Raw genomic sequence first — 1,118,317 nt, 5'->3', positions numbered from 1 at the left:
GGGAGACCCCCCCAACCCCAGGGAATGCTCCCGCCTCACCCTCATCAAGGAATGAGAGCTGACACTTTTACTTGGCTACTCTACTTATCCAGTATATGACCTGAGCGATTTTACTCCTCTAAATGAGCTACCTGCCCTTTAAGTTCCCTCAAAGGGTCACCTTTGAAAGGGGCAGGACTCTTCCCTGAAGTTCTCTGCTCCTTGTAATAGGGCTGTACGTTTGAAGCACTACAGGAAGGGAGCCACTTGCTACTAGTCTCCTTTAACCTCCTTCACCCTTCCACACCCTCTGCCTTTACATGGGGTAGATTGAATGGGGTGTGGATGGGGAGAAAAAGGCTATGCCTCCTACCTCTCCTGGGGGGCTCCAAAAGGCCAGAGAAGCCAATGTCTCAAAATGTAGCAAGAATCATTGGGGAAGATCAGAGTCCAGGCAGAGAGTTTGGTAGCAGCTCTGGCTGCTTCACAGATCCCCCATCAGCAGCACTGTAGCATTTGCTGGGTGTGGAGAGTTTGTGCCCAGAGGCCCCCTAACACAGCCAGACAGGTCTTTTTGCATATATGAATGTGGGGAAGGGGGAATGGAGTCCTGGTTCCTCTTACGTTTCTGTCTGGGGGAAGGTGTTCACCTCCCTCCCTTCCTAGTCAGCAGGATCATGCAACTTTTACACTTCATAAGTACAGAACCTGTAAGGGCAGTCTAGTGTCTTCCCAAAACAACAGCAGCTTCCCTTTTGGGGTCTAAATTCAACATCCCTTTTTGTATGAGGTCATTGTCATTGAATACATTTACCATTGAGATGCTCTTTCATCCCAGGATGTCTCTTGGTTTTCCTAGCTGAACTGGTGATTTTTCAGAATAGCTTATTGCACACACACAGTCACATTCCTTGTCATTTATCTATATCAAATATGATTCATGATGGGCAGCAACTCAGACAATCACACCTTGGAAGCATGGGAAAGAGCAAAGTATTAACTTTTATACAGTACTTTGCTGTCCTTTGCACAAGCGCTAAGATTTCCAATACAAAGCATATAGTGCAACCTGTAACATACAATGTGAACATTTCAGAATTGCATTGTCCTGTCTCCTGTTTAATACCTTTTATATAAAAAGTGGATAAGGTGTACTTCTAGTGATCAGATCTCAATATTTATAAAAAATAACACTTATGAAGATAATAGCTATAGACATTTGAGTTTTATATGTACTAAAATTTAGTGTTTAGCATTTAGAACTATTCTTTATTTCCTTTAGAATGTTTACTAACGGAGCAATTTATTTGGTTTAAATTTAAAAATAAAAAACATTTACCCATTCTGCCTTTCTATCCCGCCCCATTCTACCTGTCAACTGCCTCTTTTTCTACATTCAAATTTGTCTCTCTCCAATACCAATCTGGTGATATCTCAATTTAATTAATATAAATAAAAATTTAGTCATGAAGCTGAAGTTATAGATATTATTTTGTAATTTATGCAAAAGGGATTAATTTCACATTGTTTAAAGGAGACCTACATGGAAAAAATTGGGTTATGCCTTTTTTCTGATGTTTTAGAATATATAAAATCTGAAAGGTTTTTTTGGATTTTATTTGTTTTTTAGGGTTTTTCCCCCCATTTCTTTTTATACATTAGAAATATTAGCTCTTGACTTTCTGATTTTGATGGATAACACACCTTGAGGAATGAATCGTGCAGATAAGGGTAGATCATAATGCCTTGGGAAAGTAGGTGGGTCTCCACCACAGAGAGGACCTTGGAGAATACTCTGGGGGCCAATGAGAGTCCAAAAGGTCTCTGTACCAATGAGTGTCCTGTACTGGTAGTGGTCCTGGCCGAGTGTGAATCTGAGGTATCTTCTGTGACCTGGTATGATTGAAATGTGGAAGTAAGCATCTTGGAGGTCGAGGGCCGTGAACCAGTCTCCTTTTTCTAACACTGGAATGATCATCACCAAAGTGACCATCTTGAACCCCTGAGCCTTGACAAATTTGTTGAGCGCTCTGAGATCTATTATGGGTCTCCAACCTCTCTTTTTCTTGGGTATCAGGAATAGTGAGAGTAAAAGCTTGTGCCTCCTAGATTTAGGGGCACTGGTTCTATGGCTCCTACATTGAGGAGATGGTCTATCTCTTGTCATAATAGGCTCTCATGAGACGAGTTCCTGGACAGGGACAGAGAAAGGTGTTTGGTTGGGGGAGGGAGGTGAAATGGATGGAGTACCTGTGATGGGTTCCCCCTGGGGTGCCACCTGGAACTGGGGTACCACTGAGCCCTCTGACTCACCAGCCTGGGCTCCCTCTCTTACTGTGATGCTGTGACAAGCTGTAGACCACTCCTGATCCTACACTCCCACCAGCATTCACATAGGCAGAAACACACCCAACTTCAATTACATGCAGGCTCTCTGACCAGCCACTGCATGAACCAACAATAGAGAGGTTACAGCAAGATAACTTCCATCTCCCAGGCATGCACCTCCCCCCCCACTGGAGTATAAAGCCAAAATTGTACCATCTTACACTGTACAGAGAGCTGTACAAAGTAAGTTCATAAAGTTCGCCCTCCCCTCAATGTGAGAAAGATATGCACAATATGCTTGTGTTAACCAATCTGAGATTTGTCCCCAGACACTTCGCTCAAAAGCACACTGGTTTAAATAAAGCAAAAACAAGTTTATTAACTACAAAAGATAGATTTTAAGTGATTTATAAGTGATAGCAAACAGATCAAAGCAGATTACCTAGCAAATAAACAAAGTCCCAAACTAAGTCTAACATACTAGATAGATTGTTTATGAATTAGCAGTTTCTCACCCTGACTGATAATACAAGCAGGCTTGCACTTGCTTTGCAGCTTGGGCTCCCCACCCCTGTTTCAAGTCCTTTTCTTCCGGAGCTTCTCTTAGGTATTCAGTTGTGGGGGAGTAAAGAACAGCAGATGATGTCATTTCCCACCTTATCTAGCCTTTCCTAGGGGCGGTAAGTTGTATAGGCCCATGGTGCCCGGGCTCCAGGAATATTCAGGGCCCAAGAGCCCAACTCCACCAATGTTTGGAGCCGGGTCTCTCCCCCAGTCCTGCCTGCCGCCCCCCGCGTGCCTCCTCCGGAACATCCCCTAGCCCCCATCTGCCGCCCCCGCGTGCCTCCCCTGGGCCCCAGAGCATCCCTGCCTCAAGCGGGAAGCTGTCCTGCAGCTCCGCGCTACACTCCCTTGCCACTGCCACCCATTGCTGCCTACAACACAAGAGCAGCGCCGGTGGCAGGCTGAGGCGGCTGCTGCACCTGCAGAGGGAGGAGGGGAAGGAAGCGCATACATGATTGGCAGCCCTCCCCTCCCCTACACCCACTGGGAAACGATGCTGATGGGGGGTCCAGAAGATGGAGTCTGAACCTCAGCTGAGCAGCTTCTGGGGCTTGGGTGAGTGTCCGACCATGTGACCCATGCCCCCACCCCACCTGCAGCCACCACTCCTGCCCCACGCTGGGTAAGGGGCAGCTCCATCCCCCATGAGGCTACGGTGAGTGGCAGCAGGCTGCAGCAGGGAAGGAGCCCACATGTGATGGCAGCCCCCTCCCCCCTGGCACCCACTATAGGGGAGGTGAGGGGACTTCCTGGACCTGAGAGGGGCCCGGCCTCTAGGAGCACATGCAGTGATGGTGCTGGATGAGTGTGCTGCCAGAGGGGGAGAGGGCTGGGGGACTGTGGAGTCCTCCTCTCTGGCCCCAGCCCCGGGGCAGCCTGCCTGCACCCCAAACTCCTCATCCCCAGCCCCACCCCAGAGCCCGCACCCCCAGCAAGAGCCCTCACCCTCCCGCAGCCCAACCCTCTGCCCCACCCTGAGCCCCCTCCTGCACCGTGAACCCCTCATCCCTGGCCCCGCTCCACAGCCATCACCCCAACCCTCTGCCCTAGCCCTGAGCCCCTCCCACACTCCAAACCCCTCATCCCCAGCCCGAGCCCTCATCCCCCCACACTCCAACCCTCTGCCCTAGCCCTGAGCCCCTCCCACACTCCAAACCCCTCATCCCCAGCCCGAGCCCTCATCCCCCCACACCCCAACCCTCTGCCCTAGCCCTGAGCCCCTCCCACACTCCAAACCCCTCATCCCCAGCCCGAGCCCTCATCCCCCCACACTCCAACCCTCTGCCCTAGCCCTGAGCCCCTCCCACACTCCAAACCCCTCATCCCCAGCCCGAGCCCTCATCCCCCCACACTCCAACCCTCTGCCCTAGCCCTGAGCCCCTCCCACACTCCAAACCCCTCATCCCCAGCCTGAGCCCTCATCCCCCCACACCCCAACCCTCTGCCCTAGCCCTGAGCCCCTCCCACACTCCAAACCCCTCATCCCCAGCCCGAGCCCTCATCCCCCCACACCCCAACCCTCTGCCCTAGCCCTGAGCCCCCTCCCACACCCCAAACCCCTCATCCCGAGCCCCACCCTAGAGCCTGCACCCCCAGCCAGAAACTGTTTAACAGGGAAACTGTTAATCGCTTACTGTTTCCAGTCCATTTTTACATTATTTTAATATATATATATATATTGGCTTACAAGGCAGGTGTGTGTGTGGGCGGGGGGACTTGGACCCATTCTGGGCACCACCAAAAATTATACAAACCTGCCGCGCCTGGCCTTTCCATATGGTGGGAACCCTTTGTTTCAATTTAGTTCCCACACCAGTTTGTGGAAAAATACAGGTACCCAAAATGGAGTTCAGTGGCATGTAGTCTGATCATAGAATCATAGAATATCAGGGTTGGAAAGGACCTCAGGAGGTCATCTAGTCCAACCCCTTGCTCAAAGCAGGACCAATTCCCAACTAAATCATCCCAGCCAGGGCTTTGTCAAGCCGGGCCTTAAAAACCTCCAAGGAAGGAGATTCCACCACCTCCCCAGGTAACGCATTCCAGTGCTTCACCACCCTCCTAGTGAAATAGTGTTTCCTAATATCCAACCTAGACCTCCCCCACTGCAACTTGAGACCATTGCTCCTTATTCTGTCATCTGCCACCACTGAGAACAGCCGAGCTCCATCCTCTTTGGAACCCCGCTTCAGGTAGTTGAAAGCAGCTATCAAATCCCCCCTCATTCTTCTCTTCTGGAGACTAAACAATCCCAGTTCCCTCAGCCTCTCCTCATAAGTCATGTGCTCCAGACCCCTAATCATTTTTGTTGCCCTCCGCTGGACTCTTTCCAATTTTTCCACAACCTTCTTGTAGTGTGGGGCCCAAAACTGGACACAGTACTCCAGATAAGACCTCACCAATGTCAAATAAAGGGGAACGATCACGTTCCTCGATCTGCTGGCAATGCCCCTACTTATACAGCCTAAAATGCCATTAGCCTTCTTGGCAACAAGAGCACACTGTTGACTCATATCCAGCTTCTCGTCCACTGTGACCCCTAGATCCTTTCCTGCAGAACTGCTACCTAGCCATTCGGTCCCTAGTCTGTAGCAGTACATAGGATTCTTCCATCCTAAGTGCAGGAATCTGCACTTGTCCTTGTTGAACCTCATCAGGTTTTTTTTGGCCCAATCCTCTAATTTGTCTAGGTCCCTCTGTATCCGATCCCTACACTCCAGTGTATCTACCACGCCTCCCAGTTTAGTGTCATCTGCAAACTTGCTGATAGTGCAGTCCACACCATCCTCCAGATCATTAATAAAGATATTAAACAAAACCGGCCCCAGGACCGACCCTTGGGGCACTCCGCTTGAAACCGGCTGCCAACTAGACATGGAGCTATTGATCACTACCTGTTGAGCCCGACGATCTAGTCAGCTTTCTATCCACCTTACAGTCCATTCATCCAGCCCATATTTCTTTAACTTGGCGGCAAGAATACTGTGGGAGACTGTATCAAAAGCTTTGCTAAAGTCAAAGAATAACACATCCACTGCTTTCCCCTCATGCACAGAGCCAGTTATCTCATCATAGAAGGCAATTAGGTTAGTCAGGCACGACTTCCCCTTGGTGAATCCATGCTGACTGTTCCTGATCACTTTCCTCTCCTCTAAGTGTTTCATAATTGATTCCTTGAGGACCTGCTCCATGATTTTTCCAGGGACTGAAGTGAGGCTGACTGGCCTGTAGTTCCCCAGATCCTCCTCCTTCCCTTTTTTAAAGATGGGCACTACATTAGCCTTTTTCCAGTCGTCCGGGACCTCCCCCGATCGCCATGAGTTTTCAAAGATGATGGCCAATGGCTCCGCAATCACATCCACCAACTCCTTTAGCACCCTCGGATGCAGCGCATCCGGCCCCATGGATTTGTGCTCATCCAGTTTTTCTAAATAGTCCCGAACCACTTCTTTCTCCACGGAGGGCTGGTCACCTCCTCCCTATACTGTGCTGCCCAGTCCAGCAGTCTGGGAGCTGACCTTGTTTGTGAAGACAGAGGCAAAAAAAGCATTGAGTACATTGGCTTTTTCCACATCCTCTGTCACTAGATTGCCTCCCTCATTCAGTAAGGGGCCCACACTTTCCTTGACTTTCTTCTTGTTGCTAACATACCTGAAGAAACCCTTTTTGTTACTCTTAACATCTCTTGCTAGCTGCAACTCCAAGTGTGATTTGGCCTTCCTGATTTCACTCTTGCATGCCTGAGCAATATTTTTATACTCCTCCCTGGTCATTTGTCCAATCTTCCACTTCTTGTAAGCTTCTTTTTTGCGTTTAAGGTCAGCAAGGATTTCACTGTTAAGCCAAGCTGGTCGCCTGCCATATTTACTATTCTTTCTACACATTGGGATGGTTTGTTCCTGCAACCGCAATAAGGATTCTTTAAATTACCGCCAGCTCTCCTGGACCCCTTTGCCCTTCATGTTATTCTCCCAGGGGATCCTGCCCATCTGTTCCCTGAGGGAGTCAAAGTCTGCTTTTCTGAAGTCCAGGGTCCGTATTCTGCTGCTCTCCTTTCTTCTTGTGTCAGGATCCTGAACTTGACCATCTCATGGTCACTGCCTCCCAGGTTCCCATCCACTTTTGCTTCCCCTACTCATTCTTCCCTGTTTGTGAGCAGCAGGTCAAGAAAAGCTCTGCCCCTAGTTGCACTTGCACCAGGAAATTGTCCTCTACACTTTCCAAAAACTTCCTGAATTGTCTGTGTACCGCTGTATTGCTCTCCCAGCAGATAATCAGGATGATTAAAGTCTCCCATGAGAACCAGGGCCTACGATCTAGAAACTTCTGTTAGTTGCCGGAAGAAAGCCTCATCCACCTCATCCCCCTGATCACATGTCCTTTCATGGCTTGATGAGTCATAGCAGCCATTATCCATAGGCTGTCTGGAGCATTCTCAGGAAGGCTCACCAGGTGGGGGATAAGCTTCTAAGGCCTATTGTTTTCCCTAATGACTCATTACCTTGAATAGGCCCTTCACACTCAGCTATCTAGACTGGATGCATCTTGCCTAGTGGGTGTCACCCAGGTGTAACTACATTTGAAATGCAGATACATAGTCAATATTCATAATTTTAGATACAAAAATGATACATGCATACAAATAGGATAATCATATTCAGCAAATCATAACTTTTCCAATGACATCCATCAAGACATATCTTGTAAAAGATGCAGCATAATCATATCATAACCATACCACTCTGAAGAATACAGGGTGCAATGTCACAGTACCCATCTCAAATAATTTCCAGTGCCCATTTGTCAGAAGTTATCTGTTCCCAGGTGCTGTGGAATGGGGCGAGAAGGCATTCATAGGGATTTTAGGGGATTTTCAGCGTTGGATGGTATTGAAGAGGGTGGTCTGACGGCACCCTGGCCAACCCGTCAAAACTGTTGTTTTGAAGTGGATGGCTGCAAAGAAGTAGGTTGAGGGCCCAAAGGTTTCCATTTGGAGAAGCTGGACTTCTTTCTTTGGGGTTCATACGAGGGTTGGGATGAATATTGTGACAAGCCTGAATGAAGGCTTAGGACTATACTTTCTCTTCTGCCCAGGTGAATAGATTCTGAGCAATCAAAGAGTAGCCCTGGAATCTTTTAAAGTGTGGAGAGAAGTATCTATCTTTTCCACAAAGAGCTTTGTACCTTCAAAGGGAAGGTCCTCCATGATTGTTCACACCTCTTTGGGGAAACCGGATAAGTGCAGCCAAGAGGTTCATGTCATCACAACAACAGTGGAGATAGAACGTGCTGCCATGTGAGTTGTGTTGAGTGCAGACTAGAGTGATCTTTTTCCCACTAGTTGGCCTTTGTTAATGATGGCTTTGAATTGGTCCTTGTGAGAATCTGTGAATTGCTCAATAAAGGAATTGAGTTTTGAGAAGTCAATGTAATCATATTTTGCTGTTAATGCTTGATAGTTTGAGATATGGAACTGTAGAGTGGCCGATGAGTATATTTTTCTCTCAAAATATCAAGGCGCTTCCAGTCCCAGTCTTAGGGGGTGGATTTCAGATGATGCTGATGGCCTCTTGACTTCACCGCATCCACAATGATCAAATGGGGGCGGGGGAGGGGCAGGTGGGAGAAGAAAAATTCTGTGTCCTTTGCTGGCACGTAATATTTTTTATCGTCCCACTTGCATGTTAGCAGGACCAATGCCGGGGTCTGCCATATGAGTTTGGCAGAATCCAAGAGGGCCTTACTCTGGATGATGCCGAGGCATGTAGACTGTCCAATAGTTTATGGTGTGACTCGGTCACCTCTTGTAATGGTAGTTGTAATGCATCTGCCACCCTCTGAACCAGCTCCTGGAAAAACTTGAAGTCATCTGCCAACGACGGAGGAGGGGGCATCGCTGTCTCATCTGGTGATGAAGATGAGAAGTTTGTCTGAGGGATAATCTTCTCCTCCCCCAGTAAGGCTATTGAGAGGGTGGGAAGGGCCCAGGAGATGGGTACCATGGCTGCCCATATCAAGGAGGCAGGGGGTCAGAGGGATGGTACGGTTGAGGTCATACCGGAAATGGGTTTCATAGGATGGATGAGTGGAGCAGCAGGAGACTATGTCCTCTTGCTCACTACCTGACTCAGCAGTTAGAAATTGGGGTGTATGGCATGATGTCACCAGTGGGGGATTGCCAAACAGGGGAGGGGGGAGCAAAGAAAAACGAAGTTAAAAGTAGAGTTGTTTGGGTTTTTTTTAAAGCTAAATAAATAAATAAAAGATAAAGGAGTGAAGAAAGAAAAGGGAGCTCTAAAAGATGAGAGAAACAGTTAGCAATTCTATAGAAGGTAATGATCCGCTAATGGACAGCTAAAATTCCATCTCTAGCCAGGAAGGAGAAGGAATTGAGGAGGGTTTGCCTGCTCAATGCTGGTTAACCTTGTGGCAGACCACAAGGAGGAGCAGGGCATGTGCGTGTCGAACAGACACTTCCACCAAAATTCTTGGATCAGCAGTGCCGGGACGCAGATATACCTACAGTGGAGCACCCACTGGGACACGACTCGAAGCAGCAGCATTGTGCTTCACTTGCAAAAAATGATACAAACGTTAAATCTTTTGGGCTAAGTTTAGACTGAGGGCCAGATCCTCAGCTGACATAAATTAGTATAGCTCCACTGATGTCAAGGGACCTAGATTGATATACACCACCTGATGAACTGACCTTGATGGTTTTGTTCTCACTCTAAACAAAATGCTATTGCAGCACAGTAAACTTTTCTTAGTTATTGCCTTTAAACAGAAACATTCAATTTCCAATTAGAGTTTAGGTATCATTGCATAAAAAAATGCTTTCACAAATGAGACACACAGTGTAATTTGATGATATCATAAAAAGATTGTGTGTACAGTATGTCTGATTCTGATTTCCCCTTTTCCATTTTAACTCCTTTGAAATAAATGGAGCTACACCTGATTTACAATGGCATTAAGGAGATTAGAATCAAGTCCAGCGTGCAAGGAATAGCATGGGGTCACCCAATGAAATTAAAAGGCAGCAGGTTTAAAACAAACAAAAGGAAGTATTTCTTCACACAGTGCACCGTCAACCTGTGGAACTCTTTGCCAGAGGATGTTGTGAAGGCCAAGTCTATAACAGACTTCAAAAAAGAACTAGATAAATTTGTGGAGGATAGGTCTATCAATGGCTATTAGCCAGGATGGGCAGGGATTGTATCCCTAGCCTCTGTTTGCAGGATGCTGGGAATGGGTGAACTGCGATGGATCACTTGATGATTACCTATTCTGTTCATTCCCTTTGTGCCACCTGGCATTGACTATTGTTGGAAGACAGGATACTGGACTAGATGGACTTTTGGTTTGACACAGTATGGCCGTTCTTATGTTCTTGTAAATACAGTAACATTAAGGATGCAGGTAGGGATGCAAAGGAGGAGTGGTAGTGCATTAAAAGTTTTCAGTTGACTAAGGGAGAGAACTAATAGATGCCAGCCTGTCTTTCTGTAAATAATTAAGATAAACAGTTGCTGCTACAAAATGATGAGATGTCCTGACAAACTGACCAGAGCTGTATCACTGAAGCCAAAGTGTACTTAATTACACCAGTGTAATTTCATTGGCTTCAGTGGAATTATTCTGGATTTACCTCTGTGAAACTAAGAGCAGGATTTGACCCAGTAGGAGTTTTGACATTGGTCTGCTCCTGTCCCCCACTGAAGTCAGAGGATGCTATTCATATCCTACGTAATGTGTAATTTGGGGCATTCATATATCAATGCCAAAGAAGTGAAAGTAAGAGTATGGAATTTTAAGCAAAAGTTGTTTGTTAAACATTCCCTGTGGATGGTATGATTGCCAGCTTTGTCCCAAACTTGGCATTACCTGCAGCCCTTCACATGCAACACTCTCGTGAACTTCAGTGGTCGTGATGCATACATAAAGGCTGCAGAATTGGGCCTTGTATTCGTAGTACCTGCCAAAACAGCAGCAGCACTAGTTAGTACAATCTTTCAGTTCCTGGCATCTGGCCCTTACCAATCTGTATTTCTGGTCTGAAGGAAAAAAACGTCTACTGGGAAGTGATGGGGGGAAAAAATGAGAGAAATGTTTATTAACCTCTACCCTCCTTAGCAGTGTTGGTGATAGTTAGTTAGGATTGTTAGCAAGAACTATGTGGCTATCATTCTCTCTCCCTAATCTATAAATACAGATACACATGATTTTATTTTTAGACAATTTAGGTGTTATGATTAGTGTTTGAAACATTACACAGAAATAATGCTATAGAGATAAGCAGACAAGAAATGTTAACTTTCCATTAATGAATATCATCCAGTTTCCTGATTGCCATTAGGATTAAAGAGAAACATTAACTAATCCATTGTTACTGATTCAGCCAAAAGTGGGCAATCAGAGGACCAAAATGCTTCAACAAAACAAAGCAAAACAAGCTACAGTGGACTGTATTTCTCTGAAGTTGCAAAAGATTAATGAGCATAGGTAGAGACAGGGCAGGACACAAAGCTTTATCTGAAAGCTATGGGTGAAAATGCGACTTAAAAGGGCTCAAATAACAACCACAAAACTTTTTAACTTGGCTGTGCAGAAGATTTATCTGGAAGATAAAATACAAAAACTGAAAGGCACATAAATAAAAATTTCTCACTTTTTTTTAAACTACATGAAGGATTAAAGCAGCTTTTTGTCAGAGAAGAACAGAATGGAGAGTTCTTGTTTGCTTCATTTCTTTCTATTCTCTATTTTATTAAAGACCCTGTCAAGCACTTTTACAATACTTTTTCTTTTCTAATCGTCTATTGTTCATACTATAACCATGAAAGGCTGGTAAGAATTGTCTTCCATTCTATTTTATCCTTTGTGTGTACTCATTGCTTTTTATTTCCCTTTGTTTTGAATGGAGCTGAAATTAACATAACTGGTTTTGTTTACACAGTGTATCATATATCATGGTGTCATTCCAAACTATTTTTCTGGTTTAACAGTATTATTGATTGATATAATCTCAGCTCTTGGAATTGTGTTTGTTAAATTAATATAATGCTACTGCAAATGGAACATAAAGGTCCTCACAAAAATTGTATGTTTTTAAAACTGTCTTATAAAAGAAGTTTAGATTTGAAAGAAAATGAAGTACTTAGAATCCAAAGGACTTCTATCAGGTCATTTAAAATAGTTCAGATTTTGGATCTAAAAAACTTGAGAGTGTTTCTTTAAATTAGATTTTTATGACAGTACTGGAGAGATTTTCTGTAAATTCTTAGCCAGTGTGGAAAACTTGTTGACAGAGTAAAAGGTTGCCTTGTTATCAAGGCCCTGTCTACTCTGCAGCACGATGGACCCACATTTTGCAGCAGGTAGTCTTCAGAACTTGATTCTGCAGCAATGTTGTTTAGGTTAAGCTGGTTATTTTTATAATGTGTTGCTGAGTTCCAGCATAAGGCCAGCTCCTAGAGTCATCCCATTACATCAGATTCTCAGCTTTCATTTAAAAAAAAAAAAAAGACTCTAGCCCTTATTGTGGGGGAGTTTGGAAATGTAATGTGAGCATCGCCAAAGTGGCGATATTAAGACAGCTTGAAGCAATGACTCTGAGCGGGGTGAACTGACTCATTCATCTCTCAGTGAGTTGTTAACTCCAAAACCCATTGCTCTGGGGAGCCCCACCAACCCACCCCCTGCACATAACATGAGGAGAAGAGTGCAGCAGAGCATACCCGACCCACACCACCACACAAATATACCCCACCTTCTGGCATAAAGTACTGGAGGGAGCCCTGCTGCCTTCCCTGCCTTACTGGTAGGGAGAGAAAATCCCTATTGCCTTCCCTGCTGTTCCTGCTCCATTGTGCTGTCTCTGCTTCTCTGGGTGGGTGGGGCTTTGGTGCTGGGACAGGGTCATGGAAGCAGGTCTTTAGGGAGCCCTGTGCTGTTATGTGCCTAGGGTCCCAAATTATTTTAATCCAGTCCTGCACACCTCACAGCCCAGGCAGATGGAGTTCTGCTCAGTGCTGGAAGCTCATTGGTTTGACCCCATCTGCCACGTTCTCTCCCAAAGGCACATACCTTGAGACAGGTGAGGCAGTCCTGAGGAGTGAGGGACCCGGCTGGGAAAGAGCTGAAGCCAAGTCAGCAGGGCAGGGAGAACAAAACATCTGGTACCTGGCTGCAGCGAACTGGCAGATTGTGTGGCCAAAACATGGGATTTCACAGAAGCTTGACAAGATGCCAAATTCTACAGAAAATTCAAGGAATGTGGATTCACAGAATACACAAGACCCAGCATGTTACCAGTGTGACAGACTGGTCACATAGGATGCCTAGAAGTGGACAGAAAGGGACAGCAAAGGCAAAGATTGGCTTTACTATGGCTATGTCTACACTACAGTCTATCTCAGCATAATTTATGTCACTCAGGGGTGTGAAAAACCACCCTCCTGAGTGACATAAGTTACACTGACATAAGCGCTCATGCACAGTGCTATACCAGCGGGAGAGCTTTCCCATCAGCATAGAGCATCTTCACCAGACACGCTGCAGCATGGCCTCTGTCTCAGTCACACACCTATCTTTACATTGTGGCTGCTGCCGGCATGCACTTGAGTGCTTTCCTCATCTAAACACGAGGTGCAATTTGATTATTCAGTTGCTAGATGACACTGCAGAATGTACATGGACTGTAGTAAAATGCACTATAAATCCTTCCATCCGTTTCAAGAAATGAGTTGTTTTTGAAATAAGGGCGTGACTCAGAAATATCAGTGAGAAAGGATCCTATATTTCCAGGCCCAATCACTTAACATGGGCCTGAGCTTCATATGTTTACACCCATGTCACATGGATATGGTACACAGACTCCAGCTGTTACTGTGGCATTGCTATTGGGATGAAATAACACTCATGTAGTCTTTAGGACTTTGAGTGCCCTGGACGGAGACTGAACTTTTAAGTGACCTGGCCAGAGGACAAGGCCATAGAAGATTCAGATGGTGGTAACCAACAGAGTCCAGCAACGCCACACACAGTTATAAGGGGAGTGCCGGCCAGTGAGCTGCTTCTGTACCCATAGTCCTGGCTCTGGGGTGGGGGACTTATACCACTGTGAAAACCTGATAAAGGTATTGCTCAAGTTTGATGGTATCACTATTTTATTCCACTTGAACTTGTTCCAGCTGTCCAACCATGAAGCAATTTAAGACAGCTGCCATTTAAAACAAAAAATCAAGCCACCAAAGTAATACATCCTTTTCCCCATAAATATGGAATTGCCCTCCCCACCCGACCCCCAAAATTATACTAGCCCAACGCAGGCCAATTAACTTCTAGGACATTGACACCTTTTCTCTACCTAAAATTGTTGCAACTTGAATTTTAAATTCTAATAACCCTGCAGGGCTAGAAAAGGGAGTGTTATCATATTGGAAAGAAGAGATTGCCAGCTTCCCAATGGGACTCCCATCTTGCCCTAGAAGGGCCTGAGATAAAGCACATTACAACTGTTAACATTTTTATGTAGGGCAAAGTTATTTTAGTTCATCTTTGAAGGGTTTACTAGCTTAATTTTTCATGTCCTCTTTTCCCTGTGAAGTTGGACTCATGATACCTGGCTTTGAAGATAAAGGGATATTGAAAATAGCCCCAATATTTTTAGAAACATTATAAAGCTAGGTGTCAGGGCTCTTCTGTTGACACACCCTGTTAGCAAGTGTTGGAATCCTTCAAGGAGCTGTTGGCTTAATCCTGTTGACTCATTATAACAGATGTGGCTCATTAATTCTACAGTGATATCAGGGAAGTAGGAGCAGCTCTATGGGCAGAGGGAAGTGGTGTCTAGAAGAGGGAAGTGTATGTAGTGAATTCCTAGGGGTAGCTAATCATGGAGAAATCTTTGGCTCAGGTTTATGGTTTTTGTTTTTAACTGACATTGCCAATAAAGCTGAGTCACAGGAAATGTGTACATTTGCACTACACACCGAGGGGTACTCATACCTGAGTATATCTATCCCAAACCTTGTTGGCTTCAGTAGAGTTTCTTTGTCTTTGCACTGGGGAAAGTGAGAGAAGTAGAAAGCCCAGGATGTTGAGATTCTATTCAAAGCAATTGGGAGCTGCATCTGATTTCAATTTATTGGCATTGATTGGAACACTTGACAAAATGAAATTGTCAAAATATGCCATTTCATTGAAGAACATTCCATGTAGATATCTTGGTTTCAATTACATTTTTGTCAGGAAGGTTTTTTAGTCCAGCATTCTCTCTGGTCACATCTGACCAGGGATTCCTAGGTTTATACGAGGGTAGAACAATCATATGTCTTGTCCTCTTCCTTTGGGATATTCCATAGTGGCTTGTAAGAATAACTCCCTACCTGTTGCTATGGAAAAATAATTGTATATCCTGATCCTGTCAGCTTTCCTATCTACTTAAGCCAAAGCTTTCATCAGCTAATGCAAGATGTTATGAGATACTTAGTATAATTTAACAGGATTATAGTAAAGGTGTTGGCCAATTTAATCTATATAACTGCTATATTAATATATAGGTACAGATAATGCATATTTTTAATATTATATGTCTATATATGCTAGACAGCATATATTGGTCAATATGATTGTCATCCTTTGTACAGCTCTACACCTTATAGTACACAACTGTAATTAAATACCTATTGATTCTGAAATTTCATTCTGATGTGTCCACTACATTTGATTAAGTGTGCAAAATTGTTGGTGACAGAAAACATTTCAAGATCATAAATGCTAAAGGCAATGGAAATATGACCTTTCTTTTTCTAATATCTTTACTTAATAAGAGAATCCTATAAAGTGAATGAAGTTATTTATGCTATTCAGCTGGATTTTTGCCCCCTCCTTGGCTAGAGAATGTCTTAAACTGTTTTAGACAAACTTTAAAATGATGTGATGGAGCAACCGTGCATAGAACCCTTGAATCGCTGTTTTTAACATCATTTAATACACAAGAACTTGCCCAAAGCATAAAGTCTTTCATCCATCTTTATTGTTTTGCATTTAGGCCCAGATCCATGCTTATATACCAGATGGCAACTGCAGCAGAGTTTCAAGCTATAGCTACAATAGATGAGAAGATAAGAGCCTCTTGAGAAAGGGAAAGCCAGACTGCATATTCCCTGCAATTGCACCTGATAACTTATCGCCACTCACTAATTGGCTTGTCCATACACAGGTCATTCAAAATCTGACATTTGTGACTAACTTATCTGCAGCCTGTTCCTCCTGCAGAGATCAACAGTGAAATAGAAACCTGGAAAGAAGAATATTTTATATGAATTGAAAAAGCAGAATTAGGGCTTTTTCATGTCCACATTGCTATGTCACGAATTTTTGTTTGAGAAGAGCCATAATATTTTATGAACTGTCATTGCTAGTTACCATTGCAAACCAGGCTAGCTGAATATGATTGAAACCTATGATAACACCTCATTTTTCTCTTTAGCAGATAGACAGTTTTCCTTTTGGGATTCACAGTCTTTATGTCCAGTAGTGATCTTCTCTTCCCCCACAGTTTCAAAGTGCACTTTCACTTTGCCAGTGGATGGTAAATGACAGTGCTTGCAGAAAAACAAAAGTCTATTACAGAGAAAATAAAATAACTCATGAGTGAGTAATTGTTGCTTTACTTTCACTACTTAAGAGCCATCAGCAACTGCAAAGCTCTGCAGCTCTCGCACAATTTTGTTGTTTGCCATTGTTAATGAAAAAATGAAAGTTTAGCATACAGTACATTGTGTAGTCAACACTGTAATTAGCCCTTTGAAAGATGAAGTATCCACTTGAAAAAAGAAAAAAAGCTACACTCGCACAATGAAATGTCTAAAATTTTCTAGCTAATGCAAAACCTGCAATTTTCATGTAATTATCTCCCTAAAGTCTTAAATTCAAAGAGATTTCTCTTTTTCTGTTTCCCCCACAGATAAACTTGTGCAGTGAGAGCTAAAACAGAATTATTTGCAAAGAGAAGAAAAACACATTGCTGCATTATAAATAAATATAGTTTACACTGAAGAGAAAGCAATCTGCATAATTAAGGTCTTAACATACAATATTCGAACCATCCATGTATAATGAGATCACAGTCAAAATGAAAACACTACCTACCAGAGTAGGTGTGAAAGTACAGCAGATCAGGAGTTGCAATGATATATACATAAATAAATGAAGTTTCCCGTTCAGCAAACATTAAGTCCAGTAAATCATCAGTCCCACATTGTATTTAGCTAAGGCCTGATGTATATCTAAAACTTAGGTCAACCTAGCTATGTTGCTAAGGGTTGTGAAAAATTCACACCCCTGAAACACACAGTTAGGCTGACCTAAACCCTGATATAGGCACTGCTAGGTCAATGGAAGAATTCTTCCTGAGGAGCTGGATTTACTACAATAATGGAGAAACCTCTTTCATCGCTATAGCAAATGTTTACACTACAAGCACTCCAGTCGTGTGGCCACAGCTGTGCTGCTGTAGTGTGGACATAGGCTGTATCACCTCTCCAAGAGGCAGTAGCTAGGTCGACTGGGAGAATCCTTCTGTCCATGTAGCTGCCTTTTGACAGGGGAGGGTAGGTCAACCTAACTACAGTGTTCAGGGTGTGAAATCTTTCACACCCATGAGCAACATACTAGGTTGACCTCAGTTTTAGTTGCAGACCAGGCCATAGCCCTCTTTTTGAAGAAAAATGTGAAAGAGCAGAGATATTAAATGAAGAAGTATAGTAAGGGCCCATCTGAAACCAATGGGAAACTTTCCATTGTCTTCCATGAATTGGGTTTTGGATTAGGTTCCACATCTCTAAAATGAATCAGATGTCTCTGAAGATTGGAAAATTGTTAATGTCCTGTCTTTTTTACTAAAGGAGCCCAGGAAGATCCCACAAATTACAGACCAGAAAACCTCACTGAGAATCCTTCAACAAAGGATAAAATAGTACAACACTAAGATATGCATTGGGGAAAACCAGCAGGGCTATGGAAATGAAAGTCAGGCTTTTCTTATCTGTAGCAGTCATTTGAAAAAATGTTATGAGTTTATATTTAAAATCTTGACTTTCCTCCAGAATTTCCCCGACAGATTTACAAAATAATGGAGGCTCTGAGAGCAGCTTCATTCTTAAAGCTGAGCCAGTATTTTGCCTTTGACAGTAACTTAAATCCCTTCCAGAGCTGAAACATATGTATAGGAATTACTCTGCTGATTGGTGAAGTGCAGCAGCCACAGTTGGGTGATATATAGTAGCTGCTTAACAGAATATAGCTGCTCTGCATGGTAGGTTGAGTATGAGAACTGAAGAATCCCTCCTCCAACTGAAAGCACAGGGTGTCTTTAGCTAAGCCCATGTTAGAATTTGGCAAAGACACCAGAGTTGTCGTTACCATGGTTTTTCAAGTGAGTTCCATTCATGGAACTCCCTTAACTGCATGCAGATCCTTTTGATAATACCTTTAAACCAGAAATTTGGTCAATTCTATATCAGCATTAAAAAGCATATGCTCAGAGATGGAGTTTGACATGGTTTCCTTTGATAGACATTTATGCAATCCAATGACTGGTGATTGCTTCCTGCCACACAAGTTGTGGCTGCACTTCAGTGATGCTGTAAATACAGGTATTTGTAAAGTACTCTTCTCTTTCAGGATAAGGAGAGCTATACACATGCAAAATATGAAACACTAAAGTAGAATAAATAACCAAATGGTAAGGAGGAAAGTCTTGCTGTGGATTAACATCTGGTTAAAGGACAAGAAGCAAAGTATCTTACTGAATTTCTGGAGAAAGGCTAATATTAGGGCAAATCTGCCAACGAGAGTTTGAAGCAGGAGTGTCCTCTCCAATCAACCTCTTCTGATTTCCCTATACTCAGAGAACTCTCTACTTCTCTAACTTAGCCAGAGGGGGAGACAGGAGAATGCTCCCTTGGGGAGACAGGAGAATGCTCCCTTGAGTAGAGCTTGGTTATATTCTAACTACATGTTGTGGACTGAGCAGGGAGTAGTACAAAAGAAGGAAGGCAGGGAGTTTTTAGGTGTGCAGTAAACTCCACACTGCCAATAAAGGAATAAAGGACAAGGTGGATAAAGGTGGTAAATGCTTTTATTGGATTAACTTCTGTTAATGAAAGAGACAAGATTTTGAGCTTATACAGATAGAGTTCTTTAAGTCTTAGAAAGGTACTCAGTGTCACAGCTCAATACCAAGGTGGAACAGATAAGAAGTTAACAAGGCACAAAACGAGATTAAAGTAGCAAGAGACATAAAGGGTAAGAAAACATTCTACATATACATTAGTCGTAAGAAGAAGATCAAGGACAGGGTAGGCCCATTACTCAACTAGGGGGAGGAAAAACATAAATAGAAAATGTGGAAATAGTAGAAGAGTTAAATGATTCTTTTGTTCCAGTTTTCACCAAAATGTTTAGTAGCAATTGGACATCTAACATAGTGAATGCCAATGAAAATAAGGAGGATCAGAGGCTAAAATAGGGAAATAAAAGTTAAAAATTACTTAGACAAATTAGATGTCTTCAAGACACCAAGGCCTGATTAAATACATCCTAGAATATTCAAGGAGCTGACTGAAGACATATCTGAGCCATTAGCAATTATCTTCTAAAAGTCATGGAAAAAAGGTGTGAGACCAAAGGACTGGAAAAAGGACAAATATAGTGCCACTCTATAAAAAGGGGAATAAGGATAAGCCGGGGAATTACAGATGAGTCATCTTAACTTCAGTACCCAGAAAGATAATGGAGCAAATAATTAAGCAATCAATTTGCAACCACCTAAAAGATAATAAGGTGAGAAGTAACAGTCAGCATGGATTTCTCAAGAACAAATTGTGTCAAACCAAGCTAATAGCTTTCTTTGACAGGGTAACAAGCCTTGTGAATGGGGGGAAGCAGTAGATGTGGTATATCTTGACTTTATTAAGGCTTTTGATACTGTCTTGCATGACCTTATCATAAACAAACTAGGGAAATACAACCTAGATAAAGCTACTATAAGGTGGGTGCATAACTGGTTGGAAAACCGTTCTCAGAGAGTAGTCATCAATGGTTCACAGTCATGCTGGAAGAGCATAACAAGTGGGGGTTCCACAGGGATCAGTTCTGGGTCTGGTTCTGTTCAATATCTTCATCAATGATTTAGATAATAGCATAGCCCACTGCCCTTAAAAAAAAATAATAAAGCGGAGATAGGATTAGAACCGGCGGTCTCAGCGGTTTTGCAGGGATAAAAATACACCGTGTCCATGGGTCCTGGTTCGCGAATGCTATTGGGGTGTTGTATTTGGAAATATAGTTGCAACAGAATAAAATTAGTTTATGCAAACAACTTTATTTGTGAAACGTGAACCCACTTTAATTTACCATTTTTGTCTATGCAGTAAATGAGAGGGCTGAGGCGATCAACTGTGGAGTAGGGACCAGTCCATTTTGACTCCAGTGTGTGATCCCTTTTGCCCAACTTTAAATACATTATCTGATCCCCTGGTTCCCACAGTAGGGAATCCCCATTTTTATTCTGATTCATTTTTGTATTCATGAGCTCAATGGCTTGGCTTATCCTGTGCTGCAGGGTGGCTTTGTCTTCCTGCAACTGTTTTAACCACTGCCAGTGCTCATGAGTTGCAAGCGGATTGTTCATCTCTGTGTCTGCCGCTTGTTCTGGGTTGATGACCACCCTTATTGCCTGTCCGAAGAGGATGTGGTATGGTTGGATTTTAGTTCTCAGCCTGTTACTGCTGCGAATGGCTGCTAATATTAGCAGCAGTTTCTCTGGCCAGTTTTTACCAGTGTTGTCTACAACTTTCCTAAGGGCTTCTTTATAGAGCGGTTCATCCTCTCTACTTGTTCTGAGGACTGCAGTTTGTATGGGACATGGAGTTTGTGTGAAACCCCTAATGCTTTAAGCAGTAGAGTAAATATGTCTCCCACAAAGGATCCTCCGTTGTCTGAGTCGATAATCTCGGGAGTCCCATATTTGCAAACCACTTCAGAGAATAGTTTCTTAGTGGCTGTGCGGGCAGTGTTTCTAGTAGGGAAAGGTTCCACCCAACCCGAAAAGGAATCTATGATTACAAGTAGATATTGAAATCCTTTATTACTCCTTGGCAATTTATCAATGAAGTCAATTTGGATTCTATGCCAGGGTCCCAGCCTTCTTTGATGTAGCATCTGAGGCTGGTGTGGAGGATGAGCTTTATCTTTGGCACACTGTATACAATTCCTGACCCATGTATCCACATCATCTCTCATCCCCTTCCATTCTGCCACTTGCTTTAACCTTCCCAGCATCCCTTCCACTCTTTCATGCATGAACTGATGAGCTATGTTCACCAGTTCCTGTCTTTCAATTCTTCCTGGGACGCGGACTGCTTCTAATACCTTCTTTTCCTGGCTTCGGGTCACCGCTGCTATTCTTTCATAATCTCTGGCTATGGCATCAGCACGGTTATTTCATACTGTTTCAGCTGTGGAGCCTTTTCCATGTGCCTTGACATGTTTGATTTTAAGCTGGTTGGGATGAGAGGTAACCCAGGCATAAATCCATCTCCATTTATCTATATATGCTATCTCTTTCCCGTCTGTGGCTTTCCAATTGTTCCTCTGCCAATTAAACATCCAATATTGCACCCAATTTACACAGTAATTGCTGTCAGCATAGATGTATACAGTCTTGGGGCAGTTCTCTGTATCATATTGTTTTAGGACTTGGTATATGGCATGGAGTTCAGAATGTTGTGCTGAGCCATGATCCAAATACCCCTTTAGTACCTCTTCTTCTAAATTGATGGCTGCATATCTGATTCTTTTTTACCGTGCACCACCATGGAACGGCCATCGGTGAACCAAATATGTCTCTCCTGACCCACGGTATTCAATTCTTCCAGGGGGGTGCTTGGGCTTGTGCTATCCTCTGTTCTAGTGTGACTGCTGGACATACATGCTTAGTCCCCTTTTTAATAAGAGCATGTGTCAGCATGTCAGGTTTGGATACTGCGTCAGCCCGGACTCCTCTGTTTACCAGTGTTAGAGTTCACTGTGCCATTCGGGTGTTGGACACCCTGCCTCCTATTAGTTTTTCAGATAGGATGTATTTTAGAGGCATATGTGTGCTTAGTATAGTAATTGGGGCACTGACGGTAAGTGGCTCGAAAGACTGAACTGCCCATACGGGTGTCAGGCATTCACGTTCACAGGCGTCAAAATTTAGTTCAGCTCCCTGTAGTTTTTTAGATTCATAAGCCACAGGTACCAATGTCTGGTTTTCATTTTGTTGCAAGAGAGTAGCCGCCCTGGCCACCTCATTAGCTGCTAACCGGATGACAAATGGTTTAGATTCATCCGGGAAGCATAAAGCAGGGGCTGCTAGGGCTTTTTGCTTCAGGATATTTAAAGCATTCTCCTGCTCTGGACCCCATTCCCAATGCGCCTTCTTTTTTAGCAGTTTCCATAAAGGAAGTGTGATCTCTGCATATTTATAGATATGGGGTCGTAGAAAGTTAAATCCACCCAGCAAAACCCTTAAGGAGTGCACATTGGTAGGGGGTGGCATTTCAATTAAAGCCCGTACCTTCCTTTGATTTACCTGCCTTCCCTCCTGGCCAATGATAATACTTAGGTAGATGACCTGGGTTTGCACCAATTGTGCTTTTTCCAGGCTTACCTTGAAGCCAGTGTCCTGGATCAATGCAACAATGTCCTCTGTAGGTCTTTGTACCTGTACCTCGAGTTGGCCAAAAACCAAAATATCATCCACATAGGAAAAGACGAGTGGTCGGTTAGAGGGACTTAACTGGTCCAGCATATCTACCACATGTTTGTGGGCGATAGCTGGAGAGTCTTGGAATCCTTGGGGTAGGTGCTGAAATGTGTACTGCTGGTCTCTGATGGTGAAGGCAAACCGGTCCTGTGAATCAGGATGTAATGGGATGGCAAAGAAAAGTCAGCCAGATCTATAACTGAAAAATACCTGGAGGTGGCTTGTACCTTTTGGATGACTTGTGTCATATCTGCCACGATGGGGGCCATGGGTATCCTTCCTTTGTTGATTCTCCTATAATCAATAGTTAGTCTCCAGGATTGCCCGTCTGCCTTCATGACTGACCAGACAGGCGAGTTAAAAGGGGAGTTAGTTTTTCTAATCACTCCCTGCTCTTCCAGGTCCTGAATGATTTGGACGAGCTGTGTCTCTGCTTCCCTGCTTCCCTTATCAATATTGCTTCTGTGGGGACACCAGTTCACCTACAATTTTAACACGTGTTAATTCTACCACAATCTGTTTTCTTATGGGTCCAGACCATGGGGAACTTTGAACACCATTTCTCCTGCTGCTCTGCGGTGAGGGCAGCGACGAGCTTATCACTTTTGGCAGTGATAAAGTTGTCACGGCTTGCGGTAGGGAGATAAGGTGGAAGGGTTTCAAGTCTCCATAGAGGGCTTCTGGGGAGATCAATAATAATGTTATTTTTAAACAGCCAGTCCGTGCCCAGAATCATGGCATCGGTCATATGCTTTGTCTGAATCAGGTTCCCTGTGGTGTGGAATCCTTGAACAGAGAATGGTACCTGCACCCATTCTTGTCCTGGGCTAGGTTTTCCCTGAAAAGACTGAAGCATAATGATTTGCCCTCTGGTCCCTGTCTGTGGAGCCGTTTTGATTAGAGAGACCGAGGCTCCGGTATCAATTAGAGCCAGCATAGGAGCTTGATTTCCCTGCTGGACGTAGATATAGTGTCTTCCTCCTGGATCCCATGTCAATTCCCTTATAAACCTCCACTGTTGGGCTCCTATGCCAAGTGGGGGTTCTACATCCAGTGGGCTTCCCTAGTAATATTCCTGATCATTTGAAAGATGGGGAGGTGGCAGGTCCATCAGGGGAGCGCTTGGGGTTGTTACCCCCGAAACGTTTTCTCTCTGCCCTGCAGTTTGAGAATTTCCTTCATAATATCAGACGTGGAAGCTCTATCCCATTTTTCTCTATTCCCTCCCAGCTCTAATAATAACTTCCACGCCATGCGGCACACGTAAGAGGTGGGTCTTTCTAGCTGTTTAGTTGCGTCGGCTGACTGAGACTTTTGAAGGTCTGGATATAGCCAACCCCTGAACTGAGTATCCCCCTGTCCCCTGAATTTTCCCCTTGAGTGTCTTCCGCAGGATCCTGCAAATCCCTTGGTTCCACTTTCATTTGAGAAAGTGACTGTCGGCTCCATTGCCGCTACATATGCAACCCTTTCCTTTTTTATTTGGGGTTTAGGTCCTGCATGTGTGGTAATTTGTTGTACCATTCCCCTTAATTCTTCTAGCGTTGCGGGGTGCCCGTCCTGCCAAACCGCAAATTTCCCTGAATAATATGGTAATAGTGATGAGGCACAGTCTCTCAGAGCCGAGACTGAGAAAGGTAGTGTGTATAGATTGCTAACGCCAGTCACTGTTACCAGACCGGACATTACTTGCATTAATGCCCACCAGGTGAGGTAGTTTTCTGGGTCCTCATTGGGGCCCTGGGTGGAAGCTACAGCTTGGGCTATGAAGTTTCTCCTACCTATTTGTTCCCCGAACATTGCCATTAGCGATAATTCGTTGGCGGGCTCAGTTATTCTAATGCGGTCCAGGGTAGCTCTTTTGTCTGGAGCCGCACATATCCCCATAAGCCGGTAGAGTTCTGTAGTGGTCAGTGCCTCTCTCCCAGTTAATAGGAAGGCATCGGTACACCATCGGGAGAAGACTCCCTGTTCAATATACCTAGGTGATCAGCCATTGACTTTAGGTCGGCTGCTGACACCGGAATAGTTGTTATTTGTTCGTTACCCCCACCCTGAGCATCTGCTCTGGGGGTAGTTATAGTGCGCCGCTCTAAAGCTGCCACTGGGGCTACAGGACCCTTCTGTGGGTTATCCCAAATGTCTCCCTCCCAGACTTTTGGGGGGTTTCAAATTTCTGCTTCTCAATCTGCTAGAGTTTGACAGTCGTCAGGGTTCCATTCTCCTGATTTGACAGCCGCTACTTGGTGGGTAGCAAAACCTAATTTTTGTTTCAAGTGTTCAATAATAGAATCACAGTGATTATAGTTTTCCGGGGCTTTGCCCTGTTTTAATGTTAATTTCTTAACCATGCCTTGCAGGATCTGGTTTTCTTTGATTAAAGCCTGATTTTCTTTTTCTATGTCTTTATAGGCAGTCACCTGGTCCGTCAGGAATCTTTCATTACTTTTACTTTCCTATAAGTCATGTTTTATCATTTTCATCTGATTGTGGGAATTTGTTGCCATTACTTTCCAATTTTCTACCCCTTTTTCCAATTGGGATAGTTTTTCTTTTAGAGACATTTTCTTTTCTTTACAGGCTGTTAGGCGGAGGTAGCTGTCATTACAAGCCTCCCACAGCAGCCAGATCCCTGCAGCATCTCTTTTTGCTGCATTAGGGGGTTTACATATGAGGATACATTGGGCCAATCTATCCTCTAGATCCGAAATAGAGCAAACATCTGCAAGGGCTTGTTCAGTCCAAGGACTGTGCCCATATCTCTGAAGGATTTGTTTAAAGGGTGTTATTTCTTTTACAAAAGGTGAGGTTGGAGCACCTTCAAACTCCATTCCTCCCTCTGAGAGTTTTCTCCCTTGTCTTTTTTTAAACATTTTTAACATGTGTATAGTTTCCTTTGTCACTCCTGAACTCTTACAGCGGGTGACACAGCCTAAATGATCTTATCCTGTTACCCCTGATCTCGTTCAGCGAGCAGCTTTACTTTGCCCTATAGGCTCTTGTTACCCCTGATTTCTCAGTGAACACTTTGGATAAGATTAATTGTAGCTTAAAGTTTCTATGAGCTCTTTTATGAAGCCTCTACCCTCCAGAGGTCAGTAGGCTTTGGTTAACCAAAAATAGAACCGCTCTCTATAGAGCCGGCTGTGTGCACACCAATGTTTACAATACCTGAGGCTTTTTTACCAATATTTCCCCTTTCGCAATTCTCCACCAAAATGTTATACCAATAGAATAAAAACCAGCAGGATCTTATTAAGAGGGATAAGGCAAAGATGCCACATTTATTGTAAATATAATGGTAAAGCAAAAGATAAAAGTAAACAACGTTGTTTGACTACTTATTCATATCACTACTTATTCCTTATACACACACACACAAACACATATATATATATATAGATTCATTCACACAATCAATCATTCAAGTTCTGTATAGGTGTTATAGTTACCAGCCTAGAAGTTGCTCATGCCAAGTTACTGGCCAGGTATCTTGGTCATGAGGATGGAGCCGAGTCTGTGTCAGATGCACCTGATGCTCCTGGAGGCTGGCAGCAGAACCAGAGATTCAAAGTTATCAGTCTTGAGAGTCCATTCTTATAGGAATTAATTCCTATGTTAGTCTATGGGAGCTGTTTCATCCTGCTGTTGCTGACTCAATCAGCAGATGGCACGTTCCTGGACACATTCTTGGGCACATTCCTGGTGGCTCCAAACTGTCCAAAGTTTGTGTTTCTCATCCTTCCAGGTGATGGGGTGGATCCCAGTTTACCCTCCGGGGGTTGTCTGGTCATCCACTTGACACATTCTTCGGCCGATGGATACTCCCTTTCTAGGCTGGCACCTTCCTAACCATTCATGTATATCAAGCATTCATCAGCATACATTCCATATCTTAATCATATTTTAATTTACTGTCTCCACCACTTTCAGGGTGTGTGCTAATTCATTTGAGACTCCTGGCCTTTTAATCACAGAGGGTGGGGGTCTGTCCTAGGAGCCATTGAATGAAGTGAAAGTCACTTAACGGCTTATAGTGTTTGTTTACATTGTATCAATTACTTCAAGAACAAAGTCAATTAACTTGTTTGTAAGTTTTACATAGTAATAAAGTATCTTTCACAGGATAGATATAATCAATTGTTTCTACAGACAGTAGCTTACAAGTTTTAACAGAAAACCCAAGAGATTTTTGTACTTGGTGAAACTGTTGGATTTTAAAGTGTGGGGGACAAATTATGAGGGGGTCACTGTCACTTGGGGGAATCACTGTTAGTACCTTCTTTAATATCCCTACATAGAGAGTACACTTACAGAGTCTGTGGATGATAGCAAGCTGGGAGGGGTTGCAAGTGCTTTGGAGGATAGGATTAAAATTCAAAATAATCTGGACAAACTGGATAAATGGTCTGAGGTAAATAGGATGAAATTCAATGAAGACAAATGCAAAGTACTCCACTTAGGAAGGAACAATCAGTTGCACACATACAAAATGGGAAATCACTGCCTAGGAAGGAGTACTGCGGGAAGGGATCTAGGCGTCATAGAGGACCACAAGCTAAATATGAGTCAACAGTGTAACACTGTTGCAAAAAAAGTGAACATCATTCTGGGATGTATTAGCAGGAGTGTTTTAAGCAGAACACAAGACATAATTCTTCCACTCTACCCTGTGCTGATTAGGCCTCAACTGGAATATTGTGTCCAGTTCTGGGTGCCACATTTCAGGAAAGATGTGGACAAACTGGAGAAAGTTGAGAGAAGAGCAACAAAAATGATTTCACCTGGATCACCTGGATCGATTGGTCTTCAGCTGTCGTTAAGACTGCGCCGATCACAATATGTCCGCCATCCTTCTTGCATTCTTGCCTTTCTTCTCCACGTTCGTCCGAAACGTTTAACACTGTCATCTTCCCATCTTCTTGGAGGCCGACCAGGTGGTCTTTTCTGTTCTCACGGGTACCATTCAGTAATGATTGTGGTCCACCTACTGTCTGTGAACCGTGCTACATGGCCCGCCCATCATATCTTATTATATCTGCTTTCCATGACAATATCTTTCACACCGCTGCGTTCTCTAATAATTTCATTTGGGATACGATCCAGAAGGGAAATTCCCAACATAGCTCGTTCCATTGCCAGTTCAGCTACCGACAGCCGCTGTTCTTCTCTCTTCATCAGTGCCCACGTTTCACTGCCATACAGCATGGCTGGCAGCACTGTTGAAGATATTTGTACATGTGGTCTTGTCGATTTTTCCTTTGAGGATGTCCTTGATGGAATTAAACACACACCATCCTGTCCGAATCCTTTGCGGAAGTTCTCCGTTCATGTCTTGGTGCATATTAACTTCTTGGTCCAAATATATGTACTGTTCCACTTCTTCAATTTCTTCTCCTGTTACCGTTACTCAGGCTTTTCGTAAGACGTCTGATCGCATGTATTTCATTTTGCAATGGTTCATTTTCAGACCGACCCGACTGCTTTTCTTGTTGAGTCTTCGTAGCATGCTCTGCAGTTGGTTGTTGCTTTCGGCAATTAATACGATGTTGTTCGCGAATCTGACATGAGATAATTGTTCTCCATTTATATTAACACCACTCCTCCAAATGATCTTGTTCATATCCATTTCAAGGCAGGCGGTAAATAGTTTTGGTGAAATTGTATCTCCTTGCTTTATGCCTTTCTTGATTGGGATGTGGAGGGGAGTTTCAAGGAGAGTAATGTCTGTTGTACATCCAGTATTCGCTTCTTTCAACAAACTGATGTACTGTGTGTTAATGCCCTGCTCTGCGAGCACCTTTAATATTGCGTTGATCTCAATGCTATCGAAGGCCTTTTCATAGTCAATGAAAGGAATGATTTAAGATCTAAAAACATGACCTCTGAGGGAAGACTGAAAAAAAATGGGTTTGTTTAGTCTGGAGAAAAGAAGACTGAGAAGGGACATAACAGTTTTCAAGCACATAAAAGGTTGTTACAAGGAGGAGGGAGAAAAATTGTTCTCCTTAACTTCTGAGGATAGGACAAGAAGCAATGGGCTTAAATTGCAGCAAGAGTAGTTTAGGTCAGAGGTTCTCAAAGCCGGTCTGCCACTTGTTCAGGGAAAGCCCCTGGCGAGCTGGGCTGGTTTGTTTACCTGCCGCATCCACAGGTTTGACCGATCACGGCTCCCACTGATGTGGTATATCTTGACATTATTAAGGGGGCTCAGGGCAGGGGGTTGGGATGCAGGGAGGGGTGCAGAGTGTGGGAGGGGGCGATTTTTAAGCACTACAATGGTCTTCCGGGGAGGTTGTGGAATCCCCATCACTGGAAGTTTTTAGGAATGGATTGGGCAAACACCTAGCAGGAAGAGTCTAGGTATACTTGTTCCTACCTCAGCACAGAGGGCTGGACTAGATGACCTCTCCAGGTCCCTTCTAGCCCTGCATTTCTATGATTCTATAAGTCATCTATTTAGCCACAGAACAGAGTATATGCCATGTTAGTGCAAACTTCCCACATTGTTCTGCTAGTGCACTTCAACTTTATGTTGGAGAAACAACCTCTAGGGTGAAAGACTAGTTTGGTCTCCATGCTTAACTACAATTTAAGGACAAGTTTTCTTGAGGGAGGAATAGATCTTTTTGTCTACACTACGGGATTAATCCGAATGTATATAATTCGAATTTGAAAAACAGGTTGTATAAAGTCGAAATGTATGTGGCCACACTAAGCACATTAATTCGGTGGTGTACGTCCAAGTACCGGGGCTAGCGTCGATTTCTGCAGCGTTGCACTGTGGGTAGCTATCCCATAGCTATCCCATAGTTCCCGCAGTCTCCCGCGCCCATTGGAATTCTGGGTTAAGATCCCAGTGCCTGATGGGACAAAAAACATTGTCGCAGGTGGTTCTGGGTACAGCCTCACCTCCTCCCTCCCTCCCTCCCTGCATGAAAGCAACGGACGGCAGACAACCATTTCGCGCCTTTTTTCCTGGGTGGGTGAACACTGCAGACTCCATACCATGGCAAGCATGGAGCCCGCTCAGCTCAAGACAGCAGTCATGAACATTGTAAACACCTCGCGCATTCTTGTGGAGTTTATGCTGAGCCAGGACCAGAAAAATGAGGCGAGGAGGCAGCGGCGGTGGCAGCGCAGCGACAAGTATGATGAGGACATTGACATGGACACGGATACAGAATTCTGTGAAACCGCGGGCCCCGGTGCTTTGGAGATCATGTTGTTAATGGGGCAGATTCTATCCATGGAACGCCGATTCTGGGCAAGGGAAACAAGCACAGACTGGTGGGACCGCATAGTGTTGCAGGTGTGGGATGATTCCCAGTGGCTGCGGAACTTTCGCATGCGTAAGGGCACTTTCATGGAACTTTGTGACTTGCTGTCCCCTGCCCTGAAACGCCAGAATACCAAGATGAGAGCAGCCCTCACAGTTGAGAAGCATGTGGCGATAGCCCTGTGGAAGCTTGCAACGCCAGACAGCTACCGGTCAGTCGGGAATCAATTTGGAGTGGGCAAATCTACTGTGGGGGCTGCTGTGATGCAAGTAGCCAAAGCAATCACTCAGGTGCTGCTACGAAAGTTAGTGACTCTGGGAAATGTGCAGGCCATAGTGGATGGTTTTGCTGCAATGGGATTCCCTAACTGTGGTGGGGCGATAGACGGAACCCATATCCCTATCTTGGCACCGGAGCACCAAGCCACCGAGTACATAAACTGCAAGGGGTACTTTTCAATGGTGCTGCAAGCACTTGTGGATCACAAGGGACGTTTCACCAACATCAACGCGGGCTGGGCGGGAAGAGTTCATGACGCTCGCGTCTTCAGGAACACTACTCTGTTTAAAGGGCTGCAGCAAGGGACTTACTTTCCGGACCAGAAAATAACCGTTGGGGATGTTGAAATGCCAATAGTTATTCTTGGGGACCCAGCCTACCCCTTAATGCCATGGCTCATGAAGCCATACACAGGCAGCCTGGACAGGAGTCAGGAGCTGTTTAACTACAGGCTAAGCAAGTGCAGAATGGTGGTAGAATGTGCATTTGGCCGTTTAAAAGGTCGCTGGCGATCATTATTGACTCGCTCAGACCTCAGCCAAAGAAATCTCCCCATTGTTATTTCTGCTTGCTGCGTGCTCCACAATCTCTGTGAAAGTAAGGGGGAGACCTTTATGGCGGGGTGGGAGGCTGAGGCAAATCGCCTGGCTGCTGATTACGCGCAGCCAGACACCAGGGCGATTAGAAGAGCACACCAGGAAGCGCTGTGCATCAGAGAAGCTTTGAAAACCAGTTTCATGACTGGCCAGGCTACAGTGTGAAATATCTGTTTGTTTCTCCTTCATGAAAACCCGCCCCCTTTATTGACTGATTTTATGTAAGGAACCCACCCTCCCCCTTCCCCCAGCTTTCTTTCAAACCAAATAAAGTCACTATCATTTAAAAATCATTTATTCTTTATTAATAGATTAGAAAAAGAGGGAGGGAACCCGGGTGGTATTTGGGAGGAGGATTGCTGGGAAGGAAAAAGCCACTAAGAAAAGGTTAAAAAAATGACAGCCTTTTGCTTGGGCTGTCTACTGGGGTGGAATGAGAAGGTGTACGGAGCCTTCCCCCCCGCGTTCTTACACGTCTGGGTGAGGAGGATACGGAACATGGGGAGGGGGGAGGGTGGAACAGGGGCTGAAGCGGCAGTCTGTTTTCCTGCAGCCGTTCCTGAAGCTCCACCAGACGCCGGAGCATGTCTGTTTGCTCACGCAGCAGCCCCAGCGTTGCATCCTGCCTCCTCTGATCTTCCTGCCACCACCTCTCATCTCGAGCATCTCTCCTCTCCTCACGTTGGTCCCTCCTGTCCTCACGTTGGTCCCTCCTGTCCTCACGTTCACTGGCTTCTTTCCTATACTTTGAAACTGTTTCCTTCCACTCATTCAGATGAGCTCTGTCACTGCGGCTGGATTCCATAATTTCAGAAAACATCTCGTCTCGCGTTCTCTTCTTACGACGCCTTATCTGTGATAGCCTTCGGGATGGAGGAGGGAGGCTTGAGGAATTTGCAGCTGCTGTAGGGAGGGGAAAAAAGAGAGAATTGTTTTAAAAGATACATTTTGCAGAACAATGCTTATACTCTTTCACGGTGACCAACACTATTCACATTACATAGCACATGTGATTTCTGTGCAAGGTCGCATTTTGCCTCTTAATGCTGAGTGCCTGTGGCTTTGCTGCTAGAGATCACAGGTCTGGGCAACAGAATTCGGCTTGCATGCGGCCATGGTAAGCCATTGTCTTATAGCTTCTGCGCCCTCCTTTCCCACATACCAAGCATAGCCTGTAGAGTGCTGCGGTTTTTCTGTTAACATTCAGCAGCAGCAGAAAACAAACTAACCACACCCCCCCGCCATGAATTCTCTTGGATGATCGCTGTACCCCTCCCCCCCACCGTGTGGCTGGTATCAGGGAAGATCCCTGCAGGAACCAAACTAACCACACCCCCCCCGCCGCCGCCCCCCTCCCGCCATGAATTCTCTGGGATGATCACGGTACCCCCTCCCCCCACCGCATGGCTGGTAACAGGGAAGATCCCTGCTAGCCAAACGCGAAAAGCTCAGGGCCAATTTCCCATCTGCGCTTGGCTAACTGCAGGGAAGGATTTATTTTCTGCCACAGGCAAACAGCCCAGTAGGAACGGCCACCTCTGTCCCCTTAATTAAGTTCCCGTATTTCAACCAGGTTACCAGGAGTGATATCACTCTCCTGAGGATTACACAACAAGATAAAGAACGGATGTTGCTTGAATGCCAGCAAACACCGGGACCATACGCTGCCAGGCTTTGTCAGGCAATGATACCAGATTACTTGCTGCAAGCATGGCGTGGTCAAGTGTCCTACCATGGAGGACGGAATAAGGATGCACTGCCCAGAAACCCTGTGGCAAGGCTTTTGGAGTACCTCCAGGAGAGCTTCATGGAGATGTCCCTGGAGGATTTCTGCTCCATCCCCAGACACGTTAACAGACTTTTCCAGTAGCTGAACTGACCGCGAATGCATCCCAAGTCCTCAGGGCAAAGTAATCATTAAAAACCGATTGCTTTTAAAACAAGTTTTATATTTTAAAAGGTAAACTCACCTGAGGTCCCTTCCATGGGGTCAGAGTCTTGGGTACTGGCTTGGGAGGGTTGGGAGGGTACTTCAGTCAGGGTGAGAAAAAGATCCTGGCTGTTGGGGAGAAAGGAGTGCTGTGTGCTCTCTGCAAGCTCATCCTCCTCCTCCTCCTCCTCTCCCCCATCGGCAGAATCCTCAGGTGTCGCTGATGAGACTATCCCCGACCCGGAATCCACGATCACAGGTGGGGTAGTGGTGGCGGCCCCCCCTAGAATTGCATGCAGCTCGGCGTAGAAGCGGCATGTCCGCGGCTCTGACCCGGAGCGACCGTTTGCCTCCTTTGTTTTTTGATAGGCTTGTCTGAGCGCCTTGACTTTCACGCGGCACTGATCTGAGTCCCTATTGTGGCCTCTCTCCATCATGCCCTTGGAGATTTTTTCAAAAGTTTTGGCATTTCGTCTTTTAGAACGAAGTTCTGCAAGCACTGAATCCTCTCCCCATACAGCGATCAGATCCAGTACCTCCCTCACGGTCCATGCTGGTGCTCTTTTTCGATTATCAGCCTGCATGGTTACCTGTGCTGATGAGCTATCTGTGGTCACCTGTGCTCTCCACGCTGGGCAAACAGGAAATGAAATTCAAATGTTCGCGGGGCTTTTCCTGTCTACCTGGCCAGTGTATCCGAGTTTAGATTGCTGTCCAGAGCGGTCACAATGATGCACTGTTGGATAGCTCCCGGAGGCCAATACCATCGAATTGCGGCCACACTATCCCTAATTCGAAATGTTAAAATCGATTTTGGCGCTACTCCGCTCGTTGGGGTAGAGTACAGAAATCGATTTAAAGGGCCCTTTACATCGAAATAAATAGCGTCGTTGTGTGGACGGTTGCAGGGTAAATTCGAATTAAAGCTGATAAATCCGAATTAAAGTCGTAGTGTAGACCAGGCCTTTGTCAGTAAAGTTACTTGGGTGAAAAATCCATTAGATGTCGGATTAAGGAATGTAGGATGACAGGCACAACACTCCCATTGAATTGATTAGGACTGTGATCTAAACAAATAAATAGTACTCATTTAGGGTGTTATCTAAAGCCTACTGAAGTCCGTCCATTGACTTCAGTGAGCTTTGGATCAGTGTATAAAAAGGTGGCAAACATGCTGCTCTGTGATGAGACGGATCATCATATACTTGTAAGCGACCTTTTTATTATGCACCATTTTTTGCTGAGTTTGCAGCACCTCCACAATTCATAAATTTTGATCAATAAAAGTGGGACAACAGGTCTACATAAGACAATGGGGACTTTCCTGTACTTTTCTGCTGCAGAAAGATTAATATGTATGAATAACATCAAGTTTACTGCAAAGTTTGCTTCAGTTTACAGTTGCAAGTAGTTTATTTGTCATGTTAATCTGTGATGTATAACCCTGGATAATTCAGTAGCTGATTTGAAGAGCATAATGTGAGGTACAACTTTCCCAATAAAGGTTCCAGTATTCTGATGAATCATCTACTTTAATAAATCATTGTTTCTGCATAGTAGTTTATGTGTATTAGGATATTTTCCAAGCAGCGCCTGGCATGGATATAACTTTTAACAGACCTGGACTGAATAACAAATGTGGACCTTGCAGCACTTGTGAGATCACATCTGTAATTGACTGTACATTCAGGTTGATGCGAAGGTGAATTAGTTCCAGACAAAAATGCACCAATGGTCTATTGAATAGTCAATTATTAAACACACAATGGAATCTGTGGCTAGCAAGGCATACTGAAGAGATGCCTCTCTACAAATCATACCAGACAAGGATGGTATTGGAATAAAAAAACAGATAAAGTGATATTAACATGGATTTTAGAAATAAGTTTCTGTTTATGGTGAATGTTTCCATTTCATTTCTTTGGGAGAGTAAGCATACAGCTAACCTGGGTATTTATTACATGCACAAACCCAGCAAAATTATGGTAGCAACATCATTTTTCTTGCACTAAAGAAAAAATTTGTCCAATATTCAACCTTCTGTTGTATGGGAAAACAGTTTATTTGTGAGTCATAACGTTGGTAAATGCAACAAGAAAAATAATCTGGCACCTGTTCAAAGACCTGATTGAACAGCAGAAGTGTACAAATTTTTTGCCAATTCATGGGGAAAATCACAAATAATGTATTTGATGAATATGAACTATGTGGAGTTCTGAATATTGTTCAACTGCATAAATCCATGATGGAATATTAAAAGAAACTTCATTCACGAATGTATCTGACAACGGATACGCAGAACCATGTCAAATTATTTGTGAATAGCATTCAACCAGTTCTACTGCTTATTTTACTCCAGGGATATCTTCATTAATGTGTGTGTTGAAACATTACCCCAGTGCATATTTCTGATTAAGATTATAAGTTTGCAGCTCTATCACAGTGGGTTACCATGTTAAGATAAAATGCTTCATTATATCAAAGGGATTTTTTATTCTTATAAGGTATGCTTGCATGGAATGCTATTCTCAGATATACTATATGCACTACATATGAAGGTATAGTTAAATATTGTATAGTAGAACCTCAGGAGGTACGAACACCTCAGGAATAGAGGTTGTTCATAACTGTGAGGCCCCGTCTACACTGGCAAGTTTGTGCTCAGTAAAGCAGCTTTGAGCACTGTAACTCCCGAGGTGTACACACTGCCAAGCCACTTAGTGCGCAGAAACTGCGCACTTGCAGAGCTCTAAAAAACCCACACTGACGAGAGGCGTAGAGCTTTCTGCACCGGGGCTACAGTGCTGCAGTGCCAGTGTAGACACAGTGGTGATTACAGCTCTGCAATTGGCCTCCAGGAGGTGTCCGACATTGCCTGTTCTCACCTCTCCTGTCATCGGTTTGAACTCTACTGCCCTACCCCACCCCATACAATCCTTTGCAAATTTGAAAGTCCCCTTCCTGTTTGCTTGGTGATGCATGCAGTGGTCTCAGCGCATCTTTCCAGGTGGCCATGCCTGCTCCACACACCAGGCGATCCCCCACTTGGAGCAATGCCAAGCTGCTGGACCTCATTGGCATTTGGGGAGAGGAGGCAGTTCAGTCACAGCTCTGTTCCAGCCATCAGAATTATGATACCTACGGACAGATTTCTAGATGCATGATAGGAAAGGGTCATGACCGGGACACATTGCAGTGCAGGGTCAAAGTGAAGGAGCTGTGGAACTCCTACAACAAGGCGCGGGAGGCAAACTGCTGCTCTGGTCCTGCACCCATGAGCTGCCGGTTCTATAAAGAGCTGGATGCGATACTCGATGGTGACCCCACCTCCACTGTGAAATCCCCTGTGGATACTTCATTGGCTTTGTTGCCAGTTGAAAGTGGACTGAGCCAGCCAATCTTGGATGAAGAAGGGGAGGGGGAACCAGAGGCAGAAGATGGCTTGGAGGCCAGAGATGCATGCAGGCGGAGCTCTTTTCTACCCTGGAGGAGCCTAGCCAGTCACAGCAGTCGGATCTTGGCAAAGCGCAAACAGGAGAGGAGGCCCCTGCTAAGTGGATCTGATTTTGTGAATTGCTGAAGTGAGTTGCTGGTGGCAGGAGGGTTGCAGAAAGCAGGCTTCTCTCCCACCGCCTGCCTAGCCTGAGTGGTGGAACAGGCTGTTGATTCACATGAAGCGAGGGAGTGTATCTCCCTCAGAGATCTCCAGGAAACTCATGGAGATACTGGGCAATCCGCTCCTGCAGGTTCCTTAGCAGAGCTGCTTTGTTTCTTGCCCCATTAATGGTAACTTTCCTACACCACTGTGCTGTCACGGAGGGGTGACCATAGCTGCACACAGGGCAGAAGCCGCATGCATGGAGAAGACTCTTCCTTGATTCCCTGCTCACCCTCAGCAGCGAGATATCTTCCAAAATGATCACCTCCTGTGGAAAATGTGGGTACAGGAATGATTATCAGCCCCCCCCCCCTACAATGTTGGCTCTCCCCAAGTGCCCAAGAGCCACATGTCCAGTGTACAGCAGGGTCCAGGAACAGTGATTTACCCTGCCCCTGCGGCTACTCATCATTTTGGGGGTCTTGTGGCTTATGTGTGGTTGCCTGGGGTCAGCCAGTTAGTGTCAGGTGTGTGAGCCCAAAGCCCTGCAGCCAGAGGATGGGGCCCAGGGACAGACCCTGAAGCCGTGCGGCCGGAGCCTGGGGCTGAAGCCCAAAGCCCGAGCCCAGGACTGGAGCCTGAAGCCAGGCATCTAGAGCGTTGGGCTGAAGCTCAAATCCTGGGCCCCACCACCCCTGGGAAGGTGAGAAACTCACCAGCTACCTGTTCCTCCAGCATTGTGCCCCAGGTGTCTCCAGAGGGCGGCAGGGCCCAACCCCTGCTGACGGCTCCAGCAACCAATGCCAAGGCGGGACATCCAGGAGCACCAGGGAGGGGGAGGGACTGCTACTTTCCATCCCCCAATCACCGCCCAGGAGGCTGTGGTCACAAGAAAAGCCCATAGTGGCCAAATGTGGCCATGGTGGCCGCATTTGAGAAACACTGTCTGTAGAGAGTCCCAGTGGTCTGCCCATGTGCTGTAAATTGCAGGGTTGGGTCTCTACATTGCACATGTAAGACCAAAATGGAAACAAGCTCATGTACAAATATGTTTTTTGTTCAGCTACTGGACATTGAAGCACATGCATCAGAAGCAAAGTCTACAAGTATGATGCAACATCCCTTCACTCCTCCACAAATCTGTAAAAAGCTATTACAAGCTGTGAAGGCTCAGTAATGCTGGCAATTTATCCTTTTACAGAACTAGAGCACAAAAGAAACACACAGTAGTGGTACAAGCTAGCTGCTGATTTTCCTCATGATATCACACATGGTATGAGATGTGACAAAGTCACTCCCCTGAGTAGACTGGAGCTACTCTGTGAAATGCCATGGTATCTTGTGATGTATCATAATCATACGGGAACTCTTGGGATTTAACTCATGTGGAGCCAACTTGATACAAAAAAAAATTGAAACATTTCTGTAGAAAATGAAAGAGACAAGGTAGATAAGGTAATAACTTGTATTGGCTCAACTTTTGTTGGTAAAAGGGACAAGCTTTCAAGCTGCAGAGCTCTTATTTAGATCTGGAGAAAGTAATCAGAGTGTCTGAGCTAAATACAAGGTGGGACAGATTGTCAAGCATAAGGATTTCACACATGCCATAGGAGACCATGAAAACAAATGTTAAAATTACGAATCCAAATCCTCAACATATAATGAACCATTACATCCTAACCCCCGAAACCTTTATGGAATGGTGCATTATACGGGGAGGATTTGGACGGCTAGTTTTAACTACATTTGTTTTCATGGTCTCCTATGGCATGTGAAAAATCCTTATGCAACCCCCCCCCCCAAACCAACAGTGCACTGGCAGGAAATATCCTTTTCACTATCCATAGATTGTACTGGGGATTCCTTAACTGAAGCCTTGGACCAGGGCCCTCCCACTATTATCAATAAGCTGCAGGCACTTGTAGCCACAGTATTTGCAATAGTTGTCAGTCAGCCAGAGACTCCACTGAGCTCATTTATCCTTTGAGTGCATTCTTCGATCTAGCACCCTATGATTTTTTTTTTGAGGGTGTGGGGTACCTTGTTGATACTCTAGCCAATCTAATTGCCTGCCATTATAATTCATGCTGTTACTTCCATTGACCTTTCAGCACTGTTTTGCTCTTCCCCAAAGAGGATATTTTTGTTGGCCACAGGTCATTATGATTAATGATATGATAGGTGCATGGTGAGACCTGTGTGGAATGTATAAACACCTTAAAATGAAGGGTAGACTCCCTTTTGTGGGAGAAATTTCGGCTCCTATTTTTGCACCTGCAACTGAATTGCAGAGACAAACCTGAGTATTCTGTTGCACTTACTTAATAGGTGAGATAATCAGTTCCTGTGTTAACAGCCATGGAAGAGGCTTTCAGGGAGGAAACTCAAGGAGATTCCCCCACATCATCTCCTGGGGGGAAGGTATAGCTTGTCTACAGAAAAGAGTTTGAATTCTGCCCACAAACCTAGCAGATCCTGGGGGATTCAGACATAGGTGCTGGAACAAGGGGTGCTGCTGCACCCCCTGACTTGAAATGGTTTCCATTATATACAGTGTCTACAGTTTGGTTCAATGGCTCTCAGCACCCCCACTATACAAATTGTCCCAGCACCCCTGGATTCAGGTGAGGCAAGAGCCATCTGCAGAGAGCTCATGGCCCAGATCCTCAAAGCTATTTAGGTGCTCAAATACCTTTGAGGATCTGGGTCCGTGTGCCTCCACACCAGCTCTAGACACTGGTAGCCCTCTCCTCATCCAACTCCCTGGCAGTGCAGCCACATTGGAGTTGCACTAACAATGTCACCCTGCTGGTCACAGCAGGCCTCAGCACTCCAGTGAGTGAGTGAGTGTGTGTGTAAATTAAAGGTAATACACTTTAGTGCTCTACTATATTACCTTCTACTGTTCATTCCCTCTGGGGCACCTGGCATTGGTCACTGTTGGAAGACAGGATACTGGGCTAGATGGACCTTTGGTCTGATCCAGTATGGCCATTCTTATGTACCTTTTTCCAAATAAATTCAGTGAGACTAGAGGGGGATAATGTCCACCCTCTCAAACATCACCTCAGCCTTCCCAATCACTTCCCTTTCACCCAGCATGGATCCTGTATGAATTGAGAGGGCTCAGGTGGGTCCTGGAGGAAGAAAGATGGTACCAAGGAGCCAATACAACTGTGAACAATGTGTATGGGTGGTTGGAGACAAAGGTGCTGAGAATGTACCCCAATGTGCCATTATCCCCTATTAACAAGTGCAAATATTCCATAGTAGTGGCCCTAATCACTGAGCAACATTGTTTTTCCTGCTTACAGTTCAGGTCTCATTTCTTCCAACCTGACCTCCCTCAGTCCTTTTGCTTAGCCCATTTCTTATGCCTAGCCAATTCTCTCTCCCAGGCTGCCCCTCCCTTTCTCATCTGGTAAAGTGAGCAACCATCCTTTTGCCAGTCAGAGCCTTCCCTAAAACATACATCTGAAGACTGTCTTAATCTGTGAAACAAAGAAACATTTCTATTTGTTAATTAAAGGGAAAAGCTGTTCCTGGGGACAAATCCTGCTTCCGGTCATCTGATGCTTACTGGGCTTTTTGAGTAAGTATTTAGTCTGCCACATACTGGGACTAAGAGCCATGCAAATTGTTGGGCTGCCTCACCAGCCAGGGAAAGGAATCCATCTCCATGCCCAAGTCCTTTTAAAGTCCCTTTCTCAGGGATTTGTTTACTGTTCACTAGGTAGGGTGACCAGATGTCCTGATTTTATAGGGATAGTCCCGATATTTGGAGCTTTTTCTTACATAGGCATGTGTTACCCCCCACCCCTTGTCTCGATTTTTCACACTTGCCATCCGGTCACCCTATCACAGGTCACACAATACAAACAATTCAGTTGAAAATGCTAGTTATAAGTAATCCCCAGAAGCTTTCCCTGCTTCAACTACCCCAGGAAAGCAGATGCTGCTAGCTTCCTCTTTCTTATATATGCTGCCCCAAGCACAATGACACAGGCAGGGATCTATTTAACCCTTTATGGCTATGACAATGTGAAGGTGCTGCAGCCAGTAGTCTTGCACTTGGTTCCACCTGAGCATGCCTTTGTGCCCACATGGAGTCCCACTTACTTTCATCACTGATAAAGGTCCCAAAGGTCTGCCTGTTTGGATCCACTTGATTTTACACTGTATATTGTAGGGCAGTGGAACATTACTATAGAATACTGTGGAGTTGTACAATTGACTTGTTACTTTGCTATTGGTGCCACAATAAAGGAGAAGAGGAGATTCGCTTGGCATGTTTTCTTGTGTGTCTTTCACACAATCCAGAGTTTTCTGCAAACAGCTTTTAGAAAACCTCAATTATCTGGCCTATACAAGTGTAGCAAACAGATGTTAATTTTTGTTAAGGATGACAAAACATTTTGCTCCCGTCATTTTCTGCAGGGATTTTTATCCAATTCCTCCTTGCATTTAGCATCCCTATGCTCATCCCCATAGCAGTATGCATTGGTGGCAGAGCATAACACCATTGCATAGCTCCTTTAAAACCTGCAAAATAAATCCTTATTCCCATAATTTGTGGGCCAGCTCTAGTGTGATGTGTCTTCTTGAATCTAATACTGCAAATCCCAGTGGAAACAATGACAGCTTTCTATTTAAGCTATAAGCTACGAAGCTCCAGGGTAGCGCATGGCAGTGAATAAAGAACTGGTTAAAAAGATTATTTGTGATAGGAACAGTGTCTAATTGGGTGTAGCATTACTTGTATATGCAACAGGGTTAGCACATTTGGATCTCTAGCGTTCCTATACATGTAGAGATGATAAAGACAGAAAGAACTGCAGAATGATCAAGCCTTTTCAGACTGGAAAGGGAATCACAGGGCAAGACAGCAGTAACTAGAAAAAAAAAGTGAACTTTGCTGTGTCTCCAGACTGAGAAGTGGTGAGTGAAATTGAATAGTGCCATATTTAGAACAACTCCATTTGTTTGCAATTTGCAAGAAATGGCAGCATGAAGTGAAAAGGATTGAACAAGAGTAGCGAGAACTGCACAATGTTCTTAGAATGATAATGGAAATCTAAAACAAGAGGCAGGCATTTTAAAAAATCAGAAGTATTGCTAGCGTGTATAATATCTAATCCAAATAACTCATCTCCGAAAGAAAGCAACTTTACAAATGAATAGTTCAGCCATCCAGATATGCTAGCCATAAAAACAGCTGCAATAGAAAAGTGTCAGGTTAGAGACGACAATTAGAAGTAATGTTACTCCCTTTGTAAGTTTGATGAATCCACACATAGGAACTCCAACTGTGCGGTGAGGATTGGAGGACCAGTCCTGCAAGCAGGTACTCATCACCTCTGAAAAAAACTAGGCTATGCAACTGAGTTTGCTTCTCCACCCCCAAATTCAGCTTATTTTAAATGTAAATAATTTGCATCAAAGTTACTATGAGCAGTGCTCTTTTTCTATCAAGACTCTCAATAGTCATAGAAGTTAATGGCAGTTGTGAATGTAGGACAGAATTTGTTCCTATGACAGAAGAGGAATTTTTAGAAACCCTCAGAAAAAACAAACAAACACCTGTGCCTTCCCTCTATGTTTGTTGCTTATTACTGTATCTGAGCACCTCACAATCTTTAATATAATTTATCTTCATAACACTTCTGTGAGGTTGGGCGGTGCTAATATGCTTATTTTACAGATGAGGAATTAAGGCATTGAGAGACTTAGGGTACATCTTACACTACAGTCAGAGGTGTGACTGCAGCATGTATAGACATTTCCAAGCAAGCTTTAATCAAGCTAGCTTGAACAAGGAATGCAGGCCATACTTACAGGAAGTGCAATCTCTTTATTGTGAAAGTGTAACTTGCAAATTTAATTTTTTTTGTTACATAACTGCACTCAAAAACAAAACAAATGTAAAACTTTAGAACCTACAAGTCCACTCAATCCTACTTCAGCCAATTGCTCAAACAAGTTTGGTTACAATTTGCAGGAGATAATGCTGCCCATGTCTTGTTTACAATGTCACCTGAAAGTGAGAACAGGCATTGGCATGGCACGGCATTGCAAGATATGTATGTGCTAAAGATTCATATGCCCCTTCATGCTTCAACCACCATTCCAGAAGACATGCATCCATGCTGATGACAGGTTCTGCTCAACAACAATCCAAAGCAGAGCGGACCAACGCATGTTCATTTTCGTCATCTGAGTCAGATGCCACCAGCAGAAGGTTGATTTTCTTTTTTGGTGGTTCGGGTTCTGTAATTTCCGCATCAGAGTGTTGCTCTTTTAAGAAATCTGAACGCACATTCCACACCTCTTCCCTCTCAGATTTTGGAAGGTACTTCAGATTCCTAAACCGTGGGTCGAGTGCTGTATCTATCCTTAGAAATCTCACATTGGTACCTTCTTTCATTTTGTCAAATCTGCAGTGAAAGCGTTCTTAAAATGAACATGTGCTGGGTCATCATCTGAGACTGCTATAACATGAAATATATGGCAAAATGTGGGTAAAACAGAACAGGAGACATACAATTCTTCCCCAAGGAGTTCAGTCACAAATTTAATTAACACATTTTTTTAACAAGTATCATCAGCATGGAAGCATGTCCTCTGAAATGGTGGCCTGTAGTGGGGCGGTGCGCCTGCGCAGAAGGGCAGCCAATTAGAGAAGGCACAGTGCACCTGCGCAGAAGGGCAGCCAATTAGAGAAGGACTTATTGGGAGCCAATCAGGGCTCAGATTGGAGGCATGCCAATCAGGGCCAGGCTCAGCCCTATAAAAAGGCTGCTCAGGCAGGGAGAAATCAGTCTGTCCCATGCCTTTGAGAGGGGAAGTACTGTCTCCAGGGGTAGGAGACTAGCACCGCGGACAGCGCAGTGCTGGCTAGGATTGGGGAGCAAAAGGGAGCTCTAGCCCACCAGGCTGCAGGCCCTGAAGGGAAGGGCCTAGCAGGTGCAAGGGGCCATAGGGGAAGCAGACAGAGAAGGAGGACAGCAAGGCTGCCACCAGAGGGTCCCTGGGCTGGGATCCAGAGTAGAGGGCGGGCCTGGGTCCCCCCCTCTTCCTCCCTTGCCATACGTCCAGCCATTGGCTGTAGGGAGCGGCCATCATAGACTAGGCCAGATCCCTGACAAGAAGGATTAGAATTTGGGGTGTGTGGTTGGACATGGTGGCTCGGGCTTAGAGAGACTGTTGATCAATCCCCCCTGGAAGGGGGTGTGGATGGACTAAGGGGCACTGCCGGAGGGTGGTCCAGTGGTCTAGAAGAGGATGCTGCGAGTTGGGAGCAATGCGGGTCCAGACACCAACCAAGGGCGAGATGATGGACGGGACACCATCAGGAGGGGGCGCTCCACTGGACAGAGCTAATTCCCAGAGACAACCAGCAGGAGGCGCCGAGTGGTGAGTCCCAACACCATTACATGGCCGAAGCATGAAGGGGCATATGAATTTTTAGCATACCTGGCAACGCCGGCTACAAAAGTGCCATGCAAATGCCTGTTCTTACTTTCAGGTGACATTGTAAATAAGAAGCAGGCAGCAGTATCTCCCGTAAATGTAAACAAACTTTTTTGTCTTAGCAATTGGCTGAACAAGTAGGACTGAGTGGACTTGTAAGCTCTAAAGTTTTACATTGTTTTGTTGTTGAGTGCAGTTATGTAGTCCTTATAGACTAACAGACGTATTGGAGCATGAGCTTTTGTGGGTGAATACACGTATTCACCCACAAAAGCTCATGCTCCAATACGTCTGTTAGTCTATAAGGTGCCACAGGACTCTTTGCTGCTTTTACAGATCCAGACTAACATGGCTACCCCGCTGATACTTGATATTTGTAAGTTACACTTTCACGATAAACAGATTACACTACAGTACTTGTATGAGGTAAATTGAAATACTATTTATCATTTTTACAGTGCAAATATTTGTAATAATAAAGTGAGCATTGTACACTTTGTATTCTATGTTGTAATGGAAATCAATATATTTGAAAATGTAGCAAAATATTTAGTTTCAATTGATATTCTATTGTTTAAAACAATTGTGATTAATCGCACTGTTAATCTCAGTTAATTTGTTAATCACATGAGTTAACTCTAATTAAGCGACAGTCTCTCTCTCTTTCATTTTATCAATATCTATATAGATCATTGGACCAAAGGAATGACCATGATTCCTCAAGGTAGAGTTTTGGAGACAACTTTAAGTACATCTGTAAACAGTAAATGTTCTAAGAAACCGTGTTAGTATCGATCAGAAGCAGCCCCAACAAGAGGATCTAGCTACCCTGAACGTAGCATCATCCTTGCTTTACCAGGTTATGAGAAGAACATTTTTGAATAGCAGTTACTGAGAGGTAAGTAAGTAACACAAGGCAAAAAAAAATTAGTTCTATAATTTCCTTTAACACTAATGACTTATGCAATGAAGTCCCTGCTCATCTCTCTTGAATACTCATCCTTTAGCTGTGCTCTCTGAGGCACTCAATACAATAAGAGTCTTAAAAGTAAACCAATTTATGTCACAGCTAGCATATGACATTTGTAAGAAATAAAGTTTAAAACATGTACCTCTCTGCACCTTTGCATACTGCCAACCAGACAGAATCGTCCGAGGAAACTTAATTCAGCTCACATATCTGCAAGGTGGACTGACTCAAACCACACACACAAGAGCACTGTGAATAAATCTTTGTAGCATCTATAATGGACTGTGTCTAACTGCTTGTTAAGATTTAAAAATAAAATAAATCTCTAGTTACCATTGAAATTGTGCCAGAAGTGCATCCCATACAGAAAAGGCTGAGTGATTATTTCCTCTTCAGATAATATCATTGGAGTAGTATAGGAGGGAACTACACAGTTTGATCTTGATATGTTTAGAATAGAATTTCCTTTAATGATACTTTAAATGAAACACCAGCATGACTAATAAGAAATCCATACAATCATCGTAAAGTCCTGGCTTTAAAGAAAATATGAAGGGTGGGGGAAAAAGCCAAATTTCTCACACTGTACAACAGAACAATAATAATTCTCTCTGGAGAGAAGCAAGAGTGAATCCGAAACATAAGTCTGAAAAATGCCTTTGCCCTTGTAACAGGCTGGTCTGCTGTAAGGGCCAGAGTCCTGGCCCATCTAGCCCTGTTCAATATCGGACCCTGCTGGGAAGGGGACAGGTGATGCCTATAAAGGGCTGAGGGAGCTTATTCAGAAGGAGAGCTGTTGGAGGGAGGTTGGCTCCTGTGACTGGAGCCAAAGTGTACAGTGAGAGGCTTCAGGGCCTATACAGGTCTTGTGAGAGGAAACACTTTTGTGCTGTGATACTTCACAAGTGTTTTATGTGAATTAATAACCGTGCCCTGAGGGAAGGGCCTGAAAGAGACTCTGGGGTGTATTAGCCCTTCCTGGACTCAGGGGATGGCCCAACAAGCCCTATGAGCAGCTGATTCTTTCAGATTGTGCTTAGGCCCTAATTCTAACTTTCAGCCCATGAATTGTTTCAATGGGAATACTCACAAATTTGGCCTCAGCCTATTGGTGTGACTTCAGGGAAAGATCAAATGCTACTAATTCATAAAATCCCTGCCTTTGGGTGGGAGGGGAGGTGCGTATTTAAAAGAGGTCAAAGAAATTGAAGAAGGGGGGATACTGCTGCCCAATGTGCAAGTCAAACATATTGAGTCTGATTCTGTGGTTGGTTCAGCTATTTATCCCAGATAGACATGGTTGTAGTTCTAGGAAGGTTACAGAGCTGAGCTATTCTCTACAACATATTATTTCTACCATTATGTAAAGTGTGAGAACTACTTAAATTTGCACAGTTGATGGCCCTGCAGCTAGGGACATTGACAAAACTGTCATTTTTAATTTGAATTGTTCTTTGCCTTCTCCACCCCAAGTCTAGTAGTAACAAGCAGGATTTTTTTTTCCAGCTATGAAATTATCCTCCCCCTTTCAAAATTGAACAGGCAAAGTAATATTCCACTCCCAACAAAGAGTGACCATTCTGCTTACAATTTCACTTAGGCAGTGCCAGAATTTCCCCCTGATAAATCCCTCTTTTAATATCTATATATGGTAGTGAGCATGCAGACTCCTGTTTTAGGGGGTCAGTGTTCCAGAGCTGCCTGATACAAGGGGGAGGGATAGCTCAGTGGTTTGAGCATTGGTCTGCTAAACCCAAGGTTGAGAGTTCAGCCCTTGAGGGGGCCACTTAGGGATCTGGGGCAAAATCAATACTCCATCCTGCTAATGAAGGAAGGGGTCTGGACTCCATGACCTTTTAGGGTCCCTTCCAGTTCTATGAGATAGGAATATATTTATTATATCTTGCTCTCCTTCCCTTTTGAGAGGATTAATTTTAAATTTTTCTATCTAGGAACGTGGAGAGCTGGAATATGCTACTTGTGTTGCCTTTCCTAATACAGTCACACTAACATCACAGGTAGGTGTAGCCTCCAGGCTGCTACACATCTGAACCAATAGCATCAGAATGGAACAAGTAACAAGGGTATATTGTGCTGAAGCAGTTCACTCACCTGTTTTCCTGCCCCCATGCATCCAGTAACTTCAACTTGGAAATATTCCTTTTCTCCTCCTCATATTAGATTATTACACATGCTCTTCTTCTGGCTGACCATGAAAGCCATGTGGAAGTAACAGCTAGTACAATACGTTGTGATCAACCGATGAATTAGGCTAATTGATCACAATAGAGTTCCATGCACTAGGCTAGCATGCTATCTGATCCTGGCTCCATTTCAAGGTTCTGGAGCTCATTTTTAAAGCTAGATAAGAGACAAGCTGTTGCACTGACTGAGCAATCTGTTATGACAGTTATGATAAACAAGGACAAGGAACTTTGGGTGCAGACTAACTACTGTGAGAGATCAGGAGGACACAGTCTTGTCACTATCTTTAAACATATCTTTCCCTACAGAATAGTAGGATAATGTTTTCCATGAGAAACATTCTTTGGCATAACTAATTCTAATTGAGAGGGCAGCTCCATGTAGAAAGGATATCTAGGGCCATATTCTGACATATGCCTTTTAATTTTGAATATGGCACTAAATTATTAGAAACACTAGAAAGGTTAGATGCGTACAATAAGCACACTGAAAAAGTTCACTCTAGCAATACTATCAATTGCCTTTGTGGTCCTAATTTTAAGCAGAGGGGATTGGTAGAACCACTTCTCATTCTAAAATAGGAATCTCCTTCCTCAACTACTCCAGGATCCTCTCCTCAGTTACAGCATTGGCCCCTCAGAACCATACTTACTAAGGTCTCTGCTCTCTTGTAGACTCTTGTTCAGGTCTTTCACAGGAGCTCCTCCTTCCAGGCTGGGCTCTCTCCCCTCTTATGGGCACCAGGTATCCATTACATTATCAGCTAATGTCTCCCAGTCCCACCCCTCTGGCTAAGAAGCAACTAATTAGGTCCACTATTACACCTGTGCCATAATTAATTGCCTATTAACTCTTTTCAAGCCCATGACATCACCACAACTACCCATTGGCATGGTGGAGGGAAAGGATTTTCATATTGTGGGGAAATGCTATTCTGTGCTGTGCTGCTAAAAAGCATATCACAGTTTATGGGGTCCTGTTAACAAAGTCCCTGTGCCTGTATTTCAAAAATCTATATCTTTCTCAATCTCTCTGGCACATCCGTATGAGCATTAGTCTCTCCCTCGCAGTTGTGTGCTGAGAATACATCCCTCTTCCTAAGGAAAGGATACACGGGAAGAAAACAATATACAATCTTACGAGCACAAAACTCACTAGAGAGCCCAAATAAGAAAATATAAGAAAGGTTCCAGTTATAGACCCCAAATAATAAAACAAGAGAAAAGTTCTGGTTATAAAGGTCATAGCCCCCTCTGTGTGTTTTCAGTTGTATTCTATAGCTGGGGGACTTTAGATTATAGGCCAGATGCACCAGCATGCTCTATAGCTACTTTGCAGTTTGCACCACTCCAGACACACAGCAGCCATAAAGCTGGTTTAACTAGCCAGTTAATCGGGGTTTATAGCTGCTTTGCATTGCCAGAGTAGTACAAATTGTCAGAGTGTATCAGTGAAGCTGGTCTTGTGAGCCCTGTGGGAAAAAGAGCTTGAGGCCAAAGTTTGATCTCATTTACACCAGTGTAAACCTGGTGTAATTCCACAGATGTCAATTTAGACAGGCGTGACTGAGATGAATCTATTATTTGGGTGGCACATTTTATCCATTGTATAAAGCCATATGCATCTGCAGGTTTATAGAAAAATAAATTAATCATAGATAACGATGAGGTATGTAGTAACGGAGTGTGATTTACATATCTCTTAGAGACTAAGGTGCTGTTATAAACAAAACTGTATTGTCTAGTCAATTGAAAACCCAAGTAATGGGCTCTATCTGGGCACAAGGTGAGAAGGTGAAATTCACCCCCCCATCAGGGATCAGAGTGCAGCAGTGTGGCGCAGAGCCCTCCTTGCAGCTGCTACTTCAGCCACTTGTGTGGTGTCTTGGCCACTGGATCCTTGTGCACCCAAATCCAATGCTCCCTATTCTAGCCTATCCCTTTCTCTCCCTCCCGTCTAGGGCTGGTGCGAAGACCACTTATCTAGGCCTGCTCTTTCTGCAACCCCTGCACAGCACAGACCACTAGTGGCACTGAGGACCATGTGCAGTTCTGCCATACCAGGGGGAACGTTCCCGATATTGCACATTCTGAAAAACAAAACTGCAGTGGAAAACACTGTCCCAATTAATGTGAGATTCCCACATTAAATCAGTTATTTTTCCTGGATTGTATCACCATATTTTTAATTAAACAGATCCTAATGAATAAAATATAATGTCCACATTCAGGGACCAGTGAAATCCATCTCTGGACATATGCCGCTTAGTTGCGTAGCACTTCCTAAATACTACACTGTGTGGGGTATGTTAGAAATAGATGAGATATATAAGAGTACTGCCATCTGGCAAGGAGGAAGGGGGACTTTGCTGTGGCAGATTACTGGTACATCAGTGTTTAAGACCTGACATTGAGGTTATGTTAAGAAATTCCCCATGCCAACATCTTGAAATCCTGCATCATTCTTAATCTCTCCTGCACATTAGTATGCGATTTGGTAACTCCCTGACAATAGTGATTTTTCTAAATTGTAACTGTACAGCTTCACTTTGTCAAATGTTGTTTAATCTTTCCCATAAAGATGAGAAGGGAAATATTTCTAAAAGGATAGCAGTGCTGTGCTGTAACAATGCTGCATATAATACAGCTGGGCTGGGGCTGAGAACAGGAGACTGAGGAACAGAACATGGCACAAACTAAAGAGATTGGGCCCAGTCATGGGGGTCTTATTCCTACTGTCAGATGTGAGGCGCTCCCATTGATTTGATTGGGAGTTACTCATATAGTCCAGCAGGGAGACAGGATACCAGTTGTCAGTCAATCCTAACACAGTCAAACCACCCCCTCAACTCCAGGGGAACTTTCCTTTTCACAAGATCAGTGAGAGGGAAAGATGTTAAGTCCTGAGACAAAACAAAAACAATCAACCAAAAAGTTAGGTTGGACACAAACCATTGCACTCAGTTAGAAATGGGGATGGAGCTTCCTAGCCTTGGAGTAATCTCTAGAGCGATAACAAGAAATAGAGGCGTTTATTTTTAAATAGTCAAGTAACTCATGCCTCACAAGCCATGTATTTCTCCTGATAATTGTCTGTGTTTTCCATAGCTCCTAGCCTCTCCTGTCTGACAGGAAATGGTTTGAAGAGTGGGTCAGACTGTCTCCTACCTTCCTCCAAATCACACAGGATAATTTGGCAATGAGTTCTAAGAGATTATACCCTAGACCAGAGGTGGCCAACCTGAGCCTGAGAAGGAGGCAGAATTTACCAATGTACATTGCCAAAGAGCCACAGTAATACATCAGCAACTCCCCATCATCTCCCTCCCTGCCCGCTCCCAGCACCTCCCGCCCACCGGCAGCCCCACCGATCAGCGCCTCCCCCTCCTTCTCCGTACCTTTTGATCAGCTGTTTTGTGGCATGCAGGAGGCTCTGGGGGGGGAGGGAGAGGGGGAGGAGCAAGGGTATGGCAGGCTCAGAGGAGGGGGCAGGAAGGGGTAGAGTGGGGACAGGGCCTGTGGCAGAGCCAGGGGTTGAGCAGTGAGCACCCCCGGCACATTGGAAAGTTGGTGCCTGTAGCTCCAGCCCTGGAGTTGGTGCCTATACAAGGAACTGCATATTAACTTCTGAAGAGCCGCATGTGGCTCCGGAGCCACAGGTTGTCCACCCCTGCCCTAGCCTTAAGAGGCTTGTGTCTTCTGGAACACAGGCTATTTGAATAGAATTGATTTTGCTGGATAGCACTTTACAATGAATCTAATATCAGTTGTGTTTTTAATATGACTGGTGGAAAGATTGTGGGCTAGATCTGAGTCACTCGGTGTTAGATCCAGGATTGGTGGGGGAAGGCTCCTATGGCCCAGATCCCCAAAGGTATTTAGGTGTCTAACTCCCATTGAAATCAATGGCAGTTAGGTGCCTAAAGCCTTTGAGGATCTGGGCCTGTCACCTTTCTGCTCCCTATATCTTTTATCCAATGGGGGACTGAACTGGCCCCTAATGCAGTGTACAGCAGCCTAAGGGCTATTCTAAATCATTTTGGCTAGAGCGATCCTAAAGGGATCTGGCCAGGGGATACTGGAACACCATACAGTTCATCTTCTCCACTGCCTGGCCACATCTAGAAACTCTCCCTATGCCTGCAGGGTGACACACCTTTACCCCACCTGAGAGTGCCCCTTATATCAGTAGACTCACCACTTCTCATAGACTTTATGGCCAGAAGGAACCATCATGATCATGTAGTCTGATCTCTTGCACATCATAGGCCATAGAACCTAACCCACCCAATCCTGTAATAGGCCTATAACCTCTGGCTGAGCTAATTAAGTCCTCCAATCTATTAGAGAAGCTCTTTAGAGCAGCACAAACAGAAAAGAGCTGGGGTCCAGGGTCCAGCTCCTAATGTCTATCATAATTTAATAATGCACAGAAAGAAAATAAAATCTTCTATAAGTAGTACCTTTAGAGGAATGGACTATCCATTGACCAGAAGAGGGAAGGTCTACTCCATGGATCTGGCTGCCTAAATGTACATAGCTGGAAACACAGCCAGAAGTACAGATTAGCCAAATGATTGAGACTGGTTAAAGTTGTGGAACTGTTTTGTTTGTATCAGCAGAGGGAGCCTTTTAAGTAGAGCCATTGGTAACCTGCCTTTACTGCATCATACAGAGGACTATAGCATTAGCAATTCTGATTTCCATCTGTTTCAGCAGCATTATGGCATGAAATAGGTAACAAATCGTTCCTTTTTGAAGTTTTGTATGGATTTATGGTAGTATGCTGATCCAAAGGTGATATTTCTCCTTTTTGATGTTGACTTCCCACAGAGACCCAAGACAACAGTTAATAAAAAGACAATCTGTTTATCTGTTTTAATGCTGTGAAGCCTGTACAAGGAAAAGATTCTCCTCACATGAGATCTGGGACTCCCCCTGACATAACAATGTTGTGGTGTTTTGATCAAGCCAGCATTGTGCAGAGTACATGTATGGCAGAATTTTAAATCTGAAAATAAGACAGGCAGCGACTGTCGCTGGTGGGTTCATTGCTGTCACTTCCTTCTCATTACAGGGGAAATACCAGTGTTCAAAACTCCTCATTATTTTACTGGAAAAGACAGCTTATTTTATCTCCTGTCACTGTTGAAATAGTTGGGTCTGCTTGGCAGTGAGCATACCACCTAATTCTTCTCTCTCTCATCAGAAGTACGATCATTAGGTGAGCTTTAATTTGGAAGCATTCTCAGTCTTTGTTTGCTTGTTTATTCAGCCAGATACATAGAACAATTCCTCCATAACAGCCTAGAAAACTTAGGACATTTTAAATACGGATTTAGATGTTTAACTTTAGCAACCCTAATATTACAATTGCTTAATAATTATTGTTACCATCTACATATTATTAATATGAAATACCTGTATAGTAATTGTTACATTTTATGGACTTTTAAAAAATCAGTCTATCAATTGGATATCATATTAATCAGATTTGACATTCCTTCTTTCTCCTCAGCCCTAATATTCACTTACTGTACATAATTGTTCTCAGCATTCTGGGAATTGTAGTTCAGATGACCTCAGTTAAAACATTGATAGCTAGAGTGACTACATTCCCTTTGCTTTTCATTTTATGGTAAATGTTTTAAAGATGAGCTTTTACTGAACCAAACTGCATGAAGCATTTTAAATGCCATGGAAGCTTTTAATATTTTCACTTACTTAATACAAGTTATCGGATTCAAATTAACAGTTGTAAAAATCTAATCCCCATAATGTAGCTTCTCAAGAAATTGCTGAAGCAGGCATATCAGCAATGGCTAGAACAGTAAAGTAAGAAGAGATCTCAACTTTCATGCAAAAGTTTGAGATTCTAGAAGTCTTCAGTTAATATTACACCTCTACCCTGATATAACACTGTCCTCGGGAGCCAAAAAATCTTATCGCATTATAGGTGAAACCGCGTTATATCGAACTTGCTTTGATCTGCCAGAGCATGCAGCCCCGCCCCCCTGGAGCGCTGCTTTGCCGCGTTATATCCGAATTTGTGTTATATTGGGTCATGTTATATCGGGGTAGAGGTGTACTTCTCCATGGATGGGATTCACAAAAAGATTTGTGTGCCTAACTCCCATTGATTTTACCTTTGTGAATCCCACTCTGTGTGCTTTTGAGTTGCCTAGTTCCTTGACTGTTGGGTCCAGAAGCCAAACTTCACAACATTCACCAGCTGAAATAGATAATTATTAAGGGCTCAGCCATGCCATTTAGGCATAGGCATTGTGGCTGGTACAGAGGGAGTAGAGCTGCTGCTATACATCTTTAGATGATGTAGTGTACCTCATAGCCAGACACCAGAGGGTTGATAAACCTTGATGATTGGCCATTCAAATGGAGCAGCCTTGGACAAAGATGTCTGCTGCCTGTGGCAAACCAATTTTTCAAATCTGAAGTCTAGGGGGATGGTAACTAAGCAATAGATCATTTCGTAATCACCTGGGAGGGTGATCACATATGGAGGCTAATCAGGGAGTCACCTGACAAAGGGGACAGGAGGTTATAAAATAAAGGAAATTTAATTGCCCAGTTTGAAGGGAAAGGGTAATAAAAAGAGTTAAACTGATTGACTCAAGGTTCTGGATGAGAAGCCCTGGGCAGGATGGCAAGGAATAGAGGAAGGATCCTGAATATCCCAGAGGAGTCTGTCCTTAGCCCAAAGAACTCTTCTGAACAGTAAGGAAACTGAGGTAGGGTAATACACAGATCTAGACAAACAAACAACTATATGTATCTTTTTGTTGCTATCAAAGTAAGGAGTAATTTGTTTTAGACTCTTCTGTGGGGTCTCTCTCTGTGTCTGTTTCCCTATCTTGTGCCCCTAGAGGGGTGAATTGAAAACACAGAGTTCCCAAACTCCTGGAGTTCTAGGGGAGGATGTGCTTAAGCTACAGGGCAGCTGAAGGGTCAGTACTAGACCTGAGGGCTAGGCAGTTGGACTGTGGCAACTTAGCTCTTAGAAGGAGGTGCTTGACAAAGGATCTGTACCCTGAGTGTATGTCTAGGGATCCCAGTCAGGGGCAGTGTCTAGATGTTGTTGTGACTCAAAAGGCTTAAAGTATATTGGGCCCAGTGAGGTGGACTCCAAACACAATAATAACTTGGTGAGTGTCCCGAGTGAGGGAGCTCTACTAGGGCTGTATGTGTTTTGGGGAAGGACTGGAACATTAATCACTGCCCCTCTGAATACCATGTGCAGATGTTTTAAGTCTTTGGATCTGTGTATGTGTGGGTAGATCGTATGATTAGCAGTGGGTGAACTTTTTCACTGAAAAAAATTGGATTTTATGAATTTGTGTTGATTTTTGATAAATCGTTAGTTTTGGGAGGGACATTTTTGGAAATGTTGTTGAAATTTAATTTTGACATTTCTGAAACATTGTTTTGAGGTTGGGATAGAGTCACAAGGGGACTTAAGCACCATTCACAAAATGGGCTTGAGCAGGGACTGTCTCCCATGTTTCATGTGAGGGCCCTAACCATGAGCCTATTGGGTTTTCTGAGGGAGAGCTTTCTCAGGTTCTTCTGTTGATGCAGTTTCACTTTGTAGAAATATTCCTTGGAACAGGGACAAGAACCTGGGTGCTCCCCTTCCAGTGAAGTGCCTGAGCCACCAGATTATAGAGTCACTCACTCTCTTATCCAAGGAATATTTCATTATTGACACAAAGTGGAACTGATTCAATAGGAGAGATTATGATAGCTCCACCTCAGCATAGCTAATTGCTGGGTGGTTAAGGCTCTCATATGGGATGGGAGAGAATTGGGTTCCACATTTTGTTCCAGAATGGGGATTCAAATCTGGGGGTCCCATATCCCAGATGAGTGCCCTAACCACCAAATTACTGTGTATAAGGGCACCATCTCCTCCTTCTCTATTTTGTGAATGGTGCCTAGTCCCCTTGTGACTCTAACCCTTCATTTCTATTGTTTGTACATCTCTCCCACAGATTAAACCTTTGGAGTGCCCTCTGTCATTGGGTGAATTTCACTCCTAAGGAATATTTTATTTTAGACTTCAGTCACAGTCAATAATTTAAGTATAAGTGTTTCATATGACATTTAAACAAGAGGTTTTTTATTTTGTTTTTGCTATAACTTGCTGTTAATTTATTTTGTTTTCTACCTGTGTCACCAAGGGGAAAAAAGTAATCTTTATTACCCTGATCTCCACACAATATTTTAGGAGATCTATTTTCTTAAAAGGAAGTTGCTGGTTATCTTGAAGGGGCATTGCTCATCTTCCTAGCACAATGTTAGTAATTCTTGATAGAAATGTGTCACTTATAAATAAGCTTCTGTAATCAGCACACAAGCATCTGGATAAGGCATTCTGTAGTTCTCTGTAGAAGGATTTGTGATTTCTGTTTTCTAAATGCAGTTCTGAGACAAGTCATCTCACATGTTCAAAAATGCCAAGTCAGAAAAATATGAGTAGCTATCTATATGAAGCCATGCTAGATGTGTGTTCATGGAGGAACTAAGCAAAGCGTAATTAGGATTAACTTCTCCTTCTAGGGCCAGATTCTGCCTTTTATTTATGAAGTTGCAAAGCTGTAATTGATGGCACAGTCTAGCTCCTCAAGCCACATCCAAAGCACATTAAAGCCAAAGGGAGTCCTTCTCTCAATGGGCTTTGAACCAGGACCCTACAGCATATTACTTACACACAATAGCTCTGAACTGGTTATAGGGATTAACATGGTCCTGTGTGTGTCATACTTAGACTGGGCTTTTAACTGGTTAATCTTTTGCTAACTAAGGTCCTGCATCTGCTCCCACTGAAGTCAATGACCATGAAGTAGCTCTGTTTCCTTTCTGCAGCCTGAGATGGATTAATTTCACCATCTTCCATGGAGCTTAACCGCCCATGGCCCATATGCCAAACTTAAATATTCATGCTGACCGTGTCAAGAGGCAGGAAGATTTTGTCCCCATATGCAGAGTGAAGCTTCAGTCTAAGGGCAGTGAAAGTCTATTCAAACAGTTCAGGATCCCCCTTAACTGTACTTATCCAAACTCTGTCTAAGATAGTCCCATTGTATATTTGTAATGTTAGTGTTCTTTTTGTACCTTGGTGTTGAAACATTAACAACACATCAAGCTGTTGGGCTTGTCTAGGCTATGACAAGGTCAGTTATTCTTAGCAACTTCAGTAGTTCATAGACAAATGCTGTCCTGATCTTATGGAAATTTTCCAGTTTTCGGAATGCATGTGGTTTTTATAGGGACTGCATTTCCCCATGTAGCACAGGACTTTTCTATGCCTCTGTATGGAGAAAGTGAGTGTCATTTTACATTAGTGCAGAACTACAAGCGCTTTTTTTTTCTTTTATGTCACTTTAGCACAGACCTTTTTCTGCTGCTATGGAAGAAAAGCAAGGTCATATTTCCATTATTGAGAGAGCTTTGGAGGAGTTTCGTTTAGTTCTGACTGAAAATGCTGGGGGGGAGGCGGAGAAGCAGAAATATGAGAAACTAATGCTATTCAAGTTATATTAAGTAGGGCTATGAGAATGTTCCCATCAGGTGAGACAGAAAAGGGATTTGGGGAGTAAAACTTCATCTCAATAAGTGCAAATAGAGGTGATTTTTAGCAAAATGAAACAAAACATGTCAGCTGATTTTAAATCTTTCATGGACTTTCTGTAATTCCCATGTTATCAATAAGGTGATTCCATGGGGCAAATTTAGTGATGTGAGTCTAAATTGAAAGGCAATATTCATGAAAATATGGTGCCTAATTCACCACTGAATTATCCCTGTTTTATGCCACTGTAACTTCATTGATTTCATGGTACTGGAGTACTTAATGTACTAATGATGAGAGCCACTCAAGGCAGAGTGACAAATTATTGTTCCACAACAGATTATGAAATTCTGTTGACAAAGATTAAAACATTAAACATTTTTGTCAGGGTGGGATAGTAATTGTAGACAGTGTGTCTAGAGAGTGCCTCTTTGAATACTTTAAGACCAGCAGTTCACCTTTAACAGTTGCAATCTCGTTTTACAGAGCCTTAAATCTAAGGGCGGAAGAAACTCCATAAATGAGTTGCCATGAGTTGTATGGAACTAGCTCAAACTCATAGTTCCTGTTATGTCATATGCTACTTGAAATTCTCCTTTCATGACTTATGATATCCCTGGTATCTATGCATCTTTTTACATACTGAGCCAGTAAATCATAGCCATTTAGTGACAGAGGTCACCTCCACAAGTGTGAGGTCAACAGAAGATTTTACTGGGGGTGGGGGGAGAAATGAGAGAGGAAAATCCTTTTTAAAAAGTGACACATCTGCGAAGCAGCAGATTCCCATAGTGATTACACTGCTCTACAGCCGAAATGCTTCTGAAATAAATGTAGTCAAACTTTACTAATTCTGGGTCACTGAGAATGAAAATGATGCTTAAAATTGTTGATTGGCTCTAGTTTTCAAGATATGCTATTGGGTCAGTATATACGATCCTTGACTTGGGAATGGCGGAGGATAAGTGAGTTATAAAGGGAAGGGATCTCAATTTAAACCAGAAATGACTAAAATACATCTTTGACTGGATCTATGAATAAATCTATGACTGGGTTTGGACAGTACTTGCTTTTTAGGCAAAACAATGAATGATGCAATCTGAAGCTGGTATTGCATCATACATGATATGAATTGCATCATGTTATTCCTAGAAGTCATGGACGATGCAATCATAATGAAGCTTACATCACTCTGCTGAACAAATTGCCCTATATCAGCTCTAGAAATCATACAGTGTCGTGCTCTCTTATTTGTCAGTGTTTGATTTTGCAAAGGGACACATTTCTGTTTAGCCAAAGTGAGCAGAGATGCCTCGTACTTGTGTGAACAGTGCAGATAACTTCTGCTATGTTTGTGGTGAAGTGACTTTTGCATCACAAAAGCACAGTATAACCACTCTGGTTAAGAAAGCCTATCACCTTTATTTTGGCTGCAAAATCAGAGATCAGGACAAGAGGTGGGCCCCACACATATGCTGCAACACTTGTGCAACAAATCTTCGCCAGTGGTTGAACAGGAAAAGGAAACTGTCATAACTATAAAGGGAAGGGTAACAGCTGTCCTGTGTACAGTACTATAAAATCCCTCCTGGCCAGAGACTCCAAAATCCTTTTCCCTGTAAAGGGTTAAGAAGCTCAGGTAACCTGGCTGGCATCTGACCTAAAGGACCAATAAGGGGACAAGATACTTTCAAATCTTGGGGGGGTGGAAGGCTTTTGTTTGTGCTCTTTGTTTTGGGTTTGCGTCCTCTCTTGGGACTGAGAGGGACCAGACATCAATCCAGGTTCTCCACATCTCTCTAAACAAGTCTCTCCTATTTCAAACTTGTAAGTAAATAGCCAGGCAAGGCGTGTTAGTTTTCCTTTGTTTTCTCAACTTGTAAATGTACCTTTTACTAGAGTGTTTATCTTTGTTTGCTGTACTTTGAACCTAATACTAGAGGGGAGTCCTGTGAGCTCTTTAAGTTTGATTACCCTGTAAGGTTTCAGAGTAGCAGCCGTGTTAGTCTGTATCCGCAAAAAGAAGAACAGGAGTACTTGTGGCACCTTAGAGACTAACAAATTTATTAGAGCATAAGCTTTCGTGGACTACAGCCCACCTGTAAGGTTAATTTCCATACTGATTTTACAGAGATGATTTTTACCTTTTTCTTAATTAAAAGCCTTCTTTTTAAGAACCTGATTGATTTTTCCTTGTTTTAGATCCAAGGGGGTTGGATCTGTATTCACCAGGAGTTGGTGGAAGGAAGGAGGGGGAATGGTTAATTTCTCCTTGTTTTAGATCCCAGGGGGGTTGGAACTGTATTCACCAGGAGTTGGTGGGAGGAAGGAGGGGGGATGGTTAATTTCTCCTTGTTTTAAGATCCAAGGGGTTTGGATCTGTATTCACCAGGGAATTGGTGAAGGTTTCTCAAGGCTTCCCAGGGATGGGAATTCTTGGAATGGTGGCGGCGGACCAGAGCTAAGCTGGTAGTTAAGCTTAGAAGTTTTCATGCAGGCCCCTACATTTGTACCCTAAAGTTCGAAGTGGGGATACAGCCCTGACATATGCCTTTTGCAGTGCCAATGATTTGGAGAGAGCCAACAGCTCATACCAACAATTGTTACTTCTGCATGGTGCCTCCAGTTGGGAAAGGTGTGTCAAAGAAGAAAAAGTGGACTGTGCATTATCCAAACATTCCATCAGCTATACGCCCAGTACCCCACGGAGAAGGACTGCCGGTTCCTGATGCACCAGAATCATTCTCACTTGAGTCAGACGAGGAAGAGGATGAAACTTCTGGTCCTGAACCATCAATGTCACAGGACCCACATTTTCTCCCATCCTCCTTTTTTGAACCACACCTCATAACAAAGGTGAACTGAATGACCTTGTCAGGGATTTGGAACTACCCAACAGTAAGGCAGAGCTGTTGGGCTCCAGACTACAGCAGTGGAATCTCCTGGCAGGTGATGTTAGGGTTTCCATGTTCCGTGACCGTCAAAAGGATCTTGTCCCATTCTCCTTCTTCATGGAAGGTGATCTTGTAGCCTGCAACAACATTGATGGTGTGATGGCAGCCCTCAACATCGTTCACGATCCAGATGAGTGGAGACTGTTCATTGATTCATCGAAGACGAGTCTTAAAGCTGTTTTACTGCATAATGGCAATGTTTTGCCATCAATTCCAGTTTGTCATGCAGTCCATATGAAGGAAACCTATGACCACATGAAACAACTTTTGAGGTGCATAAACTATGACCAACATCAGTGGCAGCTTTGTGGCGATTTGAAGGTTGTTGCTCTTTTGCTTGGTCTGCAGACTGGATACACAAAGTACTGCTGTTTTCTCCGCGAATGGGATAGTCGTACAAGAGATTCCCACTACATCAAGAAAGATTGGCCACTCTGACAGTCATTGGAGCCTGGGAGGAAAAGTGTTCAGCATCCACCACTTGTTGAATCAAGGAAGATTTTGTTCCCACCCTTACACATCAAGCTGGGTGTGATGAAGAACTTTGTCAAGGCCATTGACAAAACACAAGCAGCTTTCAAGTACCTCCGTGGAAAATTTGCAAGGTTAAGTGAAGCTAAGATAAAGGAAGGTGTCTTTGTTGGTCCTCAGATTCGTGAACTTCTTTGAGATGATGCATTTGACCATACACTACGTGGCAAGGAAAAGAGGGCATGGAAAGCCTTCCAGTTAGTGGCAATAAATTTTCTCGGAAACAACAAGGCAGACAACTACAGGTTGTTGGTGGAAAACCTCTTCAAGGCATACAAAAGCCTTGGTTGCAACATGTCACTAAAGATACATTTTTTGCACTTTCATCTAGATTTTTTTCCACTGAACTGCGAAACAGTGAGCGACGAGCACGGCGAGCAATTTCACCAGGACATTGCAACAATGGAGAAACGCTATCAGGGCAAATGGCCCATCAATGCTTGCAGACTATTGCTGGACAGTGACAAGAGATGCTCCATTTAATGAATACAAGAGACAAGCCAAGAAGCGCTGAGTAGACACTGAATAGGACTAAACTGTGTACATAATAGTTTTTTTGCCTTTTGTTTCATAATAAATTTTATTTATATAACCCTTTTGCTGCTTTTTAAAGTGTTACATAAACAGGACAGGTGAAATATTATCATGTAAAGCAACCATAAACACATGAAAAGACCTAGGTTTACAATTTATGATTAACTCTACTATCTACACAATATACATAGACATAAAATGTAAAAACTTAAATATCTTAGAAACAGTAGCCAATCAGTTGTTTTAATTGTCATATTTGAATTCAGCCCATCAAAATACATAATAAATAGCACATTTTATCTCTGAAGCAGACGACTTCTCAAAAATTGCAGACCAGTGTTACCCATGGTGGAGCTGCCTATACCCTTTGAGCTTTAAAAAAAAAATCAGGATTTTTAATTGTTTTTGAAATCTTGTTCCACACAGACAAGGAAAATGTCATCTGTTTTTTAACAAAAGTGAACATTCCTGTCAACCACAGTTTCATGGTGTTATCCATGGCTGTGTTGGCTTTGTCTTAAACAAGCAGAATACAAAGATTGCTTGGCTCATCATTACACTTATTAATAAAAGCTACAGATTGCCAAGAGTGAGCACTAGCAAAATATGCATCTTGCATTTCCTTTCAGAGCACCTGGATGTGGGGAAATACAAAGTGATAGAATTGTGGTGAGATAAATATCAATAATGTGTATTCTAACTATTTTAAAACTTATTTTAACGAATTTCAGGGCTGAGTTAATGCCTACAGAAGTCAAAATGGAAACCTTTCCTTCAGTAAGCTTTGGATCAAGCCCTTGATATTCATGAAAAGTCCTGAGTGGACTTCTTTGTAGACTGATACCTGTTCCATTGATAAATAGAGGGTAAAACACAAGCTGTCAGTTCAAGTTCACAACCCTGAGACTAAGGGTATGTCTACAAGCAGACACTGTGTATGCGCTAGCCTACCTGACTAGCTTGAATCCAGCTACTGAAGGTAACAACAGTAGTGAAGACAGAGCAACGAGGGCTTCAGAGCAGGTTAGTGAGCTGAGTACGTACTCACGGCTTGTACTGGTCTTGTACTACCTGTGATGAAGCCTATGCTGCACTGTCTACGCTGCTATTATTACCTGTGCTTGCTCGATTCAAGCTAGCTCTGATAGGCTAGTCCATGCACAGCTTTTGGTTTTGTAGACATACTCTTAGAGGAATCCCACCTATAGTGATGAGAGAGTAGTTCATTCTCCATGCTTATTCATTCCTTGGTCTCTGCGATGAGACTGCTAGCAAGGGAAACAGTAGAGCCAGTTGTGACTGTGAGTTTGTGGAGACACATCCATGGGGAACTGAACCCATCAACTCTCTCCTATCTCATTTAATATAGGGCCTTAGAGCCATCAGATGGTAATAGATTTTGATCACTCGCAACCTAATGTGTTGGATTGACTTAGCGCCAACACACTACCGACATTTAAAGCATATTTGGATTCTAAAACCTTTGCTGTTAGGAAATGTCAGTGCCTGTAATACAGTATATATGTTGTTTGCACCCTAAGCACTCTGTAAATGTCATACTAGTAAGAAATAGAGATCAGCTGCTTATAAATGATAGGTTATTGGGAGCAGGAAGAAGGGGATTGTTTTTGTTTTAAGTACAGAATCAATAGCAGGCATGAAAATCTTTTCCAGAATATAGATAAAAAGAGAACCTAGGGTAAATGAGAAATCTCCCGTCTTTCAGAATACACTGCAGCTGGAAAGTAGTGGGTTTATCATTGTGTGGTCCTCTTGGCTATTCCAGCAAAATGCTTCACAGGAGGTAAAGCTGCTACAAACTTGCACCTTCCAAGCTTTAATGAATTTGACCTTATGAAATCCCCGTAGGGTAGTGCAACTTTTCCCATTTTACAGATGGGGTGACTGGAGTGCACGCAGATGAAATAACAGGAAGTATTTGGCAGATCCTGGAGTGGAAACCAGGTCTCTTGAGTCTCAAGTATGGGCCTTAGCCACAAGATGTCCCTTTCCTCCCACTGACTAGACCTCACTCTTTGAGTTCATAACACTGGCTAGCCCAAATAGGGAAGCAACCCTTGTTTTGAAGCTAAAAATGCCAACCTTATCTGGATGTATTATTTCTGTGTTGCAACACATCACATGTGATTATCAAAACCATTTTAAAAACTAGGGCTCATTGATCAAAATTCATCTCTGCCTTTGTGGTCAAAAACTTGATAAACTAAAATTATTGGAGACAGTGATCTTTTCTACCAAAATCTAATTCAGGTAGTTCACTGAAGCTATAAAAACTATTGATCTGAGGGTGTGAATTCCTTGCACATCACCGATGATGTAGAATGAATTTATGAACTGAAGCACATGGTGAATCAATCACAAATTCATTGTTTTTTAGATCTTAACACAATGTTGCTTTGAATAGCTTAGAAATTACTAGTGCTAGGATGATTTGGTCTGTCTTTTATATTTTGAAAGATGTCTGGGAAGCCCATTATCTATAACCTATTAAAAGTTTTCTGGTAATACTCACTGTTCAGTTTTTTTGTTTTACAAAGTTTGTTCTATACTTAGAGGAAGCTCTTAGAGGAAGTTGTCTAATTTTCATTCTACCAGAGGCCGACCCCTTCCAAGCTGAAGTCCAAGTGGTCAGTGGGTGTTCTGTTACAAATATCTACAGATATTAGTGGATTGTTTCTGTAGGATCAAGATATGTATTTGGGAACACATTGACCCTCCATGTTTTCCTCATAAAAATCCCACTGTATTCTACAATGACATCTAAACTGCATTAAAAGAACACAATTCTGAAATCAAGCATTCACAGTTTCAGAAATGCCATATTTAAGGTCACCAAAAATCTAACAAGTCTCTATTGAGCATGTGTGAAGTGAGGTTTTATAAGACTCATTACTTGACACTTTTACAGAAGGTTTATAGAGCTGAAGTTGAAGAAAGCAGAGCATAAGACTAGCCACTACTGAGGTTGGAAGATGCAATTTTGAGGGATTTAAGGAGGCTAAATCCTCTCATCCTGACTGTTGCCCAAGGAAACAGACTTGCAAAGGACCTTTCAAGATGGAAATCCATTGTGCATGTCACTATGACTACGACATAGCCACATGAAGCTGATGCTGCTGTTGTGTAACTTGACCAAATTAAGGCAGTTTTTCATGGGAACAGTAAAAGGCATATCCTTGAGAGCACTCCTTTGCCAAATTTTAAGGCTTGGCTCCGAAGCATATAGATGCAAGAGCTTCTAAAAATAAACAAAACCCCAGACCCTTACAACCAATTTAACATAAGACAAACATAATTTTCCTTAATCTTGTTCTGAGAAATGGCTGAACAATTTTTGCTGAAAATTTCCAAACTCCAAACAACTGAGCATCAGGCAAACATCCAATACGGAAAATTTCAGCCTGAATGGTTAGAATCTGACTTAGTTATAAGCAATTAAAAACTGGGTCTTACAATGGGAAGTGTCAGCCAACCTTAATTAAAGGTATCACTACCTGCCTTGCCTATAATAGTGATCCAATGCACTGTACTAACACTACTATCAGAAATGTGTTTTGAACCATTACAGTATATAATCTTTTATAAAGGGTCTGATCAGGCTCTGCCTTATAACATTCTCTGTGATTAGTTGCCAAGATATGATGTTAGACAAAGGGGGTAATGTGTTCCCATTTCATAAGTTATCCATTGCTTTTATCATGCAATGTGTTAACAAATCTAAATTTTTTGCAAGGATTTTTCAGATAATTTAGAGTCAGATTATACCCTCTTAGTCCCAAGGGGGAGCAATTATTCACATAAGTAGTTCCATTGACTTGAAGAGTGCTATGTAAGCGAGTAAGTGCTTGGCAGCATGAGTAAGGGGTCCACAATATGGCCCATAGACTATAAGGAGTTTGAACAGCTAAGACAATTGAGAACAGTTAGTTAAGATTAAATATGCAAATTCTAACAGGCCATAATTGGACCTTGACAATTGTGGAGTAGATTCTGGGTTTGTGTTTTCTATCAATTTTATGTAGAAGCCACAGATATGGAATGACCATTCCATTTCACAATAATACCTAGCAGTTCTTTACTCATGAGACTAGCGCAGGATGCTAACTATATCTAGTGAAAACTGATGACTAGTCCGACAATTAAGGAAGCTTCTGAAACTCTGCACTTATGTAACAGCTCCAAATGTCCTATATCACAGCCTGACATTTTCCAGCCAGAGCTGGAAGGGTTCTCTAAACCTAAGGCTGCCTGAAATAGTTTGGGATCTGGAAATATTTTTCAGTTCCTACCACATAAACACTTCGAAGGATTTTCAGCACCGGGGATAGTTCCCGTGTTTAGTGACAGCGAAGCTTTCCCTTTGTGCAACTACCAAACCACTAATCTTTCCCACAAAATCTACAGATAGGGAAGCAGTAACAGCAAACCTTGACAGCATATTTTGTAGCTAGAAGAGGAAATTCACAACCCTTCTTCCAGTATTCAGGTACCTCTCACTGTTGAATTCCTAATGGACTAGAGGGTTTACAAAGTGGCACAATGTTAATATGTACACAGTACAAATCCACTGGATTTTTATTTGTATACTACAAATGATAGTTGGAAAGATTTTCTATTTGTAATTTCTATCCTATATCCACCACACTCCTAGATTAAATTAAATTATCAAATTTGACTAGCTACATTTCTTCTCGAGTAAGTGCAAACCTGTAGGATCAGCACTTTCAATACAGTCCCAATATGCTTACCTTATGGGTGCATCCTGAGTTTGTTAAACTGTACATCTGGAATATGCACATAGATGCACATTCTATTGCAGTAGTTCTCAGCTTTTTAAATAACTAAGCTCTTGGCAATAGCCACCTGCTTCCCCCACCTCCACTAAATCCCTCATGCCTGTTTTTCTTTAGTCAGTGATCGCCTCGCAATCTTACTTTAATGATGAATTCAGTCCTACCTATGTTGATCTCCAGTGCTGTTTGTTCACTTATCTATCATGCAACTATAAATGTAATATCCACACACCACTTCCAGTTTCAAATTCAAATCTGTGTGTGCTCCAATGTGCAACAGAACTTATACAGTTTTATAACTCCAATTATTTGCCACGCACAAAGATTCTCAATAGTGGATTAGAATACATACAATTGAATGTCTTTTGGGTCTAAGTATCACTAGTAAATGGTTAATGATTTTGAGATTTAAGGGGTCATGATTAGCCTTCAGATTTTACTGTCCATTACAGTGATTAGCAGGGAACTGACATGTCCTATAAATCTATTGTTTCAGACTGAAGCATCACAAAGCCAACAGCTTTACATTGTCAAGGCTATCTTCACAACTAAGGATGTCTCAAATTTCATTTGTTTTAAGTGAAAGATTAGATTCTTGATGACAACAGCAAAATCTGAAGGAAATCCCTAAATCCTCATAATTTACAGGTGTTTTTTATTTAATTTATTTATTTATTGCAGGGTTCATGGATTTCCATTAGGCTATGTCTACACTAGCACTTTTGTCAGTATAAAATATGTTCCTTAGGGGGTGTGGAAAAAACACACCTCTGAGAGAGAGACATACGTTACACCTACAGAAGCCATGGTGTGGACAGCACTATGTTGGTGGGAGACCGCTCTCTTGCTGACATAGCTACTGCTGCTTATTGGGGGTGGTTTAATTATGTTGATGGGAGAGCTCTCTCTCATTGGCATAGAACAGCTACACGAGGGATCTTAGTGGCACAGATACATTGGTATAGCTCTGCCATTGTAAGCTCACTAGTGTAGCCATCTTAGAACATGACTCAGATAATGCATAAAAAATTAAAATAAGAGCCCTTTTTTGGTAATCTGATACCTGCTGTCATATAGGGCAGTAACTCAAGGCCCATTTCAAATTTTATTGCTGCTGGAAGATGTATTATAGGGCATTGCTAAAATATCCAGTATAGCTGCAAATAAACTTCCTTGCAAATCTCTAAATGATGCTACTTTATGGCCGTTTGGAATACCTCGTAAATGCTTTTTTATTAAGTGTGCTTAATTTTAAATAGATCTCTAAATTGTAGAACATTTAAATGTCACTGTTTGAATATTTATACTTTCTGCTTTCTAAATACTGAAACGGAGGCAGAAATGGCCAAGAAAAAAGACATTCCCTGATGATATTCATGCTCAAAGAGGGGAGATCTGACAGAGTGCTGGAAGCTAACAGGTGAGCCAGCACACTGGTCACATAGGCACCAATCAGTTCCCCTAGAGAAGGCAGAGTGGGGATATGCAGCTAATTAGCTGATGAGGCTGGGAGGGCAAATGAACCAATTAGCCATCAACTGAGGGCTATAAAAGAAATGCAAGAAGGCTGTGAGTGAGGAGGACCTGGGCTAACTGAGTCCAGTGCACTCTGAGATCTCTGGCCCTGTGCTAAAGGGTAAGAAACACTGTAAATACTTTGCACCAGACTGTTGGTGATGGGAATGTAAAAATCACATGACAGCGAACTTACTGGACAGTCTGAAAGGTTTTCTGGGGTAGCAAAGGATGGGGACGGAGTGTGCCCCATAACAAGTGGTTTTAAAGATGTCAAAAAACCTGGGGTGGACTGCTCTCTCTAGGAACAGGACAACTGTATGCAATACACTATCTGTTTACTAATGTAACTTATGCAAAGATACAATTGGTGAGCAGGCAAGTCTTGGTTCTGCAGTTATAACTTTCTTGATCACTCTGGGCTACCTTCAAAAGAATAAAATGATTAAATTCATTCCTACTATACTGCAGTTTTACAATGTACCATAGGCAGTTCTATAAAGAAGCAATAACACACAACAGTGTATTGTTATACCAGATATCTGCACGTAGTGCCTGATTCAACTCTTATTGAAATCAGTGGGAGCCTTTCCACTGACTTCATTGGAAGTAGGATCAGGCCCAGACTGCATTGCATGATTAGATTATAGCTAGTTATATAGACCATAGCACCTAAGCACCTTCCAAGTATTTGTGGATTTATCCTCACAACATCCCTGTGAGCTAGCTAGATTTAAATCTGATTCTACTGCAGACTCCTTGTGTAACACTGGCAAAGTCAGTTACTCTTTGCCTCAGCATCCAAATAAATAAAATTGTATAAAAAGATTAATTAACCAACTTGTTCCAGTACACACAGGAAGCTTGTGGCAGAACTAGGAATGAAACCCATGTGTCCTGAGTCCCATGCCAGCACCTTTGGACCACAAGTTCATCCTTCCTCCCAAATAACTATATCAGGGTTATTAAGCAATAACCATGAAGTGTGAATGTATAATATCAACACCCATCATGAAGTGGGTTATTACTTATAGTTAACCATTATAATACTTTAAGGGTTTTTTAATTTAAAAAAGAATAAAGTTGCCCCATTGAAAAACTACTAGTTTAAGCCTTATTAAAGGCTTAATGTTGCTATATCAAAGCAATTAGATGCAAAAGATTTCCTAAAAATTGCTGCTTTTTTTTTTTAATTGGCTCTTGTGGATCTCAGCATATACTCAGCACCTAATTTTTCAAACAATGACCTCATTTTTACATCCACAATTATTGACAGGTGCAATGTAGATAACCTCAGATGGCTACAGTAGCAATCAGATACTTGGACATCAACATATTGATGATGTCTACCAAAATGGAGACCTGGTGGTGGTAGGGGTCAGAATTTAATACTAAATCTACATGAGTATCTGTTCTAGGATCCCTTCTATTCTGTTCTACAGCTATGTTTTACCCCTCTCCCATCCAACTGGTCTTATAGATAGGTTTAAAATAGATATGGGGAGGGGGAAACAAACCCTTCTAGAACTCTCCTATCAGCTACAAGCCATGTTTATTCTTGGTGTAATTACATTGACTCAGTAGAATTGCAATGGGGGAAATTGGCCCACTGTGTTTAAATACAGTGATATCTAGGAAACTATTATCCCAACGTGGCCTGGACTCTAGTATCTCGTAGCTCTTGGCTGCTATTTGGGGCCTTTCTGATCCTGTTGCTGTGGATCTTACTTGGCAATGTAAAAAACCCTACGACTAAAATATCTATTTAAAAATTACAGTATTTCTAGTAAGAAGAAAGTTATTGGTACTAATGGAATAAATGAAGAGGGCAAGAGAAAACGATACTATGATTATATGGAGGTCAAAAGAAACAATGGATCTAGAAATTGTAAGTTCTGAAAAACATAACACTACAATAAGCAGTAACCCCGAACTTTGCAAGTGGATTAATGGCAACATCATAGTTATATTTCATTTTAACTAATTGGATGGTATTTAAGATAAGCATTTAGTGTGTATGCACATATACCCCCACCCCCAGCATATGTGGCAGTCAGTCACATATATATATAATATTTGGCAGAATGAATGATAAATTCTGGAAATTGCAACATCAGAATTTTTTACTTCAGTGATAGGGAGGCAGGTGTTTGGAGGCTGCATTGTAAGGTCTGAAAAATTCTGATTCTACTGTATCTGATTCCTGGAAATGGTCTTCTAATTGTTTTATTATGCTAAAGAACTAACTTTCTATCTCATGCTGGGTTATTTCTAACCCTGTAAGAATAATTTAAAAGTTTGCAAACTAACAGCAAACTTCTATAAAGGTTAGAAAAAATATACATTTTGAAAAAGCTGATGTGCATACTCAATTTATATCTCTATATCACACATAATAATGCTTGAAATTCATCCTCTGAAGCTTGAATGTGTAGACACTGTCCATTACCCATGAACCATATATACTGGCTGTCTATGGTTCATTGAAAATCCTTTTCCATAGGCATTGGGAAAAGAGATGTGATGTATCAATCAGTCAAAGGAATGAAAGAAACGTTTTCTGTTGAATAATAAATATGTAATTTCCACATATAGGTAAATAAATATACTTATGTGAGAAATAGATTTTAGATAATGGGTTAGATCGTCAGCTGGTGTAATTTGGTATGGCTCCAATGAATTCAACACATTTCTCAGGAAGAAATGAGAAGGAAATATGTCTCAGTGGATAAATGGACAGTTTTTTACTTTTGAAAAATCTTGGTTTGAAATTGGATGAGGTCATAGGCCATATTGCTTTGTTGGGGGTCTAAACCCTGATGCCCAGGGGAAGTTTATCCTCCTCACACAAATCAGCAGAGCTGTTAACTTTTGATCAGGAGAACAGCAGGAATGCTGAGTGTCAGCAATGAGTTGCATGTCATATATAGTGGTGCTTCCACAGCATCTGTGTGTGTGCTATGACTTGCTCTGTGTTACTGATCTCTGTTTTTATGTTGTCAAAGATTCAATAAACTGTGTAGAAATCATTCTTGTCATTAAAAGGTGGAAAACTGAATCTCTCTTCCTTCCCCTCCCCATCACCAAGGGTAACTCACTATAACCATACAATAATAAAAGTGCATGGCCTATGAAGACTTCAGTGTATTTTATACTATTGATTAAACACTCCCCATGATGTATGGTAGTCCTTATAATAGTGTTTAAAATGCGGTGGCGTGGCACAGCTTGTGCTAAGCCATCCACTGTGAATATGTACTGTAGCAGGCTTGCACCATAGACTGGAGATCTTGTTTCTAGTCCTACCTCTGCGACTGAGGTCTGGTGTAATATTGGTAAGCCACCTGAGCCCTTAGTTTTCCCCATCATCTATAACATGTGGAATTAATACTTATCTATCTTTGTACAGGGCTTTAAGCTCCATGGATCAGCAGTGCTCTGTAATACAAAGTGTAAGTACTGGCATATTAAAGGCTTTACTTTTTCTATGTCTTTTACTTTAATGAAATCCTATGGTGTAAATTCCCATCTTGATGTATAAGTAACTGCACATGTAAATCACCACTCAAGTTAAGCACATACATTTTAGGCCTATGTTTAGTTTTCTAATTCATAGCATGTGATAGATGCCGGATTAACACTGGAGACTGAAGTCTTATTTATGCTTCAAGCAAGAATAGTACAGGCAGTGGCAATATAAACAACCCCATACTGCCAATATGCCTCAATCCTGACTCTGAGACACTATCTCTAATTCATTCTCCATGCCCAGTTAATGCTTGGCTTCCATAATGAGACTGACAACGAGGGTGCCCACTGTGATGATGATTTTTGTAATGCAGACACCTGTCTGCTATGAACTGACCTAGACACCAACTCATTTCACATAGACAATCAAATGGCAATGAATGACAATCAGTCATTACTATCTTGGCCCCCTTTTGAACCAGTCACCTAGATTCTTTCTTATAATGAAGCAAGCATCCTTGCACATGCACTGGTCACTCCCTTGTGAATCATATTCCTTTCTGTCCCTACTGTTAGTGATGCTGTCTAATTTATCCCAGCAATTTTTTAAAAGTTATGATTTAAAATAAACAAATTGAGCTTCTTGTTTTTAAGGATTAAGCATTTAACATTACATTTTAAGTCAAACTGCAATCAGGCCAGGAGTGTCACTTCATGTAGCAATATGTAAAACCCAAGCAGTCAGATATTGCAAAATCTGTTCAGTAAAAACTAAACATTTGTAAATATGTCCCTCAAGATCTGAAAGCCTGTAATGTCATATTTTTATCCAGTAAGAACTTGAAAGTCTACATATAATGGAAACCATCTTTTACCACTAATAATATAATAAGAACAAATTGGACAATGATCACACATGAAACAGAATAGATAGTGCCCTGGGAGTATATCTAACAGATTGTAAAAGGTGATGATGTTTACTGATTTCCAAAGAAACTCCATTTTGGAAGTGACAGATGCAGCCTCTGCAGGGGAGGGTGCTGGCTTCTCAGTCAAATGCCTGCTCTGTGGTTCCCAAAGAGGATTAGAATGAAACTATAACAATCCCATGTTTTTTAAGTGCAAGATGCTAAGAAATGTTAAACCTTGGATAGTATTAGTCTTAGATCCTTTTGCAGTGTTAATTCGCTTTTAGTTTTCTCAAATACACTCAATCTATTTCATTATTTAAAATGACCTTTGGAATAATGCCCTGCGTATTGTTACAGGGAAGTCTGCATGCATTTTATCTCTCATTTATCAAACTTTTATGAAGTAGCAATTATGTATATGCTTCATGTAGAGGGCACACACTTAAAAAATTGCTGGGTTATAAATTTTCCAAATAATATTTCACTTTCTCTCAGAATGACAGACTAGGAAACTGATAGTGTAGGCATAGCTAAACTTTGAAAGGAAATTAGAGAACAGCTTACTAGAAGCTTTTTTCCCCCCGGCAGATTAAATTTTCATTGAGGTTATTTTCTAGGTGAGGAGAACCTAAAAATGTAGAATTCAGAAACCCTAAGGGATGACCTGCTTCATTTGTAAAGCCACTCCATTTAAAATGATTAAATGCCTACCAAAGTACTAGTGGCTTCAACATTACATTTCCCAGCTTGTACTTACAGACTTTTTTTTTTCCTCCCCATCTTTAATAATTAGCATGAGATTTTATGGGCCTTTTAATAAAAATATATTTGGGTTACTATGATGGAAATGTGGCATTCCTGCTGCTGAAGAATACCAAATGTACTATGCCGTATCAATAACACATTAATCCTCTTTTTCTCCCTTATATAAGTAGGTGCCTGACTGGAAAAGCATGTTGGACTATAGAAGGATGCTGAGCTGCTTGATAAAATGTGAGCTTAACTCTGACATGTATTTGGATTTGGTTACAGAGAAAGGCAGTCATTTTTCATAAAATTAGCTCCCAAAATGATTGCAACTTGTCAACAGTAATAATTGTTAGTACAAGCCAACAAGTTTTATTCCACTGTTAAGAAAAAATATGCAATTATCTTGTGTGTTGTTGCATGTCGGCTCCATTACCACCACATATGATGAAGAGTATATGTTCCACAGGATATACAACAGGGTGACCTCCTATATATTTTACTGTATTTAAAGAAAAAGGTGTTATAGAAAATTGATTGATACATTATGGGGAAAAAATTGAGAATCAGTAGGCTGACCTGAATGTCAAAAGAGAGACAAGGTGGGTGAGGTAATATCTTTTATTGGACCAACTTCTGTTGGTGGAAGCCCTGGTCTACACTATGAGTTTAGGTCGAATTTAGCAGCGTTAGATTGATTTAACCCTGCACCTGTCCACACGATGAAGCCATTTTTGTCGACTTAAAGGACTCTTAAAATCAATTTCTGTACTACTCTCCGAGAGGATTAGCGCTGAAATCGACCTTGCTGGGTCAAATTTGGGGTAGTGTGGACGCAATTTGATGGTATTGGCCTCCAGGAGCTATCCTAGAGTGCTCCATTGTGACCGCTCTGGACAGCACTCTCAACTCAGATGCACTGGCCAGGTAGACAGGAAAAGCCCCGTGAACTTTTGAATTTCATTTCCTGTTTGGCCAGCGTGGCGAGATTAGAGGTGACCGTGCAGATCTCATGAGCAGAGGTGACCATGAAGTCCCAGAATAGCAAAAGAGCTCCAGCATGGACCGAACGGGAGGTACTGGATCTGATCGCTGTATGGGGAGAGGAATCTGTGCTATCAGAACCCCATTCCAAAAGACGAAATGCCCAAATATTTGAAAAAAATCTCCAGACCGTCGCTGCAGCCCCTGTGTAACCACTCGCCCTCCTCACCCAGATGCCAAGAACGCAATGGGGGGGCCTCTGGGCACCCAACCACTCGACCCCAGAGGTCTGCCCAAGCAACAGAAAACTGGCATTCAAGAAGTTTTGAAGTGCAGTGTGGCCTTGTCCTCCCCTCCTCCCCTTCTCCGCCACCCCACCTGGTGCTTCCCTCTTCCCCCCACCTCTCCCAGCTACGTTGGCAGTTATCCCCGCATTTGTGTGACAAATTAATAAAGAATGCATGAATTTGAAACAATGATTTTATTGCCTCTGCAAGTGGTGATCAAGGGGGGAGGGGAGGGCAGTTGGCTTACAGGGAAGTAGAGTGAACCAAGAGGGTGGGTTTTCATCATGTAGAAACAAACAGAACTTTCACACCGTAGCCTGGCCAGTCATGAAACTGGTTTTCAAAGCTTCTCTGATGCGCAGCGTGCCCTGCTGTGCTCTTCTAACTGCCCTGGTTTCTGGCTGCGCGTAATCATCGGCCAGGTGATTTGCCTCAACCTTCCACTCCACCATAAATGTCTCCCCCTTAGTCTCACAGATATTGTGGAGCACACAGCAAGCAGTAATAACAATGGGAATATTGGTTTCGCTGAGGTCTTACCAAGTCAGTAAACTGCGCCAGCACACTTTTAAACATCCAAATGCACATTCTACCACCATTCTGCACTTGCTCAGCCTATAGTTGAACTGCTCCTTACAACTTTCCAGGCTTCATGAGCCATGGGAATAAGGGGTAGGCTGGGGTAGGTGCGATAGAATGGTGCTGCTCACCGAGGTCGGCCAGGAGCACCCAGGAGACGACGACGACTGCTAGCAGTTGTACTGCACTGTCTGCTGCCACGAAGGCAAGGAGCTGCTGCTGTGTAGCAATGCAGTACCACATCTGCCAGCAGCACCCAGGAGACATACGGTGACAGTGAGCTGAGTGGACTCCATGCTTGCCGTGGTATGTCATCTGCATGGGTAACCCAGGAAAAAAGGCAAGAAATGATTGTTTGCCGTTGCTTTCACAGAGGGAAGGGAAGGAGGGGGGCCAGACGTCATGTACCCAAAACCACCCACGGCAATGTTTTTGTCCCATCACGCATTGGGAGCTCAACCCAGCATTCCAATGGGTGGTTGAGACTGTGGGAACTGTGGGATAGCTACCCACAGTGCAATGCTCCGAAAGTTGACGCTAGCCTCGGTACTGTGGATGCACTCAGCCGACTTAATGCGCTTAGTGGGGGGACACACAATTAGCTGTATCAAATCAGTTTCTTAAAAATTGACTCCTATTAAATCAACCTAATTTTGTAGTGTAGACCTATCCAAAGAGACAAGCTTATGAGCTTCACAGAGCTCTTATTCAGGTCTGGGAAAGGTAACCGGAGTGTCACAGTTAAATACAAGGTGGGACAGATTAAGCATGGCAGGCTAACACATGTTGCAGGAGACCACTTAAAATGAAGTGGGCAATTGACACCTCTGCTGTCATAGGACAAAGGAGGATTTGTAGGTTTATAAAATGTTGTAATGAGCCATAATATCAGTGTCTCTGATTCTGTGATTTTGGGGGGGGGGGGGGGGTGTCCAGCAGAGTTATGAATTCAGTTTCCCAGGTTTATCTCTTGAAAATGTTGTGTATTGGTTTCCTTTGAGGCTGAGGACTGAGAGGTCTGATAAGGAATGATTGCTTGAGGAAAGTATTCATCCACAGGTGATAGGTTGTTTGCCTTATTTTTGTGACTTCATTGAAGAGTGTAGTGCTTGTCTGGCTTCACCATTTGATGCACTGGATGCAGTACATCGTATGTTGTGATAGGCATGCATAGGCTCAATGGATCTTGGGAGGTATGTCTGTGGGGGGAATATTGATCATCGTACCAGTGGAGATGCATGTTCAGAGTCTAGTGACTCTTTGAGCTGTTGTCCTTGGCTCTGATGAGCTTGGCAAGGTTTGGGGGTTGTTGGTCCAAGAAAAAAACATTGCCTCACTCAGCTTGTCTCTTATCCAGGGCCCAACACTGCTATAACAATACTGCAAAACAACTGAATGTCAAAGACAGTTTTAATCTGGGCCTGTTGACCTGACCTAGGTTGATGAAATGTAGGACACCACGTTCCAGTTATCAGTGCTTTGTAAATTGGCTTGTCTTGAGTCTGCTCCTAAAGAAACTATGAAACATAGAGGGGTCTGATTTCCCTCCTGGAAGGCAATTATTACTTGTATGACAATAACACCTAGACAATGCACATACACACAGTAAGACAGTCCTTGGCCTGAAGAGCTTACTGTCTAAAAAGACAATCCAAACTGTGGAAGAAACCAAGCATTCCTATGTAACAGATGGGGAACAGAGTGAATAAGGGCCAGATTTTTAAAGGTATTTAGGCATTGATTTCAATGGGCATTAAGCACCCAAATACCTTTTAAAAAAATCTCTGTACATGTCTTCCTGTACATTATACAGGATGTTTGTGGTAGAGACAGGAATTTAACCCACCTCTCTTGCTTGCCAGTCTAGTACTACAACCACACATCTCTCCCTCCCATTATAATAATCAGTTAGTTTTGAGCCACATCCACCTTGAAACTTTACAATGAACCAAATAAAAACTCATGTCTATCACACGCTGAAAGACCTTTTAATGGATTATATTCGATGCTTTTATAATTTCTTCCACTTGATGCCCATTGGGGAGATGCAGTAAAAGATCAGTATTTTATTAGAGTGGTGATACTCACATTTTTGCTATTACAACTGCTGTCAGCATTATAGGCTTCAGTTTGCAAGGGTTTATAAGCTAGATATAAAAATTCAACTTCACTGAAACTTGGCACAGAAACTTTCAGACCAGGAATGAATTTTAAAAATCTGAATATTTTGTTTTGTCAATTTACAAAAAAGAAATCTCAAACAAAAAAAGGGAGGAGTTTGAGTGTATTGTTCTCCTGTTCCTCAAATGAGATAGGATAAAGTCATTGTGTAACACTTTTTTTTGAGGATTTTTTTTATGCAATTTATCTCTTAAATCTGTGAATCTTTCTGAAACGGGTGCAATTTCACAACACTTCAAAAATTTTCATTGACAATTTTAGTGATTTTCCCCCCTTTCCCCCTCATGATCTGCATGTGGGAGGTAAAAATCAAAAAGCTACCTTCACTCAAAGTCCCACTTCAGATTTTGTAAAAAGCTCCCTAAATAGGAGGAGTTGTTGTCACCCAAAAACCTAGTCTAAGGGCTAGGAGGAGCCAGGAGATCCCTACTTCTATTCCTGTGTCAGCCAGGGAGTAACCAAAAAGCAGTTTTAAGGTTATGTAGTACTAAATATTTAGTAGTCAGGTAGGTAAATAATCATTTTGTAGCTGGAGAAATTGAGGGTCAGGACTAAATTATTTGTCTAAGATCAAACAACAACTGCTAGAGCCAAGTTTAGGAGGAACCCATCTGTCCTATTGCTAGACCTATACCTAATCCACTAGACCACAATGCCTCCTATGTAAGCCAGTTAACCTTTCTGAGTGTTAGGATTGTTATTTATCTATCTACTTGCAGTTGTGGACATCTTATATGTATATTTTCACATTTTCTTTTGAATAACTATAATCACTCTCGTGTTACAACAAGGCAGAGAAATTGAGACACAGAAAGGTTAATTGACTTGCCTAGAAAGCACTTCATTTCACAATCTGTTAAACTGGATGATTACCTTCTTAATCATAACCAGATAAGGGCCCAGTGTGAAGGGGTTTCGATCCTGTTAAGGGACAGTCTGGACCTGACAGTCTGGGTGTAGTCAAGAATCTCTGCTATGCTCTGGGGCTGGGCTATATAAACACAAAAAGGAAATTAAGCAGAGGGGAAGATTAGAAGTCATTCGTGTAGGACTCAGGTCACTAGTCTGATCTGGGTTCTAATATATATTTCTTGCTTAGGCCTCAGACTAAGATCCACATAACCCAGTTCATAAGGCCCTTACCTCAGAGCTTGAAGTCAGCAACCAAACTCACAATAAAAGTTTTATATATAATTTTTTAAACTATAAATTAATGGGAATCAATGTAATGTTACAAAATAGTATTTGAGCAGGGCTAGGTGAAACTGGTGGGAAAAGATTGAGAATTTACTTAAATGTTTCTACTAATTGATTTCATGCAATTCCATACTTCCCCTTCCACTCCCCCATTATTTGTGTGTGTAGAATTTTACTATAAGTTTGGTTGCTCTGCCAAGGCTGAGGTAAGGGCCTTTTGAACTGTGTTCAATGGCTCTTGGCCTGAAGCCTAAGGTAAAGGGAGAAAGCCAGCCATCCTGTAAACCTCCTTCTTAGACTATTAAGGAAACTCGGAGTTCTGACTGGTGTTGGAGTCCTTAAAGGCAGACATTTGGTGGTTTTGTTTGTTTTTGGCACTCCTCTTGGATACTGTGGATCCTCCTCCTAGAACTGCATCTGCACACATGCACCCTTACGCCTGCATGGAGTATCACTGAAGCTATGGGATCAGAGCCAGTGTGTGTAGAAATGTGTATAAATGAAAAGTATTGTTAGAGACAACAGAAGGAGTAGAGCTTAGAACCTCTCTATCACTGTGTCTTTGCAGAGTGCCTCTTCCAGCAGCTTTCATAATTCACAAGTGCAACTTTTCAACTGAAGGTAGCTTTCCCAGGTTTTTGGACACTATTGTGAATCACACACTTGAAATTCTACAAACACAAAAATATGAAGGGTGGGGGGAAGAGTATGAAATTCCATGAAATCAGTTAGTGAAAACATTTTAATAACATCTCACATTTTTTTCCCTACCAGTTTTACCTAGCCCTACTCAGAAATACTATTTTATAAATTAATTCCCATTAATGTAGTCACTTTTGCTGCTGTATTCAACCCTTCCCTCCGTACCTCTCCCCATTACCAAATAAAAAGCTTTTTTGCTTTTGAATTACAATAGTAAATTGGCCCAGCTTTGCTAGAACATGTCAGGCTGGAAAAGCAAGTGGGGGGCGGGGGCGAGATCTCTGGTGGCCATCTGGACAGAGCTGCTCAGGTGTAGGCTAGGTGTACACTTAAAATGCTATGGGGCACAGCTGCAGCTACTGCCACTCTAGAGGAGCTGGAAATAGATACAAGGAAAATGCTTCTCTTCCCTCCCCCCATTTTTTTGATTAAAAACAATTCTATTTATTTATTTATTTAGTGAAAATCCCTTTTTAAAATGGATTTTCCTCAATTTGTGGTTAATCTTAAAGCCATTTTTTGTTGGGAAAAAATGTTGTTTTTCAACCCTCTGGTTGGAAGCACCACTGCCCCTGTTTCCTGCTGTTGTTCTTTGGTGGGTCCCAGCTCCTTCAGTGCTTGGCCCGCCATGTGTGCAGGTTACCATCCTGTGCATTATGGAGTGTCTGAGAACATGCCCCATAATACATAATAGTAAAATCCTACATTGAAACACAGGAGGCAACAGACAGCAGCCAGGGCCAGTCCCTGCTACCAGCTGACTAATTTCCCCATGTATCCTCGCCACACTCCTCTCCAGTAGCATCCTGGCCTCTAGGTGGTTCTGTGGATCTCAGTTCTTTCAGACCTTGGACTATATCTATACTACAAATGCTACAGCTGCACCGCTGCAGCGTAGACATGTATTACAGTGACTGAAAGGGTTCTTCCATCACTGTTGTAAATCCACTCTCAGAGAAGCAGTAGCTAGGTCGGTGGAAGACCTAGTGGTGTCTACAGTGGGGCTTAGGTTGATTTCCCTCCCCCCCCCAGTATATTTCACAGGGTGTGAAAATTTTCATACTCCTGAGTGATGTAGTTAAGCCAACCTAACTTTGTAGACCAACCCTACAGTTCCACTCTTCAGGGGAATCTGTGCATAACAGGCCACTGGCTAGTGGTATCTACAGTGCCTTCACCTCTTGGATCTTCCAAGGAAGTTTTTCTGAAACTCAAGCCTGCACTTGACATTGAGACAAGAGTCACACAAAATTTAATTGAACTTTAGCAAGTTTTTGGATGAACCTGCACTGAGTTTCAAATTCTTAGGGGGGAGGGGAAATGAAACCAGGCTACTTTTGTATGCAACAAAGGCTTTTACATCTGAATTAGTTTTAAAACTGCCCATCTGTAGCATGATTTTCTAATGGAAAATCTTAGGGATTTTAAACACTTGGATCTACCACCCATCACATATGGGGATAATGTCCTATTTACCTTACTCACAGAAGTAATCTCACAGACTCCTGTGGAATTATTCATGTGAGTAAGACAAGCAATATCTAACCCATAATACCTCCTTATGATCTTGAGAAATTGTAATTTGGACAAGAGCTAGACAAAACTTCTCCAATTTTGAAATTTTGGTTGTTTCAAGTTTTGGACATTTGGAAAAAAATGAGAATTTAGATGTCTTTTTTTTTTAATGGAGCTGCTTGAAAATTTTCATATTTTGAAAAAGAGGTGGAGTGTGATTAAACAGGTCTAGGTGGGATATTTGAGCTTTATTCAATTATTTTATCAGCAACTTCAAGGCTCTAAGTATTGTATGGGTTGACATAGAATCATAGAACTGGAAGGGACCTCGACAGGTCATCTAGTCCAGTCCCCTGCACTCAAGACAGGACCTAGTATTATCTAGAACATCCCTGACAGGTGTTTATCCAACCTACTCTTAAAAATCCCCATTGATGGAGATTCCACAACCTCCCTAGGCAATTTATTCCAGTGCTTAACCACCCTGACAGTTAGGAAGTTTTTCCTAATATCCAACCTAAACTGCCCTTGCTGCAATTTAAGCCCATTGCTTCTTGTCCTATCCTCAGAAGTTAAGAAAAACATTTTTTTTCTCCCTCCTCCTTGTAACAACCTTTTATGTACTTGAAAACTGTTATCATGTCGCCTCTCAGTCTTCTCTTCTCCAGACTAAACAAACCCAATTTTTTCAATCTTCCCGCATAGGTCATGTTTAATGACCTTTAATCATTTTTGTTGCTCTTCTCTGGACTTTCTCCAATTTGTCCACATCTTTTCTGAAATGTGGCACCCAGAACTGGACACAATATTCCAGTTGAGGCCTAATCAGCATGGTGTAGAGCGGAAGAATTACTTCTCGTGTCTTGCTTACAATACTCCTGCTAATACATCCCAGAATGATGTTAGCTTTTTTTGAAACAGCGTTACACTGTTGACTCATACTTAGCTTGACCCCTAGATCCCTTTCCACAGTACTCCTTCCTAGGGAGTCATTTCCCATTTTGTATGTGTGCAACTGATTGTTCCTTCCTAAGTGGAGTACTTTGCATTTGTCCTTATTGAATTTAATTCTATTTACTTCAGACCATTTCTACAGTTTGTCCAGATCATTTTGAATTTTAATCCTATCCTCCAAAGCATTTGCAACCCCTCCCAGCTTGGTATCGTCCGCAAACTGTATAAGTTTACTCTCTATGCCATTATCTAAATCATTGATGGAAGATATTGAACAGAACAGAACCCTGGATGTCAATCATATTAAAGTAACAATGACGATATAGTCTCTTCAGTGTTAATTCTAAAGCCCTGTTTCAGCCAGGCCTTGACTACTTTGTTTCAGCAACAGGGAAAATCATCAGGATTTCTCTGTTATGTACGAGGGTCACTTGCAATATGTGCACATTGCTGCTGGGAGTGAACCCTCCAGCCCAGGAAAACAGACTTGCATGAGCTGGGCTGGAGCTAGTGCACTAAAATTAGTAGCATGGATGGCTCAGGTGACATCTCAGTCTCTTATGTGCCCCCCCCAAACCCTTGGTCTGAGCTTGGGTGGCTAGCCAGTCATCTCTGGAACCACAATGCTCACACTGCTAGTGTTAGTGTGCTAGATCAAGCCCACCTAACAAGAGTCTGTCTAGCCAGTCTGGGAGCCTCATTCCTAGCTGCTCGTAGACATACCCTTTAGTATTATCCTGTCTTCATAGGGATAAGTAGGTACATTGTGTGCACACTGCAGCATTTGAAACAGGATTTTTTGCACTAAATCTTGTCCATAGGATCTAGTTCTGGAACACTAGTGCTCAGTCCTGCTGCCTTCCCTTGTGAGGATGCCTAAGCAGAGAAGCAGGTTTAGGGAACCTATTTCTCTGCACATGCAAAAGGGTGGAATATCTCCTAACATTAAGAGTGTGCTAGGACATGAATCCAGTGAGTAGGTGGGCCCATAAATTACAGCATTAGGAAGGTTCATATTGTGGGGCAAGAGGGATTGCCCAGTCCTGCAACTGGCTAGTCAGTATGTGCAGTCAATTCAATACATCCCTATTACCTACCCTGGTCAGCAGGAATCCTATTAAAAGAGAAGCTATAGGAAGATTCTCTGCTCCTTGTGCTGGCCAGGAAAAGAATTGGGGGCTTGATCTCACAAGGTGTCGAGCACCATGGCCACAATCTGGCATAAATTGTGCTTGATCAGGGTGAGAATGCTCAACCCAATGCAGGACTGAGCTTGTAGTGTGTGGAAAACATAGCTCTGAGTCCGAGAATCAAGTAGTAACATTTCTCTCTGGCATCTAGAACTGATACCACTGGCCCTTTGCAGAGCCAGTTAGGATTCTCTGTAAGGGGCACTTGTGAATCAGTTTCTCTTTGTACTAAAAGGAAAGTTCCCAGATTTTCAGCTGTTCAACAAACATGTGGTTTCCACTTTAGAAACAAGGGCCCAGTCCTGCCTTCAGGTTCACAGACACTACTCCCATAGAATCAATGAGTTACAGCCATGTATCTGTAGGAGAAACTGGCCAGCATTGTACTATACACTTTGTATGTAAATTAAATAACCTCTCTATTTCATCTAACAGAGCAAAAAGGAGCTAGTTTCCATAGTAGATTAATGCATGATGCCTCTTGAAATCCAAACTCAGATTTTGATTAGGCTACAAGTGAAGTCTGGAAGATTAACAGCCTTGGGAGAAACGTTTCTATTTTCTGGATGGGATGATGGACAACAACATAAGGGTGTTACCATCCTTTTTGAAAAAGGGAGTGGAGCATTCCCTGCTTGAATGGAAATCCATCAGCAACAGACTTATGAGAGCCAGGCTGAAAGAGAAACATAATAATATTACCCTGATTCAGTGCTATGCTCCAACAAATGACAGTGATGAAGAAGTAAAAGACAAATTCTACCTTACACTACAGGCAGAGTTAGAGAGAGTACCACGTCACGACCATCATGGGAGACCTGAATGCCAAGGTCGGTAAGGACAACACAAAAATGACAGAGCAATGGGAACACATGGGTGTGGCACTATGAATGAAAACAGAGAGAGGCTTGTTGATTTCTGTAATATAAATGACCTAGTCATCAATGGAACCCTATTTGAACACTGTGAAATTCACAAGCTGACATGGTGTTCTCCAAATGGCAGAGATAAGAACCAGATTGACCATATCATGATAAATGGTGACGCTCACTGACAGATGTGAAAGTGAGAAGGGGTGCAGATGTTGGCAGCAATCACCACCTTGTGACAGCCTCCATCAAGCTAAAACTGAAGTGTGGGTCCACCAAACAAGGGACAAAGACGTTATGATACTGACAAGCTAAAGTCCCTTCGGTCTGCAGGTAAAGATCAGCTTTCAAGCACTTGCAGACCTTGATGAAGAGGAGGGGAATGCAGATGAGGAGATCAATAAGAAGTGGGACAAAGTAACAGCAATTTATAAACAGAGCAGTGAAGCCTGTCTAGGCTACAGGCAGAAGAGAAGGAAGGAGTGGATTACACCCAGCACATGGAACGCCATAGAAACCAGACGAGCCCTGAAGAAAAAATTTTAGACACGAAATCCCAGAAGCTAAAGAACAAATACCATAAGTAGTATAGCAAGGCACACTGGGAGTCAAACGCCTTATGAGAGCGGACAAATGACATATAGATAATCTGGCAACACAAGCAGAGGATGCAGCTGCTCGTGGTGAACAAAGAACCGTCTACAAAATGACATGGTTTATCAGTGGTAAATGGCAGACACCAACAAACACTCTTATCAGGAACAAACAAGGACACCTACTAAAAACCGAAAAAGAACAAGAAATGCACTGGACAGAGCATTTCAAAGAATTGCTGAACAGGGAGCCACCTAAAGAGGAAGCAAACATCCAGGAGGCAGAAAAAGGTCTTGTTTAATGGAGATATTCTATCTCCTAGAACTGGAAGGGACCTTGAAAGGTCATTGAGTCCAGACCCCTGCCTTCACTAGCAGGACCAAGTACTGATTTTGCCCCAGATCCCTAAGTGGCCCCCTCAAGGATTGAACTCACAACCCTGGGTTTAGCAGGCCAATGCTCAAACCACTGAGCTATCCCTCCCCCCTTAAATAGCAACACAAACACCCCAACTAAGGAAGAGATCATTCAAGCCATCAAATCCTTAAAAAATGGGAAAGCTCCTGGCAAGGATACCTTGAATGCAGAATTGTTCAAGGTAAATCCTAAATTAGCAGCATCTATCCTGGCCCCTCTATTTACATCAGTCTGGGAAAGGGAAAAAGTACCAGGTGAGTGGACCAATGAGGTTATAATGAAGATACCAAAGAAAGGAACTCTGATTGTAATAACTGGCGTGGTATCACACTTTTATCTGTGCCAAGCAAAGTATTGTGTAAGATCATAGTCCAGCATATATCAGAGGCAGTTGATAGCATTCTCAGAAAAGAGCAAGCTGGTTTTCAGAAAGGGCATGGATGCACAGACCAGATCTTTATTCTATGAAACATAATAGAACAGTGCTTAAAATGGCAATGGCAACTCTATATAAATTTCATAGACTTTGAGAAGGCTTTTGATAACATTCACAGGACCAGCCTATGGCACCTTCTGCTGGCATATGGAATTCCTTTCCATATAATCAACATAATCAAAAGCTTCTATTTTAACTTTACATGCAGTGTTGAACACAGTGAGCTCAATTTTGAAGTCAAAACAGGAGTACGTCGGGGTGTGTCATGTCTGCAATACTCTTCGACGTTGTGATCGACTGGATAATGCGGTGTACAACAGAAGACATACCAAGAGGCATTAAATGGACACTCTTCTCATCCCTTGAAGACCCGGACTTCGCAGATTGTCGCTGTCCTGTCACATACCCAGCACCATATACAAGGAAAAAGCAACTCAACTCAACACATTCAGCCAGCAAATTAGACTGAAAATCAACCACAATAAGACAGATATCATAACCTTTAATATTGCCTCACCATCACCAGTACAGATAGAGGATTATGTTCTCACCAATGTAGAAAAATTTACATTGGGCAGCACCATCAGCCAGGAACAAGCCAGGACATCCAGAACAAAATCAATAAGGCTAGGAACACCTTCAGGAGCTTAAATACAGTCTGGAAATCATCAAAATACAATACCAAAACCAAACTCAAGATTTATCAGAGCTGCGTACTTTCAACACTTACTTCATAGTGTAGAATGCTGGGGAATGAGACAGTATGACATGTCCAAACTGTCTTCATTCCATACAACCTACCTCAGAAAAATCCTCCATATCTTTTGGCCCAGAAAAATCTCAAACCAAGATCTATTGACACAGTGCAGCCAAGAGGATCTGAGCACCATCATTTCCAGGAGGCACTGGAGATGGATCGGTCATGTGCTTCAGATGGAAACTGATTCCATCACCAGAGAAGCAATAAGTTGGGCACCTGAAGGCAAGCGAAAACGAGGCCGCCTGAAAACATGGCAAAGAGCTGTGGAAGCTGAGCTGGGGCACAGCTGGGGAACCATTGAAAGACTTGTCAGAAACAGACAGGAGAGGAGGAGCTTCGTCACTGCCCTAAACGCCAGAGGTGTAATAGGAACATGATGATGATGATTATGACCAGTGAAGTAAATTTGGCAATCTCATATAGTGTCAGGTGGACATTATCCCCAAACAGGGCAGTGTTGTATCAGCAGAGACAATCCCAGGATCCAATTATATCACTGTGACCCCTCCATGGGAGTGTGTGGGATCCCTGCATAAGGCCCCCCAGGGAGCTCAGTTATCTCTGTGACAGCGTGTACAGACACTGCAGAGTGTCCCCCATAGGTCTGGAAATCTGTGCAGGGGAGGTGTGGGAAATGGGCAGACCACAGGTGAAGCATTGGGATACAGTGTGTTACTTGTCCATGGCATCACCCTCCACTGGGTTCTTTTAAACAGGCCCTTTGGGCAGCTGCAGCCAGGAGAGTTCCTGGTAGAATGGCTGACAAGGATAAGTGCCAGAGGGAGCAAGCACTGCCTCATAGGCACTGAGCTTGTGCATAGGAATCCTTTGCCATGCATGGGAATCCTGGACTCTATCCTAGAAGATCCATTGGATTTGCAGGCAAGTCCAGGAGCCTGTTCCATGGGGAGTTGGTGGGGAAGGTGTGGGACGACTGAACACTTTGAGAGCAATCTCTGGGAGGAGAACTGCAAGAGATTTACCCTCCTTTATGCCCATAGACTTTTTGTTCCTGCAAGAGGCTGACATTCTATCACAGAAATGACTTTCAGCCTCCAAGGAAGTAGAAGTGAGGAATTATGCATCACTGTTTAGTACCAGCTAATAACCAGTTCAATCATGGCACCGCAAACTCAGAAATGGTCTTGGCTACACCAGTGAGAGAAAATTTTCAGCACTAGTGAAACTTGAAAAAATTCCCCAAAGTAATTTTTCCACTTCATTTTTTTGCTAGTTTGAAGTGAAACATCATACACCCAGGAAGAAAACTGCCATATAATTGCAGAAAGTTGTTTTTGCTAGGAAAAGGGCAAAATTCTCTGTGAAAATGCAAAATTTTAACCTAGGGGAAAACTTTAAGAATGTCATATGCTTGTTCAAATCAAAACTTCACTCTTTGGTGACCTGCAATGGAAATGCCATGTTTTCCTACCTGAAAACAGAAGGGATTTCCTGTGCATGAAGTGCAGGTTGGTAGTCGTGGTGCAGGAGAAAAAAATTGGATTGGATTGGCAAATTGAGACACTACAAAGAAAGAGAATCTGAGGAGTTCCTAGAGAACAGATTCAGGAAACACCAGTACTCCCGGCTGAAGGAAAAATGGAGCTGCCCACAAAGGAATCAGTGAGACAGGAAGTCAGAGAAGAGGCCTGGCAGTTTGTAACCCTCAGAGGCAAGAGGTCACTGCAGCATTTTACATGGTTGAAGACAGAAGAGGATGAGCAGACTGGCCATCAGAGAAGAGAAGGAGGAAAAATTCAACAGCTAAAAGTTTCAAATAGAAATTTCAGGTCCTCAGCATGGAAACTATAGAAGATACCTATCAAGATCCAACAGCTCTAATGGAAGGGAGAGATGTATGGAACATGCATGGGTGGCAGCTTGGTCCAACATGTAAGAAAATCAAGCTTACCCAAGAGTTCTCCAACTGTCCAAGGTAGACAGACTATCCTTGTTGAATATTCAATACTCAGAAGAATCAAAAGAACATTCTGCAAGGGACAGGTGGACAACAGGTCACTGTGCTGCCTTTCCAGAGCTAAGAGAATATACATCCATCTAAGACTGGATAGGCTTCTGAAGCCTACAGGCAAGGATCCACTGGTGATGGTTCATATCGGCACTGACACTGCATCACAGCATCCCTCACAAATAGTAGATGACTTCTGGGAACTCAGAAGAGTGCTAAAGAATATCCAAACAATCTTCTGAGATCCTTCCAGAATCTTCTGCCTTCTTTTGCTCATGGAATAGGAAGTGAATCACTGGCTAGGTAAGTGGTGTAATGTAGAGGGCTTTGGTTTTGTGGAACATTGGTTCACCTTCTATGGGGAGAAAGGGTTCTATAGGTTGGGTGGCCTCCACTACAGTAGAAGATGGGGGGGCAATCTCCATGGGGACAGGCTGGCTAGAGTAGTCAGGAGGGGGTTAAACTAATAGGGGGGAAAAAGTAGGGCAAAAAGAGGGAAGATATGTGTACTCAGTTAACACAAAATTGAGATGCTGAGAACAAAATTAATCAAGGAACCAAAGGACATGAAGGAGAAATTTCTTGAGTTGCCTATACACTGTTAGGAGCCTGGGTAACAAACAAGAGAAATTGGAATTGTTCATTTTTAAGCATAAATTCAATCTCATTGGTATTACTGAAATCTGGTGGGATGATTCGTACAACTGGAATGTTAAATATCAATGGTTACAACCTATTTAGGAAGGATTGAGTGGGCAAAAAGGGAGAGGAAATGGCATTCTGTCAAAATGGCATTACTGGTTTCTGAGTCAGTTTTCTTCTGAGTTATCAATCTTGAGTGACTATAAATCAATCTCCTAGCAGATAAAGCACAAGATGGGGTATTAGCTGGTGTCTGCTACAAACCCCCAAATCATACTAGGGAACAGGGTGTCTGCTTCCTTACACACTTATCTACAATGTGTAAAGAAAAAAATTCTGTGATCATGGACTTCAGTCTGAGTAACACATGCGTGGCCAGTGATCTGAACGATCTCACGCTGCAGGACTAAAACATCTTTGGAATTTTTAAATATTACAGAAGACAATTTTCTAACTCAAAGATTTATTGCTAACATGGGGGAACTCTATGCTGGACTTTGTCCTAACTGACGGAGGAATTGATCACACAACTAAGTTAATTGTAGCTTAGGTACAAGTGATCATGACTTGATTGCATTTATAATGTGCAAACAGAATAAAGTCCTTACCATTATTATATATACTTGGTGCTTTAATAGAACCAATTTCACAAAACTGAAAACAGTTATGAGGCAAATCAGCTGGGAGAAAGAATTTAATCCGAAATTGCATATGATAATTGGGAATAATTTAAGAACACCTTACTAGATGCCTCAAAAGTCACAATTGGAAAGAAGGCTGTGCTAGTTAAAAAAAACCATGTGATTTAGAGGGAAAATAAAGGTATCTGTAAAAAATAAATTAAAAAGATGAAAGAAAGGGGAAGTTGATAGTTATGAATATAAATCCTTAGGAATTGTAGAAAATTTACAAGGGAAACAAAGGGACACCAGGAGAAATGTATGGCCAATAGAGTTAGGACTTATAAGAAGGAGTTTTTAAAATATATTAGGAGCAAAAAGAATCCTGATAATGGTATTGGTCCATTACTAGATGGAAAGGGTAGAATTATCAATAATAATGCAGAAAAGGCAGAGGTGTTCAATAAATATTTCTATTCTGTATTTGGGGAAAACACAGATGATGCAATCTCAACATATGGTGATAAAACTCTTTCCATTCCACTAGTATTTCTGGAACATGTTAAACAGAAGCTACTAAAATTAAACATTTATAAATCAACAAGTGTTGCATCCAAGAGTTTTTAAAGAGCTGCCCGAGGAGCCTGCTGGACCATTAAAGTTTATTTTTTTTCAATGAGTCTGGGAGCACTGGGGGAAGTTTCAGAAGACTGTAAGAATGCTAATGTGCCATTAAAAAAAAAAAAAAGGGAAAACAGGATGACCCTGATAATTATAGAGTTGTCATCCTGACATTGATCCTGGGCAAAATCACAGAGTGACTGATACAGAACGTGGTTATGTTACATTCCTCTAGTTCATATTAATTAATACAAATCAGCATGGGTTTATTGAAAATAGATTCTTCTTCCCCTTCTGCCTATGCCCAGTTTTGCGTTTGTTATGTGGCTACTAGAGCAATTATTGCTGGACAGGGTTTGGGGGGCAATACAAAGAATTATAGCCAACATTTTCAAACTTGAGGGCTTAAAGTTAAGCATCTAAATCCAGAATTGAGTACCTAAATATGTGGAAAGTTTCAAGGGTTTTGAGTACCTCCATCTCCTGGTGATGTCAATTGGAACCAATGGTGCTCAGCATCTCTGAAAAAAATCAATCCACTTACTTATTTAGGTGTCTTGCTTTATTCACCTAAGTCTGAAAATGTTGACCTGTGTTTCAATGGATATGGACTTTCATTTTAATCAATAGAAAATAAATGTTAGAAGTGATTGTCTGCCTGCAAAATTAGAGTAATTGCCTATTTTCACATGTATCTCTTCCACTTTCCCCTTTCATATGTGCCCTGCGTGTTGCAGCAGGTACTTAATTCCAAACAAAGATGAAATATTCCCTCCCAATGAAACTGCTGTAGACTGATGGTGATTTACATACACTGAATCACTTCATGATGTGACACAAGACAGAACATCATATGCTGAGAAAATGACAGCTTTTTAAGTAGGGCACAGAGAGCATTACTGCCAACATTCATTTAGTCCTGAACTAGCAAATACCGCCATTTAGTGCTGCCAAGTCTCTCGCTTCTGGAAGGACAAATCCACATTTTGGGACCAACTCCCACTCATAATTAATTTTTGAAACTAGAGACATACTAGCCAATCAGTGGGAGAGATTCAGATGCTTGTGAATATGGAGAATGAAATTCCAACCAGTAGAATCAGCAGGAATTAACTTCCCTGTGCTGTGATTAACTTCAAGAGCCTGATCCCCAAAAATGCAAGCAGAGGGAATTTAAAATTAAAAACACACCATGTGCTTTGACAGAATGTAATTGAAAATTTTCTCTTTGCTCCTTTAAAAAATATTCTAGACCTCAGACAATATATTGACTGTCACATGAATATTTTATAATGAGGACAGATGGCAATGCACCTACTTATTTTTTTTTAAAATAGATCTGTTAATTTTCATTATAGCTTGCTCAAAGAAGATGGCGTTGCACATGAATGTTTCCCCACTTGCAGGCATTATGTTCCCCCTCCTACTTAATGATTATAAGAACTCAAGTCCCAGATGGACATTCGCTGGGGCAGCTTTCCTGGGGACCTGCATGATGTTTGCTAGTAGAGAGAGGGCAATCTAAGGCCTCATGAGCAGATGGCAAATACTAGACAATAATTTATCACAGTACGTTTCCAGACACTGTTTACGCAAGGAACCGTTGGAGCCCCTGGAAAAATATGGGGCAGTTGCACTTCTCCTCCATGCTGAGCCTCCAGTATTAGGGAGCTCTTAAGAAAGAGGAGGATTTCAAGGAAACAGTCCAGAAAATTGCATCACTAACTAAAAATTGAAGTCTAGAGGTCAAATTCTGATCTCATTTACATTGTGCATCTCCACCGTGCAACCAGCAGTGTTGCATGGGGGGAATCCAGGTTGAGCCCTAAGGTAGAGACGAAATTTCCAAACCCCCATCGTCAATACAGTGGTTTGTTCAGCCACTGAGGGTAGGGATACTGGCCCTGCTCTTAAGTAGTAATCCTGATTACTACTACTTAGCTCAAAGGAATTGGCTGCAGAGGAGTTGGTTCTTTCAAATGCAGAGCTATTACACAGGGCCGTTTGGCCTCCTCCCTGTGCTTGTGGAGTTGGAAGCACTGCATGTAGCCATTGAGCAGCGTAACTCCATTAAAGTCAATCAGGGATGAATCTAGCCCATAACGATTAATATACCAGAGCCTGAAAAGGTCCATGGACTGGCAGAGAAAATTGTTTAAGGCATAGGCAGTCTCTCATATGAAGAGAGACTACAAGGACTGGGACTTTATTGAGGCATAACAAAGGGGATAATAAACAACTCACTGGAAATCCCCATTTCATTATCAAAAAGATGCTCAAAATTGCGAAGCAGTGAAAGGTAAAGGGATGAAAGGAACTACCTCTTTGTATACACAATGTAGTCAGATAGTCAGTCTAGGTTATTCATTACAACAACATAGAGGACAGGTTCGCTGCATGGTGTGTAAAGAAGTGTTTCCTTTCCTGACAAATAGCTTAGCTGGATGTTGGAAAGGATTTAAGAATCCCATGGACAGTAATAACATTTGCAGTCATGCAAGATTAAACAGTGAAAATCAAGCCCCACTGTTCAGGGCATAAACTGATTTCATGTTGTAGTCTGGGGAGAGATTCTCCCCCTAAAGAGATGCAATTTAGTAGGTGGATTAAGGAGGAGGGTTTATCTCCCTCTGAAACACTTGGTGCTGCCTGCTGCTAGAGAAATTACTGGATGAGCTAGAATAATGGCCTGATTTGGTATGGCTATAGCTCACTACCAGATAGGCTAGTTTTACTGGGCTGGCTTTGAATGTATGGAGCAGTCCTCTTGGCTGGATACCAGAATGTGAAGCATTCGTTCTCCTATATTATTCTGGCTTCAGCTAGAAGACAATGAAGCAAAATTCATTTTTAGCAGCTGCAGAGGTGGAAAAATCCCTCCCACCCAACAAGTGCTGCTACTTCCCTTTGGTGATGTCTTCTTTCAGGTAGACACTCCTACTATACAATGAAAATATCTCCATGAGACACTCTCAAGTAATGACAGATGCCTCAAGGCCTCCTTAGGGAGAAGGCTTAATATGGCTTTGTGCTCATTTACCCTTTGTGCATGTTTTAGGGAGCTGGAGGTAGCTGGTAATTGCTGTGCTGTACCTACTAGTAGAGAGAAAGCAAAGAATGGCTAAAGAATACAACATGTAAACTATTATTTGTTCCCTACAAAACGGTATCAGTTTTTTAAAAAAAAAAATATCGTTCATGCTTCTGTGTATCCAGTTGTATTTAGTGCTGAAGTTTTACTGCATGAAATATGGAATTATTTTGGCAAGGTTATGGGGGTTGGGGAAGAAGAGTCATTGCTTCCTTTCTGAAGCAACTCCTTGGTTGCAGAGACTGACTGACTGTAATAATACTCACTAGTTCTTACATAGTGTTTTTCATCTGTAGATTTCAAAGTGCTTTACAAAGGAGGTTAGCATCATTATCTCCAGTTTACAGACACAACCTATGACTCCTGAGCCCCCTTCAGAGCTACCAGGCCATGACTAGCCCCATCTTCACATCTAAAATAAGATGTAAAAGTGAAGCTGAAGAAAAAGTCCCCTCTGCTCCAAAACATTTCCATCTTGTCTACCCATTTCTCAGCTTCTTGCACAGTCATCTCTCTGCATTTTTCCAAGCACCCTTCCAGGTTTTGTATAAACTACGTGAGCTCATCCAAAAGGCCACTACCCTGACCACACATCAATCCTTCACTGCCCCATTTCTGCCATGTTGCTTAGTGACTTGTACAGTAACTCCTCACTTAAAGTCATCCTGGTTAATGTTGTTTCGTTATTACATTGCTGAGCAATTAGAGAACATGCTTGTTTAAAGTTGCGCAATGCTCCCTCATAACGTTGTTTGGCAGCCACCTGCTTTGTCCACTGCTTGCAGAAAGATCAGCCTGTTGGAGCTAGCTGGTGGGCGCTTTGAACCAGGGTGGACCGGCAGCCCCCCATCAGCTACCCGCTCCCCTAAGTTCCCTGTGCGGCAACCGCCCAGCAGGCTAGCAATTGCCAGATTGACAGAGCAATAGCTAGAAAAATGAGTCATTCTACCTAAGAAGGCTTACACTTTTAATAAGTTTACTTATAAGTTGTTGTCTACATTGGATTATCTGTCTTGTCTTAGACTATGAACTCTTTAGGGCAGAGACTGCATTCGATCTTGTGTCTGTGCAATGCCTAGTACACCAAGGACTCAACCTTGGCTGGAGCTTGTAGGCACTACCAGAATACAAATAACAAAACCCTCCACAGAGTTCATATAAGCAGAGGAGAATCATTAAAGGAGGGGCAATCAAATGGCAGTGAATGAAATCTTGAAGAAAAGTAGGTGCAATAATTCATACAGATAGCATCCATTTACATTCGACATTGACAAGTTATCCTTTGGCCAGCATGCACCCCATAGCAAAATTACTTAAATTGCAATCTATTTAGGGCGGGGATAGACCATCTTTTTGTTCAGTGTTTGTAGAATACCTGGTATAAGGTGGTCCTGATCCATGACTGGGGCTCCTAGTTGCTCCCACAATACAAATAAGTAAATATATAATAAGGACCATTTTAGGGTGGGGTGAATTACAGTGTAGCCAGCGACTGGGAATCCTATTTTTGGAAGTTGCAAGAAGAATGTTAAGGATGGGGAAAGTCAGAAACCGACTGAATAGGATTTAATTACTTTTATCACATTTACTAGTACTGTCACACTCCAGCAAAGCAATCTCTTTACATCCCTCTGATGTCCCCTAGTTATGGAGAAGATTAAAATATGGTTATGGTTCAGTGGCAGAGGCAGAAAGAGGGAGGGGTGACTGTGGCTACAGAAATGAGCCTGTGAAGGGGAAATATTCATCGTATCAGTGGCCTTTCTCTCTGTCTTTCTAAATATCAATAGTGGGCAATTCTCAACACCAGGAATCCAGCTAGTTCTTAAGCAAAAAAATCAGATATTCCTCTGTGTGTTAGAGAAAGAGGTGAAAGAGACTGTATGTTGATCCATCTACTGAATTGGCCACTTCCATGTCCTTTTCAAAGGTTGGGTAACAGAAAGACGGGAATTATTACAGAACAATTAAGTCCTTTTTCTTCCTAATGTTGTGCTACTATCTTCAGTTCTTTCCATCCAGGAGCTGCTGCCTCAGAAGCAGATGCTGATCTAGTCTATTAATTCTAATTAGTATTCTTGTTAGTTGTATGCAGATGGTGAGCTTGGTGTTGAAAACATTGTCCTTACCCTGAGAAACATACAATTGAAACAACTAATGATGTTGATATAGTTGGATAGCACACTTGCAGTGTCAGTACCATTATCCCCATTTTACAGAGGGGGAAATTGAGGCACACAAGTGAAGTGACTTGCCCAATGTCACACAGCAGACCCGAGGCAGATGAGAATAGAATGTACATCTCCTGAATTCCCCTCCACTTCTCTAGCCATGAGGCAACATTGCTTCCGATTGCCTGGAGAGGGGCAAAGGCAAAACACACCAAGGCAGGAAGAGGCACTTTTGGGCATGCTGGTCAGTAACAGTAAGTGACAATCCACAAGCAAGCTGCATCCCCTCTTTTTGTTCTGCTGTGAAAGTGGAGGCCATGGACCTGTCCTCCTGTTACTGTCTAGAATTCCTCATTGTTGGTTGGCATTCCCTCTCCTTGTCATCATTCAGTGGCTGGCCTGAAGCCTTACTGACTTCTGGACTGACCTAGTGAGTTTTATGTATTATTGGTACCCAATATTTTTCTTGACTTTAAAATCCTCTATTTACTCTAATTATTTGAACCTGGGTTCACGTCTGGTGACCTTTTAACTGGCTTGGCAAGCCTCCCGACAGTGTCTTCTGTGATGGTCTGCAAAGCACAAAACATAGCCTAGGTGGAACACGGGGGTTTTTATACAAACCTTTCTGATCCTGAATATCTATGAATGAAACCTTGGAAAAAAAATTAGTTTCTCTGCTGAGTATCCCAACAATAAATCCAGGATGGGATTTTCATAAGTGCTCAGTGTTGTCCTAACTTAATTCCTATTGACTTAAATTAGAGCAGAGTTAGGCCATTGCTAAAAGGTTTTGAAAATCCCCACAGCCTCCAGTGAGGAGGTTTACTGTGATCACAAATGTGTGTGAATTTTGCATAGTTCCTCCATGCTGCCCATCTGCTCCAGGCTTGTGTGCGCAGGTAGTGGAGTGAATTATCCAATCATCCTGCTTTCTGTGGTGCTTGGAGATCACACTGCTTGGATTTTATATATTCATAGTCCTATCTCTTCACAACCAGGGCAGAGGGAAAGTGTGGTGTGTGGACAAACCTGCTCTCCAAAGGGTAGCTAGTGCCACGGATCTAATTTTAGGCCTATCAGCCTTAGAGTCCTATTAATTGCCAGGTGGGGTTTTCCAAGTCTGAGTGCTTTAAATGACACTAAAGACATTAATTAACAAAAATAGGCTGTTAATTTAAAGTCATTAAATTAACAGCCTATTTTTAAAAACAAAACAAAACCCCAAACACCTTAAACTGTGAGTCTTGCATTTTTGCAGATGATATGGGAAGTATAGATTAATGCACTGAGATCTCCTAGTAATTTAACACTTAAAATCAAGGTACAAATCTCTTTGAGCCATGATGGAAATATGATATTTCAAACTAGACACAAATAAAAGCTTGCGATTAAAAGCTCAGAATAATTACTGGCATGTAAAATTTAAAATATTAAAGATTTACTTAATGAATATTTGAACATATTGAAGCCTTTGGTATAGAAGAGATGGCAAAAGTTATTCAGCATTGGTATCTGAATTTCAGGTCATAGTCTGACTCAAAACCTGGCTAATTTGTACTCTGGGCAATTGCTTCCGCTCCATTCCCTAGTGATAGCAATACTTCAGTGCCAGCCTGTGAGCAACTTTATTCTGTTTGGTTAGCTCAGTTGCTGACTTGTTCAGATCTTAATGATATAAAACAGCCATAATGAAAAAAGGCAGCTGATTACAAGCAAAAGGTCCAGCTGAGTGAGTGTAAGATATGCAAAGAGATTCCCAGCTGAGACCAACTTAGCACAGCCACTATTGACTAGGCTAGAGGGAGATACCCTTTTGGCACACTTGGTAGAGAAGCTTCAAATGAGTCACCAGTGCATATCAGGTCTGATAATGTGGGTATCACAGCTAGGGATCTCTAGGATTCTTTGATCCTGCAACAGTTCTCACCTGTCAGCCTGGTTTGTGTAAACCATGACCAATGCATCCGAAGAAGTGGGTATTCACCCACGAAAGCTCATGCTCCTATACATCTATTAGTCTATTATCACAGGACTCTTTGCTGCTTTTACAGATGCAGACTAACACACTACCCCTTTGATACATGACAATATGTTCGCACACAACATTCCCTCCAGCCTCTGCTGCACCTGGGCACTAAAGAACCTAATCCTTAGGCTACATCGATACTACCAGCTAAGAGGGTGATTCACTGCTCACATGCACACCCGCTCTCATTGAGCTAGTGAGTATATAAATATTGTAACCTTGGTAGTATGACAGTGACAGCACAGGTTAGCCCCTCCAATTATGTACCCATAGGGTTCAGGCAGGTTTGTGCTCGACTAAGCTGTGCCACTGCTACCGCTGCCCCTGCTACCAGGGCTATGCTATTATTTGTACTGGTGCTAGGTCTCACTGAGTAAGTATATGTGCTGGGAATCAAATCCTTTGCTTGTAGTATAGATGCTTTGTTCCAGGTGGGCCTGACTGTTATAAAAAGGCAGTCAGCAGCGAACCAGCTGAGCGGCGAACAGCGGAGGCTAACAGAGGGAGTTTGCCTGGAAGTTCACCTGCGGAGAGCCCACTGAGGCTTACGTCTCGCAGGCTTCTGTGAGTTGCTGCAACAGCTGAGGAAGCTCTTAGAAGGAAGGTGATATGGAAGGTGAGTGTTCAGTTGTTGTAACCTGCACAGGTTGTGCCATGTTTGTCTTTCTTCCACAGGACAGAAGCAACTTTGTCTGTACAAAGTGCAAGCTGGTCTCCATATTGGAAGAGAAGGTTCGAGGTCTGGAGAAACAAGTATCGACCCTGCATTGCATAAGAGAAAATGAAGATTTCCTGGACAGACGTCAGGATATGCTTCTACAGGCACAACGTTCTGAAGAATCGGAGCAGGTTGCGCAGAGGGGACTGAGGGACGGTGAAGAAAATTGGCAGCATGTGACCTCCAGAAGAAGAAAGAGGAGCGTCCATGTACCAGCAATGGAGATACAGGTGAACGACCGTTTTCATGTTCTCTCCACAAGTACTAATGCGGAGAGTGGAGTAGATGATATATCTGAGGGAAGGGAGCAGAAGGAGATTCCATCGATTGGAAGGCATGAGATGCACTGTCCTAGGGATGGGGGTTCCACGACCACCACTACCAAGAGAAGGAGGAGGGTGGTGGTGGTCGGGGACTCCCTCCTCCGGGGGACTGAGTCATCTATCTGCCGCCCTGACCGAGAAAACCGAGATGTCTGCTGTTTGCCAAGAGCTAGGATTCACAATGTGACGGAGAGACTGCTGAGACTCATCAAGCCCTCGGATCGCTACCCCTTCCTGCTTCTCCACGTGGGCACCAATGATACTGCCAAGAAAGACCTTGAGAGGATCACTGCAGACTACATTGCTCTGGGAAGAAGGATAAAGGAGTTTGAGGTGCAAGTGGTGTTCTCGTCCATCCTCCCTGTGCAGGGAAAAGGCCTGGGCAGAGACCATCGAATTGTGGAAGTCAACAAATGGCTACGCAGGTAGTGTCGGAGAGAAGGCTTTGGATTCTTCGACCATGGGATGGTGTTCCAAGAAGGTGGAGTGCTAGGCAGAGACGGGCTCCACCTAACGAAGAGAGGGAAGAACATCTTTGCAAGCAGGCTGGCTAACCTAATGAGGAGGGCTTTAAACTAGGTTCACCGGGGGAAGGAGACCAAAGCCCTGAGGTAAGTGGGGAAATGGGATACCGTAAGGAAGCACGAGAAGGAAAGTGCAAGAAGGGAGGACTCCTGTCTCAGACTGAGAAAGCGGGACGATCAGCGAGTTATCTTAAGTGCCTATACACAAATGCAAGAAGCCTGGGAAACAAGCAGGGAGAACTGGAAGTCCTGGCACAGTCAAGGAACTATGATGTCATTGGAATAACAGAGACTTGGTGGGATAACTCACATGACTGGAATACTGTCATGGATGGATATAAACTGTTCAGGAAGGACAGGCAGGGCAGAAAAGGTGGGGGAGTTGCATTGTATGTAAGAGAGGAGTATGACTGCTCAGAGCTCCGGTATGAAACTGCAGAAAAACCTGAGAGTCTCTGGATTAAGTTTAGAAGTGTGAGCAACAAGGGTGATGTTGTGGTGGGAGTCTGCTATAGACCACCAGACCAGGGGGACGAAGTGGACCAGTCTTTCTTCCGGCAACTAGCAGAAGTTACTAGATCGCAGGCCCTGGTTCTCATGGGAGACTTTAATCACCCTGATATCTGCTGGGAGAGCAATACAGCGGTGCACAGACAATCCAGGAAGTTTTTGGAAAGTGTAGGGGGCAATTTCCTGGTGCAAGTGCTGGAGGAACCAACTAGGGGCAGAGCTCTTCTAGACCTAATGCTCACAAACCGGGAAGAATTATTAGGGGAAGCAAAAGTGGATGGGAACCTGGGAGGCAGTGACCATGAGATGGTCAAGTTCAGGATCCTGACACAAGGAAGAAAGGAGAGCAGCAGAATTCGGACCCTGGACTTCAGAAAAGCAGACTTTGACTCCCTCAGGAAACTGATGGGCAGGATCCCCTGGGAGAATAACATGAGGGGGAAAGGAGTCCAGGAGAGCTGGCTGTATTTGAAAGAATCCTTATTGTTATTGCAGGAAAAAAACATCCCGATGTGTAGAAAGAATAGTAAATATGGCAGGTGACCAGCTTGGCTTAACAGTGAAATCCTTGCTGATCTTAAAAGCAAAAAAGAAGCTTACAAGAAGTGGAAGATTGGACAAATGACCAGGGAGGAGTATAAAAATATTGCTCAGGCATCAGGAAGGCCAAATCACATTTGGAGTTGCAGCTAGCAAGAGATGTTAAGAGTAACAAGAAGGGTTTCTTCAGGTATGTTAGCAACAAGAAGAAAGTCAAGGAAAGTGTGCGCCCTTTACTGAATGAGGGAGGCAACCTAGTGACAGAGGATGTGGAAAAAGCTAATGTACTCAATGATTTTTTTGCCTCTGTCTTCACGAACAAGGTCAGCTCCCAGACTGCTGCCCTGGTGTTGTATCCACCAAGCAAAGTATTAACAACTTCAACAGAACTTTATTTACAGTGGAAGTCTCTTTTCCAAGCTATAGCTGCACACTCTGTAACTCTCCCAGCTTCCTCAACTCCTCCCCCCTCCTTCCTGTTTCCTGTCCTTTCAGACTCCCAACAGCCAGTGCTCCCAGTTCCAATAATCACATATAGCATCTAAACACCACATTCCCTCCTCTCTTAAGAAACTTTCCAAATTAAAATAAACATTGTTGTTCTAACCACAGGTACAAATATAAAACAAGACACTATACTGTTGGCAGGAATATTACACTGAAAACACTGTAGATACTACATAACATAGTCTTTAGTCCAGGCAGGTGGTCGTCTGAGTCTGACAGGCCGTCTCTCAAGCCCCGGTTCCAGTGCAATGTCTTGTTATGTTGGTTCTACAGTGAAGTCATCCAGTGCAGACTGGGTGTTGGCATAATCTCCTCTTGGTGCATAGGCAAGATAAGAAGCATTCCATACCCGGCCAGTCTTTTTGGAATGATTGCACTGAGCTACTTTTGCAGGACATCCTGTGTAGCTTGCAAGATGTTGTGGGGATCCACAGCGAAAGCATGCTTTTACTGTATTTTGAATTTGCTGATTGTGGCTTTTCATTAGTTTTTCTTTTGCAATTGTTTGTCTGCAGTGATAGTGAACTTTTCTGCAAAGGAGTCACAGCCTGGACTGGGCCTCCTGTACCCTGGCTCATTATTTTGGCTTCAGCTGTAGCTGACTCAATCTGAGTAGCAATGGTTATTGCTTTTTCTAGTGTAAGTTGTGGTTCTAGAAGTAAGCATTCTCTTACATGAAGCATTGTTGTTTTCTCAACGAGCTGGTCTCTAATCATCTCATCTGCCATATTCCCAAAGTCACAAGTTACAATCAGACTCCTCAGGGAAGCCATATACTGCATTATAGTCTCCCCTGGTTTCTGCTCATGCTGGCGAAATCTGTAGCGATTAGCTACTACATTCGCTTTTGGCACAAAAAAGTTCTTTAATGCAGTGAGTGCAGTCTCATATTTATCATCTGCAAGGGGAAAAGTGTAAAATATATGCTGCCCTTCTGCTCCAAGGCAGTGGATTAGCAGAGCATGCTTTCTTATTTCAGAAATCTCTGTAGCACTGATTGCAAGCACCCCCTTTCCCTTGACTCAGCTGTTGAAGTCCCCAAATCCTGTGATTTAAGGACTTCAAGTCGCAGAGAATCCTCCAGTTAGCGACCCCCGCCCCATGCTGCAAATGCTTCTCTGGCTAGCTGTTTAGATTTTTGACTGCTTCTCTCCCTGTTCTCTGCTGCTTCTGCTCACAGATATGCACACAAAACAATACCCAGTGAAGTTCCCTGCACACATAGCCGTTTCTAAATGACCTTACACATGGTCTGTTTTAGGTAGTGGCTCCTATTGTTTCAGCTGTCTTACTCCAACCTTCCTCTCCCCCCCCCCAAATCATAGCTGCTTCTGACATTTATCATGAATGCAGGGTAGTTGTTACACACCCCCAGATTCAAACAGGTTTCACCCAGCCTCCACCATAACAAGAGCAATAAATAGAAATGACATGTCTTAGAGATGTTTTCTTTAATTTAAGTTGAAGTGCTATAGTCCGTAGAATCCTAAGCATATGGACCATGTTTCGCCCTAACTTACATCCCTGGTAACTTGTTTTTTAAGGTAATGGGTTTGCACAGGGCATAAGTCAGAGTGGGTTATGGTCCAATGGGTGTTGTGTGTTAAATAGTATTTTCAGTTCTCAGTTTTTGTCCAAAGCTGAAATTAAACAGGGGATCTAATGTCCCTGCTCCTGCCTGGTGGATGCACTCCATGCCTGTTACCATGGCAACAGGTGTCAGCCTGCTGAAAACAGAGCAAGTGAAAGTTGGGAAAGAATGATTATTTTAAAGCACTTAGTTTTTGTAGCTCTGACAACTGATCCTGTATCCAGTGTTTGTAGCCATGTTGGCCCCAGGATATTAGAAAGACAAAGTGGGGTGAGGAAATATCTTTTATTGAACTGACTTCTATTGGTGGGAAAGACAAGTTTTTGAGTGGGGGAGTTTGAAATCCTCCTTGTCAAGCTCAGCACTGGCTGCTAAGTGACAGCTGAAACTCCTATTTTGCAAACAGCACCTACATGCTTTAGGGTGTGAAACACTGAAAGTAGAAAGAAAAAGTTTAAATTGTTAACAAAAATGCAATGAAATTCCCATTTTTTTTCATATGAAATGGGAATGTTTTTGTTGCGTTTGGCATAAGGGAATGTTAAGTTGTCAATTTCAAACTTTCATTTTAACAAATTAAGGCAAAAGTTTTCACATCTTTGAAACCTGGGTCTGAAAGTGAAGGGCTACGTAGTCCTTCTTGTTGCAAAGATAGATTCCAAATATGAGCCAAATCATTCTGAGTCTGCAGACAGACGCCTCCATCTTGGCTATGCTCTGAGCAGCAAGAGAGGTAACAAGACTTGTCAGTTTCCCCTGCTTCTAATCAGAGCTCTCCGGTAGTAGTGAAACTAAAAAGCATCATGTCAATTTCACTCTATTATTGCTTGGCAAATTCTGGAGCAGCAGCTAGGACTTCTTGCATTGAAACTATGCAATGGGGAAGAGGATACAAAAACTAGAACTGGTAGAGGACTTTTAGTGACCCCAACATACACTAGTAATGGCAAAAAGAACAGGAATACTTGTGGCACCTTAGAGACTAACCAATTTATTTCAGCATAAGCTTCTTCAGATGCATAGCGTGAAACACACATTACTATAGTAATGGGTTACGCCCAGCAGCCAGAAAGCTTCTTATAAGGCACGGGTGGGCAAACTACAGCCCGTGGGACCATCCTGTCCAGTCCCCGAGCTCCTGGCCCGGGAGGCTAAGCCCTGGCCCCTCCCGTGCTGTCCCCCCTCCCCTGCAGCCTCAGCTCACTCACTCTGCCGCCGGTGCAATGCTCTGGGTGGTGGGGCTGTGAGCTCCAGGGGCAGCGCAGCTGCAGAGCCCGGCCTGACCCGGTGCTCTGAGCTGTGTGGTGGCAGCGGAGGCAGCATGGCCCGGCTCCAGCCCGGCAGCGCAGCTGTAGCACCGCCATCCACCGGTGCTCCAGGCAGCGCGGTAAGGAGGCAGGGAGGTGGGGGTGGGGGTTGAATAGAGGGCAGGGGAGTTTGGGGTGGTGGTCATGGGGCGGGGGTGTGGATGGTGTTCGGGGGGGAAACGGCGTTGAATGGGGGGGAGAGGTCCTGGGGAGCAGTCAGGAATGAGGGGGGGGTTGGATGGGGTGGCGGGGGGTAGTCAGGGGCAGGGGTTCTTCCAGGGGCAGTCAGGGGACAGGGAGAAGGGGTGGTTGGATGGGGCAGGGGCCCTAGGGGGGCCATCAGGAATGAGAGGAGGGGTTGGATGGTGCGGCGGGGTTCTGGGGGCAGTCAGGGGATAGAGAGTGGGGGTGTGTGGACGGAGGTAGGGGTCCCAGATGGGCCATCAGGCAACAGGGATGGTTGGATGGGGCAGGAGTCCTGGGGAGGGGGCAGATAGGAGGTGGGGGGTGGCTCACGACCCCCTCCCCTGACCAGCCCTCCATACAATTTACGAAATCCGATGTGCCCCGCAGGCCAAAAGTTTGCCCGCCCCTGTAATAAGGGGTGCAGGTGAGGGGAGAAACCAGTAAAGCTGCTTCCCCTTTTCAGCAACCAGACAATGGGAAGGAGTAGGTGGCTTCATATTTGAGACATGTACTACCCCCAGACCAATAAAAAGATGGAAGAGCTGGATCCAAGGACTGCATCCTCCCCCATCTAAAGTAGCTATGGATCTGGCTGATCTCTCCTCACTCAAATTTTGAATCAATGTCTAGCACAATAGGCTTGATCCTCTTGCTTATAGCTCTCTGCTAAATTTTTCAAGCCCTAAACAAAATGACAGCAGAGGTTTTATATCCTTTTGTTGTGATTAATTTTCAATAAACATCAACTTAATAACGACTAACCACTTACTTCATATTTATCTTAACGATGAAACATCTCAAAACAAAATATATACAAATTGAAGCATTAATTCTAGAAATTAGAGCTTTATGAATGGCCTGAATTGTGCAAAAACAGATGTTGACATTTAGGAATTATAATATGCCTTAAAAAAAAAAAAAAGAGGGGACTGTACTGCTTAAAAATAGTACTGGGCTTATTTTAGTTTGGAACTTAATTCCCATGGGCTTTCATAGGAATTTAGGTTTCTAAGTTACTTAAGTGCTATAGGATAAATGCTTCTATTTTTTTTTTAATGGTTAGCTCTCATCTTGCAAATCTACTTTCTAATCTTTGCACTTCAGTCACTCTTGCCATTTCTTTGGCCCCTTCTCTGATCTTTTCAACCTAGGAGGCTTGCATTCTGCTACATAATGTGCAGTGCAGCATGCTCTCTCAGGAGCTGAGCAGTAATGTTTTTGTGGGCCCCAGCAGGCCTCGGTGGTATGCCTGCTGACTTCACTCGGGAAGCACCACACCTTGGGTTTTTTGCAAATGATAGGATTCCCCTCCATTTTAGGTTCCTCATCCCTCACACTCAGTGTGATAAAATCTACACAGATGGAAGTACAGTGGAGAAAGTGAAAGTCAGTAAATTCCCATTCTCTCCACACACAGTGAGAAGCAACTGTAGTCCAATTTAGCTCCACAGCTCACAGAAGGGTACTTGCACTCAATCTACCCTAACAAATCCACTATCTTAAAGCTCTTAGGATTTAAACACAAAGGCACTCAAGTACTTCACACATTTGTTTTTAGAAGTTGTTTTTTTTAAATAAGCTGTAGGTCTAGGTCTATAACTAATAGCAATGGGCTAGCTTCAAAAGGCTGACATTCATTGGAGCAACATAAGTTTGGATAAAGAACAGGAGTACTTGTGGCACCTTAGAGACTAACAAATTTATTAGAGCATGAGCTTTCGTGGGCTACTGCCCACTTCTTCAGATGCACCCGAAGAAGTGGGCAGTAGCCCACGAAAGCTTATGCTCTAATAAATTTGTTAGTCTCGAAGGTGCCATAAGTACTCCTGTTCTTTTTGCGGATACAGACTAACACGGCTGCTACTCTGAAACCTGTCATAAGTTTGGATGCATACCTGAAGCATTGCCAAATCTCAAATCCCCAATCACAATAGGCCTGGCTCTTTCCCTCCCCACATAATCTACCAGAGACCAGGGAAAATGTGGGCGAGTGCATTTATGATCTTGCAATGGAGCAAACTGCTCCGGAAACTCAAAAAGTAGGGCTCTTCTTAAAGGATTAATTCAAAGATGTGTTAATGGCACTGAGGGTATGTCTACTCTACAAAATTAGGTCGAATTTATAGAAGTCGGTTGTTTAGAAATCGTTTTTATAAGGTCGATTGTGTGTGTCCCCACACAAAATGTTCTAAGTGCATTAAGTTGGCGGACTGCGTCCACAGTACCGAGGCTAGCGTCGACTTCTGGAGCGTTGCACTGTGGTAGCTATCCCACAGTTCCCGCAGTCTCTGCCGCCCATTGGAATTCTGGGTTGAGATCCCAATGCCGGATGGGGCAAAAACAGTGTCACGGGTGATTCTGGGTACATGTCGTCAGGCCCCTCCCTTCCTCCCTCCCTCCCTGCCATGAAAGCAACAGCAGACAATCGTTTTGCGCCTTTTTTCAGCCCAGACACCATAGCACTGGGATCATGGAGCCCGCTCAGATCACCGCGGCAATTATGAGCACTTTAAACACCACGTGCGTTATCCTGGAGCATATGCAGGACCAGAACCTGCCAAGGCAAAATCAGGTGAGGAGGCGACGGCAGCGTGGCGACGAAAGTGATGAGGAAATAGACATGGACATAGACCTCTCACAAACTATGGGCCCCAGCAATGTGCAAATCATGGTGTTAATGGGGCCCGATTCTGGGCCCAGGAAACAAGCACAGACTGGTGGGACCGCACAGTGTTGCAAGTGTGGGACGATTCCCAGTGGCTGCGAAACTTTCGCACGCGTAAGGGCACTTTCATCAAACTTTGTGGGTTGCTTTCCCCTGCCCTGAAGCGCCAGAAAACCCAGATGAGAGCAGACCTCACAGTTGAGAAGCGAGTGGCAATAGCCCTGTGGAAGCTTGCAATGCCAGACAGCTACCGGTCAGTTGGGAATCAATTTGGAGTGGTAAATCTACTGTGGGGGCTGCTGTGATCCAAGTAGCCAACGCAATCAAAGAGCTGCTGGTATCAAGGATAGTGACTCTGGGAAACGTGCAGGTCATAGTGGATGCCTTTGCTGCAATGGGATTCCCTAACTGTGGTGGGGCGATAGACGTAACCCATATCCCTATCTTGGCACCGGAGCACCATGCCAGCAAGTACATAAACCGCAAGGGGTACTTTTCAATGCTGCTGCAAGCACTGGTGGATCACAAGGGACGTTTCAGTAACATCAACGTAGGATGGCCGGGAAAGGTACATGATGCTCGCGTCTTCAGAAACTCTGGTCTGTTTCAAAAGCTGCAGGAAGGGACTTTCTTCCCAGACCAGAAAATAACCGTTTGGGATGTTGAAATGCCTATAGTTATCCTTGGGCACCCAGCCTACAACTTAATGCCATGGCTCATGAAGCCATACACAGGCAGCTTGGACAGTAGTCAGGACATGTTCAACTATAGGCTGAGCAAGTGCAGAATGGTGGTAGAATGTGCATTTGGACGTTTAAAAGTGCGCTGGCGCAGTTTACTGACTCGGATAGATCTCAGCTAAACCAATATTTCCATTGTTATTACTGTTTGCTGTGCGCTCCACAATATCTGTGAGAAGGGGAGACATTTATGGTGGGGTGGGAGGTTGAGGCAAATCGCCTGGCTGCTGATTACACGCAGCCAGACACCAGGGCGGTTAGAAGAGCACAGCAGGGCGCGGTGCGCATCAGAGAAGCTTTGAAAACCAGTTTCATGACTGGCCAGGCTACAGTGTGAGAGTTCTGTTTGTTTCTCCTTGATGAACCCCGCCCCCCGGTTCACTCTACTTCCCTGTAAGCTAACCATCCTTCCCTCCCCCCTTTGATCACCACTTGCAGAGGCAATAAAGTCATTGTTACTTCACATTCATGCATTCTTTATTAATTCATCACACAAATAGGGGGATAACTGCCAAGGTAGCCTGGGAGGGGTGGAGTAGGAGGGAAGCGCCGGGTGGGGTGGGGAAGGAGATAAGGACAAGGACACACTGCACTTTAAAACTTTAAAACTTATTGAAGGCCAGCCTTCTGTTGCTTGGGCAATCCTCTGGAGTGGAGTGGCTGGGTGGCTGGAGGCCCCCACACCGTGTTCTTGGGCGTCTGGGTGAGGAGCCAATGGAACTTGGGGAGGAGGGCTTGGTTACACAGGGGCTGTAGCAGCAGTCTGTGCTCCTACTGCCTTTCCTGCAGCTCAACCATATGCTGGAGCATATCAATTTGATGCTCCAACAGCCGGAGCATTGACTCTTGCCTTCTGTTAGCAAGTTGACGCCACCTATCCTCTTCAGCCCACCACTTGCTCTCTTCAGCCTGCCACCTCTCCTCGCGTTCATATTGTGCTTTTCTGCACTCTGACATTGTTTGCCTCCACACATTCTGCTGTGCTCTGTCAGCGTGGGAGGACATCTGGAACTCTGAGAACATGTCATCCCGAGTGTGCCTTTTTCGCCTTCTAATCTTCACTAGCCTCTGCGAAGGAGAAACATTTGCAGCTGGTGGAGGAGAAGGGAGAGGTGGTAGTTAAAAAGACACATTTTAGAGAACATTGGGTACACTCTTTCACGTTAAATCTTGCTGTTCACATTACACAGCACATGTGCTTTCGTTACAGGGTCGCATTTTTCCTCTTATATTGAGGGCCTGCAGGTTTGTTGTGAGAGATCACTCACGCAGTGCCAGGCAACAGAATTCGGCTTGCAGGCAGCCATGGTAAGCCACAGTCTTTTGGCTTTTTTAACCTTCATAACATGTGGGAATGGTTTCAAACAGCAGCGCCCTCATTTCCCATACCAAGCACCCATTGGGTTGGCCATTTAAAATGGGTTTGCAATGTAAAAGGAGGGGCTGCGGTTTCCGGGTTAACATGCAGCACAAACCCAACTAGCCCCCTCTCACTCCCCACCACACCCAATTCTCTGGGGTGATCACTAACAGCGGGGAACATTTCTGTTCAGCAGAGCAGGAACGGGCACCTCTGAATGTCCCCTTAATAAAATCACCCCATTTCAACCAGGTGACTGTGAATAATATCACTCTCCTGAGGATAACAAAGTGAGATAAGGAATGGATGTTGTCTGCATGCCAGCAAACACCGTGACCATACGCTGCCATGCTTTGTTATGCAATGATTCCAGACTACGTGCTACTGGCCTGGCATGGTAAACTGTCCTACCATGGAGGACGGAATAAGGCAGCCCTCCCCAGAAACCTTTTGCAAAGGCTTTGGGAGTATATCAAGGAGAGCTTTCTGGAGATGTCCCTGGAGGATTTCTGCTCCATCCCCATACACATTAACAGACTTTTCCAGTAGCTGTACTGGCCGCGAATGCCAGGACAAATTAATATTTAAACATGCTCGCTTTTAAACCATGTGTAGTAATTACAAAGGTACACTCACCAGAGGTGCCTTGTGTGCCCTCGGGGTCTGAGAGCATGCCTTGGGTGGATTCGGGAGTTACTGGTTCCAGGTCCAGGGTGAAAAACGTATCCTGGCTGTTGGGGAAACCGGTTTCTCCGCTTCCTTGCTGTGAGCTATCTTCAATGTCTTCATCATCATCTTCCTCGTCCCCAAAACCCGCTTCTGTGTTTCGTGATTCTCCATTGACGGAGTCAAAGCACAGGGTTGGGGTAGTGATGGCTGCACCCACTAGCATGGCATGCCGCTCAGCGTAGAAGTGGCATGTCTGTGGCTCTGTCCCAGACCTTCTGTTTGCCTCTCTGGTTTTGTGGTAGGCTTGCCTTAGCTCCTTAATTTTCATGCAGCACTGCTGTGCATCCCTGTTATGGCCTGTGTCCTTCATGCCCTTTGAGACTTTTTCTAATGTTTTGGCATTTCGTTTACTGCAACGGAGTTCAGCTAGCACTGATTCGTCTCCCCATATGGTGAGCAAATCCCATACCTCCCGTTCGGTCCATGCTGGAGCTCTTTTGCGATCCTGGGACTCCATCATGGTTACCTGTACTGATGAGCTCTGCGTGTTCACCTGGGCTCTCCACCACGCTGGGCAAACAGGAAATTCAAAATTTCGTGGGCCTTTTCCTGCCTACCTGGCCAGTGCATCTGAGTTGAGAGTGCTGTCCAGAGTGGTCACAATGGAGCACTCTGGGATAGCTCCCGGAGGCCAATACCGTCCCCACTATCCCAAATCTGACCCGGAAAGGCCGGTTTCAGCGCTAATCCACTCGTCGGAGGCGGATTAAAGAAATCGATTTAAAGAGCCCTTTAAGTCGAAAAAAAGGCTTCGTCATGTGGACGGGGCCAGACTTAAATTGAGGTAACGCTGCTAAATTCGACCTAAAATCGTAGTGTAGACCAGGCCTAAGCCTCTGTACTGAGTTGTGTGTGAAGTGTTAGTGGGAAGACAAGGAAAATGGAACCCAACTGCAGAATGCACACTTCAGAGCTGATTTCTTCCTTTGTTCAATTATCCTTATCTCAGAAGGGGGAGACTTGGACATTCGGACCTTTGGGAAATAGATTTTGGAAAAGCAACACAACTTGCTAGTTAAGGTCCATTTTAGATCATGGGACTGGGCTTGAAAGTGCTGCTGTTGATAATTTTGGTGTTAGCCATCTGGTGTTAGGAACACAGAATTACCAGGCAGGCAGCACTTCAGCTTCCTACTGATGCCTGGGACATGGCTCAATATTAGCCAATTTGTTTGTTCTTATTCTGGTTGTTGTCCATGGCTCCTTACTTCCTCCTAGCCACAGCAAGAAAGGAGGGAAACTCCTTTCAACAGTGGGGAGGGAGAAATACATACACACAAAATGTATGGGGGAGGGGGAGGAATAAAACAGCCTGGTAGAGAGGGCTGATTGGATAAAGCCAATGAAGGGTGTAGCTAAGGGACTATAAAACTGGTCTCCAGCCCTAGCCTTCTCCCATTCCCATGATATTACCATATTTCATGGGAATGGAGAGGAAAGATCCCAACTAGGGCAGCAAACAGAGCTGGGGAATTTGTATTCATACCAGTGGGGACACTCAGGCTACCCGAGCAGTGGCAGTAGGAGAGGAGAGACAGCAAGTACTGTATTGCACTTCCAACAAGCAAGGAGATTATTTGCAGAGCTGCCTCTGGAGCTAGTGAGTCGTAGGAGTGGGTTTGAGGCAGCTGGCCCTGGGTCAGAACTGTATGGTGTGATGCTGTTCTCCCCCCACCAAAGTTCTGGCATTAGGGATGACCTATTATCCATCTGAGTCCCATAAAGCCCATGTTGACTAATATAGTCCAGGGCAGGGCTGGCTCTAGGCACCAGCTGTTAGAGGGGAAAAAGGACGGAAAGGCAAAAGGAGGAGTGTGTGTGTATAAAGACAAGAGACACTTATGCTTTCTGTCTCCCTAGGTTCAGCCTCCGGGTCCAGCATCTTTCATCTGGTAGGATCCCTTCTCCTGCAAAGAGGACCCTTCCCACCCTAAATAATGAGGAGTCAATTAATAAAGGTAAAATCAAATAAAGTGTATTGAAGGGTTTATAACAAAGAGTAGGGCAAATAAAAAGGGAATAAACAGCAAAATGGCGCGATACAGTGATTACCCCCTCAAACTCAACCCTATGAAACAAATATAAAAAAAACCTTCTTCACAGATCAAAGCGACAGCAGGTGCTTGGGACCTCAGTCCTCTGGCTAATGGCAAGCCTTTGGAGAGGAGCTCCAAGGAGTCCCTTGATGTTCCTTTGGGATCACGGGAAAGCAGAACAGATGGTACACTCAGGAGATGTTGTTTCTTCTCCTTCTCTCTTCTCTTTACAGGTGATGAAGCTGTTGGAGGAAAATCCCTAACCCTTCTATCACTAGGATGGATAGATGCCTGCAGGTAAGACCCGTGACCGTTCCTGGCTGCTACTCAGATGGACAGCCCTGAGGCCCTGTCCGGGGCAGCCTTTTATACACTTGCCTGGGAAACCCCTTAGAAAAGGCGGGAAACCCCTTCTGGGAAACCCCTTAGGGAAAAAAAAAACGTTCTGACTGGAAGTTGTTTATAACTCCAGGAGAAATAAAAGAGCGGGAAAAGAAATCCATAGCTCATGTGGGCATAAAACTCCATTTTGGAACCAACATGGATTCCTGTAGTCACAAAACATCTGAAAGTGAGCCCAACCTAACAGCGTTCCAAGCATGTGCTTGGGGCGGCACTTTTCAAGGGGAATTTTTTTGCTTTGGCCGAGGCACTCTGCCCTGCCCCCTTTTATTTTTTTGTTGCTTGGGGCGGAAAAAAATCTGGAGCCAGCCCTGGTCCAGGGGTATGGAGAATGTGGTTCAGGGCTCAATAGCGTCTTATTCCCATCTGCTTGGTAAAAAAATAGAAGGAAGCAAGGATTTGGTAGTGAAGAAGTTAGGCTCAAGAGAAGAATGAATGCAGTTTTCCTGCCTCTAAATTAGAGGTGGTACACTCTTATTTAAATCTGAACTAGCACTGTATCCTGGGTTAATTTTAGCTGCAGTTTGTTACATGCCGCTTGGGAAGATGTAGTTAGTTTGCTCTGTTTGGGTGTAGGTTGCTCGTATCTCCAGGGAAGGAGAAATCATACAGCCCTACAGAAATTAACATGACACTGTAATATATTGCTGTGAGTCTGATTTAGCATGTCAGTGATGTGATGTCACTGGCCCCCCAAGACAATTACTGCACCAGGACCTGTAATCAATTAATATTAGAATGTATTCAGAATACATCTATACTTTGTAACCTGCAGTGAGTATATGAAGAAAGTATACAGAGAGCGGTTCTAATATGCAGCCTCACTTATTGAAAATGCTAATTTTTAAATGCTTATTTTAAATTGGTCTGAACTACTGAGCATAACATACCACACAGACACCACAAAATCCCCCAGACTCACAAACCATTGAAGATAAGTTAGTGCTCCTGGGCCAAATATCCATGTGTGTGTAATTGCACAAGCAAAAGGGAACGCAACTTGTGTACAATCTGCAAACTCACCATTCTCACATGCGCCGGTGTCCAGTCTGGCACATAACTAGACATCTGCACACACAATTATTGTGACTGTATGTGTATATGTACAGTAAATGCATGCACAAAAATTAAATTTTGTCCTACAATAACCCCTCTGTCAGAGTCGGGCCAACTGCACCTGTATTTCTCCTTAGTGGTTCAGCCAGGGCGCCTACTGCCAGGTTTCTGGCTCTTTAGCTGTTGCCCTTCTGGGGTAAAGACCCATGTCTCTCTCACTCCTGACCGAGGTATTTCTAGGCTCAACAGTTCCATTGCCTTTACTGTGTCAATCACAGCCAAAGACAATCTGCCTAAACAGCCCTGCTTCACTTCTCTCCTCAGAGATGATAGTGTAATTACTATAGTTATAAATGACCATACAGCACTTATGCAAGCATATTGTATTCTTAATAGGGCTGTTGATTAATCGCAGTTAACTCACGCAATTAACTAAAAAAGAAATTAATTGCTATTAAAAAAAATTAATTGCGATTAATCGCAATTTTAATCGCACTGTTCAACAATAGAATACGGTACGAATTGAAATTTATTAAATGTTTTGGATGTTTTTTACATTTTCATATATATTGTATTCTGTATTGCAACTGAAATCAATATATATATATATTTATTACAAATATTTGCACTGTAAAAATGATAAACAAAAGAAATAGCATTTTTCAATTCACCTCATACAAGTACTGTAGTGTAATCTCTTTATCATGAAAGTGTAACTTACAAATATAGGGTTTTTTTGTTTCATAATTGCACTCAAAAACAAAACAATGTAAAACTTCAGCACCTACAAGTCCACTCAGTTCTACTTCTTGTTCAGCCAATTGCTAAGACAAACAAGTTTGTTTCTGTTTACAGGAGATGATGCTGCCCTCTTATTTACAATGTCGCCAGAAAGTGGGAACAGGCATTTGCATGGCACTTTTGTAGCCAGCATTGCAAAGTATTTATGTGCCAGATATGCTAAACATTCATATGCCCCTTCATGCTTCGACGACCATTCCAGAGGGCATGCGTCCATGCTGATGATGCTCATTAAAAAAAATGTGTTAATTAAATTTGTGACTGACCTCCTTAGAGAATTGTATGTCCCTGGCTCTGTTTTACCCGCATTCTGCCATATATTTCATGTTATAGCAGTCTCTGATGATGACCCAGCACATGTTGTTCATTTTAAGAACACTCACTACAGATTTGACAAAACGCGAGAAAGTACCAATGTGAGATTTCTAAAAATAGCTACAGCACTCGACCCAAAGTTTAAGAATCTGAAGTGCCCTCCAAAATCTGAGAGGGACGAGGTGTGGCGCATGCTTTCAGAAGTCTTAAAAGAGCAACACTCAGATGCAAAAACTACAGAACCCAAACAACCAAAAAAGAAAATCTGCTGGTGGTATCTGACTCAGATAATGAAAATGAACATGCGTCGGTTTGTACTGCTTTGGATTGTTATCGAGTAGGACCCGTCATCAGCATGGACGCATGTCCCCTGGAAAGGTGGTTGAAGCATGAAGGGGCATATGAATCTTTAGCGCATCTGGCACGTAAATATCTTGTGATGCCAGCTACAACTGTGCCATTAGAATGCCTGTTCTCATTTTCAGGTGACATTGTAAACAAAAAGTGGGCAGCATTATTTCCTGCAAATGTAAACAAACTTGTTTATCTGAGTGATTGGCTGAACAAGAAGTAGGACTGAGTGGACTTGCAGGCTCTAAAGTTTTACATTGTTTTATTTTTGAAAGCAGTTATGTAACAAAAAAAATCTACATTTGTAAGTTAAACTTTCATGATAAAGAGATTTCACTACAGTACTTGTAGGTGAATTGAAAAATGCTACTTTTTTTTACAGTGCAAATATTTGTAAGAAAAAATAAATATAAAGTGAGCACTGTGCACTTTGTATTCTGTGTCATAATTGAAATCAATATATCTGAAAATGTAGAAAAAATCCAAAAATATTTACATAAATGGTATTCTGTAATTGTTTAACAGTGTGATTAATCGCAATTAATTTTTTTAATCGCTTGACAGTCCTAATTCTTAAGGTTTAAAAATAAGCATTACAAGGAAAACATTAATAACAATAAAAGAGTTAACATGCATGCTAATAAGCTTACCAGAGATCCCTCACCCTCCCCAGCTGTCTTCAACATCGGTTCTGGCAAGTGAGCTCTTCAACCCACCCAAAAGAATCTCTTTTGTGGTCACAAGTTCATAACAGTCTCATCTTAGACCTAGTGCACATGAACAGTTTAGTCCCCCTACTTTATACAGTTTGAAGGTTTTGAATGAGTATTTTCAGGAGCAGGTAATCAGTGGAAAATTGGCTTCTCTCCCCAGGGTGTAGCTTCAAAATAATGGATTTGAAGTGGGTCATTTGCATTCCCCTCACCCCACGTATTTCCTAGAAAATTTACTTCACATGTATTGTCTCAAAAAGTCCTTTGAAATATCTTCGAGAGTGCATTAATCCTGTCATCGTGCTAAAGAAGTTCTATACAATCTCACAATAATAAATATCCATATGAGTTTTTAATGCAATGGACTTCACAGATGTTAAGCTTAATTCAATAAGGTTCAATTTAATTCAGTAAGGCTTGCCCAGGATATTGTTATCTGTCACACCCTCATCTAATATTTACTCTTCCAAACCCTGTAAAAGCCTCAGAAGGTCCTGATCTCAGTGGAACAGTCATGGATTTGCCAGGTATGGATGGGAGAGGGAGTAGGTTGCAGACCTTTAGTATGCCACAGAACATGATTTCCACCCATCGGTGGGTGGGTGAGTGCAGAAAAGGATGTGGAGCACATCTGTGACTATGTGGAAGTATTGGCTGACCTTCCCCACATTTTGCTGTCCCAAAATCCTCCTGCCACCCCATGTATTGGAGCACAGCAACCATGTAAGAGTGGAGTGGCTTCACAAGTGGGCTGAAGGATTCCAGTGGCCATACCTGCCATGGGGTGCCCCAGCACACAGTCTGTTTGGATAGATTTTGCACAGGGAGAGGTTTTGGCCCATTGTGACAAAGGCACATAGTTCTGTGGTCTGTAGTAAATATCATTATACTGTAGATCATGGAAAATGTTGTACTATGTTTGTAAATACTACAGTGAATTTGCACACTGACTAGAGCACCACTATATTCTGTAAAATATAGAGATAATGCCACAAATTTTATATTGTATTACAGCAAACTTGCATTAAAATAAATAAAACTATAAAAACACTATAGCATGCTAGCCTTGTACTATAACTTTTGCTGTAGTAAATGTTTCCGGACTAGTTAAATGCTCATGTTGGCAAACCGAAGTAGACTAGCTCATTGTACTGATAGAGTGCTGTTTCCATCCCAATTCATGTTGTTCCATTTTGCTCCAGCCTCATTTCTTGTTCCCAAAGTATACCAGGCAATTTCTATAGAAAGTCCTAGATGGGGAGTGCACTAGTCATTGCTAAATCAGTTTCTGTTGCATGTGTTATAGTGCCCCAGTAAATTCATGATGCAAACGTGTAGCTAATCAGGCTGTGGGCAGATAGGCCTAGTGGTGAAAGCAAAAGTTCAGCCTACCAGTTACAGCTAGATCCCAAAGTAGGCAGAGTCCAGGACATGAGCCAAGGGACAATACCAGAAGGACAGATGCCAAATGCCATATCGGGAGGGTGAACATAAAAGTGGCCATACTGGGTCAGACCAATGGTTCATCTAGCATTGTCTTCTGACAGTGGCCAATGCCAGGAGCTTCAGAGGGAATGAACAGAAGAGGTAATCATCAAATGATCCATCCCCTGTCAACCATTCCCAGCTTCTGGCAAACAGGCCAGAGACACTTCAGAGCATGGTTTTGCACCCTGCCCATCCTGACTAATAGACATTGATGAACCTATCCTCCATGAACTTACCTAGTTCTTTTTTGAACCCTGTTATAGTCTTGGCCTTCAAAACATCCTCTGGCAAAGAATTCCACAGGTTGACTGTGTGTTGTGTGAAGAAATACTTCCTTTTGTTTGTTTTAAATCTGTTGGCTATTAATTTAATTTGGTTACTCCTAGTTCTTGTGTTATGAGTGTTATAAGAACACTTCCTTATTTACTTTCTCCATGCCAGTCATGATTTTATAGATCTTGATCATATTCCCCCTTAGTTGTCTCTTTTCCAGGCTGAAAAGTCCCAGTCTTATTAATATCTCCTCAGATGGAAGCTGTTCCATACCCCTAATCATTTTTGTTGCCCTTTTCTGAACCTTTTCCAATTCCAATATATCTTTTCTGAGATGGGGCGACCAGATCTGCATGCAGTATTCAAGATGTGGGCGTACCATGGATTAATATAGAGGCAATATGATATTTTCTATCTTATCTATCCCTTTCGTAATGATTCCCAACATTCTCTTAGCTTTTTTGACTGCCACTGCACATTGAGTGGATGTTTGCAAAGAACTATCCACAATGACTCCAAGATCTTTCTTGAGTGGTAACAGCTAACATCATTTTTTATGTATAGTTTAATTATGTTTTCTAATGTGCATTACTTCGCCTTTTATCAACATTGAATTTAATCTGCCATCTTGTTGCCCAGTCACCCAGTTTTGTGAAATCCCTTTGTAACTCTTCATAGTCTGCTTTGAACTTAACTATCTTGAGTAGTTTTGTATCATCTGCAAATTTTGCCACCTCACTCTTTACGCCTTCTTCCAGATCACTGATGAATCTGTTGAACACTACTGGTCCCAGTATAGACCCCTGGGGGACACCACTATTTACCTCTCTCCATGTTGAAAACGGACCATTTATTCCTATCCTTTGTTTTCTATCTTTTAACCTGTTTTGATCCATGAGCGGACCTTCCCTCTTGTCCCTTGACAGCTTACTTTGCTTAAGAGCCTTTTGTGAGGGACCTTACCAAAGGCTTTCTGAAAATCTAAGTACACTGCATCCACTGTATCACCCTTGTCCACATGCTTGTTGACCCCCTCAAAGAATTCTAGTAGTTTGGTGAGGCATGATTTCTCTTTACAAAAACCATGTTGACTCTTGCCCAACAAATTGTGTTAATCTACGTGTCTGATAATTCTGTTCTTTACTATTGTTTCAACCAATTTGTCTGATATTGAAAGTAGGCTTACTGGCCTGTAATTGCTAGGATCACCTCTGGAGTCTTTTTTTTTTTAATTTTTTGGCATCACATTAGCTATCCTCCAGTCATCTGGTACAGAAGCTGATTTAAAGAAGTAACATACCACAGTTAGTACTTCTGCAATTTCACATTTGAGTTCTGTCAGAACTCTTGGGTGAATACCAGCTGGTCCTGGTGAATATTACTGTTTAATTTATCAGTTTGTTCCAAAACCACCTTTAATGACACCTCAATTTGGGACATTTCCTCAGATTTGTTACCTAAAAATAATGGTTCAGGGTTGGGAATCTCCCTCACATCCTGAGCCATGAAGACCGATGCAAAGAATTCATTTAGTTTCTCCACAATGGCCTTATCTTCCTTGAGTGCTCCTTTAGCATCTAGATCATCCAGTGGCCCTGTTGGTATCACTAGGCATAGCTACCAGGTAACTCAGGGGAGTGGAAGGCCATAAGTGCCGATGAAACTCCTTTGCTCTGGGTCTAAGTGAGCCACAGTGACTCCATCTTGAGAACTTTCACCTACTTCTATGCTAACTGCTTACATGCTGAAGCAGGCTAAAGCAGTAATGTAATGGTCAGCTTTTCTAGCAGATAGCTGCTGTTTCGTTCATACTAACAAGGTCAAAGATAAGCAGACAAATGGGAATCTTCCTAACTGTAACTGCTTGAGGAGGGAGGGGAAGGAGGGATAGGGGGAAAAGTAACAGACAAAGCCTGCACAGAAACTGCTTGGAATATAAAAGAGAAAACTTGCTTGTATTTGCTGCGCTTGATTTGAGACATGTTGGTCTCCTAGTGCCTATTCAGAGCTCTTGAATAAAGTTGTTTTGCTTCTCCACACCGGGCAACGAACCCCGCTGTTTGCCTCCTCAGGCCCTTTTGGGCTGGCAACAGTTTTGGCGTCCCTGGGTGGGCTCGAGGCTGAAATTTAGCCTTGCTTGGATCCCTCCTGGCGGCCGACGGATTACAGCGATGACTGACGCCCAGCGCACCCCGGTGACTTCATTGGGGGCCTCGGCGGAGACGTGGTTTGCTCGACCCCGGAGGGCACAACGGTGCAACGCACTCGAGTAGTGGAGAAGCAGTTGGGGGCGACGGTGCAGAACCAGACCCTTGGATAAGGTAGGAACAGTCCAGTGGGGACTTCACCTGTTTTGACCTGGGGACGCCCAGTGTCTCCCTAGAGTATGGGGCAGGGACAAAGTACAGCCGGCAGGGTACAGTGTACACCCTTAAAATGCATTCTGGGGAACTGGAAAGTGTTTGGATCGGACCAGTTGATTAAAAGTAAATTGAAAAGGTTCTGTACAGTTGATTGGCCTCAGTATCAGCGAGAGTGCCAAGAAAAGTGGCCACCGGAAGGATCACTTAATTACAACACGATCCTTCAGTTACTTTTGTTTTGTCAGAGAACAGGTAAATGGAATGAACATCTCTATGCGTATATGTTTATGGTGTTAAGAAATAGGACTGATATTTTGCACAAGTGTCATTTGACTCCGACAGGCTCGGTAGTACCTGCTGCTAAACCCTCCTACAGTTGTAATGGCAGAATTGGTGTCCCCTTCGGATCCTCCACCCCCACAGGCTCCAGAGAGTATCCCCTTGGTGGGATTGTATCCGTTGACTATTGAGAATGTGGTAGCCCGTCCAGGAACACAGGAGCATGCAGCCCAGATTGTGCTAGTGTACTCTCATGTTCCTTTTAACCCAGTACACTTAGCTGCCTTTAAGGTAGAAGCAGGGGAATTCTCAATGAATCCAAGCAAGTTCATTTCAATCTTTGAGGGGTGTCTAGCAAGCCATAAGCCTGACTGGGATGATTGCAATATACTTATGAGAACCTTGTTGTCTGAAGTGGAGCGGAATCAGATTATAGCTAAGGCTGAGGAGGAAGCACAGAGAAGGCATTTAAGGTTTAAAAAGGAAAGCTATTGGACACCAGAGGTTGTACCGAGTGGACTCCTCAAAAGTGAGTGTGCTTGTCCTGGTTTATTGCTTCAAAGCTCTGTATAGAAGTTATGTATCTGAAAGGGTGTATAATGGCAATGTGTATGTGTTCATTGTTGGGGAAAAGATGTATGAGTGAAGAGTGGAAGGTTCCTTTGTAAGTTAGAAGAAGCCAAGAAAGGGAGAAGGAAAAAGGAACAGAATGAGTTAACTGGAAAATATAGCTAGCAAGCTCAGTCATGCTGGCCCTATCCAAGGACATTGTTCACAGCTAAGACTTGGCTGACAACCAAGAGAAAGGGGGGCCTGAATGTGCCCAAGCAACTATGAGATCTGCAAAATACTGCCAGGCATAATGAGGACAACAGAAGGGTTAAAAAGCAGCTTTGCTGGACAGTATTGGCCCAGGGATTTAAAAATTCCCCCACTCTGTTCGGCCAGGCTCTGGCCAGAGACTTGGAGGAGTGGGACAATGAGGACAAAGTCCTCCTTCTGCAATATGTAGATGATTTGCTAATTGCTGCTGTGGGTCTAATCCCTTGTCTTAAAGCTACTGTGAGTCTCCTGAACTTTGCTGGACTCCGAGGATACAGGATAGCTCGAAGCAAAGCTCAAATTGCACTCTCTGAAGTTCAATATCTGGGATTTCACATCAGGCGGGGGAGAGACGACTCTCAAATGACAGAAAGGAAGCTATCTGCCAAAGTCCTATCCCTAGCAACCGTAAATGGCTTAGAGCATTTTTGGGCATGGCAGGTTTTTGCAGAATATGGATCCCCAGAGTTTGAACTGTGGGCTAAACCTCTGTATAAATGTGTTAAGGGAGCGGATCATGACCCCTTTCACTGGTCCCCAGAAGCTGACAGGGCATTTAAAATCTTGAAAAGGAAGCTGATGGAAGCACCAGCCCTGGGTCTGCCAGATCTCTCTAAGCCATTCCAACTTATGTACATGAAAGGAAAGGGATAGCCCTGGGAGTGCTTACTCAGTTACTAGGTGCCTGGAAACGTCCCGTAGCCTACTTTTCTAAGCAACTGGATCAAGTTTCAAAGGGTTGGCCAGCATGTTTGAGGGTGGTCGCAGCCACTGCCCTAGTGCTTGGGGAAGCTGAAAAACTGACACTGGGAGGAACTGTGCAAGTGTATATTCCCCATATGGTTCAAGCCCTGCTGGATACTAAGGGTGGTCTCTGGCTCACCCAGGCTCGGATTGCTCGGTACCAGGCAAAACTGTTAGAGAATCCTGAAGTTACCCTGCAAACCTGTCCCTCCCTTAATCCAGCTACCCTGCTACCAGAGACAGAAAAGCAGGAACATGACTGTCTGGAAATCATAGATGTACACTACTCTAGCCGCCCAGATTTAAAAGATCAACCACTTCCAAATGCTGACTTGGAATGGTATACTGATGGCAGTAGTACTGTTGTAAATGGGCAAAGGAGGGCTGGTTATGCTGTTGTGTCTCTCCATGATACCATGGAAGCTGAAAGTTTACCTGCTGGGACATCTGCCCAACTTGCTGAACTAGTGGCCCTGACTCGTGCACTCGAGCTGGCAAAAAAGACAAACGGGTTAATATCTTTACTGATTCAAAGTATGCTTTTGGGGTATTGCATGTTCATGCTGGTTTGTGTAAGCAAAGGGGAATGCTAACAGCCCAAAGTTCTCTGGTTAAGCATGGGTCTCAAATTCTCCAGCTGTTAGAAGCGGTACAACTCCCCTCAGCAGTAGCAGTGATACATTGCAAAGCCCATCAAAGGGAAAATCAAGATGTAACCAAGGGCAATGCCAGAGCAGACAGGGAAGCCAAGCGCGCTGCTACCCTGAAGTCACCAACAGAGGAGAATGCCCAAATGCATGCCCTCATCCCATCAGTAGGTGAGCTTGCAGCTCCTCAGTACTCCCATGAGGACAGAAACCTGGCTGACAGGCTCGGTCTCCAGGAAAAGGAGGGATGGTTTTATTCCACAGAGGGAAAAATCCTCTTGCCCAAGGGCCTAATCTGACCGGTGTTGCAGAAACTGCATCAAACCACCCATGCAGGCAGAGAGGCTCTTACCCAGCTTATAAATAAATATTTTCTAACCTCTGGACTTAACCCCCTAGCATCACAGGTACAGGTTGAATGTTTAATCTGCCAAAAGAACAACCCTTGACCAGGAGTAGCAGTGTTGCCAGCCACTCTGGAACCTACCCCAGGCCCAGGATTGGTATGGCAAATAGACTTTACTGAGTTTCCCAGGACCCAAGGGTACAGGTACCTCCTCGTCTTGGTGGATCGATTCAGTGGATGGCCTGAGGCCTTCCCATGTCGTAACAACACTGCCAAAACAGTGGCTCTTAAGTTTGTCAAGGAGATCATTCCTCGCTTCGGCCTCCCCCAGTGGATGGAATCTGATAACGGAACACACTTCACATCTCAAGTTGTTCAAAAGATATCAAGTGCTCTGCAAATCCCCTGGAAGCTCCACACACCATGGCGACCACAAGCCAGTGGAGTAGTGGAACACACAAATTAGACACTCAAGCGACACCTCTCAAAGGTCTGTCAGGAGGCCTCTCTTAGGTGGCTTGCTGCTTTGCCCCTTGTGTTACTCTGAATTCATGCGCTCCATAAGGGCAGGTTAGGGCTTAGTCCCTTTGAGATTATGTCTGGAAGGGCATGGCCTCTGAATGGTACACCGGTTCTGGCAGGGGAGTGGGAGATGGGGTGTGGTTTCTTGTCTCAGTACATGTGCTCTCTGTCTGCTGTTCTTTCTTCTCTTCACAGATACACCAAAGATTCACAGCCTCTTCTGCTGGATGCCCTGGTCCACTCCTTGCAGCCAGGCGATTCTGTACTCATGTGGACCTGGAAGGACGAACCTCTCCAAGAGAAGGGGAAGGGACCCCACACTGTCCTGCTTGTTTCCCACACAGCGGCAAAGGTCGAAGGACACAAGAACTGGATTCATCACTCTCGACTGAAAGCAGTACCCGCTCCTGAACAGTGGACTGTCCAGCCTGTGGAAAAGACTGCCAGTGACGATTTGGGACTTAAGCTGTTATTCAAAAGACAGTAAGGGTCACTGGGAATGCCTGGTGATCTCTCTAAACAGCCACAGCACACCCCCGGCGAGAACCCTGAGCATTGGTTTTATCTATTCACAGAAGGCCGACCTAACCTATGGTCCTGGTCCTTTTAGTTTTTGATTTATTTGTTATCAATAATTCTTATCCACTGGGCATTTGGGTTGTTGTAATCACAATATGGGTTCAGATTTAGGGTTTCTCACAACATTCCTTTTTGTCACAGGAGCAATCCTTCTGTTACCTACTGTCTCACTCAGTTTGCCAATGATAACCTGACCATAGAGAAATGCATAAGTTCTGAGCTGTACCAGCTTCGACTGCTGGCTTTGCAAAACCGTCAGGCCCTAGATTATGTGTTAGCTTCACGGGGCGAGGTCTGTGCCCTTATTGGAGAAGAATGTTGTACCTATGTCCCAGAGTTTTCACAGGATATTAACAAGCATATCTTGTCAGCCGAACAAGCCTTGAACCAGTGGAAGGCCCAGGAAGGGGAACCCACTATTTTTGATTCCCTTTGGGGTTGGTTACCTGGTCTAAGGGGACTAGGGGGAGGCATTGTTTGCATCTTGCTCATAGGTGTTGTGATATGTTTTGTCCTTTTCCTTTTGCTCGCTTGCTGTAAAGTGCTCATATGTAAGATTTGTACCTCCCCTTCCCCAGAGGTTCCTTTATATTCTCTCATTGATGATCCCAATTGTATGGAGCTTAATCGCATTTTGTCTTTAGAGTATGAGAAAACTCTGTCAAAGGTTTGTTGAGTGTTCTCAAAGGAGGGATTGTTGGTGTCACTAGGCATAGCTACCAGATAACTCAGGGGAGTGGAAGGCCATAAGTGCCGATGAAACTCCTTTGCTCTGGGTCTAAGTGAGCCACAGTGACTCCATCTTGAGAACTTTCACCTACTTCTATACTAACTACTTTACATGCTGAAGCAGGCTAAAGCAGTAATGTAATGGTCAGCTTTTCTAGCAGATAGCTGCTGTTTCGTTCATACTAACAAGGTCAAAGATAAGCAGACGATTGGGAATCTTCCTAACTGTAACTGCTTGAGGAGGGAGGGGAAAGAGGGGTAGGGGGAAAAGTAACAGACAAAGCCTGCACAGAAACTGCTTGGAATATAAAAGAAAAAACTTGCTTGTATTTGCTGCGTTTGATTTGAGACATGTTGGTCTCCTAGTGCCTATTCAGAGCTCTTGAATAAAGTTGTTTTGCTTCTCCACACCTGGTGTGTCTATTAGTGCGAAGCACACCGGGCAACGAACCCCGCTGTTTGCCTCCTCAGGCCCTTTTGGGCTGGCAACAGCCCCACTGGCTGTTTAGCATGCTTCCTGTTTCAGATGTACTTAAATATTTTTGCTGTTACTTTTTAAGTCTTTGGCTAGCTGTTCTTCACATTCTTTTTTGGCCTTCCTAATTATATTGTTACACTTCACTTGCCAGAGTTTATGCTCCTTTCTATTTTCCTCAATAGGATTTAACTTCCACTTTTTAAAAGATGCCTTTTTGGCTCTAACTGCTTCTTTTACTTTGTTTAACCACAATGACACTTTTTTGGTCCTTTTGCTATGTTTTTTTCATTTGAGTCATAAGGCAGAGGCAGGAATCAAAGGCAGAAGTTTGAAGCTGAAGGAGATCAGGGACTGGAAGCAGGCTAAAACAGAGCTGGGACAAGGGCAAATGTAGCTACAGGCATAGTACATATTGAGTGGGGACAAGCTTATAAGCCGGACTGCTAAATCAGCAGGCAGTCAGGGGCTATGGCCACTCTCAGTTCCAAGGTGGTAGAGCTGGGCACATTGGTTGCCTAGCAGCGAAGTTAGTTGGGGAGCAGACCAGTATCTGGTCTGGTCTCCGACAGCACGGATATGTAATTGCATGCGTAAGTCATCATGCAGAGCAAGACTTTGTTCTGTTGGAGGCTGGGGTTCAGGTTTACTTTGAGGGGCCATAGGGGTGGCTGGTTACACCTTATCCCTAAATCAGTTTCATTTTGGAAAAAGTGGTTGTGTTCTCCTGGTTTAATTCAGGACTTGATCACTGATTAACAGTCAGTGACTTGAATTCATCTTGTGATAATAATCCACCTCTTGGAACTGCCTTATTGCTCATATAAAGTAACTTTGTGCCATAAAAATGTATTTTTGTGCTGGAAGGAGATGAGTCTGGCAGTTTAGAATGTTGAACAGATGGCAGTTTAGAAACCTGGACTGCAAATTCAGCTGTGCTTTGGGGTTCACACAGATCAGGTGACCCCTTTGGAATGTTGAAGAGCCAATCAGGTTCCAATCATGGCAATTTTACAATAGCTGGTGTTGCATCCTTATTGAACCACGAAAATAGCAGCTATTTTCATTTTCACATTATCAGTGTGGTATAAACTGCTGGATCCACTTTCTCAATGTGAACCTAGGTAATCAGATGCTACCTAACAGCTGTGCTTCTGTGGGATGTTACTGTAAATATCTCAAATAATTACGTATTCTTTTGGTCTTTAAAAAGTAGTGTTTGCAGGATAATGCTAAAAAAATATTATTGCCTTATGGCATTAAACTGGGAAAGAGCACTCTCATGCTTTATTCATTAATTAAATGCAAAAAAGAATTATGTTAATGCAGCATTATGGTTGGTATTAAATGAATTAATGTATTTAGCTTTTCTGCACCTAATGTAGGGGCTAATCACTTACACAATTTAAAATCCACACAATCCATAAAGTATAATAACAAACAGCAACCCATAGCTAAATTGGCTCATAGATTCATGTAGTTTATAGCCAGAAGGGACCACCAGATCAGCCAGTCTGATCTCCTATATATCACAGACCACCAAAACCACTCAGCACCCACACACTAAACCCAAGTATTACAGCTCATAGGAGTCTAGACTATTATGTGCTAAGAATAGGAGGGATTGAGGTGCACCAATGCCCAAGCTCCTGTAATGGCAGGGAATTGATTAAGTGAGATAGGCCCAGATAATCCCAGTAAGTGACCTATACCCTATGTTTCAGAGGAATGTGAAACCCCCACAAGGTCACTGCCAAACTGACCTGGGGGAAAATCCCTTCCCAACCCTATATATGGTGATTAGTTAGACCCTGAGCATGTGTGAAATAACCATTCAGCCAAGCACCCGAGAGAGAGAATGTTCAATGCCACCTCAGAGCACACACTGGCTCATCCTGTCAGGGCTGATGATGCCCTGAAACATGAGTTGTTAGGAACAAAAGACAAACTGGAAGTGAGCCCCAGGGCTCCTGAGCCCCCTGCTCCCTGCCACCACAAGCATCTATCCAGTTTATTGCACTGAGTGCAGCATGTATGACTACCTGCCCTGTGGGTGCAAGGCGCTCCTGGCCCTCAGAGACCGCGTACGGGCTTTGGAGGCCAGGGTGGAGGAACTGGATGAGCTAAGGGAGGCAGAGAGGTATGCTGATGAGGCTTTCCGGGACACTGTAGAATTGTCCCACCTCCAGTCAGACAGCCCCTGCGCTGTTGAGGAGGATGAAAGGCCCAGGAAAGCAGAGCAGTCAACGGGAGCAGAGGGAAACCTTCCCATAGTTGGGACCCTCCTCCCAGATGGTGTTAGGGTATCCTCTCACACTGAGGTTACCTCTTCGGGGGAGGGAACTCCAGTCACTAGGAAAAGACAGGTGTTAGTAATGGGAAATTTGATCATTAGAAACATAGATAGCTGGGTTTGTGATGATCGGGAGAACCGTATGGTGACTTGCCTGCCTGGTGTGAAGGTTGCGGATCTCTCAAGGCATTTGAATAGATTTATGTGTAGTGCTGGGGAGGAGCCGGTGGTCGTGGTACATGTAGGTACCAATGACATAGGGAAGGGTAGGAGAGACATCCTGGAGGCCAAATTTAGGTTGCTAGGGAAGAGACTGAAATCCAGGATGTCTATGGTGGCATTCTCAGAAATGCTCCCCGTTCCACGTGCAGGGCCAGGTAGGCAGGCAGAGCTTCAGAGTCTCAATGCGTGGATGAGACGATGGTGTAGAGAGGAGGGGTTTAGATTCATTAGGAACTGGGGAAACTTTTGGGATGGAGAGAGCCTATACAGGAGAGATGGGCTCCACCTAAACCAAAATGGAACCAGACTACTGGCACTTAACATTAAAAAGGTTGCAGAGCAGTTTTTAAATTAGGAGATGGGGGAAAGCCGACTGCTGCAGAGGAGCATGTGGATCGGACAGAGACTTCTCTTAGAGGAGAGTCTATTGATAGAGATTCTCTAGGTTACCGTCAGGAGCAGAGGAGGGAAGAGGATAATGTAAGGGCCAGATCAGATGAGAAACATTCACATAAAAAATCGGACACATCAGAAAAGGGCAGACAAATAAACAGTGACAAGTTTTTAAAGTGCTTGTACACAAATGCTAGAAGTCTAAATAATAAGATGGGTGAACTAGAGTGCCTCGTGATAAAGGAGGATATTTATATAATAGACATCACAGAAACCTGATGGACTGAGGACAATCAAAGGGACACAATCATTCATTCCGGGGTACAAAATATATCGGAAGGACAGAACAGGTCATTCGGGGGGGGGGGGGGGGGGGAGTGGCACTATACGTGAAAGAAAATGTAGAATCAAATGAAGTAAAAATCTTAAGTGAATCCACATGTTGCATAGAATCTCTATGGATAGTAATTTCATGCTCTAATAAGAATATAACATTAGGGATCTATTATCGACCACCTGACCAGGATAGTGATAGTAATGATGAAATGCTAAGGGAAATTAGAGAGGCTATCAAAATTAAGAACTCAATAATAGTGGGGGATTTCAATTATCCCCATATTGACTGGGAACATGTCACCTCAGGACGAAATGCAGAGACAAAATTTCTCAATACTTTGAATGACTGCTTCTTGGAGCAGCTGGTACGGGAACCCACAAGGGGAGAGGCAACTCTCGATTTAGTCCTGAGTGGAGCGCAGGAGCTGGTCCAAGAGGTAACTATAACAGGACCGCTTGGAAATAGTGACCATAATATAACATTTAACATCCCTGTGGGGGGAAGAACATCTCAACAGCCTAACACTGTGGCATTTAATTTCAAAAAAGGGAACTATGCAAAAATGAAGGGATTAGGTTAAACAGAAATTAAAAGCTACAGTGACTAAAGTGAAATCCCTACAAGCTGCATGGATGCTTTTTAAAGACACCATAATAGAGGCCCAACTTAAATGTATACCCCAAATTAAGAAACACAGTAAAAGAACTAAAAAAGAGCCACTGTGGCTTAACAACCATGTAAAAGAAGCAGTGAGAGATTAAAAGGCATCTTTTAAAAAGTGGAAGTCAAATCCTAGTGAGGTAAATAGAAAGGAGCATAAACACTGCCAAATTAAGTGTAAAAATGTAATAAGAAAAGCCAAAGAGGAGTTTGAAGAACGGCTAGCCAAAAACTCAAAAGGTAATAACAAAATATTTTTTAAGTACATCAGAAGCAGGAAGCCTGCTAAACAACCAGTGGGGCCCCTGGATGATTGAGATACAAAAGGAGCGCTTAAAGATGATAAAGTCATTATGGAGAAACTAAATGAATTCTTTGCTTCAGTCTTCACGGCTGAGGATGTTAGGGAGATTCCCAAACCTGAGCCGGCCTTTGTAGGTGACAAATATGAGGAACTGTCACAGATTGAAGTGTCACTAGAGGAGGTTTTGGAATTAATTGATAAACTTAACATTAACAAGTCACCGGGACCAGATGGCATTCACCCAAGAGTTCTGAAAGAAATCAAATGTGAAGTTGCAGAACTATTAACTAGGGTTTGTAACCTGTCCTTTAAATCGGCTTCTGTACCCAATGACTGGAAGTTAGCTAATGTAATGCCAATATTTAAAAAGGGCTCTAGAGGTGATCCCGGCAATTACAGACCGGTAAGTCTAACTTCAGTACCAGGCAAATTAGTTGAAACAATAGTAAAGAATAAAATTGTCAGACATCTAGAAGAACATAAATTGTTGGGCAAACATCAACATGGTTTCTGTAAAGGGAAATCATGTCTTACTAATCTATTAGAGTTCTTTGAAGGGGTCAACAAACATGTGGACAAGGGGGATCCAGTGGACATAGTGTACTTAGATTTCCAGAAAGCCTTTGAGAAGGTCCCTCACCAAAGGCTCTTACGCAAATTAAGTTGTCATGGGATAAGAGGGAAGGTCCTTTCATGGATTGAGAACTGGTTAAAAGACAGGGAACAAAGGGTAGGAATAAATGGTAAATTCTCAGAATGGAGAGGGGTAACTAGTGGTGTTCCCCAAGGGTCTGTACTAGAACCAATCCTATTCAACTTATTCATAAATGATCTGGAGAACAGGGTAAAAAGTGAGGTGGCAAATTTTGCAGATGATACTAAACTGCTCAAGATAGTTAGGACCAAAGCAGACTGAGAAGAACTTCAAAAAGATCTCACAAAACTAAGTGATTGGGCAACAAAATGGCAAATGAAATTTAATGTGGATAAATGTAAAGTAATGCACATTGGAAAAAATAACCCCAACTATACATACAATATGATGGGGTAATTTAGCTACAACAAATCAGGAGAAAGATCTTGGAGTCATTGTGGATAGTTCTCTGAAGACGTCCACGCAGTGTGCAGAGGCGGTCAAAAAAGCAAACAGGATGCTAGGAATCATTAAAAAGGGGATAGAGAATAAGATGGAGACTATATTATTGCCCTTATATAAATCAATGGTACATCCACATCTTGAATACTGCGTACAGATGTGGTCTCCTTATCTCAAAAAAGATATACTGGCACTAGAAAAGGTTCAGAGAAGGGCAACTAAAATGACTAGGGGTTTGGAACGGGTCCCATATGAGGAGAGATTAAAGAGGCTAGGACTTTTCAGCTTGGAAAAGAGGAGACTAAGGGGGGATATGATAGAGGTATATAAAATCATGAGTGATATGGAGAAAGTAGATAAGGGAAAGTTATTTACTTATTCCCATAATACAAGAACTAGGGGCCACCAAATGAAATTAATGGGCAGCAGGTTTAAAACAAATAAAAGAAAGTTCTTCACACAGCGCACAGTCAACTTGTGGAACTCCTTGCCTGAGGAGGTTGTGAAGGCTAGGACTATAACAGCATTTAAAAGAGAATTGGATAAATTCATGGAGGTTAGGTCCATTAATGGCTATTAGCCAGGATGGGTAAGAAATGGTGTCCCTAGCCTCTGTTTGTCAGAGGGTGGAGATGAATGGCAGGAGAGAGATCACTTGATCATTACCTGTTAGGTTCACTCCCTCTGGGGCACCTGGCATTGGCCACTGTCGGTAGACAGGATACTGGGCTAGATGGACCTTTGGTCTGACCCAGTACGGCCGTTCTTATGTTCATCTGGTCATGCAATCACATTAATAAATTCATTCATCTCTTGTAAACCCAACTAAGTTGTTTGCTCCCATTAATTCTATGGGGAACCTGTTCCAGAACCTCACCCCTCTGATGGTTAGGAACCATCTTCTAATTTCCAGCCTGAATTTGTTCATGGCCACTTTATATCCATTTGTTCTTATGCCAACATAGCCTTAAGCTTAAAGAGCTCTTCATCTTCTCTAGTATTTAGCCCCGTAATGTAGTTATAGAGAACAATCATATCCCTTCACAGCCTTCTTTTTGCTAGACTAAATAAGCCAGACTCTTCGTAGGATAGGCCCTCCATTCCTTTGATTACCCTAGTTGCTCTTCTCTGTACTTGTTCCAGCGTGAATTAATCTTTCTTGAACATAGGTGACTAGAATTGTACACAGTATTCCAAATGAGATCTTACCAGTGCCATTTACAACGGCAATAATACTTCTCTATTTCTACTGGAAATACCTAGCCTAATACATCCTAGGACTGCATTTGCCATTTTCACAGCTGCATCACATTGGTGGCTCATAGTCATCGTATGATTGACCCATACACCTAGGTGTTTCTCCCCCACCATCTCTTTTAACTGACGAGTCTCTGGTTTATAGCATAAATTCTTATTAGATCCTAAATGCATGGCCTTGTACTTTGTACTATTGAATTTCACTCCATTGCTGTCTATATATACCACTGAGGTTTAGATTGTATTCCCCCTCAGACTAAATCTTCCCCAAAAGCCTGTGTGTGTGTGTGTAAGTTATGGACTTTGCAGTATATTTTGAACTTTAACAAATCTTGGTTATTTCAGACCAAGGATGGAACAAATTCCAGGCAAAGAGCCATCATGAAAAATGTCTTTCCAGCAGCTCACTCTCAGCTGAACTGAAAAGGCTCCAGCTCAGTTGCTCCTTCCGACTGGAAATACGGTAACACAGGGGGAGAAGGGCAGTCTCTGATATAGCCAGGTTCCAAATTGCTTAAAGCTTGTTAGGTTAAAACCAACATCTTCAAATTCCAGCTATGATCTGAGAGGCGGATCACAGAGCTCCTGATGTCATGATACAAACCTTAATGAAAGGATTGTGGTTGTGTCTTTACTGTAAATCTTAGCTACAGAGATTCTCCTCAATAAATGGGCTGTTGCATTCAGTGCCACCTCCAATTTCTGACTGGCCCATGTGGAATGTATATTGGCAGTTTTAAAACACACATCAGGAAATTCAAAGTTAGAGCTCTCCCAACACTGGGGTCTCCATCCTCACTTCATGCCTTGTGAAGCACCTTATACTGAAGCATAATGCCTTCCAGGGGCAAAAACAACAAGGAGTCTGGTGGCACCTTAAAGACTAACAGATTTATTTGGGCATAAGCTTTCGTGAGTAAAAACCTCACTTCATCCGAAGAAGTGAGGTTTTTACTCACAAAAGCTTATGCCCAAATAAATCTGTTAGTCTTTAAGGTGCCACCAGACTCCTTGTTGTTTTTGTAGATACAGACTAACACGGCTACCCCCTGATACTTGCCTGCCCCTGAAAGTCATTTCCTGGCAGTTCCTCACTTGCTAGAGGAGTTGAGGGCCCATGGTTTTGCCTCAGGCATTTAATCTAGCCAGTCATTAAATGACAGGAAATGCCTGACCTGGAAGTCATTTTTGCTATTGTAAGCCTTTAAAGTATTTTAAAGGGAAAGACAAAATATATGAAATTTTATTATTATTTTATTTTGTGTTGTGAACTTCAAGGTTGAATTACATGTTGCCATGGATATGGGTTTCTGTTTATATATTGGTCTTTCCCTAGCAGTTAGAGAACAGCACAGGAACTAAGAGGAGTGGGAGTACCTGCTCTAGATTCAATTAAGTTTATAATACTGTATATGTTAACTTTTTAATACCCTAAGGTATAGTTATAGTCAGAAAATGACTATGTAAAAATGGCAACTGCTTTCTCAACAGATCTGTTTGCTGTGAATGTAGTCACCCTCAGAGTCACATCTTTTTAATATAAGAACAGCCATACTGGGTCAGACCAATGATCCATCTAGCCCAGTATCCTGTCTTCCAACAATGCCAGATGCTTCAGAGGGAATGAACAGGGCAATTATCGAGTGATCCGTCCCCTGTCGTCCACTGACAGCTTATGGCTTAGGACGCCCAGAGCATGGTGTTGCCTCCCTGGCCATCTTGGCTAATAGCCATTGATGGACCTATCCTCCAGGAATTTATCTAATCCTTTTTTGAACCCAGTTATAGTTTTGGCCTTCACAACATCCCCTAGCAATGAGTCTCACAGGTTGACTCTAATGACAAATATTTTCTTTTTGTTTTTATTCCTTTTTGATCTATAAGACCAAAACCGCTAAGGGAGCATGAAATTAGTTCTGTTGTGATTTATGAATCATAAACAGAATTATTAACTGAGTTGTAGCTGCAGAATATTTATTACTAGTGGTGACATGTTAACCAAGAAAAAAGTATTCCTCGAGTTTTGAATTTCAGTTGGAGTTTACTGGGTCAGCAGGTAGGGAGAAAAGATCTTAATACTTGTAAAGCAAGCAAATTTGATCTGGAATCGTTGATACAATAAATATGGAACCACCACAATGGCATAATTAGAGTCATTTTTCCAAAGTGTAGCTGCACTTTTAATCTTAACTTTAATACAAAATAATCCAAAATCTCAGCCCTGAACACCATTGAGCTTTGAGACAACAAGGGATCAGGATCCAAATCCTGCAGCTTGGATTTCTATTTCTGTTTTCCCACTGACTGCCATGGGCTTTAGATCAGCGTCATGTGAGTAATGTAGCCAATTTACAGTTGGAATAATAAATTCAAATTTCCTGTGTTTTGTGTTTCAGATATTGGTGTGTGTGGTATGTAGCAGTTAACAAGCAGCCTTGTATTTATTAGGATTTTACCTTGAGTTAGCTAACTCAAGGGAAGAAGTAGAACACAATTTTTTTTTCCTAGTGAAGAGAAGGCCACTGATTAAAGGCCAAGAGAGAGCTGTGATTGATTAGACATTCAAATAGATGCAGTGTGTGATTCCAATAAATACAAAAGGACACGTTTCTAAAAATGGAGGCTAAATATCCCTCGCAAAACCTGAGCATGTGCAAATTGCCTATACTCTAGATTGTAAACTCTTTGATGCAGAGACTGTCTTTTTGTTTTGTTTATTCAGCCCCTAGCACAGTGGGGTCCTGGTCCATGACTAGGAATTTATGGTAATTATAACTAATAATGCAGGAGTGAAATGTGCATGCAAATTTGAAAATATTTGGTCCAGAGTTCTTTTATCTGAATAACTGTAATATGATATATTCATCACCTATGTTCATGAGCTGAAACATGTTTTTAAGAATAAGCAATCAGTGTGCTTGCATCTCAATATATCCGGGGCGTCTCATACTGGTGTGGGTTTTTGTTTTTGTTTTTAATTATAGAGAGAAAGCTGGTCAGAACTTAGAATTTCCATTGTCAGGAAATTGACATTTTTAGTTTATTTTTTATTCCTAATTGGAATGAAAGTCAAAATTTCCCCCATGGAATGAAACTTTTGAAAAAAAAATATTTTGGGTGAATCACACCTTTCTTGTTCTAAAAATTGAAACCTTTAATTTTATATTTATAAAACTGAAATGTTCCATTTTGATAGCAAAATAATTTATCTTGATTTTTTTTTTTAAATGAAGTTTCTTCAAAATGAACACATTGCCGTAGAACATTTTGGTTTTGAGGAATCAACATTTTCTGATGTAAAAATGTTTGGTTGGAAAATTTTCAACTAGCTCTAATATATTAATTTATATAAAAATTCACACCTCACTATGTTGTTGACAAGTCTCCTTGTCCTGGATCAAATTGGATGATGAATTTAGATAGTTTAAGGGTGCTATAGTAGCAGAAGAGTTTAAGCTTCAGCAAGAATGAATGATGCTTTGAGATCTACAAACGTAGATAGATTTATATTAGCAATAAGGCACACATGTTTAACAGTGAGGGTAATTAACAAATGGAACAACTTCCCGTGGGCAGTGGTGAATTTTCCAGCATTTGACATTTTCAAATCAAGATTGGATGTTTTTCCAAAAGATGTGTTAGCATATAACCTGTTTATCAGCCTGAGATAGAATTTTGGGTTTCACTTTTTGATACTCTCATATCTTATACTAATATGTGTAAACAAAGGATGAAGACACTGTTTTACATCTGCCCACAAATAGATGGGGTGAAAAGAGATAAGAGATGGAACTAAAGTATTACAGGCAGGGCCGGCGCTTCCACTAGGTGACCCTAGGTGGTCGCCTAGGGTGGCAGGATTTGGGGGGCAGCATTTTGCTGCCCTTGGCAGAAATTCGGCGGCAAGGGGTCCTTCCACTCCAGATCTTCGGCGGAAATTCGGCGGTGGGTCCTTCACTCGCTCCGGGACCCGCCACCAAAGTGCCCTGAAGATGCAGAGCGGAAGGACCCCCGCTGCCGAAAACCCCAGCCCCCTGAATGCTCAGAGGAGGAGCGCTGCCGCCTAGGGCAGCAAAAACCCTGGCGCCACTCCTGGTTACAGAGTATGGTGGGAGTGTAATATCTGAGCATACACTGGAAGGCTGCTTGGCTCCTCTCTCAATCCAAGGTCAAGCAACCAGTTAGGAGGGGCAAGAGGGAATGGGGGGCAGGCATAAGACACACTAAAAGCCAAAGAAAAGCCTGGCCTTGGCCAGAACACAACCTCACTCCTTACCCCTCCCATGGGATACAAAAGAGGTGGGATGAAGACCCCACCTCATGACCCTCCCAAATGGAACATGACCATAAGTCAAAAGGTGTGTGACTAGGGGCATGCACTGAAGGTATATTTGGGCCTGCTAAGGAGGAGGAGGTGGGAGTTGGGACTGGGGACACTGGCAAGGCTCTGCGGCATCAGAGCTGGGAATGGAACACTGGGAAACAGACTCTGCTGGTGTGTAGCGCTATGTATATGCTTACTTGGAACTAACCCCAATAAACATTGCATTGCTTGAACTTCGGATCATCTGCTTTCTGTCTGCATGACAAGAACCAGGGGAGAGGGTGAAGGGAAAGCCCTCTAACAATATGCTGTAGTTCAAACAGGAATTAATTCAAGAAAGTCCTATGGCCTGTGTTATACAGGTGATCAGACTAGTGGTCCCTTTTAGCCTCATAATCTATGAATATTGTACACACAGTGTGTATTTTTTAAAACACTGATGGATTTGCTCTTCCTAAACTCGCTTTCTACAAACACGTCAAAGGCATTTGTTCTCCTGGGTGACTAAGACCCCGGTCAAACAAGGTAGCGAGCACCCTTAACTCTCATTGATTCAATGGGATTAATACATTCTAGGACTGGAAGGGACCTCGAGAGGTCATCGAGTCCAGTCCCCTGCCCTCATGGCAGGACCAAATACTGTCTAGACCATCCCTGATAGACATTTATCTAACCTACTCTTAAATATCTCCAGAGATGGAGATTCCACAACCTCCTTAGGCAATTTATTCCAGTGTTTAACCACTCTGACAGTTAGGAACTTTTTCCTAATGTCCAACCTAAACCTCCCATGCTGCAATTTAAGCCCATTGCTTCTTGTCCTATCATCAGAGGTTAAGGAAAATAATTTTTCTCCCTCCTTCTTACAACCTTTTAGGTACTTGAAACCTGTTATGTCCCCTCTCAGTCCTCTCTTTTCCAGACTAAACAAACCCAATTCTTTCAATCTTCCTTCATAGGACATGTTCTCAAGACTTTTAATCATTCTTGTTGCTCTTCTCTGGACCCTCTCCAATTTCTCCACATCTTTCTTGAAATGGGGTGCCCAGAACTGGACACAATACTCCAGTTTAGGCCTAACCAGTGCAGAGTAGAGCGGAAGAATGACTTCTCGTGTCTTGCTCACAACACACCTGTTAATACATCCCAGAATCATGTTTGCTTTTTTTGCAACAGCATCACACTGTTGACTCATATTTAGCTTGTGGTCCACTATAACCCCTAGATCCCTTTCTGCCATACTCCTTCCTAGACAGTCTCTTCCCATTCTGTATGTGTGAAACTGATTTTTCCTTCCTAAGTGGAGCACTTTGCATTTGTCTTTGTTAAACTTCATCCTGTTTACCTCAGATCATTTCTCCAATTTGTCTAGATCATTTTGAATTATGACCCTGTCCTCCAATGCAGTTGCAATCCCTCCCAGTTTGGTATCATCTGCAAACTTAATAAGTGTACTTTCTGTGCCAATATTTAAGTCGTTAATGAAGATATTGAACAGAGCCGGTCCCAAAACAGACCCCTGCAGAACCCCACTTGTTATGCCTTTCCAGCAGGATTGGGAACCATTAATAACAACTCCCTGAGTACGGTTATCCAGCCAGTTATGCACCCACCTTATAGTAGCCCCATCTAAGTTGTATTTGCCTAGTTTATCGATAAGAATATCATGTGAGACCATATCAAATGCCTTACTAAAGTCTAGGTATACCACATCCACAGCTTCTCCCTTATCCACAAGACTCGTTATCCTATCAAAGAAAGCTATCAGATTGGTTTGACACGATTTGTTCTTTACAAATCCATGCTGGCTATTCCCTATCACCTTACCACCTTCCAAATGTTTGCAGATGATTTCCTTAATTACTTGCTCCATTATCTTCCCTGGCACAGAAGTTAAACTAACTGGTCTGTAGTTTCCTGGGTTGTTTTTATTTCCCTTTTTATAGATGGTGTAGCGAGGCGGTGGGATACCCCCCAGCCCTGCTGAGGACCGAACCTCCCCTAACACCAATGTGGGTGGAGCCACCGGGTCCGGTGCCCGCCCCTCAGAGGTCACGGCGCCGACCCGGAAGTATAAAAGCCTGCCTGCAGAGCTCAGTGGAGAACAAGCCGGCAGAGAGAGCAGATGTCTGTGGCCAAGCTCCCGCTTGGGAGACAGCAGCAGGCCGCAACTGGCCTGCTGACTCACCAGGCCAGCCGAGCCTACCCCTCGCCCATTACCCTGAGGAGAACTGGCCGAGCCTGCCCCTTTCCAGCTATCCTGAGGAGGACCCAAGCCTGCCCCTTTCCAGCTATCCCGAGGAGGAGCCGGGCTTGCCCCTTTCCAGCTACCCCGAGGAAGAGCCGAACCTACCCTTCGCTACTTACCCGGAGGAACCAATGCTGGTGGAGACCACCGAGGACACTAGTCTGGCCCAGGTACCCTATGAGGGTGAGTGTGGAAGTAGCCCGGGGGCAACCGACCCCAGTCTGGCTGCAGCACTGCCAGAGCCTATGTCAGTGTGTTGCGGCCAGGATCCCCACTGACAGCAGTGAGTTCCGCCACTGCTAGGGCCCCGGGCTGGGATGCAGTGGAGTGGGAGGGCCTGCGTCCCCCCTGCCACCCACTCCTTGGGTGGCAGACTCCCCCTTTTCCCTGGCCTAGAGAGGCTGGGACCTCTTGCTCCTTGACTCAGCCCCTGCTTAAGGGCCTGGGTTCCTGACTATTTGATTGCTGCCCCACCCTGACCTAGGGCCTGGATTGCTACAAACTCTTTCACTCAGCCCCTGCTTAAGGGCCTGGGTTTCCGAACTATTGGCTCAGCCCCTGCTTGAGGGCCTGAGCTCCAGACTGCGTGGTTGCTGCCCCACCCTGATTGAGGGCCCGGGGCTTTTTCTGACCTATTCGCTCAGCCCCTGCTTAAGGGCCTGAGCCTCTAACCGTGTGTTTGCTGTCCCACACTACCGCTGGACCAGGACTGACGGCTGACCAGAGCGAGGCGGTGGGATACCCCACAGCCCCACTGAGGGCCGAACCTCAGCCGAGACTTCTACAATGGACACTATATTTGCCCTTTTCCAGTCTTCTGGAATCTCTCCCGTCTCCCATGATTTTCAAAAGATCATAGCTAGAGGCTCAGATACCTCCTCTATTAGCTCCTTGAGTATTCTAGGATGCATTTCATCAGGCCCTGGTGACTTGCAGGCATCTAATTTTTCTAAGTGATTTTTAACTTGTTCTTTTTTTATTTTATTTGCTAAACCTAAAACCTATCCCCTTCCCATTAGCATTCACTATGTTAGGCATTCCTTCAGACTTCTCTGTGAAGACCGAAACAAAGAAGTCATTAAGCATCTCTGCTATTTCCAAGTTTCCTGTTACTGTTTCTCCCTCTTCACTGAGCAGTGGGCCTACCCTGTCTTTGGTCTTCCTCTTGTTTCTAATGTATTGATAAAAAGTCTTCTTGTTTCCCTTTATTCCTGTAGCTAGTTTGAGCTCATTTTGTGCCTTTGCCTTTCTAATCTTGCCCCTGCATTCCTGTGTTGTTTGCCTATATTCATCCTTTGTAATCTGTCCTAGTTTCCATTTTTTATATGACTCCTTTTTATTTTTTAGATCATGCAAGATCTCGTGGTTAAGCCAAGGTGGTCTTTTGCCACATTTTCTATCTTTCCTAACCAGCGGAATAGCTTGCTTTTGGGCCCTTAATAGTGTCCCTTTGAAAAACTGCCAACTCTTCTCAGTTGTTTTTCCCCTCAGTCTTGATTCCCCTGGGACCTTACCTATCAGCTCTCTGAGCTTACCAAAATCCGCCTTCCTGAAATCGATTCATTGTCTCTATTTTGCTGTACTCCCTTCTACCCTTCCTTTGAATTGCAAACTCTATGATTTCATGATCACTTTCACCCAAGCTGCCTTCTACTTTCAAATTCTCAATGAGTTCCTCCCTATTTGTTAAAATCAAGTCTAGAACGTTGTGAGCACTTTGCTGGATTGAGCTCTATGTCCATGGCAGATTTGATACTGTAGGAAATTATAGAGTTACGGAAGTGCAAAAAAATACATTACAGCACTCATACAGTGAAAATACCATTTATTCACGTTGCAGTTTAAAAAGTCTTCTACTGCTGTAGCATCATCAAATTGTCCAAATTTGTTGCTGCATCATCCTATTTGATCCAGGTCAGGGATTCTTGTCAACAACACAATGAGGTTTATTGCTGCAGACTGAGACTTTGAAGGAGAGAAGGGGAACAATATGAACATCAGATTTTTATCATGCATTTTTTAGTAATATGGGTGATCATCTATTGAAAACATTTAGTAATTTCATAAACTTTTAGTATGATAAATGTAGTTTCTGATGTTTCATTACTCAGAATTTAAATAGATAATCGATATAATATATCTATCAATTTAGATACCATGATGATGGGCAAAGTGCTCAGATACTAAGGTGATATATGTGATATAGGAACTTACATAAATTAAAATAGAATCTTAGATGAGTAAAATGGGCCAGATCTTAGTTGGTGTAAACTGGTACAACTTCAACAGAGCTTTGTTGATTTATACCAGCTGGCCCAATATATTTTTATTTAAATTATTAATACTTTTCTATTATGGCAAATCTCTTGTTTTATAATGCCATGATGATTTTTTTTAAAAGTATAATCATATTTGGTTCAAATTCTTTTACTATTGGTGGCCAGTATTACATTTGTCTGTAACTGTGTTTGTACTGCATACTTAGAGGAACATATAATCTGATTTAGAGCTAAACTTAGTTGCTTGTCAAAAACAGTTAAAAAGAAATGTCATATTACATATAGAGATGTCAGCACATTTTCAAATTTTACATCTTTCCTTTGAGTTGATGGTAGTCAATAAAACTTGCAGCTGACCTCTTATAGAAGCTCATGTTCCTGCTTGCTATTAGCAGAAGTAAAAGGGCTACCAAACATATCATCATGTTGTTCACTTCTGTAACCCACGGATAGAACTCTCACTGTTTGAGTGAATTATAGATGGAGAAAACTGAACCAGTTCTGAAATTGCCTGCCTTAACATAAATTAATTTATCTCAGAAGACTACAGGGAGTTACATCACATTAAACACAGGAGAGAATGAAAAGGGATGATGCAAACATAACTCAAGCATGCCACATTAATACAGGGGTCATTGGTAATGAGTTATTTGTGTGGCCAGGGGCCAATGCAAGGATATTAATAGATGAAGTGACAAGACTGACTCCAGAGTTCGGGGCTTTCATTGTAGGGATAAGAAGGCTCAAAGATAAGTGGGCAAAATCAAAATCCTTGCTTTAAGCTTAATATGATTCTCCAGAACAGGATTTCATCACTTTTACTTTCCTAGTTACAATGCCTGAAGAGGCTTACTGTTTTATTTTGTCTTCCAAATAGAATAGTTTTATTTCATTTAGTATAAATGGAAAGAGCATTGGCCTTCTGCAGCATTTCACAAATAAATCTAGTGTATCTGAATCTAAACAGAGGCTGTGGTATTCTGGACTTTTTCCAAAGCATTTTATAATAATCAAATTTGACAGGGATTACTTACAAGAGCAAGGCACTTATAAATAGGAAAGACCAAGAACAATTTTTCTTGTCTTAATTCAGTCACAGAAATGTATTTGGATGTTGTTATTATTATAACTAAGCAGGTGTTGATGTCACTTTGAAAGCAGCGCAATCTAAATATGTCAATACCCGACATTGTAAATATCTAATTATACTGTGGTGTATAAAAAAAATACTTGGAGATGGATCCCGAGATATACTGAGTATCCACAACTTTCAATGAAGTTGAGGGTGCTCAGCACCTGGCAGTCTTGAGTCCATATTCAAATATAGTACAAAGCACAGAGAAGTATTCTCAGCAATAACAACTGCGCTGCTTGAGAAGCGCAAATACATGTTTGAATGGGGTCTATTTTTAATGTACTCTCTTTCTCAGATATCATGGTACAACGAATATTTTAGGTATCCGATATAAATGCTTTGTAGACACAGGGATCCAAATTCATCACTGATGTAATTCCATTGAAATCCAAGGATGATTTTAGTTTGGCATTGGTACCAAGTAGTAAGCATTAAAGCTGGTAAAAAATAATTGCAGACTGAATTTTTTGATGGAAAACTGTTCTATTTCATCGAAGTCTAAATGTTTTGATAGCAAATGTCAATTTTGATATTTTTTTTCTATGAGAAACATTTAAAGCATTTAGTGTCATTTCAATTCATTTTTTAGCCTTTAATATTAAAATGGATATAAATATATATGTACATATATTAAGATTATGAGTACCAGTGTATATATAATATATTTAATACAATATAAATGTCAACATAAAACAAAATGTTTTGACACTATTCAAACAAAACATTTTGGAATTTTCATTGTATGGAAAACATCAACATTTTGGCTTTTTGTTTCAATTCATAACTATTTTTATTTTCAAAATGTTGGAATTCCCCATGGAATGGAAGTTCTAAGAGCAGACATCCCATGGAAAGTCTTTCAGGGGACTTTGTTTTCAATGGGAATTGTGCTGCTAAGTCACTGAGGCCGAGATCATTACAGGCATTTAGGCTCCTAACATCTGTGGAAATCAGTGGAAGTTAGGAGCCTAAATACCTTTAAGGAACTGGGCCTGGTAAACTTGTGAAAATCTCATCCTCAATTTCTGTCTGCTTGTTTTGAACAGGAGCTCATTTCCACTGTCCTCATTCATGTCCGGGGGCCACTCATAAGAGTGAGGAACTCATATGCATTAAGGATTATTATAAAATCAACCTTTAATCAAGTTTAGACTCATTTTTCAGGGCTAGATTCTTCCTGGCCCTTACACAGTACGGAGAAAAGAGCATTAATGTCCCCCTCTCTGTGAGAGCTGCATAAGGGCCTGACAGAATTGCAGACTCTGCAGAATATGGGGTCTGCCCCATCCCTATTTCTCTGGTGGCTCATTCATTTTTTGTGCCTGGCAGCTCCAGGAGGCATTTTGCCTCTCTAAGGGCTGCTGCTGCTCAGCACTGCCCCCGTGAAGGATGGCACAATCGAACCCCCATAGTACCTTCTTATCCTTAACACCGAGCACACGCCCTTTTACTCTCCCTTCGTATACACCTCAAGATGTTTGTCTTTGCTGTGAAGATGTGGTGGTATCATAACAAGATGGGTTAGAAAGAGCCATAAGTCTAAATTCTTGCTGCATTTCCATGGGTGCACATATTTCTCCTTTCTATAGGTAACCGTTAAAAATTAAGCTATATTAAGAAAGCAGAAAGTTTGGTTTGGATCTGAATGATTCTTATCTGCAAAGTAACTTGAAAACTCCTCACCACAAGAAAAACATGACTGTAACCAGGTGGTGGCAGCCTGGGTTAACCAAGCTTTCAATCATCTACTAGAGTTCTATTGTGCATGGCTTTCCCTACGCTCTGCAATGCACCCTTTATTTGCCACATGTGCTGCTGCGGAATAAAACTGAGAATTCATTATGATGTAACGGGTTGGATCCAGCACATGACATGAGCTAGCGGCACTCTAGCCATCTCTATTCTTGCTTCATCTGTCGTAGGTCATCTGAAAACAACGGTGTCCCGTAAAAGTGAAATAGCAAGCAGAATATCTATGGACCACTGTACTAAAGGTTGTGAACAAAAAATCATGAGGTATGGACAGAGATCTGTTGCTGTCACTGTACATGCACTCGGAGCCACCTTAAACCCACTCTGCTCTCCTAAGAAGGATAATCTAAAACAGGTCCCTCATGCCAAAGGGATAAGAATGCTCCATCCACAAACAGCAGTAGCCAGCCATCACAACAGTGTAAACATTACCTTAATTCCAGTCTAAATATTAGGTCCAGAGCACAATAAGCTCTATAGGTAGAACCAGAAAGCACCTAGGACAATCCCAAGGTCATCCTGGCAGCTACACATTCCTCAGTCAATGGGAAAAATCATCATTTGTATTTACAGAGAAGGTAGTGAGTCCGACTAGCCTTGCTGTCTATGATGCCACTACAGACAGGAACCAGAGAAATGCAGCCAGGACCTGTGAAGTACAGTGGGGTGATCTGTACACTATTAGTAGACATACTCTGCCCACAGCCCAGGACTAACCTGTCTTCCTAGAAGACACACTCAAGTCGATCTAGTTTTGGAGCTGGTAGCCTTTGAGCTTAGCTGCAAAAAGCACAGCTGCTCCTGTTCCTTGTGCCTCTCTTGGTGCCTGATGAATACAGTACTGTGATGGATCTGCAAAGCATGGGACTGTAGCTCCCATCTGTCCCCTCCCCTCCCTTCCCCACTGCAGTCAGGGCTGGATTAACCTTTTGTAGGCCCTGGCACCTGGACCATTCCCGCCCCTCACTCTGCCCGTGCTCCACCCTGAGGCCCCACCCCTGCTTGGCCTCTTCACCTTGAGGCCCCGCCTGTTGCTCGCATGGGGGGTTGGTGGGGAGGGGGCAGAGAGGAATGCATGGTGGGCAGGGCCTCACGTGGAAGAGGCTGAGTGGGGGCAGGGCCTTGGGGTGGAGCAGAAGAGTGGGACCATGGTCCAGGAGTTGGGACCTCTTCTGAGCATGGACTTGGTGCCATTATAAATTCTGTACTGATTGCATTTCTCTTTCCCCTGGCCAGATAAGGAGAAAGGTCCTGACCCAGGAAGTAAATGGGCTCTGTTTGGGAGCCACAGGCTTCATGGGAGCCAGGAGCTGCAGGGAAATTGAAGCAGTGACTGCATGGCAAGCAGGGGGCTGGAAGTATTACGACCTTTCTATAGACACATTACTTGACCTCCTTTGTACAAGATTTGGTGCAACTATAGGACCTTGGTTGCAACAATGATCGATACGGTCACAGTTCATGTCAATAATATCACATCTACGCTGCAATGTAAGTCCAGGTTTAGTGGGATTCAAGTCAGCTGATCTATGTTAGGGAACCCTGGTCTTGAGCATCTACATTGCATTTTAACCTTATGTTAAGATTTTTCTGACCCATGTTCAAAACTAGGGCTCTGGCATCCACTCTGCAATGCGCAGACCCAAGCAGGGCTGGCTCCAGGCACCAGCATTCCAAGCAGGTGTTTGGGGTGGCAATCTGCAAGGCGCGGCAGTCCGTGTGTTTTTGCCACCCCAAGCAGCGCGCCGAATTGCCACTGCGGATGGCAGGAGCAGTCCATGTGCCATTAGGGCGGCACATGTGTTTTCGCGGCAGCGGCAGTTCGGTGGCAGTGTCTATGTTCAGCTGCCTGCGGCGGCAATTGGGCGGCTTCTGTCTTCCGGCTGAAGACAGAAGCTGCCGCCGAATTGCCGCTGCCGCGGAAACGCACGTGCCGCCCTAACGGCACACGGACTGCCCCCGCCGTCCATGGCGGCAATTTGGTGTGCTGCTTGGGGTGGCAAAAACAATAGAGCCGGCCCTGGACCCAAGTCAAAGTAACTAAATCCAGAGTCCCTAATGCCTCCCCCTACCACCAGATGTGGTCACTCTGGCCCTAGAACCATGATGCGCCGTGGAAAACTTTACTATCCACCTTGCCTATTACCAGGAAGCAGCTTGCTTTGCAAAAGGCTTACTTGGTTTGCTCTCCATTGCAAACCCAGGAGGCTTTCTGATACTGTGCTTGCAGATAGGTGATCAGAAAAGAATAGGTTAACACAGACCTGAGCTGCTGCCGTTTACAAAGGGGTGTGGCTTCTGTTTTCATTGGAGTGGATTGCAGATTGTTGGGATAAAGCGGAATAAGGAAGTTGTCCCTTGAAATTGTGGGATACTTGTGGCGAACTGCTGGGACCTGAGTCAAGCAGGGCTGCATCTACACTGCAAAGCAATAGGGCTGGTTTAACCCATTAACTGGCTTAACTTGAGCTTGGACCCTCCACCCTGCAGGTCCTGGGACCCTGTATGAGCCCTACATTAGCACAATTGCAGTGTAGACACACAAGGGATATTAGGCTTGAGCCTGGGTTCAAGTGCAGGCTTATGTTGCAGTGCAGACATTCCCTCAGGGGCATTATTATTCCTGGACAGTGGAGAAAAGTGAGAACTGACAGATCCTTGGGGAAGGGCTGTGATCTGGAGAAAGAGAGAGACTTTGTGAAGATTCTGGACTCTCATTTGGACTGTTCTTTGGATTACCATTACCTTAAGAGGTGAAGTTTTCATTAAGCAAGATGGCTAAGCTATCAACCAACAAGGGGAAACTGAGACAGCAGCATATATTACATAGATGTAAAACCCTTTGTTGTAGCTGACTGGGTGAAGTGTCTTTCTAATCCCACTAGTGAGTCACTAGCTGGTTCATGCTCTGAAGTGTGAGGATTGATAGTCTTTTTACAGTTTTTTTTAAAATTCTACTTGTTTCTGTTCTGAAATTCTCATTACTCACATAAATGTCAAATCCTCTTGATTCCTACTAAGTTCTTGGCCCCACTTAAGTCTTGGATGCCACAGATTAATTAGGTATTGCGTAATAGATCAATTTTGCTTTGGTCAGTCTTAAAATTTTGCCTCTTCCATTGTAACAGGTAAATGGGAGAGCCTGATTTACCTTCTCTGTCATTCATTACTTTATCATGTCCAATCTTGGTCATCTTCTTTGAAGTAAATCGGCCTAATGTTTTCAGCCATTCATATGGAAGTATTCCTAAGTCTCTAGTTATACTTGGTGACTGACTGGCAATGGGGAGGTGTATCCCTTTGTTAGAGCCACAAAGAAAAGGGGCCAAGATGTGACTGATAGCCTGCAGCCACTCTGGTCAACCTTGCTTTAGGGTCCATACAAAGGGTTTTCTTTGTGGATTTTGTATTTTAAGACCATATATTCTAAGAATTTGCCTGGTTACACTCAATCACCATTGAGCATTTTGAATTATCAACATTTCAGTAAGAGTCCGCATGAGTTGTGGCATACCACCAATCAAAGCAGATGAGTTCTAATACATGAAATGCGTGTATTTAACATTTGCAATACCAATAACAATACATATTTGAATAATAGGGAATGTGAGGAGGAGGGTTGGAGGGGCTAGCACAGACCTCAATTTTCATTTGATACACTGACCACTCTCTTTAATGTGAAAAATATTAATCGTATATAAACAAACACAATTATAATTTTAAGTATTTTAACCAAATACTTCATTTTGGAATCATTATCAATGATTACTAGTGTTTTTTCTCACTCAAACTACAGTCAAATGTCCTAATATGAGTAATATAGGTCCTTACATGTCATTGCCATTTTCATCTGCAAATGTTAAAGCTGATGTTGTCAGGTCATTAGAACACAACACACCTCCTTGCATACATGGAATATGGCACATGGTAGTTTGACATTGCTACATCTATGTCTCATAGATTTACAAAGGGCATCACTCTCACAAGAGTACTTGATTATCTTCAAAATATCTGGAGGAGCAAGCACAACATAGTCTGGTAGAGTTTTTGGAAATGGAGAATTGGAACTGTCATCACTTACCCATCCATACTACACTGGATCAAGTGGTGGTGCATCTGGATCCAATGCACTTATCCCACACACATGCCTGAAGTTTTGCTTGTTCTACATTTTCTATAAATGCTTCAGTTGGAGGTGGTAAGGAGCTGAGATCTGGTGTTCACATAGCATCTTTGCCAATTTTTGCCACCCATGAGTTCTGCCATCTTCTGACATGGTGACATAATTTGATTGTCCATGGGATGCAGCCATGAATTCGGTTGCCTGTTCAATGATATCAGGCACTACTGCATAGATGTCCCCCAGCAGAGAGAGGGAGTATCCAGCTTTCAGAATATTCAAGGCAGTGCCTTTGCCAAGGCCAAAATAGGAAGCTATTGTATTACAGCCTTAGGGCATGTCAACACTCCGGAGCAATCGATCCAGCAGGGTTCGATTTATCACGTCTAGTGAAGATGCGATAAATCAACTGCCGAGCACTCTCCCATCGACTCCAGTCCTCCACCAGAGCGAGAGGCGCAGGCGGAGTCAATGGGGGAGCGTCAGCAGTCGACCTACTGCAGTGAAGACACCGTGGTAAGTAGATCTAAGTATGTCGACTTCAGCTATGTTATTCACATAGCTGAAGTTGCATAACTTAGATCGATTCCTCCCCCCTGCAGGGTAGACCAGGCCTTAGAGTGCATGGGCAACTGACAATCCTGGTACAATGTTTCGGTGTTGCTCTGCAGCAGCATGGATGTCTATTACAGCTTTCTCTTGGACTGGAGGTTCCATAACCACTAAAGATATTAGACTCTGTTGAAGGTAATGGTGCAAAAACAAGGCAAAGACATCAGTCATCTGATAATACTGATTTCACTTTTGCAGCCGTCACTATTTGTTGTACAAGGATGTTGTTGGCTTCCTCATGTGAGGTGGCCATATCTTGTCTGTTGATCACCATTTTCTGGCTTTATTTCAACTGGGGTTTTGTCTCTGCCTGTGGTGACTAGCTTGTGCTACTACATGTTAGTGAAACTTCTTGTCTTGAATGAGTGCTGTACAAGTAATGTCAATCAACTGTTTCTTTGAGTAACTATCAAAACCATTTCTGTGGAGTTAGCTGTGTACTTGTACTCAACTGATGCACTCTGCTTGCTTCCTTAGCCCTTCTAGATATTCTGTCACTGTTAGTGCTGAAGTCTCTTTGTATCTGTCAAAGAGAGGGTATACATTACCCGCTGCTAGCTTATGTTTGGTATAGACTATATAGACTATAAAACTGGGCACAAAGTCCTTCATAGTACCATTTGATGGACAGTGTACTATCCAAAGAACTGTAGAACCATCAATAACTGTGCAGGGACTTCTTGATACCTCTGTCTGCAGCTACTTATTTATGTCTGACTTAGCCTGGGCAATCCTCAGGTCACCAGAGTCAGTGAACAAAATATTGTTGACCTCAGCCTCTCGCGAACTTGCTTGTAGGCCTGTTACTCAAGAATAGACAAGGTTAGTGTGAAGTACCTTTGTTGGACCAACCTGTGCATGCTTTTTTGTCACTGTCAGTGTCTCTACTATCCTTGCTGTTGTCAGAGAACCCTGTGGGATGGCTACATTCTACATTGCCTGATGGGGGTACCCGTCTACCCTTGACAGTGTTTACTTTTGCCACTGGGGTGCTTAGTGGGTGTCTAAGGGATTGATACACAGCTCTAGATTCTTATTAACAACTCTCTGCCCATTGCATCTGCCACAATCCTTTACTTCATTTCTTCTTTGTGGCTCTCTTGAATCTGTGCCTCATTAGTGTCATTTCTGTTTGCAATATCTTCCACCAGCTGCATATGTAGAGGCTAAGAGCCCAAGTCTTGATAGTCTCTGGTATCAAGGTGATCCTGATGATGCCACTGTGGTCACAGAAGGTGGTTTCTATGTACGTGGTTTCTATGTATGTTCTATGTGGTTTGTATGAAGGTGGTTTCTATGTAAGTTTCACTCCATATATTATTCTATATTTCTGCAACATAGTGCATGACATGTTCACCTTTCATGAACGGCTCTAAGATGTTACCTGTATGGATTTCTGGTAATACAATGATAAAACAGATTAAACATGTCCATATTAGTCTAACCAAATTCTTGTAAAAGATAAAACATACGACGTGAAGAGTACTGTGAACAGGCCTACTAGGTAGTGCAACTAGGTAGTGGTAGCTAGCATGGAAACTAAACAATGAGAAGTATAAAAGAAAACAAAAGGTGAATAAAGAAAACAGGTGATTGTGTGTTTGGTTTATAATCTCTTTGTGTCTGTAATTGTCCAATATTTGAAAATTAACTCTCATGATTGAATATGTAAGAATTTAAGTGTGCCTGCTTTGAGAGTATAAGAATATGCCTTTTGCCTTGTTTCAGGGGCTGGGCCAGGAAAGGGCATAATAGCAAGGTATATGGCTAATACAGACACTGATGCAGACATAACATATGTACCTGCTAGATAATTATGTTCCATAACAAAATATTAGTGGGAAGTTTTTATTAAAAAATGAATTTCAGTGAAAGTGGTTTCACTGTCACCTGGAGAGGGGTTGTAATAAGTGCTCATATTTCGAAATGCTCAACAGCGACAAGAGGTCATCAGCCAGTTTCTTTGAATGTTGTGTCTCAAAATTCAGAATCCACAAGAAAACATTGCATGGACACCAAAACAAGATACTGCCACAAACTTGCATTTGGCTACTGGACTATGATAGTTCCTGGTCCTAGTTAGCAGCAGTGCAGAACACTGGAGGAGACTGACATGCTACTGCCTGGCCTCCATAGTTAACATGGAACCATGTAGTTTGCTCCCTGTGGTGCACCCAACCCCAACTGTAGGTTTATGTTGAGCTCTGGGCCATGGGGCTGTTGCCTTCTTGCTCTTTGTGGTATCTTGGGCCTTTGAGGATGCCTGAAGGACAAGGATTAACTATGGTTACCTTTACTCAGACTGCTCTAGGCACCAGCAAAACAAGCAGGTGCTTGGGGTGGCAAATTACCAGGGGCAGCATAATGCTGGGCCCCAGCTCCGACCTGAGGCAGTGTCCTGGGCTGGATCCTGACAGCCTTGTTGTTCTCTGACCGGGTGCTGCCGGGGCTGTGCGGCGGGGCAGGGGGAGCTAGCTCAGTGGGGAGTGTCGTCCCTGCCGCTCTCCCACGGGCAGTGGCCAGCCCCCCTCAGGCAGGAGCCGGTAGCACGGCCCTGCCCCGGTCACAGAGCGCAGGGGGTGGCGGCGGAACATGGCGGCCGGGCGGGCCGCTCCTCCAGCGCCAGCTGCGGGCTCCTCCTCGGCTTGTCCCTGCCTCCGCATCCTCCTCCTCCTCCCCCCTGCGCTGCCTCCTGCCCGGAGGGGGAGAGGAGGGGAGCGGCAGCCCGGGCTGAGCCGAACTCGTGCCGCTGCACAGGCCGAGCCCATGGCCAGCTCGCAGGGGTCCCGGGGAGCGGGAGGCCCGGGCACGCTGCCCTGCGATCACCAGCCGCCGGCTGCTCTGCCCCGGGCCTTGGCAGCCGAACCCCGCAGCCGCCCCAGCTCGCTCCACGTGAGAGCTACAGGCGGTGCCCCCCGCCCGGCTGGCTCTGTCCCCGGCCGCGCCGCGGGGTGACCGCCCAGGACTCTGGGGTGTTGCTGAGGCTGCCCCAAGCCAGGCTCCCCGGGGTCCGCTGCTCCTCCAGCCACGGGGGCCCTAGGCCAGTGTGGGAGCCGGGCTGCAGCCCTGCTCTCAGAGCCTCCTCCCCTCCCCGCGCTGCATAGCAAGACATGGGACCATGGGCAGGGCTGCTACAGCCATTTCAGACTGGGATTGGCACCAGGGGAGTGGAGGTGATTGTGCCCTGGCTGGAGAGACTGGGCAGCCCTCTCTCCCACCCCCCCCAATGCCTGCTGCTTGCTCCTGCCGGCACAAGGCTGCGACGCCCAGCTCCAGAGGGCAGCACCAAGCCCCCGGGCGTGCTCGCGGGGAAGGAGAGACAGGAGGCAGAGCGGTTTGGTGTCTCCCACGCAGCTCCAGGCCCCTCTGGCTACTCGGCAGCGACAGCCAGTCTGGGTAGCCCGCCAGCAGCGTGACTTGGTCCGACCCGCACAGACCACATGAGCCCTGGGGTTGGCACTGACGTCCTGCCTATGCCAAGGCCTCCGGCGCAGGCGCAGCCCTAGCTCTGCCCAGGCAGACACAGCCCAGCTCACTCCATGGTCGGCCCAGTGATTAAATGAGTACACTAGTAAGAAATTGTTTTAGTTCACTAACTACAAATTCTCAATTTTCATTTTTTTTTATTTTAAACAGTCAAAAACAAAACAAAACAAAACAAACCATTGCAATGTGCAAACATGTAAAAGCCAAAAAAAAAAGGAGGGGGGGCAGCCAAATTTGTTTTTGCTTGGGGCGGCAAAAAACCTAGAGCCAGCCCTGGCTACAGGGTAGGGAAAGTTCCAGACATGTGCATCAGGATAAGGCTAGCTGCTATTCAATGTAAATGTATTACAATAGGAGTAGGAGAGGGAACTGCACTGTCTACATGACTGTACCTTGCTAAATTGCTGACCCAGAACCTCTTTAAGGAACCTCCCTGGCACTCCATTTCTCATGTTCTGCTTAACATTCATAGGGATGGTTATTTAAGGCACATGGGGAAAAAGGCTTGTTTCAGGCCGGCTTTTTCTGGGAGGTAATGTTGTGTGCCATTGTACTGTAGTGCCAACACATGATTTTATCATGATTCTTATGAGTTTTTTTTTTCCTTCTAGCCCTTCCTGGAGTCATGTGATTACTTGAGAATCTTGGCTTTCACTTTTAAAATAGTAAGCTTCTAGACCTCACGGTGGCAGATAAAAGCCAGAAAACATAAACCTCCTCTCCCCCCTTCCCCTCCACGCTTAGAAACCAGAAGCCAAATGAAAAAAAAACCTCTCTTTTTTAAATGTTATGACTTGGCGGGGGTGGGAGGGAGGGAATGGGGCTGACTCTTGGGGTTTTCTTTTTTTTTTTTTGGAATGCTTGGAACTGGTAACACTGCATACTCTGGCATTTCCATAATTACTTTTTTGATTACCCACATTGCTCTGCTGCTCAGCTGTTCATTATGTTCTTACCCACACTTTGCTTTTTATTCAATACTCTTCATGTTCCACTTCACTGTATTCCCTTATTCTCCAAGAAAACTCTATTTCTCTATTGTTGACCCCTTACTAGCCTTTACCATTGACAAATGTGTAGGCCTGCATGTACTGTTGCCATCCTAAGTGATGAGTCAGAAAATGGATCACTTATTTTTTATGAGGCTGGGGATGTTTCCCTGGATATTTTCCCCACTTACTGCTCCTGCATTTAAAAAACCCCCCAAACATGCCAGCTTTCTGTTAGGCATTTTCCACCTTTTCTCCCTCAAGCAGGCCTGCATTGCGATTTCACTTTTCAGCTGGGAGAACACAACAAGGCTTTCCCTAGAAGCCTGTCAATGCAAATCATTTAATTAGGCCCGAGGGTGATCATTCTAGCGGAAGTGCAAAGCTCTTCCTCCTCTTGGACCTGGTAAATGCTGCCTTCCCAGTGCTCAGTCTTGTAGCTGATGGAGTGAGAGACATGGAGATATGCATCCCCTCTCCTGGCTGTACATACACTCTTTTTTCAGTTTTATATTTAAAATATTCATGTCTAATTTTTTTGCTTTCTCACAAGGAACAAAGAAGTTCGGTATTTTTCCTTCACTTACTGATGGTACGAGAATGTTACCATTATTCAGCGAGTTTCAATATTCATTCCCAAATAAGATTAGATTTATGCAGAGTTATGATCGAGTACATATCAGTAATTTAAGGATAAACATTACAGGGATGTTGTAATTATCCTTGAACGAAGCATTATAAGCCTAGGAAATTCAGAGTTTACTACAAACTTCTTGAGGTTAGGAATACAAAGCTGGGCACCCTTCACTCTGCCCTATAGTGACATCATGCAATAACCAAATGATCATGATGAATGCATTTTAATATCTCTGGTCCCAGATCAGATTAAGTTGATTCTTAAGGACATTAGGTATTTTCTTATTTTTTTCCTGTTGTCACTACGTGCCTAACCTGTGCATTACCTTCAACTCATCTGAGACCAAGAAAAGGCTGACACAAATCCTGAATTTCTTAAAGGTAACAGATTTCTAATAAATGTAAACTCATAAACTAACTGATTTACTTGTAAATTCCTAGAAAACTCATTCTGTATTCAATGAGTAAGTGCTGTAAGTTTCAGGAAGACACACTATTTTTTACAAAGCAGAAGTTGAATTTGTGCTGTACATACAAATGTAACTGAACCCTTACTATGGAGGCCCTGGTTATGACTCCATAGCTTTTTATTTGCTGCCTTGAGAGTTAAACTTTCACACCCAAAGCTAATAGGCCAACCATGTCTCATTGTCAGCACAAGAGTCAGGCTAACGTCTTTCTTCTGCACACACTCTTCATGTGTCATAATCTGATTTTTTAAAGTGACTTTTAAGTCTTTGTGGAAACTGCCAGACTAACAGTGTGATAAGCTGAGGCCTGATTCTGCTACCTGTGCAATTTCTGAATGCTAAGCAAGAGTGGTAGATTCAAGCTCTAGAATGGGCCCACTGCATCCTGGGCAGTAGCAGTGCATGCCTCTCCACTCTACTGCACTAATGTGCTTAAACCTTGACAAGGAATATTCACTCCTACTAGTGAGGTTCAGTGTCCATTCCCAAGGAGACTCAGTTGATACTGTTAACAAGCACATGGATTAATACCATTTGTGATGTTGGGGCTGGTCATGTGGACACTAATCCTCTAAGGGCATAGACTGAGGCCACCAGTTAATCTAACCAAACTGCCCAAATTCCTGACATGAGTAGGATTCAGTTCAGTGACCTAGAGCTAAAAGGCTATGTACCATATCCCACTGCCAGTCCCCTGAGCTACCCAGTTCTTTGTAGTGGAAACTGATTCAGTTGCTTCCCGGGCAGCATTAACTTTGTCTTTTTTTAAGCTTAGTTCAGGATCAAATGAAATTCAGTCACTCTGATTGCAAAGCCTTAAGCATGCCAAAGGAGAACAGCCTCTGCATTTTCCAGATCAAATGCCATCATTTAATCCACTAAAATAATTTAGATGATTTCTTGATATTTAACCAGGCATTTTTTTAAAATTCCACTTGCTGCTTTCTGGGTATAACAGTGATAGCAAGTAGAAGGTTCATAGAGTAGGCTAACTAAAGAGGAAGGATACTCTCATGGTTAAGGTCCTAACCTGGGACTCAAGAGGCCAGTGTTCATTTCCAGAGACTTCTGGTGTGACCATGGGCTAATCACTTAATCTGTGCCTCAGTTTCACTGTCTGTAAAATATTACGTGTTTGTAAAATGGTCAATAGCATTTCCCTACCTCACAAGGATGTGTGAAGATAAACAAAGTTTGTGAGCTGCTCAGATACTGCTATGATTGGGAGGGGGTTAGGGTATATAAGTAGTTTTAAATAGCCCCCACATCTAGAAACAAAATGGTGAAGACTAAAGCTATTTGTTCTTAATCAGTCCTGACAAGAATTCACTGAATTTAGCCTCTTTCTCTGCTTGCAGAATGTCTGGGGAACAAGCTATAATTTCTGTTTAATTACTGAATAAATTTTACTTACCTCATTTCTGGCAGAATTCTAAGCCTTTAGATTAGTCTCATAGTTTCCTGGAAGTAGTTGATATGTGGTATTCACCTGAGCTATCTTAGTTCCGATTCGTCACAAATCACATGGCATGGTTTCAGTGTCTTGACGGATGACAATGACTAATAGTCAGGGGAAGAGTTTGACTGAAAAACAATGGGGGCCTAGAACGTCTCAGGGAAAGAGCAGATAAAGCAGGATTAGGGAATGTTAGCACACTTTAAATCTTTTCTTTCTAGGCCAAGCAGCCTTGCTGTAGGCATAATTCTTACAAAAGTAGGCCAAGTAAGATTAATACACAATTTTTTCTCCTCGAATTGACACGAGTCTTGAAGGATGCAGTCAGATGGGCATCTCAAAGGACCTAACCCTGCATGGTACGATGTACTGCTTGCACAGGGATGAGCACCCACCTCTGACTGAAATCAATGGGAATTATGGGCATGTAGCACCTCAAGAGCTTCAGCCAAAAATGTCTCTAAACCAACTGTCTCAATGTACAGAAGAAAGTGGCATAACCTCTTCAGCACATAGTGAACATGGCAATGGAAAGGTGCAGCTTTTGTGGCAGGAAACATTGACAGCCATAAAGAGAGCTCTGGTTCTTTGGCAGGTGCATCTAAGATGAGTCACTTCAGTGCTTTGAAGCATATCCACCTATGTAACTTACAGTGGAACATGTTCCATTTGAAGTCCAACTAACACTGTAGACAGCTATACTTTCTTTACAAAGATTCTGCACCATATAAAACCCCACAAAGTCTGGAAATGAACAGTTAAAGGATCCAGTATGTTCCCTCTCCCCTATAATCCCTCATGACTCTGTTTTACCCATCTGATTTATACTGTGTAGCATATAGGAATTGCATAGTAGCCCCTTAAACAACTTTAGGCCCTTTAGTGGGACCTCCCTGTGTTCTATTGCAGAAGCCACTAAATCCTGACAGAGAAACAGCATATGTACATAGCTATAGTTAATAAACACAGCTATTTGGAACTGTTGACTAATGTATGCTGGCCAACATACAAATATATATCCTACTAACAATATGTATTATCTACACCAGTGGTTCTCAAAGCCGGTCTGCTGCTTGTTCAGGGAAAGCCCCTGGCGGGCCAGGCCGGTTTGTTTACCTGCCGCATCTGCAGCTTCGGCCGATTGCGGCTCCCACTCACCGCGGTTTGCCGCTCCAGGCCATTGGGGGCTGCGGGAAGCAGTGCGGGCCGAGGGATATGCTGGCCGCCCTTCCCTCAGCCCCCATTGGCCTGGAGTGGTGAATCGCGGCCAGTGGGAGCCGCGATTGGCCGAACCTGCGGAGGCAACAGGTAAACAAACCAGCCCGGCACGCCAGGGGTTTTCCCTGAACAAGCGGTGGACCAGCTTTGAGAATCGCTGATCTACACCACATATATATAATAATAATATTAGTGTGCATTGAGAACCACTAACATTAAGCACAAAAATTGTAATAGTGATATAGCCAAACTGACCATAACCCTGTTCACTTATGCTCAATATCCCATAACTCCCTGCATTTGCAGAAATAAGCATTGGCATAAGCAAATAGGAAACTTGTCAAAATCAAGATACATTTGCTTTATGTCTCACTACAAAGTAGTGATACTAGCATTGCATGGACCAGTACCTACAATGCTAGTATCTAAAACAAAGACAAGGAAGGAACAGAGCACTAGTTAACGAACTGGGACAAACTGATGGGTTGGATTTTAGTGACGTGTAAAGAGATGAGTAACTTCTAAAATCATCATATAAATAATACCAGCTGAAAAGTGTAACTTGGGGAAGCACACATTCTGCGTAAGGTTAATGTAACATTGCTGCATGGGATGGCTCCTTGGAGATTGGTATTATATAGAACCTTTTTCCTGTACCCTATTAATAAACCTAACTGACATTGGTTATTTGGTCTCTCGAGTATATTGCATAATGAACCAAAGTGTGGTCAAACAATTAGCTATACAATTTATCAACAGAACCCCACTATATCTATGGCATTTCCTCATGTTCCTAATGTTGTATAGAGAACAAAAACAAAATACACTGGCTATGCAAATTAACTTTCACCCTCCTAAAATTTGCCAAGAATATATGCCAAGTGCCAAACCGCAAATTACTAGGGGGATCTAAAATTCCATTTGCTATTCAAGGAATCCTTTCCCAAAAGCCTTATATTTTTTTGAGCTTAGAGAATATTTTTGTAGCTAAATTTGGGCAAGCAGTATAAATCAGGTAGGTGATAGTGAGGGATGAAGGATTATAGGGCAGTGGGGAAAATGACTTAATTTCCGGGCATTTTAATCTTCAGGTTATTTGAAAAGGTGCAGAATATTTGTAAAGGGAGTATAATGCTGGCTTTGTATGTGAGCTGGGCTTGCCTGAAACACACTTCCTATCTTAACTTTAATGAAAATTTTTTGTGGGGAGCTGCAAATACAGCTCCAGTCGCTGTAGTACTTAGGAGCTGAATGAAGCGCCTGACCAAATCAGTTGCCTTTTAAAAAATAAAAATCTCAGGACTTCAGAATAATATAACATGCACAGTCATGCCACAGTTCTGTGATGGGAAATAGTAGGAGGCACAATACCTTTCAGAGCTACGTTGCATCCACCACTACACTCCTTCCTGGGATACAATTTGCTCCCCTGTGCCCAGTCTGGACTGCCTCCTGCCTCTGCAGACTGGGAGGGAGCAGTCACTGCATTTTTGAGAGTACAGGGTTTGCAAATGTAGCTGGATCTTGCATGGGCCTCACAAGCTGGGGAGGCTTCTTGCACACTCCTCCTTCCCCCAGGAACAAAGAGGCAGAAGACACCTATAGGGTCATCTTGCTCTTTCTTTTACCAGCAAGGGATTATTCCCTAAAGCAGATATGAGCTAGTCCATTCAAATCCACCACAAAATTTAGCTCTCTCTTTTTTACACACAAGTATGAGGCGCAAACAGTTAATGCAGGGGAATTTTATCCAGCTATGAAGTAAAAGAAGAATGTGATGAGTGTGCTACCTTCCCAGGAGCTGCAATCAGAACCACCTGTATATCATCAAGGTGGCTCCCCATTCTACTGGAGGGCTTCCCTATTTAAACTGCAGGAGGAAGTTGAGTGGGTGGGGACCAGAACAACTAGCAAGTGATGGTGTTCTCTAGCTCAGCCCTCTGAGGATTGGGGAGACACTTATGTTAATTTGAGGATCTGTCTTCTCCTTGCCTGGGCTGTTAAAGTGAACCAATTCTGGCCCACTGAAGGGGGAAACTGAGGCAGGCCTTAGCAGAGCCATACTTGGCCAGAAGGCAGTGCTACAGGGCAGGCACACCCTTTTACAGTGAGGCATAGGGATCTACTAGTTGAGGAGTTTTTCTTCTGCTATGAGTGTGGTTACTGTGTGTGATCCCCAGATTTTAATGACATTTTATATGAAGCTGGGGTCAGCTATACAGCTCTTACTTAAATTGCTTTAATTTGTTAAAATATATAAAATACCTACATTACTGGATCTGGACTATAATACTGGACTCTATGCCTAATCTTTCATTAAATGGATTAGTTATTTAAGATGAGGGTTGAATAATATGAGTGCAGTAAAAATGCCAAGAGATGGATTTGATGTCTCAATTTAAGAGAGAATCAGTTATTTCAATTTCCTGGAACATGTGTTGGTTCTGTTTGGAATGAATCCTTTCCAAGATGACTCTGGGCTGCCCTACATAAAAAGATTTGAATTTCTTGGACAAACCCCTTTTTTGGAGAGGGGGGGTAATTGGAGTTTGAGAAACTTGTTTTGAATTCAGTATGTACAAAATGTGATTACAAAAGATGAACCAAGCACACACATACATAGTTGAGAATAATCTTGACTCAAATATTTAGAACAGGTAGATATGGATGCTCTGGGACATTGTTCTGACTCTGTCATAGTGCCATAAGAATAATAAAGTGCATTTAAGATTCATGCCTAATGGCTTCCACAGTAAAATGAATTTAATAAAGACCATTGAACATCATCTGTAAAATTTCAGTGAATCTGCATTGCAAACTTCCATTTGGAAAAAATACAGAAAGCAAATAGGAAAAGAACCCAACATTTATTTTAAAAATTTTAGTTTTGGGTGGGGAGAATGCTAACTCATGATTTCTTAATGGCTGGTGTTGTCAATATGATAATGTTATGCACTTTATGATACCTTCTGGCCTAAATGCTTTGCAAAATTAATAAATGAATCCTAATCAAACAGCTTTGGCATAGAGATATTATCCCTGTCTTACAGGCTAGGGAATTCATGCATAGCTGAGAGACTGTCTTTCAGTTGGTAGCAGAGCCAGAAGCAGCAGCATCTTTTTCCCAGTCCTGCACTTTATCCTTAGAAAATGCTTTGTGTTTTTATCCATAGGACCAAATCATACTCCCCTTGACTTCAATATCAAATGTTTCACTTATGCCAAATCTAATAGACAGTATTATTTCAGAGACAGTTCAAAAAAATCATTGGAACACATTCTGTTTTTCATGTTGTTTATAACATGATTAATTCATATATTAAAAATATAAAGTAATGCATGCACAAGCTAACCAGGGTCTGCCAATACTGCACTAGCAGGGTGCATTCTCATTTTGATGTATTCATTGAGGCTGTCAATTAATCACATGATTAACTAAAAAAAAATAATCATGATTAAAAAAATTAATCACGATTAATCGCACTTATAACAATAGAATACCAACTGAAATTTATTAAATATTTTTGGATGTTTTTCTACATTTTCAATATTGATTTCAATTACAACACAGAATGCAAAGTGAACGGTGCTCACTTTATATTATTATTTTTTATTACAAATATATGCAATGTAAAAATGATTTTAAAAATAGTATTTTTCAGTTCACCTCATACAAGTACGGAATAGCAATCTCTTTATCGTGAAAGTGTAAATTACAAATGCAGATTCTTTTTGGTTACATAACTGTACTCAAAACCAAACAGTATAAAACTTTAGAGCCAACAAGTTTACTCAGTCCTACTTCTTATTCTGCCAATCTTTCTGCCAAGTTTGTTTACTTTGACGGGAGATACTGCTGCCTGCTTCTTATTTACAACGTCACCTGAAAGTGAGAACAGGCATTTGCATGGCACTTTTGTGGCCGGTGTTGCAAGGTATTTACGTGTCAGATATGCTAAACGATCATATGCCCCTTAGTGCTTCAGACACCATTCCAGAGGACATGCTTCCATGCTGATGATGCTCGTTAAAAAAATAATGCATCAATTAAATTTGTGACTATACTCCCTGGGGGGAGAATAGTATGTCTCCTGCTCTGTTTTACCCGTTTTCTGCATATGTTTCATGTTATAGCAGTCTCGGATGATGACCCAGCACATGTTCATTTTAAGAACACTTTCACAGCAGATTTGACAAAACACAAAGAAGGTACCGATGTGAGATTTCTAAAAATAGCTACAGCACTCGACCCAAGGTTTAAGAATCTGAAGTGCTGTCCAAAATCTGAGAGGGACAAGGTATGGAGCATGCTTTTAGAAGTTTTAAAAGAGCAACACTCTGATACGGATACTACAGAACCAAAACCACCAAAAAAGAAAATCAAACTTCTGCTGGTGGTATCTGACTCAGATGATGAAAAAGAACATGTGTCAGTCCACTCTGCTTTGGATCGCTATCAAGCAGAACCTATCATCAGCATGGAAGCACGTCATCTTGAATGGTGGCCGAAGCACTAAGGGGCATACGAACATTTACCATATCTGGCACGTAAATACCTTGTAACGCTGGCTACAAAAGTGCCATGCGAACGCCTGTTCTCACTTTCAGGTGACATTGTAAATAAGAAGCAGGCAGCAGTATCTTTCAGTATTCAGTATTTTTCTTTATTAGCGTTTTGGGGTTTGTCTTAAATCTTTATTGCATTTTACTATATAAAGGTGAACTTCTAAATAGGCCTCTAAAAATACAGTGGCAAATCATCTTTGCGCACCTATTTACATGAGCAGTTGGACACTTGCCCACACAAATCAGATAACTACATCTAGTTTGCATTTTCATATGCAACATACCATTGTGTTAACAAATGTGGGGTTTGTCATCACAAATGGGTGCAAATGGAAAATGCCTAGAAGAAGGCCCATTTAAAGGCCCATTTAGAAAAAAAAATGGGAAAAATTGGTTTAACTCCTATGTATGAGTAACTGTCTTCCACAATGGTTGGAGATAGGGTGAATGCCACACCCATGTTCTTCATGGCTTAACACATCTCTAAAATAATGAACGTACACTTGGAGCCAGTGTGAAGCTCACCTGTATATTCTGCTCAGTGTGCAGGTACCTAGACCAGCACCATTCAAACACCACTGTAAATAGCTAAGTAAGTGACTGTAAATGGCAGTTCATTTGCATATGGAGCTGTGAAATGACAGACAGCACATGCAGGGGAAGCTGCCTCTGAAAACAGGAAGAGATCCTAAAATTTTTATAAAAGATTTAACTTTCATTAGTGGCACTACTGTTGAGTTTTTTGTGTCTGAGATTTTTCTCTCTCTGTTACTTTTTCTGTAGTGTGTCTGTACCTCCTCATTCATCTAAGAAAAACATTTTCAAGGAGCAAATCATGCTGGTCCTCTTTTACTCTGTTGCTAACATTCACTAGCCACAAGTAACAGCAGTGACCATTCTGATGGTGGTATGAGCAGAAATTCTTATGATGGTGGGTAGACAGAACAAAATCTTCATTCCAAGAAGGGCCACTTATAGACAGACATACTTAGCATCTGGGCCCATAGGGAGAAGGTCACTGGTTTCTGGAATCAGACCTGTCCACTGAAGAAGGAAGCTGGAGTAGAGATGAAGATACAAATTGCATTCCTAGCTATCTCTTGATATATTGCAGGGTACCAGGATGTGCTACAGAGTAACTCTGCTCAACACAATACTGTGTAATATACATGGGAGGGAACTCCCAAGTTTGCTCAGATTGTATGCCTGCCTGGCATCTGACCAGTCTTGTTCCAAATAGTAATTCAAATTAAATCAGATTCCAGAATACTTCTATCTCCCCTGAGCAAAACATTACTGACATGGGCAAAAATAGATTATAACATCCTGCAATCAGTCCCTTAGTGGATGTTTTAAATGCTAGGAACAGTTCCAGAAGGAAGGGAGTAGGGGAGGCTGTGATTATGTGTAAATAAAATGCCTGAGCTGTAAATAACAGCAGAGATCAGAGCCTGAAGCTCACGCTTTCTGGATAGCATTTGACAAGACCTTAAAAACCCATTTAAACTAAGTTTTAAAAAATGGACTTCCTTATCTCCTCTTGCATGAAGGGAAACTGTCAAACAGGATGCTTAATCGAGATCAGTTTGCTAGCTGTACAGTCCTATCTTTAATTGTGCGCTATCATTTGTAGATAACTCTGGAATTTATTCACATGGAACTAGCTGTCCCTGGCTTTCTCCATACTTTGCACTTCTGTAGGACCAGGAAATTGAACCGACTCCAAACAGACCCACCTGGCCTCTGATCCATAACCAGATATCAACTAAATGCTCTTCTTGCCAGGATTGCAAGATTTTAATGATAAAAATCTAGCAGTTGCCATCCACACCAGGCTTCAGAAAATGCTGTAAACTAGCTATGGTTTGAGATTGTCCTGCCATGCGGGCAGGGGACTGGACTCGATGACCTCTTGAGGTCCCTTCCAGTCCTATAATCTACGAATCTATGAATTGTAGAAGACAATATCCTTTCCCAAATTAAGAAATCATATTGGCCCGAGGAACAGTGATGCAGGAGAGGCGAAGAGAAGGAGCATGTGGTATGTGTGTGTGGGGGTGGGGGGGGAGAAGGGGGACTTTCAAATGTACAGAGGGCAGTTAGGAGCTAACTCTCACCAAAAGAGATTTGGTGCTTGTGTGCTACTGAAAATCCTCTCTCCCTCACCAAAGGCAGGCTTGCTAAAATTTCCTAGAAAAGGATACAAGGCTATTCAGAATATGGACACCGACTCTTGTAACTCATTTTATGAAAGCCTAACACATGAAATATACAAGATTGGCTGTAAGAACTGGATTTATGCTGAACAATTAGAATGTCACTTATCTGTCATAAGTGAGACTATGCACAAATTTGAGGAATTATGGTAACATTTCATTGACCTGGATTTGAAAGGAACTCAGTAGGCGGAAGAAATAATGGGGGCGGGGGGATTAGCACCTGCACTAACTCCATATGCTGTTAGATGTTATAATTATCTTAAAAGCCCTGAATTGTCTGTGCACCTGCTGAAATGCTACCTCTTGCCTTCTGCCTCATTCTTGTTGTTATTGTTCATCTTTCATGTGGTGGTGCTAAGAGAATTGAGAGAATAACTGATTTCAGTTCACTGACAATTCCCAACATCAAACAAAAAAATCAGTTTGGGTCAAACCAAAACTAAATCTTCTGGAAAATTTTGGTGAATCAAAAAGTTGACAAATTGTCTTGGATTAAATGAAGTGTTTTGCTTGACCTGAAATGTTTTGTTTCCAGGAACATTTTAAAATAAAAGCAAAGGAAATAAAGGGCTAGATTTGCAGAAGGGCTGAAAGAGAGGTGCTGCCACCTCCTTTTATAATCTTTATCCCAGTGGTTAGGGCACTCACCTGGGAGAGGTGCTACTACTTCCTTTTATAACCTTTATCCCAGTGGTTAGGGCACTCTAGTTGCCAATGCATATAGCGCTCTTCAAAATGTAGAGTAAGAAATGTTCCCTGCCTGCCCCAAGAGTTTGCAGTCTAAGATGAGACTAGCAAAGATAGGACCCAGGATAATTAGGGAGAGGAGAGTGTAGGAATATTACTGGTGGAAAATACAGAACTGAGATGCTTCCTGGAAGAAATTGTTTCTAAGGTGGGATCTAGAGAGTAATGTTTTGGTGTACAAGAACTGGGAAGCTGTTTGGAGTTGAGGGAGGATGTGACAGAATGTAAAGAATCAAGAGTAAGCTGTGGATGGGACAAGTAAGGAATACATTTAGTGGAGAAAAGGGGGTAAGAGGATGGGAATGAGAGCAGAGATATGTTGAATATGAGGACAAGGAATCTGAATTTGAGATGGCAAGACAAGAAGTCAGTGAAAGGATATAGGGAGGATGTGATCAAATGGGTTGGACAACTCAGTGGTTGCAGTAATCCAGGACGGGTGGATGTGAAGATTTTTAGCAGTGGGTACAAAGAGGAAAGGGTAGATCTGGGTCTCTTCTTCAGGGAGAAACAATAGGATTTCATGAGGGTCTGGAGAGTAATGTGGCACTGAAGCTGAGACTGGGAGAATAGTGGAAGGTATCAATGGTTATATTGACAGGAGAGAGTACAGAGGAGTTAGAGGAAATCATGAATAAGTCTGGTTTGAGATGGTGGCAGCAGGACAATATGGGAGATATTAGAAACAGCCGCAGCTGTAAGACTGGACTGAGAGAGATTCCACCCCGGACTAAATCTGTTTAGAAAGATAGTGATTGAAATTATGGAATTACTCTCTTTGGATGACATGCTGTACAGAGGAGGAAACTCAGGGCAAAATCTTGAGAGATTCCAGCAATTAAGCCATAAGTGGAGCTAAATCAGTTAAGATATTGTTGCTGGTTCTGGGAACTGAACTTTGCAGAACAGGAGGAGAGCTGTCTCAATGTAGGGCTTCCACCTTTGGAATTCATTCCCCCCTCAGAGTTTAGTGATCTTCAGAAAATGATGCAGCAAGGCATATTTCTTTGGTTTAATCCTTGTGTAGGTTTCCTTTTCCCCTGATGATTTCTGATATGCTTCTGGTGGCAGCCAGCAGTGACAGTTGTTTGATATAGCAGTAGCTCTTTAAACTACACACTGGGTAGCTTTGAATAATTTATATCTATAACTTTTGTAAACTGCTATGGTAATAAGCACTTTTGTAAAGGAATCATTAAATAAACTTGTACAATTCCCTTCTACAGCGTATTCCAGCCTTCCTACTTTTGAACACTTGACCTGGGACCATTGGAATGCTAAAAATGTATAATTATAGATGACAGTGTGGAAAAAGCAACTGTGTCTGAATACTGAAATGACTTGCTATAGCACATGAAAACAATTTAAATAAAAATAAAACTTGGCAACATGAAACCTTCTTTACAAGCCAAGCCTGTAGATTGGGAGTTGATTCTATTCTCCCTGATACTGCAGAGGAAATCTACCAACATTCTAGCCAAGCCACATCATTCCCACTGCCTCCCATAATCGAACTGGGATGTCCTTTGTTACATAACTAGTTTGGAGGTATATACTCATTTTGAATAAATCTATTCTGCCACTCAAACTTGAAGTAGATATCTTAGGCCTTCATTACCCTCCCTATGGGTAGAATATAGACCAATACAAGGAATCATAAAATTACTTGAAGGATAAATCATAGTGATTCTGGCACCTGAGCTGTTGTGAATTAACATACGGGGCAGGCTCTTCATTTAATTTTAAATAGCGTAGCAGGGGTCTGCTTGCAGGTAGTTAGTGCCAAACTCATACCCCTGGCCTTGGGATGAAAATCCTCTTACAGCTTCTTGTCACTATGAGCAGAGGCGTGATTTCCAGTTCACATAGACATACTGTGCTAGCTCTTATCTGAGTTAGCACACTAAAAATAGTAGTGTAGCCATGGTAGCATGGGCAACAACAGCACCTTGCTAACATCCCTGAGTACAAACCCACCTGAACCCCATGTGTGCATACTCAGGGCTACTAGCATGTGGTGTGCTGCTGCTGCCCATGCTACCATGGCTATGCTCCTGTTTTTAGTGTGCTAGCTCAGCTGAGAGCTTGCCCAAGTATGTCTGTGAGAGCTGGGAATCACACCCCTCGCTTGTAGTGTAGACACAGCCAAAGGGATTCATCCAGATGTCACTCCTACACGTTTATCAGCAACCCTACAGTTCTTGGGGCCCCCAGCATCACTCCTCCCTCAGTCACTGATCCGGGGTCACCTTCCCCGTGGATTCTTGCTGCCTATCACAAGATGTGCAAGTTCACAATAGCCATACAGAGGGGCTCCTCCTTGACCTCAGACTCAGCTTGCTGTGTCCCAGCAGCAGCACATTATATGCCTCTTTAGCGGCTCATGTACATCTTTCTCGAATGGCAGTCCAATCAGAAGAGAGCTAGCAACAGGAAGTAGGAGTGAGATTTCCTTCCAGCTCTCTGATCAACCAGAGCTCTGGGAAGGGGTTGAGGAGAGATGAGCTTCTTGTGTTTCCCCTGCTCTGGCCAATCTGGGCTCCAGCTTCAGGGCCAGCCTTCACAGCACTGCTGCTGATGTGTGCACGTGCTCCACAATAGTTTGTTCAGCTGAGAGCTCCAAGTTATGTTAGCACCACAGGGGCCTACCACTATGAAATGAAGGCAACTTGTTCCTGGAGCAATTGCAATTAATATACCTTTCATTTGTGATAAATGAGGTTAATTCTGGGTGTTTGGGTATAGACTTAAATAGGAAATGGTGAAAGTTCTTTGGCCTTAAAAATATACAGTGTAGCAGATGTAATCCTTTATTTATTTCCCACCCCCCATCCTCTGAAATACTGAAGCATTAAATAGCAACAACATTGCAGATAAATATGACGAGAGGCACAATGACCAGTGTGAAAAGCAAGAGGGGGTAATAGGTTAGCAAGCAGCGGTGTCCTAGTGTTGCATAAAATCATGGCTGGTGATGACAGTATTTCTGGAGTAGAATAGAACTGGCTTTATTATTTAAACTTATCCCTCCCACTCAATTTCTCCCAGATTAGGAACTCCAGGGCACAGACAATAAATTTCTAATCCACACTTTTGAATCATTTTTCTACATCCATTAGAATAAAGACAAGGGAAATTCACGATTTATGGTGAAGTTCATGAGACCAAGCAGATGTGTTGCTTTGTTATAGAAATTTCTACCTTTGACAAAATTGGCTAGTCTGTATGGATCAAGTGACAAATCACTTTCTACAGTCTATTTGCCAGTATTTTCACATCTATATTTAGTACAGAAATAAGCTGTTAGGTTTATATGTCAGTATCATTCTACTTATAGTTAAAATGATTTTAGCAGCTAGTGAATACAATGGTGTTTAATCTGTAGTTTTCCAATCACAGAACAAATTGAGTGAATTAAAACATTGGATGTAAATGAACAGAAACCTGATAAATGGATAGCTGTGCTACACCAAAAATATTTGAATATATACTACTGTTTGGGTCTCAAAGAGCTTTACAAACTCACAATGGAACTTACTGCCCACAAAAATAAGACTAAGTACTCCCTGTATTCAGAACTAAATGCAAACCCCATCTCCCTGTCCTACCTTTCCTGGAAAAGCTCTCTTGAACACATCCTTGTACACTATGTATAAATATATAAATTCCAACAATAATTAAAAACTTGCTCTGGCCAGGAAGGCTGGGAAAATAAATTTTTGCTTTTATTTCTCATGGAAAGCGCTCAGGTCATGGTGTACCTAGCTAGAGGAGTACAAAATCAGGGTAGATACTATCGCCACTTCACCAATGGAGAAATTGAGGTGAGAGGTGAAACAATTTAATCAAAGCCATAGGGTATCTGTGTCTGAGCTGGCAGTAGAAGTCTCAGTCCTGTCCCCAGACCACACCACTCTCTCTCTGAAGAAGTTTATTCTCTTTTAACTGTTATTCATATAGGAGGACTCCTCCATTTTCCTAATTGGCTAGGGGTAGCATATACTGATCTCACTGAGCATCTGCACCTATTGCTCAACACTATACGTGATCACAGGATGTAAACATATACATATTTATTAAGAAATATCAGTACACTAAAAAAGACCTTTAGCTGAACACCCTCTACTGCAAATGACTTCAATGTTGCCTCAGCCTCAGAGGGAAGAGTATCAGTGCAGGAAAGTAGATCCATTGTTCCTAGAATCATAGAAATGTCAGGCTGGCAGGGACCTCAAGAGGTTAAGTCCAGCCACCTTTGTTGAGGCAGGAGAAGTGAACCCAGACCACTCATAATGGGGGGTTTGTCCAATCTGTTCTTAAAAGCCTCCAATGATGCAGATTCCACAACCTCCCTGCCAGACCTTAAGTACCCTTATAGTTAGAAAGTTTTTCCAAATATCTAACCTAAATCTCTCTGCAGTTTAAGCCCATTACTTCAGTGGACAAGGAGAACATTGATCATGTTAGGGGGGGAGGGATAGCTCAGTGGTTTGAGCGTTGGCCTGCTAAACCCAGGGTTGTGAGTTCAATCCTTGAGGGGGCCACTTGGGGATCTGGGGCAAAATCAGTACTTGGTCCTGCTAGTGAAGGCAGGGGGCTGGACTCAATGACCTTTCAAGGTCCCTTCCAGTTCTAGGAGATGGGATATCTCCATTAATTATTATTTAAAATTAAATAATTATAATTATGTCCTCTTTATAACAGCCCTTTACATGTATATCAGGTCCCCTTCAGTTGTCTTTCCTTAAGACTAAACATGCCCAGTTTTTTTAACCTTGCCTCACAGGTCAGGATTTACTAAACCTTTTATCAATTTTGTTGCTCACCTCTGGAATCTCTCCAACTTGTCCATATCTTTCCTAAAGTGTGGTGCCCTGAATTGGACACAGTACTTCAGATGAAGCCTCACCAGTGCCAAGTAGACCTGGACAATTACCTCTTGTGTTTTACATCCGATGCTCTTGTTAATACCACCCAGAATGATATTTGTCTTTTGTTGCAGACTTTTCTGACTCATAGTCAACCTGTGATTCACTATACCCCCAGATCCTTTTCAGCACTGCTACAACGTAGCCAGTTATTCCCTCCTTTGCAATTGTGCCATGACCCTGAGGGTCTTGACCAGGGTCTACGGGGCTTCCAGTTGACTGATGTTTCCCTGCTCGTATCCAGTGGCTGGCAACTGACTGATCAAGCAGAAAGACCGTGAAACTAGAAGCTACTTTATGGAGGTCTCCCTCAGGCCATGATTGGAGGAACACCAGGAACACCGACTAGTCATGGCTTCCTAAGAACTGGAGGAAGATGGAGTCAGAAAAAGCACCCTCGTACAATAGGAGTCTGATCTGATTGGGGCTCTTTGACATTACTGAAATAAAAATATTTAATAATGTGAATTCCCTCTTGCCCTCCTCACACGCTCAGCTCCATCCTTGCCTAGAATGAACCAGGAACAACGGGTTAACTTTAATCTTTGTCAAGTTATGTGTATAGTACATAATTTGGTGGTCTGCAAATCCCAGAGCTGCTCTGGCAGTTCTGGAATTTACAGAAAGTCCTTGTAAACTCTCCTTCAGGGCCAAAGGCATGAAGGATTCATAGAACTCCAAGGATCTACTGAGGGGTTTAAGATGTTGCAACTAGCCCTGAGGTCCAGCGTCTGACACAAATTAGAAATCTTATCATCAGGGTGCAGGGGGAGCCTGTTTTGCTGGATAAAGGCGATAAATCTCACTGAGCATAATCCCTTGGTTTAGGAGAGGGCAGCCTACATGTTGATACACTGAGGGAGAGCCCTGATTGCTTCCTAAAATTCTGTTAATCTAACACTGCTCCATTTTGCTGCTGGAGACATTGGGCCTAATCCTGTTCCTGTTTGCAATGGAAATTCAGTTGGAGTTTTGACATCTGAGAACAAGATTGGGCTCACTGTAGCATTTACAATAGCTGAAGAATAGTGAAATTTAGATGGATTACCTGTCAATAAAACAAGATGACCTGGCAATATTTGCATCCAGAATATTGGATGTTAGTGTTTTCTAATAGAATATAGATAGAAATGTGGATTTTCTATGGCCGTCTAGGAGTCAGATTTTGTGGTAGCAACATCACTGAATTTTCACCTGGTGTATCTTACTGTAAAACTATGGTCTAGTCAGAGTTGGGAAAGCTAACACACACACCTGGTGACCAGAAACTTATAGAGCCAGAATTTCAAAAAAGCTCAGCATTAGATTTTCACGGTCTTGGCATTCAACATGCAGCCACTGTGCTGAGCTCTTTTGAAAATCTGGTTCCAGTTGTGGATGTTGAGCTTTCTTGAAAATTCTTGCCATCGTACAAGTACCACCACAACCATGATCACTACCATAAAAGATGCTCACATGCTACAACAGTGGGAGCTATGAAAGTGTATTTATGGAATATGCATTTTCAACAGTACATGTATATTCCCTTCTATGAGCAGTCAATGTACAATATGTATGGGAATGTTTACATAGACCATGACCCTCTTGGCTAATGTGGGCAGAACCATGGCTTATGCCTGCATCATCAGCTAGAGCTCCTTCCTCTTGTCCCTGACATCATTCATAAAATACAATCTTTGCTTGAAGAAGAGAGACCAGCTACTTAAAAAACAAATATTTGGCACCTCCAGTCTCAGTACTGCTCATCTACAACCATGCCTGCATTTAACTCTCACTTTTTATTAAACTATCAAATTGGGAGCTTTTATTGCTCCCAATTTAGCATTTCTAATAAAAACTTGAAGTTAAAAGCCTCTATGGGTATTGGAGCTTGCAGCTGTGCTTGCTCTTGATTGAAGGGAGAAAAAACTCAGCTTTCAAAACCCGCACCTGCAGTTTCAGATCAGTAGGAGATGAGAGGGGAAGAAGTTGGGAGAGAATCGCAACAGCAAACAGGGATGGTGAGAATGGGGAAGGAGTGAGAGAGAAATATTTGTGGAGTGGTAATAGTTATAATATATATGATAGTTATATATATTCTGAAAACCCCTCAGAATTTGGAAGTTGTTAATAACCACACAAGCCTTAGCCTTGATTATCAATTTTAAAATTACTGCAATAATTAGAAGTGATGATTATGAGCCTCATAGCTACACTGGAGCTGTTTTTGTCTATTACTGTAAAATTCTGTAATGTATAATTCTCCAGGCCTCAAGGAACTTCAGTTTCCCCATAATTAGTCTGGCTGGGAAATGATCTTTTTCCCATGAAAAATTCCTACAAAAACTCACAAAAATTCTGTTTTCATCAAAAATGTCTGTGTCAACAAAAAGGTCATTTTCTGCTAAACACTTTAATGGAAAATTCCTGACCAGTTCTACACCTAATACACATTATTCAATTAAAACCTTTTTATAGGTTCTTTTCATAAATGTTATGAATGAAATGTATTATATGTGTCAGTAAATAAGCCTAGACTTGTATGTATGTATTATATGTGTCAGTAAATAAGCCTAGACTTGTCCACGTATTTTTATAGCTTTACTTTATTTTTAAAAATTAAAATTAGCAGGCTAGGCTTCAGGAGTTTCTGGTGGGATGAAAGAGGCATTCCAAACATGAACCCTTCTTTCTGAAGAGCCATGGGAATCAACAGGATTCTTGCTCTTCTCTTGCTACCAGCTTCTGCAGCTGCCTGGGAAATAAAGGTTGCTGGCCTAGTGAGAGGTTGAACACCAGCCTGCGTTTTGTTTAAAAAACTAACTGAAAACAGATATTTTTAATAAAAATGATGGTTAATAATTTAAAAGTACCTGATCTGTGATTGCTGATCTCATGGCCAATTCTGGGGAAGCAGAGAAGTCAATCTGATGTCTCATCGATTACAAAAGCATTGCAGAATGCTTATGGTGAAATCCTACTTCCATTGACTTCCCTGACAAAACTCCCTTTGACTTCATAGAGGCAAGGCTTCATGCTTCAGTTCTGATGACAAATTCAGATCTGTGTGGACAGAATTGTCAGCCCATGCTGGATCTGTTTGAAGGATGAGAGCCTTAAATGGCAACACTTCAAATTTTGTGACTGGATGACATTTAGCCCTGGTTTAGTTCCATTAACTTCATTGGAGTTTTGTCTGACTGTACCAGTTCTGAAATTAGATGGCAGACTGTAGGAGCTTTCTGGGGAATTGCTTGCTCTGGGGAATTTCTGTTCTAAATTTAATCATTTAAAAATCTCTGGACAGGGTTTTTTGTAAATAATGTAAAGTCTATCCATTTTAAAAATGTAGGAATTATTTTGGGGATGTTTGGCCTGTGCTGTACAGGAGATCAGACTAGATGATCACAATGGTTTCTTCTGGCCCTAGAATTCTTCTGGATACCTGCAGTCTGTGATTAGCTGAATGAGTAGTTTGTGTTTGTGCCATGACAACACACACATCTGTATATGTTCAGTACAAATGCTTGAGAATGCCTACATGTGTCTTTATATAGAAATATTCAGGTTTCTCCATTTATACTTAGATTCTAAACTCTGTCATTTGCAATAGGCTAGGTTGTGATGCACTGTCCCACACTTGATTGCAATGGGACTACTTCTTGTGTGAGTGTAGCCTTCATCAGGTACTATTTAGTGTGCATTGCAATCTGGCCCTGTGTATTTGTACGGTGCCTAACAAATTGGGGTCCCAATTGTGGTTGGAACTTCTTGGTGCTCACATATGGAAGTGATAGTGATAAATTGCAGAGCCATGTAATAAACATAACATCCACCTAACCTGCTCTCTGTCTACTAATCCATCTCCCTGGAACTTATTCTAACATTTCAAACCTTTGAGCAACTTAAAACAGCTAACCTACCCAGGTTGCATTCTTTTTGATCAGTCATTTAACTTGTATTCATTGTTGTTTGTATTGAGATAGTGGCTAGAAGACCCAGTCTGTGATAAGGTCTAATTGTGCCAGGGACTAGATGTGTAATTAAATGACTCTCCTTGCTCCAATCCCTAGTCAAGAGCTATAAACATGTTCACATAAATTTAGTCATAGAGGTAATCTCAGTCCTTGCAATGGAACCATTTTTTTGTAGCTAGTCCAAACTAGAGTCCACTGACTGTGCAAAAACCACAACCAAAACCATAATCAACCAGTAAATACGCTAAATATATGGCTAAAGAGACTGTCAAGGGGACACAACATTTTACATTTAGTTACTGGTTAAAGACTGACAGAGGCCACAAGTAAGCAAAAGTCATAATGATCAGATAATGGTTTGTTCAGTGATTTTATTTTTTTAAGTGTTGGTCTTGGTTTTGTTCCTAAAGAATTGACGTCCACACAGAACTCCCCCCACCCTCGCAATGTCACAATTCAGTTCTAATTAGTGGTGTCCTTCCTGGCAACCTCTCTAAAAGAGTTCAAGTTATGAATGCGAATAGAGACCCAGTTCTTGATGAACTTTGGAAGGAAAGCATGCACTGTTACTGCCCATAGTGTTCTTATCTTGTGGCCTTAAGGGCTTGATATTGCTCTCACTGATGTAAATCAAAAGAAACTTAATTGAAGTCAATGGATTATTACCAGTGTACAACTGGTGTATGGTTGAGGAGAATCAGGCCCATAGTCTACAGGCTGTCAATTTGGCACCCTTCAAATGTACTAAATTCATATAGGTGTAATGTTTTGACACCATGCCATATTTTTGTTTCTTTTGAGTCACTCAGGCGGTGAGCAGACTCTGTTGGTAAATCCACCACAATTATCAAACAGCACTTCTCAAGATCCAACTTTCTATGCATTCAGTTAAGCAGAACATATATATCGATCTGTAATAATGCCATCAATTGTCTCCCATTAATACTATACTAAATCTTATAATATGTCAATGTATTGGGCGTTCATCTCTGGAGAACTGGTTTCAGATCCTTCTCTGGACACAAAATAATAATACATTAACTCCTCATTTAACGTTGTAGTTATGTTCCTGAAAAATGCGACTTTAAGCAAAACAATGTTACGCGAATCCAATTTCCTCATAAGAATTAATGTAAATGAGGGGGTTAGGTTCCAGGGAATTTTTTTTCACCAGACAAAAGACTATATTATATATATATATATATATATATACACACACACACACAGTACAAGTTTTAAATAAACAATTTAATACTGCTACACAGTGATGATGATTGTGAAGCTGGGTTGAGGTGCAGGAGTCAGAGGATGGGATATTTCCCTTACTGCTAAATGATGAACTAGCAATTGGCTGAGCCCTCAAGGGTTAACTCTCTCACTCTACAAGGCAGCAGGAATGGAGAAAGGTATTCTCATTTCCCCTTTAAGTACACTGCTTTGTTAATTAGATCAGCTTGCTGAGACCACAGCTGCTGCAAGCTCCTTCCGTCCTGAGCCCTGGTGTCCCCCCCGCTCTATGGAAGATGGGGTAAGCAAGTGCAGGAGCAGGGTGGAGGGAGACACCCTGACATTAGCCCCCCTCTTCCTTCCCTCCCCCCCGCACAACAAGCAGGAGTCTCGGGGAGCAGCTCCAAGGCAGAGCGCAGGAGCAGCACATGACAGTGCAGGGAGGGACAGCTGCAATTGCTAGCCTGCTGGGAGCTGCTGCACAGGGAACTTAGGGGAGCAGGGAGCTGATAGGGGGAGCTGATGGGGGGGGCTGCTGGTCCACCCTGGTTCCAAGCCCCTACCAGCTAGCTACAACAGGCTGCTCTTCCTGCAAGCAGTAGACAAAGCAGGTGGCTGCCAAACTGTTAGAAGGGAGCATTACACAACTTTAAATGAGCAAGTTCCCTAACTGATCAGCAACGAAACAGCTGTACTTAAGTCTTATATAGTGCTTTTATTAGTAGATTTCCAAGTGTTTTACAAAGAAGTTTAGTGTCACTATCCCCATTTTACAGATGGGAAAATTGAGGCACAGGAAGGTGAAATGATGTGCTCAAATTTACTCAGTGGGCCAGGCTGGGGACTAGATCTTGTCACTAGCCAACATTGCTTCCTAGAGTTTTGTGTTCTCATTCTAGTCTCTAAGGATGGCTGTACAAGTTGAAATAGTTTGGTAAAACTGGCAGACTTTATCAAGTACAGGAATTTGTTTAATTAATATTTGGCAACGTTCCTTATTGAACAGATATATCAAATGCATAATATTTGAATTCCTCACTGTGAGTGATTTTCATCCATTTTGAGCACACATGCATATCAGTTGGTGATTAGGGAGCACTTATCATACTTTAATACAGTGAGTACTTTATTGATTACTACAACCCACAACACAAAACAAACAACTTTTCAAAAAGAAGCAGAGTTTTCTTATAGTGCTAGGGAGAGTAGTTAGAGCCTGACAATATTACAGATTGCACAGCTCACAAATGAAATACTTAAAAAAACCCAACCTAGTGTAGTAATGACCAAATATTTTGGTCTGACCCAGTGAAAAGTTAAATAAAATAATTCTGGTGCTAGTAGTGGGGGGAGAGGGGAATGCATGTATGATTATACTTAATCAACCTCACTGGCTGTTTCTTTATATTTCCCCAGAGTTAGAATCATGGTGAAAAATTATCCTTGTGAAAAAATATATATAAGGTTTAATCAACTCATGAATTAAGGAAAGTTGCACTGAACAGATGAGGTATTAGAAGTGAAGACAAGCATTTAAATTAAGAAAACAGCATGAATAGATTGCACAACTTGAGTCCAAGAACCCTTGATCTAGAGATTTAATGAATGCAAGAGAAGACAAGAAGGAATACATAAAAAGATACCATTAGTGCTCTGGGGTTATAGGAAGGAAAGGGACTCTTCAATGTGAGAATTTCATTTGAAAATGTTTACATTTCCTGCAAAATGTTCATGATGGGACCCTATGGCAAAGTGCTGAAAGAATAGGACACTAAAAAGAAATTAGAGATATTTTTCCATGATTTTCTGCACAGCTCTGTACAGCATAGCATTCTACCTCTTGTAGGGAGAGATCAAAGCCATGGGAAAGCAACATCTAATGAAAGGCATCTGGGCCTTGGGATAAAAGGAGGGAGTGTATGAAAGGGTATGACAAGTGTGTAGCTATCAAATCTGACATAAAGACAGAGAAACAAGAACACAGCCTGTGACAATCCACCTATCTTGTGCCATCAAAAAGTGAGGAGCTGAAGGAGTATGAGTATGCACACAAATATCTCGTTAACTTCATAGGTAAATAAAAATAGTGCTGATGCTGTGATGTTGATAGAAAATGGCCACATTTTTAATGCATATGCTATTGGAAAAATTAGAAGGATCGGATTTTTGACTGCAGAGGAACTGAAAAGCAATCAGAGGCTATGTACATGCTTCATGGAAGAAGCTTAACTTTTGTGCCTTATGTAACATAAATGTTGAGTATTAATATGGATTTCCAAGGTTCTCTAATCAATCAGAACTTGTGGAATGCACAGAGTTCACAGTCTACTGATCAGCTAATGAAAGGCCATTTCCAGAAACTCTGGGTTATTTCTTTGTACTGTATTTTAAAGTAGACCCACTGATTTTAATGGGAATTGGCTACAAAATGTTGAGACTGTAGTAGCTACAGGAACCTACAACATTAATTTTATTCTGCACCAGAAAGTCCACAAACATGGAATATAGGGATAAGCAGAGCAGATCAGATCACTGTTCCATCTGGTCCAATATTCTGCCTTTGACAGTGGCCTGCACCAATTGTTTCAGAAGGTGTTAGTGCAGTGGTCAGTTCTGGGGAAGTTTCTTCCTAATGCCAAGCAGATTTGTTTGGGTCCTGAAGCATGAGGGTTCAATCCTTTACATTAGATGGGATAAGCTCCTTCCCTCACTGTGTGTGGTCTCATGATTCATATAAAAGTCTAACCATTTTTTTAAATCATAGTCTCAAAGATATCTTCTGGCAGTGAGTTCCACAGGTTAATTAGATCCTGTAGGAAAATACTTCCCTGTGTCAGTTTTACTCTTGTCACTTTTCGGTTTCATTGGATGGCTCCTTGTTTTATAACAAAACGTAAATGGAAGACCCTGCCTTACCTACTCTAATCTATTCTTTATTGTATATTCTGCTGTCCATGTACTCTCTCATCTCTTCTCTATACCTGGCAGTCTTTTCAAGATCTCTTCGTATGTTTGCCCTTCCATGACTAATAGCTTTTTCATCCATCTTTGAAACTTTTCTGTTCTTTTGTGTGGTAGGTGACCAAAACTGAATATAACATTCAAGGTGAGGGTGTACCATTGGTTTGTAGAATGATATTTTTGCATTTCAGTACAACTTTCTAACCCATGCTTGAGACATCCTAATACTTATATTAATTTTAACCACTGCTGCACACTGAGTAGATTTTTTCATTGAGTTGTCTGCAGTGGCTGAATTTCCTGTGTGGTTACACTGTAACTTAGAACACATGAATGCATATGAATAGCTCAAGGTATTCCTTGTGTTTTACCTTGTATTTGGTAACATAGGATTTCATCTGGCATTGTGTTGCCCCGTTTCCTGGCTCTAAGATGCTCTGGAGTTCCTTGCAACTTCACTAACCTAAATATATTTGTGTTGTCTGTAATTTTTGCCACCTTACTGTTTATCCCCTTTGACAGTTCATTAAAAATATTGTAAATAGTTAATACGCTGAATAACTATATTAAAAATTTAATGATCCAGTCTTAACAGTTTGCCATGTTAGAAATTGGTTTTATATTCCTTTTTTGTTTGCTGTCTCTTAAATTGGCCTTAAACCAGCCAGAGATTCCCCTACCCTGGGCGAATTCCTAGCTGGTGCAGTGGTAGCACTGGCAGCCTTCTACACCAGCAGCAACCTGGGATAAGGAGGAGCGGCAATGTTAAGTGTGGGTTGGGGGTATATTGGGAATGGGAGGGGATGTAACAGAGCTGAGTTTTGCTATGCTTATTCCTCTGCCAGTTTAAAGGACCTTGAATTGCTTGAATGTGCTCTTGAATCATTCAATAAATTCATGTTGACTGTGTCATGCTCCTTTTTATGTTTACTTTCCACAAATATTCTAGGGAACGAGTTTAGCGGAAGGGATGTTTGCTCAAACTTTATGATAATATTTTCAGAAGCAAATATTTTGAATCCATATTCATGAATATTCTGACTGGAAAACTATTACTGAGAGGTAAGCTAATCAGATCTTTAAAAGAAAACAGCCTGTGTTACCTGTTTGTCCAATCCAATTTCAAATATTAAACACTCACAACAAAATGCTACTAGTGAGTGAACTACAGATCAAGAAATTACTTGGCAAATCATTTTGAATAACAAACACATGTGAGGGAAAATTTGTTCATAGACCATTTGCAAACAGAAATTGATAGCATTCTAGTGCATGGATAGACTTGTACATGAAAGATTTGCAAGACATGAACTTGGTTATCCTTAAGAAAATGCTTAAATTCCCTTAAGGATAGATTGCCAGAGAGGTTAAAGCAGCAATCTCATTACAATCAGATGCCAGACTGGTCTCTCATATTCTTGTGCAGCTCTCTCAAGACTACTTAGACACAATGGTGCAGTTAGACATTAAGAGCTAGATTGCAAGGGCTTGTGCACTAGAGACTATCTCTGTGGCAAGTACCATGTCCCCCAGTGCTGTTCCCCCTGCACATGGGGGTTGCACGGTTCTCTCTATTCATTAGGGAGAAGCAGATTGCTCCCCTTGGGGCACCTACCCTGAGCTAGAGCATGCAATGAGGTCAGCAGTTAGGTAAAAATGTTTAGTTTTGACTTTGTAATTTCAACTCTATTAAAACATTAACTTATAAATAATATTTTATATTGTTTCAGCATTATTGAAACAAACTGTTTCTGAATAAACATTCTTGAGAACTTCCATTCCATGAAAAATTGAGAAATGTTAATTTTTCAACATTTGTTTTGTTTTGGATTGGAACGAAAAACCACAATTTCCCATGGAACAGAAATTCCATCTTCTGATTATCGCTGTGCAGGGCAATAGTAACAAGCTGTCACTGTACTAGTCAGAGCACAGAGTGACTGCAGTAGTGAGAGGCTTTAGCACTGCTAGGCAAGCAGGGGGAGACTTCTTGCTCACCCCTCTCCAGCCAGCCAAGGACCTCTGAAAACCTGGCTCTAAAGACAAGCTTGCAACAATCAGTAGTCTATTCTCAAACCCTTTTGTACAGTAGGAACACACCAACTCACAGCTTAGCCCATACAATTTTATTTGGGCAGCATTTGAATAAAAGCATCTGTATTCATTGCAGAACATAATAAAGGCACCACGCCTGGATTACACAGTTGAGCAATTGTCCATTTAAAGAAACATCCCCAATATAATAGAGACACAAAAAGCTTTCCTCAGAAGTTTCTATAACAGATAATGTTTCCAAATTTTAAGAGTGTAATACTGTTTTTGCCATTGTGGACTAACTCTTTTGTCTATCATAATACTGTCCATTCATAATCACAAATCTATTACTGAATGATGTCCCTTTTCTATTGCACATTTATTTTGCCTTCTCATCTCCCCTTCGGTATAATCTCTGTCTAACACCTGTTCTTTAGGAGTTGAAACCTTTATTCTTATTGCTTTCACATTTTTCTATTTGTCCTGTCTTCATGCCATTGCTTTGCTCATTGTGATTTTAAAAGAGAAAATCTGTTGCTAAGAGGCTGTTTCAAAAACAACATGGCTGTTCTGGTCTGAAAGATAGCATAGTAAGGCAACAGTGAAAGATCTGCTCCATGGTTCCTTTAGGATGTATTCCTTTCTCTCACAGACCAGCACAAAGTCTATGTAAAGAGGTTGTGTGCAGAGAACTTCTCAGCAGTTAGAGGGATTGCAGAGGCAGAATCTATAACCCAATTCAAGCCAGGTCTACAGTACAGTCTCTACAGCGGCACCGCTCTGGTGCTGCAGCTGTATTGCTGAAGTGCTGTAGAGTAGATGTTTCGTACATCAACAGAAGGAGTTTTCCCATTGAAATTGCTAATCCATCTCTCCAAGTGGTGGCGACTAGGTCAATGGAAGAATTCTTCCATCGATCTAAGCGCATCTACTCTGGGGGTTAGGTTGATCTAACTACAGCACTCAGGGTGGTAAATTTTTCAGAGCCCTGAGCAACGTAACTAGGTCAATCTAATTTTAAGTGTAGACCAGGCTTCATAAGCATGGCATTGGGCAGTCCCACAGGCGTTTTGTAGAATTGTGCTGGAATGTGAAGCAGAACCTGCACTGAAATAGCAGCCCCACCCTTCTGAATTGTAATGTGAGAAATTTTAATCACTAAATACAGTAACGACTTCTTTAGTTCACCCTCTTGACCTCTCACATGGCCCCCTTGCATAGTGACATTTTCAGAGAGGCTACTGAATCCACCTGCTCAACACTGGTGGAGGCATCTCTGCATAGATGTAGGGGCAACTTTCCAAAGAGAGGGACAGCGGGCTGTACAAAAGGCTTTGCGCGATCCCTCAGCTGAGAGCGTAAATAGAGCTGGGAAACATTTTCATTTGAAACTTTTTCCCCCAATGGAAAATTTTCAACTTCTTTCTTTTTTTTTAAATTTTCCATGGCTTTTCTTCAAAACCACTTTTCTCTGCCTTTCTTCCCTTTCCCCCAACTGGATGCAATAGAAAAAAAAATAACCAGAGGTTTTCAGTTTTCTTCTTTTTCCACCTAACTTTTTGAAACTTCAACTTTTTAAGAGTTAAAGTGGCAAAAGGAAAAGAAGAAAACTGGAAATGTGGGTGTGTGGAAACTCCTAGTTATCATTAATTGTATTGCATGCAGTAGGGAAAAAAAGGGAGGAACAGTCGGAAAAAAAACCCATCAAGTTTTGAAATGGTGAAGAAATGCTGCATTTTGTTCCCTGCATAGTGGAAACAACTTCAGAATTTTGAAATGTCTCATGAATTTCCCCCCCAGTTTTTTGACCAGCTCTGTGAGACGAGAACTCGACCCACTGACTTTCTTTCTTCTACCCACCTTGTGAGAGATGCACAAGAGAAGAACTGGAAACACCATTACTAGACTGAGTAAGATTATTTTGTCAAAAAGGGAAAATATAAATTATTCCTTTTGGGATATATTGGGGCATATTCTCAAATCTCATCTGGAGTAAATTGTCCCATAGATTCTGAGAAAATTCAATTCAGAAACACTGAGCTAGGACAATTTACACCAACTGAGAATCTGCTCCATACTGTATTGTCAGTCCCTGTGGTTCATGTATCCTTGGATGCTGAAATAGGACATATGCTCATGGGGATAATATCTACTCCCATGTATATATGAGCAAGTGAGTAAAACTCAGTGGAATTATATTAATGTAAATGGGAGAAGAATGTTGCCCACAGTCTAGAAAATAAATTCTTTATTCTGCGATAACATGTTTATGCCCACTATACTAGGAGGATATTTTGCATGTTAATGTTGCATTAGACTTTTATGAATGAGCTTGTGAAGATAGTTTTAATAAGGAAGCTAGAATCTGAGGTCCAAACTTTACCTGGATTTCTCCATTCTTTTAAATGAGAACCATCAATGTCACAGGACCCACATTTTCTCCCATCCTCCTCCTCTGAACCACACCTCATAACACAAGGTGAACTGAATGACCTTGTCAGGGATTTGGAACTACCCAAGAGTAAGGCAGAGCTGTTGGGCTCCAGGAGTGGCAGGTGATGTTAGGGTTTTCATGTTCCGTGACCGTCAAAAGGATCTTGTCCCATTCTTCTTCATGGAAGATTATCTTGTAGCCTGCAACAACATCGATGGTGTGATGGCAGCCCTCAACATCGTTCACGATCCAGATGAGTGGAGACTGTTCATTGATACATTGAAGACGAGTCTTAAAGCTGTTTTACTGCATAATGGCAATGTTTTGCCATCAATTCCAGTTTGTCATGCAGTCCATATGAAGGAAACCTATGACCACATGAAACAACTTTTGAGGTGCATAAACTATGACCAACATCAGTGGCAGCTTTGTGGCGATTTGAAGGTTGTTGCTCTCTTGCTTGGTCTGCAGACTGGATACACAAAGTACTGCTGTTTTCTCTGCAAATGGGATAGTCGTGCAAGAGATTCCCACTACATCAAGAAAGATTGGCCACTCCGACAGTCATTGGAGCCTGGGAGGAAAAGTGTTCAGCATCCACCACTTGTTGAATCAAGGAAGATTTTGTTACCACCTTTACACATCAAGCTGGGTCTGATGAAGAACTTTGTCAAGGCCATTGACAAAACACAAGCAGCTTTCAAGTACCTCCGTGGAAAATTTCCAAGGTTAAGTGAAGCTAAGATAAAGGAAGGTGTCTTTGTTGGTCCTCAGATTCGTGAACTTCTTCGAGATGATGCATTTGACCATGCACTGCGTGGCAAGGAAAAGACGGCATGGAAAGCCTTCCAGTTAGTGGCAATAAATTTTCTCGGAAACAACAAGGCAGACAACTACAGGTTGTTGGTGGAAAACCTCCTCAAGGCATACAATAGCCTTGGTTGCAACATGTCACTAAAGATACATTTTTGCACTCTCATCTAGATTTTTTTCCACCGAACTGCGGAGAAGTGAGCGACGAGCACGGCGAGTGATTTCACCAGGACATTGCAACAATGGAGAAATGCTATCAGGGCAAATGGAGCCCATCAATGCTTGCAGACTATTGCTGGACAGTGACAAGAGATGCTCCATTTAATGAATACAAGAGACAAGCCAAGAAGCGCCGAGTAGACACTGAATAGGACTAAACTATGTCCATAATAGTTTTTTGCCTTTTGTTTCATAATAACTTTTATTTATATAACCCTTTTGCTGATTTTTAAACAGGTCAGGTGAAATATTAAACTGACATAAACAGGTCAGGTGAAATATTATCATGTAAAGCAACCATAAACACATGAAAAGACCTAGGTTTACAATTTATGATTAAAACTCTACTATCTGCACAATATACATAGACATAAAATGTAAAAACTTAAATATCTTAGAAACAGTAGCCAATCAGTTGTTTTAATTGTCATATTTGAATTCAGCCCATCAAAATACATAATAAATAGCACATTTTATCTCTGAAGCAGACGATTTCTCAAAAATTGTAGACCTTATCCTCAGATTCCAGTTTAGCTCTACTAAGGCTGCACTGAAATGTCTGGTCATCTGTTTGAGGTAAATGTTCTTTGATGTAAGAGGAAAATGGCTGGTAGGGATGCAAAATGGCAGGGTGCTTCAACTGAAAAGGAAAACAATTTAGCATATTGAACTGACCAACTGATGCCATTTTATAATAAAATTCAATTTGATTTTACATAGCATCCTCCATACGAACAGAAAGATCTAAAATAAGCCAGACGTTAATAAAACAAATCAAGTATAGCTCTCTACAGATATTACATGGGGCCTGCTCCTGACATACACAGGGATCTCTTTAATTAGGAATGTTGACTCTAGTTTGTAGTGATGTTTGCCACATAGAGGTTATTGGTTAGTCTCAGATGCTGACACTGACCATTATACTCTCCCTGTGCTAAATCCACTCTGACAAGTCAAGTTGCCTCCTGGATATGGCATTGTTTCTCTGATTGATGTATGACCCCACTAGAAACAGCTAGTATGTTGCAGTGCTGTCTAGTTTGCTATATTACAGTGTTGTTAAACTTTGTTTTATAATTTATTCTGAGTTGTACTCTAATCTTTATCCTGTTATCTTAATCTCATACTCCCATCAATGATCCCAAAGACTGATTGCTGTAACAAGTCAGGGTGGGCTGATTAATTTAAATCACCCATTTTAGTTCTGATTTAAACTTGCAAGCAGGAAGCCTTGATTAAAACTGATTATTTAAATCTTGTTTTGCATTGTACTTTTTAGGTATTTTCTAAAGATAGGTTGATTCTCATTGGCTAGTGACCATTAAAACATATTGAACTGCAACTAAATGTGGACTTTACACTAATTTTTGTACTAATTTTTGCTACTCAGGTAAGATACTAAAATATATACACATTTGTTTACGCAATTATATAGCTTAACATACATTTATTCAGATTCCTAATTTTTACCTTTTTGTATTATGTTAGAAAATGGGGAATGACTCATTTCCTATTTACTAAATGATGATTAATTATTTATTTGTGACTTGTGTCCAGTTGTATTTGGATGGAAATTAGAATTCAATTAAAAATCCACACAAATAGTATTTCTAAATGGTGTTTTACTAAATAAAACTACCTTAAATGTGCTGGATACCTAAGAAAAAATAGTAAATTTATCAAAACATGTTTTGCATTTAAAACTGATTTATTAAAAAAGAAAATATCTGTAGTTAATGAATAAAACTTATTGTTTTTGGAAACTATGTCCTTCAAGACTTAGAACTAGTAGATCCCATTCTTGTTTTTATTCATTGATTGGAAGAGAAAAACAATCTTTACTGTTTTTTTTTTTTTTTTTTAATTTTCAATTGGTTTTTCAACTTTGAAGGATTGGTAATTGAACTGAACTTGTTGAATAAACGGAGATGAAGAAAATATTCTCTCTTCACCCATGGAAGAGGCTACTGCTATCAAAAATTGGTTTTGCTCTTCAACAAACACTGATTCCCCCAGTTCAGTGGTTTGACTTTCTTTACATTTTCAGCAGCAAACATGTACTGATGGAATACTATTTTAAATTTAATAGCTTATAGTAAATGTATGCCTTAACATAGGTTGCCCTAATTTTAAATAGGGTTATTTTTAAAAAGAAATGTATTTAATTTTTTTTTAATCTAACAAATAAAAAATCTTCCAGGACTTTTTAAAATTGCCAATTAAAAATGTCCAAGAGAAGTGTCTTACACGGATATTTTTAAAAACAATACACTGGCTATTCTGGAAATGTATTGAAGCATGGGATTTAATTCACAGAGGGACAAAAATCTGTCCTCAGTTTTGCAGTATTCATTGCAATCAGTGGAACAGAGTGCCTGTATCTGATGACATACTGCTTTTAGAGCTCCAAATAGATGGAGATGTCTTTTGCAGTATAAGGCCTAGTCAAAAGTCACTGAAGTCAATGGAAAGAAAATCATTGACTTCAATGGACTTTGGTTTGGGTCCATATTTTGCATCTTTGACTTTGCATCTTTTTTCAGAATATTTAGTGGGTTATAAATCATTGTTACAAACATACCAGCGCTGTCTTTGAAGCGGCACATGAGGTCTGTTCCTTGCTCATGACCACTGTTCAGCCTTTCACTTTCTCCTACTGCCACTTCCATCTTTGGCTGCGTGATCACTTTTCATTTAACAGAACTCTGTCAGAGCCTGCATAGGTGATTTAAAATAACTATTGCCCTTTTCGAGCCAAGCGGGGATGTTCTAGCTGGGAGGAGAAATTGGTGATAGTCAGGTATTTCTTTGATGCAATCTTGTTTATTTACAAGGAATGTACAAAGTCTTATTTCTTGAACACAGGAGGAATCGGAAAATAGGGGATATCATCTTTGCTTATAGCCCCAGGCCTCTTTAGCTAGGGTTACCATACATCCGGTTTTTCCCGGACATGTCCGGCTTTTCGGCAATCAAACCCCCATCCGGGGGGAATTGCCAAAAAGCCGAACATGTCCGGGAAAATGCCGGCCGGGCACTTCCCCTCCCGCGGTGGCTCTGCTCCTCCCCTGACTCTTCGGCTCTGTTTAAGAGCTGGGCTGCCCGAGCGCTACCGGCTTCGGACAGCCCACATGCCGCCGAACCCTGCACCGACGGAGCCCGGGAGGGGAAGTGCCCGGCTGGGGGCGCAGGGTCCGGAGGCAAGGGGGCTGCCCGAAGCCCAAGTGCTACCGGCTTCACGGTTTGCCGGGCAGCCTCCAGACCCTGCTCCCCCCGCTGGGCGCTTCCCCTCCCGGGCTCCAGCTGCGCTGGGGAAGCACCGGCCAGGGGCGCAGGGTCTGGGGGCTGCCCAGCAAACCATGAAGCCGGTAGCGCTCGGGCAGCCCTTTTTGCGTGGCTGGGAGTGGGAGGGAGGAGGGGGCAGAGTTAGGGCGGGGTTGGGGCGGAGTTGGGGCTGGGGTGGGAAATGGGCGGGGCCAGGACCCCGTGGAGGGTCCTCTTTTTTATTTGTTAAGTATGGTAACCCTACTTTAGCCAGTATCAGGCCCAGAACCTTCCTCAAACCTTCTCCAGGGTCACATGGTGCTTACAGGCTGCTGCTTGGCCATCTCCCTCTCCCTCCCCCCACCTCCGCCCCTCTCAGTCTCTCCCAGGTGTTCAGTTCTGTCCTCCCCTCTCCTCCGCCCTCCCCCCCCCATATTTACCCAAACAATACTCAGCCAAGCCCCTCTGCCTACTCAGTCCAAAACTCCTGAGCTGGTCCACAACCCTTTTTGTCACAGGTGAGGGGTGTGTGATTGACTTATCCTGACAGTTACGTTAATTGAGGGGTATGTTCACATCCAGTCTCAAAGAGGTTTGTGATCAGTCACCAGTGCCTCTCAGTGTAGCCTAGCTGCAGAAAGAAAGTGTATTTTTTAATCTTTCAGTTTGATGTGCTATTTGGCTCTCTCTCACTCTCTCTCTGATTTTTGTTGGTATAAATTTAGAAGCAGAACTTAAATGCTGAAAATTTTGAGAAAACCTAAAAAAAGACAAAACCAGAACAAAAACGGATTGTCATGCAGCGAAGGTATGATTTTATGGAACACTATTTAGCTAAGACCCGTTCAAGGAGAAACTCCAGCGGATTGCCAGGGGCAATCTCCGTAAGATGTGGTTGCTGCTAGAGCCTGCTGTAAATATTCTGCTGTTTTGCAATTGGCAACGGTTAAACTTGGTACAAATACATATAAAATACTTAGGTGTAAAATAAATATTTCTTTTCTTTCCCTTCAGAGATAACCACATTAATACGATAAATATCAAGAAGAACAAATAACTAACTCAGTGGCAGGGATTCTTTAGTAACTATTGCTAGCTTGTTCATTTCATTCATAAAGCTGCATAAACTGGGCTTGAAAACTGATAAGTGTACAATTTTGAACAGCAATTCGCTGTCCTAAACTGCAGTGGATCCATCTTTAAGGCACCCCTTTGTTTACATAAGATGAAATAAACAGGTTGTCCACGTCACTTTGAGCAGAAGGTCTTGGTTCTCAAGCTCTGCTGAGAAGTATACTTGCAATTAATGCTCTGGATATAGAATTTGTGTAAGGTGAATTTGTAAATAAAATGTGTACAGAAGATTATCAAAGCTGGTGCCGGCCTTCTTGAACAATATCTGAAGGATTTTTACATCTTGAAACGATCAGCAAACATTTGCACATAGCCATAAGATTCTGCTCTTACAAATATTTATGACTAGTGAGTTTTTTGCAACAATAAAATCTTAAAACAACATTGCCAAAGACTTTAAATTCTTTTTAAATTCATTTAAAAACCAATAAACAGGAAGGTATCTGTTTAGGAAGGATCAGATGCTGCCACCTTACTAAATAAGACTAGTCAAGGAATATGGTAGTGTTCAATGAGATAAAATGGGGTAGAATCTGGTCCTTTCCTTTTGTCTTTACCCTTTGGCACTTGTTTGTGTTCATTATTGTAATTCTGTTGCAGCAGTAGCAGCCCTGGCCCACTTCTTTCCTTATAGTAAAAATGGAATTGGGTCATTACTGCTAAAGAAGAGTGATCAAGGCCATCCATCCATCTAATTCTTAAAACTGTTTCTGTTCAACAGTTTTCAATGGCTGAAAGCTATAATCCATTCTGTTCTGTCTGGCACATGCATCCCCTGACATAACACTGTGACTTCCGCCTCCTTGGCCCAATCTTTCTTTCTTTCTTTCTTTCTTTCTTTCTTTCTTTCTTTCTTTCTTTCTTTCTTTCTTTCTTTCTTTCTTTCTTCAGTCTCTGTTATGTCCCGTGAGCTTCAGAATGGAATAAGATATGATCTATCTGGCTCTGGAGGTGGGGGTGGGGGTGGACGGAAGCAGTATGGTCCTAGTGGGCAGAGCACTGGACTGTGACTCAGGAACCCTGTATTCTACTCCTAGCGGTGCCCATAAAGCTGCTGTGTGACCTAAGTCAAGTCAATTCATCTCTCTGTGGTACTGTTTACCTTTCAACCCTATTTCTGTCTTGGTTGTTTAAATCATAGATCTTAGAACTGGAAGGGACCTCGAGAGGTCATCTAGTCCAGTCCCCTGAACTTGTAGCAGGACTAATCTAGACCATTCCTGACAGATGTTTGTCTAACCTGCTCTTAAAAATCTCCAAAGATGGAAATTCCCTAGGTAATTTATTCCAGTACTTAACCACCCTGACAGTTAGGAAGTTTTTCCTAATGTCCAACCTAAATCTTCCTTGTTGCAATTTAAGCCCATTGCTTCTTGTCCTATCCTCAGACGTAAAGAAAAACAATTTTTCTTCCTCCTCCTTGTAACAACCTTTTATATAACAGTTTTCAAGTATAATGTCCCCTCACAGTCTTCTCTTTTCCAGACTAAACAAACCCAATTTTTTCAATCTTCCCTCACAGGTTGTGTTTTCTAGATCTTCAATCGCTTTTGTTCCTCTTCTCTGGACTCTCTCCAATTTGTTCACATCCTTCCTGAAATGTGGTGCCCAGAACTGGACACAATACTCCAGTTGAGGCCTAATCAGCACGGAGTAGAGCAGAAGAATTACTTCTTGTGTCTTGCTTACAACACTTCTGCTAATACATCCCAGAATGTTTGCTTTTTTTGCAACAGCATTACACTTTTACTCATATTTAGCTTGTGGTCCACTATGACCTCCAGATCCCTTTCTGCAGTACTCCTTCCTAGGCAGTCATTTTGTATGTGTGCAACTGATTGTTCCTTCCTAAATGGAGTACTTTGCATTTGTCCTTATTGAATTTCATTCTATTTACTTCAGACCATTTTCCAGTTTGTCCAGATCATTTTGAATTTTAATCCTATCCTCCAAAGCACTTGCAACCCCTCCCAGCTTGGTATTGTCTGCAAACTTTATAAGTGTACACTCTATGCCATTATCTAAATCATTGATGAAGATATTGAACAGAACTGGACCCAGAACCGATCTCTGTGGGACTCCACTCCTTATACCCTTCCAACATGACTGTGAACCACTGATAACTACTCTCTGGGAATGGTTTTCCAACCAGTTTTGCACCCACCTTATAGCAGCTCCATTTAGGTTGCATTTCCCTAGTTTATTTATGAGATGGTCATGCGGAACAGTATCAAAAGCTTTACTAAAATCAAGATATCATATGAGATATTTAAGCATTTTTCCTAATTTCTACAGAAGTAATGCTGTAAAATTACCATTTTACCATAATTAATTCTTAGTATGTCCAAGTTTTGTGCCATGGAACATTTAATTGAAAACTTAAACTTATGAAGAAGCACAAAATGCAATTTACAGTGATGGCTGAAACTACACATGACCATACCCCTCCCCCCCACAAGTTGTAAGTAGGTGTGTACATATACTTACACTTACATACTATATATGCTGATATAGTCATTTTATGCAGGAATAAACTGCTTTCCATTTTCAGCTTTTATGATTTTGCATTCAGTACCTCCAAACAATTCATAAGAAACACACTAGTAAGCATCATTATTGCATTGTTGAACTGGGTGTAAACATTTTACAAGCCATGTGTTCAGATTTTTTTTTAACTGAAACATTATTTCACACCTGTCTGCTTTCTGGGTCACCAGTTAATAATGTCTCTGCTTAGGAATGAAATTGGGCTGTTATTAGCTGTTTCATCTTTAATTAGGCTACTGTGGATCTTCCATCTCTTATGGCTGCAGCTGTAAATGCTGTATCATCTTTGTGGTTATTTCTCTTTACCTTATCTTGTATCATCTAGTATACAAGATGTCTCTGTTTTCTCAGGGAGATTCCAGATATAATAGCCTCATTTACAAATCTCGATTAAGTACACAGTAAATCTTGTAAGAACCTGAAACTTACATGAAGAGTGACAGCATTCATAGGTATCAATTAAATATCATACTGTGTCTTGAAAGGGAGAAATCTTTCAAAAAGGAGGAGCAAAATTCCTAAGCTAATTTCTGTTCTGACGAGCCCTTCCTGGAATTCCATTGGATACGGTGCTAATAATGTTTTAAAGAAAAATGTGAGGGGATGATCACAGTGGTCTACAGGCTTCATGATTTCAGAGACTGAAGGCCACAGTAAGAGAGATGTTTGGGTTCCACAGCTGCCTTTTATGATGCTATATGGAAATGGAGAACACAACCTGTTTGCTTCCTCACTACAAAGAAACCCAAGTAGTTGTGGCCAAGTGGAAGGTGGGCAAAGTTGAGACACCTACTGGGAGCCACAGAGCATTCCTGGAGAGAAGTATGGAAAGAAACAAGACTCAAGAGAATGCAGATGAGACAAGCATTTACTAATTGGGCAAGGCATCCAAATCCCTGAAAGCTCTCAGTGAGGAGGGTTGCTAGTATTGTGCACAGATATTGGAGGGATTGGCGCCATTCAGAAGTGTCCTCAGAAAGTATTGGCAGGTAAGTGATACACCCAGTAGTAGAGCTGGGTGACATTTTTTCAGTGAATAGTTTTATTTGCCAAAAAATGCAGTTTCAGTTGATCTGAAGCTAGTCATGAATTGTGTCAAGTTTGCCAAATAGATTCAACTGAACAAAAAAAATGGTTTGGAAATTAAATGTTTTGTTTTGATCTTTGTGATGGGGTGTTCACTCCGCGTTTGTCCGGAAAGGGTTAATGTAGAGTCAGAAGGGGAATAAACCTGACAGGCCACAGTTAAGTAATCCCCTGACAGAGTGAGGGAGTCCAGCTGTGGAGGAACCAGCTGGGCTGGACTTATAAAGGCAGGAAATTGGCTGTAGAGGGGGCTGCTGGGAAAGTCTTCAGTCATTCCCCTGGACAAGAAAAGAGTGCTTGGAGGTGAGCAAGAGAGGTAGCCTACAGTTACGTCCTGGGAGAGGGAGTTAGGAGGCAGGCAAACCCAGAGAGGGGGGAGTGTTGGATGGTAAGGAAAGGGCTTAGGGAAAAGCAGTAAAGTCTAGAAGGTAATAGACCTTGGCTGCTGACCAAAGGGTTCCTGACCTGGAACCCAGAGTAGAGGGCGAGACCGGGTTTCCCTACTAGCCACTGAGGGAGTGGCAACGGGGCAGTGAATGGGAAGCCTGCTTAAGATTCCTCAAGAAAGACTTTGATACTCTGGAAGGGGAAAATGTATATAGTGACCTGGCTGGAGGGTCACAAAGAGGCAGTAGCAGCTTTTGGAGCAGGAGTGAGGGAGCTGCAGACCCAGGGAGAGAGGTGGACAGATGGCACACAACCATGGGAAGGGGCGTCGACCTCCTGAAACTAGTCCCCAGAGCGGCCAGGAGAAGACCCCATCCAGAGGTGAGTAGAGCACCTCATCACAACCTTGCTTGAAATATTTTAGGCTTCTTGATTCCCTAATATCATTTTAAAAAATGCTTTTAAGTTCAAACCAAAATGAAACTTATTTGGGTTTATTTATTTATTTATTTTGGAATTGCCAGTCAACCAAAAAACCTATTATTTACCCCACTCAACTCAGTGGCTTTGGCTTTCCTATAGCACCTCTCTGCCCGGACTCCTAATTCTGTGGTAGCAGAGTCTGTTGTTTTACAGTCGGTGTCTATCAGATCTGCCCTCTCACTGTGACACAGGCAGTAAATTATACCTGGCAAAAGCATTGGCTGGAGGGTTGTTTCTTTAGTGCTAATAGTACTTGGCATTAATAAGGCACTTCCCATCAGAGACTCTCTCAAGGCATTTTACAAACAATAAGTTGAGCCTCACAATATCCCTGCGGAGCCGGGTGAGTAGTAGTATTCCCATTGTATAGATGGAGTGAATTTTTTAGTTTACCTCAGGGGATGCTAGATTTGATCATCATACGTTGTGGCTAAACTTGTAGCTGGGACAGCCTCTTGTACCCTCTCACCAGGGATAGGATGAAATGCTAGTGTGATGCTTATTGCTTGTGCTCCACTAGTGTGAGGGCGTGAAATATGAGATGCTCTTTGCTGACTAGAAGCTCCATAGTGGTCCCAGGGGATTGAGACATCTTCCCTTTTGTCTGGTCTCTGGTTGGGACACATTGCAGGGTTTCCCATCTTCCTTTTTTAACAAAACAGCTCAGTTTACTATTCCCCTAACACCTTCCACAGATACACAGCAATTTGGGTCCCATTTTCCCTACCCATACTGGGGCTGAATTCCTCGATCCAAACTGGCCTGGCATAAGAGGATGGAACAGACTAAAATTTGTTTTTTTCCAGCGATGGGGGGAGGGAAGGCAGGTTACCTATAAATGAACCAATCCTGAGATGAATCACATAAATGTAGTGTTATCTCGGTATGATCTTAGGAAGCAAGGAAGCATATGGGACAAAATATGAAACTGCACAGCATTTTGGACAAGGGACCTGTGATTGGATGTTCACCCCACACTCATCCCAAAAGAGTTAATGAAGGCCAACTAACTTATTAGGCTGCATATTGTAAGAATTAAGGCTGAGAGGAAAGCCCTAAATAGGGGAAGCTCACCTGTGAAGGAACAAGCAGGGCTTCTATAAAGCAGGGAGGGTTTATTGGAAATAGGTTGGGGAAGTGGAGGAGCTGCTCTATCTGGTTGTGTTGGAGACTAACTGGAGCCCCTTTCCAATAATGAAACAAGGCGAGGTAAGGAATCCCAGGTTGGGGAAAAGGAAACCAGAGGGGAGAGAAAAGAATGAGCCCATTGATGCAGAAAGACTTTGAGACCCTGGAAGGGGGAAACGCATAGTAACCGGCCGAAGGGCCAAGTCCTGAAGAGGAAGCACAGCTAGTGGCAGAGAGTGAGAGAGACTGGCAGCAGGGCATGCAGAGAGCAGCAGAATGGGGCCTTGGACCTGGAAAGAGCTAATCCCCAGAGCAGCCAGGAGGAGGTGTCACCTGTGGTGAGTGGACCACATGACAGGATTCTTGTAAAAATATTCCTTAGTGTCTAATAATCACACTTGAGGTATCCAGCCACTTAATGTCATGTTAAATTCCAGTGGGACAGATCCTGAGCTAGCTTAAAATGGCACAGCAGGATTAATTTTGATGATGCTATACTGATTTACATCAGGTGAGGATCTGGCACAATAGCTGGATCAAATCCTGTGGTTCTTTTCCAAATATTGACTTAGGCAAACTCCCATTGAGGTCCATCAGGTTTTGGATGGACCTGATTGATCTTTTTTTTTTTTTTTTTTTTATAACCCTTATTGTAGACTTGAGATTGCAGAACATTACTTTGGTTTCAAACAGGGGCACTGAAATTACTGTGTTTCAGGTTTCATTTTATCTGGTTGGAATGTTCCATTTCAGAGTTTTTTTACTAGACAATTTGAGGGTATTGTAAATATCACAGAGAAGCAATTACCCTTGAACTCAATGTTCTTTTTGCTTAGCTACCCCCTGTCTTAGTATATCACAGCTCTATGTCCAAACTATTTAAACAGCTAGTGTTGGGGGAAAGATAAATATAGCTGTTAAAGCCTGGAAGATATGCTTCTAATACTGATTGGCAAAAGAAGGGGTTTCCATAATTTGATAGTTATTCAAAAGTAAATGGTGGACTTCTAATGGGAGAAATGGTCTATTATGTTGAAGAAAGAGCTAAAGGCTAATTTTTCTTTCATTGCAAAAAAATAAAGCTCCTGATAATGAGGCTGACATTTGCCAGTTGTTAGCCTCTATTTTTTACGCAGAAAGAATTCAAACTAGCCTTATGGCTAAGGTCACTTTTGGCCTATTGTAATCATGCTGTCACTGACATGCAGTTTTATTTTAACAGTTGCTACTTGTTCTACATAAAGATGGATATATCTTCCTGGAAAACAGAGAAGGGTTATATTTGACTTTAAGCAAACAAAGCTGTATGTCTTTGGAAGGATAGGAGTGGGAAGGTGAGAAAATAAGAATGTTTATATGGGATGGGTTATGTTTACATAGGGCCAGATTGGGATGCCATTACTCATATTGAATAGTAACTTACTCCAACAGTAGTCACATACTATTCAGAGTGAGTATGGGTGTCACAATATGGCCCATAATTTGGTTCCCAATGTATATACACCAATATATAGTCTAATATTGCAAGATGCTGATCATGAAGTGTATAGGGGTAGAGGCTGCTTAGCACCTTACAGAAGAGAACTCTAAGATCCTCCAGTATTTTTGAATGCAGAACTTTCATTGACCTGGATGACGATGCTACAGTGTGTGTGTGCAACTTAATCTGTGGCACTATGTGATGAATAATAATAACTGGATCAGGACCTGTATATCAGAGCCTACATTGAACATTGGGCATTCTCCTGTCTCTGGCTTGGACACTTTCAGGATACCTCTGCTCAACACCTCCAGCAGCCATTGGATATCTCACCTTCCTGAGGCTCTGACCCCCTTTTGTGGCTAGATCCTCAAAGGGAATGGGAGCTAATTGTCCGAGGGGGGTTGCAATGAGGATTTGTGAAGCAAAGCTCAGGATTACTGTGGTTTTAAAGCAATGAGAAAACAGGCAATGGAGTGAGGAGGAAGGTTTTGCATTGGGTGAGAACGTTAGTTGAAAACTGGGTACAGGTATGGATGGCACAGTAAAAAGGACATTTTAATCACATGCCTGACTCCAGTGGGAGCAGGAATAAGCCCCCACTTATCTATTTTTAATTTTTATAAAATATCCCCGATAACATGGCTTCTAGATACATGTGCAAATTTTAAAAGCACTTCATAAATTGTATTGGTCAAAAAGACTCTTCAGTGCACTATAGTAAGCACCAAATTCAGATTGTCCCAGCCCCCATTTAGCCAAGGGAGTGGGAAAAGCTAGTGGCTTTATGCAGAGCTGACAGGATAACAGAACTGTGCTCTGTCAGATCAACAAGGACATGAATTCCAGGATGAAAGGCCCTACAGAGAGAATCTTTCTTCTACCATCAGATGTTCAAATCCAGGGACTATTAACACAAGTGCCTCAACTATCACTTGCAGCAGCTCTCAGAGAAAGAGGCAGCATTGCATAGTCTTTCTAATCAATGTAACTGCACCCAGAGCAAACAGAAAGCCAACACAGTTTTCAGAGAATTAGTTTATGCTCCTTGTGGCAAACATAGCTAAGCAGCTGAGTAAGTGATTCTTCATTGGTTGATGCTTCTGAGTGCAATGGAAAAGACTGAAGCTGTTTGCATTACACTTGGAGTTAATTGGAAATTTCCCTCTAGTTCTACCACTTCCCAAAGTTTAATGTAATGTGCACTGAGCAATAGAGGGTTTGGTAATCAGTTGTGTGTGAATAAAATATGATTGGAAGTGTTTAATTATAAATGTGATCATGTGTATGAGAGAGAACAGAAGACATCTAAAGGAAGCATGATACACACAGGGGATATGAAATAAAGACATTGAGAAGAGAGAAAAGCCATAAACTGTTGGGCATTTTTGTAATTTGTCACCTCTGCATTAACCATTGATTCAAAGTATTAATGATGAAAGCAGATAATTATAATGTCATCCTCTAACAAAGGAACCATTATAATTTGGGTAAATAGACCCTATAACATTTTTAAACTTGTATTTGCACAGCAGATAGAATTTGATCTCATGTGAACTCCACATGTTTATGAAAGGTAATTTTTTTCATATGTTTATATTTTATACTATCATAACACAGAAACAAAGGGATTGATGCAGATCTCACAAACTCATGGGATTGATGCAGATCTCTTCTACCCCTAGGTCACTGGTTCAGATCCAGCCTAGTCTAGCCAAAAGTGAAGATGTGATGCTTTTTGGCAGCCTAGATCATATTATTAGTATTCATTGTTGGTGCTAAACAATGTACTGATCTCAACACAGTGCACAAAGACAAGCCCTGCAATGGGAGAGCTTCCTTGTGGATAAGCATCTGTGTCATAAGACCACCACACCTAGCCTATCCTGCCAAGGGATAAATAGGAGACTTACTGACTGACTTCTCCTTCTAAAAGTTGTCCCAGTGGGAAAGGATTGGTGCTTATTGGTGAGGAAGCTTATACTATTGCTGACCTGCTGCATTCCTGAGTCCAGGACTTGGGTTTTCAGGCTCTTGGGCATCTTTCACTAGTATGATAAAACAAAACCACAGACAGCTAGACTTTAGGCAGAGCCCTGAGCAAGGGTTGCTGTAGATGCTGCACCAGCCCAAAATTAACTGGTGCCTCAGAGACACATCCACAATTTTTCTCCACGTACTCCTTGTATTGGAGGGGAAATAACTGGCTGCTGGCTACCATATTACACCTCTACCCTGATATAACGCTGTCCTCGGGAGCCAAAAAATCTTATCGCGTTATAGGTGAAACCGCATTATATCAAACTTGCTTTGATCCACTGGAGCGCGCAGCCCTGCCCCCATGGAGCGCTGCTTTACCGCGTTATATCTGAATGCGTGTTATATCGGGTCGCGTTATATCGGGGTAGAGGTGTATATGACACCCCTCTGCCAGATCAATTTTTCTGTCCAGCAAGAAGGAGGTGGAGTCAGGGCTCCCTCCTTTATCCTCCCCACCCATCTGCTTTGCGGAGGGAGGAAGTGGGTGCATAGGCGTGCTTGCTTTTGTGCGCGCTACCCGTAGTGCTAGGGACTCTTACGCTCATGTACAGGTGTGCAGGACCAGTCATAATTTTGGCCTCAGAGTTCTTACAGAGGAAACTGTGCTTTACTCACCTCCTTGTGCCTGGTGGGGGAGGGGTGGGTTAAATAGTGAGATGATCTTCTTTACTGCATGTGCTGCTGCTTTACCTAGGCACTGTGAGGTAAGTTTTATATGGAGAGAAATCCAGCCTGGACTCTGAGTTACTGACTTGTATGCATGGTAGTTACCCCTTAACTTTATCTGAACATAGTTTTTATGTGCATTTTTTAAAGGATAGTACACCTCTAAAATAGATCTGAAAGAAACTGCCTGTGATGAATGGACAGCAAAGAGAAGATGAAACCTATATCCAGTGTCCCTCTGCTTTCTTCTATTCCGAATTAACACTTTTGACTGGAAAAAGAAATGGTGAGCGTAAAATACAGTTGAAAGGGAAAAAAATGCCAGGACAATGGAAATCATCAGTTCAAATAATAAAAAGGCACTTATAGGTAAGAAACCAGAATCAGGAATGATGGTTATTTAATGGTGCTTTTTCCTAGTGAAAAATTTAGCATTTGCTGCTTTATTGTTGTGCAGGTATAATAAATATGAAGTGTTATCAGTTGAGCAGAACTAGCAGCCACTAAAAGCTTCTGTCCCCTTCAGCTGAGTCTGCTTATGTTGGTAAAAATAACAGTGATGCGCTTGCTAAGAATCCAACACAATTTGGAGAAAAGGGTAGAAATAAAATTGCTCTTAGCCTTGATTAATGTTGAAAAATATTGATTACATTGCTTATCTTCCAAGCATGAAAGGCTTGAGAATGTTCTTTGAAGATGAGGCATCAATGTACTAGTAAGACTTTTAATGTGTGATCCCAAGCCCATTGAAATCAATGGAAATCATTTTATTGATCCCAAATAGCTTTTGGATCAGACCCCTATTGAATAAGGAAAAAGTTGTGTTTTAAAAAATCTGTTTTTCTCGTGGTCTAGGTTTTTCTGGGTTCTCAGCTGTGCCCTATATGTCCTGGGCAGAGCTGATGCGGTGAGGTTAATGAGGAGTCCCAAGAAGCCTTTAGTGGTTCTCCAGTGCTGCCGTTTGTTGTATATTGACCCAGTCTTTGAAATAATATAAAGTGGCCTCAGGGCTGATATAGTGTATGCTAGATAGCTATGTCCTCAGAGGGCTGTTAAGGATTGCTGGAGTGCAGCAGTGCTCTGGCCACACCCCCAGGAAGGAGCCTGCTAGGCAGTGACTATGCCATGCAGGATTGCCCAATTAGCTAGATTCACCAGCTTTACACCCCTTTTGCACAACTACAAAAGCACTGTATTATGGTAGAGAATCTGGTGCACACAGCGTGTGTGTGTGCGTGCATACATAAAGGTCCTGATTCTCGACTGCTCTACCCCAATTTTACACCCCCTTTTTTACACTAATGTACAACTGGAGTAGCATAAGGGACAGTCAGGCTGTGTACATTTGTGACAGAGAAAATATATGATCTTCTTAGTGTATGTGCAATGTGCCTCAAGTGGCACGTGAACAGGATTCATCACTGAATTTGATCTGCTAGTTAGATCATGAGCTTCCCCAGCCCCAGCTGGGTACTGATGGGGAGTACGATGTGAACATGGATCCATGCCCCGCAACGTACAGTAATAAGACCTAACTCTTATATTGCACTTTTCAAGCCTTTACCCAACCTACCTTTAATATTTTATAAACTTAATAATTTAATTGCCTTCTAGAGATGAGCTCCAGAAACATCTTCTTTTCTCTTGTCTTCTTAACTTGAATGCTCCTTTCTTCTCTACTCATCTTATTTCTGATCTTCCTTTGTCCACACTTTTTACCCTTCCCTTCTCTGCTACCATCTCTCCAACCCTTTCCACTTTCTCCTGGTGATATTACTGTGTATCTCTTTTTCCACTGTGCTGATTCCATTTCCTCTCCTTGTGCTCACTATCCTTTCCTGCATTAACCACAACACATGTAATTTCTTTGTTGACATATGTGGGATGAGATATGGCAATACATTATTTCACTGAAAACTTTCCTCCAGGGATTTATCCCTCCTGGGTGAAATGATTGCTTTTCCCCTGTTTCAGATTAACCACCCCAGGAAGGAAATATTTAATGTTTCATTATTACTATTAATCTTCCAAGGCGCTCCTTCGAATGAAAATCCATTGTTTAGCTTAACAGATAGGGACACCAATACATATGTCTAATCTACTTATTCTCCTAACAGATGTATATGTCATGTTGTTTAGTGTTACTTTAGTAGCAGAACATCCCTGAATGTTGCATTATATTATAGAATATATTTTCAACATAGCAGACATGCACCTTTCCTATTAACTCTGACAATGTAATGGTACTTATTAAGCTGTTGTGCACAAGAAGGCATATTTATCCTTGTAAATCAGAGAAGACATCACATTATGTGCTAATGCAGCAAAACTTAATGTGGACAAGGAGTGACAAAAAGATGGTGCAATGCTGTATACATTGAAGTCAAAAGTGATATTCCCATTTGACCTCAGTGGATGTAGACATGTTGTGGGTGGTGATGATCAGAATGCATCAAAACACTGAGGTGCCTTTCCAAGTGAGGGTGGCTTAGGAGACAACATCCTGCATGTTCTGTATTTTGCACTGCCATTTCTGGAATCATCACCTCTGGAAGGCAGTACTTTTGGTTATGCAGGAGAGCTAAGGACATTCATTTTCAAGGCTGCAAGTTCATTTATTCGGGTACTGCCTTTTGTAAGTAGTTCCCTAAGAGCTTTGTGTGGATTAACATGTAAGATGTCATAGAACTCATAATATCTCCATCCATGACCTGTAGCCTCAGCTTTTTTTCTTCAATCAAAAATAGTCAGGTGAAAAGGAAGATGTGCAACACATCAGAATAGAGAAGCTCACGAGGCAAGCAGCCAGGACATTAGTACTTATAAAGATGTAGATGTGAGGAGTGTACAGTCAAATGTTCAGGACTTTTAGTTTGGTAGACACGGCTCTAACATTTTGCTGTTTTATTGTAACACTGGATTAATGTATAGGCATGTACAGGATTATTCACTTACATAATTACAACAGTGTGCATGAAATTAGGAGAGAGGCACTGTGGACACTGCATGAGGAGTCGGGAGATGTGGATTCTGTTCCCAACTCTGCCATTGACTTGCTGTGTGGCCTTCCCCTTTTTGTGCCTCTGTTTCCCATGTCCCTTTAGATGGTAAGGTTTTGTGGACAGAGACTGTCTCTCCTTACATGTTTATGCAGTGGTTAGTACAATTGAGTTCCAATAATTAATGTTTGGCAAAATTATAAGCAACTGAAACTAGGATTTTATAGCAGATAGTCTCAGGGTAGGTCTACACTTACCGCCGGACCCGGAGGTAAGCAATCGATCTTCTGGGATCGATCCCGGAAGTGCTCGCCGTCGACGCCGGTATTCCAGCTCGGCGAGAGGAGTACGCGGCATCGATGGGGGACCTGCCGCGTCTGGACCCGCGGTAAGTTTGAACTAAGGTATTTCAAATTCAGCTACGTTATTAACGTAGCTGAATTTGCGTACCTTAGTTCGAAATAGGGGGTTAGTGTGGACCAGGCCTCAGACAACCTTAACTGAAAGAGTCACTACTTGCACCGCCTATAATGAGAAAGAAGGAAGGTTTGGATTCATGTTCACTGCTATGCTTAATATTTGCAAAAATCTTTATTTGTTTTTACTCTTTCAGGAATCTGTAATTTACGTGTTTGTAGTTTTATCCAAATGTCTGCACTCAGCTATGACGACTATAAATCATGGGAAAAAATAAGACTCTAAAATTGGGCCTATTGGTAGTGAAATTGACTGGATTTCTGAATAATATCTGTTTTAGTGTTCAGGAATGCTTGCTTTTATCAACTTTTCTGATAGAGGGCTAACAAATCCCTAGATTCATATGGAAGCATTACAACTGCACCTTAATATTAAATCTCCACTGGTGTCCGAAAAGCACATTAGTCATTTCCATGAGTCAGGAATTGAAGAAGACCCATCAAAAAGATCTTTATTCTCATAGACAGGTCTGTTTCCTTTCCCTTATTTTAAAATCTATTCCTGTTTCCAAATCTTCCCAGACAGACTGGCATTAGTTACTGTGAGAAAGCAAAAAGGTATGATGACTTAATTTTATTTTTCAATATATTTAACTCTTACTCCCAACAAGGGTTTCATATTGGTAAAGGAAGTCTTAAGTGTTTTGAATAGAGATGATAATTTCTAATAATAACCACAAGAGTGATGGTCTCAGCTGGGGTTTTAATAGAGGCCAATGCAGTTACAAGAGAGGAGACAAATTAAGGTGGGGGATGAAGTAAATCTATATGTTTATAGGATGACATTAAGGGAAATGGTGAATTCTGTAATATCAGTTCAACATCCAGCAATTGGCAACCCAGGTTAAGGTTATATCATCTTAGTGTCTGATCCCTTGGCCCTTTTGTAAGCAAAGAATGGGACTATGGACTATTGCACAAGAGATTCTTTGGATGCGAAGAGTTTAGGTGTGGAGATTCCAGGATGCAGTGGGAAGAGAAGGCTTTAAATGAGTCAGGCATCCACAGTGATGGAAAGGAGTGTGGTTGTATGGGTTATTGTCAAACCTATCCTGGGCTCAGTGATGACTAAGAGGCTCCACACTTCATTGGGGGAAATGGATAGCACTAGGAGACATTTTGCCTGGTGGAGGCAGATCAGGGATCACCTGGGAGGTGTAGAAGTAGTTTACCAGCTGCTACAACCTTTATTCCACCCCATGCCAACCAGCTCTGCAGACATGTGGATGGGGTGGTGAAGCCATGGACTTGCCTCCTTCCCATGTCTCCTAGGGGAGGGTGTAGAGAGAGGTACTTGCACTCCTATGAGCAAAGGAACTCTAATTGTTCCTTTTTTATTCTACTTTTACTCATGTAACTCTTTTTACATGCTGCTTCTTTGCTTTCCCTCCTGTGTAAAGGCTGAGTACAGTATGGTTTGGGATGATAAAATCACTTGGGCAAGATCCATGTCTTCTGTGTTTGTGCTTAACAAATAATAAATGAAAGTAATTCACATGCACACTGATGAGGCTAGTTTCGGCCTCATTTAATGCCTCCTAATAATATTTTCAGAATGCAGATGCACACTACGTTGGTATTTAAAAATAGGCGAGTGCAACATTGTGTCCTGGCCTGAAGTAGAAGCCAAAACTATTATTGTTTTTTTTATTATTTATTCATAGTACCCACAGTGTGCTAGGTACCCACAGAATATGTACCAACAAACATGATTTGTACCCTGTAAAGCTCCCAGTCTAATGGAAACTGAGTTGCTCCTGCATTGACCACCCAAACTGAAGTGCACTTTGTTGTTTGAAAGAGCTGTGGAAGGGAATAAGTAAGGAACTAAAAGAATTAAAACCTCAGCTTTGTTACTCAAAAAAAAAAAAAACCAAAAAAACAAAAAACCAAACAGTCTTCAGATCATCTTGTCCCAATTACAGATAATATTGCCTGGAGATGTATATAAAGAGCAAAGAGGAAAGTCCCAGCGCTCTTGCAAAGACTAATATAAGTCATTGCTTTTGGTGCAGAACACTGCTGTGTATTACAGCAATACTTCAAACACCTCCCTTTTGTTTTCATTTATTTATTTGAGATTAATGTCCTTCTAAATGAAAAGTTAGGGACTGTGAATAGCAGAAGATAAAATCCTCTGTTAAGTTTCTAAACTTGGTCTGGTTTGCATTTTTGGTTTGAATTTTTTGCTGAGCAGTGGGTGCTGACACATGACATAGCAAGCACATGGTGGACACTTAGTCCTTAAGTAATCTGGGATAAAATTCTCCCCTGCACATGTAGCCTGAGACCTGAGCACCACTTAAATCCTGTGTTGAGGGCTTTGCATAGGCTTTGTTCTGGCCCCCTGAGCAATGATGAATTTCACCTGTAGAGAACTGCTCATCTTATAAAACCTGAAAATATTTTGGCCTTTACCTTCACAAACAAATGCAACATATGATTTATATATAAAGATATCATATATGACATCTGTATTTATCCCAGTTTATATGATGGCATTATGGCAATACATCACTTCAATTTGGCTGCTTCATTTTTCCTTTTTAATTGCTGAAAAATGGGTGAATAAGCTCCTCCCTCCCCGACCTGGCACTTCACCCATGTGGGTGAAGAGACAGCTGCCAGGAGATGCTGGCAGTGACTGTAGGTGGTAGGGACTGGCCATGTGTGCCTTCTGCCTTCCTCCTACAGGAGACCCCACTGACACCTGCCCCTCTTTCTGCCCCCACAACAGAGGGTGGGTGGAGAAAGCTAGATTTTATTTTTAATTTTCAAACACTGAAGAACAGCGTATTTTAATTTTTGAGAGGTTTATTGAGGAATGATAGGCTGGAATGAGACCATTTAAATGTTCCTTCCATTCAATAGGCAAGGATTCTCCTTTGACTGGGGAATGGACTCTGGGTACAATTTTTAAAAACATCTAAATGAGCTAGGAGCCTAAGGTCTTTTACAAAGTGACTTGGGACCAGATTTCTAACTGTATGAGGCATCTGCCTGTATCTTTAGGTGCCTAAATATATTTGTAAAACTTGCCCTGGGCTCCTACATCACTTCGGTGCTTTTGAAAATTTTACTCTAGGCCTTTTGATCTCTCTTTTTCTGAAAGACACCCAATAATGTGCTTAACTCTTGCATCCATCCAGAAGCCACTTCTTCATTTGGCAACTTTGATGCTGCTGCCATATCCTGAATAGAGCTTCTGCCAATTTAAGTGCAGAAAAACAAAACAATCCTGCTAATTGTCTTCTAAAGGACTGTGGTGTTTGTATCATGAACAAAAGTTCATAAAGACTCAAGGTGAAACCTTTCATTACAATTGGAAGCTGTAAAGTCCTCAACACTTCATTATCTGGGCAGTGCCACCTGTACACTGTGTATTTGTCCTGAATACAAAAGAATTGGAATAATGACAACTATTCCTGCTTCCCAAGAATATTTCTAATTAGATTAGTTCAGCAATGGGCAACAGGAAAAGAGCTGTGTCAATTATTTTACATAGCAGTGAGTGATTTGGGATTTCCTCTAGTAATCATGTTAAATTTGTAACATCTATATTTTATTACAAAGAAAATTGACTTGTGGATTATGTTAACTAAAATAAAAGAGCAGCAAGTAAAATGAGTGAATTACTAATGTGTATTCATGACAACCCTGCAGGATGAAAGTCTGATATTGTCACATGAATAAGATAATGTGAAATTGGAATCCGAGTGCAGCTTTTTCATCATAGCCCAGCATAGAGTGACTCTTTAATTATCAACACTTTCTGCATAGCAGATTTAGAGAGCCCAAAATAGCACAAACTTAAAACTAGTTTTTGTTAAATAAACTCTATGCTACTTTTATCTTTCTGTGGGTCAGATCTTTTAGTAAGGGAGACTGTGATTTCATAAAAAATACTGTAGTGTGTTACTCTCCCTGTGTCTCTCTATCTGTCCCACTCTTTATTTTCTGCTCTCGATTACATTTCTTGGAGAGTACAGTCCTTGTGGGGCCACTCAGTATCTGAATGGGTACCCAGGAGAGTTCTTGGTATGGGCAAGACCATAGGTTTCACTTTCTATAGACCATTGGAGACTACCATAAATATAACATTTAGACTTATAGGAGAATTTTTGCTAGAAATGAACATAAATATAGAGACTTGCTGTTTGGTTTCATTTCTGTTTTATTGTCTAAAAGCCTTATCCATCTTCCACTGAAGTCAATGGCAAGATTTCTGATGGGTTCAGTGGGAGCTGGATCAGGCTCCACAGAAGGAAAATGGACCAAACTTTGCTGTAAATTTAAAGAAAGAAGCAACAGTAATAAAAATCTGAGAGACAGAATCCTTCTATCAGTCTGCTTCTCAGTGCAAAATTATTTAGTGTTCTACATGGTGCAGTTATAAAACAGCAGCCTCAAACCCCACATCAAATAGTGACCCTTCCCCATATCCTATGGGTTAGAGTATGAACCCCTTGCTTGGTAAGCAGTTACACACCCAAGCAGTTCTGCTTACTCCAGTGGGACTTACTCATGTGAATAATGTCTCACTAGTGGGACTAAGGGGTTCACAATCTCACCCTGTGTGCAAGGAATCTGGAACCCTATGAGGAGAAAAACATGTCAGGAAACTCCATGTAGAGTTTCTGAGTGGGGATGGACTTGAATTTTGAAAAAGCAGGATGTTTGGCCCCAAGAAATCGTGGACCACTGAGATCTACGTGGGCTGGAGCCACCCACACGGATGCTATACACTCCATTCTGGGTCATGGATACTTTTTTTTAAGGCCAGAAGGGACCACTGTTATCATCAAGTCTGCTCTCCTGTATAGCATAGGCCATAGAATTTCACCCAGTGATTTCTGCATCTAGCTAATAACTTGTCGTTGAACTAAAGCACATCTTTATGAAACATAGCCAGTCTTGATTTAAAGACTTTAAGTGATGAGAAATTTGTCATTTCCCTTGGTAATCTGTTCTACTCACTCAATTAAACTCATTTTAAAAATTGTCTTATTTCAAATTCAAATATTTCTAGCTTAAGTTTCCAGCTTTTGGAAATTATTATTGGTTAAAGAGCTTTAGATATCTTCTCCCTGTATAAGTGCTTTCAGACCTACCACTTAGCCTTCTGCTTGATTAAATAACTAAACTCAGCTCCTTAAGTCTCTCATTGTAAGACATATTTTTCAGATCTCTAATAATTCTTGTAGTTCTTCTCCGAACCCTTCCAATTTTCAACATCCTTTTTTATAATGTGAACACCAGAACAGGACATGGTATTCCAGGGGTGGTCTCACTAATGCCATACACAGAGGTAATGTTGCCTTCCCTCCTATTTGACTTTCATATGTTTATACAGCTACAGATCATGTTAGCCCTTTCGGCCACAGCATCACACTAGGAGCTCATGTTTAGATGTTTACAGTATTCCTGGTACTTCTTGTAAGCCAGTCCCCTATTCTTTTTTCCTAGATGTATGACCTTGTATATTATATGGGCCAAATTGTGCTCTAACAGGGTACATCCATGGTAATTACCCACTGATTCAAGGACAATGGTTGGCAGGGGAGACATGGTCTCCTGTTTTTCCTGCCAGCCATTCTTCTGGGTCCCATGGGAATTTGATGACTTACTGTGATCTTGCATTAATCTTTTAGTGCCTTAAGAATCACCTGTACAATGGGGCTAATGATACCTAGGGTTGTTCTGAGACTTAATCTTTACAAAATGCTTTGAGATCTTCCAATGAAAGATGCTATAGAAGAGCAAAGAATTATTGAACAGTGAGATCCCCTGATAACCTCCTTTCATCAATTTTCAGTGGAGGGAAAATTGGTAAGGTTTTCTTCATAAAATTTTCCCCGCTTCAGCTCATAGGAATGGGGTGGGGATGTGTCACATGAGACACTGTACCATTCACATCAAAATTCTGTGGCTGGGCCCTTGGAGTACAGTTCCACCAGGCCTGTCACGGGCTTCCACATAAAGGAGGATCGAGAGGAATGCTGGGGCTGTGTTAACGTGTGTAACCTCTGCTGGACACAGTGGGGATGATGTGTATCTTCTCTGAGCCCCACTCTCACTTATTATCATCCCTCTGCGTACCCCGCCTTCCACACCAAGCCTGGACTAGCAGAGAGACCTCCACAAGGTACAAGTGGGAATAGCACCCTGGAAGCATCGGAGCCTCCTCTTCCATATAGGATCCGGGGGAGATCTGTATATGAGGCTTCATGTATCTGGGAAAACAATTTGTCCCTAAATTAATTCTCTGCAGAGGTTGTGGGGAGGAAGGAAAGAGAAAAAAATGGTGGTAACTGCTATGCCATACATTTCCCTTTTCATGTAATAAAATCACTCCTATTCTGACATCTCTGCCTTGCAACAATTATTAGGAGAAACAGAAAACCAGATAAAAAGAAACATCTACATGATCACCTTATCACCATGACATTTAAAAAATAATAATTATCCTTCCCCCGCACCTACCCCTTCTAGTTTTCTTCTCATGCTCTTTTTTTAAGAGACATTTTTTTTTAAATGGGAAGCCACCTTGGATGCCACATCAAAGAGGGTACCCAGCAGGAGCTGGCTTCAGAAAGAAACTAGCATCCCAGTCAGTCAGTTCTGCATCCTTAGGCATAGTGTGTGTAAAGGTAGAAAGAGACTAGAAGCTCAGACAATTCTGAATCCCTCCTCTGAGCATCACTGCAACTGAAACTGCAGAGGGCAATATTAAAAGAAGGAAAATCACACAACCAAGCACTCCATCCTGGATGCTGCTGAGCACCTTCTCTGAAGCCCAGTGCTGCAAGGCACTGATTACCTCCTGGGAGGTGCTGAGTCCCCTCCTCCCCACCCAGGTCTTTGGAGGCATATAGGATGCATAACTTGGCACTTTGCATGGTTGGCTCTGGAGGAAATGTGGGCTGATTTTAGGACTCTTAGCTCTTCATGAAGTGCTCCGTACCTTGTTGGCTTGTGCCCAAAATGAGCAAACAAAAGACAGAAAAAGGGAGAGGATGGGGCAATAAATTCAGAGAATGGAAGGAAACTGGGTAGGAAAAAGGAAAGACAAAGAGAAGACAACAAAAGAAAAGAGAGGAAGGAGGCACAGAAACAAAGAGAAGGAAGAGAGAGACAAAATCTAGAAAAATCAAGGACCAGAGAAAGATACTCCTTGCACCAGAGCAAGCTGATGTCACTTTTTGCACTAACTGTACTGCCAGTGGAGAAGATTCAAGGGGGTGGTTGGGAAGGACTAATAGCAGTGGAACTCCAAACTTCGTCTGCCCTTGGCTGGCACTCTGAGCTTTGTTTTCATCTGGTTTTACCTTAAAAGACATTCTTTGCAGTCTCCACCTGCCAAAGTGACTTATTTGTCCTATGGCCAATTTCTAGCCTTTCTCTCCCCACTTCCCCAGCCCAGCTACCTAATATTATAATTAATTCCTAGCAGAGTTTGAAATCTTATCTTTTGGTCCACTAACTGGCATTAAAAGTAGTCTTTTATTGAAGAAATAAAATATGGGCCAATTTTTCTGCTGCTTTCAGTGCGTACAGCTCCATTGAATTCAATGGTGTTTCATCTGTCTGCAGGCATAAACAATGTGGCACCACAAACTGATCTGTAACCATCACCACTCTAAATTTCCCCAGTTCAACTTTTCCTCTTCACTCTCCCTCCCCCCCCATTTACCTTTTTTCTATTTTTCTATGAACTAAGGGTCAAATTTTGGTCTTATTTACACTGGTGAAGTCAGGAGTAACTCCACTGAATCAATTGAGTTACTCCCTGGTTAAGAACATAAGCATGGCCATACTGGCTCAGACCATGGTCCATCTAGCCCAGTAGGCTTTCTCTGACAGTGGCCAGTACCAGGGCTTCAGGGGGAGTGTATGGAACAGGGTAGTTGGAATGATCCACTCTTACCTTCCTCTCCTGGCTTCTGGTTGCACTAATGTTACAATCAGAATCTGGCCTAAAGAAATCCTCACATCTGTAAGATTTAGCTTGATTTACCTCTCACAGCAGAGTAAAGTAGCAGTAACTTCACTGACTCTGCTGGGTGGTGATAAGGTGTGTGTAACTCCCAGATCCTAGATCCAAGCAGAGGATGATTCAGTGCCTGGCATAGGTCAATACAGCCCTGGGATTTCTCTGTAGTATGCATGACTGACTGTAACCTCAAAAGGGATGTCTGCCATCTACAGCTTGCTGGAGCACCAAGCACTCCGGACTGACCCTTTCCCTACCCCCGAGAATACCCCTAGCACATGTTGGTGTAAGAATTGGTAATCCTAGTTCTACACCAGCAGGAAAATTTCTCATGCAAGGGGAATTCCCAGATGGGGAGATCTGGCTGCTTATAGGTCCCTTTGCATCATGGGATTGATGTGGGGCTCAGGATGGAGCTCAATGGATTTACACTTGTGTAAAAATGATGCAAATGAAGAGAGGCCCATTGATTCCAATATGACATTCCATTTTCAGCACGTTGTTACTATACTTTTTTATTATTTAGCAGCCTACATGCTGGTACATCGACTGTTTTGCCTCAAAAGATTGAAATAGCACATATAAGTTTACCTATATTTTCTTTCTGTCTTACTTTCTGTATTCCCATTATGTAGTGTGAAATAATTAACTTATTCTGTATACAGTAATTAGCCTTCCAAACATTGATATTCAGTGACTGATCATTGGTGAATTGCATTTTTTAAAAGAAAATATAATTTTACAAATCACAATATAAGCTTCCGTACAAGGAAAAAGAGGATTCCAAACAACTGTTGAAAGGAAAACAGAGAGATACTGTTTTGTTCTAGTTGTAACAGAAGTAGCAGCCATGCAGTAATCTAGGTGAACTTGATTTCTTCAAACCCAGAGGAGCTCACAGCTAAGTTAGAACTCGATGAGGCTCCAAACCTAATATATGCAGCCAGGGCAAGAAATAATTAATAATACTGTCTCTTGTTATATGAAAGCATCCAACCAAGAAATGCAGTGATGGGAGAAGACAATTATTATTACTGAAATATCTACGTAGCTTCCTTAGTGAGTTTCATTTTTTGATAGCACAGAGCATATATTGGGCCATACTTTACATCAACAAATTTTATGAGGAATGGGCAAATAGCATTTGTTGTGATAAATTATACATGTTGTAGAATTAACTAGATATAATATGATTAATATAATACGTGTTCACACATGCATATACTATATATATTTATAATAGAGTGTGTGTGTGTACATGCAACTATGTACTCAAGCATTTTTATTTATTCATTGGAAATAAATAAGCAGAAACACATTAGAGACAGAATTACACACAAGTGGAATCTTGAGTTATACCTCTTTCTTGTGGTACATATTTCTTCAAGAGTGATTCCCTGAAAGCTGTCATGTAAGTATTAAGTAAACCAATCAATTGTTTTATTGCTTGAACCATTCAAAGCTAGCTTTCCATCTGTCAGCTGTTCTTACCTCTGTTGAGATCTCCCCAATCACTTTTTTTAAACTCAAAATGTGCTTGGTTTCATTAGATAAGATTTGTATAGATATTTCTTTGGAGTTACCTTATAAATTTTAGATCTGCAGCAAACTAGACAGTAATATTATTTCCAAACAAAAAATAATTTATTAAAAGAGAGCTAAGAGGAGAAGTGAATTTTAATGGAGTCTAGCTAATCCCATGTGCCACACTCCCTTTTTGACACCCTCTTTACAAAAATACAGTACCTTTTGCAAAGAGCCAAATGTTTAAAGGCTTGAAAATGAACAATTAAGAGATCCAGAAAGTTTACTCTGTCATGTAATCCTTCCTTCTACACTTTAAAACCCCAGACATGCCCTTGCCTTAGGCATCATCTCTAGAAAAAAAATTTGCAAGATTTACTAGATGGATTCAGAGATTACATTTATTTTTCTCTTATCATATACATGCAAAATAATTGTGTGTTTATTCATGGTCATAGCTGTAACTGGTACAGTCCAATCTTTGTCTGGTTTGGGTAATTGTCTCTGTGCTAGAGCTGTCCCTTGCAGAGTGGTTTGGTGGTCTTGTCCCCTCGCTGTGTCAAGTATTATCGCATCCATTCCATACAAAATACACCCCTAATACTTACCTGCGTGTGTAAGCTTAAAGTTCACATTCTGTGAGCTTTTATGCGAGCAAAACTCAGTCACTCGAATGTTCACATAAGTTAAAAATGCAAGGGGCACACACTAAGCCCAAGTGAAATGACTTTTCAATTCAAAGGAAGAATGGTGGGAATATTTTTGAGGTAGGTGTCCTGCTCTCCCCATTATGCCTCCGTGAGACATAAACAGAGCAACATCTGGACAAGTTACACTGTTGCTAATTCATTTTGTTTTGTGTATTCACTATTCTAGATTAATGCAGGGGGAGGGATTTGTACTGTATGTCTGTAAGAACACTTGTTGAAGAGATGAAGCCATACAGAGGGGCTAAAAGCTCTTGTGTTTATTATCCAGGAATAAAAGATTTCCCTATGTATAAAACAGGGAGAGTGTGATGGGGTGTATCAACCCTGCGCTGGGCAAACAGAGTCTGACAGCTCATTGTGATCCGAAATGACCATACCCCTTCGCCCCGCTGTGCATGCTCCACGGGGAGTGAACAGAAGAAAGGAGGCAGCTCAGCTCCGTTGGGGCTGGCTGAGGAAAATGAAGGATGTGTGCTGCAGGCTACTCCAGAAGAACTGTCGACCCTCCAGTCTGCTGAGGCTGTGGACCCTGACTACACTGCAGAAGACCAGCTGACCACAGAGACTGATGGGGACACAAAGCCACTGCCAGCCAAGGAGATGCCTGAGATAGGCTTTATGGTAGGAAGTGACCCAGGGAATGTATTAGGAGCCGATAGGGAGTTTATCGGCTTCATAGGGCCATGGGTCTGAACCTGTTGGAGTAGCTTGGGCCTGGGTTCCCCTAGCCCTGCCCCGCACTTGCCACTGGGTATGACTGCTGGGGATTTTTGATATAGACTGCTTGTTTGCCCTGCCTCACGCAGGGCAGTCAGTGCGCCCAAATGGCTATTGTTTGCCCCAGCCAGGAGGCTGAGGGGCTATAGATTGCCTGTTTGCTCTGCCCTGCCCAGGGGTCCAGAGTTCCTGACTGTGATTGCTTGAATCAGCAGGTAATCTTGACAACTGTGTGATGGGGTGTATCAACCCCGCGATGGGCAAAAGGGAGTGACCCCCACTGGCCATGCCAAGCTCCGTGACAGAGTTACCATATCTTGAGCAGTACAGGGGCTTGGTCTGGGAATTATATGCAAGACACTGTGTTGCTTCTACCAGTAAATTGCACAAACTAGCTCTGTACCGTGTAGCAGATAACTCACCAAAAACCCTATACAAACAGAATTACTACTTCTGCTTCATTAATCTTAAATATCAGTATATTTCTGTGAGAAGGGAAGCAGTTTAGGGGGATCCATCGGCTGATGGAATCTGTTCTATAGGCCCCATATAGGTTATTGTATAGTTTTTTAACTACAATGAAAAAAGCAAGACTATGGGCCACATGGTGACTTTTCAGTCACTGGCCATGCTAGTAGCAGAACTGCACAGCTTCAGTGGGACCTCCGATGGGCACAATGCCTCCTATAGCACAGGAAGAGCATGATTGCTGCAACACACTTTGAATGGATATGGCATATGTGCGCTCTCATGTGGGTCCCATGCAGTGAAGAAAGCAAGGCAATACCTTGCCTACTCCCTGTTCCTTCCATTCTTCTTGGGTTGCAAGTATTGTGCTTGTGCCCAGTTCCTAGGTAAGGAAGACTAATTGTACCCTTTCCCCTTTTGCACATGATGGGCAAAATCTAGCCAGTAGAGATGGCTGCATTTCTGATACCCAGTATCTTCAGATTATTCCTTAAACAAGTAGAATATTTAGATGGTGAAATTATGTATAAACCCAGATTCACAATTAGTTCCAAAAGTCAGGTAATTACAGACTTGGAAAATACTGCTGACACAGCATCCTAGAGATGTACCGTACGGCATAGAGTAAAAGCTTTGATGAACTAGCACAGAAATTGAATTGGTTTATCAGCTTGGGAATGACAAAATGGATAAAGATTCAGGAGCCAAAAGAGAGAGGGAAAAACAAGAAACTAAACGAGGAAATGGCAGAGGTCAAGAGCAGGGGCAGTGAGTTGTATGGGCCTGTGGTGCCCGGGCTCCAGCAAATTCGGGGCCCGGGGTGGGGGGGGGGCCCGGCTCTACCAATGTTCGGGGCCGGGACTCTCTCCCGGCCCTGCCTGCCACCTCCACACGCCTCCCTAGAGCATCCCCCAGCCCTGCCTGCTGCCCCTGCACGCCTCCCCGAGCATCCTTGCCTGCCGTTGGCAGCGGTTGGCTGCCCCATGCAGCTCCACGCTGCACTCCCTTGCCGGCTGCTGCCGGCTACTAGGGCGCGATGCCGGGAGCAGGCTGAGGTGGCTGCTGTGCCTGCAGAGGGGAGTTGGGGGCTTATCCTGGCTGGACCTCCTGAGCAGCAGCCTGGGGCAGTTTGGGTGAGTGTTGTGCTGGCAGGGAGAGGGCTGGGGGGAGTCCTCCTCTCTGGTCCCAGCCCCAAGGCAGCCTGCCTGCTGCACCCCAACCTCCTCATCCCCGGCCCAGCCTCACATCCCCTCCCGCACCCCAACCCTCTGTTCCAGCCCAGAGCCTGCACCCAGCACCCAACCCCCCTCCCAGAGCCCACACCCAAACCCCTCCCACACCCAGCACCCCAAACCTCCTCCCGCCCCCCTCCTACACCCCAACCCCCTGTCCCAGCCCAGAGCCTGCACCCAGCACCCCAAACCCCCTCCTGCACCCGAGCCCCGACCCAGCCCAGAGCCCACACCCAGCACCCAAACTCCCTCCCAGAGCCCACACCCCTCCTGCACCCAAACTCCTTCCCAGAGCCTTAGGCAGGTGTGTGTGTGTGTGGGGGGGGAGGAACTTGGACCTATCCTGGGCACCACCAAAAATTATACAAACCTGCCGCCCCGGTCAAGAGATTTGCAGATTTTCTGCATTTCACTTAGATCAAAGGGAGTTTTGCATAAGAGAGATCTGGCTTTGAGGAGGTACATTTATACAATAAGGTAGAAAAGAAAAGACCAAGATGTAACGCTGAATGTGGCCAAGTCTTAAAACAGCATTTCATCTTTTTATGCCAAAGGAGTTGTGTTTCTTTTGTTCAACTGAGCTCTAATGCCAGTAGCTCTTTTGTGATGATAACCCTGGGCACAAGTCAACAGGAAAACTACTTGAAAATGCTCAGATTCTCATGCAAAATGATCAATTATAGACTCATGGTTATTCTCACTAGACCATAATAATTAGAGTTTTATAGGGAACCTAACACTAAAGAGATCTGGGCTGATCTCAGAATGATGAGGAGTTACTGCTAAAAGCACATGCAAATATCAGCCTTCATGAAATGTTTGCACTTGTCCGTGGCATTGTTGGAAGGCTCAATTTCACAAAGCATTACAGCATGTGTAATAATTAAACTCAGAGGTGGCTGAGCATAGGAAGAAGTGGAATGAAGTGGTAGGGGCATAGTACTAAGAAGATGAAAGCAAAGACAGATATGTATAATAGGTTTTGTGTTTATATAAAATATGGTATGTATAATTAAATATTGATTATTTAAGGTTTCTGAGAGGAAACTATTACCCAGGTTGTTTTTGCTGAGAGAATTACATCAACATTTTAGATTTTGCTTTCCTATGACACCTTATAATAACAGGAACAAAAGAAAAGTTAAATAGTGCAATCCCCCAGAAAAGACCTGTTCCAATTAAAATTCTGCTTTTGTCATCCAGCAGTTAATATAACTGGGAACTTCAAATTTAATCCTAGATTGTGAGCTAATTCACTGTCCTGATCAAATACATTTTTTGCCATAATGGTTTTATTCAATCTGAAGAAAAATTTACTATGGGGCTGTGAGGAGGGCCTGATTCAAAATTCAGTGAAGTCCAGGAAAAGACCCACTCATTGACCTAAGTGGGATTTGCTTTGGGTCTTTTAGTGTGCTAACCTTTCACATTTAGAGTCCTGGGCTGAAATCCCAACCCTTCTGAAGTCCGTGGCAAAATTCCCATTGACTTCAGTGAGGCCAGGATCTCACTTCTGGACTCCAATCAGTTTTGGGTTGCATATGAAACAAAGGAAATTTCAATCCAATCCCCTGTTTTCTACATAACCAAACCTTCTCACTGACCACCTTTTTGCATGTTTCAACTAACAGTCAGGATATGGTCCAGTGCTTAGGTTGCTAACCTGAAGGTACATCTACACTGCACACTCCTTTTGGAGGCATGTGGCGTACATACACTACATGTCCCCCCCCTCCTCCCAAGCACGGGTCTAAATAGCAGTGTAGATGGTGAGGCAATGCTTAGGTGAGTAAAGACAGTCCTGAACCTTGTGAGTATGTACCTGGGAATGTGCCCTGCAGGCAGGGCCGGCTCAGGGTTTTTGCCGCCCCAAGCGGAGGGGGGAAAAAAAAAAGCCGCGATCGGCAGCAGCTCCACCGCGCCACTTTCTTCTTCGGCAGCAATTCGGCGGCAGGTCCTTCCCTCTGAGAGGGACCGAGGGACGCGCTGCTGAATTGCCGCCGAAGAGCCCGACGTGCTGCCCCTTCCCCTTGGCCGCCCCAAGTACCTGCTTGCTGGGCTGGTGCCTGGAGCCGGCCCTGCCTACAGCGCTCTCTACTTGCCCAAGCAGTGACTTTGCCATCTATGCTGCTATATTTAGCAGTGGAGTGTTCTGCTGCAGGAGTCTTTCTGTGCAGCAGAAAAGCTACAACAGCAGGGAGCTGCTGGATCATTTCCCCGTTGCCTCCTCACTCCCCCCATTCCCAGCCGTGAGTAGCTATACACTGCAGTGTGGGCACAGTTTGTTTTTCACTGTGGTATGTAGCTACACGTACCCTACACACTGCCGCAAGACATGTGCAGCGTGGACATAGTCTTAGGAAATGGCCAGCTTCATGGATGGTGTGCTCCTCTGCAAATTCCCCAAGGCTGATAGAATTTCCCTGCAATATTACTCCTGTCCTTTTAAGGATCTTGCAAGCTACATTCTTTTCTAACATGCACCAAAGGACCATGGTGGACAACTATTTCTTCACCCCTAAAGATCTAACATCCACATTCCCACAAGGAATATTGCTCTTGTTTAACATCCATGTACAATTATTAGGGAAACATCATAAACTTACATGGGCCTGAGGTCAGTAACCTGGTGGCAATATTTTCCACATGCGATGCCGAAAGTGAGGCCTCCTGGCAAAAGGAATTTGGATGATCAGTTGATTCAAACTGAACCCAACAAAGTCTGATCTGACATTACTTGGAAGAGGGAAATACTTTGAGGAACTGGAGAACTCCACCACCTTGCCCTCAGACAATGGCATCTGCCCTCCAGTAGCTAGGACAGTTTGCAACCTTAGGTGTCGTGCTGGAATCAGTTGTCTAGGCACTCAAGCAGTGGCAGTCACCAAAAGTGTCACCTTCTAATTTCAGCTGGCAAGAAGCTTCTGCCTATCCTTTAAAGTGATGACATGGCCAGAGAAGTCCATGTATCTGTCACCTTCTGGCCAAAGTGTTGTAACTGACTCTACCAAAGTCTAGACAAAATGTTCACAAAGATGCTACTGGTACAGCACAGCTAAAAGTAAAAGAGTGGTCCATCTCAGAATTTGATGAGCAGAAGAGAGCATAATATACTGCTGCTCAGTAACCTGCATTGACTTTCTGTTCCCTGTCTGACCCAATTTGAGGTTCTGGTGCTGATTTACAAACTTTTTAAAGAGGTAGGATCACAATATCTCAAGGACTGACTCATGCCTGTGGACCCACTATCACAGTGCTTCAGGCATCCAGCACCTTACAATTAACCTAAGTGTAAAGAGACAAGAGGCCCAGTTGTAAACACAAGGGAGTTGGAAGAAGATCCTTATTCTAGAGCCGTGCCTTCTGTGAATATACTCCACCAGGAAGAATCTCGCCCTTGCCATCTTTGCATTATGCTGAAAAACTCCTATCTTCAGTGAAGCATTCCCCAAAGGAAAAAAACAGAAGAAAATTCAGCAACGTGCTCCAAAACAGAAGCCAGTTATTAAACCAAAGAGCAAGGTAGAGACTTGCCGGTTCCTTCCAGACAGCTGCCATTGTTTTTTTAACAACCTATACACAGTGCCTAGATGTCATAACAGGCATTTTAGAAATGCTGATGGATTTTACAACCTGGAAAAATAGGTATTATTTTTGGTTCACATTTTTGAAAATGGAAACATTGGGCTACAGGCAAAAAAGATTAATCAGTGCCCCATGTATTCATTCCTATTCTTTTATGTCGTGCCCATAAAATTTAGATCCAGTGTCAAAATGAAAATTCTTTTCTTCATTTGCTAGTTTCCTTGTGCTAGACTGACACTCATCAATGTCATGAAAAAAAACAACAAATTTGCACCTCTGATTTCTAATTAAATTATGTGAAAATGATGACTTAATGAAAGGCCCAACACAGATGACATCTTACAAAGATAATCAGCTCTTTGTCATTTTCAAGGCATCTCACCACTGAAAATGAAAAGGCAGGCAATCTAGCAGGTGATACCTCATTAGTCAACATTGAAATCCATACTGAGAGTTTTATTTTTTAATTATGAATAAAAACAATTATATAGACTAAAGCAGTCACTAAGTAGTGTTCAGTAGACCATTTGGAAGGTATGTGCTTCCACTGCATTTTGGGGTAAAACACATGAACTCTTTGGCAATTAATAGCACCACTACGTAACTCCACTGGGAAGAATACTTTCCATAGCTAAATTTTCAGGGGAATTTAGGTAGGTAGAATGTAATTATCCAAACAGATATTTGGCCAGAACATTGTATTCTTGTAGAACCTGCCATAGGATTTTTAATTAGCAATAGTTGTCGGGACTTCGGTGTCATAATTCATATAAAAGAAGGCACTTCCAGCAGCACAACCATAGTGGGTCATTAATGACTCATACCTTCTACTGAATCACCATCTCCATTTCCTGCAGCGCACACAGATGTTCCTTGAAGGTCTCCATCAAAGGAGAATAGACCTGATTCTCTCTTTATCTGATTAAGTGAGATTAAAATACAGCTGACATCGTTTTATTCAGTGATCTTGCTTCTAAAAAATAAGGGGTGTAATGAATTAAGGACCCACACTTCTCTTGAAATAAAAAATATAGCTACTTTAGGGGCACCCTTTGAAACTACTTCTTTTTGTTGCTCTGGCATCTGATGTCCTTGGCACAAGGTGTCACCTATTCCTAGCAAAGAGAGAAGGTATCAGCTTTGACCTCTGAAGAGCTACTGACCCGGGAAAAGTACTTTAAAGCCCCTCCCGATAAACCACTTATGTGGGACTCAGTGCAAAGCACCTGTTTCTTCTGGTAAGATCCTGCAACTGGGGAAGATAAGGACAAGCACCCCAGCCCCACTCTCAAGACATGATCCAACTTGGAGGTTGATAGAAACAAGTGCCTGTCTCCTCAGGAAATCCCACAACCTGGGGTTTTGGGCAGAAGCTCTTTCAACAACCTAAACTAGGAGTACATGTCAGGTAGAAGCCCCCTCAAATACCCTCTCCCTCTCATCCGAACTGTCCCTGCAAAACATTCCCAGTCTGGTGAACAGAGGAGAAATAACCCTGTTTGTGCACATGCGCTTGTGCGCACACACACGCACACACTCACATTCCTCGCAGCTTGATGAACAGGGGGAAAACACTAGTGGCCTGCTAAAGAGATACATTGATGAGGAACCAGGGTGGAAAATCACAGAAAAAAATCACTGCCCAATCATCTTCAAGAGGCCTGGAAATGAGGGCTGGTTTCAAGAAAGAATAAACAGCAGATTTCAGTTTAAAAGCTCCCAAACCTCCTCTCTTTCCCATCAAGTGCCTCTGCTGCTATGGGAGTAGAGAGGAAACAGTGCTAGGTCTGACCCTGAGGATCTGGGATCTCTTTCTGAGCAGGGTGCTTCTTCCAGCAAACAGGAAATTTGGAGTGGGTGGGGGGAGCTTATCCATGGATCCCCCAAGCTGGAAGTCTCTACAGGTGTTTTTTTCCTGCCCCCTCCGCCTCCCACTCTGCTGCCACTCTTTAAAGCTCAAATTTAGGAAAGCACATAAGTGCATGCTTATGTCCATCCTTAGTTAAGAAAACACCTAAGCATATCCTTAATTTTAAGCACATGCTTAAATATAGAGATGTGCTTTTCTGAATAGGGATGTTTCCTGAGCTAGGGCCTAAAGCAGCAGCAGCCTGTTTTCTATTTTCATCAACAAGTTGCCTAGAATAATTGGGTAAGTGCTTTTTGTTTGGAAATTGATATAATTAATTGATTGGTGCTGCCTTCTTCAAAAGCAAGAACAGTAATGGAAGAGGGCCTTCTTTCTAGATCCAGGAAGAAAAAATGGATTGGGGAAGACACAAAATGAGGGCACAAAAATAAAATTAATAACCAAAATAATGGCTGTTCTTCATTTCCAAGATTAATCTCAAAGTGGATAACAAGATGTGATCAACAATACCTGTTAAAATTAATGAGACTGTCAAAAGCAAAGAAACTCAACGTTAAGGCTGTGGTTGAAAATTTCAAAGCCAGGGACTTAGCCATCTTTCATTAATTTTAATAGGAGAGGTGTGGATTAAGTTCCCTGGTACACCTTCAGAAATTTCCTTAACTCAGAAAGTCATTAATTCACACCATAAAATGAAGAACAAGTCCATGAAATATTGGCAGCCTTAACTTAAAATGTTTTAGCTATTTTGCTGTAAATTAGAGCTTACTGCTCTTTAAGCAGATACAGATTCTCCCTACCCCCAGTAGAGGTTCATATTTTGTTTTAAAAATGTTTCCGGAAGATTATAAAATGTGTATTTATTCAGGTAGTTCATTAAATAATTGATCTTAAATAAAACAAGTTTTTTCTTGTCTTTAATAACACATTAGAAATTGCAGAATATATAGGAAGAAATGTTTATATTTATGCTCATTGCTCAAGCCAATGTCTGTCAGATCCTATTCGATAGCCATGTTATTTATTTATTAAAAGCTATTGACCCGGATAAATCTCTTGAGTCATTTATGCTCTACTACATGTAGCCATGTTCCTGGTGGTAGCACTGGCAGAGCACTACATCATTCTGTTCAGTTCCTCTAATATCCACTGCATATTTAAAAAGCATAGAGCGTAAGAGAAAATAATTTGGAAGATATTGGGCCTAATGCAGCCTGGTTGGAAGTAAGTGAAAATGAAGTCAATGCTATTGCGTCTGCTTATAGCAGAGGTGAATTGGGCTCACAGATAAAAAGCAAATGACTACATATGACTGGCAGGTACACTTTCTACCATATTGCTTGGGAGTAGTGGGGAAAGAGAGAAAATGATATTTCAATTTCTTCTAGAGGTGGATAATGATTGGTGCTATTATACAATTATTATAATAGATGTCAAATATTAAAATGGATACATCATAATGCTATATTTTAAGCCTGTTTTCTTCCTTATAGGAACACCTACACTATGCAACATCTATTCTGCTTTCTATAGCAGTGGTGGGCAACCTGCGGCCCACAGGCCACACGTGGCCAGTCAGGGTAATCTGCTGGTGGGCCTCAAGACAGTTTGTTTACATTGACCGTTCCCAGGCATGGTCGCTCCCAGCTCCCAGTGGCTGCAGTTCACTGTTCCCAGCCTCCCATTGGCCGGGAAGGCCCGTCAGGGTAATCTGCTGGTGGGCCTCAAGACAGTTTGTTTACATTGACCGTTCACAGGCATGGTCGCTCCCAGCTCCCAGTGGCTGCAGTTCACTGTTCCCAGCCTCCCATTGGCCGGGAATGGCGAACCACGGCCACTGGGAGCTGCGGGCGGCCCTGTCTGCAGATGGTCAATGTAAACAAACTGTCTCACAGCCCCCAGTGGATTACCCTGACAGGCCACAGGTTGTCCACCACTGTTCTATAGGCTCTTATACTGCCCTAATCACTGGAGTATCTGAGCACCTTCTCATAGTGCATTAAGCAATGTTGTCTAATATCTGTGATGTATGGATCGTTCTGTCTCTCATCTTCTCCCCAGATGGTCACATTTAGGTTGGTATGTTGCTTTTTTATTTTAAATTACATGCTGTTATTATTTAGTATTTATTTGTATTGTGCCTAAAAGCACCAGTCAGATCATGGTCCCCTTGAGCTAGATCCTGTATGAATACACAGCAATAGTCAGTCCGCCCAAGAAAGAGCAAGTAGCCAAAGACCTAGATTCTGCCATGAGCACTACTTGGCTACACCTCGATGGAGCTCATTGCAGCATCAGGCTCACACCTGAGATGGAGGCATACACGTTTATTTATTGAAATATTGTATATTAAGGATGAAGTGGCTTTTTAAAATGTTGAGTTAAGGTTCTTTCTTACGGTTCCTTGTATTTTTAAGGTTTGCCTTTTTTATTAGCAGAGTTCAAATCCTTAACTCCTTGCTAACAATATTTTGTGCTTGAATATATATACTATATATAAAGCCTGTTTAAATTGTCACTTATGGAAGTCTATTGTTGACTTTATTTAGGAAAAATGATAATCATGATGTCTCAAACCTATAAGTATATAAGAGGATGGTAATAAAGAAAAGTTGATCTTGACCTTGGAGCCACCTAAATCTATACAGCAGACTCTCTATCCCTAAGGGCAAATCCCTTCCTCCAACATCTATCCTGAATCCGCTACTGGGGGAATTATGATAAAAATAAGCTTTAGATCTCCTGGCACAAATGGAGCTTTGTGACTGTCAAATATGTAGACCCGTGTCAATAATTACCAGTAAATGCAAGACTATGACCTTTTCCCCCTTATTTTATAATTTCCATTTCACCAGAGCAATAATGTATGTTAGGCCAAAATTTTTGTTTTGTACTTCTCTGTGTGAGGGTTATTGCTCTTCTTGGGTGGTAAAAGGCATGTTGACTGCAGGAGCCTCAAATGGGAAATAATCCCTCAGAAATGACCTGCCTGGGAGCAAATCCTACATTTACATAAGATGATGGTTGTGACACAAACCAAGATAAGGAAAAAAAATTCAGAGTTCTAGCGGACACTCCTTAAATCATGCCATTATTAGATATAAGCATGCAGGTGTGAGTAAAAGACTTGTGGCACAATTCTTTGCTGACTTACACCCTAGGAAAGGCTGTGGAAATTAATGAGGATGCCATGCTGCTGATCAGCACAAAATCTGGCTCCTAACGACAGTTTTAACTTTCAATTTCCATATTGGTGCCACCTCATTAACATTATTTAAATACATTTTTTTCATCAGGGAACACCTTGGCTTGCTATGCATGGAAGTAATGTATATGAGAGCTGTCACAACAGATCATAGGACTCATAGTCTTTAATGTAAGTAGATCATTAGCATCAGGTAAATGGGAAGAACAGTTTTGATGCTAAGGCACCAGATGTGGGTTCAATTTCTAGGTCTGCCACAGACTTCCTTATGTAGCCTTGGCAAGTCACTTAATATATACTTCAGATCCCCATCTGTTAAGTTTGTTTGAATAGGGGCTGTGTCCTACCGTGCATTTGTGCAGTGCTTACAACAATGGGGCCCATCTCTTGGTTAGGGTCTCTATATACTACTGTAACATAAACAACAACCAAGGTAAATACACATTAAGGCTTTTTTTTAAAATAAGGTTTTTTCAGTGATACTTTCCTCACAGTTTATCTGATTCATTAGGTGAAACAAAACAAAGGGTATTTAGATATATATATTCATTTTGTAGCTGTTTATCCAAAAATCATATTCATATTATTTGGAAAAAAATGGAATGTTTACATTAGACTTCTTGTGATGCTCCTTGCAGCATAAATCTATGTTTTTAGTTTGTAGGTCATTGACCCTGTACATGTTATCTGTTCCTTCTGTGCCTTTGTAGTCTGAGTCAGTTTGACTACTGAAAATGCACATGTGGGGGGACATTTTCAGGAAGATACACAGAGATTTGCCATGTGATTCCCATTAATGTTAAAAGGTATCACACAGGTAAACCTCTCTGCAGCACACTAATATTTACTTCTAAGGGATGGATGGATGGGTGATAAGCACTACAGTGCATCTTTTAAAAATCAGCAGCAGTGTATATGGCTGATTTTACAAGATAGGGATTGATGTGCTCCCAGTTGGGTATCAGAAAGCATGATCAAGTCTTATAGCATGTACTAAAAGCCCTTATGATGTGTTTGTAGGAAAACCTTACTATGCATACAGAACAGTCTATTTTGAAACAGTTAACACTTCAGGGACTAAGGGGTTTACTCCAACCTAATAGTAGTAGAGTGGCTTACCACAGCCTAATTCCCTGTCATAGTTCTTTTTTTCAATAAAAGATGAGAGACAAATACATATTGGTAAAAATGAATTTTCCCTAGACCCAGGTCTTTCCTGTCAAATTACTTTACTGCTTTTTTCCCCCTTAAATCATCTTTCCTTTTTCTACCCCCACAATGGAGATTAGAAGGGAACAGTTGCCCTAACTCACTAGATATAATAGCCAAAGGCAGCAGTAGAATACAATTCATCCCATAGCTGTATAAATAGTTTAGGAAAGGTTTGTGTGGGATGGAATGGAATGGTGAAGTGTGTGGTTCTATCTTCTCCTGATAAGCAGTAGGTTCTGTAGTGGAAGGTTTCAACCAAGGATGTGGAACCCTCCTGTACTCTATCTTCTTGGATGTGCAGGAATAGGAGGAGGAAGGGGAAGGAGAAAAGGGTTTGGAATACTGTATTCTATCTAGTGAAGGAATCAAGTTGTCATAGAGGGTTGGGGTTTTTTTTGTGGGGGGAGGGAGGGATGAAAGAAGGGACAAAGAACCTCCCCCCCATAGCATGAGAACCCTCCACCCTATATCCCTAGGCCCCATATTTTCCCCATCCTCGTCTCATAAATCACTCTGTCTTCTCCCAAGCCCCTGCTTCTTCCCTCCTATGTTGCCTCTCCCCCTACTTTCCAGCTCCTCTCTCTCCTTGTCATCCTGTTTTCCCCCAAACACTCCTCTTTCTGACCAGGTCCATTCCCATTTTATCTCGTTCTTTCCTCCTCTGTAACTCCATTCTCCCTCTCTTCCCTGAAAGCAGCCCAGAGGCTGATTCTACAGCCCAGTGGTTATGGCGGAGCTGTTGGAGTCTTAGGTTCAAGTAGCTTCCCAGCTATTCTCTCCCATTCCAGCAGTGTACCTTGGCTATTCTAGAGCAGGTCTCATTCCCTGAAAGCAGCCCAGTTATCCCACCCCCAAATCTCACATTTTATTTCCATACCCAGCTATCACTCACTATTTATTTACTCCTGCAGGATCCCCTGTTGGTCTCTGACTTCTTATACTGCTCTAGCCCCTAGGTCTCTTCATCCATGATGGTCCTCCTTGTTCTGTGACATGAAATCCCACTTTTGTTGCTTGATCCCCTACCAGATGTGCTCTGGGTCCCCACTCTTCCCTCTTTGCTCTGCCTCTCAGATCTCCTTGTTCCCACTCCTCTTTCTTGCTTCTGTAGCTCCCTTTCCACAAGGTCCCCATGTCTCTCCCTCCCCCGTTCTTCCCTGAGGGGAGTAGGGGTAGGAAGGGAAGAGCTGGGAAGGCTTTTATATCCTTTGTTCCAGTGTGTGTGGGGGGGGGGTGGAGGGGGGGAAGATGGGAAGAGAATAAGGTAGGGGAGGAGAGTGGGACAGGTTTGGACTCCTCCCACTCTTTATTCTATCCTCTGTCCCATCCTTGTACGGGCGTCTGGGTGTCGAGAGGGGCTTGGACTGGAGCCCTCGTCTATCCGTTTTACCCCCTACTCTGCTTCGTGTGTGTGTGTGTGTGTGTGTGTGTGTGTAAAGGGCACAGGTGCGAAGGGTTCCGTCTCTGCTGCACTCTGTTCCATTCCCCAGATGTGTCTGCCTTTGGAACCCCACTGCTCTCTCTGCTCCAGCCCCAAGCCTCTTAACCTGGGGGCTGGTGATGGAAGTGGCAGGGGGAGTCTGGAACCCTGCTGCTCTCTCTACTTGAGCCCCAGACCGGTTCTCCTGGCAGCTGATGGTGGAAGTGGCAAGGGAAGTCTGGAACCCTGCTGCTCTCTCTGCTTCAGCTGCCGGTGTGGGTAAGCGCGCAGAAGGGTGGACCCCGGCTGTCTCTGCGCTTCAGCTCCGGCTCTCTCCCCTCCGCTGTGTGTGTGCAGGGCTCCGGGCTAGAACGTGGCCCTCTCACCCTGTGCTGTTCTCGCTCGCTCTCTGCTCATGAATATTCATGAATCTCCTCCCTGTGACGTGGCAGCAGTCCCGGGGTGAAAGCTGGCGCTGCTCTGGTCCTGCCAGTGAGGCTGTGAATGACTGAGCAGCAAGCGAGGCAGCAGCAGCAGCCGCCGCCGCAGCAGCCCACCACCCCCAGCACTGCTCGCACCTGGAGGCGGCTCACGGGAGAGGCGGGCGGAAGGAGCCGAGGGGAGCCCCCAGCAGCCCAGCGTTTGGTGGCGCTCACGTCTTGGCAGGAACCGAGAGTCCCCACCTGCCTGGAGCAGCCCGGAGATGCTGAGGCTGCGCTGGGAGTCGGCGCTGCTCCTGCTGGGGGTCGGGAGCCTCCTGGCCGCTAAAGGTGGGTAGCGCGGCGAAGTTTCCCGGCAGCCTGCCGGGGCTGGGGGATGCCCTGGCGGCCGCGCGCGGGGAAGGTGACACTTGGCTGCCCTGACCTCCGTGCCTGCGGCGTGGGGATCGCCCAGGATCCGGCAAAAAGCGGACACAAGTTTGGGGGCTCGCGGCGGCAGCCAGGCGTGCCGGGAGAGAGAGCCCGGTACAGCTGGGCGGGTCGCCCTCCTGCTCGAAGGAGCTCAGGTCGCTAGGGTGGCTCGGAGGGGAGCAGCTGGGCTAGTAATGCCGCGCACATGTCCCCCTCCCCCGAGAAAAATCCTCACGTTGCTTGTGCATGGTGTGAAGTCAGTGCGGGTGTGGGGAGCGACCCACCGCCGAGGGGACGCCGCGGAAAGTTGGAGACACAAGGAGCCGCTGGAGCGCTGGGCTTGGCTTAGCCTGGGGTGGGCGGGGGGTGTTCACCGGCTCCCCAGCATGTGCTCTCCAGGAAGAGTCTGGCGGCCTCGGGTCGTTTGCTCCAAGGGGAGAGGTCGGAGACCAAGCCACTAGTCCGGGAGCCAGACCACAGCAAAAAGCTTACTCACGTGACTGAGCTACCCACCGCCTGCTTACGGTGAATCCCGAGTGGGTGGGGCTGGCGTTACACGGTACCGGGGGGAGGACAGGTTGCTGGGTGCGCAGGAGAGCTGGGACAATTTTTGAATAACTTGTTGACGGCAACTTTTTTTTTTTTTACAAGATAAACATCCATGGGGGTGGAGGGGGAGTGTGTGAGAGGGAGGAAGGGACAAATGAAAGGATGTCAGGCTGATTTCTGCTGAGATTTACCGCGACTTTCCGATTACCGTTCCGGTTTGGAGATCACGATTGCATCTATTAGCTAAAAAGACACAGTCGTATTGAGGGATCTCAAATACGTCGGGATGTCTCCTGGTTCAAAGTAAACAAACTGTCAGGGCTGACTGGGACACTGAAAGGAAAGAGTGTGTTTTGGGGTGTGTGTGGGGAAGGTAGTAACAATTACTTCTTTTGGGAAGCCTTCTAGCATCAAATCGCTGGGACCACCCCAAATTAACTCGGTCTGCTCCCTCTTTTTATCCCGTTGTTATAATTAAATATAGATTGTGGGAGGCTTATTTAGATTTATCCTTCAATAACCTCAGCTTTTATGTTGGTTCGGCAACCGTTTGCTGCTGCTCATTTGACACTTATGGATTCTTTTGGCCCATTAAAAATAATCTGATTTTTCTTCCTGACATGGTTCTCTTGCAGTTCTGCTTCTTTTCACTCTTACAAAGAGATTCAGAACAGAAGTTTTGAGGTCTTTAGCTTTAGTTTACTTTCAGATCATTTAAAAGTGATTTAATTACTGTATTCGTGTCAGAAATCCTGTTATTTGTATTATTTTTGTGGGGGGTTCTTCAGTTGTAATTTAGCCACCTGACTCAGGTAAATTTCAAGGAACATTGTATTCAATATGGGAAAAAGTGTAAATGATTCTCTCAATATACAGAAATAGAGGCGCCCGAAGGAACTTAGTACATATAAAGGGACTTGCTACTTCTATTTCATATTCAATATATGTATTTGTGAAGTTTGATAATCAATAAGGGGATGTATTTTAATGCAAGGATATATCTCCCTTCTTCTCTTTACCTACTTCGCATAAACTTCTCTTTACCTACTTCTCTTTGCCTACTTCGCATACCACTTGTTGTAGATCTTTTCTTCTGGCAAATATGCCAGCTTTTGTTTCTTCTTGGGCGTCTTTTACAATGTTGTAGCCAGTTCAACAGACTGGCATATCTGAATTCTATATTTCTGTCAAGAGTTCTACTTTCCATTTAACCACTGGAGGGCTGCAAAGAGCACTTTTGGACTGCAATAATTACAAAAAAAATTGATGTTTAATACTTGATTAAAAGTACTAATGACACTTTTTTGTCATGGCCTGCATTGTCCTCTACTACTTTGCATCCAGACTTGTATTTAAAATCTGATATAATCTGTGGGTAAAATACCAGACAGTAAAGTGTCATATAGTCACATGTAATGCATCTAGTATCTGATATACTTCTCTCTTTAGACTCTGGTTTTCATTTCCATCAATGAAGAGGGGAAAGATAAAGGTTGTGTGGATGAGAAAGAAGAAAGCACCATGAATTCATATTTCTATACATGAGGAGGATTTGGAGTCAAAAGGCAGTTATGTGCACATAGTTGAAAGGCTTGTTAGTGCTTCAAACTTAAAGCTATTTGGTAGCTTGAAGCTGAATGCTTTCTTGTTTGAGGCACTAGTAAGATGTCATGTACTTTGTACGCAGCTTGTATGCCTTTTGTGATTGTGCATCTTGCTGTAGGGGGTAGCACAGACAATCTATGACCATTATTCAGAGTTTCTCCATAGCTCAACTATTCTAGTGGCACAGTGCCCACATTTTTAGATTAAAACACAGAAGGTTTTGAGATGAGAGAGGAGATCATTGAAATCAGCAGCCCTTCTCCTGTTCATTCAGTAAGACTAATGGATGCTACTTTTTGGGTTATTTGGAGCTGCATGCATACAGTTGAGTTGTTGCTAAATTCTCCACAGTGTCTGGAAGATGCAGGATCTGTTCCCTAATCTGTGAAGCCTTCAAATGTTAGCACTTAGTGCCTAGGAAGGGTTTTTCAGTACATTTTAACACACAGGCACACAAGTAGGAACAAATAAAAATCTAATGCCATTTCACTTCCTCCCTCTGCCCCCCACAAATCTGTGCATAAGGCAGATCATTACAATTATTTATCTAATTTTAATATTTGGTTGTTGAAATGCTCAGTCAATCTTAATAAAAGATCCAGAATATCTTGTGGGATCTCACCAGTTGCACTGTTGGAATCCAACTCTTATTTGGAATCTTTGAGCAACATAAACACCACTGTAATCCTATTTTAAGTACAGCAGCAAGCATCTCAGTGATCTAAATAACAAGGGGAACATTTGATACAAAATTTAATTAGTTATATGTGCAAAACTTACAGGACACTTCCAAATCAATGGAACATTGAGTCCCACTTGGCAAATGCATTATGTGGCTACATCTGATATGACTGCGAGCAACATGAAAACAGCAAAACCAAAGGGACAGATACTTCATATTTTGCTTCCAACAAAGGCATAAGCCTGAACTCTCCCCCCCACCTCCCCAACAAAAATGTTTGAGAATTTCATAGGAAGATCTAATATACTAGATATCTAAGATATCTACATATTAAGATGAATGAACTTGAGTTCCTGGTATTAAATGAGGATATTCATATATTAAGCACCACAGAAACTTGGTGGAATGATGATGATAAATGGGGCATGGTACACAATATATAGAAATGTCAGAGTATGCTCCTGCTGGGAGGAGGGGGAGGGCGTAGCACTATAGGTGAAAGAAAGCATAGAGTCAAATATCATACACATCTTAAATGATTCAGATTGTACTCCAGAATCTCTATAGGTAGACATTCCATGTTTGAATATTAAGAATATAGGAGTAGGAATATACTACCAACCACCTGATCAAGATGGTGATTGTGTAATGCTCAGGGATATTAGCAAGGTTACAAAAACAGACAACCCAATAATGGGGATTTCAACCATCCCCATATTAACTGGGAACATGTCCCCTCAGGATGGGATGCAGAGATAAAAATATCTAGACATCATAAATGACTTCATCTTGGATCAGCTAGTGTTGGAACTCACAAGGGAAGAGGCAATTCTTGATTTAACCTAAATGGAGCACAGGATCTGGTTCAAGAGATGAATATAGTTGAACTGCTCAGTAGTAGTGACCATAACATAATTAAATTTAACGTTCTTATAGGGCGGAAAATACCAAAGAAACCTACCACAGTAGCATTAACTTCAAAAAGGAGGACTACACAAAAATGAGGAAGCTAGTTATATGGAAATTAAAAGGAACAGTCACAAGAGTGAAATGTCTGCAAGCTGTATGGAAACTCTAAAATCATGGTAATAGAGGCTCACACTAAATGTATACCTCAATTTAAAAAAAACAAAACAGTAAGAGGACCAAAAAACCACCACTATGGCTAAACAACAGAGTAGAAGAAGTGGTTAGAGGCAAAATGACATCCTTTAAAAAGTGGAAGTCCAATCCTATTGAGGAAAATAGAAAGGCACACAAACTCTGGCAAGTAAAGTGTAAAGGCAAGTCCAAATAGAATTTGAAGAGTAACTAGAAACTAACAGCAAAAATAATTTTAAGTACATCAGAAGCAGGAAGCCTGCCAAACAGTCATTGAAACCACCAGATGATCAAGGTGCTAATGGAGCTCCCGAGGAAGACAAGGCTGTTTCAGAGAAGCTAAATGAATTCTTTGCATCAGTCTTCACTGCAGAGGATGTGAGGGAGTTTTCCACACCTGAGCCATTCTTTTTAGGTGATAAATATGAGGAACTGTCCCAGGTTGAGGTGTCAGCGGAAGAGGTTTTGGAACAAATTGATAAATTAAGCAGTAATAAGTCACCAGGACCAGATGCTATTCACCCAATAGTTCTGAAGGAACTCAAATATGAAATTGCAGAACTAGTACCTGTGGTGTGTAACCTATTGCTTAAATCAGCCTCTGTAGCAGATGACTGGAGCGTAGCTAATGTGATGCTGATTTTTAAAAAAGGCTCCGGAGGCGATCTTGGCAATTACAGGCTGGTAAGCCTAAATTCAGTACCAGACAAATTGGTTGAAATGACAGTAAAGAGCAGAATTATCAGACCGCATAGATGAACATGATATGCTGGGGAAAGGCCACATGGGAAAGGGAAATTATGCCTCACCAATCAACTAGAATCTTTTGAGGTGGGTCAGCAAGCATGTGGACAAAAATGAGCCAGTGGATATAGGGTGCTGGGACTTTTTGAAAGCCTTTGACAAGGTCCCACTCCAAAGGCTCTTAAGCAAAGTAAGCTGTTATGGGATTGGAAGGAAGGTCCTCTCATGGATCAGTAACTGCTTAAATGATAGGAAACAAAGGGTAGGAATAAATTGTCTGTTTTCCTAGTGGAGAGAGGTAAACAGCAGTGTCCTCCAGAGGTCTGTACTGGGACCGGTCAGGTTCAATATATTCATAAATGATCTGGAAAAGGGGGCAAATAGTGAGGTGGTGAAGTTTGCAGATGATACAAAACTACTCAAGATAGTTAAGTCCAAAGCAGACTGTGAAGAGTTACAAAGGGATCTCACAAAATTGGGTGAATGGGCAACGGAATGGTAGATGAAATTCCATGTTGAAGTGCAAAGTAATGCACATGGCAAAATATGATCTCAACTATACATATTAAGTATTGGTGTCTAAAGTAACTGTTTTCACTCAAAGAATCTTGGAGTCATTATGGCTAGTTGCCTGAAAGCATTTGCTCAATGTGCAGCAGCAGTCAGGGACACAACTTCATGCTCTTGGTGTCCCATAACTTCTGACTGCCAGAAACTGAGACTGGACGACAGGGGTTGGATCACTTGATAATTTTCATGTTCTGGCCATTTCCTTTGAAGCACCTGGCACTGGCCACTGCTGGTAGACAGGATACTGGGCTAGATGGACCATTGGTCTGACCCAGTATGGTCGTTCTTGTGTTCTTATTCTAATTTCTGAATTAGTCAATTAGTCAATATTTGTACAGTGCTATGAATATTTTGACATGATTATTTAGAAACTGTGGGTTCTACACAACTATTGTACTAGGTAATGGTGAAACTTTCTCTTACCATACAAATTCAAAGTACAAATGCATATGCAAAACAGAAACATTCTTTCTTTTTCTCCATCCAAAGTACATTTAGGAGCAGCATTGGTACAGCGATTAACTCAGAGGCCTGGGAATCAACCAAGCTTGGTTCTATTCCTGATGTTGCCATTGATTTGCCTAGGGCAAGTCATATAAATGTTCCTTGCCTCCATTTCTCCATCAGTAAAATGGGGATAAGAATATTTTATAAAGCAAATTGAGATCTCTGGAGGAAAAGGTGGCTATAAAAGCAAATTTATATGTCAAAGATTAAAAAATGTGTATAATTCAGATACCGTGTATGTTAGGATAGTGAAATGATTGAGAATTCTCAGAAAACAAATCAGAGTATTTGATGCTACTTCCATTGTTTAGATATTTCAATATAAATGGCTCTTATGACAGCATTTAATTTCGTATGATATAGAAGGAGTTAATTTCTCTGAGCCTGGTTAGATTTGATGCTGCTTATCCTGATTCAGTTTACATGATACCCATTTCATACCTATATCATTCCTATTGCATACATTGGAAGATAATCTCAGCCAAGAACCAGTGCTTCATGCTTTTGTTCAAGCCTTTCAAAGCACTTTACAAACATATACTAGGAATGAAGTATTGCTGTACCCGGTCAAGTGTGCTCTCCCTCCTGTCACCAGCCATTGTTGGTTGGTGTTGAATGCAGCGTGGGATCACAGCCTTGCCTTTCTTGTAATGGCGTTCCTCATGGGAGTACAAGGAAAATATTTATAGCCTGGAGAACAGCTCCTTGTCGCCTATCTCTAAATTACACGCTTGAACCTTAGTAGACTGGTTTCAGTCTTGCTTTCATCACTTTTTAAAGATCAGCTACTTGCCCCTCTGCCGAAAAGCATGGAAGTTGCATGGCAGTTGTCAGAGACAATGTCACCTTGTTTTGGTTGTTTACTGTCAGAGAAACACTTAGCTGGAAAAAAATTTATCAATGGTTAATCCTCCCTCACAACCATTAGACACTGGAATCAAAGCAGAATGGGGAAACTGGCTCTAAGCATGTATAGCTGGTAAAGAGTAAAAACACTTTGCCCTATGTTAGGACTATATCTAATTGCCTGCTTCATAGTTTCTGCAAAAAAATAAGATTCATAGTTGGTTACTGAACACCGGAGAACATATTTGATAAGAAATATTAGAGAAATCTATCCTTAATGCAGCTGACAAATTTATCTTGTAGACTTTTTCTGTATCATATGGTGAAGACATTTTTGGAATGATGCTTAAAAAAGCCTGGTTCTAGCTTTCAAAAGCCTTTCCCTTGCCCCTTTCATTATGCTGTGTATTCTTTGTCTCCTGGATTCTAACCTCCATCTCACCTTATTTGCCTCAAAGTGGTTCTTTACTGCTTTAACTATATCCAAGAGGGTTATGCTGAGAAAATGGCAAAGTATAGCTTGCCCAGCACATGCAGAGTGGCTCCGTGGAAAGGCTAACACTTCATTAACTGGAAAAAACTTCCCCACTGTGGTACAAAAATAGAAAAATTGAGACTAAAATGTGTTGTTTCTATATTAAACTATTTCCCTCTCTCCTCCCTCCCTGGTAAGTATAGCTAATAATTGACTACTAACCTCCAAAATATTTTAATGCAATTTTAAAGCTGCACAATTACAATTTAAAATAGACTAATTCTAAAGTCTCAATTACAGTGAGATTTGGCTTGAGTCAAATTCACCACTGTTGTTTGACTCTGGAGGATTGTGAATTATGTGTAGTTTTTTAAAATGAGATTTTTACAATTTCCTTCATGCAAATTGTCCAATAGCAGCCTGAGCACAGCAGCCCTTGGGTCAGGCCAAACAGAGACTGTGAATTGTGATGTGACAAATGGGGATGAGCTTTATTCGGCATTGCTAAAAATGGCAGTGGATGCTACTGAGTATGCTCAGAAGTGACATTGCAGTCACTTAACTGAGTTATCCCTTTTGATACAATGATGTTTAAGGGTTTTGTTTGTTTTTGTTTTGAAATAAAAAAAACCTCAAACACAAAACAGCAACTCCAACAGAATACTTTGGGGACAGGTAACAATAAGTAAGAAGCTGCATGTGGAAGATATGATAAAGTTTCCCAGCATTCCTGCTCAGACTAAAAACCTGACAGCTGTAAAAAGGGATCTAGGTAGCGCACATGGTGTGGGAGAGATGTCCGCAATAACTATGGTTGCAGATTACCAGTATGTGACTGTGGCAGTGTTGGGAATGAAGTAGCATCTTCTCTTCTATATACTGGAGCAGTTTACTGAAGACTGTAAACATTGCCTAGTAGTGGATACAACAACAAATTGAACAGATTGGTGATGCAGCCTTGTTCAGTTAATTGGAAAGCCTCTTGCAGTGTGGGAGTTGTGGCCTATGAGAGCAAAGGCAGCTCATTTGCTGAATGCAAGTTGGAGGGTCCGTAGCAAAGATTTTAATTCCACTCTGAGTTTAAAGAAGTCCAGCTCACTTGAGAGCTTACAGAATGCTTCCTTTCCACACACCCAAAGCTTGTGTGGTATATTGGCAAGACTGTAATAAGTACTATACAGATCCATTGACAATCTTATGATGAATGTGATCTTGGAAAAGACAAACTGTCTAGTTACTTTGATTAAGAATCTGTGAATTATGAATCAGCCCTTCAGGAGAAATCTGAGCCAGAGGATGTGGAAAGTGCAAGTCAAATAAGACAAAAATAATAAACACAAAAGGGTGGAATCCCCTCCCCCCACAAACCAAATCCACAGACCTAGGGAGAAAAAGACCAAGACTAACATCAAATAGGAAACAGCTGTTCCTGCCACCAAAAGGAAAAGGAAATGTTTTTCAGTTGAAGTTTATAGTTGGATCTCACCGGGCTTTTCTATTTCAATATGTTAGCTGTGATTCTTTAAAAATAAAATATATGTAAGTGGTTATGATTTGGGGGAGGGGTGTCTCTAAAGTTAATAGAAGGGAGCTGTATTGGAAGACATTTAATGCCTGATCCAAAATCCATTGAAGTAAATGAAAATCAAGCTGTTTAAAGAGTTAATTTGTATAGGCAACCCTACTTCTGGATACAGTGACATATTTGTCACTTCTAGGATGTTGTTACAAATAAAACACTTACTTCTGTAACCATGTATGCATCTCTGTGCCTCTTGCTCCTTCTTGCACCACAGTACTGCATTATATGTATACATATAGTGTAAGCACACACAAATAATGTAGAGGTGTATAGGAAATGGCCCAAATCCAAATGAAGAGTTCAATATCTATGGTGCATTCAAACATTTCATTGATTTAAGTGCTAGTCTTGGCTGTGCAAAGAATATTTGATTGGGAATGTATCAGGGGACTCATTGTTTAGATGTCTGATGTTTCTTCAGAATAGTCTCTCCTACTGAAGGTATGACACTCTGCCTGCTTTTTAGTATTGCTTGGTAAATTCTAGTTAGGTAATCCAGTTTCCTTTGAATCACTATGAAACTGCAGTCTGAGGACTTGTGCTTTATATTCAGTTTTATGTTGTGGATTTTCTTTAAATATGCTAATAGTTATGGTTGACAGTTGCACAGTTCATTGTTTGGCATCAAACATTGTTTGTGTAGAGGTCTAACACTTGAAAGAATTGATTTTTTTTTTCTTTTTCTTTTTTGAATTGTGCATTTGCTAGATAGAAGTTGGATTAAGGAATAAAAAGGAAGCGGGAGATAGATACTTGATTTAAATATTTAAAAGATGTATGTAAAAATGAATTCCTTATACTTAGTTCAGGGGGAATTTGCTTTCAGTGGTTTATTTCTAGTTTTTGATGTACATGTTGCATCACAAGTATGCCACATGTGGTTATATGTTGACTACAGTAGTTGGTTTGGGGGAAAGTTGCAGAAAATGCATAAACTGTTAAAATGTTGTTAATAGAATAGATTCAAAACTATGGACAATTTCATAGTGATGTTAAAATCAATAAGACATCAATAAAATGTAAAAAAAAAAAAAAAAAAAAACACCCAAAAAACTAACCCCCACACAAATAACTGTTAATCTCCTGTAATTCTCAATAGCTGATATTTTCAAAAGAGCCAAAGGGAGTTGGGTCCCAAATCTCATTGATCTTTAATGGGAATTGGGATCCTCACTAACATCAACTTCCTTGAAAATCCCACCCCGTGTGACTGAGATATGATAAAGTCTGTCTTTAGTCTTTGTGTGTTTCTATTTGTATATTTACTAATATTTCTTTTAGTTCACCCCTTTTGTATGACCAGATCTCAAACCCTGTATCTGCTGGGGAGCAGAACCCTGCAGGGCTGGGTGACATGCCCGAGTTCTGTAGCCATGGAAGAAATTATGAATCCTAAGGGAGGATGATTAACTCCCCACCTGGGGTGGCTCCTTTCTGTTTGCAGATGTTGTGAATCTGCCCCTGACTGCCATATATGCCATTGAGGGTGCTGAGGGGTGTTGCTGAAGAGATACCACATGTCTCATTCCAGACTCGGGAGCAGAGTCAAACTCCTTTCCAGTTGAATGACAGCCAGAGTTTGAATGATTTGCTGACAGAGACAGAGGAGCAGTCTGGCAACCCCTCTCTCCCCCTTTGGTCTCAGTGCAGGGAAACAGAAGCTTGGGATCAGCGGAGGACTATAATTGCATGGAGTGGGGAGAATATTTGCATTGGTTCTCTCTAAGCACCTACATCTAACTTGCCTGAAGAATGGGTTCAGATTCCCTCTGTCCTCCTTATGCTTTGAGCCTGAACATCCTCAACATCATTCAGACTGGTGAGCAAGTGGCATACCTGGCCAGTTGGGCTAGTACATCCCCAGTATCTTTTGAGCCATAGATCAGGAGCCAGCCTGTAATTCTGGGGAGTAAACTCTAAAGCATTTTTATGAGTTGGGTGTAATAAAGCATGTTTTGAATTTCAACTCATTTTAATGGTTATAATGACTGCCAAGGATGGCCAGACAGAATGGCAGAAGTTAATTCTATTGTTTATATCAGTTCTTGATGTTTGGCATTCATGGACAAAATCCTGGACCCATTGAAATTAATGGGTGTTTTGCCAGACTTCAGTGTGGCCAGGATTTCACCCTAGATGTGTAGTTTATGCTTCTCTGTGCAAACATGAACAGTTCTTCCTTCACTGCAAAGCTTTCCATGCTATCCAAGTAGCTTCAGTAATGCCAACAGTAGAGAACCTGCCCTTTGCAACTGACTTCCCTATGCCTCTAGCTCAGGGGTGGGCAAACTTTTGGCCCGAGGGCCACATTGGGGTTCCAAAACTGTATGGAGGGCCGGGTAGGGAAGCCTGTGCCTCCCCAAACAGCCTGGCCCCCGCCCCCTATCCACCCCCGACTGTCCCCCGGGACCTCACCCCCTATCCAACCCCCCCTGCTCCCTGTCTCCTGACTGCCCCCTGGGATCTCCTGCTCCTTATCCAACCCCCTCTCTCCCCGCCCCTTACCATGCCACTCAGAGCAGCAGGACCGATAGCCACACCACCCGAGCGCTGGCGGCACGGCGAGCTGAGGCTGTGGGGGTGAGAAGATAGCAGGGGAGGGGCCGGGGGCTAGCCTCCCCGGCCCGGAGCTTAAGGGTTGGGCAGGATGGTCCCGCGGGCTGGATGTGACCCGCAGGCCATAGTTTGCCCACCTCTGCTCTAGCTGATGTAACTGCTTTCATTAAGCCAATGGGAGAAGTTCTTGTTTTACTTTTTTCTTCCAAAAGTAGTTTTAATCTGATTTGAGAACATTAAATGAAGTGTTTATTCTGTAGTTGAGCTACCTAGGTCAAATGTAGTCATCATTAGAAGCATGGTTACAAGTTAACACAGCCTTCCTGCTGTTGCTAGTTTTGCAGCTGTTATTCCCCCCAGTTCCTTTCTGTTGCTAACTGAATGTTCTAAGAATGGTTATAAAAAAAGCAAAAGTGTCATTTAATGAGATCTCATTTGTAAGTACCGGTATATTGTCCAACTGACTTTTATTTATTTATTTATTTTAAAACAGACTACTGACCTGAGGTCACACTGTTAGTGGATTTTGATTTTGACCAAATTCTTAAGTGTTGCATATGCCTATGCAAGGGCCATAATAAACTTAAAAGGGACTGCAAGATGGTTAGCAGAAAAAGGTGCTGTCTACCATCTTCTGTTGAGCTTTATTTGTCCCAGGGTACTGCCAGAGTTAAATGTAGGACAGAATGCACCAGAGCCACAGGCAGTGATATTTATGAGGAAGCTGCATGGCAACCTTATTTAGAATAGTTTTTTTTAAAGGGCAGAGTTAAAATATCCCAACAACTGAAGTTGAATAGCAACATACTCACTACTGTTTGCCAATCTCAGGAAGAAGAAATAAACTTTTAAGATCGTGGTTAATACAACCTAGATCTCTTTTATTGTGAACTAAAGTACAGAGACTCTAAAACTAGCCTGATTTATGCTGAGCTGTTTTAGGAAGTCTGCATTATCCAAGTGGAGCATAAATTCTAGCTAAGATAGGAGACCCTCACATTGTACATTTGGTGTCAGAAATAGAAAAGAGCACATGGTAACGTAGTTAGGCTTTTTCAGTGGTTTTCTTCTTTAAAACCAATTTAAACAGAACAGCTGTGTATATAAAAATGTAAAGGTCACAGTGTAACTGTTCCATTGTTTTACTGCATTTAAAGGCATAGGCAGTTGTAGGCAGAAAAATTGTTTCTGGGACTGTAAATAGTCTGAGGGGTAACAGTTCAAGACTTATTCTGGACAACATCACAGTTGTGAAAAGTTCTCCTCTCTAGTTTAACAGACTTTTGGGGTGAGACTGTTTGTTTCTGCTGGAAGATTTCAGATAATGCTGACTTTTTATCAATTGAATATTTACTGCTTCAGATATTAAAAGAAGTTATATCCTGGGGCAGAGCAGTTCTGTTGTGTCAAAGTTTAAGAATAAACTTTAGCTTTGGATGTAAGGAGTTCTTAGTGTGTGTAACAGGACACTCAGTGAATACTAATACAGTTATACCAATGTACTAGTTTGGAATTCCAAGATTAGGTGTGACCCTTTTTACACAGGTTTGTAAATTCTTCTTTTCAGTTCTGTTTTCTGAAGTTTATTTTGAATCAAGAAGTTAGTGTTTTATCAATAATCAGATATGAAAATGTGCATTTTAAACTACGGGTTAGATCATCAGTTGGCTTAAATTTGCTTCGCCCCATGGGCTTCAGTGGAGCTATGCCAGTTTATTATACCAGCTGAAGCTCTGGCCCTGTATTCAGGGCTCTGCTGATAAAGCATTCTTGTCAGAAACTTCCAAGAATGGTTCCTCCTGCTTTCACCCTTTTCAGCAGAAACGTAACAACTTTACAGAACTGCTCCTTAGGTAACTCCATGGATTTTGTTTGTTTGTTTGCGTGATAAGCCTAAAGAAGTGGAGACCTAATTATAATATCTGACTTTATTCCTTTCTTTAGAGGACTGACCTTGATTCAAAAGATCCAACTCATCTTAAACTGTCCAATTGTGAGCTAAACTAGTGGTGGCATGTCCCCTTTTCTTCCCATGCTGTATTAGGAGGAGAACATCACCAGACAGACATTTAAATTGTTTTAGTTAAATGAAACAATTTAACATTATGTATTCTGTATTTTTTTCTTCAACAGCAAACATATAATATTTTAACAAAACAAGCATATGGATTTTTGAATTTAGTTAAACATTCAAGTTTTTTAAACTCAGGTTTGGTTTTGTTAACATTGTTTTTAACTAAAATAGTTAAATGAAATATTAAAAAAAAAAAAAATTAAATTGACTATGTCAGCCAGGTCAACATGAGAAACTTAAAATATTGACTTCTGCAGCTAACTCAGTCGTCTTCATTTTCCTGTTCATAATCTGGAAAAGAAAAACAAGCTTTCCTGCTTTTTCAGGTCCCAAATGATTTCTCAATTTGGAATGAATTAGTCCAAAGGAAGAATATATTCTTTCTATGCCGGCAGAAGAAGCTACTGCTCTTAAAAGTGAGATTATCACGTCAACAGTCTCTGAATCCAAGTGCTTAAGTGACCTCCACCAGTTCACTGGTGTGACTTTCTTTAAAACATCATCAGCAAACATGATTTCTTGAATGCTTCTTATTCCCAAACTGGGTCTCTTTTACAGCCTGCTGCCATTATAGGTTTTCTCTTCTAGTGAGAGAATGGTATGGTAGATCTCAAGACTTCTGGAATACGCTGCTCAAACTGTTTCACTTTTGTTTCTGTCCCTCTGCCTGTCCCTCCCTTCTCACATTTGTCTCCAGACTTCACTGGTGTGACTTTCTTTAAAACATCATCAGCAAACATATATTTCTTGAATGGTTCACCCTTCGCTCTGAAGTTTATTATATTTGGCATTATGGAGGGATGATTGCTGGATGTCCATGTCATAGCCAACTCCTCTTCTTCAGCAGTTAAGGTTTGACCTTGGTACGGAGTATTGAGAATATTTGCAAGAAAATGAGCTGGAAATAGTGCTTGTCCCATTTTTTTTTAATGCTTGTAATTTAACTCTGTCATTGCATATTTCTCTTTTTAAGATCTCACTCAGTTCCTTCCAAATTTCAACAGCGTCAGCAATAAACAGCTATTTCCCTGCATTTTGTTCAAGACTACAGAAATAGGCTTCAGGGTACTCAACATGTGTTTAACATTTCTCTTAAGCCCAGTGTTGAGAAATTTGGCTGTGACAGTGCCATCTCTTTTTTCACGATTTTGTTCACAAACTGTCATCAGATTAGGCCAGTTCTTGATATAGTGCTCAAAACAGTCCACTACTGAGTTCCATCGCACGTCTTGTGGGAGAATTAGCTTGGTTCCTCCCACTTTTTTCAGAGCAGCTGCTGCAAAGTGGTTGTTATGGAAATATTTTTTCAATTTCAACAACATTATCATTTGTTTCTGGAACACCGAAGTCTTTGGCTAGGAGGTGCATCATATGAGCACTGCAACTGCACCTTATTAGCTTGGGACTCTCTTCACTCTTCTAAATAATTTCTTCTCATCTTGGATGCATTTGCAGCATTGTCTGTGACCAAGCTACATACTAGACATTTGAATTTTTTTCCCACAGTTTGTTAGAGCTTTTACTGCTACTACATGTAAGTATTCTGCTGTGTGTGCATTTCCTGATGTATCAATTGTTTCTGTAAGGGAGACATTCCCTTCTTCTGTTGTCACACAAGCACATACAACAGGACCTTCGTGGACATTGCTCCACCCATCAAGACTCAGGTTAACAATTTTACTCTCTAGAACTTTTGCACACTGCTCAGTTTCTCTTTCATACACTTTATCCAGCAATTTGCCTGCAACATCTGCTCTGTTGGGTGGACTGTATCCTGGTCTTAATGACCGAACCATGTTAATGAAGTGTGGGTTCTCAACCATATGGAAAGGAGAGTTTGTTTCATAAATAAACTGTTGTGTATTTGGTTGTCGTGATAATAGAATCTTGTTCTTGCTATGGAAACTGAGTTAGATTATGAGGGGATAGCCCAGCCAGTTTTGGCTGGTTTTTGGTTAGTTCAGTGTGTGGCAATAAATGGCCGCTTTCAAAGTTTACAGCTCTCTGTGTCTCAAGTGATTTCTTCCTAAAACTGTTGCCCCCAAGGATATAACACAAACCGGGCATTTTTTTCATCAATTACCTCTTTTTGTAATCTGCTGGTTCTTATCACAAACTTATCTATGGTTGTGTCTGGATGAAGGAGATTTTTTTTCTTTTTCTTTTTGCTACAGGTGATATACTATGGCGATGTGACTGAAACACTATCATTGGCAGATAACTCTGAAACTATAGAAAATGATGGTGATATTGAAGATGGATAGTCTTCAGAATCCTGTATGTGAAGGATAGATTCTCCTAAACAAAATAAGTCAATGCAGTTATTTAATTATTATTACAATACTACTCATTTAGTATTACTCATTGCATTCACTGACACTCAGTACGACTTTAAAGGTGAAATTGTAAAGGAAGATCAGCCTATTTCAGCTATTTATTTTTTTATCACAACTACATCTAAAATAATAGTACCATAGAGTAACAACTACATATTTTGCTCAAACATGAGAATTCAAGAATAGTCCAGAAGGAAGATAGGCAGTCCTTAAGAAAGAAGTATGAAATAAAAATGTTTACCAACCTGAAGATCCTGCAGGTTCAGACATGTTCCTTTAATCATTTTCAACGCAGCTTCCTCCTGAGAAGGAACACTTCTCATGATGTTGTTCCATTCGGGCAAGCAGGCCTTGCATTTCTTTGTTGCACTATTTGCATTTTGCACGCATGCCTGTCTTACCTACAGGTAGAGGAGCTCCATTAACATATTCCCAAACTGGGTCCCTTTTACGGCCTGCTGCCATTTTGGGTTTTCCCTTCTAGTAAGAGAATGGTATGGTAGATCTCAAATCAATGAAGGCTATACTCAGAAAAACCTCAAGACTTCTGGAATATGTTGCTGAAACAGTTTCACTTTTGTTTCTACTGCCTGTCCCTCCCTTCTCACATTTATCTCCAGACTTCTATTCCGCCCCTAACAATCTTATATTCATTGAACTTTCTGAAACTTTGTAGTTTGAGATAGGTAAGGGATTAACTCTGTGTACACAAATTTGCAGAGGGACAATTGGATTGAGGTCTGTTATTCCTCGACTCTCTATTATTTATTTATTTAAAACATTGTTGCTGTTAACAAGCATGTTATCTCTGGAGACACAAATCCACAGTTTGAGAACTGCAAAACTAAGCATCTCTGATGGTATCTTCTAGACTGAGCACTGAGTCCCATTGGGTAGATAGAATGATTAACCTAAATAATCTATGCAGAAGCCCCTGGAACCCCATAATATTGGGTCCCTAATCCATGAACTATTGGAATTCATTTACAAAACTTTTCTTAAACATTACATGAATATATTATCTCATACTATAGAATTAAATTTATAATCTCTATTCCATGATGAGATGTCTTTGAGCTATAATGTATCTTAATTAAAATTTATCTTTAGATAGGCTTTTTCCTCAAAAAGCATTTTATAAAAAAAAATCGGATTTAGATTACATCTGATTCATTTTTTTTTTTAAATCATTGATTTTTATCCATGCTGCCTAGCTGTAAACATGCCCAAATTTTAGAAAACTTTAAATCTGAGTCAGAACTTTCAATGTGGCCACTTTAAGATGGACGGAATGGAAAAAAAACTGGCATCTGAGCACCCTTTACTTTGATTCCAAACTTTGAAGCTGTTGCTCATCTCTAGTTTTCAGCAAATGTAAAACGGATTTGTCTCCCACTGCCAGTTTTGCTTGTACTTCTACAAAACCACAGGGTGAATTTCAGCCTATCTGTTTAAAGTCAATTTGTCAGTTCACTTATTTCTATCCTGTGGGGGGTACTGACTGTAGCATCATTGTGAATGGCTTTTGAGACTCATTGTATTTGTTCCTTTTCAGAAGTTTCTGAGACTTTTTCTTTTCAAGATCTTGTTTAATCTGATTCCTATAGCCTCCCTCCAGATTAATCAATTTTCACTCATGCTCCCGTACAAAGATTAGCCTGGCTGCAAATGCTAGCCATCAAGGAATATATTTTTTGACTTCCTATTTTCATATGTTAAAGAATAAAATGTTGATGCTCAGCAAAGGAGAAGACTGAAGCCCAAATGTTGCATGGTATCAAGGGAAGCCAAATTTAGGGGGATTCACAGAAAGTAGGTTAGGAGCTAGATAAAGAAGAGTGGGGGGGTTGTGCAGTATATTCTCTTCATCCTAATGTGTCTATGCTTTTATTCATGGATAGCTACTCATGTAACAGGAGGATGTGGCCACGTGGAAGGAGGATGAGTTAAGAAAACCGCTACTAAGTTTGCTTGCCCTCTCAGGGCAGTGTAATTTACAATACACTATGCATCATATGTTGTTGTGTGCTGGTCTGATGAGCAATAATTACTTCTCAGAGAATTTTCCCACAATAAAGGGAATATGAGAATTCAGTAAGTGGAGGCCTAACCAATGGCAGCAAGGCACTACCTATACTAGCCATGTTGCCATATCTAGGATACAGCTCGGGAGAAACATAAAGAAAACCGAGAACTTCATTTGGGTCTGTAGATCTATAGACTGTGCAAATATTTCCAGCAGTCTCCAGCTTACAAGAGAAATTGTTGGCTCTACTGCCTTCTCTGCTTCTAATCCTAAGACCATCATAAGTCTTCTTGTCTCAAGACTAAATCTACCCAGTTTTTAACCTTTCCGCATAGGTCAGGTTTTCTAAACCTTTGATTTTTTTATTGTTGTTGTTGCTCTCCTCTGGACTCTCCATTTTATCCACATGTTTCCTAATGTGTGGTGCCCAGAACTGGACATAGTACTCCAGCTGAGGCCTTGCTAGTGCCGAGTAGAACAGGACAATTACCTCCTGTGCCTGACTTACAACACTCCCGTTGATACACCCCAGAATTATATTAGGCATTTTTGCAACAGCATCATATTGTTGACTCTAAGGGTACGTCTACAGTATGAAATTAATTCGAACTTATTTGAATTTTCGGAAGCCATTTTATACATTCGGTGTTGTGTGTCCTCACTAAAGTGCATGAATTCGGTGGAGTGCATCCACAGTACCGAGGCTAGCAGCGAATGTCGGAGTGGTGCACTGTGGAAAGCTATCCCAGAGTTCCCGCAGTCCCCGCCGCCCATTGGAATTGTGGGTTAAGCTCCCAGTGCATGATGGGGCAAAAACATTCTCGCAGGTGTTTCTGGGTGTGTGCCGTCAGTCGCTCCTCCCTCCGTGAAAGCTACAGTAGACGCCATACTGCCAACAGACGGTGCAGTACGGTGCACCGCTTGTCTCCTGGTACTATGAATCCACCTCGCATGTCCTCTCATCTTTATATCTACTCTATCTAACCATTTCCTGCCTTTTTTCGGCTACCGTGAACCGAGCAGCACAGCTTCCACTGCAAACTCTGCTCTCTCGCTCTTGCATCGCTAGCTAATTCTTCCATGTTGTCTGTTCTGGGCTTGTGTGCAAGCTACAGATGGCAACAATTCCCCACCGTTTTTCAGGCATTGTGACCTGAGCCGCACAGCTTCTGCCGCAAACTCTGCTCACGCTTCCATCGCGAACTCTGCTCTCCCGCTCTTGCAGTTCTAGCGAGCTTCCCGACTCTGTGAAAGCTACAGAAGACAACCATTTACCGCCTTTTATCGGCCATCTTGAACCAAACAGGCCTCCTATGTTTCGCGCCATTTTTCCAGGATTACCCATGCAGGTGCCATAGCGCGGCAATCATGGAGCCTGCTCAGAACTCTGCTGCAGTTTTGACCATTGTAAATACCCCACGCATTATCCAGCAGTATGTGCAGTACCTGCAAAACCGGGCAAGGAAACGACGACAGCGCGATTACTATAGTGATGAGGACATGGACACAGATGTTCCTAGAAGCACGGCATGTGGAGATTGGGAGATCATGGTGGCATTGGTCCAGGTTCATGCTGTGGAACGCTGATTCTGGGCCCATGAAACAAGCACAGACTGGTGGGACCGCATAGCGTTGCAGGTCTGGGATGATTCCCAGTGGCTGCGAAACTTTCGTATGCGTAGGGCCACTTTCATGGAACTTTGTTACTTGCTGTCCCCTGCCCTGAAGTGCAAAGATGCCAAAATGAGAACAGCCCTCACAATTAAGAAGCGAGTGGCCATAGACTGTGGAAGCTTGCAGTGCCCGACAGCTACTGGTCAGTTGGGAATCAGCTTGGAGTGGGCAAATCCTACTGTAGGGGCTGCGGTGCTGCACGTAGCCAACTCAATCATTGACCAGCTGCTATCAAGGGTAGTGACTTAGGGAACCCCAGCGCATTAAAGCCATCCACAATGGTCTGCACAGTTCCCAAACTGCGGTGGGGTGATAGAACGCATATCCCTATTTTGGTCCCAGCACACCGCGGTAGCCAGTACATAAACCGTAAGGGGTACTTTTCCATGGTGTTGCAAGCACTGGTGGATCACAAGGGATGTTTCACCAACATCAGCGTGGGATGGCTGGGAAAGTTGCATGATGCTTGCATCTTCAGGAACTCTGGTCTGTTTGAACAGCTGCAGGAAGGGACTTACTTCCCAGACCAGAAAATTACTGTTGGGGATGTTGAAATGCCTATAGTTATCCTTGGGGACCCAGCCTACCCTTTAATGCCATGGCTCATGAAGCCGTACACAGGCACCCTGGACAGTAGTAAGGAGCAGTTCAACTATAGGCTGAGCAAGTGCAGAATGGTGGTAAAATGTGCTTTTGGATGTTTGAAAGTGCGCTGGCGCAGTTTACTGACTCGGGTAGATCTCAGCAAAACCAATATTCCAATTGTAATTGCTGCTTGTTGTGTGCTCCACAATATCTGTGAAAGTAAAGGGGAGACATTTACGGCAGGGTGGGAGGTTGAGGCAACTCGCCTCGCAGCCAATTTCGCACAGCCAGACAACAGGGCGATTAGAAGAGCACAGCAGGGAGCGCTGCGTGTCAGAGAAGCTTTGAAAGCCAGTTTCATGACTAGCCAGGGTACGGTGTGACAGTTGTGTTTGTTTCTCTTGAAGTTACCTGTCCCCTATTTATATATGAAAGGAAATAAAGTCAAAATTGTTTAAAAACTGTTCTTTATTATTTGTTGCACAACACATTGAGAGAAATCCGAAGGTAGACTGGGGGAGAGGGGTTTTTGGGTTAGGGGGGTGGAGGAGGAGGGAAGGACAAGTCCAGAAACCAAATCAAAAGTTTGCATATGCCAGCTTTCTGCTGCTTGGACGATCCTCTGGGGTTGAGTGTGTGGGTCCCCATAGCCTCTCCCCTCGTGTTCTTGGGCGTTTGGGTGAGGAGGCTATGGAACTTGGGGAGGAGGGAGGGTGGTTATACAGGGGCTGCAGCAGCAGTCCATGGTCTTGCTGCCATTCCTGCATTAGATCCACCATACAGCAGAGCATGTCAGTTTGCTCCCCCATGAGCTTGACCATAGCGCCCTTCCTGCTCTCATCGTGTGCGTCCCTCCTCTTTGTGTTCCTGTAATGCTTTATGGGACTCCGCAATTGTTTGTCTCCATGAATTCAGCTGAGCCCTATCAGTGCGGGAGGACTGCATGAGCTTGGTGAACATGTCGTTCTGAGTTCATTTTTTCCGCCTTCTAATCTGGACCAGCCTCTGGGACGGAGTAGATAGGGGCCGCGTTGAAACATTTGCACCTGTGGGAGGAGAAAAAGGGAGGGTAGTATTTTAAAAGATACATTTCAGAGAACAAAGGGGCACTTTGGTGTGAGTAAGCCATCACACACTGGCCAGGCAACAGAATTCAGCTTGCAGGCAGCCTAGGGGCATGTGGGATTCTGCTTCTTCTACATTCAATTCAATGCTTTCAAACTGCTGGGAGCCCTTTCCCATAGCAAGCAATGCCTGGTGCATTTGCCATATAAAAGGAGGGCCTGTGGGCTCTCTGGGATGATTGCTTCACACAACATTTCCGCCCCCTTCCCCTGCACCCAGTGCGTGGCTCTGATGAGGCTCTGAGCAGGGATGAGCCCTTTAAACTAAATGCGAACAGCCCAGCATGGCTGGGTTTCCCCCCCCCATCCCCCACCGCGTGGTTACGATCAGGCTCTCACTCACCAGAAGTACCTTCTCCAGGGTCATGGTCCGGGAGCCCGCCTTGGGAGTGGGGGGAGGCTATTGGCTCCAGTGTTAAGAATAGTTCCTGCTGGGGGGGAAAACGGATTCCCCACTTGCTGCCTGTGCACTGTCGTCGTCCTCCTCTTCATCCTCCAATGACTCTTCCTCCTCGCTTCATGCAACTCCCCCCTTGCAGGTGTCCAAGGACAGTGGTGGGGTAGTGGTGGTGTCACCCTCCATAATTGCATGCAGCTCACGGTAGAAGCGGAACGTATGGGGCTGTGACCCAGAGTGCCCATTCACCTCCCTGTTTTTTTGGTACGCTTGCCTGAGCTCCTTGATTTTTGTACGACACTGCTCTGTGTCCCTGGAGTAGCCTCTTTCTGTCATGGCCCTGGAGACTTTAGCGTATGTATTTGCATTCCTTTTTTTGGAACATAGTTCTGCCATAACAGACTCATCTCCCCAACATGCGATGAGATCCAATACCTCCCGTTCGGACCATGCTGGAGCTCGTCTGCGAATCCGGGACTGCGTGATCTCCTGTGATGGTGGGCTCTGCATGGTCGCCTGTGATGGTGAACTGTGCTGATGGTCACCTGTGCTGATAGTGACTGTACAAGGGTTTGCCGGGGCTCGACCCTCTCCGGGGCGACGGGGAGCCACACCGGCTCACTACCCACTGGTGCTTGGGTACTTCGTCCAGCTGCAGGGTCTCCCTCGGCAGCCCTTGCGGTCCTGAAAGACACAGTAAGCCCGGTCCTGGCTCAGGGCAGGGTACCAATGCTACGTCAGGGGCTCAGGCTCTCAGTCAGGGCCGAGCAACCAGCAGGAGTATTTAGCCTAGGTTAGGGCGGGGCAACAAACGCTGAGTCAGGAACTCAGGCCAACAATTAGGGCTGAGCAACAATAGTAGGCCCAAGCCTCAAAAGGCCTGGGAGAGGGGGAGACTGCCACCCAACCCATGGGTGGCAGAGGGGACGCAGGCCCTCCCACTCCATTGCGTCCCAGCCCGGGTCCCTAGCAGCGGCAGAAGACCCGCTGCTGTCAGTGGGAATCTTGCTGCAACACACTGACATAGGCTCTGGCAGTGCTGCAGCCAGACTAGGGTCAGCTGCCCCCGGGCTACTTCTGCACTCCCCCTCTGGGCCTACCTGGGTCCTGGTGTCGGTCTCTGGGGGATCCAGGATCATGGGTTCATCGGGGCAGGGATTGATCGGCAGGTCCGGCGGCTCCTCCGGATAGCGGGCGCAGGGCAGGTCCGGCGGCTCCTCCGGATAGAGGGCGCAGGGCAGGCCCAACCAGTCCTGGCGGCCGCCTTGGGCCGCAGGGTCTTCCCAGCCACGAGCTAGGCTGGAGATGTCTGGTCTCTCCAGCGGCTGCGGCCTGACTGAGCTGTGAGGGCGAGCTTCCGGGTTGCCGCCTGACCCTCTGAGGGGCGGGCTCAGAGCTCCCTAGCTCCGCCCACTCTGGCTTCCAGATGGGCTCTTCCCCCTCCGGGGCGGCGGGGAGCCACACCGGCTCACTACAGTGACCAAACAGGAAATGAAATTCAAAAGTTCCCGGGGCTTTTCCTGCCCACCTGGCTAGTGCATCGGAGTTGAGTGTTGTCCAGAGCTGTCACAAGGGAGCATTCTGGGATAGCTCCCGGAGGCCAATAACGTTGAATTGCGTCCACAATACCTTTAACCCGGGATTGCGATCTCGATTTAAGCGCCACTCACGGAGGTGGAGTACAGAAATCGGATTAAAGAGCCCTTTAAATCGAAAAACCGGTTTGGTCGTGTGGACGGAATCTTTTTGTTTTTTTTTCCGAATTAACTTGGCTAATTCCGAAATAACAGACTAGTGTAGACCAGGGCTAAGTCAGTTGGAAGAATTACCACACATTCCTTGTAAAATGAGTTGGCATAATTCCATTAGAGCTCTAAGATGAGAAATTCAAACTAGTATTTTCTCTTAAAAATGTGTTTGTTGTAGAGTGACCGTGATCGCTGAGTTATAGAAAGGGAGCAGAGATGTCAATGTCAGCCTACATATCCAAATGATCTCTATGAAAATAGTGACCCTGAACATTTGCTGCTCTGTTGTTTGCTGTTATTTAACATAAGATATATTCCCTTCAAGGAAATTTCAAGGCAGTATTTATTTTAAATGTTAATGGAAATAATAGTTTTGTGACTTTATTTATTTTTGCTAGAACAGTAAAATATTACATGAATGGTACATTGAGCCTGATCCAACTCCCACTGAAATCAACTTTTCCATTGACTTCAATAGAGCTAGATCAGACCCTAATTACAAAAATCTATGAATCTCAAAGCCTCACAGGAAAACAATAATGGAAATTCAGCTTTTGTTTTAATTGACAACAGTGAAATTAACTTTGCTCTGTTAGCCTTAAAAAATGGTCTATGTTTTTACAACACAAAACAGTAATACGTTTCACTATGCATTCAACCAGAAAAAACAGAAATGGGGAATGCTGCATATGTTCAATATGGGTGCATTGATGGACACTTTTTTACAACCTTAACCTGATCAGGTTCTAACCAGGCAGCCTCTATAATACTCAATTAGGCAAACGGTGGACCAATTTTTCCCCTATACAAGCAATTTCCATAGAAGACAGAGCTTGCAGAGTTTCTTTGTAGTCCTTGACAACAGAAGAATGGGGAATGTGTCTCTGGGTTGCCTCTTTGCACCCTGCTCTTGCAACCTCTTCTGGGGAAAACAGAGATTCCACACTGAAGCTGGCACTCCCCCAGTCTGGATCTGCGGGCTCAGAGTGTTTGGACCAATGATACTATACTTGCAACATTATACTTCTAGTTTTGTATTTAACAAAGTTAAAACATTTTATGCAACCATTAAAACAGATGACCTGTACTGTCACTTCTCTTTTGCCACTGAACGTGAATGAATTTAACACCATTAACTTTAGTCCGGCAGCAACAACAACAAAATTGTGTTGGCATTACATTAGTTTAAAATGAAGATGTATTTATACATGAAGCTAAAATTAAGCTGTTACTGAGATTATGTTGTCAGTGTTGTCTATGAACTGCCAGATGTATTGTATTTAGTAAATCTATATATAACTAAGTAATGTCTTCACAAGACACTGGGAATTGCAGGCATATATTCAAAGACCCAACTTGGCTCTTTTACACATACATCTGCACATTTAGGGTGGGATTTAAACCAATGCTGAATCCTGCTGTGACTCCTACCCGAACTGCTCATGGAAAATACAGGCTGACAGCACTGAAAATGAATTTTCTCTATGCATAGAACAAGTTTGAAATGGCTATAGGGCTAAATTTCCTAAATTATCTTACCATAGATATACCTCTACCCCGATATAACACTGTTCTCGGGAGCCAAAAAAATCTTACTGTGTTATAGGTGAAACCACGTAATATTGAACTTGCTTTGATCCGCCGGAGCGCGCAGTCTCCCCCCTCCCCCCCGGTGCGCTGCTTTACCGCGTTATATCCAAATTTGTGTTATATCGGGTCGCGTTCTATCGAGGTAGAGGTGTATTGGCAGGAGTAGAGGAGAACTGTCCATTCTGCCTTTGACTTCTGCATTCAGATTGGTCTTCAATACATGTCAGTTATATTTGGGGATTTAAAATGTTGACACCTTTCTCCTTGGAACTGTACAGAGACAACCAACTCATTTCACGTAAGCTACCAAACAGACTTATGTTTGCTGTGATTCTGAGACAGGTTAATACCAGTAACCTATAAGTTAAAGGTTCTATAGCAAATTAGCATATCCATGAGATACCCTGGTTCCCAAATTTGCATTTTTAAAGAGCTAGGAAACATGCATTTTGTGAACTAAGTTACATGGTTGGATAATAGAGGTATATTGTATTTAGTGTATTTCTGTTCCCCGTACCTGCCCTTTCTTTGGTAATGACAAACTGATGTTTTTTAAACCTCTGAAGAATATTAAATTTTGTTTGGATGGGATAAAATTGCTGAAGAAATGTTTTATTTGCATAACATATAACTTGAGCACAATATTCATTGTTATTCATGAGTGATAATATTCACAGTAAAGATAGGAATGCTAATTCTTTAAAAAAACGGAATTTTGATTTTCCTTGGTTAATGGTTCCTTTCCCTGCCAAACTGTCAAATTAGACCTTGTTTTGAGGTTTTAAAATAACAAGCCCTTGTGTGCTTTCAACAAAACCCTGCAAGCTATACTTGCTTACCTGGACACTCAGGACAGGTGAACTAGGAAACCCAGAGGGCTTTTGTTCAAATGCTCCTTGTAATTCAGGTAGGCAGAGAGGAAGATCCTTTGAGTATGTTTCCAAGGCCCCTCAAGATTACAGAATAAAATTTGGTTTGATAATATAAAAAGAAGAATTAAATTGGATTTAAATACTGAAAATGCAGGTTGATATAGACAAACCAACGTCTTAGTCCTGTGGAACTCATAAAGGCGTAGAGGGTCATTGATATCAGAGACGCTATGCCCAGTATTGAGCACTACTCCTAGTAGTAAGTGCCTGCATGATATGGGTCCAATGAAACTATCTAATTTGTAGCTTGTATCCAGGCTCAGGGTCATATCTACTTTTCTGCAAGTAAGAAAACTAAGATGCGGGGTGGGGGACTGTGATGATTAGAATTGTCACCCCAACAATGCAAAAGGAATGATGTGGAGAACCTGCAAAGCACCCTGTCGTCGTCTTCCCTCCCCAGTCAGTCTAATATCATCCTTGATTCTTCAAGATATAGATATTATATGTGCATATATACTACTGCATGTTATTCATAATAACACAATAAATGAAATCCGGCATCATGGCATTTTGCACAGCTCCATAGGCCATTACCACCAATGATTTAAATGCTTGGGGTTTGCCTGATAGTCAAAGTAAGTTTTCGGCACACAAAAAAGGCCCAAACAAATATTTCCTAGCTATTATTTGTATGCAATATGTTGCGCGCACACACACACACAGTATATATATTTAACAATGTGCAGATGGAGCTTCATGAAATATTAGAAATTTGTGCAAATAGACTTTGTATTATGAATAACATGCAGTAGTATGAAACCAAATGTATTTAAGATATGTACACTCTGCCTTTATGAGGTAATATATGCACATATAATATCTATATCTGTTTTCATCTGGTAATATGAAAGTACATGAGTATTATTATAGACCGGGGATGGCCAAACGGCAGCTCAGAAGCTGCATGTGGCTCTTTTATAATTAAAGTGAAGCTCGTGGAGCTCCCCACCCCTGCTTCTGTTCTCCATCTACCAGACTGGGGAGGGGGAATAGCCCGGGGCTTCTGCCAGAGACAACTGGCGCCTTCTCAGAGAGGGCGGCACAATTTGAAGGTTCGCCCCCCTCCAACAGCTTGAGTCATGCCCCCCCAAGTATGCCCTCCCTCTTACCCTCAGCGGGCCCCTCCCTGCAGCTTCCAGGTGTTAGTTCCATGTGGAGAGGCAGCAGCAAAAACAGCAGCTCTCCCTGTAGCTCCCAGCTCTTTGCCCCAGTCTTTCCCCCACATTCGCAGCTCCCAGCTTGCTGGCTCCAGCAGCTGCCATGCAGGGAGGGGGCCCAACGGCACCGGGCCAGCAAACCCTGGCAAAATCCTCGGGGGGGAGGGGGTGCGAGAGTGGGGGGCACATGACCCCCCCCCCATATCCCCCTATGCATCGCCCCTGGCTTCTGCCCAGTGGGGAGGGGGGTCTCAGGGCTTCATATCTGCAGGGTGTGCCTGACGGGGCTTGGGGCTTCAGCAGGAGTGGGGTCAAAGCCCTGAGCACTGGCAGGCACGCCCTGGCTCTTGAGAAGCTTAAGATTGTCCTATGTGGCTTGGAGGCTCAGTAAGTTTGGCCACCCCGGATATAGACAAAGAATGAATTTGATCTAGGAACCTGAGGAAAAGTTAATTATCTATAGATAGATTTTGTTGTCAACACTTGTAATTTTATTGCATGTGTACTGATATTTTGTGTTTTTTTTTTTTTTTTTTTTTTTTTTTTTTCTTAAAGCTCCTGCTTCTGGAATAACTTTATTTTATGAGAATTTCAGTTTTCATTATTTGGGGCAGGCAGGAGGGAAGGGGGAGAAGGAATTTTCTAGTCTCATAGTTTCAGATGAAATTATGAAAATATAAATCCTAGAGGTTAATAAATCTGAAGGCAAACAAAGAATCCAACACTTATTATTTTTAAAAATCTCATTATTTTTAAGCCTATTTCATGATTATTTGGGGGTCTGACTCATGATTTTTGAAAGCTATGGATTGGCAATACTGATTCTTAACACAAAATTGCGGTTGCCTTTTGTTGTTTGAGGTTTACTTCCTGCATGGAACAAGTGGCACATTTAGTCTACTTTTTAGCAAGTATTTCCTAAGGGTTTTATGAAAGAGTGTGTGTGTTCGTGATAGTAATGGAAAGCCATCAAGTGGCTCCCAAATCTTTCCCTAAGGCAGGAGAATTATAGAAATGTTACTCTGATGGTTATCTATGTCTGGATATATGAGTTATCATTTTGTGTGTTGCCAGCTTCGGATTTGTTTGTGAGTCTTCTGATGTTATACATTTTTTTAAAGTCCTAATTCATGGGATTATTTGAGAATCTCAGTTACATTTTTTAAAAAATAGGTTTTTAGCCTCCATGGTTGAAAATGCAACTCAGGTGAACCATAAAGGCTCAGAAGCCAGAAGGCATATAAAAGGGACCTACCATTTATTTTTAAAATAATTTTTAAACCAATCTCATGATTTTTTCAGGCTCAATGTTTTTTTTTTTTTTTTTGGGGGGGGGGTGGACATACTGTGATATTTGTGATGAATGATATTTGCTTATAAGGTGACTTTAAGGAGAAACCTCAACTATTCTGTACAGAGAGACTCCCAAAGGTTGAAGAGCACAAAAAAGCCCAAATATGCTCTGTGTGGTGCCTAGGCAGTCCTCCCATTGCAGTTATTGAAATTGGACTTGGAAACTAGCTAGTGAGAAAAATGTGTGACTTAGAAGATCAAAGGAAAGAGCACTTTGCTAAGATGTCAAGAGAGGCAGCCCAGGATCTAAAGGAACAACCGTGGACTTATTGGAGAGACGAGAACTTCTCATTCCAGCCCACACTCTTTTTAATTGTCCTAGTTTCTTCTGAAAAGCAAGTGTGGCCTTTGGCAGACTATGTCCAAATGTGTGGGCGCTCAGAGGCATTAGTCAGCAAACAAAATTGAAGGTCTACCAAGCCATTGTGTTGCCAACTTCGTTATAGGGACAGTGTACAGATGTCATGTCATGAAGCTGAATCACTTTCACATGGGCTGTCCGAAGAAATGGATGAGGATAAGGTGGCAAGACAGGGTTCCAGATACTGAGGTTTTCCTATGGGCAGGTATTCCAAGCATCCATACTCTGTTGATGAAATCACAGATGAGATGAGCTGGGCTGGGCAGGCCATGCCACCAGAATGTCAGATGAGCAACTGCCAAAGAAGATCTTTTAAGGTGAGCTAAAGGAGGGAAAGCGCTCTTAGGGAGGCCAGAAGAAACATTTCAAAGACTCCCTCAAGTTATCCTTGAGGTATTTCAACATTGACCCAGAGTTTTGGGAAGATCTCGCTCATAATCATTCTACCTGGTGATGTCTCATCCATACTGGAGCTACAGTCTATGAGCAGAGGAGAACTGCTGAGGCAGAGCAGAAGCACCAGAGGCATAAATCTCACAACAGCAGAGTGTTCGCTGTTTATCAAGTAACCCATAGCAGCATCTCTCGTTCAGTGTGGTGCAGACAGTTCAAAGCTCAAATTGACTTGATCAGCCACTCATGTTTTCACAGAAACCAAACCAATCAGTGATGTCATGGTCATCTTTGAACTCTAAGGACGAACAACAACACAAAGTTTCTTCTGAACATAGCCATGCTAGTCTGCTTTCTTTTTTAAAATCAATAACAGTATTTTGTACAAATATTTAAACGAAGCCAAAATTTGCAGTTGATTGTTACCTGTAGGGAAGAAGTGGTGTTACACATCCTGGGAAATCTTTACTCTCAAGAGAGGAAGAGCAAATAAGAAAAAAGATCCAAAGGTGAAAAAAGCACCACTACATCAAGAGATATAAAAATGGAGTTCACAAGGTCTGTGTGTGTCTGTGTGTGTATGTGTGTGTGTTGGGGCAGTAGGAAGTTCATGATCCTTGTTCTAAGAACTGCCAGCAATAGCAGATAGGCATCAATAGTGGCATAAAATAAACTCTCTTAGGGATTCCAAACATAGTCACCGCCTGTTACACTTGCACATAGTTTAAACTGAGTTTGGTATTATCTTAGACCAGGGGTCGGCAACCTCTGGCACGGGGCTCGCCAGGGTGCTTACCCTGGCGGGCTGGGCCAGTTTGTTTACCTGCTGCGTCCGCAAGTTCGACAGATCGCGGCTCCCACTGGCTGCGGTTCGCCGTCCCAGGCCAATGGGGGCAGCGGGAAGCCGAGGGATGTGCTGGCCGCAGCTTCCCGCCGCCGCCATTGGCCTGGAGCGGCGAACCGCAGCCATTGGGAGCCGCAATCGGTCGAACCTGCTGACGCGGCAGGTAAACAAACTGGCCTGGCCCGCCAGGGTAAGCACTCTGGAGATCCCCGTGCCAGAAGTTGCCGACCCCTGACTTAGACTCTGTGAGGTCCCATGTCAGCTATCACAGTTACCATGTTTAACATTGCTTTGAGCTAAAGCATGTTTTTAAACATGTTTACAACATGATTTGGTTCTGTCCATTCTGGCTGACCAAATCATGTGATATCTTGTGTCAGCCACAGCTGTCTTCAAGCCATTCTAAAGCAAGTTTGTCAAATAGTATTGCTTTGATGGTGAAAAAAGCCTACGTTAAAGGAATGTCTGTGTTTGGGAAAAGCTTTCGGGGAAGGAATGTATGGAGGGAGGTAGAGACTAAAAACATTTTAAAAAAGCCATTCTTCCAACATTTGCGGGTGGGGAAAAATTGGGGGTGGGGTGGGGTGGGGGGAGGAAACGCTGCTTTTTTTATACATTCTTGTATTCTTCAAGTTTACTAAATATGTCACACTTCTTGTAAAGGTCTTGCTCTTCACAGCATGTACTCTAGCTTCTTCCTTATTGCTTATTTCCTTACAGTATGTGGCATACTGAAGTTAAGGTAGACTCTCTAATGTATGTTAAATATGAAAAAAATGGATACAAGAATTACTCATGAAATATAATTAAAATGTGTCCAGAACTGTACTGAATCACTTCCAGTAAGCTACATAATTAAAACTGTGCACTCTTTGAATTCCAATTCAAAGTAGGTATTACTTGGTACATTTAAAACTAGGCTGCACAAAGCAATAGAATCTCAGTGTGAGGAGCAAACTTGCACTAACAGGGCTGGAGATAGAAAAGACTACTAGGTATCTCTAACTTCTGTGACCATTAGTGATGAAACCATGATGTTTCAAAATGAAAATTCTTGATGGATTGAGTCCAGTAGACTCTCATTTACCATTTACAAGTCAATATTATTTCATGTTATGGTCAGAAATCCCCAAAATTTTTAAATCTAAAATATAATGTGGCTAAGTGATGCTTTTTTATTTCTTAGGGTCAGATTCTGACACCTTTACTCCAGTATGTAGCACCTTTATTGAACAAGTAGTCCTGTTGATTTCAGAGTTACTACTTGGGCGGTAAGGACTGTTGAATATGAAGAAGGGCATCAGAATCTGGCCTATAGTAATTTCCTCCTTAAAACTGAGTGCTTTGTTTTTGTTTTGGAAAGTGTGAGCCTTTCACTTTTTTTTTTCCTTTTTAGTCTACTTCTAATCAATAAGAAAGTGCTTTGAGCTTTAAAAAAATAACTTACACTGCCAAGAAATAGATCGCCCTGTTGAGAACCCTGAAGGGAAAATGTGTTTAAAAAAAATATGAATAGTCTCCTTTTATCAGCAACAAATCTGAGTGCAGATGATATATTTGGACAGGGCTAAACACAGTACATGTGTATCCAACTATTTTTGTGACAGAAGTCATGATAACATTTCCAAGCATCTCGTATGGACACACAACATATACCTATGTGTTGTAGGAAATTTCTAGTGATGGCACCAGTTCTGGGTTTACATATGTGCATGCATGTTTGAAGGATTGGGCTCAAACTTGTGCATTCAGATATTTATGGGGGGAAAGATTTTCATAATTAACATTTTAAAAACAACTTTGGGAAATAGTGTGTGTGGAAATATTCTGATCTTTGAGCTAACTTAAAGGGGTGTTTGTTTTTGGATAACTAAACAAGAGTTTTATTTTTATATGACAATATTGCAGGCCATCATTCCATAGTATGTGTAGATTATTTACTTTGTGTATTTTGGGAAAAATTCAAGATACTAGATTTGAAATTGGTTATCCTGAACACACAGTAAGCAATGTTTCAAACAGGCAGACTTAGTGTAGTTATATAGCACCAGACCAATATGCCTGACTGGCACATCTCCCAGACCTCACTTGTTAAACAGAAATGTGTGGACTTTCACCGGCTGTAACAATTTTGAATGTGAAAATCTTATAAGCAAAATGTGTGTGAATATGCATACATTTAAAATAGTGTACGTTCCAAATGTCAGACATGAAACGCTTACAATTTAGTCAGAAAGTAGGCTCTTCAAACAGACATAATATGCATCTATTTTATTTTTTATTTAATGTTCTTTTTTAATCAGCTGGGCTTTGTAATTTAAAATGTGCCAGATTCTGATCACCTTAGTCATGTTGACTAGGACCTTTCTCTGTAACTGGTCTCATTGAAACCAGTGGGATCTTTTGTGCAGTAAAGTGCTACTAAAGCAGAGTAAAGGTATCAACATCTAGCCCTAGACGTGTTAAGCAGCAACACTGCGCTAAGGTCAACTGATCCTCAGCAGGTCGGGTCTGGTGAAGAAAGGGACCCAAAGCAGCTTTATCTCTCCATGGGTGAAAGCTGAGGAAATGTTCATGAAGGAGAAAGATAACCCCTCCCCACTCAATCCAAGTGGGTCTCGGCACTTCCTGCTCTTCATTCTTACCCTTCCCAACATGCAGTAACTCCTGCAACGTGCCATAAGTAAAAGAGAGGAGCAGGAGACAAGACCAGTATTGATTCTGGCCAGATTCAAACTTGGGCATTTATGTTGCAGTGACCTAAATTTCTCCGTATAGTTTAAATTGGTGACATTTATTTTCTGCTTCCATTACTAGCTGGCCTGCACTTGGTGGTTCTCATCCCTTTTCTCCACCCATCGCTCACACTTTCTTTTCCTACCTCTCACTAGTTCTGGGATGTTCCTTGGTAGCAGGAAAACCAATCAAACTCTTCTGTAGTTTAGTTTGCTCCGAGGCCCTCTTTCTGAAAGATGTGCCACTATTTTTCTCTGCTCAGAAATCCCTTCACTTCATAAAGAGGGAAACCACATTCTCTGAATATTTACTTGCAAGATGTTTTATGCTACCAGACCATTTCTATGGATGATTTTACTTTGTGCATCCTGTTTGAAAACCAACCAGATAACACACACTTGCTGATATTGAACCATAGCATGTGATTAATCTAACTCCCTTACCTTTTGTGAATAGCCAGAAAAATGTTTAAATTCTCCTGCATCACCACGTGACTGGCAATATTCAAGTGAATACATTTATATTAACTGTTCTTGATCCTGGTGCTTTATTAAAGCAAACATGATGGAAGTGCCTTGATGTATAGACTAGTGTGAGGCACATTTGTTTATCTTGCACTATATCCTGTAAGGGAAGTAGCTTCCCCAACCTAACTGCTTGTCCCAAAGGGTTTAGTTATGGTTTTCAGGGACTCCAGCTGGTAGATACTTCTCTGTTTTGTTTTTATTTCTCTCCTCATGCTCTCTTATTATCTGGAGGATTTTTCCTTAAAGTCATATCTTGGAGAGTTTCACTGTCACAGAAATGAAATCAAATAGCATTTTCTGAACACTGATGTGGATACTGTAATGTGATGACTGGCACTGTGGTTTTACTGTAGTTTTTCTGCAGCCTGTGGACTGCTACAGATGTTTTGTCTTTTCTTTTTTCTTCCCCTCCCCCATTTTTCATTGAAATTGGATGCTTGACTACAACTGTTGGATATCCTGGAAATGCTCATTTTCTGGAAATGTAACAGAAACACAAATGCTTTCTTTCCATCCTACTTGAGAAATATGAGGGTGGAAGAACCTGTTTGACAAAAAATGCTTTCTGACTGGCACGTGGGTTCATACCCTGGGGTATAGATTACAACCAGACTGTATGATTTCTGTAAGAGGAGAAGAGTGCATAAATAGCCTTCTCCCAGCACTTGTGCCCCTAAACAGGGGGCAGACACCATTCTAGTCCTTGCAATCAAGATGTGCTTGAGGCTATTAATGGTAGTTCTAGCCTGTCCCAAAGGGTCTTAATCCTGTCCCTTCCTCTGCAGCATCTAGCAAAACTGGCTCATTTTAGTGTGGAGGTGCACATGCTGCACCTGTAAAAGTAGGGTAACCATACGTCTGGATTTTCCCAGACATGTCTGGTTTTTTGGTCCTCAAATCCACGTCTGGGGGGAATTGCAAAAAAGCCGAACATGTCCGGGAAAATACTCCCAGCTTTGTTTTGCCGGCATCCCTGCCCCAGTCCCCTGCTTACCTTAGAGCGGCTCCAGCAGGCTGTGAGCTGCAGGCGGATTCCCCCACGGCGGCGGCGGCTGCTGCTGCTGCTCCTCCCAGACACCTCAGCTTTGTGTAGCTGAAGAGCTGAGTTGCCCGAGCGCTACCAGCTTCACGGTTTGCCGGACAGCCCCCAGACCTCCAGACCCTGCGCCGCCAGCCAGGTGCTTCCCCTCCCGGGCTCCGGCTGCGCTGGGGAAGCGCCCGGCCAGGGGCGCAGGGTCTGGAGGTCTGGGGGCTGCCTGGCAAACCGTGAAGCCGGTAGCACTCGGGCAGCTGTTTCACGTGGCTGGGAGGGAAGAGGGGGAATATGGGGCGCTCAGGGGAGGGGGCGGAGTTGGGGCAGGGAAGGGGTGGGGCCAGGGCCCCGTGGAGTGTCCTCCTTTTTTTTTAATGTTTAAATATGGTAACCCTAGTAAAAGGGTTTAAAAGGAGTTGCACTGGCTTGTGCTATTTCAGAGCCCCTGAGGAATTGTGTCTGTCTCAGGATGCGACTTGTGGGGTTGTACATTTCTGTGCCTGTTCCAGGGCTGTACCCTAAAGGGACAGTCTAGCTCCATGTTCAGCAAAGGAGAGCTGTGTGGACTTGCTTATATGGCATCATAACAATCACTGAGGCAACTCCTTACAAATTGTGGCCCTGTGATGTGAGCTGAGGAAGTGGGTGCAGGAGGAGTGGTAATCAGACTGCTACATTTGTTTCTTTCCCTAACTTGTGTATGAAGTTCCCTATAGTGTATTCAACCCAAGATTTCCCCCCAGACTTTCATTTTTTCCCTGTGTCCAAATTGCATTTTTCTGGCAGTTTTGTTTGTTTGCTCCATATTACAAACATTCCAACATCATCAAAGAAACGTGTTCATTTATTCTCTTAGCTCTGATGCAATATTTGACTAAATTGCATGATTAGTGCACATTGCAAGTGTCATTTAAAAACAAACAAACTCTATGATACAAATTACGTTAAGTTCTCGTGTCTTGTTCTTGTTCATAGATACGGACATACTCTTTCATTTCTGTTTCATAGTATAATAGGCTACAGAGTCTAGCACAACTAGGCCCTAATCAGTGATTGGGGCCTTTATGCACTACTGTAATTCAAGTAATGATATAAAACTGCAAATATGATTTTTGTTAGTATCCTTGAATTCAACTAAAAAACCCTGGACTTCCCTCTATTCAGCAGTGACCTCTGAGGAGGGAGGGAAAAACCCAGTCTTTAGACCAGTCCTAGCTAATTGCATCATTGGTCTTATTTTTTCAGTGGAACAAAATAAGCTTAGTATGTATTGTGTAGGGTTACCATACGTCCTCTTTTTCCCGGACATGTCCGGCTTTTCAGCAATCAAACCCCCGTCCGGGGGGAATTGCTGAAAAGCCACACATGTCCGGGAAAATGGCCGGCACTTCCTCTCCCCCTGTGGCTCTGCTCCATTCCTCCCCTCTCAGATTTACAGAGCCAAGCTGCCCGAGCAAGCGCTACTGGCTTCAGGCAGCACCCCCCCCCGCCTCCGGACCCCGAGCCCCCAGCCAGGCACTTCTCCTACCCGGCTCCAGCTGAGCTGCTCCCAGGGTGCAAGGTCCCGAGGCAGGGGGGGTGCTGCCTGAAGCCGGTAACGCTGGCTCCTGCAGCTCTGCTCTGTAAGTCTGAGGGGGCGGAGCCGAGCAGCTCGGCTTGAGCTGGGGAAGGGACGTGTCCAGCCAGCTCTGGGTCCTGAGGTAGGGGAGGGCTGCCAGAAGCCAGCAGCTCGGCTCTTACAGTCTGAGCTGGCAGGAGCAGCTCAGCTAGAGCCCAGGTAGGAGAAGTGCCTGAAGCCAGTAGCACTAGGGCAGCTTGGCTCTTAAAGAGAGCCGAAGAGTCAGGGAGCAGCAGCAGTCACCAGAGCCTGCTCTAAGGTAAGCCAGGGATGCCAGCAAAGCTGGGAGTACCATGCGCCGCTGATTGCACAGGTGGGGGGCAGCACTGGGGGAGCTGCTCCGGGGAGTCGCCAAAAAGCACTGACTGTGGTGGGGGAGGAGGGGAGGGCAGTGTGAAAAAGGCAGGAGTGTGCAGAGGGATCAGAGCTCTGGCTGCGATGGGCATCGGGCTGCCTTGCCTGCAAGTGGATCAGAGCTCCTGGGGCTGGGGTGTGCTGTATGGCACTCAGCTCCCCATTTGTGATGAGACACAGCAGTGTGGTGGATCACTGCGAAATACCTGCCCAATCAGAGCTGCGGGGGCAGGGCTTGCAGGGGCTGGCTCCGACAGCTCCCATTGGAGCTTTTCCCAGCCAATGGGAGCCTCTGAGCTTGGCTTGTGGCGGGCCCAGCACGTGGAGACCCTGGCTGCCCCTGATCCTAGGAGCAAACACAATGCCAAAACGAAAATACAAAGTTCACTAGATATAAAGAATTACGTTTTAGAATTAAAGAATTAAATAGCTCAAAATGTCCGGGATTTTACCGGGCAGGGAGGAGAACTGGGTGCTCCAAGGCATCTGGGGAGCTGGGAAACAGAACAGTGTGAGCTGCGTGTCCTGACCGCTCCCAAAAACTGAGCGCCGGGGCAGATCCTCCACTGAGCAGCTTCATTAAAGTCATGGGAGTCTATACTAGTGGAGTGCCTGACTTTAGAATTGGTGCAGCTGTTTCGTGTGGCTGGGAGGGAGGAGGGGGAATGTGGGGTGCTCAGGGGAGGGGGCGGAGACTTTGGGGAAGGGGTTGGAATGGGGACAGGGAAGGGGCGGAGTTGGGCGGGGCCGGGGGTGGGGAAAGGGGTGGGACCGGGGGAGGGGAAGGGGCGGAGTTGGGGCGGGGCCGGGGCCCCATGGAGTGTCCTCTTTTTTCAATGTTCAAATATGGTAACCCTAGTATTGTGTGTTATGCTTAATGGAACACGTTTCTTAGGGCTGAAAGCTTTATGGTTACATTAAATTTCTCTGAAGAATTTCAGCTTTTCAGGGGCATTTTCTTAAAGGGACACTGTTAACTGGAAAATCACATTTGTCTGACATTTTTGCACTGTGTATTTTTACAAGTAGTTCCTAAAGTTACAATAGCTGAAAGAAATTAATGAGGAATTTTTTTCTCTGTTCTTCCAGATTGTTTATTGTGTATACTCAGTAACTATTTGTGTATATACTAGCATGATTATATCCAATGTAGGCTGCTCTGAGAGGTGTTTGCATGAAGGCTCTTCCCTAGGCCCTGTGAGATGGTGTTCACCTGTAACAAAGTGGCAGACCAGCTGTCATTTTACTGAATTTGGAAAGGTTGCCAACCATGACTTCCCTTGCTTGGAAATGAAAAGCAACAAGAGCCAAGGCAAGGGGGAATTTAAGGTGATTAGTGCTTGTAGGTGGGGAGAATTTTGGGGGCGAACATGGCCCAGGAATGGGCAATAGCAGCACTCTTCCCTACCCGCCCAATTCAAGCACTGGCATCCAGTCTTTTTTAATAAATGCTTTTATTCACATAGGGCCAGACTGGGAAAGAGCACATACCCTGAGTAAACAGGCTTTATACCCAGGTGGAGCTGAGGGATGAAATATTCAGTTACACCATGCAGTTGTCACCCTACAGTTGGAAAACGGGGTGGGGAGCTTTGCACAGAGGGCCTCAACTTACGTCCTTTGGGTGATACTGCAATAAAAATGTTCAATAATAATAAATTATTTCCCCTGCATGGATTTTCCGTTGCACAGCTCTTCCATACAGCAGAAATACAGCATGTAACGTTGCAGTTTAGGTGCTGTGTGATTATGGAAGCCATTCAGGGATTTTCCCCATAGCACTCATTGCACTATATGGGTCCTATACAAAAGGCCCAGAGGCAGCCACTCTTACAACAGAAGCAAATGGGTAAAAGAAAACAGAAAGAGAGGAAAAGTGAACAGGAAATTTAAAAAATAAAAATAAAATTCAGTATAGACTAATTGTCTCTTGTTCCCTCTTTTTCTGTTTGCTTAGCTTTCCTGAGCTTAGCCTTTCTGATTAATGTAGCTAAAATAGAGTATATTATGCCTAATGGCCACGGGCTTAGTCATAAAGATTTAAAAACAAAACCGCACCACACGGTATTTTTATGTATATTTCATGTGTTCATACACAGGGAGCATATAAAGTAATTCATGTAGAATTTGGGCCTGATTGCAAATGGGATGTAAGAACTGACAATAAGAGAGATTTTATATTTTTTGAATGTTTTTTTTTTTTGTTTGGTTGTTTTGGTTTTGGTCTATTCCTTTCATTTTGGATTAAGACTGAATTAAAAGACTATCTGTTTTATAAAAAAAATAAAAAATTCTCAGTTTTTATCTACTGTTGATTTTTTTCTCACTAATGGAATGGCTATTTCTCTCTCTTTCTTCTCTTGAGATTCCCCTGGTCTCATGGGTAACTTAATAAAATCAAACATACAGGTTATTTATTAAATTACACACCATGAATAGAGAATAAGGCTAGAAATGACTTTTAGGCTTTTTTTTTTTTTTAACACAAAAAATATACTGCTGACTTTGTTCTTGTTTTTGATGTTTAAACATAATAAAATTATGATGTGGAAAAAGCAATAAGCAAGCAGAAGCTATGGCTAATATGAAATGACCACACCGCTTCCTCAGGGGTACGTTGGCGGGGGAAAAACTTAAACAAATTTAATTAGCTGTATTGATACATTAATGTAAGTGCCAAAATGATTTCCCTATCCTTTTTATCTCTCTGATTATGTCCCTTTGTGAAAGGAAGCATTGTAGGTAATATCCCAGCGAGAGAGAAAGGAGCCTATAGCTGGTATGTGAACTGTTCTAAAAATAATTTATTTCAATTAAAAAAATTCATAAAAAGAGAGTGAGAGCAATATAGCCATGAGGCAAAGGATAGGGTTCCTTAGTTATAAGAGCTGCCATGCAGCATAGGAAAAAGCTTTTATTTTATTTTTTAAAATTTTAATAGGCACAAAATTGTCAATCTTAGTCAATTTTAATAATGTAATGCGCTTTTTTATCCTGATTTTTCTTTGAAAATATGCCTTATATAACACATACATTTTACTTGAAAAAGAATATTTTTTAATGTAGTATTATCTATCTCTACCAGGGCACAACCAATGAAATAGAGAGCAAGTTTAAAACAAGCAAAAGGAAATATTTCTTCACACAACGCACAGTCAACCTGTGGAACTTGTTGCCAGGAGATGTTGTGAAGGTCAAAAGTATAGCTTATCTAATTCTCTTTTGAGACAAGTTCATGGAGGATAGATCCATCAATGGGTATTAGCCAAGATGGTCAGATTGTAACCCAACAGTCTGGGTGTCCCTAAACCTCTGACTTCCAGAAGCTGGGACTGGAGGACAGGGGATGGAACACTTGTTAAATTGCTGTATTTTATTCATTCCCTCTGAAGCATCTGGCATTGGCCACACAGGATCCTGGGCTAGATGAACCATTGGTCTGACACTGCGTGACTGTTCTTATGTTCTTATCTTTTTAGTGCCTCAAAATGATGGGGTTTTTCCCCCCTGAAAGATTCCATTTTAAAACGACTTTCACTGTAATTTAACATGAACAGGATGTTTGTCTTAAATTATAACCCGTTATGTATCTCTTACCCTCTTCTTGTCAGCCCTGTCCTCCTTTACCCTCCTTCCATTAAATATCTTTTCTTTTGTTTTCTTTTCTGTTTTTTTCCTGACTATTTACCTTCCCTCCATCCCTGTCCACCCCCCCCCCCCCAGGTTTGGAACTAACCATGATGTTTGCTGGCATCATATTGTATGCTCTGCCTTTGTGTTTTATCCCTTCCCCTCACCCTGAGTCTGTCTAGACAGTAAACTCTTCAGGGCAGGGACTATCTGTTACTTGCTTTGTATAGCTCTTAACACAACGAGGCCCATTCTTGGTTGGTTCCTAGGAACTATTGTAATAAACATGATTAATAATAGTATTCCCTGTTTGTTCTCTTCACTGTTCATTTCTTAGGTGTGTACAGAAGCAGAGCGGTAAGTTATCCACAGCATGGAAATATAGAATGCAATCAATAACGTTCTTATTCTGCAAAGACTTAAGTCTTGTCTAAGTCTTTGCAGTCTAAACACTTTGCAGTCTAAACACAAGTCTAAAGCCTTGTCTAAGTCTTTGCAGTCTAAACACTTAGACAAAGTGTTTTTTCTCTTTCCCCTCCACCTCCTGAGGCATCTCCAAAGGTGTGAATTTAAACTGATACAATTATATGGGTACTAACCTCTCCCCCCCCCTTCCAAATGAGGACACTCTTATTCCAGTAGAAGAATGGCTTTTTTTGGTTTAACTTATGTGCATTGGGAAGAGGTTGACGCTAACCCCAAAAGAGCCACTCTTATAATGGAATAAAAGTGCTCACATTGAGGGGATAATACTGGTATAACTATACCTGTATTTCTGTGGCCTGGTCTACACTTAAAGGTTTAAAACAACATAGTTATGGTGTTCAGGGATGTGAAAAATTCACGTAGCATGTAGCTATGCAGACCTGACCCCTGGTGCAGACACGGCTGGGCTGATGGAAGAAGCTAAGGTGGGGAGGTGGATTAATTACAGTGATGGAAGAAAACCCTTCCAGAGATATAGGAAGCATCTATGCTATGGCATTACAGTGGCGTAGCTATGGCGTCTAATAAAAAACATTTTTCTAGGAAATGACAAATCACTAAAGCAGTGGTCCCCAAATTTTTTTAGGGTCACGCCTTTAAACCCTGTCCATGTCCCCCCCCCCCCCCCCCAGACTGGGGCACTGGGGCTGTGGCTCCGGAGGTGGGGGACAGGAGGAAAGGGGCAAAGGCTGAGGCCACAGCTGGGGGCAGGAGCAGGGCTGGAAGTGGAGGGCTGGGGGCTGAGGCTGGCAGTCGGGGCCCCAGGCGCAGAGCCAGGGCCCCAGCCGCACCTCCCCGGAACATTCCTTCGTGCTCCCCAAGGGGGATGCACACCACAGTTTGGGGACCTCTGCAGTAAAATAATCAAAATTAAACACTGAAAATGAATAAAAATAGGAAAATAGCATCTCTAATTATAATAACCTGCCCGTAGCCCTCTCTTCTCATCAGAAGTCCTGCCAGATATGACTTTTTGAATAAATATGTTTAATTCTGATGTTTAAATAAGTTTTTACCATTGGCTGGTTTACAGTATTCATTGCATGTGAGTGAAAATAGAATATTCAGTCAGTGAAGATCTTCAGATTGAATATTTGACTGGAATTGATTCAGTCTCTGACCTTGTCTACACTACAACTAACTTATGTCATTCAGGGTTGTGAATAATCCACACCCTTGAGTGATGTAAGTTATACTAACCTAACCCCTAAGAATTGTTCCATTGACCTAGCTGCCGCCTCTCTGGGAGGTGGGTTACCTGCACCAGTGGGATAATCCCAGCCATCGATGTAGGTAGTGTCTACACTGAAGAGCTACAACTGAGCAGCTGCAGCCTTTCAAGTGTAGAAAAGCTCTTATTTTAAGTGCTTAGTTTTCTATGCCATATATTATGTATGTATGCCAGCCATAATTATGCAAAAGATCATGTACTAGGATATACAAATATGTCTCTGTACTGTGTTGGATTTGGAGATATGAATGAAATGCTGTGGGGTGTTATCTCTTAAACATGCTCAGTCCATGTTAAAACTTTTAAATTCCTTTTTTTAATATTACAAAAAAATCCTGCTGCTCATCATCAAAATCCCTGTGTAATGGTTCAGATACCTTTTCAATATTAACGGAATGCAGACAACAAACCCATTATTCCTGTAGCAGAGACCATCTTTGAGAAAACAAAATAGATATGCAGTTCACTTTCCTGAAATAGAACCTTTAGGGGTAAATATTCAGTGCAGTGCACAGAGATTTAGTTGTACAGCTCCCACAAGGCAGTCTGCTAACTTCTTTTGCTGAATATTTACTCTTCAACTGTAAAATGAAGATCAGTGTTAATAGTATTAAACTTTAGCATCTCTGTTCATCCGACGACAATGTACATGCCCACCTGTTGTTGGTTGTTCTACATCAAAGTGAAAAAAATGATTCTTCTTTGAGTTCTGCATTGCAACGATCAAGGAGGTATTATGTGTGTTGCATTATGTTGTTTGATATAAGAGATTGCTTTCAGTTGTTTTCAGGCAAAACTTCCCTTGCCTTGAGTGAGAGTTTAGTCTGAGTGAAGACTTCAGGATCAAGCCCTTCCAAACAGGAACCAGTTTATATTGTTTAGAAAAATATCCATGAAGACAATGCCTGACATTCAAAAACTCCAGTAACAGTTAAGGACACACCTCTTTGAAGTGAGGCCTCGAGGGATGGAAAGACTCCAGAAACAGCAGAAAGGGGTATTAGAATTAACATATCATGCTCCTTGCTTTCCAGGAACACTCTGCATCAATGTCACTGTAGTGTCTTAGGGGCATGATGAAAAAGAGCAGGGAGAAGTTGCTTTCTGTTACATACTTCTGTAAAACTGGCAAAATTAATGCAGTCTTTAGTGCTGTTAATGTTTATTCTGTGCCTGCCCACTCCTTGAGGATGTTTGGGAAGAAGGTATTCTGTGGGCAGAGGTGCCAATGACAGCACACTTTCTAGGGCCATGTTATCCTGCCAGGAGAGAGGGCTGACATATTGCTCAGTTAGATCTTCCTTTCCACATATACCATGGTGATCTATGGGATTTGGACGCTACAACCTATGCTTCTATTGTGCCTGACCCCCAAAAATGTTTCCAGTTGAGCAGTTTTCTGCTCTACTCCTGGGGATTTTACTGACAGGAAGGCATAATGCAACCTGTAAAATCTAGCAATATAGGATTGAGAAACACTTATTAAATTTTGTGCGGATTTCCAAGGAAAGAACAAATATCACCAGGGTGGATTTGATTTAAATCATGATTTAAATCACTAGTCAGGAAGACTCGATTTAATCATGGATTTCTACATAAAAGTGCATTCCGGTTGGTTGTTATAACCTTAATACATATTCTTCACAACTCAGAGAGAGATGTAGGTTTCATTTTTAGAAGGTACACACTATACATTTTTAAAGTGATTCATTTTGAAAACTTTTCAGATTAGTTTTACAGCTATATCAGAAAATGAATGATTGTTTGGTTATTTCATTTACCAAAGGTAATTGAAGCATATATTTATGAAGTCATTGGGAGGTGAACTATCATTTATATTTGGAGGATTTTCTTGCCATGCTGTATTAGGAGGAGAACATCACCAGACAGACATTTAAATTGTTTTATTTGACTAAAACAACAAAGTTATGTATTCTGGAATTTTTTCTTCAACAGCAAACATAATTTTTTAACAAAACAAGCATATGGACTTTTGAATTTAGTCAAATTCAAGTTTTTAAAACTCAGGTTTGTTTTTGTAAAAATTGTTTAAAAAAACAAAAATTAAATAGACTATATCAGCCAGGGCAACCTGAGAAACGTAAAATATTGGCTTCTGCAGCTAACTCATTCGTCTTCACCTTCATTTTCCTGTTTGTTCATAATCCGGAAAAGGAAAAACAAGTTTTCCTGCTTTTTCAGGTCCCAAACAATTTCTCAGTTTGGAATGAATTGGTCCAAAGGAAGAATATATTCTTTCTATGCCGGCAGAAGAAGCTACTGCTCTTAAAAGTGAGATTATCACGTCAACAGTCTCTGAATCCAAGTGCTTAAGTGACTTCCACCAGTTCACTGGTGTGACTTTCTTTAAAACATCATCAGCAAACATGATTTCTTGAATGCTTCTTATTCCCAAACTGGGTCTCTTTTACAGCCTGCTGCCATTATAGGTTTTCTCTTCTAGTGAGAGAATGGTATGGTAGATCTCAAGACTTCTGGAATATGCTGCTCAAACTGTTTCACTTTTTTTTCTACTGCCTGTCCCTCCCTTCTCCCATTTATCTCCAGACTTCTTCTCCTTGTCCAGATCTATTCCGCCCCTAACAATCTTCTATTCACTCAACTTTTTGAAACTTTGCACTTTTAGAGAGAAGTAAGGGATTGACTCTGTGTACACAAATTTGCAGAGGGACAACTGGGTTGAGGTCTGTTATTCCTCACCTCTCTACATTATTTATTTATTTAAAACATTTTTGCTGTTAACAAGCATGTTATCTCTGGAGACACAAATCCACAGTTTGAGAAATGCAAAACTAAGCATCTCTGATGGTATCTTCTAGACTGAGCACTGAGTCCCATTGGGTAGATAGAAAGATTAACCTAAATAATCTATACAGAAGCTCCGGAACTCCCTAAGATTGTGTCCCTAATCCATGAACTATTGGAACTCATTTACAAAACCTTTCTTAAACATTACATGAATTTATTGTCTCATACTATAGAATTAGAATTTATAATCCCTATTCCATGATGAGATATCTTTGAGATATATTATATCTTAATTATAATTTCTTTACATAGGCTTTTTCCTCAAAAAGTATTTTATCAAAAATGATTTTTTTGATTTTTTTTTTAAAAAACATTGATTTTTATCCACCCTGAATATCACATCCTCCCGGTCTATGTGGTTTATCTTTTGTTCATGTGGTCGAAGTGTCTGCTGTTGCTCTCTAAGGCTAGAAGAGCAAAGGACTGGAAATCTGCAGAAAAGTTTTCAGAGGCGTTATAGTGAAAGCTCTGTCTACGTAGCTGTACTGTGCTTGTCACTGTAGCATCTGACTGATTATTTATGTGGAGATACTGTCAAAGTAGTTTAGATTCAAAATGTATCATCTCTTCAAAATGATGGAAGCTGGTGGAAAATGTCCTTAGGATTCTAAATAGCTTTTCTTCAAATCCTCTAACTTGTTCAAAGCATTCTTAAAACTCAATCTTGAAAGGCATGGAGCACTTTAGCTCAGTCCTGCAAACCAATTAAGCATGTGCTTAACTTTAAGGAGTACCATTGACTGTAATTGGACTACATATGCTTTAATGTGAAGCACATGCTTAATTGGTTTTCCGGATTGGTCCAGAGTGCATAGTACCTTGTATGATTGAGCCCTTACTCCCCATCCCACTATCCAGAAGACATTTTTGTGTGGAAGTTACATTAAAAGAATATTCTGAGCTCATGCTTCTGGCTCTGCATCTATCTGGCAATCGATAAATAGATGTCAGTGATAAGCTCCCAAAATCCTAGTAACCGGTTCCCTACCGGGTCTTCGGCGGCGGGGGTGGCCTTCACTCACTCCGGGTTTTCGGCAGTGAGTCCTTCACCTGAAGCGAGTGAAGACCCCTTCCCCCCCCCCCCCGCCGAAGTGCTGCCGAAGATCCGGTAGGGAACCGTGCGGCGAGTACAAGCCCCACGTGCCTGTCTTCCCTCCCCCCCACACACCCATGTTCTGCCCCCAACTGCCCTCCTCAGAAACCGCAACCCATCAACCCCCCCCTGCTCCTTGTCCCCTGACCACCCCACTTCTACCCAACTTGCCCCACTCCCTGTCCCCTGACTGCCCTGACCCCATCCACAACCAGCCCGACAGACCCCCAGAACTCCCACGCCTACCCAACCCCCCCGTTCCCCATCCCCTGACCACCATCCCAGAACCTTCACCCCCTCCAACCACTTCCTGCCCGTTATCCAACCCCTCTTCCCAGCCCCGGCCCCCATTACCATGCTGCTCAAAGCGGCAGGAGCTGCCCAGAGCGCTGGCGCTGGCGGCGCGGCACGCTGGGGTTCTGTGGGGGGGGGGGGGGAGCAGGGAGGGGCCAGGGGAGCCTCCCCAGCTGGGAGCTCAGGCGGGCCGGACAGGATGGTTCTGCAGGCTGAATGTGGCCCGCAGACTTGAGTTTGCCCACCCGCTGGCCCCTTTAACAACTGGTTCTACACCGGCTTCTAAATTTAACAACCGGTTCTTGCGAACAGGCTCCAGCTCACCACTGTCAATATTCCAAAACATGGTCAACGCCAGCAATCGTGCTGGTAGAAGTGAACAGCCAGAGATCATGCTAATTTCAGCTCACTAGAAACGTGATTGTGGTGATGGAGAAATGTTCTTATATGGTAAACAGCAAAATTATTAAGAATAATTGATATTGCTGGTTGAATTATTAAGGACCCAATTTTGCTTCCATTGAAGTCAAAATTCCTGTTGGGAGAATATAAATCAAAATTTTACAACATTGACATGGTTTGATCTGTGGTGCACAGGTGATCTGAAACTTATGATCAGAATCTTCTCCACTGAAATGTAAATGTAAATAAAGCCAAAGAAATAAATGACGCTGACTCTCAAACATCAAGGAGTATAACAGGAGCTAAAACCTAACAGTTGATGTTTTTGTTTTTTTAATTGAGATTTGTTTCAGATCAAGTTTGCTCATCCAACCTAGCCAGTCCTACATCAGGTAATGTTGTGCTTGTCCTGTTTTTTTTTTTTTTCAAAAATAACAAACTTTTTGATGCACAAATGATTAATTCCTATGTTGAAATGGAGAGCCTAGAGAAATTCATTTTGTTAGTGGGAAAAAATGTAATGTAATTTTTTTTTATAGCTCTTGAAAGTAATGACTGAATTAAGCGTCTGGGGCTGTATTATGGGATGCTGTCTTGCACCTGCAATTTTTGACACAGTCAAAAGCCTTGTTTAATATCATGGTGCTTCACTGACATTTTTAAAAACTTGGATAACAACTGCAGTCTTAAATAGCATTGGTTATAGACATAACAAAAGCTAGTAAAAGTTAAGACTCCAATTTGGATTTTTCAGGATTTCTCATTCTAATTCATTTTTCTCCTTTTCTTTTCACTGAGCTGATGAAGCTCACTCACTTCCTCCTCCCCCGCCCTGTAATACAGTCATTTGCAAGTGTGGCTATTAGCATTCCTCCCTGAAACAAGATCCTGGGGTGACAATGAAAGACTTTAAATTTTATCACTGCTGAATGAAATGCTCATAAAAATAAATAGTATTTCTAATCATGTGAAATAGTGTAGATTGTCAGTGCTCAACTGTGATAGGAGAAAAATAATTGGTAGGCAACATAAAGGAACAATTAATTATATTAAGGACGAATTGATACATTTTAATTTTGAACTGGATAATGCAATATTATCTCTGCTGTGCCAGTAGCACAGCAGGCTTCTCTTATTGCTCCCAAAGGGTTATTAATACAATCTGATATCCCTAAATAATCCTGTGCTTTGAGTTCTTTTGACCTCTTGGATCATGTATTGATCAAAGAATGACTTTTCATGACATGATCAAAGGAAGTGGAAGAACACAACACAAGAAGTGAAAAATCCCCCAGCATATCTGTATTGCTTGTAAAGACAGCAAAACTTCGATCACTTTTTAAGACACACACAAAGAAAAATATTTTTCCTACCAGGGTTGGAAGGATTGCCAAGTTTAGACTGACATGAAGATTTTAGATAATATTCATATTCAAAAGAAGTTCACTTTAACAACACCATGATAATTCAGAAAAGCAAGGAAAGGCAATGGAAATATATCTTCAGCAAAATATAATAAAACAATGTTTCAAAGTGGAGATCTGTTATGGTCAAATTTTCATTAGGTCTCTGGTGTGTGCATGCATCTATATGTGCATTGAACTTGAGTAACTGCTCAAACACAACCAATGCAGAGCTACTAGTTCTGGTAGTAGTGCTAGCTGCCTCCTTCCCCAGATTCTATCTAGTCCTGCAGTTTAATTATAGTTGTCCGTAAGTGGGTGCCCTGAAGGAGGGATGGAACAAACTACTCTGTGCCCTTCCCTTTTCCAGCATAGCTGTGCTGCCATAATTTGGCCCTAAATGTCAGTTGCCCAGTCAATCACTTTAAAATATCAAAAGCAATCCAAAATACAGACAAACTTACTGGCAAATTTGGGGGATGTTTTGTAGAAGATCTATATTTTAATTTTTGCTGAGAAGTGAGGGGGGGAAATCATAAATGCTTTCATTCTCTCATCTAAGAATGTAGACCTTTGTAACTTAGGAACCTAAATCTATTGACTTTCACTGAGACTTAGGGTCCTAAGACACTTGGGTGTTTTTGAAACTGCTACTCAATATCTTTAATCAGTGCTGACACAAAAGCCTAGTGCAGTTTCAACCTGGAACAGTTTTCTTTCCAGAGGTAAATGCATCTGAATGTATGCTATATAATGGATGCACAGGGACAACTTACTGTATAATGTTATAAACACAATGTGTCAATCAAAGTTGTGAAGTTGAATCTCCTCAAACACAACTCGGTCTTATTTATCCTGCCTGTTCTGGGGTCACACAATTGTACATAGATGGGCACAGTAGAAGTATCAGATAGATGCCTCCAATCAAATGAGTCTTTTCCCTGCAGAAGCTAAATATAAATTATTGCTGTTTTATAGTGTGTGTAACATTAAGTAAATTGAAATTGGACAGAAAGCTTTTTAACCAATACATCAGTAGAAGTAACTTATTTTTAAGAGCTAGAAATGAGGTTCTTGCAGTGATAATAGTTATAGTAGTAGAAAAGTGCAATAATAATCTTTTGCTTCCAAATTATATGTAAAATCAGTTACTGACTTTCCTCTATTAAATCTAATGTATTCTACTATAATTTATGCTACATGGTCAAGTCTGTTATTATTGGCAGTCTTTTTCTCCTCAACGCACTCTATTATGTATCTGTCCCAGGAAAGAGGGTTAGAATGTTAATTTAAATCATGCTTTTTATTTTTTATTTTTTTTAGAACGTTGTGTACAAAACTCAAGTCTACATTGTCTGGCTCCGATGCTGCAATCTGATTCTCCTGGGCAGACCCCTGCACCTGTGTGGAGCCACACACAGTTCAGTGGAGTGCTGAAAGGGCATAAGGTCCTGTCTGTGCTGATCCGATTGTAGAATCAGGGCCTGTGATATATACCAGACTCAAGTCTATATTTTCAGAACTAGCATTTAGTATCTATTCCCTTTAACTCAGAACTGGGGAGACCACCTTGTGAATAACAAGGATCATCTATGTCCTGTGCTCATTCATTTTAAAAGTTCTTAAATGTATGGTCTGTCAAGTGTGTCAAATGTTGGTAGTTTGTAATAGATTGGAACCCAGCCAACATCAACAAATCCAGGTCATTTTAGACCTTGAAAAGTGATTTAGCTTGAACTTAAAACATAAGAACAACAGCTGGGTGATGAATCCACTGATATTCCAAGCCCTTAAACCAAACCTTTAGTTCTCTTCCAAAAGATTGTGATGATTATTGTTTGTTCAGCTGATGCTAGGGTAGTTCCTTGGTTTGCTTATGGAATATGCTTATATAGTTTGTGGAATGCATATTTGCCTTGTTGAACACTGTAGTGCAATGGTTCTCAAACTTTTGTATTGGTGTCCCCTTTCACACAGCAAGCCTCTGAGCATGACCCCCCCTTATAAACTAAAAAAGTTTTTATTTATTTAACACCATTATAAATGCTGGATGAATAGCAGGGTTTGGGGTAGAGGCTGACAGCTCGCAACTCCCCCATGTAATAAACTCGCAACCTCCTGAGGGGTCTTGACCCCCAGTTTGAAAACCCCTGCTGTAGTGCTTCATCATGGTATTCTCTACAGCCTTTGTTAGTTAACTTTAACTAACCATGCATTTCAGTTTTGGACCTGATTCTCCTTCTGAGTTTTCCTTTTGGGTGTAAATTGCAAATTTATTTTATGTAAGCAATCATACATGACATGGTTTGTAGTAACTTAGTTTAGACTATCCCATCACTCACAGACCTGTGAGTCTGAGAAACTTGGAGCTTTCTCATTGGTTATGTTAAACTTATTACAGTTTCTTTAATTATAATACAATCAGCATAATTTGATTCACCCATTAGTCCTTCAAGCTTATTATATATTCTCTTTTATGAGTGGAACTAATCATTTCATTTTACATTATGGAGACAGCTCTTAAATATTTTTACACTGTTTACAGTAAATATATAAAATCTTGGAATGGTTTTCAATCCTTTTTTCCCCCCTCTAAAACTGTAAGTTCTGTCCGTTTAAATGTGGAGAAACAAATTTTATGTTTTGGTTGCTGTTGATAGAAGAGTATATACAAATCCATATAGAGATGATGCACAACTCAAAGAATTCCACATACAAAATCAAAAACTAGCTTTGAACATTGGAGCCAAGTGTATACCTTTATCCTGGCCCTTTTTTATGTCCCCTCAGCTGGTGCAAAACATTTGTTCAATTTGTCCAATAACTTTAATATAGCATTGCACTTCATTGCACAGAGGCAATGAATAAAGCAAGTAGAGTGTTATTTTAGATAATTCCTGAATTACTGTTTTAGCATTGTCATTAGAATATTTCTGTGCAATGATATGGACAGTGAAGAGGGACTTATTAAGGTGAGGAACTTTATAGGCTTATAAATGATTAGGGCCCTCTTTTGAAAGTTATCCACTCATTCAGTTTCTTATATTTCCATTAAAATAATAGCCCGTTGCTTTTGAAAGTAGTTTGTATATATAAGCAGTTGGATTATGCCTTTCCATAGAAAAAGTAGCCATGGAAGGGAGAGAAAAGCAGTTTCTTCAGAATTCTAGATTACACTGCTTCTCAACTAATATCTCTGTGAATGCTTTGAATTTTATTTTTTATGAAGTGAGTGTGTAAAAGGCAGGAATAGTTAATGCTTTAGTGAGCTCTGCTAGCACATCCCTCTCCTGTCTTTCAAGACTGCTGTTTTTTCAGCCATGGATCTTTCTAGAGAATAGCCTGTTTGTGTTACTGATTTCTGGTTTTGTTGTGGTATCATTCTCCAGTGGAGTAAGCTTAGAATTAAGCTTACTCCACTTTCACTTGTGTCCAGTGCAAGTCTTATGCACCATTTATGAAGCTATTCATTTTTTTTCAGTGTGGTGATATACACTTAATTCAACTTTGCTGTGTGCTTAAAATGGGCTTTGTGGCCATGAGGCTGGCAAACAGGGCCTTGGGTAGAGTGTGGAGGTGATAATGACTCAGGGAAATGAATTAGGCAAGAGCTGTGCTGGGGTGTGACGGTGAGGGACTCACCCCTGCAGCGCCTCCTGCTGGTTGTCTCAGGGAATTAGTGTTTCCAGCCTCCGGAGCGCCTTCTGCAGGCTGGTGTCCTGCTGCCACTGGCCCCCATGTCCCTCCCAGGACCCGGTGCCCCTTGTCTTTAGGGTGCTGCCCCCTGGCAATACCCCCACAGTCTCAGGATCTCCCCACCCAGGGGAACCCCAAACCCTCTATCCCCACCTTGCCTCAGTCGTGGGCTACTGCCAGTCACCATCTAGCCCCTGCTCACTGGGGCAGACTGCAGTGTAAAAGCCACTCATCATAGGCAAGGGGAGGTTTAGACCTGCTGCTTCTACCTACCCATGGGCTGCCCCCTGCAACCTCAGTACCAAATTGGCCTTCCACTAGGCCACAGCCTGGGGGGTTTCCAGGCCAGAGCTCCCCAGCTTCCTTGGCCTTCCCCCAGCCCTGCTCTACTCCAGGTACCTTCTCTCAGCTCCCTGAAGCCAGGTCCCTCCCTCTCAAAGCTAGAGAGAGTCTGTCTCTGGCTTCTGGCCCCAGCCCTCGTATAAGGGCCAGCTGGGCCCTCATTAAACCAGCCTTGGCCTGATTGGGGCATGGCCCCCAGTTGAGGCTGCTTTCCCCAATCAGTCCCGCTTTTCCTTCCCTGCCACAGCACTCTCCCCGGGCTGGTTTAAGCCTTTTAAGGCATGTGCGGGTGACCGCCCCATGTAGCGGGGTGGTCACCAACAGCACAATAATAGCCTGATAAGATAGTGATAAGAGGCCTTGGGGTGGGTATCCCAGCTGATGAGAAAGAAATCAGTGATGTCCAAAGTCTCACTGGGCTGTCTAAAAAGTCCAGTAGAGCTAAAAGGAAATGGAAAACAGCTATACCAGTAATGTTGCCTCTTTCTAATGTGTATAAAAGGAGAGTAGCTTGTGTGTCTAAATGAGCTGCCCCTCAGTACCACAGCCTGTCATATTGACCATTATTGTCTCATTATTTCCTTATGCTCCCCTATCGGTCTGTATGCATCTGTTCTCTCTTGTTTTGTACCTGTAAACTCTCAGGATAGGGACTGTCTTTTTGTTCCGTGTTTGAATGGTGCTTAGCCCAATGAGCTCCTGGTCCATGATTAATGGTCCTAGGTGATACGGTAATACAAATAATAATAATACAGGTGTTCTTTATACTTTAGCCTACTATGGACCATACAGTATGTTAGATTTTGATAATCTAAAATACTTGCTTTTCATGTCTTTGTTTAAATGTCTGCTACAAAAGTATATGAAGAGTCTCTACTATTTGCCTATTTAATTTAAATAAATTTAAGAACAGTGCTGTGCATGCTTACAAAGGGTATCAATGTCTTATTGCTTGGTTTTGAATGCTGTTATAAACACTTTAGTGATTCATTCTATTTTCTGTTGCCAAAGGTAAAATATGCATCTTCAGCTTAAAAAAATAAGCATTAAAATACATTGCATATGACAGGGATAAAAGATGTTTCCTTTTTTGTAAGCAAGTATAATATCTATGTCTGTTTGAAGATGCAATGGCACCAGCATAGAGTGATTTGTCATGAGAAATGAGTGTAGTAATAGAATAAATTGATATTTTCCTAGGTTTTCTTTGTCACGCAGTAGAAGGGGGTTGGCGATTTCTGGATATTAAGGTTGAATGACAAAGGTGGTTGTCTTGCTGCAAAGGAATGTTAAATATGATATACTGTACCCTATTTTGCTAACTTTACCATGTGTGGTATTTCTGTTAGTTGTGAAGTTAACTCTTTCCTGTTTTCTCTCGAAGAGGAAATTAAGTATACTGACCCAGACTTAAATGCACAAAATAAACAGGATGCCCTCAGCAGGAGAGGCAAGGTTTCTGACCTCTAAAGCTATCTGAAGAGACTTGTTAAAACTATGGCTTCACTAGCTGAGCAGCATGAACCTCACTTCAGATGGAAAGGATACAACTAGTTCTGTGATCCCCAGAGAGGAAGGGCAGGGAGAACATGTAGAAACAGTGGAATATAGATAACTCTGATCACTCTATGAAAAAGGTAAAGTTCAACTTTCCTTTGGGCAAGGCTTAAAGAGCTTTGCAACCTCGATAATCCATTCTGAAATGTTGCACAGACAGGTCCTTTTTTTCAAGAAGTAGTTAGTGAATAACGTTGCTTAATTAAGCAAGCTCAATATTCTTCAGCATAGTAAGAATCCTACATTGTGTCTTCAGTCTGTTTGCAGCCTTGGTAGCAAAACTGTCAATCATTGGCCAAGATATGTCCCTCCTGTTGCAGAGCCTGCCAACTGAAATGACTTCCAGGGCTATTGTGAACATTGTATCTCTCTAAATGAATAAAATCTTATGATTACATTGCTAACTTAAACTATGAAAATACCCGCTAGAATGGACTGAGTACAGGAGAAGCCCAACTCTTTACCTTGTACTGCATGTCTCATATATATAACCCTCTGATCAATCTAAATATCAAAGGATTTTTAGACTTTTTATCTCTTACATAAAGAACAAATAATGAGCTTGATCTCCTGATATTTTTTTTTATTTTTGGCTTGATATAGTTGATATTTGGACAGACAGCCAAGGTATGCCATAGCTTTCGTGTTGGGCTTGATGGTTTGGGACAGAAAAAGCGTATGACTCTTTTTTGTGATGTAGTGGATATGAGGGCAAATTCATGGATGACTGCTGAATTGGTCATGAAAGCTACTTTGTCAGCATAAAAAACACTGTACTGGGGCTCAATGGACAGAGATCCTAATTGCAGTATTCACCATTATACTGCAGCTAATTATCAGGACATAATTAGCTACAGTATAGTTTTATAGAGTTTGCGCATGTCCCTTTCACCTTACTGATGACACAAAAGCAAGATCCCAATTAGTTTCTTTGATACCATGAACTAAGTGCACCTACTTAGTGTCTTATAGTTAGTGATCACTTACTTAAATCCTTTAATTAAAAAAAAACCACTCCTTATGAACCATTAAAGTGTTACCTACTCAGTAGAATTTTCAGTGGCAGTGGTAATGCCAAAAATAACAACTGAATTCCCAACTCATTATGTATAGGACAGTAGATATCCTAAATGAGTTCAAGTTGGTAATTCATTTTAGTGGCTTTTCCGTTTTCGTGCATTTCATATACAGCAGCACAGCCTAGCCAGGGAAATCATCTTTGTATTCACTCAAGGGGGCATATAATTTTACAGGACATATTTTTAACTTGAACATATCAGCTTTTTAAAATTGAAAACTGTTTCCATGGAATGGAAACTTTAAAACTGTTACTTTTAAACCATTAGTAATTTGTCTTTTCTTTCAAAAATGTCAAGACAAGGATATGTTGTTCCTCAAAGTGAAGTCCGTGAAAGAACATCACCAGTTCGTTGTCTGCAGCAGTAACCTAAAGAGAAATAAAACCAAAAGCAGTTTTTTTCACGGTGAATTTAATTCTCAGGAAAGGTGATAGATTAACAGCGCTAGATGTTGAACTCTGTTTAGCCATATAAAAAAATGCAGTGGCAGCAGTACAGACTCTCTCATTTCCCTGTCACTGTGCTTCATGCTTCTTCAGGAGAGTCCATCTGCAGATGCTGATTCAGTTCTTAGCCTCTCTGCCAAAACTGCTAAGTAGGTAACAAAGGAATAAATGGCGACCTGTCACTGGCAAGACTATTAACTCATTTCACAGAGGATGCTGAACAGCCATCAGCTGCTAATGACTTTCTGCCACTACTGAGCTGTGTCAGATTTGAACCAGTTACCTAGAGGTGAAGGTCTTTTATCCTATTACCTGCCTCTTGAGCCTTTCTCCTAAAAGTGTTTCAGTAATATTTTTTATGTACAATTAACAAGTTGTTATGAGAGTTCACCTTGATTTTTGTCTGTGCTAGTGTCTAATGTTTATATTTCTAATTCAAGAAGTCTAATAGGGTTGTGGTACATATTGCAGTGCTGTCTAAGAAACATGAAGTCGGTTACACCACAGCCATTTGGCATACAAAAGAAAGGGGTTAGGATTCTTCGTGTTTCAGTAAAGGATTAGAAAACATGCCTTATAGGATAGACTCAAGAAGCTCAATCTATGTAGTTTTACAAAGAGAAGGTTAAGGGCAGGGGTGCTAGAACAGTTTGTATAGCCGGGGTGCTGGGAGTCATTGAATCAAACTGTAAACCCTGTATATGATGGAAGCCACTTCAAGCCAGCGGGTGCAGCAGCACCCCCAGCACCTTAGTTCCAGCACCTATGATTAAGGAGTGACTTGATTACAGTCAAAAGTGTCTACATGGGGAAATATTTGTTAATGGGTTCTTCAATCTAGCAGAGAAAGGTATAATGCAATCCAAAGCTGGAAGCTGAAGCTAGACAATTCAGACTGGAAATAAGGCAGACATTTTTAAGTGAGGGTAATTAAGCATCCGAACAAGTTACCAAGGGTGTGGTGGATTCGTCATCACTGGGAATTTTTAAATCAAAATTGGATTTTTTTATATCCTCCCCCCTCCCCCGCCCAAAAGATCTGCTCGAGGAGTTTTTTCAGGGAAGTTCTATGGCCTGTGTTGTACTGGAGGTCAGACCAGATGATCACAGTGGTCCCTTCTGGCCTTGGAATCGAGGAACACCTCATGCCTGTGATCCATGAGATAGTATAGGAAATAACAGCTTGCCTGCATAATTAAGGGGCATATACTTCCCTCTCTGTCTTCATTTCACTCTGTGTCTGCAGCTCTTATTGATCTCCTTAGGAGATGTGTATGTGGACCAAGGACTGTACATGGCTCTTAAGATAGTGCTTTGGGGGAAGGATACAGAATATTGGGTATATGAAGGGAATACTCTTGACATGGCTGCCTGATCAATACTGTGCATACTGCAAGGAACTACTGGTACAAAAAAGAAAGTAGTTACTTCAAAAGGAGGAAAAATGGTTTTGGTTTTTTTTAAGCACATTTTTTATATCTGTATTAGTTCTGCCACTGGGATTTCAGATTTACAGCAGAATCCACCTCAAGAAAAATATTGCTTTAGTTTATAATGTTTTGCAGTCCTATAACACTTTTTGCATCTGAGAATCTTAGAGCTCTTTTCAAATATCCACTGTGGAAAGAAATATTGCTATTAACTTTTTACAGCAGGTGAAACTGAGACACAAAGAATTCAGTTAGGGCCTTGTTTTTACAAGTATTCAGCACCCAGATCTCTAGGGCTTTGTCTTGAGTAGAATTTAAAGCTGTAATATTAGCTGGTTGAATTCATACCTGGACTTTAACCTGACTAGTTCAGCACATGTTAAAAGCAATGGGCCTTGTCTATACTAGACTATTACCATGTCTTAGCCAGCATGTGATGACATTACACCTTTAAATCCTACACTAGACAAGGCCCAACCTAAGTCACCTCTGGGTGCTCAGTACCTTTGAAAATTAGGCCCTTAGTAACACCCTCAAAACTCCACAGAGGGTTTGTCTAGATTAGGGGAAAAGTTGACTAACCCTGCCCTAACCATTATCTATTTTCCTAATTTAGACAGGTTAATACCTTTTGCTTCAATTTAGCTAATTGAGGTAGAACCTAATGGGAGACTAGGGTCAAGCTTGACTAGCTAAATTGAAGTACAAAGTGTTCACCTGCATCTACATTAGGGAAATGATTGTGATGTGGTTAGAGTTAGCTAATTCAAACTCTTTTCCTGGTGTAGGCAAACCCAGAATGCACTCTCTTCGCCTCCTTTGCAACAGGCAGAGCAAACTACATTCTCTTGCACCACCAGGATATAATGAAGAACAGGAGGACTTGTGGCACCTTAGAGACTAACAAATTTATTAGAGCATAAGCTTTCGTGGACTACAGCCCACTTCTGTAGTCCACGAAAGCTTATGCTCTAATAAATTTGTTAGTCTCTAAGGTGCCACAAGTCCTCCTGTTCTTCTTTTTGCGGATACAGACTAACACGGCTGCTATTCTGAAACCTTTCATTATGCAAGGATATAATGAGGCACACCTGGGGGCAGGGGTTGGCCAGGAAGTTTTTGTACTGCTGCCCTTTCCTAGGGGTTTCACTGTAGTTGCCACAGAAACCTTGCCAACAAATGCTCCCCCTGGGAATGTGCTACAAGAAAACTTGTATCCCAGTGTGGGAATCCCAGATAGCAAATTGCCTCTTTTTAAAATGTCAGATGAGTGATATTTAACAATGTTATAAGAGTGTGTGACTATAGAGCCTCAGTTAAGCCTAAAATTAAAGAAAAGATGATCTTTTAAATTTAACTGATGTTTTTGATGCTTCATTAATCAGTTCGAACCTACCTATCTAAATGATTTTTAAAAAAAATTCTATGCATTTTGCTTCATACTTCAAGGTTTTTAACTTCTAGGACTTATTACTTTTACATAATCAAAGATTTAACAGAGGTGAAAAGATTAATGTTCTCTGCAAAACATTGTTTTATTAACAATCATATGATGGAAAAAATTGTCTTTTCATAATGTTACCCATGCCTAAGGAGTTTAGTTAATGTTGAGTGTCCACTCATTAGGAATCTTTTTGAAATTTGTTGTGAAAGTGGGTATTAAATATAATCATTCGATATTCCTGTGAATGTGCTGTGAAAAAGCATAGCACTTCCATCGTAATTCACCATTAAACATGTATTAGCTAATGGACACCGAGAGCCCTATTTGTGAAGGACTTACTACATGCTCTGTGTGTCCTGCAAAAGGTCATTTTTCCTGTATTCAAATAATTCATCAGCCTTCCTGTAAAACTCTTGCCAGCCTGGGATTCTTTCCAATCATGAGGAAAATGGTTGGAAGGCAGGAGAAATATGGAAACTAGAAAGTAGGGTGAAGAACAGGTCATAGTACAACAATAAAAATCTTAGCACCAAATCCAGATGCCTGAGAAGCCTCCATACTATGTCCTGGTAAAAGAAACTTCACACCAACCTGCCCAATCCGGAGTATGGAGGCATCTGTGCTGCAAGGCTCTCTATGGGTGTTCAGTTGCCCTATGGTCATGTCCTACAGAGGTCCAGGGGAGGATAGCTCATCTCTTTTCCCCACTGAGTGGCTGCAGGAAAAAATCCCTGAAGAAAAACCCCCATGGGGCAGAGAAATGGGACATTGTGATACAGGGGACTCATGGTAGGGTGTTAAGAGTGTGACAATATGTTCCAAACTCAGATTCCACATTGACATTTCCCAGCATGACTCCTGTGCTCCACAGATCACTTTGGTCACATATCCATGACTACCGTCTCCATTTTTTTTAAATGTTAAAACTGGTTTTTGTGTGCAGACCTAGAGGGTATCCTTTATTACTTTGCCAGATTCTGATAGCCTTACTCACATGGAATAGCATCTTGCACAATGAGTAGCCTCTCTGAAATTATTGGGGTAACTTGAGGAGTAAAGGCACTTCACATTGTGAGCAAAGGTATCAGAATCAGGCCCTAAATAATCAGAGTATGTGCTGTGATACCAACAGCAATGGTTATGAGGACAACAACCTCTAAGGCTGCCTTAGAAACCATGGGGAGTCAGTGCTGAATTAATAGACCAGGGGTTGGCAACGTTCGGCACGCGGCTCGCCAGGGTAAGCACCCTGGCAGGCCGGGCCAGTTTTATTTACCAGCTGACGCGGCAGGTTTGGCCGATCGCGGCCCCCACTGGCTGCGGTTCGCCGTCCCGGGCCAATGGGGGCGGCGAGAAGCCTCGGCCAGCACATCGCTTGCCTGCGCCGCTTCTCGCCACCCCCATTGGCCCGTGACGGCGAACCGCGGCCAGTGGGGGCCGCGATCGGCTGAACCTGCCGCATCAGCAGGTAAATAAAACTGGCCTAGCCTGCCAGGGTGCTTAGCCTGGCGAGCCACGTGCCGAACATTGCCGACCCCTGGAATAGACTATTCAGGTCCTGTGATCAATGAGCCAATCCTATTGCTATAGAAATCAATGGGAATCTTTCCATTGACATCAGTAGGAGTTGGATCAGGCCCTGCATGCTGATAGATGGTATTTCTGTACTGATGTGCTATCTCAACCGTTTTCAATCTTTGTTTGAGATGTGTTCAGTTGTTAAAAAGCTCAGAAGATAAGGGAACAATTGTGGACACAGGATCTTTCAAATCTGTACAAAAGTAAATTAAACAATTCCGTAGGCAATATATTGCTATATACTTGGGATGAGTTCATTAATTATAAAGCAGCCAACACATCAATTCTGCCATGTGGAAAACTGCACCGATTTAATAAATGCAAGTTGCTAAATGAAACACTTGTGAATAGAACAGATTCACAATGTTTTTTTATTTTATTTTATCCATAGATTTGCCCTCTTTTGAAAAGTCTTTTAAACTTTTTTAAATAGTTTTAAATGCTAAAGGAATGTATAGCCTAGGTTCCTATTACTTTGGCTTTCTTCTTCTGCTAATGGAACACCAGACATTAATGAAATGTCAATGACTGTTCCTGCCAGTTCAATTCTCTGGCTCTATCTAATTAGAATTAAATGGTTAGAGTGGTTAGAGAGACTAAATAAAAGGAACAAAAAGAGTTCATTCTTCCAAACTGTGTTCTTGCATTTCCCAAATCAATTTTAATTAGCTTCATAAAGATGTCCTGGATCTTCTCTGAAGTACAGTTTTGAATCTTTTGCAGCACAGCAAGAAGCTATGTAATTCTGCTAGGCTTTATTTCAGCACTAGTCAGGAATAGCCAAATGATACCTACTTCTGTAATTAACTACCTCAGATTTTTTTCAAATACAAAAATAGCCTCTCTATGGATAATTCAATGGACAGAAATATGCAGATTTGTTGTTGTGCTATAAAATGTTTAGACTTTTTTGGTAGTCCCCTAGATTGTAATTAACTAGACTGCTTTCAGGTTGTTCCATTTTTTCCTGAATCTGGTTAATAGTTATGTAGAATAATTAGCTAGTTCTAAAACATTAAAGTTTAAAATGTTTAGATTTTTAAGTTACTAAAGGTTAAAAATATTGCTGGCTGCTAACCTTAATTAAAAACCCTGCTATTAAAAAGCTGTTTCTTGTTGTCCGTGAACTGGATCCATGAAATGATTAATAGTAAAAGTCAGGAAGGCTTAAAGAAGTCGGTTTGTAGTGAGCCTGTGATGGAATTTATGTGCAGCTATAGAATTTTCTAACCTATGTGTTATTCCAAAAAGCAGCAACATCAGGATGTTGTTTGAATCGTTTCAAGTCCGTTTGGGAAATATTTGGCTAATTTATAGTTCAAGAGATCAAGGTGAAATTGCCTTTTGGGACCTGGAACTCAGTGGGTCTCACTTATGTCTGATCTATTGGTATATATAGGCTAAACAGCAGCTACTTAGAGCCCTTCATAGAAGGTCCCCAAAATAGGAAGCCTTCTGTGGGAGCTGCAGAACCGGCTTTGCTAGCTCTTTGCCCCCACTTCATACAAGAACTCCTGGTGCAGGGGGAAATACAGTGTGGGCCTTGAGCATATTGGGGGCATGCAGGGCTGGCAGGAGATTTGGCCACAGCATCTCTATGTCCCTGGTGTTGCAAGGCCCACGGGTAAATTAAGGTAGCATTCTAATTTGTTCTAATCTGCCACATGATTGAGGGTGAGGAATGCAAACTTGTCATCCTCCAACACCCTTGAGCTGGTATTGAGGTCAGTGCAGGAATTAATTTGTTCCAGAGAGAGTGTCTTGGAAAGGGCGGAGTTCTAAAAACATGATGAAGACCCAGAGATAGTAGACTAGAGAAATTCTCTTTAAAACAAATATTGGAAGGGAAGACTGAGTGAATGATCAGGGCTCAAAGAACCAGGCTTCACTGAGACACACGGTGTTTTGTAAGCATTGAAGAAATGAAGGGAGTGAGTTCACTTCCTCTGTGAGTTTTTTAGATAGGGTTAGGGGTCTGCATGTTTCCATGGCTGTTGCTGATTTTCATGATTCTTCTTTATATAAGTTCTTTGGTTTGTCATGTGAATAGTGTTTGCTTTCTTTTAACATCTTTCCTCTCACTCGGTTGACTTTGTTAGTGTGTGTATATACTGTAAATATACATCTGTGCAGTAGACATTATTATAATTGCCTTCAAAAGTTCTGCCTGTTTTATAGACAAATTCAGTTACTGAGCAGAATGCACTCACGCACAATGCCAGACATTTATCCCTTGATCATTTCAAAACATAGCGTTAAATTCACCCACATTCTGGGTAAATCATCCCGCACACGATGGTGATTATAATTATTATTTATATTGCGCACACCCCCCCACTAGCTGGATTAGTCATGGAATAAAAACCAGCAGGAAATCTATTTTAAAAACTACTTAACTTAACCAACACATATACACATTTATAATGGACAGTTATCTGTGGCATACAAGTTCCCCTTCTTATACAGTGGTGGCTTTAATTTTCTACAATTTCATTACTTTATGGCATTAAACCAAATACATGTGAAGGACATCATACCATACCATTCTGGAATATGTATAGTCTGTCCTGATTTGGATTTGGATTGAAGACTCTTTAAGGAAAACGCAAGATGCCATAGGAAGTAGTGTTGGTGATTCGGTAGATGTACTCTAATGTCTGAGTCTGTACAGTGTTGTGGAAAATGCTGTCCTTTATATGAGACCAAAAATTAGTATCTCATTACAGAATTCGCCGCCCCTTTAACAAGAGTGAAGGAGTTAATCTGATTGTTATGGGCAAATTCAAATGAGGTTTATTGAATTCTGCCTACCTGGAAAATCTCCCTGTAGACTTAAGTAGTGAAGTTATTCTTCACTTCTCAAAAACTGTTTGATACTGTCATTAATACGGAATGGTTATAATGACCTGTAGGGTAGAACATAGCATTAGAGAGGTAGGTGATAGATTGCTATACTAGTAACAAGCTTTTATATCTTTTTAAAGCACAAAATGGCTTAGGAGCTACCTACCTGAGGGGGTTGCTTCTCTCCCTGTGCCATACTGCCAAAGGTGAGATCAGCAGTGGCACTCCAAGTCCAACTGGAGTCCTGTTGGTACAAACAAGAGAGGGGCTGCCAGCTGAGTACTCTTTGTGAATAAGGGCCCCATGGCGCGAATCCGATGACCTTCAGGCTCCCTGCCCCCCCAAGTCATTTCCAAATGTAGGATAGGGTGAGGAATTATTCAAGTGGAAGGGGGACTTGTGGTAGAATATTTTAAATTGTTGTTATATCATCTGAAACATATGAATAGTTGCCCTTTTTAGGATTTTTTTTATAACTCCAAATTGCCAATCACACCATTACATAAATATATATAATTGATTACTATACCCCAGTGTGGGGAAGTTCTGGGAATTGGTCTGCTTGAATATCTGTCTACCATTCCTTTCATGGTCTACACCAGGGGTCGGCAACATTCGGCACGCGGCTCGCCATGGTAAGCACCCTGGCGGGCCAGGCCAGTTTTATTTACCTGCTGACGCGGCAGGTTCGGCCGATTGTGGCCCCCACTGGCCGCGGTTCACCGTCCCGGGCCAATGGGGGCAGTGAGAAGCTGCGGCCAGCACATCGCTCGCCCGCGCCGCTTCTCGCCACCCCCATTGGCCCGGGACGGTGAACTGCGGCCAGTGGGGCCACAATCGGCCGAACCTGCCACGTCAGCAGGTAAATAAAACTGGCCTGGCCCTCCAGGGTGCTTACCCTGGCGAGCCGCGTGCCGAATGTTGCCGACCCCTAGTCTACACAATGACCAAGTACCATTTCTTGGGGGTGGCCGTGGGGGCAAAGAGGGAATGGGAAAAAAAAACAAGATTGTTTTATTCTTGTTTAAAGAGTTAAAATCCAAACAGCTTCCTTCCTCACCCTGTTTTGAATTATGAAGCTGTGCCCTCAAAAGAGTCTGTGTAACTTAAAAGTGAATTTGTATGTTTGCTTCGATTAGAGATGGATCTAGCCCACTCTAGACTAGTTCTCAGTTTCAGTATTATAGAAATGTCTCAAATGGTAGAAATCTTATGATAGCAGTTCTATTAACAAGATTTTCACCTTCTTGGGCCAATATTTCATGAGAACACCTGTTTTCATAAGAATTGAACTGTTTTGTAACTGACAAATAGGCCTTTTCCAGTTTTGAATATGATTCAGACCCAAAACTGTAGGGCCTAGGTCAGACTCAGTGGTGAGGAGGCTTTAGACATAAATGCTTAACATCTGAAAGGCATTTGAACTTGAGGAGCTAGTTTAGGCCCAGTTTCAGTATGCCAGTCAAAGGGCTTGTCTACACAGAGACACACTGAGACTTCTTGCACAGCAAGCTGAGGTGTAGATCTGCAGCTCAGTACCCCGCCATGTACTAACTGGTCATGTATGTTTCATCCACAAAGTGTGAAACTGAATGCAATTTAACTTGAACAAGTGAAACTTTTGTTAAGCCCTGTAGACTGCTCTGTCCATATGGTTGTGTTAGGCTGGAAAGAACTCCACATTCCTTGTTCAACTGTTATAAACCATCAACAGTGGTATCTCCCCTGACTCCCGTTCCACTGATCATAATGCATTGTGGCCCCTGCTGTTGGTAGTGCTTGGTAGTGTGCTTTGATGTGCTGTTGTGTGAAACAGCAGTACATCAAAGCACACTGGAATTTTTAATGTGTGGTATCAAGGTAGATTTATACCCCAGCACACTAGGTCAGTGTAGACAAGCCTTAATTTACACAAGTACATTAAAAAAAACTTTAAAAACTGAACCGAACACATAAACCTTAAACTCCTTAACCTCCCTATTAAAAAAAATGTAAACAAGATTAATGCAGTGCTATTGTAATTGAATCTCAAAGATTAGAATTTATCTTTCCTCAGGGCACAGGACAAAGTCCCTATTCTCCCTATCCAATACCTCCTGAATTGAGGAAACTTGCTTAGATACTTCATTTGAGAATTCCTTAGGTGACTACCAGTACCAGAAACTGATTTGCCATCTTTGAAAGCAATAGGTAGTATATTCTAACCTCCTAGAAAGTTCAATCACTGAGCTGGCTTTAGCTGAAATAATATAATTTTGGCTGCTTTTGATTTGTCCCTGTAAAGTTATCCCCATCTTCACCATATTTGCAGAGTTTTCCATTAAAGTGTTCCAACTATACACATGAGAAGAAGATTGTCACACAGACTGAGATGTTAATCTGGATTTCTAGAGACAATGTACCAGTAAAAGCCCTTTATTTAATGTGTGCTAACTCAGTCTTTTTTTCTGCTTAATTAACTTTATTAATATTAAAGACAGACTACAAAACTGGCACTTCCTTAATTCTGGGGATCTTAGTTCTAACACTTCTCTTGGGAGCCAGAGGAAATGTACATTATCATGAATGTTCTGGCCTAAGTGAGGCAAGGGAGCTGATGTACTATATTTTTCTCCTCCACAGTAACTCTTAAGAAAAACAAAAAAACTGATCTAAACCACAAACCAGACACAAAAGGGAAATCTGACCTTAGGTCTGTTTCTTGTGAAATGGAAATGACTAGACAAGAGGAAAAAAAGTTGCATTTAGCTCTATTTTTTCCTCTGGTCCTGTGTGTCATTCCTCCTGAGGGTACTGCCGGCTGAGCAAGGCAGCTGCACTCTTTGCCAGAGGCTCTACTGACCCCCTCTCTGATCTCACATGTGGGGCCCAGGGAGAAGCTGATGCCAATTTGCCAACTTGTGGAATATATTCTTCTTTACAGGAGCATCTGGCTCACTCCACCGGCAGGTGTGTTGCCTCCAGGTTTAGTCACTGGTTAGACTCGAAGTCTTGCATAGCAGAGTACCATATTTGTATAAATCCCTCTTTAAATTAGTGAGAATTCACACACTAAGCAAGGTCTTGTACTTTTACCAGACATTTCTGAGGAGCCATGGTTTCACTGTTATTAGAACACTGGCTAACTAGATTGACACTAACTTAGTATGCCTGCATCTTCTATAATCACATCCCGTGACTGTGGTGTAGTCAGACTCCTCATATTGTTTTAAATGAATTTCCATAACAAGATAAAATAAAGATCCTATAGATAGATATGTTACTTTATATCTGTCCCCCATGGCATCTAATAGAATTTGTGACCATACTGAACCCAAATTCAGTGTGTACCCCACCCATTGTTTTTCTGTATCAGAGGGGTAGCTGTGTTAGTCTGAATCTGTAAAAAGCAACAGAGGGTCCTGTGGCACCGTTAAGACTAACAGAAGTATTGGGAGCATAAGCTTTCGTGGGTAAGAAACTCACTTCTTCAGATGCAAGATTGTTTTTCTGTCACTGAAAAATTTGTACCCAATATTTCACACTCCATTGGATTAACTTTGTACCCTAATGCAATTCTAAAACTTTTAGTTACTTACAGGAATTTTGGGAGTTAGCTAAAATCAAAATAATAGAGCATAGACTCTGGTTTCACTTGGCTATCTGCTGCACCTATTCCTTTAACACTTTTATTGCAATGGATTCTTTGGGTGAATGGTTCCATGTCCAATGCAAAAAAGCTTCAGGGACAGAGGGCATCCCTGTCATATGCCTCTAGAGAGAGTGAAAACAGAGTATATCTATTAAGCCTCACCTCCTGTTATGAAAGTGCTTTTATCCATCTAAGACTGTTGCACCCCTCTTCTGTATTGTTCTAAGACTTCCATGAAATAATTCTACTCTACTTGATCAAAGGTTTTCTCTGTATCTAATGGTGATAACATACATGGGTTTTCCTCTGATAAGGCAGAATGGATAATCCCCCAACCCTCATTGTGTTTTCACTGTCTGTCACAAAAGAAATCTGTCTCATCTTAAGAGGGCAGTATTTTTTTTTAATCTGTTAGCCAAAACCTTTGCCAATATTTGTACATTGTGTTTTAATAGGCAAAATGGGTTGGTAGGAGAAGCATATTAGAAAACCTTCTCTTAATCTGATTTAGAAAGCCTCATCAGTCTAACATTGAAAATCTCTCTCAATGGGCACATCCTTAAGATGTCTCATGAAACTTTGCAGGATGCCTATCTAAACTGAGGCCTTCACCTGACTATTTAAATCTGCAATAGCGGCCTCTCCCTGTTCTTCCATGATGGCTTCTTCTAAGGTTTTCTAATCTGAGTCTATACTGAAAGATGAACAGCCTGTATAGTTATAGATTTTTGGTGGGATTTTCAAAAGTGCTCAGTGGTCATCAAACTGTGATCCTATTGCAGCCAATTGTCATTGACACCAATGGGAGCAGAGTCCAGTAAATGCTAACACTTTTGAAAATTCCACCTTTTGGCTACTTATGGATAAGGCTACGTTTAGTAATGGGTATTTTTAGTAAAAGTCATGGACAGGTCACGGCAGTAAACAAAAATTCACAGCTCCATGACCAGTCCATGACTTGTACTAAATACCCTGACTAAATCTTGGGGGGGGGGAGGGAGCAGCCCAGGGGCACCGTGGGTGCTTTAGGGGGGAGGGGTTGGCAGCGCTGGCAGGCTACCTACCTGGCTCTTTGCGGCTCTCCCCTAGGCGGAGGTGTGGCCAGACGGCTCCTTGCGCTGCCTCTGCCCCGAGTGCCAGCTTCGCAGCTCCCATTGGGCAGGAACCGCAGCCAATGGGAGTTGTGGGGGCAGTGCCTGTGGGCGAAGGCAGTGCGTGGAGCCATCTGCTTGGAGCTGAGGGAGGGACATGACACTGCTTCCAGGGAGCCCACCAAGGTAAGCGCTGCTCAGAGCCCTCATCCCCTCCTGTGCCTCAACCCCCCAGCCCTGAGCTTCCTCCCACACCCAAATGTCTGTTGCTGCTGGAGGGGATGTGTGGCCCCAGACTGCCCCAGCAGCATCTGGTGTGGCTGGCCCAGAGGCTGCCTGGGCTGCTCAGGCAGCCCCTGGGCCAGCCACGTCGGGCGCTGCAGAAGTCACGGAGGTCCCAAAAAGTCACGGAATCTGTTACTTCTGTGACCTCCGTGACAAACTCACAATCTTACTTATGAATGGTCAGACTTGTACACATTGTGATAGCACTACAAATATATAGTACTTGCTTCCTTTGGGTGCATGATATCTGATGCTAGTCATTTGCTATGTGGGAAGAGTGTTTCCCTCCCCCCCCTCAGGAAATACTTAATTTCTGGGCCAGATGTTTGTCCTGTTTTTTAAATTTCTCATAATATTTCTGCTCCCTATATCTAAATAGTTTTCCAGTGTGATCTTTTTTAAGCTATTTAATTTTCCTCTTCCATTTTGCAATTGTTGAAACATATTATTTGATTCTAAATTTATATAACTGTTTTAGCCTATTTGTTTCCTTCTTAAGAGGTATTCTGTTTTTTGTTTTGTTTTGTTTTTTTAAATTGGGATGCTCTGCTAATTTTTAACTGATCTTTTATTACAACCTTCCCTGCATTCCTCAGTAGGCCTCATTTAGTGTTAGCTTGATTGTTACGTTTAAAGTATTTAAGGTTGTCTCTTTATTGACTAACATCTTCTCTTAGGAGATTCTGCAAAAGGGCGAAGTGTGATTGACATGAATAAATGGTGAGTGGTTGAAGCCAATTTGTTAGGTAAGATGGGAATGGGTATGAGATCTGACAATTTGTTGTTTCCAGAGGTGCTACTCTCAACTAACTGTAAGAGAGAATATGTGATAAAAACATGTCATTGCACATTTATTTATTTCCAGGCAGAAGAAAAGTGTATTTTTTTATCATTAGGACTCTAGCCATCTTTCTAAGACTGAGTAAGATGTTTGACTGAAATAGCACTTATTCCTTTGCCCTCAGAAATTTTGTTATCAAACCTATGACATTTTTGTTTCAGTGTAGAAGTATAACAAGTTCATCTCATCGAGAAGAAACTGTAGGAGAATTTTTTTCTACACTGGGTTCCGAACATGTATGGATAATATGGCAAACATTTTTGCCACTAAGGTTCTTTTTAAAAGCATTCAGGGGCCTTCTTTGTCTTTTCGTTGCTCTTTTATTTAAACTCCTATCTCTGAGGGGGAAAAAGTGTACCAACAGCTCTTTTCTTTTCTAACCTAACATTTTTTACAAGAGGATAATATGTCATTGCATTTTCTTAATTGCATGTAAGGCCTCCTGTCATTTTACATTATTAACTATAATTGAATTAACTATTCAGTTTTTATATTGCTACTGTTTTGTTTAAACAATCAAGACATTTGCTATATAACATCCATGAATGGGAGACACTGTCTTATTTTGTTAGTGAATGCTACTGAACATAAGAAATCTTACAGACTATGATTTATTTTCTTGACACAACTAGTTTTTATATTACTTGTCATTTTCAATTTTGGTGTATTGCTCAATACCAAGCTTGTTTTAAATTCTGATTCATCTTGATCCAATACAACAATATGAAAAAAGAAACACCCCTTCTTCATTTCCCAGCTTCCCAGACAGCATTTTATGAGGGGATATACTCACCCAAATCCATTCCATCTGTCTCAGGGCCACAGGTCATGGAAGGCATTAACCACTGCTAGGGACACTGAACCCACAGCCATTAAAGGCAGGTCTGTTATCTTTCTGTGGACCAGAGGTGAGGGATTTTACTGTTCCCCATAGGTACCCTATCCAACTAAACTGGTTAACTGCACCTTGCCTCCCCCCATTTTAGGAGGGTGCTCTCCTATATGCTTTCCTTTTCTCTCTCCCCTCCCCCCCAGCTTTACTGTCTAACATTTAGTTGATTCATGGTTATTTACAATAGATAATCTATTATCCTTTATATTAATATTTTAATTGTCCCTTGATTTGAACAATTAAGGTTTGTGTGATTCATATGCCCAGTGATTACAGTCAACCCATTCCAAATCCTCATTCCTTTCAGTGTTCTAAAGTGACACTAAAGTTCTTTGTGCTTCCTTTTCTTGGCAGCCTTCCATGTATTTTTCTTTTGCTTCTCCTCTGTATTGTCCCACTGACACTCAATTTGTCTTTCCAGAAACAGCCCCAGGGATTTTAAGAACTTTTTTTCCTTTATTTCAGACTCTTAGTAACAAAAGTTTTATTGAGGTAGAAGTATATAAATTTAAATAGGAAGCCAAATCTGTATCATTTTACTTTTTCTTAAGTCTTAGGTTACCTCTCCCATATTTCTGCACAACCTCAGGGTTGTAGCTTATAAACCCTGATAGCAGATCTTTTGCTCTCTAGGTTTTTTTTATCAGATGCTAATGTTGTTGATAATAGTGTGATTTTAGTTATATCCCTGGAGTGATTTTCAGGGGGGGAAGGGAGGTGTGTGTCTAAGGGTTCTGACATTCCTGTCTACATCTACCTCATCTGCTATCTTCAGATTTAAAATCACCTTAATGATATTCTGCGCTAATTGTCAAATTATCTTTCTCCAAGTTCTCAGTGTCATGTTATTCTCACCTGTATTCCCGCTTTCACAGTTCTCCATATCAACTTTAAAGATCCTACCTTGCTTCAGTTTTTTCAAACTTGATTCTTGCCTGCAGATTCAATACCTCATCTGCATTCTGTCCTACTCTAGTTCCAGTGGTGCTGATCCTCTCATCTAGGTTAACCATGTCCGTTTGTTATAGTTAGCAGCCTGGAATGGAGATCTGTCCTGAGTGCCTTAGAGCTCTTTTGTATCAGCTTTGGATCAGGAAGAAAGAAACCTATTCCCTTTCTCTGCTTTAGGTGCTTGGCTGCCATCTTGTTTACTTCAAGGAGGTGACACGAATCCCTGTGAGCTGTCAGAATGCCATTTTCCTTTATTTCCTTTTGGAAATAGGTCCTGACTATAGCTCTTTTTTTTATTATTTTAAATTTCAAAAGTTTTAACATATCCATCCATCCATCCATGCAAATAAAGTTACAAAGGAAACAGAGCAGGAATACAGTTTAACAATAACATTGTATGATATATTCATAGTTAAATACTCCTAATAATAATTAGGAAATAATTCCCTAACAATCCACTCTCCCCCACTTAAAAAAAAAGAAAAATAAGATATAGAGAGAAGGATCAGAAGCCCAGTCTACCTGGAGTTGGTCTTTCATGAGGGCATTGCAAACTACGTGCCTTCAAATAGGAACTTGTGGATAGATTAATGTCAGTTTTTCCATGAAGGCGATAGTTAACCAGTCAAGGAAGATGTGGGGGAATAGCAGATTTCCATTTTCATAAAATGACTCTTCTGGCATCCATTTCCTGGCATTACTCGAACGGGGTAGATCTTGAAGAACTCTGTTTATTCTTCTGAAAGTTGAAGGAGGAAATTTAAGTGAAATAAAGCTAAACATATACAGTAATCTTGGTCCAACATTGATTTTAACAGCTTTTACCTTTCCAAAATAAGATGTTGGTAGGGACTGCCCTTTCTCCATGTCTTTTGTCATTTCCCTGCCTGGGGTCTGTACAGCAGAAGTCTCAGGAGCAGTGGGAGAAAGTTTTAATTGATACTTACACAACTTAACAAATGCATTATGAATGGAGGGCTCAAGTAGACAAAATCTTAGTGAGGAGAATTAAAATGGCTTCATTGAATAACACTATCCTCATGTAGGACAATGGTCATTTTGTACAAGGACATGATAAAATTAAGAGGCAATTTAAAGACTTTTATGAATCCTGTTACATATCACATCGTGAATTCAATTCCAGTCTATTTGACCAATTCCTGGAGGGACAACCCTAAATATATTGTTGATAACTCAAACTGATTATATGAAGGAAGATAAATCTCTACTATAAATTAAGCAGGGAATTGACTTGCTCAACTTTGGCAAAGCACTTGGATGTGATGGCTTTCCAGCAGAATTTTATAAGACATTTATAAATCCATTAGCACTGATACCGTGCTAAATAGTTGAAAATAGTTGAAATCATGACATTTAGGATTTTTAAAATCATATGACTGTGAAATTGACCAAAATGGACTGTGAATTTGATAGGGCTCTACTAAGCCATCAGGCACAAACAACTGATGTTCCACCTGTTATCCTATCATTCGATGCTAAAAAGGCCTTCAAATTGAGTGGAATGGCTTCAAGTGATCCTGGGGAAATTAGGATTTGGACCTAAATTTCAATCTATATTATTTACAAATCACCTCTTGCCTCTGTTCTGACTAATGGTATTTTCTCCCCTACTTTTCAGTTAAATCAAGGAATGCATTGGGGCATCCTGTATCCCCTCTACTATTTGACATAGACATGGAACTGCTAGCAGCATATATCAGACAGACATCCTCCATTGAAGGAATTATTATCTAGAATAATGAGCACAAGATTAGTTTATATGCAGATGATATTCTGTTCACTCTAAAAAAATCCCTTATTTTTGATTACACCACCATCTGCAGTAAACCACTTACATAAGAACATAAGAACGGCCATACTGGGTCACACCAAAAGTCCACCTAGCCCAGTATCTGGTCTTCCGACAGTGGCCAATGCCAGATGCTTCAGAGGGATCGAACAGAACAGATGATCAACAAGTGATCCATCCCCTGTCACCCATTCCCAGCTTCTGTGAGATAATAGGATTTTGGATAAATTGGAATAAGTCTCTGTGAGACACTAGCATACAATCCAGACTAATGAGCAGCTATGTCTACCCTGCTCTGCAATCTTGGGTGCCATACAATGCTTTGGTGAAGGAATTCCCACCTAGGCCACTCACAAAGAGCCTTCCAGCATGCAGGCCACACCCTGAGTGTTTGTGTGTAACTGCAACCTGCCGGCCACACTTGGATTATATTCCGGCTCTCACCAGACTTGATTATATTGCAGGGTGACCCCAAAACACCCCCAGTCCTAGATTCTCCCCCAGAAATATATGTGCTGTACTGCCTATCGCTCTCCTGGACAATACAAGCTATATTAGGTTATTTTTTCTTTAAAAGGAACAGTATGCATACAACTTGCCATCACAAATGGAGTTTCCCAGACACATCAATTTAAACACACTGTTTTAGGTAAACAATAAAATAAATTTATTAACTGCAAAGAGATATATTTCAAGTGAGTACAAGTAATGAGGCATAAAAGTCAGAAATGGTTACAAGAAAAATAATGATAAAACGCTACTGGTGCCTAACTTAACAAATTATGTTAAATTCAAAGTAAAGCAATCCAGCTGACTAAACTTCTGAGGTCAGGACCTCTCCCCCAGTCCAATGGCTGCTTCCTTCAGATGCAGTGAATTGATGGGCAGAGAGAGAGCGAGAGGGCTGCCTTGCGGTGTTTGTCCCTCCTTTTTATAGTCTCAGTCCCCATCTTGAAAAACATTTCCAGCTGGGTACCAGGAGACAAAAAGTCTATGTGAAAGGATGTTCCCTGCTGCTTTTTCCTTACCTGTTTGAGCTTCCTTTTTTTCCCTTCCTGCTTCATGACACTGTTTACTGCTTAAATATAACTTAAGCAGAGCACACATTCCTTTGTTTAAGACAGACCTGTTTGCCAACCTCAGTGAGGAATATGTGTTAACACCATCATGAAGTGGAATCTTCACATACAATGTCTCCACACATATTTTATCAGGACAACACTGATCAGCAAATTAGGACTTTTAAAATGATACCTTACAATGCATAATTTGAACAAAGATTATTACAATAATGTGTACAGTGTGAATATAGAGGTATGTTCTGTCAAAGTCTCAAGTGATGGTTGTTTCTTATAGACTAAATCCATCATAAATGCAATCAGTCAATCAAAAAGATAATCTGTTTAGGCATCAGGATTTATTAAAGATAGTGTGTCATTGCACCCCATAATGCTTTATGGGAATATGCTTATGAATGTACATATGACATAACTGGAATATGTTTTATGCTACATATGCCATGTAACATATCTACGGAAAGGTTATGATCTGCTAAATATATTCATCCTATTTGTATGCATGTATCATTGTTGTATTTGATGTTATGAATATTGGCTGTATACTTGTTTGATTTTAAGTAACCTTAGTAAGGCATTTGGTCAGCTTCTTTAGAAAGGATTGTGCAGGTTAAGTGCCCAATCAAGAAACACTTAACAGACAATGGATCTTGGCATAGGCACCGACTCTGTGGGTACTCCAGGGCTGGAGCACCCACGGGGAAATATTGGTGGGTGCTCTGCACCCACCAGCAGCTCACCGCCCTGCCCCCCCAACTCAACTCACCTCCGCCTCCACTCCGCCTTCTCCCCTGAGCGCACCACGTCCAGCTTCTCCTCCCTCCCTCCCAGTGCTTGCCACTGTGAAACGGGGGAGGAGGGAACGCGGTGTGCTCAGGGGAGGAGGTGGGGAAGAGGTGGGGAAGAGGTGGGGCCGGAGCAGGGATTTGGGGAAGGGGTCCAATAGGGGCAAGGAGGGGGTGGAGTTGGGGCGGGGACTTTGGGGAAGGGGTTGGAATGGGGGTGGGGCAGGAGTGGAGTCGGGGCGGGGCCAGGGGCTGGAGGCTCGAGCACCCACGGGCGCTGGAAAAAGTTGGTGCCTATGGATCTTGGAAGGCTCCAATCCACATAAGAAGTCTTCAAGATAGCATGTGGGCTATGGTTGCTGCCTGTAAAAACTGAGTCATGCATGAACATGTGACTTGCCCATGTGACTCCAAAACTCCATCTTGGAGCTGGACACTGCATAGGAGAGATGAGGGGGTCTCCACCCACAAGAGAAAGTCTATTTAAGCCATTGGAGACCTCTCCATTTGGTCTTCAGCTGGCTCAAGAGATAGCTTCACCACCCCCAAAGGATACCTGAAGGAAACTGGAACAAAGGACAGTAACCATGGAGGGTGTGAGTGATTGCTGGACCCAGACTAGGAGGAGACTAGTCTGTAAAAGGAAGCTTACTGGACCACCTCTGAGGGTGAGGTTTAATCTGTATTCAGTTTTCTTACTGTATTAGACAGATTTGCATGTTTTATTTTATTTTGCTTGGCAATTCACTTTGTTCTGTCTGTTACTACTTGGAACCACATAAATCAGACGTGGGCAAACTACAGCCCATGGGACAATCCTGCCTGGCCCTTGAGTGCCTGGCTGGGGAGGCTAGCCCCCAGCCCCTCCCCTGGTGTCCCCCCTTCCCTGCAGCCATGCCACCACACGGGCAGCGCTCTAGGCGGCGGGGCTGCACGCTCCTGCAGGGCAGCGCGGCAGCATGTCTGGCTCCAGCCAGGCAGTGCGGTTGCCAAACATGCCGCTCTGAGCGGCATGGTAAGGGGACAGGGAACGGGGGGGTTGGATAAGAGGCAGGGGGTTTCAGGGGACAGGGGGCGGTTGGATGGGGCGGAGGTTCGGGGGGGGTGGTTAGGGGATGGGGAACGGAGGGGGGTTGGATAAGCATGGGAGGCCCAGGGCGCCTGTCAGGGGGTGGGGGTGTGGATAGGGGTCGGGGCAATCAGGGAGCAGGGGGGGTTGATAGGGGGTGAGGTCCTGGGGGTGTTGGATAAAGGGCAGGGGTTCCAGGAGGGGACGGTCGGGGACAAGGAGAAGGGGGGTTGGATGGGTCAGGGGATTCTGAGGGGGGCAGACAGGGGGCAGGAAGTGGGAGGGGTCGGATAAGGGGCGGGGGCCAGCCTGCTTGGGGAGGAACAGCCTTCCCTACCCGGCCCTCCATACAGTTTTGCAACCCCGATGTGGCCCTCGGGCCAAAATGTTTGCCCACCCCTGACTTAAATCCTACTTTCTGTATTTAATAAAATCACTTTTTACTTACTATTTAACTCAGAGTATGCATTAATACTGGGGGGGGGAGACAAACAGCTGAGCATATCTCGCTATCAGTGTTATAGAGGGCGAACAATTTATGAGTGGATTTATTTGGGGTAAAGTGGATTTATTTGGGGTTTGGACCCCATTGGGAGTTGGGCATCTGAGTGTTAAAGACAGGAACACTTCTTAAGCTGCTTTCAGTTAAGCCTGCAGTTTGTGGGACGTGTTTCAGACCTGAGTCTGTGTTTGTGGCCGGCAAGCATGTCTGGCACAACTACGCAGGCCTCTGGAGTCCCAAGCTGGCAGGGAAAGCAGGGGCAGAAGTAGTCTTGGCACATCACTTGGCAGCCCCAAGGGGGTTTCTGTGATCCAACCTGTAACAGATAGTATCATGCAAACACTAATGCCGTGATTACAATAATGCTGCTATTATAAATTTGCCGCCCCTGCGCCGCTGGCTGAGGGCAGTACAGCAGTGCTGGAGGAGATGCCGGTGTGGGGCCGCCAGGCAGCCCCATATTCTGCTCCTTTCATTGCTGCAGTTCTTGGGAGATCAGGGCCACCCCCAGCCCTTCCACACAGCCCCATCTCCTGACTCCTCCTGCTTGGAGTCTGTACAGGAGCCCGACCGGAGGACAGGGCTGGGGGAGTACAGAAGCCGCGCTGGAGGAGCTGCCAGCATTCTGCTCCTTTCCCCGCTGCACTGCCCCCAGCCCTGTCCCCCAGCCCTGTCGTCCGGCAGTAGGGTGACCAGGCAGCAAATGTGAAAAATGGGGATGGAGGGTGGGGGATAATAGGAGCCTATATAAGAAAAAGACCCAAAAATCGGGACTGTCCCTATAAAATCGGGACATCTGGTCACCCTATCTGGCAGGGCTGCTGTACAGATGGAGGACAGATAGCTCCATGGAATGTCAGGGGCGGGCTCCTCTATCTTTCCGGTACACCAGCTATAAATAGCTTACTGGTACAGCGTACCGTACCACCGTTCTTGCACCACTGCTCCATAGAAAATAAAATGATCTCCTGCCCATCAAACAAAGAAACAACTTCCCACCGCCCCCATTACATCACCCACCTTACCCTTCATTTTCCAAACTTCCAGTTTGGGAATGTTCCAATCCCAGATGGTATATGCCTTCATCCTCCCCTGCCCCCCACCCCGCACAATATGAATTAATTAGGAATTTGCCAGAAATATACCTATATTTACCAAAATACCTACATATGCTAAGATATATAAATGAATTAAATCTATTGCTTCATAGTATCAGAGGGGTAGCCGTGTTAGTCTGAATCTGTAAAAAGCAACAGAGGGTCCTGTGGCACCTTTGAGACTTATGCTCCCAGTACTTCTGTTAGTCTCAAAGGTGCCACAGGACCCTCTGTTGCTTATTGCTTCATAGATATGAATGCATAAGTATATAGTAGTATATAAATACTAATATTGTATATACATATCCATACTCACAAACTAATGAAGAAAGATGAACATGAAGTGACATAAATGATTTTGGCCCCTGCTACTTGATGAGCCCCTTCAGTTTCCAGGGAGGCAAACCAGACCCAATCCTGGGACCTCAGAGAGTGTGTTCTGGAGAAGGCTAATCTTCGTTTTTTCCTTACAGTAATTCAGGGACTCCCAGTAACTACGAATTATTCCTGTGTGATCTGTTCTGAAGATCTTTTTTGTTTCTCCTCAAGACTAATTTAGTCTTTGCCTTAAAGAGTGTCGTTATAGTCATTCCAGTCTCAGGATATTAGAGACACAAGGTGGGTGAGGTAATCTCTTTTATTTAAAGAAGCATTCTCCATTTTAACCTCCTTCAATTAGAAAGTCCTTGGTAGTTAGAACGCCCTTCATAGCTACAAAGTCCTGTGTGAGTGACTTCTAGGTTTCTTCAGCCTCACTTTTCTTTGGAGAGTTGAGCTTGGGTCATTTGTCATTTCTATTTTTCCCAGCAGGATCCATAGAAAAGTTATGGTTTAATTATATGGGCGCCTTTAATTGATGAGGATTAGTGTGTGGGCATTGAGGAAATCGGAAGTTAGTTGGCCATCTTCTGTACAGGTTGTATGACACCTCCAGATGACTCTTAAACTTAGCAAGATAGGGGTTCTGGTGGAAGTAGATATTGCAGCTGCCAACTCAGATATGAGAGATAAAGTTGCCATCTCAAGCAAGTGCCCTCCTAACCAAGTTTTTCTTTTGTATTTTGAGCCTGTACATCCCAGATGCACATGAAATCCATGAACATTTTTCAGAGAGGTACATGAAACTTCTTTTCAAAGGGAGAAGAGAGCCACAAATCCTTATGTAATATAAGGAACAGCAAAAAAATAAAAAAGTCTCACTTTGTGTGTGTGTGAGAGAGAAAGGGACCCTGCCAGCTTCTTCAAGAGTCTAAATAAAATAATGGATTTCATATGGAACAATAATCTCAGATTTCATCAAAAACATTAAGGAGAGGTTGGTTTTCTGGAGGGCTAGTACTCTTGTACTTGCTTCTCTATTGTCAAGCTCTTTTCCTCCTATACATCCTGACCTGGTTCTTGCCTTTGGAGAATAATTACACTTCTTCGTGGCTCATGATAGTTATGCCCTGTTTTGGTATCCTGATGGTCTGTCCTGCTTGAATCAGATGCCTTTTATCTGCAAGGAAAATTTCAGCTCTGGTGGCTCACACTTCTTCTCACTCTAATTCACATATTCAATCAGATTTTCCAAAATCATTCTTTGAAATAAACTGGCATTTTAGAGTGACCGATTGCTTGAAGTCAGCAATGTGAGAATAAAAGCATCAGCAGGTTTCAAGTGCTACTCTTGAAATGACTCTAAAAGGGGGTATATTGTGTTCTCAGTAATTTCCAGAACAAATTTTCTCAACTTACAAGTAAAAAGATTGTTTTTTTTTTTCTGTCAACCTGACAAACTCAACCTGAGATATATGGACATGACACTGTATTCTTCCTAGCTTGCTCATCATCACTCATCATTACTAAAATGACAGATAGTAAAGACTTCACAAGTCATATGCTGACCTGTTCTGTCCTATTGCCTTCAAATATTCTGCCTTCAATTTGTACCTGTGCAACTGCATTTTCAGTAGGTTTGAATAGATATAAAATAAGAACAGAATTTGGCCCTGTAATTGGAACTTGGCTAACAAGTCTGCCTGCACATGAGGCAGAATGGAACCCAGCAAAAAGAACAGGAGTACTTCTGGCACCTTAGAGACTAACAAATTTATTTGAGCATAAGCTTTTGTGGGCTACAGCCCACTTCATCAGATGCATAGAATGGCTCATATAGTAAGAAGATATATATACATACAGAGAACATGAAAAGGTGGAAGTTGCCATACCAACTCTAAGAGGCTAATTAATTAAGATGAGCTATTATCAGCAGGAGAAAAAAACTTTTGTAGTGATAATCAAGATGGCCCATTTCAGACAGTTGACAAGAAGGTGTGAGGACACTTAACATGGGAAAATAGATTCAATTTGTGTAATGACCCAGCCACTCCCAGTCTCTATTCAAGCCCAAGTTAATGGTATCTAGTTTGCAAATTAATTCCACTTCAGCAGTTTCTTGTTGGAGTCTGTTTTTGAAGCTTTTCTGTTGCAAAATTGCCACCTTTAAGTCTGTTACTGAGTGACCAGAGAGGTTGAAGTGTTCTCCAACTTGTTTTTGAATGTTATGATTTCTGATGTCAGATTTCTGTCCATTTATTCTTTTACGTAGAGACTGTCCATTTTGGCCAATGTACGTGGCAGAGGGGCATTGCTGGCACATGATGGCATATATCACATTGGTAGATGTGCAGGTGAATGAGCCCCTGATGGCATGGCTGACGCAATTAGATTCTATGATGGTGTCACTTGAATAGATATGTGGACAGAGTTGGCATAGGGCTTTGTTGCAAGGATAGGTTCCTGGGTTAATGTTTTTGTTTTGTGGTTGCTGGTGAGTATTTGCTTCAGGTTGGTAGGCTGTCTGTAAGAGAGGACTGGTCTGTCTCCCAAGATCTGTGAGAGTGGGGGATCATCTTTCAGGATAGATCTTTGATGATGCGCTGGAGAAGTTTGAGTTGGGGGTTGAAAGTGATGGCTAGTGGCGTTCTGTTATTTTCTTTGTTGGGCCTGTCCTGTAGTAGGTGGCTTCTGGGTACTCTTCTGACTCTGTCAATCTGTTTTTTCACTTCAGCAGGTGGGTATTGTAGTTTTAATAACACTTGATTGAGATCTTGTAGGTGTTTGTCTCTGAGGGATTGGAGCAAATGCGGTTGTATCTTAGAGGTTGGTTGTAAACAATGGATCATGTGGTGTGTCCTGGATGGAAGCTGGAGGCATGCAGGTAAGTATAGCGATCAGTAGGTTTCTGGTATAGGGTGGTGTTTATGTGACCATCGCTTATTAGCACAGTAGTGTCCAGGAAATGGATCGCTTATGTGGATTGGTCCAGGCTCAGGTTGATGGTGGTATGGAAATTGTTGAAATCATGGTGGAATTCCTCAAGGGCTTCTTTTCCATGGGTCCAGATGATGATGTCATCAATGTAGCGCAAGTAGAGTAGGGGCGTTAGGGGACGGGAGCTAAGGAAGCGTTGTTATAAGTCCCAGAGCAAAGTTGATACTACAAAACTGATAAAAGGAGTGAAAAATAGTAACTGAACTAGCTTTGTCACTATAGCATATCAAATATGACTTTAAATATGCACAGGGAGTAGGAAGGTGCAATGTAACTGTTCGGAGTAGAAATGCATTTTAAAGATTTGTTTGGTTAATAATCAGGCTGTGGACTTCCTTCATCTAGTCTATAAGTATTTAGTTTCTCCTTCAGAGCTCTCTTTCTCCACACAGTATAACTGCAACGTCTTATATTCACACAATGGCCTGTATTTCTATGCTAAAACATAGTTCAGAAAACCGCCTCAGGCAATTCATACAGGTTGTTCTACTCTTTCTAGTTCTCTCCCAACATAGGTATTAAAGCTAATTAGGGGGTATGGGGAAAGAACTAAAAATCATTCTACCCAAGGAGAATTAGGAAGCTGTTTGGGTGAACATAAAAAATAACTCCAACTCATCCAGAACAAGATTGTTAGCTGGTTCTACTGGGCCCCTGAAAGATTGGCAAGAGACTGCCTCATACAAAGTTAATAAAAGCTTGATGTGTGCTCAACAACAAGAAACATTCTCACTAATAGTGTGCCTACGCCCCAATTCTATCCAAAAAAATTATGGCTACTTGGCTTTTCCGATATACTGTAACTATGCTTTTTCAGACGCGGTGAAATGTTTCCTAATCTCATTAACAATTATGGAAAGAGTCTTTATTAGGAAATAAGTGATCACCATGGATCCTATCTTTCCATGATAAATAAAATCAAAATTCTCAGATAAAAATCTGCAGTTTTTCTGCAATTAAAATGAAATGCCGAACTTTAGGTCCCCTAGCCACTATATATATATATATATATATATATAAGGTATCAGTTAACACAATGTTTTATTGATATACAGTAGAACCCCATTTATCTGATCCTCCATTATCTGGCTCTCCATATTAACTGAACCACCAGCTGCTCCAGGCCCAGCTGCCCAGGGGCTGACTGCCGAAGCCCCAACCACTGTCAGCCCTGGGTGGCTGATGGGTCTACCATAAGAACATAAGAATGGCCCTACTGGGTCAGACCAAAGGTCCATCTAGCCCAGTATCCTGTCTTCCGACAGTGGGCAGTGCCAGGTGCCCCAGAGGGAATGAACAGAACAGGTAATCATCAAGTGATCCACCCCCTGTTGCTCATTCCCAGCTTCTGGCAAACAGAGGATAGGGACGCCATTCCTGCCCATTCTGGCTAATAGCCATTGATGGACCTCTCCTCCATGAATTTATCTAGTTCTTTTTTGAACCCTGTTATGGTCTTGGCCTTCACAACATCCTCTGGCAAGGAGTTCCACAGGTCGACTGTGCATTGTGTGAAGAAACACTTCCTTTTGTTTGTTTTAAAACTGCTGCCAATTAATTTCATTTGGTGACCCCTAGTTCTTGTGTTATGAGAAATAGTAAACAACACTTCCTTATCTACTTTCTCTACACCAGTCATGATTTTATAGACCTCAATCATATCTCTCCTTAGCTGTCTCTTTTCCAAGCTGAAAAGTCCCAGTCTTATTAATCTCTCCTCATACAGAAGCCATTCCATACCCCTAATCATTTTTGTTGCCCTTTTCTGAACCTTTTCCAATTCCAATATATCTTTTTTGAGATGGGGTGACCACATCTGCACACAGTATTCAAGATGTGGGCCTACCAGGGATTTATATAGAGGCAACATGATATTTTCTGTCCTATTATCGATCCCTTTCTTAATTATTCCCAGTATTCTGTTAGCTTTTTTGACTGCTGCTACACATTGAGTGGATGTTTTCAGAGAACTATCCACTGTGACTCCAAGATCTCTTTCTTGAGTGGTAACAGCTAATTTAGACCTCATCATTTTATATGTATAGTTGGGATTATGCTTTCCAATGTGCATTACTTTGCATTTATCAAAATTAAATTTCATCTGCCATTTTGTTGCCCAGTCACCCAGTTTTGAGAGATCCTTTTGTAGCTCTTTGCAGTCTGCCTGGGTCTTAACTATCTTTAGTAATTTTGTATCATCTGCAAATTTTGCCACCTCACTGTTCACCCCTTTTTCTAGATCATTTATGAATATGTTAAATAGGACTGGTCCCAGAACGGACCCCTGGGGGACACCACTATTTACCTCTCTCCATTCTGAGAACTGACCATTTTATACACATATATATATAAAAATAAAGCATATACGGTCTATCTAGAGCTATCTATCTATATAGATAGATAGATATAGAAAGATAGACCGTATATGCTTTATTTTTTCACAAAATATAAACATTTAAAAATGCTCTGTAAAAAATGCAAATTCCGCATTTTTCCGTGGCAAATGGTTTTCTAGGATCCCTGGTGATCACCCCTAAGTAATGAATTGTTAGAAGAGTCAATGAACATGGTTCTAAAGCAGAAATTCCTTCTGATATTTAGAAACAGAAGCAAGAAATAAAACAGTACTCAAAGTACACTGAAAAGGCCATTTATGCTACAACGATGATGGAAACATATGAATGTTGGGTTCCTTTTCCTCTGCTGGAGTAAATGCCAATAAGATTTTCAAGGATATAAGCAGCTATTTTTGAATTGTGTTTTACAAATAAGAAAAAAAACATAGTCTAACAGTTGCAGATCTTACTGTATTTCATAAACTATTTATCCAGCCCACATTTGAAATGAGAAAAGGATTTATTAGCCCAAACTAGGATTTAGAAAGCAATAATACTCTTTAAAGATAATGCTCTTCATTTTTTTGGTTTTTGTGTCCCAGTGACCACAACATTTAACCTTCATCCAGATGGAGATTTTACAACTCAGTATTGCAGCCTGATGAGAGTCAGACCGTAAATGCACAGGCAACTTGCATCTTTAGTATGAAATATGGATTTATTGAGAAGCCCAGTTTTGAGTTGTTGCATTAAAAGTTTGAGCATTTACTATTAATAAAAATGGCTCTGATAGCTGTATGGGGAATATGTATATATTTCTGGTTTTGCCTCAATTCATGGTATGCTGAAATGTAGTAAAATAATAGTATTTATAATCTTTACTACTGCTTGAAAAACCAAGCAATAGTTTACAAATTTCAGGCAACACACTCAAGATGCATCATATTTCTTCATATGCAAAACAAACAAACCAAAAATTGGAAAGAGTAATATAACATACTGATTGTTGTTTTATTTTGTTAGTGTATTTAAGCCTTGAAAAAGGTGGCTGTCTGACTACTTTAGAAACAGAATCTTCTATTTCTCCCGGTGCAGCACGGACAGGGGCTGTGCAACTTTCCCCAAATTCTCCCATAAAAGGAATTTCTGAGAGGTCAAGGAAAGCAGATCCTACTTGGGTAGGACACAGAAGAGGGAAGCAAGTCTGTGACTTAGATAAAGGGAGAGGAAAGGAAGTAGTTGTGGGGGGAAAAGTTGTCCAGATTTTCAGTGTGGGAAAAACAAGCACACTGGAGGGGTTCATGCAGGATGATGGGCAAGGAAGTGTGAATCAGAATTTTCTATTTTTTTTTGGCTTCTAAGTTTTGTTCCCTTTTGTTTATCCCAATCCCATGCCTTGTCAGAATCCTGTGCTTGCCTGTGGTACAGGAGAGACTGAGCACAGATAAAAGCACATGCTGGGTCAGGTCAGTAGCTGCTTGCATATTGTGGTACTGTAGCTGACACTCTACAGCACATCACTTGAAGGCTGCTCTGTTTCTAGGTGCCATATAAGGTAGGGTGTAACAGGTGACAGATCTGATGGTGGGAAGTGGTCCTTGAGATAAATGTGCATTCACCCATCCTGCTCTCAGTATTACTGGCTCAGGTAGGTGGTGGCTCCTTCAGTTTGCAAAAGCCAAGGCAAAACACTAGCCAGACACAGGACCTGAAAATGGGCATTCCCCTCATTTAGGGACACAGAGCCATCCTGTTGGGATGTGCTGAGAGGAAGGAGGAGGGAAGTCAGCCTTAGGAAATAATGGAAGGATGGGAGTGTGAGAGGAAAGGTTAGAGAGCAGGGAGAAGAAGAGGAGACTCAAAACAGCTTGGCTTGTTTAGCCCAACCAAAAGAAGGCTGAGGGGAGATATGATTGCTCTCAATACATACATCAGAAGGAAGGGAAGGAGTTATTTAATTTTAAATGCCAGCAGTGAAACAAGAGCAAATGGATATAAACTGGCCATCAATTAATTTAGGTTTGAAATTAGAGGAAGGTTTCTAACTATCAGAGGAGTGAAGTTCTAAAACAGCTTTCCAAGAGGAGCAGCGGGTGCAAAAAATCTACAAGAGTGAGCTTGATAAGTTTATGGAGAGGTACTCCAACTAGCCAATCTCCAGCTGCTAGTAGCAAACATCCCCAACGACTGGAGATGGGACACTAGCTGGGGAAGGCTCTGAGTGACTACAGAGAATTCTTTCCCAGGTGTCTGACTGCTGTCTCTTGTCCACATGCTAAGGGTCTAACTGATCGCAATATTTGGGGTTGGGAAGGAATTTTCCTCTCATCAGATTGACAGAGATCCTGGGGGGGTTTCGCCTTTGTCTGCAGCATGGGGCACGGGTCACTTGCAGGTTTAAGCTAGTGTACAAGGTGGAGTCTCTGTAACTTGACTTCTTTAAATCACGATTCGAGGACTTCAGTAACTCAGTCAATGGTTAGGGTCTATTACAGGAGTGGATGGGTGAGGTTCTGTGACCTGCAACGTGCAGGAGGTCCGACTAGATGACCACAGTGGTCCCTTCTAGCCTTAAAGTATATGAGAGGAGGAAAAAAAGGGAAAACATCAGTGGAAGATGTTGGAAAGCCTGTCCATGACTTGAACAGAGAAAGGTGGAAGGAAGTCAGTGGTATTAATGGCAGAGATAGAAACAAGTGTCTGACTTGGGAGGAAGAAGGAAGGCTGTGCTGAACCTGGTCCATGACGAAGGGGCTTGAACACTGAGACGTGCTGAACACATTAGAGTCCTATTGACTTCAGTGGGGTTAAAGGTGATCAGAGCCTTTCTGGTGTGCACCCTAATGTAACTCTGAACACGTTACTTAGAAGGCTCTAGTGTTGTGGATAATATATGGCCATATCATCTAATAGATTTGACATATTTTGTAATTATTACAAGAATTATATAAATGTCTGCACATACACTGACACTATAGCCCTATAAAGCGCCTGACTTTTCAGAAGTGCTTACACCCCCACAAATCCCACTTGGGGCCGTGGGAGTTACACATGCTCAGCAGCATTGATAATCAGTCTAGCAGGGTGGATAAAAATCAATGATTTTTTTTTAAATAAAAAAAATGTGATTTTTTTTTATTTAAATTGGATTTTTTGGATAAAATGCTTTTTGAGGGGGAAAACACCTATCTAAAGATAGTTTTAATTAAGAAACATTATAGTATGAGACAATATATTTATGTAATGTTTAAGAAAAGTTTCGTAAATGAGTTCCAATAGATCATGGATTAGGGACCCAATCTTATGAGGTTCTGGGGGCTTCTGAATAGATTATTTAGGTTAATCTTACTATTTACCCATTGGGACTCAGTGCTCAGTCAAGAAGATACCATCAGAGATGCTTAGTTTTGCAGTTCTCAAACTGTGGATTTGTGTCTCCAGAGATAACATGCTTGTTAACAGCAAAAATGTTTTAAATAAATAAATAATGTAGAGAGGTGAGGAATAACAGACCTCAACCCTATTGTCCCTCTGCAAATTTGTGTACACAGAGTCAATCCCTTACCTCTTTCTAAAAGTGCAAAGTTTCAAAAAGTTGAGTGAATAGAAGATTGTTAGGGGCGGAATAGATCTGGACAAGGAGAAGAAGTCTGGAGATAAATGTGAGAAGGGAGGGACAGGCAGTAGAAAAAAAAGTGAAACAGTTTGAGCAGCATATTCCAGAAGTCTTGAGATCTACCATACCATTCTCTCACTAGAAGAGAGAACCTATAATGGCAGCAGGCTGTAAAAGAGACCCAGTTTGGGAATAAGAAGCATTCAAGAAATCATGTTTGCTGATGATGTTTTAAAGAAAGTCACACCAGTGAACTGGTGGAAGTCACTTAAACACTTGGATTCAGAGAATGTTGACGTGATAATCTCACTTTTAAGAGCAGTAGCTTCTTCTGCAGGCATAGAATGAATATATTCTTCCTTTGGACTAATTCATTCCAAATTGAGAAATTGTTTGGGACCGGAAAAAGCAGGAAAACTTGTTTTTCCTTTTTCCAGATTATGAACAAACAGGAAAATGAAGGTGAAGATGACTGAGTTAGCTGCAGAAGCCAATATTTTAAGTTTCTCATATTGACCTGGCTGACATAGTCGATTTAATTTTTTTTTTAATATTTCATTTAACTATTTTAGTTAAAAACAATTTCAACAAAAACAAACCTAATTTTAAAAACCTTTAATGTTTAACTAAATTCAAAAATCCATATGCTTGTTTTGTTAAAATATTATATGTTTGCTGTTGAAGAAAAAAAATCCAGAATATATAACGTTGTTGTTTTAGTTAAATAAAACAATTTGAATGTCTGTCTGCTGATGTTCTCCTCCTAATGCAGCATGTCCAGAAAATCCTCCAAATATTAATGATTAACCTGTCGAATTGGAGATAGTTCACCTCCCAATGACTTCATAAATATTTGCTTCATTTACCTTTGGTAAATGAAATAACCAAACAATCATTAATTTTCTGATATAGCTGTAAAACTAATCTGAAAAATTTTCAAAATAATCACTTAAAAATGTGTAGTGTGTACCTTCTAAAAATGAAACCTACATCTATTTCTGAGTTGTGAAGAATATGTATTAAGGTTATAACAACCAACAAGAATGCAGTTTTATGTAGAAATCCATGCTTAAATCAAGTTTTCCTGACTAGTGATTTAAATCAAATCCACCCTGCAGTTCAGTAATATAAAAGTGAGAATGAGGATATGCGAATATCTCTGTGAGATAAAGAAAGCATGAAGGTAACAAGATGGTATTAAAGTATTAATTTTTAAAGGTTATGTTAAAATATATCTATATTTTAAAATAGTTGTATATAAATATAGAAACCACAAATGCTTCTCAGCTAATTAAATTCAATAAAGTAGTATTGTTTAATGTTCTTTTAAGATGAGAAAAATACTTTATGGTTTTCATGAACACAATGCAAAACTCACTCTGCCTCAGCATGCAGCAGATGATTATATTATGTCGTCTCTTGTTTGCTGGGGAGAAAATGACAACATGAGTAAACACAACTTTACCATACATTTATCATAATGTGAACAAAAGATACAGAAAAGTAGCTAAAAAAATCTGTAAGGCCCAGAAACATGGTGTTTTTCCAACAAGCCATTATTTGATGAGCAGCAACATGAGTAGAAAGTCAAAGAAACTTCAGCAGAATAATGCCCTCCCCAAACCAAACAAAACCAAAACCCCCAAAACATTTATTTTCTAGAGTTCTAAATTTCAGTAAGAAAAATAATATATATAAAGAGGGGAACATTACTTATCTTCAGACAAGCTGAATAAAAGATATCTTGCAGGATTCTCACTCTTTTCCAAGCTGTTTAGCTTAAAACTGTGTAATAAGGTATTTTGATCTTTGATGGCAGTGGCAATGGGTTTGTGGGTGAGTAAGGCTGCCTGCTGACTAGCAGGAGGGCTCCTTGTCTGTATATATGTAAATTGTTGAGGTGCCAGTAGATGGCACTCAAGAATATCTAGCATAATTCTTTGGTTTTGTCAGATCAATAAAATGTGTTGTTGCTCACTGCAGATGACTTCCTGTGTGCACTTCTTCAGATGGATCTTCTACTGTTGTCCAATGCCTCCTACTGCAGTCTCAGCATCCCAATCAGTAATTGTGTCAGATGCAAATCTCCCAGAAGTAAAAGCCAATTCTAGATGATCAATATATGACTTTTTTTTTAAAAGTGCCTCTGTGGGGAAAAAAAATGAAAAACTCAGTGCAGGAGAGACAGCTAAGAAAAGGTAGCCTGCAGACTCTGAGAGGAGATGAGTGAGTGGCAGTTGTGCAAAATGATATCTTCAGTAATGAAGAATTGCTGGCAAGTAATTCCTCCCCTTTCTTAAAAATATCACTTGTGCAGCATTCTCACTGTCTGAGAGTCAGACTGTCAAGGGATGTCCCCAAAATAAAACTACCATCAAGTTGCAATGAGAATCAACAAACTTAATGCCAAGTGGGAACAGTGAGGTGTCAAGATCAAACAAAGATTCTGAGATAAAAGGCATGTAGCTGCCTAACAAATGTTGGTGCCAGACCATCTAGCTTGTCCTCAGCACACCAGTACACAAATGTTGTAAGAATGCTGAAGTGTTAGCCAAAAGAGAAATAGGGGTTGGAGTGCCAAATTTAAGCCAAACACTAGTGGTGCTTGAGCACTGAGGAGTATGTCAAAAAACCAAGAAACAGGTGCGAAAACATTGCAACAGTGTGCCAAAGTGACTGAGGCAAAGGTCTGAATTATTTAAGATAACTGACTGGAAGACAAGGTGTAGAAACAGGCACCCAGCAAGGCACTGATGGGATCCAGGGAAAACTCCAGCTCTGCAGCAATAGTCAATAAAGTGTGATCTACAGGCAAGAAGAAACTGATTGGCTGGAATGTTCAGACAGCAGCATTTATGTTTGGCAGGGAGTACCATATAGTGGCAAATGGGACACCTGACTCATGTGCTTCCCCTACTCTGGAAACCTAAAGAGCTAGAGGTGTGCACAAGTGTTAAGACCAAAAGAGTGAGTATTCTGCACAGGCATTATTTTTAGAGAAAAATATTTTATAATACCTGGCTAAATACAATACAAGATACGATGGGATGTAAAATATTTATTAATATGCTTTGACGCAAACTAGATGGAGTCTGTCACTGATGCAAACGTGACATTCAAAGAAATGTAGTTACCTCTAACTTGGGGTTCAATCATTTGATTTTTATGTGCTGTTTTTTCATGTAGATCAATCACACTTTCCTTTTGTTATCCTTCAATATTTGCTGCTAGTTCCATTGATGGTACAGGCAGAGCAGTGACATCCTGTGTTTCACAGCTGCATCAGGCATATACTTGTGATGACTTGAAAGTCCAGAATCAGTCTGATGATACTGAGATGTGTAAAGTGAACTTCTATTAAACTTGCACACTAGTTTCATAAACTATCACATGAGCTCTCATAACTCTCAACTTCATTTAGCAGACTGACTTCCTTGCTCTGACATTCATGACTCTCTTAGCTGTGAACAAATATATCAACTTCCACCATCGAGTTTAAGTCTTGTACAAAAAACATAGACCTGTTTTACAAGTTGCTGCTATTTCACTCAGAGGACATTGACATAACCCACTGGGGTTGCATATTACATTTCTGATGTATCCAATAAATATTTCTGGAAATGCAATTCTTGATCAAATGATCAGATGGCAAATGCAGCTTTCTCAAAGCTTCACTGTGTATTTGATAACAATCAAATAAAAAGATGTTTAAGAAACAAACTTTTAAAATTTTCATCCTCAATTTAATTTTTGTTCAGAATAATAAACTTGAGGATAAACTTGAGCAAACAGCAAATCTGTCATTTTTCATTGTGTGTGTATATATAGAATAGATGGAGAATCCTTCATGGAACCTCCAGGGTCTAGTACAGAGAGCCTATTCATTGTGGTTCAGACCCTGCATGTCCATGGATGGTGGTGGAAAGTTTTCATCCTTAGAGGTCAATAGATCAAGGTCACTATATTCATTTTTGAAGTCCTATATCTAAAAATTCCTTGAAAATTTTGACCAGAAAGCTACATAACATTTTATTTCTGGTCAACATTTTGTACATAAAATATACGACACCAACTAGGGTGCTAGGATTCCAGGCCAAATTCATCCTTGGGGAAATCTTTGGAGTTACACCAGGAAGAATGTGGTTCAGTTTGTTCACCACTTAGCTTTGTGATTTGCAAGAAAGTAAACCTCATAGTGTTTTCCCAAAGGTTATTAATGGGTTGACAAAACTGTAGTCTGTTTGTATGTGTAGTAGGTAGCATTGTATGTGTCCGAAAGCAGCCAAGCAGTTCTCTTTGTATCTGATATGAAATAGTACACCTGACACCAATTAGAGTAATTGAACTTGTACCTTAATTAACTCCTGATCCTCCTGTTTATTCACAGAAAAAGGTAATTAATCAGCAGGAATTTGGATCTCTTAATTTAAACAGATGTTTGATAAGACCCTTAGTGTCAATGTATGACAGTTCCAGTCCAAGAAACATACTGCTGTTAACAGTACAGACAGTGATTGGAATGGGCTGTGCTTATTGAGAATGTCATTGAATCATAACAAATTGGTCCCTCTAACCATCTGGACCCTGACAGAAAAATGGGAAGAAATCAGATGCAGAAATCAAGGACAGCAGATAAAGCTAGCTTGACAGAACAGTTGCTGCAAAGAAGTTCTGAAAGTCCTTCATTAATGATAACTTTATTGCACAAGAAAGGCTAATTATTTAGAAGAAAATTATAGGTAATTATTTCTTGACAGATTGTTTTTAACTGTTGTTTATGTTCTATTTTTTCTGGAATAGAATTAGAACGATTTTGTTCTATGCAGGTCTCTTCAGCTCCAAATTAAAATGACTATTCTAATGGTGCTAATAAAAGAAGCCTTTTGGAACTATTTTAAACATTGAATTTGCAGAAGTGCAGTATAGGTTTGAAATTTATATGAACTGTGATCCTGGCAGAATCCTTATCAAAATGCTGTCCACGTGCCATTTTACTTATTTCACATTATCCTGTTTTCTTTTCCCTCTCTGAATAAAATACAACTTCATTTTCCTCCCTGTGGTCCAGCTTTTGTGTGTGTGTGTGTGTGTGTGTGTGTGTGTGTGTGTGTGTGTGTGTGTGTGTGTGTGAGAGAGAGAGAGAGAGAGAGAGAAATCATGTTAAAGGTGTTATGCTGTCATTATTATTCAGCATCATTTTCCAAGTCAAAATAATTAGCTTTTCTTCAGATTACTTCTCCTTCTGTGGCACACATATACGCCTTAATTATGGGCAAATTTGATCATTTTGTTCATGCACACTAGAAGTACTAATAGATGGGGCAGTTGCTTTCTTCAGAATTCTATTTGGAACAGGGAATTCCAACCTGTTGGTTACCTCAATACTGCAATATTCACTATGGGCTACATTGTGACTTGGACTACATGCCCATGTAAAGAAGCAAGGGGAATAAGAGTTCCCCTTTGCAGCCTTGTGTGGATACTCAGATCTTGCGTCTAGACATGCAGGAATAAGTTGAACTACTTGTCTGGTTATACCCTCCTTGGAGTGAGTGAACAAGAAGGAATGGGGAATGGGTGGAGCCTTGCCTCTATCCCTATTGCTCATTGGCCAGACCCACTACACCACCGTGAGACTGGCAGCTCTGTTAATACAGAGCTGATATAACTCACTACCTCTCAAGAGCCAGGAGGAAGTGGGAGGAATTGTGACCCTGAAGTGTGTCTGATTCCCAGTGCCTCTGTACTCAACTCTTGTTGTGGTGTAATCAGAGATCTAACGCCACACTGTAGCCTCATTAACATACCCTGTGGGAAGATGCAGAAGCACTCTGTACCGTACACTTTTTTCTTTTTTTAACATTATCTTAATAAAATGTTTACATTTGTGCCTAGCAAATGGTGGACAGGGGTAATAACAATCCAGGAAGACATGAGTTGTAAAAGCAGCTGCTGAAGGAAAAGGTGGGACTTCGTAACGAGGGCTGTGGAAACGGGTTTGAAATAGATCTGGTTGAAAACTTTATTTTTTTTCCATAGAAAATTTCATTAACAATGTAAAAAAACAAAAAAACAGTTTTGTTGATGTTTTCCTTGGACAACTTAGACCACTTGGTGCAAAACTGAAAAGTCTTCAGCTAAAATCCAAACTTTTTTGGTTTTGGCTTTTTCAATTAAAAAGTCTACATTTTCTGTGCAAAGCAACTAATTTCTGTGGAAATTTTTCATTTAATCAAAAACCCAATTCTCCATCCAAAAAATAGTTTTGGTGAAAAATTTTCAACCAGCCCTGGTTTAAAAACTTGGAAAGATAATTTGTCACATTTCTGAGATTTTGCACACTGTTGTTCTTTGCGTAATGTACCTAAAGGTTTCTTTGAGAGAACAGCAGTTGCACCACTCAGGGCCTCTATAAAGACATGTAGGGTGAAATCTCATCACCTGCATAAAGAATTATTATTAGTATTTATTATTAAGCTTTTATTTGGGTGAAGTTCTCAGGAGGTTTAGGGAGACACAGTTCACCTTCAAATATGCATTTGAATAAGCATGGAGTTTCACTGCAGCCCTTCCACTCCTCTTTCTCTGCCTGAGATGAACTGCCTCTTAGGCCTGGTCTACACTATGACTTTAATTCGGATTTAGCAGCGTTAAATCAAATCGGAGGCGGGGATAATCTCATCAGCTACACCTGAGGATTCTGCGGACAGGGAAGAGGAGGAGGAGGAGGACGAGCTTGCGGAGAGCACACAGCACTCCGTTCTCCCCAACAGCCAGGATCTTTTTCTCAGCCTGACTGAAGTACCCTTCCAACCCAGTATCCAAGACCATGACCCCATGGAAGGGACCTCAGGTGAGTTTACCTTTTAAAATATAAAACTTGTTTTAAAAGCAAGCGTTTTTTAATGATTACTTTGCCCTGAGGACTTGGGATGCATTCGCGGCCAGTACAGCTACTGGAAAAGTCTGTTAACGTGTCTGGGGATGGAGCGGAAATCCTCCAGGGACGTCTCCATGACGCTCTCCTGGAGGTACTCCAAAAGCCTTGCCACAAGGTTTCTGGGCAGTGCAGCCTTATTCCGTCCTCCATGGTAGGACACTTGACCACGCCATGCTTGCAGCAAGTAATCTGGTATCATTGCATGACAAAGCCTGGCAGCGTATGGTCCTGGTGTTTGCTGGCATTCAAGCAACATCCGTTCTTTATCTTGCTGTGTAATCCTCAGGATTGTGATATCACTCATGGTAACCTGGTTGAAATATGGGAATTTAATTAAGGGGACAGAGGTGGCCGTTCCTACTGGGCTGTTTGCCTGTGGCTGAAAATAAATCCTTCCCTGCAGTTAGCCAAGCGCGGGGGGAGGGGAGGGAATTGGCCCAGAGCTTTTCGTGTTTGGCTAGCAGGGATCTTCCCTGATACCAGCCACGCGGTGGGGGGAGGGATAAAGCGATCATCCAGAGAATTGGATGCGAGGGGGTGGGTTAGTTTGTTTTCTGCTGCTGAAGGTTAACAGGAAAACCGCAGCACTCAACAGGCTTTGCTTGGTATGTGGGAAAGGAGGGCGCAGAAGCCGAAAGACAATGGCTTACCATGGCCGCATGCAAGCCGAATTCTGTTGCCCGGACCTGCATCTGTGATCTTTAGCAGGAAAGCCACAGGCGCTCAATATTAAGAGGCAAAATGCGACCTTGCACAGAAATCACATGTGCTATGTAATGTGAATAGTGTTGGTCACCGTGAAAGAGTATAAGCATTGTTCTGCAAAATGTATCTTTTTAAAAAATTCTCTCCTTCTTTCCCTCCCTCCAGCAGCTGCAAATTTTTCAAGCCTCCCTCCTCCGTCCTGAAAGCTATCTCAGATAAGGCGTCGGAAAAAGAAGATGTGAGACGAGATGTTAGTAGAAATCATGGAATCCACCTGCAGTGAAAGAGCTCATCTGAATGAGTGGAAGGACATGGTTTCAAAGTATAGGAAAGAAGCCAGTGAACGTGAGGACAGAAGGGACCAACGTGAGGACAGGAGAGATGCTCGAGATGAGAGGTGGCGGCAGGAAAATCAGAGGAGGCAAGATGCAACGCTGGGGCTGCTGCGTGAGCAAACAGACATGCTCTGGCATCTGGTGGAGCTTCAGGAACGGCAGCAGGATAACAGAGTGCCGCTACAGCCCCTGTATAACCCTCCTCCCCCCTCACCATGTTCCATAGCCTCCTCACCCAGACGTGTAAGAATGCGGAGGGGGAGACTCCGTATACCCTCCCATTCCACCCCAGTGGACAGCCCAAGCAAAAGGCTGTCATTTTTTTAACCTTTTTTTAGTGGCCTTTTCCTTCCCGCCGATCCTCCTCCCAAACCCCACCCGGGTTCTCTCCCTCTTTTTATAATCAATTAATAAAGAATAATGATTTTTAAATGATAGTGACTTTATTTTCTTTGAAAGCAAGCTGGGGGAAGGGGGAGGGTGGGTTCCTTACAGAGAATGAGTCAATAAAGGGGGCGGGTTTTCATGAAGGAGAAACAAACAGAAATGTTACACTGTAGCCTGGCCAGTCATGAAACTGGTTTTCAAAGCTTATCTGATGCACAATGCTTCCTGGTGTGCTCTTCTAATCGTCCTGGTGTCTGGCTGCGCGTAATCAGCTGCCAGGCGATTTGCCTCAGCCTCCCACCCTGCCATAAAGGTCTCCCCCTTACTTTCCCAGAGATTGTGGAGCACACAGCAAGCAGAAATAACAATGGGGATATTGGTTTGGCTGAGGTCTGAGCGAGTCAGTAACGATCGCCAGCGACCTTTTAAACGGCCAAAGTCACATTCTACCACCATTCTGCACTTGCTCAGCCTGTAGTTAAACAGCTCCTGACTCCTGTCCAGGCTGCCTGTGTATGGCTTCATGAGCTATGGCATTAAGGGGTAGGCTGGGTCCCTAAGAATAACTATTGGCATTTCAACATCCCCAACGGTTATTTTCTGGTCCGGGAAGTAAGTCCCTTGCTGCAGCCGTTTAAACAGAGTAGTGGTCCTGAAGATGCGAGCATCATGAACCCTTCCCGGCCAGCCCACGTTGATGTTGGCGAAACGTCCCTTGTGATCCACAAGTGCTTGCAGCACCATTGAAAAGTACCCCTTGCGGTTTATGTACTGGGTACCCTGGTGCTCCGGTGCCAAGATAGGGATATGGGTTCCATCTATCACCCCACCACAGTTAGGGAATCCCATTGCAGCAAAGCCATCCACTATGACCTGCACATTTCCCAGAATCACTACCTTTCGTAGCAGCAGCTCAGTGATTGCTTTGGCTACTTGCATCAGAGCAGCCCCCACAGTAGATTTGCCCACTCCAAATTGATTCCCGACTGACCGGTAGCTGTTTGGCGTTGCAAGCTTCCACAGGGCTATCGCCACTTGCTTCTCAACTGTGAGGGCTTCTCTCATCTTGGTGTTCTGGCATTTCAGGTCAGGGGACAGCAAGTCACAAAGTTCCATGAAAGTGCCCTTACGCATGCGAAAGTTTTGCAGCCACTGGGAATCATCCCAGACCTGCAACACTATGCGGTCCCACCAGTCTGTGCTTGTTTCCCGGGCCCAGAATCGGTGTTCCACGGATAGAACCTGCCCCATTAACAACATGATCTCCAAAGCACCGGGGCCCGCAGTTTGAGAGAATTCTGTGTCCATGTCCATGTCCTCATCACGTTTGTCGCTGCGCTGCCATTGCCGCTGCCTCCTCGCCTCGTTTTTCTGGTCCTGGCTCAGCATAAACTGCACGAGAACGCACAAGGTGTTTACAATGTTCATGACTGCTGTCTTGAGCTGAGTGGGCTCCATGCTTGCTGTGGTATGGAGTCTGCAGTGTTCACCTAGGAAAAAAGGCGCGAAATGGTTGTCTGCCGTTGCTTTCATGGAGGGAGGAGTGAGGCTGTACCCAGAACCACCCGTGACAATGTTTTTTGCCCCATCAGGCACTGGGATCTCAACCCAGAATTCCAATGGGCTTGGGAGACTGCGGGAACTATGGGATAGCTATGGGATAGCTACCCACAGTGCAACGCTCCGGAAATCGACGTAAGCCGTGGTACATGGACACACACCGCCGAATTAATGTGCTTAGTGTGGCCGCATACATTCGACTTTATACAATCTGTTTCCAAAATTCGAATTATATAAATTTGGATTAATCCCGTAGTGTAGACATACCCCTAGCCCCAGTGCACTGTGGTTAAGGCATTGACTGCCTCTATTGCCACCCTCTGTGCTGGTCTATGCGGACCCCTACAATGTGGGAACCATGTCAATTCCTCCACTGAACCACACACATTCATAGCACTTAGGGCCCTGATTCTGCAGACACTTCTGCACATGCTTAGTTTCATAGTGATGAAAAGTCTGATTGAAGTCAATGGGAATACTTGCATGCATGAAGTAGAAGACACTTTCAGATGTGTGTGCAGGACTGGGGCCTTAGCTGGGCCCTGCACTAAAGTTTCAATCATTTTATTTCAATCACTCAATCATAAGTTTCAATCATTATGTGTAATAAATACAATTACTCATCAAAATACTTCCCTGTTTTTTTAAAGGTCCATCATTTGTCCAATCTTGCCTTCTTTGTGTCCTCAGAGTATCCATTGTCTACAATGGGAATTCTGAGTGTCTGGGAAATACAGCAATCGAACCTGTGGGAAGAAATTTGAGATTCCAGTCTTATATCTAGGAATTCTTGGAGTTCAGACATTTGGTGACAATATAACAGCTACTTTGTACATCACTAATGCCAATGTACGCATAAAGCATCTTGGAAAAAAATGTGCTACTCCAATATTTTCAGCAAAATGTGAAACACCTTTCAAAGTATCCTCCATTTTTTCATTTATTCTTTACAGCTTAACAAGTAAAGTTAAAGTAGCATCATACTATAGAAACAATTATAAACAAATCCAGCCTTTGAACTGAGACAAAGCAAAACTTAAATCAATTAAAAAAAAATCTGTGCTGTGATAATGTATAGCTATTAAAAATTAGAAGAAAACTAAGAATAATGCATTTCTAACCCATTTAAAATGTTTATACAGTTTAAAAGGTCTTTTAAATTGTGATTCCAACCCCAGACTTATTTGGGACTTATTTGCAGCCCACACCACTTCCGGCAGCTCTCATTGGCCAGGAACGGCGAACTGAGGCCACTGGGAGCTGCGGGCGGCCGTGCCAATGTAAACAAACTGTCGGTCTCCCCATCAGCGGATTACCCTGACTGGCTGCGTGCAGGCCACAGGTTACCCACCACTGGTCTACGATGTCCTTAAGTGTGGCATTATTAGCCTTATGGGGCAGGCTGGATATGCTAGGCCCAGAAGCATCTGTTAAATTTATTTTGGGGAAATGACACCAGAGAGAACTCTTACCTTATGGAAGTTGGACATGTTTGGAGACAAATGAGAATTTTAGTTTAGTCTGAGGGATTGAAGGAAAGGAACTACAGTAAAGTGTACTGGGAGCACACTTATATCACTTCAGTATCTTTTTCAGGAACTATTTCTAAACCCTTTAAATGTCTACTAGTGTCAGAAGAAGATATTTTTAACACTTTACCTAAAATTCTTATTTGGGAGAATCTGTGGCAGGCACCTCTCTCTATCTGAACTGGAGTCAGTTTTCCCCCACCATCTCTTCAGTTGACTGATGGATTTGGAGGATTTGTGGAATTAATCACATTTGTTGGTTTTTTTTCTTTATCACAGAGAATTAATTATCCTCCTGAGCTCATTTGTCTGGGGCTGAAAAAAAAAGTAAAGTTTCCTTAGTGCACTTTACAAAATATTGTTTCAAACAGCGTTATGTGCACCTGAAGTGCACCAGCCCAGTCTACACAGACCAATTGATATGCAACATGTTAGTGCACATTAGAAATCACACTTCTGTAGAATGCATTAGACATGCCCTAAGTCTCACTGGGATTTAGGCTCCTTAGTCATTTTGAAACTAGAACTTAGGTTCCTAAGTCACTGAGGCACTTTGGTAAATTTCAAACAGAACTTAAAAAACCCAGAGCTCTTGTCTGCTCTGTGGGAAACTAAGGATTCTATGATGCTTATGTAAGAGTGGGAGTTGCGCAGATGACCTTATCCAAAATTACTTCTTGCTCCCAAATATTGTGATATGTACCATGTATAATTGGTTGTTGTCCTCCAGAGATAACTGTATTTCAGTAGTGGTGTATATGTATATTGTTTATAAAGCACCTTAGAGTCCTTTTGGGATGAAAAGTTATTATCTGTGATCTGTTGATATAATTCTTATATATATTCTGTTTTATTTTCTCTATATTGTACTATCTCAGTGTATTTGTATTTTTAGGATATTGCTTCCAAGCAAACAGCTTATGTGAAACCAGGAATATGAATACAGAAATATTGCAAAAAGGGTATAGTTTCCTGTCTGAAATTTGGCTCCTGAAAATACCTGCTATAAATCTGATGATCCAACTTCCCCACCACCATCACTGGATATAAACTGGCCATTAATAAATTTAGACTTGAAATTAGACAAAAGTTTCTAACCATCAGAGGAGTGAAGTTCTGGACCAGCTTTCCAAGACTAGTAGTGGGAGGCAAAAAACCTAACTTGTTTTAAGACTGGGCTCAATATGTTTATGGAGGGGATGGTATGATGAGATTGCCTACAATAGCATGTGGACCATCTGCGACTCCTTTTAGCAAATCTACGATGGTTGGAGATGGGACCCTAGAGAGGGAAGGATCTACATTATTACAGAGAATTCTTTCCCAGGTGTCTGTCTGGTGGGTCTTGCCCACATGCTCAGAGTTTAACTAATCGCCATATTTGGGTCGGGAAGAAATTTTCTCCCAGGTCAGATTGGCAGAGACCTTGGGGTTTTTTGCGTTTCTTTGCAGTGTGGGGTATTGGTCACTTGCTGGTTTGGACTAGAGTAAACAGTGGATTTTCTGTAACTTGAAGTCTTTTTTAGTCAAGATTTGAGTACTTCAGTAACTCAGCCAGAGGTTAGAGGTCTATTTCGGGAGTGGGTGGATGAAGTTCTGTGGCCTGCAATTTGCAGGAGGTCAGACTAGATAATCATGATGGTCTCTTTTGGCCTTAAAGTCTGAGTCTATGAGTAGTAAAAATCCTCAGATGAATTTATAATGGAGGAAACAGCACTTTAAAGTGTATATCATGGACTGATGTTTCTGACAATGACATCACTGCCTGCAGTGAGAAGACTGAAAAAATGTTCCAAGCTTAGGGAGGTTGTTGTAGAAAATATTTCTAGAAACAAAATTTCAAGTAAGAAATTACCCCTTTTCATGATTCTGTCAGTTATTTTAAAAAAATGTTTTTCAAGCAATTGCCTTTATTTATTCTCTCTCACTTTCTCTGCCATTCAAGCTAACATTTCCCCGGTTCCTAAAATGGCACTTTAGAGAGATGTCAGCCTCTTGACTGAGAGCTATTATTCAGCTGGATCATTATTTGAAAGTAGTTTTGCAGCAGTGTGGCTATCGAATGATTCCTCCTATATAACTGCAGGGTCATTAGTGCGAAACGTGAGAAAACTCCAGCTATACATCAGCCATGAAGATTTAAACTTGGTTGAAAGCGCTGATTTCATTAAAAAAAAAAAAGAAAAGAAAAAAAAGTGGAAAGCGGCCAGGAAATGGTATAAAAATATGACTTGACTTTAAAAATTGGGGATGAACCAAAACCAAAACTGAGATCCAGATATGATCTAGGAAAATGATCTTTGCAGCAGCATTGTGAATGTATATGAGCAGGGAAAGATTGCATTTATCAAGGCCATAGAAAAGGATGTTGCAGCATTAATTGAGATGTACGAAGATGAGAGCCTGGATGAGAGTTTTAGCTGTGTGGATAGGTAGGAAAGGGAACTGTATCTTAGAGATGTTAAGCAGAAAGAATTTGCAAGACTTAGAAACAATGAGTAAATTTTAATATGGTACAAAACAAAAAGTTATCTTACTCTTTTGTACACTGCCAGTCCACTTGAGATGATACCGTGTAATCAAAAAAGTGTAGGAACTGTTTATGTCCACAATAGCATTCACCTAGAATTATAACAAAACTGTGATCCTGTAAGTCCTCAGTGTGCAGACCTCCTATTGATTTATATGTGAGCCACAATACATAGAGAGCTTGCAGGATTAGGCTCCTATTATATAACCATTTGTGGAGATGCCTGGGAAACTACAATCAAGATTTGTCAGATTGTGCAATCATTTCTTATGCTGAAGTGTATGCATGTTCTCATTACTGCAGACTTTTATGTTCTAAAAAAAAGTCTTGTTCCTGGAGCCAGCAGGGGGCTGAGAGCATGGCAGAGGTTTCAGAGAACAAGGTATGAACATTCCTTAGTGGAGGTATTTATTGATTTATCTGGTATGAAAGTGTTGAAGCTGAAAGCATGTGCAAATTTTCTGCAAGAAGAGATTCCCAACCATTGTTCTTTCTACTTAACTGAAAATAAAAAACTGTCTCATATGCATTTTGGTGAAGAGATTGTAACTTGGTATTTTAGTCCAGCATTACATTTTGCACAGTGTAAAATGTACTATTGGACCACACTCATCTTCTCTCCAGAACTAGAACATTTTGAAAGACAACGAACATCCCAATTCTAACATGGCCAGCCTTGGCCCAGAATATGTTGAAAAAGTGCATGAAACCCAAAGAAAATCTGCAAACTGCTCTATGCATATAGATGCCTGTAGGCACTCCTTCTTAGTGTATGCGCAATGTACCTTAGGTGGCACATGACCAGGATTCATCACCAAATTTGGTCTGCTAGTTGGATCATTAACTTCCACAGAGCAGGCCGGGTACTGATGAGGAGCGTGACATGAACGCTGATCCATTCCCCCCTGTAGGTACTGTATCCACAAAGAGCTTCAAACTGACTTCATTGTCTACACTGAAGTCAGTGAAGCTCTTTGTGGATACAGGAGTCCACTCATGTGGGTCCATTTGCAGGATTAGAGTCCTAATCTAGTTAACTTTCACTGTTTCTGGTAGACAGAAGGTCAAAATGTAGCTTCATGCTGTTTCTGTTTAGGACTACTAGAGAGTGAAAGAAAAATATTTGGAGTAACCTCTCATTCATTCCATGACAGTACATAGAAGAGATCTCGACTTTTAATGAAGAAAATAAATAAGACTGAAACAATAAGTAAGGGTAGGTCTACACTGGGGGAGGGGAGTCAACTGAAGATACGCAACTTCAGCTACGTGAATAGCGTAGTGAAGTCGGCGTATCTTAGGTCAATTTATCTGGCCGTGAGGACAGCGGCGAGTCGACCACTGCCGCTCCCCCGTCGACTCCACTTCCGCCTCTCGCCATGGTGGAGTTCCGGAGTCGACGGCAGAGCGATTGGGGATTGATTTTATCGCGTCTACACTAGACATGATAAATCGATCCCCGATAGATCGATCACTACATGGTGGGTAGTGTAGATATATCCTTAGAGTATCCCATACTAATTTATCCATTCTTCAAGAAAGACATTTTTGGTTAATCTTTTTCTTTTTATGTGTCTGTTCTACGCTCAATTTCTGAGGGCCAGATGTACAAAGATGCCTGTCAGGTAAGGGGCTAGCTGTAGCACCCAGCAACCTTCTCTCATCTGACACTGGTAACCATCCACTCAAAAATCAGGAAAAAGGCATCTGGGTCATCTTTTGGAGCCATCTTACAAAGACCCAGACACACTGCCCGATTTCAGTTCCCACGCTGGAACTCACCAGCCTCTGCAGGATTGTTGCTGTACCTAAGACTGTTCCTTAATAAACTCCTGCCATGCCCACTGTTACTCCTCCTGCCAACCCAGAAGTGCTTATCTTTCCATCTGCTGCATCTTCTGCATGTTTTTTCTGTTGCTTGATAGGCCTGCACAGCATCTCATACATTGTGTTTGGATATGCTGGCCTCATACAGGTTACCTCTCTAGCCACCTTTTCTCAACCAAGAGGGTTAAGATCCCAGAAAAGCCCCCACATGTCACAGGACACTTCTTCAGCTACCTGATGAGCAGTGCTGCCTAGCCAATGTTTGTGGTTTCTCAGTCCACAAACACACACTGTTTCTTTTTCCACCACCTACACCTTTAGTCCTCTGGAGTATGCAGGGAAACCATCTACTAAAAATAAAAAATGTTTAGGTCAGAAAATTCCCCTATTTCTTTCGATAGAGTCCTTGGCACTTGAAGTAACTAAAGGGTAGCTCCGGATTGGGCTGGAGCCAGAAGTCTGGGACCCCACAAGGAGGGAGGGTCCCAGAGCCCAGGCTCCAACCGAAGCCCAAATGTCTATACTGCAATTTTACAGCCCCGCAGCCTGAGCCCCGTGAGCCCAAATCAGCAGACAGGGCCAGCTGGGGGTTTAATCCTGTGTAGATATACCCACAAACATACTCGGTTTGTTTAATACCCTGGCAAACATTTTACATTTAAAAAAAATCTTTTATTAAAGATACAGAAAAGAACAGGAAAAAACAAAGCATCTGAAATGTAAAGTATTAAATAAGACTTTCATTTTAACAACATCCCTTGTTTCCAGTCCCTTCAGCTGGAGAGAGTCTTTAGAAGGAAAACCACCTTGTCTGACAGTCTCTTGGAGGGTATCAAAGATGGTAATAACTGTCTTTTTGGAGAAAAGAGAATAAGTTAGTAGAGATGGGCTGGAGCTGTCATTGTTGCTATTGTTAAAGTCCAATCCTGTTTCCTAAGAAGACAAAAAAAGACAAAAACGCCCAATAGGTTGAATAAGGTTGTTTAGGACATTGCTTTTATATGCCCCCCTCTGGTCCCAGGCTTACAACAGTGTTACAAAACATGCAGCCTTGGCTGGCCAGGCCTGATTCTTTTAGTAAACAGATGGCAAAAGAAGAGAGAGAGGAAAGGAAAGAAACAAGATGGGGGGAGAAAAGGACACATTGGGGCAGAAAGGGAAGGAGATGAAGTCTTACATCCCAGGTGCTGTTTAGGATTTAGCTGGAGGTGGTGATGTCATCTGGGTCCCACTGAGGCCCAGTCTGTTCAGGATATCTTTCAAGATTAGGACAAAGAAGGACCAGGGTCCCAGGAGAAGTAGATGGCAGCCATGATGGTGAAGCTTGCTCCAATCCAAAATTGGGCCAATTTTTCTCCCAAAGTCTCTTTCTTTAAGAACCCCAAAATAGATAAGTGGGATAGCCTATCCCTTCATTATTTTTTCCACCAATTAGGCCTAATATCTGATACATCAATTTTGGTTCATTTATTTCTGGTCCCACATTTTCTTGTTACCAAGTGTGACCTTAACACAGTCTTGGAGGTACATCAGTAGGGCTTTTTGTTTCAACTAATTCAGTCTAACTTGCTTGCTTTTGCACCTTTTCACATAAACATTTACTCTTATAGGTTGTTGTGACACTTTATAATTTTTTATCCACTTTCACACACTTTGCTCACAATTACAGTAAATTTGTAGGCCCATTTATCATAACAGAGCTTTAACTATACTCCTCCTGCCTCCTCTTAAATGCCGGTTAGTAGAGCTGAGCCAGCATGATGGGAGAAGTAAATTGCACTTGTAAGGGGCTGCAGTTACTTTTCCCTTTACTCTCACAACCCATCCCTGGAGCAAGAGGATAGTAGGAAAGGAACTGTGGTAACATCTGATAACCTAAACGATTATGCCTAACTGTGTTACTATCATAGTTTGGTAACCTATTTCATATTAAGGTTCAACTTGTAAATAGCTTAGCAGATGTTTAATTGAATAATTAATCTATTGTTATAGAATCCAACAGGCCAAATAGATCCTTTACACTGTCCACTAATGTACATATAACCACCTACAATATGTGCTATTCAGATCTGTAAAATGTTTATAATATCTATTCATCATTTATTAACCACTTATGAATTGTACCTTAATAGAAAATGTGTCCATATTTTCCAGTGGAAATCCCAAGTTTAAAGGTCTGGCATCCCCAAGTATCTCCTTCTTGTGGCAGAGTGTCACATAATATATTTTCACACGCACAGAACCTGGAACCTAGCAGCTGGGTTCCCCACACTCAGAAATGACACAGAAGCAGGGCCAATTAAACACTTGTTAATTTGAATGGGCTTGTCATGCTTATTATCAAATGTGACATTGCACAAAAGCTAGATTTTTCCTCAATAATTAGTGCATTTGTACAGAAAAAGGCTAGAAAAACATTTGTTAAATAAAAAAAATATTCAAATTATGTCTCACTCTTTTTTTGGTGCCTTATTTTGTTTTCATGTGTTGTCATTTTTTATTTTTATTATGGCTAGGGGTCTCAAAAGCTGGAAGTGACCCGGGCCTCTCTGGACCTCTGAGAGGGCCTGCACAGAAGGAGCTATGGTCTAGAAGACTTGGTGCCTTCCAGGCACTGGGAAATGTGACTAAGCCCCAATCTGCTGCTTCTATGCCACAGTAAGGAGCCCTTCACAGCAGCCCTGCTTGCAGCAAGAGTATCCAGGCTACTCACTTTGGACGTTGTTGGCAGACCTATTTTCCCTACTGTATAGCTTGTTTCTCTCCTCCCCTCCCATCCTTAACAGCAGTCTGTACTCAGGTAATTTCCCATGGGGTTAATGGTGCTCTCTGAATTCTCTAGTGAAGGCAAGATGTGCTACCCAAAAATGGCAGAGGACTGGGCTCCTTTGTTGGAGGTCACTGCTAAACAATGAGGTCCCTTTAGGGATACTGAGTGACAGGCTTAAAGATGGCCTTTCACAGAACACTGCCATTATTGCTGGAGGTCAGAAACCAGTCACATCCCTGCAGAGCATGAAACTATGTCTAGCATGGAAGTGGATAATGGTAGGGCCTATGGAGCATCCAGCTTGGCTCTGAGCAACAAGGAGTAATCCCACACCCGATGAAGACCTGATGAATATCACAAGTCACAATAAGCAAAATACATGATGATGAAATCTCTGCAGTGTTACAGTCCTTTCCTGCTTTCCCTAGGTTGGAGAAATTCCCTTATATTAATACTGCCATTTGCCTGAGCCCAGGATGTTCATTAGTTTGCTAGGAGCTCAGCTGTTTGTCTCACTGAAACTCCAAATTGATGCTTGTTTTTGGGAGGAGGATTGCAAATGGAGCTTGCTGGTGTGAAGAATGTGGGAGATATCTGCATCATTTTTATCAAAATTATTGTTATGGAGTTGTTTGCTAAAGGACAACTAAGGTTTAAGTCATTCTTTGGTGGTTTTGGCTATTTGGAAGAACCAAAATCAATGGCTTTAAATAGCCCAATCACCAGTTGATTAGTATGTGGCAAAAATGGTGAATATCAGGCTTTTGCAACATATTAACATAAAATGTTTTCACATCAGATATTCTTAATTGTCAAAGTATCTAACAAGTGATTAAAATAGTTTTCTATATTTTCAGTTGAAATTTGCTGGCCAGATCAGTTTCGCAGTGAAGGTTGTGCACCAGTAGCAAGTAGATTGCATGCCCATAATTCATGCTGGATAGTGGGTAGCAATAAATGTGCATGAATTCTTAATATAGTGCTTCTCCATTTGTAAACTTTTGAACATACAAGGTAGAATCTAGTTTGCCTGGTAGAAGGTTTTAATTTGTAATTGCATTATTAGCCTTAGAAATATTCTAGAAACTAGCTTTTTAATTCAGTGATACTTATGCATGGGTCATTATTAGTGTTTGAGACGACAATACACAGTTTCATATTATGAATATGAAAAAGCTATGAGAGAAAGAAGTACCTGCCAAGTAGTAGTGAAGAAAAAGTCCACAAACAAATCCTTGCAGCTAACTCTGAACCCCCGTTGGATTGACCTACAGCTGATAAATATTGAGCGCTGCCCACAGTACCATCAGTAACGCTGAAATCCTCTGAGCAACAGACAAATCGAACAGCAGGCTTGTAAATGGCAAAGAACGTTCTTCATATTCTAAGAACAGTATCCATTAAACTAGCATAAGGACATGGAGAGGAGTACCTCATTTAAATAAGCAGATTCCAGGACTTCCGAGCCTGAACAAGCCTCTTGACTTCAAAGCTACAAATTACGATATAATCTGGTTGTTTATCTGAACCATTGTCATTTATTTTTGACAATAATGTGCCCATTTTGTCTAAATAGTATATAAAACCTCAGGTAAGAATTGCTTGAAGGTTGTCACTCTGTCCCAACCATAGCTAAAGCAATAAAGTGTATTGTGGCCTGACTCTTGAGATTAGCATTAGTGTATGAGTCTCAAAGGATTGTGTGTGAAGGGAGTTAGGGCAGGTAGACGAAGCCAATTTTATTCAGCCTAAACGTTTAAAAAAGGACAAAGTAAGTGTATTTTGAAAATGAAAGTCCTTCTCTCACATTGAGTAATGTCCCTCAGTATTACTGACTGAATGATGGAAGTCAGTCAGGACAGCCAGCCTTGAGTTTATGCAGGGGATAAAAATCAAAGCTTAACTCAGTCAGGGTATCACAAGGACCATGACCTTTGATGTAAACAAAACTCAACAGACAGTTTTTGCACTGCCACATACACAAGGGAACAAGAGTGTCATCTGCTTAAACTGCTGAATTGAATGAAATGGTAGAAATGGGTAAGTATGTATGCTACTGTTCAGATATATTAAACAGAGCCTTCGATTCAGGACTGAAAAAAGTAATAGGGAAAATGGAATAGGGAAAGTGGTAGGAATCCACTGCTGACCCATTTTAAAGATTACATACTGCTCAGCACAGGAGGAATGGGAAGAGAAGGAAATCAGGGTACTGGTTCTGACTTCAGGGCAGCTTGAGAACAAGGCTGCACTGTCAATTCTACCAGCACCAAGATTGCTGTAACGTTGATCATTGATTATGTTTAAGGCTGCGAGTCTGTCATGGAGGTCACAAAGTCATGGATTCCGTGACTTTCCGTGACCTCTGTGACTTCTGGAGCAGCTGGTGCTGGCTCAGGCGCTGAGCCAGGCAGCCCCTAGGCCAGCAACAGCAGTTTGTGTATGGGTGTGTGGAGGGGGGGCTGAGGAAAGGGTCAGAGGGTGCTTACATGGGGGTGGGAGGCTCACTGGCTCCCACTGGCATGGACCTGAAGCTCCTAGGAGGAGGGGTAAAGGGGCTCCATGCGCTGCCTGTTCCTGCAGGCCCTGCCCCTGCAGTGCAGTCAGTGGGAGCTGTGCAGTTGGTACTTGTGGCAGGAGCAGCGCATGCAGCCCCCTAACCCCTCTGGTGCCTAGGAGCTGCAGGGACACCCGGAGCCAGGTAGGAAGCCTGCCAACCCCTGCTGCCCTCCCCATCCCCAGCATCAGTGGGGTCCCGGGGCCACCTCCTCCAATACCTGCGGCACCCCCGGGCCACCCCCCAGAGCATCCACAGCCCCCCGCCCAAGTTTTAGTTAGGGGTATATAGTAAAAGTCATGGACAGGACAGGCTGTGAATTTTTGTTTACTGCCTGTGACCTGTCCATGAACTTTACTAAAACATAGCCTTAATTATGTTCGCTAAGGGACTATGCAGTAGCTGTGACGTTCCAAAGCAGTGTGGAGCTGTGCCCCAGTCTTCCCATCCCAGCATGCTTCCTGCACTGTGGGAATTCTCATCTTGGCAGTTGTGTCTGAAGTCTATCTCCTTTGCACTGTTCAGGAAACGTAAAGGAGCCAGAACACGTGGTGAGGATCCTGCCCACTATGTGGGCCATAGTGTGGCTTTAAAGTATGGCCTACTTTGGAAATGGGGTGGAAGAGGTGCAGAGGGGCTGCATTGTGAAAGGAATTTCTCATGCTACTCTAGGGGATCACAGGTTGGGCCCTGCCCTTTGAGATAGTGTCACGTGTGCTCACTGTATGGCACTGCCATTTAAGTTGAGAAGGCACCATTTAAATTTTCTGTGAGAAAGGGGACAGAAGCTGCATTGCAACTCAAAGCATTTCCTTTCTATCCTGCTTTCAGCTACAGTAGACTTATAGTCTAGAAAGTTGGTTGCAATTGAAACAAGCCATTACAATATTGACAATAGTCAGAGTTAGCTCAGTTCTAACTAGTGACTCAGGTGGGAGATCTGAATTTGAGAATACAAACAACAGAAATCTGTAAACAGTAACATGGAAAATCATGAGTATTTCTGCTGGTGAAACAGATATAAGAGTGAGGAAGAGCCATGTATTTATGCCTAATGGGCCTATGTTTTTATCCCAGGCTTTACTTGTTGGCAGAAAGTTAATTACACAGCCTTGGCATAATGCAGGTGACACTGAAGAAATATTTTTAAACTAATAGAAAAGACTTACAAAAATATCTTAGATTTACATGATTAACAAGAACTTACGTGGCTTTAAAAACAATTGTGTCATTAAGAATATGAAATCAAATTCTTAACCCTCTACTGAAAAATTCTGAGATTGAATCAGAGCTAATGGAAGCCTCATTAAAACAGCTGAGGAAAAAATAAAGGCCCTTTTTTATAAACTAAAACTACTGTATAACTTATGAAAGAAACATATAATACAGTTTTCTTTGTACAAGCAATGAACAAAAATCTTCTTTCTGGCCAGAGCTATTAATGAGATTATTAGACTAGTAACCAATATCTTCCACTAATTTATTTGGTGGCTTTGACAAAGGTCATTAGAGTATTGAAAATGCAAAACATGTCCTAGTAAAGAACTGGTAAATAAAACTACTGCCTAATTTACATGCCTTGATGCTGAAAGTTCAGTCTTTCAGCTACAGCAGAAGCTGCAAAAATACATAGAAACTTTGGGGGTTTTGTTTTTTTCTTTTGATGTGGGTAATTTATTTTTAAATACCTATCAGTGTTCATATTGTCCATGTAAATCCTCCTCGCAGCAAGAGGAGAATGGGCCATCACCACTTAAAAATGAAATCTTAAGATACAGTATAAAATCATGCCTCCAGGATGAGGGCTACAATTCATAATCTGTGTCCCAGTGATAAACCAAGAATCCTCAACACACGCATTGTTCCTTCAGCTACCTTGTGAGCACAAGAATTTTAAAGAGTTTACCAACTTGCTAGAAAAGCACACATGGTAGGCGGTTTGATGTACTTGGTCCTTCTGGATTTGTTGCAAATGGGTTGTACAAGTGAGGAATTGGGATGTTTTTGTGTTGGGGACCTTGTTTCTGAGGGCTAAAAACTTGGCTTGGCCATATACATACTGTCCTTTTGTGACTGTGTAAATTGAAGAATAAATATGGATTATTTTTAAATTCCCACATAATTGTGCTTCAGAATTTAAGACTTCATAAAAAAAAAAAAGCCTCTTGCCTTTATAACTCTGTGTGTGCTAGAGAAATTTGGTGAGCTACCACTATGTGGCAAATCTGGAACACACCTTTTGTCCACACATAACAATGCTTCCAGCAGTGCATGGGTAGTTCAACCATCACTTGGGTTAGAATTGCTCTAAACAAATTCACAATCTGGGTTTTTTTTTGTTTTTTTTTTTATCGTCTTCTGCTCCTGTATTCACTAGTAGTAACCAGGAAGGCTTATTTTTTCTATCCACATTCAGCTAGGAGGTTATGTGGCCTCTCCTGTCAAATGCAGACTATACCACATTTAACGATGTCCTCCTATCATCCAGACTGGGCTACAGTGGTGGACTGTAGTTGAAGCTATTCTTGAAGGCTACTCTGAAATTTCATCTAGTGCAGAATGTGCTGATCCACTTACTTACATGTTCCATATAAAGACCACTTTTAACACCTGTGTTCCATAGATTGCACTAGCCACCTGTTTTTGGTTTCAGGTGCAATTCAATAGTTGCTTATAATATATAAACCCCTATATGTTTTGGATCCTGGTTACTATAAAGACTTCTTGTTCCTCTGTGCATCCTAGCATTTGAGATCAGCTGGGACATTCATTATCGTTCACCAGACTTGAAATTTAAAGGGTGTGAGTGGGAGGTAGTGTGTCTCACTGTGAATAAGAGGTAGGCCTTGGCTCTGAAATCACTTTCCCCATGATGCTACAAAGTTAGATATTACTGAGTATCAGCACAAGCAGCAAGATATTTATTTACTTTGGCATTTCCTGACTAAATAGGGAGGGGAGTAAATTTCTCTTGTATGGTGGGTGAGGTCTACTGTAGAAGTCAACATTTGACAACTTTTATTATTTAGTTATATGCTTTGAAATGACTGTAAATGCCCCAGAGTGTATTGATGGACATGTATTTTGCACCTTGTTAAAATCAAGCAAGCATTTTAATAGATTAGCTTAGGTTAATAGCATAGCTTTTCAACCCTGACAGTTTTGTAAGGCTCTAGGATCCCCACAGTCATTTCCTTATACTTGTCTTTCATGAGATAGAAGGGAAGGTAACATACAGACCCAGTAATAATCCTACTACTAAGTATCAGGGGGTAGCCGTGTTAGTCTGTAACTACAAAAACAACAAGGAGTCTGGTGGCACCTTAAAGACTAACAGATTTATTTGGGCATAAGCTTTCGTGGGTAAAAACCTCACTTCTTCGGATGCAACCTACTACTAGTAATGGAGAAAAACAGTTCAGCTATATCTCAATAGTAATTTCTGGCAATAGACATAAAATATGTTTATTTCCAGATGAGGAAAGCATGCAGACAAGAATTATCAAAAGTTCATGATGAAGATTAAAAAAAAAAATGAATCAGAGTTTTTTCCATTGTCACCTAGAATCCATCAAATGGAGGTCAGTAGTGAAACTACTTCTCAAAACAAAACAAAACCAGTTTAAATCTTTACAGATTTTGGGATCCCCGTGGCACTAGAGGAATCATGGGACACAGCTATGAATTTGACACTTGTCCCAAGGGAGGTATCCAAAGCTATTATGGAGGCCTTTCAAATTTATAACTTGCTCAAATCCTGTAGTTTGCCAGTGGAAACTGCATTGGTCGGGTTCTCAGCAAGCATGTACATATGTGCTTCTATGTCTGTGTAATTCAGTTCCATGCTACTCAGCTTCTGGCAAATGTGCCCTAGATACTGCATTTGCTACAGTTAAGGTCTCACCTGTCACATGCCTGAGGCTATGCTGGTGCCTTTGTAATATCTTCAACAATCTCTGGGCCCGATTGTGCCACCTTCAGTCATGGTGACTGGTATCCTTACTTCATAATTAGCCCCAGTGTCAGTAAAGATGACAGAATGTGTCTTGTTGTATTCTCTGGGTGGTTTAACAAAATATTGTTTAACAATGGCTTCTAAAGGTACTCTGTTTTCTGGAAACATGTTGGTGAAGGTTGTAATATCCAAAGACTGCAGCAAGTGCCTCTTTTTCTGTTTCGGGCTTAGTACTTTCCATTGCGAGTGATGCCTCTGGAAGCAAAGCTAATTGGAGCACCATCCTGTAATAAAACAGCACCCAATCCCCTTTGTGAGGCATTCTGCTTAACCAGCATGTTACGATCAAAATAATACAAAAAAGAGTTCCTTGAGTTCCGTATTGTTTTAGTGTGTCTCACTTCCCACAATTTATCAGACTTTTTGCAGTAACTTTCTTAAGTGGCAGAATTATAGTGGACCAGATGTCAGGGATTTTTTTAAAAGTTTGTTACAATGTCTGGGGATCTCTGTAATTCCTGTTTGTTTTGAGGTGCTAGCATTTTCAGGATAAAATCTATTCCAATATTACCTGGTCAACTGCCTTTTTCACACAATGTATTTTCTGAAACTGTTAGCACAAGGGTTGCTATTCTGCATTTGTCATTGTTAGATTTCAAGCCCTCTTGCCAAGCCACACTCATAACTATTCTTAGTCTAATATCCCATTGCTCTCTGGTTATACTCCAGACCAGGACTTAATCAGTGTAAGTGGTAGCAGTATCCATTCCTCTAACATCTCTGCTACCTTCTCACAAATGCTCTCACTTTATGGCTTTATTAAGTTCACTGAGACTTGGGTACGAATTAGCTGTGCTACAGCCCAGGCATGATTCCTCCGATGCCACAGGAGGAGAACTGGCTCTACTAGCTTTGTGGCATTTCTGCAGCAGCCCCAGGTGTTATGGACATAGATGGGAGCAGGCGGAGTGGGAGTGGGAGAAGGTGTAGGTGGGACTGACTTGTGCTGCAACAATTCTGCAGCTCTGCAGGGGCCAATAGGGACCATCGAAGTAGGGTTGCTAATTAAGGTGGCCCTGAGTGTACTGTCCCCTGCATAGAAGAGAAGGCTCAAGCTACCTTCCCCTTGTCCTTACACCAGTGCATGTGTCATCATGGGGATATTACTTGACTTTTGTACTACACCTCTACCTCGATATAATGCGACCCGATATAACATGAATTCAGATATAACGCGGTAAAGCAGTGCTCCGGGGGGGAAAGGGGGCGGGGCTGCGCTCTCCGGTGGATCAAAGCAAGTTCAATAGAACACGGTTTCACCTATAACGCGGTAAGATTTTTTTGGCTCCCGAGGACAGCGTTATATCGAGGTAGAGGTGTTCTACAATTAGATAAACCCACACATTTGATTTTAATGTCCTATTTTGAAAGGTATTGAGACTTCTAAAGATTCAGGCAGGTGCATAATGAGATTTTTAAAAGCACCTGGACATCTAATTCCGAGGAGTATAGTACAGGCACCTGTTTGCATCTTTATGCACCTAAATTCCTTTTAATGTGGACTTTACTTACTTTCTTTAGAACATGCCGGTTCACTGTGTTTGTTCTCTCTGAGTCCAGTTTCTTAGTGCAAATATAATTTTCCTGGGTGGAGTAAACAGTTTAATGACACATAAAATATTTGTTTAGTACAACAGATTTAATCAAATACATAATGGAATTCTACTAGTATATTATTTTCATTTAAATTCCAGGAAATCCCCATTTTACATTTGATTTAATTTAGATTCTTCTCAAGCTTTAATCCCTACTACAGACTGAGTTTATGAACAACATAAAGTGAAGTCATGTGTATGGGTGTATATGTGTGTTTTCTATATATATATGTGTGTGTGTGTGTCTGTGTGTGTGTGTATTAGGACTGTCAATTAATCACAGTTAACTGATGCGATTAACTCAAAAAAATTAATCACGATTAAAAAATAATTGCAATTAATTGCAGTTTTAATCGCACTGTTAAACAATAGACTACCAATTGAAATTTATTAAATATTTTGGATGTTTTTCTACATTTTCATATATATGGTATTCTGTGTTGTAATTGAAATCAAAGTGTACATTATTTTTATTACAAATATTTGCACTGTAAAAATGATAAAATAAATAATATTTTTCAATTCACCTCATACAAGTACTGTAGTGCAATCTCTTTGTCGTGAAAGTGCAACGTACACACGTAGATTTTTTTTGTTGCATAACTGCACTCAAACCCAAAACAATGTAAAACTTCAGAGCCTACAAGTCCACTCAGTCTTACTTCTTGTTCAGCCAATCGCTCAGACAAACAAGTTTGTTTACAGGAGATAATGCTGCCTTCTTCTTATTTACAATGTCCCCAGAAAGTGAGAACAGGCATTTGCATGGCACTTTCGCAGCTGACATTGCAAGGTATTTACATAACAGGTATGCTATACATTCGTATGCTCCTTCATGCTTCGGCCACCATTCCAGAGGACATGCTTCCATACTGATGACTCTTGTTAAAAAAAAATGTGTTAATTAAATTTGTGAGTGAACTCTTTGGGGGAGAATTTTATGTTCCCTGCTCTGTTTTACCCTCATTCTGCCGTATATTTCATGTTATAGCAGTCTCAGATGATGACCCTGCACATGTTGTTCATTTAAGAACACTTTCACTGCAGATTTGACAAAACACAAAGAAGGTACCAATGTGAGATATCTAAAAAAAGCTATAGCACTCAACCCAAGGTTTAAGAATCTGAAGTGCCTTCTAAAATCTGAGAGGGATGAAGAGTGGAATGTGCTTTCAGAAGTCTTAAAAGAGCAACACTCTAATGCGGAAACTACAGAACCCAAACAACCAAAAAAGAAAATCAACCTTCTGCTGGTGACATCTGACACAGATAATGAACATGAAGATGCATCGGTCCGCACTGCTTTGGATTGTTATCGAGTAGAAGCCATCATCAGAAGGGACATATGAATCTTTAGCGCATCTGGCATGTAAATATCGTGCGATGCCGGCTACAACAGTGCCGTGAGAATGCCTGCTCTCACTTTCGGGTGACCTTGTAAACAAGAAGCAGGCAGCATTATCTCCTGCAAATGTAAACAAACTTGTTTGTCTGAGTGACTGGCTGACCAAGAAGTAGGACTGAGTGGACTTGCAGTCTCTGAAATTTTATATTGTTTTATTTTTGAATGCAGTTTTTTGTACATAATTCCACATTTGTAAGTTCAACTTTCATGATAAAGAGATTGCACTATAGTACTTGTATTAGGTGAATTGAAAAATACTATTTCTTTTGTTTTTTTTACAGTGCAAATACTTGTAATAAAAAATAAATAAAAAGTGAGCACTGTACACTTTGTATTCTATGTTTTAATTGAAATCAATATATTTGAAAATGTAGAATACATCCAAAAATATTTAAATAAATGTTATTCTATTATTTAACTGTGTGATTAATCACATGATTAATTGTGATTAATTTTTTTAATCACTTGACAGCCTTAATATATATAGATATACACACAAACACACATATATACACACAAACACATCAGTACTGATATCCAATTTTGCTGGTAATTTCTTTCCACTGTATGTAGCTAATTCTATGTAGGTTTTCTTTTTTTTCTGTTCCAGTTTTATTTCTGATTGTCTGGTATACTATTTCTGGCCATTGATGGGGTTGGGCTGTGTTATCAAGTTTTGCACTTGGTTCCAAAGTTAATTTCTGTCCCCTATTTTTCCTAGTATTGACATGAGACTGTGGTACAACTCCTCCCCCCACCCAGTTCATATAGTGCTGCATTTGCATCTTTAGTTTCTGTAAAAGCATGCACATTACTTGCTATGAATAGTTTATGCAGTTTCTGAAATATCATATCCCTTATTTCCAAAGTTTTCAGTACCTCATCTCTTGCTGCCTACCTTCCCAGTTAGCTCATTTGGTTCTGCTAATATTTAATTAATGTTGTGTCTTTTGGGAGCTTTTTTCCCCCTATCCTCCACATCTGTTGCTCAGTTTTGTTCCTACGTTGTCAGGGATTTTATTTATGATTTAGTAATTTCAATGGCTAACTGTAGGTAGAGTAGGTAAGTCTGGTGCTCTAAACTATTGCCGAACCATCAAACTGAAAACTTTTAATTGAACAACAAAAATATAGTTTCTGTCCTCTATTCTGCAAACTTATATTTTACACTTTATTATAAACTCTTCTGATTTATTATCTCATCTTATTGCTGGACACAACCCAGGAACTGATGCCTTCCATATTTGATGATTATTTTTATTTCAGTACTGTCTAGAGGGACCCATCTGACATCAGGATCTCCTTGTGTTAGGTGCTGTCCATATAGATATTAAGAGTCAGCTGCTACCCTGAAGAGCATAGCCTAAGGTGACAAGACAGACAAAGGGAGTATTATTATCATTCCATTTTACAAAAGGGAGACTGAGGCACAGAAAGATTAGATGACTAGCATCACACACATCAGCTGTGGCAGAGCTTGGACCTGAATCTAGATCTCGTGAGTCTCAGTCCAATGACATAATCACAAGACTATCCTGCTTTTTATGTTATTGTCTTATTTGGTATACAGTAATCACTACATTTTGTATATCTCCATTTAGATTGTTTCTTTCAAATGCCTTATCAAAAGGTAAACATTATAAACATGCAAAGCAGCAGATGCAGGAATGGTGTACTTTTAACTTCTGTGACTTGTCCTCTGACTCTGTAGCCATTAAATAAATCAGAAATCAATTTTTGAATCTTCTGCAATGTTGAACAACATATCACAAGAGGTTTGACATCAAAGGGATGCACAGGGTTTCCATTTTGTTTCAGTTTTAATGCCAGGATGAAATCTCATTTGTGTTCCATAGTTAAGGTTCAAGCCAATTACAGTTATGAACTCAATTTTTAATGATCCTTCTTTCCCACACACAACTGCCCCCCAAAGCAGCCAATTTTACAGAAACTGCATAATGCATCTTATTTCAGGTTAGAGGTTTTCTGAGAAGAGCTGCAACAATCAGAGGAGGAGTTTTATAGTTATGATTTGTTGAGAAATTTCCTGTTCACTTTTTAAAAGATTCCTAGCTTGTTTCTAGCTCATATTTGCAAAACTCCAGAAACTCCAAATTTAGGCCATGATCTAACAACAGCTGAAGTTAATACTAAAGAGAATTCTTTCCCAGATGTCTGGCTATTGGGTCTTGCCAAAATGTTCAGAGTCCAATTGACCACCATATTTGAGATCAGGAAGGAATTTTCCCCTGGGTCAGATTGGCAGAGACCCTCACATTTTTCATCTTCCTCTGCAGCATGGGGCATGGATCACTTGCAGGTTCAAACAAGTGTAAACGGTGGATTCTCTGTAACATGAAGTCTTTAAATCAGGATTTGAGGACTTCAGTAACTCAGCCCGAGGTTATGTGTATATTACAGGAGTGGGTGGGTGAAGTTCTGAGGCCTGCAATGTGCAGGCAGTCAGACTAGATGATCATGATGGTCCCTTCTGGCCTTAAAGTCTGAGTCTATTCATACGTGTAGATTAAGCACGTGCATAAGTCTCTACAGTATTGGGGCCTTATTTTGTGTTGTCTGGAGACAAAACACTTGTGCTGCCATAACAGAACTCATCCAGAAGTTAGAGAGGTGGAGTCGTGCATGCTGTCTCTAGGGAACAGAGTTGTATTTGGCAATCATATAGCTGTGACAGTCACATTCCTGGGTGCAATCCAGACCAGTGAGGGGTTTTGTCACCATCTGCCCTGCAACCTGGGGTGACTCACAATGCTTTGCTGCCTTAGCTCCCACCTGAGTCCCTCACAAACAACCAAACAGCATGCAGTCACACCCTGAGTGTCTGAGTATAGCTGCAGCCTGCTGCCAGCAACATTGCAGTCAATACGCTGGCTTCCACTAGCCATGGTTGCCACTTGCAGGGTGATTCCCAACGCACTCCCAGTCCCGAATTTTTCCCCCAAATGTGTGTTCTGCACTGTCCTTTCCAGGAGAGTTCAGCTATATTAGATCTGTTGCCCTATAGGGGCACAATATTTAACAGTTTTTGCTATTTTAAATGGAGTTACACAAACAATTCAGTTTGAATGCAATATTGGATTAGTTGTGATTGAAGAATAAACCAAGTTAATTTAACTGCAAAGAAATAGATTTTAAGTGAGTACAAATTCAAGGTGTTAAAGTCAGAAGTGGTTACAAGAGAAATAATGATAAAATGCTTTCTAGTAACTAAAACTTAAGAAACTAGACTTGGCTCAAGGTGAAATTCTTAGCACATACTCCCAGCAACAGGGCAGACCAAATTTAAGGTTAGGATCTCTTCCAAATTCAGATGGCTGCTTCTTTTGTTGCCTTAGGCGAAAAAGAGATAAACAGGGAGAGATACCTTGGAGTGGTTTTGCCCCTCACTTCGTCGTCACTCATTGAAATGCATTTTCTTGAGGGTTACTCCTAAATAAAGAGCATTCCTGCTGTGAGGTTGGAGTCATGGAGTCTTGCAGTGAAAGAGGATTCATGCTGATGTTTCCTAAAATGTAGATCAATCTGTTTCTGCCCCTACCCAATCTTTGCCAGAGAATGGCCACTTGACAGGTGATTGCCCATTAGCTTTGATAACACCTGGCTAGAGCCATCAGCTTGTCTTTTGTCTTGGAGGAACAGGTTTATCCCACTCCCTAGACTCATCTGATGGTAGAGTTGCCAATTTTGGTTGGATGTATTCCTGGAGGCTTCATCATATGACAATATTTTATTAAAGTTTAATCTTAAATTCCTGGAGACTCCAGGACAATCCTGGAGGCTTGGCAACCCTATTTGGCGGCCCCATTTCAGTCATAATTTCAGCCTATGTTCATAACTTTACATATAATGTTGCTACACACATTTCATCATTTCATTATTGGCCAGTGAGTTGTTATTTTTCAGATGATACCTCACAAGTCATACTTTGTACAAAGCTTACAACGGTAGTTTGTGGAGAGTGAATGTAGGGGTACATTCAGTCAGACATGAATGAATGGGGGTTTCCCCCCTCAAGATATTCTGAGAGTTCCATGACTCCAAAGCCTGAAGTGGCAGGATTTGGCCACTAAAGTTATTGTGTTTTATGACCATTATTTTTGACTCTCTGAACATTATTAGCCTAGAAGATGAAGGTGCACCTTTTGAAAAATTGACTATGGATTTTGGGTGCCTAGCTTGAGACAACTAAAAGGGGATTGCTTTCCAAAGAGCAGGTGGTAAGCCCGTTCTGAAAATCACACCTCTATAAGGGTTCTCAAGTTGGGCTCCCAAAATCACTAATCCTCTGGAAATTTAGGCCAAGTTTAATATTATAATCAAACTTTATCCTAAGATAGAGTTCAACACTTGCATTTCAATTTTCCAAAGGCAACATGTGTACAAAATTTAATAGGCAACATGCCAGCTGGTAATGTCATTTTGAAGGCATTTCAACATGCAAACAAGATTTGAAAGAAAATGGATATGCCATTTTAAATTACAACATTCATATAGAAATTGCATCAAATGCTCCAACACCAGATTTATAGCCATTATTTTGTTTTTTAACATTGCAGACATATACATGCAGACATACTTTAGCAGTGCTACATTTACTTGAGGCACTAAATCTGTATTGTAAAGGGCAGTGCGAATGAAATGAGTTTACTTTAAGCACATTCCAAACCACGCTTTAGTATGTTCATTGTGTTGATGAGCATTCATGTCGCTATCCGTACCTGGCCCAGGGAAGCTAATGATCCAACCAGCGGACCAAATTCCATGATGAATCGTGGTCTCATGCCACCTGAGGCATGTTGTGTGTGTGCTAAGAAGAAGATTGTGTTGTTAAGCAATAACACAAATGATCAGATTTGAAGGTAGGCTTATTGCTCTACTTTGTAAAAGTCTTTCTGAGCGAAAAAGAAATTGTAAATGAACCAAGTGTTGTGCTTTTTGTATTTAACAGTGATGACTATTAACTAGGAATAATTTTATCATTTGAAACTAATGATTTTTTTAAAAAGCAAGTCTGTCTTTTCAAATATGATGCTAAATAATAAGTGAAGGAGGACATGAGCAGATGATGAGTCTGCTCCATCTGATGTAGTAGTGTTAAACAATCTCAGTAAGTTAGGACATCCTAACTTGTATTTATTTTGCCGGATAAGTTCGCACAGGGAATGGTCTTTTATTGGCCTGTCATATATTATATGGAAGGAACTTGAAAGCAACATTAGAATTATGTAAAAGCGACTGAAACTTTGGTGCCATCCTTTGAGCCTTTGTATTTTAATTATAGAATCATAGAATATTAGGGTTGGAAGAGACCTCAGGAAGTCATCTAGTCCAATCCCCTGCTCAAAGCAGGACCAACACCAACTACATCATCCCAGCCAAGACTTTGTCAAACTAGGTCTTAGAGGTTTTTAAGGATGGAGATTCCACCACCTCCCTAGGTAACCCATTCCACTGCTTCACCACCCTCCTAGTGAAATAGTGTTTCCTAATATCCAACCTAGACCTCCCCCACTGCAACTTGAGACAAATGCTTCTTGTTCTGTCCTCTACAACCACTGAGAACAGCCTAGCTCCATTCTCTTTGGAACCCCCCTTCAGGTAGTTGAAGGCTGCTATCAAATCCCCCTTCACTCTTCTCTTCTGTAGACTAAATAACCCAAGTTCCCTCAGCCTCTCCTTGTAAGTCATGTGCCCCAGCCCCCTAATCATTTTCATTGCCCTCCGCTGGACTCTCTCCAATTTGTCCACAGCCCTTCTGTAGAGGGGGGACCAAAACTATAGTGGGGGTACCAAAAAAAAATTAATATCTTGACTCATTTATCTCCCATCTGCCTCGGAATGGGCATGTTTCTAAAATGAAATGAACTTAGTGGTAAAGGAAAGGCCCCACATTGACAGTATTGCAAAATGAAGCCCTTTATTTACCCACAGAGCAGGTACAGCATCACTGCAGGTTTCCAGAGACTACTCCACAAATCTGACTTGTTTTATAGGGACCACATCTCGGGACTATCTTTTTGTTTTGTTTTTACACGGGTCCTAGAACGGTGGGGTCTTGGTCCATAACTGGGCTTCTAGGTGCTATGCAATACAAATAATAATAATAATAAGGATGTGAGGTTGGTTAGTTCTGTAGGCTCATTCAGTCTCAAGGCCCATTCAGTCCTGGGCCTCTCTTCTAAGACTGCCAACATGTTGGCAATTGGTGCAGTTGTGAAGGTCTTTTTTGTGAAGTGGACTGGAATGAAATCACTAAGTGGCTTCACCTGAGTCATCAAACAATTGACAAGAAGCAAAGTGTAATTAGTGCTAACTGGTTTTGAATTTGAACCAGTGACCTTAAGCTTGAATGGTTTAGTTCCTAGGTGCTTCAGAGACAGCTTTTTCTCCCCTTCATATAATACTGCAATACTTGAGATCAGCAGAGGTGCTCACAAGAGCAGCCCCCTACTTAAACTGTAAGGAGGCTAGATGTTTTCAGAAATGGTTTGCGACTCTGCAACTCACTTGGTCTACTGGAACCCAACTTCGTTGAATTTTAGATCATGCTACCGAGCTCACCTTTTCTGTGGCTTTTGCTGGGAAAGTAGGCTGAGCGAGTTATAGTGGGTGGTAGGAGAATTCTAGTTTGGTAGGGCTGGGTATATATGTCTTATTGGTAGTGGAGGTGGACCACTGCTTAGCAGAATGTGCCCAGGCTTTGCATGAGTGCATTTATTAAAATAATCTGCACTTACTAAATGCTCAAGTCTCTTTAATAGCAAAAAACTCTGGTTTAACATAGGTATGAAAGCAATATGTTCAGCTTATACCACTACATAGTCTTCATTACAAATGAAAGTAAAAATACAAAATGTGTTAAACTACAACATATAATGCCCCAATTCAGCAACCATGTGCCACTTAAGCACACACCTAACTTGAAGCACATAAATACTCCAATTGAAGGCAATGCAGCTATTTAAGTGCTTAAGTATGTTACTGAATGGGGCAGATTTGGTTTCCAAGTTATACTGTTTTTTCTAATATCTGTCATGGTTTAATTTGAATAAATCTACAAAATTCCTGCTTGAGCTTCGCTTTCCAGATAGTCCAATGTGACCAGGTATGTAACATTTATGCATCTAAGTCTATTTTTGATGTATTGCTTATTCCATCATTGTTGCCTGTATTAAGTCATTTATCTGTTGCTTGAATTTCAAAGCAGATTTTCTCTTATGTTTCATTGTGATTCTTCATCTTATATGGAGATATACCTATCTTATAGAACTGGAAGGGACCCCAAAAGGTCATCGAGTCCAGCCCACTGCCTTCACTAGCAGGACTAAGTACTGATTTTTGCCCCAGATCCCTAAGTGGCCCCCTTAAGGATTGACCTCATAACCCTGCTATCCCTCCCCCGTTAGCTTGCCTGTTTTGATGATGCAAAACAGTTTATATCATGATTGTCAGAAAGTAAATTCTAGCAATACTTTTATGATGGTTTGCCAATGTTCTTGTATATTTGGGACTCAGATATTGTAGGCATAATCCAAAGCCATTAGAAGTCAATTGTAGTCTTTTCATTGACTTCAATGGGGTTTGAACCAGTTCCTAAATGCGTAAGTGATCCTACTTAACTGTTGCACTTACGGTACATTTTTTATGTAACTGACTTCAACTTAAAGAGTTTCATGCTGAAATAGCTTAGATTATTATATTATGTTTAATATTACTAAGCTGTTTTTAAACTCAGAGCATATTGTCTGTGATGTTCATTGTCAGTTTCGATATGTAGATCCTGTTCCCATTTGTTTTTATTGGATAAGTACATTTAGGTTTACAGGTAAATATTTGAAGTAATGTATTCTTTATTTTGCTTTCTGTTTTGATATATTTGTTAGTACCATTCTTTAATCAAAAATGGATGCATATATTTTTTTAAATAAATCTCATTTATCCAGACCTTTTGACAGTAAAGGCATAACTTTCATGATATAGTTCTTTTCTGAAAGTTAATATATATGGAATGTTGGCCGTATGTTAAACAAAGATACATTTAAAAAAACATTTCTGTATCTTGTCATGGAGAAAGTACTTCTGCACAGATTAATTAGGGGCAAGTTAAATTCCTCATGGCATGTTTACAAAAAAAGGATTCTGAAAAATAACGAGACACTGAGGTACAGACTCTGTTAAACAGAAAATTCTGACAGAACTATGGTCTCACTAGCATGAGAATATAATGTTTTTATAAGATGTCATGGTGTCAAATCTGGTTTGTTTTATATGAATAGTCCCATTGACTCCATGATAGCTGTACTGTGCATTCAATTCCTGGGAACCTACAAACAGTTACCATTGAGTTATGAATAGATAATTTTGAAGGATGAGTTGGTTTAAGGGTAGGGAAAGAGGAACTTTTTTTTCAGTGAAAAAGTTAAAAAAATATAACCCAATATAATAGGCTTATCTTCAATATAAGCAGTGCACCAAATCCAAGCTGACTTTTCTTACATAAAATACCATTGCTTCCACACCAATCGTTTATTTTCTGCTTGAACAAGGCACAAAATAGGTAGCCAGGTGTAGCAAGACTGAGCATTCACTGCACAGTGATAATAGAGCTTGGTGCTATTAGTGTAGTATTATTGCAGTACGTAAAGTGCTCATTCTTTTTAGCTGGCTACAATATGTTGTTTTCACTAGGGTTTATTTTAGACTGCAAGGTTGGGCCCAGAATTAAAGTACCTTTTAAAAAACCTCTTTCATCTGTTGTGAGCACTGGTTGGTGCTAGTTAAATCTTGTGTATTTATATATCTTTAAAGAGAGACCGTATTTAAATGTTCTCCAAACACCTCTTCCTATCAATTCACATTTGTAGCTATACAAACTCTGCCTTTTATTTTTTTCTATATCAATTTCTCTCTCACATTTGATTTTTTTTTCTATACATAAGGCCAGATTTTGAAAACTGGTTAATTAATGGAACCTACCAAATTTACATGGGCAACTCTTGCATACACCCATTTTCTCAAACTGTATTTAATAAAATTCCTGATGGCACATCTCACCAGGTCATTAAGGAGATGGGAAAGGTGGTATATGTCTATCTACGGTACTTTTATGGCCCTATTGCCATAGTATCTGAGAACCTCACAGTCTTTAATGTATTTATGCTCACAACACCCTGGGAGATAAAGAAGTGCTATTATTCCTGTTTTACAGATGGGGAACTGAGGCATAGAGAAGCTAAATGACTTGCCCAAGATCACCCGGCAAGTCTGTAGTGGAGCAGGGAATTACACCTTGGGCTATGGCTACACTAGAGAGCTTGCAGAGGCACAGCTGCATTGGTGCGGCTGCACTGCTGTAAGCTCTCTGTGTCGCCGGTCTAAGCTGATGGGAGAGAGCTCTTTCATTGGCTTAATTACTCCAGCCCTGGCAAGTGGTGGTAGCTATGTTGGCAGGAGAAGCTCTCCCACCGACATTGCGCTGTCCATACCGGCGTTTAAGTCGGCGTAAGTTATGTGGCTCAGGGGGCGGCTAATTCACACCCCTAAGTGACATAACTTATAGCAACAGAGAGTCCTGTGGCACCTTTAAGACTAACAGATGTATTGGAGCATAAGCTTTCATGGGTGAATACCCACTTCATCAGATGCATGGTAACTTATAGCCTGTCTCCAAAGTCCTAGACTAGTGCCCTCACCATAGAACCAGCTTTCCTTTCCAGGGGATCACCACACAGCCTTCTCTGTATCTCATCCCTCACACTGCAGAACTAGGCAAAGGCTGCTGCTGCTGCTGCTGATCCATTGAGAGCACAGAAGGAAGCCCTCACCAGCCAGGCTCTTGCTTTTAGACCCCAGTGATGGAATGCCTGTCATAGACCTTGGGATACTGGCTGAGTCTATACACTCACCTTGAGTATCTAAAACCCAGCCAAAATGGGATATTGCCAGCTCTGCATGGAGTTTTAGTTCTTTAACCACTTGCAATAAGTATAGTGTGCATTGCTCCCACACCATTCATTTATTTTCTGTTTCAACAAACTGCATAATGTGTAGATAGCAAGAAACAAACAACCTCTTGCTGCACCAGGATAATAGTGTCTGGCGTTCTGATCACAGTATCATTACAGTGCAGTGAGTGCTCGTCCTTGTTAGCAGTCTCTGTATTTTGCAGTTTGCTCAAACAGAAAATAAATGAACGGTCTTGAAACAATGCAAAATACACTTCCTTCGAAAGATTAAGGGATTGTAGCTCCCATGGAAAACATGCTGATTTTCAAACTCTCCTAAAATGCGACCATTCAGCACTGTCTCAGTACATTTCCTTTAACATTCTGAAGCAATCTTCTCTAGCATTTTTAAATGTAAACAACAGATACACAAATCAAATTTTAAAATAAAATTCCTTAGCTTTGGTATTTCACTCCAGAGCTCAAGCAGCTGTAGTCAAATTAAAAGTAAAAGATGACTCTAAACTTTGGTTTACACCTCCGAATTACTAAATGTTTAATGAAGCCATGGGCTGGCTCAGCAAAACTTAAGACTTTTCAGCTTCAACCCCTGTGGTATGCTAAAATATCGTTTAGGCAGGGACCATTCGTCATACAACATTTCAAAATTTCCTGGAGACAAAGCTGTAAATTTAGAAGAGCAAGGTAAAGGATATCTTTGCATGCCATTGCTGTCTAGTGTATTTCATCGGGAAATCCTATAACTTTTTTAAAAGTATGTTCCAAAGAAAATTGGGCTTTTAAAAATATATCTATTTCTTTTTTTTTTTTAATGGCTTAGTAGCAATGTTAGGAGTATAGCCATATATTGAGAGGGAGAGCATTATAGGGTTGCCAGGTGTCCAGTTTTCGACTGGAAAGTCTGGTTGAAAATGGGATGTGAGATCTACTGACTGAACACCCAAAGTCTGGTTACTGAAGGTGGGAGATGTGGTGAGTCATCACCCGTGCAAGCCCCTACTCAGCCAGGGCCACTTCTTACCTGCATTAGGAGGCTGCAGCTCCCAGCTCTGGCTCCGCAGTCCCTCCTGACCAATTCAGGGATGGTGGGAGAGGGGAAAAGCAGTGAGCGATGGATGGAGGGGGAAAGAGAAGCGAATGGGGGGTGGGGGGAAGAGGGAGGGCAGGAGCGGCGCCTCAGGGGAAGAGGCGGGGAAGGGGTGAGGCCTGGGGGGAAGGGGCAGGGAAGGGAAGGTTCTGACACTTCTGCAGGAGTGTCCGTTTTTTAAATATTACGAAGTTATCAACCCTAAGTGCATAAAATTAGGTCTCAAAGTGCTGCTTCAAGGTGACATGACTAGATTAGCTATTTCTAAACTATGTACAGAAATAACCTGAAACAAGAAGGTGACTTCCTTGTACTCCGATATGAATGGCTATTGTTAAGTTATCTCAGTCAGGCTGACTGTGGAGAAAACACAAATGAAATCATTATTGGTACTGCTTTGTGTGTGTAGGGTTGGTAGTTCCCCTGAACAGGCTCTCAAAAGGCAAAATATTCTGAATTCATGGCATTTGTTGCAGCTTCTAGCAAATGACCTATTAAAGGAGAAATCGCCCAAAAGATTCTGAGTGCCATCAACTGCCACTGAAGTAATTGTGCTCATGCCCGGTATTGCCAGTGCTCTGCTGAGATGGGGGATGGGAGAGAATTCTAGAGGTCTCTTGCACAAAGCTCATTACTCAGGCTATGGACAAGACGAGATGTGATTTTTCACCCTAATGGAATTGCTGAAAAATGTAACTGGAAAAAGTTTTCCGCTGTAGCTGATTAAAAAATTATTTGGGCCACATGAGACAAAAAAAATATAGTTTTAAACAGAGAAGAATAATTGACAAAATGCGGTTGGCAATGTTTGATGATGGCATATTAACAAGTGCATAGCTTCATTAGAAAATGCCAATTATTTATCACAATGTTAATTCTGCTCTTTTTAATGTCGGGCAAGACAGCAGTGATTTTTAGTGCTTATCTGATCAAAATACCAAGGGATCAAGGTGTAGAATTAATACAAATGCTACTAAGGCTGTGGCTACCACACAAATTAGGGCTAGCAGCTGTGGTAATGAGCAGGAAATTTTCTGAACTCCAGTAAAAGCAACAGCAAGTGGGTTTGGGGAGGTATTTTGGGGAAAATGGAAAAATCAGAAATCACAGTATTTAAACTCCCCTGTTTTACTGAGCCAGCAAGCTGAGTCATATGCATTTCAGGATGCTTGCTGGGGAGAGAAAATAAAACAAAAAACAACCCTCTGTGGGTATTAGAGATCACAAATACTATTAGGTACCACCAGACACAGATACTGACTAGCTGACAAAGGAAAGGAAGCTTGAGGAAATTACACGATGAAGGAAAGGGAATGGATTTTAAGCAACAAAATGCAAAATCACATTTCATCTTTAATGGGTAATACATTTCTGAATTGCTTTTGTGAATAAATCTTGCTTCAGCAATATATTACATTTGACTTGTGTAACATTTCTGCAAAGAGTGACGGATAAAGTAACCATGATAAGTTTTCCCTTTGGCCCAATATTAAGCTTTGATTTTATTTTGTTATCCCTGGGAGACTGTATTTTAGCTATGAAAAATTCCTACCAGCAGTTATAGTCTTGCTTGATAGGTACGTTTATACATTACTGCAATATAAAGCTATGGTAAATTAGTCACTACAGACAATTAAAACTATAAAATTGGTTCTTACAGTGATTTGCCATTTAGAAAGGAAGACAGATTACTGTAATTTCCTGTGCGACCTGGATACAGAGCAAGCACAGGATTCCAAGACAAGTTTAAGATATATGATATGAAACATGCTTCCCAAATGAAAACTTTCTTTCTGAATCTTTGGTCTTCACATTGCATTTTAAGATTTATTTAATATAAAATGTTACTGATGGGAATATAAAATTGACAAATGGGGAAAATCATGAGTGCCAGAATGTTCATTCAGAGTTTTAAGTGTAAATTCTTTAGGGCTTCATAATGCTGTGAACCAACATCTGCTTACTGAGGCTGATTTACTCAAAATAACTACTGGGGAATAAAATCTATGGGAATTATTTACACCTTAGTTCGATGTAAATGTTATGATCACCTTTATCGCTCTGTGTCTCAAACCCTAGTCTTGCTCCAACATATGATGCAGCTTTTGCTGTTATTGGAAAACAATTCTGTTGTGTGTATTTTGCGTGTATTGCCCTGGGACATACAAGAGAAAAATAACCATTAATCCTATTGTTCTGTCTATGTTAAAGTGCCACTTAACAAGATCAAATAGAAACAGAAGAGCACTGCTCTACCTGCCAAAGCCTGGCCCCAGCTGAGCCTGATTAACAGACTCAGTCACGTATCCGGGGGTAGCCGTGTTCGTCTGTGTCTACAAAAACAACAAGGAGTCTGGTGGCACCTTAAAGACTAACAGATCTATTTGGGCATAAGCTTTCGTGGGTAAAAACCTCACTTCTTCAGATAGCTTATGCCCAAATAGATCTGTTAGTCTTTAAGGTGCCACCAGACTCCTTGTTGTTTTTGTAGACTCAGTCACGTTTACTTAGGTGGAAAGACTGCCTCAAATGAAAGAGCTGCCCTATTGTTTCCCAAGAGATACGGTCTAAAGTATTGTTTATCTCATGCTGTGTCTCTCCACGTATACCCTGTGACTTTAGTTTTTAAAATAAGTTACCTAATGTGATTGTGGGCCTCTTTATACCACATTATAATGGCCTTTGTTTCTCTCCCTCTAACACTATATTCTTTCCTTCTTTGTGTAACACCTGCTTGTAACATAATTATAGGCTTCTGAACCACAGAACACAGTAATCAAATATGGAGCTTAATATATGAGCGCAGCTCTGTTGTTGTCACTAACTGAGGATCTGTCCCATAGGCTCTAGTTTTTATGCTTGAAATTAGCAAATGGAGTTGGGGGGTGGGATCTATATAAAATACCCTCACATAAAAAGCTTTGCTGGGGTGAAGTTAAGGTTGCTAGTATACATCAATGATTTGAGTGTTTATTTCCTTTCAAGAATACTGCAAAAGTTAAAAGGAAAATAAAATAGAAACTCAGAAATTCAGACTTCAGGTTCAATTTACAGGAAATCTAAACATTTGAAAGTATGGAAACGAGCAGTTAAGTTGCCCAAATTCTCCTAGCAGGAGGACAGAAGCAATGGGTGGAAGGTGTCAGTCTCCAGGAAGCTTTTCACAAACTTATTGGTCAATGAAGTATCCACTAAGGCACATGGGGGCAGAAAGGGACCCACACAAACTAAATAATTCAAACATCTCTGTTGCCTCACTGTGACATGAGGGTCATTGGGCCAGATGCTATGGAATGGCTATTATTTTCCATAATGCAGAATTCTGGTCCCCTTCGATCCTATCTGTTGAAAGGAAAACAATTGTCATTGGCTTAAATAAGATTTGTGGAAGTACATGGAACAGATCTTAACAAACAATGAGTGTATCTGGTGGATTAACTAGATTAGCTATGATAGTTACAATATATTTTGATCAGATAGTGTCACTGGGAAAGGGAAGAAAAATGGAGGAAATGCACTGACAAGATATTTATTCAGAACCGAAGCAGAGGAATGCACCATAATAGTCAGTTAGAATTAGAAATATTACTCTAATTTCTTATGTACAAGAAAATAAAAGGCCCATTCACACATGTGAACTATTTTCTTCCATTAGTATTTGGCTGATGCCTGAACTAAATTAGTTTTCCAGCCAAAGACTCTATATTGATGAGTTGAGGGCTCACATCTTTGTTATTTGTGACATTAGAATGTGTTGCTGTAAAAATACTGATATTATGAAATATGGTAATACAATGTTTTCAAAAGTCAGGCAGTGGAACACAGAGTTATAGGAAAGGGTTTTGTTGGGCAAAAGTGCTGAAGATATAAAAGCAACTTATTTTGCCCAAATAACTCATTTGCCAGTATAAGCTGTATGTGTCCTCAGAAGGTTTGCCAACATAGTTATATTGACAAACCCTCCTAATGTAGTCAAGGCCTAAGCTATGCCCCAATCCTTCAACAAAGTACTATACTATGTATTGTTCTTATTACTGCAAGTAGAAGAGAATGGGATTAAAATAATGGCAGTAAGCAATATCACACTCAATAGTGAAGCCTAATTTAGGAAAGTACTTAAGAACATAGCTAACTTTAAGCAAGTGTAATATCTCAAAAACAATGGGACTACACTCATGGTTAAAGGTTGGCATGTGCTTTAATACCTTGCTGAATTGGGGCCTTGATGATTGGAGAATTGGGCCCTTGCTGTGTTCTAAGGATACCAGTGAGCTTTATAACAGATTGACTGTACTTTTTTTTAGTAATATGCATTATTTCAACAATAAATATTTTTATAATGATCAAGACATGTGTTTTCCATTTTCTTAGAAGTATTTGTCTCCATATCCATCCAAGTAGAGACATGGGTTCAAATCCCACCACTGATGCCATGTTCAATGTTCAAGCATAAAAATGCAACATCCAGGCTTTATACCTTTTACATATACTGTTCTCTCTCTCCTTAAGCACTTCCTGAAAATAGAATTCCTAGATATAATCATGATGTAGTGCCCCCTACTTGAAACTTTTTATCATAACACATTTTCTTTAGGACAAATTCTGAACTAAAATCTACTTGCAGATTTCCTTTTTATCTTAATGGAAGGCCTTCATGCAAATCTGAGGGAAGAATTTGGCCTTTTTTGATTTAAAGAAAATGATTTTATATATCAAATAAATGGGAAATTCTCTTATTGTTTTTAGATGTATTTTAATAAAATTATATAAGGCAACACACATACAAACAGAAAAGAAAGAAAGAAAGAAAGAAAGAAAAATAAATAGAATAATGTACCTGATTATTGCTATACTCATGTGGTAAGATACTAGTAGGATCTGATGGCTCATGTTTAAAAAGTATACAAAGTAGTTAGACTTTTACTTAAATATATCATATAGTATATTTATTTAACCTATCTGTCAGAAGAAGGAGAGAGTTATTGGGGAAAATAGAAAGAAGTCATTTAGGGAAGTATAGAAAGATGGTCCCATGGTTAGGGTGCTAGCTGGACTTTAGGAGACCCACATTCAGTTGCTCACTCTAAAACAGACTTTATGTGTGATCTTGGGCAGATCCCCTAGTCTATCTGTGCTCCAGTTCCCTGTATGGAAAATGGGGTGTTGTGAGGATAAATACATTAAGGATGGTGAGGTGCTCAGAGACTATGATTGCAAAGGCTGTGGAAGTACTTTATCTAGATATATAAAAACATTTTAGGATGCTGATGGGTTTTGCTGTTCTTAAACAGTACAAAGCAAGTAAGTCTACCTCTTAGTTATTTCTTCATTTTTTTTAATTGAGTCAAAAATATATGTAAGTGCATAGCATGATATTTATATTGAAATACCAGGTATAGGAAAGAAGAATGCTCTTCTAGTCAAAGCACAGAACTGGGAGTCAGAAGACATCTAGGTTCTGCTCCTGGGTCTGCCCCAGATGTCTCATGTGGCCTGAGGAGCTCTGTGCTGGTGCCCAAGGTGCGGGTAAGTGTTCTATAAAGAGCTTCTTCCCCTTCTATGTCCACACAGAAATTAGACACCCAGGCAGTCTTTGCAATCAGGGTCTACTCCAACGTAATGCCCTTTCTGGTGGTAGGCTCCTCAGAGCATGTAGGGCTGGACCTGCATTCTAGGGTATGGCTCATCAAAATTCATAGTGGTATTGTGCCTCAGGCAGACAATAGCCCCATACTGACACTTCCCTCTCTACAGTGGGATGTGGCATAACCAAGTCTTTCATGTCTCTCTGTAAAAGAGGAATAATATCCAGGAGGTCCCTCTCAGTGAGTTAGTGAGGCTTAGTTCATTAATGCCTGGAAAGTGCATTGAGAGTCTCTGATAAGAAGGGCTATAGAAGTGCAAAGTACATTATTATTCCAAATAAAGGCAATTAAGATCAAGTCTACCAAACAGAGTTATAACAGTGAGAGACAATTTTTTTTTTGTATGCACAGGTAAATTGATCTATTGATAGAGAGGAAGTCAGGAAAAAATGATAGGCCAAGGGCTTTGTTGTAGAAAATCCAATATATTTCACATATTTACCTGAAGCTTTAATGCAACTCCTCTGTGAGACTTTTTGAACCACATTTAAAAAGCTGGTGCATCTTTTGAATTGATTTTGAATGATTGATAGATCATTTGAGTGCTGCAGGGTTATATATTTGATGATTGCTAGAGATTCCCGTTAGACTGTTTTGATGCTTTCAATTCAACTATACATCGAAAAATAATAGCTATTGCCCTTTTGATGCAAAAGATCACAAGGAGCAGCTTATTTGGATGTACATCATGTCTGGATGGAAGGAAACAATATTGGTCACTAAAAAACCCTTGTTGAGAGATGTCAACAATTATTAAAACAAGTGGGATCTTGCATGTCACTTTTAGGGTATTGTGGATGCTGTTAGTCCTAGTGGTTTGTCAGCCAGGCTATTGCTGACAGCTTTCTGTTGACAGATTGCAGAGGGTACTTGTTGAGCTGAGAGCAGTTGTTGTATGAAGATATTTTTTCGAGAAGCCCTACAAAATAAAATATATTAAATGGATTGAAGAGGATAAGGATGGCGTTTATACTTGGTTGTGTTTTTGTAGAACCTGAGACTTCATTCATACTGGAACGCAAACCAGTGCCTTTTCAGAACATGATTAATTATTTTCAAAAAGTGGATTTTATCTGCCACTGTTAAACTACTGTTTGGAAGCAAGATATGTGAGCCCTGCAAATTGGATAATAAATCTCTTGCATTGCATTTCAAAATGCTCCATTGATTTATGTGGTTTAAAGTGTAAGACCTTGGTTCCCTACCAGCCAGAATGTTAGAATTGCACTTTTGTGCATTGTTGCATAATTCAAGAATGCCGTTTCTTCGGGTCAGTGAGTGACCTCTTGGGAGTTGTGACAGGCAGTGGTGACCAAAATCATCATGAAGATTTAAATGATAATGAGTGGCACCAATACCAGAGGTTATGCGACTGTGAAAAAGTGAATATGGAAGGCCTGAAATAAATTGGAAGGCTTTTAAAATTTAGAAATGCAGTTACATAATTCACTACACAGCTGAGATCCATGCCAAATGCTAGTATCCAAGACATTTGTATCCTGGCAGATATAAGCATGATTATTGTAGTTTAGAGTCTGGCAAGTTGACATAGGATAATAATAACTATAACTAGAGCTCTGTTTTTTGTTCCAAAAAATGTTGTGCAAAATCATGGCTTCCCTAGATGATGGAGGTCTGGGAAGAGGTAGGACAACCTTATGAGGTATTTTAGGATGTGGGGCAAGTTTAGAAGCATGGGGTGAGTGATGTAGCTCCTGAAATGTTCACCAGTTGCTTAATACTGTTTGTCTCTGATGCCTGTTGAATCATTTTGGGACAATTGCTTGGTGCAGGACTCCCCATGTGCTTGTTATGGCTTCAATACCACATTCCCATCACGTCTAAGGAGGACACTTTATGTACCTCATATACCTTTAGTACATGTTGCTGTGTCAGGGGAAAAAATTAAGTTGCTCTGCCTTACCTTAAAAATCAAAGCCCAAGAGAAGAGAATCTGAGTGGTGTCAGGCTTTGGGCATTTCAGTACTTAAATGAATTAGATTTATTTATTTAAAAAAATGAACAATACAATGGTGAAGCTTTAAATGACTCATTAAACCAGCAAAACCCATCATTAGAGAGAGAAGCTTTGCAAATACAGCAGGACTCAGCATGAATGTGTTTTGAAAATTTAGAACCTGCAGGTCTGTCCACAGATGTTGGAAATGAAGCATAATCTTCTGGTTCTTTGGAAGGATGCAAGCCCTTGCCTAACATAAGCATCAGGTATTGGGGTGTGCTAGTACTTTAGAGTACTGTGCAGTAATTTATAAAACCTTGCCCCAGTGCAGCCCCTGACCAAAGCCCTGTCAAACCAGACAATGAGACAATGCCATAGGGATTTGGAATTAAACCCCAGCTGTGGTCTGAACTACGATTTTAGAGTTCCATATGGGAGTGTCTCTTGTAGCTATGAGTAATGAGGGGGAAATTATGCACTGTACTTGCCCCCGGAATAATTGAATGCAGCTGAGCCTAAGTAAGATGAAAGCCTTAGCAAATAAACTGGGTGCTATCTAGGTAACCTCTGAATATGAATTGTTTTTCTGATAGAAGTCGCAATAAGAAGCTCTGGTGATAATGCTGCTTGTAGCAATCTCCATAGGTAAGGTTTCCATTTTATCCTTTGTTTTCACTTGTTTATGTACCTAAAACTTTCTAGCCGGAAATTTTTCATGTTTGCTTGATTTCTAGTTTTAGGTAACATTTTTTGTTTTTAAGTTCTGAGCAAAAACAATAACTAAGATTTCTGGTGTATTATCCAACCCTTCTAGCTAGACTTTAAGAAAATATCTTTTGCTAACTTACTTCATTTTGCATGACCTCACACACAGAATAAGTAAATCCTCTCTGAGTGTAGTGCATAAAGAAGATTATTTGGGACTCCTCTTGACATACTTGGCCTACACCTTCTCTTCATAGTGGATCTGTTTGCTTCTTGTTAGCTGGAACAAACCAGCAGGATGTTTAAATGGTAGCTGTGGTACCTATGGGATTCGACTTCTTTTTAAGTTGCTGACAAGCCAGGGAACTTGTGCTGTTGTGATGTAATGTTAGACAATGCTGAAAGGCTTTTATCTCTATCATCATAGCAAGTATGGAATGGATTTGGAATTGGGGACACCTTAGAAACCTGTGGTGGAGAATAAAAAGGGTGATACCAATGAGTGTTCAACCCCTTTGTGTACTCTTTTACTCATGATGTGTTTTATGATATATGCTGTTTATCACATGGGCTATGAACCTAAAATATGTATTTCTATTTAAAACCAACAGGTACAAACTTCTCTGTAGAGAGTAGTTTTCCCTAGGGGACAATGTGGTGATAGTTTCCTATGTTTCTCAGCTGCATTTATTCTCTATTTAAAAGGATCTGTTATCTCTATGATGATGTTTGCTCAGTCATCATCAAACTTTAAACAACAAAGGGAGGACCACTGTCTGAATGGTTAGCCTCACTCATTATAAAGTCCTGGGTAGAGCTGGGTGGGAAATGTTTTCCACTCCTGTGAAAACTTTTTAAAAATGTTCCTATTCTATAATGTGACACTTCTGAAATCTCCCTTGTCTCCCCCATTACCTCCTAAAATCAAGAGACTCCCTGCTTCCCTCCCTCTGAGGGTACATCTACACTACAGCGGGGAGTCGATTTAAGATACGCAAATTCAGCTACGTGAATAGCGTAGCTGAATTCGACGTATTGCAGCCGACTTACCCCGTTGTGAGGACGGCGGCAAAATCGACTTCTGCCGCTTTTTGTCGGCGGCGCTTACTACCACCTCTGCTGGTGGAGTTAGAGCGCCGATTCGGGGATCGATTGTTGCGTCCCAACGGGACGCGATAAATCGATCCCGGAGAGGTCGATTTCTACCCGCCGATTCAGGCGGGTAGTATAGACCAGACCTGATTAACCAATATCCCAGTGGTTAGGGCATTCACCAGGAATGTGGGAGACCTGGGTTAGAGTCCCTGACCAGATCAGGCATAGCAGAGACTCAAACACTGGTCTCCCACAGCCTGGGTAAGCATCCCACAGCTGGGCTATTGGCTATTCTGGGGTCAGTGTCTCTAGTTTTGAACAGAAATTCCATCCTGCACCTGAGAACCCTTCCAGAAGAAAGTCTTGTTGAAATGGATCCTTTCATGCAAAAAGACTGTGTTGATGTATTGGCATTTTTTGAGGTGCATTGGGGGAGGGGAGAATTCCCACCAGCTCTCCAGATGCATACATTACCTTTCTCCCTATTCTCTCTTTAGCCTTAGTGATTTGTCTCCTACACTATCCCCAATATTAAAGATTACTAAAACAAATACAACCTGAAGGGGTATTATGATGAATTGGGATTTTTCTGCAACATGTTTATGAATCATATGTGTACCCCAGTTTCCACTATGTTTTTCTTGGCTAGCCAGTGTGGGAGGGGGAAAGGACTATGGCCTGGTCTACACTAAAAAGTTAGGTCAACCCAGCTATGTCGCTCAGGGGTATGAAAAATCTAACTCCCTGAGTGATGTAGTTAAGACCATCTATTCCAGGTGTAGACAGCACTAGGTTGATGGAAGAATTCTTCCATTGGCAGAGCAACCACTTCTTGGGGAGGTGGATGATCTATGCCGATGGGAGAACCCCTCCTGTCGGTGTAGGTAGTGTCGACGCTGAAGTGCTACAGTTCTGCACCGCTCTAGCATTTCAAATACAGACAAGCCTTAAATTTGCTCTCAGAACAGGCTAAGAGACATAGCCATTGTATGTATGAGAGAGAGAGAGACACCTAGCTCGCTGAGCCCAAATGGGTCATTAAAAGGACTGGTCAAGGTCAACCTTATATCGATGGAAAATCTGAGGAGACGATGGAAAACCCAATCAGCAGGACACTGACACTTAGCAACCAACCACCCAGAGAGAGATAGAGGCAGGGAAATCTAAGCACAGAAGCTGAGCAGAAACTTAAGAGCAAAGGACTAGCAAGGTGCGGGATAAAGTGTTGGCTTCTGGAGGAAGGGAGAGCCAGGCTCTCCCCCTGGGAACTGACTAAGGAGGTGAGGCTGAGGGAGACAGAGCCTGCTAACCTAAGGACTATAAGATTCTGTGTGCCAGGTGACTAATAAATGGTTACCTTGTTTTGAAAAGGCTGTCTGTGTCACTGTACATACTCCCTGAGAGCATTGTGCCCTGAAGGGGCACAGAAAAGCCTCTCACAGGAGTCTGGCGTGGCTGCATTTGCTGCATGCAGGCATGGAGAGGCATTGCTGTTGCCCAAGGCCCAGTCATGGAGGCCACAGGCCTGCCCCTGTGATTCTTGGAGGGTCGGGCAAGCAGAATAGTAAAGGGATCACTCCCAAGAGACTGGTTACAAGCTGGGGCATAGACCAGCACCTGGGACTCCCATGTAGGTACATTGCATGTAGTGATGTGAAGACTAGAATACTAAACACACTCTCACCTTCTAATGCCATTCTAGACTGCTTCTCTTCATACTCTTCCTATAATGATCACCCATGAACAGAGATGAGCATGGATGAAAGGAATTTCAGAAGCAGCACAGAGTAACTCTCCTCCCCTCCCCATCAGCCAAAAAAAAAAAAATGCTCGCTATGAGGCATGTCACATTGTGAAGATGCTTTCATTAGCTGGGGCTTCACACATATGTACTCTAATGTTTTAAAAGTGGTGAAACTGATCGTTTAGATATGAAGGGAAGCACATTTCATCACACAAACTTTTCAAATGCTGTGCTGAGCTAAAGGGAGGCCACTTTCTATTAAGCAAATGATTTCTGGCTTCTAATATGGCAGAAGAGCAATGTAATCAAAACACACTCTCGATGGTTACAATTGGATTTATCAAGCATGGAGATCTAATGCCTCAAACCACAATAAAAACTTCCCCTTTTTTTAATATATTGTGTCTTGAAGCACACAAAACAAACAAGCTGAGGGTGGATTCAATTTTCCTGGTTAATTATCTTTTACAGAAAAGAAGCCTTTTTATTTTATTTTATTCCCATTGAGTGTCTTACTAAAATTTAAGACCGTTTCCTCAGCCTCTCCTGTTTCCAAATTCCACTATGGGCATCATTCAGCTCTCCAATTTTGTTTTTGCTTGTCATGTCTTTTGTCTCTAGCTGCCACTAATCAGTTTGTCCTTCTGATACTGTTCAAGTCACAGAATCTTTTTAACAGCAACTGTCGTTGTTGCTGTTTAGCTAGCAGGTAGGCAAAGCTCATGAAGTAGCTAGCTCCTCCTACTCCAGCCATATCTTTCTTGACACATCCAGGCCATGTTACCTTATAGCTTGAAATCTCTACTCTATTTCCTCATCCAGTCTGAGAGTTAAGAAACCTTTTTAAACTGAACTTCTGGGGTTCAAGGTCTAGCTCTATCTTGTCCACAGTGTCAGCGCCAGCTCCAGGCACCAGCAAAGGAAGCAGGTGCTTGGGGCGGCAAATGGAAAGAGGTGGCACGTCCGGGTCTTTGGCGGCAATTCAGCGGCGGGTCCCTCAGTCCCTCTTGGAGGGAAGGACCCGCCGCCGAATTGCCGCTGAAGAATGAAGCAGCACAGTAGAGCTGCCGCCAATTGCGACTTTATCTTTTTTTTTTTTTTTTTTGCACAGGGTCCAATCAATCATAGCAAACTAATATCACAACTGACAACCAAGACCACTGTAAAATGGTGTGTGTGTGTGTGTGTGTGTAGTTTTTATGGAGCTGCTCAATCTTTTCTCAATTACTTTTAAAATGTTTACAAATTCAAATGCAATGGGTGAATCTATTTTTGGAATTACTGCATGGAGGAAATTGGCCTGATTTGTTTAACTAGCACAGAAAGTGTAGCATACAATTGTGGGATTCTAAATTTGGCAGATGTAAATTCCTTCTTTGAGTTTAGTCTTTGTTCTTTCTTCCCAGACATGGAATAACCTTCCTAATCCTGTGTACAGGGCCAGCTCCAGGCACCAGCGCAGCAAGCAGGTGCTTGGGGCGGCACCTCCGGGTCTTTGGCGGCAATTTGGTGGCGGGTCCCTCGTGGAGGGAAGGACCTGCAGCTGAATTGCCGCCGAAGAATGAAGCAGCAGCGGTAGAGCTGCCGCCGAAGTGCCGCCAATCGGGGCTTTTTTTTTTTCCCCCTGCCGCTTGGGGCGGCAAAAACGCTGGAGCCAGCCCTGCCTGTGTATCAGGCTCTTACTCTCGTTATTTTAAAATACTTCCCTTTGATGTACTATCACCCCTACCATGTCCTGTCATAAGGGGTAATAGCAAATAGATTTTCCATGCATGATCTAATTTTTAAAATGAAGTCCCTGCCATGTTTGTTTAAACAACAACTTAATTTCTAAGTTCTCCTCTTCCTTTGGATCTCTTACTTCTAGTCATTGAGTTCCTTGAGGTCAGGGCTCTTGGCTGACTGTCTTATATAGTGCTGAATACTTTGTTATTGCTTAATCAAAGTAAGACAAAGAATTTCCGATTTTAAATGTTGACATTTTCAGAAATAGTATAGCTTGTAATCTAACTAATCTTGACATGAAAAAATGGAGATTTTGATAACTTGTTTAAAATCATGCAAACAAAGTTGGCAAAGTTATTCTATGGATGTATTTAATAGCTATGAGCTGGAAAGAAATACTTGGTATGCATTAGCTGGTCAAAATAGAAAATCCATGTTTAAGTCGAAGAGGCAACCTGGCAATGACTCTCTTAAGGGAACTTAGAGTGTGTGTGTGTGCAGATGAGAAATTGCTTGATATCTACAACCAGCATGAGCACTTTCTCTTGACATCGATACCTCGTTTATCCATACTCTACACTTCTCTGCTATTTAATAATTTGAATGAACCCATCATCAATGAGAACCCAAACAAACTTTACCAGAAAAAACATTTTATATTTAAAAAGTTATCAATGTTGTACAAAACTAGTTGTGAAGAGAAGATACATATATTAATTTTTAAGAAGCCTTGAACAGTGGATATACCTATCTGTTAAGATCTGAATCTTGTTGAATTACAGAAGGCGCTGGGGAATTATATTGCTCATAAGAAGAAGCTTCCTGCTTGTTGCCAACCTTACTATCAGTTCTGACTAGATCAGAATAAGATAAAGCAAGCAATTGCCTCTAAGTAAGGACTGAAAAAAATTAAGGGTTAGCTGTGCCACCCTTGCAGCAACAGGAATGGTAATGGGACTTGAGAGTTTATTTTTCTACAGTGAACAGTTAGTACAACCCCCTGCCCCCCCGACATACACATCTAATTGCTGGGCAGCAAAAGGAATACAATATACTTTTTTTGAATACCTCTGGTTTATGTAAATAATTTACTATGGGTTATGTGTGTGTATGTGTGTCTCCTTTTTTGGATATCCCTTTTGTCCTGGGCCAACCAAAATGTATGAGGTAGCCATGGAACCTACATTTTGAGAACACAAGCCTCGGCTACCTGAAGTTAAAGAAAAATTGCCATGAGGTACCAGTGCTAGTGATGATAATACCTAGCTCCTATGTATCACTCTTCATCAGTAGTTTTCAAAGTGCTCTACAAAGGAGGCATAATTGCCCCCATTTTACGGCTAGGAAAACTGAGGTATTGTGACTTACCCAACAGGCCATTGGGCGATCTGGGATTAAAACTCAGGTTGCCTGAGCTCCCGTCCAGTATTCTAGCCATTAGGCAACAGTAATGAGGGCTTTTTGTCCTTTTTGGAAGATACAGCCAACAACTACAGGGTGACAGTCTCACACATTCACTAAGGGAAATGGTCAACTAGAGGCAGAGACCCCAAATTATTTCAACTCTTTCCAGATAGTGTCAGAACTTCTTTGGGGAAGAACTGTTCATTTAGATTAACAGTCTCCCATGTATTAAAGATATCTATGTTCAGAGTCAGCCTTTGGGACCAAGTTTTTGAATGCTACAAGAAATAAGGTTAATTTCCACCCCTTTATCCATATTCAAGAAAGAGAAATTCAAACTGCAACAGGTAGGGGGATGGGGTGTTAGGATGACCAAGAGAATGGAGGGCCTATGTTCTGATGAGACAATTGGAGCTTGGCTTGTTTAGCCTTGTAAAGCGAAGGCAGAGAGGGAATATGATTGATCTCTATAATTCGGAGGGCGGTAGGGGGGGCAAACCAAGAATGGAGAAGAGCTCTTTAAGCTAAAGGACAATTTTGGCTCAAGAGAACAAACTGGTATAAACTGACCATGAATAAATTTAGGCTGGAAATTAGAAGTTTTATAACCATCAGAAATGAATTCTAGAACAGCCTTCTCTAATGGGAGTAGTGTAGGCAAACAACCTAATCAGTCTTAAAATGGAGCTTACTAAATTTAAGAACAAGATTATATAAAAGGAGTTGCTTGTGATAGCAGGTGACTGGATTCTGTGATCCAGGAAATGTCTTCCAGCATTTATAAGTTTATGATGAGAAGATGCATTTTTTGATTCTCATTAAAACAAAGCCAAAAATTGAGACGCAGATGAAAGAACAGAGCTACAAAGTTCCACAATAGGACTATGTGGGGCAGAGGGGGAGGAGGAGAGGGCAGGTTATAAAACCCTATAATTACTGCCTACATGTGTGTTTCAGTTTTTAGGCTGACTCCTCCTTTGATGTTTGGCTGTTTAAAATTTACTTTTGATTTGAATTGACTTTGCTTTGTTTAGCGATGTGCACAGCTGTACTTCTGCAGCTGCACAGTTGTAAAATCTCTCATGTAACCGCTCTATGCCAATGAGAGAGAGTTCTCCCATCAACATAATTATACCACCTCCAATGGGCAGCAGTAGTTATGTTGGCAAGAGAGCATCTCCCTCTGACGTAGCGCTGTCCACACTGATGCTTCTGTCAGTTTTCAGAGTAGTAGCCATGTCAGTGTAACTTATGTCGCTCAGGGGTGTGTTTTCACACCCTTGAGTGACATAAGTTTTACTGACAAAAGTGCTAGTGTAGACATTGCCTTAGTTATAGTACGAAACTACACACTGAAGCAATATTCAACAGCTACTGTAGCCAGCTACTTTCAACAGCTAATTGTAGCATCCCCTCCCCCAAATTAAAAAAATGTCTATGCCTTTGGAAGATGTCTGTTCCTTTTCTGCTGTAAGCACCACCTGACACATCGAAACTGGAACCACCTCTCTGAGTTAATGGAGAATGTTAGGCAATGTCTCCACTAGAAAGTGTGTATTTTTAGCATGTGTTGGCTGAGGGGTTAAAATCCTAGTGTTCACAAAGGAAGCTGAAGTTCTATGACATTAGCAAGTCAAGGAAAACCCCTTTTCCTAGAGAAGACAAGACTTGTTTGAGCTGCTTGCTTCCTACCCTTTTCTGACGCTATGGGAAGTTCTTTGAGCAGTGCACTGGAGATGTGGTTTTCCATAGTGTGTTGGAAGGGGAAGCCCCAATAAGAGCATTAGATATTGAGAGGAAAGGGATACAATCTGGGAATAAAGAGAATAAGGTTAACTGGGGTGCAGGAAAGGAAGGAAGAACTCAGTTTGCCTCTCTTTTAAATCCTGAAATTAGGGAGGAAAAAATGGTCTGAGACAGAATAGAAAAGGGGTAGAATGGGCAGGGGGAGAAAATACTGAAAGGAGAATGGAGAGGGAAACCATGTCAAGGGAAGCCAGAAAACAGTAAGGGTGGGAATGGGAATCTATAATGTGGGAAGGCTGTAGGGGAAAAACAACAGATTTAAAAATTCTGAAGAGAAAATGAGGGAAGAAACAGGGTTTGTTTGTTTTTTTAAACTATTGAAAATAATTGATAAAGATGGGTAGTGACTATAAAAGAATGGTATTATATACATAGGCACTTGTGTCTATTATTTAAATGGACTAAAATTTTGTCAAATATAGGAAACCTAACCTGGCATTCCATATCTTTCCCAGGGGAAGATGCCTCCAGCCCCTACACTTTGTATTACTTTTCTCCCTTCTGTACACCCAACTCGTGTCCGTTCTGAATAGTTGTACCTATGCACCGGTTACATTTTTGGATAACACTTTAGGTATATTTTGCAGAATTCTATCTATGCTGGGTTCTTTTATTACTTCAAAAAAATTGTCCTCCTCCATTACTCATTCATGGCATTATTCATCTTTATTTTTTTTTAACTTCAATATTGAATTGTTCAAACCCAGAAGTATGCTTAAAAGCATACAGTATCTGAAAGAGCAAGAGAGAGGATTGTTTTTTATGGTTTAAACAAATATGTAAGATACTCATATATTTTATTTAATGGAATGGCTGTTTAAAGAATCTAATTGTTATTAAATAGATTGGGAGAGTGCACTCTTCTGTACTTCATCTTTTATACATGATTGTTCTACTTTGGCAAAAAAGACTTCCAGATTATTGAATTGGGGGAAAAATATTGTCAGATTTTAGTTTTATTGTAAGCTCTGAATCTAAATCCTAAGGCTTTTCCTAGGCCAGATTTCTCCCTACTTGTCCTAGCTTGCAATGGCTGAGGTGCCTAGCTGAGAAACCTGCACCCTATTATGTAGCAGTACATCCTTCTGAAGAGCAATGTTGTGATGCCACTGTTGATATTACGCAGCTGCCTAGTCCAAGCCTTTTACAAATACAAAGTTACATACTTTGCTCACCTTGATTTATTTTCTGTGGGTCCTGGGAATGATGTTGAAGAGTCTCAGTATGCCCCTATTTCTATCACACTGAAATAGTTCCATCTTGGTGGACAAAAATCATTCAGCAAAGAAACGTTAAAGGGATCACTTGGTTCAAAAATTGCTCCTAGGCTTCAGTCTGATGGATCCTCTCTTCTCCCAGTCTGAATTTCATTCGCTGAGGTGCTGCCTTCTCCTCAATAGAATATGTGAAGGCAAGTGCATAAAGTCTCTCACTCCTGACTGGTAATAGTATTTGCTTTTCTATAGGTCCAGGTGAGGTGAGAGGTGTTCCCAAAACATAACAGGTAACTTTTTTTTTCTTTTAAATAGCCATTACTGTCCCTCTCTCACTATAGTAGTCATGGAAGGGGTTAGAACAGGAGTACCTTCAGCAGCCTCCATGGGCTCAGGAGAGGAATATAGGAATTGCCAGACTGGATCAGACCAGCAGTTCTTCTAGTCCAATATCCTGACCATAGTCTCTGAAAGTACTAGATGCTTCAGAGCATGATGCAAGAACACTACAGTAGGCATATGTGGAATGATCTGTCTTCCTCTCATGCTAGATGATCAGAATAGTTCCTCCAGACTTCATATTAATTTATTAATCTCTTCATAGGTTTTTCCAGGGCTTTGATCATTCTTGTCGCTCTTGTCCAAACCCCTTCTAGTGCTGCAATATTCTTTTTTGAGATCGGGCAACCAGTACTGCTCACAGTATCCGTGTGAGACTGCCCCACTGATTTATATAAAGCCATTAGAATGTTTTCAGTGGTGTTCCAAATCCGATTACTTACGCATCCTAACATCTTGTTGGATTTTTTTTTTTTTTAACCAGAGCTGTGTGTTGTCCTGGAGGTTTTAATTGAGCTGTCTATAGTGCCACCCAGGTCCCTGTCTTAGTTTGATTCAGTTAATTTAGAACCCTGTAAGGTGTTCAGATACTTTAAATCTCTTCTCCAATATGCATTACTTTCATTTCTATTGACACTGTCATTGTGATACCCATAAGACCTACCTTGTTTAGGTTTCTCTGAAGTTTCTCACAGTCCCCTTTTGGTCCCGACCAACCAAAATAACCTTATATGTGAATCTTGCTCCCTTGATCACTCCCACTTTCCAAATAATTAATAAATATATTAACACAGGACCTAGTACTGAATCTTGCGGCAACCTGCTGCTAACATTTTCCCATGATCAAAATTGACCATTTAATCATACTTTCTGTTTCCTGTCTCCTAGCCAGTTTTTGGTCCAAGAAAATGAACCATGACTCTTTATGTTTGACCTCTCAGCTCCCCCATTTTACAGCTTTCTGTTTTCTGAGTCCTGTTTGCAAAAATGCAAACTGCATACATCAGTCTGTCCTAAATGAGCTGGCAAAATTTTTCCAAGATTCTGTTTTTTTCAATTACACTCTTCATGAAAACTTTGAATCTTGTCACTCACTCACACACACAAAAATAAGAAGTCAACATTTTGGAGAAATTGTTCATGGTTTTCCAGCCAGCTTTGACTCTGAACAAACGGACATCCTGTGCAGAACCCTAAAGAATATTTCAAAAATTAAGAACAACTTTAAAGAAAAAGCAGTAAAGTTCTTCTTCGAGTGCTTGCTCATATAGATTCCAATTAGGTGTGCGTGTGCCGTGTGCACGGCTGTCAGCAGGTTTTTCCCCTAGCAGCATCTGTCAGGTCGGCTGTGGAGCCCCCTGGAGTGGGGTCTGCATGGCGCTCAATATATGACCCTGCCTACCCGGTGCCCCCTCAGTTCCTTCTTACCACCCGGGACAGTCATTGGAACTGTGGCATCTTGCTCTGCAAGTTCTTCATGTTTCCCTAGCTTTGGTAAATAGATGTTGGTTGTTTTTGTTGGTAGTTCGTGTTTTTGGTTTTAGTTACTGGCAGTAGGATTGGGGGGTTACCCTCCACCCCGACTATTTTTCTTCGGGGCTTCATGCCCAAGTCTATGGGATTCAAGCCCTGCAGGTCCTGCTCCAAGCCCATGCCAACAGGCGACCCCCATGACTCTTGTCTAAAGTGTTTGGGGGAGGCTCACCAAGCCAAGAAATGCAGGATATGCAAGGGATTTCCTGGTTGCCATTACGTCAGCGAGATGCATCTCTGAGCTGAAGGCCCTCACCTCAGAACCACCTTACGTGGTCTTCCACAAGGATAAGGTACAACTCAGACTGCTCCCGCCCTTTCTCCCCAAGGTAGTGTCAGCTTTTCACGCCAGCCAGGATAGTTTCCTATCTGGTTTTTACCCAAAACCTCATGCTGGTCCCCGGAAACAGCGGCTGCATTCCCTCGATGTCCATAGGGCCTAGGTTTCTACATCAAGCGCACTAAGCCATTCAGGAAATCGACCCAGCTCCTCGTTGCAGTGGTGGACCGGATGAAGGGCCTCCTGGTCTCCTCGCAAATAATTTCCTCCTGGATCACGTCCTGCATCCATGCTTGCTATGAGCTGGCCGGCATGCCAACCCTAGGTCTCACCGCACACTCCACTAGGGCCCAGGCCTCGTCAGCGGCGTTCCTGGCCCAGGTACCGATCCAAGAAATCTGCAGGGCAGCAACTTGGTCCTCGGTGCATAGCTTCGCCTCGCACTACGCCATCTTCCAGCACGCCAGAGATGATGCGGTTTTCGATAGACCGGTACTGCAGTCAATGTTCCTTCACTCCGACCCCACCACCTAGGTAAGGCTTTGGAGTCACCTAATTGGAATGAATATGAGCAAGCACTTGAAGAAGAAAAAACAGTTTTTCACCTTTGTAACTGTTGTTCTTCGAGATGCGTTGCTCATATCCATTCCAAACCTGCCCCCTTCCCCTCTGTTGGAGTAGCCGGCAAGAAGGAACTGAGGAGGCGCGGGTCGGCAGGGTCATGCAGGCGCCACTTGAGGGGGCTCCACAGCCGACCCGACAGATGCTGCTAAGGGAAAAAAATTTCCGACAGCCGTGCATGTGGTACATGCGCACCTAATTGGAATGGATATGAGCAACACATCTCAAATAACAACAGTTACAAAGGTGAGTAACCGTTTTTTCTCTAAGGCCTTGTCTACACTACGAGAGTAGTTCGATTTTACTCGCATCGAATTTTTGAATCGATATTGCAAAGTCGAACATGTGTGTCCACACTAAGGACAGTAATTCGACTTTGTGCGTCCACACTAACGGTGAAAGCGTCGACATTCGAAGCGGTGCGCTGTGGTCAGCTATCCCACAGTTCCCGCAGTCCCCTCTGCCCATTGGAATTCTGGGTGTAGCCGGCAATGCCTTCTGGGTAACAAAATGTGTCGAGGGTGCTTTTGGGTAACTGTCGTCATCCGTCCATCACTCCCGCCCTCCCTCCCTGAAAGCGCCGGCGGGAAATCATTTCGCGCACTTTTCCAGTCATTGACAGCGCGGACGCCACAGCACTGCGAGCATGGAGCACGCTGCGACCATCGCTGCAGTTGTGGCCGCTCTCAACGCCTCGCAGCTTATCATACAGGTTTCCCTGAGGCAGATGCAGAAAAGTCAGGCGAGGAGGCTACGGCACCGTGGTGATGTCCTGAAGTCTGAGAGTAGCACAGACCTCTCAGAAAGCAGGGGACCCAGCGCCGAGGACATCACGGTGGCAATGGGTCATGTTGATGCCGTGGAACGGCGATTCTGGGCACGGGAAACAAGCACTGAGTGGTGGGACCGCATAGTGCTGCAGGTCTGGGATGAATCCCAGTGGCTGCGAAACTTTCGCATGCAGAAGGGAACTTTCCTGGAACTTTGTGAGTTGCTGTCCCCTGCCCTGAAGCACAGTGACACCCGCTTGCGAGCTGCACTGAGTGTACAGAAGCGAGTGGCCATAGCCCTCTGGAAGCTTGCAACGCCAGACAGCTACCGGTCAGTCGCGAACCAGTTTGGGGTGGGCAAATCTACCGTGGGGGTTGTTGTGATGCAAGTAGCGAAGGCAATCGTTGATGTACTGCTGCCAAAGGTAGTGACCCTGGGAAACGTGGAGGCGATCATAGATGGCTTCGCAGTGATGGGATTCCCAAACTGCGGTGGGGCCATAGATGGAACTCACATCCCTATCCTGGCACCGGACCACCAGGCCACCCAGTACATTAACCGAAAGGGATACTTTTCCATGGTGCTGCAGGCACTGGTGGACCACAGGGGACGTTTTACCAACATCTACGTGGGATGGCCGGGTAAGGTTCATGACGCTCGTGTTTTCAGGAACTCTGGTCTGTTTAGACGGCTGCAAGAAGGTATTTACTTCCCGGACCACAAAATAACTGTTGGGGATGTGGAGATGCCTATAGTCATCCTCGGGGACCCAGCCTACCCGCTAATGCCCTGGCTCATGAAGCCCTATACTGGCGCCCTGGACACTGAAAAAGAACTCTTCAACTACCGGCTGAGCAAGTGCAGAATGGTGGTGGAGTGTGCTTTTGGCCATCTCAAGGGGAGATGGAGAAGCTTACTGACTCGCTGTGATCTCAGCGAAACCAATATCCCCATTGTTATTGCAGCTTGCTGTGTGCTCCACAATCTCTGTGAGAGCAAGGGGGAGACCTTTGTGGCGGGGTGGGAGGTTGAGGAAAATAGCCTGGCTGCTGATTACTCACAGCCAGACAGCCGGGCGATTAGAAGAGACCAGCGGGAAGCGCTGTGCATCCGGGAGGCTTTGAAAGCAAAGTTCCTGAGTGAGCAGGGTAACCTGTGACTTTAAAGTTTGTGTAATGAGAAGCTAAACCTGCCCCCGTTTCTTTACCCAGTTAATGTTGACTATCCTATCCAGTTACATACCCCCTTCATCCCCCTTCCAACACACGTTTCGAAATAAAAATAGTTCAACTTTGTTAAAGCACACCGTTTTCTTTAATACTGTTTTCGCGGGAATTTTTTAAAACTGGGACGCAGACTGTGGTGCGGAGCGGGTGTAGTGTAGTGACGCGAATGCAGCTTCTAAACTCAAGGATTGACAGGCTCCGCTGCGGTGGGATGGTTGTTTCAACGGAGCCTGTCACCCCTCCTGATCGGGACTGTGTGTATGGGGGGGCTATGTGACTTTGTGGCAGGGGGAGGACGGTTACAGATCCCCTGCTGTGTGGCTCTGTGATCCTGCCTAAGGACCGCCGCTTAAGATCTGTAACTGCCCTCCCCTGCCACAAAGTCACAGAGCAACCCACCCCCCACCACAGAACATGAAAACAACCTCCCAGACTAACCAGGGTAACTAGTCACTGCATCACTGCACTGTGTATGTGCCCTGCTGCTGTGCCTGCCCCCGACTATGTACCCTGCCAAAGGTGACTGTCCTGTCCAATTACCAACCCCCTTTCCCATCCTCCTCCATAAGAACATGATTGAAACAGTAGTTAACAGAAACGTATTTTTTATTATCAACTACACATGGCATTGGGAGGTGAAACTTGGACGGGGGCTTGTGTCAGGCGGGAAGGAAAGAACTTTTCAAATTTTGGGAAATGAGAGCCTTCTGCTACTAGAGCTCTCTGCAGGGGTGGAGTGAGACTTAGCAGGGACTCTGCCGCCTCTCCTTCTTTGCACTTTGGGTGAGGTGGGTATGGGACTTGGTGACAGGGGAGGGCGGTTAGAGATGGACTGCAGCGGGGCTCTGTCCTCCTGCCTCCGTTCCTGCAGAACATCCACAAGGCGCCGGAGCGTGTCCGTTTGCTCCCTCAGTAGTCCAAGCAGCGTTTGAGTCGCCTGCTGGTCTTCCTGCCGCCACCTCTCCTCCCGATCCATGTTGGCTTGGTGCATTCGGGTCAAGTTCTCCCGCCACTGGGTCTGCTGTGCTGCCTGGGCTTGGGAACAGGCCATAAGCTCAGAGAACATGTCCTCCCGTGTCCTCTTCTTCCTACGCCTAATCCGCGCTAGCCTCTGGGAGTGTGATTCCAGGCTAGGTTGTGAGACAGTCGCAGATGGGGCTGTGGAAATGGGAAAAAGGGAGTGAATTCCTCAGAAAGAAAAATGTAGTTGTGAACAAAGAACATAGTCTTTCTCTGTGAACAAGACCATGCACAGCACCTATCACATGCGCACTCAGCACAAGGTCGAATTTTCGACCTTCGCATTCAGTGCCTGGGGTCTTGCACAGCACATTTGAGAAGCGGGGCAGCACAACGGAATTTCTGTTGCAGGCAGACATGGTAAGCCGTACACTTGTGGCAGTTTAAAACTTTTATATTACCACTGGCCTCATTTCACATTTAAAGCTATGTCAGTTCCTGCAGCCAGCAATCCGGCAAGCGGGAACTCTGCCCCTGTCCCACCCCCTCGCGGCTGTCCCCGGGAACGATCCCTTTCGGCTGCCCCTCTCCCGCCTCCACCGCGTGGCTACAAACCAGCAGTTACAGTTCTGTAAAGGAACGGGAAAGCAGTCCCAACACTAACATTCCCCTACCTAATTAAAAGCAGGTCACCATGGGCGACATCACCCTGATGAGGATCTCTGAGAGCGACAGACAGAGAATGCTCCAGGAAAGCCTCCAAAGACCAGGGCCGTATGCCGCCCTGCTATGCAGAGCAATGATTCCCGAGTACTTGATAGTCTCGTGGCGCGGCAACGTGTCATACTTCGGAGGACCCAATAAGGCCGCTCTCCCCAGGAACCTCATGCAACGGCTTTCAAATTACCTCCAGGAGAGCTTCATCGAGATGTCCCAGGAGGATTACTGCTCTATCCCCGGACATATAGACTGCATTTTACTGTAGCTGCAGTAGCAAGGAATAAACAGTAGAGCGGCTTGTGCAGGACAATCACTGAAAACCGGACATTGCTAGATTTTTTTTCAAAACTTGCACTGCCCATGACTAAACCGTTAAGCGCCTAGGGCACACTAATCATGAACAACCCATTCTTTTAATTGTTAATATTCCTGTTTTGTTAAAAATAAATGTTTAGATGTTTACAACACTTACTGGCTGATCCTTCACCAGATTCTGTGTCCGGGGTAACGGCTGGGGACGCTTCGTAGGGGATCTCTGTAAGGGTGATGAAGAGATCCTGGCTGTCGGGGAAATCAGCGTTGTGAGCGCTGCCCACTGCCTCGCCCTCCTCATCTCCTTCCTCATCTTCCCCGTCCCCTAACATGTCCGAGGAACCGGCCGTGGACACTATCCCATCCTCAGAGTCCACGGTCACTGGTGGGGTAGTGGTGGCGGCCGCACCGAGGATGGAATGCAGTGCCTCATAGAAACGGGATGTCTGGGGATAGGATCCGGAGCGTCCGTTTGCCTCTTTGGTCTTCTGGTAGCCTTGTCTCAGCTCCTTGATTTTCACGCGGCACTGCGTTGCATCCCGGCTGTATCCTCTCTCTGCCATGTCTTTAGAGATCTTCTCGTAGATCTTTGCATTCCGTCTTTTGGATCGCAGCTCGGAAAGCACGGACTCATCGCCCCACACAGCGATGAGATCCAAGACTTCCCGATCAGTCCATGCTGGGGCCCTCTTTCTATTCACAGACTGCACGGCCATCACTGCTGGAGAGCTCTGCATCGTTGCCAGTGCTGCTGTGCTCACCACGATGTCCAGACAGGAAATGAGATTCAAACTGGCCAGACAGGAAAAGGAATTCCAATTCAAATTTTCCCGGGGCTTTTCCTGTGTGGCTGGTCAGAGCATCCGAGCTCGCACTGCTGTCCAGAGCGTCAACAGAGTGGTGCACTGTGGGATAGCTCCCGGAGCTATTAGCGTCGATTTCCATCCACACCTAGCCTAATTCGACATGGCCATGTCGAATTTGGCGCTACTCCCCTCGTCGGGGAGGAGTACAGAAGTCGAATTAAAGAGACCTCTATGTCGAACTAAATAGCATCGCAGTGTGGACGGGTGCAGGGTTAATTCGATGTAACGGCGCTAACTTCGACATAAACGCCTAGTGTAGACCAGGCCTAAGTGACAACCGTTGATTGCTTATCTCATCGTTTACAAAACTCTTGAACTCCAAGCCAGGAAATTAAGAGTTAAGGACATCATAAATCTTATCATGTATCTCCAGGCTGTTTCAACAAACCTGCTTCCATGTGAGCATTGGTCACAGTGAATGTATGCTTAGGCTATGTCCATACTACATAGCCTATGTTGACATAATCCCTAGTATAGATGCAGTGCATGCCATGATAAGGAGTTTTTCTGTTGGTGCAGGAACACCACATCCCTGAACAATGTTAGCTATGCCAACAGAAGCACTCTTTATTTTATACATTGTGTCAGCATAGCTGTGTCTACACTGGAGATTTGTTGGCAGAGATACATCACTAGGAGATGAAGATTTGTTCAATTTCTGACTGACCTAGCTATGCTGATATAGGTTTTAAGTGTAGAACAAGCCTTAGTTAGGAAATAGGAAGCATCACAACTATTTCAGTTCCATCTAACCACAAATAACTTTGTTTTAACCAACTTGTTCTCTTTGTATTTTAATGCTTTTGTCAGGTATACATCCTGAGAGATTGTGTTGATGTTGGATTACATGGGGTTTAGGGAAGAAGACTACAAATGTCTAGTAAACAGATTTTAAAACTTGAACAAATTTATAATTAATAAACAGTGAAGCATTTTAATTAGCTGGAGATATTGTCCTCAGGCTTTTCACTCAGATATAATTATGGACTTCAGAGCAGAATATGTAAGAAGAAACTGAATAATTTGACTTGAGATTGTTTACTTTGAACAAATATGGTAATGTTCTCTTGGGTCTGAAACTAAACTCCAAATAAAATTTTTGATGGATGTAAAACCAAATTTTTTCAATCCTAATATTCTCAGCCTTTGTAGCAACCCTACTGAGACCATAGAGGCTGACATCCCCTGGCAAGGCTGTAGATTTGGAAACATCAAAAATATCGGTAAAGGGGATATGACCAATAGGTCCTCAAAAGCACATTCTTCCTCTTATTTCAGATTCACACGGGGGCTGGAAGGAGTAAATTATATTTGTTTAAACTCTTATCCCTCAACATTGCCTTCATCATGTAATCCACTAATCTGCCATTTTAGGATATGAGAAAGGATATAGTCTGATTCTTTTGTGTCTAGCTCTATTGTCTCTAGCATCTTGTGGGTGAGCCAAGAAGGCAGGTTATCTGGGCTTTGATCTCTTTTCAGAATAAATCACTTCATTAAATCTGTGTCCAAGCAAATTCACCTAGCATCAATGTTTTTGGGAAAGCCCACATTTATCCTCTGTAATCAAAAGTTTGGTTGGTTATTTCAGGAACAAAAGAGCTCTGAAGAAATAATTGTCTGTAACAGTAAAAGAACATTGGTCTGGGTTCTCAGCAGATTAATGTAATATCCCATTGTCCCAGACAGAATCTACCTTTTAGAATGCTGCTATCTGGCCACAGCACAAGTAGACCCCCACCAAGGACGTGGGTATTCACATTTTACCCCATCTCTTTCACTAGTTATTGGACAGTTAACACCCCAAAGTGTGTGTGAACTACTTCCGACATACAGGAAGATGGGTCCCTTGCTTAGATTACTTATTTGTATTGTAAGTAAAGATTTTTAGGGTGGGCTATGTTCTTGCTTAATTTTAAAAAAAGAACAAAAATAAAGATAGTAAACATGTTCAAGTATGCTTGGTTCATGAAACTGCAGAGCATAATATTTGGTATTGGAATTCCATTAATATGGGCTTTATATTACAGTGGTGATAGCATTCAAATGTTATAAGATTGTCTTAAGGAATCCTTCTTATGTCAGTAGTATGTATCACCCTTTGGGGTGTCACATGATCAAGGAGGAATATGAAAGATGGGGTGCAGTGTGAATATCCATGTCCTGGGGGATGTCTGAGAACTGGTAATACTGTAAGGAGTGGGCTTTGGCCAGGTTAAAGGCCATACTGCTGCTGAAAGGTGAGGGGGAGGAGGGAGAGGTGTTTTATAAACGAATAAGAAAAACCCTTATCTTCCACTTCAAAAGGATCTGGTGTCAAAAAGCCTCACTTTCTGTTCTCACCTGCATCATAATGCATTGCACTTATTACTCTGGTGGTGAGAAAATTCAAGTGTTACATAGGCCTTGGCTACATTGGCGCTGTACAGCGCTGCGACTTGCTGTGCTCAGGGGTGTGAAAACGCCCCCCCCCGAGTGCAACGAGTACAGCGCTGTAAAGCGCCAGTGTAATCAGAGCTCGCAGTGCTGCACGCTTGCTCGCAGTGCTGCACGCTTGCTCGCAGTGCTGCAAGCTATTCCCCTTGGAGAGGTGGAGTACTTACAGCGCTGCGAGAGAGCTCTCACAGCGCTGGCGACACGACTACACTTGTGCTTCACATTGCTGCCGCGGCAGCGCTGGGAATTACTGAGTGTAGCCAAGGCCATAGCTTTGAAGACATTTTAAAGAAAAGTGTATTTATTTTTATCATGGTGATAAAGAAGTATACCGCATTATGGTGCAGATGGGCAAAGAAAATGAGGATTTTTGACATCAGATCTTCTGAAGGATAAGGTAAGAGTTCATAAACGAACTTAAAACAAAACATAAAAAACCCCACCCACAATACAAAGCCCAAATGTACATGCTTTCAGCATCAGCATGGCCTTTAACAAAGTTATCTTCCTCTGTAGCTCTTAAAGCCTTCTTGTTGCAATATATTACTGTATTATAATGTAGTAGTGGGGCAGAGAACATTTTACATCTCCAGAATTGGCTTTCTGTACAGAAACTATGATTGTTTTAATAACAGATTTAATTTTATTTATGTATCACAAGGAAATAAAGTGGCATCCTTTCCAGGACCACTGGTAACCATGTTAATGTAACCATGTAAAATAACAATCAAAAGTACTGTGAATGCTGGTGTTGTGTGTTTTTTTTTTTTTTTTTTTTTTTTAGCCAGCTGGGATATGATTATGTAAACTAATCGATAACTTTTAGCTGTTTAAATAAATGCATAGTCTGGAATTAATATTGAAATGTTTGTTCTAACTTGTCCTTGGACCTAATCCTGTGCTGGTTGTTCGGAAAACGTAAATGAAGTCACCAGGAGTTATGTGCATGTAGGTCCTGATTTAAAATCCATTGAAGTAAATGGAAAGCCATTGAAGTAAGTGCTTTGGCCCAAACCTTAGGATGTGTCAACATTGCAGTTGGGAGATGCAATTCCCGGCTCAGGTAGCTGTACATGCACTAGCTCTGCTCAAGCTAGCCCCTAAAGGTATGTATACACTGCAATTAAAAACCGGCAGCTGGCCCATGCCCGCTGACTCAGGCTCATAGGGCTCAGGCTAAGGGGCTGTTTGTTTGCATTGTAGATGTTCAGACTCAGGCTGGAGTCTGGATTTTGGGACCCATCCACCTCACAGGGTTGAGGTCCCAGAGCCTGGGTTCCAGCTTGAGCCCGATTGTCTACCCCTCCATTAAACAGCCCCGAAAGCCTGAGTCAGCTGGCACAGGCCGGTTGCAAGTGTCTCACTTCAGTGTAGACATACTCTAAAAATAGCAGTGTGGCTGGACGCCTCGGGCTAGCCAGGGACAGGGTCGGGGTGACTATATACTCAAGCAGCTAGTCTGAGCTGCCAGCCGTGCCACTGTGGCTCAGTGCTATTTTTAGGCACGAGCTTGAGAGCTAGTGCATGTATACTGACCTGATCTGGGAATTACGTCACTCAGCTGCAATGTAGATGTACCCTTAGAGATGGGAAGACTGGTTTTCCTAAGTAACTCTATCAGAATCAAGTACACATTTATGGGCTGCCATCCTGCGAAAGCTTATGCAGGTGAGTAGTCCCATTAAGTTGACTCATCTGCTCACAAAGTTCAGAAATTCAGTACAGGCCATCAGAGTAGCAGCCGTGTTAGTCTGTATCCGCAAAAAGAACAGGAGTACTTGTGGCACCTTAGAGACTAACACATTTATTTGTTAAATAAATTTGTTAATCTCTAAGGTGCCACAAGTACTCCTGTTCTTTTTAGTACAGGCCATGTATATTACCAGTTCCCTCTGCTTTTACTGAGTTTCTAGCTGCATAGGTCTCGAATTCCCTCCTTCCCTATATTTTGCTTTTGGGGAGATACAACTCCATTAAAGTAATACCTTTTCCTATTCAGATTACAGTAGTTATGCTAAATTTTGTATGCTGGATAGTTTTGTAGTTATAGAAATAACTTTAAAATGTCAAGCAGTATTTAATACAAATATGGGAGTACATGCTTAGATTTATTAGCTACAGTCCTTTTTTCTTTAATCAGACTGTTTCTTTAAATTAGGCGACTATGCTATTAACCTCATCTATTTTCTTTCTTGGTAAAGACCTTAAAGTTGGTGTGGTCTCTAATAATCTCTCAGCAGATCATTTAACTGAGATTAATGAAGCTAAGAAGTATCATATGACATATATATGCAAGTATAAATAATAAGGGTGTTTTGTTATGTGTTTAGCTAACAAATTTAGCTTCTTTTAAGTAGATGATACCAAGAGTCTGTTGTTAAGAACTTTGGGACACAGGAAAAGGACCCTAATTACACTGGGTTGTCAGGCAGAATGTCCGAATCGCCCCTATTACTCCAGTTTTAGACTGGTGTAACTCCACTGATTTTTAAATGGGCCTGGTTGCTATTAATGTGGGCACATGCACTCTGTATCTCTTGCCAATGCACTTTTGATTTATAATTCCTCTCCTATTTCTTTTGTGGTCGTTTCTGAAGATGAAGTGGACAAAAGCAATTTCCATCCCTCATGGAGGTGGAGAGAATGAGACTGCAGATCTACATTTTTGACAAACTTCCAAACATGATAGGAGAAGCCTGGTTAGATGAGGCTTTTAGTTAAGTGTAATTTGGGCTTTACAAACTGCCTCAAAATAATTATATTTTTGTTTGGCTGACACTGAAAGTAAAAGTTGAACGTTTGAACCCTGACGATTTGCTGCTCTCAAATTCTACCAAGGTAAAGTACAAGATTCAGCCCATAGCTCTTGTTGCACACAACTTTCTAGACAGTCTTTCCCCTCCTCCCCCCGGCCCCATCCTGTAAATAGCATAGATTCAAGGACAGTTTTTTTGTGGTTTACACAAAGTATGCCTTCTTTAGAAGAGGTGTCAAACTTAACCAGTGGAGAGGGACAAATTATACTTTTAACCATGGCAAAGTTAGGGTTATATATATAATACTACCTCAGTTTACACTGAATCTCCCAACTGACTTTTTGATTGAATTATTGGATATTGTTTGTTTGGTGAACCACTGCACATGCTTACATGGAAAGAATTACTGTGGCAATCAATCTTGCAGAAGTATTACAGTATAAGGTGCTAGGGTTGAAATGTACTTTCTGACTAAGACAACATAATTAAGAGACCATTGGCATTTAGCTGCTAGTTATTGAAATATGTTCCACCACTCTCCCACAATGGACTAGGGAAAGGGTGAATTGCAAACAGCATGCTTTCGTTTCAACTTTAACTCTAAAATGGACTAATTTTACTTCTGACAAATATCATCCTCCAATCTGGGTGATGAGGATGCTACTGATGCAAAAACAAACAACTCCACACACCTGTTGATTCTATTAATCCTTGGCTAAATGTGCCTATTGAGAGATTTTACTTCTACTATTACTTAGAGGGTCAGATTTTCTCCCCTTGGGAGGAGACACACTTACAGTAGAAGGAAGGCAATCCCTGAGATCTTCCCCAGGTCATTGTGGGGTGTGGGGTGGCCCACCAATGAAACTGGTGGAAAGATTTTTGACCCCCTTCCAGACACTAGGGCTATTTAAGCAAAAGCCTTCTGCACCCATGCTAACTTCAAAATCCCTGTCCCCTATTCTGGCTCCTGAAGAGGTGGCTCTGTTGGAGTTATGCTTCCAGGGATGAATTCTTATTGTTTTGGTTCCTGGAATCATCTCAGAGAGAGGTTCTACCATGTACTAATTCTTCAGCAGATTCCCTGCTGATCAGGAGTGGGGTGTATGTTGCACATTGTGACAGGGAGATGGTCCCATGAAGATACCTGATCGCCCTCCCTCCACGCATTCAAACTGCCTAAGTACAAACCCTCCTGGGTACCCTGGGTATGTACTTGGGTGGCTAACCTGTGCCACTGCCCCTAACTATACTGCTATTTTCAGCATGCTAACTCGAGCAGAGCTAGTGTGTGTCTCAATGAGCGTGAAAGTATGACCCCAGCTGCAGTGTAGATATATCACACAAATCTACCCTTTCTCACATGGGGTGAGAGCCTCATCTTGTTTTTCCAAGCAGAATGATGTGGTCCAGAATGAATCTCTGCAGAATCTGTGTGTCTGTGGTGAAAGGGAGGAAGGCTCTAAATGATTTTATCATGACTTTCTGTTTTTTGTTTTTTAACCCTGCTCTTACAGTTGGCTGAGAATTGTAACCTATGCAATGTAAAGGTATTAATATAAAAACACTGACATCCCTGTGAGTACCTCTGAAAGGCAGTACTTCTCAGCATGATAAAACAGTCACTAGGTTGGTGGGCACCATGCAGTAGCCGTTCCTAGAAGCACTGTAATAATGTATCTTTCTGGAGATGGTACTTCTGGACTCGTTTAAAACTGTTGTGTGTTATTGTTCTGACTTCTAAGAAATAAAGTAGTGTCATTGCAAGCTTCCAGTAAGAGTATTTTCTGTTTTTATTTAACTTCTCTGTATGCCATGAATATATCATTCTAGTGTAAAAAGACAGCAAAAAGTTGTCTGTCAATCAGAAATGAAAGGCCAAAAATATATAGCCAAGGGTCCAAAATCAATTGCTTGCAGGGGGCATGTATAATAGGAGGAGAAGGAAATATGTGAGCTGAAAAACAAGTTTCTTAATGCAGTGAAAATAACCAACTAGTGACCATTTGTGTTATGCAGCATAAATGGCACATTTCAAAAGATTTGTACCTCTTCAGTGATTATCACCAGGCTTATTTATTATTTCTAAGAAGCAGTTTCTCACGTTGTAATTCATGGCTGAAAAATGTCAAATGTATCACAGTGTGCTGTTTGAGTGATGGGTCTTTTCTTTACTACAATACAATTTCAATGATGTAATTGAATTTATATACTTCATAAATTTTATTATGCAGAATATAACTTACCTTTCTTTTGGTAGCTCCTTTTTTTTTTAAGTGCATTGTAAATCAAGGTAAGTAGCTTTGAGGGTGCAGCCACTTGGTGAGGGTGTTTTCCCTCCTTTTCCTTCCCCCAATTGCCAGGCTTACAATGAGTGCTATAAAATATGTAGTGCATGCACACTCCCCCCCCCCCCCCTTTCTGGCAACTCCTTTTGGGGCTAGATTGTGGACTAGGGAATGCAAGGCTGAGCAATGCACTACACACTAATGAGGGTTACATTCTGGCTTTGCCAGCCCTGAAGGGCACAGTTCGGTAAGTAACAGATTTGTTTTTCACTGTTATTAAATATAGTGGGTGCAAATATTTGGGTACAGCTCAGTGGTGGTCTCTAATATTTATATTACAGTAATAGCTAGAAATCCAATTGTGTGAGGTGCTCTACATACTCGTAGATGTAATTATATCTTGCTTTTTACTAGAGTTTTTCACACAGTCCCACATGACATTCTTGTATGCAAACTAAGGAAATGTGGTTTAGATGAATCTACTACTATTTGGGTGCACACCTGGTTGAAAGGAGGTACTCCAAAAGTAGTTATCAGTGGTTTGCTATCAAACTGGCAAGATGTATCTAGAGTGGTCACACGTCTGTCCACGCTCTGGTCCTAGTCAATATTTTCTCTAACAATTTGAATAATGGAGTGGAGAATATGCTTAAAAAATTTGCGGATGGCACTAAATTAAGAGGAATTGAAAGTATTTTGGAGGACAAGATTAGAGTTCAAAATGACCTTTGATAAAGGCAAATGCAAAGTACTGCACTAAGGAGGGGGGAATCAAATGCACAAGCACAAAATAGGAAATAACTGCCTAGGCAGTAGTAGACAAATTGGCAAGAGTATGGAGGAGAAAAACAAAAGTGATTAAAAAGTTCTGAAAATATGACCTATGAGGGGGAGTTTTTAAAAACTGGGCATGTTTAGTCTTCTTAGAAAAGACGATTGAGGGGGAAGTTTGATAAGTCTTCAAATATATTAAGGACAATTATAAAGAGGACCGTGATTAACTGTTCTCCATGTCTGCCGAAGATAGGGCAAGAAATAATTGGTTTGTAGCAACGGAGACTTAGGAAAAACTTTCTAATAATTATGAGGACAGTTACCTGCTGGAGTAAGTTACCAAAGGAGGTTGTGGAATCCCCATCATTCAAGGCTTTTAATAACAGGTTAGAAAAACAGATATTGTCTAGGTATACTTGGTCCTGCCTCAGCTCAGGGAAATGGATTAGATGACTTCTTGAGGTCCCTTTTAGCTACATTCTATGATTCTGTGATTGTCATAGTAAGAACCAGCCCCTGTCCCAAAGAGGTTTGTCTGTTTAGACTAAGGGGAGGAGTGGAACAGAGGCACAGAAAGGTGAAATGAGGAATTGCCCAAGGCAGGCCAATGACAGAGTCAAAGATAGAGCCCCAGTCTCTTAAGCCCTTGCCTAGTCTACTCAACCAAACTGCCTCAACTTCCAATCCACTTGTCTCATCAAAATGAATAAACCCAATCCCATCAGAATACAAAGTAATGGACTTTAAAAACTGAGCTTTTGGTTTCAGTCAGAAATGGGGGGCTGAACTGCATTGCTTTTACAATAATTCTTTATTGAAATTAGTGTATAAAGGGAATTATTTACCAAGTGTCTGCAGATTCCTGCTACATGTCACTGTTTGTACTAGTTGATATCTCCCAAATGGCCTTGGGGAACACTTTATAACACAAAAGAGAGCTAAGGAGCAAGTTCTAACATTGTGTATGCATATGTGTTAAAAAATAAAGAAAGTTAAGCACACTAATAGGAAAAACGCTGGGTATTTTTTTGTAAGAAAATTCAGAATCCATAGAGTCTGTTCTGAAAGTAGAACAATTTGTTGGCCTTAATTCTATATATTAGGCAGAGTAATCTTTATGTGCACAAATAATCTCAATTTAATCAATGGTGGATGAGTAAGGCTGGTAGGATTAGACCTATAACTTCTTCTTCTTTTTTTTTTAAACTTTAAATTGGATTTATTCTCCAGATATGTGTTGGGCTATCTGCCAGCAGCTATGATAGGACTGACCAGTAAGTGGTGAGTGACAGCCTCTTTTATTTTACTTAGGCCTGGTCTACATTTAAATTTTTAGATCCTAGCTACAGTGTTCAGGTTGTGAAAACCCCTGAGTGCCATAGTTAAGCTGTCCTAATCACTGGTGTAGATGTGGCTCAGTCGACAGAAGAATTGTCCCTTTGATCTAGCTACTGCTGCTCGGAGAAATGGATTAACTACAATGATTATGGGGGGTCAGGGAACCCTTCCGTTGCTGTCGGAAACATCTATACTATGGTGCTACAGCAGCACAGCTGCAATGCTATAGCTGTGTTGCGGTAGCACCCATAGCGTAGACATGGCTTTATTTTATTAGAGGGGTCCTCTGCCTTGCTAAAAAGCAAGCTTCTGTCTTTTTTTAATGTCGTTTGTTTATTTGTGTGGGTGTGTGTCTAGGGATCAGGGTTGTTGCTTTTCCCTTGCATCTCTGAATGGCTGTATTTCAGTCTGACTAGGTGCTGGATCATGATGTTCCTAAACTGGGCAGTTGTTTGACATATTGTAAGTGCCATGAGTGTAAGAGAACACTTAGAAGAGCAGAAGTCCTTGCTGAATTATAAATCAGTAGACGAAGTTGATGAATAGGCCATAGCTCCTTGCTTTCCTAACAATTGGGGTTTCTGCGGGGAAAAAGTTGATTTCCTGTAATCTGGTTCCTGGAATAAAATTAATGGTTTCCTTTAGAGAAGACATGCTTGACATAATTACTTGAGAAATCTGCTAATTTTTCTGACAGTATTAGGTATTTAACTCTTCAGTAGTCAGTACCCTGACTTACAATGACTACCCAGACCCAGGAAGCAATTATGAAAAATATTTTCAGACCCATTTAATGGAAAAAGAAACACTATTTAAACAGACACTCTAGTTCAGAGGCTGAGCTCCCGCAAAATGTGTAGGACCTACTGTAATGCATCTCTGCTCTCTCTCCCCCCAGACACACATACAAACTAAGCTGGATATCCTTTCATGGCCACTCTCACGTTTGTTAAGAGGATTGTCCTCCTCATGCCTTCGCTAATGTGATTAGAATCACTGCATTGTTTATCTAACTAGCGCCATAATACCACTATGTGTCAGAACAGCACAGTCATAGCAATATTTCATTGCTTTGCCCCAAACTCTTCTGCAGCAGATCATAAACTAAACAGGACAAAATGAAGGACTATTTCACTAGTAATCCTGTTCCAATTACTTTCTTTGTTGCATTGTATCAGAATTTGTTTCAATCCAGATTTATTAAAAACAAGAAGATATAAACAGTGTCTGAAGTGCCCCATAGTCCTGATTCTGGTCTCTGAAAAGTCCTAATGGAAAACCTGAGGCAAATTCTACAGCCTCTGTCTGCTTTTAACAAATCTAACACTTGTAAAACAACCTTGTTCTTCTGAGGCTGCTGCTTTAGAGAATTAATGCTTGTGCACATATATGAGCAGTAGCATCTAGTCAGAAGGACGGTAACTTGATTTTAGGAATATCTTAAATTTGTCACCATCTTTCCAGATTAGAATAAAAAAAAATCACTGTCTAACAAAATCGGCGATTTAAATTGCTGTGTACTGCTTTGACTTTGAAGCACTAGAGTAAATTCAATTAGGCAAATTTTAGAACAGTTTTAGGAAAAATCCTCCATTAATTATTTTTCTAACTCTTTCTCCCTATTTATTGGATAGTCTCTTATTGTCACCCACTCACTCTACTCTGAAGAGTGAGGTTCTTACTCACGAAAACTTATGCTCCCAATACTTCTGTTAGTCTCAAAGGTGCCACAGGACCCTCTGTTGCTTTTCACTCTACTCTGATGATGCTAGCCTTGATGCCCCATTTGTCCATTTCTTCCATAACCATCTTCATGCTTTCTTCTATGCCTAGAACACCCTTCCTAAATTGATCTGCCCTAAAGAGCCACTTCTGTCACAGTGTCAAGACTTATTCATTCTATTCAACATGTGTTCTGAGCTTGTTTGTGTTGTGCACTAGTCTTAAACATATTGGTGATGCCTCTGTCTTTCTTCCTCCTCCTTCTCCCTCTGCTGTCTTGGTACCATCTGTGATGCTGGCAGACCAGGTGCCAGCTTGTGCCAAGGCCCAGTGCCTCTCTGAGCACTGACAAATGCATTGCTAGAAACCAGTCTGGCTTACCTGTGGGATAGTATAGTTAAAATGCACGTTAGTGTTTATAAGAACATTTTAGTGTTTAGGCTTCATGGAATGCTTGTAGGCTGCTGCCTGTATAATCCTATTTATACTATCTGTATCCCAATGATATAAAGTTATATGGAGTGATGACATTGTAAGCCTCTGTAATTTTGTAACTCCCCAAACTGGAGAAAAAAAGCATTAATTAAGGTAAAGTGCTTGGCCTGTGCACCAAATGGCCCATTGAAGGCAAATGAGACATTGCGTGGCATCAAAGGACAGAGTCTGTTGATTGCATTCCTTACTCCCTCCAGGAAGGGAAGGCCTGTGCTTGAACTCATCCCATTAGCTTGGATTCTGGGTTGGGGGGGGGATAAAAATATCCACTCTATGTGTCCTTTAAGGCTGACCCATGCCAAGTAGCATGGGGATCTCTTGCTTCTGTTTAGGAATCTTTGCCCCTGAACAGTCTAAACAGCATAAAGAGACCCAGTTTCTCCTTGTCAGGAATTTTTATCCTCTTTCTCCCTGGAAACCAAGCTGAAGAGATGACTTCGTGCACTGGCCTCCCCTTCCAAGAGGGAGTGAGGAATGCAATCAACAAGGTCTCTGTCCTTTTAATGATACACAGTACTTCACTTGCCTTCAGTGGGCCACCTTCTATGCAGGCTGAGCACTTTACCTTAATTAATACTACTTTTGCTGTTGGGTGAGTTCCACAAATTAGAGAGAAGTACAATGCAAACACTCAATATAACTTTCATACCATGGGATACATGTTATACAACCAGACTGGGGTTTCTGCCTTGCTTTTTGACAGTCTGCCCTGAGGTTTGCGCTCACAGTCATGAGCCACTCCAGACAGTGTGACACCATCATTGTCATGTTTTGAAATTAGTTGGTCAGCTTCTTAAGGGAGGGATAGTATCTTGCATCTGCATTGGGAGGTGTCTAGTGCACTCCGCGACACTTAAAATAACATTTTTGTATTAATGATTAAATTGATTTCAACACGATGTACCTTAATCACATTCTCTATGTTTTTCAGGGTCAAATTCTGCCATGGCATGAGATGTCATCGCTCCTTTTAGTCAGTGGGAGTTACTTGACTTATACCGCAGCCATATTTGGCCCATAGTATTGTAAAATCTGGGAAGATTCTAAAAATTTGAGAAGAAATGGAAGTATAGTGCTAATAGACTATTTAGTACCACAATACATGACTGAAACAACCTGAATTCTAAAAGCAACATCTCAAATTCAAATATTTATCAATTGTGGGATGGCTAATGTTGGCTAGAAAGTCTTCCAGGTTTTTCCCATGTCTATCGGGATTCTTGATCGTTTGTTCTGAATTTCATGGATTGTGCAGCTGCTTAAGTCTCTGATGCCCAGTCCCCTGTTTGCTGAAGGCAGAGGTAATAGGTGTTGAGCTGATCGATGAACATGCAGGAATTATCTCCAGAGCTATGCCAGTCTTTGTTTTCAAAGGTAAACTCTTGTGTCAATCTTAAGTCAAGGGTACCCATTTTAAAACCCAGACTGCTGTTACAAGACAGTAAACAGATTGTTTTGAATTGTTTAAATTATTGTGATCACTCAGATAATCCTCACTAGCAATGGTGTTCAAATGGGGTTTTCTGTGTTTCCACAAACTCTCTCTGTTGGTGCTACTCTAGTGTCTTCAAAGCCTGCACTCAATTATAGCCTTCTAGTCAACTGGGGACCATGTTGTTACTTAGACAAACACGTATTTTAAATATTTTTTTTTCTTAGAGACCAAAATGGACTATAATAGTGAAAACAATTGGATAGAAAAATAGTAGACTAAGGAGGATGATTTGAGACAGCATCACTGGTAATATTAAAGAACTGTAGTGAGAAGGCGATAAGGAGTAATGTCACAAAATGTGGGTGAGCAGACATGGTAATGTTATATGGTCATTTGTTTGATCCTATTTCAAAGTGCTTAATACTTAAATGTCAATAAAATTTGTAAGTCGTAGAACTAGAAAATAACTCTGTCCTTTGGTATCTCATCTTGGCTCTGGCAAGCAGCTAATTAAGTACCATACTTAATTATTACTCTTTTTTTCAGAAATAAACAAAGTAACTTTATAAGTAGATAAATCCAGAAAATAGGTTCAATAAAAATGAACCCCCCACCTCCACCCTCTTTTTTTTTTTTTAACTGAATTTTTTTTTAGTGGAAAACTTAATCAAAACCATTCAAACTTTTTAGGCTTTTCTAAGGGGGAGGGAGGATGGCACTTTATGCAGTGTTTGCATTTAGCTGAAAATCAATTTTCTATTAATTAAAAAAATATAGAAAATTTGACTAGTCCTACCTATGAACAAGAAATGTTCATTTTGGGACTGGAACCAGGAGTCCTTGCTCACTGAATAGTTCCAGTTTATTTTAATTATATTCTAAAAGACAGGAGCACGTGAAGAAAAGATGCTGCAAAGAGGTAGTACATAAACTGCTTGTTTTCCTCATCTTCCCCTCCTTCTCCCCCAGCTATCCCCACACACTCTGTGACCACTATTTATTTAGCGTGTGCATAGTCGTCTAGCCAAGCGATGGCATTTTCAATGGTGTGATGCAATTCTTCTAGGCCACTGCTGAACCTAGTCAGCAGGCATTCCTCGACAATGTGTATCATCATCTGTGTTGTGCCGCAGCTGCACAAAGGGCTGTCACAAAGGCCCCCATGATACTGTCTGGCTGCACAGAGACCTTGCCTGGTCCGGAACCTGTTCAACAGGGACCATTGGCAACGGGGGAGGTCAAAACCAGGTGGGCAGATTGCGGGGTCGGTGACGAGGGACTGGTTGGAGATTATAACAGATATCCATTCCTCTCGCCAGAGGGTTTCCACCCTAACATCCTGGCATGGCAGATGAGACCATAATGGGCGACGTGACAGCAAACGTGCAGCTGGTGGTTTTAAAAAGGTAATTGTGCAGTGGCAGACTTGAGTTGGCGTGTACTTTCTCCAGTAACTTGCTAGTGTCAACCTCTTGTCTGATATGAGAAGGAGCAGTATTGCTCAGAAGTAGAAGCCATGGGAGTGGAGTCGGATGCAGAGTGCCAGAGATAATGCACATGGCGGCATGTGACTGCATATCCACCAGTTTGGTGACCACTTAAAGACCCCTTTGCCAGGGAAGGAAACAAATAGGAGGTGATGGGGCGGAGGAGGCATGGTATATGTCCCGTTCCCAACTACCTGAGAGTCTAGTGTTCCTGAAGAAGTCATCATGGCAGATGCTAAACCTTGTCCTGAGCACCTCGAATTGCCAAGGGGAGAGAAAATGCAGATCCACTTCTCCCTATTTCCAGGTGAGAGGCAGCAAATCTGCTTCATGCCAGGACTTGGAACAGGAGAGACAAACGATCCATGTTTTGAGTTCTCCTCTCACTCCTGAAAGCAGAGCAAAGGGAAATGGCCTAAAGGAAAACTTAGTGTTGTCGGTTGCATCAGGTATGCTCAAGGCTGGCTTAGTGCATGCTGTGAGGAGTGCTTCTGATTCCTAGGTAGTGTGCACATGCTCTCCTTCCTAATCCCATCCCCTCTTGCCAATCCCCTTCTCCCCTGCTCTCCCATATCATTTCATAGGTACTTCTCTCCTGCCCTCCCAGGTTGTTAGATTCTTTGTAGATGGGGGTTAGGGTTCCCCTTCTCCTCCAACATGGCTCTGTTTTTAAAATAGCAGCAGCCACTTGCTGAATTCTATCTGCCACACAGTCTTTGTCTGCTGACGCTGCTATTTGGGGATATGCTCTTGCCAATGACAAGGCAACACTCAGCAGGGGGTGGAGAATGCAGGGCTTGAAAAATCTTTATCTATTTTTAAGACCAAGATAGATAATTCATCCACTCAAAAAGGTCAGTGGTTTCATCTCCCCTCTAACTTTTCAGAGAGGAGATACAGAGCTTTGTGTTTGAGGAGGCCAATCCTTACAAAGTATGGGGGAAGGTAAGACCACTAAGCTCTAGTTAAAAAACAACTTTTTTGAGATGGAGGTAACAAATGATACATTTTTTTTAAGTAAAATGGGCACGAATACAGACTTCTCTTTTAAGGCAAAGAAGGAGTGATGTGGGCAATGGGGTGAGTGCTGACTGAGGGGAAAGTGCCCTCTAGTGAGTGAATGTAGAAATTGAATTTGGTAATGCGGTGAGATCTTGTTATTAAATGGCAATTCAGGAAGGATGAGTCAATCATACCACAGTGATGGATGCAATTTAAAAATCAAGAGAATATTCCAGAATAGGGGGAAGACTAAGCGAAGTCACTTATAAAAATATACAATACTGACTTTTTGTACAAGCATCTAAAATATAAATATTTATGCAACTTATTAGCATATAATCATCAATATTACATTAACTCCAATACTCCTTTTGGATTCTAATGGTAGAATGGGGTTTGTCTGTCCCCCACATTTCTATCAGTATACGTTAAACATACAACTCACTTCCATCTGCTAGAAATCTCTCAAAACACCATCCTCCACCTTAACCTATTTTAGTTGATTGACCAGATACCACCACAGTGTGTGTAATATGAATACCAAGATCAGTGGTCGCAAAACTTTATTCCAAGGTATTTGAAGACACTTTAAGATAATCTCAACTGCCATCTGCATCACATAGACTTCTTTCCTTTCTCCCCACAATCATGTAATAAACCTCTGTCATCTCAGTATGATTGACTGTGCCAAAGTCACTGTGGATATAAACTGGCACAACTTGACTTTAGTAGATCCCTGAGACACATATAGATCTGCTATCTTATATTTGGTCATGCAACAGCGGGGCTTCAGATAATCGCTTTGTGTAGCACAGTGGCTTGAAACCTTTCCAGACTACTGTATCCCTTTCAAAAGTTGGATTTGTCTTGTGTACCCCCAAGTTTCACCTCACTTAACTTAAAAAACAACAAAGAGTCCTGTGGCACCTTATAGACTAACAGATGTATTGGAGCATAAGCTTTCGTGGGTTGACAAAGTGGGTATTCACCCACGAAAGCTTATGCTCCAATACATCTGTTAGTCTATAAGGTGCCACAGGACTCTTTGTTGCTTTTTACAGATGCAGACTAACATAGCTACTCCTCTGTCACTTAACTTACAAAATCGGACAGAAAAATACAAAATTGTCACAGCACACTATCACTGAAAAATTGCATACCTTCTCATTTTTACCATATAGTAAAATAAATCAATTGGAATATAAATATTGTACTTACATTTCAGTGTATAGTATAGAAAGCAGTATAAACAAATCATTGTCTATGAAATTTTAGTTTGTACTGACTTTGCTAGTGCTTTTTGTGTAGCCTGTTGTAAAACTAGACAAATATCTAGATGAATTGATGTAGCCCCTAGAAGTACCCCCGGGGGTACGCAGACCCCTGGCTGAGAATCACTGGTGTAGCGTATGTGTCTATGACACTGTGTGCCTCTTTGGTTTAATTTCAGAATGCTCTGCCTGCGTGCACGGAGGGTAGCAGACTTGTGCTTTCAGCTGCTGTAGGCTGTGCGTGGGAGGCAAGCAATGCTCTTTCATGATGGCTTTCTTCATTAAATAAGTGTGTGGCACTTTGTACGTAAAATCATAAAACTTTGCATATAAAGGAGGCAGTCTAGTTTAGTGGCTAGGGCACTGGGATGGAAGTCAGGAAACGTGGGCGCTCGTCCTAGTTCTGCCACTGATCTGCTATGTGATATTGGTTAAGTCACTTCATCTCTCTACCTTTACTTCCCCTCTATCTTTCATCTGTTCAGCTGCAAGCTCTTTAGTGTTTCTCACCATGGTTATGTATGGTACCTAGCACAGTCAAGCCCTAATTACAAATGGGAGCTCTAGTGCTAATAGGGTTACCATATTAAAGGTTTTTAAAAAGAGGACACTCCATGGGGCCCTGGCCCCGCCTCTTCCCCTTCCCCGCTCCAACTCCGCCCCCTCCCCTGAGCACCCCGCATTCCCCCTCCTCCTCCTCCCTCCCAGCCACGCTAAAAGGTTTGCCCCAGCGCTACCGGCTTCACGGTTTGCTTGGCAGCCTCCAGACCCTGCGCCCCCGGCCGGGCACTTCTCCTCCTGGGCTCCGGCTGTGCTGGGGAAGTGCCCGGCCCGGGGCGCAGGGTCTGGAGGTCTGGGGGCTGCCCGGCAAACCGTGAAGCCAGTAGCGCTCGGGCAGCTCGGCTCTTCAGCCACACAAAGCTGAGGTGTCTGGGGGGAGCAGCAGCAGCTGCCGCCGCCGGGGGGAATCCGCCTGCAGCTCGTAGCCTGCCGGAGCTGCTCTAAGGTAAGCAGGGGACTGGGGCAGGGATGCCAGCATTTTCCCGGACATGTTCAGCTTTTTGGCAATTCCCCCCGGACAGGGATTTGAGCACCAAAAAGCCGGACATGTCCGGGAAAATCCGGACGTATGGTAACCCTTGTGCTAATGCAGTGAAAATAATAATAAAAAATACAAAGAGCTGGACTAAAATTAGGAACACTTCATGACATTTCTGTTAACTTTTAACACGTTTTCTGTGTTGAACTTAAAAATAAAAAAAAGTGAAGTCTCAAAATTTTTTAGCCAGCTTTCTATACACATAGAGAAAAGTGGGAGTGTTTAAATATGAATCTTTTTGATAAGTTTATTATTTAAATTAGAAATTATACTGCAGATCAGCTGTTAATCTGACATCCAATGCTTTATAATAATTATATAATCTAATTAATATAATCTAATAATACTTTATTCCCTCAGCACTTACACAGAATATAACTGTTTGCCCTACAGCATTTGTTTTAATTGTTCTGCTGTTATGTAAAATGTCACAATGTGGTGCTAATAAAATAATGAGGTTGTTGCTTTTCAAGGGTAACTGGCTGTGCTCCGCGTGACAGAGATCACTTAAGAAAAGATTAATTATAGTGAGATGGAGGTTTTTGCTTACTAGAGGGCCTATTGCCTTCTGTTTAGACTAAACAGATTAGCAAATGATGCCTTTTACTTAAATTCCTTTTGTATTCAAAGCCCATGGTACAAAGTTCCCTAACATAAAAAGTATACATTTTAATGATATATTTCCCACATAATGTTTCTACAAATGTGAATGGCCATTTTAATCATATTTGCACATCTTTTTAATTGGATCTTTGGAGGAAAATTTATTGGTTATTCCTCCTGTTACAGTTCTCACTTTAAACAACCTATTACAACAGGTATGGTCTTGATCAGAACATGTTGAAGGTAACCCGCTTTCTTAAAAATATGTTGTGCTGCTATAATGAAGTGCTTAATTATCACTGCAGTTACAAGCTAATTATTAAATACAAAATTATAGATTACATATAATTACTGGGATCAAACTGTATTTTTAAATCATGAATCCCCTTGAACTAGAATGTCTTGTAACTATTTCAGCAATGAAAGAAGTAAAGCCACATTTTCTTGGCTTTAATACAATTTGTGAATCCTTTTGTAAATTGGCTAAGATTATTAACTTGCCTGCAAACCTAGCTTCTGTAGCTCTGTCTTTGTAGCTGAGCTGTGTGTAAGTGTTAGAGGTGCCTCTGTCCCCCATGGGGAAAACCAACAGGAACATGATAAGGGGGAGGAACACACCACAAAGATCCCTTCCCATCTTTTCTTCCTTATCCTTCTATTGGGTGAAGGATTTGACCTTGTCTCCCTCTCCCTGTAGAATGAGCCAAGGCTCTACCTCAAAGCTTGGCTAGGCAGCTGGCCAGTAGGAATTTGTCTAGCTATATTTTTTCTTTAATTACATATTAAATGAAAATGTGGACTTCAAACATGTTAATTATACCCATTTCAGAGATTATAGGGCCAGAAGGGACTATTGTGATCAACTGCTCAGACCTTCTGTATAAAACAACGCATAGGACTTCCTTGGAGTAATTCCTGTTGGAACCAGAGTATATCTATCTTTTTGTTAAATCAAGAATTGATGTTTTTCTATCTCCAGTGATGGAGAATTCACCACAACGATAGGTAAGATGTTCCAATGATTGGGTTTAAAAAGTTCCTCACTGTTTGGGTTTAAAAAATAAAAATAAAAATTTTGTGGCTTGTTTACAATCTGAATTTGTCTAGCTTCAATTTCCAGCTATTGACGCGTGTTATACCTTTTTGTCTGGTAGATTGAAGAGCCAATAATCAAATATTTGTTTCCCATGTAGGGACTTGTGGACTGTGATCAAGTCACCCCTTAACCTTCTATTTGTTAAACTAAACAGACTCCATTCCTAGAGTCTCTCATTATAAGGCATATTTTCTAATCCTTTTCTCTTTCTCGTAGCTCTTTTCTGAACCCTCTCCAATTTTTATTTACATTCTTCTTGCTTCCCTATTACTTAGCTTGGCCCTACTTCCCTCGTCCCACCAACTTTTAGAACCTCTTGTTGCAGCTTGTTTTTAATTAGACAGTGATCTCTTTGGGTCAGGGCCTGTCTACTTCCTGTGTATGAGGTGCCAAGCACAATGGATTTCCAGAAGGTTAAACAATTACTCCCGCAGATTCCCTCATATTATTAGGAGTATCTGCCTGGTGGCCTGGTTCCTCAGGAGCCATGGTGTCCCATGTATCCTTTCTTGTCCACCCTTTAAAGAAATTTCCTCATTGTGGCAGATGTTCCATAGTATGGATACTACAGCTTGGAGTTGTACTAATTTTCCTAAATCTCTGGTGTGGGTACCTAGCCAATGCTGATTTCCCCCCCCCCCCATCCAGTTCCTAACCATACTGCCACCCCAAACACACCCACATGAATCACAACTCCTTCGACTGCCCAATCTGAGAGGGACCGGGAATGGAAAGATTTCTGTTCAGAAGGTCCCATCCACATGCCTATTGTGGAGGCACGATCTTTCCCCTTAGGATGGTGTGTGGGTGAGTTTGTCTCTCTGACACACAATCTACTGCCCATCTAATTTGCTAACACTTTCAGTGATCACCTGTTTGTGTGTGGTGTCTGAGAGAAATTAATCACTTTCTCATTAGCTAGCCTATGGTATGTCGTCTAAACGTAATAATGTCTCCCCAAATACAAAAATCTGCTTACAGTCTAAAGATACACTTTCTTGTAGAAAGGTGTGTTTTAGAGTGTTGTGTTGTAATTTGTTAGGTCCGGTTTTTCTTGGGGAAGAGTTGCTGGCACAGGAAACCCATCGGGAAGGCAAAATTAGTGTGTCTTAATTTAACCTTGCTACACAGATTTGAGCAATGATTCTTTTTATATAACAGAGCTATGAACTTTCATATAATGAAGATGTTTAACTATGAACATTCCTTTGAACAGAAAAACTAGGCTGATGTTTGTGACTTTTGTTTAGCATTTTTCTTGCATTGGACTTTTACTGTGTATCTTAAATATATTTATGGCCCCCTTTATCAGAGTGTGAGCACTTCATAGTCTCATGTATTTATCGTCCCCAAACCCTTGTGACTTTAGAGACATGCAATTATCTCCATCTGTATCATGGAGCTCTGAGGTTTGAAGACTAAAGGCTAGATTTTGAATGGTATTTAGGCACCTAAAGATGCAGATTGGAAAATCCCACTAGGTTCCTAAATGCCTTTAAAAATTTGGCTCTAAATACTTTCCCACTGTTACACTGAGCATCTATGGTGGAGCAGAAAATGTAACCTATGAATCTCAAGTCCCAGGCTAGAGCACTAACCACTAGTGATGTTTTCTTTGCTGCTAATCATATATCTTGCCTTATCCTGGCCTGAGAAACCACTGATTTGTCATTTTGTAGCATATTGACTTCCCTTCATGTATATAGATATCGTAGTGTTTAAGTACTCAATTCATAAGTGGTTCCAGAACTTCCTAGCTGTCTGGTATATATTTCCCCTAAGGCTTATAATGATGTAATCCTTAAGGGGAAAACATCTCTGCCTGTTTGTTCTGTCTCAAAATAACCATGATTAAAAACATGCAGAAGTCATGTGAAATTGCAGTTATAAATTCCAGAGAGCTGTGATTGTACTCTCTGTTTTATTTTTATGAAGTTTACAATAGTAATGTTTTTAATAGAAAATATTTTATGAAATATGCATTATGTGAGAAGCAAAAGGGGAGCAAAATGTTCTCAAATATAAAAATACTCTTATTAGTCTATAGAGAATCCAGTTAATTTTTTTATTATAGCGAACTTTCAACTACTGCAATAACTTTAAAATGCAGAAAATCAAAGATTGGCATATGGGAGGAGGGAGGATGAAGTTCCCTATCTATAGTAGTATTTTCATGGTAATAATTGAAATAAGAGGACAGTAAAGTTCCTTGGCATTTAAAAAGACACTGTCAACTTGGAAGCTAGTCAGTTTAAAATAAATAAATACATAAATAAATAAGTGTAGCGCCCTGTCCCTGAGTTGCTATACCAATTCTTGTGATGTTTTTATAAATTGAGTTAAGCCCATTTGCTTGCTAGGACTGACAACAGTATCAATAATTTACCACAAAAATCTGGGGGAACCTGCAGTCTATTCCGTCTCCAAAAGCCATCAGCATGTTCTCCTCACTGATACCCATGTCAGTCTCATTTAAAAGGAACAGCCAATATAAAAACAGATTGGCTTGGGGAAAAAGGTTGAACCATTAGGAGTAGTCAGTAAATTGTAACATGTACCTGAGAATGCTGACAGGATTTAGATGTTCCCTACTGGATCTGTCAGACTGTGCAGAAAATCACAGTGTAAGGACATTTTTCAAGAAGTCCTAGCTCAGGTGCTAACCAACTGAGAACTGCCCATAGTCCTTTCCCTGGGGGTTGCAAAAGTGGGGGCAAGCAGGGGCACAGGACCCCTATAATTGTTGGGAGTACAGAACTCCTCCAGCCCTGGGGCCACAGTGGTGGGAGAAGGAAGAGCGAGCTCCTGCCGGGGCAGGGGGAGGGAAGAGTGAGCTTCTCTTGGGGCTGGAGTGAGAGGGGGCACATAATGTGCCATTTCCGCCCCCCCCCAAGTAAAAGTTAAATTTCTGCACATGCCCCTGGTCCTTCCCATTGCCAAGCTGGCCTTCTGAATAAAAACAGGACAAGTCTTTGAGTATCTACAAATATCCTGAAAATATAGCACAGCCAGAAATATGGACTTCTCCATTTATCTTGACTGAAAAGCATTTGTGTATTACATAACTAGCTTAAATCACCAGAACTTAATTATAAAACACCTGTGTCTGATTTTTGTGTGTGTGTGGCAGGGGTGGCGAGGAAAGGAGGGTGATTTTAGCTGTAACTGCAAACCATCCTTTCTCTCACCCACCTTGCCTTCCCTCAAAAGTAATTTCCAGCTGAGCAGACTTAAACACACTTATAATATATTTTTTCTGTCACTTTTCTCTCATTTTAGAAGGTGTTCTACTTTAATTTACCTGAAATCTGACATCCAGTGATTAATTCCTTCAACTAGGGAAAACTGTTCTTTGCTTTCAGTGAGAAATCTCTCTCTAAATCTCTTACACTGTTACAATTATAGTAATTTATTTTTCTAGTGCCTAAAGGCCCCCTGTCTTGTTGTGATAGGCACTGTCAAACCCATCACCAAGTTCTTTGGAGCAGGTACCATCTCTTACAACCTTAAGTATAAGATGTGGAAATGGGTGGATGCAACAGATCGGGAGGAGGGAGGAAGGAACAAAGTAACAAAGTGGTGATCATGATAAACAGCACACCAGCTGCCTAACCATGCTAACCATGTTTAACTTTTAAAGTGAAAGACTATTCATTATTTTCCTATCTCTAAAGAAGTCTTTACACCTCAGATTGAAAATTTAATCTTAAAGTTAGTGAAGCATCATTTAAAAGTAAGTCAAACAGTTTAGTTCTAGATAGAATATATTTTTTTAAAAAAATATTAAGTTCCTGTTGTACTTGTGAAAGATGCTGGATTGATAGAATTGAGCTCCCTTTTTTAGTTCCAGGAGCTGTAGAGCGCAGATGGCAGAAATCTAAACTTCCCCATGCTGCCCCATCAACATGCTCCTACTTTCACAATTTTGTGGTGGAGGGCACTGTGTTCGGTGTGCCCTGTCAACTCTTTTGATCATTGCTGAGGTTACAGTCAGGATGCTATTTAGTGCAGCTAAGTTATTATTAGTTGTATGTTGGTCTGATTATTGGGATGGTGTTTATGAATATACTGGTTTAACTTGATGTGGGTCTGTCTGGAATACAGGTGGAAAGAAAAATGGCTTGAGAAAGATGACTGCTGACAGGGACCCAAGAGGAGCTAAGGGGCAGTGTCAGAACTATTAGCTTTGCTTCCATAGGCTGGCTGGAAACCAGAAACAGAACTGTTTTGACCAGAAATGACCAAGGCCGAGTAAACACAAGAGAAAAAAGGATCTGGGAGGGGTTTAAAGAAGGACACGTTCACTAATGGGGAGAAATAAGACACAGAAACCCATTGGGGACAACTGGAAAAACTAGGTGTGTGGGTTACAATTGTATGTGCTGTCCGCCCTGTGGGCACTGGGCTAGTGTTTGGAAAAATTATGTAAATCAAGCAAATATATTGGATGTAGTTACAAAATAAACAAAAATTGGAAACAGTTAAAACTAATATATGCTTTGTGTGAAAATCATGGTTTTATCAATATATGGTAATCGTACTGCTACAATTTGCTGAAACATTTGCTAAAAGGAGCAATTACACAGGAAAGCATAATTATGGAATGGAGTGCTGACTGTGCAGATTGCTCTGAAACCATTGTAAATTCTATAGTGCCATTTGGCACACTGCGGATGGTGTTCTTTAAAAGCTGGAAGTAACAAATTGCTTGCACGTCACTGTATAAAGCAGTGGAGGAGGAAGCAGTATTGTCTTGTGGTCAAAACACGTGCCTGAGATCTGGATTCTGTTCCAGGCTCTAGCACAGACGGCTGTGCAACTTTTGGCAAGTCACCTGAATGGTCCTGAGTTTTTTCAGAGTTGCTGAGCACCCGCAGCTTCTCTTGATTTCAGCTGTCTGAATATCAAGCTTGAGATGGAAGTGTTCAGCACTTCAGAAAATCCGATTTAACTTCTCTCTACGGTTTTCTGGAGCCAGATCCTCACCTCGTGTAAATCAATGTATCTTGAGTAAAGTCAGTGGAGCTATTGCTGATTAACATTCCTCCTCTATAAAAGAGGAATTAATAACAATCTATCTCACAGGGGTGGTAGGAACTGTTAATTGTTCTGAAAGTGCTTGGAGAGGAGTTGGAAACATCTACAAACATGCTAAATATTAATGTTAGGGAGAGGGGTTAAATTCCCAATAGACCTGGGATGCAGAAGGGACCCTCTCTGTGTGGATCCCAGCCATCCTATCTGGGTGTGTGGAATCAGCCACCTCAGGAACACTCACCCTTCCCCTCATCCCACAATTGGTGTAAGATGCATGATATGGGGAGAGGTGAGCTACGGCAAATGTGTGTTGTCTCTCCGGTACCCATTGGTAACCCTACCTTTTCTGGGGCTCCATTGTGCACAGTGGAATTCCTGGAGGGTGCTGCGGTAGTAGCTACTATTGCAGAAAGTCCTGACAGCCAGGATACACTAGAGCCACCTAGCCTGGGAACAGGGGAACAATATTGGGGAATCATCATGTGATGGCCCTCGCCTTTGGCATATACCCTGCTTGCCCTCTGTTCTTCAGAGGGGTCAAACAATCCTCCTATTATATGTTTGCACAATTGGAAGGAACTTTGTCCTCCATGTGAGACCATTCTGATCTATCATTACTCCATTATTCTAGATTACTAGTTATACATCACTTATCACCTCCTTTTTTGCAGATAACTTTAAGTGCTGTTGAAATTTTGTTCCCTTTTTAGTATTTAAAATACTTTACCACACAATTCTGGAGAACATAGGCATAGGACCTCCTAATTCATCTTATCCATAAATCTGCCAACAGAGGATTTTCCCCAAGAATTGTTGTGTGGTTAAAGCACTGGAATTTGTGTCAGGAGGTCAGGATGGACTTATCAGCTGTGCTTCACATTTCCTGTGTGACCTTGGGCAAGTCACTTCACTTCATCTCTCTCTCTCTCTCTCTCTCTCTAGGCTTCTGTTCGCCGCCTTTAAAATGAGGTTGTAATACTTTATCTTCTCCCATCCTTTGTCTTGTCTCTTTAGATTGTAAACTCTCCAGGGCAGGGACTCTTCCTCACTATATGTTTGCACAGCACCTAGCTCAGTTGGGGCCTTAAGCACTATCATATTACAAATAAACAATGTTCTCTAGTACTTTGTCTAGTCTAATTTTGAAATACAAGAGTGGGCCCTTAACAGTTTGCATGGGGAGACTATACTGCAATCTACTGGACTTTGTTGCCACAAAGAGTTTCATGTTAGTCTACCTACTTTTTTTTTTAATGTGGCTTTTATCCTAGCCACTTTTCTTTCTTAGTCTGTAACTTAATAGCAAGTTTTCTAAAGGATCGCTATCCAGTAGACTTTCACCAGAGAGTTGCACTTACTGTGGAAAGGCAGCTGCTAGCCTCAGTTGCCTGCAGGAACTGCGGTTTAAAAAAGTTTGCCTACAACCAAAAGGGGATAATCAGCACAAACTTAGATGGTGTTAGCCTTACTTCCTTTTGCCTGCCAGCTACAATTTTCCTCATCAGCAACAAATTAAACCATGGTTCACAAAACTCAAATATGAACCAAAGTTTATTGCCTCTAACAGTTTGAGGGGATCCATAATCCTTTATGTGTGCCAAGAACTTGTCTATGAAGTGCAGAGAAATTCCTTTAGGCCTTGGAATTTAAGGGCAGTTTGTTGTGTCCAGTTGCCATCCTACACTTCTTATAGTTGGTAATAAACTTTGTGTACTGAATGCTTAGCTACGTTAAATATGCTATGGTAGTGCCTGACTTGACAGTCAGACTTGGTTTATTGATTTGGTACTAGCTCAGAGGGAAGGCTGCTACCTACTGATCCGCCAACATCTTTCTGTGGCAGATAGGTGCAACATGAAGACCTCACACCTACAGGCATGATCCTGCAAATTTGTCCATCAGTGTGGGCCTTTACATCCCGCACAGAGCCTCCTGAAACAGAATTGATTTTGGCACTCCCTTGGGAATGCAGCAGAGGGCTGTGCCTACATGGGATGATGGAGTTCTTAGTCCAGATGGCTTAATTCATGATTATACTACTTATAAAGATGAAGGGACAGCTGTCAATCCCAGTTAAATTATACATTTCTTCCCAGTGAAAAGGATACTGATTGATGTTTTATGAGTATTTTAAACACAGACAATGGTGAAATAATTACAATAAGAACTGCTTATATTAGCTATGTACCTTCCGATAGGGTGCACATCTTGTAGCTGGAATATAGAGTTCTGATAACATGTTTCTGTCCCTGAGGTAGATAAGTTAGAGAATCCAGAGAAGAACAAATAATATTTCCTCAATTACTCATCCATTTAATCATATTACCAAGTAAATTTGTATAACTTTACCAACCATTGACTAACAGTAGGTGGGGTGCGTGGGAGGGATATAGCCATCTACAAGTATTTCAAGGAGGTAAGTACTAGGAAGAAAAGGAGATTATTTAGACTGGATTGTCAGAATATAACTAGAAGTAATGGAATGAACTAAGCAAATAGCATTTTAGTTAAATACCAGGGTAACCCTCAGTACCAAAGCAATTAGACTGCAGTCTATTAGACTGTAGGATACCTGTTTTAAGAACACGAGTGACAGTAACACTTCTTGAATAAATTCAGACTAGGGTGGATATGGTTTTAGAATATATGAAATCCTTTGCAATAAGTAACATATCTGCATTGCAAGAGGAAGAGCAAGATGACCAATTGCCAGAAATTGGGGAAGCAGTGGGGGAGGGGCTGGGGGGGTAACCTATTTAGAAACCATATTCAAACTAATGGCAATATCCCTTCTCCTGCTCCACAGTACATAGTTTACAACCCACATATTTAGCAGCATGATAGAAGATCTCAGAGTGAGGGAGTGTGTGTGTGGGGGGTTGTGAATACTGTCACTTACAGGAAACACCAAACACATCCTAGGATTATTAAAGTACACACCTTCTCGCTAGATTTCCATAATTGAAAAAGCTGTTTTAATATGAATCAAATATTAAAAATACTATTCCAGCTGTGAATGAGTTATTTTATACTCTGCCAAATCCAAAAAAGGAACATATTGCAGATTTCTTAAGCTAAATGTCACTTTTTGTCCCCATTTGGAAAGACACTGCAGAGACTAGAGCTTGAGAACGGATATGGAGACCTGTAACTGTAGGATAAACTTGTTCCTTTTCAATAAATACTTTCCCTGGAGAATTTTACTCTTGTCTAATGTTTCTCTTTGCTGATATTTTGCATTGTGTGAATTAGTACTATATGTTTACTTTCATAGTCTGAGTCCTCCTGGACAATGACACATTATTTGTAATAGATAAAACTAACATCTATTTAGCGATAGGATTGGTACAGAAGTGGGTGTTGGGGGAGGAAGAGGTGGTGACAGGCACTTACTGTTTCAGGTATGTGACTGGAATGGTAAATACACCACTAGGATAGTTGGAAATTGGAGGTGACTTTTTAATCAGTGAGTGCATTACCACAATCCTATGTATCAGTAACTCAGTATAATGAGTATATTTTCAATTAGGGGGCCTAAGGACTGATAGATAATCTCCGCTTCTTGACTGACTTTACTATCAAGCCCAGAAACAATGTATTTATTTTTTAAAAGGCAGATGACTGACCATGATGATCTCTTATTAGTGCTGTCCATCATGGTTAACTGATTAGATTTTAGGCAGCTGCTGCACTATGAGAGTTTACATTAAAAAAAAAAGTGAGAGAAATCAATGTTATAAATCAAGTCTGCATAATAGAGGCAATCAGAAGTTGTTTGTCCCCTGAGGTCACTGTATGAGCTAATTATAACATGTGCCGTTTAGCATTCAAAATGTATAACACGGTCTTTATCCTATAAACACTCTTTGCTAGGCATGTTGCTTGCTATTGTGAGCAGATCCAATGAACTAGGAAGATGCATGAATCTCCTTTGAAACAGCAGCTGCAGTGAGCTTATGTGCCTAAAATTGGGCACATAAATACATTGTTTGAATTTCAGTGCTCCCACAGCTCCCATAGAAAAAAATTCTGTTATTGGACACACACCTAGTACTAATACGGGCTCCAGTGACGCCTATGAGAGGGGACAAAGTAGGTAAGGTCATATCTTTTATTAGACCAACCTCTGTTTGGTGACAGAGACAAGCTTTTGGGCTACACAGAGCTCTCCTTCAGCTCTGTAACTCGAAAGCTTGTCTCTTTCACCACAGAAGTTAGTCTATTAAAAGATATTATCTCACTCGCCTTGTCTCTCTCATATCCTGTGATCAACATGGCTACAGCAATACTGCAAACAACTTATGAGAGTGACCATCCTAATCTTTTTAGGTTGCTGTTGTCCATATTAGAATAGAGAGTGTTGACATTAATTATTGGCTGTCTGTTTCCCTCCCAAATATCAGTTCTAAGGAATGCCAACTGTCTCATCTTCTTTGTCTTTTGTCCCCATTGCATTTCATATTAATATGAATTGATGTGGTCAAAACCACTTTTAATGTCAATTAGCCTCTTAAACATTTTCTCAGCTTTAGCTGTTTAATTTAACTGGATGTATGATCTGTTGCCTGCCAATAGCAGGTTTCGTTAATGCAAGATGACTTCATTTGCTCTTTGTGGACGATGGGCTGTGTGCTAGGTGGTGCAAGTCTAATTAGCACTTATTACACTACGTTGTCCCTAATGGTTTGGATACTTCTGTAGCCTATTATTCTTTTCCCCTGAAGAAAACCAGACACAAATACAATTGCTTTGTTAAAATAAGAATGAGAAGAGTTTTATCTCTGAAGAAATAGTGTTATCATAAAAGTGTGTGTCCCAGAGGCAACATTTTCCATTAAGAGTGGAAGATTTAACAGATGTCCATTGCAAAAGAATGGGATTTGTTCTGATAATAGCTAGACAATGAGTTCCAGACACTTTTTATAATCGAAAGCCTTTTGTAGCACAAATATATCAAGGTTGACTTTTATGTGACACCTGTACAAGCTCTAACATGTCCTCTATGGCATTTCGCTAAGAATCTTGTACTTCTAATCTAGAATCTATTTGAATTCACCCCCATCTTTCTTTATGGTTCGAGAGATTTTTAGCATATCATATCTCAGGAGATCATGTTTAGTTGTTCTTCATAACTGTCCCAAACCCAGCATACTTTCAGAAATAAATGGTAAATGTCAAAGTGCAAAATGCTATTATGGTCTGTACTATTGCTGGAGAAGTGTGCTGTCCTATAGGTTTAAGTTTTGTAAATTGAAGTCATTTGAGAAATAGAGGGGGAAAATGTGGGCTAACAAACTCTTTCATGTTGATGGACTTTAACCTCAGCTTTCTGCTTTTATATCTCATTGCTCTATCCCTTCCTCCAATAATGCATTCAGTTGTTTCTTACATGTATATTAAATAATTGTCTGATGCAGATGTTCCATTATTTACAGTATTTTTTAAAAATCATGTAATTTAAATGACTATATTGAAAGGTGCCAAATTGTTGATTTCAAAGACCAAATTAATCTTTTAAATAAACCACAATCTTTCCCATGCTACCCCCCAATATGTGTCATTGTCTCTGGGAGTGAGAGAGTAATCCATTCTTTCCACGCCTATACAGTCACTAAAATCTCTATTGAGATTACAGATTGGTACCACTTAAGGCACCAGTCTTAGTAATTTAAAGACTTGAGCCCAACTGATGAACTGAAACCATCATGTTCACAAACAGAATTGATCTACTAATGATTGTGCCATTAGTTGTAGGGGCATTGTAGGTGGGTCTGGCAGCACTGTCTAAATTAAGGTTGCCTGATACTTCCCATTGCAAGACCCCTTTTTCAGTTGCTTGTAACTTTTTTTTGCCAAAGTTTAACTGTTTGAACTAAAATTTTCCATGCTGAGTGTTTGGCTCAGGATGAAGTTCTTAAAATAGATTTTAGATATATAGATTCAGCTGAAATAGTTCTGCCATTTTTGAGAATGAAACTAGGGAAGAAACACATTGTTTTCCCCATAATCTACATTGATCCCCTTTTCTTTGAGAAGCTCTAGTACACTTGTGTTTTGTAGCAGAGACTTGAATTTTGGCAGCAGGTCTCTTTGTGGCAGGGATGTGCTTTTGCTGCCCCATGAAAGTCCCAAATTTGGGTATGTTATAAGCCTTGGAAAAAATCTCAGTTCACATGAGCTCACTAGAGACTTCTGAGAGATTTGCAGGCTAAATTCCCTGAAGATTCTGTCTACGTTAAACATGCTTCAGCCTGGGGCTGCAGGTGACTAAGCAAGATTTTCCCTGCAATTACTGTTCCTGGTTGTTTGGGGCCATGTTCACTCTGGGTTCAGGCCCTGGAACTGACAGCAGGAATCCTGTCTCTCCTCTGATTTCAGCACCAGCCTAGGCCCCGTGCTGAGCCCGGGCATTATAGAGGAAGATGGCACCTAAATCAAATGCAGAAAGGATAAAAGCTGGGCCTGAGGCAAAAATGGCAGGGGGAGGGAGAGGAAGAGATTGGGACAAGGAGTCTGGAGGGTAAGATAGGGATGGGAGGCTGACGGGATGGGAGAAGGCAAGGGGGACTGGGAGCTGGGGAGGAATGGGTGTGGAGAAAGGGCCTGAGATTGGACAAGAGAACTGGAGGGATGGGGATGGCTGATATCAGGTGGGGGAAGAACTGGGACTTGATTGTATTGACCATAGATTTCACTTAGCAACCTCTTGGTTGCCAGCAAAAGTTACTATTATCTGGCAGTTCCTAATAAGCAGAAGACAGGTAGTTTTAGTGGACCTTGTGTGTTAGTGTATGATCTTCAGTCCCAAATGAATAAGGAGGTTGACCTGTTAACCTGCCTCCTTACTTGGTCAGCTGGCCATGGTGCAGGAACACCCTCGCAAGCCCTGCACTGCAGCTACCCTAACCTTTCCAGCATGGTTGAGGAAAACTGCTGCTTCAAGTCTATCCAATTCAACTTTGCTCCCCGCCACACCACCTCGAAGTAATGTCCTTGTCCATGACCAGATCCTGGCCTTCAAGAAGGGTGAGGAGGATAACTGGGGCAGGGAGCTTCTTCCACAGCTCATGGATCCAAGGCATCAGCTAGTCCCACTACACACCTGGCCAAATGAACCAAAGAAACTACACTCCGCTTTGAGAAGCCCATCTGCACTGTATGTGGACATATTACTGCCCCTTTGTATGCATGTTGTTGTGGCCCATGATCCATATGGTGAGGAGAACCTGCTGTAGTTAAAGCCTGGCTCCTGAAGTGAGTAGGAATGGAGGAAAAAAAGAGACGGGAGAGTGAAGTCAGGGTCAGTTGTGCTAGTGTTCAGGTTCCTTGGTCAACTGATGAAAGCAGGCAGATCTTTAGCTGCTGAATCTCAAGTTCCAGCCACAAGCGTGTAAGCAAAACTTGCTATATGCCATTGCCCAAAGCAAAACTTGCTATATGCCATTGTCCAAACCGGCAGAAAATAGCAGATGTAAAATCCATCCAAAAGAAGAAATGGAAAAAACAGATAATGCCTCCATGCTGCATTGTGCATTTTACTTCCCGCTCACTGAATGTGTGTGATATATAACTGGCTCACACGAGATTGGTTTACACCAGTGGCCATCTCTGCAATGGCTGTGAAATGATTGTAAATTACCTACTTGAATCAGCTTGGATAAAGAGTTGACTGTTTTTCTCCTTTGCCCCTTTTAAAAGACATTCAACCTTATGTTTTCCTTAGTGCCAACCGGTGTGTTAACTGTTTCAAGCATTTCAATTAGCACCAATACCTTAAATTCAAGTAAACGAATTGCCATATAACATAAGAAGAAAAACCCATTCTGAAAGAGGAAGCGCGCTAAATGTTACATGGAAAATGGGGCTGAGGGCACACAATCCTGATTAGAATTAACAATGTCAAAATATGGCATCCAATATCAAGTACCTTAATGGAGATAGCAGTGAAATATTAACTGTATTGTAGGAATTTCTAGATTGTCCTAGAGATGTACTTGTTCATGAAGCAACAATCAATTTTTAGTTGTGGGTTGAATAATAGGACTGAAATGCTGCCTCTCATTTTAGAGGTTTGGTGTAGGATTTTGACCTCAGTCACTTTTTATTGAGGAGGGTTTTTCCTCTTGCCTATCTGGCTAGGTAGCAAGCTCATTGTAGATTGACATCTCAATCAAAAGGCATCCATGCTGATAAACCAAATAGCTACAACTAAACAGTCTACTATGTTTTAAAAAAAAAGTTTGTGCTGCTTTATCTAGCAGACTTATGGTGAACTTGAGCGAGAATGTCTTCAGAATGCTAAATGCTCATTCATTAAAACCTCATTTATTAGGATTTCGTGTACATGGACAAATGCATGGGATGCTTGGAATATGGCCGATCAGTAACAAACATCTGTGACTCTTTAAAGCTATTTCAGAGTAAACAAAAACATTCCAGACATTATAAACTAGGTTTAAAAACAGGGAGAGTAATGGGTTTTCACATTGGCAGCTAAACTGTTTTTTCATTTTTTAATTGTTATTATAGCTGACTGTGTTCCATTATACGGTGTGACAAGATGGTCTTTTAATAGACTGAGTATAACAGATGCCCATTGGTTTCAAATAATGGAAGAACAATTGTTTAGTGTCAGTTCCTCAAAACATGTCCCTATTTCTTGTCTGAAAACATTTTCTGACATTTAAGTTAAATATTTTATTTTTTTAAGCTGTTAGGAAGCAATTGGAACTAATAACCCTAGTCAAGTTTGTTTAGATGAGAATTGCTGAATCAGAGGTTCAAACTGGGAGTTAGTAGGATCTGTTCTTAGTTCGTCATTAAAATATCGTTTGTGTCTATTGGATGGCATCCAAATAAATGGTTTTGTCTATTGGTATATGGTCAATCAGCCACTCTACATATGGAAAAAGAATTAACAATCTTTGCAAATTGAGGTTTTGACTTTTCAAGCAGTTATTAGGATATCTTTGCTTGGAAATAACTGCAGTAAGAAGAATCGGCACAAAATAGTGAGATGATTATGAGTGACTTCAAAAACACTCCATGGAAATTGTTTACTTAATACGTATTCAAGTATTCTAGGGGGGGAAAAAACCTGAGAGCATAATTAGGTCTGGATCATGCATGTAGCTGCATTTTTGAAGTTCAAATTCCTGGAATTCTATGATGGGTTTTTTGCTGAATTATGTATAGCATACTTACAGCAAGATTCTTTTCTGGATGTTTGCCCTTTTATCATTTGCAAGTTAAATTACTGTCCTCCTTGTGGCCCTGGAGCACTTGAGCCTGTTTATTTTCAACTTCCTGTTGCTGCTACATCTCAGAAAGCTGTTACTTCTGTACTCACTAAGACAAACTCTGCCCTAAGATACTAACATTGACTTCAGTGGGAACTGAATGAGCACTGCTGAGGAGACCATTCGGCTTACTGTGATTGACAGGAGCAAATTATTCTAGGGTACACTAGTGCTGCTTCAAGTGGGTAGAGAGCAGAACATAATAGAACTGAACAACAGGAAGAAGGTACCTAGTATTGATCTAAACTCCATTCTGGGACAGACTGGCCTTTCCTGAGTCCAGGGGAATGAAGCAGTGATGATGCACAGTATTGACAATCTGGCTCACTCTGCCTACAACTAATAGATGTATCGGAGAGGCTAAAGTTGACCTGCATGTCCTCATAAGCACTGTTGGTGCTTACCAAATAATAAGCAGGAAGGAAGAGCAGGAATGTTGTGTTGTGAGTATTTGCAGATTTTAATAATGCAAAACTATACCTTAAAAAAGCCTAAAATAACTAGGGGATATTGTCCCTGGCTTTGCATGGTTGTGTGTGTTAGGGTACAAGGAGACTCTCTGTATCTCCCTTTTACACTGTCTTTGGCCTTTGCATAGCTTTTGGGCTCAGAGATGTGCAGGAACATATTTCTCCCCAAAGGGAGTGGGAGGAAGCAGGGCTAGTGGTTCCAACTCCATGCAGAGAGGATCAGATGCAGCAGCAGGAAGTATCATCCCTCATACATTGTAGTCTGCATGCCCCTGTTTGCACCTCAATGAGGCATGATCCCCCAGTGATGATGCAGCCTGGAACTGCCCCAAACACAGGCTGTCCTTATAGCACAATGAATACTGTAATTGTCTGGAAAGTAAAATATTGGCTCATATTGAACTTGCAGCAAATTTACAGCAGGAGAGAATTTGGTCCTCTGCATTGAGGGTAATATAGGGGACAGATATATTTGTTATAACTTTAGATCCCAATCCTGCAAAGTCAATACCACTGGCATTGACTTAGCGAAGCCAGGATTGTGCATACATTTAAGCATGTGCATAAGTCTTCGCAGAATTGGATCCTTCAAATACAGTAACCTCTAATTTTGTAGAGTATTTTCCAAACAGAGTACCCAAACAGTGTTAGTACACAAACAGGCATTGTATCAACTACATAAGCTGTGTATGAACAGTAAATTGAGTAGACTTGTCACAATTTTATTTTTATTTTATTATTTTGATGATAACATCACTATATATTTTAAAGATTTTTTTCAATATTTATCAACTTAAATTTTGACAGTTGCAAGACATTATGGGGCAACAATTATTGAATGACAGACTCTGAGGTTCAAAAAGTTGAAGCTTTATATATTTTGATTTGTGATGTTGGTAATTTTGTATTTTAACAGTTAAAGTAAATATCTTTAAATCAAAATCTAGTAAGTTCTCAAGCAGCATTTTTTCTGTAAATCAGTTTTTTGTAAATGTCAATTATTATTGATGGAACTATTTTGTCAGTTTGTGTGTGCAATGAAATTGACATTTACCACTACTTACTGATGATCGAATCCTTCAGAGCCTAGGTTAGAGTTAAAATTCTAATACAAGAGATTGTAGGAAATTAAGAGAACTAGGAAAGAGAGAAATACTATTTTGCAGCAGGAAGGCCAATTCTTACATAACTTCAAAGTTGCCTAGTAAACACCTTTAAATCACTCTGCCTAACTTTATTTTTTCCCTTGTTAACAGTTTTTAACTACTCTAACTAGTGCCCAATTGGTGTTTTTCACAAACTTTGGCAAAGATGTTAAAATTTGCAAAGTTAGAATAAGTCTTTTCCACATCATTAAATTTTAACATTTCACATTTTCAAGTATTTGGCTACTAACACAGCATTACTTTTAATGAGAAAACTCAAAGCTGATTTCTTGCCAGCTGTCACAGTTAAATAGCTTGACATTAAAAGCTATCAGAGGAAGAGGAAAGCTGTAAAGTGACAGTAATGGCTAAATAAAATACGTTTGTTAGAAAATATATAGATATTACATGTTTATGGTTTCAAAGCCAATATATTAGATCTGAGGGCTTTTTCTTTTTAGCATGAAATATTTCAAAATACTTGACATAATCATAGTAAAAGGATGATATTTCTATATTTGTAATTTTTTTTTAACCACTGTTCCTGGTTTTCTTCCCTCTTGTTGCAAACCTCCTAACTATATTGTGCTTTAGTTACCAACTTCCTGTTTTTTTAGGAAGGGTAGAAATGAAAAATAAGGGAATTTCAAGATGAGCATGACATGCTGTTTTATTATCAGTATAAATCTCAATGCTAAAAATGCTATTTCTACTCTGACAGTTTAACAAAACCCCTAACCAAGCACATTTAAAAAAAAATGAAAAAGAACATTTCCTCCTCCTTCCTCTGTTGAGTTATTGAAAACACTACCCTGCCTTTTTTTTTTTTTTTTAATTTTCTAGTGAGATCAGGTTGCAGGCATGCATTGGGATCAGGGTCTAATCTTCCAGCCAGGTGTCCTACGTTATGCACTTAACCTTCTATTGCTTCCAAATCTTCTTATTTTATATTATAAAAAAAACACCGCTGGCTGACTCAGCAGTATAATTAAGGATGTGCTTAAATCCCATTAAAATCAATGTGACTTAAGCATGTACTTAAGTACTCTGCTGAATTAATGCCTTGTTGTTGGACACTAGCAGTACTGAATTAGAACTTTTATGTAATACATTTCAGATTGCATAAGGAATACTTACTTTTTGTTGCATGTTATCTTAATATCTGGTGTAATCTGTCATTTATTTTATGAAAGAAAAAATGTTATTACTGCAAAGCAGATAAGCACCCTAAGGTATTACCTTGTTATATCTGACATATGCATTTAGTTACAATTCACTGTTCAACATGAATAAAAAGATAGAGTTCTAACACTGTTTATGGACAGTCTGATGTTACAATGTAGCTTTTTTTCTGTGTATTTTAGCTTGGAGCATGGTTTGCCCTCTATTAGGACTTCTATAGAAATCTTCATTTACCTTGGGCTTTAAGTTGCTGTTCTATGCCACACAATATTTCAGTTCTGTGCTTTTAGTTATAGCTGATGATGAACATTCTTTGTTCATCTTTAGGTGAAAATGTATTTGTTCTGAAGTAGAAATCTGAGTAAAGGCTTTGTAGTCCCTCTCTCCTCCCCATATACTGTTTTAATAGCATATCCCAGCTTATGGAGAACTATAAGTCATTCTCATTGCTGTAGCAATGTTTCCCTTTATTTGATATAAATCTAAAGAGTGGTGAACAAGCACTGCCAGCCTTCCCTCTTCAGGCCCTTTGTGTCCCTGTCTGCCCAATGAGAATCACTTGCCACCCAAAACAACTTTTAATCAGCTGTGCTTAAGGCATTTAATTACTAGTGCAATGCTTCTGATGGAGGAAGTGTGCACAGGGCTCCCTTTTGGAGCCACAAGAATAAAAACATTCTTTATCCTGTCAGCATGGATTTACAATGGAAAGAAAACATCATATTAGACTATAAGTTCTTTGGGGTGGGGAATGTGTTTGTACAGTGGCCAGCACAATGGATTCTGACTGTTACCTTTGGGTGGGTCAAATTATTAAAAATAGCCAGTATAATAAATTCTAAAACATGCACCAGAGTTTTGTTCTCTATCAGCTGATCCAAACTGTTCTAATTGCATTGATGGGGGAGTTTCCTTCTCCTCTCCCTTGCTGCCACCGTTTGTCAGACCAAAGACGTACTGTTCAACTTAAAATGGTCTATCTTGAAGCATGGGTCTTTCATTGACCATTAATTCCTACTTCAGATGAAGGTCTGCATGTAAGTAAAGTAGGAGCACAGCACTCTGATCAGTTTCAGGAAATTTTGAAGATCTCTCGCTATCTGCATGCTAACATGATGCTTCAATGGAGGAAGGAACAAAATTTGTAGTGAAGTACTAAAAGTAATGCAGGTGGGGACTGACTTTCTCATTAAGGAAACTATTGCTAATGGCCAGAAAAAGAAACTGTCAACCCCTATGCTTTGTCTGTTTATTTTTAATTTTAAAGATATAACAGGATTAAATGTAATTATGATCTAGATCAGTGGTTCTCAATCAGGGGTCTGGGGCCCCCTGGGGATCTGCAAGCAGGCTTCAGGGGTCCGCCAAGCAGGGCAGTGTTAGACTCACTGCCCTGCTTAGCGGATCCCCTGAAGCCCAGGGCCCTGAACCCCGTCATTCGGGGTTGAAGCCGAAGCCTGAGCTATGTAGCTTCATGGCCCCCACCCCCCGTGGCATGCGGCCCCAGGCAACTGTCCTGTTTGCTAACCTCTAACACTGGCCCTGGCTTTTATATGCAGAAAAACAGTTGTTGTGGCACAGGTGAGTTGTGGAGTTTTTATAGCACGATGAGGGGGCCTCAGAAAGAAAAAGGTTTAGAACCCCAATCTACATGGAGCTTTTAGGCTCAGCACTGAGAATCTGGAATCACCTCGTCAGGAGCTCCCCTTTTTCACTGGAGTGCTATGCTGTGTCACTGAGTTAGGACAACTCTGCAGGCTGGCACGTAAAGGAATGGAACCCTGCCTCCACCTACACACCCTCCCTTCCTCACTTACACTTCCTCCCATATGGAACAGGAGCATATGCCATTCTTCCCTCCTTTGCCTAAGTCTGAGTTCTAGGCGGGTTCTGAAACTTCACATAGGAGGGAAGGTCAGAATTCCTCTCCCTTCCTAGAGCGGGGCATGAAATGGTTTTCCATCATGGGAACATTTTCAGGATTTCAGACTATTCTTGTTCTGCATCAGTATAAAACCAAGAACTTTTGAAAAAAAAATTGAGTAATCAGAGAGGGAGAGAGACCCACTCCAGCGTAGCTACTACTCTTGTGGGTAGGGGACGTATCTGGGATGAGACACCTAGATTCAGTCTCCAGCTACCTTTACCCCTTACAACTCTGTGCAGCTGCTTAAGACCAGGGCACGACCTAATCCAACAATAACACACAATTTTGTTTGGGTTTCTTATGGTCTCATGCAGTCTCACCTCACCTAGATGTCAATTTTGTGTTTTGGAAATTTACTGACATGAAATTCTTTAAAGCATCTTTCTCAATCCTTTTCTCTGTTTTTTCAAGCACCTTTATTCTGTCACTTCTGTAGCAAAAAAGTCTCTTTCCCACTAATTTCAGAAAAGCTAGAATTGCAATTTGAGCTCTCCAGTGGCTATCTAGGAGTTATTTTCTTAGCAGGAATGTTTTCCCATGCCATTACTGAGTAGCTGTTGAATTATAGTCCAGGAGGAGGAGGTCTACAAAGAAAAGCTTGGAGGTTGGAATGCTGAACAGTCACACTAGAATAAATTCCACTGACAGGGGAATTATTCTGTATTTAATCCAGTGTAGCTGAAAAGAGAATTAAGCCCCTTGCATTCTGAAAGTTTCACGTTCATAGTCTCAGTTTGAGAAATAAAAATTTGCCCAGCAAAATATTGGACAGTAGGGAGTTCCCAAATACAAATGATGAAGCAAATGTTCTGTGTGGAAAAAATGAGCATCTTAAATAATTCTTCTCCAATTGGAGACAGAGCACTTCTTTATGTTCCATTTGTGCTTTGATATTTTTACATGCCTCTACACCACTAGACTGCAGTATTTCTTTGAAATCTTCTGATTATGTTTCTTATTGATCAGTGTGCTCAAGACAGGTCTAGGTACAATCAATGATCTATGAACCCTGGGGAGATCTCTACTGTGCTAATTCAAAGCTCTTGGATAGTTCAAGAACAATAGCTAAAGCTTGGGTAGATTTAGAATGTTTGTGATAGAATTAATGAACTTGACAGTTCAAATCTAAGGCTTTGGAAGCTTAATGTCAGTTTACTTTTGTGTTAGTTTTTTCTTCAATATGCCACCAGAAGGCTGTGATATTACAACAGCAATCTGTATGTCAAATTCCCAAATAAAAACTTTTAGTTGTCTATTAGTATAGACAAAACCCTAGAGCAGAGCTGTTTTCCAAGTTTGCAAATAAATGGAATAAAGGCTAATAACACCAATGGCTGATCTACTAATATTGATCTTGATGTAGTGAAATATAATCTGTCTGTTGCAAGGTATTGTGATATTTTTTTCCTTGCAACTTTTTTCCTTGTTGTTTTTTAATTTTTTGCTTATAAGAACTAAATAGCATGGAATCTTAGTTTGAGAGGGAAAGGCTGGAGCTTCAGTTGTTCCAGAGGACCCCCCGCCCCCCCCCCCCAAAGAGAGGGGGGGGAAGTCTGTGACTATAATATGGGTAGGATATGCTAAAATGAAGAAGGGACAGATTCTTTATTGGTATCAATAGGGGAAGATCGGAACTATCACCCATCCTGCCAGCATTGTGTTGGCCTGTCTGTGTGTAGATGAAATGACTTATTAACATTCTCCTGAGCAGCTGGGTCAGTTTCCTAGCAGCCCCGGGGGGAGACTTAGGAAGATTAGGTGGTTTAGGAGTACTCTAGGAGTAAATAAAAATGAAATTGCTGTGGCTCCATGCAAGTTTGGGGTTGTGGAGTCTTTTTGTGTACTAGTGCCTGGCATGGTGTTCTTTTTGGCTTCCTTCTGCTAAGGAGCCAATCAAATGGTGTGGCATAGCTTTAAGTCTAAGATGAGCTAGTCCCAGATATCTCAGCGATTTCCAAAATAAGCTCATGTCCAGAGCTTCCCCACCCCATCATAAAAATTAACTGTTTTTTGTGCATTGTAAAATTTCGTTGTAATTTAGAGTTGGTATTTTTTTTAGCATTTTAAGTGATTGAAAACTTCCAAATGTGTTGATGAGAGCATCTGTCAACATTTGTCAGAAATATTTTAATCAAAAATAAAATTGACAAAAAACTTCATCATACTCAAAATCTGGAAATTTAAACATCCCACTGTGACCCTGCATCCCATATTCTTCATAGAGATATTATGATATGATTATGGCATAAATATGATGTATTTTTTACAAGTTAGGTCATGTGAGATATCATTGAATAGGCTATGATTTACTGAATATGATTATCCTATTTGTATGTGTGATGGGTTGCCCCCCTTCAAGATGTCACCTGATGTGCTGAGATACCACTGAGCCCGCCTGTTCTGCCAGCCTGGGCCCTCTTTTTACCTGTCTTGCTGAGCCTCCCCACTCCAAACTGGGTTATACTATAACAAGAGATACGTGTATTAACTATAAAAGGTAGATTTTAAGTGGCTAAAGAGATAGCAAATAGAATAATGCAGATTACTAAGCAAATAAACCAAAACATGCAAAATAAGCTTGTTTCACTAAAGAAATTGGTTACAAATAGTAATGTTCCACTCTAGATATTGTTACAGGCAGATTACAGAAAGTCTTGAAAGGCAGCTGCCCTGACCTGCAGCTCGAGACCTCAGGTATTATTACTCACAAGCTAGATGCCCTTCCAGCTTGGGCTCAACTCTTCTCCCCCAGTTCAGTTCTTGCTTCCAGGTGTTTTTCAGTGTCTTTTTGGGTGGGGAGGCAGAGGAGAACCACAATGATGTCACTCCACTGCCATAGCTCTTGTGTATGGTGGGAACCCTTTGTCTCCCAGTGGAAGAACAGTGGCATTCCAAGGGGTGGATCCAGTACCAGGTGACTCAGACCCATGTTTCTTCAGGGCAGCCATTACTTGCAGGCTCTCTGGAGCGTCCACAGGAAGATTAAGCTCTTTCACTGTTCATTTTCTTTGCTAATGGGCCATCAGCCCTATCTGGCTTTTTCAGTTGTTGTACCTGAAAGGCTAGTTGGGGGTGACACTCAAAGTAAGACATTTGAAATACAGTTACATAGTTAATATTCCTAACTTCAGATACAGAAATGATACAGGCATACAAATTGGATAATCACATTCAGTAAACCATAAGCTTTCCAATGATATCTTACATGATCCATCTTGCATAAAGTATATCTGTTATGCCATATTCATATCAGAAGCATATTTCCCTAAAGAATATGGAGTGTAATGTCACAGTATGCATGTATCATCTTGGTTTCTGAAGTTAGGAATATTGACAGGAGTGGAGGAGCTTCATTGCTGCCCTCAATGCCAGAAATGTGATGGGAGCATGATGATGATGATGATGATGATCTATTACAAATGTGTTTACACCTGGGGTACGTCCACTGGGCTGAATGCAATCAGTCTAGATGGCTGGCTGGGAAGGGCCATTAGAGAAAACAATAGGCCTTAGAAGAAGTTTATCTCCCACTGGGGAGCCTTCCTGAGGACACTGTAAACAGCTTCTGAATCATGACTGCTATGACACTATAGGGGCATGTGACCAGATCACCTGGTACTGCACTCCAACTTGGAATACCAGTGTTTTTCCACTGAAAGGCATGGGAACCAAGCTTGAAGACAAAGGGTTCCCGTCATATGCAAAAGCTATTTAAGGCAGGAGAGTGACATCATCAGGGTTCTTCACTACCTCCCCGCACAAAGAGACTCCTGGAAACAACTGAGGAACAGAGAGACTGAACTGGGGGGAAGGGCTGGACCCAGCTAGAGGGGTTTCTAGCCTGTGAAAGGAATACCTGGGGTTTTAAACTGCAAGCAAGTGCAGCTTGCCCTTTAAGAGCCTGCAGCTGGCTTAAATCATCATTTAGGGTGAGAATTGGCTACTCATATTGAATTTCTTTAGTATATTAAGCTTAAACGGCAGTTTGTTAAATTGCTAGGTAATCTGATTTGATCTGTTTGCTATCCCTTATAATCATTTAATCTGTCTTTCGTAGCTAATAAATTTGTTTTTGCTTGATCACAATCCAGAGTGTGGCAGTTATAACTCGGGGCAAAACGTTGTTGTATATTCCCTCTCCACATTGAGAGAGGGGGCAATTTTCATTAACTTACGCTGTCCAGATTTCTGTGCAGCGCAAGATGGTATAGTTTTGGGTGTACACTCCAGAGTGGGGATGCATGCCTTAGGATCTGGGAGGTGCCTTAGCCCAAGCCTTCCCATGCAGAGCTGATCTCTGTGTGTAGCTGCAGCTGGGTGTGTCCCTACCTGTATGTGTGTTTGGAGGGGGCTTGAGGGCCTGTCACAGCACTACAGTGTAAAGAGAGGCCAGGCTGGTGGGTCAGGCAGGCTCAGTGGTAACCCAGTTCCAGATGGCACCCCGGGGGAACCCATCACACCCAGTTTCTTTAGATGTTTTTGTTTTGATTTCTAGCTATTCTAGGTCAAACCCTTGATTCCCTTAAAGTTGCAGACCCAAAATGGCTCCTGCACCCCATTCTGAGTAGACTCCCATTTACCACTGTACGCCATCTACATAGCATGTTGAAATCAGTTTGACTAATGGTGTATCATGTCTCTAAGGGTATGTCTACACTACGGGATTAATCCGAATTTATATAACTCAAATTTTGGAAACAGATTGTATAAAGTCGAATGTATGCGGACACACTAAGCACATTAATTCGTCGGTGTGCGTCCATGTACCGGGGCTAGTGTCGATTTCCAGAGCGTTGCACTGTGGGTAGTTATCCCATAGTTCCCGCAGTCTCCCCCGCCCATTGGAATTCTGGGTTGAGATCCCAGTGCCCGATGGGGCAAAAAACATTGTCGCAGGTGGTTCTGCATACAGCCTCACCCCTCCCTCCATGAAAGCAATGGCAGACAACCATTTCGTGCCTTTTTTCCTGGGTGAACACTGCAGTCTCCATACCACAGCAAGCATGGAGCCCGCTCAGCTCAAGACAGCAGTCATGAACATTGTAAACACCTCGCGCGTTCTCGTGCAGTTTATGCTGAGCCAGGACCAGAAAAACGAGGCGAGGAGGAGGCGGCGACGGCAGCGCAGCGACAAGAATGATGAGGACATGGACATGGACACAGAATTCTCTCAAACCACGGCCCCCGGTGCTTTGGAGATCATGTTGTTAATGGGGCAGGTTCTATCCGTGGAACGCCAATTCTTGGCCCGGGAAACAAGCACAGACTGGTGGGACTGCATCGTGTTGCAGGTGTGGGACAATTCCCAGTGGCTGCGAAACTTTCACATGCGTAATGGCACTTTCATGGAACTTTGTGACATGCTGTCCCCTGCCCTGAAGCGCCAGAATACCAAGATGAGAGCAGCCCTCACAGTTGAGAAGTGTGTGGCGATAGCCCTGTGGAAGCTTGCAACGCCAGACAGCTACCGGTCAGTCAGGAATCAATTTGGAGTGGGCAAATCTACTGTGGGGGCTGCTGTGATGCAAGTAGCCAAAGCAATCACTCAGTTGCTGCTACGAAAGGTAGTGACTCTGGGAAATGTGCAGGTCATAGTGGATGGCTTTGCTGCAATGGGATTCCCTAACTGTGGTGGGGCGATAGATGGAACCCATATCCCTATCTTGGCACCGGAGCACCAAGGTACCCAGTACATAAACCGCAAGGGGTACTTTTCAATGGTGCTGCAAGCACTTGTGGATCACAAGGGACGTTTCGCCAACATCAACGTGGGCTGGCCGGGAAGGGTTCATGACGCTCGCGTCTTCAGGAACACTGTTTAAACAGCTGCAGCAAGGGACTTACTTCCCGGAGCAGAAAATAACCGTTGGGGATGTTGAAATGCCAATAGTTATTCTTGGGGACCCAGCCTACCCCTTAATGCCATGGCTCATGAAGCCATACACAGGCAGTCTGGACAGGAGTCAGGACCTGTTCAACTACAGGCTGAGCAAGTGCAGAATGGTGGTAGAATGTCATTTGGCTGTTTAAAAGGTCGCTGGTGATTGTTACTGACCCGGTCAGACCTCAGCCAAACCAATATCCCCATTGTTATTGCTGCTTGCTGTGTGCTCCACAATCTCTGTGAGAGTAAGGGGGAGACCTTTATGGCGGGGTGGGAGGCTGAGGCAAATCACCTGGCAGCTGATTACGTGCAGCCAGACACCAGGGCGATTAGAAGAGCACACCAGGAAGCGCTGTGCATCAGAGAAGCTTTGAAAACCAGTTTCATGACTGGCCAGGCTACAGTGTGAAATTTCTGTTTGTTTCTCCTTCATGAAAACCCGCCCCCTTTATTGACTCATTCTCTGTAAGGAACTCACCCTCCCCCTTCCCCCAGCTTGCTTTCAAAGGAAATAAAGTCACTATCATTTAAAAATCATTTATTCTTTATTAATTGATTATAAAAAGAGGGAGAGAACCTGGGTGGGGTTTGGGAGGAGGATTGGCGGGAAGGAAAAGGCCACTAAAAAAAGATTTAAAAAATGACAGCCTTTTGCTTGGGCTGTCCACTGCAGTGGAATGGGAGGGTGTACGGAGCCTCCCCCGCCCACCCCGACCGCGTTCTTACACATCTGGGTGAGGAGGCTATGGAACATGGTGAGGGGGGAGGGGGGCTATACAGGGGCTGTAGCGGCACTCTGTTATCCTGCTGCCATTCCTGAAGCTCCACCAGACGCTGGAGCATGTCTGTTTGCTCATGCAGCAGCCCCAGCTTTGCATCCTGCCTGCTCTGATCTTCCTGCCGCCAACTCTCATCTCGAGCATCTCTCCTCTCCTCACGTTGGTCCCTCATGTCCTCATGTTGGTCCCTCCTGTCCTCACGTTCACTGGCTTCTTTCCTATACTTTGAAACCGTGTCCTTCCACTTATTCAGATGAGCTCTTTCACTGCAGGTGGATTCCATGTTTTCTGCGAACATCTCGTCTCGCGTCTTCTTTTTCCGACACCTTATCTGAGATAGCCTTCGGGACGGAGGAGGGAGGCTTGAAAAATTTGCAGCTGCTGGAAGGAGGGAAAAAAGGAGAGAATTTTTTTAAAAGATACATTTTGCAGAACAATGCTTATACTCTTTCATGGTGACCAAGACTATTCACATTACATAGCACATGTGATTTCTGTGCAAGGTCGCATTTTGCCTCTTAATATTGAGTGCCTGTGGCTTTGCTGCTAGAGATCACAGACGCAGGTCCGGGCAACAGAATTCGGCTTGCATGCAGCCATGATAAGCCATTGTCTTTCGGCTTCTGCGCCCTCCTTTCCCACATACCAAGCAAAGCCGGTAGAGTGCTGCAGTTTTCCTGTTAACCTTCAGCAGCAGAAAACAAACTAACCCCCCGCATCCAATTCTCTGGATGATCACTTTATCCCTCCCTCCACCGCGTGGCTGGTATCAGGGAAGATCCCTGCAGAAACCAACCTAACACCTTCCACCCCGCCATGAATTCTCTGGGATGATTGCTTTACCCCTCCCCCCACCGCGTCGCTGGTATCAGGGAAGATCCCTGCTAGCCAAACATGAAAAGCTCTGGGCCAATTCATCCCGCACCCCGTGCTTGGCTAACTGCAGGGAAGGATTTCTTTTCAGCCACAGGCAAACAGCCCAGTAGGAACGGCCACCTTTGTCCCCTTAATTAAATTCATGTATTTCAACCAGGTTACCATGAGCGCTATCACTCTCCTGAGGATTACACAGTGAGATAAAGAACGGATGTTGCTTGAATGTCAGCAAACACCGGGACCATACGCTGCCAGGCTTTGTCATGCAATGATATCAGATTACTTGCTGCTAGCACGGCGTGGTCAAGTGTCCTACCATGGAGGACGGAATAAAGCTGCACTGCCCAGAAACCTTGTGGCAAGACTTTTGGAGTACCTCCAGGAGAGCTTCATGGAGATGTTCCTGGAGGATTTCCACTCCATCCTCAGACACGTTAACAGACTTTTCCCGTAGCTGTACTGGCCGCGAATGCATCCCAAGTCCTCAGTGCAAAGTAATCATTAAAAAATGCTTGTTTTAAAAGCAAGTTTTATATTTTAAAAGGTAAACTCACCTGAGGTCCCTTCCATGGGGTCATCTTTTTGGATATTGGGTTGGGAGGGTACTTCAGTCAGGCTGAGAAAAAGATCCTGGCTGTTGGGGAGAACGGAGTGCTGGGTACTCTCCGCAAGCTCGTCCTCCTCCTCCTCCTCTTCCCCATCCGCAGAATCCTCAGGTGTAGCTGATGAGATTATCCCCGACTCAGAATCCACCGTCAGAGGGGGGGTAGTGGTGACGGGCCCCCCTAGAACTGCATGCAGCTCGGCGTAGAAGCGGCATGTCCGCGGCTCTGACCCGGAGCGATCGTTTGCCTCCTTTGTTTTTTGATAGGCTTGTCTGAGCTCCTTGACTTTCACACGGCACTGATCTGAGTCCCTATTGTGGCCTCTCTCCATCATGCCCTTGGAGATTTTTCAAAAGTTTTGGCATTTCGTCTTTTCGAACAAAGTTTTCCTAGCACTGAATCCTCTTCCTATATAGCAATCAGATCCAGTACCTCCCATACAGTCCATGCGGGTGCTCTTTTTCGATTATCGGCCTGCATGGTTACCTGTGCTGATGAGCTATCTGTGATCACCTGTGCTCTCCACGCTGGGCAAACAGGAAATAAAATTCAAATGTTTGCGAGGTATTTCCTGTCTACCTGGCCAGTGCATCCGAGTTCAGATTGCTGTCCAGAGCTGTCACAATGGTGCACTGTGGGATAGCTCCTGGAGGCCAATACCATCAAAATATGGCCACACTAACCCTAATTCGAAATGACTATCGATTTTGGCGCTACTCTGCTCGTCGGGGTGGAGTAAAGAAATCGATTTTAAGAGCCCTTTATTTCGAAATAAATGGCTTCGTTGTGTGGATGGGTACAGCGTTAATTCGATTTAACGCTGCTAAATCCGAATTAAAGTCATAGTGTAGACCAGGCCTAAGTCAGTCTTCTTATCTCTTTGCTTCCTCAGAGAGAATATCTGAGTTGCTTAAAAGGATGGATAAAAGAAGAACTCAGTTTTGGAATCTTGGCTCTCTCAAACCCCTCGACTGTGACACCTCCAATACTGATACAGCTTTTTTTGATCCTAAGAGATGTGTTTCGGTTCACTTCCAAATTCAGGCTATGTTTACACTTGCACTTATGTCAGCAAAATTTATGTCACTCAGGAGTGTGGTTTTTTCATACCTTTAACACCCCCCCCAAGTGACATTAATTTTGCTGGCATTAGCGCTCATGTGCACAGTGATATGTTGGGAGGAGACACTTTCCTGCCAACATAACTACTGCCACTTGGTTAGGTGGCTTTATTGTGTTGAAGGGAGAGCTCTCTCCTGTCAACATAGAGCAGTTACACAAGCGATCGTACAGCAGCATAGCTGTAAGCTTGCTAGTGTAGACATGGCCTCAGTGATCATCCTTAGTTAACACACCATAGTACTTGTAATATTGCAGTGCTTCACTTTACTATAATGCACAGCAATTATAATACGTGAGATACTATGGAATGGGTATCAATCTGTAAATGTTGATGCTGAATGCAGATCTGTACTTTTTGAAGTATAGACCTATTTAGCATAGCTAAATACACAAGGCCTACTACCAGTGGTGCAGGTGTGTACATATGGTAGCTGATCACCATCTTTTAGGGATTTTTATAATCTTAGTCTCTCACTTCAGCTAACTAATCTCTCAGACCAATATTGAACGGAATATTGATAGGAAATTTATGAAGAGCAGAAAGAGTTTCCACTTAACTACACATTCCTGGATCAATTAAAACATTGTACAAGGCACACCCTCCCCTTTCTGACCTAATGCTTGCAGTTGGATGAAGTGTCTTTGGTCAAACATTGTGCAAACTGTAGAATGATATATATCTAGCTGTTGAAGTACTATGTGATACATCCTTTGCAGCTTTGTAGTGCATGGGATGGAGGAAGACAAGATGCTTGACAAGGAAGAATTATTTACTGATGAACAAAGTTGCCACGGTCTCCTTTTCTATTCTCCCCTTTCACCTGCCTCCCTTTTGTGGTTAAGTTGATTTGTTGTTTAATTAGTTAGCTAGGAAATTTCATGATGAAAGAGGAAGTAAATGGGCTGAAATATATACCTGTCTTGATACAGTTCTTCTGCATCCTTGTTTGCTGGTTGGTGGAGTTTCTATGTCCTGTGTGGAAGAACGGGGTGAGGATGCTATCTTATCACTAGGCAACTTTTTTGTAAAGTTATTTTTTAAACTAGATTTCCCTTCTTTTACTAGGCCTTTTATTGCCCCTATAACGGAGTGTGTTATATAAGACCCTTTCATTTTCTGAACCCTTTTGAGTTCTCCTCATAGTACTCAAACATTCCCTATGTATTTCTAGGAAATACATGTAATATTTTATGAAGCTATTTATTTAATTCCACTTTGGAGAACCATGGCCAATACAGAGAGCACACTATAGCTGTAAAGCGGCATTGCTGGAAACATGTACTTTCTTCTTTTCATTTTACAAATTCATGACTCCCAAGTCATCAGCAAAATTGTCATGACTCAGAACAGATAAATCTTGTTGGTTATTATCTGTGTAGGTACTCTCAGGTCCCTACATGGCATACTAGATTTTTATTTCACTGAAACCTCCTTTACTGAGTTCACTTGTTTTTCAATTTCTGCTGTTTTTATTCCCCTTTGTCTTCCTTCCCATGGAAATCTGGGATTTCCCAATTTAAATGCAAAGCAGTATTACGTCTGTATTTCTAATACCTCAGAAACTACCCAAGTAATCAGTCTCTATTTCAGAATCTAGTATGTTATTTTTAGTGCCATATTGAATCAGTGATATACTGACCAATTTCCTGATAGAATGTTTATATCTTGTGAAGTTTTGGTGTTGATGCTTTCCTCGACAACACTTTTTTTCCCCTTCCTTCCTTCTTAGTGCTAACTTTGGGTTTACACCCAGCCAGGGCCGCCCAGAGGGTGGGGCAAGTGGGGAAATTTGCCGCAGGCCCCGGGCCCCGCAGGGGCCCCCACGAGAGTTTTTCGGGGGCCCTGGAGCGGGGGTCCTTCACTCACTCTGGGGGCCAGGCCCCCGGAGCTTCTTCCGCTCCGGGTCTTCGGCGGCAATTCGGCAACGGCGGGTCCTTCCACTCCGGGACCCACCGCCGAAGTGCCCTGAAGACCCCAGGCTCCCTGAATCCTCTGGGCGGCCCTGCACCTGGCCCTCCTTTGCCTTTTCCCTATCTCACAATTCAATTCCCATATAATCTTCTAATCTCTTAGTTCTGATCCTGCACTGTGCGATTATTTAAAATGCTACAGTTTCATCAGGATATCATACTTCAGTTCTCATTATTGGGCATATAAGTTTAACTCCCCCTCCCCCCCACCCCAAACAAACCCTCTGAGATTTAAATCCCTAAATATCTTTTTAAAAAATCACTTATCCATTTCAAAAGCTACCAGAAAAAGAAAGATTCAACAGAAGATTGCTCAGAAACATGATCTTGTAGCTATGATAATAGTATGTAGCAATAGAGAGTAATGCTCTTCCCCCCCCCCTTAAATGTTTTTCAGCTCTGTTACTAGTTATATGGCTCTGATGGATTATCCTGGAGAGTGTGTTTAATAATAGGCAGCACAGTGACCTTTATAAGGTCACCCAGGCAAGTGAAGTCTAATTTCACACGCTGCAAGCCCACTGGCTCGGTAGAATATTTAGCAAAAAGAAATCCACACACCTTCCCAAAAAACAAATGCATGCCCAACAACAAAATACCCACTACCACAACAAAGGCTTTTATAATAATTTGTTGAAACTAACATAAAATCTAGAAACATCAGAGTTTTCATGAAATACATATTTATTTCTGGTTTCAGAGTAACAGCCGTGTTAGTCTGTATCCGCAAAAAGAAGAACAGGAGTACTTGTGGCACTTTAGAGACTAACAAATTTATTAGAGCATAAATTTGTTAGTCTCTAAGGTGCCACAAGTACTCCTGTTCTTCTTTTTATATTTATTTCTGCAAATCCTGGTTTCCACAAAACTCAAGTTTTGGTAAATAGCTCTGTGGAGCCAATATACCAAAGATGGATAAAGGGAAAATATGTAATACAAAAATCCTTTTTCTATGTTTTGTAACAGAGTGAACCGCTCCCCTATCAACAGGCTGGCTGCTCTGGGTTTATCAGCAAGATTCCTGCAAAAATGACTAGCAAGAATGCATTTATTTCCAAAATATATGATAGGAGTTACAGAGCATAAAATAGTTTTCACTTTTGTATCTTTATCTGCCTCTAGGTACATTTCCAGATCCTCAGCTGGTATAAATTAGCATAGCTTCATTGCCTTTAATAGAGCCATGTAGATTTTAAACCAGCTGTGGTTCTGGCCCATAAATATTATGCATTATAGAAAGAGAGTAGAGACATATGGTGGCTAGTAGATATTTGGTGAAGTTAAGTATTGACCTGAGAAGTGCATTTTGATTAAAAGATAATATCATTAGTCTTAACTATCTTGATATTGACCCAAACATGAAGTCAGTGGATGTTTCTTGCTGCTTTGTATCAATGCATTGCCTTGTTGGCTGGAAATCACACCTGATGGCAGCTGGAGAATGATGGCATCGAATATGAGAAATGTTTGGCACTCCGAGCTGAATCAGTGAAGCTAATTTAACTACCAATTTTTCTAAAATTACTGTTGTGTTTTTCATATTTGATGGGCTAGCATATTCTTGATTCATGAACAATGTGTATTAGATTTTTCAAGACAAACATGCTTTTTAGGTCACTGATGTTGACAAAAAACTCCTAAAATTTCATACTGTGGCATTGTGTATCCCAGCACTTGTTAGAGGTGGAAAGATATAGTTGAACCAAATTGGCTGTAAGCTAACAGGTAACTTAAGTAAGTGCCTCCCTTGACATCCTCTGTCTACTGCATTGGAAGGTTGGGTAGTTTGAACTTCTAGTCTGACTTGGCCATGGAGACTTTCTTGCTGTGTAACTTGGGGATAGAGCCTCCAAGATGACAAGCACCTCCTGCAGAGTAGGTGGGCAATGGAATTACTTGGCTACCAGCCAGAATGAATGAGAGTTATGGCTATTCTGCACATCCTAGAAGATACTTATCATCTTGCTCTTGCTGATGAGCAGCATCAATTCTATTGCATTCATTGAAAGAAATCAAACAAGCTTATAGGTAGAAAAGCTTGTTTGTTCATTTTAATTTTTTTTTAAATTGACACCTGGAAAACTAGATTTAAATCATTTTTGATTAAAAATGGATGCTAGGAAGGGAGGAAAAACAGGTAGTGGTGTCTGGTTGGAGGAAGGAGGAGTGTGCACAATTGAGAATTATCTAGCTATGGAGTTTTTATGGAAAAGCGGTACCCATATCCAAATACTGTCATTTAGTAAGGAAAGTCTGGAAAATGTGTGTTTTTTATAGTAAGAGACAAAAAGATCAATCTATTGAGTTTATCCAAGAGAAGGTTAAGAGGTGACTTGACCACTGTCTACAATTACCAACATCAGGGGAAAGATTTGTGATGATAGCTCTTTAATCTAGCAGAAAAGGTACAATGGGATCCAGTAGTTAGAAGCTGAAGCTAGACAAAATCTGACTGGAAATAAGGCATGGTTTTAACAGAGAGGGAGTTAATAAAATATCTGACAATGTTTTACTGTTGGAGAATGCTGATTTTGTTAAAATTGGAATGTTCCATGGGATGTATCAATTTAGACTAATTTTGACCAAAACCAGGGTGGCTTCCTCCTAACATGCCTGCTTCTCTGTCAGCCCACCTAGTGGACTACTTGGCTTCCAGCCTCCTAGCTCCTGTTTAGTCCATCTGATGGGCTGGGGGGGAGGGGCCCAAGCCTGGGAGTGCTGGCTCCCAAGCTCTGATGTTCTGACTAAGGGTGGTGCTTCCTGGTTCCCAGTTAGCCTGCCAGGCAGAATTTTGTTTTGAAATTATTTAAATGAACCATTTCAATTTTTTAAACCATTTTTTGGGGTGCTATTCCAAATCGGAATGAAAACAAACCTCAAAATCTTTAGAAACAGAATTTATATTTTCCATGCAGTTTTTGTGATTCCACACTAAGATTTGCTGGATTTGCCATCACTTGAAATCTCTAAATCTAGACTGGATCTCTTTATGAATGTAGGTATAGCTCAAACAGAAGTTTACAGGCTTGATACAAAAATGATTGGGTGATGTTCTCTGGGCTTTGTTGTACAGGAAATCAGATTAGATGATTGCCGTCCCTTCTGGTCCTAACATTTATGAATATGTGGATGTTAGAGGGCCTTATCCTGGGAATACTTATGCATGAGAGTAACTTTACTTCTAGGAATAGTTCTAGTGGAATTAAGACTTCAATAAAACTACTCATATGCATAAGTATATGCAGGACGGGGTCTTTAATTTGCTTTAAGTACTGATACTAAATACATTAATATTTGCAAGGGTAAATTTGTCTTTGTTTCCACGATGTGATTATTGGCTACATGTATTGTAGAACAAAGCACTGTCTGTAATCTCTTCCTAAGAGACTTGACTGTGTATCACTGCTTTGTTAAATGCAGGTTAATGCATATTGAAGCTAAAAATATAAGCTATTTATACATTGATCGGCTCTGAAATTAGGTGCTTTTGAAAACTTTATTTTGTTATTGAGCTCATCTAGAATGTAGTGTCCAGTTTTGGTTGCTATTTTAAAGATGGATAGGAGATTTACCAGACCTAGACACGAGCAACAAAGATAATGAGAGAGTTGTGGTACATCATCAACATGAGGATTGCAAAGACCGGGAATCTCTATTCTGGAAGGAAGAGTAAAAAAGGCATAGTGAAATCTGATCAGTCCCTTCTTCTTCTTTTTTTTTTTTTTTACTCTGTTCCATAATAAACCATGGGAATGATAAGGGTAGCACTCTTAGAACCAACAAAAGAAAATATTTATTCATCAAACTGTAATTAAATGTTGTCTCTAAAGGTCCTTGAGTCAAACCCTGTAGCTGGATTTTACAAAAGGCTGAAAAATGTTCAACCATTAATCTACATCTGTACTTATGCAAACTGAGAATGTGGTAAGGGAATAAAAATAGCTCCCTTTAAGAAACTTTTTTTTATTCCCTTGGTAAGGCATATCGATACAGAAATTGCGAGAAGTATTATGGATTTTTTGCATAAAGCTTTTACTAGTGTCCATATGTACATTTTATTCTACTACATGGCAGAATTTCCTAATGTTGTTTTACAATCCAAAGGAGGAGAGTCTTTTGCTTGGGAATTATTGTAACTTTCTTTAATGGCTTTTGCCGTGGAAATAGGATTGAGTTTCAGGTGAGTTGGGATTTTCTTAAACCATACTTCAAAATGAAGATTTCTTGTCTCTAGATCACATGTGTCAAACTCAAGGCCCGCGGGCCACATCCGGCCCGCCATACAATTATATCCGGCCCGCGAAATCGTTTTATATATCTGTTTTTAATGGCCCTGTGATATGACGCCCCAATAACACACACTACAAATCCCATGATGCAGTGCAATTGCCGCCAACGGCAAGCCGCGGTTCAAGTTCGCGGTCTGTTGATGTATACAACGCTAATATCAAATCAAAGCTAGACCCCAACAATGGCCAAGAGAAAAATTGATTCTGAAAACCGAGGCTTTCAAAGCCGGTGGGAGAATGAGTATATGTTTACTGAAATTGCAGGTAAACCAGTGTGTCTCCTTTGCGGGAGTAATATCGCTGTAATGAAGGAGTATAACCTAAGACGGCACTACGAGACGAAACATGAGAACAAATTCAAAAACCTGAGCGCAGGACAGAAGCTACAAAAGGTAGAGGAGTTGAAGAAGAATTTGACATCCCAGCAGACGTTTTTCACCAAAGCAAAATCACAAAGTGAAGCTGCTGTGAAAGCAAGTTTCATTGTGGCCGAAGAGATCGCCAAATCAGGACGGCCGTTTACCGAGGGGGAATTCGTAAAGAATTGTATGATGAAAGTGTGCGACGTCCTTTGTCCAGATAAAACGCGAGCGTTTGCAAATGTAAGCCTCAGCAGAAACACTGTTGCTAATCGGGTTTGTGAGATGGCGACTGATTTGAAAACACAGTTGACTGAAAGAGCAAAAGATTTTGTTGCATACTCCCTTGCCGTGGATGAAACTACTGACGCGACTGACACTGCACAGCTGGCGATATTTATCCGTGGTGTGGATTCCAATTTGTGCATAACAGAGGAAATACTGGACATTAAATCGATGCACGGGACAACGAAAGGAGAAGACATCTTTGGAAATGTATTTCAAAGTGTAACCGACATGAAACTGCCGTGGGAAAAACTCGTTGGACTTACAACAGATGGCGCACCTGCTATGTGTGGTGAAAAAAATGGACTGGTGGGAAGGATGCGCTCAAAGATGCGGGAGGAGAACTGTGCCGGTGAGTTGACAGTGTATCACTGCATCATACACCAGGAATCGCTGAGTGCTAAAGTCCTAAAAATGGATCATGTGATGAACACTGTAACACAAACCGTCAACTTTATCAGAGCCCACGGTTTAAATCACCGCCAATTCCAGTCTTTTCTGCGGGAAATAGATAGCGAGTTTGGCGATATGCCATATCATACGGAGGTCCGGTGGCTAAGTCGGGGAAAAGTTCTCAAAAGACACTTTTTGAGCTGCGAGAGGAAATCTGCCAGTTCATGGACAGTAAGGGGAAAGACTGCACAGTTCTGCGGGATGAAAAGTGGAAATGTGAGTTGGTGTTCCTGGCTGACATAACGTCGCATCTTAGCGCTTTAAACCTTCAACTCCAGGGACGGGAGCACATAATAACCGATATGCATGATGCAGTGAAGGCATTTCAAGTGAAGCTGCGCTTATGGGAGACACAAATGCACCAATGCAACTTGTCTCACTTTCCCTGTTGCCAAGTAATACGGAACCAAGAAAGTGCCACAGTTTTCCCAAATGCCACCTTTGCTGAAAAACTCAGCGCGCTGCGCACTGAGTTCGCACGGCGCTTCAGTGACTTTGAGGCACAGAAAAGTAACTTCGAGCTGCTTCGCAACCCATTTGCAGTCGATGTGGAAACCGCACCTGTAGAAATGCAGATGGAGCTGATAGAACTGCAATGTAACGGGACACTGAAGGCAAAGTACGACACTGCGGGGCCAGCACAGTTCACTCGCTTCATTCCTGAAGCGATGCCGCAGCTCCGCCAACATGCGGCTCGAATCCTGTCCATGTTTGGCAGCACATATCTGTGCGAGCAGCTGTTCTCTGTGATGAAAATTAACAAAACGTCACACAGGAGTCGCCTCACTGATGAACACCTGCAATCGATCCTGAGAATCTTCACAACACAGAACCTAACCCCAAACATAAACGAACTTGTTGCAAAGAAAAGACTCCAAGTATCAGGCTCTGACTAAATAGGACAAGAAAATGGAATGTTATGATTTGTTATGATTATACTTTTGCTTTAAATTCAATTTTTTATTTATATTTTCAGATTTTTTAATATTCCAGCATGTACAGATTTTGAATGTATTGTATTGACAGGATATTTTTTTATGAAGAGCAAAATATTTTAAGTTGAAATGTATTTATTTTGGAATGATATCCTGTATTTTGGTTCATATTAATGGTTAAAAAACATAAATATTTAGTCTGTTAAATAAATGGTTATACTGTTCGGCCCGCGAGTTTTGAGTTTTGGCCCCCTGTGCAATTGAGTTTGACACCCCTGCTCTAGATATTAGGGTGGTTAATCCTGAAGAACTGGCGTGACACTTGTTCCGAAGTTATAACTCCACAGGCATTACTGTAAGATTCTGGTTTTGAACATAAAAATACCACAGTTATTTCCAAGCATGCTCTTCCTGTGAGAGATTTATGTAGACTGTTCTTATAATCATGTAAATTAATGTAAAAGAACTAATTTTAATAGTTTTGTATTTACAAGTTTAAAATTCAAAAGTCTGAGTTATAGGTAGTATAGGGTATAGTGGTATAAATATTCTGATTCATCAATACATTTTTAATAATATTTTATGTATGTATTTAATGTAAAAGTTCTTCATTACAAATATCAAAACATCCTAGTCTCTGGGAAGTCTTTTCTTCTCCTTCTTGAGCTGCTTCAATAGAAAATCAACAGCCACACTCAGAAAAATAGCTCATGCTAATAGTGTTTTTCTATGTTTGGTATCAGTGAATTTTCTACTGTCTACTGCAAGCAGCATTCATCTATACCTGACACTAATGTTGAAAGGTCTACACATCTCTTGTTGCCATTAAGATAACATAATGTAGAACAAATAACTTTCCAGATTCCTTGCTCCCAAGTTTGTGGACTGATTTTTGAATTTTTCTTTTAACATGCCCTTATTTTGTTGGTGTTAATGGAATCCTGGCTTTACTGTAGCAAGGTGTGGTGGTCGTTTAAAGAACAGGAGCCCATACGTTTGTGTACGAAGAGGAAAAAAGTATTCAGCCAAAGTTATAAAACTTCTGTTGGACGTTAGTTCTGAAGACAAAATTTGTTTTATTGAGCACTACACTTTGTCCTATGAACTAGTAGTCAAAGCAGAATCCAGTCCATGCGTTAAGAACTTTTAAGATAAAGTCAAAGGCTTAGAAATATCAAGAAATAGGAAAACATCTTTCAAACATTAGAAGCTAGAACTTCCTAGGAATAAATAAAATGTGAACAGTTTGACACGGACAGGTACACCAACTGTTTGTTTGTTTTTTTTATAAATGTGTCACTTTTAATTTGGGTAACAAAGATATTAAGAGTTTTCTTTCCTTTATGGAAGGATAAGACCAAAAGGTAAATGTTTTATTTATAAACTGATCTTTCACCTTCCTGTGGGTTAGTGGAAATCATTTCTGTAAGGGTTACCTTAAAAACATTCCTTTCTCAAATAAAATATGAACTTGAGTGTGCTGGTAATAACTATTCCTCGGTTGTGTAAACTCAGAGACTAAAATCTGAGCTATTCATTGTTCAAGGAAATAACCAAGATCTGGGGTTCCAGTTTTAGTTAATCTCCCCCCACCCACCCCTGCATCCAGTGGGAAAAAATAAAGAAAGCTCAAACCTTCTGCTCCAGGGTTCTAGTCTACAGAGCACCTCTAGTGGCACTATTCATGTACTTAATGGTAAGCATATTCTTCAGTATATCACTGAATCGAGCCTTAAGGAGTTAGAGATCCTAGCTGTAAGTGCAACCCTGGCCAAAGGGCTTTCTTATACTTATTCCTCTTCTGATTCAGATAATAAGGGTTTAATTTAGAAAGAGCAGCACTCTGTCATCCTCATAGCTATACTTAGGCTATGAAGACTATGATTCTTTGATTGTATCTGGACACAGCCCATCTCCCAAATCCTCTTCCCCGGTACAAGGACTGTCTTGAGTCAAGGTCCAATCTTATCTTAAAATGGAACAGCTTTGCTTTACTTCTTAGCTATTGAAAGGGATAGCTAGCAATTAGAATCTATCCCTTGGAATTGTTGAGGACCTGTTTTCCTCTAGAGGAAAACACTCAGCCAACATAGTGGCTGTTAAGTTCACCCAGTGGTGCCATAATAGCAGAAAAGGATAAAGCAAACATTCTCCATTGTCTTCAAGAGGGATTAGTAAGCACGTTGGCAATAGTCACAACCTGAGATTTACTTATTGTAACTTGTATATAATTGAAGGCAGCTTCTGTACTTAGATTCATAGATTCTAGGACTGGAAGGGACCTCAAGAGGTCATTGAGTCCAGTTCCCTGCCCGCACGGCAGGACAAAATACTGTCTAGACCATCCCTGATAGACCACAACCTCCCTAGGCAATTTATTCCGGTGTTTAACCACCCTGACAGTTAGGAACTTTTTCCTAATGTCCAACCTAGACCTCCCTTGCTGCAGTTTAAGCCCATTGCTTCTTGTTCTAACCTTAGAGGCTAAGGTGAACAAGTTTTCTCCCTCCTCCTTATGACACCCTTTTAGATACCTGAAAACTTCTATCATGTCCCCTCTCAGTCTTCTCTTTTCCAAACTAAACAAACCCAATTCTTTCAACCTTCCTTCATAGGTCATGTTCTCAAGACCTTTAATCATTCTTGTTGCTCTTCTCTGGACCCTTTCCAATTTCTCCACATCTTTCTTGAAATGCGGTGCCCAGAACTGGATACAATACTCCAGCTAAGGCCTAACCAGAGCAGAGTAAAGCGGAAGAATGACTTCTCGTGTCTTGCTCACAACACACCTGTTAATGCATCCCAGAATCATGTTTGCTTTTTTGCAACAGCATCACACTGTTGACTCATATTTAGCTTGTGGTCCACTATAACCCCTAGAGCCCTTTCTGCCGTACTCCTTCCTAGACAGTCTCTTCCCATTCTGTATGTGTGAAACTGATTTTTTTCCCCTAAGTGGAGCACTTTGCATTTGTCTTTGTTAAACTTCATCCTGTTTAACTCAGACCATTTCTCCAATTTGTCTAGATCATTTTGAATTATGACCCTGTCCTCCAAAGCAGTTGCAATCCCTCCCAGTTTGGTATCATCCGCAAACTTAATAAGCGTACTTTCTATGCCAATATCTAAGTCGTTAATGAAGATACTGAACAGAGCCGGTCCCAAAACAGACCCCTGCGGAACTTCATCAGCAAGTGATACAATATATAGCTTTGCTTAATGAAACTTCACCTTGGTCTTGCAAACACTGACAAAACCATATCCCTGTTTTATCAATCAAAGCTTACTGTATTTTTCCGTAATGTGAAAAATACAGTAAGCAGGTGTGTATAGATATTACAGCACATGAAAAGATGGGAGTTGCCTTACCAAGTTGGGGGTCAGTGCTAACAAGCCAATTCAATTAAGGTGGAAGTGACCTATTATATACCTGCCTACTGTATTTTTCACTCCATGCATCTGATGAAGAGGGTTTTAGCCCACGAAAGCTTATGTCCAAATAAATTCATTATTCTCTAAAGTGCCACAAGGACTCCTTATTGTTTTTGCTAACGCAAACGAACACGGCTACCACTCTGAAACCTGTCACCTCAGGTCCAGACACATTAGAAGTGAGAGTATGAAGAGAAAAGAGTTGCAGAGAATCCAGAACTTTTTCATTCTCTGTTGTAAAACTATCAAAGTAGTAATTAGAGCTGGTCAAACACTTTTTTTACATAGTCTCCTCTGGTAACTAGGGTTTCATCAGAATTGAATTCTTAGCAGGAAAATATTTAAACTTTGGATGTGTGAAATTTTCTGAGTAGAAAATTGAAAGGAAACTTCACTTCAGGTCAGGCTAGCATTAATCGCTGCATCTGCTTGAGCAGTCATGGTATCCACTGAGAGTTGTGGTCCCACCAGAGAGCAGAGCCCATAGGGAATAATGGAGACATGAAGGACTCAGAACTCTGTCTCCCATGATGCACCAATCTCTTTTTGTAGCTTAGCCACCGCAATGAGTCACTCAGGTTTTAGAATACAATGTTTGCAATGAACATTTATTGACATATTTGAATTTTTTTTTTGCATGAAAACTTCATACTTTTTAAAAACTTTTTTCAGAATTGTTATTGAAAACATTTTTTTCTTCTGCAAACCTGGTCAGAATATGCTCCACCAATCCCTCAATGAAATAGTTCAATTTTTTTAAGAGAACCAACATTTCTCTGCTTTTGACTAGAAAATATTTGTTCAGTGTGTGTTTAATGAAAAGTCAAAATATTCTGTGGAAAGCAAACAGGGAGGAACTGGTTGAGAATTTTGAAGGTGGCAGGCAGCTTGGGTGAAAGATCATGAAATGATAAGAGTTCATCATTCTAAGGAATGGTCGGAGGGAAAGAGCAGTATAGAGACAGTGGACTTCAAGAAGACAGACTTTAACAAACTCAGAACTGATAGGTCAGGTACCATGGGAAACAAATCTAAGAGGAAAAAAGGTGGGGAGAGTTGGCAGTTTTTTAAAGAGACATTATTAAGGGCACAAGAGCAAACTGTCCTAATTCATGGGAAAGATAGGAAGTATGGTAAGAAACTGTCCTGGCTTAACCAGGTGATGTTCAATGACCTGAAACTCAAAAAGCAAGACAACAACCAAGGACAGGTAGATCTATTACTCAATGAGGAGGGAAAGCAATAACAAAAACCACAGCAATGGCCAAAGCGTTAAAAAGGTAGCAGTGACTGGGCAACTAACATAGTGAATGTCAGTGTATGGGGGTAGGATCTGAAGCTAAAATAGAGGGAAAACATATTCAGAATTACTTAGACAAATTAGCTGTCTTCAAGTCAGCAGGGCCTGATGAAATACTTACTTATGGAACTGGCTGAACAGATCTCTGAGCCATAGCAATTATCTTTGGGAACTCATGGAGGATGGGAGAGTTCCCAGAGGACTGGAAAAGGGCAAATACAGTATCTATAAAAATGGGAATAAGACCTACCAGGGAATTATAGACCAGTCAGCTTAACTTCAGAACTCAGATATTGGAGCAAATATTCAATCAATTTGTAAGCACTTGGAAGAAAATAAGGTGATAAGCCACAGTCAACATGGATTTGTCAAAGACAAATCATGTCAAACCCACCCAATATCCTTCGTTGACAGTATAACAAGCCTTGTGAATGTGGGAAAGCAGTAGATGTGATATATATCTCGACTTTAGTATCACATATACTGTCTCACATGACCTTCTCATAAACTTACAGGGGAAATATAGCCTAGATGAATCTACCATAAGGTGGGTGCAGAATGTTGAAATGAGTCTTTAATGGCCCATAGCTGGGTGGATGTTGCCAGGACCAGTGAGAATTCAGAAACCAATATGCTCAATGCACAGTAATTTATCTGAGAAAGAATCACACAAACAGTTAAGGTTACACAGTACACATCTTTTTCCAATAAGCCTCAGATCCTCAAGCATAAATCCTCAGTAACTATGTTGGCCTTACACCAGGGGTTCTTAAACTTGGTTCGTGGCTAGTTCAGGGTGAGCCCTTGGCAGGCCGTGAGATGCTTTGTTTACCTGAGCATCCGCAGGTATGGCCGCTCGAAGCTCCCAGTGGCCGCAGTTTGCCGTTCCCAGCCAATGGGAGCTGCAGGAACTGAACCATGGCTACTGGGAGATGCAAGCAGCCATACCTGCGGACGCTCAGGTAAACGAAACATCTTGTGGCCCACCAGGGGCTTACCCTGAACAAGCCGTGAACCAAGTTTGGGAACCCCTGCCTTACACAGTATCCTGATTAGCAAACAAAGCACATATATCTACCAATTCTAGATGGAGACTTCTCTTCTTTTTCCATCTCAGGTACTTGGTCTGTCAAGTGTTCCCAAAGGAGGGTCTAGGCCATCCTGAGCCCTTCTGGTTCTAGAATCCCACAGAAGTCCCTCGAAGTAGGGCCTAGATTGCCCTGGGCCCTCTGTCTCAGTGTCTTCAGATGTTAATTGTGGAACGAACTAACTAATTTATTTTGCTTAGCATTTATACCTTTTGGTCTCAAAGGAGTCACATGTCCCAAAAATATGTCCCGTGGATGTCTTATTACTGGTTTTCCTAATTAATATTTTGGAAGGGATTGCAAAGCAGACACAGACCAAAGCTCAATCAATGTTTACCCTCTCATCAATCATTCACTTAAGCTCTTAGCGTGATGCCATCCAAAGTGGTCATTTTGACCAGGTCAGCTTGCACCAAGCCCGCTGATCACACGATATTACATTTTCTTTATTTTGTGAGCTGCTCCCCAGCAGATATATTCCAAAGTTCGATGTTGAAACATATACGCAGATAGAGCCACTGTTAACCATTTAAGTATAGTTTCAGCACTTCAAATAATTTTCCACATCATTTATCTAATGCTAAGAGAATCCTGCTCCCAGAATCCTCTAGCAAGTTCAGACATACCTAGCCATACCAAATCCATGTTTGCCATATTTATGCATATCAGTCACAGCAATTCATAATAATTTGGCACCGGACCAACACTGAACTGGTTGGAAAAGCATACTCAGAGAGCAGTTATTAATGGCTCTTAATCAAGATGGATGGATATATTGAGTGGTATCCCACAGGAATCTGTCCTGGGTCTGGTTATATTCACTATCTTCATAAATGATTTGGATAATGGCAGAGAGAGTACACTTATAAACTTTGCGGATGGTACTAAGCTGGGTGGGGTTATAAGTGCTTTGGAGGACAGGATTGGAATTGAAAATGATCTTGACAAATTGGCAAAATGGCCCAAAGTAAATAGGATGAAATTCAGTAATAACAAATAGAATAATCAATTGCACAAACACAAAATGGGAAGGAGTACTGAAGAAAAGAACGAGGGGTTAGTGGATCACAAGCTAAATATGAGTCAAGGTCATACTGTTTTAAAAAAAAAAAGCGATCATCATTCTGGGGTCTACTAGCAGTAGTGCTGTAAGCTAAATATGAGAAGTAGTTCTTTCACTCTACTGAGCACTGGTAAGGCCTCAACTGAAGTATTGTGTCCACTTCTGGGCATCACATTTGGGGAAAGATGTGGATAAATTAGAGAAAGTCCAGAGGAAATCAACAAAAATGATTAAAGGTCTATGAGGAAAGATAGAAAAAAATGGGTTTGTTTAGTCTGGAGAAGAGAAGACTGGGGAGGAGGGAACATAATGGTCTTCAAGTATGTAAAAGGTTGTTATGAAGAGTAAGATGATAAATTATTCTCCTTAACCAGTGAGAACAGGACAAGAAGTAATGAGCTTAAATTGCAGCAAGGGAGATTTAGGTTATACATTAGGAAAAAACTTTCTAACTGTCAGGGTGGTAGTTAAGCATTGGAACAACTTACCTCAGGAGGCTGTGGAATCTCTGTCATTGAAGTTTTTTAAGAACAGATTATTATATCTAGACCACTGCGATGGTCTAGATATGGGGTGACCATCTGTCGCGTTTTTAATGGGACAGTCCCGTATTTAAGTCCCATTGCAGGTGTCCTGCCTGTTTTTTAAAAATGGGCAAATTGTCCCGTATTTTCTGCTCTCCCTGTTGGTCAGTCAGTGCAGCCCCAGCCATGTCTTGTTTGTGGCTGGCGAGTGAGTGCAGGCAGGCGGTGGCTCGTCAGTGAGAGCACGTGGTGGCCTCAGGTGGGGTGGAGAGGCGGGAAGATGACACATCAAGTAGGACGAGAAGCAGCCCCGTGTGTGAAGGGCTAGGGGTGTGTGTCACCCCTCGCCATGTGAAACCTTAAGCAGGGGTTCTCAATTGGGGTCTGCAAGCACTTTCAGGGGGGGGTCACTGGACCCTGATCTGAAACCCAGAGCCTGAGCCCCAGCGTCCCCCATGGGGCTGCAACGCCGATCCCCGGCACCCTCCACGGGGCTGAAGTTGGAGCCATGGGGCAATTGAAGCCCCTATTCCCAGCGCCTGCCGCAGGACTGAAGCCGGAGCCACGGGGTGGGAAGGGGGCTTAAAACCCTGATTCCTAGCACCTGCCGCAGGGCTGAATCTGGAGACGCGGGGCTGAATCTTGGATCCCCGGTGCTTTCCAGGGGATCCTCACTTCACCCTGAGCTACCCCCTGCCTGCACACAGCCCCTAGCTGCCCCCTCACTTCACCCTGAGCTACCCCCTGCCTGCACACAGCCCCTAGTTACCCCCTCACTTCACCCTGAGCTACCTTCCGCCCACATACAGCCCCCAAATATCCCTCTCCCTGCACCTTGAGCTGTTTTCAAACTTTTTGAGCTGAACCCCTCTCCCCACCTTTGAATTATAATTTTTGGTTGTGCCTCCCTCCCGTCACAACCAAGACAGGCTGGGTGGCCTCCTGAGGTGAGTCAGGGGGTGAAAGTGGCATTCCCTCCCTGGACTCACCATGTGGAGCTGGCTTGAGCCCTGCTGGCTCCTGCCCCCCAAAATAGAAGTCATACTACGTCTATGCCTAAGGCTGCCCCCCCCCCCCCCGGCCCCTGAGGCCCCCCTTTCCATGCTGGGCTCTGGAATGTTGATAGCACGTTGGGGGGCTACTGCATAGTTCTGATTGATTGCTATTGAATATGAGCAATTTTACAAGGTGTCCCGTATTCAGCATAGGGAAATATGGTCACTCTATCTAGGTAACATTTAGTCCTGCCTCCGTGCAAGGGACTGGATTAATGATCTATCAAGGTCCCTTCCAGTCCTACACTTCTATGATTACGTGTGTGTGTGTGGGGGGGGACTAGAAAACCCAATTTTGCACCAAAAACAGTTCCCATTGGAAGACTTTCAACCAATGCTATTTTTAATTTCCTGGAAATGGCTTTTTTCATAGCTGTCATATTTTGACAGCATTAATAAGACATTTTTCAAGGCTTACAGTAAATTTCTGATTTGAGGGTGTGTATTTCAGCTTTATGTTTATCATGCTCCTTAGCTTTTATATCCTTGTGAACAGGAAGGGTTATGAAATGTGCAAAAAATCTTTCAGAATATTTCAGATTGTAGGAACCTTGAATATTTTAATACCCACCTGTTCAGAGCAGAGGTATGGGATTGTACCTGAAATGGCAAAGAAAATAACTGAAGGTAGTTGATGTTCGATTTTTTTTAACAGCATGGGAGCTTTCATTTTGAGGATCAACTCCTTTTCATGTTAAATGTTTGTCATGTCTGCCATGATTATGTCCCTCTAATAGTACTGATAATATTAAATGCTTACATGCTTTGCATGCATCCAGTTTTTATACAGTGAATATAAGGTATTTTTAGAGATTAAGAGTGTGATCGGTAATATTAAATAGCCAAAATCTATTCAGATGCTGTTATGACTCTGTGCTTGAATGCAGGTTTTAAATAGGGACCAAATATATCGCTTCCTTTTGATCATGCAGTATTTTTTATCCATGCAAGTCTTAATACAGATAGTAGAAGTATTGTATATCTGATTAATCATCATTCAAAGAGCAGCTTCTCTCACTGTGAAATAAACAGGAAGAGGTTGGTTTCATATCCCGGTGGAGGAGACTTGCCTGATTCCACTCAGCTTCTTGAAGCAAAGTGTACCTGCTGAATAAATATTAATTGAAATTGTTTTGTATGTGTGCCTCCTAAAGATGCTTCACCCATCTTCAGTTATGCTGAAGTAAAGTGTCAATGTGCCATCTGTAAAACAGGGAAAGTCATACTTCCCTAGTCTAATAAGGTGCATTGACACCTATGGGTAAAAAGCTCTGTGAGTAATTACATTACTAGTGTGTTTTAGAATAATCAACAGTGCAAATGGATATGGATGCTAATGGATACAAGATTTTAGGAGAGGCTGGTGAAGGAGGAGATGGGTTTTCCCAGAGAATATTACTTAACATCTATGAATATTTGGGACAGGAAGAAATAGCAGGTAGCAGAAAAACTATACCCAGAAGACCAGGGAGACAGATTCACTCCTGGTACTGAATATAATGGAGTGAGACCAGAAGTGGTTTGGGACCAGTTGTAAGCAGTCTAGGATAGGGCTTATGGCTTACTTTGTGTGGCCATTATGTAGCATATTGTGGGTGCTACTGTATTAAAACAGTAATAGCTGTGTTCTGTTTTATTGTTAGAGTGGCCATCACTTTGAGGAATCTTGTATAAAGGCAGACACTTTCTCCCTTTAATTGAATGGAAAGGGCTTTACCAGCTCCCACTCAGTTCTGCCTGTCATGCGGCTATCTTTTCTGACAAAATTGAAAGGAGACAATTTTCTACCATGCTGCAATCCTCAGTAATTTTCCAGTATTGTGTAGAACTAGTGATGCTTTGAGTTATTCGTCCAGGATTATGTGTGTTTAACTACCTTTTTGTTTCTGATTTTTTTTCCTGTTGTCCAGACAAAATGGCCTGTAAGGATTGTGTTGAAACTAAGTTAAAGTGAGTACCTGAATATTATGTAAGTCTAGCCGGTGAATATAAAATTGAACTCTGCCCATATACACAGGCAATTTGGCATGATGAAGGCCGAAGTCTTCCACTGATCCAGTACCATAGCTCACTGTATTATTCAGATGTTCTAAAAGTTGCTTCTGTCACATCTTGTGCTCCTGGGTCACTGTAGAGTACTGGGCAAGGGACACATAGGATTCTTTTTGTTTACACTGTAAATTGGAGAATATATATTTCCAGCTCTGGCAACAGAACTGCTGTACTAATGCAGATGTCCATTAAACACTAGCACGTGGAATACAGTATGTTCTCTTTACCTTTTAATATTACATGGCAATTCCTGGTACTGAATTAAAACCAGGCATAACCTGGCAAACTGCAGAAATGATGCAAGAAGCAGTTACTTTGAAATTACAGAAGTAATATTTTTAAAGGGTCAGTTTCTGCTTATTGTTCCTTTTTCAGAGGTTAGACTTGCCTGCAGTTAATGTAACCTGTGCAGTAAATTTTCAGAAAATTATTTTATCTTGCTTCCATAATTCTGCTTGTGCTTCTTCTACTCGGTTTTCCTGAACTACTTAACAATGCTTTCCTCAGCCACGTCCTGGAACAATCTATAGTTGCACACAAAGAAGGTGGAGCTGATGAACTGCCATCACTGTGTCCTTACGTCTATGCAAATTGTGCATTTGCACAGGACGTTGGGCTTCCAGGGCCCAGCTCCGCATCCAGCCAAAGCACTAGCAGTGATACCTTGTCTATGGTCTAGTCTGATCCTAACAAGCAGATTGGTGTAGGGAGAGATGATCACACCCCAAGGAGATCACAGGCAGTCAGGAGGTAGCTAGAAATTATGGTGGTATGTAATGAAGAAGATTAGGAGGACTCGGGGAGATGGATGGGCCCCTGAACATATTATTTTGTGCCCTATGAAGACTAGGGTCAGCCCTGACTCCATAGGTGTGTTTGCTGTGTGGGAGCATGCCTCTTAATTGGCCTCCTATGACAGGATGTGACTCACCCCTCCAGTGCCTCCTGCTGGCTGTCACTGGGATTAGCTCTTCTTGCCAGTGCACCCTCTTCTAGTGATGCCTCGTCACCATCACTTCTGCTCTGGGGCCCACATTACTCCCAGGACAATGGCGCCCTCTTCAGTGACACAGCCCTCCGGCCATGTTGGATTCCCCCCGTCCGGGGACTCTACAATATCTGTCCAGCCACTCTCCTCAGTGGCAACCGCAGTCCAGAGTTCTGCCACTTCCCCAGTGTTGACTGGGGGACCCAGACCCACCCACTACTCTGGGTCCTGGCCCAGGGACCCTCTAGATAGCCACCACTTGCTGCGTCCCCTCTGACTTCCCTGTCAATCTCCCTGGGCTACTTTCCTGTGGCCCCAGCATTCTCTTTGCCCTTGCCTCAGCCTGCAGATCCCTGCAGCCTGTCAGGAGCTGCCTTTAGCTCCCCAAATCTCTGTCTGTAGCATTACTTTGTCCAGGGTGCTTGCTGCCTTCAACCTGCAAGGCAGCTAGTCCTCCTCCCTCCTCAAGCTCCAGGGAGTGACTGAAGCTGCTATGCTCTACAACCCTTCTTATATGAGCCAGCCCAGCCCTGATTGACTGCTTCTTGCAGACCCTCTCTGATTGGCTGCCTCCTTCACAGCCTCCCAAGGGCTCTATTCAACCCTTAGAGCCCAGTGTGGGGCAGGTTCCCCATAACTCCTCCCTATAGACCTCCATCTTCTCACAAACCTTATGCTATCTCACTAGTATTGTTGGAAATCACATACATCTGAAATGCCAAATTATGAAACTGAAGTTTATAGAACTTGTTGGTTGTTAACCCAGTCCCTGTAGCTTCCCCTTATGGATTCTTTGCAGTGGTGGAACACATTACTGTCCTTTGAAAAGCACCAACACTTAAAGATTCATTACCAGCTGTATTTTGTCTCCCATGCCTGGTGTATTCTTTACTATTGAGGTGGGTAGAGAAATTCAACACTGCCTGAGTTCGTTTCCTGCACTGCTATTTTTCCTTGTGTCCCTCATTTTGGATCTTTGTCTCATGTTCTGCATATGACGGATTGAGAGAGATATACAGGAAAAAATAGCCTGGGGGATTTTTCTGTGCAACTTCAATCTATGAAATTCATGGACACTTACTGCTCAGATAAATGAACAGGTCACCAGGTTTCAACAGTATGTGTTGATACTGCTCTGTCCTTTCAACAGGAATACATAGTGGGCCAAATTCTTCACAGCCTTAGGCCATGTACAAAACATAAGTTGGGTTGTGGTTTAAATTCAGTGCTGAGCTTGGCCCCTTGTTTTATAGCAGAGGGATGCTTTTAGTTGGAAAGGCTTGAATAAAATTACCTGCTCACTATTTTGGCTCATCTGTGGCACAATGGTATAAAGAAGTGGAAGTTGGAAGCTGTATATTTAAGGCAGAGTGTGACTATGACCTAGGTGGCCAACCTTCTGCTTCTTTGTATCTTTCTCTGCTTGTGTCAGTGCTTATGGATATGTGCCCTGAACCAGACAGGGTTCATCACCCAGTCCAAGTATATATTCTCAAACAGTCTATCTTAGGAAGATCCTGATCCTCTGCGCACATGTCAGAACTGACATCCACTGTCACAGCTTTAGAATGCATGATCTTCTTTTTGGTCACTTGAAATAGACTGGCATTTTGTCCAAGGTCGATCAGAAGACTCTATGGAGGAGAACAGCCCATGATGTGTTGGGTATTTTGTCCCCCCACCCCATGCTGAGGGTTTCATTTAATTTTTAGGACTCCCTTCTATATGGTACAGCAAGGAATGAAGGAGTTGGGGTGGGGGAGGGAGAGTGAGGAAGGGGAAATGTCAGAGGAGGGGAGTAGAGCTAAAACAGAATGCTTCCCTTCCCCATGTGCTCATGCGTACCTTCCCCTATGAACACTGTTTGGTTGGGGGGAGTTAATTTACAAGCTCCATTGCCTTGAGACCCTTGTTTTTCCATGGTATGCCCTGTAGAAATATCCTACAAAGCACTAATAAAAGTAAGCTTAGAAAAGATGTGAGCATCACTGTGACTAAATTAAATATTGTGCTGGACAGAGAATCATGTAATAAAGGAGATGTTTTCTGGGTCTAGATACCATAGTGATTAGGCACTTTGTATATCTACACTGCAAATAAACATACATGGCTGGCCTGTGTCAGTAAGCTTGGGCTAAGGGGCTGTTTAACTGTGGTGTAGACACTTGAGCTCTGGTACCCTTCCCCCTTGTGGGGACCCAGAGTCCAGCCCCAACCCAAACACCTTCACCACAATTAAACAGCCCTTGGCTTTAGCCTTGTCAGCCCAAGTCCACTGATGTGGGCCAGCCACAGGTTTTTAATTGCAATGTAGACATACCCTTTGTGAACAGCTAGATAGATACAAAGACCCAACTGCTGAAATCTGTTAGGGGGGAAAAATCTTCCTTGTATTTCTAGCAACAAATTTGAATGAGGAACATCTGACTGTACATTAAAGAACTAGCAATAAACATCTTGTGAATCATGGGAGAACAGCTTTGTGGGTGAATCTAAATTATTGTATAGTGGAGATGAAAATTGCTATGTTTTACAGTATATTTAAAAAGCTGCAATAATTTTATTTGCAAACTCAGCAAATACATAAATACTATTTATGCTGCCATCACATTTGGATGGAACAATAGTATGACTATTTTGGATATCCCCCTTTTTATCCATGTGGTTGGCTTTTCACAAGATGTATTGTCTATATTTCTGCAACAAAGCTACACATAAATTCTCCTCTGTTATTGCTTGCCTGGTATTACCCAGATGGCTTTAGTCTGAGGGTTGCATAGCCCCATAAAGGGTGGGATACTGTGGAAAGAATATTAAGAGCTTCCTAATTAAGTGTATTATCAAAGGACATTTGCTTGACACTATACAGAGATGAATTAAGCAGCTTACTTGGTTTCCAGAAAACCTTCTGCTAAACAAAGACAAAATTGATGATGAACAAAATTGGCTTCCAGTTGTAGCTGATTTTTTCTTTCTTCCAGCTGGTCCTAACTAAAATCTTTATCAAAGAAAACAGCCCCATGATATCTTATTGACAACCTCTTAATCTCCCTGAGATTTGGGGAGGAACTACATTAAAGCAGTCTGGCAGTAATGGGGCTTTCATCTTCATACCCTAGAGTTACATTACATGTCATCCCCTCAAGGAAACGAGCTTTTCACAAGGATACATTTTAGAACATAAGAACATAAGAACGGCCATACTGGGTCAGACCAAAGGCCTATCTAGCCCAGTATCCTGTCTACCGACAGTGGCCAATGCCAGGTGCCCCAGAGGGAGTGAACCTAACAGGTAATGATCAAGTGATCTCTCTCCTGCCATCCATCTCCACCCTCTGACAAACAAGAGTCTAGAGACACCATTCCTTACCCACTGTGGCTAATAGCCATTAATGGACTTAACCTCCATGAATTTATCCAATTCTCTTTTAAACGCTATTATAGTCCTAGCCTTCACAACCTCCTCAGGTAAGGAGTTCCACAAGTTGACTGTGCGCTGTGTGAAGAAGAACTTCCTTTTATTTGTTTTAAACCTGCTGCCTATTAATTTCATTTGGTGACCCCTAGTTCTTGTAGTATGGGAATGAGTAAATAAATTTTCCTTATCCACTTTCTCCACATCACTCATAATTTTATATACCTCTATCATATCCCCCCATAGTCTCCTCTTTTCCAAGCTGAAAAGTCCTAGCCTCTTTAATCTCTCCTCATATGGGACCCTCTCCAGACTCCTAATCATTTTAGTTGCCCTTCTCTGAACCTTTTCTAGTGCCAGTATATCTTTTTTTGAGATGAGGAGACTACATCTGTATGCAGTATTCAAGATGTGGGCGTACCATCGATTTATATAAGGGCAATAGTATATTCTCTGTCTTATTCTTTATCCCCTTTTTAATTATTCCTAACATCCTGTTTGCTTTTTTGACCACCTCTGCACACTGTGTGGACCTCTTCAGAGAACTATCCACGATGACTCCAAGATCTTTTTTCTGACTTGTTGTAGCTAAATTAGCCCCCATCATATTGTATGTATAGTTGGGGTTATTTTTTCCAACGTGCATTACTTTACATTTATCCACATTAAATTTCATTTGCCATTTTGTTGCCCAATCACTTAGTTTTGTGAGATCTTTTTGAAGTTCTTCTCAGTCTGCTTTGGTCCTAACTATCTTGAGCAGTTTAGTATCATCTACACCTCACTTTTTACCCCTTTATCCAGATCATTTATGAATAAGTTGAATAGAATTGGTTCTAGGACAGACCCTTGGGGAACACCACTAGTTACCCCTCTCCATTCTGAGAATTTATCATTTATTCCTATCCTTTGTTCCCTGTCTTTTAACCAGTTCTCAATCCATGAAAGGACCTTCCCTTTTATCCCATGACAACTTAATTTACTTAAGAGCCTTTGGTGAGGGACCTTGTCAAAGGCTTTCTGGAAATCTAAGTACACTATGTCCACTGGATCCCCCTTGTCCACGTGACTCCCTTCAAAGGACTCTAATAGATTAGTAAGACATGATTTCCCTTTACAGAAACCATGTTGACTTTTGCCCAAGAATTTATGTTCTTCTAGGTGTCTGACAATTTTATTCTTTACTATTCTTTCAACTAATATGCCCGATACTGACGTTAGACTTACTGGTCTGTAATTGCGGGGATCACCTCTAAAGCCCTTTTTAAATATTGGCGTTTCATTAGCTATCTTCCAGTCGTTGGATACAGAAGCCGATTTAAAGGACTGGTTATAAACCCTAGTTAATAGTTCCGCAACTTCACATTTGAGTTCTTTTAGAACTCTTGGGTGAATGCCATCTGGTCCCAGTGACTTGTTAATGTTAAGTTTATCAATTAATTCCAAAACCTCCTCTAGTGACTCTTCAATCTGTGACAGTTCCTCAGATTTGTCACCTACAAAAGCCGGCTCAGGTTTGGGAATCTCCCTAACATCCTCAGCCGTGAAGACTGAAGCAAAGAATTCGTTTAGTTTCTCCGCAATGACTTCATCATCTTTAAGCACTCCATTTGTATCTCCAAAAAGAACAGGAGTACTTGTGGCACCTTAGAGACTAACAAATTTATTAGAGCATAAGATTTATTAGAGCATAAGATTTCCTGGACTACAGCCCACTTCTTCAGATGCATCTGAAGAAGTGGGCTGTAGTCCACGAAAGCTTATGCTCTAATAAATTTGTTAGTCTCTAAGGTGCCACAAGTACTCCTGTTCTTTTTGCGGATACAGACTAACACGGCTGCTACTCTGAAACCTTTTGTATCTCGATCATCCAGGGGCCCCACTGGTTGTTTAGCAGGCTTCCTGCTTCTGATGTACTTAAAAACATTTTGTTATTACCTTTTGAGTTTTTGGCTAGCTGTTCTTCAAATTTCCTTATGTAGACCATAAAACAGTGTAAATTGGAATCTTAATTGCCCATCTGCCTGTATCACTTATAGTATATTGTTTAAAGATATTGACAGTAGCAAATAACAAATGCTTGTAAACTAGACTGCCAGCCTATAATCAAACTTTTGAAGTTTTGACTAATCTGTAATGATAGTGAACATCATAACGAGATTAGCTTATACACTGTATTTTCCATAAGGAAAACTGACAAGATTTTCAGAAATGACTAGTGATTAGGGGTGCCTCGGTTTTTCAGGGCTCAACTTGACACTTTTAAAAGGAGCCTGATTTTCAGGAGATGCTGAATACTTCTCCTCGTAGAAATGGGGCTCCTTTTTAAAAAGGTGTCTCAAGTTGGGCTCCCAACAATGTACGCATTCAAAATCATTGGTCACTCTTAATTCTTGCCCTACGTATCTGAACATGATGATATAGTTTGAGAAAAATTTATGGAATCGTAAGTCCATGATGCACCCTGAACCCATCGCATCATATCACCAGTTGTGGATTGAGGCCTCACTGCAGCACATCAGGGAGTTCTCTTAAAAATGTTATGATTTTTCTACTTGAAGATTTTTCTACTTGAAGCTCTTAACATTCGTTCTAGGGCTGGGTAGACTTGTTTGCTGGTGTATTTATCTCATAGTGTTGTAGATATGCATGTGCTTTACAAGACCAAGAAAGATGGAGTCTTTCCCTTGACACTCCTGCAATCTAAGTTAGACAAATACTTCCAGAGGAGAGAAAAGTAAACGGAGGGTTTGAGGGAAGACAAGGGAGTGTTGCGGGAGGTAACTAAGGCTGTCTGAATTACAGACCTTACAGTGGCTGTACCACTGCAGCTGTGCTGCTGTAAGGTCTCCTGTGTAGCCGCTCTGTAGAGCTCTCCTGCCGGCATAATTTAACTGTCCCCAATGAGTGGCTCTCCCGCTGACATAGCACTGTCCAAACTGGCGCTTTTGTTGGTTGGGGGGTGTTTTTTGCTGACAAAAGTGCTAGTGTAGACATAGTCTAATATCCCACACACTGCTCTCGCAATCAAGTGGAGGAAGTTTACCTTCTGACAGTGTGTATGTGTGTTGGGGAGAAATTGGGTGAGAGGACAATGCTTCCTGCTTGCAGCAGTTAGAGTTGGGGCGGGGTGGTGGGAGAGTATTATGTAGTGGTTATTTTAATTGGTCAGTAATAATAGCAATCTTTCCAACTTACCATTTTTCTACTCCAGGAATCTACTCTCCACATTTGACTTTCTCTGTAGAATAATTATAGAACTACGATAAATAAGTCATCCGGATGGCATTTTGTCATTGGTGGTGGTTTTAGTATAATCGCAAACTGCATTCCAGACAAAAAAGTGACTATTAAAAGTAGTTTTTTAGTATCTATTATTCATTTTTATTAAAATGCTCACAGCACAAATGTTTTATTACTGATTAATTTACAATGCTTCCCCCCAAAACATTATAATCTCAGACAATTTTGTATTTTACGCTTCAGTAACTGAGTTCAATATATATAACTTTGCCAGAAAAGAAGAGACATAGTTACATTTTGTAATTTTACATTATTCTATTTAAACTGATTAATTAAACTACTGTATCTGGCTATATACTGTCTGTCTGTTCTGTGTACAGAATACTGGAAATTGCACTGTATTTGCATCACCCATAGGAAATAATTCAAACAAAATCTGGGATGGAGTGGGATTTAACATCACATACCACTGAACCTACATAAAAAGTCTGTTTGGAATTCTGCAAACATTTAAGCACATTCTTAACTTCAGGCATGTAAGTAATCTCATAAATCCAGTGAGACAGGCTGTATGAGTAAGTTAAACACATATAAATGTCTATTGAATTGGGGCCTTAGCCTTTTTCAAAAATAAGAACACACTCGCCTGCAGATCAGCAAACACTTAGATTTTGTTTTGTTTTTACACAGCACAGGATCTGGCTGCTATACTGCCATCCCATAGTTTTAAGGTAGATATTGATATACAGAATGCCAAGATCTCACTAGCTATGTTACCTGCATATTTATTGCCAACTCATAGCGGAAGTGACCTGAAATTTCAGTGAAACATTCTTAGCAGGTTTCAGCTGAGCCAGTAGGTGTTTGAACAGAGCAAGGGATCTCTTGTTGGCTAGTGCTTCCTTTGGCTATTGGTCCTTCAATAGACAGCAGGCTAGGAACTCAACTGTGTCCTCTTCTTGGCTGCAGAATGCTGTCTGGGTTTCTACTCCACCACATCACACACTTAGGCTATGTCTACATTACAGACCTTACAGCAGCACAGCTGTATCGCTGCAGCTGCGCCACTGTTTAGCTGCTCTATGCCGAGCAGGAGAGCGTCTCCCGCCGACATAGCACTGTCCACACTGGCACTTCTGGCAGTGTTTTTTCACACCCCTGACTGACAAAAGTTTCACCAACAAAAGTGCTAGTGTGGACAAAGTCTAAACTGTGTCTGGAGACAAGGACTAGTGAGTATGGCCCCAATTCTGCAAACACTTTGCAAGTGTATAACTTTACTCACCTGCATAAAGTGACATCTACATAAGTGTCCACAGCATCAGGGACTATATGAGTGGAATAGATTGTTTGGATGGTGATTATCTGCTCCCCAGTATAACTTCCCTGGCTGTGAAGAGTCAATTGTTTAAATAAGCCAACAAGTTCCACCAAAGGGGTGGGGCAAAGAACTTTGGATCAAATTTGAAAGCATGCCACCTGTTTTTTCACATTATATTCTTGTTTTATTTTAAGCAGGTGTGGAGAACAGCCTTGCTTCACTGGCTGTGATTATACTTTAATTCTTCTAACTGTGGCAAGGATAAAGATTATCCATCAGTAAGCTCTGCTTGTCCACCAAGGTCACTTGTGGGATCTTTTCCATTAGAGTGGATTTAATAGAGGGTGTACCTTGACTATCTTTCCTGTGAAATCACTTAGCTCTTTGTGGGTGTGAATTGTTTTTAATTACTTTAATTGCTGGGGTAAGTGAGGCTAAGACTCCTACTTTACTCAGTGCTTGAATCTTCTATTATACAGTGGAGGCTTACCAGTATTGTAGTAAACAGTCATGCAGTGTTGCAGAATAAGATAAGGAAATAATAGTCATTTGTTTTTTCCTCATTTAAAAATATCATAAGATACACCTGTGTGTCCAATGTGTTTGAATACCTTCCGACAGTAAATCCAAGGTTAACTTTACAAATTAAATTTAACAATTCTATTTAAAAAACTGTTTATAGTTGTGCAAAAAATCATTTGTGTATGCAATTGGAATCCATAACAAACACAATATTGCAAAATGCAATAGGCAGATTTGCTGAAAAATACATTACTAGAGTGATTATAACTTTATTCAAATTCTGCTTGTAGAGAACGAGGAGAAACTAGGACCATAACTATAAAGGGGGAAAAGGTCAATCTAAATTGGTAGATGCCACTCTCCATTTACCTAGCAGAAAAGCCTAATTTTCCAACAATTTATAAATATTCAAAATAATCTCTGAAAGGAAGGGTAGCAATTTTAAACTGAAAGTGTACACTAAAACCCAGCCTCCATCATTTTCAGGACTAAAAGGAGAGGAAAATAACATCTGATGCAACAAATTTAGGAGTAATAACTATCTGATTGTCCTTGGTTCTTTTTTTCTTTTGTTTCCATCAATTGTTTCTTCCTTCTTCTTAATTTACTTACTTTCTATGCAAAATTTCCCTCCTATTTGGTGTACTTTAGAGGTATCAATCCATACTGATGGCCTGACATAAAAACATAAGAACGGCCATACTGGGTCAGACCAAGGGTCCATCCAGCACAGCATCCTGTCTGCCGACAGTGGTCAATGCCAGGTGCCCCAGAGGGAGTGAACCTAACAGGTAATGATCAAGTGATCTCTCTTCTGCCATCCGTCTTCATCCTCTGACAAACACCATTCCTTACCCATCCTGGCTAATAGCCATTAATGGACTTAACCTCAATGAATTTATCTACTTCTCTGTTAAACCCTGTTATAGTCCTAGCCTTCACAACCTCCTCAGGCAAGGAGTTCCACAGGTTTTTCCTTCCAGAGCCAATGGTCAGCCTGTAGTCACAAATAATAACTTCCACTGCATTTGGAGGCCTTAGCATTTCTCCTTTGCTAAGCTCCCAGCATTCTGCCTCCATCTATTTCTGTTCAGTAGTTGGAAGCTTCAGTTCTCTGAAAACTAGCTGAAAGAGCAAAAACAGAGTCCGAGAAAGAGGCTGTTGATCAAGGAAGGGTGAGATGCTATAGGGATCTATTAGGTTTTGTTGGGTTTTGTCATCTTTAACACCCTTGTTAGTTCTCTCCAAGGAGGAATAAACATCGCACTAGTAAAATTTACTGGTGAATGTAAACTGGGAGCTGTTGTTGTATTGTGCGTAGACAAATTACAATAGTGACTGTAAGTGGCTAGAAATATAGCAGAGACAGAAACCAAAATAAGAAAATGCTAGATGGTAGATATGGGTGGATGAAGGGGGAAGAAATAATCCAAAATGCAAATACTCTGTGAAAAAGAGAGACCAAGAAAGTGGAATATGGGACAAACAACACACATGCGAACCTCAGTGAAGTATGTCAGCAAAAAAGACCAATGTAATTTTGAATAGAATATGGAGAAACTAGGCAATGAAGCAATCCATAATGAGGTTGTAGGGCAAGGAGATGATAGACCCATTCTATACAGATCTGAGCCCACACCTGGAATCCTATATTCAGTTCTGGACTCCTCAAGACCCGAAAGATATTAACAAATATTTTGAGAAGGAAAAAAAGCAAAATGACTTCATGGGCTAGATGGACTGACTAATGAGGAGAGATAAGAAGAGCTGAATATGCATAGTTTGAGTTTACATAACAATACAAATAGTTGAGTGTAAACAAAGAAGCAGATACATTACTTGGAGGGGCCCAAAGGGGAAGGTGTTGATCAATTCCCCCAACAACACACCTTTCAAGATCCATGGATCCTATACTGGGCTATCACAACGTGAGGGCTGAGGTGAGGCTGTAGTCTGTAGTTCCCCGGATTCTCCTTCTTCCCTTTTTTAAAGATGTGCATTATAGTTGCCTTTTCCCAATGGTCTGGGATCACCCCGATTGCCATGAGTTTTCAAAAATAATGGTCAATGGCTCTGCAATCAGCCAACTCCCTGAGCACCCTCGGATGCATTGCATCCGGTCCCATGGACTTGTGCTTGTCCAGCTTTTCTGAATAGTCCTTAACCTGTTCTTTCACTACTGAGGGCTGCTCACCTCCTCGCCATACTGTGCTGCCCAATACAGCAGTCTGGGAGCTGACATTGTCTGAGAAGACCAAGGCAAAAAAAGCATTGAGTACTTCAGCTTTTTCCATATCATCTGTCACCAGGTTGCCTCCCCTATTCAGTAAGGGTCTCACATTTTCCCTGACCACCTTCTTGTTACTAACATACCTTCTTGTTACCCTTCACATCCCTTGCTAGCTGCATCTCCAATTGTGCTTTGGCCTTCCTGATTACACCTGATTACTTGCTTGAGCAATGTTTTTATATTCCTCCCTAGTCATCTGTCCAAGTTTCCACTTCTTGGAAGCTTCCTTTTTGTGTTTAAGCTCACCAAAGATTTCACTGTTAAGCCAAGCTGGTCACCTGCCATATTTGCTACTCTTTCTGCACGTTGTGATGGATTGTTCCTGCATCCTCAATAAGGCTTCTTTAAAATACAGCCAGCTCTCCTGGACTCTTTCCCCCTCATATTAGCCTCCCCGGGGATCCTGCCCATCAGTTCTCTGAGGGAGTCAGTCTGCAGTTCTGAAGTCCAGGGTCCATATTCTACTGCTCTCCTTTCTTCCTTTTGTCAGGATCCTGAACTCTACCATCTCATGATCACTGCTGGCCAGGTTGCCACCCACTTCTACTTCTCCTATCAATTCTTCCCTGTTTGTGAGGAGCAGGTCAAGAGGAGCATGGCCCCTAGTTAGTTCCTCCTGCACTTGCACCAAGAACTTGTCCCGAATACTCTCCAAAAACTTCCTGGATTGTCTTTAAACTGCTGTATTGCTCTCCCAGCAGATGTTAGGGTGACTGAAGTCCCCCATGAGTACCGGGGCCTGTGATCTGGAAACTTCTGTTAGTTGTCCGAAGAAAGCCTCATCTACCTCATCCTCCTGATCTGGTGGTCTATAGCAGATGTCCAGCACAACATCACCCTTGTTGCTCTTCCCTCTAAACTTAACCCAAAGACTCTCAACAGGCTTTTCTCCAGTTTCATAATGGAGCTCTGAGCAATCATACTGCTCTCTTACATACAGTCCAATTCCTCCACCTTTTCTCTCCTGCCTGTCATTCCTGAACAGTTTATACCCATCCATGACAGTGCTCCAGTCATGTGTTACCCCACCAAGTCTGTTTTTCCAATCACATCATCATTCCTTGACTGTGCCAGGCCTTCCAATTCTTCCTGCTTGTTTCCCAGGCTTCTTGCATTCGTGTACAGGCACCTAAGATAACTAGATGATTGCCCTACTTTCTCAGTACGAATCAGAAGGCCTCCCCTGTTGCACCCTATTTAGCTCTGACACTTTGGGTATATTTCCCAGACCTGAAGAAGAGCCCTGTGTAAGCTTGAAAGGTTGTCTCTGTCAAGAACCAAGTTGATCCAGTAAAAGATATTGCCTTCCCCACCTTGTCTCTGTGGAAAATGAAAGTATTCTTAGGCAGTAGAGTGTCAAAGCCCCCAGTAACACTCTGGGATTCTGGATGTTTCCTCAGGAACTTTTGGTAGTTTTGGAGGCCAAGAAGAGGGAGATGTCTCTTGTCAGATTTCTTAGTAAAATGCATTCATTTTTTTCCCCCAGAGCAGTGCCAGAAGGACCTATCGGCTAGAGCTGGTCAGAACTAGAGATTTCCAGATCAGGGAAATTTGTGATATATTGAAACTTGGTTTCATTTTGATCTGAAATTAAACCAAATTTGTGTTAATTTCCCATTAATTGGAAATCTCAAGCCCCCCCTCCCCAAAAAACCCAAAGCAAAACACAACAAAAAACCCCAAAAGCCAACAAACCCATCACACACACATCTTTGTTTCACTAACACTGACACATGGTGTTTCTGAAACAAAATATGCAGCTGGGGACCCTAGCAGTTGCAGACTGAAATTGACATTCTTGGCAGGTTACCTGATACTATTCAGAGAATAGCGGTGAAACTGACAAGAATGTCAATTTCTATCAGAGCTGCCAGGACTTCCAGGGTCTGCCACTCAGGGGCAGCCCTACAATATGTACTGCCCTCAGGCCACAGACCCCCAAGGCTTCCAGACTCTGAGCCAGCTGGCACCCAGGGCTGCCCACAAGTTAGCCATCATGGGGAGCCAGCTGGCCTGGCTGCCTGACAGCGCTGGGGTTCCCAGCCCTGGGGCAATCCACATGGCAGGGCTGCCCTGCAGCCACAGACCCTGGAAGCCTGGGCTGTCCAGCAGTCTGCCAGGGAGTCAGTCATATTCCTAATGGAATCCTACCTAGCAGACAAGGTTCCATCAGACCCTGCCTGCAATTCACCCAAAATTCATCAACCCAAACTCTTGTTTTGCAAAATATCTTGGGTTTGATGACTGCATTTCCTGATGATGCTCTGTTTTGTTGGAAAATTTCTGGCCAGCCCCAATCTTGGCATCTGCTTATGCCACCTTCAAACAGAGTCATAGGGCTCAGAATTAGTGGATTCTCTGTTGTTATCTTTGCAATGTTTCAAACAGGTCCAGAGTATTAAAGAAACTAAACACATTATATCTTTCTGATAGATGTAGTCTGTATTTGTAGTTGTGTGATGATCATGGTGAGAACTGCACTTGGACGAGACGGGATCGGCTCTATTGTCGGATTACTTGAAAGTTTTGGGTAGCGTTTCAAGTAGTAGATGGGGTCATACACATAAATAGCAAATTCTTGACAAATTTAAATGCTTGTCTTTTTTATTTGTAGGATCAAAACCCAATGAACATTACATACAACAGCTTACACGTTTTAAAAAAGCTTGTTAGGAAACTGGGTAAGCACCATTGAGTTGATGTAGTTAGCGGAATGGTGAAATGGTTCTGATAGATGCCTTGAAGAGTATTTGAGATTTAAGCAGAAACATTGGTGTGTCTCTTAGAACCATACCGAAATAACAGGATTTTGGTGCAAGTAGCATGCAATAGAACTAACTGTAATATCCATTAACGTCTGTGGGACCAGGATTTCACCCTAAATTTGGAAGTGATGAGTTTCATATTGGATACTTCATTAGACAACAAAACAGTCACATAAACAGACATGTTTGGCTATTAGAGTGCCGAATAGGGAAACGAAAACATCCTGAACAAAAAGAAACCTGCCCCTGTAAGCTACTGTACTTCTAAACAAAAGTGAATAAGAAAGCTGATGAGTCATCACTCTGATCTGATGTACACAAACCCAATGAACAGCTGAAGTGGAAAAAACAAAAGAGTAGAGAGGAGGGCTCTTGTTTGTTTTTTTCTCAATATTCCTTTGAAGGAGCAGTGGAAAAATTGGCATACAACTCCAAACAAACATGATAAAGTAATATGATGGGTAAGCAGTTTGAAGGGATGGAAGATAAAGGCTGCAGCAGTTTCAGTGCTGGTACTGCTCTTAGACAGGAAGACAGATCATTTGTCTACAGGGATAACACTGGAGTGATTGTTAACAAAGCCATATCCACTGAAATGAGACATCAGAGAAGCTGGCTTCAGTAACACCATTAATCTGTTAAGACTGCTAGAGTAGGCAGTCATAGGGATCTTCAAGCCTTCTTGGAGACATGAATCCCAAGGGCTGTCAATCTGGATGCAGCTAGAGAGCCATTATGGGCAGAAGAAGGTCTATCGGACCATGAGCATGTCCACGTCAAAACTAATGATCCTGGACCTTTCAGGACTATTATTTTTACTATTATAGACTTATCGTTAAGGAGCTCACACAGTTTAATAGCAACCAGGTCACTGAAGGGCATTCTCTATGAGAAAGCACTAGATTTTCTTCTTTTCATGGGTACCCTGGTGAAGTATCATTCATTAGTACGAATAAAGAAAGGCTTTCTCAAGGAGGGAGTTGAGGCCACCATCCTTTTTCCAGCCAAGCTCAGGCTGTAATGTGAAAGCATTTGGGTCTCTTTACAGCCAGGCTCCTGGGAGAATTCCAAGGTGCATCAGACCTGGAGGCTGACTCTGAGCACTGGGATACATTACACCAGGGGTGGCCAACCTGAGCCTGAGAAGGAGCCAGAATTTACCAATGTACATTGCTAAAGAGCCACAGTAATACATCAGCAGCCCCCATCCACGCCCCAGGCCCCAGCACCTCCCGCCTGCCAGCAGCCCCCAACAATCAGCGCCTACACCCCCTCCCCCGTCATCAGATGTTTCATTTGTGCAGGAGGCTATGGGGGAGAAGCGAGGGCATGGCAAGCTCAGGGAAAGGGGCAGGGGCCTTGTTGGAAGGGGTGGAGTGGGGGCAGGGCTTGGGGCAGAGCAGAGGGTTGAGCAGTGAGCGCCCCCCAGCACATTAGAAAGTCAGCATCTATAGCTGCAGCCCCGGAATCAGTGCCTATGTAAGGAGACGCATATTAACCTCTGAAGAGCCATATGCGGCTCTGGAGCCACGGGTTGGCAACACCTGCCTTACATTATTCCTATTTACTATGATTTCCCAGATAATAAACACTAATTATCCCCTAGAATGGAAGCTCTGACAGTCAGACATTCTTTGTTTTTTCACCTCTCTGTTTGGCAAATGTTGAATTTTAGCCCACTGCCTCCAACTCTCTTGAATTTTAAACTGCTTTCAAGCTGTGCAGTATATAGAACTGAGATATTATAGGATCTCATTACATTGCTAATATAAATTAAATTCAATGAAATACGTTAATGCAATGCTAAGGCTGCACAGTTAGTATCACAAAATTCCAGGAAATAAAAACGTTCCAACTGCAAAAATAACTTGCCTGGCATTACATATCTTATATAACCTCATGCACATTTGAAGACCTAACTACTATTGTAGCATTTATCCTACATGTTTCACTAGGAAAACATTTAACCCTTACTATGGGGGGGAGAGGGGGAATTCCAAAGGACAGGCTCCCTTCAGTGGGTGCAAGCTGCTCCTGCAAAACTTGTGCCCACAAAATGCATTGCAGATGTTAATCTTTTTGGAGAACTCAGTCCCACAATGAATCATGAAGGCAAAGGTATTTGATTGTGTAATTGGTCCAAAATGAGTCCAGTGAGAAGGATGGTTTGAGTGCTAGCCTGAACTTGAGACTTAGCTTCAATTCCTGTTCCTTCAAACTTCCAGTGTGACCTTGGGCAAGTCACTTAGTGTGACAAAGTGGAATTTTCTGTAACATTTTTATGATTCCGATGCATGCCTCAGTTTCCCTCTGTACTTTGAATTATTACCCACTGGTTGCAGAAAGATTAAAAACTGCTCTTGGGTCACAGCAGGAAATATGATATGCCATGTCATGTTACCATCTGGGATGGGATGAACGGATTGTTAAATGAACTGCCTGAAACTAACCCAACTGAACAATTGACATTTATTCACGGGATTCTCTGGCATGCAGAACATAGGAACCCAGCATGGATCTGAAGACTGAAAGGTACCAGGTAGTTGGGGTAAGTGTTAGCTTTGGGGTGAGACACAGCAGCTCATTCGGGACTGACAAAGAGTCTGGAAGAGAGCCAAAGATGGATTCCATGGCAGCTTGGCTGGGTGGGGTGCTGGCTTTGCCTGGATGGATTATGCCTTAACCTCTGCTTCTCTGTGCTAACCCAAGGACTTCCCCTAGTTAACACAGGTGACTAATAAACCCTACTATGTTTTGAAAAGAGTGATTGGTGTTACTTCAAATACTTGCTGACGTGCAATGGTCCCTGAACAGTGTAAAAAATCTCTGACCAGGAGTCTCTCTCCTTTGGACTCACTGCGCAGAGCTCACATGTCAAGCAGGAGTGCTGGAGCCCAGAGACTCAGTCTTGTGGCCAACCCTTAAGGAACAGTGGGACTCCTTAGGGATCTGGCCTGCTGAAGGGGTTACTCCAAGGGACTGTTTAAAAGCTCAGGGGTAGGTCAGCTGCTCCGGCGTTTGGATATTTCACATCCCTGAGCAATGTAGTTAAGCTGATCTAATTTTCTATTGTAGGCCAAGCCTTTGTCTCTTTGTGCTTCATCTGTAAAATGGGAAATACTATTATCCCCCCTCAGTGTGGTGTTGTGTGGATAAATATATATAAAAAAAATCAGTGCTCAGATACTGTAGAACCTCAGAGTTATGAACACCAGCGTTATGAAATGATCAGTCAACCACACACCTCATTTGGAACTGGCAGCATACAATCAGGCAGCAGCAGACTCTTTAAATTTTTTTCTTTTTTTTTTTTAAATAGCAAATACAAGACAGTACTGTGTTAAACCTAAAATACTTAAACTTTCCCCCTTTTTTTTTTTTAACAGAAAAGATTTGACAAGGTAAGGAAACTGCTTCTGTGCTAGCTTCATTTAAATTAAAATGGTTTAAAGTAGCATACTAAACTTTCAAAGCTGTATTAAGTCAATGTTTAGTTGTAAACTTTTGAAAGAACAACCAGGACATTTTGTTCAGAGTTACAAACAACCTCTATTCCTTAGGGGTTCGTAACTCTGAGGTTCTACTTTTCTCCAGTGTTGGGGGCCACATAAGTAGCATGGATAGATAACTGAATGATGGTGTGCTCACACCAAGACTAGCTCTAAGCCCAGCTGTAAATATACCCCTGTAAGTGCAATGCATCAAATTAAAGGGACCCAATCAACTTTAAAATATGTCTTCTGGTCGGTCTTTTTTTCTTTCTTTCTACTATTGTCAAGAATAACTGAAGAGATGTGAGGAAACCAAATAACCCTCTCTTCTTTCATCTTGTTTACTTTGTGCATTTGATAGCACTGTTTCCTTTGTAGAGCAAGTATCTCCTGTTTGTTTGGGTCTTTGACAAAGGAACGGAGGTGAGAGAACCATTTTATAAAGAAGTTATGAAACCACAAAAATTGGCTGGGCAATTCAGGAGCAAGTATAGTACCAGAAACACTCGTAAATAATTATTTTAAATTGGCTAAATGCCAAAGTGGCAATGTTCCTTGAAATTTAGTGGATTCTATAGCTTGTGCATCCTGTCTTTGGATACTCAACATGCTGGTGTTAGAAAATCTGATACAAAATATAGTTATAAAAGGGGCTGGAAAAATTATCCGTTTGACCTTGCTTTTAATTAACAAGAGCTTGTTTTGACACACTGTCTGATGCCCTGGGATACTTCTATAAAGGACACTATGTTCAAACTGCTTATATTGCATTGCATTGCACTGCTTTGCAGATTTTGGAGCCGATCAGATATTTTTCCGTAAGGCAACATTGATCTGTACAAATGTTATTCAGTATAGCTTAGTTTGCCTATGTCATAAGGTATCTGTAAAAGCCAGTTAAAGACAGTGCAATAGATTTAAAATAGATTTTCCAAGGCATAAATTTTCTATGCCTTGCCTGAATAATTTATGTCCTGAGAAATGTAATAAGGAAAACAGAAAGGCCTAACTATCCCAAACACCAGGTCCCTGCACTGAGAGAGGGGGACTCTTTTCTGACCCTAGGAACCAACTTGTTTGGAACAGATTCTGACACCCTTACTCCATTAGAGTTTGTCCCTTAGTAATTAGTCTTTATGGATGCTCCCCAGTGCAAGGTCAGCCTCTTTTAGAAACCTTTCCAAACATGTACCTGCCCCTACAGATAGGACATAGGCCAATGTGTAGTTAGGTTGCTCCATCTCTTTCTGTTAGTTGGTAAGTGTTAAGCTGTCTAGAATGGCTCACGACTGTGAGTGCCAACCTCAGAGCAGACTGTTATAAATCAGGGCACAAATCCCAAACTGGTTGTGTGTTCTATGTTTAGATTTCACCAACCAAGTATCAAGTGTGAACTCCTTAAGCACTATAACAGCCTGAACATGCAGTCACAGTCAGCCCCTTGGGTACTCTGATCTATCTTGCCACCCAGGAAAGCTATGTGATAGATGGTCCCTTACAACCAAACATCACAACAGTATTCAGGTTACTCCCAGTCCCAAAAGACCAGTCACTTACTCCAGGTCAGGTGCACCTAGATTTCTCACCAAAGACAATGCTTGTAGCTAATCCAATAATAATAATAATACCCCCCCCCCAAAGATTTATTAACTAAGAAAAGAAATACAAGAGTTATTTATAAGGTTAAAGCAGGTAAACATAAACTCACAAATGAGTTGTCTGGTGCCTATGGGCCTTCTTTTGTTGGAGAGAAGATGACATCTCTTGTGGTAAACTAGCATTTCACATTTGGTCATGCTTCTCTCCTCACTGGGGATTTACAGGTTTAGAGCAAACACTTAAATATTACCTTGTAACATGGGGTACAGATATCATAACTAAGATTAATACATGTAGCAACTCACAAGCATTTCATAAAGTTTAAACTCATTTTTATAAATCAAATACTTATGTTAACAATACTAGCACACAGCTGAACCGGCTGGATTTCCAGCTATGTGTTTATCAGTGTTCAGTGAGGCATAGCTGGAGCCTTGGCCTGAGCTGGCACCAGGTCTGTCACCATTGCAACTTATATTTATATTTAAGAGAGAAGGTATTATCTCCTGGTTAAACTGCAGAGAGTTAGAAAGCACCACATTGATTTAAGAGCACAAGTCCCATTTTCGAAGTGGCTCACTGACTTTCAATAGGAGTTTAGTGCCTACCAGACACTTTTGTGCTTTGGGAAATCTACATTAATCACCTCAGAAAGGGGATGTATGCTCTTAAATCAATTTGGTGCTTTTGAACATTTTACCCCTTGTGTCATAATATATATGTTTTGTAGCTAAATATTTAGTTTAAAATACACATCTCAGTTTCTATAACTGTCACTTCTATCCCCTTTCTCTTTTTGCAAGTGCTACGTATCCTAATACATGCTTTTGATTCTTTTCAACCAGAACTGAAATGACATAATGCATTATATTTTTTGATTGAGAATTGACTTGCAAAGAAGTTTTGGCTAAAAAAAATAAGCTATGGTGTGCTTCTATTGCTCCTTCCATCTGAGGCTCTCACAATGCTTGGCAAATGCTAGTGAATTTATCTGCACAATCCTTCCTTCCCCCATTCCCAGTAGTGCTGGAACCAGGGGTGCTTCTGCATCCCCTGGCTTGAAGTAGTAATAACAAACTCCAAATACATGGTTTCCACCATCCACACCTCCATTATAAAAATTGTTGCATTACCTCTGGCCTCCTCTCCCTCCCTGCCCACAAGTGGGTATTATTCATCCTATTTTCGCAGAGAGGGCAAATAAGGCACAAAAGAGAGGACTTGCTCAAGGTTAAGTAGCAGCTCAACTGCAGAGCTCAGATTTGCCTCCCTGCAGTTTAACCAGGAGACAACACTTTCTCTTAAATACAGATTTTTAAATGTTGAATAAAATTTGCAAGTTAAAAGGAAGAGAGATGGAGCAATCAACTACACGTTGGTCTGTGACAAATTTAAAGAGTCAATGAATACATGGTGGGGGTAGGGCAGAGGAAGAGTACATACAATGTATTTGTAAGAGGTCAATATCTGTGCACACAGCCACACGTGTGCCTTTGCATGCCTACAGTTGTGTATGCCTCTACAGAAACTGTATGTGGAAATGCCTGCAATTGTGGTGGCTAATAAGGATGCCTAAATACCCAATTGCACAAGCAGTTGCAGGAATTGCACTTGAAAGTGCAAGTGTGTGCTTTTTTTTAAATGTACAAATGGTCCTTTGCCTACTCAAACGTGTCATATAATGTCATCATCTGACCCTCTTCCTTTTCTCTACCTAGTTGTTGCCTTGTGACTTACGTACAGATAGAATTGAAGTTGTATATTTTATAATGGACTTTCAAGGGTTTCATTATTTTATGAATGCTTTGGATAACAGAGAAGAAGTCCCTTTTCTTTGTCTACAGTATGAAGATGTGTGAATAAGGTTATTGAATGAAACTTCAGAAGTATATGTCCAGTGAATGAGAGTTTGCTGGTTAAATGACTTCTAAGAACCAGCATAGACAATACTTCTTACTTGCTTCAAAGTTGATAGCATGTAATAGCTTTTTATAATATAAGACATTTGGTACACAACAGAAACTAAATGGCAAACAGTGGCGATAACAATAAACGTAGCCATGCAGGCTGAATCATGAGCTTCTGATTCCTTACATACCTGTTTTATTAGATAATAAAGAATGTTTTTGCTCCAAGCAAGTGGATTTCTTTTTTTGGAAAGTGCCAATGTAGAACTAACATCACTGCTACGCCTGCTTCACTATGCTTCAGCTACAAAGCTAGAAGAATATAACTTTTTTTTTAAAGCTGTCAATTATAGGTCAGGATCACCTGAATTGCTCTAAGTGCTTATAATAGTTATTTACTAAATTATGTTTTTCAGGGCAGTGGTCACACTTAATATTTTTGCAGTCTGAAAGTTTTTACTGGTTTGAAAGAGTTTTCCTAGTCCTAAAAAGACCTTATCCTACTCTCAGTGAAGTTAGTGACAAAACTCTCATTGCTTTCTGTTTTTCTGGATCTGGCCCTAAATGGAGAATATTGATAGAATTGGTAAACTAGTAGGAACTTTTAAAGTGTGACCATTTTATCTAGCTTAATGCCCACCATGTGCCTAGAACTGCTGGCTTGGGATGTCTATATGTGCAGTCACTTATTGGATATTGCTAAATACTGGAGGGGGAGATTTTCTAAGATGCAAAGGATCATTGGGACTCCAATTCTTATTAAAAACCAATAGGAACTGGGCACCTAACTTACATCTCTGCCTTTGAAACTCTCCCCTCAGGATCTCTTACAAGCACAAATATGTGAAATATTCTTTTGATTGTCATTTTGCCTTACATTGTATTTCGTTATGCTGAACTAGGATGACATTTGTGTCACATGACAATAATATAGCCTGCCTTAAATGTGATAGATCTGTGTAAATCAAATAACCTCTCACTTTAAATATTTCCCTGATGTTTGTTTGATTCAGTTTAAGTAGCAATTTAGACCAGGGGTGGGCAAACTATGGCCCACAAGCTGTTTTAAGCCGGCCCGTGAGCCGCACCATGTGGCTCGGCCCCGCTCCAGCCCAGGCACTGGGTTGGGACCGAACCACGCAGCTTGGCCCTGCTCCAATGGGAGCTGCAGGGGCAGTGCCTGCGGATGGGGCAGCGCCTGCGGATGGGGCAGCGCACAGAGCCACCTGGCTGTGCCGCCACATAGGAGCCAGAGAAGGGACATGCCACTGCTTCTGGGAGCAGCTTGAGGTAAGAGCCGCTCGAAGCCTGCACCCCCTGAGCCTCTTCCCACACCCCAACCCCCTGCCCCAGCCCTGATCCCCCTCCTGCTCTCCAAACCCCTCGATCCCAGCCTGGAGTACCCTCCTGCACCCCAAACCTCTCATCCCCAGCCCCACCCTAGAGCCCACAAACCCTCCTACACTCCAACCCCAATTTTGTGAGCATTCATGGCCCACCATACAATTTCTATTTTTTGATGTGGCCCTCAGGCGAAAAAGTTTGCCCACCCCTGGTTTAGACCCATATCATGTGGAGACATAAGCATATTGTTAAATGCATGAAAAGTCTGACTATAATTGTGAGCTTTTAAGTTAAGCATGTGCTTAAGTCTTTGCAAGATTGGGTCTATAGATTGTCTTCAGTGAGAAAGGGTGTAAAGGGCAGGGACCATCTGTTCTGTGTTAGCATAGTGTGGTCCTGGTCCATGACTGGGACTCCAGGGCATTAGCCTAATACAAATAATTCATACAGTTGCAAAGTCCATGTGGAAGTTGTGTGTGTGTGTGTGTGTGTGTGTAGGTTTAAGAGTATGCTATCTAATCAATGAAAATTGTACATAATAGAATCTAACTAGTAAAGAATGGAGATAGTGCAAATGAAAATGTGTTAAATGAATCACATGAACTGCTGAATGTTAACATGTTTCATTGCCTTCAAAATATGTCTGCAATAAGTAAGTGGATCTTTTTCAGAAAGATTTTTTTTCAAAACCTTACTGGGTTTAGGATTCAAAGAACACTGGCAGATAATTTTTGTGTCTACAGTTTGTTTTGTAAAAAATCATGGCTACATTAGTGGATTTTTAAATTTCAACGGCAACCTATTTTGTTTGTATTGTAAGCCAGAAATTCCAAATGCTAATACAATTCACTTTGTTAATACAAAGTGCAACAGACTGGGAACATCCTACAGATGAGTTTTTTGAGTGCCCAATTTTGAGGCATCTAGGTCCTGACTTGCAGAGGTGAATGCAGAGCATCCATGGCTCTCCTGGACTTCTACTGGAATTATGAGCACACAGTACCTCTGAAAATCAAACCCTACTTATTTCCATTTGAAATGAAAACAAGGAACCTAAAATTAGTGGCCATTTCTCAAAAATGTGACCACTATCTTCACTGGAAGTTTTGCCTGAGTAAGGAATGCTGACTAGGTCATGAGTAAATAGTAATTATTTTATCATTTTTAACCCAGTAGTACAAATCTAATCTCTACAATTTTTGTACCAATTCCAGTTTGACTTATTTGATCACTCTTGCTTTGTTGAAATTGCAGGTGACAAGCCAAAGACACCCAAAGGTTGTTCTTTTAGTTCCCTCAACCAACATCACATTATAATTCTAAAATAATTACTAATTTTGTTTCAAACTATGAGATCCTTCTTTTAGTGTTAATAGCTTGTTAGTGATTTTATTATAACATTTTTATCTATCCAAATCTTTTTGTAAATTAGAATGAGTAATTGATGCAGAATATTAATAATGTCATAATCCGGCAGAACAGCTCAATAATATAAAATGAAAAAGATCCTAAAATCTAGTGTTACCCCTTTATTCAAATTTAAGAGGAAAATTGTATAGTATAAAACTTCCCTCTTTGAATTGGATAAATAATTAGCCATCCTAATATCTCCAGGCTAATGCCTAAGAGACTAAGCTTACGTACAAGGTACAAGTCTGAGCTGTACCTACATCGTGGAGGAGGGGTGTAGAATCTGAAGTAGGGGATTGCTCATTGGAGCTATCCCATCAGCAATGAAGGCTTGTACAAAATATCACCTTGGGCATTATGCAAGATGGACAGATCCAATGTGAACCCTGAAAATGATGGCTAATACATCTACACCTAGCTACCCGAGGTGAAAGAAGTCGCTGAGAAAGACTCAACGGCTTGGGTCGCACAGTGTGAAGCCAGTACTGGTAGACCAGAAAAAGAGTTGCGTTCCTGCGCCTCCGTCTAATGCCAGCAGGATGAGGTATTTCCTGGGATAATCATTTGCTCTTGTTTTTTGACCATGAATAACCTAGTACTCAGCACCAGGGTTAAAGCCCCTGCCTTACTTTCAGCTGTAAATGCCTTGTCGATGCTGTCTCCTCTCAGTGCAAACATGACGGGTTTGTGCCAAAGCCCCCCTGGGGATGCTCATCCTGATGTCGGCAGGCATGCCTGCAGTAGATTGTGACAATGCATCCAATTGTATCTGGGATCTCCGACAGTCCACCAAAATTGCAACTTGGAATGTTGTAACTCTTCACAGGCATGGTCCATCAGGTTGCTGTCTCATGCGAAATGGATCGTCTTGGTTTATCAATTGCAGAACTAACAGAAGCAAGGCTGTCAGGGACGTCACGAGGTGGAAGATTCTTTACTTCCGTATTCTGCCATCCCCAACCATTTATATGGGGTAGCACTACTACTGCGAGGCGAAGCCAAGTCCTCCCTGACAACCTGGATGCCCATGTCTCCTAGTTTACTTATTGCACAACTTGAACATCGGCATGGTTACCTCACTGTCATAGTGGTCTATGTGCCAACAGAGGAATCTGTTGACTCAGTTAAAGATAATTTCTACCATCAATTGGACCATGTAGTATGCACAGTCCCTCCACATGATAATCTCGTGATCCTGGGTGACCTAAATGCAGTTACTGGCTCCCTGTGAACAATTCATGGTTTGAACAAGTCATAGGTCATTATGGTTCAGGCAAACCCAATAATAACAACTCTCACCACTTGCTTACATTCTGTGCCTCCCAGAATCTTTCCATTCTTGGGTCATGGTTCAAGCGGTTACTCATATACCAGATGATATGGATCTCTCATGATGGCGTCACTCTGAAGGAGTTGGAACACATCATTACATCTGATAGGCATCTTTTAGCGTCCTGTAGAGGATATCATGGTGTGGAATGTGCGGCGAACATAGATCACCATCTAGTAGTCACCTGTATGGTGTTGATGCTCCAATGAGCAGCTAAGCACTCTGCGATGATGAAGTTTGACATTGACGCACTCCATGTGCCAGGTTTAGCCAACAGGTTTTGTATTGACGTCAGCAACAGATTCTCAGCTCTAGCTAATCTGCCAGATGACGTGGAGGTTGCCTGGTCCCTGTTCACTTCTATCCTCAACCAATCTGCTGAGCAGATGATTAGCTATAGGCATCCAGAACGCCAACCATGGATATTGGAGGAGGCCTTCCAGATAATTAAATTGAAGGCCACAGCCCACCAGCGTGGTGATCAGTGCACTCGTAATCAGTTCAAGAGAAAATTTAATACCCTGGCACTCCATGATTGTGAGGCATATTATAACCAAGTGGTGAATGATGTCAAATTTGGCTTAGACATGGGCGACTTGAAGCCAGCATTCTGCGCCATTTGCAACCTCAATGGTCAAAAGTAGTCTCTACCAACGGCATCCTGAACAACTGCCAAGACCATCAATGTAAATTGGATAATTACATTCTCTCATGCTGGGTGTAACATTATCACAGTGTCCTGAACCATCCTCCAGCTGCTGCTTGTTCAGAGCTGGATGATCTGGCAGTCACTGTGGTTCTGGATCCAGACATTTGTACTGATGCACCAACATTGGATGAAGTGAAGCGTGTCATCTCTAAACTGAAAAACGGACGTGCAGCCGGTGCTGATGGCATCCCCTCAGAGCTGTTAAAATGTGCTATTGATCCTGTAGCAGAATCACTTCTGGCCATCTTTCATCTGGTGTGGAGAACTGGAACCCTGCCACACACCTGGAAGGACAGTATTGTGATCTCCCTTTATAAGGGCAAGGAACCGCGCAGTGAATGTCACCTTTGCTCTCCGTTCCAGGGAAGGCGTTTGCACAGGTTTTGCTGGCACGTCTGGAGCCTTTACTACATCAGAAGCATTGTCGCCAACAGTCAGGCTTTACGAGGAACAGGTCCACGTTAGACACCATTTTGGCCCTTCGCTTGTTGTCTGAAATACATCGTGAGTTCTGGAAGCCCCTGCACATAGCGTATGTTGATCTTAAGGCTGCATTTGATTCAGTAGACCACGTCGCGTTATGAAAGGCTTTAAAGGGCATTGGTGTCTCTACCACTCTGCTGGACTTGATTAGAGAGCTGCATAATGGAACCACTGCCCGTGTTTGTCTGGGGAACTGGATGTCAGTGCCTTTTAAATCAGTATCTGGTGTTAGGCAGGGTTGCGTTTTGGCCCCTGTACTCTTTTGTCAGGCAATGGATTTCATAATGCAGCATTCCCTCACGTCCATAGGCATTGTGATCGTTGATCTCTCGCTCATAGACCTTGACTACGCTGATGACACTGTTCTTTTAGTACAGAGCCCTGACAGGTTTCAAGAGGCACTCCAGCATATGGAGGAGGAGTCAGCTAAGATTGATCTCCATGTTTCATGGTCAAAGACAAAACTGCAAAATCTAGGACCAGGTACACCTGTGACTCAATCTCTTTGAACAACAAAAGCGTCAAATCAGTTTCCAGCTTTTGCTTTCTGGGTTCTATACTTACCAGCTCCTCCAATTCTCATATGGAGGTTCTCCATCAGATTGGCATCGCAGCATCTGCCATGAGGCATTTACAACGTATATGGACATCATCTTAGTATGACAACCAAGTTCAGGATTTATTCAAGCTGTAACTTTCCCATACTTTTGTACGGCTGCAAAACATGGACACTATGGCGCTCAGACTGGAAAAGCTGGAGGCTTTCCACACAAAATGTTATCATGTATTGGGCATAAAGTGGAATGACTTCATCTGTAATGCAGATATTTATGGTCACTTGGGTCTATTGACTACAGGGGCCACTGTCTGCAAGCGGCGACTTACACTTTTTGGACATGTCTCAAGGATGCCACAGGACATTCTAGCAAATGCCATTCTCCAGGTCACTTGTAACATCTGAGATAAAATTCCACCAACTGAGGGAGGAGGTGGCAGACCCCCATTGAATGGGTTCATCAAGTCTGTTCCGATGTGGGACTCTCAGGCCGTCAAGCCTTTGCGGTTTCACAGGAACGGGCCAAATGGTGAACGATCGCTATGGCCGACTGTCTGGCTAAGCGTTGAAGAAGAAGAAGAGAAGATTTTCAAAAGTGCTCAGCCAATTTTTCAGCACTCACATGTAAAGCCAGATTTTCAAAAGCGCTTAACTCCCAGAAGCTTTCCAGGGGAACTATTGGGTGCTGGATGCACAGGAAAATCAGGCCATTTGTTAGGTGCATAAATAGGAACTTGAGCTCCTTTGAAAGTCTGATCCTAGTTGTGAGTGTTAAGCCCATCTGAAAACTCTGATCAAGACATCTAAGACTTACAAATTCAAATAGTCAGTAAAAATGATCCTCACTAGATTATTATTGCTGTCAGAATTAAAGAAAAAAAAGTCTTAGAAGAATCTTTAGGTTCAGTACTATTGTCATTTGTCATTACTTTCCCCTGATCCAACCAGAAAAGTTCCATATGTGCGCTAGATGCAAGTGGGGTCAGAGCACTCCAGCTCTTCTCACTTTTCTCAGCTGCTCTCTCTTCTCCCTCCTCTCCCACACTGTCTGCATCTCAGCCAGAATGGAGAATCTGGCCTTCTGTCTCCACATGCCAGAAAATTAGAATCAACAAAACTTCAAAGGTATATAAAGAGTTGCTCCACCCCCATGGATGGCTTTAAACCTAGAGGATTTCTGTGCTCCATTACTGCATCAGCACCTTAAGTGCCCTTCCATCTCCCGGCACACGGGATCCATTGCATGCCTCTGTGGGTTGGGAACTGCTGGTGTCATTGGGTCCCCAGGGCCTTGCACACTTCACGTTCTGTTACTGAGATTTCTTTAGTACCTTTCAGAAAGAACTCACTACTTCTTAGGATTGTTCTTCTCTAGTAGCTACAATGTATGGGAATACTCTTGTGCCCATTCAAGTTGGTGTGTGTGTGGGGGGGGTTGTCCTGGACTAAATGGGAGCAGAATTGGGCCCTATGTGTATTTTTCTAAGGGGAACACCAAATAAACCACATCCGAGCCTCAGAGTATCAAATATCATCATGTTCCAGTGTGGTGATGTCTGGGTCCCGATGAAAAAAGAGAAAATGACAGAATAAGTGAGGGAAAAGAGAGAATGGGAAAGATCAGATATGGGACAGGCTCCCTAATTCCTTTTCCCATTTCAGGCACTAAGGGCTTGATTCTGCCTGGGATGGACAGCCACTACGTAAAATGGTTTAGCAGGCAAGAGTTCGGAGTAGAGGGATGTTATCTAAAGCCTCTTGACTTGGTTGTATAGCTGCCATCCATCATCTCGTTTATAACCAGGAGGTCAGCCAAATCTAACTGTTTTTTTCTAGTAGAAGTTACCTCCTTCCCTCATGTGGATAGATAGGGCTTTGCATATGTCATCCTTTGCCTTTGATACCAATGATCCTTTAGGAAGTCAGAATGGATTGAGTAGAGGAACAAATAAGTGGTTTTGTTTCTATTTGCCATAGTCCTCTCCTCCCATCCTATATCACTTCATCCTGCTATTCTAATCTATATTATTGATTTGGAGATTATTACCTGGGGTGTTTGGATTGATAGGGAAGGGTGGAGCAGTTCTTTTATGAAATAGGGATATTTGACAGGCTTAACCTCTTGCTCCTTGGTATGCTGAGACCTATAACACAATAACATTGATTGATTTTGTTTTCCCCTTGGGGGTTTGAGAAAAGATGACACTTACAAACAGAACTGCTAGTGAATAACTACTGTGTGCTTGTGTTTAACTTTGTGCTCTTTCACTTAAAAACATTTCAAATTTTATCCTAAACTCATTTTAATTATGTGCCTGACTATTATGTTGCAATATTACCCTGTAAGTGGACCATGCATTTTGAAAATGTTCTGGAAAGTTACCATCTGGCTGCTTGCCTGATGGATACCATGATGCTGATCTTTTGATTAATATGATGTTCCTATACTGATTAGTGGAGTGACAGCTCATGCATCTTATGTGCTGTGTAAATGTTGTTCATCCAACCCCTGCTTGTGAGCAGTAGGATGTGATCTGTGCAATTTATTGCCTGATATAGGCTGTGCTGAGTCTGGAGAAAACTATAATGAAGCAGCCCAGCAAGTGTCATGTTATCTGTTGCAGTAGTTGATGCTAACTGGTAACTATCTGCACCAAAAAGAACTGTTTAAAAACTCTGACTTTCTCTATTTTTGGGCAGGTCATGTTTCTATGCAAACTCTGTGATTTTAAGGGAAACACTTTAACTCAGATGTTTGGACCATTCAATTTTTTTAATGCTATGTCTTATTTTAAATTAGGCGAAGGTTTCTAACCATCAGAGGAGTGAAGTTCTGGGACAGCCTTCCAAGGGGAGAAGGGGGGAGCAAAAAACCAAACTTGCTTGAAGACCGAGCTTGATAAGTTTATGGAGGGAATGGTATGATGAGACTGCCTACAATGGCATGTGGCCGATCTCCGACTGCTAGCAGCAAACATCCTCAACAGCTGGTGACGGGATATCTAGATGGGGAGGACTCTGAGTTACCTCAGAAAAATCTTTCCTAGATGTCTGACTGCTAGGTCTTGCCCACATGCTCAGGGTCTAACTGATCATTATATTTGGGGTTGGGAAAGAATTTTCCACTGGGTCAGATTGGCAGAGACGGGGGGGGGGGGGGGGGTTGCTTTCCTGTGCAGCATGGGTCCCTTGCAGGTTTAAACTAGTGTAGATGGTGGATTTTCTGTAACTTGAAGTCTTTAAACCACGATCTGAGGACTTCAGTAACTCATCCAGAAGTTAGGGGTCTATTACAGGATTGTATAGGTGAAGGTCTGTGACCTGCAATGTGCAGGAAGTGAGACTAGATTATCACAATGGTCTCTTCTGATCTTCAAGTCTGTGAGTCTATTTCTTTTTTTGTCAGGATCTTGATACGATCTCGCTAAACAAACTTCTGCTGAATTCAGAATAAAGTGGCTCTTGAGTTTGAAAGAAAATTTGTATAGCAGCCTAATAGGATTTATATTAAATACAGATAGTTGCAAGAGAAGTGACTTTGCATGGAACAATTTAAAGTTATAGTGTAAAAGCTATTACTAAAGTCAGACCACTTTCTAGTTTTACCCTCTTTTTGAATTTGCTACCTCTGTTGACAATACAGAAAAGCACAAAAAAGTGAGGCAAAACATTAAGTAAATTTGGATCTTGACTCTTTTCCTTTCATTCAGATTTTGAAGTTTTGCAGGAGTCTTGAATTTGGACATTTGTTTTTACATTGTGTAACTTGTAAAGAGAGAAATGAGGAGTACTGGTATGAAGCTAATTTCTTTTTAGAGCAAACCACTTTATGAAATGTGAAGCAACACAAGGTGTCATCTTTATTGCACTGGAAATGGAAGAAACATTCCTTGTCTTTGTTACAGCATGTCTGTTTACTTTATAATCTCTTTTCCAGACAATCTCTTAAAGAAACAAAGGAAATTCAGACATTAAGTGATGAGAGTCAAAATAACAATGTTGCATATCATCTGCATATGTTGGTATTGCACAAGTTGGAATGAAAATCCACCCTGCTAAATCTTTCATGTGCTTTTACACTCCCTTTCTTTTTTTCTTTCTTTCTTTCTTTTTTTTTTTGGGGGGGGGGGACAGGCAGGAGAAGGGATGTGAATATTGTGCTCTTTTATTTTTTTATTTTTCTCCCTCTCTGCACCCGTGGAAACAGGAATAGTTTAATACCAGAGACCATAACATGAAGTGGCCTCTGATCTTTGAGAACTCTGTTTTCTCAAGCCAGTACAAAATATGTTGCTTGAAGAATAAAAACAAGTGGAAAGGAGACTTGAAATGAGTAGTAAAGAAAAAAGATAAATATATGTTTATAGTGAGTATAATTCAGGTGGATTGATATTTCATTACATTTTGCATATCTCTCAGGTTTTGTTTCACATGTCAAAGTTGTATGGTCTGTAAACTGTCCTCCTACATTGCAGTTAAAGAAATATTAGACTTAATTTTTTTATTCCTCTATACTTTCACTTGTTCCAAGCTATATTAGAACATTCTTTAGAGATGTGATTTAACTTAGTAAATAATACCTTCATTTTTCTTTTTTCAACTATTAATCATTTATGTATCTTTAAAAGTGACAGGATTGTCCTTGGGTTTTGGTCATAGGGTCATTATGATTTGCAGTCCTGTATAGATTTTGTTATGGTTAGATACAGGATAAAAGAGAGAGCCTGGGTTATTAATAAGTCATTCAGTCCACTATGGTTGTGCATAGTAATCTGTATTACCATGGTGCTAAAAGGCTGCTAGGCAGACTTTCCATTAGCAAAAGGCTTTTTTAAGATCCTACAATCTCTTTGATCAGTGTGTTGGATTTCAGCTTTGAATATCTAGAAGATGAAGATTAAAGTCAATGTTTTGATATGTTTTGTTTTTGGAGATAATATGAAATCCAAAGTTCTCATAGGCAACCCTTCAAAAGACTTTTTGCACTTGATGATAACAGGAGTATGAATCAGCTCACATACTGTATCATTACAAATCTCCTAGGAAAATCAGGGCTGTGCTAATCAATGGCAAAACATTACTTTTGGAACCCCTGAAAAATACTTCTATATTTTTCATATCAATTTGGCAAAGGCTACATCTACAGTGTAATTTTTGGTATTGATGGTATAAACACTGTGTATTTTTTTATATAGAGAAACAAATAGAAAGTTGTGTTTTAAAACAAACTTGTATCAACATTAGAGAGCATACAGAAAATTATGAAAGCATTATGTCTCTATGGCAGCATTACTGAGAGATCTAACACTGAGCTGCTTGCACAATAGGGCTCATTGAATTTTCCACTGAAACTGTTTCCCCACAGAATATTGGTCTTTGACTAAACAAAATTTCTCCCAAAATATCTAATTTCCATGACATTTATTTTTTATTTTTCAATTACAAATTGAATACCCACAAAGTAGAGTGTTTTGATTTGGAAATGATGCATCATGGGAGTTGTAGTTTGGTTGCCTCATGTCCTGATTCTTCTCTATGGGCTATGCTTCCTGAATAGACTACATCCTTCATGATCTCTCATCTCTCCTTTCCAAGAGGATAGACTGTGGTGCTTCATGGGAGATGTAGTGTCACCAGGTAGTTTGGCCTTTAGTGGAGAATAGAACCATAAGGCACCTGAACTAAAATTCCCATGAGGCAGTACTCAAAGTTCTGAAAAATCATATTTTCCCACCAAGGTGGTGGAGGACACCTTTTTTTAAACTAGCTCTATTAGACAAATAATACATTAGTGGGTAGAAATTTTCAAAAAGTGATTTAGGCACTTAAGGCCAGGTATTTAAAATCAGTGGGCGTTGGCCACCTAGGGATTCTTGAAAATCCCACTAGGCACCTTTCAGCATTTTTAGGTGTCTAAACAGGTGCTTTTAAAAATCTATCCCATATAGGGTTGCCAAGTTTGGTTGGATGTATTCCTGGAGATTTCATCACATGACATACTCTTTTAATTAAAGATTAATCTTTAATTCTTGTAGACGCCAGGACAATCCTGGAGGGTTGGCAACCCTAAACCCATATGAGTCTAAGTCTCATTGAAAGTCACTGATTTTGAAATGGGACTTGTACTGGTACATTCCTTAGGGAATTTTTTCAAAAAGTGCCTATGTGTCTGCCTCATTAACCATAGCTTGGCATTTGTGCAGTCACACACGTATATAAAGTGGGTATAAACACCACCATATCAGAGCAGTAGCATTTCATATTCACATTGCATCATGCCTTATATCTGTGCCAGATAATGGACAATCAGCTTCCTAGTACTGTATTTTATACCCTCTCCAAAACACCATTGTTGATCTTGGTGCCTGGAAAGTTCATTGGAAATATTAGTTCAGGAAATGCTGAAAAGTAGGTCACAAACAAGCTGTGAAATGTGAGTAGAAGCATTTTGATACAATTCTGTTTTGTTCCAGGGAAGTGAAAACATATCCTAAGTGACGCCAAGAAAGCAAATACTGAATATGGAATAGATATGTATTCAGACAAGATGCACTGACATTGTTTTAATATTGTGCTATTCAAATATAATGTCAGTGTTTTTATCTTCTTTTTAAGACCATTGAATATTACCTTCTTTGCTTCAAAAAGACCTTACCTTGTAGGTTGGAATCCTGTTCTACAAACTTTGAAATTAGATTTGATATTTTTTAAAAGTAGAAAAAAATGATTATTTTAGTACTATATCATTTTTGTTCACATTCATCTCTCGATCTATAGCTCATCCAGTCAAATGTACACAAAAAAACTATGCAAAATTCTTTATCGAGCTGATAATGGCATTGTAATGTAAAATGGTTTTATCTTCATAGTGTCAGAAGTAAACATTTTATCTGTTAGGGTATCAGGTCTTTTAGAAAGTGCTCTCTTAAAGTTGTTCAGTATTCTATGAAGAGAGCTGATATTCGCTGTACATTAGGCAGTTTAGTTTAGCAGAAGAGGACAGTGCTGCTTCTTGATAAATGAGGCTCAGAATACATTTACATGAGGGACTGACACTGTGGGTTTCAAAGTATGATAAAGGAAATAGCTATATATCACTCTGTGTACACCAGTCATGACTGATAGATTTTATGTTCTGTTGAGATGGTCTGTGGACCTCACTACAGTGTGTGAACTGGGGGCTCAGCTTATCTATAACTTTATTATTGCCATAAAAGTAAGTGCCAAACAAAAATTAAATAAACAACAACTAGAAAGTCAGTTTGCAGCACACTTACATACATTCTTAAATATCTATGGTGTCTTTTCCCCTTCTCTGCTAAGGCTTTGTCTACACCAGGGGTAGGCAACCTATGGCATGCGTGCCAAAGGCAGCACACGAGCTGATTTTCAGTGACACTCACGCTGCCTGGGTCCTGGCCACCAGTCCGGGGGCTCTGCAGTTTAGTTTAATTTTAAATGAAGCTTCTTAAACATTTTAAAAACCTTATTTACGTTACATACAACAATAGTTTAGTTATATATTATAGACTTATAGAAAGAGACCTTCTAAAAACGTTAAAATGTATTACTGGCACGTGAAACCTTAAATTAGAGTGAATAAATGAAGACTCGGCACCCCACTTCTGAAAGGTTGCCGACCCCTGGTCTACATTATGCAGCTTTTAGTGACACAGCTGTGCCACTACAGCCATACTGCTAAAAGGCGCACAGTGTAGCCGCTGTTTGTCAGCAGGAGAGAGCTCTCCTGCCGACCAAAAAAAAACTTCTACCCCCAATGAATGGTATTAACGTTGTTGGCAGGAGAGAGCTTCTGCTGACAGCGCTGTTCACACCAGTGCTTGTCGTCAACAAAACTTTTTTGTCTTTCAGGGGAAGTGGTGTTTTTTAACACCTCTGAAAGACAAAAGTTTCATCTTTCACTTTCCAGTGTAGACAAAACCTTACCATCTGTGCAGATGTAGTTTTCTTTGAGAAGCTAGTGTTCTTGAAAGATATTCTGGTCCAGCAGATACGGTATGTGATGGGAATCAGAAGGTCTATGACTTCACCTTAGCTTAGGTGGGTTTGTCATCGCTCCATCAAAGTCAATTGAGCTATGAGAGTTTATACCTCTTGAGAATCTGGCCCTCAGCTTAGGTGGATGTAGATTCTATTCTTGGTTATGTCATTGACAAACTGTGGTATCTTGGGCAAGTTACTTTACTTCTTTGCACCCCATTTGCAAAATGGGGTAAGAATGCTTACGCACTTTTGCAAAGTGTTTTGAGTTCTGCAGATAAAAAATGCTAGACTTCATGGTTATGACTATAATTCTATGTGGCACTAGCATTTTTCACTAGAGACAAGGATATGAGTCTGTACTGAATTTCTATTCTTTATCCTGCCTCTAGTGCAGCAGTGACCTGAATACTGGGCAACCCTCTATTGCTGCTTGCCTTCACTTACCAGGGAATCAACATGTGGCGATCGATCCACCGGGGGTTGATTTAGCGGGTCTTCTCAACCACCGGTTGCTCTCCCGTCGATTCCGTTGCATAACTTAGGTCGACTTAGCCCCGTTGTGTAGACCTGCCCATAGAATCTAACTGTGTTTCATAGCTTTACAGAAAGAGACATACTTCATAATATAGTTCCTTGAGTTTAAACCAATGAATTTACAAAAATGATATTTTGAAATCTCAAGGAATTTATTTGCTGCATATCTCAATCAATTCACTTTTCTGAATGAGAAATGATCTCCTATCTGCAAAATAACTCTAGAGGTGATGGTTTCAAACATAAGAGTGGGTTTTCTATATCTGAACAGTTTTGGAGAGCATGTAACCTGAGCATAAGGATCAAAGAGTTTAGGGGGAGATTTTCAGAAACTGTAAGGGGTTCAGAGCACATTGACTTTCAGTCATATATTGTTTAAGGAACTCTTGTAAACTTTCCCCTTGAAGATTTGGAATGTGATTTCAGAAACAGGTATTCTGCTGTATTCCATCAGACAGACAAGCACAGGGGCTCAGAATGGAAAGTCGACCAGTATGAAACTACAATGATGTAATAATCCCCTCTACTGTGAAGCCCTTAGAAGGCTAATAAGTCAATGTCCATAGCCAGAGAGATTTGGGAATGCACAGATTGCAAATGTCCCATGTGGGAAATCACCTGCTTTCCCTCAGTTTCCCTCATTGTGAATCCCCCTCACAGTGCATGGCAATTAGCTAGTTTATCAAAGTATACTGTGCTAGATGTAGTGAATATGTCCCATGGAATTTAAGAAATTACAATCTTAAATAAAGACTTTGGTGAGGAAAAGGAAGGGCTCCTTAGCTCTGCTGATAGAAAGAAATGGAGAATTGACCAAAGAGACTGGATGAGAATTACAGTGCTTTTTGCTGTTGAAAACCTTTGTGGTCAGAGTCTAACAATCCTGGCTCTGATATCTACTTAGTTTCTCTTTTAACAGAAATAAATCTCTTCTCCGGTCCAAAGGACACCAAATACTGGGTGTGGTTTTAAATAACGCATCCTGCAATGTGTCATTTGATATACTTTAGAAAAGTAAGGAGAGATTTTCAAAGACACACACGCAACAGTTAGGAACCTAATTTCCAATGAAAGTCAATAGGAGTGTGGTGCCTTAGTGCTACTTGTGCCTTTGAAAATCTCCCTTAAAAATAACTGCTGAGCACCATGTCTGTGACCTTTAAGCTAAGTAATACTATACAGACGGTGGCGGGTTTAAAAGTATCTTAGCTTCTCTATGCTCACTTTCCACCCACTCCAAAATGCACTGCCACAGTTATCAAAAGTAACTAGATTCTGCCTATGTCTATGCTGCAGCTATATTGCTATAACACTGCAGTGTAGACACTTCCATCAGTGGAAGGGGTTTTCCATCAATTTTGTTAATCCATCTCTTCGACAGGTGGTAACGAGGGTGATTGAAGAACACTTCCACCAACCTACCTGTGTCTACACCACGGATTAGATTGACCTAACTAAATTGCTCAGCACACAATTTTTCACAGCCCTGAGCTACATAGATAGGTTGAGCTAAGATTTTTAGGTGTAGATCAGGCCTCAGTTAAAGTATTCTTGCAGAAGGGCTCTTTCCTCTTGTGTGTTTTGTATCATTATGAGGCAAGAGATAAGGGCTCACTGTAGTCAATGGAAGGACTAACATTGACTTCAATGGATTTTAGATCAGCCTGCAACAGGAAGAAACAATTATACATAAAGTTTAACTGCCTTGGTGTAGCAGCAATTTTTTAAATGAAATAGAATACTTAGTCAAGTAGTCTAAAGTGTTGCCCATTGCTTGCAAATGACTGATAAATTTGGAGAATAACATTAGGTCCTACCTTCTACAGCAGATAGATAAGAACCACGTTTCTTTGCACCAGACTTGTTCTTAAATTATTAAACCCTTGCTACTTAATTGTCAGTGTGAGTTTCAATAATAGCGGATAACTTGTTTTCACTCAAAGACACTATACTTGGAAGCCTGAAGAATGGTTTGCAAACCTACTACTGTTTCAGCATTACCTTAATTCTGTAGGATGACTTTGAGAACTACTTAGAATTCCAAGCTGTTCCGGTTCTTTTTTCTATTAACTCCTTGAGAAGGTACTTTACACCTGAAATTGATATGACACAAAGGGGTAGTGAGCGCTTTTTTTTTATGATTAATGTATTTTGTCCTTAGGATCTGCAGTAGTTAGTAACATTTACCATATCCTGTACTGCAGCTAGAATTGATTTGACAGCAAAGAGGATGAGGACATGGAAACAACCTTTGAGTAATCTTAGTTAAGTACTATAGCATATAATACAAATAGCATCCTGGTGGAGCTCCCTGTCTTATGAGAAATAATTGAGAGCAAGAGAAGCATAAACTGTATATAAAATGACACTCCCTAAAAAGTTAACAAATACATGTTGCTGAGAATTGTTGTTACTACTGTACATATCTAAATTCATACATGGTGGAGCAGGCAATTAGCTATAACTCTATATGTGTTCTCTAGAACTCTAATAACTATATTTTGTAAAGTGATTCATCTTACTCCGTGTTCTAAAATTCATTCATTTGTCACTGTTAATCTCTCACTGTATAATCATCAGTGGTCACCATACATACATTGAAGGGTGACCAATTTTAATTTATTAGTGTATTTTTTGCTATTAAAAATAACACTAACTAGAGCCATTTCTAGTGCAGATGGATGCTATGCAAGGTTTCCCATGTAGCTGTGTCCATGCCTTTGATCCTAACCTGAAAATTCCTTGCTTTAGCAGTCATGAGCTGGCTCCTGAAATTGATGTATCTTATCAAAATGGTACAATAAACTCCTTGCTCACTATCAAATATAATTTGATATACAAGTCCCTACATTAAAAGAAGGTTGCAGAGTGAAGTAATTGAAAGTCAGGAAATGACTGAATTAAGTATGCCTGCATGCATTATGAAGCAGCCTTGTATTAGACAATGAACTTTTTTTTTAACAGGACTCCACCTCACTAGGTGTGTGGATGTGACAGTGCTTAACAAATGAGACAGCTGTTCAGTATTTCACTTGAACGTTATCATTCAGTGGGTGGCCTGTGTCTCATTTACTACTCCCTCCACAAACCTTGCAATGAACGCAGAATATTTCCTATAAACCTTTCTGTGGCCTTAGTATCTAAGGACCTCACAAACTTTGGGTTCACTCAGACTTTATCCTCCTGAACAGTGAATATTGTGAGAGTAACGAATATTAAAATCCCAATCTGCAGATGCTGATTGAAGGAACAGAAAGATTAGGTGAGTTGTCTGAGGTGACATAGGAAGGTTGTAGCAGAGACAGAACGCAGATCACTTGCATCCCATGGCAACATTTAACTACTAGACCAGGGGTTCTCAACCTTTTTCTTTCTGAGGCCCCCAACATGCTATCAAAACTCCACAGCCTACCTGTGACACAACAACTGGTTTTCTGCATATAAAAGCCAGGGCCGGCGTCTGGGGGTAGCAAATTAGTTAGTACTGGACATTCAACTGGAAATTCAGTGTGTGACTCCATATTGTACCTCAAATCATTGTTAATTTTAACATCTTTGGATACTTTGCAAATAGTTTACTTCTGTTCCCGCAGATACAGTAATTATGGATGCTAGTAGTCTGAACCTGGCTATCAATCAAGCAAAACTAACCAGATCTCTTTTCACCCACCATGACTGGTAACCAGCAAGAGCTTTCATCATCACTGATCTATCATAGCCTCTGCCACAAGAGAATACTTGTGAGAACCACTGCATTCTTTTGGACCTGCTTTCCAATTCAAAGGGGCCTACTGGCGGACAGATGGCCAAACATTGGAAAGAAAGTAGCAGAAAAGGAAGAAATTGCTCCCTATGTCCAATACATCTGCAGCCTGGCAGGGGAAGGTCATTTTTTCCCTATCCCTTACATCTGAAAGGAACTAGGCCAGATTGTGTTTTGGGATACATTCCTTGACTAGTGAAAGATTTGGGATATTCTCCCCTTTAGCTCATTCATTTTTTGAATTGTTTAACAAGGAGCTTTGACAAAGGCTTGTCCTGGATCCTCTTTGGGTTCAAGTTACAGCCATACGCTTAAGAGTAGTAATACATGGATGAGATCCGTTTGCCTGTGATTACATTCCTAAAAGCAATGTTCATAGACACATGGGGTGAGATCTTCAGAAGCACCTAAGTGATGTAGTTCCTGGTAACTTGTGTTGCTAAGTAGAGCTGTGTGAATAACACGTTTTTGGTGGTTTGGTTAGTTTATTGGCAGCTTTGAAAATTAAAAAACAAAACAAAAAAACAGCAAAACAAAAAGGGGGAACAGTCATTTTGGGTCAAATCAAGTGTGTGTGTGTGTGTGTGTGTGTTAATAAAATTGAAGGACATTTAGAAACAAATGGTCACTGCAAATAGAAAAATCAAAATGTTTCATTTTGAAAATGTCAAGACAAAACATATATTTTGACTTTTTCACACACAAAAAAGCTCTACTCCCCCCTCCCCCCCAAACAAATTGGTGAAACCAACATGGATTCATGAAATAGTTTGGTGTTGCTAAATCTTTTTTTTTTTCACCCCTTATTCACCCCCCCCCCAAAAAAGTTTCAGCTGAAAAATTTCAACCAGCTCTACTTCTAACTTGATTAGATACTTCTGAAAATCTCATTCATTATTTCCTGTAGATCCTGAATTTACCTTTTCCCCCTTCTCATTTCTATTTAATATTTCTGAAAGCAACTTAACTAGTGGCAGCTCCTTTAGCTAGGACAATGAAGGAGTTGTTGATAATTCTATGGATCACACTTTGGTTCAGTATGAAATATATTCAAGAGACCAAATAACCAATGTCAGATGTATTGCTAAAAGTCAATCATAGCATCATACAAGAAGAAAAGTTCATTATGATACCAGTTTCGGGGAAGCCGTTTCATGCTGCATTGTTAAATTCACCTTACACAGGAGGTGTGCTCCCAAAGCTACACCTCTAAAGCTATTGTTTTATATCCATCCTGTTTATAAACAAAAAGTTATTGTGTGGGTCATCTGAAATTTGATTGAATCAATCAGCTTTCTATCTTGTTTTTCTGGTATCATGGTGTAGTCCTTATCTCTTTGCAAGGTGCTATGAGATACTTGACATGAGTGAGAGTATAATACATGCAGTTAACATAACTTCCAAAAGCTTAGCCAGTACACGTTATGTACTATTAATACTAACATAGCTGATGTCCCTACTGTACAGTGACATCTCCCCTTTAGAGTCTGTTGCCAAGGAAAATGATGATGAAGAGTGTGGCAGAGTATTTCTAAAGTATTGTCTCTTGCAACCAGGAGTTTTTCCTATGGATTTCCTATCCTAATTTGCTACTTTTCGTCTTTAAAGCACAAGCTTTCATTGAGGGTGGTGTGAAGCTCCACTGCCCTGGGGAGAAGATTTGAGGAGCCCTATGCTTCCTGAAGCTCTCTGGCATGCATGCTACCATCTCTATAGGCTATAAGATGCTTTCCTCTAGGGACAGGGCACTGCTGCTTCTTCCCCCTCAGTAGATGGAGGGGTGGGGAAGGAGTCTACAGTCTTAGTGCTAGCTAATGCGCAGGGAAGCAAGAAATGGGGAAAACATTTCTTTCACACACACAGTGATCTGTCTTTGCATACCTGTGCAAGGACCAGGCATCATTTGCCACTTAGTCTGACAAGAGAGACAATGGTATCCTCTTGTGCCCCTCGTGTTTATTGACCTAAACTAAGCATATTTCATGACGAAGTCTTGACTTCAAATCTACACCCAAAGCTGATTTTCTAAAGGTGTTGCGGCAGAATAGACAGTCACGAATTCAAGAGGTCGGTTCACCAGCAAGAGCCTGATGCCATTTAATCATGGCTTATTGGTGGATGAAATTTCATTTGAAGAAATCTGTTATGCAGCTGCCTGAGAAAGATCTCAGAAAATGAGGAAATACAAGGGGGGAAATAGTCTGCTGGTATATCGGCAAGGTTCATTGTGCAGTTAGAGTTTCATTATAACTGGGTGGGGGGGAGGGAGGAAGAGGGTTGGTTTCTGAGATCACATGGAATGGGGAGGCCTGACCTGAAAACCCTTCAAAGCCTAAGGCTTTCTGCGGGAAACAAAGCTACATCCTGACAGATCACAGGACAGAAGTGTGAAGAGCCAGACCTTCCACAATGATACTCTGGGCCGTCCCCTCTCCAGCCGCCTAGCTCCCTTAGCAGAAATAGTGTAATTGGCACCATCTTCACACCTGTGTCTTATCATAGCATCTGCTGTAGCAGCACTAACTTCTGTATGGATTTCCTAATGGAAATCTGTCAGATCTGCTGCAAAGAGGAACTGTTCAATGGTACCTTCATCCGCTGAACCCCACATACATATAATCCCTGCAGAGGAGCTCATATTGGCTCTGGAGAAACATGTAGTAATGTTGCTGGTCCCTTGTCCTTATCCCTTGCCTTTTTTTTGCTTCTGTCTCCATGTGCAATCTCCAGCCCTTAATAATTATAAACTTGATGTGCCATTTTTCTCTTATCTGTTCAGAGATTTATTTTGAATAAGATTTAAATGGTTTTGCACCCTGCAGTTTATAATATTACTAGTTTGGTCCCAGCTGGTGGGTACCTAAGAACAGAAGGGCTCATTTCTCACCTGGAAATTCCATCTCTCTGACTCAAATGAACCTTCTTGGTATCCCCGCTGCTCCGCTTAATCTTAAATTTGATAGGTTATGTTTACAGATGAAATTGACAGACAATAAGTAACTAATCTGTGAATTATAGTCAGTATAGATCTGAGAATTTACTGGAGAGTCATGCATGAGCCACAACTGTATAACCAACACCCATGATGGTGGAGTAGAGTCAAAGAAACCCAAATTCCAGAGAAGAAATCCTCCTCCAGGTCTTCATTGTTCATTTAACATTAAATATGATGACTGAGTTGGCATCATGCTGGCCTGTAATTAGTCACGGCTCGTTTTACATATATATATATTTCAGTTGGCTTTTTAAGAAGTAACTTACATTTTAATGTATTCCTTCAGGAGGATTAGGGAGTTACGAGATATACAATTTTCATATACTGAAGTAGTCTCCACATTCCTCTTTGCCCCTCCAACATTTATTGAAGTGTTTGGAGTAATCAGCCTCCCAGTGGACTGTCGCATGAAAACAAACCTCATTTTAACAAACTTAGGTTTACAAGGCAGTGTGAGGAAATTCAATTACCTGTTTGCAAACACAGCCTCCTCTTCCAGGAACATTTTTAATATCATTCTCAATTTTAATATAACTCTTTCCATTGTCAGTTTTTAACCACCATGGTTGGGCCATTAATCAAGAGCACAGGCAGGTGGGCAATAACTCAGGCTTTTGTCAGCAATAGGATTTACTGCTTAGGATTTTGAGCAAATAGTGTTCTTGTGGAGGCTCCTCTAGATTGGGAGGTCAGTAGGGTTTGATGCTGACCTGCAGCTCACTCATCCATGAGGTAAATCTAATTGAGTGCAGTAGTTAGAGTGAGGGAAATATCAAGCTTCATTTATTCCTTCAGTTGTGGGGCGGAAAAACCGTGCTATTCATATATCTGACTTTGACATGTCCCAGGGCGACTTCTGAACCCATGAGCCATGTGCCCTCCTGTGTTTGTTTTAGGCCTGTGCTACAATTGGGTTACTGGCAGCCCCCATAGAAAACCAGCTTTCTTGTAAATTACACATGTTCTCACAGCAGATTCATCTCTATAACACCAATTAGTTCTCTTCTTAGGAGGAAGCAATAAAATAGCCTGCTCTATGTAGCACAGCCCTGTTTATCGCTTCCATAGCCCTAGATTGCCCTTGGCCCTTTTGCAGCTGTGCAGGAGAATAAAGGCTTCTCTTGCTCACCTGCCTAGCACAGTAAGGGCTGCTCACATTGAAGTTCTGGTGCAGGGGAGGAAGGGGTTGCTCATTTGGGACTCCTCACTGTATGCTAATAGGAGAGGAGGGGAGGAGCCAGAGTAGCTGGCACATATGGGTAGGTAAACTGCACCTTGAAATAGGGGTGAAGTAACTTATTCCCCCAGAGTAAATGCCCCTCTGAATTCCAGTTCCTTCCTGGATCTCCTCTTGGGGTCGGGTGCAGTTGCACAGCACCCCTTACGGGTGTCCATAGCACTCAGTTTAGCCCATAGCACTTAGTATCTTCAAATCACAATTGCCAACGTTAATCAGTTCTTGAAAGGGTACTTGTGAAGGGGGATGTGTAGACACTTTGGGACCTCAAAGGGAGTTCTCAAGGTCTTGATTCATACCCATTCCTAACAAAGAGAGGTGACATCAGCCTATATTTAGGAAAAGAGTTCTGGTGGAAGCAAGGACCCAGGGGAGTCGAGAGAACGCTTGAACACTTTGAGCGTGATTCACTAAAGGCAGCTGTAATGGTTTCTTAATCAGGGAACTTACAAAGAGAGTGTAGCTTGTAGTAGATGGGCAGCTTGCAGGAACCTATCCTAAGAAAGTTGGGCAGTCCTATGACTGAAGCACTATGTGGTATGTTGTTTTGTTTTGAGTATCTGGCCCAGAGGCATTAAGCTGGCCACTGGGGTCTGATTTCCCTGTCTGGTGAGATCTAAAACTAATAAATGAGGCTTTTAGGAGGTGGAGGCTTTCTTTTGTTGAAGCTGGAGGGACGCTTTGATGGCTTGTGGTAGAGCTGGAGTCCAGCCACACATTTTTAGATACTGAGTAAGCTTTCATGTCTCGGGGGAGAGGAACGGAGAGGGTGTTGCTCTACCCCTGGCCATACAGCAAGTCAAGGGCTGTGAAGGGGCTAGAACTTGGGTTGCTCTACTAGGCCTTTGCTTGTGCGACCTGCCACTCGTTAGCTGATATACTGGGGATTGAACTGGGGACTTAAATAGCTAAACACATGCATCTCTACAGTATGAACTAAAGATGGAGGCTCTGTCCTTTTCTATCCTTACCCATCCTTATCCATGGATTGGGCCCAGAGAAAGACACAGCATACACTGTTCAGTGAGTTACACTTGCACCAACCTGACTCCCTCTAATAATGGGTGCATTCAAAACAGCTGCTGCTAAGGGAATACTGAACTCATTATCTGTAGCAATTGGCTTCTTGGTAAGTATGCACATCAATTCTACGAAGGTGATTGGCTAGGATAGGTGAAGTTTGTTTTCTCATTGCTCAGTATAAGTGAAGTGGGATGAAGTGGAAACTAAACAATATATTGATGAGAAGAATCTTATGCTGCCGTTTCTGTCTCTGTGGATATCCCCAGCTAGTCTCCGTCCAACCTAGTAAACGGTTTAGAGCTGTCAAGCGACTAAAAAAAATAATGGCAATTAATCGCGTGATGAAAAATAGAATACCATTTATTTAAATATTTGTGGATGTTTTCTACACCTTCAAATATATTGATTTCAATTACAACACAGAATACAAAGTGTACAGTGCTCACTTTATATTTATTTTTGATTACAAGTATTTGCACTGTAAAAAAAAAGAAATAGTATTTTTCAATTCACCTAATACAAGTACTGTAGTGCAATCTCTTTATCATGAAAGTTGAACTTATAAATGTAGAATTATGTATAAAAACTGTATTAAAAATAAAACAATATAAAATTTTAGAGCCTGCAAGTCCACTCAGTCCTACTTCATGATAAGCCAATCGCTCAGACAAGCAAGTTTGTTTACATTTTCAGGAGATAATGCTGTTTACAATATCACCTGAAAGTGAGAACAGGCATTCTCGTGGCACTGTTGTAGCTGGCATCGCAAAATATTTACGTGCCAGATGTGCTAAAGATTCATATGTCCCTTCATGCATCAACCACCATTCCAGGGGACGTGTCCATGCTGATGGCAGGTTATGTTCAACAATAATCCAAAGCAGTGCAGACCGACACATGTTCATTTTCATTATCAGAGTCAGATGCCACCAGAGAAGTGTGATTGATTTTCTTTTTTTGGTGGTTCGGGTTCTGTAGTTTCTGCATCGGAGTGTTGCTCTTTTAAGACTTCTGAAAGCATGCGCCACACCTCGTCCCTCTCAGATTTTTGAAGGCACTTCAGAGTCTTAAACCTTGGATCCAGTGCTGTAGCTATCTTTAAAAATTTCACATTGGTACCTTCTTTGTGTTTTGTCAAATCTGCAGTGAAAGTGGTGTTAAAATGAACATGTGCTGGGTCATCATCCGAGACTGCTATAACATGAAATATATCGCAGAATGCAGGTAAAACAGAGCAGAGGACATACAATTCTCCCCCGAGGAGTTCATTAACAATTTAATTAATGTATTTTTTTTTACAAGAGTCATCGGCATGGAAGCATGTCCTCTGAAATGGTGGCTGAAGCATGAAGGAGCATACGAATGTTTAGCATACCTGGCATGTAAATACCTTGCAATGCCAGCTACAAGTGCCATGCAAATGTCTGGTATCACTTTCTGGTGACATTTTAAATAAGAAGCGGGCAGTATTATCTCCTGTAAATGTAAACAAACTTGTTTGTCTGAGCGATTGGCTGAACAAGAAGTAGTACTAAGTGGACTTGTAGGCTCTGAAATTTTACATTGTTTTGTTTTTGAGTGCAGTTATGTAACAAAAAAAATCTAGATTTGTAAATTGCACTTTCACGACAAAGAGATTGCACTACAGTACTTGTGTGAGGTGAATTGAAAAATACTATTTCTTTTATCATTTTTATAGTGCAAATATTTGCAATAAAATAATATACACTTTGATTTCAATTACAACACAGAATATAAAATATATGAAAATGTAGAAAAACATCCAAACTATTTAATAAATTTCAACTGGTATTCTATTGTTTAACAATGTGATTAAAACTGTGATTAATTTTGTTGAGTTAATCGCGTGAGTTAACTGTGATTAATTGACAGCCATAGTTACGTTTGTACTGGGTGCTTTTGCAGTGGTGCAGCTACAGGGGTGTGAGCTGCACTGGTTAAAGTCACATTTTATAGCTATGCATCACTAAAGATTTGCAACAGTGGTGCAAAAAACCCTCAGTCCAGACAGGAGAATTGAAAGAAACTAACAAGTGGACTGGAGTGAAGCATATGCAATAATTAATTGTTGGCATTCAGATGTTTTCAGCTGGGCAGCTAGCAAATACGAAATCAGACATGCTATGTTGGGATTTGTCATAGAAAACCAGACAAAGAAGAATAACAGTTGCTGCTAATCCTTCTTCTAAAGGAAACCTCTTTCAATGTGATGTATGTGCTCTCCCTGTATCCTCTACCTTTCCCTATGTCCATCTTTCTTCCCTTTAACAAGTTACCCCCTATGCCCTGTGTGAGTGGAGTGAACTTTTTGAGTCTAAAAAGAATCTGGACAAAGATATAATGGGGAGAAAAGATAGTTATTAGTTACACATGGCACTTCTGTATCTGACAGAGACAAGGTAGGTGAAGTAATATCTTTCATTGGATGAGCTTCTGTTGGTGGTAGGGTGACCAGACAGCAAGTGTGAAAAATTGAGACGGGGGTGGGGGGTAATAGGAGCCTGTATAAGAAAAAGACCCAAAAATCGGGACTGTCCCTATAAAATCGGGACATCTGGTCACCCTAGTTGGTGGAAGGTACAAGCTTTAGAACTACAGAGAGCTCTTCTTCAGGTCTACTGGTTATGCAGCTAGTGCTGCCTATGGCTACTTTATCTTCTGCAGTTGGCAATTTAGCATTACATGGCAGATAATCCATGTGGACACCAATCCAACAAATTCATCTGTCTTAATGCGTGTGGATGATCTGTGTGAAAAAATACTTGTGTCCGTGAGTCAATTAGCTGATATGAAAGCCTTAAGATTGGCAGAATCAAAAAGCTGAGCCTATTCTACCCCCCCCCCCTTTTTTGGCCATCTTTGATGTTTCAAAGCACATCTATTCAACTTAACAAATTCAGTCATCTCTTATAAATCCCAAATCACATTGAGTATTTCCTCCCTCTGACCCAAAAACTACTATAGTTTTGTCAGCCCAATTTCTAATGCATGATAGAGATGGAAATCACATAAGTTTTATTGTCATAGTTCTTCAGTTTAGTATGAAGCATATTTGCTAAATATTAATTTTCAGCTCAAAAACTATAAATGGCATGTGTTTTGTATCCTTGTGTGCATTTGTAGTTTATTATTTTCTCATTTACAAAATAATTAAAAATGACTGGGATGATTAAATTAGGTTCAGTAGAAAGCAAACAGTATGGTCATCTTTTTCTCTCAGATCAATCCTTTTCTCATTTGAAAAAGCATGTCAGCTCTTTGAGTCAGCTTAGCATTTCATTCTACATCAATTATGTTTTAGAAAAGAAGACCTGGGATAAAGGTTGATAAAACAGAACACAGGCAACCTATCTCTCACAACTTCGATCAAAAATATTGCCTCAAGGAAAGTTAGTAGCTTTAATTTCAACTGCATTCACTAGTTTTAAATGGTTATAATAATAAAGTTTATAACATGAGGTTTTTTAATATCCCAAATTGATCTTGAGGGCAAAATTCTTCCATTCAAGAATGAATCCTATGATGTAGAACATACCAGTCTGCCCAGAATTTCTAGCACTCTGTTATATGCATATGAATCTCATCTTGACCAGCATCTCCTGCACATTGTAAGAAGAAACCAAAGAGTTTTGTCATATCAAAGCCCCGTTTGGAGTTGAGAGAAACATGTGGACAGAATCTGGGAGAAAAGAGTAGAGAATATGTCCAAAACTACTAATAGCTAACTATTAAATACACAGCACTAGATCCTAATCTTGCACTGTCTGGCAGAACAGCACATAAGTCAGATTCTCAAAGGAGCAGAAAGGGGATCGAATTCTGACTTGGAGTTGCAGCATTTTGGCTCCTGCTTCCCGCTTGCAGCATAGGGGAGATAATCCACACCAGCCCTTTCTGGCTGGTGAGTTGGAGGGGGTAGAGCCAAGGCCATGCCCAGGACCCACCTCCCAGTATGTATGTGTACTGGGGGGACTGATTATGTAAGAATAGCAGCTGTACTACCCCCTGTGATGTTGTGATCACAGTGCTTAAGGTGCTTGTAAGAGCTTGGGTTCCAATTTAGCTATGCCTAACAGGACCTTCATAATACCCATTCACACACTGTATGGGAAGCTCAGTCCTTAAAGGCACAGTCCCCAGTGCCACAGCTCCTGCCCAGCTTCTCGTGAGAAGGAGCCTCCTTATATTCCCTGTATCCTCTGCACAAATGCACAACAAAGGTCATGATTTGTCCCATGCTGCTTTTTAGTATCAGTTACTTACATGGATAGCCATTCTCTCTCTCTCTCTTTATTCCAGTGCCTCATCAGAGTCCTTCATGGCATGCTAATTGCTGTTCTGTTTTTCACTTTTGAAATGCTTTTATGTTGTCTGTCAGTTCTGAGCTAGCAGTTACTACACACAGTTGAGGCAAATGATATCATGACTGACAACTTAATAGATGTTTTCCTCAGAAATGACATAGCTCTTCCTTTTCCAACTTGGTAAAATTAAAACAAGTGGACTTGACTGGTCTCCTAATTTGTAATCTTATACAGCTGAAAAAAGTCACCACTTCTATATCAAATAAGGATGGAAGCTGTTTATCCGAAAATTAGCTGACTTTACATTAGACCTCACGCTACCATAACTACTATGGCAAAATTAACAGTTCACTTTAACGGATGACTTGCTCTTTTAAAAACTATTTTTCTCTGTACTCTTATTTTTCTTCCTCTCAGGATAATTTCATAGAAGCTTAAAACTAGAGCTGGTTGAAAATTTTCTTGTGGTACCTTTTCTTGCTGAAAAGCGAAGATTTGGGTTGACTTCAAATTGTTTCAGTTGGGGAAAAAAAGAGAAAAAATGCTGGAAATGTCAGAACAGTGGATTTGGGGATTCCCCCTCCCCCCCCCCAAAAAAAGTTTTGATTTCTTGTTTTGGAAAGAAGTTTTGCTTCAGAATTTCCCTCAGTTTTATTTTAGAAACAATTTAAAAACTTTTAAAACCCCCAGATTTTTTTCCTTCAGTGACTGAACCAACATTTTTTTTTTAAATGTTGTTCACTCAGCTCTATTAGTAACACTACTGGATGATCACCCAAGACTAGTTTAGATGAATGAGGTCATTCTGAATCAGATGGACAAAACATCTCCTCCCACAGGGGGCAGCCCTGTGGGAGGGGAAGCATAGGAAGATGCACTGCTGGGGTGGAATGGAGTTTGTCTTCCTTTCAGAGGCCCAGATTTAGGAAAGCATTCCAACTCAGGAAAACAGACCAGCATCTGCATAAATCCCATTAAAGTGATTCATTTCTGGTTTACATCTTATGTTCCTAAAGCCCACACTTCAGGGGTCCAACCAGCCACCAGCAGGGGTCAGGAAGGAATCACCACCCCTCTTATATTCTAGGAAGATTTTTTTAATCTTTCCTCTAAACTATCAGGAACAGCCACAGCAGGCAATGGGACATTGGATGGGGAGCACCAGAACTATGAGATGGCACCAAGCACTCATTCTCTGTCAGGTGATTGACTTCCTGGTTCCTGTTCACATGCTCAGGGTCTAACTGGTTGCCCTATGTGAGATTGGGAAGAAATTTTCCCCCAGGTCAGATTGGCAGAAACCTTGAGGGTTGTTTGCCTCCCTCTCCAGTGTGTGGGTTCAGGTCACTTGCCAGGATTGTCTGGGTATATCTCACTTAATCATTTCATTGCAGGGTCCTCCAGCACTGGTGCACCTAAGTCCCCCCTTCCCGCCATTCTTTGCCTATGACACATAATAGTTTAGTCTCCTGAAGGCTGCAATAATTTGGTCTAATTTCAGTTGTTGGGTTTAGAGTGCGGGTCCTGAATAGGGTTGGTGGCCTGTGATATACAGGAGGTCAGACTAGATGTTCTGGTGGTCCCTTCTGGCTTTAAATGCTATGACCTTCTGACCTGGGGACAGAGCAAACGAGATTCTGTCTCCAGGACACAGAACACCCCTGATTGTTTATCCTGTGGGATCTGTCTAAGGGGCATGGTCATCTGTGTGAGGCCATTTACCTCATATTGCCCCTAACTCTATCTCCCTTGGTTCCTTGGCAACGTAGCTCCAAATCAGCTCCACTGCCATGCTGACTTCTATCCACAGCTGTTCTTGAGACTCCCTTAATGGGTACCCTCTGCCTGGAGGAGTTTCTGCAAAATTTTCCTGGGTTGAACTGCCTTTCTGAGTAACTTATACAGGCTGATTGCAGGACATTTGTCCATTTCATTCTGCTCCCTCCTGTCTCAGACACATTCATTCTCCAGTTTTCCCTGTAAATCTTGTAATTGAGTGTGCCCAGGAGAGTGGGGGAATAGTACCATTGAGGCAACTGACTCCAACCATTTCCCCGTTTCCCAAGCAGGAGATCTCGTGTGTGGATCCTTGGGGCACTTTCTGGGTCAGTGTTTGCATCAAGCAAAGCAAACGCTTTTTCTCAATGCTGTGCTTCCTTGGAAAGATTCCATCATGCAGCACTGTTGTTTGTGTAATATCTGATAACCTGGCTGTTGTCAGCTTCTAGCATCTTGAAAACTAGAAATTAATGTCTGGGGGCATTTCATACAAGGCTGGCCGTTATCAGATAAAAATGTCTGAGGATGTCATTAGACTTGTAATGTGGTAAGGAGAGGGTTTTTAAATCCTATTTCCTCTCACCTGTCATTTGTCCAGGAAAGTGAGAAGGTTCAGTTATCAGTTATCAAGAGCTTATACATGTGTCATTTGGGGATTTCTGGCTATAGTTTTTCAGCAGGTCCTGCAGTGCTGTAATTTCATAGACATTTAACTACAGGTTGTTTCTAGGGTCTACTGTTTTGAATGCTTTGAAAACACAGCATTGGAAACTTGGCAGTGTTTCTGCTGCTGCTCAACTTTGCAAGTGGAAGAAAATAAAATTAAATATGAGGAAAGGTCACTTGGGAATCACTAGAACTAACAGTGGGTGCCTACAATATACACAGCCTAGAGGGTCCTGATTTTTAAAAAGACTTCTATAGAGGTGTGTCATAGTAATTTAAAATTTTAAAATCCTCTTCAGCTGCTACAAAGCTTATGCTCTTTGTAATTTCATATCACAAGCTTCTGGGGGGAAAAAAATCAAAATTCTGACCAGTCCTCTAAAAACAAAAAAAGCCCTCTAAACTTTAAAAAAAAAAAAAAAACTGCAGTTTTTTCTTACCAATTATTGGCTGCATGTGATCTTCAGAAATACATAAAATATTCAGCCTGAGATTTTATAATTAGGTAAAAATGTCAAGACCTCAAGTAAATGTCAGGTAACAATTGCAAGTTTAGTGATATTTTTAGGTTCTGCTTTGTGAAATAAAATAATGGGGGTGGTTTTTTTGCTCTTCAAATTACTGTTCAGAAGGAGCCTTTTAGAAGTCAAACAGCTTCAGTTATGGGTGTGAAGGGAGAAAGAAACTTGTTCTGGAGGAATCATCAGTGGCCTGGGATATACTGAACCTGCAAAAAAGAGGCAACAGCAGCAAATTGGGCACCTATTACTTTGGCTATCTAAATCTGGAACTCTTTCTAGGGCCAGCATAAAGTGCTTTCTTTTACTTCCAGGGTGGAGGATTTTTTTTTTTTTGGTAGGACTATACCAACATTACATATTTTTATAGAGCTACGGGTTATACACTTCTTCAGTAAGCTTGGTGGGGAGGTAAGAACCTGATGCTTGTGGTTGCCCCTAGTTTTGTTGGATAAGACGAGACTGTGAACGCCTTACATTGGTAAGCATTTATTCCCACAGTTAGTTCCATTGATGTTAAGTTGACTACTCATGTGCATAACTGCTCACTAGTGTGAATAAGGTGTTTACAATATGGTGCATAAAATCAGTAAATGTTGGCCAGTGTAAGAAATATTCTTGCTGAAGGAGCAGTGAGAAGTTTAGAGGACAATAACGGAGATCAAAATTTTCAAAACAGGAGGCTATCTCCCCATGTAGGTGCTGGAGAGTGGGATTTTTAAAAGCACCTGAATGATTTAAGGAAAAAAGTCCCATGGAATTAAGTCCCTTAGGTACCATCTAATTTAAATATGGATTTTAGGAGGCTAACTTTAGGGTTCTAGTTTTGAAAAGTTGACCACAGTGCCTGGTGGCACCTTTTCCGGGAACTTGTGTCTGCAGTCTCAAACTCTTAGTTATGATGAGTAGTATCATATGGCCCATAGGATTTGCCAAAACAGATATAAACCACTGATTGATCAAATGCAGAAATCTCACTTTCAATAACAGCTTGTATATGGTGCTTCAATAGAATGTAAATCAAAATCTCATCTTTATAATGCCCTTAGTCTATTGTGCCGTATTGTCCTTTCCCCACTGGCATGAGATTTGATCACATATTCTTCCACTCTTCTGGTTTTCTGTATTTTCTTCTTGTGTTGCAAAATATTGGTGCAAGCCTTAGGGTTGGGCATCAACCAGGATTCCAGACCCTGAATCCCCTCTTGAATTTTGGGGGTATTTGGATCTGAATCTATTATTACTACTACTTTTTTATTTGTGTGATGCTAACACCTACAAACACTAATAAAAGATCAGGGCCCCATTATGCTAGCTTTCATACATTTCTGTAAGATGGATCTGACCTAAAATGCCTGATACAAACCTCTCTGAACTTCAGAAATGAATTCAGATGCAAGATTCATGGCTTCGTTCTATCTTTTTAGTAGTTGCATAGAATTCAGAATAGGAAAGCAAGAGAATAAATACATATAAAAACAAGGTTTTAGTTGGTTCAGCAGCTGGCCTGCTTCTAATGAGGGACTACTACTTCAATATGTTAGAATCAGACCATGAGTTAGTAGATTGCATGAGCCTGATCGAATTTATATAGGTGTAATTACGTGGAAGTGAAAGGAATTACATTGGTATAAAACCTATGTGGGAGCAGAACTGGGCCCACCATATTTACTATCACAAATCAAAGTTTCTGAGTATATTGTGTGTTGTTGGAAATTATTCTACAATAGCACATGGGAGTACTGATGCCACATTTTTGGCTGTATTAGTCTAAAGAGGAAAAGATGCAAAGGACAATAAGCATAATACAGGGAGATAATCCAAAAGGATTAAAGAAAGATGTTATGTATTCTTGTGGGGAGGAGGTGGAGAGAGAAATTAAGGTAGTTCTGAGTGAGGTGTACAAAATACTGAGGGAATAGCGAGAACAGTTGCTACAAAGCTATTTGAGCTGTTATCAAACAGAAAATGGAAACATATGCTTGAGTTCAGATAGGGCTGTGCAGCAGATGAAATTAAATGAAATTCTTTTACATCTAGAATAAAGATTATTTGCTCATTTCAAAGAGCAGCAAAGCATAACCTAGTGAAAAACAAGCCATGTGAACACTGAGGGATCCTTTTTGTCAACCCCACCCCACTTCTCTAGGCATTGTACAAGTGCTACTATAAATCACCAGTAATAATTAATCTAGAACAGGGATAGGCAACCTTTCAGAAGTGGTGTGCCGAGTCTTCATTTATTCACTTTAATTTAAGGTTTTACATGCCGGTAATACATGTTAATGTTTTTTAGAAGGTCTCTCTCTATAAGTCTATATTATATAACTAAACTATTGTTGTATGTAAAGTAAACAATGTTTTCAAAATGTTTAAGAAGCTTCCTTTAAAATTAAATTAAAATGCTGATCTTACGCCACCAGCCTGCTCAGCCCACTTCCAGCCTGGGGTTCTGTTCACCCAGGCCTGCAGTGGGCTGAGCGGGGCGACTCGAGGTCATGGCAGAGGGCTGGGAGGGGTGTGGAGGTGCAAGGCAAAAGGCTGGGTGTTGGGGAGAGGTGCAGGGCAGAGGGCTGGGGAGGGTGTGGGGGTGCAGGGCAGAAGAGTGGGTGTTGGGGGGAGGTCAAGGCACAGGGCTGGGGTGTGCGTGGAGGTGCAGGGCAGAAGGCTGTGTGTGTGGGGAGGATCAGGGCAGAGGGCTGGGGTGTGTGTGGAGGTGCAGGGCACAAGGCTGGGTGTGGGGGGGTTGGAGGTGCAGGACAGAGGGCTGGAGGGCGTGTGGGGGGGTGCATGGCGGGGGGCTGGGACAGATATGCCCTGTTCCACCCCCTTCCCCAAGGCCCGTCCCTACCTCTCTCTGACTCCTCTATGGAGCAGCGAGCATGCTACCGCTCAGCTCTGCTCTGCTCCTTCCGTCGCCAGCAGGGAGAGGGGGGAGGAGGAGGGGCCGGAATGCACCACGTTGTGGGAAGAAACAGGAGGGGAGCGTGGCTGCCGCAGGACCAAGCATCTGCCTCCTGCCCCCGCAGGGGAGAGTGGTGGACGGGGGGCTGAGTGGGGCAGGGGGCCGGGACCCCTCCCCGTCCACCGCTCTCCCCTGCAGGGGCAGGAGGCAGAAGCTTGGTCCTGCGGCAGCCATGTTCCCCCCTCCCCCTTCTTCCCCCAGCATGGCGCTTTCCGGCCCCTCCGCCTCTCCTCCTCCTCCTCTCAGTGGGCAGCAGCGTGCCACTCAAAATCGGCTCGCGTGCCGTGTTTGGCACGCGTGCCGTAGGTTGTCGATCCCTGATCTAGAATAATGTTTTGGACCACCACCAATATCTCCTTCCTACTTTAGATACCAAGGGCCAGGGCTCCACAGCAGAATTAACCAAATGCCAATTTTTAGGTCTTCTTCCCTTCTTGCATAAATTTCTTGTTGTTTTCTACTTTAAACATTTGGGCCTTATTATTTATTAATGTAACAAGAAAGCGGGGGCAGCACATGTACCAAAAAATACATTTGAACCCACAAAAACCTGCATTAAGAGGGGGAGAAGTGGATAACTATATAGCTTTCCATTTTGAACCCGCAAATATTAGTTTTTTGTGGCTCCATCTATGCCTGGGTATTTCTACAGGGGACTGTTTTGTGTCTTGTATTGTTTGAATTTGAAAAGGAAACTCTTTGGCAGTCAAATGTATAGTGTGGTTATTTTTATGAACTTTTTTTCATAAATGAATCTTACCCATCAAAAATGTATTTCTTTAGGGATTAAAAATTAGTTTGAGGGCACAGATTTGCATATGGGGTGATCTTAAAGATACAGCTTTGAATGTATCATATTAATTATGAGAAAATCTAATATTTTTGAGGAGTGTGTGGCTTGTACTGGGCAGTGCATGGAGCCTACGTACAACTAGTTGCTTTGTTGTTTGCTACCTGAATGTGTAGCACTGAAAGTGTCGCTCTTTAGTGAACATAGGATCAAGGACTAGAAGACAGTTGGGGATAGATTTTTAACAGTATTTAAGCACCTATCTGCATCTTTACATTTATCTTATATTTTGGGAATCTGTATCTAAATGCCTTTAAAAATCTGGCCCTTGGTGACTCATGCAGGCTGCAGTAGCAAATGTACACATGTGCAGCAAAGGTCTTCTAGGTCTCTAGGCCTGTTTCTTCTAGCTGTTGCACTACTGGATGTATGACTTCCATCTACTAGGTACAGACAGAAACCACTGAAGCCTGAAAAATAGCTTGGCCTTTACATAGGAGGATATGACATCAAAAAGCATAGTGTTCTGTCCCCATAGGCTTGTTAGGAGGAACTATGGCTCCAAGCATCCAGACTGGTATGAGAGCCTAAAATTACAATGAATGTCATCCCCCATAATTCTATTTGTAGTATGTCCCTTAATACATTTCTAGTCAAGTGCCTTTGAATGTGCAACATCCACTGTGGATGAGAAACCGTTATATATGGTGGCTGTTTAATATAACACTGTACCATCCCTCATATAAAAATTAATGGAAATATTGATCTAAAAGAATAATAAAAAAGGAAAAGGTAAATACACAGTTTCACAGTGATTGATCAATATTATATGAAGATTAGTCTAAAATAAGTGTGTGTGTGTGTGTGTGTGTGTGTAATATATACAACTGCCATATTCATACAAAAAAGTTACACAGCTCCACCATAAAGTTAAATGCACACAAAAAATGCCGAACCTTGCTAGATTTTAACCTGCTGAATTACTCTGCATATAAATGTTTATTTATGGTTAAATGCAGTGTAGGTACATGTGGTGTCCTGTGAGAGCCATTGGAGGAAAGTGATATTTCAGATGCAGTGAAATCTTGAGCTGATGGCAGAGTTATTCCATTTGTGTGGGGAGATAAGATTTCTGCTGATGCAACTCTTGTAGACTTGTCTCTGTGTACAATCCAAATGTTCCACTGAATGACATTGATGGTCCTTTTGAAGTCCCCTGGATACTATCCCATCCACGTGCAATCATCCATAATCTCAGTTCTCATAATGAATCTTTTTTTTAACCTTGTTTGGTTCAAAATCTATTATTCATTCTGGTTAGTCTTAGTGTTTTGGATATTCTAGTGGTTTGATACTACTGTACTTTATAAATGTTCATGCTGATTAGAACTTTTATTTTTCATAATGATACAGTAATGTAATGATAATGCAACTAATAGCCCATAACTAATGATTTCTTGTCCAAGGACTAAAAGAATTAGTGTAATATATTTAGTGCCAAGCTCTGAGAGAATTGTTAAGCTACCACATTTACTTGTGCATTTTTATTAGCCACGTGGTAATAAAAGTGAACAGCTTCTGTCCATCTGTCAATGAAAAGCTCTGCTTTAAAAAAAAAAAAAAAAAAAAAAGGGTGGGGTGGGGTGGGGGGAAAGCATGCAAGACACCTGATTTCTAATTCAGTTCTTTGTCATATTATGCTCTGCAAAGAGAACTTCTGAAGCAATATTCTCATTACACTCAGTGAATATACTGGGCAGTGGGGGGCGGGGAGGGGGGTGACGGCAAAAACCCCAAACATATCTCAAAAACTCACAGCAGAGCTTGGAGCTTATAGGTGAAGAATCATCCTTATTGTCTTTCCCACAGATGTGTCTTTTGCAGGCAGACAGAAATGTAGTATAAAACTACAGACAATTCTCTGGAGTTGGAAAAATGTAGGAATCAATGTGCCAGTTAACTTAGAAATAAAACACTAGAATCTTATCATGGTTGATGCAACAAAGACATTATATCAACACTGCTAATTCTCTCTCATACCTCATACTTAGGCTGACCAGATAGCAAGTGTTAAAAATCGGGACAGGGCTTGGGGGGGGGGGGGGGGTGTAATAGGAGCCTATATAAGAAAAAGCCCTAAATATCGGGCATGTCCCTATAAAATCAGGACATCTGATCACCCCACTCATACTCCACAAAACTGTATGAACCAACATCAGAACATCATTGTGCAAAATTTTCTCTCACCTGCAGGTCTAAATCTAGAGTAACTTCATTGAACTCAATGAAGTTACTGTGGGTTTAGGCTGGTGTTGACATTGCTTCTGTGGCAAAAAAGTTTGCTGGTCCTTCCAAAATTCTCCAGATACCGTGCATCTTGTATAGGAATACAACCTCATTGTGGAATCTCTAGTTCTACCATGTGAGGTTTCAGGGTTTGGGCTTCAACTTTCTTTTGGGGGCTTGACTTCCCCGCTCCCTGCCTAACAGTGGCACCAATTAGCAGGGATTGGGGACAGTGGAGATGAATGACCACGGCTTAAAAGTGGTCATGCCAGGCCCAACCACTTTTAAGCAGAGGTCCCGTACTAAATCAGTATAGCTGCTGTCCAGAGTGTCACTCCAGCTCGCATACTCACAACATCATTCAAATGTGAGCTGGCTGCCTCTATGTACAGAAGGAGGGACGGCCAGGCCAAACTTCAGTGAATGGTATTCTGTCCTGGCACATGTGGTTGCAATGCCTCTCAAATTTGGCTCAGCCATTCCTCTGTCCTCATGGAAGGGCGGTCAGGCCAAATAGCATTGCAACCTTGTGTACAGGGAGTCTGTTCCTGTATGGTAGAGTGCAGGGGAGTCTGCCAAGAAATCGACTCCTGGCAGCACTGGCTCATGCATTGAATGGGTAAGAAACTGGGGAGTTTTCCCCAGCTGAGGGAAAACCCTGGTCCGGCAGGGGCACGGGGGCAGGGACTAGGACTGAAATTTCTCCTCCCACACCACAAGAAATATCTGAATTGGTGCCACTGCTGCCTAACCAGGAAAATGTAGACCTCTCCTGTGGCCCTGTCTCTCTGCTGTCCCTGCTTTCGAGGAAAGGAGGGTTGGCACTAGAGCTGGTGAAAAATTTTAGAGGGAATGGTTTTCTGACAGAAAATGCTGTTTCATTGAAATCAAAACGTTTCATGGGAAGGTGTCATTTTTCATCTAAATTTTCAATGAAAAGATTTTGAAATGAGTCAATCAAAATGGAGTCTTTCATTTTGCCTTTTTGGTTTTACTTTTAAAAACTTTTTAATATATATGACCTATATTAAATATAACTATAAATGTTTAATATTCTATAATTATATGCAATATTTTATATTCTAATGTCTTGATGTTACCCAAATTTAACATTTCAGTTAGGTCATTTCATTATTTTCAATTTGAAATATTTGAGATCTTCCATTCCATGAAATACTTTGAGACTTCAACCTTTTGAACTGATGATGAAGACTTTCCACCCCCAAATATCAGATTTTCCTGCGGTACTGAAACTGCATTTTACACCCAACTCTACTTAGCTCCTTATCAAAAACTTATTAAAACAAAAGTAAAAAGCAGAGAACCTGCCCTATTATATTCCCTGAATAAAAACCAGATGAATTGCATTTGCAAATATTTAAAACCTACAATTGATAAAGCATTAAAAACAAACCAAAAAAGTACATGGAACTGAGTCCAGCAGGATTAGGAAAACTATCTTTGCTCTGGCATCATTAGTGCATTCTGAATCTGTACCCAAAGAACAGAGGGAGAATTGCACTTAGACTGAAGCACACCGAAGAAACTACATATCCTAGAGCATAGGGGTCAGCTAAAAAACAGGAAGACTCTCAAGTTATGACCTCCATTAAATGATGCATATGTCTTGTGCAGAGGGCCAGCACAGGAGTGATTGCCCCAGAAAAAGAAGAGACTATATTATAATCATACAATCATAGAACTGGAAGGGACCTTGAGAGGTCATCTAATCCAGTCCCCTGCACTCATGGCAGGACTAAGTATTATCCAGACCATTCCTGACAGGTGTTTGTCTAACCTACTCTTAAAAATCTCTAATGAGGGAGATTCGACAACCTCCCTAAGCAAATTATTCCAGTGTTTAACTACCCTGACAGGAAGTTTTTCCTAATGTCCAACCTAAACCTCCCTTACTGCAATTTAAGCCCAATTCTTCTTGTCCTAGCCTCGGAGGTTAAGAAAAAAAAATGTTCTCCCTCCTCCTTGTAAAAACCTTTTACATACTTGAAAACTGTTAACATGTCCCCTCTCAGTCTTCTCTTTTCCAAACTAAACAAACCCAATTTTTTCAATTTTCTCTCATAGGTCATATTTTCTAGCCCTTCAATCACTTTTGTTGCTCTTCTCTGGACTCTCTCCAATTTGTCCACATCCTTCCTGAAATGGGGCACCCAGAACTGGACACAATACTCCAGTTGAGGCCTAATCAGTGCAGAGTAGAGCAGAAGAATTACTTCTCATGTCTTGCTTACCACACTCCTGCTCATACATCCCAGAAGGATGTTCGCTTTTTTTGCAACAGCATTACACTGTTGACTCATATTTAGCTTGTGGTCCACTATGACCCCCAGATATCTTTCCACAATACTCCTTCCTAGGCAGTCATTTCCCATTTTGTATGTGAGCAACTGATTGTTCCTTCCTAAATGGAATACTTTGTATTTGTCCTTATTGAATTTCATCCTATTTACTGCAGACCATTTCTCCAGTTTGTCCAGATCATTTTGAATTTTAATCCTATTCTCCAAAGCACTTGCGACCCTTCCCAGCTTGGTATTGTCCGCAAACTTTATAAGTGTACTCTCTATGCCATTATCTAAATCATTGATGAAGATATTGAAGAGAACGGGACCCAGAACTGATCCCTGCGGAACCCCACTCATTATGTCCTTCAGCATGACTGTGAACCACTGATAACTACTCTCTGGGAACAGTTTTTCAACCAGTTTTGCACCCATCTAATAGTAGCTCCATCTAGGTTGCATTTCCCTAGTAATAGCAGCCAATAAAATCCCTGTTCTATGCTCTAAGGAGATTAATATTGATTATAACAATTTTTAATAGTTTAGAGGTTAAATTGATAAATTTTTGCATTTTTTAAAAAAAATTGCCAGCACTCCTGTCATTGGAATGAGCCTCACAACCATCCTTGTCTACCTCTATCTAGGTCAAGGTTTTAAGAGCATTGACGGAGTGTTTGGCAGAGAAAGCTTGCAGTGCTGTTGCCCCCCATGCTGTCTATTATAAGGATGGATCGAGGACTTCATATTTTCGATTCTGGGCCTTTTTATATAAGCACTGAATTCTCTTGGCAAAAGAATAGATGTGTGTTATATAATTGTAATTTCAAAACAACCTAAATGAATCTAGTTCTACAAATAGTTTCTTTTCTCCCTTCCTATCCCCCACCCTCATAAAAACCCAGTGGTCTTGACTGATTTGATGTGACATGCATTTTGTTCCTTTTAACCTATCTGCCTATGATGATGTTCTTTAGTCAGAGACATACAAGGCTGGAAGCTGCACTTCCAGTTCTGGGGAAACGACTTTAGGATCACTAGCACTGCCTTTTCCCACCCCTGTCCTGGGGATTTAGGATTTTGAGGACACCTAGTGTGAATTTAGTTTGGGGGTTCCCAGGTTCTCTCCACCAAGAAGTATTTGTATTACCCTCACATTGTCTTCTGCATCACTGCAGGCCAGTGGAACATCACAATGTAGTGGAAGAGGAAGCAGAGGGCTTCCCCCTACAGGTGTGGGGACAGTACTTTCACATCACCAGCTCACCTTGATTATTGGGGCTCCCTTTGGCCGAAGGGTGAGGTTGCTGAAAGCTATTTTGACTTGTAAATCACCAAATTAAGATATTTTAAGAGGCTGTTACTGTGAATGGTACTTTACAGATAAGAAGGGTTCTTTGCCCCAAGGAAATAAAATGTATATGGCCATACTATGAAATGATGACATACCACAAGTATTGGTGGCAGGGAGAAGAGGAGTTGAAAGTCAAGAAAAACAGCTTAGGAGAGCAATTTGTGGGAGACTATTTACAAAGCATTCAGGTCATTTACATTTCGGGGTTTATATTTTTCCTAGGCTTTTGTCACCTTTTTGGGCCACATGCTCAGGTGGGTCATATACTGTCATGTAAACCTGCTCACAGCACTGGTGGTGTGAAACTGTGCTGAAGAAGAGGCACTAGGTTTGTTAAAGTTGATGTAGATTGCCATTGTTTTGCTCTAAGGTCCACGCAAACACTTATGCATGTTCTTAACTTCATGCATTTGAGTAGTTTCATTGGTTTCAAAGGAACAACTTGTGTTTATAAAGTTAAGGATGGCTTTAAGTGTTTTTAGGATCAGGGTTTAAGTATGCAGTTCTTGCTTTCCATCATCCAGCAAGAATGTCCCCTTTTTCTGTGCTCATTTACAGTATGTCTGCATTGAATTTACATTTCTGCCAGAAGGCAGCATTCATTTGCAAATGATGCTGGTAATATAGGGATATGCTCGATAATGTACTGTGGATTGTATGCTCTTCTGAGTAGGGATTGTGTTTGGAAAATACCTTGCACATCTGAAAACTAACACAATACAAATAACAATCCTTTCTATATGCTGTGGCCATCACTAGCTGCTCATATGAGTGCACTGCTATATTGCATCACTGCAACCTTTTGACCTTCAGGGCAAAGATTGTGTGGCTGGAGTTTTAGACTCTATGTTCCACTAGCGTCTACTGGTCAAAACCTGTGAGGGAATATATCCTGTAGATTTTTAACTGATACAAGCTCCAGTAAACACACCTGAATCATTAAATCATAGAATCGTAGCACTGGAGGGGATCTCAAAAGGTCATCTAGACCAGTCCCCTGCACTGAGGCAAGACTTAGCATTACCTAGCTTGTCTCTGACAGGTGACTAACCTGTTCTTTAAAACCTCCAGTCATTCTTGGTCACTTCCCCTGGGGTCATGAACTGAACTGAGTGAGAAACTTTTTTCCTGTCCCTTAAATATTTTTGAGCTTTTGAATTTTTTCCCTCAAATCAGGATGAGAAGTCAAAATCTTTGTGAGCCCCCCAAAAAACCCCAACAACCCCGATTTGAGTGATTCAAAACACTTTGTTTTGATAATTTCATAACTTGTTTCCAACACTTTTTTCTGAGTTGGGAAATTTGACCTCTGAACCTCTTTTGCAAACAATTTTGGTTTTAATGAATCAGCAAAAAAATGCCTGACCAGCTCTACTCATGAAGAAATGGAGTTAAAATTTCTCATTCTATTTGGATTATGGAATACTGACTATTTTAAATAGCTGTTATAACACTAAAAGTTGATGAACAGCACTGAGGATGCACTACTTTAAGCTTTGTACAGACAGTTGCTAAATCACTTCATCAGTCTTGTTATATCCCTGTTTACATAATGATGTGATGTAATTTCTGCATTTGTATAGCTGCAAGCAGTTTCCTGGGTTCTCAAGCTTGATACAAACATTCTCTGTTAGCCCTGCTATTTCTAGGTGCACCTTTACAAGTAGCAAGCTTGTTGTTTTAGAAGTGATGTTGTCAGATTAATGTACATGGATCTTAAATAAATGGTTTCTATCCATCAAAAACCCAGAGATCAATGGTTTTGGCTGCAATAGGCAGTGTGATTCAGATTCAAAGGTTTAATATCATATCTGTGGAACTTGTACTTTTTTTAGACTGTAGAAACACTGTTAGATTATTTGAGCAGGGATTGTCTCTATTTTATGTTTGCACAGCAATCTGTGCAATCAGGATTGGGGCCTTTGGGTGCTATGTAATGTAAATATTTAATAATAATAGCAATCATAAATGTAACATGGGACATACAGTCACTCCATTCCCAGTCTCATATCCATATAAAGAAACTGGCCCATGTACAATGTGCAAAAATAAATGTAATGTTAGACACATGGGGCAAAAATATTTGAACCATCTCTTTCGCGAATATCCTGGGACCAACATGGCTACAACAAAGTTGCAAATCTCTTTAATTTATAATTCATTAAGGGGAATGTGTGCCTCTTGCTTATCCCAATAGAAATGATCATAGGGGTTACAACTTTGGTGATCTGTGGGCTACCTGCCATTTTATTCTTACCACAGACCCTACCAAAGGAATAAGCAGAGGTGCTTCTCTGAGGAACTTGCATGTTAACAGTTCGTCTTTAGTATCATTACTTTTTGAGTTTTGCCGTTATGTAATCCCTCCTGCAGTGCTAAATTGTTGATGCTGTTCATTTGTGACTGGCAGATAGCTATTCTTGGCTCAGTTGTATCTTGGACGTTAATGACTCATACTTATTTTCTGTTACCATTTCCTACCATTATCTTGCCTTTGAACAGTGGACTTGTAGACTGTGCGCTCTCATACTGCATATTCTTTGGCACTGTAAATAATTCTATTTTATCCTATATTTGGCAAACTCTGGGCCTGATCCTGTTCTTTTTGGGAAAACTGCCATTGACTTCAAAGGGAACAGGATCAAGATTTCTTTCTTCCGTTAACAACTCAATTTTTTTGTGAGAGCAGAGTGTCCTTTGAATACATTAACAAGAGTCTTGGCTAGTGACAGACTGTGATCATCAGATATGATTACTGAGGGCAACAGACCCAGAAGAGAATAGCCAAATTGCTTTGCTTTGAACTTATCCATCTGTAGTTAGAGATGTTGTTCTGAGAAGACCAATATACTTTTGATTCCCTTAATGCTTACCTATCTTTTAGAGCAATCATTGGATATGCAATAGTGTGATCTCTTGAAATACCAGAAATAATTATTTCTGTGTTGTGACACCTACGAGATCAGAAATATTGTGAAAAAATGGGGTTAAAGTTGATTTCTATAAAATACATCAAGATAGTTTTAACCTTTCCTGACTTCTGTAGGAGTGATTTATATAGTGTATCTCTCTTATGACTGCATTTCTGAGCCACGTTATAAGAGATATGAGAAGTTTGATTTCAGTCAATTATTCTTTTGACAGGAGCCACTAAAGTTAATATAACAGGATACGCTGACATTTTCTTCACATTTTTTCTTTTACAAAAGGAAATTTAGTAGAAATATTGTTTCAAAATTCAACAACTCACTTGAAGTAAAAATCTGAATAAATACAGATAATATGCATAAACTCTTACTAGAGTAATAAAAACCAAATGATTAGTTTGCAGTGAATGAACTATAAAATATATAATTACCATTCATTGTTCCAAACATTTTGCAATAAAAAGCATGAAATGAAATTTGCAATCAAATGTATCCCATTTGCAACACTCTAGGACAAAAGCTGATTGCTGTGGGTCTTATTGAATCTTATTTATTAGCTGTTCATGGACTAGTTGATAATTGAGGGAGAATTTAGTGATGTAGTCTGGAAAAAATATTATCTGATAGACATCAGACCTAACAAATTAGCTAAAATAATTAGAAATGTATAACTAATAGATCCAATTTCATTCTTCCTTAATCACTTTGTCACACTTCGGGCATGGGCAAGTACTTGGCCATACATTGGCCAAAAACCTGGGTTCTTAGCCCTTACTCCTGTGGCTAATTAATAGATGACTGCTGTGCTTATGCAGGAATCTTAGTAGGAGCACTGAAGTTCCAGATTCACAAAGAAACATGGCAAAAAGAAAATGCACTCCAAACCCATAAAAACTAATAAAATTCCTGTGGAAATACTGATATCAACCAACTCTGATCCCATTTTATTCAGATGTTATAGAATGTGCTATTATTCCTAGAAAAATATTGCTTCCCATGACTGAATGTTTCTTTGAGACATGTTCTATCTTTGAAGGGCTATGTAGCTGTCTTCAGCTCCCACATATAATGCATATGCTAGACTTTCCAGTCCCTAATCGCTGGGATCTTCAGGGTGTCTAAATGCCATCATGTTAGTTCATGCTTGTTTACTCAGCTGTTTGGATATCATCTGGTATCAGACTGGTAAAACTTTTCTAACATTGCGTAATGAATAAAACCATGATTGAAAAGTGAATTAGTTTTGCCATGTTGGACTGCAGTGCTGTTGTCACTTTAGTCCTGTCAATTAGACCCTGTAGCATATTTTTGACATGAGCTCTATTGTGCAGTGCACAAAATGTTCAAAATCATGCACCTGTGTTCTATGTATCAAATGTAATTGCCTATCTGAGTGCCCCTGCACTTGCACACGCTTCAACATTTTCAAAAGGTGGTACTTGAGATTCAAGAAATTAGTGTGCATCTAAGCGAAAGCACCAAAGCAACTGTGTCAATCTGGAACATGGTCACTTGTTTACTGTAGGTGTGTAATTGCATTTTCAACATAATTAAGCACCCTGTTTCATTTGCAAAGTGAGCTGAATGCAGGTAAAGATGAAATTCATTAACCCCGAGCAGTGCTCTGTCCATACAGTGAGTTGCTTTCAACTTAACTTTATGCATTCATTGATTTTCCAGAGACATATCAACAACAGTTCCTCCAGGGAACATGGGCCCTCTGACTCCAGTTCCCCGATCATCTTCCCTATTGTAGAAACCTTTTAATAAACGTTAAAACATTAAAACACATAATTGACAAGATCCCCACCCCCTGTCCCTTTTGCCAGAGGTTGCTAGCACATAGCCGAAATGGAGTCTTGTGTTTACCACAGACTCGGCTGGTTACGTAGTCTTTGAGATAGTTTTGTCTCCTCAACAGGTGACCATACTAGAAGTGACCTCTTTGTCTCCCTATCCCCTGCCTCTGAGTGTAGCAAACTGTGTCTGGGGGATTGGACTCTGGATGGTTCTCTCTCTCTCTCTCTCTCTCTCTCTGATCTATGATGATCTCTGTAGGCTTTCTCTGGCTGTTGTGTTTGCTGGCTAGTAAATTTTTCCTGTTCCTTCAGATCACTTGTCCCTCAGTGTAGTCATCTCTTATGACCTGGATGCCATTGCAGCCTTTACATCTCCTTCGAAACACTCCTTTTGTATGCGTCTGACAAAGTGGGTATTCACCCACAAAAGCTTATGCTCCAATACATCTGTTAGTCTTAAAGGTGCCACAGGACTCTCTGTTACTCCTTTTGGTGTCTCTCTAATGGCTGGATCCTCACAGGAGTGCCTGTCTCAGGCTGGTTGGTCCTTGGCTGACCTGTCATACTCCAGTGCCTGCTTTCTCTGTTGGTTCCCCATCGCCTCTCAACAGTATTTCTATCCTTATGGCTTTGACAGGTCTCCTCTCATTGGTAGCAGGGTTTTGGTCCTTCATCCCATCAGTACCTGTGTTGGACTGTTTTGCCACCCCTGTACTGGGGTATTCCTGTGAGCCAAGAATACTAACAAGGGGTCTGAGCTGGATGAAACAGCCTTGTGTATCAGTCTTTTAGCTGTGTTCACAGCTTATTCCGTCTTACCATTACTCTGTAAATATGCTGGGAAGGAGCTGTGGTGGTCAAACTCCCTTTCGTGTGCAAATTCCTTGAATGCTTCCAAAGGAAATTGGGGTCTGTTTTCAGTGAATACAGTGGATGGAATTCCATATCTCACAAAATGGACCAAACGCTGACTAGCTTCTTGTATCAGGCAAGGCATCAACCTCCCAGAAGCAGGGGCAGCGAGTTGTATGGGCCCGTGGTGCCTGGGCTCCGGCAAATTCAGGGCCTGAGGGGCCTGGCTCCACTAATGTTCTGGGACGGGTCTCTCCCCTGGCCCTGCCTTCCGCCCTAGCGCTTCTCCTCCAGAGCATCCCCCAGCCCCGCCTGCCGGTCCCACGCACCTCCCCCGAGCGTCCCTGCCTGCCCTGGGCAGTGGGCGGCTGCCCCCTGCAGCTCCACGCTGCTCTCCCTCACCGGCCGCTGCCGCCTACAAGGGAGCGGCTCCGGGGGCAGTCTGAGGTAGCTGCTGCACCTGCGGCGGGAGGAGGCACATGGCAGCCACCCCCTCCCCGGAAGGTGACTCTGGGGAGGTGGGAGGGGCTTATCCTGGCTGGACCTCCTGAGCAGCAGCAGGGGGGCTTAGGTGAGTGTCGGGCCAGGGAGGGTGTCCCCTTCCCTCTCCCCCGGAGCTCACTACTGTTGGCGGGGAGAGGGCTGGGGGGAGTCCTCCTCTCTGACCCCCCCATCCCAGCCCCAAAGCAGCCTGCCTGCTGCACCCTAAACTCCTTATCCCTGGCCCAACCCACACTCTGCACCCCCTCCTGCACCCCAGCTCTGTCCCAGTCCAGAGCCTGCAACCAGAGTCGAAACCTCCTCCCAGACCCCACACCGAGCACCCAAACCCCCTCCTGCGCCCCGCATCCCAAACCCCATCCTGCACCCCAACCCCCTGTCCCAGCCCAGAGCCTGCACCAAGCACCCAAACTCCCTCCCGCACCAAACTCCCTCCCAGCGACTTAGGCAGGGTGTGGGGGGGGCAGGACTTGGACCTTTTTCTGAGCATCACCAAAAATTATACAAACCTGCCACCACTGCCCAAAGAAGGAGTAGTAGACCATTGTAATCAAATACCGCTTTTCCTTGAAGGTAAATAAGTCCATTCCTGTCAAGGACAGGCCAGCTAAGAGCAGCGACTGGCCTGCTCCCTTACTAACTTCACTGCTAGGCTTTCAATGAGCTCAGCTGCACTGCCTTGGACACAGCCCCTCATGGGCTGCTGGTTTAGCAGCCTTGCTTATAAACCTGGCCCCAGTTGTGTTGAGCAGCCACTGAACTGCTCACCATGCCCGCAGCTGGGCTTGCCCTTGTTCCAGTCCCTGCTCCCCTCTGGCTTCAGACTCCTGGCTTCGACCCCCAGATCTGCCTCTGGCTTATGACTCTGGTTGACCCTCAGCTCTGGCATTCAGCTTCTGTCTCTCCAATACTGATTCCTGGCTCTGCCTCTGACTTATGAGTCTGGTTTATCCCCACTCTGGCTCTGGCATTTGGCTGCTGCTCCTCTGCTCATTTCCTGGACTCCTCCTACTCTGGACCTCGCTCTATCTGGTAGGCTGAACTCTTGCCTTCACCATTAGGCCTGACCACCCATGGCCCAGCTGGCAACAGCTCCCATCTTTTCCCATAGTTGGGTGGGCAGCTCATGTGGTAACGACTGGCAGTTGTTACACCCTTCTATCCAGGAGTGGAGTTTTGCATTCATTCCCAGACAGTAAACATAAACTCAAGCCCATCTAAGACAGCTGTTCGTCCCAGGTATGAGGCACACGTTTTTTGCATGACATCCTTATGTACTGAGGTGGAACAATCACTCTCTGTCCTGAAGATAAGATTCCATCCTGAATGTATAATATAGTTCTGCTCCTACTGGACTTGGCTTTTGTCTTCTGGCCACCCTGCTAGTATTGCTGTCCTGACAGTCTGTCACTGGCTGTCCTTTTCTTTAGCCAATTTTGATTTGTGTCAACTTGTTCTGTCATTGTTGAAACTGGGAGATTGAATCCATTAACATGCTGCACTGTGTCCTGGTCCCCTCTCCCCAAGTTGACCTTTGCCTTGTTCTGGGTGTCAGCTAACACCAATAATCATCCTAGACAATAGCTGATCTCTACCTGGTAGCACTGGAGGTGCATCAATATGCGCTGCAGTCTCTTTGGAGCAGAAACAAGGGGCTGTGCCATTATTTTCTCTAGCAGTGTGTTGTCTGATTGCACTATTACTTGGTAGCCATAGGAGTACCAATACAATCACTCCACTCTAAATACCATAACCAAAGAGAAAAGGAGATTCTGGGCATATGCCTGTTCAGTCTCTGGCAGGGCTCTGCTGGCATAAGTAACCAGCTGCTCCTTTCTCTGATGCATTATACTGGAGTGGCAGTGGCTCTCCTGGTTGTTAGTACTTCAGAACAGGGCCATCTGTTACCATTTGTTTTGGTGCGTCAAACACTAGCTGTTGGAGACCTGCCCAGTCCCACTCAACATCATGCCTTGTGAGCTGACATATGGGTTCCTCTACTGTATCCAGGAGTGGACAGAACTTGGACAGAAAATTTTATCATTCCTATGAAGCACTGTACCCCTTTCGCGTCCACTCGAGCTGGCATGTCTCTGACTGCCTTGAATTTGTTGGGAACTGCTTTCAATCCTTCTGCTGTGAGCAGATGTACAATATATGTCATCTCATTCTGAGTCACGCATTTTGGGGTTGAGTTTTATGTTCTTGTCCCTTCATTGATGTAGAAAAGCTTGTAGTTTTCTGTCATGGCCTCATTCAGCTTCTGTATCACTGCTCCCTTTACCTACAGTGAGGATATCAGCAATTATTTTCACCCCAGGCAGTGCTTCCAGTGCATGGGTGAGTCTTCTCTGGAACACCTCTGGTGCTGGATGAATGCCCATTGGCATGCCCAGCCATCTGCAGCAACCAAATGGTGTTGCAAAGGTTGTCAACATGCTGGACTCTCTTTATCCAGCCTTATATGCCAAAAAACATTTCTCATATCACAGACCATGAAGATTCTGGCTTTGAAAAATTCTGGGAACATACCACTATCCACTGCCCACAATTGATGATATCTTTTCAATGCTTGGTTCAATGGCTTTAATTCAATGCAGATGCATAATTTGCATGATGGCTTCTTTACCACCACATGCTGCTTGTACAGGCTGTACTGGCCTCTACAGTTACTATGATACCCCTGCTCTGCAGACTTTCAAGCTCCTTGCATAATGAATTATGCAGTGTTACTGGAATTTTTCTTCGTGGTAAGCCTATAGCTTCCACTGTGGAGTCCGATTCCATAACTTTATTCAAGGCACCTGTTGCCTTTGAAAACAACGCTATATGCTTTTAAAATGGTCTCCATTGTCCATGGGACTCCTTCTTTTGTATCTTGCACTGCAGCTATAAAATTCTGATGCTGCACCCTGATTAAATCCATGGCTTGTACGGCTGTATTTCCCAAGAGGGGTCTATTGTCCATCACTACAAACTTCAGTTGTACCATTCAGGTTAATTACTATGAGGTCACATTTTCCTACAGACTGCATTATGCTCTTTTTGTACATTATTAGACTGTCCCTGCCTCATGCAATGGATGAGTTCAAGTCCAAATCACCCCAAGGAATATCACTGCAGGAGGCCTTGCTATCCAGATGAATTTTCACAGAACATTTCTTATTAACAGTTTTCAGAGTAGCAGCCGTGTTAGTCTGTATCCGCAAAAAGAACAGGAGTACTTGTGGCACCTTAGAGACTAACAAATTTATTTGAGCATTAGCTTTCATGGGCTACATCCCACTTCTTCGGATCCATAGAATGGAACATATATTGAGGAGATATATATACACACATACAGAGAGCATAAACAGGTTGGAGTTATCTTACCAACTCTGAGAGGCCAATTAAGAGAAAAAAACTTTTGAAGCGATAATCAAGATAGCCCAGTACAGACAGGTTGATAAGAAGTGTGAGAGTACTTACATGGGGAGATAGATTCAATGTTTGTAATGGCTCAGCCATTCCCAGTCTTTATTCAAACCTAAATTGATTGTGTCTAATTTGCATATCAATTCGAGTTCAGCAGTTTCTCGTTGGAGTCTGTTTTTGAAGCTTTTTCTGTTGTAAAATAGCCACCCGCAGGTCTGTCATAGAATGACCAGACAGGTTAAAGTGTTCTCCCACTGGCTATTAACAGTGTTGCATGAACAGAGGTTGGCATTGTCCCTTGTTGCTCTCCTGTCCTGACAGCCTAAATCTGATATGCACTTAGACTCAAGGAGGGTGTCATGATATCATCGCTGCTCTCTGACGTGCCATCCCACTCTTTTACAATCTGACTGAGTCTTTGAGGGCTTCCTCTGTTCTTGCACACACTGCTAAGATGGTTCAACTTGCCATATTCCTCCCAGTGCTGTCCTACTTCAAGGCACTTTTCCTTTACTCACACATGCTGTCTTCCACAGTAATGCATCTCACTATGGGTATGGAAGCCTGGCCACCTGGCTCTCCTTAACTGTTTTCTCACTACATGTACTTCTGGCAGCATTGTGCCTCTTAGGACTTTCATCCTTTCTCTCAAGGCTTCGCAAGTGCTACAGACTATTCTTCCTGAATTAGGGGGTCTGTCAAGTCCTCACAATTGCATGTAGCACCCAGTGTGCATATGGCAGTAACATAGGGGTCTATCCCTTCCTCTTTGGATTGGTCTCTAGTGAAAACTGTGTATCCCTTCACAGTTTTGTTGTGCTTTGGGGAGCAATAGTTCCTCAGAGCTCCTAGGATTGCTGTGAGGCTTGAGGCAATGGTGAGCTTCAGAGTGGTGCAGATCTCACTGCTATGTTCCCCAGTAAGGTAAAATAATAGTTTTACTTTCCTGCTGCTGTTGTCCTCCTGTATGGCCAGGTCTACGTACTGCTTGAACACCCGCATCCACTGGGTGCATCACTGGGCTAGGTTTGTGTCTGCAAAATCCAAAGGGGCCTCAGATTGAGTTCCATGGCTCATGCTGACATCTGCTGCACTTCAGACAACTCACAGCTCAGACTCTTCCACCAGATTTTATTTGCAAAGACTGAAGTTGGAAGCAAATTAAGTTGAACAAGTGGAACTTGATTAAACTCTGTGCATGTGACTGAGTTGATTCCAGCCTAACTCCCCATTTTCCTGGTGTCCCATCAATAACAATCCTTCCACGGAACATGGGCCCACTGTCTCTAATACATGCCCAGTTGTGTGCCTAATCATAGATGAGATGCGTGTGCTAGTAATTGGGATTTATTTTAAAGCACTGCAAGCCAATTTCCACCCTCAAATATGCATGAGCAGCTCTTATGAACAGTTTGGTATCTTTAAGTCACTTCCTTTCCATTTATTGTGTTATAATGCTGACATAAGGATGATAACTATGAAACAAGATTTCCATGTCTATGTTGCTTGATGTCAGGGTGTAAGACTTTCCGGGCATGATTTTCCATTGCCTTGCGCCTTGTGTAATTATTGCCATCTGTGCAAAATACGTGTAAAGCATTGCCACCAATATCAGAGAGTATAGATTTCTAATTTAATAGCATTTGCCTCTATTTTGCATGGGGAAAAGATGAGTGTGTAAGGTTCAAGCCAATGGACAATCAAGCCCTCTTTCTTCAGGTTTGCAGGAAACAACCCTTTATACCCATTAATGACTAGTCATCTGCATTGATCAGGGTAGTTTACAGCTCCAGTAATGCCATACTACTGAGTTATCTCATTCTATATCTAAAGATATCATGCTACATCATATAATAGCTCTGTCTTTATAAGAGTTACTGTGTGATCTCACGAATGCAGATGAAAACTTGTGTCTGTGCAATACATGCTTTCTTAAATAGCCTAAGTTTTGTAATGTTAGAAGAAAAGGGATTTACAGAGGTGTCACGAGCTAATTCAATAGTGAAATAATGCATGATATTGTATAGTACCAATTCAGTAATAATGAAACTCTATTGGAAATAATTATAATTGCATAATAATATGTGATCTGATAACTGTTCAAGAAACTCCAGTCATAGCTATGCAGGTAATGCTATTGTCTATCATCCACAAACCCCTCAGTTCACTTCTCCTCCTTGGAATTTCAGTTTCTTCTCTGTGTCCCATTGTCAAAGCCCTTGGTGAGATACCTTAAGGGAGAAGACTCCTCTGCCATACTCTGTTTAACCAAGACCATGAACAAAGGGTTTGGCTTCAGAAACACCTTTTATCTTTTTTACCTCTCTTTAGAACCTGAAGGTCTTTGCTTTCTTTCAGGGCTATCTGCATGAAGTTACCCTGCCAACATGCAAGTCATATAATTGTATTTTAAAATTGTGGTTTATTAAAAATAGAGAGCAAAATAAATTAAACTGTTTTCCTAACATCTCTGTTTGCATTTGAATACTTTGCAAAGCCCAGTGTGCTGGACACCTCTTAATTTCATAACAGAGGAAAAAGGAAAACCTTGCTTTCTAGCTGTGTAAGTCTCTTCTCTCACCTCCACTGTTTGGACAAAACAAAGGAGGTTGTCTGAGATCTTTTCAGGCCATCATCCAACCTGTGTTAGAGTTCATTATTGTATTGGCGTCAGGTGAACAGTGCTGCAAGAAGTGTTTGATTGGGAGTACCCCTTGGAGACAATGAAATCCGTTTCACATCATTTTGGAGGGGTGCAGTTTGGCATAATTCATAGAGAGGCTGGTCGGGGAAGGGAACCTAGAATTGGAATTATGTGAGGGCAGGAGCATGTTAGGTAAGCATCAAAATTTCATTGCCTTGACTCTGAGGAAGATTGTTTAGTGTGTGCTCATTCCATTCCACATTGTAATCAAATATTGTTAATCCCTCATTTTCATGAGCACCAAATTCACGCAAAATTTAAAAACAAAATTACTGAAAAGAGTAGAGCATATTTGCTAATCTATGCATTACATTTCCAAACAAGTCTGGTGGCACCCTGATTTCTATGTAAATAAACTAGCATGTTTTAAATTACATAGAAATTGAGAGGAGCTAAATGTGAGCCATAAAAGGAGATAAGAGACCATTTTCAGATAGAAATGCAGAGGAAATGGGTGAAATAGTACTGAAGAAAGACTAAACCATTTAAGGTGCATGAAGTGACAGTTTTAGTTTTGAAATTGTAGGTGATATACTGTGGGAGACAAGAATTTGCCTTAAAAAAAAAAAGCTATATTGACGATGAAGAGGAGCATAAAAGGAAAAAAAAAGCTGTATTAAACAGCACATTAAAAAGTCAGAGCTTATTATAGTCAGAAACACTCTTAAAGCTGAGGGGAAATATTTATCTTGAGCAGTTGCTATGTCTGAACCATGATTTAATCTGAAATAAATGAACAGAAAAATTAAATCTTAGATGGAATGTGGTTGAAAAATGCAGCATTGTTATGAAAAACAGGATGTCTTTATGACTCAGAATGAAACTATTCACCATATAGATATACAGCTTATACATTCTTCTGGCCAATGTCTTAGGCAATAGAAAACTGAAATAGTACCTACTATTTAGAGGGACTGAACACATTGACTTTAATTGGCAGAATTGTTTATTTGTGTTGTGTTAGCAAGTCAGACTCCACTGTACAAACCCCTAACAAAATGACAGACCTTACCCCAAAGAACTTACACTCTGAAAAAGAAAATTAAGAACCTATAATAAGAGGCGGCCTCTGAAAATTCTGGTTTAAGTTACTTATCCGTCACGTATGAAGTCTCTGACAGAACCATGGATACAATCCAGTTCTCCTGGATCCTAGTGGAATGGCTTAACCACAGGACCATCCCTTCTTTTCTTGTCTCCCCTTGCGACTTCTGCTGTGACTGAAGTGGACAGCAACCTCATTCACTATCTATCTGGTACTCTGAATGCAGCAGAGAGCCTGTGTGTGTATGTATACAGTATGGGATCATATAATAAAATACGGTATTGCAATATATATTCCGGATTAAGGTGGAAAGTACATATCAATGATTTAGGGTAAAATACATTATATAGGTGTTATAATTATCCCAAAAGCAAACATAGATGTAGGAAATTCAGATTTAAAGTTAAATTTAAGATCAATCCAAACATATTAAGGTATGGAAATGCACATCAAAATAATCTTAATTCTGCCCTTCCCTGTGATGCATTTGTCCCTAAATTCTTGACATGTGCTCTCAACTTAAAACTTAATCTTAACATAATTTTTTGTCTTGGAGTTTCCTTGAGTTGTGTGGGCTTCTTTTATTATTACTAAAAATTGTATACATGAACACTAACCAAGAAACTCTAGGATAATGTTACCACGTATGTCTAGTGATTTGAAGATATATAATAAATGTCACATTGATTTTATTATTTTTATTATTATTATTTTTAGGGCCAGATTCACTGTTATGCTTTACCTGTTTTACCCTATTCTGAAGCAGCACAAAACACACCCCTGCTCATACACACCTCAGTTATTTCCTCGTACTACCACCAAGCTTTCTCTTCTTGCCTTGCTTGTTGAGTACGTCTGATGTAATGTTTAATTTGGGGAAGGGGAATAATATAAAACATTTAAACTTTTTGCTGTTATTCTTAAAATGAAAACTTAGCTTGTGTTGTAGAACAATGTTCTTCTACAGAGATATCTATGAAGAATTGTCCTTTATCTAAATGGCAAACATCTCTTATTCTCTTAACAGGATTGAGGCAGCAGACTGTCTTCAGGGAAGATGGGATCCCCCTTTTTCAAAAAGGCTACTACCACTTTGAGGGCAGCTTGGCTTCACTTCCACTAGGAACATTGAGAAGCCATTTTGAAAGAGGGGGACCTGCAGGTAGTCTGGGGCATCAGTCCCTTTGGGAACACTAGATAGCAGCCACTTTGAAAAGTTCTCCCACAAAAGTACATTATTCTTCAGCCCCTGTGAAGAAGAAACTTTCAAAAAGAGATGTGCTAGAAAATGAACATTTTAAAATAAAATAAAAAAGAGTCAAATCCCAGCCCCTGACTCCAATGCGGACAGGATTTTATCAATTGTCCTGAGAATGTAATGAGTTTAAATTATATTGGAAGTCAAAGTTTGAAGAGTCTATGATATTAAGATCATCTGAGTCAAAAATATAAATTACCTCCCTCCTTCAAAAAAAAATCTAATTTTAAATGTAATTTTAACTCACAAATTGATGAATTTACTTACAAATTTTCAAAAACTCATTCTGAACTCTGAGTAGCTATTATAGCTTTGGGAACATAAACTTTACTTTATGCAAAATTTTTGAATCCCTGCTTTAAGTGCACAACTCAATTCAACCTTAACTAAGGGACTACAAATAGTATTTGCATGAGGCATACGATGTAGAATTGAAGTTGCATGAACAACAATTTGATTTAACAACCTATTTCTGTTATCTTTAGAGAGTTTGCCATTTGTTGGACAGAGCGTAGTGTTCTGGAATATTTACTTTGTTTATTATGTAACAGTCTCATTGATACAAGCTCTACGAGAAGCAATACCAGCAATCAAAATTCCCTAGGATGGTTTCAATATTTAAAGCAGTAAGAGCCATCATGTATATGAATGTTTTTCGTTAGCTGTCACTGAAGAGTTATAGATCTCTAACTTTGGTACTATTGGGGACTGTACATTCTTCCGTACAAAATTAATATTATTCACTTCCTCTGGCAACACACTCTCTCTCTGTTTGGAGATATTTGTCTGTTCTCTATATGCTCCTCAGCATTACAGTAGAGATGACTATGTTATTTATAATGCATTAATGTGTAGTCTATGACATAGACTGTTTTGAGGCACTGTCTAGTTGACTTCTGGTAGAAACATTAGATGGTATGCTCTCCAGATCAGAAACTGCCTATTAAATAATGTTTATTACATTAGCCTCTAGAGGCACCAGTCATAATCAGGGCCTCATTGGGTAAGGCACATAGTGTGGGATATTCTTTGCCCTGTAGAGATTACAATCTAAATGGAAAGACAAAGGGTGGGAGAAAAGGGGTTATTATCCCCATTTTATAGATGGGGAATTGAAACAGAGAGATGAAGCAACTTTCTCAAAGTCACACCAAAAGTCTAGGGCAGAGCCAGGAAATGAATCCAAATCTCTGGAGTTCCATTCCAGTGCTTTAACATCACCACAATCCTTGAGAACTATCCTGCATTGGCAAGAGTACCAATGGACGAAATGATCACAGAAACCTTATTTCTCTTCTGTGTGGCAGAGCTCCGGCTTTGCCTCGAGGGTCCTGCGCTTCAAGGCAGTTAGGGCTTGCCTCAAAGGTTTGCTGTGACCCTCAGTGTAGCCTCTCTCCCCTCCTAGAGGCAAGAGTTAAAGCTTACTGATCCACCTTCATCATTGGTCAGTCAACAGGTTTGGTGTAAGAGCCCTCTTTAGTGTAAGAGTCTGTCTTCCTACTCAGGAAGTGTTTGTGTAGAGATCTGGGGAGGGTTGGGGGGAACCCGGGCCTGCCCTCTTCTCCGGGTTCCAGCCCGGGGACCCTAATGGCAACAGCAACAGGTAGTTTTCCTACACTACCGGAGCTATAGCTCTTCCCTGGGCTACTTCCCTGAATGGACCTTCCTAGCATCCTCCTTGGTACCTGACCATGTTTGTCCTCCCAGCTCTTTCACTGCACACCTTCTTTCTCCCAGTCTTCCCACAACACACCTTCTTACTCCCAGCTCCTACCAGCTGGCCTCTCTGAAATAGCTTCCTTTTAAACTAGTCTCAGACGGTTCTAAATGGGCTCCAGGTGATCTGATTAGCCTGTTTCCCTTTATTACTTCTAATCAGCTCTTAATTGGTTCCAGGTGTCTTATGGAGTCTGCCTGACTTAATTGCTTCTAGCACCTTCCTGACTGCTCTGGCCCCTGCCCTGGTCACTCAGGAAACAGAAAACTATACATCCAGTGCCCAGTGTGTTTTCCTTCTACCAGACTCCTGCACCCAACTGGTCTGGGTCTGTCACATCTGTTTGTACAGTACTTACCATAATTGAGTCCTGATCCTGATTTGGGGCCTCTAGGCAGTAATGTAAAATAAATAAGTGGCCATATATGGTGGTATAACTTATTATTTATATTAAATATTCATGGTGTCCTAACTTTGCAATTTGTTTTAAAGTACTTATGCAGATATGATACTGACATTTACAAGCTTACAGTCTGTGTGATGGGGTCAGCTTACCCCGCACTAGCCCAGACAGGGTTAAGCCCCAGGTGTTGACAGCGGAAGTCCCGCCTCCCTGGCAAGATTGGGCATGCTCCAAGTGCTCTAGTAGTATAAAGGGAGGGAGACTTGCTCATTCTGGGTGGGAGGCTGCAGGGGAAGAACCTGCCTAGGAAGCTCCTGCGGAGGGCCAGCCACAGCCTCTGACTATGCCGGGAATTGCAGCCGTCCACGGCCCACCTACACCCTGGCGACTGGAGGAAACCCTGGAGATGACTGGACCTGCCGAACACAGGGGAATTTATGACTCATGGGAAACCCCATCATAGACTCAGGTAGGAAGTGACCCAGGGAGGGTGCTGGAGTGGTACCTCCCACCCAGGGAAACTCAGCGTGTTTCAGCAGGACCCTCCTGCTGAGTCAGTGGCAAGCAGCTACGCCACTGTTAGGGCCCTGGGTTGGGGTCCGGTGGAGTTGGGTGGGCCCGGGCCCCTCTACCGGGGCAGCCACACCCCAACGCTTAGACTCTGGCTGGTAGGGCACACTGCCCTGCACCAGAGGGTGGTGCTATAGGCTCTGGCCACTAGGCCACGCTACCCCCTGCACCAAAGAGAGTGCTACAGACTCTGGCCACTAGGCCATGCTGCCCTGCACCAAAGGGAGTGCTATAGACGCTCGCTGCTAGGCTACGCTGCCCGGCGCTGAAGGGCTGCTTTATGGACTGTGACTGATAGGCCACGCTGCCCTGACTCCAGGAGCGTGGACCGTCACATGTGGTGGAGAATGCGGGCAAGTCCCGGGACCTGTTGAAAGGTCCAGTGCAAGGAATTTAGACGGCAGGAGCCCCACTGCCATCTACGATGGATACAGAGAAGCTTCTAAAGTGGTTACTGGAGAATCAGCAGGAGCAGGCGGCCCAACAGCGACAGCAGCAGGCGCACATGATGCAGCAGATGGCCAGCTAGCAGCAGTTGCAGATGACCCGGCACCAGGAACAACAGCAGCAACTCCTTCGAGAGCTGGCTGCCCAGCAACAATTGCAACAGGAACGCCTAGTCCAACAAGTGGAAACTCTACCGCACCTGCCGGGAGCTCCAGCCCCCAGGCCTACAGGAGCGGGATCTGGAGAGGCTCCGGTGGGGCTGCCAGTTTGCCTCACTAAGATGGGACCAGGCGACGACCCCGAGGCATTCCTGGTCACGTTCGAACGGGTTGCCACTGCTGCTCGGTGGCCCCCTGAACACTGGGCCACAATGCTAGCCCCTTATTTGACAGGACAGGCACAGATGGCCTACCGTAAGCTTGATCCCCAAGAGGCCTTGGAGTACCCCCGGGTAAAAGCGGCCATTTTAGATCAGACCGGCATTAGCCCTGAGACGTACCGCCAGCGCCTACATAAAGAACAGTATCCTCCTGGGGCTCGACCTCGGTCCGTGGCCCAACAGGTACAGGACCACTGTTGGAGATGGTTGGAGCCAGAAGGCTTGACTGGGCCTCAGGTGGCTGAAATGGTGGCGCTCGAACAGTTCACCTAGATCCTCCCGGCAGGAGGGAAAGCATGTGTGCAACATCACCGGCCGGCAACCTTGTCAGCAGCCGTGGGCCTGATGGAGGACTACTTGGCGGCCGAAGGAGCCGAGGCACCCTCACGGAGGTCCGGAAACCTGAGCAGGAGAGTCGGGCCAGACAAGGGGAGCGGAGGCTAGGGAATCTCCGCCCAACACCCGCTGCACGCCCACTAAGCCTCCCAGCCCCGAAACCAGGCACAGAGTTCCGTGGACTCTGATTCGAAGTGAACGGCCCCCACAAGGGGGGCGGAGCCCATGAAGGGAAGGCCGCGGAAGGCTGGAATCGCTGCTGGGAGTACGGAAAAGAGGGACATTTCCAGCGGGAATGCCCCTTCATGGATTGCAACTATGGGCAAGTGTGGGTTGCCGGACACTAAGCCTGGAAAAGGGAGCTGGGAAAATTAGTGATCCCGGTGCAGGTCGAGGGGACCCCCACGAATGCTCTTGTGGACTCGGGATGCAGTCAGACCCTCTTATGGGAGGGGCTGGTCCCAGATCTTAGACTCTCAGGGGGAAAAGATACACCTACAATGTGTCCATGAGGACATCTGCCCTTACTCCACAGCCTGGGTGAGCATCGGGATTGGCCAGCGGGAGGAAGTCCTCCACATGGGTGTAGCCCCCAGATTGGCCTACCCCGTAGTCCTGGGACGAGACTGGCCAGAATTTAGGGAGATCCTCCAGCAGTATCAACCACCCGCTCCACAAATGAAAGGAGCTACATCTCCAGGAAGGGGACTCTTCGGACACACACCGGAGGCAGACCCCGGGGAAGGGACGTCTACGGCAGGGGAGGTGCCCGCTAACGCCAGACATCCCTCCGTGGAAGACGCACAGACAGAGCTGGAGCTGGATATTGACTTCATGAGGGAGCAGAGAGAAGACCCGACTCTGAGTAGGGCCTGGGAGCAGGCCACTGTCCCCCGGCCCTGGAGAGGACACCTCTCCGAGACCCCCGCAGGGGCCTCGGTTTGAGATCCAGTGGGATCGCCTATATTGGGTGGTTCGGGAACCACAGACACCGGAGCCGCTTCATCAGTTGTTGGTTCCCCGGAGGTTGCGACAAGGCCTCCTACAGTTAGCGCATGCAAACCCATGGGCAGGACACCTGGGGCGGGAAAAGACCCTTCAGAGGGTGGCCCACCAATTTTTTTGGCCCAGCATTCACCAAGAGGTCTGGGAGTATTGCGCGTCTTGCCCAGAGTGCCAGCAGGCCGGACCGAAAGGTGTACCCCGAGCCCCATTAATACCCCTACCCATGGTCAGGGTACACTTTGAACGCATCGGAATGGACTTGGTTGGACCCTTAGAAAGAAGCAAGACAGGGAACTGATTTATTTTAGTAATCGTGGACTACGCGACACGTTACCCCGAGGCTGTTCCCCTCCAAGCAGCCCCGGCGCCGGGGATTGCCGCCAAACCCGTGAAGGTCTTCGCTAGGGTTGGGATACCCGCGGAGCTCCTGACTGACCAGGGGACTAATATATCCTCAAAACTGATAGCTGAGCTGTGCTGCCTCCTGAATATACAGACAATCCGAACGTTGGTGTACCATCCACAAACAGACGGTCTAGTGGAGCGTTTTAATGGTACCCTGAAGTCCATGTTGAAGACAGGGCTGACTCCAGGGTTTTGGCCGCTTTAAAAAAAAAAAAAAAAAGCCGCAATCACGGTCGTGATCTGCGGCGGCAATTTGGCAGGAGGTTCTCTCCGAGCCGGAGTGAGGGACCGTCCGCTGGACGTACCGCCCCTCTCCAGAGTGGCCGCCCCAAGCACCTGCTTGACAAGCTGGTGCCTGGAGACGGCCCTAGTTGCAGAAGTTCATGGAGGAAGACCCTAGCCATTGGGGTACACTATTGCCAGCTCTGCTGTTCGCCATAAGGGAGGTACCCCAAGCATCGACTGGGTTCTCACCCTTCGAACTGTTGTATGGCAGGCAGCCCCGAGGAATCCTGGACCTCCTGAGCTAAGACTGGGAGGCACAGGAGTCGCGAGTACTTAGGACCACTCAGTATGTGCTACGCCTCCGAGAACGGCTCCAAGCCTTGGGAACTTTTGCCCGGGAGAATCTTCTGCGGGCCCAAGAGACACAGGAACAGGTATATAACAGAGGGGCTAAGGTACGGAGTTTTGACCCTGGGGACCGGGTGTTGCTCTTGTTGCCCTCGGCCGACTCAAAGCTCCTTGCCAAGTGGCAGGGGCTTTACGAGGTGATCCGACGGGTCGGGCCTGTAGATTATGAAGTCCGGTTACCCGGACGATGGAGGGACACTCGGACATACCACGTGAATCTTTTGACGGCATGGAAGGCCAGGGAGGCCTTATTCACCATGCCATCGCCCTAGACCCAGAACTGGGACTGGTAGCCGGAGAACCCCTAGACCCAAGGCCGGCTACACTGGGGACTGGCCTCACCACAGCACAGTGGGGCGAAATATCACAGCTCATAAAGGAGTTCCCCGATGTGCTATCAACCCACCTGGGACGAACCAACCTTATGAGTCATCATATTGCGATGACACCCGGCCAGAAGGTGAGGGACAACCATCGACCACTGTCCCGGAAGATGTGGGCCACAGAACAACAGGAATTGGATACAATGCTGGAGATGGGCGTGGTCGAGGAGTCAAAGTGAATGGCGCAGTCCAATCGTTCTGATCGCAAAACCCGACGGGACCCCCCGATTCTGTATCGATTTCCGGAAGGTGAATGCTATCTCGCGGTTCGATGCGTACCCAATGCCACGGGTGGAAGAACTCCTAGAACGACTCGGGGGAGCGAGGTATTTGTCAACCCTAGATTTAACCAAAGGGTACTGGCAAATCCCCCTTACACCAAATTCCCGGGAAAAAACTGCCTTCCCAACACCATTTGGCCTCTTCCACTTTGTAACCATGCCATTCGGGTTATATGGGGCCGCAGTGACTTTTCAGCGGCTGATGAATAAGCTCTTGCTACCTCACGACTGATGCGCAGTGGCGTATATAGACAACACTGTGGTCTACAGTAACAATTGGAAGGACACCTCACGGGGTCCTCCAGGCCCTCAGAGCAGCCGGACTCTCGGCCAACCCGGCGAAATGCCATCTTGGACAGGAAGAGGTGACCTACCTCGGGTACGTCGTAGGGGGAGGGAAATTGCGCCCTCAAATCAATAAGGTGCAAGCCCTTATGGATACACTCACGCCCAGAACAAAGAAGGAGGTGCGCCAGTTTCTGAGACTGCCTGGGTACTATCGCCGCTTTGTACCAAACTTCGCGTCCATAACAGCCCCCATGTCAGACCTGATGAAGAATTCTCAGCCGCGACAGGTACAGTGGTCCGATCCGTGTGACAAGGCCTTCAGGATTCTGAAAGAACGGCTCACACAGGAACCGGTCCTGCGGCACCGCGATTTTACAAAGGAGTTCATACTCCAAACGGACGCTTTGGAAGTAGGCTTAGGGGCCGTGCTTTCCCAAGAATGGGAGGGGGAGGAACACCCAGTACTGTATCTGAGTCGCAAATTATTTCCTCGAATACACTACTCAACGATAGAGAAAGAGGCCCTGGCCGTGAAATGGGCTATCGATGCCCTGTGCTATTATTTACTGCGGAACACCTTCAAATTGATCACTGACCATGCCCCCCTCAGGTGGATAAACAGCATGAAAGACGCAACCCCCCGAATCCTTCGCTGGTACCTGTCACTCCAACCATATGACTTCCGCGTGTTTCATCGTCCGGGTAAGGCTCACGCTAACACGAATTTATTTTCTAGACAGGGAGAGGAGGATGGGGAGACGGACTGCCCCTGGGGGTCCTCTTAAGGTTGTGTGTGTGTGCGTGACTGGGTCGGCTTACCCCGCACTAGCCCAGATAGGGTTAAACCCCAGGTGTTGACAGCAGAAGTCCTGCTTTCCTGGCAAGACTGGGCATGCTCCAAGTGCTCTAGTAGTATAAAAGGAGGGAGACTGGCTCATTCTGGGTGGGAGGCCGAACACAGGGAGAATCGACGTCTCATGGGAAACCCCATCACAGACTCAGGTAGGAAGTGACCCAGGGAGAGTGCTGGAGTGGTACCTCCCACCCAGGGAAACTCAGCGTGTTTCGGCAGGACCCCCCGCTGAGTCAGTGGCAAGCAGCTACTCCACTGTTAGGGCCCTGGGTCGGGGCCTGGTGGAGTCGGGTGTGCCCAGGCCCCCCTACCGGGGCAGCCACCCCCCCAACACTATAGACTCTGACCGCTAGGCCATGCTGCCCTGCACCAGAGGATGGCGCTATAGACTCTGGCCACTAGGCCACGCTGCCCTGCACCAAAGGGAGTGCTATAGACTCTGGCTGCTAGGCCATGCTGCCTGGTGCTGAAGGGCTGCTTTATGGACTGTAACTGATAGGCCACACTGCCCTGACCCCAGAAGCATGGATTCTCACAGAGCGCTATAGACTCTGGCCGCTAGGCCACGCTGCCCAGCGCTGAAGGGCTGCTTTATGGACTGTGACTGATAGGCCATGCTGCCCTGACCCCAGGAGCCTGGACCATCACAGTCTACATCTGACAAGTATACTAAACAAGGTAATGAAAAGAGGAGGAGCCGATTTCACTGGACAAAAGGTCAGCAGTAGAAAGAAAGGTGGCCAAAATGGATTTTGAGTAGAGCTGAATTAATTAATTAGGAAGGATAACTTTATCTGATTACCACCCTTTTCTGTTCAAGAGATAACTGTGGGTAAATCATGACTTCCTCATAGTTACTCATAATTAAAGAGTATCAGACAATTATTTTGGGGGCAGTCTGTACGGATTGACTGTGAACAGTTCTCTCTGAGTATTCAATATTAGTTTTGTGCTATTCAAGCTCCAATGCTTAGTTGTGGATCAGATAAATCACACGGAATTATTTTTTTAGTTTCCTGCTTATTCATACCAGAAGATTGTGCACATTCAGGCATGTGTAACCCAAGATAACGAGGTTGGGCTTTATACATTTGTAGTCTTGCAGCAAACCTTGATAGATCCATTTTCAGGGACTGAACCCTGGATTTCTGAATCTAGACGCATGTGTCTCTATTGCATGAGCTGAATGACCACAAACATTAGCTTGCAAGGTGCGGCACACTCCTGACACGTAATGTGGTCCAATACCTAAAGGTGACAAATAGCCACACTGTGCAGCATGAATTATACACAAAAATTAAATCATTGTTTTTCAGAAATACACTGTGCTACTTTGAAGTTGACTGTTTGCAAGTACGGGTGACACTGAAACATATTCATATTAATATCCTGGAATATGAATGTAAGAGGAGTGTGATTATGGCCAAAGTGAATTTATTTTAAAATAGAAGTGAATGAGTGGAATGCTCTTGGGTTTCTTGTTTCAGTAGTTGATTGAAGGGATGCAATCTATAGAAATTTCTTCCATTGGCAGCTGCAAAATTTAGCTACCAGCCAAAGAGAGGACAGTATTTAATTGATATGAAGAAGTAAACTTCTCATCTGAGTAATTGGGAGATGGAGAGGAAACAGCCATGCACATTGAAACCTTGAAAGGGAGAATTTGTAAAAGTTTTATGACTAAACGTAACTTTTGTTGTGTCTGTAATCTTCATAGAGCCAGGAGGAAACTCTGTCTTAGAAGTTGATGAATGGAGTACAAGGGGTTGGAATCCACAAGAAAGGTTTGGGGGAGGGGAGGAAGAAAGGCCCCATTTTGAGAACCTCACTCCTGGAGCAGATGTGGGTTTCTGGCCACCTTCCTCTATGCCTGGCCTGATCATTTTGTAGATCAGCTCTCTTAGTGCCTTATAAAGATGGCACAAGATTTGGTCCTTAGTGATCACAACTTTTAGTGGATTATTCTGTACTGGATATATAGAGAGATATATACAGTATATATAATTCCCATTGACTTCACTGGGGTCTGGATTTCACCCTATAATTGTATGTAAACATACAAAAATAAGTTGCTATAAATGTAGCATATTAGAAGTAAAACATGGGATCGCTGACAGCAACAAAAAGTACCTACTTGGGTATCAGTACATCATAGTTCAGTGAACTGTATAACATGTGAAAGCAAGTATGCTGTGAGAGACTGTGACCAGCAGAATGAAATTGTTTCTGTTCACTTTCCCAGTACGTATAAAATGTGTTTGTGTGTGATAAGCCTCTTTCTAGAATTCAGGAAATTGCACCATTCTGTCTTGATGTTAATTTAGTCACAGATTATTGTTTTCCTCATACCGAAAGAGGCATATGTTTTTGAAACACCAATAATGTAATCTAATTTTCTCTCAATCTAAAAGCCATAAAGGGTTAGTGGACTAATATGACAATGGACAAAATACCTGAAAATTGGCATAACTCGGTGTTATTTTCATCTCCTTTTATGTTTTTGTATTTGAGTTGACTTGCCTTGTTTCTAATTTAAATGTAATTTTAGTGTATTTGAAAACCACTAATATATACTAAAGTGAGAGTGCATGCAACCTATTACAGAGTACCCCAATTATATTCCAGTCCTATTGGACTCCTGTCCTTTCTATGTCACAGATATATTTATATTGCTTTGTTTGAGGCTCTCCCTTATTCCCCCTAAAGAAACACTTAACACTGGTTATGTTTACTTCATCTCACTTGGAATGTGCAATTGCAAGTTCAAACCAATTGTCTGTTTCAAAGTTGATTTCTGCAATATGCCAAGCCAGCCTTTCATATATAGCTCTGCAATGTAAAAAGTAGTATTGCAGGCTCCAGTACACGATCAGCTTGCTGGGGGATTTATAACTTATTGCTTATTCAGTAGCCTAATAAGGCATTAGAAAGACCCTCTTTCTTTCTTGTGCTCTGTAAGGTAGCAAGATAAGAAACCAGTTTGCTAGAGCGCAGACCTTCTAAGGACTAGATTCAGAAAAGCCTCCGTTCTCAGGAAATCTAAACACGAGCTTCAGTTTCATTGAGTTCAATGGGACTTCAAGCACAAGCTTAAAGTGCTTTCTTGAATTGGGGCCTAGAGGCCCAGTCCTGAAAGGTTCTGAACATCCTCAGTTTCTGTTGAATTCAGTAGGAGTTGAAGGCCCAATTAGCATTGGGTTCTAAGGGCCTAATCTGAAGTTCCTTGAAGTCAGTTCACAAACAGCCTTAAAGAGATGACCTGATAACGGGGGTTAGACTGTCTCAGATTAAAAACAACCCTTAGATTGGGAGAACATACTGAGTGAGTAATTTTAAATAAAAAAATATTTTCCCTGTTGCAGCTACTTAGAAAACCCAGAAAACTTAAATCTAAACTTTTCACAGGTATGGAAATTAACAGTTAAGTCACCTAGACAATATTAACTCTGCCCCTGTATCAGTGCCAGCCTTTAATCCTCACTTCTGTGTTCCTTTGATGCCTGGCTTGTTGGGTGCTATTTTAGATCAAGCACACTTTCCAAGGGCTTTATGAAATCTGCAGTCATCTTACATTTGGAAATACCATTATACTGTACTGTTGCCTTTCACCCAGTTTCCTTTGGTTGCCATTTCTCCCCCTCCCCCGATTAAGGGCTTTCACCATGTCTACATCCATTTTCAGTTTAGAGAGATACTGTCCGTATATAGTTTGCATGTGGAATATTGAAAGTGATCACTAGAGGACTATTTTATACATATGTTTCCAGTATTTGGTATGATACTTTGTGGCCACAATAGCTTTTGGTCAAAATGTTCAGAACTGGGGGCCAGATTTTCAAAGGCCCACCACTACAGCTGGTCAGATATTATGCTGAAATAAAGAGAGGGGATGTTTAGCCTGCTTCTTATGGCAGTAATTTGGGAAATCCAGGTTCAAGACACTCCTCTGCCCATTTCAGAACTATGTGAGTTGGAAAACCCCGCACTCAAGTAGGCAGAGTTGGGGACTTGCATCTGGGTCTCCCTTATCCCAGAGCAGTCACATTCTGACTTCCTGAATCAAAAAGCTCAGGTGTTGATCTGAAAAATGGACATATTCAGACCACTCTGTTTTTGTGCAACTTTTGAAGGGTTTTGTTTTCATTCCAATTTGAGTGAATGAAAACAAATGATCAAACCTTGAAAGTTGCCACAAAAGGGAATTGTGATCCTCTGGTCAGTTCTACTCAACATCACAACAAGATGCAGGTTGTCAGAAGAACCCAACAGTTCCTATTGTAATATTTATTAATGTCTAGCTGTGACAACCCAGCACCCAACTTGTTGAGCTTTTTTGCAAATCTGAACTAAGATTGGGCTCTTAATTCTATGTTTAAACACCCAAATAAAACTGGCCTCGTTTTCAAAGTGCATTACCACCTATAATTTCCTTTGACTTCAGTGGGACTTGTGCATCCTCAGTACCTCTGAAAATCAGATAATTTTAATATGGATTTAGGAGCCAAACTTTAGATGATGAGGTTTGAAAGTTTTTATCTTTTGCTCTTTTCAAGTTAATATTGTTATTATCTGCCGCAAGGAGGCATCTATATATAGAAACTCTAGCTTTCATGATAATTGTTGGAAGTAGGATATTTTAGTGAAGATGGGGACAGTGTAGCCTGTACGGAGTCTGCATGATCTCTGCATGGTTTAAGGCACTGTAACTGTTGGGATTAAATAGTTATAGATGGGTAAGGTTGTCTCAAAACTTGTTTTTCAGGTCAGAATTAAGGTGGTCTGTGTTCATCCGTTTTTCATAGTTTAAAATGTTTGCTTCCTTTAAGTTTTTAACTCAACTCTTAATTCCCAGGATTTTAATAGTTTTTATTTCTTTTCTTTTTAATGGCAATGGTTTTTTTAAATCTTTAGCTGACTGACCTTTAATTAACTCCATTTTAGCAAAGGGCTTTTTGTCTGGGAATTTCACACCTTCTGACATGTATTAGGAGGTAGGTAGCAAGATGCCATGTGAAGCTGCTAAGCACCATATGGCACAAAGGAAATGGGGGACAGGAAGCTCTGCAGAGGACAGGCTCATGGGATCCTGTAGCACAATGGTTCTCAACCAGGGGTCGAAGGCCCCCTAGGGGGCCGTGAGCAAGTTTCAGGTGGTCCACCAAGCAGGGCCCGCATTAGACTCACTGGGGCCCTCGGCAGAAAGCCAAAGCCCCACTGCTTGGGGCTGAAGCCAAGGGCTCTGACCCTGCCATCTAAGGTTGAAGCCGAAGCCTGAGCACGGGGGGGGGCCCTGTGGCATGGGGCCCCAGGCAATTGCCCTGCTTCCTATCCCCTAACGCCAGCCTTGGCTTTTATATACAGAAAACGAGTTATTGTGGCACAGCTGGGCCATAGAGTTTTTATAGCATGTTGCGTGGGGAGGGGGCTCAGAAAGAAAAAGGTTGAGAACCCCTGCTGTAGCATGTAGGAGCCCTGCGTGGCTTCTGGCTTCCAAGGCATCTCCCAACCGCATCTCCCAGTCTTCCTCTGTTTCCCTGATTCCATGCTTTTATTCCTGCTCCAAACCTGACCTTTAAGTCCATAGATCCCTTTATGGTCCTTAATAGGACAGCAGAAAGTATTGGCCTGCTGAATACTCTACTGAGGCTCATAGCAGTTCTTGCAGACTTTACAAAAGAGTGGATGCTCTTGCTTTTACTCTGGTGTTTTGCATGTTGAATGCACTTTCAGTGGACAACAGAGGGTGAAACATTTTTGGAAGAGGGTTTAATGGAATTCAAAGGCTTGTAATCACGAACCTTGCAGGTACAGAGTATGAGAGTGCAGTGTTAATGGTGCATACAATTTTTAATGAATCAGCCCCTAAGTATAATTACCAAAAAAGATTAATGTTCTTATCCTAGGTGCTGCAAATTATTTGCATTGCATTTTTATGTTGATGGTTAATAAAGTAATAGAAGGGAGGGCAAGAAAAATATTGAGTGTGGCTATAATTCTTCTGTGGCTTAATTGAATACAGGTATGAATTCAGAAATTCTACTATGGATTTCACTGCTGCCCAGTTATATTTTCCTATTAAAGGAATAATCTTCATGGCTATGCATGTAATTTTATTAGAAATGTTTTCATAGGAGGCCTTCCGTAAAGAAAGGATTGAAAATATAAACTGCCTTATTTTCTAGACTTTAAAAATTATTATAATTGGTGCATGGTAGAACCTAATACACCTCTACCCAGATATAACGCGACCTGATATAACACGAATTCGACTATAATGTGGTAAAGCAGTGCTCCAGGGGGGCGGGGCTGTGCACTCTGGAAGATCAAAGCAAGTTTGATATAACACGGTTTCACCTATAACGTGGTAAGATTTCTTTTGTTCCCGAGGACAGCATTATTTCGGGGTAGAGGTGTATATTAAAGGTTGGAAAATGGTTGTCTTTCTGACCCTTTTTTTTCACCTGTTGATAAACTTCCATCTAATCACACTATTTTGCTGGAATTCTTCATGCACTGAACATTCTTTTCTTTGAAAGTTTGAACAAAATTCCATCCGCTATTTTTGGAGACTGAGGGCTAAAAATATTTTTTTTTCTCTCTGCCTCCTTCACTGCAGTGTTAATTTTAAACACTCATTGAGGACATTGAAATGTGAATATTACGGAACACAGGCATTTGTTCCTTTTTTCCTCTTTAATTAAAAACACACAGTATCAATGTTAAAATCACAAGGACTCTGAAAATTCAGATGTTAAGATTCTAACAGCAACACAAGCTCAGAAAGATTGCAGATTTCTTCTATTAATTTCCAATTTTTCTCTGTTTTAAATGTATATGTCAGTATATTACTGTAGGTCATAAAGTATATAGCATAAAGTATAAAAGTATAATGCAGCTAATTAAAACTGCCTTTGGAAACTTTTTTTAGTTTGACTTTATGATTTGAACGGTGCAGCCCTAATGACCGCACCACACCTCTGGGGAAGCGGGGGGAGGCAGGATTTGGCTGTCTGGCTGAATAAAGAAAATAGCGCTTTATGGTGGGGGGGAGAGAGAAAGAGGCAAAGTGCTGCAAAAGGGGATAAGGGGCAACACTGACTTATCCCCTGGAATCCAGGTGGGTGGAAGGGCTTAAAAGGGGCAGCCTGTGCAGTGAAACCTCCTTTCACACAGAGCAGGCTGAGGCAGCACCCATCATCCCCCCTTTAGGTGGTGAAATACCAGGTTTGACCAAGACCTGCTGTGGGTATTGCACTAGCTGCCTCTTTTTAGGGGAGCTGGGAAGGAATTTTTCCCTTCTGACCAGATGGCTTAGGTGGAGTTGGGTTTTTTCACCTTCCCCACAGTAGGTTCAGGGAAGGCTTTGTTCATGCGTGGCATGAAGGGAGGTAGGCTATATGTCATAACTCTTTATAGAAGTGGGGTGGATGTCCAGTGCAGGTACTCCATAGGGAAGGGACACAGTGACCAGATAAATGACTTGGTAAAGAACTTAAAAAGAAGATGTTGATTAAAGGAATGGAACAGGGTAGTGGGGGGAGTGCATGGGACTCCTATGATTGGCACGGCAGGAAGCCAGCCCCCCTTTCTTATAGTCCACCTTAACCCTCCTATGAGGGAGGGCAGATGGTAAGGTCCCACCAATGAGTTGGCTGGTGGACCTGGATGGAAAAAGATGGGGGGCCTGGCAGAAGTCCCCTGAGAAGTTATTGAAAGAACCTGGGGGTTACTTTTATCTGCCGGGTAGTCCCAGACATCTAATAATAAAGTTGTGGTCTGATTAAAACCATATGTAATGTCTCCTGTCCTTGTTTCGGTATAGCTGGACAATGTTACATCAACATAGTCAGTGCATTCATAAGCTGACATGGGTCAAAACCAAAATCTCAAGTCTGAGAGTTTACATTCAAACCTCTGGCTCTGAACTCTCCTGTACAATTTAGGGTCTGGATTAAATTCAAGACACTGAAGGGGCCTGCTTTTAGCATGTGTTTTGTATGTGTGCCAGGATGGCAGGACTCACAAGGAACATCAGCTGATCCCACAGGATTTCTGTCACTTTCTGCCAAAATCTCCTGGGACCAGCTCATGAAACTTCAATGGAGTCAAACCTGCTTAGCCTCAAACATAATCTCTGCACCCAAAGCCTAAACATAATCTGGTTCTGAAACACCTTGTGCTCAGAGTATCTCCAGCAAGTTTACACAGTTAATTGTAGTATCTATAGTTATAAATGAATATTTTAATAATGCAGTACTCTTCCCCCCGTCTTTAGTTTTATCCCTTTTGCTCTCTATTTGTAGCACATCCTACCTTGCATTAATGTTTACAACCCGCAGCTAGTACTGCCTATGATAGTAGGGACATAACCACAGTACCAGTAAATGATTTGTGCTCTTCTATAATGTAGAGAATTTCCTACCCCTCAGACATCTGGAGTCCTGGATGGAGCACAACAAGGAAATGACTTTTTCTCAGATTTTACTGCTGTCTTTGGAGCAGTGCAGTGCTGGAGTTTTGACTCCTTATTATAGTTATCTGAAAAATTTGTCTGTAGTCTTCTTAAGATGATGCTTTTGATGGTAGTCATTCACCTCCAAATGTGTTTTTTGGGTAGGTTGTAGAAGGAATTCTGTTAAAAAGCCTCTTTCTGAATCTTGCTAGTAGTTTAACTTCATTTTAGAAGAAGCAATTTCCATGTATCTTTCATATTAAGAGGCAATACTGTCAGAACATAAGAACAACCGTACTGGGTCATACATAGGCTCTCCTAGTAGAGTACTTAGAGGCCCCTTACCAGCAAGATACTATCTGCTTGACCAATCACCCATTCATATTTATGTATAGTTTATAGTCTCCTTGATTAATAGGTTAGCTAGATAGCACAAGGCTACAGAAACTCATAAAAAGTCTGGAGGAAAATGTGATTTAATTGCTTGTCAGAGTAGATACAATAAAATCCACTATATATGCAATACTATAATATACACTAAACTTGAAATTTGCAGATGCCATCTTAAAAGCACACTATCCACTCAACTCAAGGCAGATAAGATATGGTAGCTGTGCTTTTGAAAGTGTTGCTTGTGTTTGTTTTTTTCATTTTATTCCAATGGTGCTGTAATTAACTTTATCAGTAAATATGTCGGAAGGAGTACTAAGGCACACTAGTTTTGACATGAATGAACTTGTTCAAACTATTTTATACATAAAGATTCTCAATCTCATAACATAAAAAGATGTATTTAAATTAATTGTTGGATTATATAATGCATCACATTTATTTTTTATTTAGTGGATTGATTTTTTTTTCTTGTAATACTAGTGGGCTCTTTCAGGCATATGTTTTTCTCTGAAAATTAAGTAGTAGCATTAACTAAGATTACTACTTATTCCTGCACCAAATTGGATTCTTCTGCTGTTTTAGATGGTAAGACTTTTTAATAGAATTTCATTTAATAGAAGAAACTTGCACTGTTGGGAAGACTCTCAAAGCCCTGTTCTGTTTGGTGTCGCAGAACTCTAGATATTGTGGTAAATCTGTAAGAGGGATGAGACCAACATTGGAAAAGAAATCTTCTTTTGTTTCAGAGTAGCAGCCGTGTTAGTCTGTTTGTAGTTTAAACTCACATTATTTATCCAAGATGGGTCAGAAGGATCCAATCTAGAAAATATGACACAGGGAAACTAGAGGATAAAAGGAAATATTGTTTAAAGTACACGTAAAAAACATGATTTAGAACACATGCTATAATTGCTGAGAGGGAATAGGAGGCAGATGATTTATTTTGGAGATTTTTGTTTAAAATATATTAATATTATTAAAGTAAAAGAAAATGTAGCATGAAATGAAGATGAGAAACATTGTATACTTGGAAGATAAGGGCAACTGGAAGAAAAGAAAATGTATAATTAAATATATGCATTTCACAAGGCTTGAAATGAAAATCTGTTCATTGTTCAAAAAAAAAAATCCCATTTCTACAAGGATGCTGTGTATGAATGGGAGACTATCAAAGATGTCTGAAATGTGTACATTATGTTGGGGCTAGTATTATTCTGATATCCTGAAACTGATTTTTCCATATTAGAGAATAAATGTATTCACTGATCACAAATTAAGAAAAAATATATTATTTAAATACCACATATTATGAAGGTGTATTGGAGTATATGTTCACTACTGAATGAGACATCTTTGCCTACAGAAGAGAAAAAAGCTACACTCGGGTACCAACTTGTAATTCCAATATTATGTATTCCATATTCTAAAACTAGAATTGCAGAAATAGTAGAAAAGACTTGCCTGTTTTTAGTTATAGGGAACTGTTTTAGAAGTATAGGTCTTCTGCTACTGAAGAATAATTTTGCTCTAAAATAGCTAGATTAAATAATTTATTTTCAGATTCATAAAAGGCATATTATCTGAAGCTTTTAGAATGCTTTTAAAAAGATGCACATTGTAAACTGCCTGCAAATAATTTTGAAGTAGTATTTTTGTTTTGTCCCTTGGCTTTCCTTCTCTCTCCCCCACCCAGTCTCAACTTTTGGGCTAAGTTGTACTAATTGCTCCTGATGGAAGTCAGGGTGTTGTAGAAGTTATATAGAGTACAAGACCACTTTTTTTGGGAAGTGTGGGTGTTAAGACCATGGTCAACCATTGACCACTGTCAATACTGGCACATACCAGGGGAAAAGTGAAAGGCTATAGATTTCCAATCACTTGAGTAATCAACTAATTCTAGGACAATTTGTGCTCAAACCTATGGTTAGAAGAGCTGAAAGAGAAGATTTATTTTATGGTAACTCAGACAGCAATTTAACAACAACAGAATTATCCAGACCGGGTGGTTTTCTACGTAAGACACAAAATGAGCTGGCTTGGGTACACACATTGTCAGAAAAGTGTACTGTGCAGAGATTTCATTTTTCATGTGAACTCCCACTTAGTGGTTGGTTATTGATAGATTTTATCTGCTGTCAATCAAAAAGCATCTCCTTTTTTTTGTATAGTGCCTATAGAGAGGTGCCCCCAATGCCAATCAAGACCTTTGGATACTATCATAATAATTAATATGTATGGATGTATGTGTTCAGGATTTTCACAAATTCAGATAAAAATACAGTATAATTCCAGTATCCTACATATTGGAGTCCAAATGTGTAGTACACAGATAATAAAGATCTCACCTCTCACATTGCAACCCCTACAGGCCCGTTGTTAGTGATCAAAAAAATCCATTATTTGCACAATTCTAGTGGAAAGGCTTATGGTGGTGATGTGCCTCAGGCCTTCTTTATTGTACTTACAGTGCTAATATTTTTAAAACGTTGATGATACATTAACTAAGAAGCAGTGCTCATGAACTCATTCAATTTTGTGTGATGTTGCTGACTTTAAAGCAACAAGGCATATAGTTTTTCTAACTGAGCAAAACAAATTTTTAAGTTAATACATTAAAAACAATGAAAAATGAGATTGTAACTATGAAGCCTTTCTAATGAATGTGTCAGCAGGAACAATCGTTAGCAGACCATAATGTTTTCAAGAAGTGGACTGTTGACAGCTTATTTTTAATACTATAAGGATTGCTGACCTGCTCAGATCATCCATAGAGCTTGACTGTACCCCCGCTTGGAAGAATGTACCCTTTTTGGCACCCCTCTGGATTTATCTGTTAGAATGTGGATCCATGTGGAGGGAGGTGACAAGTGGTGGGTGAAAAGTAGACAGGTCCAGGGGGTTAGGTGATCATAATCTAATTGCATATCATCACCCTGCCCCCCCTTCATATTTTGAGATAATCTTTTATGGGGATGTGGTTCGTTGTGCCAGCCAGACCCCAAAGCTGGTGTGTAGGCATGGGTGCCCCAGCTTCCTGTGTACCCTACACGTTTTGTGGACCAGCACCTATTCTATGTAACAGTGCAGGTATCTAAAACTGACTCTCTTGATTTGAAGGAAATATATTAGGGCAACCTCCCCAGACACTTGTTCCTTCCTGTGTGTTTTACCATAGGACAAGGCATTTAGGACCTGTGTTATTTGTAAAATTAGGGATTTTATTATTATTATTATTTTATTTTGGTGGCAGATTTATTGTAAATGATCCCATTTGGTCCTATTTGTGTTTGCTTTACAAGTCAACCCTAGATTTTGGTTGAAGGCATTTCTGTTAGCCCTCCAGATGTTCTCACCAATATCTGGTACACAAATAAATAATATGTTTGAAAAGTAACTTGTATCAGAACTTGCAAAGTCCAATGATGAAAATATGTTGTTCCTTGTTGCTTGGGAAATATCTTCTAATAGTTATTAATTTATTTGAGTTCCACTGTAAGTCTGCTGTAGAAGCTCCCAAAACAGAACATTCAGATTTTGGTTTAGGAGGCTATATTTGTAGACAAAAGTTATTAGTAACATTTCTTTTAGATATTAAAAAGCAAAAGTGAATGACCATTATCTTCTTTATACCAAATAGTGGAGAAGAAAGTGTGTGGTGGTAAACCTCCTGACTCCCAGTCAGATACTTCATGTTGTCTTCCCACCTTAGTGATAAGCTTCAAGTGGGATCAGAATGTGAAATGCTTAATAACAGTTGGGGCCCAGATGTTCAGAAAGACCTCTGCACCCATATAGCCATCTAAATGAGTCCAGATTTTCAAAAGTCCTAGAGCTGGTTTGAAAAAAGAAAATTTGTCATAATGAAAAACTTCAACATTTGTGTTTTGGTCTGAGTGTGAGTGAAGCCTCCAAAATCTTTAAAATTGCCCACAAAAAGGAATTTTCAAAAAAATCTAGGCACCCAGGCTAGTTGTGAGTTGCTGCCAGCCTAGTTTCGATTGGAAGGTTTAACAAATTGACGCGTTCCTATGGAACGTTTAGATTCTATCAAATCAGCATTTTCCAACTGGAAAAACTGTTCCATCAGAAAATCTTTGACTGGATGTACTTAGCATCCAGGAGTTCTCATTGTGTCAGGTACAGCCAGGGTTGTCCTGTATTGAAAATCTGGCAATTTTTCTTCATACCTAAACTGGAGCTGTGCCCAACTGAAAACCTGGACCATAATGTTCCTAGTTGTTTGTTTCCTCACCAGTAAACTGGATATGATATCTACAGTACATGGGTTGTATGACATAAAGTGGTTATGTATTAATAGTGTTAATATCGTAATGAGTGACATACGACAGTACTGTTTCTTTTTAAAAATATACTAAATGAACTGGCTGAGAAATGTATCAAACGAGTTAAATACATTCTTTATTTTGTTTTCTAGTGAACAAACACAAACCATGGATAGAAACTTCCTATCACGGAGTCATTACTGAAAACAATGATACTGTCATTTTGGATCCTCCTCTGGTTGCTTTGGATAAGGATGCTCCTGTTCCCTTTGCAGGTAGGAAAACACACAAACAATGTAATTTGTGATTGCTGAATGCATGATAACTTACTAGAGAACAGCTGCAAGCAGTTTGTGTGCAGCACAATGATAGTATCCTCTAAGTGATACTAATACCACCAAAGGTTCGATTGTCTGTCTGTCGGATTTGGATATTGGGCCCATAGACCTTGAAATGAGATGTTTCAGAATGAATGTCTGCTAATTTGTTGTGGGCAGGAGACGTTATACATGGTGCATTGTAGTAAGCTTGTACAGCCAACGTTTATTTTTTTTAATGAAAACATGGGGAGATATGTAAGGAAACCTGATTTGATAACATTAATTACCATTCTGTTTGCCTAAACAAATCCTATATAACTAAACTATTTTACTGGTACAGCTGTGGAGTAAACTATGTAAGTAGTATTCAAAGACACTTGCATACTATGTAATGATGCTAGTACTTCATAACAGTCAGAACCAAGAGAGGAAATTTAATGGAGATTTCTGATAAGATTACTTTATGAGAGATGTAGGCGATATTGAGGATTTTTCCCATATAAAGTCTTTTTTCCCCATACACTTAGTCTGTCACATTTTGAGCTACTTGAGCAGAAAAATAACAGATAAGCTCCTTGAAGTGCAAAAGAGCTAAAGTGGTTGTTGCATTAAAAAAAAAATAAACTTGCAAAAAATGGAAGAATAATAAAAAATAATGGTGATGTAGCGATCATGAAAAGAATGCATGCATTGTATATGAGACTGAACTGTTTTCCAGTGTGTCAGCGTGGGTGCACATGGGCAAGCATTATCCTGAAGTATAGGTCCATGTTCACTTAAATAACAACTCTCAATCCTTGACTTCCGATATGACAGTACTTAAGTCACGATAAACCATTTTCCCCCCATGATTGTGCTGTTATGCTACTTTATGCTCTGCTCCTGCAAAATGGGGATTCTCAAATATTTTCACAGTGTGAACCTCATTTTAATAGAGAGATTGTCTTATGGACCAGCACCCTTCTCATCCACAATTGCAGATATTACCTCCTGTCCCTTAAGCAACCATATAGTAATTGGGAATTACAGGAACAGAAGTATATAAATGTAGTCCATCTGAGCCGTCTTTATTTTCAGCTGCTACATGATATTAGAGAGATCCAGTACCACCTGTCCAGCCAGGCCTCCGTAGACTGCCAGCATGTGGTCCCTGGGACACAGATTGGGAACCAGTGCTTGCAAAGTGATTCATGTGGATGGACTCTTATGCTAACATGGATCTCTTTGCAGAATTAGGAAATTAGTTTGCTTCTTTGAGGCTGCCTCTCTTTAGGAGATACTCACTGTCTTAAGACTCAGGGAATTTGTCCTACAAAGATGCTTTTAGGACTAATTGCCTGTGAATGAAGTGCCTATTTTTTTTATCACAAGAATGTTTTGTTCTAAACAAGCCACTTGTATTTTAAGTATTTGTCAACGACTCCTTAAAAACCAGAAAAATATACCCTATGTGATTAACAGTTACTTTATGTGTGGTGTGTTTGAGCATCACTCGTTTTGTATGGTATTACCTTCCTCTGCAAAATTAGATATCTTTTCACAGATGTGCAATTAATTCTTCTAGTCATACATTAAAAGTGATAATACAGTCTAATGTGCAGTTGCATTAATTAAAAAACACATCTTTCACCATCTACTTGTACAGTTATTTGAAACAAGATAGAAATATTAGTTACACATACTGTTCTCATTTATATGTTATTAACCCCTTGCTGACTGATATTTAGTTTAATTCCTTGCTCAAAACTCCATAATGCTCATGGTTTGTTTGGTTTTATAAGGGATCAATCAATGTCCGTGTCTTAATTATAATATTTTTCCCTTGCCATTTATGACAGTCCTCTGGAAGATTGGATTTGAGATCTTTCTCTCTCACACAGACAGACTTATTTGTTTTGATAAAGTTGCTCATGAGTCCTGGGTGTTTACACTGATTTTTTAAAAATGTGTTTAATGTATTCATTCAATTTATTTATCTTATTTCATTTTGTATCCCTGGCATGTACTATATTTGATGTGTTATGTAAGAGGTGAACACGAGGAAAACAATATGCAGGTTTTTGCGCCAATACCTTGCCAGTTTCACTTTTAAGTTCATGCCCAGTTAATATTGTATAATATTTGGCACTAGTTCAAATAGCCTTGTAACAGATATGCTTTCTAGTCTATCCAAAACTCTACATTCCTTATTGAGCTGTACTCTTAATTTCCTTTTATTTTCAAAGAATAAGAGCCTAGATTCCATTGAAGTTTGAATAACCAAAATATTTAATTCCCTGTATTGGTTGCCTAGCATTCACTTTGTCTACAATTCCATAACTAAAAGCAAACCGAAACAACTAACTTTGTGGTATTCTGAATCCAGTTTCACTGGTTCTGTAAATCATGACAGAGAAATGTCCTTATACTTCTCTAGAAAATTTCTGCTTTAATATCCCAGAAGTTTGTTTGATTTATTTGCCCATTTTATGAGACTGTAGGCTGGTGGCAGGGCATTTCCAATAGTTAATGGAATTGATTCTAGAGTTACCGTCATCCAAAACTTTTTCCTCAAAACATTGGCTAAACAGAGTTTAAATCAGGGGTCGGCAACGTTCGGCACGTGGCTCGCCAGGATAAGCACCCTAGCGGGCCAGGCCAGTTTATTTACCTGCTGACACGGCAGATTCGGCCAATTGCGGCCCTCACTGGCCGCGGTTCGCCGTCCCGGGCCAATGGGGGCGGCGGGAAGTGGCGCGGGCCGAGGGATGTGCTGGACGTGGCTTCCCGTTGCCCCCATTGGCCCGGGATGGCGAACCGCGGCCAGTGGGGGCCGCGATTGGCTGAACCTGCTGCATCAGCAGGTAAATAAACTGGCCCGGCCCACTAGAGTGCTTACCCTGGCGAGCCGTGTGCCGAACGTTGCCGACCCCTGGTTTAAATCATCTGATCTTCATAGCGTATTACACAGCCTGTTGGCTCACCTGTGAGAGGAAGATGAATGGGGAGTTTGACACTGTATCATTTAGAATTTTATTTTATAATTTGCATTTTATACAAGAGCGTAGAGTGAGTTTTGGAAGGTGCAAATTGAAAGTATACAATAAGCAAATACTACTGAGCACTATACTGAAGTTTTAGAGTATTATCCATCACTATCCTTATATGCTCCTCCTATCCAGTGTTTTGCACTGTACAGATATTAATACTAAGTTTTAATTGTATATATTTGTTCATTTGCCCTTGCCTTTTTCTACAGTTATTTGGAGAAGCCACTTACCTACGGTTGCTACACCTCAGATCTATTTTCAATTACATCACGCTCCTCCTTTTTTATTGATTTAGTTGTGAGCCAACTGTGTGCTAATCTGAGTGCAAAATACTTCTAACTCTTCTACTGATGTAAATAAATGAGTCAGATCTATCCTGGTATTGATCCTTGTGGTAGTCCACTGCTCTCTTACCAACAAACTATTGCCATTCACAAATCAGGTCTGTATCCGCCTAAATAGCTTGCCTCATTTCTTACAATTACCTTTATCGATTTATTGTATTTACGTGGGTATATCAAAAGATTTCCTGAAGTCCAGTTAAATTATGTTTATGGCTTTTTTAAAAGATGTGTTAGGTATGGAATTTCCCATTTGTGAATTTATCCTTCTGTCTTCAATCATATCAGAGCTTTTGAGGTCCTACATTCCATTCCCATATCTTTCCCTATTGCTGCAGCCCACTTGTTGATTTTTATAGTTTTCTGGGATCTTTTCTTCAAAAGCTCTAAGATAATATAGTCCAGATTCAGGAAAGCATCCCTACTGAGGAGATTGACTCTGTGCTGCGCTAGAAGCATTGCTAAAATTAAACATGTGCTTTCCTGAATCGGGGCCATAGCTGTTGCACTAGCTTTCTCATAGTTCATTCTAGTGCATCAGTTTTCAAATAGCTTTTAAGAGCTAAGCATTTATTCTTTTAAAAGTGTGTGTGCAGATATGTATTTATATATGAATATGTGTGTGTGTGTGTGTGTGTGTATATAGGGTGCATGGATGCTAGTTATGGGTACATCTTTCTTGCTTTTCAGAATTCTGGCTGGCATAAATCCCATACATCTCTAGTAACTTATATATTTACAAAACAAAACACCTCCCCCCAACATTGTGTTTCAATGAACTAGTTAAAATATCAGAGACAACAACATAGTTACCCAGTTGTCTATTATGTGGGCTATGCAAGTGTTATGGTGTCCTTCACTACTCACTTTCTTGCTTTTAAGAATTTGGGTTTCCTCAGAGGGTTTCATACCTATCCCATAAAACTGGTTTAGGAAGCAAAGCCCTTCTTGCTTTGGGAATTTTTCCATTTTTGCTTTCTACAGTTTTCAGAGTGTCTTCTATGTATGCAAATGGGCCAGATTCTCACTCCTTTCTCCAACCCCTTTGCACTGCCCACCTGAGAATTCCCCTGGTTGGGGAGGAGATCTCAGTTGGCATCAGGTTGGTGAAGCCAGGTCCTATGCCAATCCCCCACTTCTGACACACCCCAGTGGCCAAGGGGCAGATCATGGTAAGGTGCGGTGGGAACAGATCTTTGCCAGTTTTCACTAGGGTGTGATCCTTTGGGAAACATACACAGGCAATGTAAGTTAGAGCAGCCTTTATGAGTTCACTTACATTGGGTGAGAGCAGGTTCAGAGATCAGAGCAAGTCCAGTGGTGCTTATTGGCTGTAAATATGCCAGATTCAGCTGGGGCAGAAATCTTCAGTGCAGGTGCAGTGTAGGGCTGTCACACAGCTCCTGGAATGGGGGATGGGGTGGAGGAAGGCGTGTCTGCAGTACTGAGCACTATGGGGATTATTGGTCTACTTGAGGATGCAGAGGAGCATGGATCAGGCGGCTGTAAATTAGATCAGCTCTGATTTATACAGGGACACACTGGTCCCTGCAGCCAAAAGCTGGGTGGTACAAAGGTGGCTTGAAGCACCGCTGTTCCTCCATCCGCTCTGGGCTAAGCTTTCAGTGGGGCACAGCAAAGAACTTGTCTCCTGCTTCTCTGCAGCAAAGCACACAATGGTAGAGCTAAGCTGCTATTGACACATTGGCTATTTAATTTGGGATTAGTGCTATGAAGAACAACTTTCTATTGGTTGGTCATAAATATCTGGCTATAGAGTTCTGTCCATATTCAGACTTTCTAGCTTCTTAAACATCAGCAGTGGCATAGTCTTTACTTCCTTCAGGATTTCTGCCTCTTTTCTTGGGAACTTTAATGTTGTTTCTGGCATCTGTTTCTTTTTCTCTTTTGAGAACAATGAGGCAAATGTTTTATTCATGATGTTAACTCCTTCTGTTGATGCATAAATCTGAAGAAGAAAAAAGATAACATTTAGTCCAGGATAGAGGGGAATATTCTTCTTTTCCTTGAAGCATTCAGAACATAGAGTCTGATTCACTACTACGTTTTTCTGCTGGTGGACTTCCACTGAACTCAATGATGTTACACTGAGGTAAAATTAGAGGAATGCTGTAGTGAATCAGGGCCGTTAACTCTGAAATTTCTCTGGCTTTATCAATAGGTTTGTAGGTCACCTGTTTAAAAATGGTCATTTTGGTTCTCAAATGCTTGCCCTCTTGGCACCACACATATATGTGCTCCATGTGTGTACGTCTTCACCTAAGTAGTACTATATAGTTCACTGCTTGCAAATCAGATTTCCTTTGCAAATGAAATCCTAATCTCCGACTGACTTTACCATTTTACCTGGACCTTAAAAAGGAAAGGTAGACAATGAAATAAAAATGTATGGTTGGTTGATCATTCACATACACTTTCACCCTCTCAAGCAAATAATTGACATTTTCACAGTTAATAGGAAAATTCTTATTCCCAAGTGTACCCTGACAAATCCAGCTGTAGTAGCCCACTTGATCTATGGCTTGAACACAAAACTCCATTTTTCTGTAGGACTCTCCTGAGCTGTTTACAGACTTTCAAAAAGTGTAGCATTCCTGGTAGTGATGGTTTATCAACTGGTAAACAGAGCTCAGCAGTAACAGAGCACAATTTTTATTTTTTTACTTCTTAACATAAAAAACGTGGATGTTATTCTTCAAATTGAGACTCTGAATAATCTCTTTTTACCTTTCACTGGCAGTAAGGCATAAAACATGCTGTCAGATTTATGGTGCTCAGAATATATTGGTTTTAAATATTTTAACCTTATAGTAAAGCATGACCAAAAGTTTGAACCTTAAATTAAGTATTGAAGGTGTTTGTAACAAATCACCTGCTGAATAGCTTTTATTTTAGAAGTTTTTAGTATAGCATAATTGTTTAAGACATTTAGGGCATATCTACACTTGCCATTTAAAGCGCAAAAAGTCCCTTTTCACACAAAAACCGCAGGAGCGTCTACACTTGCACTCAGAAGTTTCACCGCAAACAGAAAACCACCTCCACGAGAGGTGTATAGTTCTTACTGGTGATACTTTTACGGTGATGTGCAAGTGAAGACATGTTCTTCCTGTTTACAGAGCTTTTAGCCTCTGGAGGATATCTCACAGTGCCTAGGTGACCACTCTGGCCAGCTGAGCAAACGATCACCTGCTTGGAGCAACGCTCAGCTACTGGAGCTGATCAGTGCCTGGGGAAAGGAGGCTGTGGAAGGACCCAGGATACCCCATGATCATCCTCCCCCCCACACTCCCTCAAGGCCTATCCTCAAAATGGAGAGAGCTGCACTGTGGGATAGTTGCCCTCAGTGCGCTGCTCTCATCAGTGATGGAAGTGCTGCAAATGTGAACACGATGTGACGCCTGTGGAAGTAAGTGAGAACACAAACCAGCGCTTTTCTTTCACTGGTTCCCTATCACCAGTGAAACTGACAGCGCAAAAACTCTGCAAGTGTGACATAGTCTCAGTGTAGCCCTTAAAAACCAAAAATGATGCTCTTGATGGGGAACATAGCCCATGGAGAATAAAAGTGCCCTAAAAATTGGGCAGTAGCACAATCGGCTGCAGAAGATACAGGATTAGGAATGACCTCAAGGCTACTGTTTTCCATGCAGTAAGGTTAGGCATGATAGGAGATGCTTAGATTCCAGATACAGAGAAATCCGTCAATCTCTCTCTTATAGTGACCTCTGTTGGCTAGCTCATGAATCTCAGACAAGTCTCTCCTTGTCTGCTGAGTTTAACTGTCTTTTTAGTTGCCATGGCAGTAGTCAAAAATAGGGTATTTTAATGACTTTGCTTTAAGTCTAAATGGTTCAACCCACACAGATCGTTCTCACAAGCCTTTTAGTTGTTGCCCAGTAGTCTGTGTCTAGAGTAGGACTTGAGCGGTCATGAAGGAATTTAGACTTATATGCCTAGATCCTGTGCTGTGAAAATAAGTGTGAGATGCTTCTTGTATTCTAAAGGATAATGCTAAGTAATGATAATAGTGGAGTACAGTGTATTTTACCTTAAAATGCCAAATTATTTGAAGTAAGGAAGTTAATAGGTTGGTGATTGATTGATTGATTTAAAGGCTCTTGTCTACCTTTACTCATGATATGAAGGAACTTTTTGGATGCTATGCAATCAGCCTTGTACATTAACTTTCACTCAAAAGAATAATACCAGGTTAGAAATTATATTTATTAAAAAGCAAATGTCTTGATGTTATTAATAATAGCTTAGATAATTAAAACTGCAGATATATTTTTTTTAAATGTTGTTTTATTTTTCACTGTTTGCTCATCTTGGACAAAAACAAGATGCCATAAGTTAGTCACTTTCTGGTTCTTGTGCACCAACATAATGCTACAGTTTTTGGGTTGCAAAATATGGTGGAATTAAACATTCCCGATGAAAACTTTTTTCAATTTAAACATAAAATTTAAAATATGTTATTATTAATATCAATTTTCATAAAAACTTGTTTTAGAAAAACCCAAATGTTGGATCTAAGCTGTATGACAGTGTGTCCCTTTAACTTAATCTGTAATAATATCTAATTCATTTAGGGAATGTTGCTAAATGAATACAACTGCTTGTATAATACAGTGCAATGAATAGGAATGAAATGTTCGTGTGCTTTTAGTATTACAAGAAAAAAGTAATGAGTAAATTCATTAGTGTGAGGTTCAGCTGTGTGTATAAGTGGTTAAAATACTCAGTGAGTTGTACAACATTCAGCTTAAAAAAAACGCTCTAGTAAAATATCGTTTTGTGTATTCACTTGCACCTATATTATTCTTTTGCACTTTTTAAAAACAAAAGTGTTACTATGTGAAGTTGAAATTTGAGTTAGTTTTTTACAAATAAAATTTTTATATGGGAAACTAATATAGAATAATACTTGCTAGTACTAAGCCACAAACTAAGACCGAAACAGGATTTGGAGGTCTAATTTGCAATGCTTTTTTTGCCTTTGACCTACGGTATTTGTGATCTTGTCATCATGGAATCTCTGGGCAATCTCGTCATGAAATTTGTGAGCTGTTCAGAAGCCATTAGACAGTAAGATGGGAATTGATCTATGCGTGGACCATAGCCATACATCTCTGTTGGTAACACACTTAGGAGTTGTTGTCATGCTCCATTTGTGGCTCAAGATTCTGCATTATGTCGGCTCTTGTGCAGCTTCATTGAAAATGGGGAGTTGTCTGGTTATACCAAAAGAAGAACAGGAGACATTTAACATGGGTTTAACTTTATAATTAGATGTCTGGGACTACCCACAGATAAAAGTGTACAGTGCAGGTTACCCATGTTTTTTCCATAATTACCCAGGGCTCTTACCAGCTCCACCTCTTTGTTCAGCCAGGTCCCTTCAGCAAATGTATTGCCAGGACCTTTCCATCCACCCTCCTCCTAAAAGGTGAGCTGTTAAGGTGAGCTTAAAGAATGAGGGGTTGGCTCCCTGCCATACCAATCTTAGGTGTCTTCCCCCCCATTAGTTCCTTTAACGACTCTTTTTAAGTCCTTTTCCAAGCCATTTATCCAGTCACTGTATGCCTTTCCTATGGAGTACCTGCACTGGACATCTGCCCTACACTTAAATAATGAGTTGCGACATATGGCCTACTGCCCATCATGCCATGCATGAACAGAGTCCTTCCTGAACCCGCTATGGGAAAGGTAAAAAAACAAACAAACCAACTGCACCCAAGCCAATATGGTGGTAGGGGAAAAATTCCTTCCTAGTCCCCCTAAAAAGGGACAGCTAGCATAAATGCTCACAGCAGGTCTTGACCAAACCTGGTATTGTACCACATATCGGGGAGGGAGGGTGGGTCCTGCTTCAGACTGCTCCATGTAAAAGGCTTCAGGCCCAGGGCTTCCCCTTTTAAACCCTGCATTCCTAGGGGATGAGTCAGTGACCACTCTGACCCTTCTGCAGCAGTTTTCATCTCTCCCCCCGCCCCTCCCCCCAAGCCATAAAGCACTGTTCCCTTCATTTGAGCAGCCAGGCAACTCCCCCCCTTTTTCTTTAAGGCTGTATGCTTGCTCACACAGAAGAAGGTTAACATTTTTAATTTTACTGTGTTTTTGTTTTTTTTAGAGATTTGATATTAGGTTTGATATCCATGCGGTTCCCTTTAGTGCTCATTGAGAGTGAAGGTGAATTTGATTTTGACTTGTAAAGCTGGGAATCAGTCCGGTAACAAGCTATTCCTGCTAAATGAGTCAACACTTAAGCTACAGACTTTCCAAGGTCAGTTTTGAAGCACAACTATTTATTTGTTCTCAATGTATAAGTATTTATGGAATTTTTTGAAAATAAAGTGAAAACCACCAACACATGGATATTTTCAGATAACACTAATCTTGTACAGTAAATTCCAGCAAACTTGTTAAAATAATTTAGGCTTGGACATGGTCCTGCTAACGAACACACAAGACCTATTATGGGGCAGTAGGCAATTAGGCAATTTTTAAAAGATTTTAAATCTTGACTCAAATGTGTTAAACTCTCAGAGACAATGGAATTGTAGTAATTTCCAAGCACTGTGCATGTTATGTCCTTCTGGAAGGACATAGATGCAAAAAATGACACCACACAACAGGATTAGCCAATTATGATATCCTGTTCATGTTGGTAAAATAATTTTCTCATTATGAACAAAGTAACTGTATCTGAATTTGTACTTGAAATATCAAACTATTAATTTCAGTGAATTGCCTGTATTACAATATTTCTTTGCAGTAAAACACCTTAAATGTCCGCCCCATGTCCACAAAAATAATTTACCTAATTAAGGTGTACGTTAAAGGCAGAACAAAATTGCCCTGGAAAGCAAGGAGACATTTTAAAGCGATTGTTTAAGATTGGGAGTGGCCTATTGGAAGGCATTCTTCGTGTAAGGTTTAGATAGTGATTCTACAAGGAGAGATGGGCAAAAATAGAAATGACAATTGGTACGAATACTTGGCTTCTTGGCTCATTTTATCCCAGCCCTCCAAAATTTGAGTGGGTTGTAGTTTGAATAAATGAGAGAAACTCTCATTGATGTCAAAGGGGCCAGCATATCACCCATCGTTTTGGTTATGATCTATCATTAAGAGAATTTAAATTCTAAAAGTTTGAGAGGGGAATGTCAGAAACTCACATTATGATTTTTTATGTGTACACTCTTAAACACATGATTAGAAGCATTATTTAATGGGTTTTTCTAAAGCACTATCAAACTTTACTTCCAAGTCCTACTGTTAATGTACAAAATTGCATGCACAAATCAGGTCTTTATGCACAAAACAGGTCTGCGAACTCAAGGTCTAGATAAGATTCAAGCTACTATGGAATGGTAGTAATCATGTCTTGATTTTAGAGCCTAACTCAAACTAATAATAATAAATAGCTTCCTGAGTAAGCCCCTATGCTTTGTGATGGAAAAGTATGAGGACCAATTCTGTGTGTGGAACTCTCTTTGAAGTCAGTATGAATTTTGCACATGGAGGGAATTTCGATGTGCTTAAAATAGTGCTTGCCAAAAGTGCGTGAGCCTGTGAAAATAATAATAAAATAATTAATAAAAAACTCTGCAGTCAGATTTCTTGGTGATCATTGAAAAGCCCAATATCAGTTGTGGCTTGATTGCTTCAGAGCATAGTAGGTACACCTAAGCAGAATGAAATGTAGCTCTGTGCTGGTTGATGATCTAGGTGTGTTCTGATATTTCATTGATTTCAAGTGAATAATAAAAAGATGATAGAGGACGGCAAGTCCAAAGGAGGGCCAGCAGCAAAATTTATGAGAAATGAACAGGGTGATATTGTTGCATGCTCTCTATCTTGCTGCATGGGACAATGGGGAAGGAGGTTTGGTTCTCTCCAGCATGTAGTGATCAAGAATCACCCATCAACCCAACTCATCCTCTTTGCAGTGAAGATGCAAGCTAAATTACTCAAGTACTTGTAGTTCTACACTGCATTCCTACCATCCCCCCCAAAGGGCAGACATATTCTGCCACAATTGACACCATTGACTGGAAAAGAATCCTAGAGCATCTTAGCACAAAGAACCATGGGATATGCTAGAGTAAGCAGGTGCTCAGACCCAGATGCCAGTGTAGACATATTTTACTCTCAACATTTGAGCAATGTAGTGGGAAAGCTGACTAAAATGGAGTGGGTTCTCAGAGATGGGTGGATAGGTAGTGAACTTCAGGATCGGACCAGTCCATGCAAAACTCCAACCATCTCTTTGTATTTTCACCTGTATGTCTGAAAGATTGATAACTTGATCATTTCCTCAGCACACAGACTTCTCTCTGTGTCTGTGCTCCTTTTTAGTTGTGTTCTTAAGTGAGGAACAATGACTTTGAAAAATCATTTGTAATAACATGCAGTATTAGTAACAGCATGAGATCTGAAATTTTCACTACTTATGAGTTTATTGCAACAAAATTGACACTTTTCAGCAGAGTCCTGTTCAGTTTGCTTTAAAAAATAAAATTAATAAGACAATTGTGACAGGAAAATGTCATTTTTAATGTATTCTACTGACAAGAGGAGTATTCAGGTTAACACAAATCAGCTTAGATAAATGTAATTTGTCTCAAATGGTTTCTGAGCATGAAAGCCATTTTTAAGATAAAGCATTAATGGGTCACTGAGTTACATTTTTTTGATAATTTTTGGCAAGAGGTATAGTCTGTAACTGTTAATGGGCAAACATTTCATTTGTTAGTTAGGAACCTCAGCCTCTCCTCCCATCCCACCCTCTTCCCTGTATTCTTCCTCCCCGACCTCTCATATCTTCAGAGGCATTATTCTTCTTGGCTGAAATATGTTCTTTCAATAACCTGTTAAAGCCATCACCCCCTTTGTTACAGACTAACAATGATACTTTAAAAATATGCACACTCCTATATCTCCCATAAATATATTATCTGTGGGAGTGGTTGCGGTAGGGAAGAAAGCCTGGTTGAATAGCTAGGACACTGGACAGGGAGTCAAGAAACCTGGGTTCTCTTTCAGTTCCGCCACTAACTTTTGTATGATCTTGTTAAGCCATTTTGTCTCTGTCCCTCTGCTTCAATTCCCATCCTTTGTCTGTCTTGTCTGTTTATATTGTAAGCTCTTTGGGAGCTGTGTGGGAATCTGGTTGCAGTTAATATAATACACATAAGAAATAATGTCATGATCATTTTTTGCTTCCTTAATCTTTTAATTCTGCTGATTCTTTGTCTTTACAATTCAAGAAGTAACTGTGGTCTTGGCATTCAATCACAAGTATAAGGAAACAGACATGCTTTGGTTTTCTTGCTAGAAATATGGCACAGAGCCGTAGGTAACATCGTCATTGATTTAAGGCTGCAGTGGTTCATGGTCATTGTAGATTTAATCTAAGAAGGTAAATTTACTGTTTGCAGGGAAAATATAATACCCCTGTGGGGAAAAAAGTTCAAACTTTCCACCAGTTTTTTCTATTCCTTGCACATCATGCACAGAAAGATGTCTGAATGATGTGGATGTTATTGATGTCACTGAGGTACAGGTGAGAGTACAAAGAGATGTCTGGGAGTGGAGTTTTACAACAGTAGGTCTGACTCTGAAGCTCATACCACTGAGAGCAGCAAGGGGAAAAGAGAAGCGAAAACAGGAATTTACAACAATAAGTTGCTGTTTGCTCAGGGGAAACGGGGAAGGTAGATTCTCTTCTAAATTCTTGTGTTCTTTTTCCTTCTGTTTGATGAAGCTAGGCCTTAGTTTTCATGGCAGGATCCTTGTTTTAGCTGCTTGAGGGGGAACTGAACCTTTCAGATACAGCAGAGGACAAAAAAACCCTCAAGATCTTGGAAGAAGAGGAAGGTCAGATTCCTTTTTTCCCTAAATTATTGAGTCCTAGTTTTCTACTGCCTGGCATTTTTGCATTTCACTGCTTAGTGAATGCACAAGTGGATGTAAAATGCTACCTTTCCGTAGTGTTTTATACTCTACAGTCATTTTGTAGAATTGTACAGGAACAAGGTACAAAGCCATGGAAAATTAGGCTGTTGAATTGTATTCACCTCTCCCTTTTTGAATGACTTTGCCCCCACAGTGCAGGCAGTTCTGGCTACTCTGCTTGCCCCAGACTCAATGTGCTTTTGTGATCAAGCCTGCCAGAATTATTTAATACTTTGTGGAATATATCAAAGCAGACAAAAGCAGAATCTCTGGGTCAAAATGGGAGTTTAACTCAATGGGGCTACTTGGATAAGTAAGGAGATCAGATTGTCCCTATGTTGGATATTATTTCCCCCAAATGTTGGGGTTTTCCCTACATAAAAATTTAATAGCACTTCTTGTGTATAGAATGATGCCTTTAGATGCTAGTTTCAGCAGTGAATTTTGGAACTTGCCAGCTAAGCTACCGAAGGAAAAGTGAGCTGTGGTGATTTACTTGATTTAGCTGAAAATGCAACTGGCTTGGGATATATGGACCTGGATAGGAGGCTGTGAAAATAACATGGTCACATGGAAATAGCAGAAAACACTAATGGGGAAAGGCACAGGAATGTTTCTTGATGGATGATTAGCAAATAGGGCAAGTTTTATTCTTTTTAAAAAGTCTAAAATTTATTTATTTATTACCACATGTAACAAAGAAATGTGGGAAAATAGAATAAGTCTAATATCCAATAAGTATATTGCTTTTTGAACTGGCTTAGGCAAATAATATTCTCTCAAGATTAATGCTGTTTAAAAAACTTAAAAAATTTTATGCAAACCATTCTTTTCTGTTTTCCAACAGTATCCATATTGAATATACATAGAAATAGAGATTTACCACAAATATTAATTATGAATATCAATTCCTAACGTTGATTATTTTACTTTTATGTGGCTGCAGAGACATTATATGAGAAAATGCAATCTGGACAATTAGGAGCAAACTGGTTCTTTTAGTTAACTCTTCTTGGCAAGATGTCCAAATTTGTGTTGAGTGAACACCTTGGCAATAGTTCAGAGGCAGATTTTATTATCTTGTATAGCTACTCTGTGGTGACTGTAATCACATAATAGTCATGAAAGGCCAGATGTCCCTTGTGAACCTTGACAGTATATATAAATTTATTTGCTGTTCTTTCAGTATTTTTTGAAAGAATGTATTAAATAGTAGTATGATAATATTTTATTGTTGTTTACAAAAACTGCAGCTGTCTGTTTTAATAGAATATCTTGATAGCCACAATTTTTACACTTATTAATTAAATTAGTTAAATTAATTAAAATCCAATATTTTTAAATGAATAGTTTAATGATGTTTGTGAGGAAGCTTTTTCGTTGTTGTTGTTGTTGTCTCAGAACTTATTTTCCTGTTTAATTTTCCTGAGGAAACTGTTGGAAGAAAGGCTTTGAAGGAAATTGATTTGGATTTCAAACTTGCTATATTGTTTGGCAGAATGCACGTGTGTATTTCAGGTTAATTGCTATTTGTTCACATTTACCTTTAATTCTGAGTGATCGCTTTAAGCTTAAAGAATTTACTGAAAAATAAAATGGGAATGGTGCTTTGATCTTTGTACTGCAATATGCTGTCTCTAGCTTTTCTTCATTCATTTGATCTGCACAGATGACAGGGAAAATAGAGACAGGAGGAGAAATGTAAAAAACACCTTGTCGGCGTCCTTTCTAGAGCTCCGACTATGGATTTGCTGCTTTCCCCCCTCTTGTAATTAAATAAAATAAGCTCTTCAATTTCAGTCAGAAGAGCCTAGTGTTATTTATATCAGCTGTATTACTGCTCTTGTTTAAGAGTATTGTCTATCACTTTGTATAAATAAATTAACATTCAAAATGAGGACTTGCATATAGTTGTGTATCATTTGTTTGACTGCTGCCATTAATACTATAAAACCTATTTTTTGTTGTTACCGTTCATTTGTCATAACCTGTAATATGTGAAGACTTAATTTTCTGAATGACTTCTAATAATAAATGTGATTAGATTAGCTGAGATTGAATTTTACTGTACTATTATTGTAGATAGTGCCTGAATATAAAACAATGTTGGTGATTGTGACGGGTTCCCATCGGGGTGCCACTTGGAACTGGGGTATCACTGAGCCCCCCTGACCCTTTAAACTGTGTTGCTGAGGCAAGCCAGCTAAGCCCTCCCTCAGGTTTCAGACTGCACACTTAACCAGCACACATACAGGCAGGGACACACCCAGATGCAGCTTCACACATATGCTGAGATCAGCTCTGCATAAGAAGGCTCAGCTAAGGCACCGCCCAGTTGCTAAGGCATGCACCTCCCTCTGGAGTGTAAAGCCAAAATTATACCGTCTTGTGCTGCACAGCGAATTGTACAGTGTAAGCTCATAAAATTCGCCCCATCCTTCAATGTGAAGAGGGATTTGCAATAGCTTCCACACCCCCAGTTATGATTTCCAGACACACTGGTTTTAGACAGAACAAAAACAAGTTTATTAACTACAAAAGGATAGATCCTAAATGATTATAAGTGATAGCAAACAGATCAAAGCAGATTACCTTAGTAAATAAACAAAACTGCAAACTGAGTTTAACAAACTAGATAGGTAGGATATAAATTAGCAAATTCTCACCCTGAGTGATAAACAGGCTGGCTGATTCTTAAGGCACAAGTTGCCTTGGCTTTCCCAGGTTTTCATACACAGGCTTAAAATCCCTCTAGCCGTGGACCATCACTTCCCACAGTTTAGTCCTTGCCCCTCGGGTGCTTTCAGGTGTGGCATTGTAGGGAGAGTGAGATACCATCATGATGTTATATCTTCTTCCCACTTGCTGGAAATCTCTTTTGCTGTGACCTGGGTCAAACAGTTCCCATTGTGTAATGCTATCTCTGAGAGATTTCTATTCTACACAGTTCTTGGGGTAATCCTTGTGATTGTGTGCATTTCCTCAATAAACCATTAACATTGTTTGACCTTTTTACTGTTGTACCTGAAAGGCTGCTTGTGGGTGTTTCAATAACACATACATAGCCAAACTTTATGATAGTACATAAAATCCAACAAGATATTACTGTCTAGCAGATCAAGACTTTTAGAATGATACCTCAAAAGGCATACTTTGTACAAAATGTATCCTAATTACATGAAAGTGGTGAATATTGGGGCGCCAGAGTGTCACAGTGATTATAGCAAAAATTATAAACCTTGTCCTCCTGAATAGTAATGACAACTTCACTGCATTTGAAGACTGCTGAAATATTCCCCCTTTTCTTGCTTTCATGACAAAGTTATACTGTGTGCACTTTTAGAAGAGAATTATATCAACTATCATTTTAATAATAATAATTATATTACAATAGCACACAAACACCTCAGTCAGGACAAGGATCTTGTTGGCTGCTATGGGCTATCAATTCAGAAATGCCATCTAAAATTTCACTTGCATTGTTACACTAACATTCATTTTGCATTCTCAGTTATTTCTGTGGGTATATCATGTATATAAGCTTTGCAAACAGATATCAAGAATAAAGAATTGCAAATAGATATGTAGAGTGGAAAGTCTGAGTTGTACATCTTTAAGAGTGAAATGTGAAGTTCGGTAGGTTTCTATATTGACATGTCACATTAGCAGGTGTGTGGGCACTGCAGAGAGCTAACTCATTGGGGCTCATTAGACTGCATCCTGATCATACAGAAAATTTAAAGGGAGGCCTCTAGTAGAGAGGGCTAATGTCTGCAAATTTAGAGGCCCCAAAGAAAAAAATCCAACAAGTAGCCAAACCTTGGCAGAAGGTTAGGCTGGGTTTGACCGAGTCTAGCTTCTTAATGCTGGTTTATCTGGTTAATAAAATCAGACTGCAGAAAAACCAATTTTTTTTGATATTACAATGTACATAGCTCTTGTTTGGAGCTGAGTAAGGATTCCCCCAACTAATAGTTTTTTATTGTTAATGTTATGTTTATATGTAGTACCCTTTATCCTGAAAGACCCCAAAGAGCTTTGCATATAAAGAACAAATATGCAAAATATTTAAATAATGTTACCCTTACTAAACTGCTATCACTTCCAGCCCACAACAGCACTGCACAACAGTTGGACTTTGGATAAGGCCATAGGACAGGAATTGAAGAGTACGTGAACAAATTGAAACCAAAAGGGAAAGTTTTAGGTATTTGGAATTTGGTCAGGATTTTGTCATAGAATCATTAATTTCAGCAAATTGTCAGAAACTTGGTTTCCCATCTCATTTGAAAAAACTCTTGAATCTTCTCAAGAGCTACAATGTGATATGTCTAATGATAGTGACCATGTGCTTCTGTTCTTCAGCCATCATCTTGGAGGAAAATGCCTTTCCTCAAGATTTATTGAATAGGAAAGTTGTAAGAATTATTTCTTAAATTGGCAATGTCTCATCCTGGTGTGACCACACGTAGTGCCTTTTTCTCCTGCTTACGAAGCAGTACTGGAAGAGATAATTGACCATTATACTGACTATCAATTGGATACTAAACTCATAATGAATATTCTCTATTTTAAAAAAATCTCCAAGATGTCTGCAGATGCTCTAGGTAGCTTCATTGAGAGCTAGCTCTTCTTCAGTTATACTAGGAAGGTGCACAGGGCCTTATTGCTTCACAGTTTGGAAATAGCCTCCCCATGTAAGCTAAGCCTGATATCTCTGTGCTTTAATAGATCAAATCTTGGTGCTACTTTAAACATATAACCTGTTATCTAGATGATCCTTAATGCTCAGACTTAGAGGCCAAAGCAAAATGATTCTTCCTCCTTCCCATGATTATCATTCTAGTCTTGTCAGGAAAGGCTTCTTTCCTTGGAAGTGTTCCCAAGAAAATGAAATGGAAATGAAGTTTTAATGCTCCCCCTCTGATAAGGTAAGCCATACATATGAGCTATTTCACGTAACTAAGGCAATGGCTACACTTGCAGATGTAGAGCGCTGGGAGTTAAACCAGCCCTCGGAGATAGCAGCAGGGAAAGTGCTGCCGTGTGTTTATGCTATCAGCTGCAAGCGCAGTGGTGTGGCCACATTAGCAGCTCTTGCAACGCCACAGAGAGCAGTGCATTGTGGTAGCTATCCCAGTGTGCAAGTGGCTTCAGCGTGCTTTTCAAATGGAGGGAGTGGAGTGTGACAGGGAGTGTGTTGTGTGTATGTGGGGGGAGAGACAGTGTGTTTTGGGGGACAGAGAGTGTGTCAGCATGCTGTCTTGTAAGTTCAGACAGCAGTGGGGGAAACCCCGACATCAGCCCCCACCCCCGTCTCTCTCATGCACACAGGCCTGCCTCAGCAGCAGCAGCATTCCACAGTAATGGTTTGCTTTGTGTCCCAGAGCAGATAAGCATGCGGGCTGTCAGAAATGGAGCTTTGAAAGTGGATATCCGCATGCCTGCAGCCGAGTTCAAAACAATGACCAGAGTGACTTCAAGGGATTATGGGACATTTCTGGAGGCTAATCACAGCACAGTAATGCAACACGTCATCCACACTGACACCCGGGCATTTCAGCCAGAGCGCAGCAAGCTCTATGCTTCTCATGGAGGTGGATTACTGGGGCGCTCCAGCTGCGGAGTCCAGGCGCTCTAAGTGCCTTGCCAGTGTGGACACCTCAGGAGTTAGGGCGCCCTGGACTGATTTAGTGCACTGTAACTTGCAAGTGTAGCCAAGCCCGAAATCAGGGAAAGTTTTTGACTTTCTCCCTGTTCTTCTTTAGCAGACTTGATTAGCAAGCAGATTGTCTGTTTCTCTTGGGTCAAACCAAGTATGTCCTTTTTAACTCTATCCTTTCTCACTCCAGCACATGTGTTTATGAAGACATTGTAACAACTTTTTGGTTGGTGAGTCAACTACACTAGTCCAGAAAAAGGAACAGTCTAAGGGTTACAGTGTTTTGTAGTATGAAATATCTGATGTCTATTGGTACTGAATTGTTCCATAACAAAAATTTTACATTTTATTTCAGTTGTCATTGATGTGCGAAACGTTTTGGAATCAATGGTCCTCAAAAGAAGAATCCTTGTCCCAATATCAATGAATGACTAAATATTCTTTAGGAGCTGTTACTTTCATACATGGAGGGGTTTATTAAATCAAGAGGTTCATCACAGGCTAAGTCCTTGGTAGAAATCTCTCTGCTAGAGATATGGGTGATTTGTTGAAAGTCACCCATGTGCTATAACTTTAGAATAGTCCTGTAGCAGGTATGTAGATGTAGATCTTGTTTCTTGGAGAAGCAAAAGGTATAGTCAGAAGTAGTTAAGCAGTTTGGCTACTTTAGATTAAGCAATTTATCATCCTAGTGCCCCTTGCTGGAATCTAGTTTAACAGTACAGTAACTCCTCACTTAAAGTCATCCCGGTTAACATTGTTTCGTTGTTACATTGCTGATCAATTATTAGAGAATATGCTCATTTAAAGATGTGCAATGCTCCCTGATAACGTCGTTTGGCAGCCGCCTGCTTTGTCCACTGCTTTCAGAAAGTTGCAGCTAGCTGGTGGGGGCTTGGAACCAGGGTGGACTGGCAGCCTCCCTATCACCTCCCCACTCCTCTAAGTTCCCTGTGCGGCAGATGCTCAGCAGGCTATCAATTGCCAGCAGTCCCTCCCCCACTGCCATGTGCTGCTCCAGCCCTCTGCCTTGGAGCTGCTCCCCAGAGCCTCCTGCTTGCTGTCCGGAGGGTGGGGGGGGGAAGGGAAGAGGTGGGCTAATATTAGGGTGTTCCCCTCCCCCCTCCTTCTGCACCCCACTTACCCCAATTTCATAGAGTGGGGAGGGGGGCACATAACAGTGCTCAGGATGGAGGGAGCTTCCTGGCAGCAGATTCTGTCTCAACTTGCTGATCTACTTAAAAAGGCAGTGTACTTAAAGTGGGGTCAGCATACTTAATGGGGCAATGCATATCTCTCTCTCACACAAGGTGTGTGTCTCTGTCTGCCCTGCTGTCTCCCCTCCCTCCATTCTTGCTGCCTTGTAGAGTGAGGCTACATTAACAACAATGGGTTAACCCTTGAGGGCTCAGCTGATTGCTAGTTTATCATTTAGCAGTAAGGCATTCCCTGGGAAATATCCCACCTGCCGACTTCACCATCTAAACCAAGCTTCACAATCATCATCGCTGTGTACCAGTATTAAATTGTTTGTTTAAAACTTATACTGTGTGTGTGCGTGTGTGTGTGTGCATGCATATTATAATAGTCTTTTGTCTGGTGAAAAAAATTTCCCTGGAACCTAACACCCCCTATTTACATTAATTCTTCTGGGGAAATTGAATTTGTGTAATATCATTTTGCTTAAGTCACATTTTTCAGGAACATAACTACAACGTTAAGCGAGGAGTTACTGTACTGCTTTTGATGTTCCAACAATGGAATACAAGTACCTACTTCATTTTTTTTTCTGTGACTAGTTCCCATCATCTCTGCTTCGTGAGATCCATATTTGGCTTTTCAGGAAGACAGATGGAAATTTCCCCCCCACCCCTTCTCTGTTCACTTACTTTCCTTGCCAAAAGAGAAAAAGGCATATATCACCTGGAGCTAAAGAGGCAAAACCAATGAGCACCAAGAGTGCACAGAATCTTATTGCCAGCAATTGTCTGCCTGAGACATGTAACCTCCTTGTTGTTTTTAAGTAGCAACCCCAGAAATTTACAATATGGTAACTATTATTCAGTCAGTATCTCAGATGGTTCTGCATTGTATTCTACACTGAACAAGAAAAACATGTTGTTGTTTAGAAATAATTGTAAGGCAGTAGGTTAAATAAATTATCTGTTTATGCCATCAGAAAGATCTGTATCACTCCAGACTCTTTGAGAATGAAATAGATTATTCCTAATAACCGTGCTTCATCATTAAGATTAAATAGATCTTCTATAGTTAGCATTCATAGAACATTTAACTAGACTTTAATGAGATTTTTTTAAAAGTCAAATGGAGTTTTAGAAATTGCACTAGGCTTTTTAATGAAGTGGTGACGGACTCAAATATTAAGCTTTGTTTCTGCCTATATTCAAAAAAATTAAACTTCATTTGAGCAGCTATTCATGTTCAAAAGCATTCTTTTTGTTTAGGTCAAAAATATCTTGGCTGGTAAGCATAAAAGTTATGAGACTATTCCCAAGAAGTTTTCCATAAGTCTAGCATTCTTACTCAAAACCATCATATCTAAAGATGACTTACATTCACAGACGTTACCGTATTTGTAATGTAACGTTTCACAAACAATTATCACCGAAGCATACTCTCTATTAAAATAATAGGACCTATCCTAAAATGTAGAGATGAGGCCGACTGTAGAAGCAGTAATTGTGTTAGTCTAGTAGACATGTCTTGCAGATAACACATTGCCAAATAGGTATGCACTAACGGTGAGCTTTTCAAAAACACTCAGTGTAGGCCTGACTCTCCTCTTGTTGAAGGTAGTGAGGGTATCACCACTGACATAACTGGAATCAAACTTAGGGCAGTTATGAGCACTTGAATATCTCACCTTCAGTATCTTTTCTTCTAGTGTTCTCCCTCTCCTCCCACTCAGTGGTGCGTGGGTGGGTGGTTAATTAGGCTCGTTGTTTGGGAACTGCAATATAAATAGCTGCAGGCCCATCCACAGCTGCCCTGTTTTGAGTAATCAAGAAATGTGATTGTAGGGGTTTGTGCTGGTAAAGCTGCTACCCACAGTAAGGCCACTGCAAGTTCCCACACAGACAGCTGCCTCCAGTTTAAGCAGTCTCATTTTGTCATGAGGCTAAAATCAAGATATTCCTATATTCTCATCCTGGCTTGGATTCTGACATGGGTGGTATGAGTGAAAACACATTTTTCAGAAGAGATCTCTAATTTTTGCTGCCTCAATTTTTGAGAGCTCATCTGCAGACACTCTGGGGTACTCAGCTTGCATAACTCTAGTTGAAATAAATAAAAATAACTCTACTTTGTTATAAAATTATACAGACAGTCTTCCATCTGTAAAATTGGAGATGATATTTATTTCACAAGGGTGTTGTGACAGTTATTAAATGTTGGTAATCTCTAAGTGCTACAGTTCACCAGAATGGACATCGTACTATAGCAGCTGACCTCCAGCTTATTTGGGCTTCTGTTCATTGCAAAACATTTTTAAAAAAATGTTGACAACTGCACATGTGCCCCATCTCATACAGTTTAGCTCCATTTATCCTGCTAAGGCTGAAGGAAGTGCTGAATCCTCAGCTCCCTGCTCCCCAGCCCCCTATGCATGTTTTAATAGGAAATGTGTTAATTTAGGGATGTCCCAAAGAATCCTCCCCTTGCTCTCCGCCCAGATTTTAAGGGCTGCCTTCCTTCTTCATAGACGTGTGATCACAGTAGACATGAGTTGGTTATCAGTAAGGGTCGGAAAATGCTAAGGTTAGCTCTGAGGTAATGGTCACTTTCAAGACTTTTCCCATCTCTACCATCCCATACTTATATCATTTGCTGTCCTTTGCATTGCCCCACTCAGCTCTACCATTTCAAAGTGGTATTTCAAATCCCTCCTCAACATCCACTTCTCCTGTGATGCTGACTAGAAACCATCCAACTAAGGATGACTAGGATGAGCTTCAGTTGGAGAGAGCAGGTATCTATGTATTTATGAGAGGCAAAATTTTTTGGAATGATTTGAAACCTTCAGATTGTGCAATCCATGTAACCATGATGATGTTATTGCTACCCTCATCCTCCCTGCCACATTTCCTAATGTTTTCTATTATTGTGTCTTGTTTCAAATTAGATTGTAAGCTCTTTAGCGCAGGGACTGTGTCTTCCCATGCATTTGTACAAAACCAAGAGTGATGCAGTCCTTATCCGTTGGGACTTTTGGGTGCCATCACAGTGTAATTTCCCTGCAAGTTGTAGATCGTTATAAACTAATTTATCATAGTATGTGTGCTATGCCGAGAAGATGTACATGGTATAAGGAACTGAAAGAAATTTAAAAAAATTCTCTATATGCTACAATAATAATGAAGAAATAAATCTGTATATAGTTAAAATAATAAACATATTTGACATTAGAAACTATTTTGTCCATCTTAAGGTGAAATACAAGGGGAGATGGAAATTATAAATTAGTGCTAATACTGAGGAAAATTATTTCCTATTTTAAATATAAAAAGAATGCAAATGCTGAAATAGTGTGACTATACGGCAGTTTGGAAGACTTTAATGTCAACTTTTGTAGCCTTTCAAACTGAATCTAACTTTAATGATTTTGTTGGCATCCAGATAGCCGGTGATGTGAACATTACAAACAGATTTAATATTAGCTGTGAAAAGTAGAGTGAGCTGAAGACTCAATTTCAGTTTTAACTCATTGATTTTAGTCAATTTAAAACAGTTGCTTTTTGATTTACTTCCTTTACTTTTAAAACAAGAGAAAAGTCATGAGAAAATATATGAGTGATTATCAGTGTATTATGGAAATACATATCCATAAAAATTAATGTGTGTAGTGCAGCGGTTCTCAAACTTCATTGCACCGCAACCCCCTTCTGACAACAAAAACTACTACACCACCCCAGGATGGGGGATTGAAGCCTGAACCCACCTGAGCTCCACCCCCGGGGGGGGGGAGGGGGACTCAAAGCTGAAACCCAAGGGAAAGGGCTTATAAACTGAGTCTCACCGCCCAAGACTAAATTCCTCAGACTTTGGCTTTGGCCCTGGGCGATGGGGCTAGGGCCCCGGATGATGGGGCTCTGGCTTTGGCCCTGTGCCCCAGCAAGTCTAAGCCAGCCCTGGCGACCCCATTAAAACGGGGTCACGACCCACAGTTTGAGAACCGCTGGTGTAGTGTATACCAACCAGACTAAAAAGAAACCCAAATGATTGATGGCTTTGCTACAATGTTTATAAGTAAATAGACTTAATATTTCAAACATAGATGTTTGTTTTGTAGAAAATTCACAATGGATTATTTTTTAACCAAGCACTAATATAACATTTGAAAGCCCCCCTGGTACATGATTGATTTGTTAGTAAGCTTGACAGATCTAATGGACTTTTCTGACAAGATTTCAGCTCCTTATTAAGATTCTTGCCTTGGAGAGGTTCCAGGTGTGCTAATGAAGAAAGCTATGAACAAAGACAGAAAAGGCTAACGTTTTATTTGATGTGGATCTGGGGTATAGAAATTAAATGAAGTATAACATTGTGGTTAATTGACAAACTAGAATAGAAAAGATGACAGTAAATTAACATTAGACTATTGGGAGCTTTGGGGACTGAACATTCTATAGGACCATGGAGGACTGACTGTCCAGGTCACAGCTCCACCTATGCTCTGAGAATGCTCCCCTGAATCTGCTCTTGCACCTTCTTTAATTGATGCTCTGTTCCTCTCTTTTCCTGGTCACAGCAGCCTATTTGTCGTATATAGGCCACAAAGTCAAATTCATTGCTGCTTCATTGACTAAAGCATTGATCTCAGTGGAGCTTTGCCCACTTATGTCAGTGCAGAATTGGCCGAGTGTATTTAAAGCTGAACGTTTTATAGAAATTCTTTTAAATGTCATGGACCTCATTCTCTTCTCTCACTTTTGCTGATGTAAATCAGGAGTAACTCCACTAATGTCGATCTCCATTTAGTGTAAGGAAGAGAGAACCAGATCTCATACCTTTTATATAAAACCTTTGATTTAAAAAGGAGTGTTTTTCAAAACTAGCCCTGTTGTTGCCATTTGTCACCTGTTCTGTGGCCATTGTGAAATGAGTTGGTGCTCTTGGTCCAAATCCTTTAAGATATATAGCCACACCACATGCCACAGCAACTGGCACCTTAGTGTCAGCAGAGAAGCCAAAGATTAAATGGGCATGGAGACTGAACTATAAACTCATCTCTGCAGATGATTACTTCTGCATCAGGGTTAAGGCACTTGGCTGGCACATACTGTGGACATCTACACTTTTGCTACCTGTGCTATATGTTCCTTGTGGGCAGAGAGAGAGTCCAAAGATGACAAAATGGCAGTTTACTTAAATGTCATGGTTTGGATTTTCAAAGAGGCAGAAGGGATGTAGGGAGGAAAGTCAATAGGAGCGAAGCATCTAATTCCCTTAAGCTCCTGTAGAAACCTCACCCTAAATTCACTTAGCATCTGGTCCTGAAATCCCTATTCAATCCTTACAGAGACAAAAGAATAATGATAAAATTGTCAAATGTACCCACAGCTATTTTTAAAAGGGACAGCACATTCTCTTATTAAATAGGCATAAGTTATAAGTTCTATCTAGAAACATAACACTGTGTAAAGGACTACATTGATCTCCTAAAACTACCATTTTGGAACGTCCTGGTTTAAATTGTCATTGGATAAACAGTGTCTGGTACACAGGGCTGGCTCCAGGGTTTTTGCCGCCCCAAGCAGCCCAAAAAAAAAACAAAGACACGAATGTGATCTGCGGCAATTTGGTGGGAGGTCCTTCACTCCGAACCGAAGTGAGGGACCCTCTGCCGAATTGCTGCCGAATAGCTGGACGTGCCGCCCTCCTCCAGAGTGGCCGCCCCAAGCACCTACTTGCTAAGCTGGTGCCTGGAGCCGGCCCTGCTGGTACATTTGAAGCAACAAAGGCAACTTTGTTATCTAGCAGAAAAATCCCAGGTCCTTACTCCCTCTGGTTTCTCAATTATACAGCATTTAACATATTGTATACTTGACATCAGCAACAGTCCAATAATAAATTGATACCAACTACAAATTGGAATTAATTGCCCAAAACCCATTTCCAAATGAGTACCAGTTTCCATTTTGAGTGTTGGCCTTTTTGGAAGTTTTCTCTTTATCTTCAGGTGGTTTATCCTGTTCCAGTGTGAGTTCATCTGCACAACTTAGCCTTGAGATTCCTAACTGTAGGCTTGAGAGAACTATTGCTTCACTTGCCAGTCTCAGGTTGGATGGAAAGTTTTGTCAAAAGCTCATCATTATTGGGGTTTTCATTTGTGCAACTCAATGAAGAATGATGCTTAACATGTTAGTTTTTTATTGTTTGAGTCTGTAAATTAGGAGCATGTGTGGGAGGTTACATTGCTATCAGGAAAATGAGCTGGAGGAAGGAGGCATCTCCTGGGTGAAGTCCCAGGCTAGGGTTGTTCCAGAATAAAGGCTGGAGAGACAGCTACCCAGCCATCTATTGGCTGCCTCCCCCTGATTGTTTTGCTCACTCTGTTGCTCCTTTTGTCCTTCCTCACTGCTCCCTACTTTGCCTTGTGTCCCACAACTCTCCAGTACTCACCTACTGCTCCGTCCTCACTACACCTTAACAGAAATAGGAAGTAGGCCATAAGATGCAGAGTGGGGGGCGCTTTTTATCAGTGTCTCCTCCCAGACTAGGCTGGATATTACGTGTCTGTCCTTGAGTGTTGCTTTGCTCCACGTAGCATGGGAGGAGCAACTACAGCCCCTGCCTTCTATCTGGAAGTGTTAGCAAAAAATACAATAGAAAAATGTACTGTGAGTGCACAATTTTATTATAGACCTGGATTGTGATTTTACTTACAGCATTAAGGGTTCTACTGTTTTCAGGAATTGTTGTTAATGGGTATAGTCAATGTATGAGAGAGCAGAGTAACATGGAATGCAACAGTGGGGTAATTGATAACTCTGGGCCAGATTCTCTTACCCTTTCTCACAAAGAGCCATTACCTTACTCCTCGAGCAGTCACATTAAAATGTATGGGTCTACTCAAGAAGTAAAGCAGTACTCTGCATGAGTAATGGTGAGAGGATCTGGTCCTATGGTCAAAATTAAATGTTAAGAATTAAGTAGGAGAACGTTGCCTATTGATTATAGGAAAATGTGCTTTGATGTTTTATGTAAAAAAACAAAACAGGACAAACCAAAAATAAATCAAACTGACATTTTCTTGGTCAGTATGTGATCTCTGGTGATTTCTATGGTCTGGTCTACAGTTAAAAATGTTACCAGTATAAATTCTTGGAGTGGGGTTGAGGGAGATAAATGAAATGATTCTACTAATAAAAGCCCTAGTACTAGGGTGACCAGATGTCCTGATTTTATAGGGACAGTCCCGATATTCAGGGTTTTTCTTATATAGGAGCCTATTACCCCCCCCACACACACACACACACACTCTGTTCCAATTTTTCATACTTGCTATCTGGTCACCCTACCTAGTGCAGAAGCAGTTATATTAGTATAAAGGTCACTTAAACCGGTATAGCTGTTTCCCTTCATGGATGGGTTGTACAGGGAAACACTTTTATACTGATAACTCTGTCTACACTATGGAGTTGTAACACTTTAACTATATTGGTATTGTTAAAATGGTACAACTCTTATGTTTACACAAGCCCTTAGAACTTTTATGCAAAACTACTCAGATTTCCCAAACTAGTTAGAGGACATTTTGGAACAACAAAATTAAGCAATAACTTTGAACCCTCTTTTCCTGGATGGTTGGAGAAAATTCTCAAAAGCACACCCTGCTCCTGGGTAAAACCAAAACAAAACAAAAAACCCTACACTGCCTTTTAAATGAATGTGATGTATTGAGTCACTTTATTTATTTTAAACAGACTCACGCTGTGCAAGTTCCCTCACCTGTGAAATAATGCTAAGTGAACCTGGAATCAAGTAACTAGCTGAAAGTTGTAAACCCTCTGAAGCCACAGAGTAGGTACTTTTTAGAGTTTTTAACAATAGCCTAACAGGTGGCAAGGACAGTGACTGGCATGGTGAAAGGGAAAGGTAAGGAGACTTCAGTAGTTAATCTTTCAACAGGACTCTAGGCACCAGCGTTCCAAGCATGTGGTTGGGGTGGCCCTTTTCAAGGGGAGGCACTCCGGCCTTTTTTTTTTTTTTTTTGCTTCGGCGGTGGCTCTCCAGCCCCAAAAAACCTGGAGCCGGCCCTGCTTTCAACATAATCTAATTTCCTATGAATTTTCTCCAATATTTTACTCATGTTGCCATTACTGCAAGTATTAGTGTGACTGATCCAAAACTAAAGAACTGTATTTTAGCCTGTTATTTTGCTTAAATCGCATTTATCATTTCAGCAACCATTCCTTGAACCTGTTACATTGAAGATAAGGCTGAGCATAAGAATCAACATTGAGAATGACTCTTACTAATAGAAGATCTAGTTGCCCACATTCCCTTTGAGTGATATGCAAAGCTAAATGAGAGTGAAATAAAATAGAAAATATGACAAAGATCTTATCAAACTGTTGTCAGGATCATTTCTCTTTAATACAAAAATGTAATGTGAGATTGTGAGGTCTGTCTCTATTATGAATAAACATGCAAAAAATCCAAACGTCACAAGTAAAATAAAAGCATATTTAAGGGTGCTGGTTAAACTGTGAATGTGAAATGAAGGCCAGCTAAAAATGTGGGAAGTAATTTAAAATGCCAGACTAAGCTTTATTGATTTTAACTTTCTAATTAATTTTTTGAAGTTCATAATTCACTGTGCAAACTTCATGAAACATGAGACAAAAGGAAATGTTATGTGTTTCAGATAATATCTTAGAATAGCAAATGCACTGACTAGCTATAATATTTATTCTGAGTTAGTCCTCACTTGGTGTGCCATTGTCAATTTATAATGCTTTATATTTAAAAAATGGACTGGTAACAGTATAATTTAACAAATACTATATTTCTTTTGCTCTATTGCACTTAATAGTGCACTTGTGCTTTTTGTACATAAAAAGGCTGTGATGTTTTTTGTTTTTTTAAGTTCTTACACTTTAGTAAAAATAGGCTTTTTAAAAAGTTAGCAGTGATCAGAATTGATCAATTTTTTATCAAGCAGCCAAAATAAGTAACTACTCACACTTATGGGTAGTGCACAAGAACGTGAAACTAGGGCACAGGAATTAATATTTTAGTATTCTGCACTTAAGCTATTACATGTTGCTTTGCCAGTGACAATGAAAACGCAGCTCTGAATGGGGAAAAAAGGGGAGAGATTTTTGTTTCTTCCATTACTCAAACTTACAACAATTTGATCTGACTATTGAAGTAGATGCTCTGATAACTGTTCTTTCCACTTCCCGTTAGCCAGTTTTATATAACACTCATTTTATTTTATGTAGTAGACTCGTCTTAGAATGGTTAGTGTTAAAATTCACTCTCTGTTGTCATAGAAGGTGTCCTTTATGTATGTGTGTCCAATTTTCTAAATGTACTGGAAAGGAAGAATATTAGTGGTTAGGGCAAGAGATTAGGACTCAGGGAAACCCCAGTTCAATTCACTGCTCTACCACACATTTCCAGGGTGACTTCCAGCAATCACTTGGGGATAATAGCACTTACCTATCTCACAGGGGTGTTGTGGTGATCAGTACATTAGATTGTGAGGTGCTCAGATAGGTAGAGGTAATGAGTCTGTTGGGAGCAGATGAACATTATTATTCCTATCACTGTCTTCTCTCACCGTATTTACTGCCTATGGCAATTCATTTTAGAATAGGATCCTTCATCTTTCATAATCCCTTCCTCCATTTGCAATTTGTTATATCTCCCCGATGTGCTTATGATTTCTGCAAGGCCATTTCCAACTCATTTCCAGCAAATGAATCACCATCACTTCACTCTTGGAGCAAGTCTGAAGTGGTCAGTTTCGTGCTCTGAGAGACTAGCTACGAATTCTTGCCTAGGAAGCCACAAATGTCTGTCTAGCAACTTTCATGATGAATTTATCCCAAGGCACTTTACACAAAACAAATCAACATATAAGTGCAATTACAATGGTATAGTTGTTCTTTCAAAAAGGTCCCTAGACAAAACACACAAAACCTGTTTAAACTTCTTAACATTTTATCATTTTACAGCTGTTATGTCTTCAGTCACAAATTACAGGTTGGGTAGGAGGACGGCTGCCCAGTCTCTAATGGGAGAGATTTCTGGAACAAAAGGGCCAAATTCTTAGCTGATGTAACTACATTAATGTCATTGTGACTTTGCCTCTTTACATTCTTGAGAATCTGACCTAATGTTCATAGACAGACAATAGTTTTTTTTCCCTCTCTCTCTCTCTCTCTATTTCTCCATTCAAGCAGAATTGTAGTTGCTACAAACTTGGTCTTAACTTTCCTCCTCTTCTCTTTCACCACTTGCCTGATTTTGAGACGTGCTCAGCCCCTGTTGATAACAGCTGGGTGGTGAGCACTTAATTTAGATACTAAACAATTTAGGGACTAAACAATCATGGAAATCTTGCCCTGCCTGCATACCTTCTTCATCATAATCGAAAGCATCCAGCTGAATAGGACTGGTAAAATTCCATTGGGCCATTATTATTGAATCATGAGCAAAAAAAGGATGGAAATTCTATCGACATGATAGCATCATGACAGAGACACTAATGTTATAGTCTGAAAATCCAGAAAAACAAATGACATTATACAATTTAGCCCTGAGGAGAGTATGAAAACTGAAGTCAGCTCTCCTGACCCAACTTTGTTCACCCCGTTTTGTGACATTTTTCTTCTCCAGAATGCTCTACTGTGGTTTTCTTCTCAATCCCTTTCACCATTAATAGATCTTTTCTTCTTTTGTTCCACTTATGTACTTTGTTCTGACCTCTCTGAATTTCTATTATTAAAAAGATATGATGAAAGTTTTTACTTGCCTCTTTTTGATTGGGAATTCATTAATTTTGTGTCTGTCTAAATAGAGTGAAAATCTGTATAATAGTCAACCCTTATCAAGTGACCTGTGCCTTGAAGGATCACCCCAAACATACTGATTATAATTGTGTTAGAAAATCACCTTTATTCAAACACCAAATGTTTAGTGGTCATATAAGGTAGGTTTCAGGGTAATCCCTAAAGTTTAAATCTTCCTCTTGGGTTGTGCATCATCAAATTATTATTTTGTTTTTTGTTTTGTCTGCAAGATGCAGTATAGGAAAGCTAGCAGTTCTTGATGTTGTCCTCCAAATAGAGAACAACTTTGCAACTAAATGAAGGTGTTTACAAAGTCCTGGTTGTTCCCAACTATCTTACAACATTGCAATGCTCTGGGAGCTCCACAAGGACATTGTAAACCTTAAGTATAGTAAGTTTTACTTTTGGGAGCACTTACCACAACTATCTCAATTCTTCAATCTTAGGGAAGCATTTGTTTTTAGCATTATTTTATTATGTTTTATTAATGCTATTTAGCATTAAAAAAATTGCAACACAGTTCTTGTACTTTGCTGGCTTTCCCAGTCATCATTCTCTCAGCTGAAATATATGATTTTTCTGCAGACTGCACATCAAAGGGGATGAAAAGCTGAAGTCTCTGATGCTGTGATGCTCCATTCTAAATTCAGGAAGATATTATAAAAAAATAAAAAACCTCAGGAAGCCGACAACAAAAGGTCTTCAACAGACATGCGCCTAGCACAATGGGATCCTGGTCCATGACTAGGGCTTCTAGATGCTATGGGAATGCAAATAAATAATAAGTTTGTGGGGAAACTAATATTTCCTCTGGAGTGGAATGGTGTGAATTATGATTTTGATTTTGAAACTGAAAGTTTTCTGGCCATTCAAAAAAATGGGGAAAAAAGTGGTTCAAGTTGAATGAACACTGAAATATTTCAGAATTTTTGGCAAAATGAAAAAGTCAGAAACATTTCAATTTGGGTCAAACAAAACATTTTATTTAGGGTATTGTTAATAAAAGCAAAGAAAATAAAGGGCTAGATTCTGCAAAACAGAGGAGGAGGAGGTGGCTGCCTCACCCAACCCAACCCAACAGCCTAGTGGTAAGAGCACTCATCAGGATGTGGAAAACTAAGGTTCAAATCCCTGCTCTGGAGCAAGGATTTGAACCCCAGGCCCAGGTCATCTCCCAGGGGGCTACTAGATGTGAGTAGGGTACCACTTCCTCTTCTTCTGTGAATGGTATATAAATCCTCTTGTGAATCAATCCAGAAAACTCCAAATGTTTTCTTAATGTCAAAACAGTTAATTTTGACACTTCCACATTTCTTTCTTTTTACGTTTCTGCTGAAATTGACACAGTTTGTGAAATGTTTGTCAAGTCAAATCTACATTTTTTTTGTTTTTAAACAAACAAACAAATCTTCACCCCATTCTATTCCTGAGCACCTCCTTTTAAGTCTCTTCAACACCTCTCCTCTACCCCCCAATATTAACTTCTAAGAAAGGTGAGAAAGTAGTTTAAAAAACAAACAAACAAAAAACTCTTCTATCTTACCATACAGGTAATCCCCAGAACATAGACTGTGCTAAAAGAGGCAGCATTTTCAATTAAGGTACCAAACTAGTTTTGTTCTCAGTGCCAATAAAATACTGATAGGACCACCAAGTAAAGAAAGCCCTTTTGTATCAACTCATTCCCCCAAGCTTTTTCAGTTAGATTTGAACTTTTAGGAGGCTTAGAATCTCTGAAAGTTCCCAGAGACTGAGGCCTGGTCTACACTACAGAGTTAGGTCAACCTAAGGTAGCTTATGTTGACATAATTCAGTTAGTGTCTTCACTACAATGGTGCTCCCGCCGATGTAAATCACCCACTACATCGAGTTAATATCTCCACCACCACAAGAGGTGTAGAGCTTAGGTGGATATAGTTAGGGCAACGCAGTATCCATGAAAACGCCGCTTTACTTACATTGCCTGTTGGCTGTCAGCCCTCTGAGGGACAGGTAACTGGAGCACCCTCCCTGCTCCCATGCTGACAGCCTGAGCTGTCAGTCTGGTGTGGGGCTCATAGTGGGAGCCTCCCCTTCTATCCCCTCCCCCACTCCTCCCCCAGGGCTGACAGCTCAAATTGTCAGCCTTGAGCTGGGCTCAATTTCACAGTAGGGAGCCTACCAGCAGTGAAATTGACATTCTTGTCAGTTTCACAACTGCTATTTTTTCACATTTCATCTTGGGCTAGAGCTGTCAGTCCTGGAGCAGGGGGCTCCAGCTGTGAGCCCTGCATGGGGCTGACAGCTGGAGCCAGAGAGGAAATATGAAATAACAGCAGCCATGAAACTCACAGGAATGTCAACTTTCACTGCTGATAGGCTCCCTATTGTGAAATTGAGCCCGGCTGTGAAATTGAGCCCTGCATAAGGCTGACAACTTGGGCTGTCATCCCTGGGGAGGGATAGCTCCAGCTGTGAGCCCCTCATGGTTGCCAGTGCCCCACAATGCCCCACTTCCATCAGTGCAAGTGCTCCTGGTGAGGACATGCACCATCGGCAGAAGGAGAATAATGTGGACACCAACAGCCAATTTAATTGCTGCAGTGGCTATAGGTCGACCTAACTTAAATCAACCTAATTTTGTAGTGTAGCCAAGCCCTTAGACTGGATAGTTTCTTTTTCCACTTTTGATTGTACACTCCTGGAAATGTATTGTATTAAGAACTTGTGAAATCCTTGAGTTCTTAGTTCTCTTGGTGAAGGAGAGGACTGAGTACTTCCTGTGAAATGTTGGGTTCTTATCTCCCATTGATATGTTGTTACTTTCATTTGCTCAGTACCTCACAGGACTGGGCCTTGAATCTGTCCGTGTGTCTTGAGTTATGAGTGACAAAATGCTTCACAAGAGTGTTAGGAATGGTAAAAGATCTTCTGAAATGGTCAACATTTAAGGGTACATGGGAACATTTTGACCTTTTTTTATATTACATGGAGATTTTTAGGTTAATGAAAATTTACCAAACAAGAACATTTTAGATTATTTAAATCCTGTTTGTTGTTGTTCTTGTAACCTAAGCACATGCTGTTAGAACAACAAATAGAGGAGGGAAACAGTGCTGGACACAAGCTATGGGAACGTACTTTCCTGTGGATTCTGCTCTTCCTTCACTGTTGGGGCTTGTTCAAATAAGGGGCTAAGAAGTGGTCTTTTGATTAGTATTGAGTGATTAAGGAAACTATTGTAATGAAAAAAATAATAATTCTATACCCAGCAAATAATAATCAACGCAAGTATTCTCTAAGGGCCTAGTTCTTACCTTCATACCCATGTTGAGTAGTATCTTACTCTATAATTAGCGTTTTCAAGGAAAACATGTTTTGCAATGTTTCCTGCTACCAAAACTCCAATCCACAAAGAATCCTTCAAATAATAAAAATAAAAATCTTCCAAACTCAAACTGTTTGTGCAAGTGAACATAATCCTTATAATCCCTTCTTTATTTACAAACCTATTTTTACTTCCACTGCTGCTATACTCATTGACATCTCAATTTAGACAACTGCATTTCATTATACCATCAAAACAATTTTGCCCAAACTGTACTCACTAAATGTAATCTTGCCAATCAAACCAAACTATTTTCAAAACATCAGACACATTTCATTTTCTAATAACCTTATGCCACATACAACTGAAATGAAACACAACTCCTGCCATATGTAACTGTAACAGAGAGATTATTACCCCCTTCCGATTACACCAAACTGCTTGTATTTCTGATGAGATTTACAGTAATTCATTTACAGCATACTCTGATACAGTTCTGTTTTTCTGCAGAGCTAAAATTTTAATTAATGATATATGGGTACATGTTCAAACTTAGCAGAGAAATTTCTTCAAGCAATACATTGGTAGAATTATCAAAACTAGAGAGGACTTTTCGAGCTATACTAATGATTGAAAACTATATCCTCATTCCCAAAGGCCTCAAGGCACTTTCACAAAATTAACTAAAATATGATTACGACAAACAAGGTGGCACATTATTAAATCTCAGAATGGAAAAATCCTAACAATGCCTAATCAGAATGTTCTAAGGAAACAGTTAAGAATCTGAGCCAGCAAAGCACTTCAGCATGTGCTTAACTTTAAGCACATGAGCATTCCCTTTGAATTTAGTGGAACTGCTCATGTGCTTAAAATTAACCATGTGCTTTCATGGTGATTTAAAAAGTGAAAGTCCATCCAAATGAAGAGGCATTTAACTTTGTGCTTAATCATAGAATATCAGGGACCTCAGGAGGTCATTTAGTCCAACCCTCTGCTCAAAGCAGGACCAATCCCCAGACAGATCCCTAAATGGCCCTCTCAAAGATTGAACTTACAACCCTGGGTTTAGCAAGCCAATGCGCAAACCACTGAGCTATCCTTTCCCCCCTGTTGGTGTCCCAAAAATTTAAAGTTAAGCACGTACTTAAGTGTTTTGATGACTCAAGGCCCTAGCATTGTTATTTTGTGTACTGTTTTTAAAGCACAGTCTGCTCTTTGCAAAAAATTTTTTTGTATTTAGGTTCTTTATTTAAAAAAATCCTCCCCAAACAAACAAAAGATGCAAAAATACCTACGAGATGGGTCTTTTCTCAGGTCAGCATTTTTTTTAATTTTATTTTATGAAGATTCTTCTTACTTGCAAAACAGCATGGGCCAGATTGTACAGGCCCATTACCTGTGAGGAAGGTGGAGCTGGGGAAGATGCAAGGGGCTTTATCGCTCTTGAGTGCCCTATGCAAAAGCCAGGCAGAATTACAGTCCCTTCATCCAGAGAAATACTGGGTTTGCATCATTCCTACTCTCCACAGAGTATACTGTGTGCCCCAAAGGGGGAAGAGAAAAGCCAGGGCCATAGCCCCACCTTCCTCTGCATTGGCCCAAGGATCAGGATTCGTATACAGAAGAAGGAGGCTGAAAACCACAAAAGGGTTCAGTAGTAGGTGTGCTCCTAGTTCATACCAGGGAGCTCCATTTGTCTTCTGGTGCTCCCCTGAAAGAGTGCAGCTCCATGCTGTCCATTAATATAGGCATTACATGGCCTTGTGTTTTCTCTTCTCAGCTGCTTTTAGCAGAAACACTTGAGTTTTTGAAAGGTTGCATGTTTCTGAGTGGTTTTGATTGTTGTGCTAAATGTTCCCATTGTCTCCTTCACTATCAATGGCTAACTAGTTTATATTTGCCAATAATTCAGGCTTTATTGCTCTCTAAGCAGAATTTAGGGTCAAATATCCAGATGAGGGTGCCTAATGTGTGTCTGATTACATAATGTCTGTGTGTAATTCCCTGTTTTGTGCATGAAAATGAGGGTTTGGACATGCAACACTGTGTGCACATTTTTGCAGTTGCAACTTAAGGGTAGGGTTGCCACCCATCTGGGTTTTACCTGGACAGTCCGGTTTTTGGCTTGAGTGTGCAGGTGCCATTTAGGCTTACCGGATGCCCAGTTTTTTACCAGAAAGTCTGGTCGACAAAGGGACCTGGCAACCCTAAATGGCTCCTGAACCAAAAGTCCAGTTACCACAGGACGGGAGGAGGCGCTGGGTCATTACCCCATGCCAGTCCCTGCTCTGCCAGGGCCACTTCCTACCTGCAGGCAGCTCCTTGAGACAATCCAGTGAGCGACGGGGAGAAGAGTGAGCAATAGGGCGGGGCCTTGGGTGGGAAGAGGCGGGATGGGGCGTGGCCTCAGGCGTCTGGTTACTATCAACTAGAAAGGTGGCAACCCCAAGTTTGGGGACCACATCTGAAAACTTGGCCTATAATATATTTAAATTACTTTTAACTAATGATTGAAATGCAAATATTGCAGTCATTAGTCAGTGTTAGAGTAATGAAAAGAGCTCTGTTTGCTCGATTGTCTGCAGTTTGTTCTCTAGCAGAAAGTAGTTATTTCACCTAATTTTTGTAATATTATTTTATAATTTGTTATCCTGCTATATGTTTAATGCATGTACCAGATTTCAGTTTAAATCAATGGCCTGTGCTATACAAGTCAAACTAGATCAAAATGGTCCCTTCTGGCCTTAAAATATATGCATCAATCTATGGATTTAGACCTTAATTTCTCTAAGCACTTAAGCAGGCTCTTAACTTTAAGCACATTTTAAATCCACATTCAAGAAAGCATTGATGTCAATGGGATTTAAGCATATGCTTAAGTGCTGTGATGACAGGGGCCTTAATGAACTAGTCAGAATTTGGACTGTTTATGCTTCCCCAATGGATATCAGCTCCTATATATTAGACTAAGGTGAAGTTCCATCACAGACAGAAACTTCTAACTTCACCAGGTTAATTACAAGTGTAATATATTATTTTCTTTCATATACCAAAACAAGCTATCTCATACTTAATGAGACTATATTGCAGAAAACATATCTAAATGTTATAATTCAATGCACTATTGCATCTATTGACAATGTATTACAGAGATCTTTTAGAATTTGAATAACCACCATCATTATAATCATAATACTATCCTGTCTCCATGATAATATAATGCTTACCAATAGCATTTTAATTACGCATTGCTATTTTAGCTTAGCAGCTTCCACTTCCTCAACTAACCGACGTAAATTAACTTGTATTGATGATATGCCATTATCGATGTCCTTTCTCACGAATTACAGTAACACCATGTTCATAGAATTTCTGTCCTTTCTCTGATGATGGAATGAAACTGATGACAGTATTGCAAGACCCATTGACTTCTACAGCCATATATCTGAAGCATGCTCACTCATATCAAAGCAGTGACTATTGACTGCTACTGACATCCTAATACACTGTACAGTAACTGCTGGTGCTGTGAGAAAAATAGAAGTAAAAAGAAATATTCTGAAGACAGAGCAGTCTTAGACTCTCCTTGCGGCACAAGTAGGCAGGAACACCCTCCACGGTGAGTCCTAAAATTCTCTTTCTCTTCTCTGAAAGCTAGATATTCCATTTTGTATAAAGCTCAGCTTCTTAAAAGGGGCACAGATAGTAAGTAGGAAAAAATGGACCAGATCTTCAGCTTGTGTAAATCAGCATAGCTCCATGGATGTAATTGAGGCTACTAACACCAGCTAAGGATCTGGCACAATAATTTATATTGAGTTTCCCTTCTCATCAGGAAAGTTGCTTGATTTGAGAGAGTCCCAGAGAAGAAATTTCTAATTACAAAAATTGCATTTATTTAACTAAGTTACATTTGCCATATAATTTGATGGTAAAGAATAACCTGGTCACCTCTGGTTTCAGTGAACCTCTGCCTCAGACAAGACTGTCGGGGAGTTTATGTGGATTTTCTTTTTAATCCATTTGGTTCTTTGAAATGCCAGACTGCTTCTCTCGCCTGTTTAAATGACCTACCTCCAGTTTTCCTGAGAGAATTAATTGTCTCAGAAGTACATAAAGCAGACTCAAATGTTTTATGACAAAAAGAAATGTGAATGTTTACTGCAGGCACTTCTAGAAAATATGACATGAGCTAAAATGATGTACAGTTTGCTGAAGTCCGTAGGCTTCCTGAGAAGAGGCCCTAAATGTTGGAGTCCAAAGGAAAAAAATGATCAGAAAACTTAGTCTTACTCTAGGGTCACTGTAACTCTCACTCTATGATGAGAACAGTATTTCGGCACCATATAAATAACTGTTAGCACTGTAGATAGAGAAAATTTAATTTCTGTAAAAATACATACAGAACATTAGATGTTACATCTGTCTTAGTTTATCTAATCTATCTAGAGAAAGAGACAGCCTCAAGCCTTGCACATACATATCAATATTGCTGGTAAGCAATAGATCAGGTTGCACCCCACTTCGCACTCCCCTTATCCCATCCCCACATATAACTTGCTCCTAATGAAAAGTCCTGTCTGTATGCTCAAAGGAAAGAGATCCATCCTCCCACTCCCTCTGCTGACCCAGGGTGAGGGGTACTACTCTAATCTGTTTCCCTTGGAGATGCTGGTAGCACTGGACAGCGTTAATATATGTATGTATTAATATATATGTCAATGGCCTACAGAGCAGGTTGAATTAATAGCTGCTGCTGCAAAAAGGCTCATCTTTATCACCAGTAGCACAGCAATCTCTCTCTACTGTTGCAACCAAGAACAATCTAATGAAGAGGTCAAGGGGAGGTTAATGCTGTTATTGTGATACTAACTTCTGTGTTAATATCATGGCGGCTGCTTCTGGGTTTGCAGGGTTCCACTGAAACCAGCGGTCAGCCCTACTGTAACAGGAACTCCCGTGAAGAGTGTTTCTTCTAAACAAATGTTCTACCATGAACTTGTATAAAACATGAATTCCAGAGAGAGATATCATATTTATTCTACACATGGAAACAATCTGTAATAGACCAACTCTCCATTTTCCAAAGAAATTTGAAACAGGTGCTAGTCTGTCCCTTCTTAGGGTAGGAAATTCCCTTCCTTAGGCAGGTAGAGGGAAAATTGAAGTCGTCTTTTTGCCTCAGGGACCTATGTGAAAATCCAAGTTAATTCACATGACTGAATGTGCTTAAAGTAACAACAGTGAGTAGAGCTCAGCAAACTGTTCAGCTGTTCCAGGTAAGCCTGGGTTTGGGGATATGCTCATGGCATGCACACAAAGAAGTTAGATAAAAAACATAACATTCTCTTGCTGGAAAGTTCCAATGTAACGCTACTTTATTTCTTACAAGTCAGAACAATAACACACAAGAACCCCAAAACAGACAGGCAAAGAAGACTAAACCCTAAATCGAGAGACACACTACTTGCCCCATCTTGTTCTAGGCTGGCTTTTTCCAGACTGACTTCTGCTCCCATATGGCACAGAGCCCCTGAGCCGCAAAGCAAGACCAGGAAATGCTCCCACTCTTAAAGTAATAGCTTGTAAATTCCGATACAGTTCTCAGTACACCACAGAGGTTTGTGGCATTTTGTGAATAAGGAGGGATGACATTCACATAACAGAGAAACCCTGGAAACTTCTTATCTTAAATAGATAGTCCATCTTCCTCTGTAGCTGCATCCCCTTCATCCTCAGCAACAGCTACCAGTCCAGAATCCTCCTCCTTAGCATTATGGTCTTCAGGCTAGGGACTGGTTGAAACTGTGGCCCTTACTAGCAGATCCCCCTCCAAAGAGAGAAGTGGAGGAACAGCCAGCTAGCACATCAAAGAACCCTTGGAGGGAACAATTTAGGATGCAGAGGAAGGGAGGAGGAGACGCTAAGCTCCTTGAAGGACTCCAGTGGTACTAAGGGGGTTGGGAGTGACTACATGTGTAGCTAAGGGGCCTTTGTATCAGGAACAGAGGGTCCTGTGGCACCTTTAAGACTAACAGAAGTATAGGGAGCATAAGCTTTCGTGGGTAAGAACCTCACTTCTTCAGATGCAAGTTCCATACACTGCAAGTCTTTGTATCTGAAGAAGTGAGGTTCTTACCCACTAGGGTTACCATATTCAAACATTTAAAAAAGAGGACACTCCAGGGGGGCCCGGTCCCGCCCCCGGCCCTGCCCCAACTCCGCCCCTTCCCCGGCCCCGCCCCAACCCCACCCCTTCTCCGCCCCCATTCCAACCCTTTCCCCAAAGTCCCTGCCCCAACTCTGCCCCCTCCTCTGAGCACCCCGCATTCCCCCTCCTCCCTCCCGCTCTGATCTTGGTTGGGGGTTGCTAAGTGCTTCCCTGCTCCCCACTTGCCCTGCAGCCTCTATGCCCTTGCCTGCCCTGCTCCTCCTCACCCTGCAGCCTCTGCACCCCCCACCCCTGCAGCCTCTGTGCCCCCTGCTCCTCACTCGCCCTGCAGCCTCTGCACCCCCTGCCCCCGCAGCCTCTGTGCCCCCAGCTCCCCACTCGCCCTGCAGCCTCTGCACACCCCCGCCCCTGCAGCCTCTGTGCCCCCTGCTCCCCAGTCACCCTGCAGCCTCTGCACCCCCCCCAGAGCCTCTGTGCCCCCTGCTCCCCACTCGCCCTGCAGCCTCTGCACCCCCCCCCACAGCCTCTGTGCCCCCTGCACCCCACTCACCCTGCAGCCTCTGCACCCCCCTGCAGCCTCTGTGCCTCCTGCTCCCCACTCGCCCTGCAGCCTCTGCACCCCCCCCACAGCCTCTGTGCCCCCTGCTCCCCACTCGCCCTGCAGCCTCTGCACCCCCCCGCCCCTGCAGCCTCTGTGCCCCCTGCTTCCCACTCGCCCTGCAGCCTCTGCACCCCCCCTGCAGCCTCTGTGCCTCCTGCTCCCCACTCGCCCTGCAGCCTCTGCACCCTCCCGCCCCCGCAGCCTCTGTGCCTCCTGCTCCCCACTCGCCCTGCAGCCTCTGCACCCCCCCTGCAGCCTCTGTGCCTCCTGCTCCCCACTCGCCCTGCAGCCTCTGCACCCCCCCTGCAGCCTCTGTGCCCCCTGCTCCCCACTCGCCCTGCAGCCTCTGCACCCCCTGCCCCCGCAGCCTCTGTGCCCCCTGCTCCCCACTCGCCCTGCAGCCTCTCTGCCCCCAGCTCCCCACTCGCCCTGCAGCCTCTGCACCCCCCGCCCCCACAGCCTCTGTGCCCCCTGCTCCCCACTCGCCCTGCAGCCTCTGCACCCCCCCGCCCCTGCAGCCTCTGTGCCCCCTGCTCCCCAGTCACCCTGCAGCCTCTGCACCCCCCCACAGCCTCTGTGCCCCCTGCTCCCCACTCGCCCTGCAGCCTCTGCACCGCCCCCCACAGCCTCTGTGCCCCCTGCTCCCCACTCATCCTGCAGCCTCTGCACCCCCCCTGCAGCCTCTGTGCCTCCTGCTCCGCACTCGCCCTGCAGCCTCTGCACCCCCCCGCAGCCTCTGTGCCCCCTGCTCCCCACTCGCCCTGCAGCCTCTGCACCCTCCCGCCCCCACAGCCTCTGTGCCCCCTGCTCCCACTCGCCCTGCAGCCTCTGCACCCCCCCTGCAGCCTCTGTGCCTCCTGCTCCCCACTCGCCCTGCAGCCTCTGCACCCTCCCGCCCCCGCAGCCTCTGTGCCTCCTGCTCCCCACTTGCCCTGCAGCCTCTGCACCCCCCCTGCAGCCTCTGTGCCTCCTGCTCCCCACTCGCCCTGCAGCCTCTGCACCCCCCCTGCAGCCTCTGTGCCCCCTGCTCCCCACTCGCCCTGCAGCCTCTGCACCCCCCACAGCCTCTGTGCCCCCTGCTCCCCACTCGCCCTGCAGCCTCTGCACCCCCCTGCAGCCTCTGTGCCTCTTGCTCCCCACTCGCCCTGCAGCCTCTGCACCCTTCCGCCCCACAGCCTCTGTGCCCCCTGCTCCCCACTCGCCCTGCAGCCTCTGCACCCCCCCTGCAGCCTCTGTGCCTCCTGCTCCCCACTCGCCCTGCAGCCTCTGCACCCCCCCCACAGCCTCTGTGCCCCTTCTCCCCACTCGCCCTGCAGCCTCTGCACCCCCCCTGCAGCCTCTGTGCCTCCTGCTCCCCACTCGCCCTGCAGCCTCTGCACCCTCCCGCCCCCACAGCCTCTGTGCCCTCTGCTCCCCACTCACCCTGCAGCCTCTGCACCCCCCCGCCCCTGCAGCCTCTGTGCCCCCTGCTCCCCACTCGCCCTGCAGCCTCTGCACCCCCCGCCCCCGCAGCCTCTGTGCCCCCTGCTCCCCACTCGCCCTGCATCCTCTGAACCCCCCCCCTGCAGCCTCTACACACACACACACACACACCCCACCCCTCACCCGGCAGAGGGAGAGCTGCAGGCTCCACGTTGACTCAAACACTTCCTCGCTGCTCTGTGGGGGAGGAGGGAGCGGGGGAGGGACTCTGGCTGCTAGAGGCCCTAGTGGCTGCGAGCGGCTTTCAATCAGGCCAGGCGTCCAATCAGCCACGCCGCACTCCGCAGGAGGGGAAATCCCGGACATTTCTACTTCATTAGAAATCCCCCCGGACGGCCATTTAAGGCTGAAAAAGCCGGACATGTCCGGGGAAACCCGGACGGATGGTAACCCTATTACCCACGAAAGCTTATGCTCCCTATACTTCTGTTAGTTTTAAAGGTGCCACAGGACCCTCTGTTGCTTTTTACAGATTCAGACTAACACAGCTACCCCTCTGATATTTGTATCAGGAGTTCCCTTGGACGACTGAAGTGTCCAGGGTTCAGACTTCACACATCCTAGGACTGACTTGGGAAAAACCAGTTGATTTAAAATAAAAACAGTACATTAGAACACAGTTGTAATGAAAGTTTATTTATCTCTTAAAAGCATGCTAGATACCCATCTTGTAAGCACAGTAATGTGCTGCATATACCAACATCCTCTTGCAGTGACATAGCCCCTTGTAGGACATTGTAGGACATGAGCTTTTAAGGGAGCTGAGTTTGAGATTTCTTCTACTAGCACTACAGCCCAATGCTAGTATTTGGGACCCAGCTAACCAGCTAATTCATTCCCTGTAGAGTTTGTGTTTGTGTGATTGAGACCGAAGCTTCCCTCTGCTTCTGAAGTGTGTGGGTGCTCCTCCAGGGACCAAGATGCTTGCACCTAACCTTCTTAACAAGGGAAATGATGACCAGAACCATCAGGTAAGCCTGTGCATCTGGTGCACGAAATGACATGGACCTCTGAGAAACTGTTGCATCATTATTTTATAGGGAGACTTCAGCCCCAGCTGCCCCAACATGTAGTGGACTTGTCATCCTTTTTAGCTGAAGGGACATGAGGAATTGAGGAAGACACTCTGGTAAGATGCTCTCTGGCATCCTTGACACACAGTTCCGTACACCAGCAGTACAGGAATAAAAGTCTGCCAGAGGTGGGTCAGATTCTAATACAGTTATTCACACTGAGCAGTACCTTAGCCCACAAGATTAATGTGGGGTCAAGGAGCCATTTGTGTATGAGTCAGTGTATCCTAAATTGGCACAGTGTTTTTAGGCAAATTTATAGTACTTAAAATTTAAAATAGAATTAAAAAAAAAGTGTATGGAAAGGAAACTCTATCACAGCTCTAAAGAAATGTCCACTGTTTCCACAGTGCATGTGAGCTGTTAATAATAATTGCTTTGATTGACTGGTTTCTTTTCCTGGATATTGACATTGACTGTGATGTTGATTTTTATCATTATTATTTTTATTTTATTATTTTTGACCCTTTTACCTATGCTGCAGGCAACATATTTAGATTTATTCATCTTTTTTGTGGCTTTCAGGTTCAAGCTATCTTTGTTATCAGGAAAAAAAGTGAGGGGAAAAAAAGTGTTTCATAGATTGCATGGGACACGGGTGACAACTGAAAGTGAGAAGGTGAAATTGACCTCTGAAAGGAGCATTCAGAGCTAACTTGCAATAGCAAGTAAAGATGATAATTTGTTTGATTCTAAGAACAAGTTAGGAAAAACTCAGGAGCCTTGACCAATTGGTCTGTATTCTAATAGCTCTTCCTCCTCAGAAATTCTTAGAGGTTCTCCAATCCCTTTTATGATGAGACAAATTTCATGAGTACTCACCACAAGAATTTCCATGAAGGCTTTTTCTGTCCATCATTAAATATGATGTCTTCCTTTCTGGAACTGTACTGTAGACTTGACTGATCCTCTACAATATTTTATCTCTACTTGCCTACTTCTAGCAAGTGCTGATTCACCTATTATACTGTACCTGTCTGAGAATCAAAGCATCAGTTCTGTTTCTAATGCTCCATGGAAACTCCCTTAGCTTTCACAAACATAAAACATTTTCCCAAACAGTATAAAAAGATGAAATTTCAATCTGAATCCTAAATTATGTATAACTTTCTCTTTGATAATACTCTATTTGCTTCTAATACAGATAGCGGGGCAGGAGAAAATATCTATACTGTAGAAGAAATTCTCCATAGATCTTTCCTTGTATTAGATAAAACAGCTTACAGCCAATCAGTTTTACTAAGAAGATATCAAAATATTATATTTACTATTCCTACTTTCCAATTTTTTTATAAGTGAAAAGTTTCCATTTATAGCCAAAACTTTCAGGCGAAAACATAATTACTCCAGAAGTGAGGAAAATTCATTTAATTATTTTCTTTAAAAATATAAATTGTTTAGGCTATGCAAAGCACCAAAATATGAAAATAATAATCAGCAGGCTCAAAAATGTTAATCACATTTCAGGGTGATTAAAAATTCTTCCTTTAAATTAAAAATATAATTTGAATGCCTTTAAGCTATTTGGCGTTGCTGAAAATAAGTTGAGATGTAAAAACAGTGAAAGGCATAAGTCAAGGCAGTAGATTTTGAAATTTGGAGTTTTGTTTCAACATTTCTTCTGCTCTTAATAACTGAAAGTACAACCTCTCTCTCGAAAATTAAATGTAAAGACAGAATTGAATCCATTTACTGGGGGGAGGGAGGGACGGAGGGAAGAAAAACTAAGTCAGAACAAAAAGTTCCTTCATTTCCTAATTAAATGTTATTCTCTTTATTCTTCTCCCCTCCCCCCCCCCCCCCCCCCCCACTGTAAATCCTCTACACTATTTGATCTGTAGAGGATTCCGATAACTCTGGCTTAGTGGCCACATATAACATGCTGCAGAAAAGACAACTGTTGAAAATGCAAGGTACTATTTTTAAAAAGGAAAGCAACATTCAGACAACAAACATGTACCTATGAATGGTTTTGCCTTGGCTTTTTCAGGCCTACACCATTAATTCAATTCCAAATACTTACATAACCATGGTGCAGTAAAGCATGTCCAGTGTTGGAATTACATACGTCCATTTGTTCAGGAAAACATTTTCACAATGTGTTATTGCTTAAATGTGTATATTTGTTTTTATTGTAAACTTGACGCTGTAATACTAATGACCTGATCGGTTCATCTTTTTGGCACTATTTGTTGAGTATGCAAACCACTTCAAACAAATGGATATAAGAATAAATCTATTCATTCTCATGAAAGAGAACACTCTCCAGGGCCTTAGTTCTTCACCTCGTCCTGTTAGCTAGTGAAAACTCTCAGAAAGGTTTTCATTAAATAATCAAACTCAGTTACCTATTTGTTCAAAATGTATCTGACCTTATTACAACAAAAAGACAAATGTTAAGGACCAAATCTGCAATTCTTACTCGCATTGAGTAATGTGAATAAAAATTATGAACAATCTCATTGCTAGTCACAAGAGTAAATACTTCTCGATGTGAATTAAGGTTCAGTTCAGCAGCCTTAAACTAAGACTACCCATAACATTGAATAAATGCAAAATGACTTATCCTCAGTATAAATGTTATGTACTTGTAATTGGAAATTAATCCATTGGCCCACACTCTGCAATGATCGCATGTAACCTCTCCATGCTAAATTCTGTTCTCAGTAACATCTTTATAAATTAGGAATAATTCAGTGGGATTAAATCTGGACTAATGCCACTGAAATAAGTGGAATTATTCCTGAGTTATGCAGATTTAACTGAAAACAGAATTTGGAGCCATTACTCTGAGAAACCCCACTGAAGTTCGTGAGTCAGTACAAAATGTGGTCAATTACATTTTCGACTCTATATTGAACTATCTGTTCTCTTCCCCCAAACTTTTCCTTCTTCCCTGAATTCATGTGTTTGGGGAAATGCTGTCAAAAACTTTAGTGATTATTGCTCTAGATTATGGAACACTTACATGGATGAGTACTCCTCTCTTTGATTTCAACAGGACTGCTTATATCTATAAATGCTCACTAGGATCAGTGAAGTTTCCCTTATGATATTGCATCTCTTCATAACTACATCCCCAAGGCACCAGGATGCATCCCAGAATCAAATATGATTTCACTACCTCGCTCAAACTAATTCAGGTTAATTAGTTTTTTCTTTTTTTGTATACTTGCCATTTAAGTGCAGCCAACCACAGTATGTTCCTCAATTCTACCAACCTTCATTTCATTACATACCTTCATTAAGTGAAAAAACTCTAGGCCCTGCATCCTGTGCCATGTGTACAATGCCTTTCAAATGAAAAAAAAAGTCAGTCCAATGTTTTATATCACAGTCTGTTGAAATCCGCTTTAGAAGCGGATCATGAAGATATTGCGGCTGATATCTGTCATACCAATATTATCCAACTTGTATATATGACTGAGCAATCAAATCCAATTTCAAGATGATAAATTACCTAACCTCTATTTTCTATCTCATATAAGCCCACAATTCTTCCAGTATTAGGTCTTCTTGATTGCTTGAACTTTAGTTGCACTCAGCCATACCTACTGTTAGAAGATCTTTGGCAAAAATCAATTTGCTACCTTTCAAAGGGTCTTTAAAAGTATTAAATGTCATTTGGTTTATATAATCAAATGGTCACACTTTTGACCTTCACCCATTAACTTTTCCAAGGAAGATAAAGTATAAAAAAGGTTAAATCTGGCTTATAGAGCTATTATACCCTACCTCATGTGCATAAATACCTGGGTTCCTGATATAGTAATATAAACTAAAGGCTGTTGAATTATTTGACATTTGATTTGTCATATAATGCAGATAAAGCATTATAATCCTCAAAAAGCATGTTGTATCAATTTTAGCTATTTAGGACTCTATTATAAAGAGTTATAAGTGATTAGAAACCAATTTTAAAACAAGCACATATGAGGATTTTAACCCCTATGTTTTAAAAATCACTTAGTAACAGGTATTTGAAATTATAGTTAAAATAAGTTTAATAATATAGTTTTCTCCCTGGGGGAAATTTCTCTGTGTTTGCATTTTCTAAACTGCTTTTGAAATGTTTTAAAAGGTGATTTTCCTCTTAGCTTATTTTGCAGGATGGGAAAAAAATAAGCACCCAAGTATAAAATAATCATTGCCGCTTGACCTTTGAGTTCTAATTATTAGAGTGGACAAATAATCAGGACCCCAACTTTCTAGATAGGGATCTAGGGGCCTAATTTTAAGGTGCACAGATTTGAAAATTTGGGTCTTATATAAATTAGGCAAATATACCGAAGATGATTTATAGCAGCAGGAGATAATGTGGGAGATTGAAATTGTGAAAATTGCTTTCCTATTGTGAATTTTTTTCCTCTTCCTTTTCAGAATCTAATTTGAGTGGCATTGAGGCAACCTCATGTCACAACCACAGATCTCTTAAAATGTAGGCTTCAACCTGACATTAGTGCCATTGAAGTCAGTAGGACCCCAAATAAAGGTATTAGGTTTGTATCAGCAGATCCTGATGCAGGATTAGGATATTAGTTTATTTTTCTTCCCATTGTGACCTAGAGGAATTTAGGTTTCTTCCCCTGAAGATCCTAAAAGCTTTATCTGATTACAACCTAATAAGTTATTTAGGTATATAATTCAATAAACACAAAATTGATAAATGTATCAAGTAGCAAGCAGAGACTGCAAATGTTATGAGAGTGCATTTGAAAATTAGTAATTTCAGATTATATCAATTAATAAATATTTGTAACTTTTGCTATCTAGACAGATAATGGTGATTTGTTTGCTTTGTTAAAGTAAGGCAATTTATTTGTTCACCCAGCAAAATGACCAGATAACTTAATTTTAGCCTATTAAACTACATACTATGATTGCACATTGTGTGTGCAGTTTTATGGCAGAAGATGGAGTATTCTTTTTGCATTATCTGTCCTGCTAAGTGCTACCACGTAAAGGGGGCAAGATCATCAGATAGTGTAAATTGATATTTTATACCAATTGATATCTGGTCCAATGTCTGTGTCACCAGTAGCAAGAATATCTCTGTGATGGACAAAGCATCATAACCTGGATAAATAGATCCTACTCTCCTTTCCCCTTTTTGGAGCTCCATTGCTTTTCAACTTATATATGTAAAATTATTTATGCAACCCTTATTTATTCAACTGTGTAATCTGAATATTATCAGTAAGGGTTCTTGAAGATATTTTTTGATCATTTGCTTCAGTGAGAGTCACCACTGTTGTTTTTTACTCATGCATAAATACTTACTTGCTATGTCTAATTGGGTTACAGAGCCATGCTGACTATAACAACAACAAAACTAAAAACAGAAACAATCACGCCTGGAACATTTAATGAAGATATTCCATGTTTAAATGTGTGTCTGCATCTACCTGGAAGAAAACAGTCTTTTAAATGTCTAATTTTAAGGGTGAATTTTTCCTTTTTGTACACTGTTGAAGAGTGCCACCTAGCAATAAAGCTATTGTGGTTCTGTTGTGTATGGCAGGATTTCATGAATCTGTAGAAAGAGCGTGAACCACTGGTGATGTTGGGATGGCTGCTGCTTTCTGGAAATGCAGTGTAGTTATAGCTATTTTGGTCCCAGGATATTGGAGACACACAAGATGGGAGAGGTAATATATTTTATTAGACGAATTTCTGTTGGTGAGAGAGACAAGCATTGGAGCCACACAGAGCTCTTCTGTAGGTCTGGGAAAAGTACTCCTGTCACGGCTGTATCCCCACTTTGAACTTTAGGGTACAAATGTAGGGGCCTGCATGAAAACTTCTAAGCTTAACTACCAGCTTAGCTCTGGTCCGCTGCCACCATCCCAATGGATTCCCTCCCTGGGAAGCCTTGAGAAACCTTTCACCAATTCCCTGGTGAATACAGATCCAACCCCCTTGGATCTAAAACAAGGAAAAAATCAATCAGGTTCTTAAAAAGAAGGTTTTTAATTAAAGAAAAAGGTAAAAATCATCTCTGTAAAATCAGTATGGAAAATAACTTTACAGGGTAATCAAACTTAAAGAGCTCAGAGGACTCCCCTCTAGTCTTAGGTTCAAAGTACAGCAAACAAAGATAAACACTCTAGTAAAAGGTACATTTACAAGTTGAGAAAACAAATTAAAACTAAGACGCTTTGCCTGGCTATTTACTTACAAGTTTGAAATAGGAGAGACTTGTTTAGAAAGATGTGGAGAACCTGGATTAATGTCTGGTCCCTCTCAGTCCCAAGAGCGAACAAACTCCCAAACAAAGAGCACAAACAAAAGCCTTCCCACCAACAAGATTTGAAAGTATCTTGTCCCCTTATTGGTCCTTTGGGTCAGATGCCAGCCAGGTTACCTGATCTTCTTAACCCTTTACAGGGAAAAGGATTTTGGAGTCTCTGGCCAGGAGGGATTTTATAGTACTGTACACAGTACAGCTGTTACCCTTCCCTTTATAGTTATGACAACTCCGAGTGTCACAGCTAAATGCAAGGTGGAAAATATTTTTAAACTACTTATGCTAAGCAATCTGTTCCATTTTGCATTGATGCTCAGAGTACCTTTTTCCATACCTGAAGAATAGCTCTGTGTGGCTCCAAAGCTTGTCTCTCACCAACAGAAGTTGGTTCAGTAGAAGTTATCTCACACACTTTGGCTCTTCTGGAGAAACATTACTGTAGAAATGTAACACCAACAGACCCTGGTCGTCGGCAGGCAGGATTGAACCTGGGGCCTTTGTTTAGTGCATGAGCCTCTACCACATGAGCTAAAAGCCAACTAGCTGTTAGCTGAGGCTGTAGAGCAGACTCATTTTATCTCTCTCTCTCTAAGTGGTCTCGGTGCCACTAGATGGGACAAAACACCACACCCAGAAGTGTGTGGGTTATATACTTCCTCTAGCTGAGGAAGCACGTCCCATGCTTCAGAGTCTTCCCAGTTGAAATCCCGGACGAGCCCCCACTTGTAACGCTGACAGACCCCGGTTGTTGGTGGGCAGGATCGAACCTGGGACGTCCGGAGCTTAGTGCATAAGCCTTTACCGCTTGAGCTAAAAGCCAACTTTCTGTTATCTAAGGCTGTAGAGCAGACTCATTTTATCTCTCTCTAAGTGGTCTCAGTGCCACTAGATGGGACAGAACCACACCCTGGAGCTGTATGGGTTACAGAAACACTATAGAAATATCTCTTTAGGGGTGCTCATTGAAGTCAATCTGTTCTCAGTGAAGTTAATGGGAGTTTTACCATTGACTTTAATGAAAGCAGAGTAAGACCAGTGATGAATGCTTTTGAAAATCCTGCCTACCATTGACTTCAGTGGGAACATAGACCAGTGCTGAGTGCTTTTGAAAACTCAACACTATATGTTCTGGCTAAATGACTTTTCTCTGTTTCTCAATGGACACCAAAGAAGCCAGGATGTTTGGGTATAGACTTTAGATTTCTTTCATTTATTTAAAATATATTAGTTCAAATGTACGAGAGGTCTAAAGTGCAAGAATTCAACTAAGAATGGAGGTCAGAGAGGATGTGAATGTGGCTACAATGACTTTTATATACAAAGTCTTGGCCACAAGATACTACAGAGTTGGGAGGAATGATAAGGAAGCTTGAAAAAGATTCTTCGGATTCCCCATACAGGAGAAGAAAATATTTTATCAAAATGTCAGAAGACAATTAAACACAAACCTGTTGTTAGGTCTAGTTTAAATAACAAGTCTCTGACACAGTCTATCTTCTGATGCATCCACTAGTGTCACAAGCCCTGTGAAGAGATGATTAACATTTTCACTGTTGCAATACAGTGCAGTTGGTAGTTTGTCAGCTGAGGGGGTTGGGGGGAAAAGGATCACAGCAACCTTGAGGATTTCTCCCTTTAATCTTTACATAGAAAGAAAACGTGCTGTGTAACTGCAACAATGAAGAAAAATGACTACGGGGTAATGGTCTGTTGGTGATGAACAGAGAAACACGTTTTTTCCCTGTGGGGTTTTCTTGGTATTCTAATAAGTCTAGAATTTGGATTCCTTTCTTGCTCCCCATACTATCTAACACATGCATTAACTATTAATCTAAATGAGAAACCTACACTACAATAGATCTGTTGTTGTTGTGTGTGCTGTTTTCTTGTAAGTAGAAGAGTAATTCTTGAGTGGACAGATAATTTCTTCCAGTATTTTCAGATATGAAAATGCACTAGTCTTGATTAGGTGCTTCAGTAAAACACTCCATGTGATGTAGTATTCTGGTGTTGGAAACATATTATGCACTTCTTGCTTTTAAGACATTTCAAGTGGTAAGACACATGTTTCAGTGGAGACTATACAAGTGCTACATTCCACTTTGCAAGGCAAATTTTCAGTATACAGGCTGATATATATCACAGGTTATCAAATCTAAGGAAACATTGAATTCAAATGCCCCATTCTTCGGAAATAGACTGCAGAGCTGACGATTAAACTATCACCAAAATATTTTCTTTCAGTAAAAAGACAACTGATTCATCTTAAAGTTGTGGCCATGATTACCAAACAAACACATCCAAAATTAACCCCCAAACTCAAGTCTCAGGGTAAGTGGGTATCCCCTCCCCCTTTTTTATTTTTTAAGGTCAAACTTCTTTTTTTATAATTACTTTTTTAAAAAGGCATTGCTTTATCGAAATGATTCTCTACATGGAGCAGTACTGCAATTTTACAAAAAGCCCCAATCCTGCATCAGAATCTTCTAGCACAGCATATTTCAATAGTTTGGAATTGCATCATCTGTATGTTTCTGCTGTGTTCCCCCCCCCCACATTCACACTCTGCTATGCTCCCCCCACACACACACACACACAACCACACACCTCACCCCACCCCACCCCACCACAGGAGTGCCAATTTACAACCATAATATATGCAAATGATTCAGCAATGCATAACCATTATAATTTCAAATGAGTGTTAAATCTACATGTATAGACCAATTTTAAAATGGTGGTTTAAAGGTTAGAACAACAAATAAGTACTATTAGTTATAACTTATTAATGTAATGAAAGAATACTATTGTATAAGACACCATCTTCATTTGTATTACAACAGGCAAATTTCCATTTTAAGAGAACACCCCCAAGGATATGAGGATAATTCTCCTAGACCTGTATGAAACCACATTCATTAAGCAACAGCTCTGGATTGATTGAGTGTCAGTTCAGGTTTCACTGCTTTTGAGAAAACGTACTTGACCTTGTATTGAAAAATTTGAAGAAGATCATACTACCAGCATCAAACATTATGGCAGAGCAACTCTTGTGTGGCATTCAGCATCTTGTAAAAAGAAACCCCAAAAGCAGCAGTTTGGAGTGTGACTCATTGTCATTTTTTGTGTGTGTATGCAGTAGACGTTATTGTCAATATAGCACGAGAAACACACATAACCCCTTTTTTTTAAATAACTCCCTCTGAGTTTTGTGACCTGCTTCCCACATACACACAGTATTGAAAATGTAATAATCGGCAACATTTAGCACGCAGCCCATCAGGGAAATCCGCTGCCGGGCCGGGCTGGTTTGTTTACCTGCAGCATCCACATGTTCGGCCGATCGCAGCTCCCACTGGCCGCGGTTCGCCGCTCCAGGCCAATGGGGGCTGCAGGAAAATATATTTCATTTACTTCCTGGAATTCCAATGTACATAATAATTTAATATAGCTCTTGATGTGGTGTTCCTTGTCCCTGAAATAATTTTAGAGCTTCAGTTCCCATAGCTGTATAATACAATTTTCTAGTTGCTAATTTGTGTAGCCTGTACTCTATTGAGACAAGCTGTTTTTCCTTTTCTTCAAAAAGAGCTTATGATTTGATGGGCAAACTTCCAGAAATTGTTAAACCAAATGGACATGTAAACTCAAACAGAAAAACAAAAACAAAAAACCCTGCATCACTAATTAATCTCTTTTCTTTACAACCTGAAAGTTTAAAATCTCAGTTTTAAACAGTATAATCTTCAGTAACAGGAAAGAAAGACTTCAAGTTCTGGCTAAGTTTTCCAGTTTTAAGCTTGCTTTTCATATGTACTTTTCATATGTACTTTTCATATGTTTTTTGAAATTAGAATTTTGCTTTTAGGTGCTTTGAGAGAAGCTAGTGCATGAGATAATCTAATCATTTATATATAAATATACACCTCTACCCCAATATAACATGACCCGATATAACATGAATTCGGATATAACACGGTAAAGCAGCGCTCCGGGGCGGCGGGGCTGCGCACTCCGGAGGATCAAAGCAAGTTCAATATAACGCGGTTTCACCTATAACGCAGTAAGATTTTTTTGGCTCACGAGGACAGCGTTATATTGGGGTAGAGGTGTATTTTAATGGTGTCCATCATCGTGCTATCAGAGTGGTTTCCAAAATTTGAAGGGTGCACACAAGTTCTATTTTTCTCCCCTTTCTCTCTGTCTCCACCATTCACCAGGGCTTTTTCCTAAAGGTGGTGGTGTGAGATGGCTATGTCAAAGAAACAGGTTTTTCATTTTTCTGTGAAGGCCATGGGGTTCATTCTGATCTTTTCCAGGGTTCTAGGTCATTCACTAATAAAGATCTGTCTCCCGCAAACATGAATCACATTCTTGTGGTTTCAGAGTAGCAGCCGTGTTAGTCTGTATCCGCAAAAAGAACAGGAGTACTTGTGGCACCTTAGAGACTAACAAATTTATTAGAGCATAAGCTTTCGTGGACTACAGCCCACTTGGGTCTATTGTGTCAGTACAATGAAATTATCTTGGGAGACCTTGATCATGAAAAGGGAGCTGGTCCCTCAGGAATATTAGGCCAGTACCATGGAGATCTTTAAAGACAAAAAATAAAACCCTTGAATTTGTCAGTTTTCAGCAGGAAGCTTGTGAGAGAACAGAGTACCGACGTGATGTGCTCTCAGCACCCGGTGTTACTGAGCACATCAGCTGCACCAGAGCTGGTTGAAAATGCAGAAAAAAATAACATTTTCAATATTTTTTTACCAAAAATGTTATGTCAAAATTTAGAACATTCAAAACATGTTGACCACTCTGTACATTGGGTGAACAATGGCAACAGTTTTGTTGTTGCTGCTGAAATGTCAAAAATGTTCAAGCATCTGGAATCTAACATGGAAGGTGATGTTGGGTTAACAGACCTAGTCCTTTTTAGGGCTCCTTAAGCTATTTAGTATGAGTGTGACTTTTCTCTGAGAGGTAGGTTGATATTTCTTTAGAGTAGAAGGTGCTGGGTTCTGGAACTGACTGGAGGCATTGCAGGTTACTAAGGCAATTCATGATCAGGAATAGTTCCATGAGGTATGATTGCGCTGCTATTATGATGCAGGAGAGATTTTTCCTCTGCTTCCTACACAACCAGAGCATAATCCCGCAAAGATTCTCTGTGCTAGACCCTGTCTTTTTCAGGCCTTTTTGCACCACTGATGGTCGTGTTGTCTTCCTTCCAGCTATCTCTTTTGCCAGTTTTCATCAAACTATAGAGATCTATAGGAGAAAGTGGATACTTTCATGTCAGTGTTAATAGTTGGAGTGGTCATCATGACTCATTATATCTATTCCATACCTTTGTGGTTTGGTGAAATTGCTTGCAACCACCTTTTGAAATTTGACCAGGTCCATTGTCTTCCAGAAGTGGACCAGTATGTTTTCTACTTCTGTCTTGGAGACTGGGATGATTCTGATTTTGGAATTGTAGTTAGTCCAGCACAGGAGAGTGTTTGTGATCCCTACATTCATGTCCAGTCTGAAGGTCTGGAAATTATTATTTCAGACAATAAGGGTAGAAAGCATGGAGAGGAAGCTTTGGATCATTGCATCAGATGTGTTGTCAATATAGATGTCAACATCTTCTTCCAGGACAAAATGCCTTAAGGTAATCAGCATCTCAGCTCCTTTAGAAAACCTTTAATTTGGGGAATACTATAGTTTAGTAAGATGCACCTGCTGTGATTCTCGGAGTATTTACAGAGAAACTGGATGACCTGGAGGATTTTCCCTCAGAATAGTCTCTGTTGTTTGAGGCTGGACTGAAATAAGACGGCTATTTCTTCTCTATCCTTGTCTTCTATCAATCTAGGAGTGTGGTGAGATGTGGAGGACAAGATGTACTAGCACTGCGCCTGTTGAATCATCCACCCAGGTTTTTATGATACAGGCTAGACTAAGGACCTTTTTTGAGATGATGTTGATGATGGTGTTTTCTGATCACCCACTTAAACTGGTGTTTGTCTTCACCTGTTATATGATTCTGGGAAGTAGCTGTTGTACAATTGCATTTGATTGGCCATAGTGAACAGCTTCCTAGACTACCATCATGGCTTATGTTTATTGGGGGTATTTCATCTAGGTAAGTCTTGGATTAGAGAAGAGAAGTGTGTGAGAGTTGGATGGTGGTTGGGGGAGATCTGAGGATGCACCTGATGGTCAGGGCATGATAGCTAGGCTCAACACTGCACTGTGCAATTGTAAGGTACAAAACTGGTGAAGCACCACTCTGGCATGGTAGAACATTTGCTTGCATTTTAAAAACAGGGTCTGTTGCAATGCAACTAGGAAGCTCTGGAAAACATTCTCTAAGGCAGAATCCTTTCCAGTACTCTCTCGGGGGTGCTGTTACTCGGCACCATCCTTTTTTATGGAAGACACAGTCTAGCCCTTTTGTTGCACAGGCTTATTCTGTTCATTGCAACAATCTGACTGAATTTCCTACGAATTAACTGTTAAGTAATACAGTGTTCGATCACTATTAGTGTTCTTATGAACTCCTATTCTTTACATACTTTTAGCAACCAGTGTCAGAGATTTTAGCTTTTCCCTTCCTGATATTAACTGATATAAGCTAGAGAGTTGATTAAATTTTCCTTGCTGTTATGGCACAATCAAACTGCTGGTATCTGCCAGCTGGCCCAATTGCTCATAGATTATAAAACGTTAGAAATATCCGACTCGGAAGCCACTCACTATTTAAGGGAAAGGGAACCCATTTCTTCAATATATCATAAATGGTGTGGGTATGTTTTCCACAAAGCTTGCACTTATGTGATAGTGGTTCATTAAATGTTTGTATCTGATTTAGTAAATTGTTGGATAATAGCAATCAGGAGTCTGACTGGTTGAATAATGAGATTCTGATGACTACTAGCCTCCTGATAAGTGCTTCCAAGGCATTAAAAGCTGGAAGATTCACAACACATTAAGAAAAAGCTTGAATGAAGAGCCCCTTGGTGCTTAAAAATTGAGGTAATTGTGGTTTATAGCTATTCATCCCATGAGGTGAAGCTTTGAGTCTGTCTTTTAGACTGTAAGCTCCTGAGAACAGGGATTGTCTTTTTATTTGTGTCCTTATTGCTGATGGTTAACAAATAAATAATGATGACAGGAATGGAGCCTAAGGCATAATGATGTTCTGTGCTGGCAAGACATTGCTGCAGAGGAAAATACATTTAGCCTTAGTTATACAACCAACCCAGAGACCGTTATTGGAACAGTCTCTTGAATATTGGTTGCTCCAAGATTTTACTGATATCCTGCCAGCCCTCTGTAGCCAATAGATACTTTAATACAAATGTTTCCTTTTTGGCATGTGCTTATTAGTGTACCACACCATTCATTTGATTAGAATAACATTTGAACTCTGTTTAAAATACCTTACTTTAAATTATTTTAACATTACAAATCAATCCCTCAGCTTTAGTTCAGCCACTCTCCTTTCTTCAAATGGAATGAATCACTAATACATTATACAAATTGTACTCTTTATTTTATTCCTCAGACTACGATATCCATTCTGGTTTTATATCCCCATTTTCCATAATTTGCCTTGTCACTAAACTTCCAGATTGTGATGAGGCTATTAAGAGCTAATTTCCTGAGCAGTAATCTTTTTTAAAGACAGCTGCCTTTATATGAATTTTTTAATGCTTATGTCTTCATTCGTTTCTAAGCTGTACATCTTCATATTGCACATCTCATTTAAGCACCACACTGCACTGTGATTAAACAAACAGGAAATGGGAACTGAGACACAAACTAGACTAGAGGGATCACTGATGGGAAAAGCTAGTGTAATAATTGTTCTCAAACTTTAACCTTTGTCATTAAAGTGATTTCAGCCTTCCTAATTCAGTGGGAGGGAAAGCTTAATGCAGTCCGATTATGAACAACCATTGTTTACAAGGAACTCAGTGTCAGCTGCTTTATGAACTCTGGAAGCCTTGCTGATGTGGCAGCAGATGAGTTTAGTGGAGTTTAATTAACTTGAAAAAAAATTACATTCTGTTTTATGAGATTATTAAATTAATATAATTACTATTTAACTCACTTTAAATTCAAAAATTAAGAATAATAAAAGCAAGCAGACTGATGACTATGGCCTTATCCATTGAATTAATGATGTTATGTTAAGCAGGTTGGTGAATATGGAATGAAGAGATATCAGCAATAGGAATTATTGCTGAAAGAAAGGATATCTGGTATGAGCTAATGAGCAATGAAGTATATCAGTTTCTTTGTTCAATAGAGGCATTTTAAATTTTCAGAAATAAATTGTATAACTTCTGTTTTTAGGTATATATTTTTCAATTTTGTTCTGTCATGTTGTGGCTGTTGTTATTTAGAATCATGGAATATCATATGAACTATCAAATGAGCCTCCCCTCTCCATTCTGACTTCCCATCTCCATTTATCACATTATTCTTATTTTAAAAGAAAGCTACAAAATTTAGGTATAGGATTAAATTTTTAAGTGACTTAAGCACATAGACCATATTTTTAAGGATATTCAAGCATTTCTGCACTCAGTGTTGTAGTGCCTAACTGATTTAGGAGCCTAAATCTCATTTCCAAAAGTGTTTTAGGCACTTAGGAGCATAAATCCATTGACAGTTGATGATATTAAGGCTTCTGCGTAGCTCAATCCCTTTTGATAATGAGATTTAAGCTTCTAAATCAGCTAAGTGTTGCAGCACTAAGTACCACAATGGCTAAATTCCTTTGAAAACCTGGGGTTTAGGAGCCTAAGTCTCATTGAAATCAACAGGATCTAGGCCTCCTATGTCACATTTCAAAATGGGATCTAGACACTTGTATTTTGCTTCCCATCTTCTGTCTTGAAAAGAGGGGAAGGGGATAACAGTTTAGTAATAATAAACAAACAGCCAAGATTCAAAGACCAAGTAGACAGGCTACTTTTTCAGGAGACATTGGATATGGGCTCTTGTTTGGTCAGAAAGGACTGTGCATTCTACAATAGCAACTCACAGCTAAATCTGAACAGCTTTCTATTGTTTGTGAGTGTGAGCCAAGTCCTGGTGCAGGGCAAAGCCTGTTAGCTGTTAACCTGGTACCTGCCTCTCTACTGGATATGAAATATAGGGGCCTACATCCTCTTCTTCAGTCACAGCAGCGCAAGTCTTCCCTTTATCCTGTTAACAAAAGATGGATTTTGGCCTTATGTTCATGAATTTATTGCAGATTCCTCAGGTACATGGAAACCTGAGTGTTTAGCCAGATGGGTTCCTAGCTGGCAGCTCTGGATATTAAGAATATAACTTTCAAAAAAGTTCTCAGCATAGGATTAATTCTGCTCCTATTGAAATCAAAGGATGTTTTATCATTGACGTGACTTGGAGCAGAGTTAGGCAAATGTGAGCACTTCTGAAAATCCCACCTTTAAAGTTTAAATGTACTAGTCCAATACACTGAAAATTAGTTGCTTCTCCCCCCCACAACCTGCCCCAGCTCTGTTTCCTCAAGGTATTTTTTGAAATACTTACTTTACAGGATTTTAATATTTTGGTTCATTAAACTATGCCTTAGTCATGGCATTATCTTTCATAATTATTCTGATGCTACATCTGGAGTCCACCAAAAGCTTAACACACAGATCACAACTAATATTTTTTTTACTAATGTTGACTTGGTCTATCAGCCTATAATCTTCATGCTATATCATCTGCCTAGTGCTGTAATTATGTTTCTACCCATTTTCCTGTGACTACTAATACTAGACCTGCCAAAAGAGAACCGAGATATACAAAATTACTGTTACTGAAATCAAAGAATGTAAATTATAGATTTATAGAAAGATAAAACAGATCAAAGAAACTTAAGCAGGGAAAAAATCAAGCGGAAAATAGAACGACACAAGACAATAGCAAAGTGAAAATTATAGAGGAAAAAGATAAAATAGTGATACTATTTCAATTAAAGTTGTGAAAGGCATCAAGATAAATTTCTTTAATGGCACGAAAACTGGATATTTCCTCTTTTAAACTCAGCCAGATAGATCTGCGGCACTGTGTTCATGCAGATCAAATTGGCATATTCACGAGAGGGAAGTTATTCAAAGGAAAGAGGAATAGAGAAAATGTTTTATAAACTGTGATACTGAGGTCACTTCACAGGTATTCATCCTCTCTCTCTCTCTCTCTCTCTCTGTATATATTTATATGTGTAGGACTGTAGAATCTCTTCAAGGGGGCTATAAATTAGAAAATGTAGTAACTCTAATCTTCTCTTTGTTTTTATATATTGTCAGAGCTCACACTGACAATATTGCTGGAGAAGTTAGTTCATTTTATGTTCACTAAACAATCATTCTTGAAGATATGTCATTTAATCACCTATTTGCAACAGATTTGCACTATGATTTACTCACTGCTTATTAGCAGGTGCTACAACCCATTGAACAAATATTATGGAGTTGCATTTGGTGGTTACAACTGGTTTGAGACATTCTGTAAAAATATGGTGCTGGTGAAGTATCGGAAAGCTTAAAAATGCTTGATTGTTAAACTGCATGAGAAGGAAGTAGTGGTAATTTGAGGTAGGAGAAGAAACAATATTACGTTATCCTTCTATTCAGCCAACACAGGCTTCTCAACAGAAAGATGGCATGTGTATGCACACAGAGCATAATAATTCAAGTGTGGATGGGATGCAGGACCTACTTTAACCCCTATGTCACGATTACAAGGGGATCCCCTCATAATCCTTCTGTGTGCACCCCTCTGGTGACAGGTAAATTTTGTATCGATGCAGGGCTCTATATCCATGGATATAAAGCGGATATCCATAGAATTGCAGGACTCTGCCTAGAACCTCAGTGGCCAAAGCTGCAGCATGTCAGGCTGAGGCTCACAGGAGTGAGTGCCCCATGTGAGCAGCTCCTCTGGCATGGCTGTACTGCCCCCAACCTTGCCCATTAGGCTGGGCACCAGACTTCCTGGCAGCTGTCCCTCGTCACACTAGTCTATGCAAGCATCTTTCACACTCCCAGACAAGGGTACCTTCCACGCAGCAGTTTATGTATCCTGTCTACCAGCATTTTCTGTAGTAGGGGTAACAGAGATGGGAATAAACCAATGATAAACCTGCTAAATATGTCAGGCCAAGATCTATAGGTCTGGTAAAATCTTATCTGAAAATCCCTAGTCCATAGATGCCTTCCAGCCAGGGGTGAAAGTAGAAATAGTGACTTACCAGTACGGGGCTGGGTTGGGGCCGGCTCTGGTCCCCGGAAGGGGCGGAGCAGCGGGCAGAAGGGGTGGGGATGGGGGGAGGTCAGAGCCAGCCCCGACCCACCCTGCACTGGTAAGTGCCCTCCCCCTCTGGGGTAGCAGCGGAAGCTGGGGGCTCTGGCAGCTATTTAAAGGGCCCAGGGCTCAGCCGCCGCTACCGCCCCGGGCCCTTTAAACTGCTGCCGGAGCCAATGGCCAGGGCCGGCTCCAGGCACCAGCCTACCAAGCTTGTGCTTGGGGTGGCACCTGGAGGGGGCGGCGCGGTGCGGCGCTCCAGCTCCGGCCGCCGGGGAGAGCGGGGCCATGGCTGGGGCTCACCGCCAGGGAGAGCGGGAGCCCCGGCCGGGCACTCTGCCCTCCCCCCCGGCGCTCTGGCCGCCGGGGAGAGCGGAGCCCCGGCCGGGGCTCGCCGCCCTCCCCCCGGCGCTCTGGCTCTTGCTGGTACACCGTACCACGGCATACCAGCTTACTTTCACCTCTCCTTCCAGGTCACGCCCCTCCCCTTCTGCCCTAAGGTGCCCCCCCATGGCAGCTCCCCACACCCTGTCTCCCTGAGGTGCCCCCCACCCCGCGGCAGTTCCCCCCGGCCCGGGGAGCCATGCGGCAGCTCCCCGCCCCAGCTCACCTCTGCTCCACCCCCTCCCCGAGCACGCTGTCGCCACTCCACTTCTCCCACCTCCCAGGCTTGTGGCTCTACTCAGCACTGATAAGGCTTCAATTGGAGTAGTGTGTCTAGTTCTGTGCATCACACTTTGGACAGTTTGGAGAAAGTCCAGAGGAGAATAAAAAAAAATTATGTAAGGTCAAGAAAACATGATCTAAGAGGAAAGATTGAAAATACTGGGTTTGTTTAGTCTGGAGAAGGGAAGACTGAGAAGGGACATGATAAGAGTTTTCAAGTACATAAAAGGTTGTTATAAGGAGGAGGGAGAAAAATTGTTCACCTTTCCACTGAGGCTAGGACAAGAAGTAATGGGCTTAAATTGCAGCAAGAGAGATTTAAGTTGGACATCAGGGAAAACTTTCTAACTATAAAGGATGTTAAGCATGGGAACTGATTATGTTGGAAGACTGCGGAATCTCTGACACTGGAGGTTTTTAAGAACAGGTTAGACAAACACCTCTCATGGATGGTCTAGAACAGTGGTGGGCAACCTGTGGCCCGTGCCACTTCCTGCAGCTCCCATTGGCTGGGAATGGTGAACTGCGGCCACTGAGAGATGTGGGCGGCCGTGCCTGCGGATGGTCAATGTAAACAATGTCTCGCGGCCCACCAGCAGATTACCCAGATGGGCCGCAGATTGCCCACCACTGGTCTAGAAAATACTTAGTCCTGCCTCAGAGCAGGAGACTGGTTTAGATGACCTCTTGAGGTCCTTTTCAGTCCTACATTTCTATGATTCAGATTCTTTTAATGCAGTTGAGCTTGAGGGAATCAAAACCATGGTTCACGAATATTTGCAAGTTTTTATACTGCAGGGGAACATCTCATCCTGCGATAGTACGGTACCCTTACACTGCCAGATGATGAAATGAAAATAGAAAGTGTAAGATCAATTATTTAGTTCACCCAAAAATTGGAACACATTAAATTTTGTGACTCCTAAAATGTGCTGAAATAATGGCTTCAGACAAAGGGCTATATCATTCTAAGTGGTAGATGGTATGACAGAGTGCTGGGAGCTATCAGGTGACTCAGCACTCTGATCACATAGGCATCAATCAGCTTACCAGGAGAAGGCTGACTGGGGTGTGCAAGCTAATTGGCTGATCAGGCTGGGAGGATGGATGAGCCAATTAGTTCCTCAGCTGAGGGGCCTAAGAAAGACACAGGAAGGAAGTACTGGGGAAAGGGAGTGGGAGTAAGAGTAACCAGGACTAGCTGAGCCTACTGCGTGCAGAGATCACCAGGAAGGGGTACATCTGTTCCTCCCCAGCCCTATAGCAAAGGGATAAAGGTAGAAAAGCACTATATATAATAGTCCCTCATGGGACTGTATTGGTGTTGGTAATAGAAATGTAAATAAATCATACGAAATTACCACTCAACGGACAGAGTCTAAGGATGGGGATGGAGCACCTAAAGACTGGGATGGAGCATCTGCAGCATCTAAGGAAGGGGATGGAGCATGCCCTGTTACAGATGGCAAGGTGAAATAGCAAAAGATAATTGAATTTTATGAGTTAGTTTTGAGTGTGCTTCTGATAGAAAATGTGTGTTTGCTAATTAGTTATTTGTGAGTGCTCTTGTTCTTGAAAATAAACAAAATGCCACCACACAACCATCCACACATTTACAAGCTGACTACGACCTTTTAACCTGATACTTTACTGCTGTAAACAGCCACCTCCACCCCCTGGCTGAGCACTAACAGCAGCAAAACTTCACATACTCCCTAAAACTGAGTGCCTTGTTTTGCCTGACAAATGATGTGGTGAATAATCTTTTTACTCCAGTCATATTAACAGTCACTCCCATGTTTGAAAGAAGACATTTGCAAAGTGTAGGATCTTAATCGACTTTATCGTCCTTAAGATAGTTTTCACAGAGAGACACTGTGGAATATTGCAGAAGCTGTGGGATGCCAGACAAGCTGATCAACATAATGAGGAGTCTATAGAATGGAAGTAGATGTTCAGTAAAATCGGATACAGGTTTTGGTGAGTGGTTTGATATTGGGACTGGATTTAGACAAGGGTGTGTGTTATCATCAATCCTTTTTTTGCATTAGCAATAGACTGGATGATGAAGCAGGCAACAAAAGGCATTATGGACATTGCAAAATAGGCTAGCTGGAGTTGAGTTACATGATCTTGACTTTGCTGATGCCATTGCATTACTAAATATGACATGGAATGGAATGATTGCCCTTGCCTAGGGGTAGATCAGGAATCAGCAAAAATTGGAATGAAAGTAAATGCAGAGAAAACCAAGATGATGAAGGCAGGAAACTGGACAACCAATACAAAGATGCATGTAGCTAGAAAAGAAATGGAATAGGAAGAAGAGTTCTCCTATCTACGGAGTGTGATGGCATTTGAAGGTGGCTGCAATAAAGATATTCATACAAGATTAGGAAAAGCAAACACCACTTTTGGAAAGATGAACAATGTCTGGTCAAACAGCGGTCTCTGCACCAAACAAAGCTCAGATTGTACTCTGTGACTGCACTGAACATATTACTATGTGAAGCAGAGACTTTGCCAATGACCATAGTTAACAAAAAGAGATTGGAGTCTTCCTGTCACAGATAGCTGAGGAAGATACTACAGATTTAATGGAAAAAAGGAAATAGGAGTAAGGGAACTGACAGATCAGGACATGTTAGAAATATCAAAAAAAAAAGAGAGGTCAAGTGGTTAGGACATGCATGCTGTATGGGAAATGGGAGATGTGCTAAGCATGCACTGAGTTGAGTACCCAACAGAAGAAAGAGGAAAAATAGGAAGGCCAAGGAAGAATTGGCAGAAGACAATAATGGAGTATTATTAAATACACTGGCATGAGCGGGGAAGTACCACAACTAGCGAGTGATCATAGTCAATGAAAGAAGTGGACTACCTGATTTGTCAGTGGCACAGGATGAACTACGATCTAGGGTAAGCAGCAGAAAGAGAAAAAGCCTTTGCAGTGGGATTGGTCTGGAGGAGAGAGGGTGTGTCCTAAGCTATCTTCTCATAGGGATATTTTAGAAAATGCATGCGGTTATGTGCATCCCAAAGGCACACTTGCTCCTCATTAGAAGACTTTTGAACAGTCAGATCAGCTTAGCCAAGCACAGAAAGAAGGGTGAATTCTGCCAGAAGCAGGGATACGCTCCCTCACATCCTCTTCCATGCTAATACTGGCCACTCTGTGAATGCTTGACCAAATGTATCTCCTTCACTGTGTTGCTTGTCCCAATCTCTGAAGGACACAATTATTTCTGTATTTGGGAGTTCTGTTCTGCACTCCCTTACTCAGATTCAATTCCCATTAAATTTAGCACAGGTACAAAGTAGCTCTAAATTCCCAGCTCTCTGACAAAGGCGATGGATGGTATGCTGTAGTGAGGAGCTAGGGTGACCAGAGAGCAAATGTGAAAAATCGGGATGGGGGTGGGGGGTAATAGGAGCCTATATAAGAAAAAAGGCCCCAAAATCGGGACTGTCCCTATAAAATCAGGACATCTGGTCACTCTATGAGGAGCAGACATCCACAGGGCTGTTGGACATATGTGAAACCCCACAGTACATCAGTAGCAAAAGCAGTCAAGGATGTGAGTCACAAAAAATGCAAAAGGAACAGGAAACAAACAAACAAAAAGACCTTCCCAAGACTCGATGATTTTTATCCTTGGCTAAACTGGAAATATCCCCAAAGGGAAAAATAATCCTGGAAACTGAGAAAACAGTTTCTGGCAAATGCAGAGATCAAACAGTTCCCTGGCAGAGGGTCCCTATTGAAAAAAGATGTGCTGGCAGAGTTTAGTAGGGTAATATTTTCAGCCTCTTCTTGGGGACTGTGTTATCAACCCTGTTTCAAATAGTATGAGCTGGCAAATGGTCTAAGCTATATTTTTTGTGGAAGTTAGTTATTGCAGAATGAATATTGTTCCATAAACATAGGTAACAAAACAGCACTTTGGGTACACTAAAAGGTCAGCAACATTCTATACAAATAAAATAACAAAAAAACACATTACTACCCATATGATCAAACTCCATGCATCTGAAGTGGGAGGTTTTACCCACAAAAGTTTATGCCCAAATAAATCTGTTAGTCTTTAAGGTACCACCAGACTCCTCGTTGTTGTTGTTTTTGTGGATACAGACTAACACGTCTACCCCTTTGATACTGGTTAGAGAGGATAAAACATATACACAGAAATCTAAGGCTGAGATTTTCCAAGGAGATTAAGGGAGTTAGATGGCCAACTGCCAAGGAATGAGAAGTGGGTGTCCAAATCCCTTAATCCCAGTCTAAATCATTTAGTGGAAACTGTTAAATATCTTTGGCTCTTTTCAGACTATGCCTATGATATGATGTTCAGCATGGGCATCTCAGCACTAAAAGTTGGAGTTGCTTAATATTAGGCTTGAAACTGCAAGATGCTGAGCACCTGTTGCAGTCTCCCGGTGACTCTAAACTCCCATTGATTTAAATGAAGAGTTAAGGAAGCTGAGCGCTTGCAAGGAGTGCTGGGCTCCAAGCAGCAGCATTGGCTAAGACTTACTGGCTGAGATTTTGTGCTGTACCTCCAGGAGGTGCAGCTCAAGAGCAGGAAGGAGGCAACAGTTCTTGAAAATACTTTTCTTAAGAAAAATATTTTATCTTCTCACACAAAGAATTCTGGGGTTCTCGAGGAGCTGCCGCATGCCCCCTCCCCCTCCAGCATAAATAAGAGCAGCCTCGGGAGAACTCTAGTTTATGGCAGCCTCCCAAAGCCTATATATGGGCTGCTCTGCAGTTCAGTGCAGGCCAGAATCTCCATAGCAGTGTGTGTTGTAGAGACTCCCCCCTGCATGCCCCTATGAAAGGGGTTACATTGAGTCACTTGGGGGTGGCCTTATGCTGGGGAAGTTCTCACCTGATCCGTTGAGGCACAGCTCCAGCCCCATATGACAGCAGAATGGCACATGGGATCAGAATATAAAACAGAATGTGTCCCACTGTATTCATGAATTCTGGATTACACATTTACAAAATGATGCCTGAATCTGCGACCTGGTGACATTTACAAGGGGGGCAAGGGCAGATAATCTCTGTTCTTCATTGTCCCCTCCCTTAGTTTATTTGTGGTATGACACCTGAATTCCAAAGCAGGGAGGAATTAGATTCCAAAATGGGAGGGAAGCAAACTGCATTAAGTTCAAACCACCTGCCATCAGAAGAGGCACCACTTAAAAGCAGATTGCTTTATTACCTTTGGTCTCCTCCCTACTCTGCCCCTCCCCCAGCAAACAATAAAGAAGTGTTTATCACTGGCAGCTTTATTGCAAAGTTTTGTTGTACCAAATGAACCAAGCAGAGCATTTATGTTAATTAAATTGACCATAAATTAGGGGCTTCTCTAATGTTTCATTTCACCTTTCCTCTGGGGCTGACTAATATTAAGTATTTTGGCACTGAAACATACTTACGCTGAAATGAGTAGGTACCACAGAAAATTAATGTTTGTTGTTGAAAAAAACATTTAGAACTCTATTAATTAGAGGACATTAAGGTAAAAATACATATGGGAAAATGTTTGCTCTTGTTTGCATTTCAGAGGAGATGAAGTGGGCAGTATAAATAGTTGGATAGCTTTTGGTTGTAGCATCCCCTTTTTCTGTGTCTTTTGATGCACGGGCCTTTGAATCTATGTCCTGTCATTGCTTTTAACAGAAAAGACATTCCAATGTCTTGCACTTTTCACATACAGAGGGATGTAATAGATGCCAATCATACTCCTGTTAGTGTCAGTGGGAGCAAAATCAAGCCCCGTAGTGTGGTCACTTTTATTCAAGACTGAGATGAGAAGAGGTGGAGGAGATTAGTTGTGCTCTTGGCTCTCATCAACAGTGTTGTTGCTTCAGCATGATAGCCTTGTCCTTCCTCTTCCAGTTAATGGTATCCACTGTCAATCAAAAACTTGATGATTTAAATGAAGAATGAAGACACTGGAAACAATTCTGGACTCTTCCTCATCCTGTTAACAGTCGCTCAGCTGCCATACAGGTGCCACAAAACTGGTTCTGCTGGCCCTTGGAGAATACCTCAAGAACAGGAATTCCATAAATCCAATGTAGGCAGCCATGCACTTTCCCTCTTTTCCCTCAGTAGCCCACAGTAGTGTAGGTGCATAGTGGGGAGCATCAAATGTATGAGGGAGACTGGCCAGAATGCTCTGTACTCAGAACAGCCCATTGTCAGCTGTAGGTAGCCTCTATATGGTAGAAAAAAAACAGGGCTGCTCTAACTTTGGAGACTACCTTCTCCCCAAACCAGAATCGCCTTCTCCACAACTCTGCCACCTTTGTGCCCCATCCAGGCCTGCTCTTTCTACAAGGTGCAGCACAGAAGCAGGCCCACTATATTATGGAAGCAATACTAGCAATGAATGGGGAAAGTGGTCCATGCATTCAGGGGTGCTGAAACAATTTTTAAAGTGGGGGTGCTGAGAGCCATTGAACCAAACTGTAAACCCTGTATGTAATGGAAACCACTTCGAGCCAGGGGGTGCAGTAGCACCCCTAGTTCTATCACCTATACCTGCTTTTCAGTGTTGGTTGTTTTTGTTTTTTGGTTGGTTGGTTTTTAAATAAAAAAATAGATTTGAAAACATGAGCAGGTCAATCTCTTCACTGTATGAGAAGGAAGGGTGATAAGTAATATGCTAAATAGAAATCAAATGAAAGGGTAAAATAGAGCTACAGAGGAATTCATAGGATTTCTCATTAATTTCATGTATGTGTCAGTTTTTGAAAAATAATCCCCATAGTTTGCTTATTCAGATTAGTAAGAAATGGCAACTATTGTGGCAGAATTTTTAAGTTATAAAGAAGTTTAATTTAAAAAGTCTTGCCTGTTTTGTGAGTCACTTTCCCTCCAGTTTCCTGAAGCTGTTATTAAAGTGCATGAAGAACTGTATCTGAAGCTTTGAATTGCTTTAAAGATAAATGTGTCATCGCTTTGCACTTTCTGCAAGCTTCTCTACATCTTTGAAATCCTGGGTTACAGAGGAACACACTTTAAGGAGAAGAGTTGCTGTGTTGGAGTTTAAATGCTTTTATGTCTAATCTGAGGAGGAGGGAGAACAGCTTAAAATGGTTTTCCCTTTTTTAAAAATTTAATTTGCAGCAGATTTAGCACTTTGGTTTGGGCAACTACAAAAGTGTAGATTCAGCTATGTATGGCGCTAAGTGACTAAACTTTGCACATTGGCATTTTAAGCAGAAATCAGTCACTGAGGCTGTAATATTTGACTTTGACTATGTAGGAACACTCCCCTTGTGTTTGTACAGGGCCCCAATCCTGACTGAGACTTCTGAGTGCTCCTGTAATACAAATAATAATAATAATTAATAATAGCAGTGAAATAATCATCTTGCAATAGACCAAAAGATACTCTAGAACTTGTCATCATGGTAACTCCATTGAATATAGTGGAACATCTGTGTATGCTGTCCCTGTATGCTGCAATGATTTATTTTGAAAGAACTCTGAAGTTTAATTCACATCATTTGAATATTGTATCGTGAATATCCTCCATTCATGGGATGCCACCCTCAAAAGTTATAGTGGTGGCATATTACCCTCTTATAATTCTAATTAAAGATGGGTGAATAGTTGTAGGTAAAAAAAGAAACCTCACCAACCCTTGCCCAAAACTCAACCAAAATCCAGACTGAATATATTTGTGTCTGAAGGTCTGGTGTACAATTCTCCCTCCCACCCCACAGTTTTCCTTTGTGCACACCTGGTACTGCTGGGTTCTGGCCAAAACCAGATTAGAAGCTCCCAAAACCCAGGGAGAAGGCTGCTTTTCCAGTATTTTGTGCCCAATTTTGCAGACTGAAGAGGTATAGAAAGACATCTAGATTTTTGGAGTGTTTATCCCAATGTAACTGAACTGCTGTGTTCAAACTTAATTGAACTGACAAGACTTTAGAGGTTTTCCAATTGCCAACTAATAAATACATTCTAAAAATTATCACTTACTGTATTCCACACTATTGTTTGAAGTCCTTTATAACTTGGCTTATATGACTGCATCTGGTGCTTACTCAATAGATGTCTCAATACTGCACTTTGATAATGGTGATCTTAGAAATACTGGGAGACCATCAATGATATTATGCAGATTTCCTTTCCTTCTAAAACATTAGCTTCAGCCTAGTTTATACTGGAATTATTTTTTTTTCCTGAATTATGTAAGCAGATATTTATAAACTGGGGTTTGTGGAAAGTAAGTAGAAAACTTCTGAGGAGAGTATATATTATGTCTACAGAATCCAAGGACCACAATCTTTGCTGATGTAAATTGGCATAATCTAGTAGTAAAATATATTTTTTTCTTAGATTAAATTTATAGCCTTTATAGTTGAGCAGATAATCTTCAAATTGTGAACTATCTGGAGCCTGCAGATAGTCAGCCCCTGGGCATCTGTTGCTGCTCATAGCTTTGCCAAGGTGCAGCAAAGTTAAAAAATCATTGTGGTTTTGTCAGTTTTAATTGCTGCTGTTCAGAAGCTTGTGGACAGAAGTGAACCTTACTCTGCTATTGCTTGGAAAATCCATGAGCAGCAGCAGTGCCAGACACTAGTGCTATTTACTGGGTAGAAGGACACAAACATTGATCGTGACGGACAGTAATGGAGACTCCCCTCATAGCAGCCAGGAGGTTCTGGGGTAGGGGGGAGAAAGAAAATACTTTTGATCCCTTCCAGCAACCAAAGGGAATTGAGCTACAGATTTATCAGGCACCTCCAGTACTAGGCAGCCACTGGTATGAATGATGGAGCCCTCCAGCAGGGACTGGAACAAGCCCCCTGAGAAAAATATCCATGTATGGGGTTGATGGAGAGGCTGCTTTCTAAAGTAGTTTTTACCCTGGGGTGGGAGAGTCACATTCATATTTGGCTAGTGGTTAAGTCATTTGACTCTGTATCTGGTAAAATTTCCAAGCCCTATTTGTGGGTGGATGCATTTGGGTGGGCAAGACAGAGATGAATGAAATAAGTTAGAAGAGAAAGAGAAATGTTCAGAAGGAGGAGAAGAAAGAGGAGAAAATATAGAGGAAGAGCACAACGTAGTTAAAGAGACAGCTAGACTGCGTAAGCATGTGGGCAAGAGTGAAAAAGGAGATGAAATGAACACTGAAGACAAAACAATAAAATATGCACCACAATCTATGATTATAGGGCAAAGAACAGAGAAGGTGGTGTGAAGCTTGGCAGGTAGAATAAAATAAAAAGAAGGTAGAATAAAAGCAAGAGAGATGTAGAGTATTACAGAGTTTATAGGTTTCAGAGTAGCAGCCATGTTAGTCTGTATCCTCAAAAAGAACAGGAGTACTTGTGGCACCTTAGAGACTAACAAATTTATTAGAGCATAAGCTTTCGTGGGCTACAGCCCACTTCTTCGGATACATATAGAGTGAAACATATATTGAGGAGATATATATACACACATACAGAGAGCATGAACAGGTGGGAGTTGTCTTACCAACTCTGAGAGGCCAATTAAGTAGGAGAAAAAAAACACTTTTGAAGTGATAATCAAGATAGCTCAGTACAGACAGTTTGATAAGAAGCAAGTGTGAGAATACTTACAAGGGGAGATAGATTCAATGTTTGTAATGGCTCAGCCATTCCCAGTCCTTATTTAATCCTGAGTTGATTGTGTCTAGTTTGCATATCAATTCCAGCTCAGCAGTCTCTCATTGGAGTCTGTTTTTGAAGTTTTTCTGTTTTAAGATAGCCACCCGCAGGTCTGTCATAGAATGGCCAGACAGGTTAAAGTGTTCTCCCACTGGTTTTTGAGTATTATGATTCCTGATGTCAGATTTGTGTCCATTAATTCTTTTGCGTAGAGACTGTCCGGTTTGGCCAATGTACATGGCAAAAGGGCATTGCTGGCACATGATGGCATATATCACATTGGTAGATGTGCAGGTGAACGAGCCCCTGATGGTATGGCTGATGTGATTAGGCCCTATGATGATGTCACTTGAATAGATATGTGGACAGAGTTGGCATCGGGCTTTGTTACAAGGATAGGTTCCTGGGTCAGTGTTTTTGTTCAGTGATGTGTGGTTACTGGTGAGTATTTGCTTTAGGTTGGGGGGTTGTCTGTAAGCGAGGACAGAAAAAACAGAAAAACTTCAAAAACAGACTCCAACGAGAGACTGCTGAGCTGGAATTGATATGCAAACTAGACACAATCAACTCAGGATTAAATAAGGACTGGGAATGGCTGAGCCATTACAAACATTGAATCTATCTCCCCTTGTAAGTATTCTCATACTTGCTTCTTATCAAACTGTCTGTATTGAGCTATCTTGATTATCACTTCAAAAGTGTTTTTTTTCTCCTACTTAATTGGCCTCTCAGAGTTGGTAAGACAACTCCCACCTGTTCATGCTCTCTGTATGTGTGTGTATATATATCTCCTCAATATATGTTTCACTCTATATGCATCCGAAGAAGTGGGTTGTAGCCCACGAAAGCTTATGCTCTAATAAATTTGTTAGTCTCTAAGGTGCCACAGAGTTTATAAAAAGCTTCTCAAACAACTTTCTATTGAAGAATATGTAACGCTTCAGCCAGGTGGAGCTAGCAGCAACAAGGGCTGGCTTCAATATTTAGAGGTTCTTCTTAATAATAGAATCAAACTGGCTCAAGCCTCTACCCATTAGTGTGGGGAAATGTAACGCTGGGTGCCTCTAAGAGACCGTACTTCCCCAGTCGCAAGCACTGAGTCTGTGCATAATAAAAGAGAACTTTTAATAAAAGGGAAAGGGAACCAAGCATTAATTTGGGAAAACCCCACAACCACATCCAAAAGCACATGACCATAAACAAACCTAACCCCACAGTGCATCATGCAATGCCCTTTGCCTCAGTTTCCCACCATGCAGTGGGAAAGTGTGCCAAACAAATGTCCCTTTAACACATCACTCCCCTCTCCTTCTGCTGCACCCCGCTCAGAGTTGGCTGGCCTTGGTTAGTGAAGACCCAGAGTTCAGAGGTGTTTTCATAGGAGTTCACCTCCCACCTGGTTCTGCAACTAGCTCACAGCTGCAGCTGCTTCTCTGCCACTGCTAACAGCCGCTCTCTGGTGCTGCTGCTTCTCTACTGCCACAAGCCACCACTGCATTTTGCTCCTGTGACATCACATTCTGAGATTCCACCACTTAACCCAGCTCTTAGCGAGTTCAGCAGGTAGTGGGGAACCTCACAGCCAGTGCAGTTTCTGTGTTGCCTTTCACTATCCCCACACAAGGCTTTGCCCTAGCCCTGCTCAGCAGCAATGTGATCTCTAGAAAGTACCAACCACAAACAAGGATTATAAATTGAATCTAATCAACTCTGTCATTAAACACTGGAGAGAAATAGATCAAATGGGGTCTAGCACATTTTGGGCAAAGTCCAGACTGCCAGGTAGGAACATCTATCTCTACCCACTATTATTTTCAATGGGATTTGGCATCCCTGTCCCCTGCTTAGCAAGTGAGTTTCAGTTTATGGTGACCCCCCCCTCAATCAGGGCATACTAAGAAAAATCCTGCTGCCCTTTACTTGTACATAAAGGTAACCTTTCATTAACCCTGCATTCAAATACTAGAGTGATTTGTAACCCAAAACCAGGCAAAAATGATAATTTTAGTAAAGCAGCTCCATCTGCTAGGCACCTAGGCAAAGTAGGCGTGTCTATGCAAACATAGTCTGCTCCTGAAATCTTTTCCCCCAGGTCATCACTAGATGTCAGGGGAGAGTTCATTCAGACCCTGATTACAAATATAATCATAACATATAAAAACCTCAGTCACTGTTTTATCCCCTTAAATTGCAAGGGGATGGGCAGTGCACATACTTTTCACTTAGACGTCTTGTTGTTGGGTAAATTTTCCGAACCCCGCTATAAGTATATGAAGGGTTACCCTGGAACTTGTTTAACTCCAGCTCACCTTGAAGAACAGGAAGGTTAACACAGAAGAGAGTGTACTTTTTAGTTCCTTTGTAATTAATAGAATTTTACAAAGTCCTAATGGAATATATAATTGAATTACATTGATGATTAATTTTAATTTAATTTTGTTTGCAACACATTGTTTTTTAATAATACTCTTCTCTACTTAATAAAGTGGAATGGCAATAGCAGCAGACAATGTGAGAAATATTATTTATCTAGAGGGGCTTTATCCATTGATATTGATTTTAATGACTTATTATTCACCTTGCAGACATTGAGTAAATAATGGGAGTTAAAATTAAGGCACTTCTACAGTACATTAGGAAATGCTTCATTAAATGGGAAATAAATATATGTGGACAAGTTATAATTCTTAGTCAGACATCTTTAGGTTATTTCCCAAAGAATGATTAATCTGCATTTTCAAACAGGCAACCCGTACTTAATTTTCCAGTTCTGAGCACCAGTAAAGTAGAAATTATATATCATAATATGTAACAAAAAAATACTTGCAATTCAGTGGTTTGCTAATTGTATATTTAAATGCAGCTCAAAAAGCAGATTCTTAACAGTCAAAACAGGCCTCCCTTAAGGCTCTTTATATTGTTAGGTCTACTTATTATTCAAGCCTTATTGATCTCAATTGAGTAATACAAACATATTGTATATACTCCTGGAGGTATAGTACAGAATTACTAGTGTAATTCACAGTACAGTTACCCAGTGCTTTAAAATTAGGGGGGGGAAATCATTTACAAACTGTTGTAGGAACAATTTGCATTTATAGAATTACCACCATAATTATTTATGACATATGAATTGCCAGTATCACATGATACTGATGAGTTTTCATGCAGAATGGCTGCTTTCTGGAGTAACTGAAAAGACACACTCATCCAAAGCCTGGTCCAAAGCTCACTGATGTCGATGGAAGGATAATAAAAGGGAAGGCCTGGGAACTAGACATTTCCTGCCCTGGGCCATTCTTCAGATGTCTCAAATATGAGTTTGGCAAGACAGTGATTGCATGTTAACTGATGTTGGAGGGTCAGAATTCTAGTCCCTAAGCAAAGCTTTACAGGGAAAACTAAGCAGATATTGGGGATATAATCAACCCCGCAACTTGCATATAGTACATGGAGCATCTGTGTAGCCTGCACATTGCTGATTCTATGGACTGCATGACGTAGCACTGGCCATGTCCAGCTGGTTACTTTAAGCTGTGGTCCACTGGAGCTACATCATTTATGTAATACTCCTATTACTCCAACAGTACATCCACAGCCTTCCCTTCTCTCTCACATGCACTCTTTACTTTTGCAAAGTGGCTCTCTGTCAGTTCTGTTATCTGGTGTGTAAAGGTCTGTGGACGCCCCTTTGGAGTCGAAGCTTCCTGGACCTCTTTCATACGACAAAAGTGATGTTTCCACTGCACTTTGGGCCACAGTCATTCAGAGAACCACAACACTTGTACCTCAGATGTTATCAAAACCAATTATTTCTTTTTATACCAGCGTAACAAATATAAATCCTAAAACATTGCACAAATGTCAGTCTTGGCTTTTAATTCTTCTAAAGCATGCACATTGGATCTGAAGGAGCAGGGTTCTGTCCCTGATTACAATAAGTAGTGGCCCATACAGAAATCCGAATTCCTGCATACCTAAAACTCTTGAGATGACAATGGGAATGTGTATCATAGTGGTGAAGTGTGTTGTGCCCCCCCACAAGGGACTAATCCATTAAAGGTATGTCCCACAGCTGCGTAGCTTTGATCAAACTAACTCACTAAAAATAGTAGTGTACCTTTAGTGGCAGCGTGGGCTAGCTGTGTAATCATAGCCCTGCCCTGGACCCTTGAAATGTCCTCGGGTGGCTAGCCCATGTCCCCGCCTGTGCTACCACGGCTACCCTGCTATTTTTAGCAAGCTAGCTTGATCAGTGCTCACTTGGGTATGCCTACATGTGCTGCAGTCACACCTCCCAATTGCAATTTAGGCATATTCATAGAGGATAAGAACCTACTGTTGAGGCCATAGAATATTAGTTTGAGAGAAGGCAATTATGAATAAGATTGTATGAATTGCATCAAACTATAGAAAGAAAAGTGAAGTATAGCAAGAGAAGGGAAAGAATGAAGTAAAAATCTGCCTTGTTATGTTATAGAAAGTTTGCTTTAAAGAAGTATTCTGAATCCACAATTTAATAATGGTTGCACTGTTTCTTATAAGAAATAAAAGTAGACACTTTCTGTGCTCCACAACCAGGGCCAAATTCTGTTCTCTATTATGAGTGTTAAATCTGAAGCAACTCCATTTTCTTCAGCAAAACTATATTTACACCTCCATAACTGAGAGCAGAATTTGATCCTGTTTTTTCTGGATTTTATCACCCCCCCCCCACACACACACTCCCCGTTTTCGTTCTGAAAAGCCAACAGGTGTGGAAAAGTGAATCTCTTTCTTGAAGTGAGAGTTTGGTGAATGATTTCTTTAGTTTCTCTATTATAGTAACAGGGCAACTGAAATCATTTTTATCAGCATTCTCAGCAAGTTAAAGAGAATATGACCTTGATACGTTACTTTTTTAGTCAATTTTTCTCATTGTTCCATTGATTATGAAAGGAGCATGGATATGCTTATTTTGCACTCCTCACCTGAGGTAACTTGAGTATAACTAGATACATGCATTGTAACAATGGCACTTTTATTGTTAACCACTAGATATAGACCAGCCTATTGTATGCTTTCAGAGGTGAACGAAGTTTTCTGCTGGATACATCTCAGTCTTAGAATTGACAATGACAGAGAAATAAAGCCTCCTTTATATATCGGTTTAGACTGACAAACATATGAAGTAATCTTTCACGTTAATGCAAATAGAAATTGAACTTTTATTTCATAAACCGGTGTCTCATTTTGAAGAATACAGTCTCAGGCCCAAATTCAGGTTAGTTTGCGTAACCCATTTCCCTCTAGCATTTCAAATATTAAATGTTGTGCTGTGTGTCTAAGTTCTGTTAAATAGCTGCCACTTCCCACTCCTGAGGTGACAGCGTTTCAGTGGCAAAATGATCCCCATTTAGTCCTTAACTGTGTCTCAGAAATGTTGTGAGACTTAATCACTTGTTTAAGGCTCTTTGAGAGCCTATAGTTAAAGATACTCTGAAAGTGCAAAGTATTATTGTTTACTGCTATTGCCCGTATCTATCTTGCACATACAATTCTAAATTCTAAATTTTTAGGGTCATAATTAAACCTAAAAAATGCTATAACTCAACATTGTATTGTTGTTCAATTGTAAAATATATATATCTATATACAAGAGGGGTTATAATCTTACATGTTTATGTTCCTTCTATAAGTATTGTAGTGCACTGCTTGAATGTGCATTATTAATGTACATATTTTACACTATGGAGCCATAATACTTTAAATTGCTTTGTGTAATATATTTAATTCATAGTATAATTATGTTGAAATAGCTAATAAGATGTACTCTATGAATAAGTTTGAGTAGGATAAAGCTGGTTTATAAATGGTACGCTTTCGTTTTCATTCTGGCACCTCCAAGCATAATAGTGTAATTTATACCAGCAAGATTTGTATGACTTTGCTTTACAGTACTACTTGTAGAACCTGCTGCATAACCTTACTTGACTGCCAAATGCTAGTATGCTATGCTGAATTGAATATTAGTACTGTAAAGTGTTGCAGTCTATACGTAAAACTTAATATAACAATCAGAAAAAAAATCAGTGGTATATGACTGCAAGCATTGTAAAACTTTCCACACTGCTCTAGCTAATACCCTTACTCTTATGAAAAGTGACCTGGGGTCGTTATTGACTGCAAGGGATTGGTTCATCCCAGTGGAAAGATGTTCTCCCCAGCAGTAGCACAGTGATCCCTAGCAATGTGCTAGAGAAAAGTTCCATATATTCACTTTCCAACCCTAGTTCCTGTCACAAAATGGAATTACATACATTTCAAATCTGAAGACATATGCGTAGGACTTGATCTTACACCACTGAAGTCAATGGAGATTTTGCCATTGACTGGAATAGCAGCAGGATCAGGCTCTTAGCATGTATCTTCCGGTGTGACTCTGGAGTTTTCATTTTTTTGTTTTTAACTGACAATAAAAAGGAATCCCAGGTTGATGTTTTTTCTTGTTAAGTTTTATCTCAGAGTAAAATTTTATGATCAAATTTTAACTTCATTTTTGTATGAAACTGCTGTGAATACTAATTCAACCTTAATTTTAGAAGTACTAGTGGAGACGTAGTTATAGTACACAGCACTTTGATGCCATGATTTTGCCCCAAACCAAAGTTTAAACAGTAAATGAGGAGTATCAATCAAAGCACAAACAGATGGGAGAATGTCATCAATTGCAGGTATTCAATATGTCAGTCCTGGAAAGGTGAGGTGTGTGCATGTAATAATGATGATGATGATTATAGATTCATAGACATGAGAGATGGAGAATGCTTCTGGCATCCATCCTGTCCTCTCACTCCTTGACATTTATACCCTTCATCTATTTGTAAACAGTTATATCATCTCCTTGCTCTAACCAACACAATGCATATATACCATTTTTACTATATTGATCCTAATGATTTTTTATACATTATAGTGGCATAGGTGTGGTGTTCTGTTCCATCTAGTGGCATTGAGACCACTTAAGAGAGAGAGATAAAGTGAGTCTGCTCTACAGCCTTACCTAACAGTTGGCTTTTAGCTCATGTGGTAGAGGCTCATGCACTGTTTATTGACCTTGCTATGTCCTCTAAAATTGACATGCTTAGTCAGATTTCTTTTAAATTTGGTATGCCTCAGGAGGGTCGGTCAGTGACCCAAATTTGGAATCATTTGAACATGAAGTTCTGTAGATATAAGCCCCCCCCCCCCCCCCCAAGTGTCATAAAAAATTGAGGCCACCACTGTCACCACCACCCACCATCTTGCCCTGTCTGAGCTAGAGATCAAACTATTGATATAATGCAATGTGATGCAGATCATATTATCTCAAATCTGTCAAGTTTTATGCAAGGTAATGTATGATACTCACTAAATCTTTGGGGTACTCACAGAAAGAAAATTTTAGAAAATGTACATTTTTTCACTGTACATGTACCAATACAGTAAAATGGCCATTTCCTGGTTTTCAGAAGGGTGTTTTTTTTTTCTCAACTCAACATTCTTCAAGGGGATGATATACTACCAAGCAACTTTAACTCTTCATTAATGTAGTGTTTTGCCACTGGGGAAAAAAGAATATCTCCCAAGGCTATGCATGTATATCATGGATATCCCTATATGGTCCTCAACTCCTTAGTATCTGATAGGTGTAATTTATTCTTAATTATGTGTTTGTAATTATCATTTAGTATTAAGCCCCAAAACACAGACCTGACACACTTTCTGTTATAGACAGAATAATGAACATGGAAAATAAGCTAAAATATACTATGTTTTTAATAAGCCTTCCCTGTGACCAGACAACTATCCCCCAGATGAGTGTGATGGAGACTTAATGATCATGACTGACCCCTGCTGTGCGGGATCAGAGAAAGGACTGCTTAAACAGAACTGTGAACTCAGTGAGGGAGGAGACCAGGAGAGAGAAGACCGAGGGGGAGTTCCCTCTCTAGGAAGGGCCTGAAGAAGTCAGGCCGGAAGAGACCTACTAAGAACAAGTTAGGATCCTGTGGGGGATGGAGTGCTGAGCTGGAACCTGGGAGGAGCAGGGAGCTCTCTGAGGCAAGTTGCCAGAATCCTCAGAGATGGGACTTAATGGAGCGGGGGACGGGAGGAACCTGCTAGGAGGAAGCAGCCTAGGAGAAATTCTGCAGCGCCCAGGAGTAGGGACCAAGAAACAGAGGACTTAAGTGTTGCCCTAGTGTGGCAGAAGAATATTAGATTAGATATTTATTTGGACTTACAACTGGACATTATCCTGGAAGGGGATTGCACTTTTAAGTAACCTGGCAGGAGGGAAGACCCAGGTAAAATAAGCCATCAGGGGCCACCAGAAGACATTAAAAATGAGGCCCACTGCAATGCCATGACCTGATGCCAAGGGGCACTGCTGCAGCGAGCGCAGCAGCAAGCACAATCTCTGCTGCAGAAGGCTGCTATGCTGTTGGTTTTTTTACATTTTAGTAGGGTTACCATACGTCCGGATTTCCCCGGACATGTCCTCCTTTTGTGTGCTAAAAATAGCGTCCGGGGGGAATTTGTAAAGCACTCACAATGTCCGGGATTAGCAGAGCGAGTGGCTTGGAGGGCTGCAGGGAAGTCCCGGGCTGGACTCAGGAGCAGCTGTAGAGGAGCCGGATCCGCCCTGCATTCTGAGCCAGCAGCTCCCTTGCAGCCCAGTCCAGCAGCACTGTGCAGGGCCAGACCGGGTTTTGTTGTGCAGGGGAGCTCAGCCACGTGTCCGGCTCGGCTGCACAGAGCCCAACACTCTGTTCTGAGCAGCAGGGTAAGGAGGTCAGGGGGCAGGAAGGTTCTGGAGGTGGAGGTCAAGAAACGGGGGGGGCTTTTTGGGGGGAGTGGAGAAAGTTTTGGGCAGTCAGGGTACAGGTAGGGGGTAGGGTCCTGGGGGGCAGTTGGGGGGGGTCTTAGGAGGGGGCAGTTAGGGGACAAGGAGCGGGGGGGGGGGTAGGGGGCTGGGAGTTCTGGGGGGGAGCTGTCAGGGGGCAGGAGTGGGGAGAGGGATCGGAGCAGTCAGGGGACAGGGAGCAGAGGGGTTTAGATGGGTTGGGAGTTCTGGGGGGGGCTGTCAGGGGGCAGGAGTGCGGAGAGGGATCGGAGCAGTCAGGGGACAGGGAGCAGAGGGGTTTAGATGGGTTGGGAGTTCTGGGGGGGGGCTGTCAGTGGGTGGGGAGTGGTTGGATGGGGCGTGGGAGTCCCAGGGGTCTGTCTGGGGGTGGGGGTGTGGATAAAGGTTGGGGCAGTCAGGGGACAAGAGGCAGGGAGGCTTAGATAGTCCTGGGGGGCAGTTAGGGGCAGGGGTCCCAGGAGGGGGTAGTCAGGGGACAAGGAACGGGGGGAGGGTTGGGAGGTCAGGGGGGGCGGGAAGTGGGAGGGGCAGGGGCGGGGCTAGGGCGGGGCTCCTCCCGTCCTCTTTTTTGCTCGCTGAAATATGGTAACCCTAATTTTAGGATGAATGTATATCTTTCATTTTGTGATTTTCTGCCTGACCTTGGAATTTTCACCCGTGCCCAGTCAGGGATAGGCTATGTTCTCAGAAGCTGGATGGTATGAAAAGAAAAGTCACTGGCTTTTTCCCACATGAAAATGGATTGATGATGTTACTTTAAATGTTGAGGATGCGTCCAACATTCTGCCAGGTAGGCACATTACATGCAATAGGACAGAACTAAGCTAAATGCTGGCTCCCGGCTGAACCATTGTAGTCATAAAATGGCTTTCTGAGCTGAAATTAGACAGTGAACCAATACAGCACTGAAATAAATACTGTACTTGTCTTTGAAGTTCATGAGCTTAAAAACTGAACAGGCTCGGCAGTATTTAAAATGCAAGTTTACCAAATAGCCCAACACCCTGATTATTAAGTAAGGGTTTGATCCAAAGCCCATTGAAGTCAGTGGGAATCTTTCCATTGATATCAGTGGCCTTTGGATCAGGCCCCAAGACCCTAAGAAGGCATCTTTATTTAAGATGAAGTTTTCCTGATTCAGCTCCTAAGGAGCCCAGTCCTGTGAGTTGCTAAGTTCCTTCTGGGGAGGCATTCAGCATCTTCTGTTCCCAGGGGTTTCAGTGAGATGTGCAGATGCTTGGCACCTTGCAGGATGAGGCCCTTTGTTTTGTCATGTCTCTCTCCTAGTGCAGTGCAGAAGGTATGGCATTTCTGATCTCATCATGAACTCTTTCCCTGTTTCCTTAACTGACAATGTTACGTCAGTGGAAGGTCCTTTTAAACTATGGGTGCAAGAAAGCAATAAATTACATCAGGAGATGTTGATAATAGGCTTTGGATGATTTAAGAGATAATGTCAGTGGAATAGAATGTTGCAACAAGATAATGGTCTCCCTCTACTAGATAAATGCCAAGGAGATGCTCAGACATTTATTGGAAATAAACGTTGAGATGAAGCTGAGACGTTTATTTTCGAAATGGGAGTCATTTATCCTACAACAGTGCTGTATTCAACTGACTTCATTTCCATTATACCAAATGATTCATGAGGGAAGATGCTGTCATTTGATTTGATGGATATTGGTGCAGTGGAGTGACAATTGCTCTTCATATAGTCTATGTGCAAAATGTGTGTGTATATATGGTTAGAATAATAGAAATGTGTTTTGATTGTCTTGGATATCACATTTATTCTGTCCTTTAGCCAATCAGAGATGAGCTAATCTGTAATAGTACAGTACATTTTAAAAACCTTTGACTTAATGTCAGATTGGCTGAAGGTTTTTTTTTTCTTTTTTAAAACTCTTGTTGCTTAACAAGGCTAACAAAATAATTAACATTTTATTTGGCATAATTAGAGTGTTTGCACTAGCAAGGCTGTTGTCAAACTGGCAATAAACCACAGTTGCTTATAGCTTGCTCCAAAACTATTCTGTGTGAAATCCTGACCTCACTGAAGTCGATGGGAATTTTGCTTAATCTCCATCTAAATTTGACTTTTCAGCTATTTTTGCTTATTGGTAAGGAAAGAAAGTTTTCTCCCCATTCAAAATCAATAAAAAATATATCCCCACCACCAGCAAATCTAAAACAGCTTTAAGCAAAAATAGCTGAACAAATAGTCTTTAATACTTTTCTGTGTGACTAATACTCAGTCAGCACTAGTTACTGGTTATGCTTGGGGGAAAAATATTGAATGAAGGTATGCTATTGAAATCGCTTTTGATCATGTGCATTAGGAAATCCTACTGAGTTTTATGTTGCTCGTCGGCATTGGCTGGCCATGGTACGGCCACTAGGTTCGTATGGAATATGAGGAACCTGAGCCATCATTCAGTTGTTTCCTGGCAGACTGAGGCTATTACTGAAGACCTTTCTCTGATAATAAGTGCCTTGTTATCACATATTAATGCTCCAATCTTAGCTCATAGGACAAGTATTATTCTATTGGTTTATCACTAGTGGTAAATTAAAATATCACTGATTTAAAAATAAACATAATTACATATATTTTAATCAGATGTCATGTATGACTGTGTTCTACAATTGCAAACCAACTTCAGTAAAGAGTTGTCATCTATCATACTACACAAGATGTATTGTTGCAGTGTTTGACACCAGAAGAAATGGGCCCCAATCTTGCAATTGAATGCATGTGGGCATATAGGTATTTCAGTGTACAGGCAACTGCAAGATCAGGGCTATCGTCAATAACTTTTTCCAAAGGCTTATTTTCAGTCATATTATTTTATTCTGTCTAATTCCATTTGAGACCTCTTCTTTTCTAGAATTTTTCCCTGAGAAAGTGGGACGGGGGCAGAGATGTGTATTTTTTATATTAATGTCACCAGTGATTGTCATATTAATGTCATTATTGTCTTAATTATATTAATGTCACTCAGTATTTATCCCTGATGTTTCCCATACATCCATCAGACTGCATTAGCCCTGCTTGCTACCCCCTAATGCTGGCTCTGGCTTTTATATGCAGAAAAAAGTTGTTATAGCACAGGTGGGATGTGGAGTTTTTATAACATATTGGGGGGGAGGCTCAGAAAGAAAAGGTTGAGAACCCCTGAGCTAAGGAACCCCAGGAAACAGGAGATTGTGGAGCTGGAACTGATGAAAGACTTTGTGTTTGCTTCTGAGTTGTGTTTTTGACAATTTACACTGTTGCCAGTCTGGTGCATAGTGAATTAAAGAATTTTGGACTGAGATGGCCACTAGAAACTGAGTTTTTAAAGGGGCCTCGATGAAGGGGAAATAGAAGCTGGTGGTGACCATGGTACTTCAGGAGAATATTCTTTAGTCCATTCCCATTTGACTAGGAATCCCAAGCTGAATAGGCTTCTGACAGTCTTGCATCTTCCTGATGGTTGTCACACCTCTCCAAGACAGACAGTGTGAAATTCCCACATTGCCCAACCTCTAGTAGGTAACTGATTTTTGCTGGTCCCTTGGGCAGGACTTAAAAGAGTTTCACGGCATTTAACTTTTTCTGTACCCTTCTACCTTACCACATTACAATTGCTCAGGCTCAGCTTTAACTTATGCACTGACCTACAGTCACGTTCACTTCTCAATACCATGTAGTAAAGTATTTAAATTAATCTAAAAATAGTTAGACCAATAAGTAGATTAATGAGTAGTGCTGCATGAAATATTGACAGTGAAATTTGAAGTTACATGAAACTTTCCTGGTTTTGAATTTACTTTAAATCTCAGTGCATGTTCTTTTTTCAAAAGGTTACCGTAAGACATACAAACAATTTAACTGAACCAGTTTCAAGTGAACCTTAGCTAGTTATAGTGTTTTGTCAAATTCACATGTTTTGTTCTCATGATTTTGATTAGAAACATTCAGTGCTGTTGACTTTCAGTTTGAGATGTTAGGTTTAATTGAATTTGGAATTCAAAGGAACATAGAAAAAGGGGGGACAAGATGCAGATCAAAACGAAAGGCCTTGAACAAAGAATCCTCTAGTTATTGGTTCAAGTTTGAAAGATTTGTGCTGACCCTACAACTAAATCATAGGAAATAAGCCCACGAACAAGGACTGGCCCAAAATGTTCAAGATGCTGAAAGCATTCTTACCTGTCTGGTAAATGAGCTGTAAGTTGCTTAACTGCACACAGTCCAGAATTAGACTCAGCCAGGGGAAAAAAATACAAACCATGTACCAGACAGGTCGCTTCAGATCTCTAAAAGAGAAGGTGTCCCCCTAACAGCTACAAAGAAGCAAACTGGATTACTTTCAGTTTAAGGGTTAGGTACAGCAAGGTGAAAAATTTTCAGCAAATAGTAAATTTGCAAAAAACAATCAGCAAATTTGGGTCAAATTTGGCAAATAGTTTCATCTGAAAAAAAATTAGAAATGTCAAAGTGGAAATCAATGAGGGTGGGATGTCTGCCTGCATGGGTGAGGTGAGTAGTTAGACACTAAAGGTGGAATGAATTTGCACTAGAGACTAGGGAAATTGGGAAGTGCATAGCTTGAAAAAACGTCACTTGGGGAGCAGGCATGCTCCCTACAGCCCTGGCCTGTATCACAGCTTCTGAACTTGTTATGATCCTGGCAGTACATCCTCTTGACATCTGCATGTCAACGTGGTTGCATGTAGCCTTAGACGTGGATGACATATTTAAAAGAGATAAAATTGCACATGCATTTCTGCTTTGTGAGTTGGGAGTGATGGGGGGTGGAGAAGATAGCCCTCTAAAATAGTTGCACATTTGCATTTTTCAGCTAAGGACTATATAAGGAAATCCTAAACTGTGCATACAGGATTATTGTGCCACTTAATGATACAGCAAACAAATAAGCTTATAGAAATTACTCTGATGTCCTGTAGTAAAACATCCATTTTTTTAAACAATTGTACTAAAGAGTGCTCTACTCAACATTTCACAAAGTCTTTGTAATTTGTAACTGGGTTGTCAGGCAATTTTTTGAAGAAGCTATTTCTGTACATTCCGTGTAATGTACTGAAGGCAAGACATCTTTATTGATTAAAGTGATTGTTCAGCAAAGGCATATGGTCTTCTTCCCTTCTTTTCCTTCTAATTAATGTATCTGAAAAAGGAAGACAATACTGGAATTGTAATTGTTAAAATCCTAATTAGAGCAGTGTTAACAACTGCAGTGAGGATAATGCTTTTTTTATTTTTAGGTCCACATTTTAGGATTAAGTCATCAACTTTCAAGGCATTTACACAGTAATTTCCATGCAACATGTTTGGAAGTGGATGGGTATAATGACTGATGAACCAACTGCAAGCAGTTACACCAAATCACTATGACAGAGTTCCCATCTCCAAAATGGAGAATAAAAGGAGTTTGAGGAAATTAAATCAAATGAGCTAGTTTTCCAATTCATACTCTCCAAACATGGAAAAAAGTCATTCTGTGCTCAAGGGAGGTCTACGTTACTGGGATAACATTATTTTGAAGGATAATCTAATTTTTTGGGTTTTGTTTTGTTTTGGTCTCGTGAGGATGGTGGGGTATAATAATTCTAAGGATGAATTTTGCTGTTTTCTTCTCTTTCAATTCAAAGTTTATTTGGTCAAATTGTGCCCAGGCTTAAATACCACTGAAATTAATGGAGCAGTGCCTGCTCACTCACAGAATAAATTCTGTGCATTGTGGTTAACTTGAGAATCTTGTTTTCTGTCAATATATGTGATCCTTCCTCTTCTTCTTCTTTGATAACCCCTGTATGTCAGTAGAGAACACAGGGGTTCCCCCCCCCGACTGTCATTTTGTAAGATACATTATTCTAGACTCCAGACCCACAGAGAAGCAGACAGTATTTTAACAGCCTTCTGCATCAGCAGTTTCATCTCTTGGGTGAATAAAATTGATTTGTTTTCTCTTTGATAGTGAAAATCCAGAGTGCGCCTTTTCTTCCTGAGTTGTGCAATGGTGGCACCTGCAGTTATGGGAAAATGTCAAGGAAGCCACTCTTAAGGGCAGACATATCACAGCATCAGAGATGATTAAACTGACCAGGTTTTGTTGAGTCAATTGTCTCAGGTAACAACAAGATGAAGCCAGGCTGTTTTTAGCTAACATATATCAACAGAAGCTAGTTGATAAGTTGTAGAGTATAAAGTCTGCTTTAGCGTTAATACTGTTACATAACATGGTCAAAAATGTCTCCTCAAGGCTCATTTTGATATTCATCTTCAAATACATAATCACAAAATGGCTCCTGAGAGATATTTTTGCCAACTCTGTGCTATAAGGGCAGGGGGCTGGAGGGGGGTGGTGGTTGAAGAATCAAGTAAAAGGACACCATTCATAGGAAAAAAGCAACCCCATCAGAAAAATTATTTGTCTGGATCGGGCTAACATGGATTTTTAAGATCCTTCATTTGGAAATCCAAATATTATTTAGACTTTATGTGCTGTTTTAATTTTTACCTGGCACTTGGAATTTGTTGATACTACAGATATCTAACTGCTGAATGACTGCAGGTCTTATCCTCAGCATTATTCAGTTCTGTTGCTTTTGGGTGACGTTTTGCTCAAGTCACTCTTGCAAAAACAATTCCACCAGAAAGGTGCTCAGTGTTGATAAAGACAATAACATAGCAGCATTCTTCTGAGTAAAACAGAAGAGAATGTGGTGAATAGGAATGCCCCACTACTTGCTTTAATGGGTAAATTCTTTATTCTACTTGTTAACAAATCTTTTTATATAAAATCCTCTTTCCTTGGCATACATCTTTTCTTTGAAAACTGTGACATTAGCCTATAGGTATGAGAAAGACTAAGTTCACCTCAAGGCAATGAATATTTAACCTCAACCACCTGGCTGTTTTCTGTAATAGACTGCTATGTTCAGTTTATTATTTTAACAGATCAATGGGTGCATTAATTCTCATGGAAAACCCAGACTCTCTGCCTGAAGTTGAATGTGCCAGCCTTTTTTTTTTTTTTTTTTTTTTTTTAATTAGTTGTGTCTCCCGTAAGGTTGGAATTTCTATAGGACAATCAAAGACAGGAAAGTAATTCACTAGAGAAAAAGCAAATCATGCAGAAAATGCCAATATCAATTTCCTAAACAACTTGAATGCCAAGAATGCTGTTTATGTCACTAAACTTTAAGTAATGCAAAGGCACTGATCAGGAGAGGGCTTTTATGATTTAACTTTAAAAGATGACAGAGATAAATTAAAACTTTTTCAGCTGCATGTAATGATATCTTCAGATAACCAGGCTGCTTTTTAGATGAAAGAAATGGTAACAGCAATTGATATGTAGTATTTTGGGTTTTAAGGTTGCATGTTGCAATATGTACTGCAACATACTTGAAGTGCTAACAAGAAGAATTTCTGAAGGCTTTCAGTTTTAGGCTCAAAATAGGGCCAGAGAAATATTACCCTCTTCTAAGAGTATGGAATTAAACAACTGTGCTTTTTGGATCTTGGGGAGTGACATTGGGAGAATTCAATCAGCATAACTATATGGTCTTCCAGTGCACCAACTTGGGGACCGGTTTCTCCATAGGAAAATGACATCCTCTTTTGGAGGTCAGCGTCGGAGTGCAAGATGGGAGCCCGGTGACCTGAATGTTTTTGTGTTTAAAAAGAAATGGCTTTCAGGGAGGTTGTCAATGGGGAAAGCAAGGGAGACTGGTATAAATCATGAGTAAAAGGAGGACACCACTCCCTCGAAACACAATAGCAGTTAAGGAGAGGAGGTCCTCTTATTCCAGGATCAATTTAAAGAAGTCATTTAAAAGAAGTCACTCTGAGCCCATCAATTTGAACATAATTTGTTGGGAAATAGTCAACATGATTTTTGTAAAGGGAAATCATGCCTCACCAATCTACTAGAATTCTTCAAGGGGGTCAACAAGCATGAGGACAAAGGAGATCCAGTGGATATAGTGTATTTAGATTTTCAGAAAGCCTTTGACAGTGTCCCTCACCGAGGGCTCTTAAGCAAAATAAGCAGTTATGAGATAAGAGGGAAGGTTCTCTCATGGATTGGTAACTGGTTAAAAGATAGGAAACAAAGAGTAGGAATAAATGGTCAGTTTTCAGAATGGAGAGAGGTAAATAGTGGTGCCCCCAGGGATCGGTACTGAACCCAATCCTATTTAACAGATTCATAAATGATCTGGAAAAAGGGGTAAACAGTGAGGTGGCAAAATTTGCAGATGATACAAAACTACTCAAGATAGTTAAGTCCCAGGCAGACTTCAAAGAGCTACAAAAGGATCTCACAAAACTGGGTGACTGGGCAACAAAATGGCAGATGAAATTTAAAGTTGATAAATGCAAAGTAATGCACATTGGAAAACATAATCCTAACTATACATATACAATGATGGGGTCTAAATTAGCTGTTACCACTCAGCAAAGAGATCTTGGAGTCATTGTGGATAGTTCTCTGAAATCATCCACTCAATGTGCAGTGGCAGTCAAAAAGGCGAACAGAACGTTGGGAATCATCAAGAAAGGGATAGATAATAAGACAGAAAATATCATATTGCCCTATGTAAATCCATGGTACGCCCATACCTTGAATACTGCGTGCAGATGTGGTTGCCCCATCTCAAAAAAGATATATTGGAATTGGAAAAGGTTCAGAAAAGGGCAACAGAAATTATTAGGGGGATAGAACGGCTTCCATATGAGGAGAGATTAATAAGACTGTGACTTTTCACCTTGGAAAAGAGGCGACTAAGGGGGGATATGATAGAGGTCTATAAAATCATGAGTAGTATAGAGAAAGTAAATAAGGAAGTGTTATTTACTCCTTCTCATAATACAAGAACAAGGGGCAACAAATGAAATTAATAGGTAGCAGGTTTAAAACAAACACAAGAAAATATTTTTTCACGCAACGCACTGTCAACCTCTGGAACCTCCTTGCCAGAAGGTGTTGTGAAGGTCAATACTATAAAGGGGTTCAAAAGGGAGTTAGCTAGATTCATGGAAGATAGTTCCATCAATGGCTATTAGCCAGGATGGGCAGGGATGGTGTCCCTAGCCTCTGTTTGCCAGAAGCTGGGATTGAGTGACAGGGCATGGATCACTTGATGATAACCTGTCTGTTCATTCCCTTTGGGGCACCTGCCATTGGCCACTGTCAGAGGACAGGATACTGGGCTTGATGGACCTTTGGTCTGAACCAGTATGGCGGTTCTTATGTTCTTATGTTATGTTCTTAATTTCTCCACCAACATCCAGGCAAAAAAATTGCCCCAGACATATACTGCATGTATTTTCATTTGCTTTCAGCCATAAGCAGAGAACTAAAAGTCCCCAAAAGAGGAATAGTGCACTAAAGGGTGTAAGAGACTTACTCACATTGAGGTTAGTTTACTTTGGGCCAGATATTTAGGCATCTAATTCCCATTGGTTTCAATGGGAGTTTTGCACTTAAATCTGGCCCTTCAGGAGCTTCCACGTAGCTCAGTTTTCCTCCCCCGTGGCTAGACCACCTTGTTGTGTTTGGATGATCTCTCAGAGTCTAAGGAAGTCTGAACCAGGTGAGTACTGGATGAGGGACTTCCAAGGAATGAATAGATGCTGCAAGAAATGGTGATGGTGATTCAGTAAGTGGTTCTGATCCAATGCCTCAGAATGGTGTTAGTATCTCTAGCAGTGGAGAGCTTCCTATCTTTCACACATGAAACCTAAAACCAAGGGTCCTGACCACTCTAGGTTATTAAAAAGCCCATGCCACTTTTTGCAAGAATAGTGAGATACAACCCTGAAGTACTGGCCAAGTACTTACTCAGATAATTACATTCTGCTAACTAAATTATTTCTATAATTTCAATCAGATGATGAGTGTGCACAAGAGGGCCTGGGCTCTGACTTCTGCTGGCGCTGATGGGTGCTTGACCCTCCTCTGCCCCCGGCCCCGACTCCACCCCTGCCCCCATTCCAACCCCTTCCATAAATCCCCATCCTTGCCCCGCCTCTTCCCTGCCTCTTCCCCTGAATGCGCCACATTCCCACTTCTCCCCCTCCCTCCCAGAACTTGTTACACCATGAAACAGCTGTTTTGCAGCAGCAAGTGCTGGGAGGAGAAGTGGGGACGCGGCGCACTGAGGGTAGGAGGCGGAGGTGAGGTGGGATGGGGGGCGGAGTGGGGAGGGGAGCTTGGCTGCCGGTGGGTGCAGAGCACCCACCAGTTTTTCCCTGTGGGTGCTACAGTCCCGGAGCATCCATGGAGTCGGCGCCTATGCAAGGGGGGGGAAGCAGGGGCACCAGCCTGGGAAGGGAGGAAGTAATAGGGCGTCTGGCTGCTGAGCTCCTCCTCCCCCTACTCCTACAGCTGCAGCCTGCTGCTTCTCCTTCCCTGCTGTTGGAGTCCCACTAGTTGCTTCTGCCTCCAGCCCCTGACTCACCTCAGTGGGCATTTGCAAAGCATGCGGCAGCGCTGGGACTCCAGCAGCAGGGAAGGAGAAGCAGCAGATAAGGTACACTGGCAGTACACTGCCCTACTGCTTCCTCCCTCTCCAGGTTGCAGGGACACGGAGAGTGTCGTTGCAGGCGGAGCTGCTGCCTCCTCACTGCTGCTGAGGATCCCGCCAGAGTCATCCAGAGAAATGGGTGGGAAAGTCACGTGAACCTTTCATTTGTGCCCCTCCAAAAGTATTCAAATTTAAATGTAAATGTTTAAATTTAAATTCCTGTGAACGCCCCTGAGTCAGATAAAGTATCTCATCCACTTCCATTCCTGCCATGTTTTTCATTATAATAAGAACATAAGAACATAAGAACAGGCGTACCGGGTCAGACCAAAGGTCCATCTAGCCCAGTATCCTGTCTACTGACAGTGGCTAGTGCCAGGTGCCCCAGAGGGAGTGAACCTAACAGGCAATGATCAAGTGATCTCTCTCCTGCCATCCATCTCCATCCTCTGACAGACAGAGGCTAGGGACACCATTCCTTACCCATCCTGGCTAATAGCCATTAATGGACTTAACCACCATGAATTCTCTTTTAATGGACTTAACCATTAATGGACTTAACCACCATGAGTTCTCTTTTAAACGCTATTATAGTCCTAGCCTTTACAACCTCCTCAGGTAAGGAGTTCCACAAGTTGACTGTGCGCTGCGTGAAGAAGAACTTCCTTGTATTTGTTTTAAACCTGCTGCCTATTAATTTCATTTGGTGACCCCTAGTTCTTGTATTATGGGAATAAGTAAATAACTTTTCCTTATCCACTTTCTCCACATCACTCATGATTTTATATACCTTTATCATATTCCCCCCTTAGTCTCCTCTTTTCCAAGCTGAAGAGTCCTAGCCTCTTTAATCTCTCCTCATATGGGACCCGTTCCAAACCCCTATGGCACATGTTCCACTCTAGAGGTGACTGCATTTCCATAGGAGGTGAAAGGATCCCTTGATTTTCTACCTGACATGGATATAGTGAGGCATAAATAGTTAATGTTTGCAGAGCACATTGAGATCCTCAACTGATGGGTGCTATAGAAATACAAAGTATTGTTATTGTGATGGGCAGCAGTCAGACCTCTTATCTAATCAGGGCAGACTTTCTTGGAGTTAACATCTGCAGCTTTCAAAATGCCCCTGATGTTGGTAAGATGTTTATTTGTTATACAGTAGTTCCCTGTGTGACGGGTTGGATCACAGAAACCCCCTTGGGAACTGCCAACCGATGTGCCAATACTACTTCTGCCCCTGCTTTCCCTGCCAGCTCGGGACTCCAGCGCCCTGTCTTGTTGAGCCAGACATGCCAGTCTGCTCCAACACAGACCCAGGGTCTGAACCACGTGCCCCAAAGCTGCAGACTTAACTGAAAGCAGCTTACAGAAGTGCTCCTGACTTTAACACTCAGATGCCCAACTCCCAATGGGGTCCAAACCCCAAATAAATCTGTTTTACCCTGTATAAAGTTTATACAGGGTAAACTCATAAATTATTTGCCCTCTATAACACTAATAGACAGCCGTTTGCCCCCTCCCAGGTATTAATACATACTCTGGGTTAATTAATAAGTTAAATGTGATTTTATTAAATACAGAAAGTAGGATTTAAGTGGTTCCAAGTAATAACAGAACAAAGTGAATTACCAAGCAAAATAAAATAGAAAACACAAGTCTATGGCTAAGAAAACTGAATACAGACAAAACCTCACCAGTTCCAGTAAGCTTCTTTTACAGATTAGTCTCCTTCAGTCTGGGTCCAGGAATCACTCACACCCCCTGTAGTTACTGTCCTTTGTTCCAGTTTCTTTCAGGTATCCTTGGGGGTGGAGAGGCTATCTCTTGAGCCAGCTGAAGACCAAAATGGAGGGGTCTCCCAGGGCTTTAAGTAGACTTTCTCTTGTGGGTGGAGACTCCCTCCTCTCTCCTATGCAAAATCCAGCTCCAAGATGGGGTTTTGGAGTCACATGGGCAAGCCACACGTCCATGCATGACTCAGTTTTTACCAGCCAAGCCACATTCCTGTGAAAGCTCAGATGTGGATTGGCATCTTCAAGTTCATTGCTGGCTTCAGTGGTTTTTGATGGGCACTTAATTTGCATTTTTGTCAAGAAGCTGATCAAATGCTCTACTAGGCTAGTTAAAATCAAGCCAGTACACAACCAATATTAATAACTTCGAATACAAAAATGATACATGCATACAAATAGGATGAGTACATTCAGTAGATCATAACCTTTACATAGATATGTCACATGGCATATGTCCACTAAAACATATTCCAGTTATGTCACATATATATTCATAAGCATATTCCATAAAGCCTTATGGGGGGCAGCGTCACACCCTGGAACTCCAGTCATGGTTCAGGGATCCATGCCAGTCACTGTCCCAGAGAACTTAGTCTTGGAGCCAAGTGAATTATGGCAGGCCTTTGAATCTGCAGCGCACCTGTTTGCTGTGCAGTAACATCCCATGTGGACAATGCTATAGTGAACTGAAACTCCTCAGTGCACTGTAGCCACGTCCACATGGGATATTACCGCACAGAAATGTGATGTGCTGTAGATTCACACCCTGGCTTGCCACAAAGTAATTCATCATGTAGACAAGCCCGTAGTGCCAGCCTATGATCTTCTGTTCTCAATTTTTAGTGGCCTTTTCCTCTGCTTTTCCTCATGCACATGAGACTAAGGTATTCTGATTTTAGAAAGATATTTTCTTATTTGTATTCAGAGGACTTTGATCCTCTGATACAGAGGATGTATTCTCTTATTCCAGTTAATATTAATATCCTATGCCAAGCACCCAGCAATATATGTATTTTACAAATTTTCATTGACTTTTCCTCTAGACTCCATTTCCTCCTTACTTTTAGATTCAATATGTCTTTTCCAATTTGTCTTATCAATAAGAATCAAATGATAGCTTTTCCCCCTACTGTTATAGCATATTTGTAATGTCATAGAATTATAGAGGTTAGAGATGGAAACGTTGTAATGGATTCAGTAATATTCACCAAAGTATCTTAGGTGTTCCCCTATCACTGAAGTATCTGAGGACCTCCCAATCCTTATTATAACCCTCCTATGAAATAGGGAGGCATTATTATCCCCATTTTATGGAGGGGGGAAGGTGACTCAAAGTGACTTTCCCCAAGTCACATGGGAGCAGGGAATTGAACCCAGGTCTGCTGAGTCTCAAGCTAAAAACCTTAATCATTGGCCCATCTTTCCTCCCTAGGGTACGTTATGTAGAGTTTCATCCACCTTCATTTTAAATGCTTCAGTCTATAGGGCACCTACCACATCTCATGGGAGACTATTCCATAGCACATATATATCATAACAGGGATATGCATCCCTTAACTCCTACTTTTCTCCCTACAGTCTTCAGACATTTGTAGATAGACTGCCCCATTTTAGTCCATCTATTGCTTTTTTAAAATCTTCTCATACATCACACCCTCAAACCTCATGGTCTTTTTGTTTGTGCAGCACTTCTCTGACCTCCTTCCAATTCGTCAGGTTCAATATGATTCATTTTGGGCAACACCGTAGATTCTGCTTAGTAACAATCCTGATATTTGCAACTGCTGGTTAATGGAAACTTATTACTGGGAACTCATCCCATTAACATCAATGGGAATGACATGCCACTTCTTAGCAACTTTTTTAAAGAAAGGCCCCTCCTATGTTGTCCCTGTGCAGGGAGGTTTGCCGGGCTAGATGGAAGACGTGGGACAGACTGACCACTAGTCTCAGGCAGGTTTGCAGGGGTACGACCAGCGAAAGCACATCCCAGAAATTCCTTCCCTGACTGCTGCCTTCCGCATATTAGCAACTGCCAAATAATAGCAACTTTTTGCTGGCAATTAAGCGATTCCTAATAGGTGGAATCTGTGTATTTTTGTAGTTGGAAACAAGAACACAATAATCAGTTCCTTTTTATTTTTTGCCTGAGTCTGGTCTCTCTCTGCCCGCTTTACCTCGCCACATAGAACGCTGTTATAATCTCAAATTTCTGTGCATGTTTTGCAGTGTATCCATATACAGTAATAGAAGATTTTACAAAAGTACAAGTCCGATGCTTGCTTCCATCTGAGATCACGGTAGGGTCACTCTTGGTCCAACATTAAAAGGTAATGCCCAGCAAGGCAATCTGGAAAATTCTTCTCACTCTCATGTTAAATTTTGTACTCTTACTGCACAACAATACTAAGCTGTAGGCCTTGAGTTTAGTGTAAGCTAAACGCCTCCTCCACAAGCATGCAGAACTTCCCTGAATATTTACACTCGGTCTACCCTGAAGGCATGAATATGATCTTCTCTGAATTATTTGGTTCATGATTTAAGATAGTATTTTTTTGTGTGTGAACAGTGAATCACAATCTTTTGCAATAATTGTTCCATCAAGCAATGGTAACTCTTCTTCCCCATCTCAATATGAAAACCCAAAACTAAGGTCATTAAAGACTATATTCACAAGATGAATGTTGCAATACAGTGACAGTAAGAATTGAAAATGTGCTAAGAGATACAATATGTTTCCATATGTGTAGGTTTGATATATTATTTTAGGCTTGTCAGTTTGCAAAATAAAATCAGAAATGGTAATCTGCTAATTTCCCATATGAATACATTAAAATAGAATATTAGCATAATGAGGAAAACATCTGAATCTTAAATCTTTTTTTAAAATTGCAGACTGTTTTTATTTCCTTCAGAATGCCAGGTGTCTGATTCATAAGTTCAACACCATTCTACTGTACTTGACATGCTTGTCATAACTTCTTGATGTATATTTTTTTAATCTGATTTCATTTTTGCCTCCATTCTTTTGGAATGTGACTGTATCAGTCTGAAGATGATGTTGCTATAATAAGACTGCAGATTTAAAAAATATTCAGTTCACATTTTATTCATGAGGAGGCTACATACTTGATCCTGACTTCTGGTGAAGATAAAGTAGCTGGTAAACTAAACATCAGGAATGTTATAGAAACTGTGATGCAAACCGTATCTTTTTATTCTTAATTATATTATAATAGCATTTATAGTTTAGTTTCTAATTAGTTCAAATTAAGTGATTACACTATAAAACTCAGAATTTATTTAAGATGGAAATTATTTTACATTGCAGGGGCAACCATGCTGATTAAAACATATTAGATTATATTCATTATTTCATGATTTACAAAAGGAAAGTAACACATGCTTGCAGGAGGCAAGACAACCTAGTTTAGGCCCAGCAGCTGTTATGATGCCCTCTAACAGCATAGGCCATCTCCCACAAGCCTCTTCTCCAGTTTGTTTCCTGCCTTTGAGCGAAGGTGCAAAGAACATCTCCAGTGCAGTGGCTATTGCTTTGTTTTCTGTGGTCCTTAGATACACTAGGATCAAGTGTTTTTTGTATTTTGTTTTTTTACTGCAATTTTTAATGTTAGCTTCTTCTCCCCCTCTCCCCACCTGGAGTTCACCATGAAGAAGTAGGGAGCATGTCCCAGCTCCCAATTCTTGCACAAAGAGCCATGGGATCTTTAATGACCATTTACTACCATTGCCCTGCTTTTACATCTCATCTAAATGATATCCTCTGAAACAGTCCAGTGCCCTATAGGGTATCTAGAGTTGCCAATCCTCCAGGATTGTCCTGGTGTCTCCAGGAGTTAAAGGTTAATCTTTAATTAAAGATTATATCATGTAATGAAACCTCCAGGATTATGTTCAACCAAAATTGGCAACCCTACCTATAGCAACATGTACCATGAAAAGTGTTCTCTTGTCTTTGGGCCTGATTCTGAAAACATGGCATGTAAGTAACTTCGTACGCATGAATAGTCCCACTGCAAGCAGTGGAACCATTCTTGTGTATATAGGACCTGATCTAAAGCCAACTGAAGTCCATGGACTTTAAGCTTCAGATCAGTCTTAGACTTATGTGCCTAAGTGTTTGCAGTATCAGGGCATTATGTATATGATGGATGAGTGCATAACAGCATTCTACAAAGGCCTATGCTATGACAGATTTTACTATTAATTTAATATAGAGTTGATATATCAGACTTTCACCTACAAGTACTACAATGAATGAGGGTGGGGCAGGTGATTAAATAATAAGCACTGGGTATATCTTTCATAACTGTTGCAACAAGAGTTGGAGACTATGTTGACCAATCTCCAGTGGGGAGAAAAAGAACTTCCATTTGATTCCGTAGGACATCACAGGAATAGACAAAATTGTATGTCTTGCCAAAAGCAATATTTTCACTTTATTAACATGGTTCTCATATTACCTCAGCTTTGAATCAATTGGTTATAATAGCGATTGCAATATTATTGTACTGTTTCCTTGTTTGCATACTGTATACATATATGCTCTTGAGCATGGGACTGCAGCTCTGCAGTGTTACAATGGGTGGCTTTCTGGCTCATAATTAAGGATGTGTATGATAGGTCACTGGGAGCCTAGTGGTTAGTGTACCTGACTTCTGTCATCTTGCCTGTATCAGGGCAGTAGAGGTGCCTGTTCCTGACCCTAAGCTGTGAATCATTGGCTCTCCACACACATTTGGGGTGAGGTCCTTAAGGGGGTGTGGTAGAGAGAGACCAGGGCCCACCCTCTCCACCCTGTCCCAACCTAGGAACCTCTGGGAGGCAGTGGCAGGGTCCTCCCTTCAGCAAGTCTAAGTCTGCACCCTGTGCTACTTCCTACCCATATGTCCCTTCAGTTAGGTACATGTCCCCTATAGCCAGTCAATCACTTAACAAAAAGAGGGGCACTGCTATTTCTCAGAGGGGTGGTGGTTGGACAGGGCACTGCCTATGGGCCCCATCCGCCAAGCTAAATCTTCTGTCTGTCTCCCTAGAGAAGGATTCCTTTCTCCTGCAGCCTGTCCACCACCCTTGGCTGGGACTTCTGAGCTCTTCTTAACCTGCTCCTCCAGTTGGAGCATGCTCAGCAGGCCCAGAGGGGCAGGGCTACCTGGGCCCAGTATTGCTTTCTTATCCCTTTGGGCTCAGAGTGGGGTTTGTGTATCCATCACAATCCCCAACACTTGATTTTCTGTGTCTATATTTATATTTTTTCCAATTTGATCAAAGCAGAGGATCTGTATGAGTTGTGCTCTTTGTGCAGTTCCACCTTGTGCTTCTTGACCTGTCAGGTATGTGCTGTCTCCCCAGTGCTTCATATAACTTGCGAGATATTGACGTGAAGAGTGGTCTTGAATTCACTTCTACATTGGGCTGCACCACGCTGACTGTGGACCCCTTATGATTGTAAAGTTTCCTGGATTGAGTGCACAGTGGTGTAAGCTACCTGCAGCCTTTACTCTATTAGTGGGCGGCAAGCCAGTCAGTAGAACAGCCAGATTACCCAAGAGACATCCTGGGGGGAGATCTCAAAGCCCAGGCTCCAGCCCAAGCCTGAAGTCTCCACTGCTATTTTTAGCCCAGCAAGCTTGAGTCAATTGACCTGGGCTCTGGGACATGATGGTGTGGGTTTTTTATTGCAGTGTAGATGTATCCTAAGGAAGAGATGGGATTAGCCTGCTAATGAACAGGCAAGGGAAAGACTTCAAAACTCCGCAGGCAGGGAAGCCTGGGAGCAGGAAGAGAAATGTTTGTTTGTGGGACTTTACGTCAGGGCTTTGAGTTTTATTTTTAGTTATTTTCTTTGAATAACTCAGACCGCAAGGAGAGGTATTTTGACCTCAGAAAAAAGAGTGTAGAATCTGTGTAAGGAGGCCTTTGAGGGACAAATTTGAGGCACCACAGAGGCACCCCGTCCATGAAGGTTTGCATGGGAAGCAGCCAACCCTGTTACACTGTACACAAAATATTGGTGAGGTAATACATTTATGTGCACACAAAAAATAAAATAAAATTGACACTTGAAATTCTCCATTTCCATGCACAGCTTGTGTAACTACTCTTAAGTACTGGTTTCCTTGTGCAATTTCTTGATTTTCAAGAACAAATATGGTTTTTGCTGTGCAAATGAATCAATTTGTAAATATTGCTGATTTTGATTGAAGCATCCCTTTTGAAAATGTGGGCCCCTGTCTATGTGATAACCCAATTTTACATGGGGCTTTATGTAACTTTCTACAAAAGTGCAAGAGAAAAGGGGGTTATCTATGCTAACTCTTGTGCATGATTAAACTGATTGTCAGATTACAGCCAAGAAGGATTTCTTCTCCTCTAGAATAATGTAGTCAGGATCTTCTTATTTTTAATTTTCCTTTCTCTTAAGCATTGATCAGTGAACATCTGTTAGGATCAGACGGGAGTGTCCCACATAATCAGTTTCTTGTGACTTTTGAACCTCATACTTTCTACTTTGTCTATATTTCTATTCACTTTCTTAAGTGCAGTTTTGCTTTTGTAAGCAGTAGATTTCTCCAAAGCTTTTCTTTAAAAAGAAATCTCAACATATAATGGACTACAATGTGCATGGCAAGCTGACTACAAGCTGAGCATTCAGGCTCAAGAACTCAAGGGTAACAGATAATTGCACTCCCTAAATAGCTCATTCAAAAAGCTAGAAACTAAATTTGTGGCTATTGAATCCACTACTATAATCATAACACCAGAAATTAAATTGTTTCTTAATTTTATAGAAGACCAGGAGAATCAAGTTCGGATTTGTAATAGGATTTTATTCATGCCATAGAGAGAAGATGGCATGACTTAACATTTGTCATTATGGGCAAAATGATGGGGAAACTCTGGCACCAGCAGAACAATGATAATACAAGAATCTGAACTAAGACACAAGCATAGAAACCTGGAAGCATGATGAAAAAGATACTTCATTATAATCTTTGTACTTTCACTTCCTACTGCTGACACTTTGCAAGCAAAAATGTTTGGGATGAGACAGGACTCATTTCCTTAATGCACATTCCTGGAAAATGACCTCAATGCAGCAATTCTCTTCTGCAGCAAAATTGAAAATACATTGCGAAGACAAATCATTCTGTCTTTGAGATGCACAGAAGGTTTGTAAGTACTGAACATTGAAAATTAGGCCAACAAGACACCAATAGCCTGCTATAATGAAACAATAATTTTGAAATTGTGTTTTCTCGAACATTAGGCCACATGCCACCCACCACTGCAGGCTACAGAAGAGAGGAGAGGAAAGTGTTTCAGAAAAGCTCCCAAAGAGGTGGTTGTAATAATGGTAGAATATTGACAATTTCTCTGCATAGCAGAGCATATAGGCTCCAAAAATCCATAGTTATCTGAATCTTATCTGAAATATTATAAATAACCACTTAGATGTGCAAAACTTGGTTGAGAGGTTCCTGAGCTGAGCTGATTTGACATTCCATTTCTCGTTACACAGGAAATTCTGATTTTTTTCCCAATTGTTTCCCTTCTGATTAGGACCAGAAATTCAAAATAGCAAAATTTTTGATTCAGAAAGATTGAAACATTTCATTTTGACATTTTTAGTTAAAACCAAATGTTTCGGCATTCCCGTATTTCAGAACATTTTGTTTCAGTTTGTTGTCCCACAGTGAAACATTTAATTTCAGGTCGAGTCAACGTTAATCTCTGAATCTACCTTAGCTGCCACAGTGCCTCATAGGAGCTCTGAGTCTCTCATGCTCCTATGGACCCTGCTCATGAGACGCAATAGGAAGCTCATCCACAAGGAGAGATCACAGTGTCCCATAGGAAATGTGGTCCAGCCGGGGAGCTTTGCACATAGGGGAGAATGGGGTCATATGTGTCCTGGAACTACAACTCCAATGAGGCACAATGGCCGCTCAGGCAGGTGCAGAGACTAATGCTGACCAAAACAAAAATATTAAGTTTTTATTTTTACTGTGGAAAATTTTTGCTAAAATCTGTCCCTTGCTGTGGAAACTTTCAATTTTGACAAAACCCCATTTTCTGAAAAGGAAAATGTTTTGGTAGAAATTTATCAACCAGCCCTGCTCAGGAGTCTTTTTGGTACTTCCTGCTTCTGAAAGGTGTAGAAATGTCACAAGCCCAGACTTCCTCCCAATCTTTTACATGTCTGGAACCAAGGTGAGTTGGCAGAGGTGAGCAGAAATCAAAGAGAGGAGAGGTGAGAATGTCATCTCAATTTCCTGGGGAAAAAAAAGGTTTGGTTTGAATTCTTGAGGAGGTTGTCAGTTCTCACTGTATCTAAACTAATTTACTATTTCCTAGTAACATGGTGGGCTCCTGTTAACTTACTGTAAAATGCCACAAAACTACCAGTTCCTGATTCTCCACTGCTTTGCGTGGTCACTTATGCCTGTGCAGAACTCTGCCAAGTCAGATTTCTGAATGTACAAGTGGTAGAAATTACTTTGTACAGGGCTTAAGGTAGTGGAGAACCAATCCTTTTGATATATAACTGCTTTAGATGGTAAACAGGGAGAAGGAAGAATTTCAGCCCACCCCATGTCCAATATTTCCAAACATCTGTGTGTTCATTCTTGTAGTTGCGTTATGTGAAAGTATATCTAGTGGAATGTCCTTTCCTTTCCTTTTCTTTCCTAGCATAGATTCTTTGGACTGCTACCTTTGCTCACCTGTGAATGTTAGAGAAATTGAAAAACCTGTGAACTAATCATTGTTTATTAAATCCGCACTTGAGCATTTGATTCTTCATAAAATTTAAAATACATACATATTGTTTGCAGGCAATGAACAGTTGTGCAGACTCATAGGGACTTTTGTGGTCCCATGTTATTTTGTGTAGATCAGAGTCTGGAATGGTTCGATAATAGCTCCCCATTTGCTTAATTTTTGGAAAAACACAGCCTAATCAATATCCCCTTGTTTAAACACAATGGGCAAAAGTTAGAGGTGACAGAAGTATGCTTTGGATGCTAAGCACGCAGGAGGTTGTTGATAGATATTTGGCTGTGGGTATGTGTTTTCCCTGCGTGCTGTCCCAGCTTTGCGCAGACAGTTGGCACAGAAGACCTTGAGCAAACTGACCAATGACCACAGGATCCATTAAGATATGAAGGCGCCCAGATAGGTTTATTGTCGACGAAGCACGGAACTAGTATCCCGCAGACTCTACCGGATCACTAATATGTATATGCCCTTAACAATGGACGCAGCTCAGTCAGTGGCGGGACTTTCCACTGCCCCCTAGGCTGGCCAAAGACACTCACTCTGAGACTCCATTTTATACATCAGTACAAACAAGTTAGGTATTGCCCCTCTGCCATAGTTAGTTAACACCCTCTGATGTAGCTGGTTACTACCCATCACCTTGTACATCTCTACCCATCACACTGTCATCCTGACCTTATCTTTAAGGGGGGTCAGTGTATTCCTGTTATCTTTGGGGAATGTGTTTGTGCCATTCTTGGTATGGGGTGTTCTGGTACCACCCTTCTGGAATGTGTTTGCATGTGTGTTTTGTGCCTAGCACTTATTAGGAATGTGTGTTTCTGCAATATCAGCCCTGTTCTTGCCAGATTCTGTGAGCAGGACCTGCCTCTTACTCACAACTTACCGTAACTTTGCTTTATAGCAGCAAAGTTTTGACCGCTACTTTATCCCAAGCCTCAGGCCTCTGATACAAGGGCTTATGTTTCAGGCCCTCTTCCTACTACAGAGGGGTCATAAAGAAATACCTTAATAAGGGAGCTCATAATGCAATTAACATAGTTGGGAACCAAAACATGAAAGCAGCTTTACCCTTTATCAAAGGAGAATTGTTTTTGAGGCCCTAGTAAATGTAAATGGTTTTGATTTATATTACATGTCATATTGTTTGTCATACATACCTTGATATAAGCTTATGTATGATACATAATCAGTCCTATAACAATATTTTATAGACATATTATCCAAAGACTGGTACCATTGCCAAAGATATACTGTAGCTTTCAAAAATAAAATAAAATGCAAAAATATGTAAACTTGCAATGGAAAAAGTGAAAAGATATCTCCAATTTTACTGTACTTGGTGCAAGACCTTTTTTTGTTCCAGCCAAGGATTATTTGACTTAGAAAATAAACACTTTAAAGACCACATTCTCAGGGAGTTGCTACCTGAACCTTGAATTAATGAGCATCTAAATTACATGTTTTGCCATGTAGAACAAATTGGATTTCTTTTCATTAATATCAAGGAAGCAGAAAACAAGCTGAATCCCAAGTGAATTAAATGAACATGATTATTCACCATTTCTTTTGCGCCTATAAACCAGTCTTTATTCAATTAAATAGCTCATAAACATGTACCAATGAAGCCATCAGAACCAGCAACAACTGGCATCAAAAAGAAGCAGTTTTCATATAGATCACATAATGTAGTTTCAAACTTTCTATTACATTAGTCATGGCCACTGTTCTTCTTTTTAAAACCTAATGAAACCAACCAAGTGCTAGTAATGTTGTTCTTCTTGGTAGGGTTTTAAAACATTTTTGTGCAGTCTTTAACGCATAAAAGTAAAGTATCAGAGGGGGAGCCGTGTTAGTCTGGATCTGTAAAAACCGACAAAGAGTACCTTATAGACTAACAGACGTATTAGAGCATAAGCTTTCGTGGGTGAATACCCACATCCGTCTGACGAAGTGGGTATTCACCCACGAAAGCTTATGCTCCAATACGTCTGTTAGTCTATAAGGTGCCACAGGACTCTTTGTCGCATAAAAGTAAGTTTCTTCTTCGTTTATTAAGTCAATTTGGATTCCAGCTTATTCCACTAAGAAAATATTAATCGCCGAGAGGAATTTGGAGAAAAACTAAATTTATTTTTTCTTTTCATCCCCAGTCATTACAATTTTATTTCATTTCCCCCTTCTACCCACTCCCAAGGATGTTGGTCAAAATGATGATAATAAAAATGAGTCGTAAACACAATAAACAAAGTTTTCTTTTTCAAAGTTTTTCTAGAGAGAGTAGTTTGAATGGGACTAAAAAAAATCTCATAATCCTAAATTGCCAGTGTTCATCTCTGTCTGTTTACAGATTTATCTTAATGTGTATTATTGTAGTATCTGAGCACTTAGAGTTACTTTCCAACTCTAATCTCTGCTGAAATGCCCAAATGTATCAGGATAGGAAACATCAGTGTAGGGTCATCATGAGAGCTTACTTTTTCTTTCTCTATTGACATGTATCAGCTGGGGGTGAGCTTTCATTCTACAGGAGAGAGGGAACAACCTCTCATTATAGGTTCTCATGCCAGCATGGCAGACTTGTTGGGGAGTCTTTTCACAGACATCCAATTTCTTTTCCTTTTTGCCCCAGCTTCTTAGTGCTTCCGATTTGTTTAGCTGAGAGTGCTGATTCCTCTCAGAATCACTAGAAAAATCTACTGGGGGATTCCAGGTTCAATTTAAAGTATTAATGCATTAAAAAAGTCCCATAAGGTACATCAGAAAAAGTTTTCCAAAGGAAAGAAAATAGCTTTCTCTTATTCTTAATATGTGCTGAGGGTATCTATCTGTCTGTCTGTCTGTCTTGTACTTTGATCATTTTAAAAGAACAAGACCACTACTACACAAAACTTTTATTATGTTTCAGCCAAAACATATGAAAAATCTATCTATTACCAGGAACCATTTTGGAACACTGGAACCAGAGCAAGACAGTGCTTAATTTGTGCCAAGGCTGAGCTCCAGCACCTCTGGGCTTGGCAGTTCATAGTCCTGGCACCTTTGGGCTTGCTGCATCAGTTATGAAAGTAAAAAATTTGCTTGAGCCCTAGCACCTCTTTCATTACAGATTAAGCACTGGAGGGAGCAAGGCAATAATCCATCATATTGTCTCTATCAGTGGCCAAGTGCCAGCTGCCTCATAGGCAACGATCCCCTCCTCATAATGCTCTTAAGACAAACTGAAGACTTAGTTCATGTGCTGAATGCTTCACTCTAGAATGAGAGTCAAATCATAAAGAGGGTATGTGTGTGTTTTCTGATTGAAGCTCCCCCCGGGGAGATGTGTGCCATCAGCCAAAGTAATCTATTTACTTGCTTGACCCAAAACGCCCCCTCCCCCCCAAAATCCACTAACAATCCTAACCCCACAATAGGGAAGAAATGTGACAGTTCTCTATGGATAAACTGCAAACTGAAGAAAATAGTGATTTAGTGAAAATCACTATTGAAAATAGTGTGAGAGAGAGATCCGAGAGGATAAGTTAATAGGAAGCAGAAAAGTGTACAATAAAGATAGTGTGAAGGGAAAGCAAAGTTATCTGAAGAAGGATTGAGAGGAGGGGTGGAGAGTGCTCAAAGATACAAAATGGAAAGTTGCTGCAGGAAGGAGAGACAAGGTGGCTAACAGATCAGTGTGCTGCTCACATATAAAGCAATTGATATTAGCTAGCAACTAGGGGCAGAGAAACACCTGTTATAAAATGCATTCCTTTGAAATAGTTTCCTTTGTTAGAAGGTAGCTGATGGAAAGAAGTATACTGAACAACTCTTCAGTATGGCCTTGGATTGAGAACTTCTTACATCTGTATAATAAAATAGAGTCAATCCTATTGAGTATTGTCATTGTATTTCCCTTGCTGAGTAAATTGAAAAAGAAGCCATGGTTGCATGTCTATACCTGTGGCAGTCCACAAACTCTGAGGTTGAACATGCTATTCTTGATCCCATTGAAAAGTTGTGTTTTCTTAGGGCTGTTTGGATAAACCAGAAACTAACCTAAACCTTTTTATCAGGCTCAAAAAGTTCATCTGTTTAGTTTTTATTCTCACCTCTCTCTCTAAATTCCTTTTTTTTTATTCTTACTTTACCTACTTTCAGCTAGAATTAGTAACTTAACTACACCTTTTAATATGTGCTCATGCTAGACTGTGAGTCACCATTCAGAATGAATTATCAGTGTACGGTACTTTCTTTTGAGACTTAAAAATTAGAAGTTAAAATTACAGAACAGACTTTTTACTTTTGTAAGGGGTTATTTTATCTGCTGTCTTTGTTTGAGTCAGGCTATTTTCTGTTTGATAGTTCTGGTCTCTTTCTGTGCTGGTTTAATTTTGAAAGGCTTCATAATTAATCACTGCAACTTAGAAGAAATTATTTCTTATATGAAATATAATTTTTGTATCTAGTGTACTTAAGATATTCTGGAAATTGACTCAAGAACATCACGGGGTTCCATGTTTGTATCCATCAAGGGCTTTCAGAAGATATTTTCTTAGTCTACAAAAAAAATTGTACACAATTTTTTTCCCCAGGGGAGGGAGTTGTAACTGCCAGTGCTACTGAGTCAGCTTGGGATGTGAGATGAGCTGTATTCATTCTGATTCATGCATCATCACTACTAAAAGTGCTTCTGCAAGTGGAACTTAACTGACAATTCCGTTGGTTATTCATGAATGGAATCCAGCTCAGTCAGCCATAATGGGATTGGCTCTGCAGAGCTAGCAGAGTAAGCAGTAGTATAGATGAATTTTTGTAGCTGTAGCAAACAGACATAACCGGAACAAAGGTAAGGGTGGCGGGGTGGCATTGTATGTCAATAGTGAGATAAGCTGTAAAGAAAGAATAGTTGATGGAATAGATAACACGGAATCCGTCTGGGCGATACTTACACTGGGTAAAAGGACTACTAGAGCCTCCCCGGGGATAGTGCTTGGGGTGTGCTATAGACCGCCGGGATCGACCCATGATATGGATAAAGAACTATTTAATGTGTTTAGAGAAGTAAATACTAATAGGGACTGTGTAATTATGGGGGACTTTAACTTCCCGGATATAGATTGGGGAACAAACGCTAGTAGCAATAATAGGGCTCAGATGTTCCTAGATGTGCTTGCTGATCATTTCTTTCATCAAGTGGTAGCCGAACCGACGAGGGGGGAGGCCATTTTAGATTTGATTTTGGTGACTAGTGAGGACCTCGTTGAGGAAGTGGTAGTAGGGGACAACTTGGGCTCCAGCGATCATGAGCTAATCCGCTTTAAACTAAACGGAAGGAGTAACAGAATTAAATCAAAGACTAGGGTTTATAATTTTAAAAAGGCCAATTTTAACAAACTAAGGGGAATGGTAAGGGAAGTGGATTGGGCAAACGTATTAATTAATCTTAGGGCAGATAAAGCCTGGGATTACTTTAAGTTTAAGATGCATGAGTTCTCAGAGGCCTGTATCCCAAAAAAGGGAAAAAGATTACTAAGCAAGAGATTTAGACCGAGCTGGATGAGCGACCGACTCAAAGGGGCGATTAGGAAGAAACAGAAAGTGTATAAAGAGTGGAAGAGGGGAGGGATCAGTAAGGAAACTTACCTTAGTGAAGTCAGAGAATGTAGAGATAGAGTGAGAAAGGCCAAAAGCTGTGTAGAGTTGGACCTAGCGAGGGGAATTAAAAGCAATAGTAAGAGGTTTTACAGCCACATAAATAGGAAGAAATCAAAGAAGGAAGAAGTAGGACCGCTGAAGACTATAGCCGGAGAGGAGATTAAAGATAATTTAGGCATGGCGCAATATCTCAACGAATATTTTGCGTCGGTGTTTAATGAGGCCAATGAAGGTATTAGGGATACTAGCACCGTGGCAGAGGGGCAAACAAAATGGGGGATTACCGTATCCGAGGTAGAAACAAAGCTCGAACGCCTTAATGGGGCTAAGTCGGGAGGACCGGACGATCTTCATCCGAGAATATTGAAGGAATTGGCGCGAGAAATAGCAGGCCCATTAGCGATAATATTTAATGAATCTGTAAACTCGGGGGTTGTTCCGTTAGACTGGAGAATAGCTAATGTGGTTCCTATTTTTAAGAAAGGGAAAAAAAGTGATCCGGGTAACTATAGGCCTGTTAGTTTAACATCTGTAGTGTGCAAGGTGCTGGAGAAAATTCTGAAAGAGAAACTAGTTGAGGACCTTGAGGTTAATGGCAAGTGCGATAATTTACAACATGGTTTTACGAAGGGCAGATCGTGCCAAACGAATCTGATCTCCTTCTTCGAGAAAGTAACGGACTTATTAGATAAGGGAAATGCGGTGGGCCTAATATACCTGGATTTCAGTAAAGCATTTGATACTGTACCCCATGAGGAATTATTGGTTAAGCTGGAAAAGATGGGGATCGATATGAAAATCCAGAGGTGGATAAGGAATTGGTTAATGGGCAGAATGCAGCGGGTCGTATTGAAGGGTGAACTGTCAGGTTGGAGGGAGGTTACCAGTGGAGTTCCTCAGGGTTCGGTTTTGGGACCCATTTTATTTAATCTATTTATAACTGACCTCAGAACCGATTGCAGGAGTGGACTGATAAAGTTTGCGGATGATACGAAGGTGGGAGGCGTTGCCAATTCGGAGGAGGATAGGGATATTCTGCAGGGAGACTTGAATGAGCTTGTGAATTGGAGTATCAGAAATAGGATGAAATTTAATAGTGAAAAGTGTAAGGTGATGCATTTAGGGATGACTAACAACAATTTTAGTTACAAGCTGGGGACGCATTGGTTAGAAGTAACGGAAGAGGAGAAGGACCTAGGGGTTCTTGTAGACCGAAGGATGACTATGAGTAGACAATGTGACGTGGCGGTGAAAAAAGCCAATGCGGTCTTGGGATGCATTAGGCGAGGGATATCTAGTAGGGATAAGGAGGTTCTGCTTCCGTTGTACAAGGCGCTGGTGAGACCTCATTTGGAGTACTGTGTGCAGTTCTGGTCTCCCATGTTTAAAAAAAGATGAACTCAAATTGGAACGGGTGCAGAGAAGGGCCACTAGGATGATCAGAGGAATGGAAAACCTGTCGTATGAAAGGAGACTAGAGGAGCTCGGGCTGTTTAGTCTGACAAAACGAAGGCTGAGGGGGGATATGATTGCTCTCTTTAAATATATCAGAGGGATAAATACAAGGGAGGGAGAGGAATTATTCCAGCTTAGTACTAATGTGGACACGAGAACGAATGGATATAAACTGGCAGTGGGGAAGTGTAGGCTTGAAATTAGACGAAGGTTTCTGACCGTCAGAGGGGTGAAATATTGGAACGGCCTTCCGAGGGAAACGGTGGGGACGAGGGACCTGTCTGGTTTTAAGATTAAATTAGATAAGTTTATGGAGGGAATGGTTTAATGGTAAAACACAATTGGTGGGGAATACCGAGCAATAGCAGGTAAATAGTATAATGACTAACAAGGGTCAGGCTGGAGACTCTTGCCCACATGCTCGGGGTCTTACTGATCGCCATATTTGGGGTCGGGAAGGAATTTTCCTCCAGGGTAGATTGGCTGAGGCCCTGGAGGTTTTTCGCCTTCCTCCGCAGCATGGGGCAGGGATCGCTAGCAGGAGGGTTCTCTGCAAATTGAAGTCACCAAGACACAGGATTTGGGACTTCATCAGCAGAGTCAAGGGAAGGGTAGGGACAGTTTTGTGGCCTGCAGCATGCAGGGGGTCAGACCAGATGATCATAATGGTCCCTTCTGACCTTAAAGTCTATGAGTCTATGAACTTTAAAAGCATGGAGGAAACCACACCCTGGTGGCCTCCCTCATTTCCCATTGAAGTCAGTGGAAATTGTGAGGGCTCACCAGAAGTCCCCTAGCTATCACGACTTAACCCAGGGAGGAGATTTGTTTAGTAAGAAGAGGAGCATTTTTTATATAGTTGCTTTGACCACATCTACTTGTTAGTATGTCCTATAATACTTTGATGTGGTAACCTGTCTTCAGGTTTTACTTTCAACGGTTTACCATAATAAAATCTTAGTTATCAAACCTTTTATGATTAGAATATTTAGGAGACTGATATGGGTTCATGGTTTAAAATGCTTGTAGGGCCTGATCAAATGCTCAGATTATAATGTATGAAAAGACTGTCATTGACTTCAGTGGATTTTGGATCCTGGCCTTAATGTAGTTGTATACAGCAGATTTATTAAACAATTTAACCAATGATCTTTCTAACTTAAAAGAACAAGTTAGCTTTTAGTCTTATTGGACTTTTACCAAGGTTACAATCATCATGGTATGTATTTTAGTGTTTTTAGTGTGTTTTTTTCTTTAACCGTCATTTGACTTCTGCTATTTGAAATATCTCACAACCATACACTTTTATGTGGCTTGTAAATTCAGAATTTCATTTTTAAGCAATATGTTACATATTTGTGTACATGTAGAGAACAAGTTTCTTGTGAGCTGGGGTCGGAATAGTGTGAATTAATACTATAGTCTAATTTTTTTGGCATTCACAGTAATTTTCTAGTATCTAATTTTCCTCCAGTGCTAATGCAGAACTTGCTTTGTTGTATGAAATTAAAATGCAGCTCATAATTACTCCCTCTTGTTGATTACATTTTTATTGTATGCTGCTATAAATCAACATCAACATATTATAGCATCATGTAAACGGAACCATAGTTAGCTGTAGGCAGTTAATCAAACACAATATGTAGTAGCTGGTTGGAAATGTTCAGATGAAAACCTGAAGTTAACTGCAAGGGTTTTGGTTTCCCTTGTTTTTATCTTTTTCAAAACAAAGATCAAAATCAGTGACTGAAATCTTTAAATAATGCTATGAAATTTACTGAGCCAATTTCTGTTATTTGTTACTCGGGCCCTGATCCTGCAAAAGATTATACATCTGCAGAAAGACGAGCAGTTGAGCAGGGAGTTGTATGAATATCCAATGTTTTGGTTTGGTGGCAGAATAAAAAAAATAAATTAAAATTAAAAAAAAAAGGTGGCAAGATGTAGGAGACTCAGGTTCATTTTCAACATCTGCCAGATGAGGAGAAGAGATCTGAACATAAGTCTCCCACCTCTCAGGAGAGTGCTCTAACCACTGAGCTATACAATCAGTCTCACTCTTTCTCTGGGCCAGTGCATATTTAATTATTTTATGTATACAAAGTGGATCAGCTTCAGCAGGAGAGTTTGAGAGTGACTCAAATAAGAATATCCCACAGCCCAGTGGTGAGGACACTGCTGCAATATGGAAAACCCAAGTTCAAATTGCTTGTCTACATCAGGAAGGGGGGAACTTGGACTGGTGTCTTCCACATCCCAGAGGAGTTCCCTAAATCCTGAGCTAAAGGTTATATAGGAGGAACCCTCCTGCTTCTCTCCTTCTGCCCAGCCATTTGGGAGGATAGGTAGGGGAACATCTACCTTCACCTGCTTTGAGAATCGTGTTGAGGATTAGGCATAAAATAGCACCTACATGCCCACAGGTCTTTTAGATCAGAAATGTAGGTGCCAAGGGATTTTCAGGCACCTCCAGAGTAAAATGGCAGCTGAGCAGGATGTCAGTGGCCCCTAAATTTTGACCTTAGGTACCTAAAGTAGTAGTTAAGCACCTAAGTTGCTTTGTGTATCTGGGCCTTAGAGCCTGATGTAAAAGTCATTGAATTCAATGGGAGTCTTTCTGTTGACTTCAGTGTGATGTTTGGCTCAGGCCTTCGGGGTCCTAAAAAATATTGGACTGATGGTCTTTGAGAATGATGTCCTCTTTTTTATCTATAGAGCCAGACCTAAGAAGGGTATTGGCATTTCAGGTTTTCAACCATCCTCTCACTGTATGCCTCATTCTTAACCTGGAGGGACAGAATACCAGTATTGATGAGGGAGAAGACCATTCTTTGCGGCAAGGCAGTTCTTGGCCTTTCTGTAGGCTGCATATATGAGTTCCAGTTGTGGGTGGTGATTTTTTTTTTAATCTGGACATCTATCTGCTTGGAACTGGACAGAGATGAAATAAGGGCATCAATTGGAATCACTATTAAAATATTTCTAAACAAATAACTATGTTAATGTGGAGTTAAGGCTGAGTACCTATGAATAATATAAGATTAAAAACATGTTAGGGGTGTTGTAATCATCCCCAAACCAAGTATTATAAACCCAGAAAATTCTGAGTTATCACTCCACTTGAGAGAAATACAACCATGCTAAGGTAAGAAATGCACTGTTAAGGCACCCCAACACCCTTAACTCTGCCCAATAGTGATGCTGTGCAATAAACAGATGATTGTGATCAAGGCATTTGAGTGTTTGTGCTCCCAGATTAGAAGAAACTGATTTTAAAGGTACATTAGATTTTTTTCATACTTTTCCCTTTCATGTGAAGGGCAATTTTTCATCTTTAATCACAGTCCTCTTTTACATGGACATGTGCCTTACCTCTGCACTGACATGCAGTTTAGAAAGAAATTACAAATATTCTAGAGCAGCAGAAGTCAAATAATGATTTACTGTTCATAATACATTCACTGTTCATTTGCTCTTTATCTCTAGTATACTGAAAAGTAAATCCCCCAGAATAATTTAGTCTTAGCTAAGTAACATAGCTTTACCCATGAGGTGTGTGTGTGTGTGTTTAAGATTTCTGTGAAAGAACAGTATCTTGACTCATGCTACCTACATTAGTAGTCATAAGGACTCCTGAGATCACCCACAGTGGACAATAAATAAAATGCTTTTAGGTGATCTTCTAAGTAGAAAGTGCGAGAAAGATAACTGGGGGTGGGGGAGATAATTACAAATACAATGAGTTCTTAATTTAAGAAATTATAAAGTTATTATCTGACAAATATAAATTCCTTCAGTGCAGAGCAAGAAATTTACATTTTTGCATTCAAAACATTCATCTAGCATGAGTTACTGAATACATTCTGCCTCCTTACTCTTAACGGTTCTTGAAAGTTTTTTGGGTTCATTAACACACTGACCATATGTTATGACCTATTAAGATACAGCACTGGAATATAGTTCTTCATCAGGACTTGGTTTAAAATCTGAACTCTTCTCAATGACACTTATTTCCACGTATCCTTACAATAGGTTTCTGTCCTCTGGTTCTGGTCTCCAGTCTCCAGGGGGAGTTGAGGTGTAGTCCATTTTCAAGGAAAGTACTAAGAATATTCTGCCTTCCAAAGCAGTTATGGAACATTTCCAGACACCTTGTTTCTACAGCGATTTTGTGTAAGATTATCCAATACATCCTCCAGTTAATGTAAGATTGTTCCCTACATTATAGTCAGCTTTGTGCAGTCTAGTACTGGATGATGCTGAAGCCACTACTTGGCTTGGAACATACTCCATTGTCTAAACAACTTTACTGGTTAAAAAAAAATGCTTTCTGATTTGTAGACTAATTCCATTTGTTAATTTCATCCCATTGCTTTTGACCTATCTCTCAGTTTTTATGTCCTTTAAATGATGTCTAACAAAAAAGACAGATGGCTGGAAATGCAAAATATGCAGTTCAGTCTTTTTTCAGAGTCAGAGCTGCTAAGATGATAGCCACGTTTAACCATACACATGCAGGTCATTGTGCATAAATATATTGGTTTGCATACAGGAGGAACCTAGCAGATACCGAAGACATCAGTTATTCCCACCAAAACATTTTCTGTCTATTTAAATGTCTGTTAAAAAGGCAGAAAAGGAGTAGGTCATGGCCTCGGTAATGGGGTTTATTGTGGCAAATACAAACAGCAAAAAAAGGTGGTAAAAGTTACCCAAGAAAAAATTACTCTTCTGGGCATCTTAATGTTAGTGATCTAGAAACAGTAGCCAGATCTTAAAATGTTTTCCATTCCCTTTGTTTAAAATATGAATTTGTTCAGGCAATTCAGTTCACTCATAATACTACTCAGTATTCAACTGTTTTGTCAATGTCCAGTTTCATAGATTCTTGGCCTCTGCTGAAGCTCTCCTGAAAACTATTCATGAGGATTACTCAGGCCCTTGTTAAGTTTCAAAGCATTCAGCTCAAAGTTCCTTGGGTCAACAGAAATCTCCTTGCTTAGAAACACAGCCGCTTCTTGTTACCCCCTCCTTTAGTACAATGCCACAACAACATGCAAAAGATTTTCATTCCTACATTTCCAGCAAATATTACTGTTACAGATTTCTTCTGCATTGTGCCTGGTATAGTCTGCAGGGAATTTGTTGAAAGATGTGGAACAAATATTAATATTAATAATGATGTATATTCTCCAAGTTCTTGAAGTCTCATTAAAGCCTTAACTCCTTACTCCAAGTTAAATGATCTTTGTTTTTCCCTTTCAGTTTTTTGGAACATTTCAAAGCACAATTGTATGTTTTGGAATGCTGATAGTTTATATACAAAAATAGGAGAATCCAAAAATCAAATGCACAATTGATTTGGGTTCTCGTTGTTTAAGTTTGGCATCTGTTTTATCAAATTTTTATTCTGCAATATTGTAAACACTGATTTATTTGTTCATTAACATTAACTGAGAGGTGAGAATGAGAGCTGGCCTTTAAACTGACCTATCCTAGATGAAATGTACTGTAGGCCATCTTGTTAGTTCAGAAAAATATAGCCTCTAAAGTTTATAGCTGGAATGCCTTATAGTGTAGATTGTTCATAGAGGAAGGTTTAAGCAATGTTTCAATCAAACATTCATTCAGTTTCAATGAAGGACAACTTTTATTATAAATTTGACAAGCTAAAAGTTGCCAAAAGGAGATTAAGGGAAACACATTCCTCCTTCAGTAATACCCATCCTGGCATCTCAGTGGTTTTGTTTTTCATATAATATAGTTCAATTTCTTAATAGCTACAAGATGATAATGAAATTAGGAAATTTACATCCTATGTTTTCTGTATTTCTTCAGATAGGATCAACCCTTTCTGAAGATGAATGGGCTCATTACTGAACCTTGACAATGAAGGCCATTTCTAAAAATACACATTAAAAAGACTGCAAGCTATTTTATACACAATTTACTGTTTGATCATTAAGGTGCACCCTCTATAAACATTGCCTTCCAAATGACTGTATCATGGCTTTCAGTTCAATTGAAGTGTACTCCAACCAGCCCCCTGCGTGCAACATGACCATCTGTAAAATACAAAGTTCCTTATGTCAGCCATTAGACACTGTAGGCATCAGAGCGGCTTCTTTATGCTTGACTTGTAGAATTACTTTCATCAAACCACCAGCTGTAGATTGACCTCAGATTCCTTCTCTGATTCCTCCTATTTTTGCAGATTTTCTACTAAGCAACTACATTATTAATGGTCCATCCCTCTTGATAATCTTATTGTTTTCCTGGGACATGATCACATCATTTTAAATACAGATTAGATGACAGTATTTACAGTAGCTGACCAGGGTAGTAAATCTGAGGTTTAACATTTTATTATAATAAGATGTCCTTCTCCTAATCTTGAAAACTGGCACGAAAAAAGCATTTGAAGAAGTGTCTTATGTGAGGCCCCAGAATCCAGAGTTTTCTGGCCTATTCTTTAGCTTTTGACATTTATGCTATTAACTCCCAACAATTGGAAAAATATTTTTTCCATGCAGATTGCTAAGACTTATTCTGATTTGATTCTTGGCCTCTGCTGAAGCTCTCCCGAAAACTATTCTGGTCTAGGCCACAAGAGAACTGGGATCAATTCCTGGCTTTGCTACAAACTTCCAGTGTGATCTTGCATAAATTACATAATCTGTCTGTGCCTCAGTTACCCAGGTAAAATAGGAGTAATATTTGCTTTCTCACACTGTTTGTCTAAAAGAATTTACAGTCTCAACAATTAAGCCCATGACTATGTTGTCCCAGTCTGTACGTATTGCCCCCTACCACAGTGGGGCCCTGACCATGGCAGGGGCTGCTATTGCAGTTTAAATAGTAATAGTAGTATTCTGTATCTAATTTTCACAAAATAAAAATATCAAAATATATTTTCTCTGAAATCTCTTTTAAAACATGTTTTTTTGTTTGTTTGTTTCTTGATATTCAGGGATTTACATGGCTAATTCTTAGAATATCAGGGTTGGAAGGGACCTCAGGAGGTTATCTAGTCCAACCCCCTGCTCAAAGCAGGACCAATCTCCAGACAGATTTTTGCCCCAGATCCCTAAATGGGCCCTTCATGGGTTGAACTCAACCCTAGGTTTAGCAGGCCAATGCTCAAACCACTGAGCTATCCCTCCCCCTCTTCCCCCTTGATGCACCAAAATGAGATTTTACCCATTACTCTGTGAGGAATAGTCCTAAAAACTCACGGGAATTTCTTAGCAAAGAGTGAGTTAAAATGCCTTGATGGAATTGGCAAATCAAAAAATACATCAAATAAATCTCCTGCTTGCAAATGAGCAGATATACGATGAGCTGCAGATAATTCAGTGGCTGCGATATTTCTCACACTACAGTCTTCTTCATTGATACAAAATAATATTCTCTTACTCCTAGAAAAAAATATATATAGGCTGAACCACAAATTGAAAATAAAAATAAAACAACCACCAGCTTGCTGTTTTGATTTTCTTTATTTAATCGCCTCAGCCATTCTTCTGTAGTCTGTGTGATGTTATTACAGCCATAAATAATAGTAATGTTTTTCTCAATCTATTGTATTTATAAAAAGTCTCAGCACAGGGGTATTTAGGGATGTAGGGAAAAGACAATGTAGAAATCAGCAAAAAAGACAAATAAAAAAGCAGGAAATGAATCAAGTTATTTTCAGTTGCTGCAGGTGTCTGACAGGTGGTCTCAATAAAAGTAAATTTGTCATCTACTACAGTGAAGTTCTGCTATAGTTGTCCTTGATCTTTCCAACCTCACCTGTTTTATTCCACTCCCATCACTGACTAAATAACTACCAGATCTTTTCCACTCAGAACTGGTCATCTACAGTGACTAGTTTAAAGAGTTTAACTTTTCATATTTTTCAAAAAGGTTTTCCTTTAACCGTTCCCACCCCCACTCCTCCTTAGCTTTAGGTGATTTATGTCCCCAGAATATTTTATCAGATCTTCATCACCAAATGATATCAAGCTAGTAAAATAGGCTGTTACCCTAGCACCTCTGCTTACTCTTGCCTTCTTTTCCTCTAATAATATTTTAAAACAAGCAGTCCAGTTAGGATGGGTAACTCAATATTTATACATATGTGGTTGGTTTACAATGAACCAGTACGCACATCCTGTATTGTGAATTATTACACACAGAGAAACTAAAAAAGGGGAAAAAACAAAAACACACTAATGCAAATTAAATGCTATGATTTTCAGTAATTGAAAATAGTATCATTCAAAAGCAACAGAGGGTCCTGTGGCACCTTTGAGACTAACAGAAGTATTGGGAGCATAAGCTTTCGTGGGTAAGAACCTCACTTCTTCAGATGCAAGTAATGGAAATCTCCAGAGGCAGGTATAAATCAGTGTGGAGATAACGAGGTTAGTTCAATCAGGGAGGGTGAGGTGCTCTGCTAGCAGTTGAGGTGTGAACACCAAGGGAGGAGAAACTGCTTCTGTAGTTGGATAGCCATTCACAGTCTTTGTTTAATCCTGTTCTGATGGTGTCAAATTTGCAAATGAACTGGAGCTCAGCAGTTTCTCTTTGAAGTCTGGTCCTGAAGTTTTTTTGCTGTAAGATGGCTACCTTTACATCTGCTATTGTGTGGCCAGGGAGGTTGAAGTGTTCTCCTACAGGTTTTTGTATATTGCCATTCCTGATATCTGACTTGTGTCCATTTATCCTCTTGCGTAGTGACTGTCCAGTTTGGCCAATGTACATAGCAGAGGGGCATTGCTGGCATATGATGGCATATATAACATTGGTGGACGTGCAGGTGAATGAGCCGGTGATGTTGTAGCTGATCTGGTTAGGTCCTGTGATGGTGTTGCTGGTGTAGATATGTGGGCAGAGTTGGCGTCGAGGTTTGTTGCATGGGTTGGTTCCTGAGTTAGAGTTGTTATGGTGCGGTGCGTTGTTGCTGGTGAGAATATGCTTAAGGTTGGCAGGTTGTATGTGGGCGAGGACTGGCCTGCCTCCCAAGGTCTGTGAAAGTGAGGGATCATTGTCCAGGATGGGTTGTAGATCACTGATGATGCGTTGGAGAGGTTTAAGCTGAGGACTGTAGGTGATGGCCAGTGGAGTTCTGTTGGTTTCTCTTCTGGGCCTGTCTTGTAGCAGGAGGCTTCTGGGTACACGTCTGGCTCTGTTGATTTGTTTCTTTATTTCCTTGTGTGGGTATCGTAGTTTTGAGAATGCTTGGTGAAGATCTTGTAGGTGTTGGCCTCTGTCTGAGGGGTTGGAGCAGATGCGATTGTACCTCAGTGCTTGGCTGTAGATGATGGATCGTGTGGTGTGACCGGGGTGGAAGCTGGAGGCATGAAGGTAGGCATAGCGGTCGATGGGTTTTCGGTATAGGGTGGTGTTAATGTGGCCATCGCTTATTTGTACGGTGGTGTCTAGGAAGTGGACCTCCCATGTAGATTGGTCCAGGCTGAGGTTGATGGTGGGGTGGAAGCTGTTGAAATCATGGTGGAATTCTTCCAGGGTCTCCTTCCCATGGGTCCAGATGATGAAGATGTCATCAATATAACGTAGGTAGAGAAGGGGCATGAGTGGACGAGAGCTGAGGAAGAGTTGTTCCAGGTCAGCCATAAAAATGTTGGCATATTGTGGGGCCATGCGGATGCCCATAGCGGTGCCACTGGTCTGGAGGTATATATTGTCACCAAATTTGAAATAATTGTGCGTGAGGATAAAGTCACAGAGCTCAGCAATAAGTTGTGCTGTGTCATCATCAGGGATACTGTTCCTGACAGCTTGTATTCCATCTGTATGTGGGATGTTTGTGTAGAGAGCCTGTACATCCATGGTGGCTAGGATGGTGTTTTCTGGGAGGTCACCAATGCATTGTAGTTTTCTCAGGAAATCTGTGGTGTCACGGAGATATCTGGGAGTGCTGGTGGTGTAGGGTCTGAGTAGGGAGTCCACATATCCAGACAGTCCTTCAGTGAGAGTGCCAATGCCCGAGATGATGGGGCGTCCAGGATTTCCAGGTTTGTGGATCTTAGGTAGTAGATAGAATAACCCCGGTCGGGTTATACACAGGACCCTCTGTTGCTTTTTACAGATTCAGACTAACACGGCTACCCCTCTGATAGTATCATTCAGATACTGTAAATCTGAAAATAATGGGCCAGATGCTTAGCTAGTGTAAATCATTGAATAGTGTATAGCTTCAGTGAAATCAACTGCAGTTTTTCAAGCCCTAGTATTTTCTCTGGGGAGAATGCAATCTAGCCCCTTTTGCTTCACTTACTTGCTGGTTCCTCTTGGGATAGATGTTCAGTATCACACAGAAAAGGATGCTTAAGGCTACCCTGTAAGAGAAGAGAGCAGCACTCAGATTCACTTTTTGTGACCGCATGGAAAGTAAGCAAAGTATGGTAGCTAGAGAAACACCTTGCTTTGAAAAAAGGTAATCATCAGCTATAAATCCAGAATGCTGGAATCTATGGACTATGCCTAGGATGAACTTTGTCCTTCCTAGACCACCTCTCAGCAATATAGTAGTAGTATTTAAGTCTTCAGGGATTCTTTCATTGCTTGCAACAAATATAGAAGTTGGATAAGTGGAAGCTGGAGTACAGTTTTGAAATAACTTGCGCCTGGATAACTTTATAAAGTCAGATACTTATGAGAACTGAGGACTCCTGCTTGTTCTCTTCTGTTTCAGATTTCTTGATAAATTTCTACTAATCACCCCCTCATCTACTTCTTCACAGGGGTGGGTCCAGGCACCAGCGCACCAAGTGTGTGCCTGGGGCAGCAAGCCGCGGGGGGCAGCCTGCCAGTTGCTGTGGGGGCGGCAGTCAGGGAGCCTTCAGCGGCATGCCTGCAGGAGGTCCACCAGTCCCGCGGTTTCAGCGGCAATTCGGCGGCGGGTGCCGCCGAAAGCCGCCTGAATGCCATGCTTGGGGCAGCAAAATATGTAGAGCCGCCCCTGCTTCTTCATATGAGTCTATTATAGAATGCAGGAAACTGGAATGTAGGAGGAACCAGGAATACTCTTCCATTGTCTATGTCCTGGAAATAGAACAGCTTTCTCATTTACACCTGTCAAGGGTTCAGCATAGAAAACAGAGAGGTGTTCTCACCATGTTCACATAGCAAGCACGAGCTCCCAATTAATTTACATGACATTCCTTCTTGAGATTTACCTTCAGATTTCACAGCTGATGCAGATGTCCATATGATGCAGCTGTTCATTTCCAATTATATTACTTGCAAACATTACTCTAGGGGAAAAAAAGTGCTTATTTTATATTTGAACAAATACTGGCTCTTGATACCTCTAGGCCCAGTTTAGTTCACACTTGGAGGTGCTTTCAAGAACAGATAGAGGCAGCAGGTTTGACGGAAGGGTACACGTTAAGGATATATCGTAGTTGTGAAGCCTGACCACCACATCCCTACGTGCAGAGGTGCTGGAACAATTTGTACAAGTGGGGGTGCTGAGAGCCATTGAACCAAACTGTAAACCCTGTATATAATGGAAACAACTTCAAGCCAGGGGTGCTGCAGCACCCCCCGCACCCCTAGTTCCAGCACCTATGCTTACATTTAGTTAATAGGGCATTGGATAGTCACTAACCACTGGGCAATCGCCATACTCCTTCCCCTTGCTGGGTCACTTAAGAAGAGGAGAAAGTTCTGTTGTTTTTTTCACCACTTTTATTACTGTTCCTAAAATGTCTATCTCCTGGATAGTGATATGTTAATTCTAAAAATGGTGATAAAAGCAATGGAATTACTAACCTGTTGGAACTGAGGCATTACTGCTGGTAGTATTAACCCTGAAGCATCAGAAATCAGAGATTCCTCAATTATCCCAGAAATTGCCAAAGAAATCTTCACCAATTTACTGTAAAAAGTTTTGCCTTGTATCTATACATAATGGATATAACCCCCACCCCATCACTACGCTATTACAATATCTGATTAATTAAATTGGAAGTAGTACTTTAAAACAATATGACAAAATCTGTATTCTTGCAAACAAAATAAGAACGCTGTTGAAGAGAACACAACAATCATCTCTTTATGTAGTCTTTGTTGTATATTCTAATCTTCATTGTTTTCGCAGTGGGTTGGGAATAGTTATCTTTTGATTAATTATCACTATTACCAGCTGTTCTTAGACACTGGGGGCCATATTCTCAATGGGTGTAAATAAGTATAGCGCTACTGAGCTTAATAGAGCTATGCTGATTTACACCAGCTGAGGATCTGGCCCCTAGATTTTGAAGTTTTCCTAGATTGTACAAGCTTCTGCTGGATATTAAATTCCCTTTTTTGGCTTCATCTAATATATAGTAATTACTTTTTTTTCTGCTGGAACTGTGAAGTACATACCATTACCACTTTTTAATTTTTATTTTCTTGTGATTTTTTTAAATTTAATCCTTGTGTCATCCATTCTCATTCTTCCCTCTCCAAGAGTAGATTGTTACCTGCTTTGGTTAGATTGTTAGCATGTTCTGTCACATAAGATCATATGGGAAACACTGTAGGCTGAATTCTGAACCATCATATAAGGGCCAGTGCTTCGGATGAAGGGGGTATTTTAACATGCTCTAGAGTAGAGTAAATTTAGGGGCCAAGTGTCAGTGCAAATCTACAGCATACTAATAGAATAACCCTAATAATCAGAAAAGTAAGTCTTCTGTTTTTCAGTGAGGTTGTAGTCAGAAAAATACTATATTAAAATATCACCTTCTTTTCCCGCAGATCCATTCCTATCTACTTACTTTATTGGCAAAACAAATCTCTCATACTACTTGAGCAGTCTGAGTTATACCAAGAAGGCTCATGTGTCTGAGCTTCAAGACTGAGTTCCAGGTATTAACAATTGAAAGAGGCACATAGCTAAAACAACCATGGGCAGTGAGCTGGCTTCTCTTCTCCTTCATGTATCTCCATCAGAACCAATCGTTAGTTTCCAACTGCAGAATTCTTTGCACTGGAGATCATGTTAGAAGCAGAAAAGAACACAGATTGATTTTCAGGTCACATGTTGAGTTCCTGGTCAGTTTCGAAATTATTTTTGACGTTTAAATGAAGTTATTTTAACACTGTTGTTGTAGCCATATTGGTCCCAGGATATTAGAAAGACAAGGTCAGTGAAGTAATATCTTTTATTGAACCAACTTCTGCTGGTAAAAGAGACAAGCTTTTGAGCTTACACATAGCTCTTCCTCAGATCTGGGCTCACCCACCTTGTCTCTATTTTAACATGTAAGTTAGTGTTAGAAAGTCATAGTGGGAACAGCAGAAGCTATCACAGTTAAGGTTACATATAATATTGGTTCCCATTTGAACACCCTATTTTCAGGTGCTTATAACTTTTCAAAACCTTTGCTAGTTTCAGCTACTTGTTACTTAAGCATGATCATTGTTGTGAAGAACAATATCCAAGAATAATATCCAAAACCCTTTTTCATGTGTGTGCTCAAATAAAGTAGGCTTCCTTGTAATTTGGCAATATAGCACTCTTTGCCTGAAAGGGCTCCTGTACCTGCAGATGTTGTCTGCCAGTTGTGTTAACCATAAGCAGGCTCTCTGTGTTTTCTGTAGGTTAGTAAATTCCTCAATCAAAAAAAGTTCTTCAAAAAATCATATTCCTATACCTCTGGTAAGCACTGAAGTGGAGTTGGTCAAGTTAAATTAAAATCTGTATGCTTAGTCTAGGACTGAGTTTCTACTAAACTTGATCACTAACATCAGAGCAAAAGAAATATTTTTATAATAAAGGGAATCATCACAGTGTTATGTGGAGTTCACTCTTATAGTTGCACTACATTATGATTTCTTTTATTGCATAATATGAACTTTCTTTGGTGCAAGCACATTTGGAACAAGATATGTTAGCACTAAGTCTGGCATTCTTTACTCAGGAAAACTCACATTGATTTCAATTGGTTACAATGTAATTTGGACCAAAATCAGTTAAAACAAAAAATCCCACCCCCCAAAACAGGCAATACAAAAATCTGAAAAACAACTGTCCCTCCTGCATGGGGGAGTTCAATGGCAGGTAATCTCTTCCTGCCTCTCATTGCAGAGTTTTCTTCTCAGTCGTTATATTGGATGGATGGAGGGCTGATTTAAGGCAATCTGAATATGCATGGTTGTGTTCAATCTGTTCCATGATTGCTTATTCCAGGCAATGTGTACCACAAGCTGCGATTCTCAGTAAGCCAGGGATTTGTGCCCAGCCTCTCAAAGAATCCTCTTGTATCTACTGCACTTGAGTTCTGCCTCCAGTGTTTCCAAACCCACTAGTTCAACTTCATGAGACAGATGGCCAGTTATGAAATTGGCTTTAAAAATCATGATATTTAATTTTTTCAAAAATTTTTTTTTCTTTTTGCAAGGGAGGGCTGGTTTGATTTTTGAACTCTCCGGGAGAAGCACACATGCATTTCAGAAAACACCTGTAATGTATGAAACATGTATGTGAACACATGGGGAGGCCCCCTTAACTTCTGACTTATTAGAAGGATCGTTCCCCAACATCTTTTTACATCAGGATTGGATGAATGGACTATAAGGTGGATAGAAAGCCGGCTAGATCAAGGGGCTCAACAGGTAGTGATTAATGGCTCGATGTCTAGTTGGCAGCCGGTATCAAGTGGAGTGCCCCAGGGGTCGGTCCTGGGGCTGGTTTTGTTCAACATCTTCATTAATAATCTGGATGACGGATTGCACCCTCAGCAAGTTCACAGATGACACTAAGATGGGGGCAGAGGTAGATACACTGAAGGGTAGGGATAGGGTCCAGAGTGACCTAGACAAATTGGAGGATTGGGCTAAAAGAAATCTGATGAGGTTCAACAAGGACAAGTGCAAAGTCCTGCACTTAGGACAGAAGAATCCCATGCACTGCTACAGGCTGGGGACCGACTGGCTAAGTAGCAGTTCTGCAGAAAAGGACCTGGGATTACAGTGGATGAGAAGCTGGATGAGTCAACAGTGTGCCCTTGTTGCCAAGAAGGCTAATGGCATATTGGGCTGCATTAGTAGGAGCATTGCCAGCAGATCGAGAGAAGTGATTATTCCCCTCTATTTGGCACTGGTGAGGCCTCATCTGGAGTATTGCGTACAGTTTTGGGGCCCCCACTACAGAAAGAATGTGGACAAATTGGAGAGAGTCCAGCAGAGGGCAACGAAAATGATCAGGGGGCTGGGGCACATGACTTATGAGGAGAGGTTTAGGGAACTGGGCTTATTTAATCTGCAGAAGAGAAGAGTGATGGGGGATTTTATAGAAGCCTTCAACTACCTGAAGGGGGGTTCCAGAGAGGATGGAGCTAAGCTGTTCTCAGTGGTGGCAGATGACAGAACAAGGATCAATGGTCTCAAGTTGCAATGGGGGAGGTCTAGGTTGGATATTAGGAAAAACTGTTTCACTAGGAGGGTGGTGAAGCACTGGAATGGGTTACCTACGGAAGTGGTGGAATCTCCATCCTTAGAGGTTTTTAAGGCCCGGCTTGACAAAGCCCTGACTGGGATGACTTAGTTGGTGTTGGTCCTGCTTTGAGTAGGGGGTTGGACTCCTGAGGTCTCATCCAACCCTAATCTTCTACGATTCTATGATTCTTCTATGATTATGATGAACAGCCTCCCCCACAGCCTCCCGTTTCTGTCCTGGGGACTTTCAGGTGCTCTTTCTACTGGACACTGGTGCCTGCCCTGCTCACTCCCTCCAGATGTTGTCTTCAGACCAACTCCCTCCCCATCAGGATGTTGCCCCTGCCCCATTCTCTACCCTGAGCCTTGCCTTCTGCTCCTCTCTGCTGGGCTCAGTCCCTTGCCACCTCTCCTCCTTCACTGCACAAAATTCCTGCCCAGCTTCCTCCCCACCAGACATGTTGTAACAGGGTGGCTTGGCCTGTGGGCTGAACAGCCTGGGCCTCCGCCAGCTTGATTACAGAATGAGCCTCATCTGAAGAGAATCAGGCAACTTCCCATGAAGCTGCAGTAATGAGCCAGGTTTAAGTGGTGATAAAGCCCGGCTGGAGAGAGAGCCAGGTGGAAGCTGTGAGGGAGCTCCAAGCAGGGATAGAGTACAGAAAGCTCTCTGGGTGGGAGTCCTGGGAGAGATCCTGACTAACCAGGAAAGAGACTTAGAAGGGAACTTGAGAAGAGAGGGAGGAAGTGGCCCAGGGAAAACCACAGTAAAGGAGCAAACCTAGCTGTTTGGTACAGGGCCCTGGGCTGGAACCCAGAGTCAAGGATGGGACTGGGTTACACTCTTGGCTCCACAGAAGGAGGTGTACAAGCCTATAGAAAGAGTTATAGAACACAATAAAGGGGCTGCAGCCTGAGCTGGTGACAGGCTGAGGAAGAGCCCCAGAGAGAGTGGAAGGATTTTCTTTTCTGTTAAAAACATTTTTTGCGTCTTAGTTTGGACAATTGTGATGCCAGAAGGGGTGGACTTAACATTGTGACCCGGCCAGGTGGTAAAGTTACTCACCACGAGAGCACCAGAGCAACCATCCACAGGGGGCATTAGCCCAGCAAGAGAGCTACGATGCCCTGCCTGGCCACAAAGGGGCATCTAGTGGTGAGTGAAGTTGATTCAACATGTCCCTATGACTGCTTCCTTCCCTTTCTCTTAGGTTCCCTCCCCCACATTAGGACCCTGACCCTGCCGTCATAGTAGGAGCCCAGCAGCAATAGTGGAGGAAGGGGGAGCGCATCTGCGCTGGAGAGGAAGGGTGAACATGTTTCTATGTCCATTTCTCTCCCTTTCCTCCATTGCTCACCTTTGCTTCTCTCCCCAGTGCAGCACTATAATGTGAGGGAGTGAAGAGACCAAATACAGTACCTGTAGAGGTGCTCCACATGATGTACTGCCTCCAGGCTCAGCACCTGCAGTCTGGAAGCCAAGAGCAGACTGCAGGAATTGGCAGCCAGAATTGCAGTCCAATGCCAGAAGCTCAGACTGTCAGCATCAGCATCTAATGGCCGAAGCCAGACCTGCTGTATCAGGACTAATTCAGCCAGTAATCCTGAGCAGTCAGATCAGGAGCTTCTCGTGAATTTGTGAGATGCAATAATAATAATAATTAATGCTGCAAAATTACAGTACCCACAAAAATATTGTGATAGTTGGAAACACTGTCTCTTGTCTAGTGCAAGGATCACACTAGTGAGTATATTCACCCCTTCTGTCCACCTCTCTCTCATTTCCCCTATATTTATGAATATCCATCCAGTGCAAAAGCTGAGGCCCTGGTTCAGCAAAGTATGTAAACACATTCTTTGAACTCATGCTTATGTGCTTCGCTGAATCACGGCCTGATTGATATCACTGTCAATTTTCCTTGAGTAAAGAATGCAGCTCAAATTATTTTATCTCCTTTTTTTTTTTTAGTTTCCCTATCAAAATATTTATACCCCCCTCAGATGGTTCATAATATTTAAATTACAACACCATATTTCAGTTGCTTTTTGGGGCTAGACAAAACAAAGTAGGGCAAATTGTGTTGCTGCCCATGTGTTTTAATAATCCTTATTTAGGTTTTTTCCCTGTGGATTTTACTGGCACAGATGTGCCAAAAAGAATCTTGATATTGATTGTGCATACATTTATTTTCTGTATGTTTTCTGAGACATTTAGGGGTTTGTGTTTCCCTGTTTCCATTCCATGAAAGGTATAGCATGCATGGAGGGAAAATCTATGATGTGTAACCTACTACTATGCTTGTTTATAAGAACTGTAAACCATTGGTAGCAAACTGTCTCATTGTAATTAACATGTTTTATGATTAGTGGCTGAGTCATCTGCCATTCAGTTGAAACAATCTTTCCTTTGCACTAGACTGATTTTAAGAAATGGCATGAATTAGTAGCGGTACCAGCATTATTTTGCAGGGATATTCCGAGTCAGATCCCTTTATTAAAAACAAATAAATAAATACAATTACAAAAAGTAGATTGTAATAAAAATAAGTGATGGCTTTAAATAGAAGATCCTTCTTCTTTAAATGACAGTTTTGTTTCTTACCCTTTGAGATTACAGAGTAAAAAGGAGGTCAGCTGTTCTACAACTTCGTTGGAAATAGAGGAAGTTCAGGACCCTCTGCCACAAAGCAGAGGGAATGGAATAAATAGTGCGTCTGTTTCTAGAAACAGGATTGTCCTATATAGCTTGGAGTTTTATGTAGCTGTTAGTGAAGCAGAACAATGAGAGAATTAGCGTTGAACAAGTGCAAAGGGAGAGTACTGAGTAATTTATGATGGACCATATTGAATTGCATAGAACTTGTTTTTAATACAGATCTTTGCACCCTCAAGATTTCCTGACACAATTTACAATAGTGGGTTACACAGTGTGTACTGCACTGTCAATCTTAAGCAAATGGGGCAGTTCACCAATATTAATATACCTTATGCGCCTCCTTGGACATTTGAAACTAGTTTCTTTTGAGAGAAGGGAATTTTGGCAAGGGCACCAGCCTAATCCGCTCCACTTTATAAAAATATTAGACAGCTGGTTAACTTCTTCCTGCCAATCTCCGATGGATAGTCAGGAAGGAGTTTGGCTTCACATCTAGTTGAATGGATGCTACTTTATATAGTGTAGCAGCACTTGTTGGTATTAAAATGTGGTGACGGTACTGGGTATGAACCCATATCCTGGTGAGTGGCTTCAAATTACAAACTTCAGGTCACAAAACTGTGTTTATATATATTTTGTTTGTTTTCCAGGACACACATTCTATTCAGAGTACTTCTCCGATGTTCAGAATAGCATGACTGATACTTAGGATATTAGGGTTTGATCTTGCCAAGTGCTATCCACCCTCAAGTTCCCATTGACTTCTATGGAAGGTGAAGGTGCTCAGCACCGCAGAGGATAAAACCCTTTCTGCTCTGGTATTCGATGCCAATTGTATTCCTAAACTTAATAGTAGAAACCAAAGTTATTTGAATATATTAGGGCCTCTTTTTGCCAGAATGATGTGTAGAACAGATCAAGAAATGTCAAAATTTTCTGAGAAACTGGTATACATTTTCCACTAGAGGGTTTTTTTAAGCAGCTCAAAGTATATGAAACAAGCATTAATGCTGTTAAAATACTCTTGTACATTCACTATATTGGAAAAGAGCAATAAAGTACAGTGTGTGCCTGTCCCTATCTAGTGGTGTATTTTTAATGGAATGACCAGGACAGTATTATTGCTAAAGTACCCCTTCTCTTCTCCTTGTCTTCCCCATTACTGGGTTTAAAACAAAAATAAAATAAAATAAATCAGAATGTAAAATGTTGTGTTTCATAAAGGACATTTTTATGACCAATAATGGAACTTTCTCCATTTTTTGTTAAAATGGTTTAAATACCATTATATTACATACTAATCAATAGTGTCCAAAATTACATGGCTTCCAAGTATGGTGAAACTTGACCAGGAATTGTTTCTAATGAAAACAAGCAATTAAGGTGCAGAAACCCCACATTACAGCCTTTGGAGTGAGACTTCTCTGTATAGAGAAAACACAGCTTCCTTTTGGTCTGAGGGCAAAAACAGACACGTTAAAATAACCTGTATACAAATCATGTTATAAACTTCCAGTGATATTGTGACCTCAACATGTGCTGTACTGGCAGCCTCATGACTAAATATAGTAAGTGCGAAGTGTGCTATTAAAAATAGAGAGAGCCTTGTACAGTAAAATTACAGTAAGATTGTATAATTTCCACTCAGCACTCCTTGAGATAGCTCAGACCATGGTATAAAAGCTGTAGAGGGGGAATTAAAACCGATGATATGTGTCATTTGGTGTATTTAATTATTTATAATATGCATTGTGGTAGCAAAAATGTATTTTGGGCAAACCTCAGAATACTGAGATTCTTTCCGTAAGCACACAAAAGTTTGGATTTTGAGCTATCTGAAACTCTTCTGCAAAACGGGGCTGGAAACCCAGTGAAACAGGTTTGTGGCACGTTGGTGCTCCCAGTTCTAGGCAGTAAGACAGTCTGGTGCCCTGTGTCTTAATAGTCTCCCATGACTGTCCTCATTTCTCCCACTGATTTGGAGTAGCATTGGAAGGGGAACCCCCTCCCATCCCTTGTGGCAGGGAAGTAGTATGGTGCCCCGTTTTCCAGAAATATCAGCAGTGGCCTCTTCCACCTGGAGCAGCCAGGGTGGCAGCAGTGAGCCTCTCAGTAGTTACTTCAGGAGCCAGGGTATCTCATCTTAGATGTGCAGGCTGGCCTTTTCCACACTACACACCTAATCCTCTGCTGAGGTTATACTGGCGGTACCCCCAGAGCAGTCCTACACTGCGATGACTGAAGCAGTTCATAACTCTCAAGCATTTGTTTTGGGTTGTTTGCAGACTCAGGCAGTCAGGCTCAGATGTTACTGGGTCAATAAAACTTCAACCATATTTTCAAGTTTTTCTCTGCAGTCATGAAAGATACACTTCAATTTTAAATGAAAGCTGAGATTCTAAAATAATCACGTGACTCCAGGAGCTGTGGTCCTGGGCACATGCCTTTAGTGCCTCTGCCTTTTTTATTATCCTGGCTAGAGAATTACATTAGTGAAAAACACAGTTATGCATATTTCCTGAGATGAGCTATTAGAAACAAATAACTGAAAGAAGATCAACAAAATACTTAAACTATATAAATCATGCATAGCAAGAAAGTTGTATTGAGCATATGAGATAAATAATTTCCCACATTCAAGTCATTGAAAAGAGGCATAGAGTTATAGTATTAGAAGGCATGAGAGCAGAAAAATTAATAACAATATATGGAGATATACCTATCTCATAGAACTGGAAGGGACCTTGAAAGGTCATCAAGTCCAGCCCCCTGCCTTCACTAGCAGGTCCAAGTACTGATTTTGCCCCAGACCCTTAAATAGCCCCCTCAAGAACTGAACTCACAACCTTGGGTTTAGCAGACCCATGCTCAAACCACTGAGCTACTCCTCTCCCCCTGTGGGAGTAGACCTAGCATGTATGAGATCATTAGTAACATAACTTGCACCAGTATTTATGGAAAAGGTAAGTCCAAATGTCAGTAATGCTACATATTGTATGCAGTGTTGTTGTAGCCATGTTGGTCCCAGGATATTAGAAAGACAAGATGGGTGAAGTAATATCTTTCCTTGGATCGACTTCTGTTGGTGAGACAGTCAACACCTTTAAAACACAACCCTGGGAGCTTAAATTTATAACTTTGCTGGATACTAAAAAACATGGATTTAATAAAGACACTGGATTTATGGTTTATTACAACAATCTGTAACACACTAATACCTCACCCCACCCTTTTTATTGTCCTACAACTGCAGAGGTATTAATAGGTCACTTCACTTGTATGGTCTCTTTACTATATATATATTAACTATTTATGCTAAGCAATCTGTTCCATCTTGTATTTAGCTGTGACCCTCTGGTTACCTTTCCCAGACTCGAGGAAGAGCTCTGTGTCAGCATAGTCAATTATTTTTTGTCAAGGGCCAAATTTCTTGGTCAAGTTATAGTCAAGGTCCAGATTCCAGAAGAACATTTTTCACACTACACTAACAATATGATGATAATAAGGGCAAGTCTACGCTACAAAATTAAGTTGACCTAAGTTAGGTCGATGTTCAGCCACTGCAGTAATCACCGTGTTTTTTCATGTCCACACTATGCCCCCTCTGTTAGCATGTCCTCACCAGGAGCACTTTCACCGCTGACAGCATGTGGCATTGTGGGGCACTGACAGCCCAGAGCAGTCCTGCACTTATATCGCCTGTTGCTGCCTTTGATAGCCCAAGCCATAAGCCCCGGATTGTCAAAGGCAGCAATAGGCTGTGGTTGGGTGCTCGTCTGCATGTTGTTCTCCCTGTGTGATGCCTCAGCTCTGCGCAGACAGCTGGCACAGCAGACCTTCAGTGAATTGCCCAATGACCACAAGAACCGTTAAGCTACGAAGGCACAAAGCCAGGTCTATAGTTGACAAAGCACGGTAATAGCACCTGGCAGACTCTTCAAGGATACTAAGTCATGACAATGGATGCAGCTCAGTGAATGGGGGGACTTTCCATTCCCCCTTCGGCTGGACAAAGATACTCCCTCTGAGATACATCTTTATACCCTGATACAAACAAGTTATGTACTGGCTCTGACATAGTTACTGCCTCCTGACATAGCTAGTTATCACCCATCACCTTGTACATGTTGGTTCAATTAAAACATCTTTATTGCGTACTGTTATCCTGACATTATCTTTTAGGAGGGGTCAGTGTGTTTCTGTTATCCTTGGGGAATGTTTTTGTACCATCCTTAATATCAGGATGTTCTAGTACCACTTGATATCGGGATGTGTTTTCGTGAGTTCTCTGTGCTTAGCACTTCTTAGGAATGTGTATTTTTCCAATATCAGCCCTGTTCTTGCCAGATTCTGTGAGCAGGTGCTGCCTCATACCAGGCCTCTGATACAAGAGATTATGTCTCAGGCTCTCTTCCTACTACACAGGCAATGTAAGTATAAGTAAATAAAAAGATTTCACGGTCCATTCAAAAGTGTCTGGCAGTCTGGATTTAGCCTACGGTCTGCCTATTGACGACCCCTGGATCTGTGTAAGCTTGAAAGCTTGTCTCTTTCACCAACAGAAGTTGGTCCAGTAAAAGATATCACCTCCCACCTCTTTTCTTTAGCAAGACTATAGGCTTACTAACCCAGTAGGTTCTTTTGCGTCAAGAATATTATAGAAACTACTACCAGGTCTTCCCTCATAGAGTAAAACAGGTTGGAAAAATGCTACCTGATGAATTTGCTTTCTTGCTTATTTATTTTATATATATTTCAGGTGAGTAAAATATCATTACTTTTTTCATAAGCCTCATCATAGTGTGGGTGTCTGCACTAATAAAAATGTTGGTGGGCTGGGATAAATACAAAGTGTATCAAATGTTCCCAGATATAAATAATTAAGAAAGTTAAGGTTGAAAATATGTCTTTAAATGGCTAATATGCTGTTGCTGTGTCTTTGTGCGTGAATTTATAAACTACAACACTGTGCACTATACAGTAGAAACTTAGAAAATTAGCAATTCAATTTTAAACACCATCCTTACCGCTGTCCACATTTCCACCTCTTTCCCACCTGCAGATCTAAGACAGTGTCTCACTGCCACACAAAAAATAGGTCTTCAGTATTGGGTATTTTGTGCTCAGTTAAATTCTCGTGAGAGGGCATCTCCAGTGAATCTGCACCTTTGAGGCTTCCTTTGCTGGTGGCTAGAGCTGAGCAGGTATTTTTCAGAATGGTGGCCCAACCAAAGAATTGAAAAATCATTTGTTTTGGGTCAAATTAAAACTGAAATTTTTGGAGGTTTTCTCACCAAAACAAAACATAAATGAATCAATTTAGGTTATTTGAACTAAATTGATTTTTTTTCTGTTTCAGTTTTTTAATCCTTTAAAAAAATCTAGTTTATCTTCTACATGAAACATTTCAAAACGAGCAGTCAGAATCTCTCCTTTGGAACACATTGAAACAAAGAGTTTTGACTTCTTCTAATTCCCCCACCTCCTTTTTTTCCCCACTGAAATTATTTGCCAAACTTTATCTGAATTCACAAATAATTTTGGTCATCCATCAATCTCTGTTTTTCGATTAATAAACTATTCAAAATATTCCCTCCCCTCCCCCCCCCAAATGTACAGGTGATAGCTCAGGAAAGGACTTTGAAAGCATGTGAAAGAATGGTCGGAAGTGGAAAAGTTTAATATAGCACGAGGCTATATTAATCTTTACCTGCAAATTCTGAGGAGGAGTTATAGGGGACAATGAATGCTTTCCTTTGGCCACTTTTGAGAAGCCATGAGCACATGTCAGGCATCACTGAAATTTTCAATGCCATAATTTTCTGTGAACTGAAAGAGGCACAGCTGTTCTATGTGCATGCAATTATTGTGACATGCATACTTGGCTCACTGCAGATTAAACCCCCATGTAGTCAAGCCCTATAGACTATGGGGCTAACGGCTATGACAAGCTCCACTGGCATGCAACTCATGGGGCTCATAACTTCTTGACAGGAATTAAAAGATTGCACATAATTCAGAACCTCTGGCACTCAGGGTATAAGCCTGTAAAGGTAATGTCTGGGTTTTTGATTGCTTAAAGGATTTAATTTTAAATCTGTTTTTAAATCCAAGCACATCCTACATGGTATATAAGTTTACATCTGATAGGGTAGGCCTTGCACCAAGGCCAAAAAAACCAGCAAATATTCCACTCTTTCCTTAAAGTATATTGGAGCCTAACAACCTGAGGGATGACCTGTGCAAAGAAATGGCACTGATTTAATTGTCGCTTTCTAAATCTTTTTAGAGCTAAGCATGTGCTCCAGTGCCTTGCTGGATCTGGGTCAGCATGCTCAGCACCTGGTATGATCAAACCCTTAGATTTAAGGTAAAGATTTTGAAAATGGAGATTCAGATACATGTATCCCTTCCATTGAAACTAATGGAATACAGGTGTCTGCATCCCCCTAATTGCTTTGAAAATCTCATCCTAAGTATATGGTTGCTTTTTTGTATACAGAAAAAATTGTAACAGTACCAAGCATGTGTAAAGTGCAAATAAACAGTGCTGGTTCTTAAGCCAATAATCACCACTGAGAATGCATGTAAGCAGGAAATTCCAATTTGTAAAACTGTCACAACAAAGCAAAGGTCTCTTTCATGAGAAAGGAAGCATGGCAAACCACAGCACTTGTAAAAAAACAGTTGGACTTGTCTCACTTTGCAGAACTGTCATGCCAGTGGCCTAGTTAAGAAAAACAAAACAAAACCCTTTTTCTCAAACGGCACAGAAATGTCAAGCCCTCAAGACAGAAAATGTTACATTTTTAAGTTCAAATCCTCCTTTTGAAATATTAAATACCATTGTAACTAGCACATAATGGATGGGAAGGATTAACAACTGTTAAATATTATACTTTGGTAACATCAGAGCACCATGAATCATTTCTTTTCCACAGCAAACCGATTTTTAAATTATTTGTAATGTTATTTCTCATTCTTCAGTACTAACCAATAAGACTGCAAGCTCCATTAATTTTCTCTAGCTTTACCATTCCATCTTATATTATGCCCTAGACTGTGCTTAGTTCTGCCCTGGTGAACAAGGAGGGAGTAGAAGGGGCAAGGAACCATTCCCCAACCCTGTGCAAGGTCCAAAGATTATCTCTGTCCTTTCATTTTCATGCAGGAAGAAAGACAAGATGCAAAGGATGTGGTTTAATTAGGCATCAACTTTATTCATTTATCAGATCTGGGAATACTTTGCAATAAATCACACAGTGCAGGTCATTCTTCTTTGCTCAATAGTTTCTTCCAACTTGGGTGGGAAGCCATGGGTCCTTCCCAATCTGGTTCCAATCTGCTGGGACCTCCCCTCACCCCCCCCCCCCCATATCAGGGCTAAGGAGGACTGGAAAAGAAGGGAGGTTGTTTACCTGCTGGGAGCCTCAATTGCCCTTCTTCCTTGGGTGGATGCCTCCCCACAAATTCACTTCCAACTCCTGTTTATCAGGATCCTTATCCTTTCTCTAATGTGTATCTGGATCACATATTTGCTACACCTGTTACTTACTACATTGCAACTGTCACATTTTGGGGTGCAGTCCAGTCCAGTGAGAGGTTGTGTCACTGCCTGTCCTGTAACCCTTATACCTTAAAATGCTCTTCTGCTGTAGTTCCCTGTTTGGACTCTCCCACCCAGCTTGCAAGCATGCACTGAGTGTCTATGTTAAGCAACCCTGGGTCAGCAAATCTGACCCCAGCAGCATGCTTGTTATAACGCAGCCACATTCTGGTCTCCAACAATCTTAGTTACTACTGCCCGAGTGACCCCAACACACACCCCAGTCCTGAATTTCCTCAAAACTGTCTGCCCTGAAATGTCCAGCCTGTCCTAGGCCATTCAGAGAATTAATTTGGTTTGTTTGTTCCTTTAAAGAGAGAAAAGCACAATGCAGCTTATTAATTTAACTGGGGTAAATACAGCCTTCCCTTCAAGCACAGCACTGGGTTGATCTAATGTAAAAATAAATCAAATGTATTAACAAAAAAACATGAGTTAAGTGATACCAAGTAGAAGGAATACAGTTAGAAAGGGTTACAAATAAACAAAGTAGAAGTATGTTTTCTAATGGCTGAGACCTACCTTCAGCAACTTACAATCTTTGTTCATTTTTCTCACAAATCTTCTGTTCCTAGAGACTTCAACTGCCTTGGTTGAAGGACCATCTTTCTCAGCTTACAAGAGTTCTGGCCCCATGTGTCTATCCAGTGCTGGATTCCAAAATGCTTTCTTCTCTTTCCTTACCTCCCCAACTTACTGTTTTGTCCCCAGAGTCAGGGTGATTACATGCTGTTCTTCCGTTCCTGTGGACTTCCCATCCCTCTGCGGATCCCTGCATAAATAGGGCTTCTATTGTTTTTGATCATACCGTGTTTAATTTTACTGGAGACTGTGAGCGAACCCATTTTATCAACTCCCCCTGATCTGCCTGGTTTAAACACCTTTTTAGTCACAGGCCTTAAAACAGAATTTTAGTGAGTATTCATAATTCCTCTTATAGTATTCATATATTCATTTCACAATTATATTAATCACCAGTATTAATCACTACACCTTACTTGATACTTTTACTATACAGGAACATTGATTCAGTGGCTTATCATTTGAGGCTCAAACCCCGTCTTTATAACCCAGATAGTTTCTCCCTACTGCTGGGGTGTAGACACCATGACTTTTCTTCTGCTTGTTAGCTTGATAGCTTGGTTTTCCTTATTTGTAAATGGACCTTCATTGTCTTTGCCTGATAACCATGTTGGGCAGACAGACAAATACATATTCATTTCTCTAGTGCAGGCTGTGCTTATGCATTGCTTGCCAAACAAATTTTAAGAACAGCATTATAGCCCATATCCATAACTCTTTGTATATGCCACCAGTACACATCACTCAAGCACATTAATGATCAGTGAGTTATTAGTTTTCCAGTGATGTAATACATGCCATCTTCAGGTATATATCATGACAGCCGTGTGTGAGTTGTAGTGAATATGTCAGGCCTGATGAGTATCTGACACAGAGTTGTGAACAAATAATGAGCCCCTCTCTCTCACAGGGACATCTTGACCTAACCTTCTTACCTACTTTACCAGCTCCCTGACCTGCTGTGGGGAAGATGAACAAACCCACCTGCTATCATCCAATCTGGTGGTAAGGCAAAAATTTGTTCCTAGTTCCAAAAGAAAAAATGGTGGCTAGCACAAGCCCACAGTGGATCATAAAACCTGGTTCTACTTGATCCCATGGGTGGGAAGGTGTGTGGTGCTGATGGGTGACTGAGAGAAAGTGAGTTCCAGAATGCATGGAGTATCAATGCCCTTCCCTTCCAGCAGTGCACATAGTCAGTTGTTACTGTTGCTGTTTCTGGAGCTCCGGTGTTAGCTACACTAGCAGAGAGTTCAGCTTGTTGATTCAGCCGACCTCAATGTTAATCAGAAAGAAAGAAGATTATTACGCGTCTTAACTTTAGCTGCGGTCTTCTTCAGGTGGGCATGGTAACTCAGTGTGCTGTCTGAGGTCACACCTAGACAGATCAGTTCTACTTCATGCTTGACCTTCTGACCATTCAGATAAACATTCAGTTCTCAGGTTGTGCTGGCATGTTGAAGATAGAACAAACTGAAGACTGTTTTTATGATTCTTGGTTGGAGGCTCCAAGTCTTACAGTAGCCAGCTAACTTTATCATGTCCCAGTTTAAGGTGGCATCAAGCTCGTGAAACATCCAGGCCTGGGTACTGCAACAGATGTCGTCTGCATAAATGAACTTTTGTGACTCCGTTGTTGGCAGGTCATTGATGTAAAGGTTTAACAGGGTTGGTGAAAGCACAGACCCTGGGGTAACCCATTGCTCTGTCATCTCCAAGCACTCGTCTTCTTCCCATATGGACTCTGAATTGCCTATCACGGAGGAACAGTTCAATGACGCCTGTGACCCAAGGTAGCAGGACCTGTGATACCGTCACAAGCAGGCCAGTGCGACTGTTTTCAAGTTTCTCTGGAAGCCATTTTCAACAAATGTGGTCAGCGCGAGTACTTGGTCGCATGTGCTACAGCCTCGACGAAAGCCAGCTTGATCAGGGCTCAAAATTCTCTCCACGTCAGGTAATATGCACTGTAGGACCAAGCGCTCCAGTGCTCCTAAAGCACAGCGACAATAATGATATGGGATGATAGCTTGATGCTTGGCGTGGGTCCTTTCCAGGATTTCGGAGGCCAGTGACTTGCGGTGCACCATATCTTTGGTAGCCTCCCTTCACTGATGACCCTGGTGAAGATTTTCACAAGCCAAAGCCAAGCACTGGGGCCAAGGTTTTTCAGGAATTCTGGAAATATGTTGTCATAGCCCGCAGCTGGCAGGTTCGTCATGGGGTGTTCGTGCTCCAACTTTGTGGATGTCAGCTCTTGCCACCTCGTATTCAGTGACGGAGTACTGCGCACCAGTTTGGAGTTAACCGTCACACACTAAACTGGTGTATACGCAGTTACATGCCACTATGCATATCATCTCTGGCACCCTGTGTCCGACTCCACTCCCATGTTTTCCAGTTCTGAGCAATACTGTTCCTCGTCATATCAGACAAGAGATTGCCACTGGCAAGTTACTGGAGAAAGTACGCACCAACTCAAGTCTGAAGCTGCACAATGACCTTTTTAAACCACCAGCTGCATGTTTGCCCTCATGTCACCCATTATGGTCTCATCCGCCACGCCAGGATGTTAGGGCGGAAACCCTCTGGAGAGAGGAATGGAAATCTCCAACCAGTCCCTTGTTGCCGACCCCACAATTTGCCCGCCTGCTTTTGACCTACCCCATCACCAATGGTCCCTGTTGAACAGGTTCCGGACTGGGCACGGTCTCTGTGCAACCAGTATCGCTGGGGTCTTCATGACAGCCCTTTGTGCAGTTGTGGCGCAACACAGATGATGACGCACATTGTCAATGAATGCCTGCTGACTAGGTTCAGCGGTGGCCTAGAAGAACTGCATCACGCTTCTGAAGATGCCATCCCTTGGCTAGATGACTATGCACATGCTAAATAATATCAGAAAGAAACATCATAGTCTCGGTTCAGTGGCGAAGGCACTTGGCCAGATTTGTCAACAAGGCAAGGTCCTAGTGGCCGGGTTCAACAATTACAGGTACACGACACATGTATGCCTATGACAAGGTAGCGGCTCAATCAACATTGTGCTGTCCCCTAGGCCAGTACAAAATTACCCTTCCTATGACTTCTCCTTTTATACATTGATACCAATAAGTTACATATTACACTCTAGATTTTGTTAGTTACCACCCTTGTACCTCATAGTTCAAACAAAACATCCTCATCCCTTATCCTGTCATCCCATCCTTATCTTTACGAGGAGTCGGTGTGTTCTTGTACCATCCTCACCAGTCCGGAATGTGCTTTCTTGGTTAGCTGATACCTAGATGTTACTCTTCTGACAAGGCCTACTTTGGCTCATACTCCTGGCCTGGGGTTCCAGCAAGGCTTGTGTAAGTCAGTGCCCCTACCTGGTCCAGTCACTTTGTGTTCCCCACCCTTGACTCCGCTCGGGTAAATCCCATCCCTCTTTTCCCTCCCTCATAATCCAAATGCTGTACGGATGCTTAAAGGAGCCAGTCCTCTTTTTCCTATTGTCCAGACGAAGAGTCACACGTTCAGTTGTGCTGAACATATTCCTGGCATGTAATGTGTGAAGGACTTGTGCGCTGGCAGCAATGCAAAAAACCCTCTAGGGACAGGACTACTGTGTTTGTCGAAGCTGGACTGTTGCAGGGCCAGGAGAACTGACGGGGAGGGAATATGTTGTAAAAGTGTCAGACCAATTCCATCTCTGTTCTCTCCCTGAGGGACAGAGCCTGGGACTTCTGAATTTTGTTAAAGCAATGGGCACTTTATAAATACCTAAAATAAGATAAATGTGCCTGTGTAAGCACTATGCTTCTGGGAATTGCCTTGGCAGGGGGCAGCCCCTCGACAGCCCCTCAGCAGCCCCTCCTTAGCATTACTCCGAGTACATGCTGTGTCTTGAAGCCACGGTTTAGTCCTTTATTATTTTGTAATCTATTACTAAATAATAGTATTTAAACATTATGCAGGATAGTAATTGAATCACATAAATACAACTCGTAAAAGCACTTGTAGAGTTTATTTACTTTTGTTTTGGTGAAGGGCAGAACCACGGAAGTACTGCTTAGAAGAGTCACATAATAAAGCACACTTCAGCTATGCAAATAAATACCTGTGCAATAGCACTTCTGCATATGTTGTAGTTAGTTATGCTGCTGCATAACTTTGTATAGCTGATCCTACACAGAGAAAAACATGCCCTTTGTATGTGAAGTCAAATGATCACCAGAAAAAACATACAATCTCACTGTCTCTGTATTGTTGGACTTCTGTACTGTGCAAATATCAAAACAGAAAGATGGCAGAACATCAGACTTATTGATTACTTTCTGGATTTAGTATTTAAGAACTTTTTTTTTGCAGTTTGTAATTAATTTAGAGATGGGAACAAGTAACATCCCATTGTAAGCGAATAAGTCATTAAGTTCTTTTTCAACACAACCAGAAACTGTTTGGAAAGTTCTAAATATTTTGAACCGCTGATAGTTGTCTGAACTCTTTCATTCCTATCAATGCCCATGGCCTGAGACTGTAATGTTAATGGTGTCATACTGAACCTTACTCATGGAAGTAATCACTGCTACATATAGTCCAAGAGAAAGCAATGGGACTATCCCACTTGTGGGAGTCAGATAAGTACCTATGTCCCTTTTGTAAATCTCCTGGAAAAGTAGTAATATTTTGCAGGATCATCCCTCATTTTTTTTATCTACATACACATCACAATGTCTATAGTTTAACAGTATGAGCTCTTTGATATTGTGGATGTAGTATATAAAGAGACTTCCTTTGTTGATATATTTTAGCTCCCAAATAAAGATTTCAACAAACCATCTGTGGGGGGAAAGGGGCAGGAGGGAAATTGTATTGGCCTGAGCATTTATGCAGATTTGCATGTTAGAGCCCCAGCTCGAAGTAAATAATTCCATTGTCTGCTGGATCAGGTCCTAGATGTGATCTATAGCTATTGATACTTGCAGATGTAATAGTGCTATTACAAATACAACTGAGTTTGACATCTGTGTGGGTCTTTCTCCTATAATACACTTATGGATGCTTTTGGAGGAAATAAATATCTGCCTATTATAAGCATTTAATTGCCATGGGAAGATACTGATTACATTGGACTTCATCTTGCATCCATATCATGTAAGTAGCATCACTGACTTCAATAAATCAACTCAGAGGAGTAAAGTTTGTATAGGATTAGGCTCCTGGCCCAGGAGATTTTGGAATCAGTCTGTGAAAGTCATTGAGGAGCTCTAATTTAAGGGGCTTTGCTTGCCTGGGTTTTATTTTATATATATATATATATATATTAAGATTACACATGTTGTTTTGTACATTTCAGATGATATGAAATTTGGCCTGTATTGCTTAATATATATATCATCTGAAATGTACAAAACAACATGTATAATCTTAAGAAGGCTGTATCTAATCCCCACTGTGGAAAACGGGCACATTCTTGAAGCTCAAATGTTAATCAAGCATAGCTTATTGGATCTGCAGATGATAGTTATAGTCAGTCACTAAAGGTTTCCAGAGTGAAGTGTATCTCCTCAGGTTTAGATAAAAATACCTGTTCTCATCCATAATTACTGTTACCTGGAGACATAAGTCCCAATTTTGTATAACACTGAGTGCCCCCTTCAAGAGATGACACCCACAAGTTCATGAAAGCAATGGGAACTTAAATGCTCAATCGGGTGTTATAACCTAATATTTGCTAATTGCTTTATTGCTAATATATTTTGAGGTGAAAGTTACATGTGTTACAAAGGAGGTTCCATTACACTCAATACTTCCATCATTCTGTAAACCACCCCATTGCTTTTTCTGCTCTGTGCAGGGGCAGGGAATAATTGCAGTGATTAATTCCAGTACATAAATTGATGGCACCCCATCCCTGGAGTATTGTGTTCAGTTCTGGTCACCTCATCTGAAAAATGCCATAGTAATAGAAGCCATTCCAGGGACGGGCAACAAATGTGATTCTCTTTTTGTGTGTATGTTCTTATGCTCTCCTTATCATCTGTGAGTCATGACAGTGCTCTTCCTCCTCCTCCTCCCCCTCCACCCACACCAGTGTGCAGATGAGAAATAAGTGTTTATATTGTATGCTTAGTAAATATGCCCAGTTTCCTATTTATACAAATCTGTTCAATGCCAGCCTTTGTTGCAGTTTCTTACAAAAAGATGAGTAAGATGTTTAATATTCATGAAGAAGTGTGTGGAGAATGTTGATTCATGTATAGCTCTTTTGAGCTAAGGATGCTGGAGTTAACCAGATGCATGAACAGAGATAATGGATGCCTGGTATCTCTAAAATGTATTTTTAACCGTGACATGTTCCAACCCCTTGCCTTAGTCTTCATTGATTTAGTGCCACACCAAAAAAATGGAAAATAAAAAAAGCTTCAGTTTTCTTTATACAACAGCAAGCTTTAATCACAAACGTTGTGGCAAGTCAGCATGTGCAGAACGTGAATGCCAGGAGCAGCTCACCACTGTAAAACTCCATCTTCTCCTTGTGTTTTTGCTTTGTCCCTTTTTAGCTGCTATTGCATCAACTCCCCTAATGGGAACGGTGGTGCATCCAATCTATTTCCTTCAACAGCAGCTGCAGTGTGTGTTACAGGCTTCATTTGATAGTTCAAGATGTATTGGTACTCCTGAGAGGACTTCTCGCCCTGCATTATACACTTGTCTTCTTCCCTGAATTCTGAAATCCTCTTCAACTTGATGCTAGCCATCCTATCCCTTTGCTCATCCATTTATTCCAGCTCCCCCCACAGCTCCACTGAACCTCTAGACCCCACAATTCTGTAAACAGAGCAGTCATGATCATAGTGCAAACTGCTGTCCATGCTTGTATCTTGTCTTCAGGTTGTTTTTCCTTTCTATCCAAAAATGTTTAGAAAACAAATTAAGATGTTCATTTTCCCCATGTGAAATATAGAATATATCATCTCATTTTAAAAATTCTTTTTGATACTTTCTCTGCCCATTCCCATTGTCTTTATCCCATACCACTCTCCACAAGCTCTGGCTGCTGCCTCCTGACTGCTGGCCATGCTGGATAAACAGAGAGGAATGATGGGAGTTACAAATCTTCCCCCTCCTCATGATCACTCCGGGGGATGGGGGGGGGATAAGTGAGGCAGAGATCCTGCACATTGGATTCAAGACCCTCCTACTTCACTGAAGCCGAATCTAATTGATTGCAAGCTTTGATCTGGATTAATGTCTTTTTGCCTTTTCTTCATGCCATGAAGTATAGGCACCACAGATGTTAATGATTGGTTTAACTAACAAAATATAATACATTGCTATGTCGTGGAAATATATAAAGTATACAAAGTTTCTTTCTTTCTTTCTTTCTTTCTTTCTTTCTTTCTTTCTTTCTTTCTTTCTTTCTTTCTTTCTTTCTGTCTTTCTTTCTTTCTTTCGTGTAGTTATTTCATTCTTTAATTAGTCAGGTATGAAGAGTGCTCTAGGACAGGGGAGTTAATATGAAAATGCTTGAGTTCTGGTTGGATTGAGTTCAGATTGAATCTGAACTTCTGAACCCAAGTAAAGGTTATTTTCTTGTGACCTTCACTGCACTGAAGCAATGGTCCTTTCAGAGTTTGATTGTGACAGTATAACGATGTTGGTTGGGGGGTGAGTCTGTATAACAGAATGTTTGTGAGAGAGAACTGCCTCAAATTTATATAATGCACCCTTTTTATTCTTCCCTGGGTGGTCTTGACCACCTTTTGATTATGCACATTCTGACAAATGCAAGCTGAGTCTTCAGAACTGGGCAATTCCCTGTAAAAGCAGGTTGGTTTGGTGATAGCATTTGAAAGAAAGAGACAGCATCTGTACATTTTTTATATATATATATAAATTTGGACACAAGGCAAGAAAAAAAATCTGAAACTGGTGAATAAATGCTCAAATATGCTCATGGGCATATTGCCTTTAAATGGAGCTTTTGGGATTCCTGTCCTTGAACATAAATGTAGGCCACAAGAAAACAGAGCAAACATGACAGCTTTACAGCAGCACAAGAAATAGGTGGCTTCAAAAGGGCACCTCAGGAAAAAGGTTTGTCTGTTGTCGCTATAAGATTATATTAAGAAGTACTGTTTTGTTGAAGCTGAAACTCTTTGCCAGGCTGTTTCAGAGAGAAAATACTTATGCCTGCATAAGAGGTGTATATACCAATGCAAGTAAAAATGCCACAATTTGGTCCATATACTGTAATGATTCTACCTACGGTGGCTGCCATTAAAAAGTGAACATTTGCCAATGACTATCACATTTACCACAGTTATTTCTAAGAACCAGGTCCGGTGTTTTTATACTATAGCTAAATTTGGGTCATTGACCAAAACTAGTAGTCAACACGCTGATGTGCCTAAGAATCATCTACTGTCATCATGTTGTCTGTTTTCTTGAACAATATGTTAATATGGAATTCCAGCTCAACCCAGAGACCAGGGAGAATAGAGAGGGACATGAATCTGTCTACGTAACATTTTCATTCTCTGTATTTTTTTTGTTTTGAATCCTCCTTGGTCTCTTCTTCTGATACTTTTGACAGAAGTTTATGCGATCCTTTTTCAGGAAACAAAGGTCTGACACACAGAGAAACTCAAGAGAGTTCTTTTTAACTTAGTACCTTTATTTCATTCAGGAAAAAGCCTGCATACAGGACTTCTTCCTAGTACCTAAAGTATTCTACCTTTTTTGAGTGGTTGATAAAGTAAAATAGCATAGTCCCTCTTGATTTATTACTCAGGTATGACCTCTTTATAGAAATTCTGTGGCATATTTCAGTGTTATATAGCAGGTTCTTTAAAGTCCAGTGATACTCTTAGATAAGAACTTCATAAACAAGATGTCACCAGGACTTTCCCCACACAGCAGAATGACAAAGATATTTGTTTCTGGAGTAGCTTCAATTTTTTCAGCAATTTTAAGTATTTCATATAATATCAGTGCACTTTTAAATTAGATTTTAATTACCTTTGAGTTATTTATGATGTGTTATATTCTTTCCTAGAAAGTCTGACTTGGTCTAGTGCAAAATCCATTAATTTCCCTTCTACCACTTCTTTCATAATGTTCATACTAGCTGGAAGCTTTTCCTTTCTGTCCGCATACACTGTAAACCTATTGGATAATTTGTCAATTTTACTCAGCAGAGACTCCATGAGCTCTCTTAACTCCCTTAAGCTGTCTCATCTCAGACTATCAAGAGGACTCAACACTTCAGGATCGTGACTGAGTAATGTTTGTAAGTTATTCTGTACACCTGAGCCATGCAGTGTAAGGGAGTCTTTTTATTTTTTCAAATCTATTTTTGCTCTTGGGCATATGCGTAGTAAAAATCTATTCATAGCACATTTTTTCTGCATGTCAGATAGAGTCCCGATTGACGTTTCTGTCACAAAAGGAAGTGAATAAAAAGTTTAACATCAATGGCCAAATAGAAAGCTCTCACAGCTTTCAGCTGCTATCACTGGAAATGGATGGCTCTGCCCAATTAGTTTATCTTAATGGCTACCTGCTTGATAGGTATTTGAAATTCAGCCATCCTACTTTAGAACCATGCAAAACAGCTGCAGAGTTACATAGCTTCATGTGTTTAAATTTTTTACATTTGGACACCCTTTGGAGCTTTAGGCTTTCTGGGGGAGAAGTTGCAGTGTCTCTCGCTCTCTCACACACTTCATTAACTGCATATTTGGTGGCAGGATAAGGGTCTATGTACATATTTAGTTCTGTATTATCAACATCAAGTTGTTCTTGTGGTTTTTTTTAAATCCTTTTTCTCGTGTGTTTTTTTTTTAATTAGTAGCTATTAATTTAGTAAGTTATATTTTGTATTGGTTCTAAGAGAATAAAATGTTTTGAAGGGAGAGAACCATTCTATACGGTGTTTTTAAAGGGTCCTATTTAGGAGTACATTCATTATGAAAATAGTTTCAGGGCATTTCAAATTCCTTTTTTCCCCCAGCCTTTTCACACAATTACAGTTTCTCAGCATACCAGTCTGGGGTTTTGTGATTCATATAAATGCTTTTGGCTTCATATCTCTTATTTTAGGGAGACTAACTGGAAGTTGGGTAGAGTCAAGAAGGAATTAAGAATGCTAAGTGTGGCATCAGACAAATAATTGATTCATTTAAAAGTAGTTGTAAGCTGTCTAGTAAATTGTAGCACACTGATAGTTGTGTGCTGTCTTCCATTCTGGCAAGTTTTTATGCATGCTGTCTTCTATCTCATAATTCAGATATGATGCCCAAGCTCCTGGCTTCTCAACAGTTGTTGGAACGCATCAGCATCATCATACGTCATTCATTCGTTCTGAAATGATACTGCAGTCACTTCCACCTGTGGTTCTATGCACTTGCAATTTACAAATGAAGGCCCAGATTATAATACCTGCCTTACAATTAGTATCATCTTACTCCATGAGTAATGTCACTGACTTCAATAGCAGTGTGAATGAAGGACTATTCAACAGGAGATTCATAATCTGGCTCTAATTAAGGGCCTGATTCTTCCACCCTTGCTCAAATTGTAAATAGAAGTAGTCTCAATGAAATCAAATGGGATGCTTCTGGAGTTAAATACTACATGAAGTAAGGGTAGAAGAATCTGGACCATAATTAATATGTCTATAATCATTATAGTCATAGTCTTTTATTTCCTATATACATGGACAAGTATTGACCTATCTATAGATGACAATGATTAGCTAGGCATATCTAGGATATAAACTTTTGCTTTGTACAAAAAGGAGAAGGGGGAAATAAGACTTTATAGTGAATTCTCTGTGCAGAGTGATTGCAGGAGCTGCCACAAAATGAGAGAAGAGTTTGGAAAAGCAAATCCTAATTGCCATCTTCCTCCAGATGAAGGCATTTTTTCTTCTTTTCCATGTAGTATTCCAACTTGTCTACAAAGTTGTTAGTGCCTAGATGCATCCTCATAGTTACTAAAGACTAGATTTCCAGAAAAGCTCACCTTCCACTTAGGTACCAAAATACGTGGCCAGATTTTCAAAAAGATGTCAGCCATAAGTGTCCCAATGAGAACTACTAGGTACTGAGGCACTTTTGAAAAGCAGATATTCAGTCTAGTTGCTTGAATTTGGAAATAAAATCATCCCTCCTGTAGCATCAGCAAAAGGTTATTACTTTTAACTGCAGCAGCACCCACAAAGTGCTAGGTGCTTTTGAGATATGAAAGGAAAACAGTCTCTTAGAAATGCTTACAGTCCAAGTCCCCAATCCTGTAGTAAGCTCTGAATGGGTGAACCCTTGCACATCCCACACAGTTCCATGAAGGATTAGGTCATACAAGTATTAAGCAGTAAGTATTAATCATTTACTGAATGCTTTGTTGGTGTGAACCAGAAAGCAATCTTTCCTCACCATCTAATTCTCAGGTTACACACATACATTTTTGTCAGTTAACACCTAATATCATGTGCCCTAGTTCTCATTACTTCCAGTTCCTCCCTTCACTTTTGTCCTTGAAGTATGATTGCTTTATAGGAGATGCCTCCATTTTAAATAGGTGTTCCAGCTGCCTAGACTATGAATATCTCTGGAATGTTGGACATCAATATTTTTATTACCACAGTGTTAGCATGTCACTAATTATAACTCACTGTTCTTAATATATAGGCAAAAGCTTCCTACAAAACTGGTAATTAAGGTGTCATGAAAAGCTTGTGCATTTTTTATTTTAGTTAAAGCTCTAGATACTTGTACAATATTTAAAATATACCAAAAACCAGAAGGGGGGAAATCCCATAACAAATTGCCTGTATAAATCCATCCAGACTAGAATAGTATATACATAAGTGTGGGTGGTACTACTACTACTACTAATGGTAATAATTAATTGCAGCCACCAGATATAACCACTGTGCATCACATATGCAGGAATGTAGGATTATATATTGCAGTACTTGCATCATTAACCCACCGATTTCTTCCCCATCCCCATACAAAACATAACAACAACAAAAAGTCATCAAATCCTGGCTCTATTGGATTAAGGAAGGGAACAAGTTTCAGGGTTTAAGACCAGTCACAGAAAATTGTCTCTCAGTTCCTCCCTTGCAATCCCGGATGCTGATAACTTGAGTGATTGCTGCTGCAGTAGAAGAGACATGGTCTCTCAGGTCCAAAATATTTACTACCTAATCAGGATCTTAACCTCTACCTCGAAGCTAATTGGAAGCCAATGCAGATGATTCTCTGAGAAGCACTGCTCAGTAAATGAGCAGCTGAAGCCTGCATTAACCTCCTCTCTCAAACGATTTTAAAGTGTAGCCCCATATAGATTATAAACAGTAGTCTAGTATCCAGGAAACCCATACATGAAGGAAAAGTCTGCATTCTTCTCACCAGACACAGATTATACTAAACATGCCACCACTACCCCGGAGCTCCAGCAGCGGGGTTCGGGCGGTGCTTTAAAGGGTCAGGGGCTCCCCGCAGCAGCCGAAGTCCCTGGCACTTTAAATCACCGGCGGAGCCCTGCCGCCACTACCCCAGGACTTGGCAGTGGACTTCGGAGGCAGTTTAAAGGTCCCATGGCTGCCTGCTACCGGAGCTCCGGGCCCTTTAAATCGCCGCCCGAGCCTGGCTTCTGGAGCCCCGGGGTAGCAGCGGCATGGCTCTGTCGGTGATTTAAAGGGCCCGGAGCTCTGCTGCGGTAGCGGCAGCCAGAGCCCTGGGCCCTTTAAATCGCCCCTGAGCCCTGGGGCTCCTAGCTGCCTCTGAAGCTGGTAACTCCAGAGGTGATTTAAAGGTCCTGGGGCTCCCAGCCGCAGTCCCGGGCCCTTTAAATCTTGATTTAAAGGCCTCGCCTCTTCCAGTTGAGGCCATGCCTCAGGACTCCGGCACACCGGTAAGTCCTTTAACTTACTTTCACCCCTGCCTAATCAGCGGGGAGTAGAGTGGAAGAATTACTTCTCATGTCTTGCTTACAACACTCCTGCTAATACATCGCAGAATGATGTTTGCTTTTTTTGCAACAGTGTTACACTGTTGATTTGTATTTAGCTTGTGATCCACTATATTCTTTCAGCTGGCCAACACTAGGATGTGAGAAATCACTGACAGTGGTTAAATGAATGGTACTAATCAAGGGTAGAACCACCAGGACACATAGAACTAAAGCCTGAGAGTTTATACTTGGCAGGAAAAGTGACTTGGGTCACCATTGTTATACCCTCAAAAATAAAATTTGCTCGAGAGCCTGTATTTTCCCACCTGAAATCGTGTCAGTGGGGAGGACTAAGAAAGGATAGAAAACCAGATCATCTACTCAGCTGGGGAAGAGAGATTTTCATGGTCTAGTCCTAGCTTAGCTCTGCTTTGGGAAGATTCTGTTTCATGTTAGTGAGGACAATAGACTTCATGCCTGTCCATTAAGTCAGTGCATTTGCCATGAACATACATTAGAATGATAGGTAATATTCTTGTGATATGCTTAGTGGGGGGGGAGGACCTATTATAAACCTTTAAAATTAATTGTTTTTAAATGTCAAAATAACGAAGTGCTAAATTTCATCTGAGAACAACTTCTTACGGACAACTCAGTGTAAAAGCCAATGAAGATGGAGGGATTTATGAAAGACAACAGCAGTACAAATTGTGTTGTAGTGATACAAAAGTGAGCACTAGCTCAAAACTTCGTTGCTAGCAGTCATGGAAAGAAGGCAATAAGGGTGGGTGATATATTTGTGTATTCATAAGGTGCAACTCAGCTGTCTTTGAACTAACTCTGAAAACAGCTTCATTAATGAGGCTAGTGCAAGAAACTCAAAAGAAGATACATGGCTAAGGAGAGAATACATAGCAGCTCTAAATCAATAGCAATCAGATTGTATTATGGAGGTGTCATTTGATCTGCTATTGTTCAAGGTCTGCCTTGCCAGTGTTTCCTTTGCAAACCCCTATTTTTGGGGTTTAAAACTGAATGGCATATATAGATATCTTAGACCCTTAATTTGAATCTTAAGGTTTTAACACAGAATTATAAGGGAAATGTAGATACCTTCAGAGAACCATGCGTTTGTTGGATATTTAGCATCATTCCAAAACAACTCAAGTTATCTCTGACCTTGAGTTGTTTGGGAATGTCACTCCAGTAAACACTTTCCGTTGGAGTGATACTTTTGAGAGTGAAGTTAGTCACAGCATCAGACATTGCTAATTGGCCAACAAGTCTTTCCAGGCAGCTTGCTTACTCCACTAGTATTACTTGAAGTGTAATTTCAGCAGGTCAAATGGGCTGAGGAATTTCATGCTAACTAATCCCTAGCTAAGTGGGAATATGTATTTAATTCTGATTTTATTTATAAAGTATGATAAATTAAATGGCAGTGAGAGTGGTGAAAACAACAAAAAAAACATTTTCTGCTTCCAGTTGCTTATTATATACTTCCATAACTTACATGTGATTTTGAGTTTCAAGTTTTACAAGAACATTTGCAGGCTATTTCATAATAAGGATATGAACCTTTGGTGTTAGAGCTGGATGAAAAAATGTTGTTTTCTGTGAAATTTCAAATGAAATAAAAAAAATTATTTCTTTCTAAGTTTTTCATAAATGTCTTTTGGTTTTTCAGGAGGAAAAAAAAAACAAATTAAAAATCCTGCCCCGGCTTCACACCCTTTCCCACACTTTTTTCATTCACAAACGTGGAGAAGAGTCTGGGGTGAACTCACTCCAAAATCCCCTTCCTTTTGATTTTTCATTTAAAAAAAAATCAGAAAATGTTGATTAAAATGAAAATATTCTCTACAAATGGTTTTGAAAAGCCATTGCACAAAAATATACATATTAATGATTTTTTTTGACTAGCAGAAATTGGTGTTAATATTTGTTATTGTTAATATGATTACTTGGTCCTATATAGAGCATAAAATATTGTGAAAGGTTAATATTCATGAAATACAGTAAAACATGATCCCATTAGGGCTATAAGTGCACTCTGGGTTGGCCTGCAAACACAATCAGAAAACTCTGTGTCTGTCTGTATGTATATATAATGCCAGACTACAGAATATAGATACAAAAAGCAATGAGATAACTCATCAGACAACAAAAGTCTAATACTTCCAAGGTGAATATCTCTCTTCTCACTCTAACTACAGAGACAGGTTCTGCAAGACATTTCTTTTGATAGAACAACTGGTGTGCCACTTCTCATTAGAAATGTTCCCATTGACTTCATTAGTCTTTGGAATAAACCATGTAATGGGTATGGATGAACTGAACTACTATTTGGAATTCAAACACTGTTTTTGCAGTATTTGGCCAGCTCTGATAATGATGATAGATAGACCTGTAGTCTTATTTTTAAATCTCTCTATTTAGATTTTTGCCCTCTCACCCTCACCCTACCCTGAAAATAAAACTGCCTAACTTACTATGCATGTGCAGTACTTTAATTTAATTATGTATCTCTTTCACTAGGAAAACTCTAATGTGTTTAATTTTCTGATGACTTTAGTGGATTAAAGGCATCTCAAGTATGGAATTTATATGATACATCACACTAGCTCCCAAATAACCAATGTGTACAGAATCAGAACTAGTGCATTAAGGATCCTGTAAGTATATGATAATATGATACATTGCAATGGTTTAGGAGAGGCTATCACAGTGCATTATCAGTGATATATAGGTTAAATGTGCTATAAATAGGATAGCCAAAAAACAGCATTTAAACTTTCACCTTTATACTGAAGGTGCAAAGATGAACAGAGTGTCTCATGTAAGTAAATTTTATGAAATATCTAAGGTGATTCATTTTGGGGTATGACCTGCTCCTATTGAAATCAGTGTCACTGCCCCTGAACATGTGACATCCTATGTTGCCTCTGCCCTAAGGCATGGCTTAAGCATCCTCCCTGCTGCTTGCTACTTGGAGTGACTTCCCCCTCCTCCTTGCATAGGTTGGCTCCTCGGGTCTTTGTTGCCATGCCTGGTGCCTCCACCTAAGGTGACTCCTCTCTGTGCCCAGGACACAAAGGGTGCTGCCCCATGGGAAAATGACTAGTACTACTACTCTTAACAAGGAGTAAGACCCAGTATACAAGAAACAAAGTGCACTAATATAAACCCCAACAAATGAAATGTCACACCCAAAAATTACAAAGCTAGACTTGAAAGGATTAGTTTTTTTCTCAGTAAATGTCTTAAATGTCTATTTCATCACACACACGCGTGCGCACACACACACCCCACCAGAAAAATATTTCCATTGATAATAATCATTTTATAAACAGGCAAAGGAAGAAAAATGCTGCTTGAGAAGTAATTGGAGTTTGATTTAAACATATTTATTTTGTGTATTTTGATATGTGATATTCACAACTTGTTAGAATGGGTACAAAGCTTGCAATTTTTGAATCTCAATACCTAGTGTCATTAAATAATTATCATCTGCCCCCCCCCCCCCCGTAATTTCCCACAACTGTGAACATTTAAATAAATAGAAAATAAAAAAGTTTGATCACCATATCTTTGCACAACTAGGAGCATTTAAATCAGTAAAATATGCTTAAAAATAAACATTGACATTATCCATCAAAATGATAAAAAAGTGAAAATCAATTTCTGCCAAGAATGAACAAAGGGGGACTTTATTGGGGGCAGGTAACAGAGACTCTAGGGAAGAAAAGTGTTAAGATTAAGTAGGTGCTAAAATAGTAATACAACAAATTCTCCATCTCCCAACACTCACAACTGTACCACAACTTCCAAGTCTCCCTGGCACCTTCCCAGCCAGATGGAATGTATAGGATGAGTCCAGAAATGGAGGTAGCAATGCTGCAAACATTGGCTGGCTTAAAGAAAACAAAAGGGTTTTCATCCTGATTGGGACAGGGTCTTCTCCTGGCTTCCAGATTCAGAGTGCTGTGGAGGTCTTTGCAGGCTCTGGATAGCTTGCTCCAGATTGATTCTCGGCCTCTGTGGACACTGGTCTCTGCAGGGCTGGAACCATAGGCACCGACTCCCTGGGTGCTCCGGAGCTGGACCACCCACGGGAAAAATTGGTGGGTGCTCTGCACCCACCAGCAGCTTCCCAACCCGCCTCCCCCCCCACCCCAGCTCACCTCCACCTCCTCCCCTGAGCGCACCACTGCATCTTGCTTCTTCCCCCTCCCTCCCAGCCCTTGCCAAGCGAAGCAGCTGTTTCATGGCGCAAGCACTGGGAGGAAGGGGGGAAGAAAAGGAACGCGGCACACTCCGGGAAGAGGCAAGGCCGGGGTGGGGATTTGGGAGGGGTCCAATAGGGGGCAGAGTCGGGCAGGGGGGCGCGAGCACCCACCAGCGCCAAGGAAAGTTGGCTCCTGTGGCTGGAACTGTCCAACCACACACAGGATCCTGCAACAATTCGTAGTCTCCCTTTGTGGGGGATGGGAGCTAAGCAGAGACTCTGTAGGTGTGCTTCTCTCTCAGGTCTAAACTCAACAGATCCAAGTAAAATTAAAACTAGTCCCTTTGTCTCTGAGTCAGACTGCTCTTCTCCCTCCCCACCCCCCAGCCTCAGGGACAGAGTAGCCCTGGCTCCTTATTTGCCCAGCAAACTCTGTATAAATCACCCCATCAGAAGCTTCCCTATTGGCTTTTGTAGGTATTTTCAGTCTATTTTTTCCCTGCCCCAGACTCTAAGCATGCTAGGAAATGGTATCCAGAGGCTCTGGTGTCACTGTTGTTTTAGCCCATATTGTAGGTCCCTTAGAAGCTCAGTCCAGCATTCCAGGAACTGAAAAGCTCCTAAGGGGATTACACCTATTTTTATTTTTATTACACAAATATTGGGGGCCTGGGGAAAGACAGACTGAATACGAAGGCTCCCCTTCTTCCCAAACCAGTAGGAGGAAATACCATTAAAATACATTAGGTCCTCATATCCCACAGTCATGAGCAGGGTATAAGAACAGAATAAAATATATTGTAAACTCACAAGTCACTGAGTATAGTCTTTTTTGCAGAATTCCATAGTCTGAGAGAAAGAGAATTGGGGAAGAAAAAAACAACAACAACTCTGCTCTCAAATTCCTGTGGTCTCCAGACATATCCACACAAAGGCCTTGTTCCTGTGAATCTCCGTGTGCCATGCAACACAGATCACAGGTTGTTGCTCTTGGAAGCAAGCATGAATAGACCCTGTGCTTGGAAATGGACAATACTGTAGTTCTCTGCACTGAATGGAAAGAAGTGTTATGCCATCTGTGTGCCTTCTCCCTGAGTATAACGCCTCAGCAGGCAAATAATGTGCTCTCATCTTTGGCCTTATTTCTGGTGGTAGGTAGGGGTAACTTCATTAATGCAAAATCAGGTTACCTTGTGTGGCTCATCACTTTTTACCTAGAGTTTTTGTGTGTAACATTCCACACCTGTGCTGTGAGGAGCAAGCCCACAGTATGCTGGCTGCTTGTTTTCACTCAATTTTAGGTTGCTCCTAAAATACTGATAATTTTCACACATCGTCATGAACCTAACATGTGTGTCATCTTCTGGGCAGCTCTCCTCATGCTGTTTGCCTCTGCACTAGGATTTCTGCTGAGTGTGTGTGTGTGTGTGTGTGTGATTATACTGGTCTACATTTTTTGAGAAGTCTTCTGCTTCGGAGATAAAATGTGCTATTTATTATGTATTTTGATGTGCTGAATTCAAATATGACAATTAAAACAACTGATTGGCTACTGTTTCTAAGATATTTAAGTTTTTACATTTTATGTCTATGTATATTGTGTAGATAGTAGAGTTTTAATCATAAATTGTAAACCTAGGTCTTTTCATGTGTTTATGGTTGCTTTACATGATAATATTTCACCTGTCTTGTTTATGTAACACTAAAAATCAGCAAAAGGGTTATATAAATAAAATTTATTATGAAACAAAAGGCAAAAAACTATTATGGACATAGTTTAGTCCTATTCAGTGTCTACTCGGCGCTTCTTGGCTTGTCTCTTGTATTCATTAAATGGAGCATCTCTTGTCACTGTCCAGCAATAGTCTGCAAGCATTGATGGGCTCCATTTGCCCTGATAGCGTTTCTCCATTGTTGCAATGTCCTGGTGAAATCGCTCACCGTGCTCGTCGCTCACTGCTCTGCAGTTCGGTGGAAAAAAATCTAGATGAGAGTGCAAAAAATGTATCTTTAGTGACATGTTGCAACCAAGGCTTTTGTATGCCTTGAGGAGGTTTTCCACCAACAACCTGTAGTTGTCTGCCTTGTTGTTTCTGAGAAAATGTATTGCCACTAACTGGAAGGCTTTCCATGCCGTCTTTTCCTTGCCACGCAGTGCATGGTCAAATGCATCATCTCGAAGAAGTTCACGAATCTGAGGACCAACAAAGACACCTTCCTTTATCTTAGCTTCACTTAACCTTGGAAATTTTCCACGGAGGTACTTGAAAGCTGCTTGTGTTTTGTCAATGGCCTTGACAAAGTTCTTCATCAGACCCAGCTTGATGTGTAAGGGTGGTAACAAAATCTTCCTTGATTCAACAAGTGGTGGATGCTGAACACTTTTCCTCCCAGGCTCCAATGACTGTCGGAGTGGCCAATCTTTCTTGATGTAGTGGGAATCTCTTGCACGACTATCCCATTCGCAGAGAAAACAGCAGTACTTTGTGTACCCAGTCTGCAGACCAAGCAAGAGAGCAACAACCTTCAAATCGCCACAAAGCTGCCACTGATGTTGGTCATAGTTTATGCACCTCAAAAGTTGTTTCATGTTGTCATAGGTTTCCTTCATATGGACTGCATGACCAACTGGAATTGATGGCAAAACATTGCCATTATGCAGTAAAACAGCTTTAAGACTCGTCTTCGATGAATCAATGAACAGTCTCCACTCATCTGGATCGTGAACGATGTTGAGGGCTGCCATCACACCATCGATGTTGTTGCAGGCTACAAGATCACCTTCCATGAAGAAGAATGGGACAAGATCCTTTTGACGGTCACGGAACATGGAAACCCTAACATCACCTGCCAGGAGATTCCACTGCTGTAGTCTGGAGCCCAACAGCTCTGCCTTACTTTTGGGTAGTTCCAAATCCCTGAGAAGGTCATTCAGTTAACCTTGTGTTATGAGGTGTGGTTCAGAAGAGGAGGATGGGAGAAAATGTGGGTCCTGTGATGTTGATGCTTCAGGACCAGAAGTTTCATCCTCTTCCTCTTCCTCGACTGACTCAAATGAGAATGATTCTGGTGCATCAGGAACCGGCAGTCCTTCTCCATGGGGTACTGGACGTTTAGCTGATGGAATGTTTGGATAATGCACAGTCCACTTTTTCTTCTTTGACACACCTTTCCCAACTGGAGGCACCATGCAGAAGTAACAATTGCTAGTATGATCTGTTGGCTCTCTCCAAATCATTGGCACTGCAAAAGGCATAATTTCCTTTTCCTGTTCAACCACTGGCGAAGATTTGTTGCACAAGTGTTGCAGCATATGTGTGGGGCCCACCTCTTGTCCTGATCTCCAATTTTGCAGCCAAAATAAAGGTGATAGGCTTTCTTAACCATAGTGGTTATACTGCGCTTTTGTCATGCAAAAGTCACTTCACCACAAACATAGCAGAAGTTAAGTATCAGAGGGGTAGCCGTGTTAGTCTGAATCTGTAAAAAGCAACAGAGGGTCCTGTGGCACCTTTGAGACTAACAGAAGTACTGGGAGCATAAGCTTTCGTGGGTAAGAACCTCACTTGCATCTGAAGGTGCCACAGGACCCTCTGTTGCTTTTTATAGCAGAAGTTATCTGCACTGTTCACACAAGTACGAGGCATCTCTGCTCACTTTGGCTAAACAGAAATGTGTCCCTTTGCAAAATCAAACACTGACAAATAAGAGAGCACGACACTGTATGATTTCTAGAGCTGATATAGGGCAATTTGTTCAGCAGAGTCATGTAAGCTTCGTTATGATTGCATCATCCATGACTTCTAGGAATAACATGATGCAATTCATATCATGTATGACGCAATACCAGCTTCAGATTGCATCATTCATTGTTTTGCCTAAAAAGCAAGTACTGTCCAAACCCAGTCATAGATTTATTCATAGATCCAGTCAAAGATGTATTTTAGTCATTTCTGGTTTAAATTGAGATCCCTTCCCTTTATAACTCACTTATCCTCCGCCATTCCCAAGTCAAGGGTCATATATACTGACCCAATAGCATATCTTGAAAACTAGGGCTAATCAACAATTTTAAGCATCATTTTTGTTCTCAGTGACCCAGAATTAGTAAAGTTTGACTACATTTATTTCGGAAGCATTTTGGCTGTAGAGCAGTGTTATCATCTCCAGTTCAAACTGGAATTCATTCAGGGAATCCTGTGTTATACAGGACGTCAGACGAGATGATCAGAATGGTCCCTTCTGGCCTTATCTATGAATCAGTCATAACATTCTTTTTTTTTTAGCAGGACTTTCTTAAACATTCAGTGTCAATGGGTAAAATTTCCAGTGACTTCAGTGGGACCAGAGTCAGGCCAATGATGAGCTTTTTTGAAAATTCCACCATTTCTATTTTATGGCAATGCCAAAAAGATCCCTTCAATAGAGGTCTCCTGCAGTCTCCACACAGAAACTTGTGAGCCATAATAATTAAAGTCAAGTTAGGGAATACATGTGCACACACTTATCTACCTTGCTCCAAGACATTCTACTTTCAATAAAGACAATTGATTTGTCAGGTTATTTTTTCAACTAAATATCACACGTAGAGAAATGAGGAACTGTGGATGAAAGGGACTTATCTGATTGAACTTCAGATGCTGGTGGAGCTACAGAGTGATGGACAGCTAAAGGAAAGTACAATCCTAACATTAAGGGTCAGGTTCTGTTATCCATTGTCATGTTGGGTCATACCTTCCTCTGCTAACAGCCCTTTGACTGAAATGCAGACCATTCATGGAGTAAAGTACTACTCAGAAAGGATAAGGGTGGCAGAACTGTGCCCTAAGTGAAAAAAATAAGTATAGCATATGAGATCTGAAGTAGCAAGAGTGAGATAATGCAATTTTTCTTGATGGGAAGCCAAAGTCATTGGCCTTAGCTCTGTGTCTTGATGTTTGATATAGAAAGGAGGCTAAATTTTAAATCATACAAACCAATCACAGAGGCAATGGGGCAAAGTATCCTTGTCCCTAAAGAACTGAGACAGTTTCCGTCTTACATTTTGAGAAGAACCCCTCATTTCCTTAGTGCCTTCCCTATGTTATTCCCAGACCTGATCTCTGTAGAGGGGCATCCACAGCACTTCAGAAATGCACTGGAAATTTTTTTATCTTTATTATAGTAACTGAACTCTATAAGAGAAGAGAGTGATCTCACTAGAGATCTTCACCCAGATTGCTGTGCTGTGCTGCTGTAACGCCGACAGACCCTGCTCGTCGCCGGGCAGGATTGAACTGGGGATCTCTGGAGCTTAGTGCATGAGCTTCTACAGCATGAGCTAAAAGCCAACTGGCCTCTTAGCTAAGGCTGTAGAACAGACTGATTTAACTCTCTCTCTAAGGGTATGTCTATACTACCCGCCAGATCAGCGGGTAGTGTTCGATGTATCAGGGATCGATTTATCGCATCTCATCTAGACACGATAAATCGATCCCCAAATCAATGCCTGTACTCCACCTCGGCAGGAGGAGTAAGCGGAGTAGACGGGGGAGACGCGGCAGTTGACTTGCCGCTGTGAGGACGGCCAGGTAAGTCGAACTAAGATACTTCGACTTCAGCTATGTGAATAGTGTAGCTGAAGTTGCATATCTTCGTTCGACCCCCCCGTCCCCATCCCCCCCCAGTGTAGCCCAGGCGTAAGTGATCTCCGTGCCACTAGATGGGACAGAACACCACACCCAGGAGGTGTGTGGGTTACCCTGCATGCAAAACCAGTGGGCATGGAGGAACAAAGCTGACTTTATCCCAATGCTTCTGCTGAAATAGAGCAATTGTATAGAAATGTTTTCATTTGTGTGATTGCCACTTTTTCCTTTCTTTCTGAACTAGCCTCAGCATTTAGGGTATGTCCCTCTGCCCCTTCTGATTTTTTTTTTCAGAAGCAAATGTCATAAGAACACTGCTTGCATTTCACCTTGGTGATGAGGTTGACTTCTGGGCATCAGAAGTCAGTTTCTTATAGATGGATTAACATGGCATCAAGTTTTTGATGCAGTTGAAATAGATTTTAGTATTCCACCTTTCTCTGTGTCTTGAGATTGTTGGCTGGGCATTTGTATATCTTCTTGTGTGACCTCAGTGGCTGTTGGACACAGGTTCCGCGATGTCCTGTCCCTTTAAATGTTCGAATATTTCCCCCTCCCCAGTGAAAAGCCTCATTATCCTATTAGTTTCAGTTTTGCAACCAGAACAATAAAATCAACACAGCAGACAGCTGTGTGTCCATCAGCTCCCTCTGCATCTGACTGTTCATCACTTTCTCTGCTGGCTCCAGAAATATAGCAACTTCTATTCCTGAGACCTGAATTTTGTCCTTGAAATTGCTGCTAGCATGCTGTAAATAGACAATTAATTCTTTATTACTCTTCTAACTTTAGACTCAGGTCTAATTGTAACATGCTTTTGAATATTCCTGCAAGCTTGAAAGACTGCTGGGAGTTCTGCTTTCTCTCTTGAGTTGATTGGTAATCATGATAGTTATGATTTAATTTGTAGATGCCTTGTTTACTATGCCACTTGCTGGAACTGCCCCTGTAGCTACTTGGGTTTGAAATAAATGTGAGCTGAAGTTTCTAAACTGTTAAAGGTACATATAGTATGAGGGGATTTTTTGAGGGAAATGATTTAAAGACTGGCCCTGCTACAGTGACAGTGATTGGCAAGACTTCCATTGCAGTAAGATCAGGTCTTATTGGATTATGGGACCACAGGCTATGGAGAGTACAGGGTCTCTGTACATCCTGATGGAGTGCTCAATGTTTAATGAGCTACTACTATACTGGATAATACCTTAGGCAGGAGCAAGGACCTGTACAGTTTAGTTTTCAGTAAGGGAGAGTTAGTTTAGATGTTATGAAAATCTTTAACTATGAGGATAGTTAAGCACTGGAACAGGTTACCTTGGAAGCATGTGGAATCACTGTTATTGGAGGAAATGAAGAACAAGTTAGATACCTGTCATGGATGATCTAGATCAGGGGTCGGCAACCTCTGGCACGCGGCTCGCCAGGGTAAGCACCCTGGCGGGCCGGGCCAGTTTGTTTATCTGCCGCGTCGGCTGGTTTGGCCGATCGCGGCTCCCACTGGCCGCTGTTCACCGTCCCAGGCCAATGGCGGTGGCGGGAAGCCGCAGCCAGCACATCCCTCATCCGTGCCACTTCCTGCAGCCCTCATTGGCCTGGGATGGCGAACCGCAGCCAGTGGGAGCCACGATTGGCCGAACCTGCCGATGCGGCAGGTAAACAAACTGGCCCGGCCCGCCAGGGTGCTTACCCTGGTGAGCCGCGTGCCAGAGGTTGCCAACCCCTGGTCTACGTATATATGGTCCTGCCTCTACATGAGGGGATGGAGTAGATGACCTTTTGAAGTCCCTTCCAGTCCTACATTTCTATTATTCAAATTGGCAGACCTTGGATTATTGTCCTATAGGCCTTACCTTTAACTTGATCTTGTTTCAAGCCATTTTGAAGTACTTAAATGTTCTGTATTAATTAAGCAAAAAGACGTGGCAAGCTGTATATTTTTTGCTTGTTTTTTAAATCTTTCATTTCTAGTTTGAAATTTTAAATCAGCATCTCGTTGGTATAATATGTAGGAGTAGTAGCATGTCAGACATTCTTTGCTAATAGACAAAGACCCATATGCTCCTGACTACTACACAGCAAAGAGATAATCAATCTACAGTAACTTATTACAGGATAATACAGAATCCTTCTGCATGAGGAAAATCCAGTGACATGGCTTACTTGTGGACTGCGAGATGCATCAGTGAAGCATCAGCATGAAAATTCCATTGGCGTGCACACAATGATTAAATTGGGGTGCCAAAAGTGTTAAAGCTGGCAGCAAATGCACCAAATTATACACTCCCAAATCAGTGTAAATCTTGAAAACAAAATTAATGCTTTTACAAGCACCATTAACTCCCATGCAGGAGGACTTAAACACAGCAGAAGCTGTTGAGTAGAGATCTTCTGTTTCATGGAGGCACTGTTGTTCCGCTGCACATATAAGATCTGTAGGTATTGGGTATTGTTTCCCGTACTTATGCTGCCTTTCTCATGTAAATCCTCCTTTCACTGATTTAAAAAAAACACATCCCTATCCTCCCTCTAATAATGTAGGAAGCACACACTTCAGAGGGAATGATGTAGCATGTTTTCCCTTGTGTGAAGCTTTTCTTGCACCTCATCAAAGGTTAACACTGAGTGTAGAATATCACAAATCCTCCTCCTCTACCTCCCTTCCCCCCAAAAATCTTAATTTTCCCCTCACATTTAAAATATGAAGACCAGGAAATAATAGAGGTGCCAATATAATTGTAAGAATACGTAAAAGGTTGTATACACTATATTATGGCATGTAATACCCAATGTATAAAAGCAGTAATTGTTAATAATGTCTAGAATTCAGTAATAGCCATGTATTCAACATATGCTTTTGTGCTAATTTCTAGTAGACGTCATCGGTATAGAAAATATAGAATAATATATAAAAATTCTCTAATTTAGCGTGGGTAAGATATGCCCTCTGACTGCTGTGATTTCATAGGAACAGGTAGTTGATCTAGTCCGTTTCTCAAATCAGGAAACAAAATAAGGCATTATTATAATTATCTGCATATGATCTTTTTTAAAAAATAAGAGGGGGTGTGGGAAGAAGAGGAAAAGTATGTTCTTGTTGGGAGCTGTGGTGAATGTAGGTAGAATCATGTTTGTTTCTGAAATTGTAGCCACTTGACATTTTTAAATACTTGTCAAGTATTTAAACAGTGAAATAACAAAACAATCAAAGTAACTCTGTCAGTGTTGATGTTTTGATAAAAGAACAGGAGTACTTGTGGCACCTTAGAGACTAACAAATGTATTTATTTATTGATAGTTTGTCTCACCACCCATTCCGCCCTCAAATTAGTGTGATGGGTTGGGCTGCCTTTGACAAGGCTCCCACCATTTTACAGCAATGGGTGTGCCTCACCAGTTGGCCCTTCTGGGAAAAATCCAGATGAGTGAGCAAAGACCTCTGCCGTCTGTTATTTCTTTTACTGAAATCAAAACCCTCCACTGTTTATCACAATGTACCTAAACATTAAATGCTGGAGAATCCCAGTTTGACTCCCCAAGAACGTTGTTATTTTAGTTTGCCCTTTTCTTTACATAAGGAATCTCAAATCCATAGTTTGAAGGGCAAACATTTCAGAAATCAGTGGCTGTTACCTTTGCCTATAGAAAAGGAACGGCAGCAGATAACATAACATGGTGGATAGGGAATTACAAGTCTGATTGTATGTTCAGTCACCAAGTGTGGCACAGAGTGCTAAGAAAGCTGTAGAGGAAATAAAGCCTTCTCATCCCAAAAGATTTGCTTAGAATATCACTGCTCATTTCCAGTTAGTATACGAAAGACTTATTTATTTTTAAAATGAAATGAACTGGGGCAAATCCTGCCCCCTCTTCTGTGGTCACAGAAGGCATAGAGACAGTGGAACTGGTATGTAGGGAGGGGTTGGCATTTCCACTAGGCAACCCTAGGCGGTCGCCTAGGGCGGCAGGATTTGGGGGGCGGCATTTTGCCATCCTCGGCGGAAATTTGGCGGCGGGGTTTCCTTCCGCTCTGGGTCTTCAGCAGAAATTCGGGGGCGGGTCCTTCACTCGCTCCGGGATCCGCCGCCGAAGTGCCCTGAAGATGCAGAGCGGAAGGACCCCCGCCGCCGAATGCTCAGAGGAGGAGCGCGGCCGCCTAGGGCGGCAAAAATCCTGGTGCCACTCCTGTATGTAGGGAGGGGTTGGCGGCGAAGGGGCTGTATATCTCTAGAGATCCAGGTCTAGTGGAAGGCAGTGTTGGTAGATCCACTGTTATAATGACCCTCTAATGCTTAAATCTTGCAAAGTGGCACAAGATTAGTAGAAGCTGTTGCTGTTTCTGGATTGCAGTAGCAGCTATAGAGCCACTCAATGGAACCTGGTGTTATAAATGTGAAAGTTGATACACAGAAGTGCTGGAAAGAGACTCCTCTTTATTTCCTGGCCCCAGTCACCTGACAAGAAGATTGTAAAAGTGTTAATATCCCTTTCTCATGGCAGAGAGCATTATCCACTAACTTGTGATTACTGTTAAAGGTTAGGGAGGATTCCTTTCCCCACCCTTTTCTCCTCTGAGATAAGATCAGCTATTTGGGCTTCAAAGAGGGGTAAGGGTTTAGTTTACTGTTCAAATGCAGGCTAGTTTTTGTCAGCTCTAAAGTAGTCTATATTACTGGACAAATTATGAGACCGTTTTGCCATATTGTAGTAGATCAGAATCTCTGATCAGCCTAGCAGAAATGAAAATTGACCCGAGAATAACTTGCTTGTTGTCTCTGTAAAAATGTTCTGTCTTTTCTGTGCCCAATATATGTGGCTTATTGAATACTTCTAGCTGGAATAATTGTAGTATTGCTCTGAAATAATAAAATATTGATATTCCTTGAGTCATCTCATTACTGATAAACAAACAACAAAAGTTAGTCTAGAACAATGCATGGTCTTACTCGATCTCCTCCCATCACCAGAGCTTATGGCAGTTTATGCAATGGCAGGTAAATAGTATAATGGCTAACAGGGGTCAGGCTGGAGACTCTTGCCTACATGCTCGGGGTCTTACTGATCGCCATGTTTGGGGTCGGGAAGGAATTTTCCTCCAGGGTAGATTGGCTGAGGCCCTGGAGGTTTTTCGCCTTCCTCCGCAGCATGGGGCAAGGATCGCTAGCAGGAGGGTTCTCTGCCAATTGAAGTCACTAAAACACAGGATTTGGGGACTTCAACAGCAGAGTCAAGGGAAGGGGTAGGGACGGTTTTGTGGCCTGCAGCATGCAGGGGTCAGACCAGATGATCATAATGGTCCCTTCTGACCTTAAAGTCTATGAGTCTATGAGTTTACAACTTTGCAACTTATCAAATGGATGTTATGGTACAGATTGGAAGAGAGTAGAGATGTTATTCCGAAAGATTTTACCATCAGAAAAACATAACAGAGAAAATGTGCATATAATTAAGTTATCTGCTGTACAACTTGTTTACAAAGGTGAAATGTAAATGGGAGACTGAAAAATGAGTTTATCTGAAACTGAGTAGAAAATTTTTGTCCTGGCAGTAAGAGCATATCTAACTCCTTGTTCTTCAGATTCTGTCAAAACAAAATTCTTACCCTCAGGGTTCAGTAAAACTAGTTATGTCTTCACTGCCGCTGAGAGTGAACCTCCCAGACCAAGTGGACAGACTCACACTAGCAAGCAGGCTTGAGCTAGCACACTAAAAAACTGTACGAATGTTGTGGCTCTGGCAGAGACTTGGGCTAGCCACCCAAGCTCAGAGCCGGGGTGTCAGGTGGAGTTTCTTCCCAAGCTGCAACATCCACACTCCTATTTTTAGTGAGCTAGCTTGAGCCCCACTAGCATGAGTTTATCTCCCCAGCCAGGGAATCTTGCAAGTTTCTAGTTTCTCTCTAGAAGGAAAGGTTGGTGTTGCCAATCCAAAACACAGCCTGTGAATAAATTACACATTCAGTTCTTATGCCTGAAGGTAAAGAAGTGCTAGCCTGATATTTGCAAAGATATTGCTACATTTCTTGGTATTTCTCTTTTTGCTCTTATGGCTACATTTTGGCATTCTTGGCCTAGTGAAGAATAATTTACATACTACCTCTTCTGTCTCTATGGCCTGAGCTATGACCAAAGGGATTTTTTTTTTTTTAAAAAGGTTGTGCTCTGTATGTCTAAACCATAAGTCTGAAGTAGTTAACATCAGTTTGATGGATAAACTCTCATTATCTGGAGGGTTAAAAGAATGTACAATAAAATCTGGTGTCATTTGTGATAAGTTAGCTGAGGCTGTTACATTAGGCTTTCCTTGCTATTTCTCTGTTGCCATAGATCAATGACCCCGAAAGCTGTTTTCATTGTTTTTTCTTCTCAGTTTAATAAAATATTGAAATATATGTTTAATTCTCTTTTCCATATATTCGGACTCTTCTGTCTTCTGCATGATTCATGTATGTACTTTGTTTTCCCTCTGGTCATTGTTGTGTAAATGAAAAATTACTGCAATAAAAATTAGTGAAAAGTTAAAGGAAAAAAACACAACTGACAAACAAAATCCACTAAGTAGTTCAGGCTTCAGGGCTCCTTTAAGTTTCATCCAACTGCAACTACTGCCAAAGGGACATTCCAGGAGATGAAGATAAATGGAGGACCACAGAAGCACTCCAGCCATACCTCTGCTTACTTAGATACACCCCCAATGTGTCCCCTATCCCAGATCAGGGTGGCACAGGACAGCACAACCCATGGATTCACCTTCCACTAGGTGAATTTTTGAGTAGCCAATGAAGCCAGATATGTGGCTGCTTTGTACCACTGGCTCTGTTAAAAAAACCTCCTGTGTAGAATAATTCAGTTTTCACTAGGGGCCGTCACTAGGGGGATGTGGGGCCTGGGACAAACCCCCCTCCACCCTAGGCCCCACCCCTACTCCACCCCTTCCCCAAGTCCCTGCCCCACCTGTTCCGCCCCGTCCCACCTCTTTCCAGCTTCCACTCCCTCCCCCGAGTGATGCCAGGAGCCGTAGGGTGGAGTGGGGCGGGCTAGGCTTGCTGCTGCTGCTTCCCGCCAGTGAGTGCGGGCCCAACTCCTGCTGCTGTCGCCAGGCCCCCCACAAAGCCTCCAGGCCATCCAGGCCCCTCGCACCCTAACGCCACCCATCTTGGGCCGGCCTAGCACCCCCAGCATGACATGCACAGAGCCATCCCTAGGGTACAGTGATTCAGGGCAGCCGCTGCGGGGCCCTCCAAAGCGCGGGACCCATGAAGGTCACCCTGATTCACTGTACACTAGGAACGGCTCTGGTTGTGCAAAACATGCATGCAAACATGAGCATCCATGTTTTGACTTGCTTTGAAATTTCATGCACAATGTAGTAATGCCACTGTAACTGGATGCGTATGCATGTCTACATTACTTGCACAATGTCAGCAACCTCCACATTTTGTGTATTTGGCCTTTAGAGTCAAATCCTGTAGAAGGAGCACCAGACAGAAACGTGTGGTAGGTTGAAGATTGAAGTCTTAGCCTAACCATATAAGCTGCCTACACTGCCAGGCTTGACCATGCTAAAAGAAGTAATGAATGCAGATTGCTCTTCCTACCTATGCAAGGTTTGGCCCAATGGAGGGTACCATTGGTCATGTTCCGGCCTGCACACATTACCTATTTGTAGGGAAGCTCTGAAGGTTAACCTTCAGGATTATCTTCATAGCACATGGGAGGATACACGGTCTTATTTTTTGGGATCTCTGCTCCTGCTGTCCCCCAGCACAACCAGTACATATCTATTATGCTATTTTGGGCCCTGCTCAGGCATGTAGGGGCCGCAAGAGTTAGTCTATACTGAAGAGACTGACTAGGATACACAATAAAAAATATCATAAAACAAATTCACAAGCCTAATTACTGAAAACCTTCTCTCTTGTTGGATCCCACTAGCAAAAGATACAAGACGGAGGGAGAGCACCGTTACAAGTCTCCAGAAAATTTATAATCTGCAATATATACGTGCAATAAGTTCAAAGAGCATTGCTAGCAGTATAGTACACTGTGCTAAATATTTTTATGGAGATTTTTATAGGATTTTATAGAAACATCTGACCCTATAGTTGATTTATTAGAGCAGTTAAAACTCAAAGGAATTGCTCAGATTAGCTTTTCAGGCCATCTAAAAAGTTTATGTATTCTAGGCTCCCCAAGAAGCTCACCCTTTGGTAACATTTGGCAGCAGCTAAAAAATGCCTTACATTACCTCATCAAGAGTGTCATAACTTTAAATCTGACTTCAAGCCCCAAAAGGAAAAGATACCCTAGATCTGAAAATCTAGGCTGATACCTACATTTTCTCTTCTTTGTGCCCCCCCTTCCCTAGCATCCAAAAAAGAGAGAGAGAGAGAGAGAAATCTGAAAGGCAATATTGTGTCTTAATACTGGAGTTCCAGCCAAAATTTTCAGCCTTCACAGTGAATTTCCTTGCATTTGGGAATTTCAGTCAGAGCCTTAATGTTACTAAAATGGAGTATGTTGGTTGGTTGGTGGGCTTTTTTGGTACTTGACTTCCCTGAATTGTTGAGCATGCACTGACTTTCACACATTGTGAAGCTTAAAATACCAAAGTATTTCAGAGTGGAAACACAATTTAAGGTCTTCCCTTTGACTTTGTAAATAATTTAACAGTTTCAGGGTGTCTGTGAATTGGTCTGTAAAATCCATTGTCTCTTAAGAATAATTATAATGAAGTATATAGCGTAACAGTAACATGGAGAGGGTAGAGAGGTAAAAAATACCATGGTGCATTTTTTTATCTTACTCTGCAAATATAAATATGTAATGAGAAAGGAGAGAACATTCAGAGAGGATTTACCGAATGACATAACAAACCTGCAATGTAATTTGCTATATTAATACACTAGGACTGTCTTCAGAAAGTCTGTGCTTTCACGTATGCCTTTTTATTCCATGGATCTTCTATTTGTCCTGAGATGTGCACATTATTCCTGATAAACTTGGCTATCATTCATCTAGCATGCATACATTCAGCTATATTTTCATATAATTGCAGACACTATGTGTAATTTGTGTGTGTCCAAAAGAGAGAGAATTAATTACCTCTAACTGTTTTTCTTTGAAGATATATAGCTGTAGTAGAGTTTTAGTATGAGAACTCCTTCCAAAGTGGAACTCCCATAGTTCTAAGTTCATGTGTATTAACTATGATGTTAGTTTTGCAATGTGCATACTTGTCCCTTACAAAACAGACATTTTGTGTAGGCTACCAAATAGCCACCAGATGGTAACAAGTTTCAATTACCACCATTGGAACAATATTAATATTTACAACAACATTAATAGAGGTGTAATGAGATTAGAAGATCTGGCTGCCATTGGGAATTGTGACCCAAAAACCTCTTGATGCTAACTGGCAGAGGCCAAAGGGGTACAGGGATCCCTTGGGTTCACCAAAAGAATGTTGTGTAAAGTCTCTAATGAAAACCTGTGGAACACTGGTCATCATAACCACTGCAAGATATCTGTATGGAGAAAAATTGTGTGGAGTTATGTATATGTACTAAAAATTATGTTCTCTAGGTGTGTTGTTTAAAAACAAATCACTCAAAGGCAGTGTGTCTTGAGACATTCTCCTCCAAAAAGGGAGGATTTATCTCCATGGAGGTCTATTGTGTATTGTATGTCATATAATAGGAGTCTATTAGCATTCTAAGTCAGATGCTAATGAAATGCTGGGAAACATCATGGGAATTGAATTGGGGGGGTCTCAAGAGTTAAAAGCATGAATTTCTCTAGCTTGAGCTAAAGAGTCAGGCTCCATAGCCAGGGATGTAACTTCTGTGGGTCGGGCACAGAGGGGGACACCTAACACACACTAACCAATGGATTACACTTGCACATGTTTGCACTCAACTCTGTGCTTCATTTGCAGTTTTTCTTATAACTTCCCCCCTAAGGTTAGCCTGCCATCTTAGTAGCATATTCTTGAAACTATTAATTGTACATTGCCTAAATGTACCTTATCACAGTGGGTATATTTACATAGTTGAGATTTGCCTCTATTCCCTAACCATATTCAGAGTTATCTGATGGCCATACACAAGAGTGATTTCTTCACTGGTGTACACGTGGCAGGCTCTTTATACAGAATAGCATGTTTTTATGTGGTCCCAGAGATTGACAGAAGAAACTGAGGAGCTTAATTATTGACGAACTACAGGCCTAAATAAATTTGTGGATATTAATTTACATTTCTAGCCTCTGTCTTTACAAGAACCATACCCCTCTTTATGTATGTTGAACTGCTGTAAACATTTTACTTGCTCAGCTTATTTATGTTTCGAAAGCAAGAAAAGTGGAAGACATAGTTGGCACAATTCATCTCTCGTTCTCCAATAGTTTGCTAGTGCACAAATATCCATTATATATCAATGTAAATTATCTGCTATTAGCAATGGAGGAGGATAAAGTGTCTGTGCAAATTTTTAGATCTCTCACCTGCTTTTGATACCATGGAGCCTGAGGTTTTATTGGGATGTGTGAGAGGTCTATAGTAGCAGAGGATGGATTACTCCTTTGGTTGTTCTATTCATTTCTAGCTGGGATGTCCCAAATATTGGAATTGTGCAACTGCTATTTTACTCAGAGGGAATGTCTACACTACAAAATTAGGTCAATTTAATAGAAGTCGATTTTTTAGAAATTGATTTAATACAGTCGCTTGTGTGTATCCTCACTAAGCGCATTAAGTCGGCGGTGTGCGTCCACAGTACCGAGGCTTTCAGAGTGTTTCACTGTGGTAGCTGTCCCACAGTTCCCACAGTCTCCGCCGCCCATTGGAATTCTGGGTTGAGATCCCAATGCCTGATGGGCAAAAACAGTGTCGCCGGTGGTTCTGGGTACATGTAGTAAGGCCCCCTCCCTCCTGGGTTACCCGTGCAGATGACATACCACACCAAGCATGGAGCCCGCTCAGCTCACTGTCACCGTATGTCTCCTGGGTGCTGCTGGCAGACACGGTACTGCAGCATCCCCTTGCCTTGCCTTGCGGACAGCAGATGGTGCAATACGACTGCTAACCATCGTGGTCGTCCCGTGGGTGCTCGTGGCCGACCTCAGTTAAGTTGGTCAGGGGTGCCTGGGAGACATGGGTGCTCCTGTCCGGCCTCGGTGAGGTTGGTCAGGGGTGCCTGGACAAAAATGGGAATGACTCCAGGTCATTCTCTTCTTTAAGTTTCGTCTAATGGAGATTCAGTCCTGCCTGGACTATCATGCCAACCGGAGGCTTCTGCCTCAGGCTGCTCTCCCAGTTGTCAGCACCGCGCAGTCGCACCTACCCCAGCCTACCCCTTGTTCCCATGGCTCATGAAGCCTGGACAGTAGTAAGGAGCAGTTCAACTATAGGCTGAGCAAGTGCATAATGGTAGTTTAAAAGCTCGCTGGCGCAGTTTACTGACTCGGTTAGACCTCAGGGAAACCAATATTCCCATCGTTATTAATACTTGCTGTGTGCTTCACAATATCTGTGAGAGTAAGGGGGAGACGTTTATGGCGGGGTGGGAGGTTGAGGCAAATCGCCTGGCTGCTGATTGCGCGCAGCCAGACACCAGGGCGGTTAGAGGAGCACAGCAGGGTGCGCTGTGCATCAGAGAAGCTTTGAAAACTAGTTTCATGACTGGCCAGGCTACGGTGTGAAAGTTCTGTTTGTTTCTCCTTGATGAAAACCCCTTGGTTCACTCTACTTCCCTGTAAGCCAACTGCCCTCCCCTCCCCCCTTTGATCTCCGCTTGCAGAGGCAATAAAGTCATTGTTGTTTCAAATTCATGCATTCTTTATTAATTCGTCACACAAATGGGAGGATAACTGCCAAGGTAGCCTGGGAGGGGTGGGGGAGGGGGGAAGCACAGGGGTGGGGTAGTTGTAGGGGCACCCCTAGAATGTCATGCAGCTCATCATAGAAGTGGCACGTCTGGGGCTCTGACCTGGAGTGGTCGTTTGCCTCTATGGTTCTTTGGTAGGCTTGCCTGAGCTCCTTAAGTTTCACATGGCTCTGCTGCGGGTCCCTGTTATAACCTCTGTCCTTCATGCCCTTGGAGATTTTTTCAAATATTCTGGAATTTCGTCTTTTGGAATGGAGTTTGGATAGCACGGATTCGTCTCTCCATACAGCGATCAGATGCAGTACCTTCCGTTTGCTCCATGCTGGAGCTCTTTTGCGATTCTGGGACTCCATGGTCACCTGTGCTGATCAGCTCACCACGCTGGCCAAACAGGAAATGAAATTCAAAAGTTTGTGGGGCTCTTCCTGTCTACCTGGCCAGTGCATCTGAGTTGAGAGTGCTATCCAGAGCGGTCACAATGGAGCACTCTGGGATAGCTCCCAGAGGCCAATACCGTCAAATTGCGTCCACACTGATCCCAAATTCGACCCAGCAGGTCGTCGGGGAGGAGTATAGAAATCGATGTTAAGAGCCCTGTAAGTTGACAAAAATGGCTTTGTCGTGTGGATGGGTGCACAGTTAAATCGATCTAATGCTGCTAAATTCGACCTAAACTCATAGTGTAGACCAGGACTCAGAGATCTCTGTGGGTAGAGGGAGAGGGTCAGTTCTTTTTCATTCCTTTTCAGTGTGTATTTGAGACCATTAGGAGAAATCAGGCCTGATCCAAAACACACTGAAATCAATGGAAAGAGTCCAAGTAACTTCAGTGGGATTTATGTCAGACCCTGAGTGAGAAAATCTAGGCTCCAGCATATTCGGCGTGCTGTTAATGTTTGTTCCACATTCCCATCTCATCCTATCCGGTTGGTGCAGTAACACCAATAGCCGAGTGTGTTTGTAAATTTGGAGAATAGATGAGGGTGATTCGTCTGAGGCTTAATTGAGTCAAGACTGAAGTGATGTTTATTTGAAAACCACCAAGAGAGTGTATGAGGATAGTACCTGCATTCCTGGCTGGCAGAGCACCTACCATTTGTGACCCAAGTTCACAGACTTAGGGATTTATTAGACTCAGGGCTACTTCAATAAAATCATATAGCAGCCGTAGGCGAAAGAAAGTGACCTTTCCTTTCAGATGTGGATCTTGCAACCATCATTCATGCCATTCCCGATTCAAGAGTAGACTGTGGTGATTCAGTGGGGTGTACATTGGGACTGCTCAGAAGTGAGTGCAGAATGTAGCATCTGCTCCTTGAGTGCTGTATTGTACAGGGCATACACAACAGCAATACTCCAAGAGTTGCCCTGGTTTCAAATAGTTTCTGGGTGAGGTGCAAGATGCTGCGTATACCCCATAAAGCACTGAATGAATCGGGACCCAGTGGGACTGCATCTCTCCTCTGGCCCCGCTGCCATAACTGAGATTAGTAGAAGCACTAGTTCTGGAAGTACTTCAACAGAAACAAAGGGGAGCTGGTGAGAGAGCTTTCTTCTTGGAGGGGTCTCTTGCTCTGGGTTCAGAATGCTTTCCTCTTGGTCCTCTAGAGCTTGGATTTATAAGCCTTTCAGGAGTGTGCAAGGCCCATCTTTTTCCTAACAGACATTTGGGAAGGTCAGAAGGTGACGGTAGGAAGATTGAATTTGGTTAGAGAATCTTGAATTTTCTTTTGGGAGAGTTTTTAAATTGGACATTTTGCAATTAGGAATTTAGAGAACCAAAATACATAGCTCTGGATCTGGGGAGGTGTCTAGAGTACTGAATATGATGGGAGCCAGAGAAATAAAAATAAGTAACTACTTTTATTCACTGACTGTCACAGTGCCCTGACTAGCTTGATTTCTCCTTCTTGTCAAAGAAAGAGGAAGTATATACACTGCAAGTGAACATAAACAGAGTAGTGCCTTATGTGTTAGCAGGTGTCCCCTTCAAACCATAATTTTATTCTTAGCCCATTCTGAGTTTGAAATATTGATGCTGCTTTTAGACCATGATTACTGTATAGTGTTAGTGTCTAGGGTGTAGGATGTCAAATCCATAACAGTTAAGTAGGTTGGATTATGTACCTTAGAATTTAATGGATTGATATCAGATACCACACTGGGCGCATTAGGAGAACCCATTGTAAACTATAAAACCATGATTATTTTGTGTGGAGGAATACAATGATATTCTTTCCATTTAAAGAGTCAAACGAATACAGCAAGTTCATTTTTTAATATTCTAGTGCATTTTCAAGGGAAGGAAAACCTGTTACTGTATGCTATATCTTTGAAAATAAACAGTTTAAATAGGATTATTCACCTATGCAAATGTAGGAGCATGCTTAAACATCTTGTTGGTTAAGAGTCTAAAACTGTAGCTCTTAGCAGGCCCGCCGACAGCAATTCCAGGCCCCAGGGCAAAACAGTCAATGGGCTCCCTAGAAAGGGATGGCTGAGGTTTTTGGGTGGTACTGCACCTGTGTTGGCTGGTGTCCAGGGAGGTCCTGCCAGCTGCGCTGATGGTACCCAGCAAGCTGCCAGCTGCGCTGCTGGGCACACACTTCCAGCATGGCCAGGGCTTCCACATGCCCGCCCAACTGCCTTCACCGCCACTGGTACCACCCCGAGCACACCTAGGAGCCCTGTTGCCCAACTGGGCAATTTAAAAGGGCCCTGGGGCTCCTGGCCACTACCACTGCTAATGCAGCAGCGATGGCGGCTAAGGGCCCCTGGGCCCTTTTAAATTGCCTGGGCCCTGGGCATTTGCCCCCTTTGTCCCCTGACCCCACGGATAGTTCCCTCTAAGGTGCATGCCTGGTCGGCCGCACACGAAAAAATAAAGGGCCACCCACCTAATTAGCAGGCGTGGCTCCACTAATTAGGTGCCTGGACCCTGGAGAAGACGCACATGTAAGGTGAGGTGGTGGCCTTGGGGGGAAAGGGGGTAGGTGGGAGGGGGCGAGAAGAGGGGGTGGGGGAAATTTGGAACATGCAGGGCTAAGGCGGCCAGAGAAAGGGGCAACTTTCCCCAGCTCCAGGGCTTCAGCTGCCAGGGAGAGATGGCCCTCCTTCCCAGCCTCAGCTCTGTGGCTGCTGTGGCAGGGGAGAGACCCCACTCCTCCCCAGCCCCAGCTCGGAGGCTGCTGCAGCGGGGAAGAGAGGAAGAACCCCCTCCCCCTTCCCAGACCCAGCTCGGGGGCTGCTGTGGTGGGGGAGAGAGGGCACATCCATCACTTTAGAAAGGTAAGACTACTGGTATTAAAATATGAGTTATGTGCTTTTATTTGTAGAACAGAAAAACGTTAATTATAATTAAGGGGTTTTTTTATATAGCGCTTTTATCCAAAGCGCTTTACAATGGTTAGCTAATGATACAAACAACATTTGGAAAGATCATTAAGTGGTCCGCCAAGAACCTCAGCAATTTTCAAGTGGTTCACGAAAATAAAAGGTTTGAGAACCACTGTTTTATGGCATAATATGCTCTAAATCCTCTAAGTATTCTCAGCAGTCAGCATTCACAACAAAACTTATTCTATAGGTAATGTAATCATTTCAGACTTTCTGGCCTTAAATGTATCTAGTGCTGCCACTCCAACATGAAAAATTACTTTTATTATATTTCTAACCTTAATTTATCACCAGCAGACCAATACTGAGTACAGCTCACTTGTTTAGATTTAGAAAATAAATGCTATGCTGCAGTTGTATACAGCCTTTTTACTTTGCTAGAACTTCCAGTGTCATGGAAACTCTTAAAGCATGAAAAGAATTATTTATTCTTTTTTTTTTTTGTATTGAAATAGTTTTTGATGTGCTTTTTGTCTGTATAATTTGTTTTGCTCAGGTTATATTTTATGTATGATGCCTGTCTTCTCTATTTTAACCTTCAAAGTATTAATTGTAAAAGCTTTCCTCTCTTTTAGACTGTTTTTACCAGAAGAAGACAAATGCTTCCCCCACTCAATTTCTCAGGTTATTAATTGGGTCTGTTTGTCTATCATGTCCTACACTACAGTATCTAAACTCTGATGATAGTAATCAAGTTCCATGTAATATTATCTATGCAGGACTACATAATGAATTCTGCCTTTAACTTTCCAAGGTACTTTCAAGATTTTCCTCCCTTTTGGTTTAATCCTGCTCCAATTTACTTCACTGGGAGCAAGTTTGGACTCCATAGAGTTATTTTAATCTGAACTGGCATCTTAAAATATCAGTGAAGGGGGGTTGGAGTAGGAAAAGTGAAAAGTGTAGAAATGGTGTGTTATTATCTAAGGCTCTGATCCAGCAAAAGATTCAGGTCAGGTGGGCCCCCTGTACCACCATGGAGCTTTATTGAAGTCAAGAGTCCTACATGTTGATGATATTCTAGTTCAGTAGTAGTAAAATACTGTACAAAGGGGGGAAAGTGGTTAAAATTGTGGTATGAGACCCAAAGCCAAGGTAGATGTTAAAGGAACTGCTTTTACCTGAAGACAACTATTTTTAACCTGCTACAGTTCTCATAATTAATTTCTGATCGGAGAAGAGTTCAAAGTAGGGGCTGATTCCCCATTCTGTTACATCAGTTTTAGGCCAATATAATTCCATTGTTACAGCTGCATATAACTGTTGCAAAAACTGGAGAATCGTGACCATAACGTACGAGAATGAGAACACATGGTGTGGAATAAAGATTTTATTGGCATGAGTTGGGAATACTGTATTTCTCCCACAGAGCAAGAATTATTGTCTAGCCCAAAAAAGCCAAAATGTTTCTATTTCTTTGAAGACAATTGGAAACTCTTGTAAAATACTCTACTCCATTGCTGTCTGATTTGTTCAGGAAGTTACACATGATGTCAGGGGCGTTCAAACTGGAAAAGTCTCTAAATTTTGTTCATTATTTGTTAGTGCCATAGTGACAGCCCTTCATAGCATCTACTGCTTTGCTGATATAGTTTATCTTGTCTCTTTTGGTTAAATTTTTTATTCCTAACAAGGCCAATCTTATTTTAATTCAAAATTGTTCATGTGAAAAAGTTCCATAAATCCCAGCTTTACCATGATTAAGCAAATAGACACAGAGAAATTTCTTAGAAACATGGGCCTTTTTAGACAAAGATTAGACTTGCAAGATAAATCTTGCTTTCAACATGTTCAATTTGGGTGTTTAAAAACGTAAAGATGGAGTCCAATATTCAAAGAAATATTTTAGTAAGTGAAAAGAGATCTTATTCCTGGAACATTTAAGACATACTTTGACGAAGTGATAGTGGGAAAGTTGCCACCCAATTTTATGAGATCTGTCTCTATAACATTTGTTGGGGTTAGTAAAAATCTAACAATATTTTCCCCATACCATTATGATTCTGAAGAGAAGATAGAATTCAGCCACATTAATCTTTATGGACAAGGGACCTAAAAACTTGAAACTGCCTTATATTGCTGAAAGGAATCCCAGTAGTAAGAAAATACATCCTGCTTTTTGCTCATTGCTTCATATCTGGAATTTATTGTTCCCTCTAGATTTTTTTTTCTAAATTAAATCAGGGAGTTGTTTGCTTTATTTACTCACTGGTAAACCATGACCTTCGCATTTTTTTATTGATATAATTTATTGTGGATAATACTCTAACACTAAATGAAGTCAGGGTGTAATATGTCTTCACAAAACCTGGTTTCTTTATGTACAAAGAGGTTTTAGTTTTGCTTTTTGACACAATTTACTCCCCCCCCCCCAAAAAAAAAAACCCAAAAGAGATGTAGATGAAAAGGGAATTCAAATTAAACTGTACATGTACATGCAAAATATTATAGGGTTGACTCATGATGAAATGGGCAGTGTGAGACAGACTGGAAAATGTATATTGCAGGGCAGGACCAAAAACTTCCTGTTCTTGTGTAAGGGCATGTCTACATGGTGCACCAATGTGCACCATGGGGGTGTGATTTCTAAAGCGCACTAGTGTGTTGCCCATTAATTGGTTCATGGTTCACTAGTGTGTTGCCCAACTAAAAGTTCCGTAATGTGCTTTAACATAGTAAATGAATATGAAAAGTCAAAGTGCCAGATTGTGAACCCTTAGAGTGGTGAGCAGTTATTCGCAAGTCCAACTGACTGGAAAAGATTAATCTTCAGCTCACAAAGATGAAAAAGCAGTTCACAGTCTGGTGCAATGTTTTTACCTGCAATACCTGTATGGTGCTCAGGATCTACAAAGCAAGACACTGTGTTACTCTACTGGATACTCCTTTCTCAGTAGTGACAACTTGAACCATAATTTCTTCTTCGAATGATGGACCCTATCTATATTTCACTGAGGGTTCACACCACACGTCCAGAGTTGCAGATTTTTCAAGTTGGGCCGCACAGGTGTCCTTGGCTCGCCTCATGGTTTCATCTGAGGTGGTAAAGGTCAGGGCAGATCAACCACATCTCCAGTTTCTTCTCATCTCTGCATGGTCCAGGTCAGAACTATTAGCATACTTTTGCATGTGACACACTTTAAAAAATAAACAATTGCACATTGTTAGTTTTACTGTTTTTATTGTTTTTATAGTAGTTTTTAGTAGTTTGCTAGTTTTAGGAGTAGGGTTGGGCTTCGCTTTTGGGGAGTTTCGTTCCCTGTGAACTTATCAACCCCGTACTTACATGCAGTTACTGGGCTATATCAAAAAACCCAGGCTTTAAAATCTGCGCCTTCTGTCCATATTCCTCCTTGTTTCATTGTTGCCTCTATTGCTTGTGAAAAGTGCACATTTCAGCCAGGTGCAGTGTCTGGCAGTCCTTCCCAAACTATACCCGGCTCTCCACCTCATTCAGATCCTGGCCGGGCAACCCCCTGTGTACATTGGCCTAAGGCTGCCAGGAGTGTGCTTCCAAAGATGGAGTCCGAGGCCAGCACCGGTGGTACCACCACTATGGATCCCATGCAAGGGCCTAGTCGGGAAGTAAGGAAACACACACATAAGCATCGCAGTAAGTCTTCCTGTAAGTCTAAGAAGGGAGAGACTCCTTCCATGTGTTCCAGTCATGGGGACAGAATGGGCCCTAAAGTGCACAGACATGAAAAGAAGCTACATAACTTGACGGATCCACCGGTACTGAATGCAGACCTGCATGCACAGTCAACATTGGCATCCCTCAGAGCCAGAGAGCCATCCATTCCAGGGAAGACCATTGCTCCAGTTCCAGGGACTGAGAAAGTGCCCTTGACTCTAGGGAAGTTGGGAAAAGCACCAGAGTCTCAGGAAGTGTTTGCCCTGGGAGAGTCAAGGACCCCATGTCTTCTGGGGTCCTCTATTTCCAGGGACATATCCTCTCCAGCACCAGACATGACACATCTGAGGCACTCCTCACCCCCATTCTGGCAGTGTATATGCTTCCGCCAGCTCCAATGGTACTGCTGATGGAACCAGTCTCCAAGGATTCATCTTTGGAGGGCTTGGATGAGGGTAAAGGACAATGCATCCCTTCCCACTACCACAAATACCAATGGAGGCCTTCTACATCTTGGCAGTATCCTCCACTCCAGCCACCGCACAGCCCCTGGTTTCTTGCGCCCTGGGGCCCTCCTCAGCACCCTCTGGATCTGTCCTACTGGCCCTGTTGGGAATCCTGGCCCCAATACCCTCCCTCAGAACCTGTCCATTCGGTCAGGGAGGCGTCACCTTTTTTACCATCTTGTGATACTTCAAGTAGACACTCGGAACCTGTAATGGAAGATGAGCCATTTAGTTCAGCTCTGACAGTACTGCCGGAACAGGAGAGATTCCTGTCATCCTCTCCTGATGTAGCTGTGACTTCGACATCCCCCTCCCCATATCCTGATGACGAGTACCAATTCCATGGTCTCCTGCACAGAGTGTCAGGTGAGCTTCACCTTCCCCTGGAGCAGATCCAAGGCATTCAGCATAAGCTGCTAGGTATGCTTCACTCATTGGGGCCAAGCAGAGTCACTCTACCACTCTACCAATGCGATCCTTGAGGGGGCAGAAAAAAGAGACTATGTACCATCCAAGGAGTCGCCCCACCCTTTATCACCTCAGATGAAACAACAGGGCAAGCCAAGGGCACATGCATGGACCAACGGACACTGCTACTTGAAAAATCTCTGGCTCTCAATGCATGGTGTGCATGCATACACCCTCAATGGAATACAGATGGGGATCACACATCTCGAAGAACCTTCAGTTACAGGTAAGTAACCTCCTCATTCTGGGAGAGACTGGTAAATTAAGTCTCTGTGTGTGTATGTAAGAAAGACAGAGAGAGAGAGGGATAAAAAGCTGACTGGCAGTTGCAAAAGCAGGTATGTGGGCAGCCTCACAGCATAACAGATTGATGGGTATGTAGATTAAAGGGGAATACATGAAAGTAGGATGTCTGGGTCTTGTGAGACTCCCGGCCATTTAATCACAGAGGGTGGGGGGTCTCAAATGAATTAGCACACACCCTGAAAGTGGTGGAGACAGTAAATTAAAATATGGTTAAGATATGGAATGTATGCTGATGAATGTTTGATATATATGAATGGTTAGGGAGGTGCCAGCCTAGAAAAGGAGTATCCGTCGGCCGAAGAATGTGTCGAGTAGGACCACCAGACAACCCCCTGAGGGTAAACTGGGACCCACCCCATCACCTGGAAGGATGAGAAACACAAACTTTGGACAGTGTGGAGCCACCAGGAATGTGCCACTTTGGACAGGAATGTGCCATCTGCTGATTGAGTCAGCAACAGCAGGATGAAACAGTTCCCATAGACTAACATAGGAATTAATTCCTATAAGAATGGACTCTAAAGACTGATGACTTTGAGTCTCTGGTTCTGCTGCCAGCCTCCAGGAGCATCAGGTGCACCTGACACAGACTCGGCTCCATCCTCATGACCAAGATACCTGGCCAGTAACTTGGCATGAGCAACTTCTAGGCTGGTAACTATAACACCTATACAGAACTTGAATGAATGATTGTGTGAATGAATCTCTCTCTCTCTCTCTCTCTCTCTCTCTCTCTCTATATATATATATATATATATATGTATGTGTGTGTGTATAAGAAATAAGTAGTCAAACAATGTTGTTTACTTTTATCTTTTGCTTTATCAGTATATTTACAATAAATGTGGCATCTTTGCTTTATCCCTCTTAATAAGATCCTGCTGGTTTTTATTCTATTGGTATAACATGTATGTGAGAAAGAGAGAGAGAGGGATAAAAAGCTGACTGGCAGTTGCAAAAGCATGGTATGTGGGCAGCCTCACAGCATAACAGATTGATTGGTATGTAGATTAAAGGGGAATACATGAAAGTAGGATGTCTGGGTCTTGTTCCATGCAAATCTCAACTAACAAACAGATTGTTGACATAAACAGACCTGAAGTGCACCCATCAAAACCAGGTGCCGGGTTGAAAATCAAAAACAGACAGATGGCAACAAACTGACACACTAAGGGACCCAGCTACGTACAGTATGCCTGACAGCCTGATATTTAGCATTGTGACTCTCCAGGGGTCCGTATATATAAAAATGGGGCAAGAAAGAATGTCTATTTATGTAAATATGAATCTGCTCGCTACAGGGCACCCTGCTTCTCTAAGATGTAGGCATGAAGCACAAAAGTACAGCATGTACCATGGAAATAAATGTCATCTTTTTTCCTGTGGGGAAAAGCATCCTTTTCTTATTATTTTCCATTAGAACCAATCTTACAGGCAAGTAAATCCTCTTCACAAAATAGCTGCAACCCACCAAAATAAAGAAGTCTACCCTTTCAAATTATGTACTGTGTGTTTTCAGCATTCAGCATCTAGAGAAGAGAACAGCAATGCTGTTGCACCTTAGTGAGTCCCCCCCCCCCCCCCCATCATTTAACCTGGATACAACTCTCTGAGGTCTCAGAGAACAGTCAGAGTAATCATGGTCCTCTGCTGCTAAGAACAAATGTTGCATAGCGATGCTGCTCCTTCAAAATCTGATCACAAACATCCTCTTTGAATAAGCATAGGCAACGTGTTCATGACCAGTTTGGTCTTATAGTCAAAGGGGATGTTAAGACACAGGACAGGTTTCTAAGTTAAGTAGGAGCTAAGCTATTGAAGCCTGTATTGTGCTTCTTAAGAGATGCCGATGCCACCCACCTGATGCATAGATAGAATGATTAGTGTCACTGGTCATTTTATGATTTAAGGTCATAGGCTTTATTTGTTCCTTGGACACAGCACTTATTCAAACACATACTCCTCACAGCCACTGACACTGGTGCTGTCTCCATCTCTCTGTGCATCTCTGTGTCAACAGGCACCCCACTGAAATAACTGTGTCAACAGGCACCCCTAAAAATAAGAAATGATTTGAAGATTAATGCAACAAAATACTTCACTATCATGGGAGACAAAAGACCAACTTGAGCTATGACCTTGTTCTTTTTTCTGAGGTTTCAGTGCAGGCAGAAACTGCCTCTCTTCAAGAGATTTATTGATCCCTTAAAGTACAATAAACTGTTGGATTACACTGTAAAAGTGTTTAATATCCTGTGGATTTTGATAGCCCATTAACAAAGGAGTGCAAATGTATAGCCTGCTCTTTCTATTCATTTCTCAATAAAAATGTGGACCTTTTACTAAATTTGTGTAGAAACAAATACTGGGGTTGATTTTGAATTCAGTTTCAAACATAAGGCCAGAAAGGAATTTGTGATGACAGTCTTTTGGGATGTTGGGTAATCTAAATTAATTGACCCCTTCACTCCTCTCAGATCAACCATGGTTTGGGAAGATTTTCAATGGATTTTATTACTGTCAAGTCATTCTGGAAAGTCTCTTTCTGATTTGTCTGCTGTATGGTTTTAGCATGTAAAGAGTTAAAGGAATATATTTCATGTTCCTTCGATCACAGGTCAGTTTAACTATGCATAGTATCAGAGGGGTAGCCGTGTTAGTCTGTATCCACAAAAATAAGGAGGAGTCGGGTGGTACCTTAAAGACTAACAGATTTATTTGGGCATAAGCTTTTGTGGGTAAAAACCCCACTTCTTAGACATGCATGGACATGCATCTTAAGAAGTCCGTTTTTTACTCATGGAAGCTTATGCCCAAATAAATCTGTTAGTCTTTAAGGTGCCACCAGACCCCTCGTTGTAACTATGCATACTCTTCCTTTTTGGGCACACTGGCTAAGAGTGTTGTAACAAGACAGGTCTGACTATCTGGAGTCCTTAGCTTTCCTTGGTTTCAGGTCTGAATAGGGGCACACTGCAGTGGTGTTTGGTCCATGGTCACCTTCTATCCATGGTTGAAGAGAAAATGTCAGTGCTGATTTTATTAGAGTGATACACACCTGGTAGCACAGGGATACTCAATAGGCAGATCACGGGCCAAACTTGGACCGACAGACCCTGTTTGAGCAGACCCTGAAACCTTTTTATTTACTTATGATTATCATTATTGTTATTATTTTCTTTGGAGTCTGGACCTTGACTATATCTTGACCAACAAATTTGGACCTTAATAAAAATAAACTGCTATAGTGTCTTAGGCTTTGGATACTTAGCAGAGTTTTACTTACTGGTGAAGAAGATAATCATTTACATCAAGTACCTATCTTCATTTGGGCCCCAATTCGCCAAAGCATTTAAACCTTCACTTTAGGCCATCCTTATTTAGCCAAAAAAAACCCCAAGGAGTCCTTGTGGCACCTTAGAGACTAACATATTTATTTAGAGACTGGGAGTGCTTGGGTCATTACAAAACCTAAACTTAATTTCCCCAATACTAATTTCTCCCTACTGTTACTCACACCTTCTTTTCAACTGTCTGTAATGAGCCACTTTCTTACCACTTCAAATGTTATTTTTCCTCTCTTGGTATCCTGCTGTTAATTGATTTATCTTGTTAGACTGACCTAACACTTGGTAAAGCAACCACATCCATTCATGTATTTATACCTGCTCCTGTATTTTTTACTTCATACATCTGATGAAGTGGGTTCTAGCCCATGAAAGCATATGCCCAAATACATTTGTTAGTCTCTAAGGTGCCACAAGGACTCCTCGTTTTTTTTGCTGATACAGACTAACACGGCTACCACTGAAACTTATTCATTCCTGGCACTTAGATGTCTATTAACAACAGCACTTAAACACAATGGACCATTTAGCTCCATCAGTTATTAGGATTTTAGCACATGCTGAAAGTTAAACATATGCCTAAGTGCTTTGCTGAATAGGAATGGACTTGTGAACCAGGATATTGGAGTTCTGTGGCAGGGTCCAGAGCCTACAAAAGCAGGGAACAGAAATATCTATAAACCTGCCAAATTGATGTTGAATCATTCAGCAGGGTGCAGAAGATAAAAATATCAGAAAAAATATATACCACAAAGGTGAAAGAAATTTTTTCTATCTTTTATAAACTTCTTTCATTTTGTACCCCTTGCATGTAGCTAACTCAATCCGATACTTCACATCTCCTCAATAGCACAATTGTCAGCTCTCCCTTTGGGGTGAGAGAGTGAAGAGGTGAGTAGAATAAGTAAAGAGGAAGTAACAACAGAAAATCATCAGAAAAGTGGCTCCCTGGTCAATTGATAAAACTTGGTCCGCCTCCTGAAAAACACAAAGATGAATATACCATGAGCAGACTCAGACAAGAGGAGGAGGGCAAAACAATGTGAAGTAGTTCACAGCGCATAAAGCAAAAGGTGTTACTCGATCAATGTTGACTTTATGCCCTGTGGCATATAAGAATAAAACCACTCCAGATTCTTTGTTGTACTGCAGTTCACAGTGAAAGCAGATGTCAAATAAGAAAACAGCATCTTGCAGGTGCCAGTTTATTTCCATATATCATGCAGCTTCAGATATTGTGAATACAAAACATAAGGTTATGTAACTAGCCAATCAGGGCAGGAGAATTATTAAAGTATATGTAAGTCAGTGGAGCAGATATGATTTGTGTGCTCGTTATGTAATAACATGAATTTAGGGAACTGGTCTTGGGTTAAAGAAATGCCAAAGATTTTAAAATTGGAAGACTAAAGCCAGAAATGTACAAAATCCCTAGCTCCTGTTTGCCAGAAGCTGAGAATGAGCGACAGGTGATGGATCACTTGATGATTACCTGTTTCGTTCATTCCCTCTGGAACACTTGGCATTGGCCACTGTCGGAAGATACTGGGCTAGATGGATCTTTGGTCTGACTCAGTATGGCTGTTCTCATGTCCTAATGTTCTAAAATATACAATTAATATTTTAAAATTATATATAAAATGACATAACAATACATATAGAGGCAGGAATATGTGTTTGATACAGTATTATGGATTCTGCTTGATTTTTTGCAAGAATTATTAAGCATAAAACTAAACACTTGTTTTTAACAATACTACAGTTTTGATTGTATAGGTCAGAATGCTTTAATGTCATTCAATAATTTCTCCAAGAATATACTGTCAGAAAATGTCTCACGAGCCTATCAGACAGAGAGATTAGCTGGAAAAGCAATGGTTGTTCCAATGCCTTCTCTCCAGGGAGGCATGTTTGAACAAGTATAAAGTCTGCCTTTAGGCCTTCATGTTAAAATCCAGAAAAGACCATGTGAAAACTTTTGTGGGAATTATTTTTTTCTTGCAGGCAGTTCTTCAGTCCCACTAAATCAGTGCTTTGTAATGCCTCATGCCACGGCTCCTGTATTGTGTCTTAATTTGATCTCATTTCTGGAATGTATCTGCTCGGTGTGGATCAGGTGGTGATTTTTTTTTATTTTTATTTTTTTTTGACAAAACATTTTTTCATTTTTAAATGCTGATTTGTCAAAACCAAGACTTTTTGCCAGAAAGGGCCAGTTTCAACAAAACTTTTATTAGGAAGGGTTCTCAGGTCCAGGATGGAATGGCTGGTAGGGAGACACCCACTCCACAATAGTCTAATAGCTAGGCATTCACATGGGATCTCAGAGATCCAGGTTCAAATCCCTAGCCTGAATCAAGCAGAGAAGAGATTTGAATCTGGGGCTCCCATATTCCAAGTGAGTACCTTAACCACAAGGCTAAAGAGTGAGTCTCTATCTCAGTTTATCCTGTTTGAGCTTGTCCATGTTGTATAAAGAGTTAAATATTCATTGGGCCAAAGAGAGAGTTCAAGTCCCCACACTGCATGATTTGGAGCAGGAATTTAAACCTGGGTCTTCAATATACCTGGTGAATGCCTAACCACTTGATTATACACACATACAGAGAGCATAAACAGGTGGGAGTTGTATATATATCTCCTCAATATATGTTCCATTCTATATGCATCCGAAGAAGTGGGCTGTAGTCCACAAAAGCTTATGCTCTAATAAATTTGTTAGTCTCTAAGGTGCCACAAGTACTCCTGTTCTTTTTGACCAGTAAGAGTTTCCATTCTCAGCGAGAAGGTTAAAAAAATATTTATTCTTTTACTTGTTTTTTGATCAATTGATTCTGTACTGCAGAGCTTCATTATCTTTAATTATGCTATTCAGAAGAGCTGTGTAAAACAGCTGAAAATGTTTTTTCTGAAAATTTTCACAAAAAAAGTGTATTTCATGCAATTTTGCATCCTTCAGATTCCATTTTTCTGTGTAATCCTATAAAATTGCTTTTAAAAATGTTTTACATCAAAAATATTAAAATTGCAAAATTAAAATTTTTTATTTTGGCTTGGAATGAACAGTTTTTCAACTGGAAAAAGAAACAATTTTAAAACCAATTCTGTATCTAATAACTATGATGGAGAAAATAAAAAAGCAAAGTCAGGAAGAGAGGGGCCAGGATTGTACTTTTTTGGGAAAGTGTGGGCCAGCAACCAGAAAAGGGTGCTTGATGTAGGTGGTTACCCTGTGACAGACATGCACGGCCTGCCTGCCCCAAACATGCTAATTGTTATTGCTAACATTCTTTTTACAATTGCATTCTTGATATGTGATATTGAACATAGTTTTTTCATACCATGGGTGATCATGAAAACACATTTATCTCATATGTTGCACTACAATATCACATAACTGAAACATTTTGTTTAAAATCCCCCAGGGTTTTTCTAACATTCGGTGAAAGAAAAACTTGTATCGTTTCCTCCAATATTTTTATTTTTGAATGGGAACATTTAGCTTGAATTTCTGTCTCCTCTCCTTTTCCCCCCATTGTGTATTTTCTATCTGTCCAGATGGCTAGGTGAACAATGAAAGATCTCTGAGACTGCTACTCATTCAGGAATTCTTATCAACTGCTCTATAATAAGTGAGGTAGCGTGCACCCTTTTTCCAATACTGAGCTGCTTGTCTCTGTAACGTAGTAAATCAATCACAAATGTATGTGGAGGATGAATCTCAAATCTAGAGTAATCACCTTAATTACTTTATTTATCACATACTAATACCAAATTGGTACAGGTGAGACAGGAGATAGGATTAGTTTCAAGGGAACAGATTGATCAATTACACTATCTAACTTTATTATAGTGTTGTACAAACAGACCTCAAACATTAAATCCAAAATTGCAAATAACCTTTCCTTAGGGAAAAAAAAGTTCTATTCTAGAAGCAGTCTTAATCCCAGATAGCTAAGGAAATGCTGCATATTGTCAATAAATTCATCCAAGCACAGCCTCTTTTCTTGTGGATATCGTTCTTAATTTTGTGGCATCGATGTTTCTGATTACATACTGACTTTAATGTTTTATCTTCTTCTTTGGATAGCTAGGGTGTATCTGTCTGCTTTTAGTATGTAGTCATTATAAAGTTGAGTAATATCAAATACTGAGAGATTATGGCCAAAATGTTTAAATTTGGATGGCTAAAGTTAGGCTCCTAAATATTTAGCAAAGCACCTAAATAAAAAGGACCTATTTTCCAAAACTGATAGGCACCTGAAACATCAATTGACTCTAATGGGATTTGTTGCTCAACACTAATGAAAATCAGGCCACTTTTCTTAAGGTTCCTAAATATGGAATGAGGACGCTAGCAGATATGAATATTTTGGCTTATGGCTGTGGAACATTCAGCATACGTACACATTTCAAATTGTTAGGTATATCCATGCCTGGATAAGCAAACAGGAGAGGCAGCCTTCAAGATCAATCTACACGAGTTCATGTTTCATTGTCAGGGTAAGAGTGTGGAGTGTCTCTAAACACAAGGTTATTTACATATACTCTCTCCCCTGGGAGAACAAATGCATCACCAGCACCCAAGGGTTCTATTAGCCTAAGGAGTAATGAGATCCTGAGTTTACCCCCCAAATCACATTGTCTATATGGCCCTATGCTACCTTCTGAATGGTGTCATTGTGTGTGAATGTATTGAGTACATATTTTGAATTTACTTTTTCAAGGGTATACATTTTCAGGGAAAATTTAACCTGCTGGAAGTGGAGGGAATTGTTACTGTGCGTGTTTCACTGAAATTATAAAGTCCTTTGAAGTCAATAGACTTTTATGTCAAGTTACAGCAGCTTCAGGCTCTTTGTTATTTTATTGTATTTGTGTTCATTTAGAAATGTTATACAGATTGTGAATAATGATTTTACAGGGAATTGCTCTCTTCAATAGTCACAGGAATATACAGTATTATACTAGCTCAGTGGTTTATCATTGGCCTCCTAAACCCAGCGTTGTGAGTTCAATCCTTGAGAGGGCCACTTAGGGATCTGGGGCAAAATCAGTACTTGGTCCTGTTAGTGAAGGCAGGGGGTAGGACTCAATGACCTTTCAAGGTCCCTTACAGTTCTATGAGATAGGTATATTTCCATATATTTTATTATTGTCTTCCTGTAGGTATAAACTCTGCCTGAGCAATTAAAAAACAAACAAAAAGAACTCTACAACCACAATGACAGATTATTTCTCCCTCACTCTGCACAGCACAGTTGGGAATTAAGAAGTAATCTTGTGAATGCTTACATTCCAAAGTGAAATATACTAAATCAGGCCTATTATAAATCTGACAATATTTTAGCTAAAATTAGAATTGTATTATCAAATATATGTAGCTGTAAACTATATCCAAAGGGACAGTTGAAGCCATCTTTTTTCAGTATGTCTGATTTTATCTGGATACATTTATGATTTTATATTCCCTTAGTGCCCGAAGGTGCCCCATGAGGTCTGAGTCCCATTGTGCTAAGTACTGTACAGGAAAAGGGTGAGAGGAAAACAGAGGCACAGAGAGACTGATAAGACTTGCCTAAGGAAACTCAACAGATCAGTGGCGGAGCCAGGAATAAATGCCAGGTCTCCTGATTTTTACTCCAATACTTTATCCATTGCATCATACTACCTCTCACTTTTGTTGAGACATATAAGGGGAAGGACTCTCTAAAACTAGCTGAATGCCTTGGGTATTTACTGGGGAAGGGGGAAAGAAATATTTGCCCAAGAACTTTATGAATATGGGACCAAATCCATAGTATAAATGAACATAGCAACACTCTACACCAGCTGAGGATGTAGCCCGATTTTCTGGGAGGAGGGTTTGGTTTGGTTTTTTTAGGGTGTAATGTCTGAAATTTCAGTTTCTATGTCATCCTATAAGAAAGATGCTTGTGGAATCTCAAGATTTTTTGTGCAAGTCTGAAGCAACTCATGGCTAGGAGCAGCTGATGTAAAGTGGATGAGAAGATTATTTATGCCATCATTACAGCTTTATAAAGCTTCTTAATATCACCATAAGAAAACCATCCTAACTTCCTTTGTGAATCAAATGCATATATGGCCCTCAGAAAAGCCCCTGGTCACTGTTGATTACAGAATCGTTATTAAATGTTGCATCTTTACGTAACACACTTTATTTATGTTTTTGCATTCGCTTGTATGGTTTCTCTGATGAATCTCTCACTGGTTAAATTATGCTACAGACTGGCTCTAACAGTCTAACCTTGAAAAAGCTTAGGAGTGAAGAGGGGAAAGACGAGAAACGATATTTCACGTTGATTTTCAGTTTTCAGTGCTGAAGGAAAGTATTGTGTAGCTAACATAAGCAGCCTAAATAACAGGTTCTCTGGAGCTAAACAGCTGAAGATGAACAAATACCAATCTGATTTGACTTAACCATTCTTTTTAGTGCAGGGTGCCTTGCAGCAATGTTCCATTACTATTTACATGTGGTTCATTTCCATTATTCCTGCTCAAATATTTATTGAATTAGAATTTAAAGCTGTTTTATCAATCTCTCAGAGAAGAGTCAGAAAAAAACCTTGCTTTATTAGGGCAGTTACTTTTATGTGCTTTTAAAATCAAATGTGTATTTTTTAAATGTACTACACAGCCTGCATGCAAAACAAGCAAATCTAGTAGATAATAATCCTTTAAAGGTGAAAGGTTTCCACTAAGAAGGACAGAGCATCACCTAGTGTAATTTGGTGTAGCTTCATTGCCTTAATTGGGAGCTATGCTGAGTTACATCTAGCTCAGGATCTGTCCCTGAATTTTTTGTAAGTGCTGTATTTTGGTCTTGAGGGGGAAAAGGTAGGCAAACAATTCTGGTAATTGTTTTCATTGTGTTTCTGTATTTAGTATGCCTGAAGCCTTTTTTTGTTCTTACCCTGTTTTCTGCCTTACTTTTTCAATATTTGATTTTTCATTTAAATGTAAAGCAACTTTGTCAAAGCTTTCTAAGTACCAGAAAATTAAAGATCAATGGACTCATATTTCTTTTTCTGTTTCCACAGTATTTCTTTAGTGATTCAGAGCCTTTCCAAATCAAAAGAATTGGAAAAAAGTTTCTCCCTAGATGGGGCTTTTCCTGCACCATTTATCCCTGTCACATATGTAGTTTAAACTGGTTAATTAACATCTGGTGTTTGGGCTGTCTTTTAACTCTAACATTTAAAATGTACATGAGAACTATTAAGTGACTTTTCTGATTTGGAAGCAAATGTTCCAAGGGCATTTCCTCACTTACATGCTAGTGATCTCCAAACTCTAGGGCATGCTCCCCTAGGGGGACATGGAGGAACATTTGGGGAGTGGGTGCACATCGGGGCCCAGGCCAACCCCCATGGGGTAGTGGGGAGGGAGTGCCACACAGCCCGTCCCCTGCCCCCGAGCCCAGCTCTGGCCCCAGCCACATCTCCACTCTGCCCCCAGCCCAGCTCTGCCTCTAGCCCCAGCTCCTCCCCCAGCTCCACCTTCAGCTCAAGCGCCTCTGCTGAGCCAACTGTTCAGTAATGGACGGTGGGGTGCATACAGATTCCATTACTGGCCTGGGTTGAGCTCAACAGGAAAAATTTGGGCACCACTGTACTATGCTCTGAAGTGTACATTACACCAGAACCAGTATGAATTCCTAGGTTGGGCTAGTACGCAAACTGCGTGGGTGTCTATCCCCAACATTAGGGTGTGCCATATAGTCACAACACAAGTGTCATTCTCTTTAGTAAATAGTACTATGGCCTTTGTGGTGCGTTGCTCTCATGTAAGGGATGTCCCTTTTCCTGTCCTTGCGAAAATCCATCCAAAATTAACCACATGCTTAAGAGACTTGATAGAGTTTGGCAGCTAAATTCTCTGAATACTCCGTTTTTAATGACCAAGTTCTTATCCCACAGCTGCACGGAGACTTCCTGTATGATTGCTGTTCCTGACTTCCAGGGGCCAAAACTGAGAGCAGGGAAACAGGCTCCCCTGTGTTCTCAATGCTCCTTTCATGAGCAACCTTAATATTGGCATTTCCTATCTTTTGCACGCTTGACTTGTAACCTTAATGTTCAAGGCATTTTTTGTGTGTAATATATAGACAGCACTGCTACGGAATTTTGCAACACACGTGCTCAGTCCTACCTTTATTAAAGAAAAGAGATGTTTTGTCATTGTTTGTGTCATGGTAGCTGTCAAATCTTTCCCTAGGATCTGAGATTAAAAGACTAGAACTAATCCCAAAATCTATATGAATGGGTGCTGGTTTGATACTCTGCCAGAACAGCAAATGCTGTCACATGGGGAACTGAATCTAGGAATGTGTAAGGAACTCTCTCTCTTTCCCATTGAGAAAGAGCATTTCAATAGCATAGACATAATACTCTCTGTTCTGGGTGAGAGGACAATCACACTGACCTATCCTGTCTCGCTTCCTGTTGGTAAGTATTAGTGACTCTTTCAAAAGTGAGGCACATCTTTTTAAATTCTGGTTCAAAATAGAGAAAAGGGGCCAGAAAAAGAATGTAGCAAAAAATGCCACTAGACTTGCTGACTCTCACAGATTCTGTTTGATAAATTGCACAATCACACCTGTATGCTGGGTTGGTTTTGGTTTTGTTTTGTTTTTTTTCCACATGGTGTCTGACTTGTCAGCTCATTCTTCTCTCCTGACAATACATACTTTTCCAGATCTGCCACTCCTTTGTCTGACTCCAGACAAAGGATCAAAATAATGACTGTGAGGAAAAGAATTGAATTGGAGTGGCTGAGCATAAGCAATGCATAAAATAACTGGATGAAATGCAACTTGCATACATTATTTAGGTCCCTGTTGTACTTTTTATAACCTTATGAAGCTTTTTCCCAAAACAATTTTAGTGGCAGAAAATTTCAAAACAGTAAACACTAGTAATGGGCTGGGTAGCTGAAATGAAGATTTGGTTCTTTCTTCTAGGAGCCTGACTTCTTACAGCATTTCATATTTATGCCACTGTGTTCTTACTTGGGCTTAATAGAAACAATGTGTCTCTTTCCAAGCGCATTGAATCAGATTACAGAGAAATGTACTTGACTACTCTGAAATGATTTTGTTCACTGCCAGCATTAACTTAGTACCTGGACCTCGCCATTAGTTTTCAATCTGCTCTGGCTGATGGAATGAGAGGTTCTAATAAAGAAGTATTTTTTTAAATGTGCACACACACACGTACACACACCCACAGACTATAAAGCAGTCACAGCTGAATGACACAGATTACTCATTTTCTCCTTCATCAAGTCTACACTGACCAGAATGAGAACTCGTGCATTAAAGTTTAGACTTTTTTTAAAAAAAATATTTCCCCCCAATTAATAATCCTGTGAGTGCAGCCGGGGGGGAGGAGGTGGGAGGGGGGAAAGAGGGAGAGAGGTTTGGGGGAACAACAGCAACATGCATCTCACTTATAAGTAAACATGTTTCCCTGGATAGGAAATTGCCAACCATGATAAGTGATGGAAACCTTTCAGTGTGAGAGTTGGTTGGTGTTTTTTGCTTGGGGGAGAAAACACCTGCCTGAGACTGGCTGTGACATAGTGAAAACTGTGTGCAGTTTTGCATCCTTTGTCTGATATCCCACTGTTGGGATTCATAAAATGTGTCCAAACACATCAGCTTCATGCTGTTTCTCAATCTCTTTGTCTTATAAGTATATTTAAATATTGCTGGGAGGATGCAGTTCCTCCCTCCCCCCACCCTCTTTATTTTCCAGATGATATTTACCATGGTGCTTTTTCAGCACTTAGGTAAATTGTTTTATAGGAATTAGTGTTGGCCTAACAGTGTATTTCATATATCTAAAAAATAAAAAGGCCCTAAAATAGGGCCTAACAGTAACTGAAGTTGTGTGCATGTATTTCCTCTGCTTATAGTGAGTGCTTCATCCACCTTATGACTCACCTAGTTTATCAGAGGCACCATAAACTTCTCTCAAGCAAATTTTTACTAATTTGTAGCCCTCTTGCACTGTGAATTTAATGTTCCCTTCATTAGAATCCAAGAGGGGATCAAATAAATTAAGAATCTTACCTCAGAGCTGGGAAATCGTATGTCATAATGGCTTGATAATTTGCTATGTACATGGATAAAACAGGAGTAAGCCTCTCTCCTCTATCCTCTTAAGATTTAGACAGCCTCTTTTGAGTAGATCCCTTTCTATCTAAGGTATTTATATGATCCCTATTACCATTGTAACTAAGCACATCACACTCTTTTTCATGCAGGGTAGCAAATAGGTGGACCATGGGCCAAAACTGGACCACCAGATGCTTTTGAAACAGACCCCAAAATCTATTTATTATCGTTATTATTACTTTTTTCTGGAGTCTTGATTGTATCTTGACCAAGAAATTTGGACCTTGGCAAAAATAATTGACTTGCCCTTGTTTTAATGTATTCATTCTTATAACATCCCTATCAGATAGGGATGTGCTATCATCCACATTTTACAGACGGACTGAAACACAGAGAGACTAATTCATTTACCCCAGACCACACAGGAAGTCTGTTGTAGCACAGGCAATTGCACTTGAGGCTCCCAAGACCCAGACTATCACCCTTCTCCTCTAAAAGACTTGCCCCAGTAGGGTGTGCTGCAGGCATTGGACACCACTAAGGATCCTAGAAAAATAAACTGAAATAATGCTGGTATACTTTGTACAGTTTTCTCACAATGATGGTACTAGAAGCAGATTGTAAGTACAGTTTCTTGGACAAGTCTAAAAACTCTTTGACTTTGGGAAAATTCAGTGTCAACATCATGAAGAGTATACATGTCTTTTTTTTGAATGGACAAGACACAGTTGTCAAGAATCTGGACCCAAACATGCCACCATCTCCTGAAATGTCTTCAAATCATCATAAGAAGAGAGAGAGAAGATCTGAGAGTCATCTGGCAGTGAAGAAGTAGAGGTGGATATAAACCTTTAATATCAGCAAGTCACTAAGGAGTGACTTGTATATTCCCTAAAGACAATGTTAATCACCATTCTTCAAACATCATCATTTGAGGATACAAACTTGTTTAGTCAAGATTCTGACCATATTCTTTTTAGGATGTTGATTGAGGAGATGTCCATGAGGTAATTTGTCATAAGAAAGCACTTGGTCACAAACTGTCTATGATCTATTAATAACTTTCATTTGCACATGAGGTATGTTATGACTGCAGAAAGCTGAGGAAAGAGTTGGTCCAAATAAAGAAGTATGATTGAATAGGGAGGAAAACCCTAACTCATTACAGAACAAATAAAGCAATCGAATATGAACAACTGGTGTAAACAACATAGAAAGCTGTAAATCAATCCTAACAAACATAGTTATGATAGAAACACTTCGACTGGTTTCGATTAACTAGCACTGTACTTATTCAAATAAATAATTTATTTTTGAAGAGTGAGCCTGAAACTTGATTCATAGCTCGAGTAAATATGAAAAGACTGCTGTACCTGTCTATGAATCACAATGGATTCATGTATTTTCGTCATATACTATACAGTGGAAAAATGAGAAGGTGTTTTTACTTTCTAACAGGGCTTATGAGCAGAGAGTTCAATTTTGAAATCTTTGGTGGAGCAAATATCCCATGGGAACATATGACAAACAGTGACTAAGATCTATGAGGGATGAAAGAAGACTTTGGAGAAATTTATATGTTCAATTAATTTGGTCTCAGCTAGTATGTTTTCAGCTGCTGCTAATTTTTTTTTCTTGATTTAGAAAAGCTGGGGATTTTTTGTCTGCACAGAATAGCTCTTAGAACATGGTCCAAAGAGCAAGTTATGAAAATGCATAATATGGGGGAATGGAGTGTATTTCCTCATTAACATAGTACGATTTTAATTAAAAATTCAATTACCTATTTCATAAAGAACCTGGAGATGTAATATGCAGTGCAATAAAGAAACACAATATCCAGAGTTCAAAAATAACATTTTAAAAATACTTGCTTTCTCCATTTCTGAACATTACAGTCTGCACAATGATATGTATTTTAGTGTGCATTGTTAATTTCAAAGGATACTGTTTTAAAACAAACTACCAGACTATTTGGAAACAGATCAGCAGTGGATGGAATGGAAACATACTCAGAAGTCCTGCCATCATCCATCTATATCTCCCATCTATCTATCTCAGCTGTGTGCGCTAATTGAACAAACACACACACACACACACAATTAGCATACATGGCTGAGATCTCAAGTGAAATTAATGAATCACATTGTCCAATATGCCTTTAAAGTAAGATTTAATCAATGTAGTTATTAACAGAATAATTAATTTTCACAGTAATTGGCAGGCCCTGCTTCAGCTGTCATTAATTTGTTCATTTACGTGATAGACTATTCTTTAGTGTGTGGAGAATGATTTTGATATATGTTTTTCAGTAAGGTGGGCAAAGTTAAACCACAGACCTTCAAGGATATTTCAAACCAAGTTATGTTGGATGAAGTTTAGTCAATATTTGTTGACTACTGCTTTTGTCAATACTGTACCATTCAGATTCCTAGAGTTATGCTTTTGTGGAGTAAATACAGAAAGTATCCTACACTTGAAAAGAAATAATATTAAAGATGCTGACTTGGAATGTACGTATGTAAGAGGCTCTGAATGTTAATTGGATTGTAAAGTACTGTATGTGGCTGTAGTCCATCTATTGGTCTATGTTGTGCCCTTAAGGCACAGCCACAGTTTTGGAGAAGGGTAGTAGAGAGAAGTACCACCAAAGTGCTACCTTCTCCCAGAGCACAGAGGAAGAATGGTCATCGCATGGAAGGCTGCAAAGTGCAGTTTCCCTCAGGTGAGGCTAGCTTCACTGGCCAACATGAGGTTTGCAGGATAGGGGGAGAATAGAATCATCTGTCATCACTAACCTTGTAGCATCCTTGTGCACAGAGGAGTGTGAGGGCCCAATTGTTTCTAGCCCTGGTGAGGGGGTATAATTTGTGGCTAGCAGACCAGGACTCCTGGCATCCTATTTTTCTGAGTGCAAACAAAGAGTAAGGCCCAATCCATCTATTTAAGAGCTCTTTCATCTGCTACCTGGGCAGATGAAGGGAATAGGAAATGCAATACATTTGTACTCATAGAGTTTCATTTGCATTTGAAGGTGAGTTTTGTTTCCCACCCTGAGGAAGAAACAAGGGGTTAGGGCTCCATTAACAGTGAAGGCTGCATGGCCCACAGGGACTCTGCAGAGTTCCAGAAACCCTATGTCTCTGCACTGGCTCCTGGCTCCTTCCACACATCTGGACCTTTGGCACAATAACACCGGAAGGATCTGTGCTTTAGGGGGGCTACCTCTTACTACTTGTGGAACCTTCTATTGGAGGGTGGGGTGGATTTCACATCAGGGATTAATGTCAACACTTGGCATATACTTATTGTTTGTGGGTGGACAATGCTACGAAGAACAGACACACACACACCCAACTCTGTCCCTTGCTAGGACATCCTTCCAATAGTACAGAACCCAGTCCTGATAGAATTTTAATGAAGAGGCTTCCAAAAGGGAGTGGAAGATGATACTGCAGAACCAACACTCCAGCCATTTATGCCTTCCCCAATTTGTATCAGGGAGAAGGAATGATATGGCCCTGCTTCATTAGGATACATAATACAAACAGTTCCTTATACGGTATGAGACAGTGAAATTCAAATGACAGAAGGATCAAATATTTCACTTTAAAAGGATAAAAATAAAAATACTCTTGGGAATTATACTTCCAAACTATTCCACACTGTTTCATAGATGATCAATTATTTATTTCCCTATATTAGTCTGCTTTTGTCTTTAAGTTTTTCAGATATGCAAACATAGTTGAAATTACCGCCATCTCCAAAAGTGCCTTGGCATCATCTGATGTTTGCTCATACAAGACCAAGAGAGGGTAAAGTGAATCTAACCCACTGGCTTGGTTCATGGACTTTTTCAAGTGGCCTATTCTGCCTTCATTTTCAGTATGGATATACAGCCTGCAAAGACTACAGATCACAGCCTGTGGTGATTTATCCTGATCTTGGCAGCAAGCTTAATGGATCAGAGCACTCCCTGTTACATGTATTCTTTGTGGGCTGTGTCTTGGTACTAAAAATAAGGCAGAGTGCAGTTCAGTGTTATGCAAAGTACGTTCAAACTGGCAAGTTGGCAGTGAGCCCTTATTTGGGAAAAGTTTTGGTGAGCATCACTGGTTAAGGCTTTCCTTTTTCTAAGAAATGAAAACCTAGTTTGGTGGGCTTTGTATTGGATATACATGTTCCTTAGAGCAACAAGCTGGCACTTGCACTCAACCCCTCCCCCCCCATGTTAGCTGGTGTCAGAAACAGTAAAGGAAGCAGCACTACTTTGTCCGGTCAGATTTTATTCTGCTTGCAATGAGTCAGTATAAAAAAGGACTAGTGTGTGAAATGGGACAAAGTTTGGAACATGTTATACACTGAGACAAAATATAACGCCGCTTTGCAAAGGATGGTTGGTTTCCTGCCTATCACATGGCTGATCTGGGTGGGATATGAAATGGAAGGGGAAGCTGTTACCAAAGGAGCTTACAATAGAGGAAGAATGTGTCTGTACTTCTCCTAGCTGGCTTCTGGTGGCTGTTACCTAGTAGTCTAAGCTGATTTCAGGCAAGCCCTGAAGAGATGAGAAGAAACCTGTAGCTGAGATGTTACTTTTTGCCTTCCTCTGCACAACTGCTTATTTGCACCTTTGACTCCCTACCCCATCAGAAAACAGGGAAGGACCCAATCTTGCTTTATGCCACAACTGTGAAGTGCAGACTGGTTCAATATGGCACAGTTAAGCCCACAAATGTTACATGGTAACTGTCCAGTGTCATGTCACTTAGGGGAAAGAGTCCAGTTCTGCTCCCATTTAAATCAAGGGGAGCTTTGCCAGTGACTTCAATGGGAACTGAGATTAAGATTGGGCCCCACATGTTTAACCTGCTTGGGCGGTATAATCATGCTTCTATTAACTCTGTTGGGAATCTCATGTCTAAATCCCCTATCACACAGAATATCTATCCCTAAGAATGGAAATGCTATATTCCTCCTAGCAGGTTTATATCATGAATCATATTGAAATATAATTTCCTTCCAAAGCATGAATTATGGGATATATTTACTGTATGCTGAAATGCATCATTAACAGATCATTTATCTTGCATAATACTGTGTGGGAAATGAGCCTTTATCCTAATACTGCTGGGCTGTTTTAATAACAATAGACAAATTACAGATCATTCAGTGCCCTGATCATAAAAATGTATATGATAGTTGAAACAGAAATGTTAACGTACAGTTCTGTGTGAATGGAAACATTTTTGCGTTTAAAATTCATTAGCTCCTGATATGAAATGCGGAAATAATAATTTATATCTCTCCCAAGTTATTTACAGTAACCTTTGCAGAACTAAACCATGTATATTTTCATTGCTTTTGTGTTGCCAGATGAAATTGAACATGAAAAGTAAATTGAAAAGTTATTTAGTGCCAATTGGTTGACTATTTTGGCACAACAGGGTGTGTGTGTCAGCAAATGCCTTTTTAAATAGCTGAAACAGAACACAAAATAATTCTTTAAAATGTATGGTTCATAGATTGCACAATAATCTGCTGAAGTACTAATCTGTTTTTGGTACAAAAACTGATAGCACAGCAGCTGAGTCTGTAAATTACTACCCTTAATGATCTTTTGCTTTTCTTCGGCTGTTGGGAAATGATACTGAAATTTTGGTTCTGAGTTTGAGTTAATATTAAAATCCACATTTTCTGTTTGATATTTTTTAAAGAGAGGCTCATAAAGAGGGAAATAAAATATGTATCCATTTTCACACCAGTAATCTGTGCTTTCTCCTTTTAATATATGAAGCCAGTTGTGTCATGAAGGCAGAGCCCTGCAATGGAGATGGTCTGCAGTTCCCCTCCCAACGAAGTATCAGAAGCAGAATGCGTGTTAGGTCTTCCTGGTTTCCATAGATATATGCTTGCTACTATATCCCTTTATGGGGAGATTCTTACTGCCCTTTATGGGCTGCAACAAGAAGATGGGTCCTACTTCCTCCCTTCCTATTCATTCTGGGGCTACATTAGAGCATGAGAACCCTTTTTGCATCCCTTCATTCCACCTCTGTGCACTGTGCACTGAGGTGTCCCTTTGTGCCATTTGGGAACAAGTTGGAAATGCAGTAAATGCTAATGGTGGGTTAAATGGAATTTTTCCACTGTTTCAGCACAGCGGAGAACCTGTTAGGATTTCTTTTTACTTAATCTTCTGAACCAATGTATGGTGGCTGTAAAGTGATTCCATGAAATAGCAAATTACTATATAAGAACAGTAAAAGAGTCCATATACAACTGTATTATTGATTAAATTAACTTCACTTCCTTTTGTAAGAGAAAATGGATTTTGCTCTTCCTTTCCTGAATTTGAATTAATATGTAAATATACCAGCATTTCTTAAAGAGACCAGATTTGCAGTTTAAATGCCTGGGATATAAGGCAAGGTCAATCATTTCATCTCACCCTCTTCCTTGCTACAAAAGGATTTTTTAGCATCAAGCTGAAAGCAAAAGGTATATGAGTGACACATTTATATCACAGGAACAAACTGATGGGAACCACAGGTTCTTTATGGTGACAACACCTTACTTTGTGTTTCTTGTGCATATTCAGTCCTGTGCTTATTTTAGAGTAAGAAATAATTGTTGGTTTTTTTGTTTGTTTTGTTTTGTTTTTTACTGCTGTTGACTCCTGTTAGCACATACACAGCCAGTATAATGTATGGAGAAGTCTGACTTTGTCCTTGTCAACAGCTAATTTCCAGTTTCAGGGACACATTCTGTTTCCAGTTATAACTATATCTAACCTCACTATTGACAATAGGGTTGTGCTTGTTAACTACAGGCAGAATCTTGCCAGCAGAGTCTTGCATATGACTCCAATTCAACTTTCAGATCCTAGGCTCAGTTTGCAGGGCTGGCAGAAAGAAAAGATGTTTTCATATAGATTGAGCAGATTTATTGTTGGTATAATTAAATAGAACCACATTTTCAAGATATTTATTGTGGGAGGGAATTAAGTCTGTTCACCTAAAAATTATATAATTCTGAGACCAGGCAAAAGTTTACTTCTCTTTTCCCATCCCTTCACCTTGAAAGGGTGATGAGATTTTTTGAGGCCCAAATTAGCACCTCTCTTAAAATTGTGATTGAATGGCAGTGGGAAAGTGGTAAATGGGATAGGTTTTCTTGGGTAGGGTGTGGGTGTGTTGTGGCTCATAGCATAATGGCTATGGGTGATGGTTGTGTTGGGACAATGAGGCATATGGCAGTGGAGAAGGAATAAGAGTCGTTTCCAGGGGTGAGTTGGAAAAGTAAAGGGGAAGGATACATCTCACAAGGATAGTGGGCAGAAGGATGGCTTAAGGCAGGGGTCTCAAACTCAATTTACCTTAGGGCCAGTGCCAGTCCTCAAATCCTCCCAGCGGGTCAATAATGTCACTGAAGATGGTGTTCAGAAAAGAAAAAGCTTATATTGTATATTTTATTTCAAATTTCTTAGAAATAATAAAATTGTCATACAACTTTATACAATTCTTCACCTGCCAGTGAGTTTTTAGTGTTTGTCAGACACCTGGCAACGCTTCAGTTCTGTCAGTTTGTTGACGTTTGGGAAACCTTCAGGATTGCAGCAAGTTGTGCATCACATAGTTGTGTTCGGTATTTTGACTTGTTTATATTCATTGTGGAAAAAAAGTGACGCTGCCTCCATGGCTGACTCTGCCCGACAACTAATAATGTTGCCTGTATGGCTGACTGGGCCCGGCAACTAGTGATGGTATCTCCATCCCTCTCCCCCAGCCAATGGGAGCGGTAGGGGACGGAGCCTGCAGCAGACATTGCCAGCAGCGTGGCTTCATGCGTCTCTCCTCCGCGGACCGCAGTGGGGAGGTTCTCGGGCCGCAGATGGCCCGCGGGCCGGGGCTTTAAGACTCCTGGCTTAAGGTATATGTAACCTGTTATGCAGTGAACATGTAACTTACGACAGTAGATAGAAGGTCCTCCTCTGACCATTTCTCTATCTGCCCTGAAACATCTGCCCTCAGTGACATGTGACTGGAGGTGGGTGGGATAGACAGTATAAAGGAAAAGAGAAGGGGCCTGCAGACAGAGGTGGGTAGTATTAGTGAGTGCACCTGGCACTATACTGACATAGGTAGGGTGGCTGAGCAGTGGCAGCCAAAAAAGGGGCAAAGATTGGTTTGGCAGTGAAAAAGAGGCAGATGAGAGAGTTTGCAGAGTCAGAAGGAAAGGCAGTTAGGAATAGGCTGGTAGAGGTGGCTGGCTGTTTACGCCATTTATTCCACAAAAAAAGGGGTAACCCTTCAAAGCTGGAGTGCTGATTGTATAGCTTTAATATTCCTCTCTGGCAAGAGAGCTCATTGTGTCTTGTGCACATTATCCAGTGTTAATTATTTTATAAGCATTTCCATATAAATTAAACCTGTATGAAAACAAAATGGAGAGAACTAGACCCTAGCTTGAGTTAATAGGTACTGCTGTAGACAATGGAAGCCTTCTATTCTTACCTATATCTGTGTCTTTCTGTATAGTCTTGATCCTGCCTTTGTAAAATGTATAATGTACACTGCTTCTTTCTTTAGTGGATAATCATTGTTATGATTTCAGAGACTTCACAGCATATGGACTCTAATATGTTCTTTAAAGAACAGCATGCTATTGACGGTATACATCTGCCTGAATAGTGTTTACCCTTGCAACATTTTTCTTTTGGTGTAGGAATGGCATCTTCAAAAAGATTTTCACATTCCTAAACTCCTTCCTTTTTAGAGCATAATTTCCCTTCACTGAGGTTTTCCCCTGAAGACGCTTATCTCTTTGGCACATCTCTAGATTTGCACATTGTACTTTGTAGGGTCAAAACCTTTGAAAAATGTCATTATTATTTTATTATTCTTTTGTTGCCAAATATAGCTCTGTGTTTCCAAGGAACTTGACAGTAGAACTGGCATTTAGAGTATGTAGCCATTCTGCATCTTTGGACTATCTATCATTGTGACATGAAGATTTGAGATTTATATTTATTTTATAAACTGAATCTCTCCATTGCTCTAATTGCATTCAAACTAAAACAAGAAATCCTCAGCCTCAAATCAGCAACATTTACATGGTAAGCTGCTACTTACCCAATTAACTAAAAAAAAAAAAAATTACCCCTCACCCCTTCCTTGAAGACCTAACCTGGGGGAGGGAAGAGGAAAAGGCATTGCTGTGTTTCTGGAAGGCCAAAATACTCTGCCACTTTTTAAGCAAGGTGAGAAAGGTGCTAGAGAATTGAGGCCCCCTCACTGACCACACCTTATCAGTGATGTAAAATTATCTGAGATTAATTTACCTGCCACAGGATCACAGAAAAGGATATCCATCAGCATGGAATAATGTACAGACAGAATTAGTCATCGATATCAAGATCTGAATGGATTTCCCAGGCTCTCATAACATCATATCATAACGTCAAAGTTTTGCTGGAACTCTCCTGGATTTATCAGAATATCAAGCAAAGCTGATGGAATAACAACCAAGAGACTATTTTTTGAATCATCTCAGAAGATTTTTAAATGTATTTTGAGTGGTGTAGCCCTTCCTGAATATATTTCAACCAAAGGCCAGTCTTCTGTGTATAATACCAATGAATTGATTTCCAGTGGGGCATAATTAAAGGTTGCATCACTGCCCCTAAAGTTCAGATGTAGTGTCCTAGTTCAAAACCGTGCAAATATGCACTCATTTCTCTAATGTATAGAGCACAAATCTGATAACTTATTCCAAAAATTTATATTGTTTTTTTCCTAATCTCTATAGATAAAACCTTACAGTGAGAACTGTGAATGAGAGTCATGTTGGTCTAACCTGACAGTTTGATTCAGTGTATTACTATTTTTGCTTTCTATAGAATTGGTTCATGGCTCTCTGAGGAGGATTCCCTAGCATGAATAGGTTATGGAACTTAATTGCATCTCACTCAGAATCAGATTCTGCAACTCTTATTCACATCGAGTAGTCCTGAGTCAATGGGACTATTCACATGGCTGAATACTACTGAGCATGATCAAGGGCCACAGAAAATGCTTTGAGAAAATGAGCTCTTCAAAGAATGTAATAGTTATCATCTACAAAGGGCAAAAAGAGAAAATGTACATAGTAGAGAAATTACCTATTAGTTATGGGAAACAGCATTGTGAGCTTTTGAAGATTGCGCCATATTTAATAATATTTAATAATAAATCTTACATTTGCAGACCAGATAGATGTGCTCATGTTGGATCACTAAAACCAACGCACTGGTTCTGATCCATCAAATCTCTTCTCTTCAATTAAAAAAATAAAGAGAGTAGAAAATGGGAGATATGATCTGTTACTTCAATGAGTTTTCTGTTCATGATAGAGTGATACTGCAGGGATGAATTGCACCTCTGAGCTCTCCCCCAGTTTCTCTGGGCTCTTTCCAAGTGACAGGCCTCTACCTGCACTAGTTCTAGAGTGGAACTCTGCAGTTCACTCTGCTTAGACTGGATTACCAGGCTACTGAACCTCCTATCCCCACTGTACTGTTATGGTTACAGGGTGAGGGGTGGCTTATGTCCCTTTGCAATCTCTCACCAGTGCAATCTCTGAGGTGATAGGTTTCACTACCTTCATCTGTCTGTCTGAAACCCTTTGTTATGCCATTCTGAGACTGGAGGTGGTAACCCCTGTTTCCAACCATGTTAACATAATGGGCCCAATTGTAATTGGTATCTGCAAGTATAGCTGTGTGAATAATGGATATTTCAGTTCACTGGCAATCCCCTGTCCCTCACCCCTCCATCACAATAAAGTATTGGATTGAACCAAAAACTTTTAGTTTTCAGCAAATCAAAAGGTTGAAAAAAATGCATTTTTTTTGACAGTTGAAAGTTTTGTTTGGATTTTGACTGTTTTTAAACATTTGATTGTTTTTATTACAATTAAAGGAAATTTTGAAATGAAAAGTCACTTCAAATGGAAAAATCAAAATATTGCATATTTTTTAAATAATGAAACAATTCATTTTGGGGGGATTTTTTTTTAATTATTTTTTAATGAAACAATTCACTGAAATGGACACAAATTCATGAAATATTTCAGTGTCACCGAATCTGCAATGTCATACAAAACTCTGATCTCCCATGATTTCACAGAAACAACATTCCATAAAAGGAATTTCCAGACCTACTTAGGAATAGAGGTGATTTTTTAGATCTGTCTCAATTTTCCCTTCTGTGCAAAGGGATTTCCTTTTAATTTTCAGATTGATGGAATAGAATCCTATCAGAAAAGTATGGACCTTTTATAAAGAGATTTATTCCTAGGTCGTGCCTAGTGGAATCACTTACTTTTGAATATGTGTTTTCACTTCTATTCATCACTTACTTTATGCTATAACATTGGTTCTACGTAGTGAAATACTAGTGATTAATGGTTAAATTATACTCTTAACTCAATTTTATATGCAGCATGCACTCTTGCATTAAACCCCCTTTTAAAATTTCTTCTAAAACACCTAAAAACATATCCAATATGAAAAGTAGAATAAAATATGTGAGGTATATTCTTGCATAAAAACTTTAATTTCTATCAAAATTAAAGCATAAATCAGTTTCACTCAAAGTTTGTCAGTTTTGGCTGTTGTTGAAGATAATGGGACCTGATTCTCTTTACACTTAGACCAGTCTAAATTGAGAGTAACTCCTGTGAAGTCAGTGGAGTGAAAATTATGTAAAACTGGTGTGAATGAGAGGACAGTTGGACTCACTTGAGCTTTAAAAGGATGTTGCTTCTTTCTATCAGTTCTCTTCCCACCTTGTCTTTCAATAGTATCCAGTGTTGAGTAGGTGACATCATTCCTTTCCATTATATCACCAATAAGTAAATATTATAATTACCCTGCAAGCTCAAGCAAAAAGGAGAAATGGAGCTGTCCAGGAATAAGCTTTTTCCCAAAGAGAAATATCTGAAATAATGCAAATGGAACAGAGCAAATATGTAGCCATCTAAATTGCTGTGTGCCTAAATGTCTTCATGTTTCCATGTTTGTTCCATTGTGAAAGTTGTAGTTTAAGGGCCTGATTCAGAAAAGCAGTTTACCACACGTTGAACTTCAAGCACATACTTGAGTCCCATTGACTTCAATTGAACTACTCATATGTTTAAAGTTAATCATGAGTTTCAGTGCTTTGCTGAACCAGGGCCTAAAAATTCACAGAAGTCTTTAAATATTCTGTAGCATGGGTGTGTTATTTATAATAGATTCCAAGTCACCTCTGCCTAATTAAAGGGTGTGACCATTTCAGTCTGCTGACACATGCTCCTTTCTGCATCCATAGCCATCCACTGCAGCCATATTAAGTCTCACTGTTCACACAGATTCTCAAACAATAGTTGACTGTATTACAATTATATTCCCACATCTCCTCTACTCTCTTTCACCAGTTTCCTGTATCTTTAAGCCTGTCACACAAGTTCAAAAGCCCTAGGACTAAATTGTGCCTCATACTGTGCAATATATTCTGGGTGGGCAGAGGATGCCTAGGACGTCTGCACAGGGCCTAGCTATAATCTGGTTCCCAGGACAGAGGAGGGGAGAGGAAGGAAGAGAATAGCAATGAGCCCTAGAAGGGTTGTTTCTGGATAGTATAAGGGTGAGACCATGTTCCATCTCTCTTGTTTCCCTCCCTGCAACCTCTTGTACTGGGACAGCTGTGGCAGGGATAGTGCTGGCTGCACCTCTTGAACAGATATGGCAAGGGGTACCCCACCCTGTGCTTTCTCCCCCCCCCCCAGCCCACAGGTATTCTGCCTCCAAACAATTTTGAGGTCCTCAAGAGGAGACTTTGTGGGGGAAAAGTTGGCTACAGTGACACTGGCTGACTAAAAGATGAGAGAAGGACTGAGCTTCCCCATCATTGCCTGACCAGACCAAGCCAAAGAGAGGGAGAGAGATAACACCTCCACCGGCTCTGGCTAAATCCCGAACATCAGCTGGGATGTGAGACTTTGCATATGCCTACACTGCCAAGTTTCTGTGCCACAAGTTATACCACTTTTATTAAAATGCTGGAATTAAACCGCTGTTGCGTGTCCACACTGTGCTCCTTGTGATGCTGGAGCATATCCACATTAGCAGCTCTTGCAACAGCAAAGACAGCAGTGCATTGTAGTAGCTATCCCACTGTGCAACCGGATGCAGGGTGCTTTGGGAAGGGTTTGCAATGCCTCATGGGGCAGGCACAGCATCACATGAGGCAGGTTTCCCATCCCATTGTTCCTTGGGCATCCTACTACATTGCCAGCTGCTTTTCAAATGAAGTTAGAGGGGGTGGAGAGTTTGTGACAGGGAGAGTGTGTGTGTATGGAGGGGGTGAGAGAGACAGTGTGTTTTGGGGGACAGAGAGTGTGTCAGCATGCTGTCTTGTAAATAGACAGCGGCAGGAGCAGATCAGCACAGCATGCAAGGGCTGTCAGAAACGGTGCTTTGAAAGGGGAGGGCGCATGTCTCCAGGGCAGCCGAGTTCAAACAATGAGCAGAGCAGTCACTTGAGGCATTATGGGACAGCTTCGGAGGCCAATTACAGCGCAGAAAGCAATCCAGTGTCTACACTGGCAATAGAGCGCTGGAGCCTCTGTGCAAATAGCTTTACGACTCTCGTCAAGGTGGTTTTTTTTCAGTGCTGCAACTGAGGAGTTTCTGCGCACAAAGTGGCTTGGTAGTGTGTACACATCTGCAGTTTGACTGCTTTACTGCACAGAAACTTGCCAGTGTAGACAAGTCCCTAGTCTTCTCCCCTAACCCCCTCACAGATTTGTCATTTTTCTTCCCTACCTTATTTCTTCTCTTTCTTATCTCCTTTTTCTTCTGTCTAATAAGAGTCTGGCTTAGCCAGCCGAGATTGTCTATTTTGAAACACCGACGTAAGCCTGTGACCAGAAAGGCAAATTTAAAGCAATGTATTAATCAGTGCAACAAGTTTGCCACATCTTAGACTGGCTAATAAAACCATGTGCTGTGCCTGGGTTTTTCCAGCAGTGTGATTGCAAGTAGAAGTCAACACCAGAGACAGAAGCTTAATTTCCCATCTTTGCTATTCTTTTCTCTCTCCTTTTGTGTGTGTGTCTAATTTTGTCATCTTAAAAAAAAGAGAAGGGGGGATCAGACTTCAAGTCAATGACAGCAATAACAACAGCTCCAACCCATTTCAACTAAATTCTCCTCCCCCAAATGTACAGTTATTACCATCTTTAATACCATCTAAAAGACTGTCAAACTTGGGGGTTTTGTTCTAAAAACTCTTTAAAGCTAGAGGGAACAAGAGATGTTGTTAAATTAAAAGCCTTATTTAATACTTCACATTTCAAATGCTTTAACTGTTTTTCCCTCTTTAATAAAAAAAAAACTTTAAAAATGTTTAATGGTGCGTTTGCCATAGTACTAAGCAGGTTGAGGTCTCTGTAGGCCAAACCTTATTTAGAACTCTTTAATGCTGAAGAGTTGCAGGGTCATTTTGACACCTTTAACTTGTTGGGCCCATATTATTCCATATAATTTAAATATAATGGTATCTCCTTCCAGTTCCCAGAATGGCTTATATCCAATTGAAAGCTATACCACAGCTCACCAGGCAGGTGGATAGCTTTGAAGACTATGTTCAGTTTTATTTTCACATGTTTCTTTTTGCTTTTTTCTTATACTCTTTTTCTTTTCCCCTCCCCCCAGGTTCTGTCTACTTGCATAGACAAATCTTAACTTACATTAGTATTAAACATCTCAGATGGAAAGGGCCCATCTATGTTTTCATTCTATGTCTCTTTATACATTCTAAGTACCCTTTACAAGACTTCCACTGACTTCAGGGGAGACAGTGGATTTCACTCCATATGAGGGAGGGGCAAGGAGGATGAGTGATACTCCTTGATGAAGTTACATGGATCTTGAAGGTTTACTTTCTTTGGGGTTTTGATCTGTTTAATTGTTGTCTTTGTTGTCACCAATAGTACCATTTGACTTCTTCTGTACTATTTTTCAACCATCTTTCACCCACTCAAACATGCATACACTCTCCCCCTCTCCCCCATATGCTCTCACACACTTTTAAGAGTTCCTGGGAATTCTGACTAAGATATGACAGCACCTTTGATTGGCTAAATAGTAATCTGAGGCACACATCAAGGTGCTATGGGTGATTCAGGACACGGACAGACAGGAGAATCTGAAGGAGACCTATATCACACCCACCTTTTGGGTTTTTTTCTATCTAAGCCCCTTACAGGAAATAAAATTTAAATATAAATACTGATACATCTTTGACCATATTTTTTCTTTCATGAATCCTTCAGTATATTTCTCTTTGGCTGGCTCTTCATCATCACATCTATAATGTTTGAATACATTGTGAATAATACATGTCTGGGTTCTTTCTTACTGTTTCATGGATATAATCCTATCAGAGGAACTGTCATGGTTTAAGCCTACTAGTCCAGATAATATGACAGAGTATGTGTTATACAGCAGCAATGGAGGTGCTTTCATCTCTTTGCTGTGGTGTATGATGTTACACGGATTGCTGATACTGCATTTTGAAATATTAAATTGTGGTTCTATACTGAAAAGAGACTTTATAACAGGGAGCCCCACCATGCCTTTAGTAGAGTCTCTGTCACTGCATGGCAGTGTCTAGGACCCTGCAGAGGAGGAATGCATGCAGAGCCACTCTGAGGTGCTAGACCTCTGCATAAAGATATAATCAGTGGCTCATGTTGGCATGTAGATCAAGGAGTCTCTCTCAAGGGACAGAGAAAACTAGGTTCTGAGACAGAGGAGCCATACAGGGAAACCTTTAGAACAGCCTCACTGGAACAATAAAGACTGAAGTTTATATTTTGCTAATGATGGTGTTTGCATTGCAAATAAAGCCGGACACTAGGAAAGGGGCAAGTTTGAATGGTGTATTTAATGTGTATGTGTTCTGTTGTAGTAAGGTGGGAACTTCACCTGCTTATGGTTTCTCAATTCATTGATGTGCTCAGTTTACAAGTAAAAAGTTTTTTTTCTAACTGATAAATCTGCAAACTCAGCCTAGTCTCTGAGAGTTAAACTGGATTTACTTCCAGCAACACCAGTAATAAAAGATTCTAGAGGCCTTCAATGGTAATGGCACAACCTTGCTGCCTTTAAATTATGCCCTCAGAGACATTTGTACAATACATTTGCCCACATGTGCTTGATCTTCAGAGTTGTGAGGTTCCCACAACTCCAAATGAAGTAAATGGGATCAGCAGGCTACAAGAACATCTGAAAATCAGGCTCCTAGTAAACAACTCCATTAGTACACAAGAAGGAATAAAATCCAGTTTGCTCAGTCTTAGCTGTGTTGGCTCTGCAGGGCTCACAGGAGTCAAAAGCAGTAACAACTTACTTTGAGCACAAGAGCAAGTGGTATACATAAAAGGAGGATCTACACGGAGCAAGAAGGGGTCATTGATTGTCACTTTTCACACGTTAAATGTTTGCACTATGTTCACAGAAAATCTCAACCTTTAAATAAAAATCACAATGTTATCATATATGTAGACAACATTGTCTTTGCACAGGAAGAAGTCCCTAGTTCTCAAATCGCAGACAAGTCATATAGATCTGTTAGTAAGGAGAATTAGCTTCTACATTTGAGATGTCAGTCATTTAATATCATTTAAATATTACAATCTTTGCTACATGTTAATAGTTGTTAAAAGGAAATCAGTGGTGTTTTAAGGAATATTTAAATATTTTAGTTAATATTCTTTGCAAAGTCTTTAAAATGCCATTAATTGTGCAAACACAATTGGATGATTTCACTTAGAATTTTTTAAGATCAGGCCTGATTTTTCGAGGTGCTGAGTATTCCCTCACCACAGCGCAGGCATTTTTGTACAGTGATGAGTACTAATGTGTCATCTCGGCGCATACCTTTGCTGAAAGTGACGATAAACTCATCACTTGACTGACTTAATCTTCCATATGCTGATGCAACCATCTCTCCACATTCCTACAGCTTCTCCTGCCCATTGTCTCTTACTAATTCTAATAATTTCCCAATGTACTGTGACACTAGATATTTGCTAAGAATTAGTTTGATTCTGGCCATTGATTGACCACAGAGAGAAACCAGATGCACCCCTCCCACTTCCGCAGCTGTGTAAGAGCTGCTCACAATTGCTATCCTTGCTTTTCCCCTGCTCGCAGAAGTGCAAGGACTGATTCCTATAGCACCCCAACGGGGGAGAGATTGGCATGCTAGAGGAAGCATTCTATGCTACCCTATTGGCTGATGCAAAATGCATAACTATCTCTTGTGCTCTGCTAGGTTTGGGGCACACTCTTCCTCATCAGGGCTGGCTCTAGCTTTTTTGCTGCCCCAAGCAGCAAAAAAAAGCGCCGCCCCCCAAATTCCCCTCCGAGTGCCGCGCCGCGCCCCCCCCAGCCGAGCACCGCTGGAACCCCCCCCCCCAGAGCGCTGTCCCCCCCGCCGAGCGCCACACGCCGGAACCCCCCCCCGAGTGCCGAGCCCCGCGACGCCCCCCCCCGCCGAGCGCCGCGCCGCCGGAGCCCGCCCCCTGCCAAGTGCCGCCGGAACCCCCCTCCAGCGCCGCGCCCGCGCCACACCCCCACCGAGCGCCGCGTGCCGGAACCCCGAGTGCCGAGCCCTGCGCTGCGCCGCCAGAGCCCGCCCCCGCCGGAACCCCCCTCCAGCGCCGCGCCGCCCCCTCGCCGAGCCCCGCGCAACCGGAGCCCGCCCCCCCAGCGCTGCGCCACCGGAGCGCCCCCCCCCCACGGAATGCCACGCCACGCTCCCCCCGCCGCCCCTTACCAGGTGCCGCCCCAAGCATGTGCTTGGGTGCCTGGTGCCTGGAGCCGGCGCTGTTCCTCATCCCCCTACACAGGACTTGTGGCTAAATGCCACAGTAAATTCCAACAGTCTTGTTGTTCAACTGCCACTCCCATGGTGGTTGAACATGTAATGAAGTAGCAATTTTTGAAAAATTTCATGGTGTCAAATCATTTCCCCCCAAAGTTCAAACCTTGAAAGATTTCCAAGTATCTGTTCTCTTTCAAGTCAGCTCACAGCTGCCTGCGCTACGTAAACCTTAACAAAACAGTGTTGCCCAACAATGCAAATGCTCTTTGTCCAGTATTGAGGATATAAATGCAAAGATCACCCAATATTGTTTTTCTGTTAACCATAGAAATGGCTTTGAATTAATTGTACATCTTGATAAAATTTCCTATGAGAAATATTCAAATTACAGTTGTAATTTACTTCAGAAGCTGCAAATGTAATTTGTTTTTTTACATTATTGAGGAGTGGTTAATTAAAATTATATAGATATTTATTTTCTCTTTCTAAATTGCCCCAAACGATTTATTATTATGGTATGTTTTACAGCACTACATTTTTTATTGCTTTATACTGCACATGTTGAGTTTTAATAGTTGCATCCTTCATTCCATTAATTTCAAATTAAATATTAAATTGCAATGAAAGTTCAATCATAGCTTCTAAAGCGTAAAAAATAAGCCTTGGTCTTCACTTTCAAAAATGAAGGTGATGATGGAATACAGACTAGAGAGGGGAAAAAATCTGTTCTGTCTTTAAAATCCTTGATATTATGCATAAGATTATCTGGTAATTGTGTGCTCTATGTAAATTACCTGCATTAAAGGAGTTAGTTTTAATATGGTTCACTTATTAAGAATAATATAGCCACTAGCAATCTGTAATGCTGCATCTTAAGTGATCTGTAATGCTGTACTTTACTAACACGCAACAAAGTCCTGATCCTTTTGCCAGTGAAGAATTTTGCTCTTAACTTTAGTGGGAATAGGACAGGTCCTAATCCATTTATTATTTTTGTTAAAAATCCCTATTTTCAGTGGTTATTTTTAAGTTGCTGCAGCAGCTCATTTCTCAAGGGTTGGTTATAGGAATCTTACAATATGTGTTTCCCTGTTAACTTTTAAGGGCTTGATCATCCAAACACTTTTGCACCTGAGTACACTTACTTATCTGAGCACTCCCTTTGAAGTTCTAAATCCTGGAATCATAAAACATAAAGGGTGTCAAAGAATCAAAGGTTGTAAAAGTTATAAAGGAAGAGATGATATATCCAAGAGTATTTCAACATGAAGACAAAAATCTAAACCTGATTCAGAGTCCATTTAAGTCAATGGGAGTCTTTCCATTGAGTTCAATGAAGTTTGGATGACACTCTTAATCTCTGTACAGGTCATTCACTGGAAGCTTTATATGCCACAGAAAGCAAGTGGCTTATTCTAATGTTGAATGTTGGCGTGCAGGAAGAGAAGTCCAAGCATATCCAAGATATTTACATCATTCAGCCTGATCCTTATATGTGTTTTGATGCCTTAAAAAGCCTAGTGAATAATGTGCAATGAGAGGAAGTATTAACATCCAAGGGTGAAATTCTAGCTCCATTGAAATCAGTGAAAGTACTCCCATTGATTTCAGTAGGGCCAGGATTTCATCCACTGTGTAGAAGGCAGCTAGGAAATGTACAGAAAACAGGAAGCACAACAGTCAACAATTCTTCTAAAAGGCAGAAAGCGAGGAACAAGAAGCAGCTAATGTACCATAGCATTGAAAGGGACTGACTACTTAAAAATCTCAGGCTCAACATATGATCCAAACTGTACTAGCACTAAAGAAGAGGAGAGGGAATCGAATAAGAGATCACAAGGTTGTTAATAGCTTGCAGTAGAGCTGGTTGGATATATAAATATATCAGTTGATAAAGAAGCACTGCAGTAGGGGGTTAGATAAATCTTTAGGTTTGTCTTCACTGCTTAAAACAAGTGTGTTTTTTAGCACAGGATTACTAATGTGTTAGCTGTTCTGCTGTAACCGCCTAGCAGAGACAAGACATTTGAAGTTTTACCACGTGATAAACTAGTTGAGGTCGACCATGGCCAGGATGTTGACCTTGCCCAGCTACTCCAAGTGTCTTGTCTCTACTAGGATTTTACAGTGAGATAACTGTGTGTTATTTATGTTGCTCTGACTCCTCCCACCTTCCCTTTATGGTGAGAGCTGAATTCTGTTTTTAATTATGGTCCCTGGGCTCAGGAATACATTTTGGACTCCATGCTCCCCTCAATACATAGCAGCTCTCCCACTGATCACAATGGGAGATTTTAATAAAGATCAAATATGGCCTTTATCTAGTAATTAATCTTCTAGTTATTTATTTGCTTGTTACCTTAGGCCTAAGATGCACAGTTTTTTTGTACTTGTTTAATTATTTCAGTTAGGGCTGTAATTTTTTTAAGTAAAATAGTAATACAGGAACAACCTCTGGTGTACATGCCTTTGCATTGTATAAAGAAGCTAAACTGATACAAGCAGATTCCCCTTCCTATATGGGAATACCTAGAATGGTATAAAGCACCTATATACTGGTATAGTTGTGTTCACCCTCAGGGGTTGTATTGCTTTAATCATTCTAGTATTGTTATATTGGTACAGCTTTTCCAGGCCATATTGTTATATTCAGTATCTCTTAATAAAAATTATGTGTTTCTCTCTAGGACCAGCATTATTTCTGCCATGCATTTCCATTCCTTCCCCATTCTCTGTTCTCTGCTTCCCCGCCTTTTCTATCTTCCTTCTGTATTTCCTATCCTGCAGCAAGTTTCAGTTTCACAATCCTTTCCCGAACCCATCCACTAAAAGGATCAGCAATGAAATAGATTGAGTCATCATTGACTTTAGAATTAGGATCCCAGTGAGATTAATGGGGGGCAGTGGGTTTCACATCTTTCAGAGTCATTTTTTAAGGCTTTCTGAAGACTCAGTAAGAACACTGCATTTGTTCTCTCTGTCTACATTAGAATTTTTTTCATCACTACGAGTGCTACAAATTTCGGGGTTTTTTTGTTTGTTTGTTTTTAATGGAAGCTTAGAATCTTAGATTCTACATTAAGCTTTCAGACAAAAGTATAGCCTATTGTCAACACTGCCTAGACCACTGCAGCATAATTTTGTAACCAGGCTGAGTCACACTGGTACAAGTCATTTCATAGGGTGACCAGACAGCAAATGTGAAAAATCGGGCCGGGAGATGTGGGGGGGCAGTGATGAAGCCAGGTTTTAGCAGCAGGGGGAGCAAACACATACAAAAAGGTGCCACCCACTGTGAAAAGAAAAAAAAAAAAAGAAAAAGAAAAAGAAAAAGAGAAAGAAAAACCCCGACTGACCTGGAGCGGCTGAAGGACCCGCCACCGAAGTGCTGCCGAAGACCCGGAGCGCCACTGGGTGAGTAAAAATTAAAAAGGCTGCGCTACTGGTGGGGGGTAATAGGAGCCTAATGAGAAAAAGACCCAAAAATCGGGACTGTCCCTATAAAATCAGGACATCTGGTCACCCTATCATTCCATGACAGTGTAGATAGTATCTGCACCAGGGGTTTGCATTTGTGCAGTTATTAGATTGAAGACAAATCCTAAATATGCTATCAAAATGATAAAAACCCATCAAGTGGCCCTGGTATTTGACATTCCTGTGCTGGGGAACAGTAAGCTCTATAATAAATGATGAGGAGAATTAAATTAGTGATGATTCAAATGACTGAGATACTGACCTCTTTAAAAATTTGTCTGCACAAAGACGAACAAACAAGCAAAAAACCCATAACACAGATAAAACTAGGAAGTAAGGAAGACATAGAAAACATTGCTACTGATTTAAAAATATGCTCAGAAATATAGAAATTGGCTGGTTTGGCTGAGGTTCTCACATCAGTAATGAATAAAGCACTAAGCATGGTTTGGTTATAAGACAGCTCTCATTGAAAATATGGCAGGCAGCTCTTAAGTCACTGTGTTGAAAAAAAAAGTGTAATCTAATGAACTATGGCTGCATGGACACGGACATCAGTTATGAGCGGGGATTATAAGGTCAAAAATACATGGCTTTACCACTCGATTTAAAGAAGAAAGAGGCAGATTGTATATTTGGTTGGTGGGGCCAGCCATTACAGGTATTAATGGTGCTTTTATTGTTCTTTTCCAGAGGTTTTATAGAAAAAAGCAGTCAGGAAATAAAAATAAATGCATAAATAAACTAATAAGGGGAATGAAAGGCTCAGAAGCATAAGTTAATTTGAATATACAAAAAAACTAGCAATAGCACAAACATAAATTAGAGTGCAGATAATATTTTAGTGTCTGAGTTTAGGAAATCCATATTTTCTTTCCCTTTGATATATGTATTTATTATCTTTACTGTGTGATTTTCTTTTTCATGTAGAGCTAGCCGCTATCATTTTAGCTCAGTTATTTTAAATTGGTGGTGATACTTCAGACTCAAAGAGTCTCTAGTGCAAAGTAACTCATCATGTCTAGCAATCCAGTTTGAAATGTGAATCTATACCTGGAAATGAACATTTTCAAATTCTCTAAAAAACCCAAACAAGTTAAAGCAAATTAAGGGGGGGGGAAACATGATCAAGAGGGTCCATATGGTGCTGTGAACAGTTAAAACCAATGTTCTGCTTTACTATACTGTATGTCTGCTAGATGCAGGTATTAAATCCATAGGCTTAGGCTCCATGCTAAATTCAAATTAATGTCCCTAAGCTTTTTATTTTAAGCTGCTTCTCTTGGAAATGACAAATAAGAGTAAACCAGTTGATTACAATCTTGGTGAGCCATTTATATTTGTATCTGTATTTGTATCTTCCCTCTTGTTTGTTTGCCTCTCTTACATTTTTATGAACGTGAGTTGAGAGCGCCCTGATAAACCTACTAGAGAACCGCCGATAAACCTGTGTACAGTAGAACCTCAGAGTTACGAACACCTCGGGAATGGAGGTTGTTCGAAACTCTGAAATGTTCATAACTCTTAACAAAATGTTATGGTGGTTCTTTCAAAGTTTACAAGTGAACATATACTTAATACAGGTTTGAAACTTTACTATGCAGAAAAAAATGCCACTTTTCCTTTTTTTTTTTTTTGTAGTTTACGTTTAATACAGTACTGTACTGTATTTGGTTCTTTTTTTTTGTCATCTCTGGTGCTGCCTGATTGCGTACTTCTGGTTCCAAATGACATGTGTGGTTGACTGGTCAGTTTGTAACTTTGGTGTTTGTAAGTCTGAGGTTCTACTGCAGGGGTCGGCAACGTTTGGCATGCGGCTCACCAGGGTAAGCACCCTGGCGGGCCGGGCCAGTTTATTTACCTGTTGATGCAGCAGGTTCGGCCGATCGCGGCCCCCACTCGCCGCAGTTCACCGTCCCGAGCCAATGGGGGCGGTGAGAAGCGGCGCGGGTGAGAGATGTGCTGGCCACAGCTTCCATTTCCATTCCTGCTTACCCTGGCGAGCCGCGTGCCAAACGTTGCCGACCCCTGTTCTACTGTATCATATACATTCAAGCTGTTTAAATATGCAAAGGAAGATATGTTAACAAGGAATTTAGCTAGAACAATTGGTGAAGAAGTTCAAAAGCTCATAAATTCAAAAGCTCATGCAGATGTTTCTGGAAGGATAGTCACTTATCATAGCAATACTGTTTAACCTGTAGGATGTGGTTGAAATGGAGACTCATAGAGCAGAAACTTGCTGTCTGTCCCAGAAGCATGAATCAGGTTGCCAGAGCTCAGAATGTGAAGCAATTCCATTCCATTCAGGATCATCACTTTGAATGTTCTCCATTTTTGCATATTAACAATATCACTTTTGATTGTGGAGAGGAAGTGTGGGCTATACATTCAAAATTAATTATCCAAAAATTGAAGAATTTTCAGAATTTTTAAAGATAAAATAAGAAAGACTATAGATTATCCAGAATATCCCTATGTTTGCATAAGCAATATTACAAAACTAAATTGTTTGTCTATACAGAACACAATCTGTCATGTACACTATACAGTATAAGTGAATTAGCACAGAATGATTCATGACAAAATGCTTTGATTCTCTGATGATCAGTTTTGTATGTACAGTCCTCATATCATTAGAAAATTAGTAACCTCTGCTTTTGTCTTTGCGCCATTTGCAGTGGGGAATAGATACAGTTGATCGGGGATTCAAATATTATTGAACCCCCCTTGCACGGAGGTTTTTGACCAGGAATTATGGCCACACTGTCCTTCCAATATGTTTTTATGGGAGAGGGGCTTTGAGGTATTGCCAGTATAGAAAAAAGTTGAAACCCATTGTTCTAACCCTTTGTGCTAGGATGGAGGGAGCCCCAGTGAATCACAGCCTCATGGTCTGCAAGAAGTTCTCTGTAACACTTCCCAGACTCATTCTCCTCCATACACAGAGGAATCCTGCTGCTTCTGCAAATTTAGGGCCTTTTGTGTCTACCAGGAGTGGTGGGAGAGGGAGAGAAATGGGAAGTTGGGCAGAATTTGGCTCTCTGTGTTAGTTTCAGTGCTTTTCGTGCGGTTCAGTCAGCAAGGAGGAGCGGGGAGTTTCTTTTTAATAGATGCTTAAACAAGGCACACACCATTTATAATATTTCGGTTCAGAGGCAAGGGTTACCTGTGATACATGGAGTGATATAATCTGGTTTCAGAGGAACGCTCGCCAAGCAGGAGAGTTCTGTGGAGTCAGGTAGTTGTTACAGGGGTGTAGGATAACTGGGAAGCATATATGCCTTTCTCAGACAAGAAAATATAGAAGAAACCTGATTCTTATAGATGGTAATAGCCATATATAGTCTTCATTTTCATAGCATGGCTATTCACTATTAGGGCTTGATGCTGCAACATGTTGAGCATGTTGACCCTGAGCCAGCAAAGCATTTAAATACGTGCTTACCTTGAAGCATGTGACTGGTTCCACGCAAGTCAACAAAGAGCTGTTGAGGTCAATGGGACTATTCAGTGTTGAAAGTTAAATTCAGGCTAAAGTGCTTTGCTGGATTGGAGCCAGAGTGCTCAGCACCTTGGGGGATTGAGCCTGCAATGAAATACTCAGCACCTTTTGAATTAAAGTGATTGATTTTAATGTAAGTCATGTTTTAATAAAAATATAGAGTAAATAGGCATCAGTGGCTCTGGAAATAACTCTCTAAATACTAAAATAAAGAAAAGAAGGAAGCCTTGATCCTGGAATTGGATCCTCTAGCCTCCACCACTATGCCTATGCAGAAGTCTAGAACCCTAAATAGGTGCAGAAGTCTATTCCTTCAGTTCTGATTGCCCGGGGCCATAGTGACATCTCACAAATAGGGGGCCAAATTCAGTCTTGCTGCAAGCAGATGCATCTCCATTGACTTAAATGGAGTGGTCACCTGCTTACATCAGGTCCGAAACTGGCCCAGAATGCCCTATATGGAATTGCAGGGCCACCCAGAGGATTCAGGGGGCCTGGGGCAAAGCAATTTCGGGGGCCCCTTCCATAAAAAAAAGTTGCAATACTATAGAATACTATATTCTCGTGGGGGCCCCTGCGGGGCCCAGGGCCTGGGGGAAATTGCCCCACTTGCCCCCCCCCCTCTGGCTGGCCCTGTGGAATTGTGATATTAAAGTTGTATAGTTCCTCTGAACTTTAAGTAATAATAAACTAGAAAACAGAACTTGACCACCTGCCATGTTTACCTCACTGAATAAGCTAATTGTACCCTAAAATAATGCATTTTTAAAAACTCAGAAGAATAACTGAAATAAATGCACAGTATCACAAGCTTCCTGCTCCAGGAAATTCATCTGTCTTGGTGCTGGGCCCTGGAGAAAGTAGTTTAATTAAAAAGTAACTTTTTCTGTCAATCTGCTGAGTCCTCAAAAGATAAACAGCTGCTAGTTTTCTATTCCAAAGATGAAATGTTACTGTTGGTTTTCTTATTTGTCTTTGTGCCCTACAGGAGTGATTTGTACATCTCACAAGGAATCTGAGTGGAACAGATCTGTTGGTGCAATCCTGCTGCTTTGTAGTTTTTGTTGCGTTTAATTGACTATCATGGAGTAACGATTCAGCAAGCACTAGGTGTTTGTCAGCAAATATTCATAATTCTTGATCTTTGTTTAATTTGAAATTCCAGTCACATTATACATCATTAGCTTCTTAATATGATAAGCTACTTTTTATATATTTTATTAGCATTTGTCCTTTAACAGCTCAGCAATACTTAAAGTGACTACAAATTACTGCAGCCATTGTAATACCCTTTTAAATCTTACACATAAAGTCCTCTAGGTCTCTATTATAATAATAGTTTCACCTTTTTCAGAGGATATACACACTAAAATGGGTCAGCGCCTTGTAGAGCAAATTATCACCTACTTTCATCAATGTGGACCTCACTAATCTAGAGGAGAAATCATTGCATGATCCATCTTTCAGACAGACGTGGAATTAGGGCATTTGCAGCATCTGGGTGCCAGTGTTTACTAAAAGATGACTGGCTGAAATGAATTGGTGTTTCATCTTCTACAGCTTTCTGATATGTAAATAGAAAATATGCAATCATTGATCATGATTGGCTGCAGTACATGCTTAGACTAAACAATAGGCATCCAGTGAAGGTAGGCTGTATATAAAAGCCAAAAGGATTTGTACATCCAATTATGACTTTTACTGACACTCATTAAAAAATGAATCAGAAAGAGATGCCATTGGAACCAGAATAATTATGTCCTAGTTAGTCCCCAAAGGAAAACAGTTTCTTGTTAATGTTACTATCTGCACGTTTTAACTATACAGTTTTCAATATTTTCTGAATATTTCATTATATTTTCAAAACCTGCACAATGTGACGTATATTTCCTTAATAATTTATATGGCTGTTATAGATTCTATGCTATTTCTTCTTCCCTAAGCATTATGACTTAATTAAGACATTGTTTGTGTGTCCTTTATATATTCATAGCATAAAAACAACCTTTCTGTTAATGTAATGTTAAGGTTACACAGTTAAAATCAGGGAATGCAAAAGTGCAACCACTAGGGGTAGAAACACTTTTTCTTAAACAAAAGCTGAGATTTACACATAATCATGAACCTAGGAGGTTATGGTTTAAGGCAGACAGCAAATATCATGAGATTAAATGATAAAATCACAAGAGCTGGCAATGCTGGAACAGTTAGAGCAGAGGTAGAGGGATGTCAATCCAAGGTCTCCACATGCCACCTCACCAATGTGCCCCATCCTTGCTTTAGTGGCACAACTCCTGCTCGTCTCTCTCTGTGTCAATGCAGTACTCATATGCACTGTTACAGCTATATAACTATTGTAAACATGAAACTAACAAAGGTTAGGAAGTCAATATACTATGGTTGGAGCAAGCTTAATGTGGTTAGGAATACAATTTCAGCACCTATAGGTTGTTCTGGCACTCCTTTTATTTAAAGTTTATCCATAATAAACTAACAAAAATTTGAATTTGGTAAGTATTGATTGCTGAGAAAAATGAACTGCAATATTTTCTATTTCTATGCTGCTTTACACCCCAGGATCTTAGTGTGACATTACCCAGGGTACAATCTGCACTGATGAACAGCTGTATCCCCTCAGTTCTCCTACCTGGGATGCTTTTACACTGATTTGCTGTAAGAGCCACCACTCCTGGCCATGTCCATGCTACAGAGTTAAGTTGACTTAAGTTACACTGACGATCATAAACTGCTGTAATTACATTGCTTGTGGGTGTTCACACAACACTCCTTGTATCAGCGGAGTGTCCACAGTTGGTGCTCTAGCACTGACAAAGAGAGCAGTGCATCCTGGGTAGCTATTTCTCTATGCAAATCACCACCTTCTACCACTAGGAGTTCTAGGAATGGATCGCAGTGGATCATGGGGAAAGGGGATCACCGCCCCCGGTGCAGTTTTCCCTGTCCCATAATGCCAAGGGCTTACGACTGCATTTCACACAGTTTTTCAACTGCCCCATAAACTTTGCGACTGCCATCTCTCCATAAAAGCATGGATCGTGCACTGCTCACCAGTCTTCTGATAAGTGTTAATGCAGGTAAACCTGTAGTATTTTATGAGCTTCGAATCTGAACAGGAATCTGTGCTGCTTGCCCTGCTGTGTGTCATGGAAAGAAACAATTCAAGATGGATGTTGGCATTCCTGGAGCAGCTGCACACAATGGACTATCATTATTGGGCTCGGGTAACAAGCACTGAGTGGTAGGATAGGCAGCCCTCTCAGAGGTCCAAAAAGGCCCGGGCTTTTGAGGCCCATAGCCATAATAAAAATAAAAAATGACAACACGTGAAAACAAAATAAGGCACCAAAAAAAGAGTGAGACATAATTTGAATAGTTTTTTATTTAACAAATGCTTTTCTAGCCTTTTTCTCTGCAAATGCACTAATTATTGAGGAAAAATCTAGCTTTCATGCAATGTCACAGTTGATATTAAGCATGGCAAGCCCATTCAAACGCTCTTGTCCAATAGTTGAATGGTGATAGTTCTTTACCTGCTTCAACACATTGAAGGTGCGTTCACCTGAAGCCACTGATGCAGGTAAACTGACAAAAATACGCAATGCAATTGTGATATTAGGAAACACCCCAGAGAGTCCAAGTTTGAGTATTTCTTGAAGCAATTCCTTTGGCTTGCAATCCAATTTAAAGTTCATGGAATATATTTGTTTGAGGAAGATGACCTCATCACTGAGATCTTTTGAGATTTCTTTGTTGTACTGTTGCTGAAATTGTTCAGCTGCAGAAAGTAGATCTTCATTTCTCAGTCTGTTGAACTGCCAAAGAAACCCAAAAAGGGTACAAATTAGTTGCAGTGACTCAAATCAACCTGTAAAACCTGATTGAATAGAGTCAATGATGACAAGGAAGACATTGACCCTATAATGCTGCTCGGCATCGGATTCAGTAGGGAAGTTGTGATTGGTGGAGAGCTCAGATGAAATGCCAATATTCTGTGCTACTAATTTGGACTCAGTGAGGATTGCATCCCATTGTTCACGAATCTGTTGAATGTCATTGATAAGACTTTCAGTGTCATCCCTCTCAAGATCAAGTGTAGCATTGTGTGCTTCAATTACCAGATTAGTTTGGTGGATCATTGTAAGTAGCTTCATCCACAAAGATGACATCAGAATTCATTCAAATTTGGACATGTGCTTCTGAATAGACTGAAGTTCAGTTCGAGCTTGTGCAGTGACATTGAGAGATTCAAGCTCATTTAAAACCTTTCTCACTGAATTCAAATGCTGCACAACTGGTTGAACACCATCAATCCGTGTAGACCATCTAGTTTTGGACATCCCATGGTGTGAAACAGGAAGATATTGCTTCAGAATTTCCCACCTTTGTGGACTGCTACTGAAGAGATTGTACATTTGCTGAACAGTTCCAAAGTAAGTAATTGCCTCCTTGCATGATTCAGCACAGTCAACACCTACAAGGTTTAGTGTGTGGTTTCCACAGCAGGAGAAAATACAGTTTGAATTTTGCTCAAGCAGAACTGCTTGTACACCTTTGTACTTTCCAGCCATATTAGATCCATTGTCATAGGCTTGACCAATGCAGACTTGAAAATCTAACTTAAAACCTTCTAGAATTGTTAGTACTCGAGCAGCAATTTCTTTTCCAGTTTTTCTCGTGAAATTATCGAACAAAGTAAACCTTTCTTCAATTGAAAATTTTGATCTGTCTACAATCTTAACATATTGAATAACCATAGTAATCTGTTCCTTGTGAGAACAATGTGGAGTGGCATCAGCAATGATTGAAAAATACTTGGCATTTTGAATCTCATCAAGAATTGTTGTTTGAACGAATGACCAACATAGCTCAATAAACTAGTTTTGTATGCGTGTAGAGAGATTATGGACTTGCACGCGCTTTTGTCTCTCTTGCAATTCTCGAACACGTTTAACATGCTCTGATAAAAGTGGGTCATATTTGCTGAGGAGCTCAACTATGCCTAGAAAGTTTCCATTTGCATGATCACCAATACGTTGACTGGAACCAAAGAAAACCAATCCCCGTTCAGAAAGAAAAAGGATGACATTCAGAATGCGCTCATGAAGTTTTTTCCAGTTATTAGTTTCTGTAGAGAGTTCAGTCAAGAGTAAATTCTCAACTGAACTTTCAGCTAATGCTGCCCCAATGGCTGTTTTCCATGCAACATAGTTTTCTTTAAAAAGAACAGGAGTACTTGTGGCACCTTAGAGACTAACACATTTATTTGAGCATAAGCTTTCGTGGGCTACAGCCCACTTCTTCAGATGCATAGAATGGAACATATAGTAAGGAGATATATATATATATATATATATATATATATATATATATATATACAGAACATGAAAAGGTGGAAGTAGCCATATCAACTCTAAGAGGCTAATTAATTAAAATGAGCAATTATCAGCAGGAGAAAAAAAACTTTTGTAGTGATAATCAAGATGGCCCAGATTCAATCTGTGTAATGACTCAGCCATTCCCAGTCTCTATTCAAGCCTAAGTTAATGGTGATATGAAGATGCTAACGAGGAATTCTCACATATAAATAATTCCTTAGTCAACTAGACGTAAAACTATAAAGACACTAAAATGTAACAATTCTCTACCTTTCTATGCACTTGATCCAGCACCAGCCACTAGTAGTGATTTGTTTATATAATCAGCTGATCTGAGAGGACACATTCATCACGGTCTAATCTTGTGCCATCAGACCCGATATATTTTATTAATATTTATGAACTCTTTAATATGACAAAATCTATATCAGTTAACAAAAAAAGTCTTTTACTAAATCACATCTCTTATTTGCTTAAATTTGCAGCTCTAAGATGAGAGTGTGTGTCACATTTTGGTCCGATAGGGATGCGCGTAAAAACAAGTTGCAAAACTTCACAAATGCCAAAAAATTAACAAGTATCTAAATTTGAGGCCCCCTTTGAGCTTGAGGCCCAGGCCAAATGGCCCTCCTGGCCCCCCCTCTGGTTGGCCCTGGGGATCAGATTGTGATTAAAATATGAAATGACAAGCAGTGGCTGCATAACTTTCATATGTGCAAAGCCACATTCCTAGAACTGTGTGCAGAGCTCACCTCTACCTGTGGCACAAGGACACCAAAATGAGAGCTGTCATAATGGTGGGAAAGCGAGTGGTGATCGCTTTGTGGAAACTGGAAACTCTTGACTGCTACCGATCAGCCGTGAATCAGTTTGGAGTTGGGAAGTCCACTGTGGGGGTTGTGGTGATGCAAGTGTGCAGGGCCATTAATTGCCTCGTGCTACGAAGGATGGTGACTTTGGGCAATGTGCGGGAAATGGTGGATGGCTTTGCAGCAATGGGATTCCCTAACAACGGTGGGGAGATAGATGGCATGCATATCCGAATTTTGGCACTAGACCATCTTGCAATGGAATACATCAACAGAAAGGGCTACTTCTCTATGGTATTGCAGCTGCATGACTTTCTCAAATGTTCACCTTTCGAAGAGTAAGTGAATACAGCAGTCGGCATGGCAGTAGTTTTGAACTCCAGTTGGCTGAGTTTGTTGCTCAAAAAATTAAACATAATCAGCATAATTACTATATTTTATTAATCAATCTGCTGCTTCCTTTATGATTTCAGTATAGCTTGCTAAGTTGTAGTAGTTCGCCAAGCTTCAATAATGTTGAGTTCACTGAGCTAGAAAGGCATACACAGTAAAAGTACTACTGCTAGCAACAACCTTTTCTGCAGGTCAAAAAATTATTCCACATCTCTCACTTCAGTAATACAAATTATTATTTTTGTTTTAAAAAAATAGCTTGTAATTGTTTAAGCGATAGCACAGCAGAAAAACATGTCATGGCAATAAGCCTTTCCACTGCCACTGAGAAACTCCCAAGAACACAGAACTGTGCACTGCAGGAGATGTTTGCAGAATCCAAGCTCTCACACTTTCCTGCAGTTTATTACACTGGAAGGTTTCAATTTTTAAAAACTTTTAAAACCAACATCTATTTACAGTGGCTCCATGCTGGATTACTGAGAAAGTGGGTACTGAGTTAATCATACAGTACTAACGGTGTTGTTTGCTTGCATACTTTGTGTGTGTGTGTGCGCGCGCGCACGCAGTGTATCTAAATCAATGTATATAGACAGAGTGTGTGCAATAGGTTAAAAAGGGATATAGAACCTGATTATGATTTATCCCCCTTTTACACTGGTATACTTTTAATTAACTTCAATGGAGCCATCCCTGATTTATGCTGAGAGCAGAATCATATCTACTAGCCAATTTAGAATGCCCCTTTCTAAAAGTCTTGGAGGACTAAATGGCTCAGGTGATGGGTAAAGGGATAAAAAATAACATACCTTTTTTTACTTCTAGGACCCTTTTTTGAGTTCAGCCCAGGATGGTAATAACTAAAAGTAGATAGTGAAGGCTTTCAAATACCCTATGTGACATGATTAATCTTAATCCATCTGCTCAATCTAGTTCTTAAAAGTTCCATGTAAGCAAAAAATATTGTTCGGGTGGAGCCCATATATAAGCCTAAACAGGCATTAAGAGATGAATGGGCATGAGGACTGAACGACCCTTTTATATCACTCCTTTTGAGTGAGGCTAGAGACACATCATCTTTGGTGTTAGTGTCAATTGAAGAAAAAGTAAAAATAGCATTAAGGGTCATCTGTAAGCAGGGTGAAAAAACACTTTTTCAACTGTTGGCTCCTACTGAAATTTATTAAATTGTTTTCCTTTTCAGAAAAGGCATTAAATTAAAATCAAAGTCCACAGTATTATTTCAGAATTTTTTGCTGCAGGGAAATAAGGAGAACACTCTGCTCAGAGATCAGAGGGGTACTCATGTAAGTCTGGTAGCACCTTAAAGACTAATAGATTTATTTGGGCATAAGTTTTTTGTGGGTAAAAACCCCCACTTCTTCAGATGCATTGAGTGAAAATTATCTGCTCAGAGCTGAACATGGCATTCAGTTGATGTCTAGTATATATTCACAGTGATCAACATCCATGATCAGCGATCAGCAAGCTTCATCATCCTTGGCATCTTATTAATTTCACCCCTTTATTCATACCATTACAGTTCATACACAGCAATGGGCCTGATCCTGGGTATTGCAGAGCACCCACAACTCCCACAGTAATACACCAAAATGCAGATATTTAGCCCCTTTGGGGATTTGATTCTCTAGTGAAATCCACCTGCATAAAGCCCTAACGGTCAGGTTTTTTGCAGGCGGAGCAAGCAGAGTCTGGGAAGGTGAAATCCTATGTTCAGCCCAGGGCTATGAGAGATGTGCAGGCTACCCGCAGCCACCATTCCAGCCTATGTACTAGCATGGAAGTTGCCTCCCTTCCATGCTATTGTGTAAGGTGGTGGGGCCACTAACCCCAACTAAACATGGATTGTATGTATTCTCCTGCTGTGCCATAGGTACGGAAACACCTATGCTAAATAACTCGTGCTGATCCTGTAGAGAAATTCACAGTGCCATACACGCTCCCCTACAATGCTTAATAGCCTCCACATTTTCTTATTTCCTACCTATAGAGGTGAAGTGCAATGATTACACTCTAAAGCTGCAGCATGTTTGTGAAGACAGAGGTTGAAGCTATAGACCCTCTGTGAAATGGGCGAAGAACCATAGTGTGGCCTACTTGCCATTAATTAAAAGTGTGTTTAAAAAATGTTATAGGAAAAGTCACTAGATGGCGCTCTTACATATATTCTTGCAATTTTTTGTTAGTAAGCAAGCAGTCTTTGCTGTTTTGTCAGTTTTGCTATAGAGTAGTTCTTTGAGAGAAGCTGTGGCAAATAGCACAGAGTTGGTTCTCTTCTTATTCTCTATATTTGGATGTAATTCTTGGGACAGAATAGTTTCCTGGGAATAAGGTGTTTGGGTGAGTGCTGAGATTTTGGAAAGAGGTGACTGCCTCTGTTCCAGAACTGGTATGTATGTGTAAATAGAACACTTAGAATGTACTGAGAGTAGAGCAGTGCACATTTTTCAGTTCACTGGCAGTTTAAAAAAAATCACTTTGGGTCAAGCAACACATTTTGTTTGACCTGAAACAAAACATTTCATGTCAATTTTGAATTTTTTAACATTTTAAATTTTTAAATAAAATTGGAAAAATTTTCAAAACAAAATCTTTGGTTTTTGTTTTCCTTGATTTCCTCCCACTCCCCCCACCAACCAAAACAATTTGGTGAAATCAACATGCTGCCACTTGGCACAAAGGCAATGCTGGTGTCAGAAGAAAGAATAACAATGTAAAGAGGATGAGACCTAGTATAAAGACTTTCTCTATTTTTCCTTCTGTCTGTCCCTTTACCTCTCGCTCATTTACATAAGGTTCTGTTTATTTCAGCTGGTAGTTTGTGTTGGTATGTTGTTCAGCGAATAGTCCACGTCACTTATCTGTCACAGGTTGTGAAATACAGGTGGTTGCCAGCACATCAGGTGTCACTCAAACATATCTGAATCAGTTCTAACCAACAATAATTTTTTCCTGTGTTTTATTCTTTACAGGCGAGATCTGTGCTTTTAAAATCCATGGTCAGGAAATGCCCTTTGAAGCTGTCGTGCTAAACAAGACATCTGGAGAAGGTCGTCTCCGAGCAAAAAGTCCAATTGACTGTGAACTGCAGAAGGAGTACACATTCATCATCCAGGCATACGACTGTGGAGCAGGACCTAGTGGAACAAACTGGAAGAAATCTCACAAGTCAGTGACAATAAGGGGAAAAAATGCATTGGCTGTGGCATGTATTTACTCCAAGATGCAGTTCAGATGAAAGAGATTCTTTTAATGCTGTAGTCTGTGGGAAGCAAATGGAAACAAAATGCTTTATCACTGGAATTAATTGTTCATTGTTGGTGTCTTTATATATATATATAAACATTTCACTCCAATTGACCTGATTTTCAGTAATTTCAATGGAACTGTTTTAGCAGAACTACTGATCAAATGGACTACAGTAAAATAATGTTTTTTAATTATTTTTTCCATACTAAATATTTTCCCACATTAAACAGATCAGCTAAATCAGATAATCAGAGCCTTAGAAACTAGAATTAACTGATATTTATGTAACCAAACTATGCTGAATTTATTTTTTCTCTAACTTTATTCAGACAATTTCAAATGGTACAGAAAAGCTATTAGGAGGGGGGGAAATCACCCATTTTTATTTATATGCTGCAGTTTTATTGCCTTTGCACTGAGATTTTATTAGCCCCTGGAAGCTCAGCAGACTTGGCTCGCTCAGCATTTGGTGGGAATCTTCCAGAGATTCAGAGGCTGCAAGAAGTGTTGTTGGTGGGTCAATAGGTGGCACTCTTTACTGAGACAATATAGAACCAATGCCCCAGATATGGTGCTGTCTTTTGTATGATACATGAAACCACTTGTCACTAAAGATGAAATTTGCCCTGGTACAGACAATAAAATTCCCATATAAACTGCCCAATTTACTGAATGAGCCATTTAAACAAACCAGCAATAACTGCAATGCACCGTTTTGTTTATATCAGATGCACAGGAATTTAAGAATTTATTTTACAATATAATGTGAGCTGCATCATGATCTGTTTTTGCAGGGGAGGGGTTGTGTTTTTTTTAATAATGTTTTTCTTAAGGCACAACCTTCAAATTGAACAAGTTTCAAGTCACAGTTAATTTTTTCACTGTAACAATTTTGGGAGTTTCATATGGAATGCTATGGTCTCTCTTTCAAACTTCAGTAGCAGAATAGCAGTTATTAGACTTGGGGACTTTGTGGTCTGGCTGTGATCAAAACCAAGTCTGGTTAGTTGTGACTAGGGCAGTGTGGTGAACTGGATTGAGCACTGAACTGAAGCTGGGGTTCTGTTCTTGCCTCTGCCGTTGACCTACTGTATAAATTTGGGCAAGTCACTTCACCTCTCTATCCCTCTTTTATCCTTTCCATCACTTGTCTATTCAGATTGTAGGCTCTTTCGGCAGGAACTGTCTCGTATGTGTCAAGTGCTTGTCACAAAGGGGGTGTGCTCTTGGCTGGGCCTGCTACAGTCTACTCTAATTTAAGTAATAATCATGAAGATGGTTGATTAGTGGCTAGCTATATGTGAAATGAGTTGGTGTTCCCAATTCAGGTGCTAATAACAGATATCCACATCACACAACAATCCGGCATCATACTTGCTGACAGTGCACTGTATAATTGTCAGTCACCGGAGCAGCTAAGCAACGTGGAGCTTGAACTACTCTCCCAATCTCTGGAGCTGAGCCCTTCTGAGGAGGGTTGAGGCACACTGTCTTCCAGAACAAGGCTCAGGCGCAGTCACATGACATTAAGAGAAAGATGCCCCTGCCAGTGCCCATGTACAACTTGATTTTAAATACTGTAGATGAATTCAGCCCTTATTGCTCTCAATGCAGCACCTTTCACAAGCTCTAATTGTCATGTAAGAAACTGGGGAAATGAACATAGAATCTACAGTATTTTAGGGACTTAGGGAGTGGACAAACAATTAACTTCTGCCCTGGAAAGGAAGGAAGGTGCTTACTTAGTAACAGGGATTTTTCAAGATATCTATATTTTCAGGCAATCAGTGTCTAAGAGAGCATTTTAAGCCTGATTCTTCTCTTATGCCTTTTTTCTTTCTTTTTTACAAAGGATTCAATCTATTGACTGATTCCATTGACTGATGTTAAGCAAGAGGAGAATTAGGCTTTCCCCATGATAACTTTGTTGCACATTTTCTTAACAGCAATGTCATATTAAAGTATTAAGTAGTGTAAATTAAAAATGGAAATGAAGCACAAAGTAAAAGCACTTTACTCACAGTACATAGGTTTTTATTTTCCATGCCATCTTTCGTGTTAATCTGTCATGTGTTTGGATAATGAACAGATATTGACATCTCAGTTGAAGTCAAGATGAATGGATATCTCTCTCCAAATTCTTTGTTTCTATATTTTTAGGGCAGTGGTCCATATCCAGGTGAAGGATGTTAATGAGTTCGCACCTACCTTCAAGGAGACCTCGTATAAGGCCACAGTGACAGAGGGAAAGATCTATGACAGTATATTGCAGGTGGAAGCCATAGATGAGGACTGTTCTCTGCAGTACAGCCAGATATGCAATTATGAAATTGTCACAACCGATGTTCCTTTTGCCATTGACAGAAACGGTGAGTCCTGGGCAAGATACAATTAGGAATTCTGGGCCACGCCTTTAGCTGGTGTATGTCAGTATAGCTTCAGTGATTTCTGCTGAATAGTGGGTCCTAGAATCATAGAATATCAGGAAGGGACCTCAGGAGGTCATCTAGTCTAACCCCCTGCTCAAAGCAGGACCAATCCCCAACTAAATAATTCCTGTGGACAATGGAGCTGCCCTGATTTACACCAGCTGAGGATTTAAATTGAAATTGAAATAATATGTATTACTTGTGTGCCTGAGTCTTTGCATTAAGACTCCCATAAATACTTCCACACCTGTAGTGGTACCAGTAGGTAACTCATTGTACAACATTGTGGGATGCCGGAAATGCTGCTACATGAAACTACGTGCTCTGCTTTTTTAAAACCAGATTTGGCCTCTCTGCTTTACTTTCCCACTCAATAAAACTGAGCTAATAATACTTACTTAACTCACTAGGATAGTGGGAATTCTTTAGTTAATGCTGAAAAGGCACTTTGAAGATGAAAAGTGATCTTTCCAGTCAGTGCTATGTATTGTTACTACTTTGTGTTCTATAGGTAAGTTTTAAAATCTCTCTACAACATAGATATGAAGGGCCAGATCCAGCCTTCATCTCGATGAAAGTGCAGGGCTACAAATACAGTGGAACCGCACTGGTTCTGCTGCACAAGTGGGAGAAGGATCCTGGGGGAAAGTGTAAGGGTTGTTTACCAGGGGCCTGAAATTCTAGTTTTAGATTTAATCATTTTTTTAAATATAGCTTTGCTGAGGCTTGCATTGTAGCAGTGATAGATTGAGCCTACCATGTGCCATTTTTTTCTGAGTTTTTCTATGGTGATATTAATGATAAAAACAATTTGGACCCCATGCAGCTTTGTCTCCTGGAGATATATGCTGTCCCATGAGCAGTCTAGCTGCAATAAACAAAATCTGTGTTCTGTATATATAATTATGCTGAATTATTCAACCTGCCATTATTATTATTATATACATTTTTTTAAACATAGGGCTAGATTGTGACTAACAAGGGGACAAAGGGAAAAGAGGGCAAAAGGACTGTGTGAAGCTAATGCCACTACTGGTGCTGGCCTCCCAAAGAAGTGTGGAAAAACAAAACTGGGAACATGGCCATCGCTCTTCTTTGCACCAGCCAGCAAAGATGACCTCGTGTGCAGGGAAGAGAGGGGAGGACACTGGGCACCCTTTGGAAGAGTGTAGCAGGCAGGCACAATGCCTCCATGATCTCCAGTGAGGGTGGTGCATCCCTGCTTTGAGCAGTGGTTTGCCTACCATAATCTTGACCTACACATTACTAAAGTCCTAATAGAATGTTCCAGGAAGGAGGAACAATTTATCAAATAATTCAACTCCATTCCCCTAAATTTGGATTCTAATCCAAGGTGTTTACAAAGACTAATATGTTTTTAATGTGCCTAAGTACTTTAGGCTCCTAAATCCCATTTTCAGAAACACCTAAGTGGCTTAGGTGCCTTTGAAAATATTACCCACCGTGCCTATCAACTTGGCGTCTAAGGCCCTGCTTCAGTAAATTACTTAACTACACCCCTAACTTTAAGCATGGGAGTAATACCACTGAGGTCAAGGGGAGTACTCATTTGCTTAAAGTTAGCCCCATGCTTAAGAACCTTGCTGAATCAAGGTCTAACTGCTGACTGGAGCACCTGCTCCCAGTGTTTCTGATAGCCCAAATTTTCCTGGCGTGGATCAGCGGGAAGAATGACTAATTCACCTCTCTAGTGGTGGTCCCTGGTGAGTGGAGTTGAAGCCCACTTCCTTGCAGAGTAATAAGGAATAAAGACTTCTCTGGGCAAGCACTAATTCACCCTCTAGTTCTAGGTTTAAACTGGTTTCCTGATACATATTTGCTGATATAAAAACAAGTTTTATGAAAAAATATCTTAGTTTATGCTGGAAAAAACACTATGTTTCCCATATGCCGCAGCCCTAGCCATGGCTACCCTGCTTGCTTATCACCTTCTTGCAACTTCCAGTCCACTTCACACCGGGGAGCAACTTGTCACCAGAGTTGGGGGTGGCAGGGTCACATTAAAATGCTTTGAAGACTTCCCCCCTGCACATATAATACAAGCCAGCAGCTCTCCGAGTAGTGTATTTCAGCAGATCCACTCTGGTATGTCCTTGTGGATCAAAAGTGGTGCCTCTTGCGTTCTTGAGGGGAAAGAACTATGATGGAAAACTGAGCAGTTGTGTTATCCTAAGGTCATGAGAGACATCATGCTGAGATCTTTCAAGAAACACCCATGCCTGGCCATTTACATTTTATCAGCTTTTTGCTATTGATCTTGGAAAAAAATACTTTCTTCACATTAAGTAATTTTAAAAAATGTTAATGTCTGTGCTCAGAAGAAACTCTACAAACAAATGTGTTGTGTGTAAGCTTCAACTTATCTCTCCCCACAGAATCATTTAATCCATGTTGTGTTTAGGAGGAGAGCACTTTTTTTTCTGAAGTTTAATCTGATTTTTGGCAAAATTACAAATTGAAAGCTGTTGTCTTCTCCTAGCAGCCATTTTCATGCTGGGATGCTTTAGAGAAAACCTTTCCCCTGTTCAAAACTGATTTGTCTTTATTTGCGCTGCTTTCACATAATGCAAAGCTGAGCATCAAAAGATAATAACCAGTTAGCATCAATAAAATGTAAATGGCATGGGGGGGAATCCCCCCCCCTTTATAATACCATCATAGCAAGCATTTTGGATATCATATGGAGGCGTAATCGTAATGATTATGATTGTGTTTAAGTAAATGGGAGTCAATTGGCACCATAATCTTTTATCAGAGAGAGTGCTAGAACAGGGGATTTTAGACAGCGAGATAGGCATGTGCATGCAATTCACTCCAACTCTGCCAGATTTACTGATTTCTATTTTCCCAGTTTGAAATATTAAGAAATACTGTAGGTTTCCGTTTTTATCCATTATATTTCGAGAGTGGTTTAACAAGTAGCTGTGTGGTACTTGGATGGTTGGTGTGAATAAGGAGGAATGTCAGGATTGTTGGGTCATGCGATGGGGTATACAAGCCCCACACTGAACTAGGGTGGAAAATAGAGCAATACTAGGCTGGGGGCCCCTCTCTTCAACAGGCTCATGGTATGTTCCCAGTGGAGGAACAGTTTAAAGGACTCTGGTAGGCAAAGAGAAGCCTGTGGCACCAGGAAGCAAGGCTGAGAGCTGTGCCAGGACTGGCAATGGCTTTGTGAAGGCTGCTGTAGCAGCAGGGATTGGGATCTCCCCTTCCCCTCTTCTTTGGGAGTTGAAAGCCCTAAGGGAGTTTGACTTACTGAACAGGACATTAAGGGTATGTCTAAACTGGAAAAAAAAGACCAGTGGCATGGCCACAGCTGGCCCAGGTCAGCTGACTTAGAATCACGGGGCTTGGGCTGCAGGGCTAAAAATTGCCATGTAGGCGTTTGGGCTCAGGGTAGAGCCCAAGTTCTGGGGTGCTGGAACAATTTTTATAGTAGGGGTGCTAGAGAACCATTGAACTGAACTGTAAAACCTGTATGTGATGGAAACCACTTCAAACCAAGGAGTGCAGCATCACCCCCAGAACCCCTTACTTCTAGCATCTATGCCCCACTATTTATTTAGCTTTAAATAAGATCCAGGCAATATCTGCAACTGTGCCCATTCAGGTGTGTTCTGCTAATTAAAAGTTCACATATAGGCTTGCTTAATGTACAAACTGTGTCCAGATACAGTAACTCTTCACTTAACATTGTAGTTATGTTCCTGAAAAATGCGACTTTAAGTGAAACAATGTTAAGCAAATCCAATTTCCCCATAAGAATTAATGTAAATGGGGGGGGGGGGTTTAGGTTCCAGGGATTTATATTTTTTTGCCAGACAAAAGGCATTATATACATTTTAAGCAATTTTAAACAAGCAATTTAATACTACAATCATCACTGCTGAGTATGAAGCTTGGTTGAGGTGGTGGAGTCAGAGAGTGGAAGGGGATGGATTGTCCGGCTGCTCCTCTTGCTGTTCTTGCAAGCACAGGCACAGCTATACATGACTTTGCCGGGGGCAGGGGGCTCAACCCTCGGCCCATCCACTCCACCTCTTTCCCCAAGCCCCCACCCTTGACCCGCCTCTTCTCCCCCCCATCTCCTCCCCCTTTACTTCGCACGCTACATCCTCGCTCCTCCCCCCTCCCTTCTGAATGCTGCAAGCCAGCTGATTGTGTGGGCAGGAGGCAGGGGAGGGAGGGGGGAGGCAAGCCGAGTCCTCGCTCTCCCCCCCCCCCCCCGCCTGCTGCCCGGGGTAATCAGCTGGCTTGCGGCGTTTAGGAGGCAGGGGAGGGAGGGGGAGCCTGCGCGCCGAGTTCTCGCTCTTCCCCCCTCCCTCCTGCCTCCTAAATGCCGCAAGCCAGCTGATTGCCGCGGGCAGGAGGCGGGGGAAGGAGAGGGAAGGTGCTGATCCGCGGGTTCTGCCGGAGGGTGGGAGGCGCTGTGGGGATGGTGGGGGGGGGAACGTAGGGAGGCTGCCAGCTCCAGAGAAAGCAGGCAGCCAAACAACGTAAGAGTGGAGCATTGCACAACTTTAAATGAGCATGTTCCCTAATTGATCAGCAACGTAACAACGAAACAACGTTAACCGGAATGACTTTAAGTGAGGAGTTACTGTATTTTAGTTCTAATGGATAAACCTGTTGTCATGCTTTACTAAAGTAGGATGACAAGACAGCAAGTGTGGGGCAGGGGGTGGGGGGCAATAGGATCCTATATAAGAAAAAGACCCCAAAATCAGCACTGTCCCTATAAAATCGGGACATCTGGTCACCCTATATGAAAGGGATGAGTGTTTCACATATTTAATGGTAAGGAGGGGGGGATTTTTTTTTTTTAAAGAAGCTATTTTTTTTGGACCGGATCCAAAGCTCAGTGTGGCCAATGGAAATTTTTTCATTGACTACAATGAGCTTTGGATCAGACCCTAAGAAACAAAACATATATATTATACTCAGCCCAAATATATGGGTTTTGTGCACAGAATTTTTTACAATCTAGGAAGTACAACCGCCCATCTTCACAAAAGTATAAAAAAAATTCCATAGCACTTGGATCTGTAACATTGCATAGCTTTGCCAGGCAATACACATCAGCATGTGCGCTTATTGCAGAGGATTCATTTTTTTAAACAGGCCTCGTATCATGTACGTGACTAATTCAAGAAACAGCTGAATATTTAGTTCCCATGAAAAATCATTGTTTTGCTTTCAAATTGGAGAAGACCTCTGTTCTATGTAGCCAATAGAGAGAAATTGGGGCACAACACCACCGCCAAAAACAAAAACATCTATGTCAGCTTTAAATCTCCTCTGCATATCCAGAGTGGCACAAAGAAGTTTTTACAGTGGACAGAATGTGACTGTCTGTGAGGCTAGGCATAAGGAAAGCCTTCACTCCAGCCTCCCAAAGCACCAACCAGCAGACGTGTGCCAGTGCAGAGAGTTGTAATCTGTCATTAGCATAAACAAGTAGCTCTCTGCATTACGAGCATGGGGTGTGATTCCTAGCTCATGTAGACATACTTGTGCTAGCGCTCGTCAAGCTAGCACACTAAAAATAGTAATTTAGCTGCAGTAGCATGGGGAGTGGCAGCAGCAACATGGGCTAATTGCCCTGACTACAAACCTGCCTGAATCCTGGGTATTAATAGGGTTCCCAGATGTCTCAATTTTATAGGGACAGTCCCAATATTTGGGGCTTTTTTAAAATAGGCACCTAAGACCCCCTACCTCCTGTCCCAATTTTTCTCACTTACTATCTGGTCACCCTAAGTATTAGAATAATGCCTTGTGAGGAAGCAAAACTCTTTAATGGCAGTGAATAGAGGGGGTGATTTAAAACATGCACACACAGAGAATTCATGACGTCTTAACACTAAATTCCCATCTTCTTCTGACAGCCCATATTCTAAGTTCTCTTCAGGGACATGAGACCTGGTGGAGACTACATTGTGGAGAGTCAAGTTAACAATAAGCCAACAGGCAGCTACAAGCTGCAGAGCTTTCTAAATCATATCTTATAGTACTTTTCATATAAAGATCTGAAAATGCCTCACAAAAGCAGAGACTATTTCTAAACTACGAGCTTGGCAGTGGGATTCCTGGCTCACGTAGACATACACGTGCTAGCACTGATCAAGATAGCACACAAATAATAATAGTGTAGCAGCGGTGGCATGGGCTAACCATCTCAAGTACGTATCCCAGGATTCTCTGCTTGGCTTCAATGGTATATTGTGGCAGTGAGTTCCATGAGCTCTCTGTGAAGATGTGGCAAAGTATTTACTTCTATTAGGTTTAAATTTCCTTCCTTTCAGTTTAATTGACTATCCCTTTGTTTGTGTAGGATGAGACAGAGAACAGAAATTCCCACTTTATCTTCTGTAAACCATTCATTATTTTGTCTGTTCCCCCTTTGTTTATTAAAAAAAGTGTAATTGATTAAATTGTAAAATAACAAAGTAACATAAAGCTACAAACTGCAGATGTAACAGAAATACACAGAATAATTAGACCAGTAAACTATCCAGTAATATGTAGGACATTCAAATGACCTCTAAAATAAAAAAACCTAAATATTCAGAATGTTAGAAGTACAAATCTTAGAAGACTGTAATGAAATACAAATCATAGAAGATAACTGTGTTCTGAGATTTATAAATCATTATAATGTATTTGTATTTCATTATAGCTATCATCCCTAGCAAATTCCTGTAGGCTGCTAACGTTGATTTAGCCAATTTCAATGTCTTGAGAATTATCTCCACATATCATGGAGTAAAGCAATGGGATAGAGAACAAAAGAAGCATACACAAAGGAATATGCAGGAAAGAAATAATAAAATTCAGACAGTAAGCAAAGTATGAACAGATAACAAATGTGCAAGTAAGTATATAGTGGCCACATTGCACTTATTGTGGATGTAATGGTGGGAAACTGATTGACGAGTCCACACAATTTTAGGCTTAATCAATTTCTGGCTTTATTTATACAATTTAAGACAGAATTACCACTTATAGTGACTGAACACATTTATGCCAGACAATAAATAGATTATATAGAGGACCCAAGTTACTGCATTCCGGGGCACAGGGAAGTTCTCCTGCACTCTATGATGGCTGTCGTCATCTCCTCTGATCCCTTGGTCTGGTCCTTCAGTCCCATTCCTTCAGCTTCTGACCCAGTGTTTCACCAATTTGGGCCTTGTTCACTTGAGTCTTTTTATACATTTCCTCCAATTTACACAATTTTTGCTGTTTAGATCATTTCTGTCTTTCTATTCCATGTCATTCTGCCCCTGGTTTTGCCAAGTAAAAGGGCTTCTTGTCATTTCAGGTTTGTGTGGGTTTGGTTTTTTTCCTCAAAATTTTCAGCACAATGTTACATTTATCCTGTCAGCAATAATGTTATTTTAAGCAAATCAGTAATTTTTATGTAAGAGGAGAAGAAATGGCAAAACACCCCATACCAGGCAAACCCTTAGCCTAACCATTACCTCATCTAAATTATCCATAATAATAAATTATTAAAATATTACTAACAACGCTCATCTTAGTCTTACCATTTAACAATTCATCATCTTTATATTTTGGTATTATAAGTCAGAATGTGTAGTTCATCCAACTCTATTTATTAATCTACTTGGGTTCGGAGAGCACAGTATGGCCCTTGAACATCAACATTTCTGTATCCGCTGCAAACATGAGGTTTTCAGGGGACTTTTGTCACTCCAAGTCCAAAGCCTTGTGTTTGTGAATACTTCATTAGTAATTTCCCCTGTTACCATTCCAAGGGGCTTGTGTTTTGGGGCCTTGATATTTAGTTGTTTTAATGACACCCCAATGCACCGAACTCCCATTAAGGAAGCACTAGTTAAGCAACGTGAGTTCTAAAAAAAAGAGTGCATTTCTAATACTCATAATGCCAAAAAGCAACTGAGAAGTGTATGTTTGAGTTTTCATTCTTATTGGATAGAAGAATTTAGTGTTCTGAATATCCAGGGCCGGCTCCAGGCACCAGGCACCCAAGCACATGCTTGGGGCGGCACCTGGGGCGGCGGGGGTAGCGCGGCGCGGCATTCTGCGGGGGTGGGCGCTCCGGCGGCGTGCGGCACGGCGGGGGGGGCGGGCTCCGGCGCGCGGCGCTCCACGGGGGGGCGGCACTCTGGGGGGGGTTCCGGCGGCGCTCGGGCTCGGGCTCCGGCGGGGGGGCGGGGCAGCGCGGGGCTCGGCGCTGGGGGGGGGGGTCCGGCGGCGCTCGGCACGGCGGGGGGGCGGGCTCCTGCGCGCGGTGCTCCACGGGGGGGGCGGCGCTCGGCGGGGGACGGGCTCCGGGGGGGGCAGCGCTGGGGGGGGGGGCGGTCCGGCGGCGCTCGGCACGGCGGGGGGGCAGGCTCCGGCGCTCGGCGGGGGGACAGCGCTCTGGGGGGGGGGGTTTCTGGCAGCGCGGCGCTCGGTTGGGGGGGCTCGGTGGGGCGGCGCTTTTTTTTGCTGCTTGGGGCAGCAAAAAAGCTAGAGCCGGCCCTGTGAATATCAGAATACATTTCAGCGTGGGACAATGGTCTAGAACAGTATCAGAGGGGTAGCCGTGTTAGTCTGGATCTGTAAAAGCAGCAAAGAGTCCTGTGGCACCTTATAGACATACAGACGTTTTGGAACATGAGCTTTCGTGGGTGAATACCCACTTCGTCGGATGTATTCACCCACGGAAGCTCATGCTCCAATATGTCTGTTAGTCTATAAGGTGCCACAGGACTCTTGGTCTAGAACAGTGGTTTTCAAACTGCAGGTCTCGACCCAGTACTTGGTCGTAGAATATAAGGCACCGGGTCATGGCAGCTCTGGTCAGCACTGCCGACTGGACCATTAAAAGTCCCATCAGCCAGCCCTGAACCCCCCCCAAAACCGGAGCCCTTTCCTGCACCCCAAACCCCTCATCCCTGGCCCCACCCCAGAGCCTGCATCCCCAGCCCAGAGCCTTGATCCCCTCTCGCACCCCAACCCCCGCCACAGCCCAGAGCCCCCTCTCACACCCTGAACCCCGCATTCCTGGCCTCACCCACAGCCCTCATCCCCATACCCCAACCCTCTGCCCCACCCCTGAGCCCCTCCCACAGCCCAAACCCCTCATCCACAGTTCCGTTGGGTCACGGGCATCAACAATTTTCTTCAACTGGGTCACAAGAAAAAATGTTTGAAAACCACCAGTCTAGCTCAAGGAACTCCTGCATTCTAATCCTGTCCTTAGCTTGCTGCATGACCTTCAAGTCACTCCACTGCTCTGTTACCCTTTCTGTAAAGCGTGTACACCCTCACCCTCAATTAGAGGGGAAGGGGTTAAGGAAGGACAAAAGCAAAACAGGAAATAAGTCACACTTTTAGCTGCAGGTATTCAACAAGGTGTTGTGTTCTTTTGTATTTAATCATAAGAAAAGGGTTTAATAATGGGTGAGGTATTTCACTGGGAGCTTGAGCAGCAGGATTCAATTTAGCACAAACTGAAGGAACCCACAAAGATGTGGACCAGAAGATGGTGTTAGATCCAGCAGAGAGTGGGAGATGTAAATGGGCTTTAGATGAGGTTCGTAAAGCTGTATTTACAGTGAAGGGTGGCTAGAGTATACCTTTCCTGAGTGTTATTGGTTGGTTGATCTGGAAGGAACCAGGTATTTTACTTATGGACAGAACCTGTGAAAAAAATGGATTAGTATCAATAAGATAGTTTTAGTATAAGTTGAGATGAGGGTGGGAAAATAAATTAGCAAGCTATTTTTGGGTCAGAGAGTGGTCAGAAAAAGCTCAGTTTGACATTTTACATGGGTTATTAACCATGTGAGGGACAATTAACCAAAGAAGGCTATTGACTAGATAATGATCTTGCCTACTTCGTAGGAGTTTTATGAGGGTTTAATTAAGATGCATCATTTGGAAAATATATAGTCCTAGCTAAATACTAAGGATCAGTATAGTGCAATGCTTACTGCACTTCCCCAGAAGCAGACCAGGAACCGGAATGTGACTTGGTCACAACCATCTTCCCTGTTTCCCCCTGCTATGAGGGGGGAAGAAGGGAAATCATGATGCACCGGGTTTAGGGTACTTCCCCCAGAGTGATAGAGTTCTAATTCAGTGTGTGCTGTTCTGTATATTTGTTTGTGCTCAGAAATTATCATCTCTGACCAAAATGGCCAAATGACCAAAATGGCACTTACATATAGTTTCCCTGAAAACACTTATTTGTGGGTTCAAGGTCTGTCTCCTGACAGTTGTGAATGAAAAACTAAAGACCGGGTTTGGAAATTGGCCATGTATGTATAGCATTTTGAGGGTTGTTTTTTCTCAAGTTTAAACTCAATGAAAAGAGTTTGCAAAGGCCAAGATGTTTAAAGGAGGCAGCCCTGCCTTCTCTGTATCTTTTGATAAGAAGCCACTTTTTATGTGCATAAATACCATATGTATTTTGGTGCCCAAGTTTGCAAATTTTAGTCAAACTACTTGATTGTGCAGCATGCCATGTCAGATCCACATTTGGTACGATATGATGACTTGAGACAGGGGTTCCCATCTAGAATGAATATAACTTTAGGATGTGAGTATGATTAGATATATTCCTGGCTAAAAAATGAATTAATATGTTGGAGTATATTAAACATTTCTGAGGTGCAGGTTGAGCGAGAACTGCATTTCTGCAGAAATGGACTGAATGAAAATGCTGAACTCATTAATTACGACTGCAATCCTAAAACACTACAGATTATGGTGACTGAGAGAGCTCTTTCCATTTTCTTGTGAAACATGTAATTTCTTTGTTACTAGAATGGATACTTTGTCACCTTTATGTATCTGTTAGGTTTGGCAGATGAGTTTTGTTGTTGAATTTTATTTTCCATCTGGTAGCACAATGGTGTCATATAAAATGCAGGTGAGCTTGGTTATGTAGATGATAATAATGATCCTGGCCCATAGGAGGGGACTGAAAGGAAGAAGGTATTCACCATTTAGATAGGAACTAACTGCAGAGGGAATGAGTGACAAGATAGTACCGCCAAAGCTAAACTATCTTCCCTTCATGATCTCCACAGGACTAGAAGGCAAACAATATGATTTTTTCCCTAGCCCTGACCCATAGTCTATCCTCCTCCTGCTCCTTTCCCAAACATGGACCAATGGTTATCCATCTGCAGGGTCTAAGGGAAAGGAGAGATGATGTGAATGCTCTATGTGAGGAGTGTATGCAGATGAGGATAGTGTTGCCTGTAATTACATGTTCAATCTTACTTAAAAAGATACATTTACATGCAATCAAGTCTGTGCAATTACATTGTCCTAAAATGAAATCTTATATGACTCTGATGGGTTCTTTTCATTTGGGCTCTGTCCCACAATCTTCTGCATGTAGAACTCCTGAACAGGAATTCTGCCCACTGAGGGCTTGCTTTATCTGGCCCTCGCTACTGTGGGCTGGTACATGGATGCAATACATAATTGTCAAAGAAATAAGCTTGACCAATAAATATTTGCTGGATGCTGTCTTATATTAAATCTGCAGGTAATATTAGAAACACGGAGAAGCTGAACTACGATAAACAGCACGAGTATGAGATAATGGTAACTGCTTTTGACTGTGGGCAGAAACGTGCAACAGAAGATGTCTTAGTACGAGTTGATGTCAAACCAGTGTGCAAACCAGGCTGGCAAGGTAGGGTTTAATATTTGATATTGTTTGGAGTTTTTTTCCCATTCTTTCAAAATATATAATGTCTGGTATTCTTTGCAGTTATGTGTAAAATGATTCTTATTTGTAATTGTATTTAATCTAGCATCAATTTAAAATCTGGATAATCACTCCCAGCTGGTTTATATCAAGCCATGTTCCTTAGGAATAAGTGATTCTTCATGAGTTGGAATGAAGGATTGATCAAATCAACTCAGAATAAAAGCATCACTTAAAAACCTTTCCAAAACTTAGTCAAACATTCTAAGGTGTTCAAAAATATTTTTTTAAATCTTTTTTTTAGTAAACTGTTCAGAGCCAATAGAACTAGGATAAAGCAGTGCTTCTCGAACTTCATTGCACCGTGACCCCCTTCTGACAACAAAAATTACTTCATGACCCCAGGCGGGGGGCAGGGCAGGGGCGGAGCCCTTGGGCTTCAGCTTCAGCCCCGGGCCCCAGCAAGTCTAATACTGGCTCTGGTGACCCCATTAAGATGGGGTTGCAACCCACTTTGGGGTCCTGACCCACAGTTTGAGAACCACTGGGATAGAGCAAGCAGGATTCCTTTTCATGTATCATCAACAGAATTGTTTGCCAAGTTCCACCTACATGGCCAGTTTGTTAGTATCATTAATGTATTTGCACAGTATCAAAGAGGGCACAATCTGCGGGCAACAATCTGCCACAGTTCCTTGTCTGTAAATTGGGGATAACACCTAACCCACAGAGGAGTTATAAGGTTAAATATGTCGGATTGTGAGGTGCTCAGATACTCTGACAATGGGAGCCTAAAATAGCTAGATTAACCAAGTGTAACTCAGGACTAAATTTGGCATTCAAAATCTTAATTGTTAGTGTGGATGCTTATGGAAGAAAAATCTTGCCTTCGTTGTCATCACCTAGATTGTGGGGCTGGCTGACAGAAGAAATGACTTGTAAACTGAGTACAATGAGTCTGGAAGTCACTGAGATGCAATAAATGTGGAGCACCAGGATTCCATTTTTATACTCACTATTCAGAGGAGAAAACCACACTTTACTTGTTAGGGGGCCACACATAGTTTTCATTGTGCATGTGTCCGGAATATTTGAGGGACACATTTTATAAACATAAGTGTATGAAATAAACAAATTTGAAACAGTTCTACATATTCTTAGCTATGTTTGTTGGTCTAAAAAACGTATTATTCTTTTTATAAGATCAAAGAGCATTCTTTAGAGAGATTTTACTTGTGCAAATACTCTATTTTGTGAGATCATTTGCTGGAGGATTAAATGCACCAAAATGTAAGCTCAGAAACTAGTATTAAAATGATGCAATCCCTGGTTGTTAACTATTTCATTATTTCCATAAAGGTATTCTATTGACTGAGTAATCTTTGTGAAGAAATCATGCTAATAGCACAATTATATTGCCCAATAACATCATACTTACAGCAATTTTATTTGACAGTTCAGACATCAATTACAATGCAGTTGCTCATTGCAATATATTTCAGGTAATTAAAAAAACTGATAGATGATAAAAGATGCAAACAACCCTTCTTGCCTACATTCCCCTCCTTTAATATTACATAAAATGGATATAATTTATTTATGATCTTAGCAAAAGGCTGGACATGAGTTCTGATTCTTCCCAAATGCAGAATTTATTCTCCTCCTAGAAATCAAAGTTACATGTGACTGATGCTTTGTTTAACCCTTGATAATAGGACTCAGGCCCTGGCTTGTTACTTTAATGTGTGACATTGAGAGAATTGAGAGGCCCATATGTTTGGAATGGAAAATAAAATGGGGAGAAGGGTGGGAACTGCATTAAACTGAGGCGGAACCTATTTAAAGTATGTAGACAAAAATCAGCTTTTAAAAAATTTGTACAATATGTGGTATAAGAAGAGAATAGCTCATCTAAGACATCTATGAGCAGTTGGAAATGATGTGGCCTGGCCTGATAGCATTTGTTAGCCCTGTATGTAATATTTATTTCAACTCTGAATTTTGTTTTTGTAGGCTATGCTGCATAATTGTGTTCTTTGTTGTTATGATCTGAGGTTGTTCAAGATTCTATTATGAGTCTTTGGCATAGGCAATGGAGAAAAACTATATTAGTAAGCTTTGCTAGATTCTGCTCTCTGTTATACCAAGGTTCTTCCAAATGAGTTCATTTGATGGAGTTACTCTGGTTTTTACATCAGAGAAATGGATAACAGAATCTCTTTCATTGTATCTACGTTTCTTCAGATCACTTGAAATGGTATGTGATTGCATTGTATATTATAAGATCCTTGGGATCTTGAATTATATGAGTATAGTGTATCTTTGGCACGCACCAAATAATAAGCAATGGTGATGAGATTATATATGATATTTATACCAAGTCCTGTACTTCTATTAAAACAAGAAATACTTTATGCCTGCTTATTTTTAGAAAGGACAGCCACATATTTCAATTGCGTTGTTTTCACCATCCCAGCCAAACTTAAGCTGATTGTCTATAAAGCTGTTTGCCTGTTACTAGAAATAATCAATGTAAAATAATCAATAAGGCAAAACTTAGTGACTATTTCCAGTTCTGCAACAATACTGGAAGCCTAAACCCTGGTATTTAGCAATATAAAATGCAGGTAGGTGGGATGACAATTACTCCCTCCTCTTAAAATAATGTAAGTTTCAGTTCTTTGAAAACAATAATAAATTTGAGTAATCTTGCCTACCTAAAAATATTAAAATATTTTTGCCAAAGAACACAGCATTCTTCAGAGCTCTTAATTATAACACAGAAGTTGAAGAAATAAATTACAACATGTGTTTTGCAAAATTCTGCGGTGTTAACCTTAATAAACTGTGATTTTTTTGTTTTTAAATCTACTGAATTTGAATTTACTCCATTCTTGGTTGTTTCCTAAAAGTTGCTATTGGCCAGTGATCTGAACTATTGTGCAGCTCTTTCTGTGATTGGCAGTAACTGAAACAATAGCTGTCCTAATGTGAACCCAGTGTTAAAAATTTCAGTGAGGTCACAGCCGTCCTTCAAACAACCCAAATTGCTCTGGGGTAAGGCAGCAAAGAATTGGCATATACAGAGTGTAATTCAAGTACAAATTGATTCCTGCTCCTAGAGGCTAACTCCACATGACTAATATGTGTAGCAGAGCAAATACTATTCAACAGACCTAGGTCTCACTCTTAAAACAATTTCCCCTTAGGTAGAAAATAATGTTAGTATTGTTAAAGGGCTCCATCAAATTTAATGACTGCTTCCCCTGCCTCTGATAATAGACACTGGTGAATGGTCACACACAACGTAGGAGCTGTCCAGAAGAGGTTAACCTGATATTTTACGGGGAAGACTCCTTAGACATCTAAACCTGAACTTAACTGACATCAAACAGTTCTTACCCATTATGGTGGTACCCTCAGCAAACCGAAAATAGAAATGAATAGACCAAATTAATTCCTAGTTAGCTCCTTTGGTGTTATTGGAGTCGCCTAGGCATGAATTTGGCCGAGTAACTTTGAAATATGCTGCCGCTTTCCTCATGTTGCTTATGTTTTCATTGGCATTTATTTCAAACAGTGTAGATGTCATGATTACCTTCTCCCAGGCAATGAGGGTGCTTGCATAATAAGTCAAAGTTATTACTACTATGGAAATTTATGTTAGTGATATAAGGGAGATTTTAAGGAGAAAAAAAGGAACAAAGACAGTAACATAACTCTAGTTTCTTGTAGCTATGTAACAAATAACCATCTCATCTACTTTTCTTCTGCTTACAATAGCCTTTTCTGTTCAGCTATGTTTCCCGGAAACTTCAGATTGTTCTGTCTTTGGCATTCTTGTTGCAGGCTGTGATTCCCTGGGGACACAGCATGGCATTGTGCAATTTTTTTGTCAGCTCGGCATCTGAGAAAGGCACATGTCTGATCTGATTCTCCTCACTCCATTGGTTCTTCAGCCATATAAATATTGACATATATCATTGAAAGGAGAATTAGACTCATTCTTTAATTTAGGTAGTTTTATTTCCAGTAAGGTGTACAATGTATTTAGACATAGACACTCAACCGTTCCGATATGAACACTTGTTCTACAATATAGAAGAACAAAGTTTTATTATTCAACAGAGAAACAGTAAAACCCAATCCTGCACTCCTTATTAAGGTGAAAGTCCTGTTCAGTTTTATCCATAAAGGTAAGAGATGTAGTAATAGATCAGTGAAAATTGATACAGATGGTGACTTCAGTGGAGCTATGCTAGGTTCCAGTCTTAACTAGTCAGATACCATAGTAAAGGTTATTTTAAGAATGGAGATTATTACAGATAATTAGACGCGTTCAGAACATTTATGCTAAAATTAAATTGACAAAAATAGAAGAGAAATTGGGAAACTTTTTTTCCCTTATTTTCTGACCTACTCTGCAGATCAGAGAGCATCTTACAACTCATGAAAGCAAAGATTTTTTCCCATCTAGGGAAAATATCTGCCCTGAAACTCATTCCTCCAGGTCAGATTAGAAAGACAACTTTTTTATCACTTGAAGACCTTCTCTTCTGTTTGTCGTGCCCTTGACTAACTAGCTATATCTGAAATGTAAACTTTTAAACCCACTGTCAGCCTCACAGGACTTTTGTTTCTAAAACAATGTGTATTTTCAGAATCCTTTCTCGTCAGGAGATCAAGGAAACTTAAGTCATTATTTAAAGACGGCACTAGCTGAGTTTCAGACAGAGTACACATTTTTCTAATCAAGTTGAGTTTCTTCGATATTTTATATAGACTGATCATTCACTTACCTATGGTACCATGGATTTTTAACGTAAAATGATACAAGCTTATCTAGAATTTTGTATATTTGCTTCAGATAGTTGGTTCTCAGATATATTTGCTTCAGATAGTTGGTTCTCCACTCAGTTGAATGAGATTGCTTTGGTCAATTACCCATGTCCTTTTTACATATAGCAAAGGATTATCAAACATCATTACAGATTTCTTAGAAATTATGGAATGTCATTACAAATTACTATCCTCCCTTTGATACTGAAGAGATTGTGCCTGACTCAGGCTTCACATTGGAATAAATCACTGAAAGGACTTGTGTTAAGGTTAGAATTCCTACCTTTAAAAAAGGAACTGAGTAGCTAGACCTTCAGTCCTTATTGAAGCAAAACTCCATCAACTTTTTGATCAGGCTCCTAGTCTTTGTGACACTAAGGCACCATGACCACCTTTTCAAATGAATGTGCAAAAATCTAAAAATCAGAGTGCATCTCAGTTCCCTTCTTTGTGTTTTTCTATCAGTGTTTTGAATTGCTCTTTCATTTTCTGCTGTAAATTGCTTTCTCTTTGAAATTGACTACCATTTAAAATTTTACTAATAATTTTTTTTTACAGATAATGGTTAGAAACTTGATTGATTGTATATGGTATTTTAACATATTTATGCATCTGATAAGTAGTACATTTCAAAGGTCACATTTAAAAAAAAAAACTAGGAGCATGTATTTTATTATTAATAATGCTTATTGTAATGAAGACATGAAAGGTGTTATTTTCAAAAACTGATAAAAATACTAATTTCTGCTTTTCAGACCCAGTAGTATAATGAGAAAAGATGCAACAGTGGGATGGGGGGGAGAAAAAAAAATCATTACTGGCATGTTGAGGCCTGTGGTGAATTATGTTCCATGCTGGAAAAAAAAGGGAAAGGAGAATTTAGTATTCTTGAGTAGAGTGCCTACCAAAAAAGAAAGAAAGAAAAACACAGGTACAAAGACCTCCTAAATCTCACCTTCAGGCTGACAAAGATCTGATCAGTTATTGATCAGTTAAACCCCAAATCAGGTTTTTATTTTACTTCATAAGAACAGAATGATTTCAAAGGGATAACAAACACTAAGGCTACAGGGCTACTAAGCTGCTGTAAACAAACCTGTCTGCTCAGAATTCAGGGAACTCATCTGAATAGTCTCTCTCTTCCCAAAATACATAGGCAAAAATGAATTAAGGTTGCAAGTAATAACATAAGAGTGGCCATACTGGGTCAGACCAAAGGTCCATCTAGCCCAGTATCCTGTCTTCCGACAGTGGCCAATGCCAGGTGCTTCAGAGGGAATGAACAGAACAGGTAACATCAAATGATCCATCCCATGTTGCCCATTCCCAGCTTCTGGCAAACAGAGTCTAGGGACACTTCAGAGCATAATTTCACATCCATGTCCATCCTGGCTAATAGCCATTGATGGCCCTATCCTCCATGAACTTATCTAGTTCTTTTTTGAACCCTGTTTTAGTCTTGGTCTTCACAACATCCCCTGGCAAAGAGTTCCACAGCTTGACTATGTGTTGTGTCAAGAAATATTTCCTTTTGTTTGTTTTAAACCTGCTGATTATTAACTTCATTTGGTGACTCCTAATTCTTGTGTTACTGGGAGGAGTAAATAACACTTCATAATTTACTTTCTCCACACCTGTCATGTGTGACGGGTTCTGTCACAGAGACCCCTTTGGGACTGTCACCTGATGTTCTTAAGTTACCTCTGAGCCCGTTTTCCCTGCCAGCTTGGGACTCCAGAACCCTGCCTTGTTGAGCCAGACATGCTAGCCTGCTGCAACACAGACCCAGGTCTGGTCCACGCCCCCAAAGCTGCAGATTGTAACTAAAAACTGCTCCACAGGTTTCCTATCTCCAGCATCCAGACACCCAGCTCCCAATGGGATCGAAACCCCAAATAAATCCATTTTATTTGTATAAAGCTTATACAGGATGTCACAGACTCACAGATCGTGCCCACTTTTGGCCCCGTGCGGTCCGTGGGGGGTGCCCCTTTCAGTGCGACAGCCCTTCTCGGGGGTCCACTCTCTCTCGGGGTCAGGCCCCTCCACCTCCTGGACCTTAGCACGTCTGTCTGTGCCGTGGGCCCCTTCAGGGAGTCCACTCGCTCTGGACCCCCGGGGCCTCCACCCCCGAAGGGGTTGATGCAACCCTGTTCTCTAGACCGGAGTGACTCTCAGCCAGCATAAAACAGGAGGATTTATTGAGAGTTGAACACAGCACAGGAAACTCTCAGGGCCTCAGGCCTGGCCTCCCTCAGCCCAGCACATCCCAGTCTCTCTGCATCCAGGTGGGCTCTGCCTGCTCCCCCTCTCCAGCCCAGAGCCCCCCTGCTTCCCAGCTGGGCATCTGAGCTCCCCGGCCCCAAGCCCCGCCTCTGTCCATTGTCTTCTCTCCAGGTAAACAGGGTTGTAAACTGGGGCCTCCTCGCCTCGCTTCTTTCCTCTGGTTGGAACCGGCTGGGTAGCTCACTGGCTCCTCACTCTGCAGGCCATTGTTCTCCCACTGGTCAGAACTGGCTGCAACTCCTGAGCTGGGTCTCCAGGTCAGGGTCTCAGGTCACCGGTCGCTGGGGTATCCATCCTCCAGGCCATTGGCTGGGGTCCCACGTTCCCTCTCTGGTCCTCTGTAACAACAAACTCCCTCTCCCCTCACCTCATTAAACCAGTAACACGCAGGGAAACTGAGTCCCACCCCCTCAGCATGCAAACCATTGAAACCCCACTGAAAACAAGAAAAAACAAGAAAATCCCCCACTTCGTCACACAGGGTAAACTCATAAATTGTCTGCCCTCTTTATCATTGATAGAGAGATATGCACAGCTGTTTGCTCCTGCAGATATTAATCACTTACTCTGGGTTCAATAATAAACAAAAGTGATTTTAATAAGAATAAAAAAACTAGGATTTCAGTAGTTTCAAGTAATAACCAACAGAACAAAGTAAGTCAACAAGAAAAATAAAGCAAAAACACGCACGTCTAAGCCTAATACATTAAGAAACTGATTACAGGTAAAATCTCACCCTCAGAAATGTTCCAATAAGCTTCTTTCACAGACTAGACTCCTTCCTAGTCTGGGCCCCATCCTTTGGTAAATAGAAATCCTTTGGTGATCTTCCAGAAAACACCATCCTAGCCACTATGGATGTAGAAGCTCTCTACACCAACATTCCACACAAAGGTGGACTACAAGCCATCAGGAATAGTATCCCTGATAATGTCACGGCAAACCTGGTGGCTGAACTTTGTGACTTTGTCCTCACCCACAACTATTTCAGATTTGGTGACAATTTATACCTTCAAGTCAGCGGAACTGCTACGGGTACCCGCATGGCCCCACAGTATGCCAACATTTTTATGGCTGACTTAGAACGCTTCCTCAGCTCTCGTCCCCTAATGCCCCTACTCTACTTGCACTACATTGATGACATCTTCATCATCTGGACCCATGGGAAGGAGGACCTTGAGGAATTCCACCAGGATTTCAACAATTTCCACCCCACCATCAACCTCAGCCTGGACCATTCCACACAAGCGACCCACTTCCTAGACACTACAGTGCTAATAAGCGATGGTCACATAAACACCACCCTATACCGGAAACCTACTGACTGCTATATTTACCTACATGCCTCCAGCTTTCATCCAGACCACATCACACGATCCATTGTCTACAGCCAAGCTCTAAGATACAACTGCATTTGCTCCAATCCCTCAGACAGAGACAAACACCTACAGGATCTCTATTAAGCATTCTTAAAATGACAGTACCCACCTGGTGAAATGAAGAAACAGATTGACAGGGCCAGAAGGGTACACAGAAGTCACCTACTACAAGACAGGCCCAACAAAGAAAGTAACAGAACGCCACTAGCCGTCACCTACAGCCCCCAACTAAAACCTCTCCGATGCATCATCAAGGATCTACAACCTATACTGAAGGATGATCCCTCACTCTCACAGATCTTGGGAGACAGGCCAGTCCTCGTTTACAGGCAGCCCCCCCAACTTGAAGCAAATACTCACCAGCAACTACACACCACACAACAAAAAACACTAGCCCAGGAACCAAACCCTGCAATAAACCCCGGTGCCAACTCTGTCCGCATATCTATTCAAGGGACACAATCATAGGACCTAACCACATCAGCCACACCATCAGGGGCTCGTTCACCTGTACATCTACCAATGTGATATATGCCATCATGTGCCAGCAATGCTCCTCTGCCATGTACATTGGCCAAACCGGACAGTCTCTATGCAAAAGCATAAATGGACACAAATCTGACATCAGGAATTATAACATTCAAAAACCAGTAGGAGAACACTTCAGTCTCCCTGGTCACTCAATAACAGACTTAAATTCTTCAACCAAAAAACTTCAAAAACAGACTCCAACATGAAACAGCAGAACTGAAATTAATTTTCATACTGGACACCATCAAATTAGGCCTGAATAAAGACTGGGAGTCGATGGGTCATTACAAAAACTAATTTCCCCATATTAATTCCCCCCTACCATTACTCACAACTTCTTGTCAACTGTTTGAAATGGGCCACCCTCATTACCACTACAAAAGTGATTTTTCCACCCTTGGTATCCTACTGTTAATTGAATTGTCTCTTTTAATTGAATTGTCTCTTTAGATTGACCCCCCACTTGGTAAGGCAACTCCCATCTTTTCATGTACTTTTTATATTTACCTGCTACTGTATTTTCCACTCCATGCATCTGATGAAATGGGTTCTAGCCCATGAAAGCTTGTTCCCAAATACATTTGTTAGCCTCTAAGGTGCCACAAGGACTCCTGGTTGTTTTTGCTGATACGGACTAACACAGCTACTACTCTGAAACAAATAGGATGAACACACTCAGTAGATTATAAGCTTTGTAATGATACCTTCAAGATACCTTTTGCCTAAAGCATATTCCAGTTACATCATATTCACACTCATATGCATATTTCCATAAAACATTATGAAGTGCAATGTCACAGCATGATTTTATAGACCTTGATCATATTCCCCTATAGTCATCTCTTTTCCAAGCTGAAAAGTCCCAGTTTTATTAATCTGTCCTTATATAGAAGCTGTTCCACACCCCTAATAATTTTTGTAGCCCTTTTCTATACCTTTTCCAATTCAAATATATCTTTTTTTTGAGACGGGGCAACCACATCTGCACTCAGTATTCAAAATGTGGGCGTACCATAGATTTATATAGAGGGAATATGATATTTTCTGTCTAATTATCTATCCCTTAATGATTCCCAAGCTTTTTTGACTGCCACTGCACATTGAGAAGATGTTTTCAGAGAACTATCCACAATGACTCAAGATCTTTTTCTTGAATGGTAACAGCTAACATAATTTTATATGTATAGTTTGGATTATGTTTTCCCGTGTGCATTACTTTGCATTTATCAACATTGAATTTCATCTGCCATTTTATTGCCCAGTCACCCAGTTTTGTGAGATCCCTTCATAGTCTGCTTTGGACTTAGCGCTCTTGAGTAGTTTTGTATCATCTGCAAATTTTGCCACCTCAGTCTTTACCCTTTTTTCCAGATAATTTATGAATATGTTGAACAGTTCTGGTCCCCTGGGGGACACCACTATTTACCTCTCTCCATTCTGAAAACTGGCCATTTATTCCTTTCCTTGCCTTCCTATTTTTCAACCCTGAGAGGACCTTCCCTCTAATCCCATAACAGCTTACTTTGCTTAAGAGCCTTTGGTGAGGGACCTCGTCAAAAGCTTTCTGAAAATCTAAGTACACTATATGCACTGGATCACCCTTGTTCACATGCTTGTTAACCCCCTCAAAGAATTCTTGTAGATTGGTGAGGCATGATTTCCCTTTACAAAAGCTATGTTGGCTCTTCCCCCCAAAATCATGTTCATCTATGTGTCTGATCATTCTGTTCTTTACTATTGTTTCAACCAATTTGCCTAATACTTAAGTTAGGCTTACCAGCCTGTAATTGGCAGGATCACCTCTGGAGACTTTTTCAAAAATTGGCATCACATTAGCTATCCTCCAGTTATCTGGTACAGAAGTTGATTTAAATGATAGGTTACATACCACAGTTATTAGTTCTGCAATTTCACATTTGAGTTCCTTCAGAACTCTTGGGTGAATGCCATCTGGTCCTGGTGACTGATTACTGTTTAATTTATCAATTTGTTTCAAGACACCTCAATCTGGGACAGTTCCTCAGATTTGAATTCATTTAGTTTCTCGGCAATGGTCCTATCTTCCTTGAGTGCTCCTTTAGCATCTTGATCATCCAGAGACCCCACTGGTTGTTTAGCAGACTTCCTGCTTCTGATGTACTTAAACAAAAATTTTGCTGTTACTTTTTGAGTCTTTGACTAGCTGTTCTTCAAATTCTTTTTTTGCCTTCCTAATTATATTTTTACACTTCACTTGCCAGAGTTTATGCTCCTGTGTATTTTCCTTAACATGTTTTAACTTAGACTTTTTAAAGGATACCTTTTTGCCTCTAACTGCTTCTTTTACTTTGTTGCCATGGTGGCACTTTTTTGGTCCTTTTTTCCCCTAGGCCAGTGGTTTCAAACTGTGGGTCGTGACCCAGTACTGGGTCACAGAATGTAAGGCACTGGGTCACAGCGGCTCTGGTCAGCGCTGCTGACCGGGCTGTTAATAGTCCCGTCTGCGGTGCTGCCCGGCTGAGGCAGGCTACTATTCCCTACCTCTTCAGACACCGTGCTGCGTCCCAGAAGCGGCCAGCAGCAGTTCTTACTCCTTGGTGGGGGTGTAATGGAGCTGTGCGCACTGCTCCCGCCCCGAGCACCGGTTCCGGACTCCTATTGGCCAGTTCCCGCCAATGAGAGCTGGGGGGGCGGTGCCTGCGGGCGAGTCCCACGCAGAGCCGCTTGCACGCCTCCGCCTAGGAGCCAGACCTGCTGCTGGCCACTTCCGGGGCGCAGCGCGGTCTGCAGTGCCAGGACGGGCAGGAAGCCTGCCTTAGCAGCCCCACTGCACAGCTGACCAAGAGCCGCTGAGATAAGCCCATGCCCCAACCCCACACCCCAATCCCAAGTCCTGAGCTCCCCCCAAACCTGCAGCCCTCTCCTGCACCCCACACCCCAACCCCCTGCCCCAGCCCAGAGCCCCCTCCCAAACCCTGAACCCCTCATTCCTGGCCCCACCCTGCAGCCTTTACCCCTGCTCCCCAATCCTCTGCCTCAGCCCTGAGCCCCTCCCAAACCCCTCATCCCCAGCTCCATTGCGTCGTGGGCCCTTTCCTGCTGGGGGCAACCACCAGTGGCAGGGTTCCTGTGGAGGCCCAGCTGCAACTTTAATTTTGCTTCATTTTGGCATAATACCTGCTGTCCATCAAATGCTGGAAGTTGAAGTTGCTCGGAGTCCCTGGCAGGCAGCACACTCAGGTCCTTAGGAAGAAGAAGGTTCTTTCATCCACCATCAAGGGCTTATATCTGTTTAAAGCATGATCTCAAGAAATGAAACTCTGGCCAGGGCACAGTGATGCTGTTGATGGATCCTGTAAGAAGCTCTATTCAGAGTTCCCTGGAAAGGTCACTTCAATGCACGCGTGGCATTTGAAAGTGGCAAAAGAGAAAAGTTCTCCCCTTCAAAAGTTTTTGGCATTTATGCCAAGGGGAACAGTTGAAATGATCAGGTGGAATGGCTCATGTTTTCATATATCTGTTTCCAAAATGGAGCTGAAAATGCTTTGGAAATAACTCTCTCTGAGCTGTCCTCTATCTACATTTGTTTGCAACCCCATGCAGAGAATGCTGGCCCAGGCAGAATGAGCGTGGGCCATCATACAGAGTTGTGCCATTAGAATAACCTTTCATTCTCACTGCATGTGCTTTTGAGGTGGGGAGGGGACAAATACACCCACTGCTGGAGAAAGCAAACTCACAAAAATGGAAATGGCCATACGCAAACCTATGTCTATATATGCACCACTCTAGAGGGACTCTACAATATTTCTGTGGAAATAAACAAGGCAGTACAGCAGCTTGTACAGACAATAGAAAGGGGTACAGAATGACTACCTGATGTGTGTGATGTGACTAATGTACAAAACCACTTTGAAAATACCATTTCAGGTGAAAGACAAACAAGTTAGTGTGATCTATTGGAATAATTACAGCGTCTAACCTGGTAGAATGTCTTGGCTGTTTGGCATCTTGACTGTGGGAGTTGTGAGTAGCTGCTGTGAACATTCTTAACTTGTGTGTATCTGAATGTTGCTCAGGGCTAACATATTTGTGATGGAACAGTTGGATGCAGGTTTTCAGGCGGTGGCCAGGTGCATGTATGCTGTGTGGCTGCTCTTTATGTTAGGTTTTATCTGAATTGTGTGCTATCACCATGATGCTTTCTATAAGAATACTGAGCATCCTTTACAGGACATGTTGAGGCTTCTCATAGAATATCAATGTTCAAAGGGACCTCTGGAGGTTATCTAGTCCAGCCCCCTGCTCAAAGCAGGACCCATCCCCAGACAGATCCCTAAATGGCCCTTTCAAGGATTGAACTCACAATCTTGGGTTTAGCAGGCCAATGCTCAAACCACTGAGCTATCTCTCCCCCTTAATCTAGTTCCGTCTATGGTCAACATCCAAACTGTAGGTACTTGTGTACTATGAAAGGTATGTAATAGAAGATAAGAACTATGCAGTGTGTTTTTACTTCCTCGTGTAGCAGAACCAATGCTGAATGAGGCAGGTCACTGAATGTGTGACTAGCACACTATTTAGGCTGAGGTGGTGTTTTCAGTGCAGTGCTAGTCTGTCCTTTCTTTCACAGATTATAAAGAACTGACTTTACCCCATTTTGACAATCTGTTGGGATCAATGCAGATGTGAGATAAGAGCATCTAAGTCAACGTGTTTAGATTGCAATGTAGTATGTCTTCTGCCAGTGCTTTTGTGCTCTTAGTGAGGGTTTTCACGCCAGCAGAATGCATTGGCATTGGCCTCACTTGGTCACTAAAAGGGGAATACAGTCAGTCTAAAAAGGCATCTTTTTAACTTTTCTACACTGATTCTACCTCCTCAAAATGTGTGTCCACAATCTCCATCCTTGGGTGGATTAACTGGTTCTCAGAAGTCTCTGCAGATTCAAAAATGTGACTCATATGTCCATAGTTCTGGTAGCATTAACATCACAAAGCCAACGTTAGCAGTCAAAAATACTAAGCCAGTTGTTGACACTCCGTGGAAGTGAAGTCCTTCAAGACCCTCTGAAATTGGATTGGCATTTTGGAAAAGATGTGATCATACATTTCTAAGGATATGTTTGTAAGGCTATATCTATGCTACTCACACTATGGTAGCACAGATGCAAACCTGCAGGTATGCTGCTTTAGCGTAGATACTTGCTACAGTGACGGAAGGGTTTTTTCTTTGCTGTAATAAATCCACCCCCTTGAGAGGCCATGGCGAGGTTGACTGAAGAATTTTTCTGGTGACCTAGAGCTGTTCTACACCAGGGCTTAGATTGGTTTAACTAAATCTCTGAAGGATGTGAATTTTTCACACCCCTGAGCCATGTAATTAGGTCAACACAAGTTTTAGGTGTAGACAAGGCCTAAACTATAACCAATCACTGTTTTTCAAACCAGTCTCCAGTGATATTCAAAGACTTACCTGGCAGAAATAAAATACAGATGAGAGAAGCCCTTTTTTAAACATTAAACTAATTTGATGAGTATAAAACAAAAATCAAGCTAAATTATTTGTTACGGGGAGGAGGGGGATGGGGGAATAGACAAAGAAAACATGAAAGGGGAAAAGGGAACAGTGACACCACTAACCACTCTTTCTTGCTGGTGTCTGAGTGCAACAGAATGCCAGTTCTTAAATGTTCTATGAAATGAGGCCATGCCAAAAGTGAAATTTGCTATGGTCAAATCTGATGATTTACTCCTATGCTTGCACTAGTCTGAACTCTGGCAACTCAGGCCCTGATCCTGCAGTTGGATCTGCCTGGGGAAATCCTGAAGAATGCCATTGAAATCGATGGGGTTCTGCTGGGATCCACCTATACAGATCAGATTTCAGGAGCAGAGTCATAAAGATATACATGTACAAGTTCTTTAAGTAAATTTCAGTTTATTTATTCCAATCATTATGATGTGGCAGTTGAAGATTTCTCTCAAAATTAACTTTCGACTATAAAGAAAAACTGAATTACATTACCAACTGATTATAAAATGAATGGAAAACTGTGGAAGGGGAAGTGATCGTGTGTGTGTGTGTGTGTGTGTGTGTGTGTGTGTGTGTGTGTGTGTGTGTGTGTACGTGCACAACATATATATAAAGGAATTATAATCACACAAATGCATGTGTAACCTGAAGACAGAATATTAATGGAAAAGTATCATTCACTAATAGAACTAGGAAAGACCTTGAATGTTAATAAAGATATGAGTGAGGCTTTCTAGCATTCAGAGACTATTTCGGGTATTGAGAATTCAGAGCAGGTGTAACAGTAACAAAACAAATTACTGCAGAGAAAAAAAATCACCATTTTCTCTCTTAATCCTTTGAATGGCTTGGTGCATTCACTTCAATGTTTGAAAAACAAAGGAAGGGACCTTGTATCTTATTTGTGTAAACTGGGATGTTATAATTTTGACAATATATGTTATGCCTTTAAAATAGCATTCCATGGAGCACAGTATTCAAATGCTAAGGGCAGCACAGGTATCAAAAGTAGGACCACCTCAGAAATGTTGCATCTTCATTGAACATTAACCTTTTAAGCATTCCCTAAGTGTATAAGTTAAGCAAAGCAGCACCAGCTTGTGACATGGTAGTATGTCTCCACATTCCATTGAAATAAATGATGTTGTAACAAAACCATGCCTTGCCTGACTGTACTGCACTGAACATCCCAAATGTCACTGCACTGTGCGTCCCAGATTCCATATGGTAGGTATCCAGAGATGTCATTTATTTAGCCCTTGGGCAGGGGTGAAAGTAACTTAAAGGACTTACCAGTATGCCGCAGTCCTGAGGGGGGCATGGCCTCAACCAGAAGAGGTGTGGCCTCAACCGGAAGAGGTGGTGCCTTTCAATATTTAAAGGCCCTGGGATTCCAGCTGTGGCTGGGAGCCCCAGGGTCTTTAAATGACCCCAGAGCTACCAGCTGCAGAGGCGGCTGGGAGCCCCGGGGCTCAGGGACGAATTAAAGGGCCTGGGACTCTGGCAGCTGCTGTGAGCCCTGGGCCCTTTAAATTCCCGCCAGAGAAGCCAGTCCAGTCCGGCCGCACCATACCGGCATACTTTCACCTCTGCCCTTGGGCTTCTTTTCATCTAAGTATCGTGCAGTATATCAATCATGAGGGCACTTAGTGAGGATGTTGAGCTGTTCACAGTTGTTCAATTTGTAACTCTGTCTGGGTGTACTGGCTTTTTTTATTTGTTTTAACATGATATTGGTTTTCAGTGCATACAAAGTAAAATATTTGAATACAGATGATACTTGTCAAACAAATCAGTTAGGGGCCAGTAGCTGAGAAGGGTGCTGGGATTATCCACAGAGAGAATCAGTCAACACCTTCTACTCTGCCAAATGCAGCTCCAAACCCTTGAGGCTGCAATAGGCCCCGCTTGCCTGCAGGGATATCCCTTCCACAGGGGAGATTGGAGAAATTCTCCAGGTAGCTCTACCCCACCCCACCCTTGCACATAGCTCCCACTGCCTTTTTCCACATAGGCACAGAAGCAATTTCAGTGGGAGCTGAGTTCTGTTCATCTTCCCCGGCACAGGGGGAACTGTACTGGTTAGTGTACCAAGGCTCCCTCTCTAGCCACAAAGGTGGAGGCAGAATTTGCCTTTTTTAGCAGACAGAGTAAATAGAAATTAGAAATGTATTGTATTACAGTATATACCAAAGGGAAAGGAAAACTAGCTAATACCCCTATAAAGGTCAAGGTAAGTGCCCCATATTTTATTTAAAACATTTACATTACCCATCACTTAAAAGGAAAAATCATTCCATCCTTGTGCATGGGGATCATTATTATTTATTTTTAAAGATTGGCTAGTTATTGAAATTTGATCTGAACAGGATTGCACTGGGTTAGTTTGAGGTACTCAAGAGTTTGGATCTAGGCTCAAATTTTAGTTGCATAGTCCATGGAACCTCACACCCAAATATATGACATGGTGATGTTTAGGTGTGAGGCCTGCCCAGAACTACCTGCCAGTGCTTTATAGCACAAATGGCAGAATAGGGCCAGCTGAATGAGGAGGTGCAGACAGCATCTTCCTTCTCTGGAACTGGGCTGACTTATTCTCATCCAGACTCTTTTCCATGGCTGGCATAGGTTTGCAGAGTGTGTGGTGCTCTACGTTACCTTGGAAATATATTGTCACAGATCAGAGTTTACCAAAGGAGAACCCAGGAGATTTGGATTTAGCTTATTGGATACCAACCCATCCATTTCAGATGGGTTCAGATATCTTAATTTGTCTAATTGTTTTTTCAGCCTTAGAAATTAGTTGCATTTTGTCTGTCCCAATTTAAAATGTCTGTCCTGCAATTCAAAAGCTTCCCTGGGTTCAAGTTATGTAAGTGATCCCCTCTTTCCCCATGACCTCCTGCAGTAACTATTCCATGGAACTGTGACCCTGCCAACCAGGCCTATTGAGGACAAGGGATGGGATTTTTACAGGACCCGGACCTAGTCAATGGAGCTTTCTTCTGCAAGAGATCGGAACAAGTATGCGTCTTGCCCCATTCAGAATGAAATGCAATACTCATCTCTTCGACTTAGCTTTCTCCCAGTCACCTTTTCACACAGATACTTCACTCATTCTCTCACACTTTCACAACTTCTATGTACTTTTCAAGTTGCCTCTTACTAGGGGGTAGGGTAAGAGTGTTAACTTCAATTTTAACATCTCTGGGGTATGAAAATACCATAGGAATGAGGAGTATGTAAACAACCTGATCTATTTTTAACATAGCCATCACCTTAGAGACTGGGTGCTCAGGATTACATTGCACTCCATTACTGCCCCTTTCCTGTCCCAGAATGCCACGTACACTGAGGGAGATGCTATGCTGACCTGAATAAGTTGGCATTAAATCCCTTTTGTGTCAGCGGAGGCAGTGCAGTTGGGACTTAGGCAGGACTGAGGATCTGGCCCCAGTGTTACACATGTTGATGAAAATACTAGCAGCAAAACATACTGTGATGCAAATGCTAGACAGCATGAAAAAGCAGTGGTTGAATTCTAGTTGAGATTTTACAGTGGAGCTTGGACAAATGTGAATAGCTAAAACTATGAGGGTTTGTATAGTTCTAGCCATAAGTGATCTAGTTTGCCAACTGGAAAAGTAACAGGAATAAATGAAGCTGCATCTCTTTAAATCCCAAGGGACATTAAGGTGACAATTAAAAACAAAACAAAACAGAAGAAAAAAAGCCCTTCGTTATTCTACAATAAGAGTATTGACATTTTTATGGCTATTTTATAAGCAATACCTCACACATGTTTAAAGATTGTGGATTTGCAGACAGATGTGTCAGCCTTAATGGTTCAGTCACATTTCACATATCCAGTGATGAATATTTTGCATGAGGGCCAATTAATCTAAGGTAGCTAAGAAACCAAAAAGTGGCCAAAATCCAAGAAGTGCAGAACTAGTCTGAAACGTTTTAAATAGTTTGAAACTCACACTGTTTGATGATTTGTGGGTGTGGGAATAGTCTGTAAGTAACTAGAGAATGTGAGAATAGAAGGAGCCATAATTCATCTGTTCTCATGGCACATACATAACAGCAAATGTTCATATTTTTGAAGTGAAATGTTAGGAAGTAAATTACATTCTTTTCTAAGCAGTCTGAGAGTGTAAACCTCAAGTATTTTGGAAAGAGTAGAGAATGCAAAGCTGTTGATATACTGATATACAATTGACAATGTCTTAAGGCAGTCTAGGGAATTAGTTATCTGTTAGAGGGAGGAGTTGCAGGCACATGTAGCTATTTTAAACATCCTATAGAATAGCTATAGTGAGTAAGTCATGATTGCCTTCTAATAATTTTGAATAGTGACCAACACATCCTAAAAGCTTTTGTTACAGTAGGTGTGGACCGTCATGTGAAACCTTCATTTCCCCACAGTCACAGCTTCAGGCAGTTAATAACAAAGCATTACATGATTAATCTCTTTCTCTGGCAAGAAAACAAGTATTTGACAGAAAATTAGATAGACTAAGCCAAATTTTCAAAAGTGGCCAGTGATTTTTGGGTGCCCAATTTGAGACACACTACAAGGGTTAGCTTTTCAGAGGGTGAATGCTCAGAACTTTCTGAAAATCAGTCTCTTTTAAGGTGTCTCAGATTGGGCATCCCAAATCAGCAGTAGCAAGAAGCTCTCTGGATAGTATGTAGTGGAGAGCAGTTCTAGGCTCAGTTCTTCTTTACTCACTTTCTGGAAACAATTGCAGTGAGATCTGGTGCCAAAGAGTTGTCTTGGTACAACCTATTTACAGTGGAGTAAAACCTCAGCATGAGCAGAGTGAATATTCACTATAAAGCAAGTAGAAGTCTATTTAGTTACTGAATTGGAGACTTTTGTCTCCACCACCCAATCAAGAGAACTTCCTTGGATGGTACATTCCCTTTAATCAGGTTTGATTGAATGTTCGGCCTTAATGAATTTATTCTACTAGCAAAGACCCACTTTTATTGTGACTAAAAATACTTCAGAGAAGCTGGAGCTATGCACATTACAAGATTTCTCTGTCTAAAAAATCTTCCAAATACCCAGATGTGCAGATTAGGCAGACACAGATTAAGCAGGCCCGTGATTTTAAAAGAATTAACTGTTTAATCTCAACATTAATGTGGCACCTTTGCGTTGTTTTGTAATAAATTATGTACCTAAAAAAAGTGTACTTGGCTTAAATATAAATTGGAAATATAGCTGAAACACACTCATTTTTCTTAATTTTAATACAGCACTGCTTTGGTGGGATCAGTAAATCAGAACTCACTAATCCCTAAAACAGTTTGAAAACACCATATTTATTCAGATTTAGAAACTAAACATTCCAGTTGAAAAGGTCAGTGGCACATACAGCATGTGCTGTAAGATTGGTAACTGCTCAAATCTTCTCAGTTGTGAGACAGCTGGATAAACAAAGCATGGATTAGCCAGGTCTGGCTGTAAACCCGCAGAGCACCTTCATCTGTAGCTTTCTGTCATTAGTAGTTCACAGAACTAAGACAACATTTGCAGAGAGAGAGAGGTGGTGCCTTGGATGGGTACACTGGCCTTTCTCATCTGCAGACTAGAGTTGAAAAACTTTTAATCATGAGTCAAATGAGGGCGGTGGTCATATCCTAGTCCTTAGAGGACATTTGCTCATATCACAGAACTTCATAATCATATGACAATTGACATATCTCATTCCACATTGACAATCTCATTCCAAGGAATATGATCTAAGCACTGCCATTGCAGATCAGGACTGAGATGTATTAACAATTCTTGTCAGGAGACTTACACAGTGCTTGCCTGGTGCTAGCCAGTGATGTTATTACTTCACTTCACTGTGCACAAAATACTTTTACAAATAGAGTAACATATTTTAAAAAAAAATAGGGCAATTAACTCATTGATGCCTGGGTTCAAACTGTATGGTCTCTTTCCCAGCAATGAACTTATTGAACTGGCGGGGCAAAGCAGTGGCATTTTACAAATCAAGTGAGGTTTTTACTCACGAAAGCTTATGCCCAAATAAATCTGTTAGTCTTTAAGGTGCCACCAGACTCCTTGTTGTTTTTACAAATCAATAAGAATTCAGTCTTTGAAGCCCATCAAGCTTACCTGGTCAATACTAGAAAATGTGGCTTATTTTAAATGTGCACATCACACTATTCATTCGTTGTCCATTCGGGTCTCCAGTTAGGTGCCTGTGACATGTTGTTCAGTATAACTCAACTAAAACACAACTCTGTGTTAAGCAAACAAATCTGAAGTTCTTTTCTCCTGAGCTGACAACCCTGCCATAAAACAGCTCTTCCTGGATCTCCATAGCACAATCTGGTGCATTTATTTTCTGCTAAAACAAGTATCTTAGACACAAAATTGTCTCCATAGCACCTGAGCTCAGTGTTTGGTCTAATCACCATGTTTTCAGCACTGCTCTCCAACTGCCTCTCCTCTCTATTTTCTCTGTTCTTACCCAGTGCAATCCAGGAAATTCTTCCAATGTTCATCACCAAAGTCCTCTTTTTTTGAATTACTTTGTACTGTGTATTTATTTTTATTTTTCAGACTGGAACAAGCATATTGAGTATAAGCCTGGCTCTGGCAGCATACCTTTGTTTCCCAGCATTCATCTGGAAACCTGTGATGGACCTGTTTCCTCAATCCAGACCACTATTGAACTGCAAACCAATTATATTGGAAAGGGCTGTGACCGAGAGACATACTCTGAGAAATCACTGCAAAAATTATGTGGTATGTGCTTGGTTTTCAGTTTACTTATTAATTCCTTTCGTCAGATAAAGCACTTTTTCCATAAACACACAGACCAAGTCGCTACTGTATATGTGGTTTTACATATGCACAATGTCCATTATAGCTAACTGGCTGGTACCCATAGGAATGAACAAGATGGCATGATGTAACATCAGAGGTAGTTCTTGCTTTTCTCTTCCACTCTTTCTTCATTACTTTCTTACTTTCAGTTCTTCTCTCCTTCCTCTCTTCTCCTCTTTATCTTCTTTCCTTCTTTTCTTCTTCTCATCCTTCTCCCTTCCCTTCATTTATGATGTGGATGATTTATTATTTCTATTGTGGTGTTTATCATACCAGGAGCTGTATAAACAAATAACAGATTATTATGAAGACCTTAGCACTTCACCCACATGAAACTGTAGTTCCTATTCCAATGACCCTTTCTAATTTCATTGCACCAAACAAATCCACTTAAGAAATGTCATGCAGTCCTTTGCCAGAGTTTTTTAAAAAATGGAAAGTTTGGGATACTATGGAAAAAAGGTATTTGAGAGATGGATAGTTTCTACAAAAGATATTCTGATTCAGTGAAGAGTTTCCAAATGTGTTTTGCCCCTTTATTCAGTAGCTCAATATAGGCTTGAACTAGATGCTCCAAATTTGTTTTGCTGCACAGGTATCACCAACAGGAAAAGTGTCTTGCTATTCTTGGAAGGCAAGAGGACTATTTAGTTAGCTATTAGTTAGTTAAGAAAAAAAGTACTTTGATACTCCTTTGACCTGAAATTTTTATTTCTACGTGTGGACTCTGGTATAGTTTCTGAGCGTTGGAGTGGCCAGCACTCCAGCTAAAGGCTTGTGTAAGATTTGTACTTCAGGATGTCCACAGACTAAGCCACACTTTAGAGCTATGTACACTTTACCTTATGATATCTGCAACCCCAGGGTGTGTCATTCTTAAGGCTTGTGTCTGAACTGCTGTCAATGTGCAGTTAGGCAGTCTACAGCCCCAGAGTGCAGCTTTCCTAAGTCTCATGTCTAAGCTTCTACGACATGTATTCTAGGATGCCCACAATCAATACAACTTTTCCATTTTAATTCATAACTTTTCTGTTGTGCTTTATTAATTGGCTTAAATTTGCTTTGTTATCACCACTGCAATACTGTACAGATGTACAGATCAATAAACTAACCTTTTAGAAAATAATTTTGGGCCTGAAAATGTCTCAGGCAACTTTACCAAACATTTTTTTTAAAAATCTAAAGCATTTCCCAGGCCAAAAATTTTGTACTTGGAGTTAAGATTAAATATTGTGACTGGGCAAGGCCAGATGGCTATAGAAAAGTAATGGGAGATAGATATATTAGCCCCAGGTTAAACAAATCCCTGGTGCCAGGATAAGTAAATGACAGCTGCTCCAGGTCAATTAAGATACCTGGGGCCAACTAAGAGCTTTCCAGAAGGCAGGGAGGATGCTAGGTTGATTGGGACACCTGAAGCCAATCAGGGGCTGGCTGAAACTAGTTAAAAGCCTCCCAGTTAGTCAGGTGGGTGTGCATGTCAGGAGCTGTGAGAAGTTGTGCTGTTGGAGAGACTGAGCTGTACACACCATATTAGGCACAAGGAAGGAGACCCTGAGGTAAGGGTGAAGTGGAGCTTGAGGAAGTGGGGGATGCTGTGGGGAAGTAGCCCAGGGAATTGTACATGTCTGGGAGACAACAGAGACTGTGCAAGGGAGGATAGCTTCTCCTCACCTACCTTGCTGGCTTATGATGAAAATGGCTCAGTAGACTGTGACCCTTGTCTCTAGAGAGAGAAGGGTTAAGTGGAGGGTCACAGTGAGCCTCTGAGGCTAGCGAAATCTGTCAGGAAACGCAGAACCCACGGAAACAAGGACAGAGCTTTGTCACAATATCTATCAGTTACTTGTGGGGTAAACAAGAAGTAAAAGAATATTATTGTCCTCATAAAATCTACAGATGTTACCCTGGAAATTGCACAGGTAAGGTAACACAAACAACCATAATTTTACTCCTGAATCATAATCCAACTAACAGAGATACCACAAAAGCAGGAGAAAATCTGTCTACAAGCAGCACTCATCTTCATCAATCAGTGATATTAAAACTGAGATGTTGATCTAACTGGGCAACCTTACTCTTGTTGATAGATCAGTGGTTTTCAACCTGTGGTCCATGGACCCCCGAGGGTCTGCAGACTATGTCTCAGGGGTCTGTGAAAGGTTGTCATTAACATAGAACAGTAGTTTTTAACCTGTAGTCTGAGATTTCCAAAGGGGTCTGCACCTCCCTTCGAAATTTTTTAGGGTTTTGCAAATGGAAAAAGGTTGAAGATCACATTGATAGAGGATCGTGTACAACTTTAGCTTTTTAATATAAATCAACATGTCTTCACATTGCAGCAAAATGTTCTTGCCTTTTTCAAGACCCGATGCAGGCATCACAAAAACATAGGTTTTTATGTCTCTTCAACAAAAATTGACTTCATTTGCGTAATCATTCAGGACAAATTTCACCAAAATACATATGGTTTCAGATGAAGGGTTACTCTGTAAGATTTAGAGAAGATATGTAGCAACCATATCTGGGGATATGAATCTTTTAAGGGAAGGATCCAAACTAGGTAAGTTATATGCCAGGAATGTGGGATGACAGGGATCATACATACATGCAGTATCACAGATACATGTATACAGAAGCAGAGATTCTCAGCTCAACACTCTGAGGAAACTACTTGGGCAAGGCAGACTTTAGACTTAAACTAGGTTTTGATGAGTAACATTCTGATAAAATTCTTAAGGTACAGCAAGGATGCAAGGTGGAACGTTGGTAGGTGCAAGGGGTAGAGTTAAAGTTAGATGTGAGTTTCTAGGCTTTCTCGTTCAGGTGACACTTGAAAAAAGATCCAATCTTTCTGTTTGCTTTTTGAGTAAACTGTGTTTCTAAAGGGCTATTTTTTCTCCTTGAGTAACTGATAAGTATTTGCAATCTTAATTCTGGGTTAACTTTTTTCCTAGGAAGAATATCTGCAGGCTAAAATTGATAGAGAGAGGCATGATCATAAACATTTCAGCAGGTCTTATGATGGTTAGTGTATCTAGTAGAGGAAAGTGTTTGGGAAGATGGACAGACACAGTGACTAACAATATTGTATTATTGCTTAGGTGAGAGCTCTTCCCAGTGCATCTATAAAGGAATAGAATCTTTAAATCCAGAAGAGAAAATAGATGGAATGCAAAATATCCTTGTAAAATGGGAAAAATTCAAATGGACTCAAGGATAGTCTCCTGTGTCTGGAATTCCTGTGTTCATAGAGAAGAGTAAGTGTGAGAGACAGATAGATACTGATGACAGGAGTTTCCTTGAAAGGGTTATAAAAGAAAATGAGTTTTGCATCAAAATTGCATCTGGAGTGGTTTACATGCCTGTACTTAGTATTTACTGCCAATCCCTACTTCAGAGAGAGCTCATAGGAAAGCAGGTTAATTTTGTTTAGAAAACTGTTTTCACCCAGAAATGACCTGATAGTGTGTAATGGTTTGAAGAATAAATTCTTGGAAAGGAACAACCTGCGTATCTTGATGTCAGTGAAGCACCGTGCGATTGCAGGGAAAGTGCAATGTTGAGTGATTACAGAGAAATGATCACTTGTGCCACATAGAGCACAAGACTCTCTCAAGCCTTTGTAATTAAAGGCCCCAATTGATAAATCATGTGTTCACTGCTTAACTTATCTGGTGGACATCCAGTGAATTCAACTGCTGAAGAAGGACAAGACATTAAAATGCAGTCATTTGTCTTTCTGTTCATTTATACTTGCCATTCAACGTGCCAGTGATTCACTCCCACTTTGACAATCAAGGTATGCAATGTAATTTCCAGAAAAGATTGGTATAACAGGAGCTTTTTTATTTAAAAAAAAAAAACCTCCGCTCCGATGAAATTATGCCACTTGACTCATTTTAAAATATAGGGAATTTTGGGGGAAAAAAATCTATAGTCTTCTGCAAAAGTAAAGTACCCCTTCCCATCCCCCAACCCCTACTAAAATAATGTTTAGACTAAACAAATCAGTTAAGGCTGGACAACAGGGGATTAATGATCATGCTGCTGTGTCCCTTCTCCCCAATATATTGGTATAAAAATAAAATCATAGGGAACTGCTAACAGCTCCATTTGACAGATCGGGAGTTGAGACACAGAGATTAATTGATTTGCCTAAGACCACCCAAAAGTCTGTGGTAGAGCAGGGAGTTGTACCCAGGCTTTTCAAGTCCCAGTTAGTGCTCTAAGCACTAAGATATCCTTTATATGCTAACTGTCAGTGTTGGCACAAGAACAAATTGATATAAAGTGGTTGTGAACAAATTCAGGCTGAAAATTAGAAGAAGGTTTCTAACCATCAAAGGGTTGAGTTACTGGAACAACCTCCCTATAGGAGTTGAGGGGAAATAACTTAATTAGTTTTAAGAAAGAGCTGGACAAATTTAGGAGTATGATGAGGTTGCTTGTGATGCTAAGAGGCAAGGCCCAACAGCCCTGGGGCTCCCTTCTGGTTTATATCTTCAGTTCCTAAAAGCCCATGCTTCAGGGTTTCCGCTGGTCACCTGCAGGGGCCAGGAAAGGACTCCCCACTGCCACACACATACCCCAAATGTATTCTGTTTGTGTTTGTTTTAATCTCCTTCCTCTGAAGCGTAAGGGATGGCCATGGCTGAAGATAGGACTTTGGACAGGGCGCTGAGTGTTCTTTGTCTCAAATGCCTGGCTGGTTGGTTCTTGCACATGTGCTCAGGGGCTAAATGATCGCCACTTGTGGAGTCAGAAAGGAGTTTCCCCCCAGGTCAGATTGGCAGTGGCCTTGGGTTTTTTTCACCATCCTCTGCTGTGTGTGAGTGTGAGTGACTTGCCCAGACTAGCTGGATGTTTCTCACTTAATCATTTCCCTGCCAGGCACTGGTGTACGTTGGTCCCTTCTAGTCTCTGCCTGTGGCACATAATAGTCTAATCTCCTGTGGGCTGTAACACTATGGTTTAATTTCAGTTATTGGGCTTAGTGTGGGGGTGCTGTGGGAGGCCTGTGATATGCAGGAGGTCAGACTTGATGATCTGCTGGTCCTTTCTGGCCTTAACCTCTGTGGCACTTGTGCAGCACCCACTAAAGTCAACAAGATCTATGGACACCAGAGGAGGGAATTAGGCCTCTAAGCAGCATTAATAAAGGGAGGAATGGCATATCTTGACATTTGCGTAGTGTGAAATCATCTACATCTATTTTTAATCAATAAAATGAAATACTGCTGTCTTCCCCCACAGAAAAACAGCAAAAAGTATTTTAAAGGTTCATATTAAATCTTGCGAAACCCTAGGCAGCAGTGCATTGTGGACTTTCTGTGAGGTAAATCTGATACAAAAGATACCCTGAGCAGAATGTTGAGGTGCTTCAGTGAGTAGCTGTCTGCTGCTGTTGCCTTGTGAAACAAAGTGCTTTGTGATTTTTTTTTTTTGGAAGCTGCTAGCTCTTGCAATAGATAACATACTTTATGCTGTTTTGGGGCAGCCAAGCCCCATTTTTTATTCCTCCTCACACACTGTAGTTATGGTGAGCATCCTGTTGCTGTAGCAGAGAGCAGTTGCTAATGCTCTCAAAAACAATGTGATAGGATTGCAGCTGTGTCCCTTCAGCAGGTATATTCTTGCCTGCATATTGACTTTGCCCTCCTTATTTGACACGCTATCCCTGACATGGTTGCATAAGCACAGACAGGATTTACTCCCGAATAGTGAAAGTTTTATGACTTTAGCTTGTTTTCTCTAATACAGAAACAAAAATTAATCACAAAAAGGAGCACTTCAAATGGTAATTACACATTAATTTGCATATAAAGTCATATTACCAGTCATGTTTTATATTCTGTAGGGTTACAGTAAAATCAGGTGATTACAAGCTACTGACAAAGTCATTGTTGAGAATTAAATATCTCATACTGAAGAAGGGAATGTCTCAGGAATGTGGGTCCAACAGTTACTTAGCAGGGGCCCTGTATAAACTGTGCCAAAACTCCATGAGATGCTGCATATTGAACATCCAAATCCAACATTGTTTTTGGAGTAAATCTCCACACAATTATGTAGGGATTGAGTAGGAACCTGTCAGTCTGGGACCTGAGTCACCAAGGTACTTAAGCAGGAGTCTGATTTTAAGCATTGGAGAAGCCACAGTGCTATCAGACACTTAAAGTTAGGCTTCAGTTTAAGTACCTTGCTGAACTGGAGCCTTAGTAAGCTATTTAGGAAGTGTATTTGTTCCTTTGGGAGCTTTCTCACAGTTTCACTCTAACTGAAAAATTAGATCTTAGCATGATTACCCTACTAAATGTTTATTGCTGCCTCTGACCATAGTGCAGGATTAATAGAGACAGAAATGTTTCTCCATGATCCCATAAATTATTTAGTACAAATCTGTTTTAGTTAAAAACCTATTTTTCTTTAATACACAATTCTTTGCAAATTACTTCTATGCCCTTTAAGTTTAAAAAGAATCCATAAAACAAAGGCTGATTCCTTTAGAAAAACAGTGTTACTTGTGCTGTGTGCAAGTAAAATATTTTTAAGTGGCTTGAGCAATGAAAAAACAAATTTACAAAGTTTATTATAGATTGTGCCATCTGGATAAATTGAGTTTGATGTTTTCCAATAGATAACATCTGTGTATTAGGCAATGCAACCTGGTGTGTTATCCACAATTAGTGTTTATAAAACAAACACAGTTTGTCCTTGTGCACAGCTTCCACATATATATTTTTAGGTTTGATGATGATGCCACTTGGAAATTACTTTTAAATGAGATTTTTTTTAAAAGAAAACCTGTTAGAAATAACGTAAGTGTGGGGGAAATATCCAAGAACTTCAGAGTTATTAAATGCAACAAATGCCATCACAAAGCTGCATGTTGATTATTACAGTATGGTAATTAGATAACAAAACTGTTGGCTAGGTTACAGTCCCCACATAAAGCTAAACACCGAATGCAACACGAGTGGTTAGGGTGTTTCTCCTCTAGGTGGTGGTATCTTATTAGTTTGAGTTGTTATGGTTCACTCTGGGATTTTTTTCTTGACACTTTTTCTTCACAAAGGCACCATCAGGAATGTACGAATTCTTCAGGGATGCCTAACCCATGCTAAATACTGACTTTGCTAACCTTACCAAGTAAAGGCTCCACCATGACAGACCATTAGTTATCTCAAAAAGCTGCCTGAGAATGGTAAACCTTAAGGATGCTGTGTTTTCATAACCACACAACTCCAAAAAAATTTTTGCTAACTTATTAAGGTCTTCTACACTGTAGCATTTTCCATTTTTGTTTTTCAAACTGTCTCTCAAAAAAAGCTGGGTAGCTTATAGCCACTTCATTAATCATTCACTTTTTAGAAAGCGACTGATTGACCTCAGTCATGAGCATCCCTTCACTCTCTCTGCAATTATTAGGGTACTTATGGTAACAGCTATCAAGGATGCATTGTATGATACTGAGGGTATGTCTATACTACAATTGCTGCAGCTATGCCACTGTAGTGTAGATACTTGATACAGTGATGAAAGGGGGCTTTCTGTTGGTATAGTATATCCACTTGGTAGCTATGTCAGGGGAAAAATTCTTCCATCAACCTACTTGCAACTATTGTGGAGGTCAGTTCCACTTAATTACATCACAACGGACACACCACTTTTCTTATTTTAGGTGTAGATGGGGGCCTAAGGGTTTTACCATGGGACTACAAGAGTATTACAGTGATATACAGTGACCATGTTTCCCTATCCTGAATACAGGACACCTGGTAAAATTACTTCTGAGTCAAATGGCAATCAGTCATAGAAATGTTCAAATTAACATCAAGTTGACTGAGCCCCTGTTAGAAACAAATACTGCGTTGGATTCTTTTTATTTACCTACTTATCTTTAGGGTTCACACAGGGAGGGGTAACACACACCCCTGCCCCTCACACATACTCCCATACACCTCTCTCACACACCTCCCTGCCTGATGCTCTCTGCCCTCCTGAGGTGACACGTTGAGGGTGGGGGGAAGAGATACGCAGGGTCACATTCCCCCACTCCAGATTTCTGCCAGGGTTCACACCAGAATGTGGCCAGCAACAGTCTTTCATCACTGTGCAGAAGGGAAAGGATGGGAGCTGCTTCCAGCTGCAGGGGAGGAGGATGGGGGGGAAAGGGATGACCTGGCCTATGTCTTTGCTGAGCTCATCTCTTCTCTGCCCTTCCTCCCCCCCCCCCCCCCCCCCCCACCGCTTCCACATGGCTGGAAGCCGCTTGTCCCTTCCTGCATGCACAGTGTCAAAAGGCAGCTAACCCCTCCAGTCTGCTGCTGGCCACTGACAACCTAGCTGCCTCCGGCTACAGCACGGGCAGGAAGGGGTTAAGCCCTAAGGATGCATTGTGCACCGGGGCCCAGGGAACCTGACTGCAGGAGCTTCAGCAAACCGGGCCAGAGAGGTGGCTCAGCAGGGGATGGAGCAGCCCTGTGCCCCCTGGGGGCAGGACCCAGGGCGGGGGAGGGGTGAAGAGGGTGCTAAACCCCGGCCCGGGGGCTGCTGTGGATCCTGCAGGTTTGGGGGGTGAAGAGGCTGGAAATCGCTTCTCTTCCCTCCTTCCCCGCCGCCACTCCAGAGCTTAGCTGAGGGGTGGAGAGGTTTCCCCATGCCAGCGCTGTGTGGAGCTTTGGCATATGCAGGGCTCGGCTCCTCTTGGTCAGCGCCCTGGGCCGGAGGTCTTGGGCTTTCCCAGGGCACTGGCCCAGCCAGAGGCAGTGGGGGAAGGAAGGAACCTGCTGACCAGGCTGTTGGTGAGCTGAGTGCTCCAACCAGGGGCTGGTTCTCCGCACAGTGCTGGGTGCGGGATGCGCCCTGCTGGGGGGAGGATATGGAGGAGCAGCGGGGTTGGGGGTGGGGGGGGAAGAGGCAAAGTAGGTAGTCGACAGCGAGAGGGGAAGCATGTAAAAGGCCAACGGGTGGGTAGCAGAGGCGACATGTAACTGTCCGCCGTCTGGGGCCTGCCCACATTCACTAACCACCACAGCTCACAGCCAGAAAGGCGATGGGGAGCGGGGCCCTGCTGGCCAAGAGCTGGCATGCAGTGGGGGCTGTGCTGATGGACCAGCCGGGGGAGTGGCTGACCCCATGTGCTGCATCTTCACTTTGCCACCAGCCTTACACACCCACTCCCATCATTGGCCACTGGACCCCCCCTCCCCCACTCACTGCTGGTGAGCAGGGATCCGGCCAGCAGCAGGACCCACCAGTACTTATGGGGGGGAGACAGAAAATATGGGGCAATTTGCCTGTTTTTAAGAAAGTCAGGACACCTGCAGGAGGGCTTAAACATGGGACTCTCCTTTTAAAAATGGGACATCTGGTCACCCTACAGTGATATGAATCTTTACCTATTTTCTAGAGATAGCATTACGAACATTCTACCATCATTGTGAATTTCTATGATGTGTCCATGGAAGGAAATTCATGCAGTTATCCCAAACTCATGCCTATAAAATCTTATATCACAACACATCACCATGAACTATGTACACACACCAGCAGGAAAGGGAGATGTTGAGCTTTCCACGGGACACAGAATACTTGCTTCTTGTGGTTTCTGAAATGCCAGATGTGAAACATAAGATAATGTTAAAGCTATTTAAAATAACAATGAGACCTTTCTAAGACATTCATCTCCCTCCAGTGCCTGTAAAGTTGTACTCAGCATGACCAATATATCTAGGGGAAGGATTTCATTAATAGCACCAATTAAAAGAACCACAACATCAAAAACAAAACGCACCTTTCTGTACACTATGTGTTGGTACTGTACAAAGACATTCTGACTCTTAAGTCAATGGGACCATTTGTGGAGTAAGATGTTGCTGAACAGGAGCAAGGGTATCTGAATCTGGCCTATAATGAATTTAACGGAATAGCTTTCTCATCACTACCTCATCATATGTCATCTGCAGGAGCATCCTCAGGTGCCATTGACTTATTACCGACTCCTAGTGCAGCAACTAACTGGACAGCTGGGCTTCTGATAGACAACAATGACATGATTTTTAAATTTGATGGAAAACAAGGAGCCAAAATTCCTGATGGAATAGTACCAAAGAATTTAACTGATCAATTCACTATCACTATGTGGATGAAACATGGACCTAGTCCAGGACTGAGAGCTGAAAAAGAAACCATTCTTTGCAACTCTGACAAGACAGGTGAGTCTATTTATTTTAAATCTTTTTGGCAGAGCTCACAGTGGCATGGGTGGAGTTTTTCTTCCTATCAGTTAATATATTTTGAAAGGAAGCCATAAATCTTGAGTATTGTGTCTCTGAAAGTTTTACACATTCCTTAGTTGGATGATAACTGAGCTCAGTGAAAGTTTCCGCAATACTTTTGCATTTCTCAAAACTCATCTAAGGATTTTGTAGAGAGCGGTTGACAGAATGGGGAAAACTAGTTTTAATTTTTCATGATTTAGATTTGGGAAATTAGTGTTATGTTAACTGAAATCCGATTAAATATTAATTGGAAAACTGCTGACCCAATTCATCCATAAACTAAATGGATAGGACCTAATCCTCAAAGGTGCTAAGCACCTGCAGCTTTCACTAAAGTCATGAGGAGGTACAATTCTGAAATAAAGTAAAATGTTATGTCTGTTGGTTTGTTTGAAGTGTATATTGCCTCCTTATACAGGCAGAATTTTTATTTGAGGCAAATTCAGCTAGACAAAGCAATTATGACACTTCAGTGGTTTAAGCCTCTTTATTTGTTATATATTTTCAGAAATGAATCGACACCATTACGCACTTTATGTGCACAACTGTCGTCTGGTGTTTCTGCTGCGTAAAGATTTTGACCAGGCTGATACATTTCGCCCGGCAGAGTTCCACTGGAAGCTGGATCAGGTACTTGGGCTCCTTTTATTATCTGTATGTAACCTACACTTACAAGGGATGGTTCTCTGTCCCCCCTGTAAAGGAAGAACCCCATAGAGGTTGAAGAGATTGCTGCAGGCTTTGAGCTAACTGTTTTCATCTCAGTGTGGTAGAGGCTTGTAATTTTAGATCCAGAGGTCCTGGGTTTGATTCCCATTGCTGACAACCACACAAGGGCATCACATTACATGTAGTTCCTAAAAAAAGTCCTCCATTCACCATCAGAAGCCTGTTTTATTTGCACAACAGAACTGATTTAGACCTTTCCAATGAGCACTTTGCTGATGTGGAGACAAGTACCTGATGGTGCATGTTGACTTGTCTTTCCTAGTCTGTAGACTCCTATGTTCAGTTGCTGTTGTATTTAATTTTGCTTGATTATGAAGAACACTTTATGGAGAAAATATTAAGTAGCTGAAAGTTGCCTTCCAGAGAATTATTAATTCTAGTTAAGATAAGGATGAAGGTTGCCCTGAATCCTGATTGTCAAATATATGTAACAGGAACCCATTTAATGGACATAGCAGTTGTTTTTTCACTTCTGGTATCCAGATGAGGGTTAGTTCTGGTATACTTGAAATGAAGAAGCCTTAACATGTCTCAAAGGATGAATTTACACTAATGAATGGTGAACCTTAAAGGTCTTGTAAAAATGACTTAGTTTGATACTATTGTGTTGAGTGCTATAGAAATATTTATAAGTCAATGCCATGGAACTGAATTGCTACAGTAAAAGATAAGTTCTGATAAGCATTCAAGATTTTAGAGAGATCTATTCAAAACTTGTGTACCATTTTGAGCTGGAAAGCTGAATTAAAATCACCTGTATGCTTCTTTGTTTTCTTGTTTTGAAGCAGATTTTTTTTTTGTGCCTTTTGAAGAGGGAGGAACAGTATCTTTGAATAAGTAAACTATCATGAAATTCCAGTAACTTAGCCATGACAACGCACTGGAAAATGTGCAGTAGGGGACAATACTCCGTTGATAGGGAGATGTCTAATAGTCTGAGAACTTTTTCATCTCTACTACAGTCTGATTTTTTTGCTTCACACACTTTCTCTCTCATTTCCACACTTTTTTCAGATATTAGGCTAAAAATTAGACACACTTGGAAATATAGAAATGGCAACGACTCTACAATTATATTTCCCTCTTGCATTATTTTTGAATGTATATCTTTAACTGGACTCTGGATTCTTTTCTTTTTTTCATATCAAGTCATATTTTTGCCTGTGATTAACATAGATGATGATTAGCAGGCAACATACATTCTCCAGGTTCGTATTTTGATGCTAACATTTCCTCCCTCTACCTAGGGCAGAGTGCTATTCACCTTCCAGTTGCTTTGGTACACCTTTCCTTTTAGAGTTTAGGGTATTATATGCTGCTGTTTCAGAACAATACGTGGAGCCAAATCAGTGTGTGTGTGTGTGTGTGTGTGTGTGTGTGTGTGTGTGTGAAAATTGGATAAATACAACTGCTATCCAGTGTCCAACAAGGGGTGAATGAGGGCCTGAGTCAAATTCTGTGTGAAGTCAACGGAGTTATGACAGTTTACATGAGCAGACTGGCCTCACATCTTTAACTGAAGTTTAAACATCATCCCAGCTATTTAGTTACAGTTCTTTGATGTGTATCTTGAAGGTGCTGGAGGATTTCATCTAGAGACAATTGAATGAGCCCTTAGGGACAGTTTGAGATTAACATGGCCATGCTCTGAGTTATGTCTCTGGAGAGAGCTGAAGAGCTTCACTCATTTGAAGGATCTCTGCAGCAGCAGATACCATTAGAAGGGAATCCAAACCAGTAATTGGCATATTATCTTTCCATATTTAGTGCTCAGTGAAATACTATGAGCCTGAATGTCAGTAGAGAACCATTTTTATACTTAAAATATGCCCTCCATATTATCATATAGTATCAGGCATTGACCAACATTGAAGATGGACTGAAAATTTTTATGTAGGGGACAGGGACCCTATTATTTAAAAACCATTCAATGATAGACTTATTAGATCAACTAGTTCATTTTTCTTTTCTCTCCTAGTGTAGGATGATACCCACAATATATTTTCTAGTGCTCTTCCCTGCTGAAACAACAGGGTAAGTGTAAAGTATACATAATGTTTGTTATGGTTAGGGCGACTAGGTTTCTGTGACCCTTAGTTACTATTGTCCCAGTTGTACTTCAGGAGGCTTTGGCAACTAGGAAAGGTCACTTCTCATGTAAATGCACTCCCTGTTGCTATTCCCTCTGGCCTTCCAGCACTCTCTGCAAATTCTTATAGAACGCAACCAGATTGAAAAGCTTTCCCAGAGTTTCAAAGACCATTTCAATGGAATGTAGGTGCCTAATCTACTGAGGTGAAAATCCCACTAGGTGACTTTCTGCCTTTTTTTAAGGCACCTGAATACCTTTGAAAATCTGGCCCTCTGAGCTCAGTTAGGCCAGGATCTAGTACATGACCTCTCAGTCTTTGAAATTAATACTTTAAGTGCTAGTGTGATGGAACCTTGGCTGTTTTGGATTATTAACCAGATTCTCACAACCTGGAGCACAGTGTAATGTGGAAAGCTGCAGACTTCATGGCTTGTACACAGTTCAGGAAGAAAAACCAGAGGTTGATACAGTGGGCCCAGCACAGAGCATCTGTTAATTGAAAGTAAACGGTGGGAGGATACTTTATTGGGCATAAGGTACTACATGGCGGTGACAACAAATTGGTGCTCATTTGAGCTGAGAGGAGTCGTGACCTCAGGCGCAAGAGGCACATGGATTATTTTTCACTAGTGCTGTGGAGCAATAGAATTCATGATACCAGATTCTAAGTGTTCCCTATTTAGCCCACAAGATGTTTGATGTTCTGAGGCAAAGATCATAGAAGGCAACTCGTTTTCATCTTGAATATAATTTTTTAGGGTACGTCCAGACTACCCACCATATCGGCGGGTAGCGATCGATTTATTGGGATCCATATATCGCGTGTCGTTAAGACCCGATATATCGATCCCGAAATGCGCTCCCCGTCGACTCCAGAACTCCACCGGAGCAAGCGGCAGTAGCAGAGTCGACGGGGGGAGCCGCAGCCGTCGATCCCGCACCGTGAGGACTGGAGGTAAGTCGGAATAAGACATGTCGACTTCAGCTACGGTATTCCCGTAGCTGAAGTTGCGTATCTTACATCGACATCCCCCACCCCACAGTGTAGACCAGGCCTTATACTCCATTTATATGTATAGCAGGAAGACATAACTGAGTCCCAAACTCCATCCTCAGGTAAAGGCACAGCACAGGTAGCCATGTCAGACATTACATAGCTACTCTTCTTGTAGTGTTTCCTCCTTTTGGAATATGATGCAGCTGGCATAGTTATAACACACAGGGAGCTTTGGAAACCTCCACACAGTAGCACCTGCAAAGTTACCTGTGGGCAGGTTAGGCTGCTAAATCTATTCATAGGTTGATGGGGTTCTTTTCAGTATGGTATGTACTTATCCTATGCCTTCCATTAAAGTTAATGGAAGAGTCACAAAGCTAAATTTTTGCACATGGTGCTGAACATTCAGGTCTGTGGAGGAGTATAGAGTGAAAGTGTCATAACCTTGGGCCTGTATCTGCAGAGCACATTTAACCTCTTAGCTGTATATGTGCCAAAACACGAATAGACAAGACTGTAGGACTTTAAACTGAAGGGACCCTTGTTATTCATAAGAAACATTAAAAAAATGAATACAGACTACCACTGATTTTCTTTTAATCCCCACTTTAATCATCTCTGAAATTTATTGCAGCTGTCAGTATAGTTTGCAAGTGAGCCCATTAGTAATGACCTAGAAGATAAGGTGCAGATAACTTTCAAGAAAATCAGTGTGAATCTCATATGCACACACTGTTAGCATAGTTGCAACATTTCCTAAACAACTGAGTGACAGATGCTCAGTAGGTAGCAGCTTCCCTATCTTCTGGCAACTCTAGCTTATTGTGAAGCATAGGTGTGTCCTTCATTTCAATATGCAAAATCAAACCATTTGTTTATTTTTGTAAATTTCCTATACAGAAGTTTAAAAGGACACTTGTGAGGCATTTTCCAGAGCTTTTTAAATCCTTTCTTTTCTCAGTTAATTAGAGCCCAATTTTCAAACTTTAGTATATATTATGAGCTGATTTATCACAGAGTCCATATAATGGCACCTAAATTGGCACTTAGCCTATATAGCCATTTCAGGCAACTATCACATCATATGGCTTAGAAACTCCATATGTGCCTAATGTGTATCATGCAGTTGCAGTTATTTTGGGAAGTTTGGTGCTTAATATTAGAGGTATAGGCTATAATTTTTGAGCCTTGGCTGGTGGGAAGAGTTCCCCCCATCTCAATCTACTTTATACTACTGCTCCTGCCAGACTTCCTCTGACCCATGCAGGATTGAGTCGAAATAATGATTTGTATAATGAGCCATAGTTTTAAAGCCTTTTGGTAACAGTGGAGGACATAGCATTAAATAGGCCAATGCACAATATATTTCATGCTCTGTGCACCATGGATATTGCATTTATCATGCTAGTATGCAAGACTTAATCAAAGCCAAGACATTTCCCCCCTAAATCAACATCTAAAGCAGTAATCTTATTTTGACCTTTCAGACAGGGACAGAATAATTTTTAATTCAAACTCTAATTATTTTCTGCCTCTTGCTATTTTGCTCATATTGAATCTGGTCCTGTAGCCCACTGGCAAAATCTTCATTGAGTCCCTGCAAAAATGGCTGCACTGCAGGATCTAGGAGCATGATGCAGTCATTCTAAATTGGCAAAAATGGATAAAGATGCAGAAAATAGGGTTTTTTTCAAAGTCAAGATAAGCTGCTCTGAATAATCCAAACTGAGTCTAAAGCACAAATTGTACTAAAACAGCCTCAAGTTTAGTTTTATCATACAGAAAACAGTGATTGTTCATAGTAAGAGTAGGTTATTCAAATGAATCAGAATATGTGTTCTATCTGTCTATCACACGTGCACATGGTGTTGAGTAGGCCTCCATTTACAGGTAACTGGCTCGTTTACAATGTAGAATAGGAGCTTACACTTGATAGTACACACCCTTGTCCTTTAATACACTGCATTTCTATTTACCTTGGAAAGTAAGCAACTATGCATGTGTATGATAGTGCTTTAGCTGATTTTTTCCAAGCTATGCATGTTGTGTTATCATAGGGCAAAACTAAAGGGATTGGAATCGGATATATAGTCTTTCAGATCCAGGGTAATAGTTTGAATTAGTTTTGTCAGTAGTAGCTGAAAGTTGTTACTATATGATGGCTGTTTAGCCTATATGAAATTAGGAAATAGACTGAGACTACTTCCTAGAGGACAAGTGACCATAACATGAAAATCATAAAAGGCATCTTTATTGACAGACTCTGCAGAGAGGACAATGAGTGAATTGATATGGAGAGAGAACTATCCTCTGAACCCTAGAATGCTGGGGTGTATTGATGGGACAGTGTGGCATTAACTTACATTGCCCATTACGTGTGTGTGTGTGTGTGTGTGTGTGTGTGTGTGTGTGTGTGTGTGTAAATCTGGCACCTTTCATGGACAGTTTAAAAAATGTTAGTGACTTTAATCATTTTATTTGAGGCTCAAAAGAGTTTCAATTCTTAAGCACATAACTATTTCTTCAGCAATTGGTATGCAGGCCTGTAGTGCACTGTGCATACATCCTTAATAAGCCTCCTACAGACAGAAAATTAGAAAACACCTAACTTGCATCCTACACAGCCAGCAGGAGAAAAATGATAGATGAATCATGCTAATCCTGTGACTAAGAAGAAATTATCCCGGGCCTCAGACAGCCTCTGCGGCATCTAAAGCACCCCTAGTCTATTACATTCTAACCTCTAATGTCTTATCTAACATAGTTTATTTACCATTTTTCTTTCTCATTCTGAATGATATTTTGATCCATTGTATGTAGCATCTTGCTTCAAAGCAGCCTTTGCCAGCACAAAAATGTGCAAGTGCTGCAAATGTTCTTTGAGATCCCAATTTAAGGCATTTTTAATGTAATTGTACTATCCCAGTTAACCACCAATCTTGACAAATGTATTAGATTTTGTACTGTGCAAGACCAATTGTGCTAATGAGCCTGAAAACTTTTTATGCCAACTGATTTCCATAATATTGCTTTGTGCCTTGGTAAACCTGCTATGACCCTTGAAGAGGCATTGAGCTGCATTCAGAAATACCCCTTTGCATTTAATTTCAGTGATCAGGAGATATTTCTATGGATGTTTGTGTGCTGCCTTTTGCAACAATTCCCCCCCTTCTCTCTTCCCCCCTCCCCCCGCCCCAGAATATAAACTGTATTGTAATTTTATTACAGGGTAGGATTTTCAAAAGCAATCAGTGTTGTCTAACTTTGGTCCCATTGAAGTCAGTGGTAAAACTCCCATGGAAAATAAATATTGTTTAAAATCAGGTACAGCATCAGGAAACAATGGAGGAAGAACACAGTACACACTCTCCTAGTAACTCTATGGAAGTCAATGGGAGTTCCATACATGGAGAATGTACACAAGCAGACTCTATATCAGGGATCGGCAACCTTTGGCACGCAGCTCACCAGGGTAAGCACACTGGCGGGCCGAGCCGGTTGTTTACCTGCCGTGTCTGCAGGTTCGCCCGATCGCGGCTCCTGCTGGCCGCGGTTCACCACTCCAGGCTAATGGGGGCTGCGGGAAGCGGCACGGGCCGAGGGATGTGCTGACCACCCTTCCCGCAGCCCCCATTGGCCTGGAGCGGCGAACTGCAGCCAGTGGGAGCTGCGATCGGCCGGACCTGTGGACGCGGCAGGTAAACAAACCGGCCCGGCCCGCCAGGGTGCTTACCCTCGCAAGCCGTGTGCCAGAGGTTGCAGATCTCTGCTCTATATGTTGGGACCTGTGTATATACTGCAATAAGCTGGACCTATCACATCAAGTTGCCTTGGTTTTTTTTCTGAAATATTCATGTAGAAATTCTCCTGGAGCTTCAGGAATCGTTTTTTAAAGATTTTTGTTTAATTAAATCTGAAAGTGAATAATAGAATCAGTCCATTCTTCTTTATTTTTATATTGCATTTATTTTGTGCTGTCCCTTGATTTCCAGTTATGCCACTGAAGGTTTTATAGAATATGCACGACTGTATTGTGGAAGTTATTGGGCAAAGTTGGAGATTTGGGCAGCTGGGTAGGGGACATATGTGACTCTTGGCTCACAGAAAGTCAGTTTCGCTTTTGGAGATTCAAGAGGCATTTTAATGTGTCTTTTTTTTTTTATTATTTTTTTTTAAAGTGACGTTAAATGTAGTTTGGGCGTAAGGTATGAAAATGTGTATTTTTCTTAAACTCTGGCAGGATATTGGGAAGGAGCAGAATGGGGAAAGTTTTAGGTAGAAAATCCTCCATAAATCAGAGACAAAGAAGTTTCAGGAAGAATATTGTTATCCTAATTCTACTAAATAAAGCTCCTTTGTTCAATGTTAGATTAAAGCAATTGTGTGGTTCTTTGCCATAGTCACTAACCAGCATCTCTAACCAGACAACTATCTGCCATTTTATCTAGATATAATGGTTAGATATTTTACTGGAGCTGGATTTTTCTGTAATGTTGAAACCATGAACAATGTTGGCACTGAAACTAATGGATAAGTGTGTGTTAACCCATTTACATCATAACCTAAGAACGGCCATTTAGGGTTAGACCAATGGTCCGTCCAGCCCAGTATCCTGTCCTCTGACAGTGGCCAGTGCCAGGTGATCCACAGGGAAGGAACAGAACAGGTAATCATAAAGTGATCCATCCCCTGTCACCCATTGCCAGGTTCTGGTAAACAAGAGCTAGGGACACTTCAGAGTATGGTTTTGCATTTAGATGAAGGGGAGCAGTTGACACCTGTCTTAGAGGTATTGTTTTTGAATGTCTCCAGGCTCAGAAAGAAAATTCTATATCGGTTTTCCACTTACTCAATGTCTGGAAGATTTTCTTGGCAACAATAAGGCCTAGCAATGTAAATGTGTAGCTTCTTGTGCAAATTCTGTGTCAGGGGTGTATTTCTTGGTTATCTTTGTAGCTGCAGAATTGCAAAATACACAAGGCCTTACCTATATAAATTAATCAAATGTTAATGTCCTTTTTGCAATTTAGTGACAAGAAAAGTGTATTATAACATTATTTCATCATGTGTGAACTATGGACCTAATTTAGTAGGACATATTGAAGTTACAGTGTGACAACATATAGACATGCTGCAGTTATAGTACATAATAATCAGGGCTTTCAGGTGCTGTGACTGTCAATATGATAAAGCAGTTTAATTATTTAAAGCTGTAATTAAACCATCCATATTTTTTGAAAGGGAATGTGAACTTACTGTGCTATCTGCATATTACAATTACTAAGTCTTACAAAAATGACTCACAATTCACCTGGAAACAAGTTTGCAAACTCTTGTATTTGACAGTGAATATATGTACAACAGTGAATATATGTATATACAAAAAACAGGAGTACTTGTGGCACCTTAGAGACTAACATTTATTAGAGCATACGCTTTCGTGGACTACAGCCCACTTCTTCGGATGCATATGTATATATTTTTTCTACTTCACAGCAATTATAAGTTATTATAAGTTTTGCATTTATTTTCTTGCCACCGTTGATTCTTTGTCTCATGTTAAGGCTTCCTCACTGTGCTGAGGGAGTGCTAGATAAGAGCCACAGTTATGAATATCATGATGTTTGTCCAATTATTGAAATCCATTCAGCCTCAGGACACGGAAAGTTACATTGTCATGTAAGTGCTTGCATTCAAGAGGGCTTGCATTCCTCTCAGGTTAGTAAAGTCTCAACTCATGGCAAAGAGAGACTGGTGGTTGGTAAGAAGATGATTATAACCTTGTAGTATAATTCCTGCTGTCCAATTTCTAAAGCAGAATTAACAGCATCAGGAGGCCACTTTGGGTACAATGTCTACACTGCAGTTAGACACCCCCGGCTGGCCTGTGCCAGCTGACTCAGGCTCAGGGTCTGTTTAATTTTGGTGCAGATATTCTGGCTTGGGCTGTACCCCAAGCTTTGAGACCCTTTAACCTCAGCTGGCACTGGCCAGCCACAGGTTTTTCATTGCAGAGTGTAGACATATTCTTTCACAGCAAGAGGACAGGTGTGACAGTGCTGGGTGCTATGAGGGAAGAGCATAGTAATACTAATAATGAAATTCTTGTAAATGAAGAGGCAAGTGACAGACTATATTAAGGGTCTGGTCCTAATTCCAATGAACTCAGTGGAACAGCTCAATTGAATGGTTTGTTCAAGGGATATATAACACAGAAAGCTTGCTAGTCTGCTTGGAATTTTCCCTCTGTCACATTATTATACATGACCATCATCACTGTTTCACAGATTGAGAAACTGAAGCACAGATAGGTTAAACGACTTGCCAAAGGTCACCCTGTGTGTTAGAGCAGAGCGTAGAACTTGGGTCTTCTAACTCCCCGTTTCTGGGTTCAAACCACTAAAACATGTTGCCTCTATATACTATATTAATGGATAATATGTTGTTATAACTGTTAATGGTTTCATGAAACCTAGGTCACTGGTTTTATAATATTATGAAACTGTATGGAGCCTGGGCCAGTGGGATCCCTGGATCTCTGACACTCCCTTGTCACCACCAAGGGAGATAGGTGAAGCAACATCTCACTATACCTGGTAGGTCAGGCCCCACAGGCAGTTCAATTGTAGCACCCAAGGCCTACAACCATGTAATTGGCTCACACTCCTTACTTAAGCCAGGAAGTGACCTGTGTCAGCCATCTGAGCAACTGTGCAGACCTCTGCTACTGCGACATTGGACCCTGCACTTGCCTGCCTCCTCCAGTCCTGATCCAACCCTATTCCTGATTCCTGCTCTGCTACTGACCTGCTCCTCAGTTCTAGCTCCCACCTTGCTCTTGCTCCATGCCTGATCCTTGCCTCTCTGGTTCCTGCCCTTTCCCCTTGCTCCGACCATCTGCTCCCAATCCTGACTCTGTCCTCCAGACCTTTGGCTCAGCCCTTTGGCCATGGCATTAAGTATCTGAGCCCAGCTGTGATCCTCAGCTTTGATTGCTAGTCCTGACTCTGGTCCTGACTCTGGCTCAACCCCCTTGCTCTGATACTTGGCTGTTGACTCCAGCTCTGGGGAACGGAAGCAGGGGTCAATGTGGATGCCTGCTCTGACCACTAGACCTGTTTCCTGCTCTAACCAGTTGGTCAGACTTCCTACATCCCAGTTGCTAACACATACTAGAGGCATTCAAATTCTCATGAAAACACATGGTTTCCAAGTCACAATGGGCTGATCACAGCCACTTTTTCATATCAAAGTTTTGAATGTCTGATCCCTATTGATCCCACTTGATTGAAAAATGTAGTTCTTGACTTTGTGCCTTGGTAAATCCTACCCATCAACTTCCAGTGTCAAGGTACATTGGTCAATATCAAAATTATTTAAATAATTTTGGTTTAGGGCATCTTACAAAATTAATTTAAAATGAAATAGTAGTCAAATAAATCACATATAGTATGATCAATGTGGCAATTTCCTGCAATATCCTTATTGAATTAAGTTTAAGTATCTTTGGAGTCCATTGTATTAAAGTTAAAGGTTATATATTATTGTGGGCCTGGTTGATCAGAGGACTACATTGAACAATGTGGTAGACAAGAACCTTCTTTTGGGACAATGCCTATGAAGTGGATTCCTGGGAAATATCTGGGGAGAGGTGGAATGCAAATCCCTTCTCCTCCCTCCAGTTACTCAAAAACTCTACCCTTTGATACCCTGAGAAGAGAACCATTGCCTGCTGATTACCTGTTCCCAAATTTGGGAGATCAAAAGCCCAAGCTGTATAAAGATCTGCACAGTCAGCGTGCTTACTCTGAGCTGAGGCTGTTACAAACTTATTACTACAGGAAAACTTTTTGCTGGGGTTTGAAGGACTGACTCCTGCCAGAGCCCCTGCTGGAGTTGGGGGATGATCTCTGGCAAGCTTATTAGCATGTGTGTAGGTTCTTTTATTGTTTTTAATGTTTTCTATGGAATGCTTTTACCTTAAGAATAAATGTGCTTGCTTAGAAAGAACTGTATGATAACTTATAATTTCTGACAATTGTGTTGTTCATATCCTTTGAAGAGTAAGAAAAGTGCAGATGCTGGCCTGTTTAGGCAGTCTGGCTTGCTGGGAATTTCACAGTGTAAGTGGGGAACTGTGCAAACTCGAAACTAGGTCAAGAGGGAGAGAGAAATATGCCTTTCCCAAGAGAGGAGATGGCTAAGGAGCCAGAAGCAATGGGCACCCTTGCTGGACCCAGGAGGAGGAATACAAATGCAATTGCTATGAACAGTGAACATAGGACGCATAAGTATTAAATTTTGGAAATGTATAGTCCTATTGAACCTTGTAGAATATCTTCCACAAACCTATTTTATACAAAATAGAACAGATCAGTTATAGTATGAATAATTTTTGCTTTATTGCCCATCATTTGCTGTTGCAATATATCTGATCATCTTAATTATCAATTTAGAAAACTTAATGTAAGCTTTATCACTGCATTACCCAATGTGTCTTTTAATGTATGAAATGGATTCATACATGCTGAAAATGAAGATTATCTTGAAAGTAGCCTAGCATTTCAAATCTGCTCACTTACTAACATATTAGTGCTATCTTAACCCCTAGCCAGTTATTTGCAATTCCTAATTCACTATTTTTATCCACAAGATAGCACAAGTGATATTTTTTAAAAAAATATCAGTGTGTGCAGTGTAGACTAAATTCAAAATAAATTGTTAATTCACTTTGCCAATTTTGGCATTCTCTTAATGTAACCTAAATGAAGATGGAAATGTTACATGAAAGTGAACAATTCCTATGTGCTAATGAATGGGTTTATGTCTGCTGTGCACTTGAGGGAATAGAAGAGTCCAACTCTATTTGATGCTATTGTAGATTCACTTTGATAGTTGTCTGCCCTAGAGAATTGCTTTTTCTCAGATAATAAATTAGCTATGTCCTCAACTGTGATTTTGGTATGAGAGATGTAGCGTAAATGTGATTTCTCACACTGTGTGCATCCTGTCTTCACACCCTACAGACACTTTTAGTCATCATTGTGAAAAGTGTCTGAGAAAACACTTGATACACGAACCCATTCAGGGACTTCAGAATCTTTTCTATAAAGGCAGAATGTGTCGCTTTTTATGTAAGAGGGGAAAAAAGTATAAAATAAAAATGTCATAGTTCACAATATACCCTGTCATGTTTCAAGAGTAATTACTTGGAAAAATAAATATCAATATGGGATCCATAAACCAAAAGCCAGTTATATAATTGTAGTTTGGTGGCAGAAAACTATACAATATGTGTCTCTTTAAAGTACATTATTGTATAGACTTCACCTGTCTAAATATGTACTGGTAGTTTAAATCATTGCAATTTTTACCATGTTTCTTAAAAGGCAGGACTATGAAAACTTCAAGAAGAAGAGAGCAAAGTTCTATTTTTCATTGAGGAAGTTTTGTTTGTTCATCAATATGCATTTATTTGTAATAGCTCAGCTACATTTTGTGTGCATGCTGAGGTTGTGCATACACATGGGTGTGTTTGTGTACTGTGATAGACCCAGGCCAATTGGGTACAGCAGAATAGCAGAAGGCAGATATACTGGCCACTGGATTAACAGTTTTCTGTTCCCTGACTGACCAGAGCAGGGGCTGCTCCAGGCTAATGAAAACATCTGACTCCAATTAATCTGCAAAGAGTCAGGTGAGGCCATTAAGCTAATGTGACCACCTGACTATAATTAAGGCCCCGCTGATACTATAAAAAGGGCTCACCCCAGTCAGGCAGAGGAGAGCCAGGGAGAGCAAGTGTGGCTGAAGGACTGGTTAATGAAGACACCCTCAAATTATTGATAAGGGAGCCCTAAGGTAAGGGAGAAGCAGGAGAGCTGTGGGGAAGTGGCCCAGGGAAATGTAGCAACTCTGGCAGTGAAAGGTTGGCTGCCACCAGCTGCTACCATTAGGGTCCCTAGGCCGGAACCTGGAGTAGAGGGCGGGCCCGGATTCCCCCCCTACCCACCACTACAGAATCCCCTCCTGGGAGGGGAAGTCAGGCCCCTGTCAGGACAGGAGGTTAAACTGTTCTAAAACAAGCCCTAGGGACAACAGAGACTGGGAATTCTCTCACCAACCTCCTTGCTGGCTTATGATGAAAAGGGCTCAATAGACTGTAACCCTAGCCCTAGAGAGAGAAGGGCTACGTGGAGGGTCACAGAGAGCCACTGAGGCTAGCATATACTGCCTAGAAGCACAGGACCCATGGGGACAAGGTCAGAGCTCTGCCACAGTACACATAGCGAGTATATGTTTTTATATATGAAAATAATTTGTAACAAACTTTAGCTTTTTGTACTTAAGTTAACACATTCTATTTATTTTTTTAAATTTCTACATCATTATCAAAGACCTCAGCAATATTACATGACTTCTGTTTATAAAATAAAAGCTAGGGCTGAGTAAAGGGCATGAGGCCCTAGCTAGATTTAAGAAATATTTATTTTTTTGTGAGATGGTACAAAGATTTTGAGGCCATTGATCAGAACTACTCCTTGGAATGTTTATCTAAAGCTTGGACATTAGTAATAATAAACCTGAAGAGCACTGATAACACTATGGCAATTACAGAAGATTCCAAGATGGTTCTTTAAACATAGGTATTTTAAATATACTTCAATTGTAGCATGTGGGCTACCTTTACATGAAGTTGTAAATACTTAAATCTGATTCTAATCTCAGTTGCATAGAGGAAGAAGGTCATCTAACTAAAACTTTATCTCATGCATGTGTGGTACCTGATTTTATGAGGTAGAGTATATGGGTTATGCTTGCAAGTCCTCGAAGATTAGAATTTGGAACCCAAGGGCCCAAAATTATCCTTTGGACTAATACACATAATGCTTTATGGGATGTCTGTTCTTGATGACTAGGGAAAGGCTCAATCGGCATGTAATTTGGCCCCTTTGATGTGTAAGATGGGTACATGCTTAAGGGTGTATGGGGAAGTTATTGATCAGGGTTAATTTTGACCTATAAACATATGGTCCTCATTACTTTATTACCTAATGGGATGAATGCTCCGTTGTGTGATACACATGCACAGTTTCATAACTTCTTATCCCTATCTGCACTTGATAGGTGTTTATAAATGTATTATCGGGCTCAGCTAGCTGTACACAAAGAATGAAACATTATAGCAAAAACTAAAATTATCAAAGCTGCTGAACCAGCAGGGCTTTTTCACTAAGATTTCGTCCTTTATGAAAGGAGATGCTGTTGTGTCAAGGTCCTCATCTGTGGTGCTGCCTGAATTCCTATCATAACAAATAGCTCACTCGAGGGTCTGACTGAATGTGTTGAGGGGGTGGGACTGAGTGGGCGAGGAAGAGGTAGGGAAAGAGCAGGGGCCTCTCAGGGAAAGGGACTGAACATAAAATAGATATAGGGGGGCATTTTATGTTGTATGTGGCAACTAGGGAGGGAGAAGAGCTGCTGGAGATTGTGGTGCTGGTGTGGGGCTTAAAGGACAGGGTTGAGGGCACAGAAGGAAGAAAGGTGGGGTAGGGCTGGGGACTGCTGGTAGAACAGACTGGAGGGAGATGGTGACCATCAAAAAGTGGGGATGGAAAAGAGAGGTGAAGCAGGGGGCGGGGCTGGAAGGAGTGGGGATGGTGCCAGTGGGCAGAACTGGAGGCTGCTAATGGCAGGTTATCAGCTAGAGGTATCAGGGCAGTACTGTTATAATATGGAGAGAAGCCCTGAGCTATTGTGGGTCGGTCCGCTGACTAGGAGCATGTTGAGGAGCAAGCACCTCCTGCCTCTCTGTAGCAATAGGTTTAGTATCACTGCATACCCTCACAGGGTGAGCAGCTGAAAACTCTGCCATTAGAGATGGGCATCAACAGGGACCCTGTTGAGACAAAGATGTATCTTGGTAGAAGTTAGGGGAGAATTTTCACTTTGCAAGATTTCCAGACCAAAAGGTTTGAGATAAATTTGTATATGCTTTAGTAGAGTTGGTTGAGAAATTGTTTTCTTTTCCCCCATGAAAAATGTGGATGAATGTTTTCTTTCAATCTCATTAAAATTTTCCTCTTTTTTTTTTTTTTTTTTAATTTTTAGTGAACCCCCCCCAAACAATTGTTTTGTTTTTTTATCAGAAGAGCCTCAAGATGTTTGACAAAAATAGATGTTTTTTTCCATAAAAATGTCTGATAATGGCTTTTTTAATCTGCTGAATAACATTTCAGTAGCAAAACTTCAACCAGATCAATTCTTTGGATAAGCATTAGAACTTTTGGATATTTAGCCTAACCAAATCTATAAACCTTCTAAAGTTTGCCCATCCCTAAACTAATCTAGACACTCGAGATAAATTCTACCTTCAGTGACACTGATATAAATCCAGAGTAGCTCCGAAGAGGACTGAATGTGACCCTTACTGCTTACTCAGTTTCTCACAAAAGCAAAGCTAGCATGGTTGTAGTTAGCACTGAAAGAATGCCATCTACTGACTAAATAACACTATTCTCTGACTATATCTCAGGCATAACGGGTACTTAATTAACTTGTCTCTGTATGGTACCTAGCATATAATCTGTCTCTACATAATGCCAGCTGTGTAATTAAATGGCCAGCAGCTCTCTTTTAAGTCGAGAGACAATACATAATATTGGGGTTGTGTAACTTCTAAGTTTATTATAAAAGATAAATGTGTAAGGATGAAAATATCACTTTTCATTTTACAGAAACTAAGAAGGTGGCAAAATATGAATCTTTGCCACCTTGCATCACTAAAGATCAAAATCTGGTCAAAACAAACTAGCATTCACTGTCTCTTTGCAAATATGGAGCTCTAGGGCCCAATCTTCAGAGGAATGTATAACACTAATATGGGAGGGTAGGTGTACATATCATGTACATGTCTCTCTCTAGACAAGTATAATTTAGCATAAGACCTCCCACATGAATAACTATTAGGTTTCTCAGGGGACTTTTTCTCAATATAACATGAAAGTTTTGAAGGATCAGAGAAGCCATTATCTCCGATATGCAGCCTGTCCCTTCAAGAGAGCAAAAATCCTTCAAGTAAATCACCTTCCCAATCATGTGAAAATTGTAAAAGGGTGTGTACATTGTCTGTCTGAACTCCACATTCCTTCTGTGAGGTATTCAAAGGCACCCTCTCAGGCAAAGACAATGTCACCTTAAGAGATAGCAAGCCTTTGCAGAAGGCCCTGCCAAATGATGTAAAGTCTACAAAAGGAGCAGCAAATATAATTTACAGTGACAGAGGTCATCATCCCTGCAGGATATTACTGGAGCTCTTTTTCTATGTACCTGTTACTAAAGTGGGAATCCAAATATTTTCAGGTTACCAGGTGAGCACTGAGATATAAAGACTACATACTTATCAAAGAGATGAAAAGGAGCATGTTGTACTTCCAATAGGGTTTTAACAAATAGAAGGCAAGTCTGTGCCCCGGACTGACACAGCTGCACCCTGAAGTGGGGGGGGTAGGGGAGTGCAAAATCTTGCCCTACTGCACAGTCACGTTAGTGCTGCCTGGATCATAGCTCTGGGAGGTGTGGGGAGAGCAGGAGATATGTCCCAGGTCTTCCCCCTCACAAACAAGCCTTGGATTTGCCATCTTTCACCCATGTACCACCATCAGGGGCAGAATAGGCTGAACTCTCGCTAGAGTTACAGCAACTTACTTTCCTCGTGGTGCAGCTTACTTCCCTTCAGTAGCACTACTGCTGTGCTCAAGGAGAGAAGCATTTGCTTAAGTGCTTTGCAGGATTGGGGCCAGAGTTCTCAGTAATTTAAGGATTAAGCCCTAAGAGCACTGGAGATCAAGGCATTCTGGTCTTAAGCTTAATCCTGTATTTGATAGCCAGCATTGAGATCAGAGTTTTTTGGCAGATATCTGCTCCCTCTGCAACAGTTTATGCAAAAAGGGAGTTTATAACCCATAACGTCTGTCTTGCTATATCCAGTCTTTTATTTAAAGATTTTGCTCTCAAAGCCCCTAAATGGGAAGCTGCATGTATATTCTGTTTCAGAAGAGGAGTAGCTAAATCTCAGGATAAAATTCTGATTTTGTTCCCCAGAATATTCTCCAGAAAGTGAGCAGGTAAACACATGCATTAGCCAAGTATTGGAAATGTCTCTACTAACCCTGTTTGTGAGGATTTGCATAACTAATACCTGAAGAGATAATAGCAAGGTTTCAATTTATAGCATTATTTCCAAGCACATGTTTTTGGAAATGAAAACATTTAACAAATTCAGTGGAATGAGTTCTATTTTCCAAAGGGGCAGAATGTATTATTTAAATTATTCATGGGAGGCTTATATATAAGTACAAAGATCTGTGATATGCCAACTAATTTATTATATTACCCAGAAGATATTTAATTGGAACGCTTTGCTTTTGTAAGAAGGAGTAAGACAATTCATGTAATATTGTTTCTAAAATTATATTTATGTATAGCCAGGCTCCATAACAAGAAAGGTTAAATAGAAAATTTCTTAACATTATATATTTTGTAGATGTATTCTATCTGAATAATCTATTTGTTTAATATATGGCTAATAACCTACACAGACTCCTTAAATAAATCATAGCATTAGTACTCTTTCTTTAGGAGTGACCATGTTGTACAGACAAGACTCTGGTTATCTATAGACCAGAGTGGGATGAGGCCCAGATACGAAATTCCATTGATAAGCATATTCTCTGAAGTCAGGAGAATTTGGAGAATGTAGCATCATTTGTCCGTCTTGCTGCAAACTCTGAGCAACTAAAAGGATGTGTTATTAATAAAAAGAAAATGAATGCTTATTTAACAAACAAATAAAACCCCTCCCCAAAACAAAGTACTGCTTACTGTGGCCTATTTATTGGTTACTTCTGGCCTGGCATCAGGAGTTAGAAGTTGTATCGTTAGCCCAGATCATCACATAGACATCTGCTTGCAAAACTGACCTTTCATACTATGCAAGGGGCTACTTTGCATGGGGGTAATCTACAGTTTTAATACTCATATTATATATTCTAAGTAACTGAAAGAGTAGACCTGAAAGAGTCTCTCTCCCAGCCTATTGGGTGAATAATACATGTTTCGGAAAGCTACTTAAATATGTAGTTATTTAGTTCACCACCAAAAACCAATTTGTAGACTATACATATTACTGAGGCCTCTAAAGAGTGAAAAATAATGTTATCATAAATCCCTTAATAATGGTGTCTACAGGAAGAATCCCTAGAGATATCAGCTGAGTAGAAGACAGATCCCATGCATCATGGAAAGTGTTTTAAATGCCAGCTAGTTTCAAAGATGAATTATATAGCCTATGAATGAAATAAAGTGGAATTCCATATTTGCTCACTATTAAATGAGAATGAATGTGTAGATAAAGGCTCATTCCAGTTATCTTCAGAGATGTTTTACTCAAAGCCCAAACTGCTGTTCCATTTTGCTTGCACGTCAAGTTTAGTATATGCATTAATAACGAGAATATAAGAGCCTAGTACATTTTTCAGTACAGTTTACATGAATACATTATCCCAGTGTCTCAGCATTTCTTGTCAACATATTTCTGACCATAACATGTTTTTTTTAAGAGATAACATAAAATATCCAGGGGAAAATGCAATATTTCAGTAATATTGGTTAACTGTAAAGTCTCGCTGCGTGATCTAGGCCAAATACTTGGTAGATTAGAGTTAGACAGGAGGAATAGGGACTATTTAGAGGCTCTAATTATGCAGTTGTTTTCTTTACTCTACATTATTATTATTAAAGTGCCAATAATCTGTTCAGATGTTCTTTTAGAAAAGCTTTCATTGTGAGTATTAAGATCTTGTGTCTCATACAGATCACACATAAGCAATAGGATGATACCATATACCATAGTGCTCTCCAGAATTTAAACCTTTAGGCATTTGACAGGAAAGTTGTTTTAACAATAACTCATGATGTAGTCCATCATCTGGAATATAATTTTTAAAATGCTGAAAGGCTAAAAGACTTTTAAAACAGACAGAAAATTAAAACCTGCAGCATTTACTAAGGGTCATTACACCCCTCCCTCCCCCACTCCCAAATGCAGTGGGAGACATTGTGGTTCAATTGGATTAAAAAAACAATGTTATCAAGATTGATTAATAAGCAGAGCACACCTTCATTTCACAATATTTACTGATCTTTTCATTCAGAGAGTAACATCAAGGCGAGACCATGGAGATATTCTGTTGTGCTTAGCAAACTGTGCAAGTATATATGAATGGCAGGTAGAATTCTTCTTCGCCGCCACCACCCCTAAAGAAATAGATTTTTAAAAGGTGAATCCACATTAAAGACTGCCATGCTACATTTCAAAGGGAGGGGGATTGAATTATCTATTTTATCTATGTACTGAGCGATAATTTTGCCACATACATAAATAATTCATTTGCAGACTTCAAGTGGTCTGCAGTTCAAATAGAGACTGTATTTGAGAGGATAACAATTTTAGTACATCTCTTGACAATGTGTGAATAAATAGGGCCACAGGTTTTTTGTGTTTTTCTTCTTTTTTTCTTTTACTGTATACCTTAGTTCGATTACTTTGAGATATCTGATTACTTTATCCCATAAATACTATTCGACAAATCAACTGACCATTCTGACAAATACTATTGTTTGTCTGCACCATGGGAGAGAAATACAGATTGGTATTTCAGTCCAAGGACTAGCATTAGTGACAGCAATAATTAGTATTTGTCAACTACTTTGGCCAGTGGTAAATCCTTCTCCGGTCAATACCCTTTTTACTGAATGTCTTTGTCGAGGCTGCTTCCGCACTTTGAACTTTAGGGGACAAATGTGGGGGCCTGCATGAAAACTTCTAAGCTTAACTACCAGCTTAGATCTGGTCTGCTGCCACCATCCCAAAGCTAATTCCCTTCCCTGGGTAGCCCTGAGAGACCTTCACAATTCCCTGGTGAATACAGATCCAAACCCCTTGGATCTTAAAACAAGGAGAAATTAACCATCCCCCTACTTTCTCCCACCAACTCCTGGTGGATCAAGATCCAACCCCCTTGGATCTAAAAACAAGGAAAAATCAATCAGGTTTTTTAAAAAGAAGGCTTTTAATTAAAGAAAGGTAAAAATCCTCTCTGTAAAATCAGGATGGAAAAATAACTTTACAGGGTAATCAAACTTAAAGAGCTCAGAGGACCCCCCTCTAGCCTGAGGTTCAAAGTACAGCAAACCAAGATAAACACTCTAGAAAAAGGTACATTTACAAGTTGAGAAAACAAAGATTAAAAACTAACATGCCTTGCCTGGCTGTTTACTTACAAGTTTGAAATATGAGAGACTTGTTTAGAAAGATTTGGAGAACCTGGATTGATGTCTGGTCCCTCTCAGTATCCAGAGCGAACAACTTCCCAAACAAAGAGCACAAAAAAAGCACACACACACACACCCCCCAAGATTTGAAAGTATCTTGTCCCCTTATTGGTCCTTTGGGTCAGGTGTCAGCCAGTTTACCTGAGCTTCTCAACCCTTTACAGGGAGCCAGGCCAGGGCAGCGGCAGTGGCCACTACCGGGTAGGAGCTGCAGGTGATTTCCCATGTTGTTGTTGGGCTCTCCGCCTTCTTCCTTGGCAGCCATCACTGTTTACCCAGACAGGAGCCTGGGAAGCCGCCGGGCGGGAGGAGGAGCCGCTGAGGAATCACTTTGACCCACAGCCACAGCACAGTGACCCCTAGCGCCCAGCAGGGCGGGAGCTGCCAGGAGAGCCGCGGGCCGGGCGCTCCTGACCATGACATGTCCCACCCCCTCACACTACCAGCAGCGGCGGGGTTAACATGGGTCTGGTGCAAGGCCGGCATGTGGATCCCGCTCAGAGCGCGGGGCCACCAGTGCCACTTCCCGACAGCCAGGGTGGGGGACAGGGAGGCTAATGGCACCCCCCAGCCAGCGCAGCCTGGTGCCAGTAGAGGCTGCCCATGGTGGTGAAGTGGCCTGCCCGGGCGTGCTTCAGGCAGCAGCTGATTGTTCCCCCCTGGGCTGTGGGTTCCCTGTGACCCCTTCGTCTCCCCACACCAGCTTGGACTTGGGAAGAGAGACGGAGGCAGCCACAGGCAGCCTGCAGCGAGCACAGGCCGCTGCAGCTGGCGCCGCTGCTTTTGGCTTCAACTGGTTCCTATACTTTCCACTATGGAGATATTTGCTCCAATCCCAGCGAGCCCTTGCCCTCAGTCTCATTATCATGGCTTCCCCTCGCTGCTCCAGCCATGCTGTGAGCTCCCATGCTGCACCTCCCTCGCTCCTCCGGCTGCGCTGGCCCCCTCCCCCCATGGCTCCTCCGGCTGTGCTGCCCCCCCCCCTTGCCTGCAGGAGCCCAGGGCTTTAGAGCGGAGCGTGGGTCCCGCCCGCTGGCGCCATGGTAACCCCTAACTAAGGCACCGCTTTTGCAAAATGTCCTGAGGGGAAGCGGCTGCTTCCCCTACACCCCCCCTAGCTACGCTACTGCTCCCACAGAAAAATTTAGTGGAGAGGTTCAAAGGAAAGAAGTCTCTTAAGTTTCCCACTTGCACTAGTGTGAATAATTGCATAGGCTTCAATGAAATGCTCTGAATCAGGCCTAAAATCAGTATATAAAATATAGGATACTTGATATAGGAAAGAACTTAAGTGCCTGCTATTCAGGACACAAGTTAAGTATGTGTTTATTTGAAAATTAAAGTTAAATACATACTTAACTTGTGTCCTGTACAGTGTTTCCAAATCATGAACATATAAACTACGGATAGGGAAAGTGTCTGTGTGTCTTTGAAGCACTGAAGAGAATTGGTGTGTTCCAAAATGCATATTCATTTTGCATATACTCTTGCCTCCTTAGCGCCACAAATAAATCAAAAACAAATTATTTGAGTTTAATCAAAAACTTGGTATTCATTAACCATAAAATGTGTTTTTTTTCCTTTCAGATTTTACCAATTCTAGTAATTGTGTAGCATCAATTGTTTTTTCCTAAACATCATAAATCCAGTGTAGTCATAACTTGGCTTTTTTTCCCTTTCCTGAAACATACTGATGTTGATTGTCTCTGGAACATTTTAGCTAGAATTGCATTTAATTGACTGAGTAAGATGAAATTTCACAGAGCCTCAAGTCATTATAATAATTTCTGTAAAAGTGTCACAGTTCAGGGCACTTGTATTCCCCTTCATGGTCCACGAAGAGTACCCACTTTTAGACTCCCAGTTGTCACCTCTCTTGGGTGGAGACATGTGTCTCTCTCCCTCCTTACTGAGGTCTTTCCAGACTGCACAGTTCCCTGCCTACATTGTGATATTCCCAACAAGCCAGCATCTGTACTTTGCTTAATCTTTGAAGCTAAGAACAACATAATTGCTGGCAGTTACAAGTTACTACACTGCTCTTTCTAAGCAAGCACATTTATTCTGAAGGTGAAAGTGTTACAGAAAAAAATATCGAAAACAATGAATGAATGTAAACACATGCTAATAAGCTTAGCAGAGATCACCTCAACTCCAACAAAGGCTCTGGCAGGAGCCAGTCCTTTAAACCCCACTGAAGGGATTTTCTGTGGGTACAAGTTCATAACAGCTCTAACTCAGAATAAGCACCCTCATGAATACATCTTGGGCCTTTGATCTTTAGAGTCCAGGAAGAAGCTAATTAGCAGACAATGGTCCCCTCCTCAGAATGTAGCTTCCAAGGCTGGATCTCGCATAACTGGAGGTAGGAATTTGCATTCACCTCTGCCTGGAGATTCCTCAGGCAAATCACTTGAGAATGGCCCAAAGTCCCTTCTTATTTTACCCATTGTTCAATACAGTCCTTGAAATTCATAACACTTCTTGGGGCTTTCAATATTACATAACCTTTGCATTTAATAAATGGACTCCAAAGATTCTTATCCTTGAAAAATCTCATTGAATTAAGTTTATTGCAGGAAATTGCCCTTTCTGTCACCAAGTGTAACATCAGTACTAATGATAGCATTTATAAGGTAGGTACAAGTAATGGAGCAGACATTACCAGGATAATCAGGACAACTCTAAGGAAAGACAGGGACCATGTGTTGCTAGGATTTTATTAATTTGTGAAAACTTTGAGGTGGTGCAGGATTTATTAAATTCTCATGTGGGGATTTGAAGCCCTATATCTTTTCCTAACCTAAAAATCTTGCCACTCAGTTGGCATTTAAAAGAAAATAATCTAGTTTGAAAACTTGAGCTATATTGTATTTCTATGACCTGTTGAGACCATGTTGTTGTTAGGACTGCACATGTTATATTTAACTAGGGTAATAATTTTTTCCCCATTCCGTTCAAATATGCCAATATGAAAGTGAAAAAGGCTCCTTCTGTTTGTTTTGCAGATAGTGGCATATTCAGAATTCACAGGCATGCCTTAATTCTAAAGCTGAATAGCAAGAAGCTTCCTCATTGTGTAATGAATGTAAACAGATTATTTAATTTCTTCATTCTACAGTCTACTTCTTTTCAAAGAAGAAAGGGAAATAATTTGACCTCTGATTCATTTTTATACTCCTCCAAGAGAAGGAAGTATGCAGTATAAAAATTGTGGTCCAAACATTTATTTTTATCCTTAACTTTAATAGATAGAAATATACAGTGTAAATGATTGAATCTCCTGCCATTCAAGAATATCATTCTGAATAATCCTAGACTGAAAAATTCTGGTTTATTAAGGGCAAATGGGACAATATTGTAGGAGGTGCGGATTGTTATCCAATGCTCATCTGGGAGGTTTTAGCTTTGTTTGTCTTGTTTTATTTATCTAAACTACTAACAAGTCATAAAGTCCACTATTGGCCATAGGATTTTGAATGTTTGAAAGATATGGAGTGGTTTGCACTTACGTTTTCTGGGCATTCATAGTTGTGTTGGAACACAAACTTTGAACTGCCTTTCACATGAGAGACAGGGAAATCCACACATGTATGGAAAAGATGAATTTGAATTTCTGGGTGGGTTTAGTGTTTTTATGAAATACTAAAAAGGAGTATTACATAATATCATGAGAAGCTAGACAGTCCAATGTGGCAATTCTCCATATGACAGCAGATTTTTTTTAATATTCAGTGGGCGTTTTGCTGATGATGATAAGTTATCCAATAAATCTCAGAGGTCATCAGCACTATCAAACACTCGGCCTGTTTGAGATTGGTTGACCATACTGCCAGCTAACTTCAGGATGCTATGTTAATGTGAGAGTTTGTGTCACTACTTGCCCTCTAACTCTGGATGCCTTAAATGCTCTGCTGCTGTGTATCACAACCCAGACACCAACAGCCATCAGACAAACATGCAGTTCCTTAATGTCTCTGTGCTATGCAGCCTTGGTTCAGCGCTGTGAGCCCAGCAGCCTGCCTATAACACAAAAACCCCACCCTGGTCTCCAGCAGCTGTGGTTACTACTTGCAGCTTGACCCCAACAAATTCCCAGGCCTGAATTTCCCCAAAACCATGTACTTTGAAGTGTCCAACCCTCTCCTGGAATACTCAGAGAAGTAACAAGGTTTGCTGCTCTTTTAAAGAGACAAAAGCACAGTTTATTCCATTTTGTGGAATCAACAATTACTTCAGTTCAAACACAGCACAGGGTTGGTTTAGATTAAAAGTAAAACAAGTTTATCCAATCAAAAAAGAGAGGTTTTAAGTGAATTCAAGGGAGAAAGACAAACAATTACAAGCAAACAAATGTAGAATATACTTTCTAGTGGCCAGGACTTTACTGAACAGGCTACAGTCTTGGTTCAAGATAGATTTCTTCTTTCCAGCCATGGCTGACTTTCGTTCAGTCAGGAGCTGCCACCGAACTCTGAGGTGCTGATTTCCCTTGTCTTCCTAGGTGAAGGTTGCCAAAATGGCTCTCTGTTTCCCCTTATATCTCTCAGTATTCATTCACCCTGTTTTAAGAGGCAGGATGACCTCACACTGTTTTCTCCTTCCTCTGGACATCCCATTCCCCTGCTGTTTCATATGTAAATGGGGCTGCCATTGTTTACATTCCATAATGCTACCTTCACTCCTGCCTAGGGAGAAAAATCTGTTTTGTTCCTGTTTGGTTGCAGATATTAAAGCATAATATCATTGAGTATTCATAATTCCTCATATAATGTTAATGCATAGATTTAACAATGATAATGATTAACAGTGTATCATTAGTTTTCATAAAAGACCTTCTTCATATAAACTTTTATAATACAATAATATTGTCTACAATCAGTTTTAAATTACTTAGCATTTGAGGTTATGACCCTCCCAAGACTCTATTTCCCCCACTCACTAGGTTTATGGCTTTGTTCACCTTGTATGTATTTACACGTATATATGTAAATATATCTTCGTTGTCTTTGACAATTAGGCTGGTCGGACAAACAAAAACACATTCCTTTGTCTCGGACAGACTGGGTTTGTGTTGCTTGCCAAACACATTTTTGGAAGATAATTCTAACACCCATCCATAACTCTTTGTACACACTTAGTACATGCACCACACATGAATATTAATGATCAATGAGTTATTAGTTTTCCAGTGATATCTTACATGACACATTTTAGATACAGATTAACAGTAGCGTGTGAGGTGTAATGAATACATCAAGCCTGACAAGAGCTGCTGACACAGAGTAGTTAACCTCCAATAGGCTTCAGTGTCAGTTACCTCTTGCTGACAGACCATGACCGTATGGATCAGACTGTGCGCTAACAAAAAGACACACACAACCACACTCTAAGTCAACATCTACTAGTGCTCCTAGTTAAAGATAGGTAGATTGTTATGGATAAAATAAAACCAACACAGATTTCAGCCAAAATCTCACCCTTTTTGTTTGTTTGAAAACCTGTGGCTGAGTACAGGCTTTATCCTCACACCTTCCAAAAGGCCTTCCAACTTTTGCTGAAATCAGTCCTGTGTTCTCAGTAGGGCTGACAATTTCAGACAGTCTTATGAGTAGAGAATGAACACATCTCAATGTGAAAGCATCAGTGATGTACCTTTTATTCAAAGACATAGCATGGAGATTAGGGGTCTCTTGCTTTAGAGATCATTTGTATAAAGAGCATTGACGTGCCTCAGCTCTTGTGTCCAAATGCAGTTTGAAGGGTATTTAATAGAAATTATAGATTAGATTTACTATTTTACCCTTGAGGGAGTATAATTTAAAAAAAAAAAAAGGCAAGAAGCAGTTGACCAATGTGTTTGTAATCCGAGAGTCATTTTTCCACATTAATTACCAGTTCATAGGAATTACCTAGTCTGTGTTATTTGACAGAAGGAACTTCAGTAACTACTTTTATTAACTACCAGTAAACATGACTACTTGTCCAGTATATTTCAGTTTAATAGTTTAGTTTCAATATTAAACACTTCAGTTGCTTACTATTTAGTTTCAGTAACACGTTTGTATATTCTAGAATACCACATTCTCCATCTTAAACCCGTGTGACACGAGATTTGAATCACTTTATTTTATTTCATTTTATTAGCAAAAAAAATATTTTTCTGTCTGAATTCCTTTTAGGCTGTGAGGAAAAAAATATTATAGGCAGGAATGTACTGCAAATCCACAACTGCTGTACAACCTGGTTTTAAATCCATGTACATTATGTTACAATAAAAATGTATCAGAACAATATATTTAAATAATCAAGCATAGTTTTTCTTATCAGTGGTGCAGATACTATTTAAAAAAAAGTTCTTAGGTCTACAGTGTTTGTAGGGTGTGATAGTCTATTCCCTTAAGAGCAGGGTAAGTTGGGAATCCTCTCCAAAATATGAATTACCAGATATATGTCAATCTGGAACAGTCCCTGATGGAAGAAAAGAAGCCTGGCATTGAAGTAATGGGACCTAGGGTATAATAAGGGGGACCCATTTTGGAGGTATGAGTTGTACTTGATTTTCTTTTTTTCTATTGTTCATAATGCCCTGGGATTTATCTTTGAATTCCTTGAAGTTCTTAGGTTCTGACCTCTGCATTCCAGATGATCTAGGGTTGGAGTAAAATGTTCTTTATTAAATGGCAGAGTAAGACTAAAACATATATTCCTACTGAGGAATTAACAAAGGGGGGCACAAAGCCCTATGTTAGAAGACAGTTATCAAATCAGTCTGGCTGAATGTCATCAGGAGAATGAAGATTAAGTGAATCTATCTAGCAAAGAGGTCAATACTACAATTAACCTTCTCTCCTATAGCATGTAAGGCAGGCAGTTTAGACAAAGCAAGAAAATAAATCTTGAAAACTCAGAGTTAATCTATTTTTGGTACTTGTAAATTGAGAACAGTGAACAAATAAGATTAAAACTTAATCACAGTTAATAAAATATGTGCCCCAATTGACAGAGGGTGACTGCAATATTTTTATTTATCTCCTTCTCTAAAAAACATTTGCTATGTCACGCAGCTTTGAAAATATATTAGACAGAAAGTTCTGTTGGATTCAATCATGTCTTTATCACAGAAAAATCAAAGAGCATAGCATGTCTTTTTTTGTACGAGTGTGATATCAAAGTTAGAGCCAACTTACTTGGGTAGTTACTAGAGCTGGTAAAAAAAAATGACAACACTTTCTTCCATCAGTAAATGTTGTTTCACTGAAACTGAAATTATTAGCCAAAATGTGCTAATTGTGATGAAATCTCTGTTTGAAGGTTGCTTGGATATGTGTGGTGAGGAGGGGGAGGACAGAGGATGATTTCTTTGGTAGATCACTAACTGATTTAAAAAAAATTAACCATGCATTGCCTGCAAAAACATCAGGTAGATATGAAGAGAAACATCCAGTGTAATCAGCAGATGTATGTGTAGAATAAATATGGTTTAAATGAGCAATTATGGACCAATGGTCATTCTTAGAGTAAATTTCTCAGTGCTATATTATTGTATAATCTTTACTTATTTAACAAGCGGAACTTCCATATATGTTAGTGCATCAGAGCATTTTCAAAAAATGCATCAGACATCCACACTGCGGCTAAGAAATATGTAGTGCTTGTAGGAGAGGAGAATTTGGTTTTTGAAAGATGCAGTTTGTGGGTTGATGAGGTAAATCATTAATACATAATACAATAAACATTAGCTAGAGACATCTCAATATATTCTAATCATGTCTTCCAAAATGATACTGAACAAGCCTTATGGTTGTCTTCTAAACAGCCCATGGACACTTTAGATGGGTGTTCCAGATAACACTAGGGAATATACTTTAAAAATGAGAGCAAGGATGCAGATTAGTTTTAAATTAAACTAAATGCCTAAATAGTATAAATATGAAACAGTAAGGAAAGAGCATACTCTAATCCTGTATGAGTAAAGTAACTGTAATTGAAAAATGAAAACTTCAAGAGGACAGATATTCCTTGCGATTAAGTAGAAATATACAGTCTGCATACAAAATTTACCTGAGCAGTGTATACAATGTAATCCTGCACATTTTTATAATGTATATGGAATAACTCTAATAATTCAAATTCCTGTTCAGAAATGTCAGTGTAAAGCTGCACTACCCTTTTCAATTAGGGAGATCAAGATGATGACACAGGCCTCCCCTGCCCCACATCTTCAATTTCCTCCTCTTCAAAATGTGAGGCTGTTCTAGATGCTGTTTGATTTCCATAACTTCCAAATCAGTTTGCTGATTTCTGTACTGTGGCAGGGAATTGTAATACTGTATAAGGTAGGAACGTAACATTTAGAGACATACTGTGGTATTAGTTCTGTTACACAAAGTGCTATGTAGTGGCTGTGGTCCTTGGAGAGTGGTAGAAAGAATGAATTTGCTGTCTTCCTTGGTCTCTGATTAGAGTTTCTCTTTGGGAACAGGGCATTGGTGTTGGGCTGAGATTCCTAAGAAAGATCGCCTGCATGCTGTTTGACTGCCTCTGCTCCAGGACTGGAGGGGGACACTGCAGAGGAGCAGCACTGGTATCACAATAAAATGCAGGTTGTTAGAAGAAAGGGCAACAGTAATCATGTTACCTGCAATTTTTAAGAGCGGGATTTAGAAATTTTTGAAGCAGTCCATGAACCCAGAAAAGTTTATTTCCCACATTGACTACCTATATGTGAAGCTTGTACAGGATCAGCTTATTGTGCTGCTGCAATATTGTTGAAATCTAGATTGTGGTATGGCCCCAAGATACTAGTTATGGGCAAAGCAAAAATGAAACATGTTTTTCATAGGAAACTCAGTCTCCTAAGAGGGAAGTACAAACTGCACCACCTAATAACCCCCTCTGCTGCTAACATATGGAACAGAATTGGTATTGAAGTCTCATAAGCTCAGAAGCGCTGGTCCAGAGCAAAGCAATCTGGCTTTTCCTTTCACTGCCTGCCACCAGCTGTCAGGATTCAGAAACTTGCTCAGAGATTGTATGAATCCAAGCAGGGCTATAAAAGCTAAGATTCAAATTGAAAGTTTGATGTGGAGGATAAGTACACGACAGTATTCTTTATTATGGAAAACCATTGAACTTGCCGAATATGATGCCACTTTTCAGTCCACAGTCCATTAATTTAACTGGTTTGGGTATATTGATTCTTTCTTTTCCCATATACAGTATATTTTTCTTCCATCCTCCCTCAACAATTGCCTTCATACTTTATTGTCAGTTGAGGGGCAAGCATATTCATTTCACAGTTCCAGAAGCAAAGCAGCATGTTAGGTAGGTGCAAAAATATAAATGTAGTGAAGGGAAAACCAAAGGGAAATTTATAAAAAAAAAAAAAAAAGCAAATTTTTTTTTACAGTTTTATTATAAATGTTATGAACAGTCTGTAGAGCTATTAGTGACTTGTTTTTTGCAATCTAAACAGTTCTACATAATCATGAATAGTGGGCTGAAGCTTTGCCACAAAAGTCAGTTAAAATTCTTGTCAGGGCAGTAATGTTTAGATTAAATAAGGCTGGCATATGCAGCCAATAACTGGATGTTAAATGTGAATGCGGAAAGGGAATAGACACAGAACAGTTACTGAAACAAAGAAAAATAACAATTCTGCAATGATTAATGTTAGACGGATTTGATTAGATTGTTTGCACCCTTCTTGTGTTTCAATGACTCCTCCAGAAAATGAATATGCTTGCCAGCCAATTGTAAGTGTGTATTGGGTAATATTCTGAAAAAATGAATTTGGCATTTATAGACCTGTCTATTCATCCCTGGAACCTGATTCTTATGGCTATGCTCATCCTATTAGAGAACAGAAATATACCAAGTGACCCATCTCCAATGAAAAACTAACCAGCTTGTCAGCTTGAATATGGAATGCATGTAGTGAATTACTCAAAGAAATCTACAGACTGAGATGTATTTGCCAAAAATATTCGGCAAATATTGCTGAACCAGAAATCAGAGGAAATCATAAGCTGCTTACTGACCATACGGGGAAGGAAATAGAAGTGAAATCATTTGAATAACTTATTTGCTCACATTAATCAGTCAGCATTACCCATGAACCTCTCTGCTAAGGAGATTTAACAGAGAAGAGATTTATGTGAAGAAAGAGTAGCACAAGTATAATAAAAGGATTGCAATAAACAGAAGACCTGTAGATATTTATATAACTAACCCCTTGTGATTATCAGCTAGGGACATTTGGATATTCATCAGCTTGTTTTACATTAACATGCTTTAACAATAGTTTTCTAATAGATGATACTCAACAATAAGAAAAGAAAACAATTAAAATTATTTTCTAAAATAAAATCTAAAAGCTCATTTGATTTCTTCTATAGTGTTTTCTGTTCATAAGGAACAATACATTTAATCCACAGCAGGATGGAGGGAAAGCTCACCTTTTGGGTCACATTCATGCAAAATTCATCAATCTCATGCACAATGACTTATTTCCCAAATAGAATACCTACAGTTCTTCTCACATTTGACTTAGGTGGCATATGTAGAAAAAAAATATTTTCAGGCTGGGAAATTCAATTTAAATCCAGAGACACAGGAATTTCTGAATTAATAACAAGTATTTCCTCCTTTGGATTTCTTTTCAAATACTGGTTCTGTGCTTTAGGCATAAACTACCCATAGAAGATATAGATGAAGCTGTCTTTTGGAACCTTCAGACTCTATTACCCTGGGAGCCATAGTTTGTATGCAGTACAGTGATGACATAGTATGTACTTGGTGCTGAGTGTTCTAATGATATCTTTTTTCATTAAAATATATTGGATCCATTTAACTATCTGTCTTCTGTCCTCTGCATAAAAGGATGGTGTCAGAATATGTACATTTTAACAAAGCTCTTTCAAAAAGGATTATTTTATAAATTGAAAAAAGTGGTATTTCTTTTTAAGCCCAGATTAATATCTCTTCCCCCACCCAACCAACATCTATGGTTTATATTCTGTAGAATGATAAAGGGTGAAAAACTGAAGTAGATTGACAAAGCATGTCGCCTCTTTCATAGCAGGGCAAAATGTTTGATCTGGGTGCTGTGGCTGAGTGGATAATGCTAATTCCCATAAGCAAAGGATCAAAGGGAAATTCTCCTAGCTGCATTTGTTATCCTCTCTAGTAAAGTCAAATAAAAATGCAGAGCCTGAACCATCCCTGCATGTTTACCAACTTTTCACAATGATGACCTCTATAAACTCTATAGAGACATACTTACAAATTGGAAAACTGTACAGCAGTGGAAATTTATGTATAAGCCACGTGCATGTATCGTATAGCGAAATCTAGCGGGATTCAGGTAAATATATTAGTCACTGTATGCCCTGCTGCATAATAAATACAGTAAATGTACGGAGTTAAGAGAACATTATTAAGATCAATATTTGTCCTATTGATGAGGAAGAGGCTTGATACCTCTAACTCATTAGTAACAAAGCCATTAAAGACTTTCCTCCCTTTCAATACAGTTTACAAGCTCTTCTAGAGATGTGCAAAAATATTGAAAGGGCCTATGATACTGATACAGGGAGAACAGCATTTTCAGAGTTACAAGGTAACGTTACTCCCAGCAGTACTCCTTTTCTAATGTGTTACTGTAGGAAATGATGTAATTCACGATCATAGTCCCCAGCATACCTGTCTTACTGAGAAGTAGAGATCTCTCATTATTCAGGTAGTTTAGGCATCCCAATGCCTATCTGGTTTTGGTTGCTCCTTTATTAATGATCTTTATTTATTTAAATTGACAATAATAACCTTCTCCATTATAGTCTTGATAGTAAACGGTGGCCTAAAATACAAAAGTTTGCAGTACCACTGAGCAGTAGAAAATCAGCAGCTTGAAAGGTCACCAAGAAGAATGTGACAATGATGGAAGAAAAGTGCTAGTGAAGTACTCCTGCATGATCTTGCAAACAGATATGCTGCTGTAAGGCTAATACATCTTGGAGTGACATTCCAGGTGGTGATATACATCAGTTGGGAGACATGATCTACATTCTGTAGGGTTAGGTGGGACTACCCTGTTAAAAGTACCCAAATTTTCCTGAACTATACAGGCCCATCTGTGTTGATGTCAATGAGACTGTAAAAGTAAAGTATTTCAATTAAGAATGGTCATGTTCAATAATTAGGGCTCAGTGTCTGTCATGGAGTTTGCGGAAGTTACAGATCCACATGGGCCGCTGCTGGAGCAGCTCTGCCCCAGCCCCAGAGCCAGCCGCACCAGCTGCTGCTGGAGCGGCCCTGGCCCCGGGGCTAGCTGCACTGGCCACTGCTCTGGCAGCCCCAGGCCGACCGCCCGAGCAGCAGCCAATGCAGCTGGCACCGGAGACCGCCCGAGTAGTGGCTGATGCGGCTGGCCCTGGCAGCAGTCCCGGGGAGGCTGGGGCAGTGGCAGTGGGCCCCTCGGGGCTCCCGCACCCTGGTGATGTCTGGGCTCCCCCTCCTCCACAGTGGGGGCCAGAGCAGCAGTGGGGTCCCCGGGGCTTCTCCTCTGGTGATGGCTGTAGCAGCAGTGGCCCCCCTCCCCGGGGTTCCTCCCCTACACCATCCCCTCCCACCAAGATTCAATCAGAGGTATTTATGGCATAAATCATGGACAGGTCAGGGCTGTCACTTTTTTGTTTTCTGCCCATGACTTACCCATGATTAAATCATAGCCTTAATAATGATTCTTGTATGTAGCATTTTCAGCCAATCACCTTAAAGGCACTGCTTTTGGAACATTAGTTAAACTTCATAACTTCTCCCATGTGAATAGGTATTATTGCTATATTCATTTTACAGATGGCTAAATTAAAGCACATAAGACCAGATCCACAAAGGGACTTGGTCACCTAAACCCCAAAATTAGAGTAATAGACATTAAGACCAGAAGGAACCATCTAGTGTGACCTGCTGCACATCTCAGAAAGCAGAACCTTACCCACCAACTCCCATAATAGACCTATAGATTTAGGTATTACTATAATCCATAAAACCCCTGTTCAACTGCTGCCTAACCCTGTAGGTGCTTAAAATCACTATGCATCTAATTTTTTACTGTAAATGTTTCATAGGCACCTAAATTTCTGTCTGTGGGCATGTGCACTGCTGCCTCAAGCAGGCACCCAGATATCTATCTCATGCCTAAACCCCAGCACGATCCTCAAACCAGGTGAAGAACAAGCAGGGAAATGCCTGTTTTGCCTGTGGATCCCTGATCTGGTAGGTATGCTCTGATCACACTGAACTCTAAACAAAACAGCTTGGGCGGGGGTGGTGGTGCCAAAGGAGGAAGTGGATGTGATGCTGGCAAACCAGGTGCCAGATCATGCCAAAACCTCAACTGAACAATAAATACATAGCTGGAATTAGTCTGACTCACCTGTGTGTTACTATTGTTAAAATAGGTATCAGTTATAAAAATGTGCTTAGTGTTTAGACTTTATGAATGCTTGTAAGTTCCTGCCTGTATTAATCTCACTTAGAACATCTCGATCCCATATTGTAGGGTAATACTTGAGCATTTGCATTGTAAGCCTCTGTAACTCACCAGACAGGAAAGAGACATGAATTAGTGTGAAATGCTTCCAAAAGAAGGTGTTAGGTCCTGCCCAACAGAGAAGGCCCATGGACACTATTGTGGAACATCAGAGGACAAAAGACTTTGAGTGCTCTCCCACCACCCCATGAATTCACATGAAAGTGAATTTCTCCCATCAACTAAGATTGCCACTTGAAGCAGAAAGAGGGTAGGAATAAATAGCCTTAACAAGGAGGAGCTGTATCTCTATGCTGCTTGGACTCGCGAGGCAAGGTTTTCTAGGCATAAGCAAGAGATCCTGTGTTTACTGGGTTTGGATAGAGCTTGCTTATTAGAGAAGCTTCTATTGCCTTTTGAAACTTAAGCTGTAACTCATTTGTGTGTGTATGTTTACCTGCATTAACCTTGTAAATTACTCTTATTTCCTTTTCCTAATGAATAAATCCATAGATAGTTTATTGTAGGATTGGCTTTGAGCATTATCTTTGGTGTAAAATCTAAGGTGCAATTGACCTGGGGTAAGTGACTGGTCATTTGGCACTGGGAATAACCCGAATACTATTGTGATATTTGATGTAAGGGAGCATCTATCTCAAAGGCAAGTTTGCCAAGGTGACAAGATAGATTGAAGTACCCAAGGGGGGACTGTCTGTAACTCCATGGTTAGGCTGCTGTAGTGCCTGAGGAGTTTATGCTTGGTACTTGGTTGGTGGAATCTAAATATAGAACTCAGTCAATTTGGGGTTGGTGCCCTGTTTCTTAACAGCCTGCCCTGAGGTTGGTACTCACATTCTTCAGCCACTGCAGGACAGCATGACAATAGAGGTGACCTCCTTTGTTACCTTTAGCCTAGTGGTTGGGGTATTGACTGAGGATGTGGAAGATCCCAGTTCAGTTCCCTGCCTGATGTGGAGAAGGGATTTAAACAGGGATTTCCCACCTCTCAGGTGAGTGTGCCTTCACCACTGGACTAAGGGATATTCTGAAGTGGGTCTTTCTCTATCTCTCCCGTTGAAGCTGGTGCACTTGGTATGTATGTGCATTGGGCCAGACAGAGTGAGAATGACTCTATATTCCAGTGGCGGAGCATTGGACTACAGCCCACTTCTTTGGATGCATATAGAGTGGAATAAATATTTATTTATTTATTCCACTCTATATGCATCCGAAGAAGTGGGCTGTAGTCCACGAAAGTTTATGCTCTAATAAATGTGTTAGTCTCTAAGGTGCCACAAGTACTCCTGTTCTCTTTGCGGATACAGACTAACACGGCTGCTACTCTGAAACCTCACATTATTTTAAAACTTGTAACTCAGTTTAATATTTACATGCTGCATGTGTGGATGATTGAACAATATTTTTGGATGAAGTCGAGATTATTGTAATCCACCTCTTATAAGTAAGGTTAAGATTTTGTCACTTATTTTTAGTAAGTCATGGACATGTCACAGGCAATAAAAATGCATGGAAGCCCGTGACCTTTCCCTGACTTTTACTGAAAATAACAGTGACAAAATGGGCATGGGGGGGATCCAGGATCCACCACTGCTGCAGCTCCAGAGTCCCCCAGGCACCCACGGTGGCTCAGAGATCTGGGGTGGTGGCTGAGAATGCTGGGGTCCCTCGATGCCCAAAGCAGCTGGGAGCTGTGTGGATCCCCCTGCCATGGCTCAGAGCTTCAGGGCTGGCAGCTGGGAGTTGCAGGGACCCCGCCGCCCATAGTAGGTGAGAGCTCCAGGGCCTCTGCTGACTGTCAGCTCTAGCCCCACCGCACTGGGGCTAAAGCGGAAAATGTGTCAGATCTTTGGAAGTCACCGATTCCATGACTTCCATGACCTCTGTGATATAATCTTAGCCTTACTTATAAGTCCATCCCCTAGGCACCCTCCTCCACTGAGACACCTCTCTGGCCAGGTTCGCTGAAGCCTCTGCAGTCAGGTTCCCTGGGCCTTGGTGCACTCAAAGCATATGCGATTTTATATGTTTATTTGAATGCAGTTTACCAAATAACTACATTGATGTTACTACATTTGTCATTTATTTAGTACAAAAATCTGGGTTATTATGGTGAAAATAGTGTATCAGGCCTTGGTTCAGGAACCAATCCCACCTTTATACCATTGATTCCTATGGGAACAGTGGTTTCAACTTACGTTTTATCTTACAACACAATTCCAAGGAACAAATTGTGCTGTAAATCCCAGGATTCCCTGTCCTGGAAATTCCCATACAAATAAATTGTTGGGGGAGGCATGACTGACTGACCATATAAGGGAACAGTGATACTAACCAAACACAAAGTGCTGTCAAATGCACAAAGTAAACATCTTTCAAAAAGGGATCATTTTCCATCGCTACCTCACTTCCTTGGCAGTAATTTTAGTTGGACTAGGAATAGTAGGGTTTAAAAAAAAAAAAAGCAATGTGTGTGTCCCTTAAACATTACTGATTTTACACAAGGATGCTGCATTGTGTGTGTTTGGAGAGGTGGGTTACATTTCAAGGACGATGAATGCAGCAGTTACTAGGGAAGAGGAGATAAATGGCTTTTATTGAATGAAAGAGAAAAACATCAGTTTAAAGTGACAGAGGGGTAGCCGTGTTAGTTTGGATCTGTAAAAAGTGACAGTCCTGTGGCACCTTGTAGACTAACAGACGTATTGGAGCACAAGCTTTCGTGGGTGAATACTCACTTCGTCAGAGGCATGTAGTGGAAATTTCCAGAGGCAGGTATAAATATGCAGGCAAGAATCAGTCTAGAGATAACAAGGTTAGTTCAATCAGAGAGAATGAGGCCCTCTTCTAGCAGTTGAGACGTGAACACCAAGGGAGGAGAAACTGCTTTTGTAGTTGGATAGCCATTCACAGTCTTTGTTTAATCCTGAGCTGATGGTGTCAAATTTGCAAATGAACTGAAGCTCAGCAGTTTCTTTTTGAAGTTTGGTCCTGAAGTTTTTTTGCTGCAGGATGGCTCCCTTTTTAAATCTGGTAGTGTGTGTCCAGGAAGATTGAAGTGTTCTCCGACAGGTTTTGTATATTGCCATTCCTAATATCTGACTTGTGTCTGTCAAGGCTGCTTCCCCACTCTGAACTTTAGGGTACAATTGTGGGGGCCTGCATGAAGACTTCTAAACTTAACTACCAGCTTAGATCTGGTCCGCTGCCACCATTCCCAAGTGGATTCCCTTCCCTGGGAAGCCTTGAGAAACTCTTCACCAATTCCCTGGTGAATACAAATCCAAACCCCTTGGATCTTAAAGCAGGGAGAAATGAACCATCCCCCCTCCTTCCTTTCGCCAACTCCTGGTGAATACAGATCCAACCCCCTTGGATCTAAAAACAAGGGGAAAAAATCAATCAGGTTCTTAAAAACAAGACTTTTAATTAAAGAAAGGTAAAAATCCTCTCTGTAAAATCAGTATGGAAAATAACTTTACAGGGTAATCAAACTTAAAGAGCTCCAAGGACCCCCCTCTAGCCTCAGGTTCAAAGTACAGCAAACAGAGATAAACACTCTAGTAAAAGGTACATTTACAAGTTGAGAAAACAAAGTAAAAACTAACACGCCTTGCCTGGCTGTTTACTTACAAGTTTGAAATATGAGACTTGTTTAGAAAGATGTGGAGAACCTGGATTGATGTCTGGTCCCTCTCAGTCCCAAGAGCGAACGACTTCCCAACAAAGAGCACAAACAAAAGCCTTTCCCCCCCCCCCCCCCCCCCAAGATTTGAAAGTATCTTGTCCCCTTATTGGTCCTTTGGGTCAGGTGTCAGCCAGGTTACCTGAGCTTCTTAACCCTTTGCAGGTAAAAGGATTTTGGAGTCTCTGGCCAGGAGGGATTTTATAGTACTGTACACAGGAGAGCTGTTACCCTTCCCTTTATAGTTATGACAGTGTCTATTTATCCTTTTACATAGGGACTGTCCAGTTTGGCCAATGTACATAGCAGAGGGGCATTGCTGGCACATGATGGCGTATATTACATTGGTGGACGTGCAGGTGAATGTACCAGTGATGTTGTGGCTGATCTGGTTAGGTCCTGTGATGGGGTCACTGGTGTAGATATGTGGGCACAGTTGGCATCAAGGTTTGTTGCATGGATTGGTTCCTGAGTTAGTTACTATGGTGCAGTGTGTGGTTGCTGTGAGAATATGCTTAAGGTTGGTGGGTTGTCTGTGGGCGAGGACTGGCCTGCCTCCCAAGGACTGTGAAAGCGAGGGATCGTTGCCCAGGATGGGTTGTAGATCACTGGTGATGCATTGGAGAGGTTTTAGCTGAGGCCTGTAGGTGATGGCCAGTGGAGTTCTGTTGGTTTCTTTCTTGGGCTTGTCTTGTAGCAGGAGGCTTCTGGGTACACTTCTGGCTCTGTTGATTTGTTTCCTTATTTCCTCATGCGGGTATCGTAGTTTTGAGAATGCTTGGTGAAGATCTTGTAGGTGTTGGTCTCTGAGGGGTTGGAACAAATGCGGTTGTACCTCAGCGCTTGGCTGTAGATGATGGATCATGTGGTGTGTCCAGAATGGAAGTTGGAGGCATGAAGGTAGGCATAGCAGTTGGTGGGTTTTCGGTATAGGGTGGTGTTAACGTGACTGTCACTTATTTGTACCGTTGGGTCTAGGAAGTGATCCTCCTGTGTAGATTGGTCCAGGCTGAGTTTGATGGTGGGGTGGAAGCTGTTGAAATTGTGGTGGAATTCTTCCAGAGTCTCCTTCCCAGATGATGAAGATGTCATCAATGTAGCATAGGTAGAGAAGGGGCGTGAGTGGACGAGAGCTAAGGAAACATTGTTCCAGGTCAGCTTCCTCAGCTCTCTATTATATAAAATGCATCCTGATGGCTATAAATACCATTGAGCCTCCAAGCTGATTATTTAGTTGTGATTTGATTAATGAACTGGAGAGGCAGACTGACATGATAAAGTGATTAGACCACCCTGGCCACCCAGCAGTTTTTTAAGGTCAAGTTTGCTCATCTGTAAAATCTCACTAGGATAGCGTTATAAATTAGGGTATTTAAAAAATTCTTACCAGATCTGATTAAAAAATCTTGATTTGCCAAACCAGTATATTTTGTCATTTTACTTTAACGGCTTCATTGTAGTGGTTGCATTATGTTCTGTTGCCACAGTAGAATGCATGTGGGAAAACAAATTGGCTTCAACAGGTTCAGAAAAGGTGTCTGAAATGGCTACACAACAAATTACATGCTGCCATTATTTATTTCATCATTTTATTTCTTGAAACATGGCCACGCATGAAATACCCACTGCGGCTGCTCTCTGAATGATTGGAATTAAGTCCTGTTGTCTTGGATAATTCCATTAGCTTCTTCTAATGTATCCACTTCTATAAAGGACCCAGAGCAAGTTTTCAAAGGTTATTAGGTGCCTGAAGATGCAAATAAGTGCCTAGTAGGATTTTCAAAAGCACCTAGGCACGTAACTCCCATTGAAATAATACAGGAGTTAGGTACCTAACCTGCTCAGATGTGTTTGAAAATTCCACTAAGCACCAACCTGCATTTTTGTGTCTAAATACCTGTGAAAATCTGGCCCTAGGCTCTTAAATTTGTTAGTGCAATGAAATGGATGCATCTGATAATGCTGGGATTTGTCCAGGCTATATACAATATGCTATCTAATGTTCTGAAATGTAGGTAGGTGGTTTTGACATTCCCCAGGGCACAGTCTGTACCACTGAACAGCAGTGTTCCCTTAACTCTCTAGCCTGGGGTGCCTTTTACACTGCTTTGCTGTCAGAACATCCACTGCTGGTCTGCTCACACAACCTGCAGCATGCAAATTCACTCCCAGCTAAACCCACGAGCACTCTGACCAGTCATTCCTCACTTACATAAAGGGAGACACCTGCAAATTCTTAGTCCCAGTCTTGTTCCCCCAAAATGTGTCTTGTATTGTCCAGCACACTACAGAACAATGCAAGCACATAGAAAGTCCATCATTTCATCAAAGGAAAATGATATATGCTCCAACCTTGTTATCTCAAAGAGTTTCCCACACACTTCAGTCCAAATACACTAGTTAAACTTTTCTTATTGTTTTATCTTATTAACTACAGAAAGATTTTAAGTAATTACAAATTATGGTACATAAAAGTCAGGATTGGCTACCAAAGAAAATAAGGGTAATATGCAAACTAACACCTAACTTAACAAGCTAAGTGAACTTAAAAGCAAAGGTTTTGTCTCACCATACACTGCTGTAAATTTCACAGGCTGGGTCTCCTTCCAGCCTGGGATCACGCCCCCTTAATTCAGCATTTGAGAGATGAGCAGAGAGTTGGGAGGAGGAGAGGTGAAGTGGAGGGCACTGTCTCTCTCTCTCTTAGACCACCCTCCTCTCTTTGAGGATTACCACCAACTGGGGTGCAGGTGACAACTAGTCTCTTGTTGGAGGGTTGAGGGTTGAAATGTAAATTTCTTCTTTAAACCTTGTTGCTGACGAAGGGCTATTTAAGCCAATGATCACTCTTTTTAATACCTGGGAGGGTGCTAGTGTGTCTTACTCTCTGAAAAAACTGGTTTGTGCCTGCTTGTCTTGACCTTGGAGCATGTTATAACAATGATACATGTAGAATCTAAACTTCTCATACAGTGATACACACATTTTAACGGGATAATAATATTCAGCAGATTATGGCTTTTCGAATATCATCTAATAAGGCATACTTTTAACAATTTATCAGTCTTGTAAAAGTGGTGACCATAATAGTGGTGCTTGCCAAATTAGTAGCACTTAAATGGCCCTCAAAAAGGGTGGGTGGGTGTTTCTGGAGTTCTTCACAGCCAGTGTGGCACATGTCAGTTCTAGGTTCACAACAGAATGCAGCAGAAATAAAATTAGCCATAAAAATCAGTGACTGATGTAGTCCAGAGACTAAAAAGTGTTTATATATATATAACCACCCAAAAAGGTGGTGTCTTTCTTTTTCTTTGTTTGGAAACGTAAGAAACATTCATATTGTGCTAAACTGGTATAAAGTTCTTTTGACCAAATTCTATGCAAGCCCATTCACTTCTGTGTGCCCATTTGACCTTTCTGCCTTGTCCACCCCAGTCTAGCACATTGTCAAGTCTGTAGTCTTAGGAGGCCTTCTCCGCTGTGATTTCCCACTGCAGTGAGAATGACACAATTCTAAGTTGAGAGCGTGAGTGTGAAGCATGCTGGGCCCCATTGTCATTTCATGGCTATTTTATACAGTCATAACTTTGTTGCTCTCAATGGAGTCACTCCTGCTTTGTAATGGTATGAGATCAGAATCAAGGACACAAAATACATAGACTACCAAAGTATATACTTTGTGTTCCAGTGCAAATTTAGGATCAGAGCTGGTTACACTCCTGTTAGCATAGTGAAGAAGCAGATGCTGTTACTTAGGCTGTGGTTTGTTTGAACTATTAGTCCTTTACCCCTAAGGTATTAAAAATAACACATCATATAGTCTATAAATTTCCCTATAGACATGTAATTTTGTACATGACGGACACCTACATATTTCTCTGAAGAATCCAGTACTGATCAGATCCAGGGTACTAGATTAAATGGAATCATCTCCTGGTTCAACACAGTGATTTAATCTTGTGTTTCTGTATAATTATCTGATTGTTCAATCAATTGAGCAATCCAACTAGCTGCATGTTCACAGGTTGTTACAATATACCACAAGAGTTCCCCAGAGTGTTTCTCTTTATTATTTTAAAATGTCCTTGTTCTTTGTTTGGATATAGCAAGGATTGCTCATCTGCAGTGGTACTTGATATCTCCCAAAGAGTATTGTTTATAACAGCAAAAAGAGGCACCTGTGGGGAGCCCTCAGAAATTTGTAGACTATAACCTCTGAGGCTTGTCATGTGTTGACAGTATTTCATATCCAGCCACATCAATCATTTTCTTTTATGTAATGAGATAGACACCTGTAGGTATGATGCATCACAATTAGTTCAGGAATCTTGAAACACTGCTTTTCTTTGAAGGGGCAGACTGAATAATCTTATTTGTTGCTGTTTGTTCAAAAGAGTTTTCAGTTTTCCAATTTATTTACTTTCAATTTTGGTTTTAGTTCATTTAACCTTCAGAAAACATTTGTGCTCTATATTGCTTAGGAAAGGAAGGCTTCAGCAGCACGTTGCTGCGTTTATCTCTTGCTGTTTGGCTACGATGTCCACAACAATAAATGTATCCATTTGAAATGGAAGTGATTAAGCTGTTGTTGAAATGTCTTCTGGAACAAAACATTAGCTTTTCTTTCAAAGGGCAGATATTGCTACAGATAACATTTAACCCAACTGAGGACAAAGTTGTTACCCTTTAACATTGCTTACCTTTCTGCTAGCCTCAGGGAAACAGGGACAATATCTGCATTCAAGTGTTTCACTTTCTTAAAACATGAAAACAATTATCTGTACAGACTTCAAAGTTGCAAGTAATGACTGAACCTGTTTCATCTTTAAAAACACATTTTTTTACACTCACTTTATTGTGAGTTATGCCTTTGAACTTGAAAATCTGAAAGATTTCATGAAGGGATCAGGAAGCTAGGAATGCAATGGGGTTTGCATAGACTTTCATATCTGGAGGCCTGTTTCAAATCTGTATTTTTGTTACAAGTGCAAATGGGTGTGGTAGTCTCATTTTAACCCCTGTCCATCTCACAAATGATCACACAAGATTTGGCATGGCTGGCATTCTCTTCTCAAAAGAAGTTGAAGTATGGAATTAGCTGAGGGCACTGCTGTTCAAGACAGAATAGGATCTCGCATTTGAAATAGCAGCTAAAATGTTGGCTGGGACTGAGTTGCATTGATAGATTTGCATGAAGAAACGTTCATGTTACCTGCCCAAACCATGATTGAAAGCTCTTTGAGGCAGGTCCCATCTTTTTGTTCCATTAATACAGTGCCTAGGGCAATGGACTGAGGCCCTTAGGCACCAAGGCAATACAATTTATATTAATAAATAATAATGTTTGGGTCAAACAAGTGCTAATAATTCATCAACACCCTGAGCAATAAATTCTTTCCTAATTTAAAGAAAAAAGGGATGTCTAGAATAATCATGGTCAGATACAAAAACCACTATTGAGCACTTTTATAGAGCTTTGTATTCTTGAAAATCTGTACAAACATTAACTATTCCGCTGCATTAACTAATTAATCTGACTTAAGTAATGTAAGGATGCACAACAAGTGCGAAACTCATTGAATTTTCACTCTGCTCCATCGCTTTAAAGAATGTGTTTTAAGAGGAATTTGTTTAAAATGTGTTACACGTGCGTGCCAGTTGTGATATTTGTCAGCATTGGTTTGACTTTTGTTAATTTCAATGAGAGGTCTCCTCTTTGACCAGCCTGTGTAGAGATGTAACCACAGAGTTACAGGTTAGATACTATAACATTGTGTCAAAAATGTATCCATGAAAATGTTAACATTGCACTTTAGGCTGGAAAAGAGCAGTAATTGTTATCTGCTTCTACCAGTAGAATTCCAGGTCTTGGAAATAACATGATCAAAAGAATTTATTCTGCATGAAAATAGCAGCAGGACAAAGGGGTCTAAAGTTCTTCTTTCATTTCTTTTATTATTCAGATTTGTGATAAAGAATGGCACTACTACGTCGTCAATGTTGAGTTTCCTGTGGTTACCTTGTATATGGACGGCACGACATATGAGCCTTACCTTGTGACAAATGATTGGCCTATTCATCCATCACACATAGCCATGCAGCTAACTGTTGGTGCTTGCTGGCAAGGTAACACAATCAAGGGTGCATAAACTGAGAGAAAGTATTTAAATCCCGTTTAAAGTGTCTTTTTCCCTGTCTGCCTCTCTCAAGTGAAGTGCACCAAGAATAATTCTTTTAAGGAATTGGGGGGCTGACGGGAGCTGATTCTGCTTTCACTTACACTGGTATAAAACAGAAGAAACACTGCTGAAATCAATGAAGTTCCACAGTGGTAAAAGTAGTGGAACTGAGAGCAGAAGCAGGCCCTATATTTCCATTATCCAATAATGTACTTGGCTTGCATTGTGCATGTACTGAGATGAGGCTAATCTTCATTACCTTTTGTCTTGAGTTCTCTAACCTCCTTTTTGGTCTCCAGCTTCAAGCCCCTCCAAATATTGTTCATGTCCTCAAAACCCTACACAGCTTGCCCTGCTTATATATTAGCCTTACTTGCCTCCTGCTCCCCTTCTTATGCATGAATTCTTCCCCTCCTTCCTGTCCTTATGCCACTTGTACTTCTGTCTCATTTCACATCTTTTTCATGCACTGGGAACTTTCTCCATCAGATTTCCTCTAAAGTTCACTTTTTTTCAGTTAGATTTCCATTGTTAACCTTCCCTCTGTTGCCGTCTACTCATGCACAAGAACCTAACTTAAAAAAAAAAAACTTCCTAATATGAAATAGAACAACGTGTACAATTTGCTCAACACAGGGAAAAATACTTTCCCAGGGGATGTATTCCCTTTCTGTTAAATGTTTTCTCTCTCCTGTTACCCAGGGTTTTTTGAACCCAAAGCAATGGTAACATAACTGTTTTGTTTTAAGGTGGTGGTAGGAATAAATCAATGGGAACACAACTTCTTTGTTTAATAAATAATTAATGAAAACCAGAGTGCTTTTATGTAAAACTACTTTTTTATTAGGCTTTAAATAAACATGCATATATGATATAGCAATAGGTTTAGAGCACCCCAAACATTATAGTTACCCACAGTTTGAGATGGTCTTGAGTAATTACCAGCCGGTCTTCGGGGACCCTCCTTCTGTCCAGCTGATGGGGAGTTTAGGTGTTAACTCCTTGCCCAAAGAGAAGCTTTTTTGGACTGCTCCAAAGTGGTTTTTTTTCTTAATTTTTATAGATAGTTTAAATAAAGCACATAATTTATAATAATTTTAGTGGATTATTATAGCCATGTCCAGTGGGTTACCATTTTTTTTAATTTAGGAAATTTCATGTTTTTTATTATTAAAAATACTAAAAATGCTTTAGTTATAACAATAACAAAATGTTTATGACAAGGGCACTTAAAACCAAGATCGGCTGTTTAAACATTTTCTTTTATTTTTAAGGTATATTAACTTTTTGTTTTCTTTTTATTTATTTATTTCAATTAGCAAAACTGCATTTATGTAGCTGTTTGGCCTTCTCTTTTAGAGCCCTAAAATTATTTCTAGCTATCTGGTATTTGGTTTTTAGCTAGCAGTGGTTAACACACAAAATGGCTGACTGTAGTATGTCAAGTTAGGGACATAACTCACACCTCCTCCTATATCCACCTTACCAGCTTGCTCTGTCATTTACTATATGTTTTCCATAAAGTTTGGGAGCATAACTAAACTCAACTTCCTTCCATTCTTTCCTTGGGTGTATGGAATCTGCAAAGATCCAGTGAATTTAGGGTTTTTAAGTAGGTATCAGTAATAAAGAATGATGTTGCATTTCCAAATACTTCCAGAATCCTTGATGAAGAAACTTCTTTTGGATGTTTGCACTCATCAGCAAGTAATCTTGGATCCTTCTTAGCAGGACTATTTAATATGATTTTGTGCATCCCCTTAGTTGCATTTATCCTTTTTCAGTTCTCTCCATTAGTTTCTACTATTACTTTGTCTCTTTCCCTACAATTCCATCCTTTGTGCTCATCAACAATATTAAATGTTAACAGTTCTGGAAAATGAAAATGAAATCCTATGTTTACCCACAGAAGAGATACTGCATGAGTAGCAGGCATGCGGGGATCTTCACACTCTAAGATCCATTGGTCCTGGGGGGGATTCTGTGCCAAAAAAAAAAAAATTCTGCACCAAAAATGCAAAAGTCTGCAAAATCCTACATATTTAATTTGTCAAAATAATGCAATATAATCACACCAGTTTCACTTATTTTGGTAATTTTTCCTGTATAGCAGTTTAAGTAAAAATCACAATAACTGTTCAGCATTTCCTAAATACACGAAAGTTAAATTACAAATACCTGGTAACCAACACCCTGCATTCCAGTTATAATCCTGGATTTTCATTTAAATTACATTACTTTTATTTTGTTTGTCCTGTAAAGTAGAATGTTTAAATTGCTCAGACTTTCACACAGTTTTACTAATCATTGTCCTGAATTTTTTTTTTAAATGGATAAGTAAAATAGAGCTTGAGCTGTAATCTAACCCCCTTGTGCCTCTCTGGCACAGGGGAAAAAAAGCCAGAAAACACATAGACCTTCCTAATTTAGGATTCCGTTATTGTCATTTACAATAAGGTTCCTTTACACCTCTCTGGCAAGGTAAAGGAGCCTTAATTGACTAAGAATGGGAACAATTAACTAACAATAGGAACATTAGCAGCCTGCCTGCTTGGTTGTTACATTTCTGCTCTGCCTTAGGGACAGAGCCTGTTTCACACAGCCCTACGCCTCCAAGCTTGGGATGCAGCAACAGCGAGCAAGAGAGACAGAGGCCTTGGCTACACTCAGGACTTCCCAGTGCTGCCGCGGCGAGAGAGAGCTCTTGCAGTGCTGTATGTACTCCACCTCTCCAAGGGGAATAGCTTGCAGCGCTGCAGGCTCTGATTATACTTGCGCTTTACAGCGCTGTACTCGCTGCGCTCGGAGGGGGGGGGGGGCGTTTTCACACCCCTGAGCACAGCAAGTTGCAGCACTGTACAGCGCCAGTGTAGCCAAGGCCAGAGTTAGTCTCTCTCACTTGTTCGCATGCAGGCCCAGGCCCAGCCCCACTCCCTTAACATCGGTGCCGTCCCTCAACCCGTAGAACGCCTTCCGCATCATCAAGGAGGTGCAGAAATGCTACAAGACCCAGGAGGTGCAGGAGAAGGAGGGCATCGCCAAGCAAGACTCACTCATCATTAACCTGAACCAGAGCAACCCCAAGCTAAAGGACCTGTACATCTGGCCCAACATCACCCAGAAGAGGATGCGAGGCTCGCTGGAGGCCCATGTCAATGGCTTCCGCTTCACCTCCGTGCGAGGAGACAAGGTCGACATTCTGTACAACAGCATCAAACATGCGCTGTTCCAGCCCTGCGATGGGGAGATGATCATCATGCTACATTTCCACCTCAAGAACGCCATCATATTTGGGAAGAAGCGGTACACGGATGTGCAATTCTACACCGAGGTGGGCGAGGTCATCACAGACCTGGGCAAGCACCAGCACATGCAGGACCACAACGACCTCTACACCAAGCAGATGGAGCAGTAGATGAAGCACAAGCTGAAAACTGCCTTTCTGCAGATTGAGGGAGGCACCCAGTCTCCCTCCTCCCCCCTCGGTGATCTGCTCTCTGCTGCCAGCTGCTCCCAGCAGACATGCCCAGGCTGCCAGGGAAGGGGCATGTGTTTCCTACAGATTTCTTGGCTCCCCCATTTTTCTGTGGAGGAGCCAAGAAATCTGCAGAAGGTATGAATTCTGTGCCCTCACAGGGATGCAGAATTCCTCCAGAAGTAATCCATGTGCCTCAACCTAGTTCGTTTGGCCACCTGTAGCAATGAGGATAGGTCGGTCTCCTGGCCATCTTGACCCCTTGTTCAAGATTGCTGGCAAGGGTGAAAATTAAAGTGCAATGTCATCATGGATTTTTGATAGAGATATTTGTCCAACCTCCCAACAGCTCTGAGACTACAAAGTTATTTCACATACATTAGACCACCATGCAGACAGCAAGTGGTAACAGTTTTCAGTTATTTCTGGCTTGGACTGGATTTTATCCAGTGACTTGTTGAGCTTGATGGCTCAGTGGATTGTAAGTGGAATAAAGAGGCACTCCATTTCCCATTGCCAATGTTCATCCTTTTGTTCAGTGAAGCACCTACTAATATTATAAAGTCAACTGCTGCTTCTACCACACTTGTTAATGTTCACTTCAAGACCACATTATTGCTACTGTGACTGAGCTAAGAATAATCCATTCATATCAATAACAAAAAATGCTTGACCTTCATGTAGTGCTTTTCATTTTCAAAGCATTTGCAAAACAGTCTCATAGCAATGCGTGATGTACTTAAGAGCAGATGGTAAAAGGCAGAGAGGTTGGTGCCTTGCTAAAGGCCACACAAGAGAATCTGTTGCAAGGCAAGGAATATAAATCAGGAATTCCTGACTCCCTAGTCCAGGGTTCAGACCACCAGACAGTACTTCTCTTTCATTTGCCATTATAGCAGCTTATTCTGTGGACTAAATTACACTCCGTTTTTCCCCTCCCCTTCCTTTTAACAGGAATTAGCAGTGTCAGAACTCAAATCTTAATCTCTTGCCTCAAAAATTATCAGTCACTCATCCTTTTTGCTTTGCCTTTTGTAACGCCTGTCTTCTTATAGTTCTGTATGTATAGTAGCTATTCATCAAAGTTAAACTATTCTTAAAAGGTATCCAGGCCAACACAGTCAGAATAACCTGAAGAAAAACAATCTAGTCCTTTCTCTTATTGTATTGGCTGCTGATTGCCATAACTGAAATGTATCCATAGTCATGTAAAAGAATGGCAACCTAAAAATTGAGGATAAGGAGAAGAAAAATCCCAATTTGATGGGCATAATAAAAATCTAGGACAAGTTTTTAATGTAATGTGTTAGCATTGACTGGAACATCTGTTTCTCATATGGAAGATTTGACATTTTCGATATGACGGATTTCATTTCTTGCCTGGAAAATGGGAGCTGTTCTTCTAAGCTTGGTCCAGGTTATAAGAGAGGGGAGTCTCTTTCAGCCACAGTTTTTTTTTTTTTTTTCATCATCTACTTTGGGATCCATGTTGAGCTTACTTAAAATTGAACCACCCATTTGCTTGCTAGTCTTGTCTGTCTTCGAGGCACATCCTGTAGACAGTGGTTCTGAACCAGAGGTACGTGTACCACTAGGGGTCTTCCAGAGGGTACGTCAAATCATCCAGATATTTGCCTAGTTTTACAACGGGCTACAGGAAAAGCACTAGCGAAGTCAGTACAAACTAAAATTTCATGCAAACAATGACTTGTTTATACTGCTCTATATACATACACTGAAATATAAGTACAATATTTATATTCCAGTTGATTTATTTTATAATTATATGTTTAAAATAAGAAAGTAAACAATTTTTCAGTAATAGTGTGCTGTGACACTTTTGTATTTTTGTGTCTGATTTTGAAGCAAGTAGATTTTAGGTGAGGTGAAACTTGGGGTATGCAAGACAAATCAGATTCCTGAAAGGTGTACAGTAGGATCTAATATAGGAGACTCAGACAGAGAGAATTTTGCTCTTTATCGTAAATATTTCCTGCTAATAACATTTCAGTTTCACAGTAATTCTTTCCCCCTGTTTTTATGACATTGTTTATCATATCCATTCTGAGGAGTTAAGGGAGTTATTTGTCCTTACAGACACGCAGAGAATCTTCTTTCTCCCTTCAGTTGTTCTGATGGAATACAGGAAGTGCCAAAGTTCCACTGTGGATTCTTCTTGAGTCTTGCTTCAAAAGCAGCTGTAGATCTTCTAAATTTATGTTCTCTTGGACTTATGATATGATAAAGTTAAGCTTGAGACTTTGACACATCAAGTGTCCTATCTGCACCAACTAGGTTACTTTAGATCAAATTTCCAGAATTTGCATTCCTTCATGTCTTCTTCCCCATGAAGACCTAGATAGCCATCCATCATGGGCCTGACTGTGATTCTCATCTTACACCAGGTTAACTCTAACAAAACTCGAGTGACATCAGAGAAATTACTCCTGATTTACCAGAGTGTAAGTGAGAACTGGGTCCAACGCATCCTCGTAGTCTAAATGAATACTACTATATTCCCTGCTTTTGTCAGTCTTCAGGAATTTCATTTAATTGTGCATTCCAGTGAGAAAATCATGGAAGAATTGTGACTAATTTTAGTAGTGCTTTAAGAACTAGCACCTAAGTAGGGGCTTTTATTCTCAGTAGAAGAATATTATCATGCTCCTAAATAAAAATGCTTGTTCTTATTACCATTCTTGTCCGTAATCACATACTGATTCTATACTGCTATTGGAAATTCCATTTGCAACAAGTTTTTTGTTACTATTTAGCAATATTTTATAGAAACGCAGGACACTTTTTATTCTTCACTGAGTTCCTAAGTAGGGGCTTTTATTCTCAGTAGTTCACTTCCATGTTCACTTTTCACTTTATCAGATACACAAATCTTTTGCAATGTACACTATCCAAATTTTGTTTTTATTATTGCCAAAGTGCACAGAGAAATTAACTAAACTTCCATGATATTTTTATGCCAATCTGTTTGTGTCCACATGCTTTTTCCAGGATTCTTTTAATGCAAATACATCTTTCCCATATCTTAAAGAGAATTACAAAGCAAAAACTAACCAGACAAATGGACAAAAAAAACCCCCACACACATTGTCCCTCATTCTGCTTTATGATGTATTGATGGTGGTCAGATAGTTTGGCAATGAGGACATTATAAGAACATATACAGAGTAGAACATATAAAGATTCCCTTTATACTTTTATTTCCACCTGTCCAAAATATTGTCAGAATTATCTGCAAATAAATAACTTCTTTGCAGCCATTTTTGTTGTTTTGCAATTGAAAAGGGGACACTTCTGACGTTCTTATTGGTGATGAGTAGAGCCCTACTAAATTTACGGTTATGAAAAATGCATCATGGACCATGAAATCTGGTCTCACATCATAAAATCTGGGGTTGGGTTTTTTTGGTGTGCTTTTACCCTATTCTATACAGATTTCATGGGGGCCCTGACCCAAAAGGAAGTTGCAGGGGAATCACAAGGTTATTTTAGGGGGGGATCAAAGTATTGCCACTCTTAGTTCTGCACTGATTTCAGAGCTGGGCAGAAGCAGCAGCGCAGAAGTAAGGGTGGCAATAACATACCATGTTATCCTTACTTCTGCACTGCTACTGGTGGTGGCTCTGCCTTCAGAGCTGGGCTCCCAGCCAGCAGCTGCTCTGTCCAGCTGCTCAGCTCTGAAGGCCACGCCACTATCAGCAGCAGTACCGCAAGGCCCCCCTCCAAAAAAAATCCTTTTGGGATCAGGACCCCTACAATTACAACACCACAAAATTTCAGATTTAAATAGCTGAAATCATGAAATAGATGATTTAAAAAATCCTATGTTTGTGAAATTGACCAAAATGGGCTGTGAATTTGGTAGGGCCCTAGTGATGAGTAATACCTTCCTTCCTTCCTTCCTTCCTTAGGTAGGATCATTGATTTCAGTGAGAATATGCATGAAGTAATTTACTACTCGGTATAAGGGTAACTAAATTGGACCCTAATGATAAATTGTGAATATGGAAGTGAATGTTTCGATAATAGTATACCTGTTCCTTAAATGATACATTTGTGTACTTGTAATAACTTTCCCTGTGAACATTTAGGGAAGGGGATTTAACTCAATTGCAACTCTTCAAAAGGCTGTTCCTGGATGAAGCTGTGGTTTGAATTTTTGTCAAAGCTGTGACTTTGATGTAAGTGGTGGTGTTATTTTAAGTCTAAAGGGCTGTTATGCCTTTAATGTTAAAGGAAATCCATTTCACTTTTCTCACTGAGGGCAAGATTGACATTTCACAGACATTTATGTGCACAAGGGAGACCTCAGTGGGGATCACTGCTTCATCCAGGAAGGAGATGTGGCTGTGGCTCAGCTCCCAACACACCACCAGCCACTCTGTAGGTGTGTAGCAGTAGGCATGCTTCCCCTGCATAACGGAGAGCACCCCTTCAGCAGTGTAGCTCCACATTGCAGGGCTGGCACCATAAAGCCATGCTAGAGCCCACAGGGAATTACACCATGGAATTTTCGGGGCACAGTCCTGGTTTTGTAATTTAGCCATATTTAAATCAGACTGGATTAAAAATATCTTTCAACTAACAGATACAAAAAAGACATTTTAAATAATCTAAAATACTGTGCACCTGAAAAATTGTTTGACTAATTATTAGGATAAAATATGCAAGCCAAACTTAACTGAATGCAAGTAAAAAATGATGCCTTCTCAAACTCAAAATAAATCCTAGAAGCAATGGAGAGTGCAGTGTCTGGAGGCAGATTCATTTTAAAAAATCAGTTAGTGATATTAATATGGCTTTATTTCCTAGGACTGGGGGTGTAATTTCTTGTGTGGTGCAGGTTCTTGAGGACCTGAAGTGTTTGGGGTTTTCTAAATTGGAAATTTAGTCTTACTTCTATTGATGTGTTACTTTATAAGCAAAGAATGTGGGTTTTATGGCTGATGAGCCATCCCACCAATCATTTACTGCTCATGAGCTTGCCATGTCAGTGCCAGTCTCCTCTCCTATAATAATTAATAAATGCTTTGTACTTATATAGCCTCATCAACCAAGGCTCTCCAAGCACTTTACAAACACCAGTGAATTAAGCTTCATGACATCCTTCCATGACAGAGAATTATAATTTGCCCCACTTTATAGATGGGAGAGTTGAGGCACAGAGAGAAAAGGTGATTTGCCCAAGGTCACAAAGGAAACCATCATAACAGGGAATAGAACCAGATTGCCTGACTCCCAGTCCTGGTCTTTAACAGCAAGATCATTCTTCTTCCCCCTTTTAGGTTCTGCAATTGCTGTTTCTTGCTCCTAAGCAGTCCAAATAAATGAGGTTAGATTGTCCTGTAGTTACATTTTCTATCATTCTGCCCTGGTAAGAAGTTTCTTCTGAATGAGCCCACTATATTGTGATTCAGTTTATCTGAAGATGTTGCAAATGAACTCTTCTCCAGGGTGAGAAATTACTTCCATTAAACAAAGGTTTATAGGTTCTCACTTTGATCCCCTCTTTACTAGCAATCATTCTATGGCAAAGCCAGTGAGAAAAGTGAGCAAGTTAAAAACTTGGTAATCTAATCAGCCATTGTATCACAGACTGTGAACTTCAGCCAGGTTTCTTTGAAAAGATAAGGTCCCAATTTTCATACTCTTCTCAGGAATTGATTGTTTCTTTATGTATCATTCCCCACCTCTTGTCAGTAAAGTGGTGACACAAGTTAATTACTGTCACAAGGTTATACTGTAGTTGATCATAGCTGAAAGACATTCTTTTCAATACTGCAACCTATTCTTGTTGTGGTATCTTGGAATCCATGGTGAGAGATGAGGTAATTAACTCGGGTTGACTGCACTGTACATTTTAAGAAGGGCAAATTCTTTAGGACAAGCCTGTCACCAAGCAAACTATGTAAGCATAAATACAATAGAAAGCCCCGACTGAAGTAATTCTGGTTCTTTTGTTTTGTGTTCTTATTTCTTCCCTTTCCCACAGTTCAGATGAATACCTGAATTGTCATAGAATCCTTTTGTGGAATAATCTCACCTTCCAAGAAATCCAATTGACATAACAATCACCAAAATGTGTATATATAGTATGAGAACTGATTTCTAATTACACAGGTCAGTGAAAGTATGTTAGGAGCAGTGCAATAGAAGGCAGACTAAGAACACTGAGAGACGGGTGCAGAAACTACCTGCATCTCTCAGGATTTCCTAAGGGTCTAGGGAGACCCCAATGGGTGGGCAAACTATGGCTGGTGGGGCCATCCTGCCCGGCCCCTGAGCTCCTGGCCAGCCCCGGCCCCTCCCCAGCTGTCCCTCCTCCCCCGCAGCCTCAGCTTACCGTGCCGGCAGCGTGGATCAGGGGCAGATTTAACAGTGAACACAGGGTGCCCTGGCACGGGGCCCCCCCCAAGAGCAGGGGGCCCTAAGGCAGGGCCCTCGGGCAGCTCAGCACCGGCGCACCCCCCGTGGGGGGAGGGGCTGCACTGTGGGGGCAGGGGAGCAGGCGGGCGGTGCAGATGGCGGGAGCGCGGGGAACACAGACTGAGGACTCAGGAGGAGCACCAGGTGGCCGCGCAGCCGGCCAGAGAGAAGTGGTGCTTTGAAGGGGAAACCGCCGCTTCTCTCCAGCTGCAGCTGCTCCAGCTCCTCCTGAGTCCTCCGCCCATGTTCACAGGGCCACATTCTGAAAGGGACTGGGGGGTGGATAAAGGGTGGGGTCCCAGGGAGGTGGTTAGGGGCAGGGGGTCCTGGGAGGGGGCGGTCAGGGGACAGGGAATGAGGGGGGGTGGATGGGTTGGGAGTTCTGAGGGGGGCAGTCAGGGGGCGGGAAGTGGGAGGGGGCGGGGGGCAGGTAGTTTGGGAAGGCACAGCATTCTCTACCAGGCCCTCCATACCGTTTCGCAACCCCAATGTGGCCTTCGGGCCAAAAAGTTTGCCCACCTCTGGTGTAGAGTCAGCTTCTATCCCCATCCCTGCAGCCCCGGCATAAGGCATGTGTTGGAGAATGGTGCATTCCCTCTATTTCCATCTTGATGGATGACGACTTGAGGATCATTGCCAGCTGATATATGTTAGAACAGATATTAGGTTGCTCCAAACTGGGGCTGGGGTGGAGCTGGAAAAGAATCAGAGTCATAAACCCTTCTTTTTTCCTTTTGTGTCAAGTAGATTTCAGATGCAGCAGAGTCTGGCTCTGCATATATGTACACAGGTGCATTTGCTACTATAGCAGGGGAGTCTCTAAACTCTCCTTTTGTGTTGCTCAACTTTCATCACATTAGGACCAGACAAGATGCAGAAAAATGCAGCCTCTCTTCCCAAATCTTTGTTAGCATTATATACACAGCAAAAATAGAATAGAGGGTTGGAATTTGTATAGCTCATGGCAGGTAGCCCTTAGGTGTTCTGTGGACCTAGGGCTAATTCGGATATTGCTTTCAGACTTCAAGTCATGAAGGCCCCAACATCACACCAAGGACAGGTTGAAATGGTAGCATAATGTTCATTAAATTAGCTCTTTTGTTGAGTGGTATGGCATACAATGGTTTGTGCTGACAGAGATCTGGGATGATAAATTAAATTGCTAGGGAATCAGATTGGGACCCTTCTTGGGATACACTGTAGGTTCTGCCTCTTCCTGTTTAGTAGAAGCCTCTAAGGGCTGGTCTACACTTCGGGGCGGGGGGAGATCGATCTAAGATACGCAACTTCAGCTACGTGATAGCGTAGCTGAAGTCGAAGTATCTTAGATCAATTTACCTTGGGTCCTCACACTGCGGGATCGACGGCCGCGGCTCCCCCATCGACTCCGCTACCGCTGCTCGCTCCGGTGGAGTTCCGGAGTCGATGGGGAGCGCGTTCGGGGATCGATATATCGCATCTTAACGAGACGCAATATATCAATCCCCGATAAATTGATCGCTACCCGCCGATACGGCGGGTAGTGTGGACGTACCCTATTAGTTCCCTAAATCCCTTCACAAATACACCCATTGTTGACACAATAGTCAACAGCTAGTTCTCTCACTATGGAATTAAACATCAAACTCCAATCCACAATCAGAAAGCTTTGCAGCACGCCCCAGATTTGCTAGAATCATCCCAGTCAGGGCCACAAATAGCCGCTTCTTATTTCTTTTCTCTTCATGGACAGGATTGGATGCTCCTCTCAGCTGATACTGTTCCATTTCCCCCATCAGGTGTTACAGCATCCCAAACAATCAGCTAGCTGCTGAAGTTGTCTTATTTGTTCTTTATTAACTTCCTTTTTGTTTAAAAGCCCCCTAAAAAGTATTACAAAGTTTGCCTGGGCTCCACTGGTGCATCAATTCTTTGACTCACCATTATTTTTTTTTAATGAGGCAAGTTGTTTTGTCTTGTCTTTTGACCCATAAATAAGTTTCAATTCAAGTTCCTTTTTTATTTACATTTGATGTTTGACTGTAGCTTTCCCCGTGCCCCCATGAACCTGGAAGATGCCTGACGCTGACAGCATGACCAGTAGTTATAATACCTCAAAAGAATCACAACTCAGTTGGATGTTGTCTTGAGCCATCAGCTCAGGCAAAAACCTATCATTGTCTGGCCTTCCTTGATACTTTCAGTATGTCTGTTGCTGAGCTACCATGGCAGCCCCAAAGAGAAGGTCCTTGAGATTAGCTGAATCAAATATTTCGGTTGAGGGCTGAGCCTAGGCAATGGAAGCTGGCACTTTAGTGCAAATTTGGCTTTTTATAGAAAAAGTGGCACTTTGACAGTCTTGAAGCAACTGCCCGGACACATCAGTGCTCTTACCTTCACAGTGTGTCACTTGATTCTAATTCACAAGGGAAAGTGTTGCCAGCACAGAGTGCCCGAGGCAAAGCAACAGCGGGTTCGTTGCCCGGTGTGCTTCACGCCAATAAACACACCAGGGGGAGAAGCAAACAAAGTTTATTTGGGATCCCAAAGCGGTGCTAGGAGACAGGCACGTCTCAGATCAAGCACACTAACAGGAACAGTTTTTCTTCTTTTATACATTTTGCAGTTAAACCTCACCCCCCCCCCTTTCCCCTCTAGCCCTCCCTTTCTCCCCACCCATTCCTTCCTCTACCCCTCCCGTCCCTGGTAATAGTTACTAAGCAAATAATGATTACATTTAAGCAGTTAAGTCATTCTTGGCAGCTATAAGCCTAGCTTGTTAGTAACTTCTTTAAACCGTTATCTTGTCCTTTTTCCCTTCAGCCAGAAACATGCAGGCCTCATTATTACCGCTTGATCAGGAGGTTGCACACAGATAACTGGTTGCTTACATATTCCAATTGCACCTGGCTTTTGTGGTTGATTAGAGTTTAAACATGGAAGGATAGAGTTTGGTTCACTTAGGCCTAGTGCAGGAAGGCTTCATTGACACTTAGTGGCCTTCCACCCTCCCGAGTTACCTAGGGTGAGGCCTAGTGATGTCAACAAAAGCAATTAAACCTTCCTTGAAATATGTGTAGAGACCTACCTGTATTGATGATGAGCCACATTTTAACCGCTCATACGTCTTGATGTCTGCACTTGAGACTTCAAGGACCTTCAGTTCTCCCCAGACCCTCTGATTCCATTTTCGGTAAAACCTACTGGTGGGTCCACATTACCAAAATGCTTGTTATATGAAGGTCCTCCACCACATTGTGTTGTATTGTGTTGTTGAAACATCAGACATCATTTGTGTCAGTGGTTTTGGCCTTATTCCAGACACACACCAGTAATGCATCAACTGTTTTGATAGCATAGATTCTTGCAGTGCACTGATCTAGCTTGAGGCAGTAAAGGCATGGATGATTGTGGCAAGATCTGGACCACAGCAGAGAAAGTAAGATCTTTTTGCACATCCCAATATAGAAAAAGTGCTTCTGATTATCTGGGAATCCAGGAGTTGGGAGGTGTCTGGCATAATTGAGATTGCCACCCACTCTGACAGTGAGCAAGCTGACATGCTCAATACAGGGAGCAATAATAGACTTTGCCAGTTTCTCCAGATGTCTCCCATAGCCAATTGCCCTCACCTCCATTTTATATGAGTTGAGTTCATGCCAGATAGCCTTCATCCATCTATCTGTTTTGCCAGATGTTGGGAAAGCAAGTAATTGCCTTCATCTGGGGCTGATAAAAAAGTGATGCGCAGTTGTATCATCAGCATATTAAAGATAGTGACCCCCCTGCTGCCTCACTGAACTGAACATACACATTAAAGAAGAGGGGTGACACTCTGAAACTAAAAGCACTTGGAGAGTTGCCCATCACCATTCTCTGGGGAATGAGCAGAGCCACTCTAAAGTTATTCCACTCCTCCATGGATTGCAGATATATCAACAGCACTCCATGGCTGACAGCATGGAAGCTAATTGCAAGAGTTCCCTTTATTATTCTCTGTCATGCAACCCAACATACAGCACCCCACCTTAACTATTTCCCTAGGTGAATTAGTGCATGGGGGCATGAATCTCATTCATCATCTCCCTCTGTAGAGTTTCCAGCTGGGACACTGACTGAAACTCTATCAGAGAAGATAGTGCCCTTATTCTCTCAGTCCTTGATACTACTACAGACTCTCAGAAGAGAATATCTATATCTGATTGAGTTTAACTGTGAAGTGGCTGGGAGAACCTGACTATGAGGAACCTCTGACACTGAAATTGGTTGAGGTAATCTAGATCAATTAGATAGCCTCACTCCAGGACAGCTCTGAAGGATGGGCATTTGCACATGCTATGCCAGAGAAGAAGGTCTTCGTTTCTGCCACACAATGGCATATGAGTTTAAAAATTCCTTATATTGAAGGTGATCTGGTTCATCACCAGACCTCTATCACCGGAGATTTCCAACATAATGCATTTGGGTACCATACATACATCCAAATGCAAAAGATTATTGCTTGGACTCAGCACTTTAAGAGAAATTCAAGTTTTGGTTAAAAGGGTCACAGACAGAGAACTTTCTTGGAAGCAACTCACCCTCCCAAGCCTTAAATTTTATTTTGACAGGATGTTTCTTAGCATGTGTTTATTTTAGGTATTATGGGTCAAATTCAGTCATCAGGTAACTGGATACAACTCTGTTGAAGTAAATAGGTCTGATTCTGATCTAAGTTGTAGCAGTATAATCAAGAGCAAAAGCACCAAAGTTAAATGGAGTTACACAAGGATAAAACTAGATCACAATGAGCCCCAAAGGAGTTAGAGGTGTCTTTAGAAGAAGAATATCCTGCTCCCAAATAAAAATGCTTGTTCTTATTACCATTACTGTCCATAATCACATACTGATTCTGTACTGCTATTGGAAATTCCATTTGCAACAAGTTTTTTATGTGTTACCAGTTAGCAATATTTTATAGAAACGCGGGACACTTTTTATTCTTCACAGAGTGGGGAACTCTTATTTTGTACCTTTGGAAAACAGAAAACTACAAAGTTATAACAGATCAGCACTCACCCATCCCATCAATTTTGCCTCAGAATTGGGGAAAGCTTTGGTTTTTGGTTCTTGTTTTACTGTATATTTTGTTCATTTTGCATGGCAGTGGCAGTTACTGGCTGTTGAAGTGCACAATAAGTTGATATAGGCTCATTGGTCTGAGAAGATGTCTGAGTTGTTGAAACATCAAGCTATAAATATTACAAAATGTCCATGTGCTATGAGACCCATGATGGTGGTCAGTTAAAATTACTGGTATTTACCATGAGAGGACAAGAATGACAGGTACATCATTTTCTCTTCATCTCTGCTAAATAGTGCTTAATATATGGAAGGCTTATTCGTTGGTCTATTTCAACAAACTATGAGATGCATTCTCCTGTCTAAGCATGTGTGTACAATCATTCCTGTTTATTCTAGTGGAAGTTACCCCACCCTATGAAGAAAACAGCATGCCTCTGTAAATGAAAGCAAACAGGAAGGACACAATTCTCCACCTTTGCAGTAATGTGAAGCTTAAATGAACAATCTTATCTGACTTAGGGGCTTGTGGACATAATTTGCTGATCTATACTGTGATGAGACAAGGAGGGTGAGAACTTTTATTGGCCCAACTTCTGGTGGTGAGCGACAAGCTTTTGAGCTTACACAGAGCTCTTCTTCACTCAGAGATGGTGGTGTCAGTTATGTCAGAAGGCATAGCCTGAACTTTTGTTTCCTGATGTTTCTAGCTCATTTTTAAGTCTCATTATCCGTAACTCTAAAAGTTCCTGGTTTTCTGTTCTAGTACCCGATATCATCATCATCATCATCATCATAGTTTACAGTGAATCGGCTTGTTCTAGTCCAGAAATGATCTATCTGAAATAGCTATATATTTGTATAGACACCAAAATCATTGTGTGTAAGCACCAAAGTAGTATCTGAGCATATTGTTTCAGATATTTTTGGTGCCTCTGGCATTTCTGCATCCACCAAGCATTCTAATAGGCCATTTCTAAGAAATGGTCATGGCTTCTTACATGAAAACCAACTTCTTGGTTTATGCCTTTATAAATGGGGGGAAGGGGGAGTTGTGCAGACTCTCAACCTATCTTGAAACTCCCCAGCAATCAGGGCAGAGATCAGCCATTGATACATCCCACAGGGAAAACATGAGCTTCCTTTCACAGGTGGCCAGTTCATAGTGGGGAGGCATGACCCCCTCTTTTGCTGGGCCTTCCCTGTCCCCCTTTTGGGGTGATTAGCTCCATTAATAATCATAGCCCCATGCAATCAAGTGAATGCAATCACAATGCAAGCAGCTCCTGCATAGAGGAAAAGGAGAGGTTAAAGGGAGAAATGCTCCTCTCACCCTTCCTGCCCCTTCTGCACCTCTAGAAGGTAATCACTGGCCGGCTGTCAGATTCGTGCACTTGCTGACCATAGACTTGCAGTACAATAATTATTTTAATAGTTATGGGCAAATCATATAAGGTTTGTGGAAGTTCATTGATTCCCAGCATGACAGCTGATTTTTAAAACAAGAATTTTATACCTCAGAGATTATAACAGCTTCAGATGGTCATTCTACTCTTTCTTGTAAACCAGTTTAAATGGATTTTACAAATGGGTTTTTGGCACATTCTCTTTATGTGTATTCAGTATGGTCCATGGTCAATTATGTAATTTTAAATGATGCAATAAAGACTTCTTCAAATGATATATTGTAATCAATCACAATATGTAGCTTCAGTTGGATTGTAGATGTTACTATTGTATTTCCTTATATATGCTTAGGGAGTATCAGACAGAGTAAGGGAATATCAAGGAAGGACCCCAGTGAGACATTCCAGCTAATCTAATGGGAAAAGATGATAGGAAATATTATTCTGTCATGCCTTCTTCATCATCCTTCTCTGTAACCCCCCTCCCCCAACTTGGTCTTGCAAGTTCATTATTGTTTCCCTTCAGTGTCCATATTTCAGTGTTGGCCAGGACTATGAAGCTGTCTGATTGATCTCTGGGAAGCTGGCAAACCAGTAGTGACCAACTACAAAGTGAATGGTCTGAACCCAGACTCAAGGCCGGCTCCAGGGTTTTGGCCGCCCCAAGCAGCCAAAAAAAAAAAAAAAAAAAAAAGCCGCGATCGCGGTCTGCGGCGGCAATTCGGCGGGAGGTCCTTTGCTCCCAGCGGGAGTGAGGGACTGTCCGCCGAATTGCCGCCGAATACCTGGACGTTCCGCCCCTCTCTGGAGCGGCCGCCCCAAGCACCTGCTTGCCAGGCTGGTGCCTGGAGCCGGCCCTGCCCAGACTAATAAGAAGCAAAGAAATCTGTGCATCACTCTATTCTCTACAATCTGGCCAAGATGCTAGAATCATCCCTCTATAACACTGACCACACAATGATCATTTTTAGTGTCGTCACCTTCAGACAACGGTGGTTCACCCTAAATAGTGGGCATGGCTTTCCTTGAAATCTCCCCAGAAACTCCATCTACTGTAGAATGAATGCCTACCTTCTGAGCCCCTGTGAGCGGAGATCATCTACACTGAAACCATTGCCCTAACTTCATGTTTGTTTCTTGATATGATTTAAGGAATTGGTTGTAATCTTTAAATCCTTGAATTGTGTACTTCTCATCCTGCATCACGTTACAACAATTCAGATCAGTTGGCAAACTCTTGCTATTGGTTTCTGAAGTTTAAAACTCCAGGATCAGTGTCGGGGTTTTAGCCAGAGGCCCTCATCTGTGAAGCTTGGTCTCTTAGGGAGTCTGCTAAAGTTTGAACATGCAAACTTCAAAGCACAATCTGAGGCGCTTATTTTTTTTTTGAGCTCTTATCTGATTTTGGGGGGAAGGGTGTGGAGGGTATTTTGTTTGCTTTTATATTCTGTTTGAGGATATTCCTGACAAAAGGAAAATGAATGTTAATGCAATTCAATGTTTTCTTATGTACTATAATTTATATATTTAAAATATTTACTGTAAATAAATACTCAGCTGCTAAAATAATAGTAGGTGTTCTTTAAAATGATGTCGGTATTGCTAGGTTTTTTGGGGGGGAAATTGAATGTATTTTTGGTACACTAACCATTTTCCAAATGTTGTTATGAATTTGGTAAATACTGAAAGGCCTAAGTGCAGTAGAAACTAATCCTGAACTAGAGATGATGAAAAAAATGAAGGTTTTCTTGTACTTTGCAAAAATCCATCCGGAGAAACTTTTCTACATGATGGACAGCTTGGAGAAGAAAGACTGATTTTTTTTTTTTCTCACCGTGGGGAGTTTTCTTTGAGATAAATAGTGATGCTATATGTGATGCCATCAGAGAAGACAAAGGGTGATGCCTTTTGGCTGAGGAAAGCATCTAAGAGTACATGGTGAGATGTCTGCTTCCATGACTGGGCAATGAAACAATCCCAAACCTATGTCTACAAAACCTTCTCCCCACCCCATTACTCCAATGTGTATTTTCATATATATAAAAAACTAGTTATTTCATATATCTATATATATGAAATAACTAGTTTTTTTGTAGTGAGTACAATGTTGAGAGAGAGTGGGGAGGAGGGTTCTCAGGCTTTAGTCATCAATGTCTATAAGTGTACCCAGAAGATAATAAGGAGATCTATACGAAGTGTGGGGAGTAGCTCAGTAACTCCAATTGCTTGCAAGTGGTGGCTGTTAACATTTATTGTTGACTACTAAAAATGATGCTATACTTGAATACCTCTCAGATGCTGCATTTGAGTGAAGTGGCCTGTTTGCCTAATGAGCTGGCTATAGTATGTCAATACATCTATGACTTTCTATTCACTTCTGGTGGCAATTCATGATGTTTGAATTCCTGTAGGATTTGAATTTGGAGAGAATGTCTCTTTGTCCTCTGTTCATTTCCTCACGTTCATGGCAGTTGGTTAGCCAACTCAACCAAATCTAGTGATAGCATGTTTGGAGGCTAGAGGCGGGATGTACACAGAGGAAGGACCTCAACTCTGGAATTCACTTGTCATGTTAGTTCTCAAGAGGCCAAGTCTTGTTGATTTCCAGGATACAGTGCTAGCCCTACCTTTTCTTTAGGATTTGCCTGAGGGGATGAGGTCAGGCAATGCTTATGTTAATTTATAGCTAAGCAAAATTTCTGGATGGAGTCTACTTTTAACTAACATTATATAAAGTTGCATTGTTTGTTTGGTTTTTTTAAAGAAATGCACATGCTGCCAGAGAATGTTGTGATGGATAAGTGTTTAGAAAAAGGACAAATAAATATATGTACTAATACATTGAAACCCATGTTTAGTCTATGCAAGCATAAAATGGTTTTTTATTCCCATATTCTGAAATAACAATACATTCCTTGGCAGGTATTTTGTGTGCTATGTTTCAACAACAAGTACATTTTTGAAACCACTGAAAATAGCAGTTTACAATAATTGAAATACTGACAAAACCTTAAATATAGTGGTGTTCCTGGATGCCATCATAAAAATGCATAAAGCATATTCTAGTTGGGATTCCATTCACTTGATCATAGTAACTGGGATTGCAGAAGTTTAACAGCATTTGAGTAAATTGGATATCAAACCTATATTTGTATGTTACAATATTGCAAGATGAGTTATTAGAATATCTGTATTTGGGTATTATCAACAGAATAATTTTGCATTCTGTTTCTTCTAGGAGGGGAAGTCGCTAAGCCCAGATTTGCTCAGTATTTCCATGGCAGCCTTGCCAGCCTCACTATCCGGCCAGGGAAAATTGAGAGTCAGAAAGTGATTTCCTGTTTGCAGGCCTGCAAGGAAGGTCTGGATATTAATTCTCTTGAGAGTCTTGGCCAAGGAATAAAGGTGAGGGATGAACTGACATCATCTTTGATAAAATTTAGAACTGATTTATGAAGTGGAGAGCCCGAGGTAGAGTACACACAGTACAAATGTACTCCTAGAAGCAATATAATTTCCTATAAAGTCATGCAAAGAAAAAGCATAACAGGAGAGGAGCCGTGATACTGCAAAGAAAAATATTTCCATTATTTCAACAAAATACACTTAGAAAGTAAGGTGCTGCAGATATTTCACAGTCCCTAAGAATTTCCAGGTCATGCTGTCAAAGCCCTGTTTTGGTACTCTTTACAAAAATAGGCATGCTTCTACAGACTGTTGTATTTTATTGAATTTTGATCTGAAATAGCTTTAAAGCAACAGAAAACATAAGTGAAATATCAATTCAACTCAGCAAACTGGGCTGTGTGTGTTAGTGCCATTAGATTCAACATATATTTCACAAGGCAAACTATATTAATAGGACATTAAGATGGGACAATTAAGCATGCAAAAGTCAGAAAATGCGAAGATTAAATTTCCATGTGCAACTTAACTGTGTTTGTACATATGAATTATCTTATGGTCTTTAATGACATAATCATGTTATTAAAGTAATACAATATAGGGCAAACTCCTGGCCCCAGTGGGGCCAGGACTTCACTCATAGTTTTCTCTACTTTCTTGGATATGCATATGTCAAGGTTCCTTCCCCACTCTGAACTTTAGGGTATAGATGTGGGTGACCTGCATGAGAACCTCTAAACTGAATTACCAGCTTAGATCTGGTTTTGCTGCCACCACTCCCAAGTGCTAACTCCCTTCCCTGGGTAGCCTTGAGAGACTCTTCCACCAATTTCGTGGTGAACACCGATCCAAACCCTTGGATCTTAACACAAGGAGAATTTAACCATTCTCCCTCCTTTCCCCCACCAGTTCCTGGTGAGTCCAGATCCAACCCCTTGGATCTTAACACAAGGAAAAATCAATCAGGTTCTTAAAAAGAAGGCTTTTAATTAAAGAAAAGGTAAAAATCATCTCTGTAAAATCAGGATGGAAAATAACTTTACAGGGTAATCAGATTCAAAAATCCCAGAGGAACCCCCTCTAGCCTTAAGTTCAAAGTACAGCAAACAGATAAACACTCTAGCAAAAGGTACATTTACAAGCTGAGAAAACAAAGATAAAACTAGCACGTCTTGCCTGGCTGTTACTTACAAGTTTGAAATATGAGAGACTTGTTCAGAAGATTTGGAGAGCATGGATTGATGTCTGGTCCCTCTTAGTCCCAAGAGTGAACAACCCCCAAAACAAAGAGCACAAACAAAAGCCTTCCCCCCACCAAGATTTGAAAGTATCTTGTCCCTTTATTGGTCCTTTGGGTCAGGTGTCAGCCAGGTTACCTGAGCTTCTTAACCCTTTACAGGTAAAAGGATTTTGGAGTCTCTGGCCAGGAGGGCTTTTATAGTATTGTACACAGGAGGGCTGTTACCCTTCCCTTTATAGTTATGACAGCATATGTAGCATCTTGAATGTAATTTTCATCCTTTTATGCTTACACAAATTTGTCAGAATATTCCAGAACAGTTCTAAGTTACTGAGAGATTTATTAGATAACAAATACTCCTCTCTAAACCGCATATTTTAACAAATTTGTCAGTTCCCAAGTACTATACATTTTCTTTTTAATCAGCAGCACAATCTTGCTTTGGCATATTTTTGGGGTTCAGCCAGTTCACTAATATTGAGCTATTCTGGCAGTATAGATCATCACAGTACAACCTTCCTTTGGAACAGAACAGAGAATTAAACAATTAACTAGGGAGGTAATTTAACTGCAAATTTCTATGGCCTCCACCTGGTAATAAATTGTCATTGTTACTCTGTGGTGTTATATTTTAATCTAGAGAATGTTGTGCAGGTACTATTTACTGTGTATTTTTCAGGGAAATTACTTGTGTGGGCTCTGGCATATGCCAAATCTGGCATATACTAAGTAATACACAGAGCTGCAAGAAGATACACGTGTAAATCTAGACAAGATTATGTTGTGCTCTTGATTTATGGTATCTGCAGACAAGAAGGCAAAATTTAAGTTGCATGTGCAAGTTTAGGACCAGATTCTTCAACCTTTACTTGTGAGAGTAGGTAATACTTAACATGAGTAACAGCAGCAGGAGTTAGCTTTATGTGGTAAAGGTAAGATTGTTTCACTGTCTAAACTTGAGTTTGATTAAAGTTTTTGGACAAATAATTTATTCGCTGAAAAATTAAGTTTCAGGTTGCCCGAAGCTATTCACAAATTTGATACAAATTTGCTGAATAGTTTCCAACAAAACACATTTTTTTGGAGGGGGACCCTAGATTGACAAGGGAATTTAGATGTCAATCACAAAATTACCAGAAGAGAAGGTAGTCGTAGCAGCCCCTTCTATCCAGTAACCTTGAACGCTGGACTCTCACCTCTTAGGTGAGTGCCCCTACCCACTAGGCTACTGGCTATTCTGGGGTGGCATTCTCTGTCTTTCCTGTTGTATACATAATTAAGTAGGCACAGGATCAGGGACTCGAATTTGGGTCTCCCACATTCCAGGTGAGTGTCCTCATTCTGACTTTCTTTGGACCAAAAACATTCAAGCATTTTAAAGTGGAACACCACTACCTCCACCACCGCCACCTCTTCCTCCAGTAGTTTTTTTTTAATCTAGCCCTTCATTTTCCTTTGCTTTTATTAAAAATACCCAGATATGAAATATTTTGTTTCATTTAACCCAAAATGAAATTTGTCAACTTTTTTGATTTGCTGAAAATACTGAAAAATTTGGCTTCAGTTTGGGTCAAATCAATTTTTTTTTTCTGGAACTTCCAGAGACCTAAAAAAAACCCAGTTATTCACCTTGTTCTAATTTAACCCTCATAAATGTCGGTATGGGATGGCTCTATTTCACCACCTCATTCTTTCCTGGGTAAAACCTATTGCATGAAACCTTCTTTTTTTGTGGTACTAGCCTTTAAATACTGAACAAAGAGCCCCAAAATTACTCTATTTTCATGTTTTATTATAGTGAGAATGTTAATGATTTCATAGGACTTCCATCCCAGCAATTCAGTAAATTATAATGTCATGCTTCTTAGCAATGCCCTTTACAAATTAAGATTATGAATGTAACGTAAGGCTGTTTACTAGAAAATCCTGTTTCCTTGCAAAAATATACCAGTGAATGTATGTTGGAATTTGTATGTCATAAGTCAGCTTATACTTGGCTCATACTGATTAAAAATATACTTAGTTGTTGCACCCCTGTTGTCATTTTAAAATTGACATTATTATAGTAGCCTGTGGTTTCAGGTGTGGGGGAAAAAAATACTCTCTTCGGTTTTGCCTCCCACTGCTGCTCCAGCATGGATGAATGGTTCTCTCTATGAACCAGCAGTGGGTGGAGGAAAAATGAAGCCGAGGGAATTTTTTTCTCCTTCCCACACTGAACTTCAAAGCGTTTTCAATTTCAGAATTACAACAGTGGCATGGTGTTTCTTTAAAGGTGCTTCTTTCATTTTTACCTCCCCAGCCAGTCTGGCAGTCAGAGTTGACACCAGAAGGCAAAAATGGAAAAAAAGCAGTCGGAGTTACTCCAGGCAGGGTTTCCTGGTTGGGCCAAGAGGGAGAGGAACAGATAAAAGGCACAGTTGGCACCTGACTTTGGGTTGAAAATTAATAAAGGAAGATAGTGTCCATTGTCCCAAAATAAACACACCTGATGACATCAGATATTGTATGTGACTGCCCATGGATATGTACAATATGGATATTTGAGTGGTACCACCGCCTGAAGGAAAAGGACATTAGCTAATGTTAAAAGTCAGTAGGATTGTCAGTTGGTCTTTTTGGTCTCTTTATATTTATCTAGGAAAGAACAGTTTAATACTGTTGCAAGATTTCTTATGTTGCAATTTTTATCTTCTTGCTTCTTCCACCGTCTAATTTTCATATATACACAACAAATCTTGCAGACACTGTCTATGTTATTTTTAACTTTTTTCCCTCTCCACACTCTCCAAGAGCGAGACTTAAACAGCCCAGACTACGTGCTTGTCTACACTACAAAGTTAAGTCAACTTAAGTTATGTCAACATACAGCTGCCACTATAATTAAACCACTGTTGCCTGTCCACACTACCTCCTTGTGTTGGTGGAGTGCATCCACAGTAGTAGCTCTTGCATTGACACAGAGAGCAGTGCACCGTGGGTAGCCAGCCCACTGTAATGCCTCATGGGGGCAGGTTCAGCATCTCATGATTAGGTTTTCTCCATTCCATGGGTATTCTAGTAGTTTGTACTACTTTTCAACCACTTTTCAACAGCTGTGATAACCTGCGTGCCCACCATCTCTGTCAGAAATCATGGATCGTACACTGCTCTCCAGTATTGTGCTGAGCATCACAAACACAACATGCCTGATCCAGCAGTATTTCCTGAGCTGTGAGTCTGATAACGATGCCTTGGTGTCTGCCTTGCTGTGTGCCAGGGAAAGAAACAATTCAAGATTGCTGTTGCCATTCACGGAGCAGCTGCACACGGTGGACCGTCTGTACTGGGCCCGAGAAACAAGCACTGAGTGGTGGGATTGCATCGTTATGCATCGTTATGCAGTGGTGGGATGAAAAGCAGTGGCTGCAGAACTTTTGGATGTGCAAGGCCACCTTCCTGGAACTGTGTGTGGAGCTCACCCCAGCCCTCTGGTGCAGCGACACCAGAATGGGAGCTGAACTCTCAGTGGAGAAGTGAGTTGCGATTGCTGTGTGGAAGCTTGCAATGCCAGACTGCTACCAGTCAGTGGGGGAATCAGTTTGGAGTTGGGAAATCCACCATGGCGGTTGCTGTGATGCAAGTATACAGGACCATTAATCGTATCCTGCTACAAAGGACTGACTCAGGGCAATGTACAGGAAATAGTGGATGGTTTTGCTGAACTGCGGTGGGGCAATAGATGGCGAACACACCCCTATTTTGATACCAGACCACCTTGTGACGGAATACATCAACAGAAAGGGCTACTTTTCTACAGTATTGCAAGCACTGGTGGATCACCAGGTTTGTTTCACTGACATCAATATGAACTGGTCAGGGAAGGTGCATGATGCGCGCATCTTTCGGAGCACAGACCTGTACAGAAAGCTGCAAACTGTTCTACTGCAGGGGAAGAAACAAGGCAGTCCTCCCAAGAAACCTTTGGCAGAGGATTGCAGACTACCTCCAGGAAAGTTTCCTAAAGATCTCTATGGAGGATTCACAGGATATCCCAGTGAATATACAAACTGTTCGGTAGGGTCCCCTCTGCCTAGCTGTACAGGGGAATAAGAAGCAGATAGCGACTCTACCTTTACTAGCCTGATTTTAAAAAATAGTACATGAGCAGATGTTGCCCTGCAATATTGAAGCAAACTGAGTACTTACCAGAGGTTCCTTCCCTTGCATCAGGCTCTTCAGTGCTGGACTTCTGGGAGTGGCTTAACTGCTCAGGAGTCAAAACGAGATCCTAGCTTGCCACTCCACCGGATCCCCGTATTGCCCGTCCTCCCTCCTCCTCCTCTTCCTTGTTCAGCACCTCATCTTCCGGGTTCACTCTGGTGGCCTGTGACTCTAGGTCCTCCAAAGTATCCACTAGGCACTTGGTGGTGGAGGTGGGGTAGGCACCGAGGATGGCATGCAGCTACCTGTAGAAGTGGCATGTCTGCATCTCCACACCAGACAACTATTTGCCTTCGTTTGCCTTCTGGTATGCCCGGTGTAACTCCTTGATTTTTACGTGGCACTGCTGTGTATCCCTATTATAGCTCTTCTCCTCCATGCCCCGAGCAATCTGGCCATAGATGTCAAAGTTCCTATGATTGGATCGGAGCTATACCTGTACCCAGTAGATCCAGCACCTGCAGTGCTGCATGGAGCCAGCATGGTCAGCTCAGCAGTTGTTATGTTAGCTCTCCACGCCAAGTAAATAGAGCAATTTCAAAAATTCCCAGGGCTTTAAAAGGGGAGGGGCATGCACCTGTGTACCTGGCTGCAGAGCAGCAGAGTTCAAAATGGTGACTAGAGCAGTCATGGTAGGGCATTGTGGGACAGCTCGTGGAGGCCACATCATGGATTTATTAGATTGGATTTAGTAGGCAAGTTAAAGCGGTGGGAGGAAAATTGTAGTGTAGACACCTCCATAGTTAAGTCAACATACGCTGCCTTATGTCGACCTAACTCTGTAGTGTAGACTAGGGCTAGGATTTTCTTCCACTCCCTTCAGCAGCATTCCAGAGTTCTTGCATCTGAGTCATTAAGTTAACTAGCTAGCTTGAGTCTTCCCTTGCTAATGTCATTCTTTGCTGTTGCTAGTTTGCAGGTAAAAAGAGTGATATGCATGATCACGTGTAGTGTTATTACATTCTTCTGCAGAAAACCTCTTAAACTGTTCATGATGTTATTCACAAGGTTTGAACCTAAGTCTCCCTGTCCTACTCAGCTCAAAGCTTGCCCTGTCTCGCTCATGTGCACATACTATTTAATCTTCATCTTTTTCGAAACCTTTTTCTTTTAAAATGTAGATGTTTGTGTGACATAAACTATAAAATATCATATAAAATGTTCCCATAATCAACAGTCAGCCTCAGGAAACTACTGCATGGAATGAAAGTGCATTTGGTATTAGTTTCCTTATGTTTTATAGAGCCTAAGTGGGAGGATGTAAAATCAGAAGGTTGATCTGGTTTTCTGTGCAGCACAAATGGCTCATTGACCTGATTAACAGACATCTTTCAGAAGGAAATTAACAACAAACTCTCACTCTCTCACACATGTACACCAAACAAACAAAAAAGGTAGAAAACAAACTTATTTGTGTCTAAATGAAGCTCAGAATTAGGGCTTGTCTAGACAGTGGGGTAGTACACACTCCAGGGATGTGATTTCCACAGTGCACTGATGTGTTACACCTTAATTGGTCCGTGTAGACCCTGCTGCTGCACATCACAGGTTGCCTAGTGTGCTTTACTATCGTACTGTTTCACACAGCATGACATTTAAAGCACAGTCAGGAAGATTTAGTGCACGTGGGTGGGAGCTACATGAACCAATTGATATGTAATGCACTAGTGTGCTTTAGAAATCACACCCCTGCAGTGTGCACTACCCCATCGTGTAGACTAACCTCATGGTCTTGATGGTGATAAAACCAATCAGCATTTACAATTCACATAAAGAGGCTGGCCTCTGTCAGCAGGCTGTTAAGTTTTTGTTTTCAGTCTTATGAGCTTTGGAAAGGTTAGCACAGCTACAAAGACAACCGATGATCCTCTAATAAGACCTGTCCATTCAGATGAGCAGCTGGTTTTATGCAGGAGGAAGCCCCAGTTTACATAGTGATCCCTCCAGTGATCATGAGACAGAGGGAGGAGAATCTCCTTGGCTGTGACTGCCACTGCTGGGGTTGTGGTAAGGAAAGTTTAATTGATTTGTTCACTCATGTGGAAAAATATCTCAAAGATGGACTGGAATAAAAATACACAGAGGAAGTAAAAACAAGGCAGGACAAATGTGCTTCTTGCATAACTCTTATTAAAGTCAATTATTTTCTACCAGCAATAATTTTTCCTAGCATATCCTGTAATAATCATAATAAGATGATGCATTTATGAAAAGTCGGATTTCAAAAATATGAGCAGCTGAGTAAATAGTGTAGATTCACAGTAGTTCAACTAGCTCCTTATTTACTATACGGTTAACTATAGCAATAACAATTACTAAAATGTGTGATAGATGACCATCTGGTGGGTACTTGTTCCTAAAAGCTATACATGTTCATAATTAATATTGACTACTCACAGCATTTGTTTCTTAAATTATTAGATTTTAGCCAGTCTCTCTAAATAATTCCTTAGAAGTGTATTATCTACCTGTTACCCTAAATACTAATTATATGCATTTTCCCCAGCATCACTTCAACCCTTCCCAGTCAGTCCTTGTCATGGAAGGAGATGATATTGAGAATATAAATCAAGCTCTCCAAAAGGTCTCATATATCAACTCTAGACAGTTCCCTACCGCGGGCGTACGGCGTCTTAAAGTCTCATCTAAAGTCCAGTAAGTTACATTCAGTTAAACTGATTAAATTAGTTATATTTTTAAATAAATTAATTATTTTTTCTTTGGAAATGTAAAAATAGAATTTGAATTAAAATATGTTGATAAACTATACCTTTAAATTATCGCGTATAAGGCATGAGTTGCATTTGCTTTTATATTTAATTACTTTGTGGGTTTCTTATGTTTTTGCTTTTATGGTGTCTTTCTTGTAAATCTAATTTAGTTGTGTACCGTTTGTGAAGCATTTGGTCTATATTGAAGAGTCTGCGTGTATGTTATACATCAGCTGAAGGTCAATAGAGTACTTATTCCCATTTGTCCAATTGATTAAGGTTTCTTCTGACATAAAAGCCATAACTTTTAAATCAGGCCTTTTATAATGAATAGAAGGTACATCTACAGGGGCAATGCCTCTCTGCTAGAAATAGCCTTTGCCTATATTGTGATAGGGCCACAATCACTGTAAAACTGTGGTATCTTGGACAAAGTAGAAATTACTGTGTCCTACTATTATCATACAGCTATCACAGTACACCGCTACCTCGATATAACGTGACGCAATATAACACGAATTCGGATATAACGCAGTAAAGCAGTGCTCTGGAGGGGCGGGGCTGTGCACTCCGGTGGATCAAAGCAAGTTCAATATAATGCAGTTTCACTTATAACACCGTAAGATTTTTTTGGCTCCCGAGGACAGGTAGAGGTGTATAGCTTAAGCAACAATGATAACATTTCTCCATGGTAAAGGGCCAGTCTTCCATTCCTTGTACACACTGACTTCAGTTGGAGTTGTTGGTGTTCAGGAAATGAAGCGCTGAGCCCATGATGCATTCAATTTAATTGGATGGTTAGGTTCTTGATTCACATTTAACAAGATAACTATGTTATATCAATTTAGGTCCCTAATGTTAAGCTTACAATGTTTAGTTGCTATCTAATTAACTTTAATTTTTAACCATTGACTCTTTTGTTAATGCTAATTAAGTGTCTAAATGTTACCTACATACTGACCTTACTAATGATTGCACGTGCCACTGAGGTGTTAAATTACTCAAAGGTAATTCCAGTAATTGTGAACATTTGCATATAGGCCCATGTGAACTTTGCAACCTAGAACTGTTAGTACCATTGCTAAGTTTTACACATGACAGTAAGAGTACAGAAAGATGTGCATATGTACTGCTGGATCACAGCATGAAATGGACTTATCTGGGGCAAAGGCAGCTTAAATAACAAGGAGAAATAAGCACAAAAAATAATTATTTGGACATTGGGCAAAAGAAAGCGAAGACAGAAACATGCACAGAAAGAGTGGGTGAGGTAGCCAAGCTAGCTTGCTTAATACTGCATGCCTCTAGCAAGGGAGGAATTTCACCTGGCAACTATTCCATGCAATTAAAGAATAATATATTTTTCAGGTGTTTTGGTGAAGATGTCTGCATTAATATCCCAGATATAGATGCCTATGTAATGGTGTTTCAGGCCAATGAGCCCAAGATCACAATAAATGGAATGGACCACTTTGCTAGACCAGCTACGCAATTTGAAAGTGAAAGGGGAGTGACTCTGTTACCAGATATCAGAATTGTCAGCACAGTCACCAAAGTGGAACATTCTGTGGACTTTAAAGAAAACGATGGAGGTTTGTGCATTTGTTTTCCACATTTGCCCCAAGCAGGAGTTAAGGCCTTATTGTACAAGATACAGTACACAGAAATAACACAGACAGTCTCTGCCCCAGAGAGCTCACAATCTAGGATTGAGACTATTTTAATGTGTATTTCAAACATTTTTTGAAACAAATGGACAGATCCTCAGGCACAAGTTTACAGGGCTACTGTGTGTATGTTCATTAAGTTCAGTTTCTCTAAACAATTAATTTTTTTTTTTTTTTACATTGTGCTTTTGAAGAGCCTACTTCTTATTAGAGGTGCTCAACAAAGTTAACACGAAATGTCCTGACTTTTTCAGTGGTAGACAAACAATAGGAAATTTCAATAAGGCATCACCAAAAATTGTTTAAAAAAGAGTCTTCCTTTTGGCTGCTCTTATGAAGTTTAATTAAAAAGCCATTAACCAGCTGTTTTAGGAATCGTCCTCAGGTACATTTCTCCGACCAGAATAATAGGCAACTATTTGTACATATCTCAGAAAAGCTGAAATTGTTAATAATATACTGGTTTAGGGGCACTGGTTCTCTAAAGCATTTTTTCTGTAACAATCCTAATTATCAGTTGCCTTAAACTATATCTGCCCTCCAAAGGCCAGAAAGTATTCTAGATCAAAGTGTGCACAGCATGCAATGTAATACATAAAAGGATGATCATTCATTTTGCATGTTAGGAACTCTGATGATATTTCATTCATATCCCTGTGCATTATGAGTAAAAATGCCTAAGGGCCTGATTTTTAAATGTATTTAGGTGATCAGTGGGATTTTCAAAAGTACTTAGGTGCCTAACTCCCATTGGGAGTTAAGTGCCTAGATGGTTTTGAAAATCCCACTAGACATGTATTTGTATCTTTAGGCACTGAATTACCATTGAAAATCTAGTCCTAAACAGGACAGATTGATTGATTTAAATCAAAGCAATTTAAATCACCAGTTTTAATGGTTATTTAAATCCAGCAGGAAACCTTGTTTTAAGTCATTAGTTTTGCATTTGTACTTTTTAGTTATTTTGCTAATCCACAGCCCTCATGGGCTATTCCAGCAGTTGAAGATTGCCAGGGAATAGGGTGGTTCTGACTTTAATCCCTTCCTTCTGGGAGTGCCCTGTAAGTTGGGAGCCTGAGGAGGGGTGATAGTTACTGTGATTCCAGCGATTTATATTATGCAAAGGGTATCCACGGGGAACCAGTTAAGCCAGTGTTCCAGCCGCTTTGTGCCAAGTGGACCAGAGAATTAAAATATTAAATATGCATCTGACTCTCTCTTGTGAGACAGGATAGATTTTATACTACTCCCTGAAAGACAGTCAGTTTACAACTCAATTACTTTGAGCTGGGAAAACGCGTGATCATTTGATATTCCAGTTTATGACTATGCTAGCTCTTGGATAGATTAGTAGAGCATCCTCTCTAATGCAAAATTCTTTATGGGCCATAGAATAATTGAGAGAATCGTGCAATCACAGAAAAAAAGCTTTATATTCACAGCTCCTTGCCACATGTAGTAATGTACTGAATGAAGTAGTACCAGGCTGATGTCAATACAGTATTGAAAAGCAAAATTGTTAAGCTGTGAATTTACTTCCAAAATCATGTTTCAATGTTATATTTCTGACGTGTATTATGGTTTGCTATATTTTGGATTCATCTAAGTACTTATATGCCCCTGATCATCACATTTATGGAGATTTCTTGCTTTTGACTTGCATGCTGTAGTCAATGTTTAATACATGCTTAGAACTATTGAGCCATTCCCTTTGGAAGCTGACAACACTGTGCAAACCAGGTTCGAGTATAAATCTGTTTTGTGACTGTTTTTTCTCGAATTTTGTTTCTTATTTCTGTATGGTCTATTCCTTGTGTTTACAGTCCATAAGCCAGTTGTGTTAGAGGAAATGGTTCACAACTTGGATTTCTGTGACATTTTGGTCATTGATGTGGAACTAGATCCCAGACAGGAGTGTTTAGAACTGGATCGTAAGGAGCTTCAAGGAAAACATCTAGATGCCACCAACTCCACAGCAGGGTATTCTATCTATGGTATGCTAATGGGCCATTTACATTTTAATTACATTCTTTAAAAGGAAAGGGCTAGGTTTTTGCCTTTAAGGTACTACTCTGTGTTAGAGACAGAGAAGAGCTGAGCCACGCTATCCGGAGGAAGCTCAATAAGGGATTGTGCCTCAAAAAAGCACAATTCCATCTCAGCTCCCAGATGGAAGCCTGCTCCACCGGGTATCTGGTTCATCCTGTAGGAGTCAGCATGGCCATAGCCCCACCTTTTTATACCCAATTGGTGATGTGAACCCCCCCAGAAGCATATGGGGACACAGAACATATTCTCCCTTTGACAAGCCTGTATATGGCATATGTCTGTGAGGGGGTTCCTTAGTGTTCTCACACAAGTGCTGATCAGTTCCTGACCCACTAAAGGCCATACTGTAATTTTTGAAATAACTAAATTATTAGCTCCACGTCTGTATATTTTTTCTCTAGTATGAAAATAAGCGGTTTTTTTATTACAGTTCCTGAAGTCCTAACATTGCTCACTTAACTTGATATGAACTGGAATCTTTGACAAATTCAGATTGTTCTAGACACTTAATTTTATTATTTAGAACATGTGATTTCCCTGTTCAGTACTCTTGTAGTAAACACAAAAAGGTTTCTACAATGCTTGCCTCTTAAGCATGTTTTGGTATTTATTCATGTTGTGTTACTGCTTCAGGTGTGGACACAATGAGAAACTATGAACTGGTGCTTCGACAGGTTCGATATCGCAATTGGCACACTTTCAACATCTTTGATAGAAAGTTCAGGATCAAGTGCTCAGAGCTGAATGGCCGATACACCAGTAATGACTTTAACTTGGAGGTGAGTAATGAAAAGATGCATTTTTACCAAAACTTTCCCTCTGCTATTGATGAGCTACATTTCTTCCCTCATCCTTCAGAGCAGGGACTGAGTGTTCCTGTATTTGGACAGTACCTAGCACATTTTGGGTGCTATAATCAAAGAGTAGTAATAACTTACGAGAGGAAAACTTCTACATATGTCATATGCCATACAAAATGAAAGACTAACCTCTCTAGCTGGAAATACCAAATCGATGTTGCTCTGTCTAGCCTACTCAGCGGTATGTAATGACAAGATGAACTCTCACTTGATACTAATATACAAAACCACATTTCTTCCCATGCATAGTTGAGGTGTAGGTCATCCTTACCTTTTCCATGAACTGCCTCCCACATTCAGGCTCCAACCTATGTCCCAACTATTATAATCTTGCTTGAAAGCACCATGTTGCAAGCTCATTGCTTTCCAACTTCATTTGTGGTTTATTTTTTGTCAACGCTGGGGGGTGGGGGGGTTGTACCATGTGAAATGATGTATTCTTCATCAATAGGAAATCATTCCAGCTTAGTTTGCACCTCCTTAATAAGTATGAGGATAGGGTTCAATGCAATTTTTTTATAGAGGATCTTCAGTATCCTAATATAACACATCAGATGTACTGCATCTTTCAACCTCCGGATCAATACTCTGTTCTACAGCATTTGCTGCTCACACAGAGTCAGTCACAATTAGATAATTGCATATAAAGCAGAGAGTCCACATATTTTTGTCTCAGGGAAATGAGGCAGAACACTGTTGCTTCCTATGCACAGTGATGTGGATAGTGCAGGTGTCTCCAGAAATCACAGGCCAGCGAGCTCTGCCTAGTAACCAGCATGCTGTTCCAGCATGAAAAAGAAAGCCCTTTTCATTCTTGTATGCAGCATTACTTCAAAGACCTCACTCAGTGTTAGGGGGCTTATTCCTTCACCTGCTCACTTCCCTGGTCCTTCGCGCATTAACAGAGAGCAACAATACCCCAAGTCCAACAGTGCAAACAATTTGATGTTTATTGGGATGAACTTCCAGCAAGCAATGATTCCAATTTCCTTCCTTAGTGTCCCTCTTCCCAGCTCTGACACCACAGAGCCTTGCCTGTGTCCCTGTTCCTATTCCTTGTTCCCATTCCCCCCCGCACCTTAGCAAAACATGATTCCAATTCCCCCACCCCCATTCCCTGTTCCCATTTCCCCCCTTCACTTCCTGATTGACTGCAGACTATATAGTAAAACTTGAGTTCTGCTTAGCTATACCTTAACCATTTTATTGAAATTTAACTAACCATTCCTAACACATTGTAACTTAATTATCTAACCAGTTATATCCCACCATCTTAATTGGTTTACTCCCAACAAAATTAATTATACAGCAGACAGAAACAATCACAGAACCAGAGATTATACAGACAAACAATAGGGAAATGGAGACTACAGTGATAGAATAACAAAGAAATGAGGATTTCACACCCCAGTAATTTTGACTGATCATGGAGTCAGAATTACTAGCAAAAATTTCAGCTATGGAGTTGGAGGCTGCATACCAACACCATACCTAGAGGCACAAAATTCACACATAAGTGAGCTGTTCAGATGGTGACTGACTGGTTGTCTGCTCCACTGTCACCCAAACTGACTGGGGCAACAGCTGCTGGGAGTAATTCCAGAAGTGCTGTATACTTGAAATCATTTCTGCTCACTGCTTATCTCCCATTTCATGGAATGACTGTCCCATTCTCTTCCTTATGTCTTTGGAATGGGTCCTCTCTTGGAATTCTGAATGCCTGTTTAGCCTGACAGTGGGTTGCTATGGAAGAATATGCTGAAGGATGCTCCAATATGTTCATCTCATCAGCGAGATACATGGTTTTCCAGTGTCTCCTTTGTATGGCGGTTTTAATGCCATGAAGAACCTCATTTCTTTCAGCTCATGGCAAAATTGGCTTAGTTTCTTTTTAATTTTTAAGCTCTTATGAAATCCTGCATTTAGAAAATGTGGCGAATTCAGGCTGCTGCTGTGTATATATTGTTTTTCTTCTTTTATCAAGTCTGGCTGAGTTTACAGCTTCACCTCTTCTCAACAGTTTCTCAAGTGCTTTTCTCACAGACACTGAACTAATTCAGCACTTCCCTTTAAGCATTTCTATGTCGCTCCCTGGATCCAGATTCTCAGTTAAGAACAGCACCAGCTCTTGACTGTCGCACCCTCTGGCAAAGGAGCATGGGTAACAGCCAGCTAACTGAGTTGCTATTGGTAGGTTGGGGGAAGCTGCTGGAAGTTAGAACAACGTCTTCTTATTCATGTTGTATGCCTACTTTTTTTAAATAGAATTTGGGGAAATTACTGGATCCCCAGTGGCTACTAAACAGCCATATAACAACATGTCTAGGAAGGCCGTTTTTCAGCTTGGACAGGAGAATGTGGCCTTACTGGTGGGAGACAGACTTTGTGATTGTTATCCATGGCCACACCACCTCAAGATTAGATTACTGCAATACAGTCAGCATTGGAGCTACCCATATAGCCAAACTGGAGACAAAGCTAGTGCACAGGATAATTCTGCGCCATGATTTGCAATAGATATCTCTTGGATTCTAGAAGGAAATTAAAGTATTGGCATTGATCTTGAATGGCATGAGGATTGCCTACGTGAGAGACTGCCTCTCTTTCTGCACAATAGAGCTACAGTTGGTCAGTGGAGATTAAAGAGCTGGAGCGCACCCAGTATAAATGAAAGGGAACTACTTGCGTGATATTTTTCACAAGGGACCTTAAATTGCAACTAACACCCACCCTTCATCTGAAATAGTCCATATTTGTTTCCCTTTAGATCACTCTACAAGGCATATTTATTCAGGCTTTTGAGGGGAGGGAGGAACGCAATAAGGACTGGGGTTTGTGGTCAGAGGTGTCCTATTATAATGTGGTAACTTCATTGGTTTCCCTTTCCTAGGTGTGCCTCAGTTTCTCTCTGAGCTGGTACAATGATTAAATTAAGTCCTCCAGCTAACTCAGAAAGATTCCATATCTCCTGGGGTAACTGAAATCCCAAACAAGAGTCCAAATTAAAAACCAAAACAAAAGCTCAATGCGGTCCCATTACTGGGTCATGAGCCTTTCTGTCTATCTTTCCATTCTCTGGAATGTAGTAGCCTTCATCCAGGCTCTCCTTTTGAACCACAGGCCTTCTTTGAGGGTCCATCGGTCTTCCCCTCTCATGTTGCAGGGAACTGAAGCCAGGGAGTGCTCTCACTGTCTGGAAGCTCCAGTGGTGGGCCCCAAATCAGTAAGTTATCAATCAGTTAGTGCCCCGTTCTTTGTATGTTCCCTTTGCCCACAGCCTCTTCTTTCACTCTGGTAATCCCTTGATTTTCCAGCTGGGACTTGGCTATTTGTAATTGTACCCCTCTATGTGTATATTTCACAACTCTTGGGTACCATCCTCTACCTCTGTCCACCTCAAGGCTCTTTACAAAAGTCACAGAACTCCTATCTCCCTTGGGTTCATTATGTTTTTATCCACCCACCTCTTCTAGACTGCTTCCATAGCTCCTTCTAAACTGCTAGCTTCACCAGTTTCTGCTGAATCTCCCCAGCATGCCACCCTCCCCGCCTCGCTCCACATCTTTCTCACACTGAGTGAGGAAAGGCTGCCTCTTATATTCTGTCCAATTTACAATTCCCAGAATCCATCTGGGTGCTTCCTTTCCCAGAATTCTCTTGTTCTGGGGATAAAAGTAGAAGTATGTTGTGTTAAGCCTGTAGTTTCCTTAAATGATGAGTGCACCTTGTTGCAGAGTGACTTTTTTGGCATTGATAACATTTTATATCCAGTTTTCACAGGTGTAAATGACTGGACATACTGCAAATCAGTAGAGGACCAGGCCCAGAGATCCTATAATTAGGCCCTTAAAATAAATTAGTGATTTAAATTAAAAAAAAATGCATGCATGAGCTCTGAAAAAAACAAATTCCTGGCACCTCTGCTCTGCCTTTTGGTTTCCTTTCTCAGCTCTCCTCCTGGCTTATTATTGGTATTTATATGGACTATGAGAAAAGAAGGGGTTAGCAGAGTTGCTTTGTGCTATGAATTACATTCTTTCCTTCCTTCCTTTGAAGGAACCTTTACAGAAGTACGTTCTGTGATAGGAAACAAATAGAATTTTTCATGTACAACATTTGCTGTCATGTGAGAAAAATCTTTGTCCTTTCTAAAACCTGGGGACTTATTACAAAGGATACTATTTGCCATGGCTAAATGGAACATATAATCAATATTTGGATATATTGCTCATCTTACTCAGTGTTTAAAAATTACAGGAGTACTTGTGGCACCTTAGAGACTAACAAATTTATTAGAGCATAAGCTTTCGTGGACTACAGCCCACTTCTTCGGATGCATATAGAGTGGATCCGAAGAAGTGGGCTGTAGTCCACGAAAGCTTATGCTCTAATAAATTTGTTAGTCTCTAAGGTGCCACAAGTACTCCTGTTCTTTTTGTGGATACAGACTAACACGGCTGCTACTCTGAAACCTGTTTAAAAATTGTTAACTTGGGCTCATATCTCATTTTCAGGCAAAAAGGAGGAACACAAGTATCATGCACACATGCTACATTGCATAGTCAGGATTGCCATGAATACTTACATTTGTGAAACAATTTCTTGAGCACCATGTTGGTGATTCTTTGGGTTTTCATTTGGACACTTTTCAAGTGCAGTTGTACTGTGGAAATTGACTTTAAATATGTCATTGGAGAGTTCTGTGTTGGTGTCTCAACAATTTTCAGAACAATTTGTCTTGGTTTACAAGTAAAAAGGTTGAGTCTAATTGCTGGCCCTATAAATGTAATCTGGGTTCTGAAAATCAAGCTTTGTTCCTTCTGGCTCATTGATCATCTCCATAAAGATTTTCTAGGCCAGATTCTCTACAGTTTCTTCTATGTCTAACTTTAGTAAATGAAGGCTGGATTTGACCATGCCTTTGCAACTTAATTAACAATTATGTTAACGCATGAGCCAAAATAAAATTCAGCCCACTCTCCCACACCTGGCATGGCTCTAGTGTGTTAACGGAAGCAAGAGTAATAAAATGTATTAGTCACTAATGTCAGCAGATATAAAACTGGGTGCCATTTTTACATGGTTACTTTTCAAAGTAAACTTTATTTAAAACAGACATCCTAAAGATAGCTAAATAAGAAGTAAATCTAGAGGAAAAATGAATAAAAGCAACAATTACTAAATATGGGCTCAAGCCACAAAACTGGATCTAGATTGACATCTAAAATTTTATTATCACAAAAGTTTGAGGTGTTTGGATCTGGGGTTTTTATTCAGTCCATTGTAAATGTAGAAGTTATATCAAATATTGCATATTTGGATCCTGATTAGCATTTCAAATACCATAATGTTTGGGGCTGTTCAAATTCAGAGTTGCAGGTCAAGGTAAGCTGTATTTCATATGAAGTTTTGAAACCACAACTTGCTAAGAAAATGCATCTTATAGTAGCATAAAAAAGGAAGTGACAATATTCATAGAGAAATTGGATGAAGAGAGAAATATTTGGTCTGAACAGATGGCATTAGGGCTCTACAAATGTCCAGACCTGTTAAAGACAATGATAAAACTCTTAGTGACTTCAATAGTGCATCTAACTTATGATAGAAAGATGAACAAAGAGAGAGAGAGCTGGTTCATACAGGTAAAAAAGAGAGAAAGCGTCTTTATTCTTCCAGTCTGTTCAAGAGCTACCAATAACAAAGTGGCCCAGCCAAGCCATACAATAACCCAGGATAGGTTAACTGGCTTGGGAGACTCTTGATCTTCTCTCCAGTGCCTATAGACTGAACTTGAATCTTCTACTGAGATCTATATAATATTCTTATCTGATGATGAACTTTGCAGCACAGTTTCAGACACCAGAAGGCATGGTATTGGAATTTACAGCACTTTGTAGTATCACACTTCTTTTTCTTTTGTTATTCCAGGTTAATATCCTACACAACTCCAACTCTAATTTTATGGAGCATGTAAATCACATGGTAATACAGCCACAGTTTCTCCAGTCTATCCATCACCCAGAGGAAAGCATAAACAGCATTCATGGCTCAGGTATTAACTATACAGAAATTACTCATAATACTTAAGGTGTTGTCAGTCTTTCTGTTGTGATTCAGTTCAGTAAACCAATGAAGACATAGAATCCCCACTTATACCCTGGACAACCCAAAAGAAGTCATTGCATAGGTGTAAGAGAAAGCAACATTTGTCCCCCTCTGTCTTCATGAGGAGTTGCACTTTAGTTAAAAAATACACTATTGGAAATTATAAAAAATGCCAGTTTTTTTTTTTTAAAATATAGAGACCAGAAAGTTGAAAAATTAAAACCGGCAAATGGCAGAATTCCAGACATCAATTATTTTCACAAATAAAGTTAATTCTCTAATTGTGTTCCTGGAAATATCTGGGAATATTTGTCCCTTAGCAGAAAGGGATAATATAGATGAAAGACAATTTAACCTTCTGGCATCAACAGAGAGCTGGTCTGACTTTGAGTTGTTCTGCATTGTTCATACCATTTGTCATCACTGAATGTAATTATAGGAAATATTACGAGTGATGTGCTGGTTGCAGAATCTCAGCATAAAGAAAGAAAGAACAGAGAAGGAAAGAATGTATTTAGTGGTGTGTAGGCAAATCTGTAGAGAAATTATTCCATTATTTTTTTTCAGTTGTTCCAAGCGTGGCTACTATTGTTATAATAATCTGTGTCAGCATACTAGTCTTCATCATAGCCTTGGGCATCTACAGAGTTCGGACTTCTCATCAGCACAGCTCTACGGAAAATGAAGGAAGTAAAGAAAATGAAATGGATTGGGACGATTCTGCTCTAACCATTACTGTCAACCCCATGGAGGTACGCAAAAAAGCTGGATTGCCATGGCACTTCCAGGAGTTAGCATTTTGGGTGGTAGCTTGCTTAGTTAGTTTTTAAAAACACTTTAAAGATGGATTTATTTAGATTGCTACTTTGTTTGTTTGATCACTCTTCAAGGCAGGGTCTGTCTCTTACTATATGTATGTACAGCATCTAGCACAAATGATCCCCGATCTCAGTTGAGGTCTCTAGGCACGATTCTAATACAAATAATGATAATTATTATGCTTCTTATTATTTATTATTAATTATTATTATTTTATTTGTCATCCTGTATATGATGGTTGTTTGAAGGGATGGTGAAGAATTGGCTTAAGGGGGAAAGGAGCTTTGCCCTATCACTTCCTGCCCAGCACAGACACTTGCAATTTAAACCACCCACAACAATGCAATTCATCCATTTTAAAATGTACTGATACCAAATATTGACAAACTGAAGGCAAGGGGCAATCCAGGGTAGAGGTTCAGAAAAGAGCAACAAAATTGAACACCTGTCCAGAGAAACTGACACATGATCAAAAGTTAAGAGCTAACTATAGGTAGCTTTGCTAAGCAATGAGTCATTTACCAATATTCCATTTTTTTTTACAATAGCTTTAAGCTTTAGAATTTACCTGCTACTTTACTCTATATATCCCCTAATAACCAGGTAGCCATGTAAATTGCGCTTTCCCAATATATTAGCAATTAGTTTCTGGAGCAATCCATTACATAGCTATTTTCATGGGTGTTACAGGCGGTATTAAACTATTGGTTCAATTGCTTTATGTTCCCCTAGCTAGGTTAATGAACAAGTCCTTTTCCTTCTCTGTATTTTCTAACCTAATGCAGAAATATGAAGAGCCTCACCATGTAGAAGAGGAAAGTGAGGAGGAGGTGGAAGAGGAGGAGGAAGATACGACCAGTGATGAATCAGGTGAAAGTGAAGAAGAGGAGGAAGAGGAGGAGGAGGAAGAAATTGGAAATGAGGGAGTCAAACTGAATGCCACCAGGCAACAGCAGTTGGAGTGGGATGATTCAACACTCCCTTACTAGAACCTGCCAGTCCCATTGCTCCTTTTGTAAACACCAATACAATTTATTTCTGAGTCAAGTTAATCTCTGTCTATGAATTAACTGACAGGATCTGAATTTATTGCCTAAAATAGATATAGTTCTATTGCCCAAATTGATATAGTTGTATCAGTTGCTATTGATAGAATTGTCCCTTTCCTTACAATGCCCTGTGAAATACAGGGTACCAACTTTAATGTCCTCTATGGTAATGACACTAGTCTGGAGCTTGGTCTGTCAATTTATTCCCTCAATTTCCAGTTTCTGTTCCAAATAATCCAATAAAAGTCCTGTCACTCAATCCATAGAGGTTTTGCCTTTGCTATTTTTTCATACAGGAGAGATTTCAGCTTGTTATGATGATTATTTCTGTGGGTCCTAATAATTCTGTTGCCATTTGGCTTCACTTTATTGTGTGTCTAAAAAAAATCTGCCTTCCAATAAGAGCAGAGGTTTAGTGCTACAGGTGTCAAAGGCTGAATGCCATTTACCACCTCCTTCTTTTTTTTGCTTTCTTGGACGTTAATTGCATTCTACAGAAGGATATTTAAGACTTCACATGTAGGGTGTATGTGAGAATAGGAATGGGTAATACATTTCTCTGCGAATGTGTCATGACCTTGAAGATAAAATCTTTATCCAGTCCACCTATTGAAACCTGACTACTATCATGTAAAACCCCCAGAAAATGAAACTTTTTTCTTTTGTTAACTTTCAAAGATCTTCTGCCCACAGATTAAGTAATGTTATCTTATGTGAAACATAAATTCTAATTCAACTTGGTTTTGGCTGAAACCTGTGGGGCTGATCATTAGCCACAGATTCAGTAATTTGCTGCAAATCAGTGTTTTGTAATCTGCATTGTAAATCATTATCTTGATGCAGTATCTTACTGCAGTAACAGAAAATCAATGAACCCCAGTATACTCAAATTGCCTCTGGTTGGGACTTAGACAAGTACTTACATGTATGCATGAAAATAAAATCTAATCTTGGGGAAATGTTCCCTTCTGCCTGTAGAAAGACTGATTAAATGATGCCAGCTGGAATTTGTCTGGCTTTATTCTATAAAATATCGTCCCCCATTTTTGCTATACTTTTACCAACCAAACAGTGGCACAGGAAAAAACTGACATAACCTAGACTCTCCAGCTCTCCTTTGCACCTACAATTGTCCTTTTTCTCCTCTTCCTGAACCCTTTATTTTTTGAGAAAAGGGGTCTATAAAATAAAACAGGAACAAGGAAAGATAAAACCACCTGGAACCAAAAGAAGTAAAAGAACAATTAGAGCTTGAGCAAGTATTAGTTTAACACAGCATATTTTTTCCTAAACACTGTTCAAAGAAAAAGTACACAAAATATGCTGGTAAGTCTGTTTTTGTTTTTTCCTCCTCCCTTTAATATCCTTTGCATCTTCAAAATGACATGAATAACAAATGAGGCAGCACTTCCTAGGGTAACTATTTTAATGTATAACAGACAAACCAATTGTGAATGCTGCCCTGTGACTTTTCACCTGTTTCCAACACTCTTCTTTCCTTTAGATTTTGTTTGTTGGATTTTGCTTTTGTAATTTGCTGTTTGGAGTGAGCCATTCCTCCTATATTTCCTGTGTACCCCCAAGAAGCTCAGTAGCAGTACAATATGGAGTGTAACTGAGCAAAAAAGTATATGTGTAAATCTTTTCTTTGATAGGGTGCCGTCACTCCATGCACAGTCATGGCACTTAATCCTGCAGGGGGCAACCCTTACTGACCCTGGGTTAATATGGATAACTTTCAGGGTTGCCAGCTCTCTCACTACTTGGTATATTTCTTAAAGCCCCAGCTCTTACATTAACGTGAATACAGAAAATCTCAGCTTTCATTTTTTTAAACAATCAAAGTTCTAGCTCTTATGGTTGCAAAAAAAAGGTTGAAAATGTGACCCGAGTGGGCCCTACAAGTTTAAAATATTAGAAGGTAAATGAAGACAGTCCCAAATTTATTTATTTTATTTATTATTATTATTTTTTAAATCATGGTTTTTAGATTGACCTCATGATTTTGGGGAGCCTGACTCATGATTTTTGACTGCTTGGTGTTGGCAATACAGAACTTTTCTCATGTGTTACAGTCCCATTTACTTGAGGGTGTAAGAACAGCCGGATTGGTCCCCTAATTTATTTTTATACTCACACTAATAGCAAGATGTTCTTTAGGCCACTCACTGTTTTGCATTCTAGATGGTGTATGTACAAACAACTCATTATTAAAATATATATATTGTGTTTTCTTCCTTCCAGAGTATGATGTAAGGAAATCTGGTGAAAAGGCATAATTCCTTTTTTTTTTTCTTTCAATAATAATATGAAGCAGGCCTTTCATTTGTGGTTATTTTCAGCACACAACTAAACAAAGCTTTCTGCTCAGACAGAAAGTAAAAATTAGAGATTTAAAAATCGATCTCAAAATTAAAATTGTATAGAAAAATTAAAAATCAACTTTTTTGTCAATGATTTTCACCATTCTTATGATTTAAAACAGCAACTTACAACGTTATTAATAGTCTAATTATTTTAAAACGTATTCATGACTTGATAATATATGAATATTCATTAAATATTTTGTTTATTGGATGCAAATCTATTCAGATCATGCTGGTACATTACAGAAGGAGCAAACATGAATAATTTTATATTCTATATTGTAAATATGTCTAATTTATAGAAGTAAGATGAGAAAAAGCAGAGCCTGTGTTATTGCTATATTGGTTTTACAAAATTGTAGTCTATACACTAAAATGTACTTATTTTAGGTTAATCATCTGAGTAGGTTATGAAGCATTTTTCATTCAAATGATCAGGAGGGGCATTTTTACAAAATTTAAGTGAGAACTGGATATTCCTTTATAAAATGCACACACATGCAAAACATCACTCCAGTTTTCTGTAGCAATTGCCCAAAACACTGGAAAAGATTGTAAAATGACAGTGTGTTTTTACAGAATTTTTTTTTCATTATTTCATTTTTTTCCAAACATTTCTACAATTTTTTTTAGTTTCTTTTTAATTAATGAAAAGCAAAAATGTTTTGGTTTTCAAAAAGAATTTTCAACAAAAATATTTCACTTTTGCTGAAACCAAAACTAGATTTTTTTTCCCCAAAGGTAGAAAATCTTTATGAAAGCCAGAGCATTTTTACTGAATTGTTTGTTTTGTTTTCAGTTGCCATTTTTTTCCACCCAAAAATGGGGGGCAAAATTACTTTGATTGAAAAAGTATTTTTTGTCAAAAATATGCTTAGATTAAAAAATTTCAACCAGTTCTACAACACACTAAAATTTACATAACTGTACTGGTTGATTAATGAAAAGTACTATATAATATTTCTTAATAGGGGCTCTCTCAGTTTCACTTCCTTAGAGATCTCTAAGTATATTTCCCCTCACCCTCAAGCTTATCACTTTGATCATGTGGCAGACTAGAGACTATATTTCATTCAAGGCCAGATTGTACCCAGATCTGAACAGGTTCGCGACAAGGAGAGTGTATACAAGGAGCATCCATGTATCTCCTATTAGAAGACAGGTAAAACTGTAATCTTCGCCCTCAGGAAGCTGTGTGGTACCCACTCCCCAGCCCCTGCTGTAGCAACTGTGTTGTACAACCTCTTAAAAGGGCAGTATAATATCCTTACTCTTTTGCACTCCCCTGAATAGTCTTGCTACCTGAGACATATCCCCTTACTCCAGATACAGATCTGGGCCATCAAGCCACACAAAAGTCCTCATTTTCCAATAGCAAGTGTTAAAATGGACCCAGTCTTGTGACCCTTACTCAGCCAAACTCACACTGATGTCATTAAGATGAGTTTTACTTTATTAAAAGCAGCAGAATTGGGCCCCAAAAGTCCCTGAAAAACTGCAAAAGGGAGACCTTCTCATATGGCATCTGGCTGTTATGGGGATGGGGTGTTAAAAATGCCCTAAGATAGATACTTACATTTTCTCTTCCGACATTTTGAGGATAGAGGCAGGTTGGAAAAAGCTGAAAAATTTACTAATGCAAATTCAATCCAGTTGTACAATGTGTTATCTGAACTAATATTGCTGCTTATGTTCCTTTTCATGGTCAATAGCTCAGATTTCTTTTTTATTTCCACCCGTACCACAGGTATTAGATCTCTACAAATGATTCTAAAGACATATGGCTGTTGAGATCAATATCAAGATGTACTGCACCAGCTGACACCAGTTCAAATAAGGGTTCATTAAATCTTAGTATTAACTAAAATAAAATGTTAGTGTTTGTTCTGAATATTCATTTATTCAAACAGATGATGCTATCTGGGAAATACACCATAGATCACAGAAATTAAAAAACATCTAGAAAGCATTTGATTGTTTATAGAGAAGAGAAATACACATCTTGAGGTCTTGATAATCTACAAGCCAGTAGAAATCCCATCCTCCCTCCTACAGTACATAATTGCTGATTAGATTAAGCATACCTGTGCCAGTTGTTCATATGTTTATTGAAAATGACAATATAAACCTTGTAGCACAATTTAATTTTCATGTACCCAATTTGTAGGAATCTAGCTTGAGGGAAAGGAACCGAGTGCTGTAAATCTTGATGTCTAACACATGATTAACATCTTAGTTTCTCCAACTATAATTGTTTCACCTTTGTGGGGCATGTTTTTCCTTTAATGTTTTCTGTATAGTGGCTTTCTACTCCCCTTCCAGAACGAGCCAATGTGGCAGAAGCAACAGCAAGAGAACTAAACTTTGGATAGGAAAGATACAAGAATGATACATTCATACAAATAGAATGAACACACTCAGTAGATTATCAGCTTTGTAATGATACTTTACAAGAGACCTTTTGCATGAAACATTTTCCAATTACATTATATTCACACTCATTAGCATATTTTCATAAAATCATATGGCATACACCAAAGCCTGAATGTCCACCAGAGAGACTGTCTCTGCACACCAGACATCATTAAAGTTCCAGATCCAACTGCTTTCCACTGAGGACCCCTTCAACCACTACCCCTCGGAAATCCATGTCTAAGGACTGACAACAAAAGAACCCCCAGCTGACCTTGACTTCTATGCCCAGGCCCAACCTGCATAGAGCTTCGCAAATCAGCATCAGTGCCTTGAATTGCACTCAAAACAAATAGGGAGCCAGCATGTTCTTTAAGAATTGCTATGTTTCCTGCGGTTAACAGTGTAAACACAGCAGGAACACAGTTATAAGCCAGAGTGGGCTAGGACCATTGCTGTAGAGTATTATAGTATTTTTAATAACGGAAATGGCATCCTGGAAAGAAGGATTGAATGCAAGTCTGTGATCATGCTGGAATGGTTTAACACTTCTTTTAGACCATACTAGCTGGAGGCATGATCCTTTTTGATTGGAGAGTGGCGGAAAGGCATCCTGTTGGACCGAGTTGTCCGAGAGACAACCGCTGTTGTTACAGCACGTTGCATCAAACCTGAGAAATATTTTTGCTAAAATAACATTGATGTACCAGCAAAACTTCACCAGTGATGTCTAGCAAGTCAACTAAGCTTCCTTGTTTCTGAATGACTAGCAAGCTACTGTGTTTTATTATTCTGGAAAGGAGCCATGATGATTAAACAGAAATTAATAGAGCCTGAATTGCATAAAAACAGTTCATGTTCATTCCACAAAGTTCTTGACTGTAATTAAGGGTGAAAGATACCACAGAAAATACTTTTAAAAACCCACCACCATCTTATCTGAAGCTTCTGTTATATAACACGTAAAAAAATGACACAAGGATTTGTCAACATTCTTACACAGGGATTATAAGAGTTTGCAAGAGTCCTAGGGATTGAAAAAGTGGGTTGTGCGTGGACCTGATACGCAGTGTCTATTGGGAGGGAGTCTTTCTGTTGACTTCAATAGGTGTTGGAACAGGCCTCATGAGAACTTAGTTATTATAATTTTTATTTTTATATATTGATATTAATTACTGTAGGGGAAATAATAATTGTTTTGAAGTAATTTTATGCTCTCTAAAAAGAAACCATAACCCAGACTTGGGCTATTGAAACCTTGGTAGTAAATGCACATTTACAACAAAGTTAACTAACGACCTTTTTTTTAACTTTCTTAGTTTCTTTAGAGGTTTTACATTACCAACTGCAGATATAAGGACTCTATTAACTGCATACATGTTGGAGTGTGTGTGTCTACTAAGTGGGGGAGGAGGGACAGAGGAATGAATTTGCAATTATGTATGTTGTGTGATGAGAACTTTTTTCTGGGCACAGTAGGCATAAATCCTGCCACAAACAAGGAAGAGAGAGAGAGAGAGAGAGAGTGTGTGTGTGTGTGTGTGTGCGCGCGAGAGAGAGAGAGTGTGTCCTTGGGCTATTCTCTTGTCCATTTTAATTGGATTTTCTGAAGAGGATATTTAATAAAAATACACTTAAAATACTAATAAAAATAAAGAGAAAGTATGTAATGCTAAAAGCTTATACTGATCCTGTAGAAAAAGGTAAACATTGGATGGAGGGGGAGGTTATTTATTGTTTTAAAAGGAATGTCTCATGGATTTTTTTTTTCCTTTTGTGGAAAATAAAAATTTGTGAGTACCACTGAAAATCTAGCAACCAATGAAGCTCTGAATACAGGGAGCTGGTCCCAGGGGAGTCCCCGAAGGTTCTGTGACTCATCTGGCCTGATTCTCTTAACCCTGTACCTGCTGCAGTCATTTCCACTGTTACAAAATGAATGCAAAACAGTACAGTTCTGACTTGTTAGTGCTTTATACCCACACTGTATTCATTTTGCACTGGTATAAATGGCTGCATGAGGTAGTGGACAATCAGCCCAGTGGACAATCAGTTTGCTTTCCCCCTCTACCCTACACACATCCAGCCAGCTCCAGAAGACAGATGACTCCACTCATATCCCACTTGTGAGGGAGAGCAATGACTGTGTTACACTCTGCACAGGACCCCAGCTCAAGATCTGGGTAGCCTAATGGAGAAGCACAGGGAGCCTTGCGCTTCTCAATTCCTTTTTGCAGCTCCCTGAAAGCAAGCGATAATCTAGCCCTTCGCTGCCTAAATATAGATTTAGACAATAAACTTTAGATGCCTGAACTAGAAAATATTGGTCCCAATATGGGCCCAATTCTACAGTCCTAACTCAAGCAAAACTTCTATTGGGGCCAATAGGTACAGTATGGTAAGAATTTTTAGGGAAGAAGCATACGTTTTTCATGTTTCTTTCACAGAAGTATGACTTTAATTTTGTCAGCTAAAATCTGATCTCATTTTAGGTGGCAAATTCTGTGACCTTTTTCAGATAGCAGAACCTGTCAGGCTGTGCAGTTTGTTATATGTCTGTAAAATGACATGGTGCATTCTTAGAAATATGTCTGAATATAGAGCAAATTTCTAACCCATTGGTTTTGGGTGGGATTTTCAAAAGAACTTAACCTTTCTATTGGAGTTGGGCACCTTGCTTCTTTAGGCTCCTTTGACTATCTTATCCTTTATCAGACCTTTTGCTAAATTGTGCAGGGCTTGATTATTTTTAAGTTTTTTTTTCCCCAATGTCTTTCCCCTTGCATTCCTTCCAGTATTAGAACACCATCTTGATTGAACAAATGGCTTACTCAGATGACTTTGACCATATTACTCACTAGAGTGAAGTTTCACACTAGAAACAAAACTAGTGATACATAATTCTCAGTAGGCTGAAAAGAGTGAGGCCCTGTGGTGCTGGAAAAGATTATACTCTATAGAAAAGAATTCAGGCTAAAGTTAGGTGAGCAATGTAGGAAACAGAGGATTAATATTTAAGAAATGAATAGTGAGTGGTGACACAGCAGAGATGAAAGTAAATAGTGGACACAGAGCTAGAGAGGGATATCAGGTTGGTGTGAAAGAGACGAGAAGTGGAGGCTCAAGGCCTCAGAGTATCAAATGGTGAGAGAATAGAAACATCTACTATAATCCTTTCTGGATTGACAGGTATCTGCAATTAGTAGTTTTAGGAAGGAAGCTGAATGTCAAATTGAGAGGTGTTCTGAGATGACAATACATATATTTCTGCTTAATATTTAATCATTCACAGCATGGAGGCTATTGTGGTAATGAACTAAAACTGAGTGATTTAGGTTGCTGCTGCCCGTGGCTTGTTTGGTACATTAGTTACAACACGTCCAGCAGAGACAGGAAGGCAAAAGAACCATGACAAATGTGCCTGTGCTATGCCTGCATTGTGTGGGGAATGTCTTATGGTCAAAGTAGGTCTGCTCTGATTTGTGAGAATACAAATTCCGTAGGTATTCACAGATAATTTTAATAACACAATCACTGAAAATTTTAATTAAGGGAAGATGCAGAGACATTTCAGCACTCAGATTTGTGTTAAGACATTTCAGAGAACTATGGGAAAAAATCTGTTACATAAAGAACAGGGGGCACTGTATAAAGATTGCATTCAATAATACAAAGGTCTTAACTACTACATTAAACAGTTCTAGAGTTGCTACAGAGGTCCAAGTATCCACTCATTTTGGGTGCTACAATTTTAAAACCTGAGGAAAAATTTTTTCCCCAGGGATATTGATTACCCACAATTCCAGGGGAAGCTGAAGATACTTTGCACCTCACAAAATAAGGCCCCTAAATGTCTTACGTTAGGCACCCAAAAACTGAGACATCAAAAATAAGTGGTCTCTTCTGAAAATGTTTGAAATGGCCCTGCTACAATGTATATACTGCACCACCACAATCTGAGTAATATCAGTTAGCACCTAATTGGCAATTCAGTAGTTCAAAAAATAAGAACAACATTGACAAAAGAGCATGGATTTGAAGTGGATCGTTGCTTTAGAGAGTAACAGACACTCAAGTGATTCCTGTTGATATACGTGGCCCTGTACAAAGATACCAAACTGTAGGAAAGAAAGAAAAATACCAAAATGTTTAAAGGTTACTTTTAGAACATATATTAGCTCATCAAATCTTAGATATAGAAATTAGACTAGCTGGACTATTTTTTCCCATCTTCTATCATCCTAGCAGTGCAGGATTGTTCCTTATAATATATTTTCTAATGCTTCCCCTCCCCTGAGTTTAGTTTTTGAAATAATTCTAAGGCTGGGGCTTCCATGGGAGACTGTTTCAGAGTCTAATAGAATTCATCATTAGGAAGCTTTTCCTGGTATTCAGTTTAAATTCGTCTTTTCTTAATTTTCCCCCATTACTCTTAGTTACACCCTCTTAACCTAAGCTAAATCAATCTTCTCCCTAACTATTATTTATACCCTTCACATATTTGTAGATGGTTATCATGTTTCTTCCATTGGTCATTTATTAGACAAGTCATTCACCGTTCTTTTAATTATGTCTCTTTATTCATGGTCTTCAATCCCTAGATCATTTTTGTTGACTTTTTTATGAAGTTCTATTTACCACAAAACCTAAAAAAAAAAACCAATATTTCCCTTTATTACTTATGGTCAGTTCACTAAGTGCTGTGTACTACTGTGTAGTCATCTCAGAGATTAAACAAATACAAAACCTATAATGAAACTCTCTTTTAACAAGCTAGACAGTAACAGAGGGATAAGCTCTGATACTACTATATATAAATAGAGAGAGCCAGATATGAACTTGACAGAGTCTCTCTTCATATCAATGTGTATTTGACACAAGACTGAAAGAGTCAGGAGGCAAGGTTAAGCAGTTGTAGCTTGTCACAACTTAGACTGTGAAATATAAAGAAAGGCATCGTTGGTGCACATGATTGTTATTAAACACTCTAATTTGTAAAAGGGATGAAATAAATATCCTGCCCTCTGAACAATAACGGTCAAGAGTTGTCATTACTGGTGCATGGTGGTTATTTCTTTGAGACATTAAAACTTTCATCCATCCATGTGATTTGATTGGCTGAATGTGCTTGGTTCTGTAGATGAGTACTTGAGGTTGCTCCCTATGTAATAAGTACTGTAGTGAAATGGAGCGCTGGGACACTACAACTGGCCCAAATCTGTACATATGTCATAATAATTGTATGGTTATTTTTCAGCCATGGAACATGCAACTCCCTGTTCTCTGGTTTGGAGTTATTAGCCAATTAGAGTCAAGTGTAGTGTATAATCACCATGGGCCAAATTATGCCTGGCTCCTATTTGGGTCTTCAGGGGAGAAGGCAGGGCACAAGGAGTGTTTCCTCCCACCCCAACCTTGTGTGACCCAGTTGAAGAAAAGGGTCTGCAGTCTGTGTTCAGGGGAGAGTAGAGATTGCTGTATCCCCTCTTCTCCAGGCACATATGGAGCTCCAATAGAGGCAGAGAGGAGGAGATGGAACCATGCCTCCCCCATTATGATCTGTGGTGTGAAATGGGGAAGCAGAGAGCACCCCATAAAGGCTACAATAGTGAATTCACACCCCATTGGTTGCTTGGGAGGTCAGGGTGGCATTGTGCCCAGTGAAGCAGAAGGCCTTCTACTGTTCATCTGGGTGTGAAGTGGCTCTGTTCTTCCCCTGGTGCAGGTCTGTCCCTAACAGGCAGGATCTAGCCATGGGTGGTCCTTATGCAGTGAAAGTGCAAATTGTTATACCAATAGAATAAAAACCAGCAGGATCTTATTAAGAGGGATAAGGCAAAGATGCCACATTTATTGTAAATATACTGATAAAGCAAAAGATAAAAGTAGACAACGTTGTTTGACTACTTATTTCTTATACATACACACATACATATATATATATATAGAGAGAGAGAGAGAGAGAGAGAGATTCATTCACACAATCATTCATTCAAGTTCTGTATAGGTGTTATAGTTACCAGCCTAGAAGTTGCTCATGCCAAGTTACTGGCCAGGTATCTTGGTCATGAGGATGGAGCCGAGTCTGTGTCAGGTGCACCTGATGCTCCTGGAGGCTGGCAGCAGAACCAGAGACTCAAAGTCATCAGTCTTTAGAGTCCATTCTTATAGGAATTAGTTCCTATGTTAGTCTATGGGAGCTGTTTCATCCTGCTGTTGCTGACTCAATCAGCAGATGGCACATTCCTGTCCAAAGTGGCACATTCCTGGTGGCTCCACACTGTCCAAAGTTTGTGTTTCTCATCCTTCCAGGTGATGGGGTGGGTCCCAGTTTACCCTCCGGGGGTTTCTGGTCATCCACTTGACACATTCTTCGGCCGATGGATACTCCTTTTCTAGGCTGGCACCTCCCTAACCATCCATGTATATCAAGCATTCATCAGCATACATTCCATCCCTTAACCATATTTTAATTTACTGTCTCCACCACTTTCAGAGTGTGTGCTAATTCATTTGAGACTCCCGGCCCTTTAATCACAGAGGGTGGGGGTCTGTCCTAGGAGCCATTGAATGAAGTGAAAGTCACTTAACAGCTTATAGTGTTTGTTTACATTGTATCAATTACTTCAAGAACAAAGTCAGTTAACTTGTTTGTAAGTTTTACATAGTAGTAAAATATCTTTCACAGGATAGATATAATCAATGGTTTCTACAGACAGTAGCTTACAAGTTTTAACAGAAAACCCAAGAGATTTTTGTACTTGGTGAAACTGTTGGATTTTAAAGTGTGGGGGCCAAATTATGAGGGTGTCACTGTCACTTGGGGGAATCACTGTTCGTACCTTCTTTAATATCCCTACATAATCACCTCCAGCTATTATATTTCCCACAGCTGCTATTGGCTTCAGAATTCCCAAGTTACAACAAACATGGCCACTTTTAGAGCTGGCTGGAAAATGGTAAGCAAATTCTCAACGGTATTTGTTTTCATTTTCCAGCTTCTTATGACTCTTCATCCCATCTGACCCCCACAGATTAAATACAATTTAAAAAGGATTAATTTTATTGGATGAGAGGTCGTAAGTGGACAAGAGGGGAGGAACAGCGAAGAATGGGGTTAACTGGGATGCATGGATAGGTTGAGAGGAAAAGTTCAGGCATCTGTGCTTGTTATGGGCATTTTTTATTCAGATATAACAATGTAGTTATGCAAATCATACCTATATGCTAATCAGAGTGCAGGATTTTGCATAACCAGGAGATAACCACACATATTGAGTTCAATATCCCTTTTCTCTAATTGGCTGACTGAGTCAGTTCATTTCACTATATTTCATATTCTCTATAGTCACTATATTTCATAATAACTGGATAGTGGAAAAGATAACCTTTCCTTGTTGGAAAATGCACTTTTTTGCATAAAACTTTTAATTTGCAAGATTTGCTTCCATATTGGTGCATTAGTTCTTGCTTGTAAGCAATAATTCTAGCCAGTAGCATTTTTTTTCCAGTTTCGGGAGGTTTCCTAGCAGTTAGACAATTTAATCTCTGTGTAACTGAGACCATATTTGTAGGCAATATGGAATATACCAGATGGGATACTAATGAGTCAGACGCATATTGTATGATTGTTCTAAGCCTTTTATTATGTCACAAACAATCTCTTCAGCATAGGAGAGATGCTCATTATATTAAATATATTATTGTACAGATGAAGTGATCAAAACCACACCTAGAAATGTCTTGTTGCAAGTGCTAAATGCGTATGGAAGAGAAGATCTATACAATTTTTGCAGGCTGTTGAGTTAAATAACTATATGCAATTAAAAAGTTGAATATGAACTGACATTGATTTTTTGTATCAGAGGAGTAGCTATGTTAGTCTGTATCCACAAAGACATTGAGGATGCCGATGGCACCTTAAAGACTAACAGGTTTATTAGGGCATAAGCTTTCGTGGGTAAAAACAAGCCACTTCTTCCATGCATCTGAAGAAGTGGATTTTTTACCCACGAAAGCTTATGCCCAAATAAATCTGTTAATCTTTAAGGTCCCACCAGACTCCTTATTGTTTTCGTTCTTATTGATTTTTTGAACATTTACTTCAAATCTGCTTACTGATTTTTTTCATCTTTGCTTTAATAAATTGTTCAGTAAAAATTCATACACGGGAAAATGCATTGAAAATTAACTTTATATGTAGTGGGAATAAGTTGTGTTCCCTTCCCCACTTTGACATTGTGGTATAATCAGGGCCAGCTCCAGGCACCAGTTTACCAAGCAGATGCTTGGGGCAGCCACTTCGGAGAGGGGCGGCACGTCCAGCTGTTCGGCGGCAATTCAGCGGACGGTCCCTCACTCCTGCTCGGAGCGAAGGACCTCCCGCCGAATTGCCGCCGCAGATTGCCATCGCGATTGCGGCTTTTTTTTGTTTGTTTGTTTGTTTGGCTGCTTGGGGTGGCCAAAACCCTGGAGCCGGCCCTGCGTATAATCCGTGGAAACCATGTCACTTTGAACAATCATGTCTGATTCTGAGATTGCTAAAATCCTGGCATTTTCCACATGATTTGTTAAATTCATATTGAAAATAGACCTGTTATTTTAAAACTTGGCCTGTACATGTATTAAAAACAGATTCATTTTTGTGGTCACTATGGCACTTTCTGTGAATTGGCCAATAAATATGATTTTAGAATTTCACATAAAAGGTAATGTTCTGTAGTCTTTATTTCACCAAATAAAGATTTGGATTGTCTCACTGTATGAGCAGTAACCCCCATTCAAGAGGAACACGAGGGACCTTTATGGCAAGAAAAAAGAATAGGTTTGTATCTCTATGGTCCTTAGCCATATTGTTATATGTTAACCATATAGATTGTATGCCTATATATTAGGCATAGTAAACCCCACATTGATAGGTGTTATGTGCATGGTGTGTGTGTATATATATATGTGTGTGTGGTTTTGGGAACTTATGCTAACTGACAAACTGAATATATTATGTTCTTCCCACAATTCTGTTCATCCATGTCAAGCATCCCACAATACTTTGAAAAGCTGAAGTTTGTTTTGCCGTCAGAAAATAGGAAACTTGTCAAAACAAAGATGCATGAATACTTGATATCAAGTAGAGTTAGGGACTACTTTCATGACTCATCAACACTTTGAATGTAATATTCAACATGAGCTATGAGACAAGTATAGGGGGAGATATGAAGGACAAAACTGGCACAATTAGTGGGTTAAACTTTTAGTGATGTGTAAAGTTTTATAACTTGTAAAATCTTACTATAAATACTACTAACTCAAATGCATATCTTTGAAGCACATCTTCTGCATAAGGTGAACATGCTGTGAGATAAGAATTGCTTCTCAGAAGAAGGGGTATGCATGTCTCCTTTTCATATTGTACTGTTTTGTCTTTAGACAATACATTTGGCTAAGTTTGGGTATTCTCTTGAACACTTTTAAGAATAAACCAAATGTAGCTAGTCAAACAATTGGCTACACCTTTTAATCTATATTAGGAAGTAATGTGACCTTTATGAAAAGACTCATTCTGGTTATAAAATACTTCAACACTTTTTTGTGCATTTGGGAAGGATATGAGGTGGTAATGTGGAGGGTCTATTGAAGGGTTAGTGCTATGGCGGGTTGGAACCTGGAAGGCAAAATCCAAATAAAAATGAAACATTGAAATTTTCCACAGAATGGGAATTTCATTTAGAAATAATCAAAACAAGACTTTGTTTTGACTTTTCAAAATAAAATTGATGAGGCTCTTTAAGCAACCTGGAGATCTGACAGCTCTGTTTCTAGGCTCCCTGCAGCACAGCTCGGAGACAGGAAGCCCAGGCTGGAGACAGGACTTTACCCGTTTTTGGAGCTATTAGGCTCCCTCACACAGAGTGAGGAACCTAGAAGCCCTGAGAACTGGCAAAACCTATTGTTGGAAAATTTCTGGCCAGCTCTAGTTATTGGGATTGAGGGAGCTGGCTTTACTGTTGTTTAGTCGGATAGTCCAGTAAGGACCAATCTAACAACCTTTGAAGTCAGTGAGTGTTTCTGTTCACTTGGCCCTGATACAGCAAAGAATTTAAGCATCTATTCAACTTTAAGCACGTGTTCAAGTGTTCTGCTAAATTAGGGCACTTAATGGGAGTTAGATTCACTTAAGTGTGTTGTACATTTTAAATTTTTTATTAAATATTGATTTTTTACAAATTACTGTAGAGTGCCCAGAACTTAGAATATGTGCTAACATTTTCAAAAGAAAGAGAGAGGAAAGATTATAGTCAAGCTGAATATATATTTATAGACACTTTGATTTTTAGTAATAAAGAAGAAACAAGGATATTTAGGTGTCCATTCAAGCCATTTATATCAGGTAAAATTTTCAAAAGTCTCATTGAAAATCCTAAGTGCATAACACACTTTTGGAATTGTTACTCCTCATCTTTATTGGTTGATTAGAATTTCTTTACTGGTTTCCTTTACCAGGACTGAGAAAACACCTTTATGCCAACTTTTCACATTTAGACTATAGAGTATAATCTATACAAACTCTTTTCAACAGGGTCCTGTCCTGTTATGTATCCCATTTTACTTGAGTGATGAAATGTAAAGAATTAGAGATTAAAGACAATTGTTTTGATGAACATTTTGGATCCATTGTTTTTTTCTTTTTTTTTTTTTCTTTTTTTTTTTTGAAAGATGGGACACTACACAACAGATATCTGACAAAGGGGTCAAGACTGTAAAAGATGGACTGATAACCCCAGATAAATAAAAAAAAAATAGTAACACCAGGTGATTCCTGTACTGAGAGAACCATTTGATTAAAATATAAAAGTCCATTTGCTTACACAATTATGGCACACAAAGAAGATTAAAATTACCAACTATAGTTACATGTGTGTAACTCATATAAACCACCACAACACTTAAGAATAAACAAACATCTACAAAAACCCCAGAGCACACCACTCTTTACTTATCCACCCCCTCCCCATACTTCAAGCTCCCACAGTAAACAGTGAAAATAATTAATGTTCATTTGGAGAAAACGCGCTCGTATAATCAATTCAGGGATACTAGTTCCATTGTTATATTGATTTGTTGTTATTTAGGCTGCATAATAAAGCCTATTTTGTAGGTAAAAGGAGGAGAAAAATATATCTGAGCAATTGCTTCCAATTTTGAAGAGAACACAAAGGACCTGTAAAACTCCAATTGTTTTACTTTTTAAAGCTCTTTAGTTTTCACAATATCCACACTTTTCACGTTTTAAACAAAATGATACTACCAGCAGCATCAACTGTGGACCGTGTTCTTTGTGGGATGACCCAGGTTCCTGCTTTTGCTAGGGTTTTATGCATTAACACCTGGTTTGTCAGCCACAATGTCTCCAATCCAAATGTTATAGTTTTTTCTCTGGATTGTTCTCTCAACTGGTTATTTTCTAATCCTGTCTGCTAAATCCTAACTGATATTCCAGCTGCTGCCTTCAACCACCAGTTTCTCTTGAAGAGGTTATTGAGCCTCACATAAAAGTGAGTGGGGGAGGGGGTCATCACATCTTCGGGTTTGTGATAGGCAGGCAATAGATTAATGAAGGCTGCTATGGGCTGTACCCCACACTTTCTCTGGATGCTGCTCTGTCCTTTTCTAGGGGTGCCTGGACCACACAGAGGTCAACAGGCCAGCTATAGCTGTGGCTAACATAGTGAGTCTTTTAGCTCAGGTAATAAAGATTCATACTTTAAGAGCCAGAAGTCCAAGCTTCAATCCCTGCTGCTGATAACCTACATAGGGGCATGGTGTTACAGTAGCCAGAACTAGATGGGTTCCTTCATACTCTAATTCATGAAACCTAGGCTCGGCCAAGCTTGCTGGTTTAAGATTCCATTTTCTCTTTAGTTATGAAGGTGTGCATATATAACTCTTCTCTGCATTCCTGAAAGCTTATTCCCTTCAGCACACCACATGATTTCATGAGAGCCTGGAATATTATTTAGCAGTAGCTGTGCTGTCAGGCTATAATATCACCTGAGCAAAGCCTTGTAAACTGGCATAAGGACATAGCTCCGAAGCAGGTTTTTCTAATAGAAAAAGCCCCTTTTAAAAACGAATTATCCTCCCCTCCTTAGAAAGTAATTCCTTCCTCCTTTATCCCTTGAAAGCAATTGGTTTTTATTCCTTTTTTCATTAGTTTTTAAAAAAATACAGAATTGCATCCCAGCCCTTCCCAGAATAACCATTAACTTTCTGTTCCTGCTTAATAAAACATATTTAGTCCATTGAGCAATGAACTCAGAGGAGATATGAACCTAACTCAAACCCTGAACCCGTTTTATCAGCAACACTTTAAATTTTGGGGTAACATATATGAGTTCTTCAGAGTGGGCTAGTTAAAAGCCCTCAGCCTAACTGCTCCCATTGAAATGTGTGTAAAATTCTCATCCTAATTGACGATTCAGAAGTGATTACCAGAACTAATTTTGTTTCCTAATAAAAGGTAAGAGGTGATGTCATAGTGAGTGAGAGCGCATGTTGCATGAAGATGTATTAATTCTATTCTGTGCAAAATTTGAGTGAATCTGAATAAACAGCTGTAATATGATCTAGTAAGTATTTTTTTAATATACAGCTATAGATATCTCTGCAAGAGGCAACATGCATCCTCAATCAGAAGCCAAATTTCTGTTAATTATTTTCAATACTTTTATTATGGCAGTATATACCATGTTAACACAATCAGTGTTCACCCTTCCTGGCTCTGCGCAATTCCCACCAGATTCAGAGGTTTGGTTCAGTTAAAAAAGGAGCCTTAGTTATTCAGATGCTAAGATGTTGAACTCTGATCATTTAGCACCGGGTTCTCAAAGTGGGGGGTCAGGACCCCTCAGGGGGTGATGAGGTTATTACATGGGGCGGGGGTTGCAAGCTGTCAGCCTCCACCCCAAACCCCGCTTTGCCTCCATCATTTATAATGGTGTTAAATATGTAAAAAGGTGTTTTTAATTTATAAGGGGGAGGGAGTCGCACATAGCAAGCCTCTATGTGAAAGGGGATACTAGTACAAAAGTTTGAGAACCACTGGTTTAACTGGTGGAAAGTTCCCAAAACAGACTCACAATGTTTCCAGAGTGTGCTTCCCAGCACCATCTTCAAACTTGAGCCATGGTAGCAAGGAAAGGAGAAAAATCACTATAAAAAGGTGGCATTTTTTAAACTAAAAGTTTTTACTTATTTATTTACACAGAGCCGGCAGACTAACTAATTGTTTAGAACCCCAAGTAGCTCAAGGGGGCCCCTATTAATAATTAGTCTGTGTTGGGGGGGCAAAATATTCCTGTTTGGGCCCCCTAGAGGGCTAGCACTGGCACTGTTTTGTATAACAGTGGTGCCTAGAGGCCAGAGCCCCAAAAAAACATATAACAAAGGGCCAGTCCCAAAAGAGTTTATAATCTAAGTTTAAGACAAGATAAGAGCTCAATATGGTAGAGAGTGAGAGAGCTCAAGACTAGAGCTTGTTTCACCCATACTGGTTAGCTGACTCCATCCCAAATGTGTCATTGTAATGGGGCACACTCTATCCTCGTCCTTGGATGCCCCAGAACCATCCTTTATATCCCTCAGCTGATGGCTGACTGGTTCACCAGCCTATCCTGCCTGATCAGCTAATTAGCTGCATATCCTCACTCTGCCTTCTCCAGGGGAACTGATTGGTGCCTAAGGTCTGGCCTACACTACAGCACTGTATCAGTATAACTACGTCACTCAGGGATGTGAAAAATCCACCCCCCTGAGCGAGATAGTTATTCTGACCTAACTCCCACGGAGACAGCACTGTATTGGCAAGAGAGCTTCTCCTGCCGATGTAGGTACCACCTCTCTGGGAGGTGGATTAACTATGCTGATGGGAGAGCTCTGTCCCATTGGCTTAGAGCATCTTCATTAAAGCACTATAGCAGCGAAGATGCATCAGTGCAGCTGCACCAATGCAGCGTTTTAAGTGTAGACTCACCCAAAGTAATCAGAGTGCTGGCTCACCTGTAAACATCCAGCACTCTATCACAGTCATAAAAATCATGGACTAAACAGACACTGGATTTATGGGTTATTACAATCATGTATAACTCAATAATAATCTCCCCTTCCAAGCTGCTCTCTGCTCCCCTCTTCTTTTCTCCCCATGACTGGAGGGGTGTTCGCTGGTCACTTCACTTTGAATGGTCCTTTAAAATATGTGTTTACTTGTACTAAACAATCTGTTCCGCTTTGTATTTAGCTATGACACTCCTAGTAAGTTTCCCAGACCTGAATCCTAGAGGTGTAGGGTCAAAAGGAACCTCAATAGGTGTTCTAGTCCAGTCACTTGTACTGAAGGCAGGATTACATAATAACTACACCACTCCTGACAGGTGCTTGTCTAACCTGTACTTAAAAACTTCCAATGATGGAGAATCTACAACCAGGGCTGGCTTTAGGAAGTGCGGGGCCCAATTTGAACATTTTAGGCGGGGCCCTGACAGGGATGACTAAAAACAAAAACAAAAACACGTAAAAAATACCCTTTTATTTCTTCCATGTATTATTTACTTTCCATAACTATATAAATAAAATAAAAATTGTATATTACATACATTGCTAACTGGAGGCAGGGCAGGGGCTGACCGGAGGTAGGGTCTGCCTGGAGGCAGGGCAAGGGGTGTGGGGCTGGCTGCGGGCAGGGCAGGGGGTGCAGCAGGGGCTGGCTGCAGGCAGGGTAGGGGGTGTGGGCCTGGTGCGGGCAGGGGGTGCAGCAGGGGCTGGCTGCAGGCAGGGGCTGGGTGGAGACGGGCTGGTGGGGGCAGGGGGTGCGGGCCTGGAGGCAGGGCAGGGGGTGCGGGGCTGGTGCGGGCAGGGGATGCAGCAGGGGCTGGCTGCAGGCAGGGGGTGCGGGGCTGGCTGGAGACAGGGGCTAGCTGGAGACGGGCTGGTGGGGGCAGGGGGTGCGGGGCTGGTGCGGGCAGGGGATGCAGCAGGGGCTGGCTGCAGGTAGGGGGGGCAGGGGGTGCAGCAGGGGCTGGCTGCAGGCATGTAGAAGCATGCTCATCCAGTCCCCTGCCCTCCAAATCAGAGGTTGCGCCCCCTAGAGAGGAAAGGCCCTGAGTCCCATTCCCCACCCCCTGATCCAGCCAGTCCCCACCCTGGGGCCTGTGAGAGCATGCGCCCCTTTCCCCTGATTCAGCCTGTCTGGTCTCACCAGCTCCATCTCTTCCTGCAGGGGCTCTGTGATTTTCTTCACCAGGGCTCTCAGCCGCGTGTCTTGGGTCATCCTGTCCCTGGAGCAGGGAGTCCGGCACTCGGGGCACTGGTAGCCCTGGGCCGAGACCCCGCACCAGTGAGCCACGAGGCAGCCCTGGCAGAAGTTGTGGCTGCACTCGATGGAGACGGGGTCGTCCAAGACATCCAGGCAGATGGAGCAGGTGACGTCCTCCCTGAGTTGATCCATCTCTCTAGACCCGCTGAGTGGGGGGAACCTACTGGGTCAGGACCTGGCACCCGGAGCAGTAGGGCTCTGCTGGAGTATGGCTGATCTCTAGCCCAGATGTGCCCCTTCCTGGCAGCAGGAGTCTGGGGAGGAGCGAGAGAACATGGGAATATTTCTGTGAACAAGCTGTGTGACTCAGTTTACCTGCCCACTTTGTGTCCCTGTCCACCGGGCAGAACCAGAGAGAGTAGACGGATTCCAAGAAGTCATGGCGGAGATTGGTAGATTCCCAGGCCAGGAGAGACCAAGGCTGAGCTCCTGGATAACAGGCCAGAGAACTGCCCCCAGTTAATTCCTGTTTGAACGAGAGCAGATCTCTTAGAAACACATCCCACCTCGAGGGAGAATCCACCGCACTCCTTGGTACATTGTTCCCATGGTTAATTCCCCTCCCTGGTAAACACGGATATCTTCTTTCCAGGCTGAATATGTCCAGCTTCAACTTCCAGCCATGTGGTCACGTTAGAGCTTTCTCTGCTAGCCTGAAGAGCCCATTATTAAATATTTGATCCCCGCGTAGGTGCTTCTAGACTGGAATCAAGTCACCCCGGGAGGTGGGAGCTTCTCTTTGCTAAGCTAAACAGCTTGAGCTCCTGGGGTCTATCACTCCAGGCCACGTTTTGTAATCCTTTAACCATTTGCTTGGCCCCCCTCTGCCCCCCTCCAATATATTCACATCCTTCTTGGACTGCTCCGGAACTGGACACAGGACCCCAGCAGCGGTCGCACCAGCGCAAAATCCAGAGGTAAACTGACCTCTCTGCTCCTACGCGCGATTCCCCTGTTTGGGCATCCTTAGCGCCTTTGGCCACACTGTTGCACGGGGGCTCACGTCCAGCTGATTATCCCCCATGGCCCCCTACACTCTGTCAGCGTCTCTGCGTCCCTGGAGAGACACCCACCCCTCCACCCCCCACCGGGCTGGGAGCATGGCCGACGCTCTTTGGCTGTATCACAGCACGTGTTATTGGCTTGTGCCCAGCCTACCTTAGCGCTGGGGCTGTTGGTGACACTGGACTTTTCTCCGCTGCCTACGGCCTGGCAGACACCATGTGCCACGCCCGGCAGGGGCACAAGCCTCTGAGAGGAGTTTGATCTCAGTCAGACTCGTTGCCGAGGGCAGCGGGGGAGACACAGGGGCTCCTGGAGCCCGAGTCCGGGAGGCATCGAGCTCGGCCTTAGGAAAGGCCACGCTCAGGGCCTAACAAGGAAATAGCTTCCTTCCCATCATGCAATGAGCTGGGTGCTGACTGGCCGAGCTTTCCTCCAGCTGGCGTGAGAGCAAATTCACCCTCTCACCCCCACAGAGCCATGTATTATGCATGCCTTGTGAGGTGGTATGTAAAATGTCTGGATCTGTTGAACATTAATAACCTGGTGGATTGGATGCGCTGTCATTGTATGGGAAGTTATGCTCTCCGTGCGTTTCTGAAATATGTTGTGAGGTTGGGAGACGCCCACAGCCAGCTTTACAGTAGAAACAAAGGAGGCCCTGAAAGGTGTTGATGGCCCATCAGGAAGAATCCACTCTCTGAGAGACTCCTTGGAGAGGGGACTTAGTCAGTGGGGTACTGCCTGACCAATGGGCTTGCCTGACCCCCATGACACAGCAACGATCTTTCTAGCAACTGAAAGAGAGTATAAAAGAGGGACAGAGACATCATAGAATATCAGGGTTGGAAGATACCTCAGGAGGTCATTTAGTCCAGCCCCCTGCTCAAAGCAGGACCAATCCCCAACTAAATCATCCCAGCCAGGGCTTTGTCAGGCCTGACCTTAAAAACCTCTAAGGCTGGAGATTCCTCCACCTCCCTAGGTAACCCATTCCAGTGCTTCACCACCCTCCTAGTGAAATAGTGTTTCCTAATATCCGAGCCTGGACTCTGTGACTGCATTAGTCGCCAACAGGGGAGTGTGGCAGGAGAGGACACAGAACATGTCTACAAATAACTTTTTCTGGACTGCTGAGGTGGGGGGAGAGGCCAGATTCCATCTGGCGCTGTAGGACTCTGAGGACGCTCCGGGATCGGGAGCGAAGTCTCTGGAGCCTCGGGAGGTGCAGGTTTGGAGACATGTGGCTCCTACCTAGTCCAAAGTAACCTGCCGTGCTCCCCCACAAGAGCCATGTTAACAGGCAACACTGCCTCTCTCTTTCCTTTGCCACATGTATCGTGTCCTTTATCTGGTGGCTAGTCCAGAAAAGGAGGACAAGTGCTCTCTACTGCTACCACCTGAGGGAGTTGTAATAGCCCCAGAATCTGGGACTTCAAGCCCCTAGAGTGACCTCTTACCTTTATAGCTCCCCCCCCCCCCCATACACAGCTATTTTAAAGTTTAGCCTGATAGTAAAGAGACCCCTTTTCAACCCTTCACCACACAAAAGAAAGCCGGCAGCATTTGTCATTAACTATTTATTTCTCCTCTCCTGGCTCCCAAACTGCTTCTCCTCCCTACTGCCGCCAGCCACCTTCGAGTTCTCCCTCTTCTCTCCCCGGCTCTGCTCACTTGATTGCAGCAGCTCAGCGGATGGTCCAGCTTTACTCTTTCACTTCCATTCTTCTTCACTTCTTTGGGTGGCTGCATTTGCCATTGAGCAGGCTGATGGAAATACCTGAGTGCTCTGTCTAGGCCAGGGGTCTCCAACACGCAGCCTGCGGGGCTATTTCTCTACGTAAGCGGCTCCAGGCCACAGGCCAATGCCATCCTGCACCCCAACCCCCTGCCGTGAGGCCCCTGCCTGCACCCAAACCCTCTGCCACACCTTGCACTCCCTCCTGCCCCCTGCACCCCAACCCCCTGCCTAGAGCCCCCTACTGCACCCCAACCCCCTACCTCACCCCTCCAACTCCCTGCCCTGAGCCCCCTGCCTGCACCTCAACCCCCTGCTGCACCTCAATTCCCTGCCCTCAACCTCCTGCCACATCCTACATCCTTCCTGCACCCCAACTTCCTATCCTGAACCTCCCTTCTGCATCCCCCACCCCCTGCCCTGAGCCCCGTCTGAACCCCAACCCTCTGCCACACACCACACTCCCTCCTGCACCCTGTACCCCAACCCCCTGCCCAGAGCCCCCTACTGCACCCCGACCCCCTACCTCACCTCTCCCTGCCCTGAGCCCCCTGCACCTCAACTCCCGCCCTGAGCCCCTGCCACACTCCTCCTGCCCCCTCTAGGGGCAGGACTGGGGGGCAGCGAGGGGGGGGTGTCAGTGATGCGGCCCTCGGGCCAATGAACTAGTCCTCAGCCGGCCCTCGTGGTCATTTGAGTTTGAGACCCCTGGTCTAGGCTCACAGGCCCAGCAGCTAAAGCCAAGTGCTGCTGAAAGCAGGGGGAGATTAGCCTGGATGGGCAGGAGTTGAGGCTTGGCCCATAGGGACCCCAGGCACTGCCGCTGCTGCCACCTTCGTGGTGAATCCTCCAATGCCTCGCCAAAGGGCTCTTCCACATTCTGCAAACTGGCCTCACTGGCTGACTGTCTAGGAGAACAGAAACCCTTTGTTAGAGCCGGAGAATCTCTTGCCATGGCTCCCTGAGGGTCACAGTCAAACACCTGCGATTCTCTAGGAGGTTCTCAAGCAGTTCCCTGCTCAGGCACTTGGCACCCACTAGCAATGGTCTCTGACAGCGGCATTGCCAAGGGGAGCTCAGCACATGGTCCCTTGTATGGCTTCCTGAGTGGGAGGGAGGTTGGTCTTGTCATTTAAGGCCTAGTGTCAGAGTCAGGGCTCCTGGGTTCTCTGACTTTGGAAGTGGGTGGAGTCTAGCGGTTGGAGCTGGACTGGTATCAGTCCCACGCTTCCTTCCTGCCTCTGTCAGGGACGTCGTGTGTGACCTTGCAGCCAGTTGCTTTCTATCCCTATGCCCCAGCGAACAGGGATAATACTGACCCACCTCAGAGGGGCTGGCAGGGGTCACCAGCATCATGACTCAAGTTGGAACCAGTTGTGCTCTTGGTAGAGAAGGGCCCAGATTCAGTCCCCATGGATGCCCAGGGTGTCTGTATTGTGGCCCTGGTTTGACTCACCTAGCATTACAGGCTGTTTAGCCCGGTCCTGGCCAGGCGTGGTGCATCTGCTCCTGGCCCTTTCATCACACACAAGAACATGGCCCACCAAGGACAATCCATCAGCTCCCATCTGGTGTTCAGCTCCAGGATGGATGGGGAGCCCTAGCCGGACCATAGAAAGACAGGGGGGTGTTCTTTGGTGGAAACTGCTGGAGCTTCAGCCTCTGCTCCCACCTCCACCCCCACGCTAAGGGCTTCAAAAGTGGTGCCTGACCCCAGGTAAACAAAGTAGCCAAGCTGAGGCCAGGGTGGGACTGATCCTAAGAAAAGAGCAGATTTCTCCTCTGCTCTAGGGAGATTCCCCTAGGAAAAGTAGCTGGGGTGGGGCGGTACAAGCACTACCCCTCAGCCCTTGAATAGCGGGCAACTGGGACTTTGGGAGCCAAGGGACTGGTGTATCTTGCTGGAGATCAGAAAGGGGCAATGGAGAAATTGTACCAAAGTCAATGTTATGGCTGGGTCAAGTGCAGCCAGACCTACTGGTCAGAGCCAGAGTCCACACTCACATGACAGGAGTGGAGAGTCAGCCAGGTCAGGATACTGGAAGATCAGCAGCAAAAGACAAACTTGCTATCACCACCACAACTCAGATGCCAGGAAATCAAGCCAGGGGAGCGGCAGCAGAACCAGGCAGCGCACGGTCCAGAACTGGGAGCAGGTCTGGTGTTCAGTCAGCTTCGTGTTCCTGCTGCTGTCTTACGCAGGGCCAGGGGGCCAGTGAGCTTTCCTGGGACTCCTCCAATAGGACCTCATGAGTGGAGCCTCAAACTGGGGCTGAACTTCATGGGTCCGAGGTAAGCAATTTTCAGCAGGCTTCGAGGTGGAGGGTTGGAGTGTGGCTGCTCCCATGAACCCTGCAGACCCGGGTTGGAGACCCCTGGGTCGTGACAGTGAGTGATCTCTCCCCGCTCAAACCTCCTGCAGCAGGAAACAGTCTCCAGGATCCTGGACACCGCCTCTGAGAATAAAATGAGGATATCATGATGAGAAATAGGGCTCTGTACCAGGGCTGGGATCCAGGGACAGGGAAAGCTCCCAGACAGGTTATGCATCGGGGATGCCATTTCTCCCCCAAGAGACCCACACGCCCCAAGAAGTAAATGGCTCTTACCTCAATGAGGGACTGGGGTCTTCCATCTAAGCCTCTTTGAGAGCCAGGCATTGCTGGGACGAGGTGACCTGTCCCCACTGCTCCCTGACGTGGCTCAGCTACAGGAAGCGCCCGTCTGGGAGGCTGTGCCAGATCCCAGGGCCTGAAAGACAGCTGGAAGGAGGCTCCTATTCATGTCACACCCAGAGACCCCATAGAAGGGCCAAGGGGAGAATAAAGGGCAGAAGGTGAAGCTAGCCCTGAGTCTTTGTCCCACCCCCACCTCCTCAAAAGTGGAGCTTTCCGAGCTCCAGTGGGGCTGTGGCCCTGACACAAGGGCTTTTCTGCACCATATGGGGCAGGGAGAGCTCTGCCTGGGTGCAGCGGGAATGAGGGGGGGTAGACCAAGGAAAGGGGGGAGGGGAGTGGGTGCAAGGGAAAGAGGTCCTGCCCCATATGAAGGAATTTGGGGGGCAGAGGGAAGAACCCTGCTCCACAGAGAGGGGAGAGAGTTTCTGTGAGTGCCAGGGGGCTCCATTTCCCCTTCTCGCTCTCCCAATCAGAGGGAGGCCACTCCAGCTGGCCCAGTCTGGTCCTGACCAGAGTCTGCAGGGTAGCAGTGGGCCCACAATGGGGCTGGGCGGTTTTGACAGGGTTGGGACTCACCAGCATGGTGCCTCCCACTGGTCGCTCTGGGAATTAGCTCAGTCCATGGGGAACGCCCTCTGCTGGCAGCGTCCCATCCGTCTCTTGTCCTCCGTTGGCATCTGGAGCCGCGTTGCTCACCGCTTGACACTGCCCTGCAGGGCACTGCCCCTCCAGCAGTGCCCACTAGTCCATCCTCACCCCATTCCAGGGGTAGGGGTTAGCAACAGTCCTTGCACCTGCCTCGGTGGCCAACTGCAACCCCCAAAGTCTAGCCCTTGTCTCAAGGGCCGGTTACAATTTGTCTCGGCCATCGGATGGCCAGATGCAGTACTGCCCAGCCCGAGATGCTGGTCTCCTGCTCTTGAGACAGACCTTCCCCCATGAAATTCTGGGACAGAGTACCTGCTGCTCTCCTGGGCAGCCATTATATAGGGCCTAGCCTAGCCCTGACTGGCTGGCTCTAATCTCGGCCCTGATTGGCTCTCAGTAGGCCCTTCCCTGATTGGCTGACGGCTTGCACAGCCATTCTGGCCTACTCTAGTTCCCTCTCACATGGGGGTGGGGCAGCCATCCCACCACAAACCCTCCCCCTTAAAAAATGCTCACAGGGGAGGGGAGGAAAGGGGTCCCTATCACCCCAGCTTCCTTCGTAGTGGGGCCTGCAGGGCATCCCTTTCCTCTCGCAGGCCCTCCAAAGTCTGGAGCCAGCTGCTTCCCAGCTGTAGGGTCTGGGTTCCCACTGTTGAACGCCCTGGTCCTATGTGGGTTCCTACTTCTGTTTGGGTTCCCACATGGGCCCTCCTGGCTCCTATGTGGGTTCCCTCATTTCGGTGGGGCCTCTCTGCCCCAGCCCTTTTCTCTCTAGGGGCCTCCGTCTTCACCACCTCTTCTCTGTGGCTAGTCTCTGACCGAGCCCTTGTCTCAGACACTCCCCCTTTCTGCCTCAGGTGGCAGTGCCTCTTTAGATGTCCCCGTTGGTGGCAGTGGAAGCACTTTCTGGGTCTTCCCCCTGCCACATCCCTACTCCTGCTTGTTTGGGCCCTAGCCCTTCCTTCTGGGCTGGCCCGGGCCTTGGGAGTCCTGTAGAGGCACTCTCTCTTCAGGTGCCCTGGCTCCCCACAGACCCAACAAGCTGGGGGCCCCCGTTACTCTCACAGGGGGTGCCTTTTCTGGGTGGGGCCTCTCTGCCCCCTCCCAGGAGGGACACTCCCTCCTTTAGTGTCCCTGTCACCTACAGGCGAAGCAGTTCAGCGTTCCTGGCCTCTCGCCCTCGGTGCCGGATCTCTTGTTTGGTCTGGGTGCCGACCTCCACAGCAGCCAGAACAACTCCCTCTGCTGTTCGGCAAGCCGAGCCACCCAGGCCCTCCAATAGAAGTCTCTTTTCTCCACCATTTTGGTCTCTCCATGTGGCACAATCTGCCTAGTCCGCTTGACGGTGTCCTTCTTCAGGCCACTTCCCTCCAGCAGTGCCCCCTAATCCATCCTCATATCCTTCCGGCGGGGAGGGGGGGAAGCAGGTTAGCAACAGTCCTTGCACATGCCTCAGTGGCCAACCAAAACCCCCAAAGTCTAGCCCCTTGTCTTAAGGCCCGGTTGCAGTTTGACTCAGCCACCACATGGCCAGGTGCAGTACAAGAGGGAACGGGGGGACCCAGGCCCACCAACTATCCTGAGTCCAAACCCAGGGATCCTCTAGTGGCAGTCTCCCTGCTCTCCCCTCGTCCAACTGTCCCTGGGCCACTTCTCCTCTGGGCCCTCTAGGCCCTTTCTATCAGGGCCCGCAGTCTGGCAGGTCTTGGGCCAGAGCAGTAGTATGCTCCCTTGAGCCTGCCCAGCACTGCTCTTTCAGAGATGCTGGTCTCCTGCTCTGAAGACAGACCTTCTCCCATCAAGGTCTGGGGGATACTGCCTGCTGCTCGCCTGGGCAGCCTTTATATAGGGCCTAGCTTAGTCCTGATTGGCTGGCTCTAATCTCGGCCCTGATTGGCTCTCAGTTGGCCCTTCTCTGATTGGCTACCAGCCTCTGCAGCCGCTCTGGCCTACTCTAGCGCCCTCTTGCATGGGGGTGGAGCAGCCGCCCCACCTCAGCGATCAGCTGTCGCAACCAGGCTGTGGCCTGGGCTGCGGGGCTGGCTCCAGGCACCAGCGGAGGAAGCACATGCCTGGGGCGGCATTCCGTCCATTCTTGGGGCAGCACAGGCCGGGTGACTTTTTTGTTTTTTGCACTTCAGCAGTTCGGGCGGCGGCAGTCCGAGCGTTGTTGTTGGTTTTTTTTCTGCTTCAGCAGTTCGGGTGGCAGCAGTCCAAGTGGTTGGGGTTTTTTTGGTTTTCTTTTTGCTCACTTTGGCAGTCCGAGCGCTGTTGTATTTTTTTTTTTGCTTGGGGCAGCAAAAATGGTAGAGACGGCGCTGCTGGGTTGAGGTCGCTCAAGTGGTCAGCCCCTCAACACACTGTATCGGGGCTGGCTCAGGCCTGGGCGGGGCCCAAGCACCCCACAAACAACCAGACTTCAAGGGCGGGCCTTGGCCTGCGTGGAACCCTGGCAGCCAGCAAACAGACAGACTTGACAGGGCTGGCTCTAGCCTGGGCGGGGCCCCGGTGGCCAGCCAACAAACAGTTCCTGTCCTGGGCTAGAGCCTCCTTGCACCGTGTAGGGGGTCAGCCACCCGGGGTGGGGTGGCAGGGGGACGCGGTCCCACCCTCCTCCCCCGTGTCCCAGCCCAAGGCGCTGGCAGGGGCAGGATTGGTTGCCCCTGAGTCGGCGGGGATCCAGCCGCAACACGCCGACTGAGCCGCGCCGGGCTCTGCAGCCAGCAGCTCCCGGGCTGCCCCTGGGCTACTTCCTGCCTCCCCGGGGTTTGGTACCTGCGGCCTCCAGGCCTCTTCCGGCTCCTTGGGGTAAACCGCAGCGGGTACTCCGGGCCAGTCCTCGTCCATGTCTGGGGTTAGGGTTAGGGGACTCTGGAGAACAGGCCAAGTGTCCTCCTCTGTTGCAGGCTGTCCCCCAACTGTGGTGAAGGGCCGGCCTTTTATATTTCCGACCCCACGCCCCGGTCCTTATGGCGAGGGGGGCGGGGCGATATAGACTCCGCCCTCCAAGGGGTGTGTAGGGGGGCCCTCGCTCTCCCGCTCGGAGGGAGGCCGCTCAGTTGCAACAGAGTCTACCAGAGGCCCTGGTGGCCAGCCAACAGGCGAGGGGGGTGGGGCGATATAGGCTCTGCCATCCAAGGGGCGTGTAGAGAGGCCCTCGTTCTCCTGCTCGGAGGGAGGCCGCTCAGTTGAAACATAGTCTACCAGAGGCCCCGGTGGCCAGCCAACAGGCAAGGGGGGTGGGGCGATATAGGCTCTGCCCTCCAAGGGACGTGTAGAGGGGCCCTCGCTCTCCTGCTCGGAGGGAGGCCACTCAGTCTCACTACACTCCCCGTTTAGAGGGAGCAGGAGTTGCTGGTGGCCTTGGAGGCAGAATTCCTGCAGCGCCTCTGGCACTTGGCGCAAGTGCCGGATGATGTGAAGTTGGTTCATTATGTTGGCCGTGACGACCTCCTGCTGCAAGGGAACGAGAACCTGTCAGAGACTAAGATGCCTCCGTGGAATAAGGGGGAATTAAGGGCACCTGGGACCAGCAGCAATTCCACCCAGCACCCGCGCATCTCTGAGGGATGAAGTCCCCCTCCTGATCCCCAGAATGGAGTCTTGTTTTCCTTTCAAGGGACCTCCAGTGCCAACAACCTCCTTGTAGGGGGAGCTCCTGCCACCTCCCACCCAGTGCCCCTGACAGCTGTTCCACCTCCAATCCACAGCTCAAGTTCTCTGACCCCTCTCCTCCACCCCCACCCAGGTTGGGCAGGGAGGGGGCTCTAGCGGGGCGGGGGGCGGAGGGATTCTGGCAGCAGTGAAGTGGGATGTGGGGAGCTTGAGACCTTTCCCCAAGTCATCCCAGCCACTGAGGCTGAAGCCGCAGGATGGCAGCCCTGGTGAATGGGGCAGATCAGCAGCCCCTGCTGACTGAATCCTCCCGTTCTCTCTAGAGCGAGTCCAGCCCTGCCGGCAGCAGGACGAGCTTCCCCCGCCCATGTGCCTCAGAACTGCCCGGTCGGTCGCCATCACCCCTCAGTCCTTGGCCTCCCAGGCTGCCAGTGACGGGAACAACTCTGGGTGGTGGCACGGGTGACAGGAGAGGCTCGCAGAGGGCACATAGAGGACACTTGGCGCAAGTGCCGGATGATGTGAAGTTGGTTCATTATGTTGGCCGTGACGACCTCCTGCTGCAAGGGAACGAGAACCTGTCAGAGACTAAGATGCCTCCGTGGAATAAGGGGGAATTAAGGGCACCTGGGACCAGCAGCAATTCCACCCAGCACCCGCGCATCTCTGAGGGATGAAGTCCCCCTCCTGATCCCCAGAATGGAGTCTTGTTTTCCTTTCAAGGGACCTCCAGTGCCAACAACCTCCTTGTAGGGGGAGCTCCTGCCACCTCCCACCCAGTGCCCGACAGCTGTTCCACCTCCAATCCACAGCTCAAGTTCTCTGACCCCTCTCCTCCACCCCCACCCAGGTTGGGCAGGGAGGGGGCTCTAGCGGGGCGGGGGGCGGAGGGATTCTGGCAGCAGTGAAGTGGGATGTGGGGAGCTTGAGACCTTTCCCCAAGTCATCCCAGCCACTGAGGCTGAAGCCGCAGGATGGCAGCCCTGGTGAATGGGGCAGATCAGCAGCCCCTGCTGACTGAATCCTCCCGTTCTCTCTAGAGCGAGTCCAGCCCTGCCGGCAGCAGGACGAGCTTCCCCCGCCCATGTGCCTCAGAACTGCCCGGTCGGTCGCCATCACCCCTCAGTCCTTGGCCTCCCAGGCTGCCAGTGACGGGAACAACTCTGGGTGGTGGCACGGGTGACAGGAGAGGCTCGCAGAGGGCACATAGAGGACTCTGCTGCCCTTACCAAGAACAGAAGTCCGTGCTGAGGCAATGCTTGTCATTCATTAGCCTTGCTAAAGAGCTGGGCAGGAGCTGCTCCGGGGACAAGCTGACTCCCTCCTGCTCATGGAGGTGAATTCATCTCCCTTCCCAGGAGCACCTGCTCTTACTCTCATTCCCCACCAGTCGCCTTGCTGCCAGGCCGGCGAATGACCAGAGGATGGGAATGAGGCCTGGGCCCCGCCCCAATCTCCTGAGTCTAATGCAGCTGCTCACCTTGCTCCCCATCAGCTGCTCGGCTTGCCCCAGGAGGGAGTAAGTAAGGAGCAGCCCAGCCTGGCTGACATGCAGCAGGGGGTCGTGCATGGCCAGCACTGCTGTCTGCAGGAAGAATCTTCTCTGCCCCTCCGAGAAAAATTTGGCAAAAACCTGAAACCAACCAGATGTGAGGCTTCAGCAGATTGCCACGAACCAGGCTCCAAATCCTGGCCTAGAACGGTAACTCCGTCGCATGGCTCCAGGAGGCAGCCACCTGCCCTGCAGAGCTGTGCCATGCCCTGGCAGAGTGTCCTTACCTCCCCCACCCTGGCGGTGTTCTTATAGCCGAGGAGCCTGCTGTCCTGGTGCCAGTCCCAGCACCAAAGGTCTTCGACCGCATGGATGTTCAGGTCTGGGAAAGAGAGACACATACACATTGGTCATTCTGGTTGCAGGGCTTGTGTCCTTCCAATCCCATTGGTGGCTGCACAGTGGGCAGAGCCCAACAGAACTGTGGGGGTGGTGGAGAACACAGAAAGAGATAGAGAGAGATTGATCCGCCAGCCGGGGTCACTCGGAGAGAAATTGGCTGGGGTCCCAAGTCTCACTCATCTAGCCGGGTTCCTTACCCCTCTGGCGCAGCAGGAGCTGGTAGAGCCGGTAAACGCCCTCCCTGGCCTGCCGGCTGATGTCCTCGTCTGGGTCACCGACGAACAGAGCCAGCTGTGCCACGTGGTGACCCATCCTGGGGAATTCGGCTGAGTTCTAATGGAAGGGAGAGGGAGAGGGGACTCCATCAGCATTTTCCTGTCAGCTCCCAGTCCCCGCCTGGGCCAGAACTCTCCTTCCACTCAGCCCTTCTGCAGGAGATGCTAGAGGATAGGAGCTAGAGCTGGATCCTTAGTTATCTCTGCCTGCAAGGGAGCCCGGAGAACAGGGATGTGGGCAGGGCCCTCCAGGAGGATTTGCTTCCCCAGCTGCTCCAGGATGACAGGAAGGCAAGAACCTGGAGCATACTCTCCTTACAAGCGAGAGTCGCCACTTAACCAGGACAAGAAGAACTTGACTCAAGCCAGGCTCATTCTCTGCTCTGCCTCTGCCTCCCCAAGACGAACACTCCTAGCCCACAACCCCTGCAGCAGCAGATCCTCCAGCCCATTGGAGCCGGCCCCCCTACGCCTGGAGTCAGGAAGCTGGGCTCAGAGGCCACTTACGTCAAAGTCAGGGAGGGTGATGACGGATGTGAGCAGGGCCGCGCTGCTCCTGATGGCCCTGGCTCTCTCTCGTGGCACCCTGGACACGGTCCAGTAGTTAATGTGCTGTGGGGAAAGGAGGCAGCTCAGGATTGATGAGGGGGTGCATGTGTAGTGCTAATGGCCCCCCCCATCCCAAGGGGGCTGAGACATTGCATGCGGTGGGGGTGGAATATCTGATTCATTGACCGCAGAGCTTTAGAAGGGGACTCTTGCCCCCAGGATGATGCTTGTATCCTGCAGGTCACAACTTGTCATTGTCTCTCTAGATTGGGACAATGCTCAGTGTCGGGGCTGGTCCCATCCTCCCTGAACTCCTGATTCCTGAACAGCTCCCCAGGAAGGAGACAGACCCCTCCCCCCTCCCTGGCTCTCAAGTCCTTGGCTGGGTGAAGAGACTGAGTGTGAGCACAATCCCCCCAGGAATCTCGGGGCCCGTCAGAGACAAGGGCTGATTCTCTGGGGCCCTCCTGTTTCTCTAGGAATGAGGCTGTGGCTCTTCTCTGAGGACCATCTTCTGGATCTCCCAGGAGGGGTTCAGACTCTCACTCCCCAAGCCAGCCGGGGGCCCTGTGGTTAGTGCTCAACACAAGCAGGCAGAGCTCTGGCTTGAAGTCCCAGCTCCTTCCTCTGTCCTTCAAGGAGGAAAGGCCTGACCCTGCATTGCACTGACTGCCCTGACCAAGGATGGCCACTGGGGGCCCAGCTAGGAGGACAGACTGGAAAATGGATCTAAGAGTTAAGGTAAAATTGCCCCCACCCCCTTATCGGGCTCACCTCCAAGATGTAGTGGAGCTTGTCCGTGTCTGGGGTCTTTGCCAGCAGGTTCCCCAGCATGGTGTCCAGGAGGTCTGGTATGACCCTATGCAGATCCTGCAAAGCAAGGGAGAGCCATGGGTCAGAGTTAGGGAAACTGGGGCTACACCTGCCACAGGATGGGAAGAGGGGTCTCTGGGAAGCACTGGTGAGACCCCCAAACACATATCCTGGCCTCTCTCATTCACATCCCACTGCAGGCAATTAGCAAGGATTCGGGCAGGATAACAGCTGGCTGATGTACCTGGACTTGGTTGGTGTCCGTCTGCGTGCCCAGGGTGAAGACTGCGTGCAGGGTGGCTTGGAGGAGGTGGGTCTCCAGCTCCGGCTCCAGGGCAGGTGTCATGGTGCTGGCAAGAGAGAGGAGCCGGTATTAGACTGTGCAGTGTGGGGGTAGGACTGGCACCAACACGGACGTGAAACTGCAGGGAAATAGGCAGAGGCTGGCGAGAATGGAAACTGAGGCACCGAGCCAGGGAATGATAAGGCCGAGGTTTCCCAGACCGACAGTGGCAGGGCAGGAATGGTGCCTGTTCCCTGGACCCTGCTGCCCCTCCTGTATCTGATCCTGGGAGTCAGTCTCTCCCCAAAGTCATTGCAATGTGACTGGAGTGAAAAGAACAGAGCAGCCAGGAGAGGGAGTGACCCTTCCTGCCACCTCTGCCAGAGGAGCCACCCTTGGGAGGTGAGCTGGGAGTGGGAGGGGCAGTGACTCCCAGCCACAGGCCTGAGCAGCGCCGGGGTTAGGGGAACCGGGCAGTAGGGTCTGGGTACCTGAGGTTGACCACAGCAATGAGGGAGTTGGCCAGGACGGCGCCGGGTGGAGAGTTAGGAGGAAGCTCCTCAATGAGCTCCTATGAGACACAAAGGAGACAAGAGAGCGTGTGAGATTCGGACCTCACTGACACTCCCCAAGGAGGAGATTACACAGCCAGCAGGATCCCCCCAGCTGCCTCCCGCTCCTCCGATTCCTGCCCACTAGTTCTCCCGTCTCTTCTCCCCAATCTTCAGCCCCAGCAATCCCTGCCCTTAGCTGCCCTCCAGCACCAGCCATCCCCCAACCCTCGGCCCGGGGAGACCCCTGCCCCTCCCATATCTCTGTCCACCCTCCAGCTGCCGGGCGCCGTGTCTCACTCACCACAATCCTCTCCGCCACAGCCGCCTTCGAACAGTGTGGCTCCAATGTGTAGTCCCCTCTCTGCTGGGCAGCGAGGCACGCGGGGTAGATGGCGTGCAGGAACACGAGCTGCTGCGCCTCGTCCTGCGCCCACCAGGAGTGGGGTTAGAGGAGAGACAGCCAGTTAGCCAGGGACCTCCCTGCCCCAGCCACACCAGCTGCAGGACTTAGGCCTGAATGGGGGATAGTGGGGACCCGCCTATTGTTCAAATCACCCACGACTCCTCCACAATCAGGGTCAGGAACTGGGACAGTGCCTGTGGGGGGGAGGAGACCCCTGCTGGTGTGTGACAAACACCCCCATCTTGGGGGTCCCAGATCATGAAGGAGAAAGGTCCCCATTAGGGCCAAGACCTTCTGCAGGGGGTCAGGATTCAGGGAAGGAGCAGGACAATCTCAGTTCCAGCACTGCTGGGGAACGTTTGTACCTTTTCTCGGGCATAGAGCTGCTCTCGGATGTTCATGAGAGCAACCTCCTCTGTTACCAAGTCTACCCGTTCTTCTTTCTCCTCCTCGTCCTCGGAGTCCCTGGCGGACGCTGCACCAGGGAGAGAAGGGGACAAGGTGACTCCTGCTGCCACTCGGGGGAAGGACAGGGGCATGGTGGGACAATGTGTCCCCTTCTCACCTCCGGGACATAGGGCAGATTGGGCCCCACACTCCCCCCTCTCAGTGATGGCATCAGCCCCCAACTCCTTCAGGAGCCCATAGCAAAGAGACCCTCCCCACTGTCCTGGACTCCCTTGGAGGTGCCTCCCCCCACCCCCGCCCAATGGAGCACCAAGGACCAAAGTGGCAGCATCTAGTGTCCGTGGGGTTCACATGGCTCAGGCCAGACACCTGGGCTGGAGACCCGCCCCCATAGCACTGCTCGAGGGCCTGGGCCCTAGCTGTTCACAGCCCCCTCCTCACTCCTCCCCGAGCCCAGCCTGGCTCCTCACCTAGAACAAAGCAGAAGCGTCCGTCGGCCAGGCTGCTGTCCGAGTCGCAGGCGCTGCTGTTGTCGGATGGGGAGTGGCCCGAGCTGCTGGGGCTGGCAGAGGGATCCTCCACCTCCTTCCCTGGGGATGCTGGAAGGTCCTCACTGACCGAGCAGGGCGATGCCCCGTGCTGGAAGTTGGGGCTGGGCTTCTGGGGCCGCTGCTGCCCACACAACAACAAGTCCCAGAGCCACCCTGCCCGGTTCCGCCCCTGGGCTGGGTCCTGCCTGCCCAGCCGCAGCCTGGCCCAGCTCCATTTTGGCCTGGGAGGTGATGCTCCCACCTCGGCGCCTGCGCCGGGAGTGGGTTTCCTCCGCCAGAAGGCTTTGCACTTCCACCTCCTGGCGCGGCCGGAAGCTTCTTCCCCTCCAGCGGGGACGGAGGGGCCGCTTCGCTCCTGGGGAAGATGGTGGCTGCTTCCCTCAGGCTCTGGGGCCACCTGCAGAGCCTTCTTCCTGAACATCCTCAGGAGCCTGGCCATCCTGGAACCCAGCGGGGAGCAGGCGTGAGTCTGGGGTCAAGGCAGCCTCTCACTAACCAGCCTGTTTGGTCCCTCCCGATCCCTGCCCCAGCCAGAGCAGCTCCTCCTCCCCCCACAGGGGTACAGGGAGGGCAAGCTACCCCCACTGGCAGGAGTTCATTGCATGATCTGCTCCCCCTTAACGCTTCCCCTCATCATCCCTGGGGCTGCAAGAACTGGGGAGTCTCGTCCTTTTCGAACACTGGGGTCAGTCACAAAGACACTGGTCACTTTGGACAAGCAGCTCCCTCCTGCGACCCCAGACCACACTCACACCCCCCCACCTCCCGCCCAAGCTAGAGAAAGAACAGAACCCAGGCAGGGCCGGCTTTAGGCCGATTCGCCCGATTCCCCAGAATCGGGCCCCGCGCATAAGAGGGCCCCGCGCACTCACCCCGGCGGCAGTCGTCTTCGGGGGCCCTGCTCCCCTGGCCAGAGCGCCGGCCGGAGCGCGGCAGCCCTGCGGCCCCACTCTCCCGGCTGGAGCTCTGGCAGAGCGTGGCAGCCCCGTGGCCCCGCGACCCAGGCTGGAGGGCAGCAGCCCTGTGACCCCATGACCCCGGCTGGAGCTCCGGCGGAGCGCGGCAGCTCTGCGACCCCGGCTGGAGCTCCAGCCAGAGTGTGGCTGCCCCACGGCCCTGCGACCCTGGCTGCAGCTCCGGCCAGCCCCATGGCCCCACAGCCCCAGCCAGACCGCAGCAGCCCTGCAGCTCCATGACCCCGGCCGGACCGTCGGCCAGACCGCGGCAAGTCCCGTGGCCCTGCATTCCTGGCCAGAGCGCCATCCGGAGCGCGGCAGCCCCGCGGGGCCACCTCCCCCAGCCAGCAATCCGAAGTGCCGCTGCAGGAATCGGGCCCCGCACTTGCTAAAGCCGGCCCTGAACCCAGGAGTCCCGCCTTCTCCTGGGAAACCATTCCCCACTTCAAAGTCCCTAGGCATAGCAAGGCCAGGGCCCCCTCAGTTCCCACTGATTTTCATGCTCAGCAGCTCACTGGGTCTGGCCCAGCTCACAGACTCTCAGCCTGGGGAACAGTCTCCCACAAGGGAAGGGCTGGGAGCCCCATTGCTGGGACCTTGCCAAACACACTGGAGACGGCTCTGGAGAAGCCCCTTCCCGGTCTGAGAGCGAGGGGGTCCTGGGGGCTGTTTGCAAATCCAATCTCCTTTGGGAGAGATTCTCTCCCCCTTTTTCTGCCTCTCCCCAGACAGACAGGGGATGCCCCCGAGGAACCCTAATGCCACTCACTTGCTCTGGTGACGGAGAGATGGATGGAGGATGTTCAGGGTCGTCCCTCGCCCTTCTCCTCACTCTCCAAGCCCAAGGCAGGCTGGAGAGGGTGGTGGTGAGCTGAGGAGTTACCCTGCCCAGGAAGCAGGCAGGGTGATGGCATGGGGCGATCGGCTGGCTGTGAAAACAAGAGTCTGTCTTATTGCCAAGGGACAGAGAAACTCGGCCAGCAGCAGGGGGTGCAGAACACCGCCCTAGTGCAGGGGTGACAGCGCGTCCGGGATTCCGACATCCCAGCACTTTACACACCTTCCTGGAGCCTCCCGACCCCCCTGGGCTGTTGGGACTGCGACCCCAACCCTACTGATGAGAACCAGGCCTGGGAGGGGAAGCTACTGGCACAGGGTCACACCAAGTGTCAGAAGAATGGATGGGACCCAGCAGGCCTTCTTTCCAGGCCCCTTCGCTAACCCCTGCTGCACCCTCCCTCCCACGGCTGGCAATTTCAACCAGGCCCCCATGTCCACTCCCTCTGCCTTTGAGAGGGAGTGTGCTCCGCTGGAGTGACTGGACCAGGGGACTGGGAACCAGGACTCCTGAGTTCCATTGCTGGGTTTCCTGTTGGTTCCACTGCTGGGTGTTTTCCTTTTCCTGTTCCTGTTCCTGTTCCCCCCGTCTCTGGCTCTGTCCCCAGCAGTCAAACGGGGATTTCATACTTTCCCACTATTGGAAAGTGCTGGGAGAAGCCCCCAGCAAAAGCTGCTCTGACAGCGCTAAGCAGCATCTGCCCATTGAAGGTGGGAGCGCACTGCCCAGGAGGAGGAGGGTTTGGCTCTGGGGTTTCACTTCAGCCCAGTCTAGAGAGAGGGGCCCAGCCATGGAGTCTGGCTCAAGAAGACCAAGTCTCCAATTTGTTAAGGGCGTTTTGAATTCCAATCCTGTGCTCCAAAGTGCTTGGTGTCATTTGCAAATTGTAGAAGCATGCTCTCCACTCCATTTTCCAAATCCTGAAGGAAAATATTGAATACTACCGGCCCCCAGACTGATCCCTGCCGGACCCACTAGGTACACCCTCGCCGTTGGACAGCCAGACATGGAGAAGGGCTCTTCGAGTCTGGGCTTTCAACCAGCTCTGCACTCACATTTCACTGATTACATCTAGACCACATTTCCCTCGTTCGCTTGTGAGAATGTCCCATGGGACTGTGTCAAAAGCCTTAGAAACACCAAGAGAGATCACATCTACTGTTTACCCACCTCCCCTAGGCCTATAACCCTGCCAAAGAAGGAGCTAGGATTGGTTTGGAATGATTTGTTCTTGACAAGTCCATGCTCACTAGTAGGATTACCATATTTTAATTTTTAAAAAGGAGGACACTCCATGGGGCCCCGCCCCAACTCCACCCCTTCCCCACCCCCAGCCCCGCCCCAACTCTGCCCCCTGCCCTGAACGCTCCGACCCCTGCTCCTCCCCCTCCCCTGCTTCCCGCGAATCAAATGTTCGCGGGAAGCCTGAAACAGGGAGGCAGCAGGTAGGCTGGGACGGGGTGCAGCGTGGCCCAGTCTGGCCCCTTGGCCGAGCAGTTCCCTCCGGTGGCTGGCCGACCCAGGCCAAGAGGCTCTGGCCCCGGCGTCTCCCGCCCGGCTCGGGCCCTGGGGCTCCGGCCCCCGGCCAAGTGCCTGCGCCCCCGGCCCCGGCTCCGGCCGAACACCACGCCGGCACCCCAGCCAAGTGCCCCCACCCCCGGCCGAGCACCGCACTGGTCCCCCGCCCAGCACCGCGCCAGCCCCCGGTCAAGTGCCCGCGGCCCCGGCCCCCGGCCCAGCACCACGCCAGCCCCCGCCCAGCACCGCGCCGGCCCCGGGCCCTTTAAAGCGCTGCCGGAGCTCCGGCAGCCAGGCTCCCGCGGTGATTTAAAGGGCCCAGAGCGCAGCGGTGGCTGTAGCCCTAGGCCCTTTAATTCGCCCCTGAGCCCCGGGGCTCCCAGCTGCCTCTGCAGCTGGTAGGTCTGGGGTGATTTAAAGACCCTGGGGCTCCCAGCCACAGCCAGAGCCCTGGGCCTTTAAATCTTGAAAGGCCCCGCCTCCTCTGGTTGAGGCCACACCCCCGCTCAGGACTCTGGTGTAATGGTAAATCCTTTAAATTCCTTTCACCCCTGGGCAGGGATAGAGCGCAGGAATCGAGACCCTTAGATCTCGAAAATTAGATAAGATGCTTCAGTCTGAGCTAAGTAGTTGCTGCTCAAAATAAAAAAATACAAATAAAATAAACTATTTCAGCTATTCTATTATGTCACAATCGGATCTGAGTAAATGAGATAGGACACCTCATATTATGCACTCCTCCTAGTGACACTCTCCAATGGATCTCCATCCTCCACCCACCGTGAGGTAAGTAGGAGCGGATCATTATTATCCCTACTTGAAAGACGGAGAAGCTAAGGTTGAGAAAGGAGAATTGACTTGTCTTAGGTCACACAGCCAGTCAGTGGCAGAGTTGGGAATAGGACCCAAGAGCCCTGATTTTCAAACTAACCATCGGATCTTGAATTTGCGTGCAGGAGGTCAGCGCCGGCCGGGCAGGCCAAGCTTCAGAGCCGAGCGTGGGCCCCGCCCGCTGGCGCCATGGTAACCCCTGACTAAGGCGCCACTTTTGGAAAATGTGCTGAGGGGAAGTGGCTGCTTCCCCTGCACCCCCCCTCCCCTCCAGCTACGCTACTGGTGGGGATCACTGCCGGGGCACTATTTCAGCCCCACATTTTTGGGTGGACCTCCCACAGTGGGAGCTGCAGAGCACTCCCCCGCGACACACAAACACACACACCCTGGTGTTGGGAGGGGAACAGGGGAAAGGACAAAAGAAGCAAGAGAAGAAAAGAAAGGAGGGAGGGCTGGTGGAAAAGGTGAAACAAAAAGGACAAACCCCAATGTCCCCAGTGATTCTAAGGGACAAAATCCCAGGTGCAGAATAAAATTCTGCCTCCTCAAGCTCGTGTTTTCCATGCCTAGAATTCAACTCTCACCCGATGGATCAGACTGAACAGGTTTCAAACCTCGAGGAGGCTCTTACCTTCTACACAGGGATGTCTGCTTTCTAGTACAATCACTAAAAGGGAAGGAGAAAACTCGACAGAGGTTCCTCCTGCCGCTCACGTACGTGAACCCGAATGTTCTCTCAGTCCTCAAAGAGAGACCTCGGGACAGAGACTTGCTGAAGCAAAGCCACAGGGGTCTCTGAGCTTTCCCGGGCCACTCGCCTCTGTCCTGCCTGGCTGATGTCAGCATCTCTCTGTGAGGTCACCACCTTTGACCAATAGTCTGAGGTCCTGCAAAAGGCCTTTGTGATGTCACTGTCACGCCCCTCCCTTGCTGTGCTAATGTCCTGCCCCTGGCCAGGCACCTGGGAGCTTTGAGCTACTCCCTGTGGATCACCCCACTCAAGGCGTGTTCATTCTAGGAAGCAAGCCGACTAGACAGTAAAACCTCAGACGCTGCTCCCAATGCTACACTCAGTTTTTCAGAAATTAGTAGACTTGATGGCCAGAAGAGACCATTAGAGCATCTAATCTGACCCCCTGCATGTCACAGGCCTCCTGTATGACACAATAGCTACTTTGGGGGCAAACACATTCCAGAAAGGCATCTAGTCTTCATTAAATGACAGCAAGAGAGGGCGAATCCACCACTTTCCTTGGTAGCTTGTTCCTGTGGTGAATCATTCTCGCTGTTGAATATCTGTGCTTTATTTGTAATATGAATTTGTCTCTTTTCACCTTCCAGCCACTGGGTCTTGTTCTGCCTTTCTCTGCTCGATTAAAGAGCCCTTTAATACCCAATCTTTTCTCTCCATTAAGGCACTTCAACACTTCAATGAAGTCACCTTTCAATCTTCTTTTGATAAGCTAAAGAGGTTGAGCTCTTTCAATCGCTCACTAGAAGGCATTTTTCTCCAGCCCTCAGAACATTTGGTGGCTCTTTGCTGCCCCAGCTCCAATTTCACAATATCTTTTTCAAAGGAGGACACCAAAACTGGATGCAGTATTCCAATATCAGTCTCACTGATGCCGTGTCACCTCCTGTGATGCTATTGACATAATCTGTAACTGTATAGATCACCGTTGTGACCACTGTTATATATTTGCAGCCAATATTGTATAAAGGTTGTCGTGGAAGGGGTCTATGGAGAGGTTCTAATTGGCTGACTATTATTATGCTATCTGTATATGTGTATCAGTTTTGTAGTTGACGTTATGAATATTGGCTCTATACTGTCTGTATTTCAAACTTGTGCTATGCTTCCGGGGAACACCCCAGACAAGTTGGTGTTAGTTCTGCCTAGCCTGCTTGATGGCCCACTGAGGACCATGAGCTATACAATTGATCCATTGAGAGAAGGTTGTGACTCAGCAAGGCATGCAGGGACCTGCCTATGGACAGAACTGTAAGGTTTTTCTATGCCACATGCTGGATAGAGTGTCCTTGGGACAAAGAAAGCAAAGACCACACGGCAAGAGACTATAAAAGGCTGATGCCTCATCTCCATCTTGTCTTCAATCCTGCTTCATACTTCTGGAGGGACTTTGCTATAAAAGGAAGCTCTATACAAAGGACTGAATGACCCATCCCAGCTGTGGATGTACTCCAGAGACTTGATTTGAACCTGCAGTTTATTCTATCACTGCTACAAGCCTGAACCAAGAACTTTGCCATTATTGTATGCAGGGCTGGCTTTAGGAAGTGCGGGGCCCTATTTGAACATTTTAGGCGGGGTCCCGACAGGGATGACTAAAAAAAAAACATGTAAAAAACGCCCTTTTATTTCTTCCATGTATTATTTACTTTCCATAACTATATAAATAAAATAAAAATTGTATATTACATACATTGCTAGCTGGAGGCAGGGCAGGGGCTGACTGGAGGTAGGGGCTGACTGGAGGCATGCAAGGGGTGTGGGGCTGGCTGCGGGCAGGGCAGGGGGTGCAGCAGGGGCTGGCTGCAGGCAGGGCAGGGTATGCGGGGCTGGTGCGGGCAGGGGGTGCAGCAGGGGCTGGCTGCAGGCAGGGGGTGCGGGGCTGGCTGCAGGCAGGGGGTGCGGGGCTGGCTGCAGGCAGGGGCTGGCTGGAGACGGGCTGGTGGGGGCAGAGGGTGTGGGGCTGGAGGCAGGGCAGGGGGTGCAACAGGGGCTGGCTGCAGGTAGGGGGTGCGGGGCTGGCTGGAGACAGGGGCTGGCTGCAGACAGGAGGTGCAGGGCTGGTGCGGGCAGGGGGTGCAGCAGGGGCTGGCTGCAGGTAGGGAGTGCGGGGTTGGCTGCAGGCAGGGGATGGCTGGAGACGGGCTGGTGGGGCAGGGGGTGCGGGGCTGGAGGCAGGGCAGGTAGTGCGGGGCTGGTGCGGGCAGGGGATGCAGCAGGGGCTGGCTGCAGGCAGGGGGTGCGGAGCTGGCTGCAGACAGGGGCTGGCTGGAGACGGTCTGGTGGGGGCAGGGGGTGTGGGGCTGGAGGCAGGGCAGGGGGTGCAGCAGGGGCTGGCTGCAGGTAGGGCAGGGGCCCCCCTGCTTCTACCACCTTGGCCCTTTAAATAGCTGCCGGAGCCCTGAGGAAGCTGCGGGGCTCTCGCGGCTATTTAGAGGACCGAGGCAGTAGAGGTAGCTGGAGCCCCGGCACTTTAAATAGCCCCCAGAGCCCCCTGCTACCCCAGGGCTCTGGTCCAACCACTAGACTCCCCCCATAAGCGCCATAGCTCCCCCTTCTCCTCCACTGGGTACATAAAACTACAAGTCCCAGAATCTCTTGCTTCCCCCGTCCCACCTCCTGAAGGGGCAGCCAATGGGCCGGAGCCGTTTGCTGATTGGCAGGTGCGCGGGCCAGTGGGGGTGAGCCCGTGCCCCGCGCGCGGTGGCAGCTGGCGATGGCCCAATGTACAGGCCCAACCACTCGGCCTTCTTCACTTTAAAGCGCTGCGCGTAGGCCGACAGGAACTCGTCCATCTGTTTGTCCAGCTCCTGCTTCAGCTCCTCCAGGGCTGCCTGTTTCTGGGGGTCCTCGCCCCGCAGCTCCCCCTGGCAGCACTCCAGCAGCTCCCGACGTTTCCCTTCCTGGCATCGCTGCATTTCCGCAGGCTTCACGCTCAGGCAGCGGTGCATGCTCTGGTGGTCACGGTCCTGTGGGGAGCGGTAGAGATTGGCCATTAGTGTTTCCCAGCCACAGGGGGCACCACCATGTCATGCACCCACAGCCCCTTCAACTCCGACCCACCACAGACCCCTGCTATCCCATCCCTGCCCCTCCGCCCCCCAGCTCTGCCGGTGACCTCACTCCCGACCCGCAGCCCTTCTGTGCTCACCAGCTGCTGCACAAATTGTTCATATTTCCTCCTGGAGGCTTCTACTGCTTTTCTGTTTTCCTCCTCCATCATCGCTGCCATCTGTGGTGGGATGGGAAAAGGGGGGGGGATGGGGATGGAACTGTTGCCAGCACAGAGTGTGCTCGAGGACAGCAACAGTGGGTTCGTTGCCCGGTGTGCTTCGCGCCAATAAACACACCAGGGGGAGAAGCAAACAAAGTTTATTTGGGATCCCAAAGCGGTGCAAGGAGACTGGCAAGTCTCAAATCAAGCACATTAACAGGAACAGTTTTTCTTCTTTTATACATTTTGCAGTTAAGCCTCACCCCCCTTTTCCTTTCCCCTCTAGCCCTCCCTTTCTCCCCCCCATTCCTCCCTCTACCCCTCCCGTCCCTGGTAATAGTTAAGTCATTCTTGGCAGCTATAAGCCTAGCTTGTTAGTAACTTCTTTAAACCGTTATCTTGTCCTTTTCCCTGCAGCCAGAAACATGCAGGCCTCATTATTACTGCTTGAGCAGGGGGTTGCACACAGATAACTGGTTGCTTACATATTCCAATTGCACCTGGCTTTTGAGGTTGATTAGAGTTTAAACATGGAAGGATAGAGTTTGGTTCACTTAGGCCTAGTGCAGGAAGGCTTCATTCACTTAGTGGCCTTCCACCCTCCCGAGTTACCTAGGGTGATGCCTAGTGACGTCAACAACTCCCTCCTTTGAGAATACTCAACAAGCTTTTGGCTGAGTTTTCTCATATTCTGTGGACAAGCTATGATTAAGTGCTATGAAGCTGGGGTTTTCAATGAGAGGGTATGCCGGGATTTTTGAGGAACGGGGGGCACAAAGCTTACGGAGGAGCATTTTAAAACAAGCAATTAGGAGGAGGGTGACCAGGCACAATACCACACCGGTGAGGAGGAGACGCACAAGGCCTCCCCCCAGTCCTCCTAGGTTGGGCAACCAACTTCAAAGGGAATCGAAAACCGTGGGTTTCCTTTCCTGGGCCTTCCATGGCTCAAAAGCCTGTTCGGCCGACATGACGTGCTTGTTAATGTCCTGTGAGTTTTCTGGGACATAAGCTTCTTCCTTAATGGGCTCTGAGGTGGCATACAAAGATTTACGCTGCCTGGGGCGGCCAGGGGTTGTCCCTTAATGCATACTGGGATTAAATGGTACAGTATTGTGACAAGGGGGTACCCAAGGTATTTCTTTCCCTACTGAACCATCCCCAACAGATATCTGACCAATTTTGGGGGACCATCCTCCAGGGTAACACTGCTGCGTGGTGCAGGATTTGGGAGCATACTCAGCAGTTAGAGAGGTTAAACTCTTGGGCAAAGCAAACCTTCAAGGATTCATATGTGTTTGTTTCCAAGTTAGTAGGGATCCCTTTCCATCCCACATGTGCCTGGGGGGAAACGGGAGGTAACGAAAGGAGTGTCCCTATGGCAAAGAGTACCACTGTGGCAGACCCTGGACCTGAACTCATGCTGGGCAGGTGACCCTAGGGCCTAACAATTACAATTCCCCAAATACCCACAAAATATCAATTACCAATAGTAGGCAGATTAAAAACAAAAGGACCAGGCCACCAGGTTAGGCCGGCCCTGTGAGAGTAAACACAACCAACGCTTAGAGTTTTCATGGGGAGTGCGCTGCGACTGTCCAAAGAGACCACAGGGCATTCCCAGCAGGCCTTATTGTCTTTTGAATAACAGTTTAAGTCTCAGGTCGTCGCTGGTAGTCTTTTTCCGTAGGCTGGACGGTCCACCATTCAGGAGCGGGCACTGCCTTCAGACAGGAGTGATGAATCCAGTTCTTGTGTCCCTTGACCTTTGCTGCTGTGTGGGAGACCAGCAGGACGGTGTGGGGTCCCTTCCACTTCTCTTGGAGAGGCTTGTCCTTCCAGGTCCAAACGAGAACGGAATCGCCTGGCTGCAAGGCATGGACAGGGGCATCCAGCAGGAGAGGCTGCAAATCTCTGGTATACCTGTGGAGAGAACAGAGAACAGCAGACAGAGATCACATGTACTGAGATAAAAAGCCACACCCCATTTCCCACTCCCCTGCCAGAACCGGTGTACCATTCATAGGCCATGCCCTTCCAAACATAATCTCGAAGGGACTGAGCCCTAACCTGCCCTTTGGGAGAGCGCGAATGTGGAGCAAAACAAGGGGTAAGGCATCAGGCCACTTAAGGGAAGCCTCTTTGCAGACCTTTGAGAGGTGCCGCTTAAGTGTCTGATTTGTGCGTTCCACTACTCCACTGGCCTGCGGTCGCCATGGAGTGTGGAGCTTCCAGGGGATTTGCAGGGCATCCGATATCTTCTGAACAACTTGGGATGTAAAGTGTGTTCCGTTGTCAGATTCCATCCACTGGGGGAGGCCGAAGCGGGGAATGATCTCCTTGACAAATTTCAGAGCCACCGTTTTGGCAGTGTTGTTATGGCATGGGAAGGCTTCAGGCCATCCGCTGAATCGATCCACCAAGATGAAAAGGTATTTGAATCCTTGGGTCAGGGGGAACTCAGTAAAGTCTATTTGCCAAACCAGCCCCGGGCCTGGGGTAGGTTCCAGAGTGGCTGGTGGCACTGACACTCCAGCTAGAGGGTTGTTCTTTTGGCAGACTAGACATTTAGCCTGTACCTGGGAGGCCAGGGGTCTAAGAGCCTCCCTGCCAGCATATAATTCTTTGTTTCTTCACCAGGGTCAGTTCTTAATGTCTTTTGTAGTCAGGAATTCCTGGACTTTGTGGTTTCAATGAAGCAAGTGTTCCTTTTTCTCTTTTCCTGAAACAGTGTGGTTCAGCATCATACAGGGGAGAGGTTACTAGCACATCACCCTGTCTTTAAATAGGCTTATCATCAGTCGGAGAGTCCTCCTGAGGTGGAGGGGTTTTTTTACAGTGAGAAGCCTGGGTCCAGATGGGCAGTCCTTGGTACTTCACAGCGGTGTTGGTGGTGAACAGGACTTGGAAAGGGCCTTTCCACTGTGGAGCCAAAGCAGTTTTTCGTTGATGGACTTTACGTAGACTCAGTCTCCTTGTTTCAATGAATGGCAGGGCTGCTAGGGTCTTTGGGTAGCACTTCTTTTATCTGTGCGAAAAGAAACCTAACACATTTCATTAATGCCTGACAGTGTTTTGCAGATCTCATAGTTGCTTGGGCCCATTCAGGCCCCCCCTTTTCTTGGCTGTCGGCCAAGTCTTAGCTCTGGGCAGTGTCCTTGGATGGGCCAGCATCTTATCTTTGGACTGAGCTTGCTAGCTATATTTTTTTTCCTCAGTTAACTCGTTCTGTTCTTTTTCCTTCTCTCCTTCTTGGCTTCTTTTAACTTACAAAGGAAACTTCCACTCTTCACTCATACACCTTTTCCCAACAATGAACACATACACATTGCCATTATCCAGCAAAATAACTTCTATACAGAGCTTTGGAGCAACAAACCAGGACGAGCACACCCACTTTTGAGGAGTCCAACAAAGTTCAGGAGGCTCACAGTGGCTTTAAGGCAAGGGGTGAGACCCACAGCAGCAATCAACAAGTCATCCACATATTGCAGGAGGAGGACCCTGTCCTCATTGTCCCACTCCTCCAAGTCTCTGGCCAGGGCCTGGCCGAACATAGTGGGGGAATTTTTAAATCCCTGGGCCAACACTGTCCAGCAAAGCTGCTTTTTAACCCTCCTTTTGTCCTCCCACTGGCTCCACTCTGGGGCTTGCATGGCTGAGGGCTCAGTTGCAAGGGTCATTATCCAGGTATTCTCTGCAGGTAAGGTGAGGGTTATTTCATCTTGGGTGAAATGCAGGGTGGCTCCTAAGCGACAAAGCAGGTCCCATCCTAGTAGAAGTGTTGGACAATCGGGGAGGTAAACCAGTTTGTGAGATAGAGTTCTGTTTCCCAAAGCACATTCCGCTGGGGCATATACTGGGCACTTGGTTCCTTTCCCTGTGGCACCCACCACAGTGAGGGACTCTGACACAGGCAGCTGCAGGGGTTGGTTTACGATGGTTCGTGCAGCTCCAGAGTCTATTAAAAAGTCTATGTCCGAATCTCCCACCCGCATTTTTACTTGGGGTTCCAGGGGCAGGATAGTCCATCTTCCCTGACACCCCTATTCTTGATCCTTCGCTGTCATTATAGGGGTAGCTTCCCTTTTGGGACACTCATTTTTCCAATGTCCCTCCTTCCGGCATATGGCACACTGGTTGCGACCCAGACGCCTTTCCTGTGAGCCAGGGTGCCCACGTCCTCTCATTCCCCGGCCCCTTCCACCTTCCTGGAATTTTCCCCTGCCACCGGCCTGTACTGCTGCGACCATCATTTTCGCCTGCCTCTTTTCCTTTTCTTTAGACACAACCTGATTACGCTCCACCTCAGACAACAGGGTCCGCATAAGGACATTACAATCATCCCAGTCAGGCTTATGGCTAGCCAGGCACCCTTCAAAGACCGAGATAAACTTGCTTGGGTTCGTAGAGAATTCCCCTGCCTGTGCCTTAAAGGCTGCTAGGTCCACCGGGTTAAAAGGCACATGGGTGTAAACCTGCATAGTAGTGGCCTGATTCCTATCTGAGCCATGTCTGGACACCACGGTCTCAGTGATCAACGGATAAAATTCCACCGAGGGGACAATCTCTGGGACCTGAGACACCTTGTCTTTATATGGTGGGGGTGTGATAGCCGAAGGGGACACCGGACCTGCCATTACAGCTGGGGGGGGGGGGGGGTTCTGGGGACTAACAATAGCTACTACCGAACCTGTCGGAGTCAAATTACACTTTTGCAAAATATCTAACCTATCTTTTAGCAACATAAACAACTGTACATACATATGTTCATTCCATTTACCCATTTGCTGACAAAACAGAAGTAATTGAAGGATCGTGTTATAATTAAGTGATCCTTCCGGTGGCCACCTTTCCTGGTCCTCTAGCTGATATTGAGGCCAGTCTACTGTACAGAACCTTTTCAGTTTACTTTTAACCAACGGATCCGATCCAAACACTTTCCAGTTCACCAGAATGCATTCCAAGGGTGTACACCTTGCCCTGCCTGCCATACTCTGTCCCTGCCCCATAGGGAGACACTGGGCGTCCCCAGGTCATAACAGGTAGACACTGGGCGTCCCCAGGTCAAGACAGATAAAGTCCCCACTGGACTTTTCCTACCTTATCCAAGGGTCCGGTTCTGCACCGTCGCCCTATCCATGGGTCCGGTTCCCCACCGTCGCCCACAGCTGCTTCTCCACTACTCGAGCGCGTTGCACCGTTGTGCCCTCCGGGGTCGACCAAACCACATCTTCGCCGAGGCCCCCGGTAAAGTCACCGGTGCGCGCTGGGCGTCGGTCGTCGCCGCAATCTGTCGACCTCTGAGAGGGGTCCGGGCAAGGCTAAATTTCAGCCTCGAGCCCCACGTTGGGCGCCAAAACTGTTGCCAGCACAGAGTGTGCTCGAGGACAGCAACAGTGGGTTCGTTGCCCGGTGTGCTTCGCGCCAATAAACACACCAGGGGGAGAAGCAAACAAAGTTTATTTGGGATCCCAAAGCGGTGCAAGGAGACTGGCAAGTCTCAAATCAAGCACATTAACAGGAACAGTTTTTCTTCTTTTATACATTTTGCAGTTAAGCCTCACCCCCCTTTTCCTTTCCCCTCTAGCCCTCCCTTTCTCCCCCCCATTCCTCCCTCTACCCCTCCCGTCCCTGGTAATAGTTAAGTCATTCTTGGCAGCTATAAGCCTAGCTTGTTAGTAACTTCTTTAAACCGTTATCTTGTCCTTTTCCCTGCAGCCAGAAACATGCAGGCCTCATTATTACTGCTTGAGCAGGGGGTTGCACACAGATAACTGGTTGCTTACATATTCCAATTGCACCTGGCTTTTGAGGTTGATTAGAGTTTAAACATGGAAGGATAGAGTTTGGTTCACTTAGGCCTAGTGCAGGAAGGCTTCATTCACTTAGTGGCCTTCCACCCTCCCGAGTTACCTAGGGTGATGCCTAGTGACGTCAACAGAACCATCTCTGAACTGGGAACCCCTCTCCCCCCACTCACCTTTTCCCCATTCCTCCAGGGCCCTGCTCGCTACTGTCACCTCCCCACTGCCCCCTGACCCCCCACATTCCCCCAGAGCCAGGGACAGCCCCCTAATGACATCACAGCAAGGGCCACATTAGCGTCACCCCTGTGGAGGGGGCTGGTTCTCCGGCTGGGTCTCTGGGGGTTCCCTTATCTCTCAGGGGCTGGGGTCAGGGAGCCCCAATCAGGACATTTTGCAGGGGGCTGTTGTGGTGCCCCCTGCTGGCCTAGTGCAACTGGCTAATGGCAGGAGGATCTGGGGTGAGAATAAACTGAAACTGTTGGTTTGGGATTTGGGGGTGTTCTAACCTCCCTAACCCCTTAGGATTGTTTTAAAATCAGTGGGGAAATGAGAGGAAATGCCCCCAAATTGTCCCCTCTACACACGCACTGAATCAGGGGAGGAGAAAATATTTAAAACAAACATAAAGTATGAAAATCAATTTTTCTTCCACTTGTTGAAAATGAAAACCAAAAAAACTTGTGACTGAGGGATGCTGGGGGCAGCTCGGAGCACAGGATCTACAGCCATGTTATTTATCTACTGAGGTCGATGGGATCTGGGCTGGATTCTGATCTCGGTGACCCGGCTGTAAATCAGTCAACCTCTGTGTCCTTTTGTAATCTCGCAAAATTACCTGTTGTAAGTTTGTTTTTATCTATCCCCAAACATCCTCATATCTATCTATCCCCTGCATACAGAGGTTCCCAGTGCTGACGGCTGGGACAGACCCTTACCCAGAGTGAGGTGTGATGGTTTCTTCCCACTATCTGCCCCCCGCAGCAGGGGCTCCTAATCTGAACATCCTGCCCTCCTCTCCCGCTCATTCCCCTGACTTGGGGTGTTGGTGCCTGTCTTGTTCTGGGCCATCTTCTGTCCAAACCAGGCCCGCAGCCAGTGCCCAAGCCCCCCAATCAGGCCAAAGACCCCGGCCCCAATCCCAATGGCCACTGCTTCCTCCAGCCCCACTAGAGCTGCACCCGCCCTGATGCCTACTCCGATACCCGCACCCACCACTGCCAGAACGCCCCCACCCCCCGCCCAATGTACAGGCCCAACCACTCGGCCTTCTTCACTTTAAAGCGCTGTTCATATCGCGGCAGGAACTCTGCCATCTGCTTGTCCAGCTCCTTCTTCAGCTCCTCCAGGGCCGCCTGTTTCTGGGGGTCCTTGCCCCGCAGCTCCCCCCGGCAGCGCTCCAGCAGCTCCTGGCATTTCCCCTCCAGGCGTCGCTGCATCTCCAGGGGCTTCACCCACAGGCAGCTGCTCATGCTCTGGTGGTCACGGTCCTGCCGGGATGGGGGAGTGATAGGCCATTAGGGACGAGCACTAGCGTTACCCAGCCACAGGGGGCGTCACCTCCTCACACACCCGCAGCCCCCTCACTCCCGATCCGCAGCCCCTTGCTACCTCAGCCTTGCCTCCCCCCAGGTATGCTGGTGCCCCTCACTCCCAATCCGCAGCCCCTCTGCACTCATCAGCTCCTGCACAAATTGGTCATATTCCCTCCTGGTGGCTTCTACTGCTCTCCTGTTTAACTCCTGTCTCATCACTGCAAACGCCTCAGCCATCTGTGTGGGGAGAGGGAACGGGGTTGGGGGTGCGGATGGGATGGGCCCATCTCTGAACTGGGAGCCCCCCCACAGTCACCACCTTCCCCACATTCGTACAGGACCTGCTCCTCACTATCACCTCCGAACTGGTCCCCAACCCCCCACATTTCAATAGAGCCAGAGGGCAGCACCTCGACCCCACAGCCATGACCACGTTGCTGCCACCCCAGTGGAGGAGCTGGTTCTCTGGCAGGGCTTCCTGCAGGTCCCCTTATCTCTTGGGTGCTAGGAGTCCTCGATCAGGACATTTGGTGGAGCTGTTGTGGTGCCCCCTTCTGGGCTAGTGTGATTGGCCAATGTCAGGAGGACCAGGGGTTGGGGTCAATAGAACTAGCCCTCCGCCTCCCCCCCCAAATCCAGGCTGGAAAGAGAGAGGCGGAGGGAGGGGTGACCTGGTACCTTCATGGGTAAGGAGAAGTCGTAGCGTTGGGTCTTCCAATATTGGGAGACGCCCTGCAGGGAATAACGCCCGGGGGAAGTGGGATCAGGGACAGCTCAGCCCCTTTGCCCCCGCTGAGCCCCTTCCCGCTCCCTGCAGCCCAGCGCCCCCTACTGAGCACCCTGCCCCGCTCCCTGCAGAATGGCACCCTGTATTGAATCCCTGTCCCCGCCTTGCGGCCCATTTTGCTGTCTCCCATCCAGCCCCCCCCTTTAACAGCCCCCACTCTCCCACCTTGATCCTGGCAGCCAGCTGAGCCCCCGTCAGCACCTGCCCGGCTCGGTCCGTCCGGACGTGTGTCCCTGCTGAGTGCACCACACTGGTGACGTACTCACACAGGCACTGCCGGAAATCCTCGTCCATGTCTGTAGAGGGGAAAAGGACCCAGGCATCCGGGAGGGATCCAGGTGTCCAGGGTAGGACACACGTTAAATGCGATTGGGTGGGCTAGTTTGTGCCACAGGAAATGAGATTCCATCTCTGGGCAACAGCTGCTTAACACCCCCCACCCCACTGCCTGGGGGAAAATGGGGGAGAGGCATGAGGGGGCAAGGAGAGGCTGCAATGGGGAGACAGCGATCTCCACTGGGTGATGCCAGGGGACCCATGAAGACCCAAAAGGGGGACACCAGCAGCGTTCCCTTAGCAGACCAGGACCCCAGCAGTGACACCCCCCCATGTCCCTCTCCCCTTCCACACAGATGCTGTGACCCAGCGAGTGCCCCTGTGCAGTGGGCAGTAGAGTCAATTCTAAGTCAAGGGGGGTGAGCTGGGCACTTGGATTTTGGGGTGGGGGAAGCGCAAGAGGGGAAGAATGGGGCAGCAGAGGAGAGAGGGTGGGGATGGGGGCAGGGAAGAGGGTGGGGGCAGTGCAGGAGGGTGTGGGGACTGGGGGAGCAGAGCAGGGGGTGAGAGGGGAGAAGATGAGGGTCTCTTACCATCTGGCGTCCCTGCCCTGCTCCTGGTGAACTGAGTGCCAGGGTGAGGCAATAGGTAGCACCGTGTGCCGCTCGCCCTCAGGGCTTCCAACACCAGGGGCTGCTCAGCAGAGAGCTCAAGGTCCTGTGGGAGTCAAAGCAACATTTGTGGCCGTCAGCAGGGAATCAGACCCGCTGTGGAAACGTTCAGCTCCACCCCAAAGTTTGCTGTTTCCATGAACACACGTGGTATCTGATCATTACCTGTGTGATTTCTCCAAGATACTCCTGCTAGTGGACAGGAGTAGGCTCCGCGCCGTAGGCTCCAGAGAGCTGCCAATCTCGCACCAACAGGTCCAGGGGCTGCAACAGAGAGCACAGGAGAAGGGTCACACTGGGGCTGGGGGCACAGAGAGGAGACCAGAACTGGAGGCTGTTGTCCAACCCAGCCACGGACACTGAGACCCTGGGCATGACGTGGGCGTGGAGGGAGAACAATGGACTGGCTGTTTCTTTGGGGTTTGTCCAGCATCTGGCACAATGGGGTCTGGGTCTAGGACGGGGGCTCTGAGGTGCTCTGGCAATAGAGACAGTAAATAGGAATAGTAAGAATCAGGTGGGATAACAGGACTGGCGGGGGGTGGAACAAGCATTATATCCTCATATGGGGGGACAACCTTCCTAGGTAATGTGTGCCAGTGCTTAAGTGCCCTGACAGGAAGCTATTTCTAATGTCCTGCCTAAACTTGTCATGCTACAATTTAAGCCCATTGCTTCTTGTCCTATCCTCAGAGGTTAAGGAGAACAATTTATTACCCTCCTCCTTGTATAGGCAGAGCAGCAGGGGGACAGGGACAGATCTGGATACTTCTCATGAACTTGTTCTTTACAGGCCTCCCATAGCAAAACAAAACAAAAAAGCAAAGTTTAAATATCAAATGATTCTTTATATCTGAGAGTGAGATTCCCCACTGCAGACAGGGCTCATTATTCTGGGGAGCAATAGGACACGGAAAATTCATGCCTTTGATTAGGACACAGTAACCGAGAGACAATCCTGGGTGGGTTGGGGGCAGGAGGAGGAGGAAGGGATGTGCTTGACACACCAGTATAGTGAGTTTGCTGAAATATTAGCAGCAGAATTCACTTCTAAAATTAACATTTTTTTTGTCCACTAGCCAAATGCATTTCCAGCTTAGGGGACAGTAATAATCTCATGGCTGCCGAGAGAATTATAGTTGGTAAAGTGCTCTGAAGATGAGAGTTGTTATAGAAATGCTTTTATTACTATTAGGAAAAGCCATCAGATATCTGAGGATATATCCTAGAGATTGCCTCTGTTTAATGGTATCAGTGTGGTTTTGGGTTCCTTTCAGCAATAAATAAAGGTCAGTCATCCTCTAGATCCCTGATTAGCTGGTCTCAGTTCCAGTTGGAATCATAATTAAGAGAGTTAGTCAGTGGATCAGAACAGTGACATAGAATATTGCTCCTCTGCTGCTTTGGTAAAATGCCAAGGCAAAGCGGAGGCATTTAGCCAAAATAAATGTTGAGGCAAAGCCTTTTCAAGTGAGAACCATCAACTTCATTTCTGTTATATCAAAAGTCTAGTGTTATGTTGTCTGTTGGGCTTTAGTTGAGTGAAAGACAGATGTTCATTGTACCGTTTAGTAAAGATCGCTGCTGTGAATAGCATCTTTGTGTTGAGGCAAATCCATTCTAAGCACAGCTTTTCTTTAAAGGTAGCTAATAATGGTATGGGAGGGTGGCTAAGATTTTCAGAAGTGACTAGTGATTTAGGGTGTAATGATTTTTAGGTGCCCAAAGGGAGACACTTTAAAGAGGCTGATGTTCAGAAAATGCTGAGCACACACCCTCTGAAAATCAGGTCCCTTTTAGATGTGTCAGGTTGAGCACCCAAGATCACTACTCCCTCCCAAAAATCTTAATCTTATAACTATAAAATATGGAAGATAGTAACAGTCTGTGCTTTGGGCAGCTCTAAACACTGGGCAGATGCAGACATAGGAATCTGTACTTGCAGTGCATTCTCTATCCCTTCGTGAGCTCCAGCTCTAGGAGAGGGCCATAGGCTAGATCAGCACTGAGACAGACATCTCATGCTTGCCGCCTAACTACCTTATCTCATCACCTGTCACCAGCATCCAGAGACAGTCAGGACCAGCACTTAGGAAGAAATAAAGGTGGATGCCTGGCTTTACTGGGGAGCTGGATGGTTGGGGGTTTAAAGGAGGAAAGAATGTGTCTCTTTAGATGCACAGAATCTGTACTAGGGCAATAAGCTGGAGATCTGGGGAGGGGAAAGTAGGGCTAGCATTGGGGAGCAGACTTACTGACCCCTTCCCCTCCCCTCCGCTCCCCAGTGATGTTGCCTTCATTTAGCCCTGTGACCTCACTCCCGTTCCTGTTATTTCATTAGTTGTCCCTCCCAATTATTTGGCATCACGGACCTGTGGATTCACCCCTTAGGCTGGGGGGAGGTCCATTAGCAGTGGGGGGGCAAATCCCGCCCACTTCCTGGATACCAACAGGACATAAAATACTGGCCCATGTGACCATGCTAATCTAACTCTGTGTTAGGGACATTGTCGTTCTTAAGCTTCTTTAGCAACATAGATAGCACAGCTTGACTTTAAATAAATTGACTGATATTTACAGCTTATATTCATTGTTATTAGAGTAGGGCTTATATAGCAAAGAATTTTCCATGACAATTCAATCTGATTGAAAAGTGAATTTTGCTCAGATCTCATTCACATCCCTTTTGTGCAACATTCAAGCAAATGAGTTTTGCTTACATGAAAGCAGTTGTGACGTTGCATTCTATATAATTTTATGAAAATATGCTAATGAGTTTGAATATAATGTAACTGAAATATGCTTCATGCAAAAGGTCTCTTGTAAGGTATCATTACAAAGCTTATAATCTACTGAGTGTGATCATCCTATTTGTATAAATCGGGGATCGGCAACCTTTCAGAAGTGGTGTGCTGAGTCTTCATTTATTCACTCTAATTTAAGGGTTCGCATGCCAGTAATACATTTTAACATTTTCAGAAGGTCTCTTTCTATAAGTCTATAATGTATACCTCAACTATTGTTCTATGTAAAGTAAATAAGGTTTTTAAAATGTTCAAGAAGCTTCATTTAAAATTAAATTAAAATGCAGAGCCCCCCGGACCGGTGGCCAGGACCCTGGCAGTGTGAGTGCCATTGAAAAATCAGCTTGCGTGCCGCCTTTGGCACGCATGCCATAGGTTGGCTACGCCTGGTATAAATGTATCACTCTTGTATCTGAAATTAGAAATATGAAATATAACTCTGAGGGCCTATTGTAATTATGCAAAGTGTGGGCCATTAATGGTGGTTTGGAATCTTGATGGCTCCGATCAACCAGAGCAATTGACTACAGATGGCTCTGTTTTATTTGTAAGTCTTCCTGTATATGTGTGTGCTGGCAAGTGGGTAATGAAGTCTTACAGTAACATGTGATCATGTCACCTGAACTGGAATCCATCTTTAACCTGGTACTTTTCCATTGAGAAGGAGGGAGTGGGAACTCAGAGAGGGACAAAGGATTCCCACCTTATGCAAAAGATATATAAGTGGGTGGAACAGAACAAAGGGGGGAGCCATCATGAGAAATCCCCTAGCTACCACCTGAGCTGGAACAAAGGCTGTACCGGGGAAAGGATTGTGCCCAGACTAGGAAGGCATCTAGTCTATGAAAGAAACTTATTGAAACATCTCTGAGGATGAGATTTTATCTGTATTCAGTTTTATTACTGTATTAGGCTTAGATTTGCGTGTTTTATTTTATTTTACTTGGTAATTCACTTTGTTCTGTCTGTCACTACTTAGAACCACTTAAATTCTACTTTCTGTATTTAATAAAATCACTTTTTACTTATTAATTAACCCAGAGTATGTATTAATATGGGGGGGCAAACAGCTGTGCATACCTCTCTATCAGTGTTATAGAGTGCGAACAATTTATGAGTTTACCCTGTATAAGCTTTATACAGGGTAAAACGGATTAATTTGGGGTTCATATCCCATTCTGAGTTGGGCATCTGAGTGTCAAAGACAGGAACACGTCTGTAAGTTGCTTTCAGTTAAGTCTGCAGCTCTGGGGCATGTGGTTCAGACCCTGGGTCTATGTTGGAGCAGACTGGCGTGTCTGGCTCATCAAAACAGGGTGCTGGATTCCCAGGCTGGCAGGGAAAGCAGGGGCACATCAGTTGGCAATTCCCAATGGGGTTTCTGTGATCCAATCCGTCACAGCATTGTTAAGCTTACACTGGATATATTTGCACTTGGAGTGATGTACTCCATATGAGATGTGATGCTGCTTGACACAGGAGGGGGATAGGGTTCTCAAAAGCCAACTCCAGAATGCAGAAATGAGACAATTAACGGGACCCCACATGCATCTGACTGTCCCCTGAGCAACTATAATCACATGCAGTTTGTGCTAACGTGACATGGCTAAATTTATACTCTGCCAAGAAACTCTGTGGTACATTACTCTATCTAGGAATTATACCCAAGACAAAGACCCAGAAAGGAAAATTGTTTATATTTCTAAATTTCCTTTATCATGCTTATTTTCTGCCTGTCCCAGTGGCCTCTCCAAACCATTATCCTAGTTATAAGAGTGATATGTATCCAATTAGGAAGCAGAAACAATCACAACTGGACACAAAAGCTCAAATTTCAAACAAGAAAGCATGGTAACTTTGATCAATTCACAGAGTAAAAAACTTCAATGAAAAAATGTGAATAATGGTAAAATTCATTAAGAATAATTTTTCAGGAGCAGAAAAAAATGTCTAAAGTTGTTAGGTGAATTAGTCATCGTTGAGTTTCAGGGGAGGTGGCAAGGTTATTTTAGGGGGGTTGTGGTATTGCCACCCTTACTTTTGTGCTGCCTTCAGAGCTGGGCAGCTGGAGAGTGGTGGCTGCTGACTCAGGGCCCAGTTTTGCAGTCAGCAGTGCAGAAGTAAGGGTGGTAATACCATACTATGCCACCCTTACTTCTGCGCTGCTGCTGGCGGCAACTCTGCCTTCAGAGCTGGGATCCCGGCCGGCAGCCGCCACTCTCCAGCTGCCCAGCTCTGAGGCAGCGCCACCGCCAGCAGCAGCATAGAACTAAGGGTAGCAGTACAGCAACCCCCCCTGTAATAACCTTGTGACCCCCATACCAAAACTCCTTTTTGGGTCAGGACCCCTACAATTACAACATTGAAATTTCAGATTTAAATAGCTGAAATCATGAAATTTATGAATTTTAAAATTCAATGACCATGAAATTGACCAAAATGGCCCATGAATTTGTTAGGGCCCTAAGTATATTGTAGCATTCGGTATGTTTCATGCAGAGCGTGATACCACTTCAGTAATGGAGGAAGTGAGTTTTGCATATAGATTGTATAATGCAGTTTATATATTATTTTGTTAATGCTATGCAGCATTTTTGGATCCTTCGAGTAGAAGGCACAATGTAAATATAAGTTATTGTTAGTCTGTTCTGTTATGGCAGTTATTATATTCTTTGGATAGTTAATAATATCCTACCTTTTCTTAGCTGGCAAGATGTTATAAGATTTGTGACGGGTTCGTCCCCTTGGGACTGTTACCTGACATGCTGAAATTACCTCTGAGCCCATTTTCCCTGCCAGCCTGGGACTCCAGAACCCTGCCTTGTTGAGCCAGACATGCTAGTCAGCTGCAACACAGACCCAGGGTCTGGTCCATGCCCCCAAAGCTACAGGCTTAACTGAAAACAGCTCAGCAGATTACCTGTCTCCAGCACCCAGACACCCAGATTCCAGTGGGATCCAAACCCCAAATAAATCTGTTTTACTCTGTATAAAGCTTATACAGAGTAAACTCATAAATTGTCCACCCTCTAGAACACTGATAGAGAGATATGCACAGCTGTTTGATCCCCCAAGTATTAATCACTTACTCTGGGTTCAATAATAAACAAAAGTGTTTTTATTAAGAATAAAAAGTACTATTTAAGTTGTTTCAGGTAATAACAGACAGAACAAAGTAAGTCACCAAGTAAAATAAAGCAAAAACACGCAAGTCTAAGCCTAATACATTAAGAAACTGATACAGGTAATATCTCACCCTCAGAGATGTTTCAATAAGCTTCTTTCACAGACTAGACTCCTTCCTAGTCTGGGCCCAATCCTTTCCCCTGGTACAGTCCTTGTGAGTTACAGCAGACATAATCTTAGGTGGAAACTAGGGGTATTCTCATGACTGGCAGTCTCATTTGTTCTCTTCTACCCCCTTTTATAGCTTTGGCACAAGGTGGGAATCTTTTGTCTCTCTGGATCCCCACCCTCCCTTCTAAATGGAAAAGCACCAGGCTTAAGATGGATTCCACCATTCTTCCTGGGTTGGTTTACACAAAAACAGGAAGGCTTGCAAGTCAACAGAGCTATTTACAACCAATTGTCCTAGTCAATGGGAGCTATCAAGATTCTAAATCACCATCAATGGCCCACACTTTGCATAATTACAGTAGAACCTCAGAGTTATACTTTATATTTCTAGCTTCAGATACAGGAATGATGCCTACATACAAATAGGATGAACACACTCAGTAGATTATAAGCTTTGTAATGATACCTTACAAGAGACCTTTTGCATAAAGTATATTCCATTACATTACATTCACACTCATAAGCATATTTCCATAAAACATTATGGAGTGCAACGTCACAATCTTCGTTTGAGTTTTTCTTTCCTATTTTCCATCCTGCTTCTTTTAGCACCTGTGTGCTTCATAATTCACTGATAACTGTTTCTAAGAGCATCCTTTCTTCCCTGTAAAGGAGACTACTTCTACAGGATGAGGCTTCCGTGGTGGGCTATGATTCATAGCCAGTGGCATTAGGAACTGAATTGAAATTTCTGGAGCGCAGCACCAACTGGACGTTGCCACTCTTAGCATTGTCTGACTCAGTGTGTTAAGTCCAAATAACCTATTAAGCTATCTAGATTTAATAGCTGCTATTAATACAACTTATGCTTCATTAAGCATGAATTCAAAGTGAGCCATACTCTGAAGGCCTGGTTCAATAAAGAGCTGAAGGACAAATAGAACGACTATTTTTATTCCTAGAGGTGTAAGTAGGATGGGAAAGGTCATTGGTTTCCACAGTGTATCCACCTGAGCCTGAGGAGGCCTTTTTAGAATGATAAAATCCTCATGGATTGATTTTTGTTTTTAAATAAACTTATCTTCTTTCAGGCTCAGTCAAAGGGCAATGAAAATGGCATTGAGATACAAACCTATTTTCTCACATATGATTCCTTGCCAGTCCTGATCATAGAACGTCCTTCAGCTTTCACTTACTCACACAGAAAAGTCATCACCCTCCTTATGTGAAATCATACAGTAGCTATTTTTGCAGTAGCATATTAAGATTTTTGTGAGTCCACACAGATGCAGTCAGACACTTTAAGGCACCTGAATAAGGGTTAGCCCTTGCTCACCACCTTGACTAAATACATATTGTGGTGTATTGAAAGCTGTGTGAAAGTTACAAGTGATCACTTTAAATTGTAAGGCGTATCCTGGTCCTGTTTGCAGAATCGCATGGTCTGAGGGACATATGCTCTGATCCTTCTGAGTGGGTTCATAAGTTTTTACTCACCATAAGCTTTGCACCAGGTCTCATGTAATTCAAGACTGAAGTTTTTTTCCCCTCCATGCTGTTATGAATGACAAAGGCTGAGATTTTCCAAAGCACCTAAAGGAGATTGGCACCCAATGCCCTTCAAAAGTTAGTGGAAATTAGATGCCTAAATCCCTTTAAATGCCTAAATCCCTTTGAAGAATCTCACCCAGAAGGGAAGTAAATAGAAATCTTCTACAACTCCCTAGCTACTCCTTAGATCAATTGGTAGGGAATAATTGGTGGTGTAGAGTGTCATAGGGTACATGCTCCCTTTAAGAAGGATTGGGATGAGTACCTGTGACTAGGTAACTGCCTCTCTGGGGGACCGATTTGGCCCATTTGAGTACACCAGGGGCTAAGTCAATTGGAGCTATCAGTCCCAGTTGGGGAAGGCCTAGGAACCCCTCATATAAAAAAGAATGCAGGAGGAGAAAGGAGGCTCATGCAGAGGCAGACACAAAGGGTTGCCAAAAATCTTCCAAAGAGCTATAGAAGCCCAGGCAGGGCAGGCTTATAATTGTTTGGAACTCTGGTTTAACCTAGGGGTGAGAAGGACTGTGTAAGCGCCTCTGTGATCAGGGTCCTAGTGGGGAGCCAGCTGTGGTCACTCAGTTAGGGTGAATTGCAAAGAATGGGGCAGATAATACCCAAAAAGCTGGTGGATATTCCAATACTTAGATTAAAAAAAAAAAAAAAAAACAGCACAAAACAGCTTCTTTATTACCTTACTGGTTACTCAGAAGTCCAAACAACACAGATCCCTTAAAGTGATCCAACCTCAGGTCCCCATCCAGGTACCCAGGTCAAATATGCTGAAAATTTCTGTAAATCTTATTTCAGCATATAAAAGGAAAGGTTCTACCAATCCCAAAGGATTACCTCCCAGGTTAATGAATGTTTCTGATCTTACCCAAATACACACTATCGCCAATTCTTATTAACTAAACTAAAATTTATTAAAAAGCAAAAGAGAGAGAGTATGATTAAAAGATCAATATATATACAGACATGAGTTCAATTAATTGAGGTGCAGATTCATAGCATAGATAGTGAGCTTTGTAGTTGCAAAGAGTTCTTTCAGAAATAGTTCATAGTCCAGTGTCCAAATATCATATTCAGGGCATCCCAGCATAACTGGAACCTCAGTCTTGCAATTCAAACTTCCCCGTATGGAGCCTAAGCGGATCTGAGATGAATAGGATCAGGACTCGAGAGTCTTTTTATACAGTGTCCTAGCATCCACTTGATCACACAGTTCTCGTTAAACAATAGGTTTTTGATGTAACCTTTTGGCTTCAGTGGTAATTTGTGAGACCTGCCAGGGGCATACATGCTACAAGGGACATCACGAGGCCTCAATCCCTTACATTCAGTAATCTGCAGCACTGTTCTCCCCTGTGCATATGTATATATGTGGACACCTACAGTCCAAGACAATCTTCATCATAATGCTGCAGCCTCTGATGGCCTGTGGAGCAGATAAACTCAAGACAATCTTTATCTCAGCTTTTTTCTTTGTGTTCCATAACATATACAGCAAGAATGGTGTCAACCAAAGAAAGGCTTCACGACAGATTTTGCTGTTATGATCAATGAATGTTGCTAGCCCATGGATATGAATAGACAGAAGATCTCTGATATAAAAACATATTTTTTAATAAAACTAGAGGAGAGGAAGATGAATATTCAAGGTGTAAAAGAGGTGAATTTGTTTCTAAAACAGTTCTCTAGAGATGTCACAGGAAAAGGTAGGATTTAAAGGACTGGAAAATCAACTCCACTCTAACTACATGCTCATTGCATTGAGGCATAGAAGTTAGGAATAATTTACTGTGTCTCTTAAAGATGTACCTTCATGATTAGGCTGGAGTTCATGAATCTAGAACTGATTAATCAAATCATGAAGGTTTCTCTTTAAGAATGAATGCACTCCTGCTTTGAATTTGTGTACAAGGAGTGCCCCTGAGTTTTCAAGGAGTCACGTGACAAAACCTAGGCATAGAGAGGCTAAGGCCTGGTCTACACTAGGCGTTTATGTCGAAGTTAGCGCCGTTACATCGAATTAACCCTGCACCCGTCCACACCGCGATGCTATTTAGTTCGACATAGAGGTCTCTTTAATTCGACTTCTGTACTCCACCCCGACGAGGGGAGTAGCGCTAAATTCGACATGGCCATGTCGAATTAGGCTAGGTGTGGATGGAAATCGACGCTAATAGCTCCGGGAGCTATCCCACAGTGCACCACTCTGTTGACGCTCTGGACAGCAGTACGAGCTCGGATGCTCTGACCAGCCACACAGGAAAAGCCCCGGGAAAATTTGAATTTGAATTCCTTTTCCTGTCTGGACAGTTTGAATCTCATTTCCTGTCTGGACATCGTGGCGAGCTCAGCAGCACTGGCAACGATGCAGAGCTCTCCAGCAGTGATGGCCGTGCAATCTCAGAATAGAAAGAGGGCCCCAGCATGGACTGATCGGGAAGTCTTGGATCTCATCGCTGTGTGGGGCGATGAGTCCATGCTTTCCAAGCTGCGCTCCAAGAAACGGAATGCAAAGATCTATGAGAAGATCTCTAAAGACATGTCAGAGAGAGGATACAGCCGGGATGCAACACAGTGCCGCGTGAAAATCAAGGAGCTGAGACAAGGATACCAGAAGACCAAAGAGGCAAACGGACGCTCCGGATCCCATCCCCAGACATCCCATTTCTACGTGGCACTGCATTCCATCCTCGGTGCGGCCGCCACCACTACCCCACCACTGACCGTGGACTCTGAGGATGGGATATTGTCCACGGCCGGTTCCTCGGACATGTTAGGGGACGGGGAAGATGAGGAAGGAGATGAGGAGGACGAGGCAGTCGGCAGCGCTCACAACGCTGATTTCCCCGATAGCCAGGATCTCTTCATCACCCTTACAGAGATCCCCTACCAACCGTCCCCAGCCGTTACCCCGGACACAGAATCTGGGGAAGGATCAGCCAGTAAGTGTTGTAAACATCTAAACATTTATTTTTAACAGAACAGGAATATTAACAATTAAAAGAATGGGTTGTTCATGATTACTTTGCCCTAGGCACTTAACGGTTCAGTCATGGGCAGTGCAAGTTTTGAAAAAAAATCTAGCAATGTCCGGTTTTGCATGATTGTCCTGTCCAAGCCGCTCTACTGTTTAGTCCCTGCTACTGCAGCTAGAGTAAAATGCGGTCTATATGTCCGGGGATAGAGCAGAAATCCTCCTGGGACATCTCGACGAAGCTCTCCTGGAGGTAATTGGAAAGCCGTTGCATCAGGTTCCTGGGGAGAGCGGCCTTATTGGGTCCTCCGTAGTACGACACGTTGCCGCGCCACGAGACAATCAAGTACTCGGGAATCATTGCTCTGCACAGCAGGGCGGCATACGGCCCTGGTCTTTGGAGGCTTTCCCGGAGCATTCTCTCTTTCTCGCTGTCAGAGATCCTCATCAGGGTGATGTCGCTCATGGTGACCTGCTTTGAATTAGGTAGGGGAATGTTAGCGTTGGGACTGCTTGCCCGTTCCTTTACAGAACTGTAACCGCTGGTTTGCAGCCTCGCGGTGGAGGCGGGAGAGGGGCAGCCTACAGGGATCGTTCCCGGGGACAGCCGCGAGAGGGTGGGACGGGGCAGAGTTCCCGCTTGCCGGATTGCTGGCAGCAGGGACTGACATTGCTTTCAATGTGAAATGAGGCCAGTGCTAATATTAAAGTTTTAAGCTGCCACAAGTCTACGGCTTACCATGTCTGCCTGCAACAGAAATTCCGTTGTGCTGCCCTGCTTCTCAAATGTGCTGTGCAAGACCCCAGGCACTGAATGCGAAGGCCGAGAATTCGACCTTGTGCTGAGTGCGCATGGGATAGGTGCTGTGCATGGTCTTGTTCACAGAGAAAGACTATGTTCTTTGTTCATAACTACATTTATCTTTCTGAGGAATTCACTCCCTTTTTCCCATTCCCACAGCCACATCTGCGACTGTCTCACAACCTAGCCTGGCATCACACTCCCAGAGGCTAGCGCAGATTAGGCGTAGGAAGAAGAGGACACGGGAGGACATGTTCTCGGAGCTTATGGCCTGCTCCCGAGCCCAGGCAGCACAGCAGACCCAGTGGCGGGAGAACTTGTCCCAAATGCACCAAGCAAACATGGATCGGGAGGAGAGGTGGCGGCAGGAAGACCAGCAGGCGACTCAAACGCTGCTTGGACTACTGAGGGAGCAAACGGACACGCTCCGGCGCCTTGTGGATGTTCTGCAGGAACGGAGGCAGGAGGACAGAGCCCCGCTGCAGTCTATCTCTAACCGCCCTCCCCCGCCACCAAGTCCCATACCCACCTCACCCAAAGTCCAAAGAAGGAGGGGCGGCAGAGTCCGTGCTAACTCTCACTCCACCCCTGCAGAGAGCACTAGTAGAAGAAGGCTCTCATTCCCCAAAATTTGACAAGTTCTTTCCTTCCCGCCTGACACAAGCCCCCATCCAAGTTTTACCTCCCAGTTCCATGTGTAGTTGATAATAAAAAATACGTTTCTGTTAACTACTGTTTCCATCATGTTCTTTTGGAGGAGGAGGGGAAAGGCGGTTGGTAATTGGACAGGACAGTCACCTTTGGCAGGGTACATAGGCGGGGGCAGGTACAGCAGCAGGGCACATACACAGTGCAGTTACTAGTTACCCTGGTCAGTCTGGGAGGTGGTTTTCTTGTAATGTGGTGGGGGGTGGGTTGCTCTGTGACTTTGTGGCGGGGGAGGGCAGTTACAGATCGTAAGCGGCGGACCTTATGCAGGATCACAGAGCCACGCAGCAGGAGATCTGTAACCGTCCTCCCCCTGCCACAAAGTCACATAGCCCCCCCATACACACAGTCCCGATCAGGAGGGGTGACAGGCTCCGTTGAAACAAGCAGCCCACCACAGCGGAGCCTGTCAATCCTTGAGTTTAGAAGCTTCATTTGCGTCACTACACTACACCCCCTCCCCAACACAGTCTGCGTCCCAGTTTTAAAACATTCCCGCGAAAACAGTAGTAAAGAAAACGGTGTTCATTAACAAAGTAGAACTGATTTTATTTCGAAACGTGTGTTGGAAGGGGGTGAAGGGGGTATGTAACTAGAGAGGATAGTCAACATTAACTGGGTAAAGACATGGGGGCAGGTTCAGCTTCTCTGTACATAAACTTAAAAGTCACAGGTTACCCTGCTCACTCAGGAACCTAGCTTTCAAAGCCTCCCGGATGCACAGCGCGTCCCGCTGGTCTCTTCTAATCGCCCAGCTGTCTGGCTGTGCGTAATCAGAAGCCAGGCTATTTGCCTCAACCTCCCACCCCGCCATAAAGGTCTCCCCCTTGCTCTCACAGAGATTGTGGAGCACACAGCAAGCTGCTATAACAATGGGGATATTGGTTTCGCTGAGATCACAGCGACTCAGTAAGCTTCTCCATCTCCCCTTGAGACGGCCAAAAGCACACTCCACCACCATTCTCCACTTGCTCAGCCGGTAGTTGAAGAGTTCTTTTTCACTGTCCAGGGCGCCAGTATAGGGCTTCATGAGCCAGGGCATTAGCGGGTAGGCTGGGTCCCCGAGGATGACTATAGGCATCTCCACATCCCCAACAGTTATTTTGTGGTCCGGGAAGTAAATACCTTGCTGCAGCTGTCTAAACAGACCAGAGTTCCTGAAAACACGAGCGTCATGAACCTTGCCCGGCCATCCGACGTAGATGTTGGTAAAACGTCCCCTGTGGTCCACCAGTGCTTGCAGCACCATGGAAAAGTAGCCCTTTCTGTTAATGTACTGGCTGGCCTGGTGGTCCGGTGCCAGGATAGGGATGTGAGTTCCATATATGGCCCCACCGCAGTTTGGGAATCCCATCGCTGCGAAGCCATCTATGATCGCCTCCACGTTTCCCAGGGTCACTATCTTTGGAAGCAGTACATCAACGATTGCCTTGGCTACTTGCATCACAACAACCCCCACGGTAGATTTGCCCACCCCAAAGTGGTTCGCGACTGACCGGTAGCTGTCTGGCGTTGCAAGCTTCCAGAGGGCTATGGCCACTCGCTTCTGGACAGTCAGGGCTGCTCGCATCCGGGTGTCATTGCGCTTCAGGGCAGGGGACAGCAACTCACAAAGTTCCAGGAAAGTTCCCTTCCGCATGCAAAAGTTTCGCAGCCACTGGGATTCATCCCAGACCTGCAGCACTATGCAGTCCCACCACTCAGTGCTTGTTTCCCGTGCCCAGAATCGCCGTTCCATGGCATCAACATGACCCATTGCCACCGTGATGTCCTCGGCGCTGGGTCCCGTGCTTTCTGAGAGGTCTGTGCTACTCTCAGACTTCAGGCCCTCACCGCGGTGCCATAGCCTCCTCGCCTGACTTATCTGCATCTGCCTCAGGGAAAGGTGTATGATAAGCTGCGAGGCGTTGAGAGCGGCCACAACTGCAGCGATGGTCGCAGCGTGCTCCATGCTCGCAGTGCTGTGGCGTCCGCGCTGTCACTGACTAGAAAAGTGCGCGAACTGATTTCCCGCCGGCGCTTTCAGGGAGGGAGGGCGGGAGTGATGGACGGATGACGACAGTTACCCAAAAGCACCCTGGACACATTTTTTTTTACCCAGAAGGCTTTTGCGGCTACACCCAGAATTCCAATGGGCAGCGGGGACTGCGGGAACTGTGGGATAGCTGACTACAGTGCACCGCTTCGAATGTCGACGCTTTCCCCGTTAGTGTGGACTCACAAAGTCGAATTACTGTCCTTAGTGTGGACACACACGTTCGACTTTGCAATATCGATTCCAAAAATTCGATTTAAGTAAAATCGAACTACTCTCGTAGTGTAGACATGGCCTAAGTGATTTGCCCAAGGACATACAAGAAATCTGTTGCAGAAGTGGGAACACAAACTAGCTCTCTGAGTTCCCAGTACTGTGCCTTAAGCAAAAGAAAGTCCTTCCTTCCCATACAGCTTCATTTCACATCTCTGTTTATCTGGTTTGTCAAGATGTGTTTGCCAGGATAAACTTATCAGTTTATCACATGAAGTCTAGAAACAAGGGGAGATGTCAATGGGTTCTGCCTTGCTTATTTACAAGGCACTTTCTGCGGAAAGCTTTTATAAGTATCAGAATATTTTCTACTTTGCCCCTCTCCTGTCTAGTCATTAAAGTGCCAAATCCACATCGAGTTTGTCGGATCCCATTTATGTAGGATGACACTTCCTTCAGCTATGTCTAACTTTCTCTCTTGTGAGCTGAGGAAGATTTATGATCTATTTTAATGGAATACTTGACTCAAATCACTCATTTTATTATAGCTGTAAGAGAATTTTTTACCCTTAAATGGGCCAAATACCAATATCTTCTGATGTGCATCTTTTCAGATACTGCATCTCTCTGTTTCATTGCACTAATACCTACAAGCTTTCCCACAAAAGAGCTGTCTCTCTTTTTCTAGTTTAATACTACCTTATATTATAAAGTAACCTCACTCATTACACACTAAATTCAAACACTTCAAACCAACGTGGACTTTCTTATAGTATACATTTGTCATAATGCCAGTTCTCTCATTCTAATACCTCATCTATAGTGTTATACTAATGTCACCTTGTGTATCCTAGTCATACTCCCTTGCCTATGGAAATGCACTAATAATACTCAGTTCTCCACATCACCCATTATACCATAGCAAAGCAGATAGTTCGATATGATTAATTTTTTATATTTTATTTTGTATTACCCTGAAAGCCATCACTTTATTAAGAGCCTCATACAACACATCCTCTATGAGAACTATGTGGTATTAACTCCACAATTATCACAACTTTCCAAATGAATAATCTGTAATACAAGCTGATTAAGTGACTTGTCCAGGTCATATAGGTAAGCCTGTTGCAGAATTAGACAGCGAGCTCAAGTTCTTAAGCTCCAAGGGTCCCTGAATATTGTACTTTACTCACAAACTCTCAAGCTTTATTGATGACAAGCTATGTCATTAGGCTGTGAAATTATCCATAACAGCATCAATGGTCAGCAGAGAAGATTAGGAAAGCATAAGCATTAAATAGGGCTAAATGATGGAAAAGAAAGGAACAACCCATTAGGATTGTTTAGCATAAAAAAAAAAGTCTGATAGATTGTGGTGATGGAGAAACTAGCTTATTAAATAAGAACATGTCAAGGAAGACAAAAAAAGGAGATAGATACTTAAGAGTGTGTCAACACTGCAGCTGGGATCAAACTACATCAAAGATATCCATAATTGCACCTCTTGAGTGCAGAGTAGGCATACCCTAATATGCATGCTTCCATTTAGTGAATTTTCAGAAAAAAAAAATTCACCAGCCTTAAGCCAAGTGAGTTGCATAATTCCTTTGCATGCTGAAACTTTGCTGTGTGTATTTGGATTTGAGATACATAAAAGGCTGGGAATCATGAGCATCATTAATATTTTGTTGTTTAACATTTAAATTGTTGCACTGCCTCGAGGTCTCAAACAGATTTGGGCACCAGAGTGCTAGGCACTGCATAAAGCTATAGTGAATGATAGTCCCTACCCCCAAACATTTTACAATCTATAGCTCTGATCCCGCAATTGATAAAATATAGGCTAACTGCTGCCCCCACATGTAACCCCACTGAAGTCAACAGAGGATTAGAGCTTACGACCAAACAGAACAGGTGAGTGAGAAACAGGTTTTGGGGTAACAAAAATGATAGGGTGTTTTAGCACAGGCTAGTTGTGTTAGCCAATCAGTAGCCCTGATCACACTCACCACTTGCTTGGTTGTTATCAGATGGCAGTTTTCTGCATGTGTTAAGGTAGAAGTGACCTTTGAGGAGGGATTTGAAGGAATCAACATTATAACCAAAACTATGTGGCTCCTAAAAAATAGGTAATGTCTAAAAAACAGGTAAATAACTCCACTCTAACTACACGCTCATTACATTGAGGTATAGAAGTTAGGAGTAATTTACTGTGTTTCTTAAAGATGTACCTTCATGATTAGGCTGGAGTTAATGAATCTAGAACTGATTAATCAATTGTTTTCATCATGAATGATCAGAGCTATGCAAACATCAGTCAGTTACAGTACTAGACCCAGGTCTAATGTGTAGCATTTTTTCTTTTGACATTTCTTATGTTAAACCTCCGAAGCGAAAAGACCATAACAAGGTTGAAAGAACAGTGTATAATGTACTTGATAAGCTACTTGAGCTGGAAGTAAGGGGAGATGGAACAAACATCCCAAGATTTATAAGTGGGAAAGAGTGAAATCGTGAGAGACTTTTTTTTTTTTTTTTTACAGGCAAAGACTTTACTTATTAATTCACCAGGGCTCTCATCACTTTCACAACTCAAGTGCTCATATTTATTATGTGTTGCTTGCAACTATTTACTTTAAGGGGAAAAATAGCACCTTGCAGACAACTCCACTCCATTACTAACAACTAGGATAGCTATTTTCCCCTGCTACTTACCTCTCTCTGTTCTGAAAATTAAATATTTATCCTACCACTTTTCCATTTTGTCATGAAGGCCAAATATTCATTTTAGTCATAATTTACCTGATGATAGTGTAGCTAAGCTATATTGATTAATTCTTCTGGCAGCCTTTCCTAAGTAGGTTGGGCCTCTGAAAATACCTGTGACATCCTCATCCCTGCTCTAGCCCCTTTGCAGTGGGTGAAAGGGCTGCAATGGTATAAAGGGACTGTAAAAACCATAGCTCCAGCCAGGACATGCTTCTCTCTATTCAGTAGTTGAGAAATTGCCAAACCTCTTCATATATTTGAGCAAATATTCCCATTTCTTGTGCAGTCCTTTTTCAGATCCTTGTTCTGAACCCAGCTTGTGACCCAATTCTTACCTCTGTAACCCTTCAGCCAGGCCATGTTGATAGCAGCAAGGGCCGGGTTCAGTACATAGGGGTCCCTTCCCAACAGCATGACACAGAACCAGCTTGAGCCCCCACCCAGTGACCTGGGAAAATTTTACACACACCCCTGGGCGCCTCGAAGAGGCAATACTTCCCCTCTCGCAAGCACAGAGCCTCGGTGTAGCAGAAAATGTTTAATAACATGAGGTAAATGACATAGCATTAAATTGGGAAAACACCACAACTAGAGTTCATAGACCAAACCATGAGCGAAGACCCACCCCAGCAAATTGGGCCGTGTCCTTTCCCGTTGGTTCTTGAAACCAGCAACCTAAGAATCACCAAAGTCCCAAAAGTCCAACAACCCCCCCAAAGTCTCTGTCCCTGGTCAGTGCAGGCCCAGAGTTTGGGGGGGGGGGTCCCAGGGTGTTAAGGGGCTCCCCCACTAGTTAACACAGCCTCAGTAATCTCAGCTCTTAGTAACTTTAGCTCTTTTGTGATTTTAGCTCATAGTAGGGGAGCCCCAGTGCTGGTGCACTAGTGGCCCAAAGTGAACTCAGCTCAGCAGTCTGTAACTAGACTCCTAAGGGAATCAAAGTTAGCTTTGACATTTAACAGTGGAGAGAGGAGAAGGTGCAATTGGTGTTTCAGGCCCACAAAAGTGACCCACACCACCAGGTACCAATACCTGCCCCCAACCTCTCTCAATTCACTGGGTTTTGTAACCCATGCCCCTTGACAAGCAAATGCTACTTAGGTAATGGTGAAGGACTCACTCAGTCCTTCTATCATACAACAGTTCCACTGGCCTTGATTCACAGAATCAGGGTAACAAAACTTTATTCTTCCTGCCCCAATAACAAAAAAACTGGGAATCCCACACCAGCCAAGGTAACCACTTTGAGTTGCTGTTGTCTCATGCCAGGCGAGTGGGTGTGCCTATGCAAACAAAATCAGCCCCTGAAGTTTTTTTCCCACACTCGCCATAATTTACCACCAGATGTCAGGGTAGAGCTCATCCTGACTCTGCTTACACCTCACATTAGTGTGAATGCCACTGAGGTCAAGAGCTTTAAATGGGCATGGCTGAGATCAAAATCAGGTCTTTTATGAGGGAAGCTCTAAGCATTCTTGAACTCCCTGCCTTTTATACCTGAGGACAACTCTTATTTGTGAAGTTGTGTCAAGTCAGAGAGGGTTCTTTTGTGCAGGAACAGCATTGTAATATACTGCATTTCACAACTGTTTGAATCAACATTATATAGAGATCCACTTTCCAGAAAACGATGCAGCATTTTAATCTGCCACATTACAAGTAATATTCTAATTAATCCCTGTCCTGCCAACACCTGGGTGTTTCTGCATTGCACTGATTTTGTTTTTCAATTTAAACATTTAAACAATTTAAAGAGAGTAGTTGGTGTTTCAGGCCAGATTTTTAAAGGTATTTCAGGTTCTGAAAGATACAGATACACAGCCAGCCACTTCTGAAAATCCCACAGAGCAACTATGTGCATCTTTATGCGCCTAAGTACCTTTACAAATCAGGCCCTTGGTGCCTAACTACAGAGATGCCCTCTAGTGCTGAGATAGACTTCTATTTGTTGCAGCTCTGAAAATATCTTTGTTAAAGAAAAATAAGTATGCTGCTTAATTCTGTGGATAGGTTGCATTCATTGTGTACACAAACTGATTGATATTGAAAATACAGTATCTGGGGACTCCACATTAGTATGTAAAATGGAATGGTAAGAATTAATTGGGTGATTCAAGTGGCACTGCTTTCAGGCAAATTTAAAAGTCATCATTGCCTCTAAGGAATGCTCCTAATCACTTGACATGTATGTGTCGTCAAGCAGACCAAAGAAACTTTCAGATAATAAACCAAAAATGATACTTCTGCCTCAGTAAAGTGATGTGAATCTAATGCAGTTATCTTAAAGGGACACTGCCAAGATTTAAACAGGGACCCTTGTTCTCCATTCTATGCCTGTATAGGGGAGTTCACCCCATCATCCCAGTTTCATCCTGGTATGAGAATCAGACCCAGTGCATCCAAACTGTGGCTGACTAAACTAACCCCTAACTCATAAAAAAACCTGTCTCCTCTGGGTGTGGGGAGGAAGGGGGTAAGAGAAGAGAAGCTTGACTGTGTAACACTGACAGAAGTTTAGACAAAATAAAAACATGTGCCCAGCATGTTCATTGCAACCATATGTGATTACGTATAGCATAATTTTTAATTTATTTTTGATCTTTCTGCACAGATAACTTTGTAATGTACTCCATCTCTGTGTGTACAATAAGAATTCTATTATTGATAATTAATTATCATTGATATTAATTGATTATTAATAAGAATTCTGGATAAACCAGTCAAAGACTTTTCCATGAAGACAGAAAGATCTGAAGACTGAATGCAAAGTGTGCTACTTTGCCCTTGCCTTCACTAATAACTCATAAAACAGCACACTTGAAAAACAAAATTAAAAAAAAATGCAAATCAAGAAAATCCACATGAAATTTCCCTTTGTGGGTAGGACGAGAGTAAGAAGTAAAGAATTGTATGTAACAGATGCTAAGGTGCTAAAATACCACAATGCTAGGTATGGCATAAGAACCAGAATAGAGTAGAGAAGCACAAGAACTTCTATATTCTGTAACTGGACTTTATTTTCTATCCTTTTAGACTCCTATCAAATGGGAGAAACTTTGTTCTTTTGGGTAAGAATTTTCATTTGAGATTATTTTTCTCACTAGTGTTTGGGTAATTACTTTCCCTACAACATTACAGGGTGGAGTCTTTCACTTGTTCAGCCACAAAGGGGTTAATCTTCCCCTTCTAGGAAGCTTTAAATTTAATTTGTCCAAAGAGCGATCAGCTCCCGCATTTCTTTTACAGAGTGGCTATTCTCAGCAATTGTTTTTAAAGTGCTGGTGGTATGAGCTGGCAGAGTTTCTGGCCTGGGTTCTAGCAGTCTCTTGGTGAGGGAGGTGCAGAAGTGCAACCACCCCACGAGTTGCTCTGGAAAGCAATAGACCTGCAGCAGGCACAATGTTTCCCTGGCTTCACAGGGTACTAGAAGGACATGGTGGCTATGCCACCCTTCAAGCAGGTATGGTACTCACTCTCAGCTTTCCGTGGCCATCTCTGCTGACAAGTGTGGGACCATGTCTCTTCTCCCTACTTGCCCTGGAGAGGACAGTGCCAGCAGGGATGCAAGCCCTACAAAGTCTTTGCACTTCAAGGATAAGATTTTTAAAGTCACCTAAAGGATTTGAACACCCAGTTCCCATTAATTTGAATAGAAAATGGGTGTATAAATTCTCCAGTAGCTTTTAGAATCCCAGCCCAAGAATGCAAGGACTGCCACTGAGCCTGGCACGGATACTTGCACCCCGTCCCTACTTTTCACTCATGTAGTGACTGGACACGGTCTTGCCCTATTGTCTCCATTGGGTCTGGTGCAGGCCAAAGTCTGAAGAAGCCTGTGCTGATAGCTTCGTCTTTGTCCTCAAGCAGATGAGGTTAATTGTACACTAACTCCTTACTTTAGTTATTTTAGTAGTAACAGGATTTTGAGGTTCCAAGCTATTAGAACTGATTCCCTAAACTCCTGTCATGGTAGGTTTCACCCACCCAGGGGAAATGGAAATGAAAAAGAACACTCTTTTAATTGATTTAGGGTCAGATTTGTAAAGATATTTAGGTGCATAGGTGCCTACTGGAATTTTCAAGAGGCCTAGGTGCCCAACTCCCATAATCACCTATCTGTATCTTTAGGCATCTAAATACCTTTAATAATCTGGCTCTTAGAGCCTCATCTTGGAACTTTGACTTCAATGTCACATCTTTAAAAAGGGAATTTATGAAAACATTTCTGTTCATTTGAGGTTTAGTAAAACATTTTATGAAGCCCAGATTTCAGGACACACTGCTTGACAATCCATGTCCTTATTTGCTAATTCACATCTCTGTTCCTTTTATTTTGCTCCATTCTCCCCAATTGTTTCTGAAACGTTCATATATGTGTTGGACTATGACTGACAGGACCTTTTATCCTTTCTTTTGGTTCAGTGAAAGGTTGACTTAATTGTCAGTTTTCATTTTTTGGCATTGAAAACGTCAAAACCTTAGGCAGTTAGGCAGTCTCCGTGGGGGACTCTCTTCTGAAGCAGAGTTGATCATCTCTTCATGACATGTACTGTAATTAGCAGACCAGATAAGGGTGCGTGAGGCAGCAGGGGCAGAATCCATTAGGACCAACCACTACTTGATTAATTTCTTCTGAAAATAAAATATAATTTCATTTTACAACTATTTTCTTCACAAAGAGTCTGCTTAACCTTGAATCTAGTGTCCGGAACTGAATCAAAGTGAAGGTAGCATTATGAAGAATCCTGAATCATTAATCAATCTATGGTTTCAATCAGCTTTCAAGTATACTGCTTAATTTCATCCTGGTTTGAAGAAAACTCCTAAGCAATTTGTACCGTCTTAATTTATCTACTAAACTACCTCACAATCAGAAATTTTGGGAGGCTAATTATTTAATAGCATAATTCTTGGGGTTTTTTGTTAATAGCACTATTAAAATCTTACTCAATCAAGCAGGCTACCTTATTAGCGGATGACTTTGACAGGTGGTCAGAGTTATTTTGAGTACTGTAATTGCAATCCCTTTCCACTGCACTCTTTGGGACTGAACTACACACAGTTTTTGTGCAGGTATTTTGGATAGGGATGTCTTTTATTTTTAACCAAAATAGTTAAACTAGTATAACCTCTAGAGTGGACACTATTACCCTGGCATAAAGATGCATTATAGTAGTATAATTTATTTCATTTCCCGTATAGAAATAAGTAATACTGGCATAAGCATCTTTATACCAATATGATTGCATCAGCACTAGGAGGGTGGTACCACTTTAACTATACTGGTAAAGTTTATGCAATAGAAGTTCTGTATTTAAACAAGTTACTAATATGTTCAACAGGTTTTCAGAAAATAAATGGGTGAGTATCTCTAGTGATTATTATACCCATTTTAGCATTATGAAATATAAAGCTATATGTTGAAAAGTAAACTTAGTCCCTGACATGTATAGCAAGTAACTGGATAATTATTCATAATCGAGCAGCACAGCTAGTCAATAAATCATCATCAAGATAATTGCCAGCTTCTTCACTTATTCACTAAGCAAATCATCCTCTTTACCCATTTGGGATCCTGAAAAGTTGTAATGAAATTATTCCATATACTTATAAAAGTGTACATTTTCTCGAGAAGAATATAGAAGCTTGATAACCCAGAGACAAAAATTCTGTGTAAAAAGCTTCTTGTTTGGGTAACTGTGCTGATGTTTGGAAAAATATATCAAATACCTTTTTATTCTGAAATATAACGCTTCCTATTATTTTCAGATAGAATGAATGAATATACAAAATTCTCTATTCAAGTTTTGTATGAACAAAAGCACTGCTTTTAAGACCCCAATCAAAGATCATTGTATTGTCACCCTGAGTCTGTAACTCAACAATCTTTTATATTGTTGAATTATAGACTCAAAGTAAAAATATAAAATAGCTGATTTAGAACTGACTGTTTTAAATCAGCTATCTAAATAAAAAAGGTTTTGGTTCAAAGCAATCAGTGCTGGACTGTAAAGCCGGAATAGCATCAAAATGTGTGCTTTTTTCCTCTTATATTTTCTTCTATAGATCAAATCTATTAAATCTCACAATGAATTTAGTCATTAACATTTTATATCCCCTATGGAATATTTCAATTTCCTTTAACCTAGTCATTAGAAATTAATTTGAAAAAGTGAACAAATGTTGTTAACTCTATAGATTATGAAAAGTTCACTGAGTATACAATATTTACTATCTGGGCTGCACTGGTGAGTTGTAATTGGTCAAATAAGTCACAGGACATTCTCTCTCCTCTTCTTGTTTGGGAATGGATGCCCTCTCTGCCAACTGAACTGCTAATAATGCTGTAGAAGCCACCCTTGAGCATGCACAGAAACACTGGATAGTGATGTCACATTCACAAAGAAATGTCCAACAACCAATCCCTTCTGCTAGTATTACCATAGGGCATTACGGGCAGTGAGAGGGAAGATTTACTCTGGTGGTCTGCCCTAGTTGCTAGGACCAATGTGCCCTTGCCTCAAATAACACATTCAGAAACAATGGAGGCCAAGTCTTTAGGTTCTCCTAAGCTTGTATAATGCTGTACTCCAGGATTATAGATAGACTTGAGTGGCAGAATTTGGATCCTGTCACAATTTCTAATGAATCAGATTCTAAGAGGTGTTTGGATCCAGAGGGCCAGATCCTGGGCCAGAATAAGTATTTTGTGCTTCTCCAGTGCTGGTTTAAGTGGCCAAACTGAAGATTTCCTTGGCACAGCAAGCGGATCCTCTTGTGGCATGACCAAAACACTGCTATACTCCAATGACTCTCAGTTTCCCGAATGGCTCCTTGGAAGCTGTTGTAGCCACATGCAAATTAAAGTAGTCCTGAGGCTGGTCTAAGATGTGTTTGGGGATGCTGGCCTCAGAATTAGGGGGCATAAGGTGACATACAGCCACTTTTGTCCTCCCTTCAGAGGTGGTTCATACCTAAGGACCTAGCCCGTAATTTTTTTTTCTATTCAAATTATCTAAAATTCGTGAGATGAGTATTCTAGACATGGGCACATAAAATGGAAAAACAACTAGCACCTAGGTTCTATTAAAAATGTGTTAATCAGAAATGAAATTGCCAGTTATTCCTGTAAAAGATGAAAGGGGTAAAAAAAATATCACTGCGGAATCACTATTAAAAATGTGACAGTGAGTGAATTTTGCCTTTGAATATTCATTCCAGCTTTTTAAGAGAATTCCCTTTGGACTGAGCTCACCCTTCTTTTGTATTATCACAATGGCTTTCCATGAATATTGGCAGGAATGAGATATTATTGGTCTGAATGGTGATGGAAACCAAAGTTTAAATTTGCACATGCATGTATTTTCACCACAAATGAACTCATCCAGTCAAGCAAGAGAAACAGCATCATGTGATGTCTCTGAATAATGATAACCAGGCAACACAGCTCAAATAGCATATATTGAATACACAGAGGACTGCTTGTGATAAGCCCAGAGAGTAAAAAAACAAACCGAATTTGTCTAAGACATTCAGGAAATGAACAGGTTCAAGGAACTCATGGTGACACACAGGTATTCAGTAAGCAAAATAAGGCTAAATACATCTTATAAATTAGTCCAGCTCTAGTTACAATACACTTGTGGTTTCCTTTGTGGTTGCTTTAGATAACCAATGACCTTCTCAGAGAGAGATTTTGCTGATGGTTGACACAACTAATTAATTAATTACGCCTGACATTTTGCATCATGTTCTGGGTTTTCTTGCAGGAAAAGAAAACTGCCTTTCTCCTAGAGAGAGAAAGAAATCCCCATACAATTAACAGCATGGCAGCTGTATTTAAAAGAAGCTGCCAGCACAAATCAGTTCAGTAATGATCATTTCCCCAGGCTCCCTGTTTTTATTTTCCTAGGCACTCAAGAACATAGAGTCCAGAATTTGGAAACACACAGTTTTCTTGCAAATTTGGAAGAAAACATTAATGTATGAGAGTAAGGGATTTGGGAAACAGAGATAAGTTTATCTGTAGTACCATAGTTTTTATAATAATAAACAACCATGACAGGAGATGCCAAAAATTGGGTGTGGAAATTAAATGTATAGAGACATGATATAAATCAACATCACATAAAATCCTTATGGGTTTAAATCACTGTAGTAATTGGAAATATGTTGATTTGTACCAGCCTGAAGATCCGGCTCTATTTTCAAACCTGCTTCCATTAACATCAGTGGCAAAACTATCATTGCTTTCAACAGAGGTAGGATCTTCGCTAGGGAACTTTTAAAATCAGCAGTGAATGGTATAATCTGTCACATAATTATTTTTTCAAATTTTATATTTTTTAAAATGCCACTTTCTGGTCATAAACAGATACACACACTTATACATCACACTAGAACAGATGATCCCTTCTCTAAAAAACAATTTCAGATGAACAGCTTCATACTTGTACCGGGGGAGTGGGAAGAGGCAGGTTTGAGGAAAATTGGAAAATCTGTCTAGTCTGAAACAAATGGTTACACAAACCCAACAATATTCTCCTGTCTGCCTGTTTTATATAAAACCTCATTGTCCAAAATCTCCATGGCTGTTGGGCAGCTTCCTCTTTGTCCCTCTTCAGGGGCAGCCTAGCTGAGTAATAGAATGAATGGAGTTGTAATAGCCAAGGATCAGAGGGGAACCCAATCTGCAGTCTGTGGCTGTCTGTTTAAAGTGGACACTCCATTGTAAAGTCAGCCTAGCTGGCTTGATTATCTTCATGTAGTAGCTGTCAGACAGCCTACAGGAAGAGCTATGTTAACCAGCTATTAAGCTAACTCTGTCTTATTGATTGTGGAAGCTGAGTGGCATTATGTGGAACTACCCTATGAGTGGCAGTTTGCTGACTGCTCCCTCTACAGCTTTTTTTTTCCTGTGGGAGGGAAAGTGGTGGCCCCAATGAAAGGGTGAGGAGAAAATCAATTTGCCCTCTGTGCGGCTCCCTCAGCACCAGTACCACGGCTTTTCTATGGGTTTCCTGCCCTCCATGCCATGCCTCAGAAAGAATACGGAGCCAATGGATGTAATCAGGCTGATACTTTCAGAGGAACTTTATCAGAAAGGAGACATTTATTAACTGGCCATCCAGGAACAGGTAAATAGAACTCTCTCTGGATGAAGCTCTTTATGTGACATGCTTGTTAAGTTAGGGGTGTATCTGAAAGACTCATCTTGTGAGCTTCCCCCAAATCCTCAGGCCTTGTCTACACTACAAAGTTTTGTCGGCAAAAGGCAGCTTTTGCGAACAAAACAGGGGAGGTGTACACACTGCAAAGCTATTTTTGGTGGCAAAAATCTGCTGTATTTCCAACAAAATAAAACCACCTCAACGAGAGGCATAAAGCTTTTTTCCGCAAAGTTAAAGTGATAAAGCATCAATGTAGACACTGCTGTTTGTTTTGTTGACATAACTGGCTTCCATCAGTAGACCACAATGCCCGTGGTGACTGTTCTGCTCACTGTTTTGATCTCTGCTGCCCTGCAGGTATGTGTCCTTCCCCTTTCAAAGCTCCCGGAAATATATGACAGCTGAGCATGCTGCTCCATTTGGGGAACAAAGAGCAAATCATTAGAATGGAATGCTCCTGTTCTGCCCTGCATTGGGAACACTGCTGCAGGCAGACTGCTGCTGCAAGGAGCGGGGGAGGGGGGGTGGGTCTGCGCTGCTTTGACATTCCCCAGCACCGAGAGCTCAAAGAGCTGCTCAGGATGCGGTTCCCCCAGCAGCTGAGGAGGCTGTGGGAGAACTTGGGAGGGAATCACAGAACCGCAGGCAGGCAGAGTGGGCTGCTTCAGGAGAGACAGCTGTGCTGAACAGAGTCGGGGGCTGACATGTGCGGGGGTTTCACCCTCCCCCTGCCTTAGGATAGGTCAGTCAGCCTGCTGTCTCCCCCACGCCAGGCACACCAGTATCCTCTCCCTCCCCCCCACCCACTTCAATTGAAAAAACTGCTGACAATCTAGGATGCCCCTGGAATGATGGGATTGAGAAACCTGCATCATGTGATGCTGTGCCTGCCCCATGTGGCATTGCAACCCTTCCCAAAGCACCCTGTGGCCAGTTGCACAGTGGGATAAGTACCACAGTGCACTGCTTTCTGTGTTAGTGTAGATGCTCTCTGCTGCCACAAGGAGCTAATGTGGACATGCAACAGCGGTTTTAATTAAAGCGCTTTAATTAAAGTGACATAACTTTTGCCGACAAAACTTTGTGGTATAGACAAGGCCTTAAATCAGCCCTATGCATAGTGGGATATCAAGGGACAAGAATTTGTTAGCTTTGGTGTGAAGAGGACAGGGCCACCTCAAAATGCTAATGCTAGCTCTGTCTAAGTCATTCACACAGAGCACATACAGCTGTTCTTTGTATAAAGAAAAACAATGTAGGTGAATCTAAATGATATTTTAACGATATTTTGCTCACATGAATCTGAAATGGCAAGTGGTGAGAAGCCTATTTCTCCATATGTAAACTATGAAATATTTTTGAATTTAAGATTTTTAGATGAGGAAGAGTGAATTGGTAAACATGAAATCAGCCACCCGCCTCAATCCCAAATTCTCCCCCATGCTTAGAACAAAACTTGACCTAAACTTGTTTTTGAGGTATTTAAAATGTTTGAAAAATGTGTTTCTCCCAAGGGTGTGTAATTTGTTCTTTCTGGTTCTGGCAGGGAGTAGAAGATTAGATTAGATCTCCAGCCCTGCCTTTGCATACCCAAGAGTTTGGAAATTCATTGAATCTTGTATGGTTTGTGTGGCACTCTGTTGGTGGAATAGCTGGGAGAACTTTATTTATTGTTTCAACATTAAATAGTTTATTTAAATAACAAACAGAAAACCCATTATTCATGATTAATCCAGCATCAAAGCTGGAACAGTGTGTTAAATCAGCCCCCAAACTAACTCAGATTCTCTGAATCTAAGCCATGTTGTGCTACAGAATTTTAATTACATCTGCATTAAACGTGGCCATTTTGATTCCGAGGTGTTTTCAAGAGTTTATTCTTTGGTTTTGATTCCTGTGTCCAGGACTTAGAACATTGATGGGGGGACATATTAAGGGGACACCTATGAGTATTTATTGTTAATGAGAGTTGAAAGGATATGGATAGCTTGTACTTTATAGCACTTTTCACATTCAAGGTATTTAGTGGTCTCAATTCACCCCTGCTGATACTGTATCCTTGAGTCCCCATCAGCCACTGTACCTTAAGAGATGAGATTCAACCCAATAGCATAGCAGACAGTGTTTTCATAGCCAACCTCCCTGTCAGTAGACATCAGCTCTAGCTCATAAAACCTTTCCTAGCTAGCAGCCAGCCTTGGTTCTAGTGCCTCTAGAAATAACCAAGGGAAGAATTAGGTATTAATTTTATAAAGCCTCCCAATCTCATTTTATAGATGGAGAAATTTAGGGACAGAAGTGACTTGACTGAGGACAGAGAGAGAGACCACATCCGCAGTGGGATTAGAATACAGGACTTCCTGATTAAAGCCCTGTGCTTAAACTGTTGGACCCTAAATACAGAGCAAAAGCACGCATGGCTTGTTCTCTGTCTTAAATATGTAAATAGCACAACACCAAATAGCAGAATTATCTATAGATATCAATGGCTCCCATCAGCCTCTTTTCCCTGCTGCAAATCCTTCTCTCCCCCAAAGTGCTCTGCTTTGAATCAGCTATCAAAAAGCCCTGTTCGGTTAATGTTTCCCTGTGTATTGTATCTGTGTTTGACGATGTCCAAAGCGAGGAATTGGAAGCAAATAAAAGTGGGAGGTTTTATCCCTGTCCATAAGAGATTCATACAATCACTTCTGAAAGTAGCTTACCAATAGCATGTTTCATATGTGCACATTTTCTTCACTAGCTGGGATAAACTGTGTATATGAGCCTCCTCCGAGGAGTAGTCAAGAGGGAGCTATTTGGCTGTCTCTGTCTTTGTAATTTTCAGCTAACTCAGATCCAAATGGAAAATTCAGCACTTGGGGTTATTATATGGATTACTCTTGGGATTTCAGTGTCCATAAACCAATGAACTGGTTACACGCTTTCATCTATGTAGCCTTTACTTGTTTTTTGTCTAAGTCTGTGACAGGTATATTATAAGTTAAGATAGGTGAATCCTAAGATAATTCAATATAAAGCAAGTTAGTTCAAGTTAAAATATTCTTCCATTTCTTTAGCTGTTTCAGAGTAGCATATATGAGACCACAACCAAATGAAAATTACTTATACAAAATGTGAAAAGCAATTGCAACATTTTTGCTATGAGACATGCCTCTTAATGCAGTAAAAGGTAAGTAATACTCTGGGTTCTCTATTTTATAATACTAAAGCTAATTAGGATATATATTCTAAAAGTTATCCTAAGTCAGTTAAGATGTTGGGAGTTCGCCATTTGTGGCTAAGATTATTTATATCGGATACTATAAACCTGCTGTGCACAGAATGAAAGATCCATGTGTAGAGGCCTTGGAGAACTGGGATCATAATGCTTCAGTGGGTTCATCATGCACAGTTGCTATAGTTGCTCTTGTAAAGAAATGACTAGGAAATCTTCTGGATAGTGAGAGACACACATGGTGGAAAATAATGCCGAAATGGAGACCCTTACCTGGACAAGCCATAGATCCGGGTTGAACAGTGGTATGTTCCCCAAGCGTGGATAAGTAAATCCTACTTACAGCCATAGCTGCACTTACAGTTCTGCCAAAATGAAGAGATCAGAAAATGTCAATGGGACTGCTTGTGTACTTAAAAATTTAAGCATATGCTTAATTGCTTTGCTGGATTGTCACCTATACCATTACCATAACCCAAATACTCATTTTTCAGTTTCATCATCTTCCCACATTTTGATTGTTGAACCAAAATGTGGAGTAAGTTTAGCTTTACATTTTCATGTCTTTTTGACTACAATGGGAGTATTTACATGCTTAAGGTTAAGCATGTGTGTATGTTGTTTGCTGCATCAGGGCAATAGTGATGAAATCTGTATAAAACCTTTGAAAGTGTATATAAGAGTATTTATCCTTGGCATTAACAAGTTAGTATATGCTATATTTTTCATCAGGTTCTGTACACATAGTGTACTTAGTCCCACATTCCTTACTTACCCAAATTTTCCTCCAAATTACACAGGAGTTTTGAGTGTGCAAGAAATGTAGGGAATATAGCTCAGTGTTAGTAATTGGACTCCAAGTCAATACATAGGGCCAGAACTTCAAATAATTTGAAATCAATATAACTATACTGCTTTATATCCAAGATAGGAAAGTCTCTTCTTACAAGCAGGCTTAGGCAGTCTTCCTGTTCACTGCCCAGCCAATGCTACTTCCCCAGTGGCTGGTAGGGGAACCAAGGCCTTCCCTACACTCTGGGTACCAGCGCAGGGACCTTCTAGTCAGCAGCCAAGGTCTGTTCCATGCCAGACCTTACTGCCTTTTCCCTGAGACTTTTCTAATCTTCTGGCTCTCCCCTCTTTTCTGGGTTTGCCAGCCCCCAAACTCCCTCCTTTCAGCGAGTACCTGAAAGCTACTTTAGCTCCATAGCTCCCTAAACACACCTCCCATCTTAGAAGGAATGACTGCAGCCTACTTCTCTTCTGCCCATTTCATGTCTGTATAACCTCAACCCAGCTCATTCCTCATCAGCTAGACTCCCTCATTATTAAATCAGGTAATTATGTAAGCCATCTGATTCCCCTCAACTGTGGCCTGTCTGGTTAATTGGCCCCCTTTCTAGCTACATTAACCCCTTCCGGGCAAGTATGGGGGGGACCCCCATCATCCTCCCCTTCACTACTCAAGGCTGTTTTATGTGAAGTCACTTGAGGGACCTGATCTGATAGGCATGCTCAGAGAGTGCCTACTGGGTTAGGCCCTGCACATGACTTTGGCAGACAAATGCCTAATGTCCTCAGTTTGTGAATTGCTCTGAGGCATAGGCAGGACATAGGCATCCAGACACCTAGAAAGAGGTCGCAGTGTGCATGCCAAGAGGCAGAAACATAGGTGCATAGGGAACTTTTACTGCAAAAAGTTAGGCACCAAGTAAGTTTAAGCACCTATACGATTCAATGGGAGTTGTGTGCATTGCAGTGCTCCTGAAACTGGAACTTAGACACCTAACTCCTTTTGTGTATTCAGGCCTGGCTTGGGGCCTCCTGAAAGCTTGGATACCATGGAAGTCAAATGGGGCTTGGAACCTTGCATGATATGGTCCATAGAATTATACACTCCAAGTATCGTTTGCTACATTTTTCACTTGTTGGTACCATAATAGTGTAAGTTCATTATGGTAAGAAAAAGATTCAAGGTTTCATTAATGTTCTGATTAACACATAAGAAAGGAACAGAAATCAAATGGCCAGACCAACATGATGCCACAAATTTCAATCCACATGTTTCAAATCCTCCATTAAAGCATCTAGTGAGCTGCAGATGCACACACGAAACACTAGAAGCATTTTCAGAAAAGCAATATAAGCTCCTAGTACAAGTGGAAGTAGGAGAGTCTAGTGTACACAACTGTGTGGCTAACTAAGCCCTCAATTGCAGTTGTTTCCAAGTGAAAATTATCAACTGCGCTTGCATTTTCACATTAAAATCAGGGATATTAGAAAGGAAGTGCTAGCAGACTATGTAGTTAGTTCATTGACCTGGCAAAGCAGGATTCTATAATGAATGTTCTAGGAGAATGGAGGTTGGTTAGGGCAGAGGACTGGGAGGAAGGATTCCTGCATTCTGTTTTCTGCACTGCTACTGCTGCATTGTGTGGTGTTGAGTAATTCCCATTGTGATTGTTCCTTGCTTTTCTTTTCTGGTACAATTAATGTAATAATACCTATCTCCAGGGGGACTTCTTTAAATTTATAAATTGCTTTGAGAGCCTTAAAGGAAATGTATGTTACTTACTGTGACATGGAAAATACTGATTATTTGGCTTCACCATAGTAATTACTATAAAAAATACCACAGTAAGGTCCAATGCCACGTTGTGGTGAATGTTGAATAGTGAATGGCATCCACTGTACATTATACAACGTATTATAATTACATAGGGCATATCCTGATATCTTTTTTAATATTTTATTTACTGCTACTGAAACATTACTGGCACAAACTCCCATTGACTTCAGTAAGGACCTAGCAAAACCAAAGTAAGCACTTCACTCATTGGCCCATAGCAATGTATCCAGTTGTAAGTGAGATTTATGAAAGGGACATCCCCCTTCTAGGCTTGTGCTAATAGGGTCTAGCTGGAAATGTTTAAAACTTGTCCAAGTAATGAGGAAGCCACCCAGTGGACCATAACAAAATCAAATCAAATGGAAAAATTATCTCAGGTCCTGGGCTGTGAACAAGAACTGCCTGGGTGTAGCTCAACATGTGTGTGCAGAGATGGAGTAAAACATGCATGCGACAAACTGTTACCCTGAGGGTACCCCTAGGGTAAGGGCCAAACTGAGCCCAGGATTTATAAGAGAAAGAAGTGAAATGACTGGGATAAAATAAGAAGTGGGGGCAGTTTCATCTAATGGATAGAACACAATATGGAGAGCAAGGAAACCTGGGTTCTAATCCCTCCCCTACCAGTAACCTGCAGGTCACTTTGCTTCTATGTTCCTCTCCCTCCTTTTGGCTGTTTTATGCAAGATCTATGGGACAGAGACTCTCTTTCAATATGTGTACACATAGTCCCTAGCACAACAGGGCCTCAGTCCTGCCTGAGGCATTTAGGCATCAGTGTAACACAAATAATGGCTTGAATCTTCAACCAAGTCAAATGGAATCATTCTACAAACTGATTATTCTAACAGATTTTTACAACCACTGGATAATAAAATATTTGAAACCTTTCTAAAATTGTCAAAAGCACAATCTGAGTTCCTTGTTCATTTTGAAATAGGAGACCTCAGTGTGCACGACTGTCTGTTAAACTCATGATTTATTCCTCCACATTCAGTTCATCTTTAGTGCTCTTTCCTTGCAGGTTCTGTGCACAGAGGCAGCCGGGGATCTTTTCCTGACTGATTTGCATAACTTTATGCTTAGGCTGTTAGGGTGAGCAAAAGATAAGGTACATAGCAGAACCCAAGCTCTGCTATATTAGTCGGAATGGTTTTAGACTGTAAGGGGATCTTATGGCCGGTTGGTATATCAAAATGTAAGGGGACTGTTGCCCCCTTACTAACATTCAGTGGGGGTGTTTTGGTTGGCTAGCTCCCAGCACTAAAAGGGGAAGGGTCGATGGCAAATCAGGAGCCTGAGATTGACAGTCCCCAGGAACCATGGGGAGAGGCCAATGCTCCAGATGAGCCTGATTGACAGGGCGGGCAGGCTAATCAGAGAGTCAGGAGGCCAGAGGGGGTCCCGTCCTCCGTGTGAACTGGAATGGCCTGAGTCAGACTGAGTGGGGCCGAGCTAAGGAGAGAGCAGGGGCCCAAGCTGAGCTGGAGAGCAGAGCTGCAGCCACAGAGCCAGAGAATCAGCCCAGGGAGAGCAGATCCTGTGCTGGGAGCAGAGCTGCAGCCACAGAGCCAGAGACGCAGCCCAGGGAGAGCAGATCCTGTGCTGGGAGCAGAGCTGCAGCCACAGAGCCAGGTGTGGTGAGCAAGTGGGGCCAGCCAAGGGGGAACCTGGGCAAAGGGCCCAGCACAGAAAGACACCCCCAGACAAGGGCCCTTGCAGGCCAGACCGGGAGGGGGACCTTAACCCTACGGGGGGCTGACGCTGGGAAGAAGGGTCCCACCACTCAAAGCCCGGAGGTGTGTGGCCACCACCATTGCAAGTGTCCAACCCACAGCGTCTCTGCAGCACGGCAAGGGCCTGAGAAGGAGGCCTGGGACCTACAAGAAGCAGACTGTGACCTGCCCTGACATTCCAGAGACATTGTTTGTGATGTTCCCTGCCACAGAGCGGGGTGATGTGTTTTCCTTTAACCTTTCCCATTTTTCCTTGTTCTTTTCTTTAGATTAATTGTTAATTAAACAACTTGTATTTGCTTTAAATTGTATGGAATAATCAGTGGGTCAGGGAGGTGCCCAGTGCAGAAAGAGTACCCCGGAGTGGGGACACCCTAGCCCCTGTCCTAGGTGACCACAGCAGGGTTGGGGGTCGAGTCCCCCAGGAATCCTGGGCCCAGCCTTGTTGGGGTTACGAGGACTCAGCCAGACAGGAGAGTGGAAGGGGAGCCCTCAAGGGCAGGGAGGCCTCTGGGTAAAGGAAGTGGGAGCGGGGACTCAGATCCTTTCGCTAGCCCACCTCACCGGGGTAGTGCAGAAGTCAGGAAATTTCCCCACAATAGCGGGACCATTCCCCCGCTTACAAATAGTTAATGCAAGAGGAATTCATTGATATTTTCCTGAGTGTAATAGCAAGATTGGTGACTGTTACTCTCCCCTAAAGTCTCTCTTTTCTCTCTCTCAAATCATCTGCTGAGCAAAGAACACCAACTTCATAAAAATCTTCCTACACTGTAAGTGCTTAGGAGACTTACAAACGTCATTTCTGGTAAGACATTAGTCTAAACATACTTTGCAGCTCATCAAAGACTTTCTAAGAACACAAACCAAATACAAGTCTCTTGGGATTCTGAAAGAAAATAGCATTTATTATTTCAGGATTCCACCTCCTCTCCCTCCCCTAGTTCCTATAGTTGCTCTGTTTGCTGAGGTTGAAAGCCACACAAACAGATGAAGGCATTAAAATCTTCTGATTAAGCAATGAGAGTTATCAAAACAGTAAATTCCCTACAAACTGTCTCATTCTTTGGTCACGGAGTTTGCTGAGCAACACAATAAGAGGCATTTTTGCACTTTGCATTCTAGACCTTCCTGCTGACAGGATGCTCACAGAATGGTGGTAGCAATTCCCACTGCCATTCTAGTAGCTCTTTAGTTTAACCTTCTCTTTGTTTGATGCCCTAGGGATATTTTGAACTGTACATGCCCCCCCAACTGCCAAAGTACAGCATACAATTTATTTGTAAACTGAGTTATGAAAGGCTTAGCTGATTTTTATCCTGAAAGGTCAGTGCAATGTCTCCTTATCAGAAGCCTAAAATGATCCATGTGGAACAGCTTTGTTCCAGACGGATGAAAAAAAGAGGGCAAGATGAGAACAGCGTTCCAAGGGAAAAAACCGTTCCTTGAGCAATCAGACAAATACAGCTGCTGAGAGCTGGGCAGATGAGTCTCAAAACTAGATTCATTAAGTTATGTATGTGTTGCTCTCACACTTTAGAATATAAATGTTAGAGTATGTTAATGTAAATGCAGTATGTGTGTGTGTGAGAGAGAGAGCAGGCTGAAATGCCAGCCAGGGCAAGTTTCCTTATAAGGAAGTTTTCCTTATGGTCCCTTTGAGGGAAGGGACCATGCTGGAGAAGTCAGACACAGAGCTCCACAGAGCAGGGTGGCAAGCAGACTTTAGTACCCCACTGAAGACTCTCTAGTAGTAAGGCTTGTGCATGTTGTGTTTGTTTGCATTTTGACAAAAGCTTTAATAAAATGTTCCAGTTTAAAAAAGACCATTGTCTTGGAGTGCAACCTACGTAAAACTGTGCATGCACTTGTATAACTAATAGGCATATAAATGGGTAAGTGTGTGTGCAGCTCATGCGTTATATGGGCAGTGCCATTTGAACATGAAGTGATCTGATTGCATGTGCAGTCATATTAATTGCACCTGCAGTTTAGGCACACAATTGCAGACACATATTTGGATTTATAATTGCTCATGCACAATTTTGAAAATCAAGCCTGTAGCTGTCAGTCATTTTCAAGACTACTGGATGTACAGAAGCATTCAGTCTTCAACGACCTGAAACTATGCTGTGTGACTTGAGTGATCAAGCCATGTAATGAAAGAAGGCTCACAAATAATTCAAATGAATAGTTTTCCAACCCACTTAGACTTGTTTGCATAAAGTTGTGAATAATGCATATATTTGGAGAAATCATTGTAGGTTTGTAAACACAACACTCCCCTCAGTAAATAAACTTATTCACAAATGATAATTACGTCAGCAATAGTAACACCTAGGGAGCAGGTGAAGAATAGAAGTATAAGCAAGAGCTAAAGACCAGTTTAAAAAGTGGAAGATCTTTTGAAGTGTTATTTTAGCAGATTTTAAGTAATGGATACTTACTGGCAATAGCTGAATTAGTGAATAGAATATAAATCTTGAGTCTCCAGTTTTATGGGTCATCAATAGCATCATCATTCGTGTCCATATCCCCAAGAACATTGACAGGAGACTATTGAGTCTCAGCTTTTGTTACTATTCTATAATACCTGACCAGCAAATAGAATCATCTAAAATTTTTAAGGCTAGTGTCAGAAGAAAAAAATCGAAGCGTTTACAATTTACATTATTACAAACAAGCCAATGCAGTTTTATATATGAAAAAATATGATCGTGGAACATGGAAATAGATGGCAACACTGGATCTATCCGAATTTTTTTTGTTATATTTAGTGTGTTTTCATAAAGCCTCCCACTGCTGGAGTGATTAGATTACATAAGGATATTGGCTTTCATTTAAAAAAAAAAAAAAGGGACAAAATTTCTAATCCTTATGGTTGCCACAAAAAGACTGAAAATATGAAGCAAGTGTAACCTAAAGACTCAAAGTAGAAGACAAATTAAAAGAACCCCAAATTAATAATTTTTTAAAAATCTCATGATTTTTCAGTGAATCTAATGATTTTTTGGAGCCTAACTCATGATTTTTGAATGCTTAGGGATGGTAATCATAGGCACGGGAGGTAAGGATGAGGGGGGTGCTACAGCACCTCCAGGTTTTATGCGGGGCCACTGGCCCCATGCCTGGGGCTCCACTCCCTGGCTTGGGTCCCGGGCCCCACTCCCCAGGGCTGGCCCCACGCCCGGGGCCCTGCTCCTGGCCCTCTGCCCAGGATTCCACTCCCCAGCTCTGCGCCTGGGGCTCAGGTCCCAGCCACCGGCCCCACTCCCTGGCTGCTGGCCCTGAGCCCAGGGTCCACGTCCCACTCCTGGCCCTGTGCCTGCGGCTCTTCTCCTGCGGCCCCGGCCACCAGCCCTGCTCCCTGGCCGGTAGCCCCATGCCTGGGGCCCCCTGCCCAGCCCCACCCCCTGCTCTCAAGCCTCCACTCCTGGGATCCTGCGCCTGGCCCCCCACTCCCAGGGCTCCACTCCCAGGGCCCTGTGCCCAGCCCCACAGCCGGGGCTCTGCTCTGCTGGCCCCTGCCCGGGGCTCCTCTCCTGGCCCCACACCGACCCCCAGCTGTGGCCACAGCCTCGGCCCCCTTACCGCTGTCCAGGTTCCCCCCGTCCCGGAAACACAGCCCTACTCCCAGCCTCAGCTCGACAGGGATGGACATGCACAGGGATAAGGGGGCTGGCTTTCAGCATCTCCACTACTAAAAATGTTCCAGTGCCACTAATGGTAATCCTGTAATGATTATTCCACGTGACAGAGGGCCAAATTCACCACACTGGTCATGCTGCTCTTGGTACAAATTGTGTAGTTCAAAGCTGGCATTAAGTCCTGATCCTGGCACTGACATGACTAAGACCTGGGACATTGGTATAAACAATTGAGCAACCTCACAGGTGCTGCATCTACATAGGCTGCTTATGTGTCCAAGGGTCACTTGCAGCAGACCAGGTATCGGGCAACAGTAGTGGCTCTCCAATCATTCCCTGTACGTGAACTGGCAAAGGTATCAATTTGCTAACACCACAACAACAGTGGATTCCCCTATGCTGCAGCACTTCCCAGGTAATCGCTTGCATTGACTTTGTCTATTCCACTCTACTGGAATGATTCAAATCAGACTTAACAGGCGGGTGAATGTGGTCACTGAGTAGGTCATGCTGATAATGATTGTTCCCTTTATAAATTCTGTAACAACAGTTTGATTTTTCAGTCAGTGAAACAAGTTCTGATGTCTAGTTCTGAGTCTGTGGATGGCTTTACTGACCCTGACACAGCATTTGATGACTCATTAGCATCCTTTTTTGCAGATTTTTCTGAACTCAGTTAAAAGTCCCGTTAACCAAGAAGAAACTGATCACGTCAGTTCCTGTAATTTTCATTGACTAGTAGATTGATTAGTGCCACAACAAATATATATATATTTATGTATGATTTTTAAATCAGTTATCTCATTCATTTTAGCTCAACTTCTTTACTTCACTAACCTAGAACTTGAGGTCAACAATACTCCATTCTGTACTAGAAGTAATCTCTGCATGTGACAATTACCACCAGTCTATCTACACTCATTTGCTTTTTTCTGAGTGCACTGACAAATGTTGATTATTTGCCCGCAATAAAACACACCCCATTGATGATATTGGTAACTTTATGTGTGCTAGCTCTGATCTAGTTGTTTGTGAATACAAGACTCTTCTTTTTCACTGCACCGAACTGAAGCTTACAGACATTGCTCTGCACGTGGGGTAACATCTAAAAAGGCAACTGCTTTATCCATTATCTATTTCCAATAGATAAAATAGGTCTGAATAGGAGTAATCTCACATCACAATTTATTACACAACCATGAGTCTACTAGAAAACACATCCCTGAACAATTGAATGTGATCTTTTTATGTAATAATAAGCAGATTTATTCAAGATAACAAGACATCTAAAAATACATAATGAAGCTTTCCTGCTATTGCGAGAATAATGATAAAACTCCCCCACTTCAGATACAAGTATAATTTCTGGCTATTTTTCAAAAGATTCAGTTGTATTTTTCCTGAGGTGATTTCTCATCATTCTACATCAGTATTGTCATTTCTCTGACCGGGGAGACCTTCATCAGTTCACACTCTTGACCTCCCTTCAGGTGTTCTGGCTCAGCATCTGAATAAACCAAAACAACATTTGCATGTTTAAGAAAAAAATAGGTTTTTGTTCTCCTCATAAACACATATTTAGACTCCTCAGAGGAACCCACAGAATATATATATATATTAGGAAAGAAAGAAAGAATAAAACATAAAACAACTGCTCCAGAGGGTGAAGAGATAACCAAGACTGTTAGCTTCCTCACTGATGTGGAATGGTTTGTTTCGTCAGCAGGGTCTGCAGTTCAAGTCTCTCTCTTACTTCAATGTGGCAAGAACCCCCAAATGGGGCTCAGCTGGGTCAGCTTCCTTGTCAGCAACCCCCTTAGTCTTCCCATTAAAGAGCTAGGCATAGGGGAATCTGGGGTGGGTAGGGGGACCTGGGCCTTCCTACTCCATTGGGTCCTGGTCCAGGGCCCTGAAAATGTGATAGCATGGGATGGCCTACACTCAGCCCAACTCCTACTCATCTTCCTCTGGGCCACTTCCTACCCCACCTGATGCCTTAGACATTTATTTGTGTTGCTTTAAAACATCTAAACTTTGCAAACGTTGAGAAAGTCTAATGTCATGGTTTTAACTTTTAAAAGATTCTGAAACATTGGCAGGCATGAAAATGCCCAGTTAAGCGTATAGACAGATGTGGGTATAAGAATGAAATCAGCAAAAATGAACTACAGCAGAGCAAAGAAATAGGATGTCATCTCGAATGATGTAGAGTACCAATACCAAAAAACAAGAGTATATGAGATAAAGGGCATAAATCCCAGAATCAAGAAGCAAGGCTGAAATAGATACATTGCAGACAAGATCAAGCACACCTATTGTGAAGCCAAGTATAAAGTTGGAGGGGAGTATTTTAATCTGAATTTGCTAAGAGTGAAATGTAATTTGGAAGTTTAGGGCTCAGTCAGGATGAGGTGTTTGCTTTTCTCTGGTGCAGTTTGCAAAGGATTTTGCATGCATCTCCTGAGCTGCTCATATATCTTTATTTCATGTAGCCAACAATATCTGAGAGCTGCGCATCTTCTACTTTTTAAAAATTGAATTACCATATATACTTGATCATAAGCCAGTTCGTTTATAAGCTGACCCCCCCCAAGATGGATAAGTAAAAATGGAAATTTTTTATAACCCGTTCATAAGCCGACCCTATAATTCAGGGGTCAGCAAACTTTGGTTCCTGGGCCATCAGGATAAGCCGCTGGTGGGCCGAGATGGTTTGTTTACCTACAGTGTCCGCAGGCACGGAGGTAAACCTAAGTAAACAAAGTGTCCCAGCGTGCCAGCTGCTTACCCTGACGGTACAGCAACTGGTGGGGAAATTTTTTGGGGTTGGAGAAGCTGGGAGTCAGGGGAGTAACCCCTATGACCACCCCCACATGACCCCACTCCTAACCCGGGACCCCCACACTCTCCCCATCCCCTCCCTTCCCACCTTATCTGGGGAGGGCCGGGGAGGATGTCTCTGACCTGGCTGGAGCTGCTCCGGCAGGCTGGGCAGCGCGGCCGCAGCCTGCTCTGGCGGGCCAGACCGGGAGGCGCAGCCACAGCCACAGCATGTTCCAGTGGGCTGGGACAGGCGGCATGGCCGCAGCGTGCTCTGACGACCGGGCGGTGTGGCCACAGCCTGCTCGGGGGGGGCAGGGCCAAGCGGCACGGGTGCAGCCTGCCAGCGCTGGAGCTGCAGCTGCTTCGGAGGTTGAGGGCAGAGCAGCGTGGCCAGAAGTGGAGAGACTCTGGCCCCGCCTCTTCCCTTCTGTCTCTCTGGCTGTGCTGCCTCTCCTTGCTCCCTCTGTTGGGGGTTGGGGCTGTGTCCCACCTCTCCCTCTCTATACTCGTTCATAAGCCGATCCCCATCTCTGGTGCTTCCCTTTTTTACTAAAAAAATTCGGCTTATGAACGAGTATATACGGTACTCACCAGAATATGTCTTGATGGTGGAGGAGTGGTGGTGTCTGTTTGGGGTGGAGGGTACAAAGGAACACGTGGTAGTCCCCTTGTACCCTCCAGATAGTATATAACAAGCATTGCATCAGCTTGTTATATACTATCTCATTCTACTTTTTGGTGAGGGTAACATAATCAGGAACATAATCAGATACACAGTGAAATGGGACCACACTTCGTAGTGGAGGAAGTTAATGTGAACCTGTCTGAAAATGAAATGTGGAAGCTATCATCAGTCAGCTTTCAGACATGACTGTGCAACAGCTGAAAGAGAATTTTCTACTGCAACCCCGCACACTGCACACCACAAATACAAAATCAATATAGCTGGAGATCAGTAGTGTACCCCAACATATGCCATCATGGCAGTGTGCAGCTATATTCAGCTGTTCTCAGTTAAATGTGTAATATTCCAGCTACGTTCTGTTTGTATTGATAGATGCTAAAGTGCTGTTTCTTGTAATATAACGTTCTCTCTTGCTTTTAGTGTAGGGTAGGGTTACCATTCGTCCGGATTTACCCGGACATGTCCTCCTTTTTGTGCTAAAAATAGCGTCCGGGGGGAATTTGTAAAGCACTCAAAATGTCCGGGATTTCCCCCCTCCCCCGGCAGAGCAGAGCGAGCGGCTGGGAGGGCTGCAGGAAAGTCCCGGGCTGGACTCCGGAGCAGCTGTAGAGGAGCTCCGCCCTGCATTCTGAGCAAGTGTATCAGCACAAAGTGCAGCCCTCCCCTTTTGCAACTGGGAGCGGTTTCTGCCATGCAGCGTAGCAAAACGGGAGCGAGAGCACTTTGTGCTGATACAAGGGCAGCTCTCCCCTGCAGCCCGGTCCGGCAGCACTGTGCAGGGCCAGGGACCGGGTTTTGTTGTGCTGGGGAGCTTAGCCACGTGTCCGGCTCGCACAGAGCCCAACACCCTGTTCTGAGCAGCAGGGTAAGGGGGCGAAGGGGCAGGGAGGTTCTGGAGGGGGCAGTCAAGAAACGGGGGGGCGGCTTTTTGGGGGGAGTGGAAAAAGTTTTGGGCAGTCAGGGTACAGGTAGGGGGTAGGGTCCTGGGGGGCAGTTGGGGGGGGTCTTAGGAGGGGGCAGTTAGGGGACAAGGAACAGGGAGTCTTAGGTAGGGGGTGGGGTTCTGGAGGGCAGTTAGGAGCAGGGGTCCCAGGAGGGGGCAGTCAGGGGACAAGGAGCGGGGGGGGTGGGGGGCTGGGAGTTCTGGGGGGGAGCTGTCAGGGGGCAGGAGTGGGGAGAGGGATCGGAGCAGTCAGGGGACAGGGAGCAGAGGGGTTTAGATGGGTTGGGAGTTCTGGGGGGGGCTGTCAGGGGGCAGGAGTGCGGAGAGGGATTGGAGCAGTCAGGGGACAGGGAGCAGAGGGGTTTAGATGGGTTGGGCGTTCTGGGGGGGCTGTCAGGGGGTGGGGAGTGGTTGGATGGGGCGTGGGAGTCCCAGGGGTCTGTCTGGGGGTGGGGGTGTGGATAAGGGTTGGGGCAGTCAGGGGACAAGAGGCAGGGAGGCTTAGATAGGGAATGGAGTCCTGGGGGGCAGTTAGGGGCAGGGGTCCCAGGAGGGGGCAGTCAGGGGACAAGGAACGGGGGGAGGGTTGGAGGTTCTGGGGGGGTGGGAAGTGGGAGGGGCAAGGGCGGGGCTAGGGCGGGGCTCCTCCCGTCCTCTTTTTTGCTTGCTGAAATATGGTAACCCTAGTGTAGGGCAGACTGATTGTCTTTGTGGTTACAAAATACAAACATGCATAATGAATGTAAGACAATAGTTCAAAGAGGAAAAGAGTCCTAGTGCTTGTTTTCAATGAACAGATTTAGAAGGGGTGTGTGCGTATGGGTGGGTGTAGGTGTGTACATATGCCTGTTTTTCAAACTGGGCCACCGTTTTTTGCATCTGCAATTCACTCAGGCTTCTTCCTGGCAATTCACTGCAAGTTCAAAGTTGTGGCTACAATTAAGGATGAAAACTGCAAAACTAGATGTTTGGTTTTAAAATTAGGCCTTCCAACCTTAAATATTAGTTCTATTTCTTATTGATAGAGAAACAATAAGCAAAAGGTATTGATGATTTAATATTTTTCTCATTTTAAATGATAAAACATACTAATTAAATATAAAGGTTCAGAGGGTAACTGAAATGATAATGCTTTTGTCTGTTACAATATAGACATCAATCAGCACACAATTATAAGTTCATTATCATGCTGTTTTGATTGAAGTGTATTTTACTTTGGTCCAAGGGCATGACTTTGTTTTGAATGGGATATATTTTAAGTGAAATATCAGCCTTAACTATTCTGCCTCTCTCTCTTTCGCTGTGTTATCATTCTCTCTCTTTATCTCCTTGTTTTGTGACATTCCTATAACCTGTTTTTTAACACCTTCACCCAAGAGGTAACTGCTTTTCTGGGATGAGTGAAGAGATCACTGTGTAATGTTTGTAAAGAGTCCTGGGTGAAAAGTGATGTAGAAATGTAAGTCATTATCAGGTACTGCTTTTCTTGGAACATGCTGCTCTGAGTGGCATGGTAAGGGGGCAGGGAGTTGGATAAGGGGCAGGGGGTCCTGGAGGGCAGGGCAGTCATGGGACAGGTAACAGGGGGAGGTTGGATAGGAGTGGGAGTCCCAGGGGATCTGTCATGGGGCGGGGGTGTGGATAAGGGTTGGGGCACTCAGGGGACAGGGAGCAGGGAAGGTTGAAAAGGGGGGTGAGGTCCTCGGGGGGTGGTCAGGGGACAAGGAGTGGGGGAGGGGTTGGATGGGTCAGGGGATCTGAGGGGGACAGTCAGGGGGTGTAGAGTGGGAAGGGGCAGGTAGGGGGTGAGGGCCAGGCAGTTTGGGGAGGTACAGCCTTCCCAACCCGGCTCTCCATTCAGTTTTGGAACCTCAATGTGGCCCTCAGGCCAAAAAGTTTGTCCACAACTGGACTAGATGATCACAATATTCATTAACTGTGTCCTCCTCTCTCTATGGTCCTTCACCAGTTTCTCTGCCAACCCCTCTAAATAGCACTCAATAGATGTCACCAGCCTCACTATCCCATCCACATAACCCTCCAGTAGGCCAGTCACCCTTCCCTTATCTTCTGCAGAACACTCCAATAGATCCCAGACTGTGGCAGCCCCTCAGCATAGGCCTCCAATAGCCCTTCCAAGCTTGATCAGCCCTTGTCACAGCTTTCCCACAGGCCCCAACAGCTCACAACTTGTTTCCACATATCTCTCCCATATCTTCAATATTATCTATTATTTATTTGAGATAACATCCACAGCATGCAAAGTGCTTTTCAAACATATGCAGATCCAGTCCTTGCCATAAAGATCATACAATTAGGATCCACTAGCCCCATTTTCCCTTCTCCAAAACTCTTCGGTCTGCCCCACTAGACATCTGCCCTGACAACAAACTGCTCCTGTCTGTCTTGAAATCAAACTTTCTGTTCTAAATAACTGAGAGGGGGAGGGGGGAGATTCTTCTATAGATTTTCTTAATAATTGTACTTCTGAAACTGGATACAATATAATAAATACTCAGGATGAGGAAAAATATGATTTTATAGCAACATGTTTTTCTTATTTTAATATCTTGCAAACTCCTGCAGGAAAACAGTACTAAACAGTGACTAGGAAGTTTATGTCCTCCTCTTTGTTGGCTCTGCATCACAAGACACATTGTTGTATTTACTATTTTATATGTAAAGTGGCCAAATGGGACCTGAGATGCACTGAGAGGAGGAAAAGGAGATAAATAAAATAGGGAAAGTGATTTTTTCTTATGACATATTAAATAACATAAGGCAAATTAACAGAGCTCACCAGGAAATCATTTTTTTTCTGTAAAACATTTTTGATGAAAACTTTTGTTTTTTTCAGTTTTTGTTAACATTTTGGGGGTTTTCAAAGAACTGAAAACCAGAACAACAAAACACTTCATGTTTTTATAGTCAAAAGCTGAAAAATGTCTGGCTTTGGTTAAAATCTTTAAATTTGAGAGGAGGAGGGGTTCAATTCCTGAAAAGCAACACACGCATATACACACAGAATGAAAATGGAAGCTTTTTTACAAAAATGTCCATTTTGTCAAAAAAGCTATTTTTCTTTGAAAAAATGTTTTGATGGAACCTTTTGGACCAGCTCTACCAATTAATCTCATATACAGATGTTGGTGACATAGGCTTCAGTCCTGCAACAAATTACACACATCTTTAATGGTATATACTTTGAATTTGATATCATTGCAGGATCAGAGACAGTATGTATAAATAAACCCAGTTCTGACCTTTAGGTTTTCAGTGCTCATTATGGAGTAAGATTTGCAGAGGCCCTAATTGGGCTCCTTTAATCCACATGGGGAAAAGGGAGGATTTTTTTTCTGATGGCACAGCGATTGGTGGGTTTGCCACTGTAGGTGTGGGGATGGTTGGTAGGCAGTAGGGTTTGGATTGGGGGACGTTCGTCACTGGGATGTTGCTAGGGAGCTCAGACCTAAAATGTATATTGCAAGATGTGGTGTCATGGGTCATAAGCCAGCAGGGATGTTGTGTCCTAGAGGTCTGGGAGTGGGAGGCACGTCTAACTGCCCTTCTCTCCAAATCTTCCCATTTCATGTTGAGGTGCTTGATGTCGTTCAGAACTGTTCATTTCCATGTTATTCGTGGTCTTCCTCTCTTTCTGCCTTCCATTCAAGGGCGGGATTTGGTAAGCGTTCTTTTTCCATTCTCAGCACATGTCCCAGCCACTTATGTCTTCTTTTGTAGATGATTTGTGAGAGAGTGCCTTGTCCTGTCATTTTTCTGACTTCTTTGTTCGTCTTCCTATCTCTATATGTTATTCCCAATATTGTTCTCAGCCATTTGTGATAAAATGCATCCAGCTTTTGAATACCTTTCTTGGTAAGTTGCCATGTCTCACTGCTATATGTTATGATGTTATAAAAGTAACATTGCTTTGTTACTTTTAATTACTTTTAATATAAAGATCAAAATATGTCAGTGCTGTACTATGGGACCAAACATAAAGCAGTTTTTAACACCATTTCCAACAAATTTGACTCACCTTTTTTGTGATTTATTTAATTGTTTGATATTCATCACTATCTAGTTGTCACATGTTGACTCTAATGCTGATTGAACAAAGCAGGGATGGCCAAACTTACTGACCCTCTGAGCCGCATATGACAATCTTCAGAAGTTAGAGAGTTGGGGTATGCTCAGGGTCCCAGCCCCCACGGGGTGGGGTGGGGGTCTTGGGGCTTTAGCTCCATGGCAGGCATCTGCCAGGGCTTGGGGCTTCAGCCCTGCTCCGGCAGGTGCCCCTGTGGGGCTGAAGCCCCAAGACCTCCCTCCTTGCTGGGCAGAAGAAGCCCCTAAACCCACCACCCCACTGCAGGGTAGAAGCCTCAAGCTTCCCCCAACCCCACAGTCTGGTAAGCAAGAATGGTGAAGAGTTGGGGGGCTCTGCGAGCCACATTGTAACTGTAAAAGAGCTGCACGTGGCTTGCAAGCCGGGGTTTGGCCCCCCCCGGTATAGAACAAGAGAGAATAAATGAAACACATACGTTAGGTGCTGTAGGGACCTAAAGAAACAAACAAAAGATTTGGCTATATCTTCTCATGCCTCAGGGTATAAACCAACCTCTACCTATTAGGGATTAGGAGAGAACTTTACCTGGAGGCAGATTGTTCCAATACCTTCCTACTTCAGTGCTTCTTGGACCTCCCTCTGCAGCAGCTGGTACAGGAGCTGTTTGGGCATTTTTCAACAAAATGTTTTTATGATGGAAAAACCATAATGGTTTGCAGGAAAGGATTGATTCTCAGGGAATGTCTACAGTGCAATTAAAAACCTGTAGTTAGCCTGTGCCAGCTTACTCGGGCTCATGGGGATCAGGCTAATGGACTGTTTACTTGCAGCATAGACATTTAGGCTCAGGCTGCAGCCTGGACTCTAGAATCCTGCGAAGTGGGGGAGTCCCAAAGCTTGGGCTGCAGCCGGAGCCTGAATGTCTACACTGCAATTAAGCAGCCCCTGAGCCTGAGTCAGCTGGCATGGGTCAGCCCTGGGTGTCTAATTGCAGTGTAGACATACCCTAAGCTCTGTCAACTAAACTCAACCATTCCATTTTTTTGTTGAAAAGTCCTCTCATTTTGAAATTTAAGTTAATTTATAATAAAAAATGAAAAACAAATTTAAAAGATCAAAATTAAAATTAAATGTTTTGAAATTATTGACATGAAACATTTGAATTGACCTGAGGCTAAGTTGTTCTTGCTTTTAATTGATTTATGCTTCATGGAAGTATTTGAGATTTCAATTTTTCATCTTGCTTCAGAATCGGGGAAAAATTAGAAATCTCAAAAACTCTCTCAGGATGGGAAAAACCTTTTCCTGCCCAGTTCTCTCTCTTCCTGGTCACTGTCAGAAAAAGAATACTGAACTAGATGGACCACTGGTCTGCTCCAGTCTGGTAATTCCTGTGTTCCTAAGGAATAGAATCAAGAGAAGAGAGACACTAGGTTTGGTAGCTCTTTCTCTTACAGCATATGGATTTGCTTGAATAAAGAATTCAGTTTAATCCTGTTGCCTCCTTCTCTCTTAAAATAGAAATAATCAAAAGGTGCCAAGTTCCTTTGTATAGTAATAATTCTTCCTGTATTAAACAGCCCAGAATTGAGAGTTTCTGCTGGATGAAATGAGAGAAACCAATGTCTGTGTCTAAATTAAGCAATATTTCCATCTGAGAAAGAAATGAATACATTAATGGACAGGAATTTTTTTAAAAAACCAAAACACTACATCCCACTCAGTTGTCAGTGTGAATGAAATGAAATGAAAATGACAGAATTTTCCTGTCTGGCCCACATAGAAAATTGAGTGGGATTGTTTGGACTCAGTACAAAGTAGAAATGCTTTGTTTCTTCACAGCTGCATGCAGGTGAGCACTCTCAGTCCTGCTGCTGCAATGCTTTCAGCTGCCATCACTGAGATGTTTGTTCATGCTTCCTGCAGTACCAGCAGCAAACAAATCACTATCTTGTGCCCAGCTTCATGCAATCACTTCCCTGCAGTGTGCCTTGGGCTCAGCTCCTCTTGTGCATGATAATGCTGAGTATGACAGTGAAAAAATGTCCTTGCTTTACAACTGAAGGAAAGATTGAGGGGGAAAAATGGACAAGCAAGGAAGAAAGAGCAGGCACAGAGACAGAAAGGTCAGAGAGCAATAGGGAAACAATTGAGCTGCCACAAGAGAGACAGGCACAAGCTGGTCAATTAGCCTGAAAAGAGAAGAGGGAATGCTTGTCACTCTACTGACAGTGATGCCATCTGTAGCCACCATTTATTTCCTCACTCAGAGATTATTTTAAGATAATATTTTTATAACAGTATTAATTGCATTTCCAATAAAATAGAGTTGGCCTAAGAAAGTATCCATTTCATTGGCTATCATCGTGGCTGGGACTTACCTTTTTGACTGCTTTTTTTAAAAGGGAACGTGGTCCTTGCCTCCCCCTCCCACACACACACATACAAAAGGGGGGGACACTCCCTTTTCTTGGAAGGTTTGGTTCTCATTTCTGTAGCTAAAGCACAGATATTTAAAAAGGGATGAGTTTTCACTGCAGTTTTTATATTTGCTTTATTAGTTCTGACCAGGGAATTGATTGGGAATTTTTAGTTTCCCTTTTAAAGAGTAAAAATATGAAGAAAAACATTCTCCTTTTTATTCAAAGCTCTGCTGCTAAGAGAAAGGATGGTTGCATTGTTAAGGTTGCGCGGTAAAGGGACCCAGAAGATCGGGGTGCTGTTCCTGCTCTGCCACAGGATTCTTTTGTGACCACAGTCAAGTCACATAATCTCTAATGTTGAAATTTTCAAAGACAAGGAGGGTATTTAGGCACAGAACCTCCATTAATTTCCACTGAAAAATCTTTGTCTAAATCCCCTAGATAGCTTTGAAAATCTCAACCTCAATTCCCCATCTTTGAAATGGGGAATTATTCCTCCTCTGTCCCACCCTTTGCTGTCTGTTTAGATTACATATGTCTGAGTGCTGGAATTTATTATGTGTTTGTACAGTGACTAGAGCAGTGGAGCCTTGTTGTCAGCTGGCATGTCTAGGCACTACTCTAATAAATAATAGTAATATTCAGTAGGATAGGCTTAGGTTTTCAAAGTGGCCGAAAGTAGCTAGATACCCAACTCCTATGGAATCTTAAAGGTATGTGGGTACCTAACTCTCTTTGGCTCATTTGTGTGTGCCAGCTGGAATAATTACAAAGGTGAAACATACAATAGTGGTATGGAGTTGTGTATTCTCAGGACACAATCTGAGTAACAAATGGAGATATGTAGGACCTAGCAGCAGAGGCATTTAAAGTGAGGCTAGAAGAGGAAGGGTTGTTAAAACAACTGAACCGTATGAAGACACACATACACTGGACAAAACAACATGTTTATATATATTAACCTTGTTGTTTCAATAAAGCAATTGGAACTGAGAGAGTATAATATAAGATGAAAGGCTCAGAGTTATGCTTGAGATTTCATCCTATTTTTAGTCACATAATGTGATTGCCTAAAATAATCCATATGTTATGTCAGCAGTGCACAATCTTGGCGGTGCTGAGAGCTGTATAGACAACTTACTAAGAGTCTGAGGGCCGCAACTAAACATTCATATGATTTTAAGCAAAAATAATTGCACATTTAAACAAAATATAAAGAGCTGGAAGAGTATACAAAGATTTCAAAACACACAAAATGGTAAAATACTGACTGGAGGCCAGAGGCGGTGCTAATCCATTGGGGGCCCTAAGCAAGAATATTTTGGGCCCTCAGCCCCACACCACAACATAAAAACTGAATAGGAGAACCCCCCCCTTGAGCTGCTCGGGGCCCCAAACAATTGCTTGGTCAGCTTATGCCTAGCTTCAGCTCTGCTGGAGGCTACAGGAGAAGAAGTATAGAAAGGAAGATTGGCACGGCTCCTTTGAAACCAACTTATATATGTGGTTGTATCTTTGAGGTGCCTATACACTTTTTGAAATGTAGGTTTGAGTCTGTTAGGGGATTGCAGTGATTTTATTTGTTCCCATTTGTAATGGAAAAGCCCTGTTCACCATTACAAGTGTTTCCAAAGTTGCTTGCACAAATGGCATCTCCCTTATGTTAATTCTTGTTATCTGTAATCAGCAGGTATTTATAGGAATTCATTAAGGTCCCAGTCCCCTCCAACTGAATTTCATAACTCCCAGTAGGATTAGTATTTGTGAATTTCCTTAATAAATTTCAGAGTATTGAATGTAACTGAGTTCTGCTTTAGTCTCAGCAACATGCGATTCCACTAAAAACAAAATGTTCTCATCTCTGTCCTGAACCACCAAACACATGAATCATGAAACTTGTTGATCCATGGTCAGTATAGGAATGTGTGAGCCAACTGATATTTTTGAGTCTTTATGCATAAGTAAGAAATGTCATTCTGCTGAAGGTGTGCTTGAAATAAGTCTGCTTTGTTTGGAAGGTAGATCTGAACCTGAAATCCAGCCTCAGATTCTAGCCCTGAAGAGGGAAATTTACATGATTTTTATATAGATGTGATTTAATATCCATGAGCCCTGCAAGATCAAAGAGCTACTACTTGTAATTTTCAGACATATCAACATATTTCCCATTCCCAGTTAAAAATCTTTGATCTCGTCTAGAAATACAAGACATTTTACAAAAATCTTCCTTCCTTTGAAATGTCTAATTTCAGAGTAGCACAGCAAATCATTTTTTTCAGATGTGAGTTCAACAAGGAAATCCATGTGCTTTGTGCATAAAGGCTCTGGACTGGCAATCAAGAAATCTAGGCTCTGACTCTGGATCTACCACATACCTGCTATGTAACTATGGGCAAGTCACTTCATCTCTTTGTGCCTCTGTTTTCCCTCCCACCTGTTGTCTGTTGTATCTATTTAGATTGTAAGCGCTGCAGAGCTGTGTGTTTTATAGCACCTGGCACAATGAGTCCATTATCTCAATTGGACCCTCCTGGCTGCTACTGAAATACAAATAATAACAACTAGCAATAATATAGGCCATGGGATCTGATGGGGTTCAGTGTCATAACAACAATTAAATCGTCGACACCTAAAGCTTTTCTTTGCAGGATTCATGGAGACAGTGGTAATGGATGAATTGTTCTTCTTAATTTCTGTGCCCATTTGGATAATACGAATACCATCCAGTTCTCTGCTCGGACCAGTGAAGAAATGCAGTTCTGTTGTGAAGCCAGCAAGCTCCTAAATCCAAACCCCAATATTTCACATGTTCCTCGAAGACTATTGGGAAGCTCAAAGCCCTTTTTTGTCCTTGAACTGAAACCAGACTTGCAAGTTCTTGACACTCTTCAAGGTCTGCCATTATCCCATGGGAAAAAAATACTTTGATCTGTAGACATTCAGTCAGTAAATTTGCCTGTTATTAGGAAAGGGAAAAGTGGTTAAATGTCTTTGTTGCTGCTTGGATCAACAGCACATTATTATCTGATAAATCAGTTGGTCTTTGGTGGCATTTAACTCACATCCAAATTCTGTGTTGATTCAAGCATATTTTCTACACATGAAACAGCCTGTTTGGCTTTCTGATATCATCTTTGGTGGAAGGCTTTGATCTTCTTTGCTAACATTGAAGGAATTTAACCTCTCTGGCAATTTCAGCTTGCCCATTTCAATAGGTTCTCTTGGCTAGAAGCGTGTGATCAATAGAAGCAGTTTTCCCTCTGCCATGATCACCTGGACACTGAACTGTATTTCATACTGGCTGTGTTTCATACTGGATTGTCCCTTCATAATGTATTTTCTGGGAAGAACTATTGTTTATTTTCACAGCAGACACAAAATAGAACCATGTACTTATCTCTCCACATTTTTTCTAACCTTCTCTTCTCATCTTCTAATTTTGATGTTTTTAGTTCCAAAATATCTGCTATGTCTGTTGCAAATATACATCTCTCCAAAAACAAATAATCTTTGACTGGTTATGTGCTCATTAAATAACTCCTTCCCACTTGTTATATATTCTGTATGATTTCCTACAATGGCCTACCTTGTTAACTTCTCCTCCTCTTTAATCTTCTCCCTTGGTCCATTGTTCTTGGAAAAGGCCCTTGTAACTGCAAGACTGTTTTTCATTTCCCTCAACATCGAGCCTGTTACCCAAGCTACCTTCTTCATCCTAACTATTCACTCTACCATAAAGACCTCCACCCCTCTGGTCTGTGCTCTGGACCAACCCCACACAAAACTCTTCACTTCCATGCTCTGCCCATCATCTGAAAATAATGGTCTCCACATCGCTCTTTGCCCCACTGGCTTGACAACTGTGAAGGTATCAGCCATAATTACTGCCTGCTCCCCTAACTCCCTGAAACAAAGGCTTATACTCCCCACTGCACCCCTGTTAACTGCAAACACTGTATCCCAGTCTCTTACACGTCACCTCTTCCTAGGCTGCTGCAACTCAGCAGGATTTAGTTGCTGATTGTTCTGAACTGCAAACCCACACACAGATGGCTTCATAATGACAGGAAGAGGAAAACAATCCAAGGCTGCTCTGGTAAGGACCTATCTTAAATTACAGTTATTTCTGGTTAAGGAATGCTTAGTTTTATCAGCGATCTTACAACTGTAGCAGTTCAGAGTGACACTTCATTAGGTGTCATCCTAACCTTGGTTTAAAGCAAAATTATGTACAACCAACCATAGGCCCAACACAGGTCATGAAGGTATGGATTCAACTTTCAAGTGACAGGCTGAACTCCCAGGATCTGATAAAACAAAACTGGCTGAAACATCACCAGAGATATACCTTTTTGCCACACATCAGCTGCCAATTTGCATCTTTGCTATACAGTACATAGTAAATCCTTCACTCTGTGGTACTTATGCAACCCCATTGTTGTTGTTTGCAAAACATCTGACAATATTTATTGTATTTATCCTCACAAAACCCCTGTGTGGTAAAGAATTTCTATTATCCCCATTTTAGAGGCACAGAGAAATTAAGTGACTTACCACACAGACATTCTTTGGCAGGACAAGGAATTGAGCTTAATTCTCCCAAGTTTCAGGCTACTACCCTAGCTACTGTGCAACCCTTCTTCACTATGTAAAACAGCCTGCTCCACTTCTGAGCAAAACTCACGCACTCTTATCTTCTCGCTGTAAATATATCAGATCATTTCAAATTCTCACTGACCCAGCAAATGACTCTATTCCTACTAGTCCAAAAATTCTTTGCTCACAATTTATAATTGCTGGCAGCAATGAAGACTGCAAGTGGTACAGCCTCTGCATAGCCATTAATAACTTGTCCAAAATGGATTGAATAAAAAGCTGTTTCTTGTGTGTCTAAATTTAAGCAAGTCTTTATGAATTTGTGATGGAAAATAAAAGCCATGAGACAGACTCTCCTTTGTGCCAGTCGTCAGAGAAATAGGTCTGGAAACTCAACTGATCTAGCCAGCTGAAGATTCCCTGGTATAGAGAATCCCTGGATGGCATGATCAGATGTATGGCAACAGTCTCAGCATAAGGGGTGAGGCCAGAAGAAAAGGTCAACCCTGGCACCTCTCCGAAGTGGCTGCCCCAAGCACCTGTTTGGTAAACTGGTGCCTGGAGTCGGCCCTGCACAAGAGGCTGGGTTGTGTGGAACCAATCATAGGATTAGGGAATGATAAAGAGCTCCATTGTGCCCTTCCAGCTGTATCTAGCATGGATTAGGCACAGTTGATAACCAGGCACATTACATTCTAGAGTCTGGACAACAAGAAAGTGAAGGACAATGAACTAAACACTATTAAGTGTTTCCATGTCCTGATTACATATTTGAATTCGTAGCCCTCCTTTAATATTTGTGAGTTACACTAGATTCCGGTTTGCCTCATGGGTGCTCAGATGGTGGACCAAGCCAGGTGCCTTCTTCCCCCGTGGGAGGTCAACTCACACAGATGCACTTCTGAACCCAGGGTCGTCATTGACCAAGGACAACCCCTGTGAGTGGGGTATGGTTTGGGAGCAGAGGGGGGCACTGTAAAAGAAATTTTGGTTGTAGAACTCAAGTACATGAGGCAGAAGACTCTGCTCCATGCACTCTGGGGTGGGTGTCCTGCTCACAGTTTTAGGTTTATGAAGCCCGCTTGTGACATTTTCCCTAATTAATGTTGGGTGACTTCCCTCCTTTCATTAAAAGTTTCTTTTCTAACTCAGACCTTGGCTACACTGGCAATTCACAGCGCTGCACTTGCTGCACTCAGGGGTGTGAAAAAACACCCCCCCGAGCGCAGCGAGTGCAGCGCTGTAAAGCGCCAATGTAATCAGTGCCTGCAGCGCTGCACACTCGCTCGCAGCGCAGCAAGCTATTCCCCTCGGAGAGGTGGAGTACTTGCAGCGCTGCCAGAGAGCTCTCGCAGCGCTGGCGGTGCGACTACACTCGTGCTTCACAGCGCTGCCGTGGCAGCGCTGTAAATCCACAAGTGTAGCCAAGGCCTCAGACTCTGTGCTTATGAGAGGGGAAGTATCACCTCTCAGACGCACCCAGGGATGGTGTGTAATTTTCCCAGATTACCTGGTTGGGGATTGAGCCGGTTCTGTGTTGTATTGTTGAAAAGGAACCCCTAGATATTGAACCTGGCCCTGGTTCCTACCAGCTCCACCTGGCAGAAGGGCTACATTTTAAATTCCAGTGACCAGTTGTATTCATTCCACACTGGCCCCAAAACAACTTTTAAAGGACTTTTGATCATTACAGAACTGGTCTTGATTGATGCTGATGAGCAAGAGGTTAAGCACTGGTATCTTGTTACCAAGCTATAGAGCCATCTAGTTTCAGATCCCCAACCTCAGATGAAGATATCACCTATTGGGAGTCTGGTTTCACAGTATGGGTCTATGGGCTGTGTATCCAGTGAGAACTACAGAGTGGTGTCCTAGATACACACAGTTCATGGATGAAAAAATAGTCAGTCTGGAAATTAGAGCAAATGTCAGCTTCGCTGCAGGGCCAGAGAGTTAGCTGTGGTAACTCTGAGGCCTTGTCTACACTACGAGAGTAGTTCGATTTTACTTGCATCGAATTTTTGTAATCGATATTGCAAAGTCGAACGTGTGTGTCCACACTAAGGACAGTAATTCGACTTTGTGCGTCCACACTAACGGTGATAGCGTCGACATTCGAAGCGGTGCACTGTGGTCAGCTATCCCACAGTTCCCGCAGTCCCCTCTGCCCATTGGAATTCTGGGTGTAGCCGGCAATGCCTTCTGGGTAACAAAATGAGTCGAGGGTGCTTTTGGGAAACTGTCGTCATCCGTCCATCACTCCCGCCCTCCCTCCCTGAAAGCACCGGCGGGAAAACAGTTCGCGCGCTTTTCCAGTCATTGACAGCGCGGACGCCACTGTACTCCGAGCATGGAGCCCGCTGCGACCATCGCTGCAGTTGTGGCCGCTCTCAACGTCTCGCAGCTTATCATAAAGGTTTCCCTGAGGCAGATGCAGAAAAGTCAGGCGAGGAGGCTACGGCACCGTGGTGATGTCCTGAAGTCTGAGAGTAGCACAGACCTGTCAGAAAGCAGGCGACCCAGCGCCGAGGACATCACAGTGGCAATGGGTCATGTTGATGCCGTGGAACGGCGATTCTGGGCACGGGAAACAAGCACTGAGTGGTGGGACCGCATAGTGCTGCAGGTCTGGGATGAATCCCAGTGGCTGCGAAACTTTCGCATGCGGAAGGGAACTTTCCTGGAACTTTGTGAGTTGCTGTCCCCTGCCCTGAAGCGCAGTGACCACCCGGTTGCGAGCTGCACTGAGTGTACAGAAGCGAGTGGCCATAGCCCTCTGGAAGCTTGCAACGCCAGACAGCTACCGGTCAGTCGCGAACCAGTTTGGGGTGGGCAAATCTACCGTGAGGGTTGTTGTGATGCAAGTAGCGAAGGCAATCGTTGATGTACTGCTGCCAAAGGTAGTGACCCTGGGAAACGTGGAGGCGATCATAGATGGCTTCGCAGCGATGGGATTCCCAAACTGCGGTGGGGCCATAGATGGAACTCACATCCCTATCCTGGCACCGGACCACCAGGCCACCCAGTACATTAACCGAAAGGGATACTTTTCCATGGTGCTGCAAGCACTGGTGGACCACAGGGGACGTTTTACCAACATCTACGTGGGATGGCCGGGCAAGGTTCATGACGCTCGTGTTTTCAGGAACTCTGGTCTGTTTAGACGGCTGCAACAAGGTATTTACTTCCCGGACCACAAAATAACTGTTGGGGATGTGGAGATGCCTATAGTCATCCTCGGGGACCCAGCCTACCCGCTAATGCCCTGGCTCATGAAGCCCTATACTGGCGCCCTGGACACTGAAAAAGAACTCTTCAACTACCGGCTGAGCAAGTGCAGAATGGTGGTGGAGTGTGCTTTTGGCCGTCTCAAGGGGAGATGGAGAAGCTTACTGACTCGCTGTGATCTCAGCGAAACCAATATCCCCATTGTTATAGCAGCTTGCTGTGTGCTCCACAATCTCTGTGAGAGCAAGGGGGAGACCTTTATGGCGGGGTGGGAGGTTGAGGAAAATAGCCTGGCTGGTGATTACTCACAGCCAGACAGCCGGGCGATTAGAAGAGACCAGCGGGAAGCGCTGTGCATCCGGGAGGCTTGGAAAGCAAAGTTCCTGAGTGAGCAGGGTAACCTGTGACTTTATAGTTTGTGTACTGAGAAGCTAAACCTGCCCCCGTTTCTTTACCCAGGTAATGTTGACTATCCTATCCAGTTACATACCCCCTTCACCCTCCCTCCAACACACGTGTCGAAATAAAAATAGTTCTACTTTGTTAAAGCACACCGTTTTCTTTAATACTGTTTTCGCGGGAATTTTTTAAAACTGGGACGCAGACTGTGGTGCGGGGCGGGTGTAGTGTTGTGACGCGAATGCAGCTTCTAAACTCAAGGATTGACAGGCTCCGCTGCGGTGGGATGCTTGTTTCAACGGAGCCTGTCAACCCTCCTGATCGGGACTGTGTGTATGGGGGGTCTATTTGACTTTGTGGCAGGGGGAGAACGGTTACAGATCCCATGCTGTGTGGCTCTGTGATCCTGCCTAAGGACCGGCGCTTAAGATCTGTAACTGCCCTCCCCCGCCACAAAGTCACAGAGCAACCCACCCCCCCCCAACATTACATCAAAACAACCTCCCAGACTAACCGGGGCAACTAGTCACTGCATCACTGCACTGTGTATGTGCCCTGCTGCTGTGCCTGCCCCCGACTATGTACCCTGCCAAAGGAGACTGTCCTGTCCAATTACCAACCCCCTTTCCCCTCCTCCTCCAAAAGAACATGATTGAAACAGTAGTTAACAGAAACGAATTTTTTATTATCAACTACACATGGCATTGGGAGGTAAAACTTGGACGGGGGCTTGTGTCAGGCGGGAAGGAAAGAACTTTTCAAATTTTGGGAAATGAGAGCCTTCTGCTACTAGAGCTCTCTGCAGGGGTGGAGTGAGACTTAGCAGGGACTCTGCCGCCTCTCCTTCTTTGCACTTTGGGTGAGGTGGGTATGGGACTTGGTGGCGGGGGAGTACGGTTAGAGATGGACTGCAGCGGGGCTCTGTCCTCCTGCCTCCGTTCCTGCAGAACATCCACAAGGCGCCGGAGCGTGTCCGTTTGCTCCCTCAGTAGTCCAAGCAGCGTTTGAGTCGCCTGCTGGTCTTCCTGCCGCCACCTCTCCTCCCGATCCATGTTGGCTTGGTGCATTCGGGTCAAGTTCTCCCGCCACTGGGTCTGCTGTGCTGCCTGGGCTTGGGAAGAGGCCATAAGCTCAGAGAACATGTCCTCCCGTGTCCTCTTTTTCCTACGCCTAATCCGCGCTAGCCTCTGGGAGTGTGATTCCAGGCTAGGTTGTGAGACAGTCGCAGACGGGGCTGTGGAAATGGGAAAAAGGGAGTGAATTCCTCAGAAAGATAAATGTAGTTGTGAACAAAGAACATAGTCTTTCTCTGTGAACAAGACCATGCACAGCACCTTTCACATGCGCACTCAGCACAAGGTCGAATTCTCGGCCTTCGCATTCAGTGCCTGGGGTCTTGAACAGCACATTTGAGAAGCGAGGCAGCACAACGGAATTTCTGTTGCAGGCAGACATGGTAAGCCGTACACTTGTGGCAGTTTAAAACTTTTATATTACCACTGGCCTCATTTCACATTTAAATCAATGTCAGTCCCTGCTGCCAGCAATCCGGCAAGCGGGAACTCTGCCCCTGTCCCACCCCCTCGCGGCTGTCCCCGGGAACGATCCCTTTCGGCTGCCCCTCTCCCGCCTCCACCGCGTGGCTGCAAACCAGCGGTTACAGTTCTGTAAAGGAACGGGAAAGCAGTCCCAACACTAACATTCCCCTACCTAATTAAAAGCAGGTCACCATGGCCGACATCACCCTGATGAGGATCTCTGACAGCGAGAAAGAGAGAATGCTCCGGGAAAGCCTCCAAAGACCAGGGCCGTATGCCGCCCTGCTGTGCAGAGCAATGATCCCCGAGTACTTGATAATCTCGTGGCGCGGCAACGTGTCGTACTTCGGAGGACCCAATAAGGCCGCTCTCCCCAAGAACCTCATGCAACGGCTTTCAAGTTACCTCCAGGAGAGCTTCATCGAGATGTCCCAGGAGGATTACTGCTCTATCCCCGGACACATAGACCGCATTTTACTGTAGCTGCAGTAGCAGGGAATAAACAGTAGAGCGGCTTGTGCAGGACAATCACTGAAAACCGGACATTGCTAGATTTCTTTTCAAAACTTGCACTGCCCCTTACTAAACCGTTAAGCGCCTAGGGCACACTAATCATGAACAACCCATTCTTTTAATTGTTAATATTCCTGTTTTGTTAAAAATAAATGTTTAGATGTTTACAACACTTACTGGCTGATCCTTCACCAGATTCTGTGTCCGGGGTAACGGCTGGGGACGCTTCGTAGGGGATCTCTGTAAGGGTGATGAAGAGATCCTGGCTGTCGGGGAAATCAGCGTTGTGAGCGCTGCCGACTGCCTCGCCCTCCTCATCTCCTTCCTCATCTTCCCCGTCCCCTAACATGTCCGAGGAACCGGCCGTGGACAGTATCCCATCCTCAGAGTCCACGGTCACTGGTGGGGTAGTGGTGGCGGCAGCACCGAGGATGGAATGCAGTGCCTCGTAGAAACGGGATGTCTGGGGATGGGATCCGGAGCGTCCGTTTGCCTCTTTGGTCTTCTGGTAGCCTTGTCTCAGCTCCTTGATTTTCACGCGGCACTGCGTTGCATCCCGGCTGTATCCTCTCTCTGCCATGTCTTTAGAGATCTTCTCGTAGATCTTTGCATTCCTTCTTTTGGATCGCAGCTCGGAAAGCACGGACTCATCGCCCCACACAGCGATGAGATCCAAGACTTCACGATCAGTCCATGCTGGGGCTCTCTTTCTATTCCCAGACTGCACGGCCATCACTGCTGGAGAGCTCTGCATCGTTGCCAGTGCTGCTGTGCTCGCCACGATGTCCAGACAGGAAATGAGATTCAAACTGGCCAGACAGGAAAAGGAATTCAAATTCAAATTTTCCCGGGGCTTTTCCTGTGTGGCTGGTCAGAGCATCTGAGCTCACACTGCTGTCCAGAGCGTCAACAGAGTGGTGCACTGTGGGATAGCTCCCGGAGCTATTAGCGTCGATTTCCATCCACACCTAGCCTAATTCGACATGGCCATGTCGAATTTAGCGCTACTCCCCTCGTCGGGGAGGAGTACAGAAGTCGAATTAAAGAGACCTCTATGTCGAACTAAATAGCATCGTAGTGTGGACGGGTGCAGGGTTAATTCGATGTAACGGCGCTAACTTCGACATAAACGCCTAGTGTAGACCAGGCCTGAGTTTCAGAATGATGTCTTCCCTCTTTCATCCAGAAGTATTAATACAAGATCTCAGGCTTTGGATACCAATGATATGATCCTGCCTAGCCTGGGCTGAGTACTAGTGGTGATGTCACATTGCGTGAGATGGATGAGGAAAAGCTGGAGGATGTGACCTGCTTCTATAAGATGGCTCTACCCTTTGGTAGATGGGTAGCAGCTGTTCCAGCCTGGAAGGTAAAACTAATTAAAATATTTTGACAAGATGAAAAATTCAGCATGTAATTATTAATGTTTATAAATGTAAAGGGACATTAACATTACATATGAACAGAAATTCATTAAGAAAAATATGCTGAAAAATTAGAAACTTAACAAGAGATCATTTGACCAAGTCAATATTGTATTTACAAATAAACACAATGAAGTCTTACAGACAGCAGATCTGCTAGACTTTAGTTATTCAGGAGGCGGTGTGATTATTAGGCTTGGCAAATTAAAGGTTCTGTCCAGTTATTTCTCTTTGCAGGATTGGGGCCTAAGGCCCAGATCCACAGGGGCAGGTAGGTGTCTAACTCCCATTGAAACCACTGAAAAATCCTTTTGAGGAAATGGGCCTTAGTCTTTACTTAACACCTTTGAAGCCAATGGGAGTTTTACCTGAGTAGGGACTGAGATAAGACTGGAAGGTTTGGCTCTATAGAATGTATGGAATAAAATAGAGACAAAGGTAGTGAGAAAAGGACATATCTTCAGCTAGTGTAAAGTGTCATATGTCCATTGACTTCCAGGACTTCAGCTATGGCTGTGCCTCAAAGTGAATAAAGACAGGTTTCAGAGTAGCAGCCGTGTTAGTCTGTATCCGCAAAAAGAACAGGAGTACTTGTGGCACCTTAGAGACTAACAAATTTATTAGAGCATAAGCTTTCGTGGACTACAGCCCACTTCTTCGGATGCAAGTGGGCTGTAGTCCACGAAAGCTTATTTTCTAATAAATTTGTTAGTCTCTAAGGTGCCACAAGTACTCCTGTTCTTCTTTTTAAAGTGAATAAAGTTCAGGTAGGAATGGGGAAAGGAGAGAGGAAATGTTTCAGCAGCATCTTCAAAACTGCATGAGGCAGGGGCAGAAGTCACAGAAGCAGTCTCAGTCACATCACTTTTCCCATTGCAGTAGCTGGCATATGATATGTGGTCTAGAGAAGTGTCCTCAGTCAAGTAAGAGGTGAGTGAGAGTTTGTTTTTAATTTATTTGAGTAAACATAAACCTCAGGGAAGTTAAATTCCTCTTGAAGTAGTTTAGGAAAGGCTTTTTAGCTCTGCTTTACTAGCTCTGTCAGAAGATAAAGTAGAAATGTATGTACTTTTTCCAGTTAAATGTTGTGAGTTAAAATCTTGTACAGCTTTGGAATATTATTTTGTAGACAATTAGTAAGTTACTGTATCTAGCTTTAGGCTATCAGCTTGAGCAAACATATTGCATGTAAATTATCAGGCAAGCAATACTAAACATTCAAAGAATCCAGTGATCCTAGCTTGGAAAAACATAATTAGCTACAATGAATCAGAGCGGGGAAGAAAGAGCAGACAGGTGAAACCAAACCACTTATATGTGCATTATCTGGCTATGCCGAAAGAATGACAGGAGACATTAGATATGGGTTTAATCAGGCCGCAACTTTATTATTGACAGATGTCTGGGACTAACCCAGCTGATAAAATGTGAGCAGTGCAGGTGCAAAATTTATGTCCTTCCAGCAATTCCCTTGCCAGGATCTTACCAACTCCAGTCAATTCCGGGGGGGGGGGGGAGGGCTTTCACCAGTTCTCCCTCCCACCCCCCTTCGTCCAGGTCCCTCCAGCAATTTTCTTGCCAGGATCAGGTCCCTCCAGCAATTCCGTTGCTGGGACCTTACTGACCATGCCTCCTTGTAGGAGGGGTTAAGGTGAACTATAATGATGAGGAGCTTGGGTTGTTTAGTCTGACAAAGCGAAGGCTGAGGGGGGATATGATTGCTATCTTTAAATATATTAGAGGGATTAATACAAGGGAGGGAGAAGAATTATTCCAGCTTAGTACTAATGTGGATACAAGAACGAATGGATATAAACTGGCCGTGGGGAAGTTCAGGCTTGAAATTAGACGAAGGTTTCTGACCGTCAGAGGGGTGAAATATTGGAACGGCCTTCCGAGGGAAACGGTGGGGGCGACGGACCTGTCTGGTTTTAAGATTAAGTTAGATAAGTTTATGGAGGGAATGGTTTAATGGTAAAACATAGTAGTCAAGGAAAACCAAGCAATGGTAGGTAAATAGTATAATGGCTAACAGGGGTCAGGCTGGAGACTCTTGCCTATATGCTCAGGGTCTTACTGATTGCCATATTTGGGGTCGGGAAGGAATTTTCCTCCAGGGCAGATTGGCTGAGCCTCTGGAGGTTTTTCGCCTTCCTCCGCAGCATGGGGCAGGGATCTCTAGCAGGAGGGTCTCTGCCGATTGAAGTCACTAAAAACAGGATTGGGGACTTCAACAGCAGAGTCCAGGGAAGGGGTAGGGACGGTTTTATGGCCTGCAGCATGCAGGGGGTCAGACCAGATGATCATAATGGTCCCTTCTGACCTTAAAGTCTATGAGTCTATGAGTCTGTATTAGTCATAGGAGTCCCCAACTGCCCCCGGCTTGCTCAATTACCAAGCACCTCTCCTTAATTCCTTTTCCAAACCATTTTTTAATTCTTTCGTGCCTTAATTTATGGAGTACCTGCACTGAACATCCCCTATACACTTAAATAAACAGTGACATATGGCCTACCACCCATCATGCTATGCATGAACTGAGCCTACCTGAACCTGCTGCAAGGAAGGCGAACCCGGCCCCCACACACACGGCACCTGGCCAATATGGTGGTAAGGGAAAAATTCCTTCCCAGCCCCCCTTAGTGGGGCGGCTAGCGTAATGCCCACAGCATATATAGCTAAACACCCGGCATATTTGTGACCTAATTAGGGAGGAAGGGTGGGTGCTGCGCAGCCTGTTCTGAGTAAAGAAGGGAGGGGCCAGGCCCAGCTGACCTTTTTAAACCCCACATTCCTATGTGGTGAGTCATCCACCACACTGACTGCTCTTCCAGCAGCTTTACGTCTTCCCTCCTCCCCCAAGCCAGAAAGCATTGCCTTCTTCTCCCGGCCAGCCAGCCAAACTCCTCCCTGCTTAAATGCAGGGTGGTGAACTCCACAATATCAAGGCGCTGAGATTCAGTCTACAGTTTCTTTACTCTTCATAAATCAAAAAGACTTTATTTAAGGGATAACAATTGTGATTTTTATTAGCAAAGTATTGAAATGTAATTTGGAAACCAGTAGGTATATACTCAGCATGGCTCAGCTGTGTGTCCACTGCCACTATCCGTGCTACTACAGCTATGTTATTTATACTTGCACTAGCTGCATGAGTGCTAGTGTAAGTATGTGTACAAAAGCAGGGGAGTCACATCCTAGATCATAATGTAGATATATCCTTATATTTGGCTGTACTAAAAAACATATATTGTTTGTTTGTGCCCAGCTTCCCAAGCGATCCACATTGTGCTGTATCAGTGACCTGTTCTCTTAATTATTTACCACTTCCCCAATTTTTGTGTCATCTGTAAACTTTATTAGTGATCATTTTATGGTTTCTTCCAGGTCATTGATAAAAATGTTAAATAGCATAGGACCAAGAACCGATCCTTATGGGTCCCTGTTAATAACACACCCGCTCAATGAAAATTCCCCATTTATAATTATGTTTTGAGACCTATCAGCCAACTTTTAATCCATGTAACCTGTGCCACGTTAATTTTATATTGTTCTAGTTTTTTAATCAAAATGTTGGGTGGTACCAAGTCAAATGCCTTACAGAAGTCTAAGAATATTATATCAACCCTATTATCGCTATTGACCAAACTTGTAATTTTGTCCAAAAAATATCAAGTTAGTATGACAGGATCTCTTTTTCATAAACCTATGTTGACTGATGTTAATTATGTTACCCTTTTTAAATCTTTATTAATCAGGTCCCATATCAGCCTCTCTTATCTTGCCAGGAATCCATTTCAGATCATCCTGTTTACCCTTTTACAATATTGGATCAACATTAACATTCTTCCAGTGTTCTGGAACTTTCCCAGTGTTCCAAGGCTGATTGAAAATCAACATTAATGGTCCAGTGCGCTCCTCAACCAGCTCTTTGAAAACGCTTGGATGCAAGACCTGTACCTGCTAATTTTACAATGTCTACCTTTAGTAGCTGCTATTTAACATCTTTCTGACATAATAGTGGAATGGAAAGAGTGTTACTATATGATATGACTACATAATCTGTTTTTTCCATATGCAGAACAGAAATATTTAATTAACATTCTGCCTTTTCTGGATTATTACTGATAATTCTACCATTTCCCTCTATTAATGGACCAATACTTTTTGTTCCTAATATACTTTAAAAATGCCTTTTTATTGTCCTTAACTCTGCTGGCCACAGATTTCTCCTTGTGTCTCTTTGCTTCCTTATCAATTTTCTACAATCCGTAGCTGATTTGTTCCCATTATTATCAACTTCTATGACGGCATCTCTGTTAGAACATATTGGTAAGAAACTAGAAAGGAAAAGGAGTGCATCTTATCAAAACAACAAGTTTTTGATGATGTATAGACTTGTCTGAGAGAGAGAAAACATTCCAACTACCCACACCAGTCTAACAGTACTCAGTGTCTTATTGGCTACATTTTAGTTTGCCACCTGAGATTACTCACACAACAAACGTAATCTACCCATGCTAGATAAGCAAGGAACATTTCTGTATGGCAAGCTTGATGGACACTGCAGTCCTAGAACAAATCTCTGTTCTTATGCAAAAGCTCCATTCCTTATTTCAATCACTTTGCTCCACAATAGTCTTAGCAAAGCAGCATGTCCAGCTAATTATAGGAACACTTCCCCCATAACTCTTAGAACTTTTGATTACCTGTTCCCCCTCAAAATTACTGGATCACTCATTGGTAGCAGGGAAGTGGCTTCCTAAGGCATAGTCAGTACAGCCTATGGTATCTATCCAAATGCAAGAAAGATTAAAAAGCTCATGGCAGTTTCAGAAAATAGCAGAGGAGAATTGTGGTGTCATGGCCCAGGTTTAGTTATGAATTACTACTTAGACTGAAGCTCCTCAAGCCAGGAACTATAATTTTATTACACGTTTGTACCCCACTTTGAAAAATGGGATTGGGATTCCTAGGCTGTACTGCAATATATATAAATAATAATAATAATTATAACAACAAATACTTAGGCAAACAGTGTGTGCTTCACTGTTGCATACACAGCCTTAGAGGGTACATTGTGTTGTCAGTTAGTGCTAAATGCAAAGATGCGTGACGTGAGCAGCAGATGAATCCAGGAACAACTGGCTTTGCCTACAATAAAATAAAAGGGGGAAGCATACTCAGTGTTCTGTTTTTACTAGAAATATATATATTTTTAGAAGGGTTCATTAAAAGCATGGAAAAATCTGGACAGGTAGAGTAGATAGTAGAGAAAACAAGATGGATCAGATTGTGGACAATTATGTTGAGGCTGAAAGACATAGTCAGGGCACAGGATAGTCAGGTGGGTAGGTAAAAAAGAATTCCAGCTGAAACAGTTCTTTCGGGTAAACAGATCAAAACTATGCATGGGGAAGCTGGAAGGGAGAGTAAATGATCCAGAGAAAGTAGCACTTTTATTTGACTATAGAATAGGAAATCACAATCAAGGAGCTGGATACAATATGATTCTTAGGGGTTTAAGCCAAATCTCTAGATCTTTTAAGTTTTGCTTACCATGATTTGTAGGAGTAACAAAGTGTTTAAAAGCTAGTTAATTTGGTTTTACAGTAACTAGAAAATTTTCAATCTAAAACGACTTTATATACAAATAGTCCTACAGTTATAAATTCATATTATCATCAGGTAAAAACCCAGAGACTGTCAGTCTGTCTTCCTTACACATGCAAACTTGAGAACAGAATTTGGCCTTCATTGTTTTATTCACTGACTGTTAGTGAATCTATATATTGTTAAACTGCTTCCTTCTCAGCCTTTCTTTCCTTCCTTTTTCTTGTGTGAGGAACATGAGGAATCAAACTGAAAATTGGTTGATATTATTTATTAGAGTGAGCTTTGAAGCATTTGATTTGAATGGGGATTTGAATGTCTAGTAGTTTATTTTTCTGGTGACTATGTGGCTATAAGTCGAATGTCTGAGCTGCATGAGCCAGAAAGGAAATGGAAGCAGTGCAATGGTGACAAAACACAGATTATATGTGTTATCTAAATTATAGCCTGGCTAAATTCATGCGAACTAGCATTGGATTGCTTGGTTGTACAGGTACTGTACACATCTTCCTACTTTTATAATGCACGGAAATAAAATATTCAGGCAACATGTATATATAATTAACCAAACTACATGTAGTATTTAATATTGTGAATGCTAGCTATATTCCATATGCATTTTCTACTCTCTCCCCACTCGTTTTCTTTACCACTGCATTGTGCGAGTGTGTGGAGGGGTGGCTTACGTTGTACGGTCTTTTATATACAGAAAGTGAAACATTAGAGGGCTTAGTACAAAACAATAAATTGTGCCTTCTATTGTGAGAAACCCTTTCAGCGGTTCTTTTAGTTTCAGGGAATGGTATTGATCCGAGTGAAAACAATGGCATTTTATTTTTAAACCAGTCCTTAATTTTCTCAGCTACATGAGAACACACTCACCTACATTAGAACAAAAATATAACAAACTCATATTACAATACCTTGTTTGCTCATCAGACTGGTAGCTGTAGAACAGAGTAAAAAGTTTAAAAGGAAGGATGATCTTGTGGTTAAGGCACTGGGCTAAAGCTTAGAAGATCTGGGTTCAATTTTGGACTCTGCCACAGGCTTCCTATGTGACCTTGTGTGAGTCACTTAATCTCCTGGTCTCTCTGTTTCCCAAATATATTGTGGGGATAATACTACTTCCCTTTGTCTTCTCTATTAAGGTTGTAAGATCTTTGGCGTAGGGACTTTTTCTTAAGGGGTTGTACAGCACCTAGCACGGTAGAGCCATACAATTGTTGCCTCCTGGCAGTACTGCAGTACCAATAATAACAAAGATTCATCTAGGCCAGTGGTTCCCAAACTGGGGTTCGTGAACCCCTGGGGGTTCGCGAAAGGTTACAGGGGGTTCCCAGGAAAAAATTCCCTAATGGCGACAGAGCTGTCCCTAGGGATCCCGGGCAGCACAGGGCCAGCAGCCTGAAGCCCTTGGACTTCCAAGAGCTCAGCAGATCAAAGCCAGCATCTCTATCACACTGAGGAGATTTAAACTTCAAAACTCCTTATAAGAAATGGAAAGGGAGGTGGATATCTTTTGCTGTTTTTAAAGTTAAATAGGCAGCTAGTATTGTTTTTAAAATTATTATGAAGAACAAATTTAAGCTTTGTTGTAACGTGCATTATTTGCCTGGACTGTTCAAGACCTGAATGCTTGTGTAGAAGGAACTCTTTGAGTTGGCTTCTTAAATACCTTCATGCTGTTTCACATCTGATACTCCTTGATGAAACATAGGAGCCTTGTCTTATAACAGGCTTATTCAAAGTGATACAAGCTACAAAAATGAGATCTTGGAAGAGTTTTGCCATTTTCATAATGTAATAAAAATAATGTAATGATAAATAATAACACTGGTCTACAATTTTTGAGAAGTCGTCTGCTTCAGAGATAATATGTGCTATTTATTATGTATTTTGATGTGCTGAATTCAAATATGACAATTAAAACAACTGATTGGCTACTGTTTCTAAGATATTTAAGTTTTTACATTTTATGTCTATGTATATTGTGTAGATAGTAGAGTTTTAATCATAAATTGTAAACCTAGGTCTTTTCATGTGTTTATGGTTGCTTTACATGATAATATTTCACCTGTCCTGTTTATGTAACACTTTAAAAAGCAGCAAAAGGGTTATCTAAATACAATTTATTATGAAACAAAAGGCAAAAAACTATTATGTACATAGTTTAGTCCTATTCAGTGTCTACTCAGCGCTTCTTGGCTTGTCTCTTGTATTCATTAAATGGAGCATCTCTTGTCACTGTCCAGCAATAGTCTGCAAGCATTGATGGGCTCCATTTGCCCTGATAGCGTTTCTCCATTGTTGCAATGTCCTGGTGAAATCGCTCGCCGTGCTCGTCGCTCACTGCTCCGCAGTTCGGTGGAAAAAAATCTAGATGAGAGTGCAAAAAATGTATCTTTAGTGACATGTTGCAACCAAGGCTTTTGTATGCCTCGAGGAGGTTTTCCACCAACAACCTGTAGTTGTCTGCCTTGTTGTTTCCGAGAAAATTTATTGCCACTAACTGGAAGGCTTTCCATGCCGTCTTTTCCTTGCCACGCAGTGCATGGTCAAATGCATCATCTCGAACAAGTTCACGAATCTGAGGACCAACAAAGGCACCTTCCTTTATCTTAGCTTCACTTAACCTTGGAAATTTTCCACGGAGGTACTTGAAAGCTGCTTGTGTTTTGTCAATGGCCTTGACAAAGTTCTTCATCAGACCCAGCTTGATGTCTAAGGGTGGTAACAAAATCTTCCTTGATTCAACAAGTGGTGGATGCTGAACACTTTTCCTCCCAGGCTCCAATGACTGTCGGAGTGGCCAATCTTTCTTGATGTAGTGGGAATCTCTTGCACGACTATCCCATTCGCAGAGAAAACAGCAGTACTTTGTGTATCCAGTCTGCAGACCAAGCAAGAGAGCAACAACCTTCAAATCGCCACAAAGCTGCCACTGATGTTGGTCATAGTTTATGCACCTCAAAAGTTGTTTCATGTTGTCATAGGTTTCCTTCATATGGACTGCATGACCAACTGGAATTGATGGCAAAACATTGCCATTATGCAGTAAAACAGCTTTAAGACTCGTCTTCGATGAATCAATGAACAGTCTCCACTCATCTGGATTGTGAACGATGTTGAGGGCTGCCATCACACCATCGATGTTGTTGCGGACTACAAGATCACCTTCCATGAAGAAGAATGGGACAAGATCCTTTTGACGGTCACGGAACATGGAAACCCTAACATCACCTGCCAGGAGATTCCACTGTTGTAGTCTGGAGCCCAACAGCTCTGCCTTACTCTTGGGTAGTTCCAAATCCCTGACAAGGTCATTCAGTTCACCTTGTGTTATGAGGTGTGGTTCAGAGGAGGAGGATGGGAGAAAATGTGGGTCCTGTGACATTGATGGTTCAGGACCAGAAGTTTCATCCTCTTCCTCTTCCTCATCTGATTCAAGTGAGAATGATTCTGGTGCATCAGGAACCGGCAGTCCTTCTTCGTGGGGTACTGGGCGTATAGCTGATGGAATGTTTGGATAATGCACAGTCCACTTTTTCTTCTTTGACACACCTTTCCCAACTGGAGGCACCATGCAGAGATAACAATTGCTGGTATGATCTGTTGGTTCTCTCCAAATCATTGGCGCTGCAAAAGGCATAGATTTCCTTTTCCTGTTCAACCACTGGCGAAGATTTGTTGCACAAGTGTTGCAGCATATGTGTGGGGCCCACCTCTTGTCCTGATCTTCAATTTTGCAGCCAAAATAAAGGTGATAGGCTTTCTTAATCATAGTGGTTATACTGCGCTTTGGTGATGCAAAAGTCACTTCACCACAAACATAGCAGAAGTTATCTGCACTGTTCACACAAGTACGAGGCATCTCTGCTCACTTTGGCTAAACAGAAATGTGTCCCTTTGCAAAATCAAACACTGACAAATAAGAGAGCACGACACTATATGATTTCTAGAGCTGATATAGGGCAATTTGTTCAGCAGAGTGATGTAAGCTTTGTTATGACTGCATCATCCATGACTTCTAGGAATAACATGATGCAATTCATATCATGCATGACGCAATACCAGCTTCAGATTGCATCATTCATTGTTTTGCCTAAAAAGCAAGTAGTGTCCAAACCCAGTCATAGATTTATTCATAGATCCAGTCAAAGATGTATTTTAGTCATTTCTGGTTTAAATTGAGATCCCTTCCCTTTATAACTCACTTATCCTCCGCCATTCCCAAGTCAAGGGTCGTATATACTGACCCAATAGCATATCTTGAAAACTAGAGCCAATCAACAATTTTAAGCATAATTTTCATTCTCAGTGACCCAGAATTAGTAAAGTTTGACTACATTTATTTCAGAAGCATTTTGGCTGTAGAGCAGTGTAATTAATAATAAATAGTGTGTAATAAGCATGTCATAAAAACAAATTTTATATTTCCAAGTTCACTGCTTTTATCATTTATACTCAGGTAAAGGAGAAAATCCCTGGAAATATTCATTTTTAGGAGGGGGCTCGTGAGATTTGACAAGGGGTTCACAGGTTGTTAAATTTTGGGAACCACTGATCTAGGCCTTAGCTGCCCTATGATACTCAGTGGTGCCACATGGAAAGACTTTTCAAATGTTAAAAACATAATTCAGGTTGTTATGAAGGAATCTCCTGCAGTTTCAGGGGGGAAAGGGAGTTTATGTCTTATATTGTTCCATTCGGGGCACAAGGAATTAGTAGGATTGAATCTGCAAATGAAGCAGGATCTCACTCCTGTTCAGTCAGATGCAAGTTTAATTTAAATTTATCTTTAATATTTCAGCTGATTTATTCCAGTTTGAGATTGTTTGAATTTTAGAACTCTCTACCAATGCTGAGAGAGTCCTGCTATAGTTGTGGTTGTGAATTACTGGGCTTGGATGAAGTAGCCAATACATATTTCAGACAAGCATGTCCATCACAAATGGTCATTGGAACTTCCTCAGCTAGAAGCTAAAATGTTGTTTTGTTGTGAGGCGTGGTCCAGGTCTTGCCCTTTTCCATGGCAAATATTTAAAATCAAGTCTGGTGGAAAGTAAACTGTCATCAATATCCAAGACAGGTTAACTGATTATCATAGAAGGCACAGGATGGAATCCAAAAGGAATGGAATCCACACATTTCAGTGCAAAACAAAGACATTTGATAGGTAAAAATAAACAGAATATATGATCTTTCCTGCCTTCTCTAGCCAATAATGATTGGTGGGCATTGTCCCCATACTATCCCCGCTGGCATTCAGAGATGTTTCCACTAGCTGAATAATAATACCTAGGACAGGGGTTCTCAAACTTCATTGCACCCCAACCCCCTTCTGACAACAGAAATTACTTCACAATCGCAGGAGGGGGGACTGAAGCCTGAGCTCATCCAAACCCCAGTGCCTTGGAGGGATGGGGGGACTGAAGCTCAAGGGCTTCAGCCCCAGGAAGGGGGCCTGCAGCCTGAGTCCCGCTGCCCAGGGCTGAACCCCTCAGGTTTTGGCTTTGGCCCTGGGTAGTGGGGCTCGGCCTTCAGCTCCAGGCTCCAGCCAGTCTAAACCAGCCTTGGCAACCCCATTCAAAAGGGGTCATGATCCACTTTGGGGTCCCAACCCACAGTCTGAGAACCGCTGACCTAGGAAAATCAGAACTGGCTCTTTTCCCGTTGTTTGGTGTGCAGTCTATAGTCTCCTTGCCAGATTGTTGACAGCAGTTTAGGAAAGAAAAATGGTTGGTTTCTTGGTAAGGATGGGAAGAAAATTCAATTAGTATTTGATTTGTGCTACTGTATTCAATTTGTGCTATTTTCTAACCATTTGTATTTGTACAAATATTTCAGAAAATTGAACTGAACACTGGTCTGAATGGCAGCCATTTTCAGTAGGCTGTAGTGATACTTTGTTTAACTAAACCTACTGGTAAATATATTTTAAATTTGAGCAGCAAAACCCACATCGAGGTATCTCAGTAAGTGAAATGATTTTCACAGATGCTGAACACACACATCCAACTGTAGTCAAAGGGTTACATTTTCAATAAAAGTTTATTGCTCACAAATGGGGTCGGACTGTCATAAAGGGTTAGATGTCTTTTAAGCACCTAAATTAATGGAAGCAATGCATGCTCAGTACTTCTCATAATCAGGAAGGTGGCCCTGATTCAGAAAAGTTCCTAGATATATACTCAATGTAAGTAGTCTATTCCCACTGAAATAACAGGAATTAAACATATTTTAAAATGCTTAGCTGAACCAAAGCCTAAGGCATTTAGGTGCAAAAATATGGACTTAGATGGCTAAGTTTAGGCACCCACATATGAAAATTTTGGTCTGAGGCCTAATTACTAATATGCAATAAATGACCATTTTAACATGAAATTGATTTTAAAGCACAAAATTTATTTCATTTTAAGGTAAAATAAATGAGATATGATTTTGCACACTGCAATAGTCTTTTAAAATTATTTGTATTTGTTATCCTAAGATTATTATTAGCTTTCTTAGCAATTGATTGCATAGGGAAAATGGCAATTCACCATAACCCCAGTTTGGGGATAAATTGTACAAGCTAAACTCTGGTCATGAATATAGCTGATTATTTGCTATGTATTACTCTTAGCCAGCACCCTTGATATCAATGGGTTACAGCAATATAGCTGAGTGTAGAATTTGGCTCTTGCCAGATCCTCAAAAGGTATTAGGGGCTGTAACCGGCCCTCGCTGGCCTAGGCCCCAAAAACACCCAGAGACCAACGGAGGTGCAACACCCGTGTCCTTTTATTGTTTGTGTCCCTTCCCACCACCTACTATTTACAAGTATTTACAGAGACCAACACTCCTGGAGACTACTAGCTTCCCAGCCAGCAGGGATCTAGAGCCTACGTTCCTCCCTTTCCTATTTCTCCCCCCTTTCTCTCTCTTAGCCAGCTTAATAGGGCAGGCTGGCTACCCAGGCCTTCAGGTGGATCCCCTCTGGTAATTAGGGCGTGGCCCCTCAGCCAGCGCAACTAACCCTTTTTCCTCTGGAACAGGGCTAACAGGAGCTTGGCTTGTTTCTTCTAGCCAGCACCCTGTTACAGGTGCCTACCTCCTTTTAATTTGGGAGGTGAAAACTGTACACTTGAAGATGTCGGCCCTATGTCTAAGCATTCTATACTGTAAATTAAGGCATGCCAATTATTCCTGTCCTTACACACAACATACTTTTTTTTTATACTATTTTTAATGAGGGGCCCATACTCAGGAGGTGGGACCAATTCCTCAGAATTATCTTATGGCTGTTAATGAATTTTAAAACACACCAGAAAGCAGGGGAAAAATGTCTCTGTTATTGTCCCACCAGGCCTCCATCAGAATGGCTGCTATGGAAATGCTGGAAGGTTTTGAAGTTGCCACCTCCTTATAGAACCCCTTAGGAAAGGCAGGTGCCCACCTTTGAGGTGAATTCACACTAGGTCACAAGGGGTCAGCCTGACAAAGGTGCATGTACAGTTTTCATCTCCCCAAACCAGCCTTCTTGGTGGTTAGGATATGATCCCTCCTGACTGAGTTCACAGTTTCAGAGCAAACATTTTTTACAGTCATAAAGCAAAAACTTAAATATTACCTTATAGCATGAGATAAAGATTTGAGAGAAGATATTAATTTGATATTAATGTAGGCAGCAATTTACAAGTATTTCACAAAAAACGAAACACATTGTTATAAATTCAATATAAATTCAAAAATCTTAACAGACAGGTGAAACAGACTGATTTTCAGCAATGAATTTGTCAGTGCTCGGCTGAAGCATTTGGCAAGAGATGGCACCTGGTCTGCCAGCGTGTCGCATGAGTTTTGTAAAGACACCTTAGGCTCTTTAGGTTCAGTCTCCTTTCTTGTAATGCAAGCTTTAACTGGGGCCACAGATCAAAAAAAGATACTCATCTGAGAATGACAAAAGTAGACAATGATTTTAAACACTGCTTTACCGACGATTGCCTAAGGGTGCCCACCTTCTAAGGAGATCAGATAAAGTCTTTTCATATTAAAATACTAGCATATGGAAAAGTTAAATGGTTTTCCACAAGCAACAGGTGACCTTATTCCCTAATTTAGCTACTCTGCTTTCCATAATAGAAAACTGAAGTATAAGGGTTGTAATCTATCACAAATTTGCAATAGCTCAGTGCACTGGAATTTGCACTTCTTTTTGGCAAAGATTAGCCTATGTACTCTCAAATCTCTTTCCTTTTCAAACCGCTATAGTGTGTCTATATTATATTGAGAAATAAAAAGTCCAGACTGACCTCTGAATAATTTGTATAAAAGATTTACGGTGATCACAAGTGTTTTATGTACCGTAAACTGAAACTTACTGTGAAACACACACTGAGAAGATGGCGCCTGAACTTGCCAAGAGCTGTCTACATGTTTCTACCCTGGACTGTTCAATCTTGTATCCACTAACCCCAGAAACAGAGCTATGTGGATAACTGATTTTTTTCAGTTCAGTGGCTGTTCCAAAAACAAACAAAGAAACAAAAAAAGAAGAAGAAAAAAACCCATTTTGAGTCAACCTGATACAAAAAGTTTTCAATTTTTTTGGCAAACTGAAAAGCAACACATTTTGCTTTAGGTCAAGCAAAACATTTCATTTCTTCTTTTTTATTTTTTTTATTTTCTAGTAAATTTGAAGCACATTTTGAAATGAAAAGTCATTTTGAATAAAAAATTAAAATATTTAGTTTTGAAAACGTCAAAAAGAAAAGTTTTGATTTTTTTTTAAACTGACATGAATCTATGAATTGTTTTGGCTGGCCTGAATCTGCATTACTTCTGTGGAAAAAATTCCAGGCAAAAACATTTGCCCAGCTCTGCTATCAATACTGTCATCTATATTTAAATCCTAAAAATGATCGGCTTTGACTGTTTTCCTATGTATCACACACACTGCAAAATAGTTTCCAGTTGCTGCACAATTCAGCCCTCATTCTCCACAAAAATGGCAGGGCTGCAGTATGGTGCACCCTATTGCAGGAGGCATATGACACCCAGCTTGGTGTTACATTTTTCCATGTTCATATCTTGCTTTTAAAGTGATCATTAGATTTCTGAAAGGACAATATGCAGGAACAGCTGTGGTTCAATCAAACATTGTAAGACCTCCTCAGCTCAGCTCATCATGGGGTTTTATGTACAGCCTGCTAAACATAAATATATTTGAGTTTTAGATAAACATAGTATTTGGTAGGACACTACCTTCTCTGCATGGAGCTATATCTTGTTTGAATTACAATACCAAAGACAGAGACCCTAATGTCCTAGGACCTGTACAAACACATAGTAGGAGATAGTCAAAGAGCTTACTATTTCAACAGACAAGTCAGACAAGGGAGGGTGTATGATCATCCCAATTTTACAGTTGGGGAACTAAGGCACAGAGAGATAAAGTGACTTGCCTAAGGTTATAGAGAAAGCTTGGGACAGAGCTGGGAACTGAACTCAAATGTCCAACCAGTCCCTTAATAAGACAATCCTTCCTGTTCTGACACAGCACTATCATGTTTCTAGACAGGCTGGTTTAACTCACTGGCAGCATATTCTGAGAAGAACCCAGAGACCAGATCTACAGTTGCACTGACAGCTACTTCCCACATGTGAGGGGTGGCATATGGCCATTCATTTAGAATGATAGTCTATGTTCCCTCCTGCTATTATGTATATTTCTATAGAGAACAACATTTTTTTCTGAAACAGCCTGCAGGCCATTTAGCCATAAACAATGAGCATTTGTAGTAAAACAGCATTTTTGAAGGAAAACAAACACAGTTTAAGCACCACCATGGGCAGATGCTATTCAAACAGGTCCACTCCTGTTTCCAAGAGCTGGTGTGCGTTATAGAGGCAGAGCAGCTGTTTACTTCTCATTTCATTTTGCATAAAAAAGACCTTTTGGTTTACACCTTGTTTGTGTGTTTTGCTTGATAAGACATAAAGTAGTTGCAGGCTGGGAGGGTTTGTCTACACTTACAGCTGCACTGGTTCAGCTGCCCTGCTCTAGCAGTTAGTGAAGACTCCACTTCCCCAAGAGGCAGTAGCTATGTCAAAGGAAGAAGCCCTCTGTCAACATAGCGCTGTCTACACAAGGGATTAGGTCGGTATAATTACAGTGCTCAAGAGTATGGATTTTCCACATCCCTGAGCGATCTAGTTATATCAACATAAGTTGGTAGTGTAGACCAAGCCTCTGTCCTCAGGTATGTTATTCAAAAGGAGATAACTAGACCTATCAAATTCTGAGATGTGACTGAACAGTCATTTCAATCTATTTCTTTAGCTGGACCTGTCTGATTTTCCAACTGGAACATGGTAACTAGACACACCCATTTTCAAAGGCCCTCTAAACTACAGTAAGAGTAATAGGAGGAGGGAAAATACCCATTTTTTTAAAAAAAAGAAGGACTCTGGCAGTCATGTGTTACTGCTATTGGCCTGCCTTTAGGTCTATTATTTATGTCAGCGAATGAGTACTCTGTCCTAACATACATCTTCAAGAACCATACAATGATGATATTTAGGAGGAATTTACATTCTTAGATTGCTGGCAAATTCTTTTGTTCCACCAGGTGTCCACGATATAACCAAGGTAGCTTGTAACTAACATAACTGGTTAAAATAATAAGTTATTTATGATACCTCTGTGTTGGTGTTAAATGTTTGCAGTTGAAGAAATAAGTACTGAAAGAAGAGGAAAAGACAAAATATTGGTCTATATTTATAGCTAGCATAGGCCAGATAGGTAACTGTAGGACCACAGAAATTGCCATACTGGTGCCATATCCTGTTTTCCACAATGGCTACTATCACATGCCTCAGAGGTGTAATGTATCTAATTGTGCCCTATTATACAATAGATGGAAATGTCTTCCTGACCACAACTAGTTTTACCACATGAAACATGAGGATTGATTCTTTTCTTCTTGTAATTTTATCACAGCTAGTGGACCTCTCCTCACATGCTCTTCTTATTCAATGTGACATAAGAATCATGACTTACTTAGAACTTCCATGACAGTCCCATATTTCCTTTGATGATTTGTGGCAAGTTAATCATGATAATGCGGGTATTGATGAAAGCATGTTATTTTTTCCATTTTCACAGCAGCTTTCATCCTATGGGCTCCAAAAGAGCTTTACATGCTAAAATACAGCTTATACAAGGCAATTGCTTCAACAGCATCAAAATGAAGCTATTTCTGGGATGAAATGTGGCAGCTTTTCAGTGGCATACATCAATGCTAGACAACAATGAACTGAAGATGAATCCAACTGAAAACACTGGGTTAATTTAGATAGGCATAATGTATTTTATTCAGCTTGGCATCATGACCAGGCGTTCAGGACTAACAGCACTATGGAATTGTAGATGACTAAATCAAGGGAGGATATACAAAATCTTTACATTTCATCCAAAATATTTCAGAGTCATCTGCAGAGTTGAGTGCTGCAGCAGTGATACCATTCTTATAGTCAGGGAAGTCTGAAGCTGCTGGATCACCAATAATGCTTCTGGGAGATCTCATTGTAGACATCCCCTGGAGGCTTCCCATTCAAATGCTGACCTCCAGAGTCCAATGAGGGTGGCACTGATCAAATGTTTGGGGAGCATAAACCTCTCAAATGTCAGTCACTGGCATGTAGTATAACAGGCCTCCTTTTTACAGATCGGCTGTTGCCTGGGGGTTAGTGAGGACTCTCTCAGTACCATGAATCCTCCTTTGCTTGGTCTGCAGTGCTCTCACTTCAGGAAAAGTCACCATCAGAGAAAATTAGCCAAGAACAGGAATTGAGGTGAGGAAAAGAAAGAGCATCTCCACACTGCTAGTACTGCTGTATTCAGGGAAGGGAGGAGTTGCTGCTAATGGAATCATTACCCCCAACCCTGACCCCCTATAGTGAAGAAAAAGGTCTCCCATATGACAGATATATGGCAGAGGGGAGTAAGGAGCCAATCTTCTATCGCAAAGAGTAAATAATCACAGATCCCAGTCAATGCTGCTACAAGTCCTGGTCAACCAGCCAGACCCTGCATTGAAGCCATTAGTGTTGTATGGCCTAAGGCTGAGAATTGGATGAGGAGGAAAGGCAGGTAAGGGCTGATGCTTTGGGAGGGAAGGGAAATTCATAGATTCCAAGGCCAGAAAAGGACCATTGTGATCATCTAGTCTGACCTCTTGTATAACACAAACAACAAATAATTCCTAGAGCATATCTTTTAGAAATCTAGTTCTTTTGTTGCTGGAAAGTCTAGAAAGGACTGGTGGCTTGTGGTGAAGTGAGGAGACCAGTGAGGAGTGTATATTAGTTAGATGTGTACGGTTAAACTGAATTCCTCCCGGCCCCCACAAATATATAGCTAGTTATGCACTGGGCTCAAACCTATTCAGTTTTTGTATGTGCTAATGGGGTCACAAAAAATGGAATGGCTACAGGCTAAGAATATGTGAAACCACTTAATTTTGTGTGACGTGCTAAGAATATAAATGGAGCAACAATGCAAAATTCTGAATTCAATCTACTAATATTAAAAAACAATATGATGCAGCCTTTGAATGTGTCTGGGTTGTTAGCTAAGAAGAGCATTCACACCAGCTCAAAGACAGGTTAGTCCTGAGTATTGTGGCTGCTTAAAGTGCCTGGTGCTATTTTAGACAATGTCCTCCATTACACTGTTTGTATTCTTCTCATGTGTGCTCAGCCAATGTTGGAAGACTATTGCCTTCCATGGGAATCCCCATGAAAACAAGAGCTGCAACTCAGGGGACAATTTTAGTGCACAACATTTTAATTACATGGAATTGCTTAATGCCTGGATTCATCATTAAATATGGGAGGTGGAGGGTGGGGGATGATTCAACAGCATAAGGAACTTTCATGGTACAATTTACACTTATGCATGGTATAACTGCACATATAGAGACGCTTTAATCTGTGGATCTAATAGTGATTTACATTTATTAATAATTCATTAAGCCTCAGCAGCAACATCACTGAGAAAAACAGTAAGAATTATATCTAAGGCACAGAAGGACAAAGTGACTTGCCCAAGGCCATGAATAAAACCAGAATCTTACTTCCCTATTCCTCTCCACAAACTAACTCACAAAATATAACATCCGTTAATTTCTCCACTTCTCTAAGTCTTTCTTTAGCCGATTGATATTATAGCTGAATACATTTTGTATAAATGTATGTGCTATATGCTGTTCTGTAATGTTGTAGCTGTACCATGATCTGGTAACTGTCAGTGTTTTATACTCTGTTTTTGAAATCTACAAGTCATTTGTCCCACCAAGAACCTTTCCTATCTCTAGGACAATAACACAATGATTAACTGACATCTTGATTATGGATCTTACTGTAAGATGTTTGGGAGATTTGGATTGGTATTATTTAAGATTGCTTTCTAATGATTATTTTTTGCCTGAACGTAACTTAGTAACTTAAACGGTTGTGCTGATGGATAATACCACTAAATCAAAGAGGTCTTGTCAATAGAGATGATTAAAAGCTGCAAAACAGCATTTGTGAATGGTCATTTGAATTCTGACTGTGTGGTTGTTTGACCATGTTCATACCCCTTACTGTTTGCTGTTAATAAGCATTAGAGTAAACTGGTCTGTGGTCACACAAATGTCTGTTCCTTGTATGAATACCAACATTTGCACCAGAATAAGCAGCTTCATATGCAAACAAGAGTATTTGCTACTCTTTTTTTTTAATTATTATTATTTTTTTGACATTTGCTATTCACTATTCTTCTGTTTTAACATTTCAATTATCCAATCAGGGAGCAGAAACTATAACATATGTCAAAGGCGACTCATTGCACAGCACTTAAATAAATAAATACATAAATAGTGCACTTGCAAGTCAATAGCTTGCAAACAGACCATAGGCTGACAATTGTTTGTATAAACTATTTGGAAAATACAACTAATGAATAAGGATCAGTCTGTGAAAGACTCAAACAGAAAAACACCAAATAATTTGGAGCCTTTGGCCAAGAATTTCAAAATTGGATGTCAAATGTTAGCCCCTTAAATTCTTACGTGGACTCTTGATTTTTCAATAAGTTAAAAGTTGGGCTCCTGTTTTTGAGAAACTTGGCCTCAGTATCTTCAGCCTAGATATATGGACAGCATTACTATGTTCTTTAGTATCATGTTGGTATTATAAAATAGTCTTTAAAAAATTGTGGGAAAATAAATCTTATTTTCTTTCTGTCTTGAAGATTCCAAGCTCTTTATCATTATAGGGTGACAGCAACCATTTTGACCAACACTGAAGCTTGAGGGAAAGAAGTCCAGTGTCTACAAATAGTTAAGCCAGGCTGAATGCTGCAACAGGCTCACATCCTTGGTGGAGCAGATACAGAATGAGAAACAGAACACCCACTAGTCAGGGGGCTACAATACCAGGTATTTTTATTGGCCACTAATCAGATTGTGAATTCCACTTAAAAAAAATTAGTTCTGAATGTGAACTCAGTGAATCCTGTGGAACCTTATAGACTTCTTCTGTTAGTCTATATGGTACAACAGGACTCTTCATTGCTTTTCACAGATCCAGACTAACACGGCTACCCCTCTGATACTTAACTCAATGAATGTAAATGTTGCATCACACTTCACTTGGCAACAAAAATTCAGCCCTAATACAGTCAGGTCCAACAGCAATTTAACTATAAAAATACTGCAGAAACAAAATCTAAGTAGTTGGTATAGCAACCTAAGCACTTAGAAGTGTGCAATCTCTCACACTGTCTCAAATATGAAAGGAAACTGTTAGCACTAGGTCTCTTTTCCCTCTCTTGTTATGGTAGCTGGTAGGCTGGGATTCTTTATGGTCCAACCCTATGAGTTTCTATAGGTGCAACGAGAAATTGATTCAAAACAAACTGGAAACAGTCACAACTCCTGAGTGAGGTGTAGAAATAAAACTGAAATTTAAACGTGACCACCACAGCAATGGTTACTGTACGAAGGCAAGCAAGGACAGGCTGCTAATTTTATTATGCATAATAATTACTTATGTGCATATGACATCTTTCATCGTGAAGGATTATGTTAATGGGAAGCCCATATGTTCAAACACCATGAAGCTGGCCCCCAAAATCATGCGATTGCCTTAAAAATCATGGGGTTTGTTTTTAATAAAAAAAGGTTAGATTTTTGTATTGGATTTCTGGTTTCTGTACCTTTAGGGTGCACTTGTCATATTCTCAAGCTTTTGTTTGCAACCATGAGAGCTGGCAACTTATCTTTGGGTTTTTTAAATGAAAGCTGAGATTCTTACACAATCTCATAACTCAAGCAACTGAGGCTTAAAGAAAAACACTATACTGCAAGACTCATGATAAAAATCACAAGAGTTGGCAACACTGAACAAAAAATAAAGAGCTTTTAAAGCTCTTTATAGCTACAGTATGAATGAGGCACAACAATCCAACAAATAGCCAGGGAAAGGCATAAAATGTTACCATTTTACTGCCTCAACAGCACTAGAGAGAGGGACCTCTTCCATAGGATGGTTGCCTCCTACACACAGGGGAGCAGCTAGGTCATTTTTGGCATCATTCAACCACCTTTAAAGCTGGCTGAACATTGTCTGCGTATAATCTATTCTGCAGGTAACTGCAATAACTGTCAAATAAATTACTCCACATATACTTATCCCCAGTTCTAGCATTTACATAGTATTCAGAAATTAACATTGATGGAAAGGACAAGCTGAAGGACTGCCATATGTGTGGTAGTGCAACTGGGTGGTTGTACATTAAATGAGGCAAATTACACTCTCTTGTAACCATAAGGGAAAAAGTAGTAAAGAAAACCATGTTATTTTTTCCTCCGATTTATTTATTCAATGGTGTATGGTGCTCAGTGCAGGAAACTCCTGCTGGAGCTTTAGGACAATGAAGCAGCCTTAAGTTCACAATATGGTTTTTGCCCTCTTGCTTTATCCAGTTGCTAATCTTTAGCTGGAGCCTTCCTCTCCTCATGAGCCCAGCTTTGGTCTGGCTATTTCCAATGCACCTCACTGGCAACTGAGCCATCTTGAATTTCAATTTTATATTATCAGAGCAAGAAATTGGAAGGGTTTAATACTTCAAATCTCTCTCATTTAACAGAAGCTGATCCAGCAAAACATTTTTGTCAGGTGGGAGTTAAGCTGAATGGGGCTGACACATCACAGGTATTAGGCGGAAAGGGCTGGCTCCCGATCAGGTGCTGAAGCAAGCAGGACTGGCAAGCAAGCAAAAAACAAATGAAATAAAACCAACTATCTTCCAGGCAGGCTCATTGCCAGGGAGCAGCCACGTAACAGACACTGCTACGCCTATTGTAAAGTATTAGTGAAATTGACAGGGTAAAAAAAAAAAAAAAGATCCTTTTTATTGGCAAAAGACATTGGTTCTATTCTTGGCTCTGTCACAGGTGCTGAGGGTGAGCCACATGCAACCAAGTTTTCAAAAGTAACTACTAATTTGGGGTGCCTCACTTTTTGGGCATGCAATGTGAGACACTAATATCCTGTAAGTTGGGCACCCAAAGTCAGGCATAGCCCTGTGTTGAGGGTAGCTCAGCCCCCTCTCTGCTCCCTCCCTGCCCCTCCCTCCCACCCCCATCCCAGCTACCCAGCTACTGCAGCCTAATGCACTATGCCTACACATAGTGAGGCACTCAGGAAGATTAAATCATTCCACTCCAAAAAAGTGGGTTTCAAAACCCTAAGGAGGTCTCATGCTCCCTTTGTTTTATATTCATGATGCTAGGTATGACCGGTTGCCTAGAATGGACCACACGAAGAATGCCACACTCAGGGCAGACTGCAAGAAATGAGGTAGGCACACCTGAAAACTGATGGTTTATACTACAATTAGATTCAGCAAACCAGTGACAAAAGAGCTTCTGCAGTACCACACTGCTTGACAAGAAGCCAAAACACAGTCCCCTTTCGGCATTCCAGCCCATGATTCCCATCAGAAAATTGGTCTTGTACAGTGAAAGGTTACTGAAAACCCATTTCACCATACCTGAGGTTCTACCGATCCAGAAAAATCAGACACTTACCCCTAGGTTAATATAGATTTCAGATCTCACCCAAATATCATGCTGTCAGCCAATCATTAGTAAGCAAACTAAGAATTTATTAATAAAAGAAAAGAATAGAGTTAAAATGGTTAAAAGAGCATATATATACAAATGATTGAAAGGTCCTTAAATCAGGTTTGTAGCAATGATGGAATAGACTGCTGGCTTGCAAAAGTCTCTTTGGTAACTTCCAAAAGATTGGAAGGGCCCTCAGTCCCTAGTTCAAAATACTCCTTTTAGTAGTAAATCCACAGTCCAGAGAGCTGGAGCAGGAATGAGGCAAAATGGGGATAGTCCAGTTGCACATTATACCCTCTCCCATGTGCATGGGAAGTTACAGTCCCAAACAAGGCCCATAGTCCCTGTGCATGGAAAGTTACTGTCAAAGATGGCGTCTTAGGTCAGATGTCCACGTCACATGTCTTTACATGTTTTGCTGAATCACAGGGATAGCCATTGGCTCCACGCTGTCTGAGGCATCCACAGGAAGACTCGTTATTGAGCTGATTTCCCTTAATGGCCCATCACCACCTGAATGGCCCATCAAACATTTTAATGATTCAGCAACAAGGGGCTGGCTAGACTGTATGTTAAACTATCCTGTGGTATCACCCAGACCAAAATACATGTTTGAGATACAAATACATATTCATAACTTCAGATGCAAAGCGGATACATGCATATAAACAGGATTATCATACCTAGCAGATTACAACTTTTCCATTGATACCTTACATGACAAACATTGTATAAGAATGGTTGCAATTGTATAACAGTGATAATATCAATGATATATAAATGCCCATATTCAATCATACAGCATCATACACTAGGATATAAATGATTTTCCCCTAAGAGTGCGGCAGCTAGATTCTTTTTAGCTTCTCTTGATTGTGGTTCCTCATCTACGTGCTTATCTATAATATTGGCGGGAATAGGTGATTTGAGATTGGGTGGCAATGAAGCTGCAACCACTAAATAAATATATTGATTTGTCCACCCATTTACTTTAGCTTCCCTTTCCCAATATGGAATCCAGCTGCAGGTGGTTTCCCCTGTTGAAGGTCCCATGGACTGAGCAATGGCTCAAATTTGTTTGTTGGAAAGTGAAGTGGTTGTGGTTTCATTTACCACTTCTTTGCGATTGCCATTTTGATTGCCTCCCTTGGCAGGTCTCTGCCTGATGCAATGGGTTCTAGTGAGAAGGGACATAGGATTAGGGTGAGTATCTCCCTGATCTGGATCATGAGGCCATAAACCACACTAATATGGAGGATATAAATCTCCCTCATCAAGCGCTTCCTCTGAGGAAAAGGGTGAGTACTGAGTTGCACAGCAACCTGTAATCGCACCCATCTTATCCTGCCTCACTTGTAACTGGGCTTGTGATTTAGCAATGATTCACTTGCAGTGATCATGGGAGGCTGCCCTTTTCCATTCCTGGTTCTCCTGCATTACAGCTTGAAGGGCAGATAAAGCATCTTCCAATTCTTTCTCTAATTCCCCTGCTTTTTTTGCCAAGGTTGTTGGCATTTCTCTGACAATGCCTCCTTTTCATTAGTGACCATGCCCATTGTTACTAAGGAGATCAAGATGGAGGCTTGAGCAGCCTGCAGATTGCTCTCAAATCTAGCAAGATCCACTGGTCCTCACAGGGGCCACCAATTGTTATGAACTGCCCTTCCCACTACAGCAATTCAGTTAGGTTCAAGAGACCAGGTGGATTTTAACCATTTATTGAAAACTACAATAGAATCCAAATATGTGATTGTAGGCTACAGTACAGCAAGTAAAGTAAACAATCTCACTCCCTGCTACCAGCAAGATGTACCAGTTGCGGGCAGATGAACCTTTCTCTGTGTTCAGAGTCTGTCACCTCTCCACCCCAAAGAGAAGTTCTGAACACCCTCCCCCCTTGTCCATATCGCCTAAGTTACTCATGTGCCTTGTGATGGTCACATGCACATATACAGTATTTCCAGACATGCCCCACCCCAGCTTTCCCTGCTGCTAAGCTAAAACATATATTACAACATTAGACAAAACATGTTAAAATGGTGATAAGATGAACATTGAAACAAGAGGGGCAAATGTCCCACACCCCAAGGACACTGAAGCGTCTAACACTCTACCACCACCGGCCAGGGAAAGCATCTCATTAACTGTAAAAATGCTGAGAGTCATATGGAAATAGCCAACCCTATTGAACTGCACGGACTGTGAGACTTGGTAGTGGCGACAAAGGATAACAAACTGGGGCCTATTAGGGAAATTTGCCCAGGTGTGGAACACCAGTGCTGGGTTGTCTTTCTACACTATGTAAAACCCACAGTGGGGCATTGGAAGAAGGAATGGTTGTGGGCTTAGTGTTGCCTCCTTGCCATAACGTATAAGTGGAACATCCATTGAGCAAATACCAGAAAGTCAAAATTTAGGTGCATGGTACCAACAGTGTGACTGCACTTACATACTCTGATGCACTGCACAGGCATGGAGAAGGACAATGGAGTGGTGCCAATTATAGACACCTGGATAAGTAATCCAGGCTAAAATCAAAAGCAATTCTGAGTTATTTTCAGTATTTTTCCCCTCTTTATTTTGTGTGCTTTGCTTAGTCTAAGCTGTGTAAACATGGAAACAGCAGGCACCCCCATGAATAACATATTATTCATCTGAGTTCATCTGATGTCAGTATACATACTGGTCATGTGAAAAGCCCTGGATAATGTGTGCATTTCAGTCAGCATCTTTTCCTACATCTGTAAATATCAATGAGATGTTTGGGGAGGAAGAAAAAAAAACAACACTCTTAAAAGTAGTGGTGGTGTGTGTGTGTGGAGGGGGGAATGAACAAGATGAATCAGTGTGTGGAAAACATCAAATTAAAATAAACCAATTGATAGCTAATGAAGACTGAATGGTTATTCCTAATTCATTTAGTTTAAATTAAATTGAAATTCTATTCTTGCATTATTCTGTTTTCTCAACCTTTATATTATTCTTTCTTCTTTTTGCTTGACTGGGGCAATAGCTAAATAACACACACACACAAACCGCCTTGCAAGTCCTTAATCTGTGATGTGTTCAGCATCTTGCAGGATTGGACCTATTAGTGTTTGAAACCAACAAAACTACAGCCTGTCTGCTATGCCGTGTGATATAAGTGGCAGCTGGGCCAAGTCAGAACATAAAAAAAGAAACATTGCTGGAAACACTGCTAAAATTCTATCAGCCTGGCTGCAGTTGTTGCCTCTAATTGAGTTCCTCTGGCAGCCAGAATGATTTGATCATTCAGTATCTGCTAGAGGTGAACAAACATGTTAATCAAAAATGGGCCAGTCTTAGCAAAACTGGCTGACAGGGGCGGCTCTAGGCACCAGCAAAGCAAGCACGTGCTTGGGGCAGCCCATTTGCAGGGGCGGCAGGGATCCAGCATGGGAGCTGAGAACCAACAGGGGGCCCTGGGAGTGGTAGTTCCTTGGTTAGCTCCCTGTTTATAGAGCCAGCCCTGGAGCAGGCAAAGAACTACATTTCCCAGAATTCCCTTGGCCACTACCAACAGGAAAGAGGGGGCGGGAGTGAGGAAGCTGAGACCTCATGCTGTAGACTGCTGTGAATGGAGAGCTGCGCTGTGAGTAGGGATTCCATATTTTAACATTCAAAAAATAGGACACTCCACGGGGAGGGAGGGTAGCCCCACCCTGCCCCCATCCACTCCCTCCGACTGCCCCCCACAGAAACCTCAACTCATCCAACCCCCTCTGCTCCCTGTCCCCTGATCACCCCCTCCTGGGACCCTTGCCCCAACTGCCCTCCAGGACCCCACCCCCTATCTAAGCCCCACTGGTCCTTGTCCCCAACTTCCCCCTTCCTGAGACCCCCCCCCAACTTCCCCTCTAAGACCCCACCCCCTACCTGTCCCCGACAAACCCCTGGGACTCCCATACTTATTCAATTGCTGCCTGTCCCCTAACTGCCCCCCCAACCCCTGACCCATTTAACCCCTCCTTCTCCCTGCCCCTGACTGCCCCCCCAAACCTCCGCCCCATCCAACCCCCCCCTGCTCCCTGTCCCTTGACTCCCCCCCCCCGGAACCCCCTACCCCTTCTCCAACCCCCCAGCCCCCTTACCATGCCACTCAGACCAGCGTGTCTGGCTTCGTGCAGCGCCAGACACGCTGCTGCATACATGCTGCCATGCTCCCCTGCGGAGCCACAGCCCCCAGCACCTGCCTTCCAGATTTGAACACCTCAGAATTCAGGAGTGCTCAAGCTCAGTTTGGGCAGCTGTTACTTCATTTCTCCCAAATCAAATATACTGATCCACTGTAACTTGCTGTAGAAAAAGTAGGATAAAATTGAGCAAGAAATGCTTCCCAGTGGTTATTAGGACTGGAATTGCTATTTTCAACAGCCATTGCCTTTTTGTTTGTTTGTGTAAAAGGAAGACAGTGACATTGCATTGGCAATTTCCCCATAGAAAGAAAGAGTGGAACAAAAGAATAATAAAGGCACCTCAACTTTTCCTCATTTATGTAGGACAGTCTTATAATATGCATCCAGATATCCTCCAATCACACAAGCTGAAAATTGTTCCACTTTACTGCAGTTCTGTAACCATATGGGAACCAATCCTGTCTGTGTTCTGTGCACATCTAAAATTCCTGCTGAATGACCTGCCGTGGGAGCGAGTTACCAGTGACCCAGGGCTGCAGCGGAAGGAGGGTGCAGGTGGGGGGGGTGAGCCCAGGGCTGGGGTGGCAGGAGGTGTATGTGTGGGGGGGTAGGGGGAACCCAGAGCTGGGGCGGCAGGGTGTGTGTGTGTGGGAGAGCCCAGGGCTGGGGCGGCAGGGGGTGCGGGTGGGGGGGGGGGTGAGAGCCCAGGGCTGGGGCGGCAGGGGGGTGCGGCGAGGAGCCCAGGGCTGGGACGGGGGGCAGCCAAAATTGTTTTTGCTTAGGGCGGCAAAAAACCTAGAGCCAGCCCTACTGGTTGTATATCCAAACAAAGATCTTAGGAAGTATTGTCCAAAATGCAGGGTCTAGGGTAGAAGAAAATTAAATGATTTTGGAGCCTGCATCAAAATGAGAGTGCTGGAGAGGGTGGCATTCAAAGTAGAACAGTAAAAGACAAGGGAAGATAGACAGGGCTCACCATATGGTCAGCAAAGATGCAAAGAATGTAAAGATGAGAAGCTTGAAGTGCATTAGGGAAGGAATATCTAGTAGTGGGGAGGCCCAAAGAAAGGGGAGTCTTGGTCAGAGTGACGTGCAAGGAAGAAGATCTTAAAAGTCCAGTCTGTTATGTACAGACTGGAAAGTGCTGACATGGGTGTCAGGGAGGTGGTTGGGGCACTCAAAACTTGGGTATAAAATTTTGCTTTGATCTGAAACTTGGCATACAAGCCTAGGAGCTGCATCCCCCCCGCCTTTTTAAATTACCTAGGAATATCTTCATTTTAGGAGTGCAAAAAAAAAAAGCAGAATTTAGTACTGTAATAACTATTTTCCACAACCCATGTAACTCAAGTGGCTTTTTTAAAATTAAATATCACAATAATATAAAATATTGCTTTCAAGTAAGCTGGGAAAACAAAATGTGAAAACCAGCAGCTACTGAGGGTTCAAAGTATTTGTAACACCATTCTTCTCACCCCTCCCCACAGTCTAGAATTATTATTTTTAGCAGCTGACTTAGGGCTTATTCATGAAAATCGATTGACACAATAGACCATAATCATTCCATAGGACCTATTATGGTCCATCATGTAAATGGCCTCCCATAAGGATGCACCATTATGGTCTATTGGGTTATGGTTCAGTGAATTAGAAAAATCTCTAAGTAGAGTAGGCTTTAAGCGAATAGCCTATAATGACTACACAGTAGCCATAATAATAAACTTTGTCAAGACTCCTGTCTTAATTACTCCCAAATTATTCATTAGCCCATTAATCCAAGCTGATGAATATTCTGCATGTTAAAGAAACTCTTAATTATCTACAGCACAATGGTTGCCATTAAAAATCAACATCGCCAACAGATACTATACTGTTCTTACTGTTGTCTTCACTTTCAAGTAAAGGAAAAAGACTGCACTCTCTCAGCTGTCTCTCTGTGGTAATTGTTGGACACTATTGATTGTTTAATGGTAACTGTTATATTTACCTAGAGAGACAAGGTGGGTCTTTTATTTGACCAACATCTGTTGGTGACATAGACAAGCTTTCGAGCTTACACAGAGCTCTTTTTCAGGTCTGGGAAATGTACTCAGCATGTCACAGTTAAATACAAGTTGAAACAGATTGTTTAGCACAAGTAGTTACATTTCAAAGGACCATTCAAGGTGAAGTGGCCAGTTAACACCACTTCAGTCATAGTGGGAAAAGGGGCAGGAAAGGCTAGAGAAGGGGAGTTGAGTGGGTTACAGATTGTTGTAATAAGCCATAAATTCAGTGTCCCTGTTCAGTTCATGATTTTTAGTGTCTAGCAAAACCATCCTTTGAAGGCTTCCTTTGAGGATGAGGACTGAGAAGTCAGTTATAGAGTGATTGCTTTGTGAAAAGAGTTCACCCACAGGTGATATGGTGTTTTTGTCTTTTAGCATTTTTCTGTTTCAGTTCATTCGAGAGTGGAACGATTGTCTGTTTTGCCCACATAGTTCTTGAGGCATTTAGTGCACTGGATGAAGTACACCACTTGTTGTGATAGGCGTGTGTAGGACCACAGATCTTGAAAGATGTGTTGTGAGAGGTGTTGGAGCAGTGGAGCTATAGCTACAGGCTTTGCATCTGTTATTCTGGCAGGGTCTGGTGCAGCTTTGAATTGCCAGGTCTTGGTCTGTGGGGAGCTTGCTTCTGATGATGAGATTGGGGGGTTGTTTGAAGGCCAGAAGAGGGGGTTCAGAAAAGAAGATTTTCAGGATGTGGTCCCCATCTAGTATGGATTGTAATAGTTTAATATGGATTCCACTGTTGGGGGGTAGGTGCCAATTAGGGGTGTATGGTTATTTCTGTATTGAAGCAGATTCTGAGTATTTGGATGGCCTGTTCCATGATATGATCTACTTGTCTGGTGGAGTGTCCTTGTTTGGTGAAGGTGGTTTTGTGTTATCCCAGATTCTCTTTGAAGTATATTCTGTGGTATCTGAGTGCTGGGCTGTAGATAGATTTCTTGGTCAGTTTTGGGTGGTTACTGGATCCGTGAAGGTAGGTGTGGTGATCTGTGGGTTCCTTGTGTAGAGATGGTTGTAGGGTTTGTTGCCGGCCCAGAGGGCCCGAGGGGGGGGGGGGCAACAGGGTTCGTTGCCCGGTGTGCGTCGCACCAATAGACACACCAGGGTGGAGAAGCAAACCAAGTTTATTCAAGAGCTCTGAATAGGCACTAGGAGACCAGCATGTCTCAAATCAAGTGCAGCACATACAAGCAAGTGTCCCATTTTATATTCCAAGCTGTTTGTATAAGCCTTTGTTCTGTCCTCCCTTACCCCTCCCTCGGTTACAGCAGGCATTACATTGTGGCGTATTAGAAAAGTTCTCGTCCGCATGCTTATCTTCGACCTTGCAAGCTCTACGTAATAGGCCTTTCCCTCCCCTTTTCCCCCTCATTATCACTACTGCTTTTGTAGTGTGAGCGAAACTGCAGCTGTCTGCTAAAAAGCTGACCATTACATATTCTGCTTTTAGGCTGTCAGCATGTAGGTAGGTTAAGGTTCACAAGATGGAGTTACTGTGGCTCACTTAGACCCAGAGCAGAGGAGTTTCATTGGCACTTATGGCCTTCCACTTCCCCGAGTTACCTGGTAGCTATGCCTAGTGACGTCAACAGGTTCCACTGCTGAAGCTGACCATGGTGTCCAGAAATGTGATGCTAGTGTGGGAGTGTTCTAGAGAGATAGTTTAATGGATGGGTGATGGTTGCTGAAGTTGTGGTGGAAATCTATGATGAAGTTTAGGTTGTCTGTCTAGAGGATGAAATGTATCTCAAGTATATCACTGATTTTGTGGTGCATTTTCTTTCTGAAGGTAATCCATGAAAAGGTTGGCATACTGGGGAGCCATCCTAGTCTCCATGGCTGTTTCCATGGTTTGGAGGAAGTGTTTGTTGTTAAATGTAAAATTGTTATGGGTGAGGATGGAATGGATGTGTTTGGAGTGGACATCTGAATGTTGTCTATTTTCCTGTAGATATTTGAGGTAGGCAGGGATTCCGTCATTGTGAGGAATGCTGGTGTATAGGGAGGAGACATCCATGGTAGCAAGGATGGTGTTCTGAGGGAGGCTGTTAATGTTGCAACGTTTCCAGAGGAAGTCAGATGTGTTCTGGAGGGAACTGTCCCTTTGTGTGTTGAATGGTTTGAGGATGGTTTTTATGAGTCCTGATATTCCTTCCAGAGGAGTGCCTTGGCCAGGGTTCCCTTGTTTTTGTAGCTTGGGAAGAATGTAGAAGGTCCCTGGCATGGGTTTGTGGGGGATGAGGTTGACATTTTTCTGTATTTCCTGAGAGATGCTGGCAATGCAAAGTCAACAATTCCCTTCCCATGCCAGTGAATGACATCAGCATCATAGGTATCATACGGTATCAAAAGCATGTTTCACCAAGCTCACTGATCCAGCCATAGGTCCCCATCCATTTAGGAAAAGTAGGGCGGGGCAGAGTCTTCAGGAGCCTCTATAATTACCTGGAGCCTCTCAAGAGCAAAGCTATTCCTGTGTTCCTAAGAGCAGTACAGTCATGTCAGTCTTAATGTCTGGTAATCAGGACCTTTGCTGGTTATGTAAACAAGAATGCATATTCATTAAATATGTAGTTCAATCTGTTAAATATTTGTGTGAAATCACAAAATTTCTGCAGCCTCAATGGATATGAGTTACACCAGCTTTCATGGTCATCCTGTAGAACAGAACTGAAGACCTTCCCTGGGGAGTCTGTCTGTGGTAGCAGAGTCCTTCCAGGAGCTTGGGGCTAGCTAAAGAAGAAACCAAATTTCAGGATGGGAACCATGATAAAAAATCGTCAGCTTTGTAAAGTTTGCAAGGAAAAGTTTTCTACAGCAGAATGGCCTTGTGGTGAGGGCACAGGGCCAGCACTTAGGAGACCTAGGTTCATTTATTGCTCTGCCACAGACTTCCTGCATGAACTTGGATAAAACACTTAATCACTCTGAAAATCCTGCTATTCCCCATTTGTAAAATGGAGATATCAGTATTTTACCTTTCTCCCACACTTTGTCTGTTTTTCTGTTTAGTCTGTAAGGTCTTCAGGGTCTCTTGTTTTGTATATGTACAGCAGCCAGCATAATGGGTCCCCATATTTGGATGTGGCCTCTAGATGGTGCCTTTAATGCAAGCAATAAATTGTAATAACTGAAGCTGGCTGGTTCCAGAGCTCCTTGCTTTGTTGTATCAAACTTTTTAATAGGCTGGACCACATTGCCCTTGCTTTTTGGTATCAAAAGTTTGTGGGATTATTCCTCGATAGATGGCAAAGGAATGCTAATTGTCAATATGAGACACTGAAATGACTGGGTATCATGCAGATATAAAGGGCAGATGCTGAAATTATCCCCTCTAGAAAAGTGCATGGCATACCCCTCTGCTCTTTCTAAAGCCTTTATATCACCATCCAAAGTGATGGGAAGAAACTGGAGGAGAAGGAAGTTAAACAGGACCAGACCCTGCCTTATTTCTGGAGAGTGGGGTGGGGGTAGAATGGCTGGTTATCTGCCCTGGAAAAGACAAGCCTTCATAAAATGCCTCTCTCTCTCTCTCATACCTTTCAGAAGGTTGGTGGAAAATCCTCATGTTCTCTGTGGCAAGCTGGATCTACATTGTGCAGCAAGACACCCTAAAAATACCTTAAAAATTCTGAGGCAAATTGTTTCAAAATATAGGCTTTTACTGACTCTAAATATGGGCATGAATGATACAACCAGTGCAATATTACTTGTGTTTATTTTATATTGTATTCTTATTTATTTCATGTGGCTCCCAAATTTTCAACACACTAGAGAATTTTCTGTTGGAAATTCATAAGCGACATTGGCTGTTGGGAGAAGATGTAACTTCTGCAAGCTCAGAGACAGTTGTATTGGGTGCCAATACAAGTAACAGCAAAGGTAGATCTTAGTAATTGTGACATATACATGATGTAATCAGCACATCACTTACATATGCAAATATGATTGTCCTTAGTTAAATAGCTCCTTGTGACATCATTATTCCTAACTGGAATGAGAACTGTTTATCCCAACACAAAGCCTGAGTCATCAAACTGGTCTCATGTGTTTTAGAAGTGCTACTGGGTAAGGTTCAAAGGATCAGTGAACCATCTTCCGAGTGTCTTGTGGAGCGATGGCCAATACTTTATGCCTAAATTGGCCATGTTGCCCGGGCTGCCATTGCTGCCCGCCACTGGAAAGGACTGATGAAGAATACTGTTCGTGTTGGCGTTTCCTTTTTACTCAGGAGCGGAATTGCAACTGTTTCCCCTGCCCATATGCAGAAGGCAGAGCTTGCCAATGTTGTCACTGCTCATGTTCAGAGAACCCAAATTGCCGTTGGTGCTGCTGCTCCTGTTCAAATGACCCAGACTGCAAGTGCTGTTGCTGTGCCACTGATGAGAACACCAGCTGTCAGTATTATGAGAGCAGATGCTGCAGGAATACCATCTACGCATCATACCTTCCCAGAGCCACAAGGAGACGTCAGTAAGTGCATTCAAAGAATGATTCTTTGATTCTTTTTTTACATATTACATTCCAATGGATATGCTGCCTTTTTTTTTTTTTTTGGCAAATCAAAAATTGTCACTTATTCTCAGTATGACCAAGTTGGGCATGGAAAGTAGAGCGGAGGTAGTGGAAGGACAGTTTTCCAGTCCAGCAAAATTTTTCTCTGCCTGAATCAAGAGGAAAATTAAAAAAGAAAAAACAATCTAAAAATGTGTTTGTGAATCCCAAAACAAAACCCAGACCCTGAAGATTTATCTTAGTTTGGATCAATTGAAATGTTTTTGTTTCAATAATTTCAAAATGCTCCATTTTACTGTTGACTTTTTCTTTTCTTTTCTTTTTTAACTCCCATTACGCATAAATTTCAAAACAAAGTTATTATGAACCAGGAAACTGGATTTTTTCATTTAGAAAATATAAAAATGAAATATTTTGACAATTTCAAAACTTTGTTCTTGACATTTTTTCAAGGCAGGAAATTCATTGATTTGTGAACAGTTTGGGTTTTGACAAATTTACATTTTTTTAGTGAAAAAATGTTTAACTGAAAAATTCCCATCAGCTCTAATTGAGTGAAAGCCTGAGAAAAGGAAAGAAAGAGGAGTGTACAATGAGAAGAGACATGTTTGATAAAGAGGAATGTGAAGTGAGATGTAAGAGAAAAATACAGACTAATGGAAAATGGTAGTCAGGGTAGGGGAGTAGAGGAAACTGAAAGTCAACTGCAAAAAATGTTCTGAAAAGAGTGGAAAGATGGGATGATAATGATCTTGGTGTGCGGGGGGAGGGAATGGAAAAACTTCAGTACTACACATAGATTAAACTGAAGAGCAGACAGTGAAAAGAAATGACTGCAATGGTATGCCTGGGGCTCTAAGAAACTAGCCAGACCAAAGTAGTGGTAGTGATGATAAAGATTTAGACTGAGGCCTAGTCTTCACTTACCGGCTGGTCCGGCGGCACGCCATCGATGTTCTGGGATCGATTTATCGCGTCTGGTTAAGACGCGATAAATCGATCCCGGATCGATCCCGGAAGTGCTCACAGTCGGCGCCGGTACTCCAGCTCGCCGAGAGGAGTACGCGGCGTCGACGGGGGGAGACTTCCGGCCGCGTCTGGACCGCGGTAAGTTCGGACTAAGGTACTTCGAATTCAGCTACGTTATTAACGTAGCTGAATTTGCGTACCTTAGTCCGAAGTCCGGACTAAGTGGGGACCAGGCCTGAGTGAAGAAGAACCAATTGATCTCCAGAGATACATGACCCATAAGTGATTCTTGCTTTTAAAATATGTAACTCTGGCTCTGAAAGTGGGAGAGACAAGTGGGTGGAACAAGGGCAGTGCTGGGAAGAATCTATTTCGTTTATGATATTACACACATTAACTTATATACAGGGAGGGGATGGGCAACAACTGAGGGGGGAGCAGCAGCAGTTTTGGAGTGTGTGTGTGTGTGTGTGTGTGAAGATATGGGATTGAAAACAGCAGCAACAAGAGTGGAGCAAAGAAATGTAGTGGTGAAGGCAGTATTATGGAAGCAGTAATTTTATCTCATGTTTCTGGTGACTATGTTAGCCACTTGAGCTTATGTCATCGCATTGGAATTATCATGGAGAGACAGTTGACCAAGATTTTCAAAAGCATTTACAGAGCAGAGAGATTTACAGAGCACTTTCTGAAAATCGGGCCCCTTTAAGGCATTCCAAGCTGGGCACTGCAAAAATTGAGACACCCAAAATCACCAGCCACTTTTTAAACTTTTGTCCACAAAGATCCTTGAAATGTCAATAAGGGTCCATTATATGGCGGATTTTGATTCCCCTTGTAAGGCAAGGGATAGTTAGATACAGTGGTTAAGATACCTGTTTATTTTACTGTTAACATAAATCATAACCCATTATAGTAATTTTAAGAGGCAAAGCATATAAATAAGAAAAAGAGATGGAACAAAAAATAGGTGGGAGAATAAAAATTGATGCAGTTGTACAGAAGAATTGTGTGCATTAGAATCTGTTTCTTAGTGAGTATCCAAATTTTTTTTGTTTTCAGTTCAAAAGTTGCCTTGACAAGCTTTGGAAGTAAAAGTAACACATCAATCATTACTCTGGAGAGGGATGCATCAGGACATGCTTTTCGTGACCAACTCATTTGTCCATTGTGTAAACAACTGTATCTCTACCCATTTATGCTGCCATGCAACCACTGCATTTGTGAGAAATGCATAAGTAAAAGCAAAGCCCAGGCTGAAGTAACTGAAACTTTCTTCATCATTGTATGCCCAGTGTGTGTCAAAGCACACTGCCTCCCCTACACTAATAAAACTCAGTTGAGGATGAATTACCTGAGAGCCAAACTGGCTAGGAGATACATGCGCAGACATGGCTTTCTGAGGTGGAGATTTGACAGAACCCAAGCACCAATCTATTGTCAAGTTTGCAAAGAGAAGACAAAGAAGGCATCCAAGAGATGTCTCACATGCCGGCTGAATTTTTGTAACGAGTGTCTAAGGTTATATCACAGCGAGACCACTACTCAAGACCACATATTTACCAAAGCCTATCGAGAAGATCAAGGAGAATGCTGTTGTTTACTCCATCCCAACTCAAACCTTTCTAAATACTGTCTAGATGACCATGAGCTAATCTGTGAGTTCTGCAGTGACTCACTGCACAACGATCATGAGACACTACCCTTGCCGGTGGCATGTTCAAATGAGGCTGCTTCACTCTTCAGTGCTATTGCCAAGTTTAAAAAAGGTTCCTATTTCAGTTTTTCTGTGTGTTTGTGCTGTTTTTAAAAACTCTGCTGTTTGTCACAATTTAACTGGCTGTGTGATTTTTGTATAGAAGGGGTAATATTGTTTCAGCTGGACTCCCCTGAAACACATTTTCAACAACTATTTTAATCGATAGATAGAAAATTTGCAAAGAACTTCATTAAAATAGTTGTTGTTGAAAGTGTGTGTCGATAGATAGATAGATATACACAGGTTTAAAGCACATTAACACATGACAGCCATTGCAAGGTTGTTCTGTGACAGATATGAAATCTATTAACACAAGGCTTCACTGCTGCAGTCATTAACAAGTCATGCCTGGGTGCTTTACCACTCAGGATTTACTGGAGTTCCACAGCACTATGGCTGTGCTTTCTCCCCCAGATGTGCCTTCTGTCCTGGCGTGGTCTAGAGACAGCCAAGTCAGATATTCCCTCACACGGCGGGACTCTTCAGCTGTACAGTTGTGGCATCTTTACAGTCACTTTACACTGCCAAAGTACCACAAAGGGCTTATAGTATGGGCCAGAAATTGACCCTTACAGTTTAAAAGAAATAAGAATTTATGGATTTCCCACCTCCCCATATTTCCTTGCATTACCCTCCATCCACCTCATTATCCCTTAGCACCCCTCATCAGGTACCCTGCATCTCCGACATTCCTCCCTTTCCTTTGCCTGCCCAATGCTCCCCACTTTAAAACCAGATACTGTATGCCTCTTCCTCCTAGTTATTGTTTCTCTCATCTGACCCTTCCCAGAATCCTGTCCTCCGCTTTTCCCTCCAGCTTACAAGTGAATTTATGTGTATAAACTTTTTAACCAGCATATTACCCTGGCACCAGATTCTAAATTAAATAGGAGTGGCATGGCTAAATCCCTATAACAACCTTTGAAAAGACAGAGGGACAGAATAAAAAATAAAACAAGAAACTCAAATAATTGCTGCTATTTGCTAGTACAGTTTTCATAATAAGTAATACTTTGCATTAACATGGTAAATTTCACAAAGATTACTCTGGGCTTTATGATGACTCATAAATTAAGCTTGAAAATATCCCATGTGAGGTACGTAAGCATTATCTGATCTATTTTACAGAAGACCAAATTGAGGATGAGGACAATTTTTTTTACAGAAGACCACTAAGAGGATGAGGCCAATTTTTTTGAATTTGGATATGTAAATTTATGCATCTAAATCCCCACTTAGTCATCTAAAGAAGTGGCCACCTAATTTTCAGAAGTGCCGAGCTTTGGCATCTCTCAAAATTAGGTCACATCTATTAAGGTTCCTAACTTTATCCATTCAAATTTGAAATGTAATTAATAATTACTACAAGGACACTTAGCAAGCAGTGGCACAACTGAGTAGAGCATCAGAATTCTGATTCCTTGTCTTATATTCTACCAATCCTGAAGTCCCTCTATGCTATACTAGGCCAGTTTGAGTCCTGCTAACTGCTACACAACATTTCAATGTGATGTTGAAATTATTGGCTTGATTTTGTTTTACAGTCCGATATGGGGTTGATAATGACCTAATGGAAATCCTTTTGCTAAAGAACAATTTTAAGACCTACAAAGAAACTAAAAGGAAGGAGATCAGAAATGGATTCCTCAAATTACGGAACATTCTCCGTGAACAAGAGAAGGAGATGATGGAATTGCTTGAGAACATTGAACTTAAAAAAGAGAAGGGAATTATGGAGTATGTGTCACACACATCCATAAAAATCTCTCAAATGGATAGCCTTATTCAATATTCTAAGGAGGCTTTGAAGGAGGAAAACCAGATTGCATTTCTGCAGTCTGCAAACTTTTTGGTAAATGAAATAGAAGATGCAATTACTAATATTTATCAGCCCAGCGCACGACTCAGGGAAGACCCTATTCAGAACCTTAAACTCAACTTTGAAGAGCTTTCAGCCAACTTGCATGACCTTTTCCAATCACCTGTTAGAGAGAAGCAATCAGCTGATAAAGCAAACAAAGCTCCTTATCCCTGTAATTCAGACATAATGGTTCTAAGGAAAATTTCCAGTACCCATGCAGAGAAACATCCAACTGTGCTCCGAAGTCCATCTTTATCAACCTTAAATTCACAGTATGAATCAAGTGTGATGAGGAAAGAAATGTGTGGAAGACCAAATTCCACACCTCCCCCTCATCGTAAAGAGCATAATGAAATCTTTGCATTTTGGGATGCATCTACTCAAGTTCCAAGAAAAGAAAGAAACCATCAAAGCTACAGAATCAGTCACAATCCAGAACCATTTGACAATGGATCATCTATGGTTCCAGGCCTAGTTATCATCTACCAGACTCTTGTGTATCCAAGGGCGGCAAAAGTAAGACTTATAAATATAAAAAATTTATGTAGATTAGGTCCTGGTTTAGCCAAATTGGTTTTCATTTTAATATAGCTTAAAACATTTATTTTGTGAATGAGTAATGCTGATAAAGTTCATTGTGAGATAATAAATGAGACACTGAACTCATTGTAATCAATAGGGCCATTATGGGTACTTACTATATGAAAGTTCCAGTACAAAGGAAGTAGATGTATTTTAACATTAAATGCTGGCATAATAGGGCATTGTATGTTGTGGCTCATACAAAATCAAGTTATTTTTTGCTCAGCATATCTCAGAATTGGGTCCTATTTGAGTGGGTTTTTTTAATTGTTTTATTTTATTTGTTTATGTTTGATATATTAATCGTCTCTCAGCGCCTATTAGAAGCCCAGTTAGATGAGATGCCAAATAAGTCATAGAAAGTGCTAAATGCTTACACCAGACATCAATTTCAGTGTGAGAGCTTGTCTATACTTACCGCGCTGGTTCGGCGGCAGGCAATCGAACTTCTGGGTTCGATTTATCGCGTCTTGTCTGGACGCGATAAATCGAACTCAGAAGTGCTCCCCGTCGACTCCGGTAATCCTGCTCGCCGCGAGGAGTACGCGGAGTCGACAGGGGAACCTGCCTGCCGGGTCTGGACCGCGGTAAGTTCGAACTAAGGTACGTCGACTTCAGCTACGTTATTCACGTAGCTGAAGTTGCGTACCTTAGTTCGATTTGGGGGTTTAGTGTAGACCAAGCCTCAGAGATGAGTGTGCTCTGAATGTCCCAGAAGGTACTTACCATCTTTCAAAATGTGATACCAATTGTCATTGCCTTTCACTTATTACATGCTTTGTTAGGCATGTTTCAATTTTTAGATGCAGAAACAGCAGTAACAACTAAGAGAAAAAAACATACTGGCCTGTTTCCAAAAAAATTGAAATGAAAATGTAAGAAAATAAAACAAAAACATATAGTTGGACAATGTAGATCTTTTTTCTCCACAGATTTACTGGACATGTCCCACAGAAGACGTGGAATTCTTTGATGTAGAGTTCTATGAAGTTGTTTCTGTTAGTCCTGATAATATTGTCCAGACACAATTAGCTGGAGAATTGCATGGGATAAAGCATCAGAACCTTGAGATACATAATCTGGATCCCAACACAGAATATCTCTTTAAAGTTCGTGCCATCAATATAAATGGTCCAGGTCAATGGAGTGACATTTGTAAGGTACAGTAGAATCTCTGTCCCTCTTTCTGTAGTTATTTTGCCTTTCCATCCTCCTATATGCAGTTCCAATTCTTCTTTGTCTCTACACATGAACAAGAATACATGCCATCTGGTGCTGTCTCAGGCAAGTGATTTAGCATACTAGCCCACAATCCTGAGAGGTACTGGGTTTTTCCACAGATTATCTTTTCCCATCCAAATTTGCTATCATTAGAGTGTTTCTGTCTTTCCCAACAGTAGAGCTGCATCATGGTTACAACCTTCATTCAGGTATATAATATATTTAAATTATAACAGTGACTAAGGGCCCAGTGTCCTACATGCTGTATGGCCACACAGAGAGATATTGTCCCTGTCCCCAAAGCGTTTACAATCAAAGAGAATTAGACAGACCTGGAGTGGAAGAGGAAGTTTCAGAATGTCCCTCAGCACCCTTGTCAAATGCCTCTCTTATTATGGTTTTAAAGAAAAAAATTAAACAAAAGCAAGATTTTCAAAAATAAACACCTAATTATCACAAGTGCTGCACACCCAGCATCACACACTGATGTCACCTCTGTGTTCTAAATCTTGGCCAAAAACATATATTTAGTCCATTTTTATCCCCACTTGGAACCATTATACATACAAGAGCAAATCATCCCAGTGCAGAGAGCCAGTAAAATGCTCTATGCACCATTTGAGTCCCAATAAAGGGTTTATATGGGACTTCAATACATAGCCCTTTGCATAAGTTCTCTGTGAAAGGATGGATTTCACTCTGTAGTTCCATGCAGAACAATCTCACTTCTCTCTTCCCAGTTTCACTTTACACTGAGTTTTATCCCTCCAAGGCTCCTAGTCCCTTGTCACCTGGATTTAGTAAGAGTCTAGCTTTGAAATGGCACTCAGATAATTCACTAGGTGAGTGCTAATGATAACACTACCTATGGGCCACCAGGACAGCTCTACTTCCCATACTTAACATATTCAGCACAGTATTTTCTTTTTTATCTGACACACTGGAGTACTATATTGATTTTTCTTTTGAAAACAGTTCTTTCTACAGGCAGCAGAGTTGTATTAATATTCCAGAGAAACACAGATTTGCTTAACATCTGCTGTAATTTACATAAGCAAAGAGTTCCATGGCAAATGAAAATGAGAAAGCATGTTTGACAGACATTTATAGATCTTTTAAAAATAACTTACTGCCATTCTTTTTGCATAAAATCAGAATATTTTACTTTACCAGCTGCATGGAAACTTCAGAAGAGTTACATTTAATGTAAATGCACCGTGAGAATGTAAGATGTTTTATTTATACAAAACAATACAATATTTTCTGACATATCCAATTATCCAAAAGAAATTGATCAAACATATTATATCAGGGCCAGATTGTCCCAGGCTCTATACTCACACAAGAGTCACAGACAATCACAGTTTCTAAGTCTAAGCTGTAGGAGCACGGGATCTGCTCCTTTCAGATACCCCTTCTGGGAAGCACATTGTCCCAGAGGTGAGGCACTCATCTCACACCTCAAGCCTATGGGGCAGGTTGGGCACACTGGGGGTCCTGAAGAATGGCACAGACTGCATACTACCCCTAGGGTGACCAGATGTTCTGATTTTATAGGGACAGTCCTGATATTTGGGGCTTTTTCTTATATAGGCTCCTATTACCCCCCCACCCCCATCTCACACTTGCTATCTGATCAGCCTAACTACCCCTGCACATTAGGAACCATGGGGCGTGATCACTCTGTATTGCCCCCAATCACAGCTGTGCTTTAATTGCCCAGTCCAGTCCTTAATTAGAAATGTGGCTTGTTTACGTTATTTTAGTCCTTGAGAAAGTTCCCAGGTTAACGATGAAAATTAAGTTTGCTCTGTGAGCAGAACAACTGCAATGCAGCCAGTGGTAAGAAAGGCTGCAGATGTGATTCCACCCCGTTCTGGCAAGTCTGCTTCTAGGGATGAAGTTCAATTGCCATGCCCATTTTTAAACCTGTCTGATGAGACAGCCAACTTGGAAACGAATTCGTTTGAGTTCTGATAGCATTTTTTGTGATTGAACACTTGTCCACGAAAAACTAGGGAGGAGCTTTTCAAAAGCACTCAGGAATTTAGGATCACAAGTCTCAATGACTTTCAATGGGATTTGTGCTCCGAAATGCCATAGGGCCCAGATCCTCGAAGGCATTTGGGTACCTAACTCCCATTGACTTCAGTAGACAATAGGTGCCTAAATATCTTTGGGGAAATGGGCCCAGGGGCTTTTAAAAATCTCTCCCTAGCTGACCTGCTACTAGCACTTAAAGGCTGGTGCTATGTACATTTCAAAAATCATTACATTGTACACAGAACACCAAACAGCAGCCATCTGGTGATCATGGCTTTTGCTTACTTTCTACTTCCCCTAAGGGCCAGATTTTCAAAAGAGCTCAGCTTCCATTTAGGCAGCAAAGTAAGTGACTAGATTTTTCAAAAGAGCTCAAAATGGGTTTTTTTGAAAATCTGGCCATAAGTGGTAGCTGGGCCGTTCAGAAAATCTACCCTCTATTGTGGAAGCTGAGTACTTGAAAATCTGACCCTGAGCTCCATTGAAAATGTAGACCACATTTTGAAAAACTCTATTACCCTATCAGTTAACATCTGAGATACCAAGTCACTGAAAATTGTATGTATTTTAAAATATTCCTAACTCTGAATTTGTCTTATTTTTTCCAATTCCAGGTAGTTACTCCGGATGGGCATGGGAAAGCCAGAGGCAGATGGGGCTTGCTGCGGAGTATTCAGTCTGCTTTCTATAAATAGCTCTAAGCTTCAAAGAAACAAGACAGTATGTTTTGTTTTGTTTTTAAAGAAAAGGTCTGAAAAAATTGATTATATTTTTGACTGAAGCTAGCATGCAGCCTAAGATCTGAAAATAAACTCTTCAAAATAACATATCCATCCAATAAATAAATCTCAGCATTGTCTTTTGCCTTCTTTAGTCTAGAAATATCACCAAAACATGAGGAAAATGTTGTGCTCTACATGAAAATATAAAGTGCAAATCTCAGAAGCCACCTCTGTGGTGCTTAGCACCTTTAAAGAAAAAGTAATACAGACTGATGTCTTCATTTTCATTGCAGGAATCTGCTAAGTTAATACTTTGATTATTACTTCCTAAGAGGCCAATTCTGAACTTGTTTATACAGCAACACACTTTACATGGTATTAATGCACCTCATAAAGCCCACTCTACAAATATCTGTGATTTGTGCCAGGAGTTCATATCTCACCCTGCTGATGCCATTCCTGGACCTTAATCCTGCACAGTGCAGAGTGAGAGTGTTAGGTGCAAGGTGATAGGTTGCACAGGGTTGGTATTAATGAATGTAGGAGCGCATGACCACAAAGGTACTCATCCCTAGTAACAAAAGCTGGGACAAAGAGGGGAATTTTTTCATAGAATATCAGGGTTGGAAGGGACCTCAGGAAGTCATTTAGTTCAACCCCCAGACAGATTCTTACCCCAGTTCCTTAAATGCCCCCCACAAGGATTGAACTCACAACCCTGGGTTTAGCAGGCTAATGCTCAAACTACTGACCTATCCCTCCCCCTCTTATGTCCTTCTGCACTTCAGCCACATGCTGAGGATCATGCTCACTTTACCTGAAGGTCCTTTACATGAAGGTCACAAAAGACAGGCATCTTGTATATTGTTGAAAAAAATAGTAACTCCTGGTAAATACCAGCAGGAAGAGAAACGACACCAATTAACAGCAAGTTACAGCACTGGAGTAAAAAATGTCATTCACCACACAGGCACACAGCTCCTAGGTATCTACTATGTCTATTTCATTCCATGCAACTGTCTGGCTTTACCTTAAGGCAAACAATAACTTATTTGTATGTAAGGGTTAATATTTTGTACTTCTATTGCACCTTTCATCAGAGTCAAGTACACTGAAGCTTTCACTAGCTTCACTTCATTACAGTAAGATAGTAATACTATACCCACTTTACAGATGTATAAACTGAGCTGCAGACCATGGGCAAGTATCTGCAAAGGTCACATATGGTCAGTGGCAAAGCCAAAAATTGACCCCAGGAGGTCCAACTTCTCATCCTTTTTGCCAGTCACTAAACCATTAGTGATACTTAAAGTAATGTACATGATCTGGGCTCATCCCCTTCCTGATAGATCATTTCAACGTGGACAACGTCTAGAGATACTACTTGCAAACATTTACATTTTCAAAAGAGACTAGTAATTTTGAGTGCCTCTGGTTTTGGCTGCTCACCACAAAACATCTTACTGGGGCCTGATTTTCAGGAGTGCTGAGCACCCGCCCTCAGAGATGTTTCAGGATGTACATCCAAAAAATTGAGGCCTCTAAAATCCCTAATTACTCTAGAAAATATAGGCTACAGGACTATAAAAAGTAAGACTGTATTCTTTATCACTTTTGGCCTACATAAATCAGGTCATTATATTCTGTAACGTATATTAAGACAAGGTGCCAAAACAGGTTTTTCTTATTCATACAGCCCTCCTTGAAGCAGGCTTTGAAGTCAAAGGGAGTAGTTGAGGTGTTAAATATGGTCCCTCATTGGACCACTGAAGACTATTATTCATTCTCCTCTCCCCTTCCCCCCCGCCAATACTAAAACATAACTATCCTTCCTTTAGTTACAACCCTTTAAGCATCCATCACCTGCAGTACAGTGGCATATGACTTCCTGGGTTCCTGCCACCCTAGTGATTATCTGCATCTATTCTTCTCCAGGCACCAAACTTCTTGGACACTCCTCTTTATATTTTTAAAATGTCTTTATAAAAAAGAAGAAGTAGTAGTAGTAAATTTTACGTACAAAGCTTCACTCCCTTTTCAAGTCCACGTAGCAGAACCCAGGGTGTACTGAACAACTGAATTGAAATATAACAATTTGGTAATAACATGCATGTTCCCATTACAGAGGGTTGAAAGCCAATGGATATTTAACAAAAAATACTGGTTTTAGTCCTGTAACATTATTTTGCTTCTGCTGTGTGTGCATAATATGTTGTGAAAGGCATAGACCACATACTCTCTTAGGATTCACAGAAGAAAGGTCCCGAAAAAAAATTTCAAAAGTGATTTTTGTAAGGGGAGGAAAAAAAGTAAAGATCATACTAATTCAATGTCAGAAGTAGATTGACTTTTTTGTACTGCAATTAGACATTCGTAATTTCTTTTGATGTCCCTGTAATTCAGTGCATATATTCAGCCTAACTTATACATTAATTACAACTAAGAATGAAAGAGTTTGCTTTTCCTTTTTATGAAGTTTGATGGATAATACATTTTCCCAAGGAGGTGGCAAAACTGACTATGCACCATTTATGTGCAATGAATGAGGCTAGGATCCTGTGGAAATAATATACGGTCAGATAATTAGAGATTGTATTATAATACCTCTGCACCATAGGGCACAGCTACAATCGGGCATGCAACCGTAACTTTGTTATTTCTTGACTTGATTGCTTCACTTTGCAGCCTTAGTGTTTCCTTGACATGGGTTTTATTTTATAAGTTACTGCTGGATGGAAACAGGGGAATCAGCTCCACAGGTTCCATGTTTTTCTTAATCTGTGCACTACATTTATTTGTACAGATAGGAGCTGGACATGAAGTGCAAGGACAATATATAACCATTCCATCAGAGCTTGAAGCTGATTCAGTAGCACACTTTTTTTGCACCAGATTTTCAATGGTTTTAAGTCAATGGAGCTATAGCCCCCTCATTTTTAGCTTGCAAACAACACTGAAGGGAGTCTGTTTTCCCAAGATGCATGGGCACAACATGGTAATTGAAGGGCAGTTAGCTGCCCAGGACAGGTTCATTTTCAACTATTTTCCCTCCATCCCTTCTGTTTATCAGTGGTACTCACTGTATAGCTTCTGTAGCCCTAGGACACATAATGAGGTGAGCAGATTTCATTACAGGAGAGTAAAGATCATTTATTAGGAGACTCAAGTGTATAAATTACACCAAAAAGACCTGACAAGCCTGGAAGATGCTGAAAATCTTCTTTGAGCTCCTGGAAGCCCTTGGCTCCCATTCAGGCTCACGTGCTTAGCAGTTCACAAGAGATGCACCTTGCAGCATCGGGCCTCGCATAATATGCAACAGCAAACAGAGGCCCAATTCTGATCTAACTTAAACCAGTTTTATACCTGAGCAACTCCACTGATTTTATAGCAGCCACATATGATTTATACCCATGTGAGACTGGGATCAGGCACCCTGCAGGCTTTAATGTTTTTGATTAATTTTGTGGGGCTGGTGGAGGCATCAGTTTCTTTAAAAATGAACACCTTTCACTTATTCTATCTTGGTTCCATTTTATTTCTTTTTTTCCAGGGTTGCCTCTTTTTAAAGAGAAAAATGTGTTAAATTCCTTACACATCGTTCAATGCCTGCCTTCTGCAAGTACCAGCCAAATCCCATAGTGATTGGATATTTACAGCCCAATTTATTGCATTTCTTCCCTCTATAAACAGTCAAGGCAAAGAATGGGACAATTTTGCTTATATAATGCTTACTGCTCAGTTTCAGTGGGGGTGGGGGAGAGTGGCTCACTCTCTTATCCCATGCACAGGTTTTTCAGCTGCATGCCCTGAAATTGAAATTTTGAGATTTATAAATAAATAAAACCCCATTTGAGTTTAATGCGGTACAATATTTACATAATTACTTCTCAAGGTAATGAGTGTGACAGAAGCCGAAACACAGAAGCTGAATATCTTTAAAGCAGTCTGTGCCGGTAAATAAACACAGAGGTCCTGTAAGTCTCAAATTGCATTGCCGTTTAGGACCACATAATTTTTTAGGGACTAATGAGCATCCATTTGTGTTAGGCGAGTTGCCAAGGTGAAAAAATTAAAGACATATATGTAATTAAATATTAGATGAGCCATCATTTCATTTCCTAACCATTTGTCATTTGAAATATCTGTAACCAACCACGCTGAACAAGACATCAGGTAATAAAGGTAGCTGTCAAATCACCTTCTTCACAGCCAAGAGCTTACCAGAGGATACAGCTGGCCTGAATCAATTAACAACAGTTTGAAAGAAAATAAATCTGAGTTCAGTTCTGTGTTTATAGTTTTAAGATTTGTCTATTCACAAAGTCTCCCCACCCACCTCCACTTTGTAGGTGAGATAAGCCGCAGTTTATACACAGAGCTACTCTTAATAGGATCGCCATCTCTCCTACTCTACAAGGTCTCTGGAAGATAGGGTGGGATGGAGAGCATATGGCTGACTAATCTGTGACTACCCATATCTACTGGCGAAACCAAAATTCCCGTGGATGCTATTGCAACTCAAGAATACAGTAGGATATATCTGCTGCCCCATTACAGCCAAGAGTAGGAAAGGATTCTATTATCACAACTGCTGCATAACTCTTCTAGGCACAACTAAGGGCTTGTCTACACTTGAAATGCTTCAGCAGCCCCACTCTTGCACTTCAGTGTAAAGAATACCTATGCCGATGGGAGAGTTCACCCATCAGTGTAGGTCAGTGGTTCGCAAACTTGTTCCGCCTCTTGTGCAGGGAAAGCCCCTGGCGGGCCGGGCTGGTTTGTTTACCTGCCATGTCTGCAGGTTTGATCACGGCTCCCAGCGGCCACGGTTCACTGCTCCAGGCCAATGGGAGCTGCTGGAAGCAGTGGCCAGTACGTCCCTGAGAGGCGGTAGCTAGATCAATGGAAGAATTCTTCCATCGAACTAGTGCTGTCTACACTGAGGGTTAGGTTGGCTTAGGGGTATGGATTTTTCATACCTCTCAATGAGACCAATTGCGATAAAAGTCAATGATGTTAAGTAACTAACTGCCACTTGTGCCTTTGAACATCTCCAATAATTTTCTAATACTGATATAGCACCCAATATATGGGGAGTTCATATTAGCGGTCATGCTAGTAAATAAAGATGACTTGATTACTGAACTAAAATTAAAAAGTTGCCTAAACTCAAGTGATTACATCATTGTTTATGCAAACAGAATACAGTCCCAACAAAGAAGGACACACTCAGGCACACAGCACAGTTCAAGGAAAACATCCCAGAACTAGAATTATTATCAAAATTGATTGAGAGAAAAAGTGAAAAATGGGATTTGGTTAAGAATATTTGCTAGATGCTTGAAAAGCCAAAATTACTTTGCAAAAAATTTGACTTTGGTTAAAAAATCATCCAGGGATACAGGGGATGTGAAAGTCTCGGTAAAAGTAAAATTATTACACCACAAATGGAAGTGATGTGGTACATTGTAATACATAAACATAAACAGTTAAGAAGCTGCAGATATCAATGAAATATAGATAGCTTTAAGGTTAATAAGGATTTTTTTAATACATCAGGAAAAGGAAACCTAATCATGGTATAGGTCCATTAATAGCTGGAGATGGTAAAATTGTCATTTAACAGAATGGCAGAAGTGTCAAACAAATATGTCTTTTCTGTAAATGGAACCAATCTGAACAATGTGTCCATATAACACGATGAGGACAAAATACTTTTTTCAATAGTAACTATGGAGGTTGATAATAGTACGTATTAAATTATTTCAGAGACTTGGCTGAGGAGTGCTCTGTACCATTGATGTTAATTTTTAGTAAATCTTGGAAAATTGGGAAGGTGCCAGCAGACTGAAAGAAAGCAAAAGGGGTGTGAATATTTCAAGAGTAAACTGGCTCACCAAGACAATGATAGGCCATTTAGCTTGATATCAATCCCAGGAATAATGATGGAACACTGATACAGAATTCTATCAATAAACAAAGTAAGCTTTTTTTTTTAATTTCCAAATTTCCCCCATTAAAATGGTATACAAGTCAAATTCTGCTGTTAGTTACACTAGAGTAAATCAACAAATACCAAGAACAGCATACATTACTGCAGCACAAACAGTCTTGTTTGGGAGCAGTCTTGCAGTGAGTTGAGATTCCTACCACCAGTTCAGCAAAGCACTAAATAGCATGCTGAACTATAAGCATATGAATAGTTCTATTGAAGTCACAAAATCCATAGTGCAGGACACTAGAAATGAAACAGTACTGAGTATGCTGATGAAACTGCCAGCAGCAGACATGGTTCTTGGCGTTTACATATTTTTATTATCATTATTTCTTCTCTCAAGAAGACACAGATTTTAATATAATAGAACAAATTCAGGCTTATCAGGTTTTTACCAGTGGAAATGCCTAGATTCGCTTGGTACTCCTATTAGGCACTGTGAGTGGTTTATATTAATTAATTCATGATTTTTTGCTGGAGTTTAGAAATACTCTTTTTACCTGGTTGAAGGCTTTTTTGGGAAGGAGACTATATGTTCAGTCAGAAACAACGTTGTGACGGGTTTGGTCACAGAGACCCGCTTGGGACTGTCACCTGATGTGCTGAGACTACCTCTGAGCCCATTTTCTCTGCCAGTTTGGGCCTTCAGAACCCTGCCTTTTCGAGCCAGACACGCAAGCCTGCAACATAGACCCAGGGTCTGAACCATGCCCCCAAAGCTGTGGACTTAAATGAAAACAGCGTAAGAAGTGCTCCTGTCTCCAGCACCCGGACACCCAGCTCCCAGTGGGATCCAAACCCCAAATAAATCCGTTTTACTCTGTATAAAGTTTATACAGGGTAAACTCAAATTGTCCGCCCTCTATAACACTGATAGAGAGATATGCACAGCTGTTTGCTCCCCCAGGTATTAATTACTTACTCTGCGTTAATTAATAAACAAAAGTGATTTTATTAAATATAAAAAGTAGAGTTTAAGTGGTTTCAAGTAATAACAGACAGAACAAAGTAAGTTACCAAGCAAAATAAAACAAAACACGCAAGACTAACTTAATACACTAAGGATCTAGTTACAAATACTAATTTCTCACCTTAAGTGTTATCTCAGGTACAATCTTTAGTTTATAGCCTGGGTCCAGCAATCACTCACGCCCCTGTAGTTACAGTCCTTTGTTCCAGTTTCTTTCAGGCATTTCTTTGGGGTGGAGAGGCCAACTTTTGAGCCAGCTGAAGACAAAATGGAAAGGCTTCCAGGGCCTTTTACATTCTCCCTCTTATGAGCAAAAACCCCTTTGTTCTTCTGTGGAGTTTGTAGCCACCTGGGCAAGTCACGTGTCCATGAATGATTCAGCTTTTTGCAGGCCGACACCATTGGTTACATGTTAGTTTGAACGTTCCCAGGAAAGCTCAGATGTGATTGGAGTTTCCCAAAGTCCATTGTTAGTTAAGTACTCCCTATTACTTGAATAGACCCTTCACAATATGTTGGCCAAACCTCCCTTATATGTTTCCTACAGCAAACACTTCAGATACAAGCATAGTGCCAATGCTCATAAATTCAGATATAAAAATGATACATGCCTACAAATAAGATGAGTATATTCAGTAGATCATAACCTTTGCAAAGATATATTACATGTCATATTTAGCACAACGCATATTCCAGTTATGTCATATTTACATTCATAAGCATATTTCCATAAACATAAGGAGTGCAATGTCAGAAATGTATGAGTATATGTGTAGTTGATTAAGCAGTTGATCGAGGCACCAAGAACTAATGTGATTGGGCAGGGACCAACCAGACTCTGGCCCTGATCCCAAAGAAAGATCAGTTAGTGTAAACTATCACAGAGGTACTTCAAATTATTATTAATTATTATTATATTATATTATATCAGCACGTGAGTTACAAGTCTCTGCCAGACCTCCCCAAAATAGAAGCACGCAAGTCTTTGCTTACTCTGTTTTTTCTTACAAACAGTTCTCTGAGCAGCTACTGCATGTTTAGAAGTACTGCCTCAATAGCTTACATCTTCCAAGCTTGAAAAAGTGTTTAAAGGTAAAATTCCTCTCTGGATGGTTAGATTTTCCAAATGCCCACATCCTACTCATAAAACTATAGAAAAGCCCACCTAGAATTTAAGCAGGTACCTTTGCATGAATATGTTTTTGCCTCCAAAATAAGATTTGCCCACACAAATCAGCGACATTGTTCTAGGGTGACCAGCAAGTGTGAAAAATCGGGACAGGTGGTGGGGGGTAATAGGAGCCTATATAAGAAAAAGACCCCAAAATCGGGACTGTCCCTATAAAATCGGGACATCTGGTCACCCTCCATTGTTCACATGCAAAACTGTGTTGACAGCAGAGCTGGCTGAAAATTTCCAGTCACACCACCTGAAAAGTTTCAAAGGAAAATGTTGATGATGACAACAAAAATTGTTTTTGTCAAAAATTTTCCACAGCAAAATATACCATTTTTCAGCCAACCCCACTTGATATCTTGGCAACAAACTGGCTGCCGTGTTTGTGGTATGTGATTATGGGTATTCATACTTCTGAGGGCAATTTTAAAACCTTGGTCCTTACACTGTGTGAAGTATTTGTAGAGCCATTAATGTGCCCCAGCAGAGATAGTAACTTGATTTTGAATTAAGAGGTGTTCTTCCTGCCATGAGCTGGTGATGCTGAATAGCAGGAAACTCCCTGAGCAACTAACACCTTTATAAATGCAAATGCACATCCAGAAGATTGTTATTTGCAGCCTGAAATCCCCAAGAATTTATAGAGTCTGTGTTAGTTACTAGTTTGGAGGGGGGGGGGAACTCTGAACTCTATTAAAAAGATTGATGCATTGCTGGGAGAGTTGCTGACATTCAGGCTGTTCTTCTGAAGGGTTGCTTAACATATATATAGCAAAAAGATGGTAGGGAAGGATGCAAATTTTCCTATGAATTTTGAAACTAGTAAAATAACAAGATGATTGAAGCACAAATTCTATGTAACTGAGAACATACAACTTCCAACTTTAAAGAAACTAGAAATTATCTAGGGGAATAAAGTCAGAAATATATACATGGAATTAAAACTATAGGTAAGGTGTATGGCTATGCATTCAGGGTCAAATCAAACTTCACCATTCCCTCTGAGGTGGAAGAATGAATTGATGGCAGAAGTAGTACAGGTCTTCTGTGAGGATCCCAAGCAGAGGGTCCACACTACCTAGGAACTGTGCACTACACAGCAGAGACTCTTCCACTCTATGTAGACAGGCTGTGTTGCCAGTGGACAGAGCACTGGACTGGGACTTAGGAGACCTTGGTTTCATTCCTAATTCTGCCACTGGGTGACCTTAGACAACTCACTTCTCAGCTGAGTCCCTCAGCTTCCTCATCTGTAAAATGGAGATAGTCACACAGCACTTTTGTAAAGTGCTTTGAGATCTACTGTTGAAGAGTGCTATATAGGAGCTAAGTATTATTACAGCAAAGGTCAGACTCAGGGGAAGGAGTGGGCTGCCAGATCAATAGCTACACAGATGCACATGTTGAAGCCTACCTCCATGGCTTGAAGAGAAGAGGTCCTCCCTCTTCCTCCATCTGGACCACAACAGGACCCCCACCCCCGAATCCATTCACCAAGTCTGGTTGCTTGGGCTTGTCACAGATGGTAGAATTTGGTTCGTAAGGATAGTTAGTGAGTGTGTTGCTCCATTCCAGTTAACAGTGAGGACAGGACTGGGATATCTACCCAAACCAAACAGGAAATATAATGTAAAGGGTCTCTAATTATCTTACATCAAATTGTAGCAACCACTGTTGGAGACAGGATACTGGCCTTGATGGACCAGTATAGCAGTTCCTATGTTCATGTGAAAGACCCATTGGAAAGCTGGTCCATTTGCCTGCCTGTGCAACATTATTCTTTACAGTACATTGTCTACTGTTTTGACCAGTTTAGTTTTAAGAGTGCCACCACTTATTTGGGAAACTCCCACTGCCTAATATATATATACCTCACTATTAGCCAGTGTTTCTTGATATTCAATCTAAATTCCTCTCTCATTTTTATCCCATTGCTTCTAACTATTTCCCTGTTTTCACACAAGATCACAAGCTCTTTGGCGGCAGGGACCGTCATTACTTATATGTTTGTACAGCACCTAGCACAATGGGGTTCAACCTAATTGTGGCTTGTAGGCATGCCCACAATATAAATGTTAAGTGACAATAAATAATTCCTTTCCCTCTTTGGAGTTTACATCCCTCCAGTGCTTGTAGGATGTTATGTACTCCCTTTTTGTTTCTTAACTAAAATTATACACAGTTCCATCTTGATATCAGCACCAAGTAAAAATAAACAATGGGAGTTGCAGGTGCTCAGAATCACACAGGAACAGTCCCATGGTTATTCTAATCTTCACTTAAAAATAAATCCCTCCACCTGCCATGTAATTTCTGTACATCTCAGCTCCCTGAAATTTATTGTTATCTTTCAGGAAGTATGATGCTCAGACTTAGACACAGTATTCCAGGTAGAGTTAATGCTACTTGAATTGTATTTTCCTATGTAAGAGCAAACATACTGTAGGTCTGCATTTATGTGCCTGTGATTTATTTGTTATATATTTTATTATTGTAAAAAATCTTCTTAATGGACTTTTATTGCAGAGCCCATAATTTATTTTTATTAGAATTGCATTGCAGGATGCTTCTAAGTAAACATAGCATGGGGTAAAATACAAGAGTTTCCCATGGGACATGATAACTAATATCCAAAAACTACTTCATGAATTTGGCAAATAGCTTAAATTGGTTACTAAAAATCAAAAATTGTTCAAACTAGCCATTTAAAAATATACTTATTAATACAAGTGCAGCTAGTGCACAGGTGGGCTGATTGCCTGACACTTCCCATCATAAGCCCTGAATTCAATTGCTTATTTAAAAAAAAAAACTTTGCCAAGCTTGAACCTTTTGGACTAAAATTTTGCGTCAAGTATCTGCCTCAGGCTGAATATTTTTTGGAAGTTTTCAGCCATTCCTAGGAAATGAGGCTAGGAAAAAGACACATTTTTACCTATATAGTGAACAAAAAAAAACAACTGGTGACCTTTTCTCTGAACAGCTCCAGCACTGCCATACACGGCCGAATTTCATCCCTACTCCAATGGGATGGCCTTTCTCAGCAACATGCCTTCTGTCATCCCTGTGAAAATCTGCCCAATTTTAAGCAAGTTTTAAGCTTTTGAACAAAAAATCAGTTTAAAAATGTAAAGTAGAGCCCTATTAGGGTTTTGCAGCTAAAAAATCCACACAAAATGTAATCTTTCTAAAGGAAGATTTTATTAGACCCAAGACCAGTGGAAATGTTGCCGCGACTTTAAAATTATAATGAAAATAGATTTAAAAATAAAACAAATAACCACCCCCCAAAGCCACATACATCCCACTACAGAAGTGTTTGATACATAAATCTCAGAACTCAAACCATAACCATCATTGATTTTCAGGGTACAAATTAAGGGAAAAGTAAATAAAAATATTAGTAGGAAGGCGCATATATTTGAGCCATGGGACCTAGTGGATGGTGCACTGTACTGTGACTCAAGAGACCTGGATTCAATTCTCAGTTCTGCTACTGATCTGCTGTGTAACTTTGGACAAGACGGGTCACGTGCCTCAGTTTCCCCATCTGTGAAATGATGATAGTGACCTCCTTTGTGAAGCGCTTTGAGCGCTACTGATAGAAAGCATTGTATAAGAGCTAGATGTTATTTTAACAAAGTACTCTTTTAGTAGTAATATAAAGACATTAGGGTTACCATACGTCCGGATTTTCCCGGACATGTCCGGCTTTTGGGGGTTCAAATCCCCGTCCGGGGGGAAATCCCCAAAAGCCGGGCATGTCCGGGAAAATCGGGAGGGAGGGATGGAGGGCTCGGCCGGGGCCTCTTTGGCCGGGGCCGGGGTCGCGGGCATGGTGCCGGGCCGGGCGGGGAGCCAGGGGCGCGGGGCCGGGCCGGGAGCCGGGCCATGGGCCGGGGTAGCGGGGGGGTGCGCCGGGCTGCGGGGCCGCGAGCCGGGCCGGTTTAGCTGGGGGGGGGGGGTGCGCCGGGCCGCGGGGCCGGGCGGGGGTAGCGGGGGGGATGCGCCGGGCCGCGGGGCCGGGCGGGGAGCCGGTCCGGGGTAGCGGGGGGCTGCGCCGGGCTGCAGAGCCGCGAGCCGGGCCGGTTTAGCTGGGGGGGGGGGGTGCGCCGGGCCGCGGGGCCGGGCGGGGAGCCGGTCGGGGTAGCGGGGGGGATGCGCCGGGCCGCGGGGCCGGGCGGGGAGCCGGTCGGGGTAGCGGGGGGGGGGGGTGCGCCGGGCCGCGGGGCCGCGGGGCCGCGAGCCGGTTGGGGTAGCGGGGGGGGGGGGGGTGCGCCGGGCCGCGCGGGGAGCCGGTCCGGGGTAGCGGGGGGGGGGTGCGCCGGGCTGCGGGGCCGGGCGGGGAGCCGGTCCGGGGTAGCGGGGGGGATGCGCCGGGCCGCGGGGCCGGGCGGGGAGCCGGGGGTGCGCGGGGCCGCGGGCCGGTCCGGGGTAGCGGGGGGGGGTGCGCTGGGCCGCGCGGGGAGCCGGTCCGGGGTAGCGGGGGGGGGATGCGCCGGGCCGCGCGGGGAGCCAGTCCGGGGTAGCGGGGGGGATGCGCCGGGCCGCGGGGCCGGGCGGGGAGCCGGGGGTGCGCGGGGCCGCGGGCCGGTCCGGGGTAGCGGGGGGGGGTGCGCCGGGCCGCGCGGGGAGCCGGTCCGGGGTGGGGGGGGGGGATGCGCCGGGCCGCGGGGCCGGGCGGGGAGCCGGGGGTGCGCGGGGCCGCGGGCCGGTCCGGGGTAGCGGGGGGGGTGCGCGGGGCCGCGGGCCGGTCCGGGGTAGCGGGGGGGTGCGCGGGGCCGCGGGGCCGGGAGCTGGTCGGGGTAGCGGGGGGGGGGGGTGCGCCGGGCTGCGGGGCCGCGAGCCGGGCCGGTTTAGCTGGGGGGGGGGGGGTGCGCCGGGCCGCGGGGCCGGGCGGGGTAGCGGGGGGGATGCGCCGGGCCGCGGGGCCGGGCGGGGAGCCGGTCCGGGGTAGCGGGGGGCTGCGCCGGGCTGCAGGGCCGCGAGCCGGGCCGGTTTAGCTGGGGGGGGGGGTGCGCCGGGCCGCGGGGCCGGGCGGGGAGCCGGTCGGGGTAGCGGGGGGGATGCGCCGGGCCGCGGGGCCGGGCGGGGAGCCGGTCGGGGTAGCGGGGGGGGGGGTGCGCCGGGCCGCGGGGCCGCGGGGCCGCGAGCCGGTTGGGGTAGCGGGGGGGGGGGGGGTGCGCCGGGCTGCGGGGCCGGGCGGGGAGCCGGTCCGGGGTAGCGGGGGGGATGCGCCGGGCCGCGGGGCCGGGCGGGGAGCCGGGGGTGCGCGGGGCCGCGGGCCGGTCCGGGGTAGCGGGGGGGGGTGCGCTGGGCCGCGCGGGGAGCCGGTCCGGGGTAGCGGGGGGGGGATGCGCCGGGCCGCGCGGGGAGCCAGTCCGGGGTAGCGGGGGGGATGCGCCGGGCCGCGGGGCCGGGCGGGGAGCCGGGGGTGCGCGGGGCCGCGGGCCGGTCCGGGGTAGCGGGGGGGGGTGCGCCGGGCCGCGCGGGGAGCCGGTCCGGGGTGGGGGGGGGGGATGCGCCGGGCCGCGGGGCCGGGCGGGGAGCCGGGGGTGCGCGGGGCCGCGGGCCGGTCCGGGGTAGCGGGGGGGGGTGCGCGGGGCCGCGGGCCGGTCCGGGGTAGCGGGGGGGTGCGCGGGGCCGCGGGGCCGGGAGCTGGTCGGGGTAGCGGGGGGGGGGATGCGCCGGGCCGCGGGGCCGGGTGGGGAGCCGGGGGTGCGCGGGGGGGGTGCGCGGGGCCGCGGGCCGGTCCGGGGTAGCGGGGGGGGGGGGGTGCGCTGGGCCGCGGGGCCGCGAGCCAGTCCGGGGTAGCGGGGAGGGGTGCGCTGGGTCGCGGAGCCGGGTGCCGGTCCGGGGTCGCGGGGCCGGGCCGCCGGGGGGTGCGCTGGGCCGCGGGGCCGGGAGCCGATCCGGGATAGCGGGGGTGCGCTGGGCCGCCGGGGGCCGGCAGTGCTGGGCGGGCCGGGGGTGGTCGGCCGGGGTCGCGCCTCCCCCCCCCTTACCTGCTTCAGGCTTCCCGCGAATCAAATGTTCGCGGGAAGCAGGGGAGGGGGCGGAGACTTTGGGGGGGGCGGAGTTGGGGCGGGGCTGGGGGCGGGGCCGGGGCCCCTGGAGTGTCCTCCATTTGGAGGCACAAAATATGGTAACCCTAAAAGACATGTTTACAGCACCAGGACCAGACCCTTGACTGGTATACAGTTGTATATTCCATGGACTTCAGTGGAGCTATTAACATTAGCTGAAGATTTGTCCCATTATTTTAAAGTTGAGAGTGATTATATAAATAGAGATGACCCATGCATTGTAAATACAGCTAGGCCCAACTTTTCAAAAGTGTGTGGATCTCTATGTTTATTCAGTGGAACTTCTGCTTATTTCAGTGATAATAATAAGCTTTTATATACATTACTCCTGTAAGCTATTCTGGCATCAAAACCTAAAGTTCAAATTTTGTGTCTTTTTTTTTTTTTTTTTTTATGACAATGGTGTTGCACAGGTATGTGCAGAATTTAATCTACAGCTCTTAGTTATATGAAGCCAGAAAGAATATATCGTCAGATGTTCGACTGCATGGGTATGTTCTCCCTGTGTGCTGCCCCAGCTCTGCGTAGACAGCTGGCACAGCAGACCTCAAGTGAACTGCCCAACTACTACAAAATCTATTAAGGTATGAAGGCACTTGGTCAGGTTTATTGTCAACGAAGGACAGCCCTAGGTCCCCGGATCAGTGTCTATAGTTATACTAGCACATGTGACAATGGATGCAGCTTAGTCAGTGGCGGGACTTTCCACTGTCCCCTAGGCTGGCCAAAGACACTCCCTCTGAGAAACATCTTTATATACCAATATAAACAAGTTATGTATCACCTCTGTCGTATCAGGGTGCCACCCTCTGACATATTAGGGTGCCACCCATTGCCTTGTACCTGTATGTTTGATCAAAACATGCTGTCATCCTGACCTTATCCTTAATGATGGGTTAGTGTGATCCTGTTATCTTTGGGGAATGTGATTATTGGGGTGTTCTGGTACCACCCTTCTGGAATGTGCTTGTGTGAGTTGTCACGGAGTATTGGGGAACTCAGGGCCCTGCACCCCCGGCTTCCTGCGATTCACCATGACTCTCAGCCAGCCAGTAAAGCAGAAGGTTTATTTGGATGACAGGAATACAGTCCAAGACAGGTCTTGCAGGCACAGACAACAGGGCCCCCCTCAGTTAGGTCCATCTGGGGGTCCCAGGGCATCCCAGCCCCCCTTGGGAGGTCAGAGCAATCTCTGCCTCCCAGCCATCTCACCACCCAGCTTCCAAGACTCTGCCTTCAGCCACCCCTCCCACAGCCTTTGTTCAGTTTCCCGGGCCAAGGTGTCACCTGGCCTCCAACCCCTTCCTGGGCTCTCATGTTACACGCTCAGGTATTCGCCTTCGGGCAGACTCCCATCCCCCAATGCAGACTATCCTAGCCACACTCCCCTGTCAGCATTCACAGACCACAGTAAGAACAGTCCCAGTTCGTCACATGAGTGTTTTGTGCCTAACATCTCTTAGGAATATGTGTTTTTGCAATATCAACCCTATGCTTGCCAAACTCTGTGAGCAGGGCCTGCCTCTTGCTCCCAACTTAACTTTGCTTTATATCAGCAATGTTTTGACTACTTTAGCCCAGGCCTCATACCAGGCTTCTGATGCATTGGCTTATGTTTCAGGCCTTCTTCTTACTACTTTCCCCCACATTTTGTCTTTTTATTGGGAGGATGTTTACCCATCATCCTGAAAAAGCATAATGCATGGACTGCAGATGACCCAGTGGGTTAAACACTGTTACGTGGTCACCTTACTTTACCATCCATACATTCATGCCCCATCTGTCCCTTAGTCTGCACATTCCCTCATACACCTGATGGACAGATTTTATTTTCCAATCATGTGTAGTCCCTTACGGTGGGCCTGGGAATGTTAGGCCCAGGACCATGACTAAGGAATATAGTTTTATGATTGAGCCGTAGAGGCACTCTCATATAATTAATATATATGAATAATGTATATATATTTGTAGTGTATATGGGCATATATGTATAGTATGTATGTGTACATATACCTCCACCTTATATTCAAGCATAACAATTCTTTTCCAATCTGGTGTTGTAGTGTGGCCCTTGGTACTGTAGATAGCAACACACTTTTATTAGGGTAATTACAGTTACCAATTGTATTATTATTAGTAGTAGGCTGAGTGTTTTGAAATACTGGTAATAGGCACTGTGTCCCACAGTGCTATGTATATGAGAATCATAGGCCTGGTCTACACAGGGGGTGGGGAGAAAATCAATCTAAGTTACGCAACTTCAGCTACATGAATAACATAGCTGAAGTTGACGTACTTAGATCTACTTACCGTGGTGTATTCACTACGGTGAGTCGACTGCGGCCGCTCCCCCGTTGACTCTGCCTGTGTCTCTCGCCGAGCTGGAGTACAGGAGTCGACGGGAGAGCACTTGGGGATTAATTTATTGTTTCTAGACCAGACGTGATAAATCAGTCCCTGCTGGATAGATCGCTGCCCATCGATCCGGCTGGTAGTGAAGACATATCCATAGACCTTAATGTCAGAATTTCTAGTCTGACCTCCTGCACAATGCAGGCCACAGAATCTCACCCACCCACTCCTGTATCAAGCCCCTAACCTATGTCTGAGCTATTGAAGTCCTCAAATCATGGTTTAAAGACTTCAAGGTACAGAGAATCCTCCAGCAAGTGACCCTTGCCCCATGCTGCAGTGGAAGGCGAAACCCCCCTAGGGCCTCTGCCAATCTGCCCTGGAGGAAAATTCCGTCTCGACCCCAAATATGGCGATCGGCTAAACCCTGAGCATGTGGGCAAGACTCACCAGCCAGACACCCAGGAAAGAATTCTCTGTAGTAACTCAGATCCCACCCCATCTAACATCCCATCACAGGCCACTGGGGATATTTACCACTAATAGTCAAAGATCAATTAATTGCCAAAATTAGGCTAGCCCATCATACCATCCCCTCCACAAACTTATCAAGCTTAGTCTGGAAGCCAGATATGTTTTTTCCCCCCCACTGCTCCCCTTGGAAGGCTGTTCCAGAACTTCACTCCTCTGATGGTTAGAGACCTTCATTTAATTTCAAGTCTAAACTTCCTGATGGCCAGTTTATATCCATTTGTTCTTGTGTCCACATTGGTACTGATCTTAAATAATTCCTCTCCCTCCCTGGTATTTAGCCCACTGATATATTTATAGAGAGCAATCATATCTCCCCTCAGCTTTCTTTTGGTTAGGCTAAACAAGCCAAGCTCTTTGAGTCTCCTTTCATAAGACAGGTTTTCCATTCCTCGGATCATCCTAGTAGCCCTTCTCTGTACCAGTTCCAGTTTGAATTCATCCTTCTTAAACGTGGGAGACCAGAACTGCACACAGTATTCCAGATGAGGTCTCACCAGTGCCTTGTATAACGGTACTAACACCTCCTTATCTCTACTGGAAATACCTTGCCATTCCAAGACCGCATTAGCTTTTTTCACGGCTAATATCACATTGGTGGCTTATAGTCATCTTGTGATCAACCAATACTTCTTCTCCTCTGTTACTTCCAACTGATGCGTCCCCAGCTTATAACAAAAATTCTTGTTATTAATCCCTAAATGCATGACCTTGCACTTTTCACTATTAAATTTCATCCTATTATTATTACTCCAGTTTACAAGGTCATCCAGATCTTCCTGTATGACATCCCAGTCCTTCTCTGTATTGGCAATACCTCCCAGCTTTGTGTCATCCGCAAACTTTATTAGCACATTCTCCCTTTTTGTGCCAAGGTCAGTAATAAAAAGATTAAATAAGATTGGTCCCAAAACCGATCCCTGAGGAACTCCACTAGTAACCTCCCTCCAGCCTGACCGTTCACCTTGCAGCATGACCTGTTGTAGTATCCCCTTTAACTAGTTCCTTATCCACCTTTCAATTTTCATATTGAGCCCCATCTTTTCCAATTTAGCTAATAATTCCCCATGTGGAACCGTATCAAATGCCTTACTGAAATCGAGGTAAATTAGATTCACTGTGTTTCCTTTGTCTAAAAGATCTGTTACCTTCTCAAAGAAGGAGATCAGGTTGGTTTTGCACAATCTACCTTTTGTAAAACCATGTTGTATTTTGTCCCAATTGCCATTGACCTCAATGTCCTTAACTACCTTCTCCTTCAAAATTTTTTCCAAGACCTTGCATACTACAGATGTCAAACTAACAGGCTTGTAGTTACCCAGATCACATTTTTTCCCCTTTCTTAAAAATAGGAACTATGTTAGCAATTTTCCAGTCATATGGTACAGCCCCTGAGTTTACAGATTCATTAAAAATTCTTGCTAAAGGGCTTGCAATTTCATGTGCCAGTTCCTTTAATATTCTTGGATGAAGAAGATTATCTGGGCCCCCCGATTTAGTCCCATTAAGCTGTTCGAGTTTAGCTTCTACCTCGGATGTGGTAATATCCACCTCCATATCCTCATTCCTATTTGTCATCCTACCATTATCCCTAAGCTCCTCATTAGCTTAATTAGAGACTGAGGCAAAGTATTTGTTTAGTTATTGACCATGCCTAGATTATCCTTAACCTCCACTCCATCCTCAGAGTTTAGCAGTTCCACTTCCTCTTTCTTTGTTTTCTTCTTATTTATATGGCTATAGAACCTTTTTTAGTATTGCTTTTAATTCCCTTTGCAAGGTCCAACTCTACATGGCTTTTGGCCTTTCTCACTTTATCCCTAGATGCTCTGACCTCAATAAGGTAGCTTTCCTTGCTGATCCCTCCCATCTTCCACTCCTTGTAGGCTTTCTGCTTTTTCTTAATCACCTCTCTGAGATGCTTGCTCATCCAGCTTGGTCTTCAACTCCAGCCTATGAATTTTTTCCCCTTTCTTGGGATGCAGGTCTCTGATAGTTTCTGCAACTTTGACTTGAAGTAATTCCAGGCCTCCTCCGCCTTTAGATCCACAAGTTCTTCAATCCAATCCACTTCCCTAACTAATTTCCTTTTTTTTTTTAAGTTAGCCCCGTTGAAATCAAAAACCCTAGCCACAGATCTATTTTTGTTTATCCTTCCTTTTAGTTTTAACTGAATTAGCTCATGATCGCTCGAACCAAGGTTGTCCCCAACAACCATTTCTTCTATGAGGTCCTCACTACTCACCAAAACCAAATCTAAAATGGCATCTTCTCTTGTTGGTTCAGCAACTACGTGGTGAAGGAATCCATCAGCTATACATCCAGGAAAATCTGAGTCCTATTGTTATTACTAGCACTTGTCCTCCAGTCCATATCTGGGAAGTTAAAGTCTCCCATGATCACACAATTCCCATTAGTATTTACTTCATTAAAAACATTAAAGAGGTCTCTATCCATATCCAAATCAGATCCCAGTGGTCTATAGCATACCCCAAGCACTATCCCAGGGGAGGGTCTAGTAGCTTTCTTCCCCAATGTGATTTTTGCTGAGACAGACTCTGTCTTATCCATTCTATCACTTCTTATTTCTTTACAGTCTACCTCATCATTGACATACAATGCTATTCCACCACCTTTGCCTTTATCTCTGTCTTTCCTAAACAGCACATACCCTTCAATACCTGTACTCCAGTCATGACTATTATTCCACCATGTTTCTGTTATCCCTATAATATCTAGTTTCACTTCCTGCACCAGTAACTCTAGTTCCTCCATTTTGTTACCTAGGATTCTCACATTGGTGTACAAAATCTTAATTTTTGCTGGTTGGCTTCACTCACATTCTTTACCCAATTAGGCACAGACATTCTACCACCAGTATCACTTGTTAGAGTGGTATCTACATTACCCTTCCTCCTTATGTCCATTCTCCTACTCACAGCTGTATCCTTTCTTATTTCGTTTTCTTCACTCTCAATGTTAAAATCCGGCATGGAGATTACCTGGACATCTCCCAACCATCTCCCCCCAAATTCCTAGTTTAAAGCTCTCTTAATCTGTGCTGGAATTACAAGATATCACTTTAAGAGTGTTACGCCAGCCTCCATCCTAGAAATCTATTTCCCTCCTACTCAGGTGAAGTCCATCCTGAGAGAACAGGCCTCTGTCCATGAATGCCCCCCAATGGCCATACATCCCAATGCCCTCCTTATAGAACCACTTCCTGAGCCATCTGTTGATCATCATAATCTTGTCACATCTTTGTTGCCTCTCTAGGAACAGTCAGAATCCCACTGAAGATCACCTGAGCCTCGATTTCCTTAAGCATCTTCCCTAGCCTGGCATAGTCTCCCTTGATATGTTCCAGCAAGAATAGCTGTATCATTTCTTCCCACATGAAGAAAAAGAAATGTGGAGTAGTGACATTACAAATGAGGCCTTTATATATAACATTTTGTAATTAGTTACTACAGAATACAAGTTGCATGCTGAATATGAAGGCTGGCTACTAGAAAACTTTTTTTTTTTTTTAAATAAAACTGTAAAATGATCAAACTTGACCTAGAAATCACTGAATCACAGTAAACATGAAAGTATATGAAGGCACTTTGTAGACTAGAACCACACTAACATATTACAACTCACATACAACTGAATCAGTTAACTTGACCAGTAAGAAGCCAACAAAAATCCTGGGCAAGGTCAGTAATGTTGATTAATCTGATGGCTCCTTCTTGGATCTTACCTTGAGGAGAGAATGATGCTCGCAAGATTGTGTGTGAAGATTTCCCTCCATGCTCAGATAACTCATTGATACCCCTCTCCACCCTGGGAGGGAGGAACCATTAGTACTGACATGTGGAAGGGGATACGGAGATGAAAGTTGGAGCAGAGACAGGAAGATATGCATATGTTCCTGAACCAGCTGTATTCATTGCAGAGGGGAAACTGCAATAGTGGAGAATGTGATGTATTGAGGACTGTGCTGGAATTACAAGCTACCACTTTAAGAGAGTTCTTGTCCTGCTTACTGGCTAGGGGCGCTATAGTTAATCATGCAATGTGGGAACAACAATCAGTCTGGAAAGAGCCAGCCTAGAATAAGGTGAGGTGAATTGTGTCACTGCCTTAATGAGCAGCCTGCTTTCTCTCTCACTTTTTTGGTTACAATGTGTTATGCTTCTGGATTCTAAGAAGGAAAAGAGTGTTATATTGCCACATTTCAAAAGGAGTATTAGGTTTTCTTATCTAACTTCTGTTTATATGCTACAAATAGAACTCCATTAACATTCCAGGAGCCAACGTGTAGGGATCCACTGGTAGGGGGAGGCCCTGAAATCACAGCAACCATTGAAGCCATGCTGCCAGGAAAGCAGAGCCAGGGAGAAAGTGCTGCATCTCCTGATCATCATGAGGTGATTTTCTGCCACTTTCAGGGACTAAAGGATGAAACAGTGCCCAGTACACTGGGGGTGGGGATGAGGGAACCCACAGTGCACAGTCAACTTGTGGAACTCCTTACCTAAGGAGGTTGTGAAGGCTAGGACTATAACAACATTTAAAAGAGAACTGGATACATTCATGGAGGTTAAGTCCATTAATGGCTATTATCCAGGGTGGGTAAGGAATGGTGTCCCTAGAATCTGTTTTCAGAGGGTGGAGATGTATGGCAGGAGAGAGATCACTTGATCATTACCTGTTAGGTTCACTCCCTCTGGGGCACCTGGCATTGGCCACTGTCAGTAGACAGGATACCGGGCTAGATGGACCTTTTGTCTGACCCAGTATGGCCATTCTTATGTTCTTATTATCCAACCGAACAATTTGGGGAAACTCTACTGGGTTCTCTGTACAGAGTTTTCTCATCATAATCTCTCATGAGGAATCACCCTCTCGTGAACAAATTTCAAAAGGTGCCTACCAATGGCTCCCTAGTTCATTTGCTTGCTGTACCTCTATTGTTAAATCCAGGCCTGGCAGCTGCAAACTTGGATATATCCAGCCATACAAACGAACCTCTACTTATCTAAGTTAGCTAAGTACATTAAAAATCAACAAAGAGTCTTCTGGCACCTTAAAGACTAGCAGATGTATTGGAGCATAAGCTTTCGTGGGTGAATGCCCACTTCGTCAGACGCATGTAATGGAAATTTCCAGAGGCAGGTATAAATATGTAGGCAAGAATCAGTCTGGAGATAACGAGGTTAGTTCAATCAGGGAGGGTGAGGCCCTCTTCGAGCAGTTGAGATGTGAACACCAAGGGAGGAGAAACTGCTTTTGTAGTTGGCTAGCCATTCACAGTCTTTGTTTAATCCTGATCTGATTGTGTCAAATTAAAAATATTTGTAACAAAAGTCTCCTCTCAGCTCCCTCTTAACTCAGTGGGTCTGTTGTGGTGAATTATGTACTGCAGGAGTCTTCAGAGGCTATGGAAAGCTGTAGAATAGATTTCTGCATATCACTGTGTAATCCAGCAGGAATTCAGCCTGGCTACAGAAATGTTTTGCTTTACATTTTTACAAGGACCATCTTTAGATAGTCGATCAGGGATAGAAGATTTATATAATGAGATTCTTTACCCCTAATCTGCTCTGGGCCTTGCTCTGGAGAGCTAAATATGGGTTCTTTGAGAGTGTGGAAGAGACTGCATTATTTGAAAAGCTGAAGTTAATCCAGCTCAAGGCTGGATATTTTTGCCCATCTCATACTCAGATCACATCCTATTCCCTGCTGGCAAATTTATTTGACAGAAAGCTGCATCCATTTTGGTTAATGCAGCACTTGAAAATGATACATTTAGGGCTACATTATCAGGCTTGTGGTGCACCAAGGACTGTGCTGGAATTGCAAGCTACTAGTTTAAAGGTTGGGGGGGGGGTGCATGGTCCTAGTCCTACTTGCTGGTTAGGGGTCTGTGTAATGAAGCTTGCAATCAGAGGCACCGTGGAAAAAGGCAGCCTAGCACCAGGTGGAGTGAGTTGTGCCTCTCTGCCTAAGGGCATATCTACACTTGCAAAGTTATAGCCCCGGCAGTTACAGTGCTGCTCAGAGAGCGCCAAAGGGAAACTGCTGTTGTATGTTCACACTGACAGCTGCCTGTGCAATAGTGGCACTTGCGGTGCTATTTGGAGTGGTGCACTCTGGGCAGCTATCCCACAGAGCACCTCTTTCGCTTTTGCTGCTAAGACTTGTGGGAAGGCAGAAGGGGTCATGGGGCATCCATGATGCATTGCTTCACATCCCAGCAATCCCTGTGCTTCCATCCGCATTTGGCACCATCTTTCAACCGTTTGTGTACTGTGCGCCCTGCCTCTTTCGGGCTGCAGGAATGGATCCCAAGCTGTTGACCAGTATGCTGCTCGCACTGACCAACACATCATGAGTGGCAGTAGAGTTATTCCTTAAACTACAAAGGCAAAAGGAGTGTGACATCAATCCTGCCACGCATACTAGCTCTGACACGAGATTGCTTGTGGAATTCATGGAATTCACAGTGGAACGCCACTTTTGGAATCAGGAAACAAGCACTAAGTGGTGGGATCACATCATGATGCATGTCTGGGATGACAAGCAGTGGCTGCAGAACTTTTACATGAGGAAAGTCACATTTATGGGACTGTGTGATGAGCTCGCCCCAGCCCTGCGGTGCAAGGAGACGAGAATGAGAGCTGCCGTGTTGCTGGAGAAGCGCATGGCGATTGTACTGTGGAAGCTGGCTACTCCAGACTGCTACCGATCAGTTGTTAACCAGTTCAGAGTGGGAAAATCGACGGTTGGAGTGATGTTGATGGAAGTGTGCAGGGCCATTAATCGCATCCTGCTCCGAAAGACCATGACTCTGGGCAAGGTGCGTGACACTGTGGGTGGCTTTGCACAAATGGGCTTCCCTAACTGCGGGGAGAGGGGGGGGCATTGATGGCACCCGCATGCCAATTCTGGCACCAGACCACCTAGCCACCAAGTACATTAATCGCAAGGGGTATTTTTCAATGTGCCTCCAGGCGCTTGTGGATCATTGTGGACATTTCACGGACACTAACGCAGGCTGGTCCAGAAAAGTGCATAACGCCCACATTTTCAGAACACTGGCCTGTTCAAGAAGCTGCAAGCAGGGACTTTCTTCCCTGACCAGAAGATCACCATAGGGAAGTCGAAATGCTCACTGTGATCCTGGGAGACCCCGCCTACCCCTTAATGCTGTGGCTCATGACGCCATACACGGGGCAACTTGACTGCAGCAAGGAGCGGTTCAACAACAGGCTGAGCAAGTGAGAATGACTGTGGAGTGTGAATTTGGCTGTTTAAAAGCTTGATGGTGATGCCTCTATGGGAAGCTGGACATGGCCGATGACAATATTCCTATGCTTATAGCCGTGTTCACTCAGGGCTGGACCGCAGAGGCTCAGTGCCTGGAGGCTGAATTTGAACAGCCAGAGACCAGGGCTATTAGAGGGGCGCAGTGCGGGGCCGTAAGGATCAGGGATACTTTGAGGCAGCAATTTGAAGCTGAAAGCCACTAATATTTGTTGCTATGCTTGGGATTGCAGTGCTTGTAATGCTAGGAAGTGATTGATTCAAGAAGGGGCCTTAACATAATTGTAGGTTGCTTTGCAGGGCTCTTTTTGCTTTCACTTAATAGAATAAAGATTGCTTTCAAACACAATTCTTTTACTGAAAGACAACAACCAGTTTCTGCGCACTAAGTGGCTTGGCAGTGTGTACACCTCGGGAGTGACAGCACTCAAAGCTGCTTTACTGCGCACAAACTTGTCAGTGTAGACGGGGCCTTAGGGAAAAGTGTGCTTTGTCTCTCTGTTTAGGGTTACCTTGTGCTATCATTCTGGCTTCTAAGATTAAAAGTTGCATTAGGTTGCAACCTTCCTTATGGTTATCTAATTTCTCTGTTTGTATTCTGTGACCATTACAGGGGTAATGTGGCCTATAGGCCACCCTGTGTAAATGCTGGCCAGCCAAATGGTGAGGTACAGAGCAGCAACACTGCAGGGGGAGTTCAGAGGATCTTGCTGGATCTCAGGAGTATGAGGCCTGGCCAGAAAACAAGAATCCCATTTTGAGGGAAAAGGGGAGTTGGGGAAGATTTCAACATTTGGTTTCATTCCATATTGGGGTGAAACTGAGACCCTTTGGAATTTTTCCATTAAAAATGTGAGAAAAGAAACTGACTCACCCTTCTGCAGCTGAGTGCCTGAACCACAGGGGTATAGAGTCAGTCTCGCTCTCTGGCACAATGAACAATTAATTAATTAATTAAATGAACTAGAGCAAATCCCAAAGAAGCAACTGAGACTACTCTATAGCACTATGGTTAGGAAACTTACCTGAGATTTACCTATTGCAGATAGTAGGCTATCTAAACTAAAGGCCCACCCACTCAACTGAGGGAAAGGGACCACAAAGCCCAGATCACAACTGAGTTCAGGGGACAAAAAGTGTAAGACTGACTGGAGTGAAGGTCAGAGGGCCAGAACTAGGGATCCAGTGGATGACACCAACATAGAACCTGTACAGCACACACTGTTCCTCAAAAGATATCCAAGAAGCCAGTAGATGCCACCCAGAGGAACTCTATTCAAAAACATGAAGCAACGAAGGAACAGAAGCAGGTCCCACAGCCACAGAGCATGACCTCATCATGCTTTCTCCTTGTCCCTTTGTGGGGCATGGATGGGATGTCCAAATATAAAGAGAAGTGGGTCAAAGTGCAACCAGAACCTCTTCAGGTGGTTCTAGAGGAGCCAGAAAAGGGGCTGCAGCCTGGAACACTCTCTGCAGATGTGCTCCAGGGTCTCCTTCTCACTGAAGAACAGGGCAGGTGTCAGGAGATTCTATCATTTGTGCCAACCCCACACCCATGTTCTCAGCTCCATGGAAGAGCTGCCAAATGCCTAGCAAGTGGATTACAATTGGCCCACTGGGGCTCCCTCCTTTCTGGAGGGGCAGCATGTCTCGCCACTTGGTATTTAAGTTGAACATGAGGGTGAGGAAGTGGATGATATGGAGCATGAGAATATGGAGATCTTTGCAGGGTGCAGTTTGGAGACAGACCATCTGGATGACATTCAGCCTGCTCAAGTGATCCATGAGGCAGCTGGGTTGGGGGCTCAAGGCAGCAAATCCAGAGGACCAAGGGTGAAGAGTCGGTGCAGGGCACACTCTCACAGGACCCACTTGAGAGAAGCAGGGGGCAAGGCTACCTCACCTTCTAGAGCACAAAACAGGGGACGCATGGGTGGGCAACCCCATGCACCAGCCAAGTGTCACAGTTTGACTCAGAAGGTCTCCAGTTCTGGCAATACCAACCAGGACCATCCTCCAGCACACATAGGGAAACGCCATTGCCAGCACACGAAGGTCTCTGTTATGTTAAATTGGTTCTGACCTTCACTCCTGTCAGTCTTACACTTTTTGTCCCCTGAACTCAGTTGTGGTCAAAGTACACAATGGACTCTGAGTGATTTTCATGCTTGAATTTATGATCAAGGATCAGTATTATCTGAGCTGAATGTGTATCAATCCAAAATAGTGTTTCATGGCAGGTTATCTCTGAAAGTACTTAACAAAACTGTTGCATCTCATATGCGCTGATATAATTACCCATCTGTAATGAGAAGGCTGCCTATGGCAGCATAATATTAGAAGCATTCCCATTTTCCTTTAGCAGGCCTAGAAAGCCAATGCAAGATGAAATAGAGAACCAAAGAGACTTTTGAGTGAAGATTCAGACCATTTATTATTATCTATATTACACTGGTGCCTAGTGATTCCAACCAGGATCTGGGGTCTCACTGTGATAGGTAGTGTGCACACAGATTGATCTTACAATATAAACAGACTCACACTACAAGATAGATGGTGGAAGGGGGAGACATGCCCAGAGAGGTTAAGTGACTTGTACTAGATCAAACAACAGTATATAGTTCAGATATTAGAACCTGGGTTTCCTGACTCCCACTACCTACTAGCCCAAACTGCCTCCACTTGGGATGTAGGGGACTCAGGTCCAAGTCCCTGCTTCAAAATAGGCTGAATAGAGACTTGAACCTGGGTTGCCCACATCACAACTATGTTTCAGGTGCTCTGCGCGTTATTCTGGGGTCTCTCTGCCTTTTCCACCCTTCACCCCCCTCCCCCCAAATTCCATCTTGGATATGAGAAACCTTTCCATCTAAACTGAGATGTTTCTGTGAAATGTTCCCCCATCAATAAATTGGCATTTTCTGACACCCCCCCCTCCAAAAAACAAAACAAAACAAAAAATCCCAGAAAACTCTATGCAGGAGGAACATTAACACGTAGAATTTTGAGCATCCCTAGTCACAATATCTACTATCTTGAACCTGTCACTAATCCTGAACAAGGGGTACAATAGAGTAGGCTAAATAATTTGTTACTTTACCACTTTGTGAAACAACCAGTTTCCAGCCATTGTGTGTCTACTGTATCATGTCTCAGCTGTATCATTAGTCTAATTTAGAATGTAACCATTAGCGCTCAATAAATAATAATTCCTTAGTTGAAGGGCTGCTTCCTCACATTCTGCCAGTGGGGAATGAATCAGACCACCACTAATTGGAGAAGCTAAGAGTGCCAGGGATTTGGAAAGGAGCAGGTGACAATTGACTTGGTGATAATTGAAAGCTAATTATATTCAGCTACCAAGTGGTCACCAGGTGTTCTGTGCTGCATAAGCCACCGGACTGGTAGAAAGCAGCCTGAGGCTTTCTGCCTTAGGGAATTGATCGAAGGAAGAAAACAAAATACTTATAGTGTTTGTTTCTATTATAGCTTCACTTATCCTTTATGCAGGGTAGCAACCGATTAAAAAAAAAAGCCTGACTTTTTCTGGAAAGAGGAATAACCCTTTTGCTTTCTTTATTTTGTACATTTTTGAAGGTAAATAACTTCAGTCAAAAGTCTCTTTGGTTCTCTATTTCCTCTTGCATTGGCTTTCTAGGCCTGCTAAAGGAACATGATAATGCTTCCAATATTATGCGGCCATAGGCAGCCTTCTCATAATTATATCAGTGCATATGAGATGCAACAGTTTTGTTAAGTACTGTCAGAGATAACCTGCCATGAAACACTATTTCGGATTGATACACATTCAACTCAGATAATACTGATCCTTGATCATAAATTCAAGCAGGAAAATCACTTAGAGAGTCCATTGTGTACCTTATGCCAGAATAAGACATCTAGAAGTTCAAAAACAAATAGACATTGTAACATTGGGGTATCCAAGGGAATGGACATGAAGCCTCACTGTCTAAAAAAATCCAGCAAAATTTTAATGCAGCCAGAGCCGCTCCGAGCAGTATCTGCTTCCCCTACACTGGCTATGGCAGCCCCTCATGCTTTGTGTCAATTCCCATTCCCCTAATGTCTCTTAATCCCCTCCCACCTGCAATCCAGCCAGTGGGGGAAGGGAAGCCCATGGCAATACTTTAAATTCATATTCTGCCTCATTTTTAACTATCTAGAGCCTTACACCAAGCTCCCCAATAGTGTTATATCTGATCACCTCACTAACAGTAACTAACTTGTCTTTTCAATTCCCTGTGAGGTAGGGAAAAAGCACAGAGAGATTTGGACCCAACTCCCGCAAATGTATTTAAGCACCTAGTTCACACTGATTTCAAATGGGAATTAGGGGTGGCTACAGTTGTAGTGTGTCTCCATTTGATGCAGCAGTGAGGGATGGCTCCTTGCATCCTCTTTTCTATGCTCCCACGCAAGACAGGGCAGGGCAAGGCACAATATATCCTAAAGGATACAGATGAGAGAGGATTTAGAAACTTCTTGGGGATGTAAAAGACTTCTCTAGCCCAAGAGACTGAGGCTTGGTCCACACTGGGGTGGGGGATCGATCTAGGAAATGCAACTTCAGCTACGAGAATAGCGTAGCTGAAGTCGACGTTTCCTAGATCAAACCAAGTTTACTTACTGCGGGTCCACGTGGCGCAGGCAAGCTCCCCCGTCGACAGCGCTTCCTCCTCTTGGCGAGCAGGAGTTCCGCAGTTGATGGGGGAGCGCTTCTGGGATCGATTTATTGCGATCCCAGAAGATTGATCTCTTCCTGTCGAATCAGGCGGGTAGTGTGGACCTAGCCTCACAATCATTTCATGACATAATAGAAAGAAGCCAGGAAAAAATATCTTTTAATATTTCCAAACAAAATATTTGGTTACAAAGTTTTAAGTTGACCAACATTATCTGTCAAAGGCAAATCTTGGTCCAGAACAATTGAGCTACACTGAGTCACATCTGCTAAGTCACACACAGCCTCAGGATCCTAATCAAATCAACAGCAAAAAACCCATTGACTTCAATGGGATCCATTTGTATTTGTGTTTAAAAGGGTTTCAGCTCATTTTGAACTAGGTTTGCCTTCAAGAGGGCATTATATGGCCCGATACATAATTTCCTTTTGATATATAACCTCAATTGCAAGGCATCCATGACTTTTAATAACACACAATACAGTATCAGTTTTAGGCTCTAAAAGATTAAATTAATATACTATAGCTATCTGCTAACAATTGCCAAACGATAAATCTTCTCAACTCATTGCATTCCATGAAAATGAAGAGAAGATTTTAATTAAAATGTCATGCTTGGGATGCTTGAACAGGATTCCTATCGTCCATCATCAAAAAACAAATAATTTTGGAGTGATTTGAAGGGAAACAATCTGAAATTATTGCTTTTGCACAATGTAAAGAAGAATTGCACTGCATCAAGTTGCTAACTTAGGTATTTCCATACATACATGATGTTACATATTCAAGTCTAACGTCCTTCACATAGTTAGGTAATGCATTACAATGAACACACAGACTGCACAATATGATTTTTAAAAGGATGAATTCATATGCTAGTTATCTAGATTTCAACAAAAAGTGACTTAACAGTCAAGAGAATGGACTTCTCAAACATCCATAATGTAGTATGTTTTCAATGGACTTCATTAAACACATTTCCCCACAGTTATGGTGCAACAGTATTCAAGATGTTGCATTATTTTTGTTGAACAGGAAATAATTGTGCTGGCAAAAAGTGTTGATTATTTTGAGTGATTATCACTGCATCGGCACCAAGACCAGTCCCTGCAGAACTTATGGTGCTGATCATGCAAAGCAGAAAGTAACACATTTAATTTTAATCATGAATTGACCTATTGAAGTTAATGGAAAGTTAAGCATATGCTTAAGTGCTTTGCTGGGCAGGGCGCTAAATTAGCAGGAGGCAGTTGCACTTTGGGAAGTGCCAGTGTAAAAATGACACCTTCTTATTCAATAGATCTGCTTCTTGTGAGTATTTAAAGGCAAGTGTGCTTACTTGAGTGACAAAAGTTAGTTCGTACTGCTCATTTCTCCTGTTAGCATGGAAGAACTGATACAGGTAAGAGAGAGAGATGGACTACACCGGGGTCGCCAACGTTTGGTACACGGCTCGCCAGGGTAAGCACCCTGGCAGGCCAGTTTATTTACCTGTTGAGGCGGGAGGTTCTGCTGATTGTGGCCCCCACTCGCCGTGGTTTGCCGTCCCGGGCCAATGGGGGCGGCGAGAAGCGGCGCGGGCGAGGGATGTGCTGGCCGCAGCTTCCCGCCGCCCCCATTGGCCCGGGACGGCGAACCGCGGCCAGTGGGGGCCGTGATCAGCCGAACCTGCCGCGTTAGCAGGTAAATAAACTGGCCTGGCCCGCCAGGGTGCTTACCCTGGCAAGCCGCGTGCCAAACGTTGCCGACCCCTGGACTACACGGTCAATAGTTTCCTGTCAGTTACACCTGTGCAACCCCGCTGATAATGAGGTTGCACTGATGTAGCTGAGGGCAAACTTTTACCCGAAGAACCTCTATTACTGGTGATTATAAATGAGAAGGAAAGAACTCAGTTTGAGTTAGAGCCGGGGTTATGTTTGTAGGATTGGGAGTCAGAAAAAACGCCATCTTTTTCTTTGTAAATTGACCATGTTAGATATGGAAGACATTAAAAGACCAACAATCTGGATTTTACGGAGTTCTTTTTCAAGGTACAATTACACTTTAATGACAAATAATAATAATAAATGGCCTTGGCCCAAATCCCAGCTACCCTTCTCCTAATCTATGGGGAAACTCCCATTGGTTTCAGTTGGATAAGAATTTAACTTTACTAGAAGCCTACACAGAAGTTTATTCTAGCACCATAGACCATGAATTAGAGAAGCAGTCATTCCAGATTTCTACCCACTAATACTTTCCTTTAAGAATCTACATTTTGACAAATCCATTAGGATGGGCAATCAATTACCCTCTAGGTTTCCTAGTGGATAGTTATGTTGTGTGCAAATCAAACCCCTTTTCATAATGGTCTCGTTCTTTTAAAATGACTTGGAGAAAATCAGTTACCTGTGAGCTTTAGAAAATGCAGTCCTTAAAGGCTTTATTTTCTTTCTCCATTGATTCTAATTAACTTTGCACTGGCTTGTGAGCATGGTGAACTTGGGAAAAATCTTTTCATTCATGCTCTTGCTTCTACAGCTTTAATAGACATGTACTATTCATATCTTTCTTCAAAATGAATATGCAAATTGGGCACTATGGACAAAAACACTTCTCTATTAAGACTATGAAGCATTTGAATGAAGAATGAAGTAGCACTTATGTAAGGAAAAGAGAATAATGAATCATGACAAATGATATTTCATGCAAAATGCAGTGATAACACTCATGCCCTAAAATGTTAGTCACACAGTGTGAGGAACAAACTGATTTTTTGCAACAGGATATAACAGAATAAAGCTTTTAAGGGAGACAAGTGCTTAACATTCAAATATATTATTTATATTACTCCAGAACATTTTCAGACTGGTATTGTTATGTATTAGCCTAACTAGAGAGTGCAGGAAATACAGAATCAAGGCATTGAACTGGTTATGCTATAAACATTCTCACAATGGACTTTTGTTTTTTTCTGTTTCATAATTATTTATATCTCATTTTTATCAGGATGCATGTATTGCTCTGCAACAATGTTGGGACTCACCACCTGGTGCCTCCTCCTGGTTGCTCTGGGAATTAGCTGAGTCTTTGGCAGGGCACCCGCCGCTGGTGGTGTCCCATCCTTCCTCTGCTCCTTTGTTGTTGTCTGGACCTGCATTGCTTCCTGCTCAGTGGCGTCCTCTTCAGGACACTGCCCTCTGGCAGTGCCCACTGCTCCGGTCTCACCCCCTTCCAGGGGTCTGGTGCTATCAGCAGTCCTTCTTTGTGCCCCAGCCACCATGGTCAACCACACCCCCAAAGTCTAACCCCTAGTGTCAGGGGTCTGGTGCAGTCCACTATTACCACATCCACTGGCTGAGTGTTCATGCAAGGGGGAAGAGGGGAGGGACCCAGGCCCACCCTCTACATTGGGTCCCAACCCAGGGACCCTTTGGTGGCAGCCTTCCTGCCCTCCTTTGCACCAGCTAGGCCCTTCCCTCAGGGCCTGCACCCTGGCAGGTAGTGGGCTGGAGTTCCCTTCTGCTCCCCCAAGCCTGCCCTGCGCTGCGCTGCGCTGTCTCAGGTGCTGGTCAGGAGACAAACCTTCATCTCTGAAGGTCTGGGAGAAACTGCCTGCTCCCTCACTGAGCTGCCTTTTTATAGGGCTGAGCCTGGCCCTGATTGGCTGCCTCCAATCTGGGCCCTGATTGGCTCCCAATAAGGCCTTCTCTAATTGGCTCCCTGTCTGCGCAGGTGCACTGGCCTGCCGCAGCCCACACTCTCAGGGAGTGGGGCAGTCCGCCCCACTACATGCTCCATCTTCTAGGCAGTGTGAATTTATTAGTAGTAGTATTGCAGTAGATCTTCAGGTCCACCAATCAGGGGCCAGAACCTGACTATACTAGGGCCCACCCAAAAGAGCTTGTCAGCAAATATTTAAGGGTCATTAGAGAAAAACTGTTAATGTAATTAGACTTTAAATAATATAGGGCAATTTGTTCAGCAGAGCGATGTAAGCTTCGTTATGATTGCATCATCCATGACTTCTAGGAATAACATGATGCAATTCATATCATGCATGACGCAATACCAGCTTCAGATTGCATCATTCATTGTTTTGACTAAAAAGCAAGTACTGTCCAAACCCAGTCATAGATTTATTCATAGATCTAGTCAAAGATGTATTTTAGTCATTTCTGGTTTAAATTGAGATCCCTTCCCTTTATAACTCACTTATCCTCCGCCATTCCCAAGTCAAGGGTTGTATATACTGACCCAATAGCATATCTTCAAAACTAGAGCCAATCAACAATTTTAAGCATCATTTTCGTTCTCAGTGACCCAGAATTAGTAAAGTTTGACTACATTTATTTCAGAAGCATTTTGGCTGTAGAGCAGTGTAATCTAACACGTTTGAAATGTAACTTTGATTGTGCTTAATTTTCATATTCTACCAGTGTTCCTTTTCCATCTCAATCATTACTAAGTTATTAAAAATTACAACAAAAGGCAAAATTCCTGGCTTCATCTCATCTTTTGGAGACAGTTGGAGACCTTCCACAATGAAGATGAAAACACTGAAGCATCAGGGCTGAACAGAAAAGGAACATGAGGTAAAGAAATCAGCTTTGTCCAATTTGTTTCCGCTTTGGGAATACACCTTTACCCCAATATAATGCGACCCAATATAACACGAATTCGGATATAATGCGGTAAAGCAATGCTCCGGGAAGGGCAGGCAGGGCTGCGCACTCTGGTGGATCAAAGCAAGTTCGATATAACGTCGTTTCACCTATAACATGGTAAGATTTTTTGGCTCCCGAGGACAGCATTATATCGGGGTAGAGGTGTATTGTGAAACTCCCAGGTAGAGGCTTCCACCCCCTCGGCCATAGGCAACACAAGCACTGCCTTCCAGACCTCCACAAGCCCCACTATCTCTCTACAGGTTAAAACGGGCACATTCCAACCCTAAAGCCCCCCAAGCATCTCCTCTGGAGTGTCCAGCCCCTGATTCACTGGACACTTGCAGCAGAGGCGATGCATGGGGGGAGCATGGAGGGGTCATGGGGGGAGCATGGAGGGGTCATGTGCTTCCCCTAGTGAATCCTAGATTTGCTGCTTGGCTTGTACAGACAGGGCTGGCTCCAGGGTTTTGGCCGCCCCAAGCAGCCAAAAAAAAAAAAAGCCGCAATCACGATCTGCGGCGGCAATTCAGCGGGAGGTCCATCGCTCTGGCAAGGAGTGAGGGACCGTCCACCGAATTGCCGCCGAACAGCTGGAAGTGCCGCTCCTCTCCGAAGTGGCCACCCCAAGCACCTGCTTGGTAAGCTGGTGCCTGGAGCCAGCCCTGTGTACAGAACATGCTCACATAGAGTGAGCATGCTCAGTAACATTGCTGAAGCTGGCTGCCCTCACTCTGCCCCGCCCTGCCTCTCCCCCTCCCCCCCATCAGCAGGCACAGGTTGTCTCTGTCTTGCAGTATTCACAAACTTGCTGCTTCCAAAGAAACAGTACCCTGCATTTACCATTTCCATCTCAAATCACTGATGTACTTAACACATAGCATGGACATACGTCAATAGAGAAATCAAGTACACCTCTACCTCGATATAACTCTGTCCTTGGGATCCAAAAAATCTTATCACGTTATAGGTGAAACCGCGTTATATCGAACTTGCTTTGATCCGTCGGATTGCACGGCTCCGCCCCCCAGAGCACTGCTTTACCGCGTTATATCCGAATTCATGTTATATCGGGTCACGTTATATCGGGGTAGAAGTGTATAAGTTTTAACAAAGCATAGAGATTCATGTGTTAGCAAGTAGATGTATTCAAATCAAATGGTTATGTATAAAATAAAATCATAACACGTTCCAGAGCCTGTAGCCTTACTTAACTAGATACCTTCATGTCTTGTAGAACAAAGCTCACCCAAAGTCCTTAGATAACACCAGGAAGCATCACAAGGATACTTTTCAATCCAGGGGCAAAGACACAGTAAGGGGAAGCTTTTGGCTTAAGCCAGCCAACATTCACAGCACTGCAGGACTCATCTCCATCCTTGGCATGCCATCAGTCTGGGAAGGTGCCAGGGAGGGGTTTGGGGGGTGCAATGAGTTTGGAATGTTGGGAACTGGGAAACGCTGATATTTTAGTACTTATTAGTGAATCCTAGCCATATTTTCCTGCTCCCAGTAGAATCCCTCTTTATTATATTATTTTGGGCTGTGTCATTCCTTTGTTGGGATTTGTGTTGAGGTACTTTATTGTGTACTGGATGTTATACTCCTTGCCAGCAGTGGTAGCATTATTTATTTTCCCATAGGACAGCACCTCTTGTGTCTTGGGCACAGAGGAGTCACCTTTGGTGGCGGTACCAGACATCCCTTAAAAAGAACCCAGCACCCAACGCATGCGAGGAGACAGAAGAAGCCACTCCAAGTAGCAAGCAACAGGGAGGAGGGCTTGTACCACATCTCAGGGAGGGGGCTACATTTTAAAATGCTAATGTTGTCTTTGATCTAGGGATATTGAGCAACTAAAGTCAGTGGAGCTATGCCAACTTACACCAGCTGAGCGCTGGTGCTTACTGATAGACCCAGACCTGTGTAAGCTGGGGCAGCTGAATGAAGTTGCAGTCACTCACACTTGCTCTGAATTTGCCCCAAAAGAATAAAAGTAAACCAATAGGTAACAATGCATGATATTTATGGACCAAACTGTTGGAAGGGACCACTCAAGCTCAGCTGGGAAGAGCAGAGACAAGCAGCTGCAGCAGAGACCTTAAACACAGATATCCGTGTCTAACAGTGGTTTTTAAGTTTTTACCCTGGTCATTCTCTCTTCTGTTCTGATTGGTTGTTTGCCCCCACACCCACTGAACCGTTCCCTTCAGAGTCTGGCTTAGGACACCTGCCCACTTGATTACACCTACCCTCATCTCTGTTTAGCCAATTAAGAACATAAGAACCTAAGAATGGCCATACTGGGTCAGACCAACGGTTCATCCAGCCCAGTATCCTGTCTGACGACAGTGGCCAATGCCAGGTGTCCCAGAGGGAGTGAACCTAACAGATAATGATCAAGTGATCTCTCGCCTGCCATCCATCACCACCCTCTGACAAACAGAGGGTAGGGACACCATTTCTTATGTTCAAATATTTGAGGGTAATTAGAGAGGAACTGTTAAGGTAATTAGACTTTAAATAATCTAACACTTTTAAAATGTAACTTTGATTGTGCTTAATTTTCATATTCTACCAGTGTTCCTTTTCCATCTCAATCATTACTAAGTTATTCCCTAACAAAACTCTAGTGTATTAATTATTATTATTATTAATAAAACCATGGTACTAAGATGTTTGTAAACCATCACATTATTCATGCTGCTTGTACCATACATCTTTCCCCCTGTCCTTTGTCTGCTTGGCTTGTTTGTTTAAAATGTAAACCCTTTAGGGCAGGAATTGCCTCTTATTCTCTGGTGGTGCGGTGCCTAATGAACTAGGGTCCTGATTTTGATTGGGTTCCCCAGGCATTACTGTAATACAGATAATAAAACCAAAAATTAATGGAACCTGGAAAGAGGTGTGTGAAACTAGGGCTAGGAGTTTCCTCTGGGAATGCTCCCCAGTATAATGGTCAGTGACTGAATTTAGAACTGCAAACAGATGATTGTGTGCAGTAGGGAGCAAAGTCACTTCATACTTGGGAAAGCCACTTTGTACTGCACTTTGAAAATGTATATATTTGTCCATTGAAAGTGTTGTTATATACCCAGTTTTTATTTGGGGATGTATAGTAAGTTATCATACTCAAAAAGTATTACAAGTAAAACTTGCCAATGCAACATTAGAAAAAGTCCTAATTCCTGTATCACTAGTACCAACAGTTCTTCCAGGCTATTTTAATATGCTTTCTGTTCTGTAATCTCCCCCCAATCTTCATTGTTCCTTGAACACATGGAAGGATTTTTTTTAAAGTTCCTAGATCTGAACATTTATTGCATTAAGCGGTTTGTGCTGGCTCTAGTTCTACCCAAATCCTATTTTGTGAGGCTATGAACGTATACCCTTTTCATTTAGCTATGTAAGCCTTTTTAGTAAACAGAGCCCTAAGAACTGTCTAAACGAATAAGACTCTAAGCCTCTTATATACTGTCTAAATATTATAGTTTTCAGAAACGTGAAAGGCAAAAGATGAAGCAGCTACGGTTATGTTTATTCTGTGTTTTAAAACCTGTGGCACTGGCAGTGAATCTCAAAATCCAGGTCTACAGACTCGGGATCACAGTACAGTGCTAAAAACAGCCACGTAGACATTTGGGCACTGAAGTAGACCTTGGCTGTAAGACTCACAGCCACAGGTTTTTAAAACACATTGTAGACATACCCTATATCAGTATTCAGGTTGAATTCAACTTGTGGTTACTTTATTCTAGTTAAATATGAACAAAAATCTCAGCTGAACTGTTTAAATAATCCAATCTGTTAACTATTAAGGCTGTGGATTGTCTTACAGAGAAATGAAAGTGTGATTGCCAAACAAATATTTTGCAAGTCTACAGATCACGCACTCTGTTTAGGTAACGGGGCTGGATTTAGTGAAGTGCTTGCAAGGTTCACACTGTTCAACAGATACCCAACCAGTCTTAGTTTCACTTACTGCTCAATACCATATACTTGTCCGTGCCATACTCAGTAGCAATTAGGTCTAAAATAGCAGTCAGTGAAACTGATGGATGCATTCTGTGATCAATTAGATGACACTGATGCAGTGGACAGAAAGTATAGTCCAATACTGTAAATGGGAGTATGCAGGAAGGCTATTGTGTAGCAGCAAGGAGTACAGATGGTGAAGCTATTTGGGTTTATTACGTGACTTACCATCAAGAAGCAGAACCATCGAATACCACCCTCCTCCTTCTCCCAACCTCTCCCCCATCATGCACACCACTTGCTGCAAAACTCTTGATTAATTTAGTTTGTGTTCCTCCTTAGAACAAGAATTAATCCCCTGTACCCACAGCAAAAAATTACCTGATAGCAAAAGAGAAAAAAAATGAGATTCAACTTAATGTTTAGTTAAGTCATTTTGTGAGACATTGCTTGAGCAAAAAGCTGTCTGGGAATGTGACGGATTGACAGCAAACTAGCTGGAGGAGAGTTTTATTGATGTGATGAAGGCGTGAGCTGCAGCCTCTAAATTGATTTATAATTTGGTAATTTGTTAAGTTATTGACATTGGTTGGCTGCACCACTCTTGTATGTTGATCTGAATATCCACAAAACAGCATAGCAGTGCTTGACCCCTGAGACTGCCCAAGTACTGTATATGGATCTCAGTGACAATTAATCTGTAACTCAAATCAGTCTTACAGATCAAGCAATATCTGACCATGAAAAATACTAGTTTAGTAGGAGGGCATCTGTGATATAACAACTTGGCTCATTTACCTTTCGCACCTCATTTTTTGACTGATCATTTCATACAAAAAGAAATTCAGTTTGCTATGGAGTAGTTACTCATTTTCTAGTCAATTCCATAGGATTGGCTTTCAGAGGTAATTTTACAGTTTATGCACATGGTTCATTTACAAATTAATTGAATTTTGTATCTAATTCTTTACAAGTAAAATAACTTCCCCATGACTTACTGCCACTGTAGATTTTGATAACATGCCATATAACCTCACATTTCTCTTTATTCTGTCCTAAACTGAAATTGTACAACCTGAGAGTAGTTTAACCTTGTCTTTGTAAGAGACATCACACATAGAGTTGGTCCATGGAAAGGATTTAAATGCCTAAAGCCCAAAATTTAGATCCTCAAAGCCTTCCTGTTCAGCTGCTGCCTAAACCTGTGGGCACCTAAGTTTCCTAAGTGCTTGAACGTCCCCTGGACTCTGAAGTCCCCAGGTGCTTTAATGCCAGTGGGCATGTGCAAAGCTAAGTCCTGTGACCAACAAGGTCCTCAAACTAGGCGTTTGCCCACCTGTTTTACCTGTGAGCTGCAGTCCGTAGGCATGCTCAGAGGTCACCTTAGAATATACTTACCAAATTGAGTCATGCACAAGTTGACTGGAGGAAGCACCACTGCCCCCAACCAGTAGCCCAGTCGGAAGGACACTTACACAGCATTCAGGTGCAAGCACCTTTTCTGCCTATGCTGAGCACTGCAACACCCAAATTCCCTTTGTGAATATAGCAACTAGTGCCAATCGTGGATAAAAACTAACATGATCTCAGCAACAAACACCACTTAATAAATAACGACAGTGTTTACAAAGCACTTATTATACAACGTTACTGAGCTGGTCACAGGGAGATGGAACGATAAGCAATAACTAGCTATGTTAAGGATACAACAAGTACAGGTAATTTGTGATATCATTGGTTAAAAAAAAGAATCGGAGCACCCATTTGGGGTCAACATACCACAGCAAACAGGCCCCCATGTGACTACCAATATTATGTACAGGAGTTATACAGTAAGTAGTTTGGCAGTAAAAATCAACAGAGGGTCCTGTGGCACCTTTAATACTAACAGAAGTATTGGAGCATAAGCTTTCGTGGGTGAATGCCCAATTCATCAGACGCAAGATGCTTATGCTCCAATACTTCTGTTAGTCTTAAAGGTGCCACAGGACCCTCTGTTGCTTTTTAATGCCAAACTACTTACTGTATAACTCCTGTACATAATATTGGTAGTCACCTGGGGGCCTGTTTGCTGTGGTATGTTGACCCCAAATCTTGCGTCTGATGAAGTGGGCATTCACCCACAAAAGCTTATGCTCCAATACTTCTGTTAGTCTTAAAGGTGCCACAGGACCCTTTGTTGCTTTTTACAGATTCAGACTAACACAGCTACCCCTCTGATAGTTTGGCAGTGTGAACTGAGCAAGTTATCTTGAGTACAACAAACTCATATACTAGAAAGAAAAAGTAGATTTAGACAACAGATGTTATAGGATAACATGCAATACTAGTCAATGTATCATAGGGCAAATGACATTTGGATTTATGCTGCTTGGATTAATCCATCAGGAGTACGAAGACAAAATGATAAGAGAGTTACTCTTCAGTGAAAGATTTGGTAGTAAACCAGGAATTCATTTATGATAATTGGATGACCGCAATGTTGTCTTTAAAACTGTGTTTATAGAAAGACAAAGACAACGAGTAATCCTGGTTCAGCAAACAATTATTTCTTTTCTTTTCTTTTCTTTGTTGTATATTTTACATCTATGCCTCTAAGATGAAATTTCATTCCTGTATGAGTTTTGAAATCCATTTAGAGACTGGCTGCAACACTTCTCAATCAAATGATGGGTATGGCACCGTTCACATGTACAGAAACTGTAGATCAATGACAAGAGTACAGTCTAATGAGACTGGCTTTTATATCCCTGGTGTAGTTTCACTGCCAATGAAATTATACCAGGGATACACTTTAATTAGAGCTGGATGAAAATTTTCAAAGTTCACAATTTTGATATTTTTCATGAAAAAGGGGGATGAGAAGTTTTGTGAAAATTGCATCTCATTTTTTTGAGCAGCACTAATGTCAATGCACTTAATCACTTCAATGCCAGACAGTGCTCCAGAAAGGCTAGGCAAAATGATTGCCCAACACTACCCGATATGCTTGATATACAAAATGTTCTCAGCCTGCCTGTTGGCAAACACAGGTCAACATAGTATATCACTCTGATGTTCAGCTCATTTCACTGGTTGCCCACCGGCTATCACATCAAATTTATAGTCCCAATCATGATCGCTGAAGCACATAAGTTGCAGCTGAGCTATCTCAAAGACCATCACTCCTTCCAGGCCATGACCATCCAAGACAGCCACCTTCCCCAGGAGCAATGAAACTCTCAATGGGGAAACTCTCTTCCCAGAAAGCCAAGGATGAGAACAAACCTGACCACCTTTAGGACAAAATGGAAGGCCCATCTCTTTGAGATAGACTTCTTGTAATGCTTACATGCACCCACACTGTAGTGCAGGTGCTCAATGCCTTCTAAAACCAGTACCTAAATTGGAGCTTGGCTTTAGGGACCCCATTTTACAGTTTTAGTCAAATATAAAAGTTATGGGCATGTAAACAAGTTGTGACCCAGGCAGAGCTTTGACAAGTTCCTGTGCAGCCACAGAGTGAAGTAATTGGGATTGATATTGCCACTAGTTGTTCAGATCGTTTAATCACACTTTCCTGCTTTGAGCTAAAAGTGATTTGTCATAATTTCTTTGACAAACTAAATGTAATACACAGTGTTTCTCATTTTAAGAAGTAAGCCTTTTCTTTCAAGTCATTATCTTTGTTTGAAATGTTAATATCACTGAATTCACAGATGAATCATCTTATATTAGCAGGAATACTTAGGATTCAAAACGGAAGCTGCTGTCATTTTGAATCTTTAGAGGAATATTTCATTCTGAAATGCTAATGCTTTCTGGATCCCACTCCTACACAATTGGCAGGTCATATTTTGCGTATTAAAATCTAAAAATAAGAGGAGTTTTCAGTTTTGTAAGGTTTTTTCAAGCTGTTTTTAAAAAGTTTAAATCAGTATATTATTCAACCTTGAGTCCATCTAGCTGTTGTCTGTGACATATGGTGTCAAACGTCATGAGGCATTATGTTGCTGGGCAACTATATAATTTTATTATAAATACATGAGAACATTTTAGATTGAATCTGTTCTTGAAAACAAATTTGTAAACTTAGATATGTTCCTTTCATATGTCTGTCCATTCTCCTAGATGCATGGTTGTCCAATCCTTTCTTTATATAAAAACCTACACAACAATGAAATCATTAACATAGTATGTGGTCACATGGCACTTTAACTGCCCGGTTTAATTTAGTAGGTTTTACCTTTATTTTTTGTTCATCATTTCAATAATTCTGCTTGCAGAACACATATATGTGAAGCCAAAGGCAAGTCCAAAACCAATCTTACTATTCTTTATTTGTATAAAGCCTTTTCTCTTAACTAAATGTGATTCACTGAGAAAAAAAATGGTGTTTCCTTTAATTTAGTCTTCACAAATTATTACATTTCAGTGAATGGATTAGATTAGGTTTTATTGAACAGGCCATCATGCTGTCAGTGTAATGAATGTTGGAATAGATCAAAAGGCTGGAAAGCAAAAGGCAATACCATATAATTAGCATTTCCTTGTTCAATATTTTAGAAGCATATCTAGCATTAGCACTACTACTGTAGAGCGCTGTTAGCATATCATTGATTAAATCTGGGATTGGTGTGTATAAGAGATGGGCCATAACTTCAAATTTTACATCTGGATCCAAAGTTTATTGGGTTTTAGAAACAGAATTTTGATTTAATATAGTTGATAATTTTGTTTATTTAAAAGAAATAATTTCCCCACTAACAGGTATCCATCCTATATTCTGGACACCTTTACATTAATGAATAATAATAATAATCTAATTCAGCAAGTATGAGGACAGCTCATTCCATCATAGGTCGCTAAATAGATAATGTCTCTCTATGCTCCCAACAATCAACCCAGCTCCCTTGAACTGCTTCCGCCCTGAGAACTTGGTAGAAAAGTTGGACCTTGCATTGTGTCTGGAAAACTAACACATCCAGACTGTGGTAGACCCAGAGGGAAACAAGTTTCATAATAAATGGGCCTTCATGGAGGTTGTCATGCTAGCAGCCCACCTCCATTTACAGAGAGGTAGTTCCAGCTCCAGTGTTTCTGCTCTTTGCTACTGCATCAGTATGACATGGGAGAGAGGCACTCATGAGTCATTTAGGGCTTCAAAAGGTTGAAACTGACACCTAAATTCATTGTTAAATGGTGCAGATCCTGGAACACAATGGAATGCACTTTGGGCAAAATGCTTCATTCAAACAGGCCACTGAATTCTGCATCAGCTTCAATTTCCATGTTTCCTCCAGCTGTAGCCCTATGTAGAACACATCATAAAAATCTAATCTAAGGTGACAAAAGCATAAAAATTATGTAGCAAAGTACACGTCCTGAAGAAAAAGTACTAGCTTCATCAAAGGCAGATGACAAAATGTCCAGGTAGCAGACAATACCCCTCAATTTTGGCCAAACTCCCTAATCAAGGATGCCAATACTTCTGCTTCCTCTTAGCTAGGCCACATCCTGAGGTGTCCAGCCAAACTGCAGCCCAGGGGTTCACCTTTACACACTTTACAATTATGGGGTTGTTGTGTATGGAGAAGTTGGGTATTATTTCCCACCCCACCCCCAACATTTTGCAGTGCAGGCACCAATGTAAACCAGCTGTATACGTAAACATTGGAAAATGAAACATTTCCACATATTAAATATTTTGGGGGGATGCTGTGGCTTTGCATTAAAATTAAGATTTTACAAGTCTTATGGAGAGTGGTTACTTAGATTTAAGAAGATGTAATATTATATTCAAAAATAACTATAGATCCTATTGTTTAATGACAAAACAATTGTGATTGTTTCATAGTACAGATCTCACTGCGGTGTGCTACAGTGTCAAATTAAGAAGGGGAATTTTAATGATACCTGAAAGGGTGCTGAAGCCCTGCTAGAGTTAACTTCCTGTCTAGGATAATCAGGTCAGACTGTTGGATGATAATTAGACAAGTTAGTTGCTCAGAATTAAACTAGGACACTTTATTTAAACACATTCTCTCTCTCGGAAGCTCCTCAGGGAAAGAGAATGAAAAGATGGAGCATAATTAGAGGATTGAGCTGGAAGCCATTCCTGATGGGTGGGGGTACAGCTGTAGAGGTTTGACTGCTGCAGGGGTTTGGGGCTGGTGCTTGGGGTATGCGCTTGCTGCCTCATGGCCACGGCGAGGGGTCAGCACCCAGAGCCAGCACCCACCGGAGCCCAAAGCCAGCACCAGGGATCTGCACCCAGGGCTGACAGCTGCTACAGCTTAGGGTTGGCGCCGGGGGCTGGCACCCGGGGGCAGTGACTAAGGCTGGGGGTCAGCACCTGAGGCCAGCAGCTGCTGGTGGGATTGGGGTTTGGCACCATGCAGCCAGAGCTGGGGATCAGGCCTGCCGCTGCCACATGGCCAGGGGTTGGAGTCTGAAGCCCCATGGCTGGAGCCCTAGTCTGCAGCCAGGCTCCCAGCCTGGTCTACACCAAAGAGTTAGGTCAAAGGAAGCTGCCTAAAGTTGACCTGTTAATGTATGTGTCTACACTACTGGGGCTTTTGCATCGACCTAAGTCATCTCTGATGTCAATTTCTGTAATCCACCTCTGCGAGAGGCGTAGCACTTAGTTCGATTTTCATGGGCCGACTGCAAGGTAGCAGTTGAAGTGTAATTCAACTTCATTGGCCTCCAGGTGGTGTCCCACAATGCTCATCTGTGACCGCTTTGGAAATCATTCTCAACTCTGCTGTACTGCAGCCAGGTACACAGGAAACAGCCCCTGCTAAAGCCCTGGGAACTTTTGAATTTCGATTTCCTGTTTGATTAGCATTAGGAGTGTGCCAGCTTGAGCACAGCCGATCATGGAGACTACATGCCCCAAACGTGCTCCAGCCTGGTCTGCACAGGAGATGGTGGATCTCATCACTGTGTGGGGAGACGAGTCTGTGCAGGCAGAGCTCCAATCCAGCAGAAGAAACACTGACATCTATGCAAAGATTGCTCATGGAATGGGGTAGAAGGGCTATACGAGGGACACACAGCATTGCCGTGTGAAAATAAAAGAACTTTGCCCGGCGTACCAGAAGGCAAGGGAGGTGAACAGTCATTCTGGTGCTGACCCCCACACATGCTGTCTTTATAATGAGCTGCATGTGATTCTCAATGATCTGGGAGGGGGAGGGAGAGGGCTACTCACCATGGCTGGAGAAACAAAGCAGCACAGTGAACGGTTACGGATTCTGATTATGTTATGGTTTGTACCTAGTGTAATAAGGGGTTTTTATTTAGGAAAATGGCCTTGCTATGGAAACATTTTATTCATGTACAATGGCTCCTTTATTTTTTCCCCTGACTGACGGCTGGAAATGTGTCCATTGGTGTGTCATCAACATCTGAAAGCAGACTTTCACTGATTAGAAGGAGGAGAAAGAGAACGCGGGCGGACATGTTCAACAAGATAATGAACGCCTCCAGGACAACTGATGCAGAGCTGAGAGCGTGGAGGATTTCACTGTCTGAGAAGTTAGACATGGACATGAAGAACAGGAAAGCTTCCAATGAGCGAGAGCGTGCGGCGCAGAATGAGATGCTTCGGATTATGAGGGACATGTTATCAAGCAGACATGTTGAGGCATCTGGTTGAACTGCAGGAACAGAAGCAGGAGGGTAGAGTCCCTCTGCAGACTGGTGGACAGCCATCCAGCATCGCCTGGTGCAGAATCACCCTCCCCTAAGCTTTCCATGAGGCGTGGGCAAAAAGTCCATTATCCCTTTCACTTAACTTGGGGCGGGGGGAGGGGGAAGGAACAGAAGGCACCCATTCCTTCGATGGTCTGTAATGCAGTGTTATGTTACACAGCTGAAAATGTTTCTCCCGTTCCAACTTTACAACCCCTTTTTCCCAAGGTTACCTTTTCTTTCTGCTCTCCCTCTTTATTTATGTTTGTTAAATAAAGTAAATGGATTTGAAAAATAAATGTTCTTTATTGAGTAGAAACAGTGGGCTTGGGTGAAGGGTTGGCTTTATAGGGACAATGATACAAGCCAGGTGAAGGTTTGGGAAAGCACAGTGCAAACAAGCAGCTTATGTTACTGTGTCTCATTACTGAAATGGCTTTTTCAAAGCCTCGCAGATACGCAGCGCCCCTCACTGTGCTCTTCTAATTGCCCTGGTTTCTGGCTGCTCAGAAATGGCTGCCATGTGATTTGTCTCAACTGCCCACCCCTGCGAAAAATTTCCCCCCTTCTTTTCACAGATATTATGGAGCACACAGCAGGCAGCTATAACCATGGGGATGTTCTCCTCACTAAGGCCCAACCTTGTTATGAAACTTCTCCAACGTCCTTTCAAGTGACCAAAGGCACATTCAATCACCATTCTGCACTTGCTGAGCCTATAGTTGAACCATTCCTTAGTGCAGTGCAGACGGCCGGTGTATGGCTTCATGAGCCATGGGGGCAAGGGGTAGGCTAGGTCCCCCAGGATAACTATCAGCATCTCAACATCGTCAATGTTAATTTTGTGGTCTGGAAAGAAAGTCCCGGAGTGCAGCTTTTTGAACAGACTCGAATTCCTACAGATGCATGTCATGAACCTTTCCCGACCATCCTACGTTGATGATGGTGAAATGCCCCATGATCCACCAGTGCTTGCAATACCATTGAAAAGTACCCCTTTCCGATTATGTCCTCTTTGGCAAGGTGGTATGGTTCCAAGATGGGGATATGTGTGCCATCTATCACCCCACCACCATTAGAGAACCCCATTGTGGCAAAACCATACACTATGTCCTGCACATTTCCAAGACTCACTACCCTTCATAGCGGAAGTCTATTAATGGCCCTGCATACTTGGAGCACAGCAGATCCCACAGTTGATTTACTTACTCCAAATTGATTCCCCACTGACCAGTAACTGTCTGGCATTGCAAGCTTTCAAATAGCGATCACCACTTGCTTCTCCACCGTCACAGTAGCTCTCATTTTTGTGTTGCTGAACTGCAGGGCAGGGGAAAGCTCTGCACAAAGTTCCTGGAAGGTGGCCTTCCACATTTGAAAATTCTGCAGCCACTGCTCGTCATCCCATACCTGCAAAACAATGTGGTCCCATCAGTCAGTGCTTGTTTCACAGGACCAGAAACGGTGCTCGAGTGCAGCTGCTCTGTGACTACCATCATTGTTTTTTTCAATGGCTTGCAGCCGGGCTGCTTGCAGGACATCACTATGTTCTGCACGGCAGACCCTACTCCGGCTCTGGAAATACTGCAGGGGAAGGCGCAAGGTGTTTGAGATGCTCACAGTAAGAGTGCACGCTTGGCAGTTTTAAAGCACGAAGACCACTGGCTTGTTTGCTGTTGATATGAGGGAGGGAGCACAGTGCATCATGGCATGATGATGCAATGTTCCCATTCTCCTCTGTGACAATGTTTTGGTCCCATGAGGCATTGCACAAACTTCCCAAAGCACACTGCGGCAAGTTGTACTTTGGATAGCTACCAATGATGCACTCCTTTGTGCATCGATGCAGGTGCTGCTAGTGAGGACGCACTCCATCAAGACAATGGCCACGTACAATCGACTTCATTAATTCGGGGGCTTGAGGTCGAATTAGATAAAGTCAACTTAATTTTGTAGTGTAGACAAGCTTTAAGTCCCCACCACCCAACCACCCCAGGGCTGATGTCTGAGCCACACCAAACCCCCACTCCTCCCCAATCTCCCCTCTCCAGATAGAGAACTCACCTTGCTTCTTCAGTGTTATGCCCCACCTGTCTCTGGAGACATGCAGAGTGGCACATCCAGGAGCAACAGGGAGGGAGAGGGGCCTATGCTTTGCAAACCCTCCCCCAATCAGCACCCAGGAAGCTGTTGTAGCTGCAGGAAAACCCCCTGGTGACTGCATGCGGCCACAGTGGCCACATTTGAGAAATTATGTACTAGGCTCTTTGCAGAACAAGTAATGTTAACATTAACATTATATCTCATGTAATGTGATGACCAAGTAACACAAACAAGGAAATTTAGAGAAAAGGCATATCAGCCTATCTCATCTTTGACACAATCCATATGGGGCCTGAGCCACAGCCCATTGAAGTTCATGGAAAGGCTTTCATTGAAAACCCATTTAAATCAATCAGGCCTATAGCATGATATATGGTGCATCTCACTGTTGTGAGACCTCTTCATAGAAGACTTCATCTGCTACTATTGGTAGATATAGCAGCTCTTGCTGCTTTAGCTGATTTTTCTCTTACTTGTATGGGTTTCTGCTAGAACCGTAACATTTTCATGTAGGTTTGTTTGTGCATGTGTTTAATTATATATAGCTTGCATTTAATTTGGATGTCTGATTTTTAAAAAAAAAAGTCATTGCAATTATTTCAAAGTGAAGAACCATCACAAAGGTTATCAGTGGATTTTAAAATAAAATTACTATAGTGAGAACATACGAAGAGACACCGTGCCATTGCCAATATTAGTTCCAGAAGCCATTCATAGATTTAGAGCAATTTCAAATGCCGCTTAAAATGTTAATTTAAAATCTCTCCCTTTCCAGAGTGATCTACTTTTGTCTCACGTAGCATTACATTTGCTTGAAATTTTCTTTAATATGCAACAGCAGATAACACTTTTCCATTAATTCACAGACAATTCATCTCTTTGTTTCTTCTTAATAGACCACCTGGGACACTTTGATACATTACATATATCCTTTTAAGGGGTGAAGCTCTAGATAAGAAAGATGGACTTGGGCGCTGTATAAGTTCCTGGATTTTTTGTGTGGGTTAGAGTAAATGGTTGGTGTAAATACCACATAGAAATAAAGAACTGAGCTATGCAATGGAATGTTTTTGTATTATGTTCAGTTTGATTTAACTGGCTCGGTAGTGACTGCCATTTTGATAATAAAATACTTTCCTGAATAATTTACGTCTGACCTCAGTTTTGCATCACATATAAAGCAGACAACACAAAAGAAACTAGATCAGAGTTAAAATAATCTTCTAACGGTATATTGATGAAGTGATCCAACTTTTTAATTGATCCTGTTTTCCATTATACACTTTGTTGCTCCAGATTGATTAAGAGATAATTGCATTTGATGTAGATCTTATAGCAGTAAACAAATAGCTCGAACAAAAAATGATGATGATGCAGGTTGAACCATCGACTGATTCATGCTACATTTATCTCAAAGTTCTCCACATTAAACTTTAGTAGTACTCTATTCCATTAGAAAATGCCCTATTTGCATGGTTTTAAAGGTTTCATTCCAACATTTACAGATGCAACATTTACACAATTAGTCATATATTCATAAATGACTTGTCAATGTCTTCAAATTTCATTAAATGGCAATTGATTAAGTTCCTGCATGTTTATAACAGCTGCATTTAGGGTCTGATCTAATGTGCATTGACGTCAATAGGAGTCTATTGACTTCAATTTCAATGGACCTTGGATTAGGCCCTTGATAATGGCTATCAAAGCAAGCATTGAAAAGTTGATTTACTTCAGTCTCTTGGGGTATATCTAAACAGCAGAAACACCCTGAGAAGCACTGCCATAGGTCTACGTCTAACTGTAATAAGACCCATGGCTGACCTGTATCAGCTGACTGGGACTTCCAGGGCTTGGGCTGCAAGCTATAAAATAACAGATGAAGATATTCAGGCTTGGGCTGGAGTCCGGGCCCTGGGACCCTCCCCAGCTTGCCAGGTTTTAGAGATTAGGCTCCAGCCTAAGTCCAGGTCAACCGACTCTGGTTCATGCTGTGGAGCTAAAAATAGTAGTGTAGACATTTGGGCTCGGGCTAGAGCCCTGGCTCCAAGAATCCCCTCCCATTCCCCCCGCCCCCAGTCGCTGGGTTTCTGAGATAGACTGCTATTTTTAGGCCCAAAACATGAGCTGAAGTCAAATGACCTGGCTTTGAGACTCGCTGCTGTGGGGTGTTTTTTTTTTTTTTTTTTTTTTTTTTCGGTTGTGTAGACATACCCCTAGTCTCTAGAATCCCTTAGTCTCCTGCACCATGCTTTGCCTACTCTGAAAGATAAGGTGAAACCATGGCCCCATTGAAGTTAATGGGAGTTTTGCTGTTGATCCCAATGGGGTCAGGATTTCACTCAGTTTCTCTGAAATTATATTAATTTCTCCATATAGAAAAAAGCAGGAACAGCACAGATTTATTTAAAGCTCAGTTGGCAATTTACCCAGCTGAGATCATTTGATTTCCTTTTGTACCAAGGGAAAAATGTTGAAGAAAGAAAAAGTGAAATAATTTTGTTTTGAATTAACCGTTATTTTACTTTTCATTTTGATGCTTAAATCCAAGCAATCTAAAGTTAAAGTTTCATTAATTATGTTCAGTGATTTAATAGCACTTTTGATGCTCCCATTTTCACTGGCAAGCTTTTGGTGGAAAAAAGGACACGTTCTTCAGTGTACATAGAGCTCTTCTTCAGATATGGAAAAGGTATTCAGCCCTGGTCTACACTACAGAGTTAGCTGCCTTACGTTGACCTAAACATCTACATTAAAATGTAGCTCCCATCGATGTAACTCACCCACTACTCTCACTTAAAAACTCCACCGCCGTGAGAGGTGTAGCACTTACATCGATGCAGTGTCACTGTGGACACTGCATTGCTTATAGTGACTGTTGCTGCCTTTCAGAAACCATCCCACAATACCCTATGCTGATTGTTAAAACAGTGCAAGCGCTCCTGGTGAGGATGTGCACTGCGACACAAGGAGCGTCGTGTGGGCATGCAAAAGCAATTTAATTGCTGCGATGGCTATATGTCAATGTAACTTAGGTCAACTTAATTTTTACTTTAGACTGTCCCTCAGGGTCCCACAGCCAAATACAAGGGTGAAACAGATAAGGTGTTAACACATGTTGCAAGAGATCATTCAAGGCGAAGCAGGCAGTTAATATCTCTACAATCATAGGACAAAGGAGGATTAGGGGATTACAGGTTGTTTTAATGAGCCATAAATCCAGAATCTTTGTTTAATCCATGAATGTTAGTGGTTGGCAGAGTTATGAATGTAAATTCCCAGGTTCATCTTTTGAAGGTGTGTAGATTTCCTTTGAGGATAAGGATTGAGAGGTCAGATATGGAGTGATAGTTTTGTGAAAAGCATTTGCCAATGGGGGATAAGGTGTTTTTGTCTTATTTTTCTGAGAGAGTTTATTCAAGGCCATATTAACTGTCCCATTTCATCCACATAGCTGTTATTGGAGGATTAGGTGCATTGGAAGAGGTACACCACATGTTCTGATAAGCATGTTTAGGACCCTGGATTTTGAAAGTGTGTTGTAAGGTGTATTGATCATTGTAGCAATAGAAATATGTCTACAGATTTTGCATCTGTTATGGCAGAGTCTAATGCTGCTTTGAGTTGGTGTGTGCTGGTTGGTGGAGAGCTTGTTTCTGATGAGCTTGGTGAGGTTGAGGGGTGGAATATCTGAAAAATATCTTGTGAATTAGACCTCAGACAGTCAAATAAAAGAGATGTGAAGTTTCTAGACCAAACTGGGGTGAAGTTTTTTTAGATAAGTCTTCATAACAACAAATGAAAGGACATATAAAAGGAACTATTTTCAGAGTTCCATATCTTAGAAGCATTTTGACCAATACACTTCAGTGTCTACTAAAATACTCATCTGTGTTTTCCTATTCAATGCTGGCTTTGTGCTGCACCAAAATGCAGTCAGCCCAAAAGCCAATGTAATCTCCTCCCGTGGCATAGAGCCAAAGTAGGGATTTTTACACAACTCCCCTCCTCTCTGTTATGGTACCAGTGGAGCTGTCAGGGTTCACTCCCCACTCTGAACTCTGGGGTACAGATGTGGGGACCCGCATGAAAGACCCCCTAAGCTTATTTCTACCAGCTTAGGTTAAAAACTTCCCCAAGGCACAAATCCTTTCCTTGTCCTTGGATAGTATTGCTGCCACCACCAAGTAAGTTAGACAAAGATTCAGGAAAAGGACCACTTGGAGCCCTACCCCCCACCCCAGATATCCCGCCAAGCCCCTTCACTCCCTTTCCTGGGGGGATGAGGAGAGCTTGAGAATAATATACCAACTGTTAGGTTAACAAAGTGAGCACAGACCAGACTCTTGGGTTTTTAGGACACTAAAAACTGATCAGGTTCTTAAAAGAAGAACTTTATTATAAAAAAAAAAGTAAAAGAAGCACCTCTTTAAAATCAGGATGGAAGGTAATAAAAAGACTTAAAACACAGAGGAGAGTTGGTATGGCCAAGACATCCCTAAACCATACTAATCCCTTAGGTTGCTCTATCTTGTTGCAGAGTCCCTCATAAAGCAGCAGTAAGATCAGCGTCAGGGAAAAAGATATACAAAAGCAATTTCAGCAGCTGACCATTGCCACCCACTTACCAGGCTTGTGTTCAGTGTAGCCATACCTGTGGATCTGGCCCAATATTTTCTGGTAAGAAGTTCATATTCAAGTTTTTAATCAGAAAGGACTTTTCAGGTGGCAGGGTGGGGGGGAATGGATGAGTGGCAAAATAATCAGGCTCATACTGGAAAGCTAGTTACATGTTTAATTATGCAGTAGCTTCTGAGGCACAATGGCATCTATTTTGATGACAATTTTGCAAGCTAACAATTTAAAAAGGGGCAACATACCTATAAAAACACATTACACATGCAAGTATATCATGCATGATAGTTATATTGTCAGTTATTCAGATCTTCAGTGAGGGTAGTCAACAACTAGAACAATCTACCTAAAACTGGTGGATTCTCCATCACTAGCAATTTTTAAACCAAGATTGGATTTTTTTTTCTAAAAAGATATACTCTAGTTCAAACAGGAATTATTTTAGGGAAGTCCTATGGCCTGTGTTATAAAAAGGTCAGACTAGAGTCTCACAGTGGTCCCTTCTGACTGTGGAAGCTAATGAAACATCCATTCAGATTCAGCCATTGGCTTCAACAGAGCAACGAAGGTTTACACTAACTGCGGATCTGGCCTAATATCATTTCAAATAATTTTCTTTCCAAAAATGTGATTTAAGGGGGGAAAAGTAAAATTAACAGAGTTCAATGCAATTTTGACAAATAAATTTTCATTGAAGAAAATGCCAATTCATTGAAACCAAAACTGTTTTCAAAACAAGATTAGGATCAACACATTTCTTGACTCCAAAAAAGCTGAGAAAAAGGGTTGACATTCTCTATTTATTTATTACATTTTAAAATAAATTCCAGTTTTCTGATCCAAAATGATTTGTTCTGAAATGTAAGCTATTACACTGGAAAAGGTTAGGAAAAGGAAAAAAAGGTCAATATAGAAATGAAGTGTTTCAAATAATCCAAAAATAAATGATTTTGGTTTACAAATATTTAAGATATTGACTTTTTGTCCTGATTCAAGATGGAAAAAGATTTGAACTCTCAAAAATATTCATGAGATGTTAATTAACAGGAAAGACTTTTTCCAATACTTGAAGAAATTACTTTTATTACCTCATTATTAGTTGATTCCCAAGGTATCAGTCTCCTGCTTTTCTACAGATAAGGCTCTTATGTCATTTAAGCAGTATATTTACTAAAGTCAGTCAATAACCACAGCTGACTTCAAAATGTGCCCTTACATGCACAACCTAGATTGTGCAGAGTAAAAATATACTGAAATGAGTATTGGGAGCACCTCAAGAGATGCTGGAAATCCTCAGCTGAGGTAGTTACAGAATGGACCAAAAAAAGTAGAAGAAAAAACTGAGCAAGAGGAATACAGCTGAATTATTCTTCAGGTTGATAATTATTTATACAGTACTGAGCTCAATTGTTGAATATACTTTTCCTCTTTAATGTTTATAATGTTTTATTGCACACAAGTAAAAATAAAAATGTTGATTCTTCATTTGCCCCCAGTACACATCAATCTTTAATTACATGATCACATTTTCCACAGGACCCCTTGCTCTTCCATTGCATAGGTTGGACACACAAGGGGACAGAATTAAGGATGCATGGGCAACCATAAATATGACATTTGTTAATTTAAGCATTTCCCTTTGAAACCTGAATGAGTTTCTTTTAATTTTTTTAGTGTAATAAATTAACACTAAACATCAGGCTCAGTATGAATAGCTTCGAATACCCAACAATTCCATTCCATGCTGAGGACACCCTGTAGACCTATTTTTTGTTTCTCTTAGCCAGTTTTTATTCTTTCACTTACCACTGACTTCCTGTGTTACCTTAGGCGAGTCACATAACCTCTGTCTGTAAAACAGGTCTAGTGATTCTTACCCTCCATTGTAGAACGCTGACATCTATGGATGAAAAGTGCTGTACAACAGCTAAAAATCGTTAGTAATATTAAAGTAAATGATCTATCCTCAAGTGCTGCACTGAGACTAGAACTTTTCAGGGTGGAGTATTTCTTATCATCTTTGCTTCAAAATATGGAATAAACGTGAAGAGTAACCCAAGTGTGAAATTGTTAAGGGTAAAAGACATTAACAAGTCAGCAAACAAGGTGCCCTGGGGAAGTAACCAAGATGAAGTTGCCTATCTTGAATTGCTGTTCCGTCACTATCTACATGTACAATTCCTTCTTGGGATTGTAAACTGAATGCTACACTAGCTAGCTCTGCGGATATCAACTGAATGCTTTGAACTACCTTGTGTGGTGGCGAGACTTCATTTGTCATGACTAAGAAGCACATCAGTATGCTCAGATGGTGTGTTCATTTGAGCCTTTCTGGGGTTTTGGGAGTGATATTATTCAAGCATGCTGTATCCTTTGTTTGTATGATGTTTAGTGTTTTCATCAGTTACTGTGGTGGAAGGGAAAAGATTTGGCTTACGTGTTCAATGTATTGAACTACAGACTTGGCGTGGTCCTTTGTAGTTCAGCTATATGTATTTCATATTCCTTTAATTATCCTTGGAAGTGTAAACGAATATGTTCATGTGGTGACTAATTTCTTTTAGACAGTTTGTTTTCAGGTAAGAGTCTATTTGTATAGAATCATAAGGCCAGAGCAGCCCCTCTGCTACCATGCACAAGGGATCCCACATTGGCATAAATTGTCCTGGCCCTGATGGAAAGGTGGATACACCATTTCTCCCATTACCCTCTGAGGCGCCTTGCTGCTTACAGAAACCCCTCCATAGAAGAATCTTTGTGGGGGCTTGGGGATGGGAGAAGATGGATTGAGGTTATTATCCCATACTGGGCCCCTAAATACCCGACTGGAATTCCTGCAGAGTGTTGCTTGAAGCAACATTAACTCCAGCAGAGTCTCCTGAGTGGCTGCTGCTTAGTAACTGCAGGGGGACTCAGCCAATGGGACCATGGCTCTTGTATCAGGCTGCCAAAAAGTTAGTGTACCCATACAAGTTTGCTGTGGCTTCCTAGAAAGCCATAGAGATAGCTAACATTGACTCTTGAAAGCCTCTTAAATTTGTAATTTTAAACACCTGCACAGGCAGTATTACCATCTTTAAGTGGGGAAAAAATGAAGTTGGGGAGCAAGGAATGTGTTAGGATGTGTGTGAATTAAGAGTCATTTCTTGAGATAGGCTAGAACTATTACAATATAAGAGGTTTGGCATGGCTGAGCAAACAGGAAATAGCAAAGACTGCTCAAACATGAAAGGAGACAAGCATGCAAAAGTGTATATGTAAAAAGTGTAATCTGTAAGCATACACTCTTTAGTGAGAAACCATGTCAATCTTTCAACACTCGGGAACTCTCTTGGGCTATTTTGGCCACATAAGTTGTTTGTTTGCTGCATCTTGATCCCCCTGGAATGTCCTCAGGAAGACTTGTCAATGCAGCTTTGCATTTTCTAATTTGATTGCCTCTAGAGTAAAGCAGTCAGAAGCAATAATTGTTCTAGAAAAGAAATCCTCCTAAAGTAGTACAAAGGTGATCTTAACATCTGTCTCAAAGATTTATCCAAGGGTCCACAATGTCTACAGTTTAAGAGCTGTTCATACCTGCAATTACTCATTGTGTGAGCATAAGTGCATGCTTTCTGCAGGCAAACCCTTGTACATGAATGCTCAAATAGAAGTAAGGCACAAGCCTAATTTCAGTGGAGTCAGTTGAGTTAAGCTCTATTTAAAATAAATAATTTAGCCTTTGACCCCATAAACCCATCTGTCCAGTACCCAGGGTGAATGTGAGGGTGCAAAGGTCCATCTGTGTTGATCAGCTGCAGGATCAGGAGCTGAGTTTATGAAGGATCCAGTGCTGTAATAGATAATAATCAGATAATCATCCCATTGAGTTTAATGCTCATTTTGATGACTAAAGATGGCAGGATCAGATCCAGAGTTCTAAATTGGTTAAAACACGAGTTCCTTTTTTTTTTTTTTTTTTTTTGTCAAATATCTTATACAGAGCCTTATTTATACATAAGTTAGCACTGAAGACTATGAGAATTTTGGATAATGTTCTTTAAAGCTGTGTAAAGTCACACTTCCTCTTTACTGGGTTGCAGAAGTAAATCTGCAAATAACTATTCCATTTTTCTCTAACCTATTGCCCTTTCCTCTGTCCCAGTGATCGGTGTGGCCATTTGAGGATCACCTGTTGGAAATCTGGTTTTGCTGTCTTCTTGTTAGCATGCCATGCACTTGTATCCAATTTGTTTAGGTATTTATTTATGGTAGAATATCTGGGAATGAGAACGTTACTATAACTTCAGGCAAACATGCCTATATCTAGTCAGGTTGCTGTCTGGGGCCTTTTATCCGGCAATGAAATCAGAAGTCTCTGTAGAACTTCTATTAAGAATTTGGGTCAGAACTCGTGGGAGATTAATCCCCTTAGCAGACTATATTTAAATTCAAATCCTACTGTGTTAAATACTTCTATAGTTCTTAGTAGAAGACGATCAGAAACAATACTGACTTTCAGAGAAACAATACACCAGTTTAATGCGTCACCTATACTAGCAAGTATACATGATCCTAGTTACTGATTTAGAAACTGGGTCAGAGACTTGACAGTGCTTTCGTTGCCCAGCTAGGTTTGCAGGCCTTCTATAGAAGAATGTCATTCTGAATGTAGACTATAGAATTATCAGCTTGTTATAAGAATCCTGCACCCTTAATGCATTTCTGTAGCTGGCAGCATTAGAGTGGAACAATTACAGTGCCTTTCAGAATAGTGATTAAAAATTAATAAGCCAAAAAGCAAATGGTAAATGTGTGAAGAGTACTCAGGAAACCATAAATAGACAAAAATTAAATCAATGCAAATTAAATGCTGACAAATGTCAAATCAAGAAAAATAGAGCTCAACACTGTAAATCTGGCCCTCACCCCTATAGACAACTCTGATTATGCAGGACATTTATCTAACTCTCTGTGACAAAGTGGTTCTCACTATAGGGCATCAGGGAACCTAACCTCTCTCCTCCTGGCTAAAAGAGAGTCAGAAGGATTTAGATCTTTGATGCTGAATAGATAGCTCATGAAATTCTCCTGCAACCTTAATTGTCACTGACCAGATGCCGACATAGATTGTCGGGGGAAGTTTTAAAAATAAAACTGTTTAAGGTGGACAGATGGTACTCATTCTGGGCCATATTCATGCTTGATGTAACTATGCTGATGTCAATAGAGTTATATCAGAGATGAATTTGTCCCCCCAGTGCTAAGGAATAGTTCATTGTAGAAGAACACTTGAAGGACCAACTCCTACTGTCAATTTTATGAGTGGAAGTGTGGCTTTCTAGGAAGCCACAGCAAACTTGTATGGGTACACTAATTTTTTGGCAGTGTAACAGAACAGAATTTGGCCCTAAATGTAAAAACTACACCTATTGTCAAACAGCTGAAAAGTAACCAATAGATCTAAAGTGATGTTTTAAAATATAAGAGAGACTTGCACTTCTACCCCAGTAAACTGGAAATTGCCCACAAAACTCCCGATGTAAATTCTTCAACAACTGCAGCAGGAAGAGGGAGGCAAGAAGCTATGCCTCTGCAAAGCTGAAACAAATTTCAAGAAGACTGAAACAGAAGCAACAGAGACAACCATTGGGAGACGATCTCATTCCAAACTTCGTATTTAAAACAAAACCAAAAAAGTAAAACGCCATCAGATTTCCAATTTAACCAGTGTAAGAAAGAGCAGAATTATTCTCAGAATGGGTATCCTCTTGATTATAATTACACCATTTTTAGATGTAAAACACAGAGGGAGGAAACAAATGCTGTCACTCTATTCAAGCTCTGCCCACATTCCCAGGATAGTTGTTTCATCAAAATAAATAAATAAATAAATAATCAGCTAGCTCTAGCAGAAACTCCCCCTATCCCCCATCTAAAAATACCATTTTGTCAAAACAAACATTTCATTGAAATATATTGGTTTTGACAAAAGCTCTGTCAGGAAGGTTAACAGAGTGGCTAGTCCCTAGGCTGACTCAGACAGAGCAGGGACTTGAAGCTGTGTATCCCACATTCCAGGCACATGCCTTGGCTCCTCTGGGCAATTTTTTTTTTTGGTCCAAAAAAATTTGCAAGGTCTGCATCTGATCAAAAACTAATTTTGAAACCTTTAATTTTTTCCCCACAGAATAGATTGCTTTCCCAATTTGCCCTAGATTCTGCTAAAGTGATCAGTAGTAGTTTGCTAGATTGCTAATTTAAGTTGTCATTATTAGACTTGAGAATCATCATCCATTGAGACTGAGGGATATTCACTAGAGGTATTGCTTCAGTCTAAATTCTGTGTCACTGAATGTCTTTGCCTCCTATTTAGGAGGTGTCTTCAAAACTATAAGGACTATTTTTTTTAAATGAAAAAAATATGTGAGAAACTCAGGAAGGCTGACATTTTGTATTAACCAACTGGAAAAGTCCCAGTAGGATGCACCATGCATACCTGCTCTTTTTAACCCCTGCTCCTCCCGATTTAAAAAAAGTGTGTGGGGGGGGGGGGAGGAAGAACCATTGACTAAGCAGATGCCAAGAGAAGACCAGACTAACCTTTGAGAGTGGAGGAACCTGTTCTCCCAATGACCTAGGACCCCTGTACTTATACTAATGATTGACTTTGGAGCAAGAACTGTCAGAGCCTGTATCAGCCTAACTGCATCCAAAGAACTCTCTGCCCACTCTTCCCCCACCTCTGAAATATAATGTTGCTATGCATGATACCGAGGTTGAAGAACCCACCACAGCAGATGGTGGTGAACCACAGCCCTGCGAATGCTCGAGAAGGAAGATAAGATCCTTCCTGTGGCTCTGCCGAGTTGCAGGTGAAAAGGCTATAATACAGGAGTTGTTACTGCCACTCCAGCATCCTCATCCAATCATCCCTTTAGTGCTACTACAAGTGTCATCTGCCCTAGCTGCTTTTTCCAGTGCTTTGAATTGGTGCCAGTAGAAATGATGCCTTCTTCCCCCTCCCTTTCTTTGGCTTACCTTCCAAAAACAACAACAACCATTTGTTTTGTAACTGCAAGAAAAGCAAAGGCGCAATGGAGAGAGGGAAGGAGCACTTCAAGTACAACTCACTGGTTTGGGCATTTAAGGATTTACCACCTGGCCTCTCCCTGCACCTCCCTTTTGTTGCTTTCCTGCAGTGAAGTGAGTCCTGCTACCACACAGGCATTGACTCTGCTCTTGAAAAGCTGCCACAGCAACCAATCAGGGCCGGCTCCAGGCACCAGCCTGGCAAGCAGGTGCTTGGGGTGGCTGCTCCGGAGAGGGGCGGCACGTCCAGGTATTCGGCGGCAATTCGGCGGACGGTCCCTCACTCCCACTGGGAGCAAAGGATCTCCCGCTGAATTGCCGCCGCAGATCGCGATCGCGTTTTTTTTTTGTTTTTTTGGCTGCTTGGGGCAGCCAAAACCCTGGAGCCGGCCCTGCAACCAATATTCCCTCCCGACTTTCACCTGCTGTCCACTCTGATTCCCAAGGCTGAGTTTTTGTTTGTGGAGAACATTTTTGTTAAATTACATCATCATTACATCATGTAACCTTATCCCTGGGCAGTGGGTCTTGGGCTTCAGCCCTAGGCAGTGTGGCTTGGGCTTCAGCCCTGCTGGGGCCCAGTGCCAACATCAGCCTTGGCAACCCCATTAAAACGGGGTCGCGACCCACTTTGGTGTCCCAACCCACAGTTTGAGAACCCCTGTACTAATGTATTGTAGTCACTGGAGTTCCACTAGTGGGAAAATGAGATCAGAACAAGTCACCTATGATAGTTATAATATTACTCCATTGTAGAGAGCAACAAAGTATTTTTATACAGCAGTTCCCAAACTGAGGTCCAAGGAGGGTGGATTTGATTTAAAACAAATTGATTTAAATCATGATTTAAATCACTTGTCAGGAAGACTCGATTTAATCATGGTTTTCTACATAAAAGTGCATTCTTGTTGGTTGTTATAACCTTAATACATATTCTTCACAAGTCAGAGATAGATGTAGGTTTCATTTTTAGAAGGTACACACTATACATTTTTAAACAGTGATTTATTTTGAAAACTTTTCAGATTAGTTTTACAGCTATATCAGAAAACGAATGATTGTTTGGTTATTTCATTTACCAAAGGTAATTGAAGCAGATAGTTCACCTCCCAATGACTTCATAAATATCTCCAATTCAACAGGCTAATCATTAATATTTGGAGGATTTTCTTGCCATGATGTATTAGGAGGAGAACATCACCAGACAAACATTTAAATGTTTTATTTAATTAAAACAACAACAATGTTAAGTATTCTGGATTTTTCTCTTCAACAGCAAACATATAATATTTTAACAAAACAAGCATATGTCCCTTGCATCTCACATTTATCTCCAGACTTCTTCTCCTTGTCCAGATCTATTCTGCTCCCAACAATCTTCTATTCATTGAACTTTTTGAAACTCTGCACTGTTAGAGAGAGGTAAGGGATTGACTCTGTGTACACAAATTTGCAGAGGGACAATAGGTTTGAGGTCTGTTATTTCTCACCTCTATATATTATTTATTTAAAAACATTTTTGCTGTTAACAAGCATGTTATCTCTGGAGACACAAATCCACAGTTTGAGAACTGCAAAGCTAAGCATCTCTGATGGTATCTTCTAGATTGAGCACTGAGTCCCATTGGGTAGATAGAAAGATTAATCTAAATAATCTATACAGAAGCCCCTGGAACCCCATAAGATTGGGTCCCTAATCCATGATCTATTGGAACTCATTTACAAAACTTTTCTTAAACATTATATATATTGTCTCATACTATAGAATTAGAATTTATAATCCCTATTCCATGATGAGATATCTTTGAGCTATAATGTATCTTAATTAAAACTATCTTTCGATAAATCGGATTTTTTTAATAAAATGCTTCTAAGTAAAAAAAAATCTGTTTTTTTTTAAATCACTGATTTTTATCCACCCTGGGTCCAAGGATCACTCATCATATGGTGTTGACTCTCCTTTGTTTCCAGCTGCATACTTACATTAATGACAGCTAGAGATCCATTAAATATTTTCCCAACATCACCTTTTTCCATATCAGCAGGAGATACAAGGATGTCTTTTGAGGGGAGGTGATCCATGTGATCCAAGATGGGAGGGGAAGTGACTGGTATGATAATGAAAGGGAGGGGTTTTTGGTCCAGAAGATAGTGTTTCTATACGATGTAACCCACAAAATGGAGATGTTTCAGAATCCCTCTCCTAATAGAAACAGATATGAAACTGTGCCTGGCACACTGGACACTCCGCTTTAAAAAGCACAAATCATCATTCAGGTAGCCACTGATGGCCATGTCTGATCTTTAAGTGTCACCTGCCCAAATCATTTCCTGGCTTGCTCCAACCCAGACTTTCCCACTTATGTTGCCATTCTCTTTCTATAACTCTCATATAAACATCACAATATCTGTCAGAGGAACACAAAGATACATCTTTGGACGAAACAGTGAATTATGAAACAAATTCAACAAAAAGAATCATAATACAATAAAAAAATTAATGAAAATAAAACGGAATTCTTGGATCTGCACTTGAAATCTTATTCTCCATCTGGGACAGATGAATATGCAGGGTATCCATCTTACTCTCAGTGACACAGATTTTCTAGTTTCATAGACATCTCAGCTTGATTGCTCTTTAAAAGTATAATGTAACAATCAGGCCTCAGCATGTTAACAGCTTGTTAATTACAGCCCTGCCAAATTCTTGGGGAAGGCACACACCCAGTTGGATTTTAGGGCATTGTTTATTAGGTGGCCATCTTGGTCTGGATAAGAACAAGGTGACATCCATGTTGTGACAGTTTCTTCTTCCCCTATTCTGGGCAAAAGGTGGGAAAGTGAAAAGAGTGGGAATCAGTTGTTGCTAAGTAACCAGTTTCTATATAAACAAACGAAGGGAAGGGCCAGAAGCTCCTGAACGCTGGAATCTTCGGGGCTCAGGTGTCCAGAAGCTCTCTCTCTCTGTGGTGTGGTACACCTTCCATATGGGCAACTGGCCTGCAGTAGCCACTCACTGAACAAAGTTGTCATCTTGGAGTTCATTAGTTATTTTCTTTTGGGAAGCAGTCATGCACTCTCGGACTAGATCCGGTTAGTTAGATCTGACACTCACTCATAGACGACGCAAAAAGGGATAGGGTGGGTTTGAGATAGGGTTACTTACCTGTCTTCAACACCTGTTGGTGTCCATTGCTGATCTCACCAGTCCAGATTCTGCAGACTCGCTACCGGCAGTACCTGAAGAAGCTAGAAAAACATCTTTGCTTTATTGAGTGTGCGTGTGCGCATGCGCATGTGTATGCTTATACTGCAAATCTTCAGTGTCCTTAATCCATCCCCCTCCCCTTCCTTCTCCTTTAGTATATTTACTAAATATACTAAGTGTTGTTGTGAGTTCACATCCATGTGGTGTTTTCTTTATTCCAGTTCTGATAGATGGGCTTAAGGGGGGACCCAGTGGGAGGTATACTGTAAGGCTCGCTGAAGTCTTCTGGTCAGATAGACTCCCTAAAAATCCTTACAAGCTGGCCTTTTGTCTTTCCTGCTCAATTGGTACAAAGGCTTATACACCTCTACCCCGATATAACGCTGTCCTCGGGAGCAAAAAATCTTACCGCGTTATAGGTGAAACTGCGTTATATCGAACTTGCTTTGATCCACCGGAGTGCGCAGCCCCGCCCCCCCGGAGTGCTGCTTTACCATGTTATATCCGAATTTGTGTTATATCAGGTCATGTTATATCGGGGTAGAGGTGTAGTCTCACTAGCTAAACATTTCTCCAACTCCTAATACATTAAGTTCTACTGACCCTGCGGCATGTACTTACTTTCTGGCTGGGAAAGACCGTTCAAGGTTTTGTCTGAAATAGGCAAACTGTGAATTGTAGTTTGATTTGAGCTAACACTTTGGAAGCAGTCAAGGCTGTTGGTTTTCCTCTGATTACGTTCAATACACAATGTGCTGTCAAAACAGCAAACAAAATGTTTGGCCATATAAAGAAAGGAAGGAGAATATATGAAGAATATTATAACAGAGCAATATTAATCAGCGGTACACCCTAACCTGAAACACTGGATTCAGTTCTGGAAGAGCCATCTCAAAAGGATATGGCTTAAAATAGATGGGGTTCAGTGACGGGTGACAATAGTGATTAGAGATTATAAAAACTCCTCGGAAGACAGATTGGAAATATCAGGACTGTTCACCTTAAAGATGAAACAAATGAAAGGTGGCATGATTAAAACTATACAAAATTATGAATATCACAGAGAAGATAGATTGGGGATTTCTATTTACCCTCTCTCCCATAATACAAAACAAGGGAACATGCAATGCAATTAAAAGAGAGCAAATTTAACTGATAAAAATAGATCCTTTTCCCACACAATGCACTATTAGCCTGTAAAACTATTTGTCACAGGATGTCTTTGAGACCAAGAGGCTGAGTAAATTTCCATAGCTCCATTGAAGAGACAATTTCAACTGACATTTCAACTGACAATTTAGACCAACTCAGGATCTGCTCTCCAGAGTTTAGCAGGATTAAATGGATATTTATACCACTAACTAGAATATCCAAACATTAAGAATCAAGAGTTTTGGGAGGGATATCAGCCCTCATCCTTCAGGCCATAAGTCAACCTCTAGCTATTGGGGGAATAGAAGGAAACGTTCCCGGAGGGCAGGTTAGCCTATAATTTTGTACTGCAGGCTTTCTTGCACCTTCTTCTGAAGCAGCTCATATTGGCTACTGGTGATGCTAGGATAGTGAATTAGATGGAGCACTAGTCTAATCCAGTATGACATTTATGTTCATCTACTTTGCATTGCTGACATTAAAAGTAGAGGCCTACATTTTTCAACTTGGGTTCCTAAATTTGGGCACCCATTTGAAAATGTTCATGTTTACTTGATTAATATAACCAATTGCATTCATGTTTAGTTATGTAACTCTTTACTACTTAATCTATACTTACACATAAAAATCTAAAGGTTTATTTGGGAGAATTAAGATACAACAATATGCTGAGAACAACATTTCTAAAATTCTCAATTAGGAAGAGAAAAGCACAATTCATAAAAAAAAAGTTAGATATTCAAGGCCTTCAGCTGAATATATGTAAGGATACTTCCTCATTCTCATAGGCAACTGCTTGCTATATATTCAGCTCTCTTTTCTCTCTTTTGTGTTGGACTATGTAAGTGGCTATATTCACTGCCACAGCTCCCATAGCAGAGCGTTGCAGGACTCTTCATTACCAGCACCCATTTTTGACCACTTTGTCCCTGCAACGGTTTGTCAAGTTATGTCTTCTGTGGCCCAGCCCTCCTGCCAGGTCTCCTCTTTCCAGTTCTGTGGACATTTTCCCTTGAGGCCCCTCTTCCTAGCAGATTTCCCCATGGCCTCTCCTCCCCTGAAAGTCAGTGAGCTTCTTCCAGGGCCTCCTTACTTCTGACAGGCCCTATCTACAGGCCCCCTCACAGGAGCCTAGCCTGCTCGCTAGTTCTCTCCAGCCTGCCTTCACCAGGCCCTTCCCAGAGAGAGAAACAGGGAAGTTCCCTCTCTCCTGGGTCTCCTCACCCGCCACCCCTTTTGACAGATGGGATCACTAATTGTAGAGTCACTGGACCAGGATCAATTGCTACATCACCTGCAAGGCTGAGCCAGATTCCCCTTACGGACCAGCCAGACTTGACAGACTAACTATTGGTCAGTTATAAAAGTAATCATTTGCCCCCCCCCCCCAATTACCACAAACATTTCCTGTATTATATTGGGGGCTATTACCACCCAGTAGTATCCAAGTGGTAACCTTATAGCCTATAACCCTATTCCTTATTAAAAGGATCAGTTGTGTAGGCCTCCTTTGCCTTCCATAAACTGGTTTCTTTCCTGCTATAACCATGTCTTTCCAGCATCTAAATTACACCCTGGCTGACTTACTGGCGTGTAATTTAAACCACCATTTATGTCCCTTCTTAATTTGACTCAAAGTTATTCCAAATGGCAGCACGCTGTGCTATAGATAGATTTGCTGATCCTGGCCAGATGGGAAAAAATTTATGTTTCAATTACACTGTGGCAAAAAACCAACCAACTTTGGAATATTAGAAGTAATCTCTTACCATCAGGAATCTAGATGCAAAGTTAGAAGACAGACTGGTTTTTGTGATCTTTCAAATATTTGAAGCTTTATATAGTTACATCTTAGAAGTAAACTTTATACCAGTAATATGAATCCACCTGAATATTCCACAGCTCTGCAAAATGTTTATCACTAATATAAGAACCAAATATATATTAAGCAGTGCTGGTAGCTTCTCCTCTGTAAATTTACATGATAGCTCTTAACCTTTTATTTATTAGTATAAAGAAAAAGAGGTATGTGTTTCTTTGTGTACATAATGATTACGTTGAAGGAACAGATAGAGTATCCTGTTGAGATCGATGGATAAGCTACAGTCACTTATTGTGGGTTATAAGAACTCTAGGCCTGCACAAAGTTGTTTAAAGTGGTATTGGGCTGTGCACTAATAATCACCCCCTCTCATCCTTCATGGCCATATTGTACACTGGTGCAGAAAGTTGCAACAAATGGGCTAACAAATAAAGATACAGCATTTTGTGTGGTGCCTGCAAGACAGTCACATATAGAACCCATTGAAGTCCAAGCTGACCACAGCCCAGTGCCTAGTCTGTGTAGCAGTGCCAAAGATGGCTTGCTAACACCACAGCGGACTAAAGCAGAAAGCAGCTGCTCTACAGAAGTCCATAACTGGCTAGCGGGCCAGGCAGTCCCTGTTTGAATTTAGAGTATGCCTTCTCCTAGCCCAGCCGCCTGCCAGGGCTAAGGAGTCTGGTCTACCCCAACAATGGATTGCTTTTTGTCTGATCCCTACCTTTTGACTTGTCTGGCTGGGGTGGCCCTACCAGGAGTTACACTCCTGCCGGCATAGCTCTCAGAGTCATTAGCGCTCACAAGCCTTCCCAGCAGGTCAAAGCATAGCCCTCAGGGAAGGAAGTAGCATTTAGCAATACCCACGTATGCTGTATTTCTAAGTGCTATAAGGAAAAGTCTCTGCTGTCTCATTAGAAACCCAGAAAATTCTTCCCTAGAATTTACAGGTGCCAAACCAGCACTGTAAAACTCAAATCACTTAACAAAACACATTAAACCATTTGTATTTTCCCTAAGTGAGGAATCCCAGGACTTGAAGGGAAAAGAATAGAGCTGACTTTACATTCAATAAAGACAAAGAGGATGAGGCAATATCTTTTATTGGACAATTTCTGTTCGTGAAAGAGACAAGCTTTTCTTGTGGACCTGAAGAAGAGCTGCGTGTAAGCTCGAAAACTTTTCTTTCACCAAAAGAAGATGCTCCAACAGATATTACCTCACCCACACCTTGTCTCTGCAATATCCTGGACCAATATGGCTACAACAACTCTGCAAGCGACATTTATACTCAAGAGGAGTCTGAAATCCTAATTTCTCCCATTTCAGCTGCTCTGTATTTATCCCTAGGCTTCACATCTAATCTGTCATCTATCCATCTCATATTCATCAGCATAACCTCCAAGTGATGTACAGATGCTCAGTTTGTCATGTTCCATCCCACCAGTAGTGCAGTGCTACTCAAAAAAGATCACTTGCCATGGAACTTAAGCAGCAGACCTCTTCTCCGTGCTCTAAGGCATAGGGAGATACTAAGGTTGCAGGAATAAACTTCTTTCTGGCTCTGCTCAGCACAAGCAATACTTCCTTCTCTAGCTGGTTTCTTACTATGCTGCACTGGGGTCTTTGGAGCACAATGAGAGGGAAGGAAGAAGAGGGACAAATAGCTATTGCTCAGGCACCAAGAGCAGTCAATTAATGATTAGAAAGCACAACTGCAAGGGAAATAAAACCTCACCCTCATCCTGTCCTATCCCTGTTTCTGAGAGAGTGAGAGGGGGGAAGAAATCAACGATGGCTAGTTTCACTGCCCTTCCTCTCCTGCAGCTGCTCATTTCTGTCCCTCTAGTCCCTTGTCTCTGGTGTGAAGCAGATGCCAGCAGTATGCCTCACTTCTCTCCTCCAGGAGAGTTTGGGGAGGTCTGATAGAGGTCAGGCCCAGGCCTGAGGAAGTAGTGGACAAGTCTCCACTACTTGTAGCAGGACACTTTTAAAAGCCAGAGGACAGGGAAGCAGAGACAGTGGCTGTTGTGGGGAGGAGTAAGGAAGGTTTGCAAAAGGGTGAATCAGGGAAAGAGAATGGTCCACTAGTTGAGGTGCTAACTTGGGATACTAGGTTAAATTCCCTGCTCCAGCACATACTTCCTGTGTGACACTGGGCAAGTTACTTAGGCCCGATCAACAAAGGTATTTAGGTTCCTAACTTCAATGACCCACAAAGATATTTAGGTTCCTAACTTCAATGGATCTGGGCCTTAGTCTGCCTTGCTTCTATAACCCATCTGTAAAATGGGGATAATAGCACTTCTTTCCATTTATCCTTACAGCATCCCTGTAGGGTAAGGAGCAGGAGTGACAAACAGGGGAGTTCCAGAGCATGTAGCTGTAGATTCTACACTTGGAAGTAGAGGTACTTGGTGAGTGGTGTGTTTGGTCCATCTATTATTTGTTCTCCATCGGATTGTGTGATTGGGCTGTGGGACCCCAAAGCAACCCAGGTGATATGGGTCTGTTAGTGTTTTGGGGAAGGCTTTGTGGCTGAGACTCTTGAGTCTTTACCCAGATCCAGAATTTGAAGCCTGGGTGGTTAATCCCTCCCTACTGGTAAGGGGCAGAGTTGAGCAGCCGGGCTTAGTACATAGATCAATTGAAAGGTGAACAGGAACAGTAAACAGGGGCTTTTATGGGAAGGAATGTGGTTATTTCTCTTTTTAGTATGGTTCTCCACATGCATTGTCTGGTCTAGAATGAGGTAACAGCTGCTGCAACCTGCCTTGAATGTGCTGTGTTTTCCTTTCTGCTTGAAGGCAGAAGAGTTTTCTAGTGCATAAAATGCAAGCTAATGGCAATCCTCAAGAAGATACATGCTGTAGAAGAGCAAGTTTCAACACAGCACAGCAGCAGAGAAAATGAAGACTTCTTGGACCACCAGATTGGATAATCATTGTCACACGTGATAAGGGAACAGGGCAGATCAGAAACTGAAGGAGCACAATTTGCAACTAGAAGGGGAAAGAGAACCAGGAGGCATTCAATCTAGCTAGTAGTATTGAATTATCTGATACTCAGTCAACTACCGAGAATCTTCTCTGGAGGAAGAGAACACAAAGCTACCGGGAACATACCTGATGGCATCCTAGTGGTATGTAGCAAAAGCAAGTAGCTACCAAGAGATGTTCTTCAACCATCCAAAGAAGGCAAACAAGATAATAATCAATATAAGTTAGAAGTTATGAAGTGGGAAAACTATTGCTGGCAAGGCTAAAAGGACCATACTTAAACTCCTTTAATCTTTTCTTCTTTAATCTTGTCCATAAGTATGATGGAGGAAAATGAAGTCTTCGTACTACTTTCGGTCTTGTACTATCTTCTTGGTTTCATTCATCTTTAAACCTTTTTGTTATGTCATTCTTCACCATGTCTATTCAGCACATCCTCGGGCGTCTTCTATTTTTAGTTCTTAGCACTCTGGTATGTATTGCCATGTCTGATGTCCTTTCTGGGACCATTCTTGACAGGTGTCTACCAGTTGTCTTTCTTGAATCTTCTGTAACAGCATTATTTCTTCTCCTCACTGTTTTCTTATCACTTCATTATTTTCTGCAGTCTTGAAACTCTCAGTATTCCCTTCAACCAGTTCATTTCTGTAGTCAATTACTAGCTTTTAAGTTTGGCAGGAACTAGATGGAAATAGTAAAAATTTTAATAACTATGCAGAAAAGAGACATGTTCAATAAATATTTCTCTTCTGTATTTGCAAAGAAGCAGGATGATGTATTCATATCACATGAAGATAAACTATCTTCCAGTCAATTACTGGCTGAGGAGACTGTTAAATAACATCTAGTAGGATCAAACATTTTTAAATCAGCAGG

General features: G+C 42.1%; 4 protein-coding genes and 4 long non-coding RNA genes across 9 annotated transcripts; 3 read left to right on the top strand and 5 right to left on the bottom strand.

The window, feature by feature from the left end:
- Nucleotides 1-31,236: 31,236 nt before the first annotated feature.
- On the bottom strand, nucleotides 31,237-33,739 carry LOC135973712 (uncharacterized). Its single transcript, XM_065558066.1, has 2 exons — nucleotides 32,819-33,739; nucleotides 31,237-31,751 (listed from the first exon to the last, which is right to left on the bottom strand). The coding sequence occupies exons 1-2, from the start codon at nucleotides 33,360-33,362 to the stop codon at nucleotides 31,237-31,239; spliced, it is 1,059 nt and encodes a 352-aa protein (XP_065414138.1). The 5' UTR covers nucleotides 33,363-33,739.
- Nucleotides 33,740-188,222: 154,483 nt separating this feature from the next.
- LOC135973579 (uncharacterized) lies at nucleotides 188,223-194,493 on the top strand. Its single transcript, XR_010590484.1, has 3 exons — nucleotides 188,223-188,722; nucleotides 191,175-191,286; nucleotides 194,289-194,493. It is a non-coding gene; the product is annotated as an uncharacterized LOC135973579 (long non-coding RNA).
- Nucleotides 194,494-221,858: 27,365 nt separating this feature from the next.
- Nucleotides 221,859-894,444, top strand: CLSTN2 (calsyntenin 2). The gene is made up of 17 exons (XM_005282521.5): nucleotides 221,859-222,319; nucleotides 536,044-536,166; nucleotides 762,188-762,383; nucleotides 764,625-764,833; nucleotides 776,454-776,603; nucleotides 797,760-797,945; nucleotides 807,998-808,246; nucleotides 808,821-808,942; nucleotides 852,725-852,887; nucleotides 872,544-872,710; nucleotides 880,660-880,808; nucleotides 882,233-882,456; nucleotides 884,355-884,525; nucleotides 885,214-885,359; nucleotides 891,369-891,492; nucleotides 892,113-892,297; nucleotides 893,150-894,444. The coding sequence occupies exons 1-17, from the start codon at nucleotides 222,253-222,255 to the stop codon at nucleotides 893,351-893,353; spliced, it is 2,835 nt and encodes a 944-aa protein (XP_005282578.1). The 5' UTR covers nucleotides 221,859-222,252; the 3' UTR covers nucleotides 893,354-894,444.
- Nucleotides 894,445-917,399: 22,955 nt separating this feature from the next.
- Nucleotides 917,400-922,969, bottom strand: LOC135973711 (uncharacterized). The gene is made up of 3 exons (XR_010590682.1): nucleotides 918,908-922,969; nucleotides 918,303-918,754; nucleotides 917,400-917,898 (listed from the first exon to the last, which is right to left on the bottom strand). It is a non-coding gene; the product is annotated as an uncharacterized LOC135973711 (long non-coding RNA).
- A 13,406-nt stretch (nucleotides 922,970-936,375) lies between these two features.
- Nucleotides 936,376-944,375, bottom strand: LOC135973708 (uncharacterized). The gene is made up of 3 exons (XM_065558064.1): nucleotides 944,165-944,375; nucleotides 937,018-937,098; nucleotides 936,376-936,835 (listed from the first exon to the last, which is right to left on the bottom strand). Exons 1-3 carry the CDS (start codon nucleotides 944,357-944,359, stop codon nucleotides 936,446-936,448), a joined length of 666 nt encoding a protein of 221 aa, XP_065414136.1. The 5' UTR covers nucleotides 944,360-944,375; the 3' UTR covers nucleotides 936,376-936,445.
- On the bottom strand, nucleotides 937,223-943,018 carry LOC135973709 (uncharacterized). The gene is made up of 2 exons (XR_010590680.1): nucleotides 939,660-943,018; nucleotides 937,223-939,003 (listed from the first exon to the last, which is right to left on the bottom strand). It is a non-coding gene; the product is annotated as an uncharacterized LOC135973709 (long non-coding RNA).
- Nucleotides 944,376-944,548: 173 nt separating the features above from the next.
- LOC135973710 (uncharacterized) lies at nucleotides 944,549-946,210 on the bottom strand. The gene is made up of 3 exons (XR_010590681.1): nucleotides 946,079-946,210; nucleotides 945,375-945,505; nucleotides 944,549-944,659 (listed from the first exon to the last, which is right to left on the bottom strand). It is a non-coding gene; the product is annotated as an uncharacterized LOC135973710 (long non-coding RNA).
- Nucleotides 946,211-1,032,634: 86,424 nt separating this feature from the next.
- Nucleotides 1,032,635-1,049,144, top strand: TRIM42 (tripartite motif containing 42). 2 transcript variants are annotated; one of them, XM_024103209.3, is made up of 6 exons: nucleotides 1,032,635-1,032,749; nucleotides 1,039,579-1,039,820; nucleotides 1,041,894-1,042,600; nucleotides 1,044,135-1,044,967; nucleotides 1,045,966-1,046,193; nucleotides 1,048,912-1,049,144. In XM_024103209.3, the coding sequence occupies exons 1-6, from the start codon at nucleotides 1,032,735-1,032,737 to the stop codon at nucleotides 1,048,990-1,048,992; spliced, it is 2,106 nt and encodes a 701-aa protein (XP_023958977.3). In that variant the 5' UTR covers nucleotides 1,032,635-1,032,734; the 3' UTR covers nucleotides 1,048,993-1,049,144. The 2 variants fall into 2 exon arrangements, with proteins under 2 accessions (XP_023958977.3, XP_065414135.1); XM_065558063.1 differs by having other exon boundaries at nucleotides 1,032,641-1,032,749; nucleotides 1,039,122-1,039,820.
- Nucleotides 1,049,145-1,118,317: the final 69,173 nt, after the last annotated feature.

Source organism: Chrysemys picta, chromosome 9 (assembly GCF_011386835.1).
Source record: "Chrysemys picta bellii isolate R12L10 chromosome 9, ASM1138683v2, whole genome shotgun sequence".
NCBI lineage: Eukaryota > Metazoa > Chordata > Testudines > Emydidae > Chrysemys > Chrysemys picta.
This window is presented reverse-complemented; position numbering and strand designations above follow the sequence as displayed.

Bases quoted from the DNA above. Each gene is read 5' to 3' on its own strand.
- LOC135973712 (XM_065558066.1), bottom strand. From the start codon at position 33,362: ATGCAGGCTGATAATCGAAAAAGAGCACCAGCATGGACCGTGAGGGAG. The intron at 31,752-32,818 runs GTGAGTTTACCT...CCCTCCCTACAG, and splicing joins CCCCATGGAAGGGACCTCAG to CAGCTGCAAATTCCTCAAGC.
- CLSTN2 (XM_005282521.5), top strand. From the start codon at position 222,253: ATGCTGAGGCTGCGCTGGGAGTCGGCGCTGCTCCTGCTGGGGGTCGGG. The intron at 764,834-776,453 runs GTGAGTCCTGGG...TTAAATCTGCAG, and splicing joins TTTTGCCATTGACAGAAACG to GTAATATTAGAAACACGGAG. The intron at 776,604-797,759 runs GTAGGGTTTAAT...TTTATTTTTCAG, and splicing joins GTGCAAACCAGGCTGGCAAG to ACTGGAACAAGCATATTGAG.
- LOC135973708 (XM_065558064.1), bottom strand. From the start codon at position 944,359: ATGAGCAGCTGCCTGTGGGTGAAGCCCCTGGAGATGCAGCGACGCCTG. The intron at 937,099-944,164 runs GTGAAGAAGGCC...ATCCCACCACAG, and splicing joins GATATGAACAGCGCTTTAAA to ATGGCAGCGATGATGGAGGA. The intron at 936,836-937,017 runs GTGAGCACAGAA...CGCTCCCCACAG, and splicing joins AACAATTTGTGCAGCAGCTG to GACCGTGACCACCAGAGCAT.
- TRIM42 (XM_065558063.1), top strand. From the start codon at position 1,039,465: ATGGCCAATACTTTATGCCTAAATTGGCCATGTTGCCCGGGCTGCCAT. The intron at 1,044,968-1,045,965 runs GTAAGACTTATA...TTTTCTCCACAG, and splicing joins TGTATCCAAGGGCGGCAAAA to ATTTACTGGACATGTCCCAC. The intron at 1,046,194-1,048,911 runs GTACAGTAGAAT...TTCCAATTCCAG, and splicing joins AATGGAGTGACATTTGTAAG to GTAGTTACTCCGGATGGGCA.